Source organism: Rattus norvegicus, chromosome X, assembly GCF_021556685.1.
Source record: "Rattus norvegicus strain SHRSP/BbbUtx chromosome X, alternate assembly SHRSP_T2T, whole genome shotgun sequence".
NCBI lineage: Eukaryota > Metazoa > Chordata > Mammalia > Rodentia > Muridae > Rattus > Rattus norvegicus.
Genome location: NC_141554.1, coordinates 106,779,423 through 107,902,985, shown reverse-complemented (window position 1 = coordinate 107,902,985; position 1,123,563 = coordinate 106,779,423). Strand labels below are relative to the sequence as shown.

At 49.1% G+C, this 1,123,563-nt stretch overlaps 18 protein-coding genes, 2 long non-coding RNA genes, 1 other non-coding gene and 5 pseudogenes across 58 annotated transcripts in view; 11 read left to right on the top strand and 15 right to left on the bottom strand.

Annotated features, from left to right (window-relative positions):
- The window catches only part of LOC134484140 (uncharacterized), a 69,053-nt gene extending 10,168 nt beyond the window's left edge, over positions 1-58,885 (bottom strand). Inside the window, exons 1-2 of one of the 2 annotated variants that reach the window (XR_015646663.1) lie at positions 58,760-58,885; positions 51,305-51,862 (exon numbers count right to left, since the gene is read on the bottom strand). This is a non-coding gene — a long non-coding RNA (uncharacterized LOC134484140). Of the gene's footprint in view, positions 1-11,873; positions 12,311-51,304; positions 51,863-58,759 lie in introns of those variants that run through there. The other variant, XR_015646662.1, reaches the window with a different exon arrangement.
- On the bottom strand, positions 1,174-3,265 carry Tceal7 (transcription elongation factor A like 7). Of its 4 annotated transcripts, none has more exons than NM_001109401.1 (3): positions 3,216-3,265; positions 2,324-2,392; positions 1,174-2,033 (listed from the first exon to the last, which is right to left on the bottom strand). In NM_001109401.1, exon 3 carries the CDS (start codon positions 2,017-2,019, stop codon positions 1,723-1,725), a length of 297 nt encoding a protein of 98 aa, NP_001102871.1. In that variant the 5' UTR covers positions 2,020-2,033; positions 2,324-2,392; positions 3,216-3,265; the 3' UTR covers positions 1,174-1,722. The 4 variants fall into 4 exon arrangements, with proteins under 4 accessions (NP_001102871.1, XP_087456821.1, XP_087456822.1 ...); XM_087600695.1 differs by having other exon boundaries at positions 1,176-2,041; positions 3,216-3,262; XM_087600696.1 differs by having other exon boundaries at positions 1,176-2,041; positions 2,324-2,376; positions 3,216-3,262.
- On the top strand, positions 11,226-12,710 carry Bex1 (brain expressed X-linked 1). Its single transcript, NM_001037365.3, has 3 exons — positions 11,226-11,347; positions 11,717-11,793; positions 12,113-12,710. Exon 3 carries the CDS (start codon positions 12,118-12,120, stop codon positions 12,502-12,504), a length of 387 nt encoding a protein of 128 aa, NP_001032442.1. The 5' UTR covers positions 11,226-11,347; positions 11,717-11,793; positions 12,113-12,117; the 3' UTR covers positions 12,505-12,710.
- On the top strand, positions 24,412-27,302 carry Tceal5 (transcription elongation factor A like 5). 2 transcript variants are annotated; one of them, NM_001329156.1, is made up of 4 exons: positions 24,412-24,518; positions 25,773-25,840; positions 26,221-26,308; positions 26,429-27,302. In NM_001329156.1, the coding sequence occupies exon 4, from the start codon at positions 26,455-26,457 to the stop codon at positions 27,055-27,057; it is 603 nt and encodes a 200-aa protein (NP_001316085.1). In that variant the 5' UTR covers positions 24,412-24,518; positions 25,773-25,840; positions 26,221-26,308; positions 26,429-26,454; the 3' UTR covers positions 27,058-27,302. The 2 variants fall into 2 exon arrangements, with proteins under 2 accessions (NP_001316085.1, XP_087456819.1); XM_087600693.1 differs by lacking the exons at positions 24,412-24,518; positions 26,221-26,308 and adding an exon at positions 24,534-24,833 and having other exon boundaries at positions 26,429-27,295.
- On the top strand, positions 58,334-60,404 carry Tceal8 (transcription elongation factor A like 8). Its single transcript, NM_001014275.1, has 3 exons — positions 58,334-58,357; positions 58,783-58,850; positions 59,445-60,404. The coding sequence occupies exon 3, from the start codon at positions 59,474-59,476 to the stop codon at positions 59,825-59,827; it is 354 nt and encodes a 117-aa protein (NP_001014297.1). The 5' UTR covers positions 58,334-58,357; positions 58,783-58,850; positions 59,445-59,473; the 3' UTR covers positions 59,828-60,404.
- Positions 60,405-98,299: 37,895 nt separating this feature from the next.
- On the bottom strand, positions 98,300-99,732 carry Bex4 (brain expressed, X-linked 4). Its single transcript, NM_001037554.2, has 3 exons — positions 99,607-99,732; positions 99,158-99,234; positions 98,300-98,890 (listed from the first exon to the last, which is right to left on the bottom strand). The coding sequence occupies exon 3, from the start codon at positions 98,883-98,885 to the stop codon at positions 98,529-98,531; it is 357 nt and encodes a 118-aa protein (NP_001032643.1). The 5' UTR covers positions 98,886-98,890; positions 99,158-99,234; positions 99,607-99,732; the 3' UTR covers positions 98,300-98,528.
- Positions 99,733-115,181: 15,449 nt separating this feature from the next.
- On the top strand, positions 115,182-119,858 carry LOC134484060 (uncharacterized). Of its 8 annotated transcripts, XR_015646655.1 has the most exons (5): positions 115,182-115,275; positions 115,952-116,065; positions 116,170-116,527; positions 117,385-117,587; positions 118,334-119,858. It is a non-coding gene; the product is annotated as an uncharacterized LOC134484060 (long non-coding RNA). The 8 variants fall into 8 exon arrangements; XR_015646658.1 differs by lacking the exon at positions 116,170-116,527; XR_015646657.1 differs by lacking the exon at positions 116,170-116,527 and having other exon boundaries at positions 115,182-115,465.
- A 37,246-nt stretch (positions 119,859-157,104) lies between these two features.
- On the top strand, positions 157,105-157,464 carry Tmem258l4 (transmembrane protein 258 like 4; annotated as a pseudogene).
- An 18,567-nt stretch (positions 157,465-176,031) lies between these two features.
- Positions 176,032-200,637, top strand: Nxf3 (nuclear RNA export factor 3). Of its 4 annotated transcripts, none has more exons than XM_087599574.1 (22): positions 176,032-176,259; positions 187,343-187,425; positions 190,565-190,634; positions 190,878-191,052; positions 191,239-191,392; positions 192,600-192,683; positions 192,791-192,895; positions 193,008-193,085; positions 193,196-193,265; positions 193,406-193,494; positions 193,964-194,073; positions 195,602-195,638; positions 196,096-196,164; positions 196,235-196,290; positions 196,438-196,545; positions 196,669-196,727; positions 196,962-197,077; positions 197,176-197,218; positions 197,774-197,843; positions 198,515-198,688; positions 199,265-199,325; positions 199,434-200,637. In XM_087599574.1, exons 4-22 carry the CDS (start codon positions 190,913-190,915, stop codon positions 199,485-199,487), a joined length of 1,677 nt encoding a protein of 558 aa, XP_087455700.1. In that variant the 5' UTR covers positions 176,032-176,259; positions 187,343-187,425; positions 190,565-190,634; positions 190,878-190,912; the 3' UTR covers positions 199,488-200,637.
- A 4,481-nt stretch (positions 200,638-205,118) lies between these two features.
- Positions 205,119-206,689, top strand: Bex2 (brain expressed X-linked 2). The gene is made up of 3 exons (NM_001077435.2): positions 205,119-205,222; positions 205,578-205,653; positions 206,053-206,689. The coding sequence occupies exon 3, from the start codon at positions 206,058-206,060 to the stop codon at positions 206,445-206,447; it is 390 nt and encodes a 129-aa protein (NP_001070903.1). The 5' UTR covers positions 205,119-205,222; positions 205,578-205,653; positions 206,053-206,057; the 3' UTR covers positions 206,448-206,689.
- A 32,379-nt stretch (positions 206,690-239,068) lies between these two features.
- On the bottom strand, positions 239,069-240,648 carry Arxes2 (adipocyte-related X-chromosome expressed sequence 2). The gene is given in 1 exon segment (NM_001408908.2): positions 239,069-240,648. A coding segment is annotated over 1 exon segment (543 nt). The 5' UTR covers positions 240,534-240,648; the 3' UTR covers positions 239,069-239,990.
- A 3,955-nt stretch (positions 240,649-244,603) lies between these two features.
- Tpgs2-ps2 (tubulin polyglutamylase complex subunit 2, pseudogene 2) lies at positions 244,604-245,493 on the bottom strand (annotated as a pseudogene).
- A 28,906-nt stretch (positions 245,494-274,399) lies between these two features.
- On the bottom strand, positions 274,400-275,908 carry Arxes1 (adipocyte-related X-chromosome expressed sequence 1). The gene is given in 1 exon segment (NM_001024267.2): positions 274,400-275,908. A coding segment is annotated over 1 exon segment (543 nt). The 5' UTR covers positions 275,827-275,908; the 3' UTR covers positions 274,400-275,283.
- A 16,204-nt stretch (positions 275,909-292,112) lies between these two features.
- Positions 292,113-292,253, bottom strand: LOC134478793 (small nucleolar RNA SNORA57). Its single transcript, XR_015647177.1, has one exon. It is a non-coding gene; the product is annotated as a small nucleolar RNA SNORA57 (small nucleolar RNA).
- An 81,285-nt stretch (positions 292,254-373,538) lies between these two features.
- Gprasp3 (G protein-coupled receptor associated sorting protein family member 3) lies at positions 373,539-378,734 on the bottom strand. Of its 4 annotated transcripts, none has more exon segments than NM_207611.3 (5): positions 373,539-375,856; positions 376,111-376,205; positions 377,246-377,317; positions 377,634-377,714; positions 378,457-378,734. In NM_207611.3, a coding segment is annotated over 1 exon segment (1,620 nt). In that variant the 5' UTR covers positions 375,572-375,856; positions 376,111-376,205; positions 377,246-377,317; positions 377,634-377,714; positions 378,457-378,734; the 3' UTR covers positions 373,539-373,951.
- Positions 378,735-402,475: 23,741 nt separating this feature from the next.
- On the bottom strand, positions 402,476-408,626 carry Gprasp2 (G protein-coupled receptor associated sorting protein 2). Of its 13 annotated transcripts, none has more exons than XM_087600087.1 (9): positions 408,296-408,625; positions 407,824-407,954; positions 407,245-407,307; positions 407,009-407,084; positions 406,792-406,862; positions 406,554-406,630; positions 406,326-406,396; positions 405,928-406,009; positions 402,476-405,658 (listed from the first exon to the last, which is right to left on the bottom strand). In XM_087600087.1, the coding sequence occupies exon 9, from the start codon at positions 405,341-405,343 to the stop codon at positions 402,833-402,835; it is 2,511 nt and encodes an 836-aa protein (XP_087456213.1). In that variant the 5' UTR covers positions 405,344-405,658; positions 405,928-406,009; positions 406,326-406,396; positions 406,554-406,630; positions 406,792-406,862; positions 407,009-407,084; positions 407,245-407,307; positions 407,824-407,954; positions 408,296-408,625; the 3' UTR covers positions 402,476-402,832.
- Positions 408,627-425,305: 16,679 nt separating this feature from the next.
- Rps9-ps8 (ribosomal protein S9, pseudogene 8) lies at positions 425,306-426,072 on the bottom strand (annotated as a pseudogene).
- Positions 426,073-455,936: 29,864 nt separating this feature from the next.
- On the bottom strand, positions 455,937-463,722 carry Gprasp1 (G protein-coupled receptor associated sorting protein 1). The gene is given in 8 exon segments (NM_134386.2): positions 455,937-460,641; positions 460,911-460,992; positions 461,309-461,379; positions 461,540-461,616; positions 461,778-461,848; positions 461,995-462,070; positions 462,231-462,293; positions 463,508-463,722. A coding segment is annotated over 1 exon segment (4,041 nt). The 5' UTR covers positions 460,333-460,641; positions 460,911-460,992; positions 461,309-461,379; positions 461,540-461,616; positions 461,778-461,848; positions 461,995-462,070; positions 462,231-462,293; positions 463,508-463,722; the 3' UTR covers positions 455,937-456,291.
- Positions 460,911-512,690, bottom strand: Gprasp1 (G protein-coupled receptor associated sorting protein 1). Of its 2 annotated transcripts, XM_087601002.1 has the most exons (8): positions 512,564-512,690; positions 508,514-508,586; positions 498,851-498,926; positions 493,822-493,952; positions 487,705-487,745; positions 462,231-462,293; positions 461,995-462,070; positions 461,820-461,848 (listed from the first exon to the last, which is right to left on the bottom strand). In XM_087601002.1, exons 3-8 carry the CDS (start codon positions 498,889-498,891, stop codon positions 461,838-461,840), a joined length of 363 nt encoding a protein of 120 aa, XP_087457128.1. In that variant the 5' UTR covers positions 498,892-498,926; positions 508,514-508,586; positions 512,564-512,690; the 3' UTR covers positions 461,820-461,837. The 2 variants fall into 2 exon arrangements, 1 of the variants encoding a protein (XP_087457128.1); XR_015646661.1 differs by lacking the exons at positions 487,705-487,745; positions 498,851-498,926; positions 508,514-508,586; positions 512,564-512,690 and adding exons at positions 460,911-460,992; positions 461,309-461,379; positions 461,540-461,616 and having other exon boundaries at positions 461,778-461,848; positions 462,187-462,293; positions 493,822-493,911.
- On the bottom strand, positions 474,649-477,199 carry LOC147998319 (ras-related protein Rab-18 pseudogene; annotated as a pseudogene).
- A 1,328-nt stretch (positions 512,691-514,018) lies between the features above and the next one.
- Armcx5 (armadillo repeat containing, X-linked 5) lies at positions 514,019-518,444 on the bottom strand. Of its 2 annotated transcripts, NM_001401249.2 has the most exon segments (4): positions 514,019-516,299; positions 516,649-516,725; positions 517,650-517,730; positions 518,202-518,444. In NM_001401249.2, a coding segment is annotated over 1 exon segment (1,704 nt). In that variant the 5' UTR covers positions 516,048-516,299; positions 516,649-516,725; positions 517,650-517,730; positions 518,202-518,444; the 3' UTR covers positions 514,019-514,343.
- Positions 518,445-529,671: 11,227 nt separating this feature from the next.
- On the bottom strand, positions 529,672-589,097 carry Nxf5 (nuclear RNA export factor 5). The gene is made up of 22 exons (XM_087601001.1): positions 589,014-589,097; positions 539,662-539,845; positions 539,532-539,570; positions 539,305-539,434; positions 538,668-538,751; positions 538,451-538,555; positions 538,254-538,334; positions 538,057-538,126; positions 537,829-537,917; positions 537,603-537,710; positions 537,333-537,442; positions 535,801-535,837; positions 535,362-535,424; positions 535,223-535,278; positions 534,973-535,080; positions 534,797-534,855; positions 534,592-534,707; positions 534,445-534,487; positions 533,724-533,796; positions 533,185-533,313; positions 530,065-530,122; positions 529,672-529,935 (listed from the first exon to the last, which is right to left on the bottom strand). The coding sequence occupies exons 1-22, from the start codon at positions 589,054-589,056 to the stop codon at positions 529,891-529,893; spliced, it is 1,830 nt and encodes a 609-aa protein (XP_087457127.1). The 5' UTR covers positions 589,057-589,097; the 3' UTR covers positions 529,672-529,890.
- Tmsb15a (thymosin beta 15a) lies at positions 554,372-556,349 on the top strand. Its single transcript, NM_001401215.1, has 3 exons — positions 554,372-554,440; positions 555,180-555,284; positions 556,270-556,349. The coding sequence occupies exons 2-3, from the start codon at positions 555,185-555,187 to the stop codon at positions 556,305-556,307; spliced, it is 138 nt and encodes a 45-aa protein (NP_001388144.1). The 5' UTR covers positions 554,372-554,440; positions 555,180-555,184; the 3' UTR covers positions 556,308-556,349.
- Positions 566,000-566,752, top strand: Cbx1-ps1 (chromobox 1, pseudogene 1; annotated as a pseudogene).
- Positions 587,169-1,108,683, top strand: Tcp11x2 (t-complex 11 family, X-linked 2). 6 transcript variants are annotated; one of them, XM_087600691.1, is made up of 10 exons: positions 587,169-587,266; positions 587,739-587,873; positions 1,092,665-1,092,794; positions 1,096,306-1,096,426; positions 1,097,265-1,097,569; positions 1,100,966-1,101,102; positions 1,103,602-1,103,819; positions 1,103,919-1,104,100; positions 1,105,169-1,105,332; positions 1,108,253-1,108,683. In XM_087600691.1, the coding sequence occupies exons 6-10, from the start codon at positions 1,100,991-1,100,993 to the stop codon at positions 1,108,483-1,108,485; spliced, it is 909 nt and encodes a 302-aa protein (XP_087456817.1). In that variant the 5' UTR covers positions 587,169-587,266; positions 587,739-587,873; positions 1,092,665-1,092,794; positions 1,096,306-1,096,426; positions 1,097,265-1,097,569; positions 1,100,966-1,100,990; the 3' UTR covers positions 1,108,486-1,108,683. The 6 variants fall into 6 exon arrangements, with proteins under 6 accessions (XP_087456817.1, NP_001420367.1, NP_001420368.1 ...); NM_001433438.1 differs by having other exon boundaries at positions 587,211-587,266; positions 1,097,265-1,097,485; NM_001433439.1 differs by lacking the exon at positions 1,092,665-1,092,794 and having other exon boundaries at positions 587,211-587,266; positions 1,097,265-1,097,485.
- Positions 1,108,684-1,121,217: 12,534 nt separating this feature from the next.
- Pramex1 (PRAME like, X-linked 1) overlaps positions 1,121,218-1,123,563 on the top strand; it is a 9,297-nt gene continuing 6,951 nt past the window's right edge. The window contains 3 exon segments of the mRNA NM_001433157.1: positions 1,121,218-1,121,375; positions 1,121,548-1,121,637; positions 1,122,259-1,122,374. The gene's annotated coding sequence lies outside the window, so the exon portion shown is untranslated.

Sequence of the window (1,123,563 nt, the reverse complement as noted above, 5' to 3'; positions counted from 1 at the left end):
TCCCAGGACAGTGCGGAACTGGCAGTGTTCCAGCAGTGCCACCTGTTTTAAATATCACTAGAAAGCAGAGGTTTAAGAAGTCCCTGAGAGAATAGAGAGGCAAAGATTAAAACAGAGACTGAAGGAACACCCATTCAGAGCCTGCCCCACATGTGGCCCATACATATACAGCCACCCAATTAGACAAGATGGATGAAGCAAAGAAGTGCAGGCCGACAGGAGCCGGATGTAGATCTCTCCTGAGAGACACAGTCAGAATACAGCAAATACAGAGGCGAATGCCAGCAGCAAACCACTGAACTGAGAATAGGACCCCCGTTGAAGGAATCAGAGAAAGAACTGGAAGAGCTTGAAGGGGCTCGAGACCCCATATGTACAACAATGCCAAGCAACCAGAGCTTCCAGGGACTAAGCCACTACCTAAATACTATACATGGACTGACCCTGGACTCTGACCCCATAGGTAGCAATGAATATCCTAGTAAGAGCACCAGTGGAAGGAGAAGCCCTGGTTCCTGCTAAGACTGAACCCCCAGTGAACTAGACTGTTGGGGGGAGGGCGGCAATGGGGGGAGGGTTGGGAGGGGAACACCCATAAGGAAGGGGAGGGGGGAGGGGGATGTTTGCCCAGAAACCGGGAAAGGGAATAACACTCGAAATGTATATAAGAAATACTCAAGTTAATAAAAAAAAAAAGTCCCTGAGAGCTCAACTCATTGCAAACTCAGTGAAGTTTTGAAACAAGGCCCCTGGTGCATCAGTAGCTCGGGAGCTATCAGAGAGCAAAAGCCAAGGCAGGATGTGCTGTAAACAAAGGTGGAATTCAAAAACTAAGGGCTGACATGGAACACCCCACCTCTGCCTTCTGGCAGTGTTCTTGGGCATATATTGAAACACTCCATGTTTTCCCTTAAATGGATGGCTCTGGGGCTGGGGATTTAGCTCAGTGGTAGAGCGCTTACCTAGGAAGCGCAAGGCCCTGGGTTCGGTCCCCAGCTCCGAAAAAAAGAACCAAAAAAAAAAAAATGGATGGCTCTATACAAGCTGGGTTTCTGTATGCACATGCGCAAATGAGGTCTCACCCACATAGCCACAGAGCTACTGTCCCACAGCAGTTCTGTACAAAATCTCTGTGAAGTGAATATTTTCCCCATGAAATGATCAAGTCTTAAACATTTGTATTTTATAATGGTCAGTTTATTCCTCTGCCTAAGAAATCCAAAGGCAATTTGCAATTGGCTTTTCCTATACTTCTGTTATTAAAAGTTTGCTGCTTCACTGCTTTCCAAGAGCAACTGATAAACCTCTTTCATTTATGTCTAACTGTTTTCCCTTTTGTGGTACAAAATTAATAACACAAATACAGATATTCATTGTGTGGAAAGTAAGATAGAGAATCCAGATCACATAGATTAACCTCTTTGGCATGGTGTCATGCATAAGGAAACACATAAGACGTACACATAATGCTTTTTAGCGTGCAGTTTTTGGTTTAAAATAAACTACGAGATGATTGTCCTTTCAAATAAACAAAAAATAAATCGTATTAAATCGGTGGGATGGAACTGAAAGGTGAGAGATATGGACAGCATGAGGTTTATACATGGCTGAAAGCAAAACTGAAGTATCAACATGAAATGATAGCAAATATTTATGAAAATGAGTGAAAGCAGAAAGCAGTGGGAATATTAATAACAGAGAATAATTTCTGAGGCTACAGCATTAAAAGGGACGGTCCCGAGAGTGGGTACGGTTAGAATGCAGAGCCCTAAATTTTTTTCTCAGACTTCTTATTTCTTCCAGACACCTTTCCATCTCTTCTTCCTCTCCTGTCATTTCTTCACCTTTAAAATGCCTATAGTCTATGTCTTCTTTAAATTCTTCCAGAGACTGGAGCAGCCTCTGTCTGAAATTCCCTTCCAGTCGCTGACCTTCAAAGGCTCCATAGGGATGTTCCTCCTCCCTCTTTGGCTCACTGCACTTGGGCTTCCCTTCTTTTTCGTTGCAGGACCTTTGCATGATTTCGTTGTTTCCTGATTAACTTCAGGGAGAAAATGCAGAGAAAGATTATCTTCCTACTTTTGAGTCCCTTTCTCTTGGAATCCATTTCCCCATACCTGACAGACCCACAGTTCCAGCCTTCAGAAACTAAAATATCTCAGCTTCCTCAGCTTACTGTCAAATCTCCTTGTCTTCTTCCCCACTCCTCAATCCCAACCCACATTTTTGCCAGGAAATAAGTGAAGCTGCAAATTTTACCCAGCATTATCCCTTCCCAACTGCCACCCTCAGAACCCAGTCTAAGAAACTCTCACACACCAACCTGTGTAAATAAACGCAGGGTAGTTTCTCACTTGTTTTCCTGTCAGGGGTTATCTGTGAACACAGATTCCTGGACTTACAAACAGAAACAAGGGATCAGGGAAGAGAATATTGAGACCAAACATATGTTATCATTATCCAGAATCCGGGATTCTCCCCACTATCATAGTTGTAAGTACTCTACTGCCTGGTTCTTTTCCTATAGCTATCCATTAGTTTAGAATTGTGTGCCTGTTCACCCGTCCTCACTCTTAGCCTTGGCCCTCGTAAGACTCAGCATCTTCCATCCCCCATTTTGACCCCACTATTGCAGGTTGGCATTGAATGAGGTGAACCATTTTTAAATTATCTCAATTTTTCTTGTCTCTGTCCCACGATTTCAGCCTTTCTCCATGCATTAATTCACATTTCAGAGCTACCATGTTCTCCAGTGCATTGGGGAAAGACAAAGAAAGCAAAATTTTCCAGGACAAGAGAAGCCTTATCACTAAATTGCTAGATGTTTCTCAACCTTTTCCCCATGTTTCCTGCTTTTTTTTTTTTTTTTTTTGCCCAATATGCAATCATTGGACCAGCAAGCTGGTTGAGCGCATAAAGGTACTGCTACTTAGTCTGAAAACCTTAGTTCAGTCTCTGGGATCCACATGGTAGGAGAGAACCAACTCCTACATATTTGCTCTGACCTCCATAGATATGTAGTGAAATGTGCACTCACAAACATGCATGCAAATAGATAAATGTAATTCAAAATTAAAACATATGCAATTATCTATCTCCCAATTAGCGATATGGGGAAACAAGTCTAGATGGATTCTCTTCTCGTTCAGCCACTATCAATCCAAGGGCTCCTGGTGGTTGCTGTATACCAATCTGCTGGGATTTAAGGAATTTACCTTCTCTTCTTCTTGGCCACGAGTATTCAGGGCAGTAAAGAGCTCGTACCCAGAGGAGAAAGAAACCTGGATATATAACAACTTGGGCTCACGTCAGCTTCTAATCACGTGAGGATTATGTCATCTTCCAACTCTGGTCCCTACTTTCCCCTCCCATCAGCACTACTGCAGAAGTAGACCTGTCTACTAACCTCCCACCCCCACCACACCAGGCCCTGTCACTCATTTTTGCCTTTGCTAATTTCAGAGGTCAAAAGTGGCCCCTTCTCCTTATGGATGGAATGTGCCTTTCTCTGATTACCAGGGAGGGGCTGCATCTTCCCATGGTTATATTAACTATCATTCCTTTTTTAGGGGTTGTGTTGAAAGAAAGAATTACTCGTCCTCATCTTGGTTGCAAGAGCAGGAAAGAAGCAATCTTGCCTCTACTCACCCTTCCCTCCAGCATAAATATCATTTTCCTTACAGCCTAATTTCTGAAACCAAATTGGAAGATATAAAATAAACTAGGTAATGAGGTCATAATTGGGTTTACGTATTTTTACTTTTTCTGGGTAGCTTCCTATTTTTCAATTTTCCGTAAAAACAAGTCTCATAATTCAAAATATGGTAAAGATATGCATATTTGGAAAAAAGATTAAAAATAGGAAGATAAGAAGACCCAAGCACCTGTTCCAGCTAATGAAGTCAGAATATAAATATAGACCTTTCAGGCGGACACATTTTTAGAAGCTCAAAATGTACAGAGCAGTTGGGGCATGCCCTCTCACGGAGACTGCAAAGCAGGTGAAGTCCTTCTGTCCCATGGATAACTAGGACTATAATCCTACAGTACTTCGTGCTTAGATATACAGATCTCAGAACGCAGTTGCAATAACTACTAGTTTGATTTCACATTTTCACAGCCTGTGCCAGGCCGTAGTCTTTTATTCCCTTGAAGGTTGGGCTCTGAATGTATTACTTTTAAAAATCTTAACCCTTGGTGGGAATATTTTTGGTTTGTTTCTCTCAAACATTTCTGGCCCACTTATGTTTTCCTAGACTTCATTCAGCCAGTCACAAAAACCACCACTCATCATACCAAACATTTCTTGCTAAGGATTTTATTCCTTACATAAATGGATTTGTTTACATGAAAATAAGCAAGGGGTGACTACCCGAAAAGTTCTTCAGTCTTGTTTAAGAACTCCATAGTTCATTATAAATGTAATCACTACTAGTAAGCTTAGGGGAAATGATTCCAGAAAAAAAAAAGTTAAGTAGGCAGACGAGATCTTTTAAAAAGTAGAGCTTTGCTGCACACATTTTTGCGGAATGACTAGCTTTAAAAGAGAAACCAGCTAGTGACCAGCCAGAGAAGAATTGAGGCTCTTAGTCCAACAACTAATTAGAAACTACTAGCACATTTGTAATTTAGTTAGTGGATTTTCTTGTAATTGAATGCTTATATGACACTGACATTATCAACATTTTCATTCCAGTCTTGTAAGAGACGTTAAGGTGAAACCATTCAACCTAAGCTGTCTAGCTCAAAGGCCCTCAGAAACTGACATAAGAAAAGGGTGTTGCTTTTCATCACTATGTATAAATGTAACATATAATTTGTAATCCAGAAATAGATAACATATTATTTACTTGGCTTATTACTCTGACAAAATATGGGACAAAGCAACTTAATGGGAAGGGTTTTTATCTTTTTTTCTTTTTTTTAGACAGGGTCTCTCTATATTTCTATGTAGTTCTCACTACATAAACCATGCTGGCCTTGAACACACAGAGAGCCTCCTGCCTTTGCCTCCCAAGTGCTAGGATGAAAGGAATGTGCCATCATGCCCAGCCAAGAGGGAGTTCTTTCAGCTGGTAGTTCAAGGGTACACTCTGTCATACAAACAGAAGCTTTGGGCAGCTGAATGCCTTGCATTTACAATGACCAGACAAGGCGAGACAAATACTATCAATCAGTTAGCTGTCTCCTTATACAGTGCAGATCCCAACCACATGGACTTGTCTTTCCACCTTAATCAACCTAATCGAGATAAGCTCTCAAAAGTTTGTTGTCTGGGTGACTCTAGACCACGTCAAACTGAAAATGTTGACGTTCACATATAGCTAAACATGCATAGTGAATCAATAAACAAGTACAAACTGCTGATAGACGGCCATTCGGATAAAGTTAGACACAAAAGAGTAGATGCAATATAATCCCGTGTCCATGGTGTTCTTCATCCGAAAACTCTGCCTACAGGGACAGGCGTTGGAATGCTGGCCTCCCGGAATGAAGGGCATTTGGATTGCTGATTGCAAAGAAGTGTGATCTTCTGGGGTAATACTGAAACCCAGTACAATAGATGAGTTTTATGAGGGCGTATGTTTGTTTTTATCACTTCTTTACTTTTAGAACTGTTATTTACAGAGAAGAAAGTATACACATATGAAAATGACATTTCAAATGAGTAATAACAACCACATGCCTTCACGATATCATTCTCATTATGTGAAAAATTATATTATCCCAAGAAAGTCATGCTCCTTTGCAGTCACAATCACATATGAGTAGATTTATGGCTGTAAAAAGCTCTGGAAGTACTTTAGACAGTGATAGGCTAGATAGAATCTTCTTGATCACCTTAGATCTGTTGTGTTTTTATCTTTGATGGGTATTATCTATGGAATGAGGGAAAATAGGAATGAAAATATTAAATGAACATATACATATATATATACCTGTGTGCCTATATTTGTATATATATAATTTTAATACATGTCAACAAGTATATACATATGTGCACACACATATAGATATACTTTTGAAATCAAGACACACATAGACATTTAGCTAGAAGGCATTAAACTGTGCCTATAACAATATATTTTGCCCTTGCCTAGATGATGCTATTTGGTGTTTATAAGTCTACAGGGACCACATTCAACTTTTAATTCTCTGTCAATACTGACATTCATCTTTAAATGAGATCTTGTGCTATTAGCATTAATTAACCCAGTCTGTCTGGTTCCTTCTTATAGTCACCCTGCCTGGGCCTTGTCTAATTCCCATGCCTTCCATAATCACTATGCCTTGTACTCACTCACTTTCACAGCTGCATCTGGCACTTTCCCAGTTTGTGTCCTTATCTTACATGTGAACTGTTAGGGCTGATCATTCTCTAGTGTGCTTTCTTCTATTTTCTCTCTTTCACCTCCAGAGATATCTATGTAAGATGTGCGAGGTCACTTATCTGGTCAGTGCTATGCATAAGAGTCCACTCAGGATTTAAAGTGAGGTCTGTCCCAATCCGCCACAACATTTTTTTCTAAGTTCTTCATACAACTGGCATCCTTTTATGCATAAGTTAACAGTTACTCTTTGACTTCTCCTGATGCCCAGTCCTACATTCTTAGAGGCAAGTTCTACATAACTGAGAATGTATTCTTTCTGGGTGGTGGTTTAGAGAAAGGTTAAAAGGAGGAGTGGGCTGTTTGGATCAGTAGGTAATAGGAGAAGGCAATGGTTAGGCTGGCTCCAGATAGAAAATGCTTTAGGAAATATGTGAACCAGCATCAAAAAGGGTAGGTAGGACCTAAATTTAGGAAGAGATGTATGGAAGAGACCTGTCAAAGGAACCTAAGCCATAGGACCTTATAACACAGGCAGAGGTCCCTTCGCTCCATCTTTAGGGTTGTTTATTGGTTTTTGACTGAAAGTGCTTTTGTGTAAGTACTTTATAACACAAACCCAAGGACCCTCCTCTGCATTCCCCCAAGGACTTTGATTTGCTGGAGACAGAATCATATGTAGTCAAGTCTGGCCTCAAACTTCCTGTGTAGCTAAGACTGACTTTAAAATCCTGACTCTCCTGCCTGTGTGCAGGCATACACTTCCAAACTGAGCAGTCATCTTGAAGTTTTCCCCCCATTTATTTCCAGGTCACTGTGTCAAAGTACATCAACATTCCTGTATAGAAGTATATTGACATAGTCATCCACCACTGAAGTCATACACTCTGTATTGGTTTGTATATGCTTGGCCCAGGGAGTGACACTATTAGGTGTGGCCCTGTTGGAGCAGGTGTGGCCTTGTTAGAATAGGCATGTCACTGTGTGAATAGAACCCTCACCTTAGGTACCTGGGAGCCAGTATTCTGCTACTAGCCTTCAGATGAAGATGTAGAACTCTCAGCTCTGTCTGTACCATGCCTGCCTGGATGCTGCCATGCTCCAGCCTGGATGATATAGACAATCTCTGAACCTGTAAACCAGCCCCAACTAAATGTTGTTTTTATAAGAATTGCCTTCATCACAGTGTCTGTTCGCAGCAGTAAAACCCTAAGACGCACACATTATGAGACATTCACACTAAAGAAATAATCAAAATTATAATGGGGACGTAGTTCAATAAGTCAAATGCTTACGTAGCATGCACAATGGCCTGGGGTTATTCCTTAGCAGTACATAAAACCTGGCACATACTTGTAATCTCAGTACTCAGGAGTTAGAGGAAGGAGGATCAGAAGATTAAAACGTTCATGATCTGGGCTAGAGAGATGGCCCAGCAGTTAAGAGCACTGACTGCTTTTCCAGAGCTTCTGAGTTCAAACCAATCCCAGACACATGGTGTCTCCCAACCATCTGTAATGAGATCTGATGCCCTCTTCTGGTGTGTCTGAGAGACAGCTACAGTGTACATATATAAAATAAATAAATCTTTTTTAAAAATGAATGATCATTCTTAGCTATGTAGAAAGATCAAAGCCTATCTGAGATGCATAATAACTTGTCTCAAAAAAATCAAAATTATGTAAGTTAAACTATGACATAACTATTCATTAAATATTGGGTGATCAGATTTACTTTATCCACACTGATATTCACCTGGTCAATATTAAACACAGATGGAAAAAACTTTGTATTTTTATATATTATTGGTATACAGATGTATTCTAGATCATGAACTTTGCCAGAGTTCAGGGATCACTCATTTTAACCACAGCAGCTAACTGTCCCTGGTGATAATTTGCCTCTTATTTTTTTTACCCAATAGTAGTAATCCATTTAAATTCTCCTATATGGTATATTTTCTGTTGCTTTATAGAAAATTATATTAAAGGTACTACTTTATATAAACCAATTACTTTGTGTATATTCTAGTCTGATTTTCTTGCATTTGTATTACTAAAATGTGGGGTTTTTATTTTCCTAAAGAAAAGGTCTCATGTACCCATGATAACCTCAAACTCACTATGTAGTCCAAGACATTCTTAAACACTTGCTACTCTTGCTTCTATCTCCTGAGTGCTGGGGTTCTAAATATGTGCAGCTACACTCAGCTTTATATGGTGTTGGAGATTGAGCCCAGGTCTTTGTACACACCAGGCACGCAGTCTACCAACAGAGCTGTGTTTCCAGAAACTCATATTGGAGTCCACAAATCTTTCCAGACATTTAGATATTTTTTTTCTGTAAATAGGATGTAAAACTTGAAGTAAATATATCAAATACTTTGAACTTTTATAAGAATTTAGAAAATTGCTATTATATGATCCTATAAAAAAGAAGGTATAAAATTATCTCTCTCTCACAGCTTGACTTTTTTTTAAAAAAGAAACCAGATTGAGGATGAGTGAGGGGGCTCGATGGGCAAAAAGGAACTTGCTGCTAAGTCTGATGACCTCAATTTGATACCCTGGTCCCACAAGGTGGGTCGAGGTAACTGACTCCCAAAAGTTGTTCTCTGACTTACACACACACACACACACACACACACACACACGCATGTGCACACACACACACACACACACACACGAATAAAGCAAAACAACTGGAATGAGTACACTGCTGTAACGTATACACCTGACCATTTTTGTCTGACTGGAAAGCTGTGGCCTTTCTGACTGTGAAGGTGCATAACATAACTTATTCAGCAGAGGAAAAGCCTCTATCTTAATAGTTATTTATCTCTTGATAAGATATTTAATTTAAATATTAAATTATACAATTTATTACTATCTTGGGTGGAGGATGTCAGTCAATGGTAAGATGCTTGTCTACCATGTAGAAAACCCAGGGTTCATCCCCAAGACTCCAAAAACAAAATGTGTACATTTTATTGTATGTCTTTAGTGACCATCATATAGCTTACTTTGAAACATTTCACCTTTAGGCAGAAGGTGGTGGCATAAATCTTTATTCCTAGCACTCAGGAGACATAGGCAGGCAGATCTGTGTTCAAGGCCAGTCTGGTCTATTGAGTGAGTTCTAGGACAGTCGTAGCTATACAGAGAAACCCTGTCTTAAAAAAAAAAAACTCTGGGCTGGAGAGATGGCTCAGTGGTTAAGAGCGCTGACTGCTCTTCCAGAGGTCCTGAGTTCAAATCCCAGCAACCACATGGTGGCTCACAACCATCTGTAATGAGACCTAATGCCCTCTTCTGGTGTGTCTGAAGACAGCTACAGTGTACACAGTATATATAAATATAAGAAATAAATCTTTAAAAACAATTTTAAAAAAACTCATGTTTAAAGTTCATAAAGTATATAAGATACTTCTGCCTTTCAATTTCCAATTTCTCATGACTAGAATACTAAATAAAAGTGTATTTTGTATATTAATTATGTACCTGACCTTCCTGCATGGACTTCCCAATTCTCTGGGGGATTGCCTTCCCCTGTCCTCTACTCCTGTAGTCCTCTCAGCCACCAAAGCCGATCCTGAAAATAAATGTACTGTACATAACCTAAGATTATTTAAATACACGCTCATTGACTTGCAAATACATATGAACCCATTGAAGCAGACATTTCTGAAAGAGATTTGTTCGTTTCTTTTCATTCTGAAAATCAGACAAGGTTTTATAGTGCAGTAAATTCTGGCTCGCCTCATGAAAATACCTTGCATGTCTAGGGCCCCTCACAAGGGGAGCCATCAGCTGCCCTGTCCTTTTCCAAGGTCCAAAAACAGCAGCTGCTGCCTGTAGAGTCTATATTTATATAATGACTTAGCAGGAGAGACAGATGGTTGGCGGTTTTCCCCCCAAATTTAATCCTGTTTTTCAAATAAGACTACTTTTTTTTTTTAATGAGACAAGATCTCCCCAGCCTAGGCCAGTGTTACACTAGAAATCCTCCTGCCTCAGTTCTCCCACTGCTGGGTTTTTACAAATGAGAAACACCATCTCTTTTCTTTTTAAAAATTTTAACCCAAATATAATTACATCACTTTCCCCTTCCCAAGCCCCTCCTCTCCAACTCCTTCCATGTTCGTCCCAACTCTCGAAGCAAAAGCCTCTTCTTACCCCTTACTATCATTGCATATAAAAGATATATGTTTTTCATGATCACCAAAGAACACTACAGGAGTCCATTAAGAAATATTAGAAATCAGACAGGCCATGTGGCGAATGCCTTTAATCCGAGCACTCAGAGGCAGAGGCGGGCGGATCTCTGAATTCCAGTCCAGCCTGGACTACAGAGTGAGTTCCAGAACAGTCAGGGCTGCACAGAGAAATTCTGTCTCAGAGGGAGGGAGGGAAGGAGGAACTGAGAAGAGAGGAGAGGGAAGGAGGAACAGAGGAAGGCAGCTTTTTTAAATCTGCATAAGCCCATTTTTTGACTAACTTTTCCCACATATTTTAGGGAAGGAAAAATGAAAAGATGAGGGGCTAGCAGAAGGAAAGAGGCACAACATGGGAGCAGAGACAGAGGGGTAAATCAATCCCCCAGAGAACTGAGATGACCAGCAGCCCACAGAGCACACCTTGCCCTTCTTTTTGTCAGGCCATGAAGTGGCCAAGGCTCAGAGAGACAGGGCCCAGGCTGGAGACCTTAAAGGGACCCAGAGGTGAAGAAGGGACCTGAACTTTGCACAGTAAGACTCTGGGGGCGGGAAGAGGGGCTGGGGCTGGGACTGGGGCTGGGGCCCGGTCCGGGGGCGGAGCTTTGGCTTCTGACGCAAATCGCACGTGACTAGCCCACGCAGGCTCACACCCCTCTCTGGGTCTCCGACCTGCCCTCGCTCACTCTCTTCTGCCCGCCATCCCTAACGGAGGCACCTGTTCCTGGTGGCGCAGCTCCTGGTGGCGCAGAGCACGCGGGCCCGGGCAGCGCGGAAAGCAGGAGGAGGAGGAAGAGCAGAGCAGGTGAGGGGGACAGCGGCCGGGACCCGCGGAGCCCGTCGTCGGTGTCCCGCAGCCGCCACCCCGGACGTCGCAGCTCAGGCCGAGGCTGCAGGTGGCCGTCCCCGTGTGCGCAGCGGCGCGGCCGGACGGGGACCCGGACGGGGGCGGCGGTCCGGGGCGGAGACCCTCGGGGACTAGGAGCATGCGCCCCGCGACAGCTTCTCATAGACCCCGGCATCCCTGCATCCGGGGGACCCAGGGGTGGTCGGCAGGGCAGGGCGGGGGCGGCCGAGGCGGCGGCGGGAAGAACCTGGGCGGTGGCGCTCAGGATAGCGCCACAGGTCCTCCCTCCCTCCCTCCCACTCACCCATCCTTCGGGGTTGATCGCAGGTCTGAGGACCAGAAGCTTCGCGGCACACCTGGTGGTGAGCATCGCTAGGAAGAGGAGAAGGCAAGGATAGGCCCAGGTAGGTGCTGGGGCAGGGCTGGGGACTGAGAGGGGGAAAGGGAAGGAGCGCAAAGCTGGATATGTCAGAGCCCTACTTGCCTGCCTTTACCGGATTCTTCTCTCCCATCCTATTCTTCCATTTTGATGACGCAGATGCATCAGATGTATCTGCAGGAAACACGGTGGGTTTTGGGGAGAGGTGGGCCGGATCTGAGCCCTCTAGGGAGCTATAGACCTTTTAGGTGGGGAAATGAATTTTGAAAAGTGCAAAGCAAGGACTCTTGTCCTCGTTGCTGATCAATCCAGGAAGAAATCTTTTCCTTTTTCTTGCTTCTTAGGAGAAATGGAGTCCAAAGATCAAGGAGCAAAAAATCTCAACATGGAAAATGACCATCAGAAAAAGGAGGAAAAGGAAGAAAAGCCGCAAGATACCATCAAAAGGGAGCCGGTTGTGGCCCCCACTTTTGAGGCTGGCAAAAATTGTGCGCCTAGAGGAGGTCGCAGGCGGTTCCGCGTTAGGCAGCCCATTTCCCACTATAGATGGGACCTGATGCACAGGGTTGGAGAGGCCCAGGGCAGGATGAGAGATGAGAATGTGCAAAGGTTTGGGGAGGATATGAGACACCTCATGGGCAAGTTGAGGGAAAGGCAGCTGAGCCATAGTCTGCGGGCGGTGAGCACTGACCCCCCTCACCATGACCACAATGATGAGTTTTGCCTTATGCCCTGAGTCCTGAGGTTGTCTCTGAAGATGCTATGGGGACCCCTGCTTTGTGATGTACAAGTTTTGAGGTTACTCCTTTTATGTAGATCTCTTCCTGTTACCAACTTCTAAGTGAAACTTGTGTTTTTTACTCGGCCTGTAATTCTTTTATCAGATGCATGGGAAGGTCCATATGACATATTGTGAACCTAATAAAGCAGATTGAAAAGGCATTCTCTGTGCTCAATCTTTTCTTTATATAAGAATATCAACAGCCGCATGAGGGGAGCAAGTGTTGCTGATCACGGGAAGAACTGAAAGATGTTTCCTTTGTGTTTGTTTTCGAAATTGAATACATATTATATAATGGCTTAAGGGATGGCTTAGTGCGCTGGAGAGATGGCTCAGCGGTTAAGAGCTCTGACTGCTCTTCCAGAGGTCCTGAGTTCAATTCCCAGCAACCACGTGGTGGCTCGCAATCATCTGCAATGAGATCTGGTGTGTTTGAAGATAGCTACAGTGTACTCATATACGTAAAATAAATAGCTTTTTAAAAAAGAGAGATGGCTTAGGTCTACCAGAAGATGTAGCTGTAATTCCCAGCACCCACAGTGTGGCTCACAACCATCTATAACTCTAGTCGGGGCAGTCTAGTAACTTCTGGGCACCAGGCACACACGTGGTGCGCAGACATACATGCAGCCAAACCACTTGAGCATGAAACCTTTTTTTGTCTTTCTTTAAATGATTTTACTTACATTCCAGTCATTGCCCCCCATCTTAGTTCCCCCACACAGTTCTGCACCCCATTTCCTTGCCTTCGAGAGGGTGTTCCGCCTCTCTGCCCCTTCTTCCCTCCTCCCTGGGGCCCCAAGTCTCCGGATTAGGCACATCTGCTCCCACTGAGGCCGGACCACGCAGTCCTTTGCTATCTATGCATGTGCCTGGGGCTTTGGATCAAGGTGTGTGCTGCCTGGTTGGTGACTCAGTCTCTGGAATTTTCCCCAGGGTCTGAGTTAATTGAGACCGCTGGTCTTCCTGTGGGGTTGCCCTCCCCTTCGGCTCCTTCAATCAGTCCCCTAATTCCTCCTTACTTCAGTCCAATGGTTGGGTGTAAGTATCTGCATCTGTCTCAGTCAGCTATGCATAAAATCTTTAAAACTTAAAAGTATCTTTAATGAAAACCTTATAAAAAATCGACTTGAGAACTTTCCAGACTCAGGACATAATCTCAGATTTAGTTTATCATCTGGCATCTGTTAGTGAGAAATACAATTAGAGATAAGTATATTTAAGATCTACCCTTATGCTTATGAGTAAGATGAAAATAATAGTCACCTCGGGGTTACTATATGAACTAAATAATGAGAGATAATAAGTTTGTGAGCTTTTTCAGAGTTTGTCATCCTCTTGACATGGGGCTAACCTAAACCCTGAAATGTTTTCAGCTAATGGGGGAGGGTGCTTGTAAGAGATCTCTACTCACAGGTCCTGTGGGCAAAGGATGAGTATTTACTTCTTTACTGTGCCTTTTTCTCATCCTGTCCCCTAGAGAATCTATGTACTAAATTACAGGTTCCCACATCAGACCCAGACAGATATCACGTCTCTCCAAAGTGAGAGATTCTAACAGCTCTCCAAAGTGAGAGATTCTCACTATTTCTCTGGAATGCCCATTGTATTGAATTCTACTCTGCACCTGCAGCTAGATCACTTCCTGTTTATCTTTTTGGTAAAGACTGCTTTTCTGAGGCAATTATCTCCCTAGCTGAGCAGATGTGTGAGGCAATAGCACACAGTTGCTCAAAACAGTCCGCATTAACCTGAAACTTAGGAATGTACAGAATTTTGTTCTGTACATTCTAAGTTGGTCACGACAGTGTGTCAGGGTTTTAATTACAAGGGGGAAAAAGTACATTTTATTTATGAAAATTGATTTATTTTATGGTACTGGGTGGTGAACACAGCCTCATGCATGCTAGGCATGCCAATATTTTACAAATATAAACTTAAAATTTAACTCCACCGGAAGACCAACAGATTCAACTAACCTGGACCTTTGGGGCTCTCAGAGACTGAACCACCTACCAAAGAACATACATGGGCTGGATCTAGGCCTCCCTGCACATATGTGGCAGATGTGCAGCTTGGTCTTCAGGTGGGTCCTGAAGAACTGGAATGGGAGCTATCCCAAAAGTTGTTACCTGTCTGTGGGATATGTTCTTCTAGCTTGTTTGCCTTGTCTGGATTCAGTTGGAGAGGATGCGCCTAGCCCAGCAGAGACTTGAAGGGCCAGGATTGGGGGATATGCAGGGGGACTCCACCCGCTCAAAAGAGAAGGGGAGGGGGAAGAGATTATGGGAGGGGCTGACTGGGAAGGGGCAGTGAGCAGGATGTAAATCGAGTAAGTAAAAAGTAAATTTTAAAAAATATTTCTAAAAAAACTAACAAAAACAAAAATAAAAGATTCTAGAACAGGTTAGTAAATAACTCATGAACAAATTCTAGCCCACTGTTTATTTGGGGGGCTGTAAGAATGGTTATAAAATATTTTGTAACAAAAATGGAATTTTAATTTGGTGTTTATAAAATTTTATTGGAACACAAAATGCTAATTCCTTTACAGATTATTTATGTCTGGTTTTATATTACAGTGGTATTATTAAGAACTTGTAAAAATAGGAAGTGTAGCTCATTTGCAAAGACTGTCACCTGGTCAGGATATAGAATCTTTTTCACCCTTTGCCTTAGACTCTAACATGAGAGGTAGTTAACAGGTAAAATACACATCATGAAAAGTAATAAACCCCAGTCTGAACTATATGCTTAATTCCAAAGTGTCCTGGCCTCTCACAGGTACTTGAAATATAAGGCAAATCATGAAGACAGCAGTTAATATAAGGAAGGGATCTAAGGTTTTGGATGTATTTTCCTAAGTATCATTTCCATAGCTAATGTGATGAGCTTCGTTTTCTCCATTCTTTACCAAAAAAGACAGGCAACGAAATCCTGGCAAGGTACATGCAGTAAGATTAGGGTGGTTACAAAAAAAAAGAATGGTCAAAAAGAGGTTTGAGGTGTGGGAACAGGACTCAAGCTCTGAGGGCCAGCAGAAAGAATGGTACAGGCAACCTTGGGAGACAGGAGTTGGGAGGACCCTTCAGAAACCTGGGAGGTGAGAGACTTTAAGGATGCAAAGGAGGGACCCTAGATGATATGCCCTACACTGTAGAGTCCACCTCCTGCAGAAAGACAGAGCATCAAGTGAGGGACGGGGTTGCCATCCCACAGTTAAAAACTCTGACAGAATTATTCCTGTTTGAAAGAACTGCAGGGACAAAAATGGAGAAGAGCCTGAGGTAAAGGAGGTCCAGTAACAGGCCCAAATTGGGATCCAGCTCAAGGAGACACTGAACCACCAACCAAGCAGCATACACCAGCTGATATGAGGCCCCTGACACATACACAGCAGAAGACTGCTGGGTCTAGACTCAGTGAGAGAAGATGCACCTAACCCAGGAGACACTCAAGGACCCAAGGAATCGGGAGGTCTGGTGGGGTGGGGGTGAGGGGTGGGGAAATCCTTTTGGAGACAGGGATGGGGGGTAGAGGGAGGAGGTATGGGATGAGGAACAAGCAGAGGGTGTACCAGGATGGGGATAAAGACTGGACTGTAGGGCTGGAGAGATGGCTCAGCGGTTAAGAGCACCCGACTACTCTTCCAGAGGTCCTGAGTTCAATTTCCAGCAACCACATGGTGGCTCACAACCATCTGTAAAGAGATCTGATGCCCTCTTCTGGTGTATCTGAAGATAGCTACAGTGTACTTATATATAATAAATAAATAAATCTTTAAAAAAAAGAGAGAGAGAGATCCGATGCCCTCTTCTGGTGTATCTGAAGACAGCTACAGTGTACTTATATATAATAAATGAATAAATCTTAAAAAAAAAAGACTGGACTGTAGGGGCTAGAGAGATGGCTCAGTGGTTAAGAGCACCGACTGCTCTTCCAGAGGTCCTGAGTTCAATTCCCAGCAACCACATGGTGGCTCACAACCATCTGTAATGGGATCTGGTGCCCTCTTCTGGTGTGTCTGAAGACGGCTACAAGTGTACTCACATACATAAAATAAATAAAATTTTAAAAAAAGACTGGACTGTAAAAGGAAAAGATTAAAGAATTTTTAAAAAAAAGAGGTTTGATTCTGCTCCAGTAACATAGAGGTCACTATTGTTATGATTTTGTCATATAATCTTCTAACTGAATAAGTCCTTTCTTTCTATAGTGCAGCTGAAAGTATTGAATTATAAAGAGGTTCATATTTGTGGTTTTTAGTTTGATAGAGTTTGAAAGAATATCGTGGATGTTTCAGGTTTTAAAAAGGGGTCTCACTCTGCACCTCAGACTAGCCTAGAAATCACTATGTAGCCTAGACAGGAACTCACAATGATCCTCCTATCTCAGCCCCACAAGTTCTAAGATTACAGTCACGAGCAGCCATACTGGGCTAAAAGCAAAGTTTTTTGAAAGCCAACCAGAGCTATATTTTATTTCAATGAAAAAGAATAATGAAAAGCCCTCTGTAGGAAAAGCAAATTTGACAAGATTGTTTAAATATATAGGCAGGCCTTAATATTTCAAAAGTAATTTTCGGTGTTTTAAATTTTTTTTAATTTTATTTAATTTTTTTTTACACTCCAGATTTTATCCCCCCTCCCGGTCAACCCTCTCACTGTTCCACATCCCATACCTCCTCCCTGCCCCTTGTCTCTGAAAGCATGTCCCCATCCCCCAACTCCCACCCCACCAGACCTCTCCACTCCCTGGAGCCTCCAGTCTCTTGAGGGTTAGGTTCATCTTCTCTGACTGAACCCAGAGCTGGGAGTCCTCTACGGTGTTATGTGTTGGGACCTCATCTCAGCTGGTGTATGCTGCCTGGTTGGTGATCCTGTGTCTGAGAGATCTCAGGGGTCCAGGTTAATTGAGACTGCTGGTCCCCCTACAGGGTTGCCCTCCTCCTCAGCTTCCTCCAGCTTTTCCCTAATTCAACCACAGTAGTCCCAGCTTCTGTCCATTGGTTGGGTGTTAATATCTGCATCTGACTCTTCAGCGGCTTGTTGGGCCTCTCAGAGGGCAGGCATGATAGGCCCCTGTTTATAAGCACACCATAGCCTCAGTAATAGTGTCAGGCCTTGGGGCCTCCTCTTGAGCTGGATCCCACTTTGGGCCAGTTGCTGGACCTCCTTTTCCTCAGGCTCTTCTCCATTTTGTCCCTGCAGTTCTTTTAGACAGGAACAATTATGGGTCTTTTTAATGGAGAAAAAGAGGCTTTATATATGTATGAATGAGTGAATTGAGCCGTTGAGGCTTAGCCTATCATAGGCATCCGGTAAATATTTCTGAAATATTTAAAAAAAACAATAAATATACAAATTTAGTAGTACTCCACAAATAATCAGTGTACATTTTAGATGCTTGCACATGTCTATCTCTTGAACAGAAGCAAAGTAACCAGGACAATCACTCATTTTAATAACATTATTTTTCTTAAAATTTGCAAATCACTGAGGAAAATACTACAATGAATACCAGGTGGCTGTGTAGCCACAGAAAGTATTGCAGAATGAACTTTCTAATTTAGAAGAGAGAATGAACACAGACAACCTAAAAGGACCCTCTGGTTACAAGTTAAATAAAGCTTTTCTCTATAACTGCCATTTAAACATTAGGCTACATTTATGTAAATGAAGTAACATCTATGGAAACAGACTAGCAGAGACTAGATTTACAACTGAAACCTAAAACCTGGACAAAATTCATGAAATGCTAACTTTCAGTCTTAGAGAAGGAAAGCATATGGACTTTATGACTATCTACAATTTATGTCATATAGCAGGATTTATAACACATCAGTAAAATGCATGACAATTAAAGAGGCCAGAGGACATACATGTACATACTTTTAATATTTTATTCTATATTAAAAGTTAATTCTGATACATTCAAGAAATATACTATACCCCTTAAAACAATCATTAAAATTATAGCTAAGCAAATAATGCGATTAACTCTTCAAAAAGTCAATCCAAAAGGTATTAAAAGAAAAAAAAAGGACTGGAGAGATGGCTTAGCCATTAAGAGCACTGATTGCTCTTCCAGAGGTCCCAAGTTCAATTCCCAGCAACCACATTGTGGCTCATGACCACTTGTAATGGGATCTGATGCCCTCTTCTGGTGTGACAAAGACAGCTACCAGTGTGCTCAAATGAATAAAAAAAATTTTTAAAAAAGAAAGTAAGGGGCTGGGGATTTAGCTCAGTGGTAGAGCGCTTACCTAGGAAGCTCAAGGCCCTGGGTTCGGTCCCCAGCTCCGAAAAAAAAAAAAAAAAAGAACCGAAAGTAAGAAAAAGGAGAATGAAAAAACGATGGAACAAATGGAAAAGAGATGGTTGGTTTAAAACCAAACATCTCAGTAATCGCATTAACAAGTGGTTGAAATACATTGATATTGTCAGATTAAGTAGGAAGAGATAATACAATTGTATATTGCCTGTAAGAATCTCATTTTAAGTGTAAAAATAAAAATAGATTGTAAGTAAATAAGGGAAACTAGAAAATTCTGTGCTAGTTAAAACAAAATTCAATTTACTATAATGATGCTAGGCACAATAAATTACAGAACAGAAGACCAAGGATAAATGAAGTCCATTACATAATTTTTAAGTGGTGAATTTTCACATATTACAGTGTTTCAAACTACATGAAGCAAATATTTATAATTCAATAAAAAAAGCATTTGAAAGTCAGGAATTAAACATTGTCTCTGAAATATTAAGGGAACAAGTAAACAGAAAACAGACTTCAAGAACAATATTAATCCATTTAATTACTTGATAGCTATATAACTTTCTACTACCAATCTATGTCTGATTTATATGTGCATGGCACATTTATCAATGTAGTCCCTACTCACTGGCAAACAATAAGTCCTAATATTAACAGGATTCAAATGATATTTGAGACTGGGTTCTTAGAGAACCATGAAATTAAATGAGAAATCACAATAAATCCCTGGAAAACACCAAAAATCTTAAAATAGGAAAAATTAATATATGTCTAAGTAGCTCATGGCCCAAAGTAAAACTTAAAATGGAAATTAGGCCATTTGATCAGTTCATGGGAAGGCATCTATATAGCATGCCTGAGGTTCTGGGATCAAGCCAAAAACAGGAAAATATTTCAAAACAGGAATATCATTTTTAAATTTTATTATTTATTCATAAGTTCATGTATCAGTACTATATTTACATCTTTCTCCATCCCTCTCCTCATTCCAACTCCTCCCATGTTCCCTCACTATGACATGCTCTCAAATACATGGCTTATTATTCTTTATTTTTATACACATACATACATTTATAAATACAAAATGGTACTAATAGGTATATGTGTTTAGATCTGACGTCTTGGGATTAAGTAATCTGTCATGTGACTGTTTCTGGAGAAGACTGATTCTCCCACTCTCAGTAGCTGTCTTTAGTCGGTGTTTTATTGCTGTGCAGAGACACCATGACCAAGGAAATTCTTATAAAAAAGAAAGCATTGGGGCTGGAGAGATGGCTCAGAGGTTAGGAGCACTGTCTGCTCTTCCAGAGGTCCTGAGTTCAATTCCCAGCAACCACATGGTGGCTCACAACCACCTATAATCAGGAAATGATTATAATGAGGAAATGGCCTCTTCTGGCCTGTAGTTGCATACATGCAGGCAGAAAGCTGTATGATGTATACATAATAAATAAATAAATTTTAAAAAAAGAAAGCATTGAATTGGGGGCTTGCTTACAATTTCACAGTTTCAGTCCATTATCCCCATGGCATGCATGATGCTGGAGAAGCAGTTGATAGTTCTACATTGTGTTCCATGGTGACCCACTTCCTTCAACAAGGCCACACCTCCAAATCCTTCTAATCCTTTCAATTAGTTCAACTCTCTGGTGACTAAGCATTCAAATATATGTGCTTATGGGGGTATCTTATTCAAACCACCACAGTAATCAATTATTGACTGTAGCTCTTCATCTAGGGGTGGGAATTTTTAAGATTTCTCCCATCCACATTGGCATACCAACTAGTATTGTCATTTTTCAGGTCTTGTTTAAGTAGCCATAGGGTTGACATTTCGTGAGTCCAGCTTCCTTGTCATATGTAGAGAGAGCACCAGCTCTAAGCAGTTATTTTGATCCTCTCTGGCTCTTACAAGTTTTCCAATCCGTTCTTCAGTGTTTCCTGAAGGGTATGTTGTAGATGCATAAATTGGGGCTGGGTAATTAGGTGGAGATTTCTGTAATGGATTCTGTCTGCTTTCCTGATTTCTAGGTTTACTCCATGTTATTAACTCAGATCTAAAGACTCAGAGCTAGAAAGCACAAGAGACCATGTTGCATTTCTCTTTGTGGTTCCAGGTTACCTCACACGATATAATTGCTTCTTTTTATCTTGAGATTTCAGGGCTTCATTTTGCTTTACTTGCTTTACAAGTACCTGTGACGTAAGATATCTGGTCCCTTGGACATATGTAAGGAGTGGTATAGCTAGGTTTATGGCAGATTTACTTTTAGTTCCTTGAGACCTCGCCACACTTACTTCCATATTGGCTGAATCTTTTTGAAATCCCACTAGCAATGAATGAAGGTTTGCTTTACCCTGAGTCCCCTGAAGCATTTGTAGTTTATTTTGTTGATTTTTGCCATTTTGACTGATGTAATATGAAATCTCGAAGTTATTTTGATTTCCATTTCCTAACTGCTAAGGATGATGAGCATTTTTAAATATATTTCTTAGCTGTTTTTGTTTCTTCCTTTGAGAACTGTCCATTCTGATTTATACATTTATTTGTGTGTGACTTTTTAAAAAAATTCTTTGTGTATTCTGCATATTAATCCTCTATGACTGACAAAGATTCCCATTCTGGGTACCTTCTCATCATTTGATTCATTATTTTATTTGCTGTACAGAAGCTGTTTTATAAGGTTCTGGGGATCATACCTTGGTTGCTCTAACTGATATGAGAAGAACTTCTCACTATAAGTGGGACCGTTTTCTGGCAGGAATCCTGTTCTGTATAAATGGAGAGACGTTGGGGATTTAGCTCAGTGGTAGAGCGCTTGCCTAGGAAGCGCAAGGCCCTGGGTTCGGTCCCCAGCTCCGAAAAAAAGAACAACAACAAAAAAAAAAAAAAAGACATCGCCAGATAAATGGAGAGACAATTGAGCAGCAATAACGTTCATTCCACTCTGCCTCCTTGTGGTGGCTGTGATGTAACCATCTGTTTCAAGTTTTTGCTGCCTTGATTTCCCTGCCATGAATGTATATTTTCCTCACAAAGAACAATAAAAATAACTCATTTTAGAAGTAATATATTTTCTCACTATTCTCTTGACCAGCAGCTTCCATCTTTTATATATGATATACACCTTTGAATTTTAATTTTTAGTTATTCCTTATTTGTTGTGAGACAGACAGAGAAAGAGAGAGAATAGAAGAGAGAAGAATGTGCTTGTGCCATGGCAGAGGTCAAAGGACAACTTTCAGGAGTCGGCTCTCTTCTTTCACTTTGTTGACATAGGTCCCCCCCTTCTTGTTTCTCCCATGCAATGTACTTAAATTTAGTTGTTCCATAAGCTTCTGGGCCCTTCTCCTGTCTCTGACTCTACTCTCACCATCAGAGTTCTGGAATTATACAACATTTAGGGGGTTTTTTGTTTGTTTGTCTGTTTGTTTAATTTTTGTTTTTTTACATTGGTCCTGGAATTGAATTGATGTCCCACTGGGTTATCAAGCTTGGGCAGCAGGCATTTTTACCCACTGAGTCATCTGATCAGCCTAGACCTTTGACCGTTTAATAAAAATAAGTGGTGTCTACTCTCAGCAAATGTATACATTAAATAAAATGTATATAGCTTATGCATATGAATATAATTTCAAGGGGTTTACAGCTTGAAAATGGCTGAACTCTGCATGGGGCATGGACTAGAGACTGAGGAAATGGCCAAACAATAACTTGTCCAACTTGAGACTCATCCCATAAGCAAGCACCAATCAGTAACACTATTGGTGGTACTCTGTTATGCTTTCGGATAGGAGTCTAACATAGTTGTCCTCTGAGAGGCTCCACCCAATAGCTGACTTAAATGCAGACAACAACAGCCAAACAGTGGATGGAGCTTGAGGACTCTTATGGAAGAATAAGAGGAAGGATTGCAGGGTCCCTAAGGGGATAGGAACTCCAAGGGAAGACCAACAGAGTCAACTACCTGAACCCTTGGGGCTCTCAGAGACTGAACTATCAACCAAAGAACATACACAAGCTGGACCCAGGACCCCCTATGCATATGTCACAGATGTGCAGCTTGGTCTTCAGGTGGGTCCTGAACAACTGGGGTGGGGGCTATGATAAAAGCTGTTGCCTCTCTGTGGGATATGTTCTTCTAGCTGGGCTGCCTTCTCTGGACTCAGTGGGAGAGGATGTGCCTAGTCTCACAGAGACTTGAAGTGCCAGGGTGGGGAGATTCAAAGGGGGTGTCTCCCATCAGCTCAGAGGAAAAGAGGATGAGGAGATGGGAGGAAGGATTGTTGGGGGGTGACTGGGAAGGGGACATGAGCAGGATGTAAAGTGAATAAGTAAAAATATAAATTAAATTTAAAAGGGAAAGGAAAGAAAGTGTGGGCTGGAGTGGTGGCTCAGTGGTTAAGAGCACTGACTGCTGTTCCAGAGATTCTGAGTTCAATTCCCAGCAAACCTCATGGTGGCTCACAATGATCTGTAATGAGATCTGATGCCCTCTTCTGGTGGGTCTGCGAGACAGCTTCAGTGTGCTTCTATATAACAAATAAATAAATCTTTTTTAAAAAAGAAAAGAAAATGCATGAAGTCAAGGACTAAGTAAGTGTCTGTTTCTCTTCTCCTGAGTGGCATCCAAGCGTAGTGTCTTCTCTTTTCTCAAGTTCATAGTCCCTGCTTCCTCGTTATGTCAACCTCCTTTCCTCTCAGGATTATTTTTAAATTTCTATGGCACACATCTTTCTACAACGTATGTATAGTCCAACAATTCCTACACTTACACCCCTTGGATTTTATCCTGGGTAGTCAGGTGAGAACACATGGCCTACATCAACCAGTATAATCAGCACGTCAGACACCAAGTCAGAAAGTACCAGAATATGAGTATAGATTATAGTCAGAAACCTTGAAGGGTAGCTAGGCATTTCTTGGATGCCTTGGTAGCAAAGGGTGCAGAGTTGAGAGAGCTTGCAACCACAAGCTGGACAGGTCTTCAGAGAGGAAACGTTGGAGACTGATTTTCCCCTCTTTTATAACACTTTATTTTAAATGAAATAGTTTTTTGTGCTCACAAGAAACACATGCTTAGCAGAGTCAATGAAGTTTAAAAAGAACTATTAGAAAGAAAAGACCATCTCCATTTCAACCACTTGCTTCGCTTCCAAATGATCTGCCCACGCCCTTTAAGTGCAGGTGTAAAGTAGACCATGTGCAGAATGAACATCGGTGGCTACGAGAGGAAGTGGAGAGAAGAAGTACATGATTTGCTATTTTATTAAAGATAAAGTGGTCCCCCAAATCCTCAGATCTTAACAGGAATCGGTATTAGGAAAAGATGCAGCCTCTCCCTAATGAGCACACAGGACTAACCACACATCACAGGACGAACCATATTTGACCTCTGGAATTTGCAAGTAACAAAATGAATGACAAGGCCTCATGCTGTGGGGGAAGGGACAGAAAGTGGTGGGGGTAGTGAGGGGAAAAGTAGGCTGGCTCCTGACGCACTTTTCTGGTGCTTGGGAGGGGAACTAGGGACCTGAGCCCACTGCTGACGTCCCTGTCACGTGATCAGGAGCAGACGTATGCAGAAGTCTCTCTCTTCCAGGTACCAGCTACCAGCTCCTTATCTCCGTGAAGGAAGGCAGACTTGAAACCGAACGACAGAGGGGGGAGCAACTGCCCTATAGCCCGGCAGGTTGGTACAAGCCAGGAATTCCTGAGGGAGGGGTGGTAATGGACAGAGGCTAGCGAGGAGAGGACTCTGTCTGCTTTTCAAATACCGCCCCCTTTCCACCCCCATTCATTTTGGCGCAGAAGATTGTGTGAGTGTTGGGGGTAGCAGCTCAGAGAACTGTGGGCTAATGGCAGAAGGAAATGTGAGAAGGAGTCATTTCACAGGGATAGCTACAAATCCTCCACTGCCTGCAGATCGCTGGGTAGGAATGACAGAAGGCTAAGACCAGAGCTGATTCCAAAGCAGATACTCGACTCCTTTCCAGATGCTCACCAAGTTGGTGCAGGAAATCGATGGGGATGGGAACAGGGGTCATTGGAGGGAGATCAGGGGTAGAGAATGCCAATTGAGATATCACAGGAACAGTGATTGAGCTACAGATGCCTTACAGAGGAGGGGGGGTGGGGAGGGACAGCGGAGGGAGTGGGGTGGTGATGGCCTAATCCCTTTTAGGTAGCAGGAGAGGGCAGGGGCCCTGACTTCAGGCTGAGGAAGATGAACTGACCCAGGCCTCCTTTTCCCTTTTCCATCCCCCAACCATTTTGGATCCCAAAATGGTAGGCTGGGGTGACCAAGGGTGGGGATTGCTGCAGAGAGAAACAGGTTTAGTAGGAGGCTCAGCTCCTAATTACGGAGTGACTCCTCAACTCAGAGGGATTCAAAAGGAGGTATTAAGGACCCAAAAGATTAGAGTTCAGAAATAACTTGTCCCTTTCACTGTAGAAAGCTGGGTGGGTTGTTTTTCCTGTGTATGTGGGGAGGAAGGGGTGAATGCAGTCCTGTAGTTATATCTGCCCTGCCTTCTGCTGCTACTATCTCTATTTTCAGAAAAGTGTCCCACTACTGTCAAGGGACCCTGGGGTGGGAGTGGGGAGTTCAGGTACAGAGATCTGAGGGCAGCCAGACCTGTCTGCTGACTTTCAAAGTTCTGAACTCTACTCATTTTGGTGAAATGATAGCAGATTTGGGCAGGGAAATCAGACCCAGGGAAACAGTTTGGGAGTAATTCTTCTTTTCTGTAGCCTCAGGACTAGAAAAAGGTAAACCATTGAGGGAGATGTGTGGAAGAAAATCAGAGAAGACAGAGGAAGGAATGTGCACTGAAAGGGAGGAACTGGGAAAGTTTGGACAATGATTCTGGGTCCTGCTTGCCAGTCATTCTTCTTGCTTGCCAGTCTTCTAATCCTTCACCATTTGATTCCCATCTCCCCACAGGTCTTCAAGTCTGTGGCTGTGGGCAGCAACCCAGCCAAGGAAAGGGAAGCCCTGCAGCACCAGTGCAGGTTAGTGAGAGGAGGAGTGTGCTCCACCCTGGAAGTAGAGCAGAAGCTGGGGAGGCCACTGCTCACCCCCTCCCTCCAATCCTCCTCATTACAATTTCAGGACACATTGCAAGGTCCTAAGGGAATGCGATCCTTTGCAGCTGGTGATGCCAAAGTGGAGGCTATGAAAGGGAGGGAGGGGAAAGGGTGGCATTTACCAGGCTCTCCGAGGCTATCAGAACACCCCTGAAATCTGCATACACGTTTTATAAGTTTTATAACTGAAAGGATGAGAAAAAATGAAAATGCCCCTCAATTTCTGTAACTCTTTGTAAGTTGAAACTACACAGCAGAGCCAGAACAAAGTTGAGACACCATTACTCTCTGTGTTTCTTTCTTAGCACATTCCTTTAATGGTAGGAAGACACACCCTTGACGTTTCTTGAAAGGTTGGTCCATGTAAGAAGTGTGTAGGGAAAGGAATCTAAGGTAAGAGTGCACCTAGAAGGTGGATTAAGGTGGTTTGGGAAAACCATAAGAAAAGGAAAGCAACCATTAAAATTTTGTGCCACACTGTAGACCCTTAGTGTTCTTTTCTTTGTCTTCTAGGACAGGCAACAAAGAAAAATTGCAACATGGAAAAGTTCTACAAAGAAAATGAAGGAAAGCCAGAAAACAAGGGAAGGGCAGAAGATGAAGGAAGTACAGAAGAGGGAGGAAAAGCAGATGAAGACAAGTCAGATACAGAGGGGAAACCAGCGCGCCAGGGCAAGCTAGAGGAGGAGGGAGGGCCAGGTGAGCAGGCACAACAGAAAGGTGAGGGGAAGCCCGAGAAGCAGGGAAAGTCTGACGGGGAGGGCAAGCGCCCAGGGGAGAGCAAGCCCGATTCCCAGGCAAAGTCAGCCAGCGAGGCGCGAGCTGCAGAAAAGCGCCCCGCTGAAGATTATGTGCCCCGGAAAGCAAAGCGAAAAACAGATAGGGGGACAGATGATTCTCCCAAGAACTCCCAGGAGGACTTACAGGACAGGCATGTGAGCAGTGAGGAGGCGATGAGAGAGTGTGCAGATATGACAAGGGCTCAGGAAGAGCTGAGGAAGAGGCAGAAAATGGGTGGTTTTCACTGGGTACCAAGAGATGCACAGGAGGCTTTAGTCCCCAGGGGCCAACGGGGAGTCAGGGGGGTGAGGGGAGGCGGAGGCAGGGGTCAGAAGGACTTGGAAGATGCTCCATTTGTTTAATGCCTTCAGCCTTTCCGTTCTGGTTTCTTTGATGGGAAATATTGCCAGCCCTGCTTTCCCTGGTAGGCTTTTGCCGGGCTCTGTGCTTTAACCTTGTGCTGAGATTTTCCTTTAGGTGTCACTCCTGTTACCAGCAGACAGCACTATGTCTTTTAGTAAAGGACTTCCACCCATGTGCATGGAAGAAATGTTCATGGTCTACTGTAAAATAATAAAGAGAACAGTTTGCAGAACCACAGATACAGTATCAGTCCATTTTTGAAAACAAAATCATCATGTAGAGTATACACACAAGGAAAACCGTGCAACCACGTAGACCTATAAGAAATAATGTTTTTTTCTGTGTGGTGAGATTTGAGGGTTTTTTTTTATTTTCTCATATAAACCTCCCCACCCCACTAAGAACAGAGCCTACTGTTTTCTAAATACTTATTTATTTATTATATATACAGTGTTCTGCTGCAGGTATGACTTCAGACTAGAAGACAGCATGAGATCTCATTACAGATGGTTGTGAGCCACCATGTTGTTGCTGGGAATTGAACTCAGGACCTCTGAAAGAGCAGCCAGTGCTCTTAACCACTGAGCCATCTCTTCAGCCCAAAGCTAGTTTTGTTATAAAAGAAACAATAAAAGGTAAAATAAAAGGCTGGGTGCAGTGATGCATGCCTTCCCGAAGCAGAGGCAGGCACATATCTGACTTTGCAGCCATAGTAGGCTTTACTGCCAATCAACTGAAGCCAGTCAGAACAAGAGAGTGAGCCCATATCTCATATTAAGCTTATAGTAGCAAAGGAGGCCCCTAAAACTCTTGTCAGAATATAGATTCACAGGTAAAACTGCACTGCCTCTGGACCTGAAAGTTGGAGGAGTTTTTTTCAGTCCCTGCCAATGCTACTGTCCCTTGTCATATGTGAAGGGGAGATAGAGAAAGCTTACACCACAGAACTATGGCACACAGAGAATTTGAAAATGAGTGCTACCAGTGTGCATTCACAACACCAGATCAGACACATGGGGGACAACTGAAGGAAGTCTCATCTATGCCTAGAAAAAGATGCAGAAAACTGAGGTGTGAGTGATCCCTTCCCTAGAGAAAGTGCCACGTCTGCTGGCCATATACCTTCTCCCTCATGGATCCTGCATCCATTCAAGACACCCACTACCATTAGTAAGTGAAGTCACTGAGGTAACAATGCCACTTTTACTTTCCTGAAGACCCTGTTAACTAGAATATCTATTCCGTTCCATTCTGATGTGTTTACAATGAGGTGTTTTTCTCACTGTAATAGCTGCCAGTCATAAAAAAAAAGATGAGGAAAATGCTTTCTAAAATTTTAACTGAATATTAATCCACCAGATTTACCCTTTATTAATCGCTCATTTATTTATTTCCTTTTGACAGGATCTCATGTAAGCCTAGGCTAGCCTTGAACTTAGCTATGTAGACAAGGAATGGCCTTTTGCTTTTTGTTTTTAAATCCTGTTTCTATATCCTTATGCTGAAATTATAGGCATGCACCACCAAACCAGGTTTATAAAGAGCCAATGATGAAACTCAGGGCTATGTGCACTCTTCTACTCAAACACATTAGTAAATGGAGATATATCCCCCAACTTGAAGACTTTCCGTTTATAAAGTTCCCAAGAACTTATCTTACTCAATTTTTACTTCCCACAACACTTAATAGACTTAATAGAAACTTAAAAAAAAGAACACATTAACCATCAAGTCAGAAGGCCTCTCCGTCTTCGCACCGCTTCTGCTCATGGTTGTATGAACACTCTTAACTATGCAAGCTCATTACTTTGCTACTGTTGTTATTGTTGAAGCAAGGTCTCATGCACTATACCTCACTATATAGCTGAAGATGGCCTTAGATTCATGATCCTTCTGCCTCCATCTCCCAAGTGCTGGCATTCGAGGCATGAGCTACCACACTCCTCTCATGTAAGTTCATTCTTATGCAACTGAAATTTGCCATTTCAAAAGAAGCGTGGCAGGGGAGAAATTATTGTCCAGCTCTTTTCCAAATGGGACATGGTAGTAGCTTTCAGACTTTGAGAGCTACTGATAGAATATGTGCATGGAAGTCCCCTCTGTTTTGCGGAAAATATAGAATCCTGGTTGCCAGAGCAGATCCAAATCATCAGGATTTCTTCTGATTTGACATTTCTTCTACTGTTAGTTTGTTTTAAAGAATTTCATTGGATCCATTCATTTTGGGCAGTGTGCGTGCATGCAGGCATGCAGGCATGCTTGCTTGTGTGTGATGGTCTTGTGGAGGTGAAAGGACAATTTCTAGTACTTGGTCCCCTCTTTCCACCATGTGTCCAGTGGGAATTGAATAGGCTCCTTTATTTGCTGACTCATCTCCCCAGCCCTCACTTTCATGTTTCATAAAGTAGATAAAGACACTGAAACAAAAAAACACTAACAGTGCAAAAGAGTTTATTATTAATAAACACTGTAGTCTGTATTGCCAGTGCATATACCAACTGCTTAAATATGTTTGGCTTGTGATACCAACCATCATATTTTTTTTAGTGTGCATGTATGAATACTTTAAGAGATTTGTTGAAACATAATTCACAGATCCCAAGTTTTACTCTCCTAAGTGCACAATTCAGCACTTCTCACTATGTTAGCAGAGTTCTGAACCCATCGCATTATCTAGTTCTAAATTAGATATTTTCATCACCCTCAAAAGAAACCTTAGACTCATTGACACTGTGCCTATTCCCTGTCGCTAGCATCTGGTAAGCAGTGATCCTTTTTCTGTCTCTACGGATTTGTCCAGTCACATAAATAGAATCACACACTACATGGCTTGTTAGATCTGGCTTCTTCAACTTGTCATAATGTTACAGCATCCATCATCACTAAATATCTGTGGGTAAGGTTTTATTTCAAAATGTGTTTTTTGTTTTCTTGGGTATATTCTTGGGAAACCAATTTTTAAAGTCTATAATAACTTGGTAAAAGTTTTGAAGAGCTGCCAAATTGTTTTCTAAAACAACCGTGACACTAGACAATCCTACCAGTAGTGCACTAGGGTTCCAATTTCTCAATATCTTTGTTGACACAATTTTATTATAGCAATCTTAGTTGATTAAAAAGTAGCAGCTCATAAAGATTTCAATCTAAACTTTGCTAATGGCTAACAACCTTCAGCATTGTGTGGCATTTTGTTGATTATTTATATATCTTCTGAGGAGAAATGTGTACCCACCTGCTTCTGACTCCCAAGTACTGAGATTAAAGGCATGCACATTTTAAAATCAGATTGATAGTCATTTTTATTGTTGAGTTGAAAAAACTCTTTATCTAGTGGAGACAAGTCCCTTATCAGATAGATAATTCGCAAGTGTTATTTCTTAACTTACTAAGTATAGCCATTCTCTATGGACTGTCTGATATGATAATGGAACACATTGTGCCTTACTAAAATGTGTTAGTCAGCTTTCCTGTGCCATAATCAATATCTGAAAAAAATCAACTTTAAAGGAGCAAAAGTTATGGTTGGGGAGGTTGAAAACACTGGCTATTTTTCCAAAGGACCTGGGATGGCTTTCCTACAGCCATATGCTGGGGGTCATCTGTAACTCTAATTCCAGAGGGAGACACCCTCTTATTGTCCCTAAGGGAACTGCACACACACAATACACTTGAATACAAGCAGGCAAGACACTCTTACACATAAAATAAGAGAGAGTGGGGGAGGACGCAAAGGATCTGGGGTAGATAACTCCGACATTAAAGTGCTTGATGTATGTACAAGTATCAAGACCTGAGTTCAGATTCCTGGTGCCCACATAAATGTCAGGTGTGGTGGTACACATCTGCATCTCTAGAACTGCACAAGGGTGGGTGATGGCTGGAGTGAGAAGGTAGATTCCTGGAGTTTTCTGGGCATTCAGGCCAGTTAATCCGTGAACTTCAGTCTTAGAGAACCTGTCACAAAAAATATAGAGGAGGAACTGGAGAAATGGCTTGGTGGATGGAAGAGCTTGCTGCTCTTGAAGAGCTGTAGTTCCCAGAGCCCATGCTGGATGGCTCACAACCATTTGTCATTTCAACTCCGGAGGATCTGCCACCCTCTGCTGGCCACTGTGGGTACTGCATTCATGTGGTGTAAGTAAAGAGAACACACCAGGAAGTAGTGGCCCAAATAAAACATAATAATAAATATAAATACAAAAGTAAAATATTAAAAATAAATGAATACAAATAAAATACACACCTGATGTCATCCTCTGGTCTCTCTCTCTCTCTCTCTCTCTCTCTCTCTCTCAAACACACACACACACACACACACACACACACACACAGCTCTACCACAGACATCTTACCACATTTGATAAGTACACCAGTGAGTTACTGGACTCTGAGGATCATTTGCTAGTTTAAGGTAAGTTCATACTAGAGTAGCTAATAATGCCAAATACCTCATGGCTTAATCAAGGCTTATAGAGACAGCTCAGCAGTTCTGAGTACTGTCTGTTCTTCCAGAGAACACAAGATAAACTCCCAGCACCCACATGGAGACTCCCTACCATCTGTAACTCCAGTTTCAGACTATCTGATGCTCTCATCTGGCCTCTTCTAGCATAAGGCAAGCACATGGTGCATAAATGTACAAGCAGGTAAAACACCCAAATGTGGGGGCTGGAGAGATGGCTCAGCGGTTAAGAGCACTGACTGCTCTTCCAGAGGTCCTGAGTTCAATTCCCAGCAACCACATGGTGGCTCACAACCATCTGTAATAGGATCCGATGCCCTCTTCTGGTGTGTCTGAGGACAGTAACAGTGTACTCACATACATTGAACAAATAAATATATCTTTAAAAACTGAATTTAGGCCTGGAGAGATGGCTCAGCTGTTAAGGACACTGACTGCTCTTCCAGAGGTCCTGAGTTCAATTCCCAGCAACCACATGGTGGCTCACAACCATCTGTAATGGGATCTGATGCCCTCTTCTGGTGTGTCTGAAGACAGCTACAGTATATTCACATACATAAAATAAATCTTTAAAAAAACCACCCATATGTATAAAAATTTTAAATGTATATGTGAGATTTATTTCTCAAATGGTAGGAGATCTGGGATGGAAAACTTTATTTCCTGTAGTATCTTATAGGGACATACCTTATGATGCTAGCTAGCATGATATCAGGTAATAAGAGTCCCTACAGGTTGGAGAGATGGCTCAGCAGTTAAGAGCACTGACTGCTCTTCCAGAGGTCCTGAGTTCAATTCCCAGCAACCACATGGTGGCTCACAACCATCTGTTATGGGATCCGATGCCCTCTTCTGGTGTGTCTGAAGACAGCTACAGTGTACTTATATATAATAAATAAATAAATGTTTAAAAATTAAAAATTAAGAGTCCATATGAGGCAGGATAAAAAGAGAGAAAATAGGATATGTGAAGGGAGAAAGTTCTTCATCTTGGGATCTCATTTTCATTCCTTGCTGACTAAAAGTCAAGAGTTTCGATTCAACTGGTGAAATCAAAACTGCTGTGAAGATTGACTGCACAAACAATAATAAAAGAAGATTTACACAAAGTCTCATACAGGTAAGAAAAGGAGCCTAGCTTGGAATCTAAATGTTTTGGTTCTAAATTAATAATTCTTTTTTTTAAGATTTATTCACTTATTATATATAAGTACACTGTAGCTGTCTTCAGAAGAGGGCCAGAAGAGGGCATCGGATCTCATTACAGATGGTTGTGAGCCACCATGTGGTTGCTGGGAATTGAACTCAGGACCACTGGAAGAGCAGTCAGTGCTCTTAACCGCTGAGCCATCTCTCCAGCCCCCTAAATTAATAATTCTTAATCGATGTTCTTAAATTTGATCTTCCATTTATTGTCTAATCTATCCTTTAGGGTTTCAGAAAAGTTGTATGTACTGTTTTCTAAGAGGAAAATCTTAGAAACAAAAACAAAAAGACAAAGAACAAAAAAAAACAAAAAACAAAAACAAAAACAAAAAACAACGACCAAATGTCACTGTTTCTGTTACTGCCAAGCCTTAAAGGGCATTTTTACAGCAATCCACAGCTGGATTAGACAGGATACGATAGACAGTTGAGTGAATGGTTTTTTGACTGCTCAGTGAGGAGGTGATAAGATGTGTAAGACTGAGTGCTCCTGTAAAGCAAGTTTCCTTTGCCTGCAGGCTCTTTGACTTTAGAGCCTAAGAATGACTTGAACATAAGAACTAGTGGAACTAGAAACACCTTAAATGTACTTCAACCCACAAATTTATAGTGAAATGAGTAACATATGCACTGTTGAATATGATTCAGCTGTTAAGAGAAGGGACATCCTGAAATCTGAGGGTAAGTAGAAGGAACTAGTAAATATTACATCGAGTGAGGTAATGTGACCCAGAAACATGAATATTACAAGTTATTTCTCAGCAGAGGCCCCTACCTCAAAATAGTGGGATGTGAGTACATAGGCTGGAGCAACTGCAGAAACCAGGAAAGCAACATGGGTCCATTGCTAGGGCAGAGGGTTTGGGGACCAGAGATGGGGATAGCAGGGTACAAGTACTATGACTGGGGAAATGTGGGTTCTTTAGAGGGGTGTGGTAAACACAGAAGGAAGAGGGGAAAACGTCTTAAGTAATTATACTATTAGCTATTCACTTAAAAAATCTATAACCCACATGAATCTGTGTATAAATGTGTATAGTTTAAGAGAAATTTTCTCATCTGGGCTGACAATGTTCCATCCCAAAAGCCAAGACCATGTAACAGAAAACCCAACGCTAGGCATAAGAAACTCTCTTTTGCGTTGTGAGTCAGAATTGTCCAAGAGACTCCCAACACACAGGCTCTTGCTCTTTGACCTTGTTGCCTGCTCCCTCAGGGGTGGAAACTATGTCTCCATTGCTGAAGACATCGTGTACTTCAAGTACAAGGCCTCAGGGATCCCCTGATGTGGAACCGACCTGAGTGCCTGCTCCTTGACGATTAGGTTCCATGGGACCAGAAGGTGACATGCAAGTTTCCAGAGGAAGGCAACTAACCCTCCTCCCCAGCTATGAGGTCCATGAAGCACAAAACTGACCAGCATGACACAATAGCCCTAAGGGTGAAACCTTGGTGGCAATCAAGAGCTCTCTAATTGGAATTAAGTACATCTCATCAAGACAACAAGCCTGCCTGGTACTAGAAATCTAGCTATCTACTCAGTGCTAGTGAAATAGTGGATCCTGGAGGAGAACCTATAATCACCACTTTAATAAACCAGGATAATCCCAAAGAACAATCCAAACTTTTGTCCTTATAGCCACAGATAGTGCAGTCTTCACTCGTCATCAAGGAAACTCATCTTTGCAACAGAGTGACCACTATAGAAAACCACAACCAATCAAAACGTAGCATTATCAAGATAAGCCCCAATGGATACATCAACAAAACATTCCTTTACTAAGTCTCAGGAACTGTTAGGGAAGGTGGGACAGAAAAATGGTAAGAGCCAGAGGATCTGGGAGTTTGCTGTGACACTGTGTCTCCCAATAATGACAAGAGCTACAGCCATGAAGTCTTACAAACATGACTGTCTGAATGTGAGTCGAACAAAGACAACACAGTAGACAGCTAAAGTGGATGGGAGAAAACTCAAAGGCCTCAACCCTACACAACAGATTATAGGCAACTAAGGAATGTTGAGAGTGAGAGAAATGGTTTTCCCCCGGGAAGAACATGCCTATTGGTTATCTAATATTATATGGCTAGCCATGAAAGCATGTATACAATTAACATTACTAAACAGGTTATATTACAAATGTATATGCACATACAGATACATATATGTGCATGTAACAACAGTCAATGAAAAAAGAGGCTACAATTATGAAAGGGAGCAAGGAAGGGCATATGGGAGGTTTGGAAGGGAGGAAAGGGAAAAAAGAAATTATATAATTTTATTATAATCTCAAAAGTAAGAAAAAAACGGAAAAAGAAATACCTCTTAATATGTAATAGGAGGGCTGGAGAGATGGCTCAGCGGTTAAGAGCACCCGACTGCTCTTCCAGAGGTCATGAGTTCAATTCCCAGCAACCACATGGTGGCTCACAACCATCTGTAAAGAGATCCGATGCCCTCTTCTGGTGTGTCTGAAGACAGCTACAGTGTACTTATATATAATAAATAAATAAATCTTAAAAAAAATATGTAATAGGAACAGGGCTGGGTATGGTGTTGCATGCATTTAATCCCAGCACTCAGGAAGCATGAGGCAGGTGGATCTCTGCAAACTCAAAGCGATCCTGATCTTCAAAGAGAATTCCAAAATAGCCAGTGCTATACACAGAAATCGTCTCAAAAAATAAATAAAACAAAAAATAAATAAATAAACCACCACCACCAACAACAACAAAAAAAAACTTAATTGAAACACTTAGAATCTGTGATGCTGAAATCTGTTCTTCCTTTCTTCTTCCTAGCATCGCATGATCAGATCACCTCAGCAGTGTCCAACTAAGGCTCTGATTTCATCTGCCTCACTTCACTCTTAGAGGATCTTGGTATCTTTGAAACAGAACTTCTTGTCCTATGTTAAACTATATTGCAGAGGCAAAGTTCTGAATGAGTACAACTGAGACATGGGGGCTTTTATGTCCAGCTACTATTTTTCAGAAAGTGGTTTTAACTCCAGCACAGAGTGGCAAAAATACTGGGATTCCCCCAAACTGCTGGGAGAAAGATGAGAAAACCTGAATGAAATCAGTGCCCAACTTCAGTCTAGTGCTCAGGCCCTAAAGTAGGAGCATCTTTCAGAAACAACTACACCATTGTATCTGGCTCCCGCTCCCAAGTCTCAGATCAGACATTTTGCTGGAATAGAAGCAGGTTTTAAAATAGAGACCTCTGGGCTGGAGAGATAACTCAGTGGTTAAGAGCATTAACTGCTCTTCCTAGAGGTCCTGAATTCAATTCCCAGCAACCACATGGTGCTCACAACCATCTGTAATGGGATCAGATGCCCTCTTCTGGTGTGTCTGAGAAAGCTAATACATTAAATAAATAATATTAACCCCTTATTGCAAATATGTAAATATTGGTCATTAGTAACTAAATAAATGATAACCAACCTTGCTGATGGCCAAGGTTAGGCAGAGAGAAAAGGCAGAGGAACACATGGATCTCCCTGGGAAGGGAAAATAGAATTTAAGGGTGGAATGATGGGGAGGGCAAGAGCAGGATTAGTTAGGGGGGAGGGGAGATAGGACTGAGGGAAGGAACGAAGGGAGAGACAACTAGAAATGAAGTGGAGTATGAAAAACTAATTCAATGAAAACTAACAATACAATGCTCCTTAATGACTCCCAGCGCTATACTCATAGTTCAGTGCCTTATTCAGCCATGACCAGAGGCTTTCTCCTGCAGCAGATGGGAACAGATACAGAGACCCTCAGCCAGAGAGCCCCACATTACACAGAGTGACAAGCTCTATCAAATCCCTGCCCTCCGAGCTCAGGGAACAAGGAGGCAAAGGAGCAAGGGAGATAGAGGGGACAAAGGGTACCAGGAGAACAAGGTCCTCTAAAACAATGTAGCAAAGCTCCTATGAACTCACGAGACTGACACAGAAATCACAAGGCCTACATGGGTCTGCACCAGGTCCTCTGCTTACATACTTTAGCTTTCAGTTTCGTGCGTTTATGGGACTCCTGAGTGTGGGAACGAGTGTGCCTCTGATTCTTGTGCCTTCTCTTGGTCTCTTTTTCTTCTATTGGGTTGTCTTGTCCTTTGATGTGACGGTTTTTGTTTTAGCTTTTATTTTGCTATGTCTTGTTATCTCTCAGAAACCTGTTCTTTTTCTAATGAAAAACAGAAAGGGAGTGGATCTGGATGGGAGGGGAGGTGTGGGGGGACTGGGAGTAGTAGAGATAGAAGAAAATGTACTCAGATTACATGTGAAAAAGATCTGTATTTAATAAAAGGGAATAAATAAACAAACAGAGATGTCTGCATGTATGTCTCTGCCACCTGTGCACCCAGTCGCTGTGGAGATCCTAAGAAGTCTTCAGATCCCCAGGAACTAAGAGTTTTAGATGGCTATAAGCCTGAGCCACCATGAGTGCTGGGAACTGAACATGGGTTCTCTGCAAGGACAAGATCAACCAGTGTTCTTAACCACTGAGCCATCTCTCCAGCCCCCTTAGTATGCTAAACTTGATGGCTAAAGATTCTTGGGGGAAAATGGAGTTTGCATTGAAGAAGACTTAAAAGGAAGTGAGCAGATTTGTCAAAGATAGAAGTTAAGTGTTCGGGGATTGGGGATTTAGCTCAGTGGTAGAGCGCTTGCCTAGCAAGCGCAAGGCCTTGGGTTTGGTCCCCAGCTCCGGAAAAAAAAAAGAAGTTAAGTGTTCAGGCTGGAGAGATGGCTCAGCAGTTAAGAGCACTGGCTGCTCTTCCAGAGGTCCTGAGTTCACTTCCCAGCAACCACACGGTGGCTCACAACCATCTGTAATGAGATCTGATGCCCTATTCTGGTGTGTCTGAAGACAGCTACAGTGTACTCACATACATTAAATAAATAAATAAATAAATAAATAAATAAATAAATAAATAAATAAATAAATAAAAGAAGTTAAGTGTTCTCAATGAAGACCAACAAAAGATACTAAGTATAAAAGAAAGATACGAAGTATAACCTTCTGGGGTCAAAAACAGATCTTAAATACTGACCTCAAAATCTATTCTGGAAGAGTTCAAAATTAATTCCATAAATCTGAAAATTGATAGAGCTCTTCATGCCTAAGTGCCCTGCTGAAAACTGTAAATTATCCTGCAATCAGTGGTTCATAGCAGCCAGGTGTTTCACAGAGTGAGCAAATCAAAGACAGGGTTAGAAAAGCACAAACTATCTGTGTCCGAAGCCAATGCTCCTCGTGAGGAGCAACATGAGTGGCTCCACAGGTGTAGGGGAAGAAACATGACTGCCAGAAGCTGGGTGAATAATTAATGATAGTAGACCTCTGAGGGGATAATGCATAGCCTACAGTTTCTTGTTTCAAATCAAATGCAAAGAAACAGACAGTGTGAGAAATCCATTAGGAATCAAGTTGCAAACAACTAGAGAAATTGTGAAAGGAATGAGGCATTGAATTTAGCAAAGTCTTCAAAGTAGACAATATACAGATCTCTCTCTCCCTCTCCCTCTCCCCCTCCCCCTCCCCCTCTCACTCCCTCTAGCTCTGTGTATGCACTCGCTTGTGCATGTGGTGAGTGTGTGTGTGTGTGTGTGTGTGTGTGTGTGTGTGTTTGTACCTGTGCATGTTTATCCTTTCTCCTTCTGAGACAGCATTTCACTATATGTACTCAAGCTGACCTTGAACTCACATAGGTCCTCCTGCCTCTGTCTCTCTGAATGCTGGGATTAAAGGCATAAAAAACTACTTATTTTATGTATGGAGTACACTGTAGCTGTCTTCAGGCACACCAGAAGAGGGCATCAGATCCCATTACAGATGGTTGTGAGCCACCATGTGGTTGCTGGGAATTGAACTCAGGACCTCTGGAAGAGCAGCCAGTTCTCTTAACCACTGAGCCAAGAACACTGAAATTTAAAAAGTCTATAAGAGTTCAACTGGATTTGAGTTAATGCAAGAAAAGAGTAGTGAATGTTTGGATTGAAAGAGCTTGTGTAATCTGAAGAATAAAAATTTAAAAAAGAATTGTGTTGAAATTTTGATGGGTATTGCATTGAATTTGGAAAAACAGCCATCTTCGCTATATTAATCCTACAGATCCATGAGCATAGGAGATCTATCTTCTGATATATTCTTCAATTTCTTTCTTTAAATACTTGGTATTCTTGTCTTTCACTTGCTTGGTTAGAGTTACAACAAGATATTTTATAATATTCCTGGCTACTGTGAAGGGTGTTGTTTCCCTGATTTCTTTCTCAGCCTATTTATTGTTTGTATATAGCAAGATAGAGATGAGCTAGAAACCTAGTACAATGAAAACTTCCCAGAAATCTACAGACCCAAGCTAAGAATTCTAGCAATGGGGGATATGGAGCATGAACTAACTATCTTCTGTAACCAGGCAAAACTTCCAGCGGAGGGTTTAGGGCACCAACCCAGCCATGAAACCTTTCTACTCACAATTTGTCCTGCCTACAGATATGCTTGGGTAAAGGTGGTGCAGAAATTGTGTGAGTGAACAGCAAGTGACTGGTTCAGCTTGAGACCCATGACACAAGAGGGAGCCCACCGCTGACTCCATTTGGAGGGCTAGGAATGAGACAGAGGCTTGATAACCCATGGACTTAGGATATATCCTGACAAGAAAGAAAGAAAGAAAGAAAGAAAGAAAGAAAGAAAGAAAGAAAGAAAGAAAGAAAGAAAGAAAAAACAATTCCTAGTGATATTCTGCTATACTCACAGATTGGTGCCCGCCCAATTGTCATCCAGCTTCTCTGAGGCCCACAGCCAAACATGAGGTAGAGCTAGGGGAATCTTGCTGAAGAGTGGGAAGGAAGGATTGTAGGAGTCAGAGAGGCCAAGGACCACAAGATTCAACTAACCTGGGCCCATAGGGGACCACAGAGACTAACTAAAATGCCAACCAGGGAGCCTGCACGTAACTGACCTAGGCCTCTGCATATTTGTTTTGGTCGTGTAGCTTGGTGTTCTTGTGAAACTCCTGACAGTGGGAGCAGGGGTGTCTCTCACTCTTTTGCCTGTTTTTGGGACCCTTTTCCTAGTACTAGGGTACCTCATCCAGCCTTAACACAAAGGGAGGTGGCTAGTCTTACTACAACTTGATACTCCATATTTGGTTGATATCCATGGGAGGCCTGCTCTTTTCCAAAGAGAAATGGAAGAAGAGTGGATTTGGTGGAGAAGGGAGGTATGTATAGAGGGAGGGATTGGGAGTGGAAACTGCAGTTGGAATGTAATAATAATAATAATAATAAGAAGAAGAAGAAGAAGAAGAAGAAGAAGAAGAAGAAGAAGAAGAAAAGAAGAAGAAGAAGAAAAGAAAGAGAAATGAACAGAATATGTGGGACAGCATGAATTATACCAGTAAGCCCAGTACCAAAGGGAGCAGGAAGAGCAGAAAGAAATCTAAATAGTATCTGAAAACTCCCAAACTTTGCCAAAAATAAACCAGAAAAGTGTTAAAAGCAACAGGAAAGAAGGAACTTATCACTTACAAGAAGAGCTCTGTAAATTTGTGACCAACATGTCTCCCAAACAATAAACACCAGAAATAAGAAGAATAATATGTATGGTCAGATAGAAAAACTCTAGACCAAGAACTGCACTTAACAAAACTGTCGTTCAAAAGAAGACAAAGTAAACACACTTCTAAACAAATAAAAGGCAAAGTGCTGTGTTGTTCCACATTTTCTTCTTAAATGATATTTATTTACTTGTTTATAATGGAGTATTCTGTACACCCACAAGCCGGAAGAGATCCCTTTTATATCCCACCATGTGATTGATGGGAATTGAACTCGGGACCTCTAGAAGAGCAGATAGTGTTCTTAACCACTGAGCCATCTCTCAACCAGTGTTCTTGACCACTGAGCAATCTCACTAGTCCATAAACATAACATTTTAAGTTCACTACATGAAGATAATTTATCTTAGTGATTCAAATTCACGAGAAAATCATATATGAGGATGCCATGAAGAAACCCACTACTTTGTATGACAGTCTAAAAAGTTAAGAAAAGGGCTGGAGAGATGGCTCAGAGGTTAAGAGCACTCACGGGCTGTTCTTCCAGAGGTCCTGAGTTCATTTCCCAGCAACCACATGGTGGTTCACAATAATCTGTCATGGGATCTGATGCCCTCTTCTGCTATGTCTGAAGACAGTTACTGTGTACTTATATATAATAAATAAATAAATCTTTAAAAAAAGTTAAGAGAAGAAGCATGAATAAAAGTCCTTATGAATTGATAAAAGACAGTACAAATACATAGTTCTTCTATTAACTGACTGAAATAGAAATTTGATCATTTAAATTATTATGTTTGAAACAATGTTTCTAATTTTTTTATCAATTTTTAAAACTAGTAAACAACTTAGGGGATTTTGTTATGGCTTCCTTATATAAATTTCTTTTTTATGCCCTACCCCACTGATTTCTACTGCCACCCTGCCCCCAATTGTGGGTTGCCTTCTTCTCACAATAGTCGTCTTTTCTTGTTTTAAATAACAATATTCCTTTACTTTCTTTTAACTCTTCTTCCCCTTCCATGGACAACTTCTAGCTGCATGATCTACGCATGAACGTGTACACGTATACTCACACACTTAAATCTAGGTTCTGCATATGACAGAAAACATGGCATGTGTTTCTGAGTTGGCTTATTTTACTTAGCATAATGACTTCCTCTTCCATCCATTTTTTAAATTTTTTTTCTTTTTCTTTTTTTCGGAGCTGGGGACTGAACCCAGGGCCTTGTGGTTGCTAGGCAAGCGCTCTACCACTGAGCTAAATCCCCAACCCCTTAAATTTTTTTATTAGATATATTTCTTTACTTACATTTCAAATGTTATTCCCCTTCCCGATTTCCTGTCCACAAACCCCCATCCCCTCCCCTCCCTTCCCCTCCCCCATACAGGTATTCCCCCATACATCCCCCTTACTGTCCCCCCATATTCATCTCTCCATTCATTTTTCTTAAAGACGTTATAATTTGATTTTTATGACTAAAAAAAGTCCATTGTGTGTATGTATCAGCCTTTCTTTAGTTATCTCTGATAAGCATCTGAAACACTGCCTCCATCTCTTATCTACTGTGAACACTGAGGCAATGGACAGGAATGTGCAAGGATCTTTTTAGTGAGACAGAATCCTTTGTGTAGACACTCAGGAGGGGTTTAGTGAGATAATATGGAAACTGTAGTTTTCGTATTTTGAGCACCCTCTCTATACTGAGTTCCATAGTTGCCATATCAGTTTACATTTCTCACCAGCAGTTTTATAAGAGATTCCCTTTCCTTACACCCACACTATAATTTATTGTAATTTCCTTTCTTGATGACAATGGTTCTGACTGGAATCTCAAAGCAGTTTTAATTTCCTCATAGCTATGGATGTTGAGCAGTTTTCTAAATGTTAATTGGCCATTTGTCTTTCTGCCTATACTTTGAAGACCTGAGAGAGTGCGCAAGAAAAACACATCAGTATTGTAGGATACTAAAAATATAAAAATAAAAATAAAAAAATAAGTACCTTTTCTGTATACCAATAGCCAACATACCAAGAAAGAAATTGGAAAAAAATACTCTTCACAGTAACTTTAAAAATATTTAAAAAATAAATCTAGGGGTTGGGGATTTAGCTCAGTGGTAGAGCGTTGCCTAGCAAGCACAAGGCCCTGGGTTCAGTCCCCAGCTCTGAAAAAAAAAAAAAGAAAAGAACAAAGAAAAGAAAAAGAAAAAAATAAATCTAGCCAGAAATAAAAAACCCTCTATCTTAAGACACTGAAGAAAGAAATTGAAGACAATGCTAAAATAGTGGGAAGATCTTCCTCCATGATCATGGATTGTCAGGTTTATATGGTGAAAATGGCTAGTTTACCACAAATCTTGAGCAGATTCAGTGCAATAACTATCAAAAGTCCAGTGATAACCTTCATAGAATTAGAAAACAACAGATCTATGATTCATATGGAAACACATAAGATTCTAAACAAAGTGATACTAAGCAGAAAAATTAGTGTTGAAGAATCACGATGTCTTGTCTCAAATTATGTTAAAGAGTCATAATAACAAAATAAGTTTGGTACTGATATAAAAATGAACATGCCAGTTGGGCAGTGCCCAGTTGGGTGGCAGATGCCTTTAATCCTAGCACTCGGGACGCAGAGGCAGGCAGATCTCTGAGAGTTTGAGGCCAGTCTGGTCTATGAAGTGAATGCCAGGACAGACAGGGCTACACAGAGAATCCCTGTCTCAACAAAACAAAACAAACAAAACCAGACATGTATACAGTAAAATATGAGAATTCAAAAATAAACTCACATGATTCTAGCCACCCAATTTTCAACAAAGGTGCAAAAACATATGACATTGGTTAAAAACAAATGACAGCCTCTTCAGCAAATCGCCAGCACCTAAATTTGATATCAAACCCCTATTGCTGAATACTTCTTACCTTGGTTGTAAAGTATAGAGAAATCATGTTGGAACTAAGCTGGAAGCTTCATTATTGATTAGATTTTCTTGTGCCACAAGGTGCCAGTGGGATGTTAGGGAGAAAATCCTTTTAGGATCTTACACAGCTGTGAACTTCATAAGCTTCAATACTATGCCCATTCACGCAGCAATTGCAAGCCTGTTATGGGGCCAACCAACTGCTTTTTAAGCTACATTTGAGGTCTACTCATTCCACAAAAAGGATCCCATACCCAGTACTATAAACCTGGTCAAAAACGCATGGCTTGGGAAGATAGAGTCCTGAAAAAGGAACTTACTTTTGTTGTTTAGTTAAATTGGCACAGCACTAATCTTCCTTCAAAATGTCCATGTTTCTATCCCTTCTTTAACCAGAGAGGCTTCTCTGTTCAGTGATGGCAGAGATTTGTGGCTTATGAACGTGCTGAGAAGAAGTGAGTGACATTTGAGAACCGAATTCGAAACAAGACATTTATTTACACCGCCTAACTAACTCCTAAGGAACAAGGAGGAATTAAAAAAAAGGAAAGGATGTAAGGGCTATAAGGATGCAATAAAGGCGGTAAAATGCCCTCTTCCGGCTAAGAAACAGCAGGTGCAGAGGCAGGTCAGTCTGGCAGCAGAGGTTTTTAATTCCAGTACTTGGAAAGCAGAGTCAGGAGTTCGAGGCCAACCTGGTTGGTCTACTTAGTGAGTTACAGGACAGAGCTACATAAAGAGAACCTGTTTCAATAGAAAGAAAGAGGGGAGGGGAAGAGAGAAAGTGAGCAAGGGACAAGAGCACAATCAGTAGTAGTCAGGAGCTCACAGAAGCTGTTATCTGCACATGATTGGCCCTATCAACCAAGAGGGGCTCATGGCACCCTAACGTCCATGCAGAAGTACTGGCTACTGATAGATTCTGGGAGATGGAAGTCATTATCATTAGCCCCGCATGCAATCATGAGGCCACCAAGCTCCAATGCAGTGTTTAAAAACCATAGCCACAGGTACCCGCGTTTAACTCACTGAGTCACAATATAAAAATTATGGTTTTTAACAGAGTTACATGAATTTGGGAAGGGGATTTATAGATAAGAATGAGGAGGGATGGATAAAAATGAAAAGAAAGTATGAAAGTAATTAGAATTTTCCTTTTGCCCCTAAGAGGAAAAGGGAATTCTCTGAGGGGCCTGAGGCTGCTGCTAGCTGCCCAAAGAGCAGCACAAAGAAAAAAGAAAAAGTCCCAGAAGGCGCAGGAGGAGGATTAGAACGGACCTGCTTGGTGGGAGGGGCATACTTTACGGTGGGAGCTCCTTCTGCCCATGATAAACCCCAATAAAAACACGAAACCAGAAAGAAAAAAGAATTTTCCTTTTGATGTATTTTTTTGAGATGGGGTTTCACTATGTAACCCTAGCATAGATCACTATGTAGACCAGGCTGCCTTCAGATTCACAGAGAGAGATCCGTTAGCCTCTGCCTCTCAAATCTTGAGAATAAAGGTGCATGCCTTTACACCTGGCCTAATTTGTAATGTTAGTAGACGGAATATGGCATTTTAAAACATTCAGACAGGGTGAAGTGGTGCACACCTTTGATCCTAGCACTTGGGAGGCAGAGGCAGGTGGATCTCTGTGAGTTCAAGGCCAGTCTGGTCTACAGAGTGAGTTTCAAGATAGCCAAAGCAACATAGTGAGACCCTGTTTTAAAAACAACAACAACATCATCATTATCATCATCATAATAACAACAACAACAAAGTTCACCTTTAAGAGATTATATTAGGGGTTGGGGATTTAGCTCAGTGGTAGAGTGCTTGCCTAGCAAGCACAAGGCCCTGGGTTCGGTCCCCAGCTCCGGAAAAAAAAAAAGAAATTATACTAGTAATTTATGTATGCAAACTCTACAGAATATTTTTGTATGACTTCAAATGATCTGTCCCCAAATATTCACTAATCACTCTGGCTGTGTTTTAAAAAAAAAAAGTTCACAAACTCTCTAACACTATCCCATAATTGATAAATAGTAATTTTCTTCTGCTTCAATATGGACAAGATGTAGAAACTCACTTCTTGTCAGCCATGCAGCTCAGTGAAAGAAGTTTGTTTCTACAAAATGCATGAAAGGGGCTGGAGAGATGACATAGCGGTTAAGAGCACTGACTGCTCTTCAATTCCCAGCACCCACACAGTGGATCACAACCATCTGTAATAGAATCAAATGGCCTCTTCTGGTGTGTCTGAAGACAGCTCCAGTGTATTCGTGTAAAATAAATATATCTTTTAAGAAGAGAGAGAGTGGGAGGGATTAGGGGGATGTTTGCCCGGAAACCGGGAAAGGGAATAATACTCAAAATATATATAAGAAATACTCAAGTTAATAAAAAAAAGAAAGAAAGAAAAAACGGGAAAAAAAAAAGAAGAGAGAGACTGTATGAAAGAGAAACAAGTAACTTTACAAGGGCATACATCTAAGAGAAGCCAAATGGAATAACGCCGACTAAAAAGCCTGGTGAATTAAATGAATCATTATGTCCTAGGTTGAATATTTGAGTACAAAAATATTAGCGGAATATCTTGCAAAGTCTGACAAGTCTTTACTTAAAGGCAAAGCATAAACATTAATGTCTTAGGTTTAATAAACATGTATCATAACTAGTAAGCAAAGATGGGTGCGGTGTAGGCATATGAGAACTCCTTGTGTGTTTCCTCCAAATGGAAATTGTTAATGAAGTCTAATAAATATGAAAATGAATTTTGGGGGGTCGTTTTCAAGACAGGGTTTCTCTGAGTAGCCCTGGCTGCCCTGGAACATGCTTTGTAGTCCAGGCTGGCCTTGAACTCAGAGATTCGCCTGCCTCTGCCTCCTGAGTGCTGGGATTAAAAGTGTGTGCCACCACACCTGGCTTGAAACTGAATCTTAATGAATGAAAGTGACTGAAGAACCAAACTGAAATGTCACTAAAGAAATCCATGATTCCATAAGAAAGTAAATATTTGACATTAATTACTATAAAAAGGAAAATCACTCTATGTTTATTCCAGAAAGATAGAACTTTTAAATAAAATATTTGAATTCATAGGTAGATAGATGCATATGGAACCATTTTTAATATAATATTCGGTCATTTTTCACTCCCTGTATAACTTCAATATAATCTACTTTGCTATATGCATATTATTTTGTTCCATTTTATGTCTTATGTCTTATACTCTTATTTTTAAAATATGTATTCATTTAAACATTTTGTAGTGATAGAATTTTAAACTATTTTGACTAACTTGACATTTTACCATTGGAATGCTTACAAAGTTGAATTAAATATATTTTATGGCACTTTCAGACTAGTGAGAGACACGAATTGGAAAGTCAGCAAACAGAGTACAGATGTTAGAATGAGTAAACCCGGGGCCAAAACATAGCATAACGTAGCATATTGGCATCTAAGCCGACTGATTACTGGAATTTGAGAAGTCGGTACCCATGACACAGCACTTTCAGTTTACAGTGCTCCACATGCTGCGTAGCTGGAAGCTCCTTGCCAGGACCGTTTTCAATGTGACTTCTTCAGTCAATGGGCAGTAGGCAAAAGAAATGGGTGGAAGAAATAACATACATTATAAAACCTGCTTTAAGTTAGGGTATTGTGGCCAATGGCTCTTTTCCATCGTTTGCAGAAGTTATTAAATTTATCCATGTTAAACCTGTAGAACATATTTTTATGCCAAGAAATATGGTTATAAAAAGCATAATCAATTTAAGTGGAAGCCAGCCCAGGATCTGTTCTTTCTCATTCTAACATCTTTACCCTTCAAATTGAATGATAAAAGAAGAAGGATGAACAAAGGTTCAGCATGGCCTTGCTAGGGACAGAATGACATGGTTCCTGCCCCTGTGACAGGGCCCACAAGTGTGGCCTCCTCAAGTGTTGATGGGGTGAAGATTTGGTAAATAAAAATGTGTCAAGCAAATGTATGTTTAGGTTTTGAAACAAGTTAGTAAGAAAGATATCAAGATGTACACAAGGCTTTTGCAAGATGTGAGTTCCTACAGAAAGTTCGTCTATGGTTCTCTGAAGAAGGAAGGGTCATTGAACCCTGATACATAGCGTGAGGTCGGTAAAGACCTTCGAAAGTGGATATAGACCCAGAGGGTGAAGAAATGCCTGTGCTTGCTCTCTTCTTGTGGAACACAATTAAGCAGACCTTAAAAACAGATCTGCCTCACTGCTCTCATTATTTTGATTTGATTAATTTGGAGAAAACTACGCCTTTACTAAGGCTGCCACCATCACCCTCCCCCACCCCAAAACCTAAGACTTTACAGGCAAATTTTGCTATTTATGAAAGTGAAACTGAACCGAAAGAGCTGCCCAAGCCCGGAGGTGCTTTCGCTTTGGAAGAGGAGGTCCTTAAGAATCATAACGAGAAATGGCCTCCTTTCTTGACAAGCACTACTTGGACACCATGGGACTGGCAGCAGGTAGCAAAGGCTTGTCTCACAGGAGGACAATTTTTGTTGTGGAGAGTGGAGGAGGTCAGAAAAGAGTTATTCTTCAGGAGAAAGGAAAATGGGGAGACCGCACATTGGGTATTGACTGGAATGGGGACATTTTTGGACTCTAGAGCACAATTGAGAATATCAAAGGAAAATTAGGAACGCAGGATTGGACCTCAGTTCTGTAGAACTAGAGTTTCATAAAGGTTGCTCATTGTCAGAGTCCGGATGTGCAGGGCCGGAAGTGCCTGAGGGAGAGCCAGAGATAGGACTTGCCAAACCAGCTATCAGCCCCAAGGACACTGACCATCCATAGCCACCCCCTCCCCTTCCTTCACCCCCCTGAGTGAGATGAGCCACCCTACCTGCCTGCCGAGCTGCTAGATAACACATACTCCTTGCTGATGTCATTTCGCGCCGAAAGTAACCGTGCACCTTTTGAATTGACCAATCATGTGTAACCGCGTGAATGCCCCTTACCTCCCCTATAAAAACCCCCGAGTTTGGAAGCTCGGAGTCGATTCCTCTGTCTCCTATGTGAGATATGTGTCGACCCGGGATCCCACTAAGACCTGGGATCTCGTTAATAAAGCTACCTCTTGCTGTTACATCAAGAATGGCTCCTCGTGATTCCTGGGGGCACCCCACCCTGCGATCGGAGCGAGAGACGCGGCTCCCCGTTTTGGGGTACGCTCTTTCAGTTCCACCACTTCAGTCATATTAACTCCTGATTCCTCCCCAGTGACCATGACCACAAGGGGTACATGGTCCATTGTCCAAGGGCACAGTAGGACTAATTTTCGGCAGAAACTCTACCTTCCTACAAGAGATACATGTAATTCCAGGAGTTATTGATTCTGACTACATAGGAGAAATAAATATCATGTTGCAGCCACCCACAAAAGCAGTACAGATTCATGCAGGGCCGAGAGTTGTTCAACTGTTGTTGCCTTTTATGTGTGGGTGGTCAGTGAGTACAAACAGAGGCCAGAGGAGAGGAAAGTTTTGGTTCAAATCATCTAGTGTTTTAAGTGGAAGAAGTAAAGAAAAACAGGCCTTTTAAGTGGTAACAATAAATGGAAAAGTTAGCAGAGACCTTTTGGAAACGGGAGCAGATGTCTCTTGCATAGCAAAGACTGGCCCACAATTTGGCCCACTACATCCACTCCCTCCACACTTTAAGGTGTGGGATAAGCCTCCAATATTGCTCAAAACACAGCCGTTTTGCATTGGTAGGAACACAAAGTTAGAAAAACTTTCCAACCTTATGTGAAACCCTCCTTACCCTTCACACTATGGGGAAGAGACTTATTCAATCAAACGTGAGTTTTTCTGCTGACTCCTTTAGATCCTGTCAAGCAGCAGACGCTAAAGATGGGCTTTGATCCTCATAGAGGCCTTGGCAAAAGGCAGCAGGGTATGCTTATGCCCATTGACTCATAACAAAGGAAGGTAGGGAGGAACCGAATGCCCCAACCCCCCAACCGGCAGGGCGCTATTAGGCATAGCTGCCCTTTCTCTTCCTGTTCTACTTTTCAGGGTTTGCAGAGAATGGCACCTCTCCTACTGCCACCCGCTGAGATGTGGTGTCTCTCAGCCTAGGGGAAGACCCAGCACAGATATGCAAATGGTTGGGGCAGGCTGCTGGTGGGGGTCGAGCAGGCACCTCCTCCTCTCCTAGGCCAGACAGAAAAGACATTCAACTCTGCAAGGACCAGCCAGGCCAAGAATAGTGTTATTTTGCTGCTGACAGCTTGAAACAACACAGCTCATCCAAAACTTACAATGTTCATGGGGGTTTTTTTTGTCTAAAATTTGTTTAAATGCTTGTTTTTCCCTTATAACAGGAACATCTGAAACAATGTTCGCGCTTTTTAACCCAAGATTGTTTAAATTTTTTTCAATTTGTTTAAAAAGTATTTGAGCTTCAGAAAATCATATTGGGGGGCTGGAGAGATGGCACGAACTGCTCTTCCAGAGGTCCTGAGTTCAAATCCCAGCAACCACATGGTGGCTCACAACCACCTGTAATGGGATCTGATGTTCTCTTCTGGTGTGTCTGAAGATAGCTACAGTGTACTTATATATAATAAATAAAATCTTTTTTTAAAAAATGAATCATATTGGAAGAAAGTGCGTGAGGGTTTGAGGATGTGTGTGAAGGTCTGGGAGAGTGTGTGAGAGTCTGAGAGAATGTGTGAGGGTGTGAGAAAGTGTGTGAGGGTCTGGGAGAGTGTGTGAGAGTCTGAGAGAATGTGTGAGAGTCTGAGAGAATGTGTGAGGGTGTGAGAAAGTGTGTGAGAGTCTGAGAAAGTGTGTGAAGGTCTGGGAGAGTGTATGAGGGTCTGAGAAAGTTTGTGAGGGTGTGAGAAAGTGTGTGAGAGTCTGAGAAAGTGTGTGAAGGTCTGGGAGAGTGTATGAGGGTCTGAGAAAGTGTGTGAGGGTCTGGGAGAGTGTGTGAGGGTCTGAAAAAGTGTGTGAAGGTCTGGGAGAGTGTGTGAGGGTCTGGGAGACTGTGTGAGGGTCTGGGAGAGTGTGTGAGGGTCTGGGAGAGTGTGTGAGGGTCTGAGAGAATGTGTGAGAGTCTGAGAGAATGTGTGAGGGTCTGAAAAAGTGTGTGAAGGTCTGGGAGAGTGTATGAGGGTCTGAGAAAGTTTCTAAGAGTCTGAGAGAGTGTGTGAGAGTCTGAGAGAGTGTGTGAAGGTCTAGGAGAGTGTGTGAGGGTCTGAAAAAGTATGTGAAGGTCAGTTCAGGAAAGTCATTGAGGCTGGTAATTAGAGGATTTGAAAAAAACTTAGATGGTGAGAGGAAAGGGATTTATCTTTTTTAAACTTTAAAAGATTCTTAAAAGCTTCGGGGAATCCACTCAAATCTACCTCCTATAGGTCAAACTAACTACAATAATAACCATTATTTAATCCTTAAGTAATAAAATAATACTATCTACTTAAGCCAGTGTCATTTTCACAAACAAGCTGTTACTGCTTATCTCAGATACATAATTAACATGGTATCCTCTTTCTTGGCTACATAAAGCACATGGAATAAATAATTACCAACTCTTCCTGTTGCTAATGCAACATGGGTGACTTCCCTCTTAAAGAAAGGATTCCTTCCAGGACCAAGATTCCCTTAATGCACTTGCCTCTTTTCTAGGCCTATAACAATGGGCCACCAATATGCTGCCAATCAAACTGTTACAGGTTTAGCATGAACATTATCCCCTCTCTCTGCCCCATAGTGACTTTTCCACAGGTATGCTGTTATATGGAAAGGAAGTCATGATCAGTCATTAAAGGTGACTGTTGATGGAGCAGATGAAGTCCTGAAAACTCTCCGTCATCTGCAGCTGGCTGGTTTGGAGAGACCTACTCTGTGTTCAGTACCTAAAGAGACAGCCAAAGCTTGGTATATCCTGGGCTGGGTCTCATCCATGGTACAGCCACATTTTCTCAGGGGAGATTGCTGTTCTCAGCCAGATTTGTTTATAAAGGCTTTGCATAGATCTAGTTTTACTCTCAAGAGATCTAAAAGATTTGTTGCAGCCTTCATATTGGGGGATCACAGCCTTAGTAGGTGTGATTTCTAGTTTTACCTTATCCACAGCATCACACAGCACAGCATGTAGATCACTTATCCACAAATGTGTCAATAGCACTCAGGATCCAGAAGAATATTGATCTGGAGAACTTCAGAAGATAGACTTGATGCTTTAGAAGAAGCCATTCTATTTATGGAAAATCAAATTCAAAATATAAAGATCAGGCTTTCAGTGCAATGCTATTCACTGTTCCGTTGGGTTTGTGTAACCCCCTTGGAGTACAATACCTCTGAACATGACTGGTCTAAAATTCAGTCTCATTTAAAGGGGCTTTGGAACAATTCTAATTTGGCTTTGGATATAGATTCCCTACATTGTAAGATCAAGGATATTAGTAATTCTAGAGTGGAATCCACTTCTATTGAGGAAGTATCTGAAGCCTTTGCCTCTGCTGTGCGTGAGTTCACGTCTTCATCTTCCTAGATGGCTTTGCTGATAAATGGAAGAATGTCGGTTGGTTTATTCTTATTGGTTTTGTTTCTCCTTCCAGCCTGCAGCAAGCAAATCCAGTGCTCAATAATGTCGCTCACAATTGACAATCCCACTCATGAACTAAAACAAAAGACAGGAAGATGCCGAGTTCAGCATGGCCTTGGTAGAAACGGAATGACATGGTTCCCGCCCCTGGGACAGAACCATCAGGCTGCTGTGGGTGTGGGTGTAAGGCTTGTTTGTATAATGATGTACATATTTTATGTTCCTCCTTCAAGGAATGTCCTCCCTGTTAACATTAGTGACTCCATGAAAATCCTAGACAGCACAAGTTTGGAAGGTGAAGGTGTCTCAGAAAAATAGTAAATGCTGGGACCTTCAGGACAGCCCCTAAAGTTGTGAAAAGAACTCTGAAAAATATATAATTTCTTTAAAAAAATAAGGATCCAATATGAATTATATGGGGGTCTTCATGAATCTAAAGGAACAAAACCAGCTGTGCTGTGAGTCAACAAGATACTAAGAAAGGGGATTTAGGGACTGGTGATTGCCACTAAGGGTTTTTGTTTATGCTTGCAAAGGCAGGCAGATTCCTGAGTTCAGGGTCTGCCTGGACAGATCAGGGTTAGGCCCAGGTGTGGTAGAAATGGTAATTTCAGGATGGAGTCCCATCCAGCTTTCTTATTATCTGTGCTTAACAGAAGCAGGCAGCTATCTGAATTCTTTTGCAATGTTCAAAGAAATGTGTGCTTGCTGTGTCCTAAGGATTAAGGGGTGGGAGTCATGGGATGCTGATTTACAGGATAATCAAAAGGGACCTGGACTAAATGACTGGATTGATATATAAAATAAAAGACTGGACTTATGATCTGCAAGAGATGAGCTACCCAGAGATTTTTTTTTTTTAGAATAGCAAGAGAGAACTGCTTGGAGAGCTGTCTTGAATAGAGAATACCAAGAGAAAGCTCTCTAGAGAGAGCTGTTTGGAGATCTCTAGAGAGAACAGAATTTAGAGAAAGCAATCTGGAAAGTTGTCTTGAGCCTGCCAGCTTGGACCCACAATTTGACTTGGAAGTCCTTTGATTTGCAGTTCCCAGACACCCCTTGTCTCAGAAACCCTCTCCAAGCCGAGACTGGTCCTTGGCAGAGAGGTTGCTCAATGGATACAAAGTTACAGTTAGATAGGAAGTATAAGTTCTAGTGTTCTGTACAGTATAATTAACTATAATTAGTATAATTAACTATAATTTATTGTGTAATTTTGAAGTGCCTAGAATAGAATTTTTGATGTTCTTACCAAAAAGAAATGATACATATTTAAGGTGAGAAATATGCTAATTTCCCTGATTTGGCCACATCACAATGCACAAATATAATAATGAAGTACCATACTTCAGTACCTAAACAGCAACGAAAAAATGTGCAAGGTGTATTTTCATACAGAGAGCTTCAGAATGCAAAACTATAGCAATTACTTTGAAAAAAAACAAAAATCATGGACATCATAGTCATACCTAAAGGCTTCCTGTATATGACAATGATGGTCAACTGCAGCCCCCTACTCTCCCTGCATAGCCTGGGCCACTTTGGGATTTAGAAGCATCTTCAGTGCAGGCTGGGTACACACACAAAGATACTAATTAACTCAGATATCCAGTGTAGCTATTCTCCAGAAATCCTCATTGTTAAAATTAACATAGACATTTTTTCTTCTCCTTTTTACTTAGACATGGATATGTTACAGTTTTATTTGTGTGTGTGTGTGTGTGTGTGTGTGTGTGTGTGTGTGTGTGCATATGTGTACAAGTGCCAACAGAGGCCAGAAAAGGATGTTGTATCCCATGTAGCTGGGATTGTAGGCAGTTTTGAAGCCCTATGGGGTTACTAGGAATCAAACTCTGGTCCTCTGAACGAGCAGAAAGTATTCTTAATGACTGAGACATCTCCCCAACCCCAACAGATGTACATTTACATTAATACAGTGGTAGCATCTTAAACTTCCTTTGTATTTAAAACCTGTCATGTCTAGCTTACACTGCTGTTCTGAAATGGCTCAGAAAAGTATTGAAGGGCTGGTTCTTTGTCAGGTGTGCACTAGTAAACTAAATGAATTTCCTCTTGAAAGACTTTAGAAAACTAGGATTAATAATCTCCACCAAGGGCATCATTAGGGTTGTGACCACCAGTGAGCAGACAGGCAGAGAGGACAAAACTTTCACTTGAATTTTTGTGGGAGCAAATATGTTTATCTTAAGTAAAACAACTGGACCCCCATGTGTGTGCATCTGTGTGTGTTCACACTAGAAATCAAGCTCATACCATGGTAGGTAAAAATTCTACCATTGATATATATTCCCAGGCCACTCAAATTCTTTCTGAAAATGATGGAATTTATGGGAGACATGTTAGTTACGATTACAAGAATAACTGCAGAAACAGGAGAATTTGAGCACAATCATTGATCTCCACTCCCAATGCACATATCACTGCTGTCTACTTAGAACCGCCCCCCATACATGCAGATGCACTCATGCACAAAAACAGGAAAAAGAAAGATTTCAAGAAAATTTTAGTTAAAGGCCATAGGGTGGGTCTAAACCTTATCACATTAATGACAAAGGAGGAACAGATCACTTCTGTTCTGAGGTAGCTTTGGAGACTCTAAGGATGTAGAACCATAATATAAGAGGAATAAAAAGAGGGTAGTAGCCCAGTGGTGGTAGTAGAGGTGGTGGTGGTGGTGGTGGTGGTGGTGGTGGTGGTGGTGGTGGCAGTGGTGCACTCCTTTAATGCTAGCACTCAGGAAGAAGAGGCAGTTGGATCTCTGAGTTCGAGGTCAGCCTTGTCTACAGAGTTCTAGGACAGCCAGGGCTATACAGAGAAATCCTGTTTCTAAACCATCCAAAAGAGGGCAGTATATAGGAAAGGAAGAAAAGGGCAGTAAGAACAATGAGAGATGAAATAGACAGACATATATAAGACACAGAGAGGCAGAGAAGCGCATTACTAGGTTGGTAACGAGTGTCCTGGGGTTCATCAGAAGATGCATGCTTACAGTGAAGAATGGAGGATTTACTTGTGGCTTGCCACTGGGGACTTCGGAGAAGTAAACTGAAAGCAAACTGATAGATGGAAGCAGGGATTTGATAGTAATGTGTGAGGTAGGTTGGAGGGGCAGATGGATGTGCTACTAAATTAGATGGATGGACTAAATTACATACATGAATGCCTATAACAGTGTTCTTCATAGATGTTCAGCATTAGAAAAACTCAAATTCTCTTCAGTAGATTTTTCACAAAATTCAGTAGTGGATTCACAGTGGGAGAGCCACATGACTGAATTGTAACTAGAAAGAGAAGACTAGGGTACCTATACCTAAAAAAACTAAAACAGAGATTCAAGGAATTGTGGGCAAGTCTTTCCTCAAAGGGGCAACATCTGAGCTTTAAAATGATCTAAATCTCATTGATTACAATGCAGTGACCTTGTGGAGAGATAAAAATGTTACATGTCTTCAAAGACGAAGCTGTGTAGTGATAAATAGACTAATTTGTCCCCTTTAACAGCTGCCATCACCTTGTACAACTAGTTTAGCCACTTTGTGTGTCTGCTGGTTGGAATCTTGACATGTATGTTAAATCCTTGGGCTCCCTGTTGTTTCTTTCTTGTTTTATACAATGGCAGCATTGTGCTGAATGAGAAAGACAAGACAAGATTATATTAAAGTGGAAATCAAGGATTGCAAAATGATGATATGGTCAAAAACACATAGAATGAAATGGTTAAAAACATACATAGTGGCAGCACATGTCTTTGATCCCAGCACTTGGGAGGCATTAGTAGGTGCGTTCAAGGCTAGCCTAGTCTACAGAGTGAATTCCAGGCCAGCCAGGGCTGTTACACAGAGAAACCCTGTGTCAGAGAGAGAGAGGGAAGGAGGGAGGGAGGGAGACATGTGGAGAGCAGATGGATTTTGGAGGTGTTGGGGAATAATGAACTAAGTTCTGCCTGTAGTGATACTTTTAAAAAGTCCAAACATTAAAATTCATAGAAATATACATATAGAAGTTCAATTTTGCTATTAATATTTGTAATGGTAGCATCACAAAGAGTAGAAACATTTTGTTGTATGTGGTAAAGAAACATCATTATTTATAACGTATGTTACATACACTTCTCAAATAATAGAAAACATAACTCCCATTTGCACTTAATTGTAAACTATTAAACATAAGTCAACAAAAACATTTATTTTTGAGAGCCTTTCTTTCTCAGTGGTGAACTTTTTGTGCAAATACATCTTGCTGTGATCACTTGCCAAGAGACAGTCCCAGCCACATTCCATTGTCTTTCTCTTGACTCTCCAAGTAGATAACTACTCCAAATACCACCACACCTGCAGATACTAGTGAACTCTGCCTTTCAGAAGCTCAGTTTCTTCTTTAAAATTGCATTATTTTTTTTACAGCCTAGCAACATCCTCTATGCTTTTTGATAACAACAATCATGCATGTTGATAGTTTATTTTTATAAATTCTATTGTAAAAATCTTGCAAATAAAAAAAAAATGCCAGGCAGACTCATGGCTCCAGCTTTATATGTAGCAGAGGATGGCCTTGTTGGTCATCAATGGGAGGAGAAGCCCTTGGTCCTTCGAGGCTGGACCCCCCCCCCAGTGTAGGGGAATACCAGGGTGGGAGTAGGGAAGGGCTGGGTGCTTGGGTGGGGGAACACCCTCATAGAAGAAGGGGGAGAAGGGATGAGATAGAGGGTTTATGGACAGGAAACTGGGAAAGGGGATAACATTTGAAATGTAAATTTAAAAAAATTCAATAAAAAATGCCAGGCAATGAAACTAATGAGAACTAAAGTGTATGCCTCTCAGTGTACTTCTGTACAGTTAAAATACCTGTTCTGAAGCTGTTGAGCTTCCCATTGCACTTTCACTACCGAATATATTTTATGCACTTATCTATCTCTAAAAAAAAAGAAAGAAAAAGAAAACATCTGTGACAAAGTTAGACTAGGAAAATAATAATTAGCTTTCTGTTCTCTTTCATATCTCACATGCATTCCTTGTATTCAATCCTTCCCCACCTCCTAATATCAGCCCTTTCTTGCTTTCATTTTTGAATGTTATACTGTACCCACATGTAACTTTGTTTATAGCCATATATATTATTGGCTAGGTTCTGCTTATGGGGGAGAATATGTGATGTTTTTCTTTCTGAATATTAAATGTTCTAAGTGCATTCATTTTCCTGAAAATCTTGTAACTACATTTTTACATTTTTATTTTAGCTGAATAGTATTCCTTGCTATGATGAATAAAGCAGCAATAAACATGTGGGTAAATAGCTCTATGGTAGTATATGGAGTTCTCTGAGATGGTTCTCATTTTAATGGAGGACTTTGAATACTATCAGAGTATCTAGCGTTCCATGAATGAATGAATGAAAAACCCTACAGGCTTAATAAGCCCCACAATCAATAGTGACATACAAAGAGCTCTCTCCTGTCTGCTTCATTATGAGCACTATTTCCTTACAAACATTCTGTTCTTAATAACAAAAGTTTACCAACAAACATATTTCTTTGGGTTCCACGAAAGTTCACTGAGTGAAAAGCAGCCTTTTTTCTGTTTAACAAAGACACTGGCTCCCACAAAGGACAAGGAAAAGAGGTCTGTCTGAAGCCTTTATTTGCAAGTGGAAGCTGCCAGCAGTCATCAATTAAAAGTTCAGACATCTAATAATAGCCTAAGCTCAGCAGAAGAGAGTAGCTGATTGTGGATACAAAACTAACAAGACAAATCGGCTGTTTTTAGAGTCAGTTTCCAAACCGTGCCATTTTAATAAGATTTTTAAAAACCCCAACACATCAGTATGTTGTAAATACTGTCATTTCACTTGCTGTCGTTAGAATACTTTTTGAAGCCTTAAAATTGATTTAATGAGGTTATTTTCTCATCTGTGTGAAATAATGAGCACGAAGTATTCCTTTTTAGATACCATTTTAAAACCTGATTCTTAAGACAGAACACAACAAAATACGACTCAAGGGGGCCAGTGAAGCTAAACATTCCTTCCCTAGATTTTTATTCTTCCGCTACCCCCCACCCCACCCCCATCCCCACCCCCACCCCCACCCCCACCCCCTCCCCAAGCGTGCATCTACAACCTTCCCCCATTTTAAAGGCGGAGAAGCTTCCCAGAGAAATGGTGGACTGTAGGATTTGGGGGGAGGGGAAGGGAAGTATAGGGAGCAAGGGAGAGAAAGCGACGATTTCCCAAATTAGGAGAATTGGTCGATGTACCCTAAAGGACTGATCTTTTCCTGGTAATGTGAGTAAGGTGAATAGATACTACTTGGTGACGAGACCAGTTTTATTGTCTCCTATTGGCAAATAGGAAAAAAGATTGACAGTATCAAGTGAAGGGAATGTAGGGGGCGGGCTGCATGTTAATGGGAGGGGTAACCAAAGGCTGGAGCTCATTGATGACGCGGTCCTCACGTGACCAGCAGTCGACGTGTGCAGAAGTCCTCACAGTCTAGGCCCAGTTCCTCAGTAGCAGCTCAGTCCTGCTATAGAAGAGTGGCCCTGCTACTTCCAGGTACTTTAATAGTGGGCGCTGGCTCAAGAGACCATAGGGTGGAGGGAACAGAGAACAGATAGCATGCTCGTCCCGCACTATTTCCCTTATCCTAGGGTTCTGCTAAACTATTTTGTGCGAGAGATTTAGGGTTGCTTGGTGAGGAATGGGGTAGACTGCGAGGGGGTAGCTAACCGAGTCGGGCAGAGAGAAAGAAAAGAGGGGGAAAGACAAAATGCAAGAGACGGAGAGAAGAAACAATAACACTGTGGGGAAAACTTGTCTAATTCTTTGCCCTCTTGCTGGGAAACAGGGTAGAGATGAAGGCGGGGTTGCCACAAAAGGAGGGAGAAGAGGGGGACGTGGAAAAACTTTGTGCTGTTCGTTAGCAAGAGCTTTTGATTTAGGCACTGGTATGCTCACCAAGCACTCCTGTCTTTCTTCAGGACTCTTGATTATTGGGCGCGACATAATTGAGGTGCAAGAAGAGAGGAAAATCTCCAGATACCTACAGGTCAGTGCAAGGGTGCGATTGCTCGAGGTCCTTTTGGGTGGGGGTAGGAGTGTGGAAGACACCAAAGCACATATCCCAGGGGCGCCACAGCTGCCCCCTATCCGGATTAAGCACAGAAGGCCCCTGCGGATCCTGCTGCGGAAATGGGGTGAAGGAAGGAAAGGGAGAGGCTAAAGACATTTAAAAGAAAGAGAAAGAGGAGAACGCTGACCGGACTGTTGCTGGTGAGAGGCTGAGGATGGGAGGACTTGGAAAAGCTCGAAAGGGCGGGAGTGTTAAAGCCATGTGGTGAGGGAAGGGTTAATTCCTTCCCCGCCGCTCCCATTTCAGTGCTAGGAGAGGTTTGTTGCAGGGCCTGCTGGGAAAATGGTGGGCTGGAGCCGGGACAGGAGAAGATGGAGTTAGAGAGCAGTGGGAGGGGGGGAGGTGGAGGAAGGGGTGGAGTCAGGAGCTCAGAGCCTGACTTGTCTAGTTAGAAAACTTTTTGGCAATTAAGAGACCTGAATCAGAAAAGTCAATCGCTATGGGAACACAAAAGCTCGTCCATCTGCCTGACACCTTAGTCGGTTTTGTTTTCTTGTTTTTACCTCCTAGGATTACTTCATTAAGAAAAAATAACCAACATGCAAAAGTCTTGTGACGAAAACGAAGGAACACCCCAGAACACTCCAAAAGCAGATGAAGGCCATCCTTCAGAAGATCCACCACAGCAGGCAGGAGAAAATCTTCAGGCTTCTGGAGAAAATGTGAGAGAGGAAACTGATGGAAGCCTTCGAGGAGAGCCTGCTGAACCCAGCCCAGAGCCTAAAGAGGACACTCCTGCAAGGCATCTGAACCCTGAAGAAGTGATAAGAGGAGTAGATGAGTTGGAAAGGCTTAGGGAAGAGATAAGAAGAGTAAGAAATAAGTTTGTGTTGATGCATTGGAAGCAAAGACATTCCCGAAGCCGTCCTTACCCTGTGTGCTTCAGGCCTTGAAATCGTTTTTTTCTCTATTGAAATGTGGCTGCTGCTTTCTTTCTCTTAGCATTTTTCTGATGTATCTTTGAACTTCATTTTACTTTTAATAATAATTACCTGGCGGTATTTTCTTTTAGGTAGTTTCGTTGTTACCAGCATCTCATTGGATTTTGGATTTTTGACCCATTTTCCACGTTTATCTTTCAGTTGGAAAGTTTCACACTTATGCATGGAAATATACAATTAAACAGCAGATTGAAAAGCAGCATATTTAGGATCAGCTCACATATATAGGAAAATTCCTAATTATGTGTGTACATGTATAATTATACGTATCAAAAAACTTAACTGCTTATTTTTGGTGTGGTGTGTTTTAATTTTGCCTTTTGCTTATGTTGATTTTTTTAATGAATACATGTCTCAAAGAACTGCAGATTTTTTTAATAAGTGGGAGTTAATTAAAATTAATTTGTAACCAGCTTGTAGAGGCAATAAAGGCACTAAACTCCTGATGAACTATTAAAAAGAAATGTAAACCTGGAATTACCTCTGGATTTCTTAGCCAGAGGAATAAAACTGGCAATCATTATAGACACACTTGGTTAAGACTTGGTCTTTTCGTGGGGAAAATACTTGCCTCGCAGGAATCTGTGGAACATAGTATGCACTCATATTTGAGAGAGGACATGGCCTCACTCAACCTGTGCTCAGATGCAAGACTGGTAGGCTGAGGTGGGGGGCTGGGCTTCCATGCCATTCTTAAGCTGTTGAGTCACAGCCCTTTCTTCTCTGGGACCTGCCATGCTTACCAACTAGGGTCACTTCTGCTGCATCCTGCCACTGGGGTCTTAAGTATAAAGACCCCACTGGGTTTCCTTGAAACCCAGTTGAACCCCTACCCCTAGTGTTCAATTGCAGGTGGTGCCACTATATATGGCATTTTGTTTTCTTTGAAGCAGTGTCTTACTCTGTAGCCCAGGCTATATTCATGGCAATCCTTCAGCTTCTGAAATGCTGAGATCTTAATTCCCTTTAAATCCTGTTGCAAGGCATCTGATGCCCTTTTCTGGTCTCTATACAAGATACACATGTATTCATGCAGGGTCATACAGACTTTTCAAAAATTGTTTTAACAACTACTCTAAGTTGAGGATTCTTGTAGAATCCTTAGCAAAAACAAAACCTTTTATTTTTAAACATTGGGCGTTTTCTCCATAGGAGATCCAACCAGATAATAAGCCTATTTGAAAGTAGACCAGGGTATCCATTTGAATGAAAACTCTGGGAGAATTACTGGGTATTTTGGGTGGTGTCTTTTGACTTTATTTTGCTTTTTGAGACAGTATCTCAGGTATCCCAGGCTTTAGAGCAATTTCCTTAAGTGGGGTAAGATTACCTTAAGCTTCTGATCCCGAGTGTAAGGGTTGCAGGTGCGTGCCACCGCTTTCAGTGTATATGATGCCGGGGATCAAATTCAAGGCTTTAGACATAGGTAAGCACTGCCAACAGAGCTGCATGCTCAGGTACCAGAACTGCTTCAAACAAAAAGACCATGCCCCTGCCTGCCTTGTAAGAAAAATCTAACTAAATGCTATTGGTAGGTCCCATTGGTTGAGGAGACCCTCGGGGAACATGTATAAATTGCACAAGGTTGGTTCACATTTCATTTCCTAAAAGATAATAATATAAAGTGAAGATGTGAGTGTACCTAAGAATCCATAACCGTCCCTTTCTACCTTCCCCTTAGTATCAAAAGATTGAAAACCTTTGACAGGTACTACGAACATGATGAAGGCACTTGCAGAAGATGGCTAGTGTATAAATGATAGATCATTGATCCTGTCAAATAAAGGGTATTTTCTTTTTTTTTTTTTTCTCGGAGCTGGGGACCAAACCCAGGGCCTTGCGCATGCTAGGCAAGCGCTCTACCACTGAGCTAAATCCCCAACCCCTTGTTCTGATTTTTGACTGACATATCACGTTTTTACAAATACTATTAAACAATTTTATTTTTGCCATAAAATTAATTTTATTTTAGAACAAAAAAAAATAGAAAATCGAAACTAAAAGAGGTGGAACTAGAGAGAAGAGCAGAATTGTCAGTCCCTTTAGGCTCTTTCAGTAATGATATTTGGATTCCTTTAAAAGTATTCCTGACATGCTCAGTTCCTTAATCTATTGTTCTTAGCCCTCTGTACCCTGTGTCCAATATCTAATATTTTTCCTTTGAAATTTTAAATTACATTTTTTATTGTGTGTGTGTGTGCTGCATGTGCTGCAGAGAATTTGTGGAGGACAACTTGCACGAGTTAGTACTCAGCCATGTGCATCCCGGGACAGCACTCAGTTTTTGCAGCAAGCACTTTTATTTCTCCAGAGTTATAAAAAATCATTGCAGAGAAAAGAGAGGGGAGGGAGGGAGGGATGGGGGGGGAGGGAGAGAGAGAGAGAGAGTGAAGATTGTGGTGCAAATGCTTTATTAAAATGTCTTATTTTCTACATTAGCATCATTTGGGAAGTATCTTGAAAATGCTGACTTCTGGGGCCCACATATAATCCGCTTGACTCATATTCTGCAGATGGATGGGCTGTAAATACAACATAGCTAACCAAGTGCCTCAGGTGAGTACTGTATACACTGAAGCATGAGGACGATGGGTGTGTACAGTGTGTTTTCCAATATAGATGGAGAGCATTAGGTAAATGGAATAAGGGTGTTGGAGAGAACATGGTGCAGTGCTTATTAAGACAACTTGACTGCTCTTCCAGAGATCCTGAGTTCAATTCCCAACAACTGTGTGGTGGCTCACAACCGTCTGTAAGGGAATCTGCTTCCTTCTGGTGTGTCTGAAGACAGAGCACTGATATACAAAAAATGCACGAATACATAATTTTTATAAAGAAAGATAAATAGAATAAAACATTGGTGAGTGCTGAAGTTCGACGGCATTGAAGTTGGATAACATGCTCAGCAGTTAAAGGCATTGGCTGCTTTTCCAGAGGAAATTCAATTCCCTGCACCCACATGGTGGCTCACAACAAACTGTAACTTCAGTCCCAGGGAATCCAAAGTTCTCTTTTGGCCTCTACAGGCACAAGGTATACATGTGGTACACAAATATACATTCAGGCAGAACTCAATCCACAAAAGTCTTACACACACACACACACACACACACACACACACACACACACACGTTTACTGAAACTTAAAAGTTAGAATGCTTGCATAAACATGAATGTAAAAGGGAACTATTAACAGTTCTGTATATAAAACTTAACAGCTTCCTGTTTACAAGGAAATACAGGATTAAAAATTAAAAAGCCGAGGGGCAGCCCCCAGTCTGCTCCATCTTCGTTTGTGAAAAGCACCAACATGTATCTCTTCTATTGTTTGCTTCCAGTGATTAAATCTAAATCATTTGAAAAAAAATAACAAGCCTAAGGCCAGAAATATGAGATAAAGTTTTTTGAACATTGTGCTGAGGTATGCATTTTCTTCTGTGTAACATGAGCAAAGCATATTAGAAAAAATTCAAATCCAGATGAGTTTTCAAGATTGCAAGAGCTCTAAGGATGCTGCCTGGGTTGGAGTTCCCGCTAGAGTAAGGTTCCAGGGGCCTAGACTCACTGTGACTGATGACTAGAAAAGCTGCATTCATCACCTTGGTACTTAGAGAGTCACTCAGGCACAGGGCTGCCATTTGGTTTCTCTGCTCAGGAACCACCACTTTCAGAGCAGAGAGCTGAGAGGAGAGCGATCCTGGACAGACTTACCTGGAGGGCTGTTCCCACCCCAAGCCTGAGCATGTTATCTCTTCTTCTGTTAATCTTTCTCTTTTGGAAATTGTTCTGTTTTTTCTTCAGGAGAAGAGAGTAAAGCCTCAAAGCTTCCTCCCTGGAAACACTGGTTAGGACAGATTTTGAGCTGGTAGGTGTCTCACTGGTTCTGACTTGGGGTTGAACTATAAGGAGGTGATCCTTGCTTCGGAGTCCTATGAACTAGTCTCCCAACTGACTGGCAAAAATGAGGTTAGCCAGCAAATAAGATCTCCCCCATTTTTGTCCCACCCACCCTGTTCAGACTTCCAGAATGGCCTGAAATGTGCCCTGGCCTGGTTCTATGATGAGTTAGCTCTGTGTCTCTCTAGTGCAGGACATCTCAAGGCTCTGTCAGCTCAGACCCAAAAGCATATATGATCGAAAGTAAAGGAAGGGGAAAAAATGCTCTCACCTCTTGTCTGAGCAACCCTACACTGCAGACTCAGTCTTTGAGTTGGAGATTCAGGGCAATCCAACTGAACTGGGGTTTAGATGCTTTGTAAGGGGCTGTTGCCAGTGTCCACATTCATAGGCACAGCGGTGATCCCAGCGGTGATCCCAGCTGGAGGAAATCTGATGCAGCTGGCCTCCATGGGCACCTTCATTCTCCTGCATGCTCACATGCATACACATACATTTAAAATAAAATCATTGAGAAAACACAATTAAAGCTGTTTTGTAAGGCATCGACAGAGGAAACAGTGCAATTAAGTTCAGTCATGTTTTTCATATTTGTCTTCTGAAGAAATGTTTCTGACATTTTAAAAAATTTATCTATCGAATTAGATATTAACACTAACAAAACCTGCATCTTATGTTATGGTTCTAAAACATAAATATTGTTAATTAGCAATAAATGCTTATTTAGAGAGGTAGATGTCTCCTCCTTTGGAAAACTTCAAGATTGGTATCCACCTCTAGTTAAATAAACAGACATTAGTAATATAATGTACCATATTTCATGGATTCAAAGAAGTATGAAGTATTATTTCTATCTATTTATTTTGGTTTTTCAGTACAGGCATTCACTGTAGCCCTGGCTGTCTTCAAATTCACTATTGTAGTCCCGGCTGGCCCCCACACCCTCTGCTGAGTGCTGGGATTAAATGCTGGCGCCACAATGCCTGGATGCTTTTGTTACCTTTTAATTATATGTGTGTGTCGGTGTGTGGCTATGAGCATTCCTGTGTGAGATTGATCATGGAGACCAGAAGCATCAGATTCCCCCGTGGGAGCGGTCTTTACTAGCAGCTGTGAGCCCCTGGATGTAGGTGTTGGGAATAGAATTCTGCAGGATTCATAAGAAGGCTTTAACCTTTTGAGTCGTCTTTTCTGGAGCTCAGCCCCAGCTTCTGGCGGCTTAAAGGATTCTTTGAGTAATGAGGTGAGAATTCAAATTCTTTGGTTTAGAAATGTAAAGTGGGGGCCCCAGGGACGTCTCAGCAGGTGAAGGTGTTTGCGGCCAAACGGGAGAATCTGAGTTTGGATCTCTGGCACCCAAACGAGGAGGGAGGGAACCAACTCCTCCGGCAAGTTTTCTTTTAAGTCCCACACGTGTGTGTATACAAAGAGAGGCAACTAGACAAAGAAAGAAGGGGGAAAACAAAGTAATAAGAAAAGAAAGACAATGAGGTTAAGTGTATTGATATTCTTACAGACAAATAAATGGATCTCGTATCACTGTGGGGTACCAGTTCTCTTCTTTCTTGAAGGGCAGCTACTTTTTTTTTACATCTACTTTCTTAAAAACCAAGACATTTATAGTGTGCTAGACATGACTCTTTGACGAAACAAAATGTTTCTTCTACCACTATTTTTGCTGTGATCAGCCCTGTAACCATCATCAGCTGTGGGTGGTGAGCAAGCACTGAGGACTCTGCTTGAGCACAGGTCACAAAATGTGAGATTTGGAAATAATCATTAACCAAGCCCTGGAAACCCACCACCTAAAGTGATGGACTGAGTTTATTGGGAAAGGGCATGGTAGAGTAAGATTTTCTGATTAGAAGTATGAGATCAGATTGGTTAATTAACCTAAAATGAATTATATTCATCTATAAAATGAGACTGGATTGTGGAAAGCAAATTCAGAAAACTGTATGTTTATCAGTTGTGATTGCTATTGTCAGAACCATTACCTAGCCTTCTTACTCCCTTGCAGAAGAGAAGCAACTTTCAGACATGCTAAATAAAGGAACCAATTCATTTGTAATATAAAAAGCAATAGCACAACACTGAATATTTACAATATGTATTCATGTTAATGCTGTTTCTGCACTGTAAGTTGGTAACAAAGGTAATCCCCACACTTTCCTATACTTTAGCTATATTTTGAAACTATGTTGTAAAAATACATCATTGATACAGAAATGTGTTTCTGCCACTTGGTTACAAGACAAAGCCAACTACAGTATTCCCATTTCCCCCACAGATTAAGGACAAATTGCAAAATATTTAAAGTGACTATTTCTAGTATATTATTGTTAAAAAGCTATTGCTTCATCTTTATTATTTTCTGTATTTTCACTTTTAACGTCTTCCAGTGAGTATGTGGATATCTAAACCCCATGCCAGCTGAGACAATACAGTCCCATTTCTAACTTTTTCACTATCTTATATAGTAAGTAATCAGTCATTCAATTTCTCCCTTGTTTCCAGCTCCATTTGCTTCAGAGAAGAACCTGTTTTTAGTATTGGACTTCTGTGGGTCCTGACTAGGAGGCTTCCCTTATCTATTACCTTCTTGCCACACCCCCTATTGTTAACTAAATTGATGCTACCATTAGATCTTTTGTCACCTGGTGGCATTTCCTTGCTGCTTTTGAAAAATTGTCCAATAAAGTAACATAATTCTCAAAAAAAATATATAGAAGCCTGGTGGTGTTGCCCCATGTCTTTAGTGCCAGCCTGGTCTACAGATCAAATTCCAGGCCTCAATGAAAAACCTGATCTTGAAAAAAAAAACAGTGACAAAAGAGCAAGTGAGAAAAAAAATCAGTAAGGAAAGAACTTGGCTGAGGTGCTTTGAGGTATGCTCAGTGACAGACCACTTGCCTAGCATACATGTACCCCTGGATTGGGTCATGAACATCACATGAAAGTATGTAATTCATTTTAAATCTGCTATAGATGTATGGAGAGAGAGAGAGAGAGAGAGAGAGAGAGAGAGAGAGAGAGAGAGAGAGAGATTCTAGAAGGGCATATGTTTACTTATGTTTACCACAGAGTCACAGGATCACATTTCATCTGTTTATTCATCCAGTCCAATAGATAATTCCTGGAAGACTCCTATATGTCTGACCATTCTAGTCAAAATCTATTTATCCATTTCAGAGTTTGAAGACTATATATTCAGCTGCCTTCTGGACCTGATCATTCAAAGTGAAATAAATAAACATGACTAAAATAGCCATGTGGGTGTGACTCTGCCAAGTTTTAATCCAGTTTACGATCTGTTCCTCAATCTTACCAGTTGACAATGTAACACAGAGGAAGGAATGCAGGACCTTTTTTTTTTCTTTTTTTTCGGAGCTGGGGACCAAACCCAAGGCCTTGCGCTTGTTAGGCAAGCGCTCTACCACTGAGCTAAATCCCTAACCCCATGCACGAGATTTTGAGACAGTGAAAACTGCTTGAAATAATGCATTTGCATTTGTCAGAACTCTATAAGTGATCAACAGAATTCTTAGTAAGCCAGGAAATGGACTAATCAAGTTTCATACAAAAAGCACACTTCACCCAAATCTTCGTTATCTATTTGGCCACCATGGGTACTAATAATGTTCAAGACCTAATAATTTTTGTATTTATTTACTGTGCTCCTTTGGATAGGACCTAAACCCCAGCAACATGCAAAGCAATGTTCTTGCCTTCACGATGCATGGACGCTCATCTATGTGATTTTGGAAAGTTCAGATAAAAATTTACATAGAGGGAAAAGTACAGTTATCAAGTGTGCAACTCAATATGACTAAAATTGTAAAATGTAACATTTCCATCTTTCTCAAAAGTCTTTCCCTTCTTACTCATTTTCCTGCTAGAAACCAGTCTAATTAGTCCTAAGAATTGATATTCATTTATCTGTTGAGGAGCTTTAGATAAAAGTGTACAGTATGCTCTTGTTTGTAACTGCAATCTTATCTGTCATCCAGATAATGCTTTAAAACTTCACCTCGGTGGAACTGGAGCTCACTGTGTTACATAGAACAAGACACACTCAGATGAAGATATGCAGAACCTAGAAATGTGTGTGTGTGTGTGTGTGTGTGTGTGTGTGTGTGTGTGTGTGTGTGTGTGTAATTTGTTTCTCAAGACAAAATTTCTGTATGTTGCTCTGGCTATCCTGGAACTTGCTCTGTAGATCAGGCTGACTTCAAACTCACAGAGCTCCATTTGTCTCTGCCTCCTAGATATTGGATTAAAGGTTTGAACTACCACCACAGGACTCAAATTTATATTATTATCTTATATGTATGCATATTTTTGCCTTCGTGTATTTCTGGGCCCGTTTGTGTCCTTGGTGTCTGCAAACATTGCCAGATGGCATTGACTTCCCTGGAATTGCAGTTATGGACAGATGAATGTGAGCCACCTTACAGGTAACAGGAATTGAACCCCATTCTCTAAGAAAGGAGCCAGTGCTCTTAACTAGTAAACCCTTTGTCTAGCCACTGTAGAATTAAAAAATAAAATAAGTGGCATGTAGAAGAGAAAGTCTCTGGGGAAAAGAATGAAGAGCAGTGGTCTAAAAGAGAGGGAATAGGACCAAAGTACATTTATAAGCATTGTGAAAATATTAAAATGAAGGCTATTCTTTTGTGCAATTAATGTATATTAATAAAACTAGGTTTTGCCTTGGGTGAAGAGATAGATACCTGTAATCCGAACACCTGGGACATGGAGGCAAGAGAATTAAAATTCAAGGTCAGTCGAAGCTACACAGGAGAGTTATCTAAAGAAGCAAATGCAAGAATAAACCAACTAAACAAAACAGCTTTATTATCTGAGAACTAAAAGCTACATATAATCCTAGGACTTGGAAGGCTTATCATTGCAGATCTCTGGAGGCAGAATCATGGTTGAATGTTCAAAGTCAGTGAGAGGTACAGATGAAGTTTGACACAAGACTGATTCACACAACACCTTTATCTATCTATCTATCTATCTATCTATCTATCTATCTATCTATCTATCTATCTACCTATCTATCTATCTATCTCTATCTATCTGTCATTTATCTATCACCCATCTTTCTGCCTATCTATCTATATCTATATCTATATATATATATATATACATAGGTTATAAAATAAGTTTTTTGTTTCTTTTTAAAGATTCATTTATTTATTATATATAAGTACCCTGTCACTGTCTTCAGACACACCAGAAGAGGCAGAAGAGGGCATCGGATCCCATTACAGATGGTTGTGAGCTACCATGTGGTTGCTGGGATTTGAACTCAGGACCTCTGGAAGAGCAGTTGGTACTCTTAACCACTGAACCATCTCTCCAGCCCATAAAATAAGTTTTAATAGTTGTGTGCATTAGTAGTTTCTTCTTTTACTATTATTTCTGCATAGTACTCCACAAAGCAAATACAGAATGTTTTTTTTTCCACTCAGAGACTGTGGGATATGTATACATTTTCTGTCTGTTACAAATATTGTCCTTATATATATGTCTATAGCTCTTTTTGTCCTCACAAATTCTCATTTCTCTTAGGAAATAGCAAGAAGAACAATTGCTGTGTTGTTAGACAAGATGAACATTTAATTTTATATGAAGTTGCTGGATAGTTTTCCCAAGAGATTATACTAATGATTATACTAATTGTTTAGAAGGGTGTCTTGCTAAGAAAATAAAATGTAATCAGAAAATATGAAAAAAATCTATTTGTAATAAAATAAAAATTTCTAAATGAAGTTTAATTTTTTTGTTTTAAAGATTTTTATTGGACATTTTTTATTTACATTTCAAATGTTATCGCTTTTCCAGGTTTCCCATCCCCCAAACCCCTCTCCATCCCCCCTCCCCCTTCTTCTATGAGTGTTTCCCACCCACCCACCACTTTCCCTTTCCCACTCCCCACACTGACATTTCCCTACACTGGGGAGGGAGTCCAGCCTTGGCAGGACCAAGTGATTCTCCACCCATTGGTGCCCAACAAGGCCATCCTCTGCTACATATGCAGCTGGAGCTATGGGTCTGTCCATGTGTACTCTTTGGATGGTGGTTTAGTCCCTGGGAAATCTGGTTGGTTTGCATTTGGGCTAATAGCCACTTATCAGTGAGTGCATACCATGTGTGTTTTTCTGTGATTGGATCACTCAGGATGATATTTTCCAGTTCCATCCTTTTGCCTATAAACTTCATGAAATCATTGTTTTTGATAGCTGACTAGTACTCCATTGGGTAAATGTACCACATTTTCTGTATCCATTCCTCTGTTGAAGGGCATCTGGGTTCTTTCCAGCTTCTGGCTATTATAAATAAGGCTGCTATGAACACAGTGGAGGATGTGGCTTTGTTATATGTTGGGGCATCTTTTGGGTATATGCCCAGGAGAGGTATAGCTGGGTCCTCCGGTAGTACAATTTTCTGAGGAGCTTCCAGACTGATTTCCAGAGTGGTTGTACCAGCTTGGAATCCCACCAACGATGGAGGAATGCTCCTCTTTCTCCACATTCTTGCCAAGATCTGTTGTCACCTGAGTTTTTGAACTTAGCCATTCTGACTGGTGTGAGGTGGAATCTCAGGGTTGTTTTGATTTGCATTCCCCTGATGACTAAGGGTGTTGAACATTACTTTAGGTGCTTCTCAGCCATTCGACATTCCTCAGGTGAGGATTCTTTGTTTAGCTCTGTACACAATTTTTAATAGGGTTATTTGATTCTCTGGAGTCTATCTTCTTGATTTCTTTGTATATGTTGGATATGAGCCCTCTATTGGATATACGATTAGTAAAGACCTCTTCCCAATCTCTTGGTTGCCATTTTGTCCTAATGACAGTGTCCTTTGCCTTACAGAAGCTTTGCAGTTTTATGAGATCCCATTTGTTGATTCTTGATCTTAGAGCATAAGCCATTGGTGTTTTGTTCAGGAAATTTTCTCAGTACCCATGTGTTCAAGGCTCTTCCCTATTTTTTCTTCTATTAGTTTGAGTGTATCTGGTTTTATGTGGTGGTCTTTGATCCTCTTGGACTTGAACTTTGTACAGGGCAATAAGAATGGATCAATTTGCATTCTTGTACATGCTGACCTCCAGTTGAACCAGCACTATTTGTTGAAAATGCTATCTTTCTTCCATTGGATGGTTTTGGCTCCTTTGTCAAAAATCAAGTAACATAGATGTGTGGGTTCATTTCTGGGTCTTCAATTCTGTTCCATTGGTCTATCTGTCTGTCTCTGTACCAATACCATGCAGTTTTTTTTATCACTAATGCTCTGTAATACTGCTTGAGGTCAGGGATGGTGATTCCCCAAGAAATTCTTTTATTGTTGAGGATGATTTTCGATATTCTGGGTTTTTTGTTGTTCCAAATGAATTTGCAAATTGTTTTTCTAACTCTATGGAGAACTGAGTTGGAATTTTGATGGGGATTGCATTGAATCTAGATTGCTTTTGGCAAGATGGACATTTTACAATATTAATCCTGCCAATCCATAAGAATGGGAGATCTTTCCATCTTCTGAGATCTTCTTAAATTTCCTTTTTCAGAGACGTGAAGTACTAGTCATATAAATCTTTCACTTGTTTTGTTATAGTCCCACTAAGATATTTTATATTATTTGTGACTATTGTGAAGGGTGTCATTTCCCTGATTACTTTCTTAGCCTGTTTATCCTTTGAGTAGAGGAAAGCTACTGATTTGTTTGAGTTAATTTTATATCCAGTCACTTTGCTGAAATCGTTTATCTGGCTGAGGAGTTCTCTGGTTGAACTTTTGGGGTCACTTAATTATACTATAATATCATCTGCAAATAGTGACATTTTGACTTCTTCCTTTCCAGTTTGTATCCCTTTGACCTCCTTTTGTTGTCTGATTGCTCTGGCTAGAACTTCAAGAACTATATTGAATAAGTAGGGAGAGGGTGGGCAGCCTTTTCTAATCCCTGATTTTTAGTGGGATTGTTTAAATTTCTCTCCATCTAGTTTGATGTTGGCTACTGGTTTGCTGTATATTGCTTTTATTATGTTTAGGTATATGCATTGCATTCCCGATCTTTCCAGGGATTTTGCCATGAAAGGGTGTTGAATTTTTTTCAATGCTTTCTTAACATCTAATGAGATGATCATGTGGTTTTATTTTCTTTGAGTTTGTTTATATAGTGGATTATGTTGATGGATTTCTGTATATTGAACCATTCCTGCATCCCTGGGATGGTTTTGATGTGTTCTTGGATTCAGTTTGGGAGAATCTTATTGTGTATTTTTGAATCAATATGAATAAGGGAAATTGGTCTGAAGTTCTCTTTCTTTGTTGGGTCTTTGTGTGGTTTAGGTATAAGAGTAATTGTGGCTTCATAGAAGGAATTCGGTAGGGCTCCATCTGTTTCAATTTTGTGGAATAGTTTAGACAGTATTGGTATGAGGTCTTCTATGATGGTCTGATAGAATTCTGCACTGAACCCATCTGGTCCTGGCCTTTTTTGGGTGGAAGACTTTTAATAACTGCTTCTATGTCTTTAGGAGTTATGACACTGTTAAATGGTTTATCTGTTCCTGATTTAAGTTTATTACCTGTTATCTGTCAAGAAAATTGTCCATTTCATCCAGATTTTCCAGTTTTTTTGAATATACACTTTTGTAGTAGGATCCGATGATTTTTTTAATTTCTTCAGATTCTGTTGTTATGTCTCCCTTTTCACTTCTGATTTTGTTAATTTGGATACCGTCTCTGTGCCCTGTGGTTAGTCTGGCTAAGGATTTATCTATCTTGTTGGTTTTCTCAAAGAACCAGCTCCTGGTTTTGTTGCTTCTTTGTATAGTTCTTTTTGTTTCTACTTGGTTGATTTCAGCTCTGAATTTGATTATTTCCTGCCTTCTACTCCTCTTGGGTGTATTTGCTTCTTTTTGTTCTAGAGCTTTTAGGTGTGCTGTCAAGCAGCTAATGTATGCTCTCTCCTGTTTCTTTCTGCAGGGACTCAGAGCTATGAGTTTTTCTCTTAGCACAGCTTTCATTGTGTCCCATAAGTTTGGGTATGTTGTACCTTCATTTTCATTAAATTCTAAAAAGTCTTTAATTTCTTTCTTTATTTCTTCCTTGACCAAATTATCATTGAGTAGAGCATTGTTTGACTTCCATGTGTATGTAGGCTTTCTGTTGTTTTTGTTGTTATTGAAGACCAGCCTTGGTCCATGTTGATCTGCTCGGATTCGATTTTATTCGATATAAGAATGGCTACTCCAGCTTGTTTCTTGGGAACATTTGCTTGGAAAATTGTTTCCAGCCTTTTACTCTGAGGTAGTGTCTGTCCTTGTCACTAAGGTATGTTTCCTCTATGCAGCAAAATGCCGGGTCCTCTTTACATATCTAGTCTATTATTCTATGTCTTTTTATTGGGGAATTGATTCAATTGATGTTTGGGTTTTTTTTTTTGTTGTTGTTGTTGTTGTTTTTTCGGAGCTGGGGACCGAACCCAGGGCCTTGCGCTTGCTAGACAAGCGCTCTACCACTGAGCTAAACCCCCAACCCCGAGTCAATTGATGTTAAGAAATATTGAGGAATAGTGATTGTTGTTTCCTGTTGTTTTTTTCTCTTTCTAAGTTAATTGAGAGTTTTGCTGGATACAGTAACCTGGGCTGGCATTTGTGTTCTCTTAAGGTCTGTATGACATCTGTCCAGGATCTTCTGGCTTTCATAGTCTCTGGTGAGAAGTCTGGTGTAATTCTGATAGGTCTGCCTTTATATGTTACTTGACCTTTTTCCCTAACGGCTGTTAATATTCTTTCTTTGTTTTTGTTTGGTGTTTTGACAATTATGTGACGGGAGGTGTTTCTTTTCTGGTCCAATCTATTTGGAGTTCTGTAGGCTTCTTGTATGTCTATGGGTATCTCTTTCTTTAGGTTAGGGAAGTTTTCTTCTATGATTTTGTTGAAGATATTTACTGGTCCTTTGAGCTGGGAGTCTTCACTCTCTTCTATACCTATTATCCTTACGTTTGATCTTCTCATTGAGACCTGTATTTCCTGGATATTTTGTGTTAGGAGTATTTTGCATTTTACATTTTCTTTGATGGTTGTGTCATTGTTTTCTATGGTATCTTCTGTTGCTAAGATTTGCTCTTCTATCTCTTGTATTCTGTTGGTGATGCTTGATCTGTGACTCCTGATATCTTTCCTAGGATTTCTATCACCAGGGTTGTCTTTCTTTGTGATTTCTTTATTGTTTCTATTTCCATTTTTAGATCCCGGATAGTTTTATTCAATTATTTCACCTGTTTGGTTCTCTTTTCCTGTAATTCTTTAAGGGATTTTTGTGATTCTTCTTTAAGAGCTTCTACTTGATGAAGTGTAATTTTATATGATTGGTTTTTAAGTTGTTCAGCAATAAGGAATAATATGCATGTGGGGGGAAGTAATTTTAAAATATTTATTGGTAAATGCAATGTAGATGTGGAAATTTACTTTATTATCCTTGAAAAATATTAAATTATCCACTTCATTATACTTGGAACATTTTGCAAGTGCACTGAACCTATATTGCCTGTACTTAATGAAGGGCAATCTTGTCGGGAGGAAAACAAAGCCAGCAAAATCCCAAGGCATGAGAAGCATCCATTTTAAATGCTTTTCTTTCTGCTTTTTTTTTATTGCTCTAAAAAACAGTTTGATATGGTCTTGATGAACAATCTTATGGACCAAAAAAATGTGGAACAATATTTCTGTTTTTATCTTTGCTGATTTAGCATGAAACTATGAATTACAATGTTTTTTTAAAGATTTATTTATTTAATCTATGTGAGTGAGTGCTCTGGGGCTGTCTTCAGACACACCAGAACGGAGCATCAGATCTCATCACAGATGGGTTGTGAACCATCTGGGATTTGAACGCAGGACCTCTGGAAGAACAGTCAGTCCTCTTAACTGTTAAGCCATCTCTCCAGTCCAAGTCTTCTCTAGCATTTTCAGGCAGCATTATCCCGAAGTTATTACAAGATCACAATATTAACGGGGAATTATCACTTCGTAGGAACCCGAACTTGAGTAAATTGCCAGGGACTGAAGAGATAGATGGTTTACTTGGTAAAACTTTTGCCATGCAAGTGTAAGGGCCTGAGTTTGGATGCCTAGAGCCCACAGAAAGCCTGTAATGGTCGCACATATCTGTAATCCCAGCAGCACTGTAATTAGATAGCTGTCAGCAGCAACAGAAAGATTCTTGGAAGTTCACAGTCAAAGAAAAAAAGGGCAAGACATTGTGTTGTTCACATTTTCTTCTTTCTTTCTTTTGTTTTTTTATTCTTTAAAAAATGTATTTATTTTTTATATGTAAGTACACTGTAGCTGTCTTCAGACACACCAGAAGAGGGCATCAGATCTCATTACAGATGTTTGTGAGCCACCATGTGGTTGCTAAGATTTGAACTCAGGACGTACTCGAAAAGCAGTCAGTTCTTTTAACCACTGAGCCATTTCTCTGGCCCTGTTTTGTTATCTTGTTTGCCTGTTTGTTTGTTTGTTTGTTTGTTTGTTTGTTTTGAGACAGGATTTCTCTGTGTAGCTCCGGCTGTTCTGTAACTTGAACTGTAGATTATGCTTAAATATTACATTTTAAATACTATAGAGCAATAGATTATTAAAATAGCTATTAATTTTTAAAAATCAGTAAAAAGAGGATTTTGTTATGGCTTTCTTTTTTTCTTTTGGACCCCATCCTGCTGCTCTTTGCTGCCAACCTGCCCCATATGCCTTTTTCTTACACTTGTCCCCTTTCTATTATCATGTCACAATTTTCCACTTCTCTCTTTTTTAAAGATTTATTTTACTTTATTTACATGAGTACACTGTAGCTGTCTTCAGACACACCAGAAGAGGGCATGAGATCCCATTACAGATGATTGTGAGTCACCATGTGGTTGCTGGGAATTGAACTCAGCACCTCTGGAAAAGCAGTCAGTGCTCTTAACCACTGAGCCATCTCTCCAGCCTCCATTTCTGTCTTTTAGCATTACTTCTTCCCTTCTCATGAGCCAATTCTAGCACACACAAATACACACACACACACACACACACACACACACACACACACACACACACACGACTTTAAAAACATAAGAGAATAAGTAGTCAGCTTAATGCTTCCTCTTTTCTATAGGTGACTGTATTGTCAAATATCACGTATACTTTCAACTGTTTCTGTTACTCCTAGTATTTGTTAAATTATACAGAAATAGGAAGAGTGCTTGGGTATCCTTTATCTGACCACAGGAGCCCTTTAAAAGGACAAAATTTGACCTATCTGGTGGGAGAAGGGTAAAATAGATAGGTCTGAAACATGATAAGGCTGAATGTGGAGCAATTGTCAGCCAGTCTTGAAGGTGGAGGGAACCTGTATTAGTTGCTTTTTATTGCAGAGCTAAGATACCCCATCCAAGGCGACTTATAGAAAAAACAGTTTGTTAAGAGCATACAGTTTCAGAGTGAGTCCATGACCATTGTGCCAGGAAGCATGGCAATAGGCAGGTAGGCATGGCCCTGAAACAGCAGCTGAGAAACTACAACCTTATCTACAAAGTCAAAGAGAACAAGAAAGGGCCTGAGGTAGGCTCTTGAAACCTCAAAGCCCACCCCCAGTTAGTTACACACCTCCTCTTACAAGACCACACCACCTAATCTTTCTCAACCACTCCATTGTGACTACGAATTCAAATATATAAGCCATATGTGTAGGCCATTGTCATTTAAACTACCACATTTCATTCTCTGACCCTCACAGACTTCTGACCATATCATAATACAAAATGCATTTCGTCCAATTTCAAAAGTCCCTATAGTTTTTCACAGTCTCAACATGATTTGAACCACCAAGAGCCATATGAAAGGTCAGAGAAAAAACTTGAGGGAGCTGAAAGTAAGCTTCTGCTACAAATTATGAAATAAATAAGGAGCTTATTCCTATAACTTTAAGGATTTAGATTTTGCCAACATTCTGAATCAATTTAGAAGGTGCTTATTCTCCTAGCTCTACAGATAAGAGTCTAAGGAAGTTAATACCTTGATTTCAGTTATATGAGGCCTTAAACAGTCAACCTCATTCAAATATTGATCTATACCACTATAAACTAAAAACAAGTTGTTTTAAACTTATAACTGTAATAATTTGCTAAATAGTGGGTTACACACACACACACACACACACACAAATACACCTTTAGTGACTAAAAGTCTCCAAAATGTATTCTCCTATGTAACCATAACACAACAATTTAGATGATAAAATTAACATTGAATTAATAGCTGCACATGTTAACAAACACCTATACTCTCATCACTTTAGCATCAGAGGCTGAAAGATCAGTAGTTCATGGCCTTGATGAGACACAGTCTGAAACAAATAATTTGAAGAAAGAAATGTAACATTGATACATTACTACCATCTAAAATTAGATTCAGACCTCAATAATGTCTTATCAGTTATTCTAATGAGGTCCTTTTATAAAACAAGGGATTGGTTCAGAATGAACTGTTGAAGTTACTGGCCATGTCTTCTTGTTATTCTATAAAACTTGCTGGTATTTTGCTTTCATGAACTTACAGCCATTTATTTTCTATAGTGTCTTTTTTTGCAATATTTTACTACTTTTGAGAAATTCATGGAATGTATTTGGAATGTATTCACTCCTCTCCCCTACCTCCCCCGCCACCCACTATCAACCCTCCTATCCCTTCCCACACGACTTTGAGATGCCTTCCATTTTCAGCAGTGTCATTTTATTTGTTACTTTAGTTTGCCTGATATTTCATTTTAGATGGATTCAGATTGTGCGTCTTTAGTATGACTCTGGTGGGTAGTGATATCGCAGTGCTCTTTTTCTATCCTTTTGGGTGGCTCACAATCTATGTTATAGCTTTTTTCCCTGTCACTTATTTAAAGTGGTGACTTCTAGACAATTCTAGAACTTCTTGAAATTAATATTCTTGAAACCAATTATTTTATGGGAAGTTGTTTTGAGGTAATCAAATTATATGCATGTATTTAGTTTTTTCAATAAAATCTCATATTTTCCTGTCCTAGTTCAACAGGTTATGCTACAGTTCATTATTTATTTTGGTGTTTACACTGTCTTCTATTTTTTTTTTTTTTTTGATCCTGGTTAAGCTTCTTTCCACGGTGTTGCTTTAGTGCTTTGGTTTCTAGAACAATGAGTTGGTTCAGGCTTATTCTGTTCTCTTCTTATCCAACCCAGACAATAAACATTTACCCAAAGAGTCCCTATTCCTTTTATTGAATAATGATGTTTAGAAGAGATGGTAGGTATAATGGCTATTCTTGGTTCTCAACTTGACAATATCTGGAATGAACTACAATCCAGAATTGGAGGATTCACATGTGGTCCAGATCTTGAGGTTGGAAGATATAAGTTTCTAACCTGGATCCTGGCATGGAGATCTTGAGGCACAGTAGCCATGAAAAACTTAGGCCCAGGCAAGGTAGTGCATGCCTTTAATCATAGGAGACTAAGGCAAGGAGATCTCTGAGTTCAAGGCCACCTTTAGACAGAGCAAGTCCTAGGTGATGAAAAGCTTAAACCTAGACATGGTGGTACACAAATTTAATCCCAGGAGACTGAGCCAGGCAGGTCTCTGAGTTCAAGGTCAATCTACAGATCAGGTTCCACGATTTGGAAGAATATGAATTTGAGGACTTTGGATTTGGAAAGCCATGGGATGTAGGAATATGGAAGACTGTTGCTGTGAGTGATTTGAACTGTCAGGACCTGGCCCAACAAGTTTCTGTGAAGAAGAACTTCAGAATGTGAACTAGAGACTGTTTTGTAGCATTTTGGTGAAGAAACATGGCTGCTCTTAGCCTTTGTCTGAAGAGTTTGCTTGAGGCTAAGGTGAAGAGACTCACATTAATTGCATTGACAAAGGAAGTCTTGGAAACGCCCATCATAGACTTTGTTCTCTGGTTAAGTCTTATGAAGAGCATTTTGAATAAGCATAGCAAGCTGAGAAAGGAAAAAATATAAAATATATGGATTGAGTATTAAAGGGACACCAGGAAGTGAAATGGAGCTGAATCCTTCATTCAAGGATATTAAATTGAATTAAGGAAATAGTGACCTTGCGGCAAGATCCCACCCAGCTAAATTTAGGTCCAGGCATGGTAGTACAAGCCTTTAATCCCAGGAGGCAAAGACAAGCAGATCTCTAAATTCAAGGCCAGCCTTGAATTAGAGCTCAAGTTCTATTTGAAGATAAAGCTAAATCCAGGCTTGGTGGACCACACCTATAATCCCAGTGACAGGCATACAGATCTCTGAGTTCAAAGATGACAGTCTACAGGTGAGTTCCAGGACAGCCAAGCTTAGGTAGTGAAAGAGTTGAAAAGCAGAAGGCTGGTGATAATGTAATAGAAAAAGAGGACCATGTTCCAGCCCCAGAAAACAGCAGAACTCAGCATCTTTGTCCACTTGGCTCTGGCTTTAGGGACCAGAATGGAAGGGACTACTGGGACAATTGATGCTGGTTAGCTGGAGCTAAGAAATTAGTGAATTAATTAAGAAGAGACCAGCATCACTGAGGTGAAATCTGGGAAGTATTTTCTGAGAATACAAAGAATCTGTGTTTCACAGATAGCTTTCTGCAGCGGTACTTGGTAATGTGTGAGAGTCACCTAGGTGTTACTGGTTTTGAAGGCATGAAGGCGTCATGAAGAACAGCTGAGGCTTGGCATTGTGAGAGGCCAAAGGAGACCATTGGTGAAGGTTCAGCCTCAGTTGTAGTTGACATCCCAGGATTGAAGGGGTTGTGCAAAGGTGTTGAGGCTTGGCACTATGAAGGGAGTCTTTGAGAGGCTATTGGTGAAGCCCAGTTGCAGTGAAAGACTCCAGTGTATTGGAGATACCAGTACCATGGGATGATCATGGAGAACAGCAGCATCAATGGAGTGGATCAGCCTGAGCTTAGAGTACTACAGAGGGCAGAGCTGGAGAAGTGATGCGAGCCTTTTGCAGGGGCTCAGAAGATCCTGGGTGGATCCCAGACATTGAAAGAAGAAACTATAACACTGAAGCTGCCTTGAAGATCCCAAGATGTGTAAGATGCCAGAGCCATGGTCTATCTGCTGAGGAAAGCTGCTAACAGGGAGTGGAACAAGCCTAGCAGAAGGAAGTTTGTTACAGTCACAAAGATGAAAAAGGAGGTGGAACTCTGAAGACCTCTTTGACGTCAGACATGGAGATGCAGAGTTTGGAGTTTTCCCAGCTGGTTTCCTCTTTTTTTTTTTTTTTAATGTAAGTACACTGTTGCCGTCTTTAGGCACCCCAGAAGAGGACATCAGATCCCATTGTAGATGGTTGTAAGTCATCATGTGTTGCGGGGAATTGAACTCAGGACCTCTGGAAGAGCAGTCTGTGCTCTTAACCACTGAGCCATCTCTCCAGCCCTGGTTTCCTGTCTTGCTTTGGAGATTACAGTTTAGTGACTGGAGGAATCTCAGAAAAGACTTTGAACTTTGGACTTTTAACATTGTTGAGACTGTTATAGACTACGGAAACTTTGGAAGTTGGACTAAACATATTTTGTATTATTCTATGTTTAGGTGTGGCCCCCATAGACTCATATGTTTGAACAAGCATTTGGGGGCCAGGGAATGGAATACGATGGTTTGTATTGCTTGGCCTAGGGAGTGGCACTATTATAAGGTGTGGCCCTGATGGAGTAGGTGTGGCTTTGTTGGAGTAGGTGTGTCACTGTAGGTGTGGGCTTTAATACCCTCATCCTAGCTGCCTAGAAGCCAGTATTCTGCTAGCAGCCTTCAGATGACGATGTAGAACTCTCAGCTCCTCCTGCCTGGATGCTGCCATGTTCCCACCTTGATGATACAGGAGTGAACCTCTGAACCTGTAAGCCAGCCCCAATTAAATGTTCTTATACAAGTTTCCTTGGTCGTGGTGTCTGTTCACAGCAGTAAAACCCTAAGATAGTAGGGTTTTTTTTATTTTTATGTTTTTACTGATCTTGGGATATTGTAGTTCTCTCAGTGGAAAGAATTAGGTAACATTTATATTTCTATACAAGTTGAACACTTAAATATGTCAATATATGCTGCAGAATGCTTTGGAATCTAAACTCTTCCTAGCACCAATACATCACAGATCTGATGATTCAATGTACAAAAGTTTTTTTTCATGGAGAAAGGTGCTGGAAGTTAGTATAATGAATAACCTTCAAGCTATTCATAGGAACTATATGTGGAACAATTGAGATTTTGAGTTTAGGGTTGGGGATTACTACCTACACAATATCTTTCCATATACACGATTTTTAACCAAACCCCAAGAAATACAAAATGCACAACATTTTTTAGTTTTAAATGTTTAGAATAAATGATACTTAACCTTTCATACAGAAAAAGATATAGTTATTTACACGTATTTACACATATATGCCTATATTTTCTCTTTATATACATTGAAATTTATGACTTCATATTGATAAATCACTGTAATCTAATGAAAGACCCCAGCTTAGCAGCAGTAACGCCATTTTACAAGGCTGTACTTAAGATGACTGGTTCAGAGAAAGGTTAAAACACTGAGTACAAAACAGCTGCCAAGCAGGATGTGTTTGGTTGAAGGCCTGGCAACAGGACGACTGCAGTTGAGCACCTGACAATGAGAAAAGCCCCGGGAGAGGTCCCACACCCTGGTGGGGGGCCGAGTCAGCCTTATGTTCCAGAAAGGTAGCTAGGAAACTTGCCCCCAGGCTGAACCCTTGGGGGGGCCGAGTCAGTCGTTATGTTTCAGGAAGGTAGCTAGGAAACTTGCCCCCGGGCTAAACCCTTGCCATATTAGAATCCACCAATTATATCCCTGTAACCATGCATCTGCTTCTGTATGCTTGCTTCTGCTCCCCAAAATCCTATAAAAGCCCATCCTTGGTTCTGTGGGGCGCGCCAGTCCCCCGAGTGACTGAAGCGCCCGCAGGTGCCTGTGCCTGTGTATCCCGACAATAAACCAAATCCTCTTGCTGATTGCATCCTGTGGTGTCTCGGTCTGGTCTTTGGAGTTGGAGGGTCTCCATCCCGAGGGAAAGTTCTCCCTGAGAGCTTTTCATTTGGTGCATTGGCCGGGAAAGGAGATCCTCCACCCAGGGACCACCGACCACCCACTGGGAGGTAAGCCGGCCGGCGTCTGTCTGTCTGTCTGATTTTGTCTCGTTCTGCCTTATTCTGTCTGTTCTGTGAGCGCTCAGCCAGGTCTGTTCTGTGAGCGCTCAGCCAGGTCTGTTCTGTGAGCGCTCAGCCAGGTTGTTTGGAATTTGGGCGGGACGAAGAAGGAGCTGACGAGCTCGGACTTCTCGCCCCGCAGCCCTGGAAGACGTTCCAAGGGTATTGGGGCCCGACTTTTCGGGGCCCAATCTGGGAGAGGAGAAAGATCCGGACTAACGGCACCTCTGTCTGTATTTTTGGCTTTCAGAGGGCCCCGGACCTTTGCCACCTCCATCTGACTTTTTGCTTTCAGTTTGGTACCAAAGCCGTACAGCACGCCTGTCTGTTGTTTGTTTGACTGTTGGTGTTGTTTGTTTTCTCTGTGTTCTAATCTTCCTTAGAACTAACATGGGACAGTCCCTAACAACGCCCCTAAGTCTCACTCTTGATCATTAGAAAGACGTCCACGACCGGGCACACAACCAGTCCGTCGAGGTTAAAAAAAAAAAAAAAGAAAATGACAGACTCTCTGCACATCCGAGTGGCCCACTTTCGGAGCGGGATGGCCAGTGAATGACACATTTAATAAGATCATTATTTTACAGGTTAAAGATCGGGTCGTCCACGGACATCCTGACCAGGTTTCTTATATTATCACTTGAGAGAGTCTCGCCTTAACCACCCCCCCCCGGGCGGAACCCTTCGTGGACCCGAATTGGCCTCCCCTCAACCCCCAGCCTGTCCCCTCGGCCCCGCCCGGTCCGCCGGCCACGTCTTCCTCTCTCTACCTTTGTGAAATCAGAGCCTTCTAAGAAACCTGTCCTCCCGGCAGACCCAAACTCCCCTCTCATAGATCTTCTCTCTGACAGGCCCGGCTAAAACGGAGGAGGCAGAGCCACCGGCCAGATCAGTTGCCGGGCCACAGTCTGATAAGGGTTTCTCCCCTGTCGCAGGGAGATTGCACAATAAGCGCGAGGTGATGCCAGATTCAACCTCCCAGGCTTTCCCACTTAGACAGGGAACTGGTGGCCAGACCCAATACTGGCCGTTTTCAGCAGCTGACATTTACAATTGGAAACAACACAACCCTTCTTTCTCCAAAGATCCGGTGGCACTCACCGACCTAATAGAATCTGTTTTACTTACCCACCAGCCTACTTGGGATGACTGCCAACAGCTCTTACAGGCCCTCTTAACCTCAGAAAAAAAAAAACAAAGAGTGTTCCTAGAGGCCAGAAAGCATGTTCTGGGAGATGATGGGCGTCCCACCCAGCTGCCTGAGGACCAAACTGGGATTTTAATACAGCTGAAGGTAAGGGACACCTACGCCTTTATCGCCAGTTGCTTCTAGCGGGTCTCCGAGGGGCTATACGACGCCCTACTAATTTGGCTCAGGTAAAACAGGTATTACAGGAAGCAGGGGAAAACTCCCTCCACCTTTCTAGAGAGACTTAAGGAGGCCTACCGTATGTACACTCCCTATGACCCAGATGACCCAGGACAAATGACGAGTGTCTCTATGTCCTTCATCTGGCAGGCTGCTCCAGATATCAGGACTAAGTTACAGAGGTTAGAAAATTTGCAGGGCTATACATTACAGGATTTACTTAAAGAAGCTAAAAAGATTTTTAATAAGAGAGAGATAAAAAAAGAAACAAAGAATTGAGTCGAATCTTGGCCGCCGTAGTTCAGGGCCAAGAAAGGAAGGGAGATAGGGGGGAGCTCGAAAGGGGCTGAAGCTGGATAAAGATCAATGTGCCTATTACAAAGAGAAAGGGCACTGGGCCAGAGAGTGCCCCAAGAAGCCTGGCGGACCCCGAAAGCCTCGACCACGAACCTCCCTCTTGGCTCTAGATAAAGATTAGGGAGGTCAGGGCCAGGAGCCCCCCCCTGAGCCCAGGGTAACGCTTAAAGTTGGGGGGCAGCCGGTTACTTTCCTGGTAGACACAGGAGCCCAGCATTCAGTCCTCACCCAAGCTTCAGGACAACTCAGCGACCGGACGGCCTGGGTACAAAGAGCTACTGGTGAGAAACAATACCGATGGACTACGGACCGCCGGGTTCAGCTGGCTACTGGTAAGGTGACCCATTCCTTCTTACATGTTCCAGACTGCCCGTACCCTCTGCTGGGCCGTGATCTGCTCACCAAACTAAAAGCACAAATTCATTTTGAGGAAGGAGGGGCCCAAATAACTGGCCCCCACGGAACTCCCCTTCAAGTTCTAACCCTACAACTAGAGGATGAATATAGACTATATGAACCGGGACAGGACAAGCCACAATCCCTAGAAATAGACACTTGGGTCACGAATTTTCCACTGGCTTGGGCAGAGACTGGTGGGATGGGGTTGGCGCTCCAACAGCCCCCCTTAATTATACAGTTAAAGGCCACTACAACTCCAGTCTCCATAAAACAATACCCCCTGTCACATGAAGCTTATCAAGGTATAAGGCCTCACATTAAGAGGCTTCTAGATCAAGGCATCCTAATCCCCTGCCGGTCGCCTTAGAATACGCCTCTTCTGCCTGTAAGAAACCTGGCACTGGAGATTATAGGCCAGTACAAGACTTGAGAAAGGTCAACAAGAGGATAGAAGATATTCATCTGACTGTTCCAAACCCTTACAATTTGCTCCTGACTTTAGGGTTCAACATCCCACCCTCATACTCCTGCAAACCTTTTGAACTGTTCATCGATGAGAAACAGGGGTATGCTAAAGGGGTCCTAACACAAAGGTTGGGACCCTGGAAACGCCCTGTGGCCTACCTGTCTAAGAAATTGGACCCTGTGGCCTCCGGCTGGCCACCGTGCCTAAGGATGGTGGCTGCTATTGCTGTCCTGATCAAGGACACTGGAAAATTGACTTTGGGACAGCCACTCACCATCCTAACACCCCACGCAGTGGAGGCCTTGGTAAAGCAGCCCCCAGACCGCTGGCTCTCTAATTCTCGCACCAAGCCTTGTTACTGGATGCAGAACGGGTTCAGTTTGGGCCCGTAGTCGCCCTCAATCCTGCCACCTTGCTTCCTCTACCAGAGGAGGCAAAACAGCATGACTGCCTACAAATCCTCGCAGAAGTACATGGAACCAGGCCGGACCTATCGGACCAGCCTCTTCAGAATGCTGACCACACATGGTACACGGATGACAACAGCTTCTTGGCAGAGGGAGAGCGAAAGGCTGGAGCTGCGGTCACTACGGAGGACAAAGTGATTTGGGCGAAAGCCCTGCCTGCTGGTACCTCCGCACAACGGGCTGAACTCATCGCCTTGACTCAGGCGTTCAAGATGACAAAAGGTAAGAGGCTAAATATATATACAGACAGCCGTTATGCCTTTGCCACGGCACACATCCACGGGGAGATCTACCGGAGGCGGGAGCTGCTCACATCTAAGGGTAAAGATATTAAAGATATGGCTAAAATTCTGGCCCTCTTAGAAGCCCTATTCTTGCCCAAAAGACTGAGTATTATACATTGTCCAGGACACCAAAAAGGGCACAACCCAGAGGCATGAAGAAACCGGCTGGCCGATGCCACGGCACGAGAAGCGGCCATGAACAAACAAATCTTGCCCTTAAATAGCCCAGACCAACCCACGCCCCCACCAGTGGGACAAACCAGTTGGGTTTATGCCCATGAGGACATAGAGCTCCTAAAAAAAATGGGGGCCATCTACCACCCTCAACTAAAACAGTGGGTCTACAAAGAAAAGACAGTTATGCCAATAAAAATGATTTTTGAATTGATCTCCTTTTTACATAAATTAACCCATTTGGGGTTTAAGAAGATAAAAACCTTACTAGATCGGGAAGAGATAAATCTGTGTTTTTTTTTTGAATCGGGACAAAGCGATACAAAAGGTGACTGAGAGTTACAAAGCGTGCGCTCAGGTTAACCCGGAAAGGACCATGATTAGACAAGGAGTTCGTCCTAGGGGACACCGTCCCGACATCCATTGGGAAATTGATTTTACTGAAATTAAACCAGGTATATATGGATACAAGTATCTCCTAGTGTTTATAGACACCTTCTCAGGATGGGTCGAAGCCTTCCCCACAAAGCACGAGACTACAAAAATGGTCACCAAAAAGCTCCTCGAGAAAATCTTTCCCAGGTATGACATGCCTCAAGCGTTGGGGTTGGACAACGGGCCCGCTTTCGTCTCCCAAGTAAGTCAGTTGGTGGCCAAATTGCTGGGGATTGATTAAAAATTACATTGTGCCTATGGACCCCAGAGTTCAGGTCAGGTAGAAAGCATAAATAGAACAATTAAGGAGACTTTATCCAAACTTACGCTTGCAACTGGCTCAAAGGATTGGGTGGCCCTCCTTCCCCTAGTTCTATATCGGGCCCGGAATACCCCGGGCCCCCATGGTCTAACTTCTTTTGAAATAATATATAGAGCACCACCCCCATTTGTCCATTTCTTTGATTCAAACATTGCTGATTTTGCTGACAGCCCTTCTCTGAGGGCCCATTTACAGGCCCTACAGATTGTACAGAGAGACGTCTGGAGACCTTTGGCCGCTGCTTACCAGGACAAGCTTGAACATCCGGTGGTGCCACACCCGTTCCAGATTAGAGACACCGTGTGGGTGCACAGACACCAGACCAAGAATCTCGAGCCACGGTGGAAAGGACCCTACACCGTCCTCCTGACTACCCCGACCGCCCTAAAGGTAGACGGAGTCTCGGCTTAGATCCACACACCACACGTCAAGGCAGTCCGGTCTGAGGAATTGACTAATCACAACACTACACCCCAGACATGGAGAGTTCAGCGCACTCCAAACCCCTTAAAGTTAAAACTCCTACGTGGCTCCTCCTAGTCCTTTTGTGGCCTAGAGTCAGTGGGGGAATAAGCCCCCACTAGACAGAAATTTCTTGACCAAGTCGAGTGAAAGATTTCACTCAAAGTTAGCAAAAAAAAAAAAATGGGGGAATGAAAGACCCCAGCTTAGCAGCAGTAACGCCATTTTACAAGGCTGTACTTAAGATGACTGGTTCAGAGAAAGGTTAAAACACTGAGTACAAAACAGCTGCCAAGCAGGATGTGTTTGGTTGAAGGCCTGGCAACAGGACGACTGCAGTTGAGCACCTGACAATGAGAAAAGCCCCGGGAGAGGTCCCACACCCTGGTGGGGGGCCGAGTCAGCCTTATGTTCCAGAAAGGTAGCTAGGAAACTTGCCCCCAGGCTGAACCCTTGGGGGGGCCGAGTCAGTCGTTATGTTTCAGGAAGGTAGCTAGGAAACTTGCCCCCGGGCTAAACCCTTGCCATATTAGAATCCACCAATTATATCCCTGTAACCATGCATCTGCTTCTGTATGCTTGCTTCTGCTCCCCAAAATCCTATAAAAGCCCATCCTTGGTTCTGTGGGGCGCGCCAGTCCCCCGAGTGACTGAAGCGCCCGCAGGTGCCTGTGCCTGTGTATCCCGACAATAAACCAAATCCTCTTGCTGATTGCATCCTGTGGTGTCTCGGTCTGGTCTTTGGAGTTGGAGGGTCTCCATCCCGAGGGAAAGTTCTCCCTGAGAGCTTTTCACTAACACATTAGGGAGTTTAAATTTTTCCCCTTCCATATTTGTAACTCCTTTGTATGATGATGAGAACATTGGTTCCTATTAGCCTTAAAATAGTTCTTTACTTGCCCAATCTCCCTCTGTGTAAGCATCCTCTCATTTTCTGTGGTTCCTCATTTGTTTAGATGCTACATTCACCATCTCATAGTCCCTACTCCACACCTCACGTTGCTAACATGTGATAACTGAGAACTCCAGACTCACCTCTTCCTCACAGTTGCTAAACATGTGCCCTCTTCACACTTCCAATGGCCTTTTCCATGTACAAGCTTCTATTTGCCTTTCTCTGTTTATTGGTTCATTTGTTTATTTGTTTATATTGAGACAGACCCTCACTCTGTAGCCCAGGTGGGCTCAGAACCCTCAATTCTCCTACACAAGGCTTTGGAGCACTCTGATTGCATACGTTCAGTGCCTTATCCACTTACCACGTGCCAGATTCTTAAACTGCTCAGATCCTTAAATCTTGCTTTAGCTTACCACACACCATCTCCATGTGGATCTCCTAGTAGATTTCGAACCTAGTAGAGTTCATTTTTATCACGTGGCTGTTTCCTGCTTAGGAGGCTTTCCTGACAAATTGTAAACTGTTGCCCTTCAGTGAACCTAACATTGATGTCACCTTTGTCAGGCACGCCTAACTCTCTCCCCAATTCCCATAAAGACTTGATCTTCCCCATCTGATAGCAATGTATCTGGTTTGTTCAGGAAGAAAAAAAGGAAAGGCGGGAATGGAAGAAAGACAATGTAAACAAAGCAAAGGAATAGGCAATTGTGCATTACAAGTGACCTATGTGGAAGTATCAATTAAAAGCATGTTAGGCTTAAAGACAAAGGCAGATTTAGCTTATGTGCTGTCTAATTGCTCAGAAAATTGCCGGTAATGACAAAGCAATCACACCACCTTCATAGACAATTGAGGATATTCTCTGGGAAATAACTCCATTAAATGATGCCAAGGCACTCTTAATACATGGAAGCAAAGCAAGCAGCAAAAACATCAGTAAAAACCATGCAGCTAACTGTGCAGGAAAACAAAAGGTCTATTCGTGAGACAGTCAGAAAATAGCTCCTGCCAAGCTTCTAAGATTTCTGTAGACACGATAATTAAACTCTACAAAAGCCACTGAATCACAGTAAGAATGGCCACCTACCTTAGCAATTATCTAAAGAGAGATAGCCATGCCCAGACTTTGATACAGGGAAAGGAAGCTCCTCTGCTAGAAGACACAGGAAGGATTGATCACTATGTGTTCTATGCATCGGTGACAGGAAGGAAAGAGGGTTATTAGCTTTTACTGGCACGCTCTCATATGCCTGGAACCAGGAGAAAGAAAGCCGAGAGGGAATAGGGCAGATGGAACTCTGGCTCATAATACTCTCTACTTTGAATCTTTACTACACCTCCCACCCCCCACCCCATCCACATTATCTCTTCTCTTCATTGATAGGTAATGGAGTCTCTGATGTTTTTGAAGGTTGTGGTGGTTTGATATGCTTGGTCCAGGGAGTGGCAGCATTGGAGGTACATCTTTGGAAGAGTGGGTGTGAGCTTGTTGGAGGAAGCGTGTCACTGTAGAGGATGGGCTTAGAGACCCTCCTCCTAGCTGCCTGGAAAATAGCAGTCTGCTCCTGACTTCCTTTGCATGAAGAGGTAATCAGTTCCTCCAGCACCATGCCTGCCTGGATGCTGCCATGCTCCTGCCTAGATGATAATGGACTGAACCTCTGAACCTGTAAGCCAGCCCCAATTAAAATATTGTCCTTTATAAGATTGCCTTGGTCATGGTGTCTGTTCACAGCAATGAAACCCTAAGACAGATATCAATAAAAATGAGCCTAAAGACACTGTGTAAGGAAGATTGTGCTTATCCCCTCATCATTTCTCCCTAAATTTATAAGAAGGATATAATTTGAAAACCATGGTGCCTTATATAAGAGATTACTTGCCAGCCTTTTAATATTTATATTGTTATGATAGAGGACAAAACTTTACCTACTTTAGTATTATTTTTGATCCAGATCCCACGACAGTTGCTGTCATTTGCAAAGTAGATAACAAGGTGGGTAAAGCAAATCTTGCAAATAATTCAAATTAATGCTGATTCTGTCATCTCATAGGCAACCACCCACTTCAAACCTATAAAAAAACATTTTCAAGACAAAGGTTTTTGAAATCTGGAAGATTTCTAATGAGATGTATTGGTATTCCATGTGTATCCTTACTTCAAGTAGGAGCAGGAGGTCTTCCTCCCTCAAACTGTGGACAGAAAGTTTCAAGATCATTCAGGGTTCCTGAAAGCTGATATCATTATCTAAATAATTACAGTGAAAGCATCAGACTGACTGGCCAGCTACTTTGCCATCTGAGTGAAAAATGGTTGGAAGGAGCGGGGACTCTGCATTTGGGAGTCTTTTTTTCCCCAAAGGATGTGCTTTCCAACACACAACAAAGGCTAGAGAGGCGGGTTACAGGTATTTCAGTGCTAGCATAGATCTAGGTTGTGGTGGTCTTATGTAAGAGCAAGGAAAACTTTTATAGAAACAACCTGGAGATATATTTCTAGAAGCTGAAAGGCTATGTGTCCAAAGTGGTAAAACCCTGGGATATATATGCTCCCAGACACACATTTTTTGAAAGTGTTTTGTTGCTGTTGTTTAAAGATTTATTTACTTATGTAAGTATATGAGTAAGTTGCTGTCTTCAGACACACTAGAAGAGGGGATCAGATCCCATTACAGATGGTTGTGAGCCACCATGTAGTTGCTGGGAATTGAACTCCGGACCTCTGGAAGAGCAGTCAGTGCTCTTAACCACTGAGCCATCTCTCCAGCCCTCGTTGTTTTGAAGTAAGTTTTCATTCAGATGTCCAAGCAGGCCTCAGACTTTCTATGTGGGCAGGCCGGCCTCAAATTCTCAGTGAGTCTATTTCAGCCTCTCAAGTAGGGATATTTCAAGTGTCGTACCAGTACAGCTGTCAGTACAGCTGTGTCGTATTCTCTGTATGCTTTGAGATATGGTCTTCCTAAGTAGTTCTGGCTTTCTGAAACTTTGTAGACGAGGCTAATCTCAAACTCAGAAAGATAGATACTCCTGCTTCTCCCTCTGCCTCTGCCTCCAAAGTACTGTGATTATTCACGTGCATCACCCATCTGACTTGTAATTACCCATTTCAAGGGAATAACATGTTGTATCTAAGGATATCTTTCAAAAGCTACATAAGAGCATCCCAAATATAAATCAATCTCCAGAGTAGAAAATGTCAACATTAGATAAACATAATTACATTTATCATGGAAGATTTTAATTTCTTCTCATTTACTATCTACCTTCACTGAATGGAAGCTTCATGATAGAATTGGCATCGTTTTCACTTTCTAAGAGAGAGCAAAAAACATCACAAGAAATAGATTTTGGCCGGTAGACAGGAAAAAAAACGGCTTCCAAAAAGTGCGTTTGCATAGGCAGTAGAACTAAAAGTAAGATTGTTATCTCAGCCTACAAATTCTATTCACCTAATGCATTTGCTACACTGGCAAATGTCATCCAACCTGTGAGAGTAGGTTTCTGGACCTCAGATAAAAGCAGGAAGGGATGTAACCTTAGGTAACTTTGTGAAGCATTTTTTTTTCAGTTCAAGGACTTTGTCTTTGTTATTCCTTCTGCAAAGAAAGCTCTGGCCTCAGCTATCTCACTTGTTTGTCCATTACCTGCTGTTTCAGGAAGTTCTTTAAATTCCTCTGATTTCCCCAGCAAGGCTGGAACTTGACAGGGCCCCTTGCATTCAGTAGTGATGCCAGAATCTCGGGTAGGGTAAAATAAGAAGTTTGGACGAAAGATCTAATTACTTTAATCTACTTCAGAAATGTCATAGTAGGCAGAATGGTCCTAGATTGGAGAAATCTGTTAGTTGCTAACTGCTGCTATGATTCTCTGGCAGAAACAGGACACATGTTAACTAAATTCTGTTCAGTTTTCCTCCTGAATTTGTCCTCATGGGCTGCTTTTCTCACTGCATTACAGTTAGGTGAGTGATTTCTGGCTTTTGGACTCTGAGCAAAATTGGGTGCCAGTTTCCTATCTTCCACATGAAAGTCCATCCTAATTTCTCAGAAGCCCCCTTTTCCCTCTAGATTCCAATTACATATAAAGAACAAACAAAAATCTTCGTAGTTGGAGTTTTAAAAATGATGGGGCTTCTTGCCCCTTTGGCCATCAAAGGATTGTAGGAGCAGATCCCGCTTCTTCCTATCTGCATTGAAAAAAATAATATCTGAGTCATAGTGATAATTCCATTACACTTCTAAGATTGCAAAAAAGATTTAGACATGTACATATTACTAGTAGAGAAATGGATAGGTTGACCACTGATTTCTGATTTGAGTATTGAAAATTCCTAATTATGAAAAACAAAGACCAGAGAGGAACTACTAGCAGTTAGTGTAGATTCTCTCTTTATTTTAAAACCTCAATACATTTCAATATTATGTTTCAGAGTCCTTTGATAAAGGACCTTACTATAACACAGAAATCAAGTACTGTGGATGGCTTCCCCACTCTGATAATCACAGTTAAATGTTGTGAGCCCCAAATGATAAACACAAAACCTGAGTCTCAGAAAATTACTGAAGAGCATAGACCCAGAAACATCTTATATGTTTTATTCTCTCAAAGGCATTTGTATTTGTGTATGTGTGGGGGAATCTGTGTTTAGATGTGTGTACATGGTCTGTGCATTAATATGTGCTGATGTGCTCACTCAGATGAGTGCATATGGAGGCCAGAGGAGGACGAGAGGAAACTGAATGTCTTCACCACTCTCTGCCTTCTTCCTTGGACAAGATCTTTCCTTGAAGTGGAAGCTTGCAATTTAGGCTGATCTGAGTGGCCAACGGTCTCTCAAGATCTGTCTGTCTCTGCCTCCCAGTGTAGGGTTTTAGTCAGATGCAGGCCTGCCTGGTTCTTTATGTGGGTGCTAGGGATTCGAATCCAGGTATGCCTACACAGTAAGCCCTTTATCCATTGGGCCATCATTTGTTTATATATAAAGGCCTTACAAACTTTTAATGTAATTAATTTATTTTGCAAGCTGGAGAGGTGGGCATGCTTGCCTTGGTATTGTGTGGAGGTCCAAGGACAATTTATTCCCTCTTTCCAGTATGTGGATAACAGGGATAGGTCTTCAAGCTTGGTGGTAAGCACCTTTACCCACTGAACCCTCTTATAGGCCCTAAAAGATTCTTTACACATAAATGGGCCTGTGCTATACATTCTCCTTCTTATCTATTTTTTCACTATTGTGAGAGAAACAGTCTGGGTGTTTGTTTTTTTTAAAGACAGGGTTTCTCTGTGTAGCTCTGGCTGCCTGGAACTCATTCTGTAGACCAGGCTGTCCTTGAACTCTGAGATCCACCCGCCACTGAGTGCTGAGGTTAAAGGTGTGTGCCACCACCCAGGCTAGCAAGCTGTTGTGTTTATAGCAAATGGTACTTCTGGCTAATAATATGCCACCCACTCAAACTTTTCTGCAGCAGCTGCAATGATTCCACATTCTCATCAGCAAAGCATGAGGTTTACCCCTTGTCCCCACATTCTCACCCACAGTTATTTGTGTTTATACTTTTGTCTTATTTTTGAGACCTAGGCTCACCATGTAGCTCAGGTGGGCCTCGGTCTCACAATTTTCCTGCCCCTGCCTCCTGTGGACTTCAATTACAGACTTGCATGTTGCATCACACTCGAGTGCCAGGTTTAGTATGCTTTCTTCCTAACTACACTAGCTGGGTGAAGTGCTTAAGACACACTTGCCTAATAAATCTTTTCTTGCTTGACTTTTCCAAAGCAATTGCCCCTCTAGTCTTGATTGTACTCGACTCTCATTCACTTGGAAATGTATGGGTCAATGCTCCTGAGTGACTCCAATTTTATCTTGTTATTCAAATGGAAAGAGATACGGTTAAATTTGTAATTGTGTTCTGAGGCATTACAAATGCAGTCCTAGTTCCTGAAGTCGTCTCATACTTCCCTCCGGAAAGGAGCTGAAGCAAGCTATTCTCTTGAAGTTCTAGTTATCTAATCATGCCTACTATAGGAACTTGTTTAAGGTGAGAAAATATGAAGGCGTGAAGGACTCGGCAACTTCAGCTCCTTTAGTTTAGGAGATTCCAGGGAGCAAATCTTTGACCCTGAGTGCTGTATAAACAAGATGTTTTTATACTTCCAAGAATCTCTTTGTAGAGCATATGAATGATATGTCAAAGTTGCATGCAGCTACTAGAACTACCTCATGAATTTAACAATATTAGGATACAAAGCTAACGTGGAAACATATAAAAACAGCCCCTCCATTGCTCCTGCCAGGCAACAAGACATACACTCATACAACTGCTTTGGAACATAGGCTTGACTCTCCTCTGGTGGGAGATTGCCTCACACTTTCTCTCATTAGTTATTGAGCTTTTACCTCGAGCCTTGCTCCACAATATAAAAGCATGCACATTTCCTTAAGAAACCCAAATCTACAAACATGAACACATAAAAGACCGATAGGGATCAGTTTGGTCATCTTTTGCTGCATCTTTTATTGGTTTTATACCAATATTTGTGTTCTTCTTTTCAAGGACTTTCTACAGATATTCACTGATATCCATTTGTCATTTTAAAAAGACAGACGCTATCACCAACGAAGATCAAAAATTTTTAAAGATTTATTTTATGTATATGAGTACACACCAGATGAAGGCATTGGATCCTATTACAGATGGTTGTGAGCCACCATGTGGTTGCTGGGAATTGAACTCAGGACCTCTGGAAGAGCAGTCAGTGCTCTTAACCACTGAGCCATCTCTCCAGCCCCAAGATCAAAAATTATGACCCTCAGATAAGATGCATAAATTAATGCAACTATTCACTGGGAAGGTGAAACTCAAGTTTTCCTACAGTAGCATTCTGATCTGACCTTTCTTAACATCCCCTCCCAGAAAACCCTGTCCTCCACCTTTGCAGAAACTTCTAGAAAGAAGCTTCCTTTAAAGCTTAAACAGTGATATCATGGCCCTTGAAACTTTGCTTTTAGGCATTTCTTGTTTCTAACACCAAACAAAGTGCCAGAGATTGTTTATTATTTTTTTATTTATTATTTTTTTTATTATTTTTGTGTCTGTGGTATTGTGGGATGAATACCCACTCATAAATATTTGACTAGCACTCTACTACTGGAGATACACCTCCAGCCCAAGAGGGGGTTTTTCACCTAGCTCAAAATCAAAAGCATAGTGGGCCTATTTCCTGAACTTTACCGCCTCTGGAACATATATCTTTATTCCGCTGAAGGGACAAGGTCTTTTAAGTACTTAAACAAACCATATTTTGAATCAAAACATTGATTCTTATTTCTTCCCAAATCTTTGCACTTATCCCTTGCCTGATGAAGAGGGCTTCTGTTTCCCTTGGATGGAATCACATTCTGATTCCTCCCACATTCTTAGCTTTAAAGAACAGGTTAAGTGGGGGTGAGACAGGATCGCTAGTGAGCAGGACAGGATCAAGGACTATTTGTTAAAAGTACTAAAAGAACATTCATGAACTTCACTCAGTTCATTTGTTAATCGCCCATGAATTTATCACTGTGCATTTTCTGGCCAGACTATCATCTTCTTTCTCTAGTCAAAGGGCAGATGATTACAGTTCCAAAATGATATAGGCATGACGCTGGTCTGAAACATGTTTTGATTCAAAAAGTAGTAACTTGGATGACTAGATAACACGAACAATGAACATTGACTGTGTGCAAGTGTGCATGAGCATTCATCCAAGCAACTGGTGATCAGCATACGCTGTAAAAATTCCCAAACACTGTTCTGTGTAGCCACCGGAATGACAAGCCCCTTGACCTGGGAACTGATAAGATAAAAGCTGCAAACAGGCTCTGACACAAACTGGCTGTTTGGCCGAGGGTAAATCATTTTCCTGTCCAGTTACCTTATCTGGGAAATCAAAGTTTGAACTGATAAAACACTCCTAAAAGACCGAAAACTGAAACTTTTAAGGAAAAGCACAGAGAAACCACTTGAAGATCCCAGCCAGGCAAAGGCTTTCTTAATAGGACACCAAGAGTCCAGAAGTAATACAAATGGGAATGCATCGAATTAGCCTCTGAGCTGTAAAAGAAACAAGAGAGTCAAGCAAAAATCAAGGAGAATGTATTTGCCAGCTATTCATCTAACAGGATATTAATATCCAGAACATACAAAGAGCCAAAAAAAAAGAGTCCCCAGGTTTGGGAGCAGAGCCCTGTAACACTTCTGAGGCTGAAGTAGGAGGAGCATAAATCTAAGCCTTATTTGGACTACAGAGTGAATTCAATGCCACCCGGAGCAGGATACTGATAACCTGTCTCAGAAATAGCAATGGGTCTGGAGATCCAGCTCAGCAGAAAAGCACTTGCATAGCATGGGCAAGATGCTAGCCACTATTCATTCTCATTCTCATTCTCTGTCTTTCTGTCTGTCTGTCTGCCTGTCTGTCTGTCTGTCTGTCTCTCTCCCTCCCTCTTTCTCTGTAAAATAAAAAAGAGAGTATAAGGATTATACTCTAGCTGGATTTTTTTTTGAAGTGCTGGGAAGTGAAGCCCAAGGATTTGTGCATGCTAAAATATGATATACCACTGAGCTATATTCCTAGTCCTTAAAACATGCATTTTAAGATTTTAAGTAGCTAGGGAAATGGATCAGTAGTTAAGAGCATTGGCAGCTTTTGCAGAAGACCTGGTTTCAATTTCCAGCACCCACATGTGGCTCACAACTATGTGAAACCGAAACCTCAGTTCCAGAAGAACCAATACCTTCTTTTAACTTTTATAAGCACCAGGCATAATTCCCAGTGCACTTACATACATGCAAGCAACACACACACACACACACACACACACACACACACACACACACACACACACTATTAAAAACCTATCTTAAAAAAAGAATCACACTTTAAGAGTGCTTTTTCTGCAGATAAAACTGCCCAATTTTTAACACTAGTGCAACTATGGTGGTTTTAAATAATGCTTGGCCCTGGGAGTGGCACTATTAGGAAGTGTGGTCTTGTTGAGGAAGTGTGCCACTGTGTCTGTCGGTGGGCTTTGAGACCCTCCTCCTAGCCATGTGAGAGCCAGCCTTTTTCTAGGGGTCTTCAGATGAAGATGTAGAACTCTCAGCTCCTCCTACACTATTTCTACCTGGATGCTGCCATGCTCCTGCCTTGATGATACTGGACTGAACCTCTGAGCCTGTAAGCCAGTCCCAATTAGATGTTGTCCTTATAATAGTTGCCTTGGTCATGGTGTCTGTTCACAGCAGTAGAACCCTAAGACAGGGAGATAGACTTTGCTGGAGATTAAACCCAGGGCCTTGCACACACTAGACAGGAGAGTCCTACATTAAGATAAACTGGTCTCTGATTTAAGGACTTTTTATGATGCATCAACTTCTTTCATGAGCCCAAATCGATGTTAATTCTTACTCTGAAGAATACGGAAGGGACTTTTTTAAGACTTTATTAAAAACTTTTAAATTTAAACTATTTCCCACCTTGTCTTCTCTCCAGCCCTTCTTCCCAAATCGAAACTCCCTTTTTGATTATGATTGTAACACATTTTATGCTCCAGTGTTCTCTCAAGTGTCTGTTGCAGATAATGGAGAAAAGGCTTCATTTCGGTTGTTTGTAGCCAGACTTTTGATTATTTTGTGTTTTTTTCCTCTCCTTACAACCCTCTAACACTAGATAAGAAAGAAAAAGGAGGGAGGGGGCATTCATATCATCAGACTACTTCCTGCTGATTAGGGGCACCGAGTTCCTTGGATCTTGTATCTAATTTCTTGCTGCTTCTTTGCACACTACTTGACGTACTGCAACCAACAGCAGTGCAGGAGACAAGTTAGTCAACTGCTGTTGACAATCTGGACAGCCTCATATCCCACGCCTGGGATTAGAAACATTCCTGCATTTTTATATTTTGAAAGATACCAAAATGGTCTCACACTTGTTGATTCTTCCAACTCCCTCAGTTTGTGTCTTGTGTCAATTACAAATTAAATATTCTGCATCTCAAAGAGGTTGCCACACACAATGCCAACAGGTAAATCTGTAAGATATACAGCATGAAAGTAGCCCTGAGAGTTTTAGTCCCTCTCAACTCCAGGACTCTTAATGTACACAGAGGAAAACTGTTGTGGTAGGGATAAAAAATGAGATCTTAGATATTAAATGTGCTGTTAAAAGTGAAGTTCAGTCAAGACGGATGCTTTCCTCAGTCCTTACTTGCTTGGCCTGGCAGTGACTACCCTCCATTTGTCATAACCCCTACTATTAAAGGCAGCCTTAAGAGTTTTTAACGTTGTGGCTACTAAAATTAGTCATCCTGCTTTTGTCTGTGCTTAATCTGATACTCTAGAATTACGTAGAGACCTTGTTAAAATTAAGGTTTTGGAAGTCTACATTATGATTATGGGTGTACAGGGGTGGCACCATTATTTTCCTAAAGACACTAACGTCACTCTCTGAAAAACACTAAACATACATTGTTAGAACATAAGGAATGAATCAAAGGTCTGGTTGTTCCTTACTGATTAACTGGGGACATGAAAAAAAAAGGATTGCCAGTGTCTGAGGAAATCTAAGACCCGGGGTAGAAGATGACTGAGCATATATTGCTTTTTAAATTTGCTTTATTAATTTCAAATTACGAAAAAGATTTTTTTCTAAAATGGGTTAAATTGCCATGCTGATAGGAATGTTTAGAATTCAATGCAACAATTAAACAATGTTTACGTAGAAATCGTTAAGTGGAAACACCAAAAGTTTACAGAAAAGATACCCCACAAAATACAAGCTTGTAAAACAGTGGCCATTTTATGAGCCCAGAGAAAACCTTAGATTTCAAGGTATGAGGCAAAAGTCGTAATGATTGTCAGGTTCAGGGGTTCGGAAACGCGTGTAAGGCCTCATCTGTTGCTCCTTAGACTTTCTCTTGGCTTCCATCACCTGCCCTACGAATCTCCCAACCTCCTCTCCCCCTTCACTGTGATCAACATGCCTATTAGGTATGGCCCATAGAAAGTTAGGCACAAGTCGCCTGACTTTCCTCCTGACATTGCCCCCAGGCTTCTTGTTTTCAACCTCTTCCAGATGGTGGGATTCTTCTTCACTTTGTTTGGAGGCCTTCCCACCTTTTTTGTTTTTCTTGTCTTTCTCCACAGTGAGATCCAGTATGACTTGTTTGACTTTGGACGCCATTACTCCTAGGAAAGGAGAGATAAGATTGCTTCCTTCGTGGACTAATCAACACAGAGAACGCACGTACAGGCCTTGGCCAGGACCCCTCCCACCCCAGAGGCTACCATCTTCCCCGTGCACCCATTTCCAAGGCCCCTCCGGGTACAAAAGACGGAAGCATGGGCTGGGAGAAAAGATAAAAGTAGGGGAAAGTTGAACTCTGGGAGATCAGACTCAGCTTTGCGCACGTTCCTTTTCCCCCTCTCAGTCCCCAGCCCTGCCCCAGCACCTACCTGGGCCTATCCTTGCCTTCTCCTCTTCCTAGCGATGCTCACCACCAGGTGTGCCGCGAAGCTTCTGGTCCTCAGACCTGCGATCAACCCCGAAGGATGGGTGAGTGGGAGGGAGGGAGGGAGGACCTGTGGCGCTATCCCGAGCGCCACCGCCCAGGTTCTTCCCGCCGCCGTCCCGGCCGCCCCCGCCCTGCCCTGCCGACCACCCCTGGGTCCCCCGGATGCAGGGATGCCGGGGTCTATGGGAAGCTGTCGCGGGGCGCATGCTCCTAGTCCCCGAGGGTCTCCGCCCCGGACCGCCGCCCCCGTCCGGGTCCCCGTCTGGCCGCGCCGCCGCTGCGCACACGGGGACGGCCACCTGCAGCCTCGGCCTGAGCTGCGACGCCCCGGGTGGCGGCTGCGGGACACCGACGACGGGCTCCGCGGGTCCCGGTCGCTGTCCCCCTCACCTGTTCTGCTCTTCCTCCTCCTCCTGCTTTCCGCGCTGCCCGGGCCCGCGTGCTCTGCGCCACCAGGAGCTGCGCCACCAGGAACAGGTGCCTCCGTTAGGGATGGCGGGCAGAAGAGAGTGAGCGAGGGCAGGTCCGAGACCCAGAGAGGGGTGTGAGCCTGCGTGGGCTAGTCACGTGCGATTTGCGTCAGAAGCCAAAGCTCCGCCCCCGGACCGGGCCCCAGCCCCAGTCCCAGCCCCAGTCCCAGCCCCAGCCCCTCTTCCCGCCCCCAGAGTCTTGCTGTGCAAAGTTCAGGTTCCTTCTTCACCTCTGGGTCCCTTTAAGGTCTCCAGCCTGGGCCCTGTCTCTCTGAGCCTTGGCCACTTCATGGCCTGACAAAAAGAAGGGCAAGTGTGCTCTGTGGGCTGCTGGTCATCTCCGTTCTCTGGGGGATTGATTTACCCCTCTTCTGTTTTCAGGATGCCCCTTCTAGGTGCCCTCTCTGCTCCAAAGTCTGGATTCTTGTCCCAGAATTCAAATGGAGGTAAGGGCTGGCCAGATAGCTCAGTGGTTAAAGTGCATATTGTGCAAGTGTGAAGATATTAGAGAGGAACCCCAGAAGTCCTGTGAATGCAGAACACTTGTAAATGTCTTTTGGGAAGACTGTAATTCCAATTTCAGAAGTCAGGGATTAGCTAGCTGAACTTCCTGAATATGGTTTAAATATCCTATGGACAACTAAGGGTATTTTACAGGTATTTTAAGAAAAACTTAAGAATTTCAACATGAGGGGTTGGGGATTTAGCTCAGTGGTAGAGCGCTTGCCTAGGAAGCGCAAGGCCCTGGGTTCGGTACCCAGCTCCGAAAAAAAGAACCAAAAAAAAAAAAAAAGAATTTCAACATGAGCACGGTGGTGGAGGAACATGGCTTTAATCCCAGCACTGAGGAGGGAGAGGCAGGCAGAGCTGAGTTTGAGGACAGCCTGTGCTATACAGAGAAAGCCTGTCTCAAAAATTGTAAAGTCAAAAAAACAAAAAGCAGAGGAGTTTTGTGATTATGCTATGTTATATATACCATATGCGGTGGTTTGTATATTCTTGGCCCAGGCAGTGACACTATTAGAAGGTGTGGCCCTTTTAAAGTAGGTGTGTCACTATGGGTATGGGCTTTAAGATCTTCACCCTAGCTGCCTGGAAGTCAGTCTTGAGCTAGCAGCCTTCACATGAAGATGTAGAACTCTCAGCACTGCCTGCCCCGTGTCTGCCTGGATGCTGCCATGTTCCTGTCTTGATGATAATGGACTGAACCTCTGAACCTTTAAGCCAGCCCTGATTAGATGCTGTCCTTATAAAACTTGCCTTGGTCATGGTGTCTGTTTATAGCACTAAAAGCCTAACTTAGACACCATACGTATTATGTTATTTATACCATAGGCCATACCCATGAAGCCTGTCCTAACCATGAGTATTGGCTGTGAAAAATGTTGCCCCCATCTCTGACTATTGTTCCCAGCCAAATGGGAGCCACCTACTCCAGAGGTTATGCTCTGTTTCACCTGTATGATATGTGATGTGAGGCAGACTGGTTCTAGGGTACAAAATCAGTGCCTTCCTATCAAAGTGTGAGCACTGATCTTCAGAGTCTTCAGGTGGTATTAACTAATCACCAGCTAAGTCTCATTCTCCTTTCTCCATCCCTTTGCCTTTCTCCACTTTAACATGTAAAAGTCATGTCCATAAACAAGGCTCTCTTTCTAGGGAGCCAAACCTAAAAAGGGAGTCCTATGTTAATAGTCCAACTAAAATCCCAAAAAGAAGAAAACAGAAAGCAAGTAGTAATTGATATTTATTTTATCAAGCAACAAAATGAGGAGTCCTTAGCTGTCCATAGGATATTTAAACTGTATTCAGGAAGTTCAGTTAGCCGACAGGGTCCACCAATTTATTCCTATCCCTCTTCTGATGGTATTTTTGTGTGAACTCGGTACTGGCCCTGCTGTGGTAGTCTTATCTTCTGCAGACTGGGTATGGTAAGTTTCTAAGCTCCTCTTATTTATCTGGAGTAGCATTGGGCCAGAGTCTGATTCTGCTTCTAAGAAAGTGAGGGTAAATTCTTACCTATCATGTTATACTTAAGCGTATAAGATGATTGTTGCTGCAGTACTTCTTTGGCCCTGATACCAAACAGAAAATTTAAGAGAGAGAGAGGAGGAGGCTTCAGTTTTTGCAGTTATCATAATTTTCACTTCCTACAACAGGTGCTAAGTTTGTAAATAAATAAATAAACAAATAAATGCAAGCCATTTTATAATTCACTACTTCACATCTTTCCAACTGTGGCAGTGGAGGAGAGGGGGCTTTGAACAGAATCTAGAACTACGCCTCTTTGTCTTCAAGTAGTCCAAATGGCACTAGCTTTTCTTAGTGTCAGTTCAACAGTGCCTACCCTAGGGTAAATAGGTGCATGCCCTTATACAACCAATTTTGCTTGCTCAAATGCACTTTCATGGCAGTATGAGAGATACTGGTGAAGCTCTGGTTAAAAACATTCTATTCCTCTTTTTTTAGGTTCACACAGAGAAATGGTTCTACACAGGACACAAAAGCACTGAAAGGGAAGAAGGAAGCAGAGGGAAATGTGCTCCTCACCCCCCTCACCCCCAACATGTTCTCACACACAGATATACCTATACCAGACAGCTCTTTTAGAATATTAGAATTCTCTAAGTCGGTTTGCTGGGCTCAAACAGGGCACACTCATCTCTTGTTGTAAATGGTCACATGAGCTTGCTCCTAAACTATGCCCTTTAGCAGTGTATGTACCCTGAAAATGCCTCTCACTGCAGGGCCTATGACAGGGAATATCAGGATATACCAAACAACATGGTTTTGTTAAAATTTACTGTGTCACTTCCATAGGTAGGGATTTTGGAAACAGCAAAAGAAGTTATGATGAAAATCAGGATGTAAGCATATTTCTTCACTAATGGCTTATCAATTATGATGCAACAAATGCTGTTAAAATGGGTTAGGGTGTTTTGCATTAACAGAGATGCATATATATTTGAATATATGTGTTAGTCAGCAGCAGACTATTACATATACTGTTTTGTCATTCAAAGCTACTTAAAGAACTACATTTTCATCACTAGTATACTGTGGAACATCCATACAGTGAAACACTCAGCCAACAAAAATGAACAGGAGGTTTCCTTGAAAATTCGTTTAAAATGTTATAGAAATATATTGCTCTAGACAGTCACAGTTCTGTATACATGTAAATTTCATTATTCAGGGAGCACTGAGACACAGTGATTCAAGGTAGCCTATGCTTCATAATGAATTCCAGACCTATGTAGGCCGTACAGGAAGACTCTGTCAGGAGACGGGAAGGGAGGGGAGAAAGGAGGACAGGAGGAGGAAAAGGGAAGAGACAGAGGAGGGGGGAGGGTAAGGGAGAGGGGAAGGCAATGTGGAATTGGGGAGAAAAGAGAAATCAAAAGAGGCAAGAAAAGCAGGCAGTATTTACCCAGAAATTTCAAAGAGTAAAATATTTGCTTTCATGTAAAAGTTTCTGTCCACAATGATAGGCCAGACTTTCTGTCTGTTGGCCCATAGTATTCCTGTACACTAGGGCTGTCTCTTATTCTACCTAGACTTCCTCAAAACTCTGAAGATGGGTTGGCAACAGCCACTGTTTTCTACCTTCCTACTCAGTGGTGTTCAAGCTGCAGGACAGACTTCTACCATAAGGTGGCGCCACTTCACCCCGTGACCAAATGTGTCTTGGAAAGCATTTTACATGATGCGTAGGAGATTAAGTGTCTATGTTTAAAACTAGCTTATACAAAAATGATTCTAATTCTGTCTAAAAGAAAATTACAGGAGTGGATGAATATTGTAAAATCACACTATGAAACACGAGGTTGCTCTTATGGAATTTGGCAGCCATTCACAAGCAGACATAGAGCAGCCCAATGGCCCCGAGTGACAGAGGAACAGAGTTCCAGAGTGGGGTCCAGATAGCTGTCCCATAGCATCCTGAAGAGGAGGTGGCATAGGACAGGTTGAAGAAAGGTCTAAAAGTCCCGTGCCAAGGGTATGGTGACGGAAAATAAAATCCTGATCTTCGTGGAATGTGTGTATCTTCATTTACACAGAATACAGAAAATATAGGTCAGAGAATGCTTCGTAGATTTGAGGTCGATAGTAAATGTAAGAGATTTAGTATACGTATGACATTTCCAAATAAGAGTATTAGTACCATAAACCCTTCACGGCATCTGTTTCTCTGCAAAATGTTCACCCTAGCAATGAAAATGTACAGCTGGCACCGCTTGGACGCCATCTCCTGGTCAAAGTGAGGACTGCAGCTGTATCTGAGCACTCAGCCGCAACAGGGAAAAGGAGGAACTTAAGCTATCCACTGCTTTGAATGGGACCAAACCTCCAGGGCTTTGGAGTTTTTGCTTCTGTCGCCATCGTTTTCCTCCTGGGCTATAAACAAGCACATTTCTAATAAGATTGGAAGTTAGTCCTGGTCTAAACCGAAGATAGAGTTGCACCTGTGGGCTATTTTTGAGGTTCTGGAGGCTGGGTATGGTGGCAAAAAGGCTGTAATAGCAGTACTCATGAGGCTGAGTCCTGATTGGTGTGAGTTTAAGGAAGGTATGGGCTACTTACAGAGGTCCAAGCCAGTGTGGACTACAGAGTAAGCCCATGCCTCAAAAACAGACTTAACAAGAACAACAACAAAAATCCCACCAAGTTCACCGAATTAGAAACATACAGGTCCACATACACACAGAGTCCATTTTATGTTTTTCCATTTCCGTCATTTTTCATTTTCCCCATGAAACTGAATAAATTCTTTTACAAAATCAGCAGGTACTTAATCTTTTGTCAATTGGACAAACATTTTCTCCTTTACATTTGACAAATATATTTTATACTGATTCCAGTTTCTAACGCTATAAAAGCACATTTATTATTTGAAATAAATCCACACTTCTTGACCTAAAGTTGTCTGTCCCTGTAGGTGAGCTGAAGATGACCATACACACCTACATACAAGCTTTTCCAAGAGCAGAGTCGCAGGAAGCAGTCACATGTACTTTGGATTTCCCACTCCTCAGGAAGGAAACAGGTAAATTGGCAATAATTAATTCCTATTATGGCAAATTTCGACATCTTAGCCAACTTCTATGTGGTTAGAATGGCCATTCTGAGGCCTTGCAGCTTCAATTAGCATTTTATACCTTCACTATCAATTACAATATTATGATTTTAATTTTAGTATGGCAGTTAAACCAGGAAACATTAGTTTCATATCATTTCATGACTTGTGTCATTTTGTCTGCATTATGTCATTCTGTGTCACTTAATGTTACCCTTTTTTGGTCTCTTTTGTAAAATTAGGCAATAATCTCTCACACATACACACATATATAATGCCTATTTTATAGGCTAGTCTACATATGAGGAAGAACATGATTTCTTTTTCTTTTTAGTTTGAGTCATATTGCTTAATATTATACTTTCCAACTCCACTTACTTTCTGGAAATTTTCATGATTTCATTTTCCTTTACGGTTGAATAATATTCCAATTTGTATGTGTACCGTTTTTATTATTTGACCATTTGTTGATGACATATAGGTTGTTTCCATTGCTTTGCTATCATAAACAGGTCAATGATGGACATGGAGGTGCAAATAGCTCTGGGTTAGAATATGAAGTCTTTTGGGTATATGTCCAGGAGTACGATAGATGGATCATATGATATTTAATATTTTGATTTTCATACTAGCTGCATTGATTTGTAACTCTATTAGCAATGAATAAAGATTCCTTTCTCCCTTCATATCCTCTCCAACATTTGTGGTTAGTTTTCCTATTTCTTTTCTTTTTTTCATTCCTTTTTCTTTTTTCTTTTTTCTTTTCTTTTCTATTTTTTTTGAGACAGGGTTTCTTTCTGTAGCCTAGGCTGTATTGGAACTTGCTTTTAGACCAGGTTGCTCTCAAATTCAGAACTCTGCCTGCCTCTGCTTCCCAAGTGCTCCTCCACCACCCAGGCAGTTGTTTTTTTAAAGATTTATTTTTTATTATTTATTTATGTATATGAGTATTGTATTTGCATGCATGCCTGCATGACAGAGGAGACCATCAGATGCCATTATTCAAGGTTGTGAGCCACCAAATGGTTGCTAAGAATTGATCTCAGGTTCTCTGGGAGAGAAGCCACTGCTCCTACCTTCTAATCCATCTCTCTAGCCCCAGATTTCTTGATAATAGCCATTCTGACTGGGGTGGGATCTCAAGGTTTGTTTGTTTATTCTTGGAGACAGGAACTGACTGTGTAGCAGTTTGAATAAAGGTTCCTTTCTCCCTTCATATCCTCTCCAACACTTGTGGTTAGATTTCCTTTTTCTCTTTCTTTCTTTCTTTCTCTCTTTCTTTCTTTCTTTCTTTTTCAGACAGGGTTCTTTCTGTAGCCTAGGCTGTACTGGAACTTGCTCTTTAGACCAGGTTGCTCAAAACCTTAAAGGTGTTTTGATGATAAAGGACCTGGAGATGATGGAAGATGTATCACATCTCGAACTAATAAGTGTGGTATACAACAAACTTATAGACAATATTATACTAAATGGAGACAAGCTTAGATAATTTCTTGTAAAAATCAGGAAGGAGAAAAGGATCTGTATCCCCTGTTATTCAGTATACTACTCAGTCTTAATGGCAGCAATTAGACAAAAGAAAAGGTATAATAGGGCAAAATTAAAAAAAGAAAGAAAAACTATCTTATTTGTGAACAACATGATTCTATAGCTAAAAAATGCTATAAAATCTATTAGAAAATGCTTAGATTTAACAGTCTTACAGTAAAGTTCCAGGATGTAAAATCAATATACAAACAGTACTCAGAATTTGTTAAAAAAAATTAGCAACACAGTTTCTTTGTATAGCCCTGGCTGTCCTGGAACTTGTTCTGTAGACCAGGCTGGTCTCAAACTCATAGAGATTCACCTGTCACTGCCTCCCCAGCGCTGGTGTTAAAGGCATGTGAGACCACTACTGGGTGAGTTTTTAAAATTTACAATTTGTTTTTCTAAAGACTTATTTACTTTGTATATGAGTACACTGTAGCTGTCTTTCAGATACACCAGAAGAGGGCATCAAATCCCATTACAAATGACTGTGAGCTACCATGTGCTTGCTGGGATTTGAACTCAGGACCTCTGGAAGAGCAGTGAGTGCTCTTAACCACTGAGCCATCTCTCCAGCCCCTGTTTTTCAATTTCAATGCATCTTAAAATCTTCACAAGTCAGGCTTTTAAAATGAGTACTCTAGGAGCTTGGAAGGATAGTACAACTGACATCATTCAGGGCAGACTTCTGGTTAAGAAATGAGAACACATCTCCCTGATTTCCGTACACTGTGATAACACAGCATTCTATTTTTTTTTTAATTTTTATTTTTTTCACCTTTATTAATTTGGGTATTTCTTATTTATATTTCAATTGTTATTCCCTTTCCCGGTTTCTGGGCCAACATCCCCCTAACCCCTCCCCCTCCCCTTCTATATGGGTGTTCCTCTCCCCATCCTCCCCCCATTACCACCCTCCCCCCAACAATCGCGTTCACTGGGGGTTCAGTCTTGGCAGGACCAAGGGCTAACCCTTCCACTGGTGCTCTTACTAGGCTATTCATTGCTACCTATGAGGTTGGAACCCAGGGTCAGCCCATGTAGTCTTTGGGTAGTGGCTTAGTCACTGGAAGCTCTGGTTGGTTGGCATTGTTGTTCATATGGGGTCTCAAGCCCCTTCAAACTCTTTCAGTCCTTTCTAAGATTCCTTCAACGGGGGGTTGGGGATTTAGCTCAGCGGTAGAGCACTTGCTTAGCAAGCGCAAGGCCCTGGATTCGGTCCCCAGCTCCGAAAAAAAGAAAAAAAAAAGATTCCTTCAACGGGGGTCCCGTTCTCAGTTCAGTGGTTTGCTGCTGGCATTCGCCTATGTATTTGCTGTATTCTGGCTGTGTCTCTCAGGAGAGATCTACATCCGGTTCCTGTCGGCCTGCACTTCTTTGCTTCATCCATCTAATCTAGTTTGGTGGGTGTATATGTATGGGCCACATGTGGGGCAGGCTCTGAAAGGGTGTTCCTTCTGCCTCTGTTCTAAACTTTGCCTCCCTAGTCCCTCCCAAGGGTATTCTTGTTCCCTTTTTAAAGAAAAAGTGAAGCATTCGCATTTTGGTCATCCTTCTTGAGTTTCATGTGTTCTGTGCACTTAGAGTAATTCAAGCATTTGGGCTAATAGCCACTTATCAATGAGTGCATACCATGTGTGTTTCTCTGTGATTGGGTTACCTCACTCAGGATGATATTTTCCAGTTCCATCCATTTGCCTATAAATTTCATAAAGTCATTGTTTTTGATAGCTGAGTAATATTCCATTGTGTAGATGTACCACATTTTCTGTATCCATTCCTCTGTTGAAGAGCATCTGGGTTCTTTCCAGCTTCTGGCTATTATAAATAAGGCTGCTATGAACATAGTGGAGCATGTGTCTTTGTTATATGTTGGGGCATCTTTTGGGTATATGCCCAAGAGAGGTATAGCTGGGTCCTCAGGTAGTTCAATGTCCAATTTTCTGAGGAACCTTCAGACTGATTTTCAGAATGGTTGTACCAGTCTGCAATCCCACCAACAATGGAGGAGTGTTCCTCTTTCTCCACATCCTCTCCAGCATTTGCTGTTACCTAAGTTTTTGATCTTAGCCATTCTCACTGGTGTGAGGTGAAATCTCAGGGTTGTTTTGATTTGCATTTCCCTTATGACTAAAGATGTTGAACATTTCTTTAGGTGTTTCTCAGCCATTCGGCATTCCTCAGCTGTGAATTATTTGTTTAGTTCTGAACCCCATTTTTAATAGGGTTATTTGTCTCCCTGCAGTCTAACTTCGTGAGTTCTTTGTATATTTTGGATATAAGCCCTCTATCAGTTGTAGGATTGGTAAAGATCTTTTCCCAATCTGTTGGTTGCCGTTTTGTCCTAACAACAATGTCCTTTGCCTTACAGAAGCTTTGCAGTTTTATGAGATCCCATTTGTCGATTCTTGATCTCGAGCATAAGCCATTGGTGTTTTGTTCAGGAACTTTTCTCCAGTGCCCATGTGTTCGAGATGCTTCTCCACTTTTTCTTCTATTAGTTTGAGTGTATCTAGTTTGATGTGGAGGTCCTTGATCCACTTGAACTTAAGCTTTGTACAGAGTGATAAGCATGGATCGATCTGCATTCTTCTACATGTTGCCCTCCAGTTGAACCAGCACCATTTGCTGAAAATGCTATCTTTTTTCCATTGGATGGTTTTGGCTCCTTTGTCAAAAATCAAGTGACCATAGGTGTGTGGGTCCATTTCTGGGTCTTCAATTCTATTCCACTGGTCTATCTGTCTGTCTCTGTACCAATACCATGCAGTTTTTATCACTATTGCTCTGTAATACTGCTTGAGTTCAGGGATAGTGAGTCCCCTTGAAGTCCTTTTATTGTTGAGGATAGTTTTAGCTATCCTGGGTTTTTTGTTATTCCAGATGAATTTGCAAATTGCTCTGTGTAACTCTTTGAAGAATTGGATTGGTATTTTGATGGGGATTGATTGAATCTGTAGGTCGCTTTTGGTAAAATGTCCATTTTTACTATATTAATCCTGCCAATCCATGAGCATGGGAGATCTTTCCATCTTCTGAGGTCTTCTTCAATTTCTTTCTTCAGTGTCTTGAAGTTCTTATTGTACAGATCTTTTACTTGCTTGGTTAAAGTCACACCGAGGTACTTTATATTATTTGGGTCTATTATGAAGGGTGTCATTTCCCTAATTTCTTTCTCGGCTTGTTTCTCTTTTGTATAGAGGAAGGCTACTGATTTATTTGAGTTAGTTTTATACCCAGCCACTTTGCTGAAGTTGTTTATCAGCTTTAGTAGTTCTCTGGTGGAACTTTTGGGATCACCTAAATATACTATCATATCATCTGCAAATAGTGATATTTTGGCTTCTAGCATTCTAATTTAAATACTAATTATAGGTAGTTACTTGGCCAGCTGCTAGGATGAAAAGAGAAGAAATACAAGTCCTGGCTTAACAGAGTTCAGTGCATATACTTTCAATAAATCCTTCTCACACCATCTTACCAATTGGGATCAGCCACCTCATGTAGCTTTATGAACATCTTTGTGCACATCTTTATGGCATCAGAGGGAAACATTTCTGTCCTTTTCAATCATGGAGAGAGTCTGTTGCTAAGGACTATTGGGCAGCAATAGCAGGAAACTGGAAAGTGCCTTTAGTCCTAGAAGCCCATATTCTAAAGGAGACAATGCTGAGTGTTCCTTATGTGGATTAAAGGATGAGACATCAGAACCTGGAGAGACTATATCCAGGGGATAGGCACAGCCCCCAGTTGAGGGATGGCCCACTCACCCACCTCAAAAATATTAATCCAGAATTCCTCCTGTGAAAAGGAATTACAGAGGCAAAGTGTGGAGCAGAGACTGTAGGAAACCTCATCCAGAGACTGCCCCACCTGGGGATCCATCCCACATGCAGTCACCAAACCCTAACATTATTGTGGATGCCAAGAAGTGCATGCTGACAGGAGCCTGATATTGCTGTGCCCTGAGAGGCTCTGCAGAGACTGACAAATCCAGATGCAGATGCTTGCAGCCAACCATTGGACAGAGCACCTGAGTACAGGGACCCCAATGGAGGAGTTATGGGAAGGACTGAAGGAGTAGAAGGAGATTGCAGCCCCATAGGAAGAACAATATCAACTAACCGGAACCCCCCTTCCCCGAGCTCCCAGGGACTAAAGAGTACACATGGAGGGACCACGGTTCCAGTTGCATATGTAGCAGAGGATGGCCTCACCTGGGAGGCCTCATCAATGGGAAGGGAAGCCCTTGGCCCGGTATAGGTTTGATGCCCCAGCATAGGGGAATGCCAGGGTGGGGAGGTGGGAGGGAGTGGGTGGGTGGGGCATCCTCATAGAGGCAGAGGGAGGGAGAGGGGATAGGGGGTTTATGGAGGGGATACTGGGAAGGGAGATAACATTTGAAATGTAAATAAATAACCAGTAAAAAAGAAAAAAAACTTGTCTCTATTCCTTATTCTAAAGTCACTAGTTGAACACTGGCCACTATTTGAGTGTTTGCTGAATGATGGAACACCTCCATCGAGAAGAATTTGCAGAAAGCGGCTGACACATGATAATCACTTGACCACAGAAAAGCACACAGATGTGTAAGTTATTCTTTAACTATATATTTAAATTCTCCCTCTTTCTCTGAATTCACACTGGTTATGAGATGTACCTTGTAGAAGAAATAAATCACAATTGTCTTTTCACTGGGGGAAATTTTATGGCTTTGATTAGCCATAACTTTAAGTTACAAAAGAAAAAAGAAACCAAGATTAATTTATATCTACATTGACAAAAAGGTGCTACATACATTTACTATTTTTCAATATGTACAAATAATGTTTCTCACTGGGGAAATAAGTCGAATAAATGTTTAAGACTATAAGTCAGTGTCAAAGCACTTGCTTTTATCATCAAAACCACAGAAGAATGCCAACTGTTTAGACACAGAAGATATATATGTCTATATGTGTGTATGTATCACTATGATACTGTACGTGTCATGGTTTCTTTATCTCAAATGTTATCACTCCATATACAAATACATCAAGGTTCAGTTCTCTGTATCTTAGAGATGAATTGGGAATACTTTGGATTTAAGAGATTCTAAAAGTGATGGATATAGAGGGATTGTGGCTAGAAAATTCCAGAAACGCCTATTGAAAACATTAAGCCACATTGTTATCTTCTTTTCACCATACATGTGTGATTATAATTTTGGTTCTCATTTCTTAACAATTAAGCTTCTAATTTGTTAAAAGAGAAAGCAGGTGGGCTGGAGAGATGGCTCAGCATTAAGAGCACTGACTGCTCTTCCAGAGGTCGTGAGTTCAAATTCCAGCAACCACATGGTGGCTCACAACCATCTGTAATGAGATCTGATGCCTTCTTCTGGTGTGTCTGAAGACGGCTACAGTATGTATTATACATATAATAAATAAATGAAATCTTTTTAAAACAGCATGTAATAATTTACAAAATAGTATAAACGATAGAGCTAATCTTTTAAAAATTTCTTTGAACATTAAAAAGGTAAACCTAAAATTCATTTGGTATTGACATCACATCGCTTCTCAGCCTTTTGGCTAAGATCAAGTGTGGTATTGACATCACATATTTTGTTCATTGACTATCTGCCTTACCTACTCTGTTCCACAATGATGCCAAGATCTCCCACCCTGCCTGCCAAGGCTGTTCATACTTCTCTGCTCCTGCACTCCACCAATCACTCCCAGTGCATCTGCAGGGCATAGTTACACAGGCCCTTTTCCCCAAATCATGCTTTGAACTCAAGGGCAAGCTGGTGCATAGCAACAGAGGCTGAGAACCGAAAACTGTCCCTGGAAGGAAAAGTGGTTCCAGGTAATACCAATGTTTTTGGAAAAGTGGATGAAATCTTATCTCCAAAACACCGCCACAAACATCCCATCTCCTTTTCTACTAATGGCCTCCTTCCCATCTAACTAACCCTGTGTGCCCAGCACTATCTGTTCTGAAAAAGAAACTTCACCACTCACTCATTCCTCCATTTTGTGAGCAACCTAAGACCTCATTCAGTAAGGGGATTGCTTTTGCAAAGGGTTTGTGTTCCACACACAGAGTTCCATTCTTTAGAATTACCTTGTAAAAAGAATGGAATCAATTTCTCTTTCTTCATTGAACAAGAAACTTCCCAAGATGGTGAGAAGGAAGTCTGCCTCTCTACCAGGTGCAGCTTGCTGTCATTCATGAGGAGGGCACATGAGTGAGATTCCACAAGCCTAGGTTCTACTTTTAGCTTCTGAAAACCTGGGAACAAAAGTCTTTCCAGGCCAGCATCTCAGCCAATGAGTTGATGGTCCAGGTATTTATTTACCACTGTGTGGCTCCTGCTTTAAAAGCCATGTGCTGCCTACCTTGCTGTATCTCCTGTCCTCCTCTCAGCTGTAGGAGAGTGTCCTGTCCTGTCCTGTCAGTGGACTCTTAAATTAAAATAAACCATATGAAGCATTCAAAGGAGTCAACTTTTTTTCCATCACCACTCTCAACCTGTCTTTGTGAGGAAAGTTATATTTCTGTCTGTGTTCACAATGTCAGGAGCCAGTATCCTAAGCACATAGACATGATTGTATCATTTTGATAGAGATCCCAGATAGCTCTGATGAGGGAAAATATGCCATCTTCATTGCTGGTCACCACTGTTATAATTGGCTCATTTGGTTTTGGACTACAGGGTCCACCTATTTCTTACATCAAAGACCCGCTCATCTCAGAGCTTCCCACTAAGCTGAAAGTCTCCTAGCATTTCATTTTATAGCTAATCCTCAGAAAGCACACACATTCACAGCCACACAAGAGCAAATGTGTTTTAAACTATTCTTTGTATATAAAAGAGTAAGCATATGTTAATTTGTTATTAACATCATACATTTTCCTCACTGATTATCTTCTTTGCCTTGGAGTATTTGAGGATACGATCACACTGCAGACCTGATTTCCTCCAGAAAGTATTCCACAAAGACACCCAGATCCATACCTTCTTCCTTCCTCCATAGCCACCCCTTCGTAGGTAGGAAAAAGCCTTGAGGGGAGGGGGATAGTCATGTAAGAAATAAATGAACACTGTGACCCTAAGTCAGATAAGTCAGTTATAATGAATTGTAAGCAGGAACAGCATTATAGCTATTGATCCTCCCATAGGAAGGTTGAGGGGTAATAATGGGAAAGGACTGAGTCCTTTCAAAAGCACAGGAGGTCTATTTTTAAGAATCTACTGACAGGGCTGGAGAGATGGCTCAGCGGTTAAGAGCACTGGCTGCTTTTCCAGAGGTTCTGAGTTCAAATCCCAGCAACCATATGGTGGCTTACAACCATCTGTAATGGGATCTGATGACCTCTTCTGGTGTGTATGAAGACAGCAACAATGAACTCATATATAATAAATAAATAAATCTTAAAGAGAGAGAGAGAGAGAGAGAGAGAGAGAGAGAGAGAGAGAATCCATGACAGAGAACAGCACAGTCTCCTACAGCTGAGAAGAGCCAAGAGTATGTAGCTAAGTGATAGGCACTTTGAAAACAAGAACCATATACTGGCAAGTAAAGACCCAGATCAACTCGCTGGCCTGGGACATTTAGAGCACTTCTATATATTATTTCAGAGCTCACCTTAGTCTACAGAAAAATACAGGAACTGTACAGACATCTCTGGGAATCCTAACTGGATCCAGTGGATAGTGTCCTGCTAAGAGCTAGGCATACAACTCAGGAGCCATGGGTAGCAGGATCAGCTTGCAGCAAAAATCAATTGAAACAAAATCATAAAAGAAAGTTTAAAAAGGCAGGACATCATTAGACATGATGATATACACCTGTGGTGCTACTAACTTGAGAGAATAAGGTAATATGACCACAAGTTTGAAATGAAATGAAATTCTGTCTCAATGTATACATGAAAAGGGGTTGAGGGAGTCTAGGTACCCCAGATGCAGCAGGTCCACTACTATTATTAACATACAACAGGGGATCTGCAAGGTTAATAATGACCATCAGAGAGTGCACTTTCAATGAGACAGTTAGGAAAAAAATTATTGGATGAAATAAACAAGGTGTGTTTGGCCTTATTGTCTGGATTAGTAACTTTTATAACCTGCTATTTATTGGCCAAAGTAGCTTAGGTGAGAAGACAATACTGTCAACTTCAAGAAATGTGATTTTTTTTTATTTTAACTTTGTGCTATAAAATGTTTCTCTTCTCGTGAATACACTAATGGTAGGTACGGCAAATACGTTCAATCTTTGGAAGAGGAAGGCAGGGAATTTCAGTCTCATCAATTCATTCATGTAAAAGATGCCATAGTCTGAACATAGTCTGAACGATAGCTCAGTGAGGAAAGTACTCGCTGCTGAAGAGTGAGGACCTAAGTTCAAATCCCTCATAAAATTCAGAACCTGTAACACACAAGCAGAATAAAGGTGAATGGAGATTTCAACTTTCTATAAGGGCCCTATATGCCAGGCTTGCTGTGAGAGTTTGGCACTAAACGCCAAAAGCAGAAAAGAAAGAGTTACAGATTTAAGGTAAATACATCAGAACTGGCACACTGAGTGTCGGGATTGGTCCAGCAGCTTAAATGAGCCAGGTTAAACTAGTCACACAATAAAATGAGTTCCCACTTCAGAATGATCGATAACCTTGTGAGTCAACCTCGAACAGATGACAAACGGGAAGGTCGGGCATTTTATGTGATTTAGCATAAAAAGATGCCCAGCTTCAAGAAATGAGTTGGCTTGGTTTGCTCCGGTTGGAGGTTGGAGCCGGCTGGGGAATCTGTAGTATGTTACTGTGTCCGGAGTGGCCCCGGAAGGATGCTGCGAGATTCTCGGTGGGCGACCTTCGCAGAGGCCTCTGGGAAGGGAGCTAATGCGATACGGCCGCCGGCGCTGTTGCCGGAGTCCAGGGGCTACAGGGCAGCGCCAGTCCGCCTAAGGGGAGACGGTCAGCAGGGAAATTACAGTGCGTTTTCCCGCCTCAAAGCCAGAAAAAAAGCAGGGAGGGAAGCTACCAGTGGCGAGGAGATAGGGTATCCGAAAAGAGTAGGGACCACTGGTTGGGAATGGGGTAGGAGGGCTTAAGAGCAGGACTAAACTGCAGACGACCATTAATGACGTCCCGGGAAGTGGTGTGGTTCTTGTCGCTGCTTCCGGTGTGTTGATGTCTCGATTGGTGGTCTTCTGGTCTTCAGGGGCAGGTGTGGGGCGGGCGCTAGGAGAGAAGGCCTGCAATTGGTGAACGAGATGCCAGAAAAAATGGGTTGCCACGGCACTCATACATAAATGGCGCTGCATTATTTTTTGGTGGGTTTACTTGGGTCCCTAGTTTCAAATTCAAGTCCTGGGGGGATGACTGAATGGCATTGAAGATAGCTGCCACTCCTGCCGTGTTCCGAGGATTGCATTAGAGGATCGGGTGTAGAAAAGGAATTAGACCTTATAAATGTATCCTTTACTTCCTGCCTGTTGCCATTAATCCTGTAAACAGAGATGTTGAGAGCTCTAGCTAGAGATACTACACTGAAAAAGTCAGCGACCAGCCCTCCCTGATGTGAGCCTTTAACATCTTTTTAGGAGGAAACAGGCAAAACTTTCTTCTCTGTGCACGCCCCCCACCCCACCTTTCCTTCTTGTTTTAGCTCCAAGTGCAGCAGCTATTTGGAAAGCCGATAGCACAGAAGATCCAAACTAGTGGCTTCTATAGAAAATCCAGGACCTATTCGGATAGTCTTGCTCCTTGCCTGTGAAACCCTGTATGTAACCTGTATTTTGAACAGCAGTGCAGCATGCATGGGTTTCGCTGGTTTGTGTATTTAATAGGTACCTGTAACGGTTCTTTGTGGTTTTTTTTTTCTAGCCAGTATAATCCACCGCAGAAAATCTGACACCCATCAGAAAACCTAAGTGAACATTTAAAAATCCAAAACTTTTTCTTCATAAGAAAATTTAAAGTGTGCCTGTGTTTTGCCTGCAACTACATCTATCTGTACAATAAATGCAGACAGTGCACATAGTAGCCAAAAGAGGGTGCTGGATCCTCTGGGAATGAAGTTGCAGATGGTTGTGAGGTGCAGATGGTTGTGAGATGCCATGTGGGTGTTAGGAATTAAATCTGAGTGTTCTGGAGACATCTCTCCAGCCCCACTAAGCAAATTTAATACTTTGGAATCATCCGACCTGTTGCTCTGAAAATCCCAGAAACAGTAGTATAGCAGGTAATCCAAGGCAGTAGTTTTCAGATTTCTTTGGGCATCCCACTCATCTGGAGGGATAGTTAAAGTAGAAATCTGGGTTGAATCTCTATAGTTTGATTTTTTTTAGTTATTGTGGGTTGAGCTTCAAATTTAGTGTCCTAACAATTGCCCGGGACATGTGAACAACCACTGGCCCTAGGAACAGTGTCAGAGAAGTGGGGTGTTCTACAAGGAACAGACACAAGTAAACTGGATTTCTGTTCCCAATTACCAAGTGTGGCTTCTTCTGGGCTGACTCTACAAACTTTCCTCCTCCCTCTCCCAGGATGCATTAACAAGAAACAAAACCTTTATACATGATTGTGAAACCTAACTCTGTTTTAACCAAAAATGGGAAGAGAGACGCTCTTAAATCTATCTACACCTTGCTGGTCACAATGTTACAGTTTACAGAAAATATTAAGATTTGGGAACACATCCCTGTAGATAGAGCTATGGAGTCGTGTTAGAACAGTTGGGAAGTAGGTCTCTCCAATGTCAGGTATCAGGGCTGTTGAGATGGTCCATTTTCATTCCTGACCTGACATTTCCTGTAGGAATCCTACTTCCTAAGACTCCTTAATAAATTAGGAAAGTGGCAAGAAAGTCTAGGCACACCCCCAAATGGATTGTTTACATATGCCACAGATAATATTTAATTCAGTTTTATCAATAGTTTTTCTTGTGTATTGACAAATTTTCTGGTTATAGGCTATAGCAATGTTATATGTATGAATGCAATACAGAATAATTAAAAATTAGCATATGTATCACCCAAAATGAGAGATTTACATTTGTCATAGTCACAGCATTGACCTACTTTGTTTGTTTTGAGGCAGGGTTTCTCTATTAAGTCCTGGCTGTCATTTTCCTCTAAGCCAAGTCCTTTGCACATGGAGCAACTTGATTCTTGAACTGGAAGCTGTTGGGCACCTTGCTACCATGGCTGAGCTAAAAGACAATCAGTTGGTCCAACTGCCACCTTGCTTATCCTCAGGCCAGCAGCTAGCAGTTTTGAAGCCAATAAGGGAAACTTGAGAAGGTAAGACTCAACCTTTCCACCCTGGCTCCTGAGGCACAGACTCAGAACAATTGCAGGTAATATGAACTGGAGGTTTTTCCTTTCATCAGCTTTGATGAGCTCTAAATGACCCTAAATCATTTCCACTCAGGCCAGAGTTAGAAATCCCTTAGTGATCTAGTAGAGGCAGAGAAAATGCGTATTAAAAGGACAAAGCTAGTGGGGTGGTGATGAAACACCTTTGATACAAGCACTCAGAAAGAGGGAAGGGGACCTGAGTTTGAACCCACCTTGGTCTACTGAATGAGTTCCAGGACACCCAGGGATTACACAGCTCTGATGGTAGGAAATACTCCAATGGAAGGGCATTGGTCAGACACTAGAGCCCAAGAATTGCACAAGTGTGAGGTGGGACAGTGACCCTATGGAAGGACATTCCTACATCTGCGAGCCCATGAGCCACATACCTCCAAGGAAGCTTCCTCAGTGGCTTTACGACTCCAGGGGGGCTATCCCTAACTGAGCTCAGGGACCATCAGCCCAGCTGCAGTGTTATAGGTCTGCTCCTCAGTTGAGTTAAGGATTTCGGCAGCCTCAGCCATCTTAGGTGTTGCAGCTCCAAGTGAAGGAGAAAGGAGTGTCCCCCAGTTAAGCTGAGCTCAGCAGCCTCATCTCAGTTCCTTCTTCAGTGTTACAGCTTCTGGGGTGGCCATATCCCCACAGATGGGGAGCTCAGCAGCCTCATCCTAGTGTCTTCTCTCTTTCAGTCTTGCAGCTTCCACAGGGGATTATCCCCAGCTGAACCAGCTCCGTCAGTATTACAGCTTACAGGGATGGGCAGTATCGCCAACTCAACTGAAGAGCTCAGCAGCCTGAGTCCAACTCCTTCTCTTTGCTGCTTCTGGACCAAGGATCACAAATCAGCTGCCTCTGCTCCCAGAAAAGGAGCCAACAGCCAGGAGCTAAGCAGTTACAGTCATTATATAGGGTTTCTTAGGGGGCAGGGCTTTCTAGGGCAGAGATTTCCAGGTTGAAGGTTGGTAGGATTTCATGTCTCGAGTTGTGGGAGTTCAGGTATTGGTGGGTTTTCCTGTTTAGGGATTGGTGACTTTTGTTCAGACTTTCACATAAAATTAGAATATGGGGTGGGTTCTACTGAGGAGGTGGAGATAAACTTTGTGAATGTTACAGACCTGGAAACAACTATTATGAGAGTTGAGATGGTCTCGGGGAGGGACCTGACTGCTAGAGCTCCTCAAGTGCATGGACACAGCCACTTTGCTGTCTTGAAGGTTTACAAAGTTTACAAAGTATATAAAATTTACAAAGGGTGTCCTGGCAGGGAACGTTTTTCCTGCAACTTGAGTGCTGTGAATAGCCAAAAAATCCCTCCTGAGATATCTTGGCCTTGAAGCAGGAACCAGCTGATTTGGCTCTGGGATCTCCAACTATCTTTACTTCCAGAGAGGTTTAATTCCCAGTGCCGGGCATCCTTGTCTTCAAATGAGTGCAAACACTTGCAGTCAGGACTTTGTCCATCCCACCAGCTTACAACATCTTCCTTCCAAAATTAGTCGTGATAACCGTTATGAAATCAGTTTCTAGGAGAATCAGGATGCACATAGACTGTTCTCCAAACCTGAACTGCCTCCATACAACCATTTCTTCATTTCCCTTGTCTTTCACTGAAAGCAAACGATTTCAGCCTTCAAGCACCCCAAGAAAACATACCTACTAGAAAAACCAGTCTGGGATGCAGGCAATTGGTAGACTTGGTCTCAGCCAGTAGGTACAAAGCACATTTGTGTTGTTAGCAATTTTGCTGTCTATAAATGTGACTTTAGGGGAATATTGTTTACTGATACAAAATGATATTTCCCAGGACTCTTTGAACTGAACTAGTGCCTTTGAGGGGGAAAATACTATCTATGTATAAGAGATGGCTCAGTGGTTAACAGCACTCACTGACTGCTCTTCCAGAGGTTCTGAGTTCAATTCCCAGCAACCACATGGTGGCTCACAACCATTTGTAATGGGATCTGATGCCGTCTTCTGGTGTATCTGAAGACAGCTACATGTACTTATGATAAATAAATAAAATCTTTACGAGGCTGGAGAGATGGCTCAGTAGTTAAGAGCACTGACTGCTCTTCCAGAGGTCCTGAGTTCAATTCCCAGCAACCACATGGTGACTCATAACCATCTGTAATGAGATCTGATCCCTTTTTCTGGTGTATTTGAAGAAAGTGGCAGTGTACTTATATAAATAAATCTTTATAAAAAACTTTCAAAGGTACCCATTCTTGTTTCTAATTGAAATTGTATATTAATTGAAACTGTGACTAAAGACTAAAATCATTATGTTGACTTTATCCCTTATAGAGAGAACTGAAGACTGTAGTAGATTAAATTTTCTGTTAAGTGGGATTCTTGTAAATAGTACCCAGAACAGGAGGACAGCAGTAGATCAATGGGATGGTCACAAGACCTTACACTTCACTGTATAGCTATCTGGTGTCTACTGTCTGTATGTGCCCATGGAAAAGTGACTTCTAAAAAAATTTTTTTTTAAACCTGGACCAGGAAGCAGAATTTCAAGGTGAGTTCTCTGGGAAACGTTTGTCAAGGTGAATAAATATTACCCAGTTCTGATTGTACAATCACCAAACAACTTAGCAAGGACCTTTCATCAGTTGGGAAAGCAGGTTTTAAAGCCAAGTGACTGCAGTAAACATGCTTAGCGGAGGTTGGAAATGTTTAAAATTTCGTGAGTTTGTGAAGACTTCTGAAGAAGCTGTGTTTGCAGAGACTGATTGACTAGGATTTCAGTCCTGTGCAGACGTTGGAATGTGGCAGGTTCAGAGGCTAATTGCCTTATCTTGGACTAGTTCTAGCCCTCGGGAACACACATTCCTCCATTCCTCGTCTACCTCTGTGTCGGAATTAATATCCTGCGACTAATAGAAATTGTTTGGAATCTATTAAGGAGATCACTACCTCTCACCAACCCCAAAGCCAAGAATGTCATCAGATAGTATCTTGGGCCTGTAGGAAAGCTTTTCCCCTTTTTGCTCTGCCTCCCTAATGTACCCACAAACGTATTTTTAAATATACCGTGACTTATGACTTTCTGTGTTCTGTAAAACTAACATTTCATGAAACTGTTTCCACATTGGAACATGGAATTTGGGGTAACCTAAATCTGTATTTTCTGGTCATGGTCACCCAAAATGGCTCCAGAATTAATCATTTATTCTCTTTAAGATGAGAATAGGTTTTTATGTCAACAGTTGAAAAGCACGTATGAAATTTTCCTTAGGAAATCTCCTAAGAAATTAAGTAGAGTTCAGAAACACATCCATGTATAAGCCAAAAATAAGCTACAGTTAACATTATGTGTAATCCTTGGTGAGGCTTAGATAAAGGTTCGTCAAGGTCTTTGTGACCTGAACCCTGTTTAAGGGGCTGTAATTAATGGGGCATAATGTTTAAGAGAAGACCAGCTCCAGATTCATCAGTGTCTGTGTTTGATCTTATCACAACCCTTCTAGAGGGGTACTGACATCCTCTCTTCATAGATGTGTATGGTTGTATGGATGCTACCTTCTAAGCACAGAGCTGGGTGGGAAGTATGATCCTTACTTGGCTTCGGTCAGGGTTTTTGAGATTACCTGAGAGCTTGAGCAGCTGGGAATGGCTGGTGGCAGTGTTGTAGCAAATGTGTGTAAGTACTTTCTGCTGTCAGCGTTGATTTCTGGTTACCTTGTTTTCATCTCCTTAAATTTCCAGCAGGGATCCAGGCTTGTGGTCACTTTCACTTGTCCCAGAGAGGGTGTATGTCAGGTCTGGCTGGAGGCAAAAATTCTCTGGAATCAGCGTTCTTCTATATTTTATGAAAAATTAAATTCGTGGAGGACATTAGGCTCCTTGTACTTAGAAAAGAGGGTTCATGTTTGAGGACAAAGAAGGGAAGTATCTGGAGCTGGAGAGATGGCTCAGCAGTTAAGAGCACTGACTGCTCTTCCAGAGGTCCTGAGTTCAAATCCCAGCAAGCACATGGTGGCTCACAGCCATCTGGAATGGGATCCAATGCCTTCATCTGGTGTGTCTGAAGACAGCAACAGTGTACTCATATACAAAAAATACATTAATAAATCTTTTTAAAAAACCCTAGAAACAAAGTAACTAAGAAGGGAAATATCTAGATGGATGTATGCATGTGACTTTAGGAAGTGCTCTAATTCAGTGCCATAGAGAGAGCCTCATCAACCAAGCCTGGGCATCTAACCAAGGCAGACTTTCTGTGAATGAAAAGATGAAGCCCAGTTTGGGGTCTTAAAGGCATAGGGTCTGCTATGGACAGCACCAATCCAACCTTAAGCAATGAATCCATATGATGGATGGTGGAAGGGTTGCCCCCAGAATATAGCATAAAATTCTACAGGGGACTACTTTAGCAAAGAATACCTTGGAACACATGTAATATTTTCTATCCAGTTACAATCTCTTTAGTAGAATGTATCCTAATCAACTACAAGGCCAGGTCACCTGGTTTTTCAGATATGTACCTTAATGTATTTTCTCAATGTTATTAAAAAACAGTAAAGGATAACTTTTTGCCTATCAGCTTAGTAATAGTAAATTAATCAAATTAAATAATAATTTCTATTATTTCTAGTGTGAATAACATCAGATACTTTTATACAATAATGTAAAAAATATAAATTATTTTCAATGTTATATTGACATAAAATATAATATTTCTGTGTTTGAGAAATACAGAATTAGTAAAGAAATATAAACATATTTGCTCATATATAAGTAGGACTTACATAAACTACTCTTTGTAATGTAACTATGGTAAGGGAATTAAATGCTTATCATTATAGTACTATTCATACAGTAAAACACTTTGACCATATACGAGTTAAAATTCGTTACAAATTTGATACATTTGTTACATGAAAATATATTTACATGTATACTAGGCCACAAAGGTGAAGGTTCCATATTTGTTAATGTAAGTCTCCAGCCACTTATTCAGAACTCAAAAAATGAAAAAAAAAAAGGTGTTGAAATGATTGTTCCTCTCACGTAGAGATTTTCAAGCAAGGAAACAGGATGAAAGTTAATTAATAATACCTAGTATATAACGTGATATCCTACAGGTGCCCTGTTAACTATTCAGGATTCTAGCAAACTAAGGTGGGACTGAACCACAGACTCTACCTTTCCTGTCATCTGTGTTCGAGCTGCAGTTCAGGGTTCTTCCATGCGGTGGCACAAATGTATCTCACTCACCCACATAAGCTCTGCGTCTCCATAACCGAGCTGCACAAGTCTGCGAGAAGACCAGACAGGTTAATGGTGTCGAAAACATGGACATCTGAAAAGGATGACTGTAAAATGTTACTACTCTGGGGCCTGTGTATGATGACTGACAGGGCGGTGGCAGGGCAGTAGCGGGGATATCTGTGGATAGAAACTCTGCAGCAGAACATCACCAAACTGAAATGAAGTGTGTACAGCATCTGTAGAATGGAACTAATCCAGCCAGAAGACAGAAAGGAAGGTAGTTTTACACGATCATAAAACACTGTTCAGGTATTCATCTACAACATGGTAATCAGCCTCAGTATCTCCTTTGTAAAGGTGTTGTGAGTAGAAATCAATGAATAGAAAAATCACCTGATACATAAGGAATTGTGATGAACTTTTGAGCGAGGCATGTAGAATGGTTCATGTCCAGAGCCTCAGCTGCCTAAGGAAGTTAAATCAGGAGGATCACAACTTTGAGGTCAGCCTGGGAGGCAGACAAATCCTTAATTCAGATTTTTTTTAAGAACCCATATATGCAGGCTCTTGCTTACAATCCTAGCACTCAGAAGGCTAGAACTTGATGATTGATGTGAATTTAAATGCAGCCTGGGTAATACAGTGAATGAAAGCCCAGCCTGAGCTATGTTAGGAGACCTCTTATTAGTGACCCAGGATCCAAGGATATAGATCAGTGGTACAATACCTTCACTGTCGGGCAAGGTCTAGGTTTCCTCTCAAGACCTACAGGAAAAGGTCTGGGGGTGTAGTTCAATGGTAGAGAGAAAGAAAAGAGTTAAGGATTTGGGACAGGAGTACAGGAGGGGAGGAGTAGGAAGAAAGAAACAGAGAGGGAAGCTCAAATATAAATAAATGGTGTACAATTGAGAGTAGTCTAATTTAAGGTATATTTAGTGACTGTTAATTACATACATTTCACCATTTCATCTGCTACAAAACTATTCTGGCTTGGGTAGTGAAAAGAGTAGGAATTAAAAAAGAAAGAAAGCTCTTCTAGTTACTATTCCCATTTAAAAATGGCTCAGTGACAGAAGAGTATTTTGAGAGCAATGGAACTTCATAAAAATATGGGTGTGTGTGAGTGTCAAATAGGACCAGAGGAAAAGATCCCCACGGCATATCATAGTCAAAATATGAAGTAGATATAACAACAACAACAGCAACAATGAAACTGTACTATTGAAAAGCTTCGAGAGAAAAACTGCAAGTCACATATAACGGAAAAATACCCAACAGAATAACAGCTGATTTCTCAATGGTAACTTTCATAGCCAGGAGATGATCCCTTCCAGGTCTAAGGCCAGGCTAACAAATATACCCAGAAAGCCTATCTGCCATAACTAAAGGAGAAAGAAAAAATATCATTATATAAGCAGACTAAAAAAATGTATTCAATAAACAAACAAACAAGCAAACAAAGAAGGGGTGGTTCTGATGCTGCTTTACTAATGTAGCCACAGGCCAGGCCTGCCTGGGTGCTCAGCTTAGGCAAATCAGTTACCTAGCAGAAGGTCAGAAGCATCTCTAGGATGAACCATGCTTTTAGTAGTCAGAGCGTGTCTCCACTTTCTGAATTTCAGCGAAGGCCACTCTTCTGATATTTCCTGCATGCTTCTCCCTACACTCCTAAATAAAGTCCATCGAATGAACAACAGACTTCTCTGACTACTTATAGAGTTAACCGAGAAATTGATTCACCTGAGAAAAAATGAGGAAAGACTGTGTAAAAAACAAAAGCCAGTGCCCAGTGCCATAGCTTCCAGATGGGAGACATGCTTACACAGCAGGATTCAGGGTAAAAGCTGAGTTATGGCCTCATTCACAACAGCATTCCAAGAGTCATCAAAACAGGAATTAAAGAAGGTCTGCACTTCTTTGCTTCATCCATCTTGTCTAATTGGATGGCTGTATATGCATGGGCCATGACCTCATAGGTAGCAATGAATATCTTAGTAAGAGCACCAGTGGAAGGGGAAGCCCTGGGTCCTGCTAAGACTGAACTCCCAGTGAACTAGATTGTTGGGGGGAGGGCGGCAATGGGGGGAGGATGGGGAGGGGAACACCCATAAGGAATGGAAGGGGGGAGGGGGATGTTTGCCCGGAAACCGGGAAAGGGAATAACACTCGAAATGTATATAAGAAATACTCAAGTTAATAATAAAAAATTAAAAAAAAAGAAGGTCTGCGGGACCTTTCCTTCTGCATCTCAAACTAATAGGAGAAAAGAAAATGCACACATGTCAACACAGTAATGCAAAACCAGACTGCATTCTACACGAGCTTTCTATCTCAAACAAGCAATAGGCTTGCATGGCAGCTAGGACACAGTTGACAAGTAACTTCTGTCAGCCCCTCTTCTGTTTACCAGGAAGGTCAAGGTTCTAGACCCAGAGAGCAGGCTTAGTTGAGTATGATGAAAATAAAAGAGACTTAGGCCTAGAGAAATGGAAAATGTTTCGTGTTCAATACACCAAGGGGTTATTTAACTATTTGAATTTGAACATATCACAGTGGAGGGGGGTGGGGACGATGATCTTTCCAGTGTACAAATATCAAACAAAAGGCAGCAGTAAACAGGAAGGATATATGTAAGTTATCAGTAAAATAAAAGAAAAATTTAAAGAGAAATGACAAGTGTCTTGGAAAGTGGATTCTATATATTCTACTAGTGGTTTTCATTGGGAAAAATCTGAAAGCTATTAAAAGGCAGGCAAGTATGGGAGGAGATAAAACCAATTTGATGCTATTTTTTTTTTTTGGTTCTTTTTTTTTCGGAGCTGGGGACCGAACCCAGGGCCTTGCGCTTCCTAGGTAAGCGCTCTACCACTGAGCTAAATCCCCAGCCCCTTGATGCTATTATATACTGGCATATATATTACAACAAAAAGAAGGATCCAGATTGCAGGTAAAGGGTAGTGACATAACATGTACCTAACAAGCTGAAGGCTCTGTGTTAACTTTTTTTAAAAAAGATTTATTTATTGTATATGAGTACACTGTAGCTGTCTTCAGACACACCAGAAGAGGGCATTGGATGCCCATTACAGATGGTTGTGAGCCACCATGTGGTTGCTGGGATTTGAACTCAGGACCTCTGGAAGAGCAGTTGGTGCTCTTAACCACTGAGCCATCTCTCCAGCCCCCCTGTGTTAACTTTTTATTACTGCAAAATTAAATCAAATTAATAAATAAGGAACTATCATTGTTATATGCAGTAGATGGGTAAATACAAAAACACTGCAAATAAAGAGAAGAGTTAAAAAATGCCAAAATCTAACTAAAAGAATTTTCATGAATCTAGTCAAATACACTTCTAGTATGTGAATGTTATAGCAACAGAAGTGCTGTACAGGGCATTAGAAGGTCAGAGAGGCTAAGTACTACGGAACAGGAAACCTCATTTACTGGGGATTAATGATGATAGTGTGGTGATCTATGTAGTTTTAGAGAACATAGTTGACTATTATTATAACAGACCAATATGTATGATTTTACTATTTTTGAAACTGCGTAACTGGGGTACCTGACATTTTGACAACTTTAATGATTACTTGATAAATCCATACTTTCTTGAAAATCATTACAAATTTTTTTTTTGGTTCTTTTTTTTTTCGGAGCTGGGGACTGAACCCAGGGCCTTGCGCTTCCTAGGCAAGCGCTTTACCACTGAGCTAAATCCCCAACCCCAAATTTTTTTTTTCACAATGGGAGGCTGGTGAGGTGGCTCATCCAGCAAAGGCACTGGATGTCCAGCCTGAATGCCTGACAAGTCCAGGTCCCGGCCCCACACAAATAAATGTAATAAAAATATTAAAAAGATGGTAGCATAGAATAATACATGTTAAAATCTCAAAGATGCAAACAGTAGCACAGCTCAGTAAGTATTGGAGATATACAAGAGACTCATGGGCTACTGTTCAAGTAGGTGTCCTGTACCTGTAAGTGAGAGGCTGTCACCCAGTTCAGGGCATGGAAGTTGAGCTGACAACGGAACTATTTCCTGCTTCATCTTCCAATGGACTCTACCTGGAAATGGAAACTGGGCCTAGGACAGCCTGGAATAGGGCAACACATTATCTGGGGCCAAGAGGTTACTTACTACCTCTCTCAGGAGACAATACACAGCTAAATCCTAAAGTCAAAACCAGTTGACTTGGTTCTGAAATCCTTGAACCTTTCAACTATGAAGGGATGTTCAGCCACCAGCATGGGGCATCCATAGCTTCAGCTGAATCCAAACGCCTGCTTTTCACACCACGTTACATAGGTCTCCACCAAAATACCACATTCGTTGCTATAATGACATCAGGTCTCTGACAACTGGGACTCACGGGATGTTCCAGAAATTGTAAATGTCTTCTTGTAGCCCTTCCTTTTGTGCCCCTGTATTTCTCAAAACAAAACAAAACATCTAAACTAAACTAAACTAAACTAAAGCACTGGATCCATTCAGTCCACACAAAAATGCAGAGACATTAGGATGGGAAGCCGACAATTAGCCAAAGAAGCCCAACAGGTTAACAAAACATTTTTCTGTAGCTGGGACTCTGCTCTTCTTGCCAGGTCACCTTGGTCTTCATAAAATGTTCTGGTTGTCATGGTTTCCTTGATTCAGTCGTTGCCATGGTAACCGTGATGCACAGGCTTATTCTCACACAACCCTTCTCTTCTCCCTTTCATGCTCCCTTTCATGCCGACTGCCCCCCCCCATCCCCTTTTCAAAGCAAAATAAAATGTTGGCAACCACATGAGAAGCATAATCGGAAGGTTTATCTAGGAGGAGAAGCAGGCAACTGAGAGAATACTCTGTGAAACAGAGTGCTCCTTTTATGAGAAATTTTGTTTGCTATAAAAGTGACCTTAGCAAGTATCATCTGTTCACATCCTTTCCTGAGCCTCTTGGAAGTCAGGTAGCCCTCGAGTGGGTGGAGCTGTACATATAAGACATACAGTGCACACTGTATGGTTTGATATGTGTGGCTGAACACTAAGGGACTGCTTCTAATCTTTGGATTACATGAACTAGAAATATTTTTTAAAGTCATTTATGAAATAGGATTATTTTAAGAAGGGTTTGAAAATTATACTTATTTCATATGCAGAAACTTAATTATCCAACTGAATGATCCTGGGAGATTTCTCTATTGCTCTCATCTTCCCTATAGCAATATTCTGTTAAATTGCCATCCGATGAGTCTATTGCAGGTAATTTCAGAACACTCCACATAATCTGGAATTATAAAAAACCAAATGTTACATCCTTTCAAGTAACATTTTAAACAACATACTCCAGTATTAATACTTTGGATGTATTATGCTAATAATATATATGTTTTATGGTTTTGAAGATTTTTGAAGAATGACTGTAAAGAAATAATAGATTATATCTGTATTTGTACATATCTGGGGAATTTTACTAAATCAGTTCATATTTTCAGAGTGGACAACAATTATTTTAAAATTTATTTTTATGTATATCTGTGTTTTGGTTACATGTATGCACTACATGCACTACATGTGTACCTGGTATTCTTGGAGGCTAGAAGAGCATGTTGGATCTCCTGGAATTGGAATACTGGACAGTTGGGAGCTGCTATGTGGGTGCTAAGAACCAGGCCTGGTACACTGCAAGAACAGTGGGTGCTTTTAACCAGTGAGCCATGACTTCATCCTCAGGAACTAAATGTTAATTGTTACAATGAAGGTAAAATGCACTTGAAAGCAACCATATGACGAAAGAACTACTTAATGTAAAAATTTAAATTGTAGAAAAATTAAAATGTATTTACATATAAGCGTGGCCACAATAAAAGGAAAAAAAAACATGCTATAAAGAACACATATGGCTGGGATGCACAAATTTTTAAAAAGGCAATTTTATTCCTGTCAAACAGTTAAGAATTTGCTCCAGTGTCATATGGCAGTTTCTGTCTGTACCCCTCAGTGTTTTGTATACTGAAAATACTTGGATTATGCTTGCAGGCTTCCTGAAAGTTATTTAGGTTGGTCACAACATCTTCCTTTTCCTTCCATTTCAGAAGTGTCCAAGCTTTGTTTCTGTGTTTTGTCCTGAGGTAATGCCAGTGCATCACCAATATTTACAAAAAAAATTATACAAAAATTTGAATAATTTTGAAATTTGAAAATTTGAAAAATATGAATGCAGATCCCCAAAATATACTTATATGGAATGCTTCTGATTCTTTCAGAGAACCTGATAAGCATTAAAGAATATGAAAAGACAAACACAATGCAAAACAAGGTAGTTCCTGCATGCCGGTGCAGTTACCAGCAGGTATAGGGTAGCACAGGGAAGTAAGCGAGTAACTCACCGAGGATGGGGTGCAATGGGTCTGGGAAGTTGTAGCACAGTATCCTGGACAGAGAAGGCATGGGAGAAGGCCTGCAAAGCTGATTCAGGATGGGGATAATGGAGGCTGAATATTCTGTTCTCTGTGAGGGATCTCTTTGTAGTGTGGCCACCTCATTCTCTAATGAGGGAAGAAGAGGTTGTTCAGTGAATTCTAGGTAGAAATGGGATCAACTTTAATATTTAATATTTAATGGAACTACTTAAATATTTAAGAGGTATATTTAAACAACTGCAATAATATTAAATAAATTGCTCCATCATACTTATTACTCATTGCAAAATGCATTCCTTTGCATTAAAAAAGAGAAGACAGATAAGGTGGGGGAAAGAAGGAGGAGGAGGAGGAGGAGGAAGGAGGGGCCTGGGAAGATGGTTCATCAGTAAAGTGTTTGTTGGGCAAGCTTAGGACCTGAATGCAGAGCCACAAAACTTGTGAAAAAAAATTGACCCTGTCAACAGTGTGCACCTATATTTTTGGTGCAGGTGAGAAGACATGTTGATCCCTGAGGGCCTGAGCTCCAAGTTCAGTGAGAAACCTTGTCTCAAAATACATAGTGGAGAGTAATAGGATAAAATAAATATGAACCTTCGGTGTACACGCGCGCGCGCGCACACACACAAACACACACACACACACACACACACACACACACACACAATCTAAGAGAGAAACAAGTTAGGAATTCTAGTAGCTCCTGCAATTCCAGCTTCTGGAGTTCTAGGCAGGAGAATATCAACTTCAAAGCTAACCCAGGCTATAGTGAGACCTTGTTTTAAACCCCAAACAAAACAAAATGAAAAGGAACTAAGGAACTATAAAGAACAATGGAGATGCATATCATCTGGGGCGGTCTAGAAAAAGGTTTGCAACTTGGAGCGTCTCAGGCCAGAGCACCAAGGAAAAGAAGGTAACATAAGCTTAGAGCTTACCTCCAAATTCCAGTTTTCTAGAATGAGAGAAATCCTATTGAAATTATTATGGGAACATCTGAAACAGAGATTGCTTCCTTCTTCCCACCTGAAAGGAGATGAAAGAGTCCCTGTGAGTGCTAAGAGTACCCCACAGGGCTCAAGGGAGGGACTCAGTCCAACCCTGGTGGGCGTCTGGAGATGAGCCTGAGTTTGCTCATCTGTGTGAAAAGGACAGGACAGGCTTTTCTTACCAAGATGCCCCGGGAGCAACGGAGGAAACATGCCCAGGGTGCAGGTCACAGAGAGGGACATTAGGACATTAGTTAATAACTTTTAAATGTTGGAACATAGCAGCAAGACCTCAGCAAGGTCTGGCTGAGTTTTAGATCTAAGGCGGAAAGTGTGAAAACCATTCTTCTGTCCCTTGCCTAAGGAGAACACAGACATCCACAGTAATGAAGCAATGTCTCTCTGGCACCGTTTCTGTTCACGACCTTAGAGTCAGGAAGCGCTTTCTGTTCTTGGGTCTTTCATAGCGTGTTAAGACATGTTTCAGGTCATGCCTCCACGCAAACCCAAATCAGGTCCCCACTTGAGAAGGAAGACCCATCTATGCCTTGACGTGGGGAGCTCACCGATGCTGGGTGTGCATAGTGGCTGCCCTGAACAGTTCGGTTCGGCCTGTCAGTGTCTGCGTAGGAAAACGCTAGGCCTGTGCTACATCAACAGTCCTTGGATCTATCCAGAGACGTGACACCACAGGAGAATTTCACCTTTGTCCTGCCTGCACGGGGACAAAAATCCACACAATAATCTGCTGGGATTTTTCTCATTAGTCAGCAATCCAATATTAATTGAACACAAGACCTACGCTGTTCTATTAGAGGTGACCTGTTATTGCCCTAGCAAACCCAGAGGAAGAGGGATAAGTATGTGGCCTTTCAGTCTGAGAGGAGCCCCCCCACCCGACCCTTTAAAACTTCAGAAGTGTCCCGTATTCCTGTCCCATTCTTCTCACGCACTCCCTATCCCAAGCCTTTGGCTCGGACCTCTTGGCCGCAGCAGACACTCTCTCTCCAAGGTCATGGATTTTCTTTTTATCACAAAGCACAGTTAGTTGTTTATATAAATGTTAGCATTCTGAATATTACTTTAATGCTATCCTATCATATGCTCAATTGTACAGATTGTTTCTCTCCCTCAACAATAAGCCTTTGACATTTCCTCAGGGGCTGGAGCACAATGTCCTGGGTGTAAACACAAGCTGTCCTCCTCCCTAACTCTTCAGCCTTGAGCATGCCTTATCCTCACTGCCCTCAGTGTTTCATCTATGGTGCACATTGAGGGATGTCAACACTGTCCATCTTCCAAGTGTGCTCCGAGCACCGTATGACTCCACACTTTAAAAGGGTAAGGACTTGAGGGTATAGCTAATGCAGAACATGTGCTTAGTGTGTGTAAAGCCCCAGGTCCAATCTCTAGTGCTAATGACAGAAATGATGTGGTGCAAAAATATGTATTTATTTTAATTTTTCACATTGTGTGTGTGTGTGTGTGTTTGTGAATACATGTGCCTGTTTCAGGGTATACATGTGGAGATCAAAGGACAGCATTCCAGGTTCTGTTCTCTCCTTCCATTGTGTGGGTTCTAGGGGTTAAACTTAGGTTGTAAGTGCCCTTAACCCTTGAGCCATCCCAGCAGCCATTTGCTAATTTTTAAATTTGTTTTTTAATGTGCTTGATGTTACTTTCCTTTGTGTCAAAATAAAACTGGCTGTAGACTGATTTTTTTCACAGTCAATGACATTTGTGACAGGTTGTTATTTGGCCCATTTATTTCCTTTTACCCTAGCTTTTAGGATTCGTAGCACTATACTCTAATTTGCCTCCTTACACAACCTTCTTCCATTCAATTTGTTACAAGAAAAAGAATTGTTGGTTACCCTAAATCCATCATCTCATGTCAAGTCTTAAATCACACACATTCCGTTTTCTAAAAGCTTTCATTTATGGGCACTGGGGATCCAATTCCAGAACTTGTATCCTAGGCTCTGCCACTGCACTATGCTCTCAGTCTGAGCTTTAACATTTTGTCATTATCACCACATGTGAATTGACCCTTACCATTTTTGTGACATGTTCATTATTATATGGACTTTATGGTTGGCATGGATAAACATTCAAAATATGGTTTTGTCACAGAAAGAAGTTTGCAGGGCTGTAAGTGGGCTATTAGCTCATCTGTACTCTTTTTCCTAAGTTCTCATTTTTTTTCAACAGGGTTTCATATAGCACAGGCTAGCCTCAAACTCAGTATATAGCCAGCGATGATCTTGAAGTCCTGATAGTCCTGTATTCGAGAATTATAAGAACAAAGTACCACACCCGACCAATTTCTATCCTTAGATAATTACATTAACAAAGTAAAAAGATTCTGTCCAAATACCGGCAGGAAGGACCCTTCGCTACTCATCAGGCCGAGGACGTTCTCATCAAGGTCATAATAATTATGCCAGGTCGTAACTGTGATTTCAGGCTGTTCTACAAACTGGAAATACATCTGCACGACCTTCCTTTCTATACCCTCGCTTGTCCCCAAGTGGACACTTCACCCTTGAGATCACTTTGGAAAGCATACTCATTAGAGAAGCTGTGCAGTCAGGTAGGTGATTGGCAGAACTCTGCCCCCTTTTGATATCACAATAAACTCTCAACACCAAGAATTTTGTTGGGCTTTAAAATCAAGGAGAATGAGTATTGTCAATATTCACAAACGTTGGGAAAGATCTCGTGCTTTTGGGAAATGCTAGCCTATTAATAATAGTTAACTTGTGCTACTTGTGGTTCCCCTAGGAGTCCAGTGTACTTGGCTAGCCCATCGACTGTGACTCTAAGACTCATAGTTGGTTGTAGTTCTTGTCTAAAAGCTTTCCCCAGCTATTATAAAATATCCCATGGGTATTTCACATCCCTGAAGCCCCCCTGGTTTTTGTACTCCCTGAAGATTTTAGAATTGTATTTCGCTAAAATTCACAAAATTCAACAATTCTGTGTTTGTTGATTAGGTGGAATTTCTGTGTAAAAGAAACATTCTTACATCAGCTATTTACATGGACAATTATGTGCACAGCTAAGCACATGGAGTTATTGTAACTATTTTCAATATTGCCACTTTTCAGAACAAAGAGCCCTCTTACTAAATGACCTCTGGAAACTGAGCACTGACTTTCCTTTGGCTTCCTTTTGTATTTTTTTAAGAGTTCATAGGTACTTATATAGACTGTGTGTTTTAGTTAACCACCAGAAGTATGTTATTTGGTGCTCACATTATTCTGTTTGGCCACAGGAAACTGCTTTGCATTGTACATGTTTTTAATGATTTCATTATTTTTATTTTTAAAATTTATTGGATGCCGATCCATAAATATGTGGTTTATACTAATGGAGTTTCATTATTTTTCACGCTTCTTACTGTGATGGTTTAATTTAGATACATGCCTGATAACAAACCTAGCCATAGAATCATTCATTTGTTCAAGAAAGGTTTTTTTTTTCTTTTAGTATATTTGCTGCCGAAGCGAGCACGGTTTTTTTTTTTTTTTCTTTTAATGGGAAAGAATTTTTGAGGAATCGATGTGTGGAATTTGGATTTCTCATTGCTTTTGATTTGATAATTTTTTCTTGCCTCTAGCCTAGAATGTACAGAATACTAACAAAAATATCTTACTTTTAATATAATATTTTATTATTTTTTTGAGAATTTCATATAACATATTTTGATCATATTTTCCCCTAACTCCTCCTAGATCTACCAAAACTCCCCATCCCCCAACTTCATATACTTCTCATTGTTTTCATACATCATGGAGTTCTCTATGTTCTTTTGGGTTTGGGGTCATCCACTGGAATGTATTTGAATTACTTGTAGCCTCATCTTCAAAGAAAACTGACCCTTCATGCTCCAAACACCATTGACTGTCCTTTTCTTTCTCAGTTGGGGGTGGTGTAGAGTTCTTGGTTCCTTACCTCTTCTATGCTGGAATATTGACCGACTTGATCTTGTGCAGGTCTTGTTCAGGCAACCCTAGCTGTGATGAGTTCATGGGTATAGCAATTCTGCTATACATGAACCATGTCCACACGACCTGGTTCTTACAAATCTTTCCTCCATGATAGACTCTGGTGGGGAGCAGTGATCTGGGAACTCCTGTACTTAAGATGTGGATGGATATAGAGGTTACCTATAAATGTACCATACCTGGTAGCTCAGGTATATTTATAGAAAACCTCCTGACCCGAGTTCAGTTTTACAGATGGCCACATCCAGGTTCCCCAGAATGTAAATTACCCATCTAGGTAAGTGGCAGTGGTAGAGTGGTAAGAGGATTTGGTGCCTCACTATCACTAAGGAATATTGAACAGTCTGACTCTATGTTAACAGATGGGTTTCTGGGGCTGAGGCACAGTCTACTTACGTGGCTGCAGAAATCCTAACCTATAGACTCTTGTAATAATGGGCATAGTACAGGATAGGATATCCACCCTTTGTGTCAGGATGTTGGAATATAAGGCCCCATGAGGTAGCTGACCCTCAGGACAAGTGAGTGAGAGGAAAGTTGTGAATATTTCAACATACCCTCTCCGCACCACAAGAGAAAGAAAAAGAAAAATCGTATTGAGGAAGCTGTAGTGTGTCACAGTGTGTTTCACAATATACTCTTTTGTCCACAGATCTTTGCTTGTAAATGTTTATTGCAATGAACTGGTCAGTCTGCCAGTTCTTTCTTATCAGCACCTCCAGGTCAAGCTCTCCAATATTGCTCCAGCTAGGTCACCCAAAGCAGCCATCAACAGGAGGCAGGGTCAGCTTTCCTGGTCTCATGTCCTTGGGGCCAGTTAACCCACATCCATGCCTCCAGAGCTAGATCCACTGTGATGACCAGTAGAGATACAGGAAGCCACACTCCCAAGGACTGCAGCCATCTTGGGGCTGGGCCAGTTCTCCTGCTTTCACACTCTTGGTGCTAGCTTCACCATCAGGGCCAGCTCCACTCTATTGCCCTGACAAAGTGAAGGGCCAGCTCTCCCAAGTGCTAAAGCTGTGACGGGCAGGACCAGCTCACTTGCTCTCATGATCCTGGGGTCATCTTTCCTGACTGCCACAAGTGACAAGGGGCAAGTTGGGGTAAGGCATCACCCACGTGCCTACACCATCTCACAGCAAAGGATGGCTCTTCCTTGCTCACATCCTCAAGCTGGCTCACCTGCACCCTAGCCACTAGGGCCAGCTCTGCTGTACTGCCAAGGAGAGGTCACTTGCTTCATTCTTTTTTTTTTCTTTTTTTGGAGTTGGGGACCGATGCTTCATTCTTAATATCCATTCAGGTTACTGATTGTGATGAAAATTGATTTCTGAAGGAACAGACTGGATAAACAGTTCTCTGCACCCAAATCCCGTGGGAGGGAGAGCTAAACCTTCAGAGAGGCAGACACGCCTGGGAAACCAGAAGAGACTGCACCCTGCACACATCTCGGACGCCAGAGGAAAACACCAAACGCCATCTGGAACCCTGGTGCACGGAAGCTCCCGGAAACGGCGGCGCAGATCTTCCTGGTTGCTGCCACTGCAGAGAGCTCGTGGGCAGCACCCCGCGAGCAAACTTGAGCCTTGGGACCACAGGTAAGACCAACTTTTCTGCTGCAAGTGACCTGCCTGGTGAACTCAAGACACAGGCCCACAGGAAGAGCTGAAGACCTGTAGAGAGGAAAACCTACACGCCCGAAAGCAGAACACTCTGTCCCCATAACTGGCTGAAAGAAAACAGGAAAACAGGTCTACAGCACTCCTGACACACAGGCTTATAGGACAGTCTAGCCACTGTCAGAAATAGCAGAACAAAGTAACACTAGAGATAATCTGATGGCGAGAGGCAAGCGCAGGAACCCAAGCAACAGAAACCAAGACTACATGGCACCATCGGAGGCCAATTCTCCCATCAAAACAAACATGGAATATCCAAACACACCAGAAAAGCAAGATCTAGTTTCAAAATCATATTTGATCATGATGCTGGAGGACTTCAAGAAAGACGTGAAGAACTCCCTTAGAGAACAAGTAGAAGCCTACAGAGAGGAATCGCAAAAATCCCTGAAAGAATTCCAGGAAATCATAAATAAACAAGTAGAAGCCCATAGAGAGGAGTCACAAAAATCCCTGAAAGAATTCCAGGAAAACACAATCAAACAGTTGAAGGAATTAAAAATGGAAATAGAAGCAATCAAGAAAGAACACATGGAAACAACCCTGGATATAGAAAACCAAAAGAAGAGACAAGGAGCTGTAGATACAAGCTTAACCAACAGAATACAAGAGATGGAAGAGAGAATCTCGGGAGCAGAAGATTCCATAGAAATCATTGACTCAACTGTCAAAGATAATGTAAAGCAGAAAAAGCTACTGGTCCAAAACATGCAGGAAATCCAGGACTCAATGAGAAGATCAAACCTAAGGATAATAGGTATAGAAGAGAGTGAAGACTCCCAGCTCAAAGGACCAGTAAATATCTTCAACAAAATCATAGAAGAAAACTTCCCTAACCTAAAAAAAGAGATACCCATAGGCATACACGAAGCCTACAGAACTCCAAATAGATTGGACCAGAAAAGAAACACCTCCCGTCACATAATTGTCAAAACACCAAACACACAAAATAAAGAAAGAATATTAAAAGCAGGAAGGGAAAAAGGTCAAGTAACATATAAAGGCAGACCTATCAGAATCACACCAGACTTTTCGCCAGAAACTATGAAGGCCAGAAGATCCTGGACTGATGTCATACAGACCCTGAGAGAACACAAATGCCAGCCCAGGTTACTGTATCCTGCAAAACTCTCAATTAACATAGATGGAGAAACCAAGATATTCCATGACAAAACCAAATTTACACAATATCTTTCTACAAATCCAGCACTACAAAGGATAATAAATGGTAAAGCCCAACATAAGGAGGCAAGCTATACCCTAGAAGAAGCAAGAAACTAATCGTCTTGGCAACAAAACAAAGAGAACAAAAGCACAGAAACATAACCTCACATCCAAATATGAATATAACAGGAAGCAATAATCACTATTCCTTAATATCTCTCAACATCAATGACCTCAACTCCCCAAGAAAAAGACATAGATTAACAAACTGGATACGCAACGAGGACCCTGCATTCTGCTGCCTACAGGAAACACACCTCAGAGACAAAGACAGCCACTACCTCAGAGTGAAAGGCTGGAAAACAACTTTCCAAGCAAATGGTCAGAAGAAGCAAGCTGGAGTAGCCATTCTAGTATCAAATAAAATCAATTTTCAACTAAAAGTCATCAAAAAAGATAAGGAAGGACACCACATATTCATCAAAGGAAAAATCCACCAAGATGAACTCTCAATCCTAAATATCTATGCCCCAAATACAAGGGCACCTACATACGTAAAAGAAACCTTACTAAACCTCAAAACACACATTGCACGTCACACAATAATAGTAGGAGATTTCAACACCCCACTCTCATCAATGGACAGATCACGGAAACAGAAATTAAACAGAGACGTAGACAGACTAAGAGAAGTCATGAGCCAAATGGACTTAACAGATATTTATAGAACATTCTATCCTAAAGCAAAAGGATATACCTTCTTCTCAGCTCCTCATGGTACTTTCTCCAAAATTGACCATATCATTGGTCAAAAAACTGGCCTCAACAGGTACGGAAAGATAGAAATAATCCCATGCGTGCTATCGAACCACCACGGCCTAAAACTGGTCTTCAATAACAATAAGGGAAGAATGCCCACATATACGTGGAAATTGAACAATGCTCTACTCAATGATAACCTGGTCAAGGAAGAAATAAAGAAAGAAATTAAAGACTTTTTAGAATTTAATGAAAATGAAGGTACAACACACCCAAACTTATGGGACACAATGAAAGCTGTGCTAAGAGGAAAACTCATAGCGCTGAGTGCCTGCAGAAAGAAACAGGAAAGAGCATATGTCAGCAGCTTGACAGCACACCTAAAAGCTCTAGAACAAAAAGAAGCAAATACACCCAGGAGGAGTAGAAGGCAGGAAATAATCAAACTCAGAGCTGAAATCAACCAAGTAGAAACAAAAAGGACCATAGAAAGAATCAACAGAACCAAAAGTTGGTTCTTTGAGAAAATCAACAAGATAGATAAACCCTTAGCCAGACTAACGAGAGGACACAGAGAGTGCGTCCAAATTAACAAAATCAGAAATGAAAAGGGAGACATAACTACAGATTCAGAGGAAATTCAAAAAATCATCAGATCTTACTATAAAAACCTATATTCAACAAAACGTGAAAATCTGCAGGAAATGGACAATTTCCTAGACAGATACCAGGTACCGAAGTTAAATCAGGAACAGATAAACCAGTTAAACAACCCCATAACTCCTAAGGAAATAGAAGCAGTCATTAAAGGTCTCCCAACCAAAAAGAGCCCAGGTCCAGACGGGTTTAGTGCAGAATTCTATCAGACCTTCATAGAAGACCTCATACCAATATTATCCAAACTATTCCACAAAATTGAAACAGATGGATCACTACCGAACTGCTTCTACGAAGCCACAATTACTCTTATACCTAAACCACACAAAGACCCAACAAAGAAAGAGAACTTCAGACCAATTTCCCTTATGAATATCGACGCAAAAATGCTCAATAAAATTCTGGCAAACCGAATCCAAGAGCACATCAAAACAATCATCCACCATGATCAAGTAGGCTTCATCCCAGGCATGCAGGGATGGTTTAATATACGGAAAACCATCAACGTGGTCCATTATATAAACAAACTGAAAGAACAGAACCACATGATCATTTCATTAGATGCTGAGAAAGCATTTGACAAAATTCAACACCCCTTCATGATAAAAGTCCTGGAAAGAATAGGAATTCAAGGCCCATACCTAAACATAGTAAAAGCCATATACAGCAAACCAGTTGCTAACATTAAACTAAATGGTGAGAAACTTGAAGCAATCCCAGTAAAATCAGGGACTAGTCAAGGCTGCCCACTCTCTCCCGACTTATTCAATATAGTTCTTGAAGTTCTAGCCAGAGCAATCAGACAACAAAGGGAGGTCAAGGGGATACAGATTGGAAAAGAAGAAGTCAAAATATCACTATTTGCAGATGATATGATAGTATATTTAAGTGATCCCAAAAGTTCCACCAGAGAACTACTAAAGCTGATAAACAACTTCAGCAAAGTGGCTGGGTATAAAATTAACTCAAATAAATCAGTAGCCTTCCTCTACACAAAAGAGAAACAAGCCGAGAAAGAAATTAGGGAAATGACACCCTTCATAATAGTCCCAAATAATATAAAGTACCTCGGTGTGACTTTAACCAAGCAAGTAAAAGATCTGTACAATAAGAACTTCAAGACACTGAAGAAAGAAATTGAAGAAGACCTCAGAAGATGGAAAGATCTCCCATGCTCATGGATTGGCAGGATTAATATAGTAAAAATGGACATTTTACCAAAAGCGACCTACAGATTCAATGCAATCCCCATCAAAATACCAATCCAATTCTTCAAAGAGTTAGACAGAACAATTTGCAAATTCATCTGGAATAACAAAAAACCCAGGATAGCTAAAACTATCCTCAACAATAAAAGGACTTCAAGGGGACTCACTCTCCCTGAACTCAAGCAGTATTACAGAGCAATAGTGATAAAAACTACATGGTATTGGTACAGAGACAGACAGATAGACCAGTGGAATAGAATTGAAGACCCAGAAATGGACCCACACACCTATGGTCACTTGATTTTTGACAAAGGAGCCAAAACCATCCAATGGAAAAAAGATAGCATTTTCAGCAAATGGTGCTGGTTCAACTGGACGTCAACATGTAGAAGAATGCAGATCGATCCATGCTTATCATTCTGTACAAAGCTTAAGTTCAAGTGGATCAAGGACCTCCACATCAAACTAGATACACTCAAACTAATAGAAGAAAAAGTGGAGAAGCATCTCGAACACATGGGCACTGGAAAAAATTTCCTGAACAAAACACCAATGGCTTATGCTCGAGATCAAGAATCGACAAATGGGATCTCATAAAACTGCAAAGCTTCTGTAAGGCAAAGGACATTGTTGTTAGGACAAAACGGCAACCAACAGATTGGGAAAAGATCTTTACCAATCCTACAACTGATAGAGGGCTTATATCCAAAATATACAAAGAACTCACGAAGTTAGACTGCAGGGAGACAAATAACCCTATTAAAAATGGGGTTCAGAGCTAAACAAATAATTCACAGCTGAGGAATGCCGAATGGCTGAGAAACACCTAAAGAAATGTCCATCATCTTTAGTCATAAGGGAAATGCAAATCAAAACAACCCTGAGATTTCACCTCACACCCGTGAGAATGGCTAAGATCAAAAACTTAGGTAACAGCAAATGCTGGAGAGGATGTGGAGAAAGAGGAACACTCCTCCATTGTTGGTGGGATTGCAGACTGGTACAACCATTCTGAAAATCAGTCTGGAGGATCCTCAGAAAATTGGACATTGAACTGCCTGAGGATCCAGCTATACCTCTCTTGGGCATATACCCAAAAGATGCCCCAACATATAAAAAAGACACATGCTCCACTATGTTCATAGCAGCCTTATTTATAATAGCCAGAAGCTGGAAAGAACCCAGATGCCCTTCAACAGAGGAATGGATACAGAAAATGTGGTACATCTACACAATGGAATATTACTCAGCTATCAAAAACAATGATTTTATGAAATTCGTAGGCAAATGGTTGGAACTGGAAAATATCATCCTGAGTGAGCTAACCCAATCACAGAAAGACACACATGGTATGCACTCATTGATAAGTGGCTATTAGCCCAAATGCTTGAATTACCCTAGATGCCTAGAACAAATGAAACTCAAGACGGATGATCAAAATGTGAATGCTTCACTCCTTCTTTAAAAGGGGAACAACATTACCCTTGGCAGGGAATAGAGAGGCAAAGATTAAAACAGAGACTGAAGGAATACCCATTCACTGCCTGCCCCACATGTGGCCCATACATATACAGCCACCCAATTAGACAAGATGGATGAAGCAAAGAAGTCCAAGCCGACAGGAGCCGGAAGTAGATCGCTCCTGAGAGACACAGCCAGAATACAGCAAATACAGAGGCGAATGCCAGCAGCAAACCACTGAACTGAGAATAGGACCCCCGTTGAAGGAATCAGAGAAAGGACTGGAAGATCTTGAAGGGGCTCGAGACCCCATATGTACAACAATACCAAGCAACCAGAGCTTCCAGGGACTAAGCCACTACCTAAAGACTATACATGGACTGACCCTGGGCTCCGACCTCATAGGTAGCAATGAATATCCCAGTAAGAGCACCAGTGGAAGGGGAAGCCATGGGTCCTGCTAAGACTGAACCCCCAGTGAACTAGACTGTTGGGGGAGGGCGGCAATGGGGGAAGGGTGGGGAGGGGAACACCCATAAGGAAGGGGAGGGGGCAGGGGAATGTTTGCCTGGAAACCGGGAAAGGGAATAACACTCGAAATGTATATAAGAAATACTCAAGTTAATTAAAAAAAAAAAGAAAATTGATATCTGATTACTGACTTTAGGTGGGTTTATTTAAGTTAGGTGAAAACTTTGATGTCTCCCTTTTAACAACCTTTCAACTTAGTCTCTGCTTCTGTTGTTTAGCATCATTATTTATATTATGACATGTACAAGTTAGGAGCCACGATTTTAATGAAATATATATTGGGATTAAAGGTTAAAGTACTGGGGGCTGGAGAGATTGCTTAGTGATCAAGAGCATTGGGTGCTCTTGCAGAGGACCTGGGTTCAATTCCTAGCATGTACACAATGACTGAAAAACTGCCTATAATCCCTCTTCCAGAGTATCTGATTCCCTCTTCTCATTTTCCCAGGGACCAGGCACATATGTGGCGAACATGAAGGTAAAGCATTCATACAATAAATATAAATAAAGATATTTAATTTAAAAAAGAAACTAAGAGTACTGAAATTGAGAATTGTGTGATAACTAGAGGAAGCAATTTTAAGCTGCACCTTATATACTGAATTATTACTGATAGTTTGTTAAGCACACATATAGAGATCAACAAGTAGTTTTTATAGAGAATTAAAATGAAAATATAAAAGAAGGATGCTGTATTTGACTATGCTCAAGTCAGATGCTTGAATGAGCTACAAATACACAACCCTGGATGCACATATTACAAAAAGAAAATGTGCACTATAATTTCACTTTTGAAAAAGACTAAACGTATAGTTATCAACATGTATGCATACTTCACATAATGAAGTATGTGTAGAGGATATTTACAATCTTTTCCTCCATCTTTATTAACTTGGGTATTTCTTATTTACATTTCAATTGTTATTCCCTTTCCTGGTTTCCAGGCCAACATCCCCCTAACGCCCCCTCCCCTTCTATATGGGTGTTCCCCTCCCCATCCTCCCCCCATTACCACCCTCCCCCCAACAATCACGTTCACTGGGAGTTCAGTCTTGGCAGGACGAAGGGCTTCCCCTTCCACTGGTGCTCTTACTGGGCTATTCATTGCTACCTATGAGGTCAGAGTCCAGGGTCAGTCCATGTATAGTCTTTAGGTAGTGGCTTAGTCCCTGGAAGCTCTGGTTGGTTGGCATTGTTGTTCATATGGGGTCTCGAGCCCCTTCAAGCTCTTCCAGTCCTTTCTCTGATTCCTTCAACGGGGGTCCTATTCTCAGTTCAGTGGTTTGCTGCTGGTATTCGCCTCTGTATTTGCCATATTCTGGCTTTGTCTCTCAGGAGAGAGCTACATCCGGTTCCTGTCGGTCTGCACTTCTTTGCTTCATCCATCTTGTCTAATTGGATGGCTGTATATGCATGGGCCACATGTGGGGCAGACTCTGAGTGGGTGTTCCTTCAGTCTCTGTTTTAATCTTTGCCTCTCTATTCCCTGCCAAGGGTATTCTTGTTCCCCTTTTAAAGAAAGAGTGAAGCATTCACATTTTGATCATCTGTCTTGAGTTTCATTTGTTCTAGGCATTTAGGGTAATTCAAGCATTTGGGCTAATAGCCACTTATCAGTGAGTGCATACCATGTATGTCTTTCTGTGTTTGGGTTAGCTCACTCAGGATGATATTTTCCAGTTCCAACCATTTGCCTACGAATTTCATAAAGTCGTTGTTTTTGATAGCTGAGTAATATTCCATTGTGTAGATGTACCACATTTTCTGTATCCATTCCTCTGTTGAAGGGCATCTGGGTTCTTTCCAGCTTCTGGCTATTATAAATAAGGCTGCAATGAACATAGTGGAGCATGTGTCTTTTTTATATGTTGGGGCATCTTTTGGGTATATGCCCAAGAGAGGTATAGCTGGATCCTCAGGCAGTTCAATGTCCAATTTTCTGAGGATCCTCCAGACTGATTTCCAGAATGGTTGTACCAGTTTGCAATCCCACCAACAATGGAGGAGTGTTCCTCTTTCTCCACATCCTCGCCAGCATCTGTTGTCCCCTGAGTTTTTGATCTTAGCCATTCTCACTGGTGTGAGGTGAAATCTCAGGGTTATTTTGATTTGCATTTCCCTTATGACTAAAGATGTTGGACATTTCTTTAGGTGTTTCTCCGCCATTCGGCATTCCTCAGCTGTGAATTCTTTGTTTAGCTCTGAGCCCCATTTTTTTTTAAGATTTTAAGGACAATATTTATTTATTTTTTTTATTAACTTGAGTATTTCTTATATACATTTCGAGTGTTATTCCCTTTCCCGGTTTCCGGGCAAACATCCCCCTCCCTCCTCCCCTTCCTTATGGGTGTTCCCCTCCCAACCCTCCCCCCATTGCCGCCCTCCCCCCATAGACTAGTTCACTGGGGGATCAGTCTTAGCAGGACCCAGGGCTTCCCCTTCCACTGGTGCTCTTACTAGGATATTCATTGCTACCTATGGGGTCAGAGTCCAGGGTCAGTCCATGTATAGTCTTTAGGTAGTGGCTTAGTCCCTGGAAGCTCTGGTTGCTTGGCATTGTTGTACTTTTGGGGTCTCGAGCCCCTTCAAGCTCTTTCAGTTCTATCTCTGATTCCTTCAATAGGGGACCTATTCTCAGTTCAGTGGTTTGCTGCTGGCATTCGCCTCTGTATTTGCTGTATTCTGGCTGTGTCTCTCAGGAGCGATCTACATCCGGCTCCTGTCGGTCTGCACTTCTTTGCTTCATCCATCTTGTCTAATTGGGTGGCTGTATATGTATGGGCCACATGTGGGGCAGGCTCTGAATGGGTGTTCCTTCAGTCTCTGTTTTAATCTTTGCCTCTCCCTTCCCTGCCAAGGGTATTCTTTTTCCTCATTTAAAGAAGGAGTGAAGCATTCACATTTTGATCATCCGTCTTGAGTTTCGTTTGTTCTAGGGATCTAGGGTAATTCAAGCATTTGGGCTAATAGCCACTTATCAATGAGTGCATACCATGTATGTCTTTCTGTGATTGGGTTAGCTCACTCAGGATGATATTTTCCAGTTCCAACCATTTGCCTACGAATTTCATAAAATCATTGTTTTTGATAGCTGAGTAATATTCCATTGTGTAGATGTACCACATTTTCTGTATCCATTCCTCTGTTGAAGGGCATCTGGGTTCTTTCCAGCTTCTGGCTATTATAAATAAGGCTTCTGAGCCCCATTTTTAATAGGGTTATTTGTTTCCCTGTGGTCTAACTTCTTGAGTTCTTTGTATATTTTGGATATAAGGCCTCTATCTGTTGTAGGATTGGTAAAGATCTTTTCCCAATCTGTTGGTTGCCGTTTTGTCCTAACCACAGTGTCCTTTGCCTTACAGAAGCTTTGCAGTTTTATGAGATCCCATTTGTCAATTCTTGATCTTAGAGCGTAAGCCATTGGTGTTTTGTTCAGGAAATTTTTTCCAGTGCCCATGTGTTCCAGATGCTTCCCTAGTTTTTCTTCTATTAGTTTGAGTGTGTCTGGTTTGATGTGGAGGTCCTTGATCCACTTGGACTTAAGCATTGTACAGGGTGATAAGCATGGATCGATCTGCATTCTTCTACATGTTGCCCTCCAGTTGAACCAGCACCATTTGCTGAAAATGCTATCTTTTTTCCATTGGATGGTTTTGGCTCCTTTGTCAAAAATCAAGTGACCATATGTGTGTGGGTTCATTTCTGGGTCTTCAATTCTATTCCATTGGTCTATCTGTCTGTCTCTGTACCAATACCATGCAGTTTTTATCACTACTGTTCTGTAATACTGCTTGAGTTCAGGGATAGTGATTCCCCCTGAAGTCCTTTCATTGTTGAGGATAGCTTTAGCTATCCTGGGTTTTTTGTTATTCCAGATGAATTTGCAAATTGTTCTGTCTAACTCTTTGAAGAATTGGATTGGTATTTTGATGGGGATTGCATTGAATCTGTAGATTGCTTTTGGTAAAATGGCCATTTTTACTATATTAATCCTGCCAATCCATGAGCATGGGAGATCTTTCCATCTTCTGAGGTCTTCTTCAATTTCCTTCTTCAGTGTCTTGAAGTTCTTATTGTACAGATCTTTTACTTGCTTTGTTAAAGTCACTCCGAGGTACTTTATATTATTTGGGTCTATTATGAATGGTGTCGTTTCCCTAATTTCTTTCTCGGCTTGTTTCTCTTTTGTATAGAGGAAGGCAACTGATTTATTTGAGTTAATTTTATACCCAGCCACTTGGCTGAAGTTGTTTATCAGCTTTAGTAGTTCTCTGGTGGAACTTTTGGGATCACTTAAATATACTATCATATCATCTGCAAATAGTGATATTTTGACTTCTTCTTTTCCAATCTGTATCCCCTTGACATCCTTTTGTTGTCTGATTGCTCTGGCTAGAACATCAAGAACTATATTGAATAAGTAGGGAGAGAGTGGGCAGCCTTGTCTAGTCCCTGATTTTAGTGGGATTGCTTCAAGTTTCTCTCCATTTAGTTTAATGTTAGCAACTGGTTTGCTGTATATGGCTTTTACCATGTTCAGGTATGGGCCTTGAATTCCTATTCTTTCCAGGACTTTTATCATGAAGGGGTGTTGAATTTTGTCAAATGCTTTCTCAGCCTCTAATGAAATGATCATGTGGTTTTGTTCTTTCAGTTTGTTTATATAATGGATCACGTTGATGGTTTTCCGAATATTAAACCACCCCTGCATGCCTGGGATGAAGCCTACTTGATCATGGTGGATGATTGTTTTGATGTGCTCTTGGATTCGGTTTGCCAGAATTTTGTTGAGTATTTTTGCATCGATATTCATAAGGGAAATTGGTCTGAAGTTCTCTTTCTTTGTTGTGTCTTTGTGTGGTTTAGGTATAAGAGTAATTGTGGCTTCGTAGAAGGTATTCGGTAGTGATCCATGTGTTTCAATTTTGTGGAATAGTTTGGATAATATTGGTATGAGGTCTTCTATGAAGGTTTGATAGAATTCTGCACTAAACCCGTCTGGACCTGGGCTCTTTTTGGTTGGGAGACCTTTAATGACTGCTTCTATTTCCTTAGGAGTTATGGGGTTGTTTAACTGGTTTATCTGTTCCTGATTTAACTTCGGTACCTGGTAACTGTCTAGGAAATTGTCCATTTCCTGAAGATTTTCAAGTTTTGTTGAATATAGGTTTTTGTAGTAAGATCTGATGATTTTTTGAATTTCCTCTGAATCTGTTGTTATGTCTCCCTTTTCATTTCTGATTTTGTTAATTTGGACGCACTCTCTGTGTCCTCTCGTTAGTCTGGCTAAGGGTTTATCTATCTTGTTGATTTTCTCAAAGAACCAACTTTTGGTTCTGTTGATTCTTTCTATGGTCCTTTTTGTTTCTACTTGGTTGATTTCAGCTCTGAGTTTGATTATTTCCTGCCTTCTACTCCTCCTGGGTGTATTTGCTTCTTTTTGTTCTAGAGCTTTTAGGTGTGCTGTCAAGCTGCTGACATATGCTCTTTCCTGTTTCTTTCTGCAGGCACTCAGCGCTATGAGTTTTCCTCTTAGCACAGCTTTCATTGTGTCCCATAAGTTTGGGTGTGTTGTACCTTCATTTTCATTAAATTCTAAAAAGTCTTTAATTTCTTTCTTTATTTCTTCCTTGACCAGGTTATCATTGAGTAGAGCATTGTTCAATTTCCACGTATATGTGGGCATTCTTCCCTTATTGTTATTGAAGACCAGTTTTAGGCCGTGGTGGTTCGATAGCACGCATGGGATTATTTCTATCTTTCCGTACCTGTTGAGGCCAGTTTTTTGACCAATGATATGGTCAATTTTGGAGAAAGTACCATGAGGAGCTGAGAAGAAGGTATATCCTTTTGCTTTAGGATAGAATGTTCTATAAATATCCGTTAGGTCCATTTGGCTCATGACTTCTCTTAGTCTGTCGACATCTCTGTTTAATTTCTGTTTCCATGACCTGTCCATTGATGAGAGTGGGGTGTTGAAATCTCCCACTATTATTGTGTGAGGTCCAATGTGTGTTTTGAGCTTTAGTAAGGTTTCTTTTACATATGTAGGTGCCCTTGTATTTGGGGCATAGATATTTAGGATTGAGAGTACATCTTGGTGGATTTTTCCTTTGATGAATATGTAGTGTCCTTCCTTATCTTTTTTGATGACTTTTAGTTGAAAATTGATTTTATTTGATATTAGAATGGCTACTCCAGCTTGCTTCTTCTGACTATTTGCTTGGAAAGTTGTTTTCCAGCCTTTCACTCTGAGGTAGTGTCTGTCTTTGTCTCTGAGGTGTGTTTCCTGTAGGCAGCAGAATGCAGGGTCCTCGTTGCGTATCCAGTTTGTTAATCTATGTCTTTTTATTGGGGAGTTGAGGCCATTGATGTTGAGAGATATTAAGGAATAGTGGTTATTGCTTCCCGTTATATTCATATTTGGTTTGAGGTTATGTTTGTGTGCTTTCATTCTCTTTGTTTTGTTGCCAAGACGATTAGTTTCTTGCTTCTTCTAGGGTATAGCTTGCCTCCTTATGTTGGGCTTTACCATTTATTATCCTTTGTAGTGCTGGATTTGTAGAAAGATATTGTGTAAATTTGGTTTTGTCATGGAATATCTTGGTTTCTCCATCTATGTTAATTGAGAGTTTTGCAGGATACAGTAACCTGGGCTGGCATTTGTGTTCTCTCAGGGTCTGTATGACATCAGTCCAGGATCTTCTGGCCTTCATAGTTTCTGGCGAGAAGTCTGGTGTGATTCTGATAGGTCTGCCTTTATATGTTACTTGACCTTTTTCCCTTACTGCTTTTAATATTCTTTCTTTATTTTGTGCATTTGGTGTTTTGACAATTATGTGACGGGAGGTGTTTCTTTTCTGGTCCAGTCTATTTGGAGTTCTGTAGGCATCTTGTATGCCTATGGGTATCTCTTTTTTTAGGTTAGGGAAGTTTTCTTCTATGATTTTGTTGAAGATATTTACTGGTCCTTTGAGCTGGGAGTCTTCACTCTCTTCTATACCTATTATCCTTAGGTTTGATCTTCTCATTGAGTCCTGGATTTCCTGTATGTTTTGGACCAGTAGCTTTTTCTGCTTTACATTATCTTTGACAGTTGAGTCAATGATTTCTATGGAATCTTCTGCTCCTGAGATTCTCTCTTCCATCTCTTGAATTCTGTTGGTGAGGCTTGTATCTACAGCTCCTTGTCTCTTCTTTTGGTTTTCTATATCCAGGGTTGTTTCCATGTGTTCTTTCTTGATTGCTTCTATTTCCATTTTTAATTCCTTCAACTGTTTGATTGTGTTTTCCTGGAATTCTTTCAGGGATTTTTGCGATTCCTCTCTGTAGGCTTCTACTTGTTTATTTTTGTTTTGTTTTTTTTTTATTATTATTAACTTGAGTATTTCTTATATACATTTCAATTGTTATTCCCTTTCCCGGTCTCCGGGCAAACATCCCCCTCCCCCCTCCCCTTCCTTATGGGTGTTCCCCTCCCAACCCTCCCCCCATTGCCGCCCTCCCCCCATAGACTAGTTCACTGGGGGTTCAGTCTTAGCAGGACCCAGGGCTTACCCTTCCACTGGTGCTCTTACTAGGATATTCATTGCTACCTATGGGGTCAGAGTCCAGGGTCAGTCCATGTATAGTCTTTAGGTAGTGGCTTAGTCCCGGGAAGCTCTGGTTGCTTGATATTGTTGTACTTTTGGGGTCTCGAGCCCCTTCAAGCTTTTCCAGTTCTTTCTCTGATTCCTTCAATAGGGGACCTATTCTCAGTTCAGTGGTTTGCTGCTGGCATTCGCCTCTGTATTTGCTGTATTCTGGCTGTGTCTCTCAGGAGCGATCTACATCCGGCTCCTGTCTGCCTGCACTTCTTTGCTTCATCCATCTTGTCTAATTGGGTGGCTGTGTATGTATGAGCCACATGTGGGGCAGGCTCTGAATGGGTGTTCCTTCAGTCTCTGTTTTAATCTTTGCCTCTCCCTTCCCTGCCAAGGGTATTCTTTTTCCTCATTTAAAGAAGGAGTGAAGCATTCACATTTTGATCATCTGTCTTGAGTTTCGTTTGTTCTAGGGATCTAGCGCAATTCAAGCATTTGGGCTAATAGCCACTTATCAATGAGTGCATACCATGTGTGTCTTTCTGTGATTGGGTTAGCTCACTCAGGATGATATTTTCCAGTTCTGACCATTTGCCTACGAATTTCATAAACTCGTTGTTTTTGATAGCTGAGTAATATTCCATTGTGTAGATGTACCACATTTTCTGTATCCATTCCTCTGTTGAAGGGCATCTGGGTTCTTTCCAGCTTCTGGCTATTATAAATAAGGCTGCGATGAACATAGTGGAGCACGTGTCCCTTTTATATGTTGAGGCATCTTTTGGGTATATGCCCAAGAGAGGTATAGCTGGATCCTCAGGCAGTTCAATGTCCAATTTTCTGAGGAACCTCCAGACTGATTTCCAGAATGGTTTTACCAGTCTGCAATCCCACCAACAATGGAGGAGTGTTCCTCTTTCTCCACATCCTCGCCAGCATCTGCTGTCACCTGAGTTTTTGATCTTAGCCAATCGCACTGGTGTGAGGTGAAATCTCAGGGTTGTTTTGATTTGCATTTCCCTTATGACTAAAGATGTTGAACATTTCTTTAGGTGTTTCTCAGCCATTCGGCATTCCTCAGGTGTGAATTCTTTGTTTAGCTCTGAACCCCATTTTTTAATAGGATTATTTGTTTCCCTGCGGTCTAACTTCTTGAGTTCTTTGTATATTTTGGATATAAGCCCTCTATCAGTTGTAGGATTGGTAAAGATCTTTTCCCAATCTGTTGGTTGCCGTTTTGTCCTAACAACAATGTCCTTTGCCTTACAGAAGCTTTGCAGTTTTATGAGATCCCATTTGTCGATTCTTGATCTCGAGCATAAGCCATTGGTGTTTTGTTCAGTAACTTTTCTCCAGTGCCCATGTGTTCGAGATGCTTCTCCACTTTTTCTTCTATTAGTTTGAGTGTGTCTGGTTTGATGTGGAGGTCCTTGATCCACTTGGACTTAAGCTTTGTACAGGGTGATAAGCATGGATCGATCTGCATTCTTCTACATGTTGTCCTCCAGTTGAACCAGCACCATTTGCTGAAAATGCTTTTTTTTTTCCATTGGATGATTTTGGCTCCTTTGTCAAAAATCAAGTGACCATAGGTGTGTGGGTTCATTTCTGGGTCTTCAATTCTATTCCATTGGTCTATCTGTCTGTCTCTGTACCAATACCATGCAGTTTTTATCACTATTGCTCTGTAATACTGCTTGAGTTCAGGGATAGTGATTCCCCCTGAAGTCCTTTTATTGTTGAGGATAGCTTTAGCTATCCTGGGTTTTTTGTTATTCCAGATGAATTTGCAAATTGTTCTGTCTAACTCTTTGAAGAATTGGATTGGTAGTTTGATGGGGATTGCATTGAATCTGTAGATTGCTTTTGGTAAAATGGCCATTTTTACTATATTAATCCTGCCAATCCATGAGCATGGGAGATCTTTCCATCTTCTGAGGTCTTCTTCAATTTCTTTCCTCAGTGTCTTGAAGTTCTTATTGTACAGATCTTTTACTTGCTTTGTTAAAGTCACACCGAGGTACTTTATATTATTTGGGTCTATTATGAAGGGTGTCGTTTCCCTAATTTCTTTCTCGGCTTGTTTCTCTTTTGTATAGAGGAAGGCAACTGATTTATTTGAGTTAATTTTATACCCAGCCACTTTGCTGAAGTTGTTTATCAGCTTTAGTAGTTCTCTGGTGGAACTTTTGGGATCACTTAAATATACTATCATGTCATCTGCAAATAGTGATATTTTGACCTCTTCTTTTCCGATCTGTATCCCTTTGATCTCCTTTTGTTGTCTGATTGCTCTGGCTAGAACTTCAAGAACTATATTGAATCAGTAGGGAGAGAGTGGGCAGCCTTGTCTAGTCCCTGATTTTAGTGGGATTGCTTCAAGTTTCTCTCCATTTAGTTTAATGTTAGCAACTGGTTTGCTGTATATGGCTTGTACTATGTTTAGGTATGGGCCTTGAATTCCTATTCTTTCCAGGACTTTTATCATGAAGGGGTGTTGAATTTTGTCAAATGCTTTCTCAGCATCTAATGAAATGATCATGTGGTTCTGTTCTTTCAGTTTGTTTATATAATGGACCACGTTGATGGTTTTCCGTATATTAAACCATCCCTGCATGCCTGGGATGAAGCCTACTTGATCATGGTGGATGATTGTTTTGATGTGCTCTTGGATTCGGTTTGCCAGAATTTTATTGAGTATTTTTGCGTCGATATTCAGAAGGGAAATTGGTCTGAAGTTCTCTTTCTTTGTTGTGTCTTTGTGTGGTTTAGGTATAAGAGTAATTGTGGCTTTGTAGAAGGAGTTCGGTAGGGCTCCATCTGTTTCAATTTTGTGGAATAGTTTGGATAATATTGGTATGAGGTCTTCTATGAAGGTCTGATAGAATTCTGCACTAAACCCGTCTGGACCTGGGCTCTTTTTGGTTGGGAGACCTTTAATGACTGCTTCTATTTCCTTAGGAGTTATGGGGTTGTTTAACTGGTTTATCTGTTCCTGATTTAACTTCGATACCTGGTATCTGTCTAGGAAATTGTCCATTTCCTGAAGATTTTCACGTTTTGTTGAATATAGGTTTTTATAGTAAGATCTGATGATTTTTTGAATTTCCTCTGAATCTGTAGTTATGTCTCCCTTTTCATTTCTGATTTTGTTAATTTGGACGCACTCTCTGTGTCCTCTCGTTAGTCTGGCTAAGGGTTTATCTATCTTGTTGATTTTCTCAAAGAACCAACTTTTGGTTCTGTTGATTCTTTCTATGGTCCTTTTTGTTTCTACTTGGTTGATTTCAGCTCTGAGTTTGATTATTTCCTGCCTTCTATTCCTCCTGGGTGTATTTGCTTCTTTTTGTTCTAGAGCTTTTAGGTGTGCTGTCAAGCTGCTGACATATGCTCTTTCCTGTTTCTTTCTGCAGGCACTCAGCGCTAAGAGTTTTCCTCTTAGCACAGCTTTCATTGTGTCCCATAAGTTTGAGTATGTTGTATCTTCATTTTCATTAAATTCTAAAAAGTTTTTAATTTCTTTCTTTATTTCTTCCTTGACCAGGTTATCATTGAGTAGAGCATTGTTCAATTTCCACGTATATGTGGGCATTCTTCCCTTATTGTTATTGAAGACCAGTTTTAGGCCGTGGTGGTCCGATAGCACGCATGGGATTATTTCTATCTTTCTGTACCTGTTGAGGCCCGTTTTTTGACCAATTATATGGTCAATTTTGGAGAAAGTACCATGAGGAGCTGAGAAGAAGGTATATCCTTTTGCTTTAGGATAGAATGTTCTATAAATATCCGTTAAGTCCATTTGGCTCATGACTTCTCTCAGTCTGTCGACATCACTGTTTAATTTCTGTTTCCATGATCTGTCCATTGATGAGAGTGGGGTGTTGAAATCTCCCACTATTATTGTGTGAGGTGCAATGTGTGTTTTGAGCTTTAGTAAGGTTTCTTTTACGTATGTAGGTGCCCTTGTATTTGGGGCATAGATATTTAGGATTGAGAGTTCATCTTGGTGGATTTTTCCTTTGATGAATATGAAGTGTCCTTCCTTATCTTTTTTGATGACTTTTAGTTGGAAATTGATTTTATTTGATATTAGAATGGCTACTCCAGCTTGCTTCTTCTGACCATTTGCTTGGAAAGTTGTTTTCCAGCCTTTCACTCTGAGGTAGTGTCTGTCTTTGTCTCTGAGGTGTGTTTCCTGTAGGCAGCAGAATGCAGGGTCCTCGTTGCGCATCCAGTTTGTTAATCTATGTCTTTTTATTGGGGAGTTGAGGCCATTGATATTGAGAGATATTAAGGAATAGTGATTATTGCTTCCCTTTATATTCATATTTGGATGTGAGGTTATGTTTGTGTGCTTTCATTCTCTTTGTTTTGTTGCCAAGACGATTAGTTTCTTGCTTCTTCTAGGGTATAGCTTGCCTCCTTATGTTGGGCTTTACCATTTATTATCCTTTGTAGTGCTGGATTTGTAGAAAGATATTGTGTAAATTTGGTTTTGTCATGGAATATCTTGGTTTCTCCATCAATGTTAATTGAGAGTTTTGCTGGATACAGTAACCTGGGCTGGCATTTGTGTTCTCTTAGGGTCTGTATGACATCAGTCCAGGATCTTCTGGCCTTCATAGTTTCTGGCGAGAAGTCTGGTGTGATTCTGATAGGTCTCCCTTTATATGTTACTTGACCTTTTTCCCTTACTGCTTTTAATATTCTTTCTTTATTTTGTGCGTTTGGTGTTTTGACAATTATGTGACGGGAGGTGTTTCTTTTCTGGTCCAATCTATTTGGAGTTCTGTAGGCTTCTTGTATGTCTATGGGTATCTCTCTTTTTAGGTTAGGGAAGTTTTCTTCTATGATTTTGTTGAAGATATTTACTGGTCCTTTGAGCTGGGAGTCTTCACTCTCTTCTATACCTATTATCCTTAGGTTTGATCTTCTCATTGAGTCCTGGATTTCCTGTATGTTTTGGACCAGTAGCTTTTTCCGCTTTACATTATCTTTGACAGTTGAGTCAATGATTTCTATGGAATCTTCTGCTCCTGAGATTCTCTCTTCCATCTCTTGTATTCTGTTGGTGAAGCTTGTATCTACAGCTCCTTGTCTCTTCTTTTGGTTTTCTATATCCAGGGTTGTTTCCATGTGTTCTTTCTTGATTGCTTCTATTTCCATTTTTAATTCCTTCAACTGTTTGATTGTGTTTTCCTGGAATTCTTTCAGGGATTTTTGCGATTCCTCTCTGTAGGGTTCTACTTGTTTATTAATGTTTTCCTGTGTTTCCCTAAGTGTGTTCATGTCTTTCTTGAAGTCCTCCAGCATCATGATCAAATATGATTTTGAAACTAGATCTTGCTTTTCTGGTGTGTTTGGATATTCCATGTTTGTTTTGGTGGGAGAATTGGGCTCCGATGATGGCATGTAGTCTTGGTTTCTGTTGCTTGGGTTCCTGCGCTTGCCTCTCGCCATCAGATTATCTCTAGTGTTACTTTGTTCTGCTATTTCTGACAGTGGCTAGACTGTCCTATAAGCCTGTGTGTCAGGAGTGCCGTAGACCTGTTTTCCTCTCTTTCAGTCAGTTATGGGGACAGAGTGTTCTGCTTTCGGGCGTGTAGTTTTTCCTCTCTACAGGTCTTCAGCTGTTCCTGTGGGCCTGTGTCTTGAGTTCACCAGGCAGCTTTCTTGCAGCAGAAAAGTTGGTCTTACCTGTGGTCCCGAGGCTCAAGTTTGCTCGGGGGGTGCTGCCCACGGGCTCTCTGCAGCGGCAGCAACCAGGAAGACCTGTGCCGCCCCTTCCGGGAGCTTCAGTGCACCAGGGTTCCAGATGGTCTTTGGCTTTTTCCTCTGGCGTCCGAGATGTGTGTGCAGGGAGCAGTCTCTTCTGGTTTCCCAGGCTTGTCTGCCTCTCTGAAGGTTTAGCTCTCCCTCCCACAGGATTTGGGTGCAGAGAACTGTTTATCCGGTCTGTTTCTTTCAGGTTCCGGCGGTGTCTCAGGCAGGTGTCCTGCCGCTCCTAGGCCCTCCCCCACGGGAGCCCAGAGGCCTTATACAGTTTCCTCTTGGGCCAGGGATGTGGGCAGGGGTGAGCAGTGTTGGTGGTCTCTTCCGCTCTGCAGCCTCAGGAGTGCCCACCTGACCAGGCGGTTGGGTCTCTCTCTCACCGGGTCTGGGAGCAGAGAGCTGCTGCGGGTCGGGATCCGCGGGTGTGGGACTTCTACTTGTTTATTAATGTTTTCCTGTGTTTCCCTAAGTGTGTTCATGTCTTTCTTGAAGTCCTCCAGCATCATGATCAAATATGATTTTGAAACTAGATCTTGCTTTTCTGGTGTGTTTGGATATTCCATGTTTGTTTTGGTGGGAGAATTGGGCTCCGATGATGGCATGTAGTCTTGGTTTCTGTTGCTTGGGTTCCTGCGCTTGCCTCTCGCCATCAGATTATCTCTAGTGTTACTTTGTTCTGCTATTTCTGACAGTGGCTAGACTGTCCTATAAGCCTGTGTGTCAGGAGTGCCGTAGACCTGTTTTCCTCTCTTTCAGTCAGTTATGGGGACAGAGTGTTCTGCTTTCGGGCGTGTAGTTTTTCCTCTCTACAGGTCTTCAGCTGTTCCTGTGGGCCTGTGTCTTGAGTTCACCAGGCAGCTTTCTTGCAGCAGAAAATTTGGTCTTACCTGTGGTCCTGAGGCTCAAGTTCACTCGTGGGGCGCTGCCCAGGGGCTCTCTGCAGCGGCAGTAACCAGGAAGACCTGTGCCGCCCCTTCCGGGAGCTTCAGTGCACCAGGGTTCCAGATGGTCTTTGGCTTTTTCCTCTGGCGTCCGAGATGTGTGTGCAGGGAGCAGTCTCTTCTGGTTTCCCAGGCTTCTCTGCCTCTCTGAAGGTTTAGCTCTCCCTCCCACGGGATTTGGGTGCAGAGAACTGTTTATCCGGTCTGTTTCTTTCAGGTTCCGGCGGTGTCTCAGGCAGGTGTCCTGCCGCTCCTGGGCCCTCCCCCACGGGAGCCCAGAGGCCTTATACAGTTTCCTCTTGGGCCAGGGATGTGGGCAGGGGTGAGCAGTGTTGGTGGTCTCTTCTGCTCTGCAGCCTCAGGAGTGCCCACCTGACCAGGCGGTTGGGTCTCTCTCTCACCGGGTCTGGGAGCAGAGAGCTGCTGCGGGCCGGGATCTGCGGGTGTGGGACTTCCGTTAAACACAGAACGTGCCCGGTCCTAGAGAAATTCTGCTTCCGTATGTCCCAAGCTCACCAGGCAGCTTTCTTGCAGCAGAAAATTTGGTCTTACCTGTGGTCCCGAGGCTCAGGTTCGCTCGTGGGGTGCTGCCCAGGGGCTCTCTGCAGCAGCAGCAACCAGGAACTCAGCTCCTCTTTGAAAAAGCTATGAGAACACCAATGATGCCTTTCTCCTATTCTTTATTAAGGTATCTCTGCAAAGATTATCACAATTTCCCCCAAGAACCAAGTGAAATGACTACTGTCAACTCTTCATCCCATTGGCTACTGGGGATGCAAAGACGGAAAGATGCTAAGTGAACACTTATGTGTCAAGGGAGTTTAAGGCAGTAGTTCAGACTCCGAGACTCAGGAAAAACACCTTCCTGTAGCTCTAATATCCAAAGACTTAGCTATCTCTTCATAGAGCTCCAATAAGACCCAGATCATATACACTCCTGATATGATCACAAAAGGCCCTGACAGGGCACAAGAATGGAAGAATGGAAATGGCAATGACTCCCCCACTACCACACCAAATGATTACACTGTATATCACAGAGATGGCACAATTCTATTTGTAGAGATGAGTGTGTTTATTAATTAACTCTTACATTTCCACTCACCCAAAATATAGGGGCACTACTGATGTTAAGAAGTAACATCCTGCCGACGTGTTCTTCTGGTGGCGGATCGGTGGTTTATCTTGTGCAAGGCAAAATGGAGCTCGAGGCCATGAGTGGGTATACCAGCCCAGTGGACCCAGCTGTCTTCCCTCACCTGACTGTGGTACTTCTGTCCATCGGCATGTTCTTCACTGCCTGGTTCTTCGTTTACGAGGTCACCTCTACCAAGTACACGTGCGATATTTACAAAGAGCTCCTCATCTCCTTGGTGGCCTCACTCTTCATGGACTTCGGAGTCCTCTTCCTCCTGCTCTGGTTTGGCATCTACGTATGAGTCTCCAAGGCAGCTCACCAGGCGGCTCACCAAGTCTCTGCTTTTGCAAATTAATTTTTTACCATTGCTACATGTCCCACCTGCTGTTTACAATAAAGGCAGATGTGTGACAAAAAATAAATAAATAACATCCTACCAGGTGATGGCACATGCCTTTAATACCAGCATTCAAGAAGCAGAGACAGGCAGATCTCTGTGAATAGGAGGCCAGCCAGGTCTGCAAAATAAGTTCCAGGACAGCTAAGAATATGGACTCGTAAGTTGAGAAGAAAGCAAATCATATTTTAATGATGCACTAAATATTGTGCTTGTATCTGTAGGATTATCTTCCCATAAACCCTTAGGAAGCTTCCTTGAAGTACACTTGGGATTTTGCTGTACCCCATCAGAAGAATTATCAGGTTTCTGCTACTCCATCATCTACACTTGGATCCAAGAGAAAAACATCCCCTTCCAATGCCTGACTGGGGCAAGGAGAAATGGCACGTGCCACTGGCGAGTGTGAAACTACCACCATGAAACACCTAGCAAAAATCTGGTAAAGTTATAAGTGACCCTATATAATAACCCTATAATTACAACATTGATATACAACCTGGAAAATAGCTACAAAGTAATCATTGAACGACATAGAAATAACATTCATTACTTCACTATTTTTACTAAATCTGCAGGAAAATGATGGCTGAAAATTCACCTTAAAACACATTATAATGTATTATTTAAAAGAACCACATGCAGCCGTGGAGTAGAATTCCAATCACTCAATGAATGGAGTGGTTCTCCAATTACTCAGTAAGTGGAATAGTGTACCATTACTAGCACATATAGGACTCTGAACAAAATATAAGGTATGAAAAGAGAAAGGCAAAGACATCTAAAGCACTCCAACATAGAGATTTAAAGCTATGCAAAAGAATGTTTTATACAAAAAATGAATTATAAAGCTGTGGTTATAATACATTAGGTAAAGTACATAATGGGCAAGCATGAGGATCTGGATTACATTTCCAAAACCCATATAATAAAAAGCCAAGCATGGTAGTACAAGCTTATAATCACGGCATAGTAGAGGCTAGCCTAATCTAGCCTACCCTAACTGCTGAGTTCCAGGCCAATGAGAGAATGTTATTTAAACTAAGAAAATTTTCCAAAGGTGTATAGCAGTTCGTGTCCAACACCTGAGGTTGGCCTTTTATCTCCATACCTCCACACATACACACAGTCACACACACACACACACACACACACACACACACACACGCAAGCATATACATACACACACAGTATAAATCATAACTACAAATTCGAAGGAATGGTTACTTCTAGGAGGAGGAAAAGGGCAATGAAAAGAGAGTAAACTGAAAGATTTTGTGATAGTTGAAATAATTTATCTTAATTCATGCTCATGGTTACTGCATTAAATGTTATAGCTTTGAATTTTTGCAACATTTCAAAATTAACAAGTGATACTTATAGGGTCTTTATAATTTTTAAAGCAATCCTATAAATTTTAGAAACCACACACACACACACACACACACACACACACGCATAATATATATATTTATATATATATACTTATAAATATATACATATTTAAAATTTCACCAGGTACCATGATAAAACCCTACCTTTTGGGGAGGAAAGGCCAGAACATAGGTACTACATGCATATATTGATTTCTGAAGCCATGAAAATGCAGTTATTGCTTTCATAAATGTAAACTCATAAATAATTTTATAAAGTTACTACAAATAAAATCTAGATTATATTTTATCTCTTCAACCCAGTAGCTATACCTTACAAATGAATGCCCTCAAAACCTTTTCCAAGTAATTAAATCTGGAAGTATTCTAAAGCTTGTTCCACAGAGCCCTGAAGCTTCCACATTCCTATTGCTCTAATCTCCTGGGTACTTCCCTGGAGTATTGCCCAATTCCCATTATTATGATGAACTATATATTTAAATAAAACTATTATAACAGTTTAAAAACACATTCTCAGTTGGGTGTTCTGCCACTGTCTGAAGTTCCCATACATAGGAGGAGGCTAAGGGAAGAAGACTGCAGGTCTAGCCCAGCATGGAGTATGTGATGAAGATCCTATTTATGAAAACACACAAGGAAAAAACCTCCAATTCATAACAAATGCAAAGTCAACAGCAATGTGAAAACTCTGCTTTGTTTTTTTGGAAGTTACAGTTAATGTATAAAGATGACATGCTTCACATCTGAAACACTTGGGTTAACAAAGAGATAAAAGAGAATCAACTGAAAGCGACACACACAGACACACACCAAAAGAAATCTTAGTATATTAAGCTCATAAAAATAATGAAGTATAAAATACTTTAGGCAACTTAAAGAGAAGTATACATAATGTGATTATAATTTTGAATATGTATCTGATATAAATTTTAAATATTCAAATAGGAGTTAATTTTCTATCCAAAGACTAATCAATTTGAATAATATACATCAATCTACTCACAGAGGCCTCATTTCAGACAAGGATCAACAAGGGAAGTGATACAAAATAATTTCACCTTATAGATATGTATTTGCATAAGAAGAACTTCTTATGACATGGGAAAAATCTGCAAATTAAATTCTTAATTTGGGTTTTGTTCAGAGAGCCAGCAATCTGAGAAGCAGCTAAAGATTGGTTTTTCATCTAATCTTCAGTCAACATATATAGAGAAGGGAAATAGAGATAATTGATTATTCCAAAGCTTAGACTTGGCCCTTTGGTCAGGAGGTCAGTCTTATCTCTGAGACTTATGGTGCTGATGTGTTTCTCATTCTCTCCACTCCGTGACAGAGGAAGGAGAGAGGGAGCTGGGGTGAGGGTTTCACAAACACCAAAGTCACTGAGCATTCCTTGTGTTTGGATGATATCCAGATTGAAGGATAACTCAAAGCAAACAAACCATTTTCAGTGTGTTCATGTGAGTTCCTTCCTATAGAACAAGTAGAAATGTGTCCTTATATATAGAATATGCAGTGTCCTAGCATTGTGCTCCTGTCATTTGTTATAGTATAACCTTTTCTTTCTTCTGTGCATAATAGAGTCACCCCATCACCATCTTGAGGTTGCCATGTGTTAATGGTAACTGGTACTTGTAGAAGGAGGAGGGGAGGGCCATGGGACTCTCACCTGGTATTTCAGCTATTTCCTGACTTGTACTGTTCTCCTGTTGCAAGTGATCTGAAGATATGCTAGAGTATATAGGAAGTTGAAGATTAACTAAAGGACAGATAGCATGATGCAGCTTCCATGAGGCTGTCATCCACATTTGGATAGGACTTTGTAGTGATGAAATTGTTCTGGAGTCACCCACACTCCTGCAAGGAATGTTTATTTCTACTCTGTAGATGTGCACAATGTTTTGCCAAGAAGGGTGAAATCATACGTTGGTCTGTTTTCAGCTCCCTATATGGAGTGACTAAACAGTCATAGGCTTTTCCTCAGGAAACGTTAACACAACAGTACCCTCTTATTCTCTACACTGTAGATTATCTGAGAAAATATCAAGATAATAGCTGAACAGAACAAATTTACTATTGGATTGACACAAGTAAATGTTCATGTGTAGTTAGACATTAGTTTAAGGCTGTTAAGACATTTTACTTTTTACTTGTTGCCATGGGAGAAAGAAACTCTAATATATAACCAGGCTCAATTTAAAATATGAAGACTCACCAAAACTAGATAAGATTGATGAAACTAGAAAATGCATGCTGACCAGATATAGATCTGTCCTGAGAGACACATTCAGAGCATGTCCAATACAGAGGTCAATGCTAGCAGCAAACCACCGAACTGAGAACAGGACCCCCTTGGGGGGAATTATAGGAAGGATTGAAAGAGCTGAAGAAGCTTGCAATCCTATAAAAACAACAATGCCAACCAACTAGAGCTTCCAGGGACCAATGCACTACTGAAAGACTATACATGGACTGACCCAGGGCTCCAACTGCTTAGGTAACAGAGAATAGCCTTGTTGGGTCACCAGTGGAAGGGTAAGCCCTTGGTCCTGCCAAGGTTGGACCCCTAGTGCAGGGGGATATGGGGGGGGCAATAAGGGGGATGTATAGGGAGAATACTCATATGGGGGAGGGGGAGGGGAGGGAATGGGGGCTTATGGACAGGAAACAGGGAAGGCGAATAACGTTTGAAATGTAAGTAAAGAAATATATCTAATAAAAATTTTAAAAAAATAAAATATGAAGACAAGTATGCATTTTTTAAAAAGCAGAGTTAGAACATAGAAGTATTTTTGCTAAACTGACTTAACAGTGTTCCTGATAAAAGTAAGACAATATAATCAGGAATCAAGGGCAAGGATAGGGGAACTAAATCACACATCAGAAGCTGGACTGGGGGAACTTCTGTGCTATGATTTACTCTGGGAGGCCAAAAATGGGACACAAAAATAAAATGTATATTTTTTAAAGGGGGGATTCCGAAGAACTGGTGTAAATTTGGTCATGGAGAAAATTTTTGCCAAAAATGTATACCTGTTTTTGTTTTGTTTTTTTTTTAGCATAGAATAGAGTTTATTCAGGGCATGGGGAGGGGAATCAAGGGGGTAGTAGAGGCAGAGAGAGGGGGGAAGAGAAGTAGAGGGTGGCCATGAGCACGTGGAGAGGGGGAGGGAATGGGAAGAGAGGGGGAACAGGAAGGGAAGAGTAAGAGCAAGAGAGAGCGTTGTTGTTTTTTTAATGGATACAAAATGCAGAGTTTGAAGAGGAAGCTAAAACAATTGCCTTTGATATGGTAGGTGCATGTGTGTACTTGTATGTACATACATGCATGCGCTTCTATGGCTGAAATATAACAAAACTGTATTCTGTGTTCCTGGATCTCTCAAGTCTATCTGCGTAGACACATTCACAGGGGTAGTTTCCTTGGTCAGAATTCAGGCTTGGGGCTTAGAGATGTTTTAAAGAAGGATGGAAATTGGATTGCTTCTCCTGGGTGGAAAATTCCATAGAACCATCACTGATGCCAGAGTGTTTCTTTCCTGTCACTCCTACAGTGTCCAAGTGAGACACTCTGGAAGTGACCAATAAAAAGGTCATTTATATTTTTTCCTTTGCTTCTTCCTTATTAAAGATTAAAATTCCTAGTTTTTGAAATTAGAACTCACAGTAACCCTTAGACTAAATCACAAAAATGATTGACGTACATAAACCAATCCTGCTTCAAATGTTCCTGTTTATTAAAAGCATTAACATTAGCTTCTGTTGTTATTGAAATCATACATTTTATTCATTGACCATCTGCTTTCCTGCTCTGTACGTCATAATGGTGGTTAATATTGACCACACTGAAAAGATGGTCTCTTCTAACAAGAACTTCATTAATACAACAAGCTCACATCCTTAACAATGCTACCCACTTATTCTCTCCACCCACTCTCTGGTATCCGCTCGCCAGGATGCTCTAGACAAAGCTACCCAGACCAGTTTCCCTGCATCATTCTCTGAGCTCAGAGGCAGGCTGTTGCATAGCAACAGAGACTCAGAGTCAAATATAGACCCTGGAAGGAAAAAAGTAGCCCCAGGTAATGTCAATGCTATTAGAAAAGTGAACAAAGCATACCTCCCAAACAGCCTCAAAAGCAACCCACATCCTCTTCCTACCAAATCCCCCCACATCATGCCCCCAGCCTAGTATGTTCAGCAATTTCTGTTCTTGATGAAGTACACCATTTTTTGATTCCTCCATTTTCCCCATTCACTTCAAAGTCTTATTCACAGAAGGGCTACATTTTAATAGAACTTGTATTCAACATATGCACAGCGGTATTCCATCTTCAGTGCCATCCTATAAGGGAGTGGTAGTTTTAATCCCAATCTTTTTTATGGATCACGAAGCTGTGTCTCCAAGTTGGTGAGAACCAGGAATGGCTTTTTCAAAGAATAATTAGTAAAGCTAGCACGATGCTTTGACCCTGCAGCCCTAGCTTCTGCTTCTGCTTTATAGAAGCATATAGAAGCATAGACCATAATCCAGGATTGTACCTAGACGATTGGTGGTCCAAGTCCTTATTTACTAGAGAGAAAGATTTTGATTCAAGAGCCACCTGCTGCCCACCTAGCTGGATCTCCTATCCTCTTCTAAGTTGGAGTTGGAGGTTCTGTCCCCTCTCAATGGAGTCTTGAAAGGATCCAAGAATTCCTGTGTATTTCAAAGGATCCAATTCTTTTCACGACCACCCTCAACATCCCCATCTGAGGAAAACAATACTGCCCCTCCTCACAATGTAGTGGACAGCTGTCTGAGTGTGATGGTGCATGCCTGTAACCCTATCACTTGAGGCAGCAGGATCATGAGTTCAGTAAGATCATGGGGCTTCCTGAGGAGTTCTACATACACTGTACTTTTGAATGAACACAAAATTTATTTATTTATTATAAATACACAAAGTGTATTTATCACACTTTGGCTTAATTGAAGGTAATTTTGAAAGCAAGTTCCAAGCACTGAAATAGAAAATTTTAGTGACAATTCACTAACCTCTCTGATCTATGTATATTGTTTCTTTCCCTCAAATGATTTCCAGGTATAGAATAAAATCATTTGAAATTATGGCATTCAAAACTTTAAATTGCCACATGACTCAGCATTTCCATATTTGTACATTAAAATTCCTGTCCATAAATGCTAGGGTGTCATGCTAGACCACTTGTCTAGCATGCATGGGGACCTTAGTGGACTCCCCAGAACTTAAAAAAATGTACATAAAATGTTTTTAGTGGAATTGCTTGTACTTGTCACAACATAAAACAGCTCAACCTCCCATTTATATGCTGAGAACAAGCAAGTCAAGGTCAAAGGAAAATCAGTAGCCTGATATGAGTATAGGACTATTTTCAAGAACCATAGAAATTAGAGAATAGTGCAATTGTCTAAAACTTCATTAAGGTAATAGTTGTACAACTCTACTTAGTTATTAGAAGTTATCAAATGTGATCTTTACAAGTGTGAATTTTATTCTTTATAAAATATTCCCCAAAGACCTGTTTGAAAAAAGATACAGTTCTCTTTTTCTTGTTATATCAAATTTTTTTATTTAAAAATATATCTTGTAGCTTCCAGGGACTAAGCCACTACCTAAAGACTATACATGGACTGACCCTGGACTCTGACCCCATAGGTAGCAATGAATATCCTAGTAAGAGCACCAGTGGAAGGGGAAGCCCTGGGTCCTGCTAAGACTGAACCCCCAGTGAACTAGACTATGGGGGGAGGGCGGCAATGGGGGGAGGGTTGGGAGGGGGACACCCATAAGGAAGGGGAGGGGGGAGGGGGATGTTTGCCCGGAAACCGGGAAAGGGAATAACACTTGAAATGTATATAAGAAATACTCAAGTTGGGTCTTCCTGGTTGCTGCTGCTGCAGAGAGCCCGTGAGCAGCACCCCGCGAGCAAACTTGAGCCTCGGGACCACAGGTAAGACCAACTTGTCTGCTGCAAGAGAGCTGCCTGGTGAGATCGGGACACACAGAGGCAGAGTTCATCTAGGACCAGGCAGGTCCTGTGTTTGCCGGAGGTCCCACGCCCGCGGATCCCGGGCCCGCAGCAGCTCTCTGCTCCCAGACCCTGTGGGAAAGACACCTCACCGCCTGATCAGGTGGGCACTCCTGAGGCTGCAGAGCAGAAGAGACCACCAACACTGCTCACCCCTGCCCACATCCCTGGCCCAAGAGGAAACTGTATAAGGCCTCTGGGCTCCCGTGGGGGAGGGCCCAGGAGCGGCAGGACCCCTGCCTGAGACACCGCCGGAACCTGAGGGAAACAGACCAGATAAACAGTTCTCTGCACCCAAATCCCGTGGGAGGGAGAGCTGAACCTTCAGAGAGGCAGACAAGCCTGGGAAACCAGAAGAGACTGCTCTCTGTACATACATCTCGGACGCCAGAGGAAAACACCAAAGGCCATCTGGAACCCTGGTGCACTGAAGCTCCCGGAAGGGGCGGCACAGGTCTTCCTGGTTGCTGCCACCGCAGAGAGCCCGTGGGCAGCACCCCCCGAGCGAACTTGAGCCTCGGGACCACAGGTAAGACCAACTTTTCTGCTGCAAGAAAGCTGCCTGGTGAACTCAAGACACAGGCCCACAGGAACAGCTAAAGACCTGTAGAGAGGAAAAACTACACGCCCGAAAGCAGAACACTCTGTCCCCATAACTGACTGAAAGAGAGGAAAACAGGTCTACGGCACTCCTGACACACAGGCTTATAGGACAGTCTAGCCACTGTCAGAAATAGCAGAACAAAGTAACACTAGAGATAATCTGATGGCGAGAGGCAAGCGCAGGAACCCAAGCAACAGAAACCAAGACTACATGCCATCATCGGAGCCCAATTCTCCCACCAAAACAAACATGGAATATCCAAACACACCAGAAAAGCAAGATCTAGTTTCAAAATCATATCTGATCATGATGCTGGAGGACTTCAAGAAAGACATGAACACACTTAGGGAAACACAGGAAAACATTAATAAACAAGTAGAAGTCCCACACCCGCGGATCCCGGCCCGCAGCAGCTCTCTGCTCCCAGACCCGGTGAGAGAGAGACCCAACCGCCTGGTCAGGTGGGCACTCCTGAGGCTGCAGAGCGGAAGAGACCACCAACACTGCTCACCCCTGCCCACATCCCTGGCCCAAGAGGAAACTGTATAAGGCCTCTGGGCTCCCGTGGGGGAGGGCCCAGGAGCGGCAGGACACCTGCCTGAGACACCGCCGGAACCTGAAAGAAACAGACCGGATAAACAGTTCTCTGCACCCAAATCCTGTGGGAGGGAGAGCTAAACCTTCAGAGAGGCAGACAAGCCTGGGAAACCAGAGGAGTCTGCACTCTGCGCACATCCAGACGCCAGAGGAAAACACCAAACGCCATCTGGAACCCTGGTGCACGGAGGCTCCCGGAAAGAGCGGCGCAGATCTCCTCGGTTGCTGCCGCCGCGGAGAGGACTTAGGCAGTACCCCACGAGCACACTTGAGCCTCGGAACCTCAGGTAGGACCAACTTTTCCCCTGCAAGTGACCTGCCTGGTGAACTCAAGACACAGGCCCACAGGAACAGCTAAAGACCTGTAGAGAGGAAAAACTACAGGCCCGAAAGCAGAACACTCTGTCCCCATAACTGACTGAAAGAGAGGAAACAGGTCTACGGCACTCCTGACACACAGGCTTATAGGACAGTCTAGCCACTGTCAGAAATAGCAGAACAAAGTAACACTAGAGATAATCTGATGGCAAGAGGCAAGCGCAGGAACCCAAGCAACAGAAACCAAGACTACATGCCATCATCGGAGCCCAATTCTCCCACCAAAACAAACATGGAATATCCAAACACACCAGAAAAGCAAGATCTAGTTTCAAAATCATATTTGATCATGATGCTGGAGGACTTCAAGAAAGACATGAACACACTTAGGGAAACACAGGAAAACATTAATAAACAAGTAGAACCCTACAGAGAGGAATCGCAAAAATCCCTGAAAGAATTCCAGGAAAACACAATCAAACAGTTGAAGGAATTAAAAATGGAAATAGAAGCAATCAAGAAAGAACACATGGAAACAACCCTGGATATAGAAAACCAAAAGAAGAGACAAGGAGCTGTAGATACAAGCTTCACCAACAGAATACAAGAGATGGAAGAGAGAATCTCAGGAGCAGAAGATTCCATAGAAATCATTGACTCAACTGTCAAAGATAATGTAAAGCGGAAAAAGCTACTGGTCCAAAACATACAGGAAATCCAGGACTCAATGAGAAGATCAAACCTAAGGATAATAGGTATAGAAGAGAGTGAAGACTCCCAGCTCAAAGGACCAGTAAATATCTTCAACAAAATCATAGAAGAAAACTTCCCTAACCTAAAAAGAGAGATACCCATAGACATACAAGAAGCCTACAGAACTCCAAATAGATTGGACCAGAAAAGAAACACCTCCCGTCACATAATTGTCAAAACACCAAACGCACAAAATAAAGAAAGAATATTAAAAGCAGTAAGGGAAAAAGGTCAAGTAACATATAAAGGGAGACCTATCAGAATCACACCAGACTTCTCGCCAGAAACTATGAAGGCCAGAAGATCCTGGACTGATGTCATACAGACCCTAAGAGAACACAAATGCCAGCCCAGGTTACTGTATCCAGCAAAACTCTCAATTAACATTGATGGAGAAACCAAGATATTCCATGACAAAACCAAATTTACACAATATCTTTCTACAAATCCAGCACTACAAAGGATAATAAATGGTAAAGCCCAACATAAGGAGGCAAGCTATACCCTAGAAGAAGCAAGAAACTAATCGTCTTGGCAACAAAACAAAGAGAATGAAAGCACACAAACATAACCTCACATCCAAATATGAATATAAAGGGAAGCAATAATCACTATTCCTTAATATCTCTCAATATCAATGGCCTCAACTCCCCAATAAAAAGACATAGATTAACAAACTGGATGCGCAACGAGGACCCTGCATTCTGCTGCCTACAGGAAACACACCTCAGAGACAAAGACAGACACTACCTCAGAGTGAAAGGCTGGAAAACAACTTTCCAAGCAAATGGTCAGAAGAAGCAAGCTGGAGTAGCCATTCTAATATCAAATAAAATCAATTTCCAACTAAAAGTCATCAAAAAAGATAAGGAAGGACACTTCATATTCATCAAAGGAAAAATCCACCAAGATGAACTCTCAATCCTAAATATCTATGCCCCAAATACAAGGGCACCTACATACGTAAAAGAAACCTTACTAAAGCTCAAAACACACATTGCACCTCACACAATAATAGTGGGAGATTTCAACACCCCACTCTCATCAATGGACAGATCATGGAAACAGAAATTAAACAGTGATGTCGACAGACTGAGAGAAGTCATGAGCCAAATGGACTTAACGGATATTTATAGAACATTCTATCCTAAAGCAAAAGGATATACCTTCTTCTCAGCTCCTCATGGTACTTTCTCCAAAATTGACCATATAATTGGTCAAAAAACGGGCCTCAACAGGTACAGAAAGATAGAAATAATCCCATGCGTGCTATCGGACCACCACGGCCTAAAACTGGTCTTCAATAACAATAAGGGAAGAATGCCCACATATACGTGGAAATTGAACAATGCTCTACTCAATGATAACCTGCTCAAGGAAGAAATAAAGAAAGAAATTAAAAACTTTTTAGAATTTAATGAAAATGAAGATACAACATACTCAAACTTATGGGACACAATGAAAGCTGTGCTAAGAGGAAAACTCATAGCGCTGAGTGCCTGCAGAAAGAAACAGGAAAGAGCATATGTCAGCAGCTTGACAGCACACCTAAAAGCTCTAGAACAAAAAGAAGCAAATACACCCAGGAGGAGTAGAAGGCAGGAAATAATCAAACTCAGAGCTGAAATCAACCATGTAGAAACAAAAAGGACCATAGAAAGAATCAACAGAACCAAAAGTTGGTTCTTTGAGAAAATCAACAAGATAGATAAACCCTTAGCCAAACTAACGAGAGGACACAGAGAGTGCGTCCAAATTAACAAAATCAGAAATGAAAAGGGAGACATAACTACAGATTCAGAGGAAATTCAAAAAATCATCAGATCTTACTATAAAAACCTATATTCAACAAAATTTGAAAATCTTCAGGAAATGGACAATTTCCTAGACAGATACCAGGTATCGAAGTTAAATCAGGAACAGATAAACCAGTTAAGCAACCCCATAACTCCTAAGGAAATAGAAGCAGTCATTAAAGGTCTCCCAACCAACAAGGGCCCAGGTCCAGACGGGTTTAGTGCAGAATTCTATCAAACCTTCATAGAAGACCTCATACCAATATTATCCAAACTATTCCACAAAATTGAAACAGATGGATCACTACCGAATTCCTTCTACGAAGCCACAATTACTCTTATACCTAAACCACACAAAGACCCAACAAAGAAAGAGAACTTCAGACCAATTTCTCTTATGAATATCGACGCAAAAATACTCAATAAAATTCTGGCAAACCGAATTCAAGAGCACATCAAAACAATCATCCACCATGATCAAGTAGGCTTCATCCCAGGCATGCAGGGATGGTTTAATATACGGAAAACCATCAACGTGATCCATTATATAAACAAACTGAAAGAACAGAACCACATGATCATTTCATTAGATGCTGAGAAAGCATTTGACAAAATTCAACACCCCTTCATGATAAAAGTCCTGGAAAGAATAGGAATTCAAGGCCCATACCTGAACATGGTAAAAGCCATATACAGCAAACCAGTTGCTAACATTAAACTAAATGGAGAGAAACTTGAAGCAATCCCACTAAAATCAGGGACTAGACAAGGCTGCCCACTCTCTCCCTACTTATTCAATATAGTTCTTGAAGTTCTAGCCAGAGCAATCAGACAACAAAAGGAGATCAAAGGGATACAGATCGGAAAAGAAGAGGTCAAAATATCACTATTTGCAGATGACATGATAGTATATTTAAGTGATCCCAAAAGTTCCACCAGAGAACTACTAAAGCTGATAAACAACTTCAGCAAAGTGGCTGGGTATAAAATTAACTCAAATAAATCAGTTGCCTTCCTCTATACAAAAGAGAAACAAGCCGAGAAAGAAATTAGGGAAACGACACCCTTCATAATAGACCCAAATAATATAAAGTACCTCAGTGTGACTTTAACCAAGCAAGTAAAAGATCTGTACAATAAGAACTTCAAGACACTGAGGAAAGAAATTGAAGAAGACCTCAGAAGATGGAAAGATCTCCCATGCTCATGGATTGGCAGGATTAATATAGTAAAAATGGACATTTTACCAAAAGCAATCTACAGATTCAATGCAATCCCCATCAAAATACCAATCCAATTCTTCAAAGAGTTAGACAGAACAATTTGCAAATTCATCTGGAATAACAAAAAACCCAGGATAGCTAAAGCTATCCTCAACAATAAAAGGACTTCAGGGGGAATCACTATCCCTGAACTCAAGCAGTATTACAGAACAATAGTGATAAAAACTGCATGGTATTGGTACAGAGACAGACAGATAGACCAATGGAATAGAATTGAAGACCCAGAAATGAACCCACACACCTATGGTCACTTGATTTTTGACAAAGGAGCCAAAACCATCCAATGGAAAAAAGATAGCATTTTCAGCAAATGGTGCTGGTTCAACTGGAGGGCAACATGTAGAAGAATGCAGATCGATCCATGCTTATCACCCTGTACAAAGCTTAAGTCCAAGTGGATCAAGGACCTCCACATCAAACCATACACACTCAAACTAATAGAAGAAAAACTACGGAAACATCTGGAACACATGGGCACTGGAAAAAATTTCCTGAACAAAACACCAATGGCTTATGCTCTAAGATCAAGAATCGACAAATGGGATCTCATAAAACTGCAAAGCTTCTGTAAGGCAAAGGACACTGTGGTTAGGACAAAACGGCAACCAACAGATTGGGAAAAGATCTTTACCAATCCTACAACAGATAGAGGCCTTATATCCAAAATATACAAAGAACTCAAGAAGTTAGACCGCAGGGAAACAAATAACCCTATTAAAAAATGGGGTTCAGAGCTAAACAAAGAATTCACAGCTGAGGAATGCCGAATGGCTGAGAAACACCTAAAGAAATGTTCAACATCTTTAGTCATAAGGGAAATGCAAATCAAAACAACCCTGAGATTTCACCTCACACCAGTGCGATTGGCTAAGATCAAAAACTCAGGTGACAGCAGATGCTGGCGAGGATGTGGAGAAAGAGGAACACTCCTCCATTGTTGGTGGGATTGCAGACTGGTACAACCATTCTGGAAATCAGTCTGGAGGTTCCTCAGAAAATTGGACATTGAACTGCCTGAGGATCCAGCTATACCTCTCTTGGGCATATACCCAAAAGATGCCTCAACATATAAAAGAGACACGTGCTCCACTATGTTCATCGCAGCCTTATTTATAATAGCCAGAAGCTGGAAAGAACCCAGATGCCCTTCAACAGAGGAATGGATACAGAAAATGTGGTACATCTACACAATGGAATATTACTCAGCTATCAAAAACAACGAGTTTATGAAATTCGTAGGCAAATGGTTGGAACTGGAAAATATCATCCTGAGTGAGCTAACCCAATCACAGAAAGACATACATGGTATGCACTCATTGATAAGTGGCTATTAGCCCAAATGCTTGAATTACCCTAGATGCCTACAACAAATGAAACTCAAGACGGATGATCAAAATGTGAATGCTTCACTCCTTCTTTAAATGAGGAAAAAGAATACCCTTGGCAGGGAAGGGAGAGGCAAAGATTAAAACAGAGACTGAAGGAACACCCATTCAGAGCCTGCCCCACATGTGGCCCATACATATACAGCCACCCAATTAGACAAGATGGATGAAGCAAAGAAGTGCAGACCGACAGGAGCCGGATGTAGATCGCTCCTGAGAGACACAGCCAGAATACAGCAAATACAGAGGCGAATGCCAGCAGCAAACCACTGAACTGAGAATAGGTCCCCTATTGAAGGAATCAGAGAAAGAACTGGAAGAGCTTGAAGGGGCTCGAAACCCCAAAAGTACAACAATGCCAAGCAACCAGAGCTTCCAGGGACTAAGCCACTACCTAAAGACTATACATGGACTGACCCTGGACTCTGACCCCATAGGTAGCAATGAATATCCTAGTAAGAGCACCAGTGGAAGGGGAAGCCCTGGGTCCTGCTAAGACTGAACCCCCAGTGAACTAGTCTATGGGGGGAGGGCGGCAATGGGGGGAGGGTTGGGAGGGGAACACCCATAAGGAAGGGGAGGGGGGAGGGGGATGTTTGCCCGGAAACCGGGAAAGGGAATAACACTCGAAATATATATAAGAAATACTCAAGTTAATAAAAAAAAAAAGAGTTTACAACAACAACAAAAAAAGAAATCAATTGTTTGGGGTTGGGGATTTAGCTCAGTGGTAGAGCGCTTGCCTAGTAAGCGCAAGGCCCTGGGTTCGGTCCTCAACTCCGAAAAAAAGAAAAGAAAAAAAAAAAAAGAAATCAATTGTTTTTGAAGACTGACTATGTTCCAACTAACACATATTGAATCTGATTGACATTAGCACCCAAGATCATCAATATTTCCCCCATTGAAACCAGCATAATGTTTATTTTACTGATGAGTTGACTAAGCCATGGTATAGCCACATCGATAATGACAAGCCAAGACTCTCAGCCCCCTGACACCAGAGCTAGAGATGATGACCACTACACAGAACATTAACCCTCAACAGCACTTTGCAAAATGCTTAAAATAAGGAGGAATGTCTTCTGCACATAAAAAACAAAACAAAAAAAAAACCCAAAAAACAAAAGCAGAGGTGAATGAGCACTGGTTACGGTAGAGCAACAGGGAGAAGAAAATGGCAGATTCCTTTTGCTGGGTCTCACAGAAAGAAAATATCACTAATACGATTCACTCCATAGTAAAATTTTATTCAAAATAAACCCATATTTAGTCTAATCCAAGGAAGGATTGTCCGGATGCCTCTAAGCACAAGCACCTATCAGCAGTCCTGCAAAGACAATGGCTTTCTGGTGTAGACATCACAGCCCGTAGGATAAAAACAACAAGAGAGCACGCCAGGACCCCTCTTGCTTTTACAGGTGTGTAATTAGAGCTGCACATGGAAGATGGCTGTCCTGGAGTCATACGACTGCTAGTGGCAGGTGCCAGACTGGATTTTCCATCACACTGCAGTCCATGCCACAGTGGCAGGAGCATGGACTGTGAACAAAGGCAGACCAGGTGGTGTAACACCTGTGAGGTTGGCCTGGTGTCTGGAAGTCATAGTTCTTCCCTTCCCGAGGCACTTCGGAATCTCCAGAAAAAAAGCTCACCCTTTCTCTAGACAACATGGCTCAGAGCAGTTCATTCTATTTCACTAAAGATAATTTGGAGCTGTGTATCCTATTAAATGCCTGCACAAAAAAGACCATTGTTCCAAGGAGAGTCTTGGTAAAGAGACCTAAAGGAATGGGATTTGTGACCAAAATGCCAACTCCCTCCTTTCCTGCTGGGCCAAATATCCAATAAAGAATAAAAACAGCAAAAAAAAAAAAAAAAAAAAGAGGAGCTGAACCTGATAACAGGGCCAGGACTAAGGGGAGCAGTTGGGAAGTGGGGGTGGTGTTGTGGACAGGGACTCCAGCCTGACTGGGCTGAAAGTTTGGGGCCTTGCAAAGGATAGTCCTGAGATAACCAAATGGCTTTTATTAATTTGGGCCAAAACTTTAAATAAATTCATTTTTACATTTTTTTCTTTTTTTCGGAGCTAGGGACCGAACCCAGGGCCTTGCGCTTGCTAGGCAAGAGCTCTACCACTGAGCTAAATCTCCAACCCCTCATTTTTACATATTAATGTCTTTTTGCCTTTTATTATTTTCTCTTAATGTAGGTGACACGGGATTCATAACAAAGCTTTATATGTTAGGAGTTGTAATATCAGAAGGATGGATCCTTCCTTCATGGCAACTCTTTACTGTCTTTTATCCTAATTATTCCTCTTGCCCCATACCATATCATACAATAGATAATCTACCTGTAATTCCATGTGACTTTCTGTAACAGAATCTGTTGTCCATAGATTTGTGAGAAATACATGAGAATCCTGGTCCTGTGGGAACAAGAAGTGACATGACTTGAGAAACCCTGTCTAGCCACTCCAGGGTGGACAACCAATCCAGAATGATGTAGACACATGATCATCAAGAACAGATCTGCAACCAATAAAGTTGAGACTTGCTGCAAGAGGAAAAATGCACTCCACAAAGAACAGCAAAATAGCTCAATAAGATGATATTTGTGGTGACTCAGAGGACTTGTATTTGTATCAAGTAATTTTAGGTGAGCTTGAAAATAAGTAGAAAGATTTCTTCTGATGGTGGCCGTCAGTAAGTACCATTCATCTTCCTATTTGCTATCTTATTAAATTTGTGTAGAGAGGGGCTGGAGAGGTGGCACAGCAGTTAAGAGCATTGGCTGCTCTTCCAGGGGTCCTGAGTTCAATTCCCAGCAACCACACGGTGGCTCACAACCATCTGTAATGGGATGAGGCCCTCTTTCTGGTGTATTGGAAGATAGTTACAGTGTACTCATATACATAAAATAAATAATTCTGGAAAAGAAGAGGAAATAGTTTTAAAAAAATTGTGTAGAGAGAACAGCAAATACAAAGCTGTCACTGATAAAAATCATGTGTCACTTTCTTGTATCTTAAATTTGAGTGTGTAACTTAAAGTAACCACAGAAACCTGAAAAGTGGAGGAGAATCATGGGGAGGTGGGAGGTAGGTGAAGGAGCCCTAGAAAGGGGGATAGTAGGATGTAGATGCTATGAAGGAGTAAATAGGAAAATGGGGGTACCTTAACTGGGGAGAGGAGGGAAAGGTAATACAGAGGCAGAGGAAGGAAGGAGAAATAAATTATAATAAAATAAATAAAACACAGGAAAAATATAAAACACATTATATATGTACATATATTATATATGTATACACACATATACGTGACAGCTTTGGAAGTGTCACAAGGTTTGTAGATGAAAAGCTACAGGCAATTCAATGGCTGCTGAAGAGAGAGAGTAAGTTTTCAAAAGGAGTAAGCCCTTTATAGATTATATAATCCCAAGAAGTCAACCCTAAGCATATGTACATATGAGCAACAATAAATGGATTCTATAAGTTGTGTATATATGTGTATATGCGTGTATGTGTGTGGTATACAACAATAAATTTAATAAGAGGTTGTGAATTTGAGAAGAAGTGGTTAGAGGGGAAAGGGGAAGGGGTAGAAATGACGCAAATGCAGTAGTTATATATGAAATTCTTAAAAATATTAAAGAAAAATAAAAATGAAAAAAGAGTCACTCAGATTAGCCAGGATAGAAATGGTCAGTTCTGATTTTCATTGTTTTGGTTTTCATTTTCTTCATTTAATCATGGTTACAGGATGGCTGAAGTTGATGGTGTTTGGAAATGCTTATTTCTGCAGAACACTACTAGCCAATTCTCAATGCTAGTATTATCAATGAATATTATCAGCAGGTTAGTGAGAGAATTTGATGAAGCCAGGTAAAAGTAGTCATTACAGGTGACTAGATCAATAATATTGATAAAAGTCTTGAAACATTTTTGCTTACCTGAGTGCAAGATGGGACAGATTTTTAGTTTCTGCTGTCATGGAGAGAGAACCAAATCTTAATCTACTTTACCCAGAACAATCCTGAACACTAGGATTTGGTGACATTCTCCTGTACAGGTGTCCAGAACAGTATTTTTTTCCAAAGTGAACATTCTTGTTACTTTTAATTTAAACTTGCTTGGATAAGTACTGAGTTAAAATACAAACCTCATAGGAAATCTGCCCTCATTTTTTATGGAGGAGAAGGAGGAGTCGGAGTTACTATATCTCAACAAATGAAACTTGTTAATCAGTTTAATAAAGCCGATGTGTTCCCACAGTGGATTAGACTTTGTAACAAAGTGATGTAGTTCTCTGACCACTCATGCAGCACTTAGCATTTCATTTCTTCATGGGAATGCTCAAGTTTACAAACACTGAAGTACAGTGGCTGCAGGTGTCGCCCAATCTCGAATATGCATGCAAACTAAAACTGATGTTACGTGTCAAGTGTCACAGAGTGTGTGTACCGAGACCAATCGGAGTGGCAGCTTAACGTGGATGTGGAAAAGCTTGAAGCAGTGTGGTAAGTAGCAGCTGTCCTTCCAGTCTGCGTGTTAATTCTGAAGTCTCTGATGTGATATCAACTCTTCAATTCCTCAAAAGGGAAATAAATGCTGTTGATCGCATTTTGATTTTATGGTTAATCTCGTAACGTGTGTTTCTCTGTGTATCAATGGGGTTAACATTTTTTTATTGACTAAGCCGCTAAGGTTTTAGATGTTTATAGTCACCTTCCTCAGAATCTCATAAGTCAAGATGGTTTCTCAAAAGAAAATGGTTAGAACAGTCTAAATGGAATCAAATATGTACTAGGTAAATTTTGTAGACTTTTCCACATATCTAAAGATTAGATATTAAAGGATTATTTATTGACAGTCACCATGAATCTAATAATATCAATTTATTGCATCTGAAGTCAAAATGCTGTAGCTGAACAAAATACATGATTGGTCTCATTTATTGTTTCCTTGCAGAAATTCCCACAAATTACCTTAAAAATTAAATTTGGAGAGTGTTAAATAAGATCTTTTTTAAACTGTTTTTTCAAATTTGTTAAATGTAACTTTTGAAAGTCAAACACATTTTAGCTGGCTAATGTATCCCAGTGAATTAATACCTTGTATACTTAGTATGTCAGATAGCCCCATGGATGTGATTCTATTAAGAAGAATGTGACAGAGCAGTCACTCGCTGATTGTGTAAAAAAGCTTCAGTGGTTTTATCCAAGAGTCCCAGAATCTTTTGGAAAGTCGAAGCTGCTGTCTTGACAGTTGACCTGTTGTTGGCTGAGGTCATGGAGGACTTGTGCTGTCTGTGTGGGAATGGATGCTGTGGAACAGAAAGACATTTTCCCAGCTTTTGCAAAGACTCTCTAGATTGAGTGACTTAGAAAACTTACTTAAGTGAATAAAACCCTTTGGTAAGGGTTCAGCTCACACTAGACATGGAGTACTACTTACTGCTGGCATTTCTGCATTCTCTTCAAATATTTGGCATGATACATCTCACCGCACCTTCCCTGAATAGGTACCGTCTTACTTTTGACCCATTTTCATTAACATAGTACTAGTTTGTATAGCAGAGTAAGAAAAATCTGTGGTTTGACCTTTACATCCTGCTACCTCAGTGAGGAGATTTCTTTTTTTTTTTTTTAAATTTTGTCACAGTACCATTTTTAATGTTTTAGGCAATAAGTTATAATATAAGAGGTTTGATCAAATGTTGAAATCAAGCCGTGTGTGTGTGTGTGTGTGTGTGTGTGTGTGTGTGTGTGTGTGTGTATCTTATTGATACTAGAGGACTACTCACGATGAGGATAAAAGGTAATTTTTTTCTAGATAGAAATGAAGATCAAGAGAAATCTATATGTAAAATTGAACATTTGCCACCACCTACTTAAAAAAAATTCCTTGCATCATAAAACTAGGCTAATTGGTGTGGCAAACAAAGCAGTATATTTTCTAAAGTAAATTCTGCATTGTATCTTGTTTAAAAAGCCTTAGCATATTCACCGTTACCGCAGTCCTGTGGCATTTGTGGAGTAGCCCTGTTTTGGTGCTGTTGGAGGAGATAATTATAGAAAGCCTGTACCTTGCCTCATATCAAGTTGCTGTGGGTCTGACAGCATCAAAATAGCCAGCTTTGTTGGAACTCAGGATGAAGATCAGAGTTAAGTGTTAGCAGAAGGCAGGAGAAGAGATTAGAGCACTCACAGTGACTAAGAAAACGAAACCAGAAATTGAGGCAAACAACAATAAAATCAAGCCCACAGCCAAATTTAGTAAAGAAGTCCCAAATTACTCAGAAGTGAATCGAGGGGACATGTCTAAACGTCGCATGCTAAATGGCAGGAGTTGTATGACGATGCTATGAGAAGCCACGTGCCAGATTGAACAACCTACACAAAATGGCCAAATCCCCGTAAGCAAACTGCAAGAGCAGGCACAAGAAGAACTAGAAAATCTGAGCAGGCTAGGCCAAGTGTGAACCAGTTAGAAACTCAGAGTCTAGGACTAACTTTATTGCTGAAGTCTACCAAACAACTCAGAATTTGCACGAATGCTCCAGTCACCAAAAACTTGCAGAGGTGGAAACACTTTCCAACAAGCTATGGAAGCAGAACTAAACCAAAATAGGATAAAGTCCTAGACAAGAGCTACAGAGTAACATCTCTTTTTTTTTAAAGATTTATTTATTTATTATAGATGAGTACACTGTAGCTATCTTCAGACACACCGGAAGAGGGCATCAGATTCCATTACAAATGGTTGTGAGCCACCATGTGGTTGCTGGGATTTGAACTCAGGACCTCTGGAAGAGCAGTCAGTGCTCTTAACCGCTGAGCCATCTCTCCAGCCCCCCAGAGTAACATCTCTTAAGAGAATATATTACCCTAGCAAATCAGGGGCTGCAGAGATCAATCAGCAGGTAAGAACACTTTCAGAGGATCCATGTTTGTTCCCAGCACCCACATGGCAACTTACAGCAGTAACTAAAGTTACAAGGAATCCAACACCTTCTCTAATATTACTTCCCTTTCTCTCCAGAGCAGTTTTTAATGTAAGAAAAGAACAGGAGGATTTTATACTGTGGCAGTCAGTTAAAGCTGAGAACTTCAAAGGTGGAGTTAGTGAAGTGTGGCTGCTCATAAACTACTAAAGTACTACTGCGCATGCCTGGGATTTTACCAGCAAAAGTTGTCATGAAAGAAGTGTTCAACCTTTGACTTCTCACCTTGCTTTAATACGCAGCATTCTAAAGTCTGAACTTATATTTTTTCTAGTAAAAAGCTAATTTCTCTGCCATTATGACATTTATCTCTATACCTTTAACTATGACCTTTTGACAAATTGTTTATTTCCCCAACTCCCGAAATGGATTTTCTCAGCAAGAGGACAAGAATTACTTTGCCTTTAGGTATATTTATTTAAAGAAAATAGTTAATAGTACTCAAATTGGATTTCTGTCCATCGCCAACAGAAGCTGCTGACCTCTCTGGTTGAATTAGGGAAAAGCTGGAGGAAGCTGAGGAGGAGGGCAACCCTGTAGGAGGACCAGCAGTCTCAATTAGCCTGTACCCTGAGATCTCTTAGACATTGGACCACCAACCAGGCAGCATACACCAGCTGAGATCAGGCCTCCAACACATATACAGCAGAGGGTTCCTGGGTCTGGGCTCAGTGAGAGAAGATGCACCTAACCCTCAAGAGACTGGAGGCCTCAGGAAGGTTAGAGGCCTGGTGGGGTAAGTGGGGTGGGGACATCCTTGTGGAGACCGGGGAGTGCGAGGAGGAGGTCTGGGATGTGGAAGAGTCGGGAGGTGCATCCTGAGGGGAATAAAATCTGGAGTGTAAATATAAATAAATATATAATTTAATAAAAAACCAAATTATTTAGATTTAAGGATTTTTCTAAATTTACCATGATGGTGAACGGAAATATCCCAATTTGATATTAATTTCTGTATTTATCTATGAAAATATTTTATGTAAAATTTAATTGTACATTAAGGTAAGTTTTTACATTTTATGAAGATACATATTTAACAAACAATTATTTTTGCTAGGTGCTGCCAAAGATATTTTGCAATAGTGATTAAACGTTACTTTGCATCGGTAAAAATAGTAATTATGTGACTTGTCTAAAAGTACAGAACTGAAAACTAAGACTGTCCCAATTGTCACCATACAGTGAAGCTAGGCTGTATTTTTTAATGGTAGAAGGAAAACTTAAAAGGTTAACTATATTTAGGACTAAAGAGATGGCTCAGTGTTTTAAAGCAAGTGTTGCTCTCGCAAAGGACCAAAGTTTAATTCCCAGCACTCACATGGTGGTTCACAACCATCTGTAATGTTAGATATGTTGCCCTCTTCTGACCTCCTCTGGGACCAGGCATGTACCTACACATACATGTGGGCAAAACATTCATAAACACAAAAAAACACTATACATCTAAAAGTTTTTAAAAGGTTAGCTATGTTTGTTAGTGGTTTGTGGTGTAGCTGGTTATTTGAATATTCTTCCCTCCTTCCATATACTTTCCACATTGTCTAGACTGTATGGGTGGGTATTCCCATTATGGCAATAAACAAAGTTTATAAAAGGTTACTCTAATAAAAACAAGGGCAGTTGAAGTAGTAACAAAATGAAATGAAATGAAATAAAATATAATAAAAGGCTTTGATCTCCAAGTTTCAGGTTTTAGTCTTGGTTCTCTAAAATGCGTTTGAGACGTGCTTAAGATGTATAAACCCCTGGATCTCTACCCACACAGAATGATTCCTCCTCTTATTTGGATTTGCCACATGATGTTGAAATAAAAAAAAATCAATGAAGATCACATAAGAGATATGATCTCATCCTGCCTAAGATGTCAGGATGTTTCCTCATCCATAATGAAACATTTTATGCAAATTACATCAAAAGTTACATGTTATGGGGCTGGAGAGATGCTTCAGCAGTTGGGAATGCATACTGCGCTTCCAGAGGACCTGAGTTCAGTTCCCAACACTCAAATAATTCAGTTCACAATCATTTGTTAATCCAGCTCAGTACTGATCCAATACCTCTGGCTGCACACACACACACACACACACACACACACACACACACACACACACACACACACGCGCACACACACACACACACACACACACAAAAGTAAAACAAACTTTAGAAAAACAAATATTTTGGAAATATATTTTAGAAGATATTCCTTTCCATAAGGTAAGCTGTTAGAAACTTTCAAGTCTTTATTCTACCTGTAGAGACTTTGTATGGACTTTGTTATACCAAACTGTGTCCTCTGTAAATAATTTTTTTTCATTTCATTCTCCAAGTATCTTTTAGAGAAGAAAACATCAAAGAGTTGTGTTAGTGTCACAAAACCCTTGTAAAATAAACATGAAGATTAAATGGTAGTTTTAGCTCAGAAGTTTGAAGGTCAACACTACGACAGGACAGATTATTGCTTTGGAACTCCGGCACAAGTGCTGGGTGATGTGGAGGGAAACCTGTACTGGATAAATGTGTTCATACCATCAGCCAGCAAATTGAGAAGGTCCTGGTATCCTAAAAGCCCTTAAGGGGATTATTCCTAATCATGTAAGATCCTCCCATTAAGCCTTATTTCTTAAAGGTTGTACCACTTGCCAATAGTGTTTTCCTGATGCCTAAGGCTTTACCACACAAACCTTTGGGGAACACGCATTTAGACTATACTGTAGTATACATACTACTGCAAAATGGTACTGATAGACACGATTTTCTAGGTTGTAAGGATTTTGTAGATTGTAGGTCTGGAATAATTTCACTCTCTAAGTGCACATTTTTAGTTGCTTGGTATTTTGCAATTAGGCAAAATTTGAAAGAAATACTTGAATATAACAATTTGACAAAAATGTTACCTTTTCCTGTAAAGAGAAGCTTTTTAAAAATGAGTGGTGGTAACTACACTTATCTGTGGGAATAAGGATAAGATTCAGAATGTACTTAGGAATTATACTTTTCTAGCAAAATGGTGGTAATCGAATCTCTTGTAAGATCCATGACCTCACGAGCTGTGGGAAGTTGGCAGGTGTCTAGCACCAGGCATGGTTTCCCTCTAATCGAGTGGGCCTTAAGTCCAATTAAACACCTGCTAGGTACTCCCAACATGTGACTACCATTTATTGGGCCTTTATGCATATTTTATCATTCTGGTCATTGTTGTGGTTCATAGGTCCCATGGCTGGTAGGACTATTAACTGCTTCTGTCCTTTGGCACCTTGCATAGTATTTTCTGGTACCATTGGAGCTAGACCACAGGAAGGGAGCTTTCATATTAAATACAGGTCAAATGACCTGAGTCCTGTTTCCTAAGTGTGTGGTATGTTGAGCAGTAGGGGCCCACCCTCAGTCTCTCAGAAAAAACGAAGGAAAGTTGACACAATCTATATTATTTTGGGGATTACTCGAATTTCCCTGTTGAACCATTTGAAGGATTTCTTATGCATGGTACTGGAGTTTTTGTTAGTCTATGGTTATTGTGGGAAGTTGTGTCAGCCCTTCAGAATAACTTACCTCAGTGTGTGTGTGTGTGTGTGTGTGTGTGTGTGTGTGTGTGTGTGTGTGTGTGTGTGTGCGTGTGCGTGTGTGTGCGCGTGCGCGTGCGGGCGCGCGCGCACGTGTACACATTTACAATTTTAGGTGAACATAAAACAATAAGTTTCCGTGAGTCTTTATCAGACCCCCTTGGTGTTATTTGTCCCTACTCCCTTCTTCTCCTGTACTGACCTCCCATTCCTTCCTCATCTGGAGCTCCCTCCATTTCTTGTTTCATATAACCTGTATCCTGATATTACCCTCTCATTTCCATGGTCCGTTTATCCTTTTTCATTTCTGTGGCTACTCCATGTTATATTCACATTCAATGATACAGAGCTGGAAATCATAGTTGAGAGTGGATATGAGACATTTGTCTTTCTGGGGCTCAGTTACATCACTCAGCATAATCTTCCCTAGGTCAATCCAGTTACCTGGAAATTTTTGTGATTTCATTTTCTTTGCAGATGAACCATATTTCTTGCATATATGTATCATATATTGTGGTGCTGTAAATAGGTTTGGCCCCCATAGATTTATGTGTCTCAGTGCTTGGCCACAGGGACTGGCACTATTAGGAGGTGTGGCCTATTGGAGGAGGCGTGGCCTTGTTGGAGGAAGTGTGCCACTGTGTAGGCAGGCTTTGAGCTCTCTCTCCTATGCTCAAGCTCTGTGTAGTGTGGCAGAACCTCCTCTGGCTGGCTGTGGAAGACAGTCCACTTCTGCTGCCTTCGGATCAATATTTAAAACTCTAGTCTTCTCCAGCACCATGTCTGCCTGCATGCTGCCAAGTTCCTACCATGATGATAATGGACTGAATCTCTGAAACTGTAAGCTAGCTTCAATTAAGTGTTTATTTTCTTTTATAAGAGTTGTCTGGGTCATATCGCTTCCTTACAGCCGTGAAACCCTAACTGAGGTGTGTGTGTGTGTGTGTGTGTGTGTGTGTGTCTGTGTGTCTGTGTGTCTGTGTGTCTGTGTGTCTGTGTGTGTCTGTGTGTGTGTTCTTTATTTAGCAAGTCTGAGTCCTTTATTTAAGCTAGTGACCAAGAGCAGGCTCTTGCTACAAAACAACTCTCTGCTCAAAGGTAGGGCAAGGCTTTTTAAATGTACTTGTACATTTTCACTGTCCACTCATCTGCTACAGTGCATTTAGGCTAATTGTGTCTCTTAGCTATTGTGAATAGGGCATCAATGAACATGGCTAAAAAATATCTATGGGGTGGGATGTTGAGTACTTTGCACATATACCAAGGACTTAGCTGGTTCATGTGGTAGAATTATTTTTAGTTTTTTGGGGGGGGTTCTTCATATTGATATGTAGAGTGGCTACACAAATTTACATTCCGATGAACAGTAAATGAAGGTTTCCCTTCCCCACAAACTCATTTGTTGTCATTTTTTTTGCTGCTCTTAACTATTCTTAGCTATTTCTGTTAAAATGAAATCTCAATTTTTTAAAAAAATTTTTTCTATTTCCCTTATTGCTAAGGATGATGAAGGCTTTTTGGCGTATTAACAAGCCGTTTTACTTCTTCTAGTGAACTCTTTGTTTATATCGCCCATCCGTTATTCAATTTTGTCATTTGTCTTCTAGACTCTTTGCTTTTTTGAGTTCTTTATATATTCTGAATATTAATACTCTGTCCAGTATATAGCCGGCAAGATTCTTTCCCATTCTCGGGGTTTCTTCTTCACATGACCAATTGTTGTTGTTGTTGTTTTTTTTTTTTTTTTTTTTTTTTTTTTTAGCCCTGCAGAAGCTTTTTGATTTTATAAGGTTCCGTTTATCAGTTGTTGGCCTTAATTCCATGGCTAATGGAGTCCTGTTTAGAAAGGCTGTTTCTACACATATATCTTGTATGGTACTGCCTATGTGTTCTTCTAGCAGTTTTAGTATTTCAGATTTCAAAATGAGGTATTTGATCCACTTCTATCTACTTCTCTGTAAAGGGTGACAGACATAGGTCTAATTTCATTTTTTTGCATGTAGAAATCCTGTTTTCCCTGCACCATTTGTTGATGATGTCTTTTCTCCAAGTATATATTTTATTGCCTCTGTTAAACATCAGACAGCTGTAGTTACAACTACTCATGTATGGGTCTTATAGTTTGTTCCATTGTTCTACTTGTCTTTTTTTGCACCAGTGCCATATTAATTTTTATCACTATAGCTATGTAATATCTCTTAAATTCTGGAATCGCATTTCTTCCCATAGTCTTTTTGTTCAGGATAGCTTTGGCTATTCAGTTTTCTTTTCTGGTTCCATATATATTTTAGGATGAGACAGTCATAGAACAACTGGATACAATGTAGAGACCATCAAATCATGGTGAGCCCAGCCCCAGTAGATGCATTTACATCACAGCTCCTGCACTTATGGCTCAGGGAACATCAGTAAAAAGGTGGATGTGAGTTTGTGTTACAGGCCATGAAGGAAAGCTACAGACTGCCATCAGTATAAGACCATGTTTGAGTCCTTTATTGAAGCCAGTGACCGAGAAGTCACAAAGAACTCTCTGCCCAAAGAAAGGCAGGGTAGGGTTTTTAAAACCTCAAACCACATTTATATCATACTAAAGGCAATCAAGGCATCAAAAGCCTCAAAGGTTCAACTAAGTTGGTTGAAAACAATTATTTTGATGTTGAAAAACAATGGAGTCCAGAAAGCTATATGTGTTCAGCAAGATGTGCTCAGCAGGGGCTTAGGAGCAGTTAGGTGAAGTTAGCTAAAACTAGAACAAAACAAAGTTATTTTGGGCAGTTCAGTTGTAAGAGTCAAAGTAGCTGGAAGTCTGTTATGAGCCTACATTTCCTAGAAATGGCTGTGTAAACAAGACCTGAAGAATGGAATTATCAATAAACATGCTAGGGAAATCTCATGGAATCACATACCTGGACAAGGATCTATAGGCAACTGATACCTTCTAAGAGAAGGAGTTAGCTTCTCTACAGTTGAGCCTACTAATTGCTTATCCAATATGAAGTGATCAGCCTTTATACCATATACACAATAAAAATGGCTTTTGCAGGCCATAGTTATATATTTGTAGACACATATATATGTCTGTGTGTGTACCAATAGTAATCAGTGATGAAAAAGTTAAAAGTTATTAATATGAGAGTATTATGAATGAGGAGGAGCATGGAAAGAGTTGTAGGGAGTAGACTTAGGGGTCAGAAGAAAGAAAGGGAAGGGGAAAGTGATGTAATTATATTTTAACTAGAGATGTATGAAATAAAGTGTAAAAAAGTTCACATATATTTACTATTCTAGTGTAATTGGGCTTCTATAATGGAATATCTTAAAAGCTGATAATTCATAAACACAAATACTGCTTATGGTTGTGGAGGACAGTGAGTTCAAACCTATGATAGCAGCATGATAATAGTATGTGGAAGTGGTCCTCTCTCTGCTTTAAAGAAAAACCTATCACATCATCATAAGACTGAAGTGGTGACAATATAGACATGCTCCTTAAAAGCTTTTCATGGAGGTGATAATCCAACCCCTAAGTCCAGAGGTTCTGTGGCTTAGTCACCTTTCGATGGCCTCACATCTTAATATTATTGCACATCTGAAGCCATAGAATTTTCCAGTTTATAAAAAGATTTACACGAAGCTTGCTGAGATAGCTAACTAGATTGAGCTGCCTGATGCCAAGACTGAAGACCAGAATTTGATCCCCTGAGCCAACACAGCAGAGGGAGAGAACGGCCTCCTTTAAGTTGTCCTATGACCTTCACATGCACATGTCCTTGCTCTCACTCCAACTCTCATTCTCTCCCACATACATATACACACAAATAGAAAACTGGCCATATACTGTTGTATAAAAAAATAAATTCTTGATTTGGCAATTTATTTTTGTAGCTATGTGTTTTTCCTATATTATATTGTCTTCACCTAGATGTGTACACACACACACACACACACACACACACACACACACACACACACAGAGAGAGAAACAGAGAAGAGAGACAGAGAAGAGAGACAGAGACAGAGAGAGTGAGACATAAACACAGAAAGAAACAGAGAGAGGTAGAGAGCATCTGTTCAGTTCATTCAGTGGCCAGACTTCATCTCACAGACCATGCAGACAAAAACTGAATTGCCAAAAAGTTTGAGAAGAATTTCGAGAAAGTCTGTGATTATACTAGAATCTAGATCCCTTTTCTTCCCCCCACCTTCTTGGAAAGAGGCCTGACAGGTTTGAAACTTCATTCCTGTCTATAATCGAGACATTTCTCCACAGTGACAACTTTCTCTCTAGTCTCACTAAAACATCAGAACGATTCAATAAACTTTGCCAGTTCCTTTATTTCCGGCTTTTCCTCTTTTCATCTCTCTCTCCTTTCCGGTCTCTGTCTCTGGAATAAACTGAATGTAAGTTCCAACCATATGACACTTTTCAGAACATTTGGGTACTTTGTTCTAACTTAAGAAAACAAAGGGTGTTACTTGACTCTACTCAAACCGGACATGAGGGGCTCACCCTTTGCCACGGTTCTGTTCTACTCTCTTTCCCAAGGTAACAGGTGAATATCTCCAGACATAACTTGTACCCCATTAAGCCTCCACAACTTCAATCAGCTGGTGATTCTAAGATCAGATAATTTCTTGAGGAGTTGGGGAGGGGAGAGTAAGTAGATCTGATGTAGAACAGAAGTACAGTGCCTGGTTCATAGTGGGCACTCAGAGCTCTCAAAGAATAAAGAACACAGTGTAATGTAGCCAAAACAGATCACGGAATGCAAAGTTCCGTGCATTTGTAGCAACAAGTACCAGAGTTTCAAGGCTTTAGACTCTAGTTGGCTTCTGGTATAGCAGTGGTTCATTGTGAAAGAGCTCCCTGGGTGCTTCGCTGGTAGAAACTTTAGGAGGCAGTAAAAACAGGAAGTTGGTCTACTCTGCCCACCTTCCGAGGTCCTCCTCCCTATGCTCAATGGGATGAAACTTCCGGAAAGGGTTTCCATCTTGTAACGGTTGTTTGAAGCCTGCTGTCTTCTTTCTCAGCAGCTCTCTTCAGTTTTTCAGCTCTAGACCACACAGAAGAACACAATAAGAACATTTGTGACAAGGTACTTCAGGACCTACCATGGGTGAGTTGCTGAGCATGATGTGTTTGCCCAGAAGTTGGGGCGGAAGTGATGCTGACCTTTCTCTTATATGTCACTTAGGTGACCTCTTTAGGCAGGAACAGTGTGGAGTCGGGGTGGCAGGACTCCCTAAGCTGTGTAATTTCCCCTCTCCAGAAGACAAAGATCAAATGAGTATTGAGGAGATTGTCGTGTTTCCCTCCTCCCCCATGGAAAGCCTCCGTTATTGTGGCTCTAACTGAAATGAGGTGCCACCCCCCCTCTTATCCCTCTCCCCCACCTCCAGTTGAAAAGAAAGATTTGATTAAGCTTTGGATCATTTCAGGCCTAGGATCTGAGAAATAGAAAATATGACCTAAAGTTTGGTTTGGTGGAAATTAATATTCTTTGGATTCATACTAGTATTAGAAGAGGGACAGGGAAGCAAACATTAACATTGAATCCAGTTGAATCATTCGGAACACTGCATTATCCTTATAGAAGTACTTGCTTTATGGCCTGTCATGTGAACTGTTCTGAAATGTTTTACTTGTGTGTAGGTTTTCACCTCAGTTAAGCCCATTTGTTATATATTTATGTACAAATATAAAATCATATTATATATATGCATATGTATGTAAATGACATCTCAGGATGTTCTTGAATTCCTGGACTAAAGTGATCCTTTTGCTTTACACGCCTCCCCCCCCCCCCAAGTATTTAGGACTACAGGCATGTGATACTGTGCCTGCTTTGTTTTTCATATTGTTTAAATATTCCTCCTGCAAATGAACTATTGTCTGATAGATTTATCTGTTATTTATTTGTCCACTTATTTTTTCCTCCAGTCAGTCTTCTTTCTTTATATTAAGACATGCATGCAAATACAGATTTGAAAACTCTCTTCTTGCTAATTGAAATTTTTATCACTGAAACATCCTTTCCTCTACTGTTTCATCCCTCTCCCCTTCTGCTCCTGTTTGAGACAGTGTTTCTTGTAGCCTCATCTGATCTTGAACTTGGGTAGGCAAGGATGACCTTGAACTTGTGACTTTCTGCCTTTACCTCCTGAATGCTGGAGTTACAAAAAAATACCATCACCCCTAGTCTGTGCAGTGCTGGCCATGGAACCTAGAGCCTTATGCATGTGAGGGAGAAAATACACTCCTAGCCCATAGAATTTCTTTCTTTAAAATGTGCTTTTTCTTTTTCCAGTACAAACCTGTAGTTGCATAGTACAAAAATGATATCTATTTTGTTATTTTATAAATATTTTCAATGCATATATATAATTATTGTTGAATATTACTACTTTATTGTGTAGCAGAGTGCTAGAAATGGAGAGATGGCTCAGTCACGAAAAACACTTGCAGAATAATATGGGAAATGGCGTTTCAGTCTTAACAGTCATGTAGCAAGAAAGGCTTCCTGCAGGCAATTGTAACTCTGACTCTGAGAGACCTGATGCTCCTTTCAGTCCTCTGTACATGCATGGAAATGCCTCCACACACATGTGTGCATAGACTCACATAGACAGACAGATATACACAAATTCATTATGTGTGCGTGTAAACACACAAATCTTAAGAAAATAATGTTAGAACTTATCCCTGCTATCTTAATGGATAGCCTATCTTATACACATAGATTATTCTTCATTCATCTCCCCCTCTCCAGCTTCCAATCTGTGGTCACCACATCATACTCTCTATTTCCATGAGTTCAATTTTTAAGTGTCCATATGTAATTGAGAATATTTTGCCTTTTTTAAAAAAGTATTTATAATTAAATTTATGTATTTAAAAGATCATTTGACAGAATCCTTCCTTTGCTCTCAGATGGAATCTCACTATGTAAGCCAGGCTGGCCTTGAACTTCCTCAGTAGCTAAAGCTGGGCTTGCATCCTCATTCTCCTGCCTCAGTCTCCCACATGGTGAATTTCAGAGATGTTCTACCATATGTAGCTGATGGAATTTTTTTTTATGTAATCAGACCTTTTCTGCCTTCAATTTTGAATCATTAGCCTACTTTTGATTAAATCATAGGTATAGTTTGGTCCAAATACATTATTTTTTTGCATGCCCTCAGACAATATATAAATATTACAACATTATCGTTATATTTACCCTCACCTGATTTGACATGGCATTTTCATTATATGTGAGATATGCTTACCACATCCCCTTTACTATTTTCCCATCTCTTTTTCTTGTCTTCATTATAATATAGATCCAAGATACACATATATGTCCCAGAAAAGTTATTGTATTATATAATAAGTACTTAGATTTGCCTACAAATTCATCAGTGCTATTGACTTTCCTTTACCGCACAGATGATAGTATGTAGAGCAGTTGACCTTGAACATGTGCCAACCTTTTTTCTGTCTTCTAGGGCCTGGTATTATGTGTGTGCTTTCAGACCCCAAAGGGATGTTTTATTTTAAATATTCATTCATTCACTGACTGTATGTATGTGGGTGCATGTTTGGAAGTCACAGGACAATTTAAGGAACACAGTTCCCTTCCCCCACAGTGTGGGTCTAGAGAATTGAACTCCAGCTGTCAGGATAGGTGGCAAGCCCTTTACTATCTCTGAGCTATCTCCCCAGCCTGTTTTCTGTTTTAGTTTAAAAATTTGAAGATTTATTTTATGTTCCAAGTGTTTTGCTTTCATGTATGATTGTGTGCCATGTGTGTGCTTGGTGGCTGAGGCAGTCAGGAGAAGACATTGGATCCTCTGAAACTGGAATTACAGATGGTGGCAAACCACCATGTGTGTGCTGGGAACCGAACTCCTGTTCAACACAATAGTAGCAAGTCCTCTAAAGTGCTGAGCCATCTCTCTCTCTCTCTTTTTTTTTTAATCAATGCACACTTCTCTTCTGTTAATAGTTTTATTTGAACTTGATGTTTTTTTTTTAATTTGCAAACTTCTCAACTAAGATCTGTTAAATATACTTAGCATATTTCCTTTAATTTTTTCTCTTCTCTTTTTCTAGTCTTCAGGATAATATATGAGCAAGATACAACCTGTATGTTTTTGTTCTGCTTCATGTTATCTCTTGTCTAGTTCTTCTTTCAGGCAGGGAGTTTGCCTTTGATCTTTGAACCATAAAAACAACTTCCAACATATTTTTTTTTTTTACTATTCTTCAAACAGAAGAGAGAGTGAAGATTGAGGAATGAAACATAATTTGTCTCAGATCACTCAGCGTGAGAAGGGCAAGATGGTTAGTAACATCACAGACCAATTATTCAACCCAAACTTTTACCACTGTGTTTTCTCCTTCGCTGTGAGTGTTCCCTCTCTCTCTCTCATCTTCCAAGGAGTGGAAGCACTGTGAAATATTTTGATGTTTTTTACACTGCTCACAGATTTTTTTGGGGGGTGGGTTATAACCTTCATTAGCCATTATATTTTTCTGCAATCATTTTTTTTAAATTGTTCCTTGATGTATTGATTTTAATTTAAGAGTCCAGGTCTGAAACTAACCCCTTCCGAAGAAGAATGAGATGCCGACGTATTTTCCGACGGAGATTTCTCAACTCGACTGAGTACATCAGTGACACGATGCGTACTTCATTTTATCACCAGCAAGATGAAGAGCTAGCAATGAGTAATGCTCCCATGTATACTCGAAGAAGATAGTAAGTGACCAGTCAGAATGGCTGAAATATACCAGTCAGTGAAATCCATAACACTGTGGTTAAATATGTTGTTTACATCTCCCAGTGGTTGAGCATCCTTTTGGTAACACTGGTACAAGTGGGGCAAATGGTTTATTGGAGGATCTCTAAGTGTATTTGGATTATTTTTCCCTTAATTTTTCACAGCACTCCATATGGCATTCTGTCCCATCATCAAAGAATCAATTTACATAAATGGGACCAAATGAATGTTAATATGGAGGAGGGCGCAAAACCTCCAGAGAGAAAAATGGAGAGAGACAAACAAGATGACACTTCAGAGAACTGGTTCAAGGTCACAGTAAGTGCCCCAGTAAAATGTATCTAATATTTAAAAGAAGGATCAAGAGGAGTTGTGTTTAACGTGTGTAGAGTCATTAGGTGCTCTTCTGGGTGCATAGGAGTTGACAAAGGAGCCTACATGCTACATCAAACAAGGGAGGAATCAGAAGGAATATAAAGAGATTAGGGTAACTATAGAGAGAAGGCAGGAGGTTGTGTATAAGCAAAGAAAGAAATAAATGCTAAGGAGATATAATAACTCTATATTAGAAGGCTGTTTTGCTAAAATTGTATGTATTGGGAGAAGCTGTTGTTACTGTGTCTTTGGGGTTCTTGTTAAAGAAAAAAGCTAGGTCTGCTGCAGGTAAGGTCTTTTATTATGGCCTTTTAAATGAAATTATGTTTATAATTTCAAAAATCAGGGAAATAATGCAAAGTAAATGAATTCATTCAGATTTTAAAAGAAAGTGGATTTAAATATCTGAATTATCAAAGGAAACCACCCAAATGAAAGGAAAGGCAATTTGGGAATCAAGAAGTAATGTAAAAGAAATAATGAAATTTGTCCAATCTTTAGATATTGCTTTAAAGCTTGAAAAAATATGCTTGGGTCTTCTTATTTTTATGTCTTTCTAAAAGGAAAATTTACAGATAGTAAACCACATGCATTTAAAGTATATAATTTGTGGGCTGGAGAGATGGCTCAGCGGTTAAGAGCACTGACTGCTCTTCCAGAGGTCCTGAGTTCAATCCCCAGCAGCCACATGGTGGCTCACAACCATCCTTAATGGAATCCGATGTCCTCTTCTGGTGTGCCTGAAGAGAGTGACAGTGCACTAATGTGCACAAAATAAAAGAAATACATTTAAAAAGAGAGTCCAAAAAAGTATATAACTTAATACTTGGCAGGCCGTCTATGAAACCATTATCCCAGTCAACATGCCTATCAAACACATCGAGCATTCATGTCTCCTTTTATAATTGTTCACTTTTTCCCGTTTTTTCTTTATTAACTTGAGTATTTTATTCTTTCCTCTCTGCCCCATGTCATTTAAGCAACTCCTTATAGTTTTCTACCACAATAGATTTGTTTACATTGTTTTTAGATTTCTTTGTAAACAGACTCATAGAGTATTTTGGGATGAGCACTATTGTTTGATTAAGTCAAATTTTCAATTGGAATTTGCTGATGTCTTCTTCCATTCTTTTTTCATGTTTGATCCTAGATTCCCTTTGGCATAAAATATGATAAGAAGTGGATGCTGAATTTGATTCAGAGCCAGTGCAGCATCCCTTTCACTCCAGTTCAGGTAAGAGAGGACCTAACAGAGGACAAGAGGAAACAGGACAGATGAGGGACTCTGTTAACCATAACAGTTGTCTGAACATTCTATTTATCTCACCCTTATCCTTGCAGTTTCACTATGAAAAAATGCAGGCCACTTTTTTTGTTGATGATCCCAACATTGCCTTTATGCTGAAGGCTATCAGTGACAAGATTCGAGATGAGACTGATAATAAGGTATGTGTTAAGGCTATCACTGAAAAGTTGTGAGCCAGGGGACAATACATTATATGATCCTGGGGCTTCTTGGTTCTCAGTGCTAACACGGACTCTCATGGGTTCACTGCAGATATCAATCTTCATCAGCCCCTGTGATGAACCCCACTTGGTGACAGAGCTGAAATCAGAAAAGATGGATCAAAAAAAGGTAATGTAAACTGAAGGCCACTTGTATACCCACAGCCAGGCCTATCTCTTTCTCCGTCTTTTTTATCACTTCAGCCTCAGAGTCACATAACTCCATCTGTAATTCTGCAGCTGACTATGAACCAACAGTGTGATACTTCTCAGCGCATTCTTAATAGGCACAGACTCTCCTTTGACCAAGGTATGAATGGTAGAAGTGAGTCTAGAGGAAATGAGAGAAGAAGAATCTCATTGAGATGGAAATGTAGGAATTGTAAATCCAGGAGGGGTTGGTGCTGGCACTGTCTCAGTCTTCTGATTACCTGTTCTTGCCTCCTGAAGATTTGACGACCTATCCTACTGACTTGGTACTGAGTCCTAGAAGGTATATGACTCCTTCCTTGAATATCTCTGAAGAGGACGTGACCCAGGTAATAGTTTATCCTTGTTGCTGTTTTTAAGAGTAAGACTGGAGGGATTAGCTAGTAGTTAGATTGGTCTCAGATATTCCCTGCAGTAGCTTTAACTTTATTTTCCCCGTCATAGCTTTTGCCCTTGAATCAGAGTTACAGCAAATCCTATCAGCTGTTTGGCTTGCTTGATACTATATGGCAATGGCCCCTACTATTGACAAACTGAATTTCTATCAAAAATGAGATAAGGCATAATACTGAGATCTTTCTTTTTTATTTTAAATTATTTTATTTGTATTCCAGTTGTTGCCTTCCACTCAGTCCCCCCTCCCACAGTTCCTCTGAGAGAGAACAGAAGTGATCACCAGAGTGTTGACAATAGGCAGGGAAGTGGATTTACTGGTGATGGAGCAAGGGAAAGAGCTGAGGGCTTAGACATCTTTTGCTTCACTTCTCTTAATCCATGCATTTGTTCTCATGATTACAGGCAAACTCTGAAGGAAAGATGGCCAAGGAACAAGCCTCAGACATAGAAGAGATATGTGCAGTCAAAAGCTCTCTGAGTACTACCATGCCGGATAAGTCCAGTAACATAAAGTCAGTTTATCTGCAAGAGGATTAGTTCTGATTCTCTTGGGGGATCAGATTCACTCTCCCCTCTCTCTATATCTTCAGCTGTCCCTACAGCCCTCCATTCCATCTGACCCTCCATCGTTTCATTTAATCAGGGGTGTGATTCCTACGTCTGAACACATAGGTGATTCCAGAAAGATGGCATTCCTCCTCTAGCCTAACTGGAGCTCCCCTTTTCTTACTCCTATGGAGTCCCTTTGTCTGTCCCAGGTTGTCCCAAAAGCTCTGTTATGCTAGATGAGGCCAGGAGTTCTGAATGATGCTAACATTACTTACTCAGGGCTACTGTTGGGGGCTCATTTCTCCTTGGAGGGAAACATGGGTTCTCTGAATCGGTGATCTAGAAGTGGGCCAATGGCAGGGAGCAGAGGGCTTCCTGGAGCAAGAGGCCTCCATTCTTCCTTTCTTTTTTATCTACCTACCTTGCTCACAATCCTACCAAATGTAAAAGAGGTTCTCTGCATAGCCTGAGAGAAGTGAATTGATTCCTTGGATTAAACTGAAACTCAGACATGCACAAATAGAAAGGGACCTCCAGGAGAGAACATAGTGACCATAAGAGACACCTGCATCTGGGGAATGTTTTTGTCTCTCAAACTCCTTCATTGTTTCTAGAGTAAGTCCAGCATACAATGGTACCCAATACTGTAAAGTCTTGCCTTTTCTCTTGCTTTGGGTCCCTGGAGCATCCTAGGGCAAATGAAGGAGCAGACTGCTGCAAAGGAGCCCTTTTAACTGCAGTCTATGTCTGAATGGGGAACTGCCTGTTGGTCATTTCCCAGAATCAGATGTTAGATTCAGATTTGCAGGAGTGGCCCCAAAGATGCACTACCTGATAGAAAGCTTATGCCTGAGCCTCATCATGTAGGTCATATCCCGCTGCTGGCACTGAGAAAGGTAGAGAGTACTGTCATCTCTCATTCTTGTTGTGTGGCTTCATTTTTGTCCTTCGCCTCCACTCTCTTGGGTTTTCCTGACATATCCGTCATCTACTTTCATTCCCTTTCCAGCACCATCTCCCTCACTTCAATTACTGAGTCCTGAGCCATGCTATATCCCTGCCTGGCCCAGATCTCTACAATGGTGGTCACCAAGGGGTCCTGGGCTCCCATCCCACATCTTGCTCACTGCAAATCTTCCTCTTGTGGGGACTCTAAGGAGGGGGCAAGAGTCCTTTGACTCCGGCTCCTCCAATGTGGCTTCTTGTGATGTGATCCTGGATAAAGGAACCAGAGCAGTTAGGAGCCACCCAACAACATAAGGAGAGGGGAGTGCAGAGGGAAAGACAAGCCTCTTTCTTGTAGGTCATTCCACAAAGAGGGGATTTTTACTTTCAATTATATTTGTATGATTTTCACAGTGTTCCTATATTTATGTCAATAGATGAGTGAACCAAACATGCCATCTAACTCCTATATTAATGGGATACTATGTAATGCTTGTATACACATATTACTGCATAATTCTTAATAAGGCTACTTTTTTTTGGTAGTTCAATTCTGGAATTGTTTCCCAAGTTACTAAGCCTGGTAAGTGTGTTCTTTGATTATTGATTTCTGTAACTGGGACTGACACTGTAGCCAATCTTTTACAGCTAATAGGTCTTGCTCAAGTTAATCTTTCTGAAGCTGTGCATTAAGCCTCAAAGAGATAGGGTGAGGAGATTCAGATTCATAGAGGAACTTGCCAAAGGCAAGCCATGCCAACTGCACTACTTCCAGTGACATTCCTTATTTTTCCCCACGTGGAGAGGTTTAATGAAAAAAGAAGAGGTGAGGAGAGGAAAGGCTGGCCATGAGCACTTGAAGGGAAGGGGGAGATGGGGAGAGAAGGCACAGGGACAGAGGGGAAGAGAGCAGAGAAGTGAAGAACAAAGAGAGGAGTAAGAGCTCCAATGATGTTCCTAAGGATCTTGTAAACCCGTCCCTTTCTTTCATCATCCAACATCACCTTCCAGCTGTTCATTGATTCTCTTGCCTCCCACAGGATGGACAGGAGTCATGTAAACCAGCTCTCTGTGGCCCTGAAGATCAAAAGACCATATCAACGTACAAGGTGAGGAGATAGGTTTAAATTTGTGTGTAAGAATGGGTGAACACCTACATCTCATTCACTTTTATTTCAGAGAAGTTTTTTTGAATCTGAGTCCATAAAGACACTGGTCCTACAGTTCCTGCAGCAGTAAGTACCTCTGGGACTCTGACAAAAGGGAACAATGGGGGTGGGGGAGGGGTGGGTATAAGATTATAGCTTCAGTTGATAAAACTATGAAATCTTATTCTGGACCCAAACCAATGAGATTATCCCACTCTGTCATTTTCCCAAAAGATATTACTTCATCTATGACAATGGAGATCGGGAGGGACTCCTCAATGCTTACCACGCTGATGCTTGCTTCTCATTGACCGTCCCTTTCAGTACCATGGACTTATCCGCGTGAGTCGCACTTTCAGCTCAAACTGTGACCCAAATCACAGCACTCTGTTCTCCAGCAGATACAGGAAATCCCTTGGAACCATCACACTGGACCACCACAACTGTTTCCTCCTTTTCTTCTAGGAGCAGCGTGTGTGAGTACGTCAAGTATAGCAGAAGTATGAAGGTTCTCAAGGATCCTTGTAAGTGTGTGGTGGGCAAGATTGGGCAGGATAAAGGGGGGATAGAAGGCACAATCACAGATGCTGGAGGTTAAGGTTCCTGTTTTTGCCCTCCCTATTCCGGCCACATTTTCTTGACTTCAATCTATCTGTCTGTTCCTGGACCCTTTAGTGTATGTCTCTAACTTGGGAATGCTGTATGTGCAAAGCATTGCAACTCCAAGGACACAAATCTTTCTGTTTCCTTCTTTACAGATATGCGGAAGCAGCTGCTAAAGCACAAGAAATGTGACATTATTCACTTCCTTCGTGCATTGCCCAAAACTCAACATGACTTGACCTCCTTCTCGGTGGACATATGTTTCCAAACAGTAAGCACCTACTGCTTCCATAGGGCACACCGCTTACTCAGAAAGCTGGCAGTGAGTTAGGCAGGACCCTGAGTCCCTCTGTGCTTCTTCCCTTTCAGGAAAAAACTCTCTGCTTCTCTGTTAGTGGGTTGTTCAAGGAAGGTGAGTGCTGGTAGAATCCCGTCTCCAGATCCCTAGTTGCTTCCTGACCTGGACTTGTATCTCTGAGAATTTCCCCAGCTCCTCTCACTGTGTGCCCTCCCTTCTGTTCTGCTGCCTGCAGACCATCCTGGTCTGACTGTGCCTGTCTGCTGCACAGCTCCTGGGTGAGGGAGAGCACATGGGTTGCAGGATTGGTTGGCTCTCATTCCAGATCCTCACTCTGTGACTTTGGGCCAGTTGCTTAGGCTCTGCATTTCCCCCTTTGCAAATGGTGCTATTTACTCCCCACCCCAGACAGATGTGAATCAGAGCCCAAGTGAACATTGGACGTTATTTTTCACAGGGTCCAGAATGTGGCAGGGGATCCATCGATATGAGTGGATGATGCCACTTGTTGCCCCCACCCCCATTTCCACCACAGACCCCTGACTCCAAGCCAATAGTTGAGTGGTCCTGGGCCCTTGCAGCATAGGGCCCTGAGTGAGGGATGTTTTGCCAGGGTGCAAAGCAGGTGTAACTATAATAAGGATGCTTTGTCTTTCCTTGTTCTCAAAGTGGAGGGCAGCTCTCAAGGGTGTTTTCATGCCTTCACTCGGATCTTCGTTGCTACCTGGGACAATTCAGAGTAAGTGCTGGTTGTGAATGGGCACTCTCACCCCAGCATGGGGCCATCAATATGAGAATGTGGTGGTGCAGTTCTTGGGGGTATTACTTATATTGTGGAAGGTCAACAGGTAGATTCAAGGAGTAAGGCCAATGTAGTGTTAACTTTGGGGTCAGACCAGCAGGCTCTTTCTTGCTATAGTACTCACTTTTTTTCTAATTTGTTTAAGTCACATTGCCCATTTATAGCTGTTTCCTAAAGATGTTGTTTATACTGTCCACTCTTTTTAGTTGATAAAAGGCAAGATGAGAACATAAAACCATTTTCACTTTCTCCTCTGCCCCACCTCTGGTTTTCTGAGACAGGGTTTCTCTGTGCAACCCTGGCTGTCCTGGAACTCCTATGTAAACCAGGCTGGCCTTGAACTCAGAGATCTGCCTGCCTTGACCTCCTGAATGCTGGGATTAAAGGTGTGGGCCACCACCACCAGGATAAACCATTCTTTAATTAAAGCTGAACCTGTCATTCTAGTAATATAGACAGTCTGCAACAGTGCACTTACTCTCTGGGGTTATTATAGATAACCAGGGATATTGGAAACATTGGTTGTTGAAGAATGACAGCATGACAGTTGTTGGGAAGAACAGTTTTGTCTGTTCTTCCATCAATCTCAGGGAATGTTTTTCCTCTAGCCTTTGTATCATCAATGACAAGCTGTCTGTGAGGAATGTCTATGGGTTTCCCAGTGCCTCCAACGCTGTGGACACATGCTCCTCCAGCCGTTTGCCTTCCCTCTCTCAAGATCAACAGCAGATGATGCCAACATTCTGTTCCCAGTCTGGCGTGAATGTTGAGAGGTCTCAAAAGTGAGTATTGTGTGTACATGGTAAAGTGATGTGAGGTTGAGGTAGGAGAGTGAGTTATGGGAACATACAGGCTTCACTTCTGTATTTTTTTTTTAAGATTTATTTATTTTATGTACAGCATTCTGCCTGCATATGTGACTGCAGGCCAGAAGAGGGCACCGGATCTCATTACAGATGGTTGTGAGCCACCATGTGGTTGCTGGGAATTGAACTCATGACCTCTGGAAGAGCAGTCAGTACACTTAATCACTGAGCCATCTCTCCAGCCCTTCACTTCTGTATTTTATTTCATTTACTTTCTTACTGAACAGTTACTTCTCAGTAGACAGTAAGCTAAGTAACCATTTAAAATAGTTATTTCATCATTCCCTAAAAATCTACAGACCCTGTTCATTTAATAGGTGACATTTGTATTTTCAGGAATTTGCTCATATTATAGCAGAAGGTTCATTTTTCGCAATTCCTTGGAATAGGTGTAGAGCTGTGTTTCTGTCACATAGATCAGGAAATGCCTTTGTGTTTGTTGTCAGTGTTATCTTTTCTTGTTGGATGATCCCTGTTCATCTTCTATCGCAGATGCCTTCATGATGACCAGTGGAATTACAACAAAGCCATACAAAGCTTTGCTTTGCTCAAGGTGACATTTGCAAATTCCAGTCAAGTGAGAAAAGGCCAGGTGGCCAGGAAATGGTGCTAGTGTTCTGATATCTGCTCATCTCACAATTGTTTTCTTTACCTTCTCCAGGTAAAGGACACGGTCCCAGAGGACAAGACCACCCATACAAGTCCAAGATCCTAAGAACAACACACCAAGAAGAAATTCCTGAGAGTCACCATCTTATTTCTATTTATTTATATCAAAAATCCCTGCTAGACTATGGAGGAGTAGTGTAAATTTCCATGTAAACAAACTGGGGTATCTAGTTTCACCCTAGAAGCCAAAGCCTATCTTTTAGAGCAAGCACTCATTGAGGATTCATGCTTCTTATATTTTCTTTTATTATAAGTTTTATTAATTTTGTTGAGCATTTAGTATTTGTATAATATAATCTGGTTCCTCTCACCCCTCACCCTGTCACATCTTCTTCCTACTTCTGCTCATGTTCCAACTTCCCTATAAGCCCTTGTCTCGTATTAATGTATTTTGATTTGTATTGGGACCACCCAGCAAAACAGGGCCGACTATGTAACTATGTGTTTGGAACTATCCATCGAGGTACCTGTGGGCACATAGTTAAAGACAGTGACTGTCTTTCCCCTAGAATTCTTCTGTAGCCAATAGTTTAGCAGACAGAGCTAGAACCCTCACTTTGTGGTTGACTAATGAGAGGCCTGGTCTTGTGCAGGCCCAGTGGAGGCAATCTCAGTTGCTGTAAGATTGCAATAATTGTAACATGCTACGAAGATACTATTGATGTTTCTGGTTATGTTAAATCCATTCAAAGTCCACTGGAGAAAGAGCATATTATGGGAATGAGGACCTCCAAGGTAGTACTGCTACACATACTGAAGTTCTAGACTCAACCAGAGGGTACAGTTCTGCTCCTGAAGCCTGTATAGTTTCATAGGTTGATCATCCTCTCTACACTTGTTCGAACTGAGTTCTGAGTGCCTAAAGTATTAATCGACTATTTCATATAGATAATATTCTTTTTTTAGCCATACACATTTATTCAAAATTAAAAACAGCATAATCGGTAGGAAATATCATTAAAGAGCACATAAAAGCCTATGAAGAAAAACCATCCCCTTATATGTGATTGTCTTACTATAACAATCTTTGGTATGAGAAAATGAGAGTAAGGAAACTGTTACTGACTTTGTACTTATATTGAATGCAATAATATGCAGGAAACGTAGGAAAATCTGTTCAACCACTAAAATAAACAAAAGTCATAAATATTGAGATAATTTAGAAAAGGAAAATAAAGGTTATTATTTTAAGGGAACACATGTGTTTCTATGTATGTACACATAACTGTATATATTTATTTGGATGCCTTTAGTTGTCTAAAACTTTTTTTCCCTCCATCTTTATTAACTTGGGTATTTCTTTTTTTTTCTTCTTTTTTATTAACTTGAGTATTTCTTATTTACATTTCGAATGTTATTCCCTTTCCCGGTTTCCGGGCCAACATCCCCCTAAGCCCTCCCCTACCCCTTCTTTATGGTGTTACCCTCCCCATCCTCCCCCCATTACCACCCTCCCCCCAATAATCTAGTTCACTGGGGGTTCAGTCTTAGCAGGACCCAGGGCTTCCCCTTCCACTGGTGCTCTTACTAGGATATTCATTGCTACCTATGAGGTCAGAGTCCAGGGTCAGTCCATGTATAGTCTTTAGGTAGTGGCTTAGTCCCTGGAAGCTCTGGTTGGTTGGCATTGTTGTTCATATGGGGTCTCAAGCCCCTTCAAGCTCTTCCAGTCCTTTCTCTGATTCCTTCAATGGGGGTCCTATTCTCAGTTCAGTGCTTTGCTGCTGGCATTCGCCTCTGTATTTGCTGTATTCTTGCTGTGTCTCTCAGGAGCGATCTACATCCGGCTCCTGTCGGCCTGTACTTCTTTGCTTCATCCATCTTGTCTAATTGGATGGCTGTATATGTATGGACCACATGTGGGGCAGGCTCTGAATGGGTGTTCCTTCTGTCTCTGTCTTAATCTTTGCCTCTCTATTCCCTGCCAAGGGTATTCTTGTTCCCCTTTTAAAGAAAAAGTGAAGCATTCGCATTTTGGTCATCCTTCTTGAGTTTCATGTGTTCTGTGCATTTAGAATAATTTGCATTTGGGCTAATAGCCACTTATCAGTGAGTGCATACCATGTGTGTTTTTCTGTGATTGGGTTACCTCACTCAGGATGATATTTTCCAGTTCCCTCCATTTGCCTATGAATTTCATAAAGTCATTGTTTTTGATAGCTGAGTAATATTCCATTGTGTAGATGTACCACATTTTCTGTATCCATTCCTCTGTTGAAGGGCATCTGGGTTCTTTCCAGCTTCTGGCTATTATAAATAAGGCTGCTATGAACATAGTGGAGCATGTGTCTTTTCTATATGTTGGGGCATCTTTTGGGTATATGCCCAAGAGAGGTATAGCTGGGTCCTCAGGTAGTTCAATGTCCAATTTTCTGAGGATCCTCCAGACTGATTTCCAGAATGATTGTACCAGTCTACAATCCCACCAACAATGGAGGAGTGTTCCTCTTTCTCCACATCCTCACCAGTATTTGCTGTCACCTGAGTTTTTGATCTTAGCCATTCTCACTGGTGTGAGGTGAAATCTCAGGGTTGTTTTGATTTGCATTTCCCTTATGACTACAGATGTTGAAAATTTCTTTAGGTGTTTTTCAGCCATTTGGCATTCCTCAGCTGTGAATTCTTTGTTTAGCTCTGAACCCCATTTTTAATAGGGTTATTTGTCTCCCTGTGGTCTAACTTCTTGAGTTCTTTGTATATTTTGGATATAAGGCCTCTATCTGTTGTAGGATTGGTAAAGATCTTTCCCCAATCTGTTAGTTGCCGTTTTGTTAACTTGGGTATTTCTTATGTACATTTCAATTGTTATCCCCTTTCCCGGTTTCCAGGCCAACATCCCCCTAACCCCCCCTCTCCCCTTCTATATGGGTGTTCCTCTCTCCATCCTCCCCCCATTACCGCCATCCCCCCAACAATAACATTCACTGGGGGTTCAGTCTTGGCAGGACCAAGGGCTTCCCCTTCCACTGGTGCTCTAACTAGGCTATTCATTGCTACCTACGCAGTTGGAGCCCAGGGTCAGTCCATGTACAGTCTTTGGGTAGTGGCTTAGTCCCTGGAAGCTCTGGTTGCTTGGCATTGTTGTTCATATGGGGTCTCAAGCCCCTTCAAGCTCTTTCAGTCCTTTCTAAGATTCCTTCAATGGGGGTCCCATTCTCAGTTCAGTGGTTTGCTGCTGGCATTCGCATATGTATTTGCTGTATTCTGGCTGTGTCTCTCAGGAGAGATCTACATCTGGTTCCTGTCGGCCTGCACTTCTTTGCTTCATCCATCTTGTCTAGTTTGGTGGCTGTATATGTATGGGCCACATGTGGGGCAGGCTCTGAATGGGTGTTCCTTCTGTCTCTGTCTAAATCTTTGCCTCTCTATTCCCTGCCAAGGGTCACATACTTCTCATTCTGGAGGCATCCACTGTAGTTGGTCGGCCTACCAGAAGCAACGCCCTTTAAAAAACTGATCCTCCCTCCCCAAGAAGCCAGCAACCGCCCATAGCCCTTACATCTGAATGCACCCAATCCTGTTGAATGAGAAACTTTGCTTGTATTTTCACCAGGGAGATTGGCTTCTAGCTTTCTTTTTCTGTTATATCTTTATCCAGATTAGTTGTCAGAATAATAATTGGCGTCATAGACATAGCTTCGTAGTAGTGCTTCTTCTGCTTTTATTCTGTGGAACAGTTTCAGAGGTGTTGCAATGTCTTCCTTTAATGCTCGATAGAATTCAAAAGTCAAGGCTTTGCCTTGTGGAGAGACTTTTAATGTGATGTCAATCACATTGCTATTTGTGTGTCTTTTTAGTTTGTTAGTATCATCTTCTGGATTTAATTTCAGTAGAACATAGGTGTTGAGAATTTATTTACTGTTTTAGGGCTTTCCATATTTTTAGGATAAAACTTTTCAATGTGTCCCCTAATTGAATTCTGTTTAACAACTCTACTCTCATCTTTGATTTTATTGACTTGAGTTTTCTCTCTTTTGTTATTTTGGCTAAGATGTTGTAAATATCATTAATCTTCTTGAGGAACCAAATCTTTGATTGTTCTTTTAATTTCTATTTCATAGTTTCTCCCTTAATCTTGATTATTTCTTGCCATGTGTTAAGTTTGGCCTTGTTTTTTGTTTTTTTGTTTTTATTTTTTCTAGAGCTCCATCATTACGTCATTCTCTTGAGATCTCCCTGTGTTTGTTTGTTGTTTTTTGATTTTGTATTTATGACAGGATCTCACTGTGTAGACCCAGCTGGCCTGGCGCTTGCCATGTTTACCAGTCTGGCCTCAAATTCACAGAGATCTTTCTGTCTCAGTGGTTTGGAGGCGAAGCAGTTATGATAAGGAGCCCAGCAGTCCATACCTCAAATACTACAAAGAGTTAGCAACCAGAACACAGACAGGGTTCTACTGGAGCTGGAGGGAAGAAAAGCATGCCATCTTGAGAGCCCCTTTTCCCTCACCCAAGAGACATTTGTATAATTTACATGGAATCTACAAATGTTTAGGATACTTTCCTGGTTTCCAATATGGGAGCAGATCTCTAATCAATGCTAGAAGGACTAGGGGAGGGCTTCTGGAAGAATTGGAGAAAAGAAACCAAAGTTGATTTTTCTGTGTGGTTTTTGAAATATACAACAGGAACCTGTATGCAGGAAATAAGGGTCTCTGGAATTTGGTTGTAGGGAAACTAACGCCTTCCTAGTCTCTTTTCAGAGCAGTGATGATGTATCTTTGGTCCCTCAACCTTAACAGCTTTTATCCTTTGCTTAGGTCCTTAAAACCATCCATAGTAATAGCCAGTCATTTACAGTTGCTAGCAAAAGTCTATAGTTAAAGAATGATGGTAATTATAGGATAAAACAACAGAATTATTTATTAATACTTGGTATTGGTTCCAGAAGGGAAAAAGATTGCTTACAACAAATTACTGTGCTCTAAAAACTGGACTTGTTTCTTAAGATACATTTAACTGAGTTTAAGTACACAAATTGTTCAAGGAGATTCCCTGTTTGTAATTTTTCTCAGGAGAAAAAATTTAAACAAACTATAATGTTCTAAAACTAGTTTGTGACTATCAGAGTAATGTATTGAGCGGAGCACAGGAGAACATTTGATTTTCATGTTTGATTGTTTTTTACTTTGCCAGTTTCAAACATTTTGTTCAAATATAAAATCTCCTTTTCAAATTTTGAGGCAAGAAAAATTGTTTTGAAAGAGGTTCTCATTCTGTGTCCAAAACTGACTTGAAATTCACTCTGTAATGTACACTGGTCCGGTCCCAATCTCTGGTGAATTTCCTACTTCAGCCTCTACAGTGCCAGGATTTCAAAAGTGAGCCACTAGTTGTGGATGAGATTCATTAAAATTTAAAAAGAAAAATTAATAGAAAGGATTTATACAGATGGAAAGAAGAGAAAACAGACCGCCAGGGTGTGGTGGTGTTGAACCAAGGAGGATGGTGCAGACTCTCCCTGGTAACAGGGAAGGGAGATGTCCAGCCTCCTGACGGTGATGCCACTTGTGGTTCCTCAGATTGGTGCGGATCCGGATGAGTGACGGGTGGAGCCCGAGGTGAGCGCTGGCGGCGGGCGGCGGGCGGCGGGGGCGGGGCCTCCTGTCGCACTGGCCTCCTGAGCTGGGGGAGCGAGCTTGGCAGTGACGCGAGGCCCTCACGTGACCCGGGGCTGCAGAGCGACGCAGCCTTGGGTGCAGTCGTCACTCGGGTCTGGCCACCAGCTCAGAGCTTGTCTGCGCGCGGCGGGCTGGCATCGGGCCCAAGGCGAGCGGGGCAGGTAAGGGGCCTGCACGCAGCGGCCCTGAAGGCGACAGCCAGGCGTCGGGCGGGCGCGCACCCCGGGACGGTGCAGCGGCTCGGCGGCTTTGTGCATCGCGGAGGGAACCCCGGCTGCGTCCGGGAAGGGGCGCCCCGGCTCAGGGGCGGGGACGGCGCGGGGGTCCCGGGAAAGGGGCGGCTGGGCCGGCCAGCCTGCCGGCAGCGGAGAGCGCTAGCCAGGGAGAGCCGGGATGGGGCAGGGCTGCTGGAGATCGTGGGCGACCGCTGCGGGTAGGGAGATGGGCGGCGGGTCTGGGGAAGGGGGTGCGGTGCGGAGCCCGCGCCGAGCTCTTTCCATCCCACCCCGTCTGCAGGTCTGCTAGCCGGGAGTCGCGGCGGCGCGTCTCGCAGAGAGGATTGAGAGGACTACGCGGCAAGGGATAGGCCCAGGTCGGTTCAGAAGCAGTGGGGGAGGGGGGCTGGAGGAGCATGGGAGTAAACCCCATCTAGGCCGTCAGTCTTCTCGCATCCCCCCCATACATCCCTTCCCACCTACCATCCCATGCCCCTCATTCTACCTCCCCGTTCCCCTTCCAACACCCACCATCCCCACAGTTCCATCCTCCATTTTGATGCGTGCAAAAACCTTGGAGATAGATCTGCAGGGAAAATGGTGGGTTGTGGGGAGGGAGGGTCTGGGACTGGGGGCCCCCTAGAGGGCGTGTTGAGTCTTTCAGGTAGAAAAAATAAAAATTGAAAGACAAGCATATGGACAGCCAAGATAGTGAATGGTGGAAAATGGGTCTCTGTCCTCGGTGCTGAACTTTTGAACATTTCTCTTGTCTCCAGGAGAAATGGAGTCCAAAGTGGAACAAGGAGTGAAAAATCTCAACATGGAAAATGACCATCAGGAAAAGGAGGAAAAGGAAGAAAAGCCGCAGGATGCTAACAAAAGGGAGCCGGTTGTAGCCCTGCCTTTTGAAGCTGGAGAATACTACGTGCCTAGAGGAAGTCGCAGGCGGTTCCGCGTTAGGCAGCCCATTGCCCACTATAGATGGGACCTGATGCACAGGGTTGGAGAGCCCCAGGGCAGGATGAGAGAGGAGAATGTGCAAAGGTTTGGGGAGGATATGAGACAGCTCATGGAGAAGTTGAGGGAGAGGCAGCTGAGCCATAGTCTGCGGGCGGTGAGCACTGACCCCCCTCACCATGACCACCATGATGAGTTTTGCCTTATGCCCTGAGTCCTGAGGTTATCTCTGAAGATGCTATGGGGACCCGTGCTTTCAAAACTTACATGTTTGTGATGTACTGTTGTAATATTTTTGGTGTTACTCGTTCCCCATGGGTCTCCAGTTCTGCCAGCTTCTAATTGAAAGTTGTGTCTTTGACTCAGTCTTATTTTTTTTGTTAGCAGAATTTATCTATTGCATGGGAAGATGCTCATTATATATTGTGAATCTAATAAAGCAAATTTAAAAGGCTATCTTAGTGGTTCTTTAGGCTACTTATATACATGCATATACTTATATATGTCCTGCACAAAGGGAAAAGTGGTGGAATTAAATGGCAAAGTGGATTAATGCTGGGCCTCATTTTGTGGAAGTAAGGCAGATAAACATAGGGAACATTTTAGTAGCCTGGGGCACCTGTTTGGTTTTGGTTAAGCTCACTTCCCCGTTGTATAATAATACACTTTCCCACCTATTCATTTCACTTGTGTGTAGGATACACACACCACTCTGGACAATGTAGCTAGTGATCACAGAACCCACTCAGTCCCTCATCTGAGGGTTTGCTAATGCGTCATGGTACACATCCTCATCTCTGAACAAAAAACAATGTGTTTTCCCATCCTCACCCTGGTAACACTCATATTTAGATTGTTTCTATTCAATGAATTCCCAAGTTATCTGAGTGTGGAGAATATAAAGGCTGATCCATCTGACTTTATTCGTCTAGGGTACATGCACAGTAAGGCAAGCATTTATCCTGTAGTAAAGTTGTAATGATAACCCCTTATTTACCATTGTACATCTTTCATAAGTGGGCATATGTATTATTAAAATTGGATGCATTATGGGAAAGGACATGTGCACTAGGGAAAAAGAATAAACAACCTGATCTGTCAAAGAAAGAATCACCCAAACTATGTCCCATAGTAACCTTTTAAGTCCTATAAAAGTAAGCCCAGCACTATAATGGGGCCCTTGAGTATTCTAACTCGCGTGGTTTGCTGTTGTTCTTGATACTGCATCCCTCTGTAACCTACACAATTGCTTTGCTTTGAACACAATTCATCTTGTTTCTTTAGCAAATCTGTGGGCCCTTCTTTTCAATTCTATGGTTAGGATACCTGGGGCCTGGAAACACCAGAAACCCAATCACCAGTAACAAAAGGTATGATTTTCTACTGCCTGTGCATGTTATAAAACACCTGCCACGAACAACTCTAAGGGAGAAAGAATTTATTTTGGTTCCTAGTTGTAAACATTTCAGTGTATCATTATAGGGAGGGTTTTGTGCATCAGAGGAGCTCACACCGTGGTGGTGAGGGGTGGGTAAAAAGAGAGAGAAAAGGAACACTGCTTATTTTGCCTTCATTCCATCCCTGACCCCAGCCAATGGGAATCATGCTGGTCATGCTGGTCTCTTAAGGGTGAGTTTTTCTCACCTTCACAGTAATCCTCTAGGCCTCTCAATCCAATTTGTTGTGAAAAATATAAACTGACAGATTTGTGTTTTTGTACATTATGGAAAGAAATACGTTTAATTGCTTTTATAAAGAAGCAAGGCCACATAAGATGTCATTAACTGAAATGGAATCTTGGAGCCACACAGATGAGCCACACAGAATTTTTAAAATTGAGAATGACATTGTTTTCACACAAGTGAAGCAAGGTTTCTCTGGTTTCACTCATCCTCACCCACAAGGCAAGAGCCCTATCTGCATCTTTTTTCTCTTTAGGTACTGTGCAGTGTCCAAGACCAGTGTGCAGTAATCCAGCACACTTCCTGTGTCCTGATAAAAATGCTACATCTGCTCACCATGTAATGATTTCTGCCTGACTCCAGGCATACATGTTCAAAAGGAGTAAAATAATGATTGAATCTGGAGTTCTTATTTCTTTTTTTTTAAATCTGAGTACAATTCCTACCCAGACTAATAACTTTGAATGTATAACTTCCTCCTCTAAAATGTGTAGCTTGCATTTTTAAAAAGAATATTGGACTTCTTTAGACATGCCCCAATGTTCTGGACAGTATGCTAACCTGTTACGAGTGCAGGAATCACGTGGAATCTATTAAATTATGGGTTTACACATGGATGTAAGGTTCCACCCTAGTTCACTAAATAGAAACCTAGAACTTTCATTGTTAATAAGCATCTTTGATGGTTCTACTGCATATCTAAAAGATTACTGATATGTATATACTTATTATCTCGATTTTTAAAGAAATATAATTAATGTCTAGTGCTTTCTCAGTGGATCATTCAGCGATTAGAAATGATATGCTTATTGCAATCACCGGTATTTTTTCCTACAAGCCCATATTTCCTGCCCAGCTTGGCAAAAGATTTTGAGGCAGAGGACTCAGATAAATCATGCTAGACTTCAGACTCAGAATTGCTAGAATCATAAAGTCATAATGGTTTATATATTATACTCGGAATTAATGATACATAGTAGTAAATAAAGCATGTATTTCTTTTTAATGTATTGCAGATGTGGGTGTTTTACATGTCTGTGTGTGAGCAGGTATGTGCTCATGCATGCTTGTGGAGATCAGCGGACAATCTTATATGTTGTCGTTCTTCAGGTACAGTCCACTTGTTTTTTAATGATTTACCTTTATCTTGCGATTTTGTCTATGTGTATTTGGGGGTATCAAACCCCTCAGAGCTAAATTATAGAGTTATGAGCTACCATGTGGGTACTGGAAAATGAACCCAGGTCTTTTGGAAGAGCAGCCAGTGTTCTTAACCCCTGAGCCATCTCTTCTGCCCCTCCACCATCATTTTCTTTTAAATTAATTAATTTTTGTGTATGGGTTTTTTGCTTTCATGTATGTCTGTTCACCAGGCCTATGAGTGGTGCCTCAGGACGCGGGAAGAGGACATTGAATCCCCTAGAACTGGAATCATAGACAACTGTGAATTGATAGTAAGTACTAGGAATTGAACTCAGGTTCTCCAGAAGAGCAGCCAGTATTCTCAACTGCTGAGCTCTCTCTCCTGTTCCCATCATTTTAGTACTTAGGATGGGGTCTTTGACTTAACCTCCTCAAATAATATAGACTGGCTATCCTATTTAATCCCACTAAGCCCCAGAGATTGACCTATCCCTACTGTCCCAGTATTGTGTTTACAAGCAGTTGACATCAAGTCAAACTTCCATATTTTGTAAAACATTGGTTCTGAGGATAAGATTCAGGCCTCAGCTATTGTAAGGCAATATCTTCATCCAAAACAGAATGTTGGTTATTTTTTTTAAAAAATCTAGAAAAAAACCTTGCACATTAAAATGAACAATGTCTAGTCAGTATTAAAATTCTTAATAGCCTCATAAGTTTTAACCTCAAACCACAAATAAATTATGTGTCTAAGGAATACTTTTTGCCTTATTGGTTGTAAAATATCAGGAGCAACCCATGTAAATATTTCTACTAATTCATAACTTGTTCTACAAAATAACATGTGTTTGAAAAAAACTGTCTGGATTTAATAATAGCCTGGAGCTACAGATGCTGAAAGTCTAGCAAATGCTAGAAGTAGAGCCAATCTGTTATATGCAATAAAAAGCAAGGATAATCTGAGAGTCAGCAAGGGGTTTCACATGAATAACAGAATAAAAAAATTTCTTCGATAATATGATATCTGCATTTTGTAGATGTTTGGAAAAGTAATAATATTAAACCTGCTTTTTCAAATAACTTATTTATCCCTAGAACAAGAAAAGAATTGCTAGACGACACAGAAGACTGGAAAAACTTAGAAACATGCAGACATCTACCATGAGATTACCAGTCACACTGTGGTAAACATCAATAGTGAAACGTTATACTTTGGTACTCTTTATAGAAAATGTTAGAGGAAGACCATAGGATGAAAAAAGGAGAACTGGTGGTGAGAACTGGTGTTGGAGGTTCTTTAACCATTTGATTTGATAAGAGTATTTATGATGCAGCTTAGCAAAGAGACATTTGAGTTTTTCTCAAGAAGCTCAAATTTTGGATATTAATATGAATAGGTGGAGGCTCTAATCTGTGGGTCCAGGGGAAACCTCTATTCTTACAAGTGAGAATACCCTCTGAGGATTATAAATTGGTAAATCTGACAATGTGCATGATTTTCCATTTCTGTGAATAAAAAAGTTGTCAGTGAAATATCTGTTAGCATAATACTGAAACATTTGGGGACGTTAAATATTTAGTCCATATAATCGATTGCCATGTAGGCATTGTTATAGAATTGTTTTAGAGAAAAAAATTGATGATGATGGTTATAATATAGCCGGACCATGTAGATATATTTAATGTCTCGAGGTTAAAACAGGTAGAAGCTGAATGGCAAATTTTAGATAGTAGTGAAGGAAATTGTAAAACTAATGTCTGGGGTTGGGGATTTAGCTCAGTGGTAGAGCGCAAGGCCCTGGGTTCAGTCCCCAGCTCAAAAAAAAAAAAGATTCGTAAAACTAATGTCTGAATGTAGTGTAAGAGATAGCAGATGGAAGAAAAGATGCTAACACAGATCAGGAAAAACAAAACAAAAGGAACCAAACAGATAAAAATAATGGACCATAATATCCAGCTGGTCTGGGAAAGAAGAGGTATTAGAAGCAAGAATTAATGAGTGAATATTCATGGTACTAAAGCACATATTTAACTAGAAATAAAAAATTTCAGACAGTAGGAAATGTATAGTAAGATATTCCAATAGAACTAGAAAATAAAACTGACTTGAGTATCAGAAGAATAAAATGTACCACACACTTAGAAGTGTATTCAAATAAAATCCATGTAAACATTTTGGATACAAAATACAATATAATATTTAAACCTCCATAAAAACAAGTAGAAAGAAAAAAATAAAGGTATGGTTTTAATATGTTACCAACATATTAAAAGTTTTCATCACATCAACAATATCAAACAATAAAAACACATGTTTTTTTATATGACTGCCACTTTCAGTCAGCAAAAAACAGGGAGTGTAGAAGCAGCAATTAAAGATAAGAGCATAGTGTTAGCCTACGTCCACTGTGTAAATACTGTCACAGCTGACTTTATACTAGCAATATTTCATTTAATGTGAAATTGAGAAAAAATATATCCAAGAATCTATCAGGAGTGCACTATCAGCTTAACAGACTCCCTCATAAAAGTGATGGAGACAGGCACAGTACCATGTAAGGAAAATGAAAGACAAAGCTGAGAAGATGAAGCACCCTTTGTGAAGATCTCGGATAGGGGTAAGCTCAGAGGAAACGTGATCAAAGCAGACAGGCAGACAGCAGATGTTTGCTGTAATCTTGTGAGAATTGACTACACTGACAAAGTGGAGGAGGCAGGAAGAGATTGTGCAGACACAGCAATCATTTGAGGGACTGTTTGAACAAGCATAGACTTTGGAGTGAGGAGGCTAACCGTAGTTCAAATATTGACACCTCTACTTAAAAGTCCAATGACTTGGAACAAAGTTGCACGACATTCCCACTTAGCTGCATTTCTCTTACCTGCTAAACATCAAAATGTTCATTGAGATGCATGTCATATACACTGTCACTGTTTTCAGACATACCAGAAGAAGGTATCAGATTTCATTTCAGATGGCTGTGAGCCCCCATGTGGTTGCTATGAATTAAACTCAGAACGTCTGGGAGAGCAGTCAGTGATCTTATACTACCGAGCCATCTCCCCAGCCCCAAATGTCAGCTCTTAGTATTATAAAACATGCAAAACGAAAGAAAAAATATTTCATTCACTAAAACAAGTACCCTAATATTTAAAATTTAAGAGAATTTGCAGGATTTAAAAAGTATTTATTGATCCCAGGTGCAATAATCTGTCTTAGAGTAGTGTACAATATTTGAATCCTTAATGAACTTAGGAAATTTGAGATTTTAGGTGTCGTTCATATCAACTATAATTCCAATGTAAAGTAGTAGTGATCAAATGATTGAGATTCAGACTGATTAGGGATTCAAGATATTTTTCCCAAATCTACAGTGACCATAAACTGCATGTGGCTATTTAGAATTCAAAGCATGTATAATGTAAGTGGAGATGTGCTAAAAATATAAAATGCATACAAAATTTCAAAGTCATTAGGTTCTTGTTGATGACTTCATTATTTATTAAATATCATGCCATTTTTGAATGTTCTGTTAAAATATAATTTTTCTTTACTTTTCTCTCATACAAGATGACAAACACAGGCTCCCCTCCCTCCCATTCTCCCAGTTCCTCCCCTTTCCCCCATATCCACTGCTCCTGTTCCCTTCAGAAAAGCACAGGCCTCCCAGGAATACAAACTGAACACAGCAATAACAAGTTAGAATGATACAAGCCCTAATATCAAGTTTGGACAAGGCAATGCAGTAGGAGAGAAAAGCCAGGTGAAAGAGTCAGAGACAGCCCTACTTCCAGTGTTAGGAGTTTCCCCAAATCCCAAGCTAAACAAACACAGTGTGTGTGCAGAAAGCCTAGTACAGACCCATGCAGGCTCTGTGCTTGCTACTTCAGTCTCTATGAGCCCCTGTGGGTCCAGATCAATTGATTCTGTATGTTTTCTTGTGGTATCCTTTACCTCTCTGGCTCCTATAACCCCACCCCCCCAAGATTCTCTAAGCTCTGCTTAAGTTTGGCTGTGGGTATCTGCATCTGTTTCCATCTGTTACTGGAGGAAGACTCTCTGGTGACAATTGGGCATGCCAACTAGTGAGGTCATTATGCAGGTCTTATTTAGGTGAACATATTGTTCAAATCTCAACATTGATAGCTTTTCTCCTTTGGCAGATTGCATAGTCCATTTAGATACTATGAGAGCTAGTTTTCAGGGAGGATGTTTACAAGTCATTCCTAGTTAGATTCCTTCAAATTCCTGAAGTATGTGGTGTCTTCAGCAATAGGGTCTTAAGTCCAAGTTCCAGTAACTAACAAACACCAATGGAAATAACCTATACTGTTATGGGAGTCTCTTGCAAGTCCTAGCCAGAAACTAAAGAGGAGGTTTTCCATGCTTGGCACTGTTTTCCTGTTGTTGTTTGTTTGTCTGTTTTATTAGATAATCTATGACTCTAAAAAACCATTTTAAAGTAAATTTAAATCAAATGTAGGGAGTGAAAGATTTCTTCTATAATATAAACTTTAAACCTTTGAAGAAAGAGACTGAAGAAGACACAAGATCTCCCATGTTCAGTCAGGGTTGGTAGAAATAATATTGTGAAAATGACCATCCTACCAACCAAAAACAATGTACAGATCTTATACAGTCCTAACAAAATCGCCAATACAGAAGGAGAAAAGAAATCCTAAAATTCACTTGGAACCACAGAAGACCCCTGATACCCAAAGGAAGCCCGAACAATGCTGGAAGGAGTAGCATACCAGATTTCAAACTATATTACAAAGCCATAGTCATAAAACAGCACAGCACTGACAAATAGAATAGAAGAAAAGTCCCAATCATGAATGTGCATAACTACAGTTATCTGATATTTGATAACAATGTTAGAAATGAATGCTATACAAAGAAAGCATCTGCCACACACTGTGCTAGGGAAATTGGATGTCCACATAGAAGACTTAAATTAGATTAATATCTACCACCTTGCACAAAAACTAACTCCAAATGTACCAAAGTCCTAAATGTGAAAACTGAATTTCAGAAGCTGCTAGAAGAGAGCACAGGTAGAAACCTACAAGACACATTATGTCGAGGAATGGACTTTCTGAATAAAACTGCATTCTCTCAGAATTAAGACCAACAACTGACAAATAGGACGTTAAAAATCTCTAAAATGGCACAGCAGTAAACAATAAAGAGAGAGAAGAGAAATCCCATACAGTCGGAGAGAACCTTCTCTAGCTGTACATCTGACAGAGGATTAATATCTAAGATAAAAAAGAACTCATAACCCAGAGTCAGAAATCCAAGCATATGGGCCCTTCATAGGAACAGAAAGTTTTTACATACAAAGAAAGAAAGACAATGAAAATGTAGAGACTAGACTTGGGGGTCTTTCTGTGCTTTCCAGAATCTTGTACAGCTAATCCTGACTTGTCTTTTTACCCCCAAAATATCATCTTCAGTAGCGACTGAATATGCCACTGTCAAAATACAGTACATGCATTTATTTCAAATAATCTCATTTACTCTTAACTGTTTATGCAAATTGTATAAGGTTCTTTATGCTCAAGCTTGAAAAATGATTTCCCAGTAGACGAGAGGCCCCACCCCATCTGCCAATTGTGCTTATTTACATAAGAAGATCATACAAAAGCCCCCCCTCCCCCAGTCCTAGCACTGCATCCATGAGCTGAGGGGATGGCTTGTGCAGGTACAAAGACCTCAAGGACTGTGACCTGCAACTGGAGACTGCTAAGCCCTGACATCTGGTGTCAAGGTGATCTGCAGGGTTTTGCCTTGGTTTACTGAGGGGAGCTGGGTTGCAGCTGCTCCCTTGTTCTGACATGCAATGCAAAAGGGACATCATATACGTGCAGCGTTTATTTGGAGTTTTTCCTTTGGCTTTTCCCCCTCTCTTTCAGTTATGAAACTTGTATGCATGGATTTCACATCTCCATAGCTAGACCCGCCATGGGCGTTATGACCCTGTCTCCTAAAGGGTCAGTTTTGTTATGCAACACGAAGAATGCTGTCTCAGCCTTGTTTTTCTAGAGTTGTGCTTTTCAGTCATTTCTTCAAGGAAAAATAAATTATTTAGTTGGAGCAAGAACGAGAGAGAGAGAGAGAGAGAGAGAGAGAGAGAGAGAGAGAGAGAGAGAGAGGAATTATCTTTAAAAGTTTTCAACATCCTTAGCAATTTAGGAAATGCATATTTAAACTACTTTGAAATTTCATCTTATCCCAGTCATAATGGCTAACATCAAGGAAATAGACGGGAATAAATGCTAGCCAAGATATAAGAAAAGGGAAACCTCATTCACTTGTAGTCAAAGTGTAAACTGGTGCATTATTAAGGAAATTCATATGGAGAATTCTCCGAAGGCTAAAAGTAGATCTGTCAGCTGGCTCCGCTACGTTATTTCTTGGCAGATGCCCAAAGGACTCTATCCTACTCCACAGAAACGTGCTCAGCCTCGTTTACCGCTGCTCTATGCACGATATCTAGGAAATAGAGACAATAGGAATGTCCTTCAACAGATAAACAGATAACGAAAATGTGATACAGGTGAAAAGTAAAATTTCTTTAAACAAACAGCCTTATTTCATAAACATTGGCTTATACTACATATACTATTTGTGTACTTCTTTTTCACCCAATAATTCAAGATTTTTTTTTACAATATCCTTAAAATTTTGTGTGCTGCAATTCTTTACCAGGGTCTATGTAGGTGATTTAGCCCCAGGTCCCACATTCAGTGCCCTGGCATAGTTTGGCCACTGCTGCCTTCACCATCCCTAACTTCTAGGCTTCTGCCTGGACCTTCCCTCTCTGTCACCAACCTATGTGCTCCTACCACATCACATCAAACCTTTCCACTCAGCCAGATCCTGCACAAACTTTGGCAGGGTGTAACCAGGTGAATCTATCTGATTCTGCCCTCCATATACCTTCCCCAATCCCAGAACTACCCCTCCAGATTTAAACCAGGACGAACATCCTGCATGCCAGATCAGCCTCCTATGTCCACCTGACTTCATTCCAACTAGGTTATATCCACCTTGCAGGCTTAACCCAGGGCAAACATCATGTACTTTGTCCCAACCTGCTCTGTCAACGTAGACAGGGAACTAACAAAAGAACTTCACATGCCCCAACTGCATAGAAAAATACAGTGGGAAAGATCAAGGCAGTATTTCCCTTCCCTAAACCATCAGTCATATGGAAATGTTTACCAAGGAGAATTTCCTAGATAAAGTCCAAGATACAGAATTTAAAAGGACAATCATAAACTTCATAAAAGAATTCAAAGACTCTAAAGAAGATATAACGACTAAATGAAAGAAAGGAGAAAGGGCTTAAGAAGAACAAACATCTGAGTGTTGCCCAAGAAAACACAACATAAGGATGGTGGAAATGGTGATGATAAGCCAGCATTGGAAAATCAAATTCAACAAAAGAAATAAGAGCATTGGAGATGACTCAAGCTGGAAAGAGGATGGCACTGAAAAACCCAAAGATATAATTAGAGCGCTCAAGGTAAAGGGTTACAAGTAGAATGAATCAACTAGAAGATAGAATATTAGGACTGAGAGAAAAAATAGAAAATCTATACAAAATATGCAGAATATGAACAATTATTTTTAAAAACATAGGAAAAATATACAGGAAATGTGAGACACCATATAAAAAACAAGCTTTAGATATATGAGAATAAATTACGAAGAAAAGTCTAGGTTAATGACACAGATCAGATTTTCACCAAGATCAACAAGAAAAGAAAATTTACTCAAACTAAGGAAAAATGCACCTATACAGAAATAGAAAACCTCTTTTGCATACTATAGTTAAAATATTAAGTATGCATAACAAAGAATATACTGAAAGCAACAAGAAAAAAAGCACAGATCATATATAAAGAAAAGTCTATCATAATACCAGCTGATTTCTGGAAACTTAAAAAAAGAAGAAAAGCCAGAAATAATACAAATCCTAAATGAACAGGCCAGCCAAACTAGACTAATGTTCCCAAGAACTCTGTTTGCCATAGTTGGAGGAGAACAAAAATCTTTCCTTGATATAAACAACGTAAGACAATTATATCCAAAGCAGATACAGGAAGCAATATTTCAGATTAAAGAGATGAATGATCATAGCTAAGAGTCTGTGGAAAGAAAATCAAAGCTGTAATAACAGTAATACCACTGAGAACACAAAGATCACCACATTTCAACAACAAAATGACTCTGATCAATCTATACCTCTCAACAATAACCTTAAATATCCATGAAGTATCTTCTTCAATGAAAAGACACAGATTAAGTGAATCAAGAAGGTGGTGAAAGACATCTACAATGAATACTTTAAATCTCTTTTTAAAATTTTTAAATTTATTTTTGGTTAAAGAAAGTTGTTTTTAATATTTGGGCAACTGTTTTCTCTGCTGTTCTATCCAGTAGGAAGAAAATTCCTGTTCGATTATGCTTTTATAGAAGACATAAAGAAATCAAATTAGGTACGGTTAATTGACATTTGGACACCTGCATTGTTTTCCTTTGGAACTGTGTTTGTCAATACTCTTCATTGGTCCATCCCATTCAAGGATGGACAAAGCACTCACGTTTTGACAAAAATTTAAAGCTTCCATAAAGTTAAATAAGGGGTGAGGTAAATGAATGTAAGACAACCACAAAATGAAATATGAAAGGTATGATATTTTTGTTTCAAGAGTGAGTCCTTGAAAATATATGTGGTCACTATAGAAATGATTTTAATCACGGGACTTCATATGAACATGTAAGTAACTCCCCAGGATCTGTGTCCAGACATTTGTGATGTTTTATGGTATTCCTTTTCCTTCGTTTGAAAAAAAACAGCAGCACTTGGTTTCATCCATCATTTCTGCTTCTGTAGGGGCTGTAAGGGTACATTTGACCATCCTGCCATGCGGTCATCCATGCTTAGCTCTCCGTTTGTAGAACTTACAAGCTGGGTCTTAGACTGCTGTATCATATCTCTGTGTTCTTGTGATTCTCTGTTTCATGGCAGAGCGGGGTCTTGCTGAACTGCATCTACTGGAGTAGGCAACTGTTTACCAATCCAGTCATATTCATAATCAAACATATACCCTTTGCGATCAAACAAGTCAGTAAAAATCTTTCTTAGTCTGGCTTAAAAAAAAAATCTAGCCTTCGCATGTAATGGAGATATGTTGCCATTTCTTCTGGAAAGTTTTCACACAACACTTCTATCCATTTGGAATCTGCTCACATTCAGGGAGAGAAGAGTCAGAAGTGGAGAGAAAGAACATGTGAACTAAGTCAGGATAAGATCTTCATATGAGGGGCTGGGGATTTAGCTCAGTGGTAGAGCGCTTACCTAGGAAGCGCAAGGCCCTGGGTTCAGTCCCCAGCTCCGGAAAAAAGAACCAAAAAAAAAAAAGATCTTCATATGATAGGCTGAGGGGCTGAGGGGTCCTTGGGATCTTGGAAGTAAAAAAAAACAAAAGGGGGGATGGTCCTGTTCATTCAACTTACAAGGTACAATAAGGCTTCTCAATACTTAGAAAAACATTGAGCTGGATCAAATATAGGGAACTCCAAGGAGAAAGTATTTACACTTGTCACTCTTCACATACACAAAACATCCTTTCTTAGAATGTTGTCCTACTTGAAGTGCCGGTATCGGATGTGCGTGTTAGGCTGCTCTTTTTCTCCAACAGTAAGTTGGCACAGAGTACCATTGCACAAGATCCCTGGAAAGTGAGCACTTTGATTGTCTTAGCTTCACTTCTTGCCAATGTTTGCAAAGGCTTTCAACGGGCATTGTCTATTCATTCAGTAGGCTCACAGCATACATGCCAGAGCAGAAGCCATCCTTCTCCCTTCAGCCCACCTCTCTAGATCTCCTCCCTATGGAAGATAGTGTTACTCACCTATCAGTGTTCAACTCATATCCTCTCTTACGACAGCTTTGCTGAGTCTATAGATCCTCTCCTCTTTTGACTCCTACTTACGGAATTTTTTTTCTACAAGTTGTTATGCCTACCCAGGAGTCATATGTTTCTTACTTTGACTCTCACCCCATGAGCTCATATTTTGTAACTGTTTTGTATCTCTCATAGCCTTTAGGCCATTGGTGTGATCTGTGAATTGGTTTCTTTGTTTCTTGGCTTGTCCTTTCTTAAATCCAGTCTCCACAAGGAAAGAGAGTATGCCCTTCCCCAGTTAGAGCCTCTAAATGTCTCCATTGCACTCAAATACTTATGACAGACCAAATATTTATCATAGCCTTCAGGTCCTGCAAGACCTGGACCATGGCCACCTAACCAACATAGCCACCCCACCCTTCCACTAAGCTCCAGGTACACTAGTTTTCATTGGTTCTTAAACGACCAAGTACTTTACTCTTTTTTTTTTTTTTTTTTTGGAGCTGGGGACCGAACCCAGGGCCTTGCGCTTCCTAGGCAAGCACTCTACCACTGAGCTAAATCCCCAACCCCGCAAGTACTTTACTCTTGTGGAGCCTGTGAATGTTGTTTATTCTTCCGTTAGGCTAGCTACCCACCTGCATCTTCTACTTACAATTTAGAATAGTGGCCACCTCTATCCATGCTCTCACTTTCTGATCTAAATTGCTATGCTGTCATCACTTCAGAATCCCAGAGCTGAGGTAAGGATTCAGTTCAGTGAGGGAGAATGCTTGCCTAGCATACAGGAAGGAAGCCCGGAGTTCAATCTGCATCCCTACACAATGTAGTGGTGCACACAAATAGTCTTAACACTTGGGAGGTGAGATCTGGAAGATCAAAGATTCAAGGCAATCTTTAAACGTACAGAAACTTTGGGTCAGTCTAGAATAATGCATGTCTGGAGAGCGGTCAGAGGGGGAAACCTCAGAACTGGGTGTGATAGTAAGTAATCTCAGCACTTCAGAGATGGAATCAGGAAGATAATTGCCAATTTATGAGTCTAGATTCAGTGATAAGCTATTTAACAACAAGCCTGACCTTCTTATTTATCACTTTGTTTACTATGTCTGTCTTCCACTGGATTGAACATCTCATACTTATAAGGGCCATGCCTATTTTATTTACTGTCTAAAAGCTAGCATCCAGTCCATTGCTTGACAGTCGACATACCCCAAGCAACTGTAGGTTAAAAGGTAAGAAGTTGTCATTCTTACATTAAAACTGGGCTCATCTCAGCAGACAGAGAGAGAGAGAGAGAGAGAGAGAGAGAGAGAGAGAGAGAGAGAGAAATAGGCAAACTGCTGAAGCAAGAGAATTAAAATTAGAATAAAGAAAGGTTTACTCTTCCATTTTATTATCCAACTTGTTTTGGAATCTTAATAAACTGAATTTTTGAGCTGAAATTTTCCCAGTAGAAGGCACCAGTCTGATCCTAGTCAAGAAGAGAGAAATTGTGTAATTATATCACAGTTATAAAATAAAGAAATAATTTTTTACATATAATACACATTTTATTTATCCATTTATCTATTGTTGCATACAAAACAGGATTCCATGATTAGGCATTTGTGAGTAGTGTAGCAATAAATATGGATACTAGTTTATTTCTATGGTATATTGACTCAGCGTTATAACCAGATGTGGTATAAATAACTGGGTCATAAGCAGTCCTTATTTGTGTGTGTGCGTGTGTGCATGTGCATATGTATATCTGTGTGTGTGCATGTGTGATTTAACTGTCATTGCTTCTATTTGGATGTCAAAGGACAACTTTCCCAGTTTGGTTCTCTTTTTCTACCATGAGTTCCAGGAATTGAATTCAGTCCATCAAGCTTGTGAGGAAAGTACCTTTACTCACTAAGTCATCTCACCAGCCAGCCTCCACATGGTAACCCCAACTGCAGGTTATGAATACTGCCATGATGATTTTTATAATGGCTGGAAAAAGTCTATCTTCTTCCCAGCTGTGTCTAAGGGCTCTTTTTCTACACTTCCACCATCATTTACTGTTACCTGGTGTCTAAATGATAGCAGCTCCAAAGGATGTGACACTGAATATCAATGTAGTTTAATGTGCCTTTCCCTAGTGGTTAAACCCTTTTTCACATTTTTATTGAAATTTGTGCAGGAATGCCTTTAGTAGATATAAAGAAGTGAAATACGAAACAGTCTGAAATATATGATTCCTTTTTAAATGAAAACTTAAAAAAAAACCACCCCAGACAAATTAATCTGAGGTTTTTAACAGAACGGTGATGAACAACGTACAGAGGTAGTTTGCAATAGTAAACTACAATATTGGCAGCATTGTGCATCTGTAAGGAGGGTCTGGTTATATCACAGCATTCGTGAAAATTATTGTCGATAGACTCATACACTTACAACATGCAGGGTTCATTTTTTCAGAGATTAAGAATTTTGCTAAAGATTTTTTATTTATAGGTCAGGCGGAAGCTTCCTGGTGCTAATAATACACTTTATTTTGTCCACTTAGGTCTGTGAAGAGTTTAGATAAAATTCATAAATTCTCTTACATTTGAGTCTGAAGTGTAAAAGCAATAGTTGCTCATTTCGGACCAGAAACTACAGGCATGACTGTCCATGCCTAATGGCAGCTTTCAGACAATCCCAGTTCAGCTCCTGCGTTTGTTCTCTTCCCCATGCTCAGCAGTATAAACAAAGAGACATCAAAATCATGGGATTCCTGAGTTTGACAACAACCAAATTATATGATGTCATCTGATTCAGAAGCATAGTGTCTGAGACTGTCAAGGGCTCAGCTGCAGCCCACACTTCAACACCAGATTATCAGAAGCACAAAGAGCACTGACCTGCATTTTGCTTTTCCTGGTTCATGGGACAGGTCAGGTATCCCCATGGAAAATAGTTCTTCCCTATTTGATCTGTATCTACCTTTTCTCAACTAAAAATGTCATAGCCTTCTTGATGATTAGCTGGCAGTCGCCAGTGCCAGCATTTTCAGTCATTCCTATGTTCTATTCCTGTCCAGAATGTCTTTCCAGTTTATTGTTTTAAAGCAAAAAATGTAAAGACTTCAGGGATAGAATGTTAAATATCAGCAGGTAGGAAATCAGTCTTCTGGGGACTTTAGTGGGTGTAAGAGTCTTCTCTGTAGTTTTGGTTTTGCACGTTTGTATGTTATATAGTACGTTAACTGTTGAAGAGTGTTGAAAAACAGGCACTGTAGCATAGTGTAGCAATGGCTCATGGGAGTCTTCAATTCTTCATAAAAACAATTCTAGTTTCTATGTTATGCTCCAAATATATTAGTAAATCTAGAGTAAAACCTAGTTTCCAGCCCATTGTTTAGATCAGATTACTAGTGCCCCATTATTACTAATACCTCAGAGAGTCCCATTGAAACTCTCTTGAGTACAAACTCATATGTTTATCACTTTCAAGGCTGGTGGTAATACCAGTTACCCACTGTTCAGGCCTGTGATCATGACAGCCAATGGAGTACTTTAAATATAGACAAGCAATCAGATACACCAAATGCCACAGTTATGAAAAACAGAGAATCTTTTTTTTTTATTAACTTGAGTATTTCTTATATACATTTCAAGTGTTATTCCCTTTCCCGGTTTCCGGGCAAACATCCCCCTCCCCCCTCCCCCCTCCCCTTCTTTATGGGCGTTCCTCTCCCCATCCTCCCCCCCTTGCTGCCCACCCCCAACAATCTAGTTCACTGGGGGTTCAGTCTTAGCAGGACCTAGGGCTTCCCCTTCCACTGGTGCTCTTACTAGGATATTCATTGCTACCTATGAGGTCAGAGTCCAGGGTCAGTCCATGTTTAGTCTTTAGGTAGTGGCTTAGTCCCTGGAAGCTCTGGTTGCTTGGCATTGTTGTACCTATGGGGTCTCGAGCCCCTTCAAGCTCTTCCAGTTCTTTCTCTGATTCCTTCAACGGGGGTCCTATTCTCAATTCAGTGGTTTGCTGCTGGCATACGCCTTTGTGTTTGCTGTATTCTGGCTGTGTCTTTCGGGAGAGATCTACATCCGGCGCCTGTCGGCCTGCACTTCTTTGCTTCATCCATCTTGTCTAATTGGATGACCGTATATGCATGGGCCACATGTGGGGCAGGCTCTGAATGGGTGTTCCTTCTGTGTCTGTTTTAATCTTTGCCTCTCTATTCCCTGCCAAGGGAACTCTTGTTCCCCTTTTAAAGAAGGAGTAAAGCATTCACATTTTGATCATCCGTCTTGAGTTTCATTTGTTCTAGGCATCTAGGGTAATTCAAGCATTTGGACTAATAGCCACTTATCAATGAGTGCATACCATGTGTGTTTTTCTGTGATTGGGTTACCTCACTCAGGATGGTATTTTCCAGTTCCGACCATTTGCCTACGAATTTCATAAAGCCATTGTTTTTGATAGCTGAGTAATATTCCATTGTGTAGATGTACCACATTTTCTGTATCCATTCCTCTGTTGAAGGGCATCTGGGTTCTTTCCAGCTTCTGGCTATTATAAATAAGGCTGCGATGAACATAGTGGAGCATGTGTCTTTGTTATATGTTGGGGCATCTTTTGGGTATATGCCCAAGAAAGGTATAGCTGGATCCTCAGGCAGTTCGATGTCCAATATTCTGAGGAACCTCCAGACTGATTTCCAGAATGGTTGTACCAGTCTGCAATCCCACCAACAATGGAGGAGTGTTCCTCTTTCTCCACATCCTCGCCAGCATCTGCTGTCACCTGAGTTTTTGATCTTAGCCATTCTCACTGGTGTGAGGTGAAATCTCAGGGTTGTTTTGATTTGCATTTCCCTTATGACTACAGATGTTGAACATTTCTTTAGGTGTTTCTCAGCCATTCGGCATTCCTCAGCTGTGAATTCTTTGTTTAGCTCTGAACCCCATTTTTAATAGGGTTATTTGTTTCCCTGCGGTCTAACTTCTTGAGTTCTTTGTATATTTTGGATATAAGGCCTCTATCTGTTGTAGGATTGGTAAAGATCTTTTCCCAATCTGTTGGTTGCCGTTTTGTCCTAACCACAGTGTCCTTTGCCTTACAGAAGCTTTGCAGTTTTATGAGATCCCATTTGTCGATTCTTGATCTTAGAGCATAAGCCATTGGTGTTTTGTTCAGGAAATTTTTTCCAGTGCCCATGTGTTCCAGATGCTTCCCTAGTATTTCTTCTATTAGTTTGAGTGTGTCTGCTTTGATGTGGAGGTCCTTGATCCACTTGGACTTAAGCTTTGTACAGGGTGATAAGCATGGATCGATCTGCATTCTTCTACACGTTGCCCTCCAGTTGAACCAGCACCATTTCCTGAAAATGCTATCCTTTTTTCCATTTGATGGTTTTGGCTCCTTTGTCAAAAATCAAGTGACCATAGGTGTGTGGGTTCATTTCTGGGTCTTCAATTCTGTTCCATTGGTCTATCTGTCTGTCTCTGTACCAATACCATGCAGTTTTTATCACTATTGCTCTGTAATACTGCTTGAGTTCAGGGATAGTGATTCCCCCTGAAGTCCTTTTATTGTTGAGGATAGTTTTAGCTATCCTGGGTTTTTTGTTATTCCAGATGAATTTGCAAATTGTTCTAAAAACAGAGAATCTTAATAGATGAATTTCTCCAGGACTTATATAGGACCCTGGGGATTGGAAAGGAGCGCCACCTAGTGGCAACAGAACAAAGCCAGTTACACATGTATACCCATGGATCTTCACAGCTCCAGAGTAAGGTCTTGAAGAAAATTGTTTGGATTGGTACTTGGTTAGTTGTTTGGCTGGAGAGTGTGTGCGTGTGATCCCTTACCAACATGATATATAAAAGTTTATAAGTATTTTTGATGAAGAATTCTGCTACCATTAATCAATTAATGTGATAGAATGTGTTACTTTTTCATTGCAGTAGCATATAGTACAATATCAATTTAAAGGAGGGTTATTTCTGGCTCACAGTTTAAAAGTTTCAGTCTGTGTTGGTAGTTATTATATAGTGGAGTAATACAGGTCATAGGAAGGTGTCCAGGAAAGGGTGGAGAAAGAATGTATGCCCATGCTGGCATCCTTTTCTCTTTTCTTTCAGTTGATTCCAACCATAGAAGAATCTAGACGATGCCTATATTCAGTACAGGCCTTTCCCTTTTACATAATGCTCTTGGGGAACATTCTCATAGACACACTTAAAAATTGTGTTAACTAAAATATAGGATGGCCTAAGGGAGGATGCTTGAATTCCCCTCAGAAGTGGAAATAAAATAAACATTAGAGGTGGATGAGGGAGGAAACTGGGTGGGAGAGGGGATTGGAGGGGAGCAGGGAAGAGAGAATGGAAATCATGAGCAAGCACTGGAGGCATTTCTGCCATGTGCCAGAGACCTGGGATGGGGGTAGTGGTGGCAGGGAGTACATGGGGTGATTCTATACCCCTTCTAGCAGTAGGGGATATGGATCCTGATGTGACCACCTAATGTAACCAGACAGGACTCTCTGTGGAGAAACCCACCCACAAAACCTTCAACTCAAAAAGTGTCTTGCCTACAAAGCATGCAGAGACAAAGAGAGTAGAGACAGAAGGAATGGTCAGCTAATGACTGGCCTAAATTGAGACCCGTCCCATAGGCAAAAACCAGTCCCAGACACTATTAATGATACTCTGTTATGTTTGCTCCACTCAGCAACCAATGGAAACAGATGCAGAGACGCAGTCAAACATTAGATGGAGCTCAGGGAGTCTTGTGGAAGAGTTGTGGGAAGGATTGAGGGAATCCACAAGGGGTAGGGACTCCACAAGAAGAACAAGAGTCAACTAACCTGGACCACTGGGGCTCCCAGAGGCTGAACGAACCACTAACCAAAGAGCATACTAAGGCTAGACCTAGCACCACACCCCACATATGTAGCAGATGTGCAGCTTAGTTTTCATGTGGGTCCCCCCCAAAAAAATGGAACAGGGGCTGTACCTGAATCTGTTGCCTGTGGACTGTGGATTCTGTTCCGTAAACTGTGCCACCTTGTCTGGCCTAGGAGAGGATGTGCCTAGTCCTGCAGTGACTTGATGTGCCAGAATCAGGTGATACCCAGGACTTCAGTTTCTCAGAGGAAAAGGGGAGGGGATGGTGGAGGGGCTGTGTGAGGGGACAGTGGGAGGAGAGGGAGAACCTGCAAGTGGAATACAAAGTGAATAAATTAACAAAAAATAAATGTGCCTCCCAATCCATTCAAGTTGATAATCAAGATAACTAATTAATAAAAGGAATTATTTGAGACCACATAGGTAGCCTTGATTGTATAATACTTTTTAGGCATCACTCAGATATCACTTTCAGGTTGAGTAGTATAGTGGTTTGAATGAGAATGACTCCCATTGGCTCATAAATAATTGGTCATCAGGGAGTGACACAATTTGAAAGGATTACAAAGTGTGGCCTTGTTAGATGAAGCAATAGGGATGGGCTTTGAGGTTTCAAGGGCCCAAGCCAAGCCCAGAGTTTCTCTCTCTTCCTGATGCCTGAGGATCTGGATGTAGAACTCTCAACTACTTTTCCAGCAACATGTTTGCCTATGTGTGACACACTTCTTGCCATGATGAGACTGGCCTAAACTTCTATAACTGTAAGAAGGTTCAAATTAAATAATTAAATAATTTCTCTTCTTTCCTTTCTTTTCCTTACTTTCCTTTCTTTCTTTTGTTCTTTCTTTCTTTCTTTTTCTTTCTTTCTGTCTTTCTCTTTCTTTCTTTCTTCCTGTCTTTCTTTCTTTCTTCCTTTCTTTCTTTCTTCCTGTCTTTCTCTTTCTTTCCTTCTTTCTTCCTTCCTTTCTTTCTGTCTTTCTCTTTCTTTCTTCCTGTCTTTCTCTTTCTTTCTTTCTTCCTTTCTTTCTGTCCTTCTCTTTCTTTCTTCCTGTCTTTCTCCTTCTTTCTTTCTTTCTTTCCTTCTTTCTTTCTTTCTTTCTTCCTTTCTTTCTTCCTGTCTTTCTTTCTTTCTTTCTTTCTTTCTTTCTTTCTTTCTTTCTTTCTTTCTTTCTTTCTTTCATGTAAAGACATGCAACACCACTAAACGCTTTCTTTTTATGAGTTGTGGTGGTCATGGTGTCTCTTCACAGCCATACAACAACGACTAAGAAAAGTAGTGATTGGATTATTAACTGAAAGTTTAATTGTTCCTATAAAATGTAGGAGAGCAAGTAGCAGTAAAGTCTAACATCAAGGATAACTTTCATCTCTTCCTTTGGAATTTTAAGAGGCACTCATACAAACATGAAATGACAGGATAGTTGTGAAATTGTGTCTTGTTTTTGGTTTGTTTGTGTTGATTCTGTTTGAGATTAGTATTAACCTAAAAACGCAACGATTGTTCTGAGATTTTTCTAGACCATAAGGTCTCACTAAAGCCAACTGTTGATTGAGGTCCTGCAGATTTCATATAGGAAAAAAGGGAAAGAGATAAGAATAAAAGAAAAATGAATACAGCTCTAAAGCTGGCAGAGGAGTCTTGATCTGTAACCTTGAGAAAACTGTTCATGTCTAAGAAGCCATCCGTTTTCTGGTACATCTTTTAGCATAAATTCTACAACAGGTATATACTCAAAGTCTGGGCGGCCCATAATCAGTCATGAGATATACATTTAAGATAAGCGACACTGAAGCCCGAGTGGTGAGAAGAGCTTGGTATCATCACCTCCAAACATGTTTAAGACTTACCTTCCTCTGATGTTACATTCAGAAGACACAACAACCTCTGGGTTTTGTATATGAATGTTTGTTTTCATATGAATATTTCATAAGTTTTTTTATAAAGGAATTCTGGAGAGATGCTTCAGCAATTAAGAGCAGTAGATGGTCATTCAGAGGACCCAAGGACCCATGTTTGGTTCCCAGCACCCGCATGACAACTCAAAACCTTTTGGCTTTTGTTAGACAAAACAAACACTCAAGATGCACATATAAATATTCAGGCACTCACACACATATATAAAAAATCTTTTTAAACCAAAAACAATACATTTGACCAAGACATCAAGGCAGATTGAATTAACTAAGCCAGTTTCAGGTTTAAAATATCATTTGTGTTTGAATATCAATAAGGAGCAAGGAGACTAGGAATAGTGGTAATGACATTTTCTAGTAACATTTATTCAGCTGCATTACAACTGGTCTTTACAGTTATCACTGCAGATTTCTCCACAAAAGATACATGTTTTCAGGGCTAGAGAGATGTTTAGCAGTTAAGAGTTCAGACTGTTATTCCAGAGGACCCAAGTTCGGTTCTTAGTGCCCAAATCAGGAGTTTATAGCTGTCTATAAATCCAGCTCTGGGAAATCTGATGTCTATTGTGACCTGCTGCTGACCATTGCTGATTAATTGAAGTTGAATTTGAACTCAAGGCTAGTGCTGCTTCAGAGTCCCTTTATTGGCAGTATGTGAATCTTTTATTCCAGATAGCTCAAAGCTCAAAACAAAGCAGGGACAGAGAAACATTGAAAAATATACAGGGAATATTTCAGCATTATCAGCAGATGTTCTCAGGATACAAAAGGCCTTATGGCTGAATGAGGAATGTTTGCAGAATGCCCTTTAGCATGCTAAGCTGCATTGCTGTAGGGGGCCATTTTGCCCATAGCATCCCATGGGAAGGCGAAGTCATTCCCCCCACTGGAATAAACAAAGTTCTATGGGAACAGAGTTCACACAGCAGGATAGTGTAGGAGAGTCTATCATATCTAGGCTACAAGTGGCCTTTTCTGGCCTCTGTGGATACTGCAATCAAAAGGATCACCCAATTAAAATATTTTTGCAAAAATGGCTTTCTAATTATCTGTTGGAATAATCTTTCCTACATGAGAACATATCTACACAGATATAAAACTCACAGACTGACCCTTCCAGTCTCCATCTGCACCCAGAGCTGGGGCTGACCCACCTCGGACCAAAACCTGCCAAGAGAAAGCTGGTCTGTCAGGAGTGCTCTCACTTCTAAGCCCACAGGTGGGAAACCCACTTTCTCTCTACTGACTGTCCAAGGAGAGACCCACTGGGAGCACACAGGATGTGGGAGCCTCAGGGTGGCCTAGGACAGGAACCTTCCAGTCTCCATCTGCAAGCAGATCTGGGGCTGTCCCACAGCTCTCTGACCCAAAACCTGCCCTGAGACAGCTGATCTCCCAGGAATGCTCTGACTCCTAAGATCACAGGCTCACAGGCCCACAGAAGGAAGAAGCTCCAGTCAGAGACAGCAAAACCAACTAACATCAGAGAAAACAAGATGGCGAGAGACAAGCACAAGAACCTAAGCAACAGAAACCAAGAATACTTGGCATCATCAGAGCCCAGCTCTCCCACCACAGCATGTACTGGATATTCCAACAAACAGGAAAAGCAAGATTTGGATTTAAAATCACATCTCATGATGATGGTAGAGGATTTTAAGGACATAAATTATTTGGGACTATTATGAAGGGTGTTCTTTCCCTAATTTCTTTCTCAGCCTGTTTATTCTTTTTTTTTTCACTGTGGTCAAGTCTTTTTTTTATCTGTATATATATATTTATATTTATATAAAAAGACCAATAATAGCAGTGTGTTATGCATCAACAGCAGCAACAGCTTTTCCAGGTTCTGCAGTCATCTGAACAAAACTGTAGAGACATCCAGCACACTCCATTAAAAAAAAAAAGTAAAAAAACAAAACCCGAGAAAACAGCACAGTTCTGTTACTCTTGTGGTACCTGGCACCATTTTTTTTAAATTAGCTTCTCAAGCATCATCTGGAAAGAAAACATTCTGAGCAACATCATTAAAAACAGCTCTGATAAAGCACGGTCACTACTACGTATCATAAAGCAGGTACAAGCTATTTTACATCCACAGAGGTATGATACAGTACTGTCCTACATCTATAATACTAGAGGATACAATTTAAAAGGCATTATTTGAGACTTGATTCTACTTTTCCAGCAGAGGGCCCAAAGGATGGTGTGACACAGCTTTGTAAAGAAACATACTCTAGACAGGATTTCCTTTCACTAGTGGCACAGTTCTAAGGATTCATTCTCTCCATGAATGTCAGCTAAAACCGTTATTAAAAGAATGAAATATCCCTAGAACAAAACCGTATAACCACCGGATTCACATGAAGATGACCTAGTGGAGACAAGCTGGACCTCACCTTACCAACAAGCTATCAAATCTGTTATGTTTAAACAGTGAGACCTCCAAGGAAGGAGATGCCAAGTAGTGCTTCAAAGCTTCGGACCACAATCAAACACAGCATCCTTTTCAACAGAAGCAGAAGCTCATCTGAATATGCTCAAGGATGCTGACATCAACATTTAATCATCTCCTCACTCATCCAGGAAGAAGGGGAGATCAGTTACTACTGTACTTTATTGTGTTCAACCAAATCACCATGTTACAAAAATAGCAAGCTGCCATAATAAAAAATAAGGCTCCTCTATCCAGCACCAGATAGCATCATTTTGCTTTCAAGCCTAGAAATTGGACACTTGTATATAAACCAACCGAAGATGAGGATTGAGAGTTCATCTTGGTGGATTTTTCCTTTGATGAATATGAAGTGTCCTTCCTTATCTTTTTTGATTACTTTTAATTGAAAATTGATTTTATTTGATATTAGAATGGCTACTCCAGCTTGCTTCTTCTGACCATTTGCTTGGAAAGTTGTTTTCCAGCCTTTCACTCTGAGGTAGTGTCTGTCTTTGTCTCTGAGGTGTGTTTCCTGTAGGCAGCAGAATGCAGGGTCCTCATTGCATATCCAGTTTGTTAATCTATGTCTTTTTATTGGGGAGTTGAGGCCATTGATGTTGAGAGATATTAAGGAATAGTGATTATTGCTTCCCTTTATATTCATATTTGGATGTGAGGTTATGTTTGTGTGCTTTTCTTCTCTTTGTTTTGTTGCCAAGATGATTAGTTTCTTGCTTCTTCTAGGGTATAGCTTGCCTCCTTATGTTGGGCTTTACCATTTATTATCCTTTGTAGTGCTGGATTTGTAGAAAGATATTGTGTAAATTTGGTTTTGTCATGGAATATCTTGGTTTCTCCATCTATGTTGATTGAGAGTTTTGCAGGATACAGTAACCTGGGCTGGCATTTGTGTTCTCTTAGGGTCTGTATGACATCTGTCCAGGATCTTCTGGCCTTCATAGTTTCTGGCGAAAAGTCTGGTGTGATTCTGATACGTCTGCCTTTATATGTTACTTGACCTTTTTCCCTTCCTGCTTTTAATATTCTTTCTTTATTTTGTGTGTTTGGTGTTTTGACAATTATGTGACGGGAGGTGTTTCTTTTCTGGTCCAATCTATTTGGAGTTCTGTAGGCTTCTTGTATGCCTATGGGTATCTCTTTTTTTAGGTTAGGGAAGTTTTCTTCTATGATTTTATTGAAGATATTTACTGGTCCTTTGAGCTGGGAGTCTTCACTCTCTTCTATACCTATTATCCTTAGGTTTGATCTTCTCATTGAGTCCTGGATTTCCTGTATGTTTTGGACCAGTAGCTTTTTCTGCTTTACATTATCTTTGACAGTTGAGACAATGATTTCTATGGAATCTTCTGCTCCCGAGATTCTCTCTTCCATCTCTTGTATTCTGTTGGTGAAGCTTGTATCTACAGCTCCTTGTCTTTTCTTTTGATTTTCTATGTCCAGGGTTGTTTCCATGTGTTCTTTCTTAATTGCTTCTATTTCCATTTTTAATTCCTTCAACTGTTTGATTGTGTTTTCCTGGAATTCTTTCAGGGATTTTTGCGATTCCTCTCTGTAGGCTTCTACTTGTTCTCTAAGGGAGTTCTTCACGTCTTTCTTGAATTCCTCCAGCATCATGATCAAATATGATTTTGAAACTAGATCTTGCTTTTCTGGTGTGTTTGGATATTCCGTGTTTGTTTTGATGGGAGAATTGGGCTCCGATGGTGCCATGTAGTCTTGGTTTCTGTTGCTTGGGTTCCTGCGCTTGCCTCTCGCCATCAGATTATCTCTAGTGTTACTTTGTTCTGCTATTTCTGACAGTGGCTAGACTGTCCTATAAGCCTGTGTGTCAGGAGTGCTGTAGACCTGTTTTCCTCTCTTTCAGTCAGTTATGGGGACAGAGTGTTCTGCTTTCCGGCGTGTAGTTTTTCCTCTCTACAGGTCTTCAGCTGTTCCTGTGGGCCTGTGTCTTGAATTCACCAGGCAGCTTTCTTGCAGCAGAAAAGTTGGTCTTACCTGTGGTCCCGAGGCTCAAGTTTGCTCGTGGGGTGCTGCTCACGGGCTCTCTGCAGCGGCAGCAACCAGGAAGACTTGTGCCGCCGTTTCCGGGAGCTTCAGTGCACCAGGGTTCCAGATGGTCTTTGGCTTTTTCCTCTGGCGTCCAAGATGTGTGTGCAGAGAGCAGTCTCTTCTGGTTTCCCAGGCTTGTCTGCCTCTCTGAAGGTTCAGCTCTCCCTCCCACGGGATTTGGGTGCAGAGAACTGTTTATCCAGTCTGTTTTCTTCAGGTTCTGGTGGTGTCTCAGGCACAGGGGTCCTGCCGCTCCTGGGCCCTCCCCTACGGGAACCCAGAGGCCTTATACAGTTTCCTCTTGGGCCAGGGATGTGGGCAGGGGTGAGCAGTGTTGGTGGTCTCTTCCGCTCTGCAGCCTCAGGAGTGCCCACCTGACCAGGCGGTTGGGTCTCTCTCTCACAGGGTCTGGGGGCAGAGAGCTGCTGCGGGCCGGGATCCGAGGGTGTGGGACTTCCGGTAAACACAGAACGTGCCCGGTCCTAGAGGAATTCTGCTTCCCTGTGTCCCAAGTTCACCAGGCAGCTTTCTTGCAGCAGAAAAGTTGGTCTTACCTGTGGTCCCGAGGCTCAAGTTCGCTCGTGGGGTGCTGCCCACGGGCTCTCTGCAGCGGCAGCAACCAGGAAGACCTGTGCCGCCCCTTCCGGGAGCTTCAGTGCACCAGGGTTCCAGATGGTCTTTGGCTTTTTCCTCTGGCGTCCAAGATGTGTGTGCAGAGAGCAGTCTCTTCTGGTTTCCCAGGCTTGTCTGCCTCTCTGAAGGTTCAGCTCTCCCTCCCACGGGATTTGGGTGCAGAGAACTGTTTATCCGGTCTGTTTCCTTCAGGTTCTGGTGGAGTCTCCCTTAGTCAGGACTCTTAAATTACTTTGGGATTTTAGTGGATATTAGAGTAAGTTTAGGGAAAGGCTTAAAATTTTAAACTATTTTTGAGTTCAATAAATATACTTTATTGTGAACTTAGTAGCTCAATTAAAAGCAGACTAGAATTAAAGGATGCATTTGTAAAGGCTATAACGATAGCCTCGCAATTATGAATACTTACTGCTGTTGTAAAGGACTTGGTTTCAGTTCCCAGCACCAACATGCCAGCTTACAACTGATTTTAACTCCATTTCCAGGTGATCCAACTTCTTTTCTGACCTCTGTGGGTTCCTGTATGCATGTGGCACATTTACATATTCTTAGGTACTGTGCTGTCTAGTTTTATGTCAACTCAACATAAGCTAAAGTCATTTAGAAAGAGGAAACCTCAATTGAGAACATTCTGAAACCAGATTAACTCATGAGCAAGCCAGTAAGCAGCACTCCTCCATGATCTTTGCATAAGCTCCTGCCTCAAGGTTCCTGCCCAGTTTGAGTTTCTTCCCTGAGTTTCTTCAGTGATAGACTGTGATGTGTAATTAAAAGCTGAAACAAACCATTTCCTGCCCAAGTTGTTTTTGGTCATGGTATAGTTTCATCATAGACTAGAAACCCTAATTAAACACACACACACACACACACACACACACACACACACACACACACACACCACGTGCACATAAAATAAAATAAAAATTAAAATTAAAAGTGTCTTTTCTGGCTATGGTATGGATACCAATAATCCAAGCACTTTGGAACCAGAAGCAGTCAGATTTCTGTGAGTCCAAGGCCAGTCTGGTCTGCATAGCAAGTTTCAGGACAACTACATAGGGAGACTATGTCTTTAAAAAAACCAAGTGACTATTTGTCTTTTTAAAAGATACATATATAAATATTAGTCTACGTAAATATGTGTGAATATATACCTTGTCATCTTTCCTTATCAATATATTATCTAAATTTTGTGACTTTGATATTTTAGGAGGGACTTAAAGGAAGAAAAACATAAAACATAAAGCTTACAAGATTATGTTCTTTCAATTAAAGCAATTACGAAAAAGGACAAGGAGACACAAAGAAACAAATGTTAAGAGAGTCAGGTTATCTTGTGTAATTATTGTGGCCATCAGAGCCACCATAGGCCATAAATTCCACTTTAACTAGCTAACTAATCCCTCCACATAGAACACTAATTTCCATGGTGGGTTTTATAAAGCTGTTCAAAAGACTCTCCTATCAGAACGAACTCAGTTGATGCTATGGCCACTTTTAGAGGAGATCAGATGTATTCAGAGTAATATAACCTTAGATGGTCCATGTTTAGAAAAACTTACGTTTTTTTCCCTATGTGATTTTTTTTTCTGTAAACATGGTAGAAGTACTTTTCAGTGTGTTTAAGATTATCTTAAGAAGGAGCTGGGAGAGATGGCTCGGTGGTTAAAACTATTTATAGCAGAGGACCTGAGTTTGGTTCCCTGCAACCATGCTAAGTGGCTCACAACTCCAGCTCCAGGAGATTTGATGTCTCTAAACAATGAGAGCTGCTCCCACCCCTCCCCTCTCACACACGTACATATATAACTAAAAATATTTTTAACTCTTAAAAAATATTCTCTTCAGAAAAAGAAATAACATGAATTTTCAACTTCCCTGAACCACAAGTGCATAAATTTATGTGCATAAATTGGTAAGGTAAAAATTCACCCCTGAGACACTCTTACACTACGCAAAAGTACCGGAATATTTATGAGCATCTTCTCTAATTAATATAGAAAGTGGTAAAATTGTAGAAACTATAAAACAGCAAATGAATAACATTTCTAGCATACCTTGCACGTAAATAAGTTTATCTGTATAAAAACTCCCTCTTTGTGGTCATTCATAAATCTAGTTCTCTCTAACAAGTGTAACCCATTTCCCTGAAAATACATAGGTATTCTGAGCCTGTATATTTTATGAATAAAAGTAACTGAAGTTAATACACTTTTGGTTTTTCTATCGTGTCCCACTATTTAGTGTGTGTGTGTGTGTGTGTGTGTGTGTGTGTGTGTGTGTGTGTGTGTGTCACTTGCATTCTGCTTTAGATTCCACTGGTTTGTAGTATGTCTTTGAAATCAGGTTACTCCAGTTTTGTTCTTTTGCAGGTTACTGTGGTGGTTCGTCTTGGTTGCCACCTTGACTACACATGGGGTCAACTAAAACATAAGCATCTGGGCACATCTATGAGGGATTTTCTTAACTGGATCATTTGAACCACAGAAATCTGGGCCACACCTGATGGCTACCCATATAAAAGGACTTGGAAGTATCAGTTGGCTCTGGGCTCCATAAGGATGTATTTTGATTGGTTCTTGTTTTCTGTGGTGCTCTCCTTCTGCTGCATAGACAAGTTTCTTTGAAGAAGGCTGAGGATTACACTTATCTGTATGAGGACAAATTTTTATAACTTGTTTTTATGGATTATGCTTGCTTAGCATAGTGATGGTTACAGATTCTTTACCCAATAACAAAAATTTCATGAGCACTGAATAATTAACTATGTTCTCAGTACCAGGCATGTTGAGAGTTTCTTAAGTCCAATTAGAGAGCTCTTGGTTGGTACCAGTCTGAGTGTCACGACTTCGACTGTAGGGTTATTGCACCCTACTTGTTATTCATGTAGTTCATAGGCATCACAGCTCAGTAACACTATAGGATGCTCCCCCCACTTTGGAAGCTCTCATGCAGCCATCTGTTACCAGGAAATCTAGTCCTCAGGAAGGGAGCATTTATGTCAGTTTCAGCGTAGGGGTCTCTGGGCCATGTTTTAGAAGTGCATGGTGTCTTCAGCAATAGGAACTTGCTTCCCACCTCTGGGGGTTAACCAAGGGCAACAGCGCAAGAGGGCTTCTCATGTCTGATATTAAGGCCTTTGTTAGGTAGTGTTTAGCTTCGGAGGGAGCAGTGTCATCTCAGTTAAGAAAAACTCATTAAGACAACATATGTATATTTATATGATGAATTATGTACATTATAGGCATTATTCATTTACTTTCTATCTTTTTGGTAAATGGTTAGGAATATGACTCCTTCTGGCTTTTCCAGAAGGAATATATATTTGATTTTTTCCTTAACCCACCGCTATCCTTCTCCAATGGCTGTATCTAGAGAAGAGTCCTACACCTAAGGCTCAGGAAACATTTCAGGAGAGGCTGAGGAAAGAGTGTAAGAGACAGAGAATGGCAGAATTTACTGTGAGGTTGTGTCTCTTCGTAATGTCAGAAGATACGTCCATAAGGTCTCAGCAACATCCTGCCCCAATGTGACCTGAACAAGGAGGAGACCGATGGACATGCCAAAGTGGGTGGGCGAAAACCCATGAGGTCTCATACACACCACCCTTATCTCAATCAATTATTTTTTATTCTTATAAAAAATGATGGGTATTTATTATAATTATGGAAATCCTCAAATGTTTATCCACTATATTAATATGAATATATATTTATGAAAAACCCATATCTAATTTTTTGTCGAAACTTGCAACAACTATTTTAACCTTTGTGTGTAGCTTATGCATGCACATATGTTCACATGTGTGCACATGTATGGGGCCGGAGCACCATGTGGAGGCCAGAGATTGGTATTCTGTGTCTTCCTCTATTGTTTTTCCACCAAGCATCTCTCAGTGACCCTGTAGCTCACAGATAGGGTCAGACTAACTGACCAGGAAGCCCCAGGGACTCTCCTGTTGCCTTTGTCTACACTGTAATAGTACTTCTTTTCCTCACAAATCCCTAAAAAAACTTGGACCAGCCAAATAAAATATAACTAATGTAAATTTCAACATTCATTTCTACCAAACTAATGGATCTACTCATTGCAGCTCTATAGTGAACCACGAAACTGATATCATTGACTGGTTAAGATTATAGGTTCCTTATACATGTTTCTCTCAAGGGAAAAACACAAAGTGTAAGATTAAGCAACTGCAGATTTTAACATTTGCATGTCTAGTACCCATAGAGAGGTAATGGAGTTAAACATTCTTATTGGTATACACAGTATAAAAAAATTCAAGTTTACACGAATTATGTGTTGTTCTTCCTGGTCTTCCTATTTGCATATTACTAAGGGGCTTTTCTCTTCCAACTTTTATAAATATGCTAAAGAAAAGGCACATATATGTGGCGTGAAAGGACCACCATTTATGTTAACTTGTCTAAAATAATTTAAATTATTTAGTATATTTAATTGTGGATTTAATGAAAATACACAATTTAAATATATTGTCTATGTTTGTACACATATAAACAAGTGAAGGCCCTGAAATGTTTACTGAATAAACCAGAAGCCAGAGCCAGCTTAGTATGTATGATGCTACACATTTGACTTTTATGCCAGTTGGAAAATCCAATCCCATATGCATTTCCATGAACTATACAGCTATATCCATATTTGTTACAACACATGTAATTAGTGAGATTCATATGAGATAATGTAAAATTATTGCTTTATTTTTAATTATCTTTCAAAAATGTTGTGTTTTATAAAAAAGAAAAAGCCAGGATATGTTTCGTAGAAGCACAGTGAAATAAAAGGGGGTACATACGTGGGACCATACTGTGGCAACCCTTCCCCCTGAGGTACCAACCATACAAGGGGTATAGTATGGAATAGAGTTTATTTAAGGCATGGGAAGGGGAATTGAGGGTGGAGGGGAGAGAGAGAGAGAGACAGAGACAGAGAGAGACAGAGACAGAAGAAGAGGAGAGGAGAAGAGAGGAGAGGAGAGGAGAGGGACAGGGACAGGGACAGGGACAGGGACAGGGACAGGGACAGGGACAGGGACAAGGACAGGACAGGAGAGGAAAAGGAAAGGCCAGCCAGGAACATGTGGAGAGAGTGGGGAGGAGAATGGGGAGAGAAGGGACAGAGAGGGTAAGAGAGTAAGAGAGTGAGGAGGGGGCAAGCAGCCTCTTTTATAGTGAGTCAGGGATATGTGGCTATTGCCTGGTAACTGTGAGGCAGAGCCTACAAGGAATGCTAACAAAAACCAGTTTTCCTTATGCCATTTTCATACATAGTTTAGGTTGACTATCTTCCAACCTTTTCTTTCATCGCCCCAATTTCCATGTCCCCCTACCTCTGTCTAACCCTCATTCATTATTCTTCATTCTACTTTCACATCACATATGTTTTATTACCACATCCATCGCTCTTCTTTAAAGCCTCTGTTTAATCCTCTCAGGGGTCCCTTTCCATTCACTTGGTATCCACATCCACATCGTACACTCATCCCTCCCCCACCTCTCAAGTACACACATGTGAAACTTAGAAGCCAAGACCCCCTTTGGGCACATACCCATATATGCAATCTAACTTATTCAGCCATAAAAATAAAAAATACATGTAGTATTTGTTTTGTTTTTGCCTATGATGGCTCCATCCATTTCCTGGCAAATCTCACCTTTTTATTTTCCTTTATAGCTGAATAAATTAGATTGTGTCTATATACCACATTTTCACATCTGCTGATGGAAATCTAGGTTGATCCCATTTCCTGCTATTGTGAAAGGAGCAGCAACAAACACAGATGTGCAGGTGTTCCTGTGGTTGGATATAAAGTCCTTTGGGGGTATGCTTGGGAATAGTATAGCTGGGTCACAGAGCAGTTACATTTCCGTGTTTTGAGAAGCCTCCACACTCATGTCCATTGTGGTTTCATCAGTGTGCACTATTCTTGAAATAATAACGATGTGCCGTCACTGATGGTGAAACTTCAGTGTTTCTCCTTGCTTACACCATGGTACTCCCCCTTGGAGGTTATGAATTTTCCCCACAGCTGAATGAAAAATCCCATCTAGTCATAGTTAATCATGTATTATAATATCTAACATATTTTGGACACATGTGGATTTTCTTATACTTCCATTATAAAGGAAACAAACACAGAGAGACTGAAAGGAGATATATTTCTACAGAAGTTTTTCCTTTTTTTTTTTCAACTTGAACACAAGCTACTTTTACATAAAATCAGAAACATCAAGACAAAGGGTTTCAGGGTTACAAAAATACAATGCAAGTTACAAATGAAATTGTACCATGATGTCATCTCAGGGATAAGGGATGGACTAAACTTACAGAATGAAGTTATCCAAGATTAAAGTTTGACTCCATGTTTTGCTAGCTATTTAAGCTTGAAATGATTCCTCGGTCTTCATTTGTAAAGAGCCCATGTTGCTATTACATACATCCCGAGGTTATTGGTAATAGAAAACAATAACATAGAAGAGAGTTTGTAAATGAAAAATTAAACTATGAGAGCTAATATCACTCCAATAGTCATTAAAAGAGAGACTTGCAAAGAATTGTACATAATTAGCACCTAGTGGTAGTAAGCATACAGACTGAAACAAGCTTCACTCAATGGAGAAATCATGCAAATATTTTCAACTTTCACTGACAATGTTAAAACATTACTTTTTTCAAAAAAATGTAAAACACATAAAACATTTGTAGGGAAAACCTGGAAAGACTCGTTATTTCTCAGACATTCAGCCATTAACTGTGTTACAGTGATTTCCAAACTAAACAAATATTCACTCTTCAGGAAAACTTGTTAGCCACCTTATTTCCACCACTTCCGGTATCTAACAAATGATCACATGAACTGCCCCCCCCCCCCCGGCCAGGAATCAAGCATGCTTTACAAGAGATGAACAAACGTCTGCTTCTAAACCACATTCACTGTAAACATGCACGAATGCAACACATAAATTGTTACAGCACGAGTTTCTTCAAATTCTTGACAGTTTTAAACCACGATTCCTTAGGTACACACATGTCCCATTTCCGAGGCAAAGAGAGAGAGTTCTTCAAAAAGTCGTGGCTATTTCATAGGAATCTGGAAAAGGGACAGACACGCGTCCAGATCCAGTCACAAGAGGCAGGATCCCAGCAATCGGTATAACTTGCCAGGAGAGAGTCAGAGTGACATTCCTGTTTCCCTTGAGACCGTGTCCATCGTCAAAGAAAAAATACTTGCTTTTGACGTCTTTCAGGTTCAGCTTGGGGTTCTCGCCTCGCAGAAGGATCTTGTCCCAGAGGACCACCTGGTTCACAGCGTTGCTTTTGGTGGAATATTCTGCCGACAGATAAAGGAAGAGCTGCTTGACGTTCCAGTCGAAAGTCTTCTCCAGATCCGCAGAGATGTGGAATGTGATGAAGCCCAGGTCGCTCTTCTTTCTGGGTCCAGTGAAGTCTTCCACTTTTTTGAGCAGGATCCTGGAGACGTGCAGGCGCACGGGCGCGCTCCTGTCTTTGAAGGCGGTGGTGAGGATGCAGCCCAAGGTGAGCGCCGCCATGACGCTCAGCGTGAAGGCGAACAGCGAGTTGGCCCGGGACAGCAGGGTGTTCATCTTGCAGGATCAATCGGCGGCTCCCTCCACGCGGGCTCCGCTGGCGCCTGCTGGCTCGGCACTGGCGTGCTGTTGGCTCCGCGGTCCCTCTGCCTCCCTATGGCTCGCGCGGAATGCTGGGCGCGCGCACGCGTCCCTGGAGCGCGCACCGCCCACGATGCCTCCCCCTCCCCCGCCCCAAGTCACTAGTTAACCCTACAACCACTGTCTGCTGATAGTCTGGAGCATCTGATGGAAAGCGGCAGCGTGGCTGAATAAGGGGTTCAGTTGGGGGATGCCTTGAACTGTCTCACCCTCAGGCCCAGACACAGTCACTGAAGGTCCCGGCACACAAAGCCCTGTCCGGGGAACCCTCTCTCTCTGCACACTGCTGCATCATGGCTTCCATACATCCTAGCCCCTCCCCTGGCCTTCTGCAACAGGCTGCTGATGGCTGTACTACCCCCACCCCACCCCCACCCCCCTACACTAGCTAGTCCTGCCTCTCTGCAGTCCATTCTCTACACAGAGACCAGCCATCCCCTACAGGTCATGTCACTCCCTTGCTGGGATCCTTCTTCACCCTCAGCCTACAACAATCTTGGTGTCAGAGGTGGCCCAGGCTGTGTGCTGCATCTGCCCTTTCCCCTCACCCCCTACCAGCCTGCTTGTTGTCTGCCAGGCTCCAACTTCTGGGCTTGTCCCCTGCTCCTGGGGTAACTGGAGCACACACAGTACAAGCACACCAGGAAAGACATGGCCTGTCTGTGCGTTGCTTCAGTGACAACTCTGTGTATAATCCCCTGTCCAAGCTTTTTATTTTCTTCACACAGAAATCCTCACATAACTTGCCAGTTTTTTCGTTTTCTTATCCAGTTTTGCTAATCTACAGTGGCAGAGCTAAGCCCCCTTCCTGTCTTATTCTTCCCGTTAACTTTCCCAGTGCCTAGGCCAATGGTCTGTATACTCATTACTACATGATGATTAATCAATTGAAATAATTAATGACATTCTAGAGAAGATACAAAAGTTCCAACTGAGAACTGTGACAAAATATGCTCAATGATTTAAGATATTAAAGGATCTTGTTGCAAATAGACACTAGTGCTTTTCCTCAGCGAATATCAGCTAGAATCTACCCAATTCCATGGTTTTTTAATTCAAACGATGTGGACTGAACCCAAATATCTTCAAGTTTAATAAGCACCAGCAGAAGATTTTGGGGGAAAGGTTCGACACTTGGAAAAAACCCTGACTTCTTTTGTTAATGTTTTAACAACAAATTTAATGGCACCATGCAGAGTTCTGGGACAACTGGAAGGTCTTTAATTGATGTAATTGGTCCAAGTGCCCTGAGACCACAGGGGTTCTTCCCTACCTGGGGTCACTAAATTCTGGAAAGTAGTCCTTTTCATTAGAAGGACTGACTTCCTTCCTTCCTTCCTCCCTCCCTCCCTCTTTCTTTCTTTCTTTCTTTCTTTCTTTCTTTCTTTCTTTCTTTCTTTCTTTCTTTCTTTCTTTCTTTCCTTCCTTCCTTCCTTCCTTCTTTCTTTCTTTCTTTCTTTCTTTCTTTCTTTCTTTCTTTCTTTCTTTCTTTCTTTCTTTCTTTCTTTCTTTCGTATGTGAGTACACTGTCTTCAGACACACCAGAAGAGGGCATCAGATCTCATTGCAGATGTTTGTGAGCCACCATGAGGTTACTGGGAATTGATCTGAGGACCCCTGGAGGAACACTCAGTGCTCTTAACCCCTGAGCCATCTCTTCAGCCTAAGGCTCAGCATTCTTTTTCCCCCCATCTTTATTAAGTTGGGTATTTCTTATTTACATTTCAAATGTTATTCCCTTTCCCGGTTTCTGGGCCAACATCCCCCTAACCCCTCCCCCTCCCCTTCTCTATGGGTGTTCCCCTCCCCATCCTCCCCCCATTACCGCCCTCCCCCCAACAATCTAGTTCACTGGGGGTTCAGTCTTAGCAGGACCCAGGGCTTCCCCTTCCACTGGTGCTCTTACTAGGATATTCATTGCTACCTATGAGGTCAGAGTCCAGGGTCAGTCCATGTATAGTCTTTAGGTAGTGGCTTAGTCCCTGGAAGCTCTAGTTGCTTGGCATTCTTATCCTTTTGTTTAGATTAGACTGTTTCCAGGTAGTGCCCTAAAGATGAAACTCTGATGTCTTCACTCTTACTCCTTTAACATGTCTCATAGAGTTCACTGGCTTCTGTAAAAGCCCCTGATTCTAGTTAGCAGAAGCTTCCCCCTTGCCTGTGGCAAACAGCACAGGTTTAAGAACCATTAACTTAATGCAGAGTTCTAGGAATTCTGAAGCACCCAATTATAGTTACTTTATTTTTTATTTATTTATTTTTTCTTTTTTTCTATTTTTCGGAGCTGGGGACTGAACCCAGGGCCTTGCGTTTGCTAGGCAAGCGCTCTACCACTGAGCTAAATCCCCAACTTTAAAGAGCTCCTTCCCTCCACCAAGGACAACAGGGTGTTTTTCTCTGTAGGGTCTCAACTTCACAGTGTTTCTTGTGGTTCAGATATGGTCAGAACTGTTACTTGCTAGTGGGGAGGAGACTAGTGGAAGGGTAGTGTTTTCCTAAAAGCATCCCCATAATGGGGACCGAATCTCTCCAAGAACCTATCCTACTAACTCTACATCAGACTTGCCTCTTCCCTCTGAGCCTCAGATTCTACAATGCAGATTGAACATCTCTGTGGCACTATAGTAAAAGACAGGGAAGGGAGAAAGCGTGTGGAATAGAGATCTTAGCAAGCAGATGGGAATGCAGGCTCGATTCCTGGGAAGCTGTGCAATTGATGCTTTTTCTCTTCCCAGCTTTATTCTACAACTCCTCCTACACACCGAACAATGAAACTGAGACTCCCCTAACAGATATGTGGGCTTATCCCTGTTTACTATGTAGCCAGTCCATGATGTTGTTAAAGATATTGCTTTGTCTAAATAAAGGAGGCAAAGTGCAGGGAAGTCCCCTATGCTGAGGGACAACTACATATCATACACTATTTGTTGCTACTTTTAGACATTTTTAAAAAGGTATCTTCTGAGGAAGGTAGCGTTACTTCCTTTGTACAGATAAGGAGATAATTTTAGAAAGCACAGTATATGCTCAAGGAATTCTGGGAAGATATCAACACTGAGGCTATCTTGAAGGGGCATTTATTGGCTAAATTGTGGTTAAAAATAACATATATATGTATATACACATATATGCATCAATAACAAAAGGTGGTAACTTCTGAGAAAAACGTGAATCTGAGTCTGATTGATTCAAACATATAAGTAAATGGGCAGGAATACTCTCTAACACATCTCAAATGCCAAGCATTAATTTTAGAAGGAAAATCAGAATTAGAAAAATAACACATGACAACACCATAGTGATAAGTGATTCAGGCAAAAATCATAAGTGGAAGCATAGTCGGCATCAGTTTCTACAGCAGGCACTGAGTTGTCATGGTAACTACATTGGCCAAGGAAAGCTGGGAAAACAACAGTGATGGTAATCTGACTTCTAATATGTGCTAGGATTTGAGTAAGAATGGCATGACTTGGTGAATTAATTTCAAGTACTCCTCATGATAAAAATTCCTAGCAGCTCCAGTAACATAAATATGCATACATTAATATGATCACAAATTCATATATACATATGTGTATCTATGTACACGTGTATATGTAGCATATGTGTGTGTATATATACAAATACGTATACATATACATATTTATATATCCTTCTTCCCTTCTTTCTTTCTTTTTCATGAGTCAAACCATGGGTTTATTTGGGAGGGTGACCTCTCTAATTACTGCTAAGAAGTTAAGGATTGGGTACAGACATATGAAAGCTCTAGGTACATCTGAAAATCTTTGTTGGTTTTGGAGATGAGGTTGGCACAACCTACAGAGGAATGGACTCCTGGGGAGAATTCAGTGTGATTGTCCCAACTCCTGGCTAACGACAGTGGGAGCAAAGGTCTAAGGCTTTGGCCACTCAGGAGAATGCTTGAGGGTGGGGCCTGCACAGGGCCATCTGTGCCCGGCTATTACTGATGTGAGGTGACAGACCGCTTATTTTCGGACAGGGTTTCCAGAGCCTGCAGAAGGTTTAGAGGTAGGAGGAGCTATGGGCCCAGGCCCTTTTTGGCCACTGGCAGGCTGCACAGGCCCTTTCTTTTTTGGGATTAAAACCTTGTACTTGCTCTTGAACACTTTGCTGGGGTCCAGCTTGTTCACAAAGGTGCTCTTCTGTGAGCAAGCTTGTGTTGTAGGTGATGGGTTTCTGCATAGTGAACCATTGCTTGGCCTGTGGGCTAATGCCATAGCTGGTAAAGGCATATTGCCACTGGGGCAGGCCCAGGTGGGTGATGAGCAGGCAGTAATAGGTGGTAAAGGTGTCTGTGAGAAAATACCAGTATAATGCTCTGTCCAGGAACCATATGTCAGTGTCATGAGCTAATCCAGGTTTCCCATTTTTGTAGACGAGGCAAACTTTACCATTCCCATTGCACGAATCCAGCTCAAATATCGCACTGCGACTGTCAAAGTGAGGCTTCTCTAGCTGGTGGTCTTCATTGCCTTCTTGAGTATCATCCTCTAGGTCTGCCAGAGTTGGTGCATTGGGAAGTGAGTACACGGAGGACTGGATGAGCTGAGTCAGTTTGGAAATGCCATTAATCACCATGCTCCCCAGTGGAATAATGTGATCATCTAGTTTCACACTCCAGGTATTGCGAAAACCATTGGTCATCAAGTAGAAGTTTCTCACATCCTCAGGCATCACACAATTGTTTTTCTGTTCCCATGAAGAAATCATATGACGCTCAGCAGGCAGCTTTTCTATTATGCTCACTTCTGTCACACCTGGGGAAGATTCCAGGATGCGAGTTACACCCAGGGTCAACTTCTCAAGGTGTGGCTTGCTGCCGGCTTGCATTGGGGGCAGTGTCTCCTCCATGGCACTCGTCTTCACCCTGCGCGTGGCAGCGGCAGCCCCCTTCTTCCCTTCTTTCTTACCACCCAAGATTTCAGGAATGCATTATGGTAAATTTACTGAGAGCTGAAGTAAAATCACACATTTCACCAGATTCGTTTTGAACCACATATATAAATGAAAGCAAACTTTTCTATGTTCTCTTTTCTATAGATTATCAGCAGTAAAAATTGGCATTTTGATCCCTAGTTCCAGTATATTTTTGATGACTTCTTTAAACATATGTGGATATACAGAAAAATTCATGCTAAGCAAGAAAGTACTTTTTATAAGCTAGAATTGTGCTTCTAACCAATTTTTGTCTTTATGATTACTATTACATATTTGCTCACTGACATTTTGGGGAATATATGATAGTTTGTAGTTGTATTTTTGAAATATCGTCATTTAAAGATCATCACAAAATATGAAGCACTTGTGTGGATTATCTACGTACAAGAAGTTATGTCTGTATATTAAATAGTACAAGGTGTTGCTAAAATAATTAAAGACTCAGTCAATTGGGAGACACATCTTGTTCCTGAGTTAGAAGACTTGGGTTATTTATATGTAATTTTCCACAATCTAATCTAAAGACTCATTGCAATCCCAATAAAAATTGCTATCCTCCATTCTTGATGTGCTCCTCCATGTAAAGATGCTTCACTCAGGAATCAATTTCGGCCTTTCTGTATATCATGCCTTCCCTGGCATGGCAACCACTTACTTGATAAATGTATTTGCAAGGATAGCAAGGAGTTGCTCAGCTCAAGTCCTCTCCCTTCAAAGCCCTTGGAAATGGTCTGTTCTGAGCAAGCATGTTTTCTTCTCTTCATCTCAAGGATGGGTCTTGCAGTAGACTCCCAGCTTTCTCTCCTCTGTTCACTCCTTCTCCCTACAGTGTTGTTCTATATTGCTTATATCACTGCCTGATGTCAAAATATAATTTGACATTTGAGCTCTGAGCCAGTTAAGACATGCAGCAAATATCTATGGAAAAGAACACATCCACCCACTCTGAGATGGTGGTATTAGAAGAGGGCTAAGAGATGATACAGCAGTTAACAGCATTTGCTTCTCTTACAGAGAATTTGGTTTGGTTTCCAGCACCCACACAAAAGCTCACAACCACGCATAAACTCACTTCCAAGGGACCCGATGCTCTTTTGTGGATTCTGCAGGCACATATGGTGCACATATATGCAGGGAGGCATTCACATATTCACATAAGGTAGAATAAGTAAATCACTGACAAAAGGTGATATTGGAGAGAGCAGGTGGGTGGGCTACAAGAAAAGATGCTTTTTTATTAGTTAAAACCTGAAACTGGAAAATGTATTGAGCCTATGATGTTACACTTCAACAGTCAAAGTGAATCGCCTGTCTGACAGAATCCTGTCTGCATGTGCCAAAACAAAGCAGCTTTCTTGCCAGGCTGTCCTTAAAGAAGACGATATACAATATTTCAGAACTTGCGTCTTTCAAAAACACTTTTAAATACAAACTTAAAAATATGTATTCAGATTGAATATTAACCATGCTACCTCCTCAGGTTATAGCTTTCAAGGAATCTTATGGAGCCCCCAAGGATAGAAAACTGACCGCTGTTCCATATCAGATGAAGGGATATCTGGGGATATGCCACACAACCTTGGAATCCATCAATGAGATGGAATGTTCCACTCGAATAGATGAGTATGTGGAGAGAGATCAAGAGCTTAAACGAACCAAGGCAGCTAGGGAAGTTGTTAGCGAACCCTAGATGAGTGGAGATGGATGAGTGATGATGAAAGGAATCTATAATGGCTAAATGTAGTGGCGGGGGCAGAGGAAATTTCATAAGGTCTTCCTTGTCATAGATCATGAATATTCAATTTAATCTATTTGAACCCAATAATAATGATTCAACTTCATGATTCATATCACAGGGGATAATTCTAGAATTTGAAGAGGAAACCCAGTCAATCTGTGTGCATATGATTTATTTTCCTCAAATAAAAAATGTGAACCATAAATGCACATAGTCCTGAAAGATAGCACACTAATACAATCTCTGTAAAAGCATCTGATAACACCCATAAGTGAAACAAGCAAGCTATCTGACACTTTATTCATCTTAAATGCAGACCCCAGAGAATCACCCTGAATTCACTCTATGTCACTATCAGTTTTTAAAACTAAAAATGTGCAGATAGAGTGGCACAGTTTCCTAACAGTGAAACCCTAGCTTTTTGATACTCTCATGCCCATTGCTTAAACAGAGAAGAAATTTGGTAAAGTAGTCTTACTTTGGAAACGCAATTCACTTCATCTTGCAGAAAACCCCCAGGTGTTACCACCAGGAACTTTCTATGCAGTTTTGCACAAATATTCCACCGTACTGGCTCAGTAGGTAGCTGCTCATAGACCAGACTTGGTTCAGTGGAGTGCTTTTCACATAGCTGTTCAACTCCCAGAGAGCAGTGCACCATTGGGGGCAGGGGTTGTTGTGGTTGTGATTGTGTGTGTGTAAGCTGCTGCAATCAAGAACTGAGGAGTGTGTACAAAGCTTAAGTCCAAGTGGATCAAGGACCTCCACATCAAACCAGACACACTCAAACTAATAGAAGAAAAACTAGGGAAGCATCTGGGACACATGGGCACTGGAAAAAATTTCCTGAACAAAACACCAATGGCTTATGCTCTAAGATCAAGAATCGACAAATGGGATCTCATAAAACTGCAAAGCTTCTGTAAGGCAAAGGACACTGTGGTTAGGACAAAACGGCAACCAACAGATTGGGAAAAGATCTTTACCAATCCTACAACAGATAGAGGCCTTATATCCAAAATATACAAAGAACTCAAGAAGTTAGACCGCAGGGAGACAAATAACCCTATTAAAAAATGGGGTTCAGAGCTAAACAAAGAATTCACAGCTGAGGAATGCCGAATGGCTGAGAAACACCTAAAGAAATGTTCAACATCTTTAGTCATAAGGGAAATGCAAATCAAAACAACCCTGAGATTTCACCTCACACCAGTGAGAATGGCTAAGATCAAAAACTCAGGTGACAGCAGATGCTGGCGAGGATGTGGAGAAAGAGGAACACTCCTCCATTGTTGGTGGGATTGCAGACTGGTACAACCATTCTGGAAATCAGTCTGGAGGTTCCTCAGAAAATTGGACATTGAACTGCCTGAGGATCCAGCTATACCTCTCTTGGGCATATACCCAAAAGATGCCCCAACATATAAAAAAGACACGTGCTCCACTATGTTCATCGCAGCCTTATTTATAATAGCCAGAAAATGGAAAGAACCCAGATGCCCTTCAACAGAGGAATGGATACAGAAAATGTGGTACATCTACACAATGAAATATTACTCAGGTATCAAAAACAACGACTTTATGAAATTTGTAGGCAAATGGTTGGAACTGGAAAATATCATCCTGAGTGAGCTAACCCAATCACAGAAAGACATACATGGTATGCAGTCATTGATAAGTGGCTATTAGCCCAAATGCTTGAATTACCCTAGATGCACAGAACAAATGAAACTCAAGACGGATGATCAAAATGTGAATGCTTCACTCCTTCTTTAAATGAGGAAAAAGAATACCCTTGGCAGGGAAGAGAGAGGCAAAGATTAAAACAGAGACTGAAGGAACACCCATTCAGAGCCTGCCCCACATGTGGCCCATACATATACAGCCACCCAATTAGACAAGATGGATGAAGCAAAGAAGTGCAGACCGACAGGAGCCGGATGTAGATCTCTCCTGAGAGACACAGCCAGAATACAGCAAATACAGAGGTGAATGCCAGCAGCAAACCACTGAACTGAGAATAGGACCCCCATTGAAGGAATCAGAGAAAGAACTGGAAGAGCTTGAAGGGGCTCGAGACCCCAAAAGTACAACTCTATCAACTAACCAGAGCTTCCAGGGACTAAGCCACTACCTAAAGACTATACATGGACTGACCCTGGACTCTGACCCCATAGGTAGCAATGAATATCCTAGTAAGAGCACCAGTGGAAGGAGAAGCCCTGGGTCCTGCTAAGACTGATCCCCCAGTGAACTAGTCTATGGGGGGAGGGCGGCAATGGTGGGAGGGTTGGGAGGGGAACACCCATAAGGAAGGGGAGGGAGGAGGGGGATGTTTGCCCGGAAACCGGGAAAGGGAATAACACTTGAAATGTATATAAGAAATACTCAAGTTAATAAAAAAAAAATAAAAAAAAATACTCAAGTTAATAAAAAAAAAAAAAAGAACTGAGGAGTGGAGACACTGACCTCTGGTATGATGGAAGCAGCCAGGCATTCGTAGTTTCATTAAGGTGTCAGGACTTAAGGCTCTTGTCAGTGTGGTTTCAACTATCCCAGTCATAGTGCTGTTCATGAGAACCTGTTGATAACAAAGCAGAGAAAGAAACGTGGTTTCACTATTATTGTGTCCACAGAGACATTTTGGGGTAGTTTCAACCAACGTTTTTAGTATTCTATATATATCACGTCTGTGCTGACCAGTTTTATGTCAGCTTGACACAAGCTAGAGTTATCTGAAAGGAGGGGACCTCAATAGAGAAAATGCCTCCATCAAATCTGGATGTAAGGCATTTTCTTAATTAGTGATCAATGGGGGGGAGGGTCCAGCCCATTGTGGGTGGTGCCTTCCTTGGGGTGGTGGTTCTGGGTTCTATAAGAAAGCAGGATGAGCACAACAGTAAGCAGCACTCCTCCATGGCCTCTGCATCAGTTTCTGCTTCCAGGGTCCAGCCCGGTTTGAGTTCCTGTCTTGAATTTCTTTGATGATGAACACCTATGTGGAAACTTAAGCCAAATACCCTCTTTCCTCCCTAACTTGCTTTTGGTCGTGGTGTTTCATCACAGCAATAGTAACCCTAACAAGGACATTTTTGCTGCTGTTGTATTTTGTTTATATATTGCTATGATAAAACATTCTGGTTTGAATAATAATGTCCTCTATGTGCTTATATGTTTGAATACTTGGTTAGAAGTTGGTAGGACTGTTTGGGAAGTATTAGGAGGTATTTGAGGAGATGTGTCACTGGGGAAGAACTTTGATGTTTCAAAAGCCCATCCTCACCCTCTGTCCACCCCCTCTCCTCTCTCCTCTTTCTCTCTGTCCTCTCTCTCTCTCTCTCTCTCTCTCTCTCTCTCTCTCTCTGTCTCTCTCTGTCTCTGTCTCTCTCTGTCTCTCTCTCTCTCTCTGTCTCTGTCTCTGTCTCTCTCTCTCTCTCTCTCTCTCTCTCTCTCTCATTACTGCACGTCTGATATAAGTGCTTGCTTGGCTACTGCTGCAGTGCTATGCCTGCCTGTCTGTTAGCCTCCTCAGCATGCCGGTCCTAGATTCTACTACCCTCTGGAACTGTGAGCCCCAACTGTTAAAGGCTGCCTTCTATAAGTTACCTGGTCATGGTGCTTTGTCACAGCAGTAGAAAGGTAACTAAACATAGGAGGAAAGGGTTTATTTGGTTTATATTTCCAGATCATGGTCCATCATTGAGGGAATTCAGGGTAAGAACTCAAGAAGAACCATGGAAGGACAGTGCTTACTGGCTCACCCTCTAGTCCATGTTTAGCTTGCCATCTTACATAGTTCAGTACCACCGGCCTGGAGATGGTATTGCTCACAGGTGTCTAGTGTTCTTATTAGAAGTGAACAATGATAAACAAATGAGTTTTTTGATACATGTCTTAGCCCTGACACTCAGACACGTGTTACATTTGAAATGTTATTGTAGTTTCACTCCATGCCTTGTATACTCGGTAGTTCTCTCAAATACTGTTAAGCAGCTGTGTAAGAACAAGGTCCATCCCATTTCTTGTATTAACAAATTCAGGCCCACTCTTACATGTTACTATTTTGTTGAATATTGTTGTTGTGCTATGTTCATAGTAATGTTAGTCGGCCATCTTTTCACTGTTATCATGTCCTATTAAGGTTTCGGTGATCCTGGCCTCACAGAATGAGTTTGAAGGGGGGTATTCACTCCTCTGTGAATTCTGTGGAATATTTTAAGAAGCACTGGCATTAGCCTTTAAAACTTTGGTTCAATTCACCAGTGAAGTCATCCATTCCTGTAGTTCTCTTTTCTGTCATTAGTGCTTTTGTGAAACTTAGAAAGACCAGATGTCTCTTGATTGCCCAAGAGTGAGGACAACACTGCAATTTACACAGATGTGGCAGAAGACAGTGTATGGACCAGACCCTGTAGTAATCCCTTGAGAATGGTGGCATGATGTGGGTTTCCTCCAGTTCTCTTGATAACCAACTCTGCTACTGGTAACGGTGACTGTTACTGGATGCTTCAGTAATGGGAAGGGATCTGAAGCACTTGTTCTCTGAGTATATTCTAGTTCATGTTCTGGTGTTTCATAGGGGGAAGTGACAGTGAGTGACAGGAAACTGTATAGCAATGACATAACACACATAGGGGAGCTTTAGGAGTGAAGATTTAGAGAAAGTTATGGATTATGTGGTCATCTCCACTCCCAAGTGTGATATCAGATCTCTGACTCCACACACACATTACCTACAGATATAAATGCCCATAGAGAGAACAGTAGCCAGGGTATTACATGGAGTCTTTGTGATGTAGTGCTCAATTAGGAATTAGAATAAGCAGTAATAAGTTGCATTTGGAACCAGGTATAATTCTTCTCAGCTAAGGTGATCACAGAAAAGAGAGAAACTAGACCAGAACCAGGAAGTGTTTCCCTTGGCCTTCTTAGGCTGTATGCCTTATAAGTGCAATTGTCTTGACTAGTTTTTTTTTTTCATTTTTATCGTGTTGCTTTTTGAATTTTTAAATTATTATCTTATTGATTGATTTTGAATTGTAAATTATTTATGTGCATGGACGTTTTGACCACATGTGTGTCTATGCACCACATGCATGCCACCAGACCAGAAGAGGGCATAATATCACACAATAATGTAAGCCATTATGTGGTGCTGAGGATTGAACTTGGGTTCTTCAGAAATATAGTCAGTGCTCTTAACTTCTGCTCCATGTTTATAGTTTTTTATTGTCAACTTGACACAACTTTGAGTGCCTTGGGTTCATAACTTCAAAGGTGAAAGATCAGATCCATTCTTTGGCTTCTCAAAAATCTATCCTATGGCATGGCTCAAAAAAAAAATTGTGTTTCCCTGGGAACCCACTGGCTACATGGGCCAGGGAAACAGGTAGGCTATCTTCAGAACTACATTTTCCCTTCTCTGAGCAGAATCCAACCTTCAGTCTCATTTCCAGCTCTGTAGCAGGCCACCTGCTGTGGCCTCCCCTTCTTCTCTGCCCCCCATCTCCAGGGAATCACATAGATCTTCTCCTAGAGCCTTCCTCATCACTTCAGTTCTTTCTTTCAGCAGCCAACTCTGCACAGGCATTTCCTTGGAGTTCACCAGCAACACCAGCCAGGGAAGCAGATAGTCCAGGGAAGCAGGTAGGGTAACTTCACTCTCCCTCCTCTCCTCCATGTCGAATCCCCCAGTCTTATTGCCAGGTCTGCAGCAAACTTTCTGCTGAGGCCTTTTCTCACTCTCTGCTCCTATTCCTAGGAGACTAAACAGGTTCTGGTCACATACCCTGCTCTCCTCCCTCCTGGTGACCCTCCTCATCTCCCCCAGCCCCACTTCTAGCCCATCTCTAGCTCTATTAGCTCCCAAATACTAAGAAACACAGTCTGTCCAGAAACTAGTGGATTCCTGGAGGGATCTCAGAAGCATTCCCTACCAGGCAACAGACGACCACCACACTCCCAAGAACCAGAGAGGGCAACAGAAGCCAAACTCCCACCCAACAAGAAAAGACCAGGTATAGGCACCTAGAATTACAATAATCCCAAACCCGTGTGCTGAGACACCAGCATAAAAACACAATTAGTAACAGCCAAAACAATATGACTCCACTAGAGACCAGCAATGCTATTATACAGTAAAGCCTTGAGAAATCCAACTTAGCTGAAACACTATAGAAAGACTTCAAAATAACTCTTATGAGTAAGTTAGGGGTCCTTAAGGAGAAAATGAATAAATCCAATAAAGAAATCAATGAAAACAGAAAGAATGGAAGGAAATAAAAACATACTTTAAGACATGGAAGTGGACATAGGATCAATAAAGAAAATACAAACTGAGGGGAAACTGGATATGAAAGTTTAGGAACTCACCCAGGAACCTCAAAGGCAAGCTTCACCACAGAATTCTAGATAGAGATAATAGAGAGAATCTCAGTCACTGAAGACATAATAGAAGAAATAGATTCCCTAGTCAAAGAAAATGTTAAATCTTTAAAAAAGAAAAATTTCGCTGTTACCTGTTGTTCTGGTTAGCTGATTCGTTTTTCTTTTTCTTTTTCTTCTTTGTCAACTTGGCTGTTTAGTTATCTGGGAAGAAGACACTCAGTTGAGAAACATGCCTCCATCAAATTGTTGTAGGCAACTCTGTGTGGCATTTTCTTGATTAGATTAACTTGGTAGGGCCTCGTCCACTGAAGGTGATACTAACCCTGGGCAGTTGGTCCTGGATTATATGAGAAGATTGCATGAGTCTGCACCAGATGGGTTATTAGAACTGAAAGAAGTAGACCCACGTCCCCATTCTTAATGCAGAATTAATCTCCAATTGATAGCCACTTGCAAAATGAAAATGGAGTTTCTACCACATTAGAACGAATATAAGCCTCCTGCAGACCAAAATATACCATCTATCCTTTAAGCTCTCTACCTGGAGCCTCAGACCTCCACTTACTAGCAAGTTCTATAATATACATCTGTTATGCACTCTGCCTGGTGCTGCAGACTTTTTTTTTTAATCTTAATTCCAAATTATGGGCCAGAGTCCCCAGGTGCTTCAGACAAACTCTGTATATAAATCTATTCTAAAAGCAAATAAGCCAGTCTTTGAATTAAGCCACTCTCAGTTCTTTGACCTAGAGTGGCCTGTTTCTTTTCCCAGCACGGGGTCTAGAGTCTGTGGCAAGCTTCTTTGTATCAAGGTTCCCCAGCTTGAGTCCCTGTGACTCCTCTTCAGGCCACCCTCTCTCACTTAGAAAATAAAACTTTATCAGGCTGATAATCTTAAATTTTTAGTGGATTCTTGCCTAACACGTTGGTTCACCACCTGTAGTGGTAAATATTAGAATCTACCAATCCACGCTATTGCTGACACCAGTGGGCCACATGGCATCTGCTGGGTATTTTCATCTTAAAGAGCAAAGTGTCACAATCCGATTTGCCAAGCTCCCAGTCTTCATCCCATATTGCTATTGGCTACTCTCTGAGCCTGGCAGCAATCTTGCTATCTATCTAGTTCCCAAGGCAGGTCACCACACCAGTTCCATACAGAGATTGTCTATCTGGTCTCTTTTGCTCTGTTCACATTCCCAGCATCCGTCCTCTGTGGTTATAGTCACAACTCCCAGTAACCCATTAAAATCAAAACTCAATAAGCTTGTAATTTAGCAATGAAATTTATATCAGTAAATTCAAACTCCACAAAACGTCCACACAATAAACTCAGAGCCAATTCATAACGATATAAACTGCCCACTTAGATAAGATAAATTGTCCTACCAATTTATCTTATGAAATATTCATAACTACCTGTGGCCCTTTAAGCCCACACAGATCTGGATCGTCCTTCTCTGCCTCCATCTTGGTTCTTCTTTTTCTTTTCCTTCCTCACTCCTGTCTCCAAAACTCTGTGCCCGCCTTACTTTTTCATTGTCCAATCACAAGCCTTGCCTTATCATGTCTCCGCCTTCACCTGCATATAGACAACAATCTACACCTACCACAACTCTTTTGGATTCTAGTGGACCCTCCTTCACTTGGTTTGTAATGATGTTAGGCCAAGATTTCCTTTTCTCTTCACACAGCCTTCATATTTTACCAAATCTCTGTCCCTTTCCTAATAGCCCCAGTTGTTGGATATAGAGACTACTCCATTGGGAATACACAATTCTACCCAACCTGATGAATCAAGTAAAAGAGCAGACCGAATGTGAGTTCTCGTATAAATGCAGGTGCACACACACACACACACACACACACACACACACACACACACACACACAAAACCACCAAAAGATATTTTCTTTGGGTGTTAATTACAATTTGAAATATTACTCTTTCTTTTTTTGTGTCAGCTGTTTTTCCTAAAACATGCACCTGCTCTTGCAAGTATACTTATTATTAAAATGGCTGGTAAGTGTTTCTAAAAAGAAAGACATTGACCACAGAACTGGAAGAGAGACAACTTTAAGTGGTGTTCAGGGGAGGGGTACTTTTCATAGTATTCTTAGAAATGCTTCTGCTGAGTTACAAACATTACTACTAATTTTTTCTTGGGGGAGGACAGAGAGTCAATGGAAAGCAATACTAGACTATCGGGTTTCCTTTTCTCCTGTATGTTCCAATGGGTTCCTCGTCCTCCCAAGACTCCAACAATGAGAGGCTAGGTATCCTCTGGTCCTGAGAATCTGTGAAGGGTAGGGATTTTCTTATCTTTCCACTAGGCACTACCTTGGTCTATGTTGAGATGAGAAGGAACCTGTTTTGAGGTCCCATTAAACTTTTCTCACCTCCACTTAACCACCCTCATTTGAAATGTTCTTTAAACAGATAACACTGTGTGTCACCCAAGTAGTATCATTGTGAATTTCTCAGTAAAGCATGTTAGTGTAGGAGTCTTGTGAGAGCATTTGGTGCAGATTCTATTAAGCTGGAGTGGTGATACATCTTTCTCAACTGTGACACTTCTTAGTGTGATTTTAAAGCTTACTATTTTTGAAGCACTGGGCTGATCCCTACAGCATCATGCGTGCCAAGCAGGATTCCATTGAATAACTACATGACCTCAGCTTTTGGGGTTTCTGAGGACTGGGCCATTTTTACCCCTGCACCCAGCTATAAATTACAATAGGAATGTCCCCCACTTCCCTCCTACTTCTGCTTTTTCAGTACTGAGATTAAGGGTGTGGACTTCCGGGTTGGAGAAATGGCTCAGTGGTTAAGAGCACTGACTTCTCTTCCAGAAGTCGTGAGTTCAATTCCCAGCAACCACATGGTGATTCACAACCATCTGTAATGGGATCTGATGCCTGCCCTCTTCTGGTGTGTTTGACAGTGACAAGTGTACTCACATACATGAAATAAATAAATAAGTCTTTAAAAAACGGGTGTGTACTTCCAATTTAGGCACATGGGAAAAGAGAGAGAGAGAGAGAGAGAGAGAGAGAGAGAGAGAGAGAGAGAGAGAGAGAGAAATATACCTAGGTCTCAGCATAGGAAAGGGCTTAGTGTCTGTTATGTGAATGTTTCAGGAGAGCTGGGCAAATTTGACTTACTGAAGATAGGACATGAAAGGAAGAGTAATTCCAATAAAGTGTAGCCTGGAGAACCAGTGAGTTCTATTACAGGAGCTTGGGTTACAAACTACTTACAGGAACTTTGGCAGCTTTTGAGTGACCATTTCTTTCTCTGGAGGAAATCTTTGTCTTCCAGTAACTTGTACGTTCTCTTTTCACATAACAGTTAATAGGTTCAATCTTGTGCAGGTCTCCTTTGGATAGTTACAACCACTAACAGTTCAAGAGGGCAACACAGCACAGTGTGTTGCTCCACAGTGCCAGAGTGGGGAACATCCTTAGGCCAAGGAAATTAAGCAATAGTATCCCAGACTTAATGTATGAATTTATTCACTGGAGTTTAGTTAGCAATTGGGAGATTTCAGCTGTGGATTGAAATTCCAGCTATCCAGAGAATGGGCAGACATTTCAATAAGCAGTCAAAGCATGTCTCTACTTCCCCAGATTTCAGCAAAGGCTATAAAATAAAGTGTTGGTTCTCAGCTTGCTTCTCTTGGCACTCTCCCATTGTCAGACAGCCCAGTAATAAATGACTCCATAGTGAGGGCAAAGGTCAGAGTCTGCTTAAAATCTACTTAATACTCAGTTCCACAGCGTCTAGGAGTTTCTGGGTAAAACTGAATCAGCCCAGGGTATCAGGAGTGATTGCACATGAAATTAATACACTTTTGCAAGCAATTCTTTGTGCTACTGAAAGTCAGTGAAGGAAATATACACTCTTCAGGACTACTCGTGCAGAAGGAGTTCAAGTTCTGCATGTTGTTGCATTGTTAAATCACTCAAGGGGTCTGACCACAGGCGAACTGACTCCTACAAAGCTTTGTTTTTAAGTAACACGGAGCAGATTGGGTTCTGGAGGTATAGAAAAGATAGGATGAGAGGAGCAACAGTTTAAATTGAAGGTGAAAATTTAGGCAGGAACAAATGGAAAGATGGTTCCCAGTCAAAATGCACTGAGGCATTGCCACACGAAACTGCGAGACTCTAAACACATCTGCAGAATAGTGTAAAAGAGCTGCACCTAAAGGTTCTGTTGATGCTTCTTGCAGCATAAAGACTGAAAACTTTTGCAATGAGTCTGAGCATAAAGTGACACATAGACGTGTGGCTGTTATTAGTATGGAGATGTAAAGATATATGTGTGTATATATATATACATGTATATATATATATATTTCATTCCTCCTGCTTGGAAAGTAAGCAAACGTTATTGATTAAAAACAAACATGCTACCAAGCAAACTATGCATATATGCATACTACTGAGATAGCAATAATATACATTGATTGTATGTTGATAAAATTATAAAGAAACATGCATATACATATGCATATATACATGCATATGTTATTACATGTAGATTTCAACCATCTGGGGATTCAATATTCCCTAAAGATCAAAATGTTTAAATTTCCAAGTATTCTACCCTATTTCTATGACTCCAAAGTTCATATCATTAAGTATTTGTAAAACACAGTTTTTCCTGTTTAAGGACTGGGGCCGCTCAGGCAACATAAATTTACAAAAGTTTCCAAAATTTCCAAAGTGTAGGCAAGCATGGGTGAGTACTAAGGGCTCAAGTCTTCTGATTTCAGTCTATTAGCCAGAAGAACAAACCACCTTTATACTTGGTCTTTCTGTTTTACCTCCTTCTAGGGACTAAAAGCAAGGCTGCTGTTGAAGATAAAAATAAGTTGGTAAGAAACAAAATCAATGAAAAAGCCATGCAGGTTTATATTTTCTATGATCAGATATTTTATCCTACAAATAAGATAGAGATTTTCATCATACACATAGGTAAATATTCTAATTTCTCCTAGTTTAAAATATAATTGATATATAGGACATGCTCAAAGTCATGCCTTTTGAAAAAAGTGACCACAAAGGAGGCCAGTCCATACATTTTGTAGTTTTCTGTGTTAGTTACCGTCCCAAGTTTTGCTCATCCATAACTTGCTTTTCCTTCCAGATTTGTGAGGTATTGTGTGTATTTGTGGTGGTAAATCTTGTCAACCTGGTTGAACTAAAAACCACCTAAGAACCTTACTTCTGGGTATATCTGTAAGGTTGGTTCCCAGAAACAATTAACTAATATGAGAGGATTCAGCCTGAATTCAGGCAGCACCATCCAATAGGCTGAGATACATAGAAAAAGAGAGCAGGAGAAAGGAGAAACCCTCAGCCCACTTATGCTTGTTTTTGTTTGTTTGTTGTTTTGTTTTGTTTTATTGTTTTTGTATTTTGCTTCCTGCCTGCTGTTATCTGAGCAGCTACTGTTACGGGGATCCAGTGATAAACACTTTTTTTCTTACTGTGCCTATAAAGCAACTAATTCACTTGAATTTGAACTGAAATCCCTGAACTCATGAATGGAAATTAATCTCTCCTTCAAAATTGTTTCTCACAGTTACTTGCCATAGCTATAAAAAATTGACAAGCACATAATTTTACAAATGCCCGAGGCCAAGCTCCCAAAAGGTCAATATTAAAGGGTTATATCCATATAATTAAAAGCATAAATGCAGATTTGCTATATGTATATGTGTATATATCTTGTCTTTACATGCATATGTACACATATTATGTATGCATATTTGACAGTAAACACACACATATATATGTGAAATACATAAAACATGCTCACCTAATGCATGATATTTTTATTTATTTACCTTTTCTGTATTTCTGCACAGGCCTTAGTCAGGGTTTCTACTCCTGCACAAACATCATGACCAAGAAGCAAGTTGGGGAGGAAAGGATTTATTCAGCTTACACTGCCACATTGCTGTTCATCACCACAGGAAGTCAGGACTGGAACTCAAGCAGGACAGGAAGCAGGAGCTGATGCAGAGGCCATGGGGAGATGTTACTTACTGGCTTGCTTCCCCATGGCTTGCTCAGCTTGCTCTGTTATAGAACCCAAGACTACCAGCCCAGGGATGGCACAACCCACAAGGGGGCTCGGTCCTCCCACTTTGATCACTAATTGAGAAAATGCCTTACAGCTGGATCTCATAGAGGCATTTCCTCAAGGGAGGCTCCTTTCTCTCTGATTACTCCAGCTTGTGTCAAGTTGACACACAAAACCAGCCAGTACTGTATGCCTGCATGAGTTTATGTGCACCACATGCATGCAGGTACCTATGGAGACCATAGAATCATTATATCCTCTAGCACTGAGGTTAGACAGTTGTGTGGCACCTAATCTTCAGTTCGTTCTGAGAACTAAACCCAGGTCTTCTGCAAAAATAATAAATGATTTTAGCCTATGAGGCATCTTTGTAGCCCCATATACTCTTTTTTAAAAAAAATGAGAGAGCATTTTTTTAAAACTTTTTATTGATTCTTTGTGAATTTCACATCATGGATCCCAATCTCACTCATATCCCCATCCTTTTGCATCTGTCCTCTCTCCTTGCAACTTCCCTAGAAAATACAAAACAAAACAAAACATAAAATAAATTTTCTTTGTGGAAGCTGTAGTGTGTCATACACATCTTTACTTGCAAATGTTCATGGCAATGAGTCACTTGGCTTCCGCTACACTATCAATACTAGAGCCTCACCTAGCCTCCCCTCAGATGTCCTGTTGTTGCCCCGTGTCATGGAGATCCTGCAGCTTTGGATCTGCAGGACCAGGGCTTTCACATGCTCCAGCAGTTCATAGATGGGGTAAATGTTGGGGTGGGCCAACTCAAAGCACCTACACCACCTGGACAAGCTATGCAGCACAGCCTGATTAGCTCACAGAAAGCTGCAGCCAGCAAGGGCCAGGGCCAACTCTCCTGTTCTCATGCTTTTTGGGCTGGCTCACCACCAGAGCCAGCTCTACTGTCATGTCCAGGCAAAGTGCAGGGCCAACTCTCCTGAATGCTGTAGCCAGTGAAGGGTAGGGCCAACACTGCACAACCCTTGGGTATCAGCATGGTCCTAGGTGGCAACCCAGACCAGGGAATCCGAATGGCTTTTAGTGGTAAGGTGAGCCATGAACATGGACACAGACCCCTGCTGCTGCATGGTCACAGAGTCAGACATAGCCCTCAGCAGCAGCACAGGCTGTGACATCACCATGACCTCAGGTGGCAGGGCAGGCTACTCACATCAGGCTGTTCCTCTCTACCCACGAATCTCTAATTCTACCTCCCTTCATAATGCTCAAACTGTTCTGCTTCTCTTTCTCTCCCATCTCTCCACCATATGCTCACACATCATCGTGGCTCCCACTGCTGGTAGACCAAATGGTAGGATGTTCTCTGGGTGTCTTCTGCCGACCCTCTCAGCACAGCTTGGAGGCTGAGATAGCATTTTTAATGACATCATGATGGCCTAAGACACAAATTCATGCTCTTAGCTGCTATAATGGGACTGCATTTGAAAACTTAATGCACATGTATTTTTTTCTTCTTTTCATATGTGTGGTATGCCTGTGTGCACACATTTATATGTGGTTTTGTAAACCAGAGATTGATATCAAGAATTTTACTTGTTTGCTTTTCTGCTTTATTCTTTATAGGCAAGATCTCTCAGTTAAACCCACAGATTATCAGTAACTTGTCTAGTCTCACTAGTCAGGCACTCTGAGGATTCTTTATTTCTGCCTTCCAAGGCTGAATTACAGGCAAGCCACTAGGTCCACTGAGCATTTATATAGGTTCTGGGTACCTGACCTCTGATCATTTTATTTGGGTAGCAAGCATTTTAACTCCTCAGGTGCTATTTTTGCTTGCTTGCTTGCTTGTTTTGTTTAGAATTTATTCTTAATTGTATTTTTAAAAATTAAGTGTATGTGCCTGTCTGCATGTGGGTATGAGCATATGAATGCAGATGCCCAAAGGATTCTAGGAAAGAGTATCAGATTCTTAGAAGATGGAGTTACAGGTTGTCTTAGATACTGGGAACTGAAGCCAGGTTCTCTGTAAAAGCAATATGTGCTCCTAACCATGACCAATCTCACCAGCCAGTGTCTGTGTGGCACAGGTTGGTCTGGACTTCATATGTTGCTCAGACAGGCCTTGAACTCATGAACATCCTTCTGCTTCAGCTTCCCAAATGTTGGGATTACAGAGGTATATCACTGTGTCCATCTTGAATGCAGCTTTTTACATGATTTATCTATCTATATATTTGCTTATCATTCATACTTGGAATTATCTTTACATTAAGAAGATTAGAGTTATCATTTGGAGGTCAGTACAGAAGTAGCTCTACAGTTAGCCGAGGGGGTCCCATGGAAATCTCTAAACAGCTGAGGAAAACATACAACTCATTGAACATGGATATCAGACTGGAGTCTATATATAAAGCCTTCACTCTACATTCTAGTATCTCTAGTGTGGGAAGGTACTCTGCAGGACACCAAAAGAGAAACACAAACAGCAACTCAGCTTCAAAACCTTTGACCTACAATTTGTCCTGCCTACATAATATGCTAGGGCAATGATAGCACAAAATGTGAGTAGCCAACCAATGTCTGATTTGACTTAAGGCCCACTCCATGAGATGGAACTCATATCCAAAACTGTTTGGGTGACGAAGAACTAGACAGTAGATAGACCAGAGACCTGTGGTAAAACCAGTGCTACTGTTCTAAAAAAGCAAACAAACAAAAACCAATAAAATGATTCTTAATGATATGCCACTGTACTCATAGATCAGTGTCTCATTCTGTGATAATCAGAGAGGCTTCCTCCTGCAGCAGATGGTAACAGAGACCCACAGCCAGAATTACTCACAGAGGGAGAGAGGGACAGGGAATGAGGAGAGACATTGGAACACCCAGTTATAAATGGATGTCTACGACAAATCTCCCCCCACAGAGCTCAGGGAAACTCCACAGAAGAGGAGGCAGAAAGAATATAAGAGCCAGAGGTGATAGAGGGCAGGAGGAGCAAAGATTTCCCAATGGACCAAGGCTCATATAAACTTGCAGAGACTGAAGAAGTAAGAACAGAGCCTACATGCGTTTGCAACAGGTCTCCCACTTATGAATTATAACTTTCAGCTTAGTATGTTTTAGGGAATTCCTCCTGAATGTAGGATCAAGTGAGATTCTGATCTTTGTGCTTACTCTTGGGGCCACTTTTCTTCTGTTGTGTTGCCTTGTCCAGACTTGATTTAATGGTTTTGTTTTATCTTATTATACTTTATTTTGTTAGGTTTGATTATTGCCCTTTAGGAATCTCTTCTTTTCTAATGAGAGATAGAAAGGAAGTGTTTTTGGAGTGTAAGTGTTTCTGCTGGGATGAAAAGGTATCCTGAGATACAGGCACCCAGCTCTGAGGGGAAGGCTCCTAAGCAGGGGCACTGCAGCTCCCAGGGAAGTGTATCTGCAGCAGAAACGGGGAGCTCAGGAGCCTCAGCCCCTCTGCTTCTACTCTTCCCTTCATTGTTTCTTGTCTTCTTCCTATGAGAGAGTCATGCCAGGCAGTAAATCTCATAAAAGAGATTTACTGAAGGATCCAGGAGGAGGAGGGATGAATCCAAGAATGCCGTGTGCTCCCTGTTTGTGCAACAGAGAACTGGACAAAGGGTGGGGCTTATATTGGCTTTTATTTCGGAGGGGGGTTGGGGTGCAGAGCTTTTCAGGGCAAAGATTTCCAGATTGAGGATTGGTGGTATTTAAAATCTTGAGCTTGGGGAGTTCAGGGATTGGTAGTTTATTTTCCTGTTCAGGGATTGGTGGCCTCCCCTCCCCCCTCTACCACACACTCTTTTCACTGCATCAGGCCCATGAGTTAGGGTCATAAGTTCTTTCCAAACAGCAGGAGGCTTTGGTTGAGGCAACATCTCCCTGGAGCTGCTTCAGGGCAGCAGGAGAGGAGGTGCTGTCACTGTGGGATGGCTTCTGTGGGACAGCTCCTGCAGTAGTATTTCACCAAGGTTTCAGGCTGCAGGAAAGGAGTCTGGATAGCTCCTCACAATGGCAGCAAGCTAAGGCATTGCTGTTTTGACAGATGCCACCATTTTTTTTATTAACTTGAGTATTTCTTATTTACATTTCAAATGTTGTTCCCTTTCCCGGTTTCCAGGAAAACATCCCCCTAATCCCCCCCTTCTTTATGGGTGTTTCCCTCCCCACCCTCCCCCCATTGCCGCCCTCCCCCCAACCATCACGTTCACTGGGGGTTCAGTCTTAGCAGGACCAAGGGCTTCCCCTTCCACTATGCCACCATTTTGAAAGACACTGTTATTTTGGCATCTTCAGTGGCTATAGACTGGAGCAGGAAGGAAGGAAGGAAGGACAGAAGGAAGGAAAGAAGGAAAGATGGAAAGAAGGAAGGATGGAAGGAAGGAAAGAAAGAAGGAAGGAAGAATGAAGGACGGAAGGCAGGCAGGAAGGAAGGAAGGCAGGCAGGCAGGCAGAAAGGCAGGAAGGCAGGAAGGCAGGCAGGCAGGCAGGAAGGCAGGAAGGCAGGAAGGCAGGAAGGCAGGAAGGCAGGCAGGCAGGCAGGAAGGCAGGAAGGCAGGAAGGCAGGAAGGCAGGAAGGCAGGCAGGAAGGCAGGCAGGAAGGCAGGAAGGCAGGAAGGCAGGAAGGCAGGCAGGAAGGCAGGAAGGCAGGCAGGAAGGCAGGCAGGAAGGCAGGAAGGCAGGAAGGCAGGAAGGAAGGAAGGAAGGAAGGAAGGAAGGAAGGAAGGAAGGAAGGAAGAACTGGAAGGAGGGACTGCTGTCACTTTGAGGATCTTGCAGCATGTGGCTTAGGGACTACATGGAGGGAGAGGGAGTTGGGGAGGGGCTTGGAGGAATAGATGAAAGGAGAACTATAATAAGGACATGTTGAATGAAAAGAGAACTTATTTTCAATTAATGAAAAAATTTAAAAAGACAAAAAGAGAGTAGTTCCAATGATAACGCAATAAACACTAGAAATGCCAAATAAAAAGAAAAACCAGTTAGATTACTTAATCTCTGTTGTGTGTGTATGTGTGCTTTGCCTATGCAATGAAATGCAACTGGCCTAAATGAAATTGTTTAGATATGTATATACAAAATTGCAAGTAAGTGTAACTCTATCTATTAAAATAATAGCTGAGGTGATCAACAAGTGACAGCTATTGGGGAAGGACAGTCAGTTTTCTTCAATAATGAGGCCTATGAGATGCTATTCATACTCCAGTATATATGGTTCTTTGTCCACACATGTACTGATGATTCTAAGTGGAATCAGTGGTGTTTTATCTGGTTGTGAGGCCTCAAACTAGTAGTTTTCCTGCTTCAGCCTCCCAAGTGTTGGAATTATAGGTGTGAGCTACCATGCACAGCTATGAAATACTCTTAAAAATATTAGCAACACAAATTCACAGTCCATCAAAAGGATATGGCTTTATGGAGCTCATTCCAATTATGCAAAGCTATTTCACTCTCAGGAAAGCCATTAATATAGTTTATGTATTAATGTGTCTCAGGAAATAATTTTAAGGCCTATTCTACACACAGAAAGGTATTTACCAGGCTTGTCATTTCACAGGCTAGAAGTCCTAGTTTCTTAAGAAAATGAATTAGAAGTGTTTTTTTTTTTAAGTTTAAAAAGTGTTTGAGATCGTCTTTACATTAAAAGAGGTTTAATGATTTGCAGAGCTAAAGTCAGAGAAATTGTAATTACAATAAGGCACTTATGTGTGCCTACCAGAAAGATGAAAGCAGAAAGAGTTTTTTTTCAATCTTTTAGTACTTGAACAAAAAGATATGATTGAGAGACTTTGCCTCAAAAGAATAAAGTAGAAAAGCAATCAAGGAAGATTCTTGATATCAACTTCTGGCTTATGAACACATATGAATGTTTGCGCACGCGCGCTCACACACACATACACACACACACATACAAAAAGAAGAAAAACAAAACAAAAATGTATGTGCACTAAATTCTCTAACTGGCACTGGATGTGATGGTGCACACCTTTAATCTCAGTGCTCAGAGGCAGAGGTTAGACAAATCTCTGTGAGTTCGAGACCAGTCAGTCTACAAAGTGAGTTCCAGGACAATCAGTGCTGTTACACAGTGAAATCCTGTCTCAAAAACCAAAGCAAACAAAATGAAGCAACACCCTCAAAAGTGTATCTAATTATAGCACCTAAGAAAATAAATGTGTGTCTTAGACCATCATGATGTCATTAAAAAGAAATTGAGTAAATTGATACATCACCTTCATAAGATAGATACACTACTATTGTTAAATATTTATTCTCAAAATGTCTATACACTAAGTAAAATCCCAGAAAAAATATAAAAGATGTTATTGATTAACAGGCTTCTTTTTAAATTTATATCAAAATGTAAAGATACTAGACTATTAATGCATATTGGAAAACATAAAAGTTGGAGAAACACTACCTTATTCAGAAAATTTTATTAACTTGTAGCACTGAAAAATGGTCTATCATCATGAAGGTAGAAAAGTATATCTATATCTATATCTATATACAAATATAATTCATTATAAAAAGAACACTATTCTAATAAGTTGTGTAAGAAGAACTAGTGGATATCCACATTGAGAAATGTAAACTATGACTCATATATGGCTCATATAAAAAGTAAAAATGGGTCATAGTGGTTTTTGTTTCCTTCATCCTTATTTTATGAGAAAGGTTTGTCCTATGTAGGCTAGGATGGCCTTGAAACCCATCATAATTATGCCTCAGGCTCCAATTGCTGAAATTATAAACATGTCTGCCACTTCTGATGTTGATCATAGATTTAATCATAAAACTTAAATATATAATAATCCTAGAGGCTGGAGAGATGGCTCAGCGGTTAAGAGCACTGACTGCCCTTCCAGAGGTCCTGAGTTCAATTCCCAGCAACCACATGGTGGCTCACAACCATCTGTAATGGAATCCGATGCTCTCTTCTGGTGTGTCTGAAGACAGCTACAGTGTACTTGTATATAATAAATGAATAAATCCTTTAAAAAGTGAGAATTCTAGCAGAAACTATGGGAGTCATTATCAAGAAATAGACATGGCTAGGCATAGTGGTTCATGCCTATAATCCCAGCATTTGAAAGGGAATCCTAAGAAATACTTTGTTTCAAATAAAGACAATAGAAAGTGGACAAATAGTTCTTGCACAAAGCTATAAGCCTTGATTGTTTCAGTTGCATGTTTGAGAAAATGTAGACCTGCTCCTGATCAGAAAACAGCATTCTCGAAACATGCAGCTCATATAATATGCAGAACATAGAAAGTCACATCAAAGTCAACAGGAAAAGAGATAATCCAGTAAAGAAATGAGCAACAACACGAATAGTTAGAGGATGGAGAAATGGCTCCACATTCAAGAGCATGCAGTGCTTTAGCAGAGGACGCACGTTCAGTTCCCAATGCCCAATTCCTGGTGACTCATAACCATCTGTAACTTTAGTTCCAGGACACCCAACACATCTGGCTTCCATGAGCACCTGCACTCCTGTACATATACCCACCCCAACATAATTAAAGTTAAGATATTATTAATTAAACCTTTAAAAATAAAAAGAAATATTCAAATAGCTATGCCTCTATAGAAAAATAGAAAACTATCAAGCAATCACAGAAAAGGGTGTTTAACATCATCAACCATTAGAAAAGAGTAATAAAACTATGATCAATAAGGTTCTATTAGAACAGTGACACACATTAAAAGAAAGAATATAGCAAATACTGGCAATATGGTGAAACAATGAAACAATGGGAAAAGGGGGCTTGGAGTGCTTGATAGTGTCTCACAATACTAATCTTCCATTTATATTACTCAATCATATTGTCATAAAAGGTATATTTGCAGATAGTCTTTATATCTTCTATGTGCATGAATGACCCCAATTAAAAACAACCAGAGAATATAATATAGATACTAAATTTTTCCACACGCTTAATAGGAAGATATATACAAATGTATCATACATAAAATATCTAAAATATAGAAATTTAAAGGTGAGTTTTAAAAGCTAGATCTGGGCCTAGAGGTGTAGCCTAGTGCTACTATGCATGCCTACCACAAAGGAGAGCCTGCCCACCCCATCCCCATCCCCATCCCCATCCCCATCCCCAGAAGCAGAGACTAAAAAGCAGGAAAAGACTCCATTAAAAAGAAGCCTGTATGGTTCTGTTTAAATGACCATGAAACCTAATCTAGAGTGACGGAAATACCATTCATTACTGGGATAAGGCAGTGAGAGGAGCAACATGTCTAACACTACAGAATTGAACACATTACATCCTGGAAAAGTAATTATGAATTTAAACCTATCTGCTAGTATTTAAGGACTATATCTTATTGTAATTGTAATATAGTGTGTGATGTTGTTTCTGAAATGACAGAACTCTGTATCTAGGAATGCGAACCAATAAACAGCATTCTTTCAAAGTCTCTGCTTCAGTTCCTTTCTCAGCTACCCTTGGTGGCAAGTCACTCAAAAGTGATGAGTAAAATAAACTCTTTCTTCCCTCTGTTTGTTTCCTATTGCTGTGATACAGGCCATGACCAAAAGTAACTTGGGAAGGGAACAGTTAATCACCAAGGGAAATCAGGGCATGAACTCAAGCCCTAGAACTCAAGGAACCTGGAATAAAAGCAGAAGGCATGAAGGAATGCTGCTCAGTTAACTTTGCTATACACCTTAGGAACAACCGTCCCGGCCCACAATAGACTAGACAAGACACTTCCACATTGATTATTCATCAACACAATGGCTCACAATCTTCTCTAAGGCCAACGTGCTGGGTTCATTTTCTAAATTGAAATTTCCTTTTCCCAGATGACACTTGTTCATGGTAAGTTGGCAGAAAGAGAAGGGGGAGGGAGGGAGGGAAAGAGAAAAAAGAAAAGGAGAGAGAGAGAGAGAGAGAGAGAGAGAGAGAGAGAGAGAGAGAGAGAGAGCGAGCTGACTGGCATAACCCCTCAGGTTGCTTTTGTTCATTGTTTTATCACTGAAACAAGAAGCAAACTAGTACAGAGTACCTTTGAATCCACTGCATATTTTAACATCCACTGGGATATATAATGTAATTAGTTACTAATTACTGTTTAAACTGTCATTTCGCAGAGGAGAAAATTGGTCTCAGAGAGACCTATCCCTATCATTTCCTGCCATGAATGCCTGGCTTCTACATGGAAAGTTGTTGAAAGGCACACTGGGGCACAACACCAAAGTCCTAGGGGAAAGGAAAATCTCAAGAGTCTCATAAACAAGACATTCCTCCAAAGAGCTCTCTAGCAAGAAGGAGCTGGCTAGGGTCTGGGATTCCCTGAGTATGTCTCCTCACTCTGCAGAGAAGTCCAGCACTCCCACTACTACACATCCACACTGAGTGCAGACACCTGGAGGGGATTTTTCTGTTGTCACAACACAGTGCCAGTTTCCGTTTTAAATTGTCAGGGCCATCATAATTACATGGCATCTATAGCATCAGGGTTGCTCTCCATACTGAAATTGTTTCTTCACATCCATAGGTCCTTAGGGTGAATTTTGACTGAGAAACAGTGATCACATATCTTGGACCCTTATCTTTCAAACCTCTGGGACAGTTCTGCTTTCAGTGGTAGATCTTTTAGTAGGCTCACTGCTGTTCTTCACCCCCCCAGGATCTGAGGACCAAACCCAGGGCCTTGCACTTGCTAGGCAAGCGCTCTACCACTGAGCTAAATCCCCAACCCCTCGCTACTGTCCTTTATCTGTGTCTTACTGTCTCGGGAAGTGTTCCTATCTCTTCCTTAAAAATTTTGGTAGATGCCCCCCTTCACCCCACTCATGCCGTAACATCCTAAGACTGAAATATAATGCAATTAAAAGACGACCCCTTATGAACAACAATGCCAAGCAACCAGAGCTTCCAGGGACTAAGCCACTACCTAAAGACTATACATGGACTGACCCTGGACTCTGACCTCATAGGAAGCAATGAATATCCTAGTAAGAGCACCAGTGGAAGGGGAAGCCCTGGGTCCTGCTAAGACTGAACCTCCAGTGAACTAGATTGTTGGGGGGAGGGCGGCAATGGGGGGAGGATGGGGAGGGGAACACCCATAAAGAAGGGGAGGGGGAGGGGCTAGGGGGATGTTGGCCTGGAAACCGGGAAAGGGAATAACACTCGAAATGTAAATAAGAAATACTCAAGTTAATAATAATAAAAAAAGACGAGGTTTCATTTCAAATGCCAATTCTAATTGTAGAAGATCATTGAGTTGTCTAGACTTCAGGTCTGGCTAGTTTTGGTGTGTGATGTTCTTATTTACAATTTTTATAATGAAAAAGTATTTTAAAATATGAGAAAAAAAGGATATATTGAGTGATTCCTAATAAGGCAATACTGCTGACTGTGACTTAGACTTTCTAAGGAAATAGATTCTTAATAATAAACTCTGAAATCTGACTTACCATTTCAGCAGTGCTTGGACAGCTATGAGAGACAGGATTGTGACATGTGTCTATTAAGAGAAAGTTACTTTCTTGCCTTGGGTGATCTTGGTAATACAGGGGAATGCTTCAGGACCCGTTCTTTGGCACACATCTCAAAGTGCTAAAAAGACTCCTTTGTTAGATGTATATTCACCAAGTAAATTACTGCTGCTAGGAGTTTCTGTGTGGTTAAGACAGCAGTTTGCAGTGACAGCTTCTCGTTTGCTGAGTAGGAATGGCTGCAGTCGTATCTCATTTTATGTATGGATAGCAGAGTGGGTTAGAAGGGGAGGGGAACAGCCATCTAGAAGGGGAGAGGGAGGGGTTAGGGGGATGTTGGCTTGGAAACTGGGAAAGGGAATAACATTTGAAATGTAAATAAGAAATACCCAATTTAATAAAAATGGAAAAAAGAAAGAAAGCGTGTATAGTGAATATTCCACTTAGAAATCTCCTCATAATTGAGGAATTTTTTCAGAAATTAATGCAAAATTGTCATTCACAGATTATAGCTAAAATCATAACATAGTCCTACCAAGTCTCCTTGTATAGTAGTCTGTCTTCTGCTTAGAAGTGCTAGAGGGAAAAAGTCATGAGAGCGCTGTATTTTTAAACGAATTCATTTAAAATGTGAACCAGTATAATAAACAGCTATGTATCAATTACTTTTTGAGAATAAGTTCTGGGTTCAGACATCTCCAAATCCTTGTGTCTTTTTGAAACTTTTGATGATAGAATTGACTCAATATACAGCATGTACATGTAGGAATACACTTTTTAAACTGAAAACAAGGGGGAAGTAGGACAGAAGAGATGGCTAAGAAATTAAGAGCACTGGTTCCTCTTCCAGATGACCTGGATTCCAGTCCCAGTCCCCATAAGGAAGGAAGCTCATAACTATCTATATCTCTAGTTCCAGGTATCTGACACCCTCACACAGATATAAAATAAATCATTAAAGAGTTAACCCCAAAATAGGATATATCAATCAAAGCAAACCCAAGTTCCAGATAGATAGATAGATAGATAGATAGATAGATAGATAGATAGATAGATAGATGGGGTGGGGTGGAGAGGGTGGCTGGGTGGCTGGGTGGCTGGGTGGCTGGGTGAGTGGATGGATGGATGGATAGATGATAAATAGATAGATAGATAGATAGATAGATAGATAGATAGATAGATAGATAGATAGGATACCTAGGGCCTTGTATATGGCTAGTAAATTCTCTACCATTTAACTACATGCTCAGACCTCAAGCTTTTTCTTCTGTTCTGGGGTTTGAAACTACAACCTCTATCCATAGTATACTTGGATCTATATACTTCTATTCCATAGCAAATTTCCAAAAAGTATACTTATCAGATAATTGCAACTCAAGAAAATTACAGCATTCGCCTCTATCAAACAAACAGATCCACTCACCACTATGCACAGTGAGCTGGAATTGTGGTATCTAGGCCTTGGCAAGGCTTTGCTGTGAATGTCTTCCTTAATGACAATGTGGCCAGTTGTTTCAGGCTTTAACATTTGCAGATTTTATGCTCAGCATCTTTAGAAATTATGTGAAGTTAAAGATTCTGGCTTTAAAACAAAGTCAGATCAATATGAAGTATGTTCTTGGGCATTCTCCCTATCTGTCTGCCTTCACACAACTATTGTATATTTCTGTTCCAATACGCTGAAAATATAAAAATATTATATATGTGTGATGGAAAAATTATCACCATGCAAGTAGTTATTTCAGCTCTTGCTATTTCGCAGACAGAGAAATGGAGATCCCACACAAACGAAGTGGAAATTCTGGAGCTAACACTAGAATGCATGACATTCCACCTTTGAAGCTTTTCTGGTGGGAAATACTGGCTCTCAAATGCATATCCATGGACCGAGTAACTACACGCACAGCTGTTTAAATGAATGGAGTGTTATGTTTACATACATGACGAGACTACAAGAAATGTTACACATTAGTTTAAACTGTTCTTAGGGGGGAAAAATTGCCCTTTCTGCTATCACTGTAGTATAACTGGATCGTTTGCTCTTAAGAGCAATTGAATAGCAGTTACTGTTTTGACACTGTTTATTTTCTCACCTTGGAAAAGGCCATTTAAACGTTTTTTTTTTTTTTTGGTGTGTGTGTGTAGTTTTATGTATATTTATTCAGTAAGGTATTTTACAAACATTCCAATTTCTTTAGACTATGAATCAATTAGGTGGAGATTTTATGCAGAGGAAGAAGTGCACTCCTTTTGTTAGCATAATCAAATCAGTCTTATCACACGAGGTAGGAAACTTCTTTCCATAAATGTTAAAAAGTATTTCCAGAGAAGGGGAACAAGAAATCTTTTAAGTGTTAGGGATTTAGCTCAGTGGTAGAGCGCTTGCCTAGCAAGCGCAAGGCCCTGGGTTCGGTCTCCAGCTCCGAAAAAAAGAAAAGAAAAGAAAAAAAAAAGAAATCTTTTAAGTAAAAATCGACTACTGTACTATCTGAGATACAAAAGAAGCAGAAGTTGAATTTGGCCATGGAATTTTATCAGAGCAATATAAATCCTATCTAAGGGAAGGGGTGAGGATTACACTTATATGTAGGTATAAGAACAAATATTTAGGATGCTCGTTTAGTAAAGCGGTTGTTGGTTCTCCTCCAAGACTTGTGCAATAATGAGTACTAGGCGGATGTTTAAGTTTCCAGTATGAGAAATGATTTCTCTCATACTGAGTATGTCTTTGTACAATCTGGGAGTGGTTGTGTACTGCCCAGGTATGTGTGACGTCATTGCTCCCTTGATTATTGTACCACACTGGCCACTGTGATCATAGGTGTTAGATCTCAGTAGGACTATTGCTTGCTTCCCACCTTTGGAAGTTTTCACAGTGCCTTCTGGTACCATGAAGCTCTTCCCCAAGGAGGAAGCTTTCAGGTTTGATCCAAACTGTGCCCTCTGGGGTCCTGGGTCTGAAGTGCACACCGATTCCAGCCATAGAGACTCACCTTCCACCACTTGGGGGGGGGCAACCAGAGGCAACAGCAATAACCTATAATGGTTTTTTTAGGGGGGTACTTTTGGACAATTCTGATCAATAACTCAAAAGAATTTTCATGCCTGATTTGAGATTTTTTGTTAGGTAGTCTATGGCTCTTGGACCAGGATGGTGAGGTCTATTGCCAGCCCATATGTGAAATTTTTATTTTAATTATGTGTATATTCCTACACAGACTTGGTTGTATTGTGTGTATTTTAGGTAGATAGTTCACAATATGATTCCTTATAACTTTTCAAACATCCTGTTATTTTACCCTTTTCTCTCCTATTTATCCTCCTCCTCTTCCCTAATTAGATCCATTTTCCACTTCCTCTTCAGATCACTTGCATTCTGGTAATCCCCCATCTATTGCTCCCCCATCCCCCACTCTGGTGATGGTCTCCTTTTACTTTCCTGGTTTCTGCAGTTATATCAGGTTATATGCTCACATCCAAAGATTTGGAGGTCGGAACATCAGATAAGAGAAACACTAAATATACTCTTTTCTAGTTTCATCCATTTACCTGCAAATTTTTTATTTCAGGTTTCTCTTTTACACCTTAATAGCAGCTGATGAAAAAGCAGACTTGTGGGGCCCAGTCCTAACCGATAACATCCATTTGTGGATGCTGGTGGTGGTAGTGGTGGGAGTTCATAAGGCCTCGACCCTAGACGAATAGCTGCAGACAACCAAGGACCACTGAGACTGAGAGAAATATATATATATTCACATACACATATAATATATACATACACAGAAACACACACAGAGACACAGACACACCATGAATTTGAAAGAACAACAAGATTATATGAGAGGGTTTGGAGGAAGGTAAAGGAAGAGGAAAAATGAAATTATATTATAATCTCATATAATAAAAAATATTTACAAAAAAGAATCAAATTGTATTTCAAGTTAAAATTCTCTTGTTTGCTTAATGTAACAAAACTCCTGAATTTCTGCCTTTTTATTTGAACAGAGCTAATGCATGCGGTGTTTACTTTTTAGGTTATAGAGAAAAACATCTACAAATGATTATAAGTGAAAAATCATACCACAAATGTTATTCATCAATATCCCAGTAATGATTAAATAATGCCCCTACAAGAATTTTAAGCAGTTAGCATTTATTTAACGGCATTAAACATATTAGAACATACGCATCTCAGGGTAAGCATGCAAACATTTTTTCCAACTCCAGTAACATTTAACAAAGATACACTGCACAGCAATCTTTGTAGAGAAACTACTATAAAGCACACATTTGATTTACTTAAGAGACTTGAAGTGACTTGTCATCATTTGCAGTCTCAAGAGGCATTCACTATTTAAATGGTCATATTTACTGGCAAGAAAGGCAAGCAGTAAGATTTCTGAAATGGGGGTAAATTCTCATTCTGACTCATGTTTAACTATTTTGCATGTCAGACTTTTAAGAAACGAATCACAATTTTTCTAGTAATCAAACACACCCTAGAACATATAAGAAAATGGCATTAAGTGTGAACCGACAAGGAATGTCTGGAATAAAATACAGCTATTATAACAATACCAATACATCTGTTTTTTAATTTCTCCCCGAACAAATTTTATAGATCACATGGAACCACATAATGAATATGATAAAACTGTATTATTCTCAGGCCTCATTATCCAACTGTCTAACAATATCCTACTCCGGAGAACTTCTTTTGTTGTTTTGTTTGTAGAATGATGTTCCAGAACTCTATTAGCCTTTCCCTCCAATTATACAATTTGATGCTAATTCTTACACAAAGGAAGAGTAATAACCAATGTCACACTAAGATCAATGAATGAAGTCTCCATGTTAGGTACATGGAAGCATGAGTATGAGTTCAGCCAGTCCCAGAACAAAACCAGCAGGTTTTAAAATAAAAAAAGAGAAGCCAGCAAGACTTGAGGGAAAAGAAGAAAGAAAAACAATTCCTTAGGTACACACATGTCCCATTTCCGAGGCAAAGAGAGAGAGTTCTTCAAAAAGTCGTGGCTATTTCATAGGAATCTGGAAAAGGGACAGACACGCGTCCAGATCCAGTCACAAGAGGCAGGATCCCAGCAATCGGTATAACTTGCCAGGAGAGAGTCAGAGTGACATTCCTGTTTCCCTTGAGACCGTGTCCATCGTCAAAGAAAAAATACTTGCTTTTGACGTCTTTCAGGTTCAGCTTGGGGTTCTCGCCTCGCAGAAGGATCTTGTCCCAGAGGACCACCTGGTTCACAGCGTTGCTTTTGGTGGAATATTCTGCCGACAGATAAAGGAAGAGCTGCTTGACGTTCCAGTCGAAAGTCTTCTCCAGATCCGCAGAGATGTGGAATGTGATGAAGCCCAGGTCGCTCTTCTTTCTGGGTCCAGTGAAGTCTTCCACTTTTTTGAGCAGGATCCTGGAGACGTGCAGGCGCACGGGCGCGCTCCTGTCTTTGAAGGCGGTGGTGAGGATGCAGCCCAAGGTGAGCGCCGCCATGACGCTCAGCGTGAAGGCGAACAGCGAGTTGGCCCGGGACAGCAGGGTGTTCATCTTGCAGGATCAATCGGCGGCTCCCTCCACGCGGGCTCCGCTGGCGCCTGCAGGCTCGGCACTGCCGTGCTGTTGGCTCCGCGGTCCTTCTGCCTCCCTGTGGCTCGCGCGGAATGCTGGGCGCGCGCACGCGTCCCTGGAGCGCGCACCGCCCACGATGCCTCCCCCTCCCCCGCCCCAAGTCACTAGTTAACCCTACAACCACTGTCTGCTGATAGTCTGGAGCATCTGATGGAAAGCGGCAGCGTGGCTGAATAAGGGGTTCAGTTGGGGGATGCCTTGAACTGTCTCACCCTCAGGCCCAGACACAGTCACTGAAGGTCCCGGCACACAAAGCCCTGTCCGGGGAACCCTCTCCCTCTGCACACTGCTGCATCATGGCTTCCATACATCCTAGCCCCTCCCCTGGCCTTCTGCAACAGGCTGCTGATGGCTGTACTACCCCCACCCCACCCCCACCCCCCTACACTAGCTAGTCCTGCCTCTCTGCAGTCCATTCTCTACACAGAGACCAGCCATCCCCTACAGGTCATGTCACTCCCTTGCTGGGATCCTTCTTCACCCTCAGCCTACAACAATCTTGGTGTCAGAGGTGGCCCAGGCTGTGTGCTGCATCTGCCCTTTCCCCTCACCCCCTACCAGCCTGCTTGGTGTCTGCCAGGCTCCAACTTCTGGGCTTGTCCCCTGCTCCTGGGGTAACTGGAGCACACACAGTACAAGCACACCAGGAAAGACATGGCCTGTCTGTGCGTGGTTTCTTATCATTTAGGACTCAAGTCGAAAGCCACGTCCAGAAAAGGCTTTCAGTGAAAAGTCTGTGTAATGATCCCTGACCCTTGATTCTGATTCTACCTACCCTAAATATTCTCTTAATTGGAAATGACTACCAAATGGCTTTTTCAATTCATTTGTCTTCTTGGTCCCAGTTTCCCAATCTTTAATGACAGGTTAGTGACTCTGTCTTTCCTGTTCTTTATGCTTTTCCCCAGTGCTTAAATCAGAATAAATATACAAATCTGAACAAATATGACATAATTAAGGAAGTAGTATTTGAATAGACAAAAGAAGCTGATACTTACAAGCAAGTAACCATAACAATCACTTGTGCAAGCATTCAGAATAGTCAACTGACTGAGCAGTATTTCTTGGGAACCTTTCGAACTTAAAAAGAAATCATTAATGTAGATATGGATATATTTCTTATTTAGTTAATTTGATTTAGCTTCTCAGCTTGATGTCCACAGAACACTTTCTTGATTATTATAGGTTTATCAGACATTTTGAAATCAGTTGTTGCTTATTTCTGCCATGTTTTCAAAAATCTATGCCCTTTGAGTTTTCACTACATGTGAGAATCTGTGTGCCATTTTCTTTGTATAATTTTTTATGCAAAGTTTTATAGTTTTATACAGAGTTTTATAGGAATTGCAGGGATTCTTTTGTTGTTGTTGTTAAAATATCCAAAGATACTTTAGGAGGAAAAGACAGTCTTCTCGAGATATAGTGCTCAGTCACATGTGTACTAATATAAACCGAGATGTATCTATTGGACCCCATTCAAAGGGTAACTCTGAATCGGCTATACATCTAAGTGGAGACTTTGAGATATAAAAATTTTTAACAGAAAATAGGCAAGACTACCATTTTGCTCTTTTGTTTTGACACTAAAACCACAATTTCCAAGTGAGAAATCACTAAATGATACTTTTTTATAAACTAAGACTAAATGAGCTATTTCAAAACTTTACTGAGATGATATAAAGACAGGTGTCTGTGAGAAACTATTTCAAAGCTATAGTATCTAAGAGGACTAATAATTAGAATATAAATAGTCACAAAACTAAATATGAAAAAACAAGACATTTCACTAAATAGTTAAGAATTAATTACCTAGCCAGGAAGGGGTGGCATATGCCTTTAATCTCAGCACTAGAGAGGCAGAGGCAGGAGGACCTCTGTGAGTTCAAGGCCAGCCTTGCCTACAGAATGAATCCCAGGACAGCAAGGGTTACACAGAGAAACCCTGTCCTAAAAACAACAGCAACAACGACAATGGCAATAATAAATAAAAAAAACTGCTCAAGGTCAAGCTAGTCAATGTTACAACATGGAAGAGAGGGTGTCCCCAAAGCCTCACTCCTACTTGGCAAGCTATAGGCAGCTAGCTGACAACCACAGAGGGAGAGAAAGTCTGTTTTCTTCATGGGTGGTGCCCCTGGCAGTTTCCCCATGCTACAGTGGACAGCCCTATAGCCACATGTGTGTAACACTAATTAGATCCCATATATGTGTGTGTGTGTGTGTGTGTGTGTGTGTGTGTGTGTGTGTGTGTGTGTGTGTGTGTGAAATTTGGAGAAGGATCTGATAAGAGAGACCTGGGAAGAGATAGAAGAGGAGGAAACGAAAGATGGATTTGACCAAAGTGAAATGTATTTATGTATGAAGGGAAAATAGAATGGAAATAATTAAATATATAAGTAATGATGGTAGATTGAAGTCAAGTTGATGAAAAGATCCTCAACATTAGTGTTAGAAAAACGTCTCAAGAAAATGGCCACACATTCCAAAGTATTTGGTATGGCAGTAGTTTTACTTCTGCAGAAGCAGATTAGATGCATCAAATCCAGCTTGTAAGCACACTCAGCAGGGTCCTCCTGGGCCTTTATTTCTAATGCAAAGATGGGCCTTACACTCCTACACAGTTGGCTAACTCAAAACAGTACATCTGATAAACAAAGTGCAGCTTTTGAGAACAACATGCAACCTTGAGCACATATTTTGATTTCAAGAACTGCTGGCCCTGTGGGAATTTAAATTTCTGCCAAGTGGCTTTGAAAAAACATTTTAAAAAATGAAGTTTTTGTCTTACTTAACCCTAGAGTAGAAAAGAGAGCATATGGTCTTCAATAACAACAAAAACAACTAAAAGTCCACATACACTTGGAAGTTGAACAATGCTCTACTCAATGATAACTTAGTCAAGGAAGAAATAAAGAAATTAAAGACTTCTTAGAATTTAATGAAAATGAAAGCACAACATACCCAAACTTATGGGACACAATGAAAGCAGTGCTAAGAGGAAAACTCATAGCTCTGACTCCCTCCAAAAAGAATCTGGAGAGAGCATATATCAGCAGCTTGACAGCACACCTAAAAGCTCTAGAACAAAAAGAAGCAAATACACCCAGGAGGAGTAGAAGACAGGAAATAATCAAACTCAGAGCTGAAATCAACCAAGTAGAAACAAAAAGGACCATAGAAAGAATCAACAGAACCAAAAGCTGAATCTTTGAGAAAATCAACAAGATAGATAAACCCTTAGCCAGACTAATCAGAGGGCAAAGAGAAAGGATCAAAATTAACAAAAACAAAACGAAACAACAACAAAAAACAACAACAAAAAAAACAGAAATGAAAAGGGAGACATGACAACAGAAACGGAGGAAATTAAAAAAAAATCATCAGATCCTCCTACAAAAGTCTATATTCAACAAAACTGGAAAATCTAGGTGAAATGATTGATTTTCTATACAGATACCAGGCACCAAAATTAAGTCAGGACCAGATAAACCATCTAAGCAGTCCCATAACTCCTAAAGAAATAGAAGCAATCATTAAAATTCCCCCCACAGAAAAAAAGAGCACAGGACCAGATGGGTTTAGTGAAAAATTCTATCAGACCTTCATAGAAGACCTCATTACCAATACTGTACAAACTATTCCACAAAATAGAAACAGAAGGAACACTACCGAATTCCTTCTCTGTAGCCACAATTACGCTTATAACTAAACCACACAAAGACCCAACAGAGAAAGAGAACTTCAGACCAATTTCCCTTATGACTATCAACACAAACATACCCAATAAAATTTTCACAAACTTAATCCAAGAACACATCAAAATGATCATCCATCATGATCAAGTAGGCTTCATCCCAGGCATGCAGGGATGGTTTAATATACGGAAAACCATCAACGTGATCCATTATATAAACAAACTCAAAGAAAAAACCACATGATTATCTCATTAGATGCTGAGAAAGCATTTGAAAAATTCAATACCCCTTCATGATAAAAGTCATGGAAAAAAACAGGAATTCAAGGCCCATACCTATACATAGTAAAAACAGAAAATACAGCAAACTAGTAGTTAACATTAAATTAAATGGGGAGAAACTTGAAGCAATCCCACTAAAATCAGGGACTAGACAAGGTTGCCCACTCTCTCTCTGCTTATTCAATATAGTACTCAAAGTCCTAGAGTCCAGAGCAATCAGACAACAAAAGGAGATCAAAGGGATACAGATTGGAAAGGAAGAATTCAAAATGTCACTATTTGCAGATGATAAGATAGTATACTTAAGTGATCCCAAAAATTCCACCAGAGAACTAAACTTGATAAACAACTTTAGCAAAGTGTCTGGGTATAAAATTAACTCAACAAATCAGTAGCCTTCCTGGGGTTGGGGATTTAGCTCAGTGGTAGAGAGCTTGCCTAGGAAGCGCAAGGCCCTGGGTTCGGTCCCCAGCTCCGGAAAAAAAAAAAAAGATAGTACACTTAAGTGATCCCAAAAATTCCACCAGAGAACTCCTAAACTTGATAAACAACTTTAGCAAAGTGTCTGGGTATAAAATTAACTCAACAAATCAGTAGCCTTCCTCTACTCAAATGATAAACAGGCTGGGAAAGAAATTAGGGAAATGACACCTTTCACAATAATCACAAATAATATAAAATATCTTGGTGTGACTCTAAGGTAGCAATTGAAAGATCTGTATGACAAGAACTTCAAGTCTCTGAAGAAAGAAATTGAGGAAGATCTCAGAAGATGGAAAGATCTCCCATGCTCATGGGAGGATTAATTAATCATTGGCAGGATTAATATAGTAAAGATGGCCATTTTGCCAAAAGCAATCTACAGATTCAATGCAATCCCCATCAAAATTCCTACTCAATTCTTTATAGAGATGGAAAGACCAATTTGCAAATTCATTTGAAATAACAAAAAAAAAAAAAAAAAACAAACCAGGATACCGAAAACTATTCTCAATAATAAAAGAACTTCTGGGGGAATCACGATCTCCAACTTCAAGCAGTATTACAGAGCAATAGTGATTAAAACTGTATGGTATTGGTACAGAGACAGGCAGGTAGATCAATGGAATAGAATTAAGACCCAGAAATGAACCCACATACCTATGGTCACTTGATTTTTGACAAAGGAGCTAAAACCATCCAATGGAAGAAAGATAGCATTTTCAGCAAATGATGCTGGTTCAACTGGAGGTCAGTATGTAGAAGAATGCAGATCGATCCATTCTTATCACCCTGTACAAAGCTTAAGTCCAAGTGGATCAAGGATCTCCACATCAAAGCAGATACACTCAAACTAATAGAAGAAAAAGTGGGGAAGAGCCTCAAACACATGGGCACTGGGGAAAAGTTCCTGAACAGAACACTAATGGCTTTTGCTCTAAGATCAAGAATCAACAAATGGAACCTCATAAAATTGCAAAGCTTCTGTAATGCAAAGGACACTGTCATTAGGACAAACAACCAACAAATTGGGAAAAGATCTTTACCAATCTTACATCCAAAAGAGGGCTAATATCCAATATGCAGAAAGAACGCTAGAAGTTAGGCTCCAGAGAATCAAATAACCCTATTAAAAACGGGCTACAGAGCTAAACAACGAATTCTGAGGAATATGAGATTGCCTTGAAGCACGTAAAGAAATGTTCAACATCCTTAGTCATCAGGGAAATGAAAATCAAAACAACCCGGAGATTCTACCTCACACCAGTCAGAACAGCCAAGATAAAAAACTCCGGTGACAGCAGATGCTGGTGAGGATGTGGAGAAAGAGGAACACTCCTCCATTTTTGGTGGGATTGCAGACTGGTACAACCATTCTGGAAATCAGTTTGGAGGTTCCTCAGAAAATTGGACATTGCACTACCTGAAGTCCCAGTTATACCTCTCCTGTGCATACACCCAAAAGATGCTCCAACATATTACAAGGACATATGCTCCACTATGCTCATAGCAGCCTTATTTATAGTAGCCAGAAGCTGGAAAGAACCCAGATGTCCTTCAACAGAGGAATGGATACAGAAAATACGGCACATTTGCACAGTGGAGTACTACTCAGCTATCAAAAACAATGACTTCATGAAATTCTTAGGCAAATGGATGGAACTAGAAAATATTGTCCTAAGTGAGGTAATCTAATCACAAAAGAACACTTATGGTATGAAGTCACTCATAAGTGGATATTAGCCCAAGAGCTTGGATTACCCAACATACAATCCTTAGGCCACAGGAAGCTCAAGAAGAAGGATGACCAAAATGTAGATGCTTCAGTCCTTCTTAGAAGGAGGAATAAAAATACTTACAGGAGGAAATTTGAAGACAAAGTTTAGAGCAGAGACCAAAGGAATGGCCATCCAGAGACTGCCCCACCTAGGGATCCATCCCATACATAGCCACCAAACCCAGACAATATTGCTGATGCCAAGAAGTGCAAACTGACAGAAGCCTGATATAGCTGTCTCCTGAGAGGCTCAGCCAGAGCATGACAAATGCAGAGGTGAATGCTAGCAGCCAACCATTGAACTGAGAACCAGATACCCACTGGAGGAGTTAGAGAAAGGATTGAAGAAGCTGAAGGGGCTTGCAAGTCCATTAGAACAACAATACCAACCAATCAGAGCTCCCAGGGACTAAACCACCAACCAAAGAGTACACATGGACAGACCCATGGCTCCAACTGCATATGTAGCAGAGGATGGCCTTGTTGGGCATCAATGGAAGAAGCCCTTGGTCCTGCCAAGGTTGGACCCCCTAGTGTAGGGGAATGTCAAGGAGGGGAGGCGGGAAGGGATGGATGGTTGTGGGGGAACACCCTTATAGAAGTAGGGGGAGGGGGAATGGGATAGTGTTTCTGGAGGGGAAACTGGGAAAAGGGATAACATTTGAAATGTAAATAAAAAATGTAAATAAAAAAATGTAAAAGAAAATAATAATAAAAAAAGAAAGTCACAGAAAAAAAGAGCAAGTGCTGATTCTAAATTTAAAACAAAAGACAGTATACTTTACATCTCATACAAAGTTAATCATTAAGGAAAAAACCTTAAGACATGATATCAATTAAATATTAGATTCTGAGAGAATAGCCAGTAGTTTGAAACACTGGCACAGTCATGAATCCTGAAACTTTTATATGCTGCTAATTGGGGGTGAAAACAGTTGGATAAGCACTTCCAAACACTTCTCTAGTGTTTTTACAATGATAATTTCATGTCTACTGAATGATCTGGCCATTGAACTCTTAAATACTGTCAGGCATCATGGTAGTTACTGGCCAATGGTGAACAGCACTGAAACTGTTAGTGACTAAGCATTGTGGGTAGGTAGGCTCCTGTCTTAATGTACCTTCAAAGTACATTTTCATTTATTTCTCATTAAAATTCTGTGGTGCAAGTTGAGCACACCCAGAAGTATTTCTATCCATCACTTTAATATTTTATATATGTGCTGTTTTGAGCTCGGTATGTAACAAAATGCATCTACTATCATTTCTTTTAAAATTGTTGGCTTGTTTGCCTAGGCTAAAGCATGCAATCCTTAACTGAGCACGTATGGGAATGGACTATTCATTCACATGCATATATGTAGATGTAGATGTAGGTGTAGATGCAGATGCAGATGCAGTTGTGTACACACACACACACACACACACACACACACACACACACACACACACACATCTCTGAATAAAACTGCCATACTTCCTTTACCCTGGGCAAATGCTGCTTGGAAATATTTTTGGTGTTCTCCTGGCTTTGTTTGACACAATACATATTTTAAGTGTTTTATGTCTTAGTCTTGATTATTTTCACACTTACCAAAACATGAAAATCTTCCATTTGGTTACAAAACAGCCAAGTCCTGATGAAAAGTATGTTAGTTAAAAACATTAGGGGCTGGGGATTTAGCTCAGTGGTAGAGCGCTTACCTAGGAAGCGCAAGGCCCTGGGTTCGGTCCCCAGCTCCAAAAAAAAGAACCAAAAAAAAAAAAAAAAACATTAAAGATAGCCTCAGAGGCACCAAAATGTACTAGTGTCTCATCCAGAAAGAGCATTCGGCACTCCCCCGGGTACGATTTGGGAGTCAATTTGAATTCCACAGTCTGTTTCCGTGTCTTCCTTTTGTCTGTCATTTGTGGTATCTGGTTTGTCTATGGCCTGGCTATGGTGTGTGTCATATGCATCCGTATTTCTTATCTCTCACAGGTTGTGTTCTAACAAAGGACTTTGCTCTGTAATTCCTGAACAGCACCGAAAACATCACATGAGGAAGGAATGACAGATAGTTTACAGAAATCTTTAACAGAGTTTTACAAGGGGGGGGGGATTAAATTATTTACTCTAACTGACCCCAAAGCACTCAGCAAGACAAACACACTGTTTTCGTAGAATAGCCACGTCGCTTCCAACTTTTATGGTTGCATGTTTGTTATATAAGGATACTTTCGACCTGCTTTCTGTTTTCAACAAATGATAAACATATCACACACACACACACACACACACACACACACACACACACACACACACTGTGCTCTGGATCAGGGGCATATAGTTTAAGATTACAACTTTGCATGCAGTTAGGTCGTAAACGCTGATTACACGGAAAATCCAAGGGAAGCAGGGTTGGTTGTTGCATTGTTGTCTTAAAGGCAGGTTAAACAAACAGGCAGAGTACAGCGGGATATCACACTAAGGGACCTCAAGCTGGATTATTAACTTGGCTGTGAGTTCCAGCAAAAGCTGCAGTCTCTTAGAATATAAGAGATATTTTCATAAAATTGTATCACAATATAACAGGTACAGGGAGCATCTCCCCTAGGTCTTTCCTATCTACTTCAGCTTTCAAGGTCTAACAAGTAATCTGAGAAGGAGTAAGGAATAGTCTGGATTCATAAGAACAGGGCTATGTGTTTGTTTCTTATTAACTGATGGTCTAGACCATTCTGTGAGCATTCAAAATGAGCCTTTCCTTGTCTTATTCTCCCATAGCCACCCTACTTGTACATGGAAAATAGTTTCAGGACACCTTGGAACAGGGTAACATGTTCTCCTTGGCTGTGAAGTTTCCGTACTTCTCTCCCTTAGGAAATATTCCAGCATCAAGGCAGGAAACAGAAATTATGGAACTTGGGTCTGGGGTCTCTCTATTTCTCTATTCCTCAGGGATACTCAGCTCCCACTGCAGGGCTCTCATACCCTCATCTGAGTCTAAAATACCTGGGTGTGGGCGGGTATTTGCTCTTTGAACTAAGCCTTGGAAATTTCTGTTACAATATTGTAACTGAAGGAGCCAGCAGGGCAGCAGGTTTCTATGGCAACTGTGCTTCACAGGCTCCCCTTCACATTAGAAATCCTTGCACACAGCTGTCTGCCTCTTGCATTTCACTGAGAGAAAAACACTTCACTCTTCAGGCTAGCACTTGAGAAATCACATTAGTTAGTGGAACTTGAGTAGAATTAGGCAGCATTCTCTAAGTCTGCTCATTGTGATGAAGGAAAGGAAGTCCACACTGTCAACCATTTTGTTTGCATAAAATTCTCAAGCATAAAAATATAATAAAAAATGGCCTTGGGAAGGTATTCCAAGTCTACTGAAATTCAAGGATGCCAATGGAGGGAATCTGTGTGTGTGCAGCTGGTGGTAGTGCCAATCTGTGAGCACACAATATCAGCACTGAAGACAGAACTAACGGAACACACTTTGGAGGCCAGCCTGGGTTAGTGTCTTAAAATGACAGAAAGAGTCTGTCTACAGTCTTGTGACTAAATGATCTAGGAATACAGAACAATGTCATTTATATAAAGCCAGTTGTATTTGAAAGAATTAGGCCTAGAACAGCTGGCCATTTATTAGGGCCATGCCTAGTCATTTTAAACATATATCAGTTTACACTGAGGAATATTTACCCTACACTCCTAATGTTTTCCTTCACATAGAAGGGTCCCTATGGATAATGTACACATTGCCTATCCACTTATTCCATCATGGAAGGGAAGACTTACTTGATTGGAGAGTTCCACAAGAGATATGCATTATTCAGCAGAAGCCCTCTTCTTTCCCAAAAATTGCTAACAGAATTCTTCCATTCTACTCTCAGGAAAGGATCTCCCCTCTATTCTTCTGTGTCTTTCGGGCATTCAATTCTTACAGTCTTACTTAAAAACAGCCAGCAACCAAATGAACAACAAAAGGGATAGACACAGGAGCAAGGGGCTCTGGGTACTTCCTACAGTATAGATACCTGTTAGGAGTACATAATTCAAGGAGAACTGAGTAATGTGATCTAGGTCTGCCTGCACAGGATTCCTGTTGCTTAGGAAAAATACACTGGGACAATGGAAGTGCAAGGACTGCAATGTATATTTATGTTGATGTCTGGTAGAGGAGTTCTGTCTGTGTGTGCCTCAGGAATGTGACTTTCTTGCCAAGAGCCATCCTTGTTATAAGAAGAAATATTTCAGGATACTTTTGAGAAAACACTTTCACAGCGACTACTCTTTGTTTGGGATGAATGCGTAATAAGCCAACTTTTGCGCTTTTCTCTGAGGGCGGTTTGTGACAATGCTCCCTCAGTGTCTTAATTCATGAGACTACAGTGGCGCACTCAGCTTACTGAATTAGGTTCCAAATGTTTGAAGAGTAGCTAGAAATCGGTATATTGTAAAAATTAATGTTATATAAACCCCTTCAAAGAAGAATTGGCCAAGTGTTCAGGAATCTTTATACTCCCATAAACATAAAACATAGATTTTAGTTAAAATTATAAGAAAGCTTTATTGAGCCTCACAGGATAAAATAATTCAATTCTCATAATGACAACAAATCACACGGGGGAGGAACATTCACCAAAACATAGTAGTTTTGCTATTTATGTCTGCCAGTACCCCAAATCATTAGCCATCGTTCTTTCAGTATTCTATCTGTGAACTTCACTCAGGAGACTCTTTTTCTGTTCTCTGTGGTGTCTGTTATTTGAAGACATGGGTACCTAGGGTCCAAATACCTCGGGCATGGGATGTTTTATAAGGTAGAGCAGGTTGAGACCTGGAGACTCAGTGGGTACACATCTGTGACTTAGGTGACTCCCTGCTCCCTGTCAGACTCCTGGAGTGGAACAAGTGCCACACTCTTCACATAAAGAAATGTGTCCTAGGGTCATGCAACAGAGGTCTCCATGTACCTAGAGATCTGGAGGGCTTAGCCAGTAAACTTCTTTTCCCATACATTCCTCCCTTCATGGGGTCTACCCTGAGAAGTGGGTAGGATGCATTATGCATCCCTTTCCCACCAAGAACAACCACTAAACTATTTAGAACCATGGACTGTCTCTCTCATCAAGATTCGCTGTGAGGAGTCACGGAGAAGGCCTTTGACTACAGAGCCGCAGCTTAATTCTCCCATAGAAAGTCCCTCTGTGCTCCCAGCCACAACCACCACCAAGTCTGCCTCCACCACGCTAAGGACAATCACCCATGGAACAAGCTAGATCTCCCCTTCCTCTGCCCCTGGGCTAGATGCTGTCCCCAGTTCAAAGGCCCCCAACTCTGTTCTCTGCTCTTCTGCAACTCCCAGCAGTGCCTGGATGTCCAAAAATCTGAGAATCCCATGGTCCTAGTCCCATCGCAGGCCTGGGGATCCCCAAATCATCTCTGGCATTCCCACATCTCAGACTGTGTGTTCCCACCCCCAGAGCCTTCGTGCTTCTCTACAGCCCAGCACCCACCCAGGTAGCACAGTCAGACTCCTCACATTCGGCTCCCTAAGAGGCAGTGCCCAGGGTTGGAGCAGATACAGACCGACTCTGGGGCATTCAGAAAACCTCCTCACATGAATAATGTATTGTCACTTTCCTACTGCTGTGATTAAAACGCTATGACTAAAGCACCTTGTAAATGGAGGGACTTATTTAGAGCTTACAGGCCCAGAGAATCAGGGTCCATGATGGTGGATCAAAGACATGGTGCCTGGAGCAGAGCTGACAGCTCACACCTTGAACTGTAAATAGGAAGCAGAGAGAAAACACTAGAAATGGAACATGGGTTTTGAGACCCTAAAGCCTGCACCCAGTGACACACTCCCTCCAGCAAGGCCACACCTCCTAAGCCTCCCCTGAAGTGTGAACAACTGGTGACCAAGTACTCAAAGGTCAGAGACTAACTGGGAACATGTAAATACCACAGGTGATAACTGCTGTGGACATTTGCTGGAAGCTCAACTGTGACTTTTGCCTAGAATTCATTGGTTATGCATAGAGTCCTCCACATTTTGGGTTGCCAGATTAAAACAGATAACCAATCAATGATATTCTGATGGCTCAATTTTTCTGTATGTTCCTTTTGTATAAGAGGTTCTTTTAGTACAAGGTTGAGATATAATTGCATGGAGACACACACCTTTAGCCCCAGCTCTTTGGAAGCAGAGGCAAGCAGACTGCTGTGAGTTTGAGCCCAGCCTGGTCTACAAAGTAAATATGTATATATTTTTCCCAAGAAGATTGTTCTGTATAATGAGATTGAACCTCATCCAATTAGAGGCTTGAAATAAGAAGATGTTTAATCTTCCCAAATAAGAAGGAATTTTTCAATCATGAACTAGAACCTTACATTTTCTCTTCTTTATTTCTTCTCTCCAACCTCTCCCATTGTTGATTCTCAAATTGATAGCTTCTTCTTGTTTATTATTTCATATATATGCATAATTATGTAAATGCAACCTGCTCAGTCTGTTTAATCTTACACACACACACACACACACACACACACACACACACACACACACAGACACGTATTTTGGTTGATCATTGGATATCAGATAACTTATTAGTGTGCTCTTCCATGGAGAAGTCTTTCTCCCGCTCCTCGCATTCCTTAGTTGCTTGTAGTTCTTTGTCTCCTGGTGGGGTCTTTTGAGGGTCCTTCTATGTCAGCATGTCTATTCAGCTATTGTTTTACTAGAATTTTAGGTTGTCTCTGGTCCCTTCTGTGCAGATTTTGGAATTTTAGTAACTTTCATTCTGTAAAAATATTTCTGAAAGTAAACTAACCTCTTATTAAATACAGACATGTACATATGAATGTGTACAAAAGAATATATTATTGATTCTGTTTTTTATCAAATACAGCATGCAGTATTACTTTATTTGAATTAAATTATGCTGTCTATTTTTTGATTTGCTGCATTGGGTACCTAAGATGAGGAGTCTCCGAATATGTGAATCTAAGGATTATCTGAGATGAGACTTAATAGTGAGGCACATCTGGGTAAAATGAAATCAGATTTTCAAAAAGATAAAACCTAGTAATGCCTAGTTTGGATTTCATAAAGGAGAAAGACTTCTAATCCACAGTTGATGCCAAATGTGTGTATAAATATACTGAGGCCCATAATATTACAATTTAACATTTTAATGACCTTTGGTATAAAGGCCCTGCTTCTATCATCAAGAGTTTCTGGTGTGGGTTTGAAGAGAAGTTCTTCAAGGTGATTCTGATGGGAATCTCAGATACTGGGGAGGATCAAGGTTCCACTTGAGCCTCACCTCCAGGACCAGTGACCACTGGATTCAAATGTGAATCCAGTTTCAGATACATTGTATTAGAAGTTGGAGTTCCCTGTTTAGCCCAGTGGCACAGATATGGCATTAACTTCTCTGTTGTAGCTACGGGGAGAAGTTGCCAACTTTGATATCTTGATTGATGGGAAGCATATTAATGGGAAATATATAAGGATATGAACCCGTGTGAGATTTGATATGCATCTTTGCTGTGTTTACTTGTCCTGCACCTCCAGCATATAATATGATTTGATTCCCTTCTCTTTACCTTTGGGGAAGTTTGTGACAAGTGCTGAAGCAGAAGCTGTCTGAAGCCAGTATTTCTTCTTTTTTGGGAAAATATTGAAGTAATAGAAAGACTGACCCAGTAAATGCCATAATTTTAGAGCACAGAACAATTTCTTAAGCACAATGTGTGTCTACGGGTTTGTTTTCTGTTGTCTGGAAGGAAGCTCTACAGGACTCCTTGAGGTCATGTAATTTAAAGTCATATCAGAAGGAGAAGCTAGAAAGTTATGGCATGGGAGCTGGGTAGAGAAATGCCCTCCATTTGCATAAAATTGGTCTGCATCATTGAATTCTTTGATGCTCTTCGGGAGTAGTAATTTCACGAGTGGCCTTTAACTTGGTATCTTGATCTTTATGGTTCCCAAAGGACTAATTTCCACAGAAATTCAAAGCTGAATCTGGAAAGAGATCTCGTGTAAAAGAAAAACAAATGTTATCTGTACACGTGCCTGACAAACTAATCCCTCAGCAAAATGCATACCATCTCTCGTGTACTGATTCAGGATGTGGGGGGCATGGGAGTTTGGATTATCTTTTAGCACAACAAATTTGAGTATACATTTATCTCCCATCTTCCCTGAAAATTGTGCCATCACTTACATTCTCAGAGTTAACTGAAGTATTAGTGAAATCTGAGACACTGTTGAGTGAATGGACAAAGTGTAGCAGTCGAAACCCTCAACAGCTCTTATCTCTTGTGCTTGGGAGAGACAAATTCTGTTTCACTTCATAACTTATAACATCTAGTCAGGAGCCAACATCTGATGTCTGAGGAGTGCAGCCAATTTGCCTAAGAGGGAATACTGCAACCAGCCTATCACGTGAACCATTTGTGGTGTTTTGAAAGGTAAGCGTCCTCCGTAGGCTCAGCCTAATTCCAGGTTTGACCCAAGCTATGTAGAAAATGAAATGGCAGGAAAGTGAGTTTCCGAGAGATGTCCCACCGTTTTGCATGGCTGGGATGGGTGAGCTCTCTGAGGGGCACGGAGCCCAGAGACTTCATCCCAGGATTGCTCCTTGCTACTGATATGCTTTCCCTGCCACTATTACATAGCCTAATGTTTCCTGAGCATCTCCTATTGGGCAGATTTTCTGCAGATCAATATGAAGGTGCACTTTCATGTAATAATGCTGTCTAGACAAACTGATGATTTCATAATTCCTGATAATGATTCTATAGAACTTCTGAACCGATTCTAGTAATTTTAAGCCTCCCGTAGAATAAAACACTGCAAATAGTGTTCTGTGTCATAAGCATGTAAATTTCACTAGGAAGAAAAATAGGCTAGAAACAAATTAATGATCAAGGAAAAACATTAATTCTAGGTCAGGTCTCAGGACAAGGCCACAGATGTATCCCATGATAAAGCAAATTGCTTTGAACTTATAAGGAGCTTATACATTGAAACACTGGTTTGAACTTATCAACTTCCTGCTATAACTCCCTTTTTAAAAATAATATTTTATCAGTGAAGTAATTTTATAAAGAACTTTTGTCTAAGAAGCTATGAAAAGGCTGAGAGAAAAAATAAAGTGTGGCTGTTGAGGCTCTGCTCTATCCACCAAATGTATATATATATGTGTATAAGCACATATGTATATGTGTTTATATGTGCATATGTGTATATGCATATTATGTATATATGTATACACATATATACATAATTAAAATTGTAGCACTGTGAAAGCATGTGTATATATGTATATATACATATATGTATGTACAAATGTACTTATGTACATATGTATGTATGTATTACATATGTCTCCTGATTCCACAGAGGGACACAGTGGGTCCAAGTTAAAGAGCATTAACATAGAGTTTGTGAGAAAGAGGTAGCAGGTGTTGAAATTCATAATATATTATTATCTGATTATATATCATATATAATATATGATAGATAATAATTCTATGAATTATTTGTAAATTATATATTTTATCATGTCATATGTTATATGAAATATATTTATTATAATTTTTATTGTGAAATCTTTCATATCAATTCACATGAATTATATAGTAATTCATAATGATAATATTTAAATTTATATTAATAGTTCATACCATAAAATTAAAAAATATAAGCATTGAGGCAGAGTTAAACTCTGGGACAGGTTACCTGTAGAAGCTGGAGAAGGGGAAAGAGCCATGGTCCCTTTTCCTAACTGCTCTTTCTTTTTTCTTTTTTTTTTCTTTTTTTCTTTTCCTTACGGTTCACAGACTTTATTGGTTCAGCAATGAGCAGCAAAGAAAACGTTAACTATCACTCCGGGGGCGTCATGTAGACCTGAAAATAAAAAGCGTTGAGTGATTTAGAGGGGACTGCCGGACTTAGCTGCATTTCTGCACGGAGGTGTTCCGGTGTCTGAGGATAGAACCTGCGCACGGGAGGCCGCAAGCCCCGAAGACAAAACACCGAGAGGGCCGGAGCCCTTTCTTCTACCTCCGTACATTACGGGGAGCGGGCCTGCATACCCGGTCCCCGCCAACTGCTCTACTTTCTTGTTGCCTTAGTTTTACTATTGACCCTGGAGGTTCAGGTTCCCACTGATTCGATAGCATAAGGCGAAATGCAGAGCCGTGACATGTGGAGACTGAAACAAAATGACAGTGAGGAGACCACACAATGCTTGACTTCAGAAGCCATGCTTGCACAAGTGTCCCAGGCTCTTTCAGGCCTGACAGTGCAGGTGCTGACGGAGCTTCATCTGTTTCTCTTATAGGTGTCGCCACAAGTCTCTGCAAAGAAGTTGTACAAATTGTCCTTTCTTTCTTTTTTTTTTAATTTATTTAATACGTAATAATAATTCTTTGGTTTCCGGGTAAACATCCCCCTCCCCCCTCCCCTTCCTTAAGGGTGTTCCCCTCCCAACCATCCCCCCATTGCCGCCCTCCCCCCAACAGTCTAGTTCACTGGGGTTTCAGTCTTAGCAGGACCCAGGGCTTCCCCTTCCACTGGTGCTCTTACTAGGATATTCATTGCTACCTATGAGGTCAGAGTCCAGGATCAGTCCATGCATAGTCTTTAGGTAGTGGCTTAGTCCCTGGAAGCTCTGGTTGCTTGGCATTGTTGTACATATGGGGTCTCGAGACCCTTCAAGCTCTCCCAGTTCTTTCTCTGATTCCTTCAACGGGGGTCCTATTCTCAGTTTAGTGGTTTGCTGCTGGCATTCGCCTCTGTATTTGCTGTATTCTGGCTGTGTCTCTCAGGAGAGATCTACATCCGGCTCCTGTCAGTCTGCACTTCTTTGCTTCATCCATCTTGTCTAATTGGGTGGCTGTATATGTATGGGCCACATGTGGGGCAGGCTCTGAATGGGAGTTCCTTCAGTCTCTGTTTTAATCTTTGCCTCTCTCTTCCCTGCCAAGGGTACTCTTGTTCCCCTTTTAGAGAAGGAGTGAAGCATTCACATTTTGATCATCCGTCTCGAGTTTCATTTGTTCTAGGCATCTAGGGTAATTCAAGCATTTGGGCTATTAGCCACTTATCAGTGAGTGCATACCATGTATGTCTTTCTGTGTTTGGGTTAGCTCACTCAGGATGATATTTTCCAGTTCCAACCATTTGCCGACGAATTTCATAAAGCCGTTGTTTTTGATAGCTGAGTAATATTCCATTGTGTAGATGTACCATATTTTCTGTATCCATTCCTCTGTTGAAGGGCATCTGGGTTCTTTCCAGCTTCTGGCTATTATAAATAAGGCTGCGATGAACATAGTGGAGCACGTGTCTTTTTTATATGTTGGGGCATCTTTTGGGTATATGCCCAAGAGAGGTATAGCTGGATCCTCAGGCAGTTCAATGTCCAATTTTCTGAGGAACCTCCAGACTGATTTCCAGAACGGTTGTACCAGTCTGCAATCCCACCAACAATGGAGGAGTGTTCCTCTTTCTCCGCATCCTCGACAGCATCTGCTGTCACCTGAGTTTTTGATCTTAGCCATTCTCACTGGTGTGAGGTGAAATCTCAGGGTTGTTTTGATTTGCATTTCCCTTATGACTAAAGATGTTGAACATTTCTTTAGGTGTTTCTCAGCCATTCGGCATTCCTCAGCTGTGAATTCTTTGTTTAGCTCTGAACCCCATTTTTTAATAGGGTTATTTGTCTCCCTGCGGTCTAACTTCTTGAGTTCTTTGTATATTTTGGATATAAGGCCTCTATCTGTTGTAGGATTGGTAAAGATCTTTTCCCAATCTGTTGGTTGCCGATTTGTCCTAACCACGGTGTCCTTTGCCTTACAGAAGCTTTGCAGTTTTATGAGATCCCATTTGTCGATTCTTGATCTTAGAGCATAAGCCATTGGTGTTTTGTTCAGGAAATTTTTTCCAGTGCCCATGTGTTCCAGAAGCTTCCCTAGTTTTTCTTCTATAAGTTTGAGTGTATCAGGTTTGATGTGGAGGTCCTTGATCCACTTGGACTTAAGCTTTGTACAGGGTGATAAGCATGGATCAATCTGCATTCTTCTACTTTTTGACCTCCAGTTGAACCAGCACCATTTGCTGAAAATGCTATCTTTTTTCCATTGGATGGTTTTGGCTCCTTTGTCAAAAATCAAGTGACCATAGGTGTGTGGGTTCATTTCTGGGTCTTCAATTCTATTCCATTGGTCTATCTGTCTGTCTCTGTACCAATACCATGCAGTTTTTTATCACTATTGCTCTGTAATACTGCTTGAGTTCAGGGATAGTGATTCCCCCTGAAGTCCTTTTATTGTTGAGGATAGTTTTAGCTATCCTGGGTTTTTTGTTATTCCAGATGAATTTGCAAATTGTTCTGTCTAACTCTTTGAAGAATTGGATTGGTATTTTGATGGGGATTGCATTGAATCTGTAGATTGCTTTTGGTAAAATGGCCATTTTTACTATATTAATCCTGCCAATCCATGAGCATGGGAGATCTTTCCATCTTCTGAGATCTTCTTCAATTTCTTTCTTCAGTGTCTTGAAGTTCTTATTGTACAGATCTTTTACTTGCTTGGTTAAAGTCACACCGAGGTACTTTATATTATTTGGGTCTATTATGAAGGGTGTCGTTTCCCTAATTTCTTTCTCGGCTTGTTTCTCTTTTGTGTAGAGGAAGACTACTGATTTATTTGAGTTAATTTTATACCCAGCCACTTTGCTGAAGTTGTTTATCAGCTTTAGTAGTTCTCTGGTGGAACTTTTGGGATCACTTAAATAAACTATCATATCATCTGCAAATAGTGATATTTTGACTTCTTCTTTTCCGATCTGTATCCCCTTGACCTCCTTTTGTAGTCTGATTGCTCTGGCTAGAACTTCAAGAACTATATTGAATAAGTAGGGAGAGAGTGGGCAGCCTTGTCTAGTCCCTGATTTTAGTGGGATTGCTTCAAGTTTCTCTCCATTTAGTTTAATGTTAGCAACTGGTTTGCTGTATATGGCTTTTACTATGTTTAGGTATGGGCCTTGAATTCCTATTCTTTCCAGGACTTTTATCATGAAGGGGTGTTGAATTTTGTCAAATGGTTTCTCAGCATCTAATGAAATGATCATGTGGTTTTGTTCTTTCAGTTTGTTTATATAATGGATCACGTTGATGGTTTTCCATATATTAAACCATCCCTGCATGCCTGGGATGAAGCCTACTTGATCATGGTGGATGATTGTTTTGCTCTTGGATTCGGTTTGCCAGAATTTTATTGAGTATTTTTGCGTCGATATTCATAAGGGAAATTGGTCTGAAGTTCTCTTTCTTTGTTGGGTCTTTGTGTGGTTTAGGTATAAGAGTAATTGTGGCTTCATAGAAGGAATTCGGGAGTGATCCATCTGTTTCAATTTTGTGGAATAGTTTGGATAATATTGGTATGAGGTCTTCTATGAAGGTTTGTTAGAATTCTGCACTAAACCCGTCTGGACCTGGGCTCTTTTTGGTTGGGAGAACTTTAATGACTGCTTCTATTTCCTTAGGAGTTATGGGGTTGTTTAACTGGTTTATCTGTTCCTGATTTAACTTCGGTACCTGATATTTGTCTAGGAAATTGTCCATTTCCTGTAGATTTTCAAGTTTTGTTGAATATAGGCTTTTATAGTAAGATCTGATAATTTTTTGAATTTCCTCTGAATCTGTAGTTATGTCTCCCTTTTCATTTCTGATTTTGTTAATTTGGACACACTCTCTGTGTCCTCTCGTTAGTCTGGCTAAGGGTTTATCTATCTTGTTGATTTTCTCAAAGAACCAACTTTTGGTTCTGTTGATTCTTTCTATGGTCCTTTTTGTTTCTATTTGGTTGATTTCAGCTCTGAGTTTGATTATTTCCTGCCTTCTACTCCTCCTGGGTGTATTTGCTTCTTTTTGTTCTAGAGCTTTTAGGTGTGCTGTCAAGCTGCTGACATATGCTCTTTCCTGTTTCTTTCTGCAGGCACTCAGCGCTATGAGTTTTCCTCTTAGCACAGCTTTCATTGTGTCCCATAAGTTTGGGTATGTTGTACCTTCATTTTCATTAAATTCTAAAAAGTTTTTAATTTCTTTCTTTATTTCTTCCTTGACCAGGTTATCATTGAGTAGGGCATTGTTCAATTTCCACGTATATGTGGGCATTCTTCCCTTATTGTTATTGAAGACCAGTTTTAGGCCGTGGTGGTCTGATAGCACGCATGGGATTATTTCTATCTTTCTGTACCTGTTGAGGCCCGTTTTTTGACCAAGTATATGGTCAATTTTGGAGAAAGTACCATGAGGAGCTGAGAAGAAGGTATATCCTTTTGCTTTAGGATAGAATGTTCTATAAATATCTGTTAAGTCCATTTGGCTCATGACTTCTCTTAGTCTGTCTACGTCTCTGTGTAATTTCTGTTTCCATGATCTGTCCATTGATGAGAGTGGTGTGTTGAAATCTCCCACTATTATTGTGTGAGGTGCAATGTGTGTTTTGAGCTTTAGTAAGGTTTCTTTTACGTATGTAGGTGCCCTTGTATTTGGGGCATAGATATTTAGGATTGAGAGTTCATCTTGGTTGATTTTTCCTTTGATGAATATGAAGTGTCCTTCCTTATCTTTTTTGATGACTTTTAGTTGAAAATTGATTTTATTTGATATTAGAATGGCTACTCCAGCTTGCTTCTTCTGACCATTTGCTTGGAAAGTTGTTTTCCAGCATTTCACCCTGAGGTAGTGTCTGTCTTTGTCTCTGAGGTGTGTTTCCTGTAGGCAGCAGAATGCAGGGTCCTCGTTGCGTATCCAGTTTGTTAATCTATGTCTTTTTATTGGGGAGTTGAGGCCATTGATGTTGAGAGATATTAAGGAGTAGTGATTATTGCTTCCTGTTATATTCATATTTGGATGTGAGGTTATGTTTGTGTGCTTTTCTTCTCTTTGTTTTGTTGCCAAGATGATTAGTTTCTTGCTTCTTCTAGGGTATAGCTTGCCTCCTTATGTTGGGCTTTACCCTTTATTATCCTTTGTAGTGCTGGATTTGTAGAAAGATATTGTGTAAATTTGGTTTTGTCATGGAATATCTTGGTTTCTCCATCTATGTTAATTCAGAGTTTTGCAGGATACAGTAACCTGGGCTGGCACTTGTGTTCTCTTAGGGTCTGTATGACATCTGTCCAGGATCTTCTGGCCTTCATAGTTTCTGGCGAGAAGTCTGGTGTGATTCTGATAGGTCTGCCTTTATATGTTACTTGACCTTTTTCCCTTACTGCTTTTAATATTCTTTCTTTATTTTGTGCGTTTGGTGTTTTGACAATTATGTGACGGGAGGTGTTTCTTTTCTGGTCCAATCTATTTGGAGTTCTGTAGGCTTCTTGTATGCCTATGGGTATCTCTTTTTTTAGGTTAGGGAAGTTTTCTTCTATGATTTTGTTGAAGATATTTACTGGTCCTTTGAGCTGGGAGTCTTCACTCTCTTCTATACCTATTATCCTTAGGTTTGATCTTCTCATTGAGTCCTGGATTTCCTGTATGTTTTGGACCAGTAGCTTTTTCTGCTTTACATTATCTTTGACAGTTGAGTCAATGATTTCTATGGAATCTTCTGCTCCCGAGATTCTCTCTTCCATCTCTTGTATTCTGTTGGTGAAGCTTCTATCTACAGCTCCTTGTCTCTTCTTTTGATTTTCTATATCCAGGGTTGTTTCCATGTGTTCTTTCTTGATTGCTTCTATTTCCATTTTTAATTCCTTCAACTGTTTGGTTGTGTTTTCCTGGAATTCTTTCAGGCATTTTTGTGATTCTTCTCTGTAGGCTTCTACTTGTTCTCTAAGGGAGTTCTTCACGTCTTTTTTGAAGGCCTCTAGCATCATGATCAAATATGATTTTGAAACTAGATCTTGCTTTTCTGGTGTGTTTGGATATTCCATGTTTATTTTGGTGGGAGAATTGGGCTCCGATGATGCCATGGTTTCTGTTGCTTGGGTTCCTGCGCTTGCCTCCTGCCATCAGATTATCTCTAGTGTTACTTTGTTCTGCTATTTCTGACAGTAGCTAGACTGTCCTATAAGCCTGTGTGTCAGGAGTGCTGTAGACCTGTTTTCCTGTTTTCTTTCAGCCAGTTATGGGGACAGAGTGTTCTGCTTTCGGGCTTGTAGTTTTTCCTCTCTACAGGTCTTTAGCTGTTCCTGTGGGCCTGTGTCTTGAGTTCACCAGGCAGGTCACTTGCAGGGGAAAAGTTGGTCCTACCTGAGGTTCCGAGGCTTAAGTGTGCTCGTGGGGTACTGCCTAAGTCCTCTCCGCGGCGGCAGCAACCGAGGAGATCTGCGCTGCTCTTTCCGGGAGCCTCTGTGCACCAGGGTTCCAGATGGCGTTTGGTGTTTTCCTCTGACGTCTGGATGTGCGCAGAGTGCAGTCTCTTCTGGTTTCCCAGGCGTGTCTGCCTCTCTGTAGGTTTAGCTCTCCCTCCCACAGGATTTGGGTGCAGAGAACTGTTTATCCGGTCTGTTTCCTTCAGGTTCCGGCGGTGTCTCAGGAGCAGGAGTCCTGCCGCTCCTGGGCCCTCCCTTACGGGAACCCAGAGGCCTTATACAGTTTCCTCTTGGGCCAGGGATGTGGGCAGGGGTGGGCAGTGTTGGTGGTCTCCTCTGCTCTGCAGCTTCAGGAGTGCCCACCTGACCAGGCGGTGAGGTCTCTCTCCCACGGGGTTTGGGAGCAGAGAGCTGCTGCGGGCCGGGATCCGAGGGTCCAAATTGTCCTTTCTTATCAGTGCATGGAGTTTTCATAGCATTGCAATTTCAATCTCAATATGAGAAAACATAATACAACCCCAGAGACAAGGGTTTTATATCAATGTCTCAGATTATTCTAGGGTATAATCTGAGGCATAAAGGTGTACCACTGTCTTTGACTTGTGAACTACATATATGAAATATATGACATTTATATGAAAGTAAGATGAAGAAAATGAAATATTTGTGTACCATTCCAACAATAGAAAATTTAAAAAATAATATTGCTCTGCAAAAATGTATGCTGTTAACTGGTGGCTGCTTTGAGTAGATTAGTAAAGAGATTCATATTTCAACTAGAAAGAAAATATTTAAAGTGCTAGATGCTTATTTCAATAACATGGTCTTGGTTTTTGGGACACGGAACCCACATGCAGCCTAGGTAGGCCTCCGCCATCATGTGTTTATACACTCAAGGCTAGGTCGTGGCCTAGTTTTCTTAGTCCTTTCAGATAGTAAACTACAGGTTGTAGTTAAAAAACACTAAGACAGCTAGAATTTTCAAAAGAAACATAAATTTTGTATTTTTCTTTCCCTTAAACCAATGATCTAGTTTAATATGAACTTAGAATTGGTGCAATGGGTTTTAGTATATTTTAAATAGTATCTTTATTTATTCTAATATTCTTTAATGCCTGCCTGGATAAAAGGCAGTTGGATTTTTATATCATCTTATGCTTAACGGTGCTTTCAAAAACAGATTAATTTTTCTTACAAAAGTACAGGTAAACTTATTAGCATTCATATGATAAAATAATATGTAAAATCTTATTGAACATTTTATAATGATATTTTATAAATGTAATCACATGCAAATATGGTCATATAAAGGTAATGGAGGAGTGAAAATATTCCACGTGACCAGGATTCGGTTTTATTTTTTGTTTATAATACATATCCACCAATTTACTTAGCAGACTTTTAGCATAAAAATAAACTACAATATCGTCCATTTCATGTAGAGTTCTCACTTCTGTCTGATGACTCACAGTACGTCTAACGGAAATGGTTCCTTTTCCAAGCAATCTTCTAGAACGTTCTGAAAGGTGGTTGGGCCACAGGAGCTCCCCTAGCATCTCCTGCTCAGTGGTGTTCAAGCTGTAGTTCAGGATTCTGTCACGAGGTGGCACCAAAGCACCCCATTTTCAAATCTTTGCAAAGAAGCTTCTACAATGTGCAGAAAAAGATGACGTCGCTCTTAAAACCAGTTTAAAAAGAGAATGATTCTAATTCTTTCAGAGGACACAAAAATTATGTTATGTGCATGAGAAGGTGTAACATAGAGCCTTGGAAGAGTGGTGAGAGGAATTCTAGGAAACCTGCAGAGAGTAAGCCATTAGAGGATGGAGGTCTGTTCCAGGGGAGAGCCCCTGCACAGTGTGGACATTTACGTTTATGCTGAGAGAGTAAGAGATAAGTCAGTGAGTACCCGCGAGGCTGCGGTCATCAACAAAATGAAATGACTTTCGGAAAACAAATGAAGTTTTCCCAAAGATATAGAAACACAATTGCCTCATTTGTTATTCTGTGCAAAAAGATACTCCTCCTTAAAAGAAAAAGAAGCTCCTTTACCGTCTCACAGTCTTCATTTTGGTCACATGACCTATACAGCAAACTACACAGATCCGAGACTTGTGTCTCTGATTCTGAATTGCTTTGTTTAATATAACAATTTGCAGGTCCATCCATCTTCTGAAAATCTCACCGGGAGGGGGAAATAGCGAGGGTAAGAGAATGCAGTCAGATGAAAGCAAGGGAGGCACTATCTTGTGGGGAGGACACGAGTGCAGCATGAGAAGATAAGCAAAGGAGCCTTTTCTTTGTCTTTTAAGGAGGAGTATCTTTTTTCTGCACAGAGTAACAAATGAGACAGAACAATTCATTCACTGTGTTTCTATGCTGGGACCAGCATGGCCTTGGTAGGGATAGGATGACATGGTTTCTGCCCCAGGGACAGCAGCACCAAGTGTGAGCCCCCACGAGTATGGATGGCTGCTGTGGGCATATGGCTTATTCGTATAACAATGTACATATTTTATGTTCTGCCTTCAAGTTATGTCCTCCCTGTTAGTGACTCCATGATAAGCAGAGACAGCATGAGTCAGGGAGGTGGAAGTGTGGCTAACGTCTCAGCAAAATGGTAAACTCTGGGACCTTCAGGACAGCCCTTAAGGCTGTAGAAAAGAACTTTAAAAACATGGGTTCAAAAATCCATAATTTAGTCCTGCTAAGACTGAACCCCCAGTGAACTAGATTGTTGGGGGGAGGGCGGCAATGGGGGGAGGATGGGGAGGGGAGCATAAAGAAGGGGAGGGGGGAGGGAGATGTTTGCCCGGAAACCGGGAAAGGGAATAACACTCGAAATGTATACAAGAAATACTCAAGTTAATACAAAAAATCCATAATTTATCAATTTTGCAAAATATAAGGATGCAATATGAATTGTATAAGGGACTTCACAGGTCTAAGGGAACAGAGGCAGCTTTACAATGAGTCATCTTGTCAGAAAGATACAAAGAGGCAGATACAAATGCAGGCAGAATCCTGAGTTCAAAGCAATCTGGGACACAGCAAGGTTAGGCCTAGGTGTGGTAGAAATGGCAATTTCAGGACCAGGTCCCACCCAGATACATTTTCTTTTTTTTTTTCTTTTTAAGATTTTTTTTATTTTATATACACCATCACTGTCCTCAGACACACCAGAAGAGGGCATCAGATCTCATTACAGATGGCTGTGAGCCACCATGAGGTTGCTGGGAATTGAACTCAGGACCTCTGGAAGAGCAGTCAATGCTCTTAACCCCTGAGCCATCTCTCCAAGCCCCCTCCCCCACCCAGCTCTCTTATTGTCTGTGTTTAACTGTGCAGGCAGACCTCTGAATTCTTTTGCAATGTTAAAAAGAAAATGTATGCTTGTTGCCGTGAGTTTATAGGAGCTTTGCTTAGGGCCTTGTTCTCCTGGTGTCCTCCATCTCCTCTGCTTCCCACATTCCTTCTGCCTCTTCCTCTGTAGGATTCCCTAAGCTCTGAAGGGAGGGATTTGATGGATAGCTTGAATATTCCAAGGTCTCTCTCTTTCTGCATCATTTTTGGCCGACTCTCTACTTGTTCTCATTCCAAAAGCAGTTTGTTTGTTTTTTCCCCCTAAGTTTTAGATCTAAGGCAGATATCATGAAAATAATTTAATTTCTCTTTCTTTTGTAAGGAAATCAGTCATCTTCACTAATGAAGCAAAAAACTCAGTGTTTTATATCTGAACACCTTGAAAGATCTATTCAGCCATAGTCATCTGAACCATCAAACTCCACACAATTTTCATTTTGCTAGGAAGGTAGGTGTATCTTTGAACTCTCTTGGTGAGCTGCAGGGGCCGTTATTCTTAGGGAACAATGGTTTGGTGTTTGCACAGCATCTGCTCATTACATCTTGTTATGTTTCTATATTTATAGGGGTAATGTGGACCCATAACACAAGTACAAGTGCAGAAATGCCCAGATCCTGAGTTGCCCAGCTACATCATACCATACCATAATTCCAGCTCTCTGCTGCTTCCCTAGAAGACAAAACATTCCTTTCACACTAATTGAATTGTTCATTCCTTTATCAGCTAACTTTTTTTTTGCTATTTTCTCCTCTTCCTTCCTCTTCTTTCTTTTCTTTCCATTCTTATCTCTCTTCCTCCTTCAAAGATTCCAAAGAGATGCTTCTACACTCCCTGTTTTCATTTCTTATTTAGCCCCGAGTCTCTAACTCGTCATCGTACTGCATTTCATCTCAGTCCATAGGATTGTAATGAATGAACATCTCCAAGGAAGCCAGCTCCTATTTAAATCATTTAGTTCACCTAATTTATTTAAATATATTAGCATACTAACTTTATCCCTAATGACTTTCCAAAATAGGCACGTCGTGCAGCCTATTTACTTTTTTGTTTTTATTTACTCTTCTCTCATACATTACAGGCCTACTGCAGCCTCCCCTCTCTCTGCTCCTCCCCAACGCTTCCCCCATATCTCTCCTCTTCCCCAAATCTACTCCTCCATCCATTTCCCTTTAGAAAAGAGCAGGCCTTCCAGGGATATCAACCAAACGATGCATAATAAGTTATAATAAGCCTTGGCACAAACCCTCTTATCAAGGCTGGAAAAGGCAACCCAGTAGGAGGAAAAGGGTCCCAGCCTGCTTCTTCAATGGCAGATCTTTGACGCAGAAGCATAATATCCTGTGTACTAACCCAAGCTGTTTCACTCCCTGACTGTGCAGTCTTGAACAAAGACGTCACTTTCTCTGTCTCTATTTTTCATTCGTAACTGAGGATTTGCCACATTTTCTGCTGTGTGAACACACAGTAAGCACTAAATGGTGGTGCACCTTTTATTTATGACGTACTTTTCAATGTGCTGGAAAGATGGTTTAGTGGTTGAGGACACCTGTTCTTCCAGAGTACCTGGGTTCAATTCTCAGCTTCCAGGGGTTGCCTCAAAATCCTCGGTCACAGCAGTTCCAGATGGCCTGGCTCATCTTCTGTCTCTGTAGGCACTGCATGCACACGGAACACATGAATACACGTAGGTAAAACACCAGTGCATATAAATTAAACTGAAAAGATATCTTTAAAAAGCACTTTCCCCATAGCAAATTCTAGCCGCCATAAAGTGATTTTTCTCCTGATTGGTCATTTGTAACCTTACTAGTCCTATGGCACGAACTGGTACTTGGAGTCAACGGACTTTATGCTAATAAAGACATTGTAGGTTGCAAACCCGAATGTTAAGTTTTTGCATATACATGCTTGTATTTCTATAGAAATACAAAGACTAAAGAGAAAACGTATGCAGAACATTGTACACATACACTCATCAGAAGAGTCTCTGATAGGTCTGCTATAGTGTGATATTACTTATTTAATGTTCCATGTTTATACATATAATAAATATATGCTGGCAACTGTACAAAACAGTCAAATGGGGGAGACAAATACTATCAGATCCACCATCATAAAAGGCATTGTCATTTAGAATGGGAAATATTCTTTATAAAATATTCATTTCCTTTTACGTATATGAGTGTTTGCCCACAGGCATGTAAGTGCACCACACCTATGCACGGCACCCATAAAGGTCAGAGGAGGGTGTTGCCTTCCCTGGAACTGGAGCTACAAATAGCTGTGAGTTCCTGTGTAAGTGCTGGGAACCAAAATATGGTCCTCTGCACGAGCAGCAAGGGTTCTCAACCACTGAACTCTATCTGTATTTCCTGAGAACAGGGAATATTCTTGAAGCTTACAAAGGCTGTCAGGATAAGGAAAGATCTTCCGGAAGCAACAGAATTTTCCTTCAATGTCAGCCCATATCAAGAGCCATTACTTTGCACTGGTTTCCTGTTAAGTGGAATAAATGAAGCTACTGGCTTTAGCTGTGTATTTTTCAAAGACATGTTGCAGTCCTACTTGTAAGTGCCCATCAATGTAGTCCTGTTATCAGTTCCAATGTTAGTAGATGTGTTCATACTCGGATGACGTCAATATGGGGGGGACTTAAGTTCAGTATGTCCCTGTAAGATGAAATACTATTGACACAGAAACATAGACCTAGAACAATGGATGGTAGGGGTATAGATTAGAATGATGTCCTGGCAAAGAAGAAAGACCAGCAATTCATGGCCATTAACAGTGCCCAGGGAGAAACAAAGAAGGATTCTTCTCAGAGACTCAAAATGAACAGGACAGTTAGCACCTGTATTTGAGACATTCGATTATTACATCAGTGAAGGATTACCTTTCAGTCATTTTAAGACACATATTCATGGTGGTCTCCTTTGGTTTTCTTTTCTATGAGCTGTAAGACTGTAAGCACTATGTAAAAATCAGAAGTACCATATTGAAGAGTTATATTTACTTAGGAACCTCAGAACCCGTGTTCAAATCTAAGTGTTATCTGTTCACCAGATTTACCCCCACTGTGCTTCACTTCTCTTTTATTTAAAATCAGATACCAGTAGCCACTCCATGTATGCTGTTGTTATGATTAAAAGACAATGTATGGATATAACAGTTACAAGAGCATCAAGAACTAAGGAAATCATAAGCCTTAACTTTCATTTTCATTCCCAAATGAAGTGTCATTTTACATCATGTGGATTAATCTATATTGGCACGCATTAACTTTTATAACATGATGTCCATAGTAGTGGTATGAGAATAGTTTATAAAAACATCATTATCTTATTGAATCATTCTGTTTCTTAAAGATATGATCCATTTTGTCTACTAGTATGTCTAGGCTAATAATGTTACTGTTTCTTCATGAGTAATTGAGTTTAAGTATATTTTACAATTTTACTTCTTTCATGTATTCCTCATGTTTTTTCCTACAACAAGAGAATCCCTGATTTGGAGATTAAAAAAATAAGACCAAGTAAGTGTCCCCGGACCTTCATATAGACAAGCAAGGCAGAGATAGCAGGAGAACATCTTAGAGCTAAGGGAACTAGGAACCAGTTTAGAACTACTTTTTCTACCTATATGACAGTCCAAGAGGTGTACCATCAACCAGGGGCATTAAAGATTCTCAAGGGATGAGCAGTTACATCTCTTGGATAACCCACATTGTTAGCATCAGAGTATAAACCCACTTTCCTGGGTTTTCTTGAAATATATTAAGTGAAATGAATTTCCCACTGAATTCTCCCCAAACAAAGGCTATTTAATTGGCATTGGCCCCTCTGTTTATTCACCCAATGAATTAGCAATGACTCTAGAGGGGAGGGAAGGTGAGAGACAGTGCAAAACTTGCCCAGCCCTCAAGCTCCATATTCTCTCCCGGGATTCAGTATAAAAGCCGAGTCACATTTGGTCCAGGGCCCTGGAAACATCCCCAGAATATGATCTTGCTCATTAAAGCATAGAGAATCAGAAAATGAATATGTGCATTGTAATAGCTCTAATAGAATATATGCATGCAAAAGGGCTCATTTTAGTCCTCTAATAGAAAATACACATGGAGAAAGGTGTGTTTCAGTTTCTCTAATAGAAAATATATATGAGAGAAAGCACATTTCATTAGTTCTAATGGAAAATATGTAAAGAGGCACATGTCCAAGTCACATGGCAAAATGTTAATGTCTATTTGTTCTTCTCTATCTGTCCAAAGAGATTAACCAGTCAGAAAACAACCTGTATTTCATATGATGGTTTGTACTTTTGAAATAAAGCTGCAATGATATTAAAAACAAAAATACACAATTCTTGTTAATGATCATTACCAGACAGAAAGGAGGTTACTATAATTATGAAAAAAAACCCTTGGAATAAGTTTCGAGCATATTTTTGATCTTTGTATCTTAATGTAAGAATTTAAAGGTAATTCAATTTTTACAAGGCTGTAATACTTCATACAGAGCAATGTCTACATGAGTTTTCATTTTGGTTACATAATTTACAAATGGCACCTATTACTTTAGAAAGAATTGAAAACGTAGTTAATTTCAGGCATGCAATTTCAGTGTCCATAGTAATCATTAATTTAAGAGTATCACACTTTCTACTGTTGCTATTATGGTCTCTATGTGTGTAGTCACAATGGACATTCATTGTATGTGCCTCCTACTTGTCTCCACACTAGCTTTACCAGATGCCCTGAAATAAATTTTGAGTCATTTCAAGTTTACACTGAACTCTATCTTCCTTTTTGTCCTTCATTATTGAGATATGGGAGAGGGGACTTTTGTTAGTAGTCATCTCACCCTGGATAAATATTTCACCAGAGAGAATGAAGAAGATGCAATCAGATAATGATGTTTTCTTTAAAATTTTTAATTTTGTAGCTCTCTATGCATTTATCTGAAATACTAACACATAAATAATTCAGTTTAAATAATGAGATAAAAATACTAATTTGGATTTTTAAGTTTTCTTCTTTTATTTTAACTTTGATTTTTTTCAGGTAATGAAACATTTATTTGTGACTGATTAGCCAGAAATTAATGGAAGATAAAAATTTGAATTTTCCTCTTCTATATTTTTACATAATTTTATTTTATGTGTATGAGAGCTTTGCCTGTGTGTATATAAGTATACCATGTGTCTGCCTGGTGTCTACAAAGGTCAAAGAAAGGATCCTTTGGAACCGAAGTTACTGGTGGCTGTGAGACACCATGTAGGTGTTGAAAACCTGTGGAGAGCTCTTGGGACGGCTTCTAGGAAATTGGCAAGAAGATTTGACACTGGGCTAGGACGTAAGCTCAAGAAAATACAGCCGAGGAATGCGCTCCTTGTATGTTGATCATATCTCCCACTTACCTTCTTTTGTCCTTCCCTTCCTACTGAGCTGGTTCTTCTTCCAAACTAGTACCCCTCCTACTTTTATATCTTTTGTTTACATGTTCAGGTCTTATGCTTGTGCTAAGCTCTTCAAGTCTTTTCATCCCTTCTTTGGCAATATTTCCTGGGTCTTTGAGTAGATGATACAGATGTCCCATTTAGGGCTTGCCACTCCTGTCATCTTAGCACTCTGGCAAGTTATGAAATATCTGCTTTCACTGTCATTCGCTGATGAATATGCTTCTCGGATAAAGGCTGAGAGCTTCACCGTTCTACGGATACAAACACAAGTATGTAGAAGGCAGTTTAAATACACATTCATTTACCAAACATCAATACTAGATTTCCTTCTAGGGCCCATGACCTGCAGCCATAGTCTTTTAACCAGGTTTACATTGAGTATGTATTCTGTCCTATGGGGTAGGCTTCAGGTCTAATCAGAAAGTGGTTAGTTACTCCTAGAACAGTCATGCCAGTGTTGCACCAGTGGTCACATCTTGCCCAGAAAGTTAATATTGAAGCACACCAGCTTCACATGCATTAGATGATTGATACCTTTTCTTGGTCAACCTAATGTTTATTGTTAATTAACTCTTTCCTTGTAGACACAATTCCAAATCTGGAATGGTACACTTAACTGGCAAAGTATCATATAAAGTAATGCTATGTGCCTACGTGTCCTCGAGCGCCTTTTATAGTCATCTCTTAATCAGTATATTCAGCCTTCAATTATCACGGTAAAAATTCATGGCACATCATTTTTACATGGCAGCATAATCCTACCATCAACAATTTGCTCTGGCGAGGTGGCAGAATAATGATAGAGAAGGATAAAGTCATGAGCAGGTATGAAACATGGGGCAGATGTGCTCCTTGTTCTAGGACTTGTAACCAGCTGGTAAAAGTTTTCAGGGTAAGATCCAAATCTTTCACATCCCCATTCCCATATTCCTAATCACTCTTCCAGTACTGAGTATTGTTCTCTGTAAGGAGAGAAGAACAATGAATAGTAATGGTTCAGCTAGATTGAAAGATAGTTGTGAACAAAATTGTATTTTAGTTGCCACATACATCAACCTCCACAGGTTCTGGGTTGAGCTCTTCTATTCGTTGGCTTCAGCACTATTTTCTGTACATTGAGCCCAGTTACAAACTCCTTCACTTTGTCTCACTAAGAAGAAATCCAGAGTCGAAAAAGCTGCTGGAATAAAAGGTATATGACATAAGCAAACTTTCTTGCTGGCCCAGTTCCAAATGCCATCTCTTTCAAAATGAAGGTCATTTGAGAGATAGAAATTGTGTCTTTGAAAAAAATTTATTTTTATAAGAGTCTATCTTAAAGAAACAATGCAAAAAAAAACAGGGGAGGGTTGACATAAGAACATTGTCTTTTCTGGCAGAACAATTTCAAATAGTGAAAGACTAATAGAATGATATATGTTCAGTAAATTGCTATTGATTGAATATAGTACATCAATATCCTGACATATTATGCAAGTATAAAAATCAACAAGAACATTCTCTCTCTACTTCAATGTAGTAATCTGCAGGACAAATTGAGATACAGAAAAGGGAGGTGTGGAAAAATGTGTTGAGCTACTGTTAGCCCACAGAAGTGATAAACACCGAGTGTCATGGAGTAGATTTAGATGCAATTAAGTCTTTTCTCCAATTGTACTCACCATATTTTAGATATTCAGCGTTAGCAGGTAGCTAGTAATGACTTTCTGGACAAGATAGATGCAGAAGAATTTCATACCTATAGAAATGTTATCAATATTAACTTATATGTATGACAATTTTCACGCATTAAAAGAGAAAAGTGGTATTATATTTAAAGTTGGAAGGTTAATGCAATAACCAATCAATGTTACGAGTAATAAGATGGAGGACCCTCTATATATGGAAATTAATAATGTGCAACTCTGTCTTAATTTATCTTCCCACTGTTGTAATAAAAATATCCTGATCAAAGGAATTTATGAAACAAAGTATTTATTTGGCTCACAATTCCAAGTTATAATGCATCACTGTGGGGAAGTCAAGGCAGCTGGAACTTGAAGCAGCTAACCACATTACATCCATAGCCAAGAGCAGAGAGCAATGAATTCATACATGTATGCAAGGATTCATTTCCATTTCTCCACTCTTACATAATCCAGGACTCCTAGCTCAGAGAATTTTGCTATCAACAATGGTTGGAGGTTCCAAATGATCAAGATAACTCCCAACAGATATGTCTACAGGCAAACCAGATCTATTCAACCCCTCACTGATAGTCCGGGGTGATTTCAGATTGTGTCCAGTTGACAACTAAAACTAATCATCACACTCTGAAAAACAATTCACATCGGTGAGCTACCAATGCAGTAGTTGTAAGCAGCTCTAATTTCTAGTTTGAGCAAAATATTTTCTACTAAAAGGGAATCAGCTTTTAAGAAGTGGTTGATCAGACTCTTTGGATAAAGAATGTGTCCATTAAACCTAAATTAAACTAAACTACAATAAATCCTCAAAAAGAACAGACACTAAGATAAAGGAATCCCAAGATTGCAAAAAAAAAAAAAATAGAACAATTTGAACATCAAATGACTTAAATAGATTAAAGCATCCAATATAGAAATAGCAACAACTAATAAAGATTTAAAAAGTAATAGACCAATTAATTCAGCTTCCTTTGCAGGACTTGGGAAAAGAAATACACTGTTTTAAAAATTGAAAATGTTGCAAAAAGAATTTAACACTCTATGCTATCCTTTCTATGCTAACACACTTGTTTATTACTAACGAATAGAGTAATTTATAGCAGAAGCTCAGCTAATGACTATAAAATAAATGACGGAATTAGAACATCAACTACAATAAGTCACAAAGATAGATTTTTTTGTTTGTGTACTTTGTAGCAATCCAGAGACTTAAATAAAAATTATCTTTTGGCTGCTTCCACATAGAGCTTTCATTTATGCATAACATCATGATGCACTTCATGTTTAGAGTCTTGGCAGTAGCTCTTTATACTGGAACTCGTCCCTTTTCTATCCAGAATTTTAGAAATCTCTGTAGGATGAGCTTGTATCAACCCCCCCCCGCCCCCCCCCCGCCCCCCCCCCCCCGCTTCCACTCAATGATGCCCATAATGTAGTTCAGAAGTCCGCCACAAGATGGCACCAAATGAACCCCATTTTCGGCAAAAACATTGCCTTGTTTTAACTACTGACTTTAAAGCAAGAGGACTATTTGTCAGGGAAGAAAAGAACCAGTAAGAGGCAGGGAGAAGAGGGGGAAAGTAGTAAGTAAACAGGCGAATATATAAGCAAGGTACAATGATGCATCAGTATATCCATGCAATTCATTATTTTGTGGTTAAAAATTTAATTGAAATACAGAAATAAAGCGCATACATTGTGCCTGTATAACATATAAGGAGAAAAATGCGTCGATTATGACCTAGCTTATAGCTCTACAAACAGAATAATTTTAGCACTGTTCAAAAATACATTTAATGAATGTAAATTCTTTTCAGCACATCCATGGGATGAAATATCAGGTAGTTCCAGCCTTCCTTGGCAGTAGCACGTAGGGAGGTATTCTGCAGTGTGGTGCAGATGGTAGGCAATGAAGAAAGAATGGGGGTGTCAAAAGTGTCTGTCGTGTCCCAGAGACGGGTTGACTGGGAGGGGCTAGAAAGCAGCCCGACCAGGCAGTACAGATAGAAGTGAGTGTTGCATGGTGATTTTTTTCTCTCTGGTCATAAAAGGTGCCATCTTCCACTTTGTCTCTGTAGCCATGGCAACCAGAGAAGAACAATACATTGCTAGCCAGGCCCTTAGTAATGGTAATGTAGCTATTGTCATTCCCTAGGGAGAATCTGGAGACCCTGGTCCAGGATTCTAAGTATAATCCCTCTTCTATTTGCAAATTATCTTACTAGATACTAGGTTATTTAAGATAAATAAAAGGCTGATTAAAAGTAGGATTCCATACTGCAGTTTCCATGAGGTCACCATTCCCGATTGGATTGGATTTTGCTGTGAAAGTAACCCCTTACTGGTGTTTTGTAAGAAAGTCTAACACATTTATTGTTCTCATCAAATTTTACTTTGATGAAATTGTTCTTCAAATCTTCACATCTAGGCTCTCAAATAGACATTGTTACTTCGGGTAAGGGTCCTGCTCAGACAGCAAAGTGCAATCTCAATTATTTCTAAGGAAATGTCAAGACACTAAGGTCGTCTGGAAGGGGTTTCTACCTGGAGATTATGAAACAATTTGTGCATCAAAATATATAATAACCAAATAATTCTAACAAATGGGGGAGCTTGAGTCATATTGATAAATGTACTAATAAATATGTTTTAAATAAGAGAAAAGTGAAATTTTTGCATTAATCATTCTAGAAAGGTTAGCAGTGTAGGAAATGACATGTTTTAGTAATCAGTGATTCAGGTAAGAATCACTTAAAATGGAAGCTCTAGTGCATCTGCACCAAATCGCACAGCAGTCACTGTGTTACCATGGAAACCATGCTAGCAGGAAGAGATGGAGAAAAACAACAAGTCACCACCCTAATTTGTTTTCAGTGTGAGATAGGAACCCATGATGCACAGTAATTAACCTTATGTGTCCCTGTATCCCCTTACACAGTAAACACTGCTGGAAGCCTCAGTAATACATATATTAATGCATACATAAAACCCACATGGTATTTCCCCCTCCTTTGCCTTCTATCTCTTCCCTCCCTCCTCTCTCTCTCTCTCTCTCTCTGTCCCCCCTCTCTCCCGCTCTACAATTCCCCAAAATTCAGAGACAAATTGCTGAAGGGTTAAAAAAAAGAAGAAAAAAGAAAGGTCACACAATCAATACATTCAATTCTGAAAGCATATATATGTTTTAAAAATCTTTTAGAAAATATCTTTTACAGGGCTCTACAGATGGCTCCTCAATTAAAACCAAATATTGCTCCAGCAGAGGGCTTAAATTTGGTTCCCAGAATGCAAATCAGGTGGCTAATAACTGCCTCTCCCTCCAGCTCCTGGGGAAATCAATGCTTCTGGCCTCTGAGAGTGCCAGCACTCATGTTCACAGACAGGATTAAACGTTAATCACTTAAAAAACATTTAAAAAAACAAATTAAGTTTTTGCAGAGATGATCTATTGGATTGACACTAGGACACTTTTTTTTTCAGTTACCATACATTGCCAAGAATCTAAAAGGCAAAAGAAGCACAAGAAACTACATTACCTTTCCATTACCTGAGATTTTTAACTATGCATCACCTCAATAACTACTATCAAGCATTTGGCTGCTGAAAATTCAATGAAAGGGAAATATATCACAAGTGTAATTTAAAATTTACTAGGATGCAGATGTAGCCTAAAGGTAAAGTACCGGGGATTTGATCCACAGTACTGAAAAGAAATATTGTTATTTACAGTTTTACCAGAAGGTATAAAACAGTTAGCAACAGTCTGCCCTCTGATATCTACATATTTTGTTATTACAAAATAAACCTCGAAATAGAAGACAGCATATCTATGAGTTTCAAGAAATCATTAATAGACCGTTTTCCTCCAGCTATTCTATACATATAATGTGAGTGCCACAGAATTACTAACACACATTTTCTTTAGAAAAATAAATCAACAATTTGGGCTAATTCCTAATCTCTTATGGAATGCAACTGCCTATTATATGAAATGACATTGTAAAAATTCAAGTCAAATAAAAGACAATCTGATTTCAGGAATTCTTATAAAGTACTCCAAAATTAATACTGGCATCAAAGTAAAGAAGAAGAAGATCAAAGGCAAAGAATAAAGGATTCAAAACCAGACAGACTTTACACATTTGAACACCAATTTTTGAAAATTATACAAAGGGAATTCAGTGGAGGACAGGCAAGACAGTCTTTCCAGGAAATGATGTTGTAGCATCAGGATACTCAGATGCAGAAATGTAAACTAAAATTGATATATTATTTAACGAACAGAACTCAACACAATATATCTCATAGATCTTAGCATAAAACTCAAAAGGTGACCTAAGAGACTGGCTTATTGGATTACACATCCCAACATTCATGTAAAAGAAAGTCAGCTTAGCTACACACAGACCAGCAAGTAATTCCAGTGCTATGGACGAAGACAGAAGGATCACTGATTTTTGCTGGCTGCTGGTAGCCTAGTTATAGGCTTAGTGAGAGACTAAGGCAGAGAGTGACAGAACAAGGCTCTGCTGGTCTCCATTCACAGGCATCAGTATACACAGTTGCACACACACACACACACACACATGCAAATGTACTATACATCTCTCTCTCTCACACACACACACACATACACACACACACACAGAGACACATGCAAATGTACTACAGAACACAACCATCTCTGTCTCTGTCTCTGTCTCTCTCTCTCACTCACACACACACATTTTAAGACAGTTTTTTTTAAACCTCAATGCTATAAAAAATATAGCAGAAAGTCAAGGAGAAAATTGGATTCATCTTGGGCAATGTGAAGCTTTCACAAATAAGACACCAAAACAGCAGTCTATGTGTAAGCAAACTAAGAATTTCCTCATAAGCAAACACTAACTCTTCAAAATAGTTGAATGAGTGGAAAGGCATATTTGCAACTAGAGAAAATGTTTGAACATCATCCAGTTGTTAGAGGATTTGTAGTGCATAGAATATTGGTACTAACTCAATAAAAATAAATGCAATTTCCCTAAGGAAATTCTGAAAAATATTTAAATACAAACTCTGCGAGAGATATAGATATATGAAGTAACCACATGAAAAAAATTGTACACCATTAATCACTAAAGAAATGTTAAAAAGACAACCTGCGATGATATATTATTACATTCTAGGACTATATCCAAAAGCTAAAAGGCTGAATGTAAATGAGCATTGGAAGTTTATTGAGGATGAAATTCTCCTACACAGTTGACGGCAATAAAAAAATGTGCAATCACTTTGTAAGCAGTTTGACATTTTCTTTTTCCAGTGCCAATCTTATAAGTATCCTATGATAATCCAGCCCTTGAACTCTCTTGAAATATACATCCAGGGGCTAGGGTGGGGAAATATATGTCTGTGGCAGGAGACTAGAGACCCGGAAAACTGCAGGAATATTAACAAATGAAAGAAGCCCATCAGAAGACAAAGCCTGGAAGCCCTTCCTCACCTGGGCTTCTTGTAATGAACAGAACACACATGCAAAGTGCTTGCCACATACAGATGTGGGAGTGAGAGGTATGCAGTGTGTAAGTAAGCAGTCCTGTATCTTGTGGCCCAGCACCTTTCATGCTTGTCCCTCTTCATTCCCTCTCTCTGGAGTGCTTTCCCTTTCTGAAAAAACTGCCTCAGAGGCTGAGGAAAATGATGCAGAAGTTAACAGAACTTGCTTATCATGCAAAGACCAGAATTCAGTTCTGAGCACTCACACCAGATGGGTGACAACTGCCTTAAACTCCAGTCCCAGGGTATTAGATGCTGTCTTTTGTCCTCCAAGGGCAACATTATACACATTATATACAGGCAAGCATGCAAGTGTTCATGTACACATTTATGCATAAAATAAAAATAAATATGTCTCCATTTCATTTTCTAAATTATGTGTCTCTGGTCCAGTTCCTTCCCATGGAACACAAGAACCTCAACCATGAGATATAAGAACCTGTATACTTTAACAGGTATCCTGTAGGTTCCCTGGGAATCAGATTGGCACCTATAACATTTGCATAAAAGGACATATTCATTCATGTCCATCAAGTATTATTTACAAAATCTTAAAAGTGGGAATAGCCTAAATGTCTACTCTAGTCAATAACACCATTTGTGATATATAGACTATGATATATACGGACTAGATCGCTGCTTTCAATATTCATGCATTGGAATACTAGTTTAAAAGAATGAAGGTCAGTGAGACGGTTCAGTGGGTAAAAACACTTTCTGTCAAGTCTGATGACCTAATTTCAATCCCTGAGACCCACAAAATGGGAGAAGAGTCAAGTCCCACAAGCTGTCCACTGACTTCCACATGCATGTGGGTATGCACACACACAAAGACACAAAGACACAACCATACACACACTCACACTCACACATAAACAACCACTCTCTCTCACACACACGTTCAAACACACACTCAAACACACACTCACTCACACGCAAATAATAAAAAAGGTTGTCTGGGAGCATGGCAGAGGGAGTGGTAGGAAGACAAGGTACCATGAAATGGAGAATGTTAAGTTCTGGAAGACCATAACAAAATGTAAGCCTATCTGGTTATTTTGATGGGACCTAGTTGGGTATGCTTAATACTGAAAAACTAAAGGCCATTCATTATTTTGAAAATGTTGTTATGTGTCTAGCTGTGTTTGCTTGACATGTGACTATCCCTAAAGAGGGTTTCACTCTGTATTTATTCAACAGCAGAGAATGCATTACACGGGGAAGTATAGAGGAATGCTTTACAGAAACGTTTCACAGAGTTTTACGAGAATTCATGTCATTCACTCCAACTGACTCAGGAGACAAATGCTTTTAATAAGTATCTCTGGGTTGCTTTTAATATTTATTCATAGCTAATATCTATTTTGTAAGCTCACTTTTGACGTTTGCTATTTTCAGCAAATGATTGCCATTACATATACACACACATGTATTGCTCACTGGGTCAGAGTCATGGAGGACTATATGTCTTAAGATTAAAGTTGTAAAAGGTTAAGTTGTAAAAACTGATCACAAGGTAAATCAAGCCAAATACAGTTGGCCGTTGCACTGTTCACTTAAAGACAGGTTAAGAAAATGGGACGTATTTTACCAAAAGCAATCTACAGATTCAATGCAATCCCCATCAAAATACCAATCCAATTCTTCAAAGAGTTAGACAGAACAATTTGCAAATTCATCTGGAATAACAAAAAACCCAGGATAGCTAAAGCTATCCTCAACAATAAGAGGACTTCAGGGGGAATCACTATCCCTGAACTCAAGCAGTATTACAGAGCAATAGTGATAAAAACTGCATGGTATTGGTACAGAGACCGACAGATAGACCAATGGAATAGAATTGAAGACCCAGAAATGAACCCACACACCTATGGTCACTTGATTTTTGACAAAGGAGCCAAAACCATCCAATGGAAAAAAGATAGCATTTTCAGCAAATGGTGCTGGTTCAACTGGAGGGCAACATGTAGAAGAATGCAGATCGATCCATGCTTATCACCCTGTACAAAGCTTAAGTCCAAGTGGATCAAGGACCTCCACATCAAACCAGACACACTCAAACTAATAGAAGAAAAACTAGGGAAGCATCTGGAACACATGGGCACTGGAAAAAATTTCCTGAACAAAACACCAATGGCTTATGCTCTAAGATCAAGAATCGACAAATGGGATCTCATAAAACTGCAAAGCTTCTGTAAGGCAAAGGACACTGTGGTTAGGACAAAACGACAACCAACAGATTGGGAAAAGATCTTTACCAATCCTATAACAGATAGAGGCCTTATATCCAAAATATACAAAGAACTCAAGAAGTTAGACCGCAGGGAAACAAATAACCCTATTAAAAAATGGGGTTCAGAGCTGAACAAAGAATTCACAGCTGAGGAATGCCGAATGGCTGAGAAACACCTAAAGAAATGTTCAACATCTTTAGTCATAAGGGAAATGCAAATCAAAACAACCCTGAGATTTCACCTCACACCAGTGAGAATGGCTAAGATCAAAAACTCAGGTGACAGCAGATGCTGGCGAGGATGTGGAGAAAGAGGAACACTCCTCCATTGTTGGTGGGATTGCAGACTGGTAAAACCATTCTGGAAATCAGTCTGGAGGTTCCTCAGAAAATTGGACATTGAACTGCCTGAGGATCCAGCCATACCTCTCTTGGGCATATACCCAAAAGATGCCTCAACATATAAAAGAGACACGTGCTCCACTATGTTCATCGCAGCCTTATTTATAATAGCCAGAAACTGGAAAGAACCCAGATGCCCTTCAACAGAGGAATGGATACAGAAAATGTGGTACATCTACACAATGGAATATTACTCAGCTATCAAAAACAACGAGTTTATGAAATTCGTAGGCAAATGGTTGGAACTGGAAAATATCATCCTGAGTGAGCTAACCCACTCACAGAAAGACATACATGGTATGCACTCATTGATAAGTGGCTATTAGCCCAAATGCTTGAATTACCCTAGATCCCTAGAACAAAGGAAACTCAAGACGGATGATCAAAATGTGAATGCTTCACTCCTTCTTTAAATGAGGAAAAAGAATACCCTTGGCAGGGAAGGGAGAGGCAAAGATTAAAACAGAGACTGAAGGAACACCCATTCAGAGCCTGCCCCACAGGTGGCCCATACATATACAGCCACCCAATTAGACAAGATGGATGAAGCAAAGAAGTGCAGACCGACAGGAGCCGGATGTAGATCGCTCCTGAGAGACACAGCCAGAATACAGCAAATACAGAGGCGAATGCCAGCAGCAAATCACTGAACTGAGAATAGGTCCCCCGTTGAAGGAATCAGAGAAAGAACTGGAAGAGCTTGAAGGTGCTCGAGACCCCAAAAGTACAACAATGTCAAGCAACCAGAGCTTCCAGGGACTAAGCCACTACCTAAAGACTATACATGGACTGACCCTGGACTCTGTCCCCATAGGTAGCAATGAATATCCTAGTAAGAGCACCAGTGGAAGGGGAAGCCCTGGGTCCTGCTAAGACTGAACCCCCAGTGAACTAGACTATGCGGGGAGGGTGGCAATGGGGGGAGGTTTGGGAGGGGAACACCCACAAGGAAGGGGAGGGGGGAGGGTGATGTCTTTCCGGAAACCGGGAAAGGGAATAACACTTGAAATGTATATAAGAAATACTCAAGATAATAAAAAAAAAAGAATAAAAAAAAAAAAAGAAAAAAAGAAAATGGGACGTGTCTACAGTAGGACTTCAATGTGTATCATTAACTTGGTTGTGAGGTCCAGTCCCAGCTTCTTAGAATAAAAGAGAAAATTTTATAAAAGTGTAGACTTTGTCCATATTCACCTTCACCCTCCACAACCTCCCTTTATACTCCATTCCCTCTTCATTTAATTTCATGTAATCCCTTGTCAATTCTTGGTCCTAGAAATGTTGAATTTTTTTCTGTTAAAACATGTATTGATTACCGTTATGACTAGGGCTCAGCATGCTATTTTACTACATCTCCACAATGTACACTGTTTATCATCAGTCCCCCTTTATGAGTCCTGCATTAACAGTCACTACTCCATATTCAGATTTGTGGTGGGTCTCTGCAAATGCCCTGACTAGCAGAATAAATGACCCACACTAGATATGAAGAAAATCTGGTTCAACACAACTCAGTAGCCACTGGTGATTTGAACTTCTAAAGTCTAACCCAGAGCAATTTATTTTAGGCATATTTAATCACAGTGCAATTTGGAAAAATGTTTTCTCATGTAACACAATACCAAAACATATTTGTGCAACACAATACCCTGTGCACAAAGAGGAACAATTGCATCAAAACTCTTCTCAAAGTACATGTCACTTTTTCCATAGAGATAGGTTCTATAGATGGACTACACGTGTTATCTTAAGGGCCTAGGGGAGGATCTGATGTGGTTGTAGTCATAAAGTCATAAGTAAAGAGGTCGTCTAGACTATTAGCTAGCCCTAGTCCTGCTTGTGGGAGCCTGGGGTAGCTTTTGGCCAGAGAGTGCAAAGGTCATAGAGATTATTAGCCACTGCCAGTCCTACAACTGGTAGCTTGAGAGAGCTAGGTATGGCCTGGCCCTATAGATAGTGGTGGAGTCACCTAGGCTACTAGCCACTTCCATTTCCAGCCTTCTGGGTAGAAAGCAGGCCATATAGGGCTTCTGTTGAAGACTGGCATTCCTATCTTATCTGTCAGTACAAGGACCTTTGTGCTCCCAACACAGTTTGACTTTGAAAAGAATTCCATAAAGAAAGAAAAGACAAGACATTTTGACATTTTTACTAACACTACACAATCATGACTTTTGAATACATTTATAAAATGTTGTATAAAAAGTGACCACTGAATGTATACAAAAACTTCAAGTGGCCTGGAAGACCTTCTTGTCAATCATGTATTTCAGAACCCGTCTGGGACACACATCGGAATCAATGTCACAAATCAGTCCTTTCATTTTACCCAGATAGAATTAATGATCATGAAGCTCTTGAAGTGCTGGTCTTTGTTAACTTTTTATTATTTATCCCTACCTGATATGAGTAGATGATAGTGACAGGCAGGCTGGAGTGACAGGAGCAGGTGACACCATCTAGTGTTACCAGTTCTCATAAAGGCTTCACACTTCTTATCTCTTAGCTTTATTAGGATAATCAAATTTACGTAAGCCTCGGGTATCAGGACTCAACTCTGTAACTGATATCACTCTTCTATGAGCCTAGGAAATTGGGATTTCTCAGACCTGAACAGCAGCTGGCTTCACAGACTCGTGTGTATTGCCTACATGAATGACTTTCTTAGCCCTTTACAGGAAGCAGTGTTACGACTCACCAGTCTCAGATGTCTGAGAGCACTGGCCCTAAAGGCTTGGCATTTCTATCAAATCAGTCTAATAATCTGGCTCTGCAAGTTGATGTTCATGGCCTTTACATCCTTCAGCTTCTGTCCTTTCTTGAAACTTCTGCCAACTCCCATATTCCTGCCGTGGCTGCTCTCTTGATCTGTCGTTCAGTTGCCCTTTTCTCAGCTGTCAAGCAGACAGCTGTCTTTTCATTTCAGCAGCTTGATGTGCCTACCACTCAGCTGCTGCTGAAGCTAACACTGCTGCTCAACTGCCACCTCCCTTCTTCGCTCTCTACGGCTTCTCTTTATTTCTCCTTAAGGGAATACATCAGACACAGTTGATTCTGGAGCCATTCCGTGTGACCATGAACTAGGAACACAGTTTTATGTTACGCTGAATTGCATATTCCAACGTGAAAGCAGTTTCCCTTATTCTCCAGTGATACTAGTGACGCTAGAGAAGACTACTTGACAGAAGTCCTTTATTAGATACCGTATGTCAACAGACAGAATGGCATGCCACAACAGATCTATCTCCCACCCAACTCACCAAGCCTGAACATGTCTCCCAACCAGCTCTTTATATGATCCAGAAAAGGATGTTACAGAAAGGTATTTAAGACAGTCACAGCACATCCTAGATACACATGAAGATACAGGCCTGCATCAATCATATTATACCTTGCATACAAATAGGACTTTACATTAGTACCAATCACAAGCTTGTCTCTTTATCATCAGACATGCCAGTCCTTCTGCTAGGTCTCCAGGGAAAGTGCTCTTCCTTTGGCCTGGATAGAAATGGTTGAAGGGTCATCTAGAATTTATCAAGGTTTGTGACAGCAAAATGTCTTGTACTAAGTATTTCAAGCAGCCTTTGTAAGTGTTTCTGCTCTGGTGGAAGGGCATCCTGAGACACAGGGGCCCAGGACCACACAACTCTGAGGTGGAACAGTATCCCAATGGAATTTTGGCAGAAGCCACCATTTTGAAGGCGTTTAACTGCAGCCATAGGCTAGGGCACGGAGAAGAGGCCAGCTACTGCCTTGATGGCTTTTGCTGCAGGCCACTTAGGGAATACAGCCCTGGCTATGTCTGTGCCTTCAGGAACTCAGGCAACCTGATGTGCCATTGTGTAATTTTCTCAAGTCATCAGTGGAGCATTCAAAATGTTCATTAGCAAGGCTAAGGGTATGACAACTAGCTATTTGAATGATTGTCCTTTCTTTAAGGCAAACAGAAAAGCATGAGAGACTGTAACATCTGTCAATTAGGGAGGCAAGTTATTTCATCTCCTATGTCTTAGCTTATTTACAGAAAAATGAACATCAGAAGGAGTACTTACATGTAATAAGAAAGCAAACATCATTGACATTTATCATTACCAATGATAGTAATTTTAACAGGTTTTAACAACAGTTAACATCTGTCCGGTGCCCTAGGAAAAAGTGCTTGTCACACCAGATCATTCTTCTCCATTAAGGAGATATCACAGTTGCCATGGTACCAGGTTTCTATAGCAACCACGATGTGGAGGTGCATACATTAAACACATTAGAGATTCCTCACATGAGACACCAAAATGCATCAGTTAAATGTATTAGTGACAAGCTCAGAGTCACCAGTATGTGTCAGTATCACATTAAAGAGAAGAAATCAAAGGCTTCCCCCTTGGAATAGTTTAATCAAAAGCCTGACCAATTTTGATCATTTAATTCTTTTCCTATATCCCCTATCACTCTGTAGCTTATGGGTTTGGGCTGTCTGTAGTCAGTTTGTTGTATGTGTCTGAATCTGTGACTGCATAAATTCTGCCTTGTCTGTGTCTGTATCTGTTTCTCTGTTTTATTGAGCAGCACAGAAAGCACTACATGGGAAGGGGAATAAGGGATACTTTCAAGAAATTTTTAATAGAGCTTTACAGGAATTAAGTCATTGATTCCACTGACCCCACTTGACCCAGATAGGAAACAGAAAATGCTATTAAACAATATCTGTATGTTGCTTTTAGTGTTTATAGAAAACATTTACTTTAAAAGGTCACTTTAGACCTATTAGCTGTTTTCAGCAAATGGTTACCTTAACAGACACACAGATACACATATATGCTCTTTGGGTCAGAGCCATGGATGAGTATATATCTTAAGACTAAAACTATATATTACCTTAGTTTGTAAAAAGTTGATTGCTTGGGAGATCCATGACAAGTAAGGTTGACTGTTAAATTTTCATGCAGACTAAACAGGCTGAATACATGGTAAGATATCATTCTTATTTATTTATTACATTCCAAACACTGTTGCTTCCTCCCCCACATCCCTTCCCTTTTCCCCTGAGAGGGTAGGCCCCTCTGGTTATCCCCTCACCCTGGCATATCAAGTCTCTCCCACCACAGCCACACAAGATAGCCCTATGTGTCTCAGGCCTTAGTCCAGCCCACGTATGCTCTTTGGTTGGTAGCTCAGTCTCTCAGGGAAGGATTGAACATATCATTCTTAAGTCTTAAATTATTTCAATGTGCATCACTAACTTTGGCTGTGAGGTCCAGCCAAAATTCTAATCTTTTAGAATATAAGAGATGTTTTCATTATAATGCATCACCACTTAGAATTTTAACCAAGACACTAGTTATACTGCTACTGGGCATATACACAAAAGATTTATATCCTACTATAAAATAGTTGTGCAACCGTGTTTATTGCTGATATATATTTTATATACAAAATATGTGTTATATATATTGTATATATACAAATGTATATATGTATACATACATGTGTATTATGTTAATATACACATATACACATTGACATATATATGGATATGAATGTGGGTACAGGACATGAAGCTATAAAGTGGATCATTAGGAGTGGGCAAGAGGTTTAAGGAAAGGAGTAGAGAATTTAACAGAATCCATATTACATGAAAGTACTAAGGGAACAAGTAGGGGTAGAAGGATTTGAGCATGGCAGAGAGTAGACGGCAGAGAGTAATGGAGAACAAAGATCACTCAAAGTAATATACAAAATACCACAATGAAACCTATTAATATGCAAGCTAATTCAAAAACAAGGAAGTGCATATTAAAATTTACATGTTAGTATACATTTAACTTCTTTCCAAGATTTATTAAATATTTGTATTAAAGAGAACAACTTCAGTGAATGCTTATATGTGTGGAAAAATGCAGAGAAAAATTGACTTGGAATGTCCAGCTCTAGTTGACAATTCTACAACATAAGAAAACATTGCAGAAAAGAGGGCAGAACAATTGTAGAGTCAGAGGACCAGGAAGTCTATTGCAAGATTATGTCTTCTTGATATGATAGGGATGTTATTCTCATGAAATCTCAACAATAGGGCTACCAAAGAAGACGTGAACAATCAATACCAATTGAAATGCTGAGATAGATGGGGGAAACAGTCTTAGCTAGAGCAGGAAAATAACAGAGGGAGATCAAAGGTCTACACATAGGAAAGAAGGAAGTGAAATCAAAGCATCCTTATTTGCTGATTGTATGATTCTATACATAAAAGGCCTCTAAAGACTCCACTAGAAATCAACTATAGTTGATAGACCCCTTCATCTAAGTAACAGTATACAAAATTAACACACAAAAAATCAGTAGCCATCCTATAAACAAATGACAAATATACTGAGAAAAATATGAGGGAAACAACTTGGAATAAGTCTAACAAATGTGATAGTTAATCTGTTTTCAACTTTGATGCACATAGGAAAAAGCAACCTCACTTGAGAACTGCTTCTGTTAATTGGCCTGTGGGTGTGTGTATGGGCAATTTTCTTGAATATTAATGTAGGATGGCCCAGCTTACTGTGATCAGTATTCAGGCATCCCTGGGCTGTATAAGAAAGCTAAGAATGATCCTCAAGCAAGCCAGAAAACAACCTGATCTCCTCCATCAGTCCCTGCCATCCAGTTTCCTACCTTGATTTCCCTCAATAATGGACTATAACCTGTAAGTCAAATAGCACCTCTATGCTGCAAAAGGTGCACTTAGTCAGTGTTTTATCACAATAATATGAAGCAAATGAGGAAACCAAGGAAGGGACAACTTGTGTAATGAAGACTTTTACGACACTGAAGGAAGAACTTGAATAAAAAGTAACAGGAGTTACAAAAATTAATATTGTGAAAATGACCACACCACTAAAAGCAATCTAAGCGTTAATAGAATATCATTAAAATTCCAAAGCAATTATTTATTGAAATTGAAAATAATAGTCTTAAATTTCATATGGAAACACAGAAGACCCAAAAATAGTCAAAATGATATAGAACAACTTAAAAGCTGTGGGAGGCATCATCTTATGTGATTCCACATTATACCACAGAGCTAGAGTAATAAAGGGTACCATGATACTGACATAAAAACAGACAAATTGGTCAATAAAATAGAACTGAGGACCCAGACATGTACAGGTCAAAGGTTTACTACATTCTGATGCCAATGGAAGAATTATCACCTGCTGAACTTATTCTCTAATGAGATGATAAAGGAAGCCTCTCTAACTTCAGGTTATTTTGTGAAGCTCACAACTATAATGCTAGTTTTGGCCACATGGTAAGTGTATTAATTACACCATGACCACAGGCAACTTAAAGAAGATAAATTAGTTCAGCTTACTGTTCCTCAGGGATAAGAGTCCATGATGGCAGAACATCAGGAAACTGAGACCTAACATCTTCAATTACAGTCACATTACAAAGAGAGCAAACTACTAATAGGTAAGGGTTTTTTAAAACACAAGGCTGACTCCAGTGACATGCTTTCTCTAGCAAGGCTATACATCTTAACCCCACACCCCGACAAAGAGTATCAACGACCGGGGATCAAATGTTCAAATGCCTGAAACTATGATGTATAATCGACATTTCCCATCGAAACCACCACAATAAGATCTAAATCATCCACACGACAAGGTACACACACACACACACACACACACACACACACACACACACGGTGGGGGAGGAGAGAGGGGAGGGGAGGGGAGGGGAGGAGAGGAGAGGAGAGGGGAGAGAGTGTATGTGTACCAGCAATCAGTATATTTTAAGAAGTACATATTTCCCAGGCATCATGCTAGGCATTGGTTAGTGACCAATATCACCAAACCAATGATATCCTGACCCTAACAATCAAAGGATAAACTGAGTAAGCTTTTCACTAGGGCCTTTTTCTTTTCTATTCTACATCTGGCAACACTTAACATAACATGAAAGGAATCAGAAGTCATACAAGCATTTTTAATTCAATTAACCAGAAGGAAAGCTACAGGCTTATACTTGTGATCACTAAAGATGCCAGCAAGCCTCTGGGCAAACACTCCGATGACTATTTTACAGAGGGAGAAGCTGGACTGAGGAAAGCTATTTCCTGTCTTATGCACCAGTAATGCACTGTCTGTACCTAGAAGCTGCCTACAGGACATCAGGAAACAGTACAGTCCACTCCTGGGGCTAAGATGGTCCTTTGCCTCTCTTCCTCATGAAACATGGTGATACCAGGGCCCAGGTCAAGAATAAATAAATACCAGTCTAAGCACTCTGTTCCTGTCTCTCCACCCTCCATGAAGACTCACCTCCCATCACACAATTTCAACTGAGGATAAACAAATTCAGGCAAGATCCTGCTCTACAAATCACCAGGATTTGATACTGGTGTCCCTTTGTTTTCTTAGTCTTTGTGATTTCTGAGCAAACATCTCAGAGGAGCTGTAACACAGTATAGAAGTTAGACAGAGTTTATTATAGGGTAAGTAAATCTGACTCAAGGGATAAGAGTGGGCAATGGTCAAAGGGACTGTTGCAAACCAGAATTGATAAAAGTTTATAATAGTCAGAGAGACCACTGTGCTAATCTGCATTTATAGATAGACTTCATAGTATTTATAAAGTCTCCAGGACAGCTTTCCTGAGAACATTTTCCTGCCTAGATGTTCAACATTTTCATTTGGTTTGACTCTTTTTTTTTCCTTAATTATTTTATTTATTTACATTCCAGATATTGCCCTCCCTCCTGGTCCCCCCTCCCACAGCTCTTCATTCCATTCCCCCTCCCCTTTGCTTCTGAGGGGGTTCTCCCCCTCCCTAGACTTCCTTCTTTCCTGGGGCCTCATGTTTCTACAGGATTAGGTGCATCCTCTCCCACTGAGGCCAGACAAGACAGTTCATTGCTACATATGTGCCTTGGGGAAGTGGGGGTCAGACCAGCCTGTGTATGCTCTTTGGTTGGTGGCATAGTCTCTGGGAGCTTCTGGTGGTCCAGTTTAGGTTGACACTTGGTCTTCCTATAGGGTTACCCTCTTTCTCAGCTTCTTCCAGCCTTTCCCTAATTCAACCACAGGGGTTCCTGACTTGTTCCCAATGGTTGGATGTAAGTATCTGGATCTCTCTCAGTCAGCTGCTGGTAGGGCTTCTCAGAGGACAGACATTGGAGGCGCTCCTGACTGTAAGCACATCAGTAATAGTGTCAGCCCTTGGTGCCCCATCCCTACCCCATGAGATGGATCCCAACTTGGGCCAGTCATTGGACCACCTTTCCTTTAGTCTCTTCTCCATTTTTGTCCCTGAATTTATTGAAGACAGGAAAAATTCGGGGTCAGAAATTTTGATGGTGGGTTGGTAACCCCCTCTCTCTACTTGAGGCTCTGTCTGTCTACTGTAGATGTCCCCTTCAGGTTCCCTTTCACCACTTGGTTTGACTCATATAGTATAGAGCAATAGTATATAAAGCCTCCTGCTAGACAGTAGTCTTATGAAGTTGCTAGAATCACATTATCCAGCTATCAATTAATAACTATCCAGACAATTCCTTTAGGGTCACAAATATGACTCAGGTCCCATTCCTCTGGCTAACAGTTAGGGTCCTGCAATTCCAGTCCTTGCTTTTACAAGATGTTGAGTATGAAGGAGAAGCCTAGCTATAACATCCTTCAAGTCTGATAATACCTAACAAGTCATTTAACAATTTCAGTAGATCAGGACATTCTCCATTAAATACTCATTCTGTTCAAGTTTGGGATGGCAGCTTATGTCTATAATCCCAGCACGTAAGGGGCATGAGTCAGTATGATTACTGAGTTCAAGGCTGACTTGTGCTACATAGAGAATACTAAGCCAGCCATGGCTACACAGCTAGGCATCATTTAGAAACAAATGTCATTCTGGTCATTAGTTGCCTAGACAGCAATTAGGTTTCTATGGTAACCATGAAGAACAGACTGTTCTACAAACTGAAAATGTCTCCAAACGGTCCTTGCTTTTGGTGCACCCACCCACTTAAATCAAAGTACCTTCACTCTTCAGGTCATCTGATAAAGCAAACTCAGTGAAGGGTGCAGGCAATTTGAGAAAGACTGCTTAGAGCATAAACTAAGTCTGTTCCTGGATGTAGACCTTGTTTTTCTCTCCAGACCACCTCAGATTTCCATTACAAAGGCGATAGTGTCACCATAAAGATGACAGGTTTCTATGGCAACCGAAAAGCAGAGGATGTTCTACAAACTGAGATGCTTCCACAAAGCTTTCTGTTCTCTTGCTTGTCCCTGAAAACAAAACACCTCACTCTTCAGGCCACTTGAAACAGCATATTCATTAGAGAAACCAGACCAACACAGGCAATCAGGAGAACTCTGCTTAGATGATGGGAATAAAGCATGCCCTTGTAAGGAATTTTGTTTGCTATAAAAGTAAGAACTTACCAGTAAACAGAGTCTATTGGATTCACCCAAGGGCATTTGGCATTGTCCTAACCCTCTGAAAAAGAACATATTATAAGGGTTCATGATGCACCTAAAAATGAAACCCCAGACTCAAATAGTATGTAAATGCAAAGAGTATTTTATTCTGCAAAAGTCCAGTGTGCTGGGGTCTCCCATTACCAGAATAGTGAGACACCCAAGTGAGCCTGCAGGCCTAATTTAAGCACATTAGGGAATTCCAGGATAGGTGACCTCTATGTTAATCTGCTGGGTCCACCTCTATGAACATTCCATTTTGGGGCGATCTGGAGACTGTTACTGAGGAAGTCTGGAAACTGCTGATAACCCATTGTTCTTGCCTCAGGCCAGGTGGCAGGGCAGCTTCTGAGGACTGGGCTTGCCTGTAATTGTCAAGTTCTTTGAAACAGAGATTTAGGCCTAGTCTCCTTAACTGCCAATTTGAAGCCTGTTGTGGAATCAGTCTAGCCTTCTCAATATAAGATGCCAACTACACTATGAAATTAGCTGCCTATGGCAAAAAATTTAAAAGACTTTCCAGACTGATTCAGGAACAACAAAGTTTGTCACTTAAGGAATTTCATAGTTAATTTAGGGGTGGGAGATAGCCCTACAACAAGAATATAATCAATTGCTAGGTAGAAACCTAACCTTTAAGTATACATTGGCTTATGCTGAGGAACATTTATCTTCCATTATCAGTTCATAAGCAGTCTTTCTGCTTGTGAACATCTCTCAGTGACATACATATGGCCTCTGTAAACATTCCCTCCTTCTCAGTAGCTGGAATGGCTTACCCAATGGGAGAGTTTGGAATGAGAAGAGGAAAGCATATTCCACTTCTCTCCCTGCAAAATCCTTGGTAGCAACCTATGATGCCACACTTGTTCTCTCTGCCTGAAAACTTGGGCCACTCTAAATTTTTTCTTTTATTTAACTGGTGGGGGGGGCTGTAGATAAGGCTTGGCTGTTATGACTACTTGGTGCTCTTGAGGAGCATTAGGGTTCGAGTCCTAGTCCCCACTTGACTCCTCCAGGTTCAGGGGATCATATGACCTCTTTTGACTTCTGCAGGCACTGGGCACACATACATAAATGTGGACAAAAATATTTATACACAAAAAGCAAAATAAATCTAAAAATTAATTGTGTATGTGTGCATGTGTATGAGTGTGTGCATGCCTGCGTGCGTGCGTGCGTGCGTGTGTGTGTGTGTGTGTGTGTGTGTGTGTGTGTGTGTGTGTACAATTTGCAGGAGTCAGTTCTCTCCTTCCATCATTCCTAGGATTGAACTCTGTAGGTCAGGCTTAGCAGCAAGTGACTTTACCGGCAGTCATCTCACCAGCCATGAGTTGAGCCCTAAAACATGTCAAAGTTCTACTCTTTCTGTGTCTCATTGATTCCCTATTTCTATGGTATTACTTTGCAATCCCGAGCCTTTGGAAAACCTTAAGATACTCTTCTGTACTGTTGATGAGCGCTAAGTCAGTACAAAAATACGACAAAATGGCAACACATCAGGATGTTGGTGAAACTGGCTTAGAAATTCTGGGACATGAGATTTCTACTAATGAATTACAAAATTATCCAGACATTAACACTGTATTGGAAAAGTCACACATGTCAAGGACTACAATGCGCATCTATTTCTGTTGTATGTTGAAAATAACTTTGTGTATGCATGCCCAAATTTGTCAGTGTTGCAGAAGACAGTGTTCTTGAACACTGTCTTTGAGAAACACTTCTTACAGAGACGAAAGTCCCTTTCCCTCTATTGCATACTCACTGAACAATCATGGCAGGGCTTAGCATGTGTGGGCAGCTGAAATCCCTCTTCATTTCTTGAAACCAATGACTTCCAGACTCTTAGTCATATAGAGTATGACTAAACTTGAGATCTAAAATCAGAGAATGAATTGAAAATCATATAGAATTGATTTTTTTCATGGAAATTCCTCCAAGAAAGAACTGATGAAATGTTAAAGCTATAGTACACACACTGTAACTAAAAATATAAGAAAACTTTACCAAGGCTTAAGGGGAAGCAAATCTATATTTTGTTGCTAACAAATCACAGAAAAAGGGAAAGTCCATCATATCCACATAGTTTGGGTACCCATTTGTACTCAACAAAATGTCCCTAAACAATAGCCACTTATTATGTCTTAGGATTCTGTGTGACTGAGCCTTTGCTTTCTTTGCTATGAACTGTCTTAGGATAGACACAGCCTGAGACATCATTCTGAGCTGTCACTGAAGCAAAACATGCTTGCTGCTAAGCACACAGGTTGATACAGGGAAGTTTCTCAGTAGGGTCCCTGAAACATCCAGGGCTAAAGAAGTTGCTGGAGAATTTTAAAGCATTAGATACCCATATCAATAATAATGACAATAACAGAACACATATTCCCAAGGAAAGTCAGATAAGTAACCAGCACATAAAGTAAGAGAATACAAACACCAAAGATAAAGGTAAATACGAATATAAATAAATTCTGCAAACAAGACTGCAGTAGAGTTTTATGTACAAAGGAAGAGATAAACCATGGGTGGAACATTATTCAAGCAGCCATCAACCATCAAATCCAGCAAAATAGCTAAACCTTGATCCTCATAAATCAGAGTCAGCCAGAAAAACAATGAATCCTCAAAACTCTGGGAAAAGAAAGATAATCTTCAAATTTGGGGGCTCTAAACATACAGAAAGGAATCTTGAAATCACGGAAAGAAGAAACATCAAGTGTACCAAACTACTAACACCACCAAACTCTTGTCAGGATCGCTACCAGGGTGTAAATGTTCTTATTTCCACGATTGGGGGAATCTCAAGAATTATGAAAAAAAGGATAAGGACTTTCTTCAGCAAAAAAATGTGTAAGGAAGTTTCCCACCCAACATTTATGACACTAAATGGCCCAAAGGTGGCACTAAGATTCCTATGGAATATAGTAGAATATCTGTGCATTTCTTCTTGTTTCCTGTAACTCGATAAAATACACTGATGCCTCCAGGGGAAGAGACATGTTTTTCTCCATCAAAATCAGAGCATTTATGATTGAAAGGAAGCAACCATTGGCCTCGTGAAAAGATACATGAAATACCGTGCTGGGGTCTTGACCAAGGTTTCCATTTGAACCCCAGGAAGCTCTCTAAGGTAAAGTCAATACTTCCTTTTCCACCTCAGAAAGATGTGGAGAGATTGCTAGTGTTAGATCTTTGTTTTCTGGATTTAAAGGCCTATGTTTTTAACCAGTAATGTTTTTCCTTTAGATCAGTGGTTCTTAACTTTCCTAATGCTGTGACCCTTTAATACATTTCCTCATGTTGTTATGACCCCAACTATAAACTTGTTTTTGTTGTTTCCTTGTTACTTTACAGCTATAATTTTGATACTGTTTTGAATTGTAATGGAAATATTTTTAGAGATTTTTGACAGAATTTACAGCTCACAGGTCAAGAACCGTTGCTTTAGACAGATGATGATTTGAGCAAGAGGAACGGATAAATGCCATTCACTGACGAGTGTTGTCATTCAAAAGTGCAACATGACAACATCTAGGAAAACTGAAGATGAATTTGAACTACAAAGTATACACTAGCAGAGAGAATAATAGCAACAGAGTATTCTGTTAAAATATATATTACTAAGCTATAATGATTACAGCAGTATAATGATCACATAAAAACAAATGAACTGATTAATTAAATCGACAGAGAGCCCAGAAAGAGACCCAGGAATGCAATAAACTGTTACTTTGATATAGGACCTTGCTATGTACCTCAGGGTGGCCTCAAACTTGCCATTCTTTTGGTCTCTGCCTTTCTGAGACAAAGCTTAAGCTCATATGTGACTAGACCTGACTTCCTGACTTATACATTAAATCTTGACAGGGTAGCCAAAAATATACAATTGAGTATGGATTGCCACTTTAACAAATAGTTCTGGAGAATTTGAATAGAACCATGCAAGAGAATGAAATGTCACTCACTAAAGGCAATGAATAAGAGACTGACACATAATTTCTGAAAGAATAAAAGCTGTAGAAGAAAACATAGAGGAAAAGCCACTAAATGTTGGCATTGAACCCAAACTTCAGTTTCTGCTGCCTGACGCATAAACAGAAGCCAGGAATTGGATCTTTAAATGGCGCTTCATTCAGAGAGCTGGCATCCTGGGAAGTCAGAGGAAACTCAGCCTTCCTAGTGCCTTCCTTCCTTAACATGTTTTAAGATAACAGGAACAATGGCAATTAATAAATCAATAAATCATGCCAAAGCTTAGTCTTGTACCTCCGCCCAGGCAGTTGGCCTTTTCTCAGACATTTCTTTTTTTTTCTTTGCATTATTGACTCTCCTGTGTAGAAGGGACTCTACTTTCTCCCTTTAGCAGCTGTCTGTGTAGTGGATTAGAATCTGTATACACCAAGGCCACTGAGTTTTGCATTGTTTCTGAGTCACTTTGGATGGCATCTAAATTTAAGGTTAACAAGTCTTTATCAGTGCACATTATTCTGCTGCTTTCAGAGTACACATACCAATTCCCTCCCTACAGATTGAAATTCAAATGTGTTCTTATAGGAAAATAAGAAGTGTTCCTATTTCTCTGCACAAAGTGAAGTACAAATGTGCTCTTAAAATATAGACTACAAATCGCACCAGGGTTGCTTGATAAATCCTCAAGAAATTATATTGATATTCCTCAAGGAATTGCATATGCATATATATGTGTATATGTATAATCTTAAAGTAAATTAAGCCATTTGGCCTGATATTGTGTCCCAGAAGAACCATAGACTAAGACCAATCCAGTACCAGGCACAAGGAACCGTCTTCCAAATGGTCAGGGTAGTCCAGGTGACAATAGAGATTACTGATGTAGCCCTTACATGTGTCCCAGGGTTGAGGCTAGGCCTCTATTGCTGAAGACATTACACATTTAAGACACAGTACTTGGAAGGTTCAAGCTGGATCTGACCTGAAAGCATCTTTCCTGTGGTCTCCTTCTATGCTAAATCTTATCTTTCTATCACAGGTAAGTGTAGCTACCACACCTTATCAAAGAAGTCACTGTAGCAATTGGAGGCTACTGTGGAAACGTGGGGATCAATAGATTGGGCAGAGCCTAGCCTCAAAACATAAATCTATATCACAGTTCCTGCATCGAAGGCTCAGGGAAGACTGCAGAAGAGAGTGTCCTTGGTGACACTGATCTCTGCAACAGGAAGTGCAATAGTTCTTTTGGTTTAGTTTTTTCTTAGATAAAGGCCATTCTAACGGATACCCCCGGCCTTTCCTACAATAATGCTTCTCCCTTTATAAATTCTTCAGCAAGTTCCTCTTGCAATACAGCTAATGAAGGAGAGTCTGGAATTCCGAGCATGTTCACTCACGTGCATTTGGTGACCCAATCCTGCTACTGTGAGACTGAACTTGAACTTGAACTCCATTGGTGATCTACTCTGTAGGCCTCCTCTCAACAATGAGAGTTTAAAATTACTAACCAGTGGCCCCTTAAAGCCCTACATATTTCATTTCCTTAAATTACCCCTGTGAAAGTCCTTGAGTCTTTATTAATGACATAAAAATTGACTGTTACCCAGGGTCCCTCCTTGAGGAAATGTGTAAATGAGCTCACTATGGGAATTGACTGAGGAACCATGATGTTTTTGTATTTAGAATATTTTTTTGTAAATTTTCATAACACCTTTACACACACACACACACACACACACACACACACACTCACATTCACACACCACTACCACCACGAATAACAACAACAACAGCAACGACAACTATTGTGTTTTTTCTTATCTGTGAAGAGTATGTTACAAGACCGCCTCATCAGAGTAGATGGGATCCCTGAAAGTACAGACAGTACTGAATCAATACAGTGTGACTTCCCCTTTTATTTTCTATAATATTGCCACATAATATTACGGTTTGTGTGCTTTTCTGTGTTTTAGGGCTAGAGACTCCCTTCATCTTACCACTTTCATGCTTTGGTGTCATTATTAAGTGCTGCAGTATTTCTGCAGTCAATCTAATGAATTGGATAGTTGCTAACCAATTAATGAGCAGAATAGGAGTGATTCACATTGTGTAGAACAAAGGAAGGTGGTGTAACATTCCATCTTGTTCCTCAGGATAACAAGTGATTTGAAACTCATGATGTTTCTGTTTCTGTTATTTTTCTTCTAGATTACAGTTGGTCATGGGTAACTAGAACTCTAGATAACAGAACTATGGGTAGAAGAGAACTTCTCTATCACCCCTTTCAATCAACAGCCTCCATTTAACAGAAGAGTCCCACAGGGCTCAGAATTTCAGCCATGTTGGAATTTGGCCAGTGGCAGGATGAGATCTTCTATTTGCATTTCAGAAATCACAACAATGGAGGCCAATAGAGGGGTTGCAGGTCAAACACTCCACAGGTCACAGCCCAGAAATTACTAATATTTTAGCTCTAGTTAAAAAGGATAATGCAAAACAAAACAATCCCCCCCTTACATCTTCAAAGCACTCAAGTAGGGGTAAGAAACTTCCGGTCAGCGTGTGTAGACCCATGTGCCCCCTTAGCCTTACTACCTTTATGTTTCCATGCCATTATTAAGTGCTGCAGTATTATTCAGTGGAAGCAGTTTCCTTCCAACCAGGTCTACAGCTGATTGGATGTGGAGAAAAATCATCTTTACTCAGGCTAAAGATTCAAACGTTAACTTAACCAAGAAGCGAGTTCACAAACAAAATGAGGCAATGCTTCACCTAAAAGCTTGAGACCCCGTGAACAATCCAGTTGATACACAATTACCTTGACAGTGGGTATGTATTTAGGTCAGTGTGATTAAGTAAACGTTTAGATACTGCATGTAGAGGAGTAAAGAAATCTAGAAAAGTGGCAACAATTAGTTAACATAATTGTTTACATTATGGAGGGGAAACAGTGAGGCAGAAGAAAGCAATAGAATAGTTTGAGCTTCCAAATGTACATTTCTGTACTGGTGTTTGTTAAATGAGAAAACAGTATTAATAGGTACTGGCAAGTACAGAATTTAACGGCATAACAGATATTTGAATTGAACTGTCCTAAAATGATGGAGCAGAAAAATATTTATTGATTTGCAATTACGTTGCTTACAGTGGAATTAAAATGAAATATTAAAGTAATTATTTGCGAGCCAGGCATGGTGGGTCATATCTATAATCCCAGCACGTGGGAGACTGAGGAAGGAATACAGTTATGAGTTTGAGGCCCCTTTGGCCCGGTCACACACTGATTTCCAGAACAAACTGTCTCAAACTAAAACAAAAAAACCTATTTGATAATAACCTAAAATTTACATGTGAAAAAGCAGGACATTTTTATTTTACAAACCTTTCATATCTGTGTTTTGGTTGTTGAAATGTATTACATAGAAGTTGAAAACAAAACACCACATGTCTCTACCCTTAACACTCAGGACGGCAAGGTAGGAGTATCAGGTCAACGATGCAGTACTTTGAAGGGAAAAAACCCAAAAAGTTTAAAAAAAAATAACCTGAACTGATTTAAAAAAATAAGTTCAGGCAATCATCACTTCAGAAATGTTTTTAAAATATGCCATGTATTGAGTAATTAAACTATTGCAATGGCATTTGCAAAACCAAATCCAAGCATGGAGAGGGAAACTGGGCACACCCACCCCCCTTACCTGTGGAAGGAAAGTAATGTTTTTGTTTTGTTTTGTGTGTGTACTGACTGTCCAATTCCATATTGGAATCCCACACCTTTACTCTTTTGATCTTTAAATATACAAAAAGAAAGAGAGAAAGAGAGGGTAGAGGAGGAGACAGAGGGAGAGAAAGAGAAAAAAGAAAAAAGAAAAGGTGTAAACAAGTGCACTTAAGACCCATACATAATATTTGATTCAAGACAACCCATATTGACTTGGGGCTTCCTCCTGAGTCCTGGTGATAAACACACCCCCCCGAAGTAGATAAATGTTGCTGTTATACTTCGTGGAACTGGCATTCCTCGCGCTAAGCGCCTTCATCTTCTTACACAAGCCACTACTTCTTCTGGTGCTATCTCGTTCCCAAAAGGAACTACAAGGTAATCCTTGTGTGGTTTCAGCTTTTGCTTCTCTTCATTTTCAAAAAGTAGAGATTTGTTTTATTTGATGTTTTATGGATCAGAATGGTAATTTTAGAAAAATTTATTCTGTCTTAGCCTGAGGAAGGAGGTTGTAATCACTTGTTTTCTGGGGTGACATGGAGTTTCTGCTTAATGAGGAAATAGAAGTGTCCGATTTGTAAAAGACGGCACGGACCTAGCAGCATTGCTTAATGACCTGTTTTTCATATCCTTAACCTTTCCTGTGCATCCTTCTGAGAAACTACGGGGCAATAGTCACTGAGTTCAACATATACCTATCCCGTGACTCAAGAATTTATATTTTTGGTACATTCCTATATTAGTGTGCTTTGTTACTATAATGAAATAAATACCTCAGGCAGGCTAACTTTACAAACTGGAAAAGGTTATTTTGCTCAAAGTTCTGGATGTTCAAGTTCAAGGTTAGGGAAAACGGCAAGTTAAACACTGGTCTGGTCCCTAGTGAGGGTTTACAAGTTGATGTCACAATGACAACATTGCGAGTAGGAGGAAGAGGTCACACCATTTATGAGTGCTACTTGCTTTTAGAACAATGCACTCTCTCAAGAACTCAGGAGTCCTGTAACAGCAACTTTAATCCTGTCCCGTTGACTAAAATATTTCCAACCAGGCCCCACATCTTAAAAGTCCCACTGATTTTGAATACTGACACAGTAATCGACATGCAAGAATCCTTGGACAAACAGTATGTGCACCATAGTAATCACTAAGAGGATGAAAAAAATGGTCACCTAAAATATATGTACAAGAATGTTTATAGTATTGTTATTCATAAGCCAAAATTTGACAAAATATGTACATTTTTGTAATGCATAGGCATACTTTAAAATATACACACAATGTGATAATATATATCAATGAGTATGACACTGTACAACTGTAGAAACATAAATAGAACTTACATATACATGATGCCAATTGGTAAGGACCAGATATAAAAGAACATTTTTGTATGAGTTCAGCCATTTTAGTTCCATGATTTTTGTGGAAAGGAATGTAAGTCATCATTCATATTTCCTTTTATTTGAAGGTATTTTCTGTCTCTTTATATCATTTAAAACCTCACAAAAGCATACATTCTTTAAATACTGAAGAAATGATTTATAACACATAGAAGACTGTTAATTCATCTCCAACTGAATAATAAAGAAGAGATATGGCCTTGGGCCAGAGTGTCAGTCTTTTTTTTTAAAGATTTATTTATTTATTATATATAAGTACACTGTCACTGTCTTCAGACACACCAGAAGAGGGCATCGGATCCTATTACAGATGGTTGTGAGCCACCATGTGGTTGCTGGGAATTGAACTCAGGACCTCTGGAAGAGCAGTCAGTGCTCTTAACCTCTGAGCCATCTCTCCAGCCCCCAGAGTGTCAGTCTTAAACCACTTTCTCTAGTTGATCTTGGATAAATTTCCAGACTTCATTGCCTCACAACATCAGTGGGAGATCAAACCATATTTGCATTCCCAGCAGCCAAGCCTAGAGCATTGAGAAGTGTGATATCCATCAGAAAAAGCATCATCAGTCATAAAAGAGAACGAAATTAACCACAGGACATCAACAGTATTTGAACATCTAAGTTGTCTAATGCACAGAAACATGACTAGCAACTGTTAAGTAATTATTACTCCTTGTAGTGATAGGAATGAGTCTGTACATTTGAATATTTAGTTCCCAGTTGGTAGAACTATTTGGGAAGGATTAGGGGATGTGGTCTTGTAGACGGGGTTGTTTCATGTGGGGGTGAGCCTTTAGGTTTCAAAAGGCTACCACTCTAAGTGTGTTCTCTCTCTTCTGCTTAGGTGTGAGATGTGAACTCTCAAACGTTTCTGCTGACATGCCTTTGCTTAAGACTGATGCTCTGGTCCAATGCCATATCCTCTCTTTATGCCACCATGGACTTCTACTCTAAAACAGTAAGCCCAATTAAATGTTTTATTTCATAATTGCCTTTGTCATAGTGTTTTAACACAGCAATAAAAACCCAATGACTGCCCTTTAAAAATAATAATTTCCCCTTTATTTTTCTTAAGTAAATATAATTTAGTTCACGACAAAAAGACTGATTATATATAATTATCAGTTAAATAAAATATATAGGGTTTTACTTATTAATCACTACCATCTGACAGGGTTCAATAAATGTCTTTTTCTTCATCTTAACAAAAAATACAGCAAACTAAACTGGTAGAAGTTAATATTGTGAAAATGACCATTTGAACAAAAGCAATTATAAAATCAATGAAATTATAATTATAATCATTTCAAGAAATGGAAAAAAATTCTAAAATGTATATGGAACCATAAAAGACTCTTAATTGCTGAGGCAATGCAGAAAAACAAAAACATTGGTGTAGGAACTATTACAGAATTCAAGACATATTACAGAGCTGTAGGAATAACAATAGATTTGTACCGGCACAAAAACAGACATGGAGACCCAAATATGAGTATACAGTACTTCAACCATTTAATATTTGACAAGGTGCTAAAAGCTTATGCTGGATGAAAGCAAGCATATTCACCGAATGGGAAAACTGAATCACCACATCCAGAAAAATGAAATTAGGTATCTATCACCTCGCACAAAACTAAATGGATCAAAGATCTAAATGAGAAACCTGAAAGTCCTAGAAGAAAACACAAAGCATCACCCTACAGAACACACACACACACACACACACACACACACACACACACACACACACAGAGAGAGAGAGAGAGAGATATTAAATGAAGTTATGATACTTTTTATGATACTGCTCGCCTCCAAGAGGCATAGACTCTCTGAAAACAAAACAAAACAAAAAGCCAACAAAACCACCACCACCACCACCACCACCACCACCACCACCACCACCACCACCACCACAACAACAACAACAACAACAACCTGAACACAAAAGTGTCAGGCATAATAAATGTTCTTTCAAGTTGTTGGTGAACTGAGTCAAAAACTCCTCAAACTATATAAGCCCTTAGTTGCTTAGCAGAATCTGAAGGGAAATCACTATTGTTGGAGACAACACATACTTCAGAAAAAGACAGAGAGGATCTAAGCTGGATTTGATTTAAAAACCTCCTCCTGGAGGATCATCTTTTTGCAGCACCAGAAGGTTCTTGGGAAGCTGACGAGCAAGGAAAGTAATCAATAATCTTACCCAACCATGATGCCTATGAACACCAAAGAGAGGAGAACCTACTACCACAACTTTACTAAAGATAGAGATTTTTATCAAAGAAGTTCTTTTCAACAGTTGGAAAACATTATAAAAAGTCATAACTAGTCTAAGTGAAGAAAACACCTGACCATGGAGTGCCCAGCTGTAACTGATAACATCTGCAGTAGAACTCTGAACCTACCCCAGGCTCAAGGAGAAGAAATATTGTAAAAGCTAGAGGACCAGGATGTCTGCTGGGAGGCTGTATACTATATAAGACAGAGACATCTCACACATGAACTCTAAACACTATCTCTCTAAACAAGACCTGCACGATGATTACACCAACTGACAGCCCAACATGGATGGGGGATATGTCATAGGCCTCTTATTCCTATATTAAGAACTACAAACAACTACTGAGAGTGAGAGTAGTCTTCCCCAAGAATGAGTTCCCTAATTGATTCTCTAATACCAATGGGTGAACCCTAAAAACATATACATAAAATAACACTGAACAGACCCAGCAGGTTGGATTTCTATGTTTAGTCATTTATGTGATGGTTTGAACTTTGTACAATATAATCAATAATAAATATAATCTAATAATTTTTAAAGTTATTAAGTCTTTAATATGAAATCCTATCATATATTATAATATGATGGAACTTGGAAATATAATACGAAATAAGCATGTCACAAAAGACAAATGTTGCACTATTCTACATACATGATGTACATAGGGTGTTCAAATATGTAGAAACAAAATATGCAATAGTAGCTATCTTGAAGTTAGGAGAGGAGGGCAAAAAGAAAATTGTTTTACGTGTAAAAAGTGCAATTTTGCAAGAAGATAAATTTCACAAAATCTCTTTGCCCTTGTTTTGCCTAGAGTAAGCACTATTACATCCTATGTCAACAAATTGTTTATTATTATGTATTATTATATATTTTTATTTATTTATTTATTTATTTATTTATTTATTTATTTATTTATTTTTACACTCCAGATTTTATTCCCCTCCCCATTCACCCTCCAACTGTTCCACGTCCCATACCTCCGTGCCCCCAGTCTTTACAAGGATGTCCCCACCCCACCAGACCTCTGAACTTCCTGGAGCCTCCAGTCTCTTGAGGGTTAGGTGCATCTTCTCTGTGTGTCAACAAATTGTACAGCTGATAAATCTTAAGTGTCTTACCACGATCAATGAGACGCAACACTTCACTAAGTAACTGGGTAAAAGTTTTGAAAATATGCTGCTTAAAAGAAGATATACGAATACCAGACAAAAACATGAACACATGCTGTATATGATTTATCACCAGGGAAATGTAAATAAAAAATAGAAAAATTCCCTCTGCTCTCCCTTGAGAATGGTCACAGGTGAAAGGTGTGACCATAGTAAAGATGGGCCAGGTTATAGACGACAAAACTGTTGTACACTGCCAGCAGAAAATGAAAATTTATAGTCACTCTGGAAAACATTTTAGCAATTTTTTACAATGTCTATATTTTAATGTACATATGACCATGCTTTTGTACTCCTAAGTATTTACCACACAGGAAGAAATCATGTGTCCACAGAAAGATATAAAGCCAAATGTTCCTAGCAGCTTTATTTACAAGAACCATAAATTGAAAATAAGGCAAAATTTCCTCAACAGATGGATGGGTAGAATAAATTGTAGTAGAGTTGACACTCCATATGTCCAGGTTCCACATCTGTGAATTCAACAAACTGTGAATGTGAATCCAAACTATTTTTATAAACATACCATCTGTTCTGAGCATGTCTTGGATTTTCTTGTCTCTATTCACAAAACAATATAATATAACAATTATTACCATAGACTTGACATTATAAGTAATCTGGAGATGATTTAAAATATAGAGGAGGATTTTAACATGTATGCATATGAGGCATATGAGCAGCCACAGATTTTACCATCTTCATCTGCTCTAGATTAAATTTCCCTCAGACACTGAGACAACAATTTGTGCATGTTCTGGAAAACAAGTTGCCATAAAAAGAGTAAACAACTACATATATATATATATATGTATACACACACACACACACACACACACACACGTGTGTGTGCCTAAAATTCCATAGGTTGAATAAAAGAAGCCAAATCATTTAAAAAGTCACACTGATAGTAAGTGAGTGTTAAGCACTTACCCCTAAATGGGACATCTATGTCATATATACCCAAGACTCCAAGGAACATCAGAAGAGGCAGAAGAAATGTGAGGTCCAGAAGATGGGGAAAGGTGCTAGGAAATACTGTTATCCAGTTATGGCACAGCATTGTAATCATGAATACAAAGGAGCCATTGATAGATACCAGCACAAGGCTGAACCCTCCAACATTTTGTCATTAGTAGAGAAAGTCCCCACAAAGCCCTACCACTTCCTGAGGAGCTCATTACTGTTAGTGGTTGCTGTGGGATGGAGTGTCTTCTCACAAACCATGAAGGATGAGTTGGGAAGTAGTTCAGAAGGAAAGAAAAAAGAATGATACAGGATAATTGGAAATTAAAATCATCATAATAAATTATACATATGTATAAAACCCAAAGTATTATAGTGGTATAAACTTTTATAAAACATGTTTCTCACTGAAAATACTCAGTCTCGGTGTTTCTGTTTACATAGAATTCTAAGAAAAAGTCAAAAATAATTTGCAATCACAGATCAGTGGCTTCATGGGGCCAAGCTGAGAAGGAAAGCAATGTGAACCTATGAATACAGAACTTAAAATGTCATATTCTTGGAGCATGAACTTGATGTTATTTATGAAAATCTGGTAGTTGGTATCCCCCACTGTTCACTGAAAAGAGAATCTCTGATGAAATCTGGAGGTAGCATTTATGTAGGGGTAAAAAACATAGCTGTTCAGAAGGCAGTTTGATAGCATGGCAATTTAAAAAAGAACAGTAATAAGTTCTTCACTAGGGACCATGACATCCCAAACCATGGGGTTTTGATCAGATTTACAGTTCCAGGTTTGAACTGAGCTTGCCTCAAACCTAATCATTCCAGTTGTGCTGTTACACCAGTGGGCGCATTTCACCTAGCAGATTAGTATGGTAGCTCTGCAGGTTCACAGGTTTGTTAGCTGCCGATCCCTTTTCTCCCCTAGCAGTCTGTATAGCACCTGACATCATAATGAAGGCTAGCTAACAGGAAGGATGCTTTCAGTTCAGTTCTAGCTTGTTTTCTCTGTGTCTTATAATCAACATATGTCAGCAATGGGATTTTATCATCATATATTCTGTGGGCAACCGAGAGGAATGGCAAGAAACCTCTGAGGCTTCCCTTGCCAACAGCTCATAAGGAAATATTCCACACTTGGCAATTGGATTTTATTTCATAACTCATGGCTTTTTAGAATTGCATTATCTAGTCCCAAAGGATCTCTATCTCTTCTTATTTTTAGCTTTGTTTTTTAGTTACCTTATAAAGCAGTAGGTTTGCATATGACTTTCATATACTGATCTTGTTGGTTAACCCTCCCAATTTCCCTTTTCCTTCACCCATACCCCTGATTAAACCCCATTATCTTTCCCTAATCTCATAAAACTTACATTCTGGCATCCTTCCCTTGCCCCTTAAATCATACTCACCACAATATGGCCCTTTTCTTCTTTCCTTGCTTCTAAAGGATTTCCAAATTAACCATACAAATATAAATATTTAAAATTAGAGTGTACATATGAGAAAAATATGCAGTATTCTCTTTAGTGGCCCATGTTTTCTCTTTCCACATAATTTTTTTCCTGAACTCTATTTACCTGCAATTTACTTTTTAAATACATTTTTATTGATTTTTAATTTATTTACTTTGCAAATGTTATCCCTTTTCCCAGTTTCCCCGTCCATAAACCCCCTACTCCTTCCCCCTACCCCTTCTTCTATGAGGGTGTTCCCCCACCCCTCCACCCACCCTTTCCCACCTACCGACCCTGACATTCCCCTACACTGGGGAGGGGGTTCCAGCCTTGGCAGGACCAAAGGCTTCTCCACCCATTGGTACCTAACAAGTCCATTCTCTGCTACATATGTAGCTGGAGCCATGGGTCTGTCCATTTGTACTCTCTGGATGGTGGTTTAGTCCCTGAAAGTTCTGGTTGGTTGGCATTATTGTTCTCTTTGTTGTTGTTGTTGTTTTTTTGTTTTGTTTTTTGGGGTTTTTTTGGATTATTGTTCTTAAGGGGTTGCAAGCCCCTTTGGATCCTTCAATCCTTTCTCTAACTCCTCCAATGGGAACCCTGTTCACAGTTACTGGTTGTCTGGGAGCATTCACCTCTGTAATCGTCATGCTCTGGCAGAGCCTCTCAGGAGACAGCTGTATCAGGCTCTTGTCAGCATATACTTCTTGGCATCAGCAATATTGTCTGGGTTTGGTGGCTGTATGTATATGGAATGGATCCCCATGTGGGACAGGCTCTGAATGACCATTGCTTCAGTCTCTGCTCCAGACTGTCTCCATATCTCCTCCTATGAATATTTTTGTTCCCCCTTCTAAGGACTGAACAATGCACACTTTGGTCTTCCTTCTTCTTGAGCAATTCACCTTTTAACCACTGAATAAAATTTCACTGTGTATATGCACTACATTTTCTTTGTCCATTCATTATTTGACAGGCATCAAGGCAGACTCCATTTCCTAGCTATATAAACGGCCAGGAAGGTGGTTGAACAAGTATCTCTGTTGTAGGATGTCAGGCTCTTTGAATATATGCCAAGGAGTGGTATAACTGAATCATACAGTAGTTCTATGTCTAACTTTTTGAGCAGCCCCAACGCTGATTTTTATAATGGCTATATTAGTAACTTTTCTGTTGTTGTGATAAAATATCATGACCAAATCAATTTATAGAAGGAAGCTTTTATTGGGTATTACAGTTCCAGAGGGATCGGAGTTGACCACCATCATGGCATGGGAGCATGGCAGCAGGCACACATGCAAGCAGAGCAGTATGGTGCTGGAGCTGCAGCTCAGAGCTCACATTTAGATCTTCAGACAGGAAGTGGAGAGCATAAGGACAATGACAATTGAGTCTTTTAGAAGTCCAAGCCCACCCTTGGTGGCACACTTCTCCAACAAGGGCTCAGCTAATCTTTCCCAACCAGTTCCAACACCTGGGAAACAACTATTCAAAGGTAAGAGCCTATGGGGGCCATGTTTATTCAAAGCACGGCAGGGGCTCTTCCTGCTTATATACCCACCAACAGTGAATAAGAGATCCTTTCCCCCACATCCTCCCACCATTTCTGTTATTTGATTCCACAATGAATTCAAGTCAGTCTAGTGTGACACAGAACCTTAAAGTAGTTTTGCTCTGCCTTGTTCTGATGGCTAGCAATATTAAACAAGGCTGCCAAGAACTCAATTGAGAAAACATTGTCTCCTCACTAAATGTTGCTGAGAAAATTGGATAGCTACATACCAAATATTTAAATTCTCTTGGAGAATTTGGATTCTTAAATTGAAGTATGCCCCTTCCCAATATTTTAAAATAGATTAAAGATTGAAGTGTAGGTGATACATTTCACGGATAGATTGCTTGCTTAGCATGTATCACATGCCATTAATCCCAGCATGTAGGAGACATAAGCAGGCACATCTCTGTGAGTTCATGGCTAAACTGATCTGCATAGAGTGTTTCAGGATGGCTAGAGGTACATAGTGAGACCCTTAAAAATTGTAGTATAATTTGGAAATTTTGTCAGACTGTATTTCAACTGTTCTCACTACCAAAACATGGTATATATGCATGGAAAGATAAATGCTACCTTCTTTATTATTATACTGCATTATTAATTACAGTGTGCAACATATCTAGGCTAATTTGGATAGCTACAGTTTTGCACTCTTTTAATCAGTTTCCCCATCTACTAGCCCCAGTAATATCCTTTCTACAGATCACTTCTGCCTTACCTTATATGTATATAAAATATTGTATAATCATATGCACCTCTTTTTTATAAACATCCATTACCTTATCTTTAAATATTGTAATCAGGAAAATATATAAAGTAACAATTTACAGAAAAAATGTGTTGACTCATGATAATGGCACACAGACACAGTTGCTATTTTTGCAATGGGCACAAACCATATTTTTCATGGGAAAAAGAAGTAAATTAGCTTCCTCAGGCCGAGGCATTACCACAGTGGTAGAGCACTTGCCTAGACCCAAACCACAGAAAACTAATAATGCAAACATAGTTTGTGTGCATATTTGTCTTCTGTGTATGTGTATTTGTGTATTTGACTATAACTGAAACATGATATCATATGTACTATATTTTCTGGGGCTTAAATTCTATAACTACATATACACACATAGGTTCAGTTTTTTCTTCCTATTAGAGAGATGCTGAACCTCTTATCTTTGGGTTTAGAGAGTTTAACTGTGATGGACATAGAAGGATTTCTGCCAGTGAATGAATGTTTAAGGAATTCTGGTTGATATCTTTAAGCTACTTCTCTAGTTCCTTCCCAGGACTATTTGAGTGCTCGCGTGAGCCTTCTTGAGAGAAAATTATTTTGGCTCTTCTTAAATATTTTGCCTTTAATTTTGGAAAAAGAAAGCAGATCATATATTCCTTAAAATAATACATAAAACAGTATAGAGAGTGAGTGTATGGCATGTCCTGCTTCTAAAATATTACATATGCATTAAACATATTCCTTTTCATATTGGTATCATCTATTTTTATTGACTATCAACTTTCCCACTTTGTTCCACTATAGTGTCACCTACAGACATGATTTCTTCTAAGAAGCCCTCCACCAATACAACATAGAATTATTTTTTAAGGCTTCCCACACATCCTCCCTACCCACGCTCTGATATTTGCTGTCCAGGATGCCAAGAATGTAGTGCTTGTACCAATTTCCCTGACTCATGCTCTGAGCTCAGAGGCAGGCTGTTGCATAGCAACAATGGTTCTGAGTGAAATAGAGCCCCAGAAGGAAGAGTGACCGGATGTGATGCAAGTGCTATTAGAAAAGTGGATAAAATCACCATATCCTGGCCCACATCTCTGGCGTAGGCTCCTTACCCCACTAGAGGCCAGGTCATCATCCTGAACTCCAGGGAGCCTGGAGACACTATGTAGAGGTCCCAGTACTTTGACAGAATTCACATGGAGGGATTTAGTGGAGATGTACTGTAAGAACACAGAAAAGCCAAGGAATCATTCTAAGACAAAACAATATTCTATAGCATATTAAATGCACATGAAACCATGTAAATCCAGTCAGATGTTGTACTAAGTAAAACATACAAAAATTTCCCTATGTATCCCAGTCTGGCCTCAAACTCAATATCCCCTTGTCTTGGCCTCCTAAATGCAGGAATGGCAATCATGTGCACACATAGGCCAGTAGAGGGTGTTGGAACTCCAGTTACAGATAGTTGTGAGCTGCTATGGTTCCTAGGTGTTAAAGCTAGAAGAAAGCACTAGAGATAGAAGTCAGAGATGTGTGAGGCCAAGGAATTCGTGGACATACTCATCACCCCACCACTTTACTCACAGTTCTGCACTGTTTTAATTTGGTTTATCTAAATTGTTTTAGATAAATGGTTTATCCAAACAGAATATTGAAATACAAAAGACCAGAATGGTCACAATGGAAACAAATACAATTAATAAGTGGGAGAGGGGGGTGTGGGGAGAGAGAGAGACACATACAGAGACACAGAGAGACAAAGACAGAGATAGAGACAGAGAGAGACAGGAGAGAGAGAAAGAGAGAGAGAGAGAGAGAGAGAGAGAGAGAATATATCTAGAGCAAGCACTGTAGAAGCATGCACTGACAAACAGGGGGCATGAGGATGAGGTGTGGCAAGATGTAGATAATTTTGTGAGGTATGAAGAAAGGCGGAGGTAGAAACAGTGCCAAGGAACAGCCTGCTGTGAGAGGCCTCCAAGTCTGTGTCCATGGCCATTCTGCAACAGGGATTTATGATGATGCTATGACTCATGTTACATATGGATGTCCATGGTCTATACTGGACCCTGAGACCATGTCAATGTCTGAGGGAAGAGCTGATCTGGCTTTACCCTTCATTGCCTGGTGCATGATGGCACCAGCAGTGATATGGGTATGGGGAAAGCTGGTCCCACCCCTAGCTAGGGTGATGTGAGAGAGCTGGCTCTGGATGGATATCTGAGTGGAGTCTCAGACAGGGTCCAGCATTGATGGTATAGCAGAAACCAGAGGCCTTGAACTAGGCTAACGACTCACACCAGTGAACATTCCCAAGTAAAACTGAGCAAAACACTATGTGGCACATGACAACTTCCAATGCCACTATGACGAACGAATATGTGATGGAGAGGCAGGAAAGACAGGAGCAGAATGGTACAGTGCACAGAAGGCTGCTGCTGCTAGAGGAGCAGATCATTGCCCAGAGGGGTCAGCAAGATGGTTTTTGTTTGTTTGTTTTCCCTTTCGTTTTCTAATTATTTTTTTTATTTTGTGTGTGTGTGTGTGTGTGTGTGTGTGTGTGTGTGTGTGTGTGTGTGTGTGTAAGGGGAGACTACAAGGGTGAAAGGAGGACATGAAAGGACTAGGGAATGAGTAGGATTAGAATACATGATATGAAAATCACAAAGATTCAATAAAATTTATGTTAAAAAATAAACTAGAAAGAACAAAAAAGAAAGAAAAAAGAAAAGTGGAAAAAAAATCATACTTCCAAGCCAGCCCCACTTCCTTTTCTCACCAAGATGCTCTATGACTCTGTGCTCTGGGAAAGAACCCCATTTGCTGATCCTACACACACCTCCCCATCTCCCCAGGTCTCCTTTACAGGACAGGATAGCATTGGAACAAACCTTGTATTCCACATGCTGGGTGCAATGCCATCTTCACTACCACCCGATAAGGGAATGGCAGCACTCCCAACTGTTTACAGATTAGAAAACTGCATCTTCAAGGATATGTGAACTATGCATGCCTTCTCTATAGAGTAAGTCGTGAAGAAAGCACAACAGTAAGATTCTGGGGGCCAGGGTTTTATTTTCAAACTGTAAAAGTGTGTCAAGTGTTCTCTAGCATCAAGGACAGCATTTCACTTAACCAGTCGACAGTCTGGGTCTTCATTTCCTAATGACAGGTTCTTGCTTGAAGGGGCAGGTGGCGAGCGCCCTCATAGAGGCAGGGGGAGGGAGAGGGGATAGAGGGTTTGTGGAGGGAAATTGAGAAGGGTGATGACATTTCAAATATAAATAAATAAAATAACCAATAAAAAATAAAAAAAAAGAAAATGCAAAATAAAAAAAAAACAAACACGAAATGAAACAAAACACCTGCAGGGACTGGCAAGGAGAGCTCAGCTGGCAAAAGGTTTGCTGAACAACTCTGACTACTTAAGTTTGAACCCCAGAACTCTTGTAAACTTAGAAATCAACATCCTTTAGGTCATAGCTGTAATGTCAGCATGCCTGCAATAAACTGGGAGACAGAGATAGAAGAATTGGCCAGAATCTTCATATGCAGCAGTACAGTGAAAAAAAATCAAAAGAGAGACTCTACTTCAAAACAATGAAAATGACTCCCCAAAATTGTCCTCTGACTTCTACATGCCACTGTAGTTTACGTATGGACACACACACACACACACACACACACACACACACACACACACACACACACCAACCTAGCTCTCTCCCATCTTCTCCTCTAAGCCTTATGAGACTATCCAGTGTACTGCCACTGTGGTATTGAAAGTAGTCCATTTATCTTTCATAAAATGTAATATTCATAGCTGAATCTTCTTTAGTAACTGGCACTATTTATCATTAATTTTCACCATGAATATTATAGATCGCCAAACATCCAGATTCTATCAAAAACATCTGAAAAAAAACAAAGTCAGAAATCACTGTCACAATGTTTCTGTCCCTCACATGTCATGTATAGCAATGGCAGATCCCACCTGACCCAGGTCCAGACATCTCTGTCAAGCCTCCTCTCCCTGTGTTGGATCACCCTCATATATATTCCTGTGTCCTCAGTGGCTTTACAAAAATTCATTTGATTGTCCCTGTAAGATCTCTTTTCCCTTTCCTCTCCAATCCTCTGTATCACTGTCGGTCACCTTCTTACGACAAGAATCAGATTATTTCTTTGTCATCCATTAGCCCTCTATACTCGATACTATATAAATCCCTCACATGGCCCAAACCTGTGATTCTCATGCCATTAGCACCTCACTCCAACTGATCCGCATATTGTCTGTCATCAGGCTTCAGCCTCTGAGCTTGACCTCTGGTTCACAGCCCACACACTGGGGGATACTGACCAGATGATCTGCTCCTTCTTTGCTTTAGCTTGCTACTCAGCAATCAGCTCAAATGCCACTTCAAGAAAGAACTGCATTGATGACCCCAAGGAAGCCGCTTGCTTGTTGCTGCTATTTTTTTCCTCTGAAAGCATAGGGGAAATTAACCACTTGGAATAAAGATAGAGTTAGGGCGAGAAAGCATATTAAACAATAGGAAGGGAGTGGTAAAGTCTTGCCTGTATAAACATGTATAAGAACTGAGGACAACATGCGTCAGATTGTCCATAACTCACTATACCTAGACAAGACATTGACTGCAAACACATAATAAACATATGAGCATTTTCTTGCTGTTATCTGTTCATATATTCTTTCTGTAGGTAGGATATCATGTCAATGTCAGGGGCACATACTTATAAAGGAGGCAGAGTCAGAATGAGAAATTCTTACTTTCTAGGCGCCTACTATAAGTCACACACTAAATTTTTATTTGTACAATATTTTATTGTTATTCAAGGCCTCAAAAAGATATTAGGCAATATAGCCATATTTGCTACCTTTCTATAGGCTCAGAGTAACAGAAAACTCTAAGCAGGTATCAAATGGAACTCAGGGCCCCCTTGAATGAAGTGTTCCCTGGTCAATTGGGGAAAAATATTTGTGATTATTCATCACACACATGCGTGCACATACACCCTCTTATTTACACTTGTTATGTATTTTTGTTTATTTTTGAGATTGTATTTTAATTCCAACATTTCTAGCTTTCCATTTTATCAATTATTATTGTGTACATATATATGTATATTTTTATATACTAATATATCCAAATATAACCTGTTGAGCACATATAATATTATTTGTATGTCTGTTTCAGGGCTGTTTGCCACTGAACAATACACATATTTTTATAGAAGTTAAGCTTTTCCATAAAATCATTTTCTGAGTCATAATGATATAAATACAAAAACAATTTACATATAAATAAATTAGGCACAAATGGAATTTCTACCCCATATTCAAATAGCAAAGAAAGGAAAAGCTTAAAAGAATTCAAAATGACAATTATCATATGTAATAAGGAATGCAGGCAAGAAACAGAAATGGATGCTCATTCTGCACCAAATACCATAGCAGAGTAACCATGGCAACCATGTTAGTCAAAATAGGCTAGGAGAAAGGAACGACAATTGCTGTTGATTTCTTTTATAATGTGTGCTAGGGACTGCACCAGATTGAATCGACCTCAGTAAGTAATCTCAAGTAATTAAAGTGCTGCAGAAATATGCATTTCTGAAAGCTTCATTAATCCACATATAATTACTGTACACACACACACACACACACACACACACACACACACACAGCGCGCATTTGCCACAAGCAAGGTATGACAGTTTACAACCTTCAAAACGCTTGGTGTAATCAGTCTTTAACTTAACCATTTTTATGAAGACACTGATATTTTGTGATTTCCCCATAGCTCTTACCCAAGATCCTAGGAATTCATTAAAATCAAGTATTGAAAGTGTGTTAATAAAGAAAATTCCCGTAATTCAACAGATACACAGATGAGGGAAGAGAGGCTTACATTTTTTTTCCTTTTCCCATATTTTTTCTCATACAATATACTCCAATGTCAGCCTCTCTTCCCTCCCCTCCTCCAAGTTCCCCCATAACTGTTCCTCCTTCTTCCTTCAGAAAAGAGCAGTCCTCCCAGTGATATCAGCAGAATGCAGCATAACAAGATGCAATAAGACTAGGCACAAACCCTCATATAAAGGCTGGAAGAAACAACCCAGGAGAAGGAAAAGAGTCCCACCACTAGGCAAGAGCCAGAGACAATCCCCATTCCTCCTGTTAGGAATTCAACAAAATCCCCAAGTTAAACAACCACAGCAAGTACGCAAAAGGCCCAGCAGCAGAACCATGCTGGCTCCATGATTTTCACTTCGGACTCTGTGAGCCCCTATGAACCCTGCTTAGTTGATTCTGTAGGCTGTGTTCCTGTAGAGTCCTCAACCTCTGTGGCTCCTACAATCCTTCTCCCACCCTCTTCTTCAGGGTTCTTTAGCTCTGCCTAATATTTTGCTGTGGATCTCTGTGTCTGCTTCCATCGGCAGTTGGAGGAAGTCTGTCTGATGACAACTGGGCTAGACACTAATCTATAAAAATAGTAGAATATCATTAGGAATCATTTCATTGACTGGTGGTGCTGGTGATGGTGGGGCCAGTTGTGTTCGATTCTACACTAGGTGTCTGAGCTATCCAGCTTCCAGATATTGCTAACCAGGCAGTGTCTGGCATGGGCTCCCTCTCATGATGTGGGTGATAAGTTGAACTAGTCATTGGGTGGCCATTCCAGCAAGTTCTGTGCCCCTTTTACTCCAGCACATCAGATATAAGACAAATTGTAGGTCACAGGTTTTGTGGCTGGGGTTGTGTTCCAATCACACCATTGGATAACTATCCTGGTTACAGAAGATGGCCAGTTCAGGCTCCATGTCCTCCATTACTAGGTGTCTAGGGTCAAACTCACAGGTTCCAGGAAGTTTGCACTACACCAGATTTCTACATCATTTCCTAAATGTATTCTAGCCAGTCCTCTCCATACTCTCTCCCTCTGTTCCTCCCGTTCGCCCACCTGATCCCTCCTGTTCCCATTCCTGACCACCCCTAATCTACCCCAAAATCTATTTCCTCTTCCCAGGGAGTGTCTTGTGTGCCCTACTAGACGTCTACTTATACCTAACTTTTCTGGGTCTGTAGATTGTAATACAAATATCTTTTACTTACCAATTGCCTTAGGGTTTCCATTGCTGTGAACAGACACCATGACCAAGGTAACTCTTATAAGGACAACATTGAATTGGGCTGGCTTCCAGGTTCAGAGGTTCAGTCCATCATCATCATGGTAGGAAGCATGGCAGCATCCAGGCAGGCATGGTGCTAGAGAAGAAGCTGAGAGTTCTATATCTTGGAAGGCAACCAGGAGAGACTGTTTTCCAAGCAGTGAGGAGGAGAATCTCATTTCCCACTCCCACAGTGACACACCTACTCCAACAAGACCATGCCTCCTAATAGTGCAACTCCCTGGGCTAAGCAAAACACTACAGCAGCTCATATCCACATAAGTGAGTATATATGTTTGTCTTTCTGGGTCTGGGATGCCTTGCTTTGTTCCATCAATTTGCCCACATATTTCATGATGCCACTTTCCCCCTAACAGTTGAGTAATACATTGTGTATCGTGTAGATGTACCATATTTTCTCCATCCATTCTTCTGCTGAGGGACATCTGTAGTTCTTTCCAGATTCTGGCTATTATGAATAAAGCCACTGAACAAATATACTTGTGATATAGTAGAGCATCCTTTGGGTAGATGCCAAGAATGGTGTAGCTGGATTTTGAGATAGATCGAGTCTTAACTTTCTGAGGAACTACCATATTGACTTCCATAGTGGCTGTATAAGCTTACATTCCCACCAGCAATGGAGGAGTGTTTCCCTTGCTCCAATCTTCACCACCACGAGCTTTCACTTGCTATTAATATCACTTGTGTTATTGTGCTTTTGTCACTGGTCATAAAGACAGGTATAAGATGGAATCTCAAAGCTCTTTTGATTTGCATTTCCCTGATGGCTAAGGATGTTGAACATGTTTTAAGTGTTTCTCAGCCATTTGAGTTTCCCCTAATGAGTTGTCTGTTTAAATCTGCAGAAGATGAACACAGTAAAAATGGCTGTCCTACTAAAAGCAATCTACAAATTCAATGTAATCGCCATCAAAATTCCAGCCAATTCTTTACAAACCTTGGGAGAAAAGTACTCAATCTCATATGGCAAAACAAAAAACCCAGGGTAGCTAAAACAATCCTGTACAATAAAAGAATTTCTGGGGCTATCATCATCTCTGATTTCAAGCTGTACCACAGAGCTATAGTAATAAAAACTGCATGGTATTGACATAAAAACAACAGACACATTAATCAATGGAAATATATCAAAGATCCAGAAGTAAACCTATAGACACTAAATTTTTTTGACAAAGAAACCAAAACCATACAATGCAAAAAAAAGAAAGAATCTTCAACAAATGGTGCTGGTCTAACTGGCAGTCTGTATGCAAAAGAATGCAAATACATCCATCTCTATTACCCTGCACAAAATTCAAGTTCCAGTGGATAAACCAAATACACTGAACCTAACACCAATAGTACAGGCACTAAATCAACAATTAATAAATGGGATCTCATGACACTAAAAAGCTTCTGTTAGTCAAAAGACACCATCAATAGGACAAAATGGCAACCTATAAAATGGGAAAAAGATTTTCACCAACCCAATACATCTGATAGAGGACTAATATGCAAAATAAATAAAGAACTCAAGAAACTAGATGTCAAGGAACAAAAAATCCTATTAAAAATGGGTACATGTAAATTAAAAACTCCTTAACTATTTTATTGATACTTTTTTTCTTTTCTGGAGATGACTTGTAGACTTGTCTCTAGTATATTCTCCTCTCGTTTCAGCATGTTTCTCAATTACTTCCAAAAAACTGAAAAGGCAAACAAATAAGATGGCTGATCATGTAAAAATACTTGTTGCACAAGCCTAATGACTTAAGAATGATTTCCAGATCCCATGGGATCCTCAATGTTGTCTTCTGACTAGGCATAAACCAGAATCATATGAATGGGGGGAACCTCAATTGAGAAAATGTCTCCATAAGATCGAGCTGTAGGACACTTTCTTAATTAGTTTAATCAATTAATTGGGAAGGCCCACCTCATTGTGGATGGTGTCATTTCTGGGCTGATGGTCCTGGGTTCTATAAGAAAGTAGGCTGGCTTTTGGTGTTTCATCACTGCAGTAGAAACTCTAAGCCAACATAATAACTTTCTCTTTGTGTCTGTCTGTCTCTCCCCTCCCTCTTTCCCTCCTTCCTTCGCTCCCTCCTCTCTCACACACAAATAGTATACTAAATCCTCTTTTTAAAAACTCACACAGAAAGTCAGCCATCACATAATAAGCCATCACATACCATTTTCATCCTAGAATGAAGTCTTAGCATGAAACCATCAGTCAACAACTATTGCTAAACATTTGTTTGGTAACAGCTCAATAAAAATGCAAAAATGTTATTTCAGAATACTGATATTTATAAATCTCCAAAAAACATGAAATATTGAGAAATAACCCTTTCTCAGATGAGCAACATCTATACCTTAAACACCATAAAACTTTGCTATGGGAATATAAAGGAGATCTGAGTAACTAAATATGTAAAGTATTTTAATGATTTAGAATATTTGGTATCATCCTGAGTGGTCTTTTCAAACAGGTTAATCTATTCAGTTCAATTCCAATAATCATTTATAGTTTTTTACAGAAATTGATATGTTTATGTAGTATGATGTCATACAGGTGAAGGAAGGTACAAGATAGAACAAGGCCTGTCATTGGACAAGAAGGAAGGATGGGCGGGAGAAAGGTTTGAGGGAAGAGGAGGAGACTGAAACAGAAGGAGACTAGACAGAGGAAGCTGCACAGAGAACATGGAGGCTGATGTTAAGATTCCACTCTGCACCTTTACAGGTTGTTATGAATGCTCTTAAGGGATGGATGTGTACAGGGCTTTGTATGTCTAGGTGGGCAATTACATCTTATCAATTGGATCAGAGGTTGTTGTGTTGTGTGTTCTTTCATGTGGCGATTTGAGTTCAAGAGAGTATGTGGTATCTGGTGACACTGGACCACCATGGAATTGGGATGTATATTTTTGGCACGGTGGCATGGGAACTAGATGGGTAGAGAGATTGTTGCCAGGTTCAGAGAGAGGCCATTGGCAGTGTGATATGGGAAGGGGCAAAGTGGGTGAAAGGCTTGGATGACTGAGATTAAGATATCTATCAGATATCTTGGGACACTGTGGTGCTGGACCTACTGCAGGGTAAAAGACAGCATTTTTATAATTTTACCACAACATGTGTACTGTAAAATTCATGTGAAAATACAAAGGGTCTGAAGTATGAAGCTACTTTTGAAAAACAATTAAGTTGAAGGCAAAAGAATATCTGATTTCAAGCCTTCCTACAACTTACAACAATCCAGACAGTATAGTCAGTTATCAGACAATCCATAGAGTGGGCTGAAAACCAGGAAAATAACAGGTTTTTTTTCTTTTTTCTTTTTTTTTATATTTTTTCTCCATCTTTATTAAATTGGGTATTTCTTATTTATATTTCAATTGCTATTCCCTTTCCTGGTTTCCAGGCCAACATCCCCCAAACCCCACCTTCTATATGGGTGTTCCCCTCCCCATCCTCCCATTACCGCCCTCCCCCCAACAATCACGTTCACTGGGGGTCCAGCCGTGGCAGGACCAAGGGCTTCCCCTTCCACTGGTGCTCTTACTAGGCTATTCATCGCTACCTATGAGGTTGGAGCCCAGGGCCAGTCCATGTATAGTCTTTGGGTGGTGGCTTAGTCCCTGGAAGCTCTGGTTGGTTAGCATTGTTGTTCATATGGGGTCTCGAGCCCCTTCAAGCTGTTTCAGTCCTTTCTCTGATTCCTTCAATGGGGGTCCCATTCTCAGTTACGTGGTTTGCTGCTGGCATTCGCCTATGTATTTTCCATATTCTGGCTATGTCTCTCAGGAGACATCTATATCCGGTACAGGATTTTTTTCTAACAAATGCGTAAACTAAGTTCAGTTATAAAGGATAGTCATTTCCAAATGTTACAGGAGAACTTGATATTTGTGCAGACAAACAGGAACTGTATTCCATCTATCATATCATATGCCAGAGCCAACTTAAAATGTATCCCAGAAAACAATCTAAAACCTAAATCTGTAAATGTTCTAACATAAAACATAGGACTAAACATCAGTGTTTTTCAGCTAGGTGACAATTTATAGATGGGATACAAAAATCACAACTTGTAATTGAATCCATTAATAAAGTCATAAGTAACAGAATTAATAAATTAGGGTGCTGGAGGGATAGTTCAGTGGTTAAGAGCACTTGCTATTCTTCCAAAGGACCTTGAATCAGTTCCCAGTATCCACATGACAGATCACAACAGTCTTTAATCCCAGGGATCTAGTAGTCACCACTAGCCTCTTTAGGCAGTACACATAAATGGCATATATATATATATATATATATATATATATATGCGCATGCACACAGGCAAAGCAGCCATAAACATAAAAGTAAATAAAAATTTAAATTAATGTACTGGAATGCTCCAAACTCCAAAATGTCAGATATCCCGAAAGAATTGACTAGGAGACAAATCTGTGAATGGAAACTTGGGGTTGTAGGATCCCTGACACATTGATGTCCTGTTTCATGTGTTACAAAGTAACGACTTCTTTATGTCACATGTTCCTACCAATGCCCAGGGCTAACCCAGGATGTTCTTTCTTGTTTGATTCTTCTTGAGGCACTGAATAAGGAAGAGCTTTGGAGGGGTAATACTTTGTCTTAAGAGATATTTAGAGTGGCTGTATAAAATGTTTACCTGTCTTACTCTAAGTCACTACCTTCAGTACCTGACCTGCCTTCTGTGAGTTTCTCTGAGGTGACAAACTATTTAGCACCTCATCATTAAACGGAAGGGGATAAGTGAAAAGATTTATTGCTGGTGCTCCTTTCTCAGGTGAGTCAGCCAGAAGCTTCTCTGGCTAAGCTGGTAAACCAGAGAGGAATGAAAGGGAAAGAATTAAAATGCTGTATATAGGCAAATATGCAGACATGTATACATCCAAACATTCATGTACCCATACTCTGCCCTGGCCTGACCATCTACCACAACCATCTCCACAAGTATTCATGTATGCATACATACATACACATATACCCACATACATAGGTATAGACAAACAACATACATACACGTATACCTACATACGTACATATATACAAACAAACAGACACATTTAGATGGATGGATGGGTGGATGAGGCAAAGCTTCACAAGGCAAATCATTCAAACAACCACTTTATTTCTTTTCTCTGGTCTTTTATACCTTCTCAGACAATTAGTTCTTCAGAAAATTACCTCAGAAATAAAATGGGGAGCTACAGAAGGATGTTGATATTAAGTTCAAAGAAGTGTTTCATTATAATCATTAAAAGTTCAAAGCAACAGTTTTGACATGCCTTGCCTTATCATGCTGCACACCTGTGACTTTAATGTTTTTCCTTGAACACAAAATTGTGCCAAATCTATTTCTCATTATATGTGATTATGAAAGCCCATTGTATTTCTTATTGTGCAGCCTTACTTACTATTCTGAGGAATGGGCACATTATATTCTTGATTCTAACTTTATTATATGTTTCTAGCAACTAAGACCATCTCTAAAACCTTTCTTCTTAAAATAATTTGAATTAGTAATTCTATAGACTTATTAGCTATTTGTCTATATAACAACACTACAAATAGTACATCTTCATAGGTCTGCAGACATCTGCTCAAAAGGGTGACATAATACCTAGGGATTGTTCTATATGTTTAATAATAACAGGAAAAACATATTCATAGCAGAAATCTTTCCTAAAATGGAGTTCTCCTAGGTCTTGCCTACTGGAGCAAGTCGATCATTGATTTTAATCCAAGGCAGACCCATCTCAGGAAGATCACCTGCTAGTTTTAAGCTTCTCCTAATGATGACTCCTGGCATTCTATCATGATAGTCTTCCCAAGTAAATGAGGCCAAGAAACTATGAGAAGAGCCTTTTGATCTCATGAGTCCAAGTGAGTCCTCCCTTAAGTTGTTTATTCTAGTCTCAGAGATAATGACATAACTGACAGAAGGAAGAGTGAGGACAGTTGAGCACAAAGACTGTGAAGGAGATTTGGGGATTTTAGTGAGACAGTGGCCACACAGCCCAGAACTGGGTGGAAACTTTCTGTTTTAGAGCACCATGTTCTTTTTCTCTTCATGAAAGTCCACCTGGATCTGAAATTTTGGACCAGTATCTGGTTTTTATTCTAGATAAGCAAGTTCATATGAACTTGAAGAGAGGACGAGGTATAAGAGGAAATATTTTTTATTTTCTTTCCTTCTTTTCCCCTCCCTTTCTTTCTCATACGCACATTCCCCTCTTGATTTTGAGACCAATGGCAGAAATGGGTAGGTCAAACAAAACAGAATGGATGATATTATGTCCTGGAAAATAATAATAATGATTTTAATGTGTATGTGAGTATTTTAGTAACCATGACTGTGTATAACTAAAGTAAGGTAAACTATTTACTGAAAAATCAAGGTTATAGAAGATATATTAGACTTTATCCTCCCATAAAGAAATAAATAGACAGTTATCCACAGATCAAAGTAACTCTGAAAGACTCACAAGCTCATCTGACAATTTCATCAACACAGTAAGAAAAAAAAAAGCAGAGGCAAGATGGATGATAAAATTATCATTCATGAGACACTAGGAAATGGTTACAAACAAAGGGAACACACAAGCTATCAATATAGTCCAGGAGGTAAGAGCAACCATATTCCTTAGGAATCTGCTTTGCAGAGTATAAGGAATCTGTTAGTAACAACGAACCATTCCTGTCACTGCTGCAACTCATTCCCTCACAAAAAGCAGACATTATTTTGCTTCAATCGAACCACAGCAGCCACCACCTCCAACATCTCATGTTCTCTTGACCTCTCAGATGAGTTTTTACGAAGGCTTGCTGGGGTCCAGCCTCAACACAGGATCAGGGTTCTCAACTGGAAGCAGGGATATCTGGAAGGCACTTAAGAAAACACCCAGGCAAGTTTTTCTGGGTAAAAGCTAACAGGGAAGTTTTAAGGCTCGAGGTTGCACTTTCTCACACTCCCTTGCTTGCAGCTTGAGCCTGCAAAAGCTTTCACTCCCTCCTCAGACTGGAGGTTGTGCTCTCCCTTTTTCCATACTCACACACACCTCCCCAACACACACCACACACACCTCACACACCTCACATATATCTCACACACACCACACATACACCTCATACACACCTCACACACGTCATATACCTCACACACACACCTCTCACATACCTACCATAAACTTCTGTGCAGTCTCCTTTCACTCACATACACACTCCATCACCTTTAACTTGCCCCAGCCTTTTACTGTTATTCCAAAAAGCAGGTAGAGAGACATTGTAAAATAATTACCAAGTGTGTCAAGTTCAAAAGAATGATCACATCTCACAAAGAATTAAGAATTACACTTGTTCCCCAAGCTTTCAAGCTTCCCCTATTCCCAGGTCTGTGGCCAAAATAATAATTGCAAACTTATCACTATTTAAACTTTTGACTTGTTATACTTCAGAGCTCACAGCTCCAAGGTCAGCTACATGAGATTTCCTGTGAAGCTCTAATGTAAATGACATGGGCAAAGCTGCCAGGCAGTGACCAGAAAGAATCAGGTTAACCCTTAACTCAGTAGTTCTGCTAGCTTTCTGCTTCTGCACATTGCAAACAATGACTCTCCTACAAATTCCAGTATTTTGACTAGTAGTTTTTCTAGTATATAATTTTATGCATTCTGTACTTGCTTATCTAGGAATAACTCCCAAATGTTGTGCAAAACTTATTTCATAACTTCAATCTTTCTCGGAGTTCCAATGGTGGCTCTATTTCATTTTCTAATAATTTCTTCAAACTTTCTTTGCAAGTTAAGCATTTATCTAGAAGTACCATTGTAAAGTTACTACATTGTTTCCAAGATGAGAGCACAGGTCATGCACCTGATCATTAGGACTGGGCTGGTCCCTATGCCTCAATTTTTAATTGTTTAAGAATCTTTACATCAAGGAACATCTAGTTTCACAGAATTCACCAGAGCAGAAGGAGAAAGAAATAGGAAAGTCAGATATAATAGAACAATTATGAACATCAGGGCCAACTGAAAAGCAGTCACGCACAAATGAAATCTATACAGCCATTGTCCAGGGCTAAGGTCAAGAGAAATGGGAACAGCTGTTTTACAAATGAGCTGCACACAGGTTTCTGAGATGTTACCATCCAGGCTTGCTGTGGGAAGTTCCTTATCTCAGATGGCAGGTCCCCTTCTGGAGGGATGTGTCTCCTGCTTCTCAGGGTCTCAGGCACCATCCATATCATGGTATGCTGTCCCCAGCAAAGGCCTAATATTGTGACATCTAATTCTGTGTCTCAACTGTGTTCATTCATGTGCCATACATTACAACCAACACCACTGTGAGTTTGTTCACACCAGGTCTCTGCCTGTGTGCCTTCATTTGACATACCCCAGAGTACTATTGAGAGCTAGTCATTACTTTCCAACATGGCTCCAAAACAATTCTACTTTGGTTCCACACCAAAGACATCACAGCTACTGGCACTGCTCTCCATGTTTCCATACCCAAGGACTCTATGTGTGTGCATGCTCCAAACAGTGTCTCAGTTGCCATGAAGAGCTGGCCCACATTCAAGATTGACTGTATATAAGGCTATAGTGCATGCACCAGATAAAAGCCACAAGCAGCATGAACTAGTAGTTCACATTCTGGATCCTATATCTCTGTTCTCTCTGCATACTTGAGACACAGATCCTGCCACAACCCTAGAGGCATTATAGTGGTATAAATTCTACTGTTCCTATCCTCAACAGCCCTACTGCTTTATAAATACCTGAAGTTCCCATACAGTAGTCAACTCAGTTGTCTGGCTGTGTTCCAGACACCAATACCATAGGTTCTTCATATCTCAGAGCCATATTAGTCCAGATTTCAGTTCCCAGATCTGTAGCAGCTTCATGGATATCACTTATCAGACATTAATTCCCCTTTCTCCCATTAATGACTTCACAAGCAAGGATCACATCAGCTACCACTTCCATGTTAGAATAAAGGTAAACAAAACCAGAGCCCTATGGCTTTGATGACTCTTCTAACTAATACGTGTATCTATAGTGTTTGTTACTGAGGATTTCTACATTCTTTGTTAACCCCAACCTCAGCTATACAACTCTTTGGAGACTTAACTCCTGTATTATAGAGTGTAAGAAACACTGTATACCTCCTAACCAGCACACTTGCACTTGCATGGGGAGAGTCGGGTGTTTTCCATCCAAAGACAAGTTATAAATATATTGGAAGGTATAATTATCCTAAGAAATTTATTAACATTGGCATAAAATAAGAAATATAAAAAGCCAAAGATACATCATCAAACAATTCTCTAATAGATGACCTCAAATAAACAACTATAAATTACTTGACTAAGAATTTAATTAAGACTGAACTTATAAAACACTCAGACACACACACACACACACACACACACACACACACACACAGAGAGAGAGAGAGAGAGAGAGAGAGAGAGAGAGAGAGAGAGAGAGAGAGAACTTGAGTTAAAGAACACAGTTAATAAACCTCAAATTTCTATGGTGAGAATCAGCATTGGAATTCATAAAGCAGAAGAAAGGATACATGAACTTGAAAGCAAGTTATATGAAAATACACAGTGGACAATGAATGAATGAAAAGAAATAAGAAAGCCTTCAAAAATTATACTGCTAATATTAAATTACAGAAGCTAAAATAAGAGAAAAAACTAGAGTCTAGTAAGGGAAATAATAGTTGTGAAGATAATTATTCAGGTACTGGAAAGTCAAAGTTCTCCAGTAGATTCACAAAAGAACAAGAAGCTAGATAACAAAAACTAAGACAAAGTGAGAAACTAGAAAAGAGCAAGAGAAAAGAGATATATCACATGTGAGGAAATAAATACAACTAGTAGGCTTCAAAAAAAATGATGTGCCAGGAACAAGTGTGATAATACACTCAAACTTTAGCCATAAATTCTTTATTGAGCAGGGTCAAATTCAGTCATAAAGAAGAGATAAATTCTTTTAGATATATGAAAGCTTATGAGTTCATCACCACTTGATCTAATTTGTGAGAACTACTGAAGCTTGCTCAATTTGAGAGAAAAAATTTAATTTTGTAAAATCAAAATACTCATTGGTAACGTCAATTACATATACTTAATTAGAACTTTATAATACCACAATAGTAGTATATAAATCACTTAAACCTTTAATAAGAAAATTAAAAGACAAAACTATTAAAAATTAATGATATCTAGAATTATATGTTAGGAGGTATACAATATTAAAAGATAAATTTTTGCATCACAAATGTAAATTAGGTATGGGTTAAAATAAAAGAAGATCTTTGTTTATATTTCATTGTTTCATTTTATGTGTATGAGTGTTTGCTTGCAGGTGTGTCTGCATACCATGGGCTTGTCTGGTGCCCAAGGAGGCCAGAAGAGGGTGTCATATCCCTTGGGACTGAAGTTACAGGGAATTGTGAGCCACTCTGTGGACACTGGAAAGGAAGCCAGGTTTCTTGCAAGACATACATATGGTCTTAGCCACTGAACCATTTCTCAAGATCCAGCTAAAAGATATTTATATAAATGCCATAATAATCACAAGGCAAAAAAAAAACTTCTATTAGGGACACAAAAGGTTAAAAATAAAGAGTCAAAGAATTCCACGACAAAACACATAATTGAAGAAAATCATGAGGATGTGAAGACAGGCTTCGATCTGGCCAGCTATTACATTTGTCCACAAAGCAACTCAATAATGCTGGCTAAAGTAATCCTCCAAGCCTGACCTGAAGTATAGCCGATCTGATTACTACCTGTGGCTGATACAGGATGCTCCCTTTTGTAAGGTAGGTTGTGTGTGTGACGTGTCTAAGTTATAAACATTCATGGGGTCGGATGCACAGATCTCACAAGCATTTATATTGCTTCACCATGAATTTTGAATTTTTACTGGTGGATAAAGGATTCACGATTGGAGCACTTGAAAGCCATTTCTTCCCTGGCTTTTAGAATGTTTGTTACAAATGGGTAGCTGTCAGTTCTTTGCTGAATTCCCACGGGGCTCTTTCTGTGTGTCTCCAGAGTTTCTCTCTGGTATCACTCTCTAACTGCTTTGTCTCATTAAACTCTTATCTGTTCCTCTTCAACCCAGGAAGCCTGCCTGCCGGGCTTTGTGTGAAATCCAATTCCCTGCATGTGTATCATACTTAATAGCAAAGCTATGCAGATAATTAAAAATAGTGCTAGGTTTTGAACATATACAAAACTGACTGAGATGTCACAGACATAGGAAAAATGAAAATAAAAAGTTCGATGTGACACAAATTGGATATTGGATCTTATTGAAAGTCAAGCTTAAGAGGAACTAACTACTGTCTAGTTTGTGGTTCACATCTACCACCCAACACATGCAATCTAACTGCAAAGGACTTGGCCCAGCCTTCAGCTTAACCTATAGGATATATGACCTTATCTATCTATCTATCTATCTATCTATCTATCTATCTATCTATCTATCTATCTACCTACCATTATAAGTATGCTTTCATTTCAATTTATAATTGATAATTCTCTTTTAGCACATATAAAATTTTCATTTTAGCAAATATGATAGTATTCCATTGTGTGAATGTTTTGTGATCCGTTTATGAAGTTTACAGGTATTCTGCATTATTTATAAATTTATGAAATTTATGCCCAATTAACTCTGATTAAGAATAATTTTAAGGATATGTAAAAGTATTTCTATGTGAAAAAGGCAAGTGTAATTATAGTACGTTTTCAAATATATTAACCATTATGTTAACTAGTGCTGCTCATTTGAACTTTCAAATGATTGTATTTGTTTATAAAACTACTGTGGCCATGGAAGCAGATAGTCCAACTACAGATCTTCACCTCTCTCTCCTCTCCTTTCAATCCAATCCCCAGCTTCATTCCCAGTTCTGAAGCAGATCACCTGCTGCAGCCAGCCCTTCCTCTCTGCTCTCATCTGACAGATCATGCAGATCTCCTCCAACCTTCCTCTCCTCTCATCCTGTTATCCCAACCCCCAATTCTGTCAGGAATAACCCAGGAACCTACCAGCCGAGCCTACCAGAGAAGCAAGTAGGGCAATGAAGCAGGTAGGTGAGCTTCAAGCCTTCACTTTCTCTATTCTCCAAATTCAATCCTCAAGATTCCCCTCAGCTCTGTAGTATTCTACCTGTTGTGATCTCTCTGCACAATTTGTCTCAATTCCCAGGGAACTAAGTATATTCTGGTGGCATACCCTGTTTTCTCCCTCAGATGGACCCCTCAGACTCCCCCCGCCTAACAGCCATCCACACTCCTGTCAGGTTCCAACATTTGGAAACACATTTGACAAGAAATCCCAGTAGCCACACCTATTATGATCCCAGAAGAACGCTCTACCAGGCAAAACATGATGGCCACACTCCTAAAAGCCACTGAAGGTAACAGAAAACAAGAAACAAAACAGTCACCACCCAAAAAGACAAGACCAGATATCAGCACCTAGACCTATAATCACGCAAAGCCAGATGCCCAGATGCCAGCATAAAAACACATATAACAGCCAGAACAATATATCTCCAGTAGAACCCAGCAACCCTCCTATGGTAGGCCCTGAGAAATTCAACACAGCTGAAGTACAAGTCAAGGACCTTAATTTAAAATAGCTTTTATGAAGATGGCAGACTTCCTTAAAGAGGAAACTAATAAATCCCTTAAAGAAATCTATGAAGACACAAGTAAACACAGGAAGGAAATGACTAAAACAGTTAGGACAGTGGAAATAGAATAAAGAAAACTAAAACTGGGGGAAATCTGGAAATAAAAAAACAAAACTTAGGATTACAATCAGGAACCTCAGAGGCAAGCCTCGCCAGCAGAATATAAGAGCTGAAAGAAAGAATGTGAGATATTAAAAAGATAGCAGAAGAAATAGATATGCCTTAGTCAAAGAAAAATAAAACCCTGGTACAAAAGATCCAGGAAATCTGGGAAACTATGAAAGGACCAACTCTAACAATAATAGGAGCAGGGGAAGAAAAAACCCAGATCAAAGTCTGAAAAAATATTTTCAACAAAATCATAGAAGGAAATTTCTCTAGCCTAAAGGGGATGCCTATCAAGTTACAAGAAGCACTATACAACAGCAAATACACTGGATTAGAAAAGAAATTCTCCTTGGCAAACAATTATCAAAACACTAAGCAGAATGAAGCAAGAATATTAAAAGCCCCAAGGGAAAATGATCAAGTAACATATAAACGCAGACTTGTATCATATAAAAGCAGACATTGTATCTGAATGCTTAACAGCCTGAACAGATGTTCTGCAAACTCTAAAAGATGATGAATGCCTGGACAGACTCAAATTTAAAACTGTAAATTGCAGTTGAATGCTTACTCTAAGTTGTTGATAGAGAGAAAGGATGAGAGCTCTGTTGATTGTGAGACATATTCGTAACTAATACATAATTTATTTATTTATTTAAATCCATTGATTCGTAAAAACAAAAATAGCAGCACATTTTCTTCCAGGAAACAGACGAAAGTCACAAGTATCCTGGACCTGCCACATTTTTCTCTACATGTCATACCTTAGATGACCTCCTATATTATGAGAAGAAAATTGTGCTCTGACCATTTCTTCCCTTAAAGAAAATTGAGTTGACTAAACTTTTCCTTTACATCAGGTTATTTTCAGTCACTTCCCATCAAGAAGTTAACATATAAAAATTATGTTTATACTTTTTGCCCATTCTAGAAGATTAAATGGTAAGGTGATATATGCTTATTACTTAATTTTTACCGTTCACAAACCTCACTTTTAAATGCACAAGCTGCTTTATCATGAAAAACACATTTCTTTTCAATGCTAGGTTATTAAATCTGCATTCTTGCCATGCCTTCTTGGAAAGTACAGAAAAGGAAAGAAAAAAGTTAAAACTCCTTACTTGTCAGGTGAAGTCTTAGGATCTTGCCTTTTATATTAATGGATTTTGATTACAGTCTGGTGGTCTACAAATATTTATAAAGAGATACCTCTATCCCAGAAGTAAACATTTTTTAAGAAAAAAAGAAGTTGATTTGGGACCAAAAAGATAGCATAGTGGTTGAATGTGTCCAAACCTGAGGACTTAGAATCTACTAGTAGCCAATAGTTCAGAAGTTGACAATCCAACCCTTCTTGGTAACACAGGATTGATTACTGACAACCCCATTCTTATAGCTGAATCATGCCTAGAAAATAGCATTTCACAGCTCATCTCCCTGTCTTCTGGTTATTACATTTTTGTTCCTTCTTCCACACTGTTCTCCGAGCCTTAGAAGAGTCACTATAAACATCCCATTCAGGCTTAAGCACTCAGTTGTCACTTATCACCTTGAGCAGCCATGATACTGCATTTACTGCCATTCTGCAGATCATAGCAGCTCTGATTAAGTATGAGAGTAGCATTTGTCTGTGGGTACAATCATAGATATTTAGAAGGTAATTTGAGGCATACCGATTTAGCATTTATAACAATAGTAAGTTCCCTCCCAAAGCTTAGGACCTCCTCAGGTATAGGAGTGTTTTGGGTTTACAATACCAGAAATTGATTCTCTCCTCTGCCACAGGACTCAAATTCAACTAGAGACTGGCTGCGTTTTTTTGTTTTTGTTTTTGTTTATTTTTTTTTGTTTATTTTTGAGGTTGTATCACTATTGTATCCGTGGGCACATCCATCTTGGCAGTTTGTCACTCAAGTTTATATGGCTCACAGCTGATTAAGAACACTGATACTTTTTCTCCTTAACAGCCTGAATAGAACCTTCTGGCACTGAAATCTAGCCAGCAGAGTGGAAATTCTGAGCTCAATTCCAGCTTGATTTCTCCATACCTTGCCACAAAGGTGGTGATGTCTTCAGCAATAGGGTCTTATCAGCTTATTCTGATTGGCGACCAAGAGAAGTCCAAAAGGCCTACATTTGGAACAACTCAGAAGGAGTATCCAACCCCCACACTGGTAGTTTTGTTCAATAAATGTGGGTTTTAGGAACCATGCAGCCATGCAGGATGTCATCCTTCTGTTTTTTAAAACTGTGGTGGTTTGAATAGGTTTGGTGCCATAGACTCATGTGTTTGAATGCTTCGCCCACAGGAAATGGCACTATTATTAGGATGTGTGGCCTTGTTGGTGTAGGTGTAGAACTGCACGAGTGGGCTTTGAGATCTTTATACTCTATGTGGCATTCCAAACTCCTTCCGCTGCCTTTGGATCGAGATGGAGAACACTCAGGTACTTCCCCTGCATAATGCCATGGTAGAAGCCACCATGCTTCCCACCATGATGATACTCGACTAAACCTCGGAAATGTAAGCCAGCCCAATTAATGAAACCTTAACTAAAACAAAAACCGTATTTTAAATTTTATTCTTTTTCATTTTTGTCAATTAAATTTGTTCTTCTTCGGTAATTTCTTATATGTGTACAATGCACTCATATATCTCAATCCCAACTCTCTTATCTCCTTCTCAGCTCAGGTAACCTCCCCATTCCTCCATCTACTTTCTATGCTCATGATCATTGGTTTGGTTTTGTGACCCCCCTGAGCCCATGGTCATACAGATGTCCCTAGTTAAACTCACTGGTTAAATGACATATTTTTATTTAATTCATAAATTTTATGCTTGGACAATGTATAGTTTTTCTTCCACTACCTACCCTCTTATTTCTCCTCCAATCCCACTAGTCCCTTTCTTCCTTATAAATCTTGTTTCCATATTCACAACTTTTCTATGATGCCACCCAGAGTTTACTGAAATCATGTGTCTAATCATGGACGTGGAATCAGCAGAATCTGGTAGGGTCACGAGTGGGTACACCTTGGATACTGTTCCTCCTCCTCCTCCTCTCCCAGAATCTGTAGTGCCCCGTAAGTACCTATGCCCACCTATATAGGAGGATTTAAGTTGTGAGTCTAGTGCCAATAGACATGGCAGCTGTGAGTTCAAGATTGTCATGGCTATGTCATATGCCAAGATGTCATTTAACAGGCCTCTTTCTATCTTTTATTATCAGCATCTTGTGGAGCCATGGATTTTAGAAACAGTGGTGACTGTTTGCTAAAAGAGTTTTCTTTGATTAAGTATGTGAATGGCCTTTGCCTGTGGGTATGAATGTAAATATTTAGAAGGTAGACTGATGCTTTCACTTTTAGCTAAGCAGCAGTATTAAGTACCCTGCAGAGCCTTACATCTCCTCAGTGACAAATTTTGAACTAGATTTACAGTACTAGGCACAGATTCCTCTTGTGAAATACTTTTCAAATCTAATTGTGGAGCAGTTGGTTACCCCATAATAATCATGACTATGGCATCAATGAGTACCTCTTACATGGAAGGTTCAAAGATTAGAGAGGGCACGACCACTGATTCTTTTACTTTTTCCCAAGACAGCATAGCACTTGTAGTATGAAAGCTAAGCAGCAAGGGGGAAGCACCTACCTACCTCAGTGTCAGCACCAAAGAACAGCCACTCATGATCTTTAGCAAAGCAGCTCTACTTTAATTTGTCATACAAGAATATTTTGAGATGTACAGGAACGAACAAGGATACTCACTGTGTACTCAATTCTCATAGACAAAAATTCTAGAAATGCTCATCACCACCTGCCCAACTAAACGACATGTGAAACAATCTATATGAAACTATTTGTAGCTGCTAAAAAGCATTTTGTTTAAAAATTGCAAAAAAAAAAAAACTGATGAGAGAAATTAAGTCTAAGGAAGCAGAGAGTAATATTCTGCTTACAGGATAGAATATTTACTATTCTTAGATGCCAACTCCTGTCAAATGTACCTATTGATTCAAAGTTATACTAATTGAATCACAGCTGGAACTTCTGCATAAATTGTCAAGATGAGTCTAAAATTCATATGAGAAATCAAGAGTAAGAATAAAACAACCTCAAAAAGCAGTGTTAGAAGAATAACATTGCTTCATTTCATGACATTATCAAGCTACAGAATTGAGGACTGGGGGAATCAATCAGTCAGTGGTTAAAGTACTTGCTGCCCCAAAGTTTGGACCCTCAGAACTTAGTTAAATGCCTACTACTTAAATGCCAGTTAGGCATGGCAGCCTACCTGTAATTCGAGCCTTGGGAAGTGGAAGCAGTTGATGCCCAGAGCATGCTTGCTACCCTACCACGACTCCTTGAATAAAGTGGAAAAGCAACTAAAGATCCCCAACACCAATCTTGGACCTGCGCATGCACACACACACACACACACACACACACACACACACACACACACACCCCTAAACGTATGCCATTACATAAACAAACATGCATATTCAATCTTACATGCATCTACATACAATGGAAAAAGAAAAATCATAAAGAACGAAAGCTATAGTAATTAAAAAACATTGTGGCATTGAGATTAAGATATACAAGTGTATCAATGGCACATGGTAGATTCCAGAAATATTGTTACATTTATACAGTAACAATAATATGACATAAAATATTAGAAAGTTTTACTTTTTAATTTTTGGTGCTTATAGTCAAATAGGAGAATATTAAATTAAATATGGGACAACTGATTTTTGACAAATATATAAATGCAGCCAAGTGGAGAAATAAGAACCTTGTCAACAAACAATGGTGGAACTTCTGGATGTTATCCTGACCAAAATAAATAATTTAACTTTGACCTATAACTTGTACTGTATTATGAAAATCTCAAATTATTTTAGTTAATCTAAAAACATAAATTTAAAATTTTTAGAGATATAAAGTATAAAATACTTGTGATTTGGCTAGACAAAGATTTCTTATATAAGACACAAAATTCCAACTGATAAAATAATTATTGTTAATAAAAATAAATTAAAAAATCATGAAAGTAGAAGGGAAACTTGTTGAGAATTGCTGTAAAAAATTTTATTCTATCTGCATTCCCCTGTGTCATTCTTCTAACTGTCCCAACTTTTTATATAAATGCATGAAAATATCAAATAAACAAAATAAATTGCTGCTTTTCAAAACATTTGTAAGAGAATAAATTGAGCACCAACTATGAAAATATGCTGGGCTCCATTATATTATAAAACAGAAGAAAATACTCCAACACCTCTTACAGAATTTGGTGTAATGGTCCATGCTTGTATTTCCAACACTTGGGAAGCTGAAGCATAAGGACTGCTGTGTTGGAAGCTAGCCTAGACCTCAAGGGAGACCCTGAATCAAAGCAGTACCTTTTAACAGCAACGATATATTTTTAAAAGCAATGCTTTTAAATGTTGACTGCTTTTCCAAAGGACAAAAGATTTACCAATACTTCACTGAAGATATATGGGTGGCAAATATACATATGAAAAAAAATACTCAGCATCATTAATCATTAGGCAAATGCAAATTAGAACCACCATGAGGTATGGGGAAAATGAAATTAAATTAAGAAATAGTAGCAAGGATGAAGAGGAACAACTTTTCCTCACTGTTTTTGCAATGTAAACTGTTACCATTCTGGAGAAAGTAAAATCAGAACACATTATATAATCTCCCAACACCCCATTCCCATTTTTTAAATTCGGAAGCAATAAAAGCATATATCCAAAAACAACTTGCACATAAATTCTCATGGTAGCTTTATTTTCTACAACTCAAATCAGAACCCAATGCCAAATAACAGTTGAATGTGTAAACTAACTATGGTAAAGACATAGTTGACTATTACTTGACATTAAAATGTGGTGAACTATTAAGACACATGACATGGATAAAACTCAAATAATAATTTTGTTAGGTGAAATAAGTCAATATCCCTCCATGTTCCACGATCTTTTATATAGAATTATAGAATTTTATTGTCTTGCCAGAAAGCAAATCAGTAGTTCCCTCAAGATGGGAAGAAAGCATTACAATGTGGCATCTTGGGCAAAGGGTCTGTTTTGTATTTTGATACAGCTTTGTTTCCATATATGTCAAAACCAAGTACATGATATACTTTATGACATATGAAGTCTTCATATACTGTAAGGTTATATTATACAGTAAGGTTCTATCTGTTATAAGCACAGGGAATGAGTAATGTAAAAGTTTCTGTGCTCTTGAGCAAAAATCTGGATGGATGGTTTGAGAGTCAGGGTGAGTTTATATATGGCTTGTATTTCTAAGTCTGATGGAACTTTTATGGGAGCTTGTAGGAAATATATTCAAGGCTGGGTCATAAAAATTGTACACTTTAAATATTCAGTTTAATGTATATGAGGTACGTGTATATAAGATTATCCAAAAAAGCATGTGGTAGATTATATACCAATTTGTAGGGATGAGTGATCAGAGGAAAAGGCAAGTTGTTGAATACTGTATTCTAATTTTTTTCTTTTTTCTCTTTTTTTTCTTTTTTCTTTTTTTTGGAGCTGGGGACCGAACTCAGGGCCTTGCGCTTGCTAGGCAAGCGCTCTACCACTGAGCTAAATCCCCAACCCCGTATTCTAATTTTTTAAATGAATAAATTTATATACTATGCAAGAATATGAAACAGAAGACCATACTATATATAAAAAGAAAGACAAAAAATAACATGGAAAACATAAAATAACATGCATGCTATAAAATAATATGAAGAATGATTTTGACTCTTTCAAAAAAAAGTTAACACAAAAAGATAGAATCTGGCTTCACTTTCTTTATGACTCCTACGCCTACATCTTTTGTACACAATAAAGTTTTGGATACCAGGGGTGATTAGCTGAGATTCCCACCAGAGGGGGATATAGAGACTAAAGTGGCCACTTCCTATAGCCAGGCAGGACTTCCAGAGGAAGGAGGGAGACATCAATCTACCCACAAAATCGTCAACCCAAAATTTGTCCTACCTAAAAGATGTGCAGGAATAAAGAAAGAGCAGAGACTGAGGGAATGGTTAACCAATGACTGGCCCAACTTAAGTCCCATGTCATAGAAGAGGGCCATTCCCTGACATTAATGATACTCTGCTATGCTTGCAGACAGGAACCTATAGCATAACTGTCTCCTGAGAGGCTTAACCAGCAGCGGAAGGAGGCAGATACAGAGATCCACAGCCAAACTCAGGCTGAGTTTGTGGAGTCTTGTGGGAGGGTAGGGGATAGGGGCTCCACAAGACCAATAGAGTCAACTAACCTGGGTCCATGGGGGCTTACAGAGACTGAGCCACCAACCAAAGAGCATATATGGGCTGGACCTAGGCCCCCTACACATTTGTAGCAGATGTGCAGCTTGGTTTTCATGTGGACCCTCTAACAATTGGAGCAGGGGCTGTCTTTGACTCTGTGGCCTGCCTGTGGATACCCTGTCCCATACCAGGACTGCCTGGTTGGGCCTCAGTGGGAGAGGACATGCCTAGTCCTGCTGGGACTAGATGCCCCAGGGTTGGGGCTCCCCTTCAGTTAGAAGAAGAGGAGCAGTGGGGCTAAGAGTTTAAAGGGGTAGGCCTGGAAAGAGAGGGGCGATTGTGATCTGGATATAAAATAGATAAAGAAATACATTATTGAAACAAAAGAAACTTGAAATACAGAAGATGGGCTTGTCTATCAGAAACATGGAGTTTCATGTAATATGTAAATAAATCATGACTCATTGAAAATACTGGTTATGATTTTGCAAGGAAAAGTAAAAAAGCTGTTAGCTTTCTTAATGCATGCTATAAATATATACAGAATGATTCTTTGAAAAGAACGTATACACAAAAAGATAGGGCCTAGCTTCACATTCTTTATGATTCCTATATCAACACCTTATTTACATGATAAAGTTTTGGATATCGGTTTCTAGACACGGCCTGGTATAGTACACGTACTCATTTCAGACACTCCATCTGGCATCTAGCCAGATAACTGACTAGTCAACCTGAATGTGAAGGAAGCCAAAAGCTGTTAACCTGGTAGGGGACATTATTCATCAGAAAATTAAACTACTACTAAAACCAAAACAGTCTCTGTGCTGTGAAGGCTATCACCTAAAAGAGGGAATGAGTGTAAAAGTGGTATAGTGAGATAAAAAAATGAGTTAACTAGTTCACAGGATCACCATAAAAAATAAAAGTTGTAAAATATGCCAATATAAGTGTGTAATAGCAACTGATAATAAAAATATGTTCTTTTCATGCTTACCTTTTTCTTCTTTGAGGTGACAGATAAAATAGTGTAAAATTGGAATTTTAGTTATAAAAGCAAATTTTAAAATGAATATATTATAGATTTGTATACTTCAGGGCCATTCTGTATTCTTCAGTGAAATGTTTGATGCAGTTGGATAAAGAGGGATATAGAAATCACTCTTCTATTTAATAGCGTATAGTGACCTCCCTCCTTTTTGAGTCAAGAGTACACATTTGGCAATAGGCATATATATGTTTATATCATGTACACACACACAGTGTAAGTACCATCACATATCTTTATTTCCATATGCCTTATTTCTGTAACTAGATCACAAGACCATTAGTTTCTTTTTGCTACCTGGAGCCACAAACAGACCTAAGCAGATACTATTCCTCAAGACACTGTACTTTTGAGAGTTGGATCAGTTTCCTTAAGTAAAATGTTAAAAATCTGCTAATCTAGATAAGATAGAAATCAACAACTTTTTATCTCAAGATGTAATATTCATTTGATACATCAAAAATGTTCCAGCTTTGATCTAGAACCTGCCACAGGTAATAATATGTAAAAGATGTTAAGACAAAAATGTGTGAGCAATAATTACCAAAATATTATGCAAAACTCTTTGGGAATGTACAGCCAATCAGATTTTGGACACTGTTCAGTGTTCTCTTCAATTTCTTGGTCATTTTACATTCTTTCAATAATCCCTTTAACTTCACGGAATATGGCAGTAAGAGTATTGTAACTCAAGTGATCAACTACTACAATTGAGCCCTTTCTAATATGCTCCTTTATGTTAATAAAGATGGCCACAGCACTCACAAGATTGGCTTTTGCCTCTTTTTGGTTAAAGATGAGTTTTAATGCTGCTAATGCCTTCATATTTATCATATCTCTGGCTGCCTTGGGATTTTCAGACATATTCAAAAATACTTTCAAAACAAGATTCCTAGTCTTACGATTTCCCTGGGACAGCAAATGGAAAAGCTCTGAAAAGTAGCTAACTACAATGTAGTGATGGACAGACTCAGTCGTCAGCTGCCCTATTATCTTTAATCCAGATTGCTGGCCAGGTGAGTTCAAGGGGAAAGATACCGTTTCTTTACACATATGCTTAACATGAAATTCAACCATTTGTTGTCTGTCATCCCCGGAAGAGTTCAGAGTAATAACAGCCTTTTTTATACTAACTTCAGGGGAAGAAAAACTGAGCAAGCTTTCAATAAGCGTCACCACACCCACTTCATTAATGAATTCCTGGGCAAACGGATGAACTTTATGGATACCCATTGCAATCTGTGCTATTTTATGAATAAGGGGATCAGTAGTTGACTTAAGTATGTTAACAAGCTTTTCAAATTCCGGAGAATCCAAATAGCACTCCATTTTGCAAGGGCAAGCAAAGGGCTTGATGCCATTCTCTTCTCTGATCTTGATTTGCTGTCTAATTTCATCTAAGGTCTGTATGCAAGGATCAGATCCAAATGGATACTCAGGTATAGGCTGGAGGCTTGAACGAGTATTCTTAGTACAGGTTGTTGAAGTTTCCTCTTCATTTGAGGCCAGAACAATATATGAAGAGGGCCTTCCCTCAGATGAGTCCTGAGATCTATAACCTAACACTGCTGGAGTTACAGCAGGAGCTTTGGGCCAGATAGTTACCTCGGACCAGTCCTTTGGCCTATCCTTTTCATTTATTTCATCTACTGGCTGAGGTTTTACTATTTTGAACACAGGTTTAGGATCAGAATCAAAACCAGTGTCATCTCCTTCCCAAAACCAGTTCCCTATAACATTCTCTTCCTCCTCCTCCTCAGCTCCTGACCTAGACTTGTGGCTGGTTCTAGGCGTGTGCTCCTCCACACGGGCCTGGATACTAGTACTAGGTTTATTTTCACACTTGGCAACAGAATTGTTACTAACCTCTTCTCCCTTCCAGAACCAGGAATTGATACCAGAATCTTCTCCAGCCCAAAACCAGCTATCACTACTGGGCTTATCTTTACGTGCGGATCTAGCGTACTTGTTCTCAGCCTTATGGTTGAAATCTGATGTGCCTTTTGCTACAGCCTTAGATTCTGGTCTTGCTCCTTCTTTTGTCTCAGCAACTACCTTGCTCTTAGAGCCCGCCTTCGCCTCTGCCACTGCATCTGTTTTAGAGCCTGCCTTACCCTTCCCTTTGTCCCGGTTTTTGCCTGCACCTCTGCCTGCATTAGCAGCCTCTCTCTCTGCTGCAGCTTTGGCTTGTGCACTTGCCCTCTTTTCCAGTTTAGCCTGAGCCCGAGCCTTATTCTTTGAGCCAGTCATGGTTGAAGCACAGTTATATACACCTGTCCAGTCTTATCCTTAGTTCTCTGTTCCAGGCTGGTATCTTTATACTTGGTAACTTGGCCAGTGATAAACTGGGCAGAAAGAGTCAAAGGCAACTGTCACTTCAGTTGTTACAAAGTTCCCCTTTTTTGACATACGGTCTCTATCAATGATAGGGACAAATTAAAGACACACTCAGGTTAGGGAGAAGGCGATGATTTCCAAAGGCAGACCCGTTGAAAGCAATCTTCTCCCAATCCAAGTCTACCAGTGGAGAAAGACCTAAGGTAGGAAAAAGAAAGACTTTGAGCGTCCTCCAACTTTGGTCTTTTATACCGATAGCTACACAGAAGGCCATGAAAGGAGATGTGAATTGTGGGGTTGAAGGTGTGGATGAATCGAAGACTCTGCTATGTCATTTTACTTCCAGCCCATTCTTTTCTCTCCACCATCCACAACAGTGATACCAGGGAAGATGGCAGGAGTAGGAGAAGCTCAGGAGCACCCAGCCCCTTTGGTCCCATACTGGTACTTACAGGCTGTCAGAAGGGCTGTACAGATGTGACAGGATTAGTTCCTCCCTCCTCACTTCCACTGTCCAAAAGCCGTTCAAGCAACTTCAAAGGCAGAACTATAGACAAAAATACATGTGGGGTTAGAATTTTGAGTATTTGACAGACTGACCTCAACTTTTCTCTCCATGAATCCTAACACTTTCTCGTACCCTGTTCTCTCTTATAGCTTCTCTTTACATTTTCTGAGCCAGTATCTGCTAATTACCTATTGACACAATCTTTGCTCACTGGCCTCCCACTCTCTGTAAGGAATGTGAGGGCAGCAACGTCAGGAAAGCTGGAAAACATGGGATCCAAGGTAAGATCTGTTTCATCGGTGTGTCTTCATGCTCACATTCATATTTGCCTCAAATCCTAATAAAGTCTTATTCTCTTGCTTACTTTCTAATGTGAACAACTACTTACAAGTCTCTACAGCAGTGGTTCTCAACCTTTCTAATGCTTCAATCCTTTAAAAGAATTCCTCACATTATAGTGAATCTAAATCACAAAGTTATTTTTTTGCTACTTTATAATTTTGCAAAGGTTATGAACTGTTATTGTAAAGAGCTGATATTTAGGATATCTGATATGTAACCACTGTGAAAAGATCATTCGATGCCTCCCCAGAGGGGTCACAACCCACAGGTTGAGAAACATAGCTCCACAGGAACCTAGAAAGAAACAGGTTTATGGATAAAAAGACAGAGGCAAAAGGCAACATCAGAAACAACAACAAAACCTACTAAAAGGACTGAGATGACAGAACACCCCTGAAAAGGTTTATAGCGTGTGTTTCTGTACACTCAAGGTTGTTAAATGTCTTCCACATGTTGTCAGCCCTGCCCCAATTATTCTTCAGCTGTGCTCAAGACCTGTAATCTGTCTGAATATGCATTCTCCTTACTCTAAAGTCATGCATTTTCCCATTCAAGGACTAAATTTCTTTCCCTGAGGAAAAAATTCCAAGGTATAGAAATAGTGGAACACGTGCAACTCTATTTGGGAAGAAGGTGGGGAAGCGAATGAATACAATACTTTTAAGGTCATGTTTCAAATACTTGGCTCCCCTCGTAGAGTTAGATCTTGACTCATGTGCTATCAATGCCAACCTTACCACAAAGCAGGATCCTGTGGAGATGCTATCCTTCCCACTAAAGAAGAGTCCTCTGGCTGGAGAAGAGTCAAACTATAAAAAGCAAAAGATACTGAGGAAAATAAAGACTGTTGACCATGGTATAAAATTATTAAGTTTATGGATAGATTTCCAAAGCCCAAGTTCAAACACCTCCTTTAAAGAATAAGGAACCAAGTAAATGATCTCTTATCAACTCTCATGTGTGACCCAAATAAATGCCCACCTTCAGAAACAGCACTTTTTTTTTCTGGTATTGCTTCTGTATAAAAGTATAAGGGACTAAGAAAAGTGCTTGAAGATGATATATGGCCAAAACCAGACACTTAAATCCAGTAGTGATTTCAAATATTCTAAATTGAATACTCACCTGCACAAAAAGTTCTCCTTTACTTTAACTCCATTTGAACATTAAAACAAATGTTCAACGTGAAATGTTGAGAAATAGATCCTGAATCTAAAAGATAGAATAATGTCATAATATTTATATAGCCAGGAGTTCTGTGTATATGACCAACTCTTTATCATGACCAATTCCTTGAAGTAAATTAGGTACAAGAAAGAGTCTAAATATAAAGGCCATAAAACAATCCTTTATTGAAGGCAAATGAACATTGCATTCTTATGTTCTGGTGTCTTTATAATCATCCCTCTAATTATGTTTCCCCTTCCCCAGAATGCACCACTCCTACTATTCTGACAGGAGACTTTGCCACCAAGCAGGAACCTCTTGGAAGAGACAGAACCCACGATGCAGGGCACAAGGACCCCTTTCTGGAATAAGGGCCCAAGTAGAAAGGCGACTCATCATGCAGAACTGAGCCATCTCCAGAGCTGGCCATCTGCCCCAACCCAACAGCAACCTCCAAGGGGCACTACCACCCCAGCTCCCGCGCCGCCATTTCTCCCATAGGCGCCTCCCCCCACATCCCTAGCAAGGCCCAAACACCAAGAAGGGCCAGGGGGAAAAGCCTGCTATTCCGCAGGCCTCCGGACCCTCAGACTCAAGACTCTCTAGCTGCCACCCTATGCCCAGGGCTCTACTCGGGCTCCTGCTTCCCCCAGCGCCCGGGGTCTCCAGGCACAGCACACACTCCAGGGAGCAACCGCGACCCGCTGGCCTCCACTTGGACTGTCCGGCTGGGCAGTGGTTTGCAGTGCTGGACCGCCCGGAGCCCTCGACACACCCCCACTTGCCTGGCCAGGGCCACGGCCCAGGTCCCCCGGCACCCCCGCGTCCCCCTCCTGCTCCCGGCTGTTCTCTGTCCTCAGCAGATCCTTTCACGGAGCCCCCACCACTTTGCGCGCGAGTGGAATGGCAGGGACGTGTCCCGCCCCTACGTCTTTGCACCAAACGGGTAAGGGCTGCGTAGACTGCGGCAAGCACAGCTCTCCTGGAGGGTGTCGGGAAGGGGGCGGAGGGATTCGGCGCACAGGGCTCGACGCCCCCTCCCTGACCCACGGTAGTTCCGACTCGGAGTGGGCGGGGCCATAGACAGCCCCACTCCTCTTGGAGGGGCGGGTCGTACCAGTGGGCGTCTGCAGACCCCTGTTCAACCTAACCAGAGACCACCACCACTTTTTTTTTATATTTTTGGAGCCACAACAGTGTGTGAGATGGCTTAAACCTAGAGTGTATGAGGGCTTTGGGAAGGGGGGACTACAGGGAGAAGGTGGTCTGGAGATGTGGAGCAGGAGGGAGCAGCGGAGGGATACTGAGTGCCCCTGCACTCCCGGAGGGAGCTGAACTGTGTGAGCTGCCTGCTCCTCCCTGCACTCCATTTCTGCTACCCTTCAGTTCTCCCTCTGTTTCCGATGCCAGTAGAAAGGACTGTTAGTACTGCAGCTTGAGAGGGAACAGGTAGCCTAGCAACACTCTGCAGAGAGGGCTCTTGGTTCTTCCATGTTTTTCTCTCAATGTCTCATGGATTTCCTAAGGGACAGAAATGCGCCTATTACAACCCCCATCACTGCCCCTGGCTAAAGCAGACTTCTGTCCCTGAGAAACCAACCAGAGGGCTGGGGCAAAAGTCACTTTGCTTCCTTTTTCTTCACTTGGACTAAAAACTCATTTGGTCACATACGATGTAAAAGAACTGGGGGTGGGATGGGAGTGGGTTGGGGGGAAGAAGGTGATAGGTCAACCCAGACACAGAATGTATGAAGAAGCCTTAAGGAAAACAACTAGATGCAAGCAAAATGTAAACTATAATTTGAAGACAAAGGAGTTTGAAAAGAGGTACCCTCCCAGAAGACATGTTATTAAATAAAAATCCAAGTGGCAAGCACTGCGTGTTACTGATTAAAGAGGCCTCAGAGCAGTGGTTCTTAACCTATGGGTCCCTACCTCCTTAAGGGTTGAATGACCCTTCACCAGGGTAACATATCAAATATCCTACATATTAGATATTTACATTATGATTCATAACATTAGCCAAATTACAGTTGTGATGTAACAACGAGAATAATCTTCGGGTTGCAGGTCACCACAACATGAGGAACTGTATCAAAGGATCACAGCATTAGGAAGGTTGAGAACCACTGCCCCAGAGGCACTTAAAACAACAGGGGCTATTGCCACATTCTTTGCTGCACACCATAACTAGCTATTAAGATTCCATTGCTGAAGAATCACACTTTTTTTTGCTGTACGTCAGAAAAACAATATTTTAAAAGACTAAGTTCTCTTTTTTCTTAAAACCATCTTTATTTTATATAGCAATACCAATTATATATTAACTGATGTAATACAAATTACACATTAGCTAACATTATAATAGAACATTTGAATATAATAAAAATTATTTGAAAATAATTAGCTTTAATGGAATAAAAGAGAATAAAAGAGAAAAGTTCAGGTTATGTAACTCCTCTCAAATAGGTAAAGTGTGGGTAAAACCCAAAGATTTAATAAATGAGACAAAGAGAAGGTAGTTTTAGGTAATAAGGAAAGACAGAAGAGTCATGGAAAAGGAAGCAAAGCTATTCAACTCCATCACATCCACTCAACCCAAAGTGGATGTGTGAATTCAATATATTTTTTGTATACTGAAGTAGAAAAACTCATTTTTGCATCCCCAAAGAATTCTACATGTGTTACTCCTTTGAGGCAGTGATTGTTAAAGTTGGGCTTTCCTTTTACTCCATTAATAATTATGTAATGGGAATTAGACATGACTAGTCCCAGGATACATGTTATATTGACCCCATTAGATAAATCAATCTTGAACTGCCCAGGAAACTCGCTGCTGGACAGATTTCATAATGTTGGAAAGCACTATGCAGGCTGTTGGAGAAGAAAAGACATCACTGGTCTTATCTCATGCTAAACCCTCATGCTACCTACCAGACAAGATGTGGCCCTTGGTTCAACAGTGGCAGGACAGTTATGGGGCTAAGGAAGTGACTTCTGCTTCCATTTGTGATTTAATCCACCAGAGAGATTTCATGCCTGGTATTGTATGCCTAATTAAAAATTCATCATTGATTCTAGAATAAAATCTGCTATTCTTATTTTGGTAAATGGTTATGAAGTCAAACAGCTTCATAAATATTTATGGTTATACTCAAAGATTTGCGCTGTTCTTTTTGTTTGTTCTTGTTTTCTCGAGGTAGTGTTTCCCTGTGTAGCCCTGGCTGTCCTGGAACTCACTCTGTAGGCCATGCTGGCCTTGAACTCACAGAGATTTTCTCTACTCTGCCTCCCCAGTGCTGGGTGTGCACCACTGCCTAGTTTGACTTGTGTTGTTCTTAATCTTGGATCAGAGAGGCTTCATTAGGAAACAAGCAGTTATTCGGTTATGGTTAATGCAGAAATCCATAACTTGTTAAATGCTGAGAATAAATGTAACTGCTTAACCCTAAAGTGCTCTACCACTGAGCTAAATCCCCAACCCCTGGTGAGCTCTTCAGCACCTCACTGTTGAGTGTCATCCCTATACTCTCCTGCCTAGATGCAGCTCCTGCGCCAGCCCAGTGTGAGATAAGCCAGAAAATGATATCAGACAAGCAACCAATGAAACAAGTCCACACACAAAGTCGCATCTCAAATCACGAACAATATGAAAAGCCCAGAGGTAGAAATATTGCTGAGAACTCAAGCTGAGATGAAGGCAGAATTGAAAAACTCAATTACAAAATGCAGGTAAATGCATCACAAGTAGAATGACTCAAGTAGAAAGAAGTCATAGGGGGAAACCACACAGAAGACCTTGAAAAGACAAAAATCTCTGAATCATGAGCATAAGAGGATAAGAGTCCCAGGTTAAAAGCATAGGTCAGATCTTCAATAGGATTATAGAAGAAAATTCTCCAAATCAAAGACATACTCATACATATATGAGAGAGCACCAACTAGACAGGACCAGATACTAAATTCCCCAAGGCATATCACAGTTAAAACATACATTTATTTTTGTATAAATAATCTAATCTATAAATAGAGGATATGAAAGCTGCAAAATAAAAGCCATAAGTTTCACACACACACACACACACACACACACACACACACACAAACACACACACACAAATTCATCCAAAAAAACAGCTATTTTCTCAATGGGAAAAATTAAAGCCAGAGGAGCCTAGAGTAATGTACTCCAAGTTCTAAAAGGCCAGTGACATCAACTTAGCCAACTTACCCAGAAAAACTCTATCTGTCATAGTTGAACATTAAAGAAAATCTTTCCATGATATATATATGCTTAAAATGTGTCTATCAAACCAGAGAATACTGGAAGCAGCACCTCAGGGCTGAAGAGAGAAATAAGCATAGCCAAGAGACTATAGAAAAAATAAATTTTGTTATAAGTACTGAGGTGAAAAGTATGACTATGAACACAAACAACAAGAAACAAAAATAAAACAACAAAATGACTGTAATCAACACATGTTTCAACAACTCTATAAACATTAATGGCTTCAACTCACCAATCAAAATATACAGGTGACTTAAATGAATTAAGAAACAAAATTCATGGGGTTTTTGTTGTTGTTGTTGTTGTTGTTGTTGTTGTCATTATCTACAAGAAACTCAAGATTTTTGTTGCCTACAAGAAATTGAACCTACTCTCAAGGATAAGTAAAGTGAAAGGGAAAAAAATAATTCCAAAGAAATGGAAACAGGAAGCAAGCTGATGTCACAAATCTTAATGTCTGACAAAATAGAATTCAAAGTAAAATTAATCAAAAAGAGATAAAGTAGAACACATCATTCTAACCAAGAGAACAATCTTCTAAGAAGATAGTACCATCTTAAAGTTATATACACCAAATTCTGGTGTACCCAATTTCATAACAAAAAAAATACATAGTATTATTGGAATTAAATACACAAAGTAAGTCTAGCTCAGTAATAGTGGGTGTTGACAGTTCCTCACTTTCTTCAATAGATGAGTCATCTGGATGAAAAATAAATAGAATTAAACAATGTAATACATCAAATGAATTTAACAGGCATCAACAGAATATTTCACCTAAACATCAAAGAATATAATTCTACTTAATAACCCATGGAAGCTTCTCTAAAATGAGACCACATCCTGGGACACAGAACAACTGACATCAAATCCAGAAATAATGAAATAACCATATATACTATCTAAACAGAATGCAATGAAGCTTAAGATGAACAGTAAATGAATCTAGTAATTATGCAAATTTATGGAGATTAAATGATACATTATGTAATGATGAGTAGGTCAAAAAGAAAACAAGAAATAGATTTAAAATTCCCTGGGATTAGATGAAATGCGCAACTATAAAATGTGGTTCTGATGCTAAGGTCCTGTTCTCCAATTGGTTCTTGACCCATCAATAAAGATGCTATCAGCCAATGAACTGGGCAGAATGGGTAGGTTTAGGTTGCTGGACAAGAAGGAGGTAACTAGCAACTAAAGTTGAGAGAAGATTTAGAGTGCTGAGCTAAGAATACTGGGAAGGGCATGGTAGCTGTGCTAGCTGCAGAAGATTAGGGAGATTAGAAGTGCCCAGCAATTGAACCAAGAAGGCAGGTTGAAAATAAAATGTGTGTGTCTTTCATCCTCAGATCCAAGGGAACCTGGGCAGGGCTGGTAGCGCAGCTCCCCACCTCCTGAAGCTTAAAGTGGGATAGTAGAAAACTGCATGCTACATAAAACACAACACAACTATGGGGCACATTAAAAGTGGTCCTAGGGGCTGGGGATTTAGCTCAGTGGTAGAGCGCTTGCCTAGCAAGCACAAGGCCCTGGGTTCAGTCCCCAGCTCCAAAAAAAAAAATAAAAATAAAAATAAAAATAAAAAAATAAAATAAAAGTGGTCCTAAAAAGGAAACGTATAGTTCCAAGTGCCTGTATTTTTTTTTAATCTAGAAAGTGTACAAATGACTTAATAACAAAATGTCAAGATTTTGGAGAAACCAAACCAGATCAAACCCAAATGCAGTAGATGGCAAGAAATAATGAAACATGGAAGAAATTAATTAATAGCAACAAAAAATTACAAAGAATCAACAAATCTATGAGCTAGATCTGTGAGAAGATAGACAAGACCGACAGACTTAACTAAAACAAAGAACTAACCCAAGTTAACAGAAGCAGAGATGAAAAAGGAAACATTTTAACAGTCATCAAAGAAATTTAGAATAAGGAAATACTTAAAAAAAACTATACTCATTAACTTAGAAAGTCCATAAAGAGATAGAAGAATTCCTAGGTTCATGCAAACCATTGAAGTTAAACCGAAGAAGAAACCAATAATTTAAATAGACACATAACAAATGACAAAACTGAAACAATAATTTAAAAGTCATCCAACTGACCTGGACTCATAGGAGCTCACAGAGACTGAACCACCAACCAAAGAGTATGTATGGGCTGGACGCAGGCCTCCCTACACATTTAGATGTACAGCTTGGTCTTCATGTGGGTCCTCTAACAATTGGAGCAGGGACGGTCTCTGACTCTGTGACCTGCCTTTGGATCCTCTTTCCCATACCTGTCACATCTCAGTAGGAGAGGATGTGCTTAGCCCTGCTGTGGCTTAATGTACCAGGGTGGGGGAATGAAGGAAGGGGGGTATAAGGGTGGGGCTAGGAGAAGAGGAGGGAGGGGGCTTCAATCAGGCTGTAGAGTGAATCAAACTACAAACAAAACAAACAATGAAACAAATCAACAAAAACCTAGGCAAAATGGATTCACGACAGGATTCTACAAGGCTAGTTCTTAAATTATTCAAAAATTAGGAACAGAAGACATATTTCGAAGTTCCTTCTGTGAAGCCAGTATTGGCCTAATGCTAAATTCATGTAAAGACATAAAACAACAGCAACAACAACACTATGAGCCAATATCCCTGACAAACATAGATACAAAAATCCTCAATAAAATACTGGCAAACTGAATGGAGGAATATATTAAACAGATCATCCACTACAATCAAGTTGGCTTTATCTCAGATAGTTGAACATACATAAGTCATTAAATGAAATAAAACATATAAATGGACTTTAAAAAAAACACATGATGCCCAAAAGGCCTTTTGACAAACTGTAACACACCTTCATGATAAAATACTAGGAACAGTTGGTTGCAGGAAACATACCTCAACAAAAGGCTAGATATGACAAACCCAAAGCCAACATTATTCTAAACAAAGAAAAACCTCAAAGCAATCACATTAAAATGAGAAATGAGACAGGGCTGCCCATTATCCCCACTCCTTTTGAATATAGTGCATGAAGCAGTATTAGCTAGAGACATATGACAAGAGAAGGAAATAAAATGCATACAAATAGGAAAAGTAGTTGAATTATCTCTACTTGCAGATGATATGTTATCATACATGATATCTCAAAAATTATACCATAAAACATTTTAGAAATGATCAACACTTTCAGAAAAGTGGCAATTTACAAAAATCAACTTTAAAAAATTTAGTAGTTTTTCTATGCTTTTCTCCATTGCTTACTCACTCTACAGCCTGATTGAAGCCCCCTCCCTCCTCTTCTCTTAGCCCCACCCTTATACCCCCCTTCCTTCATTCCCCCACCCTGGTACATTAAGCCACAGCAGGGCTAAGCACATCCTCTCCTACTGAGGTGTGACGGGTATGGGAAAGAGGATCCAAAGGCAGGTCACAGAGTCAGAGACAGCCCTGGCTCCAATTGTTAGGGGACCCCCATTAGGATCAAACTGTACATCTGCTACAAATGTGCAGGAGGCCTAGGTCCAGCCCATACATGTTCTTTGGTTGGCCGTTTAGTCTATGTGGGCCCCTATGAGTCAGGTCAGTTGACTGTGTAGGTCTTTCTTATGGTGTCCATGACCCTTTTGGTTCCCTCAATTCTCCCCACTACTCTTCTACAAGACTCTCTGAACTCCACCTAATGTTTACCTGTGGGTTTCTGCATCTGTTTCCATCTGCTGTTGGATGAAGCCTCTCAGAAGACAGGATCCTGTCTGCAAAGGATAGCAGAATATCTTTAAGAGCATCAGGGGTTGGCTCTCTCCCGTGGGATGGGTCTCTAGTTGGGCCAGTCATTAGTTGGCCATCCCCTCAGTCTCTGCTCCATCCATGCACATCTTATAGGCAGGGCTCATTTTGGGTTGAAGGTTTTTGGGGTAGATTGATGTCTCTCTCCCTCCACTGAAAGTCCCACCTATCCAGTAACCTCATATACCAATAACAAATATGATCAGAAAGAGAGCAAAGAATCATTCCCACTGAAAATCGACTAAAAAAAAGAGTCCTAGCCAAGTGGGTGGACCACTGTTACATTTAAAGCTTTAACTATTCAAAGAGATTGAAAAAGACGCTAGAGTATGAAAAGACTTCCCATGCTCATGAACTGGTAAAAGTAATGCTGTAAGAATGACTGTCCTACCATATGTAACAATTTACATATTCATGCAACCCCAATCAAAATCCCCACAGTATTCTTCATGGAAACAGAAAAAATCATAAATTGATACAAAACTGCAAAAGACCCTCAGCAGCCAAGTCAATCCTCAGGGGAAAAAAAAGACAGTGCTGGAAGAATTACCATGCTAGATTTCAAAGATAGGTTACAGAGTTGTTCTAATAAAAACAGCCTTCTACTGGCACAAAATATAAATATAGATCAGTGGAATAGAATAAAAGTCTTAAACATAAACATATGTAAATACAACCCATAAAATGCCAATAAAATATACACAATGAAGGAAAGACATCATCTTCAACAAATAGTGCTAGGGACACTGGATATCCCTATGTAGAAGAATTAAAATAGAACAATATTTTTTTAGCCTGCACAAAAAATAAACTCCAAATGGATCAAAGACTCCAATGTGAAGCCAAAAACACTGAAACTTATAGAAATAGAAAATATGGAACACATACACAATGGAATTCTATTCATTGTAAAGAAAAATGAAATCATAAAATTCATAGATAAGTGGATGACACTAGAAAATACTAAGTTGAGTGTGATAATGCAGAAAAAGAAAGACAAACAATGCATGTTGACTGTTATTTATACATCATAGCTCAATTTCTATTGTATGATTATGATTATGATTATTGTTTACACCCTAATCACAATTTGTCTTCCAGCTTCTCCTTTCAGTTCCTCCCCCAGCATCCCCTCTGTCCCCCATCCATTCTTCCATTCTGTTCAGAAAAGGACAGGCCTTCTATGGATATAAACCAAACATGGCAAGTTGTAATAAGACTAGGAACCTCCACTTATAGTAAGGCTGGACTAGGCAACCCAGTAGGAGGAATAGGATCCGAAAAGCTGGCAAAAAGAGTCACAGATAGCTCCTGTCCCACAAGAAGACCAAGCTACACAACTGTAGCCTGTATACTGGCTATTTTCTAGTGCCATCCACTTACCTATGAATTTTATGATTTCATTTTTCTTTACAGATGAATAAAATTCCATTGTGTATGTGTTCCATATTTTCTACTTCTTTAAGTTTCGGTGTTTCTGACTTCACATTAGAGTCTTTGGTCCATTTGGAGCTTATTTTTTGTGCAGGCTAAAAAAATACTAGGCTGAGTGTGATCATACGGAAAAAGAAAGACAAACACTGCATGTTGACTGTTATTTATAGATCATAGCTCAACATCTATTGTATTATTATTATTATTATTATTATTATTATTATTATTATTATTATTTACATCCTAACCACAATTTGTCTTCCATCTCCTCTCAGTCCTTTGCAGGCTTCCTGGTTGTCAGTTTAATCTCTGTGAGACCCCATGAGCCCAGGTTAGTTGATTCTATGGGTTTGTGATGTCCTTGACCCCTCTGGCTCCTACAATCCTTTCTCCCCTAATTCTGCAAGATTCCCCAAGCTCCACCTAATGTTTGGCCTGTGGGTCTCTGCATCTGTCTCCATCAGTTGCTGGCTGAAGCCTCTTGGATGACAACTGGGCTAGGCACTGATCTGTGAGCATCTAGCTCTGCACCTTTAGACGTGAGTATTTTATATGGACAAAGTGCAGAAGCCAGGAAAGTGAAAAGGGACCACGTGGAGGGGTGCTCGAGAGACAGGGTGTGTGCATTTATACACAGTTTGCATGAAGTATGACAGTTGGAGTGATAAGGCTTCTCCCCAAACCATAGACCATCTAATAAAAACCCCACCTCTAGGCATGGAAAATCTCTCTTCAAGTTGTTAGGGGGAGTACATGAGGTTCCCAAACAATTGCCCTTGGGTACCTCCCTGAACCTGAAAGCAATAACCCATTTCTCAAGACACGATCCACTTCAAACACACAACTTGGAGGACTTGGGTTGGAGCTGACTTGGACGCTTCCTTCCTGAGTACTAACTCTCACAGAATGCAAAGGGGCTATGGAAGTGGCCAATGCCAATGAAGGAAAGCAATCAACAGTCTTACAAAGTCAGAAAGCCTAGGAACAAGAACAATGACCAGGGGGAAAGATGTCCCCAAATATGCAATAGGGAAACATATATTTTGAAAGATAACCAACAATTTTTTAATTGGACTAAATGCCTGCTTGAGGAGGTAACTCAGGCCTGCTACTGTAAACCTGTACCTGGTGAGGTCATGGAGCCTAGAGGAAAACCTACTATGACCATTTTTCTAAGCCAGTGTAATTCCCTTTCATAATTCAAATAAAAGAAGTTTAATGTAGCCTTCTATATCACACACCAACTGAATTAGACCCAGTCCAATTCGCTACCTTCAAAATGCTCAAGGTTTCCAGAGAGAAACCAAACCACTTCAGCAAACAGCACTACTCTATAGTGAAGCGCTACACCAAAACTATGCCCACACTCTCTAGGAGCATGAGGAAGAAGGACTAAATCTGCTTCAAAGTAAGGAAAACACCAGAGAACTGTTTAACCAACTGACAAGCACTCCTGTTCTAAGGATAACTGCTAAGACTGTATAATTTAACTGCATTCTAAATACTTATCCTTATGCCCACATGTAAGTGTAGCTTTCATCCCTCATCAAAGAAGCTTTATTTTAACAGCAGATGAAGTTACTAAAGAAATCTATAGCTAGTCAAAATGCAGAAAAAAATAACCTCAGGTACTTTAACCTCAATTGATAATCTTTAATATAACCTCTAATTTGGGCTCAGGCAACATCTCAAAAGAAGGAATGGAAATGTTTTAAATGTCAGAGAACAGATAACAAAACGACAGTTCTTCTTTTGTAATATAATTTGCTAGCCTGTGTCTTTTGATAGGGAGAATTGGGAACCCTAATAGTCAGGTTATTAGGCCTACACCTGCAGCTGAGCCCATCCCACAGCCCTCTGTACCCAGATCCCACTGGAAGAGAGCTGGACTCTCAAAAGTGTGGACAATCCTGCCACTTCTGCTCACATTCCTGTCCCAAGAAGAACCTGCCTAGTGCCTTCTGGATACAGGAACCTAGGAGCAGTCAGCGGAAGGAACCTTCTGGTTTCTTCCTGCGCCCTGAATTGAACTGATCCCACAGCACTCTGTACCCAAATCCCGTGGGGGAGAGAATTGAACTCTCAGAAGTGTGAACAATCCTGAGAGCTCGGGTGAGACCACCACTTCTGCTCACATTCCTAGCCCAAGAGGAACCTGCCTGGAGCCCTCTGGACACGGGCAGACAGGGACAGGACCCTTTCGATCTCTGCCTGCACCTGAGGCTGAAAGCCTGTAAGGAACTATGACAAACCTGAAAGCAGAGGTAAGACCAACACTTCTGTTCTGAGGGATCCGCCTGGAGCCCTCAGGACACAGGAACCCAAGAGGAGTCTAGGACAGGACCATTCCAGTTTCTGCAATGCACATGGAGCTGACCTAGTCCCACAGCTCTCTATACCCAAATCCCATGGGGGTGAGAGCTGGACTCTAAGAAGTTCAGACAATTCTGAGAGCTCAGGGGAGAACAACACTTCTGCTCACATTCCTGGCCCAAGAGGAACACGCCTAGAGCCTTCTACACAGAAACCTAGGGGCAGACTGGGAGAGTATCCTTCCGGTTTCCTCCGGTGCCTGGAGCTAACCCTGTGACACAGTTCTCTGTACCCAGATCCTGCTGGGAGAAGGCCGGTCTCCAGGAGTGCTGACACACAAGCTTACAGGAGGGTCAAGTCACTGTCAGAAGCAGCAAGACAAGCTAACACCAGAGATAACCAGATGGCAAGAGGCATGCTCAGGAGACTAAGCAACAGAAACCAAGACTAATTGGCATTATCAGACTCCAGTTCTCCCACCAAAGCAAATACTGGATATCCCAATACACCAAAAAACCAAGATTTGGATTTAAAATCACATCTCATGATGATAATAGATGAATTTAAGAATGACATAAATAACTCCCTTAGAGAAATATAGGACAACATGGGTAAAACAAGTAGAATCCCTTAAGGAGGAAACACATAAATCCCTTAAAGGATTATAGGAAAACACAGCCAAACAGGTGAGGGAATTGAATAAAACCATACAGGATTTAAAAACGGAAATAGAGACAATAAAGAAAGCACAAAGGGAAACAACCCTGAAGATAGAGAACCTAGGAAAGAGATCAGGAGTCATAGACATCAGCATTACCAACAGAATAGAAGAGATAGAAGAGAGAATCACAGGGGGAGAGGATACCATAGAAAACAGTGACACAAACTTCAAAGAAAATGTAAAATGCAAAAAGCTCCTAACCCAAAACATACAGGAAATCCAGGACTCAATGAGAAGATCAAACCCAAGGATAATAGGTATAGAAGAGAGTGAAGACTCCCAAATGAAAGGGCCAGTAAATATCTTCAAAATATTCTCTAAAATTGACCATAGAATTGGTCACAAAACAGGCCTCAACAGATACAAGAAGATAGAAATAATCCCATGCATCCTATCAGATCACTACAAAATAAGGTTGGTCTTTAATAACAACAGTAATGACAGAAAGGCCACATATACATGGAAATTGAACAACACTCTACTCAGTGATAACTTGGCCAAGGAAGAAATAAGAAAGAAATTAAAGTCTTTTTGGAATTTAATGAAAATGAAGGCACAACATACCCAAACTTATGGAACACAATGAAAGCTGTGCTAAGAGGAAAACTCATAGCTCTGAGTGCCTCCAAAAAGAAACAGAAGACAGCATACATTAGCAGCTTGACAATTTTCTGAGGAACCTCCAGAGAGATTTCTAGAGTGGTTGAACCAGCTTGCAATCCCTAAAAGCTCTAAGATATAATATCAAGAATCCACAAATTGGACTTCATAAAATTGCATATATTCTTTAAGGCAAAGGATACTGTCATTAGGACAAAACAGCAACCAATAGATTGGGAAAAGATCTTTACAAATCCTACATCTGATAGAGGGCTAATATCCAAAATATACAAAGAACTCAAGAAGTTAGACCGCAGGGAGACAAATAACCCTATTAAAAAATGGGGTTCAGAGCTAAACAAAGAATTCTCAGCTGAGGAATGCCGAATGGCTGAGAAACACCTAAAGAAATGTTCAACATCTTTAGTCATAAGGGAAATGCAAATCAAAACAACCCTGAGATTTCACCTCACACCAGTGAGAATGGCTAAGATCAAAAACTCAGATGACAGCAAATGCTGGCAAGAATGTGGAGAAAGAGGAACACTCCTCCATTGTTGGTGGGATTACAGACTGGTACAACCATTCTGGAAATCAGTCTGGAGGTTCCTCAGAAAATTGGACATTGAACTACCTGAGGACCCAGCTATACCTCTCTTGGGCATATACCCAAAAGATGCCCCAACATATAACAAAGACACATGCTCCACTATGCTCATAGCAGCCTTATTTATAATAGGCAGAAGCTGGAAAGAACCCAGATGCCCTTCAACAGAGGAATGGATACAGAAAATGTGGTACATTTCACAATGGAATATTACTCAGCTATCACAAACAATGACTTTATGAAATTCATAGGCAAATGGATGGAACTGGAAAATATCATCCTGAGTGAGGTAACCCTATCACAGAAAAATACACATGGTATGCACTCATTGATAAGTGGCTATTAGCCCAAATGTTCAAATTACCCTAGATGCACAGAACACATGAAACTCAAGAAGGATGACCAAACTGCAGATGTTTCACTCCTTCTTTAAAAGGGGAACAAGAAAACCCTTGGGAGGGGATAGGGAGACTAAGTTTAGAACAGAGGCAGAAGGAACAGACATTCAGAGCCTGCCCCACGTGTAGCCCATACATATACAGTCATCCAATTAGACAAGATGGATGAAGCAAAGAAGTGCAGACTGACAGGAGCCGGATGTAGATCGCTCCTGAGAGACACAGCCAGAATACAGCAAACACAGAGGCGAATGCCAGCAGCAAACCACTGAACTGAGAACGGGACCCCCGTTGAAGGAATCAGAGAAAGAACTGGAAGAGCTTGAAGGGGCTCGAGACCCCATATGTACAACAATGCCAAGCAACCAGAGCTTCCAGGGACTAAGCCACTACCTAAAGACTATGCATGGACTGACCCTGGACTCTGACCTCATAGGTAGCAATGAATAGCCTAGTAAGAGCACCAGTGGAAGGGGAAGCTGGGTCCTGCTAAGACTGAACCCCCAGTGAACTAGACTGGTGGGGGGAGGGCGGCAATGGGGGGAGGGTTGGGAGGGGAATACCCATAGAGAAGGGGGTAAGGGTTAGGGGGATGTTGGCCTGGTAACTGGGAAAGGGAATAACAATTGTAATGTAAATAAGAGATACCCAAGTTAATAAAGATGAAAAAAATCAATTAAAAAAAAGACTGGGGCAAGAAAAAGCCAGGGGAGCAACTGAGAGAGCATGTGTGAGCATGTGAAAAGCAACTGGAGAGTGAGTGGAGAGAGAATGAGGTGTGCATGAGGTGTGTGTGTGTGTGTGTGTGTGTGTGTGTGTGAGAGAGAGAGAGAGAGAGAGAGAGAGAGACAGAGACAGAGACAGAGACAGAGACAGAGCGAGCGCATGTGAAGAGTGAAGAGAGAATGTGAGGTGTGTGTGGAGAAGTGTATGAGTGAAAGTGCATGTGGTGTGTGTGAGATGTGTGTGAGGTGTGTGTGAAGAGTGTGTGTGAGAGTGAAAGGGGAATGAATAGAGGTGTGTGTGAGTGTGTGAGTTTGAGAAAAGAAGAGCACAATGGAGAAAAGCAGAGTGGGCAAGAGAATGCAGTGTGTGCAGCCTCAAGCTTGGAGCGAGTGAGCGAGAGAGGCAGAGAGAAGAGTGAGAGAGAGAGAAACTTTAAGCCTTGAAAAAGTGCCTGTCACTTTGTATCTGAAAAGTAGTCTGTGTATATTTATTATGCACCTTTCAGAGATATCTCTGCTTCCAGTTGAGAACTCTGATCCCGTGTGAAGGCTGAACCCCAACACATAGAGCACAGGGGTAGGTATGAAGTAAGAGACTAGAGGGAACCGATTGATCTCTTTAGGAAAGAGAAACAGAGTAGATACATATGGATGGAAGTGAGGACTGGAATGAGAGTCTCAAGTGGGGATAGGGAGGGTAGAGGGGCTGTGGAAGGGAATACAGGAAGAGAAATAATTAAGAGTGGTAGTAATGAAATATAATGCAGTGAATTCTCTCTCTGTCTCTCTGTCTCTGTCTCTCTCTCTCTCTCTCTCTGTGTGTGTGTGTGTGTGTGTGTGTGTGTGTGTGTGTGTGTGTGTGTGTGTGTGAAGGTGAGCTAAATGAAATTGCCAAATAACGGGGGAGACAGAGACCAATTGGCCATCTCTTGTCACCAAATGAATCATCCAGTACTGGGATTGGGTTACACTGAACTGAATTGTCGGTCAAAAGGGTTCTATGGGATTGCCAAACAACCCAGGCTGTTGCTAAGACTATAGGTTGCTCTCCATAAACTAAAAACAAGACCCCATTGCTGAAGATAACACCCGCATAACTCTTTGAACATGGAGATGCCTAGCTGGTGCCTACATAAAGCCTTCAACACCATCTCCCAGTGTTTTGGTACAGGAAAATACTCTGCAAATTATCAAAAGAAGAAATGTAAACATCAAGTCACCCATAAATTTTTTGATCATAATGTTGTCCTGTCTTTGAGATATGTTAGGGCAATGGTGGCATAAGTTTTGTGGGAAGAACCTACCACCAATATCTGATTTGACTTATAGTCTACTCCACAAAATGGAACCCACAGACGACACTACTTGTATGACCAAGAACCAGAGACTAGATATCCCAGGGACATGGGACAAACTAAATGAAACTAGTCTAAAACAAGAAAAAATATAGTGATTAAATGACTCTTCATTATATTCTGCTATACATGTATATCAGTCATTATCAGAAAAACTTCCTCCTGCAGCAGATAGGAACAAATATAAAGACCCACAGTCAGACATGCAGAGTGAGAAATCTAGGAACACTATCTTATCAATATCGATATCTACTGATGTCTTCATCAAATTCCTCCCCCCAGAGCTCAGAGAACCACACAGAAGAGCAGGCAGGAAGAGTGTAAGACTCAGAAGGGATGGAGGACACTAGGAGAACAAGGTGCTCTAAATCAACTGAGCAAAGTTCATATCAATTCTCTGAGACTGAGGCAGCATGCACAGGGCATGCATGGGTCTGCACAGGTCCTCTGCTTACATATTGTGGCTTCCAGTTCAGTGTTTTATGAGATTCCTGAGTGTGCAAATGAGTGGATCTCTGACTTGTGCCTACTCATGAATTCTTTTCCTTCTGTTGATTTGTTCTATCCAACTTCAATATGATAGTTTTTGTTACCTTATTATATCTTGTTATATATATATTTTTAAAAAGTGAATGAATGAATGAATGAATGAATGAATGAATGAATGAAATTCTAGCCACTGGGGTAAAAGAACGACTGAACCTTATACCTGTTGGGAGAGGGAAAATCAGTTTTCTCTAATGGAATTACACTGGATCTACCACTGCCATGTTCCTGCCTTGATGATAATGGACTGAACCTCTGAAGCTGTAAGCCAGCCCCAACTAAATGTTGTTCTTATAAGACTTGACTTGGTCATGGTGTCTGTTCTCAGCAGTAAAACCTTAAGACAGACTGTAGAAAAGATTAAAGGTAATAATAATTTAAAAATATTTAAGATGATAATAAAAACAAAAAATCTGAATAAATCTTCATGTTAGCAACACTTCCTATTTAAAGCAATGAAATATTTAGGTTTTGCAGTTATGCTGGTTTGGCTCATACCTCCACTAACCAAGCTCCTTCTCTATGCCACTTGTTTCTCCACACTAGCTCTTTACTATTCTTTACAAAAAGATTCCAAATGCTAAAAGAAGGGGCTTGTGCCAACTATAACCAGTGGTTAAGGGACTGCCTATCACACATAAGACCATGAACTTGATTTAGCCACACTGCAAAGAAGAGAACAGAACAGAAAGGACAGAAGAAGGAAAGTGTAGCTGTCTGTATTATTGATGCTACTTATGTCCTCCCACCAAAATTGTAAAGAGTGTCTGCATGTAGCTTCTGCCTTGGTTCTGATTGGTAAATAAAGATGCCAAGAACCAATAGCTGGGTTGGGCAGACAGAGACGGGACTTTAGGATTCCCAGGTTTGAGACTGGAGAGAGGAAGGAAAGGACTGCCATGCTGGGAGAGATTGAAGGAAAGGGGAGACACCATATCTAAGAGTGCCTGGCAGAAATGCATGGCCCTCATGTGAAGGAGCTGGCCCAGTTGGGCGGCCCTCTGGATTCAGAGTAGCTGAGACAGAACATAGTAACTAAGAACTCAGGATTAACCACCTGGCGCTTAGGCAGTGGATCAGCTATTAAGCAGATTAGGGCATACCAAAATATAGAGACTGTGTATGTGTCTTTTATTCATGAACATAAAGCATTGAGGCTCGTAGCAAACCCAATGATGGGATTATTAATTATTCATAAATTATTTAATTCAACAGGAAAGGGAAGGGAAGGAAGAAATTGCTAAAATAAGGTCAAACAAAATATTTTACAGGTATGTAAGATGTTGTAATTACTTCCCACTAAGGTACAAGGGATGAAGATGAACGTACAAAAACCTTCAAAGTGGCCATGCTATTTGATCTAAGCCTAGATGAGGGCCAGGGAACCATAAGAATAGAGAAGACTGTAGCAACAACTTGAGGAAGGCACGGAATACTAAAGTGCATAGTATAGCTGGAGAGCAGCAGATACCTTATAGGTTGAATGCATGAAGAGTGAAGCAGAGAGTGGAGTAAGGTGATGGACTGACAGATGAATACGTCCTTAAGCGTTTTACCTCTTAGTCCTGCCCTTTACTTGGGAGACAGTGTTAAAATTTGGAAATAGAAAGGCTGAGCTCTAAGAATGGCCATCAAACCCTGAAAACCTTGATAGAAAAATCTGCTGATATTTTAGAGATGAGATCTCACAGATTATTCTTTTGACATTGATGCAGGGCCAAGGACTGGTGGATAAGAACATTTCACCTGTGCTACAAGATGACACACTTCTTTCATTCATAAGGGACAAATATCCTTTGGTGATAACATTTTAGGTCAGGTTAATATCGAAGTGGGTCCTGATATTACATAGAATAGCCTAGAATATTATCTAAAAAGGGGAAAAGAAGGCTCTCTGATGACAAAATTTCTTTTCTAATCGTAGCTTAACAACAACCACAAAAATCTTTGAGTGATTATCCTCTGCAAATACCTAAGTAGTGATCAAGTCATGATTATTACTTTTTCTTATTAACACATGCGCATGTGCATACACATATCTGTTATGTGGTTGCAACTGAAATTTCCATAGGAAATGGGTTAAATGTTTGCTCAGTGGTAGCTTTGGAACCTAGACACAACCCGCCAGGCTAAAAATTTAAGTGCCACAAATATTAATACTGACAAGATTTCCACGAATAGGTGCTGATTAAAAAAAAACAGACTGTTAATTTTACAACTTACCTAAATTACAAGTGAATGACACAAAGTCACATCCTGCATTGTTATGCATACTACACAAGTAGGTTTCTCTTCCAGTGTAATTTAATCTAAGATGTATAGGATCAGAGGCTGGCTTTACATATATTAATCTGGAGGTGTCTTCTAAAATGGTAGACTGACACGATTGATCTTAGATCAGTTCCTCAAAACAAATCACTTCAAGTTGGAATCAGACCCCACCCAGACACCACGATGATCACCATCAGTAGATAAGATGCCATTTGCAATTCTCACAGTCCTCTATACTTCTGACTGTCAAGTTATAAATGTAGGGGATCCAAAATTGGGTCTCATAATTTACTTGAATAATTCCCATAGGACAAGATTTGGAAGGATCTTAACCACAGCCTTTATGCCTACTCCATATGGAGTCAGTGTATCTCTCCCTTTCCTACATAACAGTATGACTATAAACCAGGGACCTCCACTTGGCCTTGAAAATAAGAATTTTTAAATTATTTTTAGTGTGCATATGTTAGGGTTGTGATACACATGTATACATTTTCAAGTTTGCTTGGCAAGAGGCCAACATGGGAAGTAATCTTCTATTGCTCTCCAACTTCTTTTTGAAGGCAAGGAATTTCACTAAACCTCCAACTCACCAATAGGATAAACTGTTTGGCTGGAAAGTCTTGGGGTTCCCCATGTCTCATGCTCCTGGTTTTGGCCTCTCAGCCCTGGGTTTGCAAGTGTGTGCCATCAGGTCATGCTTTTTATGTAAGTGCTAGGAATCCCAACTCAGATTCTGATATTTGTGTAGCAAATACAACAAGTAATCTCCCTAATGCTCTTAAGTTCATACATTGGAAGGGAATCATTATATAAGAATTATTGGCCGTCACTGCAATTGAACTCAAGACTGAGTTCCACTTTCTCTCTTGGATATTGAGTTAACACAAAACATCAAACTTCTAATCACAGAATCTTTCCTTCTGGTTGACTGTCCTCATGCTACAGCACCACAGAGACACCTTAATACTCTGTTAAGTCATGCGAATTTAAGGCTTAAGCTTTATATCAAGAACCAGGGGTCGAGATCAGATGTAGTCTTTATTATGCCACCATGCGTGAAGTCTTTTATTAAAAAAAGAACACACTGACATAGACAAGAGAAAGCAAGTCTTAAAAGGAAAGCCTCAATACTAAACCAATACTAATATTACAAGAGTTCTGCTAAACAGAAGGTAGAGAAGAACAAACTTTTGAAGAGATTGAAATATTATTTCTGATTTTGTTATGACACTTTGTGTGTGTATGTATATATATATATTGAATAATCAGTGTGCTCCATAATATGGCCAACTACTATGTGTCAAAAATAAAAAAGAATTACAGAGGAGGATCTTCATTCTCAGTCTTAGAGTTTCCTCAGTAACAGATACAATAAAAGTATGATTTGGCCTTAGTTCCTTGCTCCGTAACACGAGATTCGAAGAGTCAAAGTGTCTTGGAATCTCTCCAGTATTCAAGCCTGCATGCTAATGAGATTATGGTGACTAGGCTTCCTAGGTAGCATTAAGATAGAGTTGGTCACCAGAAACAAACAAACAAAAACAGCAAATAAGGCATGCTTAGAGAGCTGGAACACTGAACCACATCCCCAATTTCCAGGGACTGTGATTAGGAACTGGAGATTTGAGTTGATCACCAGTGGCCCATTATTTAATCAAGTCTACGTAACTGAGCTGCTATAACAATGTTAATTAATAGCAAGTGTAAAGTATCCGAACTGACAACTAGTGAGAGCATCCATGTACTAATGGTAGGCCGCTGCAATTCCTTGGGAAGAGCACCTCCCATATATTGTATCCTTAGATACCTCTTCCACTTTGTCACTCACAGACCTAAAACCCTTTTATTATAAACTCGTAACAGTGAAGGACTTCCGTAGTTTCGTCACAAATTTCTGAACATTGAAAACAGTTGTGGAAACTTGTGATTAGTAGCTAAGTCACAGTGAAGCGTTAGTAACCCAAACATTCACTACTGTGACAGTTATCTGACAATGGAGTCAGTCTTGTGATACTGAGCCCTTAAACTGTTGAGCCTTTACTAGCTTTGGATAGTGTTATATTGAAATTAAACTCTAGGCCAGCTAAATGGTGTTTTCAGAACTGAAAAAAAAAAACCACTTGGTTTTTAAAAAAAGCATGCGCGCGCGCACACACACACACACACACACACGTATTGTCATATGAATTGTTTTCATTTACCTGGTACTCAGAGAATATGGGGGACTACTCAGAAAAGACAAGAATGTACCAATGGCTGTTATCTAGGATGGAAATAAAGTAAATAATCCTGAGAAATAGACAGTAAACAAAATAAAAGGAAGATATAAAATAGTGTGTAGAATAAAACCTATGAGGTTCTTTATGAAATGATTTCTATAGGACAGCAGAGCAGGGGCGTCTCGCAAGGGTCAGCAGCTGCCTGGGAATGAGAGCCAGAATCTCTTTGGAGGTTAAGAAGATTAGAGAATCCCAAGGAGAAATTCTATGTAAAAAGCAAAAAAGCACACAAATTTTCTCCCTTCCAGTCTATGTCTCGTATTGTTGTCCCTACATTTGGCTGGGTGACATTAAATTCTACCCATGGCCAGATGGAACCCTGGAGGAAAAAGGCAGGCATCAAGTTCATTCTTTTCTTCTCCACAATGTTGAGCTGGTCTGGGACATTTCCAGTGGCTGGCTGTCAGGCTGCTGCCATTAAGGAAACCAAACAGAAAGTAGAGAACAAGAGAAGAGGCCATATCGTGGGAAGCAGAGTTGCAGTAACCACTGTTTCCCCTCTGGGTTCCTAAAGCCAATTCTACCTGTAAGATCATTTCTTCACCCCAACACCCCCCACACACATATAGACAAGGGCCAGGGTTGGGGGAGAGAGAGACAGAGACAGACAGAGACAGGCACAGCATGGGGTGGGAGTCTAGAGATAGAATGAGAGGGTATTCAGAAGATAGGAAGGAGTGGGAGAGTCAGAGGCATTTCAAGCACTATCACCTAGTGTCAACCACCACCATCCATCCATCCAAAAGATGCCATTTCTCAGTTCCTACATACTTCAATAGCAACTGCGCTTTATCCACAGGAACCTATCCTATAGGACGACTAGTACCGGTTTCTTGAGCTCGTGACGTGGCAAACACACCTTTACCTGGCTGAGGGATTATTTCTTTCACCAATCAATGCTGTCCTTCTGAAAACACTTTTTAAAAATTCTTCTCAAGCTAACACAGCATTGACACTACTAACTTAGTTCCCTTAAGCTCTTGCCTTCTATTATACCTACCCCACTTGTCAGGTCCTTCCTCTCCTTTTCCATGACACTAAACATACCTCTCTGCCTGTCCAAGCACAAGCCTCATCATACCACTCCCCATCAGACCAGCATGACCACCAGAGCATCTGTAGCAGCTCTGAAGCATTCGGGACAGACTATTCTGCCTCTGGAGCTGACCTCTGTACCAGAAGAACCCGAACCACCTTGCCCTGAAGACAGAGCTGGAAGGCTAGCTGGATTAGTAGTCAAAGCTTCTAGCCTGAAGCCTGGGGCATGTCCTGTAAGAGTGTTTGGCCTATTTCAAAAAAGGAAAGGAACGAAGGAAGCTTCCTTCCTTGCAGGAAGAAAGAAAAGGTTTCCTGAGGAGTTGGGTCTAAATTGACTTTTTAGCACTAGTTTGTATAATGTTTGAACATATGAAAGCACACACAGAAAATCTTGAACTGTATCAACAAAACAAACACTTAAATTCTAGTTCCTACCATGAGAACTTTCCCTATGTCAGGTTTGTGGTTTATAAAGGAAGTGGAAAATTGCCACTTTGCCCTATTTCTATAATTCCTCTACTAAAATAAGGTGGCAAAGTGTGCTGCCCAGTAAATTCTACAATGTTTGGGCAAAATCAACACAGGCTACTAGATCCTACTTTAGTCTACCATGAGATTCCATGCTCTATTTATTGAGCTACTTTTCAAGCTTGCTTAGGCTATTAACTTGTAGATACTTTGCTCACTAGATATTGAAGATTTGTTCAATAGTGTGGATAACATTAAGTGTTTCAAGGTGCTGCACATACAATGGTAACCTATTTTTATATAATTCTGTAATATTATTCTATCATTTAATTCATTCTATGTATGAAGGTTGGTATATCTTATTTATATCTTTATCCTGTATGTATGGGATGCACACATATACCTTTTGACTGCTTCTGGATCTTAGCAAGTGTGTACTGTGTTAGTGAAATTTTTTCACCATGCTCATATTTATTTAATGAGTCACAATTTTATCTGTTTGAAGATATATAACATTCTCAAATCAAGGGAATAAGATTTCTCCTGTCTAAAAATAATAAAGAAGTGTATATTTCCCACAACATATTATCTATCCCCAAACCAACTTCATTCCCAACTTGTGAAACACTCCCATGTGAAGGTCTGCTGCAGTTTGAGGCTTTTGTTGTGGCAAAATACACGGAACATGAAACTTACCATTGTAATCAATTTAAACTGTACAATTCAGTGACATAAGTAAATTCTCAAGGTTGTTGCAGCCATCACCACTGTCTAGCTGCAGAACTTTGTTGTCACCTAAAAAGGAAATGTTACGATTGAGTGTAATAATTACATGAGAATTTCATTTTTGTACCATCAACAGCCTAATACAAAGTTAGCAATCTTGATTTGGAAGCCTCATTTATTTATAACTATTCTAAATCACTTTACCTCTACACTTTTTAACGCTTTAGGTTATTCATTTATACAAACACCCCCCCACACACATGCCCACCTACAACTATAGAGTCCCTGGATGGAAACATATTACCTTTCATATGCTTTGCTAAACATCTGTCTCTAACAATTTAACACTGAATATTTTAATCCAGATAAGGGCTGTATTGAGCTGCGTCAGCCACAATGAGTTGCACACATTTTATTTATACACACATTTTAAAGTTAAGACCTAATTTTTTTAAAAATATGATGCCAGATTCATATATATATACATATATATGTGTGTGTGTATGTATATGTATATACATGTTTATATATATGCATACTATTGTTTCATGTCAATCAATCCATACATAGTTATACATGTTTGTATGATGTTTCTTAACACTTTCCTTAGATTATCATCATACAGGAAATATTTCTTCTGAGCCCATTTAATTAGGCACAGTGGCTCTCACCCTTCCTAATCTTTCATCCCATTAACACAGTTTCTCATGTTGTAGTGACACTCATCCACAAAATTAACTTTTTTTTGCCACTCCATAAATGTTATTTTGCTACTATTATGAATTGCAATGTAAATATTTTTTTGGATATAGAAGTTTGCCAATGAGGCTGTGACACACAGGTTGAGAACTACAGAATTAGTCTTTTCCATTCGCCCTTTAGGTAGTATTGAAGCAAAAGATGTACCTGAATTGCTAACTGGAGTTCAGATTACCCAGTTCCTCAAAACTCACCTTGTCCCAGTTTTGCAGCTCTATCATTTTCTAAGGTTCTCACTTTGCCCATGTCATTCATGCTACTGGAACATATTTTCCTATCACACACCTTTCTTCACATCCCATGGTTCATTTCCAGGGATGCTTACAGTTCCGTGACTACTTTATCTAGGTCCAACTTCTTTGAAATATTTCTTGAGTACCAAAGCCCACAATAATCGCCCTTCCTAGGAAGCATGTGTCCATTCTAATACTAATCGTCTATTTTTGAATGTGCACAGCATACCTGTACCTGAGTTTTAAAGTGAAGAAGGGTCATTTATGCCAATTTTAACATCGAACTTTATTGAAAACACAGACTCAAGCAGAGAACCACATGTTTAAGTGACAAATAGCAGGATAGCTTACTCATGTGACTTGGTTCACTGGGAGCTCAACACTAAAAAATATCACAATCTGGACGGTAAGACAAATATCAACAAATGTGTTTTCAGTTCTGATATTCATTTTTGGCATCCACAAATGATCCAGCTCACAACAAGAGTTTGACAAGTTAACATTAGCATTAAAAATATAAGTTACAACACAGAAACAAGACTGTGAACACCAAAGCACTATTTAGGGCTCTTTGGGAACATAAGGCTGATGAGTGGCAGGTGGTTAATCACACTAACTTTACTGTCCCTCCTCGGGCTCATTTTGATTGTCTATTTGGATCTGCAGCTGCTTTGCTAGCTCTTCAAATTCATGGAATGCAGAAACAAGTGGCTCAAGACTGAAATCATCATCGATTAAAGACATCGCTCCACTTTTTACAATGTTACTGATGTTCTGAAACATTTTGATAACAATCTGAATGTTATCATTTGTCTCCTCTATATTAAAGAGACCCACGAATATTGACAGAGCTTTGGCACTGAATAGCTTTTTGGCCACCATGGGATTGTCAGACAAGTTCAACAGCATTTTCAGAACATGAAACTTGGTTCTTGCATCGCCTGTGGTTAATAAGGCGAGAAACCCGGAGATGTAATTGGCAATCAGTGTGTGATAGTCAGTAGTTATAGTGAGATGTCTGAGCATCCTCATGCCAGTGAGCTGCTCAGGGGAATTCACACTATGAGAAAGTGTTTCCTCACACACCTGACAAATAAATGTCTCGATCATGTTTAGGTCTGGGTAAGGTGGAGCCATTTCAATCATGTTTTCCAAAAAGGCAGTCCTCGCTCGGGAGGAAGGATAATTCATCAGGGCTTCAATAAGTGAGACAACACCCGAGTTTCGAATGAAATCTCGGGTGAACTGAGAAGCACCTCTCATGCCCATTGCAATTTTAGATATCTCATGGATAAATGGATCACGAATTCTGTCCATCAGTAAAAGAAGTTCCTCAAACTCCGCAGACCCAATTCTAAGCTCACACTGGATGCAGTTGCAAGACCAGTTCTCAGGCTGTGCACTCTCCCTGGCCTTAAGATGCTCCCGAATTTCCCGGACTGACCGGTAAGAAGGATCATACTGAAATGGGAAGTCGGGTTCAGGAGGATCACGCTGAACCACAGATTCCTGCTCCTCCCCCTCTGCGCCAAGCTCTGCACTCTTGGCTTTTTCCTCAGTATTTCCAGAAGCCCCTTCAGGAATTATAAAGGGTCTTGGGAAAGGAAAGCCAACGCCATGGCAAGGAGGTGTAAATTCAATGGTGACCTCATCCCAGGATTTGGGCCTGGACGCTAAATTAAGATCCTCTTCTGGATCTCGGTACCTGCTCTTAGCTGTGTACACAGGAGTGGGATTTGGGTCAAAGCAGGCCTCATCCCTATCCCAAAACCATGACCCAAATATGGCCTCTTCTTCAGACTCAGGCCTGACCTCATCTCTGGCTACAGCCCCCAAATCGGGCTTTTCTTCGGTCCAGAACAGGGATCCACCAATGGCTCCCTCCTCAGCCCCTGGTTCGGATTCACAGATTGCTGAAGCTGCAGCCTCCAAACTAGTCTCTTGTTCTGCCCAGAACCAGGACCCAATAATGACTTCCTCCTCAATCTTGGACTCTTGTTTGACCTTTTCATCATTTTTAACATCTTTTTGGTCACTGTTTTTCAAGGTCTTATTAGGCTCTTCCTTGTCTCGGCCCCTAAATCTGTTAGCCTCTTCCCCAGGCAAAAGCCAGGACTCTTTACAGAACTCCTCTTCATCTTCAAAATAGTTCTCTCTCTTTGTCCTGATCTTTGGTCTAACATTTGCCTCATCCCTGCCTCTGGGCCTAAACATGTCATTAGCATTTTCTCCAGCCCAAAAGCAAAACGGGTTACCTGCCTCATCCTCAGACCCAGACAAAGAATCAATATAGGCATCTTGTTTGGACCTGGGCTTGGACCTGGTGTTAGCCTGATGTTTAGCCCTGTGTCTGGACCTAGTGTTCACTTCTTCCCTGGGCCATGATCTGATATTAGTCTCCTGCCCAGTCCACAAAGAAGACATTGTAGAAGTTTCATCTGCTGACCAGAATCCAGACTCATTAGAGGTCTCCTCTCTGGCTCTGGGCCTGGGATAGCACCAAGAACCCATATTAGCCTCTTCTCTTGGTCCAAACCAGGGCTCGATTCCACTCTGACCTTGGGTGCTAGGAAAAGTTTCACTACCCATATTGGCCATTTCTCTATCCATAGACAGACTCTTAGACTTCGTAACAGTTGTAGACTCGGAATTGACCAATGGCCATGTGACGGCATTAGGTAAGGGTGCTCTCTCAGCATGTGACATTGCCTCAGCTCCAAACTCACTCTGGGCCCAAGCCCGGGAATCATTCTTAGGCCTTGCTCCTGGGATTGGCTTGGCCTCAGTCTTAGGGCGGGCACCACCTACTGCCCTCGCATCAGTTTTAGGCCTGGCACCAGACATTACTTGGGCCTCCAATCTCGGCCTTGCTCCAGTCATTGACTGAGCCTCAGTTTTAGGCCTTCTTCCAGACACTGACTGGGATTCAGTTTTAGGCCTTGCCCGAGAGGAAGATTTAGTTTCAGTTTTGGGCCTAGCACCACTTGTTGCTGGAGCCTGAGGCCTGACTTTGGGTCTGACCACCAGAGGGACTTCACTTTCTCTCTCAACCCCATCCACCACAACCTCTTCCTGAGGCTTCTTATCAGACTTGGCCTGAGAACCAGTCTCAACTTCTGCCCCGGTCATGGTACAAGTTGCAAGGTTCAATTAGGAATGCCTACCAAAGCCTCAGTCTCAACAACAGATCTGTCACAGTATTATATCTTCCCACTCTGATCTTTTGATTACTCAAGAGATATAGTGAAGAACAGGGGTAAATGACCAACCAATCCGGCACCAGTGAGACTCCTACCCAAGCAGTCTCAGTCAATAACACAGATACAGTGCAGAAGAGGTGAAATCAAGCTGGAGGACGACGAACAGGTCCTAGGTGGGTGCAGACCTGTTGATTGCACTGGTCAGCGGCAACCTCAGCACCACCAAGCGGCCACTGCAGGTGATCTAGGAGAGAGGAATGAGGAAATCAGTCCTACCCAATTCCATTGTCTGCTGCAGAAACTTACACAGAGACACCTGGGTGTGACGCTGAGTGGAAGAGCCCAGTCATAAGAAATCCCTATGTTCCTTTTGCCTGCTGGGAAACAGGTGCAGAGGGGAGGAGAAAGTGCACACGCTACAAATGGACAGAGAAGGGACCCTAAATCTCACAGTACTCACTCTGGGGTGATTGAGACGACCCCACCTAAAAGTGAACCCTGTCCCATACCCACCTTCACAGATGTGGTACAGTTCTCCCCTCTCTTCTGTGTTCAAGCAGTGTTAAGACAAACAGCTGGCTGACTGCAGGGAGTCCTACAAGTGCATAAAACAAAATGAAGTCTCAGTGCTTGGAAGGTGGGCACACATCCCTGAACCCAAACAAAGAACAAACAACAAAACCATGCCTGTTTGTGTCTAAAGCGTCTATTCCCTGGTCCCAGCAGTGAGCTGTTGTACTGGGTCATAGGCTAACTCACACCTACCTCAACATTCTTAGTATCCCTGAGAGGAAATAGAGCATGCTATACTACTGGGCAAATTAAGGGGACAGTGATCTGAATTTGGTTAGAGCAAAATGAATGTGCCTTCTCAGTGGCTGGCTCTTGTACTACCCCTGAGTGTCACCAACCTCCAAGATCTGAGACAGTCGCCCTGAAGCCTTCTTTCCTTGCTTGCAGAAAAACCAGCCTTAGGGCAGACCTGTGGACAGACATGAAAATGTAATGCAATCAGAAAATGGTGGCAGCAGCTGTGGGCAAAGTAAGGGGACAGTAAAGACATCCTGCACCCTCTTGGGTTAGCGCAATCTGAATTTGTCTCCTCAGTGGCTGGCTCCTGCACTACCCCTGAGTCTCACCAACTTCCAGAGATCTGAGACAGTCGCCTTGAAACCTTCTTTCCTTGATTGAAGAACTGACCAGCCTTAAAGCAGACCTGTGGACAGACATGAAAATGTAAGGCAAGCAGAAAATGGTGGCAGTAGCTGTGGGCAAATTAAGGGGGCAGTAAAGACACCATGCACCCTCTTGGGTTAGCGCAATCTGAATTTGTCTCCTCAGTGGCTGGCTCCTGCACTACCCCTGAGTCTCACCAACCTCCAAGATCTGAGACAGTCACCCTGAAGCCTTTTTTCTTGATTGAAGAACTGACCAGCCTTAAAGCAGACCTGTGGACAGACACGAAAATGTATGACAGTCAGAAAATGGTGGCAGCAGCTGTGGGCAAATTAAGGGGACAGTGATCTGAATTTGGTTAGAGCAAAATGAATGTGCCTTCTCAGTGGCTGGCTCCTGCACTACCCCTGAGTCTCACCAACTTCCAGAGATCTGAGACAGTCGCCTAGAAGCCTTCTTTCCTTGATTGCAGAAAAACCAGCCTTAAAGCAGACCTGTGGACAGACACGAAAATGTATGACAATCAGAAAATGGTGGTTGCAGCTGTGGGCAAATTAAGGGGACAGTAAGGCAACATGCACCCCCTTGGGTTAGAGCAATTTGGATTTGCCTCCTCAGTGGCTGGCTCCTGCACTGCCCCTGAGTCTCACCAACCTCCAGAGATCTGAGACAGTCGCCTAGAAGCCTTCTTTCCTTGCTTGCAGCCTTAAAGCAGGGCTGTGGATAGACATGAAAATGTATGACAATCAGGAGATGATGGCAGAGCTGATCTTGTTGAGAATGCCACCAAGGATCAGAACCAGATCAAGTGTCTTTCAGCATTTAGGGTCCTACTGCTGGAACATTCTGGATTTAGCCTGGCTGCAGGGTTCCTGAGGTAACACCCACTCCTTGATGTCATCCTTATTAGTCCCTTCTGCAATTCTGAAGACTCGCCACTAGGTGGCCATGTTTCCTTGCCTTGCGCAGCAAAAAATGGGGGAAGGGCGCAGTACATTCTAGAAAGCAGGTTCTGAAGGGGTCCTTGGATTTATGACTCCGTCATCATCCCCACCCCATCTTTTCAGACCCCAGATTTGGGAGGGAGGGGAAAGGCAGTGTAGAAGGTACCTGCAAGGCTGTGAGAAATGAGATTAGGAGACACTTATGGATATCCCACCTGTTCTGGCCAGTCACCCCCACCCCTTTTGCATCTCCACTCACTGTCTGGTGCCCACTCCCATTACCACACACCTCCAGAAATCCACGCCGTTTTCCTGTTCCTCTTTTCTCAAGCCTCTGGTGTACAGATGCTCACTCACTGTGGCCTGCCAGAATATGCCAGACCTACCGCGCAGACAGGACACTTTCCATCAAGCAGGATCCTATGGGGAGTGACAGCACCCAGGGCGCAGGGCACCGGGGCCCCTCTCAGGAACCGGATCAGAGCCCTAGTAGCCAAGGGGACTCACCACCCGTCAGCTGAGCTGTCGCCAGTGCTGGACACCTGCCCCACACCCACACCTGTGGGCCGTCTCCCTTCCCCGCCAACCCCCACCGCCATTTTTCCTGTGGCCGCCTACCTCATAACCTGTGCCCAGGACTGACACCAGGAGTGAGGCAGTCTGGCTGTTGGCTCTGCCACCCTCCAAACCCTCACACTTTGCCTCTTCAGCCTCCCCCTGCTTTTGCAGCCCAGCCCGGGTTCCCGCTTCCTCCTCCTCACCGCCTGAGGTCTCCAGGCACAGCACACACTTCAGGAAGCAGCCAGGACCCGCTGGCCTCCACTGGACTGTCTGGCTGGGCAGTGGTTTCCAGTGCTCGACCACCCGGAACCCTCGACACACCCCCACTTGCCTGGCCAGGGGCAAGGCCCAGGTCCCCGGGCTTCCCCACGTCCCTCTCCTGCTCCCGGATGTTCTCTGTCCTCCGTAGATCCTTTCACTGGCCTTTCACTGCTTTGAGCGCGAGTGGAATGGCAGAAACCCGTCCAGTCCTCACGCCTCTGCACCAAACGGGCAGGGGCTGCGCAGGATGCGGCAAGCACAGCTCTCCTGGAGGGTGTCGGGAAGGGGGCGGAGGGATACTGCGCACAGGGCTCGACGCCCCCTCCCGGACCCACTGTAGTTCCGACTCGGAGTGGGCGGGGCCACAAACAGTCCCACTCCTCTTGGAGGGGCCGGTCGTACCAGTGGGCGTCTGCAGACCCCTGTTCACCCTAACCAGAGACCACCACCACTTTTTAAAATATTTTTGGAGCCACTACAGTGTGTGAGATGGCTTAAATGTAGAGTGTATGAGGGCTTTGGGGAGGGGGGACTACAGGGAGGAGGAGGTCTGCAGTTGGTGAGCAAGAGGGTGCAGCGGATGGATACTGAGTGGCCCCTAGATTTATTTGCACTTCAAAAGGAGGCTGGACAGTGCCTACCCATCCCAGCACCCCCTCTCTACTCCCCCTACCCTCCTCCCTTTTCTGACGCCAGTGGAATGGGAGGGGGGCTGTCAGTACTGCAGCCTGAGAGGGGACAGGTGACCTAGCAACAGCCATCCAGTAGGTTCCTGTTGATTCTCCCATGTTTTCTTTTACTGGCTCATGAAATCATGAAGAGGAGAGCATTTTTGCATCTAAGGGATAGGACATGGTGGCTTCCATTACATTCCCCCACCACTGCCCCCTTTCCAAAAGGGAGATAGAGGCAGAGAGGGAGGGAGAGAGGGAAAAACGGAGGGGAGTTGGGAGAGAAAGAAAGAGAGGGATGGAGAGATTGATTTTCATTCTAAGTAGCAATACCCTTTGGGTTACTTATTGTTGGTCCCCACAACTGTCCTTTCCCTGTCAGTATTTACAGGACGCCATAGAGTCCTGCTGTTTTTTCTGTCCTACAGCCAAGTGTTGGGACCCATTTTGGGCCTGTTTAGTTTCCTTACCTGTGGTTCTCTGAAATCAGCTCTTGCCATTCCTGTCCAAGCTCCCGGAGGAGGAGGGATCAAGTAGCTTGGATCTCAGCCATAACTAACTACCTAGGTTCACTGTATCTCTCAGGGAAAGGACCCTCCGTGCATTGTTTCCCTCGCAACCCACTCCTGGCTGATTCGGAGCCTTTCCTTTAACTCCACCCATAATATTCCCTCTGCTCTTCATCCCCTTTTCTTTGCTTGCTTTGTGAGAAAAACAGGAATGCCATTAAACACACAGTAAAGCTGTTGGCCTTGCCCATTTAGAAATTCATTTAAACACCTACCCAGTGTTCAGCAAAATAACAATCCCAAGTCCATACCCAGGATATGGGAACATATAATATTCAGCCAAGAAGAGTTGAGGTTTCAGGGGGAACTCAGGTTGTTAATAGTGGGATCTAACACACTATTATGCTGGATGAGTCTACCCAATATAACTGCAAGGATTATAGGTTTGGCATAAATTCTGTGTTTGAAGGGAGCAGCATGGAGGGGAGGAAGGGAAGCTGGAAAGTCCATTGTTAGCTTTGAAGATGAAAGGACTACAGTAGCCATAGAATGTAATCTGTCTCCAGAAGACAGGAAGAAAACCAATGAAGATTCTCTTATAGTAATTTTAGAAGGAAAGGAACTCTCATAAGACCTTTACATGTCAGTTTTAAAAATCATTTCTAACTTTCATAATTATAAAGTAATGAATATGCATTATCTTATGCTGCTACATTTGTAATACAGCTGCCTCTGTCTAGGTCCTGTCACACCTCTGTATGTTCACAAAACCCTGGATGGGAAACGACTTTTCTAAAATATGTTCCTGTACTGAGCAAACTTTTTCTTACCAACATTCTCCAAGCAATAGAGTTCAATAAACTTCAAAAAATGTGCACTATGTTCAGTATCTTAAACCTTTTGCAAGAACAATTTATTATTTTACGTGCATTTTCGTGGGATGATGTTATCACGCAGGTACAAGATAGAACGAGGCCCATCACTGGATGAGAAGGAAGGGTGGGTGGGAGGAAAGGAAGGAAGAGGAGGAGAAGAAGGTGGAGAAGCTACCGCAAAGAGAGGACATGGAGGCTGACGTTAAGATTCCACGCTGTGGGAAGCCCCAAACCCACGGATCCCGGCCCGCAGCAGCTCTCTGCTCCCAAACCCCGTGGGAGAGAGACCCAACCGCCTGGTCAGGTGGGCACTCCTGAGGCTGCAGAGTGGAGGAGACCACCAACACTGCTCACCCCTGCCCACATCCCTGGCCCAAGAGGAAACTGTATAAGGCCTCTGGGCTCCCGTGGGGGAGGGCCCAGGAGCGGCAGGACCCCTGCCTGAGACACCGCCGGAACCTGAAGGAAACAGACCGGATAAACAGTTCTCTGCACCCAAATCCCGTGGGAGGGAGAGCTAAACCTTCAGAGAGGCAGACACGCCTGGGAAACCAGAAGAGACTGCACTCTGTGCACATCCAGACGCCAGAGGAAAACACCAAACACCATCTGGAACCCTGGTGCACGGAGGCTCCCGGAAAGAGCGGCGCAGATCTTCCCGGTTGCTGCCGCCACGGAGAGGACTTAGGCAGTACCCCACGAGCAAACTTGAGCCTTGGAACCGCAGATAGGACCAACTTTTCCCCTGCAAGAAACCTGCCTAGTGAACTCAAGACACAGGCCCACAGGAACAGCTGAAGACCTGTAGAGAGGAAAAACTACACGCCCGAAAGCAGAACACTCTGTTCCCATAACTGGCTGAAAGAAAACAGGAAAACAGGTCTACAGCACTCCTGACACACAGGCTTATAGGACAGTCTAGCCACGGTCAGAAATAGCAGAACAAAGTAACACTAGAGATAATCTGATGGCGAGAGGCAAGAGCAGGAACCCAAGCAACAGAAACCAAGACTACATGGCATCATCAGAGCCCAATTCTCCCACCAAAGCAAACACGGAATATCCAAACACACCAGAAAAGCAAGATCTAGTTTCAAAATCATATTTGATCATGATGCTGGAGGACTTCAAGAAAGACATAAAGAACTCCCTTAGAGAACAAGTAGAAGCCTACAGAGAGGAATCGCAAAAATCCCTGAAAGAATTCCAGGAAAACACAATCAAACAGTTGAAGGAATTAAAAATGAAAATAGAAGCAATCAAGAAAGAACACATGGAAACAACCCTGGACATAGAAAATCAAAAGAAAAGACAAGGAGCTGTAGATACAAGCTTCACCAACAGAATACAAGAGATGGAAGAGAGAATCTCGGGAGCAGAAGATTCCCTAGAAATCATTGACTCAACTGTCAAAGATAATGTAAAGCAGAAAAAGCTACTGGTCCAAAACATACAGGAAATCCAGGACTCAATGAGAAGATCAAACCTAAGGATAATAGGTATAGAAGAGAGTGAAGACTCCCAGCTCAAAGGACCAGTAAATATCTTCAACAAAATCATAGAAGAAAACTTCCCTAACCTAAAAAAAGAGATACCCATAGGCATACAAGAAGCCTACAGAACTCCAAATAGATTGGACCAGAAAAGAAACACCTCCCGTCACATAATTGTCAAAACACCAAATGCACAAAATAAAGAAAGAATATTAAAAGCAGTAAGGGAAAAAGGTCAAGTAACATATAAAGGCAGACCTATCAGAATCACACCAGACTTCTCGCCAGAAACTATGAAGGCCAGAAGATCCTGGACAGATGTCATACAGACCCTAAGAGAACACAAATGCCAGCCCAGGTTACTGTATCCTGCAAAACTCTCAATTAACATAGATGGAGAAACCAAGATATTCCATGACAAAACCAAATTTACACAATATCTTTCTACAAATCCAGCACTACAAAGGATAATAAAGGGTAAAGCCCAACATAAGGAGGCAAGCTATACCCTAGAAGAAGCAAGAAACTAATCATCTTGGCAACAAAACAAAGAGAAGAAAAGCACACAAACATAACCTCACATCCAAATATGAATATAACGGGAAGCAATAATCACTATTCCTTAATATCTCTCAACATCAATGGCCTCAACTCCCCAATAAAAAGACATAGATTAACAAACTGGATACGCAATGAGGACCCTGCATTCTGCTGCCTACAGGAAACACACCTCAGAGACAAAGACAGACACTACCTCAGAGTGAAAGGCTGGAAAACAACTTTCCAAGCAAATGGTCAGAAGAAGCAAGCTGGAGTAGCCATTCTAATATCAAATAAAATCAATTTTCAATTAAAAGTCATCAAAAAAGATAAGGAAGGACACTTCATATTCATCAAAGGAAAAATCCACCAAGATGAACTCTCAATCCTCATCTTCGGTTGGTTTATATACAAGTGTGCAATTTCTAGGCTTGAAAGTAAAATGATGCTATCTGGTGCTGGATAGAGGAGCCTTATTTTTTATTATGGCAGCTTGCTATTTTTGTAACATGGTGATTTGGTTGAACACAATAAAGTACAGTAGTAACTGATCTCCCCTTCTTCCTGGATGAGTGAGGAGATGATTAAATGTTGATGTCAGCATCCTTGAGCATATTCAGATGAGCTTCTTCTTCTGTTGAAAAGGATGCTGTGTTTGATTGTGGTCCGAAGCTTTGAAGCACTACTTGGCATCTCCTTCCTTGGAGGTCTCACTGTTTAAACATAACAGATTTGATAGCTTGTTGGTAAGGTGAGGTCCAGCTTGTCTCCACTAGGTCATCTTCATGTGAATCCGGTGGTTATACGGTTTTGTTCTAGGGATATTTCATTCTTTTAATAACGGTTTTAGCTGACATTCATGGAGAGAATGAATCCTTAGAACTGTGCCACTAGTGAAAGGAAATCCTGTCTAGAGTATGTTTCTTTACAAAGCTGTGTCACACCATCCTTTGGGCCCTCTGCTGGAAAAGTAGAATCAAGTCTCAAATAATGCCTTTTAAATTGTATCCTCTAGTATTATAGATGTAGGACAGTACTGTATCATACCTCTGTGGATGTAAAATAGCTTGTACCTGCTTTATGATACGTAGTAGTGACCGTGCTTTATCAGAGCTGTTTTTAATGATGTTGCTCAGAATGTTTTCTTTCCAGATGATGATTGAGAAGCTAATTTAAAAAAAATGGTGCAGGTACCACAAGAGTAACAGAACTCTGCTGTTTTCTCGGGTTTTGTTTTTTTACTTTTTTTTTTTTAATGGAGTGTGCTGGATGTCTCTACAGTTTTGTTCAGATGACTGCAGAACCTGGAAAAGCTGTTGCTGCTGTTGATGCATAACACACTGCTATTATTGGTCTTTTTATATAAATATAAATATAAATATAAATATATATATACAGATATATAATTTGAATTTTTTGAAACTTTAGCTGTGCTGTCAACTTTGGAAAAAAGTATCCCCGTTTACTGTGTTGAGTTGGCACTGTACAGAAATTAACAGCCATATTGGTCTAGAAATGTTGAACTTAAGTTTTTTCCATTTGTACAGGGGTAACACACTGTATTAAATATGTAAGGTCTTATCTACGTGGGTTTGATTACAAAAACTAATAAAGTATTCTCTAAATTAAAAAAAAACTAAAAAAAAAAAGATTCCACGCTGTACCTTTACAGGTTGTTATGAATGTTCTTAAGGGATGGATGTGTACTGGGCTTTGTATGTTTAGGTGGGCAATTATATCTCATCAATTGGATCAGAGGCTATTGTGTTGTGTGTTCTTTCTTGTGGTGAATTAAGTTTAAGAGTGTGTGGCGGCTGGGACACTAAGCTGCCACAGAATTGGGATGTGTGCTTCTGGCAAGATATCTACTAGATATCTTGGGGCACTGCGGTGCCAGACCTAGCAGGGTAAAAGACGCCCCCCCCAATTTAATTTTACAACAGCATATTTGTGTTTTGCTTGCAAGTGTGTTTGTATACCACAGGCTTGCTTGGTACCTGCTGAGGTCAGAAGGACATGGGATCCCTTGTAACTGTAGTTACAGATGGTTGTGAGCCAAAATCTGGTTGCTGAGATTGAATGGAGTTCTTCTTCAAGGGTAGTAAATGCTCTTAACAGCTGAGCAAACTCTATAGCCCCTTGCATTCAATATTTTAAGCAATCTGAAGCAAACTACGTTGTATTGGGGAAAGTAATATGTTATATGAAAATTCTGTTTTGTTTCATGAAAGTGACTTGAGTCCCCACAGGCATTGGTCTGGGAACAATTCTAGAACCACTGTGCTGTGGATACTGAGGACATCACTGTAATTTGTTATACCAGTATTAAACGCCTTTCCCATCCTGGTAAGTCCTATATTCAGTCTTTCACTGTGTTTCAGTCTCTAGGAAGATCTCCTTTGCAGTCATTTCTCAGCACTGCTAACCATCACTGCCTCTTTCTTTCTTTCTTTTTGCTAAAGAAGAAATACTTTTTGTGATGGTCCTTGGAGCTCAACTTGGAGACTGTTAGTTTTATGCAGTCACTGATATGAAATTGTGGATTTTTCTGTATCTCCATATTTATAACCAGATATTTTCCCTAACCATATATAGTTTATACATTAAGAAAAAAGTAACCCCCAAACAATCCAGACTGTTGCCAATGCTTGTTGTTGGTCACAAACTGATGGTAAGGCTGTATTTCTGAAGACAACACTTACACAACTCATTGAACACAAGAAGTCGAACTGGTGCATACATAAATCCTTCACCCTTGCTGACTAGTGTTTCATAGTACTGGAAAGCATGCTGCCAAAGGAGAAAGGTATACACCACCCCAACTACAAAACCTTCAGTCTACAATGCTGTCCTGTCTGAAAAATGTACTAGCTAGGGTAAGAGTGCCACAAAGCTCATGGGAGGAACCAGTCAGTATCAGATTGGATTTAAGGCCCATTTCATGAGATGGAATCTATCTGTGACACAACAGTGTCTAAGGGTGGCTAAGAATCTGAGGCTTAGATAGATCAGGGACCTAGTATAAAACTAAATAGTACTGCTAAAGGAATGTGGCAGTAAAGTGACTCCTAATGGCATTCTGTTATACTCATAGATCAGTGTCTTGCTCAGTCATCATTGGAGAACCTTCCTCCTGCAGCAGACGTGGATAAACAGAGACCCATGGCCAAACAATTTGCAGAGTGAAACACTCAGTCCAAAATGGGATGTACCCATCAAATTCTGCCACTTAGGGCTCAGGAAACCCCTCAGTAGACAAGACAAAAAGATCATAAATGCAAGAGAGGATGGAGAACACCGAAGAAAGACTTATAAACATAGCACGACCTTCCAAATACAGCAGGACTGATAAACAGGAAGTCAGAGAAATTGTGGCAGCATGCACAAGGCTGGCAAGGGTCTGAGACTGATGAGGACCCAGTTCTGAGAGAGGAAATGGACACAAGCCAACATCCCTAACACAGAAGTTATCTCCAATTGATCACTTCTCTCAAATGAAAAATTAGTTTTCTACAATGGAGTCTCACTAAGTATACACAAACCAAACTTAGGGGCAGGCCCCTTGCCAAGAAGTAAAGGAATAAAACTACCTCAATGGCATTATTGGAGGTTCCTCATCACATAAACCTTTCTCGGACTTTTTTTCCTTGCAAGTCCTCTGCATATATTTTATGGTTTCTGGCTTTTATTTCACTAATGGTATTTCTATGTGTTCCGAATCTATAAATGTTTCTTGTGCTTTTTCTTTGACTTATTCTGGTTTGTTATTATTTTTCTAATTTTTTATTGTTGTTTTTAGATGCCTGTTTGTATCCTAATGATAGAAAGAAAGGGAGTGGATTTGAGTGAGTGAGGAAATTGGGAGGACCTGGGAGGAGTTGGGAGGGTAAAAATAATAATCAGAATATAGTCTTTTACTGAACCCCCAGTGAACTAGTCTATGGGGGGAGGGCGGCAATGGGGGGAGGGTTGGGAGGGGAACACCCATAAGGAAGGGGAGGGGGGAGGGGGATGTTTGCCCGGAAACCGGGAAAGGGAATAACACTCGAAATGTATATAAGAAATACTCAAGTTAATAAAAAAAAATAAAAAATAAAAAAAAAGAATATAGTCTTTTAAATTTTCAATTAAAAAGAAAGAAAAAAAGAGTGTCTGAGGGTGATTTATAATATATTTGGTGATGTCTGAATACTCTTTATTAGAGAAAGCCCTAATTCTGATGTTTAAACGGTCTTACCTGGAGCTGGAGAGATAGCTCAGTGATTAAAAGCACATTGCTCTTCTAGATGACCCATGGCAAGTTCCCAGCACCCATCTTTGTGACCCAGCTTTAGCTCCTGGGAATCTGGCGACATCTTCAATCCTCCAAGGGCATGTGCACACATAAACAAAAAATAAATCTTTAAAACAATAAGTAAATTGTCTTCCTTGGTGTACTTTTTTCTTTTCCTGCACAGTATAATTTCATCAATGAATAAATAACCCTTGAGAGATGAGGACCAAAGTTCTGATGGAGTGTTTATGTGTGTGTGTGTGTGTGTGTGTGTGTGTGTGTGTGTGTGTGTGTGTGTATTTCCCTAACTGTTCTCCTTAAAAACACTGGTACTTTTTCAAGTTCAAAGGCATTTGAAAAGGATGTCAATGCCAATTCCTCTTCCAATTCTGGAGTTGGGGGCACTGGCATCGTATCATGATATTTATCTACTGAGGAATGCTTTTACCAAAACTGACAATTTTGTTGCCAGACAGAAAAGCCTATTGGATAATGTGTTGTGAATTTATTTAGAGACATGGATTATGTGTGATGCACAATTATTGACCTGACAACAGCTTTATTCTATGCTCTCTTTGTGCATACTAGTGCTTTGTCTCCCTCCCTCTTCCCTTCTGGTTACCCTATTCCTGCATCTGCTTGCCAGAGATAACCCCTTCCTTCCCTCTCAGCCGGTCTCCCTTACTTTAAGACTCACCTGATTCCAGTCTTCAATTCCTTCCTCAGTAATACAAAGGAAGAGGGAGAGAAGACAGATAAATAATACAAAGGATGTTTGAAAAATCCATGGGAAAGTGTATATTTCATGCTTACCTAAATACATAAAACATATATAAATGTACACACACACACACACACACACACACACACACACACACTCGAATGACCTGTAGTCTATCTAACAAAAACTCCATTACTAAGTGTCAAAAGCCTTCTTTAAAGTTGTTGGTCAGGGGAGTCTATGAGATTCCTCTCAAACACCACAGGCTGTTGGCATTGCATTTGGTTGCCTCCCTGAATTTTAAAATAATGCCCTATTACTGAAGACACCAAATATTTTGGACCCAGGACTTGGAAGAATGGACCTGGAAATGACCTAGAAGCTTCATCCTGAGGACTAGCTCTCACAGTGAAAGGAGATATGCAATCTACCAAAGGAAGGACAAATTCAATAATCTTATCCAGCTATGACACTTATAAATACCAATAACCAGCATGGGAAGCTATCCCTAAAGGTGTAATAGTGACATTGTATCTGGGATGAAACCAAAAGCTGTCTGGAATTAAGGCCCATTCAGTAGCAGAGAATTCATGCCTAGCAATATAAATCTAACCAATTACCCTTAGCTCGTGATGTCAATTGACCCTACAGGGTGGCGTACTACTAACACTTTTTAAAAAGTAAATATAATTTCTAAATACATTCTAATAATTACCTTTGTACATACAGAAAAGCATAAGTCACCTATCATTAAAGAACCATTTTTGTGGCAGGCAGGCAGACAGACAGTCAAACAGATGTGAATACAGAAAAGCACCACTGGTCAAAAGGCAAAGAACAACTGGCTGTGGGGTGCCCAGGCCCCAATGATACATCTACAACACAAACACTACATGCGAGGATGTACATTCAGGAAACAGCACAGGAAAGTGTCTGGAAAGACTAAGAGCCGGAAGACCAGGAGGTTTGCTGTGGGATTGTCTTCTATAGTCTGCCTCTGTAAAATCTCAACAATAAATGATAGCCTAAGCAATACCTGATCAACACTGCCACCTGACATGTCAATGTAGATGGATGAAATGAAACAAAGTGCTATCCTAGATGAAAAGCTATAGGCAATTAAGGACTGTTAATAAAGAGAATGATTCCCCCTATTTATTCAATATAGTTCTCAAGGTCCTAGCCAGAGCAATCAGACAGCAAAAGGAGATCAAAGGGATACAGATTGGAAAGGAAAAAGTCAAAATATCACTATTTACAAATGATATGATAGTATATTTAAGTGATCCCAAAAATTCTACCAGAGAAGTACTAAACCTGATGAACACCTTCAGCAGCGTGGCTGGGTATAAAATTAACTCAAATAAATCAGTAGCCTGCCTCTACACAAAAGAGAAACAAGCCGAGAAAGAAATTAGGGAAACGACAACCTTCATAATAGTCCCAAATAATATAAAATACCTCGGTGTGACTTTAAGCAAGCAAGTGAAAGATCTGTAAGATAAGAACTTCAAGTCCCTGAAGAAAGAAATTGAAGATTTCAGAAGATGGAAAGATCTCCCACGCTCATGGATTGGCAGGATTAATATAGTAAAAATGGCCATTTTACCAAAAGCAATCTACAGATTCAACGCAATCCCCATCAAAATTCCAATCCAATTCTTCAGAGAGTTAGACAGAACAATTTGAAAATTCATCTGGAATAACAGAAAACCCAGGATAGCTAAAACTCTCCTCAACAATAAAAGGACTTCAGGGGGAATCACTATCCCTGAACTCAAGCAGTATTACAGAGCAATAGTGATAAAAACTGCATGGTATTGGTACAGAGACACACAGATAGACCAATGGAACAGAATTGAAGACCCAGAAATGAACCCACACACCTATGGTCACTTGATTTTTGACAAAGGAGCCAAAACCATTCAATAGAAAAAAAAGATAGCATTTTCAGCAAATGGTGCTGGTTCAACTGGAGGTCAGCGTGTAGAAGAATGTAGATCAGTCCATGCTATCACCCTGTACAAAGCTTAAGTCCAAGTGGATCAAGGACCTCCACATTAAACCAGATACACTCAAACTAGTAGAAGAAAAAGTGGGGAAGAATCTCGAACACATGGGCACTGGAGAAAATTTCCTGAACAAAACACCAATGGCTTATGCTCTAAGATCAAGAATCGACAAATGGGATCTCATAAAACTGCAAAGCTTCTGTAAGGCAAAGGACACTGTTGTTAGGACAAAACGGCAACCAACAAATTGGGAAAAGATCTTTACCAATTCTAAAACTGATAAAGGGCTTATATCCAAAATATACAAGGAACTCACAAAGTTAGACGGCAGGAAGACAAATAACCCTATTAAAAAATGGGATTCACAGATGTAGATCTCTCCTGAGAGACACAGCCAGAATACAGCAAACACAGAGGTGAATGCCATCATTAAACCAATGAACTGAGAACAGGACCCCAGTTGAAGGAATCTTAGAAAGGACTGAAAGAGCTAGAAGGGACTTGAGACCCCATATGAACAGCAATGCCAACCAACCAGAGCTTCCAGGGACTAAGCCACTACCCAAAGACTATACATGGACTGAGCCTGGACTCCAACCTCATAGGTAGCAATGAATAGCCTAGTAAGAGCACCAGTGGAAGGGGAAGCCCTTGGTCCTGCTAAGACTGAACCCCCAGTGAACGTGATTGTTGGGGGGAGGGTGGCAATGGGGGGAGGGTGGGGAGGGGAACACCCATAAAGAAGGGGAGGGGGATGTTTGCCCGGAAACCGGGAAAGGGAATAACATTCGAAATGTAAATAAGAAATACTCAAGTTAATAAAAAAAATAAAATAAAATTCAAAAAAAGAAATCCCCAAGTTAATAAAGATAAAAAATGGGGTTCGGAGCTAAACAAAGAATTCACAGCGAGAAATGTCGAATGGCTGAGAAGCACCTAAAGAAATGTTCAACATCTTTAGTCATAAGGGAAATGCAAATCAAAACAACCCTGAGATTTCACCTCACACCAGTCAGAATGGCTAAGATGCTGGCAAGGATGTGGAGAAAGAGGAACACTCCTCCATTGCTGGCGGGATTGCAGAGTGGTACAACCATTCTGGAAATCAGTCTGGAGGTTCCTCAGAAAATTGGACATTGAACTACCTGAGGACCCAACTATACCTTTCTTGGGCATATATCCAAAAGATGCCCCAACATATAACAAACACACATGCTCCACTATGTTCATAGCAGACTTATTTATAATAGCCAGAAGCTGTAAAGAACCCAGATGCCCTTCAACAGAGGAATGGATACAGAAAATGTGGTACATCTACACAATGGAATATTACACAGCTCTCAAAAACAATCACTTTATGAAATTCATAGGCAAATGGAGGGAACTGGAAAATATCATCCTGAGTGAGGTAACCCAATCACAGAAAAACACACATGGTGTGCACTCATTGATAAGTTGCTATTAGCCCAAATGCTTAAATTACCCTAGATGCACAGAACACATGAAACTCAAGAAGGATGACCAAAATGCGAAAGAAGGATGACCAAAATGCGAATGTCTCACTGCTTCTTTAAAAGGGGAACAAGAATACCCTTGGCATGGAATAGGGAGACTAAGTTTAGAACAGAGGCAGAAGGAACACACATTCAGAGCCTGCCCCACATGTGGCCCATACATATACGCCACCCAATTAGATAAGATGGATGAAGCAAAGAAGTGCAGACCGACAGGAGCCGGATGTAGATCTCTCCTGAGAGACACAGACAGAATACAGCAAATACAGAGGTGAGTGCCAGCAGCAAACCACTGAACTGAGAATAGGACCTCCGTTGAAGGAATCAGAGAAAGAACTGGAAGAGCTTGAAGGGGCTTGAGACCCCATATGTACAACAATGCCAAGCAACCAGAGCTTCCAGGGACTAAGCCACTACCTAAAGACTATACATGGACTGACCCTGGACTCTGACCCCATAGGTAGCAATGAATATCCTAGTAAGAGCACCAGTGGAAGGGGAAGCCCTTGGTCCTGCCAATGCTGGACCCCCAGTGAACGGGATTGTTGGGGGGAGGGCGGCAATGCGGGGAGGATGGGAAGGGGAACACCCATAGAGAAGGGGAGGGGGAGAGGTTAGGGTGATGTTTTGGCCTGTAAATCTGGAAAGGGAATAACAATTGAAATGTAAATAAGAAATACCCAATTTAATAAAGATGGAAAAAAAAGAGAATGATTCCTCCCCAGAGATGAACCCCTTTATTCATTATTTAATGCTAAGTTGTCATCCTTAAAAACATATACACATGAGCAACACTAAATTAGCTCAGGACACTGTATTTATCCATGTATACCTAATGATGATAATTAAGGAAAACAGAACAAAGGAAAAGAAAAAGAAGAGAACATAGGATTGGAGAGATGATGGTTCAGCAGCACTGGCTCCCCTTCCAGAGGACCCAGTTCAGTTTCCAGCAACACATGGCAAGCAGCAGTCATCTTTAAATCCTGTGCCAGGGGACCAGATGCTCTTTTCTGGCTTCCACAGGCATCAGGCATGTATGTGGTAGACAGATAGCCATATAAGGAAAGCATTCATATATATACATATATATATGTATATTATATTATATATTAGGGTTAAATAAAGTTGACACGAGATAGATTTCTTGAGAGTCCCTGAGGGGAGTTGAAGGGAGAAAATTGGAATCAATAGAGTCACAATACATTATATACATGTATGAAATTTTGAAATAATAAAAACATTTAAATAAAAAGGCTGCAACTTCAAAAGAGTGAGTACATGTACTTGAGGGGAAAAGTGGTGGTGGAATATGGGAGAAATTGAAGGGAAGAGAATCTAGGATGGATTTGACCCAGATGCATTATATATTTGTATTGAATTCTTAAACAATGATTAAAATATATTTAATTTTGAAATATTGTAAAAAGATTTATTTACTTTTATTTTGTGTTTATGAGTGTTGTACCTGTACATATGTAAGTGCAGTGGGTATGTTCCTGATTCCAGAAGATTGCAGAAGAAGGCATATGATCCCCTGAAACTGGAGTTATGAATGGTTATGAGCCATTGTATGGTTTCTGGGAACAGAACCTGAGTCCTCTGAAAAAGCATCAAGTGCTCTTAATTGTTGGCCCATCTCTCCAGACACATGTTTCAAAATTTTAGCTCAAGAAGTTGATTTTTATTCCCTTTTATATTTTCATCTACTTTAATTATGAGTATTTTGATATTTGCATAATATTTTTGTCCCCTGACTTTACCTATTTTCTCCTTCTCTGCTATAGTTTAGCAGTAGTTTTCGTTTTTCTTATCCCAACTTTTAAATTTTTCATTCTTTTTTCTTCACTTTTTATATTTCATTTATTATTTATTGTGTATGTGCATGCATGTATGTTTGTGTATGTGCTCATGTATGCATTCATGGAGGACCTGTGGATGTCATATGAGGAACAAAGACCATCACCTACTTACAAAAGCACTGGAGTCTTATGTTAGTGAAAGTGGGGCAGTTTCTTTTCTGACTACAAAGTTGGACATCAGCTGAGAAGAGCAGCATGCTTGGCCCTCAGTTTGTAGAACTGTTTTGGGAAGGATTGGGAAGCATGGCCTTATTAGAGAAGGTGTATCACTGGGGACAGGCTAGAAAGTGGGACAGATTAGGAGGTATGGCCTTATTGGAATGGGGGTAGGTTTCAGAAGCTCATGCTAGGCCAAGTGGCCCTCTGTTTGCCTGTACCTGTGGATAAGATGGAAGCTGGCAGATACCGTTGCAGCTTCATGCCTATTGCTTGCCGCCATACTGCCCTCCATGATCATCGTAAACACACACTCTAAAACTCGAAGGAAGCCCCATATTAATGCTTTCTTTCATAAGACTTACCTAGGTCATGGTGTCTCTTCACAGCAATAGAACAGTGACTAAGCCACTGAGTAATCAGGAACCAGGAAGGTTAAGTCTTACATGTCATCTGGGTCTTATCTTTCCTTCTGTCTTTACAATTATCATTTTCTCTACCGAAATCATGCATGGCTTCATCTGTTCATTTTACTTGTTGTTTATTTTTATTTGTTTTTTAAATATTTATTTTTATTTGTATATATATATGTATATATATATATATATATATATATATATATATATATATATATATATATATATGCACATCACATTTGTAGGCCTCACAGAGTCCAGGGGATGGAATTATACTCCAGGATGTGGATGCTGGAAACTGAACTAGGGTCCTCTCGGGAAGAGCAGGAAGCACTCTTAACTATTAAGCAACCCTTATAGCCCTACATCTTGTTTATTTTAAAGTTTATTAAGTATTTATTAAGTAAATGCACATTAAGTGACTGTACTTTCAGGCACTATGAATTCTGTTAGTAATTTTTACTATAAACTTATTGTTTTCGGTAGGGGTATAGTTTAGCAGATTTTTGGCTGTGGTGGATAGATAAATTAACAGATTCTAGCAAGGGTCTAGTGCTTTTTGTTTACCTGTGTTTGTTCCTAAGCTGGTTCAAGACACTTTAAAAATCTTCAAAATTTTATTTTTCATAGTATCTCCTTTCAACAACTGGGTCTTGGGATGGATTTGAACTCAGATCATCCGACTTGGCAGCAGATGCTTTTACTCACTGAGTTATCTCTCTGCCCCCTTCTCATTCTTATTCGACTTTGTTCTTGAACTTTGTACTTATTGAAGACTTCTGAGTTTTTTCTTTTTTTGTATCTTGTCTAATGTGTCACTTTTCCCACTTCTCTTCTCCTCCTTCCGCATCCCTTTTCTTACTTTCTTTTGATTGAAACTTCCACCCTTATATTTTTCTTCTTTCCTGGCTTCCTTCCTTTGGGTACTCCTTTCATTATGTCTATATTTATCCTGCATAATATTTAATTTCAGAGCTCACTCCCATTTGTGGGGTTGTGGTCATTGGTGATGTATTAGTGAGTTCGAACCAAATATAATCTACTTGTATACCTTGCAAAGTTTGCAGCTGTTGCAAAGTCTGCTTTCTCCTCACGTAATGGTACTGAGAATTAATTTCTTGATTGTGTGCTATGTTCAGAGACTTTGGGGTAAGATGGCAGATTAGAAGGCACATCTGTGTGACTCCATGAAGGAAAACAGAATAATGCACAATACTCTATATTCCTGAAAGAGACAATAGCCATAAATAAATTTATCAAACCAAGTTCTCCATGACCAGTTTCCATGGAGAAGCAGGGAAGAGGAGCTTCACATCAACTTGTTTTGTCTATGAAAAGCCCCAGGAAAGCATTTTGATCACACACAAACACTGTGGGAGAAGTTAGCTGGATGACCAATGATTGATTACACAACTCTCAGTGAGGCTCGACAACTAAAGACATTGAAGTCAAGCCTCAGTTCCAATTTGCGGTACTCCAGCTGAGATCAGTTGGAACTGCTAGACCATAGCTCACCACCACCCCACCTCACACCACCCTGGATACACACAACAACTCCATGAAACATCCTAAGGGAGTAAGTACAGCAGAGCAAGGGACTGACCCGATCCATGAGCCCTGTGATGCTCACTGTGATCAATTGTGGCCATGAAAGTGGGGATGAAGTGTGGTACTGCATAACTGATGCTACATCCTCACCAAAGCTGCAGCAGGTTACCAGGAACCCTCCAATGAGACCTCTTTCCTTCTACCCTCAATATGCCAATGTCGTGATTGACAGTAACAGAAGACATTAGTGCAGAACCCAAAGGTAGGTAGCACTGAGGTTTTTTTTTTCCCCAAGTATCAATTCTGTTTTATTTGTCAACTGGAAAACTAGACAATCCTTCAGTGCAACAAGGTATTAATTAATCCTCTTCCTCATCATTACCAGTTCCAGCACCACCCTGGCCTTTCTTGGCATTCTTCCTCTTCATTCTGCCTGGACGGCCACCACCACAAGGAGAACGGAGGGAGAAGTCAATGTGCTTCTGAGAGTCCTGACGAACCATGAAAGATGGGACAGTCACCACCTGCTTGTGGACCCTGATATGACACTGGCAGATGAGCACATGGGCATGGTGAATAGATTTCGGTCTGCAGCTGTCTCTCCAAGAAATCCTCAATTTTCAGGATTATATAATCCAGCTTCATCTTGCCCTCATCCAGCATCCTAATGCGAACAAGTCACCTCAGTAGAACGCTGCCTTCAAACAGACATTGAGGATCCTTCTCGTCCAGCGTCAACAGCTCCTGGGCAGCCTTATGGATCTTTGCCAGGGTAAATTTGACACGCCACACCTCACGTCTGTTCCAGAGTTCATACTCTCCAAATAACTTCCTGATCGAGATGTGATTTCTTGAAGGGTCTCCGTGGGGTCGCATAAACTTAACTTCTGGTGACCTGCACGTTGACTATGTTAGTCCTGCTGCAACTATGAACTCAGTCCGTGACAAAAAGACCAGCACTGAGGTTTCTATAAACCTCCGTGGGCATAGAGCTCAGGATGACTATTAACTGTGAAAGCCAGTGTGATGTTGAAAACCTGGAGCAGTCTCCCTAGCAAAGGCTACCACTGCCACTGAGATCAGTGGGAACTGGCAGCAAGGGATCATACCCTATCTTCTCAGACATAGTGCTGCCCAGATAGAGAGAATCAAGGAGAGAACTGAGAACCATAGTTATCAAATCAGCATAGTTGTACAAGGAGCTCAATCCAAAAGAGAATCCATGTAAGCTTCTCTAGGAAAATGAATATCCCAATATGGTTTTATGAATTTGCACTGGAATTGCAAATTGCACATCCTAGATCAGCTTACTTTACTACATGAAACATCACAAGAGTAAAAGAATCCAAAGCCTATTTCACCCAGAAGAAATACTGATATATATATATATATATATATATATATATATATATTTGTAATCTAGTATATTCATCATACACTTTATCTTTTTGTTATATACATTTTTGGAATTTTTAATCTTTACACTTGCATAAATATCTCATAATGCTCTTGCTTTAGTCTGTATATTACTGAGTTATGTTTAATGGTTGTATGTTTCACCACACATTTTAATGTTGTATACTCTCTATAAATCTTTCTACACACAATTCATTCTCTCTCATTCATACCTCTTTTCCTCTTTCTCTCTTTCCAATGTCATCCTTTGTCATTCTTAACTATAATTTTTAATAGATTTAATAATTAGAATTTTGTGGACACTAAGAATAACCCAACATTATTTTTCCCACTCAATTTTCCCCTCAGTTGATCTAATACTACTATCTAACCTCGCCCATATGAATCTCAGTAACTAATAGCCTAACACACATCATTTGATCCATCTTTGTTTATCCCAGTAGTTTATTGAAGTTAAAGTGATGGTACTTTTTTTTTCCGGAGCTGGGGACCGAACCCAGGGCCTTGTGCTTGCTAGGCAAGCGCTCTACCACTGAGCTAAATCCCCAACCCCGTGATGGTACTTTTAAAGTGACTAATATAACATTTGCATAGAGGGCTTTTTAGTAGTTATGATCACTTTTGCAGTTACTTTTCTACTCTTGGAATAATATAGGACTCAGGAATGAGTACATAAAATGAAGATTTAGCTTCAAACTTCAACTCTATCATAACCTAACTCTAATAATAGCAACTTACAGTTGCAAATACTTCAACTGAAAGAATACAGCAGAAAAAATCAAATAAACAAAATAATAATATATACCCAATTCATTAATATGGAAAGAGGTGAAAAATCAAGGAAATATATCACCATCCTTGAAAAATATTAAATTTATAGTAATGGTCCATGATGAGGGTGAATTGGAATATATATATCACATATATATTTATATACTTTATTTTTATAGTTATAGGAGCCATTCAGAATGGAAGAAGTAGAGCTTTACAATGGATTTTTTTTTTTTTTGGTTCTTTTTTTCCGGAGCTGGGGACCGAACCCAGGGTCTTGCGCTTCCTAGGTAAGCGCTCTACCACTGAGCTAAATCCCCAGCCCCTACAATGGATTTTAAACTTTCATTATTGAATACATTTGAGTGCACTTATTCACCACCAAAATCAAAGATTCATAACAGTTAACACTAGAAAAAAGTTTTATATCCTCTTTCATAACTTGTCTCTATTATCTACATTCAGTCTTTCTTCATTTCTTAATACCTAGTCATTCTTGTTCTCTTTGTACATGTTACACTATACCCAGATGTATACATACATACATACATACATACATATATACATATATACATACATACATATATACATACATACACACACTATTGGCTAGAATTCACATTTGTGAGAGATCATGTAGAATTTTCTTTTTTGAGATTGTATGACCTCACTTAATACGCATTCTAAGTCCATCCCTGTTCCTAAAAATTTTGTGATTACATTCTTCTTTAGAGCTGACAACTTGGCAGGGAGGGGTACTTCTGCCAGGGAAACAGACAGGCTGACATTAGATCTTCACTACTCCTTATGCTCCTCCTCCCTCCCCCCAAATCTCATCTCTAAACTGTACAGCAGAAAATCCATTGCAGCTTCCCTTTCCTCTCTGACGCCATCCCTAATGGATGAAAAAGCCCTTCTCCTTCAAGCTTCCTTCCCCCAACTCATCTCAGTAGCCATGCCTCAAACACATTACCTCTGAGTACACCAACTGAGCAGCCAGGAAAATGAGTAAGCTAACTGAAGACCTTCGTCTCTTTCTCCTCCCCTCCATACCACCCCAGTCTCATCCCGACCTCTGCAACAGAACACCTGCTGGAGCCTTCCTTCCCCACCTCTGCGCACATCTCCTGTGGATCCCACAGACCCTCCCCTCCTAACCTCTTTCCCCAGACTTGTTGCTTTATCCCGCCCTCAACTCCAGCAGGCGTCCTGTGCTAATCTGCAAGCCACTCCTGTCAAGGAACCACTTAAGTTGACTATAGATCTTCCCCATACTTCTGTCCTTCCAAATCCAATGACCCAATCTCATCAATAGGGCTATAATAGGCCTTCTGGGGTGACCTCTCTTCACTGTTACTCCGGTTCCGAGGAGACGAATTAAGCCTTTCCTGGTAGAACGCTGCTTTTCTCCCTCCTGTGAACCCAAACTCCAAACACAGGGGCACTCAAGTTTGTAATAGAAACACTACTACAGCTGAAATCACATATTGACTCACACACACACTGAAAGTGGGAGACTTTAATGCCCCGTTCGATAAATGGACTTGTCATCCAGAAAAAATTAAACAGAAATGTGGGAACTAACTGAATTTATAAATCGAATGGACTCAATAGATATTTTCAGAACTGAATTTATAAATCGAATGGACTCAATAGATATTTTCAGAACATTCTGCTCAAACACAAAAGAGTATACCTTCTTCTCAGCACATCAAGAAACTTTCTTCGAAGTTCAGGTTTGACCACATTCTTGGTCACAAAGCAATTCTGGACAGATGCAAGAAAAATGAAAGAACTCCCTGTATCCTATCAGACCACCACAGATAAAATCTAGATATCAACAACAACCAAAAGTTAACAGAAAACTTATGAACTCAACAAAACTGAACAAATCCGTACTAAAAGAAAAATGGGTTCAAGATAGAAACAAAGAAATTAAAGACTTTCTATAATTGAAGAACTTATCGGATATAATGTAGATTATTATAAGAGGCAAGTTCATAGATTTAAACATTAAAAAAGTAACCAGAGAGGAATCATATTAGCAACTAAAGGCTGTAAACAAAAAGAAGTAACGACACCCAAGAGGAATTGGCAGCAAGAAATAAACTGGGGGATGAACTCAATAAAATAGAAACAAAGAGAACAATACAAGGAATCAAAGAAATGAAGAGGTGGTTCTTTGAGAAAATCAGTAAGATAGACAAACCCTTATCCAAAGTAACTAAAAGGCAGAGAGAGAAGATCCGCATTAACAAAATTAAAAACAAAAGGAGGTAAATAACAGAAAACAAGGTGATCCAGAGACCCATAAAGACATACCTTATATACCTGTGATCCACCACACTGAAAAAATCTAAAAGAAATGCATAATGTTCTTGATACCTACACTTACTGATGTTAAATCAAGATCTGATAAGCAATTTAAATAGACATTAAAAACTCGCAAAAAAAAAAAAAGCCAATGGCTGGATATTTTTAGAGCAGAATTCTGCCAGACTTTCAAGGAAGAGGTAACAGGAATACTCAAAATTCCAACTCAATTCTTCACAGAGTTAGAAAGAGCAATTTGCAAATTCATTTGGAATAACAAAAAACCCAGTATAGCAAAAACTATCCTCAACAATAAAAGAACTTCTGGGGGAATCACTATCCCTGAACTCAAGCAGTATTACAGAGCAATAGTGATAAAAACTGCATGGTATTGGTACAGAGACAGACAGATAGATCAATGGAATAGAATTGAAGACCCAGAAATGAACCCACACACCTATGGGCACTTGATTTTTGACAAAGGAGCCAAAACCATCCAATTGAAAAAAGATAGCATTTTCAGCAAATGGTGCTGGTTCAACTGGAGGTCAGCATGTAGAAGAATGCAGATAGATCCACGCTTATCACCCTGTACAAAGCTTAAGTCCAAGTGGATCAAGGACCTCCACATCAAACCAGATACACTCAAACTAGTAGAAGAAAGAGTGGGGAAGAGTCTCAAACACATGGGCACTGGGGAAAATTTCCTGAACAAAACACCAATGGCTTATGCTCTAAGATCAAGAATTGACAAATGGGATCTCATAAAACTGCAAAGCTTCTGTAAGGCAAAGGACACTGTTAGGACAAAACGGCAACCAACAGATTGGGAAAAGATCTTTACCAATCTTACATCCGATAGAGGGCTAATACCTAATATATACAAAGGACTCAAGGAGTTACACTCCAGAGAGCCAAATAACCCTATTAAAAATGGGGTACAGAGCTAAACAAAACATTCTCAGCCGAAGAATATCAAATGGCTAAATAGCATCTAAAGAAATGTTCAGGGTTGGGGGATTTAGCACAGTGGGGGGGTTGGGAATTTAGCTCAGTGGTAGAGCGCTTGCCTAGCAAGCGCAAGGCCCCGGGTTCAGTCCCCAGCTCCGAAAAAAAGAAAAAAGAAAAAAAAAAAGAAATGTTCCACATCAGGGAAATGCAAATCAAAACAACCTTGAGATTCCACTTCACCCCAGTCAGAATGGCTAAGATTAAAAAAAAAAAAACTCAGGTGACAACAGATGCTGGTGAAGATGTGGAGAAAGAGGAAAACTCCTCCATTGTTGGTGAGATTGCAGACTGGTACAACCATTCTGGAAATCAGTCTGGCGGTTCCTCAGAAAATTGGACATTGAACTGCCTGAGGACCCAGCTATACCTCTCTTGGGCATATACCCAAAAGATGCCCCAACATATAAAAAAGTCACGTGCTCCACTATGTTCATAGCAGCCTTATTTATAATAGCCAGAAGCTGGAAAGAACCCAGATGCCCTTCAACAGAGGAATGGATACAGAAAATGTGGTACATCTACACAATGGAATATTACTCAGCTATCAAAAACAACGGCTTTATGAAATTCACAGGCAAATGGATGGAACTGGAAAATATCATCCTGAGTGAGCTAACCCAATCACAGAAAAACACACATGGTATGCACTCATTGATAAGTGGCTATTAGCCCAAATGCTTGAATTACCCTAGATGCACAGAACACATGAAACTCAAGAAGGATGACCAAAATGTGGATGCTTCACTCCTTATTAAAAGGGGGAACAAAAATATTCATAGGAGGGGATATGGAAGCAAAGTTGGAGCAGAGACTGAAAAAAAACAGCCATTCAGAGCCTGCCCCACATGTGGCCCAAATATATACAGCCACCAAAACTAGATAAGATGGATGAAGCTAAGAAGTGCAGGCCGACAGGAACTGGATATAGATCTCTCCTGAGAGACACAGCCAGAATACGGCAAATACAGAGATGAACGCTAGCAGCAAACCACTGAACTGAGAACGGGACCCCCATTGGAAGAGTTAGAGAAAGAATTGAAAGAGCTAAAGGGGCTTGCAACCCCATAAGAACAACAATGCCCACCAACCAGAGCTGCCAGTGAGTAAACAACTACCCAAAGACTATACATGGACTGACCCTGGGCTCCAACAGCATATGTAGCAGAGGATGGCCTTGTTGGGCACCAATGGGAGAAGAAGCCCTTGGTCCTGCCAAGGTTGGACCCCCAGTGCTGGGGAATGTTGGGGTGGGTGGGCGAGAAGTGGGGAGTGGATTGGGAGGGGAACACCTTTATAGAAGGGGGGGGATGAGGTAGCGGGCTTATGTCCAGGAAACCAGGAAAGGGAATAACGTTTGAAATGTAAAAAGAAAACTTCTGGGGGAATCCCTAACCTCAATCTATATTACAGCACAATAGTAATAGAAACTGTATGGTATTGGTATAGAAGCACACAGGTTGACCAATGGGTAATCGCAATTCTTCACTCGGTAGAAAGGCCATATCAACAAAAATAAACATACCTAGCTCAATATAATAAAAATATCCTAGTTCAATGATACCATATATTAAATGGAAGATGAGGGCTGTGGAGAGGCACATGAATCTCCATAGGAAGAGAAAATAGAATAGATTTTGTTGGTGGAGTGGGGTTGAATGGAGATGAAAGGTTGTGGGGTGTGTGAGAAAGAATGGAGAGATAGAGAGTGTGTATGGTGAGAGATAGCTGGAACTGAGGGACAATTGGAGGGTGGTGTGGAAAGCTAGTGCAATGGAAACTTAAGAATAATAACATAAAGAAAATAGACCTTTTTAGAGCATTCCATCCATACATTGCAGAATACACACTTTTCGGCAACCCATGGAACTTTTCCTATGTAGGTCTGATAATAGGACAGAAACTAAGTCTTAGCAATTATAGAAATATTGAAAGAAATTCTTAAACTGTATTTGGTCATAATGAAATTAACTAGAACCCAAATGCAAGTGAAACATATAGCACATACACATTCTCATAACAGTGAAGAATCACAAAAAATATCCAGAAGAAAAAAATGTAAATTCCAAGAATTAAATAAACTACAACATACCAAAACCTATGGGTTACAAGAAAAGCAATGTTTATGGATACAAGTGCCTACATTATAAAATCCAGAGATATCTCTATAAATAACTTGATGATGTACATTAGATTCATGGGGTGGGGGAGAACTAGCGGTAGCCAAACTGAAAATTAGTATACTAAAAGATGTAATCAAGAAGGAGGTTGGGAGGACCCTCTAGAATGTACCGGAGACCTGGGAAGTGAGAGATTCTCAGGACTCAAAGTGTGGGTAGGGGGGGTAGATGTTATTGAACCCACCTCCAGTAGAAAGACAGGGCATCAAGTGAGGGATGGGGCTGCTCAAAGCTCTTACTATAATTGTTCCTGTCTGAAAGAACTGCAGAGATGGAAGGGAAAGGAGGTCCAAGGACAGGCCCAAAGTGTGTTCCAGCTCAAGGGGAGGCCCCAAGGCCTGACACTATTACTGAGGCTATGGGGCACTCACAGAAAGGGACCTATCATGACTGCCCTCCAAAAGACCCAACAAGCAGCTTTAAGAGTCAGATTCAGATATGTGCACCCAACCAATGGACAGAAGCTGCTGACCCCTGTGGTTGAATTAGGGAAAAGCTGGAGGAAGCTGAGGAGGAGGGAAACCCTGTAGGAGGACCAGCAGCTTCAACTGACCTGGACCCCCCTGAGATCTCTCAGACACTGGATCACCAACCAGGCAGCATCACCAGCTGAGATGAGGTCTCCAATACACATACACCAGAGGACTTCTAGGTCTGGGTTCAGTCAGAGAAGATGCACCTAACCCTCAAGAGACTGGAGGCTCCAGGGAGTGAAGAGGTCTGGTCAGGTGGGTGAGGTGGAGACATCCTTGTGAAGACCAGGGAGGCGTGGAGGGTATGGGATGTGGAACTCTCAGGGGGTGGATCAGGAGGGGAATAAAATCTGGAGTGTAAAAATAAATAGATTAGATAGGGAGGGAGTGAGGGAGGGATGGATGGATGGATGGATGGATGGATGGATGGATGGATGAAAGTAGAAATGAATGAAATGAAAAATTTCAAACATAGTCACTTTTGCCAACTGCACCTCTGTCAGAAACAGCACTCCAATTAGGTATTACTTCTAAATGTTGAAATTGAGATGCCATCACATGCTGGTTTGCCATGTCTTTCTCATGAACTCAAACTTCTTACTCTTTGGAGACATGCTATTGCTGCCCAACAGAAGTCACTTCAAGCGATCTGTCACTTGAAAGACAAAAAGTATAGATATTGTGGACAAGGCCATCTATTACTTCAAAGCAACTATGAATTAAAAATGAATCCTAACTCCACAGGAAGATCAACATAATTAACTATCTTGTACCCTTAGGGTTCTCAGAGTCACACACAGCTGGACCTAGGCCTCCCTTCACGTATGTAGCAGATGTGCAGCTTGATCTTCATGTGGGTCCTGAACAACTGGAACAGGGGCTATTCCAAAAATCTGTTTCCTGTATGTGGGATATGTTTTACTAGCTGGACTGCCTTATCTAGCCTCAGTGGGAGCGTAAGTACATAGCTTCACAGAGACTTGAAGTGCCAGGGTGGGAGTATACCCAGGGGACGCCCTACCTGCTCAGAGGAGAAGGGGAGGGGGCAGTGGGGGGAAGAATTGTCGTTGGGGGTGACCATGACGGGGGGGGTAGTGAGCCAGATATAAAGTAAATAAGTTAGAAAAAAGATTCAGCTTAAAGTGCTTTTCATCCCCCTTCGAAACTTAAGGTTCATTGAGATATGATCATGGTTCCATGAATAAGTTCAAAGTCTGGGAAAATATGCATTTTGAAGTATTAAAATAAATCCAATAGAAACTTTATGATTATATTTATTCTACTTCAAATTAGTGGAAGTTTTAACAAGATTAATTTTAAATTCTATATAAGTCCTAAAAAATGAATTGGCATACTAATTATGAATAATACTATTTGGTTTGTGATTCAATCATCAAAGATACTTAAACCTTGATATAAATCAAGACCCATCAAAAGTGTAGGAATACTACTTCCCCTAAAAATACAAGTAAAAGTTTTTCTACATTAATGTGAGTCCAAAGTTGAACATGTACACTATTACTCATGTTTTCACAAATAGAAAGGTTGAGATATTCACAGATATTTTTACAATTATACCTTAACACCCATAATATTCTAACTGCTACATATGACTTTTCAGTTTAAGTAGAAAAGTCTAAAGCTTCATCAAAAAATACATAGGTTTAATTGGCTAGATTTCTGAACAGTTACAGATTTTATTGCAAAGTATTATAATAAAATGAGAATACATTAAATTGATGTCCATTAGTTAAAATCTCACTTGTATGATACAAGGAAAAAAATTGTAAAAGTTCACTTGGATAACTGCCCCTTAATATGGACATAAAATTATTTGAAACCTCAAAAAAATGAATCCTAAAGGACCCAGATCTATATTACTCTCTACATTTATAAATGATTAAATAATCTCCCAACATCCCCTTAAACTTTAAAGCAATTCCAAAAATGCAAGATGGGAAAGCCATGTACATACCAGGATCTGCCAATTTCCCCATTCTAAGAGTGCCTGCTTTTCTACTTAATACAATTTAAAACAACCCTACAAACAGAACGATGAAGTAAACATACATATATACACACAACAACTAAGCCCACAGACTGGACTGAGGACCTATAAACATGTTTTTGACCCTCAGAATAATAAGCAAGTATTGGACTTGCTTTGTGAAGAGACAGTTTGGTCCTTTGCCTTTATCTTATAAAGTTTTATATGGAAGAGATAAGAGAATATATCTTTACCTGAAAAGCTCTTGATCAAGAATTCTGGTAAGAGGGGTTAGGAATTTAGCTCAGTGGTAGAGCGCTTGCCTAGGAAGCGCAAGGCCCTGGGTTCGGTCCCCAGCTCCGGGGGAAAAAAAAAAAGAATTCTGGTAAGGTTTGGGGTTATGACTAAAACAACTCCTAAGATTGATCAAAATCTATAGTTTCAATGGATGCTAATTTGTACTTAGATTAGTCATAAATAAAATGATTGCCAAAGATAGGATTCCTCTTTAGAGTTGAATATACCCACAGAAATAAAATAAAGAAAAATTCAGTAATTAAAGATAGAGTTAAAAGAATGTAGGCCAAAGAGACATAAACGGAAAAAGAAAGACATAAATCCTGAACTCCTGTTTGGTTTCATGTATTCTTCCAGAATAATCATATATTTTTAAATAAGCTCTCTTAAAGAGAAAATTGAATGATGAAGTCATGAGATCATTAAACTATTTAACAATATAAAGCAATTTTATATGTCGGTAAAATATAGCTAGAAATATACTAAGGCAATTTGAAAAATTAAATATGAATTTATATTCCTTAATGTTATAGATAATTTGGAGAAAAATAATAATAGTAGTAAATTTTTAAGAACTGACAACGTGCAAAACATGTTTCCATTTTCTCATTCTCTCTCTCTCTCTCTCTCTCTCTCTCTCTCTCTCTCTCTCTCTCTCTGTATGTGAATTTGTGCAAAAGACATGATGTGTAGAGAGTAGAAGACGGCTTGTACAGCTTGGTTATCTCCTTTTACTGTGAGAGCTCCAGGAATCCAACTCAGGTCCTCAAGTTTGGGGAAAAGTACTTTTATCCTTGGAACCAACTTTCCAGGCCCCATCTGAAATGTGTAAGCAAAATAAAAACTGAGATTCCGGAAACAGGAAGAGTGAGATGTGTCAGTATGAGACCTAACTAAACTGAATATTTGTAGTCATTGCTTCTGAGAGTCCATATGGATCAACCAATTATAAGGTGTGATTCATAGACTTCACATTTATACAGGGGTAGTCATCACACAAATCAGGCAGGCGTCTCTGTATGAAAAGCTCAATGATGCTCTAATTTGTGGGTGTAGAAAAATATGGATGTGACAGAAATGAGTTGAAAACATTAATAATTTTGGCCAAGAAAAGAAACTAAGATATTGCTTCCATGGTTACATCTTTTGATTGGTCAATAGAGTGAAATCAACCAGAGGTACACAGTACAGCAATAGACATGTAATTTTTTACCTATGTAACCTCTAGTGCATTGAATTTATGAGAATTTGCTTATTATAATTTTCATTAAATTGTATACTTCCTTGGTAATTTACACCAAGATAATATTAGAAGTTGTCATAGGTGACAATAAATGGATTGTTTCATGATAGGTTAATATAAATAAAAACTATTCAGTTCCTTTATTTGTTTATGACATTTTAATATTACTTGGATTTGCCTTATTTCTTTCCTTGTAATGTTAGCAAAATTTTTCAAATTCAGAATGTAATCTTTGGGCCTCCCTCACGCAGCAAGATGATATAAAGTATATCACAAAGAGCATTAGCATAACATTATCACAAACAGGGATTTCTGTAGAACCATTTTATGACAAACTATCATACATCTTAAAAATAAAGTATACATTGCACTACCTGAGGACCCAGCTATACCTCTCTTGGGCATATACCCAAAAGATGCTCCAACAAATAACAAAGACACATGCTCCACTATATTCATAGAAGCCTTATTTATAATAGCCAGAAGCTGTAAAGAACCCAGATGCCCTTCAACAGAGGAGTGGATACAGAAAATGTGGTACATCTACACAATGGAATATTACTCTGCTATCAAAAACAATGACTTTATAAAGAAATTCATAGGCAAATGGATAGAACTGGAAAATATCATCCTGAATTAGGTAACCCAATCACAGAAAATCACACATGGTATGCACTCATTGATAAGTGGCTATTAGCCCAAATGCTCGAATTACCCTAGATACACAGAACACATGAAACTCAAGAAGGATGACCAAAATGCGAATGCTTCACTCCTTTAAAAGGGGAACAAGAATACCCTTAGGAGGGGATAGGGAGGCAAAGTTTAGAACAGAGGATGAAGGAATGGCCATTCAGAGCCTGCCCCACATGTGGCCCATACATATACAGCCACCCAATTAGACAAGATGGATGAAGCAAAGAAGTGCAGACCGACAGGAGCCGGATGTAGATCGCTCCTGAGAGACACAGCCAGAATACAGCAAATACAGAGGCGAATGCCAGCAGCAAATCACTGAACTGAGAATAGGTCCCCCGTTGAAGGAATCAGAGAAAGAACTGGAAGAGTTTGAAGGGGCTCGAGACCCCATATGTACAACAATGTCAAGCAACCAGAGCTTCCAGGGACTAAGCCACTACCTAAAGACTATACATGGACTGACCCTGGACTCTGACCTCATAGGTAGCAATGAATATCCTAGTAAGAGCACCAGTGGAAGGGGAAGCCCTGGGTCCTGCTAAGACTGAACACTAGTGAACGTGATTGTTGGGGGGAGGGCGGCAATGGGGGGAGGATGGGGAGGGGAACACCCATAAGGAAGGGGAGGGGGAGGGGCTAGGGAGATGTTTGCCTGGAAACCGGGAAAGGGAATAACAATCAAAATGTATATAAGAAATACCCAAGTTAATAAAGATGGGGAAAAAAAGAAGGGGAAGAGGGATTGGGATAGGGGGCTTATGTCCAGGAAACTGGGAAAGGGAATAACATCTGAAATTGAAATGTAAATAAAAAAATACCCAATTAAAAAAAGAAAGAAAAAAATAGAATTATTCAAAAGTTCTTCAGTGAATACTACACAAATTTTAAATAATATCAATGCATTGTGTTATATAATTTTATATAGATTACCAGGGTCATTGCTGAATTCAACTGTATTCATATAACAAAATGGTGTTTGACTAACGAGGTTTGTTTTAGTTGGGATCTTCGGCACTTCCGTATGGAAAATGAAATTTCAACCAGCCTTACCAATGGTAAATTTGAAAAAATAAATATTACTAAGACTTACCACAATTTAGGGCCAATAAATAGGAAAAGAGACCAGAATGCAGATACGTAGACTGTAAGACTTTGAATTACTGTGGAATGATTCAATAATAGAACTGATCTCAGTATTTACCATCTGATGAGAAGACCTGATACGTCCATAATATGTCTATATATGAACATTATATTATCATCATGCATACCTCAATATGTGCATAAGCATCCATAATATTAATTGCATATAAAATATATCAGTAATTCTTATAGCTTACAAATGTTAAATATAAGACAGATTGAATTTCCAGAGCTTCCATGTTGTGGAAATAAATTACAGGTTTTGAGTTTATTTTTTTCAAGCTTGTTGATTAAATTTATGCCTATGGAAATAAATTTAATAAATTTTCCAAATTTTCCCTGAAAAAAGTATACTTTAATTTTGAAAGAACTAAGTTTAATGTGAGTAAAATTACAAATTTTCTAACACATTTAATTAAGAACAAAAGTGGAAAACTCCAGAAAGTCATATAACAATATATAAAACCTGAAGGTGAATATCCTTCTTACATAAACAGCTCTCCAGCTGGTTCTTCATATCTTGAACGAAAAATTGAATACTGATCTCACTCAATCCTTTGTGCAAAAATCCCCTTTTTGTTACTTCATCTGTTCACAGGACTCATAAATGATAAAATTTTTTCTATAATTGTTGAAAGACATTGGTAGGGCAAGCAAGAAGAATAACCAAGTGAGACATGGAAATATTAGTTCCAAGTATTTTGTTTGGTTTTCCTGGAAGATAATTGTTTGTGTTCTATTGTGCCTGTAGCATTAAGTTACTATTGGTACTCGTGTGCTTGTGTCCATTATTATTCTTGTACAGCATTTCTCATACACAGACTTCTGTGATTTTAAGGGGCATTGATCTATGCCAGGACTATGATAAAACTCTTAAGTCACAGTCATTCATATCATAGCCATTCATTTTGGTGAAGATAAAGAACACAAGATACGTCAGAATGCTAGCTCCAAGCAATTCTTCAAATGCACGGGTGTATTTTGCTCCTACTGTGTCCACCTTTGCTCACATTCACCGAGCGCTAGCAGCCTCCTACTCTGGATAGGGTTGAGACTAGGCAGAGTAGGGACTCGGCTCTAGCTTTAAAGACTGAGGGTCTCCGGATGCTCTAGCTCTTTAACTTTACCGAAAGGCTGATGATAACCTCTAAAATGTCCTAAGAACTTTCTTGCTTTCCCTGAGGGTAAAAAGCTGCTGACTTAGGGGATTGACACCTGTAGCCTAACAACGGGGGATTTAGTAATATGGTCTATGTTCTATCTTAGAAGGAATTGCACTGTTCTAACTTTCAATCTGCTAGTAGAAGTCACAGGGAGAGAAACGGATGCTTTGAAAAGTGATTATAGCGTTTATTACTAAGTTGTAAAAAGTTCCCTATAAAAGTTATCTAAGAAAAAGGGGAAAAGCAGAAAGATCCTAAAGTGTGGCAAGGGAAATTTTTTTCTTGCACTATTCTCTTTGTCCTCAATACATATATGTCTTTCAGAATACATGATCCTATGGTAAAAGTTGATCACAAGTTCACACAAAAATCAAATCATAAATTGGAACAGTTTACCACAGACAATTTTTACATGCATATCCATTAGGAGTTATTATCTGGCTAAACATCCCTCACCTGTCACAGCTCCACAGGTTCATGGAGTTATAAAACATAGCTAAGTTATTAGTGAAACTTTTTATAGATAAGCCCAGTCAATATTTTATCTTTTGTTCTAGCATCTATAATAAATCGTTAATTCCCTTTTTATGACCTTTGGCTAATTGTTTTACAACCTCTTGGAATGTGCTCTGAGGAGGAGAAATCTGGTTACTAAGGCAATTAACTGGTGACACATGGGAGACTGACAGTTCTCATTGAAGTTTTGACTACCAGAAAAGGACCTAACAGCGGTCCCACTATAAAAGATCTTAACAAATACTGATACAATTTTAGGAATTCTTATAGGATCATCATTAAGAATTAAGAAGTCATCTATGGTCTATATGGCATCACTGCAACACAGTTCGTCTTTGTAGTTCTGTAGAGATCAACTGAAAAAGGGTGGACTAATACCTAGTGATTCTTTTATGTACGATAATTCAGGAAAAGCACATTACTAGCAGGAATCTTTTCTAAAACGATTTTCTCCTGGGCCTTGTCTATTGGAGCCTCATCATAGACATTAATCTATGGCGGTCATCTCAGGAAGATCACCGGCTGATTATTAGCTCGTCCTATGACAACAGAGCAGAAAGATACATTGGCTATTTGCACACAAATACACAGAACTGAGTACAGCAAACGACTTCAACAGTTGTGTTGAATTGTTTTCTACAAACGTATGCTTGATACATTTTTGTAATTATAATAGTCACATCATTATTTTTTAAAAAATTGTGTTTACTTCTTCTCTGGTGTATTAACTATATAAGTATTTAAAGCTATAAGCAGAGTACTTTTAAAAAGCCTCCTCTTTTGACAAGACTTCCAAATAAATTAAGTTCATTTTTATTCCCCTTTGCAATAGCGTGTGATGGAGGTCACAATAGGTATAGAACCTTTCCTAAATCATTTAGATGTGTCTGGCATAAAAAAAAACGAACCAGAAATAAACAAAATAAAACCAAAAACATGGAAACAAACTATGGAAAGTAATACTTTGCTTTATATTTTAGATGGGTTTGACATAGCGCTTGTTTTATAATAATATTCATATTTTCGTGTTCCTTACTTTCTGGAACCTTTAGGACCAACCTTAATTCTGTGGAAAAGTAACTCTCATTACTTTCTATTATTTGCTAATCAATGCGTGAATCTTTCAATAGAAATTTTAAAAATGGCTAAATAATTATTTTCATGAACCTTGTTTTGAAATAACAGGCAGTAAAAGGTAGCAGGTAAGAACTGCAATGGGTTTGTACCATAATGAAATTTTCAATCATCCTGAATTTCCTTAAAACAGAAAAGTTCATCTTGCATCATCCTTTCTGTAAGATTCTTTTATATTTATTATTTTTTCATGTATATTGAATTAAGAGTATTGCTTTAGGTACATTTTGAATTCTTTTTTACTTTTAATTGAAAATAGATTCTTTTTTCATCCAACATATCCTGATAATAGCTTCCTTTCCCTCTACTCCTCCCAGCAACTCCCCACGTTCCTCCCCTCTGAATTCACTCCCTTTCTGTCTCTCATTAGAAAAGATCAGGCTTCTAAGAGATAACAGCAAAACATAACAAAATAAAACATAAAACAAAATAAAACATAAAACAAAATAAAATAAACAAAATAAAACTATTGAAGCTGGATAAAACAAACCAGAGTCTAAGAAAAGGCATAAGAATCAGAGATCCACTCATTAACGCATTCATGAGTCTCATGAAAACACTGAACTGGAAGTCATGATATATATACACAGGGACGGGTGCAGATCAGTGCCAGCCTGTGCGCGTTGACTGAGTCTCTGAGCGCATGTGAACTTTGCTCTGTTGATTTAGAGGACCTTATTCTCCATCCTTTCTGGCTCCCACCACCTTCCTCCTCTTCTGGGGTTCCTTGAGCGCTGAGCAGAGGGATTTGAAGGCAACATTGCCAAACAATTTAATTCAGAGATCTGCTTGCCTGTTAAGCACAGACAATAAACTAGCTGGGTCTGACCCTCTCCCGAAACTACCATTTCTACCACACCTGGGCCTAAGCTTGCTCTGTCCCAGGCAGACCCTGAACTCGGGAATCAGTCAGCCTGAACTTAGCTGCATGAGATCTCCTGCAATCGCCACTCCCTAAATCTCTTTATATCCCTTCTTAGGGTCTTTCTCACAACTTGGCTCAACGCACAACTGCTTTCGTTCCTTTAGATGCATGAAGTCCCTCATAATTCATATTGCTAAAATGAAAAATAATATATTTTTGAACTCATGTTTTAGATTGCTTTTCCACAGCACTATGGTTGGTCCTAAAGGTCCCAGAAAATAAGAAACATGAAAATATGAATATGAATATTATAAAACAAGCCCTATGCCAACAGCAGCCATCAACACTCCTGGAGGCCCACACTTGTTGGTCTTGTCCCAGTGTCAGGAATGATGGCAATTTGTCCCCATCAAGGCCATGGTGGACCCAGAAGTTTATCTATTATATATATATATACATATATATGTAAATATAAATATAAATATATATATTTATATATAACTGATGAAACACTCATATGTATGTATTTTATGCATGTTATGTATATAAAACATTAAAAATATATTTTATATATTAGATAATGTATTATATATAAAATATAAATACATATTTATATATAAAATATACACATAAACTGTGCATATTTTATACCCACACATATTTAATTTATACATATAAATATAATACACATTACATTTATATATCATTTATATATTATAAAATATTATAGTTATATATACATATAAAATATGTATGGAATAATATAAAATATTTATGTATATTTATATATACATATATAGGATGTGTAAAATAATACAACAAATATAAAAATGTATTATAAATATATGCATATTATATATTTAGATATAAAATCTATATAGAAATCAACATTATGTATCTAAACATATATGTAAATGTATACTATGATATAGCATTACATACAAATATATAAAAATATATAAATATAAATAATAACTATACAAGTATATAAATAAAATATATTTATATAAATTTAATATTTACATAAATATACATTTATATTTGTATATTATATTTTACAATGTGTATACATTACATGCATATAAATATAAACATATGAGTAAATATATGAATAAACATAAATGCATGTGTAAAGTACATATTTTAATGCATATAAGATATATACAAAATATCAATATTAAAATATGAATTATATATAAAATATGTTTATACATAATACATTTTATATATTCATGTTATATATTAATACATTCAAGTTATATATTAATACATCATGTATAATATACATTATATTTTAATAGAATATATACCATATATAAACTATATGGTATAATATATAATATATTGTATTAGAATATATTTGTATATATTAGTTTTTTTAATTTAAAATTTTTCTATTTAATATATATTTAATGATATATATCCCTGATGACACACATATACATAAATATCACTGACAGATGAATGGATAATATGTATAGAATCCTGTTCATCTTTAAATATAATGGAATGATATTCAGATTTGAAAAATAACAAGGATCATTACATTTTCCTTTTAAAAATATCTTCGATAATTTCTTTACTTTTTTACATGTTTTTAATGTTTTACATGTTTTAAATATTTTTAAATGTAAACATACTTTGATCACCAAGTCCTTCCAGATCTTTTCTCCTCCCTACCCACTTAACTTTAAGTTCTTTCTTAAAAGGCAAAAATGCAATACAAAAACATACTCTCTGGGGTTGGGGATTTAGCTCAGTGGTAGAGCGCTTGCCTAGGAAGCGCAAGGCCCTGGGTTCAGTCCCCAGCTCCGAAAAAAAGAACCAAGAAAAAAAAAAACATACTCTCTGAAACCATGAAAACAAAAATAAATCTACCTTCCCCAAACCATCAATCTGTAATGAAATAAAAGCACACACATACACATATACACACATATAAAACAAAACAACAACAAAACAAAAACCAGAAAAAAAAAAACCTGTGAAGCATGTTATATGTTGGTTAACAGGTCCTTAACATGAGGCCTGTTCTGATTTTCCCTCTTCAAGAAGGTATAAGTGACAGTGCAGGCAGTACACTGTAGGGCCACACCATGTGGCTGGCATGGTGTTTATGTTTCTGCTAAGTTCCTGTACCAGACAGACATGCTGGAAGATTTGGATGAAAGCGCTATGGTAGCTGTCAGCTGGACATCTCCATGTTCAGTGACTTGTGGAAGTATTGTCTTCAGCAATGGGGCCATGCTGTCAGTTGTGGAAAGCAACCTCTTTTCATGGCCTGTAAAAGAGTATTTTCCTTTGATAAGCAATGTTCTTTTGGCTTCTGGCCTCAATCACTAATTCCCTTACAGCCACTTTGGATTGGAAATATAACAATCAAAAACCACGTGTCTACTTGTCTTTTATTTTTTATGATGAGTTTGTCCTATCATATCGTGAAGAAATAGGTTTTGTCTATATATACCATACTATGCTTATGCATTATGTTGGTCATAGCCATTTAAAGTGTATTCAGCTTTCATTTTTACCGAGTAAAATTAAAGTACACATCAACAATAACAACTAGGTTGTTGGAGTGATTTAAAAGATTTGCCATTAGTTGAGGAGTGGTGGCACACACCTTTAATGCCAGCATTGTGAGTTTGAGGCCAGCCTGGTCTACAGAGTGAGTTCCAGGACAGCCAAAGCTACATAGAGAAATTCTGTCTTGCAAAATCAAAAGTATTTTTTTGCAATAGTACTTAACAAGTGATATATTTACAGCATTATCTGTCAGAAAAAAAAGTAACATTTAACTCCCTCCCTCCCCACCAAATGAAATAAAGACCAAAATTTCTGGGAAAAAAAAAGAACAAAATAAACCTTTACCAAAATGAATCAAAAGAAAGACCCAAGTTAACAAAATTAGAAATTTAAAAGGTGATATTATAATAGATGTCAATGAAATTCAGAAGATCATTAGGAAGTATGTTAAAAAAAGTTGTATTACAGCAAATCTGAACGAACTAGCTAGATTTGCATATGCAAATGACCCACTAAAGTAAACCTAAATGAGACAGGCAATTTATATAGCTCTAAGACAACCAACAAGAATAAAACAGTTAAAAAAAATCTCATCAAAAAAAGTGCAAACCTAGATTTCATGGCTGTATTCTACCGAACCTTTAAAGAGGAATTAACTACTCACAATAGTTAAGTCATGGAAACAACCTGGGTCTTCATCAACAGAGAAACTGATAAATAAAATGCGTTACATATATGCAATATAATATTTTTCAGCTCTGAGGATTACTAAAATTATGTCATTTCAGGGAAATTGATGAAATTATACGTAGTCATATTAAGTGAATTCTGTCAGTCTCAGAAAGAGGCATAAACTACATTTTCTCCCATTCATTGGATTTTATTTAGCCACACAAAATTAAATATATGTAATATATAGATAGCATGTATATAAAATACATATATAAATAAATATGAAAAATATATATGAAATTCTGTAGAAGTGAAAATACCTAGGGGGAACAAAGGGCACTAGGGTGGGAGTAACAGATGCAAAATTGAGCTGGGTCCTCTGGTAGAGCAGCCGATGCACTTGGCTGCTGAGCCATCTCTCTAGTCTCTCTCTCTCCTCTCTGTCTCTCTCTCTGTCTCTCTCCCCCTTTTCTCTCCCTCTCCTCCTCTCTCTTAGTTCTTAAAATTTTGCTTCAGGAGTGTTTTGCAACTTTCAACATTTAAAATCACTTATCTCCTCAATTAAATTATTTCTCTGTAGTTGATTATTTTAGATGTTATTAGAGGTAAATGTGATTATTTTTTATTTCACATAATTCATTCCTGATTTAAGGAAATACAACTGATTTTGAGAATTACTGAACCTATCCCACAACTTTACGTAGTTCAGTTATTGTACTAGCATTATTATTGACAATTTATTTTTCTCTATATTGGGTATTTTGACAGCTAATAAAGATCATTTTGCCTGTTCTGCACAATTTGGATACTTTTATTTTTTGTATAAAAGCTTTGGCTAAATCTTCCAGTAGAAAGTATACTAATAGTGAAAGTACTTGTTTTTGTCTTAGTGGTAAAGGTTGGTATGTTTTCCCATGTGATACTGCTTGAAATTTCATAAAGAATAATTTTATTGAGGCAGTTTTCTTGAATAGATATTTTATTGAGATTTTTGTAATGAAAGACTGTTCAGTTTTTTAAAATAAATTTTCTGGGTCAGTTGAGATAATCATGTGTACTTTCTCCTTTTGTAAAATACAGTGTATTACGTTATGTTTAACCGATCTTAACTTTCTGTAATAAATATCAGTGCCATGCTGAATAAGCCTTCAATATGTCACTGCAATAATTTTGATAAATATTTTATTGAATATGTTTATCTCAACCTTCAAAAAGTGTAAGTTTATAGTATTATTCCTACTGAAATCTTTTACAATACACTATCTTAAACTGAGGGTGACATGTAATAAATTATGAAATAGTGTGTGTTTTGATATATTTATGCTGCTATTACTTTGGGTCTTAGCTCTCTCCCAAGACCGAAGTGTTAAATGTGTGTTCCAGAACATGACATTGATGAGAGGAGGTGGAAACTTGAAGGAGTATGGCTTATGTGGTGTTCTTTAGATCATTTGGAGTGTGACCTACAAGGACATATCAGAAACACGGTTTTATTTTTCCTAACAGTTGAATAATATTCCACTCTGTAAATGGACTTCATTTTCACTATCCATTCATCAGTTTGATGGACATCCAGGCTGTTTTCAATATCTGATTGAACTGTGCAGCTAGGAATATATATGATCAAGTATGCTGTAAAATCTTGAGTCTTTTGGGCATATGTTCAAGAGTAACATAGCTGGATCTTCTGGTAAATCTCTTTTCAGCTTTTTGAGGAACTTCCACACTGGTTTCCACATGGCTATCCAAGTTTGTACTCCCACCAGCTCTGAATGAGTATTTGCCTTAGCCTACATCCTTGCCATCACGAGGTTTCATTTGTCTTATTTCTTTTTGCTCTTCTGATACATGTAAGATAAAATTGCAAAGTGTTGTTGTAAAATATAAAAATTAAAAAAGTAAGGTTTTTCTTTTACCTCCTCTAGGTCCAGCACCATGGTGCCCCAAGATATCTGCTAGATATCTTGGCAGAAACACATCCCAAATCCTCAGCGACCCAGTGTCTCCTGCTGCCGCACACTTTCCTACACTCAAACCCTCACATAAAAGAACACACAACACAATAATCTCTGACCCAATTGATAATATATAATTGCCCACTTAAACATACCAAGCCCGGTACCATCCATCCCTTAGGAACATTAATAACAACCTGTAAATACACAGAGCATAACCTTAACATCACTTGCCATGGCTTCTCACCCTCTCCTCTGTCTTGTCTCTTTCTGTTCTAGTCTTCTCCTCTTCCTTCAAACTTCTCTCCCGCCCATCCTTCCTTCTCCTCCAATGACCGGCCTCCTTCTATCCCGTACCCGCCCATCACCTGTACTTTTACAGATTCAATGGGGAGGTGGTTCTGGTGAAGTCACCTGAGTCCTGAGTAGTGACTAGGCAGCCATCCTTGGGACAGTGGAATTAGCATCAAAATACAGATAACTCCAGGGCAAACCACAACAGCAAAGTGGTTTTAATTTGTATTTCTCCAGGCTAAGGAGAGTGACCATTTTTTTTTTTATTATTATTAACTTGAGTATTTCTTATATACATTTCGAGTGTTATTCCCTTTCCCGGTTTCCGGGCAAACATCCCCCTCCCCCCTCCCCTTCCTTATGGGTGTTCCCCTCCCAACCCTCCCCCCATTGCCGCCCTCCCCCCATAGACTAGTTCACTGTGGGTTCAGTCTTAGCAGGACCCAGGGCTTCCCCTTCCACTGGTGCTCTTACTAGGATATTCATTGCTACCTATGGGGTCAGAGTCCAGGGTCAGTCCATGTATAGTCTTTAGGTAGTGGCTTAGTCCCTGGAAGCTCTGGTTGCTTGGCATTGTTGTACTTTTGGGGTCTCGAGCCCCTTCAAGCTCTTCCAGTTCTTTCTCTGAGTGACCATTTTTAAAAGTCTTGATGAGTGTCAGATGCCTGCGCCTAGATGCAACATTTTCCATTTAAACCAGCACATTCCAGTCCCTGATCTGATCAGGCTCATGACCATACTATAACACACAAAAAAGCATTTAGTCAAACTTCAATTAAAGTCCCTGTGGCCTCAACACTGTTGACTCATCCAAAGTCCTTCTGAGAGGAAAAGTAATCTCTTCATTCTCACTAGCTCTAAAACCATTTATACATTTCCAACATACATCGACACAGGATGTACATTTCCATTTCAAAGGGGAGGAATGAGACATGAAGAAGAGATACTGGACCAAAGGAAGGCAGAAACCCAGCAAGGAACAAACCAAATCCCCGCAGCCTCATATGTGATGTCAAAGGTTTTGCTGCCCGCAGCATCCATCTCTTGGACAGCTTGCATCCCCTGTATGCAGCTCTTATTGGCAGATGCCTCGTAGCTCTTCTAGCCCCAGTGTCTTGGAGTTCCAACTTCAACTGAGACTACACTTTTTCAACTTCACGTAACAGCATCTCACTCTCTCATGCCCTCTCAAGGCCTTCTCCTCCCAGTGACTCCAGCACTACCACATGTTGCCTGGCAGTGGGGAAGTCTGTGTAGAAGTTAGCTAGAGTCTTTGCCAATATTTCACATGCATGAGCTCGAGTCTAGTTGCTAATATAGACCTTGTTTCCTTATGAAGCCTCTTGAGCCAGGCCTCCTCAGCCTGTGTACAGCATTTGGGAATATTGGTAGCATTATTTGGTTCTAATAGCCTTGGGTTGCCCCACTGCTGTAGTTATGCTGCCCACACTATCTCCAGTGTATATGCAGCCTTCTTAAGTAGATACACCACCATGCTGAGGTCTCCATTTGCACAGCATGCTTTGCTTAAAATATCCAATTGCTTTTCTAGTCCAAAGTTCCAAAGTCTGTGCAGCCCAAACAAAGCAAATCAAATCAAATCAAGACAAAACAAAACACAATCAAATTATCCACAGCAGTACCCTATTTTCTGGTACCAAATTCCGTATTAGTTACTTTTTGTTGCTGTTATAAAATACGATGACCACAATCAACGTTATGGTTCCAGAGAGTTCATAATATTGGAGGAGGCATGGCAGCAGTTTGCCAGAGCAGGAAGCTGAGAAACCACACCCTCGACTACAAACACTAAACAGAGATGAAACTGGAAGCCAGAAGAGGCTGTAAGCTCTCAGAGGCCAGCCCCATCCCCACCTCCAGCAAAGGTCCTCAACATTCCATGACATCCCCAAACAGGGACAGCTAGGGATCAAGTATACAGATGCCTGAGTGTATGGGGGATATTTGTTATTCAAACCTCTACACACTCTGAAACCCCAGGACCATCTTTCCAGCCCCCATTTCTGTTTTCAGTTTTGGTTATGCGTTTCTACAAATTTATCCATTTCTCAAAGCCTATCTACACTTTTTAGAGCAACTCTTCAGAGTAGTGCTAAAACCCTTTCTGTGTCATCCCTGGTAATGTTTCTTCTTTAATTTTTATTTAATTACTTGGATCTTTGTTCTGTTCCTCAAATTTGTTGTTGTTTTCCAAAAGTCAACTTTCTTTTGGCTTCTATTAGTTTTTTCTATAACATAGTTAAACTGTGATAGAATTTATTCTTTTTGATATTGGCAGTTTAATTTATGCTTTTTCTAGTTTCCTTAGTTATAAAGTTGAGTTGAAGATTGGAGATTGTTCCTTTTTTGGCATATGCATGGACAGGTTAAAAACTACTTCTGCCACATTCCCTAACTTCGGGTATGTTTTGGCTGCTTTCATTCTGTCGCATATTCTTTAATTAACTATGGGATTTCTCTTTGCTTTTGCTGTTGTCTTAAGAGTGCGTTGCTTAATTTCAGTATGGCGGCGACAATTTCCACTTCCATCTACCATTCTCTCATTTCATTATAATATGATCAGAGAAGATACTTCATATAATTTTAATCGTCTTGAATTCCTTTATTCCTAGCATATACTGAAAATGTATGTTGTGATACTGTTGAGGTTGATGTGCCATTGTGTGTGTCATATTCAATTGTTCTATACTGCTCTCCCGAATTCTCTTATTTTTCTAGCTGATTTTTATTCCTTTCTTCACAATTGAAAGCTTGCCGCCCAAGTGCACCACTGTTGTTATGTAACTAGTTCTTCAACTCTGCATAGAAAATCATACCACCTAAGAGTCCTTAAGGACTCACATGGGCACTGGAAAAAATTTCCTGAACAAAACACCAATGGCTTATTCTCTAAGATCAAGAATCGACAAATGGGATCTCATAAAACTGCAAAGCTTCTGTAAGGCAAAGGACACTGTGGTTAGGACAAAACGGCAACCAACAGATTGGGAAAAGATCTTTACCAATCCTACAACAGATAGAGGCCTTATATCCAAAATATACAAAGAACTCAAGAAGTTAGACCGCAGGGAGACAAATAACCCTATTAAAAAATGGGGTTCAGAGCTAAACAAAGAATTCACAGCTGAGGAATGCCGAATGGCTGAGAAACACCTAAAGAAATGTTCAACATCTTTAGTCATAAGGGAAATGCAAATCAAAACAACCCTGAGATTTCACCTCACACCAGTGCGATTGGCTAAGATCAAAAACTCAGGTGACAGCAGATGCTGGCGAGGATGTGGAGAAAGAGGAACACTCCTCCATTGTTGGTGGGATTGCAGACTGGTAAAACCATTCTGGAAATCAGTCTGGAGGTTCCTCAGAAAATTGGACATTGAACTGCCTGAGGATCCAGCTATACCTCTCTTGGGCATATACCCAAAAGATGCCTCAACATATAAAAGAGACACGTGCTCCACTATGTTCATCGCAGCCTTATTTATAATAGCCAGAAGCTGGAAAGAACCCAGATGCCCTTCAACAGAGGAATGGATACAGAAAATGTGGTACATCTACACAATGGAATATTACTCAGCTATCAAAAACAACGAGTTTATGAAATTCGTAGGCAAATGGTTGGAACTGGAAAATATCATCCTGAGTGAGCTAACCCAATCACAGAAAGACATACATGGTATGCACTCATTGATAAGTGGCTATTAGCCCAAATGCTTGAATTACCCTAGATCCCTAGAACAAACGAAACTCAAGACGGATGATCAAAATGTGAATGCTTCACTCCTTCTTTAAATGAGGAAAAAGAATACCCTTGGCAGGGAAGGGAGAGGCAAAGATTAAAACAGAGACTGAAGGAACACCCATTCAGAGCCTGCCCCACATGTGGCCCATACATATACAGCCACCCAATTAGACAAGATGGATGAAGCAAAGAAGTGCAGACCGACAGGAGCCGGATGTAGATCGCTCCTGAGAGACACAGCCAGAATACAGCAAATATAGAGGCGAATGCCAGCAGCAAACCACTGAACTGAGAATAGGTCCCCTATTGAAGGAATCAGAGAAAGAACTGGAAGAGCTTGAAGGGGCTCGAGACCCCAAAAGTACAACAATGCCAAGCAACCAGAGCTTCCAGGGACTAAGCCACTACCTAAAGACTATACATGGACTGACCCTGGACTCTGACCCCATAGGTAGCAATGAATATCCTAGTAAGAGCACCAGTGGAAGGGGAAGCCCTGGGTCCTGCTAAGACTGAACCCACAGTGAACTAGTCTATGGGGGGAGGGCGGCAATGGGGGGAGGGTTGGGAGGGGAACACCCATAAGGAAGGGGAGGGGGGAGGGGGATGTTTGCCCGGAAACCGGGAAAGGGAATAACACTCGAAATGTATATAAGAAATACTCAAGTTAATAAAAAAAAAAAAAAAAAAAAAAGAATAGGACACAGTCAATGTTTATGGTATTGATGAATTAATTTTATTATAATTATATAATATCCTTCTATTTTTCATTGTTCTTGATTTAATGTTTGTCTGACGTTAGTGCAGACATCCAGTTTCTGTGGCCTTATCATCCTTTCACTTTAGTCTGTGTTTTTACTTGATTGAAGAATTTCTCTTATATATGGTCTACTATTAGTCGCCATTTTTAATCCAGCCAGCCAATCTATGTGCTTTGATTCCAAGTTTAATCTATTTAATTAATAATAGGAAAGGGTATGGTTTTCCTTTTGCTGTTTCCTTAATGATCACTGGTTTCGTTTTTCTCTATATTTCCCTAAGAGGCTTTGCTGTTTCTTTTTGTGTTTTAATGTGTCCTTTTTAGCTAGTAATGTAGTTATATAAAACCTCTTAACAGTGCACCATTTAATTTTCCTACAGCTTTCTTCCCATTTTTTTGCATTAGAAGTCATTAAATAGTCACTTACATAGTCGTTAAACAGATATTCATTGACTGTACTTTAGATTCCACTTCCTAAATCACAATACTATAGACTCCTATATTTGTCCATGCACCTTACTGGGGAATATTTTTTAAGTTTGTACTAGAGAATATTTCAATTATGTGGCTTGGTGTTGCTGTATATGCCCCTTTAAGCATTAAGGATTCTCATTTCTTGTGAGAAGATTCAGTGGGAATAAACAATTATAGATTTATCCAGGAAAATCTATTTTCTCCATCATATTTCCAAAGACATCATTGATAGGTACATTTCTTGATTGGCAATATTTTTCCTTCAACACGTGGAATATGTCATTTCCTGACAACCAACAAAGTTCCTGATGAGAAGTCCACGGAAACTCTATTGTATACGACAAGTCATTTCTTCTCTGTGGCTTTTTAGTTTCTGTCTTTGTCTTTGACTTTAGACAAGTCTCCCATTTCTTCCATTTGATTTATGTAGTTGATATTTTGGTTTATTTCATTTACATTTAAATTGCTTTCCTAGGATTTAGGAACTCTGAACTCACTGTTTTATCAAACAAGTGATTTGTCCCTCACTTCCCCTTTCTCCTAAAAGATACTGACAGTGCATAGATCCATTTCTTTGACACAATCCCACTAACTCCCCCTTCACTCTCCTTTCCTTTCTCTCTCCTGCCTTCTTAAACCTCCTGCGGAATTCCTTTTGAGAACCTCAGTTCAAGTATAGTATTTATTGACTTCACAATTTCTGCTTGGTTCTCTTCTATAGTTTGTTTTTGATTCCTTTGCTGGTATTAATCGTTTTTTTTTAGTCATCACTTACATGTGTTCTTCTTTAGCTCACTGAATGTGTTTATGACAGTTATTCAAATTTATTTGCCTAATAAATCATGGATAGTTTATGGTTGCTTTCTGTAGAGAGCCCCCCCCCCCTTTGATTTAAGCTGTTTGCATTTCGTTATATGCCTTGCAGTCTCTAACGGGAATTTGGAGACTCATTTTGAAAAAACAAAAGACAATCAACTCTTTGTCTTTATGCCCGACAATGTGCAAATGAAGATTTTTAACAAATCAGCCTGATTAGATATCCCGAGACCTATTGAACTTTCTCCGATCCCTTGCTCCCTCTTGTGTCCACCTGCAGTACTGCATTGCTAGGATGCAGTGGTACTTTTCAGCTGCTCCCAAGTTTTTTCCCCTGCCTTTCTACTTATAAGGTGAGGGGTCTGTTCTGAAAGTAGAGACTTTTTTTTGATGTTTCTTCTTAATTGCCACTATGGTTAGCTACTCATGATAGGCTGTGTAGTAGTATGCATGGCATGAAAAAACCCTTTGGCGTGCTCAACACCCTTTCCTGGAATCCTTTTCTTGCCTTTCAAATGGCCTGGGTGCTCTTTGTTCTCACTTCTTCTCTAGAGTTTACAGGAGTTTAGTGCAGTCTTTATGAGGGAGACATACTAGTAACCATTATGCTGACACCACTCCACTGTTGAAACTTAGCATCTCTTTAAATTATCACTATTAGTTCACACTGTTGTTGCCATAGTTATCGTTACGTATCATATGCCCATACAATCCTTTTAACATTTTGAAAATCTATACATTTTACAGGTGGTTGTGAGCCACCATGTGGTTGCTGGGAATTGAACTCAGGACCTCTGGAAGAGCAGCCTCACCAACCCTGTAATTTTTTGTTTGTTAAAAAAGTCCTTGGTAGTCCTGAAACTCGCTCTGCAGATCAATCAGGCTGGCCTCAAACTCACAGAGATCCATTTGCTTCTGCCTCTCAAGTGCTGGGATTAAAGGCATGTGCCACCACCACCCAATGATCCTTTTGATACATACGTTTTAGATCATCTAAAAACAAAACAAAAAACAGAACTATAAAATGGCAATGATAGGTTTTGCTACTTACTATTTGCTCATATACTTGATTTTATTAACTTCTATTTGTTCTTTGTGAATTTCAAATCACATATCCCAAATCCACTCATCTCTCCCTCCCCTCATACCTGTCATCTACCTTGCAACCTCCCCCCTCAACAACAACAAAAAATTAAAAATCTCATTGTGGAAGCTGTAGTATGTCAGTGTGCTTCACAGTGTGTCCCGTGGTATACCCTTTTGTCCACACTTTGCTTGCAAATGTTCATTACAATGAATCCTTGGGTTTGAGGCCTCTGGCTTCTGATACTTTACCAATGCTGGATCCTCACTGGGACTCCTGTCAGATATCCTGTTGTTGCCCTGTGTCATGGAGATCCTGTAGTTTTGGATCTGTAAGCCTGACCCCTTCATGCACTCACTCCAGCAGTTCATAGATGGGGTAGATGTCGGGATGGGCCAATGCAAAGTCCTGTATGTAGGTATGAGAGGTATCTGAACTGGTGAGCCAGTCAGCTTTCCCCCTCTCATGACTTCAGGGGCAGCTCGCCCACCACTCCCACATCCAGGGTCGGCTCTACTGTGCTGCCCAGGTGAGCTGCACGGCCTGCTCTTCCTAGTGCTGCAGCAGGTGAGAGGCAGGGAGGGAACTCTCCAGCTCTGATGACCCCTGTGCAGCCTGAAACCGATTATAGTGACCTATAATCCCAGCCTTAGAAGTTCAAAGTGTCCCAGGTACGTACTACGTTTGAGGCAAGCCTGAGATACCCTGTCTCAAGAAACAAAGAAAAAGTGGGGATGAATCATTAGGACTTCAGTAGTTTTACAAATAATTCTGTGAGTGCTTCAAGTTCAGAGAGGCTAGCTTAGCTGGCCAGACAACCTTTGGACCTTCCTATCTTTGCCTTCCAGCACCAGGCATACAGAAGCACCTGTGCATTTGTATGTGTGTCATGGGGTCCTAACTCAGGACAGTATGCTTATACAGCAAGCACTTTACCAACCGAGTCACCTCCCCAGCCCTACTAGTACATGACAGTATCTTATAAAATGATAGGAAACCCATTATGTGACTTAACCACCCACTTGACTGAATTGTTTTTGTTCTTTCTGATGCTGTCCTTTTAACCTCTGCATTGCCCTGTTTATATTTAGAACACAGTACTCTGAGCAGTGAAGCCCGACTTGCTCTTCAGAGCTTACCTCATTCTCCATACATCTCTTTAGAGTTCTCTCTCACCTAACCCAGGAAGATAGATACGGAAGTATAGAAAACCATTCTCCTACCCCATGCCTTGCTCCTTATCAGTGTTAAGTTGCTTTAGAGGACAACTTAAAGCAAGTCTTCTCTGAACTATGCTCTGAGTTGTAGTCCATTGAACCTTTGAGATTTAATGCTAGAAAAAACGTTTGTAACAAGCATGTGACTCAGGCATTATCTCTGTGCGAGTGTTCAGCTGTCATTTTGCATCTTTATTTTATAGTGAAGGGGCAATTTTGGCTCACGTCCACATAGAACTTTATTGAAGCACAAGACTCAAATATACATGAGAACAACATTTAGAAGGGAATCTTATTTACACCGGCTCAGTTCACTTTACACTCAAATACTGAACATCACAGTCAACGAAACGAGGGTCACCAACAAGTGTCATGTGTTTTCACTTGTATCTTCATTTGGCATTAGAATAATGATACAGATTACACAGGGTTGGGTATAATTACCACCAGCATAAAGAGGCACAGTGAAACACAGAGTCAGCTGGGAAAGCAAAGCATTATTTGAGGGTCAATGACTTGGGAACACAAGGACAACCGGAGGCAAATGGTTAAGCACATTACTCTTTTTGTTCTGCTTCAGGGTGATTTCTGATCGTCGGTTTTACGTTTCAGTTCCTTGGCAAATTTTTCAGCCTCACGGAATGCTGAAATAAGCGGTTCAAGATTCACCGCCTCCTCCTCCTCCTCCTCTTCCTCATCATCAGCAAACAGTGCCTCTTTTTGAATATTTTTACTGATATTCTCAAATATTGCAAGAATAATTTGAATGTTTTCATCTGAGTCCTCCCTATTAAAAAGGGCCATAAATTCTGACACTGAATCAGTAATAAGTAGGCGTTTTGTCATGACAAGGCTTTCAGACAAATTTAGTAGCAGTTTCAGAACATGAAACCTTGTTGTGGTATTGCCCGAATTCAGTAGGTAGTAAAAGCCAGCCAAGTAAGCGACAACCACTTTGTGATAGTCAAAAGTAGTAGTGAGGTGTGTAATCATTGTCAGTCCAGACAACTGGTCAGAGGAATCCAAGTCATAATCAAAGGTATCCTCACACACCTGACACACATATGTCTCGATCATGTTTAGGTCTGGATAAGTTGGAGCCATTTGAATCATGTTTTCCAAAAAGGCAGTCCTCGCTCGGGAGGAAGGATAATTCATCAGGGCTTCAATAAGTGAGATAACACCCGAGTTTCGAATGAAATCTCGGGTAAACTGAGAAGCACCTCTCATGCCCATTGCAATTTTAGATATCTCATGGATAAATGGATCACGATTTCTGTCCATCATTAAAAGAAGTTCCTCAAACTCCTCAGAACCAATTCTAAGCTCACACTGGATGCAGTTGCAAGACCAGTTCTCAGCCTGTGCACTCTCCCTGGCCTTAAGATGCTCCCGAATTTCCCGGACTGACCGGTAAGAAGGATCATACTGAAATGGGAACTGGGGTTCAGGCTCTCTTTCAGTACCAACTTCCACAAGCTTAGGCTTTCCCCCAAACATTTCTGCAAACAGAGATGCTGCTTCTTTTGGGAATCGGAAGGGGTTTAAGGATGGGAAGCCAGCCTTTCCCCATGGACCAGGCTTAAACTGAACAGTGACCTCATCCCAGCTCTGAGGCCTGCGGGAAGGATCAGGTTCATGTTCAGTTGAAGACTCAGGTTCACAAGCGGCCTTGCATACAGGAACAGGGTTTGATTCAAAGCTAGCTTCATCTCCTTCCCAGAACCAGGGTCCCACTATGCTTTCAGCTTCTGTACTAAATTTACAATTGTCACCGCTGCCAGTCTTGTTAATCACTTCATCCTTTGCTCTTGACCCAAACTTAACAATGGACTCTTTCCCATTTTCTGGACTAGACTCACTGACCGTCACAGTTTTAGATTCTGTAGTGGCCTTGTCACCAGACCAGAGCCAGGACTCAATCCCTTCACCCTCATCCTTTGGCTTGGACACACGGTTTACTCCTGTTTGCATACTGTCCTTTTTTGCGGCCCAGATCAGGGACTCAAAAATTGCCTCATCTTCAGTTTCTGACCCAGTTTCGACAGTCTGTGGCCCAGCCCCTATTTTGGCCTTATCAGTCCAGAACCACGACCCAGTAGCTTTCTCTTCCTTAATTCCAGACACAGACTCAAAAGTACCCCCTTTCACTGCCTCTACACTGGCCTCTTCCTTGCCCCAGAACCAGGATCCAACTGTATCTTCATCTTCAGGTGCTATCTTGTTCTCTTCCTTAATCTTAGCAGCTGGCTGAAACCTGTCTTCATCCCCAGCCCAAAACCAAGAGCCAATAATATCTTCCTCTTCCGCTTCTGGCTTGGACTCTTCTCTGTTGGGAGCCTCTACAACGGTTTCTTCATTTTCTTTCCAGAACCAAGAATTGAATACATTGTCCTCTAAAGTTGGTAGTTTGATTTCTTCTCCAGTCTCATCATCTATATTTCCCTCTTCTGCAGCCCAGAGCCAGGACCCTGTGATGGTCTCGGTCCTTGGGTAATTATTGGACCAGAGCCATGGATCAACAGTGTCCTCTTTCTCTCCCAGAGTAGATTTCAAGCTTTCTCTATTGGTAGGATACAAACAGGGCTCTTTTGCCCAGACACACGACTTTTTGTTAGCCTCCTCGGCTTCTGCCATAGGCTTGTATCCGACACCAGCTGCATACTTCATATTGGGTTGTTCTCTGGCCCCAAACCAAGGTGATCTAATGGGTTCTTCCTCATCTTCAAGGCTAGACTTACTATTAACTTCAGCCTCCACACTATTATCTACTTTAGCCCAGAACCAGGGCCCAATTATGGGCTCCTCCTCAGCTCCTGCCATGATGTCAGAGCAAGGTTCGGTTCCTAAATCCATATGTGCTTGCTTTTCAGACCAAAACCAAGGCACAAAGATTGTTCCTTTTGTGGATGCTGAACTGGCCTGTTCCTCCATCTCAGCCTCAGTATTGACTTCTCCAGCCCAGAACCAGGAATCAGTAACTTCTTTTTCCCCAGACTTGGGCATCTTCTCACAACTGACTCCAACAGATCTAAGGCTTTTCTCACCAGTGCCCCAGAACCAAGATCCAAAAATAGACTCATCATCAGCCTGTAAGCTGATCTCTTCATCATCAGCCCAGAACCAGGATCCAATAATGACCTCATCATCCTTAGCTACTGGCATAGATTTAGAAGTAGCCTTTGGCCCACTTTCCATACTGGTCTTCTTTCCAGATCCTAAACAGAAACTACTAACTTGTTCCTCCTTAGCCCTTGGTCTGGATTTAAGACCGGTCTCAGAGTCCACACTGGCTTCTTCTTCACTCCAGAACCAATCTCCAACAATAGGCTCCTCCTCTACACAAGTGGTCTTCATGCTTATCCTCTCCCCCATAGTGTTGTCCTGGGTGTTCCAGAACCAAGCCCCAACGAGGACTTCCTCCTCTGGCCTGGCTTCTTGTTTGGTACTTGCTCTGGCCTTAGTTTTGACTTCTTCCCTTGGCATTGCTCTGGTTCTGGGCTCTTTCTTTGTCTTAGACTTTGAAAAGGCATTAGCTTTCTCTTCAGGCAAGAACCAGGAATCTTTCTTATTTGTATCTACAGATCCAGATGTGACATCACTATAAGCTTCTCGCTTGGCCTGGTGCCTGGCCCTCATATTGACCCCTTTCCTGGCTCTGGGTTTAGACCTACATTTAGCCTCTTCTCCAGACCAAAACAAAGATTTTGTATGGTTTTCACATTCAGACCCAGAAGTGGATTCAACACGGACTTCTTTCTTAGACCTAAACCAGGACCTAGTATTGGGCTCTTCTTTGGGCCTAGACCAGACTTTGGGCTTGTCTTTGGCCCAGAACCAGGGAGTCTTAGCAGACTCATCTTCAGAATCAGAACTGGAAATATTATAGAACTCCTGTTTGTTCTTGTGTCTAGACATGGTATTTGCCTCTTGTTTGGCCATGTGCCTGAATCTGGTATTGGATTTCATGCTTTTCCTAGGACGAAATCTTGTACTGGTTTCATCTCTATTCCAGAAGGAGGAACTTCCTGAGGATTTATCTGCCCATTTGAAATCAGAATTCTCATATGCCTCTCCTTTAGGGATAGGCCTGGGACGGTACCAGGATCCCATACTGGTTCCCTCCTCTGGGCCAAATGAAGGCTGGAATCTTGCTGGAGAACTGGCCTTTTTGGGAATACTCTCAGTGTCCATACTAGCAAGTTCTCTATCTACAGACAGGCACTTAGCTTGAGCAACCGCCCCAGAATCATTACTGACCAGTGGGGAGTCTGCAGCACTGATCTGACATTGCTTCCCCATCTTTGACATGGACTCACCACGAAACTTACTCGGGGCCCAGACTTGTGCATCATGCTTAGATCGTGAAATAGGGATTGACCTGGGCTTACATTTAGCATATGCCCCACCTGGTGAACTGGTTTCACCTTTAGGCCTTGCTCCAGGGGTACCCTTAGGCTTCACTTTGGGTCTTGCTCCAGTCATCATTTGTGTCCTAACCTTGGGTCTGACCACTAACGGAACTTCAGGCTCTACTTCAGCAGCATTAGCATTCTCATCCCCAGGCTTATTTTCAGCCTTTGCCTGGGCACCAGGCTCAACCTCTGCCCCAGTCATAGTATACGGTAGATGAAGCCCCAATGTATAGCACTTAACAGTGAACCTTCACTAGATATCTGTTACAAGATAGCTCTTCACTACCACCTTTGGTAACTTGGTATGAGATTGAAAAGAATTAGACTGAAATGAACAGTTCAGCACTCAAGGAGGCTCCTACCCAAGCAGTCTCAGTCAATAACACAGATACAGTGCAGAAGAGGTGAAATCAAGCTGGAGGACGACGAACAGGTCCTAGGTGGGTGCAGACCTGTTGATTGCACTGGTCAGCGGCAACCTCAGCACCACCAAGCGGCCACTGCAGGTGATCTAGGAGAGAGGAATGAGGAAATCAGTCCTACCCAATTCCATTGTCTGCTGCAGAAACTTACACAGAGACACCTGGGTGTGACGCTGAGTGGAAGAGCCCAGTCATAAGAAATCCCTATGTTCCTTTTGCCTGCTGGGAAACAGGTGCAGAGGGGAGGAGAAAGTGCACACGCTACAAATGGACAGAGAGGGGACCCTAAATCTCACAGTACTCACTCTGGGGTGATTGAGACGACCCCACCTAAAAGTGAACCCTGTCCCATACCCACCTTCACAGATGTGGTGCAGTTCTCCCCTCTCTTCTGTGTTCAAGCAGTGTTAAGACAAACAGCTGGCTGACTGCAGGGAGTCCTACAAGTGCATAAAACAAAATGAAGTCTCAGTGCTCGGAAGGTGGGCACACATCCCTGAACCCAAACAAAGAACAAACAACAAAACCATGCCTGTTTGTGTCTAAAGCGTCTATTCCCTGGTCCCAGCAGTGAGCTGTTGTACTGGGTCATAGGCTAACTCACACCTACCTCAACATTCTTAGTATCCCTGAGAGGAAATAGAGCATGCTATACTACTGGGCAAATTAAGGGGACAGTGATCTGAATTTGGTTAGAGCAAAATGAATGTGCCTTCTCAGTGGCTGGCTCTTGTACTACCCCTGAGTGTCACCAACCTCCAAGATCTGAGACAGTCGCCCTGAAGCCTTCTTTCCTTGCTTGCAGAAAAACCAGCCTTAGGGCAGACCTGTGGACAGACATGAAAATGTAATGCAATCAGAAAATGGTGGCAGCAGCTGTGGGCAAAGTAAGGGGACAGTAAAGACATCCTGCACCCTCTTCTTGGGTTAGCGCAATCTGAATTTGTCTCCTCAGTGGCTGGCTCCTGCACTACCCCTGAGTCTCACCAACTTCCAGAGATCTGAGACAGTCGCCTTGAAACCTTCTTTCCTTGATTGAAGAACTGACCAGCCTTAAAGCAGACCTGTGGACAGACATGAAAATGTAAGGCAAGCAGAAAATGGTGGCAGTAGCTGTGGGCAAATTAAGGGGGCAGTAAAGACACCATGCACCCTCTTGGGTTAGCGCAATCTGAATTTGTCTCCTCAGTGGCTGGCTCCTGCACTACCCCTGAGTCTCACCAACCTCCAAGATCTGAGACAGTCACCCTGAAGCCTTTTTTCTTGATTGAAGAACTGACCAGCCTTAAAGCAGACCTGTGGACAGACACGAAAATGTATGACAGTCAGAAAATGGTGGCAGCAGCTGTGGGCAAATTAAGGGGACAGTGATCTGAATTTGGTTAGAGCAAAACGAATGTGCCTTCTCAGTGGCTGGCTCCTGCACTACCCCTGAGTCTCACCAACTTCCAGAGATCTGAGACAGTCGCCTTGAAACCTTCTTTCCTTGATTGCAGAAAAACCAGCCTTAAAGCAGACCTGTGGACAGACATGAAAATGTATGACAATCAGAAAATGGTGGTAGCAGCTGTGGGCAAATTAAGGGGACAGTAAGGCAACATGCACCCCCTTGGGTTAGAGCAATTTGGATTTGCCTCCTCAGTGGCTGGCTCCTGCACTGCCCCTGAGTCTCACCAACCTCCAGAGATCTGAGACAGTCGCCTAGAAGCCTTCTTTCCTTGCTTGCAGCCTTAAAGCAGGGCTGTGGATAGACATGAAAATGTATGACAATCAGGAGATGATGGCAGCAGCTGATCTTGTTGAAAATGCCACCAAGGATCAGAACCAGATCAAGTGTCTTTTAGCATTTAGGGTCCTACTGCTGGAACATTCTGGATTTAGCCTGGCTGCAGGGTTCCTGAGGTAACACCCACTCCTTGATGTCATCCTTATTAGTCCCTTCTGCAATTCTGAAGACTCGCCACTAGGTGGCCATGTTTCCTTGCCTTGCGCAGCAAAAAATGGGGGAAGGGCGCAGTACATTCTAGAAAGCAGGTTCTGAAGTGGTCCTTGGATTTATGACTCCGTCATCATCCCCACCCCATCTTTTCAGACCCCAGATTTGGGAGGGAGGGGAAAGGCAGTGTAGAAGGTACCTGCAAGGCTGTGAGAAACGAGATTAGGAGACACTTATTCCCACCTGTTCTGGCCAGTCACCCCCACCCTTTTTGCATCTCCACTCACTGTCTGGTGCCCACTCCCATTACCACACACCTCCAGAAATCCACGCCATTTTCCTGTTCCTCTTTTCTCAAGCCTCTGGTGTACAGATGCTCACTCACTGTGGCCTGTCAGAATATGCCAGACCTACCGCGCAGACAGGACACTTTCCATCAAGCAGGATCCTGTGGGGAGTGACAGCACCCAGGGCGCAGGGCACCGGGGCCCCTCTCAGCAACTAGATCAGAGCCCTAGTAGCCAAGGCGACTCACAACCCAGCGCTGTCGCCAGTGCTGGACACCTGCCCCACACCCACACCTGTGGGCTTCATCCCCCCCCCCCCCCCCACTCCAGCATGGCCGGCCATTTCTTTTGCAGCTGCCTTCCTGGGACCTGTGGGCTCCCTGATCTCCCTCCCCCCCACTCTCTCATCGTCATTTCAACAGCAGCTGCCTACCGTATAACCCTCACAGGGCCCAGACATTGTCGAGGGCGGGGTATTGGTGCCAGGAAAGTCAACTGCCAGGCGGTCGGCTATGCCAACCTCCAGACCATCACACCCAGCAGCTCCATCCTTCCCTTGTGCCCGGGTCTCTGCAGGGGTTCCCGCCTCCTTCTGCCCACCGCCTTGGGTCTACAGGCACAGCACACACTCCAGGGAGCAGCTGTGACCTGTTTGCCTCCACTGGACTGTCAGGGCCAGGCAGCTGTCCGCAATGCGCGACAGCCTGGAGCCCATGACACACCCCCACTTGCCTGGCCAGGGGCACAGCCCAGGTCCCCGGGCTCCCCCGCGTCCCTCTCCTGCTCCCGGCTGTTCTCTGTCCTCCGCAGATCCTTTCACTGGGCTTTCACTGCTTTGAGCGCGAGTGGAATGGCAGAGCTGTGTCCTGCCCCCACGCCTCTGCACCAAACGGGCAGGGGCTGCGCAGACTGCGGCAAGCACAGCTCTCCTGGAGGGTGTCGGGAAGGGGGCGGAGGGATACTGCGCACAGGGCTCGACGCCCCCTCCCGGACCCACTGTAGTTCCGACTCGGAGTGGGCGGGGCCACAGACAGTCCCACTCCTCTTGGAGGGGAGGGTTGTACCAGTGGGCGTCTGCAGACCCCTGTTCACCCTAACCAGAGACCACCACCACTTTTAAAAATATTTTTGGAGCCACACTCACAGTGTGTGAGATGGCTTAAATGTAGAGTGTATGAGGGCTTTGGAGAGGGGGGACTACAAGGAGGAGGAGGTCTGCAGTTGGGGAGCAGGAGGGAGCAGCGGATGGATACTGAGTGGGAACCTTCGTACATCTGTATTTCAGAACGAGGCTGGACAGTGCCTGCCCCTCCCTGTACTCCCTCTTTGCTTTCCCCCTCCTCTGCCTCCTCCTCTGACGCCAATGGAAGGGGAGGGGGGCTGCCAGTACTGCAGCCTGAGAGGGGACAGGTGACCTAGCAACAGCCATCCAGTAGGTTCCTGTTGATTCTCCCATGTTTTCTTTCACTGATTCATGCAACCATGAAGGGAGGGCACTTCTGTCTCCATGGAATCCAAAGTGGGGCCTCCATTACATCCCTCACCACTGCCCCTCTTCCATGAGGGAGACCAAACTACACCTTGTGGCCTAGTAAATCAACCACAGGTTTGGGCCAACAATCAATTCTTTGTGCCACAGAATGTGTGTGTGTGTGTGGGGGGGTGTGGTGTGTGTATGGTAATGGTGGTGGTTGGGGTGTGTGTGCCTGCCCCCCCACCCCCCACCCCGTGTGTGTGTGTGTGTGTGTGTGTGTGTGTGTGAGAGAGAGAGAGAGAGAGAGAGAGAGAGAGAGAGAGAGAGAGAGAGAGAGAGAGATTGATTCTAAGTAGCAATACCTTTCTGGGGGAAAAAAAAGAGTGGCATTAAGCACAAACTAAAAGCTGCTGGCATTGCCCATTTAGAGATTTATTTAAGCACCTACCCAGTGTTTCACAGAATAACAACCCATGATATGTAAAGATGTTATCTGGCCAAGGAATATTGAGATTTGAGGCGGAAGTGCAGGTTGTTAATAGTGGCATTCTGCATACAGTCATCCTGGATCCATCCAGTCATTGTGACTGCAAAGGTACTTAGGTATGACAGGCTGAGGCAGAAGAATGTGCATGTCAGGAAAGCAGCATTGGTAAAACAAAACCAAACCAGATTGGACACTGCTGGCCTCCAAGATGAAAAGAATCTAGGGCTCATGGAATGCAGGCAGTGTGAAGAAACTATACAAGATATTCTTCCTTAATAATCTCCAAAGGAAAGATCTGTTTGATTTCAGATAGGAAGACCTTTTTTTGCATCCAGTGGTGTGATATGAAGTTTGTCTCATTTTAAGTCACTAAACTTATAGCAATTGTGATAGCAGGAACAAAATACATATACCAACCTTATTCACAATATCCATTCCCCCTAAGTGTCTTTACTGTACATCAATACCCAGGGCAGGGCACTCTGGGTCTCAGGTTTCACCAGCACTAACACCAATATTCTGTTTCACAGTATAACTGAAATAACAGCACTATAAAGTTTGCTCACATTTGTGGAGACTCAATGTCCCTCTTCATTGCTGTGGTGCTCCTAGGCATTCAATTGAGGCCCTTGAGTAAGCTCAGACAAGCACTCTACCAGTCAGCTATACCCACAATCTTCGTAAAGACTGTAGTGGGAAATTGGTCTCATCAAATTCCCCAGCTGACCTTAGGTTTATCATGCAACCCAACGTGTCCTCAACCTTATAATTCTGTTTTACATCGCAAAGGGGCTGGCAATAATATGTAAGCAATAGTGCCCCAACTACCAGTATCTTTTTACCAATTTACTTAGGATAGGAGTGGTTTTAGCAATAGTTGAAATATCTGTTGGATAATCTCTTGTCAATTCATTTACAAAATAAAGCCAGAAAGTGGCTAACAATTATTGACCAAAAAGGCCCTATGGGAAGTTTTTTTAATGTGTTTTATTAACATGTATTGATCTATTGGCTAAATATCATCTCGAAATTAGATCAAATACTATGTAGAAGATGCTGACCTATGACAGCCAGATGTGATTTACTTCCTCCAAAATTGCATTCTAGTCCAGCATAAGACAACAAGTATTGTTCTGCTATCCAGTATCTCTTCTTGTGTCTATGTAACACCGACTTGTTACTGAAATACATATATCAACCCTGGGATAAAGAGGCAGCCATGTAGACTTGGAGTGTCTCCCACCCTTTCCCCCTCCTCATCCCCTATCACCTCTCACATGTACTCCTGAATTTGCACAGTAGCATGCCCATTGCTATTATGGCTCGCAGCATCTCCTCCTGTACCTCTCATGAATCTGCTTCTGTAGATTTAGGCTAATGTGCCTCTCTACTGATCTCCATGCGCCTCGGTAACAGCAAACTCTCATGTAGAATAGGTTGATCCAAATTCTGTATGTTCTTACAATGCATTGCTTATTCTTTCCCTGGGCTTCAAGAACTTCATGTTAGAGTTTGCATTATAGCTATCCCCCAAGTGTCTCTGTATTCCCTCTTTTTATTTTGATAGGTAGCCATTGAGGTGAGAAGCTTTGTTCTGCTATGTGTGTGCTGTGATGTGTGTGGGCTACAGTTGCTTGGTTGAAAACTAAAACCTCCAAAACTGTGAGCCAAAAGAAACCTTCTCTCTTTATAAGTTGATTACCTTGGCTACTTTCTTAGGGTGATGAAAAGCTAATATGTGGTACATAAGAAATTGAATCTCCCTAGTCAGGACCAAGTTCTTTTGAAATAACTGGTGAAATAGGCCCAAAGAATATCTACTTCTAGTGTAGGAAAAGAGATGCTATGTTTCTACTACTTGAGACAGGGTACATTTATGGAATTTGAGGAAGCCACATCTAATAATTTCAGGTTATGTCAAGGTATCTGCTTCAGCAACCAGGTGTAGTGGTGCATACCTAGAACCCTGGCACTTGAGGCAGAGGCAGTACGATCACCACATTTGCTGTTTAAGTTTAGCTTGCCCTACATACTAAATGCTAGGCCAGCCATTTGATCTTCTGTCTCAAAATAACAGAAAGAGAAGGGGAATAAGAAGGAAAGTGGTGAGGAGAATTCCTTCGCACCAAGGGAAAACAGAGCCAGGAACGATGTCCTCAGCCAATGAACAATGCTTTATCCTCAGGAAGTACAGCTGTTCTAATAGCAGCACTGGGATTAGGAATCTTCTTTGTCCTATTTCCAACGAAAGTTCTCAGCTATACATCTGTTATAAGAAGGCATATTTCTAAGTAATCTCAGAAACAACTATTTCCAAATAAACACTCAGGCACTTTGCTGTGTTATTGACATAAGGATAAAGTGTACCCTAAACAAAGGAAAACATCCTCTTCTCCAACATGGCTTAACGTTGTGACTACTATTTAGTTCTGACATCATCTAGACTCTGCATAGGGATGTTGTTTGGAAAATACAGGGGAACAGATGGAGCCACTTAAGTGCCTGGCAGTAAAGCTAAGAATGGCAGCAGCAGCTGCAAGAGTCATGGCAGAAATCATTGCAATTCCAAACGTGGGAAATAATCCTTGGAAAGTTTACACTCACTGGAACTGAGGAGGTGAGCTAACTAGCTTTGTATGGATACAAAATTATAAATGTACACGATTAAAGGAAATGATATAAATGAATGGAATACCAAATTACTTCTCAAAATACAAAGTATGAGAAGTCTACAGTAGTTTCAGTGTTTCTTCTTAGCTAACCATGACCTTCTGCTTCTTCATGAGAAGACCTCCTAAGGGCTGTATTCAGCAAGTGAAATGGGAAAGGAAAGGAGAATAGAAGTAATTCTCTTAAAGCCCAGGCTCAGAAAATGCGCATATCCTTTCTACGCACAGTCCACAGACGAGCTCCTCAACTTCTCTTTCCATTTTCATGGCACACGTACCATTTTACCCTGCTTTTAATTCTCCTTAAACCTTTCCTTTTCCTCATGTCCCTCTTCTAGTTTCTTGTCCTACACTCGTACCTTCTTCAAACATAGACACATACAAAGAAAGAAATTTAAATCTGGAAGCCACACAGTAGGAAAAAGAAAACACTAACTCTCTTGAAATAATCCAATTTTTAAAAACAACCCGTAGACCAGCAAAATATTAGCAAATAAAGACACTTGATCTTGAGGTTAAGGGCTTGGGTTTCATACTTGAAACCAACAAGGCAGAGGAAGAAAACTAACTGCAAGTTGCACTTTAACCTTCACTGAATAAGAATAGCCCCACAGGCTCACATACTTCAGTGTTTAGGGAGCGGCACTGTTTGAAAGAATTAGGAGGTGTGGCCTTGTTGGTGTAGCTTTGTTGGAGGAAGTATGCAAGTATGCCACTGGGGGTTGGCAATGAGGTGTCAGAAGCCCAAGCCAGGCACAGTGGTTCTCTTTCTTCCTACTGCCTGAAGATTAGGATATAAAACTCTCAGCTACTCTCCAGTACCATTTCTGACTGGGTGCTACCATGCTCTGCATTATAAACATGATTATAATGAAGTAAACTTCTGAAACTATAAGCAAACCCTAATTACATGCTTTCTTTTATAAAATTTGCTATGGTCATGAGTGTCTCTTTAGAGCAATAGAACACTAAGACATTAACATACCTGTCACAGGAGTGGCCACCCACCCCAACGCCTCTCAAAGACAATATGCTATTTCCATCCAATTACAAGACATTTGGAAATGGTAAAACTACAGAAACAGAAAGGAGTTAGTGTTTAGGGCTGGGAGTATACCTAAATCACGAGAATGCTTTCCTACCATAAATCCGCAGTTCTATTTCCAGAACTTTGAGAAAAGTAACAATTTTTCCAGGCATGCTGATGCATTTCTGTAATATCAGCAGAAGGAGGATGGTTGCTCCAAATTCTAGGCCAGCCTGCCACAAAGCAAGTTCCATGCTAGCTAAGCCTATATAGTTAGGCCTTGTCTCAAAATAAACAAACAAGCAAACAAACAAACAAATACAAAAACAAAACAAAAAGTCTAGTGGTTCCAGGGGTTGAGTTAGAAAAAAGTGAATGGAAGTATTTTATATAGAGTAGTGAAGTATTCTGTATGATACTATGATGACAGATACATGTTACTATATTACCTATCTTTCTAAACCCACAAAGTGTAGTGAGTCCTAATGTAACGTTTGTGTGATGATGCTGTGTCAACACAGATTCATCCGTTGTAACAAAGGTACCATCGTTGTTGGCAGCTGTGGAAGAACATGCACACAGGTACAAGATATATGGATGTTTCCATTCTTTCCACTAACTTCTGCTGTGAATGTAAAACTGGTCTTAAAATAATTTTAAAATAGACTCCTCTCTAATAAAATAGTCTCATCAGCATTTAAACATGCTGAACAGTCTCCTGTTTTGAAAATAAAACTTCCCTATAACCATATCATTCCATACCTACTGTTCCATTCCTCTTATTTCTTTTGCTGCAAACATTCTAGCAGGAAGTCTCAGAGGCTAAAACCATTCTAGGCCTAGGTAAGATTATACATAGGCTAGAAGCTTGCAGGACTAGGCTTAAATTAGCACACTGGTTCAGTAAGTCTCAGAGAGGACAATTGAATCAGGAGAATAAAAATATGTTTACATTTGGCACTTAACATATTTGGAAGAAAAACTCAAATGTGAATGGAGAATAAGAGAGCCTGCTAACATTGCAGAAAGCCAAGGACATCTGACAGAAAAGTTGCAGAGGAAGGGAGACATCTGACAAAAAGCCAGAGTAGAAATTTGCCTGGGATCATCTCCAGAAGAAGCATCTGTTATTTAAGTTCAACTGGATTCCCAGAGACTGGGAAGACTCTGGATGAAAGGAGCAAGAACCTGAAGCCCAGAGCAAGAACAATGCAGAAGCCACCGAGACAGCAAATCACAGTAAACAACCCCAAAAGACAGTTTTAAGTATATAGACAGACTCTTCCACATTAAAAAACGGGAAACTCTATTTCAGATCCCTTGAGAGCTGAGGAGATAGAAACATTACTTGAAAAAGCCATCACATTACTCATTGCAGTTTTAACTATTAAACTCCTCCCTACTTCCAACTGCAATCTTTATATTTTTCCTCTGAAAAAAGGTTGAGAAAATAACTGTATAACAGGAAGAATTAGCTACAGTAATACAAAGGCTTGAAAGGCAAGAGACAGAGGAATAAAGACAATGGGAAATGCTTAATTGTGAACCTATAGGCCTTAATGAAATTGAGGATCAAGACTGACAGTTCATTGACAGTGGGTAAGAAGCCTGGCTTGCTGGCATGAAGCCTGGCTCCCTGGTGTGGAGCAGGTCATGGAATGTGAGCATCTAAGTGTTTAGTTTGTGTGTGGATTCATAAAGATCTAATTGTACCTTGAGAAACAGAAAGGGGGAATAAGATTAGCTGAAAGACACTGGATTGTAGAAAAAAAACTGCTGAATTAGACCAACCTGTATTCTTTAAAGATGTTTCAACATCAGAATGGAAGCCAGGGAGTGTGCTATGTTAAGGAAGAGATTTTGTCTATACTGCCACAGGTGATGAAAGACGATGGGCTCCATCACAATTGATAATGATCTGATTCAAGTAAGAGAAGCTTCCAAATGAAAGGTGTGACTCAAGGAAGGAAGAGACGAAGAAAGCTGATCCCCACCCCCACTCTACCCCTCAACATGGAGACAAGTCAATAAACCAGCTGAAGAAGTACAAATCATTCATCAGACTGGCTGACTAAGAACTTTGATGCTGCAATGGAATGTTGATGAAGACAGATGTTCAGGACTGCAGTTATGAAGGATCATAGTCAATGGATCGTCATAAGGACATTTGGACTGTTAAGTTTGTGGGACTGATAACTGTTTCAGTTACACTGTGTATAACTTTGAGTGTAGTTAAAAGGGGGGAAATGTTGCAGGATGTTTGGTTTCATTTCATTGGGGTTGGCTTATAATTTCAGAGGTTCAATCCATTACCATCATGGCTGGAAGTGTGGTAGCATGCAGGCAGACATGGTGCTGAAGAGGGAGCTGAGACTTCTACATGCAGATCAGCAGGCAGTAGGAAGCGCAAGACACATTGGGTGTGGCTTGAGCATCCAAACCCTCAAAGCCAGTTCCTCCAGCTGCAAGTCCAGCTTCTTTTCAAGGCTGCACCTACTCCAAGAAGACACCTCCTAATAATTCCATTCCCTCTGGACCTATGGGGGTCATTCTCATTTTAACCACCACATATGTTTTTCTCACACAAGTAGCAAGGATCATCCTTGAAGAAAAGTATGTCGCATTACAACAATTCATTTGTCAGAACCTTCTAATGGTTTTCAACAAGACCCAATATAAAATACAAACTCCTTTAGCAGTGAATCTCTCTATCTCACATGGTTTGGCTCTTGTTTCACACAGTACAATCATCTCCGTTCACTGTTTCTTTGCCTCTTTCATTTTTTCTATAGTACTGGGGATTTCTGTACATGCTAAGCAATCAGCTCTACCATTCGCTAGTCACTGATGTCTCTATTTTTGCCACACCGACTATGATACTGTTTTTAAAAATGCCCAAGAAGTTCATTTCTTCTTTCTCAGCCTTAGAATACTCTGCATCATTGCTCACTTCATTTCATTTCATTTTACTTTTTAACCTTCTTAAAGAGAACTTCTCTATGCCATTGAAAATATTATTCCCACATTCTAACACACACTATCCTCATACACTATTATTTTTCTCTGTATCAGTTATTACCATTCAATATTATCTATTTATATTTTTGTTATTTCCTCCATCCTTAAAAGTTCCATGAAGAGAGTATTTCTTTTTACTCTATAATAGATTTCCAAGAAGTAGGAACAATGTCTCATACATAATATACTCAATTTGTTGACTATTCAAAGCTTCTGAAATCCTGGGCTATTTTTATTGTTTACGTAAATCCTATTACTTTTACCATAAAGTTTGAAAAGAGATGTTAACCTTTTACAAGTTTCTATATATGATCTACCTACCAGAAACACCCTTTAAATGTTTTCAGCAAAATTATTTTGTTGGACCTATTTCCAGATGGTAACTGGATTGTATAGGTTGGCTTGTCTATTATGTGGTGGTTTGAATCGGAACGGCCCCAATGGGCTCATCTATTTGAAGGTGTGGCTATTAGGGAGTCATGGTACTGGACAGGGAATAAGAGGTGTGGCTTTGTTGTAAGAAGTGTGCTAGTGGGTGTGAGCTTTGAGGTTTCAGAAGCCCAAACCAGGCCCAGTGGTACTCACTCATTCTGCTGCCTGCAAATCTGGACATAGCACTCACAGCTTCTTCTCCAGTATCATGTTTCTTGCCATGACAATAATAGACTAAACCTCTGAACCTGTAAGCCAGCCCTGAAGGAATGAATGCTTTCTTTATGAGTTGCTGTGGTCATGTTGTCTCTTCACAGCAATTGAGCACTCAATTAAGACCAGGGACTAGGGTACTGCTGTGACAGGCCTGGCCATGCTGCTTGTTGGTGGAATACGGACTTTGGGACTTTGCACTAGAAAAGCAGGTGAACACTTTAAGTGGGGCTTGATGGGCCATCCTAGTAAAAGCATGGAACACAGTGGAAGAGGATGATATGAAATGTGAGGGCCTGACTCATGAGCTTTCGGAAGAAAAGAAGTAGGAAGTGGACTAAAGATCATTCTTCTGATATATTGGCAAAGAATATGGCTGCTTTCTTTCCCCTGTCTGAAAATATGCCTGAGGCTAAATTAAAGAGTTTAATGGCATTGGCAGATGTTTTGCAATTGTTAATGGGCACTCTTATCCAGATCTATAATGAAAAAAAAAAAGGCAAAATACAAAAAACTGCAACTGACGAGAAGCAGGTACCAGTGCTCAAGAAAATAAAATAGTTTAAAGGAAATTCTGATGTTAAAATGACTTAAATGAGTGATGACATCAGAACAAGACCCCACCCAGCTAAGTTTCAACTTGCGAAAAAGAATTAAAGAAAACCTTAAGCAGTAAAGGAAACCATCAACAATAGAAATCTGATGCAGATGTAATTGAATGAGAAGCCAAGTCCCAATCCCAGCAAACAGTAGGCTGTGACAGCTTCAGCCATGTGGTTCTGGCTTTAGAGATAAGGGGTTATGGAATCTCCCTGCACAGTTAGCGAAAGCTGCTGACTTCAGTCATTTGTCAGGGATGTCCCTACATGGTGGACCAGAAAGGTCATTGAGTGAAGCTGTGAAAGTGAAGCCTGGATTGTACTGGAGATGCCAAGATGTTGGAGCTTGCTTGCCACGGTCATGGGATACCTGCCAAGGAGAGCTTCCAACAGGGTGTAGTCCGGCCCAAGAGAAAGAAATGTGTTGCATTCAACAAAGCAGAAAGGAGTTAGAGATCTGAAGAGTGATTTGACATTAGACATGGAGATGCAGCTCAGTCTTGCTTTGGTGATATTTCCTCCCTATGTTCCCTTTCCTTCCTTTTAGAATGATATTGTATACCCTGTGTATGTTGAAAGTATGTGATCTGCTTTTTGATTTTGATTTTATGGGGGATTACAGTTAAGAGATGCTATGAAGTTTCCGAAGAGACTTTGGATTTTGGATTTTTAAACAGCGTTGAGACTGTTATAAATTGTGAGGACTTTTGAAGTTGGACTGAAAGCATGTTTGCATTATGATATGGCTACAAGCCTATGAGGGCCAGGGAGTGTAATGTGGTGGTTTAAATAGAAATAGTGCCCACAGGCTTATACATTTGAATGCTTGGCCATTAGGGAGTGATACTACTTGATAAAGATTAGGAGGTATGGCCTTATTGGAGTGGGTGTGGCCTTGTTGTTGGAAGTATGTCATTGGCAGGTGGGCTTGGAGTTTTCAGAAGCCCAGGCCAGGCCTAGTGGCAGTCACTCTTCCTGTTGCCTGCAGATCCTCCTGCACATGTGCCTGGATGCTGCCATGCTCCCTGCCAAGACGAAAATGAAGTAAACTTCTGAAAACGTAAGCAAGCCCTAATTAATTATTTTCTCTCATAAGCATTTCCGTGGTCGTGCTGTCTCTTCACAGCAATAGAGCACTGAGTAAGACATAGTAGGTACTTGTTAGAGTAAATGATCATTGGAATAGCATTTTCCCCTCACGTCAGAATCCAGAAGCAATATCCCTTTCTCAAATGATCATTTAGTATTATTCTCCTTCATCTTCCATACATAGAAAGTTTTTTTTTAAAATAATGAGCAGCTGTTACAGAAGGCATAAGATACAGTAATGTTTATACATTACACAAGCTATAGCTGAGGCACCTAGACAGACACTCTCAATATGTGTGAAAGGAGATGGTGGTTTTAGAAGTACAAATATTGGGAGTTACAACACATTATTCGTGCTCTTCTAAAACCCACATAATGGGAAGTCTTATTGCCATTCTGTTGTATGCCAAGTAACTAAACCTTTGCGTCATGGGTCATGAATCCAAGGTGTCCATCACAGGAGTAAAGCTAGCTTAACTGAGCCAATAACTGGAGGAAAATAAAACACAAAACTGCTTTACCACATCCATACTTTGGAAGTATCAGACTACTTTGGAAGCATCATTAGAACAGACAGTAGTTAATTATGAATTGTCCTAGACTGATTCTTCATACTACAAAGAATCTCTAGCATCTTAGAAAAGCTGTGAATTGTGCTCCTTGCTATTCCTTACGGGAAACTAGAGAGGCGTGTTGACATGTATACCTCCCCCTGGTTCTAGTTCTACTAGCAAGTAACATAGTAATTGATCCAGGCTTTTAAATAAAAAGAAAACCACAGCAGACCTTTAGCAAAACATACTAGACAGATGGACATTTTCAAAACGACATGATCAATGTAAACCATAAACCACATACACTCAGGAAAGTATACCTAGTTTATGTTACATAAAAGCAAAACTACAGATGGCATGCTTACCATAACATTTCATCTGGGAAAGTTATTGAGTGGGTTTTCCTGAAAATATTCATTGCCACGATGAAAACAATTATGTGCAAACTGCAATGTCTCTAAATAGCACTTAAGAGTGTGTATATATATATGGCACCGATTAAATATGCAAGGATGGACTTCCCAGGGTTTATCACACAGAAGAGCAATCACCAGGGGCTCCTCGTCCATGTGTGGCAGCTTGATTTCTTTGTTCTGATTGTCACTTTGTCACAGCCCAGGTGTCTAACAGATCTTTTCAACAATTTTCTTGAAGGCATACTGAAGAGTCACAAGTTTTCAGCCTTGTCTCTATGGATGACATGGAATGCTTTTGTGCAGATTTCAGGCCTTCATTTCTATCAACTTCAAGATTTTCTTTATTAATTTTATTTCCAATCAGCATGCTAACTATATCCTTTCTAGTATGGTATGCTTCTACTTCATTTAACCAACTATCCAGCTTAACAGAGGTGTCTCTTCTTATGATGTCATAAACTAATATAACACATTGTGTAGTACTATAATAGGTGAGAGTTAATTCTAAGCCTCTCATGGCCAGCAGTTTCCCATATGGTAAGTTTGGCCTTATTTCCATCTAGTTAAATTCTTTTTCACTTTAAAGTCAATAGCTATTGTTGGTACAGGTTCTGAAGAAAAGTACCATGTGTGAATTTCATAGCGGGCTGGACTTGCCCAGGCCGCTCTTGCCAATGATGCAGATCTTCAGGGTCGTCAGTGTCTATCCTGCACGCTCTTCTGTCTGACCCCAGCTAGCCTCCTGTCCTCAGCCCTTCATGGGGAAGATGGCCCATGCCTGTGCTGTTTTCATTTTAAATTTAAATTGGTTCGAGCAATATGCCTACTTTTCTCTATTTTAAAACTTTGTATGTATGTCAACTAAAACGGAAGGGACGAAAAAAGAATGTGAAGCTTTCATTCACTCTAAGTTCAGTTCACTGTCAATGCACATTTGATGCACATGTTGGGATTTCGTTTGGGGCTTATTTGTTTTGTTGTTGTATCTCTTTCTTTCTCTTTCTCCCTTTCTTCCTTTCTTTCTCCCTCCCTTCCTCCCTTCCTTTCTTTCTCCCTCCCTCCCTCCCTTCCTTTTTTCTTTCTGACTGTGTCTACCTATGTAACTCAGGCTGTCTTCAAACTTAGTCCTCTTGCCTCAGTTTCACCGAGTGCTGGGAATGCAGTGCATATGAACACACATGGCTTTTTTGTTTTATTTCACTGATAAAAGTGCTTCCGGCACTTACCATATAGAATATTTTACTCTGAGGTATATATAACTGTAGAATGGTTAAATTGAGATAATTTCAAAAACTTTTCTTTTTTGTGATTCAAACGAGGCTCACAATTCATTCTTTTCGCATTTTCAAGTGTACAATATATTGTTATTTGCTATAGTTACCATGAGGAGCAACTGACTCTTTCAACTTCTTTCTCCTATCTAACCAAATATTTATAACCCCAGACCAAGGACCTGTAGCCATGATTCCACACCATCTGTAAGTTGAGCTTTATTAAATTCTATATGTAAGTGTGAACATACATTATCCATCTTTCTTCCAGGTTCATCAATAACATCTTCCAGTTTCATCTATGCTGTCTCAAACGAAAGGATTATCTTCTCCCAAAATGGTGAATAGCATATTCTTTGTTCACTCATGAGTTGTTACACTGCATTTGTTTCTAAATCCACCGGCCATTGCATAGTGTTTCAATAAGTATCAAACTGCTGATAAGCAGACTGACTTCATTTCCCTGGGATATTGTTTGTAGCAATTCCTCTAAGATTAAACTGTCTATCTCTGCGCCTTAAGATACAGGATGTTAAAGGAGATGAAACAATTGAATTTTCTGAGGTGGGTGTGTGAATCTTTCCATCCTGCTGAGAAGCACAGGCAGAAAACAGTTCAGAGGATTTGGGAAGTCCCTGATACTGACCAGATCCATTAGCTCTGGCCCCCATTCCCAAGCACACACAAGCTGTAAGAAGTGCTGAGAGTCAGTAAAAAGAGACAAAAGACAAGCTGTTTGGAAGAGGCACACCAGCCCAACTGCCTGCAAGAATGAAAGACCACCAAGGATAGTTGGAAGAGGCTCGGTTTACCTGAGCTGCCTGGAAAGGGCCCTCTCTAGACTGTTGTACCGCCCACAGGCTGTGGGTTGTGCTCCAAGTTTCCATGTTTTGTAAGCCATTACCTATGTTGGGGTGGGCTTTGGTGATTCAGCTGTCTTTGGGTCATTTCTGCTCCTGTAAGTAACCCCTCACCCACATTCCTGAAAACAACACCAATAAAACAAATTGGCTCATTAAAATGGGCTTTGTTGGCATCCGTACTTTGATCTGTTCTCAGTTACCATTTGTTCACACTCCCCAGGAATCTGCCACACAAGAGGTATTTACCCATATGTGGGCTGTTGATCGTACTCTCCTTTTTAGATGCTCTCTGTACCCTTTTCCACAATTCATGGTCACTTACTCTCTCAACAATCATGTATACGGGTTCCCTTTTCTCTATATCCTCATCAAGTCTAGTTATCTCCCCTTCTTCTCCTCTCCTCCCCTCTGTCTATCTGTCTGCCTGCCTGCCTGTCTCCTCTCTGTCTCTTTCTATATCTCTCTCTTTCTATTTCTCTGTCTCTGTCTGTCTGTCTGTCTGTCTGTCTCTCTCTCTCTCTCTCTCTCTCTCTCTCTCTCTGTGTGTGTGTGTGTGTGTGTGTGTGTGTGTACACAGGCAAGGCTTGGGCATACAGGTGGAGGTCAGAGAACAGCCTCCAATGTTCACTCTTAACTTCCACCTTATTCACAACAGAAGCTTTTCTTGTTAACTAGTGCATATACTAGGCTACTTAGTTCACAACATTTTAGGGATCCTCGTGGCTCTGCCTCCCATCTTGCTGTAGGAGTTCTGGGACTTCAGGCACATACTACCATGTCTAGAATTACCAGGATTCTGGAGATGCGGACTCAGGTCCTCTTGCTTGCACAGCAAGCATTTTATCCAATGAGTCCACCAACACCTCACAAGGGAGAAAAGGTGAGGATACATAGTTCGGGGGAATTTTATGCTAGTGAGGAATTTGTTAATAAACAAATACTTATAGGAACAAAAATCAGAATTACCTGGGTTTTGGTTTGGAAACTACAATCTTTAAGCAACTACACTAGAATATATAAAACATTAAGGAAGAGAACACAGTAATTCCAACCTGAAATATTGTGTTCAACAAATGATTATTTCTTATGTAAATGAAAAATACATTTTTCAGGAAAAAAAACTGAAAGAATTTGATGCTGGTAAGACTGTGGCAAAAAATATTAAAGTAAATTCTTCAAACAATGGAAAATTGTATAAGTAGATCTATATATGAGAAAATGAAGATTGTTGAAGAATGGGTATATTAAATTTTAATATTTTTAAATAGTTGACTGATAGATAAGCTTATTCTAAATATCGATTCAAAGTGTATACCACAATTATTGCTCATGAATATTCTTTATGAATTAAAACAATGTTATAGTGGATAGGAGGGACAACTTGAACATTATCAGAAAGCACGTGAAGTACTTATGAAACAGTACAGTATAGATTCACTTGAAATGAGATGTAAAATATTTAGTAACATATGACAGACAGGCTTTAGAATAACCATAAAATTGCATTAAAGTATAATCAAGATGCTAAAATACTACATAGACTAATGTAAATGCTAAACTAAAAACAGAAATGATACATAGAAAGAGAAAAACCATGAAACTGAAATCATGGAAGCATCCATAAAGTAATAACAAATGAAACATATACATCCAAACATCTCAATATTAAGTCTATATATTTAAATTTTTTAATTGTATGTATTTGTGTGTATGTGTGTGTGGGGTATCTGCACATGAGTGCAAGTGCCCAGGAGGCTAGAAGATTTTGATCCCCTAGAGCAGGAGTTATAAGGGGCTGGGGTCCACCTGATGTGGGTGCTGCAAACCAAACTCAAGTCCTCTACAAGAAGCAGGACATGATCTTAACTACTGAGTCATTTCTCCAGATCCCATTTTAAACATGAATTTTCTGGATACTCTAATTAAAAATTAGATTCATTCAGCATACATGAAATCAAATGAAGATGGAACTATGTTGTTTATAAGAACCTACTTCAGGAACTGGACAGTTAACAGAGCTTGTCCTAAAATCACCAGGACCAGATCTTAGATCCCAGCATACACATAATAAGCCACATGATCCCAAAAAACATGGAATCCTAGCTCCCAGGGTTGGAGGGACAGGAGGATTGTTGGGGCTTGCTGTCTTCTAGCCTAGGTGAGAAAAGGAAAAAAATCAGAGACTGATAAGAGGAGACCTAGTGCTCTCTTCTGGCTGCAGCATTGAAAATCTGAGTTCATCAGGGATAGTGGTCATTGCTTGCTTGCTTGCTTTCTTTCTTTCTTTCTTTCTTTCTTTCTTCCTTCCTTCCTTCCTTTCTTTCTTTCTTCCTTTCTTTCTTTTTTAAAATGTATTTTGAAAAGAATGATAAAATAAAGCATCAAAATCCTTATAATATAAATAATATAAATAAGGCATTGTTTAACAGTAAAATTAGAGATTTCTGTGCATATTTCACATTAGAAAACTTGAAAAGAACATATTAAGAAGGAGTGAACAGAGCTACAAATTAACCTGATAAAAATGAGACATGAAAGCAGGGAGGGGATTTGACAGAAAGAAGGAAAGCTTTAGTGAGGAGGGAGGTAGAAGAACCGAGGAGAATGGGGTGGTAACAATAACTAAAACTTATGATATACATGTGTAAAATTTTCAAGTAATAAATAAACATTCCAGTAACAGTGAGGAATATACATGCATTAGTTTTAAAAGATGTCAAGTCAATAATAATCTATACCTAAGTTTCAGAATTAGAAAAGGCATAATGTTAGCCACAACTAGCAGAAATAGAGGGATAGATGATAAACATCACAGAGGAGATGGGTAGATTCAAAATAGAAAACAAATCAATTAAAAACGGTCTTTGGAAAAATTGCACATCTTTAGATAGAGTGAATAAAGCGAGAAAAATGACCAAATTTAATAGTCATAAATCAAATTAGAAACATTGTTGTATAAAGTGACAACACTGTTGCTTCAAGGTATGGTTGGGTGGAAGGTTTTTATTGTAAATATGAAGGAGAGTAAAGCCAAAGGCATCTGGAAGAGTCCAGAGCAGGCAGAGAAAGTATGAGACTAAACATAGCCAGCAGATTAGACCAGGCCATGAGAAGAGAAAGAGAGGAGGACCAAGAGAGAAAGACAAAAGAGAGAACCAAGAGAGCATATGGCCAAAAGGGCAGGGTTGTATAGGAATGAGACACTGGGGGAAGGAAAGCTGCAGAAATTTAGGGTAAGGGGTGGGACAAGCAGAACTGAGAAAAAACACAGGCACTGAGTGGGCCTCAAGGACAGCATGCACTTTGCTATGCTAGCAGGCACTACAGAACTACAGAGAACAATGTTTCCTTAATTACTTTTGGACTTGACGATTACCACTTTCAGAGAAATAAAAATGAGTGCTGTGTGCGATTAAATGCAATCAAACTAGACAACCAGATAAAATATGTATGTCTAGAAATACAACTTATGAAGACAGAATAATGAAGTACTAGAGAATCTACATAGACCTATACCTAGTAAGGATATTAAATCAGAAACCGCAAACTCATAAAAGAAAATTAATGAAGACTGGGCACGGTGGTGCATGCCTTTATCTCCAGCACTTGGCAGAGGTGGGTGGATCTCTATGAGTTCAAGGGCAGACTGATTTATATAGTGAGGAGTTCCAGGTCAGTCGGGGTTCTGTAGAAACTTTCTGTCTCCTCAAAAGAAAGAAAGAAAGAAAGAAAGAAAGAAAGAAAGAAAGAAAGAAAGAAAGAAAGAAAGAAAGAAAGAAAGGAGGGAGGGAGGGAGGGAGGGAGGGAGGGAGGGAGGGAAACAGGGACCAAATTGTCTTATTGGTTAGAGATACTAAATATTTGAAGGATAAACTGCTAATAATTATACTAATTATGCTAATACTAATATTAATACTAGTCTTCCACAAGACTGAAAAGAAGCAGCAGGTGAAGAATGCTAACTCATTTCATAAGGCTACATTGTCAGCCTAGGAAAAATTACCTTCTATGAATACTAATGCAGAATTTGCTAACAGAACACTAACAGATAAAATTGATCAGCCAAAGAATGATGTTCCATGGCCAGATGAATTCTATCCCTAAGGGTGATTAAAAACACAGAAATCAATGTAATATATCATATTAAAAATCAAGAAACAGGAAAACTTATCAATTTATGTAGAAATAACGATCAATACAAATACAATAGACTTGGCGGTGGTGAATGTCTTTTTATTACATGGCAGAGTCAGGATAGGGATGTATGCAATCATTTTAAATTGTTTTATCATTTTCCCCTGTGGTGCAAAGTGTAGTAAAATTCTCACTAAACTCATCAGCTGAAAGAAAATCACACTCCAGTTAAAAATTGTAATACAGTTTATTTTATGTAGGGAAAAATAGAAGCATAAGGCAGAAAGACTATTGACAACACCCTGCTCTGCTGTGTGGATAAACTTGTAAAAAGTAATTTTCTCAAAACACAAATAGCTGTCTTTAGATAATGGGCAATCCAGAAATGATGTCACTTTTTTATTTTTGAGATTATAATATACTTACATTTCTCTCTTCCCTTTCCTTCCTCTAATCCCCCCACATACCACTCCTTGCTCTCCTTCAAACTCATAGCCTCTTTTTCACTATTATTGCCTGCATACACACACACACACACACACACACACACACACACACACACACACACACACATATTCCTAAATATAACCTACTCAGTCTTTATGATGTGGCTTTGTGTGTATGTTTTCAGGGCTGTTTGGTACTGGACAACTCTTCCCTGGAGAAGACCACCTCTCCTGCTTCCAGCTTTCCTCAATTGCTTACAGTTCTTTGTCAACGAACTTTTTTAAAGAAAAAAAAAAAGACTAACTAGAAATAAAAGGAAACCTTTTCAACACAATAAAGGCCACATGTGAAAAGTCTACAGCAAACTCATATAACAAAATCAAAGTCTGAAAGGTTTTCCTTTAAATCAAAAACAAGTCAAGGATGTCCACTTTTCCCACTTCTACTCAACACAGTAGCTCGAGTCAGAGTTACAGCAATTAAACAAGAAAAACAAATAAAAGGCATATAAGTTAGAATTAAATAAATAAAATAGTCTTTATACAGATGACCTGTAAAAAAATAACCCCAAGATTTTACAGAGAGCCAGTCGAAGTTAATAAACAATATCAACACATTTTCAACATACAAAATGTTTCATGGGGTTGGAGAGATGACTCGGTGGGTAAAAGCACTTGCTACTCAAGCCTGGTGATGGGAGTTCAAGCCCCAATCAATACTCATGCAAAAGAGTGTAAAAGGTCAGAAGTGGTGGCATGCATCTGTGATCCTAAAGCCAGATAGGAAGTGAGAGAGGAAAAGTGCCCGGAAGCTTACAGGCTGGCCAAGCTGGAGTGTGCAGCACAAATGCACACACAACAGAGCCCGCTGCAACGTGCAAGGTGAGAGCCATCCATTGAACACTGCCCCCGGACCTCCATATGCACGCATATTCACACACATCAAATGTGCACACAAAAACAAAAGAAAGAATGGAAAACTTCAAAACTGGGTCATGTCCATATATAAGCCATGTGCCATCTGCTAAAAATTTAAATCACAACAGCATTGAAAGATTAGAATCTTCACACATACTTAAAGAGGCCAAAGTCATATACACCGAAAACTAGAAAACACTACTGAAGAAAATTAAAGACATAAATAAATGGAAAGTCATTCTGTGCGCAGTGATTAGAAAACTATATTAAGATGTCACTGAATATTTTGCACACATTAAAATATAAGCAAAGCAATGCAAAAATCAGTTTATTTGAATCAGAATTCTAATGATTTTTTTATATTGAAAAAAAATCTCAAAATTCATGTGTAATTTCAAGAGACCCTCAAACAGATAAAGCAATCTTGGGAAAGAACAAAAGGAAGGTTAGTATTTTTCTAATTTCAAAGCTAACTTCATAACTACAGTAAGAAAAACAATATGGAATCATGAAGAGAAAGAGAAGTATCAACCAATCATATATACCACGGAGTCCAAAATAATCCCTCGAATACATGTTCAAATGTGACAAAGGTATTGTGATGGCTAATCTTCATTTTCATCTTGAGTAGATTTAGAATCACAAGAAACTAGGTGAAGGAGAAGTCTGAATGGCTCTATGAGACACGCCAGAGACAGTTAGCTGAAGGGGAAGAGCCATCCTGGACGTACCATCCCAGTGACTAGGAGCTCAGACTATACAAGGGGAGAACAAAAAGCATGGCGGCATTTTAATAAACTTAGATCTTTGAGTCTGCTGACAAAGTCATTTCCCAAGAACGTTCTTTCAAAAATAGTAATTCTTTAGACAAAGCATAGACTTGCATGCCTATAATCCAAGCATGTAGGAGGATGAGGCAGGAGGATGGCTGCATGTTTGAAGCCAGCCAGAGACCAGCTGTAGGATGAAAACCTGTCTCAAATTCAACATTCATATTCATTCATATTCTCTCTCTCTCTCTCTCTCTCTCTCTCTCTCTCTCTCTCTCTCTCTCTCTCTCTCTCCCCCTCTCCCTCCCTCTCCCTCTCCCTCTCCCTCTCCCTCTCTCTCTCTCTCTCTCTCTCTCTCTCTCTCTCTCTCTCACACACACACACACACACACACACACACAGTGTATTGATTGGTGTGATGATTTGTATATGCTTGGCCCAGGGAGTGGCACTATTTGGAGGTGTGGCCCTATTGGAATAGGTGTGTCACTGTGAGTGAGGGGTATAAAACCCTTATCCTAGCTGCCTGAAAGTCAGTTTTCTGTTAGCAGCCTTCAGATGAAGATGTAGAACTTTCAGCACTACCTGCACCATGCCTGCCTGGATGCTGCCATGTTCGTGCCTTGATGATAATGAATTGAACCTCTGAACCTGTAAGCCAGCCCCAATTAAATGTTGTCCTTTATAAGACTTGCATTGGTCATGGTGTCTCTTCTTAGCAGTAAAACACAACTAAGACAATTGGAGAAGAAATTTCAACCTTATGCCAAAATGTGCACAAGTAAAACAAACACATAAGAACTAAAATTTAGTAAACGAAAACACAGAAGAAAAGTAGTCAGAAATATTGGGAGGGATTCCTGGAATCCGATACCAAAACACAGAAATAATAACAAAAAATACAAGTTAGATTACATCAAAACTTTGGTATCTCCAAATACACTGTCACAAAAGAGAAGAGGCAGCTCATAAGATAGGGAAAAAATGCAAATCGTAAATATGTTAAGTGACTAATAACATTTAGGATATAGAATAAAAAATTTCCAATAAAATCTTCGTTGTAAAAAAAGATAAAGTACTTCTATATTTCCCCAAAGAAAATGACTTGATGATCACAGGAAAAGTTACTCAGCATCACTAAATATCAGGGAAATACAAATTAAAACCGCATTAACGAATGATTATCTTATATCAGCACAGAAAATAACAAATGTTGAGAAGAACATGGAGAAGTTAGGATATTTGTGTATCACTTATGGGAATGTATAACAGTGCAGAGTCTATGAAAAGCAAAGTCTTTTCTAAATTAAACAGAATTTCCATATAACGTAGAGGTTGAACTTCTAAATTCATCTAAAATGACGGATGCAAATGTGTATTTGTATAACCAATGTCCTTGGCAGCATTTTTCATGATAGGCACCAAAATGTTCATTTACGGAGGACTAGATAAAATGTGGGATATACATACAATGTATATCCTTTCAGCCTTGAAAAAGAAAAGAAATTATAATATATGTGACAAGAATGAATGTGAAAATATTATGGTATGTGAACACAATACACAAAAGGGCAGATACTGCAATAGTTTATGTATGTGAAGTAACTAGGAATGTCAAATGACAGAAACAGAAACTAGAATGGTGTTTCTACAAACACCACAAAGACTAATGTTTTGGGGTTTTTTTGTTTGTTTGTTTTATAATGGGTAAATGATTCAGTTTATGATGATCAATTGTTCTTAAAATAACAGTGACCTTTGCATTGCCAGGTGTACTTGATGCTACTGGAAGGTGTAGTTAAAAGTGAGTAAAGTGGCAAATTTAAAGTCATGAGTATTACCACAATTTTTAAAAATCAAGGTACACAACACAAAGGGAATACTCCAAAGTATAGCAGAGAGCAGAGTTAATGATAATGTACAGTATTTGTCAAGCAGTGGTACAGATGTACTAGAACATCACGGCGTTTGAGTAGTATGAGAACCTATGTGCACAGTCTGGGAAACCACGAGAGAAGTACAGCCATATATTGCTTAACAACACGGAAGTTAACAACCAGGAAACATTCTAAGAAATTCTACAGTAAGAAATTTTATCACTCTATAATGATCATAAAGTATATTCACACAAAATAAGTTGCTAATTGTGCAGCTTAATTTTATAAAAAATAGACACAACTTAAGAGTCATTTAGGGAGAGAAAATGACAATTGAGAAAATGTCCCTACAAGATTGGTGTTGATGCAGGGGAGCCCAGGTTACTGTGGGTGGAGGCACTACTGGGCAGGAGGTCCTGGAAAGCAGGCTGAGCAAGCCATGAGGAGCAAACATTATACCTCACTACTAAGGGGGTAGTCTAGCATGTCCTGATATCTTTCCTGAGCTCTGTGCAATATGGAGGTCTCTCTATTCTTAGTGGGGCTTCCTATTCTTTGCCTGCTCTGCAGTGCCTGCCTCTCCCAATCTTCTACCTGAGGAACGTCACATAGTCCTTGGTGAAATCCCAGTTTCAGCTTCCTCTCTCCAGAACCTGCTCAGTAAGCACCTGAGATTCCTGCTGGGATCTTCTCCATTCAAATGAAGTATTCCCACAATACTTCAGGCAATGAAACTTCACCCTAAGAACCCTTCCCACTCTCCAAGGATAATCTACATCTACATTTATATCTATATCTCTATACCTATATATCTATATCTATATATCCCTTGATTCACCCCAAATAAAGTGTATGTGCACAATATTGAATACCATCCAAGAGAGCTGTTTTATTGAATATTGTCTAAGAGGTGTAACACTAAAATCCCCCGAGAAGGTCTTCTTTCCCCAGCACTCCAAGCCTGACCGGGATCCTACAGACCCCACCCTTTGGGTGTTCTGCTTCATCCTTCCAGCCTAGTGTGTAACACTGTCTGAACACCCCAAGGGAAGGAGCAGAATGTGGAACCACAATTAAGAACTCTTCCGTGGCCTCTGCATGAGTTCTGCCTTGTGCTCCTGCCCTGACCTCCTTCAATGATGGACCACAAGCTATAAGGTGAGACAAACCCTTTCTTTCCCAAGTTGCTGTCGTTTAGGGTATTTTGCCACAGCAACAGAAACCCCTACTGAGATAGTAATGTAATCGCTCCTGACCATGATTGTGTATGCCATCCGTCTTAGAGACATTGTGATATGTTCTTAATTAGACTGTGGTTTTTACTATGCACTGTCAACTCACTTTTTTTCTGTAAATATAAATTGCTTTGTTACAGTCATTTTTTGTTTGTTTAGTTTTTTCAATCCACCAGTTACAATATCTTTGCTTTGTTATTTCTACTTTCTTTCTCTGAACGTTTTAACCACCAAATTCATAAATGTATGTGACTGGATTCACAGTATGTATAAATGGAACTCGGGACAATTACAGCATCAGTGGGGGTGGGAGGAGACTACTCAGAAAAGGATGAGGAGTCCTGTAACTACTGAAACTAAGCTGCTGTTAATTCCATCTTACTGCTACATAGTTAAGATATTAAGATTCATCTCTCGTCAACTTCTAGGAAGAAAACTAAAAGCCTGAAAAAAAGAATGAGAAAAGGAGGCTGGGTGTGGGGGCGGGTGCCAATTGTTCCAGCATCTGGGGAGGGACAGGTAGGAAGATCAGGAGTTCAGAGATAGTTTAGTGAGTTCAAAATCAGACAAGACTATATGAGACCCTGTCTCAAAAGCCAAAAGAAATACTATTTTGCATATTTGCTGTACCCTTTTATATTCCCACTAGTGATGGATAATTTCTCAGTTCTCCACATTCTTGCCAATATGTTTCCCATTTATTAAAAATGTACATATAAATTGGTATAAAGTGGTTTGTGGTGTGGTGACTGGTTGAAGTCTTTAGTCAGTGTGCACTGTTGACATGCCATGGACCCCAGTGCCTCAAGGCCACAGCAACAGCAAGGCCTTCCTAGAGTCAGGTTCAGGGGAGTAACAAGTACTGATGTTGACTGTGTACAGAAAGTATTACCCAACATTCTTCCTCCCAGGTGACTGCAACCTGAGACTGCTCCCCTATAGACACCCCCTCATGGAGATTAGTTAATGTACTTCTTGTTCAGCTGTATATAATAAATGCACTGCCTCTGTCAGCTACATATGATTAGCATTTGCTGATCTGTCTCCAGAATGCAGGCCCACCTTGTCCCGTTTTCTGTATGTGTGTCTGTCTTCACTCCCAGTTGCTCAGGTCAATCCCAAAGCCACAGAGGTTGTGCACTGTTGTTTAGATTTTATGTGCCTAAAGAAGGATAATGTTAAGCACCCCTCCCCGGTTTGTTGGTTGTACACCTTCTTTAGAGGGCTATCTATTAAAATCATTTACCCAGTTTTTGATTGTGCCATACATTTATCAACTGATAAGAATTACTTAACAATTCTGTGTTGAGGATATCGGTGCATGCTTATAAAGCAAAACCAGCCAGGGCTGCATAATGAAACCCTATCTTTTAGAGAGAGGTGGGGGGTGGGGATAAGAAAGTAGGACCAGCCAGATGTGTGTGTAAAGGTACCTACCAACAAGTCAGTTGACACTGAGTTCAATCCCTGGGACTCACCTGACAAAAGGAGAGAATAACTGTTGGGTTACAGGTAATTCCACTAGGCTCCTGTCAGGGACCTAGCAATACCTTACTTCATCATGAGCGACATTACCTGCAGCCAGGTGTGAGCAGGATATAAAAGAATTGCTTGCCACCCCAGTTTGGCCCTCTCCCTCCCTTTCTTTACCAACATGTTCCCAACCATGTTACCCATATGTTCCCTTTTCTGTTCCTCTCTGCGCCCTCCCCCAACTCTGCCTTCATGGCTCTGATCTCCTTCATCTGCCTCTACCACTTCTCCAGGACCTCACTCCCCTCCCTTCCCCCTATATACCAGGTCTGTTGAATGGTGTGGTTTCTCAAGGGGACACATTAGCATGGGCTGCCAGGTACTACCCTCACCTTATTACATCTCAAAACAATAACTCCCGCAAATTATTCTTTTTTTAAAAAAGATTCATTTATTTATTATATATAAGCACACTGTCTCTGTGTTCAGACACACTAGAATAGGGCATCAGATTCCATTACAGATGGCTGTAAGCCACCATGTGGTTGCTGGGATTTGAACTCAGGACCTCTGGAAGAGCAGTCAGTGCTCTTAGCCGCTGAGCCATTTCTCCAGCCCACAAATTATTCTCTAACCTCTAAATATACACAGAACCATGAGCATAGCCATACACACAAACATGTGCACAAAATAAATAAGTAAAGATATAATAAAAAAGTGAAAAAAATTCTGACTACCAACCCATGTCTCATATATGAGTATATATATCAAAATATATAACAGTATATTTCCTCTTAGTTTTACATCAAGCAATACTTGTTATTCTCAGAAGTGCTAAAGAAAAATGATTATACTAATTTATACTAGCCATCAACCCAATTATACTAGTCATCTAGCCAAGTTACTCTTGGAAGAAAGACTGCACTTGCTCAGTATATCCATACAATTGGTTTATTGAACCCTTGTAAATTTAGGCTATTCTGCTACGTTCAGCTTTTTAGATCAATATCTAATGTAGCCATCAACAGAACTTAGTATGTTGCTTTAGTCGCAATAAACTCTCTCTGTACACACTATACTTGCAGCTGACAAATGGGGCAGATATTCTGCAATATTATAACAAAGAGGATGGCCTTATCTTTTGATATCTACCTTGTTTCTATCAGGAACTGGCTTTTGTCTCTGAACCAAGCGGTGACATCACCCATAGGCGACAGAGACCTGCATGTCTGTTGCCATGGCAATGATCATACATTCCCAGCATTCATTTGGTTTACTTCCCATCTTTACCTGCGAGTGGTTACATCACCATCTAAACAAAAGGCAGACCCTTTCTGCCCCCTTCCCCTTTTCTCTTTTCCCCCCTTTTGTTTCTGTCCTGCAAATAAACCTCTCCCGTGTGGAACTGCATTGGCCTGGTGTAGCCTGTCTGGACACGAGTCTCAATTCTATCACAACATTGTGCTAAAACCCAGGAACTCTAGCAGCTGTGCCTGCCGGAAGCTGCTGTTGAGGTCACTGTGACTGGTGCTGGCAGGTACAGTGACCATCACTGTGCCGGCCACAAGGACTGTTGCCTGGCACAGCTGCTCTCCCCACATACATACCCGCTGCGCCCAGGGCTACCACCCCGCCGAGTCTTCCAGGCCCCGTCCAGGTGACCGCTGTCGCCGCCACTGCCACCTGCTGGCCACTGCGGGACTCACAGACTTCCTCCACATGAGCTGCTGCTGCCAGACATACAGAGGTCTACTAGGTGAGCTGCTGCCCACCACGGTCTACTACGAGGTGCTAGCTCCTCCCACATGGGTTACTCAGTCAGACAGGCCCACACCAACCATACAATTTCATGTTTCCTGCTACTAGACTGCTAAAATTCTTGTACAAATATCAGCATATTGGTAAGGTTTTTCTTCCAGTCAGCAGGGAGGATCCGGATTTCCTAAATAGGGCCTGATCAGCCTTTATAGGCTAACGGGTTGGTGTTTCATGACCACAGTCCTTATGACTAGCATCCTAGCTGACATATAAGATAAGATTTTGTCCCTTGGGTGACTACCCCCTCGAAAGTGCCTCTAGCACGTCCCTCTGGGCTCTTGCAGCCGTTCAGGAATTCCTAGGCCTATGTAGGGACACTTTCTGGTGAGTCTGGGAGTCGCCATATATAGCCTCTAGAGGGTCCACTAATGGCCCTTAAGGGCACACTAGATTCAATTATTTTACAGGATCTTCATATATACTGCCAGGGGTCTGGGAAATGGAAAGAGGTTCCCTATGCCCAAGTGTTTACCTACCTTTGCTCCAACCCTTCTGTGTTCCTCTTGTTCCCCAATCCAACTTCTCTTAGCCATAAAACCTCTACCAGATGACCTTACAACACTCGATCCAGCTAACGAACGCTTCCTTTCCACTGCAGACCTGGTTTCACGTCTCCAAAAACCCAAACCACCGCCTCAGTAAACCCAAGTCAGCACCTCAGTTTCTACTTCTCACCAGGCTACCTCAGAGCCTCCTTGCTCAACCCTCCCAGACCCTTCCCCTCCTCCTGTGCCAGCCACAGGTCACCCCGATGCCCTGCATTGGCACCTACCTTTACCCCTCCCATCACCTGCTCTAAGGCCACAGTCAAACCCCCAAGTCCTTCTCACCCAGGGACACCTGACCCAGCACCAGTCCTTCCTTTAAGGGAAGTCGCTGGGGTAAATGGCCTGGTAAGAATACATGTTCTAGTCTCGCTGAATAAACTTTCTCAAATTGAAAGCAGATAGGGTTCCTAAACCTCTAACTCCTCTGCCTTTATTAAAGAGGTTCAGTACATTACTCAATCTTAAAGTCTGACTTTCCATGATATACATATATCCTCATTAAGAATTTACTTCCTGACAAATGCAGGCGAGTTTGGGAACATGCGAGGACACATGGAGACAAAATTGAAACAGATAGAACATATCCAATCGGATCTGAGGCAGTACCTGACCAAGATCCCTGATGGAATTATAATTCCACAGGAGGTATTTCAGCCAGAGAAAGATTCATAACCTGCCACCTGGCCAGTCTCCATAGGGCAGCCTTAAAACCAGTAAATTTTGAAAAACTCCAAGAGGTTACCAGGACAAACAGGAAAAACCCATCTCAATTTTTGGAACACCTCACAGAGGCTTTATTACAGTACACTAATCTGGACCCTGAAAACCCAGAAGGTAAGCAACTTCTGATGACCTACTTCTTTACCCAGAGCTATCCCGACATAAAAGCCAAACTAAGAAAGCTAGAGAGGAGGCCTCTAACGCCACAGCCAGAAGTTTTGGCGCTGGCCTTCAATGTGTACCATGAGAGATGAGAAAGCCCACAGACAAAAATACCATATGTTGGCAAAGGCTGTGCGACCAGCCTCAGCCACTGCCCTGAATTCCTGGTCTTCTAAGTCTAAGAGACCACCAGGCTCCTGCTACAGATGTAGTCAATAAGGTCACTGGGCTAGGGTTTGTCCTAGCTTCTGCAACCAAGGGGCTATATTCTAGGTGCCATCAAGAGGGACATCGTTGTCGATCTCTGTCGATCATTGAGCAGGAGAGAGGGGCATCGCTCCCACATAACCCTCCAGCTGATCTCCTAGGCTTGGCTATGGACAACAGAAGGGGTCTAACCACTGCCATCACTAACAGACAACCCTGGGTAGCCATCATGGTATGTGGGTGGCCCATCTCCTACCTCTTAGACACTGGTACACTTACTCAGTTTTGACAGATTTTTGGGGACCCACTTCCCCTTCTGTTTTCCTATTGTAGGGGTAGGAGGACAACCTTCCTCACCAGACCCCACAACTTAGTTGCATTTTTAGGGGTGTACCTCTCACCCATTCCTTTCTGGTAGTGCCAGCATGCCCTGTCCCCTTATTGGGAAGGGATCTTCTAGCTACGTTGGGAGCCTCTATTTCCTTTTCTCCACCCATTCGCCTAAACCCAAGCTTGCCTGTAGCCCCTCTGCTCCTTCTAGCCAGCCAACCCACTAACACTGACATGTTGTTTCCTTTACCAGCTTCTCAGGTAGACCCCAAGTCTAGGACATCCAGAACCCCTCTATTGCTAAACATCATTCTCCTGTTGTCATCCAGAACAGTTCAATACCCCCTTCTCTCTCCGGAGTCTCAGGGGACTTAAGCCTATCATATTTGAGCTCTTAAGGAAAAACCTCCTACCTCTGGCTCTTTTCAGACTACAAGTTCTCCCCAAGAGAACTCTCCTCATCTCACCCTTTAAACTCATGTGTGGATATCCAGTCTTAACTCCTGGCTTTTCACCTAATGTTCTCCCCTCCCAAACCATCTACTCACCCCATTACTTTGCCACCTCCGCTCTCTCCTAAGGAACTTTGCTGACCACCATCTACCTCGGCCACACACTGTCCCCTGTCAATATTGGAGACCAAGTTCTTCTATTCCCTCCAAACCATCAGCCCTCACCCCTCTCTCCTAAATGAGAAGGCCCTTTAAAGGTAATTCTTGTGACACCTACAGCTGCTAAACTAGAGGGACTCCTTCACTGGGTCCACCTGTCTCACCTCAAACTTTTCATCCCTCCACCTAAACATTCATACATATCGACCCTAACAGGACTGTGCTCTGTTAAGCTCCAGAAGACATCGAGACCACTCACCTTGTCCCCAATCCCAGAAAATGAGACTGCACTCCATCAGCTGCGCTCAACCCCACTGGATTAGACATGGTCTTTTCATCCTCTGCTTGCTGTTTGTTTCCATCCAGGGTAGCCCTGACATCTGGAGATTTGAGGTTCAAGAAACCCCCACAGATAACAATCTTTCCAAATAGGGTCAGGAAACTGTTCCATGGCTGGGTGCCAGGAACTGATCCAAACTGCTGCCATTCCTGTATCTGTTATCCCATCTAAATATTATGATCTCTTTACCTGCTTTCTCTTTAATCAGACAAAAGATGATTATAAAAGATGTCTAGATAAATATGGGTGCTGCCCATATTAGTCTTTTTTATTTTTTCTTTTTTTTTGTTTTTTCTTTTTCTTTTTTTTCCGGAGCTGGGGACCGAACCCAGGGCCTTGCCTTGCTAGGCAAGCGCTCTACCACTGAGCTAAACCCCCAACCTGCCCATATTAGTCTTGTCAAATACATATGCTAGGATCACGGACCAATCACTTCTTCTATTAACAACATAAGACACTCTTTTTGTACATACAAGACCCATGGAATCCCAGGTGGGAAACAGGAGTTGTTGGTAAGCTCTACCATAAACATCAAGCCAGGATCCCAGTAAGTACTATTTACATCCAAAGAAAATATGTCTCAATTGCCCAACCTTTAGATATTGGAAAAGTAGGGGAGGTAATCAAATACTCCTCAGAAGTCCTTGCCTCTTTGACATCCCCCCAATAAATGGCACTAACTTGTCATTTCGTCCTTTGCTTCAGACCTTGACCTTGGTGTACCAACTCCTTAATGTCACCTGACCTGGTCGCTTTAAAGATTGCTGGCTATGTGTACCCCCTGGAACTAGCTCATGATTACCACTTACAACCTCTCTGGTGATCCTGTCAAGTAACCTCATCTCACCGTTTGTCAGCCTCCCTGGTTCTGATGTTGCCATGACTCCATACCTTTTCTCTATCCCTCTTTTTGGCATGGCAAACTGTTTTAAGATATCCGGGACATGTTCTATAGGAACTGTAAGCTCCCTAGACTGCAAAAGAACCACACTCTTGATACCCCATCTCTGCTACAATGCCCTGCAGTCCAAAACACGTCAATCCTCTGTAACACCCAGGTATATCATCGTTTGCCTGCCAGCTAGTCAGGGATTTGCACATTGGTACTCCTTTTCCCTGAGCTGGGGGTAATCCAGGGAAACAAACCCCTGCCAATCCCAGCTGTAGATATGATAGCTGTCCAACACAAGAGGGCAGTTCAGGTCGTGCTACTCTTGGTCGCTGCAGGGATACCCATACAGGCTGGCATTGGGACTACAGGGATAACTACTTCCATGACCCAATATAATAAGTTCACTTATAAGCTTGACAACGGTTTTCAAAAACTGTCTGAAACCATGCTTACCATCCAGAAACAGACCGATTCTTTGGCAGCTGTGATGCTTCAGAACCGAAGGGGGCTGGATGTCCTGACAGCTAAAGAAGGTGGTCTTTGCCTGTTCTTCCGAGAAGAATGATGTTTCTACACCAACTAATCTGGGATATTGAAAAGGAAAATCCAGGAGCTTCAATCAGACATGCGGAATTTCAAGGAATGTGGGGCCTCCAGTTCCTGGACTTTTGAAAACTCTATATGGAAGTGGATACTCCCTTTCATAACACCCTTTCTAGTCATCTTTCTGGTGTTACTAATCACTCCCTGCCTCATTAATCTTGTCTCTACATTCCTTCAATGAGAGATACAGAAAATTTCTAACCAAACTATTAATCAGTTCCCGTTATAAGATTCCCAGTCATTGTCTAGAGGAGCCTGATGTGAATGTTTAACAAGTGGTTCCTCATGGTCAAAGTCAGTTATACTCTGAAATTGACGACACCTCAAGACAGCAGGAAACAGTCTAAGAGTCACAATGCCCCTATTCCCCTTTCACCATCAACTTCCCTCTCCCCACTTTTTTCCTCTCCTTAGGGATAAGAAAAAGGGAGGTATGTTGTTATTAGGAACTGGCTTTCTCCTCTGAACCCAGTGGTGATGTCACCCATAAGTGACAGGAACCTGTGCATCTGTTTACATGGCAATGGCCATAAATTCCCAGCATCCATTTGGTTTACCTCCCACATTTACATAACAGTCTAAATAAAAGGCAGACTCTTCCTGCTCCCCTTCACTTCCTCTCCCCCCCCCCCCCGCTTTTGTCTCTGCCAAATCCAATAAACCTCTCCCATACCCAATAAACCTCTCCCATACCCAATAAACCTCTCCCATACCCAATAAACCTCTCCCATACCCAATAAACCTCTCCCATGTGGAACTTCATTGGCCTGGTGTAGTCTGTCCTGAAGTGAGCTACGATTCTATCACAACATAGCTACTGAGAACATTTAAGGTTCATCTGCTCTTTTAAAATAAACGTTTTAACTCTTTTTCAACATGTCTTACATGTATTTTGATCTTAATCACTCTCCTGTGCGCTCTGTCTCACAAATGGACACAATGATAACTTTTGCATATGGACACACTGAGAAGAAAATCAGGGTGCTCTCTCATTCGGCCTCTATGAAAAGTTCAAACCAAAAGCAAGGAAAGAAAAGAAACAAAGAAACAAAAAGAGCCCCAACAATAACCAAAACTAATCTTGGACCAATCCCCTAGCCACCAAAAATTCTTAGGAAGCCACTTTGCATTTTTCTTTCAAGCCACTTTTAACTTGTTTGAAAGTTTCCTTGCTTTGTTTAGAAAACTCTTGTCACTTCAGAAAAACAAGTTTCCATACACTCTCGGAATGTGCCTGATTCAATCCACCTTGACACCTGAAGGAAAATTTGGATGAAGGTCTGTTGTAACTGACCACAACTCCTAAAAGAAAAATTACTTTTTACACAATAGAGCTAGGCTGTGTAAAATAAAACTGTAATTCAATGCTAAATCTATGTCAATGGAGGCACAGAGAAGAGAAAGGGAAATAGTTGTAAGGTTTTTGCAAATCAAAATCATCACTTTGGACATATCAGAGAATTACCATTAGTTTACCAGGAATCGAAAGTGAAAGGGGCACAATCTTGGGAGACTTTCCATCTTGCTCCTTTATCTCCCTAGGATTTATACGCCAATGCATGACAGGGGCACTCATTTTGTTTTTCATGGTACAGTAGTTTTAATTCAGAAGAAATATCTGTTTGGAACATTGAAGAATAAAGAGCCTTTATCTAGCAACATGATTTTTTTTATTTTGTCACAGGCTCATTAATCTTTAGGAAGCTCTCATCTAAGATGCTTTGGAGAACACAAAGTTCCTTCAACTATGTTATCTCGGTGAAATAAAATCCTGCTAACAAAAAGGCTACTGGTATCAAGTTCCTAATTTATCATACAACGATTGCAGAATTTTCTACGGCACTGAAAAATGTTCTAACATGAATTTCAAGTAGAACAGAAGCCCAATTTAAAACCCTGGCAAGACTAAAAGATAAGAAAGAAATAACAAGGACAACTTTACTGCTAGGAAATTACAGAGATAGGGAGTAGCCAAAAAAGTATGTCAGGGTGGAGTTGGGAAAATACTTTTTTGTCCTTCCGTTGGAAAAAAATATGTATATTTTCCAAAGAGCAAGAGAAAACACTATAGAAAGAATGGGGTTACAGTGTAAGAGAGGGAGGGACAGTGAAATGGCTCAGCTTAGGCTCCTAGCCTGAGTTCAAGTCTCTGGATCCCATCTGGCTGAAAAAGAGAACCAGCTCCCACAAGCTATTCTCTGCAAATACCACACCCCAGAGTGAATAGCATATCTATAAATGAACTCAGTAAAGAGTAAACTAAATATAAATATATAATTATATATATAAAATAAGTAAAAGCCATTCACAAGAAAATCAGGAGCAAGACAAATATGCTTTTTCACCATTGTTCTTCAGCACTGTACCTGACATCCTAGCCAGGGAAAGTAGATAAGAAAAAGAAACTAAATGTAACCAAGTTATAACGGAAAGAGGAAGGACTGGAGAGAGGCTCAGCTGGGATTGGACTGATATCAGCCGGCTGACAACCACTTTTAACTCTAGCTCCAAGGGATATGACGCCCTCTTCTGGCCTCCAAAGACACTGAGCTGTATGAATAAAAACTATGCATGCGGGGTTGGGGATTTAGCTCAGCGGTAGAGCGCTTGCCTAGCGACCGCAAGGCCCTGGGTTCGGTCCCCAGCTCCGAAAAAAAAAAGAAAAAAGAAAAAAAAACTATGCATGCTTCATTCAGGCGTGCATGCACCCCCCCCCACACACACACACCAATAAAAAGCAACGGAAGGCAGAATGGGCTGGAATATGGCTTGGTTGCTGCCGTACTTGCTTAGCATTCAGGAAGGCCTGGCTTCCTCCCATCATCCCAGCCCTCAGAAGGTGGAGCAGGAGGATCACAAGTTGTAGGAAAGTCTAGGCCACATCATGAGACTTTGCTTCTAAAAAGGAGGGGAGAAGAAAGGAGCAAAAGCACTTCTATTTACAGATGACATAAATGGTCCTACACAATACAAATTCTTAGAGAATTCACAAGAAAACTATCAAAGTAAGTAAATTAATTCAACAAAGCTGTAGCTTATGCATTCAACTCATAATTATCAGTTATATTTCTATATATTGGCAAGAAATGATCTGAAATGTAACTTTTAATTGCAAAAAGATGTGACTAGAAGTACATGCCTACAGTTCTATCATTTGGGGCACTGAGAAAGGAAAACTACAAGATCAGATCAGCCTGGGCTATGTAGAGCTCCAGACCAGTTTAAGTTATTTAGTGAGAGCCTGTCTAATAAAAGTGACTCCATTATAAAAAACCTAAATGGAAAAATATTCTGCATTCATAGACTGGAACCTTAGTATTATACAGAGAGTAGCATCTTCAAAGCAATCTATACTTTCAAGGTAGTTTGTATCAAAGTCCTAATGATGCCCTTTCCTTTCCTTTATCATCTCCGTGCAGTTGTGATGTATGTGTGTATGGTATGCAGGTGAGCGCAGGAATGCCTGACATATGCCTGGAGGGCAGAGGACAACTTTTTAGGAGTTGGTTGATTCTCTCTTTCCACTGTGGGTTCAAATGACCAAACTCGGGGGCTTAGGGTTTCAAGGTAAGTGCTTTTAGCTGTTGAACAATCTCACAAGTTCCCAGTGACTGTCTTCTGTAAGCAAAAAAGCTGATTATGTCCTTCGGGGAGCACTAAATAGTACAACAGCAGTCTGTCAGGCAAGCTCTGGACATAATGTAATAATGGCAAGGAGACTATGGGGATAACCAATTGCTTTTGATTGCATCTGAAATCTGCTTTACAAGAAGTGATTTTATGTCTGCCTTGACTGTGATTCTGGGAGAAACCTGCAATTGTTATTTAGCTAAATGATAATGTTGTGATAGTTTGCATGCACTCGGCCCAGGGAATGGCACTATTAGAAGGTGTGGCCCTGTTGAAGGAAGTGTGTCATTGTGAGTGTGGGCTTTAAGATCCTCATCCTAGTGGCCTGGAGTCCAGTATTTTGCTAGCAGCCTTCAGATGAAGATGTAGAACTCTCAGCTCCTCCTGCACAATGCCTGCCTGGATGCTGCCGTGCTCCCACCTTGATGATAATGGACTGAACCTCTGAACCTGTAAGCCAGCCCCAAATAAACTTTGTCCTTATGAGAGTTGCCTTGCTCGTGGTATCTGTTCACAGCACTAAAACCCTAACTAAGATAGTTGTCAAATTGCCTCTAAACATTTCTTTCAATCTATAACCACTGATTACAACTGCTCTTTTTTTATACTGAATATTTTTTATCTACATTTCAAATGTTATTCCCTTTCCTGGGGTTTCCTGTCCATAAACTCCCTATCCCATCCTCCTCCCCCTTCTTCTATAAGGGTGTTCTCCCTCCCCAACCACCCCCCTTCCTGCCTTCCTGCCACCGCTGTGACATTCTCCTACAACTGCTCTTAACATTGTCCAGAGAAGCTCCTTTCCAAAGTGGGCAATGAGATATGCAGAGTCATAACTAATTACAATGCTGGCTTTCACCTTGTCTTATTGTATCTTATTTTGTACTCTTTGGCTGTTGTCTCATGAAGGCCTGCTCTTTTCTAAAGAAAAATGAAAGAGGAGTGGACCTTGGGGAGACGAAAGGTAGGAGAGGCTGAGAGGAGTGGAGGGAGGGGAAACTAGCTGGCATGTATTGTGTGAGAGAAGAATCCATTTTCAATAAAAAAAAAAAAACATATAGTTTAAAAAAAGAAATCGACAAAAAATAAATTTCTGCTGCCTATGTAGTCTGGGATGTGAGGACATCCACCAGAGGGCAGTCATGTATCAGGGACCGACCATACCTAACTAAAGAAAACTCTTCCTCTCCCAGCAGCTACCAATTACCAACGACTCTTCAGCTAGTGAGGGAACTTCAAGCCCACATACCCTTTCCATGCTGGGATTTTGTCTGGCTTGATCTTGCACATATGAACCCACAGCAATCATGTAGCTTGCATAAGACCTGTGCAAGATAAATGTTTTTAAAAGGCAGATCATTAGATTTTCACAAAACTGATTCAAAACAATAGACATTCTTGAAGTAACAACAAAATTGGAGCAAGTTTCTTTACTGATTTCAAAATGTACTAAAAAAGCTGCATGCCTGTAATTATAACATTCAGGAGGTAATGCAGGTAGGTCAGTAATTCTAAGGGACCTCAGATACACAGCAAATTTGAGGCTCTCCTGGGCACCATGAGACCCTGTCTCAAAAAGACAAAGAAAACAAAGAAACAAACAACACAAAAAGCTTACTATAAATCTATGGTAACTAAACACTCAATACTGACATTAAGATTAGACAGAGACAAATGGGGAAAAAAAAATCAGGATCCAGAAACAAACAAATATATCCATGGTCAGTTGGTTTGGTCAGGATTCAAGTTTACTTTAGGAAGAAAAAGAAATATCTGTTCAATATTGTGGTAGGATAAGTAGATTTCCAAATACAAAAGAACGAAGTCATATACCTCCCTCAACTCAACATATAAAAACTAATTCCATATGGATCAACAACTAAAATATAAGTTGTCAAACTATGAAGCTCTTAAAAGAAAACACAGTTGTAAACCCTTGTGACTTAGATTTGGTAATAAATTCTTAGATATGATGCCCAATCATCCAGTGATTGTTTTTGAAAAATAGAGGAGTTTGATTCATTAGCATTGAAACCTTCAGAGGCCTATGAAATGGCTCAGTGGATAAAGGTGTCTGCTGCAAAGACTGAATAACCTGACTTTGATCCCTAGGATATATACTATGAAAGGAGAGAACTAACCAATGCATCCTCTGACCTCCATCTGTGAGTGTACTTTGGTGTCCAGGGCTTATACATGGGATATAAACCGAACTTCTACAATACACCAACAACAAAGACAAAACTCCACTTTGAAAATGGACAGAGAAGCTAAATCAGGGATAGGAGTTCTTATCTGTGACCTTGACAGTTAGGAAGTGATGACAGGAGAACCAGAAATTCAAGGTTACCTCCAGATTCACAGTGAATTCAAAGCCATCCCCAGCTATGAGATCCCTCTTTCTAAAAAGAAAAAAAAAAAAAAAAACCCCGAAATGGCCTTTATTACAAAGAACATATGAAAACAGTCAATATGCACATAAAGGTGTCTGTACCATTAAGTGTAGAGAAATAGCATGAAGTAAGAGCTCCTAGTTTGTTAGCTTCCAGAAGACTGAAGGACATCTGAGAAGCTCAGTGTACTGGGACAAAGAGTGAGCAGACTTTCTCAGCACAGGATCCTGGTGCTCTGCCAAGTAAGCTGCAGACCTGAGGAAGAGACCTTCAGATCCTTTCCTCATAAGAAAGGAACGTCGTTTAGAGTTTAATTAAGTAACACATCTAAGAGTTGGACTGCAGACAGATTTCTCAGTCTGCAAGGAGGTTTGTGTCACTTTGAACCGAGATAAGCTACTGCTAGGAAAACAGCACCTGGTGGAAAGGAGAAACTGTGAGAAATCTTTCTTTTGCTTTCTGTATATAAAATGCTGAAACTGTGAATAAAGTGTGCATTGGCGTGCTATCCCTGTGCATCCCCCATGTCCTGGTTAACACAACTTTCACTTGGGACCACTCAATGCACTAGATGTTGATAATTACGATTTAGAGAAGTTCACATTAGAACCACAATAAGATTCTACTACATATTAAAGGGATGGTTATCAAAAATTAATGGATGGAAGCTAAGCAAAATGGCTGTTAAGATCTTCAAATGATCTAATTATGACCTGCCCCAGCTGGCCAGAAGGGACAGTTATTCACAAACAAACCTCTCTCATAAGAGCTAAGGAAGCCAAATGGGAGACCACAATGGTATTCTAGTATAATAATTCAAGATGCAGTGAAGAATATAGGAACAAAACAGAAAGAGACCCCTCATATTTGTGATAAGAGAGGGAATTACATCTAGACCTTAGACTTAAATCCCAGTACCAGACTCATCAAAATAAAATCAAGAGGGCAACAGAGACCAACAGCCTTGTGATCAAGCCAGTACTTGTAGACAGTCTCTGGACCCTCTTTTAGCCATGTATATAAGAGATAGCCTGGCTCCCAATATGCATCTTCCAACATTGGACAACTAAATAAGAAGCAAGACTGTATTCTATAAAATATGTTAGAAAAATGAGTACAGATATTTGCCTTGGAGTCCAAGGCTGAGCTGACAACAGTGAGACCATGCACTAGGCAGATGCCAGAGGCCACCTTCTCCAGATATGCACTCATACACACAGAGCTTCTAGGCACACTCAGCCATCAGATCGTCTTTTCTGCTCAAGTAGAACAGACTTGGACTTCATCCTGCATTAAAGACAACCAAAGTAGGGGCCTTGAGTGCATGCCTGAGACTGTGCAAGTCTTGCAGCTGTGAGACTTGAGTGCATCTCAGCTTAGCATCAGTCTAGGCAACCAAGTGACCACTTCCACCACCCTTCCTCTAACCTTAGGTGACAGCAATGGGAACTATTCCCCTCTGTAGTGGGTAGAGCAGGAAAGTGAGTGTATTAGTTAGGGTTTTAATGCTGGAACAGATACCAGGACCAACGCAACTCTTACAAAAATATTTAGTTGGGGCTGGCTTATGAGTTCAGAGGTTCAGTCCAGTATCATCAAGGCAGGAGCATGGCAGCATCCAGGCAGGCATGGTGCAGGAGGAGCTGAGAGTCCTACATGTTCATCTGAAGGCTGCTAGCAGAATACTGGCTTCCAGGCAACTAGGAATAGGGTATTAGCCCATGCCCACAGTGACACACCTATTTCAACAAGGCCACACCTCCTAATAGTGTCACTCCCTGGTGCAAGCATATACAGACCATCACGGTAAGCTAAATAGTTTGCAGTGTAATTCAGTGCTAGGTTAGGGAAACCTAATGGGACAAATCCTCACAATCTGTAAGCCAGAGTCTCTATGTCTATCCTAGTGTGAGATAGAGACTTGAGACCCACCAACTGTATTTCCCCTTTGACAAACATAACCTGTGGCTTATTACAGTACTCAAGGACTAGTTTACATCAGCAGTATGCAGCCCATATAGTAGTATAGATCTGAGTTCTACTCCTATGCTGTGCATATTTCAGTAGCCTGCAGGCTGTGAGTGAGACCAAGTAATGTGACACTGACAACTACGTGGTCGACAACTGCATTCCTTCCCTGGCCTCAGACAGCACAACAGAGACAGAGTAATTTTCCCATGGGGAGCCAGGTGCCAAGTCAGTGTAGTTACTGCACAGGAGAAAGGGACAGTCCTTGCATAGTAATTATGCTCTAATCAGGGCAGAACCCCGTGGTGCTCGTACACAGGGCGATGATGTGAACACACCATCTGGGCCTAGCCTGGCTCTTGAAAGAACATTGTGGGAACAGACAGCTAATTCTGTCCATTCATTCATCCCCCAGTTCATTCTAAACAATCCAACAACTAGATTTGGAACAAACTTGTGCTTAGATTACACTTTTCTGCTAAAAATCCCCAAAACACACTGGTGCTTAGCACTATAATATGTTAAAATGATGGAAGTAACTATAAGCTCAGAGAAAATAAACAGCCTGCTTAGGATATCTAAAAAGACAAGTCAGATTATGATGATAGGAATACATACCCAGTCTTTTAATGTGCGGATATCATCATATGCTAACAAGGACATGTTCAACCAAACTGATTATGATTGTTTATAATTTTGTTTTGTCTTTTGTATACTTTTTCCTATAATACACATGTTAACTTATAGTGTGTATGTGTGTGTGTGTGTGTGTGTGTGTGTGTGTGTGCATTCAGATGCACTTTTTAGAACTTAAAAAAAAGGACTTTCAGAGAACTGTGACCTCATCTAATGGTTAAGCATAAGATACCAGAAACCAACTACAGAGCAACCAATATCTGCAAAGTCTCGGAAGAAGAATTCCAAAGAGCTGTTTTAAGGAAACAGTAAGAGGAAGAAAACACACAGAAACACATCAAGACTCCAACGTGACCATAAGAGATGCAAGCAATTCAGAATTGGCAAAAAGAAATTCTTGAGTTGCAAAATACAGCTAATAAAGTTAAAAATTCAGAAAGAAGACATCTATAGCAGGATAGCTTAAACAGGAAGAATTCGTGAGCTTGAAGATGGGCTACTTGAAATCCACAGTGGGAATAAAAATGTAGATTGGGAACCTAATAAAGAGGAATGAGAACGGTGCTGGACTGACAGAACACTGAGACATTTTAAAGCCATTATTTGGAATAATGACATTCAAGTAGGTCGTGAGAATGACAAATGTGTATAAAACTTTTTCAAACATTTAATAACAGAAATTCCCAAAACCTACATAGGATACAATATCCAAATACAGGAAGGTCAAATGTTACTATCCACAGTTAACTCTTGTTAATTACGCCAAAACATCTTAAAATCAAGCTCCTACAAGTGAAAGATAAATAAAAGATTCTCAATGATGCAGACAAAACACACAACATATGCACATACACACAGGTGTGCCATTTTGTCTAGCAATACATTTTAGAAGAATCCATACATGTAAGCAGATGATCTGGCAACAAATTTTTATACTATTGAAAAACTGTCAATTGTCAAGCAGGACTACTAGCCTGGCTAAGCTCTCCTTTGAAATGAAGGAGAGATTAAAGTTATATCCAAACATAAGTTGAGAAAATAATTTCCATCAGACTCACTGCACAAGAATGTGACAGAATTTCTTCAATCTGGACAGAAAAAGAAGCATTTATGAGCAAAATGAAATTTGGGAAGGTATAAAACATTATGGTTCCTTATTATTGGATCTGAGGCCCACCCTATAGGAAGACATGCTCTTCTGTATGCTAAATCCAATTAGGAACCCATACCTGCTGAAGTTGTATGTCCAAGGTAGGAACTTATTACTGTTATTCAACTAAATTGATATAAAATCACATTGCCTTCTAAACAGGTAAGTTTATACCTGTAGTCAAAAATATTGTCAGCCTTAATCACGAAAGCTTTTCTTTGCAGAGTAAGTGACATTTGAGAGACCAGCCCTAAATAATTACATCATACCTTCTAAAACTCAGAGAACATTTTAGAAGATGGGTTGGGTAGTAGTAAGAAATAGCAGATAAGGTAAAGGACTGTAAAATGTCATTCTCTAGGCTCAACACAACCACTGCAGTTATGAATGGGAAAAACTGTGGTTACCTGAGCTGAAACCTACACAAGACTAATTCTGAGAATCAGTCATGGATGAGTGAGGGGTTCATTGATAGACCCTGGGAGAAGGGGTGTCACTGTCTTCAGTTGCATGGTAACTAATGAGACAACTAGAATCCAGCAGATAGCTCGACACCCATGGTCACACAGATGGTGCTGGTTAAACTTAGTGAGTCGCAAAGTAAAACTTGTAGACATAAATGTGAGAAAGATTTCTAAGGAAGTGGAGTGGTAGGCAGCGTTAGTAGAAAGAGAAGGTGAGGGGAGGATAGTTAGTATGCAGTAAGTACATGTGTGAAAATTTAATTCTAAAAACTGGAAACAAAAATCCTAGTATAAAATTATAGAATGGTAAATAAATCATATCCTTAGTAAAAGACTAAAAACAAAATTAAGAGATAACATTACATGCTAGGGATAGACAATATAGAAAGGTAATAAATGACATATGAAAATCTGAAAATGGAAAAATGGAGCTAAACTAAAATAAGTTTAGTTTTCACATTAATTACTTTCTCCTGTGCTCTTGAGTTTCTATTGTCATCGTTATGGTCATGCTACATTGATACTATTTAAAAATACCTTGTTATAATCAAAAATACTCTTTTTTAAGTCTCAAGATACCCACAAATAAAAAATGCATACAGAACAAAAAATAAACAAGGAATTAAAAACTGAATAAATCCTAACTATAGAGCAACATCATGGCCAAGAAAAAGAGGACCCATAACGAAAATAGAAAACAAGTCAAAAAATGGCTGCACATAAGACTTAACTCATCAGCACTGCCTTGGACATACAAAAACTAAATTATCCAATTAAAAAACAAGAGCTACTATACAGGTTTAAAAATATCAAGAGCCAACCAGTTGTTCCTTACCAAAAACCCACTTCACTTCTCAGTGTATACATGGGATGAAAGTAAAGGTATGAAATAGAATGTTCTACACAAGTTAAATCTATAAAAATCAAGAACAGCATTTTATTAGCTAAAAGACTTTAAATCCAAGTACCAAAAGAGACCAGGAAGGTCCACGCTAAAAAGATCAATTCCACAAGAGAAATAATATTAAGTGCCCAAATATATAAAGTAAGTATCAAGGGCCCTGACATGAGAAAAATACATACCACGGCATGGAACTTTAACTCCCTACTTTTAGAAACAGATAGCCAAATCAGAAAGAATGATTGCTTTCCTCTCACCTTCCCAATCCTTTTCCTAAGCTTTAATGACCCATCCTGTTCACAAGGTATTCTATACTCAATAGACAAGTCACTGTAAAACTTCTTTCTTTCTTCAGTTCAAAATTAAACTGAAGAAAAGTAGTGTGCTTGAAAAAAAAATGTAGGTGCTGAGTCCAAGAGACTAAGAGCTGAGATTTGGATGGCCTTTTTAAAAATGTTTTCAAGTAACATGCAATGCCAGTCAAGGCCAGAAAGTGGCAACAGAGGGCTGGAAGGAGCCATGTGGGAGTTGAGAACTGAACCCAGGGGGCCTGCAGGAGGATCAAGTGTTCTTACCACACCACAAACTACTTTATAGCAATTAATATTTAGTTTTTAGTAAGTGGGAAACATATTGGCCACTCTACCACGTTTGCATAGGACAGAGATCTTGCCTAGCTCTGGGACTTCTCCTGCCTAATATCACATGGTAATTCATTTTATGTTCCATAAAAGAAGTTACCATGGTAAAACTCCTGAAGATTGAGATTTGAAACAGGAAAATCCCCTGTATTTTCCACAGGACTGGCCTTGCATAAATCGCTAATCTCTGTCCTATGCAAACTTGGTTGAGTGGCAAACAGTGAAACCTTAGATTCTGGTAAAAGAAAACAAAATACACAGTTAAACTGCACACTAGAGCAAATCGACTTAAGCAACATTACTAGAGGACTCCACTTTACAGCTTCTGAATATATTGTTCTCAACAACACATAGAAAATTATCCAGACTATATTGACAAATAGGACACAAAACCAAGCCTCAGGAATGGAGATGCAGCTGAGTGGACAGAATGCCTGCCTTTTTGATCCTCAGCACTGTGTAAACCAGGCATGGTGGTGCAAGCCTGTAAATGTAAGCATTCAGGGAATGAACTGAAGGTAAGGGATCTGTAAAAGTTCAAGATCATCTGCAGCAGCTACATAGTAAATTTCAGGCCAGACTAGGCTACACAAAATCCTGCCCCCAAACAGAACAACAACAGCAGCAACAATAACAACACATGCACGCGCGCACACACACACACACACACACACACAGAGACAGACAGACAGAGAGAGAGAGAGAGAGAGAGAGAGAGAGAGAGAGAGAGAGAGAGAGATGAGTAAGACCCTGAGCTCAATACCAAGCATTACAAAAAGAAGTCTTGAGGAACTAAATAACTAAAATTTAGAAAAATTAGAAATCAATGACAGGAAAAACTTTAGAAATTATACAAAAAAAAAAAAAACAGAAATTTCAGAACACAACCCAACCACTAGGTCCAAGAAGATTTTAAAAAGGAAATTAAAATACTTCTTAAAATAATGTCTAGATAATTATATCTATGATAAAGAAAAAGCAGTATTAAGGAGGGTTGTAGTAACCAGCCAATAAAATAGAGAGAAATCTAGAAAAAAAAATCAGAAAGAGTGCAAATGATGGCTAATCACTAACCTTAAACCAAACCCCAAATTAGCATAAGGAAGCAAGAGTATCAGAGCATAAATAGATATGGAATAAAGTGAAAAACATCACTGAAAGAGAGTTGGCTCTTTAAAAATAAAGTGAAATGGATCAACTCACATAAACTAAGGAAGAGACTTTCAAATACTATCTAAAGCAAAAACGAAAGCATTACAACTCACATCACAGAAGTAAAATGAATCATGAAAAGTATTAGGAACAAATGTATGCCAAGATATGAAATGGGCCAATTTGAAGGCATGTATACCTTTGCAAAGTGGAATCATGGAAAACAGAAGAAATTAGCAGAGATTGAATTACTAACAAATATCCTCCCATCAAAGAAAAATCCAGGATCACATCTATGGTACTTCACCCGAGTAACCTGTTCATTTCAAAGTACAAAAGGAAGGCATTATTGCAAAGATATTACTGTAACAGACCCCCAGACCATAGCATAACTGACTCCATGATGGAAGTACCATTCAGGCCACAAAACTCAGCATGGAGACAGCACCACCCGCCATAACGAAAACAAAAGCCAAATCTACCAAAGTCTAGACTTGTAGGGAAGTCTAACTGTCCTAACTTGGTGTTTGGATTCTGTAGTTAGCTTTTGGATACCTATTCTTGTGAACTAAGGTATGTCAACCTAGGACATAGGCTTTGTGCTTAAAGCTAACCCTGGGATCCTAACCACCCAGTGTAGTTGCTCGCAAGCTAATAAAGACATTCTATTGGCTTAAAACCCAGTCTTTTCTATTGGATACCCTACACCATTTCTGGAAGTTCCGCTGAGATCCCCAGAGACCAGACCTCAAGACACCAGGGATCAAACTCAGAGGCATCCAGATTAAACAATATCCAGGGAGCTTGGAAACAAAATAGGGAAACTGCAGTCCATATTGCCTGGGTAGAAAGACAGACATCTTGGTGCCCTGCCAGTTACCCTGGAATACACCTTGCCTGCCTGTGAAGAAACCTGGAACCTCTCATTCTCCTGAGTTGGATTTCTCCAGAGAAACAGATACATACAGTCTTGACCTGAAAGATGCATTTTTCAGTTTCTCCTTGGCAGAGGTGAGTCAACATTTGCTTTTAAACGGACCCAGAGGGAGGGTAAAGCAGGCAATATACCTGGACCAGATGTCCCCGAAGATTTAAACTTTTGCCAACCCTGTTTGATGAGATACAAAGAGCTGAATTCTTGCCCTTCTATCAGAGGTTTCCTGGGAAAAGAGATTATAAAACTGCTGCTGAAGGACTGCTGGCAGGAGTTACAAACCTTGGGTTACAGAATATCAGCTGAGAAAGCCCAATTTTGTACAGAGTCTACCTATTTTGGGTACCAGCTGAGAGGAGGAAAAAGGAGAAGGATTGCTGCCATCCTTTGGGTCCCAACTCCAAAGACAATGAGACTGGTTCAAGAGTACCTAGGTGCAGCCTAGCTATTGCTGCTTCTGGATACCAGAGGCAAGGCTTCTATATATCAGCACACATAAGGGCACTGAGCCCTAATCTGCACTGAGACTAAACAAAAGACATCTGAGGTTTTACAAATAATTCTGACTTTGGGTCCAGCTCTAGCACTCCCAGATATCTCAAAACCTTTTCATCATGAAACAAAAGACAAAAGAGTTTTAACTCAAACTTTGGGTTCATGGCCTGTGACATACCTGTCCAAATGGTTGAACACTGCAGCCACAGGATGGTCCACCTGTCTTAAGAGCAGTGGCGGTTGCTGTCAGTCTAATGGAAAAAACAAACAAGCAAACAAGTTAACTCTGGATCAGGATCTTATACTCAGTGTACCCCATCATGTGGCTGAGACCCTCCTCTGAGGAATACCAGAATGCTTGGCTATCCAGTGCCTGTGTGAACCCCTATCAGGCCCCATTCCTGTCTCACCCTAGAATACAGTTTTAAGAAAACCACTGCCATCAGTACCTTCTTGCCCGATGACAACCTGAAGGTGCTCATCCATGACTGTCACAAGAGGAAAGATGAAAGCAGGTATGTGAGAGCTGCAGTGTTTACTTTATCCACAAAGATTTGGTCCCAAGACAGGTTCCTCAGCCCAGAAAGCAGAACTCATCGATCTGACCCAGGCTCTCTAATGGGGAAAAGAAAGTCCAACACCATATACACAGAACTTGACCCTATGAGTAGCTATTTGGCTTCCTCTATGGATTGCTGTCTTCTACAGCTGGGCCGTTGACCTGGTTGTCCTACAAACAGCCCTAAGATCAGTGGAGTCTATTGATATTCTGATGACATACCCCAACCCAGTGCTGCCTGAGACTCCATGTGGAGAAGAAATGGACAGCTCAAACCCACAGGTAGATGAAGAACATCAGAGGGAAAGATCATTCTCCAGGAAATAACAGGCAGGACTGATAAGTGACCTCCACCAGGTTACTCATCTGGGTCCACCAACTTTCTGAGTTGCTCAGACCAAGTATTCTATTCTGAGACTGGACATACAAAGGGGGACTATGTATGGCTTTTGGAAAAACCTGTCATTTCTACACTACTTGATATACAGTAATTAGAAATAAACTTGCCATGGTTGGGAAATTTCACAAAGAGAAAGAGACAATTACATAAGTCAAATAATTGGTACCAGCTTCTGTCCTCTTGAGTCCCCAGCTAACTATTGTGTTATGAGCACTGGCTGAAACTTTAATTCTCATTCTGATTGGATTAATGGCAGGCCCCTGCATCTTAAAATACATGGACAATTACGTATCGGTTCAGTAAAATTAATGGTCCTTAGGACCAACTACACTTCTTTAGAGCAGGATGAGTCCATGATTTGACACATTTACTAAGACCCATGGAGAATATAATAGGACCCCAAACCTTAGTAGGACCTTAGCACAACTGACTTCATGTTGGAAATACCACCCAGCCCACAAAACTTAGCATGGGGACAGCACCACCAGCCAAAATTAAAACAAAAACCTAATGCAGCAAAGTCCACAGTTTTGGGAAAGTCTCTACATGTACTAACCTTGCTTTCTGACTGACTGCTCTTGTTCATTGAAGTAGCCAGGGCATGGTTTTTGTATTTAAAAGCTTACCTTGAAAAGGGCTCAGGGCTATAGTGGGATCTCAAAAACCCATTGTAGTTGCCAGCTAGGTAATAAAGACTTTCTAATGGCTTAAACCCATGTCTTTGAGGTCAGCATTATCCAGACAATAATAAACACACAAAACCACAGGCTGATATATGCTTGATCAATGTAGATGACGAAACAAATGAAACTGAACAGCATATTTAGTATGACAAAGTGGGACTCAGTCCACAAATGCAAGATGGTTCAAGGCACTCAAATTAATAAACTGATAAACCACACCAACAAAAATGAAGGATTGTAGACCAAATGAACCATCAAGGTGGAAAAATACATGTGATAAAATGTAATATCCCTTCTTTTTTTTTTTTTTGGTTCTTTTTTTCGGAGCTGGGGACCGAACCCAGGGCCTTGCGCTTCCTAGGTAAGCGCTCTACCACTGAGCTAAATCCCCAGCCCCATAATATCCCTTCTTAATAGTGCTGAAAAATTAGGAATAGAAGGAATATACTACAACATAATAAGACCTTTATAATAAACTGATAGTTTTCATTAAAGTCAAAGGAAGTGAGCTGAAAGACTGCTTTCTAAGACCTAGAACAAACAAGCATTCACTTGGGTTGAAAAAGAAGTCATACTGTTACTATTTGGAGATAGCATGATCTTATATATAGAAAACCACCCAAAAAGCCTACTAGAATGAGCAAGTACACTCTAGAAAGTTGAAGGATGTAAAGCTAGCATGCAAAAAGTTATCTAAAATAAAAACCAAGAAAACAATCCCATTCGCAACACCTACAAAAGTAAAATATTAAAAATAAATAATCAAATTATGTGAAGATCTCTATATGAGAAGATACCCTGTGCTCATAGATTGGAAGAATAAACACTATTAAAATGTACTAGCAAAAGTGATTTACAAATCTGATTCAATCCCTGTAATACTACTAAGGTTGTTCTATACAGATGTAGAAAACTGCAGTAATAAATTCACATGAAAATCCCCAGGAGACCAAATATATGCTGAATAAAACAACAAAGTAGGAGGCAGGCACTCTATTTCCTGACTTCAAAACTGACTGTACGGCTAAAGTGATTTAAAATAATCGCATGGTGTGACATAAAGTGGACACCCAGACCAACTGTAACTAATAGTCTAGAAGTAAACCAACCTACTGTCGACATCTACAGTCCGCTGTTTTCCAACAGAGGTGCCAAGAAGACATAATGGAGAAAGGACAGTTTTTGTAATAAATGATGCTGGGAAATTTTCATAGCCAGAGGCAGAAAAATATCTTGAAAATTATAAAAATCAATTATCTCCTACCAGTTATTAAAAAGCAACTCAAAATGTATTAAAGAATTAAAATTAAGACCTAAAACTACAAAGCCTACTCAACGTAAACTTTAAAAACTGTTTTAGGGCATTGGAACTGACAGGAAATTTTGGACAGACTTATAAAAGCACAAGAAATAAAATCAAAAATAAAATGAGGTTGCATCAAACTAAAGTTTCTGTACAGGAAACTACAGAGTGCAGAAACAGTCAAGACCGTCTAATGAATGGTAGAATGCTTGCAATTCATACATCTGACAGGGGTTTGATATCTAGACTATATCAGGAGCTGCAAAAAATCATTAGAAAATTCTCCAAATAACTACATTTAAAAATTCACAATATAATTGAATAGGTATTTACCAAAATATGATAGGCATACAAATGGACAACAGAGATATGAAAAAAACCACTCCACCCCATTTACCTTTAGCAATAATTATAAACACAATGAGATACCACCTTAGACCCACACGCACAGCTATTACAAAAAGACTAAGAAGTGCTTGTGAGGCTGTGGAGAAAAAAAGCTTTAGTCTGAGCATGGGAATGCAAATTAATATTCCTACTGTGGAAAACAGTATGGAGAATCCTAAAATTATACAAATAGAACTATAGAACTACCATATAATCTAGGAATCCCAGTATTACATATGCTTCCAAAGTATTAAATCAGCAAAAGAGCAATACACCTAAAATACAGGTAAAGAGCAATCTTTCTTCACATACTCAGTGCAGTACTGTAATTCACAATAGTTAAGAAATAGGGGGGAGGGGGAAAGTAAGTATCCAAAATTTGATGAGTGAATAAAGTTGTATTTCATATACAGAAGAAAATATTAGTCAGTCACAAAAGCATGCTGTTCTGCCATTTCTAACAACAGGACTGGAACTGGAGATCAATGTCGTATGAAATAAACCGGCTATAGAAAGGCAAATGCCTTATCATCTCCAGATACATACAGTCAGAAAGGATTGTGCTCAAAGAAGTTGAGAGTAGAATTATTGTTATAAAAGGCTAGGGAGATTATGGGAGTAAAGTTAATAAATGGTTACTAAGTTTCGCTAGGAAGAAACTGAGGACCCGACAGGCACTCTTACTAGTGTCCACCACGGCACTAGTCACAATAGCCCAACTGTGGGAATGATTGGAGTGTACAAATGATGGCGTGTCAGAAACTATGGGACATGATTTTGATCCTTAAAATTCCCATTCAGGCAGGAAGACTTGACTTCTTGCTTTGGCACCAATGTATACAAATCCCAAACTCATCCTCGTCCTTAGTGGATACTGGAAAATTCCAAGCCATTACCTGATTAAGTGTGTACTCCACAGGGCATTTGAGATATAGAATGTTTCCAAAGGATTTGGTCCAATTGCACTGTGAAGATCTCCACTGAGGGAAGGACTCACAGCTGGTATTATAGGCTAGGGGAGATCTGTGAATTAAAAACAGTTACACAGAACTTCAAAAACCTTCTAAATTAAAGTGGTACATTGCACAAAAAAACCCCAACCCATTGCTTCCCTCCTAAATTACAAATATGGATGAATTATCCTTCATTTTTATTACTTGAAATATGAGAAATTAAATGAGGATTAGCTGTTAAAACTTAAGATATATTCCAGCATGTTCATATTTTTCAGATCTTCCCCCAATTCAGGAAAAATCTGGAAAAGGTAGGTGAAAAGAAAGATCACAGCTATTTGTCTGGACACACACACACACACACTCACTCACACACTCACACAACTTCTTCCAGAGATTATAATCTCTGTTATTCCTAATTCTGGGCAACTAATTGAGGATAACAATAGCAAAGGATCTGGGGAGTAATTGAGACAAAGGTGGTATCAGTTCCCAATCTATACCCGTTATTCTATACCATTAACCTCTGCTCTGAACCTAGCTTGTTATATAAACAGCAGGCTGAGGTAGAGCAAACATGGCTTCAAAGAGGAAAGTGAAAATCAGCTGGACAGCGGTAGTAGGGAGATTAATGTCTTTCTAAATAAGCAGTCCTAAAGGATTCTGATATTCTGTGGGTGTCACTTATATAGCCATGCTCTGACACTGAAGACTCAGAACAGACGAGAGGCTGCAATCAAGAATACATGCAAATCATCAAGTCAAAAGTATAGGCCAGAAAACAAAAGCAAGGATGAGAACCAACAACCACCAAAGAAGAAGAGGGCATATCAGTATCTGTTTCTGTAGGTGATCCTGAGCCCTCCTCTGAGGCCCAAGATTGCAGGGTTAGAAAACCTCATTGGAAGTAGTAAACTTGACATCCCTTGATAGGGAGAGGGCTACTAAGGATACAGTGTGGCTCTGTCCCTCTAGAACTGCACTTCCCACAATTGTCCACAATTGAACTGAATAGGGTGAGAACTAGAAAATCTCTTTGGGATTAAAAACTTCAGGGTATCCTGGTGAGAGAGCGGATGTGCAAGCTAAGTACAAGTTCTTGGACTCAAGAGTGACGTGAAGACATCTGTATTCTCCTCCTCCTAAGTCTGTCCAGATTCAGTATCATTCCTCCATTGAAACCCTGTCATCTACAACCTCCAGCCAGCCAGAAGCAGAGCTCTGTCCTCTTGGTCACAGAATAGTTGAGTGGATTCCCTGACTATGTTGGAACTGAAAGATCTGCCAAATGGTAAACCTGTTTGTATCACCCCCACCAGTAAATGGACAGACAGCAATTTTGGCTATCTTTACATTGTTCATCTCTGACTACATTTCAACTAAAGAACTGGAACAATGTTTTCATTGTGTTTATCATGCAACTTTATTATAAACACGTAAATAGAATACGAAAATACACTTATATCAATATAATGCACAGAAATATAGCTTTTTTAGACGAATAGGTTCAGTACTGGGTTACAATACAGAAATACCAAAAATACCTTAATTTATATAGCACAGAAAAAAAACCAGCAAGTATTCAATCTCTCAAGATGACTAGCATCCATAAAATTGCCTCCCAACACAGAGAGCATAAGTATCAAATTTATAATTATAATAAGCATTCTATTTATACTGGAAAGACAAAAATGCTCAAGGCATCATGAGAATATACAGCTATTTAGAGTTTGAGTATTAATCGGATAACTTTATCTCTTACATCAGGGTCACTGTGGTCTGTTAAGTCTTGGAGTTTCTGGTCAAACTCTTTTGCCTCCCGGAATATGGAAATAAGTTCAGATTTAGTGAACATTTCCTTAGTAAATAGCTTTGCCCTTTTTTTGAATTGGAAATTTATATTCTCAAATATTTCAATGATATGAAGAATATTAGCCTTTGACTCATTCTTGTGAAAGTGAGCAACCAGTGAGGACATTACCTCAGCACTGATCAGTTCTCTTGTATTGGCTTGGTTTTTTGACAAACACAGAATAACTCTTAAAATTTGAAACTTGATTTTGACACTTCCTTTGTTTAACAATGAGATGAAATATCGAACATAATAGATAACCACGTGGTGATAATCAAATTTCACACTCAAGCTCACTAACAGCTTTAGTTCTTCCACTTGCACAGAGCAGTTCAGAGGACAAGAGAGTATGTCCCTACAAACCTTATTTACATGTGCTTCAGTCTCTCTCACTTCTTCAGGGGCATCGGGGTTGGCATTTAAATTTAAATTTCTAGGGTATTTTTTAGCATTTGGATTATTGACAAAATTTTCAATCAAAACAGTAATACCAACATCATGAACAATATCTTGAGTAAATGGGTAAGCAGGACTGATGCCCATTATCATCGTAGCTATCTCATGAATAAACGGGTCCCTTGTTAACTTAAGTAGGGCAACAAGTTTATCAAACTCAACAGGCTCTAAACTAAAGGTGCGTGATTTACAGCGGCAGGTCTTTGGATTGGGTCCATACTTTTCTTTTTCCCGGATTTGGTTTTTTAAATCAGCTAAAGTCTGGAAGTAAGGTCCACCATAAGGTGGAATCTTGGTCAAAGGTCGAATACCCAGAGGAGTTTCAATTAAGGTCGCAACCAGAGTCCAGTTCCCTTCTGGAGGTAAAGACGGCTGGGGTTCTTCAATTGGGACTAGGACAATAAACCTGCCCCTTAACCACGCTGCCGCTTTCTTTTTTAAAGCAAAGTCGAATGTATCTGGGGGTTCAGGTTCTTCCTCAACCTTTGGTGGGGGCTGATAAGCTTGAAGAGAATTTTCTTCTTTAGGCCAGAACCAGGACCCTACACTAGGCTCTTCTCCAGTCCAAAACCAGGAGCACACATAGTCTTCATCATCCTCATCAGTGGTGTTGACATTACTAGCTTTGTCCCCAGCCCTGGATCTGACACAGACCTCTTTCTTTATCTCAGACTTATGCTTAATACTGTGCTTATCATTAGCCTTGGCAGAGCCCTTGACAGATGCCTCACCTCCAGTGTCAACCTTGACTTCAGACTTGGTTACAGTAATGAGCACAGATGGAGGCAAAGCATCTGACTTGGTATGAGGCACTAAAGCAGGTTCTGCCAGGAGTTCTGTCTTAGCTTGTGCAGTGACTCTAGTATTCGTCTTGTCTTTCTTTTTTTTTACTTTCCATGTCACAGTCTTGGGCTCAGTGGGAACCACTGGTTGTGTCCTGGCCACTGCTCCATCCCTAGCCTCAGCCTGGTTCCCCCATTCTACTTTTGGTTCTGCCTTACCCCCTTTATTGGTCTGACCCTTGCCTTTTCCTTTAGCATTGGCAGGGCTATTGGTTCCAGGCTTTGGGGAAGGCCCCGACTCTTCTCTAGCTTTCTTTTTAGTTTTAGAGCCAATCATGGTTCAAGAGAAAAGCAAAGCTAAATACACCCCTATCTCAGCCTTGTCCGAAAGTCAGCCCCAAGTAGGTGTTTTCATATAAAGTCCAGTAGTCACTCAGCCCCCTTTTCAACTACAGTTTCTGCCAATCATATAGACAGCATGCTGAGGAAGCCACTCAAGATAAAGGATAGCTGGGCTTGGGCGCAGGCCTGTGGAGGGTGGTGGTCTTCAGCCACTCCAAGGCCATCAGATCTGTCACTGAAGTTGGACCTAGGGGTGGAGGAAGGAAATGGGGCTTTAAGTCTCTTCCAATTTTCTTTCTCCTCATGCTGATTACCACAGAGACATAGTTAAGTATGGAAATTAAGTGCTCTATGGGAAAGAATTAGACAAGTAGCCAACTCCTTCTTTCAGTTTACCCACTGTCTACACCTCCATGCGTCTACACCTAACAATTGTCTTTGCAGACACTAATAAGGGCAGAGAGAATGAGAATGCTGGATGGACGTGAGAGGCTGCAGAATTCTGAGGCTGTTTGCTGACCTGGGCTGGAGCCAACCGAATCTTTACTATTCCATCCTACAGGTCTTATTCAAGGAGGCCCCACATTCATACTAACCTGTGCTCGTGGGAAGGAATTTTCTCCTCCTTTCTTTGCTTCGGCTGTTGACAAGCCCTGCAGCAGACGTGGCAGACCTATACAGATAAAGAGGACAGAAACTAAGCTCTGGGGACACAGACTTTGGTTCCTGGCCCTTATTCTTGCCTTCTCAGAATTTCTAAAAGTTTGTCTAGCTTTTCCCTTCCTGGTCTTCCTCTTCCTCCCTTTGGGCCCACCATTGTCCTCTTCAGTGATTGTTTTAGTGATACCCTAGCTGAAAAATAGATTAATAATGAAGTGTTAGAGCAGGACAAGAAAGAGGGCATGAAAGGAAGATGTTCTCATCCTGTATCTGTCTCTAAAGTAGACCAAGGCTCCTGAGTCCATAGACCAGCTAGAGGTCATCGAGAAACTGACCAAACAGAAGGATGTGATTTTCTAGTCTAAGTGACCCTTGTCTGTCTTTACACTAACCCTAGAAACTGGACAATCTCTTCCTCATTATCTCCAAGCTTCACAGTCAGTTATTTTACAAATGTTCACAGCAGTCAACAGTTACAAAACCCTCTGGATATGTCCACCAATGGAAATCCACAAATAGAAGAACATCCCTACTGAGTATAATTTAGAAAACAGTACTTAAGGAATAAATGATTTCTGGATACAGATACTTGTTTGGTAAAGAATTCTCTGATTCCCTTTCTTGTGCCATCCCCAAATGACACCCTGATATTTCCATGTTTCTCTGCTATATTTGTAAAGCCTGATAATTTCCATGAAGAGACAACTAAATCATCTCTGTACAGTCGGTCGTAGCAGTAGGGATGAAACGCCTGACAATAACAGGAAGCTGGGAAAATAATGAAAAGTATCATTTTCAATTTTCTTACACATTCTTATGATTATCCTCCCACCCCGCCCACACAAACCTATCACGTTCTGCAACATAGTTGGGATAATGGAGGACATTTCTGGAAGGCTGGAAAAGAGGAGATATAGAAATTGTTCTAGAACCCTACCTATTCTTGAAGCTTTTTCCCACGGTACAGAAATCAGGTCAGTTTTGTTTTATCTTCTCCCCTCCCCTTTTGATTGAAGCCCTGAAACGTAGAGAAATAAAAACTTGGCAGAACATCTATCTAAAACACATATTTGGTAGTCCCAAATCAAATGAAATCACAATGAGTAAGATGTGGTTAATTAATGCTCAGATAAGCAACCAGAATGTGAAAACAATCTTCAAATACACCCGATACAAGACTCAATGTTCCCACCTTTACAACCCCTTTGTATATCTCCTCCCTGATTCTCAAGACTCCTCAGACAATTGCCCTCATCGGCAGGGGCAGTCCTCCTCCTTTCTCTGACAAGTACGCCATCTCCCCAGTGGATGATGCCATTGCATCCATCTCCCTTCCAAACGTGATGAAGCGAATTTATAGAAACGTAGATGGCGTTTTATCATCCTCCCTAGTCTGTCAACACTCGCCTCCTAAAACCAGGTCACGAATCCCGCACCAATCATGAAACCCGCACCTACAACCCCAAGCAAGGTCCTCCTTTTTACTAACCTGTTCTGTTTGAGTCCTAGGCTGTTTTCTTATTTGCGTTATCTCTGGTGATACCTTGCCATACAGAAAGGAGGCAGGGAAACGCAACCCGCAGTCAGGCGCAGCGAGCTGATACAATGGCGGCGACTGTATTTAGGGGCTTGCCGGGCGCTTGGGACGTAGGACAAGATGAAGGGCCATGACTAGCAAATTACTATCACCTTTCGGTACCCACTCCTCTCTCCGCTCCCTCACGAAGCGACTGAACACCATCTACCTACATCCGCCGGGACGCACTAGGCGCGGCTACGTCATTACGGAGGCCCGCAGTGGGAGGAGCTAGAGTTATTTAAGGAGTTCCGGCTTAGGGAAATGGAGTGATACTACTGCCACTGCAAAGCGCTGTGTGTGGCGCACACTGCTACACTTAGATTCTGTGGCCGAACTAGGGAAAACAGCGCCAAATACCGGGAAGCAGACGATTACCAAATGTTGGTTTTAGCTTCCTTCTTAGGCATGTCTTTCCATTTCGAAATACATACGGTTTTCACGTTGTGGCGTCAGGAGAAAAAGCTGTCGCCTTGCTGGGCGGAAGGATAGCAAAGAATTCTAGTGTTTACAAGTTCGTCACTAAATGCCACTGGTTTAGCAGACTGGTTACGTAAGGGAGGGGCTCAAGGTTGAAAAGCTGTTGGGGGGTTGGGGGGAGGTTGGTTCTTAATGCTGAATTAGGAATAAAAATTCTCATTTATTCAAACAATTCAAATGGTTCCTTCTACAAGAAAAATCCTCCAGTGACGCACTTGTAAGGGCTTGTTTGCATAAAATGTATGATGCACCTGCAGAGCCTACAAGAAACTGCCCTGCTGCCAGATCGTTTTCCATCTCCCTTTTTAGTTTTTCTTGTTGCTCTCCCTTGACATCTTTTGCTCTTAGTCTCTAGCATGTCTCTTGTTTTGAAATAGTCTTAGATAACATGAAGTAAGGATAGAGGAAAAACAGTGATGGAGAAAAATAACTGCAGATGACTTCCATTTTCAGGATGACCTCACTAGAAGCACAGGGAAAACAAGTATCTTCTTACTGCCTAGACTTGATACCAAAATATCTCTGCACCCGTGAACCAGTCCCTGCTCTGGATTTCTTCCAGGCTTGCTCATGTTTCTCCCCACCTAAATCTCTGATTATATAAGCTCTTGTATTTTTAATGTTGGACCTCGTGTTTGTATTATCTATTTGAACATAAATTTAATTAAAATGAGTCTTAGAATCAGAAAATGTTTCTAGCATGTATATCACTTAGCAATGTCCCAACCTATATACCTTAACTCTAAGCTGAGTACCATATTAGTAGACTATGGTGAGAGGCATGGTTTCTGTATTAGGGATGTTTGTAATTTCGAAATTGCATTAATAAAAGTACATGGTTTCCCCTCAGTCCACAATCTACATTACCAGAAAACCGGATAATGTTATGAGGCAGGAGGTTAACTTTTGGAAGGAGTAAACAGCCTATAAGGAAAAATACTAGGTGGTGATGGTCAGGCCAGACAGATCATCTTTATGACTTGGGAAACAAGATGGGAGGCTCAATAAAACATAAATGTAAAAGTAGGTGGTAATGGTCCCTCCAGATGGGCCAACTCAGGGCCCTAAAAATAGTCAAAAGATAAAAAGAGAAAGAAAGAAAGAAAGAGAGAGAGAGAGAGAGAGAGAGAGAGAGAGAGAGAGAGAGAGAGAGAAAGGAAGAAAAGAAAGGAAAGAAAAGAGAAAATAGTGGCCAATTCTGGATGAATCCATTCAGACCAGTTTCCAGTTTCGGGGACTGGCTACTGGAGCATACATATAGTGCCATTATCCTTTCCCCTAGTAGGCCTTTTAATTTTAATGTGTTCTTAAACTCTTAAACATGCTACATCTTCAATAGTTTTTGGTGCCAGTTGTGTTCTTGACAAATCCTAGTGGGGATATAGGGAAAAGAACGCTTACCCACTGTTGGAAAGAATGGGAACCAAAGCCACTGTGGAAATCAGCATGGAGGTTTCTTTCTTTCTTTCTTTCTTTCTTTCTTTCTTTCTTTCTTTCTTTCTTTCTTTCTTTCTTTCTTTCTTTTTTGGTTCTTTTTTTCGGAGCTGGGGACCGAACCCAGGGTCTTGCGCTTCCTAGGCAAGCGCTCTACCACTGAGCTAAATCCCCAACCCCAGCATGGAGGTTTCTTAAATGAAAACTAGAAGCACCGTGTGACTCACTTATACCATTCCTGGGAACAGATGAAAAGATCTCTACTACAGAGATACTCACACATCCATGTTCATTGTGGCTGTATTCAGAATAGCTAAGAAATGGAATAAGATTAGATTATATGTAAATGGATAATGAATACACACAAAATTTAAAAAATTCTTAAAAAATGAAACAAGTAGCTACACACACACACACACACACACACACACACACACACCTACCTTAGCACCAGACATCAAGTGCCTCACTATGAGTTGTTTGATCAAAGAAGCCCCAGTGGTTTCCCAAGTAATACAGCACATTTTCCAACTACTATTTTGCTTGGTTATTCACCAGAACAAAAAAAATTAGGACTCTTATGGCTAAAGTCATTCCAAACATTGATATTTTGGTCACAGAACCCAAAGAAATCAAGCTGACAGCTACCTGAAAGTGAAGGATCCTAGAGGCTTTCATCAGCTTACACCCACTGCCTCAGATCAAGACTAGGCCAAGTATCAGATTCCCGCCTCAGATCAAGGCTAGGCCAAGTTCCATTCTCCACACACTGTTACCCGGAGGAGCACCCTCAAAATGTACTGACTATCACCTGACCCTCTGGTCCCAGATAGAGTGTCATATGCTTACTGGCCAATAGATTCAAAGGTCAATATGCTTAGCCAATAAGTTTAAACTGTAACCTTGCTGATGTAACCTGTACCCCTAAAAAGTATAAAAACTCCTTGTTATAGCCATTCAGGGAGACCTTCTAGTCACTTGCCATGATGGGCTGATTGAAGTTCAACCCTGATGTGCTGGAAAAATAGACCTCTTGCTTTTTCATTGAACTCTGTTCTCATGTCTCATTTGGTGGTAGTGGTGGTAGGGATCTCTTGGTAGTTAAGAGTCACTTTGAGCCTTACATTTGGTGCATTGGCCAAGAAGCCAGATGCCCTATGAGGTCTTGAGGAATGGTGGTCAGAGAAACAGCTCAAGCTTGATGTCAGGTATGGTGGTTGTCTGTATCTGTGTTGTCAGTCTTGGTTTTGGTTTGCTCATGAGTGTCTGTAAGACTTAGCCTCTGGTCTGGTGTGGTCAAATGCAGCTGGCAGATGTGCCTTAAGGTCATGACCTCGGGGAGTCTGGAGGATGCTTCAGGCCCCCCTCCTCCGGTGGAGGGAGTCAGGAGGACTCTGCTCCTTTTGGAGCCCGTTAGACTCTATACGAGCAGGAACTAGCCAAGTCACCTGAATATCTGGTTTCTGTGCCTGTGGCAGGGGCAAACTGTGTACTGATTGCCTTTCTCTTTGTTTTTGGACTTGGACTTCAACTGATGCTACTTTTGGACATGGGACAGACTGAATCTACCCCATTATACATCCTAGTTAACCACTGGAGGGGAGTTGGGGAAAGAGGAGAAAATTTGTCAGTACTAATAAAGAAGGGCAGGTTAGTTACTCTCTGCTCCTCCGAATGGCTCACCTTCAGAGTAGGGTGGCCACCCATAGGGACCTTTGATTTGCAAGTGATTAAAGCAGTAAAGGAAAGAATCTTTAGACCAGGATCCCTCTGGCACCCAAGCCAAGTGCCCTATATAGTTACTTGGAAACATCTAGTGGAGGACCCCTCCCCTCTTTGATAAAAGCTTTTTGTCTCCAAGACTCTTGCAGGTCCTGGCCATGAAGGAGAAGAACCTTGTAGAGACCAAGGAGTCTGTAAAGAACATTCTCCAGGACCCTTCCACAGCGGATCTGATACTAATAGATCCTCCACCCCCTTACCCTCCTACCATGGCCCCAGTTCCCACAGACCCTCAAGGATCTCTCTTGAGCCCCCATCCAGCGTCCCTTTACCCCTCCTTCCTCTGGCCCCAGCAAGGGGGACTGGCCATGGAGACCCAGAGCAAAAGGGCCACTTCACCTGATACAACAGTGGCCCTCCTCCTCTGAGCCTACAGGCCCGTAGATGAGGATGGCAATCAGGCAGTGCAATATTGGCCTTTCTTTTCGGCTGACTTGTACAACTGGAAGGCCCAATACCCCCCTTTTCAGATAACCCCAAGGGGATGATTAATCTCTTTGAGACTGTTTTATTTACTCATCAGCCCACCTGGGATGATATCCAACTCATCAGAGTGTTTTTCATGACCAAAGAGCAAGAGAGAATAATGCCGGAAGCCAGAAAGAATGTCCCCTCAAACACGAGGGCACCATCAATTGACCAAGCTGTCATCGACAGCGGATTTTCCCTGACTAGACCTGACTGGGACTTTAATACAACAGGAGGTAAGGAGCACCTGAAGGCCTACCACTAGACTTCATAGGTCAGTCTCAAGGGGGGGTCACAGGATGACCCACCAATTTGACCAAGGTACGTGAGGTTAAGCAGGGACCAGACAAGTCACCCTCAGCATTTGTAGAGTGGTTCATGGAAGCATTCTGCCAATATACACACTATGACCCCAGCAGCGAGGAGCATAAAGCTACTTGACTAAGCTATTACTACTTTTAATAGACCAGGCTAGTAGAGATATCAGAGAAAACTTCAGAAGTTAGAGGGACTACAGGATAAGTCGTTGAGACACTTAGTACAGGTTGCTGAAAAAGTCTACCATAACAGGAAGACAGAAAAGGAGCAGAGAAAGAGAAAGGAAGAAGATGAAAGGGAGATGAAAAAAGAAAAGGGACAGAAAAGAAATTTACAAAGGATCTTGGCTACAGTAGTTAGGGAAAGCAGAGAAGAGAGACTCTAACCAAACAGAGACAGAAAACCCGTTGAAAAGGACCAGTGGCACATTGGGAAGACAGGGGCCGCTGGGCCCGAGAGTTTCCCAACAAATGGAAGCCAGGAGCAGGAAATCCCAGGCCTTGGGAAAAGCACCCCCAAATGGTGAAGGTGTTAGCCCTGGGGGAAGACATCGACCAAGGAGGACAGGGTTCAGACCCCCTCCCCGAGCCCAGAGTAACTTTGAAAGTGGAAGGGAAACCCACCCAATTCTTAGTGAATACTGGGGCCCAACACTCGGTCCTCCTCCAAGCTGATGGTCCAGTCTCCAGCAAAAACATCTGTGGGTCCAAGAGGCCACTGGGACTAAACAGTATTCACGGGCTACCCGAAGAATTGTGGACCTGGGCGTGTGCTGGGTATCCCACTCATTCACAGTCATCCCTGACTGCCCCATCCCTTGCTCAGGAGAGATTTGCTCTCTAAGATGGGGCTCAGATCTACTTCCTTCCCAAGGGCCCTCAGTTGAGGGGGCCTGCTGAAGATCCTGTCCAGGTCCTTACTATTTGGCTGGAGGACAAATACAAATTGTTTGAGACCAATACCCAAAAGACAGAGGATATTGCTTGGTGGCTGGAAAAGTTTCCACTTGCTTGGGCTGAAATGTCTGGGCTAGTTCATGGCTGTGTATGTGGAGCTTAAAGACCCAGGCTGATCCTGCACCAGTCCGATTTCAGGAGAGACATGAGAAGGAATTAAGCCACACATTTTCTGGCTCCTCCAGCTTGTGGTGTTGCTTAGTGCAATTCAGCCTGGAACACACCACTCCTGCCAGTTAAGAAGCCGGGCACAAACGATTATCACCCAGTCTAGGACTTGAGAAATAAACTGTGGTAGAGTGGCTGACATCCACCCTACTGTACCTAACCCCTGCACTCTGAGTACTTCACCACCTTCCAGAATTTGGTACACAGTTTTAGATTTGAAAGATGCTTTCTTCTGCCTGACCTTGGCATCCCAAAGTTAAGAATACTTTGCCTTTGAATGGAAAGACCCAGAGGTTGGGACCACCGGTCAGTTGACGAAGACTAGATTCTCCACCAGTTGGGCTCAATCCAGCCACCTTGCTGTCTTATCCTGACCTGGAACCATCACAGCATGAGTGTCAAATATTGGCAGAAGCCCATGGGTGGAGGAAAGACCTCTCCGACCAACCCCTGCCAGGAGCTAAGGCTACCTAGTTTGCAGACTGGAGCAGTTTTCTTCATGAAGGTCAGAGATGAGTGGGTGCTGCTGTAGTGGATGAAACAAATGTCATCTGGGCTGGTTGAACCTCTACCTCCCGGCATGTTAGAACAGAAAGTGGATCTAATTTCTTTTGGAACTTGGGGCTGCCAAGGAAATTAACATCTACACGAATAGCAGGTATGCCTTTGCCACAGCTCACATCCATGGGGCTATATACCAAGAGATAGGATGCTCACATCAGAGGGAAAAGAAATAAAAAAAAAACCACCATGAAATCTTGGATCTCTTGGATGCCCTGATGAAGCCAGCAACTGTGAATATTATTCATTGCCAAGGACATCAGAAGGAAGGAGACTCAGTGGTGTGGAGCAATAACCAGGCAGATCAAGTGGCTCGAGAAGTGGCTATGCAGGAGCCTATCCCGGTTATGTGCATGCAAGAGACAGCCACTGGGAACAGGGTTTGGACTAAGGGATAGCCTCAGAATATACAACAGAAGGGAAGGACCAAATTGCTAGCCACCCCACCACCTATTACTTAGAGGAGGAAGGACAATGGCACACTCAAGATTGGAAAACTATTCTCCCCAGAGAACAAACAAAAGACTCACTTGGCCAAATGCACAAAGGGACTCATTTAGGGGATAAGAAGCTTATCTGAGTAAGAGGTTAAGGTATATGTAATAGACCTTAGGTCTTTAGCCAGAGAGACAGTAGAACAGCTAGCCAAATGGTAGAGAGAGAGGAGAGGAGAGGAGAGGAGAGGAGAGGAGAGGAGAGGAGAGGAAGAGGGGGGGGGAGATCAGAGTCAGGGCTAGTTCAAATCTTGGTTTAACTCGTCCCCTTGGCTAATCACCCTCATAATCACCTTGTTAAGACCCCAAATTGTTCTATTGTTGACCTTTGGACTCTGCATATTGAACAAGCTTATGGCCTTCATAAAAGAGAGAATAGGTACAGTACAGCTGATGGTCCTGCACCAACAGTATAAGACCCTGAGGACAGGACCTGAAGAATATGAGTTAGTCACCAGAGACCCCCGAGTGTAGCTCCAAGATTGGAACTTGTACAAGAAAAAAGGGGAAGATGAAGGACCCTAGAGGCTTTCCCCAGCCTTACACCCACTGCCTCAGGTCAAGATTAGGCCAAATTCCATTCTCCACCCACAGTTTTCAGGAGGAGCTCCTGCAAAATGTACTGTCACCTGACCCTCTGGTCCCAGGTAGAGTTTGAATGCATGTCATATGCTTGCTAGCCAACAGATTCAAAGGTCAATATGCTTAACCACTAAGTTTAAACTGTAACCTTGCTGATGTAACTTGTACCCCTAAAGAGTATAAAAACTGCTTGTTATAGCCATTCAGGGTCACCTTCTAGTCACTTGCCATGAGGGGCTGATTGAGGTTCAACCCTGATGTGCTGGAAAAATAAATCTCTTGCTTTTGCATTGAACACCATTCTCATGTCTCACTTGGGAGGGGTCTCCCGGTAGTTAAGACTCACATCGAGCCTTACAAAAAGCTCCCTATCACTTGTCTACCTTTCATAGTACCCAAGGGTGTTTTAGGCTACTGGAGAAAGAAAAGCTATGAATGATCTTAGAAAGCTGTGAACTCTGTGAACTACATTATTGGCATGTCAGAAAATATTTACCTAATGTTGCAATATCAGAATGACAACTACTTGGGGAATGAACTACTTTAATTGTTTTTAAAACCCATTTCACAGGAGATAATTCATGCCTGGTACTGTAATACAGGTCAATATTCCAGAGTTAACAAAGTCATGGGTGCAAAGGAGGAAGTTTCTACACATACTGAGGAAGTTGTCTTGCTGAATAGGATCACGGTGATTTATGGGTATGTGTGGATTTTGTTTTGATTTTGGTTTTAGATAAGCATCTCATTCTGTAGACCTGGCTAGTCTGGAACTTGATATATAGACCAGGCCTGGCCACAGACTCAGAACTGTGCCTGCCTCCATAGTGCTTTGATTAAAGGGATAAACATTTACATTTATACCCATATGTTGTGCTTCTCTCATCCTTGTTTAGCCTGGCAATGGTAGCAAACATCTTTAATCCCTGCATGTTCGGAGGCAGGGGCAGGAGAATTCTCTGTGAGTTCGAGGCCAGGCTGGTATACAGAGCAAGTCCAGGACAGCCAGAGCTGTGACACAGAGAAATACTGTCTCGCAAAATAAAACAATGAATGAATGGAAGGAAGGAAGAAAAGAAAACAAAAAATGAAGAAGCAGCTCTGTTTGCAATGGGTGACAACGTGGAAACTTGTAAGTGGTCAAAAAGCTGAAAATAACTGACTGCTGACCACTCATCTCTAAATGGAACATCTGTATTTCCCTTCCAAGGTTCCAAAGGAGCATTGCAAAAATGCTAGTGGAAAGAAAATAAATGCTGGTTTGTAGGGTAAACTCTGTCTTCCGCATGTGGTGTGGCTATTTCACCTATGAAGTCAAAGCGGCTGTGGTTTCAGACTGAAGAAGAGCACGAAATAAGATCAATATGTATTCCACTGTAAATAGTCAGAAGCATTTGCAGTATCATAGCTCTCCGAGGAACTAACGGTGGTAATTACATGCTGGGGGAGAAGGAGTCATTACATCTGGTGTTGTAGCCATTACTAACATGCTGATGGGATGGTTAATAGCCTCCCCACTGAACCAATGCAAGCAACACTAATTATATTTAGTGAGTCACAAAAGAAAACCAAACAGACCCCCAAATAACAATAGCAAAGTATTTGAAAGTAGGATTGAGAAGTTGTTGGAAAGAACAGGTGTAGCACAAAAGTTGGAGGGGTATGAGAGGGTAATAGGGGGTAAAAATCCAAATACATTATAGAATACAGGCATAAACCTTCACAGACAGAAACACCTAGTTTTTTTTTTGACTGACTACAAAGACTTTATCAAATTATTGAAAATGTTGGCATTTAAAGTATTCATGCGCATACATAAGTTACATGGAATCTTCGGGTTGCTGGAGTACAAATAAGATGGTACACACAGTGAGCCTGGCAGTGAAGCAAATGAAACCAGACTTGAAACAAAAACAATCAGATGTCCTTGTCAGGCATGGCTGAGGCAGAGGGTCAGGAGTTCAAGGCCATCTTCAGCTACATAGTAAGGTCAAGGCCCATGCCATCTACCTGAAACACCATCTCAAAAAAATTTTGTGTGTGTGTGTGTGTGTATCTTCTTTTACCTGTAGGACAAGGGCAGAGGGGGCACCATGGGGGTGGCTTCATTCCACTGCTCAGATTTCCCCTAACACCTAGTTTTTGATAAAGAAAAAGCAGCCTCTTTAACAAATAATGGTGGGAAAGCTTCATTTCCATATGTGTAAGAACAAAACTAGATCATAGTGCCCTTCACCAAAAACCCTCCAAATGCACGAAAGACTTTCATGTAAGATCTGAACTTTAACACTGTTAGAGGCATACATACAGGAAGTCCTTAATGTTTAAGTAAAGGGAAACATAGGCAAAGGGTTCCCAATACAGATTTTATTATCATAGAAAACATCAAAATTGGCAAATAGGGTTCTGTGAAATTAAACATATCTTTTAAAGCAGAGTAAAGTACCATCAGATTGAGGAGACAGCTTTCGGAATTAAAAAAATAATCTTTCAACAACCATGAACTGCCAACAGTCTCTCAGGGAGTGATCGTGCTTCATGGAACCCCTCCACTCATAACAGCATGTCGATGGGGCTAACCTAGACTGGGACTTATAATTACAGCTGCAATAAGTTCATTATTGTAATGGTTTGTTATGTCAAGAAGATGTCTTTCTGTTGTATATCTTCCCATCATCTGACTCTCCTGGCCTTACATTTTCTTAGCATTCTGGCCGGTTATGGGCTTCTGTATTAGCTTCTACCATGACCATAAGAAGTTTCTCAGATGAAGTTGGGCACAGAAATAAATATGAGTACTCAGGTTTAATAATATGACCACTGAACATAAACCATAGTAGTGGAGAATTTAAAATTATTATATTAAGCAATGTAATTTAGATTCAGAAAGTAAAATATAGAATTTTATCTTATAGGTGGGCCTGAGTCCTTAATTTTTACATATGCGTATGTATACATGTACAGTTGTAAGCATATGTCTGCAAACTAGAAAGGAGACCAAGGGAGAATAAAAACTGGTCTTAGTGGAGGGAAGGGAAGGGGGCAGTAAAGGTAATACTTTAATGTTTACATGTAGCATGAAAACAGAAGGGGGCTATTTTGGAGAAGAGCAGACCAACACAGTGGGTTAAGGGAAAAGGATCAAACAAAGTGTGTGTGTGTGTGTGTGTGTGTGTGTGTGTGTAAATTCCATACTGAAACATTTCTTCATTTTAAATAAGTCACACATTTTAAAACTCTTAAAAGTGAAAAGAAGAACTTCAAATGGCAATTGATAGGAAATTACGTTAAGCACAACCAACTGAAGATGTAGCTTGCCAACTGATGGTACAGCATCTGTCTCATCGTTTACGCATCTATAATTTGAAAACTCTGTGCCACTATTAGTTAAATTTCAAAAAAAACAAAAACAAAAACAAAAAACAAAAAAAAAAAAACCGGACGGTTTGTTGTCTAAAGTACATGGATTACACAATTAGAGAAAATCCATGTTTTGGGAAACAGATTTTTCAGAGTTCCCATTTACCACCTGCCTGGAATTCAGAACTACTAATTGCTGCTCTTTGTGAAAGGTCCACAGACCTGGCCCCAGAGCAAGAATGTGTGCCTCTGCTGTGAAAACAGGAGTTTGATGGCACTATCTCAAGAACATGGGCATGGAGCACACTATATCTGCTCTGTGAGCAATGTAAGAGTCAGACAGGCTGACCCTCCTGCTCCCCAGCTGGGGCTAGCAGTTGTAACACTTTCTGCATAGCAACTTCCAGAAAGGGAGGAGGCAGGAAGAGAAATGGAAGCACAGGGAGCTACGAAAAGGCCTCCTTGCCACCAACTTTTGTGCAAGTCATAAAACGCATCAAGGCATACATTCAGATGGTCAGAATGAAGTAAAGTGTGTGCCCTCTTACCATCTTTCCCTTCTTCACAGACTCACTAATCTCATCACATGTATGTTTCTGACAAGCCTGTCCAGATAGAGGGTCTTCAGAGATTTCCTGGTCTCCAAAGGCTAATCACTTGTAAGTATCATGTGTTATTTACAAGTTTCTATGGAAGCAAGCCTGGTAGTTGAATATGATGAAAGTTTGGATACACAGGGCCCTTAGGCCTTGATTCCCATGTAGCAGGAAAAGTGCGATTCAGGACACAAGATTCAGCATGCTTTTTATTATGGGAGCACAAATCCTCTTCATGGGTGGTATATATAAAGCAATTGGCCCTGTGAGTGGTTATTACATGGCCTATGTATATTTAATTTCTTGGTTACCTGACCTCTAATTCTGGCCAGGTGAATGACTTAGAAAGAAACAAACAAACAATAATGTGGATGAAGAGGAAGATAATTTCCAAGGGCTCCTTTCAGAACTTGTATCTGAAGAATTCACTTGAGGATCTTTCCTCACTCTAAAGGAAAAGAGTTAGGATATTAGAAAAGCCTCATACCCTGAGTTCCATCCCCAGAGACTAGGGTCCCATCTTGCTGAAGGCCCAAGAACACTTTCATCTTTTACTCCTTTGATTCCTAGGCCTCACCTGGAATGTAAAGAGGGCTTCATCCTCTCTGATGCATTTCCACTTGTTCTTACAATACCTGGGGTGGGAGAAGAACATGTAACCTCCATTACTACAACAAGAAAGATACACTGACCACAAAGCACCACTAATTAACCTATGGTAATCATTGCTGGGCCGTGTGTGCCAGAATTATAGCACTATTGTAATAGTAAAGGAAGATCTGGTAGAACTCACACTGTCTGTCACCACTTATGCCCAGGATTCGAAGCAAAAACCATAGGGTCATGCCTAAGAACAATGGGCCTTAATCCTTAGCCATTAAAAGAGAAGATCAAGAAATAACAAATAGAAATTAAAAAAATAAAAAATCTCCCATTGCTTTTAAAATAGGATATTAGCCACATCCTAGAATTTACTATTTTATAGTGTACAATTCAGTAGTTTTCTATATATTGAAAATATTATACAACTGTCACAATCATCTAATTTCAGAACATTTTTCTCATCTTAACCAGAACAGCATGCTATGTTGTTTAACCTATGCTACTCATTTTCTGGGATGTGTTCGTAAATAGAATAAACAAATCCTTACTGTCAGAAGCCATTTAGGAAAGGCTATGGCAAGCAAGTGATTTTTCTGGAGATAGCCCACCATTTTGCATGGCTGTGATAGGTACACTCTGAGATGCACGGTCCTCAGAGACTTTATCACAGATTGCTTCTTGCTGCTGATATACATTTCATGTCATTATTACATAGCCTAATGACTCCTGGGCATCTACCCACCCTACTGGGCAATTTTCCTGCAGAATCAACATGAAGATGTACTTTCTATAATAATACTGAATAAATGAATTGATTTCATAATTACTGATAATGATTTTATAGAATTCCTAAATCGATACAAGTAATCTCAAACTTTCTATAAAATAAAAGTTACAAAAAGAGCTCTGTAAATCTTCATATGTCATGGGCTAATTGCACAAGGAAAAGAAGCAGGTATGGAACAAATTTACAATCAAGGAAAACATTCCTTCTAGGTTAGGAGTGAAGCCACTGTCTGGTAACTAAATGTCATAAACTGGGAATGGCAATTTATTGTAGGTGCATGGACAGAAAATAAATGATGGACTAGTCTATCTATACAAGAATTCAAAATAATAAGATACATGGCAGGTGATTTTTCTCTTGACAAAACTGTGCTAACTTACTATATAAAAATTATTGCTTTAAACTTATAGTGAACTTATGGAGCCAGAAAAAGAAAATGAATGTTTTGTCGGGTACTAGTCTTAATGGAAAGACATGTACACAAATCTGCTGTAACTCCTTAAACTGTATCAATCTATGACAAGAACAATTGCCCTAAACTTACTATGAACTTATGGACCATAAAAATGCTTAGAAATTCATGTGATCAATTATCCTGAGAAAGTATAAAAACTAAGAATAACAATAAAGTAGTGGTGCAGCCTTCTTCAGCTTCATCCAGTCTGTGCCTTTTCTTCTTCCTTCCTTCATTCCTTCCTGTCTTTCTTTTTTCCTTTCCTTTTCTCTCTTCTCTTCCCCTCCCCTCACCTCCCCTCTCTCCTCTCCACTCCTCTCCTCTTCTCTTTGACTTGGGGGGGGGGGGGAGTCAAGGAATTCCAAGCCTCTCTCCTGTCCAATGAGAGGCCTGAGTCAGAGAAAAGAAAGTAATTAAATTTCTTTCTCCCCGCTCCTGTTGCTCCTTTCTCTATTTACTAAGTGCTACAACTATATACATGCATTACAAAGCTTAGATTTATCTTGATTTTGTTGTTTCTTCGAAGTCTCACATTGTAGTCCTGGCTGGCTTGCAACTCCCTATGTAGACCAGGTGGCTTTGAACTCAGCATCAACTGTCTCTGCCACTCAAGTGCTAGAACTAAAAGCTTGCAATACTACACATGACCTGCATTTTCTTGATGTGATGATTGATGTGTAGGGCCCAGCTCAAAGTGGTTGGTACCACCTCTGGGCTGGTGGTCCTGAGTGATCTGAGAAAACTGGTTAAATAAGTCATGAGGTGAAAGCTAGTTGGCAGCACCCCTCCATTGCCTTTGCTTCAGATGCTGCCTCCAGGTTTCTGCCTTGAGTTACAAACAACCCTGAGTTCCCTCACTTTTGGAGCGTAACCACATTGCAAGCTGAAATAAACCTGTCCCTATTCAAGTTTCTTTTGGTTATGGTGTCTTATCACAGCAATGGAAAATTTAACAAAGATAGCAGGCAAAAGGTGCTGCCACCAAGTCTGACAACCAGAATTTCATCCACTAGATCCTGGTGGAAAGAGAGTATTGACTTCAGCAAGTTGTCCTACAACCTTCACGCATTCCACATAACCTGCATATACAAAATATAAATAAATGTAGTTAATTATTTTAAATGGTATAGGTCCTTTTGTTATCAAATTCTAAGAATTTGTCTTCTATCTTAGATACAAGCCCTTTATCCAACATATGAAAATATTTCTGCTTCAGTGGATTCACTTTTCATTTCCTTTTTGGTATCTTTAGTACTTGGCTTGAAAACCGATTATTTATCAATGTGAAATACATATTTTTATATTTTTGGACTTGTACTTTATCAATTTTTCTATGTATCTGTAGCATTTGGGTTATTTTTCCTTATACTTTAATGTAAGTTTCTAGTAATAGTGCACTGAGTTTTCTATCTTCCTCATTTTCAAGATTATGTTTTTATTATGGGTTCACTTTACTTTCATTTGAGTTTTAAAATTCAGTGGTTTAAGATTATGATATGGTTTATATGGGCATACAGTATGGACAAAAATTAAGGTGTTTTGCTCTCATAATATTTTTAAGTGTTGTAGTTCAGGAACAAAAGATACCCATCCATTTAAAAAATTGTTTAAGTTTTATTTATTTCTGCAATGCTTTCTCACTTCTTTGCTAAGTATATCCCTGGGTATATTTCTTATTCATGATACTGCAAATGGAAATTTGTTTAAAAATTCATTATCATGTCACTATAAAATTAATGCAATTAAAAAAACGGTCCACAGTTTGGCTTTACTCACATCTGAATAGTTGTAAATTTCTATTAAAGCTCTACTTCTTTCAAATAATATTATTGCCAGCAATTCCCAGAACTCACTTTAGATCAGTGTGGGTGTTCCAGCAACTCTGGGTGTAGGATACTGTGGGCCTAGTGGTAGAGAAGGCCTTCCTTGCCTCTGCAGGGTTGGCATTCCTCAAAATCATCTCATCGTTCACAATGCACAGTCTGGAAGAAAGGTGGCTTTTTGAACAAACCCTTACTTTATTTTCATGTCTCATTAGCTGATTAATGTGCATTTCCCCTGCCAGGGGATTGACTACCTTTGGAGAGATCTCCTACCACCTTCATTAAATTCTAAATTTAACTCTACTTTGTTTACCCTTTCCAAAAGAAGTGGCCACTTGCACAATTTCAGAGACCACTGACTCACAGAGGACTTATAACTTGGCCAAGGTCACACAGCTGATTACTGTAAAAAAAAAAAGCCAATAAGGCCATGCTCCTAATCACTTACCAAGACTAGTTATTAGAGCTACCTGTCTGTACTTTATAGTAGTAAGAATCTCTCAAGAGTGTATGAATGCAGCCCAAGGCTGAAATGGTATTTCTAGATCCACTCACAACATAGTCCTCACCTGAAATGCCTGTCAGGAGTTAAGATGAATGTCCGGGTGAAGGCCCGAACACTTCCCCAAGACTTTCCTTCCACTTCAATGGCAACAAGCAAACAAAATGAAATGCGAGGAAACAAAACAAAACAAAATATTGGAGTTGCATATGATTTAAAACCTCACGCAGCGTTCCACAATGAGAGTCAGACCGGACACTGTATCACCCAGAAGGAAGCCAGAATGGGACAATTTACAGAGAGTCAGGAGGAAGATCCAGGCATATAGCAGCTAATAATAGAAATACTCAGTTTTCCATGATAGGGCTTCTTAGTATAGCCCAGTTTCCTTGATAGATTAGTCCACTTTATTCCTATTTCCTAGGTGCACAAGGAATGGCTATTATCAACTGCATTTGGGAGATGTGGAAACTGAAGGGTTTGCAGGTCATAGTTCAGTAATATGTACTTGGAATGAGAGAAACCAAGCTTTATAGTGCTAATGCCGGAACTGTGCAGGGTGTAAAACATGTGGGAAACAATGAATCCGTAGTAAAGAGAAGAAAATGAAGAGGGAACAGAGGGAGAGAGGGGAGTGGGAGAAGGGGAGAAAAGGAGAAGGGGAAGAAGGGAAGAGTAGACAGAAGGAAAGAAAGAATATGAGAATGAGGCTGGGAATGCTCTGGTAGGGACTTTTTCCATGAGAAAAGAACCCCAAAAGCTCCCTAAAAAGAGATTTTTACACTTACCTTCCTTGAATACTCCATTGACAGAGAAGCAGATCATTTTTTCCTGAAAGGAAGAAAATGGTAAACTAAGGTTTTGATTATTCTTCTAACAGTTGTTACTTACTTGTACCTTTCTGGTCATGCCTACAGGAATAAGCAGGTACTCACTGTCTGGACACAAATGTCTACTACATAGGAATTTAAATCATGCTGTGTTTTTGGCAGTTCATGGAGGCAGGTCACGATGTTATATTTTTTGTGCTTCAGCAGCTGCATCCGCAAAACTGTATAGAGAAGCAAAGATAGCAGGTATCATACCCATTGGTCCTTGTACTATTTTATTGCCTCCTTAATCATTTCATTACATCCTTACAGGAGTTCGTCAGCATCTTCATATTCCTATTATCTTTGAGGTAGTCTTCTAAGCTGCTCCTAGAAAAACAAAAGAGGAACTGGGGGGTATTTGTGTCATTCTGGGTGGTTTCACCACTGTGCATGTTAGGGGTAGAGCTTTCTGTTCCAAAATAAAGCTTCAGGTGGCATACTCACATGTCTGCCTTATCGGAGTTGAAAGTGATGGCCAGGGAGAAGCAGGCATTTGCATGGTAAGCGTTTAGGAGACTGTGTCGATCACCATAGTCATAGATCAAGTAATACCTGTGGGAAGTGCACCAAAGGAGACAGGCTATGTCTGACACAAATCCCAAATGATACCTGAGAATTCTTACATGCAAACTTATGCAGTGAGAGCCCCACCCAGCCCAGTCTTCTACGTTCTCTTGTTCTTGGGGCAACTCACTGAAGCATAAATTGCACGAGCAGATTCTTCAGACACTCAGATCCTTTGTAGCTTTCCTGAAATGGAAGATTCTTTTAAACGAGTTGGTTGACGAGAAACCTCCCTTGCAACTTCTTGAATCTTGATGGTCACTCCTCACCTTGCGTGGTTTTATTATTTCCAAGGTGTTAATGTCAATTGTTGGGAATAATTTCCTGCCATCCTGCAGGAAGTAAGATATTAGGGGCACAGATGGGGGACATGACATATGATGCCCAAGGAGGTAAAGAAGGCTTTGGAACAAGAATAAGAGACAGGTGTGAAATGGCGCAGGAAATCCCGTGGGCTGTGAGATTACAGTGGACATCTGCAAGATATCTCCCTTCCCTCTCTCCTCTTTCCTCCTTTCTGTGCTTATAGGATATTTTTCCCTAAGGAAAATATTCATGTTTTTTTTCTTTCTTTCAAGAATAAATGACATTTTAAGCGGATAATAGCCTGGAGCACACATGTTTTCTAGCAAGACACACAGGGCTTGGGAGCAGGGATGGAGGTCTTGTGTTTGAAGGAGAAGAGAAATGATGAAGGCGGGAACTTACTAAGTGTGACAACTCCGGAAAATAGTTCAGAATCGCACTGTGGAAAAAAAAGTCACAGACAATTCAAGCCCTAGTAGTAGTCCCTTGCCCCTGCCTGCTTGTGGTTCTCCTTCTTATTCTCCTCCCTCTCTTTATCTGCTTCCAATGCCTGGGTAGCTCCCACCCACACTGCACTCGCCCCAAGAAGCCAGACATACTGGCAGCCCAGTATCCAGGGTGTCTTCCTCTCCCTGACTCCCTCCTCTTCCTCAAGACGCTCTCCTTCCAGAGACGGTTGTTACAAGAGCACTGTGACCTTGTCAGGTGTCCAGGATTCTTTGGCATAATGAAAAATGGAGTTGAGAAAGGTACAGCTTAGGAAGCAAGAAGGAAATGACAGAGGAATTGTAGATGGTGACAGAAATGGATGGTAAGGGAGGGATGGTGGAACAAATATGAGAGATACATAAGAGTGTAAAGGCAAAAGAGACAGAGGACACAAAGCAAAGGGAATAGGAGATATTCTGTCTAGCTTTCGACAACATGATAGTGTAACACAGGGGAAAGGGCTCCCCCACTGCTGCCTTTTTCTTCATTCCTGCCTGTCTAGCCCAGGGACCCAAAGTAGGAATGAAAGCATGCACCATACTGAGGCTGGGAGAACATGCAGGCCTATAATGTTACTGAGTGATCTGGGGATGAAGAGCATCCCTGAAGGCAAGAGCCATTGTCCAGAAGCAGAAGTGATGAGTGAGTTCCTAGCTCAGCATGGATGGAGGTCTATGAACTCCATTATGATCACTTTGTTCTCTTCTGAAGACTATGTGGGCCTGTGCCTATATGAGTGTGAGTCTTCTCCAAGGAATCAAGTTGCTTGTTTTAGGATGCTCAAGGCTCCTCTTATATGCTAGGCAGGACGATGAGCAAGAGATATTGGTCCATAGGTAAGAAGGGAAGGAGGGAGGGACAGAGGCTTCTAGGAAGCCAGGGGCTTCTTTCTCCTCAACCTCTTCTGCTTCTCCCCTTCCCTCCTGCTCCAGGAAGCCTTCAGCTCCCCAGTCACGGCCCACTCTGGGATTCCTGATCTAGAGAGCAGAGGTCCTCCAATCGAAAGGAAGACAGAGATCCCAGTAGTAGTCTAGAGGAAGTGATGTCCAGGTCAACATCACGCCCAGGACCTCAGCCCTCAGTTGGAGCAGGACAACCTCTTGGGCATCCTGAGACGGATGAGGGGAGCGTTCAGGAACAAGATTGGAAGGAAGGCTCCTCTCAGGACTGGGAAGGAGGCCTGGTGCTGATGAGATGCTCAGGAGGGCCTTCTGGAGGAGGCTGAAAACTCACGCATGTGAAACACAACCCATGCTAGGTGAGGTGGGGCAGACAGGTTAGTTGCAAAGGAAGCCTGTGAGCAAAGTCCAGAGTACAGAGACGGGGGAGAGAGCAGGCTCTGTGGTCCTCCCAGAAGACCAGGGCTGCCTCCTCCCAGAGAGTCTCTCAGACCACTCTGGGGGTATGGCATCCATGAGGGGAAGGAAGTGTTAGCAGGGATGTACCTTACGTAAGAAGAATGGTCTGGGAAGGTGCTGCACAAGGGATTCCCTTCTAGCCACAGCTGTTCCAGATTCAGCCCTCTTATCTTCTCCAGTTCCCATGCTGTTCTTAGCTGAGGAAAATGACAGAACTGGTAAAGGTGTTCCAGGCAAAGACAGATGTAGAACCTAGCATCTATAACTCCCATCCTCACACAGGCAATTTTCTTTTCTCTAGCAGCCACACGCCAGAGTGTGCACTGCCTTCCACATGCAACTCAAATCTCAGCTTACCAAATTTCTTGAAAGGTTGAGAGTCTTGACGTGAGGGGCTTTCTCTATTAATTCCGACAGGCCATCTAGCCAGTATATTTTGTTGTTGCTCACGTTCAAGGACAACAGCTTATGGAAGTAAGATTTAGCATGGTCATTACTATGTACTTCGTAAGAGACAAAGCTCCCTGTACTGCATCCCTTCTGGACCTCCACCCAAATATCATCACTGGATATACTGCCTCACCTCGGGGAAATTCTCTTGGATGATTTGAAGGGCAGCAGTCATGCAGCTTCTTCTGTTCAGAAACATGTCAATTCCATGATCCATCAAGTCTTCAAGAAGTGGACAGAAAGCAATTAGCAGTCATAGGGAGGTCTATCTGTACCAGTAGCAGTGCAGACCCCTTCAAAGGTTGCCATTGTCTTCCTCCCAGGAAAACTGGTGACCTACATTTATGGCTGTCCGTCATACCTTGGTCAAAGCGAAGCTTTCCGAGGTACAGAGCTTTCTTAGAGACATCATATCGTTTCTTCATGCTCAGCTGCAGAAATAGAAGTGGAGAGAGTAGCTCTGAGGCTCTGGGGGTATTAGTGACAGGGACTTCATTGAGTTGGAGGCAAAAGGGAGATATTGGGAAACAGAAACAATGTGTCATAAGTCTGCCTTACCTTTAGGCTGTGCATTTGTGCTGCTGTTAACTTATAGTGTACAGATGCAGGCTCACTAGATGAATTCACATAGATAGAAATCTGTGTGAAGGAAGGGTAAGATAAATATCAGGACTTCCTGCCCCAGAAACAGACTCATCTCTGGCCAGGCCCCACGTATGCAAAAAAGGTAGTTAAAAAATTCTCCCAACACCAACCTTTTTGTTCTCCTCGTCACTTATCTGGTAGTTTATATTCATCAGTTCAACAGCAGTTTTGGTACTTTGAACAAAGAATTGGATACCGTTTCTGATGTACTGGAACTATAAAGAATAAAGGCAACAGAGATGGTGCTGGAGGCCAGCATCCTGCAGGGACCCTGGCCTCCCCCTATCCCCTGCGCGGACACATTGGGGTTCAGTGTTTATCTCTTACATCAACTGGTGTGAAGCCCATACTGCAATAACTCTGGAGTAAATTTATTAACCACATCTTGTTGTACTTTTTCCCATTTGGAATCTGGGGGCAAAAATAAGGAATAAGAGGGAAAACGAACATGACATTAAGACAACAAATCAAATAGACTGTTTTATCCTGACCTCCCCTTTGGAAAGACGTGTTATGCGGAGACAATTGACACATTTTCTTTCCTTCCTTCCCTTCTCTTTCTCTCCTTCCCAAGTTTCTTTCTTTCTGGGTGGGGTGGGTGGGGTGGATTTCCTAATTATCCTTTTCCTGTATTTCAATGTTTATATTTTAAATAGTAAAACCCAGTCCATCAAAACTTCTGTCACTTTTAGAAGCTTCCAGGTGATTCTAAACTATTTACCTAGCTCTATGGAAAGATTTCACAGCTGTCAGCTGTCAAAAACTTGTAAGTTTGAATGGCGATGAGATAACTGCTGGGGAGCTTTCTACGTTCTCTATAGTAATATCCACCTTTGCCCTTCTCCTGTGACCTTGCCTTCTTATATCCAGACTGTTGTCTTTTTCTTCGTTTTTCTGAATCTATCCTGAGATGTGATCAAAGTAACAGCACCCTTGTACATTACTCACCAATGAGTACACTCACCGTGATCTTGAACCACCTCTCAAAGACTTCACCCAGTATGCTTCTGTTCATTTCTTCATCAGAAAGAGTTTTCTCTTGGCATGCTGAATATGTTGTACCACAATCTTCTTTGACACTGAAGGTATAAGAGCTGTTGTGGAAAAATTGATAGAAAGAGTAATTTATAAATTTTGGAATTGCCACACAGTCTACTAAAAAAAGACTAGTCTTAATTTACTGATAATCACCTCTCTAGGCTCTCCAAGGAGGACTTCAATTGCTGCTCACTTTTTATTGAAATAAGAGAAAAATTGCAGAGTGAGAAAGTTGTACAATCCCAAGGGATACTACATGCAAGCCAGCTGCCCTTTTACTTACTATAACATTTGAGGGTCCCCATTGGCGTCCATTATCTGCATGTTTCCATCATTGTCCTGGAGTTGTGGTGGTAAAACTGTGTCCAGATGAAATTCATCATAAAGGTTCTTGTTTCCAGAAACTTCTTGGAAAGAACTCATATCTCTCTCCTTTACTTGGAGAGAAAATTTCTCATGGTTTTGTTCTGGAATTGAGAAGAAAGATGCAAGTTTAAGGACACACTGGCGAGCTATACGCAACACAGTTTCAAAAAATAATAATTAAAAACAAAGCAACCGGGGTTGGGGATTTAGCTCAGTGGTAGAGCGCTTGCCTAGGAAGCACAAGGCCCTGGGTTCGGTCCCCAGCTCTGAAAAAAAGAACCAAAAAAAAAAAAAAAACAAAAAAAACAAAAAACAAAAAACAACAAAGCAACCACAAACCAAATGTAAAGCCAGTAGAAGAAACTATTAAAGATAAGGGCACAAATAAAAGTAAAAAAAAAAAAATAATGGCTACTTTTTCTGAGTACATCAAGAACTAGGCCCTGGCCAGACCCCAGACCTCACCGCCTGGTCAGGTGGGCACTCCTAAGGCTGCAGAGCGGAAGAGACCACCAACACTGCCCACCCCTGCCCACATCCCTGGCCCAAGAGGAAACGGTATAAGGCCTCTGGGCTCCCGTGGGGGAGGGCCCAGGAGCGGCAGGACCCCTGCCTGAGACACCGCTGGAACCTGAAGGAAACAGACCGGATAAACAGTTCTCTGCACCCAAATCCCGTGGGAGGGAGAGCTAAACCCACAGAGAGGCAGACACGCCTGGGAAACCAGAAGAGACTGCACTCTGCATACACATCTCGGACGCCAGAGGAAAACACCAAAGGGCATCTGGAACCCTGGTGCACTGAAGCTCCCGGAAGGGGCGGCACATATCTTCCTGGTTGCTGCCGCTGCAGAGAGCCCGTGGGCAGCACCCCACGAGCGAACTTGAGCCTCGGGACCACAGGTAAGACCAACCTTTCTGCTGCAAGAAAGCTGCCTGGTGAACTCAAGACACAGGCCCACAGGAACAGCTGAAGACCTGTAGAGAGGAAAAACTACACGCCCGAAAGCAGAACACTCTGTCCCCATAACTGACTGAAAGAGAGGAAAACAGGTCTACAGCACTCCTGACACACAGGGTTATAGGACAGTCTAGCCACTGTCAGAAATAGCAGAACAAAGTAACACTAGAGATAATCTGATGGCGAGAGGCAAGCACAGGAACCCAAGCAACAGAAACCAAGACTACATGGCATCATCGGAGCCCAATTCTCCCACCAAAACAAACATGGAATATCCAAACACACCAGAAAAGCAAGATCTAGTTTCAAAATCATATTTGATCATGATGCTGGAGGACTTCAAGAAAGACGTGAAGAACTCCCTTAGGGAAACACAGGAAAACATTAATAAACAAGTAGAAGCCTACAGAGAGGAATCGCAAAAATCCCTGAAAGAATTCCAGGAAAACACAATCAGACAGTTGAAGGAATTAAAAATGGAAATAGAAGCAATCAAGAAAGAACACATGGAAACAACCCTGGATATAGAAAACCAAAAGAAGAGACAAGGAGCTGTAGATACAAGCCTCACAACAGAATAAAAGAGATGGAAGAGAGAATCTCAGGAGCAGAAGATTCCATAGAAATCATTGACTCAACTGTCAAAGATAACGTAAAGCAGAAAAAGCTACTGGTCCAAAACATACAGGAAATCCAGGACTCAATGAGAAGATCAAACCTAAGGATAATAGGTATAGAAGAGAGTGAAGACTCCCAGTTCAAAGGACCAGTAAATATCTTCAGCAAAATCATAGAAGAAAACTTTCCTAACCTAAAAAAAGAGATACCCATAGGAATACAAGAAGCCTACAGAACTCCAAATAGATTGGACCAGAAAAGAAACACCTCCCGTCACATAATAGTCAAAACACCAAACGCACAAAATAAAGAAAGAATATTAAAAGCAGTAAGGGAAAAAGGTCAAGTAACATATAAAGGCAGACCTATCAGAATCACACCAGACTTCTCGCCAGAAACTATGAAGGCCAGAAGATCCTGGACTGATGTCATAGAGACCCTAAGAGAACACAAATGCCAGCCCAGGTTACTGTATCCTGCAAAACTCTCAATTAACATAGATGGAGAAACCAAGATATTCCGTGACAAAACCAAATTTACACAATATCTTTCTACAAATCCAGCACTACAAAGGATAATAAATGGTAAAGCCCAACATAAGGAGGCAAGCTATACCCTAGAAGAAGCAAGAAACTAATCGTCTTGGCAACAAAACAAAGAGAGTGAAAGCACACAAACATAACCTCACATCCAAATATGAATATAACGGGAAGCAATAATCACTATTCCTTAATATCTATCAACATCAATGGCCTCAACTCCCCAATAAAGAGACATAGATTAACAAACTGGATACGCAACAAGGACCCTGCATTCTGCTGCCTACAGGAAACACACCTCAGAGACAAAGACAGACACTACCTCAGAGTGAAAGGCTGGAAAACAACTTTCCAAGCAAATGGTCAGAAGAAGCAAGCTGGAGTAGCCATTCTAATATCAAATAAAATCAATTTTCAACTAAAAGTCATCAAAAAAGATAAGGAAGGACACTTCATATTCATCAAAGGAAAAATCCACCAAGATGAACTCTCAATCCTAAATATCTATGCCCCAAATACAAGGGCACCTACATATGTAAAAGAAACCTTACTAAAGCTCAAAACACACATTGCACCTCACACAATAATAGTGGGAGATTTCAACACCCCACTCTCATCAATGGACAGATCATGGAAACAGAAATTAAACAGAGATGTAGACAGACTAAGAGAAGTCATGAGCCAAATGGACTTAACGGATATTTATAGAACATTCTATCCTAAAGCAAAAGGATATACCTTCTTCTCAGCTCCTCATGGTACTTTCTCCAAAATTGACCATATAATTAGTCAAAAAACGGGCCTCAACAGGTACAGAAAGATAGAAATAATCCCATGCGTGCTATCCGACCACCACGGCCTAAAACTGGTCTTCAATAACAATCAAGGAAGAATGTCCACATATACTTGGAAATTGAACAATGCTCTACTCAATGATAACCTGGTCAAGGAAGAAATAAAGAAAGAAATTAAAAACTTTTTAGAATTTAATGAAAATGAAGGTACAACATACCCAAACTTATGGGACACAATGAAAGCTGTGCTAAGAGGAAAACTCATAGCGCTGAGTGCCTGCAGAAAGAAACAGGAAAGAGCATATGTCAGCAGCTTGACAGCACACCTAAAAGCTCTAGAACAAAAAGAAGCAAATACACCCAGGAGGAGTAGAAGGCAGGAAATAATCAAACTCAGAGCGGAAATCAAGCAAGTAGAAACAAAAAGGACCATAGAAAGAATCAACAGAACCAAAAGTTGGTTCTTTGAGAAAATCAACAAGATAGATAAACCCTTAGCCAGACTAACGAGAGGACACAGAGAGTGCGTCCAAATTAACAAAATCAGAAATGAAAAGGGAGACATAACAACAGATTCAGAGGAAATTTAAAAAATCATCAGATCTTACTATAAAAACCTATATTCAACAAAACTTGAAAATCTTCAGGAAATGGACAATTTCCTAGACAGATACCAGGTACCGAAGTTAAATCAGGAACAGATAAACCAGTTAAACAACCCCATAACTCCTAAGGAAATAGAAGCAGTCATTAAAGGTCTCCCAACCAAAAAGAGCCCAGGTCCAGACAGGTTTAGTGCAGAATTCTATCAAACCTTCATAGAAAACCTCATACCAATATTATCCAAACTATTCCACAAAATTGAAACAGATGGATCACTACCGAATACCTTCTACGAAGCCACAATTACTCTTATACCTAAACCACACAAAGACACAACAAAGAAAGAGAACTTCAGACCAATTTCCCTTATGAATATCGACGCAAAAATACTCAACAAAATTCTGGCAAACCGAATCCAAGAGCACATCAAAACAATCATCCACCATGACCAAGTAGGCTTCATCCCAGGCATGCAGGGATGGTTTAATATACGGAAAACCATCAACGTGATCCATTATATAAACAAACTGAAAGAACAAAACCACATGATCATTTCATTAGACGCTGAGAAAGAATTTGACAAAATTCAACACCCCTTCATGATAAAAGTCCTGGAAAGAATAGGAATTCAAGGCCCATACCTAAACATAGTAAAAGCCATATACAGCAAACCAGTTGCTAACATTAAAGTAAATGGAGAGAAACTTGAAGCAATCCCACTAAAATCAGGGACTAGACAAGGCTGCCCACTCTCTCCCTACTTATTCAATATAGTTCTTGAAGTTCTAGCCAGAGCAATCATACAACAAAAGGAGGTCAAGGGGATACAGATCGGAAAAGAAGAAGTCAAAATATCACTATTTGCAGATGATATGATAGTATATTTAAGTGATCCCAAAAGTTCCACCAGAGAACTACTAAAGCTGATAAACAACTTCAGCAAAGTGGCTGGGTATAAAATTAACTCAAATAAATCAGTTGCCTTCCTCTATACAAAAGAGAAACAAGCCGAGAAAGAAATTAGGGAAACGACACCCTTCATAATAGACCCAAATAATATAAAGTACCTCGGTGTGACTTTAACAAAGCAAGTAAAAGATCTGTACAATAAGAACTTCAAGACACTGAAGAAGGAAATTGAAGAAGACCTCAGAAGATGGAAAGATCTCCCATGCTCATGGATTGGCAGGATTAATATAGTAAAAATGGCCATTTTACCAAAAGCGATCTACAGATTCAATGCAATCCCCATCAAAATACCAATCCAATTCGTCAAAGAGTTAGACAGAACAATTTGCAAATTCATCTGGAATAATAAAAAAACCCAGGATAGCTAAAGCTATCCTCAACAATAAAAGGACTTCAGGGGGAATCACTATCCCTGAACTCAAGCAGTATTACAGAGCAATAGTGATAAAAACTGCATGGTATTGGTACAGAGACACACAGATAGACCAATGGAATAGAATTGAAGACCCAGAAATGAACCCACACACCTATGGTCACTTGATTTTTGACAAAGGAGCCAAAACCATCCAATGGAAAAAAGATAGCATTTTCAGCAAATGGTGCTGGTTCAACTGGAGGGCAACATGTAGAAGAATGCAGATCGATCCATGCTTATCACCCTGTACAAAGCTTAAGTCCAAGTGGATCAAGGACCTCCACATCAAACCAGACACACTCAAACTAATAGAAGAAAAACTAGGGAAGCATCTGGAACACATGGGCACTGGAAAAAATTTCCTGAACAAAACACCAATGGCTTACGCTCTAAGATCAAGAATCAACAAATGGGATCTCATAAAACTGCAAAGCTTCTGTAAGGCAAAGGACACTGTGGTTAGGACAAAACGGCAACCAACAGATTGGGAAAAGATCTTTACCAATCCTACAACAGATAGAGGCCTTATATCCAAAATATACAAAGAACTCAAGAAGTTAGACCGCAGGGAGACAAATAACCCTATTAAAAAATGGGGTTCAGAGCTAAACAAAGAATTCACAGCTGAGGAATGCCGAATGGCTGAGAAACACCTAAAGAAATGTTCAACATCTTTAGTCATAAGGGAAATGCAAATCAAAACAACCCTGAGATTTCACCTCACACCAGTGAGAATGGCTAAGATCAAAAACTCAGGGGACAACAGATGCTGGCGAGGATGTGGAGAAAGAGGAACACTCCTCCATTGTTGGTGGGATTGCAAACTGGTACAACCATTCTGGAAATCAGTCTGGAGGATCCTCAGAAAATTGGACATTGAACTGCCTGAGGATCCAGCTATACCTCTCTTGGGCATATACCCAAAAGATGCCCCAACATACAAAAAAGACACGTGCTGCACTATGTTCATTGCAGCCTTATTTATAATAGCCAGAAGCTGGAAAGAACCCAGATGCCCTTCAACAGAGGAATGGATACAGAAAATGTGGTACATCTACACAATGGAATATTACTCAGCTATCAAAAACAACGACTTTATGAAATTCGTAGGCAAATGGTTGGAACTGGAAAACATCATCCTGAGTGAGCTAACCCAATCACAGAAAGACATACATGGTATGCACTCATTGATAAGTGGCTATTAGCCCAAATGCTTGAATTATCCTAGATGCCTAGAACAAATGAAACTCAAGACAGATGATCAAAATGTGAATGCTTCACTCCTTCTTTAAAAGGGGAACAAGAATACCCTTGGCAGGGAAGGGAGAGGCAAAGATTAAAACAGAGACTGAAGTAAAACCCATTTAGAGCCTGCCCCACATGTGGCCCATATATATACAGCCACCCAATTAGACAAGATGAATGCAGCAAAGAAGTGCAGGCCGACAGGAGCCGGATGTATATCGCTCCTGAGAGACACAGCCAGAATACAGCAAATACAGAGGCGAATGCCAGCAGCAAACCACTGAACTGAGAACGGGACCCCTGTTGAAGGAATCAGAGAAAGAACTCGAAGAGCTTGAAGGAGCTCGATACCCCTTATGAACAACAATGCCAATCAACCAGAGCTTCCAGGGACTAAGCCACTACCTAAAGACTATACATGGACTGACCCTGGACTCTGACCTCATAGGTAGCAATGAATATTCTAGTAAGATCACCAGTGGAAGGGGAAGCCCTTGGTCCTGCTAAGACCCCAGTGAACGTGATTGTTGCGGGGAGGGTGGTAATGGGGGGAGGGTGGGGAGGGGAACACCCATAAAGAAGGGGAGGGGGAGGGATTAGGGGGATGTTTGCCTGGAAACCGGGAAAGGGAATAACACTCGAAATGTAAATAAGAAACACTCAAGTTAATAAAAAAAAGAATGTTAAAAAATAATGTAGAAGATGAATTTAAAGAGTTAGGTGTTGAAAGGATACACCTGATAAACACTTAGCTAGACTAACAAAGCAAAAAGTCTATGAACTGACAAATAATTAAAGAAATAAAAAGAAAAATGAAAAGGAGACATTAGAAACAAAATACAGAAGAGCTAAGAAAATACTATAGATGATTACATACCCTGAACTGGAAAACCTAGATGAAACAGATAAATTTCTGAACACATACAATCTATAAAATTTGAATCAAGAAAAACTAAAAAGTATAGTTAGCAGTAATCAAAAAATTATATAAAAAATGTTCTGAATCTGATGCTCACAGCCAAATTTTACAAACCATTTAAAGAGTAACTATCTCCATTTTTTCTGGAACCATTCTAAAAAAACTGTAATAAAATGAACTTTGCCAAACCTCTTTTACAAAGCCAGAATTATCTTATCTTTATAACAAAACCAAGGAGTTAAAATATATATGCATTTTGCCTGCACATATGCATGTTGACCCCGAACATGCCCGTACCCTTGGTGGCCAGATACCCTGGAATTGGAATTTACAGATGGTTGTGAGCCACCATGTCAGTGCCAAGAATTGAACTCAGGTCCTCTGCAAGTACAACAGGTTCTCGAAACCACTAATTGAAGCAACTCCATACGGAGGTACTGATGCTCAATACCTTCTTTGGAGTGGAAATGGGGAACTGTCAGAGTACTATCTCATAATCAAAAGACCTTTTAAAAATGAAATTATTTTAAATGCCATATCTTGTGGATCTCTGATGGCTTTTGAAGGCCATCTGTCCATATGTAACAAAACTAAATTGTTAAAAAATGATTACTTTTAACTATTTATTATTTGAATAACATTGTAAACATTTATGGTAATTAAATTAGAATCTAATATGACCAGGAGTTTTACTATTTATTAACTTGTGTTACTTCACCATCCTAAACAATTTTTAATAGCAGCTATTAAAAGGCCCCCATTCTCTCCCCATTCCCTACCCCCTCTCTCCACATGCTCATGGCTGGCCCCGATTCTTCTACTACTCCTCTTCTCTAGTCTTCCCTCTCTCTCTGCCTTTCTCTGCCCCTACCACCCTCTTAACTCCCCTCCCCATGCCCCAAATAAACTCTATTCTATACTAAAAAAAGGACTGAGTCTGAACCCTGTATTCTTTTTTTTTTAATTTACTGAAGCTTTTATTGCCTCCGTGGGTAATATGACAGGGGTTGGAAAGACATACTTGAACTTACAGAGATATGCAGATGAAGAGAACCTTGACCAAGTATTTTTATATGTGGGTACTTCTCATTTTATACATTTTACTATTTAAAAAGCATTACATTTAAAAATGTGTACCTGTTATGACATTTGGCAAAAAGTAAACTCTCCTTGTGGCTCGGTCTGGAAAAAGAAAGGAATTGGCTTGGAAACCTCACCCAAAGACCCCATGAACTGAAGCGGTAGAGCTTGCTGTGTACGCACATGGCCTCTCTCTCAGACTCACCAATGCCCGTCCCCCAACAGGGTAAGCATTTTTAGTACAAAGCCTTCCCTATAACCAGACATTCACCCTCAGAATAAACATATTAAATCAACTTTCTCCTTTGAGCCCTAGCAATGGTTTTGTTTAATTCTAAGATGCCATCTTGGTGAACAGCCTTAACATTTTTTGCTACATAATCAAAAACTTTATATATTTTTGTTTATAATTATACAGTAATTTTAAATGTTTAGTGCCAAACTGATGACAATAACTATTTTGTTCCAAAGTCTTGCATTTAAAAATAAAATCTGTAAAACCCAAAGCATTAGGCCACACGCAAATACCAAAATTTTTATGAAACAAAAATTTATGAGGCAGGGAAAGAAGCTAAAGGAGTCTCATTTGAAAACAAATCGTATCTGAATCAATCAGTCTGAACACAATACCAAGAACTCAAAATGTTCCACGTAGGGAATAAATAATATAGGTCTGCAAAACTTTTAAAGATATATATATATATATATATATATATATATATGTGTGTGTGTGTGTGTGTGTGTGTGTGTATACATATATATCTTTAATTTTTTTCATAATTGAAGTTCTTTATATTTACAAAAATAAAATCAAGAAATACTGAAAACAGCAAGATTCTATTTTCTTTTAATAACCAATCCCTGTAATATGAATAGAAATTTACTCTAAGCTTCTTTTGGTAGAAATGCATTCCTCAATTAAAGTTATGATTGGATTAATGATATATCTGTAAGGTAAGTTTTCTATGCATTCTCCAAATCATGTGACTAGAAAGCAGTTTTAATCATTTCCATATCTGCATAAACTTGAACCCTGTATTCTTAAATGAGTTGTATAGGCACAATGCCTATCGGAGGGTAACAAAATCAATTTTAAATTCTGTATCAATATACGAAGATTTATACCAATGAAAACCTTAAACCTGTATCAATATCCAAATTTTTTTATTAATGTAAGAAAATATAACTTCAAATTTGCATCAAATTATAAAGATTTTAAAGAAAAATATAAAGATTTTTACCAATCTAAGATTATGGCTATAAAATGCTTTCTTGTTTGTTATATGCCAAAGACTGGGAGAAAATAAGAATGCAAAGGTGACCTTAATCCTTGGGTCTTTAAAAAAAATTAGCAACAGCCTATGGGTTGTAGTTAAAAAACTGTGTTCTTACAGAAGATCCCAGTTCAATTTCCACCACCAATATGCTGCCCATAGCTGCTTGTAACTTCATTTCCAGGGTATCAAATGCTTTCTACTGGCCTTCTTTGTGATCACCACCTATATATGTTGCTCACAGACAGACAACACATACAAATGTACACACACACACACACACACACACACACACACACACACACACACGCACATTTTTTAAAAAGTAGTAGCCAATTCCACAAGGAAGCATGGAAGACATCGAGAAGCTCTGAATGTTTGTTAAATTAAATGTCTACAGAGACATAGTGCTAAAAACAATTACAAAGTGAATTTGGGCATGCCAAGAAAACCAACAGAACAAACTTTGCAGATTTATCTCTTAATCATTGAAAGGCCTGGGAAAAATTCTCCCTTAGAACATTTGGGAGGCTGTAAGTGGTACCAAAATCAATTAAGTTAGGTGGGTACGTTTTAACTGGAATACAGCAAAACAATAGTTTCAACTTAATAACCAAACACCCATGGGATTTAGGAGATTTGAGGGCTTTGGTTTGTGGTGGTGGAGTGCCACTTCCACCTGCACCATATAAGTGCCTACATCAGATGCCTAGGCCACATCACTGCACTGGCCACACTGGTGGTGGAGGAGTTGTGTGCTTGTGGTTTTAAGTTCTGGGCTTTTAGAGACCTGGCAACTCAGGGTCCCTGAAGTCATTATCCCAGTAATTACACCTAGTTCTGCATCCTGCGGCAGCCCCAGTGGGCAGCAATGGCAGACAGTACTGAGGTTTTCCTTTGCTTGTTTGCTCGCTAGCAAGTAAAGAACAAAAATTTCTCCCCTGGAAGGAGATAACTTCACTCTAATATCAAAATAAAACCTACAGCATATTATACATGCTTCCCTGAAAAAGAAATGAATTAGCAATTAAAAAATAAGCAGGGAATCCATCGAAATGGCATTATTGTTATTAAAACAGACTGAAATTGTCAGCCAACGATTGCAAAATGCATAAAATGGGAAGAATTTTCTGAGAAGTCAAAAATGGCTTATCAGAAATAAAAAAAAAACAACCACATTAGCATAGTAACAAGAGATATAGCTGAGAGAGGAAATGAAAGGGGATTTGGAAAGAATTTCCAGAAAAGAGTCAGAATAACGTACATGAAGAGATAAATTAAATGACAGATTCAGGACGAAAATTCAGGATAAAATGGTTCAAAATTATAGGGTAATCAAATGAAATATGTTTAAGTCTTATAAAAAAGGTAGGAGAGCGGCATCAAAAAAGTTTTTTCCAAGCGCAAGGCCCTGGGTTCGGTCCCCAGCTCCAAAAAAATAAAAAAGAAAGGGAAAAAAAGTTTTTTCAAGATTAAATGTTTGAGAAATTTAAAAGGGAACAAAGGATACCAGATAACATACCATAGCCGGGGGTGGGGTGCGGGGAAGAGGCAGTGTACATTGCTCTGCACAGTGGGGCAGAACCCCAAGCATGTTGCAGTAAAACTTTGAAATTCAAACAGTAGTACTATTTGAAACAGATATCGTCAAGCGAGCAAGACAATATGTGTGACATTACATGGTCATCTGGGCCACAAACTGATCCCGAATGGCAGCTGTGAAGATTCAAAAGGCAACTCTTGGTTTCTGTGCCCCTCTACCACTGAAATATGAGCGTTAATTTTCAGTTTATCTCTCGCCAGACCCACACACACCGCCCCATCCCCCCGCCATCTCCCGGCCACCTCCCCGCCACCTCCCTGCCATGACTGACAAATAGCTTTTGGCTTCAAATGGCAGACCTGAGAAACTAAGATGTCTCAGGACTTTCCTTTAAGCCCAAGGAATAGTTCAGCCATGACTGGCCGTGACTGTGACCCTAAGACGCGGGAGGTAAGTTTTCCCAGCATAAATCTTTCTAGTTTCACTAGGTTCAGATGAGTAGAAAACAACAGGTCTGGGCCCTCAGCGCATGGGCTTCTATATCGTGAGGGTGCAAGGTAAGGAAGCAGAATCATCTCTGCCTCAATCTCTTGATCTACTCACCCACAACTGTCTATCTTCTGAAGGCAGCGACTCTTCAGCACTGTCTTCACACTGTGTAGTGAGGATCTGGTGCCTTAGAGATCTGGGAAGTTGGCAAGGGGCATTGACGAGAGGCAATGGCGGACGGATGCCTTCTCCAACAAGGCTTGAGGTGAGGGGTGAGGGCGGGGAAAGGAAAAGTAACAGTAACTTTCTGTACTTGCTTTCACTCTGTGTTCACTAGCACTGGAATGTTCAGGGCGCCTACTACAATGGCTGCTGATGGAGTTCGCAGCAGACGGAGGCCTGCAAGGGCTATTTGTCAAATTTAGCAACCCTGCAAAAGTCGTTCTTTACATTAGAGAGGCCTACAAAAGGTAACGGTTTCTTACATTCTGTATGCTTTTGAAGGTGACTCCTTGGGATCTGGAGGCCTGTGGCCAGTGACTAGATACTGCTTTTTGTGCAACTCAAGCCTAACTACAACATCACTCGCTACCTTTGCTCCCACAAATTGTGATGGTTTAGTGAGGTGCAGGAGTCTATCTGGAGGTGATTCGGAAGTGCCTGGTGCTCTCAGAAGTCAAAGGAGGATGAAGGATCCCACGTCATTGAACCCAAGTTCTCTATCAGTGCTCTTAACTGATGAGCCATCTCTTCACTGTCTTTGTTGTTGTTCTGTTTATTTTTCCAAGACCGGGGTTTCTCTGTGTATACTTAGCTGCCCTGGAACTCACTTTGAAGATCAGACTGGACTCGAAATCAGAGATCCACCTGCCTCTGGCTCCTGAGTGCTGGGATTTAAGGCAAGCAATTACCACTGCCCAGTTTGTCTCTGCTGTCTTTTAACTAGTACTATCATGCTTTTTGAGCCAGTCTCTCACTCACCCTGAGACTTGCCTCACACCCTCCCTCTCTCATCCCTCCTACATCCTCCCTCCCTCCTCCCTCCCCGTCCCTCCAACCTCCCCTACACTTCTTCCCTCCCCTGACCTCACTCCTTCCTCCCTCCCTTCTTCCTCCCTCCTCCCTCCCTTCTTCCTCCCTCCTCCCTCCCTTCTTCCTCCCTCCTCCCTCCCTTCTTCCTCCCTCCTCCCTCCCTTCTTCCTTCCTCCTCCCTCCTCCACCATTCCTCCCTCCCCCTCCTTCCTCTCTCCTCCCTCCCCCACCCTTCCTTCTCTCCCCTCCTTCTTCTTCCCTCCCCCACTCCCACTGCCTGTTCCCCTCTCCTCTCTCCTCCCTCCATCCTCCCTCCCCCTCCTTCCTCTCTCCTCCCTCCCCCACCCTTCCTTCTCTCTCCCCCTTACTCTTCCCTGCCCCACTCCCACTCCCTCTTCCCCTCTCCTCTCTCCTCCCTCCATCCTCCCTCCCCCACCCGTACTCCCTCCTCTCTCCCCCAACCCTCATTCCCTCCTTTCTTCTTCCCCCACCCTCCCTCCTCCCTCCCTCCCTCCTCCCTCCTCTTTCCCCCTTCTCCTCTCTCTTCCCTCCATCCTCCCTCCCCCACCCTTACTCCCTCCTTTCTTCTTCCCCCACCCTCCCTCCTCCCTCCCTCCTCTTTCCCCCCTTCTCCTCTCTCTTCCCTCCATCCTCCCTCCCCCACCCTTACTCCCTCCTCTCTCCCCCAACCCTCACTCCCTCCTTTCTTCTTCCCCCCTCCCTCCTCCCTCCCTCCTCTTTCCCCGTTCTCCTCTCTTTTCCCTCCATCCTCCCTCCCCCACCCTTACTCCCTCCTCTCTCCCCCAACCCTCACTCCCTCCTTTCTACTTCCCCCACCCTCCCTCCTCCCTCCCTCCTCTTTCCCCCTTCTCCTCTCTCCTCCCTCCATCCTCCCTCCCCCACCCTTACTCCCTCCTCCCTCCCCAATCCTCACTCCCTCCTTTCTTCTTCCCCCACCCTTCCTTCTCCCTCCCTCCTCCCTCCCTCCTCTTTCCCCCCTTCTCTCTCCTCCCTCCATCCTCCCTCCCCCACCCTTACTCCCTCCTCTCTCCCCAACCCTCACTCCCTCCTTTCTTCTTCCCCCACCCTCCCTCCTCCCTCCCTCCTCTTTCCCCCTTCTCCTCTCTCCTCCCTCCATCCTCCCTCCCCCACCCTTACTCCCTCCTCCCTCCTCCAACCCTCACTCTCTCCTTTCTTCTTCCCCCAACCTCCCTCCTCCCTCCCTCCTCCCTCCCTCCTCTTTCCCCCTTCTCCTCTCTCCTCCCTCCATCCTCCCTCCCCCACCCTTACTCCCTTCTCTCTCCCCAACCCTCACTCCCTCCTTTCTTCTTCCTCCACCCTCCCTCCTCCCTCCCTCCTCTTTCCCCCTTCTCCTCTCTCCTCCCTCCATCCTCCCTCCCCCACCCTTACTCCCTCCTCCCTCCCCCAACCCTCACTCTCTCCTTTCTTCTTCCCCCAACCTCCCTCCTCCCTCCCTCCTCCCTCCCTCCTCTTTCCCCCTTCTCCTCTCTCCTCCCTCCATCCTCCCTCCCCCACCCTTACTCCCTCCTCCCTCCCCTAACCCTCACTCCCTCCTTTCTTCTTCCCCCACCCTTCCTCCTCCCTCCCTCCTCTTTCCTCCTCCCTCTTCCTCCCTTTCTGTCCCCGTCCCCATCTATGTTCTCTCTCTCTCTCTCTCTCTCTCTCTCTCTCTCTCTCTCTCTCCTTTTCACAACAGAGTCTGGCTATGCGCCCTGGGTGTCCTGGAACTCTATGTAGACCAGGCTAGACTAACTTTCAGAGATAACCCAGCCTGTCTCTGTGTCCCAAGTGGGATCAAAGGCATGTACCACTATGCCTAGCTAAAACATTTCTTTCTTAGGTACTAATGATTTCCAGTTGTACAAGGAAGCAAAGACTATTTATAAAGATTTTTCTTATTATCAAATACAGTCTAAATAAGCAGAGGTTCTGAAGTTGAACAGATGCACACACAAAGCTAAAAGCATGGGCTGTGTAGCAAGTAAGGACTGCCATGTGCATGAGTCATAGGTATGACGTCACAGTCATATGTCCAATCACAGAGGGATGGGCGTGGCCCAGAGCATGGCCAGGGCGTGGTCTTCTGTGGCGCCTATAAATTTGGGGGACTGCACTGAGCAGCACTAGTCTGTCCTTGAAGCTAGTCAGAGGAAGACCGAACTGTTGATCTGATAGGTGTGCCTTGCTTTAGACAGGTGAGAATTTGTGAGCCCCACGGGGTCAGGCAGGGTGGGTTGGTCTAATGGAGTCTGGTCTCCAGTCCAGTTCACAGAGGCTTTGTTTCCTCTTTTGGTCTTCTAGGGGCACAGAGCAAGAAGTCACAGGGGTCCCACCTTGGGTTGTTTAAGGGGCTAGGCAGCTACAAGGAAGTGGCAAAGGCCAGGAGAAGAGTTGAGGCCATGGGAAACGGCCTTTTAGATTTGGCACCATGACCCTCTGCCCCTTAGACTGGATGCTGGGCAGTGACAAGTTATTTGTAAATGGCACAATACAGAAAAAAATGCCTTGGCCCCTGCTCTGCAGTTACAAATGTGTGGATTCCAGTTTCCTCTCTTGTTAAAGAGGGCAGCCAATGCTGCCCCTGTCCCCAGGTGGGGCCACTGTCTGCCTTGGCAGGCACCAAGGCCTTGTGTGCGCTAGGTCCCTCCCTGCTCCACTGCCTCCCCGGTCCTCAGGCTGGCTCCTGAGGGCCTCTGGCTTCGGTAAGCCCCAGGGCTCAGCTCTGCACAGCTGCTGGGGCACATGGGGGCACCTGCAGCATGCAGAGTCCCCTGACTTGTCCTGAAAACACAACTTTCTAAGTTGTGGGTTTTTTTGTTGTTGTTGAAAAACAGCATGCCAACTCTTCATTCATAACATATGAAGTTTTAAACTGTTATTCTTAACCTTCTTTATAGTTCTAGTAGGCAACTTACTAACTTTTGTGTCTTCAAGTCAAAATGAGTGATAAGCCAGACTTGTCGGAAGTGGAAAGATTTGATAGATCCAAACTGAAGAAGACCATCACTGAAGAGAAGAATACTCTTCCGTCAAAGGAAAGTAAGTAGTGGGATTTCTAGTTGAGGTGAACAGTGGTGAAAGTTGTTACAGTCAGTTAAAAAAAACTAATGCTCAATTAAAATTGTCTCAATGGAAGCAGTAGTTATATAATCATTATAATTAATGTAGCAATTAAAATATCAAGTAGTTGTCTTTTTCCCTGAATAAAATAGAAGTGGTTTACATGATGGGTCCCAGTAGTGATACTATCATAGATTTGTTTCTTATAAAATTGTTAAAACAAATCTTGGAATGTTGGGTGTGGCACTGTATAAATCTCGATTTTGCCCAGTTTTAATTTTCATTATAAATGTTAATTAGACATTTTTCAGGATGCAACAATTTGAATCTATAGCTTTACCCATTAAAAAACTATGCAAACTGTGGTTTCTTCTATATATAACTACACATAAGATGAAAGAGTAAATTTAGTGCTTGGGTATGTTCAAGCTTCCCGTACTCAAGGGATAGGTTTGCTCTTCAGAATGACAGCCTCCTGGAGAAGCTGAAAGTGTACTTGTAAAGCTGAGGGGCAGATTTTGTCTTGACAGCTTTAATTGAGAACTCAAAAATTCAATGAAGTCATCTGAAGAGATCTAACTTTCCAGTTGTATAAGGATAAAGCTGAAAGAAATGTTTCGTTTACTCATTCCTAGAACTCTGTGGAAAGTAACAATATTTAAATCTATCACTCAAATATGTAGTGTAGAGAGGGAATACATAGATCCTAGTAAGTCTCACAGTGTTCTAAGGTGTGAGCAAGCACGCGTGCGCACGCGCGCACACACACACAGTATGAGGATATGTGGTTAGTGCCTTTGCAATGTAAATGAAAAGGCATGCTAATCAGCCTTCTATGACTTAGTAAGCAGATCTTTTAGAAGAAACTGAACTTAATATTAAGGAAAGAAAAAAAGTATATAAGTAGAAAGGAAAGAACGTTCCTTCTAATGATTTTTTTTTGTGTGTATTTTTCTTTCCCTAGACATCCAGCAAGAGAAGGAGATGGTGAAACGATCATAAAATGGCAATCTCTTTCAAAGAATAAACATCAACACTGGCAAATAATCTTGGTTTTAGGCTTGCTTTTGTAAACCTGTGTATTTGTAGAAATATGTGACAGGTACTGATAGCTTCTTACTTATACCTGACAGCTAAGTGTTTATAAGTACACAGTTAAGCTTGCTTACAATTTCAGAGGGTTAGTCCATTATCATCATGTCTGGAAGCAATGCAGCATGTAGTCAGATATGGTATTAGAGGAGGAGCTTAGAATTCTGTATCCAGATCTGCACAGAGAGGGGGAAGAGGGGGAAGAGAGAGGGGGGAAAGGAGAGAGAGAGAGACAGAGACAGAGACAAGAGAGACAGAGAGAGAGAGGAGCTGGGCCTGGGCTTGGACCTGGCTTGAGCATTTGAAAACTCAAAGCCCATCCCCAGTGACACTTTTCCTTCAACAAAGCCACATCTACTCCAGCAAGATCATACCTCCTAATCCCTGTTAAGTAGCACTGCTCCCTAATGGCAAAGCATTCAGATATATGAGCCATGAAGGTGATTCCTATTCAAAGCAGCACAGCCATTATCCATAGCCAGCAATGTCCATCCACCCTCACAGTTGTCTTTTCCAAGTCGGAGTAAAAATCCACCGGATGGCGGAAATATCTATGGTTATGGAAAACCATCCACTTACCTTCCTCTAGGTGGTAGCCCATGCATGTGACCTGAGGGACAAACACCTTGAAGCTTTTTGGCTAAGATTCTTTGTCTTAGGGCTTAGAGGGTTTCTAAAAGACCATTTGTTGCCTGTCTGCTTCCCTCCTCAGTGGTTGAAGCTACAAGGACATCATCTACATATTGGAGCAAGATGTTTTGTGAATCTATACTCAGGGCTTCATCAAACAATCTCTGAGATTTTAAACTCCTGTGGCAACTAAGTGCATGTTAGTTGGCCCAGTATATCTACCCTCTGGGACAGTAAATTCAAAGATAAATATGGGTTGGCTGACTGGGTCCAGTGGAAGGCAGAAGTAGTATGAATCCCTGGTCCTGTTAATTTTTGGCTAGCGGGAGGATAGGAAGGTTTTCTTTCTCTTTTCTGCTTGCATATTCGTCCAGTGGCCCCTCTACTTAAATAAGCACATTAGTCATTTGCCAGATGTTTTCTACTAGTCTATGTCTGCCCTTTCCTCTTTTGTCCATGTTCCTAAAGATAATGATCACTGCAGAGGTAGGTTTCTTTCCCTGTCTGTCTGAATTGCAGCTATTGTAAAATTTTAGAACAACTTCTAAAAGTAGAGATCTATTTTTTATCTCTTCAAATCTCTCTAATTTCTGAAACTTTCTCCTGATGTTTGGGTCTGACTGCATGAAAAAGGCACTATTAGTGGTTTGCTGTTTTCAGAGTCAACAGGTTCTATGGGAGTAAATACCAGGTATACCTCACAGACCTTATCAGAAACACATTGGACAGGTTATCAGGCCTTTGAATAACTTGAATAACCTAGAACAAGATAATAGTTTTTTGGCTATGCTTAGTCCCCACAACAATGTTTGATGAAAAGCATCTAACAACTCTTGCCTTCATTGGTATTAGGATCCAATTGGATCAGGTAGACAGGAAGATTAACTCTGCCTAGGCTTTTGTAACAGGTATTGTTCCACTATTTGGCCCCAGAGCCAACTTCCTGCTCTCTAACTTCATTTAGTCTTGTTCTTTGGCTATAAACAAGGTGGCTAGAAGCTACTGGTAATCATTCTAGGTTGGCTGGTATATATACAAAACAAATTCCAACAGACTGGTAATACCATGTGGCTTCTCTGACAAAGAAGGGTTTAGAGTCTTCTAGTTATATAAAAATCACTGGTGAGGAAGGAAACATATTATAAAATAGGGGAAGGGGATCTCTTCCCTTACTTTCTTCTTCTCCTTGTCTGTAATGAGTTGCTGACACTTCCCTCAAAGGGAGAACAAATGATGGTCTCAGCCTCAAACAAAGCCTATCTGTCTTTCCTATAGGCAGAGCTGCTCCAAGTGGATATGGTGAAGTAGTGGTGGCATACTGGCCTTTTTCGTGGAGAGGACCATTTACTTTGGGCCCTCCCAGATTTCCTGATGGTTTAGTCAGAACATAAGGAGGCAGAATGCCCGTGTCTTAAAACAGAACAGAGAGAATCTTCAGCAGTTTTGGTTCCTCTGGGAACCATTACCCAGAATAAAGATTACCAGCATGCGTGCAACCACACCAATTTTTTTATATGGCTATTTGGATCTAAACTTGTCCTCGTTGTTGTGCAGCAGGCATTTTACTACTAATCTATCCCCTCCCTGTGGCACATTTTTTTTTATTTGATGGCACATTATATGTGGGACAGTGGTTCCTGGTTGAAGAAGTTTGAAACCCCAATGACCCTGAGGGGTTGTAGGTGGCTCACCTGACTCCTAGAAAACCAGTCCTGTCACTAGCCTGCAGCCCTCCATAGATTTGTGACCATCAAAGCCACTTCACAGGTAGAGGACCCGACCACAGGTCACATAGGTTCAAGACAGATCTCCACTATAATGAGGTACCTAAAGGCCTGGAGGCTTAGCCAATGAACTTTCCTTCCCAGACACTCTTCCCCACAAAAGGTATTTAATCTCAGGTCCACCCTGAGAATGGGGGAACGGCTTTACTCATCTACTTTCTGACATGAAAATAAATGCCTTGAAACTATATACTGCCTCTTTTCATGGGATCTGCCGTGGGGAGCCATAGAAGCCCTTTGCCTACAGAGCTACCTTCTAATCTCCCCAAGAAAGATTCCCTGCTCTCCCAGTGGCACCTGACACTAAGCTCATGCCCACCATCCAGCCAAGGACACTTCCTGTGGGACCAGCTGGATCACCCACCCCTCCTTTTTCCCCTGGGCCCTGGGCTAGATAAATCCATGCTGGACCCTACTCCATTCTCAGTTCTTCTGCAGCATCCTAACTGCACCTGGATGCCCAAGAGCCCCCTGAGCCAGCTCAGTCCATCTCTTGGGCTCAGACTGTGCTTCCCCACCCCTGGAGCAGAGGGGTGTACCACTACTTCTCTCAGACTGACACTATCCTGGCAGCAGCGTGGGGTAAGCCTGGTCAAACTTCCCGCATCCTGCCTCCGCAAGCAGACCAAGCACCATGGTGGAGTGGACATGCCCCCCCCCACCTTAACCTACAATTTTTATTGCTAGTGGTTTTCTAAAAAATGAAATGTACATTATGGATAATCAAACATGATATTTGGGATCATCATATTTGTAGATTTTTATTTCTGATTTATTTTTACATGTATTAGAGCTGAATTTGAAGGGGACTAGCAAGTAGTGTGCATAGAGTTAGTGGAGGCAGGAATACCTATGTGAGAGACTAGGAAGGGGCTGCATCATTACTACATATGAAGAGTAATAGTTTACTTGGTCTCTGTTTTACATCGAAGGGGGCAAGAAATGATTTAGTTTATCTTTTAAATCAAGCCTTGTGGTTACCCCCTGTTTTTCAGAGCATACTTCCAACCAGAAGTCCATTGTACAAAGACTTTTTCTTAACAGTTTACTGTTTCAGGGACTTGGAAATAATTCACTCTTATCCATAAGTAAACATCTTGCACATATATGTGTTTAGGTCTAGTTTTCTATGATTCTCTTTTTTTCTTTTTAGAAATCTACAATTTTATTAAGACAAAAACTCACAGTATGGTATGAAGTTTACACTTAAACAAAAATTTTCACATACGAAAAAGATTTTACAATGCAATTCTATTTGCAGGTCTAGACAATACTAAAAATTGATGGATCTCATGATTCAAGACAGTATTTTGAAAATTGACCATATAATTGGTCAAAACATGGGCCTCAACAGGTACAGAAAGATAGAAATAATCCCATGCCTGCTATTAGACCACCACGGCCTAAAACTGGTCTTCAATAACAATAAGGGAAGAATGCCCACATATACGTGGAAATTGAACAATGCTCTACTCAATGATAACCTGGTCAAGGAAGAAATAAAGAAAGCAAGACTTTTTAGAATTTAATGAAAATGAAGGTACAACATACCCAAACTTATGGGACACAATGAAAGCTGTGCTAAGAGGAAAACTCATAGCGCTGAGTGCCTGCAGAAAGAAACAGGAAAGAGCATATATCAGCAGCTTGACAGCACACCTAAAAGCTCTAGAACAAAAAGAAGCAAATACACCCAGGAGGAGTAGAAGGCAGGAAATAATCAAACTCAGAGCGGAAATCAAGCAAGTAGAAACAAAAAGGACCATAGAAAGAATCAACAGAACCAAAAGTTGGTTCTTTGAGAAAATCAACAAGATAGATAAACCCTTAGCCAGACTAACGAGAGGACACAGAGAGTGCGTCCAAATTAACAAAATCAGAAATGAAAAGGGAGACATAACTACAGATTCAGAGGAAATTCAAAAAATCATCAGATCTTACTATAAAAGCCTATATTCAACAAAACTTGAAAATCTGCAGGAAATGGACAATTTCCTAGACAGATTCCAGGTACCGAAGTTAAATCAGGAACAGATAAACCAGTTAAACAACCCCATAACTCCTAAGGAAATAGAAGCAGTCATTAAAGGTCTCCCAACCAAAAAGAGCCCAGGTCCAGACAGGTTTAGTGCAGAATTCTATCAGACCTTCATAGATGACCTCGTACCAATATTATCCAAACTATTCCACAAAATTGAAACAGATGGATCACTACCGAATACCTTCTACGAAGCCACAATTACTCTTATACCTAAACCACACAAAGACACAACAAAGAAAGAGAACTTCAGACCAATTTCCCTTATGAATATCGACGCAAAAATACTCAATAAAATTCTGGCAAACCGAATCCAAGAGCACATCAAAACAATCATCCACCATGATCAAGCAGGCTTCATCCCAGGCATGCAGGGACGGTTTAATATATGGAAAACCATCAACGTGATCCATTATATAAACAAAATGAAAGAAGAAAACCACATGATCATTTCAGTAGATGCTGAGAAAGCATTTGACAAAATTCAACACCCCTTCATGATAAAAGTCCTGGAAAGAATAGGAATTCAAGGCCCATACCTAAACATAGTACAAGCCATATACAGCAAACCAGTTGCTAACATTAAAGTAAATGGAGAGAAACTTGAAGCAATCCCACTAAAATCAGGGACTAGACAAGGCTGCCCACTCTCTCCCTACTTATTCAATATAGTTCTTGAAGTTCTAGCCAGAGCAATCAGACAACAAAAGGAGGTCAAGGGGATACAGATCGGAAAAGAAGAAGTCAAAATATCACTATTTGCAGATGATATGATAGTATATTTAAGTGATCCCAAAAGTTCCACCAGAGAACTACTAAAGCTGATAAACAACTTCAGCAAAGTGGCTGGGTATAAAATTAACTCAAATAAATCAGTAGCCTTCCTCTACACAAAAGACAAACAAGCCGAGAAAGAAATTAGGGAAACGACACCCTTCATAATAGACCCAAATAATATAAAGTACCTCGGTGTGACTTTAACCAAGCAAGTAAAAGATTTCTACAATAAGAACTTCAAGACTCTGAAGAAAGAAATTGAAGAAGTCCTCAGAAGATGGAAAGATCTCCCATGCTCATGGATTGGCAGGATTAATATAGTAAAAATGGCCATTTTACCAAAAGCGATCTACAGATTCAATGCAATCCCCATCAAAATACCAATCCAATTCTTCAAAGAGTTAGACAGAACAATTTGCAAATTCATCTGGAATAACAAAAAACCCAGGATAGCTAAAACTATCCTCAACAATAAAAGGACGTCAGGGGGAATCACTATCCCTGAACTCAAGCAGTATTACAGAGCAATAGTGATAAAAACTGCATGGTATTGGTACAGAGCCAGACAGATAGACCAATGGAACAGAATTGAAGACCCAGAAATGAACCCACACACCTATGGTCACTTGATTTTTGACAAAGGAGCCAAAACCATCCAATGGAAAAAAGGCAGCATTTTCAGCAAATGGTGCTGGTTCAACTGGAGGTCAACATGTAGAAGAATGCAGATCGATCCATGCTTATCACCCTGTACAAAGCTTAAGTCCAAGTGGATCAAGGACCTCCACATCAAACCAGACACACTCAAACTAATAGAAGAAAAACTAGGGAAGCATCTGGAACACATAGGCACTGGAAAAAATTTCCTAAACAAAACACCAATGGCTTATGCTCTAAGATCAAGAATTGACAAATGGAATCTCATAAAACTGCAAAGCTTCTGTAAGGCAAAGGACACTGTGGTTAGGACAAAACGGCAACCAACAGATTGGGAAAAGATCTTTACCAATCCTACAACAGATAGAGGCCTTATATCCAAAATATACAAAGAACTCAAGAAGTTAGACCGCAGGGAGACAAATAACCCTATTAAAAAATGGGGTTCAGAGCTAAACAAAGAATTCACAGCTGAGGAATGCTGAATGGCTGAGAAACACCTAAAGAAATGTTCAACATCTTTAGTCATAAGGGAAATGCAAATTAAAACAACCCTGAGATTTCACCTCACACCAGTGAGAATGGCTAAGATCAAAAACTCAGGTGACAGCAGATGCTGGCGAGGATGCGGAGAAAGAGGAACACTCCTCCATTGTTGGTGGGAGTGATACACCCCAATGGATGTAACAATGGATGGATATGGTACAACCATTCTGGAAATCAGTCTGGAGGTTCCTCAGAAAATTGGACATTGAACTGCCTGAGGATCCAGCTATACCTCTCTTGGGCATATACCCAAAAGATGCCCCAACATATAAAAAAGTCACGTGCTCCACTATGTTCATAGCAGCCTTATTTATAATAGCCAGAAGCTGGAAAGAACCCAGATGCCCTTCAACAGAGGAATGGATACAGAAAATGTGGTACATCTACACAATGGAATATTACTCAGCTATCAAAAACAATGACTTTATGAAATTCATAGGCAAATGGTCGGAACTGGAAAATATCATCCTGAGTGAGGTAACCCAATCACAGAAAAACACACATGGTATGCACTCATTGATAAGTGGCTATTAGCCCAAATGCTTGAATTACCCTAGATGCCTAGAACAAATGAAACTCAAGACGGATGATCAAAATGTGAATGCTTCACTCCTTCTTTAAAAGGAGAACAACAATACCCTTGGCAGGGAATAGAGAGGCAAAGATTAAAACAGACACAGAAGGAACACCCATTCAGAGCCTGCCCCACATGTGGCCCATACATATACAGCCACCAAACTAGATAAAATGGATGAAGCAAAGAAGTGCAGACCGACAGGAGCCGGATGTAGATCACTCCTGAGAGACACAGCCAGAATACAGCAAATACAGAGGCGAATACCAGCAGCAAACCACTGAACTGAGAACAGGACCCCCGTTGAAGGAATCAGAGAAAGAACTGGAAGAGCTTGAAGGGGCTCAAGACCCCATGTGTACAACAACGCCAAGCAACCAGAGCTTCCAGGGACTAAGCCACTACCTAAAGACTATACATGGACTGACCCTGGACTCTGACCTCATAGGTAGCAATGAATATCCTAGTAAGAGCACCAGTGGAAGGGGAAACCCTGGGTCCTGCTAAGACTGAACCCCCAGTGAACTAGACTGTTGGGGGGAGGGCGGCAATGGGGGGAGGGTTGGGAGGGGAACACCCATAAAAAGGGCAGGGGGGAGGGGGATGTTTGCCTGGAAACCGGGAAAGGGAATAACACTCGAAATGTATATAAGAAATACTCAAGTTAATAAAATAAATAAATAAATAAATAAATAAATAAATAAATAAATAAATAAATAAGAAAAAAAAGAAAGTAATATGAGATGGCTCAGTAGTTAAGAGCACAGGTTGTCCTTTTTGAGGATCAAAGTTCAATTCCAAGCACCCACATAGTATTTCACAACTGCCTGTAGTTGTAGTTCCAGAGGATCCTGTCTTCTCTGGCCACTGCATCAGGCCATGTATGTGGTACACAAGCATTGTTATGACATTTATATGTTGTTCCTACATATAGAATACTTCACTGGGTATCAGATATAATGACCCCACAAGTATTATGTCAGAACACTCTCCTAGCTATGTACTCATTATTTATCATTAGAGTTGTGTACAAGGTGGTTCTGATGCTTCGATTGGGAATCTATTTACTGAGGTGAAAGTCCTTGCCCTCAATTAGTTTTTGATCTATCAATAAAGTTGCCAATAGCCAATAACTGAGCATGGGGCAAGACACTGAGAGTTATGCAAGTAGAACACAGGAGAATCTAGAAAGATATGGAGAGAGAGAGGAGAAAGGAATGAGTAACTGAGGAGATAAAGCCAACTAGTCATGTGAGTCACCACTTCCCTGACTGGGCCTGGGGTAGCAGGGGAAGATTTAGGAGTGCCCAGTCATTGGGTTAGCCAAGGTATTTTAAGAATAACTGGTGTGTCCAGTGAACGTGATTCTTGGGGGGAAGGTGGTAATGGGGGGAGGATGGGGAGGGGAACACCCATAAAGAAGGGGAGGTGGAGGAGTTAGGGGGATGTTGGCCCAGAAACCGGGAAAGGGAATAACAATCGAAATGTAAATAAGAAATACTCAAGTTAATAAAGATGGGGAAAAAAAAGAATAACTGGTGTGTTTGTGTGTGTGTGTGTGTGTGTGTGTGTGTGTGTGTGTGTGTGTGTGTGTGTATTTTCTATTTTGCAGATCCAAAATAGTTCCTGGGTGGAAGCACACATGTGACCAACCAGGAAAACAGAGCAGTATAAACAAAACCACATGCTACAGAGAAGAACTATTTAGTGAAAAATGGAATGCCTAATTACTACTATTATAAATAATTCGCTGAAAGTTAGTAATATACATAGCAGGCATAGTCAATCAACCAGAATTTGCAGGACTTCTGACTTTGTCATCTATATGGCATTGCATTTCCTTATCCTTACAGCCAGAACTGTTGTGTTGCTCAGTGCTCTTTAAATGAGGTGTGACTACAGTGCTAAGTGTAACCACGAACTGAATGGCAACTGCTCCTGACACTGTGCTAAGCTCTTTATGGGTAATACCTTCTTTGAAGGGCAAAGATAAAAATCAGAAAAGATCTTCTCTTGCCCAGAAGAAATATGCAAGTAGAGAATTTCTGGTTTAATATTTAAACATCCTTAAAGGGACCAGAGCAAATTATTTCACTATATGCAAATCTTGATCCATTAAATTCCAGATTAATTTTGAAACTAACATGCCTGTGGCATTTTGTAATCATTTTAAATCGCAGTGAGGTTTTTGATCTAAGGAATGAACTAGGCATAGAATTTTATGTAAATAACTTTCTTCTTTGAATTACCTTCTAGCATAGTATGCATCTATGACCATTTTTTCTCTGTTCTTCGTAACTAACGTAATGTCTGCCTATGTACATTGATGGTATAATTTAAATCTGATGCCCAGATAACTCTACTACTTTGAAAGATGCTGATGAGACCACTGGTGACAGGCAACATAAGCAGAGGCACCAAGCTGTAGCCTAGCAACTGTAATTTGCACATACATATCTTTACTTGAGGCTGAGAGAATGAACCAGTGGATGGCAACTGCTGTTTCAATGTGATTTTAAGGATCAGAGAGGTGGCAGCGCAGGGAAGGGCAAAACAATGTTTTAAATCATTTTAAACATGATTAAAATGTTTAATCATGGCCTGCGTTACACTGCTTCAGTTGGATGACCAACTTGAAGCCACACAGCTTTTTAACTCCTCTGGGTGCTACTCCCTCGGACTACCCAAAACAATGGGTAAGTAGTGCGGCACGGATTCTTCTCAGACTGTTGGGCACTGCTACAAGCAGTGTCATCCTTCACATCAGAAAGCTGGAGGAAAAAACAAAACAAGAAGAAGGTGAAGGAAGTACTAGAAGAAGGAAAAGAAATTTGTTGTGGAAAAAGTTCTTAATTGGTGAGTTGTCAAGGACAAGGTGGGATATCTTCTAAAGTGGAAGGGTTTCTCAGATGAGGACAACACATGGGAGCCAGAAGATAATGTGGATTGCCCTGACCTTGTTGCTGAGTTTCTACAGTCACAGAAGACAGTTCATGAGACAGATAAATCAGAGGGAGGCAAGCACAAAGCTGATTCTGATTCTGAAGATAAAGGAGAGGAAAGTGAACCAAACAAGAAAGAAGAGTGAGAAAAGGCACGAGGCTTTGCCTGGGGTTTGGAGCCAGAACAGATTTTTGGGGCTGTCTCTAGTGGAGAGTTCATGTTCCTGATGAAATGGAAAACCTCTGATGAGGCTGACCTGGTCACTACCAAGGAAGCCAATGTCAAGTGCCCACAGGTTGTCATATCCTTCTGTGAGGAAAGGCTAAGGGGGCATTCCTATCTCTCAGAGGAGGATGACAAAAAAAGACAAGAAGAACTGTTGAGTACCAGTCCCTGTCATTCCTGACTGAGGGTTTCCAGGGGGAGGGAAGGAGCTGGACTTGTCTTGACACCATAGAGGTGGCTTGAGAAGATGTCCTTTGAAGAGACAGCATAGTTTCTGTGTCCTGTAGCAGCCCAAGTGCTTTAAATTGTTCACGCTGTATAGTTTGCACACCCATCCCAGGGGAGGGGAAAGGGTAAGTGTTTCAAGGCAACCTGTTCTGCGCTTTACTAAGGAAGGAACGGGCCTTCCATGAAGGACAGAGCCTGAAGAACTGGGATGTGGGAAAGCAAAGATACTGTCGACCTTCAAAGAGCATCTCCACAACCCACAGCCTTCTTCCCAATAGTGTTAACTGCATTTTTACAGCCTAACATTAATATAGATTTTTGGCTATTACTGATATATTAATTGTGGGTGGGAGGGTTGTGGCAGGGAGGAAGGGAGATGGGTATAATCATTTTGGTTAAAATTTGGGGCCTGATTGGTGAAATGGTGAAACAGTAGAACAGATAACTAATTAATTGGTTCTATGTCCAGTACAGTTTGCCTTTTCAAAAGGTTGTCATTGTCATCATAAATAAGGTCTATGAGAGCCTGTTTTTGTTTTTTTTTAAAATCTGTTAAGCACCTACAGCCAAGGTGCTCCCATCCTGAGCTCAAAGTGGCCCACAGAGGACAAAGTCAGTTCTGAGTTACCAAAGCTGCCATTTGATGATGGAAACTGACTGGAGAGGGAAAGCTTATTGGAGCATATACAAAGGCAGACCACTCTGCCTCAGAGGTGCTAATTCTTGAAATTGGAGAAAACCTTTTCCAACTACAAAGTTATAAATATCAGTTTGTCCATCTAAGCCATTGGCTCAAGTATTGCAGGAGGGCCTATGGGAGATGGAAGAGGTGGAGCCTCTGCTCTGGGGGCAAACTCTTGGAGCCCCTCTCCTTTTTTCTTATTTTTTTAATCTTTGTTTCATTTCATTTCGTTTTCTTTTGTTTTGTTTCTCAGCTTTGAATCCTGACGCTGCTTGTGGCAGGTTCAGTTCCTGACAGCACAAATTCCATTGAGACTATTCAAGGATTGAATGACTTCACAAGCCCTGGTCTCAGGAGATTAACTTCCATATTGGGGTAGTGGTTCACTTGAGAAAACAAAATATTCAGATGAACTGTTGTCCAAAATACTGTCTTTTTTTATTATTATTAACTTGAGTATTTCTTATATACATTTCGAGTGTTATTCCCTTTCCCAGTTTCCGGGCAAACATCACCCTCCCCCCTCCCCTTCCTTATGGGTGTTCCCCTCCCAACCCTCCCCCCATTGCCGCCCTCCCCCCACAGTCTAGTTCACTGGGGGTTCAGTCTTAGCAGGACCCAGGGCTTCCCCTTCCACTGGTGCTCTTACTAGGATATTCATTGCTACCTATGAGGTCAGAGTCCGGGGTCAGTCCATGTATAGTCTTTAGGTAGTGGCTTAGTCCCTGGAAGCTCTGGTTGCTTGGCATTGTTGTTCATAAGGGGTCTCGAGCCCCTTCAAGCTCTTCCAGTTCTTTCTCTGATTCCTTCAACGGGGGTCCTATTCTCAGTTCAGTGGTTTGCTGCTGGCATTCGCCTCTGTATTTGCTGTATTCTGGCTGTGTCTCTCAGGAGCGATATACATCCGGCTCCTGTCGGTCTGCACTTCTTTGCTTCATCCATTTTATCTAGTTTGGTGGCTGTATATGTATGGGCCACATGTGGGGCAGGCTCTGAATGGGTGTTCCTTCTGTGTCTGTTTTAATCTTTGCCTCTCTATTCCCTGCCAAGGGTATTGTTGTTCTCCTTTTAAAGAAGGAGTGAAGCATTCACATTTTGATCATCCGTCTTGAGTTTCATTTGTTCTAGGCATCTAGGGTAATTCAAGCATTTGGGCTAATAGCCACTTATCAATGAGTGCATACCATGTGTGTTTTTCTGTGATTGGGTTACCTCACTCAGGATGATATTTTCCAGTTCCGACCATTTGCCTATGAATTTCATAAAGTCATTGTTTTTGATAGCTGAGTAATATTCCATTGTGTAGATGTACCACATTTTCTGTATCCATTCCTCTGGGCATCGGGGTTCTTTCCAGCTTCTGGCTATTATAAATAAGGCGGCTATGAACATAGTGGAGCACGTGACTTTTTTATATGTTGGGGCATCTTTTGGGTATATGCCCAAGAGAGGTATAGCTGGATCCTCAGGCAGTTCAATGTCCAATTTTCTGAGGAACCACCAGACTGATTTCCAGAATGGTTGTACCATATCCATCCATTGTTACATCCATTGGGGTGTATCACTCCCACCAACAATGGAGGAGTGTTCCTCTTTCTCCGCATCCTCGCCAGCGTCTGCTGTCACCTGAGTTTTTGATCTTAGCCATTCTCACTGGTGTGAGGTGAAATCTCAGGGTTGTTTTAATTTGCATTTCCCTTATGACTAAAGATGTTGAACATTTCTTTAGGTGTTTCTCAGCCATTCGGCATTCCTCAGCTGTGAATTCTTTGTTTAGCTCTGAACCCCATTTTTTAATAGGGTTATTTGTTTCCCTGTGGTCTAACTTCTTGAGTTCTTTGTATATTTTGGATATAAGGCCTCTATCTGTTGTAGGATTGGTAAAGATCTTTTCTCAATCTGTTGGTTGCCGTTTTGTCCTAACCACAGTGTCCTTTGCCTTACAGAAGCTTTGCAGTTTTATGAGATCCCATTTGTCGATTCTTGATCTTAGAGCGTAAGCCATCGGTGTTTTTTTCAGGAAATTTTTTCCAGTGCCCATGTGTTCCAGATGCTTCCCTAGTTTTTCTTCTATTAGTTTGAGTGTGTCTGCTTTGATGTGGAGGTCCTTGATCCACTTGGACTTAAGCTTTGTACAGGGTGATAAGCATGGATCGATCTGCATTCTTCTACATGTTGACCTCCAGTTGAACCAGCACCATTTGCTGAAAATGCTGCCTTTTTTCCATTGGATGGTTTTGGCTCCTTTGTCAAAAACCAAGTGCCCATAGGTGTGTGGGTTCATTTCTGGGTCTTCAATTCTGTTCCATTGGTCTATCTGTCTGTCTCTGTACCAATACCATGCAGTTTTTATCAATATTGCTCTGTAATACTGCTTGAGTTCAGGGATAGTGATTCCCCCTGACGTCCTTTTATTGTTGAGGATAGTTTTAGCTATCCTGGGTTTTTTGTTATTCCAGATGAATTTGCAAATTGTTCTGTCTAACTCTTTGAAGAATTGGATTGGTATTTTGATGGGGATTGCATTGAATCTGTAGATCGCTTTTGGTAAAATGGCCATTTTTACTATATTAATCCTGCCAATCCATGAGCATGGGAGATCTTTCCATCTTCTGAGGACTTCTTCAATTTCTTTCTTCAGAGTCTTGAAGTTCTTATTGTAGAAATCTTTTACTTGCTTGGTTAAAGTCACACCGAGGTACTTTATATTATTTGGGTCTATTATGAAGGGTGTCGTTTCCCTAATTTCTTTCTCGGCTTGTTTCTCTTTTGTGTAGAGGAAGGCAACTGATTTATTTGAGTTAATTTTATACCCAGCCACTTTGCTGAAGTTGTTTATCAGCTTTAGTAGTTCTCTGGTGGAACTTTTGGGATCACTTAAATATACTATCATATCATCTGCAAATAGTGATATTTTGACTTCTTCTTTTCCGATCTGTATCCCCTTGACATCCTTTTGTTGTCTGATTGCTCTGGCTAGAACTTCAAGAACTATATTGAATAAGTAGGGAGAGAGTGGGCAGCCTTGTCTAGTCCCTGATTTTAGTGGGATTGCTTCAAGTTTCTCTCCATTTACTTTAATGTTAGCAACTGGTTTGCTGTATATGGCTTTTACTGTGTTTAGGTATGGGCCTTGAATTCCTATTCTTTCCAGGACTTTTATCATGAAGGGGTGTTGAATTTTGTCAAATGCTTTCTCAGCATCTACTGAAATGATCATGTGGTTTTCTTCTTTCATTTTGTTTATATAATGGATCACGTTGATGGTTTTCCATATATTAAACCGTCCCTGCATGCCTGGGATGAAGCCTGCTTGATCATGGTGGATGATTGTTTTGATGTGCTCTTGGATTCGGTTTGCCAGAATTTTATTGAGTATTTTTGCGTCGATATTCATAAGGGAAATTGGTCTGAAGTTCTCTTTCTTTGTTGTGTCTTTGTGTGGTTTAGGTATAAGAGTAATTGTGGCTTCGTAGATGGTATTCGGTAGTGATCCATCTGTTTCAATTTTGTGGAATAGTTTGGATAATATTGGTATGAGGTCTTCTATGAAGGTTTGATAGAATTCTGCACTAAACCCGTCTGGACCTGGGCTCTTTTTGGTTGGGAGACCTTTAATGACTGCTTCTATTTCCTCAGGAGTTATGGGGTTGTTTAACTGGTTTATCTGTTCCTGATTTAACTTCGGTACCTGGTATCTGTCTAGGAAATTGTCCATTTCCTGCAGATTTTCAAGTTTTGTTGAATATAGGTTTTTATAGTAAGATCTGATGATTTTTTGAATTTCCTCCGAATCTGTAGTTATGTCTCCCTTTTCATTTCTGATTTTGTTAATTTGGACACACTCTCTGTGTCCTCTCGTTAGTCTGGCTAAGGGTTTATCTATCTTGTTGATTTTCTCAAAGAACCAACTTTTGGTTGTGTTGATTCTTTCTATGGTCCTTTTTGTTTCTACTTGGTTGATTTCAGCTCTGAGTTTGATTATTTCCTGCCTTCTACTCCTCCTGGGTGTATTTGCTTCTTTTTGTTCTAGAGCTTTTAGGTGTGCTGTCAAGCTGCTGACATATGCTCTTTCCTGTTTCTTTCTGCAGGCACTCAGCGCTATGAGTTTTCCTCTTAGCACAGCTTTCATTGTGTCCCATAAGTTTGGGTATGTTTTACCTTCATTTTCATTAAATTCTAAAAAGTTTTTAATTTCTTTCTTTATTTCTTCCTTGACCAGGTTATCATTGAGTAGAGCATTGTTCAATTTCCACGTATATGTGGGCATTCTTCCCTTATTGTTATTGAAGATCAGTTTTAGGCCGTCGTGGTTCGATAGCACGCATGGGATTATTCCTATCTTTCTGTACCTGTTGAGGCCTGTTTTTTGACCAATTATGTGGTCAATTTTGGAGAAAGTACCATGAGGAGCTGAGAAGAAGGTATATCCTTTTGCTTTAGGATAGAATGTTCTATAAATATCTGTTAAGTCCATTTGGCTCATGACTTCTCTTAGTCTGTCTACGTCTCTGTTTAATTTCTGTTTCCATGATCTGTCCATTGATGAGAGTGGGGTGTTGAAATCTCCCACTATTATTGTGTGAGGTGCAATGTGTGTTTTGAGCTTTAGTAAGGTTTCTTTTACATATGTAGGTGCCCTTGTATTTGGGGCATAGATATTTAGGATTGAGAGTTCATCTTGGTGGATTTTTCCTTTGATGAATATGAAGTGTCCTTCCTTATCTTTTTTGATGACTTTTAGTTGAAAATTGATTTTATTTGATATTAGAATGGCTACTCCAGCTTGCTTCTTCTGACCATTTGCTTGGAAAGTTGTTTTCCAGCCTTTCACTCTGAGGTAGTGTCTGTCTTTGTCTCTGAGGTGTGTTTCCTGTACGCAGCAGAATGCAGGGTCCTTGTTGCGTATCCAGTTTGTTAATCTATGTCTTTTTATTGGGGAGTTGAGGCCATTGATGTTGAAAGATATTAAGGAATAGTGATTATTGCTTCCCGTTATATTCATATTTGGATGTGAGGTTATGTTTGTGTGCTTTCACTCTCTTTGTTTTGTTGCCAAGACGATTAGTTTCTTGCTTCTTCTAGGGTATAGCTTGCCTCCTTATGTTGGGCTTTACCATTTATTATCCTTTGTAGTGCTAGATTTGTAGAAAGATATTGTGTAAATTTGGTTTTGTCATGGAATATCTTGGTTTCTCCATCTATGTTAATTGAGAGTTTTGCAGGATACAGTAACCTGGGCTGGCATTTGTGTTCTCTTAGGGTCTGTATGACATCAGTCCAGGATCTTCTGGCCTTCATAGTTTCTGGCGAGAAGTCTGGTGTGATTCTGATAGGTCTGCCTTTATATGTTACTTGATCTTTTTCCCTTACTGCTTTTAATATTCTTTCTTTATTTTGTGCGTTTGGTGTTTTGACAATTATGTGACGGGAGGTGTTTCTTTTCTGGTCCAATCTATTTGGAATTCTGTAGGCTTCTTGTATGTCTATGGGTATCTCTTTTTTTAGGTTAGGGAAGTTTTCTTCTATGATTTTGTTGAAGATATTTACTGGTCCTTTGAGCTGGGAGTCTTCACTCTCTTCTATACCTATTATCCTTAGGTTTGATCTTCTCATTGAGTCCTGGATTTCCTGTATGTTTTGGACCAGTAGCTTTTTCTGCTTTACATTATCTTTGACAGTTGAGTCAATGATTTCTATGGAATCTTCTGCTCCTGAGGTTCTCTCTTCCATCTCTTGTATTCTGTTGGTGAAGCTTGTATCTACAGCTCCTTGTCTCTTCTTTTGGTTTTCTATATCCAGGGTTGTTTCCATGTGTTCTTTCTTGATTGCTTCTATTTCCATTTTTAATTCCTTCAACTGTTTGATTGTGTTTTCCTGGAATTCTTTCAGGGATTTTTGCGATTCTTTCAGGGATTTTTGCGATTCTTCTCTGTAGGCTTCTACTTGTTTATTAATGTTTTCCTGTGTTTCCCTAAGGGAGTTCTTCACGTCTTTCTTGAAGTCCTCCAGCATCATGATCAAATATGATTTTGAAACTAGATCTTGCTTTTCTGGTGTGTTTGGATATTCCATGTTTGTTTTGGTGGGAGAATTGGGCTCCGATGATGCCATGTAGTCTTGGTTTCTATTGCTTGGGTTCCTGAGCTTGCCTCTCACCATCAGATTGTCTTTAGTGTTACTTTGTTCTGCTATTTCTGACAGTGGCTAGACTGTCCTATAAGCCTGTGTGTCAGGAGTGCTGTAGACCTGTTTTTCTCTTTTTCATTCAGTTATGGGGACAGAGTGTTCTGCTTTCGGGCGTGTAGTTTTTCCTCTCTACAGGTCTTCAGCTGTTCCTGTGGGCCTGTGTCTTGAGTTCACCAGGCAGCTTTCTTGCAGCAGAAAAGTTGGTCTTACCTGTGGTCCCGAGGCTCAAGTTCGCTCGTGGGGTGCTGCCCACGGGCTCTCTGCAGCGGCAGCAACCAGGAAGATATGCACCGCCCCTTCCTGGAGCTTCAGTGCACCAGGGTTCCAGATGGCCTTTGGTGTTTTCCTCTGGCGTCAGAGATGTGTGTGCAGAGAGCAGTCTCTTCTGGTTTCCCAGGTTTGTCTGCCTCTCTGAAGGTTTAGCTCTCCCTCCCACGGGATTTGGGTGCAGAGAACTGTTTATCCGGTCTGTTTCCTTCAGGTTCCGGTGGTGTCTCAGGCAGGGGTCCTGCCGCTCCTGGGCCCTCCCCCACGGGAGCCCAGAGGCCTTATACAGTTTCCTCTTGGGCCAGGGATGTGGGCAGGGGTGGGCAGTGTTGGTGGTCTCTTCCGCTCTGCAGCCTCAGGAGTGCCCACCTGACCAAGCGGTTGGGTCTCTCTCTCACGGGGTCTGGGAGCAGAGAGCTGCTGCAGGCCGGGATCCGAGGGTGTGGGACTTCCGGTAAACACAGGACGTGCCCGGTCCTAGAGGAATCTACCTCCTTATGTCCCGAGCTCACCAGGCAGCTTTCTTGCAGCAGAAAAGTTGGTCTTACCTGTGGTCCCGAGGCTCAAGTTTGCTCATGGGGTGCTGCCCATGGGCTCTCTCTCATATTACTTTCTAATTGCTGTGATTGCCTTATTAAGTGAAAAGAGCCAAAGGGAGTATGAGGACTATAATAAATACTCACCATAAGGACAATTGGCAAAAATCACAATGTATGACCACCTTATAGAACTTATTCACCTTACCAAGCTTCCTTTCCCCACATCATACCCATCACTTGACTACAGAAGGAGGCTACAATATTAAAGAATCAGGTAATTTCAATTTATTACCTGGCCATTGTGCTGGGGAGGCATTTCATTGAAAATTAATCTGGTAACTTTTTGCCAGATACATTTACATGAATATGAAGACAAACACAGATATCTCAAATAATTTAATTAGGCACCTCAAGTTCCTAGAAAGTTAAAAAAACAAAGTTCAAACTCACTCTCTACTGACTCAGCCAAGGAGGCACAGAGCTGGTCATCATCTACCTTGGAGACTGTGAAGGAAGTTTTATGATAGCTTTTATCTGTTTGTTTTATGGTTTCTATGTATGTATGTATGTATGTATGTATGTATGTATGTATGTATATATGTATGTTTGTATGTATTATATTCTTCTATGTATGTATACATTTATGTATGGATGAATTCTTCTCTCATATATTATATCCTGAGCACAGTTTCTCCTCCCTTCTCTCTTTCAAGTCCCTCCCCCTAACCTCCACTCTCCTCAGATCTACTCTGCATCCTCTCTTTCTCTCCAGAAAAGGCCAGGTTTCCCAGGGATATCAACTAAACATGGAATAACAAGTGACAATAAGACTAACCACCTCCCCTCATATTAAAGCTGGATGAAGGGGTTGGGGATTTAGCTCAGTGGTAGAGCGCTTGCCTAGCAAGCGCAAGGCCCTGGGTTCGGTCCCCAGCTCCGAAAAAAAGAAAAGAAAAAAAAAGCTGGATGAAGTAACCCAATAAGAAAAAAATGGGTTCCAAAAACAGGTAAAAGAGTCATAGACAATCTTCACTCCCACTGTTAAGAATTCCACAGGAAGACCAAGCTACACAATCATAACATATATGCAGAGGACCTAGATAAGACCCATACAGGCTTCCTCATCTCTGCAAGTCCTCCTGAGTCCTGGTCAGTTGAGTTGTGTTCTTGTGGTGTCCTTGACTCCTCTGATTCATCTGATACTTCCTCCCCTTCATCCACAGGACTCCCCAAGTTCTGCCTACTGTTTAGCTGTGGGACTCTGTATCTGCTCCAATCAACATCTGTTGCTGGAATTAAGTCTCTTTAAAGACAACTGGACTAGGTACATGTCTACAAGTATAGCAGAATGTCATTAGGAATCATTCCACTGATTTATTTTTCTAGTTGTGTTTAGTTCTATCCTAGGTCTCCAGGATATCCAGTCTCTGGTTCCTGGTCATCCAGGAAGTGTCAGGAGTGATGTCCCTCTTATGTCACAGGTCTCAAGTTGGACCAGTCCGAGTTGGCCTCTCCCACAGTTTGTGCACCACCTTTACCCCAATACATCTTGAAGGCGCTGTGGCTAGGTTGATGTCCTAATCCTTCCACGGGAAGACTTTCTGGGTTACAGGAGATGGCTAGTTCAGGCTCCGTGTCCCCCATTACTAGGAATCTTCACTAGTGAATGTGAAGACCATAGTAGATTCCTGGGAATTTCCACTGAACTAGATTTTTACTTCAAATTCCCACTAATTCGTGTTGTCTTTCCTAGTACTCTCTCCCTCCATCTTCCTCTGACCTGATCCCTCCTGTTTTCATCTCCACCTGTCCACCCATCTACCCACAAAATTTGTTCCAATTTCCCCTCCCGGGGAGATCCATGTATAGTCTGAATGTCTTTTACTTAACAGTTAATACCCACTTACAAGTTAGTACATACCATGTTTGTCTTTCGGGCCCTGGGTTGCCTTGCTCAGGATGCTTTTCTTTCTAGTTCCATTCTTTTGCCTGCAAATTTCATGATGTTATTTATTTTTTTTTTTACAGTTAAGTAATATTCCATTGTGTAAATGTACCACATTTTCTTTATCCATTCTTCAGCTGAGGAACATCTGGGTTGTTTCCAGTTTCAGACTATTATAAATAAAGCTGCTATGGACATAACTGAGTTAGTGTCCTTGTGACAGAATAGATCATTCTCTGTGTGTATACCCAGGAATAGAATAGCCGGGTCTTGAGATAGATCGAGTCCCAATTTTCTGAGAAACTACTTTACTTCCAAAGTGGCTGTACAAGTTTGTACTTGAGAAGCTACTAGAAGGAAAACTACATTCCAAGGAAGCTAACCACACACACAAAAATGGAGGAAATAAATTATCTCACACCAGCAAACACACACGCACACACACACACACACACACACACACACACACACACACACACACCAAAATAACAGGAATTAAAAATCACTGGTCATTAATATCTTTGAATATCCGTGAACTCAATTCCCCAATAAAAAGACACAGATTATTGGAATGAATGAGAGAAAAGGATCCATCATTCTGCTGTATACAAGAAACACTCTTGAGCAAACATGATAAGCATCAACTTAGAGTAAAGGGCTGGAAAAAGACTTTCCAAGCAAATGTACCCAAGAAACAAGGTGGACTAGCCATTCTAATATCCAATGAAATAGACTTTCAACCAAAATGAATAAAAGAGATAGGGAAGAACACTTCATACTCATCAAAGGACAATGCACTAAGACAATATATAAATTCTAACATGTAAGCCCAAAATGCAAGGGTATCCACATTCAAAAAAACACTAAAGCTTAAATCACACATCAAACTTCACACATTAATAGTTTGAGAATTCAATACCCTACTCTCACCAATAGACAGGTCACCCAGATAAAAATGGAGAATTAATGGAACTAACAGATGTTATGAACCAAAAGGACCTAACATATATCTACAGCACATTTCACCCAAAATGTAAAATATATAATATATATAATATATATATATTATATATTTTTTTCCTGGAACCTTCTCCAAAACTGACCATGTACTCATTTTACAAAGTCAGCATCAACAGATACAAGAAAATTTAAACAACCTCCTGTATCTTATCAGACCACTGTGGATTAAAGTGGATTTCACCAACAGACACAACAGAAAGTCTACTACTTATGGAAACTGAACAACTCTTTACAGTTTCTTCATCACAGTCATGTAAGTACGAGAGTTTTGAGTGTTCTTGCCTCCTACCTCTTGCTTTAAGAGGAAAATGTGACTGATTAAGGCAGTAATGGTGACCAATTAAGAAAGAGTGCTAGACTTCCATTCACTTTTTTCTCAAATTGTTTGATTATTGCTATTACTTCTTAGAAATTCTCTTAGAAATTGCTTGGTTACCAAGACCAACCATAGTCAAAATTCCAATGGGATAGTTTACAGAAATAGAGAAAAAGAACATAAATTGCATATGGAAGCACAAATGATCCTAAATAGCAAAAAGAATAACAATAGAGATATCGGTATATGTGATCTCAACATATTCTACAGAGCAATGGTAGCAGATAGAACACTGGAACCAAAATAAACTCATGACAAAGATACTGAGAACACACACAGAAAAAAAGCATCTTCTTTTCTTTCTTCTTTTTCAAGACAGGGTTTCTCTGTTTATCCTTGCCTATCCTGGAACTCACTCTGTAAACCAGGCTGGTCTTGAACTCAGATATCATCCTGCCTCTGCTTCATAAGTGCTGGGAATAAAGGTGGGCACCACCATGCCAGGATGTGAAAAGAGTATTTTCAACTTAATAGTAATATTAAAACTAAATAAACACCTGTAGAAGAGTGAAACAAGGCCATTTCTTATCCTGTACAAGGCTCAAACGGGATAAAAGATTATAACACTTATAATCTAAAACTTCTTCAGGAAAATAGGGATAAGATTTCAAAATATAGGCATAGGTAAGGACCTTCTGAAACACACTTTTAAAACATGGGAAATAATCCTAAACATAAACAAATGTCATTGTTTGAAATTCAAAACAAGGTGTATAGCTAGAAAATATTTACCCTCATTCTGTCTTACAGGACATTAGAACATTGCTAACTGCCTGTGGGAGTTCTATCTGTTGTGGGGTATCTATTAAAGACGATTGCTTGGATATGGGTTTAAGTCAATAGGAAGTCTTTATTAGCCATCAAGCAACTACACTGGGTGTTTGGGATCCCAGTGTAGCATACATGTTCACCCATGCCTTAAAAAAAGTTTTTGTATGCTCAATAAAGATAATTAAAGAAACACAGGTAGAATTAGATACCTAATGCCACTCTCATTTTATAGATAAGGAAGCAGTATCAAATTAGGTTTCTTAATATTCTCAGAGTTACTCATTGAATTCAATGTCAAGGTATTGATTTTTTAAAATTACTTTTATTTTATGTTTTTTTTTATATGGATGACTGTGCACCATAAGCATTTGTATTTCATTTGGAGCCAGAAGAGGGTATTGGATCCTGGAATCCTTTGGGTTTGGAGCTATAGATCACGGTGAGCCACTGTGTGGGTTCTGGGAATCAAACCTGGGTCCTCTGAAAGACCAGCCAGTGCTATTACCTACTGAGCCGTCTCTCCAACTCTTTAAGACATTGATATCTGTGACATTGAGGGGGGGGATGACAAGTATCAGAATAATTATTCTTGAGCATTTCCATCTATAGTGCCTTTTTAAAACAACCTGATGACTCAGGACATGGCCAACACTTTCTTGTTTGGTGTTCCATCAAGCACTTACAAACAACAACAACAACAACAACAACAACAACAACAACAACAACAACAACAACAACAGCAGCAGTAAATCAAACAAAAATAAAGCCTTTTACTGAGGAATCAGAACCAGAGAAATGTTCAGAAAAATATTTTCTCACATTCTCCAGGAGAGGGCATGCATTTACCATATTCTCAGTCAATTTATGTTCTTGCCACCAGTTTTTTCTGCAAACAGGCATTTCAAAGTTAAGACTTGGACTGCATCATGGTTCAAATGATTTGACTTTATGAGGTTTAGTTGAGTTTGAACCAGTATGTGGTTCCTCTAAAACCCTCAAACTCACTGTAGGATGCTCTACTATTCCCAAAACAACAGAAACTCCATTGACAGAATCATCCTGAGACTTTCAGGCTTTTTGTTCTTCCTTAAGTGCACTTTATCAGCTATTCTGTACCTCTCTGTTAGCCAGTGTGCATAAGGTTTATATTTAAAACCCCCTTTCACAGATCTCCAATACTGCTAAGACAAAATTCTCAAAGCACAGGAAACAAAAGAGAAAACGTTTAAATATTATCAGACCAAACAAAACCTTCTGCATGGCAGAGGAAACTAGAGAGTGATTACACAACACACATAAAGGAATAAAACATTTTGTAAGCTAATAGATAATAGAAACAGGGCAGGTACTTGGAGTTATAAACTGAAGCAGAAACCAAGAAGGAGTGCTGCTTGCTCAGATACATACATACACATACACACACATATATATATCACATCCACACATATATATCACAAACACACACACACACACACACACACACACACACACACACACACACACACACACATATATATATATATATATATATATATATATATATATATATATATATAAAATCTCACTTGCCTAGAGGAGTTGGCACCCACCTGCAGTGGGCTGTGCCTTCCAAAATAAATCATTGATCAAGACCATAGCCTAATCTGATACAATTTCTCAATTGAGATTTCCACTTCCAAGTATCTAGATTTATGTGAAGTTGATAAAACTAACCAGCACATTCTATAAATATTCATTTAAAAAGTGCACAAAAGACATAAGTAGGGACTTCCTGCCCCAAAAACCCACATGTAAATAATCCATAGGCATGTGCAAAATTTGTTGGCATTGCTAATCAAGATATATGAATTAAAACCACAGTGAGACAGCATCTCATTGCTATTAGAGCATTTATTATCAAAGACTCATTATAATAAGGGGAAACAAAGATTACAGAAAAAGATTTTTCATGTACTCTTGGTTAATGTAGATTATTGAAGGCATTGTAGAAAACAGTATGGTGATACCTCAGAAAATTAAAAATAATACTATCATATGATCTACCAATATTGCTACTACCTGAAAGAACTAAACATGTCAGAGATATCTGCACTTCTGTATAACCCCAAATTGAAGTCTGATGAATAGACAATGAAAAAAAAAATATATATATATCTCAGAACATTACTCTGCCACAAAATGTTGCAATCCCACAATCTGAAGCAAAATCAATGGAACTGGAAGACATTATGCAAAGTTAAAACAACCAAGCACAATTAAAAAAAAAACTACATGACTTCAGTCACGTATGGTCTTACAGGATTGTGTTTACCAGAAGCTGAAGAGAGTACTGGGGAAGATACAAAAAACTTGGTGTAGGAGGACTAATTCTCTCAAGCTATTTAACTTTTCTAAGTGGCAGACCACAACAGTTGGATGTTGTTTCCTGAGGTCAGCAAAGTCCCTGATAAGAGCAAAGATATAATATACCACAACATTAAACTTTTCTAGAGTCTGATTTTTGTCTGTGCTTTATGTTAATTGAACCTGTTAGTCACCTCTGCCACTTTAATAGTATGTTGTACTCTATTAATTCAGATGAGGCATCAGCGATGTTACAATAATTGTCCATAGCCTTCCACCTCCAATTAAATAAAAACACTAATAAACTAATTGTACGTATCAAGAGGAACTTGTATAGGCCAGTTTTGGGGTTGTAGGTATAATTCCCATTTGGGAGTATATTTTAATTTTATATCTTTCCAGGACAGATACACAATATTTGGTGCCCAAGTAGTTACCCAGTTGGGGGAGGGGGCCACCCACTCATCTACAATTTTTTAACCCAGAATTGCTCCTGTCTAAATGAAATACAAAAGTGGGGAGCAGAGACTGAAGGAATGTCCATTCAGAGACTGCCCCACCTGGGGATACATCCCATATGCAGACGCCAAACCTAGACACTATTGCTGATGCCAAGAAGTGCATGCTGACAGGAGCCTGATAAGAGTGTCTCCTGTGAGGCTACGCCAGAGCCTTACTGATACAGATGAGGATAAAATAAAGAAAATATCCAATTTACAAAAAAGAATTCTTGAAAAATTTTAAAAATATTTTAAAAGTCCAACCAACATTCAAATCTGTCAAGGATAGGTAAGTATGGGCAGGTGGTCTTTTTCTCATTCAAATTCAGTTTTTCTTTTCATAAAACGTTTTTGTTTTGCTGCTTTGTCTCGTGAATAATTTTATTAATGTAAAATATTTTATTATATTAAGGGAGGAGAAAAAGGGTACGAGTGTATCACGGAAGAAATGTATTAAGATCAAGAAATCTACAGAGCACAAAGGGCAGTTTGCTGAGGTGGAAAAAGATGAATGTGTTCACACTGTACCTAGAGCACCTCGTGTACTGGAACAAGAGGATCTCATTCTGTGAGAGTTCCCGCCCCTAACCTCCTTACAGATGAAACTACTTGAAAGAAACAAGGACCAGGCTTATCCAGAGGGACGGGCATTATCCTGTCTAGGAGTGTACCATCTGTATCTCTTCCCTGTGTTAAAGGATATTGTGCTTCTGGGGCGCACTATTCATGCCTGTGCTGGCGAATTCTGCCTTAGGATGTAAAAAGGAATTGGCATGTGGCTGCACAAAGAATAGCTGGTGAAACTGCATGCCCCACACAGACCAGTTAATGCCAAGGAATGGAGACTTCAGGGGGGAATATGAAGAGATTATAGGGAATTTTCACTTCCTCCTTGTTATGGTTCTCAGATCCTATAGAAAGGTGAATATTGTTTTTTTTTTTCTTTTCTTTTAAAACACATTCTACTGGTTTGTTTCTTTTTAGTGGTGGCCTGGGGCCTTTGCACTGACTTATTGAACATGGTTGGTTAATTTCTATGCCCTATATACACCATGGAGAGGTGAAGTGGAAGGTTTCTGGATGTGTCATGTGATGCTGTCTCCTGTAGTGTTTTGAAGAGACAGATCCATGCAGTGTTTTGCCGGGGCAAGACCTGTGGGAGGACACATGATGTTTGGAGAGAGCATAAGTAGAACTGAACTGAGAGTGAAGGGCATGTTTGCATAGCTAGCTTTGAAACAATTAATTGGCCTCACATGTTTGCTGATCTTTGCTTCGTTGAGAAAGACATGGCAGAGAACTTCTTTTGGCATCCCCTCAGGTCCTGGTTGTTCCTGCTAACTCTTGCCAATTTAGTGGAATCTTGGCTGGCGGTTTCTGCTGGATCATGCCACTGCTGCTGATTTGTGTTTGGTGTCCTAACACTACTGAACTGGACTGCTGGTATCCTGACAAACAGAGATTGGAATCACCTCAAAGAACTACTTCTAAACAGGTCCACATCCCCGTGTCCTACTTATCATCTTTTCTCCCCTACCTTTGCATGGTAGGCTAGAGGGGGAGGGGTCAAAGAATTTGAAACACCTTATACAAATTTTAATTAAAGGATTTAAAAAACCTGAGCCTATAAAAAAAGTCCTTCTCAGCAAAGTGTATTTGTGGTACCAAATGTTTCTTTTGTTTGTATATCTATGTCTATCTCTTAAATCCAAAACTTTTTTGATACAATTTTATTGAACACATTTTCTGTTTTGTTTTTAATCTCAGCTCCTTTTTGTACTTCACTGATTCCTAAGTTTGTTCTTTTGAATATCTTTTAAAGTTCTTGGAATTTGGCCATGTTTATTTATATTTTTCTTTATACATATCACACACACATGCACACGCACACACACACACACACACACACACACACACACACACACACACACACACATCTAGATGTGTTATTGTATTGACCTTGTCCTCCATCTTTGGTATTCTTTTCCCTGCTTAGTGTTATCTAGTGAGGGTCGACTTGTCTATTTTGTAACATTTCTGCCTAGTTCTCCTTAAGGGTCTCAATTTCCTTGAAAAATTTGTTTCTCCATGATTTTAGATTTCTTCTCCAAATTATCAGCTATGGCAACTTTCCTGTCTCCCCCCTGAACTGCTTTCTTCACCTCGTCTTCTTTGAGTCCTTGGTGTGCTCACTGAACCTTCTCAAAAGTAGGGCACTGATTTTTTTGTCTTAGCCATCTCAGTGACTTTGGTTTCTGGTATTATGGATTGCTGAGCTTGTAGACGTGACACTATGGCTTATTTTTTACCATGTTTGTTTTTGTGGGTTTTTTTTTTGTCTCTTACACATCTGTTGTGATGGGCATGCTCCCAGCTTGTATTACTTCCATTTCCCCCCTCCGTGTCTTTATAATGAGTCCCTCTGGTGTGTAGTCTTCACCTAGTTTTATGTTACTGTCCTGGGTTAAGCTGACCAGAGTAATGGATACAGTGATCTGATAGTAGTTCCACTATTAATTTGTGATAGAAGACATGTGCAAGTCACTATTGTCCTTAAAGAGTTTCAAAGACAGTGGTATCTAGGTAATGATTGAAAAAAAGGGGGGATAATTTTTAGGCTTTTAAAGATAAAGGTAATAATAATTACAAAGTGTCCATTAGTTAGGGTTTCTATTGTTGTGACAAAACATAACCATAAACAACTTGGGAAGGAAATGATTTGTTTCTATTATACTTCCACATCACAGTTCATTATCGAGGTAAGTCCACACAGGACCTCAAGGCAGCAACCTGGAGGCATGAACTGAAGCAGAAGCCATGGAGGAGTGATGCTTAGTGGTTTGTTCCTTATGGCTTGCTCAATCTGCTTGCTTCTAGCACTCCAGCTTAGGCGGAGCAGCCCCACAGGCTTGCCCACAAACCAATCTACTTGGGACATTTTCTCAGTTGAGGTTCCTTCTTCTCAAATGATTAAACTGGCATCAAGTTGATATTAAAAACTAGTCACAGTGGGTGTTAATTCCAGTGAAAAGGATATTTTTTTCTGGGCCAAGGCAGATTAATTTGACTTCTATATATTTCCCCATCATCCCTGCCAAGGGAATTTGATGTTGAAATGCATTCAAGGAGACTGCTTAACTGATTAGAATTAAATCTTAAATGCAATTTCAGATATCCCTGGCTGGTGCTTAAACAATGCGATTTTGTTAGAAAATGACTTTGGGCTTTTTTTGAAAATACTTAGAGTGAAGCCAAATAGGAAAAAAGTGAGAAATCATTTGAATCTTTCAATAAAATATAATTGATCATTCCCCTCCTCCAACTCTTTCCACCCCATCTCTCTACTCAGGTGAGGAGGAATGAAGATTTACTGGTTACTCTTACATTATAGTCTCCACTTAAAGTGATACTTTATCAACCAAGTTACTTCATATATTATTATGCCAAGAACATAGAGTGAATTCTGTGCAGACTAAGATGTTCTTGAATATCTTAGAACTTTCTTCTTCAAGATTAACTTGTCAAAGATACCTACATTCTGTTACTATTGATAACAAGGGATGATTATGATAAAAATTTGAAAAATGTATAATTTTATTTTATGAAAACATAAGTTAATGTGTTAAGAAACTAAGTGAAGGTCTGGGTGTACATACATCATGCTAGAAAAACACCCATAAAACATAAAACAACAATAAACAGTATTTTTTAAAGAAATTAAGTGAAGGTAAATTAGTACTATTGTATGGAGCAAACATCTTCTAAATTATTTTTTCCTTTAAAAAAATGAAGCCGGCAAATTTTGCATTTGTAATCAACTAATGGACTAAGTAGAATAGGAGCTACCCCAGCATCCTTATTTTCTATATATCTTTAAAATATTATTTATTTATTTATTCTTTTATTTATCATATCTCCCTTACCTTTCATTCTTCCAAACTCTGGCTCTCTTTCAAATTCATGACTTCTGTTTTTTATTAATTGTTCATATATATATGTGATATATATATGATATATATTATATATATATATTCCTAAACACATAAATATACCATGCTCAGGCTATATAATACATGTATGAATATATAATATTTGTATGAATGTGTATTCTAGGCTGACCATTTTTTGTTGGATCACCCATTGGCATGCCCTTTCCTAGTGAAGACTATTTGCCCTTCCTTCTCTTAGAATCCTTTAATTGTCTGGAGTTCTTCCTGTATGGTTGAGGTCTCCTGAGCTTCCCCCATAATTCACTTCATCATGTCTTGTTGCCCCTATTCAGCTTATGTTTAAGTAGCCATGTTGGTGAGCTAGTATTAAATTTGAATTGCAATGAAAAATGGGCTGATAACTCAGCTGGAAGAACACAAACAAAAATCTATGTCCTTTCTCTGCCCCCTGGTCTGGTGGTTTTACCACATACGTTTTATGACTAGAAAATTTAAATGACCATTAGTTTCTATGTTTATGAAATGTGAATTTAACTATCCCCCTGTGGTGGGGTATCCAACAGAGAAGACCAAAAGAAAGGCTTTATTAGCCTTCCAGAGACTACACTGGTTATTCAGGATCATGGTGTAGCTGCAAGCCTTTCTCAGGGTAAGCTTTTAAGCACAAAAAAAATATACTCGGGGTTGATATACTTCAGTTAACAAGAACAGTTTCCCAGAAGCGGAACTATAGAAGCAGAAAAGCAAGGTTAGTACATTTAGAGACTTTCCTGGATCTACATTAACTTTGATTAGGCCTTTGCTTTAATTTTGCAATTAGTGCTGTCTGTGTGCTGAATATTATGGTCTGAATGGTAGTTACATCATAGAATCAGCTCTGGTAAGGTCTGAGGTCCTACTAAGGTCTGGAGTACCTTCTTCTATTACCTTTTGTGGACACATTTACTCAAAAGAAAAAACAAACAATCAAATACTATTTTAGAATTTTATAACTTTCTTGGTATTTCATTGTTAACATCAATAGAAAATATAGAGAAAGAAGTTTGCTTTCTTTCTTTCTTCCTTTCTTCCTTCCTTCCTTCCTTCCTTCCTTCCTTCCTTTCTTTCTTTCGTTCTTTCTTTCTTTCTTTCTTTCTTTCTTTCTTTTGGCTTTTTTTTGATATAGGCTTTCTCTGTATATGTAGTCCTGGCTGTCTTAGAACTCATTCTGTAGACCAGGCTGGCTTGAACTCACAGAGATCCACCTGCCTCTGCCTCCTAAATGCTGAGATTAAAGGCATGAGCCACCACTGCCAGGTGAAAAAGAGACTTTTGAACAGCAGAAATTTAAACAAGAATATGTTCCTTTTATTTCTTAAATAGTTATCTGCAAGCATTAAGCTTTTGTCTGGAGGAGTGGGACTAGATGCTTTGAACAGTTTCTTGATTTCAGATGAAAGCAAAACCTAGAGATTAATTCTAATCCCAAAGAAGCTAAAACCTAAAGATTAATTCTAATCTCAAAAGGATAGCAGCCTGAAAGCTTCACAAAGGAAATTTTAGCCTTTTAACCTCTATTGTGTAGTAATGTAAACTCGTTTGCCTGTTGGCCATATTTTCTGGGGTACTCAGGATGTAAAAATAACTCCCATTTACTTCCCCAGGAAGTCCACCATCCTTTGTGACTTATTTTGGGCTCTCTTAACATAGTATGATGTGTAGGGGGGTGTGCTCCTGAGGGCCTCATAACTTCAATGGTTCGTCCAAAGCCTTCCCTGATGAAATCCCCTCTCCCTGGTTGCTATGGTATATTCCATGGACTCCTCAACCGGGGAGCCACAGGGATTTTCAGTTGTAAGAGCAGCCACCACGGGGAAAGGCAGTCAAACACCCAGGACCAGAAGAGGTAAGGAACCAAGGTACCTAGGGCCTTGTGTGTATGAATATAAATTAATCAGCTGTCCAAGTTTAGAATGCCAGATATCTAGGTAGATCTGAAACAAAAATTCAAGAGGAAGAACCTCTTCATAGTTTGACTGATAAAGTAACTGTGTCTTCCTTCTGGTGAGTCCATTTTTGGATCATAGTTTCTCTTTTGCTTGCTTAATACTTAAATCTTTTATTTTAGTAAAGGAAATTCCACTAGGCCCAAGTTTTTCTTAATGTATGTTTAAGTACCCAGGTTCTGTCTCTTGGAGTCCCTGGAAGCACTTTTACCCTCAACAAGGAATAGCAAGTGTAATCACAAAGGAATCAACAAGGAATAGCAAGTGTAATCACAAAGGCCCAGCCCAGCTCTTGAAGAGCTCCTCCCACCCTGTCCTTGAGGCAGGTTCATATTACAAACACATATCCCTCTTTTTTCTTTTTCATTCCAGATACCACCAATATGCCCAAAACTAAGAAAAATATATCCCAAAAGGACTCCAGTCCGACTGAAATTAGAGTCCCAAAACCAGAAACATCAACCAAGAACCAGGAAGATAAGACCAGTTCAGAGGTTCCATTTCCAGGTGGGTCAGTAATGACAATTATTCTGACTAGTTAAATGATTGGGAAACTGTCAGAGTTGCTTTTAAGGGCTATTGAGAAAGCCTTTTGTCAGGAAGTCATTTCTTCATCATGTTTTGCCCATCCTCTTTTGTGTTCATTTTTTTGTCTTTCTTTCACTTTTATCTTTACATATAGGGACTAGGTCTTTGGTAAGTGAAATTAAGATTAAGTTTTAGAGACAAGGTATAACCATCTGTGTTTGAAGCCTTATTACTGTTTGAATTTGTTAAAGACACGAGGAAGGTGAAGTAGCTATAACAGGGTAGTTATGTGAGTTCCCATATGAACTCACAGTGATGGTGACAGCGTGCACAAGATCTGCACAAGCCCAAACCAGACAGACTCCCAGCATGAGTGGTGGAGGTAACCACAGAGTTTCATCCTTAGTTGTGTGGGTGGCTACACTTCAGTTATCAAGAACTCCTCAGTTCTGTTGTAGACATCTGTTGATCCATGAACATAAGAAGACTTGTTCCAGTTTTTAGTGTCTCTGATTTGTATTTTTAGGATTTGGTAATACTCATTTTAAAGATCTTACATATACTTAGGCAATTTTATTCTAAGGAATATTTTTCTGACTATTTTGATAGAATTAGTTCAATGAATTCTTTCTTTCCAAATTTAGTACTGATATGTAGAAAAGCTTCATTTTTTAAAAATTAGGACACTTTTATACATGACTATAACATACCTTGACAAAATTTCCTCCCTGTTATTTTCTCTTGTTCTGCTGAACTATTTCTTACATCCAACTGGTCTCCCTTCTACTCCCATGCTTGCTTTTGTGACTGAGTAAATTTAAATGGAGTTGCATGGATGAGGATGGGTAGGGGTTATTTACTGGCATTTGGGTGGATCTTAAAGGCTGTGTGTGTGTGTGTGTGTGTGTGTGTGTGTGTGTGTGTGTATGTGTGTGTGTGTGTGTGTGTGTTGGGGGAAAACAATCTCATCCCTGGCATTGGTTAACTACCCAAAGCCCCTCAGAGTGAAATGGAACCTTATGAGTCCCTCCTCCCTCCACCATGGAGAGTTGATGGACTTGATCATGTTTGGGTATTGTGCAGGTAAGTACTATGGGTTCGTAGTTGCAATAACCGTACCATATTCAGAAGACAGTAGCTTTTCACAGAACACGTCCACCATCTCTGGCTCTTAAGTTTTTCCTCATCCTTTTCTGTAGACCTTGGAGGAGGTAATAAAGAGATTTCATTTAATGCTGGCCACTAAACAGTCTCTCTCAGTCTTTTGTGCTGCTGAGTCTGAATTAACTGCCATTCAATGCAGGAATGAACTTCTCTGACAAGGGTTAGAGTATCACTTATGTTTTAGTATAAGCACAAATATTTAGAAGTCAACAGGACAGCATCCATCTAGCAAAATAATCATAGTGCATTTTCCACTGGGTCTGTGTCTTCCCTAGCCATGGGCTTTGGACCTGGTTTATAATCCCAGGCGTGGATTTTGTCCTATGGAACAGACCCGACCCCAATCACAAAGCAGTTGCTTTGTTTCCTAATAGTAATGCCACTGATGTATAGCTGCAAGCATCTTGCCTGTCAGGTAAGTGTTTATTGCAACTTAGGTGCATAATATCTGCTATAGGTTCTCATATTTGAATACTTGATCCCCAGCTATTGGAATATTTGGAAAGGTTGTGTCATCTTTAGTATGTGGCTTCTTCACTAGGGAGAAGGTTTTGAGGTATAGGATGGCCTCATTTTCTCTTTACTCTCTGACTCCTGAGTATATTGGTTCTCTAGCTCTGGCTCTGGTTCTGTCTTTGGCATTGCTCTAGCTTTGACTCCAGGTCTCTGTCTCTGTCTGTCTCTGGCTCTATATCTCTGGTTCTGTCTTTTGGATCTGTCCTTTGCACTGATCTTTCTCTGTCTCTGTCACCTTCTCTGTCTCTGGTTAAGGCTCTCTGTCTGTGGCTGTGGTTCAGGCTTTTTGGCTCTGGCTGGCTGGCTCTAAGTATGGTTCTAACTTTGTCTCTATATATTTAACGCTGGCACTGGCTCAGGCTCCGTGGCTCCATGGCTTCCTGGCTCTCTGGCTCCCTGGCTCCCTGGCTCCCTGACTCCCTGGTTCCCTGGCTCCCTGACTCCCTGACTCCCTGACTCCCTGGCTCTTTGGGTGTTGCTTTTACTCTGACTGTTCCTGTTCTGGCTCTGGCTGTGTGCTAACTATTTGTCAAACCCTAATTCTGGCTCTAGCTCTGGCATCAGCTATAACTCTCTGACTCTGCCTATGGCTCTGGGTCTCTGGATCCAGCTCTCTCCTTTTGGCTATAACTCTCAATCTCTGGTTCTTTGGCACTGGCTCTGATGCTGCCTCTGATGCTGGCTTTCTGGCTCTGGCTTTGGCTTTGTCTCTCTCTCTCTCTGGATCTCTGCCCTTTTTTTGTCTCTCTGGGTGTGGCTATGGTTTGGCTTTGGCTCTGGATATCTGGCTTTCTGCTTCTGGCTCTCAGGCTCTTGACTGATCTGTGCTTCTTTCTCTCACTCTGAGTGTCTGGCTCTGTGGCTCTGGCTCAGTCTCTAGCACTAGCTACCCGTCTTTGGCTCTGGCTCTGGCTCTAACTCTAGTTCTTAGCCTCTGTCTCTGTCTTTCTGGTTCTGGCTCTGCCTATGGCTTTAGCTCTCAGGTCTGCCTCTGGTTATGGCTATTGGTCCCTGGATTTCTGGCAGTGGATTTGGCTATGGCTTTGGCTCTCTGGCCCTGTGCCTCTGGTTATTACTCTGGCTCTATTGTTCTGGCTTGGGCTTTGGCTCTCTTTCTGGTTCTGGATCTGGATGTTTGGCTGTGGATATGGCAATGATTCTGGTTCAGCCTCTATCAGTCTCTCTGTCTTTGTGGTTCTGTCAGTCTGGTCCTGGCTCTCTGTCTCACTGACTCTATTTCTACATCTGGCTCTCTTCTTTGGCTCTGGCTGTGGCTCTCCTGTACCTCGCTGGCACTTGCTCTGACTTGGCTCTTTAGCACTGCCTCTGGCTCTCTGGCTCTGGCTCTGCCTCTGGCTCTGGCTCTGCCTCTGGCTCTGGCTCTGCCTCTGCCTCTGCCTCTCTGCCTCTGCCTCTGCCTCTGCCTCTGCCTCTCTGCCTCTGCCTCTGCCTCTGCCTCTGCCTCTGCCTCTGCCTCTGCCTCTGCCTCTGCCTCTGCCTCTGCCTCTGCCTCTGCCTCTGCCTCTGCCTCTTACTTTCTTGTTCAAGCTCTCTGGATTTGAATTTCGTCATCTGGCTTTCTGCATCTGGCTCTGGCTTTCCTCTTGCTTCCTCGCTCTGGCCCTTGTTTTCACTCTGCCTGTGGCTCTGGCTCTGGCTGTGGCTCTGCCTCTCTGTGTCTGACTCTCTGCCTCTAAATGTGTTTCTGGCTCTCTAGTCCTGACTCTTTGACTCTATGACTCTGGTTCTACCTCAGGCTCTGTTCTCTGGCTCTGGCTCTGGCTCTGGATATTTGGTACTGGCTTTGGCTCTGTCTCAATGCCTGTCTCTGTCTTTCTTGCTCAGGCTCTCTGTCTCTGTCTTTCTGCCTCTGTCTCTGTCTCTGTCTTTCTGCCTCTGGCTCTGGCTCTGGCTCTGGCTCTGGCTCTGGCTATTACTCTGGCACTGGCACTTTGTTTCTGATTCTGTCTAAGCGTCTATGGTTCTCTGTCTCTGGATTGAGCTCTGACTGTAGTTCTGTCTCTCTGTTTCTGTCTGTCTCTCTTTCTCCCTCTAGCTGTGGCTCTGTCTTTCTGGCCCTATCTCTCTGTCTTTCTGGAGCTCTGGCTCTCAGGCTTTCATTCTACCTGTGGCTCTCTGGCTCTGCCTCTCTGGCTCTGGGCTCTCTGGTAGCTCTTGCTCAGATTCTGGTTTTGGCTTTGGCTCTGGAGTTGCATTGGGTCTTTATCTCTGATTCTGGCTCTGACCCTGGCTCTCTCTGGCTGTGGTTCCATCTATAGCTCTGCCTCTAGTTCTAGCTCTCAATCTGGTTCATAGATCTGGGTCAGTCTCTCTCTGTCTCTCTGTGTGTCTCTGTCTCTCTGTGTGTCTCTGTCTCTGTCTCTGTCTCTGTCTCTCTCTCTCTCTCTCTCTCTCTCTCTCTCTCTCTCTCTCTCTCTGGTCTGGCTCAGTCTGTCTCACTGTCACTGTCTCTCTGCTTTTGGTAATCTCTCTGGCTCCAGGGCTCTTAATCTGGCTCTCTGGTCCTTTAAATCTGACTCTGAGTTGGCTCGTGTTCTGGCCCTCTGGGTCTATCTCTAGCTCTCTGAAACTAACTCTGGCTCTGCCCATGGTTCTTGCTCAGGTCTTGACTCTGGTCTGACTTTCGCTCTGGCTCTGGCTCTGGCCCTCTGTCTGTGACTGTGTCTTTTTCTCTGTCACACCTGTCTCTGGATCTGCCACTCATTCTGAGTCTGGATCTGTGATTCTCTGGTTCTGGCTCTGGCTCTGGCTCAGTCTCTTTGGAACTGGCTCTTGCTCTCTGCCTCTGCCTGTACCTTGTCTGTACCTTTGTCTCTGCTTCTGCTTTTGCCTTCTGGCTCATGTCTGTGATGCTGGATTTCTGCCTCTGGATCTGGCTCTCCTTTGGCTCTCTGTCTTTGCCTCTGTCTCAGCCTTTGGTTCTAGCTCTTGTTCTGACTTCAGCTTTGACTCTGTCTCTGGATCTCTCCTTTTTGTCTCTCTGTATCTGGCTATGTTTCTGGGTTAAGATCTTCCTATTTGGATCTCGGTCTCTAGATCTTCGGCTGTGTATCTTTCTGGCTCTGGTTTCTGTTCCATAGCTCTCTGACTCTCTGACTCTGGTTTCTGGTTTTCTGTCTCTCTCTCTCTGACACTCTGCCTCTCTGTCCCTCTGTCTCCCTGTCTCCCTGTCTCCCTGTCGCCCTGTCACCGTGTCTCCCTGTCTCTCTGGCTCCCTGGCTCCCTGACTCCCTTCTCTCTGTTTCTGTCTCTCTGTCTCTCTCTGTCTGTGTCTCTGTCTGTGTCTCTCTGTGTCTCTGTCTCCCTCTCTGTGTATCTGTGTCTCTGTGTCTCTGTCTGTCTGTCTGTCTGTCTGTCTGTCTGTCTCTCTCTCTCTAACTCTCTTTCTCTCTCTGTCTCTCTGACTCCCTGGCTACCAGTCTCCCTGGCTCCCTGGCACACTGGCTCTCTGAATCTTGGGCACCTAGATACCCTGGTTCCCTGGCTCTCTGTCTATCTGGCTCACTGGCTCTCCACCTCTCTGGCTCTCTGGCTCCCTGGCTTCCTGTCTCCCTGTCTCCCTGTTTCTCTAGCTCTCAGGCTCTCTGTCTCTCCAGCTCCCTGGCTCCCTGGTTCCCTGGCTGTCTGCTTCCCTGTCTCCCTGGCTCCCTATCTCTCTGCCTCCCTGTCTCCCTGTGTCTCTGGTCCCCTGGGTATTTGATTTTATGGCTCTCTGGCTGTCTGGTTCTCTGGCTCTCTGGCTCTCTATCTCTCTGCCTCACTGTCTCCTTGTCTCCCTCTGTCTCTGGTCCCTGGATAATGGTTTTCTGGTTTTCTGACTGTCTGAATCACTGGTTCCACAGCTCCCTAGGTCTGAGGCACTCTGGCCTTCTGTATCCTTGGATCACTGGGGCTCTCTGCCTCTCTGGCTCCCTGTCTCCCATGCTCCCTGATTCTCTGGCTTCCTGACTCCCTTCTCTCTGTTTCTGTATCTCTTTCTCTCTGTGTCTCTATCTCTCTCTCTGTCTCTCTGTCTCTCTTTTTCTGTCTCTGTCTCTCTGTCTCTGTCTCTCTATCTCTCTTAATCTCTCTCTCTGTCTCTCTCTTTCTGTCTCTCTCCCTCTCTCTCTCTCTCTTTCTCTCTCTCTCTCTGACTCCCTGGCGCCCAGTCTCTCTGGCTCCCTGGCTTCTGTTCTGCCTGGCTCTCTGGCTCTCTGATTTTTGACTCTCTGTCTGTCTGGCTCACTGGCTCTCCACCTCTCTGGCTCCATGGCTTCCTATCTCCCTGTGTCCCTGTGTGCCTGTCTCCCTGTATCCCTGTCTCTCCGGCTCCCTGGCTCCCTGACTCCCTAGTTCCTTGGTTCCCTGGCTCTCTGCTTTCCTCTCTCCCTGGCTCTCTATCTCTCTGCCTCCCTCCCTCCTTGTCTCCCGCTGTCTCTGACCCCTGGATAATGGTTTTCTGGTTCTCTGACTGTCTGGCTCTCTGTCTCCCCAGCTCCCTGGGTGTGTGGCACTGTGGCCTTCTGGATCCTTGGATCACTAGATCACTATCTCTGTGGCTCTCTGGCTCCCTGTCTCCCTGTCTCCCTGTCTCCCTGTCTCCCTGTCTCCCTGTCTCCCAGTCTCCCTGTCTCCCTGTCTCCCAGTCTCCCTGTCTCCCTGTCTCCCTGTCTCCCTGTCTCCCTGTCTCCCAGTCTCCCTGTCTCCCTGTCTCCCTGTCTCCCTGTCTACCTGTCTCCCTGTCTACCTGTGTCCCTGTGTCCCTGTGTCCCTGTGTCCCTGTCTCCCTGTCTCCCTGTGTCCCTGGCTCTCTGGCTCTCTGGTTACCTGGCACCCTGGCTCCCTGGCTCCCTGGATTCCTGGCTCCCTGTCTACCTGTGTTCCTGTCACACTGTCTCCCTGTCTCCCTGTCTCCCTGTCTCCCTGTCTCCCTGTCTTCCTGTCTACCTGTGTCCCTGTGTCCCTGTCTCCCTGTCTCCCTGTCTCTCCGGCTCCCTGGCTCCCTGGTTCCCTGGCTCTCTGCTTTCCTCTCTACCTAGCTCTCTATCTCTCTGCCTCCCTCCCTCCTTGTCTCCCCCTGTCTCTGACCCCTGGATAATAGTTTTCTGGTTCTCTGACTGTCTGGATCACTGTCTCCCCAGATCCCTGGGTGTGTGGCACTGTGGCCTTCTGGATCCTTGGATCACTGGATCACTGTCTCTGTGGCTCTCTGGCTCCCTGTCTCCCTGTCTCCCTGTCTCCCTATCTACCTGTGTCCCTGTGTACCTGTGTCCCTGTCTCCCTGTCTCCCTGCCTTCCTGTCTCCCTGTGACCCTGGCTCTCTGGCTCTCAGGCTCCCTGACTCCCTGTCTTCCTGTCTCCCTGTCTCCCTGCCTACCTGTGTCCCTGTGTCCCTGGCTCCCTGTGTCCCTGTCTCCCTGTCTCCCTGTGTCTCTGTCTCCCTGTCTCCCTGTCTCCCTGTGTCCCTGTCTCCATGTCTCCCTGTGTCCCTGTCTCACTGTCTCCCTGTCTCCCTGTCTTCCTGTCTCCATATCTCCCTGTCTCCCTATCACCCTGTCTCCCTGTGTCCCTGTTTTCCTGTCTCCCTGTGTCCCTGGCTCTCTGGCTCCCTGTCTCCCTGTGTCCCTGTGTCCCTGTCTCCCTGTCTCCCTGTCTACCTGTGTCCCAGGCTCTCTGGCTCACTGTGTCTCTGTGTCCCTGTGTCCCTGTGTCCCTGTGTCCCTGTGTCCCTGTGTCCCTGTCTCCCTGTCTCCCTGTCTCCTTGTCTCCCTGTGTCACAGTCTCCCTGTGTCCCTGTGTCCATGTGTCCCTGGCTCTCTGGCTCTCTGGCTCCTTGGCTTCCTGTCTCCCTGTGTCCCTGTTTCCATGTCTCCCTGTCTCCCTGTCTCTCTGTCTCCCTGTCTCCCTGTCTCCCTGTCTCATTGTCTCCCTGTCACCCTGTCTCCCTGTCTCCCTCGCTCTCTGGCTTTCTGGTTCCCTGGCTCCCTGGCTCCCTGTCTCCCTGTCTCCCTGTCTCCCTGTCTCCCTGTCTCCCTGTCTCCCTGTCTCCCTGTCTCCCTGTCTCCCTGTCTCCCTGTCTCCCTGTCTCCCTGTCTCCCTGTCTACCTGTCTACCTGAGTCCCTGTCTCCTTATCTCCCTGTGTCCCTCTCTCTCCGGCTCCCTGGCTCCCTGGTTCCCTGGTTCCCTGGCTCTCTGCTTTCCTCACTCCCTGGCTCTCTATCTCTCTGCCTCCCTCCCACCTTGTCTCCCCCTGTCTCTGACACTTGGATAATGGTTTTCTGGTTCTCTGACTGTCTGGCTCACTGTCTCCCGAGCTCACGGGGTGTGTGGCACTGTGGCCTTCTGAATCCTTGGATCAATAGATCACAGTCTCTGTGGCTCTCTGGCTCCCTGTATCCGTGTCTCCCTGTCTACCTGTGTCCCTGTGTCACTGTGTCCCTGTGTCCCTGTCTCCCTGTCTCCCGGTCTACCTGTCTCCGTGTCTCCCCGTATCCCTGTGTCCCTGTCTCCCTCTGTCCCTGTCTACCTGTGTCCCTGTCTCCTTGTCTCCCTGTCTCCATGTCTCCCTGTCTCCCTGTCTCCCTATCTACCTGTCTACCTGTGTCCCTGTCTCCCTGTGTCCCTGTCTCCCTGTATCCCTGTCTCCCTGTCTCCCTGTGTCCCTGTCTCCCTGTCTCACTGTGTCCCTGTGTCCCTGTCTCCCTGTGTCCCTGGCTCTCTGGCTCTCTGTCTCCCTGTCTCCCTGTCTCCCTGTCTCCCTGTCTCCCTGTCTCCCTGTGTCCCTGTGTCCCTGTGTCCCTGTCTCCCTGTGTCCCTGGCTCCCTGGCTCCCTGGTTCCCTGGTTACATGGCTTTCTGTTTCCCTGTCTCCCTGTCTCCCTTCCTCCCTGTCTACCTGTCTATCTGTCTACTTGAGTCCCTGTCTCACTGTCTACCTGTGGCCCTGGGTCCCTGTCTACCTGTGTCCCTGTCTCCTTGTGTCCCTGTCTCCCTGTGTCCCTGTCTCCCTGTGTCCCTGGCTCTCTGGCTCTCTGGCTCCCAGGTTCCCTGGTTACATGGCTTTCTTTTTCCTGGTCTCCCTGGCTCCCTGCGTCCCTGTGTCCCTGTGTCCCTGTGTCCCTGTCTCCTGTATCCCTGTCTACCTGTGTCCCTGGCTCTCTGGCTCCCTGTGTCTCTGTGTCCCTGTATCCCTGTCTCCCTGTTTCCCTGTGTCCCTGTGTCCCTGTCTCCCTGTGTCCCTGTGTCCCTGTCTCCCTGTCTCCCTGTCTCCTTGTCTCCTTGTGTCCCAGTCTCCCTGTGTCCCTGTGTCCCTGGCTCTCTGGCTCTCTGGCTCCTTGGCTTCCTGTCTCCCTGTCTCCCTGTGTCCCTGTGTCCCTGGCTCTCTGGCTCTCTGGCTCCTTGGCTTCCTGTCTCCCTGTCTCCCTGTCTCCCTGTCTCCCTGTCTCCCTGTCTCCCTGTCTTGTGTGTCCCTGTGTCCCTGTGTCCCTCGCTCTCTGGCTTTCTGGTTCCCTGGCTCCCTGGCTCCCTGGCTCCTTGTCTCCCTGTATACCTGTATACCTGTGTCCCTGTCTCCTTATCTCGCTGTGTCCCTGTCTCTCCGGCTCCCTGGCTCCCTGGTTCCCTGGTTCCCTGGCTCTCTGCTTTCCTCTCTCCCTGGCTATCTATCTCTCCCTCCCTCCCTCCTTGTCTCCACCTGTCTCTGACCCCTGGATAATGGTTTTCTTGTTCTCTGACTGTCGTGCTCACTGTCTCCCCAGCTCCCAGGGTGTGTGGCACTGTGGCCTTCTGGATCCTTGGATCACTAGATCACTGTCTCTGTGGCTCTCTGGCTCCCTGTCTCCCTGTCTCCCTGTCTCCCTGTCTCCCTGTCTCCATGTCTCCCTGTCTCCCTGGCTCCCAGTCTCCCTGTCTCCCTGTCTCCCTGTCTACCTGTGTCCCTGTGTCCCTGTGTCCCTGTGTCCCTGTCTCCCTGTCTCCCTGTCTCCCTGTCTCCCTGTGTCCCTGGCTAACTGGCTCTCTGTTTACCTGGCTCCCTGGCTCCCTGGCTCCCTGGCTCCCTGGCTCCCTGGCTCCCTGGCTCCCTGGCTCCCTGTCTGCCTGTCTCCCTATCTCCCTGTCTACCTGTGTCCCTGTGTCCCTGTCTCCCTGTCTCCCTGTCTCCCTGTCTCACTGTCTCTCCGGCTCCCTGGCTCCCTGGTTCCCTGGTTCCCTGGCTCTCTGCTTTCCTCTCTCCCTGGCTCTCTATCTCTCTGCCTCTCTCCCTCCTTGTCTCCCCCTGTCTCTGACACCTGGATAATAGTTTTCTGGTTCTCTGACTGTCTGGATCACTGTCTCCCCAGCTCCCTGGGTGTGTGGCACTGTGGACTTCTGGATCCTAGGATCACTGGATCACTGTCTCTGTTGCTCTCTGTCTCCCTGTCTCCCAGTCTCCCTGTCTCCCTATCTCCCTGTGACCCTGGCTCTCTGGCTCTCTGGCTCCCTGACTCCCTGTCTCCCTGTCTCCCGGTCTACCTGTCTACCTGTGTCCCTGTGTCCCTGTCTCCCTGTCTCCCTGTCTCCCTTTCTCCCTGTTTACCTGTGTCCCTGTGTCCCTGTGTCCCTGTCTCACAGTCTCCCTGTCTCCCTGTCTACCTGTGTCACTGTATCCCTGTATCCCTGTCTCTCTGTGTCCCTGTCTCCATGTCTCCCTGTGTCCCTGTCTCACTGTCTCCCTGTGTCCCTGTCTCCCTATCTTCCTGTCTGCCTGTTTCCCTGTCTCCCTGTCTCCCTGTCTACCTGTGTCCCTGTCTATCTGTGTCCCTGTGTCCGTGTCTCCCTGTGTCCCTGGCTCCCTGGCTCCCTGCTTCCCTGGTTACATGGCTTTCTGTTTCCCTGTCTCCCAGTCTCCCTCTCTCACTGTCTACCTGTCTATCTGTCTACTTGAGTCCCTGTCTCACTGTCTACCTGTGTCCCTGTCTCCCTGTGTCCCTGGCTCCCTGTGTCCCTGGCTCCCTGTGTCCCTGGCTCTCTGGCTCTCTGGCTCCCTGGTTCCCTGGTTACATGGCTTTCTTTTTCCTGTTCTCCCTGGCTCCCTGCGTCCCTGAGTCCCTGTGTCCCTGTGTCCCTGTCTCCTGTCTCCCTGTCTACCTGTGTCCCTGGCTCTCTGGCTCCCTGTGTCTCTGTGTCCCTGTGTCCCTGTCTCCCTGTTTCCCTGTGTCCCTGTGTCCCAGTCTCCCTGTGTCCCTGTGTCCCTGTGACCCTGGCTCTCTGGCTCTCTGGCTCCTTGGCTTCCTGTCTCCCTGTGTCCCTGTGTCCCTGTGTCCCTGTCTCCCTGTGTCCCTGGCTCCCTGGCTCCCTGGTTCCCTGGTTACATGGCTTTCTGTTTCCCAGTCTCCCTGTCTCCCTTTCTCCCTGTCTACCTGTCTATCTGTCTACTTGAGTCCCTGTCTCACTGTCTACCTGTGGCCCTGGGTCCCTGTCTACCTGTGTCCCTGTCTCCTTGTGTCCCTGTCTCCCTGTGTCCCTGTCTCCCTGTGTCCCTGGCTCTCTGGCTCTCTGGCTCCCAGGTTCCCTGGTTACATGGCTTTCTTTTTCCTGGTCTCCCTGGCTCCCTGCGTCCCTGTGTCCCTGTGTCCCTGTGTCCCTGTCTCCTGTATCCCTGTCTACCTGTGTCCCTGGCTCTCTGGCTCCCTGTGTCTCTGTGTCCCTGTATCCCTGTCTCCCTGTTTCCCTGTGTCCCTGTGTCCCTGTCTCCCTGTGTCCCTGTGTCCCTGTCTCCCTGTCTCCCTGTTTCCTTGTCTCCTTGTGTCCCAGTCTCCCTGTGTCCCTGTGTCCCTGGCTCTCTGGCTCTCTGGCTCCTTGGCTTCCTGTCTCCCTGTCTCCCTGTCTCCCTGTCTCCCTGTCTCCCTGTCTCCCTGTCTCCCTGTCTCCCTGTCTTGTGTGTCCCTGTGTCCCTGTGTCCCTCGCTCTCTGGCTTTCTGGTTCCCTGGCTCCCTGGCTCCCTGGCTCCCTGGCTCCTTGTCTCCCTGTATACCTGTATACCTGTGTCCCTGTCTCCTTATCTCGCTGTGTCCCTGTCTCTCCGGCTCCCTGGCTCCCTGGTTCCCTGGTTCCCTGGCTCTCTGCTTTCCTCTCTCCCTGGCTATCTATCTCTCCCTCGCTCCCTCCTTGTCTCCCCCTGTCTCTGACCCCTGGATAATGGTTTTCTTGTTCTCTGACTGTCGGGCTCACTGTCTCCCCAGCTCCCAGGGTGTGTGGCACTGTGGCCTTCTGGATCCTTGGATCACTAGATCACTGTCTCTGTGGCTCTCTGGCTCCCTGTCTCCCTGTCTCCCTGTCTCCCTGTCTCCCTGTCTCCCTGTCTCCCTGTCTCCATGTCTCCCTGTCTCCCTGGCTCCCAGTCTCCCTGTCTCCCTGTCTCCCTGTCTACCTGTGTCCCTGTGTCCCTGTGTCCCTGTGTCCCTGTGTCCCTGTCTCCCTGTCTCCCTGTCTCCCTGTCTCCCTGTGTCCCTGGCTAACTGGCTCTCTGTTTACCTGGCTCCCTGGCTCCTTGGCTCCCTGGCTCCCTGGCTCCCTGAATCCCTGGCTCCCTGGCTCCTTGTCTACCTGTGTCCCTGTCACCCTGTCTGCCTGTCTCCCTATCTCCCTGTCTACCTGTGTCCCTGTGTCCCTGTCTCCCTGTCTCCCTGTCTCCCTGTCTCACTGTCTCTCCGGCTCCCTGGCTCCCTGGTTCCCTGGTTCCCTGGCTCTCTGCTTTCCTCTCTCCCTGGCTCTCTATCTCTCTGCCTCCCTCCCTCCTTGTCTCCCCCTGTCTCTGATACCTGGATAATAGTTTTCTGGTTCTCTGACTGTCTGGATCACTGTCTCCCCAGCTCCCTGGGTGTGTGGCACTGTGGACTTCTGGATCCTAGGATCACTGGATCACTGTCTCTGTTGCTCTCTGTCTCCCTGTCTCCCAGTCTCCCTGTCTCCCTATCTCCCTGTGACCCTGGCTCTCTGGCTCTCTGGCTCCCTGACTCCCTGTCTCCCTGTCTCCCGGTCTACCTGTCTACCTGTGTCCCTGGGTCCCTGTCTCCCTGTCTCCCTGTCTCCCTTTCTCCCTGTTTACCTGTGTCCCTGTGTCCCTGTGTCCCTGTCTCACAGTCTCCCTGTCTCCCTGTCTACCTGTGTCACTGTATCCCTGTATCCCTGTCTCTCTGTGTCCCTGTCTCCATGTCTCCCTGTGTCCCTGTCTCACTGTCTCCCTGTGTCCCTGTCTCCCTATCTTCCTGTCTGCCTGTTTCCCTGTCTCCCTGTCTCCCTGTCTACCTGTGTCCCTGTGTCCCTGTCTATCTGTGTCCCTGTGTCCGTGTCTCCCTGTGTCCCTGGCTCCCTGGCTCCCTGCTTCCCTGGTTACATGGCTTTCTGTTTCCCTGTCTCCCAGTCTCCCTCTCTCACTGTCTACCTGTCTATCTGTCTACTTGAGTCCCTGTCTCACTGTCTACCTGTGTCCCTGTCTCCCTGTGTCCCTGGCTCCCTGTGTCCCTGGCTCCCTGTGTCCCTGGCTCTCTGGCTCTCTGGCTCCCTGGTTCCCTGGTTACATGGCTTTCTTTTTCCTGTTCTCCCTGGCTCCCTGCGTCCCTGCGTCCCTGTGTCCCTGTGTCCCTGTGTCCCTGTCTCCTGTCTCCCTGTCTACCTGTGTCCCTGGCTATCTGGCTCCCTGTGTCTCTGTGTCCCTGTGTCCCTGTCTCTCTGTTTCCCTGTGTCCCTGTGTCCCAGTCTCCCTGTGTCCCTGTGTCCCTGTGACCCTGGCTCTCTGGCTCTCTGGCTCCTTGGCTTCCTGTCTCCCTGTGTCCCTGTTTCCATGTCTCCCTGTCTCCCTGTCTCTCTGTCTCCCTGTCTCCCTGTCTCCCCGTCTCATTGTCTCCCTGTCACCCTGTCTCCCTGTCTCCCTCGCTCTCTGGCTTTCTGGTTCCCTGGCTCCCTGGCTCCCTGGCTCCCTGGCTCCCTGTCTCCCTGTCTCCCTGTCTCCCTGTCTACCTGAGTCCCTGTCTCCTTATCTCCCTGTGTCCCTCTCTCTCCGGCTCCCTGGCTCCCTGGTTCCCTGGTTCCCTGGCTCTCTGCTTTCCTCACTGCCTGGCTCTCTATCTCTCTGCCTCCCTCCCACCTTGTCTCCCCCTGTCTCTGACACTTGGATAATGGTTTTCTGGTTCTCTGACTGTCTGGCTCACTGTCTCCCCAGCTCAGGGGGTGTGTGGCACTGTGGCCTTCTGAATCCTTGGAGCACTAGATCACTGTCTCTGTGGCTCTCTGGCTCCCTGTATCCGTGTCTACCTGTCTACCTGTGTCCCTGTGTCACTGTGTCCCTGTGTCACTGTCTCCCTGTCTCCCGGTCTACCTGTCTCCGTGTCTCCCCGTATCCCTGTGTCCCTGTCTACCTGTGTCCCTGTCTCCTTGTCTCCCTGTCTCCCTGACTCCATGTCTCCCTGTCTACCTGTCTACCTGTGTCCCTGTCTCCCTGTGTCACTGTCTCCCTGTGTCCCTGTCTCCCTGTATCCCTGTCTCCCTGTGTCCCTGTCTTCCTGTCTCCCTGTCTCACTGTGTCCCTGTGTCCCTGTCTCCCTGTGTCCCTGGCTCTCTGGCTCTCTGTCTCCCTGTCTCCCTGTCTCCCTGTCTCCCTGTCTCCCTGTCTCCCTGTCTCTCTGTCTACGAGTCTACTTGTATCCCTGTCTCCCTGTGTCCCTGTGTCCCTGTGTCCATGTGTCCCTGTCTCCCTGTGTCCCTGTGTCCCTGTGTCCCTGTGTCCCTGTGTCCCTGTGTCCCTGTGTCCCTGTGTCCCTGTGTCCCTGTGTCCCTGTGTCCCTGTGTCCCTGGCTCCCTGGCTCCCTGGTTCCCTGGTTACATGGCTTTCTGTTTCCCTGTCTCCCTGTCTCCCTCTCTCCCTGTCTACCTGTCTATCTGTCTGCTTGAGTCCCTGTCTCACTGTCTACCTGTGGCTCTGTGTCCCTGTCTACCTGTGTCCCTGTCTCCCTGTGTACCTGTCTCCCTGTGTCCCTGTCTCCCTGTTTCCTTGGCTCTCTGGCTCTCTGGCTCCCTGGTTCCCTGGTTACATGGCTTTCTTTTTCCTGGTCTCCCTGGCTCCCTGCGTCCCTGTGTCCCTGTGTCCCTGTGTCCCTGTCTCCTGTCTCCCTGTCTAGATGTGTCCCTGGCTCTCTGGCTCCCTGTGTCTCTGTGTCCCTGTGTCCCTGTCTCCCTGTTTCCCTGTGTCCCTGTGTCCCTGTCTCCCTGTGTCCCTGTGTCCCTGTCTCCTGTCTCCCTGTCTACCTGTGTCCCTGGCTCTCTGGCTCCCTGTGTCTCTGTGTCCCTGTGTCCCTGTCTCCCTGTTTCCCTGTGTCCCTGTGTCCCAGTCTCCCTGTGTACCTGTGTCCCTGTGTCCCTGGCTCTCTGGCTCTCTGGCTCCTTGGCTTCCTGTTTCCCTGTCTCCCTGTCTCCCTGTCTCCCTGTCTCCCTGTCTCCCTGTCTCCCTGTCTCCCTGTCTCCCTGTCTCGTGTGTCCCTGTGTCCCTGTGTCCCTCGCTCTGTGGCTTTCTGGTTCCCTGGCTCCCTGGCTCCCTGTCTCCCTGTCTCCCTGTCTCCCTGTTTCCCTGTCTACCTGAGTCCCTGTCTCCTTATCTCCCTGTGTCCCTCTCTCTCCGCCTCCCTGGCTCCCTGGTTCCCTGGTTCCCTGGCTCTCTGCTTTCCTCACTCCCTGGCTCTCTATCTCTCTGCCTCCCTCCCACCTTGTCTCCCCCTGTCTCTGACACTTGGATAATGGTTTTCTGGTTCTCTGACTGTCTGGCTCACTGTCTCCCCAGCTCAGGGGGTGTGTGGCACTGTGGCCTTCTGAATCCTTGGATCACTAGATCACTGTCTCTGTGGCTCTCTGGCTCCCTTTATCCGTGTCTCCCTGTCTACCTGTGTCCCTGTGTCACTGTGTCCCTGTGTCACTGTCTCCCTGTCTCCCGGTCTACCTGTCTCCGTGTCTCCCCGTATCCCTGTGTCCCTGTCTACCTGTGTCCCTGTCTCCTTGTCTCCCTGTCTCCCTGACTCCCTGTCTCCCTGTCTACCTGTCTACCTGTGTCCCTGTCTCCCTGTGTCACTGTCTCCCTGTGTCCCTGTCTCCCTGTTTCCCTGTCTCCCTGTGTCACTGTCTCCCTGTCTCCCTGTCTCACTGTGTCCCTGTGTCCCTGTCTCCCTGTGTCCCTGGCTCTCTGGCTCTCTGTCTCCCTGTCTCCCTGTCTCCCTGTCTCCCTGTCTCCCTGTCTCTCTGTATACGAGTCTACTTGTATCCCTGTCTCCCTGTGTCCCTCTGTCCCTGTGTCCATGTGTCCCTGTGTCCCTGTGTCCCTGTGTCCCTGTGTCCCTGTGTCCCTGTGTCCCTGTGTCCCTGTGTCCCTGTGTCCCTGTGTCCCTGTGTCCCTGTCTACCTGTGTCCCTGGCTCCCTGGCTCCCTGGTTCCCTGGTTACATGGCTTTCTGTTTCCCTGTCTCCCTGTCTCCCTCTCTCCCTGTCTACCTGTCTATCTGTCTACTTGAGTCCCTGTCTCACTGTCTACCTGTGGCCCTGTGTCCCTGTCTACCTGTGTCCCTGTCTCCCTGTGTCCCTGTCTCCCTGTGTACCTGTCTCCCTGTTTCCCTGGCTCTATGGCTCTCTGGCTCCCTGGTTCCCTGGTTACATGGCTTTCTTTTTCCTGGTCTCCCTGGCTCCCTGCGTCCCTGTGTCCCTGTGTCCCTGTGTCCCTGTCTCCTGTCTCCCTGTCTAGCTGTGTCCCTGGCTCTCTGGCTCCCTGTGTCTCTGTGTCCCTGTGTCCCTGTCTCCCTGTTTCCCTGTGTCCCTGTGTCCCTGTCTCCCTGTGTCCCTGTCTCCCTGTCTCCCTGTCTCCCTGTCTCCTTGTCTCCTTGTGTCCCAGTCTCCCTGTGTCCCTGTGTCCCTGTGTCCCTGGCTCTCTGGCTCTCTGGCTCCTTGGCTTCCTGTTTCCCTGTCTCCCTGTCTCCCTGTCTCCCTGTCTCCATGTCTCCCTGTCTCCCTGTCTCCCTGTCTCCCTGTCTCGTGTGTCCCTGTGTCCCTGTGTCCCTCGCTCTGTGGCTTTCTGGTTCCCTGGCTCCCTGGCTCCCTGGCTCCCTGGCTCCCTGTCTCCCTGTATACCTGTATACCTGTGTCCCTGTCTCCTTATCTCCCTGTGTCCCTGTCTCTCCGGCTCCCTGGCTCCCTGGTTCCCTGGTTCCCTGGCTCTCTGCTTTCCTCTCTCCCTGGCTAACTATCTCTCCCTCACTCCCTCCTTGTCTCCCCCTGCCTCTGACCCCTGGATGATGGTTTTCTTGTTCTCTGACTGTCGGGCTCACTGTCTCCCCAGCTCCCAGGGTGTGTGGCACTGTGGCCTTCTGGATCCTTGGATCACTAGATCACTGTCTCTGTGGCTCTCTGGCTCCCTCTCCCTGTCTCCCTGTCTCCCTGTCTCCCTGTCTCCATGTCTACCTGTCTCCCTGTCTCCCTGTCTCCCTGTCTACCGGTGTCCCTGTGTCCCTGTGTCCCTGTGTCCGTGTGTCCCTGTCTCCCTGTCTCCCTGTCTCCCTGTTTCCCTGGCTAACTGGCTCTCTGTTTACCTGGCTCCCTGGCTCCCTGGCTCCCTGGCTCCCTGGCTCCCTGGCTCCCTGGCTCCTTGTCTACCTGTGTCCCTGTCACCCTGTCTGCCTGTCTCCCTATCTCCCTGTCTACCTGTGTCCCTGTGTCCCTGTGTCCCTGTCTCCCTGTCTCCCTGTCTCACTGTCTCTCCGGCTCCCTGGCTCCCTGGTTCCCTGGTTCCCTGGCTCTCTGCTTTCCTCTCTCCCTGGCTCTCTATCTCTCTGCCTCCCTCCCTCCTTGTCTCCCCCTGTCTCTTATACCTGGATAATAGTTTTCTGGTTCTCTGACTGTCTGGATCACTGTCTCCCCAGCTCCCTGGGTGTGTGGCACTGTGGACTTCTGGATCCTTGGATCACTGGATCACTGTCTCTGTTGCTCTCTGTCTCCCTGTCTCCCTGTCTCCCTGTCTCCCTATCTACCTGTGTCCCTGTGTCCCTGTCTCCCAGTCTCCCTGTCTCCCTATCTCCCTGTGACCCTGGCTCTCTGGCTCTCTGGCTCCCTGACTCCCTGTCTCCCTGTCTCCCTGTCTCCCTGTCTCCCTGTCTCCCTGTGTCCCTCTGTCCCTGTGTCCCTGTGTCCCTCTGTCCCTGGCTCCCTGGCTCCATGGCTCCCTGGTTACATGGCTTTCTGTTTCCCTGTCTCCCTGTCTACCTCTCTCTCTGTCTACCTGTCTATCTATCTACTTGAGTCCCTGTCTCACTGTCTACCTGTGGCCCTGTGTCCCTGTCTACCTGTGTCCCTGTCTCCCTGTGTCCCCGTCTCCCTGTGTCCCTGTCTCCCTGTGTCCCTGGCTCTCTGGCTCTCTGGCTCCCTGGTTCCCTGGTTACATTGCTTTCTTTTTCCTGGTCTCCCTGGTTCCCTGCGTCCCTGTGTCCCTGTTTCCCTGTGTCCCTGTCTCCTGTCTCCCTGTCTACCTGTGTCCCCGGCTCTCTGGCTCCCTGTGTCTCTGTGTCCCTGTGTCCCTGTCTCCCTGTTTCCCTGTGTCCCTGTGTCCCTGTCTCCCTGTGTCCCTGTGTCCCTGTCTCCCTGTCTCCCTGTCTCCTTGTCTCCTTGTGTCCCAGTCTCCCTGTGTCCCTGTGTCCCTGTGTCCCTGGCTCTCTGGCTCTCTGGCTCCTTGGCTTCCTGTCTCCCTGTGTCCCTGTCTCCGTGTCTCCCTGTGTCCCTGTCTCACTGTCTCCCTGTGTCCCTGTCTCCCTATCTTCCTGTCTGCCTGTTTCCCTGTCTCCCTGTCTCCCTGTCTACCTGTGTCCCTGTGTCCCTGTCTATCTGTGTCCCTGTGTCCCTGTCTCCCTGTGTCCCTGTCTCCCTCTGTCCCTGGCTCTCTGGCTCTCTGGCTCCCTGGCTCCCTGGTTACATGGCTCTCTGTTTCCCTGTCTCCCTGTCTCCCTGTCTCCCTGTGTACCTGTGTCCCTGTCTCCCTGTCTCCCTGTCTCCCTGTCTCCCTGTGTCCCTGTCTCCCTGTCTCCCTGTCTCCCTGTCTCCCTGTCTATCTGTCTACGAGTCTACATGTATCCCTGTCTCCCTGTGTCCCTGTGTCCGTGTGTCCCTGTCTCCCTGTCTCCCTGTCTTCCTGTCTCCGTGTCCCTGTCTCCCTGTCTCCCTGTCTATCTGTCTACGAGTCTACATGTATCCCTGTCTCCCTGTGTCCCTGTGTCCGTGTGTCCCTGTCTCCCTGTCTCCCTGTCTTCCTGTCTCCGTGTCCCTGTCTCCCTGTGTCCCTCTGTCCCTGTTTCCCTGTGACCCTGGCTCCCTGGCTGCCTGCTTCCCTGGTTACATGGCTTTCTGTTTCCCTGTCTCCCTGTCTCCCTGTCTCCCTCTCTCCCTGTCTACCTGTCTATCTGTCTACTTGAGTCCCTGTCTCCCTGTCTACCTGTGGCCCTGTGTCCCTGTCTACCTGTGTCCCTGTCTCCCTGTGTCCCTGTCTCACTGTGTCCCTGTCTCCCTGTGTCCCTGTCTCTCTGGCTATCAGGCTCCCTGGTTCCCTGGTTAAATGGCTTTCTTTTTCCTGGTCTCCTTGTCTCCCTGCGTCCCTGTGTCCCTGTGACTCTGTCTCCCTGTCTCCCTGTCTGTGTGTCTCCCTGTCTCCCGGTCTCCCTGTCAACCTGTGTCCTTGTGTCCCTGTCTATCTGTGTCCCTGTGTCCCTGTCTCCCTGTGTCACTGTCTCCCTGTGTCCCTTGCTCTCTGGCTCTCTGGCTCCCTGGCTCCCTGGTTACATGGCTCTCTGTTTCCCTGTTTCCCTGTCTCCCTGTCTCCCTGTCTCACTGTCTCACTGTCTCCCTGTCTCCCTGTCTCCGTGTCTCTCTGTCTACGTGTCTACTTGTATCCCTGTCTCCCTGTGTCCCTGTGTCCCTCTGTCCATGTGTCCCTGTCTCCCTGGCTCTCTGGCTCCCTGGCTCCCTGGCTCCCTGGCGCCCTGGCTCCCTGGCTCCCTGGCTCCCTGGCTCCCTGGCTCCCTGGCTCCCTGTATCTCTGTCTACGTGTCTACTTGTATCCCTGTCTCCCTGTGTCCCTGTGTCCGTGTCCCTGTCTCCCTGTCTCCCTGTCTCCCTGTCTCCCTGTCTCCCTGTCTCCCTGTCTCCCTGTCTCCCTGTCTCCCTGTCACCCTGTCTCCCTGTCTCTCTGTCTCGTGTGTCCCTGTGTCCCTGTGTCCTTCGCTCTCTGGCTTTCTGGATCCCTGGCTCCCTGGCTCCCTGGCTCCCTGGCTCCCTGGCTCCCTGTATACCTGTATACCTGTGTCCCTGTCTCCTTATCTCCCTGTGTCCCTGTCTCTCCGGCTCCCTGGCTCCCTGGTTCCCTGGTTCCCTGGCTCTCTGCTTTCCTCTCTCCCTGGCTATCTATCTCTCCCTCCCTCCCTCCTTGTCTCCCCCTGTCTCTGACCTCTGGATAATGGTTTTCTTGTTCTCTGACTGTCGGGCTCACTGTCTCCCCAGCTCCCAGGGTGTGTGGCACTGTGGCCTTCTGGATCCTTGGATCACTAGATCACTGTCTCTGTGGCTCTCTGGCTCCCTGTCTCCCTGTCTCCCTGTCTCCCTGTCTCCCTGTCTCCCTGTCTCCATGTCTCCCTGTCTCCCTGTCTCCCAGTCTCCCTGTCTCCCTGTCTCCTTGTCTCTCTGTCTACCTGTGTCCCTGTGTCCCTGTGTCCGTGTGTCCCTGTCTCCCTGTCTCCCTGTCGTTCTGTGTCCCTGGCTAACTGGCTCTCTATTTACCTGGCTCCCTGGCTCCCTGGCTCCCTGGCTCCCTGGTTCCCTGGCTCCCTGGCTCCTTGTCTACCTGTGTCCCTGTCACCCTGTCTGCCTGTCTCCCTATCTCCCTGTCTACCTGTGTCCCTGTGTCCCTGTGTCCCTGTGTCCCTGTCTCCCTGTCTCCCTGTCTCCCTGTCTCACTGTCTCACTGTCTCTCCGGCTCCCTGGCTCCCTGGTTCCCTGGTTCCCTGGCTCTCTGCTTTCCTCTCTCCCTGGCTCTCTATCTCTCTGCCTCTCTCCCTCCTTGTCTCCCCCTGTCTCTGACACCTGGATAATAGTTTTCTGGTTCTCTGACTGTCTGGATCACTGTCTCCCCAGCTCCCTGGGTGTGTGGCACTGTGGCCTTCTGGATCCTTGGATCACTGGATCACTGTCTCTGTTGCTCTCTGTCTCCCTGTCTCCCTGTCTCCCTGTCTCCCTATCTACCTGTGTCCCTGTGTCCCTGTCTCCCAGTCTCCCTGTTTCCCTATCTCCCTGTGACCCTGGCTCTCTGGCTCTCTGGCTCCCTGACTCCCTGTCACCCTGTCTCCCGGTCTACCTGTCTACCTGTGTCCCTGGGTTCCTGTCCCCCTGTCTCCCTGTCTCCCTTTCTCCCTGTTTACCTGTGTCCCTGTGTCCCTGTGTCCCTGTCTCCCAGTCTCCCTGTCTCCCTGTCTACCTGTGTCCCTGTCTCCCTGTCTCCCTGTCTCCCTGTGTCCCTGTCTCCATGTCTCCCTGTGTCCCTGTCTCAGTGTCTCCCTGTGTCCCTGTCTCCCTATCTTCCTGTCTGCCTTTTTCCCTGTCTCCCTGTCTCCCTGTCTACCTGTGTCCCTGTGTCCCTGTCTATCTGTGTCCCTGTGGCCCTGTGTCCCTGTGTCCCTGGCTCCCTGGCTCCCTGGTTCCCTGGTTACATGGCTTTCTGTTTCCCTGTCTCCCTGTCTCCCTCTCTCCCTGTCTACCTGTCTATCTGTCTACTTGACTCCCTGTCTCACTCTCTACCTGTGGCCCTGTGTCCCTGTCTACCTGTGTCCCTGTATCCCTGTGTCCCTGTCTCCCTGTGTCCCTGTCTCCCTGTGTCCCTGGCTCTCTGGCTCTCTGGCTCCCTGGTTCCCTGGTTACATGGTTTTCTATTTCCTGGTCTCCATGTCTCCCTGTGTCCCTGTCTCCCTGTGTCCCTGTCTCCCTGTGTCCCTGGCTCTCTGGCTACCTGGTTACCTGGTTACATGGCTTTCTTTTTCCTGGTCTCCCTGGCTCCCTGCGTCCCTGTGTTCCTGTGTCCCTGTGTCCCTGTCTCCTGTCTCCCTGTCTACCTGTGTCCCTGGCTCTCTGGCTCCCTGTGTCTCTGTGTCCCTGTGTCCCTGTCTCCCTGTTTCCCTGTGTCCCTGTGACCAAGTCTCCCTGTGTCCCTGTGTCCCTGTGTCCCTGGCTCTCTGGCTCTCTGGCTCCTTGGCTTTCTGTCTCCCTGTGTCCCTGTTTCCATATCTCCCTGTCTCCCTGTCTCTCTGTCTCCCTGTCTCCCTGTCTCCCCGTCTCATTGTCTCCCTGTCACCCTGTCTCCCTGTCTCCCTCGCTCTCTGGCTTTCTGGTTCCCTGGCTCCCTGGCTCCCTGGCTCCCTGTTTCCCTGTCTCCCTGTCTCCCTGTCTACCTGTCTACCTGAGTCCCTGTCTCCTTATCTCCTTGTGTCCCTCTCTCTCCGGCTCCCTGGCTCCCTGGTTCCCTGGTTCCCTGGCTCTCTGCTTTCCTCACTCCCTGGCTCTCTATCTCTCTGCCTCCCTCCCACCTTGTCTCCCCCTGTCTCTGACACTTGGATAATGGTTTTCTGGTTCTCTGACTGTCTGGCTCACTGTCTCCCCAGCTCACGGGGTGTGTGGCACTGTGGCTTTCTGAATCCTTGGATCACTAGATCACTGTCTCTGTGGCTCTCTGGCTCCCTGTATCCGTGTCTCGCTGTCTACCTGTGTCCCTGTGTCACTGTGTCCCTGTGTCCCTGTCTCCCTGTCTCTCGGTCTACCTGTCTCCGTGTCTCCCCTTATCCCTGTGTCCCTGTCTACCTGTGTCCCTGTCTCCTTGTCTCTCTGTCTCCCAGTCTCCCTGTCTACCTGTCTACCTGTGTCCCTGTCTCCCTGTGTCACTGTCCCCCTGTGTCCCTGTCTCCCTGTATCCCTGTCTCCCTGTCTCCCTGTGTCCCTGTCTCCCTGTCTCACTGTGTCCCTGTGTCCCTGTGTCCCTGTGTCCCTGTGTCCCTGTGTCCCTGTGTCCATGTGTCCCTGTCTCCCTGTCTCCCTGTCTCCCTGTCTCCCTGTCTCCCTGTCTCCCTGTCTCCCTGTGTCCCTGTGTCGCTGTGTCCCTGGCTGCCTGGCTCCCTGGTTCCCTGGTTACATGGCTTTCTGTTTCCCTGTCTCCCTGTCTCCCTCTCTCCCTGTCTACCTGTCTATCTGTCTACTTGAGTCCCTGTCTCACTGTCTACCTGTGGCCCTCTGTCCCTGTCTACCTGTGTCCCTGTTTCCCTGTGTCCCTGTCTCCCTGTGTCCCTGTCTCCCTGTCTCCCTGGTTCCCTGGTTACATGGCTTTCTTTTTCCTGGTCTCCCTGGCTCCCTGCGTCCCTGTGTCCCTGTGTCCCTGTGTCCCTGTCTCCTGTCTCCCTGTCTACTTGTGTCCCTGGCTCTCTGGCTCCCTGTGTCTCTGTGTCCCTGTGTCCCTGTCTCCCTGTTTCCCTGTGTCCCTGTGTTCCTGTGTCTCTGTGTCCCTGTCTCCTTGTCTCCCTGTCTCCTTGTCTTCTTGTGTCCCAGTCTCCCTGTGTCCCTGTGTCCCTGTGTCCCTGGCTCTCTGGCTCCTTGGCTTCCTGTCTCCCTGTCTCCCTGTCTCCCTGTCTCCCTGTCTCCCTGTCTCCCTGTCTCCCTGTCTCGTGTGTCCCTGCGTCCCTGTGTCCCTCGCTCTCTGGCTTTCTGGTTCCCTGGCTCCCTGGCTCCCTGGCTCCCTGGCTCCCTGTCTCCCTGTATACCTGTATACCTGTGTACCTGTCTCCTTATCTCCCTGTGTCCCTGTCTCTTCGGCTCCCTGGCTCCCTGGTTCCCTGGTTCCCTGGCTCTCTGCTTTCCTCTCTCCCTGGCTATCTATCTCTCCCTCCCTCCCTCCTTGTCTCCCCCTGTCTCTGACCCCTGGATGATGGTTTTCTTGTTCTCTGACTGTTGGGCTCACTGTCTCCCCAGCTCCCAGGGTGTGAGGCACTGTGGCATTCTGGATCCTTGGATCACTAGATCACTGTCTCTGTGGCTCTCTGGCTCCCTGTCTCCCTGTCTCCCTGTCTCCCTGTCTCCATGTCTCCCTGGCTCCCAGTCTCCCTGTCTCCCTGTCTCCCTGTCTTCCTGTGTCCCTGTGTCCCTGTGTCCCTGTGTCCCTGTGTCCCTGTCTCCCTGTCTCCCTGTGTCCCTGGCTAACTGGCTCTCTTTTTACCTGGCTCCCTGGCTCCCTGGCTCCCTTGCTCCCTGGATCCCTGGCTCCTTGTCTACCTGTGTCCCTGTCACCCTGTCTGCCTGTCTACCTATCTCCCTGTCTACCTGTGTCCCTGTGTCCCTGTGTCCCTGTCTCCCTGTCTCCCTGTCTCCCTGTCTCACTGTCTCTCCGGCTCCCTGGCTCCCTGGTTCCCTGGTTCCCTGGCTCTCTGCTTTCCTCTCTCCCTGGCTCTCTATCTCTCTGCCTCCCTCCCTCCTTGTCTCCCCCTGTCTCTGACACCTGGATAATAGTTTTCTGGTTCTCTGACTGTCTGGATCAGTGTCTCCCCAGCTCCCTGGGTGTGTGGCACTGTGGCCTTCTGGATCCTTGGATCACTGGATCACTGTCTCTGTTGCTCTCTGACTCCCTGTCTCCCTGTCTCCCTGTCTCCCTATCTACCTGTGTCCCTGTGTCCCTGTCTCCCAGTCTCCCTGTCTCCCTATCTCCTTGTGACCCTGGCTCTCTGGCTCTCTGGCTCCCTGACTCCCTGTCTCACTGTCTCCCGGTCTACCTGTCTACCTGTGTCCCTGGGTCCCTGTCTCTGTGTCTCCCTGTCTCCCTTTCTCCCTGTTTACCTGTGTCCCTGTGTCCCTGTCTCCCAGTCTCCCTGTCTCCCTGTCTACCTGTGTCCCTGTCTCCCTGTCTCCCTGTCTCCCTGTGTCCCTGTCTCCGTGTCTCCCTGTGTCCCTGTCTCACTGTCTCCCTGTGTCCCTGTCTCCCTATCTTCCTGTCTGCCTGTTTCCCTGTCTCCCTGTCTCCCTGTCTACCTGTGTCCCTGTGTCCCTGTCTATCTGTGTCCCCGTGTCCCTGTCTCCATGTGTCCCTGTCTCCCTCTGTCCCTGGCTCTCTGGCTCTCTGGCTCCCTGGCTCCCTGGTTACATGGCTCTCTGTTTCCCTGTTTCCCTGTCTCCCTGTCTCCCTGTGTACCTGTGTCCCTGTCTCCCTGTCTCCCTGTCTCCCTGTCTACCTGTGTCCCTGTCTCCCTGTCTCCCTGTCTCCCTGTCTCCATGTCTCTCTGTCTACGTGTCTACTTGTATCCCTGTCTCCCTGTGTCCCTGTGTCCCGGTGTCCGTGTGTCCCTGTCTCCCTGTCTCCCTGTCTTCCTGTCTCCGTGTCCCTGTCTCCCTGTGTCTGTCTGTCCCTGTTTCCCTGTGTCCCTGGCTCCCTGGCTGCCTGGTTCCCTGGTTACATGGCTTTCTGTTTCCCTGTCTCCCTGTCTCCCTGTCTCCCTGTCTCCCTGTCTCCCTGTCTACCTGTCTATCTGTCTACTTGAGTCCCTGTCTCCCTGTCTACCTGTGGCCCTGTGTCCCTGTCTACCTGTGTCCCTGTCTCCCTGTGTCCCTGTCTCCCTGTGTCCCTGTCTCCCTGTGTCCCTGTCTCTCTGGCTATCAGGCTCCCTGGTTCCCTGGTTACATGGCTTTCTTTTTTCCTGGTCTCCTTGTCTCCCTGCGTCCCTGTGTCCCTGTGTCTCTGTCTCCCTGTCTCCCTGTCTGTGTGTCTCCCTGTCTCCCGGTCTCCCTGTCAACCTGTGTCCCTGTGTCCCTGTCTATCTGTGTCCCTGTGTCCCTGTCTCCCTGTGTCACTGTCTCCCTGTGTCCCTTGCTCTCTGGCTCTCTGGCTCCCTGGCTCCCTGGTTACATGGCTCTCTGTTTCCCTGTTTCCCTGTATCCCTGGCTCCTTGGCTCCCTGTCTCCCTGTCTCCCTGTCTCCCTGTCTCCCTGTCTCCCTGTCTCTCTGTCTACGTGTCTACTTGTATCCCTGTCTCCCTGTGTCTCTGTGTCCCTCTGTCCATGTGTCCCTGTCTCCCTGGCTCTCTGGCTCCCTGGCTCCCTGGCTCCCTGGCTCCCTGGCTCCCTGTCTCTCTGTCTACGTGTCTCCTTGTATCCCTGTCTCCCTGTGTCCCTGTGTCTGTGTCCCTGTCTCCCTGTCTCCCTGTCTCCCTGTCTCCCTGTCTCCCTGTCTCCCTGTCTCCCTGTCTCCCTGTCTCCCTGTCTCCCTGTCTCCCTGTCTCCCTGTCTCCCTGTCTCCCTGTCTCCCTGTCTCCCTGTGTCCCTGGCTCCCTGGCTCCCTGGTTCCCTGGTTACATGGCTTTCTGTTTCCCTGTCTCCCTGTCTACCTGTCTATCTGTCTACTTGAGTCCCTGTCTCCCTGTCTACCTGTGTCCCTGTGTCCCTGTCTACCTGTGTCCCTTTCTCCCTGTGTCCCTGTCTCCCTGTGTCCCTGTCTCCCTGTGTCCCTGGCTCTCTGGCTCTCTGGCTCCCTGGTTCCCTGGTTACATGGTTTTCTATTTCCTGGTCTCCATGTCTCCCTGCGTCCCTGTTTCCCTGTGACCCTGTCTCCCTGTCTCCCTGTCTGCCTGTCTCCCTGTCTCCCTGTCTCCCTGTCTACCTGTGTCCTTGTGTTACTGTCTACCCCTGTCCCTGTGTCCCTGTCTCCCTGTGTCCCTGTCTCCCTGTGTCCCTGGCTCTCTGGTTTCTGGCTCCCTGGCTCCCTGGTTACATGGCTCTCTGTTTCCCTGTCCCCCTGTCTCCGTGTCTCCCTGTCTCTTGTCTCTCTGTCTCCCTGTGTCCCTGTGTCCCTGTTTCCCTGTCTCCCTGTCTCCCTGTCTCCCTGTCTCCCTGTCTCCCTGTCTCCCTGTCTCGTGTGTCCCTGCGTCCCTGTGTCCCTCGCTCTCTGGCTTTCTGGTTCCCTGGCTCCCTGGCTCCCTGGCTCCCTGGCTCCCTGTCTCCCTGTATACCTGTATACCTGTGTCCCTGTCTCCTTATCTCCCTGTGTCCCTGTCTCTTCGGCTCCCTGGCTCCCTGGTTCCCTGGTTCCCTGGCTCTCTGCTTTCCTCTCTCCCTGGCTATCTATCTCTCCCTCCCTCCCTCCTTGTCTCCCCCTGTCTCTGACCCCTGGATGATGGTTTTCTTGTTCTCTGACTGTTGGGCTCACTGTCTCCCCAGCTCCCAGGGTGTGAGGCACTGTGGCCTTCTGGATCCTTGGATCACTAGATCACTGTCTCTGTGGCTCTCTGGCTCCCTGTCTCCCTGTCTCCCTGTCTCCCTGTCTCCCTGTCTCCATGTCTCCCTGGCTCCCAGTCTCCCTGTCTCCCTGTCTCCCTGTCTTCCTGTGTCCCTGTGTCCCTGTGTCCCTGTGTCCCTGTGTCCCTGTGTCCCTGTCTCCCTGTCTCCCTGTGTCCCTGGCTAACTGGCTCTCTTTTTACCTGGCTCCCTGGCTCCCTGGCTCCCTTGCTCCCTGGATCCCTGGCTCCTTGTCTACCTGTGTCCCTGTCACCCTGTCTGCCTGTCTACCTATCTCCCTGTCTACCTGTGTCCCTGTGTCCCTGTGTCCCTGTCTCCCTGTCTCCCTGTCTCACTGTCTCTCCGGCTCCCTGCCTCCCTGGTTCCCTGGTTCCCTGGCTCTCTGCTTTCCTCTCTCCCTGGCTCTCTATCTCTCTGCCTCCCTCCCTCCTTGTCTCCCCCTGTCTCTGACACCTGGATAATAGTTTTCTGGTTCTCTGACTGTCTGGATCACTGTCTCCCCAGCTCCCTGGGTGTGTGGCACTGTGGCCTTCTGGATCCTTGGATCACTGGATCACTGTCTCTGTTGCTCTCTGTCTCCCTGTCTCCCTGTCTCCCTGTCTCCCTGTCTCCCTATCTACCTGTGTCCCTGTGTCCCTGTCTCCCAGTCTCCCTGTCTCCCTATCTCCCTGTGACCCTGGCTCTCTGGCTCTCTGGCTCTCTGACTCCCTGTCTCCCTGTCTCCCGGTCTACCTGTCTACCTGTGTCCCTGGGACCCTGTCTCTGTGTCTCCCTGTCTCCCTTTCTCCCTGTTTACCTGTGTCCCTGTGTCCCTGTCTCCCAGTCTCCCTGTCTACCTGTGTCCTTGTCTCCCTGTCTCCCTGTCTCCCTGTGTCCCTGTCTCCGTGTCTCCCTGTGTCCCTGTCTCACTGTCTCCCTGTGTCCCTGTCTCCCTATCTTCCTGTCTGCCTGTTTCCCTGTCTCCCTGTCTCCCTGTCTACCTGTGTCCCTGTGTCCCTGTCTATCTGTGTCCCCGTGTCCCTGTCTCCATGTGTCCCTGTCTCCCTCTGTCCCTGGCTCTCTGGCTCTCTGGCTCCCTGGCTCCCTGGTTACATGGCTCTCTGTTTCCCTGTTTCCCTGTCTCCCTGTCTCCCTGTGTACTTGTGTCCCTGTCTCCCTGTCTCCCTGTCTCCCTGTCTCCCTGTCTCCCTGTCTACCTGTCTATCTGTCTACTTGAGTCCCTGTCTCCCTGTCTACCTGTGGCCCTGTGTCCCTGTCTACCTGTGTCCCTGTCTCCCTGTGTCCCTGTCTCCCTGTGTCCCTGTCTCCCTGTGTCCCTGTCTCTCTGGCTATCAGGCTCCCTGGTTCCCTGGTTACATGGCTTTCTTTTTTCCTGGTCTCCTTGTCTCCCTGCGTCCCTGTGTCCCTGTGTCTCTGTCTCCGTGTCTCCCTGTCTGTGTGTCTCCCTGTCTCCCGGTCTCCCTGTCAACCTGTGTCCCTGTGTCCCTGTCTATCTGTGTCCCTGTGTCCCTGTCTCCCTGTGTCACTGTCTCCCTGTGTCCCTTGCTCTCTGGCTCTCTGGCTCCCTGGCTCCCTGGTTACATGGCTCTCTGTTTCCCTGTTTCCCTGTCTCCCTGGCTCCTTGGCTCCCTGTCTCCCTGTCTCCCTGTCTCCCTGTCTCCCTGTCTCCCTGTCTCACTGTCTCCCTGTCTCTCTGTCTACGTGTCTACTTGTATCCCTGTCTCCCTGTGTCTCTGTGTCCCTCTGTCCATGTGTCCCTGTCTCCCTGGCTCCCTGGGTCCCTGGCTCCCTGGCTCCCTGGCTCCCTGGCTCCCTGTCTCTCTGTCTACGTGTCTCCTTGTATCCCTGTCTCCCTGTGTCCCTGTGTCTGTGTCCCTGTCTCCCTGTCTCCCTGTCTCCCTGTCTCCCTGTCTCCCTGTCTCCCTGTCTCCCTGTCTCCCTGTCTCCCTGTCTCCCTGTCTCCCTGTCTCCCTGTCTCCCTGTCTCCCTGTCTCCCTGTGTCACTGGCTCCCTGGCTCCCTGGTTCCCTGGTTACATGGCTTTCTGTTTCCCTGTCTCCCTGTCTACCTGTCTATCTGTCTACTTGAGTCCCTGTCTCCCTGTCTACCTGTGTCCCTGTGTCCCTGTCTACCTGTGTCCCTTTCTCCCTGTGTCCCTGTCTCCCTGTGTCCCTGTCTCCCTGTGTCCCTGGCTCTCTGGCTCTCTGGCTCCCTGGTTCCCTGGTTACATGGTTTTCTATTTCCTGGTCTCCATGTCTCCCTGCGTCCCTGTGTCCCTGTGACCCTGTCTCCCTGTCTCCCTGTCTGCCTGTCTCCCTGTCTCCCTGTCTCCCTGTCTACATGTGTCCTTGTGTTACTGTCTACCCCTGTCCCTGTGTCCCTGTCTCCCTGTGTCCCTGTCTCCCTGTGTCCCTGGCTCTCTGGTTTCTGGCTCCCTGGCTCCCTGGTTACATGGCTCTCTGTTTCCCTGTCCCCCTGTCTCCGTGTCTCCCTGTCTCTTGTCTCCCTGTCTCCCTGTGTCCCTGTGTCCCTGTTTCCCTGTCTCCCTGTCTCCCTGTCTCCCTGTCTCGCTGTCTCCCTGTGTCCTTGTGTCCCTATGTCCCTGTCTCCCTGTCTCCCTGTGTCCCTGGCTCTCTGACTCTCTGGCTTCCCGGCTCCCTGGCTCCCTGGTTACATGGCTCTCTTTTTCCATGTCTCCCTGTCTCCCTTTCTACCTGTGTCCATGTGTCCCTGTGTCACTGTGTCCCTGTGTCCCTGGCTCTCTGGCTCTCTGGCTCCCTGTCACCCTGTCTCCCTGTCTCTCTGTCTCCCTTTCTCCCTGTCTCCCTCTCTCCCTGTCTCCCTGTCTCCCTGTCTCCCTGTCTCCCTGTTTCCCTGTGTCCCTGTCTCCCTGTCTCCCTGTACACCTGTCTACCTGTGTCCCTGCCTTTCTGGCTCCCTGGCTCCCTGGCTCCCTGGCTCCCTGGCTCCCTGGCTCCCTGGCTCCCTGGCTCCCTGGCTCCCTGGCTCCCTGGCTCCCTGGCTCCCTGGCTCCCTGGCTCCCTGGCTCCCTGGCTCCCTGGCTCCCTGGCTCCCTGGCTTACTGGCTCCCTGGCTCCCTGGCTCCCTGGCTCCCTGGCTCCCTGGCTCCCTGGCTCCCTGACTGCCTGGCTCCCTGTCTACCTGTGTCCCTGGCTCTCTGTCTCCCTGGCTCCCTGGCTCCCTGGCTCCCTGGCTCCATGTCTCCCTGGCTCCCTGGCTCCCAGTCTCCCTGTCTCCCTGTCTCCCTGTCTACCTGTGTCCCTGTGTCCCTGTGTCCCTGTCTCCCAGTCTCCATGTGTCCCTGGCTAACTGGCTCTCTGTTTACCTGGCTCCCTGGCTCCCTGGCTCCCTGGATCCCTGGATCCCTTGATCCCTGGCTCCTTCTCTACCTGTGTCCCTGTGTCCCTGTATCCTTGTCTCCCTGTCTCCCTGTCTCCCTGTCTCCCTGTCTCCCTGTCTCCCTGTCTCCCTGTCTCCCTGTCTCACTGTCTCTCCGGCTCCCTGGCTCCCTGGTTCCCTGGTTCCCTGGCTCTCTATCTCTCTGCCTCCCTCCCTCCTTGTCTCCCCGTCTCTGACACCTGGATAATAGTTTTCTGGTTCTCTGACTGTCTGGATCACTGTCTCCCCAGTTCCCTGGGTGTGTGGCACTGTGGCCTTCTGGATCCTTGGATCACTGGATCACTGTCTCTGTTGCTCTCTGTCTCCCTGTCTCCCTGTCTCCCTGTCTCCTTGTCTCCCTATCTACCTGTGTCCCTGTGTCCCTGTCTCCCAGTCTCCCTGTCTCCCTATCTCCCTGTGACCCTGGCTCTCTGGCTCTATGGCTCCCTGACTCCCTGTCTCCCTCTCTCCCGGTCTACCTGTCTACCTGTGTCCCTGGGTCCCTGTCTCCCTGTCTCCATATCTCCCTGTCTCCCTATCACCCTGTCTCCCTGTGTCCCTGTTTTCCTGTCTCCCTGTGTTCCTGGCTCTCTGGCTCCCTGTCTCCCTGTGTCCCTGTGTCCCTGTGTCCCTGTGTCCCTGTCTCCCTGACTCCCTGTCTCCCTGTCTACCTGTGTCCCTGGCTCTCTGGCTCCCTGTGTCTCTGTGTCCCTGTGTCCTTGTTTCCCTGTGTCCCTGTGTCCCTGTCTCCCTGTCTCCCTGTCTCCCTGTTCCATGTCTCCTTGTCTCCCTGTGTCCCAGTCTCCCTGTGTCCCTGTGTCCCTGTGTCCCTGGCTCTCTGGCTCTCTGGCTCCTTGCCTTCCTGTTTCCCTGTGTCCCTGTTTCCATGTCTCCCTGTGTCCCTGTGTCCCAGTGTCCCTGTCTCCCTGTCTCCCTGTCTCCCTGTCTCACTGTCTCCCTGTCTCCCTGTCTCCCTCGCTCTCTGGCTTTCTGGTTCCCTGTCTCCCTGTCTCCCTGGCTCCCTGTCTCCCTGTCTCCCTGTCTCCCTGTCTCCCTGTCTCCCTGTCTCCCTGTCTCCCTGTCTCCCTGTCTCCCTGTCTCCCTGTTTCCCTGTCTCACTGTCTCCCTGTCTCTCTGTCTCCCTGTCTCCCTGTTTCCCTGGTTCTCTGACTCTCTGGCTCCCCGGCTCCCTGGCTCCCTGGTTACATGGCTCTCTGTTTCCATGTCTCCCTGTCTCCCTTTCTACCTGTGTCCATGTGTCCCTGTGTCACTGTGTCCCTGTGTCCCTGGCTCTCTGGCTCTCTGGCTACCTGTCACCCTGTCTCCCTGTCTCCCTGTCTCCCTTTCTCCCTGTCTCCCTGTCTCCCTCTCCTCCTGTCTCCCTGTCTCCCTGTCTCCCAGTCCCCCTGTGTCCCTGTCTCCCTGTCTCCCTGTCCAGCTGTCTACATGTGTCCCTGGCTTTCTGGCTCCTTGGCTCCCTGGCTCCCTGGCTCCCTGGCTCCCTGGCTCCCTGGCTCCCTGGCTCCCTGGCTCCCTGGCTCCCTGGCTCCCTGGCTCCCTGGCTCCCTGGCTCCCTGGCTCCCTGGCTCCCTGGCTCCCTGGCTCCCTGGCTCCCTGGCTCCCTGGCTCCCTGGCTCCCTGGCTCCCTGGCTCCCTGGCTCCCTGGCTCCCTGGCTCCCTGGCTCCCTGGCTCCCTGTCCACCTGTCTACCTGTGTCCCTGGCTTTCTGGCTCCCTGGCTCCCTGGCTCCCTGGCTCCCTGGCTCCCTGGCTCCCTGGCTCCCTGGCTCCCTGGCTCCCTGGCTCCCTGGCTCCCTGGCTCCCTGGCTCCCTGGCTCCCTGGCTCCCTGGCTCCCTGGCTCCCTGTCTACCTGGCTCCCAGTCTCCCAGTCTCCCGGTCTCCCTGTCTCCCTGTCTCCCTGTCTCCCTGTCTCCCGGTCTCCCTGTCTCCCTGTCTCCCTGTTTCCCTGGCTCTCTGACTCTCTGGCTCCCCGGCTCCCTGGCTCCCTGGTTACATGGCTGTTTCCATGTCTCCCTGTCTCCCTTTCTACCTGTGTCCATGTGTCCCTGTGTCACTGTGTCCCTCTGTCCCTGGCTCCCTGGCTCCCTGGCTCCCTGGCTCCCTGGCTCCCTGGCTCCCTGGCTCCCTGGCTCCCTGGCTCCCTGGCTCCCTGGCTCCCTGGCTCCCTGGCTCCCTGGCTCCCTGGCTCCCTGGCTCCCTGGCTCCCTGGCTCCCTGGCTCCCTGGCTCCCTGGCTCCCTGGCTCCCTGGCTCCCTGGCTCCCTGGCTCCCTGGCTCCCTGGCTCCCTGGCTCCCTGGCTCCCTGGCTCCCTGGCTCCCTGGCTCCCTGGCTCCCTGGCTCCCTGGCTCCCTGGCTCCCTGGCTCCCTGGCTCCCTGGCTCCCTGGCTCCCTGGCTCCCTGGCTCCCTGGCTCCCTGGCTCCCTGGCTCCCTGGCTCCCTGTCCACCCGTCTACCTGTGTCCCTGGCTCCCTGGCTCCCTGGCTCCCTGGCTCCCTGGCTCCCTGGCTCCCTGGCTCCCTGGCTCACTGGCTCCCTGGCTCCCTGGCTCCCTGGCTCCCTGGCTCCCTGGCTCCCTGGCTCCCTGTCTACCTGTGTTCCTGGCTCTCTGGCTCCCTGGCTCCCTGGCTCCCTGGCTCCCTGGCTCCATGTCTCTCTGTCTCCCTGGCTCCCAGTCTCCCAGTCTCCCTGTCTCCCTGTCTCCCTGTCTCCCTGTCTCCCTGTCTCCCTGTCTCCCGGTCTCCCTGTCTCCCTGTCTCCATGTCTCCCTGTCTCCCTGGCTCCCAGTCTCCCTGTCTCCCTGTCTCCCTGTCTCCCTGTCTACCTGTGTCCCTGTGTCCCTGTCTCCCTGTCTCCCTGTCTCCCTGTCTCCCTGTGACCCTGGCTAACTGGCTCTCTGTTTACCTGGCTCCCTGGCTCCCTGGCTCCCTGGCTCCTTGGATCCCTGGCTCCTTCTCTACCTCTGTCCCTGTCACCCTGTCTCCCTGTCTCCCTCTCTCCATGTCTACCTGTGTCCCTGTGTCCCTGTGTCCCTGTGTCCCTGTGTCCCTGTCTCCCTGTCTCCCTGTCTCCCTGTCTCCCTGTCTCACTGTCTCTCCGGCTCCCTGGCTCCCTGGTTCCCTGGTTCCCTGGCTCTCTGCTTTCCTCTCTCCCTGGCTCTCTATCTCTCTGCCTCCCTCCCTCCTTGTCTCCCCCTGTCTCTGATACCTGGATAATAGTTTTCTGGTTCTCTGACTGTCTGGATCACTGTTTCCCCAGCTCCCTGGGTGTGTGGCACTGTGGACTTCTGGATCCTTGGATCACTGGATCACTGTCTCTGTTGCTCTCTGTCTCCCTGTCTCCCTGTCTCCCTGTCTCCCTGTCTCCCTATCTACCTGTGTCCCTGTGTCCCTGTCTCCCAGTCTCCCTGTCTCCCTATCTCCCTGTGACCCTGGCTCTCTGGCTCTCTGGCTCCCTGACTCCCTGTCTCCCTGTCTCCCTGTCTCCCTGTCTCCCTGTCTCCCTGTCTCCCTGTGTCCCTGTGTCCCTCTGTCCCTGGCTCCCTGGCTCCCTGGCTCCCTGGTTACATGGCTTTCTGTTTCCCTCTCTCCCTGTCTCCCTCTCTTCCTGTCTACCTGTCTATCTGTCTACTTGAGTCCCTGTCTCACTGTCCACCTGTGGCCCTGTGTCCCTGTCTACCTATGTCCCTGTCTCCCTGTGTCCCTGTCTCCCTGTGTCCCTGGCTCTCTGGCTCTCTGGCTCCCTGGTTCCCTGGTTACATTGCTTTCTTTTTCCTGGTCTCCCTGGCTCCCTGCGTCCCTGTGTCCCTGTGTCCCTGTGTCCCTGTGTCCCTGTCTCCTGTCTCCCTGTCTACCTGTGTCCCCGGCTCTCTGGCTCCCTGTGTCTCTGTGTCCCTGTGTCCCTGTCTCCCTGTTTCCCTGTGTCCCTGTGTCCCTGTGTCCCTGTCTCCCTGTGTCCCTGTGTCCCTGTCTCCCTGTCTCCCTGTCTCCTTCTCTCCTTGTGTCCCAGTCTCCCTGTGTCCCTGTGTCCCTGTGTCCCTGGCTCTCTGGCTCTCTGGCTCCTTGGCTTCCTGTCTCCCTGTGTCCCTGTCTCCGTGTCTCCGTGTCTCCCTGTGTCCCTGTCTCACTGTCTCCCTGTGTCCCTGTCTCCCTATCTTCCTGTCTGCCTGTTTCCCTGTCTCCCTGTCTCCCTGTCTACCTGTGTCCCTGTGTCCCTGTCTATCTGTGTCCCTGTGTCCCTGTCTCCCTGTGTCCCTGTCTCCCTCTGTCCCTGGCTCTCTGGCTCTCTGGCTCCCTGGTTACATGGCTCTCTGTTTCCCTGTCTCCCTGTCTCCCTGTCTATCTGTCTACGAGTCTACATGTATCCCTGTCTCCCTGTGTCCCTGTGTCCGTGTGTCCCTGTCTCCCTGTCTCCCTGTCTTCCTGTCTCCGTGTCCCTGTCTCCCTGTGTCCCTCTGTCCCTGTTTCCCTGTGTCCCTGGCTCCCTGGCTGCCTGCTTCCCTGGTTACATGGCTTTCTGTTTCCCTGTCTCCCTGTCTCCCTGTCTCCCTCTCTCCCTGTCTACCTGTCTATCTGTCTACTTGAGTCCCTGTCTCCCTGTCTACCTGTGGCCCTGTGTCCCTGTCTACCTGTGTCCCTGTCTCCCTGTGTCCGTGTCTCCCTGTGTCCCTGTCTCCCTGTGTCCCTGTCTCTCTGGCTATCAGGCTCCCTGGTTCCCTGGTTAAATGGCTTTCTTTTTCCTGGTCTCCTTGTCTCCCTGCGTCCCTGTGTCCCTGTGTCTCTGTCTCCCTGTCTCCCTGTCTGTGTGTCTCCCTGTCTCCCGGTCTCCCTGTCAACCTGTGTCCCTGTGTCCCTGTCTATCTGTGTCCCTGTGTCCCTGTCTCCCTGTGTCACTGTCTCCCTGTGTCCCTGGCTCTCTGGCTCTCTGGCTCCCTGGCTCCCTGGGTACATGGCTCTCTGTTTCCCTGTTTCCCTGTCTCCCTGTCTCCCTGTCTCACTGTCTCACTGTCTCCCTGTCTCCCTGTCTCCGTGTCTCTCTGTCTACGTGTCTACTTGTATCCCTGTCTCCCTGTGTCCCTGTGTCCCTCTGTCCATGTGTCCCTGTCTCCCTGGCTCTCTGGCTCCCTTGCTCCCTGGCTCCCTGGCTCCCTGGCTCCCTGGCTCCCTGGCTCCCTGGCTCCCTATATCTCTGTCTACGTGTCTACTTGTATCCCTGTCTCCCTGTGTCCCTGAGTCCGTGTCCCTGTCTCCCTGTCTCCCTGTCTCCCTGTCTCCCTGTCTCCCTGTCTCCCTGTCTCCCTGTCTCCCTGTCACCCTGTCTCCCTGTCTCTCTGTCTCGTGTGTCCCTGTGTCCATGTGTCCCTCGCTCTCTGGCTTTCTGGTTCCCTGGCTCCCTGGCTCCCTGGCTCCCTGGCTCCCTGGCTCCCTGGCTCCCTGGCTCCCTGTATACCTGTATACCTGTGTCCCTGTCTCCTTATCTCCCTGTGACCCTGTCTCTCCGGCTCCCTGGCTCCCTGGTTACCATGTTCCCTGACTCTCTGCTTTCCTCTCTCCCTGGCTATCTATCTCTCCCTCCCTCCGTCCCTCCTTGTCTCCCCCTGTCTCTGACCCCTGGAAATGGTTTTCTTGTTCTCTGACTGTCGGGCTCACTGTCTCCCCAGCTCCCAGGGTGTGTGGCACTGTGGCCTTCTGGATCCTTGGATCACTAGATCACTGTCTCTGTGGCTCTCTGGCTCCCTGTCTCCCTGTCTCCCTGTCTCCCTGTCTCCCTGTCTCCCGGTCTCCCTGTCTCCCTGTCTCCATGTCTCCCTGGCTCCCTGGCTCCCAGTCTCCCTGTCTCCCTGTCTCTCTGTCTACCTGTGTCCCTGTGTCCCTGTGTCCCTGTGTCCCTGTCTCTCTGTCTCCCTGTCTTTCTGTGTCCCTGGCCAACTGGCTCTCTGTTTACCTGGCTCCCTGGCTCCCTGGCTCCCTGGCTCCCTGGATCCCTGGCTCCTTCTCTACCTCTGTCCCTGTCACCCTCTCTGCCTGTCTCCCTATGTCCCTGTCTACCTGTGTCCCTGTGTCCCTGTGTCCCTGTGTCCCTGTCTACCTGTCTCCCTGTCTCCCTGTCTCACCGTCTCACTGTCTCTCCGGCTCCCTGGCTCCCTGGTTCCCTGGTTCCCTGGCTCTCTGCTTTCCTCTACCCTGGCTCTCTATCTCTCTGCCTCCCTCCCTCCTTGTCTCCCCCTGTCTCTGACACCTGGATAATAGTTTTCTGGTTCTCTGACTGTCTGGATCACTGTCTCCCCAGCTCCCTGGGTGTGTGGCACTGTGGCCTTCTGGATCCTTGGATCACTGGATCACTGTCTCTGTTGCTCTCTGACTCCCTGTGTCCCTGTCTCCCTGTCTCCCTATCTACCTGTGTCCCTGTGTCCCTGTCTCCCAGTCTCCCTGTTTCCCTATCTCCCTGTGACCCTGGCTCTCTGGCTCTCTGGCTCCCTGACTCCCTGTCACCCTGTCTCCCGGTCTACCTGTCTACCTGTGTCCCTGGGTCCCTGTCCCCCTGTCTCCCTGTCTCCCTTTCTCCCTGTTTACCTGTGTCCCTGTGTCCCTGTGTCCCTGTCTCCCAGTCTCCCTGTCTCCCTGTCTACCTGTGTCCCTGTCTCCCTGTCTCCCTGTCTCCCTGTGTCCCTGTCTCCATGTCTCCCTGTGTCCCTGTCTCACTGTCTCCCTGTGTCCCTGTCTCCCTATCTTCCTGTCTGCCTTTTTCCCTGTCTCCCTGTCTCCCTGTCTACCTGTGTCCCTGTGTCCCTGTCTATCTGTGTCCCGATGGCCCTGTCTCCCTGTGTCCCTGGCTCCCAGGCTCCCTGGTTCCCTGGTTACATGGCTTTCTGTTTCCCTGTCTCCCTGTCTCCCTCTCTCCCTGTCTACCTGTCTATCTGTCTACTTGACTCCCTGTCTCACTGTCTACCTGTGTCCCTGTGTCCCTGTCTACCTGTGTCCCTGTATCCCTGTGTCCCTGTCTCCCTGTGTCCCTGTCTCCCTGTGTCCCTGGCTCTCTGGCTCTCTGGCTCCCTGGTTCCCTGGTTACATGGCTTTCTTTTTCCTGGTCTCCCTGGCTCCCTGCGTCCCTGTGTTCCTGTGTCCCTGTGTCCCTGTCTCCTGTCTCCCTGTCTACCTGTGTCCCTGGCTCTCTGGCTCCCTGTGTCTCTGTGTCCCTGTGTCCCTGTCTCCCTGTTTCCCTGTGTCCCTGTGTCCCAGTCTCCCTGTGTCCCTGTGTCCCTGTGTCCCTGGCTCTCTGGCTCTCTGGCTCCTTGGCTTCCTGTCTCCCTGTGTCCCTGTTTCCATATCTCCCTGTCTCCCTGTCTCTCTGTCTCCCTGTCTCCCTGTCTCCCCGTCTCATTGTCTCCCTGTCACCCTGTCTCCCTGTCTCCCTCGCTCTCTGGCTTTCTGGTTCCCTGGCTCCCTGGCTCCCTGGCTCCCTGTCTCCCTGTCTCCCTGTCTCCCTGTCTACCTGTCTACCTGAGTCCCTGTCTCCTTATCTCCCTGTGTCCTTCTCTCTCCGGCTCCCTGGCTCCCTGGTTCCCTGGTTCCCTGGCTCTCTGCTTTCCTCACTCCCTGGCTCTCTATCTCTCTGCCTCCCTCCCACCTTGTCTCCCCCTGTCTCTGACACTTGGATAATGGTTTTCTGGTTCTCTGACTGTCTAGCTCACTGTCTCCCCAGCTCACGGGGTGTGTGGCACTGTGGCCTTCTGAATCCTTGGATCACTAGATCACTGTCTCTGTGGCTCTCTGGCTCCCTGTATCCGTGTCTCGCTGTCTACCTGTGTCCCTGTGTCACTGTGTCCCTGTGTCCCTGTCTCCCTGTCTCTCGGTCTACCTGTCTCCGTGTCTCCCCGTATCCCTGTGTCCCTGTCTACCTGTGTCCCTGTCTCCTTGTCTCTCTGTCTCCCTGTCTCCCTGTCTACCTGTGTCCCTGTCTCCCTGTGTCACTGTCTCCCTGTGTCCCTGTCTCCCTGTATCCCTGTCTCCCTGTCTCCCTGTGTCCCTGTCTCCCTGTCTCACTGTGTCCCTGTGTCCCTGTGTCCCTGTGTCCCTGTGTCCCTGTGTCCCTGTGTCCATGTGTCCCTGTCTCCCTGTCTCCCTGTCTCCCTGTCTCCCTGTCTCCCTGTGTCCCTGTGTCCCTGTGTCCCTGGCTGCCTGGCTCCCTGGTTCCCTGGTTACATGGCTTTCTGTTTCCCTGTCTCCCTGTCTCCCTCTCTCCCTGTCTACCTGTCTATCTTTCTACTTGAGTCCCTGTCTCAATGTCTACCTGTGGCCCTGTGTCCCTGTCTACCTGTGTCCCTGTCTCCCTGTGTCCCTGTCTCCCTGTGTCCCTGTCTCCCTGTCTCCCTGGTTCCCTGGTTAAATGGCTTTCTTTTTCCTGGTCTCCCTGGCTCCCTGCGTCCCTGTGTCCCTGTGTCCCTGTGTCCCTGTCTCCTGTCTCCCTGTCTACCTGTGTCCATGGCTCTCTGGCTCCCTGTGTCTCTGTGTCCCTGTGTCCCTGTCTCCCTGTCTCCCTGTGTCCCTGTGTCCCTGTGTCCCTGTGTCCCTGTGTCCCTGTCTCCTTGTCTCCTTGTGTCCCAGTCTCCCTGTGTCCCTGTGTCCCTGTGTCCCTGGCTCTCTGGCTCTCTGGCTCCTTGGCTTCCTGTCTCCCTGTCTCCCTGTCTCCCTGTCTCCCTGTCTCCCTGTCTCGTGTGTCCCTGCGTCCCTGTGTCCCTCGCTCTCTGGCTTTCTGGTTCCCTGGCTCCCTGGCTCCCTGGCTCCCTGGCTCCCTGGCTCCCTGGCTCCCTGGCTCCCTGTCTCCCTGTATACCTGTATACCTGTGTCCCTGTCTCCTTATCTCCCTGTGTCCCTGTCTCTTCGGCTCCCTGGCTCCCTGGTTCCCTGGTTCCCTGGCTCTCTGCTTTCCTCTCTCCCTGGCTATCTATCTCTCCCTCCCTCCCTCCTTGTCTCCCCCTGTCTCTGACACCTGGATGATGGTTTTTTTGTTCTCTGACTGTCGGGCTCACTGTCTCCCCAGCTCCCAGGGTGTGAGGCACTGTCGCCTTCTGGATCCTTGGATCACTAGATCACTGTCTCTGTGGCTCTCTGGCTCCCTGTCTCCCTGTCTCCCTGTCTCCCTGTCTCCCTGTCTCCCTGTCTCCCTGTCTCCCTGTCTCCATGTCTCCCTGTCTCCCTGGCTCCAAGTCTCGTGTCCCTGTGTCCCTGTGTCCCTGTGTCCCTGTCTCCCTGTCTCCCTGTGTCCCTGGCTAACTGGCTCTCTTTTTCCCTGTCTCCCTGTCTCCCGGTCTACCTGTGTCCCTGTGTCCCTGTCTATCTGTGTCCCTGTGGCCCTGTCTCCCTGTGTCCCTGGCTCCCTGGCTCCCTGGTTCCCTGGTTACATGGCTTTCTTTTTCCCTGTCTCCCTGTCTCCCTCTCTCCCTGTCTACTTGTCTATCTGTCTACTTGACTCCCTGTCTCACTGTCTACCTGTGGCCCTGTGGCCCTGTCTACCTGTGTCCCTGTATCCCTGTGTCCCTGTCTCCCTGTGTCCCTGTCTCCCTGTGTCCCTGGCTCTCTGGCTCTCTGGCTCCCTGGTTACCTGGTTACATGGCTTTCTTTTTCCTGGTCTCCCTGGCTCCCTGCGTCCCTGTGTTCCTGTGTCCCTGTGTCCGTGTCTCCTGTCTCCCTGTCTACCTGTGTCCCTGGCTCTCTGGCTCCCTGTGTCTCTGTGTCCCTGTGTCCCTGTCTCCCTGTTTCCCTGTGTCCCTGTGTCCCAGTCTCCCTGTGTCCCTGTGTCCCTATGTCCCTGGCTCTCTGGCTCTCTGGCTCCTTGGCTTCCTGTCTCCCTGTGTCCCTGTTTCCATATCTCCCTGTATCCCTGTCTCTCTGTCTCCCTGTCTCCCTGTCTCCCCGTCTCATTGTCTCCCTGTCACCCTGTCTCCCTGTCTCCCTCGCTCTCTGGCTTTCTGGTTCCCTGGCTCCCTGGCTGCCTGGCTCCCTGTCTCCTTGTCTCTCTGTCTCCCTGTCTCCCTGTCTACCTGTCTCCGTGTCTCCCCGTATCCCTGTGTCCCTGTCTACCTGTGTCCCTGTCTCCTTGTCTCTCTGTCTCCCTGTCTCTCTGTCTCCCTGTCTCCCTGACTACCTGTCTACCTGTGTCCCTGTCTCCCTGTGTCACTGTCTCCCTGTGTCCCTGTCTCCCTGTATCCCTCTGTCCCTGTCTCCCTGTGTCCCTGTGTCCCTGTCTCACTGTGTCCCTGTGTCCCTGTCTCCCTGTGTCCCTGTGTCCCTGTGTCCCTGTGTCCATGTGTCCCTGTCTCCCTGTCTCCCTGTCTCCCTGTCTCCCTGTGTCCCTGTGTCCCTGTGTCCCTGTGTCCCTGGCTGCCTGGCTCCCTGGTTCCCTGGTTAAATGGTTTTCTGTTTCCCTGTCTCCCTGTCTCCCTCTCTCCCTGTCTACCTGTCTATCTGTCTACTGGAGTCCCTGTCTCACTGTTTACCTGTGGCCCTGTGTCCCTGTCTACCTGTGTCCCTGTCTCCCTGTGTCCCTGTCTCCCTGTCTTCCTGGTTCCCTGGTTACATGGCTTTCTTTTTCCTGGTCTCCCTGGCTCCCTGCGTCCCTGTGTCCCTGTCTCCTGTCTCCCTGTCTACCTGTGTCCCTGGCTCTCTGGCTCCCTGCGTCTCTGTGTCCCTGTGTCCCTGTCTCCCTGTTTCCCTGTGTCCCTGTGTCCCTGTGTCCCTGTGTCCCTGTGTCCCTGTCTCCCTGTCTCCCTGTCTCCTTGTCTCCTTGTGTCCCAGTCTCCCTGTGTCCCTGTGTCCCTGTGTCCCTGGCTCTCTGGCTCTCTGGCTCCTTGGCTTCCTGTCTCCCTGTCTCCCTGTCTCCCTGTCTCCCTGTCTCTCTGTCTCCCTGTCTCGTGTGTCCCTGCGTCCCTGTGTCCCTCGCTCTCTGGCTTTCTGTTTCCCTGGCTCCCTGGCTCCCTGGCTCCCTGGCTCCCTGTCTCCCTGTATACCTGTATACCTGTGTCCCTGTCTCCTTATCTCCCTGTGTCCCTGTCTCTTCGGCTCCCTGGCTCCCTGGTTCTCTGGTTCCCTGGCTCTCTGCTTTCCTCTCTCCCTGGCTATCTATCTCTCCCTCCCTCCCTCCTTGTCTCCCCCTGTCTCTGACCCCTGGATGATGGTTTTCTTGTTCCCTGACTGTCGGGCTCACTGTCTCCCCAGCTCCCAGGGTGTGAGGCACTGTGGCCTTCTGGATCCTTGGATCACTAGATCACTGTCTCTGTGGCTCTCTGTCTCCCTGTATCCCTGTCTCCTGTCTCCCTGTCTCCCTGTCTTCCTACCTACCTTTCTCCGTGGCTCCCTGGCTCCGTGTCTCCCTGTCTCCCTGTCTACCTGTGTTTCTGTGTCCCTGTGTCCCTGTGTCCCTGTGTCCTGTGTCCCTGGCTCCCTGGCTCCCTGGCTCCCTGGCTCCCTGGATCCCTGGCTCCCTGGCTCCCTGGCTCCCTGTGTCCCTGTGTCCCTGCGTCCCTGTGTCCCTGTCTCCCTGACTCCCTATCTCCCTGTGTCCCTGGCTCCCTGTCTCCCTGTCTCCTTGTCTCCCTGTCTCCCTGTCTCCATGTCCCCTGTCTCCCTGGCTCCCAGTCTCCCTGTCTCCCTGTCTCCCTGTCTTCCTGTGTCCCTGTGTCCCTGTGTCCCTGTGTCCCTGTGTCCCTGTCTCCCTGTCTCCCTGTCTCCCTGTGTCCCTGGCTAACTGGCTCTCTTTTTACCTGGCTCCCTGGCTCCCTGGCTCCCTGGCTCCCTGGATCCCTGGCTCCTTATCTACCTGTGTCCCTGTCACCCTGTCTGCCTGTCTACCTATCTCCCTGTCTACCTGTGTCCCTGTGTCCCTGTGTCCCTGTGTCCCTGTCTCCCTGTCTCCCTGTCTCCCTGTCTCACTGTCTCTCCGGCTCCCTGGCTCCCTGTTTCCCTGGTTCCCTGGCTCTCTGCTTTCCTCTCTCCCTGGCTCTCTATCTCTCTGCCTCCCTCCCTCCTTGTCTCCCCCTGTCTCTGACACCTGGATAATAGTTTTCTGGTTCTCTGACTGTCTGGATCACTGTCTCCCCAGATCCCTGGGTGTGTGGCACTGTGGCCTTCTGGATCCTTGGATCACTGGATCACTGTCTCTGTTGCTCTCTATCTCCGTCTCCCTGTCTCCCTGTCTCCCTATCTACCTGTGTCCCTGTGTCCCTGTCTCCCAGTCTCCCTGTCTCCCTATCTCCCTGTGACCCTGGCTCTCTGGCTCTCTGGCTCCCTGACTCCCTGTCTCCCGGTCTACCTGTCTACCTGTGTCCCTGGGTCCCTGTCTCTGTGTCTCCCTGTCTCCCTTTCTCCCTGTTTACCTGTGTCCCTGTGTCCCTGTGTCCCTGTCTCCCAGTCTCCCTGTCTCCCTGTCTACCTGTGTCCCTGTCTCCCTGTCTCCCTGTCTCCCTGTGTCCCTGTCTCCGTGTCTCCCTGTGTCCCTGTCTCACTGTCTCCCTGTGTCCCTGTCTCCCTATCTTCCTGTCTGCCTGTTTCCCTGTCTCCCTGTCTCCCTGTGTCCCTGTGTCCCTGTGTCCCTGTATATCTGTGTCCCTGTGTCCCTGTCTCCATGTGTCCCTGTCTCCCTCTGTCCCTGGCTCTCTGGCTCTCTGGCTCCCTGGCTCCCTGGTTACATGGCTCTCTGTTTCCCTGTTTCCCTGTCTCCCTGTCTCCCTGTGTCCCTGTCTCCCTGTCTCCCTGTCTCCCTGTGTCCCTGTCTCCCTGTCTCCCAGTCTCCCTGTCTCCATGTCTCTCTGTCTACGTGTCTACTTGTATCCCTGTCTCCCTGTGTCCCTGTGTCCCGGTGTCCGTGTGTCCCTGTCTCCCTGTCTCCCTGTCTTCCTGTCTCCGTGTCCCTGTCTCACTGTGTCTGTCTGTCCCTGTTTCCCTGTGTCCCTGGCTCCCTGGCTGCCTGGTTCCCTGGTTACATGGCTTTCTGTTTCCCTGTCTCCCTGTCTCCCTGTCTCCCTGTCTCCCTGTCTACCTGTCTATCTGTCTACTTGAGTCCCTGTCTCCCTGTCTACCTGTGGCCCTGTGTCCCTGTCTACCTGTGTCCCTGTCTCCCTGTGTCCCTGTCTCCCTGTGTCCCTGTCTCCCTGTGTCCCTGTCTCTCTGGCTATCAGGCTCCCTGGTTCCCTGGTTACATGGCTTTCTTTTTCCCTGGTCTCCTTGTCTCCCTGCGTCCCTGTGTCCCTGTGTCTCTGTCTCCCTGTCTCCCTGTCTGTGTGTCTCCCTGTCTCCCGGTCTCCCTGTCAACCTGTGTCCCTGTGTCCCTGTCTATCTGTGTCCCTGTGTCCATGTCTCCCTGTGTCACTGTCTCCCTGTGTCCCTTGCTCTCTGGCTCTCTGGCCCCTTGGCTCCCTGGTTACATGGCTCTCTGTTTCCCTGTTTCCCTGTCTCCCTGTCTCCCTGGCTCCCTGGCTCACTGTCTCCCTGTCTCCCTGTCTCCCTGTCTCTCTGTCTACGTGTCTACTTGTATCCCTGTCTCCCTGTGTCTCTGTGTCCCTCTGTCCATGTGTCCCTGTCTCCCTGGCTCTCTGGCTCACTGGCTCCCTAGCTGCCTGGCTCCCTGGCTCCCTGTCTCTCTGTCTACGTGTCTACTTGTATCCCTGTCTCCCTGTGTCCCTGTGTCCGTGTCCCTGTCTCCCTGTCTCCCTGTCTCCCTGTCTCCCTGTCTCCCTGTCTCCCTGTCTCCCTGTCTCCCTGTCTCCCTGTCTCCCTGTCTCCCTGTCTCCCTGTCTCCCTGTCTCCCTGTCTCCCTGTCTCCCTGTCTCCCTGTCTCCCTGTCTCCCTGTCTCGTGTGTCCCTGCGTCCCTGCGTCCCTGTGTCCCTCGCTCTCTGGCTTTCTGTTTCCCTGGCTCCCTGGCTCCCAGGCTCCCTGGCTCCCTGTCTCCCTGTATACCTGTATACCTGTGTCCCTGTCTCCTTATCTCCCTGTGTCCCTGTCTCTTCGGCTCCCTGGCTCCCTGGTTCTCTGGTTCCCTGGCTCTCTGCTTTCCTCTCTCCCTGGCTATCTATCTCTCCCTCCCTCCCTCCTTCTCTCCCCCTGTCTCTGACCCCTGGATAATGGTTTTCTTGTTCTCTGACTGTCGGGCTCACTGTCTCCCCAGCTCCCAGGGTGTGAGGCACTGTGGCCTTCTGGATCCTTGGATCACTAAATCAGTGTCTCTGTGGCTCTCTGGCTCCCTGTCTCCCTGTCTCCCTGTCTCCTTGTCTCCCTGTCTCCCTGTCTCCATGTCTCCCTGTCTCCCTGGCTCCCAGTCTCCCTGTCTCCCTGTCTTCCTGTCTTCCTGTGTCCCTGTGTCCCTGTGTCCCTGTGTCCCTGTCTCCCTGTCTCCCTGTCTCCCTGTGTCCCTGGCTAACTGGCTCTCTTTTTACCTGGCTCCCTGGCTCCCTGGCTCCCTGGATCCCTGGATCCCTGGCTCCTTATCTACCTGTGTCCCTGTCACCCTGTCTGCCTGTCTACCTATCTCCCTGTCTACCTGTGTCCCTGTGTCCCTGTGTCCCTGTGTCCCTGTCTCCCTGTCTCCCTGTCTCCCTGTCTCACTGTCTCTCCGGCTCCCTGGCTCCCTGTTTCCCTGGTTCCCTGGCTCTCTGCTTTCCTCTCTCCCTGGCTCTCTATCTCTCTGCCTCCCTCCCTCCTTGTCTCCCCCTGTCTCTGACACCTGGATAATAGTTTTCTGGTTCTCTGACTGTCTGGATCACTGTCTCCCCAGATCCCTGGGTGTGTGGCACTGTGGCCTTCTGGATCCTTGGATCCCTGGATCACTGTCTCTGTTGCTCTCTGTCTCCCTGTCTCCCTGTCTCCCTGTCTCCCTATCTACCTGTGTCCCTGTGTCCCTGTCTCCCAGTCTCCCTGTCTCCCTATCTCCCTGTGACCCTGGCTCTCTGGCTCTCTGGCTCCCTGACTCCCTGTCTCCCTGTCTCCCGGTCTACCTGTCTACCTGTGTCCCTGGGTCCCTGACTCTGTGTCTCCCTGTCTCCCTTTCTCCCTGTTTACCTGTGTCCCTGTCTCCCAGTCTCCCTGTCTCCCTGTCTACCTGTGTCCCTGTCTCCCTGTCTCCCTGTCTCCCTGTGTCCCTGTCTCCGTGTCTCCCTGTGTCCCTGTCTCACTGTCTCCCTGTGTCCCTGTCTCCCTATCTTCCTGTCTGCCTGTTTCCCTGTCTCCCTGTCTCCCTGTCTCCCTGTCTACCTGTCTATCTGTCTACTTGAGTCCCTGTCTCCCTGTGTCCCTGTGGCCCTGTGTCCCTGTCTACCTGTGTCCCTGTCTACCTGTGTCCCTGTCTCTCTGGCTATCAGGCTCCCTGGTTCCCTGGTTACATGGCTTTCTTTTTTCCTGGTCTCCTTGTCTCCCTGCGTCCCTGTTTCCCTGTGTCTCTGTCTCCCTGTCTCCCTGTCTCCCTGTCTGTGTGTCTCCCTGTCTCCCGGTCTCCCTGTCAACCTGTGTCCCTGTGTCCCTGTCTATCTGTGTCCCTGTGTCCATGTCTCCCTGTGTCACTGTCTCCCTGTGTCCCTTGCTCTCTGGCTCTCTGGCTCCCTGGCTCCCTGGTTACATGGCTCTCTGTTTCCCTGTTTCCCTGTCTCCCTGTCTCCCTGGCTCCCTGGCTCACTGTCTCCCTGTCTCCCTGTCTCCCTGTCTCCCTGTCTCCCTGTCTCTCTGTCTACGTGTCTACTTGTATCCCTGTCTCCCTGTGTCTCTGTGTCCCTCTGTCCATGTGTCCCTGTCTCCCTGGCTCTCTGGCTCACTGGCTCCCTAGCTGCCTGGCTCCCTGGCTCCCTGTCTCTCTGTCTACGTGTCTACTTGTATCCCTGTCTCCCTGTTTCCCTGTGTCCGTGTCCCTGTCTCCCTGTCTCCCTGTCTCCCTGTCTCCCTGTCTCCCTGTCTCCCTGTCTCCCTGTCTCCCTGGCTCCCTGTCTCCCTGTCTCCCTGTCTCCCTGTCTCCCTGTCTCCCTGTCTCCCTGTCTCCCTGTCTCCATGTCTCGTGTGTCCCTGCGTCCCTGCGTCCCTGTGTCCCTCGCTCTCTGGCTTTCTGTTTCCCTGGCTCCCTGGCTCCCTGGCTCCCTGGCTCCCTGGCTCCCTGGCTCCCTGGCTCCCTGGCTCCCTGGCTCCCTGGCTCCCTGTCTCCCTGTCTCCCTGTATACCTGTATACCTGTGTCCCTGTCTCCTTATCTCCCTGTGTCCCTGTCTCTTCGGCTCCCTGGCTCCCTGGTTCTCTGGTTCCCTGGCTCTCTGCTTTCCTCTCTCCCTGGCTATCTATCTCTCCCTCCCTCCATCCTTGTCTCCCCCTGTCTCTGACCCCTGGATAATGGTTTTCTTGTTCTCTGACTGTCGGGCTCACTGTCTCCCCAGCTCCCAGGGTGTGAGGCACTGTGGCCTTCTGGATCCTTGGATCACTAGAGCACTGTCTCTGTGGCTCTCTGGCTCCGTGTCTCCCTGTCTCCCTGTCTCCTTGTCTCCCTGTCTCCATGTCTCCATGTCTCCCTGTCTCCCTGGCTCCATGTCTCCCTGGCTCCCTGTCTCCCTGTCTTCCTGTGTCCCTGTGTCCCTGTGTCCCTGTGTCCCTGTGTCCCTGTGTCCCTGTGTCCCTGTGTCCCTGTCTCCCTGTCTCCCTGTGTCCCTGGCTAACTGGCTCTCTTTTTACCTGGCTCCCTGGCTCCCTGGCTCCCTGGCTCCCTGGATCCCTGGCTCCTTATCTACCTGTGTCCCTGTCACCCTGTCTGCCTGTCTACCTATCTCCCTGTCTACCTGTGTCCCTGTGTCCCTGTGTCCCTGTCTCCCTGTCTCCCTGTCTCACTGTCTCTCCGGCTCCCTGGCTCCCTGGTTCCCTGGTTCCCTGGCTCTCTGCTTTCCTCTCTCCCTGGCTCTCTATCTCTCTGCCTCCCTCCCTCCTTGTCTCCCCCTGTCTCTGACACCTGGATAATAGTTTTCTGGTTCTCTGACTGTCTGGATCACTGTCTCCCCAGCTCCCTGGGTGTGTGGCACTGTGGCCTTCTGGATACTTGGATCACTGGATCACTGTCTCTGTTGCGCTCTGTCTCCCTGTCTCCCTGTCTCCCTGTCTCCCTATCTACCTGTGTCCCTGTGTCCTTGTCTCCCAGTCTCCCTGTCTCCCTATCTCCCTGTGACCCTGGCTCTCTGGCTCTCTGGCTCCCTGACTCCCTGTCTCCCTGTCTCCCGGTCTACCTGTCTACCTGTGTCCCTGGGTCCCTGTCTCTGTGTCTCCCTGTCTCCCTTTCTCCCTGTTTACCTGTGTCCCTGTGTCCCTGTGTCCCTGTCTCCCAGTCTCCCTGTCTCCCTGTCTACCTGTGTCCCTGTGTCCCTGACTCCCTGTCTCCCTGTGTCCCTGTCTCCGTGTCTCCCTGTGTCCCTGTCTCACTGTCTCCCTGTGTCCCTGTCTCCCTATCTTCCTGTCTGCCTGTTTCCCTGTCTCCCTGTCTCCCTGTCTACCTGTGTCCCTGTTTCCCTGTTTATCTGTGTCCCTGTGTCCCTGTCTCCATGTGTCCCTGTCTCCCTCTGTCCCTGGCTCTCTGGCTCTCTGGCTCCCTGGCTCCCTGGTTACATGGCTCTCTGTTTCCCTGTTTCCCTGTCTCCCTGTCTCCCTGTGTACCTGTGTCCCTGTGTCCCTGTCTCCCTGTCTCCCTGTCTCCCTGTCTCCCTGTCTCCCTGTCTCCCTGTCTCCCTGTCTCCATGTCTCTCTGTCTACGTGTCTACTTGTATCCCTGTCTCCCTGTGTCCCTGTGTCCCGGTGTCCGTGTGTCCCTGTCTCCCTGTCTCCCTGTCTTCCTGTCTCCGTGTCCCTGTCTCCCTGTGTCTGTCTGTCCCTGTTTCCCTGTGTCCCTGGCTCCCTGGCTGCCTGGTTCCCTGGTTACATGGCTTTCTGTTTCCCTGTCTCCCTGTCTCCCTGTCTCCCTGTCTCCCTGTCTACCTGTCTATCTGTCTACTTGAGTCCCTGTCTCCCTGTCTACCTGTGGCCCTGTGTCCCTGTCTACCTGTGTCCCTGTCTCCCTGTGTCCCTGTCTCCCTGTGTCCCTGTCTCCCTGTGTCCCTGTCTCTCTGGCTATCAGGCTCCCTGGTTCCCTGGTTACATGGCTTTCTTTTTTCCTGGTCTCCTTGTCTCCCTGCGTCCCTGTGTCCCTGTGTCTCTGTCTCCCTGTCTCCCTGTCTGTGTGTCTCCCTGTCTCCCGGTCTCCCTGTCAACCTGTGTCCCTGTGTCCCTGTCTATCTGTGTCCTTGTGTCCATGTCTCCCTGTGTCACTGTCTCCCTGTGTCCCTTGCTCTCTGGCTCTCTGGCTCCCTGGCTCCCTGGTTACATGGCTCTCTGTTTCCCTGTTTCCCTGTCTCCCTGTCTCCCTGTCTCCCTGGCTCACTGACTCCCTGTCTCCCTGTCTCCCTGTCTCCCTGTCTCCCTGTCTCCCTGTCTCCCTGTCTCCCTGTCTCCCTGTCTCCCTGTCTCCCTGTGTCCCTGGCTCCCTGGTTCCCTGGTTACATGGCTTTCTGTTTCCCTGTCTCCCTGTCTCCCTGTCTACCTGTCTATCTGTCTACTTGAGTCCCTGTCTCCCTGTCTACCTGTGTCCCTGTGTCCCTGTCTACCTGTGTCCCTTTCTCCCTGTGTCCCTGATTCCTGTGTCCCTGTCTCCCTGTGTCCCTGGCTCTCTGGCTCTCTGGCTCCCTGGTTCCCTTGTTACATGGTTTTCTATTTCCTGGTCTCCATGTCTCCCTGCGTCCCTGTGTCCCTGTGACCCTGTCTCCCTGTCTCCCTGTCTGCCTGTCTCCCTGTCTCCCTGTCTCCCTGTCTCCCTGTCTCCCTGTCTACCTGTGTCCTTGTGTTACTGTCTACCCCTGTCCAAGTGTCCCTGTCTCCCTGTGTCCCTGTCTCCCTGTGTCCCTGGCTCTCTGGTTTCTGGCTCCCTGGCTCCCTGGTTACATGGCTCTCTGTTTCCCTGTCCCCCTGTCTCCGTGTCTCCCTGTCTCTTGTCTCCCTGTCTCCCTGTGTCCCTGTGTCCCTGTCTCCCTGTCTCCCTGTCTCCCTGTCTCCCTGTGTCCTTGTGTCCCTATGTCCCTGTCTCCCTGTCTCCCTGTGTCCCTGGCTCTCTGACTCCCTGGCTCCCCGGCTCCCTGGCTCCCTGGTTACATGGCTCTCTGTTTCCATTTCTCCCTGTCTCCCTTTCTACCTGTGTCCATGTGTCCCTGTGTCACTGTGTCCCTGTGTCCCTGGCTCTCTGGCTCTGGCTCCCTGTCACCCTGTCTCCCTGTCTCCCTGTCTCCCTTTCTTCCTGTCTCCCTGTCTCCCTGTCTCCCTGTCTCCCTGTCTCCCTGTCTCCCTGTTTCCCTGTGTCCCTGTCTCCCTGTCTCCCTGTCCACCTGTCTACCTGTGTTCCTGGCTTTCTGGCTCCCTGGCTCCCTGGCTCCCTGGCTCCCTGGCTCCCTGGCTCCCTGGCTCCCTGGCTCCCTGGCTCCCTGGCTCCCTGGCTCCCTGGCTCCCTGGCTCCCTGGCTCCCTGGCTCCCTGGCTCCCTGGCTCCCTGGCTCCCTGGCTCCCTGGCTCCCTGGCTCCCTGACTGCCTGACTGCCTGGCTCCCTGTCTACCTGTGTCCCTGGCTCTCTGTCTCCCTGTCTCCCTGGCTCCCTGGCTCCCTGGCTCCATGTCTCCCTGGCTCCCTGGCTCCAAGTCTCCCTGTCTACCTGTGTCCCTGTGTCCCTGTGTCCCTGTCTCCCAGTCTCCCTGTGTCCCTGGCTAACTGGCTCTCTGTTTACCTGGCTCACTGGCTCCCTGGCTCCCTGGATCCCTGGATCCCTGGCTCCTTCTCTACCTGTGTCCCTGTCACCCTGTCTCCCGGTCTACCTGTCTCCGTGTCTCCCCGTATCCCTGTGACCCTGTCTCCCTCTGTCCCTGTCTACATGTGTCCCTTTCTCCTTGTCTCCCTGTCTCCCTGTATCCCTGTCTCCCTGTCTCCCTGTGTCCCTGTCTCCCTGTCACACTGTGTCCCTGTCTCCCTGTCTCCCTGTGTCCCTGGCTCTCTGGCTCTCTGTCTCCCTGTCTCCCTGTCTCCCTGTCTCCCTGTCTCCCTGTCTCCCTGTCTCCCTGTCTCCCTGTCTCCCTGTCTCTCTGTCTACGAGTCTACTTGTATCCCTGTGTCCCTGTGTCCCTGTGTCCCTGTGTCCCTGTGTCCATGTCTCCCTGTCTCCCTGTCTCCCTGTCTCCCTGTCTCCCTGTCTCCCTGTCTCCCTGTGTCCCTGTGTCCCTGTGTCCCTGTGTCCCTGGCTCCCTGGCTCCCTGGTTCCCTGGTTACATGGCTTTCTGTTTCCCTGTCTCCCATTCTCCCTCTCTCCCTGTCTACCTGTCTATCTGTCTACTTGAGTCCCTGTCTCACTGTCTACCTGAGGCCCTGTGTCCCTGTCTACCTGTGTCCATGTCTCCCTGTGTCCCTGTCTCCCTGTGTCCCTGGCTCTCTGGCTCTCTGGCTCCCTGGTTCCCTGGTTACATGGCTTTCTTTTTCCTGGTCTCCCTGGCTCCCTGCGTCCCTGCGTCCCTGTGTCCCTCTGTCCCTGTGTCCCTTTGTCCCTGTCTCCTGTCTCCCTGTCTACCTGTGTCCCTGGCTCTCTGGCTCCCTGTGTCTCTGTGACCCTGTGTCCCTGTCTCCCTCTTCCCCTGTGTCCCTGTGTCCCTGTCTCCCTGTGTCCCTGTGTCCCTGTCTCCCTGTCTCCCTGTTTCCTTGTCTCCTTGTGTCCCAGTCTCCTGTGTCCCTGTGTCCCTGTGTCCCTGGCTCTCTAGCTCTCTGGTTTTTGGCTTCCTGTCTCCCTGTGTCCCTGTCTCCCTGTCTCCCTATCTCTCCCTGTCTCCCTGTCTCCCTGTCTCCCTGTCTCCCTTACTCACTGTCTCCCTGTTTCCCTGTCTCCCTGTCTCCCTCTCTCGTGTGTCCCTGTGTCCCTGTGTCCTCGCTCTCTGGCTTTCTGGTTCCCTGGCTCCCTGGCTCCCTGGCTCCCTGGCTCCCTGTATACCTGTATACCTGTGTCCCTGTCTCCTTATATCCCTGTGTCCCTGTCTCTCCGGCTCCCTGGCTCCCTGGTTCCCTGGTTCCCTGGCTCTCTGCTTTCCTCTCTCCCTGGCTATCTCTCTCTCCCTCCCTCCCTCCTTGTCTCCCCCTGTCTCAGACTCCTGGATAATGGTTTTCTTGTTCTCTGACTGTCGGGCTCACTGTCTCCCCAGCTCCCAGGGTGTGTGGCACTGTGGCCTTCTGGATCCTTGGATCACTAGATCACTGTCTCTGTGGCTCTCTGTCTCCCTGTCTCCCTGTCTCCCTATCTCCCTGTCTCCCTGTCTCCCTGTCTCCCTGTCTCCATGTCTCCCTGTCTCCCTGGCACCCAGTCTCCCTGTCTCCCTGTCTCCCTGTCTACCTGTGTCCCTGTGTCCTTGTGTCCCTGTGTCCCTGTGTCCCTGTCTCCCTGTGTCCCTGGCTAACTGGTTCTCTGTTTACCTGGCTCCCTGGCTCCCTGGCTCCCTGGCTCCCTGCATCCCTGGCTCCTTGTCTACCTGTGTACCTGTCACCCTGTCTGCCGGTCTCCCTATCTCCCTGTCTACATGTGTCCCTGTGTCCCTGTGTCCCTGTCTCCATGTCTCCCTGTCTCCCTGTCTCACTGTCTCTCCGGCTCCCTGGCTCCCTGGTTCCCTGGTTCCTTGGCTCTCTGCTTTCCTCTCTCCCTGGCTCTCTATCTCTCTGCCTCCCTCCCTCCTTGTCTCCCCCTGTCTCTGACACCTGGATAATAGTTTTCTGGTTCTCTGACTGTCTGGATCACTGTCTCCCCAGCTCCCTGGGTGTGTGGCACTGTGGCCTTCTGGATCCTTGGATCACTGGATCACTGTCTCTGTTGCTCTCTGTCTCCCTGTCTCCCTGTCTCCCTATCTACCTGTGTCCCTGTGTCCCTGTCTCCCAGTCTCCCTGTCTCCCTATCTCCCTGTGACCCTGGCTCTCTGGCTCTCTGGCTCCCTGACTCCCTGTCTCCCTGTCTCCCTGTCTCCCTGTCTCCCTGTCTCCCTGTGTCCCTCTGTCCCTGTGTCCCTGTGTCCCTCTGTCCCTGGCTCCCTGGCTCCATGGCTCCCTGGTTACATGGCTTTCTGTTTCCCTGTCTCCCTGTCTACCTCTCTCTCTGTCTACCTGTCTATCTATCTACTTGAGTCCCTGTCTCACTGTCTACCTGTGGTCCTCGCTCTCTGGCTTTCTGGTTCCCTGGCTCCCTGACTCCCTGTCTCCCTGTCTCCCGGTCTACCTGTCTACCTGTGTCCCTGGGTCCCTGTCTCCCTGTCTCCCTGTCTCCCTTTCTCCCTCTTTACCTGTGTCCCTGTGTCCCTGTGTCCCTGTCTCCCTGTCTGTGTGTCTCCCTGTCTACCTGAGTCCCTGTCTCCCTGTCTCCCTGTCTCCCTGTGTCCCTGTCTCCGTGTCTCCCTGTGTCCCTGTCTCCCTGTCTCCCTTTCTCCCTGTTTACCTGTGTCCCTGTGTACCTGTGTCCCTGTCTCCCAGTCTCCCTGTCTCCCTGTCTACCTGATTCCCTGTCTCCCTGTTTCCCTGTGTCCCTGTGTCCCTGTCTCCTAGTGTCCCTGTGTCCCTGTGTCCCTTTCTCCCTGTCTCCTTGTCTCCTTGTGTCCCAGTCTCCCTTGTCCCTGTGTCCCTGTATCCCTGGCTCTCTAGCTCTCTGGATCCTTGGCTTCCTGTCTCCCTGTGTCCCTGTGTCCCTGTCTCCCTGTCTCCCTGTCTCTCCCTGTCTCCCTGTCTCCCTGTCTCCCTGTCTCCCTGTATACCTGTATACCTGTATACCTGTATACCTGTATGCCTGTCTCGTGCGTCCCTGTGTCCCTGTGTCCCTCGCTCTCTGGCTTTCTGGTTCCCTGGCTCCCTGGCTCCCTGTCTCCCTGTATACCTGTATACCTGTCTCCCTGTCTCATTATCTCCCTGTGTCCCTGTCTCTCCGGCTCCCTGGCTCCCTGGTTCCCTGGTTCCCTGGCTCTCTGCTTTCCTCTCTCCCTGGCTATCTATCTCTCCCTCCCTCCCTCCTTGTCTCCCCCTGTCTCTGACTCCTGGATAATGGTTTTCTTGTTCTCTGACTGTCGGGCTCACTGTCTCCCCAGCTCCCAGGGTGTGTGGCACTGTGGCCTTCTGGATCCTTGGATCACTAGATCACTGTCTCTGTGGATCTCTGGCTCCCTGGCTCCCTGGCTCCCTGTCTCCCTGTCTCCCTGTCTCCCTGTCTCCCTGTGTCCCTGTGTCCCTGTCTCCCTGTTTACCTGTCTCCCTTTGTCCCTGGCTCTCTGCCTCTCTGTCTCCCTGTCACCCTGTCTCCATGTCTCCCTGTCTTCCTGTCTACCTGTGTCCCTATGTCCATGTCTCCCTGTCTCCCTGTCTACCTGTCTCCCTGTCTCCCTGGCTCTCTGGCTCCCTGTCACCCTGTCACCTTGTCTCACTGTATCCCTGTCTCCCTGTCTCCCTGTCTCCCTGTGTCCCTGGGTCCCTGTCTCCTTGTATCCCTGGCTCTCTGGCTCTCTGGCTCGCTGTCTCCCTGTCTACCTGTGTCCCTGTGTCCATGTCTCCCTGTCTCCCTGTGTCCCTGACTCCCTGTGTCCCTGTCTCCCTGTGTCCCTGTCTCCCTGTGTCCCTGTCTCCCTGTCTCCCTGTCTACCTGTATCCCTGTGTCCCTGTGCCCCTGTCTCCCTGTCTACCTGTATCCCTGTGTCCCTGTGTCCCTGTGTCTCTGTGTCCCCGTCTTCCTGTCTCCCTGTGTCACTGTGTCCCTGTCTCCCTGTCACCCTTTGTCCCTGGCTCTCTGGCTCCCTTGCTACCTGGCTCTCTGGTTACATGGCTCTACGTTTCCCTGTCTCCCTTTCTCCCTGTCTCCCTGTCTCCCTGTCCCCTTGTCTCCCTGTCTCCCTGTCTACCTGTATCCCTGTGTCCCTGTCTCCCTGTGTCCCTGTCTCCCTGTCTCCCTGTGTCCCTGGCTTTCTGGCTCCCCCTTTCCCTGTCCCCCTGGCTCCCTGTATCCCTGTCTCTCTGTGTCCCTGTATCCCTGTGTCCCTGTCTCCCTTTCTCCCTGTCTCCCTGTGTCCCTGACTCTCTGGCTCTCTCGTTCCCTGGTACCCTTGCTCCTGTCTCCCTGTGTCCGTGTGTCTCTGTGTCCCTGTGTCCCTGTGTCCCTGTCTCCCTTTCTCCCTGTCTCACTGTGTCCCTGACTCTCTGGCTCTCTCATTCCCTGGCTCCCTGGCTCCCTGTCTCCCTGTGTCTCTGTGTCTCTGTGTCCCTGTGTCCCTGTGTCCCTGTGTCCCTGTGTCCTGTCTCCCTGTCTCCCTGTGTCCCTGGCTCACTGGCTCCCTGATTACATGGCTCTCTGTTTCCCTGTCTCCCTGTCTCCCTGTCTCCCTGTCTCAATGGCTCCCTGTCTTCCTGTGTCCCTGTGTCACTGTGTCGCTGTGTCCCTGGCTCTCTGGCTGTCCTCCTCCCTGTCAACCTGTCTCCCTGTCTCCTGTCTCCTTCTCTCCCGGTCTCCCTGTGTCCCTGTCTCCCTGTCTCCCTGTTTACCTGTCTCCCACTGTCCCTAGCTCTCTGGCTCTCTTTTCCCTGTCTCCCTGTCTCCCTGTCTCCCTGTCTCCCTGTCTCCCTGTCTCCCTGTCTCCCTGTCTCCCTGTCTCCCTGTCTCCCTGTCTCCCTGTCTCCCTGTCTCCCTGTCTCCCTGTCTCCCTGTCTCCCTTTCTCCCTGTCTCTCTGTCTCCCTGTTTCACTGTTTCTCCGGCACTCTGACTCCCTGATTTTCTGGTTCCCTGGCTCTCTGCTTACCTCTCTCCCTGGCTTTCTGGATCCTTGGATCACTAGATCACTGTCTCTGTGGCTCTCTGGATCCCTGTCTCCCTGTCTCCCTGGTTCCCTGGCTCCTGGCTCCCTCTCTCACTGTCTCCCTGTCTACTTGTGTTCCTGTGTCCCTGTGTCCCTGTGTCACTCTATCCCTGGCTCACTGGCTCCCTGGCTACCTGGTTACATGGCTCTCTGTTTCCCTGTCTCCCTGTCTCCCTGTCTCCCTGTTTTCCTGTGTCCCTTTGTCACTGTGTCCCTGTGTCCCTGTGTCCCTGGCTCTCTGGCTGTCTTGCTCCCTGTCACCCTGTCTCCCTTTCTCCCTGTCTCACTGTCTCCCTGTCTCCCTGTCTCCCTGTCTCCCTGTCTCCCTCTCTCCCTGTCTCCCTGTCTCCCTGTTTCCCTGTCTCCCTGTCTCCCTCTCTCGTGTGTCCCTGTGTCCCTGTGTCCTCGCTCTCTGGCTTTCTGGTTCCCTGGCTCCCTGGCTCCCTGGCTCCCTGGATCCCTGTATACCTGTATACCTGTGTCCCTGTCTCCTTATATCCCTGTGTCCCTGTCTCTCCGGCTCCCTGGCTCCCTGGTTCCCTGGTTCCCTGGCTCTCGGCTTTCCTCTCTCCCTGGCTATCTCTCTCTCCCTCCCTCCCTCCTTGTCTCCCCCTGTCTCAGACTCCTGGATAATGGTTTTCTTGTTCTCTGACTGTCGGGCTCACTGTCTCCCCAGCTCCCAGGGTGTGTGGCACTGTGGCCTTCTGGATCCTTGGATCACTAGATCACTGTCTCTGTGGCTCTCTGTCTCCCTGTCTCCCTATCTCCCTGTCTCCCTGTCTCCCTGTCTCCATGTCTCCCAGTCTCCCTGTCTCCCTGTCTCCCTTTCTACCTGTCTCCCTGTCTACCTGTGTCCCTGTGTCCTTGTGTCCCTGTGTCCCTGTGTCCCTGTCTCCCTGTGTCCCTGGCTAACTGGTTCTCTGTTTACCTGGCTCCCTGGCTCCCTGGCTCCCTGGCTCCTTGCATCCCTGGCTCCTTGTCTACCTGTGTCCCTGTCACCCTGTCTGTCTGTCTCCCTATCTCCCTGTCTACGTGTGTCCCTGTGTCCCTGTGTCCCTGTCTCCATGTCTCCCTGTCTCCCTGTCTCACTGTCTCTCCGGCTCCCTTGCTCCCTGGTTCCCTGGTTCCTTGGATCTCTGCTTTCCTCTCTCCCTGGCTCTCTATCTCTCTGCCTCCCTCCCTCCTTGTCTCCCCCTGTCTCTGACACCTGGATAATAGTTTTCTGGTTCGTTGACTGTCTGGATCACTGTCTCCCGAGCTCCCTGGGTGTGTGGCACTGTGGCCTCTGGATCCTTGGATCACTGGATTACTGTCTCTGTTGCTCTCTGTCTCCCTGTCTCCCTGTCTCCCTATCTACCTGTGTCCCTGTGTCCCTGTCTCCCAGTCTCCCTGTTTCCCTATCTCCCTGTGACCCTGGCTCTCTGGCTCTCTGGCTCCCTGACTCCCTGTCTCCCTGTCTCCCGGTCTACCTGTCTACCTGTGTCCCTGGGTCCCTGTCTCCCTGTCTCCCTGTCTCCCTTTCTCCCTCTTTACCTGTGTCCCTGTATCCCTGTGTCCCTGTCTCCCTGTCTGTGTGTCTCCCTGTCTACCTGAGTCCCTGTCTCCCTGTCTCCCTGTCTCCCTGTGTCCCTGTCTCCGTGTCTCCCTGTGTCCCTGTCTCCCTGTCTCCCTTTCTCCCTGTTTACCTGTGTCCCTGTGTCCCTGTGTCCCTGTCTCCCAGTCTCCCTGTCTCCCTGTCTACCTGTGTCCCTGTCTCCCTGTTTCCCTGTGTCCCTGTGTCCCTGTCTCCTAGTGTCCCTGTGTCCCTGTGTCCCTTTCTCACTGTCTCCTTGTCTCCTTGTGTCCCAGTCTCCCTGTGTCCCTGGGTCCCTGTGTCCCTGGCTCTCTAGCTCTCTGGATCCTTGGCTTCCTGTCTCCCTGTGTCCCTGTGTCCCTGTCTCCCTGTCTCCCTGTCTCCCTGTCTCCCCCTGTCTCCCTGTCTCACTGTCTCCCTGTCTCCCTGTATACCTGTATACCTGTATACCTGTATACCTGTATACCTGTATACCTGTCTCGTGCGTCCCTGTGTCCCTGTGTCCCTAGCTCTCTGGCTCTCTTTTCCCTGTCTCCCTGTCTCCCTGTCTCCCTGTCTCCCTGTCTCCCTGTCTCCCTGTCTCCCTGTCTCCCTTTCTCCCTGTCTCTCTGTCTCCCTGTTTCCCTGTTTCTCCGGAACTCTGACTCCCTGATTCCCTGGTTCCCTGGCTCTCTGCTTACCTCTCTCCCTGGCTTTCTGGATCCTTGGATCACTAGATCACTGTCTCTGTGGCTCTCTGGATCCCTGTCTCCCTGTCTCCCTGTCTCCCTGGTTCCCTGGCTCCTGGCTCCCTCTCTCACTGTCTCCCTGTCTACTTGTGTTCCTGTGTCCCTGTGTCCCTGTGTCACTCTATCCCTGGCTCACTGGCTCCCTGGCTACCTGGTTACATGGCTCTCTGTTTCCCTGTCTCCCTGTCTCCCTGTCTCCCTGTTTTCCTGTGTCCCTTTGTCACTGTGTCCCTGTGTCCCTGGCTCTCTGGCTGTCTTGCTCCCTGTCACCCTGTCTCCCTTTCTCCCTGTCTCACTGTCTCCCTGTCTCCCTGTCTCCCTGTCTCCCTGTCTCCCTGTTTCCCTGTCTCCCTGTCTCCCTCTCTCGTGTGTCCCTGTGTCCCTGTGTCCTCGCTCTCTGGCATTCTGGTTCCCTGGCTCCCTGGCTCCCTGGCTCCCTGGCTCCCTGTATACCTGTATACCTGTATACCTGTGTCCCTGTCTCCTTATATCCCTGTGTCCCTGTCTCTCCGGCTCCCTGGCTCCCTGGTTCCCTGGTTCCCTGGCTCTCTGCTTTCCTCTCTCCCTGGCTATCTCTCTCTCCCTCCCTCCCTCCTTGTCTCCCCCTGTCTCAGACTCCTGTATAATGGTTTTCTTGTTCTCTGACTGTCGGGCTCACTGTCTCCCCAGCTCCCAGGGTGTGTGGCACTGTGGCCTTCTGGATCCTTGGATCACTAGATCACTGTCTCTGTGGCTCTCTGTCTCCCTGTCTCCCTGTCTCCCTGTCTCCCTATCTCCCTGTCTCCCTGTCTCCCTGTCTCCCTGTCTCCATGTCTCCCTGTCTCCCTGGCTCCCAGTCTCCCTGTCTCCCTGTCTCCCTGTCTACCTGTGTCCCTGTGTCTTGTGTCCCTGTCTCCCTGTGTCCCTGGCTAACTGGTTCTCTGTTTACCTGGCTCTCTGTTTCCCTGTCTCCCTGTCTCCCTGTCTCCCTGTCTCCATGTCTCCCTGTCTTCCTGTGTCCCTGTGTCACTGTGTCGCTGTGTCCCTGTGTCCCTGGCTCTCTGGCTGTCCTCCTCCCTGTCAACCTGTCTCCCTGTCTCCTGTCTCCTTCTCTGCCTGTCTCCCTGTGTCCCTGTCTCCCTGTCTCCCTGTTTACCTGTCTCCCTCTGTCCCTAGCTCTCTGGCTATCTTTTCCCTGTCTCCCTGTCTCCCTGTCTCCCTGTCTCCCTGTCTCCCTTTCTCCCTGTCTCTCTGTCTTCCTGTTTCCCTGTTTCTCCGGCACTCTGACTCCCTGATTCCCTGGTTCCCTGGCTCTCTGCTTACCTCTCTCCCTGGCTTTCTGGATCCTTGGATCACTAGATCACTGTCTCTGTGGCTCTCTGGATCCCTGTCTCCCTGTCTCCCTGTCTCCCTGGTTCCCTGGCTCCTGGCTCCCTCTCTCACTGTCTCCCTGTCTACTTGTGTTCCTGTGTCCCTGTGTCCCTGTGTCACTGTATCCCTGGCTCACTGGCTCCCTGGCTACCTGGTTACATGGCTCTCTGTTTCCCTGTCTCCCTGTCTCCCTGTCTCCCTGTCTCCCTGTTTTCCTGTGTCCCTTTGTCACTGTGTCCCTGTGTCCCTGTGTCCCTGGCTCTCTGGCTGTCTTGCTCCCTGTCACCCTGTCTCCCTTTCTCCCTGTCTCACTGTCTCCCTGTCTCCCTGTCTCCCTGTCTCCATGTCTCCCTGTCTCCCTGTCTCCCTGTGTCCCTGTGTCCCTGTCTCCCTGTCTACCTGTCTCCCTGTGTCCTTAGCTCTCTTGCAATCTGGCTCCCTGGCTCCCTGGCTCCCTGGCTCCCTGTGTCCCTGTGTCCCTATGTCACTGTGTCCCTGTGTCCTTGTCTACCTGTGTCCCTGTGTTTCTGTCTCCCTGTCTCCCTGTCTCCATATCTCCTTGTGTCCCTGTCTCGCCGGCTCCCTGGCTCCCTGGCTCCCTGGCTCCCTGGCTCCCTGGCTCCCTGTCTACCTGTGTCACTCTGTCCCTGTCTCTCCGGCTCCCTGGTCCCTGGTTCCCTGGTTCCCTAGCTCTCTGCTTTCCTCACTCCCTGGCTCTCTATCTCTCTGCCTCCCTCCCTCCTTGTCTCCCCCTGTCTCTGACACTTGGATAATGGTTTTCTGGTTCTCTGACTGTGTGGCTCACTGTCTCCCCAGCTCCCTGGGTGTGTGGCACTGTGGCCTTCTGGATCCTAGGATCACTAGATCACGGTCTCCCTGTCTCTCTGTCTCCCTGTCTCCCTGTTTCCCTGTCTCACTGTCTCACTGTCTAACTGTGACCCTGTGTCTCTATCTACCTGTGTCCCTGTGTCCCTGTGTCCCTATGTCCCTGTCTCCCTGTGTCCCTGTCTCCCTGTGTCCCTGGCTCTCTGGCACTATGGCTCCCTGGTTCCCTGGTTACATGGTTTGTGTTTCCCTTTCTCCCTGTCTCCCTGTGTCCCTATGTCTCTGTCTCCCTGTCTCCTTGTCTCCCTGTCTCCCTGTCTAACTGTGTCCCTGTCTCCCTGTCTACCTGTATCCCTGTCTCCCTGTCTGCCTGTCTCCCTGTCTCCCTGTCTACCTCTATCCCTGTGTCCCTGTCTCCCTGTGTCCCTGGCTTTCTGGCTCCATCGTTCCCTGTCTCCCTGGCTCCCTGTATCCCTGTTTCCCTTTCTCCCTGTCTCCGTGTGTCCCTGGCTCTCTGGATCTCTCATTCCCTGGCTCCCTGTCTCCCTGTCTCCCTTTGTCCCTGTGTCTCTGTGTCCCTGTGTCCCTGTGTCCCTGTGTCCCTGTGTCACTGTATCCCTGGCTCCCTGGCTCCCTGGCTCACTGATCACATGGCTCTCCGTTTCCCTGTCTCCCTGTCTCCCTGTCTCCCTGTCTCCATGTCTCCCTGTCTTCCTGTGTCCCTGTGTCACTGTGTTGCTGTGTCCCTGTGTCCCTGTCTCCCTGTCTCACTGTCTCCCTGTGTCCCTGTCTACCTGTGTCCCTGGATCTCTGTCTCCCTGTCTCCCTGTCTTCCTGGCTCCCTGGATACATGGCTCTCTGTCTCCCTTTCTCCCTGTCTCCATATCTCCCTGTGTTCCTGTCTCCCTGGCTCTCTGGTTCCCTGTCACCCTGTCTCCTTGTCTCACTGTATTCCTGTCTCCCTGTCTCCCTGTCTCCCTGTCTCCTTGTCTCCCTGTGTCCCTATCTCCCTGTCTCCTTGTATCCCTGGCTCTCTGGCCCTCTGGCTCCCTGTCTCCCTGTCTACCTGTGTCCCTGTGTCCATGTCGCCCTGTCTCCCTATCTACCTGTCTCCCTGTGTCACTGTGTCCCTGTGTCCCTGTGTCCCTGTCTACCTGTATCCCTGTGTCCCTGTGTCCCTGTGTCCCTGTCTCCCTGTCTCCCTGTCTCCCTGTCTACCTGTATCCCTGAGTCCCTGTGTCCCTGTCTCCCTGTGTCCCTGTGACTCTGTTTCCCTGTCTCCCTGTGTCACTGTGACTCTGTGTCCCTGTCTCCCTGTCTTCCTGTGTCCCTGTCTCCCTGTCTCCCCGTGTCCCTGGCTCTCTGGCTCCCTTGCTACCTGGCTCCCTGGTTACATGGCTCTACGTTTCCCTGTCTCCCTGTCTCCCTTTCTCCCTGTCTCCCTGTCTGCCTGTCTCCCTGTCTCCCTGTCTCCCTGTCCCTGTCTACCTGTGTCCCTGTGTCCCAGTCTCCCTGTCTCCCTGTCTCCCTGGCTCCTTGGCTCCCAGGCTCCCTGTCTACCTGTGTCCCTGTGTCACTGTGTCACTGTGTCCCTGTTTCCCTGTGTACCTCTGTCCCTGGCTCTCTGCCTCTCTGTCTCCCTGTCACCCTGTCTCTCTGTCTCCCTGTCTCCCTATCTACCTGTGTCCCTGTGTCCATGTCTCCCTGTCTCCCTGCCTAACTGTCTCGCTGTCTCCCTGGCTCTCTGGCTCCCTGTCACCCTGTCACCTTGTCTCACTGTATCCCTGTCTCCCTGTCTCCCTGTCTCCCTGTCTCCCCGAGTCCCTGTCTCCCTGTGTCCCTGGCTCTCTGGCTCCCTTGCTACCTGGCTCCCTGGTTACATGGCTCTACGTTTCCCTGTCTCCCTGTCTCCCTTTCTCGGTGTCTCCCTGTCTGCCTGTCTCCCTGTCTCCCTGTCTCCCTGTCCCTGTCTACCTGTGTCCCTGTGTCCCAGTCTCCCTGTCTCCCTGTCTCCCTGGCTCCTTGGCTCGCAGGCTCCCTGTCTACCTGTGTCCCTGTGTCACTGTGTCACTGTGTCCCTGTTTCCCTGTGTACCTCTGTCCCTGGCTCTCTGCCTCTCTGTCTCCCTGTCACCCTGTCTTTCTGTCTCCCTGTCTCCCTGTCTACCTGTGTCCCTGTGTCCATGTCTCCCTGTCTCCCTGTCTACCTGTCTCCCTGTCTCCCTGGCTCTCTGGCTCCCTGTCACCCTGTCTCCTTGTCTCACTGTATTCCTGTCTCCCTGTCTCCCTGTCTCCCTGTCTCCTTGTCTCCCTGTGTCCCTGTCTCCCTGTCTCCTTGTATCCCTGGCTCTCTGGCCCTCTGGCTCCCTGTCTCCCTGTCTACCTGTGTCCCTGTGTCCATGTCGCCCTGTCTCCCTGTCTACCTGTCTCCCTGTGTCTCTGTGTCCCTGTGTCCCTGTGTCCCTGTCTACCTGTATCCCTGTGTCCCTGTGTCCCTGTGTCCCTGTCTCCCTGTCTCCCTGTCTCCCTGTCTACCTGTATCCCTGAGTCCCTGTGTCCCTGTCTCCCTGTGTCCCTGTGACTCTGTTTCCCTGTCTCCCTGTGTCACTGTGACTCTGTGTCCCTGTCTCCCTGTCTTCCTGTGTCCCGGTCTCCCTGTCTCCCTGTGTCCCTGGCTCTCTGGCTCCCTTGCTACCTGGCTCCCTGGTTACATGGCTCTACGTTTCCCTGTCTCCCTGTCTCCCTTTCTCCCTGTCTCCCTGTCTGCCTGTCTCCCTGTCTCCCTGTCTCCCTGTCCCTGTCTACCTGTGTCCCTGTGTCCCAGTCTCCCTGTCTCCCTGGCTCCCTGGCTCCTTGGCTCCCAGGCTCCCTGTCTACCTGTGTCCCTGTGTCACTGTGTCACTGTGTCCCTGTTTCCCTGTGTACCTCTGTCCCTGGCTCTCTGCCTATCTGTCTCCCTGTCACCCTGTCTCTCTGTCTCCCTGTCTCCCTATCTACCTGTGTCCCTGTGTCCATGTCTCCCTGTCTCCCTGCCTAACTGTCTCCCAGTCTCCCTGGCTCTCTTGCTCCCTGTCACCCTGTCACCTTGTCTCACTGTATCCCTGTCTCCCTGTCTCCCCGTCTCCCTGTCTCCCCGAGTCCCTGTCTCCCTGTGTCCCTGGGTCCCTGTCTCCTTGAACCCTGGCTCGCTGGCTCTCTGGCTCCCTGTCTCCCTGTCTACCTGTGTCCCTGTCTCCATGTCTCCCTGTCTCCCTGTCTACCTATCTCCCTGTGTCCCTGTCTCTCTGTGTCCCTGTCTCCCTGTCTCCCTGTCTACCTGTCTCCCTGTCTCCCTGTGTCCCTGTCTCCCTGTGTCTCTGTGTCTCTGTGTCCCTGTGTTCCTGTGTCCCTGTGTCCCTGTCTACCTGTATACCTGTGTCCCTGTCTCCCTGTCTCCCTGTGTCCCTGTCTCCTTGTCTACCTGTATCCCTGTGTCCCTGTGTCCCTGTGTCTCTGTGTCCCTGTCTTCCTGTCTTCCTGTGTCCCTGTGTCCCTGTCTCCCTGTCTCCCTGTATCCCTGGCTCTCTGGCTCCCTTGCTACCTGGCTCCCTGGTTACATGGCTCTACGTTTCCCTGTCTCCCTATCTCCCTGTCTCCCTGTCTTCCTGTCCCCCTGTCTCCCTGTCTCCCTGTCTACCTGTATCCCTGTGTCCCTGTCTCCCTGTGTCCCTGTCTCCCTGTCTCCCTGTCTCCCTGGCTTTCTGGCTCCCTCGTTCCCTGTCCCCCTGGCTCCCTGTATCCCTGTCTCCCTGTGTCCCTGTGTCCCTGTGTCCCTGTGTCCCTTTCTCTCTGTCTCCCTGTGTCCCTGACTCTCTGGCTCTCTCGTTCCCTGGCTCCCTGGCTCCCTGGCTCCCTGTCTCCCTGTGTCCCTGTGTCCCTGTGTCCCTGTGTCCCTGTGTCCCTGTGTCCCTGTGTCCCTGTCTCCCTTTCTCCCTGTCTCCCTTTGTCCCTGACTCTCTGGCTCTCTCTTTCCCTGGCTCCCTGGCTCCCTGGCTCCCTGTGTCCCTGTGTCTCTGTGTCCCTGTGTCCCTGTGTCCCTGTGTCCCTGTGTCCTGTCTCCCTGTCTCCCTGTGTCCCTGGCTCCCTGGCTCCCTTATTACATGGCTCTCTGTTTCCCTGTCTCCCTGTCTCCCTGTGTCCCTGTCTACCTGTATCCCTGTGTCCCTGTGTCCCTGTGTCTCTGTGTCACTGTCTCCCTGTCTCCCTGTCTCCCTGTCTCCCTGTCTCCCTGTCTCCCTGTCTCCCTGTCTCCCTGTCTCCCTGTCTCCCTGTCTCCCTGTCTCCCTGTCTCCCTGTCTCCCTGGTTCCCTGGCTCCTGGCTCCCTCTCTCACTGTATCCCTGTCTACTTGTGTCCCTGTGTCCCTGTGTCACTGTATCCCTGGCTCCCTGGCTCCCTGGCTCCCTGGTTACATGGCTCTCTGTTTCCCTGTCTCTCTGTCTCCCTGTCTCCCTGTCTCCCTGTTTTCCTGTGTCCCTGTGTCCCTGTGTCCCTGTGTCCCTGTCTCCCTGTCTCACTGTCTCCCTGTGTCCCTGTCTACCTGTGTCCCTGGATCTCTGGCTCCCTGTCTCCCTGTCTTCCTGGCTCCCTGGTTACATGGCTCTCTGTCTCCCTTTCTCCCTGTCTCCATATCTCCCTGTGTGCCTGTCTCCCTGTCTCCTTGTGTACCTGTGTCCCTGTGTACCTGTGTCCCTGTGTCCCTGTCTCCCTGGCTCCTTGGCTTCCAATGTCCCTGTCTACCTGTGTCCCTGTGTCACTGTGTCACTGTGTCCCTATTTCCCTGTGTCACTCTGTTCCTGGCTCTCTGCCTCTCTGTCTCCCTGTCACCCTGTCTCCCTGTCTCCCTGTCTCCCTGTTTAGCTGTGTCCCTGTGTCCATGTATCCCTGTCTCCCTGTCTACCTGTCTCCCTGTCTCCCTGGCTCTCTGGCTCCCTGTCACCCTGTCTCATTGTCTCACTGTATCCCTGTCTCCCTGTCTCCCTGTCTCCCTGTCTCCCTGTCTCCCTGTGTCACTGTCTCCCTGTGTCCCTGGGTCCCTGTCTCCTTGTATCCCTGGCTCTCTGGCCCTCTGGCTCCCTGTCTCCCTGTCTCCCTGTCTACCTGTGTCCCTGTGTCCATGTCTCCCTGTCTCCCTATCTCCCTGTCTCCCTGTCTCCCTGTGTCCCTGTCTCCCTGTGTCCCTGGGTCCCTGTCTCCTTGTATCCCTGGCTCTCTGGCCTTCTGGCCCTCTGGCTCCCTGTCTCCCTGTCTCCCTGTCTACCTGTGTCCCTGTGTCCATGTCTCCCTGTCTCCCTATCTACCTGTCTCCCTGTGTCTCTGTGTCTCTGTGTCCCTGTGTCCCTGTGTCCCTGTGTCCCTGTTTCCCTGTCTACCTGTATCCCTGTGTCCCTGTCTCCCTGTGTCCCTGTCTCCCTGTCTCCCTGTGTCCCTGTCTCCCTGTCTACCTGTATCCCTGAGTCCCTTTGTCCCTGTCTCCCTGTGTCCCTGTGACTCTGTGTCCCTGTCTCCCTGTGTCCCTGTGACTCTGTTTCCCTGTCTCCCTGTCTTCCTGTGTCCCTGTCTCCCTGTCTCCCTGTCTCCCTGTGTCCCTGGCTCTCTGGCTCCCTTACTACCTGGAACCCTGGTTACATGGCTCTACGTTTCCCTGTCTCCCTATCTCCCTGTCTCCCTGTCTCCCTGTCTGCCTGTCTGCCTGTCTCCCTGTCTCCCTGTCCCTATCTACCTGTGTCCCTGTGTCCCATTCTCCCTGTCTCCCTGTCTCCCTGGCTCCTTGGCTCCCAGGCTCCCTGTCTACCTGTGTCCCTGTGTCACTGTGTCACTGTGTCCCTGTTTCCCTGTGTCCCTCTGTCCCTGGCTCTCTGCCTCTCTGTCTCCCTGGCACCCTGTCTCTCTGTCTCCCAGTCTCCCTGTCTACCTGTATCCCTGTGTCCATGTCTCCCTGTCTCCGTGTCTACCTGTCTCCATGTCTCCCTGGCTCTCTGCCTCCCTGTCACCCTGTCACCTTGTCTCATGTATCCATGTCTCCCTGTCTCTCTGTCTCCCTGTCTCCCTGTGTCCCTGTCTCCCTGTGTCCCTGGGTCCCTGTCTCCTTGTATCCCTGGCTCGCTGGCTCTCTGGCTCTCTGTCTCCCTGTCTCCCTGTGTCCCTGTCTGCATGTATCCCTGTCTCCCTGTCTACCTGTCTCCCTGTGTCCCTGTCTCCCTGTGTCCCTGGCTCCCTGTCTCCCTGTCTACCTGTCTCCCTGTCTCCTGGGTCCCTGTCTCCCTGAGTCCCTGTGTCTCTGTGTCCCTGTGTCCCTGTGTCTCTGTCTACTTGTATCCCTGTGTCCCTGTCTCCCTGTGTCCCTGTCTCCCTGTCTCCCTGTGTCCCTGTCTCCCTGTCTACCTGTATCTCTGTGTCCCTGTGTCCCTGTGTCTCTGTGTCCCTGTCTTCCTGTCTTCCTGTGTCCCTGTGTCCCTACTCCCTGTCTCCCTGTATTCCTGGCTCTCTGGCTCCCTTGCTACCTGGCTCCCTGGTTACATGGCTCTACGTTTCCCTGTCTCCCTATCTCCCTGTCTCCCTGTCTCCCTGTCCCCCTGTCTCCATGTCTCCCTGTCTACCTGTATCCCTGTGTCCCTGTCTCCATGTGTCCCTGTCTCCCTGTCTCCCTGTGTCCCTGGCTTTCTGGCTCCCTCGTTCCCTGTCCCCCTGGCTCCCTCTATCCCTGTCTCCCTGTGTCCCTGTGTCCCTGTGTCCCTGTGTCCCTGTCTCCCTTTCTCCCTGTCTCCCTGTGTCCCTGACTCTCTGGCTCTCTCGTTCCCTGGCTCCCTGTCTCCCTGTCTCCCTGTCTCCCTGTCTCCCTGTCTCCCTGTCTCCCTGTGTCCCTGTGTCTCTGTGTCCCAGTGTCCCTGTCTCCCTTTCTCCCTGTCTCCCTGTGTCCCTCACTCTCTGGCTCTCTCTTTCCCTGGCTCCCTGGCTCAGTGGCTCCCTGTGTCCTTGTTTCTCTGTGTCCCTGTGTCCCTGTGTCCCTGTGTCCCTGTGTCCTGTCTCCCTGTCTCCCTGTGTCCCTGGCTCCCTGGCTCCTTTATTACATGACTCTCTGTTTCCCTGTCTCCCTGTCTCCCTGTCTCCATGTCTCCCTGTCTTCCTGTGTCCCTGTGTCACTGTGTCGCTGTGTCCCTGTGTCCCTATTTCCCTGTATCACTCTGTGCCTGGCTCTCTGCCTCTCTTTCTCCCTGTCACCCTGTCTCCCTGTCTCCCTGTCTCCCTGTCTACCTGTGTCCCTGTGTCCATGTCTTCCTGTCTCCCTGTCTACCTGTCTCCCTGTCTCCATGGCTTCTGGCTCCCTCTCACCCTGTCTCCTTGTCTCACTGTATCCCTGTCTCCCTGTCTCCCTGTCTCCCTGTGTCCCTGTCTCCCTGTGTCCCTGGGTCCCTGTCTCCTTCTATCCCTGGCTCTCTGGCTCTCTGATTCCCTGTCTACCTGTGTCCCTGTGTCCATGTCTCCCTGTCTCCCTGTCTACATGTCTCCCTGTGTCTCTGTGTCCCTGTGTCCTTGTGTCCCTGTGTCCCTGTCTCCCTGTCTCCCTGTGTCCCTGGTTTTCTGGCTCCCATGTTCCCTGTCTCCCTGGCTCCCTGTATCCCTGTCCCCCTCTGTCCCTGTGTTTCTGTATCCCTGTGTCCCTGTCTCCCTTTCTCCTTGTTTCCCTGTGTCCCTGTCTACCTGTGTCCCTGGATCTCTGGCTCCCTGTCTCCCTGTCTCCCTGGCTCCCTGGTTACATGGCTCTCTGTCTCCCTTTCTCCCTGTTTCCATATCTCCCTGTCTGCCTGTCTCCCTGTCTCCCAGTCTCCCTGTCTCCCTGTCTCCCTGTCTACCTGTGTCCCTGTGTCCCTGTGTCCCTGTCTCCCTGGCTCCCTGGCTCCTTGGCTCCCAGGTTCCCTGTCTACCTGTGTCCCTGTGTCACTGTGTCACTGTGTCCCTATTTCCCTGTGTCACTCTGTACCTGGCTCTCTGCCTCTCTGTCTCCCTGTCACCCTGTCTCCCTGTCTCCATGTCTCCCTGTCTACCTGTGTCCCTGTCTCCCTGTCTCCCTGTCTCCCTGTCTCCCTGTCTCCCTGGTTCCCTGGTTCCCTGGCTCCTGGCTCCCTCTCTCTCTGTCTCCCTGTCTCCCTGTCTCCCTGTCTCCCTGTCTCCCTGTCTCCCTGTCTCCCTGTCTCCCTGTCTACCTGTATCCCTGTGTCCCTGTCTCCCTGTGTCCCTGTGTCCCTGTCTTTCTGAGTCCCTGGCTTTCTGTCTCCCTCGTTCCCTGTCTCCCTGGCTCCCTGTATCCCTGTCTCCCTGTGTCCCTGTGTCCCTGTGTCCCTGTGTCCCTGTGTCCCTGTCTCCCTTTCTCCCTGTCTCCCTGTGTCCCTGATTCTCTGGCTCTCTCGTTCCCTGGCTCCCTGGCTCCCTGTCTCCCTGTGTCCCTGTGTCTCTGTGTCCCTGTGTCCCTGTGTCCCTGTGTCCCTGTGTCCTGTCTCCCTGTCTCCCTGTGTCCCTGGCTCCCTGGCTCCCTGATTACATGGCTCTCTGTTTCCCTGTCTCCCTGTCTCCCTGTCTCCCTGTCTCCATGTCTCCCTGTCTTCCTGTGTCCCTGTGTCACTGTGTCGCTGTGTCCCTGTGTCCCTGACTCTCTTGCTGTCCTCCTCCCTGTCAACCTGTCTCCCTGTCTCCTGTCTACTTGTCTCCCTGTCTCCCTGTCTCCTTCTCTCCCTTTCTCCCTGTGTCGCTGTCTCCCTGTCTCCCTGTGTACCTGTCTGCCTCTGTCCCTAGCTCTCTGGCTCTCTTTTCCCTGTCTCCCTGTCTCTCTGTCTCCCTGTCTCCCTGTCTCCCTGTCTCCCTGTCTCAGTGTCTCCCAGTCTTCCTGTCTCTCTGTCTCCCTGTGTCCCTGTCTCTCCGGCACCCTGACTCCCTGATTCCCTGGTTCCCTGGCTCTCTGCTTACCTCTCTCCCTGGCTTTCTGGATCCTTGGATCACTAGATCACTGTCTCTGTGGCTCTCTGGCTCGCTGTCTCCCTGTCTCCCTGTCTCCCTGTCTCCCTGGTTCCCTGGCTCCTGGCTCCCTCTCTCACTGTCTCCCTGTCTACTTGTGTCCCTGTGTCCCTGTGTCACTGTATCCCTGGCTCCCTGGCTCCCTGGCTCCCTGGCTCCCTGGTTATATGGCTCTCTGTGTCCCGGTCTACCTGTGTTCCTGTGTACCTGTGTCCCTGTGTCCCTGTGTCCTGTGTCCCTGGCTCCCTGGCTCCCTGGCTCCCTGCATGCCTGGATCCCAGGCTCCCTGGCTCCCTGGCACCCTGTGTCCCTGTGTCCCTGTGTCCCTTTGTCCCTGTCTCCCTGACTCCCTATCTCCCTGTGTCCCTGGCTCCCTGGCTCCCTGGTTACCTGGCTATCTGTCTTCCTGTCTTCCTGTCTCCCTGTCTCCCTGTCTACCTTTGTCCCTGTGTCATTTGGTCCCTGTGTCCCTGTGTCCCTGTGTCCTTGGATCTCTGGCTCTATGTCTCCCTGTCAGCCTGTCTCCCTGTCTCCCTGTCTCCCTGTCTGCCTGGCCTCCTGTCTCCCTGTCTCCATGTCTCCTTGTCTCCCTGTCTCCCTGTCTCGCTGTCTCCCTGTGTTCCTGGCTCTCTTGATCTCTGGATCTCTGGATCCCTATCTCCCCGTCTCCCTGTCTCCCTGTCTCCCTGTCTAGCTGTGTCCCTGTCTCCCTTTCTCCCTGTCTCCCTGTCACCCTGTGTACCTGTGTCCCTGTCTCTCCGTCTCCCTGGCTCCCTGGTTCCCTGGTTCCCAGGCTCTCTGCTTTCCTCTCTCCCTGGCTCTCTATCCCTCTGCCTCCCTCCCTTTTTGTCTCCCCCTGTCTCTGAGCCCTCGATAATGGTTTTCTGGTTCTCTGACTGTCTGGCTCACTGTCTCCCCAGCTCCCTGGGTGTGTGGCACTGTGGCCTTCTGGATCCTTGGATCACTAGTTCACTGTCTCTGTGTCTCCCTGTCTCCCTGTCTCCCTGTCTCCATGTCTCTCTGTCTCCATGTCTCCCTGTGTCCCTGTCTCCCAGTCTCCCTGTTTCCCAGTTTTCCTGTCTCCCTGTCTCCTTGTCTCCCAGTCTCCCTGTCTCCCTGTCTACCTGTCTCCCTGACTCCCTGTGTCCCAGTCTCCCTGTCTCCCTGGCTCCCTGGCTCCCTGTATCCCTGGCTCTCTGGCTCCCTGACTCCCTGGCTCCCAGGTTACATGGCTCTGTTTCCCGGTTGCCCTGTCTCCCTGTCTTCCTGTCTCCCAGTCTCCCTGTCTCCATGTCTGCCTGTCTCCCTGACTCCCTGTTTCCCTGTGTCCCTGTCTCCCTGTCTACCTGTCTCCCTGTCTCCCTGTCTCCCTGTCTCCTGTCTCCCTGTCTTCGTTTGTCCCTGTCTCCCTGTCTCCCTGTCTCCCTGTGTCCCTGGCTCTCTGGCTCTCTGGCTCCCTGGCTCCCTGGTTATATGGCTCTGTTTCGCTGTCTCCCTGTCTCCCAGTCTCCCAGTCTCCCAGTCTCCCTGTCTCCCTGTATCCCTGGCTCTCTGGCTCTCTGGCTCCCTGTCTTCCTGTCTACCTGTGTCCCTGTGTCCATGTCTCCCTGTCTCCCTGTCTACATGTCTCCCTGTCTCCCTGGCTCTCTGGCTCCCTGTCTCCCTGTCTTCCTGTTTCCCTGTGTCCCTGTCTCCCTGTCTCCCTGTGTCCCTGGCTCTCTGGCTCCCTTGCTACCTGGCTCCCTGGTTACATGGCTCTACGTTTCCCTGTCTCCCTGTCTCCCTGTCTCCCTGTCGCCCTGTCTCCGTGTCTCCCTGTCTACCTGTATCCCTGTGTCCTTTTCTCCCTGTGTCCCTGTGTCCCTGTCTCCCTGTGTCCCTGTGTCCCTGTATCCCTGTGTCCCTGTCAACCTTTCTCCCTGTCTCCCTGTGTCCCTGGCTCTCTGGCTCTCTCTTTCCCTGGCTCCCTGTCTCCCTGTCTCCCTGTGTCCCAGTGTCTCTGTGTCCCTGTGTCCCTGTGTCCCTGTGTCCCTGTCTCCCTGACTCCCTATCTCCCTGTGTCCCAGGCTCCCTGGCTCCCTGGTTACCTGGCTCTCTGTCTTCCTGTCTTCCTGTCTCCCTGTCTCCCTGTCCACCTGTGTCCCTGTGTCATTGAGTCCCTGTGTCCCTGTGTCCTTGGATCTCTGGCCTTATGTCTCCCTGTCAGCCTGTCTCCCTGTCTCCCTGTCTCCCTGTCTCCCTGTCTCCCTGGCCTCCTGTCTCCCTGTCTCCCTGTCCACTTGTCTCCCAGTCTCCCTGTCTCCCTGTCTCGCTGTCTCCCTGTGTTCCTGGCTCTCTTGATCTCTGGATCTCTGGATCCCTATCTCCCCGTCTCCCTGTCTCCGTGTCTCCCTGTCTACCTGTGTCCCTGTCTCCCTTTCTCCCTGTCTCCCTGTCAAACTGTGTATCTGTGTCCCTGTCTCTCCGTCTCCCTGGCTCCCTGGTTCCGTGGTTCCCAGGCTCTCTGCTTTCCTCTCTCCCTGGCTCTCTATCCCTCTGCCTCCCTCCCTCCTTGTCCCCCCTTTCTCTGAGCCCTCGATAATGGTTTTCTGGTTCTCTGACTGTCTGGCTCACTGTCTCCCCAGCTCCCTGGGTGTGTGGCACTGTGGCCCTCTGGATCCTTGGATCACTAGTTCACTGTCTCTGTGTCTCCCTGTCTCCCTGTCTCCCTGTCTCCATGTCTCCCTGTCTCCCGGTCTCCCTGTCTCCATGTCTCCCTGTCTCCATGTCTCCCTGAGTCCCTGTCTCCCAGTCTCCCTGTTTCCCAGTTTCCCTGTCTCCCTGTCTCCTTGTCTCCCAGTTTCCTTGTCTCCCTGTCTACCTGTCTCCCTGTCTCCCTGTGTCCCTGTCTCCCTGCCTCCCTGGCTCCCTGGCTACCTGTATCCCTGTCTCTCTGGCTCCCTGACTCCCTGGCTCCCAGGTTACATGGCTCTGTTTCCCGGTTGCCCTGTCTCCCTGTCTTCCTGTCTCCCTGTCTCTCTGTCTCCCTGTGTCCCTGTCTCTCCGGCACCCTGACTCCCTGATTCCCTGGTTCCCTGGCTCTCTGCTTACCTCTCTCCCTTGCTTTCTGGATCCTTGGATCACTAGATCACTGTCTCTGTGGCTCTCTGGCTCTCTGGCTCCCTGTCTCTCTGTCTCCCTGTCTCCCTCTCTCCCTGTCTCGTCTCCCTGGTTCCTTGGCTCCTGGATCCCTCTCTCACTGTCTCCCTGTCTACTTGTGTCCCTGTGTCCCTGTGTCACTGTATCCCTGGCTCCCTGGCTCCCTGGCTCCCTGGTTACATGGCTCTCTGTCTCCCTGTCTCCCTGTCTCCCTGTCTCCTTGTCTCCCTGTTTTCCTGTGTCCCTGTGTCCCTGTGTCCCTGTGTCCCTGTATCCCTGGCTCTCTGGCTGTCTTGCTCCCTGTCACCCTGTCTCCCTTTCTCCCTGTCACCCTGTCTCCCTTTCTCCCTGTCTCACTGTCTCCCTGTCTCCCTGTCTCCCTGTCTTCCTGTCTCCCTGTCTCCCTAACTCCCTGTCTCCCTGCCTCCCTGTCTCCCTGTCTCCCTGTCTCCCTGTCTCCCTGTGTCCCTGTGTCGCTGTGTCGCTGTGTCCCTGTGTCCCTGGCTCTCTGGCTGTCCTCCTCCCTGTCAACCTGTCTCCCTGTCTCCTGTCTCCCTGTCTCCCTGTCTCCCTGTCTCCTTCTCTCCCTGTCTCCCTGTGTCGCTGTCTCCCTGTCTACCTGTCTACCTGTCTGCCTCTGTCCCTAGCTCTCGGCTCTCTTTTCCCTGACTCCCTGTCTCCCTGTCTCCATGTCTCCCTGTCTCCCTGTCTCCCTGTCTCCCTGTCTCCCTGTCTCCCTGTCTCCCTGTCTCCCTGTCTCTCTGTCTCCCTGTGTCCCTGTCTCTCCGGCACCCTGACTCCCTGATTCCCTGGTTCCCTGGCTCTCTGCTTACCTCTCTTTTCCGCTTTCTGGATCCTTGGATCACTAGATCACTGTCTCTGTGGCTCTCTGGCTCCCTGTCTCCCTGTCTCCCTGTCTCCCTGTCTCCCTGGTTCCCTGACTCCTGGCTCCCTCTCTCACTGTTTCCCTGTCTACTTGTGTCCCTGTGTCCCTGTGTCACTGTATCCATGGCTCCCTGGCTCCCTGGCTCCCTGGTTACATGGCTCTCTGTTTCCCTGTCTCCCTGTCTCCCTGTCTCCCTGTTTTCCTGTGTGCCTGTGTCACTGTGTCCCTGTGTCCCTGTGTCCCTGGCTCTCTGGCTGTCTTGCTCCCTGTCACCCTGTCTCCCTTTCTCCCTGTCTCCCTGTCTCCCTTTCTCACTGTCTCTCTGTCTCCCTGTCTCCCTGTCTCCCTGTGTCCCTGTCTCCCTGTCTCCCTGTCTACCTGTCTCCCTGTGTCCCTAGCTCTCTTGCTCTCTGGCTCCCTGGCTCCCTGGGTCCCTGTGTCCCTGTGTCCCTATGTCCCTGTGTCCCTGTGTCCTTGTCTACCTGTGTCCCTGTGTTTCTGTCTCCCTGTCTCCATATCTCCTTGTGTCCCTGTCTCTCCGGCTCCCTGGCTCCCTGGTTCCCTGGTTTCCCTGATTCCCTGGCTCTCTGCTTTTCTCTCTCCCTGTCTCTCTATCGCTCTGCCTCCCTCCCTCCTTGTCTCCCCCTGTCGCTAACCCTTGGATAATGGTTTTCTGGTTCTCTCACTGTCTGGCTCACTGTCTCCCCAGCTCCCTGGGTGTGTGGCACTGTGGCCTTCTGGATCCTTGGATCACTAGATCACTGTCTCTGTGGCTCTCTGTCTCCCTGTATCCCTGTCTCCTGTCTCCCTGTCTCCCTGTCTTCCTACCTACCTTTCTCCGTGGCTCCCTGGCTCCGTGTCTCCCTGTCTCCCTGTCAACCTGTGTTTCTGTGTCCCTGTGTCCCTGTGTCCCTGTGTCCTGTGTCCCTGGCTCCCTGGCTCCCTGGCTCCCTGGCTCCCTGGATCCCTGGATCCCTGGCTCCCTGGCTCCCTGGCTCCCTGTGTCCCTGTGTCCCTGCGTCCCTGTGTCCCTGTCTCCCTGACTCCCTATCTCCCTGTGTCCCTGGCTCCCTGTCTCCCTGGTTACCTGGCTCTCTGTCTTCCTATCTCCCTGTCCCCCTGTCTCCCTGTCTCCCTGTCTCCCTGTCTCCCTGTCTCCCTGTCTCCCTGTCTCCCTGTCTCCCTGTCTCCCTGTCTCCCTGTCTTCCTGTCTCCCTGTCTCCCTGTTTCCCTGTCTACCTGTGTCCCTGTGTCATTGGGTCCCTGTGTCCCTGTGTCCCTGTGTCCCTGTGTCCTTGGATCCCTGGCTCTATGTCTCCCTGTCACCCTGTCTCCCTGTCCTCCTGTCTCCCTGTCTCCCTGTCCTCCTGTCTCCCTGTCTCCGTGTCTCCTTGTCTCCCTGTCTCCCTGTCTCGCTGTCTCCCTGTGTTCCTGGCTCTCTTGATCTCTGGATCTCTGGATCCCTATCTCCCCGTCTCCCTGTCTCCATGTCTCCCTGTCTACCTGTGTCCCTGTCTCCCTTTCTCCCTGTCTCCCTGTCACCCTGTGTACCAGTGTCCCTGTCTCTCCGTCTCCCTGGCTCCCTGGTTCCCTGGTTCCCAGACTCTCTGCTTTCCTCTCTCCCTGGCTCTCTATCCCTCTGCCTCCCTCCCTCCTTGTCTCCCCCTGTCTCTGAGCCCTCGATAATGGTTTTCTGGTTCTCTGACTGTCTGGCTCACTGTTTCCCCAACTCCCTGGGTGTGTGGCACTGTGGCCTTCTGGATCCTTGGATCACTAGTTCACTGTCTCTGTGTCTCCCTGTCTCCCTGTCTCCCTGTCTCCATGTCTCCCTGTCTCCATGTCTCCCTGTGTCCCTGTCTCCCAGTCTCCCTGTTTCCCAGTTTTCCTGTCTCCCTGTCTCCTTGTCTCCCAGTCTCCCTGTCTCCCTGTCTACCTGTCTCCCTGTCTCCCTGTGTCCCAGTCTCCCTGTCTCCCTGGCTCCCTGGCTCCCTGTATCCCTGGCTCTCTGGCTCCCTGACTCCCTGGCTCCCAGGTTACATGGCTCTGTTTCCCGGTTGCCCTGTCTCCCTGTCTTCCTGTCTCCCAGTCTCCCTGTCTCCATGTCTGCCTGTCTCCCTGACTCCCTGTGTCCCTGTGTGCCTGTCTCCCTGTCTACCTGTCTCCCTGTCTCCCTGTCTCCCTGTCTCCTGTCTCCCTGTCTTCGTTTGTCCCTGTCTCCCTGTCTCCCTGTCTCCCTGTGTCCCTGGCTCTCTGGCTCTCTGGCTCCCTGGCTCCCTGGTTATATGGCTCTGTTTCGCTGTCTCCCTGTCTCCCAGTCTCCCAGTCTCCCTGTCTTCCTATATCCCTGGCTCTCTGGCTCTCTGGCTCCCTGTCTTCCTGTCTACCTGTGTCCCTGTGTCCATGTCTCCCTGTCTCCCTGTCTACATGTCTCCCTGTCTCCCTGGCTCTCTGGCTCCCTGTCTCCCTGTCTTCCTGTTTCCCTGTGTCCCTGTCTCCCTGTCTCCCTGTGTCCCTGGCTCTCTGGCTCCCTTGTTACCTGGCTCCCTGGTTACATGGCTCTACGTTTCCCTGTCTCCCTGTCTCCCTGTCGCCCTGTCTCCGTGTCTCCCTGTCTACCTGTATCCCTGTGTCCCTTTCTCCCTGTGTCCCTGTCTCCCTGTCTCCCTGTGTACCTGTGTCCCTGTATCCCTGTGTCCCTGTCAACCTTTCTCCCTGTCTCCCTGTGTCCCTGGCTCTCTGGCTCTCTCTTTCCCTGGCTCCCTGTCTCCCTGTCTCCCTGTGTCCCCGTGTCTCTGTGTCCCTGTGTCCCTGTGTCCCTGTCTCCCTGTGTCCCTGGCTCCCTGGCTCCCTGATTACATGGCTCTCTGTTTCCCTGCCTCCCTGTCTCCATGTTTCCCTGTCTTCCTGTGTCCCTGTGTCACTGTGTCGCTGTGTCCCTGTGTCCCTGGCTCTCTGGCTGTCCTCCTCCCTGTCAACCTGTCTCCATGTCTCCCTGTCTCCCTGTCTCCTTCTCTCCCTGTCTCCCTGTCTCCCTGTCTCCATGTCTCCCTGTCTCCCGGTCTCCCTGTCTCCATGTCTCCCTGTCTCCATGTCTCCCTGTGTCCCTGTCTCCCAGTTTCCCTGTCTCCCTGTCTCCTTGTCTCCCTGTCTCCCTGGCTCCCTGGCTCCCTGTATCCCTGGCTCTCTGGCTCCCTGGCTCCCTGACTCCCAGGTTACATGGCTCTCTGTTTCCCGGTTGCCCTGTCTCCCTGTCTTCCTGTCTCCCAGTCTCCCTGTCTCCATGTCTGCCTGTCTCCCTGACTCCCTGTGTCCCTGTCTCCCTTTCTCCCTGTCTCCCTGTCTACCTGTCTCCCTGTCTCCCTGTGTCACTGTGTCCCTGTCTCCTTGTATCCCTGGCTCTCTGGCTCTCTGGCTCCCTGTCTCCCTGTCTACCTGTGTCCCTGTGTCCATGTCTCCCTGTCTCCCTGTGTACAGGTCTCCCTGTCTCCCTGGCTCTCTGGCTCACTGTCTCCCTGTCTTCCTGTGTCCCTGTGTCCCTGTGTCCCTGTCTCCCTGTGTCCCTGGCTCTCTGGCTCCCTTGCTACCTCGCTCCCTGGTTACATGGCTCTACCTTTCCCTGTCTCCCTGTCTCCCTGCCTCCCTGTCGCGCTGTCTCCCTGTCTCTCTGTCGATCTGTATCCCTGTGTCCCTTTCTCCCTGTGTCCCTGTCTCCCTGTCTCCCTGTGTCCCTGTGTCCCTGTATCCCTGTGTCCCTGTCTCCCTTTCTCCCTGTCTCCCTGTGTCCTTGGCTCTCTGGCTCTCTCTTTCCCTGGCTCCCTGGCTCCCTGTCTCCCTGTGTCCCAGTGTCTCTGTGTCCCTGTGTCCCTGTGTCACTGTCTCCCTGTCTCCCTGTGTCCCTGGCTCCCTGATTACATGGCTCTCTGTTTCCCTGTCTCCCTGTCTCCTTGTTTCCCTGTCTTCCTGTGTCCCTGTGTCACTGTGTCGCTGTGTCCCTGTGTCCCTGGCTCTCTGGCTGTACTCCTCCCTGTCAACCTGTCTCCCTGTCTCCCTGTCTCCCTGTCTCCTTCTCTCCCTGTCTCCCTGTGTCCCTGTCTCCCTGTCTCCCTGTCTACCTGTCTCCCTCTGTCCCTAGCTCTCTGGCTCACTTTTCCCTGTCTACCTGTCTCCCTGTCTCCCTGTGTCCCTGTCTCCCTGTGTGCCTGTCTCTCTGTCTCCCTGTGTCCCTGTCTCTCCGGCACCCTGACTCCCTGATTCCCTGGTTCCCTGGCTCTCTGCTTACCTCTCTCCCTTGCTTTCTGGATCCTTGGATCACTACATCACTGTCTCTGTGGCTCTCTGGCTCTCTGTCTCCCTGTCTCCCTGTCTCCCTGTCTCCCTGTCTCCCTGTCTCCCTGTCTCCCTGTCTCCCTGTCTCGTCTCCCTGGTTCCCTGGCTCCTGGCTCCCTCTCTCACTGTCTTCCTGTCTATTTGTGTCCCTGTGTCCCTGTGTCACTGTATCCATGGCTCCCTGGCTCCCTGGCTCCTTGGTTACATGGCTCTCTGTCTCCCTGTCTCCCTGTCTCCCTGTCTCCCTGTTCTCCTGTGTCCCTGTGTCCCTGTGTCCCTGTGTCCCTGTTTCCCTGGCTCTCTGGCTGTCTTCCTCCCTGTCACCCTGTCTCCCTTTCTCCCTTTCTCCCTGTCTCACTCTCTCCCTGTCTCCCTGTCTCCCTGTCTCCCTGTCTCCCTGTCTGTCCCCCTGTCTCCCTGTCTCCCTGTCTCCCTGTCTCCCTGTCTCCCTGTGTCCATGTCTCCCTGTCTCCCTGTCTCCCTGTGTCCCTAGCTCTCTTGCTCTCTGGCTCCCTGGCTCCCTGGCTCCCTGTGTCCCTGTGTCCCTATGTCCCTGTGTCCCTGTGTCCTTGTCTACTTGTGTCCCTGTGTTTCTGTCTCCCTGTCTCCATATCTCCTTGTGTCCCTGTCTCTCCGGGTCCCTGGCTCCCTGGTTCCCTGGTTCCCTGATTCCCTGGCTCTTTGCTTTTCTCTCTCCCTTTCTCTCTATTGCGCTGCCTCCCTCCCTCCTTTCTCCCCCTGTCGCAAACCCTTGGATAATGGTTTTCTGGTTCTCTGACTGTCTGGCTCACTGTCTCCCCAGCTCCCTGGGTGTGTGGCACTGTGGCCTTCTGGATCCTTGGATCACTAGATCACTGTCTCTGTGGCTCTCTGTCTCCCTGTATCCCTGTCTCCTGTCTCCCTGTGTCCCTGTCTCCTTTTCTCCCTGTATCCCTGTCTCGCTGTCTCCCTGTGTTCCTGGCTCTCCTGATCTCTGGATCTCTGGATCCCTGTCTCCCCGTCTCCCTGTCTCCCTGTCTCCCTGTCTACCTGTGTCCCTGTCTCCCTTTCTCCCTGTCTCCCTGTCTCCCTGTCTACCTGTGTCCCTGTCTCCCTTTCTCCCTGTCTCCCTGTCACCCTGTGTACCTGTGTCCCTGTCTCTCCGTCTCCCTGGCTCCCTGGTTCCCTGGTTCCCAGGCTCTCTGCTTTCCTCTCTTCCTGGCTCTCTATCCCTCTGCCTCCCTCCCTCCTTGTCTCCCCCTGTCTCTGAGCCCTCGATAATGGTTTTCTGGTTCTCTGACAATCTGGCTCACTGTCTCCCCAGCTCCCTGGGTGTGTGGCACTGTGGCCTTCTGGATCCTTGGATCACTAGTTCACTGTCTCTGTGTCTCCCTGTCTCCCTGTCTCCCTGTCTCCATGTCTCCCTGTCTCCATGTCTCCCTGTGTCCCTGTCTCCCAGTCTCCCTGTTTCCCAGTTTTCCTGTCTCCCTGTCTCCTTGTCTCCCAGTCTCCCTGTCTCCCTGTCTCCCTGTCTACCTGTCTCCCTGTCTCCCTGTGTCCCAGTCTCCCTGTCTCCCTGGCTCCCTGGCTCCCTGTATCCCTGGCTCTCTGGCTCCTTGACTCCCTGGCTCCCAGGTTACATGGCTCTGTTTCCCGGTTGCCCTGTCTCCCTGTCTTCCTGTCTCCCAGTCTCCCTGTCTCCATATCTGCCTGTCTCCCTGACTCCCTGTGTCCCTGTGTCCCTGTCTCCCTGTATACCTGTCTCCCTGTCTCCCTGTCTCATGTCTCCCTGTCTTCGTTTGTCCCTGTCTCCCTGTCTCCCTGTCTCCCTGTGTCCCTGGCTCTCTGGCTCTCTGGCTCCCTGGCTCCCTGGTTATATGGCTCTGTTTCGCTGTTTCCCTGTCTCCCAGTCTCCCTGTCTCCCTGTATCCCTGGCTCTCTGGCTCTCTGGCTCCCTGTCTTCCTGTCTACCTGTGTCCCTGTGTCCATGTCTCCCTGTCTCCCTGTCTACATGTCTCCCTGTCTCCCTGGCTCTCTGGCTCCCTGTCTCCCTGTCTTCCTGTTTCCCTGTGTCCCTGTCTCCCTGTCTCCCTGTGTCCCTGGCTCTCTGGCTCCCTTGCTACCTGGCTCCCTGGTTACATGGCTCTACGTTTCCCTGTCTCCCTGTCTCCCTGTCTCCCTGTCGCCCTGTCTCCGTGTCTCCCTGTCTACCTGTATCCCTGTGTCCCTTTCTCCCTGTGTCCCTGTGTCCCTGTCTCCCTGTGTCCTTGTGTCCCTGTATCCCTGTGTCCCTGTCTCCCTTTCTCCCTGTCTCCCTGTGTCCCAGGCTCTCTGGCTCTCTATTTCCCTGGCTCCCTGTCTCCCTGGCTCCCTGTGTCCCAGTGTCTCTGTGTCCCTGTGTCCCTGTGTCCCTGTCTCCCTGTGTCCCTGGCTCCCTGGCTCCCTGATTACATGGCTGTCTGTTTCCCTGTCTCCCTGTCTCCATGTTTCCCTGTCTCCTGTGTCCCTGTGTCACTGTGTCGCTGTGTCCCTGTGTCCCTGGCTCTCTGGCTGACCTCCTCCCGGTCTCCCTGTCTCCATGTCTCCCTGTCTCCATGTCTCCCTGTGTCCCTGTCTCCCAGTCTCCCTGTTTCCCAGTTTCCCTGTCTCCCTGTCTCCTTGTCTCCCAGTCTCCCTGTCTCCCTGTCTACCTGTCTCCCTGTCTCCCTGTTTCCCCTCTCCCTGTCTCCCTGGCTCCCTGTATCCCTGGCTCTCTGGCTCCCTGGCTCCCTGACTCCCAGGTTACATGGCTCTCTGTTTCCCGGTTGCCCTGTCTCCCTGTCTTCCTGTCTCCCAGTCTCCCTGTCTCCATGTCTGCCTGTCTCCCTGACTCCCTGTGTCACTGTCTCCCTGTCTCTCTGTCTCCCTGTCTACCTGTCTCCCTGTCTCCCTGTGTCCCTGTTTCCCTGTCTCCCTGTGTCCCTGGCTCTCTGGCTCACTTGCTACCTGGCTCCCTGGTTACATGGCTCTACGTTTCACTGTCTCCCTGTCTCCCTGTCGCCCTGTCTCCCTGTCTCCCTGTCTACGTGTATCCCTGTGTCCCATTCTCCCTGTGTCCCTGTCTCCCTGTCTCCCTGTGTTCCTGTGTCCCTGTATCCCTGTGTCCCTGTCTCCCTTTCTCCCTGACTCCCTGTGTCCCTGGCTCTCTGACTCTCTCTTTACTTGGCTCCCTGTCTCCCTGTTTCCCTGTGTCCCAGTGTCTCTGTGTCCCTGTGTCCCTGTGTCACTGTCTCCCTGTCTCCCTGTCTCCCTCTGTCCCTGGCTCCCTGATTACATGGCTCTCTGTTTCCCTGTCTCCCTGTCTCCATGTTTCCCTGTCTTCCGGTGTCCCTGTGTCACTGTGTCGCTGTGTCCCTGTGTCCCTGGCTCTCTGGCTGTCCTCCTGCCTATCAACCTGTCTCCCTTTCTCCCTGTCTCCCTGTCTACCTGTCTCCCTCTGTCCCTAGCTCTCTGGCTCACTTTTCCCTGTCTCCCTGTCTCCCTGTCTCCCTGTCTCCCTGTCTCCCTGTCTCCCTGTCTCCCTGTCTCCCTGTCTCTCTGTCTCCCTGTGTCCATGTCTCTCCGGCACCCTGACTCCCTGATTCCCTGGTTCTCTGGCTCTCTGCTTACCTCTCTCCCTTGCTTTCTGGATCCTTGGATCACTAGATCACTGTCTCTGTGGCTCTCTGGCTCTCTGGCTCCCTGTCTCCCTGTCTCCCTGTCTCCCTGTCTCCCTGTCTCCCTGTCTCCCTGTCTCCCTGTCTCGTCTCCCTGGTTCCCTGGCTCCTGGCTCCCTCTCTCACTGTCTCCCTGTCTACTTGTGTCCCTGTGTCCCTGTGTCACTGTATCCCTGGCTCCCTGGCTCCCTGGTTACATGGATCTCTGTCTCCCTGTCTCCCTGTCTCCCTGTCTCCCTGTTTTCCTATGTCCATGTGTCCCTGTGTCCCTGTGTCCCTGTGTCCCTGGCTCTCTGGCTGTCTTGCTCCCTGTCACCCTGTCTCCCTTTCTCCCTGTCTCCCTTTCTCCCTGTCTCCCTGTCTCCCTGTCTCCCTGTCTCCCTGTCTCCCTGTCTCCCTGTCTCCCTGTCTCCCTGTATCCCTGTGTCGCTGTGTCGCTGTGTCCCTGTGTCCCTGTGTCCCTGGCTCTCTGGCTGTCCTCCTCCCTGTCAACCTGTCTCCCTGTCTCCTGTCTCCCTGTCTCCCTGTCTCCCTGTCTCCCTGTCTCCTTCTCTCCCTGTCTCCCTGTGTCGCTGTCTCCCTGTGTCCCTGTCTCTCCGGCACCCTGACTCCCTGATTCCCTGGTTTCCTGGCTCTCTGCTTACCTCTCTCTTCTGCTTTCTGGATCCTTGGATCACTAGATCACTGTCTCTGTGGCTCACTTGCTCCCTGTCTCCCTGTCTCCCTTTCTCCCTGTCTCCCTGTCTCCCTGTCTCCCTGTCTCCCTGTCTCCCTGGTTCCCTGGCTCCTGGCTCCCTCTCTCACTGTCTCCCTGTCTACTTGTGTCCCTGTGTGCCTGTGTCACTGTATCCATGGCTCCCTGGCTCCCTGGCTCCCTGGTTACATGGCTCTCTGTTTCCCTGTCTCCCTGTCTCCCTGTCTCCCTGTTTTCCTGTGTGCCTGTGTCACTGTGTCCCTTTGTCCCTGTATCCCTGGCTCTCTGGCTGTCTTGCTCCCTGTCACCCTGTCTCCCTTTCTCCCTGTCTCCCTGTCTCCCTTTCTCACTGTCTCTCTGTCTCCCTGTCTCCCTGTCTCCCTGTCTCCCTGTGTCCCTGTCTCCCTGTCTCCCTGTCTACCTGTCTCCCTGTGTCCCTAGCTCTCTTGCTCTCTGGCTCCCTGGCTCCCTGGATCCCTGTGTTCCTGTGTCCCTATGTCCCTGTGTCCCTGTGTCCTTGTCTACCTGTGTCCCTGTGTTTCTGTCTCCCTGTCTCCATATCTCCTTGTGTCCCTGTCTCTCTGGCTCCCTGGCTCCCTGGTTCCCTGGTTCCCTGATTCCCTGGCTCTCTGCATTTCTCTCTCCCTGTCTCTCTATCGCTCTGCCTCCCTCCCTCCTTGTCTCCCCCTGTCGCTGACCCTTGGATAATGGTTTTCTGGTTCTCTGACTATCTGGCTCACTGTCTCCCCAGCTCCCTGGGTGTGTGGCACTGTGGCCTTCTGGATCCTTGGATCACTAGATCACTGTCTCTGTGGCTCTCTGTCTACCTGTATCCCTGTCTCCTGTCTCCCTGTCTCCCTGTCTCCCTACCTACGTGTCTCCGTGGCTCCCTGGCTCCGTGTCTCCCTGTCTCCCTGTCTACCTGTGTTTCTGTGTCCCTGTGTCCCTGTGTCCCTGTGTCCTGTGTCCTGTCTCCCTGGCTCCCTGGCTCCCTGGCTCCCTGGCTCCCTGGCTCCCTGTGTCCCTGTGTCCCTGCGTCCCTGTGTCCCTGTCTCCCTGACTCCCTATCTCCCTGTGTCCCTGGCTCCCTGGCTCCCTGGTTACCTGGCTCTCTGTCTTCCTGTCTCCCTGTCTCCCTGTCTCCCTGTCTCCCTGTCTCCCTGTCTCCCTGTCTCCCTGTCTCCCTGTCTCCCTGTCTCCCTGTCTCCCTGTCTCCCTGCCTCCCTGTCTCCCTGTCTCCCTGTGTCCCTGTGTCGCTGTGTCGCTGTGTCGCTGTGTCCCTGGCTCTCTGGCTGTCCTCCTCCCTGTCAACCTGTCTCCCTGTCTCCTGTGTCCCTGTCTCCCTGTCTCCCTGTCTCCTTCTCTCCCTGTCTCCCTGTGTCGCTGTCTCCCTGTCTCCATGTCTACCTGTCTGCCTCTGTCCCTAGCTCTCGGCTCTCTTTTCCCTGACTCCCTGTCTTCCTGTCTCCATGTCTCCCTGTCTCCATGTCTCCCTGTCTCCCTGTCTCCCTGTCTCCCTGTCTCCCTGTCTCCCTGTCTCTCTGTGTCCCTGTCTCTCTGGCACCCTGACCTCCTGATTCCCTGGTTCCCTGGCTCTCTACTCCCTCTCTCTTCCGCTTTCTGGATCCTTGGATCACTAGATCACTGTCTCTGTGGCTCTCTGGCTCCCTGTCTCCCTGTCTCCCTGTCTCCCTGTTTTCCTATGTCCATGTGTCCCTGTGTCCCTGTGTCCCTGTGTCCCTGGCTCTCTGGCTGTCTTGCTCCCTGTCACCCTGTCTCCCTTTCTCACTGTCTCTCTGTCTCCCTGTCTCCCTGTCTCTCTGTCTCCCTGTGTCCCTGTCTCCCTGTCTCCCTGTCTACCTGTCTCCCTGTGTCCCTAGCTCTCTTGCTCTCTGGCTCCCTGGCTCCCCTGATCCCTGTGTCCCTGTGTCCCTATGTACCTTGTCCCTGTGTCCTTGTCTACCTGTGTCCCTGTGTTTCTGTCTCCCTGTCTCCATATCTCCTTGTGTCCCTGTCTCTCCGGGTCCCTGGCTCCCTGGTTCCCTGGTTCCCTGATTCCCTGGCTCTCTGCTTTTCTCTCTCCCTGTCTCTCTATCGCTCCGCCTCCCTCCCTCCTTGTCTCACCCTGTCGCTGACCCTTGGATAATGGTTTTCTGGTTCTCTGAGTGTCTGGCTCACTGTCTCCCCAGCTCCCTGGGTGTGTGGCACTGTGGCCTTCTGGATCCTTGGATCACTAGTTCACTGTCTCTGTGTCTCCCTGTCTCCCTGTCTCCATGTCTCCCTGTCTCCATGTCTCCCTGTGTCCCTGTCTCCCAGTCTCCCTGTTTCCCAGTTTTCCTGTCTCCCTGTCTCCTTGTCTCCTTGTCTCCCAGTCTCCCTGTCTCCCTGTCTACCTGTTTCCCTGTCTCCCTATGTCCCAGTCTCCCTGTCTCCCTGGCTCCCTGGCTCCCTGGCTCCCTGTATCCCTGGCTCTTTGGCTCCCTGACTCCCTGGCTCCCAGGTTACATGGCTCTGTTTCCCGGTTGCCCTGTCTCCCTGTCTTCCTGTCTCCCAGTCTCCCTGTCTCCATATCTGCCTGTCTCCTTGACTCCCTGTGTCCCTGTGTCCCTGTATCCCTGTCTACCTGTCTCCCTGTCTCCCTGTCTCCATGTCTCCCTGTCTCCCTGTCTCCCTGTCTCCCTGTCTCCCTGTCTCTCTGTGTCCCTGTCTCTCCGGCACCCTGACCTCCTGATTCCCTGGTTCCCTGGCTCTCTACTCCCTCTCTCTTCCGCTTTCTGGATACTTGGATCACTAGATCACTGTCTCTGTGGCTCTCTGGCTCCCTGTCTCCCTGTCTCCCTGTTTTCCTATGTCCATGTGTCCCTGTGTCCCTGTGTCCCTGTGTCCCTGGCTCTCTGGCTGTCTTGCTCCCTGTCACCCTGTCTCCCTTTCTCCCTGTCTCCCTGTCTCCCTTTCTCACTGTCTCTCTGTCTCCCTGTCTCCCTGTCTCTCTGTCTCCCTGTGTCCCTGTCTCCCTGTCTCCCTGTCTACCTGTCTCCCTGTGTCCCTAGCTCTCTTGCTCTCTGGCTCCCTGGCTCCCCTGATCCCTGTGTCCCTGTGTCCCTATGTACCTTGTCCCTGTGTCCTTGTCTACCTGTGTCCCTGTGTTTCTGTCTCCCTGTCTCCATATCTCCTTGTGTCCCTGTCTCTCCGGGTCCCTGGCTCCCTGGTTCCCTGGTTCCCTGATTCCCTGGCTCTCTGCTTTTCTCTCTCCCTGTCTCTCTATCGCTCTGCCTCCCTCCCTCCTTGTCTCACCCTGTCGCTGACCCTTGGATAATGGTTTTCTGGTTCTCTGAGTGTCTGGCTCACTGTCTCCCCAGCTCCCTGGATGTGTGGCACTGTGGCCTTCTGGATCCTTGGATCACTAGTTCACTGTCTCTGTGTCTCCCTGTCTCCCTGTCTCCATGTCTCCCTGTCTCCATGTCTCCCTGTGTCCCTGTCTCCCAGTCTCCCTGTTTCCCAGTTTTCCTGTCTCCCTGTCTCCTTGTCTCCTTGTCTCCCAGTCTCCCTGTCTCCCTGTCTACCTGTTTCCCTGTCTCCCTATGTCCCAGTCTCCCTGTCTCCCTGTCTCCCTGTCTCCCTGTCTCCCTGGCTCCCTGGCTCCCTGGCTCCCTGTATCCCTGGCTCTTTGGCTCCCTGACTCCCTGGCTCCCAGGTTACATGGCTCTGTTTCCCGGTTGCCCTGTCTCCCTGTCTTCCTGTCTCCCAGTCTCCCTGTCTCCATATCTGCCTGTCTCCCTGACTCCCTGTGTCCCTGTGTCCCTGTCTCCCTGTCTACCTGTCTCCCTGTCTCCCTGTCTCCTGTCTCCCTGTCTTCGTTTGTCCCTGTCTCCCTGTCTCCCTGTCTCCCTGTGTCCCTGGCTCTCTGGCTCTCTGGCTCCCTGGCTCCCTGGTTATATGGCTCTGTTTCGCTGTCTCCCTGTCTCCCAGTCTCCCAGTCTCCCTGTCTCCCTGTATCCCTGGCTCTCTGGCTCTCTGGCTCCCTGTCTCCCTGTCTACCTGTGTCCCTGTGTCCATGTCTCCCTGTCTCCCTATCTACATATCTCCCTGTCTCCCTGGCTCTCTGGCTCCCTGTCTCCCTGTCTTCCTGTTTCCCTGTGTCCCTGTCTCCCTGTCTCCCTGTGTCCCTGGCTCTCTGGCTCCCTTGCTACCTGGCTCCCTGGTTACATGGCTCTACGTTTCCCTGTCTCCCTGTCTCCCTGTCTCCCTGTCTCCCTGTCGCACTGTCTCCGTGTCTCCCTGTCTACCTGTATCCCTGTGTCCCTTTCTCCCTGTGTCCCTGTCTCCCTGTCTCCCTGTGTCCCTGTGTCCCTGTATCCCTGTGTATCTGTCTCCCTTTCTCCCTGTCTCCCTGTGTCCCTGGCACTCAGGCTCTCTCTTTCCCTGGCTCCCTGTCTCCCTGTCTCCCTGTGTCCCAGTGTCTCTGTGTCCCTGTGTCACTGTGTCCCTGTCTCCCTGTGTCCCTGGCTCCCAGGCTCCCTGATTACATGGCTCTCTGTTTCCCTGTCTCCCTGTCTCCATGTTTCCCTGTCTTCCTGTGTCCTAGTGTCACTGTGTCGCTGTGTCCCTGTGTCCCTGGCTCTCTGGCTGTCCTCCTCCCTGTCAACCTTTCTCCATGTCTCCCTGTCTCCCTGTCTCCTTCTCTCCCTGTCTCCCTGTCTCCCTGTCTCCATGTCTCCCTGTCTCCCGGTCTCCCTGTCTCCATGTCTCCCTGTCTCCATGTCTCCCTGTGTCCCTGTCTCCCAGTCTCCCTGTTTCCCAGTTTCCCTGTCTCCCTGTCTCCTTGTCTCCCAGTCTCCCTGTCTCCCTGTCTACCTGTCTCCCTGTCTCCCTGTGTCCCTGTCTCCCTGTCTCCCTGGCTCCCTGTATCCCTGGCTCTCTGGCTCCCTGGCTCCCTGACTCCCAGGTTACATGGCTCTCTGTTTCCCGGTTGCCCTGTCTCCCTGTCTTCCTGTCTCCCATTCTCCCTGTCTCCATGTCTGCCTGTCTCCCTGACTCACTGTGTCCCTGTCTCCCTGTCTCCCTTTCTCCCTGTCTACCTGTCTCCCTGTCTCCCTGTGTCCCTGTTTCCCTGTCTCCCTGTGTCCCTGGCTCTCTGGCTCCCTTGCTACCTGGCTCCCTGGTTACATGGCTCCTCGTTTCCCTGTCTCCCTCTCTCCCTGTCTCCCTGTCTCCCTGTCTCCCTGTCTACCTGTATCCCTGTGTCCCATTCTCCCTGTGTCCCTGTGTCCCTGTCTCCCTGTGTCCCTGTGTCCCTGTATCCCTGTGTCCCTGTCTCCTTTTCTCCCTGACTCCCGGTGTCCCTGGCTCTCTGGCTCTCTCTTTACTTGGCTCCCTGTCTCCCTGTTTCCCTGTGTCCCAGTGTCTCTGTGTCGCTGTGTCCCTGTGTCCCTGTGTCACTGTCTCCCTGTCTCCCTGTCTCGCTGTGTCCCTGGCTCCCTGATTACATGGCTCTCTGTTTCCCTGTCTCCCTGTCTTTATGTTTCCCTGTCTTCCTGTTTCCCTGTGTCACTGTGTCGCTGTGTCCCTGTGTCCCTGGCTCTCTGGCTGTCCTCCTCCCTGTCAACCTGTCTCCCTGTCTCCCTGTCTCCCTGTCTCCTTCTCTCCCTGTCTCCCTGTGTCCCTGTCTCCCTGTCTCCCTGTCTACCTGTCTCCCTCTGTCCCTAGCTCTCTGGCTCACTTTTCCCTGTCTCCCTGTCTCCCTGTCTCCCTGTCTCCCTGTCTCCCTGTCTCCCTGTTTCCCTGTCTCCCTGTCTCCCTTTCTCCCTGTCTCCCTGTCTCCCTGTCTCTCTGTCTCCCTGTGTCCCTGTCTCTCCGGCACCCTGACTCCCTGATACCCTGGTTCCCTGGCTCTCTGCTTACATCTCTCCCTTGCTTTCTGGATCCTTGGATCACTAGATCACTGTCTCTGTGGCTCTCTGGCTCTCTGGCTCCCTGTCTCCCTGTCTCCCTGTCTCCCTGTCTCCCTGTCTCGTCTCCCTGGTTCCCTTGCTCCTGGCTCCCTCTCTCACTGTCTCCCTGTCTACTTGTGTCCCTGTTTCCCTGTGTCACTGTATCCCTGGCTCCCTGGCTCCCTGGTTACATGGCTCTCTGTCTCCCTGTCTCCCTGTCTCCCTGTCTCCCTGTCTCCCTGTTTTCCTATGTCCCTGTGTCCCTGTGTCCCTGTGTCCCTGTGTCCCTGGCTCTCTGGCTGTCTTGCTCCCTGTCACCCTGTCTCCCTTTCTCCCTGTCTCCCTGTCTCCCTGTCTCCCTGTCTCCCTGTCTCCCTGCCTCCCTGTCTCCCTGTCTCCCTGTGTCCCTGTGTCGGTGTGTCGCTGTGTCGCTGTGTCCCTGTGTCCCTGGCTCTCTGGCTGTCCTCCTCCCTGTCAATCTGTCTCCCTGGCTCCTGTCTCCCTGTCTCCCTGTCTCCCTGTCTCCCTGTCTCCTTCTCTCCCTGTCTCCCTGTGTCGCTGTCTCCCTGTCTCCATGTCTACCCCTCTGCCTCTGTCCCTAGCTCTCGGCTCTCTTTTCCCTGACTCCCTGTCTTCCTGTCTCCATGTCTCCCTGTCTCCCTGTCTCCTTTTCTCCCTGTCTCCCTTTCTCCCTGTCTCTCTGTCTCCCTGTGTCCCTGTCTCTCCGGCACCCTGATTCCCTGCTTCCCTTGTTCCCTGGCTCTCTGCTTACCTCTCTCTTCCGCTTTCTGGATCCTTGGATCACTAGATCACTGTCTCTGTGGCTCACTGGCTCCCTGTCTCCCTGTCTCCCTGTCTCCCTGTCTCCCTGTCTCCCTTGTTCCCTGGCTCCTGGCTCCCTCTCTCACTGTCTCCCTGTCTACTTGTGTCCCTGTGTCCCTGTGTCACTGTATCCCTGGCTCCCTGGCTCCCTGTTTCCCTGGCTCCCTGTTTCCCTGTCTCCCTGTCTCCCTGTTTTCCTGTGTGCCTGTGTAACTGTGTCCCTTTGTCCCTGTGTCCCTGGCTCTCTGGCTGTCGTGCTCCCTGTCACCCTGTCTCCCTTTCTCCCTGTCTCCCTGTCTCCCTTTATCACTGTCTCTCTGTCTCCCTGTCTCCCTGTCTCCCTGTGTCCCTGTGTCCCTGTCTCCCTGTCTCCCTGTCTACCTGTCTCCCTGTGTCCCTAGCTCTCTTGCTCTCTGGCACCCTGGCTCCCTGGATCCCTGTGTCCCTGTGTCCCTATGTCCCTGTGTCCCTGTGTCCTTGTCTACCTGTGTCCCTGTGTTTCTGTCTCCCTGTCTCCATATCTCCTTGTGTCCCTGTCTCTCCGGCTCCCTGGCTCCCTGGTTCCCTGGTTCCCTGATTCCCTGGCTCTCTGCTTTTCTCTCTCCCTGTCTCTCTATCGCTCTGCATTCCTCCCTCCTTGTCTCCCCCTGTCGCTGACCCTTGGATAATGGTTTTCTGGTTCTCTGACTGTCTGGCTCACTGTCTCCCCAGCTCCCTGGGTGTGTGGCACTGTGGCCTTCTGGATCCTTGGATCACTAGATCACTGTCTCTGTGGCTCTCTGTCTCCCTGTATCCCTGTCTCCTGTCTCCCTGTCTCTCTGTCTCCCTACCTACCTCTCTCCGTGGCTCCCTGGCTCCGTGTCTCCCTGTCTCCCTGTCTACCTGTGTTTCTGTGTCCCTGTGTCCCTGTGTCCTGTGTCCCTGGCTCCCTGGCTCCCTGGCTCCCTGGCTCCCTGGCTCCCTGGATACCTGGCTCCCTGTCTCCCTAGCTCCCTGTGTCCCTGTGTCCCTGCGTCCCTGTGTCCCTGTCTCCCTGACTCCCTGGTTACCTGACTCTCTGTCTCCCTGTCTTCCTGTCTCCCTGTCTACCTGTGTCCTTGTGTCATTGGGTCCCTGTGTCCCTGTGTCCCTGTGTCCTTGGATCTCTGGCTCTATGTCTCCCTGTCACCCTCTCTCCCTGTCTCCCTGTCTCCCTGTCTCCCTGTCCTCCTGTCTCCCTGTCTCCGTGTCTCCTTGTCTCCCTGTCTCCCTGTCTCGCTGTCTCCCTGTGTTCCTGGCTCTCTTGATCTCTGGATCTCTGGATCCCTATCTCCCCGTCTCCCTGTCTCCATGTCTCCCTGTCTACCTGTGTCCCTGTCTCCCTTTCTCCCTGTCTCCCTGTCACCCTGTGTACCAGTGTCCCTGTCTCTCCGTCTCCCTGGCTCCCTGGTTCCCTGGTTCCCAGGCTCTCTGCTTTCCTCTCTCCCTGGCTCTCTATCCCTCTGCCTCCCTCCCTCCTTGTCTCCCCCTGTCTCTGAGCCCTCGAAAATGGTTTTCTGGTTCTCTGACTGTCTGGCTCACTGTCTCCCCAGCTCCCTGGGTGTCTGGCACTGTGGCCTTCTGGATCCTTGGATCACTAGTTCACTGTCTCTGTGTCTCCCTGTCTCCCTGTCTCCCTGTCTCCTTGTCTCCCTGTCTCCATGTCTCCCTGTGTCCCTGTCTCCCAGTCTCCCTGTTTCCCAGTTTTCCTGTCTCCCTGTCTCCTTGTCTCCCAGTCTCCCTGTCTCCCTGTCTCCCTGTCTACCTGTCTCCCTGTCTCCCTGTGTCCCAGTCTCCCTGTCTCCCTGTCTCCCTGGCTCCCTGTATCCCTGGCTCTCTGGCTCCCTGACTCCCTGGCTCCCAGGTTACATGGCTCTGTTTCCCGGTTGCCCTGTCTCCCTGTCTTCCTGTCTCCCAGTCTCCCTGTCTCCATATCTGCCTGTCTCCCTGACTCCCTGTGTCCCTTGCTCCCTGGCTCCCTGGTTACCTGGCTCTCTGTCTTCCTGTCTTCCTGTCTCCCTGTCTTCCTGTCTCCCTGTCTACCTGTGTCCTTGTGTCATTGGGTCCCTGTGTCCCTGTGTCCCTGTGTCCTTGGATCTCTGGCTCTATGTCTCCCTGTCACACTCTCTCCCTCTCTCCCTGTCTCCCTGTCTCCCTGTCCTCCTGTCTCCCTGTCTCCGTGTCTCCTTGTCTCCCTGTCTCCCTGTCTCGCTGTCTCCCTGTGTTCCTGGCTCTCTTGATCTCTGGATCTCTGGATCCCTATCTCCCCGTCTCCCTGTCTCCATGTCTCCCTGTCTACCTGTGTCCCTGTCTCCCTTTCTCCAGGTCTCCCTGTCACCCTGTGTACCAGTGTCCCTGTCTCTCCGTCTCCCTGGCTCCCTGGTTCCCTGGTTCCCAGGCTCTCTGCTTTCCTCTCTCCCTGGCTCTCTATCCCTCTGCCTCCCTCCCTCCTTGTCTCCCCCTGTCTCTGAGCCCTCGAAAATGGTTTTCTGGTTCTCTGACTGTCTGGCTCACTGTCTCCCCAGCTCCCTGGGTGTGTGGCACTGTGGCCTTCTGGATCCTTGGATCACTAGTTCACTGTCTCTGTGTCTCCCTGTCTCCCTGTCTCCCTGTCTCCTTGTCTCCCTGTCTCCATGTCTCCCTGTGTCCCTGTCTCCCAGTCTCCCTGTTTCCCAGTTTTCCTGTCTCCCTGTCTCCTTGTCTCCCAGTCTCCCTGTCTCCCTGTCTCCCTGTCTACCTGTCTCCCTGTCTCCCTGTGTCCCAGTCTCCCTGTCTCCCTGTCTCCCTGGCTCCCTGTATCCCTGGCTCTCTGGCTCCCTGACTCCCTGGCTCCCAGGTTACATGGCTCTGTTTCCCGGTTGCCCTGTCTCCCTGTCTTCCTGTCTCCCAGTCTCCCTGTCTCCATATCTGCCTGTCTCCCTGACTCCCTGTGTCCCTGTGTCCCTGTCTCCCTGTCTACCTGTCTCCCTGTCTCCCTGTCTCCCTGTCTCCTGTCTCCCTGTCTTCGTTTGTCCCTGTCTCCCTGTCTCCCTGTCTCCCTGTCTCCCTGTGTCCCTGTTTCACTGTCTCCCTGCGTCCCTGGCTCTCTGGCTCCCTTGCTACCTGGCTCCCTGGTTACATGGCTCTACGTTTCCCTGTCTCCCTGTCTCCCTGTCGCCCTGTCTCCCTGTCTCCCTGTCTACCTGTATCCCTGTGTCCCATTCTCCCTGTGTCCCTGATTCCCTGTCTCCCTGTGTCCCTGTGTCCCTGTATCCCTGTGTCCCTGTCTCCCTTTCTCCCTGACTCCCTGTGTCCCTGGCTCTCTGGCTCTCTCTTTACTTGGCTCCCTGTCTCCCTGTTTCCCTGTGTCCCAGTGTCTCTGTGTCCCTGTGTCCCTGTGTCCCTGTGTCACTGTCTCCCTGTCTCCCTGTCTCCCTGGGTCCCTGGCTCCCTGATTACATGGCTCTCTGTTTCCCTGTCTCCCTGTCTTTATGTTTCCATGTCTTCCTGTTTCCCTGTGTCACTGTGTCGCTGTGTCCCTGTGTCCCTGGCTCTCTGGCTGTCCTCCTCCCTGTCAACCTGTCTCCCTGTCTCCCTGTCTCCCTGTCTCCTTCTCTCCCTGTCTCCCTGTGTCCCTGTCTCCCTGTCTCCCTGTCTACCTGTCTCCCTCTGTTCCTAGCTCTCTGGCTCACTTTTCCCTGTCTCCCTGTCTCCCTGTCTCCCTGTCTCCCTGTCTCCCTGTCTCCCTGTCTCCCTGTCTCCCTGTCTCCCTGTCTCCCTGTCTCCCTGTCTCCCTGTCTCCCTGTCTCTCTGTCTCCCTGTGTCCCTGTCTCTCCGGCACCCTGACTCCCTGATTCCCTGGTTCCCTGGCTCTCTGCTTACATCTTTCCCTTGCTTTCTGGATCCTTGGATCACTAGATCACTGTCTCTGTGGCTCTCTGGCTCTCTGGCTCCCTGTCTCCCTGTCTCCCTGTCTCCCTGTCTCCCTGTCTCGTCTCCCTGGTTCCCTGGCTCCTGGCTCCCTCTCTCACTGTCTCCCTGTCTACTTGTGTCCCTGTGTCCCTGTGTCACTGTATCCCTGGCTCCCTGGCTCCCTGGCTCCCTGGTTACATGGCTCTCTGTCTCCCTGTCTCCCTGTCTCCCTGTCTCCCTGTTTTCCTATGTCCCTGTGTCCCTGTGTCCCTGTGTCCCTGTGTCCCTGGCTCTCTGGCTGTCTTGCTCCCTGTCACCCTGTCTCCCTTTCTCCCTGTCTCCCTGTCTCCCTGTCTCCCTGTCTCCCTGTCTCCCTGTCTCCCTGTCTCCCTGTCTCCCTGTCTCCCTGTCTCCCTGTCTCCCTGTCTCCCTGTCTCCCTGTCTCCCTGTCTCCCTGCCTCCCTGTCTCCCTGTCTAGCTCTGTCCCTGTGTCGCTGTGTCGCTGTGTCGCTGTGTCCCTGTGTCCCTGGCTCTCTGGCTGTCCTCCTCCCTGTCAACCTGTCTCCCTGGCTCCTGTCTCCCTGTCTCCCTGTCTCCCTGTCTCCCTGTCTCCTTCTCTCCCTGTCTCCCTGTGTCGCTGTCTCCCTATCTCCATGTCTACCTGTCTGCCTCTGTCCCTAGCTCTCGGCTCTCTTTTCCCTGACTCCCTGTCTCCCTGTCTCCATGTCTCCCTGTCTCCCTGTCTCCCTGTCTCCCTGTCTCCCTGTCTCCCTGTCTCTTTGTCCCCCTGTGTCCCTGTTTCTCCGGCACCCTGACTCCCTGATTCCCTGGTTCCCTGGCTCCCTGCTTACCTCTCTCTTCCGCTTTCTGGATCCTTGGATCACTAGATCACTGTCTCTGTGGCTCACTGGCTCCCTGTCTCCCTGTCTCCCAGTCTCCCTGTCTCCCTGTCTCCCTGTCTCCCTGTCTCCCTGTTTTCCTGTGTGCCTGTGTCACTGTGTCCCTTTGTCCCTGTGTCCCTGGCTCTCTGGCTGTCTTGCTCCCTGTCACCCTGTCTCCCTTTCTCCCTGTCTCCCTGTCTCCCTTTCTCACTGTCTCTCTGTCTCCCTGTCTCCCTGTATCCCTGTCTCCCTGTGTCCCTGTGTCCCTGTCTCCCTGTCTCCCTGTCTCCCTGTCTCCTTCTCTCCTTGTCTCCCTGTGTCGCTGTCTCCCTGTCTCCATGTCTACCTGTCGGCCTCTGTCCCTAGCTCTCGGCTCTCTTTTCCCTGACTCTCTGTCTCCCTGTCTCCATGTCTCCCTGTCTCCCTGTCTCCCTGTCTCCCTGTCTCCCTGTCTCCCTTTCTCCCTGTCTCTCTGTCTCCCTGTGTCCCTGTCTCTCCGGCACCCTGACTCCCTGATTCCCTGGTTCCCTGGCTCTCTGCTTACCTCTCTCTTCCGCTTTCTGGATCCTTGGATCACTAGATCACTGTCTCTGTGGCTCACTGGCTCCCTCTCTCCCTGTCTCCCTGTCTCCCTGTCTCCCTGTCTCCCTTTCTCCCTGTTTTCCTGTGTGCCTGTGTCACTGTGTCCCTTTGTCCCTGTGTCCCTGGCTCTCTGGCTGTCTTGCTCCCTGTCACCCTGTCTCCCTTTCTCCCTGTCTCCCTGTCTCCCTTTCTCACTGTCTCTCTGTCTCCCTGTCTCCCTGTCTCCCTGTCTCCCTGTGTCCCTGTGTCCCTGTCTCCCTGTCTCCCTGTCTACCTGTCTCCCTGTGTCCCTAGCTCTCTTGCTCTCTGGCTCCCTGGCTCCCTGGATCCCTGTGTCCCTGTGTCCCTATGTCCCTGTGTCCCTGTGTCCTTGTCTACCTGTGTCCCTGTGTTTCTGTCTCCCTGTCTCCATATCTCCTTGTGTCCCTGTCTCTCCGGCTCCCTGGCTCCCTGGTTCCCTGGTTCCCTGATTCCCTGGCTCTCTGCTTTTCTCTCTCCCTGTCTCTCTATCGCTCTGCCTCCCTCCCTCCTTGTCTCCCCCTGTCGCTGACCCTTGGATAATGGTTTTCTGGTTCTCTGACTGTCTGGCTTACTGTCTCCCCAGCTCCCTGGGTGTGTGGCACTGTGGCCTTCTGGATCCTTGGATCACTAGATCACTGTCTCTGTGGCTCTCTGTCTCCCTGTATCCCTGTCTACTGTCTCCCTGTCTCTCTGTCTCCCTACCTACCTCTCTCCGTGGCTCCCTGGCTCCGTGTCTCCCTGTCTCCCTGTCTACCTGTGTTTCTGTGTCCCTGTGTCCCTGTGTCCCTGTGTCCTGTGTCCCTGGCTCCCTGGCTCCCTGTCTCGCTGTCTCCCTGTCTCCCTGTTTTCCTATGTCCCTGTGTCCCTGTGTCCCTGTGTCCCTGTGTCCCTGGCTCTCTGGCTGTCTTGCTCCCTGTCACCCTGTCTCCCTTTCTCCCTGTCTCCCTGTCTCCCTGTCTCCCTGTCTCCCTGTCTCCCAGTCTCCCTGTCTCCCTGTCTCCCTGTCTCCCTGTCTCCCTGTCTCCCTGTCTCCCTGTCTCCCTGTCTCCCTGTCTCCCTGTCTCCCTGCCTCCCTGCCTCCCTGTCTCCCTGTCTCCCTGTCTCCCTTGTCCCTGTGTCGCTGTGTCGCTGTGTCGCTGTGTCCCTGTGTCCCTGGCTCTCTGGCTGTCCTCCTCCCTGTCAACCTGTCTCCCTGGCTCCTGTCTCCCTGTCTCCCTGTCTCCCTGTCTCCCTGTCTCCCTGTCTCCTTCTCTCCCTGTCTCCCTGTGTCGCTGTCTCCCTGTCTCCATGTCTACCTATCTGCCTCTGTCCCTAGCTCTCGGCTCTCTTTTCCCTGACTCCCTGTCTCCCTGTCTCCATGTCTCCCTGTCTCCCTGTCTCCCTGTCCCCCTGTCTCCCTGTCTCTCTGTCTCCCTGTGTCCCTGTTTCTCCGGCACCCTGACTCCCTGATTCCCTGGTTCCCTGGCTCTCTGCTTACCTCTCTCCCTGGCTTTCTGTATCCTTGGATCACTAGATCACTGTCTCTGTGGCTCACTGGCTCCCTGTCTCCCTGTCTCCCTGTCTCCCTGTCTCCCTTGTTCCCTGGCTCCTGGCTCCCTCTCTCACTGTCTCCCTGTCTACTTGTGTCCCTGTGTCCCTGTGTCACTGTATCCATGGCTCCCTGGCTCCCTGGTTACATGGCTCTCTGTTTCCCTGTCTTTCTGTCTCCCTCTCTCCCTGTTTTCCTGTGTGCCTGTGTCACTGTGTCCCTTTGTCCCTGTGTCCCTGGCTCTCTGGCTGTCTTGCTCCCTGTCACCCTGTCTCCCTTTCTCCCTGTCTCCCTGTCTCCCTTTCTCACTGTCTCTCTGTCTCCCTGTCTCCCTGTCTCCCTGTCTCCCTGTGTCCCTGTGTCCCTATCTCCCTGTCTCCCTGTCTACCTGTCTCCCTGTGTCCCTAGCTCTCTTGCTCTCTGGCTCCCTGGCTCCCTGGATCCCTGTGTCCCTGTGTCCCTATGACCCTGTGTCCCTGTGTCCTTGTCTACCTGTGTCCCTGTGTTTCTGTCTCCCTGTCTCCATATCTCCTTGTGTCCCTGTCTCTCCGGCTCCCTGGCTCCCTGGTTCCCTGGTTCCCTGATTCCCTGGCTCTCTGCTTTTCTCTCTCCCTGTCTCTCTATCGCTCTGCCTCCCTCCCTCCTTGTCTCCCCCTGTCGCTGACCCTTGGATAATGGTTTTCTGGTTCTCTGACTGTCTGGCTCACTGTCTCCCCAGCTCCCTGGGTGTGTGGCACTGTGGCCTTCTGGATCCTTGGATCACTAGATCACTGTCTCTGTGGCTCTCTGTCTCCCTGTATCCCTGTCTCCTGTCTCCCTGTCTCTCTGTCTCCCTACCTACCTCTCTCCGTGGCTCCCTGGCTCCGTGTCTCCCTGTCTCCCTGTCTACCTGTGTTTCTGTGTCCCTGTGTCCCTGTGTCCCTGTGTCCTAAGTCCCTGGCTCCCTGGCTCCCTGGCTCCCTGGCTCCCTGGCTCCCTGGCTCCTTGGCTCCCTGTGTCCCTGTGTCCCTGCGTCCCTGTGTCCCTGTCTCCCTGACTCCCTATCTCCCTGTGTCCCTTGCTCCCTGGCTCCCTGGTTACCTGGCTCTCTGTCTTCCTGTCTTCCTGTCTCCCTGTCTCCCTGTCTCCCTGTCTCCCTGTCTCCCTGTCTACCTGTGTCCTTGTGTCATTGGGTCCCTGTGTCCCTGTGTCCCTATGTCCTTGGATCTCTGGCTCTATGTCTCCCTGTCACCCTCTCTCCCTGTCTCCCTGTCTCCCTGTCTCCCTGTCCTCCTGTCTCCCTGTCTCCGTGTCTCCTTGTCTCCCTGTCTCCCTGTCTCGCTGTCTCCCTGTGTTCCTGGCTCTCTTGATCTCTGGATCTCTGGATCCCTATCTCCCCGTCTCCCTGTCTCCATGTCTCCCTGTCTACCTGTGTCCCTGTCTCCCTTTCTCCCTGTCTCCCTGTCACCCTGTGTACCAGTGTCCCTGTCTCTCCGTCTCCCTGGCTCCCTGGTTCCCTGGTTCCCAGGCTCTCTGCTTTCCTCTCTCCCTGGCTCTCTATCCCTCTGCCTCCCTCCCTCCTTGTCTCCCCCTGTCTCTGAGCCCTCGAAAATGGTTTTCTGGTTCTCTGACAGTCTGGCTCACTGTCTCCCCAGCTCCCTGGGTGTGTGGCACTGTGGCCTTCTGGATCCTTGGATCACTAGTTCACTGTCTCTGTGTCTCCCTGTCTCCCTGTCTCCTTGTCTCCCTGTCTCCATGTCTCCCTGTGTCCCTGTCTCCCAGTCTCCCTGTTTCCCAGTTTTCCTGTCTCCCTGTCTCCTTGTCTCCCAGTCTCCCTGTCTCCCTGTCTCCCTGTCTACCTGTCTCCCTGTCTCCCTGTGTCCCAGTCTCCCTGTCTCCTTGGCTCCCTGGCTCCCTGTATCCCTGGCTCTCTGGCTCCCTGACTCCCTGGCTCCCAGGTTACATGGCTCTGTTTCCCGGTTGCCCTATCTCCCTGTCTTCCTGTCTCCCAGTCTCCCTGTCTCCATATCTGCCTGTCTCCCTGACTCCCTGTGTCCCTGTGTCCCTGTCTCCCTGTCTACCTGTCTCCCTGTCTCCCTGTCTCCTGTCTCCCTGTCTTCGTTTGTCCCTGTCTCCCTGTCTCCCTGTCTCCCTGTGTCCCTGGCTCTCTGGCTCTCTGGCTCCCTGGCTCCCTGGTTATATGGCTCTGTTTCGCTGTCTCCCTGTCTCCCAGTCCCCAGTCTCCCTGTCTCCCTGTATCCCTGGCTCTCTGGCTCTCTGGCTCCCTGTCTTCCTGTCTACCTGTGTCCCTGTGTCCATGTCTCCCTGTCTCCCTGTCTACATGTCTCCCTGTCTCCCTGGCTCTCTGGCTCCCTGTCTCCCTGTCTTCCTGTTTCCCTGTGTCCCTGTCTCCCTGTCTCCCTGTGTCCCTGGCTCTCTGGCTCCCTTGCTACCTGGCTCCCTGGTTACATGGCTCTACGTTTCCCTGTCTCCCTGTCTCCCTGTCTCCCTGTCGACCTGTCTCCCTGTCTCCCTGTCTACCTGTATCCCTGTGTCCCTTTCTCCCTGTGTCCCTGTCTCCCTGTCTCCCTGTGTCCCTGTGTCCCTGTATCCCTGTGTCCCTGTCTCCCTTTCTCCCTGTCTCCCTGTGTCCCTGGCTCTCTGGCTCTTTTTTTCCCTGGCTCCCTGTCTCCCTGTCTCCCTGTGTCCCAGTGTCTCTGTGTCCCTGTGTCCCTGTGTCCCTGTCTCCCTGTCTCCCTGTGTCCCTGGCTCCCTGGCTCCCTGATTACATGGCTCTCTGTTTCCCTGTCTCCCTGTCTCCATGTTACCTGTCTTCCTGTGTCCCTGTGTCACTGTGTCGCTGTGTCCCTGTGTCCCTGGCTCTCTGGCTGTCCTCCTCCCTGTCAACCTGTCTCCATGTCTCCCTGTCTCCCTGTCTCCTTCTCTCCCTGTCTCCCTGTTTCCCTGTCTCCATGTCTCCCTGTCTCCCGGTCTCCCTGTCTCCATGTCTCCCTGTCTCCATGTCTCCCTGTGTCCCTGTCTCCCAGTCTCCCTGTTTCCCAGTTTCCCTGTCTCCCTGTCTCCTTGTCTCCCAGTCTCCCTGTCTCCCTGTCTACCTGACTCCCTGTCTCCCTGTGTCCCTGTCTCCCTTTCTCCCTGGCTCCCTGTATCCCTGGATCTGGCTCCCTGGCTCCCTGACTCCCAGGTTACATGGCTCTCTGTTTCCCGGTTGCCCTGTCTCCCTGTCTTCCTGTCTCCCTGTCTCCCTGTCTCCATGTCTGCCTATCTCCCTGACTCCCTGTGTCCCTGTGTCCCTGTCTCCCTGTCTCCCTGTCTACCTGTCTCCCTGTCTCCCTGTGTCCCTGTGTCCCTGTCTCCTTGTATCCCTGGCTCTCTGGCTCTCTGGCTCACTGTCTCCCTGTCTACCTGTGTCCCTGTGTCCATGTCTCCCTGTCTCCCTCTCTACATGTCTCCCTGTCTCCCTGGCTCACTGGCTCACTGTCTCCCTGTCTTCCTGTGTCCCTGTGTCCCTGTGTCCCTGTCTCCCTGTGTCCCTGGCTCTCTGGCTCCCTTGCTACCTCACTCCCTTGTTACATGGCTCATCGTTTCCCTGTCTCCCTGTCTCCCTGTCTCCCTGTCGCGCTGTCTCCCTGTCTCCCTGTCTACCTGTATCCCTGTGTCCCTTTCTCCCTGTGTCCCTGTCTCCCTGTCTCCCTGTGTCCCTGTGTCCCTGTATCCCTGTGTCCCTGTCTCCCTTTCTCCCTGTCTCCCTGTGTCCTTGGCTCTCTGGCTCTCTCTTTCCCTGGCTCCCTGTCTCCCTGTCTCCCTGTGTCCCAGTGTCTCTGTGTCCCTGTGTCCCTGTGTCACTGTCTCCCTGTCTCCCTGTGTCCCTGGCTCCCTGATTACATGGCTCTCTGTTTCCCTATCTCCCTGTCTCCATGTTTCCCTGTCTTCCTGTGTCCCTGTGTCACTGTGTCGCTGTGTCCCTGTGTCCCTGGCTCTCTGGCTGTACTCCTCCCTGTCAACCTGTCTCCCTGTCTCCCTGTGTCCCTGTCTCCCTGTCTCCCTGTCTACCTGTCTCCCTCTGTCCCTAGCTCTCTGTCTCACTTTTCCCTGTCTACCTGTCTCCCTGTCTCCCTGTCTCCCTGTCTCCCTGTCTCCCTGTCTCCCTGTGTCACTGTCTCTCTGTCTCCCTGTGTCCCTGTCTCTCCGGCACCCTGACTCCCTGATTCCCTCGTTCCCTAGCTCTCTGCTTACCTCTCTCCCTTGCATTCTGGATCCTTGGATCACTAGATCACTGTCTCTGTGGCTCTCTGGCTCTCTGTCTCCCTGTCTCCCTGTCTCCCTGTCTCCCTGTCTCCCTGTCTCCCTGTCTCCCTGTCTCCCTGTCTCCCTGTCTCCCTGTCTCCCTGTCTCCCTGTCTCCCTGTCTCGTCTCCCTGGTTCCCTGGCTCCTGGCTCCCTCTCTCACTGTCTTCCTGTCTATTCGTGTCCCTGTGTCCCTGTGTCACTGTATCCATGGCTCCCTGGCTCCCTGGCTCCTTGGTTACATGGCTCTCTGTCTCCCTGTCTCCCTGTCTCCCTGTCTCCCTGTCTCCCTGTTCTCCTGTGTCCCTGTGTCCCTGTGTCCCTGTGTCCCTGTTTCCCTGGCTCTCTGGCTGTCTTCCTCCCTGTCACCCTGTATCCCTTTCTCCCTTTCTCCCTGTCTCACTGTCTCCCTGTCTCCCTGTCTCTCTCCCTGTCTCCCTGTCTCCCTGTCTCCCTGTGTCCCTGTGTCCCTGTGTCCTTGTCTCCCTGTCTCCCTGTGTCCCTGTCTCCCTGGCTCCCTGATTACATGGCTCTCCGTTTCCCTGTCTCCCTGTCTCCCTGTCTCCCTGTCTCCCTGTCTCCATGTCTCCCTGTCTTCCTGTGTCCCTGTGTCACTGTGTCGCTGTGTCCCTGTGTCCCTGGCTCTCTTGCTGTACTCCTCCCTGTCAACCTGTCTCCCTGTCTCCTGTCTCCCTGTCTCCCTGTTTCCCTGTCTACTTCTCTCCCTATCTCCCTGTGTCACTGTCTCCCTGTCTCCCAGTTTACCTGTCTCCCTCTGTCCCTAGCTCTCAGGGCTCTCTTTTCCCTGTCTCCCTGTCTCCCTGTCTCCCAGTCTCCCTGTCTCCCTGTCTCCCTGTCTCCCTGTCTCCCTGTCTCCCTGTCTCCCTGTCTCCCTGTCTCCCTGTCTCCCTGTCTCCCTGTCTCCCTGTCTCTTTGTCCCCCTGTGTCCCTGTTTCTCCGGCACCCTGACCCCCTGATTCCCTGGTTCCCTGGCTCTCTGCTTACCTCTCTCCCTGGCTTTCTGGATCCTTGGATCACTAGATCACTGTCTCTGTGGCTCTCTGGCTCCCTGTCTCCCTGTCTCCCTGGTTCCCTGGCTCCTGGCTCCCTCTCTCACTGTCTCCCTGTCTACTTGTGTCCCTGTGTCCCTGTATCACTGTATCCCTGGCTCCCTGGCTCCCTGGCTCCCTGGTTACATGGCTCTCTGTTTCCATGTCTCCCTGTCTCCCTGTCTCCCTGTTTTCCTGTGTCCCTGTGTCACTGTGTCCCTGTGTCCCTGTGTCCCTGGCTCTCTGCCTTTCTTGCTCCCTGTCACCCTGTCTCCCTTTCTCCCTGTCTCACTGTCTCCCTGTCTCCCTGTCTCCCTGTGTCCCTGTGTCCCTATGTCCCTCTGTCCCTGTGTCCTTGTCTACCTGTGTCCCTGTGTTTCTGTCTCCCTGTCTCCATATCTCCTTGTGTCCCTGTCTCTCCGGCTCCCTGGCTCCCTGGTTCCCTGGTTCCCTGATTCCCTGGCTCTCTGCTTTTCTCTCTCCCTGTCTTTCTATCGCTCTGCCTCCCTCCCTCCTTGTCTCCCCTTGTCGCTGACCCTTGGATAATGGTTTTCTGGTTCTCTGACTGTCTGGCTCACTGTCTCCCCAGCTCCCTGGGTGTGTGGCACTGTGGCATTCTGGATCCTTGGATCACTAGATCACTGTCTCTGTGGCTCTCTGTCTCCCTGTATCCCTGTCTCCTGTCTCCCTGTCTCCCTGTCTCCCTGCCTCCCTGTCTCCGTGGCTCCCTGGCTCCGTGTCTCCCTGTCTCCCTGTGTCCCTGTGTGCCTGTGTCCCTGTGTCCCTTGTCCCTGAGTCCCTGTGTCCTGTGTCCCTGGATCCCTGGCTCCCTGGCTCCCTGGCTCCCTGGCTCCCTGGCTCCCTGGCTCCCTGGCTCCCTGGCTCCCTGGCTCCCTGTCTCCCTGTGTCCTTGTCTCCCTGTCTCCCTGTGTCCCTGTCTCCCTGTCTCCCTGTCTCCCTGTGTCCCTAGCTCTCTTGCTCTCTGGCTCCCTGGCTCTCTGGCTCCCTGTGTCCCTGTGTCCCTATGTCCCTGTGTTCCTGTGTCCTTGTAACTTGTGTCCCTGTGTTTCTGTCTCCCTGTCTCCATATCTCCTTGTGTCCCTGTCTCTCCGGGTCCCTGGCTCCCTGGTTCCCTGGTTCCCTGATTCCCTGGCTCTTTGCTTTTCTCTCTCCCTGTCTCTCTATCGCGCTGCCTCCCTCCCTCCTTTCTCCCCCTGTCGCTGACCCTTGGATAATGGTTTTCTGGTTTTCTGACTGTCTGCCTCACTGTCTCCCAAGCTCCCTGGGTGTGTGGCACTGTGGCATTCTGGATCCTTGGATCACTAGATCACTGTCTCTGTGGCTCTCTGTCTCCCTGTATCCCTGTCTCCTGTCTCCCTGTCTCCCTGTCTCCCTGCCTCCCTGTCTCCGTGGCTCCCTGGCTCCGTGTCTCCCTGTCTCCCTGTCTACCTGTGTCCCTGTGTCCCTGTGTCCATGTATCCCTGGGTCTCTGTGTCCTGTGTCCCTGGCTCCCTGGCTTCCTGGCTCCCTGGATCCCTGGCTCCCTGGATCCCTCGCTCCCTGGCTCCCTGGCTCCCTGGCTCCCTGTGTCCCTGTGTCCCTGTGTACCTGTGTCCCTGTCTCCCTGTCTCCCTGATTCCCTATCTTTCTTTCACCAGGCTCTCTGGCTCCCTGGATCCCTGGCTCCCTGGTTACCTGGCTCTCTGTCTTCCTGTCTTCCTGACTCCCTGTCTCCCTGTCTACATGTGTCCCTGTGTCATTGGGTCCCTGTGTCCCTGTGTCCTTGTGTCCCTGTGTCCCTCGATCTCTGGGTCTCTGTCTCCCTGTCACCCTGTCTCCCGGTCTCCCTGTCTCCCATTCTCCCTGTCTCCTGTCTCGCTGTCTCCCTGTGTTCCTGGCTCTCTTGATCTCTGGATGTCTGAATCCCTATCTCCCTATCTCCCTGTCTCCCTGTCTCCCTGTCTACCTGTGTCCCTGTCTCCCTGTCTCCCTGTCTCACTGTCACCCTGTGTACCTGTGTCCCTGTCTCTCCGTCTCCCTGGCTCCCTGGTTCCCTGGTTCCCTGGCTCTCTGATTTCCTCTCTCCCTGGCTCTCTATCCCTCTGCCTCCCTCCCTCCTTGTCTCCCCCTGTCTCTGACCCCTCGATAATGGTTTTCTGGTTCTCTGACTGTCTGGCTCACTGTCTCCCCAGCTCCCTGGGTGTGTGGCACTGTGGCCTTCTGGATCCTTGGATCACTAGATCACTGTCTCTGTGTCTCCCTGTCTCCCTTCTCCCTGTCTCCATGTCTCCCTGTCTCCCGGTCTCCCTGTCTCCATGTCTCCCTGTCTCCCTGTCTACCTGTGTCCCTGTCTCCCAGTCTCAGTTTCCCAGTTTCCCTGTCTCCCTGTCTCCTTGTCTCCCAGTCTCCCTGTCGCCCTCTCTACCTGTCTCCCTGTCTCCCTGTGTCCCTGTCTGTCTCCCTATCTCCCTGGCTCTCTGTATCCCTGGCTCTCTGGCTCCCTGGCTCCCTGGCTCCCAGGTTACATGGCTCTCTGTTTCCCGGTTTCCCTGTCTCCCTGTCTTCCTGTCTCCCAGTCTCCCTGTCTCCATGTCTGCCTGTCTCCCTGACTCCCTGTGTCCCTGTCTCCCTGTCTCCCTGTCTAACTGTCTCCCTGTCTCCTTGTCTCCCGTCTCCCTGTCTTCGTTTGTACCTGTCTCCCTGTCTCCCTGTCTCCCTGTCCTCCGTCTCCCTGTCTTCGTTTGTCCAGGTCTTCCTGTCTCCCTGTCTCCCTGTCTACGTGTGTGCCTGTGTCACTGTGTCCCTGTCTCCCTGTGTCCCTGTGTCCCTGGCTCTCTGGCTCTCTGGCTCCCTGGCTCCCTGGTTATATGGCTCTCTGTTTCCCTGTCTCCCTGTCTCCCAGTCTTCCTGTCTCCCTGTCTCCCTGTCTCCCTGTCTCCCTGTCTCCCTGTCTCCCTGTCTCCCTGTCTCCCTGTCTACCTTTATCCCGGTGTCCCTGGCTCTATGGCTCTCTGTCTCCCTGGCTCCCTAGCTGCCTGTCTCCCTGTCTCCCTGTCTCCCTGTCTACTGGTGTCCCTGTGTCCCTATGTCCCTGTGTCCCTGTGTCCCTGTCTCTCTTGCTCCCTGGCTCCGTGGTTCCCTGGTTCCCTGGCTCTCTGCTTTCCTCTCTCCCTGGCTCTCTATCTCTCTGCCTCCCTCCCTCCTTGTATCCCCCCGTCTCTGACCCCTGGATAATGGTTTTCTGGTTTTCTGACTGTCTGGCTCACTGTCTCCCCAGCTCCCTGGGTGTGTGGCACTGTGGCCTTCTGGATCCTTGGATCACAAGATCACTCTCTCTGTGGCTCTCTGTCTCCCTGTCTCCCTGTCTCCCTTGTCCCTGTGTTCCTGTCTCCCTGTGTCCCTGTGTCTCTGTGTCCCTCTGTCCCTGTGTCCCTGTGTCCCTGTCTACCTCTATCCCTGTGTACCTGTCTCCCTGTGTCCCTGTCTCCCTGTCTCCCTGTGTCCCTGTCTCCCTGTCTACCTGTATCCCTGTGTCCCTGTGTCCCTGTGTCCCTGTGTCCTGTCTCCTTGTCTCCCTGTGTCCCTGTCTCCCTGGCTCCCTGATTACATGGCTCTCTGTTTCCCTGTCTCCCTGTCTCCCTGTCTCCCTGTCTCCCTGTCTCCATGTCTCACTGTCTCCCTGTCTCCCTGTCTCCCTGGTTCCCTGGCTCATGGCTCCCTCTCTCACTGTATCCCTGTCTACTTGTGTCCCTGTGTCCCTGTGTCACTGTATACCTGGCTCCCTGGCACCCTGGTTCCCTGGTTACATGGCTCTCTGTTTCCCTGTCTCTCTGTCTCCTTGTCTCCCTGTCTCCCTGTTTTCCTGTGTCCCTGTGTCACTGTGTCCCTGTCTCCCTGTGTCCCTGTGTCCCTCTCTCCTTGTATCCCAGGCTCTCTGGCACTCTGGCTCCCTGTCTCCCTGTCTACCTGTGTCCCTGTGTCCATGTCTCCCTGTTTCCCTATCTACCTGTCTCCCTTTCTCCCTGGCTCTCAGGCTCTCTGGCTCCCTGTCTCCCTGTCTTCCTGTGTCCCTGGTTCCCTGTCTCCATGTCTCCCTGTGTCCCTGGCTCTCTGGCTCCCTTGCTACCTGGCTCCCTGGTTACATGGCTCTACGTTTCCCTGTCTCCCTGTCTCCCTGTCTCCCTGTATCCCTGTCTGCCTGTCTCCCTGTCTCCCTGTCTCTCTGTCTCCCTGTCTCCCTGTCTCCCTGTGTCCCTGTCTCCCTGTGTCCCTGTGTCCCTGTCTCCCTGTGTACCTGTCTACCTGTCTACCTGTCTACCTGTCTACCTGTCTACCTGTGTACTTGTCTACCTGTGTCCCTGGCTCTCTGGCTCCCTGGCTCCCTGGCTCCATGGCTCCCTGGCTCCCTGGCTCCCTGTCTCCCTGTCTCCCTGGCTCCCTGTCTCCCTGGCTGCCTGGCTCCCTGGCTCCCTGGCTCCCTGGCTCCCTGGCTCCCTGGCTCCCTGGCTCCCTGGCTCCCTGTCTACCTGTGTCACTGTGTCCCTGTCTCTCCGGCTCCCTGGTCCCTGGTTCCCTGGTTCCCTGGCTCTCTGCTTTCCTCACTCCCTGGCTCTCTATCTCTCTGCCTCCCTCCCTCCTTGTCTCCCCCTTTCTCTGACACTTGGATAATGGTTTTCTGGTTCTCTGTCTGTCTGCCTCACTGTCTCCCCAGCTCCCTGGGTGTGTGGCACTGTGGCCTTCTGGATCCTTGGATCACTAGATCACTGTCTCCCTGTCTCTCTGTCTCCCTGTCTCCCTGTCTCCCTGTCTACCTGTGACCTTGTGTCTCTATCTACCTGTGTCCCTGTGTGCCTATGTCCCTGTCTCCCTGTGTCCCTGTCTCCCTGTGTCCCTGGCTCTCTAGCACAATGGCTCCCTGGTTCCCTGGTTACATGGTTTGTGTTTCCCTTTCTCCCTGTCTCACTGTGTCCCTGTGTCCCTGTCTCCCTGTCTCCTTGTCTCCCTGTCTCCCTGTCTAACTGTGTCCCTGTCTCCCTGTCTACCTGTATCCCTGTCTCCCTGTCTGCCTGTCTCCCAGTCTCCCTGTCTACCTGTATCCCTGTCTCCCTGTCTCCCTGTGTCCCTGGCTTTCTGGCTCCCTCGTTCCCTGTCTCCCTGGCTCCCTGTATCCCTGTCTCCCTGTGTCCCTGTATCCCTGTGTCCCTGTCTCCCTTTCTCCCTGTCTCCCTGTGTCCCTGGCTCTCTGGATCTCTCGTTCCCTGGCTCCTTGGCTCCCTGTCTCCCTGTGTCCCTGTGTCTCTGTGTCCCTGTGTCCCTGTGTCCCTGTGTCCCTGTCTCCCTGTCTCCCTGTCTCCCTGTCTCCCTGTGTCCCTGGCTCCCTGGCTCACTGATTACATGGCTCTCTGTTTCCCTGTCTCCCTGTCTCCCTGTCTCCATGTCTCCCTGTCTTCCTCTGTCCCTGTGTCACTGTGTTGCTGTGTCCCTGTGTCCTTGGCTCTCTGGCTGTCCTCCTCCCTGTCAACCTGTCTCCCTGTCTCCTGTCTCCCTGTCTCCCTGTCTCCTTCTCTCCCTGTCTCCCTGTGTCCCTGTCTCCCTGTCTCCCTGTCTACCTGTCTGCCTCTATCCCTAGCTCTCTAGCTCTCTTTTCCCTGTCTCCCTGTGTCCCTGTCTCCCTGTCTCCCTGTCTTCCTGTCGCCCTGTCTCCCTGTCTCTCTGTCTCCCTGTGTCCCCGTCTCTCCGACACCCTGACTCCCTGATTCCCTGGTTCCCTGGCTCTCTGCTTACATCTCTCCCTGGCTTTCTGGATCCTTGGATCACTAGATCACTGTCTCTGTGGCTCTCTGTCTCCCTGTCTCCCTGTCTCCCTGTCTCCCTGTCTCCCTGTCTCACTGTCTCCCTGTCTCCCTGTCTCCCTGGTTCCCTGGCTCCTGGCTCCCTCTCTCACTGTATCCCTGTCTACTTGTCTCCCTGTGTCCCTGTGTCACTGTATCCCTGGCTCCCTGGCTCCCTGGTTACATGGCTCTCTGTTTCCCTGTCTCTCTGTCTCCCTGTCTCCCTGTTTTCCTGTGTCCCTGTGTCACTGTGTCCCTGTCTCCCTGTGTCCCTGTGTCCCTGTCTCCTTGTATCCCGGGCTCTCTGGCTCTCTGGCTCCCTTCTCCCTGTCTACCTGTGTCCCTGTGTCCATGTCTCCCTGTCTCCCTGTCTACCTGTCTCCCTTTCTCCATGGCTCTCAGGCTCTCTGACTCCCTGTCTCCCTGTCTTCTTGTGTCCCTTGTTCCCTGTCTCCATGTCTCCCTGTGTCCCTGGCTCTCTGGCTCCCTTGCTACCTGGCTCCCTGGTTACATGGCTCTACGTTTCCCTGTCTCCCTGTCTCCCTGTCTCCCTGTCTCCCTGTCTCCCTGTCTCCCTGTCTCCCTGTCTCCCTGTCTCCCTGTCTACCTGTATCCCTGTGTCCCTGTCTCCCTGTGTCCCTGTCCCCCTGTGTCCCTGTCTCCCTATGTCCCTGTCTCCCTGTATCCCTGGCTCTTTGGCTCTCTGGCTCCCTTCTCCCTGTGTCCCTGTGTCCCTGTGTCCATGTCTCCCTGTCTCCCTGTCTACCTGTCTCCCTGTCTCCCTGTCTCCCTGTCTCCCTGTCTCCCTGTCTACCTGTATCCCTGTGTCCCTGTCTCCCTGTGTCCCTGTGTCCCTGTGTCCCTGTGTCCCTGTCTCCCTGTCTCCCTGTGTCCCTGGCTTTCTGGCTCCCATGTTCCCTGGCTCCCTGGCTCCCTGTATCCCTGTCTCCCTGTGTCCCTGTGTTCCTGTATCCCTGTGTCCCTGTCTCCCATTTTCCCTGTCTCCCTGTGTCCCTGTCTACCTGTGTCCCTGGACTTCTGGCTCCCTGTCTCCCTGTCTTCCTTCCTCCCTGGTTACATGGCTCTCTGTCTCCCTTTCTCCCTGTCTCCATATCTCCCTGTCTGCCTGCCTCCCTGTCTCCCTGTCTCCCTGTCTACCGGTGTCCCTGTGTCCCTGTGTCCCTGTCTCCCTGTCTCCCTGGCGCCTTGGCTCCCAGGCTCCCTGTCTACCTGTGTCCCTGTGTCACTGTGTCACTGTGTCCCTATTTCCCTGTGTCACTCTGTCCCTGGCTCCTGCCTCTCTGTCTCCCTGTCACCCTGTCTTTCTGTCTCCCTGTCTCCCTGTCTCCCTGTCTACCTGTGTCCCTGTGTCCATGTCTCCCTGTCTCCCTGTCTACCTGTCTCCCTGTCTCCCTGGTTCTCTGGCTCCCTGTCACCCTGTCTCTTTGTCTCACTGTATCCCTGTCTCCCTGTCTCCCTGTCTCCCTGTGTCCCTGTCTCCCTGTGTCCCTGGGTCCCTGTCTCCTTGTATCCCTGGCTCTCTGGCCCTCTGGCTCCCTGTCTCCCTGTCTACCTGTGTCCCTGTGTCCATGTCACCCTGTCTCCCTGTCTACCTGTCTCCCTGTGTCTCTGTGTCCCTGTGTCCCTGTGTCCCTGTGTCCCTGTGTCCCTGTCTACCTGTATCCCTGTGTCCCTTTATCCCTGTGTCCCTGTCTCCCTGTCTCCCTGTGTCCCTGTCTCCCTGTCTACCTGTATCCCTGAGTCCCTGTGTCCCTGTCTCCCTGTGTCCCTGTGACTCTGTGTCCTTGTCTCCCTGTGTCCCTGTGACTCTGTGTCCCTGTCTCCCTGTCTTCCTGTTTCCCTGTGTCCCTGTGTCCCTGTCTCCCTGTGTCCCTGGCTCTCTGGCTACCTTGCTACCTGGCTCCCTGGTTACATGGCTCTACGTTTCCCTGTCTCCCTGTCTCCCTGTCTCCCTGTCTGCCTGTCTCCCTGTCTCCCTGTCTCCCTGTCTCCCTGTCTCCCTGTCTACCTGTGTCCCTGTCTACCTGTCTCCCTGTCTTCCTGTCTCCCTGGCTCCTTGGCTCCCAGGCTCCCTATCTACCTGTGTCCCTGTGTCACTGTGTCACTGTGTCCCTATTTCCCTGTGTCACTCTGTCCCTGGCACTCTGCCTCTCTGTCTCCCTGTCACCCTGTCTCTCTGTCTCCCTGTCTCCCTGTCTACCTGTGTCCCTGTCCATGTCTCCCTGTCTCCCTGTCTACATGTCTCCCTGTCTCCCTGGCTCTCTGGCTCCCTGTCACCCTGTCACCTTGTCTCACTGTATCCCTGTCTCCCTGTCTCCCTGTCTCCCTGTCTCCCTGTCTCCCTGTCTCACTGTCCCCCTGGGTCCCTGTCTCCTTGTATCCCTGGCTCTCTGGCTCTCTGGCTCCATGTCTCCCTGTGTTCCTGTCTCCCTGTGTCCCTGTCTCCTTGTCTACCTGTATCCCTGTGTCCCTGTATCCCTGTCTCCCTGTGTCCCTGTGTCTCTGTGTCCCTGTCTTCCTGTCTCCCTGTCTACCTGTCTCCCTGTGTCCCTGTCTCCCTGTGTCCCTGTCTCCCTGTCTTCCTGTCTACCTTTATCCCTGTGTCCCTGTGTCCCTGTCTACCTGTATCCCTGTGTCCCTGTCTCCCTGTGTCCCTGTCTCCCTGACTCCCTGTGTCCCTGTCTCCCTGTCTACCTGTATCCCTGTGTCCCTGTGTCTCTGTGTCTCTGTGTCCCTGTCTTCCTGTCTTCCTGTGTCCCTGTGTCCCTGTCTCCCTGTCTCCCTCTGTCCCTGGCTCTCTGGCTTTCTTGCTACCTGGCTCCCTGGTTACATGGCTCTACGTTTCCCTGTCTCCCTGTCTCCCTGTCTCCCTGTCCCCCTGTCTCCCTGTCCCCCTGTCTCCCTGTCTCCCTGTCTACCTCTATCCCTGTGTCCCTGTCTCCCTGTGTCCCTGTCTCCCTGTCTCCCTGTGTCCCTGTCTTTCTGAGTCCCTCGTACCCTGTTGCCCTGGCTCCCTGTATCCTTGTCTCCCTGTGTCCCTGACTCTCTGGCTCTCTCGTTCCCTGTCTCCCTGGCTCCCTGTCTCCCTGTGTCCCTGTGTCTCTGTGTCCCTGTGTCCCTGTGTCCCTGTGTCCATGTCTCCCTTTCTCCCTGTCTCCCTGTGTCCCTGACTCTCTGGCTCTCTCGTTCCCTGGCTCCCTGGCTCCCTGTCTCCCTGTGTCCTTGTGTCTCTGTGTCCCTGTGTCCCTGTGTCCCTGTGTCCCTGTGTCCTGTCTCCCTGTCTCCCTGTGTCCCTGGCTCCCTGGCTCCCTGATTACATGGCTCTCTGTTTCCCTGTCTCCCTGTCTCCCTGTCTCCATGTCTCCCTGTCTTCCTGTGTCCCTGTGTCACTGTGTCGCTGTGTCCCTGTGTCCCTGGCTCTCTGGCTGTCCTCCTCCCTGTAAACCTGTCTCCCTGTCTCCCTGTCTCCTTCTCTCCCTGTCTCCCTGTGTCCCTGTCTCCCTGTCTCCCTGTCTACCTGTCTCCCTCTGTCCCTAGCTCTCTGGCTCACTTTTCCCTGTCTTCCTGTCTCCCTGTCTCCCTGTCTCCCTGTCTCCCTGTCTCCCTGTCTCCCTGTCTCCCTGTCTACCTGTCTCCCTGTCTCCCTGTCTCCCTGTCTCCCTGTCTCTCTGTCTCCCTGTGTCCCTGTCTCTCCGGCACCCTGACTCCCTGATTCCCTGGTTCCCTGGCTCTCTGCTTACCTCTCTCCCTGGCTGTCTGGATCCTTGGATCACTAGATCACTGTCTCTGTGGCTCTCTGGCTCCCTGCCTCCCTGTCTCCCAGTGTCCCTGGTTCCCTGGCTCCTGGCTCCCTCTCTCACTGTCTCCCTGTCTACTTGTGTCCCTGTGTCCCTGTGTCACTGTATTCCTGGCTCCCTGGTTCCCTGGCTCCCTGGTTACATGGCTCTCTGTTTCCCTGTTCCCTGGTTCCCTGTCTCCCTGTTTTCCTGTGTCCCTGTGTCAGTGTGTCCCTGTGTCCCTGGCTCTCTGGCTCTCTTGCTCCCTGTCACCCTATCCCCCTTTCTCCCTGTCTCACTGTCTCCCTGTCTCCCTGTCTCCCTGTGTCCCTGTGTCCCTGTGTCCCTGTCTCCCTGTCTCCCTCTCTCCCTGTCTACCTGTCTCCCTGTGTCCCTAGCTCTCTTGCAAACTGGCTCCCTGGCTCCCTGGCTCCCTGTGTCCCTGTGTCCCTATGTCCCTGTGTCCCTGTGTCCTTGTCTACCTGTGTCCCTGTGTTTCTGTCTCCCTGTCCCCATATCTCCTTGTGTCCCTGTTTCTCCGGCTCCCTGGCTCCCTGTTTCCCTGGTTCCCTGATTCCCTGGCTCTCTGCTTTTCTCTCTCCTTGTCTCTCTATCGCTCTGCCTCCCTCCCTCCTTGTCTCCCCCTGTCGCTGACCCTTGGATAATGGTTTTCTAGTTCTCTGACTGTCTGGCTCACTGTCTCCCCAGCTCCCTGGGTGTGTGGCACTGTGGCATTCTGGATCCTTGGATCAGTAGATCACTGTCTCTGTGGCTCTCTGTCTACTTGTATCCCTGTCTCCTGTCTCCCTGTCTCCCTGTCTCCCTGCCTCCCTGTCTCCGTGGCTCCCTGGCTCCATGTCTCTCTGTCTCCCTGTCTACCTGTGTCCCTGTGTCCCTGTGTCCCTTGTCCCTGTGTCCCTGTGCCTTGTGTCCCTGGATCCCTGGCTTCCTGGCTCCCTGTGTCCCTGTGTCCCTGTGTCCCTGTCTCCTTGACTCCCTATCTCCCTGTGTCCCTGGCTCTCTGGCTCCCTGGCTCCCTGTCTCCCTGGTTACCTGGCTCTCTGTCTTCCTGTCTTCCTGTCTCCCTGTCTCCCTGTCTCCCTGTCTCCCTGTCTCCCTGTCTCCCTGTCTTCCTCTCTACCTGTGTCCCTGTCTCCCTCTCTCCCTGTCTACCAGTGTCCCTGGCTCTCTGGCTCCCTGTGTCCCTGTGTCCCTGTCTCCTTGACTCCCTATCTCCCTGTGTCCCTGGCTCTCTGGCTCCCTGGCTCCCTGTCTCCCTGGTTACCTGGCTCTCTGTCTTCCTGTCTACCTGTCTCCCTGTCTCCCTGTCTCCCTGTCTCCCTGTCTACCTGTGTCCCTGTGTCATTGGGTCCCTGTGTCCCTGTGTCCTGGTGTCCCTGGATCTCTGGCTCTCTGTCTCCCTGTCACCCTGTCTTCCTGTCTCCCTGTCTCCCTGTCGCCCTGTCTCACTGTCTCGCTGTTTCCCTGTGTTCCTGGCTCTCTTGATCTCTGGATCTCTGGATCCCTATCTCCCTGTCTCCCTGTCTCCCTGTCTCCCTGTCTCCATATCTCCCTGTCTCCCTATCACCCTGTCTCCCTGTGTCCCTGTTTTCCTGTCTCCCTGTGTCCCTGGCTCTCTGGCTCCCTGTCTCCCTGTGTCCCTGGGTCCCTGTCTCCCTGTTTCCCTGTCTCCCTGTCTACCGGTGTCCCTGGCTCTCTGGCTCCCTGTGTCTCTGTGTCCCTCTGTCCCTGTGTCCCTGTGTCCCTGTGTCCCTGTGTCCATGTGTCCCTGTCTCCCTCTGTCACTGTGTCCCTGTCTCCCTGTCTCCTTGTCTCCCTGTGTCCCAGTCTCCCTGTGTCCCTTGTCCCTGTGTCCCTGGCTCTCTGGCTCTCTGGCTCCTTGGCTTCCTGTCTCCCTGAGTCCCTGTGTCCCTGTCTCACTGTCTACCTGTGGCCCTGTGGCACTGTCTACCTGTGTCCCTGTCTCCCTGTGTCCCTGTCTCCCTGTTTCCCTGACTCCCTGTGTTCCTGGCTCTCTGGCTCTCTGGCTCCCTTGTTCCCTGGTTACATGGCTTTCTTTATCCTGGTCTCCCTGGCTCCCTGCGTCTCTGTGTCCCTGTGTCCCTGACTCCCTGTCTTCCTGTCTGCCTGTTTCCCTGTCTCCCTACTCCCTGTCTACCTGTGTCCCGGTTTCCCTGTCTATTTGTGTCCCTGTCTCCCTGTCTCCCTGTCTCACTGTCTCCCTGTGTCCAAGTCTCCCTGTCTCCTGTCACCCAGTCTCCCTGTCACTCTGTCTCCCTGTCTCCCTGTGTCCATGTGTCCCTGTGTCCCTGTATCACTGTCTCCCTGGCTCTCTGGCTCCCTGGCTCCCTGGCTCCCTGGCTCCCTGGCTCCCTGGCTCCCTGGCTCCCTGGCTCCCTGGCTCCCTGGCTCCCTGGCTCCCTGGCTCCCTGGCTCCCTGTCTCCCTGGCTCCCTAGCTCCCTGTCTCCCTGTCTCCCTGTCTCCCTGTCTCCCTGTCTCTCTGTCTATGTGTTACTTGTATCCCTGTCTCCCTGTATCCTTGTGTCCGTGTCCCTGTCTCCCTGTCTCCCTGTCTCCCTGTCTCCCTGTCTCCCTGTCTCCCTGTCTCCCTGTCTCCCTGTCTCCCTGTCTACCTGTCTAACTGTGTCCCTGGCTCTCTGGCTCCCTGGCTCCCTGGCTCCCTGGCTCCCTGGCTCCCTGGCTCCCTGGCTCCCTGGCTCCCTGGCTCCCTGGCTCCCTGGCTCCCTGGCTCCCTGGCTCCCTGGCTCCCTGGCTCCCTGGATCCCTGGCTCCCTGGCTCCCTGGCTCCTGTCTACCTGTGTCACTGTGTCCCTGTCTCTCCGGCTCCCTGGTCCCTGGTTCCCTGGTTCCCTGGCTCTCTGCTTTCCTCACTCCCTGGCTCTCTATCTCTCTGCCTCACTCCCTCCTTGTCTCCCCCTGTCTCTGACACTTGGATAATGGTTTTCTGGTTCTCTGACTGTCTGGCTCACTGTCTCCCCAGCTCCCTGGGTGTGTGGCACTGTGGCCTTCTGGATCCTTGGATCACTAGATGACTGTCTCCCTGTCTCTCTGTCTCCCTGTCTCCCTGTTTCCCTGTCTCACTGTCTCCCTGTCTACTGTGACCCTGTGTCTCTATCTACCTGTGTCCCTGTGTCCCTGTGTCCCTATGTCCCTGTCTCCCTGTGTCCCTGTCTCCCTGTGTCCCTGGCTCTCTGGCACTATGGCTCCCTGGTTCCCTGGTTACATGGTTTGTGTTTCCCTTTCTCCCTTCTCCCTATGTCCCTGTGTCCCTGTCTCCCTGTCTCCCTGTCTAACTGTGTCCCTGTCTCCCTGTGTACCTGTCTCCCTGTCTCCCGGTCTGCCTGTCTCCCTGTCTCCCTGTCTACCTCTCTCCCTGTGTCCATGTCTCCCTGTGTCCCTGGCTTTCTGGCTCCCTCGTTCCCTGTCTCCCTGGCTCCCTGTATCCCTGTCTCCCTGTGTCCCTGTATCCCTGTGTCCCTTTCTCCCTTTCTCCCTGTCTTCCTGTGTCCCTGGCTCTATGGATCTCTCGTTCCCTGGCTCCCTGGCTCCCTGTCTCCCTGTGTCCCTGTATCTATGTGTCCCTGTGTCCCTGTGTCCCTGTCTCCCTGTCTCCCTGTCTCCCTGTCTCCCTGTGTCCCTGGCTCCCTCGCTCACTGATTACATGGCTCTCTGTTTCCCTGTCTCCCTGTCTCCCTGTCTCCATGTCTCCATGTCTCCCTGTCTTCCTGTGTCCCTGTGTCACTGTATTGCTGTGTCCGTGTCTCCCTGGTTCTCTGGCTGTCCTCCTCCCTGTCAACCTGTCTCCCTGTCTCCTGTCTCCTGTCTCCCTGTCTCCCTGTCTCCCTGTCTCCCTGTCTCCTTCTCTCCCTATCTCCCTGTGTCCCTGTCTCCCTGTCTACCTGTCTCCCTCTGTCCCTAGCTCTCTGGCTTTCTTTTCCCTGTCTCCCTGTCTCCCTGTCTCCCTGTCTCCCTGTCTCCCTGTATCCCTGTCTCCCTGTCTCTCTGTCTCCCTGTATCCCCGTCTCTCCGGCACCCTGACTCCGTGATTCCCTGGTTCCCTGGCTCTCTGCTTACCACTCTCCTTGGCTTTCTGGATCCTTGGATCACTAGATCACTGTCTCTGAGGCTCTCTGTACCCCTGTCTCCCTGTCTCCCTGTCTCCCTGTCACTCTGTCTCCCTGGCTCCCTGTCTCCCTGGTTCCCTGGCTCCTGGCTCCCTCTCTCACTCTATCAATGTCTACTTGTGTCCCTGTGTCCCTGTGTCACTGTATCCCTGGCTCCCTGGCTCCCTGGTTACATGGCTCTCTGTTTCCCTGTCTCTCTGTCTCCTTGTCTCCCTGTCTCCCTGTTTTCCTGTGTCCCTGTGTCACTGTGTCCCGGTCTCCCTGTGTCCCTGTGTCCCTGTCTCCTTGTATCCCGTGCTCTCTGCCTCTCTGGCTCCCTGTCTCCCTGTCTCCCTGTCTACCTGTGTCCCTGTGTCCATGTCTCCCTGTCTCCCTGTCTACCTGTCTACCTTTCTCCCTGGCTCTCAGGCTCTCTGGCTCCCTGTCTCCCTGTCTTCCTGTGTCCCTGTGTCACTGTCTCCATGTCTCCCTGTGTCCCTGGCTCTCTGGCTCCCTTGCTACCTGGCTCCCTGGTTACATGGCTCTACATTTCCCTGTCTCCCTGTCTCCCTGTCTCCATGTCTCCCTGTCTCCCTGTCTCCCTGTCTACCTGTATGCCTGTGTCCCTGTCTCCCTGTGTCCCTGTCTCCCTGTCTCCCTGTGTCCCTGGCTTTCTGGCTCCCATGTTCCCTGTCTCCCTGGCTCCCTGTATCCCTGTCTCCCTGTGTCCCTGTGTTCCTGTATCCCTGTGTCCCTGTCTCCCTTTCTCCCTGTCTCCCTGTGTCCCTGTCTACCTGTGTCCCTGGATCTCTGTCTCCCTGTCTCCCTGGCTCCCTGGTTACATGGGTCTCTGTCTCCCTTTCTCCCTGTCTCCATATCTCCCTGTCTGCCTGTCTCCCTGTCTCCCTGTCTCCCTGTCTCCTTGTCTACCTGTGTCCCTGTGTCCCTGTGTCCCTGTCTACCTGGATCCCTGGCTCCTTGGCTCCCAGGCTCCCTGTCTACCTGTGTCCCTGTGTCACTGTGTCACTGTGTCCCTATTTCCCTGTGTCACTCTGTCCCTGGATCTCTGCCTCTCTGTCTCCCTGTCCCCCTGTCTCCCTGTCTCTCTGTCTCCCTGTGTCCCTGTCTCTCCGGCACCCTGACTCCCTGATTCCCTGGTTCCCTTGCTCTCTGCTTACCTCTCTCCCTGGCTTTCTGGATCCTTGGATCACTAGATCACTGTCTCTGTGCCTCTCTGGCTCCCTGTCTCCCTGTCTCCCTGTCTCCCTGTCTCCCTGTCTTCCTGTCTCCTTGGTTCCCTGTCTCCTGGCTCCCTCTCTCACTGTCTCCCTGTCTACTTGTGTCCCTGTGTCCCCGTGTCACTCTATCCCTGGCTCCCTGGCTCCCTGGCTCCCTGGTTACATGGCTCTCTGTTTCCCTGTCTCCCTGTCTCCCTGTCTCCCTGTTTTCCTGTGTCCCTATGTCCCTGTGTCCCTGTGTCCCTGTGACCCTGGTTCTCTGGCTGTCTTTCTCCCTGTCACCCTGTCTCCCTTTCTCCCTCTCTCCTTGTCTCCCTTTCTCACTGTCTCCCTGTCACCCTGTCTCCCTGTCTCACTGTCTCCCTGTGTCCCTGTCTCCCTGTCTCCTTGTCTACCTGTCTCCCTGTGTCCCTAGCTCTCTTGCTCTCTGGCTCCCTGGCTCCCTGTGTCCCTGTGTCCCTATGTCCCTGTGTCCCTGTGTCCTTGTCTACCTGTGTCCCTGTGTTTCTGTCTCCCTGTCTTCATATCTCCTTTTGTCCCTATCTCTCCGGCTCCCTGGCTCCCTGGTTCCCTGGTTCCCTGATTCCCTGGCTCTCTGCTTTTCTCTCTCCCTGTCCTCTATCGCTATGCCTCCCTCCCTCCTTGTCTCCCCCAGTCGCTGACCCTTGGATAATGGTTTTCTGGTTCTCTGACTGTCTGGCTCACTGTCTCCCCAGCTCCCTGGGTGTGTGGCACTGTGGCCTTCTGGATGCTTGGATCACTAGATCACTGTCTCTGTGGCTCTCTGTCTCCCTGTATCCCTGTCTCCTGTCTCCCTGTCTCCCTGTCTCCCTGCCTCCCTGTCTCCGTGGCTCCCTGGCTCCGTGTCTCCCTGTCTCCCTGTCTACTTGTGTTCCTGTGTCTCTGTGTCCCTGTGTCCTGTGTCCCTGGCTCCCTGGCTACCTGGTTCCCTGGCTCCCTGGCTCCCTGGATCCCTGGATCCCTGGCTCCCTGGCTCCCTGACTCCCTCTGTCCCTGTGTCCCTGTGTCCCTGCCTCCCTGACTCCCTATTTCCCTGTGTCCCTGGCTCCCTGGCTCCCTGGTTACCTGGCTCTCTGTCTTCCTGTCTTCCTGGCTCCGTGTCTCCCTGTCTCCCTGTCTACCTGTGTCCCTGTGTCATTGGGTCCCTGTGTCCCTGTGTCCCTGTGTCCTTGGATCTCTGGCTCTCTGTCTCCCTGTCATCCTGTCTCCCTGTCTCCCTGTCTCCCTGTCTCCCTGTCTACCTGTGTCCCTGTGTCCATGTCTCCCTGTCTCCCTGTCTACCTGTCTCCCTGTCTCCCTGGTTCTCTGGCTCCCTGTCACCCTGTCTCTTTGTCTCACTGTATCCCTGTCTCCCTGTGTCCCTGTCTCCCTGTGTCCCTGGGTCCCTGTCTCCTTGTATCCCTGGCTCTCTGGCCCTCTGGCTCCCTGTCTCCCTGTCTACCTGTGTCCCTGTGTCCATGTCACCCTGTCTCCCTGTCTACCTGTCTCCCTGTGTCTCTGTGTCCCTGTGTCCCTGTGTCCCTGTGTCCCTGTGTCCCTGTCTACCTGTATCCCTGTGTCCCTTTATCCCTGTGTCCCTGTCTCCCTGTCTCCCTGTGTCCCTGTCTCCCTGTCTACCTGTATCCCTGAGTCCCTGTGTCCCTGTCTCCCTGTGTCCCTGTGACTCTGTGTCCTTGTCTCCCTGTGTCCCTGTGACTCTGTGTCCCTGTCTCCCTGTCTTCCTGTTTCCCTGTGTCCCTGTGTCCCTGTCTCCCTGTGTCCCTGGCTCTCTGGCTACCTTGCTACCTGGCTCCCTGGTTACATGGCTCTACGTTTCCCTGTCTCCCTGTCTCCCTGTCTCCCTGTCTGCCTGTCTCCCTGTCTCCCTGTCTCCCTGTCTCCCTGTCTCCCTGTCTACCTGTGTCCCTGTCTACCTGTCTCCCTGTCTTCCTGTCTCCCTGTCTCCTTGGCTCCCAGGCTCCCTATCTACCTGTGTCCCTGTGTCACTGTGTCACTGTGTCCCTATTTCCCTGTGTCACTCTGTCCCTGGCACTCTGCCTCTCTGTCTCCCTGTCACCCTGTCTCTCTGTCTCCCTGTCTCCCTGTCTACCTGTGTCCCTGTCCATGTCTCCCTGTCTCCCTGTCTACATGTCTCCCTGTCTCCCTGGCTCTCTGGCTCCCTGTCACCCTGTCACCTTGTCTCACTGTATCCCTGTCTCCCTGTCTCCCTGTCTCCCTGTCTCCCTGTCTCCCTGTCTCCCTGTCTCACTGTCCCCCTGGGTCCCTGTCTCCTTGTATCCCTGGCTCTCTGGCTCTCTGGCTCCATGTCTCCCTGTGTTCCTGTCTCCCTGTGTCCCTGTCTCCTTGTCTACCTGTATCCCTGTGTCCCTGTATCCCTGTCTCCCTGTGTCCCTGTGTCTCTGTGTCCCTGTCTTCCTGTCTCCCTGTCTACCTGTCTCCCTGTGTCCCTGTCTCCCTGTGTCCCTGTCTCCCTGTCTTCCTGTCTACCTTTATCCCTGTGTCCCTGTGTCCCTGTCTACCTGTATCCCTGTGTCCCTGTCTCCCTGTGTCCCTGTCTCCCTGACTCCCTGTGTCCCTGTCTCCCTGTCTACCTGTATCCCTGTGTCCCTGTGTCTCTGTGTCTCTGTGTCCCTGTCTTCCTGTCTTCCTGTGTCCCTGTGTCCCTGTCTCCCTGTCTCCCTCTGTCCCTGGCTCTCTGGCTTTCTTGCTACCTGGCTCCCTGGTTACATGGCTCTACGTTTCCCTGTCTCCCTGTCTCCCTGTCTCCCTGTCCCCCTGTCACTCTGTCTCCCTGGCTCCCTGTCTCCCTGGTTCCCTGGCTCCTGGCTCCCTCTCTCACTCTATCAATGTCTACTTGTGTCCCTGTGTCCCTGTGTCACTGTATCCCTGGCTCCCTGGCTCCCTGGTTACATGGCTCTCTGTTTCCCTGTCTCTCTGTCTCCTTGTCTCCCTGTCTCCCTGTTTTCCTGTGTCCCTGTGTCACTGTGTCCCGGTCTCCCTGTGTCCCTGTGTCCCTGTCTCCTTGTATCCCGTGCTCTCTGCCTCTCTGGCTCCCTGTCTCCCTGTCTCCCTGTCTACCTGTGTCCCTGTGTCCATGTCTCCCTGTCTCCCTGTCTACCTGTCTACCTTTCTCCCTGGCTCTCAGGCTCTCTGGCTCCCTGTCTCCCTGTCTTCCTGTGTCCCTGTGTCACTGTCTCCATGTCTCCCTGTGTCCCTGGCTCTCTGGCTCCCTTGCTACCTGGCTCCCTGGTTACATGGCTCTACATTTCCCTGTCTCCCTGTCTCCCTGTCTCCATGTCTCCCTGTCTCCCTGTCTCCCTGTCTACCTGTATGCCTGTGTCCCTGTCTCCCTGTGTCCCTGTCTCCCTGTCTCCCTGTGTCCCTGGCTTTCTGGCTCCCATGTTCCCTGTCTCCCTGGCTCCCTGTATCCCTGTCTCCCTGTGTCCCTGTGTTCCTGTATCCCTGTGTCCCTGTCTCCCTTTCTCCCTGTCTCCCTGTGTCCCTGTCTACCTGTGTCCCTGGATCTCTGTCTCCCTGTCTCCCTGGCTCCCTGGTTACATGGGTCTCTGTCTCCCTTTCTCCCTGTCTCCATATCTCCCTGTCTGCCTGTCTCCCTGTCTCCCTGTCTCCCTGTCTCCTTGTCTACCTGTGTCCCTGTGTCCCTGTGTCCCTGTGTCCCTGTCTACCTGGATCCCTGGCTCCTTGGCTCCCAGGCTCCCTGTCTACCTGTGTCCCTGTGTCACTGTGTCACTGTGTCCCTATTTCCCTGTGTCACTCTGTCCCTGGATCTCTGCCTCTCTGTCTCCCTGTCCCCCTGTCTCCCTGTCTCTCTGTCTCCCTGTGTCCCTGTCTCTCCGGCACCCTGACTCCCTGATTCCCTGGTTCCCTTGCTCTCTGCTTACCTCTCTCCCTGGCTTTCTGGATCCTTGGATCACTAGATCACTGTCTCTGTGCCTCTCTGGCTCCCTGTCTCCCTGTCTCCCTGTCTCCCTGTCTCCCTGTCTTCCTGTCTCCTTGGTTCCCTGTCTCCTGGCTCCCTCTCTCACTGTCTCCCTGTCTACTTGTGTCCCTGTGTCCCCGTGTCACTCTATCCCTGGCTCCCTGGCTCCCTGGCTCCCTGGTTACATGGCTCTCTGTTTCCCTGTCTCCCTGTCTCCCTGTCTCCCTGTTTTCCTGTGTCCCTATGTCCCTGTGTCCCTGTGTCCCTGTGACCCTGGTTCTCTGGCTGTCTTTCTCCCTGTCACCCTGTCTCCCTTTCTCCCTCTCTCCTTGTCTCCCTTTCTCACTGTCTCCCTGTCACCCTGTCTCCCTGTCTCACTGTCTCCCTGTGTCCCTGTCTCCCTGTCTCCTTGTCTACCTGTCTCCCTGTGTCCCTAGCTCTCTTGCTCTCTGGCTCCCTGGCTCCCTGTGTCCCTGTGTCCCTATGTCCCTGTGTCCCTGTGTCCTTGTCTACCTGTGTCCCTGTGTTTCTGTCTCCCTGTCTTCATATCTCCTTTTGTCCCTATCTCTCCGGCTCCCTGGCTCCCTGGTTCCCTGGTTCCCTGATTCCCTGGCTCTCTGCTTTTCTCTCTCCCTGTCCTCTATCGCTATGCCTCCCTCCCTCCTTGTCTCCCCCAGTCGCTGACCCTTGGATAATGGTTTTCTGGTTCTCTGACTGTCTGGCTCACTGTCTCCCCAGCTCCCTGGGTGTGTGGCACTGTGGCCTTCTGGATGCTTGGATCACTAGATCACTGTCTCTGTGGCTCTCTGTCTCCCTGTATCCCTGTCTCCTGTCTCCCTGTCTCCCTGTCTCCCTGCCTCCCTGTCTCCGTGGCTCCCTGGCTCCGTGTCTCCCTGTCTCCCTGTCTACTTGTGTTCCTGTGTCTCTGTGTCCCTGTGTCCTGTGTCCCTGGCTCCCTGGCTACCTGGTTCCCTGGCTCCCTGGCTCCCTGGATCCCTGGATCCCTGGCTCCCTGGCTCCCTGACTCCCTCTGTCCCTGTGTCCCTGTGTCCCTGCCTCCCTGACTCCCTATTTCCCTGTGTCCCTGGCTCCCTGGCTCCCTGGTTACCTGGCTCTCTGTCTTCCTGTCTTCCTGGCTCCGTGTCTCCCTGTCTCCCTGTCTACCTGTGTCCCTGTGTCATTGGGTCCCTGTGTCCCTGTGTCCCTGTGTCCTTGGATCTCTGGCTCTCTGTCTCCCTGTCATCCTGTCTCCCTGTCTCCCTGTCTCCCTGTCTCCCTGTCTACCTGTGTCCCTGTGTCCATGTCTCCCTGTCTCCCTGTCTACCTGTCTCCCTGTCTCCCTGGTTCTCTGGCTCCCTGTCACCCTGTCTCTTTGTCTCACTGTATCCCTGTCTCCCTGTGTCCCTGTCTCCCTGTGTCCCTGGGTCCCTGTCTCCTTGTATCCCTGGCTCTCTGGCCCTCTGGCTCCCTGTCTCCCTGTCTACCTGTGTCCCTGTGTCCATGTCACCCTGTCTCCCTGTCTACCTGTCTCCCTGTGTCTCTGTGTCCCTGTGTCCCTGTGTCCCTGTGTCCCTGTGTCCCTGTCTACCTGTATCCCTGTGTCCCTTTATCCCTGTGTCCCTGTCTCCCTGTCTCCCTGTGTCCCTGTCTCCCTGTCTACCTGTATCCCTGAGTCCCTGTGTCCCTGTCTCCCTGTGTCCCTGTGACTCTGTGTCCTTGTCTCCCTGTGTCCCTGTGACTCTGTGTCCCTGTCTCCCTGTCTTCCTGTTTCCCTGTGTCCCTGTGTCCCTGTCTCCCTGTGTCCCTGGCTCTCTGGCTACCTTGCTACCTGGCTCCCTGGTTACATGGCTCTACGTTTCCCTGTCTCCCTGTCTCCCTGTCTCCCTGTCTGCCTGTCTCCCTGTCTCCCTGTCTCCCTGTCTCCCTGTCTCCCTGTCTACCTGTGTCCCTGTCTACCTGTCTCCCTGTCTTCCTGTCTCCCTGTCTCCTTGGCTCCCAGGCTCCCTATCTACCTGTGTCCCTGTGTCACTGTGTCACTGTGTCCCTATTTCCCTGTGTCACTCTGTCCCTGGCACTCTGCCTCTCTGTCTCCCTGTCACCCTGTCTCTCTGTCTCCCTGTCTCCCTGTCTACCTGTGTCCCTGTCCATGTCTCCCTGTCTCCCTGTCTACATGTCTCCCTGTCTCCCTGGCTCTCTGGCTCCCTGTCACCCTGTCACCTTGTCTCACTGTCTCCCTGTCTCCCTGTCTCCCTGTCTCCCTGTCTCCCTGTCTCCCTGTCTCACTGTCCCCCTGGGTCCCTGTCTCCTTGTATCCCTGGCTCTCTGGCTCTCTGGCTCCATGTCTCCCTGTGTTCCTGTCTCCCTGTGTCCCTGTCTCCTTGTCTACCTGTATCCCTGTGTCCCTGTATCCCTGTCTCCCTGTGTCCCTGTGTCTCTGTGTCCCTGTCTTCCTGTCTCCCTGTCTACCTGTCTCCCTGTGTCCCTGTCTCCCTGTGTCCCTGTCTCCCTGTCTTCCTGTCTACCTTTATCCCTGTGTCCCTGTGTCCCTGTCTACCTGTATCCCTGTGTCCCTGTCTCCCTGTGTCCCTGTCTCCCTGACTCCCTGTGTCCCTGTCTCCCTGTCTACCTGTATCCCTGTGTCCCTGTGTCTCTGTGTCTCTGTGTCCCTGTCTTCCTGTCTTCCTGTGTCCCTGTGTCCCTGTCTCCCTGTCTCCCTCTGTCCCTGGCTCTCTGGCTTTCTTGCTACCTGGCTCCCTGGTTACATGGCTCTACGTTTCCCTGTCTCCCTGTCTCCCTGTCTCCCTGTCCCCCTGTCTCCCTGTCCCCCTGTCTCCCTGTCTCCCTGTCTACCTCTATCCCTGTGTCCCTGTCTCCCTGTGTCCCTGTCTCCCTGTCTCCCTGTGTCCCTGTCTTTCTGAGTCCCTCGTACCCTGTTGCCCTGGCTCCCTGTATCCTTGTCTCCCTGTGTCCCTGACTCTCTGGCTCTCTCGTTCCCTGTCTCCCTGGCTCCCTGTCTCCCTGTGTCCCTGTGTCTCTGTGTCCCTGTGTCCCTGTGTCCCTGTGTCCATGTCTCCCTTTCTCCCTGTCTCCCTGTGTCCCTGACTCTCTGGCTCTCTCGTTCCCTGGCTCCCTGGCTCCCTGTCTCCCTGTGTCCTTGTGTCTCTGTGTCCCTGTGTCCCTGTGTCCCTGTGTCCCTGTGTCCTGTCTCCCTGTCTCCCTGTGTCCCTGGCTCCCTGGCTCCCTGATTACATGGCTCTCTGTTTCCCTGTCTCCCTGTCTCCCTGTCTCCATGTCTCCCTGTCTTCCTGTGTCCCTGTGTCACTGTGTCGCTGTGTCCCTGTGTCCCTGGCTCTCTGGCTGTCCTCCTCCCTGTAAACCTGTCTCCCTGTCTCCCTGTCTCCTTCTCTCCCTGTCTCCCTGTGTCCCTGTCTCCCTGTCTCCCTGTCTACCTGTCTCCCTCTGTCCCTAGCTCTCTGGCTCACTTTTCCCTGTCTTCCTGTCTCCCTGTCTCCCTGTCTCCCTGTCTCCCTGTCTCCCTGTCTCCCTGTCTCCCTGTCTACCTGTCTCCCTGTCTCCCTGTCTCCCTGTCTCCCTGTCTCTCTGTCTCCCTGTGTCCCTGTCTCTCCGGCACCCTGACTCCCTGATTCCCTGGTTCCCTGGCTCTCTGCTTACCTCTCTCCCTGGCTGTCTGGATCCTTGGATCACTAGATCACTGTCTCTGTGGCTCTCTGGCTCCCTGCCTCCCTGTCTCCCAGTGTCCCTGGTTCCCTGGCTCCTGGCTCCCTCTCTCACTGTCTCCCTGTCTACTTGTGTCCCTGTGTCCCTGTGTCACTGTATTCCTGGCTCCCTGGTTCCCTGGCTCCCTGGTTACATGGCTCTCTGTTTCCCTGTTCCCTGGTTCCCTGTCTCCCTGTTTTCCTGTGTCCCTGTGTCAGTGTGTCCCTGTGTCCCTGGCTCTCTGGCTCTCTTGCTCCCTGTCACCCTATCCCCCTTTCTCCCTGTCTCACTGTCTCCCTGTCTCCCTGTCTCCCTGTGTCCCTGTGTCCCTGTGTCCCTGTCTCCCTGTCTCCCTCTCTCCCTGTCTACCTGTCTCCCTGTGTCCCTAGCTCTCTTGCAAACTGGCTCCCTGGCTCCCTGGCTCCCTGTGTCCCTGTGTCCCTATGTCCCTGTGTCCCTGTGTCCTTGTCTACCTGTGTCCCTGTGTTTCTGTCTCCCTGTCCCCATATCTCCTTGTGTCCCTGTTTCTCCGGCTCCCTGGCTCCCTGTTTCCCTGGTTCCCTGATTCCCTGGCTCTCTGCTTTTCTCTCTCCTTGTCTCTCTATCGCTCTGCCTCCCTCCCTCCTTGTCTCCCCCTGTCGCTGACCCTTGGATAATGGTTTTCTAGTTCTCTGACTGTCTGGCTCACTGTCTCCCCAGCTCCCTGGGTGTGTGGCACTGTGGCATTCTGGATCCTTGGATCAGTAGATCACTGTCTCTGTGGCTCTCTGTCTACTTGTATCCCTGTCTCCTGTCTCCCTGTCTCCCTGTCTCCCTGCCTCCCTGTCTCCGTGGCTCCCTGGCTCCATGTCTCTCTGTCTCCCTGTCTACCTGTGTCCCTGTGTCCCTGTGTCCCTTGTCCCTGTGTCCCTGTGCCTTGTGTCCCTGGATCCCTGGCTTCCTGGCTCCCTGTGTCCCTGTGTCCCTGTGTCCCTGTCTCCTTGACTCCCTATCTCCCTGTGTCCCTGGCTCTCTGGCTCCCTGGCTCCCTGTCTCCCTGGTTACCTGGCTCTCTGTCTTCCTGTCTTCCTGTCTCCCTGTCTCCCTGTCTCCCTGTCTCCCTGTCTCCCTGTCTTCCTCTCTACCTGTGTCCCTGTCTCCCTCTCTCCCTGTCTACCAGTGTCCCTGGCTCTCTGGCTCCCTGTGTCCCTGTGTCCCTGTCTCCTTGACTCCCTATCTCCCTGTGTCCCTGGCTCTCTGGCTCCCTGGCTCCCTGTCTCCCTGGTTACCTGGCTCTCTGTCTTCCTGTCTACCTGTCTCCCTGTCTCCCTGTCTCCCTGTCTCCCTGTCTACCTGTGTCCCTGTGTCATTGGGTCCCTGTGTCCCTGTGTCCTGGTGTCCCTGGATCTCTGGCTCTCTGTCTCCCTGTCACCCTGTCTTCCTGTCTCCCTGTCTCCCTGTCGCCCTGTCTCACTGTCTCGCTGTTTCCCTGTGTTCCTGGCTCTCTTGATCTCTGGATCTCTGGATCCCTATCTCCCTGTCTCCCTGTCTCCCTGTCTCCCTGTCTCCATATCTCCCTGTCTCCCTATCACCCTGTCTCCCTGTGTCCCTGTTTTCCTGTCTCCCTGTGTCCCTGGCTCTCTGGCTCCCTGTCTCCCTGTGTCCCTGGGTCCCTGTCTCCCTGTTTCCCTGTCTCCCTGTCTACCGGTGTCCCTGGCTCTCTGGCTCCCTGTGTCTCTGTGTCCCTCTGTCCCTGTGTCCCTGTGTCCCTGTGTCCCTGTGTCCATGTGTCCCTGTCTCCCTCTGTCACTGTGTCCCTGTCTCCCTGTCTCCTTGTCTCCCTGTGTCCCAGTCTCCCTGTGTCCCTTGTCCCTGTGTCCCTGGCTCTCTGGCTCTCTGGCTCCTTGGCTTCCTGTCTCCCTGAGTCCCTGTGTCCCTGTCTCACTGTCTACCTGTGGCCCTGTGGCACTGTCTACCTGTGTCCCTGTCTCCCTGTGTCCCTGTCTCCCTGTTTCCCTGACTCCCTGTGTTCCTGGCTCTCTGGCTCTCTGGCTCCCTTGTTCCCTGGTTACATGGCTTTCTTTATCCTGGTCTCCCTGGCTCCCTGCGTCTCTGTGTCCCTGTGTCCCTGACTCCCTGTCTTCCTGTCTGCCTGTTTCCCTGTCTCCCTACTCCCTGTCTACCTGTGTCCCGGTTTCCCTGTCTATTTGTGTCCCTGTCTCCCTGTCTCCCTGTCTCACTGTCTCCCTGTGTCCAAGTCTCCCTGTCTCCTGTCACCCAGTCTCCCTGTCACTCTGTCTCCCTGTCTCCCTGTGTCCATGTGTCCCTGTGTCCCTGTATCACTGTCTCCCTGGCTCTCTGGCTCCCTGGCTCCCTGGCTCCCTGGCTCCCTGGCTCCCTGGCTCCCTGGCTCCCTGGCTCCCTGGCTCCCTGGCTCCCTGGCTCCCTGGCTCCCTGGCTCCCTGTCTCCCTGGCTCCCTAGCTCCCTGTCTCCCTGTCTCCCTGTCTCCCTGTCTCCCTGTCTCTCTGTCTATGTGTTACTTGTATCCCTGTCTCCCTGTATCCTTGTGTCCGTGTCCCTGTCTCCCTGTCTCCCTGTCTCCCTGTCTCCCTGTCTCCCTGTCTCCCTGTCTCCCTGTCTCCCTGTCTACCTGTCTAACTGTGTCCCTGGCTCTCTGGCTCCCTGGCTCCCTGGCTCCCTGGCTCCCTGGCTCCATGGCTCCCTGGCTCCCTGGCTCCCTGGCTCCCTGGCTCCCTGGCTCCCTGGCTCCCTGGCTCCCTGGCTCCCTGGCTCCCTGGATCCCTGGCTCCCTGGCTCCCTGGCTCCTGTCTACCTGTGTCACTGTGTCCCTGTCTCTCCGGCTCCCTGGTCCCTGGTTCCCTGGTTCCCTGGTTCCCTGGCTCTCTGCTTTCCTCACTCCCTGGCTCTCTATCTCTCTGCCTCACTCCCTCCTTGTCTCCCCCTGTCTCTGACACTTGGATAATGGTTTTCTGGTTCTCTGACTGTCTGGCTCACTGTCTCCCCAGCTCCCTGGGTGTGTGGCACTGTGGCCTTCTGGATCCTTGGATCACTAGATGACTGTCTCCCTGTCTCTCTGTCTCCCTGTCTCCCTGTTTCCCTGTCTCACTGTCTCCCTGTCTACTGTGACCCTGTGTCTCTATCTACCTGTGTCCCTGTGTCCCTGTGTCCCTATGTCCCTGTCTCCCTGTGTCCCTGTCTCCCTGTGTCCCTGGCTCTCTGGCACTATGGCTCCCTGGTTCCCTGGTTACATGGTTTGTGTTTCCCTTTCTCCCTTCTCCCTATGTCCCTGTGTCCCTGTCTCCCTGTCTCCCTGTCTAACTGTGTCCCTGTCTCCCTGTGTACCTGTCTCCCTGTCTCCCGGTCTGCCTGTCTCCCTGTCTCCCTGTCTACCTCTCTCCCTGTGTCCATGTCTCCCTGTGTCCCTGGCTTTCTGGCTCCCTCGTTCCCTGTCTCCCTGGCTCCCTGTATCCCTGTCTCCCTGTGTCCCTGTATCCCTGTGTCCCTTTCTCCCTTTCTCCCTGTCTTCCTGTGTCCCTGGCTCTATGGATCTCTCGTTCCCTGGCTCCCTGGCTCCCTGTCTCCCTGTGTCCCTGTATCTATGTGTCCCTGTGTCCCTGTGTCCCTGTGTCCCTGTCTCCCTGTCTCCCTGTCTCCCTGTGTCCCTGGCTCCCTCGCTCACTGATTACATGGCTCTCTGTTTCCCTGTCTCCCTGTCTCCCTGTCTCCATGTCTCCATGTCTCCCTGTCTTCCTGTGTCCCTGTGTCACTGTATTGCTGTGTCCGTGTCTCCCTGGTTCTCTGGCTGTCCTCCTCCCTGTCAACCTGTCTCCCTGTCTCCTGTCTCCTGTCTCCTGTCTCCCTGTCTCCCTGTCTCCCTGTCTCCTTCTCTCCCTATCTCCCTGTGTCCCTGTCTCCCTGTCTACCTGTCTCCCTCTGTCCCTAGCTCTCTGGCTTTCTTTTCCCTGTCTCCCTGTCTCCCTGTCTCCCTGTCTCCCTGTCTCCCTGTATCCCTGTCTCCCTGTCTCTCTGTCTCCCTGTATCCCCGTCTCTCCGGCACCCTGACTCCGTGATTCCCTGGTTCCCTGGCTCTCTGCTTACCTCTCTCCTTGGCTTTCTGGATCCTTGGATCACTAGATCACTGTCTCTGAGGCTCTCTGTACCCCTGTCTCCCTGTCTCCCTGTCTCCCTGTCACTCTGTCTCCCTGGCTCCCTGTCTCCCTGGTTCCCTGGCTCCTGGCTCCCTCTCTCACTCTATCAATGTCTACTTGTGTCCCTGTGTCCCTGTGTCACTGTATCCCTGGCTCCCTGGCTCCCTGGTTACATGGCTCTCTGTTTCCCTGTCTCTCTGTCTCCTTGTCTCCCTGTCTCCCTGTTTTCCTGTGTCCCTGTGTCACTGTGTCCCGGTCTCCCTGTGTCCCTGTGTCCCTGTCTCCTTGTATCCCGTGCTCTCTGCCTCTCTGGCTCCCTGTCTCCCTGTCTCCCTGTCTACCTGTGTCCCTGTGTCCATGTCTCCCTGTCTCCCTGTCTACCTGTCTACCTTTCTCCCTGGCTCTCAGGCTCTCTGGCTCCCTGTCTCCCTGTCTTCCTGTGTCCCTGTGTCACTGTCTCCATGTCTCCCTGTGTCCCTGGCTCTCTGGCTCCCTTGCTACCTGGCTCCCTGGTTACATGGCTCTACATTTCCCTGTCTCCCTGTCTCCCTGTCTCCATGTCTCCCTGTCTCCCTGTCTCCCTGTCTACCTGTATGCCTGTGTCCCTGTCTCCCTGTGTCCCTGTCTCCCTGTCTCCCTGTGTCCCTGGCTTTCTGGCTCCCATGTTCCCTGTCTCCCTGGCTCCCTGTATCCCTGTCTCCCTGTGTCCCTGTGTTCCTGTATCCCTGTGTCCCTGTCTCCCTTTCTCCCTGTCTCCCTGTGTCCCTGTCTACCTGTGTCCCTGGATCTCTGTCTCCCTGTCTCCCTGGCTCCCTGGTTACATGGGTCTCTGTCTCCCTTTCTCCCTGTCTCCATATCTCCCTGTCTGCCTGTCTCCCTGTCTCCCTGTCTCCCTGTCTCCTTGTCTACCTGTGTCCCTGTGTCCCTGTGTCCCTGTCTACCTGGATCCCTGGCTCCTTGGCTCCCAGGCTCCCTGTCTACCTGTGTCCCTGTGTCACTGTGTCACTGTGTCCCTATTTCCCTGTGTCACTCTGTCCCTGGATCTCTGCCTCTCTGTCTCCCTGTCCCCCTGTCTCCCTGTCTCTCTGTCTCCCTGTGTCCCTGTCTCTCCGGCACCCTGACTCCCTGATTCCCTGGTTCCCTTGCTCTCTGCTTACCTCTCTCCCTGGCTTTCTGGATCCTTGGATCACTAGATCACTGTCTCTGTGCCTCTCTGGCTCCCTGTCTCCCTGTCTCCCTGTCTCCCTGTCTCCCTGTCTTCCTGTCTCCTTGGTTCCCTGTCTCCTGGCTCCCTCTCTCACTGTCTCCCTGTCTACTTGTGTCCCTGTGTCCCCGTGTCACTCTATCCCTGGCTCCCTGGCTCCCTGGCTCCCTGGCTCCCTGGTTACATGGCTCTCTGTTTCCCTGTCTCCCTGTCTCCCTGTCTCCCTGTTTTCCTGTGTCCCTATGTCCCTGTGTCCCTGTGTCCCTGTGACCCTGGTTCTCTGGCTGTCTTCTCCCTGTCACCCTGTCTCCCTTTCTCCCTCTCTCCTTGTCTCCCTTTCTCACTGTCTCCCTGTCACCCTGTCTCCCTGTCTCACTGTCTCCCTGTGTCCCTGTCTCCCTGTCTCCTTGTCTACCTGTCTCCCTGTGTCCCTAGCTCTCTTGCTCTCTGGCTCCCTGGCTCCCTGTGTCCCTGTGTCCCTATGTCCCTGTGTCCCTGTGTCCTTGTCTACCTGTGTCCCTGTGTTTCTGTCTCCCTGTCTTCATATCTCCTTTTGTCCCTATCTCTCCGGCTCCCTGGCTCCCTGGTTCCCTGGTTCCCTGATTCCCTGGCTCTCTGCTTTTCTCTCTCCCTGTCCTCTATCGCTATGCCTCCCTCCCTCCTTGTCTCCCCCAGTCGCTGACCCTTGGATAATGGTTTTCTGGTTCTCTGACTGTCTGGCTCACTGTCTCCCCAGCTCCCTGGGTGTGTGGCACTGTGGCCTTCTGGATGCTTGGATCACTAGATCACTGTCTCTGTGGCTCTCTGTCTCCCTGTATCCCTGTCTCCTGTCTCCCTGTCTCCCTGTCTCCCTGCCTCCCTGTCTCCGTGGCTCCCTGGCTCCGTGTCTCCCTGTCTCCCTGTCTACTTGTGTTCCTGTGTCTCTGTGTCCCTGTGTCCTGTGTCCCTGGCTCCCTGGCTACCTGGTTCCCTGGCTCCCTGGCTCCCTGGATCCCTGGATCCCTGGCTCCCTGGCTCCCTGACTCCCTCTGTCCCTGTGTCCCTGTGTCCCTGCCTCCCTGACTCCCTATTTCCCTGTGTCCCTGGCTCCCTGGCTCCCTGGTTACCTGGCTCTCTGTCTTCCTGTCTTCCTGGCTCCGTGTCTCCCTGTCTCCCTGTCTACCTGTGTCCCTGTGTCATTGGGTCCCTGTGTCCCTGTGTCCCTGTGTCCTTGGATCTCTGGCTCTCTGTCTCCCTGTCATCCTGTCTCCCTGTCTCCCTGTCTCCCTGTCCTCCTATCTCCCTGTCTCCCTGTCTCCTTGTCTCCCTGTCTCCCTGTCTCCCTGTCTCGCTGTCTCCCTGTGTTCCTGGCTCTCTTGATCTCTGGATATCTGGATCCCTATCTCCCTGTCTCCCTGTCTCCCTGTCTCCCTGTCTACCTGTGTCCCTGTCTCCCTTTCTCCCTATCTCCCTGTCACCCTGTGTACCTGTGTCCCTGTCTCTCTGTCTCCCTGGCTCCCTGGTTCCCTGGTTCCCAGGCTCTCTGCTTTCCTCTCTCCCTGGCTCTCTATCCCTCTGCCTCCCTCCCTCCTTGTCTCCCCCTGTCTCTGAGCCCTCGATAATGGTTTTCTGGTTGTCTGACTGTCTGGCTCACTGTCTCCCCAGCTCCCTGGGTGTGTGGCACTGTGGCCTTCTGGATCCTTGGATCACTAGATCACTGTCTCCATGTCTCCCTGTCTCCCGGTCTCCCTATCTCCATGTCTCCCTGTCTCCATGTCTCCCTGTGTCCCTGTCTCCCAGTCTCCCTGTTCCCCAGTTTCCCTGTCTCCCTGTCTCATTGTCTCCCAGTCTCCCTGTCTCCCTGTCTACCTGTCTCCCTGTCTCCCTGTGTCCCTGTCTCCCTGTCTCCCTGTCTCCCTGTCTCCCTGGCTCCCTGTATCCCTGGCTCTCTGGTTCCCTGACTCCCTGGCTCCCAGGTTACATGGCTCTCTCTTTCCCGGTTGCCCTGTCTCCCTGTCTTTCTGTCTCCCAGTCTCCCTGTCTCCATGTCTGCCTGTCTCCCTGACTCCCTGTGTCCCTGTCACCCTGTCTACCTGTCTTCCTGTCTTCCTGTCTCCCTGTCTCCCGTCTCCCTGTCTTCGTTTGTCCCTGTCTCACTGTTTCCCTGTCTCCCTGTCTCCCTGTCTCCCTGTCTACCTGTGTCCCTGTGTCCCTGTCTCCCTGTCTCCCTGTCTCCCTGTCTCCCTGTGTCCCTGGCTCTCTGGCTCTCTGGCTCCCTGGCTCCCTGGTTATATGGCTCTCTGTTTCCCTGTCTCCCTGTCTCGCAGTCTCCCAGTCTCCCTGTCTCCCTGTCTCCCTGTGTCCCTGTCTCCCTGTCTCCCTGTCTACCTTTATCCCTGTGTCCCTGGCTCTATAGCTCTCTGTCTCCATGTCTCCCTGTGTCCCTGTCTTCCTGTCTCCCTGTCTACTGGTGTCCCTGTGTCCCTGTGTCCCTGTGTCCCTGTGTCCCTGTCTCTCTTGCTCCCTGGCTCCGTGGTTCCCTAGTTCTCTGGCTCTCTGCTTTCCTCTCTCCCTGGCTCTCTATCTCTCTGCCTCCCTCCCTCCTTGTCTCCCCCCGTCTCTGACCCCTGGATAATGGTTTTCTGGTTTTCTGAGTGTCTGGCTCACTGTCTCCCCAGCTCCCTGGGTGTGTGGCACTGTGGCCTTCTGGATCCTTGGATCACAAGATCACTGTCTTTGTGGCTCTCTGTCTCCCTGTCTCCCTGTCTCCCTGTGTCCCTGTCTCCCTGTGTCCCTGTGTCCCTGTCTCCTTGTATCCCTGGCTCTCTGGCTCTCTGGCTCCCTGTCTCCCTGTCTACCTGTGTCCCTGTGTCCATGTCTCCCTGTCTCCCTGTCTACATGTCTCCCTGTCTCCCTGGCTCACTGGCTCCCTGTCTCCCTGTCTTCCTGTGTCCCTGTGTCCCTGTCTTCCTGTCTCCCTCTGTCCCTGGCTCTCTGGCTCCCTTGCTACCTGGCTCCCTGGTTACATGGCTCTACGTTTCCCTGTCTCCCTGTCTCCCTGTCTCCCTGTCGCCCTGTCTCCCTGTCTACCTGTATCCCTGTGTCCCTTTCTCCCTGTGTCCCTGTCTCCCTGTCTCCCTGTGTCCCTGTGTCCCTGTATCCCTGTGTCCCTGTCTCCCTTTCTCCCTGTCTCCCTGTGTCCCTGGCTCTCTGGCTCTCTCTTTCCCTGGCTCCCTGTCTCCCTGTCTCCCTGTGTCCCAGTGTCTCTGTGTCCCTGTGTCCATGTGTCCCTGTGTCACTGTCTCCCTGTCTCCCTGTTTCCCTGGCTCCCTCGCTCACTGATTACATGGCTCTCTGTTTCCCTGTCTCCCTGTCTCCATGTTTCCCTGTCTTCCTGTGTCCCTGTGTAACTGTGTCGCTCTGTCCCTGTGTCCCTGGCTCTCTGGCTGTCCTCCTCCCTGTCAACCTGTCTCCCTGTGTCCCTGTCTCCCTGTCTCCTTTTCTCCCTGTCTCCCTGTGTCCCTGTCTCCCTTTCTCCCTGTCTACCTGTCTCCCTCTGTCCCTAGCTCTCTGGCTCTCTTTTCCCTGTCTCCCTGTCTCCTTGTCTCCCTGTCTCCCTGTCGCCCTGTCTCCCTGTCTCTCTGTCTCCCTGTGTCCCTGTCTCTCCGGCACCCTGACTCCCTGACTCCCTGGTTCACTGGCTCTCTACTTACCTCTCTCCCTTGCTTTCTGGAACCTTGGATCACAAGATCACTGTCTCTGTGGCTCTCTGGCTCTCTGGCTCCCTGTCTCCCTGTCTCCCTGTCTCCCTGTCTCCATGTCTCCCTGTCTCCATGTCTCCCTGTGTCCCTGTCTCCCTGTCTCCATGTCTCCCTGTGTCCCTGTCTCCCAGTCTACCTGTTTCCCAGTCTCCCTGTCTCCCTGTCTACCTGTCTCCCTGTCTCCCTGTGTCCCTGTCTCCCTGTCTCCATGGCTCCCTGTATCCCTGGCTCTCTGGCTCCCTGGCTCCCTGACTCCCAGGTTACATGGCTCTCTGTTTCCCGGTTGACCTGTCTCACTGTCTCCCTGTCTCCCGGTCTCCCTGTCTGCATGTCTCCCTGTCTCCATGTCTCCCTGTGTCCCTGTCTCCCAGTCTCCCTGTTTCCCAGTTTCCCTGTCTCCCTGTCTCCCTGTCTCCCTGTCTCCTTGTCTCCCAGTCTCCCTGTCTCCCTGTCTACCTGTCTCCCTGTCTCCCTGTGTCCCTGGCTCCCTGTCTCCCTGTCTCCATGGCTCCCTGTATCCCTGGCTCTCTGGCTCCGTGGCTCCCTGACTCCCAGGTTACATGGCTCTCTGTTTCCCGGTTGCCCTGTCTCCCTGTCTTCCTGTCTCCCAGTCTCCCTGTCTCCATGTCTGTCTGTCTCCCTGACTCCCTGTGACCATGTCTCCCTGTCTCCCTGTCTACCTGTATCCCTGTGTCCCTGTCTCCCTGTGTGCCTGTCTCCCTGTGTCCCTGTCTCCCTGTCTCCCTGTGTCCCTGGCTTTCTGGCTCCCATGTTCCCTGTCTCCCTGGCTCCCTGTATCCCTGTCTCCCTGTGTCCCTGTGTTCCTGTATCCCGGTGTCTCTGTCTCCCTTTTTCCCTGTCTCCCTGTGTCCCTGTCTACCTGTGTCCCTGTACTTCTGGCTCCCTGTCTCCCTTTCTTCCTTGCTCCCTGGTTACATGGCTCTCTGTCTCCGTTTCTCCCTGTCTCCATATCTCCCTGTCTGCCTGTCTCCCTGTCTCCCTGTCTCCCTGTCTACCTGTGTCCCTGTGTCCCTGTGTCCCTGTCTCCCTGTCTCCCTGGCGCCTTGGCTCCCAGGCTCCCTGTCTACCTGTGTCCCTGTGTCACTGTGTCACTATGTCCCTATTTCCCTGTGTCACTCTGTCCCTGGATCCTGCCTCTCTGTCTCCCTGTCACCCTGTCTCCCTGTCTCCCTGTCTCCCTGTCTCCCTGTCTACCTGTGTCCCTGTGTCCATGTCTCCCTGTCTCCCTGTCTACCTGTCTCCCTGTCTCCCTGGCTCTCTGGCTCCCTGTCACCCTGTCTCCTTGTCTCACTGTATCCCTGTCTCCCTGTCTCCCTGTCTCCCTGTGTCCCTGTCTCCCTGTGTCCCTGGGTCCCTGTCTCCTTGTATCCCTGGCTCTCTGGCCCTCTGGCTCCCTGTCTCCCTGTCTACCTGTGTCCCTATGTCCATGTCACCCTGTCTCCCTTTCTACCTGTCTCCCTGTGTCTCTGTGTCCCTGTGTCCCTGTGTCCCTGTGTCCCTGTGTCCCTGTCTACCTGTATCCCTGTGTCCCTGTATCCCTGTGTCCCTGTCTCCCTGTCTCCCTGTGTCCCTGTCTCCCTGTCTACCTGTATCCCTGAGTCCCTGTGTCCCTGTGACTCTGTGTCCTTGTCTCCCTGTGTCCCTGTGACTCTGTGTCCCTGTCTCCCTGTCTTCCTGTGTCCCTGTGTCCCTGTCTCCCTGTCTCCCTGTGTCCCTGGCTCTCTGGCTACCTTGCTACCTGGCTCCCTGGTTACATGGCTCTACGTTTCCCTGTCTCCCTGTCTCCCTGTCTCCCTGTCTGCCTGTCTCCCTGTCTCCCTGTCTCCCTGTCTCCCTGTCTACCTGTGTCCCTGTCTACCTGTCTCCCTGTCTTCCTGTCTCCCTGGCTCCTTGGCTCCCAGGCTCCCTGTCTACCTGTGTCCCTGTGTCACTGTGTCACAGTGTCCCTATTTCCCTGTGTCACTCTGTCCCTGGCTCTCTGCCTCTCTGTCTCCCTGTCACCCTGTCTCTCTGTCTCCCTGTCTCCCTGTCTACCTGTGTCCCTGTGTCCATGTCTCCCTGTCTCCCTGTCTACATGTCTCCCTGTCTCCCTGGCTATCTGGCTCCCTGTCACCCTGTCACCTTGTCTCACTGTATCCCTGTCTCCCTGTCTCCCTGTCTCCCTGGGTCCCTGTCTCCCTGTCCCCCTGGGTCCCTGTCTCCTTGTATCCCTGGCTCTCTGGCTCTCTGGCTCCATGTCTCCCTGTCTACCTGTGTCTCTGTGTCCATGTCTCCCTGTCTCCCTGTCTACCTGTCTCCCTGTGTTCCTGTCTCCCTGTGTTCCTGTCTCCCTGTCTACCTGTATCCCTGTGTCCCTGTATCCCTGTCTCCCTGTGTCCCTATGTCTCTGTGTCCCTGTCTCCCTGTCTACCTGTCTCCCTGTGTCCCTGTGTCCCTGTCTTCCTGTCTACCTGTATCCCTGTGTCCCTGTGTCCCTGTGTCCCTGTATCCCTGTGTCCCTGTCTCCCTTGTCCCTGTCTCCCTGTCTCCCTGTGTCCCTGTCTCCCTGTCTACCTGTATCCCTGTGTCCCTGTGTCTCTGTGTCTCTGTGTCCCTGTCTTCCTGTCTTCCTGTGTCCCTGTGTCCCTGTCTCCCTGTCTCCCTGTGTGCCTGGCTCTCTGGCTCCCTTGCTACCTTGCTCCCTGGTTACATGGCTCTACGTTTCCCTGTCTCCCTGTCTCCCTGTCTCCCTGTCTCCCTGTCTCCCTGTCTCCCTGTCCCCCTGTCTCCCTGTCCCCCTGTCTCCCTGTCTCCCTGTCTACCTCTATCCCTGTGTCCCTGTCTCCCTGTCTCCCTGTGTCCCTGTCTTTCGGGACTCCCTCGTACCCTGTCGCCCTGGCTCCCTGTATCCTTGTCTCCCTGTGTCCCTGACTCTCTGGCTCTCTCGTTCCCTGTCTCCCTGTCTCCCTGTGTCCCTGTATCTCTGTGTCCCTGTGTCCCTGTGTCCCTGTATCCCTGTCTCCCTCTCTCCCTGTCTCCCTGTGTCCCTGACTCTCTGGCTCTCTCGTTCCCTGGCTCCCTGTCTCCCTGTCTCCCTGTGTCCTTGTGTCTCTGTGTCCCTGTGTCCCTGTGTCCCTGTGTCCCTATGTCCTGTCTCCCTGTCTCCCTGTGTCCCTGGCTCCCTGGCTCCCTGATTACATGGCTCTCTGTTTCCCTGTCTCCCTGTCTCCCTGTCTCCATGTCTCCCTGTCTTCCTGTGTCCCTGTGTCACTGTGTCGCTGTGTCCCTGTGTCCCTGGCTCTCTGGCTGTCCTCCTCCCTGTCAACCTGTCTCTCTGTCTCCTGTCTCCCTGTCTCCCTGTCTCCCTGTCTCCTTCTCTCCCTGTCTCCCTGTGTCCCTGTCTCCCTGTCTCCCTGTCTACCTGTCTCCCTCTGTCCCTAGCTCTCTGGCTCTCTTTTCCCTGTCTGCCTGTCTCCCTGTCTCCCTGTGTCCCTGTGTCCCTGTCTCCCTGTCTCCCTGTCTCCCTGTCTCCCTGTCTCCCTGTCTCCCTGTCTCCCTGTCTCCCTGTCTCCCTGTCTCCCTGTCTCCCTGTCTCCCTGTCTCCCTGTATCCCTGTCTCTCTGTCTCCCTGTGTCCCTGTCTATCCGGCACCCTGACTCCTTGATTCCCTGGTTCCCTGGCTCTCTGCTTACCTCTCTCCCTGGCTGTCTGGATCCTTGGATCACTAGATCACTGTCTCTGTGGCTCTCTGGCTCCCTGTCTCCCTGTCTCCCAGTGTCCCTGGTTCCCTGGCTCCTGGCTCCCTCTCTCACTGTCTCCCTGTCTACTTGTGTCCCTGTGTCCCTGTGTCACTGTATTCCTGGCTCCCTGGTTCCCTGGATCCCTGGTTACATGGCTCTCTGTTTCCCTGTCTCCCTGTCTCCCTGTCTCCCTGTTTTCCTGTGTCCCTGTGTCACTGTGTCCCTGTGTCCCTGGCTCTCTGGCTCTCTTGCTCCCTGTCACCCTGTCCCCCTTTCTCCCTGTCTCCCTGTCTCCCTGTCTCCCTGTGTCCCTGTCTCCCTGTGTCCCTGTCTCCCTGTCTCCCTGTCTCCCTGTCTACCTGTCTCCCTGTGTCCCTAGCTCTCTTGCAATCCTTCTCCCTGGCTCCCTGGCTCCCTGTGTCCCGTGTCCCTATGTCCCTGTGTCCTTGTGCCCTGGTCTACCTGTGTCCCTGTGTTTCTGTCTCTCTGTCCCCATATCTCCTTGTGTCCCTGTTTCTCCGGCTCCCTGGCTCCCTGGTTCCCTGGTTCCCTGATTCCCTGGCTCTCTGCTTTTCTCTCTCCCCGTCTCTCTATCGCTCTGCCTCCCTCCCTCCTTGTCTCCCCCTGTCGCTGACCCTTGAATAATGGTTTTCTAGTTCTCTGACTGTCTGACTCACTGTCTCCCCAGCTCCCTGGGTGTGTGGCACTGTGGCATTCTGGATCCTTGGATCAGTAGATCACTGTCTCTGTGGCTCTCTGTCTCCCTGTATCCCTGTCTCCTGTCTCCCTGTCTCCCTGTCTCCCTGCCTCCCTGTCTCCGTGGCTCCCTGGCTCCGTGTCTCCCTGTCTCCCTGTCTACCTGTGTCCCTGTGTCCCTGTGTCCCTTGTCCCTGTGTCCCTGTGCCTTGTGTCCCTGGATCCCTGGCTTCCTGGCTCCCTGTGTCCCTGTGTCCCTGTGTCCCTGTGTCCCTGTGTCCCTTTCTCCTTGACTCTCTATCTCCCTGTGTCCCTGTGTCCCTGTGTCCCTGTGTCCCTGTGTCCCTGTCTCCCTGTCTCCCTGTCTACCTGTCTACCTGTCTACCTGTGTCCCTGGCTCTCTGGCTCCCTGGCTCCCTGGCTCTATGGCTCCCTGGCTCCCTGGCTCCCTGGCTCCCTGGCTCCCTGGCTCCCTGGCTCCCTGGCTCCCTGGCTCCCTGGCTCCCTGGCTCCCTGGCTCCCTGGCTCCCTGGCTCCCTGGCTCCCTGGCTCCCTGGCTCCCTGGCTCCCTGGCTCCCTGGCTCCCTGGCTCCCTGGCTCCCTGGCTCCCTGGCTCCCTGGCTCCCTGGCTCCCTGGCTCCCTGGCTCCCTGGCTCCCTGGCTCCCTGGCTCCCTGGCTCCCTGGCTCCCTGGCTCCCTGGCTCCCTGGCTCCCTGGCTCCCTGTCTACCTGTGTCACTGTGTCCCTGTCTCTCCGGCTCCCTGGTCCCTGGTTCCCTGGTTCCCTGGCTCTCTGCTTTCCTTACTCCCTGGCTCTCTATATCTCTGCCTCCCTCCCTCCTTGTCTCCCCCTGTCTCTGACACTTGGATAATGGTTTTCTGGTTCTCTGACTGTCTGGCTCACTGTCTCCCCAGCTCCCTGGGTGTGTGGCACTGTGGCATTCTGGATCCTTGGATCACTAGATCACTGTCTTCCTGTCTCTCTGTCTCCCTGTCTCCCTGTTTCCCTGTCTCACTGTCTCCCTGTCTACTGTGACCCCGTGTCTCTATCTACCTGTGTTCCTGTGTCCCTGTGTCCCTATATCCCTGTCTCCCTGTGTCCCTGGCTCTCTGGCACTATGGCTCCCTGGTTCCCTGGTTACATGGTTTGTGTTTCCCTTTCTCCCTTCTCCCTATGTCCCTGTGTCCCTGTCTCCCTGTCTCCTTGTCTCCCTGTCTCCCTGTCTAACTGTGTCCCTGTCTCCCGGTCTACCTGTATCCCTGTCTCCCGGTCTGCCTGTCTCCCTGTCTCCCTGTCTACCTCTATCCCTGTGTCCATGTCTCCCTGTGTCCCTGGCTTTCTGGCTCCCTCGTTCCCTGTCTCCCTGGCTCACTGTATCCCTGTCTCCCTGTGTCCCTGTATCCCTGTGTCCCTGTCTCCCTTTCTCCCTGTCTCCCTGTATCCCTGGCTCTCTGGATCTCTCGTTCCCTGGCTCCTTGGCTCCCTGTCTCCCTGTGTCCGTGTGTCTCTGTGTCCCTGTGTCCCTGTGTCCCTGGCTCCCTGTATCCCTGTCTCCCTGTGTCCCTGTATCCCTGTGTCCCTGTCTCTCTTTCTCCCTGTCTTCCTGTGTCCCTGGCTCTATGGATCTCTCGTTCCCTGGCTCCCTGGCTCCCTGTCTCCCTGTGTCCCTGTATCTCTGTGTCCCTGTGTCCCTGTGTCCCTGTGTCCCTGTCTTCCTGTCTCCCTGTCTCCCTGTGTCCCTGGCTCCCTCGCTCACTGATTACATGGCTCTCTGTTTCCCTGTCTCCCTGTCTCCATGTCTCCATGTCTCCCTGTTTTCCTGTGTCCCTGTGTCACTGTATTGCTGTGTCCCTGTGTCCCTGGCTCTCTGGCTGTCCTCCTCCCTGTCAACCTGTCTCCCTGTCTCCTGTCTCCTGTCTCCCTGTCTCTCTGTCTCACTGTCTCCTTCTCTCCCTATCTCCCTGTGTCCCTGTCTCCCTGTCTCCCTGTCTACCTGTCTCCCTCTGTCCCTAGCTCTCTGGCTCTCTTTTCCCTGTCTCCCTGTCTCCCTGTCTTCCTGTCTCCCTGTCTCCCTGTCTCCCTGTCTCTCTGTCTCCCTGTATCCCCGTCTCTCCGGCACCCTGACTCCCTGATTCCCTGGTTCCCTGGCTCTCTGCTTACCTCTCTACCTGGCTTTCTGGATCCTTGGATCACTAGATCACTGTCTCTGTGGCTCTCTGTCTCCCTGTCTCCCTGTCTCCCTGTCTCCCTGTCACCCTGTCTCCCTGGCTCCCTGTCTCCCTGGTTCCCTGGCTCCTGGCTCCCTCTCTCACTCTATCAATGTCTACTTGTGTCCCTGTGTCCCTGTGTCACTGTATCCCTGGCTCCCTGGCTCCCTGGCTCCCTGGTTACATGGCTCTCTGTTTCCCTGTCTCTCTGTCTCCTTGTCTCCCTGTCTCCCTGTTTTCCTGTGTCCCTGTGTCACTGTGTCCCGGTCTCCCTGTGTCCCTGTGTCCCTGTCTCCTTGTATCCCGTGCTCTCTGGCTCTCTGGCTCCCTGTCTCCCTGTCTACCTGTGTCCCTGTGTCCATGTCTCCCTGTCTCCCTGTCTACCTGTCTTCCTTTCTCCCTAGCTCTCAGGCTCTCTGGCTCCCTGTCTCCCTGTCTTCCTGTGTCCCTGTGTCCCTGTCTCCATGTCTCCCCGTGTCCCTGGCTCTCTGGCTCCCTTGCTACCTGGCTCCCTGGTTACATGGCTCTACATTTCCCTGTCTCCCTGTCTCCCTGTCTCCCTGTCTCCCTGTCTCCCTGTCTACCTGTATGCCTGTGTCCCTGTGTCCCTGTCTCCCTGTCTCCCTGTCTCCCTGTGTCCCTGGCTTTCTGGCTCCCATGTTCCCTGTCTCCCTGGCTCCCGGTATCCCTGTCTCCCTGTGTCCCTGTGTCCCTGTCTCCCTGGCTCCCTGGCTCCCTGGCTCCTTGGCTCCCAGGCTCCCTGTCTACCTGTGTCCCTGTGTCACTGTGTCACTGTGTCCCTATTTCCCTGTGTCACTCTGTCCCTGGCTCTCTGCCTCTCTGTCTCCCTGTCACCCTGTCTCCCTGTCTCCCTGTCTCCCTGTCTCCCTGTCTCCCAGTCTCCCTGTCTCTCTGTCTCCCTGTATCCCTGTCTCTCCGGCACCCTGACTTCCTGATTCCCTGGTTCCCTGGCTCTCTGCTTACCTCTCTCCCTGGCTTTCTGGATCCTTGGATCACTAGATCACTGTCTCTGTGGCTCTCTGTCTCCCTGTCTCCCTGTCTCCCTGTCTCCCTGTCTCCCTGTCACCCTGTCTCCCTGTCTCCCTGTCTCCATGTCTCCCTGTGTCCCTGGCTCCCTGATTACATGGCTCTCTGTTTCCCTGTCTCCCTGTCTCCATGTTTCCCTGTCTTCATGTGTCCCTGTGTCACTGTGTCGCTGTGTCCCTGTGTCCCCGGCTCTCTGGCTGTCCTCCTCCCTGTCTCCCTGTGTCCCTGTCTCCCTGTCTCCTTGTTTACCTGTCTCCCTCTGTCCCTAGCTCTCTGGCTCACTTTTCCCTGTCTCCCTGTCTCCCTGTCTCCCTGTCTCCCTGTGTCCCGGTCTCTCCGGCACCCTGACTCCCTGATTCCCTGGTTCCCTGGCTCTCTGCTTACCTCTCTCCCTTGCTTTCTGGATCCTTGGATCACTAGATCACTATCTCTGTGGCTCCCTGTCTCTCTGTCTCCCTGTCTCCATGTCTCCCTGTCTCCCTGTCTCCCTGTCTCCCTGTCTCCCTGTCTCCCTGTCTCCCTGTCTCCATGTCTCCCTGTCTCCCTGTCTCCCTGTCTCCCTGTCTCCCTGTCTCCCTGTCTCCCTGTCTCCCTGTCTCGTCTCCCTGGTTCCCTGGCTCCTGGCTCCCTCTCTCACTGTCTCCCTGTCTACTTGTGTCCCTGTGTCCCTGTGTCACTATATGCCTGGCTCCCTGGCTCCCTGGCTCCCTGGCTCCCTGGTCACATGGCTCCCTGTCTCCCTGTCTCCCTGTCTCCCTGTCTCCCTGTTCTATTGTGTCCCTGTGTCCCTGTGTCCCTGTGTCCCTGGCTCTCTGGCTGTCTTGCTCCCTGTCACCCTGTCTCCCTTTCTCCCTGTCTCACTGTCTCCCTGTCTCCCTGTCTCCCTGTCTCCCTGTCTGTCTCCATGTCTCCCTGTCTCCCTGTCTCCCTGTGTCCCTGTCTCCCTCTCTCCCTGTCTCCCTGTGTCCCTGTGTCCCTAGCTCTCTTGCTCTCTGGCTCCCTGGCTCCCTGGCTCCCTGTGTCCCTGTGTCCCTATGTCCCTGTGTCCCTGTGTCCTCGTCTACTTGTGTCCCTGTGTTTCTGTCTCCCTGTCTCCATATCTCCTTGTGTCCCTGTCTCTCCGGCTCCCTGGCTCCCTGGTTCCCTGGTTCCCTGATTCCCTGGCTCTCTGCTTTTCTCTCTCCCTGTCTCTCTATCGCTCTGCCTCCCTCCCTCCTTTGTCCCCCTGTCGCTGACCCTTGGATAATGGTTTTCTGGTTCTCTGACTGTCTGGCTCACTGTCTCCCCAGCTCCCTAGGTGTGTGGCACTGTGGCATTCTGGATCCTTGGATTACTAGATCACTGTCTCTGTGGCTCTCTGTCTCCCTGTATCCCTGTCTACTGTGTCCATGTCTCCCTGTCTCCCTGCCTCCCTGTCTCCGTGGCTCCCTGGCTCCGTGTCTCCCTGTCTCCCTGTCTACCTGTTCACCTGTGTCCTTGTGTCCCTGTGTCCCTGTGTCCTGTGTCCCTGGCTCCCTGGCTTCCTGGTGCCCTGGCTCCCTGGCTCCCTGTGTCCCTGTGTCCCTGTGTCCCTGTCTCCCTGTCTCCCTGACTCCCTATCTCCCTTTTACCAGGCTCTCTGGCTCCCTGGCTCCCTGGCTCCCTGGTTACCTGGCTCTCTGTCTTCCTGTCTTCCTGTCTACATGTCTCCCTGTCTCCCTGTCTACATGTGTCCCTGTGTCATTGGGTCCCTGTGTCCCTGTGTCCCTGTGTCCCTCGATCTCTGGGTCTCTGTCTCCCTGTCTCCCTGTCTCACTATCTCCCTGTCTCCCTGTCTCCCTGTCTCCTGTCTCGCTGTCTCCCTGTGTTCCTGGCTCTCTAGATCTCTGGATCTCTGAATCCCTATCTCCCTGTCTCCCTGTCTCCCTGTCTCCCTGTCTCCCTGTCTACCTGTGTCCCTGTCTCCCTGTCTCCCTGTCTCCCTGTCACCCTGTCTCCCTGTGTCCCTGGCTCTCCGGCACCCTGACTCCCTGATTCCCTGGTTCCCTGGCTCTCTGCTTACCTCTCTCCCTGGCTTTCTGGATCCTTGGATCACTAGATCACTGTCTCTGTGGCTCTCTGCCTCCCTGTTTCCCTGTGTCCCTGTATCCCTGTGTCCCTGTCAACCTTTCTCCCTGTCTCCCTGTGTCCCTGGCTCTCTGGCTCTATCTTTCCCTGGCTCCCTGTCTCCCTGTCTCCCTGTGTCCCAGTGTCTCTGTGTCCCTGTGTCCCTGTGTCCCTGTGTCACTGTCTCCCTGTCTCCCTGTGTCCCTGGCTCCCTGGCTCCATGATTACATGGCTCTCTGTTTCCCTGTCTCCCTGTCTCCATGTTTCCCTGTCTTCCTGTATCCCTGTGTCACTGTGTCACTATTCCCTGGCTCCCTGGCTCTCTGGCTGTCCTCCTCCCTGTCAACCTGTCTCCCTGTCTCCCTGTCTCCCTGTCTCCTTCTCTCCCTGTCTCCCTGTGTCCCTGTCTCCCTGTCTCCCTGTCTACCTGTCTCCACTGTCCCTAGCTCTCTGGCTCTCTTTTCCCTGTCTCCCTGTCTCCCTGTCTCCCTGTCTCCCTGTCTCCCTGTCTCCCTGTCTCCCTGTCTCCCTGTCTCTCTGTCTCCCTGTGTCCCTGGCTCTCCGGCACCCTGACTCCCTGATTCCCTGGTTCCCTGGCTCTCTGCTTACCTCTCTCCCTTGCTTTCTGGATCCTTGGATCACTAGATCACTGTCTCTGTGGCTCTTTGGCTCCCTATCTCCCTGTCTCCCTTTCTCCTTGTCTCCCTGTCTCCCTGTCTCCCTGTCTCCCTGTCTCCCTGTCTCCCTGTCTCGTCTCCCTGCTTCCCTGGCTCCTGGCTCCCTCTCTCACTGTCTCCCTGTCTACTTGTGTCCCTGTGTCCCTGTGTCACTGTATCCCTGGCTCCCTGGCTCCCTGGCTCCCTGGTTACATGGCTCTCTGTCTCCCTGTCTCCCTGTCTCCCTGTCTCCCTGTCTCCCTGTCTCCCTGTTTTCTTGTGTCCCTGTGTCCCTGTGTCCCTGTGTACCTTTCTCCCTGTGTCCCTGTCTCCCTGTCTCCCTGTGTCCCTGTGTCCCTGTATCCCTGTGTCCCTGTATCCCTTTCTCCCTGTCTCCCTGTGTCCCTGGCTCTCTGGCTCTCTCTTTCCCTGGCTCCCTGTCTCCATGTCTCCCTGTGTCCCAGTGTCTCTGTGTCCCTGTGTCCCTGTGTCACTGTCTCCCTGTCTCCCTGTGTCCCTGGCTCCCTGATTACATGGCTCTCTGTTTCCCTGTCTCCCTGTCTCCATGTTTCCCTGTCTTCCTGTGTCCCTGTGTCACTGTGTCGCTGTGTCCCTGTGTCCCTGGCTCTCTGGCTGTCCTCCTCCCTGTCAACCTGTCTCCCTGTCTCCCTGTCTCCCTGTCTCCTTCTCTCCCTGTCTCCCTGTGTCCCTATCTCCCTTTCTCCTTGTCTACCTGTCTCCCTCTGTCCCTAGCTCTCTGGCTCACTTTTCCCTGTCTCCCTGTCTCCCTGTCTCCCTGTCTCCCTGTCTCCCTGTCTCCCTGTGTCCCTGTCTCTCCGGCACCCTGACTCCCTGAATCCCTGGTTCCCTGGCTCTCTGCTTACCTCTCTCCCTTGCTTTCTGGATCCTTGGATCACTAGATCACTGTCTCTGTGGCTCTCTGGCTCTCTGGCTCTCTGGCTCCCTGTCCCCCTGTCTCCCTGTCTCCCTGTCTCCCTGTCTCCCTGTCTCCCTGTCTCCCTGTCTCCCTGTCTCCCTGTCTCCCTGTCTCCCTGTCTCCCTGTCTCCCTGTCTCCCTGTCTCCCTGTCTCGTCTCCCTGGTTCCCTGGCTCCTGGCTCCCATCTCACTGTCTCCCTGTCTATTTGTGTCCCTGTGTCCCTGTGTCACTGTATCCCTGGCTCCCTGGATCCCTGGCTCCCTGGTTACATGGCTCTCTGTCTCCCTGTCTCCCTGTCTCCCTGTCTCCCTGTCTCCCTGTCTCCTGTGTCCCGGTCTCCCTGTCTCCCTGTCTCCCTGGCTCTCTGGCTGTCTTGCTCCCTGTCACCCTGTCTCACTGTCTCCCTGTCTCCCTGTCTCCCTGTCTCCCTGTCTACCTGTCTCCCTGTCTCCCTGTCTCCCTGTCTCCCTGTCTCCCTGTCTTCCTGTCTCCCTGTCTCCCTGTGTCCCTGGCTTCCTGGCTCCCTGGCTTCTGGCTCCCTGGATCCCTCGCTCCCTGGCTCCCTGGCTCCCTGTCTCCCTGTGTCCCTGGCTCTCTGGATCTCTCGTTCCCTGGCTCCTTGACTCCCTGTCTCCCTGTGTCCCTGTGTCCCTGTGTCCCTGTGTCTCTGTGTCCCTGTGTCCCTGTGTCCCTGGCTCCCTGTCTCCCTGTCTCCCTGTGTCCCTGTATCCCTGTGTCCCTGTCTCTCTTTCTCCCTGTCTTCCTGTGTCCCTGGCTCTATGGATCTCTCGTTCCCTGGCTCCCTGGCTCCCTGTCTCCCTGTGTCCCTGTATCTCTGTGTCCCTGTGTCCCTGTGTCCCTGTCTTCCTGTCTCCCTGTCTCCCTGTGTCCCTGGCTCCCTCGCTCACTGATTACATGGCTCTCTGTTTCCCTGTCTCCCTGTCTCCATGTCTCCATGTCTCCCTGTTTTCCTGTGTCCCTGTGTCACTGTATTGCTGTGTCCCTGTGTCCCTGGCTCTCTGGCTGTCCTCCTCCCTGTCAACCTGTCTCCCTGTCTCCTGTCTCCTGTCTCCCTGTCTACCTGTCTCACTGTCTCCTTCTCTCCCTATCTCCCTGTGTCCCTGTCTCCCTGTCTCCCTATCTACCTGTCTCCCTCTGTCCGTAGCTCTCTGGCTCTCTTTTCCCTGTCTCCCTGTCTCCCTGTCTTCCTGTCTCCCTGTCTCCCTGTCTCCCTGTCTCTCTGTCTCCCTGTATCCCCGTCTCTCCGGCACCCTGACTCCCTGATTCCCTGGTTCCCTGGCTCTCTGCTTACCTCTCTACCTGGCTTTCTGGATCCTTGGATCACTAGATCACTGTCTCTGTGGCTCTCTGTCTCCCCGTCTCCCTGTCTCCCTGTCTCCCTGTCTCCCTGTCACCCTGTCTCCCTGGCTCCCTGTCTCCCTGGTTCCCTGGCTCCTGGCTCCCTCTCTCACTCTATCAATGTCTACTTGTGTCCCTGTGTCCCTGTGTCACTGTATCCCTGGCTCCCTGGCTCCCTGGCTCCCTGGTTACATGGCTCTCTGTTTCCCTGTCTCTCTGTCTCCTTGTCTCCCTGTCTCCCTGTTTTCCTGTGTCCCTGTGTCACTGTGTCCCGGGCTCCCTGTGTCCCTGTGTCCCTGTCTCCTTGTATCCCGTGCTCTCTGGCTCTCTGGCTCCCTGTCTCCCTGTCTACCTGTGTCCCTGTGTCCATGTCTCCCTGTCTCCCTGTCTACCTGTCTTCCTTTCTCCCTAGCTCTCAGGCTCTCTGGCTCCCTGTCTCCCTGTCTTCCTGTGTCCCTGTGTCCCTGTCTCCATGTCTCCCCGTGTCCCTGGCTCTCTGGCTCCCTTGCTACCTGGCTCCCTGGTTACATGGCTCTACATTTCCCTGTCTCCCTGTCTCCCTGTCTCCCTGTCTACCTGTATGCCTGTGTCCCTGTCTCCCTGTGTCCCTGTCTCCCTGTCTCCCTGTGTCCCTGGCTTTCTGGCTCCCATGTTCCCTGTCTCCCTGGCTCCCTGTATCCCTGTCTCCCTGTGTCCCTGTGTCCCTGTCTCCCTGGCTCCCTGGCTCCTTGGCTCCCAGGCTCCCTGTCTACCTGTGTCCCTGTGTCACTGTGTCACTGTGTCCCTATTTCCCTGTGTCACTCTGTCCCTGGCTCTCTGCCTCTCTGTCTCCCTGTCACCCTGTCTCCCTGTCTCCCTGTCTCCCTGTCTCCCTGTCTCCCTGTCTCTCTGTCTCCCTGTATCCCTGTCTCTCCGGCACCCTGACTTCCTGATTCCCTGGTTCCCTGGCTCTCTGCTTACCTCTCTCCCTGGCTTTCTGGATCCTTGGATCACTAGATCACTGTCTCTGTGGCTCTCTGTCTCCCTGTCTCCCTGTCTCCCTGTCTCCCTGTCTCCCTGTCACCCTGTCTCCCTGTCTCCCTGTCTCCATGTCTCCCTGTGTCCCTGGCTCCCTGATTACATGGCTCTCTGTTTCCCTGTCTCCCTGTCTCCATGTTTCCCTGTCTTCATGTGTCCCTGTGTCACTGTGTCGCTGTGTCCCTGTGTCCCCGGCTCTCTGGCTGTCCTCCTCCCTGTCAACCTGTCTCCCTGTCTCCCTGTCTCCCTGTCTCCCTGTCTCCCTGTCTCCTTCTCTCCCTGTCTCCCTGTGTCCCTGTCTCCCTGTCTCCTTGTTTACCTGTCTCCCTCTGTCCCTAGCTCTCTGGCTCACTTTTCCCTGTCTCCCTGTCTCCCTGTCTCCCTGTCTCCCTGTGTCCCGGTCTCTCCGGCACCCTGCCTCCCTGATTCCCTGGTTCCCTGGCTCTCTGCTTACCACTCTCCCTTGCTTTCTGGATCCTTGGATCACTAGATCACTATCTCTGTGGCTCCCTGTCTCTCTGTCTCCCTGTCTCCATGTCTCCCTGTCTCCCTGTCTCCCTGTCTCCCTGTCTCCCTGTCTCCCTGTCTCCCTGTCTCCATGTCTCCCTGTCTCCCTGTCTCCCTGTCTCCCTGTCTCCCTGTCTCCCTGTCTCCCTGTCTCGTCTCCCTGGTTCCCTGGCTCCTGGCTCCCTCTCTCACTGTCTCCCTGTCTACTTGTGTCCCTGTGTCCCTGTGTCACTATATGCCTGGCTCCCTGGCTCCCTGGCTCCCTGGCTCCCTGGTCACATGGCTCCCTGTCTCCCTGTCTCCCTGTCTCCCTGTCTCCCTGTTCTACTGTGTCCCTGTGTCCCTGTGTCCCTGTGTCCCTGTGTCCCTGGCTCTCTGGCTGTCTTGCTCCCTGTCACCCTGTCTCCCTTTCTCCCTGTCTCACTGTCTCCCTGTCTCCCTGTCTCCCTGTCTCCCTGTCTCCCTGTCTGTCTCCATGTCTCCCTGTCTCCCTGTCTCCCTGTGTCCCTGTCTCCCTGTCTCCCTGTCTCCCTGTGTCCCTAGCTCTCTTGCTCTCTGGCTCCCTGGCTCCCTGGCTCCCTGTGTCCCTGTGTCCCTATGTCCCTGTGTCCCTGTGTCCTCGTCTACTTGTGTCCCTGTGTTTCTGTCTCCCTGTCTCCATATCTCCTTGTGTCCCTGTCTCTCCGGCTCCCTGGCTCCCTGGTTCCCTGGTTCCCTGATTCCCTGGCTCTCTGCTTTTCTCTCTCCCTGTCTCTCTATCGCTCTGCCTCCCTCCCTCCTTTGTCCCCCTGTCGCTGACCCTTGGATAATGGTTTTCTGGTTCTCTGACTGTCTGGCTCACTGTCTCCCCAGCTCCCTAGGTGTGTGGCACTGTGGCATTCTGGATCCTTGGATTACTAGATCACTGTCTCTGTGGCTCTCTGTCTCCCTGTATCCCTGTCTACTGTGTCCATGTCTCCCTGTCTCCCTGCCTCCCTGTCTCCGTGGCTCCCTGGCTCCGTGTCTCCCTGTCTCCCTGTCTACCTGTTCTCCTGTGTCCTTGTGTCCCTGTGTCCCTGTGTCCTGTGTCCCTGGCTCCCTGGCTTCCTGGTGCCCTGGCTCCCTGGCTCCCTGTGTCCCTGTGTCCCTGTGTCCCTGTGTCCCTGTCTCCCTGACTCCCTATCTCCCTTTTACCAGGCTCTCTGGCTCCCTGGCTCCCTGGCTCCCTGGTTACCTGGCTCTCTGTCTTCCTGTCTTCCTGTCTACATGTCTCCCTGTCTCCCTGTCTACATGTGTCCCTGTGTCATTGGGTCCCTGTGTCCCTGTGTCCCTGTGTCCCTCGATCTCTGGGTCTCTGTCTCCCTGTCTCCCTGTCTCCCTATCTCCCTGTCTCCCTGTCTCCCTGTCTCCTGTCTCGCTGTCTCCCTGTGTTCCTGGCTCTCTAGATCTCTGGATCTCTGAATCCCTATCTCCCTGTCTCCCTGTCTCCCTGTCTCCCTGTCTACCTGTGTCCCTGTCTCCCTGTCTCCCTGTCTCCCTGTCACCCTGTCTCCCTGTGTCCCTGGCTCTCCGGCACCCTGACTCCCTGATTCCCTGGTTCCCTGGCTCTCTGCTTACCTCTCTCCCTGGCTTTCTGGATCCTTGGATCACTAGATCACTGTCTCTGTGGCTCTCTGCCTCCCTGTTTCCCTGTGTCCCTGTATCCCTGTGTCCCTGTCAACCTTTCTCCCTGTCTCCCTGTGTCCCTGGCTCTCTGGCTCTATCTTTCCCTGGCTCCCTGTCTCCCTGTCTCCCTGTGTCCCAGTGTCTCTGTGTCCCCGTGTCCCTGTGTCCCTGTGTCACTGTCTCCCTGTCTCCCTGTGTCCCTGGATCCCTGGCTCCATGATTACATGGCTCTCTGTTTCCCTCTCTCCCTGTCTCCATGTTTCCCTGTCTTCCTGTATCCCTGTGTCACTGTGTCACTATATCCGTGGCTCCCTGGCTCTCTGGCTGTCCTCCTCCCTGTCAACCTGTCTCCCTGTCTCCCTGTCTCCCTGTCTCCTTCTCTCCCTGTCTCCCTGTGTCCCTGTCTCCCTGTCTCCCTGTCTACCTGTCTCCACTGTCCCTAGCTCTCTGGCTCTCTTTTCCCTGTCTCCCTGTCTCCCTATCTCCCTGTCTCCCTGTCTCCCTGTCTCCCTGTCTCTCTGTCTCCCTGTGTCCCTGGCTCTCCGGCACCCTGACTCCCTGATTCCCTGGTTCCCTGGCTCTCTGCTTACCTCTCTCCCTTGCTTTCTGGATCCTTGGATCACTAGATCACTGTCTCTGTGGCTCTTTGGCTCCCTATCTCCCTGTCTCCCTTTCTCCTTGTCTCCCTGTCTCCCTGTCTCCCTGTCTCCCTGTCTCCCTGTCTCCCTGTCTCGTCTCCCTGCTTCCCTGGCTCCTGGCTCCCTCTCTCACTGTCTCCCTGTCTACTTGTCTCCCTGTGTCCCTGTGTCACTGTATCCCTGACTCCCTGGCTCCCTGGCTCCCTGGTTACATGGCTCTCTGTCTCCCTGTCTCCCTGTCTCGCTGTCTCCCTGTCTCCCTGTCTCCCTTTTTTCTTGTGTCCCTGTGTCCCTGTGTCCCTGTGTACCTTTCTCCCTGTGTCCCTGTCTCCCTGTCTCCCTGTGTCCCTGTGTCCCTGTATCCCTGTGTCCCTGTATCCCTTTCTCCCTGTCTCCCTGTGTCCCTGGCTCTCTGGCTCTCTCTTTCCCTGGCTCCCTGTCTCCATGTCTCCCTGTGTCCCAGTGTCTCTGTGTCCCTGTGTCCCTGTGTCACTGTCTCCCTGTCTCCCTGTGTCCCTGGCTCCCTGATTACATGGCTCTCTGTTTCCCTTTCTCCCTGTCTCCATGTTTCCCTGTCTTCCTGTGTCCCTGTGTCACTGTGTCGCTGTGTCCCTGTGTCCCTGGCTCTCTGGCTGTCCTCCTCCCTGTCAACCTGTCTCCCTGTCTCCCTGTCTCCCTGTCTCCTTCTCTCCCTGTCTCCCTGTGTCCCTGTCTCCCTGTCTCCTTGTCTACCTGTCTCCCTCTGTCCCTAGCTCTCTGTCTCCCTGTCTCCCTGTCTCCCTGTCTCCCTGTCTCCCTGTCTCCCTGTCTCCCTGTCTCCCTGTGTCCCTGTCTCTCCGGCACTCTGACTCCCTGAATCCCTGGTTCCCTGGCTCTCTGCTTACCTCTCTCCCTTGCTTTCTGGATCCTTGGATCACTAGATCACTGTCTCTGTGGCTCTCTGGCTCTCTGGCTCTCTGGCTCCCTGTCTCCCTGTCTCCCTGTCTCCTTGTCTCCCTGTCTCCCTGTCTCCCTGTCTCCCTGTCTCCCTGTCTCCCTGTCTCCCTGTCTCGTCTCCCTGGTTCCCTGGCTCCTGGCTCCCTCTCTCACTGTCTCCCTGTCTACTTGTGTCCCTGTGTCCCTGTGTCACTGTATCCCTGGCTCCCTGGCTCCCTGGCTCCCTGGTTACATGGCTCTCTGTCTCCCTGTCTCCCTGTCTCCCTGTCTCCCTGTCTCCCTGTCTCCCTGTCTCCTGTGTCCCTGTCTCCCTGTCTCCCTGTCTCCCTGGCTCTCTGGCTGTCTTGCTCCCTGTCACCCTGTCTCACTGTCTCCCTGTCTCCCTGTCTCCCTGTCTCCCTGTCTCCCTGTCTCCCTGTCTACCTGTCTCCCTGTCTCCCTGTCTCCCTGTCTCCCTGTCTTCCTGTCTCCCTGTCTCCCTGTGTCCCTGGCTTCCTGGCTCCCTGTCTTTCTGGCTCCCTGGATCCCTCGCTCCCTGGCTCCCTGGCTCTCTGTCTTCCTGTCTTCCTGTCTCCCTGTCTCCCTGACTCCCTGTCTACCTGTGTCCCTGTGTCATTGGGTCCCTGTGTCCCTGTGTCCCTGTGTCCCTCGATCTCTGGGTCTCTGACTCCCTGTCTCCCTGTCTCCCTGTCTTCCTGTCTCCCTGTGTCCCTGTCTCCCTGTCTTCCTGTCTCCCTGTCTCCCTGTCTCCCTGTCTCCCTGTCTCCCTGTCTACCTGTCTCCGTCTGGCCCTAGCTCTCTTGCTCTTAGGCTCCCTGGCTCCCTGTGTCCCTGTGTCCCTATGTCCCTCTGTCCCTGTGTCCTTGTCTACTTGTGTCCCTGTGTTTCTGTCTCCCTGTCTACATATCTTCTTGTGTCCCTGTGTCTCCGGCTCCATGGCTCCCTGGTTCCCTGGTTCCCTGGTTCCCTGATTCCCTGACTCTCTGCTTTTCTCTCTCCCTGTCTCTCTATTGCTCTGCCTCCCTCCCTCCTTTCTCCCCCTGTCGCTGACCCTTGGATAATGGTTTTCTGGTTCTCTGACTGTCTGGCTCACTGTCTCCCCAGCTCCCTGGGTGTGTGGCAGTGTGGCATTCTGGATCCTTGGATTACTAGATCACTGTCTCTGTGGCTCTCTGTCTCCCTGTATCCCTGTCTACTGTTTCCATGTCTCCCTGTCTCCCTGCCTCCCTGTCTCCGTGGCTCCCTGGCTCCGTGTCTCCCTCCATCCCTGTCTACCTGTTCTCCTGTGTCCTTGTGTCCCTGTGTCCCTGTGTCCTGTGTCCCTGGCTCCCTGGCTTCCTGGCTCCCTGGCTCCCTGGCTCCCTGGATCCCTCGCTCCCTGGCTCCCTGGCTCCCTGGCTCCCTGGCTCCATGGCTCCCTGTGTCCCTGTGTCCCTGTGTCCCTGTGTCCCTGTCTCCCTGTCTCCCTGTCTCCCTGACTCCCTCTCTCCTTTTTACCAGGCTCTCTGGCTCCCTGGCTCCCTGGCTCCCTGGTTACCTGGCTCTCTGTCTTCCTGTCTTCCTGTCTCCCTGTCTCCCTGTCTACCTGTGTCCCTGTGTCATTGGGTCCCTGTGTCCCTGTGTCCCTGTGTCCCTCGATCTCTGTCTCCCTGTCTCCCTGTCTCCCTGTCTCCCTGTCTCCCTGTCTGCCTGTCTCCCTGTCTCCCTGTCTGTCTGTCTCCTGTCTCGCTGTCTCCCTGTGTTCCTGGCTCTCTTGATCTCTGGATCTCTGAATCCCTATCTCCCTGTCTCCCTGTCTCCCTGTCTCCCTGTCTACCTGTGTCCCTGGCTCTCCGGCACCCTGACTCCCTGATTCCCTGGTTCCCTGGCTCTCTGCTTACCTCTCTCCCTGGCTTTCTGGATCCTTGGATCACTAGATCACTGTCTCTGTGGCTCTCTGGCTCCCTGTGTCCCTGTGTCCCTGTATCCCTCTGTCCCTGTCAACCTTTCTCCCTGTCTCCCTGTGTCCCTGGCTCTCTGGCTCTCTCTTTCCCTGGCTCTCTGTCTCCCTGTCTCCCTGTGTCCCAGTGTCTCTGTGTCCCTGTGTCCCTGAGTCCCTGTGTCACTGTCTCCCTGTCTCCCTGTGTCCCTGGCTCCCTGGCTCCCTGAATACATGGCTCTCTGTTTCCCTGTCTCCCTGTCTCCATGTTTCCCTGTCTTCCTGTGTCCCTGTGTCACTGTGTCGCTGTGTCCCTGTGTCCCTGGCTCTCTGGCTGTCCTCCTCCCTGTCAACCTGTCTCCCTGTCTCCCTGTCTCCCTGTCTCCTTCTCTCCCTGTCTCCCTGTGTGCCTGTCTCCCTGTCTCCCTGTCTACCTGTCTCCCTCTGTCCCTAGCTCTCTGGCTCTCCTTTCCCTGTCTCCCTGTCTCCCTGTCTCCCTGTCTCCCTGTCTCCCTGTCTCCCTGTCTCCCTGTCTCCCTGTCTCCCTGTCTCCCTGTCTCTCTGTCTCCCTGTGTCCCTGTCTCTCCGACACCCTGACTCCCTGATTCCCTGGTTCCCTGGCTCTCTGCTTACCTCTCTCCCTTGCTTTCTGGATCCTTGGATCACTAGATCACTGTCTCTGTGGCTCTCTGGCTGCCTGTCTCCCTGTCTCCCTGTCTCCCTGTCTCCCTGTCTCCCTGTCTCCCTGTCTCCCTGTCTCGTCTCCCTGGTTCCCTGGCTCCTGTCTCCCTCTCTCACTGGCTCCCTGTCTACTTGTGTCCCTGTGTCCCTGTGTCACTGTATCCCTGGCTCCTTGGCTCCCTGGCTCCCTGGTTAAATGGCTCTCTGTCTCCCTGTCTCCCTGTCTCCCTGTCTCCCTGTCTTCCTGTTTTCCTGTGTCCCTGTGTCCCTGTGTCCCTGTGTCCCTGTGTACCTGTGTCCCTCTGTCCCTGGCTCTCTGGCTGTCTTTCTCCCTGTCACCCTGTTTCCCTTTCTCCCTGTCTCACTGTCTCCCTGTCTCCCTGTCTCCCTGTCTCCCTGTCTCCCTGTCTCCCTGTCTCCATGTCTCCCTGTCTCCCTGTCTACCTGTGTCCCTGTCTCCCTCTGTCCCTGTGTCCCTGTCTCCCTGTATCCATGTCTCCACGTCTCCCTGTTCCCTGTGTCCCTGTTTCATTGTGTCCCTGTTTCACTGTCTCCCTGTGTCCCTGTCTCCTTTTTCCCTATCAACCTGTCCACCTGTGTTGCTGTGTACCTGTCTCCCTGTGTCCTTGTTTCACTGTCTCCCCGGCTCTCTGGCTCTCTGGTTCCCTGGCTCCCTGGCTCACTGACTCCCTGGCTCCCTGGCTCCCAGGCTCCCTGGCTCACTGGCTCCCTCCCCCCCCCCCTGGCTCCCTGGCTCCCTGGCTCCCTGGCTCCCTGGCTCTTTGGCTCCCTGTCTCCCTATGTCCCTGGCTCTCAGGCTCCATGGCTCCTTGGTTATATGGCTCTCTCTTTCCCTGTCTCCCTGTCTACCTGTGTCCCTGTCTCCCTGTGTCCCTGTGTCCCTGTCTCCCTGTGTCCCTGTCTTCGTGTCTCCCTGTGTCCCTGTGTCTCTGTGTCCCTGTCTCCCTGTGTCCCTGTCTCCCTGTGTCCCTGTCTCCCTTTTTCCCTATCTACCTGTCTCCCTGTGTCCCTGTGTCCCTGTATCCCTGGCTCCCTGGCCCCCTGGCTCCCTGGCTCCCTTGTTACATGTCTCTCTGTTTCCCTGTCTCCCTGTTTTCCTGGCTCCCTGGCTCCCTGGCTCTCAGTCTACATGTGTCCCTGTCTCCCTGTCTTCCTGTGTCCCTGTCTCCCTGTCTCCCTGTCTCCCTGTGTCCCTGTGTCCCTGTGTCCCTGTCTCCCTGTCTCCCTGACTCCCTATCTCCCTTTTACCAGGCTCTCTGGCTCCCTGGCTCACTGGCTCCCTGGTTACCTGGCTCTCTGTCTTCCTGTCTCCCTGTCTCCCTGTCTCCCTGTCTACCTGTGTCCCTTTGTCATTGGGTCCCTGCGTCCCTGTGTCCCTCGATCTCTGTCTCCCTGTCTCCCTGTTTCCCTGTCTCCCTGTCTCCCTGTCTCCCTGTCTCCTGTCTCGCTGTCTCCTTGTGTTCCTGGCTCTCTTGATCTCTGGATCTCTGAATCCCTATCTCCCTGTCTCCCTGTCTCCCTGTCTCCCTGTCTCCCTGTCTCCCTGTCTCCCTGTCTACCTGTGTCCCTGGCTCTCCGGCACCCTGACTCCGATTCCCTGGTTCCCTGCATCTGCTTACCTCTCTCCCTGGCTTTTGGATCCTTGGATCACTAGATCACTGTCTGTGTGGCTCTCTGGCTCCCTGTGTCCCTGTGTCCCTGTGTCCCTGTATCCCTGTGTCCCTGTCTCCCTGCCTCCCTGTCTCGTCTCCCTGGTTCCCTGGTTCCTGGCTCCCTCTCTCACTGGCTCCCTGTCTACTTGTGTCCCTGTGTCCCTGTGTCCCTGTGTCCATGTCTCCCTGTCTCCCTGTCTACATGTCTCCCTGTCTCCCTGGCTCACTGGCTCCCTGTCTCCCTGTCTTCCTGTGTCCCTGTGTCCCTGTCTCCCTGTCTCCCTGTGTCCCTGGCTCTCTGGCTCCCTTGCTACCTGGCTCCCTGGTTACATGGCTCTACGTTTCCCTGTCTCCCTGTCTCCCTGTCGCCCTGTCTCCCTGTCTCCCTGTCTACCTGTATCCCTGTGTCCCTTTCTCCCTGTGTCCCTGTCTCCCTGTCTCCCTGTGTCCCTGTGTCCCTGTATCCCTGTGTCCCTGTCTCCCTTTCTCCCTGTCTCCCTGTGTCCCTGGCTCTCTGGCTCTCTCTTTCCCTGGCTCCCTGTCTCCCTGTCTCCCTGTGTCCCAGTGTCTCTGTGTCCCTGTGTCCCTGTGTCCCTGTGTCCCTGTGTCCCTGTGTCCCTGTGTCACTGTCTCCCTGTCTCCCTGTTTCCCTGGCTCCCTCGCTCACTGATTACATGGCTCTCTGTTTCCCTGTCTCCCTGTCTCCATGTTTCCCTGTCTTCCTGTGTCCCTGTGTCACTGTGTCGCTGTGTCCCTGTGTCCCTGGCTCTCTGGCTGTCCTCCTCCCTGTCAACCTGTCTCCCTGTCTCCCTGTCTCCCTGTCTCCTTTTCTCCCTGTCTCCCTGTGTCCTTGTCTCCCTGTCTACCTGTCTCCCTCTGTCCCTAGCTCTCTGGCTCTCTTTTCCCTGTCTCCCTGTCTCATTGTCTCCCTGTCTCCCTCTCCCCCTGTCTCCCTGTCTCTCTGTCTCCCTGTCTCCCTGTCTCTCCGGCACCCTGACTCCCTGACTCCATGGTTCCCTGGCTCTCTGCTTACCTCTCTCCCTTGCTTTCTGGACCCTTGGATCACAAGATCACTGTCTCTGTGGCTCTCTGGCTCTCTGGCTCCCTGTCTCCCTGTCTCCCTGTCTCCCTGTCTCCCTGTCTCGTCTCCCTGGTTCCCTAGCTCCTGGCTCCCTCTCTCACTGTCTTCCAGTCTACTTGTGTCCCTGTGTTTCTGTGTCACTGTATCCCTGGCTCCCCGGATCCCTGGCTCCCTGGTTACATGGCTCTCTGTCTCCCATTTCCCTGTCTCCCTGTCTTCCTGTCTTTCTGTCTCCCTGTCTCCCCGTCTCCCTGTCTCCCCGTCTCCCTGTCGCCCTGTCTCCATGTCTTCCTGTCTTCCTGTGTCACTGTGTAGCTGTGTCACTGTGTCCCTGGCTCTCTGGCTGTCCTCCTCCCTGTCAACCTGTCTCCCTGTCTCCTGTATCCCTGTCTCCATATCTCCTTGTGTCCCTGTCTCTCCGGCTCCCTGGCTCCCTGGTTCCCTGGTTCCCTGATTCCCTGGCTCTCTGCTTTTCTCTATTCCTGTCCCTCTATCGCTCTGCCTACCTCCCTCCTTGTCTCCCCCTGTCGCTGACCCCTGGATAATGGTTTTCTGGTTCTCTGACTGTCTGGCTCACTGTCTCCCCAGCTCCCTGGGTGTGTGGCCTTGTGGCCTTCTGGATCCTTGGATCACTAGATCACTCTCTCTGTGGCTCTCTGTCTCCCTGTATCCCTTCTCCTGTCTCCTTGTCTCCCTGTCTCCCTGCCTCCCTGTCTCCGTGGCTCCCTGGCTCCGTGGCTCCCTGTCTCCCTGTCTACCTGTGTCCCTGTGTCCCTGTGTCCCTGTGTCCCTGTGTCCCTGTGTCCCTGTGTCCTGTGTCCCTGGATCCCTGGCTTCCTGGCTCCTTGGCTCCCTGGCTCCCTGGCTCCCTGGCTCCCTGGCTCCCTGGCTCCCTGGCTCCCTGGCTCCCTGGCTTCCTGTGTCCCTGTGTCCCTGTATCCCTGTGTCCCTGTCTCCCTGACTCCCTATCTCCCTGTGTCCCTGGCTCCCTGGCTCCGTGGTTACCTGGCTCACTGTCTTCCTGTCTTCCTGTCTCCCTTCTTCCTGTCTCCCTGTCTACCTGTGTCCCTGTGTCATTGGGTCCCTGTGTCCCTGTGTCTCTGTGTCCCTGGATCTCTGGCTCTCTGTCTCCCTGTCACCCTGTCTCCCTGTCTCCCTGTCTCCCTGTCTCCCTGTTTCCCTGTCTCCCTGTCTCACTGTCTCCCTGTGTTCCTGGCTCTCTTGATCTGTGGATCTCTGGATCCCTATCTCCCCGTCTCCCTGTCTCCCATCTCCCTGTCTACCTGTCTTCCTGTCTCCCTGTCTCCCTGTCTCCCCGTCTCCCTGTCTCCCCGTCTCCCTGTCGCCCTGTCTCCATGTCTTCCTGTCTTCCTGTGTCACTGTGTAGCTGTGTCACCGTGTCCCTGGCTCTCTGGCTGTCCTCCTCCCTGTCAACCTGTCTCCCTGTCTCCTGTCTCCCTGTCTCCCTGTCTCCTTCTCTCCCTGTCACCCTGTGTCACTTTCTCCCTGTCTCCCTGTCTCCCTGTCTCCCTGTCTCCCTGTCTCCCTGTCTCCCTGTCTCCCTGTCTCGCTGTCTCCCTGTGTTCCTGGCTCTCTTGATCTCTGGATCTCTGGATCCCTATCTCCCCGTCTCCCTGTCTCCCTGTCTCCCTGTCTAACTGTGTCCCTGTCTCCCTTTCTCCCTGTCTCCCTGTCACCGTTTCCCTGTGTCCCTCTCTCTACGTCTCCCTGGATCCCTGGTTCCCTGGTTCCCTGGCTCTCTGCTTTCCTCTCTCCCTGGCTCTCTATCCCTCTGCCTCCCTCCCTCCTTGTCTCTCCCTGTCTCTGAGCCCTCGATAATGGTTTTCTGGTTCTCTGACAGTCTGGCTCACTGTCTCCCCAGCTCCCTGGGTGTGTGGCACTGTGGCCTTCTGGATCCTTGGATCACTAGTTCACTGTCTCTGTGTCTCCCTGTCTCGCTGTCTCCCTGTCTCCATGTCTCCCTGTCTCCCGGTCTCCCTGTCTCCATGTCTCCCTGTCACCATGTCTCCCTGTGTCCCTGTCTCCCAGTCTCCCTGTTTCCAAGTTTCCCGGTCTCCCTGTCTCCTTGTCTCCCAGTCTCCCTGTCTCCCTGTCTACCTGTCTCCTTGTCTCCCTGTGTCCCTGTCTCCCTGTCTCCCTGTGTCCCTGGCTCCCTGTATCCCTGGCTCTCTGGCTCCCTGGCTCCCTGACGCCAAGGTTACACGGATCTCTGTTTCCCGGTTGCCCTGTCTCCCTGTCTTCCTGTCTCCCAGTCTCCCTGTCTCCATGTCTGCCTGTCTCCCTGACTCCCTTTGTCCCTGTCTCCCTGTCTCCCTGTCTACCTGTCTCCCTGTCTCCGTGTCTCCCGTCTCCCTGTCTTCGTTTGTCCCTGTCTCCCTGTCTCCCTGTGTCCCTGTGTCCCTGTGTCCCTGTGTACCTGTCTCCCTGTCTACTTGTGTCCATTGCTCTCTGGCTATCTGGCTCCCTGGCTCCCTGGTCATATGGCTCTCTGTTTCCCTGTCTCCCTGTCTCCCAGTCTCCCAGTCTCCCTGTCTCCCTGTCTCCCTGTCTACCTGTCTCCCTGTCTCCCTGTCTACCTTTATCCCTGTGTCCCTGGCTCTATGGCTCTCTGTCTCCCTTGCTCCTTAGCTGTGTGTCTCCCTGTCTCCCTGTCTACTGGTGTCCCTGTGTCCCTGTGTCCCAGTGTCCCTGTGTCCCTGTGTCCCTGTCTCTCTTGCTCCCTGGCTCCGTGGTTCCCTGGTACCCTCATCTCTGCTTTCCTCTCTCCCTGGCTCTCTGTCTCTCTGCCTCCCTCCCTCCTTGTCTCTCCCCGTCTCTGACACCTGGATAATGGTTTTCTGGTTTTCTGACTGTCTGGCTCACTGTCTCCCCAGCTCCCTGGGTGTGTGGCACTGTGGCCTTCTGGATCCTTGGATCACAAGATCACTGTCTCTGTGGCTCTCTGTCTCCCTGTGTCCCTGTGTCCCTGTGTCCCTGTCTCCCTGTGTCCCTGTCTCCTTGTATCCCTGGCTCTCTGGCTCTCTGGCTCCCTGTCTCCCTGTCTACCTGTGTCCCTGTGTCCATGTCTCCCTGTCTCCCTGTCTACATGTCTCCTGTCTCCCTGGCTCTCTGGCTCCCTGTCTTCCTGTGTCCCTGTGTCCCTATGTCCCTGTCTCCCTGTCTCCCTGTGTCCCTGGCTCTCTGTCTCCCGTGCTACCTGGATCCCTGGTTACATGGCTCTACGTTTCCCTGTCTCCCTGTCTCCCTGTCTCCCTGTCGCCCTGTCTCCCTGTTTCCCTGTCTACCTGTATCCCTGTGTCCCTTTCTCCCTGTGTCCCTGTCTCCCTGTCTCCCTGTGTCCCTGTGTCCCTGGCTCTCTGGCTCTCTCTTTCCTTGGCTCCCTGTCTCCATGTCTCCCTGTGTCCCAGTGTCTCTGTGTCCCTGTGTCCCTGTGTCACTGTCTCCCTGTCTCCCTGTGTCCCTGGCTCCCTGATTACATGGCTCTCTGTTTCCCTGTCTCCCTGTCTCCATGTTTCCCTGTCTTCCTGTGTCCCTGTGTCACTGTGTCGCTGTGTCCCTGTGTCCCTGGCTCTCTGGCTGTCCTCCTCCCTGTCAACCTGTCTCCCTGTCTCCCTGTCTCCCTGTGTCCCTGTCTCCCTGTCTCCGTGTCTACCTGTCTCCCTCTGTCCCTAGCTCTCTGGCTCACTTTTCCCTGTCTCCCTGTCTCCCTGTCTCCCTGTCTCCCTGTGTCCCTGTCTCTCCGGCACTCTGACTCCCTGATTCCCTGGTTCCCTGGCTCTCTGCTTACCTCTCTCCCTTGCTTTCTGAATCCTTGGATCACTAGATCACTGTCTCTGTGGCTCTCTGTCTCTCTGGCTCCCAGTCTCCCTGTCTCCCTCTCTCCCTGTCTCCCTGTCTCCCTGTCTCCCTGTCTCCCTGTCTCCCTGTCTCCCTGTCTCCCTGTCTCCCTGTCTCCCTGTCTCCCTGTCTCCCTGTCTCCCTGTCTCCCTGTCTCCCTGTCTCGTCTCCCTGGTTCCCTGGCTCCTGGCTCCCTCTCTCACTGTCTCCCTGTCTACTTGTGTCCCTGTGTCCCTGTGTCACTATATCCCTGGCTCCCTGGCTCCCTGGCTCCCTGGTTACATGGCTCTCTGTCTCCCAGTCTCCCTGTCTCCCTGTCTCCCTGTCTCCCTGTTCTCCTGTGTCCCTGTGTCCATGAGTCCCTGTGTCCCTGTGTCCCTGGCTCTCTGGCTGTCTTGCTCCCTGTCACCCTGTCTCCCTTTCTCCCTGTCTCCCTGTCTCCCTGTCTCCCTGTCTCCCTGTCTCCCTGTCTCCCTGTCTCCCTGTCTCCCTGTCTCCCTGTCTCCCTGTCTCCCTGTCTCCCTGTCTCCCTGTCTCCCTGTCTGTCAACCTGTCTCCCTCTCTCCCTGTCTCCCTGTGTCCCTGTCTCCCTGTCTCCCTGTCTCCCTGTGTCCCTAGCTCTCTTGCTCTCTGGCTCCCTGGCTCCCTGGCTCCCTGTGTCCCTGTTTCCCTATGTCCCTGTGTCCCTGTGTCCTTGTCTACTTGTGTCCCTGTGTTTCTGTCTCCCTGTCTCCATATCTCCTTGTGTCCCTGTCTCTCCGGCTCCCTGGCTCCCTGGTTCCCTGGTTCCCTGATTCCCTGGCTCTCTGCTTTTTTCTCTCCCTGTCTCTCAATCGCTCTGCCTCCTTCCCTCCTTTCTCCCCCTGTCGCTGACCCTTGGATAATGGTTTTCTGGTTCTCTGAATGTCTGGCTCACTGTCTCCCCAGCTCCCTAGGTGTGTGGCACTGTGGCCTTCTGGATCCTTGGATCACTTGATCACTGTCTCTGTGGCTCTCTGTCTCCAGGTATCCCTGTCTACTGTCTCCATGTCTCCCTGTCGCCCTGCCTCCCTGTCTCCGTGGCTCCCTGGCTCCGTGTCTCCCTGTCTCCCTGTCTACCTGTTCTCCTGTGTCCTTGTGTCCCTGTGTCCCTGTGTCCTGTGTCCCTGGCTCCCTGGCTTCCTGGCTCCCTGGCTCCCTGGCTCCCTGGATCCCTCGCTCCCTGGCTCCCTGGCTCCCTGGCTCCCTGGCTCCCTGGCTCCCTGGCTCCCTGGCTCCCTGTGTCCCTGTGTCCCTGTTTCCCTGTGTCCCTGTCTCCCTGACTCCCTATCTCCCTTTTACCAGGCTCTCTGGCTCCCTGATTCCCTGGCTCCCTGATTACCTGGCTCTCTGTCTTCCTGTCTTCCTGTCTCCCTGTCTCCCTCTCTCCCTGTCTACATGTGTCCCTGTGTCATTCGGTCCCTGTGTCCCTGTGTCCCTGTGTCCCTCGATCTCTGGGTCTCTGTCTCCCTGTCTCCCTGTCTCCCTGTCTCCCTGTCTCCCTGTCTCCCTGTCTCCTGTCTCGCTGTCTCCCTGTGTTCCTGGCTCTCTTGATCTCTGGATCTCTGAATCCCTATCTCCCTGTCTCCCTGTCTCCCTGTCTCCCTGTCTACCTGTGTCCCTGTCTCCCTGTCTCCCTCTCTCCCTGTCACCCTGTATCTCTGTGTCCCTGGCTCTCCGGCACCCTGACTCCCTGATTCCCTGGTTCCCTGGCTCTCTGCTTACCTCTCTCCCTGGCTTTCTGGATCCTTGGATCACTAGATCACTGTCTCTGTGGCTCTCTGGCTCCCTGTCTCCGTGTCTCCCTGTGTCCCTGTATCCCTGTGTCACTGTCAACCTTTCTCCCTGTCTCCCTGTGTCCCTGGCTCTCTGGCTCTCTCTTTCCCTGGCTCCCTGTCTCCCTGTCTCCCTGTGTCCCAGTGTCTCTGTGTCCCTGTGTCCCTGAGTCCCTGTGTCACTGTCTCCCTGTCTCCCTGTCTCCCTGTGTCCCTGGCTCCCTGGCTCCATGATTACATGGCTCTCTGTTTCCCTGTCTCCCTGTCTCCATGTTTCCCTGTCTTCCTGTGTCCCTGTGTCACTGTGTCGCTGTGTCCCTGTGTCCCCGGCTCTCTGGCTGTCCTCCTCACTGTCAACCTGTCTCCCTGTCTCCCTGTCTCCCTGTCTCCCTGTCTATCTGTGTCCCTGTCTCCCTGTCTCCCTCTCTTCCTGTCACCCTGTCTCCCTGTGTCCCTGGCTCTCCGGCACCCTGACTCCCTGATTCCCTGGTTCCCTGGCTCTCTGCTTACCTCTCTCCCTGGCTTTCTGGATCCTTGGATCACTATATCACTGTCTCTGTGGCTCTCTGGCTGCCTGTCTCCCTCTCTCCCTGTCTCCCTGTCTCCCTGTCTCCTTGGCTCCCTGTCTCCCTGTCTCCCTGTCTCCCAGTTTACCTGTGTCTCTGTGTCCCTGTGTCCCTGTTTCCTGTGTCCCTGGCTCCCTGGCTTCCTTGCTCCCTGGCTCCTTGGCTCCCTGGCTCCCTGGCTTCCTGGCTCCCCGTCTCCCTGTCTCCCTGTCTCCCTGTCTACCTGTGTTTCTGTGTCCCTGTGTACCTGTGTCCCTGTCTCCCTGTGTCCCTGTCTCCGTGTCTCCCTGTGTCCCTGTGTCTCTGTATCCCTGTCTCCCTGTGTCCCTGTCTCCCTGTGTCCCTCTCTCCCTTTTTCCCTATCTACCTCTCTACCTGTGTCCCTGTGTCTCTGTGTCCCTGTGTCCCTGTTTCCTGTGTCCCTGGCTCCCTGGCTTCCTTGCTCCCTGGCTCCTTGGCTCCCTGGCTCCCTGGCTCCTGGCTCCCCGTCTCCCTGTCTCCCTGTCTCCCTGTCTACCTGTGTTTCTGTGTCCCTGTGTACCTGTGTCCCTGTCTCCCTGTGTCCCTGTCTCCGTGTCTCCCTGTGTCCCTGTGTCTCTGTATCCCTGTCTCCCTGTGTCCCTGTCTCCCTGTGTCCCTCTCTCCCTTTTTCCCTATCTACCTCTCTACCTGTGTCCCTGTGTCCCTGTGTCCCTGTCTCCGTGTTTCCCTGTCTCCCTGGCTCTCTGGCTCTCTGGCTCCCTGGCTCCCTGTCTCCCTGTCTCCCTGTCTCCCTGGCTCCCTGGCTCCCTGGCTCCCTGGCTCCCTGGCTCCCTGGCTCCCTGGCTCCCTGGCTCCCTGGCTCCCTGTCTCCCTGTCTCCCTGTCTCGTCTCCCTGGTTCCCTGGCTCCTGGCTCCCTCTCTCACTGTCTCCCTGTCTACTTGTGTCCCTGTGTCCCTGTGTCACTATATCCCTGGCTCCCTGGCTCCCTGGCTCCCTGGCTCCCTGGTTACATGGCTCTCTGTCTCCCTGTCTCCCTGTCTCCCTGTCTCTCTGTCTCCCTGTTCTCCTGTGTCCCTGTGTCCATGAGTCCCTGTGTCCCTGTGTCCCTGGCTCTCTGGCTGTCTTGCTCCCTGTCACCCTGTCTCCCTTTCTCCCTGTCTCCCTGTCTCCCTGTCTCCCTGTCTCCCTGTCTCCCTGTCTCCCTGTCTCCCTGTCTCCCTGTCTGTCAACCTGTCTCCCTGTCTCCCTGTCTCCCTGTCTCCCTGTGTCCCTGTCTCCCTGTCTCCCTGTCTCCCTGTGTCCCTAGCTCTCTTGCTCTCTGGCTCCCTGGCTCCCTGGCTCCCTGTGTCCCTGTGTCCCTATGTCCCTGTGTCCCTGTGTCCTTGTCTACTTGTGTCCCTGTGTTTCTGTCTCCCTGTCTCCATATCTCCTTGTGTCCCTGTCTCTCCGGCTCCCTGGCTCCCTGGTTCCCTGGTTCCCTGATTCCCTGGCTCTCTGCTTTTTTCTCTCCCTGTCTCTCAATCGCTCTGCCTCCTTCCCTCCTTTCTCCCCCTGTCGCTGACCCTTGGATAATGGTTTTCTGGTTCTCTGAATGTCAGGCTCACTGTCTCCCCAGCTCCCTAGGTGTGTGGCACTGTGGCCTTCTGGATCCTTGGATCACTTGATCACTGTCTCTGTGGCTCTCTGTCTCCAGGTATACCTGTCTACTGTCTCCATGTCTCCCTGATTCCCTGCCTCCCTGTCTCCGTGGCTCCCTGGCTCCGTGTCTCCCTGTCTCCCTGTCTACCTGTTCTCCTGTGTCCTTGTGTCCCTGTGTCCCTGTGTCCTGTGTCCCTGGCTCCCTGGCTTCCTGGCTCCCTGGCTCCCTGGCTCCCTGGCTCCCTGGCTCCCTGGATCCCTCGCTCCCTGGCTCCCTGGCTCCCTGGCTCCCTGGCTCCCTGGCTCCCTGTGTCCCTGTGTCCCTGTGTCCCTGTTTCCCTGTGACCCTGTCACCCTGACTCCCTATCTCCCTTTTACCGGGCTCTCTGGCTCCCTGATTCCCTGGCTCCCTGATTACCTGGCTCTCTGTCTTCCTGTCTTCCTGTCTCCCTGTCTCCCTCTCTCCCTGTCTACATGTGTCCCTGTGTCATTCGGTCCCTGTGTCCCTGTGTCCCTGTGTCCCTCGATCTCTGGGTCTCTGTCTCCCTGTCTCCCTGTCTCCCTGTCTCCCTGTCTCCCTGTCTCCCTGTCTCCTGTCTCGCTGTCTCCCTGTGTTCCTGGCTCTCTTGATCTCTGGATCTCTGAATCCCTATCTCCCTGTCTCCCTGTCTCCCTGTCTCCCTGTCTACCTGTGTCCCTGTCTCCCTCTCTCCCTGTCACCCTGTATCTCTGTGTCCCTGGCTCTCCGGCACCCTGACTCCCTGATTCCCTGTTTCCCTGGCTCTCTGCTTACCTCTCTCCCTGGCTTTCTGGATCCTTGGATCACTAGATCACTGTCTCTGTGGCTCTCTGGCTCCCTGTCTCCGTGTCTCCCTGTGTCCCTGTATCCCTGTGTCACTGTCAACCTTTCTCCCTGTCTCCCTGTCCCTGGCTCTCTGGCTCTCTCTTTCCCTGGCTCCCTGTCTCCCTGTCTCCCTGTGTCCCAGTGTCTCTGTGTCCCTGTGTCCCTGAGTCCCTGTGTCACTGTCTCCCTGTCTCCCTGTCTCCCTGTGTCCCTGGCTCCCTGGCTCCATGATTACATGGCTCTCTGTTTCCCTGTCTCCCTGTCTCCATGTTTCCCTGTCTTCCTGTGTCCCTGTGTCACTGTGTCGCTGTGTCCCTGTGTCCCTGGCTCTCTGGCTGTCCTCCTCACTGTCAACCTGTCTCCCTGTCTCCCTGTCTCCCTGTCTCCCTGTCTATCTGTGTCCCTGTCTCCCTGTCTCCCTCTCTCCCTGTCACCCTGTCTCCCTGTGTCCCTGGCTCTCCGGCACCCTGACTCCCTGATTCCCTGGTTCCCTGGCTCTCTGCTTACCTCTCTCCCTGGCTTTCTGGATCCTTGGATCACTATATCACTGTCTCTGTGGCTCTCTGGCTCCCTGTCTCCCTGTCTCCCTGTCTCCTTGGCTCCCTGTCTCCCTGTCTCCCTGTCTCCCAGTTTACCTGTGTCTCTGTGTCCCTGTGTCCCTGTTTCCTGTGTCCCTGGCTCCCTGGCTTCCTTGCTCCCTGGCTCCGTGGCTCCCTGGCTCCCTGGCTTCCTGACTCCCCGTCTCCCTGTCTCCCTGTCTACCTGTCTACCTGTGTTTCTGTGTCCCTGTGTACCTGTGTCCCTGTCTCCCTGTGTCCCTGTCTCCGTGTCTCCCTGTGTCCCTGTGTCTCTGTATCCCTGTCTCCCTGTGTCCCTGTCTCCCTGTGTCCCTCTCTCCCTTTTTCCCTATCTACCTCTCTACCTGTGTCCCTGTGTCCCTGTGTCCCTGTCTCCGTGTTTCCCTGTCTCCCTGGCTTTCTGGCTCTCTGGCTCCCTGGCTCCGTGGCTCCCTGGCTCCCTGCTCCCTGGCTCCCTGGCTCCCTGGCTCCCTGGCTCCCTGGCTCCCTGGCTCCTTGGCTCCCTGTCTCCCTGTCTACCTGTGTCCCTGTCTCCCTGTCTCCCTGTCTCCCTGTCTCCAGTGTCCCTCTCTCCGTGTCTCCCTGTGTCCCTGTGTCCCTGGCTCTCAGGCTCCATGGCTCCCTGGCTCCCTGGTTATATGGCTCTCTGTCTCCCTGTCTCCCTGTCTCCCTGTCTCCCAGTTTACCAGTGTCTCTGTGTCCCTGTGTCCCTGTGTCCTGTGTCCCTGGCTTCCTGGCTTCCTGGCTCCCTGGCTTCCTTGCTCCCTGGCTCCTTGGCCCCCTGTCTCCCTGTCTCCCTGTCTCCCTGTCTCCCTGTCTCCCTGTCTCCCTGTCTCCCTGTCTCCCTGTCTCCCTGTCTGCTGTCTCCCTGTCTACCTGTCTCCCTGTGCCCCTAGCTCTCTTGCTCTCTGTCTCCCTGTCTCCCTGTCTCCCTGTCACCCTGTATCCCTGTCTCCCTGGTTCCCTGACTCCTGGCTCCCTGTCTCACTGTCTCCCTGTCTACTTGTGTCCCTGTGTCCCTGTGTCACTGTATCCCTGGCTCCCTGGCTCCTTGGCTCCCTGGTTACATGGCTCTCTCTTTCCCTGTCTCCCTGTCTCCCTGTCTCCCTGTTTTCCTGTGTCCCTGTGTCACTGTGTCCCTGTGTCCCTGCGTCCCTGGCTCTCTGGCTGTCTTGCTCCCTGTCACCCTGTCTCCTTTTCTCCCTGTCTCCCTGTCTCCCTGTCTCCCTGTCTCCCTGTCTCCCTGTCTCCCTCTCTGCTGTCTCCCTGTCTCCCTGTCTCCCTGTCTCCCTGTCTCCCTGTGTCCCTGTCTCCCTGTCTCCTTGTCTACCTGTCTCCCTGTGTCCCTAGCTCTCTTTCTCTCTGGCTCCCTGGCTCCCTGTGTCCCTGTGTCCCTATGTCCCTCTGTCCCTGTGTCCTTGTCTACCTGTGTCCCTGTGTTTCTGTCTCCCTGTCTCCATATCTCCTTGTGTCCCTGTCTCTATGTCTCCCTGTCTCCCTGTCTGCTGTCTCACTGTCTACCTGTCTCCCTGTGTCCCTAGCTCTCTTGCTCTCTGGCTCCCTGGCTCCCTGTGTCCCTGTGTCCCTGTGTCCCTGTGTCCCTGTCTCCTGACTCCCTATCTCCCTGTGTCCCTGGCTCCCTGGCTCCGTGGTTACCTGGCTCTCTGTCTTCCTGTCTTCCTGTCTTCCTGTCTCCCTGTCTCCCTGTCTACCTGTGTCCCTGTGTCTTTGGGTCCCTGTGTCCCTGTGTCCCTGTGTCCCTGTGTCCCTGGATCTCTGGCTCTCTGTCTCCCAGTCACCCTGTCTCCCTGTCTCCCTGTCTCCCTGTCTCCCTGTCTCCCTGTCTCCCTGTCTCCCTGTCTCGCTGTCTCCCTGTGTTCCTGGCTCTCTTGATCTCTGGATCTCTGGATCCCTATCTCCCCGTCTCCCTGTCTCTCTGTCTCCCTGTCTACCTGTGTCCCTGTCTCCCTTTCTCCCTGTCTCCCTGTTACCCTGTGTCCCTGTGTCCCTGTCTCTACATCTCCCTGGCTCCCTGGTTCTCTGGTTCCCTGGCTCTCTGCTTTCCTCTCTCTCTGGCTCTCTATCCCTCTGCCTCCCTCCCTCCTTGTCTCCCCCTGTCTCTGAGCCCTCGATAATGATTTCTGGTTCTCTGACTGTCTGGCTCACTGTCTCCCCAGCTCCCTGGGTGTGTGGCACTGTGGCCTTCTGGATCCTTGGATCACTAGTTCACTGTCTCTGTGTCTCCCTGTCTCCCTGTCTCCCTGTCTCCATGTCTCCCTGTCTCCGGGTCTCCCTGTCTCCATGTCTCCCTGTCTCCATGTCTCCCTGTGTCCCTGTCTCCCAGTCTCCCTGTTTCCCATTTTCCCTGTCTCCCTGTCTCCTTGTCTCCCAGTATCCCTGTCTCCCTGTCTACCTGTCTCCCTGTCTCCCTGTGTCCCTGTCTCCCTGTCTCCCTGTCTCCCTGGCTCCCTGTATCCCTGGCTCTCTGGCTCCCTGGCTCCCTGACTTCCAGGTTACATGGCTCTCTGTTTCCCGGTTGCCCTGTCTCCGTGTCTTCCTGTCTCCCAGTCTCCCTGTCTCCATGTCTGCCTGTCTCCCTGACTCCCTGTGTCCCTGTCTCCCTGTCTCCCTGTCTACCTGTCTTCCTCTGTCCCTAGCTCTCTGGCTCTCTTTTCCCTGTCTCCCTGTCTCCTTGTCTCCCTGTCTCCCTGTCCCCCTGTCTCCCTGTCTCTCTGTCTCCCTGTGTCCCTGTCTCTCCGGCACACTGACTCCCTGATTCCCTGGTTCCCTGGCTCTCTGCTTACCTCTCTCCCTTGCTTTCTGGACCCTTGGATCACTAGCTGACTGTCTCTGTGGCTCTCTGGCTCTCTGGCTCCCTGTCTCCCAGTCTCCCTGTCTCCCTGTCTCCCTGTCTCGTCTCCCTGGATCCCTGGCTCCTGGCTCCCTCTCTCACTGTCTCCCTGTCTACTTGTGTCCCTGTGTCCCTGTGTCACTGTATCCCTGGCTCCCTGGCTCTCTGGCTCCCTGGTTACATGGCTCTCTGTCTACCTGTCTCCCTGTCTCCCTGTCTCCCTGTCTCCCTATTTTCCTGTGTCCCTGTGTCCCTGTGTCCCTGTGTCCCTGTGTCCCTGGCTCTCTTGCTGTCTTGCTCCCTGTAACCCTGTCTCCCTTTCTCCCTTTCTCACTGTCTCCCTGTCTCCTTGTCTCCCTGTCTCCCTGTCTCCCTGTCTCCCTGTCTTCCTGTCTCCCTGTCTCCCTGTCTCCCTGTCTCCCTGTCGCCCTGTCTCCATGTCTCCCTGTCTTCCTGTGTCACTGTGTCACTGTGTAGCTGTGTCCCTGTGTCCCTGGCTCTCTGGCTGTCCTCCTCCCTGTCAACCTGTCTCCCTGTCTCCTTCTCTCCCTGTCTCCCTGTGTCGCTGTCTCCCTGTCTCCCTGTCTACCTGTCTGCCTCTGTCCCTAGCTCTCTGACTATCTTTTCCCTGTCTCCCTGTCTCCCTATCTCCCTCTCTCCCTGTCTCCCTGTCTCTCTGTCTCCCTGTGTCCCTGTCTCTCCGGCATCCTGACTCCCTGATTCCCTGGGTACCTGGCTCTCTGCTTACCTCTCTCCCGGGCTTTCTGGATCCTTGGATCACTAGATCACTGTCTCTGTGGCTCTCTGGCTCTCTGTCTCCCTGTCTCCCTGTCACCCTGTCTCCCTGTCTCCCTGGTTCCCTGGCTCCTGGCTCCCTCTCTCACTGTCTCCCTGTCTACTTGTGTCCCTGTGTCCCTGTTTCAATGTATCCCTGGCTCCCTGGCTCCCTGGCTCCCTGGTTACATGGCTCTCTCTTTCCCTGTCTCCCTGTCTCCCTGTCTCCCTGTTTTCCTGTGTCCCTGTGTCACTGTGTCCCTATGTCCCTGTGTCCCTGGCTCTCTGGCTGTCTTGCTCCCTGTCACCCTGTCTCCCTTTCTCCCTGTCTCACTGTCTCCCTGTCTCCCTGTCTCCCTGTCTCCCTGTCTCCCTGTCTCCCTGTCTCCCTGTCTCCCTGTCTCCCTGTCTCCCTGTCTCCCTGTCTCCCTGTCTCCCTGTCTCCCTGTCTCCCTGTCTCCCTGTCTCCCTGTCTCCCTGTCTCCCTGACTGCTGCCTCCCTGTCTACCTGTCTCCCTGTGTCCCTAGCTCTCTTGCTCTCTGGCTCCCTGGCTCCCTGGCTCCCTGTGTCCCTGTGTCCCTATGTCCCTCTGTCCCTGTGTCCTTGTCTACCTGTGTCCCTGTGTTTCTGTCTCCCTGTCTCCATATCTCCTTGTGTCCTGTCTCTCCGGCTCCCTGGCTCCCTGGTTCCCTGTTTCCCTGATTCCCTGGCTCTCTGCTTTTCTCTCTCCCTGTCTCTCTATCGCTCTGCCTCCCTCCCTCCTTGTCTCCCCCTGTCGCTGACCCTTGGATAATGGTTTTCTGGTTCTCTGACTGTCTGGCTCACTGTCTCCCCAGCTCCCTGGGTGTGTGGCACTGTGGCCTTCTGGATCCTTGGATCACTAGATCACTGTCTCTGTGGCTCTCTGTCTCCCTGTATCCCTGTCTCCTGTCTCCCTGTCTCCCTGCCTCCCTGTCTCCGTGGCTCCCTGGCTCCGTGTCTCCCTGTCTCCCTGTCTACCTGTGTCCCTGTGTCCATGTGTCCCTGTGTCCCTGTGTCCCTGTGTCCTGTGTCCCTGGATCTCTGGCTTCCTGGCTCCCTGGCTCCCTGGCTCCCAGTCTCCCTGTCTCCATGTCTCCCTGTCTCCATGTCTCCCTGTGTCCCTGTCTCCCAGTCTCCCTGTTTCCCAGTTTCCCTGTCTCTCTGTCTCCTTGTCTCCCAGTCTCCCTGTCTCCCTTTCTACCTGTCTCCCTGTCTCCCTGTGTCCCTGTCTCCCTGTCTCCCTGTCTCCCTGGCTCCCTGTATCCCTGGCTCTCTGGCTCCCTGGCTCCCTGACTCCCTGGCTCCTTGACTCCCAGGTTACACGGCTCTCTGTTTCCCAGTTGCCGTGTCTCCCTGTCTTCCTGTCTCCCAGTCTCCCTGTTTCCATGTCTGCCTGTCTCCCTGACTCCCTGTGTCCCTGTTTCCCTGTCTCCCTGTCTACCTGTCTCCCTGTCTCCGTGTCTGCCGTCTCCCTGTCTTCGTTTGTCCCTGTCTCCCTGTCTCCCTGTCTCCCTGTCTCCCTGTCTCCCTGTCTACCTGTGTCCCTGTGTCCTTGTGTCCCTGTCTCCCTGTCTCCCTGTGTCCCTGGCTCTCTGGCTCTCTGGCTCCCTGGCTCCCTGGTTATATGGCTCTCTGTTTCCCTGTCTCCCTGTCTCCCAGTCTCCCAGTCTCCCTGTCTCCCTGTCTCCCTGTCTACCTGTCTCCCTGTCTCCCTGTCTACCTTTATCCCTGTGTCCCTGGCTCTATGGCTCTCTGTCTCCCTGGTTCCTTAGCTGCGTGTCTCCCTGTCTCCCTGTCTACTCGTTTCCCTGTGTCCCTGTTCCCTGTGTCCCTGAGTCCCTGTCTCTCTTGCTCCCTGGCTCCGTGGTTCCCTGGTACCCTGGCTCTCGGCTTTCCTCTCTTCCTGGCTCTCTATCTCTCTGCCTCCCTCCCTCCTTGTCTCCCCCCGTCTCTGACCCCTGGATAATGGTTTTCTGGTTTTCTGACTGTCTGGCTCACTGTCTCCCCAGCTCCCTGGGTGTGTGGCACTGTGGCCTTCTGGATCCTTGGATCACAAGATCACTGTCTCTGTGGCTCTCTGTCTCCCTGTGTCCCTGTGTCCCTGTGTCCCTGTCTCCCTGTGTCCCTGTGTCCCTGTATCCCTGTATCCCTGGCTCTCTGGCTCTCTGGCTCCCTGTCTCCCTGTCTACCTGTGTCCCTCTGTCCATGTCTCCCTGTCTCCCTGTCTACATGTCTCCCTGGCTCTCTGGCTCCCTGTCTTCCTGTGTCCCTGTGTCCCTGTGTCCCTGTCTCCCTGTCTCCCTGTGTCCCTGGCTCTCTGGCTCCCTTGCTACCTGGCTCCCTGGTTACATGGCTCTACGTTTCCCTGTCTCCCTGTCTCCCTGTCTCCCTGTCGCCCTGTCTCCCTGTCTACCTGTATCCCTGTGTCCCTTTCTCCCTGTGTCCCTGTCTCACTGTCTCCCTGTGTCCCTGTGTCCCTGTATCCCTGTGTCCCTGTATCCCTTTCTCCCCGTCTCCCTGTGTCCCTGGCTCTCTGGCTCTCTCTTTCCTTGGCTCCCTGTCTCCATGTCTCCCTGTGTCCCAGTGTCTCTGTGTCCCTGTGTCCCTGTGTCCCTGTCTCTCTTGCTCCCTGGCTCCGTGGTTCCCTGGTACCCTGGCTCTCTGCTTTCCTCTCTCCCAGGCTCTCTATCTCTCTGCCTCCCTCCCTCCTTGTCTCCCCCCATCTCTGACCCCTGGATAATGGTTTTCTGGTTTTCTGACTGTCTGGCTCACTGTCTCCCCAGCTCCCTGGGTGTGTGGCATTGTGGCCTTCTGGATCCTTGGATCACAAGATCACTGTCTCTGTGGCTCTCTGTCTCCCTGTGTCCCTGTGTCCCTGTGTCCCTGTCTCCCTGTGTCCCTGTGTCCCTGTCTCCTTGTATCCCTGGCTCTCTGGCTCTCTGGCTCCCTGTCTCCCTGTCTACCTTTATCCCTGTGTCCATGTCTCCCTGTCTCCCTGTCTACATGTCTCCCAGTCTCCCAGTCTCCCTGTCTCCCTGTCTCCCTGTCTACCTGTCTCCCTGTCTCCCTGTCTACCTTTATCCCTGTGTCCCTGGCTCTATGGCTCTCTGTCTCCCTGGTTCCTTAGCTGCGTGTCTACCTGTCTCCCTGTCTACTCGTGTCCCTGTGTCCCTGTGTCCCTGTGTCCCTGAGTCCCTGTCTCTCTTGCTCCCTGGCTCCGTGGTTCCCTGGTACCCTGGCTCTCGGCTTTCCTCTCTCCCTGGCTCTCTATCTCTCTGCCTCCCTCCCTCCTTGTCTCCCCCCGTCTCTGACCCCTGGATAATGGTTTTCTGGTTTTCTGACTGTCTGGCTCACTGTCTCCCCAGCTCCCTGGGTGTGTGGCACTGTGGCCTTCTGCATCCTTGGATCACAAGATCACTGTCTCTGTGGCTCTCTGTCTCCCTGTCTCCCTGTCTCCCTATGTCCCTGTCTCCCTGTGTCCCTGTGTCCCTGTATCCCTGTATCCTTGGCTCTCTGGCTCTCTGGCTCCCTGTCTCCCTGTCTACCTGTGTCCCTGTGTCCATGTCTCCCTGTCTCCCTGTCTACATGTCTCCCTGTCTCCCTGGCTCTCTGGCTACCTGTCTTCCTGTGTCCCTGTGTCCCTGTGTCCCTGTCTCCCTGTCTCCCTGTCTCCCTGTGTCCCTGGCTCTCTGGCTCCCTTGCTACCTGGCTCCCTGGTTACATGGCTCTACGTTTCCCTGTCTCCCTGTCTCCCTGTCGCCCTGTCTCCCTGTCTACCTGTATCCCTGTGTCCCTATCTCCCTGTGTCCCTGTCTCACTGTCTCCCTGTGTCCCTGTGTCCCTGTATCCCTGTGTCCCTGTATCACTTTCTCCCTGTCTCCCTGTGTCCCTGGCTCTCTGGCTCTCTCTTTCCTTGGCTCCCTGTCTCCATGTCTCCCTGTGTCCCAGTGTCTCTGTGTCCCTGTGTCCCTGTGTCCCTGTCTCTCTTGCTCCCTGGCTCCATGGTTCCCTGGTACCCTGGCTCTCTGCTTTCCTCTCTCCCAGGCTCTCTATCTCTCTGCCTCCCTCCCTCCTTGTCTCCCCCCATCTCTGACCCCTGGATAATGGTTTTCTGGTTTTCTGACTGTCTGGCTCACTGTCTCCCCAGCTCCCTGGGTGTGTGGCACTGTGGCCTTCTGGATCCTTGGATCACAAGATCACTGTCTCTGTGGCTCTCTGTCTCCCTGTGTCCCTGTGTCCCTGTGTCCCTGTCTCCCTGTGTCCCTGTGTCCCTGTCTCCTTGTATCCCTGGCTCTCTGGCTCTCTGGCTCCCTGTCTCCCTGTCTACCTTTATCCCTGTGTCCATGTCTCCCTGTCTCCCTGTCTACATGTCTCCCAGTCTCCCAGTCTCCCTGTCTCCCTGTCTCCCTGTCTACCTGTCTCCCTGTCTCCCTGTCTACCTTTATCCCTGTGTCCCTGGCTCTATGGCTCTCTGTCTCCCTGGTTCCTTAGCTGCGTGTCTCCCTGTCTCCCTGTCTACTCGTGTCCCTGTGTCCCTGTGTCCCTGTGTCCCTGAGTCCCTGTCTCTCTTGCTCCCTGGCTCCGTGGTTCCCTGGTACCCTGGCTCTCGGCTTTCCTCTCTCCCTGGGTCTCTATCTCTCTGCCTCCCTCCCTCCTTGTCTCCCCCCGTCTCTGACCCCTGGATAATGGTTTTCTGGTTTTCTGACTGTCTGGCTCACTGTCTCCCCAGCTCCCTGGGTGTGTGGCACTGTGGCCTTCTGGATCCTTGGATCACAAGATCACTGTCTCTGTGGCTCTCTGTCTCCCTGTGTCCCTGTGTCCCTGTGTCCCTGTCTCCCTGTGTCCCTGTGTCCCTGTATCCCTGTATCCCTGGCTCTCTGGCTCCCTTGCTACCTGTCTCCCTGTCTACCTGTGTCCCTGTGTCCATGTCTCCCTGTCTCCCTGTCTACATGTCTCCCTGTCTCCCTGGCTCTCTGGCTCCCTGTCTTCCTGTGTCCCTGTGTCCCTGTGTCCCTGTGTCCCTGTCTCCCTGTCTCCCTGTGTCCCTGGCTCTCTGGCTCCCTTGCTACCTGGCTCCCTGGTTACATGGCTCTACGTTTCCCTGTCTCCCTGTCTCCCTGTCTCCCTGTCGCCCTGTCTCCCTGTCTCCCTGTCTACCTGTATCCCTGTGTCCCTTTCTCCCTGTGTCCCTGTCTCCCTGTCTCCCTGTGTCCCTGTGTCCCTGTATCCCCGTGTCCCTGTATCCCTTTCTCCCTGTCTCCCTGTGTCCCTGGCTCTCTGGCTCTCTCTTTCCTTGGCTCCCTGTCTCCATGTCTCCCTGTGTCCCAGTGTCTCTGTGTCCCTGTGTCCCTGTGTCCCTGTCTCTCTTGCTCCCTGGCTCCGTGGTTCCCTGGTACCCTGGCTCTCGGCTTTCCTCTCTCCCTGGCTCTCTATCTCTCTGCCTCCCTCCCTCCTTGTCTCCCCCGGTCTCTGACCCCTGGATAATGGTTTTCTGGTTTTCTGACTGTCTGGCTCACTGTCTCCCCAGCTCCCTGGGTGTGTGGCACTGTGACCTTCTGGATCCTTGGATCACAAGATCACTGTCTCTGTGGCTCTGTGTCCCTGTCTCCCTGTCTCCCTGTGTCCCTGTCTCCCTGTGTCCCTGTGTCCCTGTGTCCCTGTCTCCCTGTCTCCCTGTGTCCCTGGCTCTCTGGCTCCCTTGCTACCTGGCTCCCTGGTTACATGGCTCTACGTTTCCCTGTCTCCCTGTCTCCCTGTCGCCCTGTCTCCCTGTCTCCTTGTCTACCTGTCTCCCTCTGTCCCTAGCTCTCTGGCTCACTTTTCCCTGTCTCCCTGTCTCCCTGTCTCCCTGTCTCCCTGTCTCCCTGTCTCCATGTGTCCCTGTCTCTCCGGCACCCTGACTCCCTGATTCCCTGGTTCCCTGGCTCTCTGCTTACCTCTCTCCTTTGCTTTCTGGATCCTTGTATCACTAGATCACTGTCTCTGTGGCTCTCTGGCTCTCTGGCTCCCTGTCTCCCTGTCTCCCTGTCTCTTTGTCTCCCTGTCTCCCTGTCTCCCTGTCTCCCTGTCTCCCTGTCTCCCTGTCTCCCTGTCTCCCTGTCTCCCTGTCTCCCTGTCTCCCTGTCTCCCTGTCTCCCTGTCTCGTCTCCCTGGTTCCCTGGCTCCTGGCTCCCTCTCTCACTGTCTCACTGTATACTTGTGTCCCTGTGTCCCTGTGTCACTATATCCCTGGCTCCCTGGCTCCCTGTCTCCCTGTCTCCCTGTTCTCCTGTGTCCCTGTGTCCCTGTGTCCCTGTGTCCCTGGCTCTCTGGCTGCCTTGCTCCCTGTCACCCTGTCTCACACTCTCCCTGTCTCCCTGTCTCCCTGTCTCCCTGTCTCCCGGTCTCCCTGTCTCCCTGTCTCCCTGTCTCCCTGTCTCCCTGTTTCCCTGTGTCCCTGTCTCCCTGTCTCCCTGTCTCCCTGTCTCCCTGTGTCCCTGGCTCTCTGGCTGTCCTCCTCCCTGTCAACCTGTCTCCCTGTCTCCCTGTCTCACTGTCTCCTTCTCTCCCTGTCTCCCTGTGTCCCTGTCTCCCTGTCTCCTTGTCTACCTGTCTCCCTCTGTCCCTAGCTCTCTGGCTCACTTTTCCCTGTCTCCCTGTCTCCCTGTCTCCCTGTCTCCCTGTCTCCCTGTCTCCCTGTGTCCCTGTCTCTCCGGCACCCTGACTCCCTGATTCCCTGGTTCCCTGGCTCTCTGCTTACCTCTCTCCTTTGCTTTCTGGATCCTTGTATCACTAGATCACTGTCTCTGTGGCTCTCTGGCTCTCTGGCTCCCTGTCTCCCTGTCTCCCTGTCTCTTTGTCTCCCTGTCTCCCTGTCTCCCTGTCTCCCTGTCTCCCTGTCTCCCTGTCTCCCTGTCTCCCTGTCTCTCTGTCTCGTCTCCCTGGTTCCCTGGCTCCTGGCTCCCTCTCTCACTGTCTCACTGTATACTTGTGTCCCTGTGTCCCTGTGTCACTATATCCCTGGCTCCCTGGCTCCCTGTCTCCCTGTCTCCCTGTTCTCCTGTGTCCCTGTGTCCCTGTGTCCCTGTGTCCCTGGCTCTCTGGCTGCCTTGCTCCCTGTCACCCTGTCTCACACTCTCCCTGTCTCCCTGTCTCCCTGTCTCCCTGTCTCCCGGTCTCCCTGTCTCCCTGTCTCCCTGTCTCCCTGTCTCCCTGTTTCCCTGTGTCCCTGTCTCCCTGTCTCCCAGTCTCCCTGTCTCCCTGTGTCCCTAGCTCTCTTGCTCTCTGGCTCCCTGGCTCCCTGGCTCCCTGTGTCCCTGTGTCCCTATGTCCCTCTGTCCCTGTGTCCTTGTCTACCTGTGTCCCTGTGTTTCTGTCTCCCTGTCTCCATATCTCCTTGTGTCCCTGTCTCTCCGGCTCCCTGGCTCCCTGGTTCCCTGGTTCCCTGATTCCCTGGCTCTCTGCTTTTCTCTCTCCCTGTCTCTCTATCGTTCTGCCTCCCTCCCTCCTTTCTCCCCCTGTCGCTGACCCTTGGATAATGGTTTTCTGGTTTTCTGACTGTCTGGCTCACTGTCTCCCCAGCTCCCTGGGTGTGTGGCACTGTGGCATTCTGGATCCTTGGATCACTAGATCACTGACTCTGTGGCTCTCTGTCTCCCCGTATCCCTGTCTACTGTCTCCATGTCTCCCTGTCTCCCTGCCTCCCTGTCTCCGTGGCTCCCTGGCTCTGTGTCTCCCTGTCTCCCTGTCTACCTGTTCTCCTGTGTCCTTGTGTCCCTGTGTCCTGTGTCCCTGGCTCCCTGGCTTCCTGGCTCCCTGGCTCCCTTGCTCCCTGGATCCCTCGATCCTTGGCTTCTTGGCTCCCTGGCTCCCTGGCTCCCTGTGTCCCTGTGTCCCTGTGTCCCTGTGTCCCTGTGTCCCTGTGTCCCTGTCTCCCTGACTCCCTATCTCCCTTTTACCAGGCTCTCTGGCTCTCTGGCTCCCTGGCTCCCTGGTTACCTGGCTCTCTGTCTTCCTGTCTTCCTGTCTCCCTGTCTCCCTGTCTCCCTGTCTACCTGTGTCCCTGTGTCACTGTGTCCCTCGATATCTGGGTCTCTGTCTCCCTGTCTCCCTGTCTCCCTGTTCCCTGTCTTCCTGTCTCCCTGTCTCCCTGTCTCCCTCTCTTCCTGTCTCCCTGTCTCCCTGTGTCCCTGGCTCCCTGTCTACCTGTCTCCCTGTGGCCCTAGCTCTCTTGCTCTCTGGCTCCCTGGCTCCCTGGCTCCCTGTGTCCCTGTGTCCCTATATCACTGTGTCCCTGTGTCCTTGTCTACTTTTGTCCGTGTGTTTCTGTCTCCCTGTCTCCATATCTCCTTGTGTCCCTGTCTCTCCGGCTCCCTGGCTCCCTGGTTCCCTGGTTCCCTGATTCCCTGGCTCTCTGCTTTTCTCTCTCCCTGTCTCTCTATCGCTCTGCCTCCCTCCCTCTTTTCTCCCCCTGTCGCTGACCCTTGGATAATGGTTTTCTGGTTCTCTGACTGTCTGGCTCACTGTCTCCCCAGCTCCCTGGTTGTGTGGCACAGTGGCATTCTGGATCCTTGGATCACTAGATCACTGTCTCTGTGGCTCTCTGTCTCCCTGTATCCCTGTCTACTGTCTCCATGTCTCCCTGTCTCCCTGCCTCCCTGTCTCCATGGCTCCCTGGCTCCGTGTCTCCCTGTCTCCCTGTCTACCTGTTCTCCTGTGTCCTTGTGTCCCTGTGTCCCTGTGTCCTGTGTCCCTGGCTCCCTGTCTTCCTGGCTCCCTGGCTACCTGGCTCCCGAGATCCCTCGCTCCCTGGCTCGCTGGCTCCCTGGCTCCCTGTGTCCCTGTGTCCCTGTGTCCCTGTGTCCCTGTCTCCCTGACTCCCTATCTCCCTTTTACCAGGCTCCCTGGCTCCCTGGCTCCCTGGCTCCCTGGTTACCTGGCTCTCTGTCTTCCTGTCTTCCTGTCTCCCTGTCTCCCTGTCTCCCTGTCTACCTGTGTCCCTGTGTCATTGGGTCCCTGTGTCCCTGTGTCCCTGCGTCCCTCGATCTCTGTCTCCCTGTCTCCCTGTCTCCCTGCCTCCCTGTCTCCGTGGCTCCCTGGCTCCATGTCTCCCTGTCTCCCTGTCTACTTGTTCTCCTGTGTCCTTGTGTACCTGTGTCCCTGTGTCCTGTGTCCCTGGCTCCCTGGCTTCCTGGCTCCCTGGCTCCCTGGCTCCCTGGATCCCTCGCTCCCTGGCTCCCTGGCTCCCTGGCTCCCTGCCTCCCTGTGTCCCTGTGTCCCTGTGTCCCTGTCTCCCTGTCTCCCTGACTCCTTATCTCCCTTTTACCAGGCTCACTGGCTCCCTGGCTCCCTGGCTCCCTGGTTACCTGGCTCTCTGTCTTCCTGTCTTCCTGTCTCCCTGTCTCCCTGTCTCCCTGTCTACCTGTGTTTCTGTGTCATTGGGTCCCTGTGTCCCTATGTCCCTGTGTCCCTCGATCTCTGTCTCCCTGTCTCCCTGTCTCCCTGTCTCCCTGTCTCCCTGTCTCCCTGTCTCCCTGTCTCCCTGTCTCCCTGTCTCCCTGTCTCCCTGTCTCCTGTCTCCCTGTCTCGCTGTCTCCCTGTGTTCCTGGCTCTCTTGATCTCTGGATCTCTGAATCCCTATCTCCCTGTCTCCCTGTCTCCCTGTCTCCCAGTCTACCTGTGTCCCTGGCTCTCCGACACCCTGACTCCCTGATTCCCTGGTTCCCTGACTCTCGGCTTACCTCTCTCCCTGGCTTTCTGGATACTTGGATCACTAGATCACTGTCTCTGTGGCTCTCTGGCTCCCTGTGTCCCTGTGTCCCTGTGTCCTGTATCTCTGTGTCCCTGTCAACCTTTCTCCCTGTCTCCCTGTGTCCCTGGCTCTCTGGCTCTCTCTTTCCCTGGCTCCCTGTCCCCCTGTTTCCCTGTGTCCCAGTGTCTCTGTGTCCCTGTGTCCCTGAGTCCCTGTGTCACTGTCTCCCTGTCTCCCTGTGTCCCTGGCTCCCTGGCTCCCTGATTACATGGCTCTCTTTTCCCTGTCTCCCTGTCTCCCTGTCTCCCTGTCACCCTGTCTCCCTGTCTCCCTGTCTCCCTGTCTCCCTGTCTCTCTGTCTCCCTGTGTCCCTGTCTCTCTGGCACCCTGACTCCCTGTCTCGTCTCCCTGGTTCCCTGGCTCCTGGCTCCCTCTCTCACTGGCTCCCTGTCTACTTGTGTCCCTGTGTCCCTGTGTCACTGTATCCCTGGCTCCTTGGCTCCCTGGTTCCCTGGCTTTCTGCTTACCTCTCTCCCTTGCTTTCTGGATCCTTGGATCACTAGATCACTGTCTCTGTGGCTCTCTGGCTCCCTGTCTCCCTGTCTCCCTGTCTCCCTGTCTCCCTGTCTCCCTGTCTCCCTGTCTCCCTGTCTCCCTGTCTCCCTGTCTCCCTGTCTCCCTGTCTCGTCTCCCTGGTTCCCTGGCTCCTGGCTCCCTCTCTCACTGGCTCCCTGTCTACTTGTGTCCCTGTGTCCCTGTGTCACTGTATCCCTGGCTCCTTGGCTCCCTGGCTCCCTGGTTACATGGCTCTCTGTCTCCTTGTCTCCCTGTCTCCCTGTCTCCCTGTCTCCCTGTTTTCCTGTGTCCCTGTGTCCCTGTGTCCCTGTGTCCCTGTGTCCCTGGCTCTCTGGCTGTCTTTCTCCCTGTCACCCTGTCTCCCTTTCTCCCTGTCTCACTGTCTCCCTGTCTCCCTTTCTCCCTGTCTCCCTGTCTCCCTGTCTCCCTGTCTCCCTGTCTCCCTGTCTCCCTCTCTCCCTGTCTCCCTGTCTCCCTGTCTACCTGTGTCCCTGTCTCCCTCTGTCCCTGTGTCCCTGTCTCCCTGTATCCATGTCTCCACATCTCCCTGTTCCCTGTGACCCTGTTTCATTGTGTCCCTGTTTCACTGTCTCCCTGTGTCCCTGTCTCATTTTTCCCTATCAACCTGTCTCCCTGTTTCACTGTCTCCCTGTCTCTCTGGCTCTCTGGTTCCCTGGCTCCCTGGCTCACTGACTCCCTGGCTCCCTGGCTCCCTGGCTCCCTTGCTCCCTGGCTCCCTGGCTCCCTGGCTCCCTGGCTCCCTGGCTCCCTCGCTCCCTGCCTCCCTGGCTCCCTGACTCCCTGGCTCCTTGGCTCCCTGTCTCCCTATCTACCTGTTTCCCTGTCTCCCTGTGTCCCTGTGTCCCTGTCTCCCTGTGTCCCTCTCTCTGTGTCTCCCTGTGTCCCTGTTTCCCTATCTCCCTGTCTCCCTGTGTCCCTGGTTCTCAGGCTCCCTGGCTCCCTGCCTCCCTGGCTCCCTGGCTCCCTGGTCCCTGGCTCCCTGGCTCCCTGTCTCCCTGTCTCCCTGGCTCCCTGCCTTCCTGGCTCCCTGGCTCCCTGTCTACCTGTGTCCCTGTCTCCCTGTCTCCCTGTCTCCCTGTCTCCCTGTCTCCCTGTGTCCCTCTCTCCGTGTCTCCCTGTGTCCCTCTGTCCCTGGCTCTCAGGCTCCATGGCTCCTTGGTTGTATGGCTCTCTGTTTCCCTGTCTCCCTGTCTACCTGTGTCCCTGTCTCCCTGTGTCCCTGTGTCCCTATTTCCCTGTGTCCCTGTCTTCGTGTCTCCCTGTGTCCCTGTGTCTCTGTGTCCTGTCTCCCTGTGTCCCTGTATCCCTGTGTCCCTGTCTCCCTTTTTCCCTATCTACCTGTCTCCCTGTGTCCCTGTGTCCCTGTATCCCTGGCTCCCTGGCTCCCTGGCTCCCTGGCTCCCTGGCTCCCTGGTTACATGTCTCTCTGTTTCCCTGTCTCCCTGTTTTCCTGGCTCCCTGGCTCTCAGTCTACATGTGTCCCTGTCTCCCTGTCTTCCTGTGTCCCTGTGTGCCTGTGTCCCTGTTTCCCTGTCTCCCTGTGTCCCTGTGTCCCTGTGTCCCTGTCTCCCTGTCTCCCTGTCTCCCTGACTCCCTATCTCCCTTTTACCAGGCTCTCTGGCTCCCTGGCTCCCTGGCTCCCTGGTTCCCTGGCTCTCTGTCTTCCTGTCTTCCTGTCTCCCTGTCTCCCTCTCTCCCTGTCTACCTGTGTCCCTGTGTCATTGGGTCCCTGTGTCCCTGTGTCCCTGTGTCCCTCGATCTCTGTCTCCCTGTCTCCCTGTCTCCCTGTCTCCCTGTCTCCCTGTCTCCCTGTCGTCTCCTGTCTCGCTGTCTCCCTGTGTTCCTTTCTCCCTTGATCTCTGGATATCTGAATCCCTATCTCCCTGTCTCCCTGTCTCCCTGTCTCCCTGTCTACCTGTGTCCCTGGCTCTCCGGCAGCCTGACTCCCTGATTCCCTGGTTCCCTGGCTCTCTGCTTACCTCTCTCCCTGGCTTTTTGGATCCTTGGACCACTAGATCACTGTCTCTGTGGCTCTCTGGCACCCTGTGTCCCTGTGTCCCTGTGTCCCTGTATCCCTGTGTCCCTGTCAACCTTTCTCCCTGTCTCCCCGTGTCCCTGGCTCTCTGGCTCTCTCTTTCCCTGGCTCCCTGTCTCCCTGTCTCCCTGTGTCCCAGTGTCTCTGTGTCCCTGTGTCCCTGAGTCCCTGTGTCACTATCTCACTGTCTCCCTGTGTCCCTGGCTCCCTGGCTTCCTGATTACATGGCTCTCTGTTTCCCTGTCTCCCTGTCTCCATGTTTCCCTGTCTTCCTGTGTCCCTGTGTCACTGTGTCGCTGTGTCCCTGTGTCCCTGGCTCTCTGGCTGTCCTCCTCCCTGTCAACCTGTCTCCCTGTCTCCCTCTCTCCCTGTCTCCTTCTCTCCCTGTCTCCCTGTGTGCCTGTCTCCCTGTCTCCCTGTCTACCTGTCTCCCTCTGTCCCTAGCTCTCTGGCTCTCTTTCCCTGTCTCCCTGTCTCCCTGTCTCCCTGTCTCCCTGTCTCCGTGTCTCTCTGTCTCCCTGTGTCCCTGTCTCTCCGGCACCCTGACTCCCTGATTCCCTGGTTCTCTGGCTCTCTGCTTACCTCTCTCCCTTGCTTTCTGGATCCTGGGATCACTAGATCACTGTCTCTGTGGTTCTCTGGCCCCCTGTCTCCCTGTCTCCCTGTCTCCCTGTCTCCATGTCTCGTCTCCCTGGTTCCCTGGCTCCTGGCTCCCTCTCTCACTGGCTCCCTGTCTACTTGTGTCCCTGTGTCCCTGTGTCACTGTATCCCTGGCTCCTTGGCTCCCTGGCTCCCTGGTTACATGGCTCTCTGTCTCCATGTCTCCCTGTCTCCCTGTCTCCCTATCTCCCTGTTTTCCTGTGTCCCTGTGTCCCTGTGTCCCTGTGTCCCTGTGTCCCTGGCTCTCTGGCTGTCTTGCTCCCTGTCACCCTGTCTCCCTTTCTCCCTGTCTCACTGTCTCCCTGTCTCCCTGTCTCCCTATCTCCCTGTCTCCCTGTCTCCCTGTCTCCCTGTCTCCCTGTCTCCCTGTCTCCCTGTCTCCCTGTCTACCTGTGTCCCTGTCTCCCTCTGTCCTTGTGTCCCTGTCTCCCTGTATCCATGTCTCCACGTCTCCCTGTTCCCTGTGTCCCTGTTTCATTGTGTCCGTTTCACTGTCTCCCTGTGTCCCTGTCTCCTTTTTCCCTATCAACCTGTCTACATGTGTCGCTGTGTCCCTGTCTCCCTGTCTCCCTGTTTCACTGTCTCCCTGGATCTCTGGCTCTCTGGTTCCCTGGCTCCCTGGCTCTCTGACTCCCTGGCTCCCTGGCTCCCTGGCTCCCTGGCTCCCTGGCTCCCTGGCTCCCTGGCTCCCTCGCTCCCTGGCACCCTGGCTCCCTGGCTCCCTGGTTCCTTGGCTCCCTGTCTCCCTATCTACCTGTGTCCCTGTCTCCCTGTGTCCCTGTGTCCCTGTCTCCCTGTGTCCCTCTCTCCGTGTCTCCCTGTGGCCCTGTTTCCCTTTCTCCCTGTCTCCCTGTGTCCCTGGCTCTCAGGCTCCATGGCTCCCTGGCTCCCTGGTTATATGGCTCTCTGTTTCCCTGTCTCACTGTCTCCCTGTCTCCCTGTCTCCCTATCTAACTGTGTCCCTATGTGTCTGTCTCCCTGTCTCCATATCTCCCTGTGTCCATGTCTCTCCGGCTCCCTGGCTCCCTGGATTCTGGTTCCCTGATTCCCTAGATCTCTATTTCCTTTCTCCCTGTCTCTATATCTGTCTGCCTCCCTCCCTCCTTGTCTCCCCCTGTCGCTGACCCTTGGATAACGGTTTTCTGGTTCTCTGACTGTCTGGCTCACCTTCTCCCCAGCTCCCTGGGTGTGTGGCACTGTGGCCTTCTAGATGCTTGGATAACTAGATCACTGTCTATGTGCCTCTCTGTCTCCCTGTCTCCCTGTCTCCCTGTCTCCCTGTCTCCCTGTCTCCCTGTCTCCCTGTCTCCCTATCTCCTTGGCTCCCTGTCTCCCTGTCTCCCTGTCTCCCTGTCTCCCTGTCTCCCAGTTTACCTGTGTCTCTGTGTCCCTGTGTCCCTGTGTTCTGTGTCCCTGGCTCACTGGCTTCCTTGCTCCCTGGCTCCTTGGGTCCCTGGCTCCCTGGCTTCCTGGCTCCCCGTCTCCCTGTGTCCCTGTGTCCCTGTGTCCCTGGCTCCCTGGATCCCTGGCTCCCTGCCTCCCTGGCTCCCTGGTTACATGGCTCTCTGTTTCCCTGTCTCCCTGTCTCCCTGGCTCCCTGGCTCTCCGTCTACATGTGTCCCTGTCTCCCTGTCTTCCTGTGTCCCTGTCTCCCTGTTTCCTTGTGTCCCTGGCTCCCTGGCTCCATGGCTCCCTGTCTCCCTTGTCTCTGTGTCCCTGTGTCCCTGTGTCCCTGTGTCCCTTTCTCCCTGTGTCCCTTGCTCCCTGGCTCCCTGGTTACATGGCTCTCTGTTCCCCTGTCACCCGTCTCCCTGTCTCCCTGTGTCCCTGTGTCCCTGTTTCCCTGTGTCCCTGTCTCCCTGTGTCCCTGTCTCCCTGTGTCCCTGGCTCTCTTGGTCTCTCGTCCCCTGGCTAACTGGCTCCATGGCTCCCTGTCTCCCTTGTCTCTGTGTCCATGTGTCCCTGTGTCCCTGTTTCCCTGTGTCCCTGTGTCCCTGTGTCCCTGTCTCCCTCTGTCCCTTGCTCCCTGGCTCCCTGGTTACATGGCTCTCTGTTTCCCTGTCTCCCTTTCTCGCTGTCTCCCTGTCTCCCTGTCTACCTGTGTCCCTGTGTCCCTGTCTCCCTGTGTCCCTGTCTCCCTGTGTCCTTGTCTCTCCGGCTCCCTTGCTCGCTGGTTCCCTTGGTCCCTGGCTCTCTGCTTTCCTCTCTCCCTGGCCTTCTGGATCCTTGGATCACTAGATCACTGCCTCTGTGGCTCTCTGTCTCCCTGTCTCCCTGTCTCTCTGTCTCCCTGTCTCCCTGTCTCTCTGTCTCCCTTTCTCCCTGTCTCCCTGTCTCCCTGTCTCCCTGTCTCCCTGTGTCCCTGTGTCCCTGGCTCCCTGGCTCCGTGGCTCCCTGGCTCCCTGGCTCCCTGGTTACATGGCTCTCTGTTTCCCTTTCTCCCTGTTTCCCTGTCTCCCTGGCTCCCTGGCTCTCCGTCTACATGTTTCCCTGTCTCCCTGTCTTCCTGTGTCCCTGTCTCCCTGTCTCCTTGTGTCCCTGTGTCCCTGTCTCCCTATCTCCATGTCTACCAGTGTCCCTGTGTCCCTGTGTCCCTGTCTCCCTGTGTCCCTTGCTCCCTGGCTCCCTGGTTACATGGCTCTCTGTTTCCCTGTCTCCCCGTCTCCCTGTCTCCCCGTCTCCCTGTCTCCCTGTGTCCCTGTGTTCCTGTTTCCCTGTGTCCCTGTGTCCCTGTCTCCCTGTCTCCCTGTTTCTCTGTCTTTCCGGCTCCCTGGCTCCCTTGTTCCCTGGGTCCCTGGCTCTCTGCTTTCCTATCTCCCTGGCTTTCTGGATCCTTGGTTCACTAGATCACTGTTTCTGTGGCTCTCTGGCTCCCTCTCTCCCTGCTCCCTGTCTCTCTGTCTCTCTGTCTCCCTGTCTCCTTGTCTCCCTGTCTCCCTGTCCCTGTCTCCCTGTCTCCCTGTCTCCCTGTCTACTTGTGTCCCTGTGTCCCTGTATCCCTCTCTCCCTGTGTCCCTGGCTCTCTAGGTCTCTCGTCCCCTGGCTCACTGGCTCCATGGTTCCCTGGCTCCCTTGTCTCTGTGTCCCTGTGTCCCTCTGTCCCTGTGTCGCTGTCTCCCTCTGTCCCTGTCTTCCTGTGTCCCTGTCTCTCCGGCTCCCTGGTTCGCTGGTTCCCTGGGTCCCTGGATCTCTGCTTTCCTCTCTCCCTGGTCTTCTGGATCCTTGGATCACTAGATCACTGTCTCTGTGGCTCTCTGTCTCCCTGTCTCCCTGTCTCCTTGTCTCCCTGTCTCCCTGTCTCCCTGTCTCCCTGTGTCCCTGTCTCCCTGTCTCCCTGTCTCCCTGTGTCCGTGTCTCCCTGTCTCCCTGTGTCCCTGTGTCCCTGTATCCCTGTATCCCTGGCTCCCTGGCTCCCTGGCTCCCTGGCTCCCTGGCTCCCTGGCACCCTGGCTCCCTGTTTACATGGCTCTCTGTTTCCATGTCTCCCTCGCTCTGTGTCTACATGTGTCCCTGTCTCCCTGTCTTCCTGTGTCCCTGTCTCCCTGTCTCCTTGTGTCTCTGTGTCCCTGTGTCCCTGTGTCCCTGTCTCCCTGAGTCCCTTGCTCCCTGGCTCCCTGGTTACATGGCTCTCTGTTTCCCTGTCTCCCCGTCTCCCTGTCTCCCTGTCTCCCTGTGTCCCTGTGTCCCTGTGTCCCTCTGTCCCTGTCTCCCTGTATCCATGTCTCCACGTCTCCCTGTTCCCTGTGTCCCTGTTTCACTATCTCCCTGTGTCCCTGTCTCCCTGTGTCCCTGTCTCCCTTTTTCCCTATCTAGCTGTCTACTTGTGTCCCTGTCTCCCTATCTCCCTGTCTCCTTGTTTCACTGTCTCCCTGGCTCTCTGGCTCTTTGGTTCCCTGGCTCCCTGGCTCACTGACTCCCTGGCTCCCTGGCTCCCTGGCTCCCTGGCTGCCTTGCTCCCTGGCTCCATGGCTCCCTGTCTCCCTGTCTACCTGTGTCCCTGTCTCCCTGTGTCCCTGTGTCCCTGTCTCCCTGTGTCCCTCTCTCCGTATCTCCCTGTGTCCCTGTTTCCCTGTCTCCCTGTCTCCCTGTGTCCCTGGCTCTCAGGCTCCATGGCTCCCTGGCTCCCTGGTTATATGGCTCTCTGTTTCTCTGTCTCCATGTCTCCTTATATCCCAGTCTCTCTGTCTCCTGGTCTCCCTGTCTACTTGTGTCCCTGTGTCCCTCTGTCCCTGTCTCCCTGTCTCCCTGTGTCCCTGGATCTCTAGGTCTCTCGTCCCCTGGCTCCCTGGCTCCCTGGCTCCATGTCTCCCTTGTCTCTGTGTCCCTGTGTCCCTGTGTCCCTGTATTCCTGTGTCCCTGTCTCCCTCTGTCCCTTGCTCCCTGGCTCCCTGGTTACATGGCTCTCTGTTTCCCTGTCTCCCTGTCTCCCTGTCTCCCTGTCTCCCTGTCAACCTGTGTCCCTGTATCCCTGTCTCCCTGTCTCTCTGTTTCCCTGTCTCCCTGTCTCCCTGTCTAGCTGTGTCCCTGTCTCCCTGTCTCCCTGTCTCCCTGTGTCCCTGTATCTGCGGCTCCCTAGCTCGCTGGTTCCCTGGGTCCCTGGCTCTCTGCTTTCCTCTCTCCCTGGCCTTCTGGATCCTTGGATCACTAGATCACTGTCTCTGTGGCTCTCCGTCTCCCTGTCTCCCTCTCTCTCTGTCTCCCTTTCTCCCTGTCTCCCTGTCTCCCTGTCTCCCTGTCTCCCTGTCTCCCTGTCTCCCTGTCTCCCTGTCTCCCTGTCTCCCTGTCTCCCTGTCCCTGTCTCCCTGTGTCCCTGTGTCCCTGTGTCCCTGTGTCCCTGTGTCCCTGTGTCCCTGTGTCCCTGTCTCCCTGTCTCCCTGTCTCCCTGTCTCCTTGTCTCCCTAGCTCTCTGGCTCCCTGGCTGTCTCCCTGTCTCCCTGTCTCCCTGTCTACCTGTGTCCCTCTGTCCCTGTCCCTGTGTCCCTGTGTCCCTGTCTCCCTCTGTCCCTTGCTCCCTGGCTCTCTGGTTACATGGCTCTCTGTTTCCCTGTCTCCCTGTCTCCCTGTCTCCCTGTCTCCCTGTCTACCTGTGTCCCTGTCTCCCTGTCTCCCTGTCTCCCTGTCTCTCTGTCTTCCTGTGTCCCTGTCTCCCTGTTTCCTTGTGTCCCTGGCTCCCTGGCTCCATGGCTCCCTGTCTCCCTTGTCTCTGTGTCCCTGTGTCCCTGTGTCCCTGTGTCCCTTTCTCCCTGTGTCCCTTGCTCCCTGGCTCCCTGGTTACATGGCTCTCTGTCTCCCTGTCTCCCTGTCTCCCTGTCTCCCTGTGTCCCTGTCTCTCCGGCTCACTGGCTCCCTGGTTCCCTGGGTCCCTGGCTCTCTGCTTTCCTCTCTCCCTGGCCTTCTTGTTCCTTTGATCACTAGATCACTGTCTCTGTGGCTCTACGTCTCCCTGTCTCCCTGTCTCTCTGTCTCCCTGTCTACCTGTGTTCCTGTGTCCCTGTCTCCCTGTCTCCCTGTGTCCCTGGCTCTCTGGGTCTCTCGTCCCCTGGCTCCCTGGCTCCATGGCTCCCTGTCTCCCTGTGTCTCTGTGACCCGGTGTCCCTGTGTCCCTGTGTCCCTGTGTCCCTGTCTCCCTCTGTCCCTTGCTCCATGGCTCCCTGGTTACATGGCTCTCTGTTTCCCTGTCTCCCTGTCTCCCTGTCTACCTGTGTCCTTGTGTCCCTGTCGCCCTGTCTCCCTGTCTCCCTGTGTCCTTGTCTCTCCGGCTCCCTGGCTCCGTGGTTCCCTGGGTCCCTGGCTCTCTGCTTTCGTCTCTCCCTGGCCTTCTGGATCCTTGGATCACTAGATCACTGTCTCTGTGACTCTCTGTCTCCCTGTCTCCCTGTCTCTCTGTCTCCTTGTCTCCCTGTCTCCCTTTCTCCCTGTATCCGTGTCTCCCTGTCTCCCTGTCTCCCTGTTTCCGTGTGTCCCTTTATCCCTGGCTCCCTGGCTCCCTGCCTCCCTGGCTGCCTGGCTCCCTGGTTACATGTCTCTCCGTTTCCCTGTCTCCCTGTTTCCCTGTCTCCCTGTCTCCCTGGCTCTCAGTCTACACATGTCCCTGTCTCCCTGTCTTCCTGTGTCCCTGTCTCCCTGTCTACTTGTGTCCCTGTGTCCCTGTGTCCCTGTGTCCCTGTGTCCCTGTCTCCCTGTGTCCCTGTGTCCCTGTGTCCCTGTCTCCCTGTGTCCCTTGCTCCCTGGCTCCCTGGTTACATGGCTCTCTGTTTTCCTGTCTCCCTGTCTCCCTGTCTCCCTGTGTCATTTTGTCCCCGTGTCCTGTGTCCCTGGCTGCCTGGCTTCCTGGCTCCCTGGCTTCCTGGCTCCCTGGCTCCCTGGCTTCCTGGCTCCCTGTCTCCCTCTCTCCCTGTCTCCCTGGCTCCCTGTCTCCCTGTCTCCCTGTCTCCCTGTCTCCCTGTGTCCCTGTCTACCTGTGTCCCTGTCTTCCTGTCTCCCTGTGTCCCTGTCTCCCTCTGTCCCTGTCTTCCTCTGTCCCTTGCTCCCTAGCTCCCAGGTTACATGGCTCTCTGTTTCCCTATCTCCCTTTCTCCCTGTCTCCCTGTCTCGTGTCTAGCTGTGTCCCTGTGTCCCTGTCTCCATGTCTCCCTGTCTCCCTGTGTCCCTGTCGCTCCGGCTCCCTCGCTCGCTGGTTCCCTGGGTCCCTGGCTCTCTGCTTTCCTCTCTCCCTGGCCTTCTGGATCTTTGGATCACTAGATCATTGTCTCTGAGGCTCTCTGTCTCTCTGTCTCCCTGTCTCTCTGTCTCCCTTTCTCCCTGTCTCCCTGTCTCCCTGTCTCCCTGTTTCCCTGTCTCCCTGTCTCCCAGTCTCCCTGTCTCCCTGTCTCCCTGTGTCCCTGTTCCCTGTCTCCCTGTGTCCCTTTGTCCCTGGCTCCCTGGCTCCCTGGCTCCCTGGCTCCCTGGCTCTCTGGCTCCCTGGTTACATGGTTCTCTGTTTCCCTGTCTCCCTGTTTCCCTGTCTCCCTGGCTCCCTGGCTCTCCGGCTACATGTGTCCCTGTCTCCTTGTCTTCCTGTGTTCCTGTCTCCCTGTCTCCTTGTGTCCCTGTGTCCCTGTCTCCATATCTCCGTGTCTCCCAGTGTCCCTGTGTCCCTGTGTCCCTGTGTCCCTGTGTCCCTGTCTCCCTGTGTCCCTTGCTCCCTGGCTCCCTGGTTACATGGCTCTCTGTTTCCCTGTCTCCCCGTCTCCCTGTCTCCCCGTCTCCCTGTCTCCCTGTGTCCCTTTTTTCATGTTTTCCTGTGTCCCTGTGTCCCCGTCTCCCTGTTTCCCTGTCTCTCCGGCTCCCTGGCTCGCTTGTTCCCTCGGTCCCTGGCTCTCTGCTTTCCTCTCTCCCTGGCCTTCTGGATCCTTTGGTCACTAGATCACTGTCTCTCTGGCTCTCTGGCTCCCTGTTTCCCTGTCTCCCTGTCTCCCTGTCCCCCTGTGTCCCTGTGTCCCTGTATCCCTGTCTCCCTGTGTCCCTTTCTCCGTGTCTCCCTGTGTCCCTGTGTCTCTGTGTCCCTGTGTCCCTGTGTCCCTCTCTCCCGGTGTCCAAGTCTTCCTTTTTTTCTATCTACCTGTCTACCTGTGTCCCTGTGTCCCTGTGTCCCTGTCTCCCTTTTTCCCTGTCTCCCTGGCTCTCTGTCTACATGTGTCCCTGTCTCCCTGTTTCCCTGTCTCCCTGTTTCCCTGTTCCCGGCTCTCTGGCTCTCTAGCTCACTGGCTCCTTGGCTCGCTGGCTCCTTGGCTCCCTGGCTCCCTGGCTTCCTGGCTCCCCGTCTCCCTGTCTCCCTGTCTCCCTGTCTACCTGTGTCCCTGTGTCCCTGTGTACCTGTGTCCCTGTCTCCCTGTGTCCCTGTCTCCGTGTCTCCCTGTGTCCCTGTGTCTCTATATCCCTGTCTCCCTGTGTCCCTTTCTCCCTGTGTCCCTCTCTCCCTTTTTCCCTATCTACCTCTCTACCTGTGTCCCTGTGTCCCTGTGTCCCTGTGTCCCTGTTTCCCTGGCTCCCTGGCTCCCTGGTTCCCTGGCTCCCTGGTTACATGTCTCTCTGTTGTCCTGTCTCCCTGTTTTCCTGGCTCCCTGGCTCCCTGGCTCTCAGTCTACATGTGTCCCTGTCTCCCTGTCTTCCTGTGTCCCTGTGTCCCTGTGTCCCTGTCTCCCTGTCTCCCTGTGTCCCTTGCTCCCTGGCTCTGGTTACATGGCTCTCTGTTTCCCTGTCTCCCTGTCTCCCAGTCTCCCTGTCTCCCTGTGTCCCTGTGTCCTGTGTCCCTGGCTCCCTGGCTTCCTAGCTCCCTGGCTCCTTTGCTCCCTGGCTCCCTGGCTTCCTGTCTGCCTGTCTCCCTGTCTCCCTGTCTACCTGTGTCCCTGTCTCCCCGTGTCCTTGTGTCCCTGTCTCCCTGTGTCCCTGTCTTCGTGTCTCCCTGTGTCCCTGTGTCTCTGTGTTCCTGTCTCCCTGTGTCCCTGTCTCACTGTGTCCCTGTCTCCCTTTTTCCCTATCTACCTGTCTCCCTATGTCACTGTGTCCCTGTATCCCTGGCTACCTGGCTCCATGGCTCCCTGGCTCCCTGGTTATATGGCTCTCTGTTTCCCTGTCTCCCTGTCTCCCTGTCTCCCTATCTCCCTGTGTCCCTGTCTCCATATCTCCGTGTCTCCCTGTCTCCCTGTGTCTCTGTGTCCCTGTGTCCCTGTTTCCCTGGCTTCTGTCTCCCTGTGTCCCTGCCTCTCTGGGTCTCTCGTCCCCTGGCTCCCTGACTCCATCGCTCCCTGTCTCCCTGTGTCTCTGTGTCCCTGTGTCCCTGTTTCCCTGCCTTTCTGTGTCCCTTGCTCCCTGACTCCTTGGTTAAATGGCTCTCTGTTTCCCTGTCTCCCTGTCTCCCTGTCTCCCTCTGTCCCTGTGTCCCTGTCTCCCTGTCGCCCTGTCTCCCTGTCTCCCTGTGTCCCTGTCTCTCTGGCTCCCTGGCTCCCTGGTTCCCTGTGTCCCTGGCTCTCTGCTTTCCTCTCTCCCAGGCCTTCTGGATACTTGGATCACTAGATCACTGTCTATGTGGCTCTCTGGCTCTCTGGCTCCCTGTCTCCCTGTCCTCCTGTCTCCCTGTCTCCCTGTCTCCCTGTCTCCCTGTCTCCCTGTCTCCCTGTCTCCCTGTCTCCTTTGTCCCTGTGTTTCTGTATTCCTGGCTCCCTAGCTCCCTGGCTCCCTGGTTAGATGGCTCTCTGTTTCCCTGTCTCCCTGTTTCCCTGTCTCCCTGTCTCCCTGTCTACCTGTGTCCCTGTCTCCCTCTGTCCTTGTGTTCCTATCTCCCTATATCCATGTCTCCATGTCTCTCTGTGGCCCTGTGCCCTGTATCCCTGTCTCCCTGTGTCCCTGTCTCCCTTTTCCCCATCTACCTATCTACCTGTGTCCCTGTGTCCCTGTCTCCCTGTCTCCCTGTTTCACTGTCTCCCTGGCTCTCTGGCTCTCTGGTTCCCTGGCTCCCTGGTTCCCTGGCTCCCTGGCTCCCTGGCTCCCTAGCTCCCTGGCTCCCTGGCTCCCTGGCTCCTTGTCTCCCTGTGTCCCTGTGTCCCTGTGTCCCTGTCTCCCTGTGTCCCTTGCTCCCTAGCTCCCTGGTTACATGGCTCTCTGTTTTCCTGTCTCCCTGTCTCCCTGTCTCCCTGTGTCCCTGTGTCACCGTGTCCTGTGTCCCTGGCTCCCTGGATTCCTGGCTCCCTGGCTCCTTGGCTTCCTGGCTCCCTGGCTTCCTAGCTCCCTGGCTCCTTGGCTCCCTGGCTCCCTGTCTACTTGTGTCCCTGTCTCCTTGTCTCCCTGTGTCCCTGTCTCCCTGTGTCCCTCTCTCCGTGTCTCCCTGTGTCCCTGTTTCCCTGTCTCCCTGTCTCAATGTGTCCCTGGCTCCCTGGCTCCATAGCTCCCTGTCTCCCTGTGTCTCTGTGTCCCTGTGTCCCTGTGTCCCTTTGTCCCTGTTTCCCTATCTCCCTGTGTCCCTTGGTCCCTGGCGCCCTGGTTACATGGCTCTCTGTTTCCCTATCTCCATGTCTCCCTGTCTCCCTGTGTCCCTGTCTCTCCGGCTCCCTGGCTCCCTGGTTCCCTGGGTCCCTGCCTCTCTGCTTTCCTCTTTCCCTGGCCTTCTGGATCCTTGGATCACTAGATCACTGTCTCTGTGGCTCTCTGTCTCCCTGTCTCCCTGTCTCTCTGTCTCCCTGTCTACCTGTGTTCCTGTGTCCCTGTCTCCCTATCTCCCTGTGTCCTTGTGTCCCTGTGTTCCTGTCTCCCTGTCTCCCTGTCTCCCTGTCTCCCTGTCTCCCTATCTCACTGTCTCCCTGTCTCCCTGTCTCCCTGTCTCCCAGTCTCCCTGTCTCCCTGTCTCCCCCTCTCCCTGTCTCTTTGTCTCCCTGTGTCCCTGTGTCCCTGTGCCCCTGTGTCCCTGTGTCCCTGTATCCCTGGCGCCCTGGCTCCCTGGCTCCCTGGTTACATGGCTCTCTCTTTCCCTGTCCCCTGTTACCCTGTCTCCCTGTATCCCTGTCTCCCTGTCTACCTGTGTCCCTGTCTCCCTCTGTCCCTGTGTCCTCGTCTCCCTATATCCATGTCTCCACGTCTCCCTGTTCCCTGTGTCCCTGTTTCACTGTCTCCTTGTGTCCCTGTCTCCCTTTTTCCCTATCTACCTGTCTACCTGTGTCCCTGTATCCCTGTCTTCATTTCTCCCTGTTTCACTGTCTCCCTGGCTCTCTGGCTCTCTGGTTCCCTGGCTCCCTGGCTCTCTGACTCCCTGGCTCCCTGACTCCCTGGCTCCCTGGCTCCCTGGCTCCCTGGCTCCTTGGCTCCCTGTCTCCCTGTATACCTGTCTACGTGTGTCCCTGTCTCCCTGTCTCCCTGTCTCCCTGTCTCCTTGGCTCTCTAGTTCTCTCGTCCCCTGGCTCCCTGGCTCCATGGCTCCCTGTCTCCCTTGTCTCTGTGTCCCTGTGTCTCTGTCTCCCTCTGTCCCTGTGTCCCTCTCTCCCTTGCTCCCTGGCTCCCAGGTTACATGGCTCTCTGTTTCCCTATCTCCCTTTCTCGCTGTCTCCTTGTCTCGTGTCTAGCTGTGTCCCTGTGTCCCTGTGTCCCTGTCTCCCTGTCTCCCTGTGTCCCTGTCGCTCCGGCTCCCTGGCTCGCTGGTTCCCTGGGTCCCCGGCTATCTGCTTTCCTTTCTCCCTGGCCTTCTGGATCCTTGGATCACTAGATCATTGTCTCTGTTGCTCTCTGTCTCCCTTTCTCCCTGTCTCTCTGTCTCCCTTTCTCCCTGTCTCTCTGTCTCCCTGTCTCCCTGTCTCCCTGTCTCCCTGTCTCCCTGTCTCCCTGTCTCCCTGTCTCCCTGTCTCCCTGTCTCCCTGTCTCCCTGTCTCGCTGTCTCCCTGTCTCCCTGTCTCCCTGTCTCCCTGTGTCCCTTTGTCCCTGGCTCCCTGGCTCCCTGGCTTTCTGGCTCCCTGGCTATCTGGCTCCCTGGTTACATGGCACTCTGTTTCCCTGTCTCCCTGTTTCCCTGTTTCCCTGGCTCCCTGGCTCTCCGTCTACATGTGTCCCTGTCTCCCTGTCTTCCTGTGTCCCTGTCTCCCTGTCTCCTTGTGTCCCTGTGTCCCTGTCTCCCTATCTCCGTGTCTCCCAGTGTCCCTGTGTCCCTGTGTCCCTGTATCCCTCTGTCCCTGTCTCCCTGTGTCCCTTGCTCCCTGGCTCCCTGGTTACATGGCTCTCTGTTTCCCTGTCTCCCCGTCTCCCTGTCTCCCCGTCTCCCTGTCTCCCTGTGTCCCTTTGTTCCTGTTTCCCTGTGTCCCTGTGTCCCTGTGTCCCTGTGTCCCTGTGTCCCTGTCTCCCTGTTTCCCTGTCTCTCCGGCTCCCTGGCTCGCTTGTTCCCTGGGTCCCTGGCTCTCTGCTTTCCTCTCTCCCTGGCCTTCTGGATCCTTTGGTCACTAGATAACTGTCTCTCTGGCTCTCTGGCTCTCTGTCTCCCTGTCTACCTGTCTCCCTGTCTCACTGTCTACCTGTCTCCCTGTCTCCCTGTCTCCCTGTCCCCCTGTCTCCCTGTGTCCCTGTCTCCCTGTCTCCCTGTGTCCCTTTCTCCGTGTCTCCTTGTGTCCCTGTGTCTCTGTGTCCCTGTGTCCCTGTGTCCCTCTCTCCCGGTGTCCAAGTCTCCATTTTTTCTATCTACCTGTCTAGCTGTGTCCCTGTGTCCCTGTGTCCCTGTCTCCCTTTTTCCCTGTCTCCCTGGCTCTCTGTCTACATGTGTCCCTGTCTCCCTGTTTCCCTGTCTCCCTGTTTCCCTGTTACTGGCTCTCTGGCTCTCTAGCTCACAGGCTCCTTGGCTCCCTGGCTCCTTGGCTCCCTGGCTCCCTGGCTTCCTGGCTCCCCGTCTCCCTGTCTCCCTGTCTCCCTGTCTACCTGTGTCCCTGTCTCCGTGTCTCCCTGTGTCCCTGTGTCTCTGTATCCCTGTCTCCCTGTGTCCCTGTCTCCCTGTGTCCCTCTCTCCCTTTTTCCCTATCTTCCTCTCTACCTGTGTCCCTTTTTCCCTGTGTCCCTGTGTCCCTGTGTCCCTGTGTCCCTGTTTCCCTGTCTCCCTGGCTCCCTGGCTCCCTGGCTCCGTGGCTACCTAGCTCCCTGGCTCCCTGGCTCCCTGGCTTCCTGGCTCCTTTCCTCCCTGTCTCCCTGACTACCTGTGTCCCTGTCTCCCTGTCTCCCTGTCTCCCTATATCCCTGTGTCCTTCTCTTCGTGTCTCCCTGTGTCCCTGTGTCTCTCTGTCCCTGTCTCCCTGTGTCCCTGTCTCCCTGTGTCCCTGTCTCCCTTTTTCCCTATCTACCTGTCTCCCTGTGTCCCTGTTTCCCTGTCTCCCTGTCTCAATGTGTCCCTGGCTCCCTGGCTCCATGGCTCCCTGTCTCCCTGTGTCTCTGTATCCCTGTGTCCCTGTGTCCCTTTGTCCCTTTTTCCCTATCTCCCTGTGTCCCTTGGTCCCTGGCTCCCTGGTTACATAGCTTTCTGTTTCCCTATCTCCCTGTCTCCCTGTCTCCCTGTGTCCCTGTCTCTCCGGCTCCCTGGCTCCCTGTTTCCCTGGGTCCCTGGTTCTCTGCTTTCCTCTCTCCCTGGCCTTCTGGATCCTTGGATCACTAGATCACTGTCTCTGTGGCTCTCTGTCTCCCTGTCTCCCTGTCTCTCTGTCTCCCTGTCTACCTGTGTTCCTGTGTCCCTGTCTCCCTATCTCCCTGTGTCCCTGTGTCCCTGTTTTCCTGTCTCCCTGTCTCCCTGTCTCCCTGTCTCCCTGTCTCCCTGTCTCCCTGTCTCCCTGTCTCCCTGTCTCCCTGTCTCCCTGTCTCCCTGTCTCCCTGTCTCCCTGTCTCCCTGTCTCCCGCTCTCCCTGTCTCTCTTTCTCCCTGTGTCCCTGTGTCCCTGTGCCCCTGTGTCCCTGTGTCCCTTTATCCCTGGCTCCCTGGCTCCCTGGTTACATGGCTCTCTGTTTCCCTGTCCCCTGTTACCCTGTCTCCCTGTATCCCTGTCTTCCTGTCTACCTGTGTCCCTGTCTCCCTCTGTCCCTGTGTCCTTGTCTCCCTGTATCCATGTCTCCACGTCTCCCTGTTCCCTGTGTCCCTGTTTCACTGTCTCCCTGTGTCCCTGTCTCCCTTTCTCCGTATCTACCTGTCTACCTGTGTCCCTGTATCCCTGTCTCCCTTTCTCCCTGTTTCACTGTCTCCCTGGCTCTCTGGCTCTCTGGTTCCCTGGCTCCCTGACTCTCTGACTCCCTGGCTCCCTGACTCCCTGGCTCCCTGGCTCCCTGCCTCCCTGGCTCCCTGGCTCCTTGGCTCCCTGTCTCCCTGTCTACCTGTCTACTTGTGTCCCTGTCTCCCTGTCTCCCTGTCTCCCTGGCTCTCTAGGTCTCTCGTCCCCTGGCTCCCTGGCTCCATGGTTCGCTGTCTCCCTTGTCTCTGTTTCCCTGTGTCCCTGTCTCCCTCTGTCCCTGACTCCCTCTTTCCCTTGCTCCCTAGCTCCCAGGTTACATGGCTCTATGTTTCCCTATCTCCCTTTCTCGCTGTCTCCCTGTCTCGTGTCTAGCTGTGTCCCTGTGTCCCTGTCTCCCTGTTTCCCTGTCTCCCTGTGTCCCTGTCGCTCCGGCTCCCTGGCTCGCTGGTTCCCTGGGTCCCTGGCTCTCTGCTTTCCTCTCTCCCTGGCCTTCTGGATCTTTGGATAACTAGATCATTGTCTCTGTGGCTCTCTGTCTCCCTTTCTCCCTGTCTCTCTGTCTTCCTTTCTCCCTGTCTCCCTGTCTCCCTGTCTCCCTGTCTCACTGTCTCCCTGTCTCCCTGTCTCCCTGTCTCCCTGTCTCCCTGTCTCCCTGTCTCCCTGTCTCCCTGTGTCCCTGTTCCCTGTCTCCCTGTGTCCCTTTGTCCCTGGCTCCCTGACTCCCTGGCTCCCTGGCTCCCTGGCTCTCTGGCTCCCTGGTTACATGGTTCTCTGTTTCCCTGTCTCCCTGTTTCCCTGTCTCCCTGGCTCCCTGGCTCTCCGTCTATATGTGTCCCTGTCTCCCTGTCTTCCTGTGTCCCTGTCTCCCTGTCTCCTTGTGTCCCTGTGTCCCTGTCTCCATATCTCCGTGTCTCCCAGTGTCCCTGTGTCCCTGTGTCCCTGTGTCCCTGTCTCCCTGTGTCCCTTGCTCCCTGGCTCCCTGGTTACATGGCTCTCTGTTTCCCTGTCTCCCCGTCTCCCTGTCTCCCCGTCTCCCTGTCTCCCTGTGTCCCTTTGTTCCTGTTTTCCTGTGTCCCTGTGTCCCTGTGTCCCCGTCTCCCTGTTTCCCTGTCTCTCCGGCTCCCTGGCTCGCTTGTTCCCTGGGTCCCTGGCTCTCTGCTTTCCTCTCTCCCTGGCCTTCTGGATCCTTTGGTCACTAGATCACTGTCTCTCTGGCTCTCTGGCTCCCTGTTTCCCTGTCTACCTGTCTCCCTGTCTCACTGTCTACCTGTCTCCCTGTCTCCCTGTCTCCCTGTCCCCCTGTCTTCCTGTGTCCCTGTATCCCTGTCTCCCTGTGTCCCTTTCTCCGTGTCTCCCTGTGTCCCTGTGTCTCTGTGTCCCTGTGTCCCTCTCTCCCGGTGTCCAAGTCTCCCTTTTTTTCTATCTACCTGTCTACCTGTGTCCCTGTGTCCCTGTGTCCCTGTGTCCCTGTCTCCCTTTTTCCCTGTCTCCCTGGCTCTCTGTCTACATGTGTCCCTGTCTCCCTGTTTCCCTGTCTCCCTGTTTCCCTGTTCCTGGCTCTCTGGCTCTCTAGCTCACTGGCTCCTTGGCTCGCTGGCTCCTTGGCTCCTTGGCTCCCTGGCTTCCTGGCTCCCCGTCTCCCTGTCTCCCTGTCTCCCTGTCTACCTGTGTCCCTGTGTCCCTGTGTACCTGTGTCCCTGTCTCCCTGTGTCCTTGTCTCCGTGTCTCCCTGTGTCCCTGTGTCTCTGTATCCCTGTCTCCCTGTGTCCCTGTCTCCCTGTGTCCCTCTCTCCCTTTTTCCCTATCTACCTCTCTACCTGTGTCCCTGTGTCCCTGTGTCCCTGTGTCCCTGTTTCCCTGTCTCCCTGGATCTCTGGCTCTCTGGCTCCCTGGCTCCCTGGCTCTCTGGCTCCCTGGCTCCCTGGCTCCCTGGCTCCGTGGCTACCTGGCTCCCTGGCTCCCTGGCTCCCTGGCTTCCTGGCTCCTTTCCTCCCTGGCTCCCTGACTACCTGTGTCCCTGTCTCCCTTTTTCCCTATCTACCTGTCTCCCTGTGTCCCTGTGTCCCTGAATCCCTGGCTCCCTGGCTCCCTGGCTCCCTGGCTCCCTGGTTACATGTCTCTCTGTTGCCCTGTCACCCTGTTTTCCTGGCTCCCTGGCTCCCTGGCTCTCAGTCTACATGTGTCCCTGTCTCCCTGTCTTCCTGTGTCCCTGTGTCCCTGTGTCCCTGTGTCCCTGTCTCCCTGTGTCCCTGTCTCCCTGTGTCCCTGTGTCCCTGTCTCCCTGTCTCCCTGTCTCCCTGTGTCCCTGTCTCCCTGGCTCTGGTTACATGGCTCTCTGTTTCACTGTCTCCCTGTCTCCCTGTCTCCCTGTGTCCCTGTGTCCTGTGTCCCTGGCTCCCTGGCTTCCTAGCTCCCTGGCTCCTTGGCTCCCTGGCTCCCTGGCTTCCTGTCTGCCTGTCTCCCTGTCTCCCTGTCTACCTGTGTCCCTGTCTCCCTGTGTCCTTGTGTCCCTGTCTCCCTGTGTCCCTGTCTTCGTGTCTCCCTGTGTCCCTGTGTCTCTGTGTCCCTGTCTCCCTGTGTCCCTGTCTCACTGTGTCCCTGTCTCCCTTTTTCCCTATCTACCTGTCTCCCTATGTCACTGTGTCCCTGTATCCCTGGCTACCTGGCTCCATGGCTCCCTGGCTCCCTGGTTATATGGCTCTCTGTTTCCCTGTCTCCCTGTCTCCCTGTCTCCCTATCTCCCTGTCTCCCTGTCTCCCTGTCTCCCTGTCTCCCTGTCTCTTTGTGTCCCTGTGTCCCTGTTTCCCTGGCTTCTGTCTCCCTGTGTCCCTGCCTCCCTGGGTCTCTCGTCCCCTGGCTCCCTGACTCCATCGCTCCCTGTCTCCCTGTGTCTCTGTGTCCCTGTGTCCCTGTTTCCCTGCCTTTCTGTGTCCCTTGCTCCCTGGCTCCTTGGTTAAATGGCTCTCTGTTTCCCTGTCTCCCTGTCTCCCTGTGTCCCTGTGTCCCTGTGTTTCTGTCTCCCTGTCTCCCTGTCTCCCTGTCTCCCTGTCTCCCTGTGTCCCTGTCTCTCCAGCTCCCTGGCTCCCTGGTTCCCTAGGTCCCTGGCTCTCTGCTTTCCTCTCTCCCTGGCCTTCTGGATCCTTGGATCACTAGATCACTGTCTATGTGGCTCTCTGGCTCTCTGGCTCCCTGTCTCCCTGTCCTCCTGTCTCCCTGTCTCCCTGTCTCCCTGTCTCCCTGTCTCCCTGTCTCCCTGTCTCCTTTGTCCCTGTGTTTCTGTATTCCTGGCTCCCTAGCTCCCTGGCTCCCTGGTTAGATGGCTCTCTGTTTCCCTGTCTCCCTGTTTCCCTGTCTCCCTGTCTCCCTGTCTACCTGTGTCCCTGTCTCCCTCTGTCCTTGTGCTCCTATCTCCCTGTATCCATGTCTCCATGTCTCTCTGTGGCCCTGTGCCCTGTGTCCCTGTCTCCCTGTGTCCCTGTCTCCCTTTTCCCCTATCTACCTATCTACCTGTGTCCTGTGTCCCTGTCTCCCTGTCTCCCTGTTTCACTGTCTCCCTGGCTCTCTGGCTCTCTGGTTCCCTGGCTCCCTGGTTCCCTGGCTCCCTGGCTCCCTGGCTCCCTAGCTCCCTGGCTCCCTGGCTCCCTGGCTCCTTGTCTCCCTGTGTCCCTGTGTCCCTGTCTCCCTGTGTCCCTTGCTCCCTGGCTCCCTGGTTACATGGCTCTCTGTTTTCCTGTCTCCCTCTCTCCCTGTCTCCCTGTGTCCCTGTGTCACCGTGTCCTGTGTCCCTGGCTCCCTGGATTCCTGGCTCCCTGGCTCCTTGGCTTCCTGGCTCCCTGGCTTCCTAGCTCCCTGGCTCCCTGTCTCCCTGTCTCCCTGTCTACCTGTGTCCATGTCTCCCTGTGTCCCTGTGTCCCTGTCTCCCTGTGTCTCTGTCTTCGTGTGTACCTGTGTCTCTGTGTCCCTGTGTCCCTGTCTCCCTGTGTCCCTGTCTCTCCGGATCCCTGGCTCGCTGGTTCCCTGGGTCCCTGGCTCTCTGCTTTCCTCACTCCCTGGCCTTCTGGATCCTTGAATCACTAGATCACTGTCTCTGTGGCTCTCTTTCTCCCTGTCTCCCTGTCTCTCTGTCTCCCTTTCTCCCTGTCTCCCTGTCTCCCTGTCTCCCTGTCTCCCTGTCTACCTGTGTCCCTGGCTCCCTGTGTCCCTGTGTCCTTGTCTCCCTATGTCCCTGTCTTCGTATCTCCCTGTATCCCTGTGTCTCTGTGTCCCTGACTCCCTGTCTCCCTGTCTCCCTGTTTCCCTGTCTCCCTGTCTCTTTGTGTCCCTGTGTCCCTGTTTCCCTGGCTTCTGTCTCCCTGTGTCCCTGCCTCTCTGGGTCTCTCGTCCCCTGACTCCCTGACTCCATCGCTCCCTGTCTCCCTGTGTCTCTGTGTCCCTGTGTCCCTGTTTCCCTGCCTTTCTGTGTTTCTTGCTCCCTGGCTCCTTGGTTAAATGGCTCTCTGTTTCCCTGTCTCCCTATGTCCCTGTGTCCCTGTGTCCCTGTGTCCCTGTGTCCCTGTGTCCCTGTGTCCCTGTGTCCCTGTCTCCCTGTCTCCCTGTCTCCCTGTCTCCCTGTGTCCCTGTCTCTCCGGCTCCCTGGCTCCCTGGTTCCCTAGGTCCCTGGCTCTCTGCTTTCCTCTCTCCCTGGCCTTCTGGATCCTTGGATCACTAGATCACTGTCTATGTGGCTCTCTGGCTCTCTGGCTCCCTGTCTCCCTGTCCTCCTGTCTCCCTGTCTCCCTGTCTCCCTGTCTCCCTGTCTCCCTGTCTCCCTGTCTCCTTTGTCCCTGTGTTTCTGTATTCCTGGCTCCCTAGCTCCCTGGCTCCCTGGTTAGATGGCTCTCTGTTTCCCTGTCTCCCTGTTTCCCTGTCTCCCTGTCTCCCTGTCTACCTGTGTCCCTGTCTCCCTCTGTCCTTGTGTTCCTATCTCCCTGTATCCATGTCTCCATGTCTCTCTGTGGCCCTGTGCCCTGTGTCCCTGTCTCCCTGTGTCCCTGTCTCCCTGTTTCCCTGTCTCCCTGTTTCCCTGTTCCTGGCTTCTGGCTCTCTAGCTCACTGGCTCCTTGGCTCGCTGGCTCCTTGGCTCCTTGGCTCCCTGGCTTCCTGGCTCCCCGTCTCCCTGTCTCCCTGTCTCCCTGTCTACCTGTGTCCCTGTGTCCCTGTGTACCTGTGTCCCTGTCTCCCTGTGTCCTTGTCTCCGTGTCTCCCTGTGTCCCTGTGTCTCTGTATCCCTGTCTCCCTGTGTCCCTGTCTCCCTGTGTCCCTCTCTCCCTTTTTCCCTATCTACCTCTCTACCTGTGTCCCTGTGTCCCTGTGTCCCTGTGTCCCTGTTTCCCTGTCTCCCTGGATCTCTGGCTCTCTGGCTCCCTGGCTCCCTGGCTCTCTGGCTCCCTGGCTCCCTGGCTCCCTGGCTCCGTGGCTACCTGGCTCCCTGGCTCCCTGGCTCCCTGGCTTCCTGGCTCCTTTCCTCCCTGGCTCCCTGACTACCTGTGTCCCTGTCTCCCTTTTTCCCTATCTACCTGTCTCCCTGTGTCCCTGTGTCCCTGAATCCCTGGCTCCCTGGCTCCCTGGCTCCCTGGTTACATGTCTCTCTGTTGCCCTGTCACCCTGTTTTCCTGGCTCCATGGCTCCCTGGCTCTCAGTCTACATGTGTCCCTGTCTCCCTGTCTTCCTGTGTCCCTGTGTCCCTGTGTCCCTGTGTCCCTGTCTCCCTGTCTCCCTGTGTCCCTGTGTCCCTGTCTCCCTGTCTCCCTGTCTCCCTGTGTCCCTTGCTCCCTGGCTCTGGTTACATGGCTCTCTGTTTCACTGTCTCCCTGTCTCCCTGTCTCCCTGTGTCCCTGTGTCCTGTGTCCCTGGCTCCCTGGCTTCCTAGCTCCCTGGCTCCTTGGCTCCCTGGCTCCCTGGCTTCCTGTCTGCCTGTCTCCCTGTCTCCCTGTCTACCTGTGTCCCTGTCTCCCTGTGTCCTTGTGTCCCTGTCTCCCTGTGTCCCTGTCTTCGTGTCTCCCTGTGTCCCTGTGTCTCTGTGTCCCTGTCTCCCTGTGTCCCTGTCTCACTGTGTCCCTGTCTCCCTTTTTCCCTATCTACCTGTCTCCCTATGTCACTGTGTCCCTGTATCCCTGGCTACCTGGCTCCATGGCTCCCTGGCTCCCTGGTTATATGGCTCTCTGTTTCCCTGTCTCCCTGTCTCCCTGTCACCCTATCTCCCTGTCTCCCTGTCTCCCTGTCTCCCTGTCTCCCTGTCTCCCTGTCTCTTTGTGTCCCTGTGTCCCTGTTTCCCTGGCTTCTGTCTCCCTGTGTCCCTGCCTCTCTGGGTCTCTCGTCCCCTGGCTCCCTGACTCCATCGCTCCCTGTCTCCCTGTGTCTCTGTGTCGCTGTGTCCCTGTTTCCCTGCCTTTCTGTGTCCCTTGCTCCCTGGCTCCTTGGTTAAATGGCTCTCTGTTTCCCTGTCTCCCTGTCTCCCTGTGTCCCTGTGTCCCTGTCTCCCTGTCTCCCTGTCTCCCTGTCTCCCTGTGTCCCTGTCTCTCCGGCTCCCTGGCTCCCTGGTTCCCTAGGTCCCTGGCTCTCTGCTTTCCTCTCTCCCTGGCCTTCTGGATCCTTGGATCACTAGATCACTGTCTATGTGGCTCTCTGGCTCTCTGGCTCCCTGTCTCCCTGTCCTCCTCTCTCCCTGTCTCCCTGTCTCCCTGTCTCCCTGTCTCCCTGTCTCCCTGTCTCCTTTGTCCCTGTGTTTCTGTATTCCTGGCTCCCTAGCTCCCTGGCTCCCTGGTTAGATGGCTCTCTGTTTCCCTGTCTCCCTGTTTCCCTGTCTCCCTGTCTCCCTGTCTACCTGTGTCCCTGTCTCCCTCTGTCCTTGTGTTCCTATCTCCCTGTATCCATGTCTCCATGTCTCTCTGTGGCCCTGTGCCCTGTGTCCCTGTCTCCCTGTGTCCCTGTCTCCCTTTTCCCCTATCTACCTATATACCTGTGTCCCTGTGTCCCTGTCTCCCTGTCTCCCTGTTTCACTGTCTCCCTGGCTCTCTGGCTCTCTGGTTCCCTGGCTCCCTGGTTCCCTGGCTCCCTGGCTCCCTGGCTCCCTAGCTCCCTGGCTCCCTGGCTCCCTGGCTCCTTGTCTCCCTGTGTCCCTGTGTCCCTGTCTCCCTGTGTCCCTTGCTCCCTGGCTCCCTGGTTACATGGCTCTCTGTTTTCCTTCTCCCTGTCTCCCTGTCTCCCTGTGTCCCTGTGTCACCGTGTCCTGTGTCCCTGGCTCCCTGGATTCCTGGCTCCCTGGCTCCTTGGCTTCCTGGCTCCCTGGCTTCCTAGCTCCCTGGCTCCCTGTCTCCCTGTCTCCCTGTCTACCTGTGTCCATGTCTCCCTGTGTCCCTGTGTCCCTGTCTCCCTGTGTCTCTGTCTTCGTGTGTACCTGTGTCTCTGTGTCCCTGTGTCCCTGTCTCCCTGTGTCCCTGTCTCTCCGGATCCCTGGCTCGCTGGTTCCCTGGGTCCCTGGCTCTCTGCTTTCCTCACTCCCTGGCCTTCTGGATCCTTGAATCACTAGATCACTGTCTCTGTGGCTCTCTTTCTCCCTGTCTCCCTGTCTCTCTGTCTCCCTTTCTCCCTGTCTCCCTGTCTCCCTGTCTCCCTGTCTCCCTGTCTACCTGTGTCCCTGGCTCCCTGTGTCCCTGTGTCCTTGTCTCCCTATGTCCCTGTCTTCGTATCTCCCTGTATCCCTGTATCTCTGTGTCCCTGTCTCCCTGTCTCCCTGTCTCCCTGTTTCCCTGTCTCCCTGTCTCTTTGTGTCCCTGTGTCCCTGTTTCCCTGGCTTCTGTCTCCCTGTGTCCCTGCCTCTCTGGGTCTCTCGTCCCCTGACTCCCTGACTCCATCGCTCCCTGTCTCCCTGTGTCTCTGTGTCCCTGTGTCCCTGTTTCCCTGCCTTTCTGTGTTTCTTGCTCCCTGGCTCCTTGGTTAAATGGCTCTCTGTTTCCCTGTCTCCCTGTGTCCCTGTGTCCCTGTGTCCCTGTCTCCCTGTCTCCCTGTCTCCCTGTCTCCCTGTCTCCCTGTCTCCCTGTGTCCCTGTCTCTCCGGCTCCCTGGCTCCCTGGTTCCCTAGGTCCCTGGCTCTCTGCTTTCCTCTCTCCCTGGCCTTCTGGATCCTTGGATCACTAGATCACTGTCTATGTGGCTCTCTGGCTCTCTGGCTCCCTGTCTCCCTGTCCTCCTCTCTCCCTGTCTCCCTGTCTCCCTGTCTCCCTGTCTCCCTGTCTCCCTGTCTCCTTTGTCCCTGTGTTTCTGTATTCCTGGCTCCCTAGCTCCCTGGCTCCCTGGTTAGATGGCTCTCTGTTTCCCTGTCTCCCTGTTTCCCTGTCTCCCTGTCTCCCTGTCTACCTGTGTCCCTGTCTCCCTCTGTCCTTGTGTTCCTATCTCCCTGTATCCATGTCTCCATGTCTCTCTGTGGCCCTGTGCCCTGTGTCCCTGTCTCCCTGTGTCCCTGTCTCCCTTTTCCCCTATCTACCTATATACCTGTGTCCCTGTGTCCCTGTCTCCCTGTCTCCCTGTTTCACTGTCTCCCTGGCTCTCTGGCTCTCTGGTTCCCTGGCTCCCTGGTTCCCTGGCTCCCTGACTCCCTGGCTCCCTAGCTCCCTGGCTCCCTGGCTCCCTGGCTCCTTGTCTCCCTGTGTCCCTGTGTCCCTGTCTCCCTGTGTCCCTTGCTCCCTGGCTCCCTGGTTACATGGCTCTCTGTTTTCCTGTCTCCCTGTCTCCCTGTCTCCCTGTGTCCCTGTGTCACCGTGTCCTGTGTCCCTGGCTCCCTGGATTCCTGGCTCCCTGGCTCCTTGGCTTCCTGGCTCCCTGGCTTCCTAGCTCCCTGGCTCCCTGTCTCCCTGTCTACCTGTGTCCCTGTCTCCCGGTGTCCCTGTGTCCCTGTCTCCCTGTGTCTCTGTCTTCGTGTGTACCTGTGTCTCTGTGTCCCTGTGTCCCTGTCTCCCTGTGTCCCTGTCTCTCCGGATCCCTGGCTCGCTGGTTCCCTGGGTCCCTGGCTCTCTGCTTTCCTCACTCCCTGGCCTTCTGGATCCTTGAATCACTAGATCACTGTCTCTGTGGCTCTCTTTCTCCCTGTCTCCCTGTCTCTCTGTCTCCCTTTCTCGCTGTCTCCCTGTCTCCCTGTCTCCCTGTCTCCCTGTCTACCTGTGTCCCTGGCTCCCTGTGTCCCTGTGTCCTTCTCTCCCTATGTCCCTGTCTTCGTATCTCCCTGTATCCCTGTGTCTCTGTGTCCCTGTCTCCCTGTCTCCCTGTCTCCATGTTTCCCTGTCTTCCTGGCTCTCTGGCTCTCTGGCTCTCTGGCTCCCTGGCTCCCAGGCTCCCTGGCTCCTTGGCTCCCTGTCTCCCTGTCTACTTGTGTCCCTGTCTCCTTGTCTCCCTGTGTCCCTCTCTCCCTGTGTCCCTCTCTCCGTTTCTCCCTGTGTCCCTGTTTCCCTGTCTCCCTGTCTCAATGTGTCCCTGGCTCCCTGGCTCCATGGCTCCCTGTCTCCTTGTGTCTCTGTGTCCCTGTGTCCCTGTGTCCCTTTGTCCCTGTTTCCCTATCTCCCTGTGTCCCTTGGTCCCTGGCTCCCTGGTTACATGGCTCTCTGTTTCCCTATCTCCCTGTCTCCCTGTCTCCCTGTGTCCCTGTCTCTCCGGCTCCCTGGCTCCCTGGTTCCCTGGGTCCCTGCCTCTCTGCTTTCCTCTTTCCCTGGCCTTCTGGATCCTTGGATCACTAGATCACTGTCTCTGTGGCTCTCTGTCTCCCTGTCTCCCTGTCTCTCTGTCTCCCTGTCTACCTGTGTTCCTGTGTCCCTGTCTCCCTATCTCCCTGTGTCCCTGTGTCCCTGTGTTCCTGTCTCCCTGTCTCCCTGTCTCCCTATCTCACTGTCTCCCTGTCTCCCTGTCTCCCTGTCTCCCTGTCTCCCTGTCTCCCTGTCTCCCTGTCTCCCAGTCTCCCTGTCTCCCTGTCTCCCCCTCTCCCTGTCTCTCTGTCTCCCTGTGTCCCTGTGTCCCTGTGCCCCTGTGTCCCTGTGTCCCTGTATCCCTGGCTCCCTGGCTCCCTGGCTCCCTGGTTACATGGCTCTCTGTTTCCCTGTCCCCTGTTACCCTGTCTCCCTGTATCCCTGTCTCCCTGTCTACCTGTGTCCCTGTCTCCCTCTGTCCCTGTGTCCTTGTCTCCCTGTATCCATGTCTCCACGTCTCCCTGTTCCCTGTGTCCCTGTTTCAATGTCTCCTTGTGTCCCTGTCTCCCTTTTTCCCTATCTACCTGTCTACCTGTGTCCCTTTATCCCTGTCTCCCTTTCTCCCTGTTTCACTGTCTCCCTGGCTCTCTGGCTCTCTGGTTCCCTGGCTCCCTGGCTCTCTGACTCCCTGGCTCCCTGACTCCCTGGCTCCCTGGCTCCTAGGCTCCCTGTCTCCCTGTATACCTGTCTACTTGTGTCCCTGTCTCCCTGTCTCCCTGTCTCCCTGTCTCCCTGGCTCTCTAGTTCTCTCGTCCCCTGGCTCCCTGGCTCCATGGCTCCCTGTCTCCCTTGTCTCTGTGTCCCTGTGTCCCTGTCTCCCTCTGTCCCTGTCTCCCTCTCTCCCTTGCTCCCTGGCTCCCAGGTTACATGGCTCTCTGTTTCCCTATATCCCTTTCTCGCTGTCTCCTTATCACGTGTCTAGGTGTGTCCCTGTATCCCTGTGTCCCTGTCTCCCTGTCTCCCTGTGTCCCTGTCGCTCCGGCTCCCTGGCTCGCTGGTTCCCAGGGTCCCCGGCTCTCTGCTTTCTTCTCTCCCTGGCCTTCTGGATCCTTGGATCACTAGATCATTGACTCTGTGGCTCTCTGTCTCCCTGTCTCCCTGTCTCCCTGTCTCCCTGTCTCCCTGTCTCCCTGTCTCCCTGTGTCCCTTTGTCCCTGGCTCCTGGCTCCCTGGCTTTCTGGCTCCCTGGCTATCTGGCTCCCTGGTTACATGGCACTCTGTTTCCCTGTCTCCCTGTTTCACTGTTTCCCTGGCTCCCTGGCTCTCCGTCTACATGTGTCCCTGTCTCCCTGTCTCCCTGTCTCCCTGTCTCCCTGTCTCCCAGTCTCCCTGTCTCCCTGTCTCCCTATCTCCGTGTCTCCCAGTGTCCCTGTGTCCCTGTGTCCCTGTATCCCTGTGTCCCTTGCTCCCTGGCTCCCTGGTTACATGGCTCTCTCTTTCCCTGTTCCCCGTCTCCCTGTCTCCCCGTCTCCCTGTCTCCCTGTGTCCCTTTGTTCCTGTTTCCCTGTGTCCCTGTGTCCCTGTGTCCCTGTCTCCCTGTCTCCCTGTTTCCCTGTCTCTCCGGCTCCCTGGCTCGCTTGTTCCCTGGGTCCCTGGCTCTCTGCTTTCCTCTCTCCCTGGCCTTCTGGATCCTTTGGTCACTAGATCACTGTCTCTCTGGCTCTCTGGCTCCCTGTCTCCATGTCTACCTGTCTCCCTGTCTCACTGTCTACCTGTCTCCCTGTCTCCCTGTCCCCCTGTCTCCCTGTGTCCCTGTCTCCCTGTCTCCCTGTGTCCCTTTCTCCGTGTCTCCCTGTGTTCCTGTGTCTCTGTGTCCCTGTGTCCCTGTGTCCCTCTCTCCCGGTGTCCAAGTCTCCATTTTTTCTATCTACCTGTCTACCTGTGTCCCTGTGTCCCTGTGTCCCTGTCTCCCTTTTTCCCTGTCTCCCTGGCTCTCTGTCTACATGTGTCCCTGTCTCCCTGTTTCCCTGTCTCCCTGTTTCCCTGTTCCTGGCTCTCTGGCTCTCTAGCTCACTGGCTCCTTGGCTCCCTGGCTCCTTGGCTCCCTGGCTCCCTGGCTTCCTGGCTCCCCGTCTCCCTGTCTCCCTGTCTCCCTGTCTACCTGTGTCCCTGTGTCCCTGTGTACCTGTGTCCCTGTCTCCCTGTGTCCCTGTCTCCGTGTCTCCCTGTGTCCCTGTGTCTCTGTATCCCTGTCTCCCTGTGTCCCTGTCTCCCTGTGTCCCTCTCTCCCTTTTTCCCTATCTTCCTCTCTACCTGTGTCCCTTTTTCCCTGTGTCCCTGTGTCCCTGTGTCCCTGTGTCCCTGTTTCCCTGTCTCCCTGGCTCCCTGGCTCTCTGGCTCCCTGGCTCCCTGCCTCCCTGGCTCCATGGCTACTTGGCTCCCTGGCTCCCTGGCTCCCTGGCTTCCTGGCTCCTTTCCTCCCTGTCTCCCTGACTACCTGTGTCCCTGTCTCCCTGTCTCCCTGTCTCCCTATATCCCTGTGTCCTTCTCTTCGTGTCCTCCTGTGTCCCTGTGTCCCTGGCTCTCAGGCTCCATGGCTCCGTGGCTCCCTGGTTATATGGCTCTCTGTTTCCCTGTCTCCCTGTCTACCTGTGTCCCTGTCTCCCTGTGTCCCTGTGTCCCTGTCTCCCTGTGTCCCTGTCTTCGTGTCTCCCTGTGTCCCTGTGTCTCTCTCTCCCTGTCTCCCTGTGTCCCTGTCTCCCTGTGTCCCTGTCTCCCTTTTTCCCTATCTACCTGTCTCCCTGTGTCCCTGTGTCCCTGAATCCCTGGCTCCCTGGCTCCCTGGCTCCCTGGCTCCCTGGTTACATGTCTCTCTGTTGCCCTGTCTCCCTGTTTTCCTGGCTCCCTGGCTTCCTGGCTCTCAGTCTACCTGTGTCCCTGTCTCCCTGTCTTCCTGTGTCCCTGTGTCCCTGTCTCCCTGTGTCCCTGTCTCCCTGTGTCCCTGTGTCCCTGTGTCCCTGTCTCCCTGTCTCCCTGTGTCCCTGTCTCCCTGTCTCCCTGTGTCCCTTGCTCCCTGGCTCTGGTTACATGGCTCTCTGTTTCTCTGTCTCCCTGTCTCCCTGTCTCCCTGTCTCCCTGTGTCCATGTGTCCTTTGTCCCTGGCTCCCTGGCTTCCTAGCTCCCTGGCTCCTTGGCTCCCTGGCTCCCTGGCTTCCTGTCTCCCTGTCTCTTTGTGTCCCTGTGTCCCTGTTTCCCTGGCTTCTGTCTCCCTGTGTCCCTGCCTCTCTGGGTCTCTCGTCCCCTGGCTCCCTGACTCCATGGCTCCCTGTCTCCCTGAGTCTCTGTGTCCCTGTGTCCCTGTTTCCCTGCCTTTCTGTGTCCCTTGCTCCCTGGCTCCTTGGTTAAATGGTTTTCTGTTTCCCTGTCTCCCTGTCTCCCTGTGTCCCTGTGTCCCTGTGTCCCTGTCTCCCTGTCTCCCTGTCTCCCTGTCTCCCTGTGTCCCTGTCTCTTCGGATCCCTGGCTCCCTGGTTCCCTGGGTCCCTGGCTCTCTGCTTTCCTCTCTCCCTGGCCTTCTGGATCCTTGGATCACTAGATCACTGTCTATGTGGCTCTCTGGCTCTCTGGCTCCCTGTCTCCCTGTCCTCCTGTCTCCCTGTCCTCCTGTCTCCCTGTCTCCCTGTCTCCCTGTAACCCTGTCTCCCTGTCTCCCTGTCTCCCTGTCTCCCTGTCTACCTGTGTCCCTGTGTCCCTGTGTCCCTGTCTCCCTTTTTCCCTGTCTCCCTGGCTCTCTGTCTACATGTGTCCCTGTCTCCCTGTTTCCCTGTCTCCCTGTTTCCCTGTTCCTGGCTCTCTGGCTCTCTAGCTCACTGGCTCCTTGGCTCGCTGGCTCCTTGGCTCCTTGGCTCCTTGGCTCCCTGGCTTCCTGGCTCCCCATCTCCCTGTCTCCCTGTCTCCCTGTCTACCTGTGTCCCTGTGTCCCTGTGTACCTGTGTCCCTGTCTCCCTGTGTCCCTGTCTCCGTGTCTCCCTGTGTCCCTGTGTCTCTGTATCCCTGTCTCCCTGTGTCCCTGTCTCCCTGTGTCCCTCTCTCCCTTTTTCCCTATCTACCTCTCTACCTGTGTCCCTGTGTCCCTGTGTCCCTCTGTCCCTGTTTCCCTGTCTCCCTGGATCTCTGGCTCTCTGGCTCCCTGGCTCCCTGGCTCCCTGGCTCCCTGGCTCCCTGGCTCCCTGGCTCCCTGGCTCCCTGGCTCCCTGGCTCCGTGGCTACCTGGCTCCCTGGCTCCCTGGCTCCCTGGCTTCCTGGCTCCTTTCCTCCCTGTCTCCCTGACTACCTGTGTCCCTGTCTCTCTTTTTCCCTATCTACCTGTCTCCCTGTGTCCCTGTGTCCCTGAATCCCTGGCTCCCTGGCTCCCTGGCTCCCTGGCTCCCTGGTTACATGTCTCTCTGTTGCCCTGTCTCCCTGTTTTCCTGGCTCCGTGGCTCCCTGGCTCTCAGTCTACATGTGTCCCTGTCTCCCTGTCTTCCTGTGTCCCTGTGTCCCTGTCTCCCTGTGTCCCTGTCTCCCTGTGTCCCTGTGTCCCTGTGTCCCTGTCTCCCTGTCTCCCTGTGTCCCTTGCTCCCTGGCTCTGGTTACATGGCTCTCTGTTTCCCTGTCTCCCTGTCTCCCTGTCTCCCTGTCTCCCTGTCTCCCTGTCTCCCTGTGTCCCTGTGTCCCTGTCTCCCTGTCTCCCTGTGTCCCTTGCTCCCTGGCTCTGGTTACATGGCTCTCTGTTTCCCTGTCTCCCTGTCTCCCTGTCTCCCTGTCCCCCTGTGTCCCTGTGTCCTGTGTCCCTGGCTCCCTGGCTTCCTAGCTCCCTGGCTCCTTGGCTCCCTGGCTCCCTGGCTTCCTGTCTGCCTGTCTCCCTGTCTACCTGTGTCCCTGTCTCCCTGTGTCCTTGTGTCCCTGTCTCCCTGTGTCCCTGTCTTCGTGTCTCCCTGTGTCCCTGTGTCTCTGTGTCCCTGTCTCCCTGTGTCCCTGTCTCCCTGTGTCCCTGTCTCCCTGTGTCCCTGTCTCCCTTTTTCCCTATCTACCTGTCTCCCTATGTCACTGTGTCCCTGTATCCCTGGCTACCTGGCTCCATGGCTCCCTGGCTCCCTGGCTCCCTGGTTATATGGCTCTCTGTTTCCCTGTCTCCCTGTCTCCCTGTCTCCCTATCTCCCTGTCTCCCTGTCTCCCTGTCTCTTTGTGTCCCTGTGTCCCTGTGTCCCTGTTACCCTGGCTTCTGTCTCCCTGTGTCCCTGCCTCTCTGGGTCTCTCGTCCCCTGGCTCCCTGACTCCATCGCTCCCTGTCTCCCTGTGTCTCTGTGTCCCTGTGTCCCTGTTTCCCTGCCTTTCTGTGTCCCTTGCTCCCTGGCTCCTTGGTTAAATGGCTCTCTGTTTCCCTGTCTCCCTGTGTCCCTGTGTCCCTCTGTCCCTGTGTCCCTGTCTCCCTGTCTCCCTGTGTCCCTGTCTCTCCGGCTCCCTGGCTCCCTGGTTCCCTGTGTCCCTCGCTCTCTGCTTTCCTCTCTCCCTGGCCTTCTGGATCCTTGGATCATTAGATCACTGTCTATGTGGCTCTCTGGCTCTCTGGCTCCCTTTTTCCCTGTCCTCCTGTCTCCCTTTCTCCCTGTCTCCCTGTCTCCCTGTCTCGCTGTCTCCTTTGTCCCTGTGTCCCTGTATTCCTGGCTCCCTAGCTCCCTGGCTCCCTGGTTAGATGGCTCTCTGTTTCCCTGTCTCCCTGTTTCCCTGTCTCCCTGTCTCCCTGTCTACCTGTGTCCCTGTCTCCCTCTGTCCCTGTGTTCCTATCTCCCTGTATCCATGTCTCCATGTCTCCCTGTGGCCCTGTGCCCTGTGTCCCTGTCTCCCTGTCTCCATGTTTCCCTGTCTCTCCGGCTCCCTGGCTCGCTTGTTCCCTGGGTCCCTGGCTCTGTGCTTTCCTCTCTCCCTGGCCTTCTGGATCCTTGGGTCACTAGATCACTGTCTCTCTGGCTCTCTGGCTCCCTGTCTCCCTGTCTACCTGTCTCCCTGTGTCCCTGTGTCCCTGTGTCCCTTTCTCCGTGTCTCCCTGTGTCCCTGTGTCTCTGTGTCCCTGTCTCCCTGTGTCCCTCTCTCCCGGTGTCCAAGTCTCCCTTTTTTTCTATCTACCTGTCTCTGACTGTCTTGCTCCCTGTCACCCTTTCTCCCTGTGTCCCTGTGTCCCTGTGTCCCTGTGTCCCTGTTTCCCTGTCTCCCTGGCTCTCTGTCTACATGTGTCCCTGTCTCCCTGTTTCCCTGTCTCCCTGTTTCCCTGTTCCTTTCTCTCTGGCTCTCTAGCTCCCTGGCTCCCTGGCTCGCTGGCTCCCTGGCACACTGGCTCACTGGCTCCATGGCTCACTGGCTCCCTGGCTCCCTGGCTCCCTGGCTCCCTGGCTCCCAGTGTACCTCTCTCCGGGTCTCCCTGTGTCCCTGTTTCCCTGTCCATGTCTCCCTGTGTCCCTGGCTCTCAGGCTCCATGGCTCCCTGGCTCCCTGGTTATATGGCTCTCTGTTTCCCTGTCTCCCTGTCTCCCTGTCTCCCTGTCTCCCTGTCTATTGTGTCCCTGTCTCCCTGTCTCCCTGTCTCCCTGTGTCCCTGGCTCTCTAGGTCTCTTGTCCCCTGGCTCACCGGCTCCATGGTTCCCTGGCTCCCTTGTCTCTGTGTCCCTGTGTGCCTGTGTCCCTGTGTTGCTGTCTCCCTCTGTCCCTTGCTCCCTCGCTCCCTGGTTACATGGCTCTCTGGTTCCCTGTCTCCCTGTCTCCCTATATGCCTGTCTCCCTGTCTCCCTGTCTACTTGTGTCCCTGTCTCCCTGTCTCCCTGTCTCCCTGTCTCCCTGGCTCTCTAGGTCTCTCGTCCCCTGGCTCCCTGGCTCCATGGCTCCCTGTCTCCCTTGTCTCTGTGTCCATGTGTCCCTGTGTCCCTGTGTCCCTGTCTCCCTCTGTCCCTTGCTCCCTGGCTCCCTGGTTACATGGCTCTCTGTTTCCCTGTCTTCCTTTCTCGCTGTCTCCCTGTCTCCCTGTCTACCTGTGTCACTGTCTCCCTGTCTCCCTGTCTCCCTGTCTCCCTGTCTCCCTGTCTCTCCGGCTCCCTGGCTCGCTGGTTCCCTGGGTCCCTGGCTCTCTGCTTTCCTCTCTCCCTGGCCTTCTGGATCCTTGGATCACTAGATCACTGTCTCTGTGGCTCTCTGTCTCCCTGTCTCCCTGTCTCTCTGTCTCCCTTTCTCCCTGTCTCCCTGTCTCCCTGTCTCTCTGTCTCCCTGTCTCCCTGTCTCCCTGTCTCCCTGTCTCCCTGTCTCCCTGGCTCCCTGGCTCCGTGGCTCCCTGGCTCCCTGGCTCCCTGCTTACATGGCTCTCTGTTTCCCTGTCTCCCTGTTTCCCTGTCTCCCTGGCTCCCTGGCTCTCCGTCTACATGTGTCCCTGTCTCCCTGTCTTCCTGTGTCCCTGTCTCCCTGTCTCCTTGTGTCCCTGTGTCCCTGTCTCCCTATCTCCGTGTCTCCCAGTGTCCCTGGGTCCCTGTGTCCCTGTGTCCCTCTGTCCCTGTGTCCCTGTCTCCCTGTGTCCCTTGCTCCCTGGCTCCCTGGTTACATGGCTCTCTGTTTCCCTGTCTCCCCGTCTCCCTGTCTCCCCGTCTCCCTTTCTCCCTGTGTCCCTGTGTTCCTGTTTCCCTGTGTCCCTGTCTCCCTGTCTCCCTGTCTCCCTGTCTCCCTGTTTCCCTGTCATTCCGGCTCCCTGGCTCCCTTGTTCCCTGGGTCCCTGGCTCTCTGCTTTCCTATCTCCCTGGTCTTCTGGATCCTTTGTTCACTAGATCACTGTTTCTGTGGCTCTCTGGCTCCCTCTCTCCCTGCTCCCTGTCTCCCTATCTCTCTGTCTTTCTGTCTCCCTGTCTCCCTGTCTTCCTGTCCCTGTCTCCCTGTCTCCCTGTCTCCCTGTCTCCCTGCCTCCCTGTCTCCCTGTCTCCCTGTCTCCTTGTATCCCTGTCTCCCTGTCTCCCTGTCTCCATGTCTCCCTGTCTCCCTGTGTCCCTGTATCCCTGACTCCCTCTCTCCCTGGCTCCCTGGTTAAGTGGCTCTCTGTTTCCCTCTCTCCCTGTTTCCCTGTCTCCCTGTCTCCCTGGCTCCTTGTCTCCCTGTCTCCATGTCTACCTGTGTCTCTGTTTCCCTGTGTCACTGTGTCCTGTGTCCCTGGCTCCCTGGCTTCCTGGTTCCCTGGATCCTTGGCTCCCTGGCTCCCTGGCTTCCTGGCTCCTTGTCTCCCTTTCTCCCTGTCTCCATGTCTACCTGTGTCCCTGTGTCCCTGTGTCCCTATGTCCCTGTGTCCCTGTCTCCCTGTGTCCCTTTCTCCGTGTCTCCCCGTGTCCCTTTGTCCCTCCCTCCCGGTGTCCAAGTCTCCCTTTTTCCCTATCTACCTGTCTACCTGTGTCCCTGTGTACCTGTGTCCCTGTCTCCCTGGCTCTCTGTCTAGATGTGTCCCTGTCTCCCTGTTTCCCTGTCTCCCTGTTTCCCTGTTCCTGGCTCTCTGGCTCTCTAGCTCCCTGGCTCCCTGGCTCCCTGGCTCCCTGGCTCCCTGGCTCCCTGGCTCCCTGGCTCCCTGGCTCCCTGGCTCCCTGGCTCCCTGGCTCCTTGGCTCCCGGTCTCCCTGTCTACCTGTGTCCCTGTCTCCCTGTGTCCCTGTCTCCCTGTCTCCCTGTGTCCCTCTCTCCGTGTCTCCCTGTGTCCCTGTTTCCCTGTCTCCCTGTCTCCCTGTCTCCCTGGCTCTCAGGCTCCATGGCTCCCTGGCTCCCTGGTTATATGGCTCTCTGTTTCCCTGTCTCCCTGTCTCCCTGTCTCCCTGTCTCCCTGTCTCCCTGTCTCCCTGTCTCCCTGTCTCCCTGTCTCTCCGGCTCCCTGGCTCGCTGGTTCCCTGGGTCCCCGGCTCTCTGCTTTCCTCTCTCCCTGGCCTTCTGGATCCTTGGATCACTAGATCATTGACTCTGTGGCTCTCTGTCTCCCTTTCTCCCTGTCTCTCTGTCTCCCTTTCTCCCTGTCTCCCTGTCTCCCTGTCTCCCTCTCTCCCTGTGTCCCTTTGTCCCTGGCTCCTGGCTCCCTGGCTTTCTGGCTCCCTGGCTATCTGGCTCCCTGGTTACATGGCACTCTGTTTCCCTGTCTCCCTGTTTCACTGTTTCCCTGGCTCCCTGGCTCTCCGTCTACATGTGTCCCTGTCTCCCTGTCTTCCTGTGTCCCTGTCTCCCTGTCTCCTTGTGTCCCTGTGTCCCTGTCTCCCTATCTCCGTGTCTCCCAGTGTCCCTGTGTCCCTGTGTCCCTGTATCCCTGTGTCCCTTGCTCCCTGGCTCCCTGGTTACATGGCTCTCTCTTTCCCTGTTCCCCGTCTCCCTGTCTCCCCGTCTCCCTGTCTCCCTGTGTCCCTTTGTTCCTGTTTCCCGGTGTCCCTGTGTCCCTGTGTCCCTGTCTCCCTGTCTCCCTGTTTCCCTGTCTCTCCGGCTCCCTGGCTCGCTTGTTCCCTGGGTCCCTGGCTCTCTGCTTTCCTCTCTCCCTGGCCTTCTGGATCCTTTGGTCACTAGATCACTGTCTCTCTGGCTCTCTGGCTCCCTGTCTCCATGTCTACCTGTCTCCCTGTCTCACTGTCTACCTGTCTCCCTGTCTCCCTGTCCCCCTGTCTCCCTGTGTCCCTGTCTCCCTGTCTCCCTGTGTCCCTTTCTCCGTGTCTCCCTGTGTTCCTGTGTCTCTGTGTCCCTGTGTCCCTGTGTCCCTCTCTCCCGGTGTCCAAGTCTCCATTTTTTCTATCTACCTGTCTACCTGTGTCCCTGTGTCCCTGTGTCCCTGTCTCCCTTTTTCCCTGTCTCCCTGGCTCTCTGTCTACATGTGTCCCTGTCTCCCTGTTTCCCTGTCTCCCTGTTTCCCTGTTCCTGGCTCTCTGGCTCTCTAGCTCCCTGGCTCCCTGGCTCCCTGGCTCCCTGGCTCCCTGGCTCCCTGGCTCCCTGGCTCCCTGGCTCCTTGGCTCCCGGTCTCCCTGTCTCCCTGTCTACCTGTGTCCCTGTGTCCCTGTGTACCTGTATCCCTGTGTCCCTCTCTCCGTGTCTCCCTGTGTCCCTGTTTCCCTGTCTCCCTGTCTCCCTGTCTCCCTGGCTCTCAGGCTCCATGGCTCCCTGGCTCCCTGGTTATATGGCTCTTTGTTTCTCTGTCTCCCTGTCTCCCTATATCCCTGTCTCTCTGTCTCCCTGTCTCCCTGTCTACTTGTGTCCATGTGTCCCTCTTTCCCTGTCTCCCTGTCTCCCTGTGTCCCTGGATCTCTAGGTCTCTCTTCCCCTGGCTCACTGGCTCCATGGCTCCCTGTTTCCCTTGTCTCTGTGTCCCTGTTTCCTTGTGTCCCTGTGTCCCTCTCTCCCGGTGTCCAAGTCTCCCTTTTTTTCTATCTACCTGTCTACCTGTGTCCCTGTGTCCCTGTCTCCCTTTTTCCCTGTCTCCCTGGCTCTCTGTCTACATGTGTCCCTGTCTCCCTGTTTCCCTGTCTCCCTGTTTCCCTGTTCCTGGCTCTCTGGCTCTCTAGCTCCCTGGCTCCCTGGCTCCCTGGCTCCCTGGCTCCCTGGCTCCCTAGCTCCCTCGTTCCCTGGCTCCCTGTCTCCCTGTCTACCTGTGTCCCTGTCTCCCTGTGTCCCTGTCTCCCTGTCTCCCTGTGTCCCTCTCTCCGTGTCTCCCTGTGTCCCTGTTTCCCTGTCCCTGTCTCCCTGTGTCCCTGGCTCTCAGGCTCCATGGCTCCCTGGCTCCATGGTTATATGGCTCTCTGTTTCACTGTCTCCCTGTCTCCCTGTCTCCCTGTCTCCCTGTCTCCCTGTCTCCCTATCTCCCTGTCTCCCTCTCTCCCTGTCTACTTGTATCCCTGTGTCCCTGTCTCTCTGTCTCCCTGTGTCCCTGGCTCTCTAGTTCTCTCGTCCCCTGGCTCACTGGCTCCATGGTTCCCTGGCTCCCTTGTCTCTGTGTCCCTGTGTCACTGTGTCCCTGTGACGCTGTCTCCCTCTGTCCCTTGCTCCCTCGCTACCTGGTTATATGGCTCTCTGGTTCCCTGTCTCCCCGTCTCCATGTCTCCCTGTCTACCTGTGTCCCTGTCTCCCTCTCTCCCTGTCTTCCTGTGTCCCTGTCTCTCCGGCTCCCTGGCTCGCTGGTTCCCTGGGTCCCTGGCTCTCTGCTTTCCTCTCTCCCTGGTCTTCTGGATCCTTGGATCACTAGATCACTGTCTCTGTGGCTCTCTGTCTCCCTGTCTCCCTGTCTCCCTATCTCCCTGTCTCCCTGTCTCCCTGTCTCCCTGTCTCCCTGTCTCCCTGTCTCCCTGTCTCCCTGTCTCCCTGTCTCCCTGTCTCCCTGTCTCCCTGTCTCCCTGTGTCCCTGTATCCCTGTATCCCTGTATCCCTGGCTCCTTGGCTCCCTGGCTCCCTGGCTCCCTGGCACCCTGGCTCCCTGTTTACATGGCTCTCTCTTTCCCTGTCTCCCTGTTTCCCTGTCTCCCTCGCTCTCTGTCTACATGTGTCCCTGTCTCCCTGTCTTCCTGTGTCCCTGTCTCCCTGTCTCCTTGTGTCCCTGTGTCCCTGTGTCCCTGTCTCCCTGTCTCCGTGTCTCCCAGTGTCCCTGTGTCCCTGTGTCTCTGTGTCCCTGTGTCGCTGTGTCCCTCTCTCCCGGTGTCCAAGTCTCCCTTTTTCCCTATCTACCTGTCTACCTGTGTCCCTGTGTACCTGTGTCCCTGTGTCCCTGTTTCCCTGTCTCCCTGGCTCTCTGTCTACATGTGTCCCTGTCTCCCTGTTTCCTGTCTCCCTGTTTCCCTGTTCCTGGCTCTCTGGCTCTATAGCTCCCTGGCTCCCTGGCTCCCTGGCTCCCTGGCTCCCTGGCTCCCTGGCTCCCTGGCTCCCTGTCTCCCTGGCTCCCTGGCTCCTTGGCTCCCTGTCTCCCTGTCTACCTGTGTCCCTGTCTCCCTGTGTCCCTGTCACCCTGTCGCCTTGTCTCCCTCTCTCCGTGTCTCCCTGTGTCCCTGTTTCCCTGTCCCTGTCTCCCTGTGTCTCTGGCTCTCTAGGTCTCTCGTCCCCTGGATCACTGGCTCCATGGCTCCCTGGCTCCCTTGTCTCTGTGTCCCTGTGTCCCTGTGTCCCTGTGTCGCTGTCTCCCTCTGTCCCTAGCTCCCTCGCTCCCTGGTTACATGGCTCTCTGCTTCCCTGTCTCCCTGTCTCCCTGTCTCCCTGTCTACCTGTGTCCCTGTGTCCCTGTCTCCCTCTCTCCCTGTCTTCCTGTGTCCCTGTCTCTCCGGCTCCCTGGCTCGCTGGTTCCATGGGTCCCTGGCTCTCTGCTTTCCTCTCTCCCTGGTCTTCTGGATCCTTGGATCACTAGATCACTGTCTCTGTGGCTCTCTGTCTCCCTGTCTCCCTGTCTCCTTGACTCCCTGTCTCCCTGTCTCCCTGTCTCACTGTGTCCCTGTCTCCCTGTCTTTCTGTGTCCCTGTGTCCCTGTGTCCCTGTCTCCCTGTCTCCCTGTCTCCCTGTGTCCCTGTGTCCCTGTCTCCCTGTCTTTCTGTGTCCCTGTGTCCCTGTGTCCCTGTCTCCCTGTCTCCCTGTCTCCCTGTCTCCCTGTGTCCCTGTGTCCCTCTCTCCCTGTCTCCCTTTGTCCCTGTGTCCCTGGCTCCCTGGCTCCGTGGCTCCCTGGCTCCCTGGCTCCCTGGTTACATGGCTCTCTGTTTCCCTGTCTCCCTGTTTCCCTGTCTCCCTGGCTCCCTGGCTCTCCGTCTACATGTGTCCCTGTCTCCCTGTCTTCCTGTGTCCCTGTCGCCCTGTCTCCTTGTGTCCCTGTGTCCCTGTCTCCCTATCTCCGTGTCTCCCAGTGTCCCTGTGTCCCTGTGTCCCTGTGTCCCTCTGTCCCTGTGTCCCTGTCTCCCTGTGTCCCTTGCTCCCTGGCTCCCTGGTTACAGGGCTCTCTGTTTCCCTGTCTCCCCGTCTCCCTGTCTCCCCGTCTCCCTGTCTCCCTGTGTCCCTGTGTTCCTGTTTCCCTGTGTCCCTGTCTCCCTGTCTCCCTGTCTCCCTGTTTCCCTGTCTTTCCGGCTCCCTGGCTCCCTTGTTTCCTGGGTCCCTGGCTCTCTGCTTTCCTATCTCCCCGGTCTTCTGGATCCTTGGTTCACTAGATCACTGTTTCTGTGGCTCTCTGGCTCCCTCTCTCCCTGCTCCCTGTCTCCCTGTCTCTCTGTCTCCCTGTCTCCCTGTCTCCCTGTCTTCCTGTCCCTGTCTCCCTGTCTCCCTGTCTCCCTGCCTCCCTGTCTCCCTGTCTCCCTGTCTCATTGTATCCCTGTCTCCCTGTCTCCCTGTCTCCATGTCTCCCTGTCTCCCTGTGTCCCTGTATCCCTGGCTCCCTCTCTCCCTGGCTCCCTGGTTAAATGGCTCTCTGTTTCCCTCTCTCCCTGTTTCCCTGTCTCCCTGTCTCCCTGTCTCCCTGTCTCCCTGTCTCCCCGTCTACCTGTGTCTCTGTTTCCCTGTGTCACTGTGTCCGGTGTCCCTGGCTCCCTGGCTTCATGGTTCCCTGGATCCTTAGTTCCCTGGCTCCCTGGCTTCCTGGCTCCTTGTCTCCCTTTCTCCCTGGCTCCATGTCTACCTGTGTCCCTGTCTCCCTGTGTCCCTATGTCCCTGTGTCCCTGTCTCCCTGTGTCCCTTTCTCCGTGTCTCCCTGTGTCCCTGTGTCTCTGTGTCCCTGTGTCCCTGTGTCCCTCTCTCCCGGTGTCCAAGTCTCCCTTTTTCCCTATCTACCTGTCTACCTGTGTCCCTGTGTCCCTGTGTCCCTGTCTCCCTGGCTCTCTGTCTAGATGTGTCCCTGTCTCCCTGTTTCCCTGTCTCCCTGTTTCCCTGTTCCTGGCTCTCTTGCTCTCTAGCTCCCTGGCTCCCGGGCTCCCTGGCTCCCTGGCTCCCTGGCTCCCTGGCTCCCTGGCTCCCTGGCTCCCTGGCTCCCTGGCTCCCTGGCTCCTTGGCTCCCGGTCTCCCTGTCTACCTGTGTCCCTGTCTCCCTGTGTCCCTGTGTCCCTGTCTCCCTGTGTCCCTCTCTCCGTGTCTCCCTGTGTCCCTGTTTCCCTGTCTCATTGTCTCCCTGTCTCCCTGGCTCTCAGGCTCCATGGCTCCCTGGCTCCCTGGTTATATGGCTCTTTGTTTCTCTGTCTCCCTGTCTCCCTATATCCCTGTCTCTCTGTCTCCCTGTCTCCCTGTCTACTTGTGTCCCTGTGTCCCTCTTTCCCTGTCTCCCTGTCTCCCTGTGTCCCTGGATCTCTAGGTCTCTCGTCCCCTGGCTCACTGGCTCCATGGCTACCTGTCTCCCTTGTCTCTGTGTCCCTGTTTCCTTGTGTCCCTGTGTCCCTCTCTCCCGGTGTCCAAGTCTCCCTTTTTTTCTATCTACCTCTCTACCTGTATCCCTGTGTCCCTGTCTCCCTTTTTCCCTGTCTCCCTGCCTCTCTGTCTACATGTGTCCCTGTCTCCCTGTTTCCCTGTCTCCCTGTTTCCCTGTTCCTGGCTCTCTGGCTCTCTAGCTCCCTGGCTCCCTGGCTCCCTGGCTCCCTGGCTCCCTGGCTCCCTGGCGCCCTAGCTCCCTCGTTCCCTGGCTCCCTGTCTCCCTGTCTACCTGTGTCCCTGTCTCCCTGTGTCCCTGTGTCCCTGTCTCCCTGTGTCCCTCTCTCCGTGTCTCCCTGTGTCCCTGTTTCCCTGTCCCTGTCTCCCTGTGTCCCTGGCTCTCAGGCTCCATGGCTCCCTGGCTCCCTGGTTATATGGCTCTCTGTCTCCCTGTCTCCCTATCTCCCTGTCTCCCTGTCTCCCTGTCTCCCTGTCTCCCTGTCTCCCTGTCTCCCTGTCTCCCTGTCTCCCTGTCTCCCTGTCTCCCTGTGTCCCTGTGTCCCTGTATCCCTGTATCCCTGGCTCCCTGGCTCCGTTGCTCCCTGGCTCCCTGACACCCTGGCTCCCTGTTTACATGGCTCTCTCTTTCCCTGTCTCCCTGTTTCCCTGTCTCCCTCGCTCTCTGTCTACATGTGTCCCTGTCTCCCTGTCTTCCTGTGTCCCTGTCTCCCTGTCTCCTTGTGTCCCTGTGTCCCTGTGTCCCTGTCTCCCTGTCTCCGTGTCTCCCAGTGTCCCTGTGTCCCTGTGTCCCTGAGTCCCTTGCTCCCTGGCTCCCTGGTTACATGGCTCTCTGTTTCCCTCTCTCCCCGTCTCCCTGTCTCCCTGTGTCCCTGTGTCCCTGTGTCCCTGTCTCCCTGTATCCATGTGTCCACGTCTCCATGTTCCCTGTGTCCCTGTTTCACTGTCTCCCTGTGTCCCTGTCTCCCTTTTTCCCTATCTACCTGTCTACTTGTATCCCTGTATCCCAGTCTCCCTGTCTCACTGTTTCACTGTCTCCCTGGCTCTCTGGATCTCTGGTTCCCTGGCTCCCTGGCTCACTGACTCCCTGGCTCCTTGGCTCCCTAGCTCCTTGACTCCCTGTCTCCCTGTCTACCTGTGTCCCTGTCTCCCTGTGTCCCTGTGTCCCTTTCTCCCTGTGTCCCTCTCTCCAGGTGTCTCCCTGTGTCCCTGTTTCCCTGTCTCCCTGTCTCCCTGTGTCCCTGGCTCTCAGGCTCCATGGCTCCCTGGCTACCTGGTTATATGGCTCTCTGTTTCTCTGTCTCCCTGTCTCCCTATATCCCTGTCTCTATGTCTCCCTGACTCCCTTTCTACTTGTGTCCCTGTGTCCCTGTCTCCCTGTCTCCCTGTGTCCCTGGCTCTCTAGGTCTCTCGTCCCCTGGCTCCCTGGCTCCATGGCTCCCTGTGTCCCATGTCTCTGTGTCCCTGTGTCACTCTGTCCCTGTCTCCCTCTGTCCCTTGCTCCCTGGCTCTCTGGTTACATGGCTCTCTGTTTCCCTGTCACCCCGTCTCCCTGTCTCCCTGTCTCCCTGTGTCCCTGTGTCCCTGTCTCCCTGTCTCCCTGTCTCCCTGTGTTCCTGTCTCTCCGGCTCCCTGGCTCGCTGGTTTTCTGGGTCCCTGGCTCTCTGCTTTCCTCTCTCCCTGGCCTTCTGGATCCTTGGATCACTAGATCACTGTCTTGTGGCTCTCTGTCTCCCTGTCTCCCTGTCTCCCTGTCTCCCTGTCTCCCTGTCTCCCTGTCTCCCTGTCTCCCTGTCTCCCTGTCTCCCTGTCTCCCTGTCTCCCTGTCTCCCTGTCTCCCTGTCTCCCTGTCTCCCTGTGTCCCTGTCTCCCTGTGTCCCTGTCTCCCTGTCTCCCTGTCTCCCTGTATCCCTGTGTCCCTGTGTCCCTGTGTCCCTGTCTCCCTGTGTCCCTGTGTCCCTGTGTCCCTGGCTCGCTGGATCCCTGTCTCCCTGGCTCCCTGGCTCCCTGGCTCCCTGGTTACATGGCTCTCTGTTTCCCTGTCTCCCTGTTTCCCTATCTCCCTGTCTCCCTGGCTCTCAGTCTACATGTGTCCCTGTCTCCCTGTCTTCCTGTGTCCCTGTCTCCTTCTGTCCCTGTGTCCCTGTCTCCCTGTCTCCGTGTCTCCCAGTGTCCCTGTGTCCCTGTTTCCCTGTGTACCTGTGTCCCTGTGTCCCTATCTCCCTGTGTCCCTTGCTCCCTGGCTCCCTGGTTACATGGCTCTCTGTTTCCCTGTCTCCCCCTCTCCCTGTCTCCCTGTGTCCCTGTGTCCCTGTTTCCCTGTGTCCCTGTGTCCCTGTCTCCCTGTCTCCCTGTTTCCCTGTCTCTCCGGCTCCCTGGCTCCCTTGTTCCCTGGGTCCCTGGCTCTCTGCTTTCCTCTCTCCCTGGCCTTCTGGATCCTTGGGTCACTAGACCACTGATTCTGTGGCTCTCTGGCTCCCTTTCTCCCTGTCTCCCTGTCTCCCTGTCTCTCTGTCTCCCTGTCTCCCTGACTCCCTGTCTACCTATCTCCCTGTCTCCCTGTCCCCTGTGTCCCTGTGTCCCTGTATCCCTGGCTCCCTGGCTCCCTGGCTCCCTGGCTCCAATGCTCCCTGGTTAAATGGCTCTCTGTTTCCCTGTCTCCCTGTTTCCCTGTCACCCTGTCTGCCTGGCTCCCTGTCTCCCTGTCTCCCCGTTTACATGTGTCTCTGTGTCCCTGTGTCCCTGTGTCCTGTGTCCCTGGCTCCCTGAATTCCTGGTTCCCTGGATCCTTGGCTCCCTGGCTCCCTGGCTTCCTGGCTCCCTGTCTCCCTTTCTCCCTGTCTCCCTGTCTACCTGTGTCCCTGTGTCCCTGTGTCCCTCTCTCCCGGTGTCCAAGTCTCCGTTTTTCCCTATCTACCTGTCTTCCTCTCTCCCTGTGTCCCTGTGTTCCTGTCTCCCTGTTTCCCTGTCTCCCTGGCTCTCTGTCTACATGTGTCCCTATCTCCCTGTTTCCCTGTCTCCCTGTTTCCCTGTCTCCCTGGCTCTCTGGCACTCTAGCTCCCTGGCTCCCTGGCTCGCTGGCTCCCTGGCTCCCTGGCTCCCTGGCTCCCTGGCTCCCTGTCTCCCTGGCTCCCTGGCTCCCTGGCTCCTTGGCTCCCTGTCTCCCTGTCTACCTGTGTCCCTGTCTCCATGTGTCCCTGTGTCCCTGTGTCCCTCTCTCCGTGTCTCCCTGTGTCCCTGTTTACCTGTTCCTGTCTCCCTGTGTCCCTGGCTCTCAGGCTCCATGGCTCCCTGGCTCCCTGGTTATATGGCTCTCTGATTCCCTGTCTCCCTGTCTCCCTGTCTCCCTGTCTCCCTATCTCCCTGTCTCCCTGTCTCCCTGTCTCCCTGTCTACTTTTGTCCCTGTGTCCCTGTCTCCCTGTCTCCCTGTGTCCCTGGCTCTCTAGGTCTCTCGTCACCTGGCTCACTGGCTCCATGGCTCCCTGTCTCCCTTGTCTCTGTGTCCATGTGTCCCTGTGTCCCTGTGTCCCTGTCTCCCTCTTTCCCTTGATCCCTGGCTCCCTGGTTACTTGGCTCTCTGTTTCCCTGTCTCCCTTTCTCGCTGTCTCCCTGTCTCGCTGTCTACCTGTGTCTCTGTGTCCCTGTCTCCCTGTCTCCCTGTCTCCCTGTGTCCCTGTCTCTCCGGCTCCCTGGCTCGCTGGTTCCCTGGGTCCCTGGCTCTCTGCTTTCCTCTCTCCCTGGCCTTCTGGATCCTTGGATCACTAGATCACTGTCTCTGGGGCTCTCTGTCTCCCTGTCTCCCTGTCTCTCTGTCTCCCTTTCTCCCTGTCTCCCTGTCTCCCTGTCTCACTTTCTCCCTGTCTCCCTGTGTCCCTCTCTCCCTGTCTCCCTGTGTCCCTGTGTCCCTGGCTCCCTGGCTCCGTGGCTCCGTGGCTCCCTGGCTCCCTGGCTCCCTGCTTACATGGCTCGCTGTTTCCCTGTCTCCCTGTTTCCCTGTCTCCCTGGCTCTCTGGCTCTCTAGCTCCCTGGCTCCCTGGCTCCCTGGCTCCCTGGCTCCCTGGCTCCCTGGCTCCCTGGCTCCCTGGCTCCCTGGCTCCCTGGCTCCCTGGCTCCTTGGCTCCCTGTCTCCCTGTCTACCTGTGTCCCTGTCTCCCTGTGTCCCTGTGTCCCTGTCTCCCTGTGTCCCTCTCTCCGTGTCTCCCTGTGTCCCTGTTTCCCTGTCCCTGTCTCCCTGTGTCCCTGGCTCTCAGGCTCCATGGCTCCCTGGCTCCCTGGTTATATGGCTCTCTGTCTCCCTGTCTCCCTATCTCCCTGTCTCCCTGTCTCCCTGTCTCCCTGTCTCCCTGTCTCCCTGTCTCCCTGTCTCCCTGTCTCCCTGTCTCCCTATGTCCCTGGCTCTCTAGGTCTCTCGTCCCCTGGCTCACTGGCTCCATGGCTCCCTGTCTCCCTTGTCTCTGTGTCCATGTGTCCCTGTGTCCCTGTGTCCCTGTCTCCCTCTTTCCCTTGATCCCTGGCTCCCTGGTTACTTGGCTCTCTGTTTCCCTGTCTCCCTTTCTCGCTGTCTCCCTGTCTCCCTGTCTACCTGTGTCTCTGTGTCCCTGTCTCCCTGTCTCCCTGTCTCCCTGTGTCCCTGTCTCTCCGGCTCCCTGGCTCGCTGGTTCCCTGGGTCCCTGGCTCTCTGCTTTCCTCTCTCCCTGGCCTTCTGGATCCTTGGATCACTAGATCACTGTCTCTATGGCTCTCTGTCTCCCTGTCTCCCTGTCTCTCTGTCTCCCTTTCTCCCTGTCTCCCTGTCTCCCTGTCTCCCTGTCTCACTGTCTCCCTGTGTCCCTGTGTCCCTCTCTCCATGTCTCCCTGTGTCCCTGTGTCCCTGGCTCCCTGGCTCCGTGGCTCCGTGGCTCCCTGTCTCCCTGGCTCCCTGCTTACATGGCTCTCTGTTTCCCTGTCTCCCTGTTTCCCTGTCTCCTTGGCTCCCTGGCTCGCCGTCTCCATGTGTCCCTGTCTCCCTGTCTTCCTGTGTCCCTGTCTCCCTGTCTCCTTGTGTCCCTGTGTCCCTGTCTCCCTATCTCCGTGTCTCCCAGTGTCCCTGTGTCCCTGTCTCCCTGTGTCCCTTGCTCCCTGGCTCCCTGGTTACATGGCTCTCTGTTTCCCTGTCTCCCCGTCTCCCTGTCTCCCCGTCTCCCTGTCTCCCTGTGTCCCTGTGTTCCTGTTTCCCTGTGTCCCTGTGTCCCTGTGTCCCTGTCTCCCTGTTTCCCTGTCTTTCCGGCTCCCTGTCTCCCTTGTTCCCTGGGTCCCTGGCTCTCTGCTTTCCTATCTCCTGGTCTTCTGGATCCTTGGTTCACTAGATCACTGTTTCTGTGGCTCTCTGGCTCCCTCTCTCCCTGCTCCCTGTCTCCCTGTCTCTCTGTCTCCCTGTCTCCCTTTCTCCCTGTCTTCCTGTCCCTGTCTCCCTGTCTCCCTGTCTCCCTGTCTCCCTGTCTCCCTATCTCCCTGTGTCCCTGTATCCCTGGCTCCCTCGCTCCCTGGCTCTATGGTTAAATGGCTCTCTGTTTCCCTGTCGCCCTGTTTCCCTGTCTCCCTTTCTCCCTGGCTCCCTGTCTCCCGGTCTCCCTGTCTACCTGTGTCTCGGTGTCCCTGTGTCCCTGTGTCCTGTGTCCCTGGCTCCCTGACTTCCTTGTTCCCTGGATCCTTGGCTCCCTGGCTCCCTGGCTTCCTGGCTCCTTGTCTCCCTTTCTCCCTGTCTCCCTGTCTACCTGTGTCCCTGTCTCCCTGTGTCCCTGTGTCCCTGTCTCCCTGTCTCCCTGTGTCCCTTTCTCCGTGTCTCCCTGTGTCCCTGTGTCTCTGTGTCCCTGTGTCCCTGTGACCCTCTCTCCCGGTGTCCAAGTCTCCCTTTTTCCCTATCTACCTGTCTACCTGTGTCCCTCTGTACCTGTGTCCCTGTCTCCCTGTTTCCCTGTCTCCCAGTTTCCCTGTTCCTGGCTCTCTGGCTCTCTAGCTCCCTGGCTCCCTAGCTCCCTGGCTCCCTGGCTCCCTGGCTCCCTAGCTCCCTAGCTCCCTGGCTCCCTGGCTCCCTGGCTCCCTGGTTACATGGCTCTCTGTTTCCCTGTCTCTCTGTCTCCCTGTCTCCCTGTTTCCCTGTGTCCCTGTGTCCCTGTGTCCCTGTCTCCCTGTCTCCCTGTGTCCCTGTCTCTGCGGCTCCCTGGCTCGCTGGTTCCCTGGGTCCCTGGCTGTCTGCTTTCCTCTCTCCCTGGCCTTCTGGATCCTTGGATCACTAGATCACTGTCTCTGTGGCTCTCTGTCTCCCTGTCTCCCTGTCTCTCTGTCTCCCTTTCTCCCTGTCTCCCTGTCTCCCTGTCTCCCTGTCTCTTTGTCTCCCTGTCTCCCTGTCTCCCTGTCTCCCTGTCTCCCTGTCTCCCTGTCTCCATGTGTCCCTGTGTCCCTGGCTCCCTGGATCCCTGGCTCCCTGGCTCCCTGGCTCCCTGGCTCCCTGGCTCCCTGGCTCCCTGGTTACATGGCTCTCTGTTTCCCTGTCTCCCTGTTTCCCTGTCTCCCTGGCTCCCTGGCTCTCCGTCTACATGTGTCCCTGGCTCCCTGTCTTCCTGTGTCCCTGTCTCCCTGTCTCCTTGTGTCCCTGTGTCCCTGTCGCCCTGTCTCCGTGTCTCCCAGTGTCCCTGTCTCCCTGTTTCCCTGTGTCCCTGTGTCCCTGTCTCCCTGTCTCCCTGTCTCCCTGTGTCCCTTGCTCCTTGGCTCCCTGGTTACATGGCTCTCTGTTTCCCTTTCTCCCCGTCTCCCTGTGTCCCTGTGTCCCTGTTTCCCTGTGTCCCTGTGTCCCTGTCTACCTGTCTCCCTGTTTCCCTGTCTCTCCGGCTCCCTGGCTCCCTTGTTCCCTGGGTCCCTGGCTCTCTACTTTCCTCTCTCCCTGGCCTTCTGGATCCTTGGCTCACTAGATCACTGTCTTTGTGGCTCTCTGGCTCCCTGTCTCCCTGTCTACCTGTCTCCCTGTCTCTCTGTCTCCCTGTCTCCCTGACTCCCTGTCTCCCTGTCTCCCTGTGTCCCTGTGTCCCTGACTCCCTGTCTCCCTGTCTCCCTGTCTACCTGTCTCCTTGTGTCCCTGTGTCCCTGTATCCCTGGCTCCCTGGCTCCCTGGCTCCTTGGCTCCCTGGTTAAATGGCTCTCTGTTTCCCTGTCTCCCTGTTTCCCTGTCTCCCTGTCTCCCTGGCTCCATGTCTCCCTGTCTCCCCGTCTACCTCTGTCTCTGTGTCCCTGTGTCCCTGTGTCCTGTGTCCCTGGCTCCCTGACTTCCTTGTTCCCTGGATCCTTGGCTCCCTGGCTCCCTGGCTTCCTGGCTCCTTGTCTCCCTTTCTCCCTGTCTCCCTGTCTACCTGTGTCCCTGTCTCCCTGTGTCCCTGTCTCCCTGTCTCCCTGTCTCCCTGTGTCCCTTTCTCCGTGTCTCCCTGTGTCCCTGTGTCTCTGTGTCCCTGTGTCCCTGTGTCCCTCTCTCCCGGTGTCCAAGTCTCCCTTTTTCCCTATCTACCTGTCTACCTGTGTCCCTCTGTACCTGTGTCCCTGTCTCCCTGTTTCCCTGTCTCCCAGTTTCCCTGTTCCTGGCTCTCTGGCTCTCTAGCTCCCTGGCTCCCTAGCTCCCTGGCTCCCTGGCTCCCTGGCTCCCTAGCTCCCTGGCTCCCTGGCTCCCTGGCTCCCTGGCTCCCTGGTTACATGGCTCTCTGTTTCCCTGTCTCTCTGTCTCCCTGTCTCCCTGTTTCCCTGTGTCCCTGTGTCCCTGTGTCCCTGTCTCCCTGTCTCCCTGTGTCCCTGTCTCTGCGGCTCCCTGGCTCGCAGGTTCCCTGGGTCCCTGGCTGTCTGCTTTCCTCTCTCCCTGGCCTTCTGGATCCTTGGATCACTAGATCACTGTCTCTGTGGCTCTCTGTCTCCCTGTCTCCCTGTCTCTCTGTCTCCCTTTCTCCCTGTCTCCCTGTCTCCCTGTCTCCCTGTCTCCCTGTCTCTTTGTCTCCCTGTCTCCCTGTCTCCCTGTCTCCCTGTCTCCCTGTCTCCCTGTCTCCATGTGTCCCTGTGTCCCTGGCTCCCTGGATCCCTGGCTCCCTGGCTCCCTGGCTCCCTGGCTCCCTGGCTCCCTGGCTCCCTGGTTACATGGCTCTCTGTTTCCCTGTCTCCCTGTTTCCCTGTCTCCCTGGCTACCTGGCTCTCCGTCTACATGTGTCCCTGGCTCCCTGTCTTCCTGTGTCCCTGTCTCCCTGTCTCTTTGTGTCCCTGTGTCCCTGTCGCCCTGTCTCCGTGTCTCCCAGTGTCCCTGTCTCCCTGTTTCCCTGTGTCCCTGTGTCCCTGTCTCCCTGTCTCCCTTTCTCCCTGTGTCCCTTGCTCCTTGGCTCCCTGGTTACATGGCTCTCTGTTTCCCTTTCTCCCCGTCTCCCTGTGTCCCTGTGTCCCTGTTTCCCTGTGTCCCTGTGTCCCTGTCTACCTGTCTCCCTGTTTCCCTGTCTCTCCGGCTCCCTGGCTCCCTTGTTCCCTGGGTCCTTGGCTCTCTACTTTCCTCTCTCCCTGGCCTTCTGGATCCTTGGCTCACTAGATCACTGTCTTTGTGGCTCTCTGGCTCCCTGTCTCCCTGTCTACCTGTCTCCCTGTCTCTCTGTCTCCCTGTCTCCCTGACTCCCTGTCTCCCTGTCTCCCTGTGTCCCTGTGTCCCTGACTCCCTGTCTCCCTGTCTCCCTGTCTACCTGTCTCCCTGTGTCCCTGTGTCCCTGTATCCCTGGCTCCCTGGCTCCCTGGCTCCTTGGCTCCCTGGTTAAATGGCTCTCTGTTTCCCTGTCTTTCTGTTTCCCTGTCTCCCTGTCTCCCTGGCTCCATGTCTCCCTGTCTCCCCGTCTACCTCTGTCTCTGTGTCCCTGTGTCCCTGTGTCCTGTGTCCCTGGCTCCCTGGCTTCCTGGTTCCCTGGATCCTTGGCTCCCTGGCTCCCTGGTTTCCTGGCTCCCTGTCTCCCTTTCTCCCTGTCTCCCTGTCTACCTGTGTCCCTGTCTCCCTGTGTCCCTGTGTCCCTGTCTCTCTGTGTCCCTTACTCCGTGTCTCCCTGTGTCCCTGTGTCTCTGTGTCCCTGTGTCCCTGTGTCCCTCTCTCCCGGTGTCCAAGTCTCCCTTTTTCCCTATCTACCTGTCTACCTGTGTTCCTGTGTCCCTGTGTTCCTGTCCCTCTCTTTCCCTGTCACCCTGGCTCTCTGTCTACATGTGTACCTGTCTCCCTGTTTCCCTGTCTCCCAGGCTCTCTGGCTCTCTAGCTCCCTGGCTCCCTGGCTCCCTGGTTCACTGGCTCCCTGGCTCCCTGGCTCCCTGGCTCCCTGGCTCCCTGGCTCCCTGGCTCCCTGGCTCCCTGGCTCCCTGGCTCCCTGGCTCCCTGGCTCCTTGGCTCCCTGTCTACCTGTGTCCCTGTCTCCCTGTGTCCCTGTGTCCCTGTGTCCTTCTCTCCGTGTCTCTCTGTGTCCCTGTTTACCTGTCCCTGTCTCCCTGTGTCCCTGGCTCTCAGGCTCCATGGCTCCCTCGCTCCCTGGTTATATAGCTCTCTGTTTCCCTGTCTCCCTGTCTCCCTGTCTCCCTGTCTCCCTGTCTCCCTATCTCCCTGTCTCCCTGTCTCCCTGTCTCCCTGTCTACTTGGGTCCCTGTGTCCCTGTGTCCCTGTCTCCCTGTGTCCCTGGCTGTCTAGGTCTCTCGTCCCCTGGCTCACTGGCTCTATGGCTCCCTGGCTCCCTTGTCTCTGTGTCCCTGTGTCCCTGTGTCCCTGTCTCCCTGTGTCCCTGTGTCCCTGTCTCCCTCTGTCCCTTGATCCCTGGCTCCCTGGTTACATGGCTCTCTGTTTCCCTGTCTCCCTTTCTCGCTGTCTCCCTGTCTCCCTGTCTACCTGTGTCCCTGTGTCCCTGTCTCCCTGTCTCCCTGTCTCCCTGTGTCCCTGTATCTCCGGCTCCCTGGCTCGCTGGTTCCCGGGTCCCTGGCTCTCTGCTTTCCTCTCTCCCTGGCCTTCTGGGTCCTTGGATCACTAGATCACTGTCTCTGCGGCTCTCTGTCTCCCTGTCTCCCTGTCTCTCAGTCTCCCTTTCTCCCTTTCTCCCTGTCTCCCTGTCTCCCTGTCTCCCTGTCTCCCTGTCTCCCTGTGTCCCTGTCTCCCTGTGTCCCTGTGTCCCTGTCTCCCTGTCTCCCTGTGTCCCTGTTTCCCTGGCTCCCTGGCTCCCTGGCTCCCTGGCTCCCTGGCTCCCTGGCTCCCTGGCTCCCTGGCTCCCTGGCTCCCTGGCTCCCTGGCTCCCTGGCTCCCTGGCTCCCTGGCTCCCTGGCTCCCTGGCTCCCTGGTTACATGGCTCTCTGTTTCCCTGTCTCCCCGTCTCCCTGTCTCCACGTCTCCCTGTCTCCCTGTGTCCCTGTGTTCCTGTCTCCCTGTCTTCCTGTCTCCCTGACTGCCTGTCTCCCTGTCTTCCTGTCTCCCTGTCTCCCTGTCTCCCTGTCTCCCTGTCTCCCTGTCTCCCTGTCTCCCTGTGTCCCTGTATCCCTGGCTCACTCGGTCCCTGACTCCCTGGTTAAATGGCTCTCTGTTTCCCTGTCTCCCTGTTTCCCTGTCTCCCTGTCTTCCCGTCTACCTGTCTCTGTGTCCCTGTGTCCCTGTGTCCTGTGTCCCTGGTTCCCTGGCTTCCTGGTTCCCTGGATCCTTGGCTCCCTGGCTCCCTGGCTTCCTGGCTCCTTGTCTCCCTTTCTCCCTGTCTCCCTGTCTACCTGTGTCCGTGTGTCCCTGTGTCCCTGTGTCCCATTCTCCCTGTGTCCCTTTCTCCGTGTCTCCCTGTGTCCCTGTGTCTCTGTGTCCCTGTGTCCCTCTCTCCCGGTGTCCAAGTCTCCCTTTTTCCCTATCTCCCTGTCTACCTGTGTCCCTCTGTACCTGTGTCCCTGTCTCCCTGTTTCCCTGTCTCCCTGTTTCCCTGTTCCTGGCTCTCTAGCCCCCTGGCTCCCTGGCTCCCTGGCTCCCTGGCTCCCTGGCTCCCTGGCTCCCTGGCTCCCTGGCTCCCTGGCTCCCTGGCTCCCTGGCTCCCTGGCTCCCTGGCTCCCTGGCTCCCTGGCTCCCTGGCTCCCTGGCTCCCTGTCTCCCTGTCTACCTGTGTCCCTGTCTCCATGTGTCCCTGTCTCCCTGTCTCCCTGTCTCCCTGTGTCCCTGTCTCCCTGTGTCCCTCTCTCCGTGTCTCCCTGTGTCCCTGTTTCCCTGTCCCTGTATCCCTGTGTCCCTGGCTCTCAGGCTCCATGGCTCCCTGGCTCCCTGGTTATATGGCTCTCTGTTTCCCTGTCTCCCTGTGTCCCTGTCTCCCTGTCTCCCTGTCGCCCTGTCTCCCTGTCTACTTGTGTCCCTGTGTCCCTGTCTCCCTGTCTCCCTGTGTCCCTGGCTCTCTAGGTCTCTCGTCCCCTGGCTCACAGGCTCCATGAATCCCTGGCTCCCTTGTCCCTGTGTCCCTGTGTCCCTGTGTCCCAGTGTCGCTGTCTCCCTCTGTCCCTTTCTCCCACGCTCCCTGGTTACAGGACTCTCTGCTTCCCTGTCTCCCTGTCTCCCTGGATCTCTGTCTACATGTGTCCCTGTCTCCCTGTTTCCCTGTCTCCCTGTTCCCTGTTCCTGGCTCTCTGGCTCTCTAGCTCCCTGGCTCCCTGGCTCCCTGGCTCCCTGGCTCCCTGGCTCCCTGGCTCCCTGGCTCCCTGGCTCCCTGGCTCCCTGGCTCCCTGGCTCCTTGGCTCCCTGTCTCCCTGTCTACCTGTGTCCCTTTCTCCCTGTGTCCCTGTCTCCCTGTCTCCCTTTGTCCCTCTCTCCGTGTCTCCCTGTGTCCCTGTTTCCCTGTCCCTGTCTCCCTGTGTCCCTGGCTCTCAGGCTCCATGGCTCCCTGGCTCCCTGGTTATATGGCTCTCTGTTTCCCTGTCTCCCTGTCTCCCTGTCTCCCTGTCTCCCTGTCTACTTGTGTCCCTGTGTCCCTGTATCCCTGTCTCCCTGTGTCCCTGGCTCTCTAGGTCTCTCGTCCCCTGGCTCACTGGCTCCATGGTTCCCTGGCTCCCTTGTCTCTGTGTCCCTGTGTCCCTGTGTCCTTGTGTCCCTGTCTCCCTCTTTCCCTTGATCCCTGGCTCCCTGGTTACTTGGCACTCTGTTTCCCTGTCTCCCTTTCTCGCTGTCTCCCTGTCTCCCTGTCTACCTGTGTCTCTGTGTCCCTGTCTCCCTGTCTCCCTGTCTCCCTGTGTCCCTGTCTCTCCGGCTCCCTGGCTCGCTGGTTCCCTGGGTCCCTGGCTCTCTGCTTTCCTCTCTCCCTGGCCTTCTGGATCCTTGGATCACTAGATCACTGTCTCTGTGGCTCTCTGTCTCACTGTCTCCCTGTCTCTCTGTCTCCCTTTCTCCCTGTCTCCCTGTCTCCCTGTCTCACTGTCTCCCTGTCTCCCTGTGTCCCTGTGTCCCTCTCTCCCTGTCTCCCTGTGTCCCTGTGTCCCTGGCTCCCTGGCTCCGTGGCTCCGTGGCTCCCTGGCTCCCTGGCTCCCTGCTTACATGGCTCTCTGTTTCCCTGTCTCCCTGTTTCCCTGTCTCCTTGGCTCCCTGGCTCGCCGTCTACATGTGTCCCTGTCTCCCTGTCTTCCTGTGTCCCTGTCTCCCTGTCTCCTTGTGTCCCTGTGTCCCTGTCTCCCTATCTCCGTGTCTCCCAGTGTCCCTGTGTCCCTGTGTCCCTGTCTCCCTGTGTCCCTTGCTCCCTGGCTCCCTGGTTACATGGCTCTCTGTTTCCCTGTCTCCCCGTCTCCCTGTCTCCCCGTCTCCCTGTCTCCCTGTGTCCCTGTGTTCCTGTTTCCCTGTGTCCCTGTGTCCCTGTGTCCCTGTCTCCCTGTTTCCCTGTCTTTCCGGCTCCCTGTCTCCCTTGTTCCCTGGGTCCCTGGCTCTCTGCTTTCCTATCTCCCTGGTCTTCTGGATCCTTGGTTCACTAGATCACTGTTTCTGTGGCTCTCTGGCTCCCTCTCTCCCTGCTCCCTGTCTCCCTGTCTCTCTGTCTCCCTGTCTCCTTTTCTCCCTGTCTTCCTGTCCCTGTCTCCCTGTCTCCCTGTCTCCCCGTCTCCCTGTCTCCCTGTGTCCCTGTGTCCCTGTGTCCCTGTCTCCCTGTATCCATGTGTCCACGTCTCCATGTTCCCTGTGTCCCTGTTTCACTGTCTCCCTGTGTCCCTGTCTCCCTTTTTCCCTATCTACCTGTCTACTTGTGTCCCTGTATCCCAGTCTCCCTGTCTCACTGTTTCACTGTCTCCCTGGCTCTCTGGATCTCTGGTTCCCTGGCTCCCTGGCTCACTGACTCCCTGGCTCCTTGGCTCCCTAGCTCCTTGACTCCCTGTCTCCCTGTCTACCTGTGTCCCTGTCTCCCTGTGTCCCTGTGTCCCTTTCTCCCTGTGTCCCTCTCTCCAGGTGTCTCCCTGTGTCCCTGTTTCCCTGTCTCCCTGTCTCCCTGTGTCCCTGGCTCTCAGGCTCCATGGCTCCCTGGCTACCTGGTTATATGGCTCTCTGTTTCTCTGTCTCCCTGTCTCCCTATATCCCTGTCTCTATGTCTCCCTGACTCCCTTTCTACTTGTGTCCCTGTGTCCCTGTCTCCCTGTCTCCCTGTGTCCCTGGCTCTCTAGGTCTCTCGTCCCCTGGCTCCCTGGCTCCATGGCTCCCTGTGTCCCATGTCTCTGTGTCCCTGTGTCACTCTGTCCCTGTCTCCCTCTGTCCCTTGCTCCCTGGCTCTCTGGTTACATGGCTCTCTGTTTCCCTGTCACCCCGTCTCCCTGTCTCCCTGTCTCCCTGTGTCCCTGTGTCCCTGTCTCCCTGTCTCCCTGTCTCCCTGTGTTCCTGTCTCTCCGGCTCCCTGGCTCGCTGGTTCCCTGGGTCCCTGGCTCTCTGCTTTCCTCTCTCCCTGGCCTTCTGGATCCTTGGATCACTAGATCACTGTCTTGTGGCTCTCTGTCTCCCTGTCTCCCTGTCTCCCTGTCTCCCTTTCTCCCTGTCTACCTGTCTCCCTGTCTCCCTGTCTCCCTGTCTCCCTGTCTCCCTGTCTCCCTGTGTCCCTGTCTCCCTGTGTCCCTGTCTCCCTGTGTCCCTGTCTCCCTGTCTCCCTGTCTCCCTGTATCCCTGTGTCCCTGTGTCCCTGTGTCCCTGTCTCCCTGTGTCCCTGTGTCCCTGTGTCCCTGGCTCGCTGGATCCCTGTCTCCCTGGCTCCCTGGCTCCCTGTCTCCCTGGTTACATGGCTCTCTGTTTCCCTGTCTCCCTGTTTCCCTATCTCCCTGTCTCCCTGGCTCTCAGTCTACATGTGTCCCTGTCTCCCTGTCTTCCTGTGTCCCTGTCTCCTTCTGTCCCTGTGTCCCTGTCTCCCTGTCTCCGTGTCTCCCAGTGTCCCTGTGTCCCTGTTTCCCTGTGTACCTGTGTCCCTGTGTCCCTATCTCCCTGTGTCCCTTGCTCCCTGGCTCCCTGGTTACATGGCTCTCTGTTTCCCTGTCTCCCCCTCTCCCTGTCTCCCTGTGTCCCTGTGTCCCTGTTTCCCTGTGTCCCTGTGTCCCTGTCTCCCTGTCTCCCTGTTTCCCTGTCTCTCCGGCTCCCTGGCTCCCTTGTTCCCTGGGTCCCTGGCTCTCTGCTTTCCTCTCTCCCTGGCCTTCTGGATCCTTGGGTCACTAGACCACTGTCTCTGTGGCTCTCTGGCTCCCTTTCTCCCTGTCTCCCTGTCTCCCTGTCTCTCTGTCTCCCTGTCTCCCTGACTCCCTGTCTACCTATCTCCCTGTCTCCCTGTCCCCTGTGTCCCTGTGTCCCTGTATCCCTGGCTCCCTGGCTCCCTGGCTCCAATGCTCCCTGGTTAAATGGCTCTCTGTTTCCCTGTCTCCCTGTTTCCCTGTCACCCTGTCTGCCTGGCTCCCTGTCTCCCTGTCTCCCCGTTTACATGTGTCTCTGTGTCCCTGTGTCCCTGTGTCCTGTGTCCCTGGCTCCCTGAATTCCTGGTTCCCTGGATCCTTGGCTCCCTGGCTCCCTGGCTTCCTGGCTCCCTGTCTCCCTTTCTCCCTGTCTCCCTGTCTACCTGTGTCCCTGTGTCCCTGTGTCCCTCTCTCCCGGTGTCCAAGTCTCCGTTTTTCCCTATCTACCTGTCTTCCTGTCTCCCTGTGTCCCTGTGTTCCTGTCTCCCTGTTTCCCTGTCTCCCTGGCTCTCTGTCTACATGTGTCCCTATCTCCCTGTTTCCCTGTCTCCCTGTTTCCCTGTCTCCCTGGCTCTCTGGCACTCTAGCTCCCTGGCTCCCTGGCTCGCTGGCTCCCTGGCTCCCTGGCTCCCTGGCTCCCTGTCTCCCTGGCTCCCTGGCTCCCTGGCTCCCTGGCTCCTTGGCTCCCTGTCTCCCTGTCTACCTGTGTCCCTGTCTCCCTGTGTCCCTGTGTCCCTGTGTCCCTCTCTCCGTGTCTCCCTGTGTCCCTGTTTACCTGTTCCTGTCTCCCTGTGTCCCTGGCTCTCAGGCTCCATGCCTCCCTGGCTCCCTGGTTATATGGCTCTCTGATTCCCTGTCTCCCTGTCTCCCTGTCTCCCTGTCTCCCTATCTCCCTGTCTCCCTGTCTCCCTGTCTCCCTGTCTACTTTTGTCCCTGTGTCCCTGTCTCCCTGTCTCCCTGTGTCCCTGGCTCTCTAGGTCTCTCGTCACCTGGCTCACTGGCTCCATGGCTCCCTGTCTCCCTTGTCTCTGTGTCCATGTGTCCCTGTGTCCCTGTGTCCCTGTCTCCCTCTTTCCCTTGATCCCTGGCTCCCTGGTTACTTGGCTCTCTGTTTCCCTGTCTCCCTTTCTCGCTGTCTCCCTGTCTCGCTGTCTACCTGTGTCTCTGTGTCCCTGTCTCCCTGTCTCCCTGTCTCCCTGTGTCCCTGTCTCTCCGGCTCCCTGGCTCGCTGGTTCCCTGGGTCCCTGGCTCTCTGCTTTCCTCTCTCCCTGGCCTTCTGGATCCTTGGATCACTAGATCACTGTCTCTGGGGCTCTCTGTCTCCCTGTCTCCCTGTCTCTCTGTCTCCCTTTCTCCCTGTCTCCCTGTCTCCCTGTCTCACTTTCTCCCTGTCTCCCTGTGTCCCTCTCTCCCTGTCTCCCTGTGTCCCTGTGTCCCTGGCTCCCTGGCTCCCTGCTTACATGGCTCGCTGTTTCCCTGTCTCCCTGTTTCCCTGTCTCCCTGGCTCTCTGGCTCTCTAGCTCCCTGGCTCCCTGGCTCCCTGGCTCCCTGGCTCCCTGGCTCCCTGGCTCCCTGGCTCCCTGGCTCCCTGGCTCCCTGGCTCCCTGGCTCCCTGGCTCCCTGGCTCCTTGGCTCCCTGTCTCCCTGTCTACCTGTGTCCCTGTCTCCCTGTGTCCCTGTGTCCCTGTGTCCCTCTCTCCGTGTCTCCCTGTGTCCCTGTTTACCTGTTCCTGTCTCCCTGTGTCCCTGGCTCTCAGGCTCCATGGCTCCCTGGCTCCCTGGTAATATGGCTCTCTGTTTCCCTGTCTCCCTGTCTCCCTGTCTCCCTGTCTCCCTATCTCCCTGTCTCCCTGTCTACTTTTGTCCCTGTGTCCCTGTCTCCCTGTCTCCCTATGTCCCTGGCTCTCTAGGTCTCTCGTCCCCTGGCTCACTGGCTCCATGGCTCCCTGTCTCCCTTGTCTCTGTGTCCATGTGTCCCTGTGTCCCTGTGTCCCTGTCTCCCTCTTTCCCTTGATCCCTGGCTCCCTGGTTACTTGGCTCTCTGTTTCCCTGTCTCCCTTTCTCGCTGTCTCCCTGTCTCCCTGTCTACCTGTGTCTCTGTGTCCCTGTCTCCCTGTCTCCCTGTCTCCCTGTGTCCCTGTCTCTCCGGCTCCCTGGCTCGCTGGTTCCCTGGGTCCCTGGCTCTCTGCTTCCCTCTCTCCCTGGCCTTCTGGATCCTTGGATCACTAGATCACTGTCTCTATGGCTCTCTGTCTCCCTGTCTCCCTGTCTCTCTGTCTCCCTTTCTCCCTGTCTCCCTGTCTCCCTGTCTCCCTGTCTCACTGTCTCCCTGTCTCCCTGTGTCCCTGTGTCCCTCTCTCCATGTCTCCCTGTGTCCCTGTGTCCCTGGCTCCCTGGCTCCGTGGCTCCGTGGCTCCCTGTCTCCCTGGCTCCCTGCTTACATGGCTCTCTGTTTCCCTGTCTCCCTGTTTCCCTGTCTCCTTGGCTCCCTGGCTCGCCGTCTACATGTGTCCCTGTCTCCCTGTCTTCCTGTGTCCCTGTCTCCCTGTCTCCTTGTGTCCCTGTGTCCCTGTCTCCCTATCTCCGTGTCTCCCAGTGTCCCTGTGTCCCTGTCTCCCTGTCTCCCTGTGTCCCTTGCTCCCTGGCTCCCTGGTTACATGGCTCTCTGTTTCCCTGTCTCCCCGTCTCCCTGTCTCCCCGTCTCCCTGTCTCCCTGTGTCCCTGTGTTCCTGTTTCCCTGTGTCCCTGTGTCCCTGTGTCCCTGTCTCCCTGTTTCCCTGTCTTTCCGGCTCCCTGTCTCCCTTGTTCCCTGGGTCCCTGGCTCTCTGCTTTCCTATCTCCTGGTCTTCTGGATCCTTGGTTCACTAGATCACTGTTTCTGTGGCTCTCTGGCTCCCTCTCTCCCTGCTCCCTGTCTCCCTGTCTCTCTGTCTCCCTGTCTCCCTTTCTCCCTGTCTTCCTGTCCCTGTCTCCCTGTCTCCCTGTCTCCCTGTCTCCCTGTCTCCCTATCTCCCTGTGTCCCTGTATCCCTGGCTCCCTCGCTCCCTGGCTCTATGGTTAAATGGCTCTCTGTTTCCCTGTCGCCCTGTTTCCCTGTCTCCCTTTCTCCCTGGCTCCCTGTCTCCCTGTCTCCCTGTCTACCTGTGTCTCGGTGTCCCTGTGTCCCTGTGTCCTGTGTCCCTGGCTCCCTGACTTCCTTGTTCCCTGGATCCTTGGCTCCCTGGCTCCTTGGCTTCCTGGCTCCTTGTCTCCCTTTCTCCCTGTCTCCCTGTCTCCCTGTGTCCCTTTCTCCGTGTCTCCCTGTGTCCCTGTGTCTCTGTGTCCCTGTGTCCCTGTGTCCCTCTCTCCCGGTGTCCAAGTCTCCCTTTTTCCCTATCTACCTGTCTACCTGTGTCCCTCTGTACCTGTGTCCCTGTCTCCCTGTTTCCCTGTCTCCCAGTTTCCCTGTTCCTGGCTCTCTGGCTCTCTAGCTCCCTGGCTCCCTAGCTCCCTGGCTCCCTGGCTCCCTGGCTCCCTAGCTCCCTGGCTCCCTGGCTCCCTGGCTCCCTGGCTCCCTGGTTACATGGCTCTCTGTTTCCCTGTCTCTCTGTCTCCCTGTCTCCCTGTTTCCCTGTGTCCCTGTGTCCCTGTGTCCCTGTCTCCCTGTCTCCCTGTGTCCCTGTCTCTGCGGCTCCCTGGCTCGCTGGTTCCCTGGGTCCCTGGCTGTCTGCTTTCCTCTCTCCCTGGCCTTCTGGATCCTTGGATCACTAGATCACTGTCTCTGTGGCTCTCTGTCTCCCTGTCTCCCTGTCTCTCTGTCTCCCTTTCTCCCTGTCTCCCTGTCTCCCTGTCTCCCTGTCTCTTTGTCTCCCTGTCTCCCTGTCTCCCTGTCTCCCTGTCTCCCTGTCTCCCTGTCTCCATGTGTCCCTGTGTCCCTGGCTCCCTGGATCCCTGGCTCCCTGGCTCCCTGGCTCCCTGGCTCCCTGGCTCCCTGGCTCCCTGGTTACATGGCTCTCTGTTTCCCTGTCTCCCTGTTTCCCTGTCTCCCTGGCTCCCTGGCTCTCCGTCTACATGTGTCCCTGGCTCCCTGTCTTCCTGTGTCCCTGTCTCCCTGTCTCCTTGTGTCCCTGTGTCCCTGTCGCCCTGTCTCCGTGTCTCCCAGTGTCCCTGTCGCCCTGTCTCCGTGTCTCCCAGTGTCCCTGTCTCCCTGTTTCCCTGTGTCCCTGTGTCCCTGTCTCCCTGTCTCCCTGTCTCCCTGTGTCCCTTGCTCCTTGGCTCCCTGGTTACATGGCTCTCTGTTTCCCTTTCTCCCCGTCTCCCTGTGTCCCTGTGTCCCTGTTTCCCTGTGTCCCTGTGTCCCTGTCTACCTGTCTCCCTGTTTCCCTGTCTCTCCGGCTCCCTGGCTCCCTTGTTCCCTGGGTCCCTGGCTCTCTACTTTCCTCTCTCCCTGGCCTTCTGGATCCTTGGCTCACTAGATCACTGTCTTTGTGGCTCTCTGGCTCCCTGTCTCCCTGTCTACCTGTCTCCCTGTCTCTCTGTCTCCCTGTCTCCCTGACTCCCTGTCTCCCTGTCTCCCTGTGTCCCTGTGTCCCTGACTCCCTGTCTCCCTGTCTCCCTGTCTACCTGTCTCCCTGTGTCCCTGTGTCCCTGTATCCCTGGCTCCCTGGCTCCCTGGCTCCTTGGCTCCCTGGTTAAATGGCTCTCTGTTTCCCTGTCTCCCTGTTTCCCTGTCTCCCTGTCTCCCTGGCTCCATGTCTCCCTGTCTCCCCGTCTACCTCTGTCTCTGTGTCCCTGTGTCCCTGTGTCCTGTGTCCCTGGCTCCCTGGCTTCCTGGTTCCCTGGATCCTTGGCTCCCTGGCTCCCTGGTTTCCTGGCTCCCTGTCTCCCTTTCTCCCTGTCTCCCTGTCTACCTGTGTCCCTGTCTCCCTGTGTCCCTGTGTCCCTGTCTCCCTGTGTCCCTTACTCCGTGTCTCCCTGTGTCCCTGTGTCTCTGTGTCCCTGTGTCCCTGTGTCCCTCTCTCCCGGTGTCCAAGTCTCCCTTTTTCCCTATCTACCTGTCTACCTGTGTTCCTGTGTCCCTGTGTTCCTGTCCCTCTCTTTCCCTGTCACCCTGGCTCTCTGTCTACATGTGTACCTGTCTCCCTGTTTCCCTGTCTCCCAGGCTCTCTGGCTCTCTAGCTCCCTGGCTCCCTGGCTCCCTGGTTCACTGGCTCCCTGGCTCCCTGGCTCCCTGGCTCCCTGGCTCCCTGGCTCCCTGGCTCCCTGGCTCCCTGGCTCCCTGGCTCCCTGGCTCCTTGGCTCCCTGTCTACCTGTGTCCCTGTCTCCCTGTGTCCCTGTGTCCCTGTGTCCTTCTCTCCGTGTCTCTCTGTGTCCCTGTTTACCTGTCCCTGTCTCCCTGTGTCCCTGGCTCTCAGGCTCCATGGCTCCCTCGCTCCCTGGTTATATAGCTCTCTGTTTCCCTGTCTCCCTGTCTCCCTGTCTCCCTGTCTCCCTGTCTCCCTATCTCCCTGTCTCCCTGTCTCCCTGTCTCCCTGTCTACTTGGGTCCCTGTGTCCCTGTGTCCCTGTCTCCCTGTGTCCCTGGCTGTCTAGGTCTCTCGTCCCCTGGCTCACTGGCTCTATGGCTCCCTGGCTCCCTTGTCTCTGTGTCCCTGTGTCCCTGTGTCCCTGTCTCCCTGTGTCCCTGTGTCCCTGTCTCCCTCTGTCCCTTGATCCCTGGCTCCCTGGTTACATGGCTCTCTGTTTCCCTGTCTCCCTTTCTCGCTGTCTCCCTGTCTCCCTGTCTACCTGTGTCCCTGTGTCCCTGTCTCCCTGTCTCCCTGTCTCCCTGTGTCCCTGTCTCTCCGGCTCCCTGGCTCGCTGGTTCCCGGGTCCCTGGCTCTCTGCTTTCCTCTCTCCCTGGCCTTCTGGGTCCTTGGATCACTAGATCACTGTCTCTGCGGCTCTCTGTCTCCCTGTCTCCCTGTCTCTCAGTCTCCCTTTCTCCCTTTCTCCCTGTCTCCCTGTCTCCCTGTCTCCCTGTCTCCCTGTCTCCCTGTCTCCCTGTGTCCCTGTCTCCCTGTGTCCCTGTGTCCCTGTGTCCCTGTCTCCCTGTGTCCCTGTTTCCCTGGCTCCCTGGCTCCCTGGCTCCCTGGCTCCCTGGCTCCCTGGCTCCCTGGCTCCCTGGCTCCCTGGCTCCCTGGCTCCCTGGCTCCCTGGCTCCCTGGCTCCCTGGCTCCCTGGTTACATGGCTCTCTGTTTCCCTGTCTCCCTCTTTCCCTGTCTCCCTGGCTCCCTGGCTCTCCGTCTACATGTGTCCCTGTCTCCCTGTCTTCCTGTGTCCCTGTCTCCCTGTCTCCTTGTGTCCCTGTGTCCCTGTCTCCCTGTCTCTGTGTCTCCCAGTGTCCCTGTGTCCATGTGTCCCTGTGTCCCTGTGTCCCTGTCTCCCTGTGTCCCTTGCTCCCTGGCTCCCTGGCTCCCTGGTTACATGGCTCTCTGTTTCCCTGTCTCCCCGTCTCCCTGTCTCCACGTCTCCCTGTCTCCCTGTGTCCCTGTGTTCCTGTCTCCCTGTCTTCCTGTCTCCCTGACTGCCTGTCTCCCTGTCTTCCTTTCTCCCTGTCTCCCTGTCTCCCTGTCTCCCTGTCTCCCTGTCTCCCTGTGTCCCTGTATCCCTGGCTCACTCGGTCCCTGGCTCCCTGGTTAAATGGCTCTCTGTTTCCCTGTCTCCCTGTTTCCCTGTCTCCCTGTCTTCCCGTCTACCTGTCTCTGTGTCCCTGTGTCCCTGTGTCCTGTGTCCCTGGTTCCCTGGCTTCCTGGTTCCCTGGATCCTTGGCTCCCTGGCTCCCTGGCTTCCTGGCTCCTTGTCTCCCTTTCTCCCTGTCTCCCTGTCTACCTGTGTCCGTGTGTCCCTGTGTCCCTGTGTCCCATTCTCCCTGTGTCCCTTTCTCCGTGTCTCCCTGTGTCCCTGTGTCTCTGTGTCCCTGTGTCCCTCTCTGCCGGTGTCCAAGTCTCCCTTTTTCCCTATCTCCCTGTCTACCTGTGTCCCTCAGTACCTGTGTCCCTGTCTCCCTGTTTCCCTGTCTCCCTGTTTCCCTGTTCCTGGCTCTCTAGCCCCCTGGCTCCCTGGCTCCCTGGCTCCCTGGCTCCCTGGCTCCCTGGCTCCCTGGCTCCCTGGCTCCCTGGCTCCCTGGCTCCCTGGCTCCCTGGCTCCCTGGCTCCCTGGCTCCCTGGCTCCCTGGCTCCCTGTCTACCTGTGTCCCTGTCTCCATGTGTCTCTGTCTCCCTGTCTCCCTGTCTCCCTGTGTCCCTGTCTCCCTGTGTCCCTCTCTCCGTGTCTCCCTGTGTCCCTGTTTCCCTGTCCCTGTATCCCTGTGTCCCTGGCTCTCAGGCTCCATGGCTCCCTGGCTCCCTGGTTATATGGCTCTCTGTTTCCCTGTCTCCCTGTGTCCCTGTCTCCCTGTCTCCCTGTCTCCCTGTCTCCCTGTCTACTTGTGTCCCTGTGTCCCTGTCTCCCTGTCTCCCTGTGTCCCTGGCTCTCTAGGTCTCTCGTCCCCTGGCTCACAGGCTCCATGAATCCCTGGCTCCCTTGTCCCTGTGTCCCTGTGTCCCTGTGTCCCAGTGTCGCTGTCTCCCTCTGTCCCTTTCTCCCACGCTCCCTGGTTACAGGACTCTCTGCTTCCCTGTCTCCCTGTCTCCCTGGATCTCTGTCTACATGTGTCCCTGTCTCCCTGTTTCCCTGTCTCCCTGTTCCCTGTTCCTGGCTCTCTGGCTCTCTAGCTCCCTGGCTCCCTGGCTCCCTGGCTCCCTGGCTCCCTGGCTCCCTGGCTCCCTGGCTCCCTGGCTCCCTGGCTCCCTGGCTCACTGGCTCCCAGGCTCCCTGGCTCCCTGGCTCCCTGGCTCCTTGGCTCCCTGTCTCCCTGTCTACCTGTGTCCCTTTCTCCCTGTGTCCCTGTCTCCCTGTCTCCCTTTGTCCCTCTCTCCGTATCTCCCTGTGTCCCTGTTTCCCTGTCCCTGTCTCCCTGTGTCCCTGGCTCTCAGGCTCCATGGCTCCCTGGCTCCCTGGTTATATGGCTCTCTGTTTCCCTGTCTCCCTGTCTCCCTGTCTCCCTGTCTCCCTGTCTCCCTGTCTCCCTGTCTCCCTGTCTACTTGTGTCCCTGTGTCCCTGTATCCCTGTCTCCCTGTGTCCCTGGCTCTCTAGGTCTCTCGTCCCCTGGCTCACTGGCTCCATGGTTCCCTGGCTCCCTTGTCTCTGTGTCCCTGTGTCCCTGTGTCCTTGTGTCCCTGTCTCCCTCTTTCCCTTGATCCCTGGCTCCCTGGTTACTTGGCTCTCTGTTTCCCTGTCTCCCTTTCTCGCTGTCTCCCTGTCTCCCTGTCTACCTGTGTCTCTGTGTCCCTGTCTCCCTGTCTCCTTGTCTCCCTGTGTCCCTGTCTCTCCGGCTCCCTGGCTCGCTGGTTCCCTGGGTCCCTGGCTCTCTGCTTTCCTCTCTCCCTGGCCTTCTGGATCCTTGGATCACTAGATCACTGTCTCTGTGGCTCTCTGTCTCACTGTCTCCCTGTCTCTCTGTCTCCCTTTCTCCCTGTCTCCCTGTCTCCCTGTCTCACTGTCTCCCTGTCTCCCTGTGTCCCTGTGTCCCTCTCTCCCTGTCTCCCTGTGTCCCTGTGTCCCTGGCTCCCTGGCTCCGTGGCTCCGTGGCTCCCTGGCTCCCTGGCTCCCTGCTTACATGGCTCTCTGTTTCCCTGTCTCCCTGTTTCCCTGTCTCCTTGGCTCCCTGGCTCGCCGTCTACATGTGTCCCTGTCTCCCTGTCTTCCTGTGTCCCTGTCTCCCTGTCTCCTTGTGTCCCTGTGTCCCTGTCTCCCTATCTCCGTGTCTCCCAGTGTCCCTGTGTCCCTGTGTCCCTGTCTCCCTGTGTCCCTTGCTCCCTGGCTCCCTGGTTACATGGCTCTCTGTTTCCCTGTCTCCCCGTCTCCCTGTCTCCCCGTCTCCCTGTCTCCCTGTGTCCCTGTGTTCCTGTTTCCCTGTGTCCCTGTGTCCCTGTCTCCCTGTCTCCCTGTTTCCCTGTCTTTCCGGCTCCCTGTCTCCCTTGTTCCCTGGGTCCCTGGCTCTCTGCTTTCCTATCTCCCTGGTCTTCTGGATCCTTGGTTCACTAGATCACTGTTTCTGTGGCTCTCTGGCTCCATCTCTCCCTGCTCCCTGTCTCCCTGTCTCTCTGTCTCCCTGTCTCCTTTTCTCCCTGTCTTCCTGTCCCTGTCTCCCTGTCTCCCTGTCTCCCTGTCTCCCTGTCTCCCTGTCTCCCTGTCTCCCTGTCTCCCTATCTCCCTGTGTCCCTGTATCCCTGGCTCCCTCGCTCCCTGGCTCCATGCTTAAATGGCTCTCTGTTTCCCTTTCGCCCTGTTTCCCTGTCTCCCTTTCTCCCTGGCTCCCTGTCTCCCTGTCTCCCTGTCTACCTGTGTCTCGGTGTCCCTGTGTCCCTGTGTCCTGTGTCCCTGGCTCCCTGACTTCCTGGTTCCCTGGATCCTTGGCTCCCTGGCTCCCTGGCTTCCTGGCTCCTTGTCTCCCTTTCTCCCTGTCTCCCTGTCTACCTGTGTCCCTGTCTCCCTGTGTCCCTGTGTCGCTGTCTCCCTGTGTCCCTTTCTCCGTGTCTCCCTGTGTCCCTGTGTCTCTGTGTCCCTGTGTCCCTGTGTCCCTCTCTCCCGGTGTCCAAGTCTCCCTTTTTCCCTATCTACCTGTCTACCTGTGTCCCTGTGTACCTGTGTCCCTGTCTCCCTGGCTCTCTGTCTAGATGTGTCCCTGTCTCCCTGTTTCCCTGTCTCCCAGTTTCCCTGTTCCTGGTTCTCTGGCTCTCTAGCTTCCTGGCTCCCTAGCTCCCTGGCTCCCTGGCTCCCTGCCTCCCTGGCTCCCTGGCTCCCTGGCTCCCTGGCTCCCTGGCTCCCTGGCTCCCTGGCTCCTTGGCTCCCTGTCTCCCTGTCTACCTGTGTCCCTGTCTCCCTGTGTCCCTGTCTCCCTGTCTCCCTGTCTCCTTCTCTCCGTGTCTCCCTGTGTCCCTGTTTCCCTGTTCCTGTCTCCCTGTGTCCCTGGCTCTCTGGCTCCATGGCGCCCTGGCTCCCTGGTTATATGGCTCTCTGTTTCCCTGTCTCCCTGTCTCCCTGTCTCCCTGTCTCCCTGTCTCCCTGTCTCCCTGTCTACTTGTGTCGCTGTGTCCCTGTCTCCCTGTCTCCCTGTGTCCCTGGCTCTCTAGGTCTCTCGTCCCCTGGCTCACTGACTCCCTGGCTCCCTGGCTCCCTGGCTCCCTGGCTCCCTGTCTCCTTGGCTCCCTGGGTCCTTGGCTCCCTGTCTCCCTGTCTACCTGTGTCCCTGTCTCCCTGTGTCCCTGTGTCCCTGTCTCCCTGTGTCCCTCTCTCTGTGTCTCCCTGTGTCCCTGTTTCCCTGTCTCCCTGTCTCCCAGTGTCCCTGGCTCTCAGGCTCCATGGCTCCCTGGCTCCCTGGTTATATGGCTCTCTGTTTCTCTGTCTCCCTGTCTCCCTATATCCCTGTCTCTCTGTCTCCCTGTCTCCCTGTCTACTTGTGTCCCTGTGTCCCTCTGTCCCTGTCTCCCTGTCTCCCTGTGTCCCTGGATCTCTAGGTCTCTCGTCCCCTGGCTCCCTGGCTCCATGGCTCCCTGTCTCCCTTGTCTCTGTGTCCCTCTGTCCCTGTGTCCCTGTGTTCCTGTGTCCCTGTCTCCCTCTGTCCCTTGCTCCCTGGCTCCCTGGTTACATGGCTCTCTGTCTCCCTGTCTCCCTGTCTCCCTGTTTCCCTGTGTCCCTGTGTCCCTGTGTCCCTGTGTCCCTGTTTCCCTGTGTCCCTGTGTCCCTGTCTACCTGTCTCCCTGTTTCCCTGTCTCTCCGGCTCCCTGGCTCCCTTGTTCCCTGGGTCCCTGGCTCTCTGCTTTCCTCTCTCCCTGGCCTTCTGGATCCTTGGCTCACTAGATCACTGTCTCTGTGGCTCTCTGGCTCCCTGTCTCCCTGTCTCCCTGTCTCCCTGTCTCTCTGTCTCCCTGTCTCCCTGACTCCCTGTCTCCCTGTCTCCCTGTGTCCCTGTGTCCCTGACTCCCTGTCTCCCTGTCTCCCTGTCTCCCTGTCTCCCTGTGTCCCTGTGTCCCTGTATCCCTGGCTCCCTGGCTCGCTGGCTCCTTCGCTCCCTGGTTAAATGGCTCTCTGTTTCCCTGTCTCCCTGTTTCCCTGTTTCCCTGTCTCCCTGTTTCCCTGTCTCCCTGTCTCCCCGTCTACCTCTGTCTCTGTGTCCCTGTGTCCCTGTGTCCTGTGTCCCTGGCTCCCTGGCTTCCTGGTTCCCTGGATCCTTGGCTCCCTGGCTCCCTGGCTTCCTGGCTCCCTGTCTCCCTTTCTCCCTGTCTCCCTGTCTACCTGTGTCCCTGTCTCCCTGTGTCCCTGTGTCCCTGTCTCCCTGTGTCCCTTACTCCGTGTCTCCCTGTGTCCCTGTGTCTCTGTGTCCCTGTGTCCCTGTGTCCCTCTCTCCCGGTGTCCAAGTCTCCCTTTTTCCCTATCTCCCTGTCTACCTGTGTCCCTCTGTACCTGTGTCCCTGTCTCCCTGTTTCCCTGTCTCCCTGTTTCCCTGTTCCTGGCTCTCTAGCCCCCTGGCTCCCTGGCTCCCTGGCTCCCTGGCTCCCTGGCTCCCTGTCTCCCTGGCTCCCTGGCTCCCTGGCTCCCTGGCTCCCTGGCTCCCTGGCTCCCTGGCTCCCTGGCTCCCTGGCTCCCTGGCTCCCTGGCTCCCTGGCTCCCTGGCTCCCTGGCTCCCTGGCTCCCTGTCTCCCTGTCTCCCTGTCTCCCTGGCTCCCTGGCTCCCTGGCTCCTTGGCTCCCTGGCTCCCTGTCTACCTGTGTCCCTGTCTCCATGTGTCCCTGTCTCCCTGTCTCCCTGTGTTTCTCTCTCCGTGTCTCCCTGTGTCCCTGTTTCCCTGTCCCTGTATCCCTGTGTCCCTGGCTCTCAGGCTCCATGGCTCCCTGGCTCCCTGGTTATATGGCTCTCTGTTTCCCTGTCTCCCTGTCTCCCTGTCTCCCTGTCTCCCTGTCTCCCTGTCTACTTGTGTCCCTGTGTCCCTGTCTCCCTGTCTCCCTGTGTCCCTGGCTCTCTAGGTCTCTCGTCCCCTGGCTCACAGGCTCCATGAATCCCTGGCTCCCTTGTCCCTGTGTCCCTGTGTCCCTGTGTCCCAGTGTCGCTGTCTCCCTCTGTCCCTTTCTCCCACGCTCCCTGGTTACAGGACTCTCTGCTTCCCTGTCTCCCTGTCTCCCTGGATCTCTGTCTACATGTGTCCCTGTCTCCCTGTTTCCCTGTCTCCCTGTTCCCTGTTCCTGGCTCTCTGGCTCTCTAGCTCCCTGGCTCCCTGGCTCCCTGGCTCCCTGGCTCCCTGGCTCCCTGGCTCCCTGGCTCCTTGGCTCCCTGTCTCCCTGTCTACCTGTGTCCCTTTCTCCCTGTGTCCCTGTCTCCCTGTCTCCCTGTGTCCCTCTCTCCGTGTCTCCCTGTGTCCCTGTTTCCCTGTCCCTGTCTCCCTGTGTCCCTGGCTCTCAGGCTCCATGGCTCCCTGGCTCCCTGGTTATATGGCTCTCTGTTTCCCTGTCTCCCTGTCTCCCTGTCTCCCTGTCTCCCTGTCTCCCTGTCTACTTGTGTCCCTGTGTCCCTGTATCCCTGTCTCCCTGTGTCCCTGGCTCTCTAGGTCTCTCGTCCCCTGGCTCACTGGCTCCATGGTTCCCTGGCTCCCTTGTCTCTGTGTCCCTGTGTCCCTGTGTCCTTGTGTCCCTGTCTCCCTCTTTCCCTTGATCCCTGGCTCCCTGGTTACTTGGCTCTCTGTTTCCCTGTCTCCCTTTCTCGCTGTCTCCCTGTCTCCCTGTCTACCTGTGTCTCTGTGTCCCTGTCTCCCTGTCTCCCTGTCTCCCTGTGTCCCTGTCTCTCCGGCTCCCTGGCTCGCTGGTTCCCTGGGTCCCTGGCTCTCTGCTTTCCTCTCTCCCTGGCCTTCTTGATCCTTGGATCACTAGATCACTGTCTCTGTGGCTCTCTGTCTCCCTGTCTCCCTGTCTCTCTGTCTCCCTTTCTCCCTGTCTCCCTGTCTCCCTGTCTCCCTGTCTCACTGTCTCCCTGTCACCCTGTGTCCCTGTGTCCCTCTCTCCCTGTCTCCCTGTGTCCCTGTGTCCCTGGCTCCCTGGCTCCGTGGCTCCGTGGCTCCCTGGCTCCCTGGCTCCCTGCTTACATGGCTCTCTGTTTCCTTGTCTCCCTGTTTCCCTGTCTCCCTGGCTCTCTGGCTCTGTAGCTCCCTGGCTCCCTGGCTCCCTGGCTCCCTGGCTCCCTGGCTCCCTGGCTCCCTGGCTCCCTGGCTCCCTGGCTCCCTGGCTCCCTGGCTCCCTGGCTCCCTGGCTCCTTGGCTCCCTGTCTCCCTGTCTACCTGTGTCCCTGTGTCCCTGTGTCCCTGTGTCCCTGTGTCCCTGTGTCCCTCTCTCCGTGTCTCCCTGTGTCCCTGTTTACCTGTTCCTGTCTCCCTGTGTCCCTGGCTCTCAGGCTCCATGGCTCCCTGGCTTCCTGGTTGTATGGCTCTCTGTTTCCCTGTCTCCCTGTCTCCCTGTCTCCCTGTCTCCCTGTCTCCCTGTCTCCCTGTCTACTTTTGTCCCTGTGTCCCTGTCTCCCTGTCTCCCTATGTCCCTGGCTCTCTAGGTCTCTCGTCCCCTGGCTCACTGGCTCCATGGCTCCCTGTCTCCCTTGTCTCTGTGTCCATGTGTCCCTGTGTCCCTGTGTCCCTGTCTCCCTCTTTCCCTTGATCCCTGGCTCCCTGGTTACTTGGCTCTCTGTTTCCCTGTCTCCTTTTCTCGCTGTCTCCCTGTCTCCCTGTCTACCTGTGTCTCTGTGTCCCTGTCTCCCTGTCTCCCTGAATCCCTGTGTCTTTGTCTCTCCGGCTCCCTGGCTCGCTGGTTCCCTGGGTCCCTGGCTCTCTGCTCTCCTCTCTCCCTGGCCTTCTGGATCCTTGGATCACTAGATCACTGTCTCTGTGGCTCTCTGTCTCCCTGTCTCCCTGTCTCTCTGTCTCCCTTTCTCCCTGTCTCCCTGTCTCCCTGTCTCACTGTCTCCCTGTCTCCCTGTGTCCCTGTGTCCCTCTCTCCCTGTCTCCCTGTGTCCCTGTGTCCCTGGCTCCCTGGCTCCGTGGCTCCGTGGCTCCCTGGCTCCCTGGCTCCCTGCTTACATGGCTCTCTGTTTCCCTGTCTCCCTGTTTCCCTGTCTCCTTGGCTCCCTGGCTCGCCGTCTACATGTGTCCCTGTCTCCCTGTCTTCCTGTGTCCCTGTCTCCCTGTCTCCTTGTGTCCCTGTGTCCCTGTCTCCCTATCTCCGTGTCTCCCAGTGTCCCTGTGTCCCTGTCTCCCTGTCTCCCTGTGTCCCTTGCTCCCTGGCTCCCTGGTTACATGGCTCTCTGTTTCCCTGTCTCCCCGTCTCCCTGTCTCCCCGTCTCCCTGTCTCCCTGTGTCCCTGTGTTCCTGTTTCCCTGTGTCCCTGTGTCCCTATGTCCCTGTCTCCCTGTTTCCCTGTCTTTCCGGCTCCCTGTCTCCCTTGTTCCCTGGGTCCCTGACTCTCTGCTTTCCTATCTCCCTGGTCTTCTGGATCCTTGGTTCACTAGATCACTGTTTCTGTGGCTCTCTGGCTCCCTCTCTCCCTGCTCCCTGTCTCCCTGTCTCTCTGTCTCCCTGTCTCCCTTTCTCCCTGTCTTCCTGTCCCTGTCTCCCTGTCTCCCTGTCTCCCTGTCTCCCTATCTCCCTGTGTCCCTGTATCCCTGGCTCCCTCGCTCCCTGGCTCCATGCTTAAATGGCTCTCTGTTTCCCTGTCTCCCTGTCTCCCTGGCTCCCTGTCTCCCTGTCTCCCTGTCTACCTGTGTCTCGGTGTCCCTGTGTCCCTGTGTCCTGTGTCCCTGGCTCCCTGACTTCCTGGTTCCCTGGATCCTTGGCTCCCTGGCTCCCTGGCTTCCTGGCTCCTTGTCTCCCTTTCTCCCTGTCTCCCTGTCTACCTGTGTCCCTGTCTCCCTGTGTCCCTGTGTCCCTGTGTCCCTGTGTCCCTTTCTCCGTGTCTCCCTGTGTCCCTGTGTCTCTGTGTCCCTGTGTCCCTGTGTCCCTCTCTCCCGGTGTCCAAGTCTCCCTTTTTCCCTATCTACCTGTCTACCTGTGTCCCTGTGTACCTGTGTCCCTGTCTCCCTGGCACTCTGTCTAGATGTGTCCCTGTCTCCCTGTTTCCCTATCTCCCAGTTTCCCTGTTCATGGCTCTCTGGCTCTCTAGCTCCCTGGCTCCCTAGCTCCCTGGCTCCCTGGCTCCCTGGCTCCCTAGCTCCCTGGCTCCCTGGCTCCCTGGCTCCCTGGCTCCCTGGCTCCTTGGCTCCCTGTCTCCCTGTCTACCTGTGTCCCTGTCTCCCTGTTTCCCTGTCTCCCTGTCTCCCTGTCTCCTTCTCTCCGTGTCTCCCTGTGTCCCTGTTTCCCTGTTCCTGTCTCCCTGTGTCCCTGGCTCTCTGGCTCCATGGCTCCCTGGCTCCCTGGTTATATGGCTCTCTGTTTCCCTGTCTCCCTGTCTCCCTGTCTCCCTGTCTCCCTGTCTCCCTGTCTCCCTGTCTACTTGTGTCGCCGTGTCCCTGTCTCCCTGTCTCCCTGTGTCCCTGGCTCTCTAGGTCTCTCGTCCCCTTGCTCACTGACTCCCTGGCTCCCTGGCTCCCTGGCTCCCTGTCTCCTTGGCTCCCTGGCTCCTTGGCTCCCTGTCTCCCTGTCTACCTGTGTCCCTGTCTCCCTGTGTCCCTGTGTCCCTGTCTCCCTGTGTCCCTCTCTCTGTGTCTCCCTGTGTCCCTGTTTCCCTGTCTCCCTGTCTCCCAGTGTTCCTGGCTCTCAGGCTCCATGGCTCCCTGGTTAAATGGCTCTCTGTGTCCCTGTCTCCCTGTCTCTGTGTCTCCCAGTGTCCCTGTGTCCCTGTGTCCCTGTGTCCCTGTCTCCCTGTGTCCCTTGCTCCCTGGCTCCCTGGCTCCCTGGTTACATGGCTCTCTGTTTCCCTGTCTCCCCGTCTCCCTGTCTCCCCGTCTCCCTGTCTCCCTGTGTCCCTGTGTTCCTGTCTCCCTGTCTTCCTGTCTCCCTGACTGCCTGTCTCCCTGTCTTCCTGACTCCCTGTCTCCCTGTCTCCCTGTCTCCCTGTGTCCCTGTATCCCTGGCTCACTCGGTCCCTGGCTCCCTGGTTAAATGGCTCTCTGTTTCCCTGTCTCCCTGTTTCCCTGTCTCCCTGTCTTCCCGTCTACCTGTGTCTCTGTGTCCCTGTGTCCCTGTGTCCTGTGTCCCTGGCTCCCTGGCTTCCTGGTTCCCTGGATCCTTGGCTCCCTGGCTCCCTGGCTTCCTGGCTCCTTGTCTCCCTTTCTCCCTGTCTCCCTGTCTACCTGTGTCCGTGTGTCCCTGTGTCCCTGTGTCCCATTCTCCCTGTGTCCCTTTCTCCGTGTCTCCCTGTGTCCCTGTGTCTCTGTGTCCCTGTGTCCCTCTCTGCCGGTGTCCAAGTCTCCCTTTTTCCCTATCTCCCTGTCTACCTGTGTCCCTCTGTACCTGTGTCCCTGTCTCCCTGTTTCCCTGTCTCCCTGTTTCCCTTTTCCTGGCTCTCTAGCCCCCTGGCTCCCTGGCTCCCTGGCTCCCTGGCTCCCTGGCTCCCTGGCTCCCTGGCTCCCTGGCTCCCTGGCTCCCTGGCTCCCTGGCTCCCTGGCTCCCTGGCTCCCTGGCTCCCTGGCTCCCTGGCTCCCTGGCTCCCTGTCTCCCTGTCTCCCTGTCTCCCTGGCTCCCTGGCTCCCTGGCTCCCTGGCTCCTTGGCTCCCTGGCTCCCTGTCTACCTGTGTCCCTGTCTCCATATGTCCCTGTCTCCCTGTCTCCCTGTGTCCCTCTCTCCGTGTCTCCCTGTGTCCCTGTTTCCCTGTCCCTGTATCCCTGTTTCACTGGCTCTCAGGCTCCATGGCTCCCTGGCTCCCTGGTTATATGGCTCTCTGTTTCCCTGTCTCCCTGTCTCCCTGTCTCCCTGTCTCCCTGTCTCCCTGTCTACTTGTGTCCCTGTGTCCCTGTCTCCCTGTCTCCCTGTGTCCCTGGCTCTCTAGGTCTCTCGTCCCCTGGCTCACAGGCTCCATGAATCCCTGGCTCCCTTGTCCCTGTGTCCCTGTGTCCCTGTGTCCCAGTGTCGCTGTCTCCCTCTGTCCCTTTCTCCCACGCTCCCTGGTTACAGGACTCTCTGCTTCCCTGTCTCCCTGTCTCCCTGGATCTCTGTCTACATGTGTCCCTGTCTCCCTGTTTCCCTGTCTCCCTGTTCCCTGTTCCTGGCTTTCTGGCTCTCTAGCTCCCTGGCTCCCTGGCTCCCTGGCTCCCTGGCTCCCTGGCTCCCTGGCTCCCTGGCTCCCTGGCTCCCTGGCTCCCTGGCTCCCTGGCTCCCTGGCTCCTTGGCTCCATGTCTCCCTGTCTACCTGTGTCCCTTTCTCCCTGTGTCCCTGTCTCCCTGTCTCCCTGTGTCCCTCTCTCCGTGTCTCCCTGTGTCCCTGTTTCCCTGTCCCTGTCTCCCTGTGTCCCTGGCTCTCAGGCTCCATGGCTCCCTGGCTCCCTGGTTATATGGCTCTCTGTTTCCCTGTCTCCCTGTCTCCCTGTCTCCCTGTCTCCCTGTCTCCCTGTCTACTTGTGTCCCTGTGTCCCTGTATCCCTGTCTCCCTGTGTCCCTGGCTCTCTAGGTCTCTCGTCCCCTGGCTCACTGGCTCCATGGTTCCCTGGCTCCCTTGTCTCTGTGTCCCTGTGTCCCTGTGTCCCTGTGTCCTTGTGTCCCTGTCTCCCTCTTTCCCTTGATTCCTGGCTCCCTGGTTACTTGGCTCTCTGTTTCCCTGTCTCCCTTTCTCGCTGTCTCCCTGTCTCCCTGTCTACCTGTGTCTCTGTGTCCCTGTCTCCCTGTCTCCCTGTCTCCCTGTCTCCCTGTGTCCCTGTCTCTCCGGCTCCCTGGCTCGCTGGTTCCCTGGGTCCCTGGCTCTCTGCTTTCCTCTCTCCCTGGCCTTCTGGATCCTTGGATCACTAGATCACTGTCTCTGTGGCTCTCTGTCTCCCTGTCTCCCTGTCTCTCTGTCTCCCTTTCTCCCTGTCTCCCTGTCTCCCTGTCTCACTGTCTCCCTGTCACCCTGTGTCCCTGTGTCCCTCTCTCCCTGTTTCCCTCTCTCCCTGTGTCCCTGGCTCCCTGGCTCCATGGCTCCGTGGCTCCCTGGCTCCCTGGCTCCCTGCTTACATGGCTCTCTGTTTCCTTGTCTCCCTGTTTCCCTGTCTCCCTGGCTCTCTGGCTCTGTAGCTCCCTGGCTCCCTGGCTCCCTGGCTCCCTGGCTCCCTGGCTCCCTGGCTCCCTGGCTCCCTGGCTCCCTGGCTCCCTGGCTCCCTGGCTCCCTGGCTCCTTGGCTCCCTGTCTCCCTGTCTACCTGTGTCCCTGTCTCCCTGTGTCCCTGTGTCCCTGTGTCCCTGTGTCCCTCTCTCCGTGTCTCCCTGTGTCCCTGTTTACCTGTTCCTGTCTCCCTGTGTCCCTGGCTCTCAGGCTCCATGGCTCCCTGGCTTCCTGGTTATATGGCTCTCTGTTTCCCTGTCTCCCTGTCTCCCTGTCTCCCTGTCTCCCTGTCTCCCTGTCTCCCTGTCTCCCTGTCTACTTTTGTCCCTGTGTCCCTGTCTCCCTGTCTCCCTATGTCCCTGGCTCTCTAGGTCTCTCGTCCCCTGGCTCACTGGCTCCATGGCTCCCTGTCTCCCTTGTCTCTGTGTCCATGTGTCCCTGTGTCCCTGTGTCCCTGTCTCCCTCTTTCCCTTGATCCCTGGCTCCCTGGTTACTTGGCTCTCTGTTTACCTGTCTCCCTTTCTCGCTGTCTCCCTGTCTCCCTGTCTACCTGTGTCTCTGTGTCCCTGTCTCCCTGTCTCCCTGAATCCCTGTGTCCCTGTCTCTCCGGCTCCCTGGCTCGCTGGTTCCCTGGGTCCCTGGCTCTCTGCTTTCCTCTCTCCCTGGCCTTCTGGATCCTTGGATCACTAGATCACTGTCTCTGTGGCTCTCTGTCTCCCTGTCTCCCTGTCTCTCTGTCTCCCTTTCTCCCTGTCTCCCTGTCTCCCTGTCTCACTGTCTCCCTGTCTCCCTGTGTCCCTGTGTCCCTCTCTCCCTGTCTCCCTGTGTCCCTGTGTCCCTGGCTCCCTGGCTCCGTGGCTCCGTGGCTCCCTGGCTCCCTGGCTCCCTGCTTACATGGCTCTCTGTTTCCCTGTCTCCCTGTTTCCCTGTCTCCTTGGCTCCCTGGCTCGCCGTCTACATGTGTCCCTGTCTCCCTGTCTTCCTGTGTCCCTGTCTCCCTGTCTCCTTGTGTCCCTGTGTCCCTGTCTCCCTATCTCCGTGTCTCCCAGTGTCCCTGTGTCCCTGTGTCCCTGTCTCCCTGTGTCCCTTGCTCCCTGGCTCCCTGGTTACATGGCTCTCTGTTTCCCTGTCTCCCCGTCTCCCTGTCTCCCCGTCTCCCTGTCTCCCTGTGTCCCTGTGTTCCTCTTTCCCTGTGTCCCTGTGTCCCTATGTCCCTGTCTCCCTGTTTCCCTGTCTTTCCGGCTCCCTGTCTCCCTTGTTCCCTGGGTCCCTGACTCTCTGCTTTCCTATCTCCCTGGTCTTCTGGATCCTTGGTTCACTAGATCACTGTTTCTGTGGCTCTCTGGCTCCCTCTCTCCCTGCTCCCTGTCTCCCTGTCTCTGTCTCCCTGTCTCCCTTTCTCCCTGTCTTCCTGTCCCTGTCTCCCTGTCTCCCTGTCTCCCTGTCTCCCTATCTCCCTGTGTCCCTGTATCCCTGGCTCCCTCGCTCCCTGGCTCCATGCTTAAATGGCTCTCTGTTTCCCTGTCTCCCTGTTTCCCTGTCTCCCTGTCTCCCTGGCTCCCTGTCTCCCTGTCTCCCTGTCTACCTGTGTCTCGGTGTCCCTGTGTCCCTGTGTCCTGTGTCCCTGGCTCCCTGACTTCCTGGTTCCCTGGATCCTTGGCTCCCTGGCTCCCTGGCTTCCTGCTCCTTGTCTCCCTTTCTCCCTGTCTCCCTGTCTACCTGTGTCCCTGTCTCCCTGTGTCCCTGTGTCCCTGTCTCCCTGTGTCCCTTTCTCCGTGTCTCCCTGTGTCCCTGTGTCTCTGTGTCCCTGTGTCCCTGTGTCCCTCTCTCCCGGTGTCCAAGTCTCCCTTTTTCCCTATCTACCTGTCTACCTGTGTCCCTGTGTACCTGTGTCCCTGTCTCCCTGGCACTCTGTCTAGATGTGTCCCTGTCTCCCTGTTTCCCTGTCTCCCAGTTTCCCTGTTCCTGGCTCTCTGGCTCTCTAGCTCCCTGGCTCCCTAGCTCCCTGGCTCCCTGGCTCCCTGGCACCCTAGCTCCCTGGCTCCCTGGCTCCCTGGCTCCCTGGCTCCCTGGCTCCTTGGCTCCCTGTCTCCCTGTCTACCTGTGTCCCTGTCTCCCTTTTTCCCTGTCTCCCTGTCTCCCTGTCTCCTTCTCTCCGTGTCTCCCTGTGTCCCTGTTTCCCTGTTCCTGTCTCCCTGTGTCCCTGGCTCTCTGGCTCCATGGCTCCCTGGCTCCCTGGTTATATGGCTCTCTGTTTCCCTGTCTCCCTGTCTCCCTGTCTCCCTGTCTCCCTGTCTCCCTGTCTCCCTGTCTACTTGTGTCGCCGTGTCCCTGTCTCCCTGTCTCCCTGTGTCCCTGGCTCTCTAGGTCTCTCGTCCCCTGGCTCACTGACTCCCTGGCTCCCTGGCTCCCTGGCTCCCTGTCTCCTTGACTCCCTGGCTCCTTGGCTCCCTGTCTCCCTGTCTACCTGTGTCCCTGTCTCCCTGTGTCCCTGTGTCCCTGTCTCCCTGTCTCCCTGTGTCCCTCTCTCTGTGTCTCCCTGTGTCCCTGTTTCCCTGTCTCCCTGTCTCCCAGTGTTCCTGGCTCTCAGGCTCCATGGCTCCCTGGTTAAATGGCTCTCTGTGTCCCTGTCTCCCTGTCTCTGTGTCTCCCAGTGTCCCTGTGTCCCTGTGTCCCTGTGTCCCTGTCTCCCTGTGTCCCTTGCTCCCTGGCTCCCTGGCTCCCTGGTTACATGGCTCTCTGTTTCCCTGTCTCCCCGTCTCCCTGTCTCCCCGTCTCCCTGTCTCCCTGTGTCCCTGTGTTCCTGTCTCCCTGTCTTCCTGTCTCCCTGACTGCCTGTCTCCCTGTCTTCCTGTCTCCCTGTCTCCCTGTCTCCCTGTCTCCCTGTCTCCCTGTATCCCTGGCTCACTCGGTCCCTGTCTCCCTGGTTAAATGGCTCTCTGTTTCCCTGTCTCCCTGTTTCCCTGTCTCCCTGTCTTCCCGTCTACCTGTGTCTCTGTGTCCCTGTGTCCCTGTGTCCTGTGTCCCTGGCTCCCTGGCTTCCTGGTTCCCTGGATCCTTGGCTCCCTGGCTCCCTGGCTTCCTGGCTCCTTGTCTCCCTTTCTCCCTGTCTCCCTGTCTACCTGTGTCCGTGTGTCCCTGTGTCCCTGTGTCCCATTCTCCCTGTGTCCCTTTCTCCGTGTCTCCCTGTGTCCCTGTGTCTCTGTGTCCCTGTGTCCCTCTCTCCCGGTGTCCAAGTCTCCCTTTTTCCCTATCTCCCTGTCTACCTGTGTCCCTCTGTACCTGTATCCCTGTCTCCCTGTTTCCCTGTCTTCCTGTTTCCCTGTTCCTGGCACTCTAGCCCCCTGGCTCCCTGGCTCCCTGGCTCCCTGGCTCCCTGGCTCCCTGGCTCCCTGGCTCCCTGGCTCCCTGGCTCCCTGGCTCCCTGGCTCCCTGGCTCCCTGGCTCCCTGGCTCCCTGTCTCCCTGTCTCCCTGGCTCCCTGGCTCCCTGGCTCCCTGGCTCCTTGGCTCCCTGGCTCCCTGTCTACCTGTGTCCCTGTCTCCATGTGTCCCTGTCTCCCTGTCTCCCTGTGTCCCTCTCTCCGTGTCTCCCTGTGTCCCTGTTTCCCTGTCCCTGTATCCCTGTGTCCCTGGCTCTCAGGCTCCATGGCTCCCTGGCTCCCTGGTTATATGGCTCTCTGTTTCCCTGTCTCCCTGTCTCCCTGTCTCCCTGTCTCCCTGTCTCCCTGTCTACTTGTGTCCCTGTGTCCCTGTCTCCCTGTCTCCCTGTGTCCCTGGCTCTCTAGGTCTCTCGACCCCTGGCTCACAGGCTCCATGAATCCCTGGCTCCCTTGTCCCTGTGTCCCTGTGTCCCTGTGTCCCAGTGTCGCTGTCTCCCTCTGTCCCTTTCTCCCACGCTCCCTGGTTACAGGACTCTCTGCTTCCCTGTCTCCCTGTCTCCCTGGATCTCTGTCTACATGTGTCCCTGTCTCCCTGTTTCCCTGTCTCCCTGTTCCCTGTTCCTGGCTCTCTGGCTCTCTAGCTCCCTGGCTCCCTGGCTCCCTGGCTCCCTGGCTCCCTGGCTCCCTGGCTCCCTGGCTCCCTGGCTCCCTGGCTCCCTGGCTCCCTGGCTCCCTGGCTCCCTGGCTCCTTGGCTCCCTGTCTCCCTGTCTACCTGTGTCCCTTTCTCCCTGTGTCCCTGTCTCCCTGTCTCCCTGTGTCCCTCTCTCCGTGTCTCCCTGTGTCCCTGTTTCCCTGTCCCTGTCTCCCTGTGTCCCTGGCTCTCAGGCTCCATGGCTCCCTGGCTCCCTGGTTATATGGCTCTCTGTTTTCCTGTCTCCCTGTCTCCCTGTCTCCCTGTCTCCCTGTCTACTTGTGTCCCTGTGTCCCTGTATCCCTGTCTCCCTGTGTCCCTGGCTCTCTAGGTCTCTCGTCCCCTGGCTCACTGGCTCCATGGTTCCCTGGCTCCCTTGTCTCTGTGTCCCTGTGTCCCTGTGTCCTTGTGTCCCTGTCTCCCTCTTTCCCTTGATCCCTGGCTCCCTGGTTACTTGGCTCTCTGTTTCCCTGTCTCCCTTTCTCGCTGTCTCCCTGTCTCCCTGTCTACCTGTGTCTCTGTGTCCCTGTCTCCCTGTCTCCCTGTCTCCCTGTCTCCCTGTGTCCCTGTCTCTCCGGCTCCCTGGCTCGCTGGTTCCCTGGGTCCCTGGCTCTCTGCTTTCCTCTCTCCCTGGCCTTCTGGATCCTTGGATCACTAGATCACTGTCTCTGTGGCTCTCTGTCTCCCTGTCTCCCTGTCTCTCTGTCTCCCTTTCTCCCTGTCTCCCTGTCTCCCTGTCTCACTGTCTCCCTGTCACCCTGTGTCCCTGTGTCCCTCTCTCCCTGTTTCCCTCTCTCCCTGTGTCCCTGGCTCCCTGGCTCCGTGGCTCCGTGGCTCCCTGGCTCCCTGGCTCCCTGCTTACATGGCTCTCTGTTTCCTTGTCTCCCTGTTTCCCTGTCTCCCTGGCTCTCTGGCTCTGTAGCTCCCTGGCTCCCTGGCTCCCTGGCTCCCTGGCTCCCTGGCTCCCTGGCTCCCTGGCTCCCTGGCTCCCTGGCTCCCTGGCTCCCTGGCTCCCTGGCTCCCTGGCTCCTTGGCTCCCTGTCTCCCTGTCTACCTGTGTCCCTGTCTCCCTGTGTCCCTGTGTCCCTGTGTCCCTCTCTCCGTGTCTCCCTGTGTCCCTGTTTACCTGTTCCTGTCTCCCTGTGTCCCTGGCTCTCAGGCTCCATGGCTCCCTGGCTTCCTGGTTATATGGCTCTCTGTTTCCCTGTCTCCCTGTCTCCCTGTCTCCCTGTCTCCCTGTCTCCCTGTCTCCCTGTCTCCCTGTCTCCCTGTCTACTTTTGTCCCTGTGTCCCTGTCTCCCTGTCTCCCTATGTCCCTGGCTCTCTAGGTCTCTCGTCCCCTGGCTCACTGGCTCCATGGCTCCCTGTCTCCCTTGTCTCTGTGTCCATGTGTCCCTGTGTCCCTGTGTCCCTGTCTCCCTCTTTCCCTTGATCCCTGGCTCCCTGGTTACTTGGCTCTCTGTTTCCCTGTCTCCCTTTCTCGCTGTCTCCCTGTCTCCCTGTCTACCTGTGTCTCTGTGTCCCTGTCTCCCTGTCTCCCTGAATCCCTGTGTCCCTGTCTCTCCGGCTCCCTGGCTCGCTGGTTCCCTGGGTCCCTGGCTCTCTGCTTTCCTCTCTCCCTGGCCTTCTGGATCCTTGGATCACTAGATCACTGTCTCTGTGGCTCTCTGTCTCCCTGTCTCCCTGTCTCTCTGTCTCCCTTTCTCCCTGTCTCCCTGTCTCCCTGTCTCCCTGTCTCACTGTCTCCCTGTCTCCCTGTGTCCCTGTGTCCCTCTCTCCCTGTCTCCCTGTGTCCCTGTGTCCCTGGCTCCCTGGCTCCGTGGCTCCGTGGCTCCCTGGCTCCCTGGCTCCCTGCTTACATGGCTCTCTGTTTCCCTGTCTCCCTGTTTCCCTGTCTCCTTGGCTCCCTGGCTCGCCGTCTACATGTGTCCCTGTCTCCCTGTCTTCCTGTGTCCCTGTCTCCCTGTCTCCTTGTGTCCCTGTGTCCCTGTCTCCCTATCTCCGTGTCTCCCAGTGTCCCTGTGTCCCTGTGTCCCTGTCTCCCTGTGTCCCTTGCTCCCTGGCTCCCTGGTTACATGGCTCTCTGTTTCCCTGTCTCCCCGTCTCCCTGTCTCCCCGTCTCCCTTTCTCCCTGTGTCCCTGTGTTCCTGTTTCCCTGTGTCCCTGTGTCCCTATGTCCCTGTCTCCCTGTTTCCCTGTCTTTCCAGCTCCCTGTCTCCCTTGTTCCCTGGGTCCCTGACTCTCTGCTTTCCTATCTCCCTGGTCTTCTGGATCCTTGGTTCACTAGATCACTGTTTCTGTGGCTCTCTGGCTCCCTCTCTCCCTGCTCCCTGTCTCCCTGTCTCTCTGTCTCCCTGTCTCCCTTTCTCCCTGTCTTCCTGTCCCTGTCTCCCTGTCTCCCTGTCTCCCTGTCTCCCTGTCTCCCTGTCTCCCTATCTCCCTGTGTCCCTGTATCCCTGGCTCCCTCGCTCCCTGGCTCCATGCTTAAATGGCTCTCTGTTTCCCTGTCTCCCTGTTTCCCTGTCTCCCTGTCTCCCTGGCTCCCTGTCTCCCTGTCTCCCTGTCTACCTGTGTCTCCGTGTCCCTGTGTCCCTGTGTCCTGTGTCCCTGGCTCCCTGACTTCCTGGTTCCCTGGATCCTTGGCTCCCTGGCTCCCTGGCTTCCTGGCTCCTTGTCTCCCTTTATCCCTGTCTCCCTGTCTACCTGTGTCCCTGTCTCCCTGTGTCCCTGTGTCCCTGTCTCCCTGTGTCCCTTTCTCCGTGTCTCCCTGTGTCCCTGTGTCTCTGTGTCCCTGTGTCCCTGTGTCCCTCTCTCCCGGTGTCCAAGTCTCCCTTTTTCCCTATATACCTGTCTACCTGTGTCCCTGTGTACCTGTGTCCCTGTCTCCCTGGCACTCTGTCTAGATGTGTCCCTGTCTCCCTGTTTCCCTGTCTCCCAGTTTCCCTGTTCCTGGCTCTCTGGCTCTCTAGCTCCCTGGCTCCCTAGCTCCCTGGCTCCCTGGCTCCCTGGCTCCCTAGCTCCCTGGCTCCCTGGCTCCCTGGCTCCCTGGCTCCCTGGCTCCTTGGCTCCCTGTCTCCCTGTCTACCTGTGTCCCTGTCTCCCTGTTTCCCTGTCTCCCTGTCTCCCTGTCTCCTTCTCTCCGTGTCTCCCTGTGTCCCTGTTTCCCTGTTCCTGTCTCCCTGTGTCCCTGGCTCTCTGGCTCCATGGCTCCCTGGCTCCCTGGTTATATGGCTCTCTGTTTCCCTGTCTCCCTGTCTCCCTGTCTCCCTGTCTCCCTGTCTCCCTGTCTCCCTGTCTACTTGTGTCGCCGTGTCCCTGTCTCCCTGTCTCCCTGTGTCCCTGGCTCTCTAGGTCTCTCGTCCCCTGGCTCACTGACTCCCTGGCTCCCTGGCTCCCTGGCTCCCTGTCTCCTTGGCTCCCTGGCTCCTTGGCTCCCTGTCTCCCTGTCTACCTGTGTCCCTGTCTCCCTGTGTCCCTGTGTCCCTGTCTCCCTGTGTCCCTCTCTCTGTGTCTCCCTGTGTCCCTGTTTCCCTGTCTCCCTGTCTCCCAGTGTTCCTGGCTCTCAGGCTCCATGGCTCCCTGGCTCCCTGGTTATATGGCTCTCTGTTTCTCTGTCTCCCTGTCTCCCTATATCCCTGTCTCTCTGTCTCCCTGTCTCCCTGTCTACTTGTGTCCCTGTGTCCCTCTGTCCCTGTCTCCCTGTCTCCCTGTGTCCCTGGATCTCTAGGTCTCTCGTCCCCTGGCTCCCTGGCTCCATGGCTCCCTGTCTCCATTGTCTCTGTGTCCCTGTGTCCCTGTGTCCCTGTGTTCCTGTGTCGCTGTCTCCCTCTGTCCCTTGCTCCCTGGCGCCCTGGTTACATGGCTCTCTGTTTCCCTGTCTCTCTGTGTCCCTGTGTCCCTGTGTCCCTGTTTCCCTGTGTCCCTGTGTCCCTGTCTACCTGTCTCCCTGTTTCCCTGTCTTTCCGGCTCCCTGGCTCCCTTGTTCCCTGGGTCCCTGGCTCTCTGCTTTCCTCTCTCCCTGGCCTTCTGGATCCTTGGCTCACTAGATCACTGTCTCTGTGGTTCTCTGGCTCCCTGTCTCCCTGTCTCCCTGTCTCCCTGTCTCTTTGTCTCCCTGTCTCCCTGACTCCCTGTCTCACTGTCTCCCTGTGTCCCTGTGTCCTTGACTCCCTGTCTCCCTGTCTCCCTGTCTCCCTGTCTCCCTGTCTCCCTCTGTCCTTGTGTCCCTGTATCCCTGGCTCCTTGGCTCCCTGGCTCCCTGGCTCCCTGGCTCCCTGGTTAAATGGCTTTCTGTTTCCCTGTCTCCCTGTTTCCCTGTCTCCCTGTCTCCCTGGCTCCATGTCTCCCTGTCTCCCCGTCTACCTCTGTCTCTGTGTCCCTGTGTCCCTGTGTCCTGTGTCCCTGGCTCCCTGGCTTCCTGGTTCCCTGGATCCTTGGCTCCCTGGCTCCCTGGCTTCCTGGCTCCCTGTCTCCCTTTCTCCCTGTCTCCCTGTCTACCTGTGTCCCTGTCTCCCTGTGTCCCTGTGTCCCTGTCTCCCTGTGTCCCTTACTCCGTGTCTCCCTGTGTCCCTGTGTCTCTGTGTCCCTGTGTCCCTGTGTCACTCTCTCCCGGTGTCCAAGTCTCCCTTTTTCCCTATCTACCTGTCTACCTGTGTTCCTGTGTCCCTGTGTTCCTGTCTCTCTCTTTCCCTGTCACCCTGGCTCTCTGTCTACATGTGTACCTGTCTCCCTGTTTCCCTGTCTCCCAGGCTCTCTGGCTCTCTTGCTCCCTGGCTCCCTGGCTCCCTGGTTCACTGGCTCCCTGGCTCCCTGGCTCCCTGGCTCCCTGGCTCCCTGGCTCCCTGGCTCCCTGGCTCCCTGGCTCCTTGGCTCCCTGTCTACCTGTGTCCCTGTCTCCCTGTGTCCCTGTGTCCCTGTGTCCTTCTCTCCGTGTCTCTCTGTGTCCCTGTTTGCCTGTCCCTGTCTCCCTGTGTCCCTGGCTCTCAGGCTCCATGGCTCCCTTGCTCCCTGGTTATATGGCTCTCTGTTTCCCTGTCTCCCTGTCTCCCTGTCTCCCTGTCTCCCTATCTCCCTGTCTCCCTGTCTCCCTGTCTCCCTGTCTACTTGTGTCCCTGTGTCCCTGTGTCCCTGTCTCCCTGTGTCCCTGGCTGTCTAGGTCTCTCGTCCCCTGGCTCAATGGCTCTATGGCTCCCTGGCTCCCTTGTCTCTGTGTCCCTGTGTCCCTGTGTCATGTCTCCCTGTGTCCCTGTCTCCCTGTCTCCCACTGTCCCTTGATCCCTGGCTCCCTGGTTACTTGGCTCTCTGTTTCCCTGTCTCCCTTTCTCGCTGTCTCCCTGTCTCCCTGTCTACCTGTGTCTCTGTGTCCCTGTCTCCCTGTCTCCCTGTCTCCCTGTCTCCCTGTGTCCCTGTCTCTCCGGCTCCCTGGCTCGCTGGTTCCCTGGGTCCCTGGCTCTCTGCTTTCCTCTCTCCCTGGCCTTCTGGATCCTTGGATCACTAGATCACTGTCTCTGTGGCTCTCTGTCTCCCTGTCTCCCTGTCTCTCTGTCTCCCTTTCTCCCTGTCTCCCTGTCTCCCTGTCTCACTGTCTCCCTGTCACCCTGTGTCCCTGTGTCCCTCTCTCCCTGTCTCCCTGTGTCCCTGTGTCCCTGGCTCCCTGGCTCCGTGGCTCCGTGGCTCCCTGGCTCCCTGGCTCCCTGCTTACATGGCTCTCTGTTTCCTTGTCTCCCTGTTTCCCTGTCTCCCTGGCTCTCTGGCTCTGTAGCTCCCTGGCTCCCTGGCTCCCTGGCTCCCTGGCTCCCTGGCTCCCTGGCTCCCTGGCTCCCTGGCTCCCTGGCTCCCTGGCTCCCTGGCTCCTTGGCTCCCTGTCTCCCTGTCTACCTGTGTCCCTGTCTCCCTGTGTCCCTGTGTCCCTGTGTCCCTGTGTCCCTCTCTCCGTGTCTCCCTGTGTCCCTGTTTACCTGTTCCTGTCTCCCTGTGTCCCTGGCTCTCAGGCTCCATGGCTCCCTGGCTTCCTGGTTATATGGCTCTCTGTTTCCCTGTCTCCCTGTCTCCCTGTCTCCCTGTCTCCCTGTCTCCCTGTCTCCCTGTCTCCCTGTCTACTTTTGTCCCTGTGTCCCTGTCTCCCTGTCTCCCTATGTCCCTGGCTCTCTAGGTCTCTCGTCCCCTGGCTCACTGGCTCCATGGCTCCCTGTCTCCCTTGTCTCTGTGTCCATGTGTCCCTGTGTCCCTGTGTCCCTGTCTCCCTCTTTCCCTTGATCCCTGGCTCCCTGGTTACTTGGCTCTCTGTTTACCTGTCTCCCTTTCTCGCTGTCTCCCTGTCTCCCTGTCTACCTGTGTCTCTGTGTCCCTGTCTCCCTGTCTCCCTGAATCCCTGTGTCCCTGTCTCTCCGGCTCCCTGGCTCGCTGGTTCCCTGGGTCCCTGGCTCTCTGCTTTCCTCTCTCCCTGGCCTTCTGGATCCTTGGATCACTAGATCACTGTCTCTGTGGCTCTCTGTCTCCCTGTCTCCCTGTCTCTCTGTCTCCCTTTCTCCCTGTCTCCCTGTCTCCCTGTCTCACTGTCTCCCTGTCTCCCTGTGTCCCTGTGTCCCTCTCTCCCTGTCTCCCTGTGTCCCTGTGTCCCTGGCTCCCTGGCTCCGTGGCTCCGTGGCTCCCTGGCTCCCTGGCTCCCTGCTTACATGGCTCTCTGTTTCCCTGTCTCCCTGTTTCCCTGTCTCCTTGGCTCCCTGGCTCGCCGTCTACATGTGTCCCTGTCTCCCTGTCTTCCTGTGTCCCTGTCTCCCTGTCTCCTTGTGTCCCTGTGTCCCTGTCTCCCTATCTCCGTGTCTCCCAGTGTCCCTGTGTCCCTGTGTCCCTGTCTCCCTGTGTCCCTTGCTCCCTGGCTCCCTGGTTACATGGCTCTCTGTTTCCCTGTCTCCCCGTCTCCCTGTCTCCCCGTCTCCCTGTCTCCCTGTGTCCCTGTGTTCCTGTTTCCCTGTGTCCCTGTGTCCCTATGTCCCTGTCTCCCTGTTTCCCTGTCTTTCCGGCTCCCTGTCTCCCTTGTTCCCTGGGTCCCTGACTCTCTGCTTTCCTATCTCCCTGGTCTTCTGGATCCTTGGTTCACTAGATCACTGTTTCTGTGGCTCTCTGGCTCCCTCTCTCCCTGCTCCCTGTCTCCCTGTCTCTCTGTCTCCCTGTCTCCCTTTCTCCCTGTCTTCCTGTCCCTGTCTCCCTGTCTCCCTGTCTCCCTGTCTCCCTATCTCCCTGTGTCCCTGTATCCCTGGCTCCCTCGCTCCCTGGCTCCATGCTTAAATGGCTCTCTGTTTCCCTGTCTCCCTGTTTCCCTGTCTCCCTGTCTCCCTGGCTCCCTGTCTCCCTGTCTCCCTGTCTACCTGTGTCTCGGTGTCCCTGTGTCCCTGTGTCCTGTGTCCCTGGCTCCCTGACTTCCTGGTTCCCTGGATCCTTGGCTCCCTGGCTCACTGGCTTCCTGCTCCTTGTCTCCCTTTCTCCCTGTCTCCCTGTCTACCTGTGTCCCTGTCTCCCTGTGTCCCTGTGTCCCTGTCTCCCTGTGTCCCTTTCTCCGTGTCTCCCTGTGTCCCTGTGTCTCTGTGTCCCTGTGTCCCTGTGTCCCTCTCTCCCGGTGTCCAAGTCTCCCTTTTTCCCTATCTACCTGTCTACCTGTGTCCCTGTGTACCTGTGTCCCTGTCTCCCTGGCACTCTGTCTAGATGTGTCCCTGTCTCCCTGTTTCCCTGTCTCCCAGTTTCCCTGTTCCTGGCTCTCTGGCTCTCTAGCTCCCTGGCTCCCTAGCTCCCTGGCTCCCTGGCTCCCTGGCTCCCTAGCTCCCTGGCTCCCTGGCTCCCTGGCTCCCTGGCTCCCTGGCTCCTTGGCTCCCTGTCTCCCTGTCTACCTGTGTCCCTGTCTCCATGTGTCCCTGTCTCCCTGTCTCCCTGTCTCCTTCTCTCCGTGTCTCCCTGTGTCCCTGTTTCCCTGTTCCTGTCTCCCTGTGTCCCTGGCTCTCTGGCTCCATGGCTCCCTGGCTCCCTGGTTATATGGCTCTCTGTTTCCCTGTCTCCCTGTCTCCCTGTCTCCCTGTCTCCCTGTCTCCCTGTCTCCCTGTCTACTTGTGTCGCCGTGTCCCTGTCTCCCTGTCTCCCTGTGTCCCTGGCTCTCTAGGTCTCTCGTCCCCTGGCTCACTGACTCCCTGGCTCCCTGGCTCCCTGGCTCCCTGTCTCCTTGGCTCCCTGGCTCCTTGGCTCCCTGTCTCCCTGTCTACCTGTGTCCCTGTCTCCCTGTGTCCCTGTGTCCCTGTCTCCCTGTCTCCCTGTGTCCCTCTCTCTGTGTCTCCCTGTGTCCCTGTTTCCCTGTCTCCCTGTCTCCCAGTGTTCCTGGCTCTCAGGCTCCATGGCTACCTGGTTAAATGGCTCTCTGTGTCCCTGTCTCCCTGTCTCTGTGTCTCCCAGTGTCCCTGTGTCCCTGTGTCCCTGTGTCCCTGTCTCCCTGTGTCCCTTGCTCCCTGGCTCCCTGGCTCCCTGGTTACATGGCTCTCTGTTTCCCTGTCTCCCCGTCTCCCTGTCTCCCCGTCTCCCTGTCTCCCTGTGTCCCTGTGTTCCTGTCTCCCTGTCTTCCTGTCTCCCTGACTGCCTGTCTCCCTGTCTTCCTGTCTCCCTGTCTCCCTGTCTCCCTGTCTCCCTGTCTCCCTGTATCCCTGGCTCACTCGGTCCCTGTCTCCCTGGTTAAATGGCTCTCTGTTTCCCTGTCTCCCTGTTTCCCTGTCTCCCTGTCTTCCCGTCTACCTGTGTCTCTGTGTCCCTGTGTCCCTGTGTCCTGTGTCCCTGGCTCCCTGGCTTCCTGGTTCCCTGGATCCTTGGCTCCCTGGCTCCCTGGCTTCCTGGCTCCTTGTCTCCCTTTCTCCCTGTCTCCCTGTCTACCTGTGTCCGTGTGTCCCTGTGTCCCTGTGTCCCATTCTCCCTGTGTCCATTTCTCCGTGTCTCCCTGTGTCCCTGTGTCTCTGTGTCCCTGTGTCCCTCTCTCCCGGTGTCCAAGTCTCCCTTTTTCCCTATCTCCCTGTCTACCTGTGTCCCTCTGTACCTGTGTCCCTGTCTCCCTGTTTCCCTGTCTCCCTGTTTCCCTGTTCCTGGCTCTCTAGCCCCCTGGCTCCCTGGCTCCCTGGCTCCCTGGCTCCCTGGCTCCCTGGCTCCCTGGCTCCCTGGCTCCCTGGCTCCCTGGCTCCCTGGCTCCCTGGCTCCCTGGCTCCCTGTCTCCCTGTCTCCCTGTCTCCCTGGCTCCCTGGCTCCCTGGCTCCCTGGCTCCTTGGCTCCCTGGCTCCCTGTCTACCTGTGTCCCTGTCTCCATGTGTCCCTGTCTCCCTGTCTCCCTGTGTCCCTCTCTCCGTGTCTCCCTGTGTCCCTGTTTCCCTGTCCCTGTATCCCTGTGTCCCTGGCTCTCAGGCTCCATGGCTCCCTGGCTCCCTGGTTATATGGCTCTCTGTTTCCCTGTCTCCCTGTCTCCCTGTCTCCCTGTCTCCCTGTCTCCCTGTCTACTTGTGTCCCTGTGTCCCTGTCTCCCTGTCTCCCTGTGTCCCTGGCTCTCTAGGTCTCTCGTCCCCTGGCTCACAGGCTCCATGAATCCCTGGCTCCCTTGTCCCTGTGTCCCTGTGTCCCTGTGTCCCAGTGTCGCTGTCTCCCTCTGTCCCTTTCTCCCACGCTCCCTGGTTACAGGACTCTCTGCTTCCCTGTCTCCCTGTCTCCCTGGATCTCTGTCTACATGTGTCCCTGTCTCCCTGTTTCCCTGTCTCCCTGTTCCCTGTTCCTGGCTCTCTGGCTCTCTAGCTCCCTGGCTCCCTGGCTCCCTGGCTCCCTGGCTCCCTGGCTCCCTGGCTCCCTGGCTCCCTGGCTCCCTGGCTCCCTGGCTCCCTGGCTCCCTGGCTCCCTGGCTCCCTGGCTCCTTGGCTCCCTGTCTCCCTGTCTACCTGTGTCCCTTTCTCCCTGTGTCCCTGTCTCCCTGTCTCCCTGTGTCCCTCTCTCCGTGTCTCCCTGTGTCCCTGTTTCCCTGTCCCTGTCTCCCTGTGTCCCTGGCTCTCAGGCTCCATGGCTCCCTGGCTCCCTGGTTATATGGCTCTCTGTTTTCCTGTCTCCCTGTCTCCCTGTCTCCCTGTCTACTTGTGTCCCTGTGTCCCTGTATCCCTGTCTCCCTGTGTCCCTGGCTCTCTAGGTCTCTCGTCCCCTGGCTCACTGGCTCCATGGTTCCCTGGCTCCCTTGTCTCTGTGTCCCTGTGTCCCTGTGTCCTTGTGTCCCTGTCTCCCTCTTTCCCTTGATCCCTGGCTCCCTGGTTACTTGGCTCTCTGTTTCCCTGTCTCCCTTTCTCGCTGTCTCCCTGTCTCCCTGTCTACCTGTGTCTCTGTGTCCCTGTCTCCCTGTCTCCCTGTCTCCCTGTCTCCCTGTGTCCCTGTCTCTCCGGCTCCCTGGCTCGCTGGTTCCCTGGGTCCCTGGCTCTCTGCTTTCCTCTCTCCCTGGCCTTCTGGATCCTTGGATCACTAGATCACTGTCTCTGTGGCTCTCTGTCTCCCTGTCTCCCTGTCTCTCTGTCTCCCTTTCTCCCTGTCTCCCTGTCTCCCTGTCTCACTGTCTCCCTGTCACCCTGTGTCCCTGTGTCCCTCTCTCCCTGTCTCCCTGTCTCCCTGTGTCCCTGGCTCCCTGGCTCCGTGGCTCCGTGGCTCCGTGGCTCCCTGGCTCCCTGGCTCCCTGCTTACATGGCTCTCTGTTTCCTTGTCTCCCTGTTTCCCTGTCTCCCTGGCTCTCTGGCTCTGTAGCTCCCTGGCTCCCTGGCTCCCTGGCTCCCTGGCTCCCTGGCTCCCTGGCTCCCTGGCTCCCTGGCTCCCTGGCTCCCTGGCTCCCTGGCTCCCTGGCTCCCTGGCTCCCTGGCTCCTTGGCTCCCTGTCTCCCTGTCTACCTGTGTCCCTGTCTCCCTGTGTCCCTGTGTCCCTGTGTCCCTGTGTCCCTCTCTCCGTGTCTCCCTGTGTCCCTGTTTACCTGTTCCTGTCTCCCTGTGTCCCTGGCTCTCAGGCTCCATGGCTCCCTGGCTTCCTGGTTATATGGCTCTCTGTTTCCCTGTCTCCCTGTCTCCCTGTCTCCCTGTCTCCCTGTCTCCCTGTCTCCCTGTCTCCCTGTCTCCCTGTCTACTTTTGTCCCTGTGTCCCTGTCTCCCTGTCTCCCTATGTCCCTGGCTCTCTAGGTCTCTCGTCCCCTGGCTCACTGGCTCCATGGCTCCCTGTCTCCCTTGTCTCTGTGTCCATGTGTCCCTGTGTCCCTGTGTCCCTGTCTCCCTCTTTCCCTTGATCCCTGGCTCCCTGGTTACTTGGCTCTCTGTTTCCCTGTCTCCCTTTCTCGCTGTCTCCCTGTCTCCCTGTCTACCTGTGTCTCTGTGTCCCTGTCTCCCTGTCTCCCTGAATCCCTGTGTCCCTGTCTCTCCGGCTCCCTGGCTCGCTGGTTCCCTGGGTCCCTGGCTCTCTGCTTTCCTCTCTCCCTGGCCTTCTGGATCCTTGGATCACTAGATCACTGTCTCTGTGGCTCTCTGTCTCCCTGTCTCCCTGTCTCTCTGTCTCCCTTTCTCCCTGTCTCCCTGTCTCCCTGTCTCCCTGTCTCACTGTCTCCCTGTCTCCCTGTGTCCCTGTGTCCCTCTCTCCCTGTCTCCCTGTGTCCCTGTGTCCCTGGCTCCCTGGCTCCGTGGCTCCGTGGCTCCCTGGCTCCCTGGCTCCCTGCTTACATGGCTCTCTGTTTCCCTGTCTCCCTGTTTCCCTGTCTCCTTGGCTCCCTGGCTCGCCGTCTACATGTGTCCCTGTCTCCCTGTCTTCCTGTGTCCCTGTCTCCCTGTCTCCTTGTGTCCCTGTGTCCCTGTCTCCCTATCTCCGTGTCTCCCAGTGTCCCTGTGTCCCTGTCTCCCTGTCTCCCTGTGTCCCTTGCTCCCTGGCTCCCTGGTTACATGGCTCTCTGTTTCCCTGTCTCCCCGTCTCCCTGTCTCCCCGTCTCCCTTTCTCCCTGTGTCCCTGTGTTCCTGTTTCCCTGTGTCCCTGTGTCCCTATGTCCCTGTCTCCCTGTTTCCCTGTCTTTCCAGCTCCCTGTCTCCCTTGTTCCCTGGGTCCCTGACTCTCTGCTTTCCTATCTCCCTGGTCTTCTGGATCCTTGGTTCACTAGATCACTGTTTCTGTGGCTCTCTGGCTCCCTCTCTCCCTGCTCCCTGTCTCCCTGTCTCTCTGTCTCCCTGTCTCCCTTTCTCCCTGTCTTCCTGTCCCTGTCTCCCTGTCTCCCTGTCTCCCTGTCTCCCTGTCTCCCTATCTCCCTGTGTCCCTGTATCCCTGGCTCCCTCGCTCCCTGGCTCCATGCTTAAATGGCTCTCTGTTTCCCTGTCTCCCTGTTTCCCTGTCTCCCTGTCTCCCTGGCTCCCTGTCTCCCTGGCTCCCTGTCTACCTGTGTCTCCGTGTCCCTGTGTCCCTGTGTCCTGTGTCCCTGGCTCCCTGACTTCCTGGTTCCCTGGATCCTTGGCTCCCTGGCTCCCTGGCTTCCTGGCTCCTTGTCTCCCTTTATCCCTGTCTCCCTGTCTACCTGTGTCCCTGTCTCCCTGTGTCCCTGTGTCCCTGTCTCCCTGTGTCCCTTTCTCCGTGTCTCCCTGTGTCCCTGTGTCTCTGTGTCCCTGTGTCCCTGTGTCCCTCTCTCCCGGTGTCCAAGTCTCCCTTTTTCCCTATCTACCTGTCTACCTGTGTCCCTGTGTACCTGTGTCCCTGTCTCCCTGGCACTCTGTCTAGATGTGTCCCTGTCTCCCTGTTTCCCTGTCTCCCAGTTTCCCTGTTCCTGGCTCTCTGGCTCTCTAGCTCCCTGGCTCCCTAGCTCCCTGGCTCCCTGGCTCCCTGGCTCCCTAGCTCCCTGGCTCCCTGGCTCCCTGGCTCCCTGGCTCCCTGGCTCCTTGGCTCCCTGTCTCCCTGTCTACCTGTGTCCCTGTCTCCCTGTTTCCCTGTCTCCCTGTCTCCCTGTCTCCTTCTCTCCGTGTCTCCCTGTGTCCCTGTTTCCCTGTTCCTGTCTCCCTGTGTCCCTGGCTCTCTGGCTCCATGGCTCCCTGGCTCCCTGGTTATATGGCTCTCTGTTTCCCTGTCTCCCTGTCTCCCTGTCTCCCTGTCTCCCTGTCTCCCTGTCTCCCTGTCTACTTGTGTCGCCGTGTCCCTGTCTCCCTGTCTCCCTGTGTCCCTGGCTCTCTAGGTCTCTCGTCCCCTGGCTCACTGACTCCCTGGCTCCCTGGCTCCCTGGCTCCCTGTCTCCTTGGCTCCCTGGCTCCTTGGCTCCCTGTCTCCCTGTCTACCTGTGTCCCTGTCTCCCTGTGTCCCTGTGTCCCTGTCTCCCTGTGTCCCTCTCTCTGTGTCTCCCTGTGTCCCTGTTTCCCTGTCTCCCTGTCTCCCAGTGTTCCTGGCTCTCAGGCTCCATGGCTCCCTGGCTCCCTGGTTATATGGCTCTCTGTTTCTCTGTCTCCCTGTCTCCCTATATCCCTGTCTCTCTGTCTCCCTGTCTCCCTGTCTACTTGTGTCCCTGTGTCCCTCTGTCCCTGTCTCCCTGTCTCCCTGTGTCCCTGGATCTCTAGGTCTCTCGTCCCCTGGCTCCCTGGCTCCATGGCTCCCTGTCTCCATTGTCTCTGTGTCCCTGTGTCCCTGTGTCCCTGTGTTCCTGTGTCGCTGTCTCCCTCTGTCCCTTGCTCCCTGGCGCCCTGGTTACATGGCTCTCTGTTTCCCTGTCTCTCTGTGTCCCTGTGTCCCTGTGTCCCTGTTTCCCTGTGTCCCTGTGTCCCTGTCTACCTGTCTCCCTGTTTCCCTGTCTCTCCGTCTCCCTGGCTCCCTTGTTCCCTGGGTCCCTGGCTCTCTGCTTTCCTCTCTCCCTGGCCTTCTGGATCCTTGGCTCACTAGATCACTGTCTCTGTGGCTCTCTGGCTCCCTGTCTCTTTGTCTCCCTGTCTCCCTGTCTCTTTGTCTCCCTGTCTCCCTGACTCCCTGTCTCACTGTCTCCCTGTGTCCCTGTGTCCTTGACTCCCTGTCTCCCTGTCTCCCTGTCTCCCTGTCTCCCTGTCTCCCTCTGTCCTTGTGTCCCTGTATCCCTGGCTCCCTGGCTCCCTGGCTCCCTGGCTCCCTGGCTCCCTGGTTAAATGGCTTTCTGTTTCCCTGTCTCCCTGTTTCCCTGTCTCCCTGTCTCCCTGGCTCCATGTCTCCCTGTCTCCCCGTCTACCTCTGTCTCTGTGTCCCTGTGTCCCTGTGTCCTGTGTCCCTGGCTCCCTGGCTTCCTGGTTCCCTGGATCCTTGGCTCCCTGGCTCCCTGGCTTCCTGGCTCCCTGTCTCCCTTTCTCCCTGTCTCCCTGTCTACCTGTGTCCCTGTCTCCCTGTGTCCCTGTGTCCCTGTCTCCCTGTGTCCCTTACTCCGTGTCTCCCTGTGTCCCTGTTTCTCTGTGTCCCTGTGTCCCTGTGTCCCTCTCTCCCGGTGTCCAAGTCTCCCTTTTTCCCTATCTACCTGTCTACCTGTGTTCCTGTGTCCCTGTGTTCCTGTCTCTCTCTTTCCCTGTCACCCTGGCTCTCTGTCTACATGTGTACCTGTCTCCCTGTTTCCCTGTCTCCCAGGCTCTCTGGCTCTCTTGCTCCCTGGCTCCCTGGCTCCCTGGTTCACTGGCTCCCTGGCTCCCTGGCTCCCTGGCTCCCTGGCTCCCTGGCTCCCTGGCTCCCTGGCTCCCTGGCTCCTTGGCTCCCTGTCTACCTGTGTCCCTGTCTCCCTGTGTCCCTGTGTCCCTGTGTCCTTCTCTCCGTGTCTCTCTGTGTCCCTGTTTGCCTGTCCCTGTCTCCCTGTGTCCCTGGCTCTCAGGCTCCATGGCTCCCTTGCTCCCTGGTTATATGGCTCTCTGTTTCCCTGTCTCCCTGTCTCCCTGTCTCCCTGTCTCCCTATCTCCCTGTCTCCCTGTCTCCCTGTCTCCCTGTCTACTTGTGTCCCTGTGTCCCTGTGTCCCTGTCTCCCTGTGTCCCTGGCTGTCTAGGTCTCTCGTCCCCTGGCTCAATGGCTCTATGGCTCCCTGGCTCCCTTGTCTCTGTGTCCCTGTGTCCCTGTGTCATGTCTCCCTGTGTCCCTGTCTCCCTGTCTCCCACTGTCCCTTGATCCCTGGCTCCCTGGTTACATGGCTCTCTGTTTCCCTGTCTCCCTTTCTCGCTGTCTCCCTGTCTCCCTGTCTACCTGTGTCCCTGTGTCCCTGTCTCCCTGTCTCCCTGTCTCCCTGTGTCCCTGTCTCTCCGGCTCCCAGGCTCGCTTGTTCCCTGGGTCCCTGGCTCTCTGCTTTCCTCTCTCCCTGGCCTTCTGGGTCCTTGGATCACTAGATCACTGTCTCTGCGGCTCTCTGTCTCCCTGTCTCCCTGTCTCTCAGTCTCCCTTTCTCCCTGTCTCCCTGTCTCCCTTTCTCCCTGTCTCCCTGTCTCCCTGTCTCCCTGTCTCCCTGTGTCCCTGTCTCCCTGTGTCCCTGTGTCCCTGTCTCCCTGTCTCCCTGTGTCCCTGTTTCCCTGGCTCCCTGGCTCCCTGGCTCCCTGGCTCCCTGGCTCCCTGGCTCCCTGGCTCCCTGGCTCCCTGGCTCCCTGGCTCCCTGGCTCCCTGGCTCCCTGGCTCCCTGGTTACATGGCTCTCTCTTTCCCTGTCTCCCTCTTTCCCTGGCTCCCTGGCTCTCCGTCTACATGTGTCCCTGTTTCCCTGTCTTCCTGTGTCCCTGTCTCCCTGTCTCCTTGTGTCCCTGTGTCCCTGTCTCCCTGTCTCTGTGTCTCCCAGTGTCCCTGTGTCCCTGTCTCCCTGTGTCCCTTGCTCCCTGGCTCCCTGGCTCCCTGGTTACATGGCTCTCTGTTTCCCTGTCTCCCCGTCTCCCTGTCTCCCCGTCTCCCTGTCTCCCTGTGTCCCTGTTTTCCTGTCTCCCTGTCTTCCTGTCTCCCTGACTGCCTGTCTCCCTGTCTTCCTGTCTCCCTGTCTCCCTGTCTCCCTGTCTCCCTGTCTCCCTGTCTCCCTGTATCCCTGGCTCACTCGGTCCCTGGCTCCCTGGTTAAATGGCTCTCTGTTTCCCTGTCTCCCTGTTTCCCTGTCTCCCTGTCTTCCCGTCTACCTGCGTCTCTGTGTCCCTGTGTCCTTGTGTCCTGTGTCCCTGGCTCCCTGGCTTCCTGGTTCCCTGGATACTTGGCTCCCTGGCTCCCTGGCTTCCTGGCTCCTTGTCTCCCTTTCTCCCTGTCTCCCTGTCTACCTGTGTCCGTGTGTCCCTGTGTCCCTGTGTCCCATTCTCCCTGTGTCCCTTTCTCCGTGTCTCCCTGTTTCCCTGTGTCTCTGTGTCCCTGTGTCCCTCTCTCCCGGTGTCCAAGTCTCCCTTTTTCCCTATCTCCCTGTCTACCTGTGTCCCTCTGTACCTGTGTCCCTGTCTCCCTGTTTCCCTGTCTCCCTGTTTCCCTGTTCCTGGCTCTCTAGCCCCCTGGCTCCCTGGCTCCCTGGCTCCCTGGCTCCCTGGCTCCCTGGCTCCCTGGCTCCCTGGCTCCCTGGCTCCCTGGCTCCCTGGCTCCCTGGCTCCCTGGCTCCCTGGCTCCCTGGCTCCCTGGCTCCCTGGCTCCCTGGCTCCCTGGCTCCCTGGCTCCCTGTCTACCTGTGTCCCTGTCTCCATGTGTCCCTGCCTCCCTGTCTCCCTTTGTCCCTCTCTCCGTGTCTCCCTGTGTCCCTGTTTCCCTGTCCCTGTATCCCTGTGTCCCTGGCTCTCAGGCTCCATGGCTCCCTGGCTCCCTGGTTATATGGCTCTCTGTTTCCCTGTCTCCCTGTCTCCCTGTCTCCCTGTCTCCCTGTCTCCCTGTCTCCCTGTCTCCCTGTCTCCCTGTCTACTTGTGTCCCTGTGTCCCTGTCTCCCTGTCTCCCTGTGTCCCTGGCTCTCTAGGTCTCTCGTCCCCTGGCTCACAGGCTCCATGAATCCCTGGCTCCCTTGTCCCTGTGTCCCTGTGTCCCTGTCTCCCAGTGTCGCTGTCTCCCTCTGTCCCTTTCTCCCACGCTCCCTGGTTACAAACTCTCTGCTTCCCTGTCTCCCTGTCTCCCTGGATCTCTGTCTACATGTGTCCCTGTCTCCAAGTTTCCCTGTCTCCCTGTTCCCTGTTCCTGGCTCTCTGGCTCTCTGGCTCCCTGGCTCCCTGGCTCCCTGGCTCCCTGGCTCCCTGGCTCCCTGGCTCCCTGGCTCCCTGGCCCCCTGTCTCCCTGTCTCCCTGTCTCCCTGTCTCCCTGTCTACTTGTGTCCTTGTGTCCCTGTATCCCTGTCTCCCTGTGTCCCTGGCTCTCTAGGTCTCTCGTCCCCTGGCTCACTGGCTCCATGGTTCCCTGGCTCCCTTGTCTCTGTGTCCCTGTGTCCCTGTGTCCTTATGTCGCTGTCTCCCTCTGTCCCTTGCTCCCTGGCTCCCTGGTTACATGGCTCTCTGTTTCCCTGTCTCCCTGTCACCCTGTCTCCCTGTCTCCCTGTCTCCCTGTCTCCCTGTCTACTTGTGTCCTTGTGTCCCTGTATCCCTGTCTCCCTGTGTCCCTGGCTCTCTAGGTCTCTCGTCCCCTGGCTCACTGGCTCCATGGTTCCCTGGCTCCCTTGTCTCTGTGTCCCTGTGTCCCTGTGTCCTTGTGTCGCTGTCTCCCTCTGTCCCTTGCTCCCTGGCTCCCTGGTTACATGGCTCTCTGTTTCCCTGTCTCCATGTCTCCCTTTCTACCTGTGTCCCTGTCTCCCTGTCTCCCTGTCTCCCTGTGTCCCTGTCTCTGCGGCTCCCTGGCTCGCTGATTCCCTGGGTCCCTGGCTCTCTGCTTTCCTCTCTCTCTGGCCTTCTGGATCCTTGGATCACTAGATCACTGTCTCTGTGGCTCTCTGTCTCCTGTCTCCCTGTCTCCCTGTCTCCCTGTCTCCCTTTCTCCCTGTCTCCCTTTCTCCCTGTCTCCCTGTCTCCCTGTCTCCCTGTGTCCCTGTGTCCCTGTCTCCCTGTCTCCGTGTCTCCCTGTTTCCCTGTCTCCCTGTGTCCCGGGATACCTGGCTCCGTGGCTCCCTGTTTCCCTGTCTCCCTGGCTCCCTGGCTCTCTGTCTACATGTGTCCCTGGCTCCCTGTCTTCCTGTGTCCCTGTCTCCCTGTCTCCTTGTGTCCCTGTGTCCCTGTCTCCCTGTCTCCGTGTCTCCCAGTGTCCCTGTGTCCCTGTGTCCCTGTGTCCCTGTCTCCCTGTCTCCCTGTCTCCCTGTGTCCTTTGCTCCCTGGCTCCCTGGTTACATGGCTCTCTGTTTCCCTGTCTCCCCGTCTCCCTGTCTCCCTGTGTCCCTGTGTCCCTGTTTCCCTGTGTCCCTGTCTCCCTGTCTACGTGTCTCCCTGTTTCCCTGTCTCTCCGGCTCCCTGGCTCCCTTGTTCCATGGGTCCCTGGCTCTCTGCTTTCCTCTCTCCCTGGCCTTCTGGATCCTTGGGTCACTAGATCACTGTCTCTGTGGCTCTCTGGCTCCCTGTCTCCCTGTCTCCCTGTCTCCCTGTCTCCCTGTCTCCCTGTCTCCCTGACTCCCTGTCTCCCTCTCTCCCTCTCTCCCTGTCTCCCTGTCTCCCTGTCTCCCTGTGTCCCTGTATCCCTGGCTCCCTGGCTCCCTGGCTCCCTGGCTCCCTGGCTCCCTGGTTAAATGACTCTCTGTCCCTGTCTCCCTGTTTCCCTGTCTCCCTGTCTCCCTGTCTCCCCGTCTACCTCTGTCTCTGTGTCCCTGTGTCCTGTGTCCCTGGCTCCCTGGCTTCCTGGTTCCCTGGATCCTTGGCTCCCTGGCTCCCTGGCTTCCTGGCTCCCTGTCTCCCTTTCTCCCTGTCTCCCTGTCTACCTGTGTCCCTGTCTCCCTGTGTCCCTGTGTCCCTGTCTCCCTGTGTCCCTTACTCCGTGTCTCCCTGTGTCCCTGTGTCTCTGTGTCCCTGTGTTCCTGTGTCCCTCTCTCCCGGTGTCCAAGTCTCCCTTTTTCCCTATCTACCTGTCTACCTGTGTTCCTGTGTCCCTGTGTTCCTGTCTCTCTCTTTCCCTGTCATCCTGGCTCTCTGTCTACATGTGTACCTGTCTCCCTGTTTCCCTGTCTCCCAGGCTCTCTGGCTCTCTAGCTCCCTGGCTCCCTGGCTCCCTGGTTCACTGGCTCCCTGGCTCCCTGGCTCACTGGCTCCCTGGCTCCCTGGCTCCCTGGCTCCCTGGCTCCCTGGCTCCCTGGCTCCCTGGCTCCTTGGCTCCCTGTCTACCTGTGTCCCTGTCTACCTGTGTCCCTGTCTCCCTGTGTCCCTGTCTCCCTGTGTCCTTCTCTCCGTGTCTCTCTGTGTCCCTGTTTGCCTGTCCCTGTCTCCCTGTGTCCCTGGCTCTCAGGCTCCATGGCTCCCTCGCTCCCTGGTTATATGGCTCTCTGTTTCCCTGTCTCCCTGTCTCCCTGTCTCCCTGTCTCCCTATCTCCCTGTCTCCCTGTCTCCCTGTCTCCCTGTCTACTTGTGTCCCTGTGTCCCTGTGTCCCTGTCTCCCTGTGTCCCTGGCTGTCTAGGTCTCTCGTCCCCTGGCTCAATGGCTCTATGGCTCCCTGGCTCCCTTGTCTCTGTGTCCCTGTGTCCCTGTGTCCCTGTCTCCCTGTGTCCCTGTGTCCCTGTCTCCCTCTGTCCCTTGATCCCTGGCTCCCTGGTTACATGGCTCTCTGTTTCCCTGTCTCCCTTTCTCGCTGTCTCCCTGTCTCCCTGTCTACCTGTGTCCCTGTGTCCCTGTCTCCCTGTCTCCCTGTCTCCCTGTGTCCCTGTCTCTCCGGCTCCCAGGCTCGCTTGTTCCATGGGTCCCTGGCTCTCTGCTTTCCTCTCTCCCTGGCCTTCTGGGTCCTTGGAGCACTAGATCACTGTCTCTGCGGCTCTCTGTCTCCCTGTCTCCCTGTCTCTCAGTCTCCCTTTCTCCCTGTCTCCCTGTCTCCCTGTCTCCCTGTCTCCCTGTCTCCCTGTCTCCCTGTCTCCCTGTCTCCCTGTCTCCCTGTCTCCCTGTCTCCCTGTGTCCCTGTGTCCCTGGCTCCCTGGCTCCCTGTCTCCCTGTCTCCCTGTGTCCCTGTCTCCCTGTGTCCCTGTCTCCCTGTCTCCCTGTCTCCCTGTGTCCCTGTTTCCCTGGCTCCCTGGCTCCCTGGCTCCCTGGCTCCCTGGCTCCCTGGCTCCCTGGATCCCTGGATCCCTGGATCCCTGGATCCCTGGCTCCCTGGTTACATGGCTCTCTGTTTCCCTGTCTCCCTCTTTCCCTGGCTCCCTGGCTCTCCGTCTACATGTGTCCCTGTCTCCCTGTCTTCCTGTGTCCCTGTCTCCCTGTCTCTTTGTGTCCCTGTGTCCCTGTCTCCCTGTCTCTGTGTCTCCCAGTGTCCCTGTGTCCCTGTGTCCCTCTGTCCCTGTCTCCCTGTGTCCCTTGCTCCCTGGCTCCCTGGCTCCCTGGTTACATGGCTCTCTGTTTCCCTGTCTCCCCGTCTCCCTGTCTCCCCGTCTCCCAGTCTCCCTGTGTCCCTGTGTTCCTGTCTCCCTGTCTTCCTGTCTCCCTGACTGCCTGTCTCCCTGTCTTCCTGTCTCCCTGTCTCCCTGTCTCCCTGTCTCCCTGTCTCCCTGTGTCCCTGTATCCCTGGCTCACTCGGTCCCTGGCTCCCTGGTTAAATGGCTCTCTGTTTCCCTGTCTCCCTGTTTCCCTGTCTCCCTGTCTTCCCGTCTACCTGTGTCTCTGTGTCCCTGTGTCCCTGTGTCCTGTGTCCCTGGCTCCCTGGCTTCCTGGTTCCCTGGATCCTTGGCTCCCTGGCTCCCTGGCTTCCTGGCTCCTTGTCTCCCTTTCTCCCTGTCTCCCTGTCTACCTGTGTCCGTGTGTCCCTGTGTCCCTGTGTCCCATTCTCCCTGTGTCCCTTTCTCCGTGTCTCCCTGTGTCCCTGTGTCTCTGTGTCCCTGTGTCCCTCTCTCCCGGTGTCCAAGTCTCCCTTTTTCCCTATCTCCCTGTCTACCTGTGTCCCTCTGTACCTGTGTCCCTGTCTCCCTGTTTCCCTGTCTCCCTGTTTCCCTGTTCCTGGCTCTCTAGCCCCCTGGCTCCCTGGCTCCCTGGCTCCCTGGCTCCCTGGCTCCCTGGCTCCCTGGCTCCCTGGCTCCCTGGCTCCCTGGCTCCCTGGCTCCCTGGCTCCCTGGCTCCCTGGCTCCCTGGCTCCCTGGCTCCCTGGCTCCCTGGCTCCTTGGCTCCCTGGCTCCCTGTCTACCTGTGTCCCTGTCTCCATGTGTCCCTGCCTCCCTGTCTCCCTTTGTCCCTCTCTCCGTGTCTCCCTGTGTCCCTGTTTCCCTGTCCCTGTATCCCTGTGTCCCTGGCTCTCAGGCTCCATGGCTCCCTGGCTCCCTGGTTATATGGCTCTCTGTTTCCCTGTCTCCCTGTCTCCCTGTCTCCCTGTCTCCCTGTCTCCCTGTCTCCCTGTCTACTTGTGTCCCTGTGTCCCTGTCTCCCTGTCTCCCTGTGTCCCTGGCTCTCTAGGTCTCTCGTCCCCTGGCTCACAGGCTCCATGAATCCCTGGCTCCCTTGTCCCTGTGTCCCTGTGTCCCTGTGTCCCAGTGTCGCTGTCTCCCTCTGTCCCTTTCTCCCACGCTCCCTGGTTACAGGACTCTCTGCTTCCCTGTCTCCCTGTCTCCCTGGATCTCTGTCTACATGTGTCCCTGTCTCCCTGTTTCCCTGTCTCCCTGTTCCCTGTTCCTGGCTCTCTGGCTCTCTGGCTCCCTGGCTCCCTGGCTCCCTGGCTCCCTGGCTCCCTGGCTCCCTGGCTCCCTGGCTCCCTGGCCCCCTGTCTCCCTGTCTCCCTGTCTCCCTGTCTCCCTGTCTACTTGTGTCCTTGTGTCCCTGTATCCCTGTCTCCCTGTGTCCCTGGCTCTCTAGGTCTCTCGTCCCCTGGCTCACTGGCTCCATGGTTCCCTGGCTCCCTTGTCTCTGTGTCCCTGTGTCCCTGTGTCCTTGTGTCGCTGTCTCCCTCTGTCCCTTGCTCCCTGGCTCCCTGGTTACATGGCTCTCTGTTTCCCTGTCTCCCTGTCACCCTGTCTCCCTGTCTCCCTGTCTCCCTGTCTCCCTGTCTACTTGTGTCCTTGTGTCCCTGTATCCCTGTCTCCCTGTGTCCCTGGCTCTCTAGGTCTCTCGTCCCCTGGCTCACTGGCTCCATGGTTCCCTGGCTCCCTTGTCTCTGTGTCCCTGTGTCCCTGTGTCCTTGTGTCGCTGTCTCCCTCTGTCCCTTGCTCCCTGGCTCCCTGGTTACATGGCTCTCTGTTTCCCTGTCTCCATGTCTCCCTGTCTACCTGTGTCCCTGTCTCCCTGTCTCCCTGTCTCCCTGTGTCCCTGTCTCTGCGGCTCCCTGGCTCGCTGGTTCCCTGGGTCCCTGGCTCTCTGCTTTCCTCTCTCTCTGGCCTTCTGGATCCTTGGATCACTAGATCACTGTCTCTGTGGCTCTCTGTCTCCTGTCTCCCTGTCTCCCTTTCTCCCTGTCTCCCTTTCTCCCTGTCTCCCTGTCTTCCTGTCTCCCTGTGTCCCTGTCTCCCTGTCTCCCTGTCTCCGTGTCTCCCTGTCTCCCTGTCTCCCTGTGTCCCTGGATACCTGGCTCCGTGGCTCCCTGTTTCCCTGTCTCCCTGGCTCCCTGGCTCTCTGTCTACATGTGTCCCTGGCTCCCTGTCTTCCTGTGTCCCTGTCTCCCTGTCTCCTTGTGTCCCTGTGTCCCTGTCTCCCTGTCTCCGTGTCTCCCAGTGTCCCTGTGTCCCTGTGTCCCTGTGTCCCTGTCTCCCTGTCTCCCTGTCTCCCTGTGTCCTTTGCTCCCTGGCTCCCTGGTTACATGGCTCTCTGGTTCCCTGTCTCCCCGTCTCCCTGTCTCCCTGTGTCCCTGTGTCCCTGTTTCCCTGTGTCCCTGTGTCCCTGTCTACGTGTCTCCCTGTTTCCCTGTCTCTCCGGCTCCCTGGCTCCCTTGTTCCATGGGTCCCTGGCTCTCTGCTTTCCTCTCTCCCTGGCCTTCTGGATCCTTGGGTCACTAGATCACTGTCTCTGTGGCTCTCTGGCTCCCTGTCTCCCTGTCTCCCTGTCTCCCTGTCTCCCTGTCTCCCTGTCTCCCTGACTCCCTCTCTCCCTCTCTCCCTCTCTCCCTGTCTCCCTGTCTCCCTGTCTCCCTGTGTCCCTGTATCCCTGGCTCCCTGGCTCCCTGGCTCCCTGGCTCCCTGGCTCCCTGGTTAAATGACTCTCTGTCCCTGTCTCCCTGTTTCCCTGTCTCCCTGTCTCCCTGTCTCCCCGTCTACCTCTGTCTCTGTGTCCCTGTGTCCTGTGTCCCTGGCTCCCTGGCTTCCTGGTTCCCTGGATCCTTGGCTCCCTGGCTCCCTGGCTTCCTGGCTCCTGTCTCCCTTTCTCCCTGTCTCCCTGTCTACCTGTGTCCCTGTCTCCCTGTGTCCCTGTGTCCCTGTCTCCCTGTGTCCCTTACTCCGTGTCTCCCTGTGTCCCTGTGTCTCTGTGTCCCTGTGTTCCTGTGTCCCTCTCTCCCGGTGTCCAAGTCTCCCTTTTTCCCTATCTACCTGTCTACCTGTGTTCCTGTGTCCCTGTGTTCCTGTCTCTCTCTTTCCCTGTCATCCTGGCTCTCTGTCTACATGTGTACCTGTCTCCCTGTTTCCCTGTCTCCCAGGCTCTCTGGCTCTCTAGCTCCCTGGCTCCCTGGCTCCCTGGTTCACTGGCTCCCTGGCTCCCTGGCTCCCTGGCTCCCTGGCTCCCTGGCTCCCTGGCTCCCTGGCTCCCTGGCTCCTTGGCTCCCTGTCTACCTGTGTCCCTGTCTACCTGTGTCCCTGTCTCCCTGTGTCCCTGTGTCCCTGTGTCCTTCTCTCCGTGTCTCTCTGTGTCCCTGTTTGCCTGTCCCTGTCTCCCTGTGTCCCTGGCTCTCAGGCTCCATGGCTCCCTCGCTCCCTGGTTATATGGCTCTCTGTTTCCCTGTCTCCCTGTCTCCCTGTCTCCCTGTCTCCCTATCTCCCTGTCTCCCTGTCTCCCTGTCTCCCTGTCTACTTGTGTCCCTGTGTCCCTGTGTCCCTGTCTCCCTGTGTCCCTGGCTGTCTAGGTCTCTCGTCCCCTGGCTCAATGGCTCTATGGCTCCCTGGCTCCCTTGTCTCTGTGTCCCTGTGTCCCTGTGTCCCTGTCTCCCTGTGTCCCTGTGTCCCTGTCTCCCTCTGTCCCTTGATCCCTGGCTCCCTGGTTACATGGCTCTCTGTTTCCCTGTCTCCCTTTCTCGCTGTCTCCCTGTCTCCCTGTCTACCTGTGTCCCTGTGTCACTGTCTCCCTGTCTCCCTGTCTCCCTGTGTCCCTGTCTCTCCGGCTCCCAGGCTCGCTTGTTCCATGGGTCCCTGGCTCTCTGCTTTCCTCTCTCCCTGGCCTTCTGGGTCCTTGGAGCACTAGATCACTGTCTCTGCGGCTCTCTGTCTCCCTGTCTCCCTGTCTCTCAGTCTCCCTTTCTCCCTGTCTCCCTGTCTCCCTGTCTCCCTGTCTCCCTGTCTACTTGTGTCCCTGTGTCCCTGTGTCCCTGTCTCCCTGTGACCCTGGCTGTCTAGGTCTCTCGTCCCCTGGCTCAATGGCTCTATGGCTCCCTGGCTCCCTTGTCTCTGTGTCCCTGTGTCCCTGTGTCCCTGTCTCCCTGTGTCCCTGTGTCCCTGTCTCCCTCTGTCCCTTGATCCCTGGCTCCCTGGTTACATGGCTCTCTGTTTCCCTGTCTCCCTTTCTCGCTGTCTCCCTGTGTCCCTGTCTACCTGTGTCCCTGTGTCCCTGTCTCCCTGTCTCCCTGTCTCCCTGTGTCCCTGTCTCTCCGGCTCCCAGGCTCGCTTGTTCCATGGGTCCCTGGCTCTCTGCTTTCCTCTCTCCCTGGCCTTCTGGGTCCTTGGAGCACTAGATCACTGTCTCTGCGGCTCTCTGTCTCCCTGTCTCCCTGTCTCTCAGTCTCCCTTTCTCCCTGTCTCCCTGTCTCCCTGTCTCCCTGTCTCCCTGTCTCCCTGTCTCCCTGTCTCCCTGTCTCCCTGTCTCCCTGTCTCCCTGTGTCCCTGTGTCCCTGGCTCCCTGGCTCCCTGTCTCCCTGTCTCCCTGTGTCCCTGTCTCCCTGTGTCCCTGTGTCCCTGTCTCCCTGTCTCCCTGTGTCCCTGTTTCCCTGGCTCCCTGGCTCCCTGGCTCCCTGGCTCCCTGGCTCCCTGGCTCCCTGGATCCCTGGATCCCTGGATCCCTGGATCCCTGGCTCCCTGGTTACATGGCTCTCTGTTTCCCTGTCTCCCTCTTTCCCTGGCTCCCTGGCTCTCCGTCTACATGTGTCCCTGTCTCCCTGTCTTCCTGTGTCCCTGTCTCCCTGTCTCTTTGTGTCCCTGTGTCCCTGTCTCCCTGTCTCTGTGTCTCCCAGTGTCCCTGTGTCCCTGTGTCCCTCTGTCCCTGTCTCCCTGTGTCCCTTGCTCCCTGGCTCCCTGGCTCCCTGGTTACATGGCTCTCTGTTTCCCTGTCTCCCCGTCTCCCTGTCTCCCCGTCTCCCAGTCTCCCTGTGTCCCTAGGTTCCTGTCTCCCTGTCTTCCTGTCTCCCTGACTGCCTGTCTCCCTGTCTTCCTGTCTCCCTGTCTCCCTGTCTCCCTGTCTCCCTATCTCCCTGTCTCCCTGTCTCCCTGTCTCCCTGTCTACTTGTGTCCCTGTGTCCCTGTGTCCCTGTCTCCCTGTGTCCCTGGCTGTCTAGGTCTCTCGTCCCCTGGCTCAATGGCTCTATGGCTCCCTGGCTCCCTTGTCTCTGTGTCCCTGTGTCCCTGTGTCCCTGTCTCCCTGTGTCCCTGTGTCCCTGTCTCCCTCTGTCCCTTGATCCCTGGCTCCCTGGTTACATGGCTCTCTGTTTCCCTGTCTCCCTTTCTCGCTGTCTCCCTGTCTCCCTGTCTACCTGTGTCCCTGTGTCACTGTCTCCCTGTCTCCCTGTCTCCCTGTGTCCCTGTCTCTCCGGCTCCCAGGCTCGCTTGTTCCATGGGTCCCTGGCTCTCTGCTTTCCTCTCTCCCTGGCCTTCTGGGTCCTTGGAGCACTAGATCACTGTCTCTGCGGCTCTCTGTCTCCCTGTCTCCCTGTCTCTCAGTCTCCCTTTCTCCCTGTCTCCCTGTCTCCCTGTCTCCCTGTCTCCCTGTCTACTTGTGTCCCTGTGTCCCTGTGTCCCTGTCTCCCTGTGACCCTGGCTGTCTAGGTCTCTCGTCCCCTGGCTCAATGGCTCTATGGCTCCCTGGCTCCCTTGTCTCTGTGTCCCTGTGTCCCTGTGTCCCTGTCTCCCTGTGTCCCTGTGTCCCTGTCTCCCTCTGTCCCTTGATCCCTGGCTCCCTGGTTACATGGCTCTCTGTTTCCCTGTCTCCCTTTCTCGCTGTCTCCCTGTGTCCCTGTCTACCTGTGTCCCTGTGTCCCTGTCTCCCTGTCTCCCTGTCTCCCTGTGTCCCTGTCTCTCCGGCTCCCAGGCTCGCTTGTTCCATGGGTCCCTGGCTCTCTGCTTTCCTCTCTCCCTGGCCTTCTGGGTCCTTGGAGCACTAGATCACTGTCTCTGCGGCTCTCTGTCTCCCTGTCTCCCTGTCTCTCAGTCTCCCTTTCTCCCTGTCTCCCTGTCTCCCTGTCTCCCTGTCTCCCTGTCTCCCTGTCTCCCTGTCTCCCTGTCTCCCTGTCTCCCTGTCTCCCTGTGTCCCTGTGTCCCTGGCTCCCTGGCTCCCTGTCTCCCTGTCTCCCTGTGTCCCTGTCTCCCTGTCTCCCTGTGTCCCTGTCTCCCTGTCTCCCTGTGTCCCTGTTTCCCTGGCTCCCTGGCTCCCTGGCTCCCTGGCTCCCTGGCTCCCTGGCTCCCTGGATCCCTGGATCCCTGGATCCCTGGATCCCTGGCTCCCTGGTTACATGGCTCTCTGTTTCCCTGTCTCCCTCTTTCCCTGGCTCCCTGGCTCTCCGTCTACATGTGTCCCTGTCTCCCTGTCTTCCTGTGTCCCTGTCTCCCTGTCTCTTTGTGTCCCTGTGTCCCTGTCTCCCTGTCTCTGTGTCTCCCAGTGTCCCTGTGTCCCTGTGTCCCTCTGTCCCTGTCTCCCTGTGTCCCTTGCTCCCTGGCTCCCTGGCTCCCTGGTTACATGGCTCTCTGTTTCCCTGTCTCCCCGTCTCCCTGTCTCCCCGTCTCCCAGTCTCCCTGTGTCCCTAGGTTCCTGTCTCCCTGTCTTCCTGTCTCCCTGACTGCCTGTCTCCCTGTCTTCCTGTCTCCCTGTCTCCCTGTCTCCCTGTCTCCCTGTCTCCCTGTGTCCCTGTATCCCTGGCTCACTCTGTCCCTGGCTCCCTGGTTAAATGGCTCTCTGTTTCCCTGTCTCCCTGTTTCCCTGTCTCCCTGTCTTCCCGTCTACCTGTGTCTCTGTGTCCCTGTGTCCCTGTGTCCTGTGTCCCTGGCTCCCTGGCTTCCTGGTTCCCTGGATCCTTGGCTCCCTGGCTCCCTGGCTTCCTGGCTCCTTGTCTCCCTTTCTCCCTGTCTCCCTGTCTACCTGTGTCCGTGTGTCCCTGTGTCCCTGTGTCCCATTCTCCCTGTGTCCCTTTCTCCGTGTCTCCCTGTGTCCCTGTGTCTCTGTGTCCCTGTGTCCCTCTCTCCCGGTGTCCAAGTCTCCCTTTTTCCCTATCTCCCTGTCTACCTGTGTCCCTCTGTACCTGTGTCCCTGTCTCCCTGTTTCCCTGTCTCCCTGTTTCCCTGTTCCTGGCTCTCTAGCCTCCTGGCTCCCTGGCTCCCTGGCTCCCTGGCTCCCTGGCTCCCTGGCTCCCTGGCTCCCTGGCTCCCTGGCTCCCTGGCTCCCTGGCTCCCTGGCTCCCTGGCTCCCTGGCTCCCTGGCTCCCTGGCTCCCTGGCTCCCTGCCTCCCTGCCTCCCTGGCTCCCTGGCTCCCTGGCTCCCTGGCTCCCTGGCTCCTTGGCTCCCTGGCTCCCTGTCTACCTGTGTCCCTGTCTCCATGTGTCCCTGCCTCCCTGTCTCCCTTTGTCCCTCTCTCCGTGTCTCCCTGTGTCCCTGTTTCCCTGTCCCTGTATCCCTGTGTCCCTGGCTCTCAGGCTCCATGGCTCCCTGGCTCCCTGGTTATATGGCGCTCTGTTTCCCTGTCTCCCTGTCTCCCTGTCTCCCTGTCTCCCTGTCTCCCTGTCTCCCTGTCTCCCTGTCTCCCTGTCTACTTGTGTCCCTGTGTCCCTGTCTCCCTGTCTCCCTGTGTCCCTGGCTCTCTAGGTCTCTCGTCCCCTGGCTCACAGGCTCCATGAATCCCTGGCTCCCTTGTCCCTGTGTCCCTGTGTCCCTGTGTCCCAGTGTCGCTGTCTCCCTCTGTCCCTTTCTCCCACGCTCCCTGGTTACAGGACTCTCTGCTTCCCTGTCTCCCTGTCTCCCTGGATCTCTGTCTACATGTGTCCCTGTCTCCCTGTTTCCCTGTCTCCCTGTTCCCTGTTCCTGGCTCTCTGGCTCTCTGGCTCCCTGGCTCCCTGGCTCCCTGGCTCCCTGGCTCCCTGGCTCCCTGGCTCCCTGGCTCCCTGGCTCCCTGGCCCCCTGTCTCCCTGTCTCCCTGTCTCCCTGTCTCCCTGTCTACTTGTGTCCTTGTGTCCCTGTATCCCTGTCTCCCTGTGTCCCTGGCTCTCTAGGTCTCTCGTCCCCTGGCTCACTGGCTCCATGGTTCCCTGGCTCCCTTGTCTCTGTGTCCCTGTGTCCCTGTGTCCTTGTGTCGCTGTCTCCCTCTGTCCCTTGCTCCCTGGCTCCCTGGTTACATGGCTCTCTGTTTCCCTGTCTCCCTGTCACCCTGTCTCCCTGTCTCCCTGTCTCCCTGTCTCCCTGTCTACTTGTGTCCTTGTGTCCCTGTATCCCTGTCTCCCTGTGTCCCTGGCTCTCTAGGTCTCTCGTCCCCTGGCTCACTGGCTCCATGGTTCCCTGGCTCCCTTGTCTCTGTGTCCCTGTGTCCCTGTGTCCTTGTGTCGCTGTCTCCCTCTGTCCCTTGCTCCCTGGCTCCCTGGTTACATGGCTCTCTGTTTCCCTGTCTCCATGTCTCCCTGTCTACCTGTGTCCCTGTCTCCCTGTCTCCCTGTCTCCCTGTGTCCCTGTCTCTGCGGCTCCCTGGCTCGCTGGTTCCCTGGGTCCCTGGCTCTCTGCTTTCCTCTCTCTCTGGCCTTCTGGATCCTTGGATCACTAGATCACTGTCTCTGTGGCTCTCTGTCTCCTGTCTCCCTGTCTCCCTTTCTCCCTGTCTCCCTTTCTCCCTGTCTCCCTGTCTTCCTGTCTCCCTGTGTCCCTGTCTCCCTGTCTCCCTGTCTCCGTGTCTCCCTGTCTCCCTGTCTCCCTGTGTCCCTGGATACCTGGCTCCGTGGCTCCCTGTTTCCCTGTCTCCCTGGCTCCCTGGCTCTCTGTCTACATGTGTCCCTGGCTCCCTGTCTTCCTGTGTCCCTGTCTCCCTGTCTCCTTGTGTCCCTGTGTCCCTGTCTCCCTGTCTCCGTGTCTCCCAGTGTCCCTGTGTCCCTGTGTCCCTGTGTCCCTGTCTCCCTGTCTCCCTGTCTCCCTGTGTCCTTTGCTCCCTGGCTCCCTGGTTACATGGCTCTCTGGTTCCCTGTCTCCCCGTCTCCCTGTCTCCCTGTGTCCCTGTGTCCCTGTTTCCCTGTGTCCCTGTGTCCCTTTCTACGTGTCTCCCTGTTTCCCTGTCTCTCCGGCTCCCTGGCTCCCTTGTTCCATGGGTCCCTGGCTCTCTGCTTTCCTCTCTCCCTGGCCTTCTGGATCCTTGGGTCACTAGATCACTGTCTCTGTGGCTCTCTGGCTCCCTGTCTCCCTGTCTCCCTGTCTCCCTGTCTCCCTGTCTCCCTGTCTCCCTGACTCCCTCTCTCCCTCTCTCCCTCTCTCCCTCTCTCCCTGTCTCCCTGTCTCCCTGTGTCCCTGTATCCCTGGCTCCCTGGCTCCCTGGCTCCCTGGCTCCCTGGCTCCCTGGCTCCCTGGTTAAATGACTCTCTGTCCCTGTCTCCCTGTTTCCCTGTCTCCCTGTCTCCCTGTCTCCCTGTCTCCCCGTCTACCTCTGTCTCTGTGTCCCTGTGTCCTGTGTCCCTGGCTCCCTGGCTTCCTGGTTCCCTGGATCCTTGGCTCCCTGGCTCCCTGGCTTCCTGGCTCCTGTCTCCCTTTCTCCCTGTCTCCCTGTCTACCTGTGTCCCTGTCTCCCTGTGTCCCTGTGTCCCTGTCTCCCTGTGTCCCTTACTCCGTGTCTCCCTGTGTCCCTGTGTCTCTGTGTCCCTGTGTTCCTGTGTCCCACTCTCCCGGTGTCCAAGTCTCCCTTTTTCCCTATCTACCTGTCTACCTGTGTTCCTGTGTCCCTGTGTTCCTGTCTCTCTCTTTCCCTGTCATCCTGGCTCTCTGTCTACATGTGTACCTGTCTCCCTGTTTCCCTGTCTCCCAGGCTCTCTGGCTCTCTAGCTCCCTGGCTCCCTGGCTCCCTGGTTCACTGGCTCCCTGGCTCCCTGGCTCCCTGGCTCCCTGGCTCCCTGGCTCCCTGGCTCCCTGGCTCCCTGGCTACTTGGCTCCCTGTCTACCTGTGTCCCTGTCTACCTGTGTCCCTGTCTCCCTGTGTCCCTGTGTCCCTGTGTCCTTCTCTCCGTGTCTCTCTGTGTCCCTGTTTGCCTGTCCCTGTCTCCCTGTGTCCCTGGCTCTCAGGCTCCATGGCTCCCTCGCTCCCTGGTTATATGGCTCTCTGTTTCCCTGTCTCCCTGTCTCCCTGTCTCCCTGTCTCCCTATCTCCCTGTCTCCCTGTCTCCCTGTCTCCCTGTCTACTTGTGTCCCTGTGTCCCTGTGTCCCTGTCTCCCTGTGTCCCTGGCTGTCTAGGTCTCTCGTCCCCTGGCTCAATGGCTCTATGGCTCCCTGGCTCCCTTGTCTCTGTGTCCCTGTGTCCCTGTGTCCCTGTCTCCCTGTGTCCCTGTGTCCCTGTCTCCCTCTGTCCCTTGATCCCTGGCTCCCTGGTTACATGGCTCTCTGTTTCCCTGTCTCCCTTTCTCGCTGTCTCCCTGTCTCCCTGTCTACCTGTGTCCCTGTGTCCCTGTCTCCCTGTCTCCCTGTCTCCCTGTGTCCCTGTCTCTCCGGCTCCCAGGCTCGCTTGTTCCATGGGTCCCTGGCTCTCTGCTTTCCTCTCTCCCTGGCCTTCTGGGTCCTTGGAGCACTAGATCACTGTCTCTGCGGCTCTCTGTCTCCCTGTCTCCCTGTCTCTCAGTCTCCCTTTCTCCCTGTCTCCCTGTCTCCCTGTCTCCCTGTCTCCCTGTCTCCCTGTGTCCCTGTCTCCCTGTGTGCCTGTGTCCCTGTCTCCCTGTGTCCCTGTGTCCCTGTCTCCCTGTCTCCCTGTGTCCCTGTTTCCCTGGCTCCCTGTCTCCCTGGCTCCCTGGCTCCCTGGCTCCCTGGCTCCCTGGCTCCCTGGCTCCCTGGCTCCCTGGCTCCCTGGCTCCCTGGTTACATGGCTCTCTGTTTCCCTGTCTCCCTCTTTCCCTGGCTCCCTGGCTCTCCGTCTACATGTGTCCCTGTCTCCCTGTCTTCCTGTGTCCCTGTCTCCCTGTCTCCTTGTGTCCCTGTGTCCCTGTCTCCCTGTCTCTGTGTCTCCCAGTGTCCCTGTGTCCCTGTGTCCCTCTGTCCCTGTCTCCCTGTGTCCCTTGCTCCCTGGCTCCCTGGCTCCCTGGTTACATGGCTCTCTGTTTCCCTGTCTCCCCGTCTCCCTGTCTCCCCGTCTCCCAGTCTCCCTGTGTCCCTGTGTTCCTGTCTCCCTGTCTTCCTGTCTCCCTGACTGCCTGTCTCCCTGTCTTCCTGTCTCCCTGTCTCCCTGTCTCCCTGTCTCCCTGTCTCCCTGTCTCCCTGTGTCCCTGTATCCCTGGCTCACTCGGTCCCTGGCTCCCTGGTTAAATGGCTCTCTGTTTCCCTGTCTCCCTGTTTCCCTGTCTCCCTGTCTTCCCGTCTACCTGTGTCTCTGTGTCCCTGTGTCCCTGTGTCCTGTGTCCCTGGCTCCCTGGCTTCCTGGTTCCCTGGATCCTTGGCTCCCTGGCTCCCTGGCTTCCTGGCTCCTTGTCTCCCTTTCTCCCTGTCTCCCTGTCTACCTGTGTCCGTGTGTCCCTGTGTCCCTGTGTCCCATTCTCCCTGTGTCCCTTTCTCCGTGTCTCCCTGTGTCCCTGTGTCTCTGTGTCCCTGTGTCCCTCTCTCCCGGTGTCCAAGTCTCCCTTTTTCCCTATCTCCCGGTCTACCTGTGTCCCTCTGTACCTGTGTCCCTGTCTCCCTGTTTCCCTGTTCCTGGCTCTCTAGCCCCCTGGCTCCCTGGCTCCCTGGCTCCCTGGCTCCCTGGCTCCCTGGCTCCCTGGCTCCCTGGCTCCCTGGCTCCCTGGCTCCCTGGCTCCCTGGCTCCCTGGCTCCCTGGCTCCCTGGCTCCCTGGCTCCCTGGCTCCCTGGCTCCCTGGCTCCCTGGCTCCCTGGCTCCCTGGCTCCCTGGCTCCCTGGCTCCCTGGCTCCCTGGCTCCCTGGCTCCTTGGCTCCCTGGCTCCCTGTCTACCTGTGTCCCTGTCTCCATGTGTCCCTGCCTCCCTGTCTCCCTTTGTCCCTCTCTCCGTGTCTCCCTGTGTCCCTATTTCCCTGTCCCTGTATCCCTGTGTCCCTGGCTCTCAGGCTCCATGGCTCCCTGGCTCCCTGGTTATATGGCTCTCTGTTTCCCTGTCTCCCTGTCTCCCTGTCTCCCTGTCTCCCTGTCTACTTGTGTCCCTGTGTCCCTGTCTCCCTGTCTCCCTGTGTCCCTGGCTCTCTAGGTCTCTCGTCCCCTGGTTCACAGGCTCCATGTATCCCTGGCTCACTTGTCCCTGTGTCCCTGTGTCCCTGTGTCCCAGTGTCGCTGTCTCACTCTGTCCCTTTCTCCCACGCTCCCTGGTTACAGGACTCTCTGCTTCCCTGTCTCCCTGTCTCCCTGGATCTCTGTCTACATGTGTCCCTGTCTCCCTGTTTCCCTGTCTCCCTGTTTCCCTGTTCCTGGCTCTCTAGCCCCCTGGCTCCCTGGCTCCCTGGCTCCCTGGCTCCCTGGCTCCCTGGCTCCCTGGCTCCCTGGCTCCCTGGCTCCCTGGCTCCCTGGCTCCCTGGCTCCCTGGCTCCCTGGCTCCCTGGCTCCCTGGCTCCCTGGCTCCCTGGCTCCCTGGCTCCCTGGCTCCCTGGCTCCCTGGCTCCCTGGCTCCCTGGCTCCCTGGCTCCCTGGCTCCTTGGCTCCCGGGCTCCCTGTCTACCTGTGTCCCTGTCTCCATGTGTCCCTGCCTCCCTGTCTCCCTTTGTCCCTCTCTCCGTGTCTCCCTGTGTCCCAATTTCCCTGTCCCTGTATCCCTGTGTCCCTGGCTCTCAGGCTCCATGGCTCCCTGGCTCCCTGGTTATATGGCTCTCTGTTTCCCTGTCTCCCTGTCTCCCTGTCTCCCTGTGTCCCTGTCTCCCTGTCTCCCTGTGTCCCTGGCTCTCTAGGTCTCTCGTCCCCTGGTTCACAGGCTCCATGAATCCCTGGCTCCCTTGTCCCTGTGTCCCTGTGTCCCTGTGTCCCAGTGTCGCTGTCTCACTCTGTCCCTTTCTCCCACGCTCCCTGGTTACAGGACTCTCTGCTTCCCTGTCTCCCTGTCTCCCTGGATCTCTGTCTACATGTGTCCCTGTCTCCCTGTTTCCCTGTCTCCCTGTTCCCTGTTCCTGGCTCTCTGGCTCTCTAGCTCCCTGGCTCCCTGGCTCCCTGGCTCCCTGGCTCCCTGGCTCCCTGGCTCCCTGGCTCCCTGGCTCCCTGGCTCCCTGGCCCCCTGGCTCCCTGGCTCCCTGGCTCCTTGGCTCCCTGTCTCCCTGTCTACCTGTGTCCCTTTCTCCCTGTGTCCCTGTCTCCCTGTCTCCCTGTGTCCCTCTCTCCGTGTCTCCCTGTGTCCCTGTTTCCCTGTCCCTGTCTCCCTGTGTCCCTGGCTCTCAGGCTCCATGGCTCCCTGGCTCCCTGGTTATATGGCTCTCTGTTTCCCTGTCTCCCTGTCTCCATGTCTCCCTGTCTCCCTGTCTCCCTGTCTACTTGTGTCCCTGTGTCCCTGTATCCCTGTCTCCCTGTGTCCCTGGCTCTCTAGGTCTCTCGTCCCCTGGCTCACTGGCTCCATGGTTCCCTGGCTCCCTTGTCTCTGTGTCCCTGTGTCCCTGTGTCCTTGTGTCGCTGTCTCCCTCTGTCCCTTGCTCCCTGGCTCCCTGGTTACATGGCTCTCTGTTTCCCTGTCTCCATGTCTCCCTGTCTACCTGTGTCCCTGTCTCCCTGTCTCCCTGTCTCCCTGTGTCCCTGTCTCTGCGGCTCCCTGGCTCGCTGGTTCCCTGGGTCCCTGGCTCTCTGCTTTCCTCTCTCTCTGGCCTTCTGGATCCTTGGATCACTAGATCATTGTCTCTGGGGCTCTCTGTCTCCTGTCTCCCTGTCTCCCTGTCTCCCTGTCTCCCTTTCTCCCTGTCTCCCTTTCTCCCTGTCTCCCTGTCTCCCTGTCTCCCTGTCTCCCTGTCTCCCTGTCTCCCTGTCTCCCTGTCTCCCTGTCTCCGTGTCTCCCTGTCTCCCTGTCTCCCTGTCTCCCTGTGTCCCTGGATCCCTGGCTCCGTGGCTCCCTGGTTACATGGCTCTCTGTTTCCCTGTCTCCCTGTTTCCCTGTCTCCCTGGCTCCCTGGCTCTCTGTCTACATGTGTCCCTGGCACCCTGTCTTCCTGTGTCCCTGTCTCCCTGTCTCCTTGTGTCCCTGTGTCCCTGTCTCCCTGTCTCCGTGTCTCCCAGTGTCCCTGTGTCCCTGTGTCCCTGTCTCCCTGTCTCCCTGTCTCCCTGTGTCCTTTGCTCCCTGGCTCCCTGGTTACATGGCTCTCTGTTTCCCTGTCTCCCCGTCTCCCTGTCTCCCTGTGTCCCCGTGTCCCTGTTTCCCTGTGTCCCTGTGTCCCTGTCTACGTGCCTCCCTGTTTCCCTGTCTCTCCGGCTCCCTGGCTCCCTTGTTCCATGGGTCCCTGGCTCTCTGCTTTCCTCTCTCCCTGGCCTTCTGGATCCTTGGGTCACTAGATCACTGTCTCTGTGGCTCTCTGGCTCCCTGTCTCCCTGTCTCCCTGTCTCCCTGTCTCCCTGACTCCCTGTCTCCCTCTCTCCCTCTCTCCCTGTCTCCCTGTCTCCCTGTCTCCCTGTGTCCCTGTATCCCTGGCTCCCTGGCTCCCTGGCTCCCTGGCTCCCTGGCTCCCTGGTTAAATGACTCTCTGTCCCTGTCTCCCTGTTTCCCTGTCTCCCTGTCTCCCTGTCTCCCCGTCTACCTCTGTCTCTGTGTCCCTGTGACCCTGTGTCCTGTGTCCCTGGCTCCCTGGCTTCCTGGTTCCCTGGATCCTTGGCTCCCTGGCTCCCTGGCTTCCTGGCTCCCTGTCTCCCTTTCTCCCTGTCTCCCTGTCTACCTGTGTCCCTGACTCACAGTGTCCCTGTCTCCCTTTTTCCCTATCTACCTGTCTACCTGTGTCCCTGTGTCCCTGTATTCCTGTCTCCCTGTTTCCCTGTCTCCCTGGCGCTCTGTCTACATGTGTCCCTGTCTCCCTGTCTCCCTGTTTCCCTGTCTCCCTGGCTCTCTGGCACTCTAGCTCCCTGGCTCCCTGGCTCCCTGGCTCCCTGGCTCACTGGCTCCCTGGCTCCCTGGCTCCCTGGTTCCCTGGCTCCCTGGCTCCCTGGCTCCCTGGCTCCTTGGCTCCCTGTCTACCTGTGTCCTTCTCTCCCTGTGTCCCTGTGTCCCTGTGTCCCACTCTTCGTGTCTCCCTGTGTCCCTGTTTACCTGTCACTGTCTCCCTGTGTCCCTGGCTCTCAGGCTCCATGGCTCCCTCGCTCCCTGGTTATATGGCTCTCTGTTTCCCTGTCTCCCTGTCTCCCTGTCTCCCTGTCTCCCTATCTCCCAGTCTCCCTGTCTCCCTGTCTCCCTGTCTACTTGTGTCCCTGTGTCCCTGTGTCCCCGTCTCCCTGTGTCCCTGGCTCTCTAGGTCTCTCGTCCCCTGGCTCACTGGCTCTATGGCTCCCTGGCTCCCTTGTCTCTGTGTCCCTGTGTCCCTGTGTCCCTGTGTCCCTGTGTCGTCTGTCCCTGTCTCCCTCTGTCCCTTGCTCCCTGGCTCCCTGGTTACATGGCTCTCTGTATCCCTGTCTCCCTTTCTCGCTGTCTCCCTCTCTCCCTGTCTACCTGTGTCCCTGTGTCCCTTTGTCCCTGTCTCCCTGTCTCCCTGTGTCCCTGTCTCTCCGGCTCCCGGGCTCGCTGGTTCCCTGGGTCCCTGGCTCTCTGCTTTCCTCTCTCCCTGGCCTTCTGGATCCTTGGATCACTAGATCACTGTCTCGGTGGCTCTCTGTCTCCCTGTCTCCCTGTCTCTCTGTCTCCCTTTCTCCCTGTCTCCATGTCTCACTGTCTCCCTGTCTCCCTGTCTCCCTGTCTCCCTGTCTCCCTGTCTCCCTGTCTACCTTTGTCCCTGTGTCCCTGTCTCCCTGTCTCCCTGTGTCCCTGTGTCCCTGGCTCCCTGGGCCCTTGCTCCCTGGCTCCCTGGCTCCATGGCTCCCTCGCTCCCTGGTTATATGGCTCTCTGTTTCCCTGTCTCCCTGTCTCCCTATCTCCCTGTCTCCCTGTCTCCCTGTCTCCCTGTCTACTTGTGTCCCTGTGTCCCTGTGTCCCTGTCTTCCTGTGTCCCTGGCTGTCTAGGTCTCTCGTCCCCTGGCTCACTGGCTCTATGGCTCCCTGGCTCCCTTGTCTCTGTGTCCCTGTGTCCCTGTGTCCCTGTCTCCCTGTGTCCCTGTGTCCCTGTCTCCCTCTGTCCCTTGATCCCTGGCTCCCTGGTTACATGGCTCTCTGTTTCTCTGTCTCCCTTTCTCGCTGTCTCCCTGTCTCCCTGTCTACCTGTGTCCCTGTGTCCCTGTCTCCCTGTCTCCCTGTCACCCTGTGTCCCTGTCTCTCCGGCTCCCTGGCTCGCTGGTTCCCTGGGTCCCTGGCTCTCTGCTTTCCTCTCTCCCTGGCCTTCTGGGTCCTTGGATCACTAGATCACTGTCTCTGCGGCTCTCTGTCTCCCTGTCTCCCTGTCTCCCTGTCTCTCAGTCTCCCTTTCTCCCTGTCTCCCTGTCTCCCTGTCTCCCTGTCTCCCTGTCTCCCTGTGTCCCTGTCTCCCTGTGTCCCTGTGTCCCTGTCTCCCTGTCTCCCTGTGTCCCTGGCTCCCTGGCTCCCTTGCTCCCTGGCTCCCTGGCTCCCTGGCTCCCTGGCTCCCTGGCTCCCTGGCTCCCTGGCTCCCTGGCTCCCTGGCTCCCTGGTTACATGGCTCTCTGTTTCCCTGTCTCCCTCTTTCCCTGTCTCCCTGGCTCCCTGGCTCTCCGTCTACATGTGTCCCTGTCTCCCTGTCTTCCTGTCTCCCTGTCTCCCTGTCTCCTTGTGTCCCTGTGTCCCTGTCTCCCTGTCTCTGTGTCTCCCAGTGTCCCTGTGTCCCTGTGTCCCTGTGTCCCTGTCTCCCTGTGTCCCTTGCTCCCTGGCTCCCTGGCTCCCTGGTTACATGGCTCTCTGTTTCCCTGTCTCCCCGTCTCCCTGTCTCCCCGTCTCCCTGTGTCCCTGTGTCCCTGTGTTCCTGTCTCCCTGTCTCCCTGTCTCCCTGTCTGCCTGTCTCCCTGTCTTCCTGTCTCCCTGTCTCCCTGTCTCCCTGTCTCCCTGTCTCCCTGTGTCCCTGTATCCCTGGCTCCCTCGGTCCCTGGCTCCCTGGTTAAATGGCTCTCTGTTTCCCTGTCTCCCTGTTTCCCTGTCTCCCTGTCTTCCCGTCTACCTGTGTCTCTGTGTCACTGTGTCCCTGTGTCCTGTGTCCCTGGCTCCCTGGCTTCCTGGTTCCCTGGATCCTTGGCTCCCTGGCTCCCTGGCTTCCTGGCTCCTTGTCTCCCTTTCTCCCTGTCTCCCTGTCTACCTGTGTCCCTGTGTCCCTGTGTCCCTGTGTCCCATTCTCCCTGTGTCCCTTTCTCCGTGTCTCCCTGTGTCCCTGTGTCTCTGTGTCCCTGTGTCCCTCTCTCCCAGTGTCCAAGTCTCCCTTTTTCCCTATCTCCCTGTCTACCTGTGTCCCTCTGTACCTGTGTCCCTGTCTCCCTGTTTCCCTGTCTCCCTGTTTCCCTGTTCCTGGCTCTCTAGCCCCCTGGCTCCCTGGCTCCCTGGCTCCCTGGCTCCCTGGCTCCCTGGCTCCCTGGCTCCCTGGCTCCCTGGCTCCCTGGCTCCCTGGCTCCCTGGCTCCCTGGCTCCCTGGCTCCCTGGCTCCCTGGCTCCCTGGCTCAATGGCTCCCTGGCTCCCTGGCTCCTTGGCTCCCTGGCTCCCTGTCTACCTGTGTCCCTGTCTCCATGTGTCCCTGTCTACCTGTCTCCCTGTGTCCCTCTCTCCGTTTCTCCCTGTGTCCCTGTTTCCCTGTCCCTGTATCCCTGTGTCCCTGGCTCTCAGGCTCCATGGCTCCCTGGCTCCCTGGTTATATGGCTCTCTGTTTCCCTGTCTCCCTGTCTCCCTGTCTCCCTGTCTCCCTGTCTACTTGTGTCCCTGTTTCCCTGTCTCCCTGTCTCTCTGTGTCCCTGGCTCTCTAGGTCTCTTGTCCCCTGGCTCACAGGCTCCATGAATCCCTGGCTACCTTGTCCCTGTGTCCCTGTGTCCCTGTGTCCCAGTGTCGCTGTCTCCCTCTGTCCCTCTCTCCCACGCTCCCTGGTTACAGGACTCTCTGCTTCCCTGTCTCCCTGTCTCCCTGGATCTCTGTCTACATGTGTCCCTGGCTCCCTGTCTTCCTGTGTCCCTGTCTCCCTGTCTCCTTGTGTCCCTGTGTCCCTGTCTCCCTGTCTCCGTGTCTCCCAGTGTCCCTGTGTCCCTGTGTCCCTGTGTCCCTGTCTCCCTGTCTCCCTGTCTCCCTGTGTCCTTTGCTCCCTGGCTCCCTGGTTACATGGCTCTCTGTTTCCCTGTCTCCCCGTCTCCCTGTCTCCCTGTGTCCCTGTGTCCCTGTTTCCCTGTGTCCCTGTGTCCCTGTCTACGTGTCTCCCTGTTTCCCTGTCTCTCCGGCTCCCTGGCTCCCTTGTTCCATGGGTCACTGGCTCTCTGCTTTCCTCTCTCCCTGGCCTTCTGGATCCTTGGGTCACTAGATCACTGTCTCTGTGGCTCTCTGGCTCCCTGTCTCCCTGTCTCCCTGTCTCCCTGTCTCCCTGTCTCCCTGACTCCCTGTCTCCCTCTCTCCCTCTCTCCCTGTCTCCCTGTCTCCCTGTCTCCCTGTGTCCCTGTATCCCTGGCTCCCTGGCTCCCTGGCTCCCTGGCTCCCTGGTTAAATGACTCTCTGTCCCTGTCTCCCTGTTTCCCTGTCTCCCTGTCTCCCTGTCTCCCCGTCTACCTCTGTCTCTGTGTCCCTGTGACCCTGTGTCCTGTGTCCCTGGCTCCCTGGCTTCCTGGTTCCCTGGATCCTTGGCTCCCTGGCTCCCTGGCTTCCTGGCTCCCTGTCTCCCTTTCTCCCTGTCTCCCTGTCTACCTGTGTCCCTGACTCACAGTGTCCCTGTTTCCCTGTTTCCCTTTCTCCGTGTCTCCCTGTGTCCCTGTGTCTCTGTGTCCCTGTGTCCCTGTGTCCCTCTCTCCCAGTGTCCAAGTCTCCCTTTTTCCCTATCTACCTGTCTACCTGTGTCCCTGTGTCCCTGTGTTCCTGTCTCCCTGTTTCCCTGTCTCCCTGGCGCTCTGTCTACATGTGTCCCTGTCTCCCTGTCTCCCTGTTTCCCTGTCTCCCTGGCTCTCTGGCTCTCTAGCTCCCTGGCTCCCTGGCTCCCTGGCTCCCTGGCTCACTGGCTCCCTGGCTCCCTGGCTCCCTGGTTCCCTGGCTCCCTGGCTCCCTGGCTCCTTGGCTCCCTGTCTACCTGTGTCCTTCTCTCCCTGTGTCCCTGTGTCCCTGTGTCCCACTCTTCGTGTCTCCCTGTGTCCCTGTTTACCTGTCACTGTCTCCCTGTGTCCCTGGCTCTCAGGCTCCATGGCTCCCTCGCTCCCTGGTTATATGGCTCTCTGTTTCCCTGTCTCCCTGTCTCCCTGTCTCCCTGTCTCCCTATCTCCCAGTCTCCCTGTCTCCCTGTCTCCATGTCTACTTGTGTCCCTGTGTCCCTGTGTCCCCGTCTCCCTGTGTCCCTGGCTCTCTAGGTCTCTCGTCCCCTGGCTCACTGGCTCTATGGCTCCCTGGCTCCCTTGTCTCTGTGTCCCTGTGTCCCTGTGTCCCTGTGTCCCTGTGTCGTCTGTCCCTGTCTCCCTCTGTCCCTTGCTCCCTGGCTCCCTGGTTACATGGCTCTCTGTATCCCTGTCTCCCTTTCTCGCTGTCTCCCTCTCTCCCTGTCTACCTGTGTCCCTGTGTCCCTTTGTCCCTGTCTCCCTGTCTCCCTGTGTCCCTGTCTCTCCGGCTCCCGGGCTCGCTGGTTCCCTGGGTCCCTGGCTCTCTGCTTTCCTCTCTCCCTGGCCTTCTGGATCCTTGGATCACTAGATCACTGTCTCGGTGGCTCTCTGTCTCCCTGTCTCCCTGTCTCTCTGTCTCCCTTTCTCCCTGTCTCCATGTCTCACTGTCTCCCTGTCTCCCTGTCTCCCTGTCTCCCTGTCTCCCTGTCTCCCTGTCTCCCTTTGTCCCTGTGTCCCTGTCTCCCTGTCTCCCTGTGTCCCTGTGTCCCTGGCTCCCTGGGCCCTTGCTCCCTGGCTCCCTGGCTCCATGGCTCCCTCGCTCCCTGGTTATATGGCTCTCTGTTTCCCTGTCTCCCTGTCTCCCTATCTCCCTGTCTCCCTGTCTCCCTGTCTACTTGTGTCCCTGTGTCCCTGTGTCCCTGTCTCCCTGTGTCCCTGGCTGTCTAGGTCTCTCGTCCCCTGGCTCACTGGCTCTATGGCTCCCTGGCTCCCTTGTCTCTGTGTCCCTGTGTCCCTGTGTCCCTGTCTCCCTGTGTCCCTGTGTCCCTGTCTCCCTCTGTCCCTTGATCCCTGGCTCCCTGGTTACATGGCTCTCTGTTTCTCTGTCTCCCTTTCTCGCTGTCTCCCTGTCTCCCTGTCTACCTGTGTCCCTGTGTCCCTGTCTCCCTGTCTCCCTGTCACCCTGTGTCCCTGTCTCTCCGGCTCCCTGGCTCGCTGGTTCCCTGGGTCCCTGGCTCTCTGCTTTCCTCTCTCCCTGGCCTTCTGGGTCCTTGGATCACTAGATCACTGTCTCTGCGGCTCTCTGTCTCCCTGTCTCCCTGTCTCCCTGTCTCTCAGTCTCCCTTTCTCCCTGTCTCCCTGTCTCCCTGTCTCCCTGTCTCCCTGTCTCCCTGTCTCCCTGTGTCCCTGTCTCCCTGTGTCCCTGTGTCCCTGTCTCCCTGTCTCCCTGTGTCCCTGGCTCCCTGGCTCCCTGGCTCCCTGGCTCCCTGGCTCCCTGGCTCCCTGGCTCCCTGGCTCCCTGGTTACATGGCTCTCTGTTTCCCTGTCTCCCTCTTTCCCTGTCTCCCTGGCTCCCTGGCTCTCCGTCTACATGTGTCCCTGTCTCCCTGTCTTCCTGTGTCCCTGTCTCCCTGTCTCCTTGTGTCCCTGTGTCCCTGTCTCCCAGTCTCTGTGTCTCCCAGTGTCCCTGTGTCCCTGTGTCCCTGTGTCCCTGTCTCCCTGTGTCCCTTGCTCCCTGGCTCCCTGGCTCCCTGGTTACATGGCTCTCTGTTTCCCTGTCTCCCCGTCTCCCTGTCTCCCCGTATCCCTGTCTCCCTGTGTCCCTGTGTTCCTGTCTCCCTGTCTCCCTGTCTCCCTGTCTGCCTGTCTCCCTGTCTTCCTGTCTCCCTGTCTCCCTGTGTCCCTGTATCCCTGGCTCACTCGGTCCCTGGCTCCCTGGTTAAATGGCTCTCTGTTTCCCTGTCTCCCTGTTTCCCTGTCTCCCTGTCTTCCCGTCTACCTGTGTCTCTGTGTCCCTGTGTCCCTGTGTCCTGTGTCCCTGGCTCCCTGGCTTCCTGGTTCCCTGGATCCTTGGCTCCCTGGCTCCCTGGCTTCCTGGCACCTTGTCTCCCTTTCTCCCTGTCTCCCTGTCTACCTGTGTCCCTGTGTCCCTGTGTCCCTGTGTCCCATTCTCCCTGTGTCCCTTTCTCCGTGTCTCCCTGTGTCCCTGTGTCTCTGTGTCCCTGTGTCCCTCTCTCCCGGTGTCCAAGTCTCCCTTTTTCCCTATCTCCCTGTCTACCTGTGTCCCTCTGTACCTGTGTCCCTGTCTCCCTGTTTCCCTGTCTCCCTGTTTCCCTGTTCCTGGCTCTCTAGCCCCCTGGCTCCCTGGCTCCCTGGCTCCCTGGCTCCCTGGCTCCCTGGCTCCCTGGCTCCCTGGCTCCCTGGCTCCCTGGCTCCCTGGCTCCCTGGCTCCCTGGCTCCCTGGCTCCCTGGCTCCTTGGCTCCCTGGCTCCCTGTCTACCTGTGTCCCTGTCTCCATGTGTCCCTGTCTCCCTGTCTCCCTGTGTCCCTCTCTCCGTTTCTCCCTGTGTCCCTGTTTCCCTGTCCCTGTATCCCTGTGTCCCTGGCTCTCAGGCTCCATGGCTCCCTGGCTCCCTGGTTATATGGCTCTCTGTTTCCCTGTCTCCCTGTCTCCCTGTCTCCCTGTCTCCCTGTCTACTTGTGTCCCTGTTTCCCTGTCTCCCTGTCTCCCTGTGTCCCTGGCTCTCTAGGTCTCTTGTCCCCTGGCTCACAGGCTCCATGAATCCCTGGCTCCCTTGTCCCTGTGTCCCTGTGTCCCTGTGTCCCAGTGTCGCTGTCTCCCTCTGTCCCTCTCTCCCACGCTCCCTGGTTACAGGACTCTCTGCTTCCCTGTCTCCCTGTCTCCCTGGATCTCTGTCTACATGTGTCCCTGTCTCCCTGTTTCCCTGTCTCCCTCTTCCCTGTTCCTGGCTCTCTGGCTCTCTAGCTCCCTGGCTCCCTGGCTCCCTGGCTCCCTGGCTCCCTGGCTCCCTGGCTCCCTGGCTCCCTGGCTCCCTGGCTTCCTGGCTCCCTGGCTCCTTGGCTCCCTGTCTCCCTGTCTACCTGTGTCCCTTTCTCCCTGTGTCCCTGGCTCTCAGGCTCCATGGCTCCCTGGCTCCCTGGTTATATGGCTCTCTGTTTCCCTGTCTCCCTGTCACCCTGTCTCCCTGTCTCCCTGTCTCCCTGTCTCCCTGTCTCCCTGTCTACTTGTGTCCTTGTGTCCCTGTATCCCTGTCTCCCTGTGTCCCTGGCTCTCTAGGTCTCTCGTCCCCTGGCTCACTGGCTCCATGGTTCCCTGGCTCCCTTGTCTCTGTGTCCCTGTGTCCCTGTGTCCTTGTGTCGCTGTCTCCCTCTGTCCCTTGCTCCCTGGCTCCCTGGTTACATGGCTCTCTGTTTCCCTGTCTCCATGTCTCCCTGTCTACCTGTGTCTCTGTGTCCCTGTCTCCCTTTCTCCCTGTGTCCCTGTCTCCCTGTCTCCCTGTGTCCCTCTCTCCGTGTCTCCCTGTGTCCCTGTTTCCCTGTCCCTGTCTCCCTGTGTCCCTGGCTCTCAGGCTCCATGGCTCCCTGGCTCCCTGGTTATATGGCTCTCTGTTTCCCTGTCTCCCTGTCACCCTGTCTCCCTGTCTCCCTGTCTCCCTGTCTACTTGTGTCCTTGTGTCCCTGTATCCCTGTCTCCCTGTGTCCCTGGCTCTCTAGGTCTCTCGTCCCCTGGCTCACTGGCTCCATGGTTCCCTGGCTCCCTTGTCTCTGTGTCCCTGTGTCCCTGTGTCCTTGTGTCGCTGTCTCCCTCTGTCCCTTGCTCCCTGGCTCCCTGGTTACATGGCTCTCTGTTTCCCTGTCTCCATGTCTCCCTGTCTACCTGTGTCTCTGTGTCCCTGTCTCCCTGTCTCCCTGTCTCCCTGTGTCCCTGTCTCTGCGGCTCCCTGGCTCGCTGGTTCCCTGGGTCCCTGGCTCTCTGCTTTCCTCTCTCTCTGGCCTTCTGGATCCTTGGATCACTAGATCACTGTCTCTGTGGCTCTCTGTCTCCTGTCTCCCTGTCTCCCTGTCTCCCTGTCTCCCTTTCTCCCTGTCTCCCTTTCTCCCTGTCTCCCTGTCTCCCTGTCTCCCTGTCTCCCTGTCTCCCTGTCTCCCTGTCTCCCTGTCTCCGTGTCTCCCTGTCTCCCTGTCTCCCTGTCTCCCTGTCTCCCTGTCTCCCTGTGTCCCTGGATCCCTGGCTCCGTGGCTCCCTGGCTCCCTGGCTCCCTGGTTACATGGCTCTCTGTTTCCCTGTCTCCCTGTTTCCCTGTCTCCCTGGCTCCCTGGCTCTCCGTCTACATGTGTCCCTGGCTCCCTGTCTTCCTGTGTCCCTGTGTCCCTGTCTCCTTGTGTCCCTGTGTCCCTGTCTCCCTGTCTCCGTGTCTCCCAGTGTCCCTTTGTCCCTGTGTCCCTGTCTCCCTGTCTCCCTGTCTCCCTGTCTCCCTGTGTCCTTTGCTCCCTGGCTCCCTGGTTACATGGCTCTCTGTTTCCCTATCTCCCCGTCTCCCTGTCTCCCTGTGTCCCTGTGTCCCTGTTTCCCTGTGTCCCTGTGTCCCTGTCTACGTGTCTCCCTGTTTCCCTGTCTCTCCGGCTCCCTGGCTCCCTTGTTCCATGGGTCCCTGGCTCTCTGCTTTCCTCTCTCCCTGGCCTTCTGGATCCTTGGGTCACTAGATCACTGTCTCTGTGGCTCTCTGGCTCTCTGGCTCCCTGTCTCCCTGTCTCCCTGTCTCCCTGTCTCCCTCTCTCCGTGTCTCCCTGTCTCCCTGTCTCCCTGTGTCCCTGGATCCCTGGCTCCGTGGCTCCCTGGCTCCCTGGCTCCCTGTTTACATGGCTCTCTGTTTCCCTGTCTCCCTGTTTCCCTGTCTCCCTGGCTCCCTGGCTCTCTGTCTACATGTGTCCCTGGCTCCCTGTCTTCCTGTGTCCCTGTCTCCTTGTGTCCCTGTGTCCCTGTCTCCCTGTCTCCGTGTCTCCCAGTGTCCCTGTGTCCCTGTGTCCCTGTGTCCCTGTCTCCCTGTCTCCCTGTGTCCTTTGCTCCCTGGCTCCCTGGTTACATGGCTCTCTGTTTCCCTGTCTCCCCGTCTCCCTGTCTCCCTGTGTCCCTGTGTCCCTGTTTCCCTGTGTCCCTGTGTCCCTGTCTACGTGTTTCCCTGTTTCCCTGTCTCTCCGGCTCCCTGGCTCCCTTGTTCCATGGGTCCCTGGCTCTCTGCTTTCCTCTCTCCCTGGCCTTCTGGATCCTTGGGTCACTAGATCACTGTCTCTGTGGCTCTCTGGCTCCCTGTCTCCCTGTCTCCCTGTCTCCCTGTCTCCGTGTCTCCCTGTCTCCCTGTCTCCCTGTCTCCCTGTGTCCCTGGATCCCTGGCTCCGTGGCTCCCTGGCTCCCTGGCTCCCTGGTTACATGGCTCTCTGTTTCCCTGTCTCCCTGTTTCCCTGTCTCCCTGGCTCCCTGGCTCTCTGTCTACATGTGTCCCTGGCTCCCTGTCTTCCTGTGTCCCTGTCTCCTTGTGTCCCTGTGTCCCTGTCTCCCTGTCTCCGTGTCTCCCAGTGTCCCTGTGTCCCTGTGTCCCTGTGTCCCTGTCTCCCTGTCTCCCTGTCTCCCTGTGTCCTTTGCTCCCTGGCTCCCTGGTTACATGGCTCTCTGTTTCCCTGTCTCCCCGTCTCCCTGTCTCCCTGTGTCCCTGTGTCCCTGTTTCCCTGTGTCCCTGTGTCCCTGTCTACGTGTCTCCCTGTTTCCCTGTCTCTCCGGCTCCCTGGCTCCCTTGTTCAATGGGTCCCTGGCTCTCTGCTTTCCTCTCTCCCTGGCCTTCTGGATCCTTGGGTCACTAGATCACTGTCTCTGTGGCTCTCTGGCTCCCTGTCTCCCTGTCTCCCTGTCTCCCTGTCTCCCTGACTCCCTGTCTTCCTCTCTCCCTCTCTCCCTGTCTCCCTGTCTCCCTGTCTCCCTGTGTCCCTGTATCCCTGGCTCCCTGGCTCCCTGGCTCCCTGGCTCCCTGGTTAAATGACTCTCTGTCCCTGTCTCCCTGTTTCCCTGTCTCCCTGTCTCCCTGTCTCCCCGTCTACCTCTGTCTCCGTGTCCCTGTGACCCTGTGTCCTGCGTCCCTGGCTCCCTGGCTTCCTAGTTCCCTGGATCCTTGGCTCCCTGGCTCCCTGGCTTCCTGGCTCCCTGTCTCCCTTTCTCCCTGTCTCCCTGTCTACCTGTGTCCCTGACCTACAGTGTCCCTGTCTCCCTGTTTCCCTTTCTCCGTGTCTCCCTGTGTCCCTGTGTCTCTGTGTCCCTGTGTCCCTGTGTCCCTCTCTCCCAGTGTCCAAGTCTCCCTTTTTCCCTATCTACCTGTCTACCTGTGTCCCTGTGTCCCTGTGTTCCTGTCTCCCTGTTTCCCTGTCTCCCTGGCGCTCTGTCTACATGTGTCCCTGTCTCCCTGTCTCCCTGTTTCCCTGTCTCCCTGGCTCTCTGGCTCTCTAGCTCCCTGGCTCCCTGGCTCCCTGGCTCCCTGGCTCACTGGCTCCCTGGCTCCCTGGCTCACTGGTTCCCTGGCTCCCTGGCTCCCTGGCTCCCTGGCTCCTTGGCTCCCTGTCTACCTGTGTCCTTCTCTCCCTGTGTCCCTGTGTCCCTGTGTCCCACTCTTCGTGTCTCCCTGTGTCCCTGTTTACCTGTCACTGTCTCCCTGTGTCCCTGGCTCTCAGGCTCCATGGCTCCCTCGCTCCCTGGTTATATGGCTCTCTGTTTCCCTGTCTCCCTGTCTCCCTGTCTCCCTGTCTCCCTATCTCCCAGTCTCCCTGTCTCCCTGTCTCCCTGTCTACTTGTGTCCCTGTGTCCCTGTGTCCCTGTCTCCCTGTGTCCCTGGCTCTCTAGGTCTCTCGTCCCCTGGCTCACTGGCTCTATGGCTCCCTGGCTCCCTTGTCTCTGTGTCCCTGTGTCCCTGTGTCCCTGTGTCGTCTGTCCCTGTCTCTCTCTGTCCCTTGCTCCCTGGCTCCCTGGTTACATGGCTCTCTGTATCCCTGTCTCCCTTTCTCGCTGTCTCCCTCTCTCCCTGTCTACCTGTGTCCCTGTGTCCCTTTGTCCCTGTCTCTCTGTCTCCCTGTGTCCCTGTCTCTCCGGCTCCCGGGCTCGCTGGTTCCCTGGGTCCCTGGCTCTCTGCTTTCCTCTCTCCCTGGCCTTCTGGATCCTTGGATCACTAGATCACTGTCTCGGTGGCTCTCTGTCTCCCTGTCTCCCTGTCTCTCTGTCTCCCTTTCTCCCTGTCTCCCTGTCTCCCTGTCTCCCTTTGTCCCTGTGTCCCTGTCTCCCTGTCTCCCTGTGTCCCTGTGTCCCTGGCTCCCTGGGCCCTTGCTCCCTGGCTCCCTGGCTCCATGGCTCCCTCGCTCCCTGGTTATATGGCTCTCTGTTTCCCTGTCTCCCTGTCTCCCTATCTCCCTGTCTCCCTGTCTCCCTGTCTCCCTGTCTACTTGTGTCCCTGTGTCCCTGTGTCCCTGTGTCCCATTCTCCCTGTGTTCCTTTCTCCGTGTCTCCTTGTGTCCCTGTGTCTCTGTGTCCCTGTGTCCCTCTCTCCCGGTGTCCAAGTCTCCCTTTTTCCCTATCTCCCTGTCTACCTGTGTCCCTCTGTACCTGTGTCCCTGTCTCCCTGTTTCCCTGTCTCCCTGTTTCCCTGTTCCTGGCTCTCTAGCCCCCTGGCTCCCTGGCTCCCTGGCTCCCTGGCTCCCTGGCTCCCTGGCTCCCTGGCTCCCTGGCTCCCTGGCTCCCTGGCTCCCTGGCTCCCTGGCTCCCTGGCTCCCTGGCTCCCTGGCTCCCTGGCTCCCTGGCTCCCTGGCTCCCTGGCTCCTTGGCTCCCTGTCTCCCTGTCTACCTGTGTCCCTGTCTCCATGTGTCCCTGTCTCCCTGTCTCCCTGTGTCCCTCTCTCCGTGTCTCCCTGTGTCCCTGTTTCCCTGTCCCTGTATCCCTGTGTCCCTGGCTCTCAGGCTCCATGGCTCCCTGGCTCCCTGGTTATATGGCTCTCTGTTTCCCTGTCTCCCTGTCTCCCTGTCTCCCTGTCTCCCTGTCTCCCTGTCTCCCTGTCTACTTGTGTCCCTGTTTCCCTGTCTCCCTGTCTCCCTGTGTCCCTGGCTCTCTAGGTCTCTTGTCCCCTGGCTTACAGGCTCCATGAATCCCTGGCTCCCTTGTCCCTGTGTCCCTGTGTCCCTGTGTCCCAGTGTCGCTGTCTCCCTCTGTCCCTCTCTCCCACGCTCCCTGGTTACAGGACTCTCTGCTTCCCTGTCTCCCTGTCTCCCTGGATCTCTGTCTACATGTGTCCCTGTCTCCCTGTTTCCCTGTCTCCCTCTTCCCTGTTCCTGGCTCTCTGGCTCTCTAGCTCCCTGGCTCCCTGGCTCCCTGGCTCCCTGGCTCCCTGGCTCCCTGGCTCCCTGGCTCCCTGGCTCCCTGGCTCCCTGGCTCCTTGGCTCCCTGTCTCCCTGTCTACCTGTGTCCCTTTCTCCCTGTGTCCCTGGCTCTCAGGCTCCATGGCTCCCTGGCTCCCTGGTTATATGGCTCTCTGTTTCCCTGTCTCCCTGTCACCCTGTCTCCCTGTCTCCCTGTCTCCCTGTCTCCCTGTCTCCCTGTCTACTTGTGTCCTTGTGTCCCTGTATCCCTGTCTCCCTGTGTCCCTGGCTCTCTAGGTCTCTCGTCCCCTGGCTCACTGGCTCCATGGTTCCCTGGCTCCCTTGTCTCTGTGTCCCTGTGTCCCTGTGTCCTTGTGTCGCTGTCTCCCTCTGTCCCTTGCTCCCTGGCTCCCTGGTTACATGGCTCTCTGTTTCCCTGTCTCCATGTCTCCCTGTCTACCTGTGTCTCTGTGTCCCTGTCTCCCTTTCTCCCTGTGTCCCTGTCTCCCTGTCTCCCTGTGTCCCTCTCTCCGTGTCTCCCTGTGTCCCTGTTTCCCTGTCCCTGTCTCCCTGTGTCCCTGGCTCTCAGGCTCCATGGCTCCCTGGCTCCCTGGTTATATGGCTCTCTGTTTCCCTGTCTCCCTGTCACCCTGTCTCCCTGTCTCCCTGTCTCCCTGTGTCCCTGTATCCCTGTCTCCCTGTGTCCCTGGCTCTCTAGGTCTCTCGTCCCCTGGCTCACTGGCTCCATGGTTCCCTGGCTCCCTTGTCTCTGTGTCCCTGTGTCCCTGTGTCCTTGTGTCGCTGTCTCCCTCTGTCCCTTGCTCCCTGGCTCCCTGGTTACATGGCTCTCTGTTTCCCTGTCTCCATGTCTCCCTGTCTACCTGTGTCTCTGTGTCCCTGTCTCCCTGTCTCCCTGTCTCCCTGTGTCCCTCTCTCTGCGGCTCCCTGGCTCGCTGGTTCCCTGGGTCCCTGGCTCTCTGCTTTCCTCTCTCTCTGTCCTTCTGGATCCTTGGATCACTATATCACTGTCTCTGTGGCTCTCTGTCTCCTGTCTCCCTGTCTCCCTGTCTCCCTGTCTCCCTTTCTCCCTGTCTCCCTTTCTCCCTGTCTCCCTGTCTCCCTGTCTCCCTGTCTCCCTGTCTCCCTGTCTCCCTGTCTCCGTGTCTCCCTGTCTCCCTGTCTCCCTGTCTCCGTGTCTCCCTGTCTCCCTGTCTCCCTGTCTCCCTGTCTCCCTGTCTCCGTGTCTCCCTGTCTCCCTGTCTCCCTGTCTCCCTGTCTCCGTGTCTCCCTGTCTCCCTGTCTCCCTGTCTCCGTGTCTCCCTGTCTCCCTGTCTCCCTGTCTCCCTGTGTCCCTGGATCCCTGGCTCCGTGGCTCCCTGTCTCCCTGGCTCCCTGGTTACATGGCTCTCTGTTTCCCTGTCTCCCTGTTTCCCTGTCTCCCTGGCTCCCTGGCTCTCTGTCTACATGTGTCCCTGGCTCCCTGTCTTCCTGTGTCCCTGTCTCCCTGTCTCCTTGTGTCCCTGTGTCCCTGTCTCCCTGTCTCCGTGTCTCCCAGTGTCCCTGTGTCCCTGTGTCCCTGTGTCCATGTCTCCCTGTCTCCCTGTCTCCCTGTGTCCTTTGCTCCCTGGCTCCCTGGTTACATGGCTCTCTGTTTCCCTGTCTCCCCGTCTCCCTGTCTCCCTGTGTCCCTGTGTCCCTGTTTCCCTGTGTCCCTGTGTCCCTGTCTACGTGTCTCCCTGTTTCCCTGTCTCTGCGGCTCCCTGGCTCCCTGGCTCCCTGGCTCCTTGGCTCCCTGTCTCCTGTCTACCTGTGTCCCTTTCTCCCTGTGTCCCTGTCTCCCTGTCTCCTTGTGTCCCTCGCTCCGTGTCTCCCTGTGTTCCTGTTTCCCTGTCCCTGTCTCCCTGTGTCCCTGGCTCTCAGGCTCCATGGCTCCCTGGCTCCCTGGTTATATGGCTCTCTGTTTCCCTGTCTCCCTGTCTCCCTGTCTCCCTGTCTCCCTGTCTACTTGTGTCCCTGTGTCCCTGTATCCCTGTCTCCCTGTGTCCCTGGCTCTCTAGGTCTCTCGTCCCCTGGCTCACTGGCTCCATGGTTCCCTGGCTCCCTTGTCTCTGTGTCCCTGTGTCCCAGTGTCCTTGTGTCGCTGTCTCCCTCTGTCCCTTGCTCCCTGGCTCCCTGGTTACATGGCTCTCTGTTTCCCTGTCTCCATGTCTCCCTGTCTACCTGTGTCCCTGTGTCCCTGTCTCCCTGTCTCCCTGTCTCCCTGTGTCCCTGTCTCTGCGGCTCAGTGGCTCGCTGGTTCCCTGGGTCCCTGGCTCTCTGCTTTCCTCTCTCTCTGGCCTTCTGGATCCTTGGATCACTAGATCACTGTCTCTGTGGCTCTCTGTCTCCTGTCTCCCTGTCTCCCTGTCTCCCTGTCTCCCTTTCTCCCTGTCTCCCTGTCTTCCTGTCTCCCTGTCTCCCTGTCTCCCTGTCTCCCTGTCTCCCTGTCTCCCTGTCTCCGTGTCTCCCTGTCTCCCTGTCTCCCTGTCTCCCTGTCTCCCTGTCTCCCTGTCTCCCTGGATCCCTGGCTCCGTGGCTCCCTGGCTCCCTGGCTCCCTGGTTACATGGCTCTCTGTTTCCCTGTCTCCCTGTTTCCCTGTCTACCTGGCTCCCTGGCTCTCTGTCTACATGTGTCCCTGGCTCCCTGTCTTCCTGTGTCCCTGTCTCCCTGTCTCCTTGTGTCCCTGTGTCCCTGTCTCCCTGTCTCCGTGTCTCCCAGTGTCCCTGTGTCCCTGTGTCCCTGTGTCCCTGTCTCCCTGTCTCCCTGTCTCCCTGTGTCCTTTGCTCCCTGGCTCCCTGGTTACATGGCTCTCTGTTTCCCTGTCTCCCCGTCTCCCTGTCTCCCTGTGTCCCTGTGTCCCTGTTTCCCTGTGTCCCTGTGTCCCTGTCTACGTGTCTCCCTGTTTCCCTGTCTCTCCGGCTCCCTGGCTCCCTTGTTCCATGGGTCCCTGGCTCTCTGCTTTCCTCTCTCCCTGGCCTTCTGGATCCTTGGGTCACTAGATCACTGTCTGTGGCTCTCTGGCTCCCTGTCTCCCTGTCTCCCTGTCTCCCTGTCTCCCTGTCTCCCTGTCTCCCTGTCTCCCTGTCTCCCTGACTCCCTGTCTCCCTCTCTCCCTCTCTCCCTGTCTCCCTGTCTCCCTGTCTCCCTGTGTCCCTGTATCCCTGGCTCCCTGGCTCCCTGGCTCCCTGGCTCCCTGGTTAAATGACTCTCTGTCCCTGTCTCCCTGGTTCCCTGTCTCCCTGTCTCCCTGTCTCCCCGTCTACCTCTGTCTCTGTGTCCCTGTGACCCTGTGTCCTGTGTCCCTGGCTCCCTGGCTTCCTAGTTCCCTGGATCCTTGGCTCCCTGGCTCCCTGGCTTCCTGGCTCCCTGTCTCCCTTTCTCCCTGTCTCCCTGTCTACCTATGTCCCTGACTCACAGTGTCCCTGTCTCCCTGTTTCCCTTTCTCCGTGTCTCCCTGTGTCCCTGTGTCTCTGTGTCCCTGTGTCCCTGTGTCCCTCTCTCCCAGTGTCCAAGTCTCCCTTTTTCCCTATCTACCTGTCTACCTGTGTCCCTGTATCCCTGTGTTCCTGTCTCCCTGTTTCCCTGTCTCCCTGGCGCTCTGTCTACATGTGTCCCTGTCTCCCTGTCTCCCTGTTTCCCTGTCTCCCTGTTTCCCTGTCTCCCTGGCTCTCTGGCTCTCTAGCTCCCTGGCTCCCTGGCTCCCTGGCTCCCTGGCTCACTGGCTCCCTGGCTCCCTGGCTCCCTGGTTCCCTGGCTCCCTGGCTCCCTGGCTCCCTGGCTCCTTGGCTCCCTGTCTACCTGTGTCCTTCTCTCCCTGTGTCCCTGTGACCCTGTGTCCCACTCTTCGTGTCTCCCTGTGTCCCTGTTTACCTGTCACTGTCTCCCTGTGTCCCTGGCTCTCAGGCTCCATGGCTCCCTCGCTCCCTGGTTATATGGCTCTCTGTTTCCCTGTCTCCCTGTCTCCCTGTCTCCCTGTCTCCCTATCTCCCTGTCTCCCTCTCTCCCTATCTCCCTGTCTCCCTGTCTCCCTGTCTCCCTGTCTACTTGTGTCCCTGTGTCCCTGTGTCCCTGTCTCCCTGTGTCCCTGGCTGTCTAGGTCTCTCGTCCCCTGGCTCACTGGCTCTATGGCTCCCTGGCTCCCTTGTCTCTGTGTCCCTGTGTCCCTGTGTCCCTGTCTCCCTGTGTCCCTGTGTCCCTGTCTCCCTCTGTCCCTTGATCCCTGGCTCCCTGGTTACATGGCTCTCTGTTTCTCTGTCTCCCTTTCTCGCTATCTCCCTGTCTCCCTGTCTACCTGTGTCCCTGTCTCCCTGTCTCCCTGTCTCCCTGTCTCCCTGTGTCCCTGTCTCTCCGGCTCCCTGGCTCGCTGGTTCCCTGGGTCCCTGGCTCTATGCTTTCCTCTCTCCCTGGCCTTCTGGGTCCTTGGATCACTAGATCACTGTCTCTGCGGCTCTCTGTCTCCCTGTCTCCCTGTCTCTCAGTCTCCCTTGCTCCCTGTCTCCCTGTCTCCCTGCCTCCCTGTCTCCCTGTCTCCCTGTGTCCCTGTCTCCCTGTGTCCCTGTGTCCCTGTCTCCCTGTCTCCCTGTGTCCCTGTTTCCCTGGCTCCCTGGCTCCCTGGCTCCCTGGCTCCCTGGCTCCCTGGCTCCCTGGCTCCCTGGCTCCCTGGCTCCCTGGCTCCCTGGCTCCCTGGCTCCCTGGCTCCCTGGCTCCCTGGCTCCCTGGCTCCCTGGCTCCCTGGTTACATGGCTCTCTGTTTCCCTGTCTCCCTCTTTCCCTGTCTCCCTGTCTCCCTGGCTCTCCGTCTACATGTGTCCCTGTCTCCCTGTCTTCCTGTGTCCCTGTCTCCCTGTCTCCTTGTGTCCCTGTGTCCCTGTCTCCCTGTCTCTGTGTCTCCCAGTGTCCCTGTGTCCCTGTGTCCCTGTGTCCCTGTGTCCCTGTCTCCCTGTGTCCCTTGCTCCCTGGCTCCCTGGCTCCCTGGTTACATGGCTCTCTGTTTCCCTGTCTCCCCGTCTCCCTGTCTCCCCGTCTCCCTGTCTCCCTGTGTCCCTGTGTTCCTGTCTCCCTGTCTCCCTGTCTCCCTGTCTGCCTGTCTCCCTGTCTTCCTGTCTCCCTGTCTCCTTGTCTCCCTGTCTCCCTGTCTCCCTGTCTCCCTGTATCCGTGGCTCACTCGGTCCCTGGCTCCCTGGTTAAATGGCTCTCTGTTTCCCTGTCTCCCTGTTTCCCTGTCTCCCTGTCTTCCCGTCTACCTGTGTCTCTGTGTCCCTGTGTCCCTGTGTCCTGTCTCCCTGGCTCCCTGGCTTCCTGGTTCCCTGGATCCTTGGCTCCCTGGCTCCCTGGCTTCCTGGCTCCTTGTCTCCCTTTCTCCCTGTCTCCCTGTCTACCTGTGTCCCTGTGTCCCTGTGTCCCTGTGTCCCTTTCTCCGTGTCTCCCTGTGTCCCTGTGTCTCTGTGTCCCTGTGTCCCTCTCTCCCGGTGTCCAAGTCTCCCTTTTTCCCTATCTCCCTGTCTACCTGTGTCCCTCTGTACCTGTGTCCCTGTCTCCCTGTTTCCCTGTCTCCCTGTTTCCCTGTTCCTTCCTCTCTAGCCCCCTGGCTCCCTGGCTCCCTGGCTCCCTGGCTCCCTGGCTCCCTGGCTCCCTGGCTCCCTGGCTCCCTGGCTCCCTGGCTCCCTGGCTCCCTGGCTCCCTGGCTCCCTGGCTCCCTGGCTCCCTGGCTCCCTGGCTCCCTGGCTCCTTGGCTCCCTGGCTCCCTGTCTACCTGTGTCCCTGTCTCCATGTGTCCCTGTCTCCCTGTCTCTCTGTGTCCCTCTCTCCCTGTCTCCCTGTGTCCATGTTTCCCTGTCCCTGTATCCCTGTGTCCCTGGCTCTCAGGCTCCATGGCTCCCTGGCTCCCTGGTTATATGGCTCTCTGTTTCCCTGTCTCCCTGTCTCCCTGTCTCCCTGTCTCCCTGTCTCCCTGCCTCCCTGTCTCCCTGTCTCCCTGTCTCCCTGTCTACTTGTGTCCCTGTGTCCCTGTCTCCCTGTCTCCCTGTGTCCCTGGCTCTCTAGGTCTCTCGTCCCCTGGCTCACAGGCTCCATGAATCCCTGGCTCCCTTGTCCCTGTGTCCCTGTGTCCCTGTGTCCCAGTGTCGCTGTCTCCCTCTGTCCCTTTCTCTCACGCTCCCTGGTTACAGGACTCTCTGCTTCCCTGTCTCCCTGTCTCCCTGGATCTCTGTCTACATGTGTCCCTGTCTCCCTGTTTCCCTGTCTCCCTGTTCCCTCTTCCTGGCTCTCTGGCTCTCTAGCTCCCTGGCTCCCTGGCTCCCTGGCTCCCTGGCTCCCTGGCTCCCTGGCTCCCTGGCTACCTGGCTCCCTGGCTCCCTGGCTCCCTGGCTCCCTGGCTCCTTGGCTCCCTGTCTCCCTGTCTACCTGTGTCCCTTTCTCCCTGTGTCCCTGTCTCCCTGTCTACTTGTGTCCCTGTGTCCCTGTATCCCTGTCTCCCTGTGTCCCTGTCTCCCTGTCTCCCTGTCTCCCTGTCTCCCTGTCTCCCTGTCTCCCTGTCTCCGTGTCTCCCTGTCTCCCTGTCTCCCTGTCTCCCTGTGTCCCTGTGTCCCTGTGTCCCAGTGTCGCTGTCTCCCTCTGTCCCTTGCTCCCTGGCTCCCTGGTTACATGGCTCTATGTTTCCCTGTCTCCATGTCTCCCTGTCTACCTGTGTCCCTGTGTCCCTGTCTCCCTGTCTCCCTGTCTCCCTGTGTCCCTGTCTCTGCGGCTCCCATGCTCGCTGGTTCCCTGGGTCCCTGGCTCTCTGCTTTCCTCTCTCTCTGGCCTTCTGGATCCTTGGATCACTAGATCACTGTCTCTGTGGCTCTCTGTCTCCCTGTCTCCCTGTCTCCCTGTCTCCCTGTCTCCCTTTCTCCCTGTCTCCCTGTCTCCCTGTCTCCCTGTCTCCCTGTCTCCCTGTCTCCCTGTCTCCGTGTCTCCCTGTCTCCCTGTCTCCCTGTCTCCCTGTCTCCCTGTCTCCCTGTGTCCCTGGATCCCTGGCTCCGTGGCTCCCTGGCTCCCTGGTTACATGGCTCTTTGTTTCCCTGTCTCCCTGTTTCCCTGTCTCCCTGGCTCCCTGGCTCTCTGTCTACATGTGTCCCTGGCTCCCTGTCTTCCTGTGTCCCTGTCTCCCTGTCTCCTTGTGTCCCTGTGTCCCTGTCTCCCTGTCTCCGTGTCTCCCAGTGTCCCTGTGTCCCTGTGTCCCTGTGTCCCTGTGTCCCTGTCTCCCTGTGTCCTTTGCTCCCTGGCTCCCTGGTTACATGGCTCTCTGTTTCCCTGTCTCCCCGTCTCCCTGTCTCCCTGTGTCCCTGTGTCCTGCTTCCCTGTGTCCCTGTGTCCCTCTCTACGTGTCTCCCTGTTTCCCTGTCTCTCCGGCTCCCTGGCTCCCTTGTTCCATGGGTCCCTGGCTCTCTGCTTTCCTCTCTCCCTGGCCTTCTGGATCCTTGGCTCACTAGATCACTGTCTCTGTGGCTCTCTGGCTCCCTGTCTCCCTGTCTCCCTGTCTCCCTGTCTCCCTGTCTCCCTGTCTCCCTGTCTCCCTGACTCCCTGTCTCCCTCTCTCCCTGTCTCCCTGTCTCCCTGTCTCCCTGTCTCCCTGTGTCCCTGTATCCCTGGCTCCCTGGCTCCCTGGCTCCCTGGCTCCCTGGTTAAATGACTCTCTGTCCCTGTCTCCCTGTTTCCCTGTCTCCCTGTCTCCCTGTCTCCCCGTCTACCTCCGTCTCTGTGTCCCTGTGACCCTGTGTCCTGTGTCCCTGGCTCCCTGGCTTCCTGGTTCCCTGGATCCTTGGCTCCCTGGCTCCCTGGCTTCCTGGCTCCCTGTCTCCCTTTCTCCCTGTCTCCCTGTCTACCTGTGTCCCTGACTCACAGTGTCCCTGTCTCCCTGTTTCCCTTTCTCCGTGTCTCCCTGTGTCCCTGTGTCTCTGAGTCCCTGTGTCCCTGTGTCCCTCTCTCCCAGTGTCCAAGAATCCCTCTTTCCCTATCTACCTGTCTACCTGGGTCCCTGTGTCCCTGTGTTCCTGTCTCCCTGTTTCCCTGTCTCCCTGGCGCTCTGTCTACATGTGTCCCTGTCTCCCTGTCTCCCTGTTTCCCTGTCTCCCTGTTTCCCTGTCTCCCTGGCTCTCTGTCTCTCTAGCTCCCTGGCTCCCTGGCTCCCTGGCTCCCTGGCTCACTGGCTCCCTGGCTCCCTGGCTCCCTGGGTCCCTGGCTCCCTGGCTCCCTGGCTCCCTGGCTCCTTGGCTCCCTGTCTACCTGTGTCCTTCTCTCCCTGTGTCCCTGTGTCCCTGTGTCCCACTCTTCGTGTCTCCCTGTGTCCCTGTTTACCTGTCACTGTCTCCCTGTGTCCCTGGCTCTCAGGCTCCATGGCTCCCTCGCTCCCTGGTTATATGGCTCTCTGTTTCCCTGTCTCCCTGTCTCCCTGTCTCCCTGTCTCCCTATCTCCCAGTCTCCCTCTCTCCCTGTCTCCCTGTCTACTTGTGTCCCTGTGTCCCTGTCTCCCTGTCTCCCTGTGTCCCTGGCTCTCTAGGTCTCTCGTCCCCTGGCTCACTGGCTCTTGGCTCCCTGGCTCCCTTGTCTCTGTGTCCCTGTGTCCTTGTGTCCCTGTGTCCCTGTGTCGTCTGTCCCTGTCTCCCTCTGTCCCTTGCTCCCTGGCTCCCTGGTTACATGGCTCTCTGTATCCCTGTCTCCCTTTCTCGCTGTCTCCCTCTCTCCCTGTCTACCTGTGTCCCTGTGTCCCTTTGTCCCTGTCTCCCTGTCTCCCTGTGTCCCTGTCTCTCCTGCTCCCGGGCTCGCTGGTTCCCTGGGTCCCTGGCTCTCTGCTTTCCTCTCTCCCTGGCCTTCTGGATCCTTGGATCACTAGATCACTGTCTCGGTGGCTCTCTGTCTCCCTGTCTCCCTGTCTCTCTGTCTCCCTTTCTGCCTGTCTCCCTGTCTCCCTGTCTCCCTGTCTCCCTGTCTCCCTGTCTCCCTGTCTCCCTGTCTCCCTGTGTCCCTGTGTCCCTGTCTCCCTGTCTCCCTGTGTCCCTGTGTCCCTGGCTCCCTGGGCCCTTGCTCCCTGGCTCCCTGGCTCCCTGGCTCCCTGGCTCCCTGGCTCCCTGGCTCCCTGGCTCCCTGGCTCCCTGGCTCCCTGGCTCCCTGGCTCCCTGGCTCCCTGGCTCCCTGGCTACATGGCTCTCTGTTTCCCTGTCTCCCTGTTTCCCTGTCTCCCTGTTTCCCTGTCTCCCTGGCTCCCTGGCTCTCCGTCTACATGTGTCCCTGGCTCCCTGTCTTCCTGTGTCCCTGTCTCCCTGTCTCCTTGTGTCCCTGTGGCCCTGTCTCCGTGTCTCCCAGTGTCCCTGTGTCCCTGTTTCCCTGTGTCCCTGTGTCCCTGTCTCCCTGTCTCCCTGTGTCCCTTGCTCCCTGGCTCCCTGGTTACATGGCTCTCTGTTTCCCTGTCTCCCCGTCTCCCTGTGTCCCTGTGTCCCTGTGTCCCTGTTTCCCTGTGTCCCTGTATCCCTGTGTCCCTGTCTACCTGTCTCCCTGTTTCCCTGTCTCTCCGGCTCCCTGGCTCCCTTGTTCTCTGGGTCCCTGTCTCTCTGCTTTCCTCTCTCCCTGGCCTTCTGGATCCTTGGCTCACTAGATCACTGTCTCTGGGGCTCTCTGGCTCCCTGGCTCCCTGTCTCCCTGTCTCCCTGTCTCTCTGTCTCCCTGTCTCCCTGACTCCCTGTCTCCCTGTCTCCCTGTGTCCCTGTGACCCTGACTCCCTGTCTCCCTGTCTCCCTGTCTCCCTTTCTCCCTGTGTCCCTGTGTCCCTGTATCCCTGGCTCCCTGGCTCCCTGGCTCCCTGGCTCCCTGGTTAAATGGCTCTCTGTTTCCCTGTCTCCCTGTTTCCCTGTCTCCCTGTCTCCCTGGCTCCCTGTCTCCCTGTCTCCCGTCTACCTCTGTCTCTGTGTCCCTGTGTCCCTGTGTCCTGTGTCCCTGGCTCCCTGGCTTCCTGGTTCCCTGGATCCTTGGCTCCCTGGCTCCCTGGCTTCCTGGCTCCCTGTCTCCCTTTCTCCCTGTCTCCCTGTCTACCTGTGTCCCTGTCTCCCTGTGTCCCTGTGTCCCTGTCTCCCTGTGTCCCTTACTCCGTGTCTCCCTGTGTCCCTGTGTCTCTGTGTCCCTGTGTCCCTGTGTCCCTCTCTCCCGGTGTCCAAGTCTCCCTTTTTCCCTATCTACCTGTCTACCTGTCTACCTGTGTCCCTGTGTCCCTGTGTTCCTGTCTCCCTGTTTCCCTGTCTCCCTGGCGCTCTGTCTACATGTGTCCCTGTCTCCCTGTCTCTCTGTTTTCCTGTCTCCCTGCTTCCCTGTCTCCCAGGCTCTCTGGGTCTCTAGCTCCCTGGCTCCCTGGCTCCCTGGTTCACTGGCTCCCTGGCTCCCTGGCTCCCTGGCTCCCTTGCTCCCTGGCTCCCTGGCTCCTTGGCTCCCTGTCTACCTGTGTCCCTGTCTCCCTGTGTCCCTGTGTCCCTGTGTCCTTCTCTCCGTGTCTCTCTGTGTCCCTGTTTACCTGTCCCTGTCTCCCTGTGTCCCTGGCTCTCAGGCTCCATGGCTCCCTCGCTCCCTGGTTATATGGCTCTCTGTTTCCCTGTCTCCCTGTCTCCCTGTCTCCCTGTCTCCCTATCTCCCTGTCTCCCTGTCTCCCTGTCTCCCTGTCTACTTGTGTCCCTGTGTCCCTGTGTCCCTGTCTCCCTGTGTCCCTGGCTGTCTAGGTCTCTCGTCCCCTGGCTCACTGGCTCTATGGCTCCCTGGCTCCCTTGTCTCTGTGTCCCTGTGTCCCTGTGTCCCTGTCTCCCTGTGGCCCTGTGTCCCTGTCTCCCTCTGTCCCTTGATCCCTGGCTTCCTGGTTATATGGCTCTCTGTTTCCCTGTCTCCCTTTCTCGCTGTCTCCCTGTCTCCCTGTCTACCTGTGTCCCTGTGTCCCTGTCTCCCTGTCTCCCTGTCTCCCTGTGTCCCTGTCTCTCCGGCTCCCTGGCTCGCTGGTTCCCTGGGTCCCTGGCTCTCTGCTTTCCTCTCTCCCTGGCCTTCTGGATCCTTGGATCACTAGTACACTGTCTCTGCGGCTCTCTGTCTCCCTGTCTCCCTGTCTCTCAGTCTCCCTTTCTCCCTGTCTCCCTGTCTCCGTGTCTCCCTGTCTCCCTGTCTCCCTGTCTCCCTGTGTCCCTGTCTCCCTGTGTCCCTGTGTCACTGTGTCCCTGTCTCCCTGTGTCCCTGTGTCACTGTCTCCCTGTCTCCCTGTGTCCCTGTTTCCCTGGCTCCCTGGCTCCCTGGCTCCCTGGCTCCCTGGCTCCCTGGCTCCCTGGCTGCCTGGCTCCCTGGCTCCCTGGCTCCCTGGTTACATGGCTCTCTGTTTCCCTGTCTCCCTCTTTCCCTGTCTCCCTGGCTCCCTGGCTCTCCGTCTACATGTGTCCCTGTCTCCCTGTCTTCCTGTGACCCTGTCTCCTTGTGTCCCTTTGTCCCTGTCTCCCTGTATCTGTGTCTCCCAGTGTCCCTGTGTCCCTGTGTCCCTGTGTCCCTGTGTCCCTGTGTCCCTGTCTCCCTGTGTCCCTTGCTCCCTGGCTCCCTGGCTCCCTGGTTACATGGCTCTCTGTTTCCCTGTCTCCCCGTCTCCCTGTCTCCCCGTCTCCCTGTCTCCCTGTGTCCATGTGTTCCTGTCTCCCTGTCTCCCTGTGTCCCTGGCTCTCTAGGTCTCTCGTCCCCTGGCTCACAGGCTCCATGAATCCCTGGCTCCCTTGTCTCTGTGTCCCTGTGTCCCTGTGTCCCAGTGTCGCTGTCTCCCTCTGTCCCTTTCTCCCACGCTCCCTGGTTACAGGGCTCTCTGCTTCCCTGTCTCCCTGTCTCCCTGGCTTCTGTCTACATGTGTCCCTGTCTCCCTGTTTCCCTGTCTCCCTGTTCCCTGTTCCTGGCTCTTTTGCTCTCTAGCTCCCTGGCTCCCTGGCTCCCTGGCTCCCTGGCTCCCTGGCTCCCTGGCTCCCTGGCTCCCTGGCTCCCTGGCTCCCTGGCTCCCTGGCTCCCTGGCTCCCTGGCGCTCTGGCTCCTTGGCTCCCTGTCTCCCTGTCTACCTGTGTCCCTTTCTCCCTGTGTCCCTGTCTCCCTGTCTCCCTGTGTCCCTCTCTCCGTGTCTCCCTGTGTCCCTGTTTCCCTGTCCCTGTCTCCCTGTGTCCCTGGCTCTCAGGCTCCATGGCTCCCTGGCTCCCTGGTTATATGGCTCTCTGTTTCCCTGTCTCCCTGTCTCCCTGTCTCCCTGTCTCCCTGTCTCCCTGTCTCCCTGTCTCCCTGTCTCCCTGTCTACTTGTGTCCCTGTGTCCCTGTATCCCTGTCTCCCTGTCTCCCTGGCTCTCTAGGTCTCTCGTCCCCTGGCTCACTGGCTCCATGGTTCCCTGGCTTCCTTGTCTCTGTGTCCCTGTGTCCCTGTGTCCTTGTGTCGCTGTCTCCCTCTGTCCCTTGCTCCCTGGCTCCCTGGTTACATGGCTCTCTGTTTCCCTGTCTCCATGTCTCCCTGTCTCCCTGTGTCCCTGTGTCCCTGTCTCCCTGTCTCCCTGTCTCCCTGTGTCCCTGTCTCTGCGGCTCCCTGGCTCGCTGGTTCCCTGGGTCCCTGGCTCTCTGCTTTCCTCTCTCTCTGGCCTTCTGGATCCTTGGATCACTAGATCACTGTCTCTGTGGCTCTCTGTCTCCTGTCTCCCTGTCTCCCTGTCTCCCTTTCTCCCTGTCTCCCTGTCTCCCTGTCTCCCTGTCTCCCTGTCTCCCTGTCTCCCTGTCTCCGTGTCTCCCTGTCTCCCTGTCTCCCTGTCTCCCTGTCTCCCTGTGTCCCTGGATCCCTGGCTCCGTGGCTCCCTGGCTCCCTGGCTCCCTGGTTACATGGCTCTCTGTTTCCCTGTCTCCCTGTTTCCCTGTCTCCCTGGCTCCCTGGCTGTCTGTCTACATGTGTCCCTGGCTCCCTGTCTTCCTGTGTCCCTGTCTCCCTGTCTCCTTGTGTCCCTGTGTCCCTGTCTCCCTGTCTCCGTGTCTCCCAGTGTCCCTGTGTCCCTGTGTCCCTGTGTCCCTGTGTCACTGTCTCCCTGTGTCCTTTGCTCCCTGGCTCCCTGGTTACATGGCTCTCTGTTTCCCTGTCTCCCCGTCTCCCTGTCTCCCTGTGTCCCTGTGTCCCTGTCTACGTCTCTCCCTGTTTCCCTGTCTCTCCGGCTCCATGGCTCCCTTGTTCCATGGGTCCCTGGCTCTCTGCTTTCCTCTCTCCCTGGCCTTCTGGATCCTTGGGTCACTAGATCACTGTCTCTGTGGCTCTCTGGCTCCCTGTCTCCCTGTCTCCCTGTCTCCCTGTCTCCCTGTCTCCCTGTCTCCCTGACTCCCTGTCTCCCTCTCTCCCTGTTTCCCTGTCTCCCTGTCTCCCTGTCTCCCTGTGTCCCTGTATCCCTGGCTCCCTGGCTCCCTGTCTCCCTGGCTCCCTGGTTAAATGACTCTCTGTCCCTGTCTCCCTGTTTCCCTGTCTCCCTGTCTCCCTGTCTCCCTGTCTACCTGTGTCCCTGACTCACAGTGTCCCTGTCTCCCTGTGTCCCTTTCTCCGTGTCTCCCTGTGTCCCTGTGTCTCTGTGTCCCTGTGTCCCTGTGTCCCTCTCTCCCAGTGTCCAAGTCTCCCTTTTTCCCTATCTACCTGTGTACCTGTGTCCCTGTGTCCCTGTGTTCCTGTCTCCCTGTTTCCCTGTCTCCCTGGCGCTCTGTCTACATGTGTCCCTGTCTCCCTGTCTCCCTGTTTCCCTGTCTCCCTGTTTCCCTGTCTCCCTGGCTCTCTGGCTCTCTAGCGCCCTGGCTCCCTGGCTCCCTGGCTCCCTGGGTCACTGGCTCCCTGGCTCCCTGGCTCCCTGGTTCCCTGGCTCCCTGGCTCCCTGGCTCCTTGGCTCACTGTCTACCTGTGTCCTTCTCTCCCTGTGTCCCTGTGTCCCTGTGTCCCACTCTTCGTGTCTCCCTGTGTCCCTGTTTACCTTTCACTGTCTCCCTGTGTCCCTGGCTCTCAGGGTCCATGGTTCCCTCGCTCCCTGGTTATATGGCTCTCTGTTTCCCTGTCTCCCTGTCTCCCTGTCTCCCTGTCTCCCTATCTCCCAGTCTTTCTGTCTCCCTGTCTCCCTGTCTACTTGTGTCCCTGTGTCCCTGTCTCCCTGTCTCCCTGTGTCCCTGGCTCTCTAGGTCTCTCGTCCCCTGGCTCACTGGCTCTATGGCTCCCTGGCTCCCTTGTCTCTGTGTCCCTGTGTCCCTGTGTCCCTGTGTCCCTGTCTCCCTCTGTCCCTTGCTCCCTGGCTCCCTGGTTCCATGGCTCTCTGTATCCCTGTATCCCTTTCTCGCTGTCTCCCTCTCTCCCTGTCTACCTGTGTCCCTGTGTCCCTGTGTCCCTGTCTCCCTGTCTCCCTGTGTCCCTGTCTCTCCGGCTCCCGGGCTCGCTGGTTCCCTTGGTCCCTGGCTCTCTGCTTTCCTCTCTCCCTGGCCTTCTGGATCCTTGGATCACTAGATCACTGTCTAGGTGGCTCTCTGTCTCCCTGTCTCCCTGTCTCTCTGTCTCCCTTTCTCCCTGTCTCCCTGTCTCCCTGTCTCCCTGTCTCCCTGTCTCCCTGTCTCCCTGTCTCCCTGTCTCCCTGTGTCCCTGTCTCCCTGTCTCCCTGTGTCCCTGTGTCCCTGGCTCCCTGGGCCCTGGCTCCTTGGCTCCCTGGCTCTCTGGCTCCCTGGCTCCCTGGCTCCCTGGCTCCCGGGCTACATGGCTCTCTGTTTCCCTGTCTCCCTGTTTCCCTGTCTCCCTGTCTCCCTGGCTCTCTGTCTCCCTGTCTCCCTCGCACTCTGTCTACATGTGTCCCTGTCTCCCTGTCTCCTGTGTCCCTGTCTCCCTGTCTCCTTGTGTCCCTGTGTCCCTGTGTCCCTGTCTCCCTGTCTCCGTGTCTCCCAGTGTTCTGTGTCCCTGTGTCCCTGTGTCCCTGTCTCCCTGTTTCCCTTGCTCACTTGCTCCCTGGTTACATGGCTCTCGGTTTCCCTGTCTCCCCGTCTCCCCGTCTCCCTGTCTCCCTGTCTCCCTGTCTCCCTGTGTCCCTGTGTCCCTGTCTCCCTGTCTCCCTGTGTCCCTGTCTCCCTGTGTCCCTGTCTCCCTTTTTCCCTATATACCTGTCTACTTGTGTCCCTGTCTCCCTTTCTCCCTGTCTCCCAGTTTCACTGTCTCCCTGGCTCTCTGGCTCTCTAGTTCCCTGGCTCCCTGGCTCACTGACTCCCTGACTCCCTGTTTCACTGTCTCCCTGGCTCCCTGGCTCCCGGCCTCCTTGGCTCCCTGTCTCCCTGTCTACCTGTGTCCTTGTCTCACTGTGTCTGTGTCCCTGTCTCCCTGTGTCCCTCTCTCCGTGTCTCCCTGTGTCCCTGTTTCCCTGTCTCCCTGTCTCACTGTGTCCCTGGCTCACAGGCTCCATGGCTCCCTGGCTCCCTGGTTATATGGCTATCTGTTTCTCTGTCTCCCTGTCTCCCTATATCCCTGTCTACTGTCTCCCTGTCTCCCTGTCTACTTGTGTCCCTGTGTCCCTGTCTCCCTGTCTCCCTGTGTCCCTGGCTCTCTAGGACTCTCGTCCCCTGGCTCCCTGGCTCCATGGCTCCCTGTCTCCCTTGTCTTTGTGTCCCTGTGTCCCTGTGTCCCTGTGTCCCTGTGTCCCTGTCTCCCTCTGTCCGTTGCTCCCTGTCTCCCTGGTTACATGGCTCTCAGTTTCCCTGTCTCCCTGTCTCCCTATATCCCTGTCTCTCTGTCTACCTGTCTCCCTGTCTACTTGTGTCCCTGTGTCCCTGTGTCCCTGTCTCCCTGTCTCCCTGTCTCCCTGGCTCTCTAGGTCTCTAGTCCCCTGGCTCCCTGGCTCCATGGCTCCCTGTCTCCCTTGTCTCTGTGTCGCTGTGTCCCTGTGTCGCTGTGTCCCTGTGTCCCTGTCTCCCTCTGTCCCTTGCTCCCTGGCTCCCTGGTTATATGGCTCTCTGTTTCCCTGTCTCCCTGTCTCCCTGTCGCCCTGTCTCCCTGTCTCCCTGTCTCCCTGTCTACCTGTGTCCCTGTGTCCCTGTCTTCCTGTCTCCCTGTCTCCCTGTCTCCATGTGTCCCTGTCTCTCCGGCTCCCTGGCTCGCTGGTTCCCTGGGTCCCTGGCTCTCTGCTTTCCTCTCTCCCTGGCCTTCTGGATCCTTGGATCACTAGATCACTGTCAATGTGGCTCTCTGTCTCCCTGTCTCCCTGGCTCCCTGGCTCCCTGGCTCCCTGGCTCCCTGGCTCCATGGCTCCCTGGCTCCCTGGCTCCCAGGCTCCCTGGCTCCCTGTCTCCCTGGCTCCCTGGTTACATGGCTCGCTGTTTCCCTATCTCCCTGTTTCCCTGTCTCCCTGGCTCCCTGGCTCTCCGTCTACATGTGTCCCTGTCTCCCTGTCTTCCTGTTTCCCTGTCTCCCTGTCTCCTTGTGTCCCTGTGTCCCTATCTCCCTGTCTCCGTGTCTCCCAGTGTCCCTGTGTCCCTGTGTCCCTGTGTCCCTGTGTCCCTGTCTCCCTGTGTCCCTTGCTCCCTGGCTCCCTGGCTCCCTGGTTACATGGCTCTCTGTTTCCCTGTCTCCCCGGCTCCCTGTCTCCCTGTGTCCCTGTGTCCCTGTTTCCCTGTGTCCCTGTGTCCCCGTCTCCCTGACTCCTTGTTTCCCTGTCTCTCCGGCTCCCTGGCGCCCTTGTTCCCTGGGTCCCTGGCTCTCTGCTTTCCTCTCTCCCTGGCCTTCTGGATCCTTGGGTCACTAGATCACTGTCTCTGTGGCTCTCTGGCTCCCTGTCTCCCTGTCTCCCTGTCTCCCTGTCTCCCTGTCTCTCTGTCTCCTTGTCTCCCCGACTCCCTGTCTCCCTGTCTCCCTGTATCCCTGTCTCCCTGTGTCCCTGTGTCCATGTATCCCTGGCTCCCTGGCTCCCTGGCTCTCAGGCTCCCTGGCTCCCTGGCTCCCTGGCTCCCTGGTTAAATGGCTCTCTGTTTCCTTGTCTCCCTGTTTCCCTGTCTCCCTGTCTCCCTGGCTCCCTGTCTCCCTGTCTCCACTTCTACCTCTGTCTCTGTGTCCCTGTGTCCCTGTGTCCTGTGTCCCTGGCTCCCTGGCTTCCTGGTTCCCTGGATCCTTGGCTCCCTGGCTCCCTGGCTTCCTGGCTCCCTGTCTCCCTTTCTCCCTGTCTCCCTGTCTACCTGTGTCCCTTTCTCCCTGTGTACCTGTGTCCATGTCTCCCTGTGTCCCTTTCTCCGTGTCTCCCTGTGTCCCTGTGTCTCTGTGTCCCTGTGTCCCTGTGTCCCTCTCTCCCGGTGTCCAAGTCTCCCTCTTTCCCTATCTACCTGTCTACCTGTGTCCCTGTGTCCCTGTGTTCCTGTCTACCTGTTTCCCTGTCTCCCTGGCTCTCCGTCTACATATGTCCCTGTCTCCCTGTTTCCCTGTCTCCCTGTTTCCCTGTCTCCCTGGCTCTCTGGCTCTCTAGCTCCCTGGATCCCTGGCTGCCAGGCTCCCTGGCTCCCTGGCTCACTGGCTCCCTGGCTCCCTGGCTCCCTGGTTCCCTGGCTCCCTGGCTCCCTGGCTCCCTGGCTCCTTGGCTCCCTGTCTCCCTGTCTACCTGTGTCCCTGTCTCCCTGTGTCCCTGTATCCCTCTCTCCGTGTCTCCCTGTGTCCCTGTTTACCTGTCCCTGTCTCCCTGTGCCCCTGGCTCTCAGGCTCCATGGCTCCCTCGCTCCCTGGTTATATGGCTCTCTGTTTCCCTGTCTCACTGTCTCCCTGTCTCCCTGTCTCCCTATCTCCCTTTCTCCCTGTCTCCCTGTCTCCCTGTGTACTTGTGTCCCTGTGTCCCTGTCTCCCTGTCTCCCTGTGTCCCTGGCTCTCTAAGTCTCTCGTCCCCTGGCTCACTGGCTCTATGGCTCCCTGGCTCCCTTGTCTCTGTGTCCCTGTGTCCCTGTGTCCCTGTGTCCCTGTGTCCCTGTGTCCCTGTGTCCCTGTGTCCCTGTGTCCCTGTGTCACTGTCTCCCTCTGTCCCTTGCTCCTTGGCTCTCTGGTTACATGGCTCTCTGTTTCCCTGTCTCCCTTTCTCGCTGTCTCCCTGTCTCCCTGTCTCCTATGTCCCTGTGTCCTTGTCTCCCTGTCTCCCTGTCTCCCTGTCTCCCTGTTTCCCTGCCTCTCCGGCTCCCTGGCTCGCTGGTTCCCTGGGTCCCTGGCTCTCTGCTTTCCTCTCTCCCTGGCCTTCTGGATCCTTGGATCACTAGATCACTGTCTCTGTGGCTCTCTGTCTCCCTGTCTCCCTGTCTCTCTGTCTTTCTTTCTCCCTGTCTCCCTGTCTCGCTGTCTCCCTGTCTCCCTGTCTCCCTGTCTCCCTGTGTCCCTGTGTCCCTGGCTCCCTGTCTCCCTGTGTCCCTGTGTCCCTGGCTCCCTGGCTCTCTGGCTCTCCGTCTACATGTGTCCCTGTCTCCCTGTCTCCCTGTCTTCCTGTCTCCCTGTCTCCTTGTGTCCCTGTGTCCCTGTCTCCCTATCTCCGTGTCTCCAAGTGTCCCTGTGTCCCTGTGTCCCTGTGTCCCTGACTCCGTGTGTCCCTTGCTCCCTCGCTCCCTGGTTACATGGCTCTCTGTTTCCCTGTCTCCCCGTCTCCCTGTCTTCCCGTCTCCCTGTCTTTCTGTGTCCCTGTGTTCCTGTTTCCCTGTGTCCCTGTTTCCCTGTCTCCCTGTCTCCCTGTTTCCCTGTCTCTCCGGCTCCCTGTCTCGCTGGTTCCCTGGGTCCCTGGCTCTCTGCTTTCCTCTCTCCCTGGACTTCTGGATCCTTGGATCACTAGATCACTGTCTCTGTGGCTCACTGTCTCCCTGTCTCCCTGTCTCCCTGTCTCCCTGTCTCCCTGTCTCCCTGTTTCCCTGTCTCCCTGTCTCTCTGTCTCCCTTTCTCCCTGTCTCCCTGTCTCGCTGTCTCCCTGTCTCCCTGTCTCCCTGTCTCCCTTTCTCCCTGTCTCCCTGTGTCCCTGTGTCCCTGTCTCCCTGTCTCCCTGTGTCCCTGTGTCCCTGGCTACCTGGCCCCCTGGCTCTCCTTCTACATGTGTCCCTGTCTCCCTGTCTTCCTGTGTCCCTGTCTCCCTGTCTCCTTGTGTCCCTGTGTCCCTGTCTCTCTATCTCCGTGTCTCCCAGTGTCCCTGGGTCCCTGTGTCCCAGTGTCCCTGTCTCCCTGTGTCCCTTGCTCCCTGGCTCCCCGGTTACATGGCTCTCTGTTTCCCTGTCTCCCCGTCTCCCTGTCTCCCCGTCTCCCTGTCTCCCTGTGTCCCTGTGTTCCTGTTTCCCTTTGTCCCTGTGTCCCTGTGTCCCTGTCTCCCTGTTTCACTGTCTTTCCGGCTCACTGGCTCCCTTGTTTTCTAGGTCCTTGGCTCTCTGCTTTCCTATCTCCCTGGCCTTCTGGATCCTTGGGTAACTAGATGACTGTTTCTGTGGCTCTCTGGCTCCCTCTCTCCCTGCTCCCTGTCTCCCTGTCTCACTGTCTCCCTGTCTCCCTGTCTCGCTGTCTCCCTGTCTCCCTGTCTCCCTGTCTCCTTGTATCCCTGTCTCCCTGTCTCCCTGTCTCCCTGTCTCCCTGTCTCCCTGTCTCCCTGTCTCCCTGTCTCCCTGTCTCCCTGTGTCCCTGTATCCCTGGCTCCCTCTCTCCCTGGCTCCCTGGTTAAATGGCTCTCTGTTTCCTCTCTTTCTGTTTCCCTGTCTCCCTGTCTCCCTGTCTCCCTGGCTCCCTGTCTCCCCGTCTACCTGTGTCTCTGTGTCCCTGTGTCACTGTGTCCTGTGTCCCTGGCTCCCTGGCTTCCTGGTTCCCTGGATCCTTGGCTAACTGGCTCCCTGGCTTCCTGGCTCCTTGTCTCCCTTTCTCCCTGTCTCCCTGTCTACCTGTGTCCCTGTGTCCCTGTGTCCCTGTGTCCCTGTGTCCCTGTGTCCCTGTGTCCCTTTCTCCGTGTCTCCCTGTGTCCCTGTGTCCCTCTCTCCCGGTGTCCAAGTCTCCCTTTTTCCATATCTACCTGTCTACCTGTGTCCCTGTGTACCTGTGTCCCTGTTTCCCTGTTTCCCTGTCTCCCTGGCTCTCTGTCTACATGTGTTCCTGTCTCCCTGTTTCCCTGTCTCCCTGTTTCCCTGTTCCTGGCTCTCTGGCTCTCTAGCTCCCTGGCTCCCTGGCTCCCTGGCTCCCTGGCTCCCTGGCTCCCTGGCTCCCTAGCTCCCTGGCTCCCTGGCTCCCTGGCTCCCTGGCTCCCTGGCTCCCTGGCTCCCTGGCTCCTTGGCTCCCTGGCTCCCTGTCTACTTGTGTCCCTGTCTCCCTGTGTCCCTCTCTCCCTGTCTCCTTGTCTCCCTATCTCCGTGTCTCCCTGTGTCCCTGTTTCCCTGTCCCTGACTCCCTGTGTCCCTGGCTCTCAGGCTCCATGGCTCCCTGGCTCCCTGGTTATATGGCTCTCTGTTTCCCTGTCTCCCTGTCTCCCTCTCTCCCTGTCTCCCTCTCTCCCTGTCTCCATGTCTCCCTGTCTCCCTATCTCCCTGTCTCCATGTCTACTTGTGTCCCTGTCTCCCTGTCTCCCTGTCTCCCTGTGTCCCTTGCTCTCTAGGTCTCTCGTCCCCTGGCTCACTGGCTACCTGGTTCCCTGGCTCCCTTGTCTCTGTGTCCCTGTGTCCCTGTGTCGCTGTCTCCCACTGTCCCTTGCTCCCTCGCTCCCTGGTTACATGGCTCTCTGCTTCCCTGTCTCCCTGTCTCCCTGTCTCGCTGTCTACCTGTGTCCCTGTGTCCCTGTTTCCCTGTCTCCCTGTCTCCCTGTTTCCCTGTCTCTCCGGCTCCCTGTCTCGCTGGTTCCCTGGATCCCTGGCTCTCTGCTTTCCTCTCTCCCTGGCCTTCTGGGTCCTTGGATCACTAGATCACTGTCTCTGTGGCTCTCTGTCTCCCTGTCTCCCTGTCTCCCTTTCTCCCTGTCTCACTTTCTCCCTGTCTCCCTGTCTCCCTGTCTCCCTGTCTCCCTGGTCCCTGTCTCCCTGTGTCCCTGTGTCCCTGTCTCCCTGTCTCCCTGTGTCCCTGTGTCCCTGGCTCCCTGGATCCCTGGCTCCCTGGCTCCCTGGCTCCCTGGCTCCCTGGTTACATGGATCTCTGTTTCCCTGTGTCCCGGTTTCCCTGTCTCCCTGGCTCCCTGGCTCTCCGTCTATATGTGTCCCTGTTTCCCTGTCTTCCTGTGTCCCTGTCTCCCTGTCTCCTTGTGTCCCTGTGTCGCTGTCTCCCTATCTCCGTGTCTCCCAGTGTCCCTGTGTCCCTGTGTCCCTGTGTCCCTGTCACCCTGTGTCCCTTGCTCCCTGGCTCCCTGGTTACATGGCTCTCTGTTTCCCTGTCTCCCCGTCTCCCTGTCTCCCCGTCTCCCTGTCTCCCTGTGTCCCTGTGTTCCTGTTTCCCTGTGTCCCTGTGTCCCTGTATCCCTGTCTCCCTCTTTCCCTGTCTTTCCGGCTCCCTGGCTCCCTTGTTCCCTGGGTCCCTGGCTCTCTGCTTTCCTCTCTCCCTGGCCTTCTGGATCCTTGGGTCACCAGATCACTGTTTCTGTGGCTCTCTGGCTCCCTCTCTCCCTGCTCCCTGTCTCCCTGTCTCACTGTCTCCCTGTCTCCCTGTTTCCCAGTCTCCCTGTCTCCCTGGCTCCCTGTCTCCCTGTCTCCCCGTCTACCTGTGTCTCTGTGTCCCTGTGTCCCTGTGTCCTGTGTCCCTGGCTCCCTGGCTTCCTGGTTCCCTGGATCCTAGGCTCCCTGGCTCCCTGGCTTCCTGGCTCCTTGTCTCCCTTTCTCCCTGTCTCCCTGTCTACCTCTGTCCCTGTCTCCCTGTGTCCCTGTCTCCCTGACTCCCTGTGTCCCCTACTCCGTGTCTCCCTGTGTCCCTGTGTCTCTGTGTCCCTGTGTCGCTGTGTCCCTCTCTCCCGGTGTCCAAGTCTACCTTTTTCCCTATCTACCTGTCTACCTGTGTCCCTGTGTTCCTGTGTCCCTGTCTCCCAGTTTCCCTGTCTCCCTGGTTCTCTGTCTACATGTGTCCCTGTCTCCCTGTTTCCCTGTTCCTGGCTCCCTGGCTCCCTGGCTCCCTGGCTCCCTGGCTCCCTGGCTCCCTGGCTCCTTGGCTCCCTGGCTCCCTGTCTACCTGTGTCCCTGTCTCCCTGTGTGCCTATCTCCCTGTCTCCCTGTGTCCCTCCTCCGTGTCTCCCTGTGTCCCTGTTTCCTTGTCCCTGTCTCCCTGTGTCCCTGGCTCTCAGGCTCCATGGCTCCCTGGCTCCCTGGTTATATGGCTCTCTGTTTCCCTGTCTCCCTGTCTCCCTGTCTCCCTGTCTCCCTGTCTCCCTGTCTCCCTGTCTCCCTGTCTCCCTGTCTAACTGTGTCCCTGTCTCCCTGTCTCCCTGTCTCCCTGTCTACTTGTGTCCCTGTGTCCCTGTGTCCCTGTCTCCCTGTGTCCCTGGCTCTCTAGGTCTCTCGTCCCCTGACTCACTGGCTCCATGGTTCCCTGGCTCCCTTGTCACTGTGTCCCTGTGTCCCTGTGTCGCTGTCTCCCTCTGTCCCTTGCTCCCTCGCTCACTGGTTACATGGCTCTCTGCTTCCCTGTCTCCCTGTCTCCATGTCTCCCTGTCTACCTGTGTCCCTGTGTCCCTGTGTCCCTCTCTCCCTGTCTTCCTGTGTCCCTGTCTCTCCGGCCCCCCCGGCTCGCTGGTTCCCTGGATCCCTGGCTCTCTGCTTTCCTCTCTCCCTGGCCTTCTGGATCCTTGGATCACTAGATCACTGTCTCTGTGGCTCTCTGTCTCCCTGTTTCCCTGTTTCCCTGTCTCCCTCTCTCCCTGTCTCCCTGTCTCCCTGTCTCCCTGTCTCCCTGTCTCCCTGTCTCCCTGTCTCCCTGTCTCCTTGTCTCCCTGTCTCCCTGTCTCCCTGTCTCCCTGTCTCCCTGTCTCCCTGTGTCCCTGTGTACCTGGCTCCCTGGATCCCTGGCTCCCTGGCTCCCTGGTTACATGGCTCTCTGTTTCCCTGTCTCCCTGTTTCCCTGTCTCCCTGGCTCCCTGGCTCTCCCTCTACATGTGTCCCTGGCTCCCTGTCTTCCTGTGACCCTGTCTCCCTGTCTCCTTGTGTCGCTGTGTCCCTGTCTCCCTGTCTCCCTGTCTCCCTGTGTCCCTGTGTCAATGTGTCCCTGTCTCCCTGTGTCCCTTGCTCCCTGGCTCCCTGGTTACATGGCTCTCTGTTTCCCTGTCTCCCCGTCTCCCTGTCTCCCTGTGTCATTGTGTCCCTGTTTCCCTGTGTCCCTGTGTCCCTTTCTCCCTGTCTCCCTGTTTCCCTGTCTCTCTGGCTCCCTGGCTCCCTTGTTACCTGGGTCCCTGGCTCTCTGCTTTCCTCTCTCCCTGGCCTTCTGGATCCTTGGGTCACTAGATCACTGTCTCTGTGGCTCTCTGGCTCCCTGTCTCCCTGTCTCCAAGTCTCCCTGTCTCTCTGTCTCCCAGTCTCCCTGTCTCCTTGTGTCCCTGTGTCCCTGTCTCCCTGTCTCCCTGTCTCCGTGTCTCCCAGTGTCCCTGTGTCCCTGTGTCCCTGTCTCCCTGTGTCCCTTGCTCCCTGACTCCCTGGTTACATGGCTCTCTGTTTCCCTGTCTCCCCGTCTCCCTTTCTCCCCGTGTCCCTGTGTCCCTGTGTCCCTGTGTCCCTGTCTCCCTGTCTCCCTGTATCCCTGTGTCTCCGGCTTCCTGGCACCCTTGTTCCCTGGGTCCATGGCTCTTTGCTTTCCTCTCTCCCTGGCCTTCTGGATCCTTGGGTCACTAGATCACTGTCTCTGTGGCTTTCTGGCTCCCTGTGTCCCTGTGTCCCTGTGTCCCTGTGTCCCTGTGTCCCTGTCTCCCTGTCTCCCTGTCTCCCTGTCTCCCTGTCTCCCTGTCTCCCTGTCTCCCTGTCTCCCTGTCTTTCTGTCTCCCTGACTCCCTGTCTCCCTGTCTCCCTGTCTCCCTGTGTCCCTGTGCCCTGTGTTCCTGGCTCCCTGGCTCCCTGGCTCCCTGGTTAAATGGCTCTCTGTTAACCTTTCTCCCTGTCTCCCTGTCTCCCTGTCTCCCTGTCTCCCTGTCTCCCTGTCTCCCTGTCTCCCTATCTCCCTGTCTCCCTGGCTCCCTGGTTCCCTGGCTCCCTGGCTCCCTGGCTCCCTGGCTCACTGGATCCCTGGCTCCCTGGCTCCCTGGCTCCCTGGCTCCCTGGCTCCCTGGCTCCCTGGCTCCCTGGCTCCCTGTCTCCCTGGTTATATGGCTCTCTGTTTCCCTGTCTCCCTGTTTCCCTGTCTCCTTGGCTCCCTGGCTCTCCGTCTACATGTGTCCCTGTCTCCCTGTCTCCTTGTGTCCCTGTTTCCCTGTCTCCCCGTCTCCCTGTCTCCCCGTCTCCCTGTCTCCCTGTGTCCCTGTGTTCCTGTTTCCCTGTGTCCCTGTCTCCCTGTCTCCCTGTCTCCCTGTCTCCCTGTTTCCCTGTCTTTCCGGCTCCCTGGCTCGCTTGTTCCCTGGGTCCCTGGCTCTTTGCTTTCCTCTCTCCCTGGCCTTCTGGATCCTTGGGTCACTAGGTCACTGTTTCTGTGGCTCTCTGGATCCCTCTCTCCCTGCTCCCTGTCTCCCTGTCTCCCTGTCTCCCTGTCTCCGTGTCTCCCTGTCTCCCTGTCTCCCTGTCTCCCTGTCTCCCTGTCTCCCTGTCTCCCTGTCTCCCTGTCTCCCTGTCTCCCTGTCTCCCTGGCTCCCTGGCTCCCTGGCTCCCTGGCTCCCTGCCTCCCTGCCTCCCCGTCTACCTGTGTCTCTGTGTCCCTGTGTGCCTGTGTCCTGTGTCCCTGGCTCCCTGGCTTCCTGGTTCCCTGGATCCTAGGCTCCCTGGCTCCCTGGATTCCTGGCTCCTTGTCTCCCTTTCTCCCTGTCTCCCTGTCTATCTGTGTCCCTGTCTCCCTGTGTCCCGGTGTTCCTGTCTACCTGTGTCCCTGTCTCCGTGTCTCCCTGTGTCCCTGTGTCTCTGTGTCCCTGTGTCCCTGTGTCCCTCTCTTCCGGTGTCCAAGTCTCGCTTTTTCCCTATCTACCTGTCTACCTGTGTCCCTGTGTACCTGTGTCCCTGTCTCCCTGTTTCCCTGTCTCCCTGGCTCTCTGTCTACATGTGTCCCTGTGTCCCTGTGTCCCTGTGTCCGTGTCTCCCTGAGTCCCTTGCTCCCTGGCTCCCTGGTTACATGGCTCTCTGTCCCTGTCTCCCCGTCTCCCTGTCTCCCTGTGTCCCTGTGTCCCTGTGTCCCTGTCTCCCTGTATCCATGTCTCCACGTCTCCCTGTTCCCTGTGTCCCTGTTTCACTGTCTCCCTGTGTCCCTGTCTCTCTGTGTCCCTGTCTCCCTTTTTCCCTATCTACCTGTCTACTAATTTCCCTGTCTCCTTGTCTCCCTGTCTCCCTGTTTCACTTTCTCCCTGGTTCTCTGTCGCTCTGGTTCCCTGGCTCCCTGGCTCACTGACTCCCTGGCTCCCTGGCTCCCCGGCTCCCTGGCTCCCTGGCTCCCTGGCTCCCTGGCTACTTGGCTCCCTGTCTCCCTGTTTACGTGTGTCCCTGTCGCCCTGTGTCCCTGTCTCCCTGTGTCCGTCTCTCCGTGTCTCCCTGTGTCCCTGTTTCCCTGTCTCCCTGTCTCCCTTTGTCCCTGGCTCGCTGGCTCCATGGCTTCCTGTCTCCCTTCTCTGTGTCCCTGTGTCCCTGTCTCCCTGTCTCCCTGTCTCCCTCTGTCCCTTGCTCCCTGGCTCCGTGGTTACATGGCTCTCTGTTTCCCTTTCTCCCTGTCTCCCTGTCTTCCTGTCTACCTGTTTCCCTGTGTCCCTGTCTCCCTGTCTCCCTGTCTCCCTGTGTCCCTGTCTCTCCGGCTCCCTGGCTCCCTTCTTCCCTGGGTCCCTGGCTCTCTGCTTTCCTCTCTCCCTGGCCTTCTGGATCCTTGGGTCACTAGATCACTGTCTCTGTGGCTCTCTGGCTTTCTATCTCCCTGTCTCCCTGTCTCCCTGTCTCTCTGTCTCCCTCTCTCCCTGACTCCCTGTCTCCCTGTCTCCCTGTCTCCCTGTCTCCCTGTCTCCCTGTGTCCCTGTGTCCCTCTGTCCCTGTATCCCTGGCTCCCTGGCTCCCTGGCTCCCTGGCTCCCTGGTTAAATGGCTCTCTGTTTCCCTGTCTCCCTGTCTCCCTTTGTCCCTGGCTCCCTGGCTCCATGGCTCCCTGTCTCCCTTGTTCTGTGTCCCTTTGTCCCTGTCTCCCTGTCTCCCTGTCTCCCTGTCTCCCTGTCTCCCTCTGTCCCTTGCTCCCTGGCTCCGTGGTTACATGGCTCTCTGTTTCCCTTTCTCCCTGTCTCCCTGTCTTCCTGTCTACCTGTTTCCCTGTGTCCCTGTCTCCCTGTCTCCCTGTCTCCCTGTATCCCTGTCTCTCCGGCTCCCTGGCTCCCTTGTTCCCTGGGTCCCCGGCTCTCTGCTTTCCTCTCTCCCTGGCCTTCTGGATCCTTGGGTCACTAGATCACTGTCTCTGTGGCTCTCTGGCTCCCTGTCTCCCTGTCTCCCTGTCTCCCTGTCTCCCTGTCTCTCTGTCTCCCTGACTCCATGTCTCCCTGTCTCCCTGTCTCCCTGTCTCCCTTTCTCCCTGTCTCCCTGTGTCCCTGTGTCCCTGTGTCCCTGTATCCCTGCCTCCCTGGCTCCCTGGCTCCCTGGCACCCTGGTTAAATGGCTCTCTGTTTCCCTGTCTCCCTGTTTCCCTGTCTCCCTGGCTCCCTGGCTCCCTGGCTCCCTGTCTCCCTGTCTCCCCGTCTACCTCTGTCTCTGTGTCCCTGTGTACCTGTGTCCTGTGTCCCTGGCTCCCTGGCTTCCTGGTTCCCTGGATCCTTGGCTCCCTGGCTCCCTGGCTTCCTGGCTCCCTGTCTCCCTTTCTCCCTCTCTCCCTGTCTACCTGTGTCCCTTTCTCCCTGTGTCCCTGTGTCCCTGTCTACCTGTGTCCCTTTCTACGTGTCTCCCTGTGTCCCTGTGGCTCTGTGTCCCTGTTTCCCTGTGTCCCTCTCTCCGGTTTCCAAGTCTCCCTTTTTCCCTATCTACCTGTCTACCTGTGTCCCAGTGTCCCTGTGTTCCTGATTCCCTGTTTCCCTGTCTGCCTGGCTCTCTGTCTACATGTGTCCCTGTCTCCCTGTTTCACTGTCTCCCTGTTTCCCTGTCTCCCTGGCTCTCTGGCTCTCTAGCTCCCTGGCTCCCTGGCTCCCTGGCTCCCTGCTTCCCTGGCTCACTGGCTCCCTGGCTCCCTGGCTCCCTGGCTCCCTGTCTCCCTGGCTCACTGTCTCCCTGTCTCCCTGTCTCCGTGTCTCCCTGTGTCCCTGTGTCCCTGTATCCCTGTGTCCCTGGTTCCCTCGCTCCCTGGCTCCCTGGCTCCCTGGCTCCCTGGCTCCCTGACTCCCTGGCTCCCTGGCTCCCTGGCTCACTGGCTCCCTGGCTCCCTGGCTCCCTGGCTCCCTGGCTCCCTGGCTCCCTGGCTCCCTGGCTCCCTGGCTCCCTGGCTCCCTGGCTCCCTGGCTCCCTGGCTCCCTGGCTCCCTGTTTACATGGCTCTCTGTTTCCCTGTATCCCTGTTTCCCTGTCTCCCTCGCTCTCTGTCTAAATGTGTCCCTGTCTCCCTGTCTTCCGGGGTCCCTGTCTCCCTGTCTCCTTGTGTCCCTGTGTCCCTGTGTCCCTGTCTCCCTGTCTCCGTGTCTCCCAGTGTCCCTGTGTCCGTGTGTCCCTGTGTCCCTGTCTCCCTGTGTCCCTTGCTCCCTGGCTCCCTGGTTACATGGCTCTCTGTTTCCCTGTCTCCCCGTCTCCCTGTCTCCCTGTCTCCCTGTGTCCCTGTGTCCCTGTGTCCCTGTCTCCCTGTCTCCCTGTCTCCCTGTTACCCTGTGTCTCCGGCTCCCTGGCACCCTTGTTCCCTAGGTCCATGGCTCTTTGCTTTCCTCTCTCCCTGGCCTTCTGGATCCTTGGGTCACTAGATCACTGTCTCTGTGGCTTTCTGGCTCCCTGTGTCCCTGTGTCCCTGTGTCCCTGTCTCCCTGTCTCCCTGTCTCCCTTTCTCCCTGTCTTTCTGTCTCCCTGACTCCCTGTCTCCCTGTCTCCCTGTCTCCCGGTCTCCAGTCTCCCTGTCTCCCTGTGTCCATGGGTCCCTGTATCCCTGGCTCCCTGGTTAAATGGCTCTCTGTTTCCATTTCTCCCTGTCTCCCTGTCTCCCTGTCTCCCTGTCTCCCTGTCTCCCTGTCTCCCTGTGTCCCTGGCTCCCTGGCTCCCTGGCTCCCTGGCTCCCTGGCTCCCTGGTTCCCTGGCTCCCTGGCTCCCTGGCTCCCTGGCTCCCTGGCTCCCTGGCTCCCTGGCTCCCTGGCTCCCTGGCTCCCTGGCTCCCTGGCTCCCTGGCTCCCTGGTTATATGGCTCTCTGTTTCCCTGTCTCCCTGTTTCCCTGTCTCTCTGGCTCCCTGGCTCTCCGTCTACATGTGTCCCTGTCTCCCTGTCTTCCTGTGTCCCTGTCTCCCTGTCTCCTTGTGTCCCTGTGTCCCTGTCTCCCTATCTCCGTGTCTCCCAGTGTCCCTGTGTCCCTGTGTCCCTGTGTTCCTGTTTCCCTGTGTCCCTGTGTCCCTGTCTCCCTGGCTCCCTGTCTCCCTCTCTCCCTGTCTCCCTGTGTCCCTTGCTCCCTGACTCCCTGGTTACATGGCTCTCTGTTTCCCTGTCTCCCCGTCTCCCTGTCTCCCCGTCTCCCTGTCTCCCTGTGTCCCTGTGTTCCTGTTTCCCTGTGTCCCTGTGTCCCTGTGTCCCTGTCTCCCTGTCTCCCTTTTTCCCTGTCTTTCCGGCTCCCTGGCTCGCTTGTTCCCTGGGTCCCTGGCTCTCTGCTTTCCTCTCTCCCTGGCCTTCTGGATCCTTGGGTCACTAGATCACTGTTTCTGTGGCTCTCTGGCTCCCTCTCTCCCTGCTCCCTGTCTCCCTGTCTCCCTGTCTCTCTGTCTCCCTGTCTCCCTGTCTCCCTGTCTTGCTGTCTCCCTGTCGCCCTGTCGCCCTGTCTCCCTGTCTCCCTGTCTCCCTGTCTCCCTGTCTCCCTGTCTCCCTGTCTCCCTGTTTCCCTGTCTCCCTGGCTCCCTGGCTCCCTGTCTCCCTGTCTCCCCGTCTACCTGTGTCTCTGTGTCCCTGTGTCCCTGTGTCCTGTGTCCCTGGCTCCCTGGCTTCCTGGTTCCCTGGATACTTGGCTCCCTGGCTCCCTGGCTTCCTGGCTCCTTGTCTACCTTTCTCCCTGTCTCCCTGTGTCCCTGTGTCCCTGTGTCCCTGTGTCCCTGTCTCCCTGTGTCCCTTTCTCCGTGTCTCCCTGTGTCCCTGTGTCTCTGTGTCCCTGTGTCCCTGTGTCCCTCTCTCCCGGTGTCCATGTCTCCCTTTTTCCCTATCTACCTGTCTACCTGTGTCCCTGTGTACCTGTGTCCCTGTCTCCCTGTTTCCCTGTCTCCCTGGCTCTCTGTCTACATGTGTCCCTGTGTCCCTGTTTCCCTGTGTCCCTGTGTCCCTGAGTCCCTTGCTCCCTGGCTCCCTGGTTACATGGCTCTCTGTCCCTGTCTCCCCGTCTCCCTGTCTCCCTGTGTCCCTGTGTCCCTGTGTCCCTGTCTCCCTGTATCCATGTCTCCCCGTCTCCCTGTTCCCTGTGTCCCTGTTTCACTGTCTCCCTGTGTCCCTGTCTCCCTGTGTCCCTGTCTCCCTTTTTCCCTATCTACCTGTCTACTAGTGTCCCTGTCTCCCTGTCTCCCTGTCTCCCTGTTTCACTTTCTCCCTGGCTCTCTGGCTCTCTGGTTCCCTGGCTCCCTGGCTCACTGACTCCCTGGCTCCCTGGCTCCCTGGCTCCCTGGCTCCCTGGCTCCCTGGCTACTTGGCTCCCTGTCTCCCTGTTTACGTGTGTTCATGTCTCCCTGTGTCCCTGTGTCCCTGTCTCCCTGTGTCCCTCTCTCCGTGTCTCCCTGTGTCCCTGTTTCCCTGTCTCCCTGTCTCCCTTTGTCCCTGGCTCCCTGGCTCCATGGCTCCTTGTCTCCCTTGTCTCTGTGTCCCTGTGTCCCTGTCTCCCTGTGTCCCTGTCTCCCTGTCTCCCTCTGTCCCTTGCTCCCTGGCTCCGTGGTTACATGGCTCTCTGTTTCCCTTTCTCCCTGTCTCCCTGTCTTCCTGTCTACCTGTTTCCCTGTGTCCCTGTCTCCCTGTCTCCCTGTCTCCCTGTCTCCCTGTGTCCCTGTCTCTCCGGCTCCCTGGCTCCCTTGTTCCCTGGGTCCCTGGCTCTCTGCTTTCCTCTCTCCCTGGCCTTCTGGATCCTTGGGTCACTAGATCACTGTCTCTGTGGCTTTCTGGCTCCCTGTGTCCCTGTGTCCCTGTGTCCCTGTCTCCCTGTCTCCCTGTCTCCCTTTCTCCCTGTCTTTCTGTCTCCCTGACTCCCTGTCTCCCTGTCTCCCTGTCTCCCGGTCTCCAGTCTCCCTGTCTCCCTGTGTCCCTGGGTCCCTGTATCCCTGGCTCCCTGGTTAAATGGCTCTCTGTTTCCATTTCTCCCTGTCTCCCTGTCTCCCTGTCTCCCTGTCTCCCTGTCTCCCTGTGTCCCTGGCTCCCTGGCTCCCTGGCTCCCTGGCTCCCTGGCTCCCTGGTTCCCTGGCTCCCTGGCTCCCTGGCTCCCTGGCTCCTTGGCTCCCTGGCTCCCTGGCTCCCTGGCTCCCTGGCTCCCTGGCTCCCTGGCTCCCTGGTTATATGGCTCTCTGTTTCCCTGTCTCCCTGTTTCCCTGTCTCTCTGGCTCCCTGGCTCTCCGTCTACATGTGTCCCTGTCTCCCTGTCTTCCTGTGTCCCTGTCTCCCTGTCTCCTTGTGTCCCTGTGTCCCTGTCTCCCTATCTCCGTGTCTCCCAGTGTCCCTGTGTCCCTGTGTCCCTGTGTTCCTGTTTCCCTGTGTCCCTGTGTCCCTGTCTCCCTGGCTCCCTGTCTCCCTCTCTCCCTGTCTCCCTGTGTCCCTTGCTCCCTGACTCCCTGGTTACATGGCTCTCTGTTTCCCTGTCTCCCCGTCTCCCTGTCTCCCCGTCTCCCTGTCTCCCCGTCTCCCTGTCTCCCTGTGTCCCGGTGTTCCTGTTTCCCTGTGTCCCTGTGTCCCTGTGTCCCTGTCTCCCTGTCTCCCTGTTTCCCTGTCTTTCCGGCTCCCTGGCTCGCTTGTTCCCTGGGTCCCTGGCTCTCTGCTTTCCTCTCTCCCTGGCCTTCTGGATCCTTGGGTCACTAGATCACTGTTTCTGTGGCTCTCTGGCTCCCTCTCTCCCTGCTCCCTGTCTCCCTGTCTCCCTGTCTCCCTGTCTCCCTGTCTCCCTGTCTCCCTGTCTCGCTGTCTCCCTGTCGCCCTGTCTCCCTGTCTCCCTGTCTCCCTGTCTCCCTGTCTCCCTGTTTCCCTGTCTCCCTGGCTCCCTGGCTCCCTGTCTCCCTGTCTCCCCGTCTACCTGTGTCTCCGTGTCCCTGTGTCCCTGTGTCCTGTGTCCCTGGCTCCCTGGCTTCCTGGTTCCCTGGATACTTGGCTCCCTGGCTCCCTGGCTTCCTGGCTCCTTGTCTACCTTTCTCCCTGTCTCCCTGTGTCCCTGTGTCCCTGTGTCCCTGTGTCCCTGTCTCCCTGTGTCCCTTTCTCCTTGTCTCCCTGTGTCCCTGTGTCTCTGTGTCCCTGTGTCCCTGTGTCCCTCTCTCCCGGTGTCCATGTCTCCCTTTTTCCCTATCTACCTGTCTACCTGTGTCCCTGTGTACCTGTGTCCCTGTCTCCCTGTTTCCCTGTCTCCCTGGCTCTCTGTCTACATGTGTCCCTGTGTCCCTGTTTCCCTGTGTCCCTGTGTCCCTGAGTCCCTTGCTCCCTGGCTCCCTGGTTACATGGCTCTCTGTCCCTGTCTCCCCGTCTCCCTGTCTCCCTGTGTCCCTGTGTCCCTGTGTCCCTGTCTCCCTGTATCCATGTCTCCCCGTCTCCCTGTTCCCTGTGTCCCTGTTTCACTGTCTCCCTGTGTCCCTGTCTCCCTGTGTCCCTGTCTCCCTTTTTCCCTATCTACCTGTCTACTAGTGTCCCTGTCTCCCTGTCTCCCTGTCTCCCTGTTTCACTTTCTCCCTGGCTCTCTGGCTCTCTGGTTCCCTGGCTCCCTGGCTCACTGACTCCCTGGCTCCCTGGCTCCCTGGCTCCCTGGCTCCCTGGCTCCCTGGCTACTTGGCTCCCTGTCTCCCTGTTTACGTGTGTTCATGTCTCCCTGTGTCCCTGTGTCCCTGTCTCCCTGTGTCCCTCTCTCCGTGTCTCCCTGTGTCCCTGTTTCCCTGTCTCCCTGTCTCCCTTTGTCCCTGGCTCCCTGGCTCCATGGCTCCTTGTCTCCCTTGTCTCTGTGTCCCTGTGTCCCTGTCTCCCTGTGTCCCTGTCTCCCTGTCTCCCTCTGTCCCTTGCTCCCTGGCTCCGTGGTTACATGGCTCTCTGTTTCCCTATCTCCCTGTCTCCCTGTCTTCCTGTCTACCTGTTTCCCTGTGTCCCTGTCTCCCTGTCTCCCTGTCTCCCTGTCTCCCTGTGTCCCTGTCTCTCCGGCTCCCTGGCTCCCTGGCTCCCTGGCTCCCTGGCTCCCTGGCTCCCTGGCTCCCTGGCTCCCTGGCTCACTGTCTCCCTGGCTCCCTGGCCACCTGTCTCCCTGTCTCCCTGTCTCCCTGTCTCCGTGTCTCCCTGTGTCCCTGTGTCCCTGTATCCCTGTGTCCCTGGTTCCCTCGCTCCCTGGCTCCCTGGCTCCCTGGCTCCCTGGCTCCCTGACTCCCTGGCTCCCTGGCTCCCTGGCTCACTGGCTCCCTGGCTCCCTGGCTCCCTGGCTCCCTGGCTCCCTGGCTCCCTGGCTCCCTGGCTCCCTGTTTACATGGCTCTCTGTTTCCCTGTATCCCTGTTTCCTTGTCTCCCTCGCTCTCTGTCTAAATGTGTCCCTGTCTCCCTGTCTTCCGGGGTCCCTGTCTCCCTGTCTCCTTGTGTCCCTGTGTCCCTGTGTCCCTGTCTCCCTGTCTCCGTGTCTCCCAGTGTCCCTGTGTCCGTGTGTCCCTGTGTCCCTGTCTCCCTGTGTCCCTTGCTCCCTGTCTCCCTGTCTCCCTGTCTCCCTTTCTCCCTGTCTTTCTGTCTCCCTGACTCCCTGTCTCCCTGTCTCCCTGTCTCCCGGTCTCCAGTCTCCCTGTCTCCCTGTGTCCCTGGGTCCCTGTATCCCTGGCTCCCTGGTTAAATGGCTCTCTGTTTCCATTTCTCCCTGTCTCCCTGTCTCCCTGTCTCCCTGTCTCCCTGTCTCCCTGTGTCCCTGTGTCCCTGGCTCCCTGGCTCCCTGGCTCCCTGGCTCCCTGGTTCCCTGGCTCCCTGGCTCCCTGGCTCCCTGGCTCCCTGGCTCCCTGGCTCCCTGGCTCCCTGGCTCCCTGGCTGCCTGGCTCCCTGGCTCCCTGGTTATATGGCTCTCTGTTTCCCTGTCTCCCTGTTTCCCTGTCTCTCTGGCTCCCTGGCTCTCCGTCTACATGTGTCCCTGTCTCCCTGTCTTCCTGTGTCCCTGTCTCCCTGTCTTCCTGTGTCCCTGTCTCCCTGTCTGCTTGTGTCCCTGTGTCCCTGTCTCCCTATCTCCGTGTCTCCCAGTGTCCCTGTGTCCCTGTGTCCCTGTGTTCCTGTTTCCCTGTGTCCCTGTGTCCCTGTCTCCCTGGCTCCCTGTCTCCCTCTCTCCCTGTCTCCCTGTGTCCCTTGCTCCCTGACTCCCTGGTTACATGGCTCTCTGTTTCCCTGTCTCCCCGTCTCCCTGTCTCCCCGTCTCCCTGTCTCCCCGTCTCCCTGTCTCCCTGTGTCCCTGTGTTCCTGTTTCCCTGTGTCCCTGTGTCCCTGTGTCCCTGTCTCCCTGTCTCCCTGTTTCCCTGTCTTTCCGGCTCCCTGGCTCGCTTGTTCCCTGGGTCCCTGGCTCTCTGCTTTCCTCTCTCCCTGGCCTTCTGGATCCTTGGGTCACTAGATCACTGTTTCTGTGGCTCTCTGGCTCCCTCTCTCCCTGCTCCCTGTCTCCCTGTCTCCCTGTCTCCCTGTCTCCCTGTCTCCCTGTCTCGCTGTCTCCCTGTCGCCCTGTCTCCCTGTCTCGCTGTCTCCCTGTCGCCCTGTCTCCCTGTCTCCCTGTCTCCCTGTCTCCCTGTCTCCCTGTTTCCCTGTCTCCCTGGCTCCCTGGCTCCCTGTCTCCCTGTCTCCCCGTCTACCTGTGTCTCTGTGTCCCTGTGTCCCTGTGTCCTGTGTCCCTGGCTCCCTGGCTTCCTGGTTCCCTGGATACTTGGCTCCCTGGCTCCCTGGCTTCCTGGCTCCTTGTCTACCTTTCTCCCTGTCTCCCTGTGTCCCTGTGTCCCTGTGTCCCTGTGTCCCTGTCTCCCTGTGTCCCTTTCTCCTTGTCTCCCTGTGTCCCTGTGTCTCTGTGTCCCTGTGTCCCTGTGTCCCTCTCTCCCGGTGTCCATGTCTCCCTTTTTCCCTATCTACCTGTCTACCTGTGTCCCTGTGTACCTGTGTCCCTGTCTCCCTGTTTCCCTGTCTCCCTGGCTCTCTGTCTACATGTGTCCCTGTGTCCCTGTTTCCCTGTGTCCCTGTGTCCCTGAGTCCCTTGCTCCCTGGCTCCCTGGTTACATGGCTCTCTGTCCCTGTCTCCCCGTCTCCCTGTCTCCCTGTGTCCCTGTGTCCCTGTGTCCCTGTCTCCCTGTATCCATGTCTCCCCGTCTCCCTGTTCCCTGTGTCCCTATTTCACTGTCTCCCTGTGTCCCTGTCTCCCTGTGTCCCTGTCTCCCTTTTTCCCTATCTACCTGTCTACTAGTGTCCCTGTCTCCCTGTCTCCCTGTCTCCCTGTTTCACTTTCTCCCTGGCTCTCTGGCTCTCTGGTTCCCTGGCTCCCTGGCTCACTGACTCCCTGGCTCCCTGGCTCCCTGGCTCCCTGGCTCCCTGGCTCCCTGGCTCCCTGGCTACTTGGCTCCCTGTCTCCCTGTTTACGTTTGTTCATGTCTCCCTGTGTCCCTGTGTCCCTGTCTCCCTGTGTCCCTCTCTCCGTGTCTCCCTGTGTCCCTGTTTCCCTGTCTCCCTCTCTCCCTTTGTCCCTGGCTCCCTGGCTCCATGGCTCCTTGTCTCCCTTGTCTCTGTGTCCCTGTGTCCCTGTCTCCCTGTGTCCCTGTCTCCCTGTCTCCCTCTGTCCCTTGCTCCCTGGCTCCGTGGTTACATGGCTCTCTGTTTCCCTTTCTCCCTGTCTCCCTGTCTTCCTGTCTACCTGTTTCCCTGTGTCCCTGTCTCCCTGTCTCCCTGTCTCCCTGTCTCCCTGTGTCCCTGTCTCTCCGGCTCCCTGGCTCCCTTGTTCCCTGGGTCCCTGGCTCTCTGCTTTCCTCTCTCCCTGGCCTTCTGGATCCTTGCGTCACTAGATCACTGTCTCTGTGGCTCTCTGGCTCCCTGTCTCCCTGTCTCCCTGTCTCCCTGTCTCTCTGTCTCCCTGTCTCCCTGACTCCCTGTCTCCCTGTCTCCCTGTCTCCCTGTCTCCCTGTGTCCCTGTGTCCCTCTGTCCCTGTATCCCTGGCTCCCTGGCTCCCTGACTCCCTGGTTAAATGGCTCTCTGTTTCCCTGTCTCCCTGTTTCCCTGTCTCCCTGTCTCCCTGGCTCCCTGTCTCCCTGTGTCCCTGTGTCCCTCTGTCCCTGTATCCCTGGCTCCCTGGCTCCCTGGCTCCCTGGATAAATGGCTCTCTGTTTCCCTGTCTCCCTGTTTCCCTGTCTCCATGTCTCCCTGGCTCCCTGTCTCCCTGTCTCCCCGTCTACCTCTGTCTCTGTGTCCCTGTGTCCCTGTGTCCTGTGTCCCTGGCTCCCTGGCTTCCTGGTTCCCTGGATCCTTGGCTCCCCGGCTCCCTGGCTTCCTGGCTCCCTGTCTCCCTTTCTCCCTGTCTCCCTGTCTACCTGTGTCCCTGTCTCCCTGTGTCCCTGTGTCCCTGTCTACCTGTGTCCCTTTCTCCGTGTCTCCCTGTGTCCCTGTGTCTCTGTGTCCCTGTGTCCCTGTGTCCCTCTCTCCCCGTGTCCAAGTCTCCCTTTTTCCCTATCTACCTGTCTACCTGTGTCCCTGTGTTCCTGTCTCCCTGTTTCCCTGTCTCCCTGGCTCTCTGTATACATATGTCCCTGTATCCCTGATCACTGTCTCCCTGTTTCCCTGTCTCCCTGGCTCTCTGGCTCCCTGGCTCCCTGGCTCACTGGCTCCCTGGCTCTCTGGCTCCTTGGCTCCCTGGCTCCCTGGCTCCCTGGCTCCCTGGCTCCCTGGCTCCCTGGCTCCCTGGCACTCTGTCTACATGTGTCCCTGTGTCCCTGTCTACCTGTGCCCCTGTCTCCCTGTGTCCCTGTGTCCCTCTCTCCGTGTCTCCCTGTGTCCCTGTTTACCTGTCCCTGTCTCCCTGTGTCCCTGGCTCTCAGGCTCCATGGCTCCCTCGCTCCCTGGTTATATGGGTCTCTGTTTCCCTGTCTCCCTGTCTCCATGTCTCCCTGTCTCCCTATCTCCCTGTCTCCCTGTCTCCCTGTCTCCCTGTCTCCCTGTCTACTTGTGTCCCTGTGTCCGTGGCTCCATGTCTCCCTGTTTCCCTGGCTCTCTAGGTCTCTCGTCCTCTGGCTAACTGGCTCTATGGCTCCCTGGCTGCCTTGTCTCTGTGTCCCTGTGTCCCTGTGTCCCTGTGTCGCTGTCTCCCTCGGTCCCTTGCTCCCTGGCTCCCTGGTTACATGGCTCTCTGCTTCCCTGTCTCACTGTCTCCCTGTCTCCCTGTCTACCTGTGTCCCTGTATCCCTTTCTCCCTGTCTCCCTGTCTTCCTGTGTCCCTGTCTCTCTGGCTCCCTGGCTCGCTGGTTCCCTGGGTCCCTGGCTCTCTGCTTTCCTCTCTCCCTGGTCTTCTGGATCCTTGGATCACTAGATCACTGTCTCTGTGGCTCTCTGTCTCCTTGTCTCCCTGTCTCCCTGTCTCCCTGTCTCCCTGTCTCCCTGTCTCCCTATCTCTCTGTCTCCCTGTCTCCCTGTCTCCCAGTCTCCCTGTCTCCCTGTCTCCCTGTCTCCCTGTGTCCCTGTCTCCCTGCCTCCCTGCGTCCCTGTGTCCCTGTATCCCTGTATCCATGGCTCCCTGGCTCCCTGGCTCCCTGGCTCCCTGGCTCCCTGGCTCCCTGGCTCCCTGGCTCCCTGGCTCCCTGGCTCCCTGGCTCCCTGGCTCGCTGGCTCCCTGGCTCCCTGGCTCCCTGGCTCCCTGGCTCCCTGGCTCCCTGGCTCCCTGGCTCCCTGGCTCCCTGGTTCCCTGTTTACATGGCTCTCTGTTTCCCTGTCTCCCTGTTTCCCTGTCTCCCTCGCTCTCTGTCTACATGTGTCCCTGTCTCCCTGTCTTCCTGTGTCCCTGTCTCCCTGTCTCCTTGTGTCCCTGTGTCCCTGTCTCCCTGTCTCCGTGTCTCCCTGTGTCCCTGTGTCCCTGTCTCCCTGTTCCCTGTCTCCCTGTGTCCCTAGCTCCCTGGCTCCCTGGTTACATGGCTCTCTTTTTCCCTGTCTCCCCGTCTCCCTGTCTCCCTGTGTCCCTGTGTCCTGTGTCCCTGTCTCCCTGTCTCCCTGTTTCCCTGTGTCTCCGGCTCCATGGCTCCCTTGTTCCCTGGGTCCATGGCTCTCTACTTTCCTCTCTCCCTGGCCTTCTGGATCCTTGGGTCACAAGATCACTGTCTCTGTGGCTCTCTCGCTCCCTGTCTCCATGTCTCCCTCTCTTCCTGTCTCCCTGTCTCCCTGTCTCCCTGTCTCCCTGTCTCCCAGTCTCCCTGTCTCCCTGTCTCCCTGACTCCCTGTCTCCCTGTCTCCCTGTCTCCATGTCTCCCTGTGTCCCTGTGTCCCTGTATCCCTGGCTCCCTGGCTCCTTGGCTCCCTGGTTAAATGGCTCTATGTTTCCCTTTCTCACTGTTTCCCTGTTTCCCTGTCTCCCTGTCTCCCTGTCTCCCTGTCTACCTGTGTCTCTGTGTCCCTGTTACCCTGTGTCCTGTGTCCCTGGCTCCCTGGCTTCCTGGCTCCCTGGATCCTTGGCTCCCTGGCTCCCTGTCTCCCTGTCACCTGTATCCCTGTCTCCCTGTCTACCTTTATCCCTGTCTCCCTCTGTCCCTCTGTCCCTGTCTCTCTGTACCCATGTCTCCCTGTGTCCATGTCTCCTTGTGTCCCTGTGTCCCTGTGTCCCTGTCTCCCATTTTCCCTATCTACCTGTCTACCTGTGTCTCTGTGTCCCTGTGTCCCTGTCTCTCTGTCTCCCTGTTTCACTGTCTCCCTGGCTCTCTGGCTCTCTGGTTCCCTGGCTTCCTGGCTCCCTGGCTCCCTGGCTCCCTTGCTCCCTGGCACCCTGGCTCCCTGGCTCCTTGGCTCTCTTTCTCCCTGTCTACCTGTGTCCCTGTCTCCCTGAGTCTCTGTGACCCTGTCTCACTTTGTCCCTCACTCCGTGTTCCCTTGTGTCCCTGTCTCCCTGTCTCCCTGTGTCCCTGTCTCTCAGGCTCCATGGCTCCCTGGCTCCCTGGTTATATGGCTCTCTGTTTCCCTGTCTCCCTGTCTCCCTATCTCCCTGTCCCCCTGTCTTTCTGTCTCCCTGTCTACATGTGTCCCTGTGTCCCTGTGTCCCTGTGTCCCTGTGTCCCTGTCTCCCTGTCTCCCTGTCTCCCCGTGTCCCTTGCTCCCTGGCTCCCTGGTTACAAGGCTCTCTATTTCCCTGTCTCCCTGTCTCCCTGTCTCCCTGTCTCCCTGTGTCCTTGTTTCCCTGTCTCCCTGTCTCCTTGTTCCCTGTCTCCCTGTGTCCCTGTCTCTCCGGCTCTCTGGCATTCTGTGTTCCTGGGTCCCTGGCTCTCTGCTTTCCTCTCTCCCTGGCCTTCTGGATCCTTGGATCACTAGATCACTGTCTCTGTTGCTCTTGGTCTCCCTGTCTCCATGTCTCTCTGTCTCCCTGTCTCCCTGTCTCCCTGTCTCCCTGTCTCCCTGTCTCCCTGTCTCCTTGTCTCCCTGTCTCCCTGTCTCTCCCTGTCTCCCTGTCTCCCTGTCTCCCTTTGTCCCTGTGTCCCTGTATCCCTGGCACCCTGGATCCTTGGCTCCCTGGTTACATGGCTCTCTGTTTCCCTGTCTCCCTGTTTCCCTGTCTCCCTGGCTCTCTGGCTCTCTGTCTACATGTGTCCCTGTCTCCCTGTCTTCCTGTGTCCCTGTCTCCCTGTCTCCTTGTGTCCCTGTGTACCTGTCTCCCTGTCTCCGTGTCTCCCTGTGTCTCTGTGTCCCTGTGTCCCTGTGTCCCTGTGCCCCAGTGTCCCTGTCTTTTTTTTGTCCCTGTCTCCCTGTGTCCCTGTCTACCTGTGTCCCTGTCTCCCTGTGTCCTGTGTCCCTGGCTCCCTGGCTTCCTGGTTCCCTGGATCCTTGGCTCCCTGGCTCCCTGGCTTCCTGGCTCCCTGTCTCCCTTTCTCCCTGTCTCCCTGTCTACCTGTGTCCCTGTCTCCCTGTGTCCCTGTGTCCCTGTCTACCTGTGTCCCTTTCTCTGTGTCTCCCTGTGTACCTGTGGCTCTGTGTCCCTGTGTCCCTGTGTCCCTCTCTCCCGGTGTCCAAGTCTCCCTTTTTCCCTATCTACCTGTCTACCTGTGTCCCTGTGTTCCTGTCTCCCTGTTTCCCTGTCTCCCTGGCTCTCTGTATACATGTGTCCCTGTATCCCTGTTTCACTGTCTCCCTGTTTCCCTGTCTCCCTGGCTCTCTGGCTCCCTGGCTCCCTGGCTCCCTGGCTCACTGGCTCCCTGGCTCCCTGGCTCCCTGGCTCACTGGCTCCCTGGCTCCCTGGCTCCCTGGCTCCCTGGCTCCCTGGCTCCCTGGCTCCCTGGCTCCCTGGCTCCCTGGCTCCCTGGCTCCCTGGCTCCCTGGCTCCCTGGCTCCCTGGCTCCCTGGCTCCCTGGCACTCTGTCTACATGTGTCCCTGTGTCCTGTCTACCTGTGCCCCTGTCTCCCTGTGTTCCTGTGTCCCTCTCTCCGTGTCTCCCTGTGTCCCTGTTTACCTGTCCCTGTCTCACTGTGTCCCTGGCTCTCAGGCTCCATGGCTCCCTCGCTCCCTGGTTATATGGGTCTCTGTTTCCCTGTCTCCCTGTCTCCATGTCTCCCTGTCTCCCTCTCCCCTGTCTCCCTGTCTCCCTGTCTCCCTGTCTACTTGTGTCCCTGTGTCCGTGGCTCCATGTCTCCCTGTGTCCCTGGCTCTCTAGGTCTCTCGTCCCCTGGCTAACTGGCTCTATGGCTCCCTGGCTGCCTTGTCTCTGTGTCCCTGTGTCCCTGTGTCCCTGTGTCGCTGTCTCCCTCTGTCCCTTGCTCCCTGGCTCCCTGGTTACATGGCTCTCTGCTTCCCTGTCTCCCTGTCTCCCTGTCTACCTGTGTCCCTGTATCCCTTTCTCCCTGTCTCCCTGTCTTCCTGTGTCCCTGTCTCTCCGGCTCCCTGGCTCGCTGGTTCCCTAGGTCCCTGGCTCTCTGCTTTCCTCTCTCCCTGGTCTTCTGGATCCTTGGATCACTAGATCACTGTCTCTGTGGCTCTCTGTCTCCTTGTCTCCCTGTCTCCCTGTCTCCCTGTCTCCCTGTCTCCCTGTCTCCCTGTCTCCCTGTCTCCCTGTCTCCCTGTCTCCCTGTCTCCCTGTCTCTCTGTCTCCCTGTCTCCCTGTCTCCCTGTCTCCCTGTCTCCCTGCCTCCCTGCGTCCCTGTGTCCCTGTATCCATGGCTCCCTGGCTCCCTGGCTCCCTGGCTCCCTGGCTCCCTGGCTCCCTGGCTCCCTGGCTCCCTGGCTCCCTGGCTCCCTGGCTCCCTGGCTCCCTGGCTCCCTGGCTCCCTGGCTCCCTGGCTCCCTGGCTCCCTGGCTCCCTGGCTCCCTGGCTCCCTGGCTCCCTGGCTCCCTGGCTCCCTGGCTCCCTGGCTCCCTGGCGCCCTGGCGCCCTGGCTCCCTGGCTCCCTGTTTACATGGCTCTCTGTTTCCCTGTCTCCCTGTTTCCATGTCTCCCTCGCTCTCTGTCTACATGTGTCCCTGTCTCCCTGTCTTCCTGTGTCCCTGTCTCCCTGTCTCCTTGTGTCCCTGTGTCCCTGTGTCCCTGTGTCCCTGTCTCCGTGTCTTCCTGTGTCCCTGTGTCCCTGTGTCCCTGTCTCCCTGTCACCCTGTCTCCCTGACTCCCTGTCTCCCTGTCTCCCTGTCTCCATGTCTCCCTGTGTCCCTGTGTCCCTGTATCCCTGGCTCCCTGGCTCCTTGGCTCCCTGGTTAAATGGCTCTCTGTTTCCCTTTCTCACTGTTTCCCTGTTTCCCTGTCTCGCTGTCTCCCTGTCTCCCTGTCTACCTGTGTCTCTGTGTTCCTGTTACCCTGTGTCCTGTGTCCCTGGCTGCCTGGCTTCCTGGCTCCCTGGATCCTTGGCTCCCTGGCTCCCTGTCTCCCTGTCTACCTGTATCCCTGTCTCCCTGTCTACCTTTATCCCTGTCTCCCTCTGTCCCTGTGTCCCTGTCTCTCTGTATCCATGTCTCCCTGTGTCCATGTCTCCTTGTGTCCCTGTGTCCCTGTGTCCCTGTCTCCCATTTTCCCTATCTACCTGTCTACCTGTGTCTCTGTGTCCCTGTGTCCCTGTCTCTCTGTCTCCCTGTTTCACTGTCTCCCTGGCTCTCTGGCTCTCTGGTTCCCTGGCTTCCTGGCTCCCTGGCTCCCTGGCTCCCTTGCTCCCTGGCACCCAGGCTCCCTGGCTCCTTGGCTCCCTGTCTCCCTGTCTACCTGTGTCCCTGTCTCCCTGAGTCTCTGTGACCCTGTCTCACTTTGTCCCTCACTCCGTGTCCCCCTGTGTCCCTGTCTCCCTGTCTCCCTGTCTCCCTGTGTCCCTGTCTCTCAGGCTCCATGGCTCCCTGGCTCCCTGGTTATATGGCTCTCTGTTTCCCTGTCTCCCTGTCTCCCTGTCTACCTGTGTCTCTGTGTTCCTGTTACCCTGTGTCCTGTGTTCCTGTCTCCCTGGCTCCCTGGCTCCCTGTATCCCTGGCTTTCTGGCTCCCTGGCTCCCTGGCTCCCAGGTTACATGGCTCTCTGTTTCCCGGTTGCCTGTCTCCTTGTCTTCCTGTCTCACAGTCTCCCTGTCTCCATGTCTGCCTGTCTCCCTGACTCCCTGTCTCCCTGTCTCCCTGTCTCCCTGTCTCCCTGTCTCCCGTCTCCCTGTCTTCGTTTGTCCCTGTCTCCCTGTCTCCCTGTCTCGCTGTCTCCCTGTCTCCCTGTCTACCTGTGTCCCTGTGTCCCTGTCTCCCTGTCTCCCTGTCTCCCTGTGTCCCTGTCTCTCAGGCTCCATGGCTCCCTGGCTCCCTGGTTATATGGCTCTCTGTTTCCCTGTCTCCCTGTCTCCCTATCTCCCTGTCCCCCTGTCTTCCTGTCTCCCTGTCTACATGTGTCCCTGTGTCCCTGTGTCCCTGTCTCCCTGTCTCCCTGTCTCCCTGTGTCCCTGGCTCTCTGGGTCTCTCGTCCCCTGGCTCCCTGGCACCATGGCTCCCTGTCTCCCTGTGTCTGTGTCCCTGTGTCCCTGTGTCCCTGTGTCCCTGTCTCCCTGTCTCCCCGTGTCCCTTGCTCCCTGGCTCCCTGGTTACAAAGCTCTCTATTTCCCTGTCTCCCTGTCTCCCTGTCTCCTGTCTCCCTGTGTCCTTGTTTCCCTGTCTCCCTGTCTCCTTGTTCCCTGTCTCCCTGTGTCCCTGTGTCCCTGTCTCCCATTTTCCCTATCTACCTGTCTACCTGTGTCTCTGTGTCCCTGTGTCCCTGTCTCTCTGTCTCCCTGTTTCACTGTCTCCCTGGCTCTCTGGTTCTCTGGTTCCCTGGCTTCCTGGCTCCCTGGCTCCCTGGCTCCCTTGCTCCCTGGCACCCTGGCTCCCTGGCTCCTTGGCTCCCTGTCTCCCTGTCTACCTGTGTCCCTGTCTCCCTGAGTCTCTGTGACCCTGTCTCACTTTGTCCCTCACTCCGTGTCCCCCTGTGTCCCTGTGTCCCTGTCTCCCTGTCTCCCTGTGTCCCTGTCTCTCAGGCTCCATGGCTCCCTGGCTCCCTGGTTATATGGCTCTCTGTTTCCCTGTCTCCCTGTCTCCCTATCTCCCTGTCCCCCTGTCTTCCTGTCTCCCTGTCTACATGTGTCCCTGTGTCCCTGTGTCCCTGTGTCCCTGTCTCCCTGTCTCCCTGTCTCCCTGTGTCCCTGGCTCTCTGGGTCTCTCGTCCCCTGGCTCCCTGGCACCATGGCTCCCTGTCTCCCTGTGTCTGTGTCCCTGTGTCCCTCTCTCCCTGTCTCCCTGTCTCCCTGTCTCCCCGTGTCCCTTGCTCCCTGGCTCCCTGGTTACAAGGCTCTCTATTTCCCTGTCTCCCTGTCTCCCTGTCTCCCTGTCTCCCTGTGTCCTTGTTTCCCTGTCTCCCTGTCTCCTTGTTCCCTGTCTCCCTGTGTCCCTGTCTCTCCGGCTCTCTGGCTTTCTGTTTCCCTGGGTCCCTGGCTCTCTGCTTTCCTCTCTCCCTGGCCTTCTGGATCCTTGGATCACTAGATCACTGTCTCTGTTGCTCTCGGGCTCCCTGTCTCCATGTCTCTCTGTCTCCCTGTCTCCCTGTCTCCCTGTCTCCCTGTCTCCCTGTCTCCCTGTCTCCCTGTCTCCTTGTCTCCCTGTCTCCCTGTCTCTCCCTGTCTCCCTGTCTCCCTGTCTCCCTTTGTCCCTGTGTCCCTGTATCCCTGGCACCCTGGATCCTTGGCTCCCTGGTTACATGGCTCTCTGTTTCCCTGTCTCCCTGTTTCCCTGTCTCCCTGGCTCTCTGGCTCTCTGTCTACATGTGTCCCTGTCTCCCTGTCTTCCTGTGTCCCTGTCTCCCTGTCTCCTTGTGTCCCTGTGTACCTGTCTCCCTGTCTCCGTGTCTCCCTGTGTCTCTGTGTCCCTGTGTCCCTGTGTCCCTGTGCCCCAGTGTCCCTGTCTTTTTTTTGTCCCTGTCTCCCTGTGTCCCTGTCTACCTGTGTCCCTGTCTCCCTGTGTCCCGGTGTCCCTGTGTCCCTGTGTCCCTGTGTCCCCGTGTCCCTGTCACCATGTGTCCCTGTCTCCCTGTGTCTCTGGCTCCCTGGCTCTCTGGCTCCCTGTCTCCCTGTCTCCCTGTATCCCTTTCCTCCTGACTGCCTGTCTCCCTGTCTCCCTGTCTCCCTGTCTCCCTGTCTCCCTGTCTCCCTTTCGCCCTGTCTCTCTGTCTACCTGTCTACTTGTGTCCCTGTCTACCTGTGTCCCTGTCTCCCTGTGTCCCTGTCTCCCTGTGTCCCTGTCTCCCTGTCTACCTCGCTCCCTGGCTACCTGACTCCCAGTATCCCTGTCTCAATGTCTCCCTGTCTACCTGTGTCCCTGTGTCCCTGTGTCCCTGTCTCCCTGTCTCCCTGTGTCCTTGGCTCTCTGGCTCCCTGGCTCCCTGGCTCCCAGGCTCCCTGGTTACATGGCTCTCTGTCTCCCTGTCTCCCTGTCTCCCTGTCTCCCTGTCTCCCTGTCTCCCTGTCTCCCTGTCTCCCTGTCTCCCTGTCTCCCTGTCTCCCTGTCTCCCTGTCTCCTTGTCTCCCTGTCTCCCTGTCTCCCTGTGTCCCTGTGTCCCTGTGTCTCTGTGTCCCTGTCTCCCTGTCTCTCTGTTTCCCTAGCTCTCTGGCTCTCTGGTTCCCTGTCTCCCTGTCTCCCTGGCTCCCTTTCCCTTGTGTCCCTGTTCCCTGTGTCCCTGTGTCCCTGTGTCCCTGTATCCCTGTCTCCCTGTGTCCCGGCTCTCTGGCTCCCTGGCTCCCTGGCTCCCTTTCTCCTTGGTTACATGGCTCTCCTTTTCCCTGTCTCCCTTTCCCCTGTCTACCTATCTCCCTGTCTCCCTGTCTTCCTGTGTCCCTGTGTCAGTGTGTCCCTGTGTCCCTGTGTCCTCGGCTCTCTGGCTGTCTTGCTCCCTGTCTCTCTGTCTCCCTGTCTCCCAGTCTACGTGTGTCCTTGTCTCCCTGTCTCCCTGTCTACTTGTCTCCCTGTGTCCCTGGCTCTATGGCTCTCTGGTTCACTGGCTCCCTGGCTCCCTGGCTCCCTGGCTCCCTGTCTCCCTGGCTCCCTGCTCCCTGGCTCCCTGGCTCCCTGGCTCCCTGGCTCCATGTCTACCTGTGTCTCTGTGTTTCTGTCTCCCTGTCTCCATATCTCTCTGTGTCCCTGTCTCTCCGGCTCCCTGGCTCCCTGGTTCCTTGGTTCCCTGATTCCCTGGCTCTCTGCTTTCCTCTCTCCCTGTCTCTCTATGTCTCTGCTTCCCTACCTCCTTGTCTACTCCTGTCGCTGACCCTTGGATAATGGTTTTCTGGTTCTCTGACTATCTGGATCACTGTCTCCCCAGCTCCCTTGGTGTGTGGCACTGTGATCTTCTGGATACTTGGATCACTAGATCACTGTCTCTGTGGCTCTCTGTCTCCCTGTCTCCCTGTCTCCTGTCTCCCTGTCTCCCTGTCTCCCAGTCTGCTTAGCTTCCTGTCTCCCTGGCTCCCTGTCTCCCTGTATGCCTGTCTACCTGTGTCCCTGTGTCCCTGTCTCCCTGTGTCCCAGTGTCCCTGTCTCCCTCTCTCCCTGTGTCCATGGCTCTCAGGCTCCATGGCACCCTGGCTCCCTGGTTATATGGCTCTCTGTCTCCCTGTCTCCCTGTCTCCCTGTCTCCGTATCTCCCTGTCCCCCTGTGTCCCTGTGTCCCTGTGTCCCTGTCGCCCTGTCTCCCTGTCTCCCTGTCTCACTGTCTCCCTGTCTCCCTGTCTCCCTGTGTTCCTGTGTCCCTGTCTCCCTGTCTCCCTGTCTCCCTGTCTCCCTGTGTCCCTGTCTCTCCGGCTCCCTGGCTCCCTGGTTCCCTGGGTCCCTGGCTCTCTGCTTTCCTCTCTCCCTGGCCTTCTGGATCCTTGGATCACTAGATCACTGTCTCTGTGGGTCTCTGTCTCCCTGTCTCCCTGTCTCTCTGTCTCCCTTTCTCCCTTCTCCCTGTCTCCCCGTCTCCCTGTCTCCCTGTCTCCCTGTCTCCCTGTCTCCCTGTCTCACTGTCTCCCTGCCTCCCTGTCTCCCTGTGTCCCTGTGTCCCTGTGTCCCTGGCTCCCTGACTCCCTGGCTCCCTGGCTCCCTGGTTACATGGCTCTCTGTTTCCCTGTCTCCCTGTCTCCCTGTCTCCCTGTCTCCCTGTCTACCTGTGTCCCTGTCTTCTCTGTCCCTGTGTCCCTGTCTCCCTGTATCCATGTCTCCACGTCTCCCTGTTCCCTGTGTCCCTGTTTCACTGTGTCCCTCTCTCCCTGTCTCCCTGTCTCCCTGTCTCCCTGTCTCTCTGTCTACCTGTCTACTTGTGTCTACTTGTCTCCCTGTCTCCCTGTCTCCCTATCTCCCTGTCTCTCTGTCTCCCTGTCTACCTGTGTCCCTGTGTCCCTGTCTCCCTGTCTCCCTGTCTCCCTGTCTCCCTGTCTCCCTGTCTCCCTTTGTTCTGGCTCTCTGCGTCTCTTGTCCCCTGGCTCCCTGGCTCCATGGCTCCCTGTCTCCCTGTGTCTGTGTCCCTGTTTCCCTGTGTCCTTGTCTCCCTGTCTCCCTGTCTCCCTGTGTCCCTTGCTCCCTGGCTCACTGGCTCCCTGGTTACATGGCTCTCTGTTTCCCTGTCTCCCTGTCTCCCTGTCTCACTGTCTCTTTGTGTCCCTGTGTCCCTGTCTCCCTGTCTCGCTGTCTCCCTGTCTCCCTGTCTCTCCGGTCTCTGGCTCGATGGTTCCCTGGGTCCCTGGCTCTCTGCTTTCCTCTCTCCCTGGCCTTCTGGATCCTTGGATCACTAGATCACTGTCTCTGTGGCTCTCGGTATCCCTGTCTCTCTGTCTCCCTGTCTCCCTGTCTCCCTGTCTCCATGTCTCCCTGTCTCCCTGTCTCCCTGTCTCCCTGTCTCCCTGTCTCCCTGTCTCCTAGTCTCCCTGTCTCCCTGTCTTCCCTGTCTCCCTGTCTCCCTGTGTCCCTGGGTCCCTGTATCCCTGGCTCCCTGGCTCCCTGACTCCCTGGTTAAATGGCTCTCTGTTTCCCTTTCTCCCTGTTTCCCTGTCTCCCTGTCTCCCTGGCTCCCTGTCTCCCTCTCTCCCCGTCCACCTGTGTCTCTGTGTCCCTGTGTCCCTGTGTCCTGTGACCCTGGCTCCCTGGCTTCCTGGCTCCCTGGTTTCTTGGCTCCCTGGCTCCCTGGCTACCTGGCTCACTGTCTCCCTGTCTCCCTGTCTCCCTGTCTCCCTCTCTACCTGTGTCCCTGTCTCCCTGTGTCCCTGTGTCCCTGTCTCCCTGTGTCCCTGTCTCCGTGTTTCCCTGTGTCCCTGTGTCTCTGTGTCCCTGTATCCCTGTGTACCTCTCTCCCTGTGTCCAAGTCTACCTTTTTCCCTATCTACCTGTCTACCTGTGTCCCTGTGTCCCTGTCTCCCTGTCTCCCTGTTTCACTGTCTCCCTGTTTCCCTCTCTCCCTGGTTCTCTGGCTCTCTGGCTCCCTGGCTCCCTTGCTCCCTGGCAACCTGGCTCCCTGGCTCCCTTGCTCCCTGGCTCCCTGGCTCCCTGGCTCCCTGGCTCCCTGGCTGCCTGGCTCCCTGGCTCCCTGGCTCCCTGGCTCCCTGGCTCACTGACTCCTTGGCTCCCTGTCTCCCTGTCTACCTGTGTGCCTGTCTCCCTGTGTCCTTGTCTCCCTGTCTCCCAGTGTCCCTGTCTCCGTGTCTCCCTGTGTCCCTGGGTCCCTGTCTCCCTGTCTCCCTGTGTCCCTGGCTCTCAGGCTCCATGACTCCGTGGCTCCCGGGTTATATTGCTCCCTGTTTCCCTGTCTCCCTGTCTCCCTGTCTCCCTATCTCCCTGTCTCCCTGTCTCCCTGTCTACCTGTGTCCCTGTGTACCTGTTTCCCTGGTTTCTGTCTCCTTGTGTCCCTGGCTCTCTGGGTCTCACGTCCCCTGGCTCCCTGACTCCATGGCTCCCTGGCTCCCTGTGTCTCTGTGTCCCTGTGTCCCTGTGTCCCTATGTCCCTGTGTCACTGTTTCCTTTTCTCCCTGTGTCCCTTGCTCCCTGGCTCCCTGGTTACATGGCTCTCTGTTTCCCTGTCTCCCTGTCTCCCTGTCTCCCTGTCTCCCTGTGTCCCTGTCTATCTGTGTCCCTGTGTCCCTGTCTCCCTGTCTCACTGTGTCCCTGTCTCTCCGGTTCCCTGGCTCCTGGTTGCCTGGGTCCCTGGCTCTCTGCTTTCCTCTCCCCCTGGCCTTCTGGATCCTTGGATCACTAGATCACTGTCTCTGTGGCTCTCTGGCTCCCTGTCTCCCTGTCTCCCTGTCTCCCAGTCTCCCTGTCTCCCAGTCTCCCTGTCTCCCTGTCTCCCTGTCTCCCTGTCTCCCTGTCTCCCTGTGTCCCTGTCTCTCCGGCTCCCTGGCTCGCTGGTTCCCTGGGTCCCTGGCTCTCTGCTTTCCTCTCTCCCTGGCCTTCTGGATCCTTGGATCACTAGATCACTGTCTCTGTGGCTCTCTGTCTCCCTGTCTCCCTGCCTCCCTGTCTCCCTGTCTCCCTGTCTCCCTGTCTCCCTCTCTCCCTGTCTCCCTGCCTCCCTGTCTCCCTGTGTCCCTGTTTCCCTGTGTCCCTGGCTCCCTGGCTCCCTGACTCCCTGGTTCCCTGGCTCCCTGGTTACATGGCTCTCTGTTTCTCTGTCTCCCTGTCTCCCTGTCTCCCCGTCTCCCTGTCTACCTGTGTCTCTGTCTCCCTCTGTCCCTGTGTCCCTGTCTCCCTGTATCCATGTCTCCACGTCTCCCTGTTCCCTGTGTCCCTGTTTCACTGTGTCCCTCTCTCCCTGTCTCCCTGTCTCCCTTTCTCCCTGTCTCCCTGTCTCTCTGTCTACCTGTCTACTTGTGTCCCTGTCTACCTGTGTCCCTGTCTCCCTGTGTCCCTGTCTCCCTGTGTCCCTGTCTCCTTGTCTACCTCGCTCCCTGGGTACATGTCTCCCTGTATCCCTGTTTCAATGTCTCCCTGTCTACCTGTGTCCCTGTGTCCCTGTCCCTGTCTCCCTGTCTCCCTGTGTCCTTGGCTCTCTGGCTCCCTGGCTCCCTGGCTCCCGGGCTCCCTGGCTCTCTGTTTCCCTGTCTCCCTGTCTCCCTGTGTCCCTGTGTCCCTGTGTCTCTGTGTCCCTGTGTCCTGTGTCCCTGGATCCCTGGCTTCCTGACTCCATGGCTCCCTGGCTCCCTGGATCCCAGGCTCCCTGGCTCCCTGGCTCCCTGTGTCCCTGTGTCCCTGTGTCCCTGTGTCCCTGTCTCCCTGACTCCCTATCTCCCTGTGTCCCTGGCTCCCTTGCTCCGTGGTTACCTGGCTCTCTGTCTTCCTGTCTTCCTGTCTCCCTGTCTCCCTGTCTCCCTGTCTCCCTGTCTACCTGTGTCCCTGTGTCATTGGGTCCCTGTATCCCTGTGTCCCTGTGTCCCTGGATCTCTGGCTCTCTGTCTCCCTGTCACCCTGTCTCCCTGTCTAGCTGTCTCCCTGTCTCCCTGTCTCCCTGTCTCCCTGTCTCCCTGTCTCCCTGTCTCCCTGTCTCCCTGACTCGCTGTCTCCCTGTGTTCCTGGCTCTCTTGATCTCTGGATCTCTGGATCCCGATCTCCCCGTCTCCCTTTCTCCCTGTCTCCCTGTCTACCTGTGTCCCTGTCTCCCTTTCTCCCTGTCTCCCTGCCACCCTGTGTACCTGTGTCCCTGTCTCTCCATCTTCCTGGCTCTCTGGTTCCCTGGTTCCCTGGCTCTCTGCTTTCCTCTCTCCCTGGCTCTCTATCCCTCTGCCTCCCTCCCTCCTTGTCTCCCCCTGTCTCTGAGCCCTCGATAATGGTTTTCTGGTTCTCTGACTGTCTGGCTCACTGTCTCCCCAGCTCCCTGGGTGTGTGGCACTGTGGCCTTCTGGATCCTGGATCACTAGTTCACTGTCTCTGTGTCTCCCTGTCTCCATGTCTCCCTGTCTCCCTGTCTCCCGGTCTCCCTGTCTCCATGTCTCCCTGTCTCCATGTCTCCCTGTGTCCCTGTCTCCCAGTCTCCCTGTTTCCCAGTTTCCCTGTCTCCCTGTCTCCTTGTCTCCCAGTCTCCCTGTCTCCCTGTCTACCTGTCTCCCTGTCTCCCAGTCTCCCTGTGTCCCTGTCTCCCTGGCTCCCTGGCTCCCTGTATCCCTGGCTTTCTGGCTCCCTGGCTCCCTGGCTCCCAGGTTACATGGCTCTCTGTTTCCCGGTTGCCTGTCTCCTTGTATTCCTGTCTCACAGTCTCCCTGTCTCCATGTCTGCCTGTCTCCCTGACTCCCTGTCTCCCTGTCTCCCTGTCTCCCTGTCTACCTGTCTCCCTGTCTCCCTGTCTCCCGTCTCCCTGTCTTCGTTTGTCCCTGTGTCCCTGTCTCCCTGTCTCGCTGTCTCCCTGTCTCCCTGTCTACCTGTGTCCCTGTGTCCCTGTGTCCCTGTCTCCCTGTCTCCCTGTGTCCCTGGCTCTCTGGCTCTCTGGCTCCCTGGCTCCCTGGTTATATGGCTCTCTGTTTCCCTGTCTCCCTGTCTCCCAGTCTCCCAGTCTCCCTGTCTCCCTGTTTCCCTGTCTACCTGTCTTCCTGTCTCCCAGTCTACCTTTATCCCTGTGTCCCTGGCTCTATGGCTCTCTGTCTCCCTGGCTCCTTAGCTGCCTGTCTCCCTGTCTACTGGTGTCCCTGTGTCACTGTGTCCCTGTGTCCCTGTCTCTCTAGATCCCTGGCTCCGTGGTTCCCTGGTTCCGTGGCTCTCTGCTTTCCTCTCTCCCTGGCTCTCTATCTCTCTGCCTCCCTCCCTCCTTGTCTTTCCCTGTCTCTGACCCCTGGATAATGGTTTTCTGGTTTTCTGACTGTCTGGCTCACTGTCTACCCAGCTCCCTGGGTGTGTGGCACTGTGGCGTTCTGGATCCTTGGATCACAAGATCACTGTCTCTGTGGCTCTCTGTCTCCCTGTCTCCCTGTCTCCCTGTCTCCCTGTGTCCCTGTCTCCCTGTGTCCCTGTGTCCCTGTGTCCCTGTCTCCTTGTATCCCTGGCTCTCTGGCTTTCTGGCTCCCTGTCTCCCTGTCTACCTGTGTCCCTGTGTCCATGTCTCCCTGTCTCCCTGTCTACATGTCTCCCTGTCTCTCTGGCTCTCTGGCACCCTGTCTCCCTGTCTTCCTGTGTCCCTGTGTCCCTGTGTCCCTGTCTCCCTGTGTCCCTGGCGCTCGGGCTCCCTTGCTACCTGGCTCCCTGGTTACATGGCTCTACGTATCCCTGTCTCCCTGTCTCCCTGTCTCCCTGTCTCCCTGTCGCCCTGTCTCCCTGTCTCCCTGACTTCCTGTATCCCTGTGTCCCTTTCTCCGTGTCCCTGGCACTCAGGATCCATGGCTCCCTGGCTCCCTGGTTATATGGCTCTCTGTCTCCCTGTGTCCCTGTCTCCCTTTCTCCCTGTCTCCCTGTCTCCCTGTCTCCCTATCTCCCTGTCTTTCTGTCTCCCTGTCTACCTGTGTCCCTGTGTCCCTTTCTCCCTGTCTCCCTGTCTCCCTGTCTCCCTGTCTCCCTGTGTTCTGGCTCTCTGGGTCTCTTGTCCCCTGGCTCCCTGGCTCCATGGCTCCCTGTCTCCCTGTGTCTGTGTCCCTGTTTCCCTGTGTCCTTGTCTCCCTGTCTCCCTGTCTCCCTGTCTCCATGTCTCCCTGTCTCCCTGCCTCCCTGTCTCCCTGTCTCCCTGTCTCCCTGTCTCCTAGTCTCCCTGTCTCCCTGTCTCTCCCTCTCTCCCTGTCTCCCTGTGTCCCTGTGTCCCTGTATCCCTGGCTCCCTGGCTCCCTGACTCCCTGGTAAAATGGCTCTCTGTTTCCCTTTCTCCCTGTTTCCCTGTCTCCCTGTCTCCCTGGCCCCCTGTCTCCCTGTCTCCCCGTCCACCTGTGTCTCTGTGTCCCTGTGTCCCTGTGTCCTGTGACCCTGGCTCCCTGGCTTCCTGGCTCCCTGGTTTCTTGGCTCCCTGGCTCCCTGGCTTCCTGGCTCCCTGTCTCCCTGTCTCCCTGTCTCCCTGTCTCCCCCTCTACCTGTGTCCCTGTCTCCCTGTGTCCCTGTGTCCCTGTCTCCCTGTGTCCCTGTCTCCGTGTTTCCCTGTGTCTCTGTGTCTCTGTGTCCCTGTATCCCTGTGTACCTCTCTCCCTGTGTCCAAGTCTACCTTTTTCCCTATCTACCTGTCTACCTGTGTCCCTGTGTCCCTGTCTCCCTGTCTCCCTGTTTCCCTGTCTCCCTGTTTCCCTCTCTCCCTGGTTCTCTGGCTCTCTGGCTCCCTGGCTCCCTTGCTCCCTGGCAACCTGGCTCCCTGGCTCCCTTGCTCCCTGGCTCCCTGGCTCCCTGGCTCCCTGGCTCCCTGTCTCCCTGGCTCCCTGGCTGCCTGGCTCCCTGGCTCCCTGGCTCCGTGGCTCCCTGACTCCTTGGCTCCCTGTCTCCCTGTCTACCTGTGTCCCTGTCTCCCTGTGTCCTTGTCTCCCTGTCTCCCAGTGTCCCTGTCTCCGTGTCTCCCTGTGTCCCTGGGTCCCTGTCTCCCTGTCTCCCTGTGTCCCTGGCTCTCAGGCTCCATGACTCCCTGGCTCCCGGGTTATATGGCTCCCTGTTTCCCTGTCTCCCTGTCTCCCTGTCTCCCTGTCTCCCTATCTCCCTGTCTCCCTGTCTCCCTGTCTACCTGTGTCCCTGTGTACCTGTTTCCCTGGTTTCTGTCTCCTTGTGTCCCTGGCTCTCTGGGTCTCACATCCCCTGGCTCCCTGGCTCCATGGCTCCCTGGCTCCCTGTGTCTCTGTGTCCCTGTGTCCCTGTGTCCCTATGTCCCTGTGTCACTCTTTCCCTTTCTCCCTGTGTTTCTTGCTCCCTGGCTCCCTGGTTACATGGCTCTCTGTTTCCCTGTCTCCCTGTCTCCCTGTCTCCCTGTGTCCCTGTCTATCTGTGTCCCTGTGTCCCTGTCTCCCTATCTCACTGTGTCCCTGTCTCTCCGGTTCCCTGGCTCCTGGTTGCCTGGGTCCCTGGCTCTCTGCTTTCCTCTCTCCCTGGCCTTCTGGATCCTTGGATCACTAGATCACTGTCTCTGTGGCTCTCGGTCTCCCTGTCTCCCTGCCTCCCTGTCTCCCTGTCTCCCTGTCTCCCTGTCTCCTAGTCTCCCTGTCTCCCTGTCTCTCCCTCTCTCCCTGTCTCCCTGTGTCCCTGTGTCCCTGTATCCCTGGCTCCCTGGCTCCCTGACTCCCTGGTAAAATGGCTCTCTGTTTCCCTTTCTCCCTGTTTCCCTGTCTCCCTGTCTCCCTGGCCCCCTGTCTCCCTGTCTCCCCGTCCACCTGTGTCTCTGTGTCCCTGTGTCCCTGTGTCCTGTGACCCTGGCTCCCTGGCTTCCTGGCTCCCTGGTTTCTTGGCTCCCTGGCTCCCTGGCTTCCTGGCTCCCTGTCTCCCTGTCTCCCTGTCTCCCTGTCTCCCCCTCTACCTGTGTCCCTGTCTCCCTGTGTCCCTGTGTCCCTGTCTCCCTGTGTCCCTGTCTCCGTGTTTCCCTGTGTCTCTGTGTCTCTGTGTCCCTGTATCCCTGTGTACCTCTCTCCCTGTGTCCAAGTCTACCTTTTTCCCTATCTACCTGTCTACCTGTGTCCCTGTGTCCCTGTCTCCCTGTTTCCCTGTCTCCCTGTTTCCCTCTCTCCCTGGTTCTCTGGCTCTCTGGCTCCCTGGCTCCCTTGCTCCCTGGCAACCTGGCTCCCTGGCTCCCTTGCTCCCTGGCTCCCTGGCTCCCTGGCTCCCTTGCTCCCTGGCTCCCTGGCTCCCTGGCTGCCTGGCTCCCTGGCTCCCTGGCTCCGTGGCTCCCTGACTCCTTGGCTCCCTGTCTCCCTGTCTACCTGTGTCCCTGTCTCCCTGTGTCCTTGTCTCCCTGTCTCCCAGTGTCCCTGTCTCCGTGTCTCCCTGTGTCCCTGGGTCCCTGTCTCCCTGTCTCCCTGTGTCCCTGGCTCTCAGGCTCCATGACTCCCTGGCTCCCGGGTTATATGGCTCCCTGTTTCCCTGTCTCCCTGTCTCCCTGTCTCCCTGTCTCCCTATCTCCCTGTCTCCCTGTCTCCCTGTCTACCTGTGTCCCTGTGTACCTGTTTCCCTGGTTTCTGTCTCCTTGTGTCCCTGGCTCTCTGGGTCTCACATCCCCTGGCTCCCTGGCTCCATGGCTCCCTGGCTCCCTGTGTCTCTGTGTCCCTGTGTCCCTGTGTCCCTATGTCCCTGTGTCACTCTTTCCCTTTCTCCCTGTGTCCCTTGCTCCCTGGCTCCCTGGTTACATGGCTCTCTGTTTCCCTGTCTCCCTGTCTCCCTGTCTCCCTGTCTCCCTGTGTCCCTGTCTATCTGTGTCCCTGTGTCCCTGTCTCCCTATCTCACTGTGTCCCTGTCTCTCCGGTTCCCTGGCTCCTGGTTGCCTGGGTCCCTGGCTCTCTGCTTTCCTCTCTCCCTGGCCTTCTGGATACTTGGATCACTAGATCACTGTCTCTGTGGCTCTCTGGCTCCCTGTCTCCCTGTCTCCCTGTCTCCCTGTCTCCCTGTCTCCCTCTCTGTCTCCCTGTCTCCCTGTCTCCCTGTCTCCCTGTCTCCCTGTGTCCCTGGCTCCCTGGCTCCCTGGCTCCCTGGCTCCCTGGCTCCCTGGCTCCCTGGCTCCCTGGCTCCCTGGCTCCCTGGCTCCCTGGCTCCCTGGCTCCCTGGCTCCCTGGCTCCCTGGCTCCCTGGCTCCCTGGCTCCCTGGCTCCCTGGCTCCCTGGCTCCCTGGCTCCCTGGCTCCCTGGCTCCCTGGCTCCCTGGCTCCCTGGCTCCCTAGTTACATGCCTCTCTGTTTCCCTGTCTCCCTGTTTCACTGTCTCCCTGGCTCCCTGGCTCTGTCTACATGTGTCCCTGTCTCCCTGTCTTCCTGTGACCCTGTCTCCCTGTCTCCTTGTGTCCCTGTGTCCCTGTCTCCCTTTCTCACTGTCTCCCTGTGTCCCTGTCTCCCTGTCTTCCTGTGACCCTATCTCCCTGTCTCCTTGTGTCCCTGGGTCCCTGTGTCCCTGTCTCCCTGTGTCCCTTGCTCCCTGGCTCCCTGGTCACATGGCTCTCTGTTTCCCTGTCTCCCTGTCTCCCTCTCTCCCTGTGTCCCTGTATCCCTGTCTCCTGTCTCCCTGTCTCCCTGTCTCCCTGTGTTCCTGTCTCTCCGGCTCCCTGGCTCCCTTGTTCCCTGGGTGCCTGGTTCTCTGCTTTCCTCTCTCCCTGGCCTTCTGGATACTTGGGTCACTAGATCACTGTCTCTGTGGCTCTCTGTCTCCCTGTCTCCCTGTCTCCCTGTCCCTGTCTCCCTGTCTCCCTGTCTCCCTGTGTCCCTGTGTCCCTGTATCCCTGGCTCCCTGGCTTCCTGGCTCCCTGGTTACATGGCTCTCTGTTTCCCTGTTTCCCTGTTTCCCTGTCTCCCTGTCTCCCTGTCTCCCTGTCTCCCTGTCTACCTGTATCCCTGTCTCCCTCTGTCCCTGTGTCCCTGTCTCCCTGTATCCATGTCTCCCTGTGTCCATGTCTCCCTGTGTCCCTGTGTCCCTGTATCCCTGTCTCCCTTTTTCCCTATCTACCTCTCTACCTGTGTCTCTGTGTCCCTGTGTCCCTGTGTCCCTTTCTCCCTGTTTCACTGTCTCCCTGGCTCTCTGGCTCTCTGGTTCCCTGGCTTCCTGGCTCCCTGGCTCCCTGTCTCCCTTGCTCCCTGGCTCCCTGGCTCCCTGTCTCCTTGGCTCCCTGTCTCCCTGTCTACCTGTGTCCCTGTCTCCCTGTGTCTCTGTGACCCTGTCTCCCTGTGTCCCTCACTCCGTGTCCCCCTGTGTCCCTGTGTCCCTGTCTCCCTGTCTCCCTGTGTCCCTGGCTCTCAGGCTCCATGGCTTCCTGGCTCCCTGGTTATATGGCTCTCTGTTTCCCTGTCTCCCTGTCTCCCTATCTCCCTGTCCCCCTGTCTTCCTGTCTCCCTGTCTACATGTGTCCCTGTGTCCCTGTGTCCCTGTCTCCCTGTCTCCCTGTATATCTGGCTCTCTGGTTCCCTGTCTCCCTGTCTCCCTGGCTCCCTTTCCCTTGTGTCCCTGTTCCCTGTGTCCCTGTGTCCCTGTGTCCCTGTATCCCTGTCTCCCTGTGTCCCGGCTCTCTGGCTCTCTGGCTCCCTGGCTCCCTGTCTCCTTGGTTACATGGCTCTCCTTTTCCCTGTCTCCCTTTCCCCTGTCTACCTATCTCCCTGTCTCCCTGTCTTCCTGTGTCCCTGTGTCAGTGTGTCCCTGTGTCCCTGTGTCCTTGGCTCTCTGGCTGTCTTGCTCCCTGTCTCCCTGTCTCCCTGTCTCCCAGTCTCCGTGTGTCCCTGTCTCATGTCTCCCTGTCTACTTGTCTCCCTGTGTCCCTGGCTCTATGGCTCTCTGGTTCACTGGCTCCCTGGCTCCCTGGCTCCCTGTCTCCCTGTCTCCCTGGCTCCCTGCTCCCTGGCTCCCTGGCTCCCTGGCTCCATGTCTACCTGTGTCTCTGTGTTTCTGTCTCCCTGTCTCCATATCTCTCTGTGTCCCTGTCTCTCCGGCTCCCTGGCTCCCTGGTTCCCTGGTTCCCTGATTCCCTGGCTCTCTGCTTTCCTCTCTCCCTGTCTCTCTATGTCTCTGCTTCCCTACCTCCTTGTCTACCCCTGTCGCTGACCCTTGGATAATGGTTTTCTGGTTCTCTGACTATCTGGATCACTGTCTCCCCAGCTCCCTTGGTGTGTGGCACTGTGACCTTCTGGATACTTGGATCACTAGATCACTGTCTCTGTGGCTCTCTGTCTCCCTGTCTCCCTGTCTCCTGTCTCCCTGTCTCCCTGTCTCCCTGTCTGCTTGGCTCCCTGTCTCCCTGGCTCCCTGTCTCCCTGTATGCCTGTCTACCTGTGTGCCTGTGTCCCTGTCTCCCTGTCTCCCTGTGTCCATGGCTCTCAGGCTCCATGGCACCCTGGCTCCCTGGTTATATGGCTCTCTGTTTCCCTGTCTCCCTGTCTCCCTGTCTCCGTATCTCCCTGTCCCCCTGTCTCCCTGTGTCCCTGTGTCCCTGTCTCCCTGTCTCCCTGTCTCCTGTCTCCCTGTCTCCCTGTGTTCCTGTGTCCCTGTGTCCCTGTCTCCCTGTCTCCCTGTCTCCCTGTCTCCCTGTGTCCCTGTCTCTCCGGCTCCCTGGCTCCCTTTTCCCTGGGTCCTTGGCTCTCTGCTTTCCTCTCTCCCTGGCCTTCTGGATCCTTGGATTACTAGATCACTGTCTCTGTGGCTCTCTGTCTCCCTGTCTCCCTGTCTCTCTGTCTCCCTTTCTCCCTTCTCCCTGTCTCCCTGTCTCCCTGTCTCCCTGTCTCCCTGTCTCCCTGTCTCCCTGTCTCCCTGTCTCCCTGTCTCCCTGTCTCCCTGTCTCCCTGTCTACCTGTGTCCCTGTGTACCTGTTTCCCTGGTTTCTGTCTCCTTGTGTCCCTGGCTCTCTGGGTCTCACGTCCCCTGGCTCCCTGACTCCATGTCTCCCTGGCTCCCTGTGTCTCTGTGTCCCTGTGTCCCTGTGTCCCTATGTCCCTGTGTCACTGTTTCCTTTTATGCCTGTGTCCCTTGCTCCCTGGCTCCCTGGTTACATGGCTCTCTGTTTCCCTGTCTCCCTGTCTCCCTGTCTCCCTGTCTCCCTGTGTCCCTGTCTATCTGTGTCCCTGTGTCCCTGTCTCCCTGTCTCCCTGTGTCCCTGTCTCTCCGGCTCCCTGGCTCCCTGGTTCCCTGGGTCCCTGGCTCTCTGCTTTCCTCTCTCCCTGGCCTTCTGTATCCTTGGATCACTAGATCACTGTCTCTGTGGCTCTCTGTCTCCCTGTCTCCCTGTCTCTCTGTCTCCCTTTCTCCCTTCTCCCTGTCTCCCTGTCTCCGTGTCTCCCTGTCTCCCTGCCTCCCTGTCTCCCTGTCTCCCTGTCTCCCTGTCTCCCTGTCTCCCTGCCTCCCTGTCTCCCTGTGTCCCTGTTTCCCTGTGTCCCTGGCTCCCTGGCTCCCTGACTCCCTGGCTCCCTGGCTCCCTGGTTACATGGCTCTCTGTTTCCCTGTCTCCCTGTCTCCCCGTCTCCCTGTCTACCTGTGTCTCTGTCTCCCTCTGTCCCTGTGTCCCTGTCTCCCTGTATCCATGTCTCCACGTCTCCCTGTTCCCTGTGTCCCTGTTTCACTGTGTCCCTCTTTCCCTGTCTCCCTGTCTCCCTTTCTCCCTGTCTCCCTGTCTCTCTGTCTACCTGTCTACTTGTGTCCCTGTCTAACTGTGTCCCTGTCTCCCTGTGTCCCTGTCTCCCTGTGTCCCTGTCTCCTTGTCTACCTCGCTCCCTGGCTACATGTCTCCCTGTATCCCTGTTTCAATGTCTCCCTGTCTACCTGTGTCCCTGTGTCCCTGTCCCTGTCTCCCTGTCTCACTGTGTCCTTGGCTCTCTGGCTCCCTGGCTCCCTGGCTCCCTGGCTCCCTGGCTCTCTGTTTCCCTGTCTCCCTGTCTCCCTGTCTCCCTGTGTCCCTGTGTCCCTGTGTCTCTGTGTCCCTGTGTCCTATGTCCCTGGATCCCTGGCTTCCTGACTCCGTGGCTCCCTGGCTCCCTGGATCCCAGTCTCCCTGGCTCCCTGGCTCCCTGGCTCCCTGTGTCCCTGTGTCCCTGTGTCCCTGTGTCCCTGTGTCCCTGTCTCCCTGACTCCCTATCTCCCTGTGTCCCTGGCTCCCTGCCTCCGTGGTTACCTGGCTCTCTGTCTTCCTGTCTTCCTGTCTCCCTGTCTCCCTGTCTCCCTGTCTCCCTGTCTACCTGTGTCCCTCTGTCATTGGGTCCCTGTATCCCTGTGTCCCTGTGTCCCTTGATCTCTGGCTCTCTGTCTCCCTGTCACCCTGTCTCCCTGTCTAGCTGTCTCCCTGTCTCCCTGTCTCCCTGTCTCCCTGTCTCCCTGTCTCCCTGTCTCCCTGTCTCCCTGTCTCCCTGTCTCCCTGTCTCCCTGTCTCCCTGTCTCCCTGTGTTCCTGGCTCTCTTGATCTCTGGATCTCTGGATCCCGATCTCCCCGTCTCCCTTTCTCCCTGTCTCCCTGTCTACCTGTGTCCCTGTCTCCCTTTCTCCCTGTCTCCCTGCCACCCTGTGTACCTGTGTCCCTGTCTCTCCATCTTCCTGGCTCTCTGGTTCCCTGGTTCCCTGGCTCTCTGCTTTCCTCTCTCCCTGGCTCTCTATCCCTCTGCCTCCCTCCCTCCCTGTCTCCCCCTGTCTCTGAGCCCTCGATAATGGTTTTCTCGTTCTCTGACTGTCTGGCTCACTGTCTCCCCAGCTCCCTGGGTGTGTGGCACTGTGGCCTTCTGGATCCTGGATCACTAGTTCACTGTCTCTGTGTCTCCCTGTCTCCATGTCTCCCTGTCTCCCTGTCTCCCGGTCTCCCTTTCTCCATGTCTCCCTGTCTCCATGTCTCCCTGTGTCCCTGTCTCCCAGTCTCCCTGTTTCCCAGTTTCCCTGTCTCCCTGTCTCCTTGTCTCCCAGTCTCCCTGTCTCCCTGTCTACCTGTCTCCCTGTCTCCCTGTCTCCCTGTCTCCCTGTCTCCCTGGCTCCCTGGCTCCCTGTGTCCCTGGCTTTCTAGCTCCCTGGCTCCCTGGCTCCCAGGTTACATGGCTCTCTGTTTCCCGGTTGCCTGTCTCCTTGTCTTCCTGTCTCACAGTCTCCCTGTCTCCATGTCTGCCTGTCTCCCTGACTCCCTGTCTCCCTGTCTCCCTGTCTACCTGTCTCCCTGTCTCCCTGTCTCCCGTCTCCCTGTCTTCGTTTGTCCCTGTCTCCCTGTCTCCCTGTCTCCCTGTCTCCCTGTCTCCCTGTCTACCTGTGTCCCTGTGTCCCTGTGTCCCTGTGTCCCTGTCTCCCTGTCTCCCTGTGTCCCTGGCTCTCTGGCTCTCTGGATCCCTGGCTCCCTGGTTATATGGCTCTCTGTTTCCCTGTCTCCCTGTCTCCCAGTCTCCCAGTCTCCCTGTCTCCCTGTCTACCTGTCTACCTGTCTCCCTGTCTCCCAGTCTACCTTTATCCCTGTGTCCCTGGCTCTATGGCTCTCTGTCTCCCTGGCTCCTTAGCTGCCTGTCTCCCTGTCTCCCTGTCTACTGGTGTCCCTGTGTCCCTGTGTCCCTGTGTCCCTGTGTCCCTGTCTCTCTAGATCCCTGGCTCCGTGGTTCCCTGGTTCCCTGGCTCTCTGCTTTCCTCTCTCCCTGGCTCTCTATATCTCTGCCTCCCTCCCTCCTTGTCTTTCCCTGTCTCTGACCCCTGGATAATGGTTTTCTGGTTTTCTGACTGTCTGGCTCACTGTCTCCCCAGCTCCCTGGGTGTGTGGCACTGTGGCGTTCTGGATCCTTGGATCACAAGATCACTGTCTCTGTGGCTCTCTGTCTCCCTGTCTCCCTGTCTCCCTGTCTCCCTGTCTCCCTGTGTCCCTGTCTCCCTGGCTCCCTGTGTCCCTGTGTCCCTGTGTCCCTGTGTCCCTGTGTCCCTGTCTCCCTGACTCCCTATCTCCCTGTGTCCCTGGCTCCCTGCCTCCGTGGTTACCTGGCTCTCTGTCTTCCTGTCTTCCTGTCTCCCTGTCTCCCTGTCTCCCTGTCTCCCTGTCTACCTGTGTCCCTCTGTCATTGGGTCCCTGTATCCCTGTGTCCCTGTGTCCCTGGATCTCTGGCTCTCTGTCTCCCTGTCACCCTGTCTCCCTGTCTAGCTGTCTCCCTGTCTCCCTGTCTCCCTGTCTCCCTGTCTCCCTGTCTCCCTGTCTCCCTGTCTCCCTGTCTCCCTGTCTCCCTGTGTTCCTGGCTCTCTTGATCTCTGGATCTCTGGATCCCGATCTCCCCGTCTCCCTTTCTCCCTGTCTCCCTGTCTACCTGTGTCCCTGTCTCCCTTTCTCCCTGTCTCCCTGCCACCCTGTGTACCTGTGTCCCTGTCTCTCCATCTTCCTGGCTCTCTGGTTCCCTGGTTCCCTGGCTCTCTGCTTTCCTCTCTCCCTGGCTCTCTATCCCTCTGCCTCCCTCCCTCCCTGTCTCCCCCTGTCTCTGAGCCCTCGATAATGGTTTTCTCGTTCTCTGACTGTCTGGCTCACTGTCTCCCCAGCTCCCTGGGTGTGTGGCACTGTGGCCTTCTGGATCCTGGATCACTAGTTCACTGTCTCTTTGTCTCCCTGTCTCCATGTCTCCCTGTCTCCCTGTCTCCCGGTCTCCCTTTCTCCATGTCTCCCTGTCTCCATGTCTCCCTGTGTCCCTGTCTCCCAGTCTCCCTGTTTCCCAGTTTCCCTGTCTCCCTGTCTCCTTGTCTCCCAGTCTCCCTGTCTCCCTGTCTACCTGTCTCCCTGTCTCCCTGTCTCCCTGTCTCCCTGGCTCCCTGGCTCCCTGGCTCCCTGTGTCCCTGGCTTTCTAGCTCCCTGGCTCCCTGGCTCCCAGGTTACATGGCTCTCTGTTTCCCGGTTGCCTGTCTCCTTGTCTTCCTGTCTCACAGTCTCCCTGTCTCCATGTCTGCCTGTCTCCCTGACTCCCTGTCTCCCTGTCTCCCTGTCTACCTGTCTCCCTGTCTCCCTGTCTCCCGTCTCCCTGTCTTCGTTTGTCCCTGTCTCCCTGTCTCCCTGTCTCCCTGTCTCCCTGTCTCCCTGTCTACCTGTGTCCCTGTGTCCCTGTGTCCCTGTGTCCCTGTCTCCCTGTCTCCCTGTGTCCCTGGCTCTCTGGCTCTCTGGATCCCTGGCTCCCTGGTTATATGGCTCTCTGTTTCCCTGTCTCCCTGTCTCCCAGTCTCCCAGTCTCCCTGTCTCCCTGTCTACCTGTCTACCTGTCTCCCTGTCTCCCAGTCTACCTTTATCCCTGTGTCCCTGGCTCTATGGCTCTCTGTCTCCCTGGCTCCTTAGCTGCCTGTCTCCCTGTCTCCCTGTCTACTGGTGTCCCTGTGTCCCTGTGTCCCTGTGTCCCTGTGTCCCTGTCTCTCTAGATCCCTGGCTCCGTGGTTCCCTGGTTCCCTGGCTCTCTGCTTTCCTCTCTCCCTGGCTCTCTATCTCTCTGCCTCCCTCCCTCCTTGTCTTTCCCTGTCTCTGACCCCTGGATAATGGTTTTCTGGTTTTCTGACTGTCTGGCTCACTGTCTCCCCAGCTCCCTGGGTGTGTGGCACTGTGGCGTTCTGGATCCTTGGATCACAAGATCACTGTCTCTGTGGCTCTCTGTCTCCCTGTCTCCCTGTCTCCCTGTCTCCCTGTCTCCCTGTGTCCCTGTCTCCCTGTGTCCCTGTGTCCCTGTGTCCCTGTCTCCTTGTATCCCTGGCTCTCTGGCTCTCTGGCTCCCTGTCTCCCTGTCTACCTGTGTCCCTGTGTCCATGTCTCCCTGTCTCCCTGTCTACATGTCTCCCTGTCTCTCTGGCTCTCTGGCACCCTGTCTCCCTGTCTTCCTGTGTCCCTGTGTCCCTGTGTCCCTGTCTCCCTGTGTCCCTGGCTCTCTGGCTCCCTTGCTACCTGGCTCCCTGGTTACATGGCTCTACGTATCCCTGTCTCCCTGTCGCCCTGTCTCCCTGTCTCCCTGACTTCCTGTATCCCTGTGTCCCTTTCTCCGTGTCCCTGGCACTCAGGATCCATGGCTCCCTGGCTCCCTGGTTATATGGCTCACTGTCTCCCTGTGTCCCTGTCTCCCTTTCTCCCTGTCTCCCTGTCTCCCTGTCTCCCTATCTCCCTGTCTTTCTGTCTCCCTGTCTACCTGTGTCCCTGTGTCCCTTTCTCCCTGTCTCCCTGTCTCCCTGTCTCCCTGTCTCCCTGTGTTCTGGCTCTCTGGGTCTCTTGTCCCCTGGCTCCCTGGCTCCATGGTTCCCTGTCTCCCTGTGTCTGTGTCCCTGTTTCCCTGTGTCCTTGTCTCCCTGTCTCCCTGTCTCCCTGTGTCCCTTGCTCCCTGGCTCCCTGGCTCCCTGGTTACATGGCTGTCTGTTTCCCTGTCTCCCTGTCTCCCTGTCTCACTCTCTGTGTCCCTGTGTCCCTGTCTCCCTGTCTCGCTGTCTCCCTGTCTCCCTGTCTCTCCGGCTCTCTGGCTCGATGGTTTTCTGGGTCCCTGGCTCTCTGCTTTCCTCTCTCCCTGGCCTTCTGGATCCTTGGATCACTAGATCACTGTCTCTGTGGCTCTCGGTCTCCCTGTCTCTCTGTCTCCCTGTCTCCCTGTCTCCCTGTCTCCATGTCTCCCTGTCTCCCTGCCTCCCTGTCTCCCTGTCTCCCTGTCTCCCTGTCTCCTAGTCTCCCTGTCTCCCTGTCTCTCCCTGTCTCCCTGTCTCCCTGTGTCCCTGTGTCCCTGTATCCCTGGCTCCCTGGCTCCCTGACTCCCTGGTAAAATGGCTCTCTGTTTCCCTTTCTCCCTGTTTCCCTGTCTCCCTGTCTCCCTGGCCCCCTGTCTCCCTGTCTCCCCGTCCACCTGTGTCTCTGTGTCCCTGTGTCCCTGTGTCCTGTGACCCTGGCTCCCTGGCTTCCTGGCTCCCTGGTTTCTTGGCAACCCTGGCTCCCTGTCTCCCTGTCTCCCTGTCTCCCTGTCTCCCTGTCTCCCTGTCTCCCTGTCTCCCTGTCTCCCTGTCTCCCTGTCTCCCTGTCTCCCTGTCTCCCTGTCTCCCTGTGTTCCTGGCTCTCTTGATCTCTGGATCTCTGGATCCCGATCTCCCCGTCTCCCTTTCTCCCTGTCTCCCTGTCTACCTGTGTCCCTGTCTCCCTTTCTCCCTGTCTCCCTGCCACCCTGTGTACCTGTGTCCCTGTCTCTCCATCTTCCTGGCTCTCTGATTCCCTGGTTCCCTGGCTCTCTGCTTTCCTCTCTCCCTGGCTCTCTATCCCTCTGCCTCCCTCCCTCCCTGTCTCCCCCTGTCTCTGAGCCCTCGATAATGGTTTTCTCGTTCTCTGACTGTCTGGCTCACTGTCTCCCCAGCTCCCTGGGTGTGTGGCACTGTGGCCTTCTGGATCCTGGATCACTAGTTCACTGTCTCTGTGTCTCCCTGTCTCCATGTCTCCCTGTCTCCCTGTCTCCCGGTCTCCCTTTCTCCATGTCTCCCTGTCTCCATGTCTCCCTGTGTCCCTGTCTCCCAGTCTCCCTGTTTCCCAGTTTCCCTGTCTCCCTGTCTCCTTGTCTCCCAGTCTCCCTGTCTCCCTGTCTACCTGTCTCCCTGTCTCCCTGTCTCCCTGTCTCCCTGTCTCCCTGGCTCCCTGGCTCCCTGTGTCCCTGGCTTTCTAGCTCCCTGGCTCCCTGGCTCCCAGGTTACATGGCTCTCTGTTTCCCGGTTGCCTGTCTCCTTGTCTTCCTGTCTCACAGTCTCCCTGTCTCCATGTCTGCCTGTCTCCCTGACTCCCTGTCTCCCTGTCTCCCTGTCTACCTGTCTCCCTGTCTCCCTGTCTCCCGTCTCCCTGTCTTCGTTTGTCCCTGTCTCCCTGTCTCCCTGTCTCCCTGTCTCCCTGTCTCCCTGTCTACCTGTGTCCCTGTGTCCCTGTGTCCCTGTGTCCCTGTCTCCCTGTCTCCCTGTGTCCCTGGCTCTCTGGCTCTCTGGATCCCTGGCTCCCTGGTTATATGGCTCTCTGTTTCCCTGTCTCCCTGTCTCCCAGTCTCCCAGTCTCCCTGTCTCCCTGTCTACCTGTCTACCTGTCTCCCTGTCTCCCAGTCTACCTTTATCCCTGTGTCCCTGGCTCTATGGCTCTCTGTCTCCCTGGCTCCTTAGCTGCCTGTCTCCCTGTCTCCCTGTCTACTGGTGTCCCTGTGTCCCTGTGTCCCTGTGTCCCTGTGTCCCTGTCTCTCTAGATCCCTGGCTCCGTGGTTCCCTGGTTCCCTGGCTCTCTGCTTTCCTCTCTCCCTGGCTCTCTATCTCTCTGCCTCCCTCCCTCCTTGTCTTTCCCTGTCTCTGACCCCTGGATAATGGTTTTCTGGTTTTCTGACTGTCTGGCTCACTGTCTCCCCAGCTCCCTGGGTGTGTGGCACTGTGGCGTTCTGGATCCTTGGATCACAAGATCACTGTCTCTGTGGCTCTCTGTCTCCCTGTCTCCCTGTCTCCCTGTCTCCCTGTCTCCCTGTGTCCCTGTCTCCCTGTGTCCCTGTGTCCCTGTGTCCCTGTCTCCTTGTATCCCTGGCTCTCTGGCTCTCTGGCTCCCTGTCTCCCTGTCTACCTGTGTCCCTGTGTCCATGTCTCCCTGTCTCCCTGTCTACATGTCTCCCTGTCTCTCTGGCTCTCTGGCACCCTGTCTCCCTGTCTTCCTGTGTCCCTGTGTCCCTGTGTCCCTGTCTCCCTGTGTCCCTGGCTCTCTGGCTCCCTTGCTACCTGGCTCCCTGGTTACATGGCTCTACGTATCCCTGTCTCCCTGTCGCCCTGTCTCCCTGTCTCCCTGACTTCCTGTATCCCTGTGTCCCTTTCTCCGTGTCCCTGGCACTCAGGATCCATGGCTCCCTGGCTCCCTGGTTATATGGCTCTCTGTCTCCCTGTGTCCCTGTCTCCCTTTCTCCCTGTCTCCCTGTCTCCCTGTCTCCCTATCTCCCTGTCTTTCTGTCTCCCTGTCTACCTGTGTCCCTGTGTCCCTTTCTCCCTGTCTCCCTGTCTCCCTGTCTCCCTGTCTCCCTGTGTTCTGGCTCTCTGGGTCTCTTGTCCCCTGGCTCCCTGGCTCCATGGCTCCCTGTCTCCCTGTGTCTGTGTCCCTGTTTCCCTGTGTCCTTGTCTCCCTGTCTCCCTGTCTCCCTGTGTCCCTTGCTCCCTGGCTCCCTGGCTCCCTGGTTACATGGCTCTCTGTTTCCCTGTCTCCCTGTCTCCCTGTCTCACTCTCTGTGTCCCTGTGTCCCTGTCTCCCTGTCTCGCTGTCTCCCTGTCTCCCTGTCTCTCCGGCTCTCTGGCTCGATGGTTTTCTGGGTCCCTGGCTCTCTGCTTTCCTCTCTCCCTGGCCTTCTGGATCCTTGGATCACTAGATCACTGTCTCTGTGGCTCTCGGTCTCCCTGTCTCTCTGTCTCCCTGTCTCCCTGTCTCCCTGTCTCCATGTCTCCCTGTCTCCCTGCCTCCCTGTCTCCCTGTCTCCCTGTCTCCCTGTCTCCTAGTCTCCCTGTCTCCCTGTCTCTCCCTGTCTCCCTGTCTCCCTGTGTCCCTGTGTCCCTGTATCCCTGGCTCCCTGGCTCCCTGACTCCCTGGTAAAATGGCTCTCTGTTTCCCTTTCTCCCTGTTTCCCTGTCTCCCTGTCTCCCTGGCCCCCTGTCTCCCTGTCTCCCCGTCCACCTGTGTCTCTGTGTCCCTGTGTCCCTGTGTCCTGTGACCCTGGCTCGCTGGCTTCCTGGCTCCCTGGTTTCTTGGCTCCCTGGCTCCCTGGCTTCCTGGCTCCCTGTCTCCCTGTCTCCCTGTCTCCCTGTCTCCCCCTCTACCTGTGTCCCTGTCGCCCTGTGTCCCTGTGTCCCTGTCTCCCTGTGTCCCTGTCTCCGTGTTTCCCTGTGTCTCTGTGTCTCTGTGTCCCTGTATCCCTGTGTACCTCTCTCCCTGTGTCCAAGTCTACCTTTTTCCCTATCTACCTGTCTACCTGTGTCCCTGTGTCCCTGTCTCCCTGTCTCCATGTTTCCCTGTCTCCCTGTTTCCCTCTCTCCATGGTTCTCTGGCTCTCTGGCTCCCTGGCTCCCTTGCTCCCTGGCAACCTGGCTCCCTGGCTCCCTTGCTCCCTGGCTCCATGGCTTCCTGGCTCCCTGGCTTCCTGGCTCCCTGGCTGCCTGGCTCCCTGGCTCCCTGGCTCCCTGGCTCCCTGACTCCTTGGCTCCCTGTCTCCCTGTCTACCTGTGTCCCTGTCTCCCTGTGTCCTTGTCTCCCTGTCTCCCAGTGTCCCTGTCCCCGTGTCTCCCTGTGTCCCTGGGTCCCTGTCTCCCTGTCTCCCTGTGTCCCTGGATCTCAGGCTCCATGACTCCCTGGCTCCCGGGTTATATGGCTCTCTGTTTCCCTGTCTCCCTGTCTCCCTGTCTCCCTATCTCCCTGTCTCCCTGTCTCCCTGTCTACCTGTGTCCCTGTGTACCTGTTTCCCTGGTTTCTGTCTCCTTGTGTCCCTGATTCTCTGGGTCTCACGTCCCCTGGCTCCCTGGCTCCATGGCTCCCTGGCTCCCTGTGTCTCTGTGTCCCTGTGTCCCTGTGTCCCTATGTCCCTGTGTCACTGTTTCCCTTTCTCCCTGTGTCCCTTGCTCCCTGGCTCCCTGGTTACATGGCTCTCTGTTTCCCTGTCTCCCTGTCTCCCTGTCTCCCTGTCTCCCTGTCTCCCTGTCTCCCTGTCTATCTGTGTCCCTGTGTCCCTGTCTCCCTATCTCACTGTGTCCCTGTCTCTCCGGTTCCCTGGCTCCTGGTTGCCTGGGTCCCTGGCTCTCTGCTTTCCTCTCTCCCTGGCCTTCTGGATCCTTGGATCACTAGATCACTGTCTCTGTGGCTCCCTGGCTCCCTGTCTCCCTGTCTCCCTGTCTCCCTGTCTCCCTGTCTGTCTCCCTGTCTCCCTGTCTCCCTGTCTCCCTGTCTCCCTGGCTCCCTGGCTCCCTGGCTCCCTGGCTCCCTGGCTCCCTGGCTCCCTGGCTCCCTGGCTCCCTGGCTCCCTGGCTCCCTGGCTCCCTGGCTCCCTGGCTCCCTGGCTCCCTGGCTCCCTGGCTCCCTAGTTACATGCCTCTCTGTTTCCCTGTCTCCCTGTTTCACTGTCTCCCTGTCTCCCTGGCTCTCTGTCTACATGTGTCCCTGTCTCCCTGTCTTCCTGTGACCCTGTCTCCCTGTCTCCTTGTGTCCCTGTGTCCCTGTCTCCCTTTCTCACTGTCTCCCTGTGTCCCTGTCTCCCTGTCTTCCTGTGACCCTATCTCCCTGTCTCCTTGTGTCCCTGGGTCCCTGTGTCCCTGTCTCCCTGTGTCCCTTGCTCCCTGGCTCCCTGGTTACATGGCTCTCTGTTTCCCTGTCTCCCTGTCTCCCTCTCTCCCTGTGTCCCTGTATCCCTGTCTCCTGTCTCCCTGTCTCCCTGTCTCCCTGTGTTCCTGTCTCTCCGGCTCCCTGGCTCCCTTGTTCCCTGGGTGCCTGGCTCTCTGCTTTCCTCTCTCCCTGGCCTTCTGGATACTTGGGCCACTAGATCACTGTCTCTGTGGCTCTCTGTCTCCCTGTCTCCCTGTCTCCCTGTCTCCCTGTCTCCCTGTCTCCCTGTCTCCCTGTCTCCCTGCCTCCCTGTCTCCCTGTGTCCCTGTGTCCCTGTGTCCCTGGCTCCCTGGCTCCCTGGCTTCCTGGCTCCCTGGTTACATGGCTCTCTGTTTCCCTGTCTCCCTGTTTCCCTGTCTCCCTGTCTCCCTGTCTCCCTGTCTACCTGTATCCCTGTCTCCCTCTGGCCCTGTGTCCCTGTCTCCCTGTATCCATGTCTCCATGTGTCCATGTCTCCCTGTGTCCCTGTGTCCCTGTATCCCTGTCTCCCTTTTTCCCTATCTACCTCTCTACCTGTGTCTCTGTGTCCCTGTGTCCCTGTGTCCCTGTCTCCCTGTTTCACTGTCTCCCTGGCTCTCTGGCTCTCTGGTTCCCTGGCTTCCTGGCTCCCTGGCTCCCTGTCTCCCTTGCTCCTTGGCTCCCTGTCTCCCTGTCTACCTGTGTCCCTGTCTCCCTGTGTCTCTGTGACCCTGTCTCCCTGTGTCCCTCACTCCGTGTCCCCCTGTGTCCCTGTGTCCCTGTCTCCCTGTCTCCCTGTGTCCCTGGCTCTCAGGCTCCATGGCTTCCTGGCTCCCTGGTTATATGGCTCTCTGTTTCCCTGTCTCCCTGTCTCCCTATCTCCCTGTCCCCCTGTCTTCCTGTCTCCCTGTCTACATGTGTCCCTGTGTCCCTGTGTCCCTGTCTCCCTGTCTCCCTGTATCCCTGGCTCTCTGGGTCTCTGGCTTTCTGGTTCCCTGTCTCCCTGTCTCCCTGGCTCACTTTCCCTTGTGTCCCTGTTCCCTGTGTCCCTGTGTCCCTGTGTCCCTGTATCCCTGTCTCCCTGTGTCCCGGCTCTCTGGCTCTCTGGCTCCCTGGCTCCCTGTCTCCTTGGTTACATGGCTCTCCTTTTCCCTGTCTCCCTTTCCCCTGTCTACCTATCTCCCTGTCTCCCTGTCTTCCTGTGTCCCTGTGTCAGTGTGTCCCTGTGTCCCTGTGTCCTTGGCTCTCTGGCTGTCTTGCTCCCTGTCTCCCTGTCTCCATGTCTCCCAGTCTCCGTGTGTCCCTGTCTCCCTGTCTCCCTGTCTCCCTGTCTACTTGTCTCCCTGTGTCCCTGGCTCTATGGCTCTCTGGTTCACTGGCTCCCTGGCTCCCTGCTCCCTGGCTCCCTGGCTCCCTGGCTCCCGGCTCCCTGGCTCCCTGGCTCCCTGGCTCCCTGGCTCCATGTCTACCTGTGTCTCTGTGTTTCTGTCTCCCTGTCTCCATATCTCTCTGTGTCCCTGTCTCTCCGGCTGCTGGCTCCCTGGTTCCCTGGTTCCCTGATTCCCTGGCTCTCTGCTTTCCTCTCTCCCTGTCTCTCTATGTCTCTGCTTCCCTACCTCCTTGTCTACCCCTGTCGCTGACCCTTGGATAATGGTTTTCTGGTTCTCTGACTATCTGGATCACTGTCTCCCCAGCTCCCTTGGTGTGTGGCACTGTGACCTTCTGGATACTTGGATCACTAGATCACTGTCTCTGTGGCTCTCTGTCTCCCTGTCTCCCTGTCTCCCTGTCTCCCTGTCTCCTGTCTCCCTGTCTCCCTGTCTCCCTGTCTGCTTGGCTCCCTGTCTCCCTGGCTCCCTGTCTCCCTGTATGCCTGTCTACCTGTGTCCCTGTGTCCCTGTCTCCCTGTGTCCCTGTGTCCCTGTCTCCCTGTCTCCCTGTGTCCATGGCTCTCAGGCTCAATGGCACCCTGGCTCCCTGGTTATATGGCTCTCTGTTTCCCTGTCTCCCTGTCTCCCTGTCTCCCTGTCTCCCTGCCTCCCTGTCTCCCTGTCTCCCTGTCTCCTAGTCTCCCTGTCTCCCTGTCTCTCCCTGTCTCCCTGTCTCCCTGTGTCCCTGTGTCCCTGTATCCCTGGCTCCCTGGCTCCCTGACTCCCTGGTAAAATGGCTCTCTGTTTCCCTTTCTCCCTGTTTCCCTGTCTCCCTGTCTCCCTGGCCCCCTGTCTCCCTGTCTCCCCGTCCACCTGTGTCTCTGTGTCCCTGTGTCCCTGTGTCCTGTGACCCTGGCTCCCTGGCTTCCTGGCTCCCTGGTTACATGGCTCTCTGTTTCCCTGTCTCCCTGTTTCCCTGTCTCCCTGTCTCCCTGTCTCCCTGTCTACCTGTATCCCTGTCTCCCTCTGGCCCTGTGTCCCTGTCTCCCTGTATCCATGTCTCCATGTGTCCATGTCTCCCTGTGTCCCTGTGTCCCTGTATCCCTGTCTCCCTTTTTCCCTATCTACCTCTCTACCTGTGTCTCTGTGTCCCTGTGTCCCTGTGTCCCTGTCTCCCTGTTTCACTGTCTCCCTGGCTCTCTGGCTCTCTGGTTCCCTGGCTTCCTGGCTCCCTGGCTCCCTGTCTCCCTTGCTCCTTGGCTCCCTGTCTCCCTGTCTACCTGTGTCCCTGTCTCCCTGTGTCTCTGTGACCCTGTCTCCCTGTGTCCCTCACTCCGTGTCCCCCTGTGTCCCTGTGTCCCTGTCTCCCTGTCTCCCTGTGTCCCTGGCTCTCAGGCTCCATGGCTTCCTGGCTCCCTGGTTATATGGCTCTCTGTTTCCCTGTCTCCCTGTCTCCCTATCTCCCTGTCCCCCTGTCTTCCTGTCTCCCTGTCTACATGTGTCCCTGTGTCCCTGTGTCCCTGTCTCCCTGTCTCCCTGTATCCCTGGCTCTCTGGGTCTCTGGCTTTCTGGTTCCCTGTCTCCCTGTCTCCCTGGCTCACTTTCCCTTGTGTCCCTGTTCCCTGTGTCCCTGTGTCCCTGTGTCCCTGTATCCCTGTCTCCCTGTGTCCCGGCTCTCTGGCTCTCTGGCTCCCTGGCTCCCTGTCTCCTTGGTTACATGGCTCTCCTTTTCCCTGTCTCCCTTTCCCCTGTCTACCTATCTCCCTGTCTCCCTGTCTTCCTGTGTCCCTGTGTCAGTGTGTCCCTGTGTCCCTGTGTCCTTGGCTCTCTGGCTGTCTTGCTCCCTGTCTCCCTGTCTCCATGTCTCCCAGTCTCCGTGTGTCCCTGTCTCCCTGTCTCCCTGTCTCCCTGTCTACTTGTCTCCCTGTGTCCCTGGCTCTATGGCTCTCTGGTTCACTGGCTCCCTGGCTCCCTGCTCCCTGGCTCCCTGGCTCCCTGGCTCCCGGCTCCCTGGCTCCCTGGCTCCCTGGCTCCATGTCTACCTGTGTCTCTGTGTTTCTGTCTCCCTGTCTCCATATCTCTCTGTGTCCCTGTCTCTCCGGCTGCTGGCTCCCTGGTTCCCTGGTTCCCTGATTCCCTGGCTCTCTGCTTTCCTCTCTCCCTGTCTCTCTATGTCTCTGCTTCCCTACCTCCTTGTCTACCCCTGTCGCTGACCCTTGGATAATGGTTTTCTGGTTCTCTGACTATCTGGATCACTGTCTCCCCAGCTCCCTTGGTGTGTGGCACTGTGACCTTCTGGATACTTGGATCACTAGATCACTGTCTCTGTGGCTCTCTGTCTCCCTGTCTCCCTGTCTCCCTGTCTCCCTGTCTCCTGTCTCCCTGTCTCCCTGTCTCCCTGTCTGCTTGGCTCCCTGTCTCCCTGGCTCCCTGTCTCCCTGTATGCCTGTCTACCTGTGTCCCTGTGTCCCTGTCTCCCTGTGTCCCTGTGTCCCTGTCTCCCTGTCTCCCTGTGTCCATGGCTCTCAGGCTCCATGGCACCCTGGCTCCCTGGTTATATGGCTCTCTGTTTCCCTGTCTCCCTGTCTCCCTGTCTCCCTGTCTCCCTGCCTCCCTGTCTCCCTGTCTCCCTGTCTCCTAGTCTCCCTGTCTCCCTGTCTCTCCCTGTCTCCCTGTCTCCCTGTGTCCCTGTGTCCCTGTATCCCTGGCTCCCTGGCTCCCTGACTCCCTGGTAAAATGGCTCTCTGTTTCCCTTTCTCCCTGTTTCCCTGTCTCCCTGTCTCCCTGGCCCCCTGTCTCCCTGTCTCCCCGTCCACCTGTGTCTCTGTGTCCCTGTGTCCCTGTGTCCTGTGACCCTGGCTCCCTGGCTTCCTGGCTCCCTGGTTTCTTGGCTCCCTGGCTCCCTGGCTTCCTGGCTCCCTGTCTCCCTGTCTCCCTGTCTCCCTGTCTCCCCCTCTACCTGTGTCCCTGTCTCCCTGTGTCCCTGTGTCCCTGTCTCCCTGTGTCCCTGTCTCCGTGTTTCCCTGTGTCTCTGTGTCTCTGTGTCCCTGTATCCCTGTGTACCTCTCTCCCTGTGTCCAAGTCTACCTTTTTCCCTATCTACCTGTGTCCCTGTGTCCCTGTGTCCCTGTCTCCCTGTCTCCCTGTTTCCCTGTCTCCCTGTTTCCCTCTCTCCCTGGTTCTCTGGCTCTCTGGCTCCCTGGCTCCCTTGCTCCCTGGCAACCTGGCTCCCTGGCTCCCTTGCTCCCTGGCTCCCTGGCTCCCTGGCTCCCTGGCTCCCTGTCTCCCTGGCTCCCTGGCTGCCTGGCTCCCTGGCTCCCTGGCTCCGTGGCTCCCTGACTCCTTGGCTCCCTGTCTCCCTGTCTACCTGTGTCCCTGTCTCCCTGTGTCCTTGTCTCCCTGTCTTCCAGTGTCCCTGTCTCCGTGTCTCCCTGTGTCCCTGGGTCCCTGTCTCCCTGTCTCCCTGTGTCCCTGGCTCTCAGGCTCCATGACTCCCTGGCTCCCGGGTTATATGGCTCCCTGTTTCCCTGTCTCCCTGTCTCCCTGTCTCCCTGTCTCCCTATCTCCCTGTCTCCCTGTCTCCCTGTCTACCTGTGTCCCTGTGTACCTGTTTCCCTGGTTTCTGTCTCCTTGTGTCCCTGGCTCTCTGGGTCTCACATCCCCTGGCTCCCTGGCTCCATGGCTCCCTGGCTCCCTGTGTCTCTGTGTCCCTGTGTCCCTGTGTCCCTATGTCCCTGTGTCACTCTTTCCCTTTCTCCCTGTGTCCCTTGCTCCCTGGCTCCCTGGTTACATGGCTCTCTGTTTCCCTGTCTCCCTGTCTCCCTGTCTCCCTGTCTCCCTGTGTCCCTGTCTATCTGTGTCCCTGTGTCCCTGTCTCCCTATCTCACTGTGTCCCTGTCTCTCCGGTTCCCTGGCTCCTGGTTGCCTGGGTCCCTGGCTCTCTGCTTTCCTCTCTCCCTGGCCTTCTGGATCCTTGGATCACTAGATCACTGTCTCTGTGGCTCTCTGGCTCCCTGTCTCCCTGTCTCCCTGTCTCCCTCTCTGTCTCCCTGTCTCCCTGTCTCCCTGTCTCCCTGTGTCCCTGGCTCCCTGGCTCCCTGGCTCCCTGGCTCCCTGGCTCCCTGGCTCCCTGGCTCCCTGGCTCCCTGGCTCCCTGGCTCCCTGGCTCCCTGGCTCCCTAGTTACATGCCTCTCTGTTTCCCTGTCTCCCTGTTTCACTGTCTCCCTGGCTCCCTGGCTCTCTGTCTACATGTGTCCCTGTCTCCCTGTCTTCCTGTGACCCTGTCTCCCTGTCTCCTTGTGTCCCTGTGTCCCTGTCTCCCTTTCTCACTGTCTCCCTGTGTCCCTGTCTCCCTGTCTTCCTGTGACCCTATCTCCCTGTCTCCTTGTGTCCCTGGGTCCCTGTGTCCCTGTCTCCCTGTGTCCCTTGCTCCCTGGCTCCCTGGTTACATGGCTCTCTGTTTCCCTGTCTCCCTGTCTCCCTCTCTCCCTGTGTCCCTGTATCCCTGTCTCCTGTCTCCCTGTCTCCCTGTCTCCCTGTGTTCCTGTCTCTCCGGCTCCCTGGCTCCCTTGTTCCCTGGGTGCCTGGTTCTCTGCTTTCCTCTCTCCCTGGCCTTCTGGATACTTGGGTCCCTAGATCACTGTCTCTGTGGCTCTCTGTCTCCCTGTCTCCCTGTCTCCCTGTCTCCCTGTCTCCCTGTCTCCCTGTCTCCCTGTGTCCCTGTGTCCCTGTATCCCTGGCTCCCTGGCTTCCTGGTTCCCTGGTTACATGGCTCTCTGTTTCCCTGTTTCCCTGTCTCCCTGTCTCCCTGTCTCCCTGTCTCCCTGTCTACCTGTATCCCTGTCTCCCTCTGGCCCTGTGTCCCTGTCTCCCTGTATCCATGTCTCCCTGTGTCCATGTCTCCCTGTGTCCCTGTGTCCCTGTATCCCTGTCTCCCTTTTTCCCTATCTACCTCTCTACCTGTGTCTCTGTGTCACTGTGTCCCTGTGTCCCTTTCTCCCTGTTTCACTGTCTCCCTGGCTCTCTGGCTCTCTGGTTCCCTGGCTTCCTGGCTCCCTGGCTCCCTGTCTCCCTTGCTCCCTGGCTCCCTGGCTCCCTGTCTCCTTGGCTCCCTGTCTCCCTGTCTACCTGTGTCCCTGTCTCCCTGTGTCTCTGTGACCCTGTCTCCCTGTGTCCCTCACTCCGTGTCCCCCTGTGTCCCTGTGTCCCTGTCTCCCTGTCTCCCTGTGTCCCTGGCTCTCAGGCTCCATGGCTTCCTGGCTCCCTGGTTATATGGCTCTCTGTTTCCCTGTCTCCCTGTCTCCCTATCTCCCTGTCCCCCTGTCTTCCTGTCTCCCTGTCTACATGTGTCCCTGTGTCCCTGTGTCCCTGTCTCCCTGTCTCCCTGTATCCCTGGCTCTCTGGTTCCCTGTCTCCCTGTCTCCCTGGCTCCCTTTCCCTTGTGTCCCTGTTCCCTGTGTCCCTGTGTCCCTGTGTCCCTGTATCCCTGTCTCCCTGTGTCCCGGCTCTCTGGCTCTCTGGCTCCCTGGCTCCCTGTCTCCTTGGTTACATGGCTCTCCTTTTCCCTGTCTCCCTTTCCCCTGTCTACCTATCTCCCTGTCTCCCTGTCTTCCTGTGTCCCTGTGTCAGTGTGTCCCTGTGTCCCTGTGTCCTTGGCTCTCTGGCTGTCTTGCTCCCTGTCTCCCTGTCTCCCTGTCTCCCAGTCTCCGTGTGTCCCTGTCTCCCTGTCTCCCTGTCTCCCTGTGTCCCTGTCTCCCTGTGTCCCTGTGTCCCTGTGTCCCTGTCTCCTTGTATCCCTGGCTCTCTGGCTCTCTGGCTCCGTGTCTCCCTGTCTACCTGTGTCCCTGTGTCCATGTCTCCCTGTCTCCCTGTCTACATGTCTCCCTGTCTCTCTGGCTCTCTGGCACCCTGTCTCCCTGTCTTCCTGTGTCCCTGTGTCCCTGTGTCCCTGTCTCCCTGTGTCCCTGGCTCTCTGGCTCCCTTGCTACCTGGCTCCCTGGTTACATGGCTCTACGTATCCCTGTCTCCCTGTCGCCCTGTCTCCCTGTCTCCCTGACTTCCTGTATCCCTGTGTCCCTTTCTCCGTGTCCCTGGCACTCAGGATCCATGGCTCCCTGGCTCCCTGGTTATATGGCTCTCTGTCTCCCTGTGTCCCTGTCTCCCTTTCTCCCTGTCTCCCTGTCTCCCTGTCTCCCTATCTCCCTGTCTTTCTGTCTCCCTGTCTACCTGTGTCCCTGTGTCCCTTTCTCCCTGTCTCCCTGTCTCCCTGTCTCCCTGTCTCCCTGTGTTCTGGCTCTCTGGGTCTCTTGTCCCCTGGCTCCCTGGCTCCATGGCTCCCTGTCTCCCTGTGTCTGTGTCCCTGTTTCCCTGTGTCCTTGTCTCCCTGTCTCCCTGTCTCCCTGTGTCCCTTGCTCCCTGGCTCCCTGGCTCCCTGGTTACATGGCTCTCTGTTTCCCTGTCTCCCTGTCTCCCTGTCTCACTCTCTGTGTCCCTGTGTCCCTGTCTCCCTGTCTCGCTGTCTCCCTGTCTCCCTGTCTCTCCGGCTCTCTGGCTCGATGGTTTTCTGGGTCCCTGGCTCTCTGCTTTCCTCTCTCCCTGGCCTTCTGGATCCTTGGATCACTAGATCACTGTCTCTGTGGCTCTCGGTCTCCCTGTCTCTCTGTCTCCCTGTCTCCCTGTCTCCCTGTCTCCATGTCTCCCTGTCTCCCTGCCTCCCTGTCTCCCTGTCTCCCTGTCTCCCTGTCTCCTAGTCTCCCTGTCTCCCTGTCTCTCCCTGTCTCCCTGTCTCCCTGTGTCCCTGTGTCCCTGTATCCCTGGCTCCCTGGCTCCCTGACTCCCTGGTAAAATGGCTCTCTGTTTCCCTTTCTCCCTGTTTCCCTGTCTCCCTGTCTCCCTGGCCCCCTGTCTCCCTGTCTCCCCGTCCACCTGTGTCTCTGTGTCCCTGTGTCCCTGTGTCCTGTGACCCTGGCTCCCTGGCTTCCTGGCTCCCTGGTTTCTTGGCTCCCTGGCTCCCTGGCTTCCTGGCTCCCTGTCTCCCTGTCTCCCTGTCTCCCTGTCTCCCCCTCTACCTGTGTCCCTGTCTCCCTGTGTCCCTGTGTCCCTGTCTCCCTGTGTCCCTGTCTCCGTGTTTCCCTGTGTCTCTGTGTCTCTGTGTCCCTGTATCCCTGTGTACCTCTCTCCCTGTGTCCAAGTCTACCTTTTTCCCTATCTACCTGTCTACCTGTGTCCCTGTGTCCCTGTCTCCCTGTCTCCATGTTTCCCTGTCTCCCTGTATCCCTCTCTCCATGGTTCTCTGGCTCTCTGGCTCCCTGGCTCCCTTGCTCCCTGGCAACCTGGCTCCCTGGCGCCCTTGCTCCCTGGCTCCATGGCTTCCTGGCTCCCTGGCTCCCTGGCTCCCTGGCTGCCTGGCTCCCTGGCTCCCTGGCTCCCTGGCTCCCTGACTCCTTGGCTCCCTGTCTCCCTGTCTACCTGTGTCCCTGTCTCCCTGTGTCCTTGTCTCCCTGTCTCCCAGTGTCCCTGTCCCAGTGTCGCCCTGTGTCCCTAGGTCCCTGTCTCCCTGTCTCCCTGTGTCCCTGGATCTCAGGCTCCATGACTCCCTGGCTCCCGGGTTATATGGCTCCCTGTTTCCCTGTCTCCCTGTCTCCCTGTCTCCCTATCTCCCTGTCTCCCTGTCTCCCTGTCTACCTGTGTCCCTGTGTACCTGTTTCCCTGGTTTCTGTCTCCTTGTGTCCCTGACTCTCTGGGTCTCACGTCCCCTGGCTCCCTGGCTCCATGGCTCCCTGGCTCCCTGTGTCTCTGTGTCCCTGTGTCCCTGTGTCCCTATGTCCCTGTGTCACTGTTTCCCTTTCTCCCTGTGTCCCTTGCTCCCTGGCTCCCTGGTTACATGGCTCTCTGTTTCCCTGTCTCCCTGTCTCCCTGTCTCCCTGTCTCCCTGTCTATCTGTGTCCCTGTGTCCCTGTCTCCCTATCTCACTGTGTCCCTGTCTCTCCGGTTCCCTGGCTCCTGGTTGCCTGGGTCCCTGGCTCTCTGCTTTCCTCTCTCCCTGGCCTTCTGGATCCTTGGATCACTAGATCACTGTCTCTGTGGCTCCCTGGCTCCCTGTCTCCCTGTCTCCCTGTCTCCCTGTCTCCCTGTCTCCCTGTCTGTCTCCCTGTCTCCCTGTCTCCCTGTCTCCCTGTCTCCCTGTCTCCCTGTCTCCCTGGCTCCCTGGCTCCCTGGCTCCCTGGCTCCCTGGCTCCCTGGCTCCCTGGCTCCCTGGCTCCCTGGCTCCCTGGCTCCCTGGCTCCCTGGCTCCCTGGCTCCCTGGCTCCCTGGCTCCCTGGCTCCCTGGCTCCCTGGCTCCCTGGCTCCCTAGTTACATGCCTCTCTGTTTCCCTGTCTCCCTGTTTCACTGTCTCCCTGTCTCCCTGGCTCTCTGTCTACATGTGTCCCTGTCTCCCTGTCTTCCTGTGACCCTGTCTCCCTGTCTCCTTGTGTCCCTGTGTCCCTGTCTCCCTTTCTCACTGTCTCCCTGTGTCCCTGTCTCCCTGTCTTCCTGTGACCCTATCTCCCTGTCTCCTTGTGTCCCTGGGTCCCTGTGTCCCTGTCTCCCTGTGTCCCTTGCTCCCTGGCTCCCTGGTTACATGGCTCTCTGTTTCCCTGTCTCCCTGTCTCCCTCTCTCCCTGTGTCCCTGTATCCCTGTCTCCTGTCTCCCTGTCTCCCTGTCTCCCTGTGTTCCTGTCTCTCCGGCTCCCTGGCTCCCTTGTTCCCTGGGTGCCTGGCTCTCTGCTTTCCTCTCTCCCTGGCCTTCTGGATACTTGGGCCACTAGATCACTGTCTCTGTGGCTCTCTGTCTCCCTGTCTCCCTGTCTCCCTGTCTCCCTGTCTCCCTGTCTCCCTGTCTCCCTGCCTCCCTGTCTCCCTGTGTCCCTGTGTCCCTGTGTCCCTGGCTCCCTGGCTCCCTGGCTTCCTGGCTCCCTGGTTACATGGCTCTCTGTTTCCCTGTCTCCCTGTTTCCCTGTCTCCCTGTCTCCCTGTCTCCCTGTCTACCTGTATCCCTGTCTCCCTCTGGCCCTGTGTCCCTGTCTCCCTGTATCCATGTCTCCATGTGTCCATGTCTCCCTGTGTCCCTGTGTCCCTGTATCCCTGTCTCCCTTTTTCCCTATCTACCTCTCTACCTGTGTCTCTGTGTCCCTGTGTCCCTGTGTCCCTGTCTCCCTGTTTCACTGTCTCCCTGGCTCTCTGGCTCTCTGGTTCCCTGGCTTCCTGGCTCCCTGGCTCCCTGTCTCCCTTGCTCCTTGGCTCCCTGTCTCCCTGTCTACCTGTGTCCCTGTCTCCCTGTGTCTCTGTGACCCTGTCTCCCTGTGTCCCTCACTCCGTGTCCCCCTGTGTCCCTGTGTCCCTGTCTCCCTGTCTCCCTGTGTCCCTGGCTCTCAGGCTCCATGGCTTCCTGGCTCCCTGGTTATATGGCTCTCTGTTTCCCTGTCTCCCTGTCTCCCTATCTCCCTGTCCCCCTGTCTTCCTGTCTCCCTGTCTACATGTGTCCCTGTGTCCCTGTGTCCCTGTCTCCCTGTCTCCCTGTATCCCTGGCTCTCTGGGTCTCTGGCTTTCTGGTTCCCTGTCTCCCTGTCTCCCTGGCTCACTTTCCCTTGTGTCCCTGTTCCCTGTGTCCCTGTGTCCCTGTGTCCCTGTATCCCTGTCTCCCTGTGTCCCGGCTCTCTGGCTCTCTGGCTCCCTGGCTCCCTGTCTCCTTGGTTACATGGCTCTCCTTTTCCCTGTCTCCCTTTCCCCTGTCTACCTATCTCCCTGTCTCCCTGTCTTCCTGTGTCCCTGTGTCAGTGTGTCCCTGTGTCCCTGTGTCCTTGGCTCTCTGGCTGTCTTGCTCCCTGTCTCCCTGTCTCCATGTCTCCCAGTCTCCGTGTGTCCCTGTCTCCCTGTCTCCCTGTCTCCCTGTCTACTTGTCTCCCTGTGTCCCTGGCTCTATGGCTCTCTGGTTCACTGGCTCCCTGGCTCCCTGCTCCCTGGCTCCCTGGCTCCCTGGCTCCCGGCTCCCTGGCTCCCTGGCTCCCTGGCTCCCTGGCTCCATGTCTACCTGTGTCTCTGTGTTTCTGTCTCCCTGTCTCCATATCTCTCTGTGTCCCTGTCTCTCCGGCTGCTGGCTCCCTGGTTCCCTGGTTCCCTGATTCCCTGGCTCTCTGCTTTCCTCTCTCCCTGTCTCTCTATGTCTCTGCTTCCCTACCTCCTTGTCTACCCCTGTCGCTGACCCTTGGATAATGGTTTTCTGGTTCTCTGACTATCTGGATCACTGTCTCCCCAGCTCCCTTGGTGTGTGGCACTGTGACCTTCTGGATACTTGGATCACTAGATCACTGTCTCTGTGGCTCTCTGTCTCCCTGTCTCCCTGTCTCCCTGTCTCCCTGTCTCCTGTCTCCCTGTCTCCCTGTCTCCCTGTCTGCTTGGCTCCCTGTCTCCCTGGCTCCCTGTCTCCCTGTATGCCTGTCTACCTGTGTCCCTGTGTCCCTGTCTCCCTGTGTCCCTGTGTCCCTGTCTCCCTGTCTCCCTGTGTCCATGGCTCTCAGGCTCCATGGCACCCTGGCTCCCTGGTTATATGGCTCTCTGTTTCCCTGTCTCCCTGTCTCCCTGTCTCCCTGTCTCCCTGCCTCCCTGTCTCCCTGTCTCCCTGTCTCCTAGTCTCCCTGTCTCCCTGTCTCTCCCTGTCTCCCTGTCTCCCTGTGTCCCTGTGTCCCTGTATCCCTGGCTCCCTGGCTCCCTGACTCCCTGGTAAAATGGCTCTCTGTTTCCCTTTCTCCCTGTTTCCCTGTCTCCCTGTCTCCCTGGCCCCCTGTCTCCCTGTCTCCCCGTCCACCTGTGTCTCTGTGTCCCTGTGTCCCTGTGTCCTGTGACCCTGGCTCCCTGGCTTCCTGGCTCCCTGGTTACATGGCTCTCTGTTTCCCTGTCTCCCTGTTTCCCTGTCTCCCTGTCTCCCTGTCTCCCTGTCTCCCTGTCTACCTGTATCCCTGTCTCCCTCTGGCCCTGTGTCCCTGTCTCCCTGTATCCATGTCTCCATGTGTCCATGTCTCCCTGTGTCCCTGTGTCCCTGTATCCCTGTCTCCCTTTTTCCCTATCTACCTCTCTACCTGTGTCTCTGTGTCCCTGTGTCCCTGTGTCCCTGTCTCCCTGTTTCACTGTCTCCCTGGCTCTCTGGCTCTCTGGTTCCCTGGCTTCCTGGCTCCCTGGCTCCCTGTCTCCCTTGCTCCTTGGCTCCCTGTCTCCCTGTCTACCTGTGTCCCTGTCTCCCTGTGTCTCTGTGACCCTGTCTCCCTGTGTCCCTCACTCCGTGTCCCCCTGTGTCCCTGTGTCCCTGTCTCCCTGTCTCCCTGTGTCCCTGGCTCTCAGGCTCCATGGCTTCCTGGCTCCCTGGTTATATGGCTCTCTGTTTCCCTGTCTCCCTGTCTCCCTATCTCCCTGTCCCCCTGTCTTCCTGTCTCCCTGTCTACATGTGTCCCTGTGTCCCTGTGTCCCTGTCTCCCTGTCTCCCTGTATCCCTGGCTCTCTGGGTCTCTGGCTTTCTGGTTCCCTGTCTCCCTGTCTCCCTGGCTCACTTTCCCTTGTGTCCCTGTTCCCTGTGTCCCTGTGTCCCTGTGTCCCTGTATCCCTGTCTCCCTGTGTCCCGGCTCTCTGGCTCTCTGGCTCCCTGGCTCCCTGTCTCCTTGGTTACATGGCACTCCTTTTCGCTGTCTCCCTTTCCCCTGTCTACCTATCTCCCTGTCTCCCTGTCTTCCTGTGTCCCTGTGTCAGTGTGTCCCTGTGTCCCTGTGTCCTTGGCTCTCTGGCTGTCTTGCTCCCTGTCTCCCTGTCTCCATGTCTCCCAGTCTCCGTGTGTCCCTGTCTCCCTGTCTCCCTGTCTCCCTGTCTACTTGTCTCCCTGTGTCCCTGGCTCTATGGCTCTCTGGTTCACTGGCTCCCTGGCTCCCTGCTCCCTGGCTCCCTGGCTCCCTGGCTCCCGGCTCCCTGGCTCCCTGGCTCCCTGGCTCCCTGGCTCCATGTCTACCTGTGTCTCTGTGTTTCTGTCTCCCTGTCTCCATATCTCTCTGTGTCCCTGTCTCTCCGGCTGCTGGCTCCCTGGTTCCCTGGTTCCCTGATTCCCTGGCTCTCTGCTTTCCTCTCTCCCTGTCTCTCTATGTCTCTGCTTCCCTACCTCCTTGTCTACCCCTGTCGCTGACCCTTGGATAATGGTTTTCTGGTTCTCTGACTATCTGGATCACTGTCTCCCCAGCTCCCTTGGTGTGTGGCACTGTGACCTTCTGGATACTTGGATCACTAGATCACTGTCTCTGTGGCTCTCTGTCTCCCTGTCTCCCTGTCTCCCTGTCTCCCTGTCTCCTGTCTCCCTGTCTCCCTGTCTCCCTGTCTGCTTGGCTCCCTGTCTCCCTGGCTCCCTGTCTCCCTGTATGCCTGTCTACCTGTGTCCCTGTGTCCCTGTCTCCCTGTGTCCCTGTGTCCCTGTCTCCCTGTCTCCCTGTGTCCATGGCTCTCAGGCTCCATGGCACCCTGGCTCCCTGGTTATATGGCTCTCTGTTTCCCTGTCTCCCTGTCTCCCTGTCTCCCTGTCTCCCTGCCTCCCTGTCTCCCTGTCTCCCTGTCTCCTAGTCTCCCTGTCTCCCTGTCTCTCCCTGTCTCCCTGTCTCCCTGTGTCCCTGTGTCCCTGTATCCCTGGCTCCCTGGCTCCCTGACTCCCTGGTAAAATGGCTCTCTGTTTCCCTTTCTCCCTGTTTCCCTGTCTCCCTGTCTCCCTGGCCCCCTGTCTCCCTGTCTCCCCGTCCACCTGTGTCTCTGTGTCCCTGTGTCCCTGTGTCCTGTGACCCTGGCCCCCTGGCTTCCTGGCTCCCTGGTTTCTTGGCTCCCTGGCTCCCTGGCTTCCTGGCTCCCTGTCTCCCTGTCTCCCTGTCTCCCTGTCTCCCCCTCTACCTGTGTCCCTGTCTCCCTGTGTCCCTGTGTCCCTGTCTCCCTGTGTCCCTGTCTCCGTGTTTCCCTGTGTCTCTGTGTCTCTGTGTCCCTGTATCCCTGTGTACCTCTCTCCCTGTGTCCAAGTCTACCTTTTTCCCTATCTACCTGTGTCCCTGTGTCCCTGTGTCCCTGTCTCCCTGTCTCCCTGTTTCCCTGTCTCCCTGTTTCCCTCTCTCCCTGGTTCTCTGGCTCTCTGGCTCCCTGGCTCCCTTGCTCCCTGGCAACCTGGCTCCCTGGCTCCCTTGCTCCCTGGCTCCCTGGCTCCCTGGCTCCCTGGCTCCCTGTCTCCCTGGCTCCCTGGCTGCCTGGCTCCCTGGCTCCCTGGCTCCGTGGCTCCCTGACTCCTTGGCTCCCTGTCTCCCTGTCTACCTGTGTCCCTGTCTCCCTGTGTCCTTGTCTCCCTGTCTTCCAGTGTCCCTGTCTCCGTGTCTCCCTGTGTCCCTGGGTCCCTGTCTCCCTGTCTCCCTGTGTCCCTGGCTCTCAGGCTCCATGACTCCCTGGCTCCCGGGTTATATGGCTCCCTGTTTCCCTGTCTCCCTGTCTCCCTGTCTCCCTGTCTCCCTATCTCCCTGTCTCCCTGTCTCCCTGTCTACCTGTGTCCCTGTGTACCTGTTTCCCTGGTTTCTGTCTCCTTGTGTCCCTGGCTCTCTGGGTCTCACATCCCCTGGCTCCCTGGCTCCATGGCTCCCTGGCTCCCTGTGTCTCTGTGTCCCTGTGTCCCTGTGTCCCTATGTCCCTGTGTCACTCTTTCCCTTTCTCCCTGTGTCCCTTGCTCCCTGGCTCCCTGGTTACATGGCTCTCTGTTTCCCTGTCTCCCTGTCTCCCTGTCTCCCTGTCTCCCTGTGTCCCTGTCTATCTGTGTCCCTGTGTCCCTGTCTCCCTATCTCACTGTGTCCCTGTCTCTCCGGTTCCCTGGCTCCTGGTTGCCTGGGTCCCTGGCTCTCTGCTTTCCTCTCTCCCTGGCCTTCTGGATACTTGGATCACTAGATCACTGTCTCTGTGGCTCTCTGGCTCCCTGTCTCCCTGTCTCCCTGTCTCCCTCTCTGTCTCCCTGTCTCCCTGTCTCCCTGTCTCCCTGTGTCCCTGGCTCCCTGGCTCCCTGTCTCCCTGGCTCCCTGGCTCCCTGGCTCCCTGGCTCCCTGGCTCCCTGGCTCCCTGGCTCCCTAGTTACATGCCTCTCTGTTTCCCTGTCTCCCTGTTTCACTGTCTCCCTGGCTCCCTGGCTCTCTGTCTACATGTGTCCCTGTCTCCCTGTCTTCCTGTGACCCTGTCTCCCTGTCTCCTTGTGTCCCTGTGTCCCTGTCTCCCTTTCTCACTGTCTCCCTGTGTCCCTGTCTCCCTGTCTTCCTGTGACCCTATCTCCCTGTCTCCTTGTGTCCCTGGGTCCCTGTGTCCCTGTATCCCTGTGTCCCTTGCTCCCTGGCTCCCTGGTTACATGGCTCTCTGTTTCCCTGTCTCCCTGTCTCCCTCTCTCCCTGTGTCCCTGTATCCCTGTCTCCTGTCTCCCTGTCTCCCTGTCTCCCTGTGTTCCTGTCTCTCCGGCTCCCTGGCTCCCTTGTTCCCTGGGTGCCTGGTTCTCTGCTTTCCTCTCTCCCTGGCCTTCTGGATACTTGGGTCCCTAGATCACTGTCTCTGTGGCTCTCTGTCTCCCTGTCTCCCTGTCTCCCTGTCTCCCTGTCTCCCTGTCTCCCTGTCTCCCTGTGTCCCTGTGTCCCTGTATCCCTGGCTCCCTGGCTTCCTGGTTCCCTGGTTACATGGCTCTCTGTTTCCCTGTTTCCCTGTCTCCCTGTCTCCCTGTCTCCCTGTCTACCTGTATCCCTGTCTCCCTCTGGCCCTGTGTCCCTGTCTCCCTGTATCCATGTCTCCCTGTGTCCATGTCTCCCTGTGTCCCTGTGTCCCTGTATCCCTGTCTCCCTTTTTCCCTATCTACCTCTCTACCTGTGTCTCTGTGTCCCTGTGTCCCTGTGTCCCTTTCTCCCTGTTTCACTGTCTCCCTGGCTCTCTGGCTCTCTGGTTCCCTGGCTTCCTGGCTCCCTGGCTCCCTGTCTCCCTTGCTCCCTGGCTCCCTGGCTCCCTGTCTCCTTGGCTCCCTGTCTCCCTGTCTACCTGTGTCCCTGTCTCCCTGTGTCTCTGTGACCCTGTTTCCCTGTGTCCCTCACTCCGTGTCCCCCTGTGTCCCTGTGTCCCTGTCTCCCTGTCTCCCTGTGTCCCTGGCTCTCAGGCTCCATGGCTTCCTGGCTCCCTGGTTATATGGCTCTCTGTTTCCCTGTCTCCCTGTCTCCCTATCTCCCTGTCCCCCTGTCTTCCTGTCTCCCTGTCTACATGTGTCCCTGTGTCCCTGTGTCCCTGTCTCCCTGTCTCCCTGTATCCCTGGCTCTCTGGTTCCCTGTCTCCCTGTCTCCCTGGCTCCCTTTCCCTTGTGTCCCTGTTCCCTGTGTCCCTGTGTCCCTGTGTCCCTGTATCCCTGTCTCCCTGTGTCCCGGCTCTCTGGCTCTCTGGCTCCCTGGCTCCCTGTCTCCTTGGTTACATGGCTCTCCTTTTCCCTGTCTCCCTTTCCCCTGTCTACCTATCTCCCTGTCTCCCTGTCTTCCTGTGTCCCTGTGTCAGTGTGTCCCTGTGTCCCTGTGTCCTTGGCTCTCTGGCTGTCTTGCTCCCTGTCTCCCTGTCTCCCTGTCTCCCAGTCTCCGTGTGTCCCTGTCTCCCTGTCTCCCTGTCTCCCTGTGTCCCTGTCTCCCTGTGTCCCTGTGTCCCTGTGTCCCTGTCTCCTTGTATCCCTGGCTCTCTGGCTCTCTGGCTCCGTGTCTCCCTGTCTACCTGTGTCCCTGTGTCCATGTCTCCCTGTCTCCCTGTCTACATGTCTCCCTGTCTCTCTGGCTCTCTGGCACCCTGTCTCCCTGTCTTCCTGTGTCCCTGTGTCCCTGTGTCCCTGTCTCCCTGTGTCCCTGGCTCTCTGGCTCCCTTGCTACCTGGCTCCCTGGTTACATGGCTCTACGTATCCCTGTCTCCCTGTCGCCCTGTCTCCCTGTCTCCCTGACTTCCTGTATCCCTGTGTCCCTTTCTCCGTGTCCCTGGCACTCAGGATCCATGGCTCCCTGGCTCCCTGGTTATATGGCTCTCTGTCTCCCTGTGTCCCTGTCTCCCTTTCTCCCTGTCTCCCTGTCTCCCTGTCTCCCTATCTCCCTGTCTTTCTGTCTCCCTGTCTACCTGTGTCCCTGTGTCCCTTTCTCCCTGTCTCCCTGTCTCCCTGTCTCCCTGTCTCCCTGTGTTCTGGCTCTCTGGGTCTCTTGTCCCCTGGCTCCCTGGCTCCATGGCTCCCTGTCTCCCTGTGTCTGTGTCCCTGTTTCCCTGTGTCCTTGTCTCCCTGTCTCCCTGTCTCCCTGTGTCCCTTGCTCCCTGGCTCCCTGGCTCCCTGGCTCCCTGGTTACATGGCTCTCTGTTTCCCTGTCTCCCTGTCTCCCTGTCTCACTCTCTGTGTCCCTGTGTCCCTGTCTCCCTGTCTCGCTGTCTCCCTGTCTCCCTGTCTCTCCGGCTCTCTGGCTCGATGGTTTTCTGGGTCCCTGGCTCTCTGCTTTCCTCTCTCCCTGGCCTTCTGGATCCTTGGATCACTAGATCACTGTCTCTGTGGCTCTCGGTCTCCCTGTCTCTCTGTCTCCCTGTCTCCCTGTCTCCCTGTCTCCATGTCTCCCTGTCTCCCTGCCTCCCTGTCTCCCTGTCTCCCTGTCTCCCTGTCTCCTAGTCTCCCTGTCTCCCTGTCTCTCCCTGTCTCCCTGTCTCCCTGTGTCCCTGTGTCCCTGTATCCCTGGCTCCCTGGCTCCCTGACTCCCTGGTAAAATGGCTCTCTGTTTCCCTTTCTCCCTGTTTCCCTGTCTCCCTGTCTCCCTGGCCCCCTGTCTCCCTGTCTCCCCGTCCACCTGTGTCTCTGTGTCCCTGTGTCCCTGTGTCCTGTGACCCTGGCTCCCTGGCTTCCTGGCTCCCTGTCTCCCTGTCTCCCTGTCTCCCTGTCTCCCCCTCTACCTGTGTCCCTGTCTCCCTGTGTCCCTGTGTCCCTGTCTCCCTGTGTCCCTGTCTCCGTGTTTCCCTGTGTCTCTGTGTCTCTGTGTCCCTGTATCCCTGTGTACCTCTCTCCCTGTGTCCAAGTCTACCTTTTTCCCTATCTACCTGTCTACCTGTGTCCCTGTGTCCCTGTCTCCCTGTCTCCATGTTTCCCTGTCTCCCTGTATCCCTCTCTCCATGGTTCTCTGGCTCTCTGGCTCCCTGGCTCCCTTGCTCCCTGGCAACCTGGCTCCCTGGCGCCCTTGCTCCCTGGCTCCATGGCTTCCTGGCTCCCTGGCTCCCTGGCTCCCTGGCTGCCTGGCTCCCTGGCTCCCTGGCTCCCTGGCTCCCTGACTCCTTGGCTCCCTGTCTCCCTGTCTACCTGTGTCCCTGTCTCCCTGTGTCCTTGTCTCCCTGTCTCCCAGTGTCCCTGTCCCAGTGTCGCCCTGTGTCCCTGGGTCCCTGTCTCCCTGTCTCCCTGTGTCCCTGGATCTCAGGCTCCATGACTCCCTGGCTCCCGGGTTATATGGCTCCCTGTTTCCCTGTCTCCCTGTCTCCCTGTCTCCCTATCTCCCTGTCTCCCTGTCTCCCTGTCTACCTGTGTCCCTGTGTACCTGTTTCCCTGGTTTCTGTCTCCTTGTGTCCCTGACTCTCTGGGTCTCACGTCCCCTGGCTCCCTGGCTCCATGGCTCCCTGGCTCCCTGTGTCTCTGTGTCCCTGTGTCCCTGTGTCCCTATGTCCCTGTGTCACTGTTTCCCTTTCTCCCTGTGTCCCTTGCTCCCTGGCTCCCTGGTTACATGGCTCTCTGTTTCCCTGTCTCCCTGTCTCCCTGTCTCCCTGTCTCCCTGTCTATCTGTGTCCCTGTGTCCCTGTCTCCCTATCTCACTGTGTCCCTGTCTCTCCGGTTCCCTGGCTCCTGGTTGCCTGGGTCCCTGGCTCTCTGCTTTCCTCTCTCCCTGGCCTTCTGGATCCTTGGATCACTAGATCACTGTCTCTGTGGCTCCCTGGCTCCCTGTCTCCCTGTCTCCCTGTCTCCCTGTCTCCCTGTCTCCCTGTCTGTCTCCCTGTCTCCCTGTCTCCCTGTCTCCCTGTCTCCCTGTCTCCCTGGCTCCCTGGCTCCCTGGCTCCCTGGCTCCCTGGCTCCCTGGCTCCCTGGCTCCCTGGCTCCCTGGCTCCCTGGCTCCCTGGCTCCCTGGCTCCCTGGCTCCCTGGCTCCCTGGCTCCCTGGCTCCCTGGCTCCCTGGCTCCCTGGCTCCCTGGCTCCCTAGTTACATGCCTCTCTGTTTCCCTGTCTCCCTGTTTCACTGTCTCCCTGTCTCCCTGGCTCTCTGTCTACATGTGTCCCTGTCTCCCTGTCTTCCTGTGACCCTGTCTCCCTGTCTCCTTGTGTCCCTGTGTCCCTGTCTCCCTTTCTCACTGTCTCCCTGTGTCCCTGTCTCCCTGTCTTCCTGTGACCCTATCGCCCTGTCTCCTTGTGTCCCTGGGTCCCTGTGTCCCTGTCTCCCTGTGTCCCTTGCTCCCTGGCTCCCTGGTTACATGGCTCTCTGTTTCCCTGTCTCCCTGTCTCCCTCTCTCCCTGTGTCCCTGTATCCCTGTCTCCTGTCTCCCTGTCTCCCTGTCTCCCTGTGTTCCTGTCTCTCCGGCTCCCTGGCTCCCTTGTTCCCTGGGTGCCTGGCTCTCTGCTTTCCTCTCTCCCTGGCCTTCTGGATACTTGGGTCACTAGATCACTGTCTCTGTGGCTCTCTGTCTCCCTGTCTCCCTGTCTCCCTGTCTCCCTGTCTCCCTGTCTCCCTGTCTCCCTGCCTCCCTGTCTCCCTGTGTCCCTGTGTCCCTGTGTCCCTGGCTCCCTGGCTCCCTGGCTTCCTGGCTCCCTGGTTACATGGCTCTCTGTTTCCCTGTCTCCCTGTTTCCCTGTCTCCCTGTCTCCCTGTCTCCCTGTCTCCCTGTCTACCTGTATCCCTGTCTCCCTCTGGCCCTGTGTCCCTGTCTCCCTGTATCCATGTCTCCATGTGTCCATGTCTCCCTGTGTCCCTGTGTCCCTGTATCCCTGTCTCCCTGTGTCCCTGGGTCCCTGTCTCCCTGTCTCCCTGTGTCCCTGTCTCCGTGTCTCCCTGTGTCCCTGGGTCCCTGTCTCCCTGTCTCCCTGTGTCCCTGGCTCTCAGGCTCCATGGCTTCCTGGCTCCCTGGTTATATGGCTCTCTGTTTCCCTGTCTCCCTGTCTCCCTATCTCCCTGTCCCCCTGTCTTCCTGTCTCCCTGTCTACATGTGTCCCTGTGTCCCTGTGTCCCTGTCTCCCTGTCTCCCTGGCTCTCTGGGTCTCTGGCTTTCTGGTTCCCTGTCTCCCTGTCTCCCTGGCTCACTTTCCCTTGTGTCCCTGTTCCCTGTGTCCCTGTGTCCCTGTGTCCCTGTATCCCTGTCTCCCTGTGTCCCGGCTCTCTGGCTCTCTGGCTCCCTGGCTCCCTGTCTCCTTGGTTACATGGCTCTCCTTTTCCCTGTCTCCCTTTCCCCTGTCTACCTATCTCCCTGTCTCCCTGTCTTCCTGTGTCCCTGTGTCAGTGTGTCCCTGTGTCCCTGTGTCCTTGGCTCTCTGGCTGTCTTGCTCCCTGTCTCCCTGTCTCCATGTCTCCCAGTCTCCGTGTGTCCCTGTCTCCCTGTCTCCCTGTCTCCCTGTCTACTTGTCTCCCTGTGTCCCTGGCTCTATGGCTCTCTGGTTCACTGGCTCCCTGGCTCCCTGCTCCCTGGCTCCCTGGCTCCCTGGCTCCCGGCTCCCTGGCTCCCTGGCTCCCTGGCTCCCTGGCTCCATGTCTACCTGTGTCTCTGTGTTTCTGTCTCCCTGTCTTCATATCTCTCTGTGTCCCTGTCTCTCCGGCTGCTGGCTCCCTGGTTCCCTGGTTCCCTGATTCCCTGGCTCTCTGCTTTCCTTTCTCCCTGTCTCTCTATGTCTCTGCTTCCCTACCTCCTTGTCTACCCCTGTCGCTGACCCTTGGATAATGGTTTTCTGGTTCTCTGACTATCTGGATCACTGTCTCCCCAGCTCCCTTGGTGTGTGGCACTGTGACCTTCTGGATACTTGGATCACTAGATCACTGTCTCTGTGGCTCTCTGTCTCCCTGTCTCCCTGTCTCCCTGTCTCCCTGTCTCCTGTCTCCCTGTCTCCCTGACTCCCTGTCTGCTTGGCTCCCTGTCTCCCTGGCTCCCTGTCTCCCTGTATGCCTGTCTACCTGTGTCCCTGTGTCCCTGTCTCCCTGTGTCCCTGTGTCCCTGTCTCCCTGTCTCCCTGTGTCCATGGCTCTCAGGCTCCATGGCACCCTGGCTCCCTGGTTATATGGCTCTCTGTTTCCCTGTCTCCCTGTCTCCCTGTCTCCGTATCTCCCTGTCCCCCTGTCTCCCTGTGTCCCTGTGTCCCTGTCTCCCTGTCTCCCTGTCTCCCTGTCTCCCTGTGTTCCTGTGTCCCTGTCTCCCTGTCTCCCTGTCTCCCTGTGTCCCTGTCTCTCCGGCTCCCTGGCTCCCTGGTTCCCTGGGTCCCTGGCTCTCTGCTTTCCTCTCTCCCTGGCCTTCTGGATCCTTGGATCACTAGATCACTGTCTCTGTGGCTCTCTGTCTCCCTGTCTCCCTGTCTCTCTGTCTCCCTTTCTCCCTTCTCCCTGTCTCCCTGTCTCCCTGTCTCCCTGTCTCCCTGTCTTCCTGTCTCCCTGTCTCCCTGTCTCCCTGTCTCCCTGCCTCCCTGTCTCCCTGTGTCCCTGTGTCCCTGTGTCCCTGGCTCCCTGACTCCCGGGCTCCCTGGCTCCCTGGTTACATGGCTCTCTGTTTCCCTGTCTCCCTGTCTCCCTGTCTCCCTGTCTCCCTGTCTCCCTGTCTCCCTGTCTACCTGTGTCCCTGTCTCCCTCTGTCCCTGTGTCCCTGTCTCCCTGTATCAATGTCTCCACGTCTCCCTGTTCCCTGTGTCCCTGTTTCACTGTGTCCCTCTCTCCCTGTCTCCCTGTCTCCCTGTCTCCCTGTCTCTCTGTCTACCTGTCTACTTGTGTCTACTTGTCTACCTATCTCCCTGTCTCCCTATCTCCCTGTCTTTCTGTCTCCCTGTCTACCTGTGTCCCTGTGTCCCTGTGTCCCTGTCTCCCTGTCTCCCTGTCTCCCTGTCTCCCTGTGTTCTGGCTCTCTGGGTCTCTTGTCCCTTGGCTCCCTGGCTCCATGGCTCCCTGTCTCCCTGTGTCTGTGTCCCTGTTTCCCTGTGTCCTTGTCTCCCTGTCTCCCTGTCTCCCTGTGTCCCTTGCTCCCTGGCTCCCTGGCTCCCTGGTTACATGGCTCTCTGTTTCCCTGTCTCCCTGTCTCCCTGTCTCACTGTCTCCCTGTCTCCCTGTCTCCCTGTCTCCCTGTCTCCCCCTCTACCTGTGTCCCTGTCTCCCTGTGTCCCTGTGTCCCTGTCTCCCTGTGTCCCTGTCTCCGTGTTTCCCTGTGTCCCTGTGTCTCTGTGTCCCTGTATCCCTGTGTACCTCTCTCCCTGTGTCCAAGTCTACCTTTTTCCCTTTCTCCCTGTCTACCTGTGTCCCTGTCTCCCTGTGTCCTTGTCTCCCTGTCTCCCAGTGTCCCTGTCTCCGTGTCTCCCTGTGTCCCTGGGTCCCTGTCTCCCTGTCTCCCTGTGTCCCTGGCTCTCAGGCTCCATGACTCCGTGGCTGCCGGGTTATATTGCTCCCTGTTTCCCTGTCTCCCTGTCTCCCTGTCTCCCTATCTCCCTGTCTCCCTGTCTCCCTGTCTACCTGTGTCCCTGTGTACCTGTTTCCCTGGTTTCTGTCTCCTTGTGTCCCTGGCTCTCTGGGTCTCACGTCCCCTGGCTCCCTGGCTCCATGGCTCCCTGGCTCCCTGTGTCTCTGTGTCCCTGTGTCCCTGTGTCCCTATGTCCCTGTGTCACTGTTTCCCTTTCTCCCTGTGTCCCTTGCTCCCTGGCTCCCTGGTTACATGGCTCTCTGTTTCCCTGTCTCCCTGTCTCCCTGTCTCCCTGTCTCCCTGTGTCCCTGTCTATCTGTGTCCCTGTGTCCCTGTCTCCCTATCTCACTGTGTCCCTGTCTCTCCGGTTCCCTGGCTCCTGGTTGCCTGGGTCCCTGGATATCTGCTTTCCTCTTTCCCTGGCCTTCTGGATACTTGGATCACTAGATCACTGTCTCTGTGGCTCTCTGGCTCCCTGTCTCCCTGTCTCCCTGTCTGTCTCCCTGTCTGTCTCCCTGTCTGTCTCCCTGTCTGTCTCCCTGTCTGTCTCCCTGTCTGTCTCCCTGTCTGTCTCCCTGTCTGTCTCCCTGTCTCCCTGTCTCCCTGTCTCCCTGTCTCCCTGTCTCCCCGTGTCCCCGTGTCCCCGTGTCCCCGTGTCCCCGTGTCCCCGTGTCCCCGTGTCCCCGTGTCCCCGTGTCCCCGGCTCCCCGGCTCCCCGGCTCCCCGGCTCCCCGGCTCCCCGGCTCCCCGGCTCCCCGGCTCCCCGGCTCCCCGGCTCCCCGGCTCCCCGGCTCCCCGGCTCCCCGGCTCCCCGGCTCCCCGGCTCCCTGGCTCCCTAGTTACATGCCTCTCTGTTTCCCTGTCTCCCTGTTTCACTGTCTCCCTGGCTCCCTGGCTCTCTGTCTACATGTGTCCCTGTCTCCCTGTCTTCCTGTGACCCTGTCTCCCTGTCTCCTTGTGTCCCTGTGTCCCTGTCTCCCTTTCTCACTGTCTCCCTGTGTCCCTGTCTCCCTGTCTTCCTGTGACCCTATCTCCCTGTCTCCTTGTGTCCCTGGGTCCCTGTGTCCCTGTGTCCCTGTGCCCCTTGCTCCCTGGCTCCCTGGTTACATGGCTCTCTGTTTCCCTGTCTCCCTGTCTCCCTCTCTCCCTGTGTCCCTGTATCCCTGTCTCCTGTCTCCCTGTCTCCCTGTCTCCCTGTGTTCCTCTCTCTCCGGCTCCCTGTCTCCCTTGTTCCCTGGGTGCCTGGCTTTCTGCTTTCCTCTCTCCCTGGTTTTCTGGATACTTGGGTCACTAGATCACTTTCTCTGTGGCTCTCTGTCTCCCTGTCTCCCTGTCTCCCTGTCTCCCTGTCTCCCTGTCTCCCTGTCTCCCTGTCTCCCTGTCTCCCTGTCTCCCTGTCTCCCTGTCTCCCTGTCTCCCTGTCTCCCTGTCTCCCTGTCTCCCTGTGTCCCTGTGTCCCTGTATCCCTGGCTCCCTGGCTTCCTGGCTCCCTGGTTACATGGCTCTCTGTTTCCCTGTCTCCCTGTTTCCCTGTCTCCCTGTCTCCCTGTCTCCCTGTCTCCCTGTCTACCTGTATCCCTGTCTCCCTCTGGCCCTGTGTCCCTGACTCCCTGTATCCATGTCTCCCTGTGTCCATGTCTCCCTGTGTCCCTGTGTCCCTGTATCCCTGTCTCCCGTTTTCCCTATCTACCTCTCTACCTGTGTCTCTGTGTCCCTGTGTCCCTGTGTCCCTGTCTCCCTGTTTCACTGTCTCCCTGGCTCTCTGGCTCTCTGGTTCCCTGGCTTCCTGGCTCCCTGGCTCCCTGTCTCCCTTGCTCCCTGGCTCCCTGGCTCCCTGGCTCCTTGGCTCCCTGTCTCCCTGTCTACCTGTGTCCCTGTCTCCCTGTGTCTCTGTGACCCTGTCTCCCTGTGTCCCTCACTCCGTGTCCCCCTGTGTCCCTGTGTCCCTGTCTCCCTGTCTCCCTGTGTCCCTGGCTCTCAGGCTCCATGGCTTCCTGGCTCCCTGGTTATATGGCTCTCTGTTTCCCTGTCGCCCTGTCTCCCTATCTCCCTGTCCCCCTGTCTTCCTGTCTCCCTGTCTACATGTGTCCCTGTGTCCCTGTGTCCCTGTCTCCCTGTCTCCCTGTATCCATGGCTCTCTGGGTCTCTAGTCCCCTGGCTCCCTGGCACCATGGCTCCCTGTCTCCCTGTGTCTGTGTCCCTGTGTCCCTGTGTCCCTGTCTCCCTGTGTCACTTGCTCCCTGGCTCCCTGGTTACAAGGCTCTCTGTTTCCCTCTCTCCCTGTCTCCCTGTCTCCCTGTCTCCCTGTCTCCCGGTCTCCCTGTGTCCCTGTGTCCCTGTCTCCCTGTCTCCCTGTTCCCTGTCTCCCTGTGTCCCTGTCTCTCCGGCTCTCTGGCTTTCTGGTTCCCTGGGTCCCTGGCTCTCTGCTTTCCTCTCCCTGGCCTTCTGGATCCTTGGATCACTAGGTCACTGTCTCTGTTGCTCTCCGTCTCCCAGTCTCCATGTCTCTCTGTCTCCCTGTCTCACTGTCTCCCTGTCTCCCTGGCTCTCTGTCTCCCTGTCTCCCTGTCTCCCTGTCTCCTTGTCTCCCTGTCCCCCTGTCTCTCCCTGTCTCCCTGTCTCCCTGTCTCCCTGTGTCCCTGTGTCCCTGTATCCCTGGCTCCCTGGATACTTGGATCCCTGGTTACATGGCTCTCTGTTTCCCTGTCTCCTTGTTTCCCTGTCTCCTGGCACACTGGCTCCCTGTTTACATGTTTCCCTGTCTCACTGTCTTCCTGTGTCCCTGTCTCCCTGTCTCCTTGTGTCCCTGTGTACCTGTCTCCCTGTCTCCGTGTCTCCCTGTGTCTCTGTGTCCGTGTCCCTGTGTCCCTGTGCCCCAGTGTCCCTGTCTTTTTTTGTCCCTGTCTCCCTGTGTCCCTGTCTACCTGTGTCCCTGTCTCCCTGTGTCCCGCTGTCCCTGTGTCCCTGTGTCCCTGTGTCCCCGTGTCCCTGTCACCATGTGTCCCTGTCTCCCTGTGTCCCTGGCTCTCTGGCTCTCTGGCTCTCTGGCTCCCAGTCTCCCTGTCTCCCTGTCTCCCTTTCTCCCTGTCTGCCTGTCTCCCTGTCTCCCTGTCTCCCTGTCTCCCTGTCTCCCTTTCTTCCTGTCTCCCTTTCTCTCTGTCTACCTGTCTACTTGTGTCCCTGTCTACCTGTGTCCCTGTCTCCCTGTGTCCCTGTCTCCCTGTGTCCCTGTCTCCCTGTCTACCTCGCTCCCTGGCTACCTGACTCCCTGTATCCCTTTCTCAATGTCTCCCTGTCTACCTGTGTCCCTGTGTCCCTGTCTCCCTGTCTCCCTGTCTCCCTGTGTCCTTGGCTCTCTGGCTCCCTGGCTCCCTGGCTCCCTGGCCCCCAGGCTCCCTGGTTAAATGGCTCTCTGTTTCCCTGTCTCCCTGTCTCCCTGTCTCCCTGTCTCCCTGTCTCCCTGTCTCCCTGTCTCCCAGTCTCCCTGTCTCCCTGTCTCCCTGTCTCCGTCTCCCTGTCTCCCTATGTCCCTGTGTCTCTCTGTCCCTGTCTCCCTGTTTCTCTCTTTCCCTAGCTCTCTGGCTCTCTGGTTCCCTGTCTCCCTGGCTCCCTGGCTCCCTTTCCCTTGTGTCCCTGTTCCCTGTGTCCCTGTGTCCCTGTTTCCCTGTATCCCTGTCTCCCTGTGTCCCGGCTCTCTGGCTCTCTGGTTCCCTGGCTCCCTGTCTTCCTGGTTACATGGCTCTCCTTTTCCCTGTCTCCCTTTCTCCCTGTCTCCCTATCTCCCTGTCTCCCTGTCTTCCTGTGTCCCTGTGTCAGTGTGTCCCTGTGTCCCTGTGTCCTTGGCTCTCTGGCTGTCTAGCTCCCTGTCTCCCTGTCTCCCTGTCTACCTGTCTCCCTGTCTACCTGTCTCCCTGTCTACCTTTATCCCTGTGTCCCTGGCTCTATGGCTCTCTGTCTCCCTGGCTCCTTAGCTGCCTGTCTCCCTGTCTCCCTGTCTACTGGTGTCCCTGTGTCCCTGTGTCCCTGTGTCCCTGTCTCTCTAGCTCCCTGCCTCGTGGTTCCCTGGTTCCCTGGCTCTCTGCTTTCCTCTCTCCCTGGCTTTCTATCTCTCTGCCTCCCTCCCTCCTTGTCTCCCCCTGTCTCTGACCCCTGGATAATGGTTTTCTGGTTTTCTGACTGTCTGGCTCACTGTCTCCCAGCTCCCTGGGTGTGTGGCACTGTGGCCTTCTGGTTCCTTGGATCACAAGATCACTGTCTCTGTGGCTCTCTGTCTCCCTTTCTCCCTGTCTCCCTGTGTCCCTGTCTCCCTGTGTCCCTGTGTCCCGGTCTCCTTGTATCCCTGGCTCTCTGGCCCTCTGGCTCCCTGTCTCCCTGTTTACCTGTGTCCCTGTGTCCATGTCTCCCTGTCTCCCTGTCTACATGTCTCCCTGTCTCCCTGGCTCTCTGGATACCTGTCTCCCTGTCTTCCTGTGTCCCTGTGTCGCTGTCTCCCTGTCTCCCTGTGTCCCTGGCTCTTTGGCTCTCTTGCTACCTAGCTCCCTGGTTACATGGCTCTACGTTTCCCTGTCTCCCTGTGTCCCTGTCTCACTGTCGCCCTGTCTCCCTGTCTCCCTGTCTTCCTGTATCCCTGTCTCCCTGTCTCCCGTCTCCCTGTCTTTGTTTGTCCCTGTCTCCCTGTCTCCCTGTCTCCCTGTGTTCCTGTCTGCCTGTGTCCCTGTGTCCCTGTCCCCTGTCTCCGTATCTCCATGTCCCCCTGTCTCCCTGGGTCCCTGTGTCCCTGTGTCCCTGTGTCCCTGTGTCCCTGTCTCCCTGTCTCTCTGTGTTCCTGTGTCCCTGTGTCCCTGTCTCCTTGTCTCCCTGTCTCCCTGTGTCCCTGTCTCTCCGGCTCCCTGGCTCCCTGGTTCCCTGGGTCCCTGGCTCTCTGCTTTCCTCTCTCCCTGGCCTTCTGGATCCTTGGATCACTAGATCACTGTCTCTGTGGCTCTCTGTCTCCCTGTCTCCCTGTCTCTCTGTCTCCCTTTCTCCCTTCTCCCTGTCTCCCTGTCTCCCTGTCTCCCTGTCTCCCTGTCTTCCTGTCTCCCTGTCTCCCTGTCTCCCTGTCTCCCTGCCTCCCTGTCTCCCTGTGTCCCTGTGTCCCTGTGTCCCTGGCTCCCTGACTCCCGGGCTCCCTGGCTCCCTGGTTACATGGCTCTCTGTTTCCCTGTCTCCCTGTCTCCCTGTCTCCCTGTCTCCCTGTCTCCCTGTCTCCCTGTCTACCTGTGTCCCTGTCTCCCTCTGTCCCTGTGTCCCTGTCTCCCTGTATCAATGTCTCCACGTCTCCCTGTTCCCTGTGTCCCTGTTTCACTGTGTCCCTCTCTCCCTGTCTCCCTGTCTCCCTGTCTCCCTGTCTCTCTGTCTACCTGTCTACTTGTGTCTACTTGTCTACCTATCTCCCTGTCTCCCTATCTCCCTGTCTTTCTGTCTCCCTGTCTACCTGTGTCCCTGTGTCCCTGTGTCCCTGTGTCCCTGTCTCCCTGTCTCCCTGTCTCCCTGTGTTCTGGCTCTCTGGGTCTCTTGTCCCTTGGCTCCCTGGCTCCATGGCTCCCTGTCTCCCTGTGTCTGTGTCCCTGTTTCCCTGTGTCCTTGTCTCCCTGTCTCCCTGTCTCCCTGTGTCCCTTGCTCCCTGGCTCCCTGGCTCCCTGGTTACATGGCTCTCTGTTTCCCTGTCTCCCTGTCTCCCTGTCTCACTGTCTCCCTGTCTCCCTGTCTCCCTGTCTCCCTGTCTCCCCCTCTACCTGTGTCCCTGTCTCCCTGTGTCCCTGTGTCCCTGTCTCCCTGTGTCCCTGTCTCCGTGTTTCCCTGTGTCCCTGTGTCTCTGTGTCCCTGTATCCCTGTGTACCTCTCTCCCTGTGTCCAAGTCTACCTTTTTCCCTTTCTCCCTGTCTACCTGTGTCCCTGTCTCCCTGTGTCCTTGTCTCCCTGTCTCCCAGTGTCCCTGTCTCCGTGTCTCCCTGTGTCCCTGGGTCCCTGTCTCCCTGTCTCCCTGTGTCCCTGGCTCTCAGGCTCCATGACTCCGTGGCTCCCGGGTTATATTGCTCCCTGTTTCCCTGTCTCCCTGTCTCCCTGTCTCCCTATCTCCCTGTCTCCCTGTCTCCCTGTCTACCTGTGTCCCTGTGTACCTGTTTCCCTGGTTTCTGTCTCCTTGTGTCCCTGGCTCTCTAGGTCTCACGTCCCCTGGCTCCCTGGCTCCATGGCTCCCTGGCTCCCTGTGTCTCTGTGTCCCTGTGTCCCTGTGTCCCTATGTCCCTGTGTCACTGTTTCCCTTTCTCCCTGTGTCCCTTGCTCCCTGGCTCCCTGGTTACATGGCTCTCTGTTTCCCTGTCTCCCTGTCTCCCTGTCTCCCTGTCTCCCTGTGTCCCTGTCTATCTGTGTCCCTGTGTCCCTGTCTCCCTATCTCACTGTGTCCCTGTCTCTCCGGTTCCCTGGCTCCTGGTTGCCTGGGTCCCTGGATATCTGCTTTCCTCTTTCCCTGGCCTTCTGGATACTTGGATCACTAGATCACTGTCTCTGTGGCTCTCTGGCTCCCTGTCTCCCTGTCTCCCTGTCTGTCTCCCTGTCTGTCTCCCTGTCTGTCTCCCTGTCTGTCTCCCTGTCTGTCTCCCTGTCTGTCTCCCTGTCTGTCTCCCTGTCTGTCTCCCTGTCTCCCTGTCTCCCTGTCTCCCTGTCTCCCTGTCTCCCCGTGTCCCCGTGTCCCCGTGTCCCCGTGTCCCCGTGTCCCCGTGTCCCCGTGTCCCCGTGTCCCCGTGTCCCCGTGTCCCCGTGTCCCCGTGTCCCCGTGTCCCCGTGTCCCCGGCTCCCCGGCTCCCCGGCTCCCCGGCTCCCCGGCTCCCCGGCTCCCCGGCTCCCCGGCTCCCTGGCTCCCTAGTTACATGCCTCTCTGTTTCCCTGTCTCCCTGTTTCACTGTCTCCCTGGCTCCCTGGCTCTCTGTCTACATGTGTCCCTGTCTCCCTGTCTTCCTGTGACCCTGTCTCCCTGTCTCCTTGTGTCCCTGTGTCCCTGTCTCCCTTTCTCACTGTCTCCCTGTGTCCCTGTCTCCCTGTCTTCCTGTGACCCTATCTCCCTGTCTCCTTGTGTCCCTGGGTCCCTGTGTCCCTGTGTCCCTGTGCCCCTTGCTCCCTGGCTCCCTGGTTACATGGCTCTCTGTTTCCCTGTCTCCCTGTCTCCCTCTCTCCCTGTGTCCCTGTATCCCTGTCTCCTGTCTCCCTGTCTCCCTGTCTCCCTGTGTTCCTGTCTCTCCGGCTCCCTGTCTCCCTTGTTCCCTGGGTGCCTGGCTTTCTGCTTTCCTCTCTCCCTGGTTTTCTGGATACTTGGGTCACTAGATCACTTTCTCTGTGGCTCTCTGTCTCCCTGTCTCCCTGTCTCCCTGTCTCCCTGTCTCCCTGTCTCCCTGTCTCCCTGTCTCCCTGTCTCCCTGTCTCCCTGTCTCCCTGTCTCCCTGTCTCCCTGTCTCCCTGTCTCCCTGTCTCCCTGTCTCCCTGTGTCCCTGTGTCCCTGTATCCCTGGCTCCCTGGCTTCCTGGCTCCCTGGTTACATGGCTCTCTGTTTCCCTGTCTCCCTGTTTCCCTGTCTCCCTGTCTCCCTGTCTCCCTGTCTCCCTGTCTACCTGTATCCCTGTCTCCCTCTGGCCCTGTGTCCCTGACTCCCTGTATCCATGTCTCCCTGTGTCCATGTCTCCCTGTGTCCCTGTGTCCCTGTATCCCTGTCTCCCGTTTTCCCTATCTACCTCTCTACCTGTGTCTCTGTGTCCCTGTGTCCCTGTGTCCCTGTCTCCCTGTTTCACTGTCTCCCTGGCTCTCTGGCTCTCTGGTTCCCTGGCTTCCTGGCTCCCTGGCTCCCTGTCTCCCTTGCTCCCTGGCTCCCTGGCTCCCTGGCTCCTTGGCTCCCTGTCTCCCTGTCTACCTGTGTCCCTGTCTCCCTGTGTCTCTGTGACCCTGTCTCCCTGTGTCCCTCACTCCGTGTCCCCCTGTGTCCCTGTGTCCCTGTCTCCCTGTCTCCCTGTGTCCCTGGCTCTCAGGCTCCATGGCTTCCTGGCTCCCTGGTTATATGGCTCTCTGTTTCCCTGTCGCCCTGTCTCCCTATCTCCCTGTCCCCCTGTCTTCCTGTCTCCCTGTCTACATGTGTCCCTGTGTCCCTGTGTCCCTGTCTCCCTGTCTCCCTGTATCCATGGCTCTCTGGGTCTCTAGTCCCCTGGCTCCCTGGCACCATGGCTCCCTGTCTCCCTGTGTCTGTGTCCCTGTGTCCCTGTGTCCCTGTCTCCCTGTGTCACTTGCTCCCTGGCTCCCTGGTTACAAGGCTCTCTGTTTCCCTCTCTCCCTGTCTCCCTGTCTCCCTGTCTCCCTGTCTCCCGGTCTCCCTGTGTCCCTGTGTCCCTGTCTCCCTGTCTCCCTGTTCCCTGTCTCCCTGTGTCCCTGTCTCTCCGGCTCTCTGGCTTTCTGGTTCCCTGGGTCCCTGGCTCTCTGCTTTCCTCTCCCTGGCCTTCTGGATCCTTGGATCACTAGGTCACTGTCTCTGTTGCTCTCCGTCTCCCAGTCTCCATGTCTCTCTGTCTCCCTGTCTCACTGTCTCCCTGTCTCCCTGGCTCTCTGTCTCCCTGTCTCCCTGTCTCCCTGTCTCCTTGTCTCCCTGTCCCCCTGTCTCTCCCTGTCTCCCTGTCTCCCTGTCTCCCTGTGTCCCTGTGTCCCTGTATCCCTGGCTCCCTGGATACTTGGATCCCTGGTTACATGGCTCTCTGTTTCCCTGTCTCCTTGTTTCCCTGTCTCCTGGCACACTGGCTCCCTGTTTACATGTTTCCCTGTCTCACTGTCTTCCTGTGTCCCTGTCTCCCTGTCTCCTTGTGTCCCTGTGTACCTGTCTCCCTGTCTCCGTGTCTCCCTGTGTCTCTGTGTCCGTGTCCCTGTGTCCCTGTGCCCCAGTGTCCCTGTCTTTTTTTGTCCCTGTCTCCCTGTGTCCCTGTCTACCTGTGTCCCTGTCTCCCTGTGTCCCGCTGTCCCTGTGTCCCTGTGTCCCTGTGTCCCCGTGTCCCTGTCACCATGTGTCCCTGTCTCCCTGTGTCCCTGGCTCTCTGGCTCTCTGGCTCTCTGGCTCCCAGTCTCCCTGTCTCCCTGTCTCCCTTTCTCCCTGTCTGCCTGTCTCCCTGTCTCCCTGTCTCCCTGTCTCCCTGTCTCCCTTTCTTCCTGTCTCCCTTTCTCTCTGTCTACCTGTCTACTTGTGTCCCTGTCTACCTGTGTCCCTGTCTCCCTGTGTCCCTGTCTCCCTGTGTCCCTGTCTCCCTGTCTACCTCGCTCCCTGGCTACCTGACTCCCTGTATCCCTTTCTCAATGTCTCCCTGTCTACCTGTGTCCCTGTGTCCCTGTCTCCCTGTCTCCCTGTCTCCCTGTGTCCTTGGCTCTCTGGCTCCCTGGCTCCCTGGCTCCCTGGCCCCCAGGCTCCCTGGTTAAATGGCTCTCTGTTTCCCTGTCTCCCTGTCTCCCTGTCTCCCTGTCTCCCTGTCTCCCTGTCTCCCTGTCTCCCAGTCTCCCTGTCTCCCTGTCTCCCTGTCTCCGTCTCCCTGTCTCCCTATGTCCCTGTGTCTCTCTGTCCCTGTCTCCCTGTTTCTCTCTTTCCCTAGCTCTCTGGCTCTCTGGTTCCCTGTCTCCCTGGCTCCCTGGCTCCCTTTCCCTTGTGTCCCTGTTCCCTGTGTCCCTGTGTCCCTGTTTCCCTGTATCCCTGTCTCCCTGTGTCCCGGCTCTCTGGCTCTCTGGTTCCCTGGCTCCCTGTCTTCCTGGTTACATGGCTCTCCTTTTCCCTGTCTCCCTTTCTCCCTGTCTCCCTATCTCCCTGTCTCCCTGTCTTCCTGTGTCCCTGTGTCAGTGTGTCCCTGTGTCCCTGTGTCCTTGGCTCTCTGGCTGTCTAGCTCCCTGTCTCCCTGTCTCCCTGTCTACCTGTCTCCCTGTCTACCTGTCTCCCTGTCTACCTTTATCCCTGTGTCCCTGGCTCTATGGCTCTCTGTCTCCCTGGCTCCTTAGCTGCCTGTCTCCCTGTCTCCCTGTCTACTGGTGTCCCTGTGTCCCTGTGTCCCTGTGTCCCTGTCTCTCTAGCTCCCTGCCTCGTGGTTCCCTGGTTCCCTGGCTCTCTGCTTTCCTCTCTCCCTGGCTTTCTATCTCTCTGCCTCCCTCCCTCCTTGTCTCCCCCTGTCTCTGACCCCTGGATAATGGTTTTCTGGTTTTCTGACTGTCTGGCTCACTGTCTCCCAGCTCCCTGGGTGTGTGGCACTGTGGCCTTCTGGTTCCTTGGATCACAAGATCACTGTCTCTGTGGCTCTCTGTCTCCCTTTCTCCCTGTCTCCCTGTGTCCCTGTCTCCCTGTGTCCCTGTGTCCCGGTCTCCTTGTATCCCTGGCTCTCTGGCCCTCTGGCTCCCTGTCTCCCTGTTTACCTGTGTCCCTGTGTCCATGTCTCCCTGTCTCCCTGTCTACATGTCTCCCTGTCTCCCTGGCTCTCTGGATACCTGTCTCCCTGTCTTCCTGTGTCCCTGTGTCGCTGTCTCCCTGTCTCCCTGTGTCCCTGGCTCTTTGGCTCTCTTGCTACCTAGCTCCCTGGTTACATGGCTCTACGTTTCCCTGTCTCCCTGTGTCCCTGTCTCACTGTCGCCCTGTCTCCCTGTCTCCCTGTCTTCCTGTATCCCTGTCTCCCTGTCTCCCGTCTCCCTGTCTTTGTTTGTCCCTGTCTCCCTGTCTCCCTGTCTCCCTGTGTTCCTGTCTGCCTGTGTCCCTGTGTCCCTGTCCCCTGTCTCCCTGTCTCCCTGTCTTCCTGTATCCCTGTGTCCCTTTCTCCCTGTGTCCCTGTGTCCCTGTCTCCCTGTTTCCCTGTGTCCCTGTATCCCTGTGTCCCTGTCTCCCTTTCTCCCTGTCTCCCTGTTGCCCTGGCTCTCTGGCTCTCTCTTTCCCTGGCTCCCTGTCTCCCTGTCTCCCTGTGTCCCAGTGTCTCTGTGTCCCGGTGTCCCTGTGTCCCTGTGTCCCTGTGTCCCTGTGTCCCTGGCTCCCTGGCTCCCTGTGTCCCTGGCTCCCTGGCTCCCTGATTACATGGCTCTCTGTTTCCCTCTCTCCCTGTCTCCATGTTTCCCTGTCTTCCTGTGTCCCTGTGTCACTGTGTCGCTGTGTCCCTGTGTCCCTGGCTCCCTGGCTCCCTGATTACATGGCTCTCTGTTTCCCTGTCTCCCTGTCTCCATGTTTCCCTCTCTTCCTGTGTCCCTGTGTCACTGTGTCGCTGTGTCCCTGTGTCCCTGGCTCTCTGGCTGTCCTCCTCCCTGTCAACCTGTCTCCCTGTCTCCCTGTCTCCCTGTCTCCCTGTCTCCCTGTCTCCTTCTATCCCTGTCTCCCTGTGTCCCTGTGTCCCTGTGTCCCTGTCTCCCTGTCTCCCTGTCTACCTGTCTCCCTCTGTCCCTAGCTCTCTGGCTCTCTTTTCCCTGTCTCCCTGTCTCCCTGTGTCCCTGTCTCTCCGGCACCCTGACTGCCTGATTCCCTGGTTCCCTGGCTCTCTGCTTTCCTCTCTCCCTGGCTCTCTATCCCTCTGCCTCCCTCCCTCCTTGTTCCCCCTGTCTCTGAGCCCTCGATAATGGTTTTCTGGTTCTCTGACTGTCTGGCTCACTGTCTCCCCAGCTCCCTGGGTGTGTGGCACTGTGGCCTTCTGGATCCTTGGATCACTAGTTCACTGTCTCTGTGTCTCCCAGTCTCCCAGTCTCCCTGTCTCCCTGTCTCCCTGTCTACCTGTCTCCCTGTCTCCCTGTCTACCTTATCCCTGTGTCCCTGGCTCTATGGCTCTCTGTCTCCCTGGCTCCTTAGCTGCCTGTCTCCCTGTCTCCCTGTCTACTGGTGTCCCTGTGTCCCTGTGTCCCTGTGTACCTGTGTCCCTGTCTCTCTAGCTCCCTGGCTCCGTGGTTCCCTGGTTCCCTGGCTCTCTGCTTTCCTCTCTCCCTGGCTCTCTATCTCTCTGCCTCCCTCCCTCCTTGTCTCCCCCTGTCTCTGACCCCTGGATAATGGTTTTCTGGTTTTCTGACTGTCTGGCTCACTGTCTCCCCAGCTCCCTTGGTGTGTGGCAGTGTGGCCTTCTGGATCCTTGGATCACAAGATCACTGTCTCTGTGGCTCTCTGTCTCCCTGTCTCCCTGTCTCTCTGTGTCCCTGTCTCCCTGTGTCCCTGTGTCCAGGTCTCCTTGTATCCCTGGCTCTCTGGCCCTCTGGGTCCCTGTCTCCCTGTCTACCTGTGTCCCTATGTCCATGTCTCCCTGTCTACCTGTCTACATGTCTCCCTGTCTCCCTGGCTCTCTGGCTCCTTGTCTCCTTGTCTTCCTGTGTCCCTGTGTCGCTGTCTCCCTGTCTCCCTGTGTCCCTGGCTCTTTGGCTCCCTTGCTACCTGGCTCCCTGGTTACATGGCTCTACGTTTCCCTGTCTCCCTGTCTCCCTGTCTCCCTGTCGCCCTGTCTCCCTGTCTCCCTGTTTTCCTGTATCCCTGTGTCCCTTTCTCCCTGTGTCCCTGTGTCCCTGTCTCCCTGTTTCCCTGTGTCCCTGTATCCCTGTGTCCCTGTCTCCCTTTCTCCCTGTCTCCCTGTGGCCCTGGCTCTCTGGCTCTCTCTTTCCCTGGCTCCCTGTCTCCCTGTCTCCCTGTGTCCCAGTGTCTCTGTGTCCCGGTGTCCCTGTGTCCCTGTGTCCCTGTTCCCTGTCTCCCTGTGTCCCTGGCTCCCTGGCTCCCTGATTACATGTCTCTCTGTTTCACTGTCTCCCTGTCTCCATGTTTCCATGTCTTCCTGTGTCCCTGTGTCACTGTGTCGCTGTGTCCCTGTGTCCCTGGCTCTCTGGCTGTCCTCCTCCCTGTCAACCTGTCTCCCTGTCTCCCTGTCTCCCTGTCTCCCTGTCTCCTTCTCTCCCTGTCTCCCTGTGTCCCTGTCTCCCTGTCTCCCTGTCTACCTGTCTACCTCTGTCCCTAGCTCTCTAGCTCTCTTTTCCCTGTCTCCCTGTCTCCCTGTGTCCCTGTCTCTCCGGCACCCTGACTCCCTGATTCCCTGGTTCGCTGGCTCTCTGCTTACCTCTCTCCCTTGCTTTCTGGATCCTTGGATCACTAGATCACTGTCTCTGTGGCTCTCTGGCTCTCTGGCTCCCTGTCTCCCTGTCTCCCTGTCTCCCTGTCTCCCTGTCTCCCTGTCTCCCTGTCTCCCTGTCTCACTGTCTCCCTGTCTCCCTGTCTCCCTGTCTCGTCTCCCTGGTTCCCTGGCTCCTGGCTCCCTCTCTCACTGTCTCCCTGTCTACTTGTGTCCCTGTGTCCCTGTGTCACTGTATACCTGGCTCCCTGGCTCCCTGGCTCCCTGATTACATGGCTCTCTGTCTCCCTGTCTCCCTGTCTCCCTGTCTCCCTGTCTCCCTGTCTCCCTGTTTTCCTGTGTCCCTGTGTCCCTGTGTCCCTGTGTCCCTGTGTCCCTGTGTCCCTGTGTCCCTGGCTCTCTGACTGTCTTGCTCCCTGTCACCCTGTCTCCCTTTCTCCCTGTCTCACTGTCTCACTGTCTCCCTGTCTCCCTGTCTCCTTGTCTCCTTGTCTCCCTGTCTCCCTGTCTCCCTGTCTCCCTGTCTCCCTGTCTCCCTGTCTCCATGTCTCCCTGTCTCCCTGTCTCCCTGTGTCCCTGTGTCCCTGTGTCGCTGTGTCGCTGTGTCGCTGTGTCGCTGTGTCCCTGTATCCCTGTGTCCCTGGCTCTCTGGCTGTCCTCCTCCCTGTCAACCTGTCTCCCTGTCTCCCTGTCTCCCTGTCTCCCTGTCTCCTTCTGTCCCTGTCTTTCTGTGTCACTGTCTCCCCGTTTCCCTGTCTACCTGTCTGCCTCTGTCCCTAGCTCTCTGGCTCTCTTTTCCCTGTCTCCCTGTCTCCCTGTCTCCCTGTCTCCCTGTCTCCCTGTGTGTCTGTCTCCTTGTGTCCCTGTCTTTCCGGCACCCTGACTCCCTGATTCCCTGGTTCCCTGGCTCTCTGCTTACCTCTCTCCCTGGCTTTCTGGATCCTTGGATCAGTAGATCACTGTCTCTGTGGCTCTCTGGCTCCCTGTCTCCCTGTCTCCCTGTCTACCTGTCTCCCTGGTTCCTTGGCTCCTGGCTCCCTCTCTCACTGTCTCCCTGTCTACTTGTGTCCCTGTGTCCCTGTGTCACTGTATCCCTAGCTCCCTGTCTCCCTGTCTCCCTGTCTCCATGTCTCCCTGTCTCCCTGTCTCCCTGTGTCCCTGTGTCCCTGTGTCGCTGTGTCGCTGTGTCGCTGTGTCGCTGTGTCCCTGTATCCCTGTGTCCCTGGCTCTCTGGCTGTCCTCCTCCCTGTCAACCTGTCTCCCTGTCTACCTGTCTCCCTGGTTCCTTGGCTCCTGGCTCCCTCTCTCACTGTCTCCCTGTCTACTTGTGTCCCTGTGTCCCTGTGTCACTGTATCCCTAGCTCCCTGGCTCCCTGGCTACCTGGCTCCCTGGTTACATGGCTCTATATTTCCCTGTCTCCCTGTCTCCCTGTCTCCCTGTTATCCTGTGCCCCTGTGTCACTGTGTCCCTGTGTCCCTGTGTCCCTGGCTCTCTGGCTGTCTTGCTCCCTATCACCCTGTCTCCCTTTCTACCTGTCTCACTGTCTCCCTGTCTCCCTGTCTCCCTGTCTCCCTGTCTCCCAGTCTCCCTGTCTCCCAGTCTCCCTGTCTCCCTGTCTCCCTTTCTCCCTGGGTCCCTATCTCCCTGTCTCCCTGTCTACCTGTCTACCTGTGGCCCTAGCTCTCTGGCTCACTGGCTCCCTGTGTCCCTGTGTCCCTGTGTCCCTATGTCCCTGTGTCCCTGTGTCCTTGTCTACCTGTGTTCCTGTGTTTCTGTCTCCCTGTCTCCATATCTCCTTGTGTCCCTGTCTCTCCGGCTCCCTGGCTCCCTGGTTCCCTGGTTCCCTGATTCCCTGGCTCTCTGCTTTTCTCTCTCCCTGTCTCTCTATCGCTCTGCCTCCCTCCCTCCTTGTCTCCCCCTGTCGCTGACCCTTGGATAATGGTTTTCTGGTTCTCTGACTGTCTGGATCACTGTCTCCCAGCTCCCTTGGTGTGTGGCACTGTGGCCTTCTGGATCCTTGGATCACAAGATCACTGTCTCTGTGGCTCTCTGTCTCCCTGTCTCCTGTCTCACTGTCTCCTCGGCTCCCTGTCTCCCTGTATCCCTGTCTCCGAGTCTCCCAGTGTCCCTGTGTCCCTGTCTCCCTGTGTCCCTGAGTCCCTAGCTCCCTGGCTCCCTGGTTACATGGCTCCCTGTTTCCCTGTCTCCCTGTCTCCCTGTGTCCCTGTGTCCCTGTGTCTCTGTGTCCCTGTCTCCCTGTCTCCCTGTCTCCCTGTTTCCCTAGCTCTCTGGCTCCCTGGTTTCCTGTCTCCCTGTCTCCTTGTCCCCTGTGTCCCTTTTCCCTGTCTCCCTGTGTCCCTGTCTTCCTGTATCCCTGTTTCCCTGTGTCCCTTGCTCTCTGGCTCACTGGCTCCCTGGCTCCATGGCTCCCTGGTTACATGGCTCTCTGTTTCCCTGTCTCCCTGTCTCGCTGTCTTCCTGTGTCCCTGTGTCAGTGTGTCCCTGTGTCCCTGTGTCCCTGTGTACCTGGCTCTCTGGCTGTTTTGCTCCCTGTCTCCCTGTCTCCCTGTCTCCCAGTCTCTGTGTGTCCCTGTCTCCCTGTCTCCCTGTCTACTTGTCTCCCTGTGTCACTGGCTCTATGGCTCTCTAGCTCACTGGCTCCCTGGCTCCCTGTCTCCCTGTCTTCCTGTCTCCCTGTCTACCTGTGTCTCTGTGTTTCTGTCTCCCTGTCTCCATATCTCTCTGTGTCCCTGTCTCTCCGGCTCCCTGGCTCCCTGGTTCCCTGGTTCCCTTATTCCCTGGCTCTCTTCTATCCTCTCTCCCTGTCTCTCTATGTCTCTGCTTCCCTCGCTCCTTGTCTCCCCCTGTCGCTGACCCTTGGATAATGGTTTTCTGGTTCTCTGACTGTCTGGATCACTGTCTCCCAGCTCCCTTGGTGTGTGGCACTGTGGCCTTCTGGATCCTTGGATCACAAGATCACTGTCTCTGTGGCTCTCTGTCTCCCTGTCTCCTGTCTCACTGTCTCCTCGGCTCCCTGTCTCCCTGTCTCCCTGTATCCCTGTCTACCTGTGTCCCTGTTTCCCTGTGTCCTGTGTCCCTGTCTCCCTGTCTCCCTGTCTCCCTGTGTCCCAGGCTCTCAGGCTCCATAGCACCCTGGCTCCCTGGTTATATGGCTCTCTGTTTCCCTGTCTCCCTGTCTCCTTGTCTCCCTGTCTCCATATCTTCCTGTCCCCCTGTCTCCGTGTCTCCCTGTCTACGTGTGTCCCTGTCTCCCTGTCTCCCTGTCTCCCTGTGTCCCTGGCCCTTTGGGTCTCTCGTCCCCTCGCTGCCTGACTCCATGGCTCCCTGTCTCCCTGCGTCTCTGTGTCCCTGTGTCCCTGTCTCCCTGTCTCCCTGTCTCCCTTTGTCCCTTGCTCCCTGGCTCCCTGGTTACATGGCTCTTTGTTTCCCTGTCTCCCTGTCTCCCTGTCTCCCTGTCTTCCTGTGTTCCTGTGTCCCTGTGTCCCTGTGTCCCTGTTTCCTTGTGTCCCTGTCTCCCTTTTTCCCTATTTACCTGTCTCCCTGTGTCCCTGTCTACCTGTGTCCCTGTCTCCCTGTGTCCCGGTGTCCCTGTATCCCTGTGTCCCTGTGTCCCCGTGTCCCTATCACCCTGTGTCCCTGTCTCCCTGTGTCCCTGGCTCTCTGGTGCTCTGGCTCCCTGTCTCCCTGTCTCCCTGTCTGCCTTTCTCCCTGTCTCCCTGTCTCCCTTTCTCCCTGTCTCCCTGTCTCCCATTCTCCCTGTCTCGCTGTCTCTCTGTCTACCTGTCTACTTGTGTCCCTGTCTACCTGTGTCCCTGTCTCCCTGTGTCCTTGTCTCCCTGTCTACCTAGCTCCCTCGCTACCTGTCTCCCTGTATCCCTGTCTCAATGTCTCCCTGTCTACCTGTGTCCCTGTGTCCCTGTCTCCCTGTCTCCCTGTCTCCCTGTGTCATTGGCTCTCTGGCTCCCTGGCTCCCTGGCTCCCTGGCTCCCTGGTTACATGGCTCTCTGTTTCCATGTCTCCCTGTCTCCCTTTCTCCCTGTGTCCCTGTGTCCCTGTGTCTCTGTGTCCCTGTCTCCATGTCTCCCTGTTTCCCTAGCTCTCTGGCTCCCTGGTTCCCTGTCTCCCTGGCTCCCTGGCTCCCTGTCCCCTGTGTCCCTTTTCCCTGTGTCCCTGTATCCCTGTCACCCTGTATCCCTGTCTCCCTGTGTCCCTGGCTCTCTGGCTCTCTGGCTCCCTGGATCCCTGGCTCCCTGGCTCCCTGGTTACATGGCTCTCTGTTTCCCTGTCTCTCTGTCTCCCTGTCTCCCTGTCTCCCTGTCTTCCTGTGTCCCTGTGTCAGTGTGTCCCTGTGTCCCTGTGTCCCTGGCTCTCTGGCTGTCTTGCTTCCTGTCACCCTGTCTCCCTGTCTCCCTGTCTCCCTTTCTACCTGTGTCTCTGTGTTTCTGTCTCCCTGTCTCCATATCTCCCTGTGTCCCTGTCTCTCCGGCTCCCTGGCTCCCTGGTTCCCTGGTTCCCTGATTCCCTGGCTCTCTGCTTTCCGCTCTCCCTCTCTCTCTATGTCTCTGCTACCCTCCCTCCTTGTCTCCCCCTGTCGCTGACCCTTGGATAAAGGTTTTCTGGTTATCTGACTGTCTGGATCACTGTCTCCAGCTCCCTTGGCGTGTGGCACTGTGGCCTGCTGGATCCTTGGATCACTAGATCACTGTGTCTGTGGCTCTCTGTCTCCCTCTCTCCCTGTCTCCTGTCTCCCTGTCTCCCTGTCTCCTTGGCTCCCTGTCTCCCTGGCTCCCTGTCTCCCTGTCTCCCTGTCTTCCTGTGTCCCTGTGTCAGTGTGTCCCTGTGTCCCTGTGTCCCTGGCTCTCTGGCTGTCTTGCTCCCTGTCTCCCCTCTCCCTGTCTCCAAGTCTCCGTGTGTCCCTGTCTCCCTGTCTCCCTGTCTACTTGTCTCCCTGTGTCACTGGCTCTATGGCTCCCTGGCTCACTGGCTCCCTGTCTCCCTGTCTCCCTGTCTCCCTGTCTCCCTGTCTACCTGTATCTCTGTGTTTCTGTCTCCCAGTCTCCATATCTCACTCTGTCCCTGTCTCTCCGGCTCCCTTGCTCCCTGGTTCCCTGGTTCCCTGATTACCTGGCTCTCTGCTTTCCTCTCTCCCTGTCTCTCTATGTCTCTGCTTCCCTCCCTCCTTGTCTCCCCCTGTCGCTGACCCTTCGATAATGGTTTTCTGGTTCTCTGACTGTCTGGATCACTGTCTCCCCAGCTCCCTTGGTGTGTGGCACTGTGGCCTTCTGGATCCTTGGATCACTAGATCACTGTCTCTGTGGCTCTCTGTCTCCCTGTCTCCTGTCTCCTTGGCTCCCTGTCGCCCTGTCTCCTTGGCTCCCTGTCTCCCTGTCTCCCTGTCTCCCTGTATCCCTGTCTACCTGTGTCCCTGTTTCCCTGTGTCCTGTGTCCCTGTCTCCCTGTCTCTCTGTCTCCCTGTCTCCCTGTGTCCCTGGCTCTCAGGCTCCATGGCACCCTGGCTCCCTGTTTATATGACTCACTGTTTACCTTTCTCCCTGTCTCCCTGTCTCCCTGTCTCCATATCTCCCTGTCCCCCTGTCTCCGTGTCTCCCTGTCTACCTGTGTCCCTGTCTCCCTGTCTCCCTGTCTCCCTGTCTCCCTGTGTCCCTGGCCCTTTGGGTCTCTCGTCCCCTCGCTGCCTGGCTCCATGGCTCCCTGTCTCCCTGCGTCTCTGTATCCCTGTGTCCCTGTGTCCCTGTGTCCCTGTGTCCCTGTCTCCCTGTCTCCCTGTGTCTTTTGCTCCCTGGCTCCCTGGTTACATGGCTCTCTGTTTCCCTGTCTCCCTGTCTCCCTGTCTCCCTGTGTTCCTGTGTCCGTGTGTCCCTGTGTCCCTGTCTCCCTGTCTCCCTGTCTCCCTGTCTCCCTGTCTCCCTTTCTCCCTGTCTCCCTGTCTCTCTGTCTACCTGTCTACTTGTGTCCCTGTCTACCTGTGTCCCTGTCTCCCTGTGTCCCTGTCTCCTTTTGTCCCTGTTTCCCTGTGTCCCTGTCTCCCTGTCTACCTCGCTCCCTGGCTACCTGTCTCCCTGTATCCCTGTCTCAATGTCTCCCTGTCTCTCTGTGTCCTTGGCGCTCTGGCTCCCTGGCTCCCTGTCTCCCTGGCTCCCTGGTTACATGGCTCTCTGTTTCCATGTCTACCTGTCTCCCTTTCTCCCTTGTCCCTGTGTCCCTGTGTCTCTGTGTCCCTGTCTCCCTGTCTCCCTGTTTCTCTATCTCTCTGGCTCTCTGGCTCCCTGGTTCCCTGTCTCCCTGTCTCCCTGTTCCCTGTGTCCCTTTTCCCTGTGTCCCTGTGTCCCTGTCACCCTGTATTCCTGTCTCCCTGTGTCCCTGGCTCTCTGGCTCTCTGACTCCCTGGCTTCCTGGCTCCCTGGTTACATGGCTCTCTGTTTCCCTGTCTCCCTGTCTCCCTGTCTCCCTGTCTCCCTGTCTTCCTGTGTCCCTGTGTCAGTGTGTCCCTGTGTCCCTGTGTCCCTGGCTCTCTGGCTGTCTTGCTCCCTGTCACCCTGTCTCCCTGTCTCCCTGTTCCCTTTCTACCTGTGTCTCTGTGTTTCTGTCTCCCTGTCTCCATATCTCCCTGTGTCCCTGTCTCTCCGGCTCCCTGGCTCCCTGGTTCCCTGGTTCCCTTATTCCCTGGCTCTCTGCATTCCGCTCTCCTTCTCTCTCTATGTCTCTGCTTCCCTCCCTCCTTGTCTCCCCCTGTCGCTGACCCTTGGATAAAAGTTTTCTGGTTGTTTGACTGTCTGGATCACTGTCTCCCCAGCTCCGTTGGTCTGTGGCACTGTGGCCTGCTGGATCCTTGGATCACTAGATCACTGTCTCTGTGGCTCTCTGTCTCCCTGTCTCCCTGTCTCATGTCTCCCTGTCTCCCTGTCTCTTTGGCTCCCTGTCTCCCTGGCTCCCTGTCTCCCTCTATGGCTGTCTACCTGTGTCCCTGTGTCCCTGTCTCCCTGTCTCCCTGTGTCCCTGTCTCCTTGTCTCCCTGTGCCCCTGGCTCTCAGGCTCCATGGCACCCTGGCTCCCTGGTTATATGGCTCTCTGTTTCCCTGTCTCTCTGTCTCCCTGTCTCCCTGTCTCCCTGTCTCCCTGTCTCCGTATCTCCCTATCCCCCTGTCTCCCTGTCTCCCTGTCTACATCTGTCCCTGTGTCCCTGTATCCCTGTCTCCCTGTCTCCCTGTGTCCCTGGCTCTTTGGGTCTCTTGTCCCCTGGCTCCCTGGCTCCATGGCTCCCTGTCTCCCTGTGTCTCTGTGTCCCTGTCTCCCTGTCTCCCTGTGTCCCTTGCTTCCTGGCTCCCTGGTTACATGGCTCTCTATTTCCCTGTCTCCCTGTCTCCCTGTCTCCCTGTCTCCCTGTCTCCCTGATTCCCTGTCTCCCTGTGTTCCTGTGTCCCTGTGTTCCTGTCTCCCTGTCCCCTGTCTCCCTGTGTCCCTGTCTCTCCGGCTCCCTGGCTCCCAGGTTCCCTGGGTCCCTGGCTCTCTGCTTTCTTCTCTCCCTGGCCTTCTGGATCCTGGGATCACTAGATCACTGTCTCTGTGGCTCTCTGTCTCCCTGTCACCCTGTCTCTCTGTCTCCCTGTCTCCCTGTCTCCCTGTCTCCCTGTCTCCCTGTCTCCCTGTCTCCCTGTCTCGCTGTCTCCCTGTGTCCCTGTGTCCCTGAGTCCCTGTATCCCTGGCTCCCTGTTTCCCTGGCTCCCTGGCTCTCTGTCTACATGTGTCCCTGTCTCCCTGTCTCCCTGTCTCCCTGTCTCCGTGTCTCCCTGTGTATCTGTGTCCCTGTCTCCCTGTGTCCCTGTGCCCCTGTGTCCCTGTCTCCTTTTGTCCCCGTTTCCCTGTGTCCCTGTCTACCTCTGTCCCTGTCTCCCTGTGTCCAGGTGTCCCTGTGTCCCTGTCTCCCTGTGTCCCTGTGTCCCTGTGTCCCTGGCTCTCTGGCCTTCTGACTCCCTGTCTCCCTGTCTCCCCGTCTCCCTGTCTCCCTGTCTCCCTGTCCCCCTTTCTCCCTGTCTCCCTATCTCTCTGTCTACCTGTCTACTTGTGTCCCTGTCTACTTGTGTCCGTGTCTACTTGTGTCCCTGTCTACCTGTGTCCCTGTCTCCCTGTCTACCTCGCTCCCTGGCTACCTGTCTCCCTGTATCCCTGTCTCAATGTCTCCCTGTCTACCTGTGTCCCTGTGTCCCTGTCCCTGTCTCCCTGTCTCCCTGTGTCCTTGGCTCTCTGGCTCTCTGGCTCCCTGGCTCCCTGGCTCTCTGTTTCCCTGTCTTCCTGTCTCCCTGTCCCCCTGTGACCCTGTGTCCCTGTGTCCCTGTGTCCCTGTGTCCCTGTGTCCCTGTGTCCCTGTCTCCCTGTTTCCCTAGCTCTCTGGCTCCCTGGTTCCCTGTCTCCCTGTCTGCCTGGCTCCCTGTCCCCTGTGTCCCTTTTCTCTGTCTCCCTGTGTCCCTGTCTCCATGTATCCCTGTCTCCCTGTATCCCTGGCTCTATGGCTCTCTGGCTCCCTGGCTCCCTGGCTCCCTGGTTACATGGCTCTCTGTTTCCCTGCCTCCCTGTCTCCCTGTCTCCCTGTCTCCTTGTCTCCCTGTGTCCCTGTGTCCCTGTGTCCCTGTGTCCCTGTCTCCCTGTCTCCCTGTCTCCCTGTGTCCCTGTCTCTCCGGCTCCTTGGCTCCCTGGTTCCCTGGGTCCCTGGCTCTCTGATTTCCTCTCTCCCTGGCCTTCTGGATCCGTGGATCACTAGATCACTGTCTCTGTGGCTCTCTGTCTCCCTGTCTCCCTGTCTCCCTGTCTTCCTGTCTCCCTGTCTCCCTGTCTCCCTGTCTCCCTGTCTCCCTGTCTCCCTGTCTCCCTGTGTCCCTGTGTCCCTGTGTCCCTGTGTCCCTGTATCCCTGGCTCCCTGTTTCCCTGGCTCCCTGGCTCCCTGACTCTCCGTCTACTTGTGTCCCTGTCTCCCTGTCTTCCTGTGTCCCTGTCTCTCGGTCTCCTTGTGTCCCTGTGTCCCCGTGTCCCTGTCTCCCTGTCTCCATGTCTCCCTGTGTCTCTGTGTCCCTGTGTCCTGTGTCCCTGTGCCCCTGTGTCCCTGTCTCCTTTTGTCCCTGTCTCCCTGTGTCCCTGTGTCCCTGTGTCCCGGTGTCCCTGTGTCCCTGTGTCCCTGTCTCCCTATGTCCCTGTCTCCCTGTGTCCCTGGCTCTCTGGCTCTCTGGCTCCCTATCCCTGTCTCCCTGTCTCCCTGTCTCCCTGTCTCCTTGTCTCCCAGTCTCCCTGTCTCCCTGTCTCCCTTTCTCCCTGTCTCCCTGTCTCTCTGTCTACCTGTCTACTTGTGTCCCTGTCTACCTGTGTCCCTGTGTCCCTGTGTCCCTGTCTCCCTGTGTCCCTGTCTCCCTGTCTACCTCGCTCCCTGGCTTCCTGTCTCCCTGTATCCCTTTATCAATGTCTCCCTGTCTACCTGTGTCCCTGTGTCCCTGTCCCTGTCTTCCTGTCTCCCTGTGTCCTTGGCTCTCTGGCTCCCTGGCTCCCTGGCTCCCTGGTTACATTGCTCTCTGTTTCCCGGTTTCCCTGTCTCCCTGTCTTTCTGTTTCCCTGTGTCCCTGTGTCTCTGTGACCCGGTCTCCCTGTCTCCCTGTTTCCCTAGCTCTCTGGCTCCCTGGTTCCCTCTCTCCCTGGCTTCCTGGCTCCCTGTCCCCTGTGTCCCTTTTCCCTTTGTCCCTGTATCCCTGTCTCCCTGTGTTACTGGCTCTCTGGCTCTCTGGCTCCCTGGCTCCCTGGCTCCCTGGTTACATGGCTCTCTGTTTCCCTGTCTCCCTGTCTCCCTGTCTCCCTGTCTGCCTGTGTCCCTGTGTCAGTGTGTCCCTGTGTCCCTGTGTCCCTGGCTCTCTGGCTGTCTTGCTCCCTGTCTCCCTGTCTACTTGTCTCCCTGTGTCCCTGGCTCTATGGCTCTCTGGCTCACTGGCTCCCTGGATCCCGGTCTCCCAGTCTCCCTGTCTCCCAGTCTCCCTGTCTCCCTGTCTCCCTATCTCCCTGTCTACCTGTGTCTCTGTGTTTCTGTTTCCCTGTCTCCATATCTCACTGTGTCCCTGTCTCTCCGGCTCCCTGGCTCCCTGGTTCCCTGGATTCCTGATTCCCTGGCTCTTTGCTTTCCTCTCTCCCTTTCTCTCTATGTGTCTGCTTCCCTCCCTCCTTGTCTCCCCCTGTGGCTGACCCTTGGATAATGGTTTTCTGGTTCTCTGACTGCGTGGATCACTATCTCCGCAGCTCCCTTGCTGTGTGGCACTGTGGCCTTCTGGATCTTTGGATCACTAGATCACTCTCTCTGTGGCTCTCTGTCTCCCTGTCTCCCTGTCTCCTGTCTCCCTGTCTCCCTGTCTCCTTGGCTCCCTGTCTCCCTGTCTCGCTGTCTCCCTGTATCCCTGTCTACCTGTGTACCTGTGTCCCTGACTCCCTGTGTCCCTGTCTCCCTGTCTCCCTGTCTCCCTGTGTCCCTGCCTCTCAGGCTCCATGGCACTCTGGCTCCCTGGTTATATGGCTCTCTGTTTCCCTGTCTCCCTGTCTCCCTGTCACCCTGTCTCCGTATCTCCCTGTCCCACTGTCTCCCTGTTTCCCTGTCTACCTGTGTCCCTGTGTCTGTGTCTGCCTGTCCTCCTGTGTCCCTGGCCCTTTGGGTCTCTCGTCCCCTGGCTCCCTTGTTCCTTGGTTCTCTGTCTCCCTGCGTCTCTGTGTCCCTGTGTCCCTGTGTCCCTGTCTCACTGTCTCTCGGTGTCCCTGTCTCCCTGTGTCCCTTGCTTACTGGCTCCCTGGTTATATGGCTCTCTGTTTCCCTGTCTCCCTGTCTCCCTGTCTCCCTGTCTCCATGTGTTCCTGTGTCCCTGTGTCCCTGTCTCCCTGTCTCCCTGTCTCCCTGTGTCCCTGTCTCTCCGGCTCCCTGGCTCTCTGCTTTCCTCTCTCCCTGGCCTTTTTTATCCTTGGATCACTAGAACACTGTCTCTATGGCTATCTGTCTCCCTGTCTCCCTGTCTCTCTGTCTCCCTGTCTCCCTGTCTCCCTGTCTCCCTGTCTCCCTGTGTCCCTGTCTCCTTGTGTCCCTTGTCCCTGTGTCCCTGTTTCCCTGGCTCCCTGGCTCTCTGTCTACATGTGTCCCTGTCTCCCTGTCTTCCTGTGTCCCTGTCTCCCTGTCTCCTTGTGTCCCTGTCTCCCTGTCTCCCTGTCTCTCTGTCTCCGTGTCTCCCTGTGTCTTTGTGTCCCTGTCTCCCTGTGTCCCGGTGTCCCTGTGTCCCTGTGTCCCGGTTTCCCTGTCTCCCTGTGTCCCCGTCTCCCTCTGTCCCTGGCTCTCTGGTTCTCTGGCTCTCTGTCTCACTGTCTCCCTGTCTCCCTGTCTCCCTGTCTCCCTGTCTCCCTGTCTCCCTGTCTCCCTTTCTCCCTGTCCCCCTGTCTCTCTCTACCTGTATACTTGTGTCCCTGTCTCCCTGTGTCCCTCTCTCCCTGTCTCCCTGTCTCCCTGTGTCCCTGTCTCCCTGTGTCCCTGTCTCCCTGTGTCCCTGTCTCCCTGTCTTCCTGTCTCCCTGTCTACCTGTGTCCCTCTGTCCCTGTCTCCCTGTCTCCCTGTCTCCCTATGTCATTGGCTCTCTGGCTCCCTGGCTCCCTGGCTCGCTGACTCCTTGGTTACATGGCTCTCTGTTTCCCTGTCTCCCTGTTTCCCTGTCTCCCGGTCTCCCTGTCTCCCTGTCTCCCTGTCTCCTTGTCTCCCTGTGTCCCTTTGTACCTGTGTCCCTGTGTCTCTGTGTCCCTGTCTCCCTGTATCCCTGGCTCTCTGCCTCCATGGCTCCCTGGCTCCCTGTTTACATGGCTCTCTCTCTCCCTGTCCCCCTGTCTCTCTCTACCTGTCTCCCTGTCTCCCTGTCTCCCTGTCTCCCTGTCTCCCTGTCTCCCTGTCTCCATGTCTCCCTGTCTACCTGTGTCCCTGTGTCCCTGTATCCCTCTCTCCCTGTGTCCCTGGCTCTCCGGCTCCATGGCTCCCTGGCTCCCTGGTTACATGGCTCTTTGTCTCCCTGTCTCCCTGTCCTTGTCTCCCTGTCTCCCTGTCTCCCTGTCTCCCTGTCTACCTGTGTCCCTGTGTCCCTGTCTCCTTGTCTCCCTGTCTCCCTGTGTCCCTGGCTCTCTGGCTCTCTCGTTCCCTGTCTCCCTGTCTCCCTGTGTCCCTGTGTCCCTGTGTCCCTGTGTCCCTGTCTCCCTGTCTCCCTGTCTCCCTGTCTCCCTCTCTCCCTGTCTCCCTGTCTCCCTGTCTCCCTGTCTCCTTTTCTCCCTTTCTCCCTGTGTCCCTGTGTCCCTGTGTCTCTGTGTCCCTGTCTCCGTGTATCCCTGGCTCTCTGGCTCTCTGGCTCCCTGTCTCCCTGTCTCCTTTTCTCCCTTTCTCCCTGTGTCCCTGTGTCCCTGTGTCTCTGTGTCCCTGTCTCCGTGTATCCCTGGCTCCCTGGCTCCCTGGCTCCGTGTCTCCCTGTCTTCCTGTGTCCCTGTGTCCCTGTATTTCTGTCTCCCTGTGTCCCTGGCTCTCTGGCTCCATGAATCCCTGGCTCCCTGGTTACATGGCTCTCTCTCTCCCTGTCTCCCTGTCTTCCTGTCTCCCTGTCTCCATGTCTCCCGGTCTACCTGTGTCCCTGTGTCCCTGTGTCCCTGGCTCTCCGGCTCCATGGCTCCCTGGCTCCCTGGTTACATGGCTCTTTGTCTCCCTGTCCTCCTGTCCTTGTCTCCCTGTCTCCCTGTCTCCCTGTCTCCCTGTCTACCTGTGTCCCTGTCTCCTTGTCTCCCTGTCTCCCTGTGTCCCTGGCTCTCTGGCTCTCTCGTTCCCTGTCTCCCTGTCTCCCTGTGTCCCTGTGTCCCTGTGTCCCTGTCTCCCTGTCTTCCTGTCTCCCTGTCTCCCTGTCTCCCTCTCTCCCTGTCTCCCTGTCTCCCTGTCTCCCTGTCTCCCTGTCTCCTTTTCTCCCTTTCTCCCTGTGTCCCTGTGTCCCTGTGTATCTGTGTCCCTGTCTGTGTGTATCCCTGGCTCCCTGGCTCCCTGGCTCCGTGGCTCCCTGTCTTCCTGTGTCCCTGTGTCACGGTGTCCCTCTGTCCCTGTGTCCCTGGCTCTCTGGCTGTCTTGCTCCCTGTCTCCCTGTCTCCCTGTCTCCCTGTCTCTCTGTGTTCCTCTGTCTCTGTGTCCCTGTCTCCATGTATCCCTGGCTCCCTGGCTCCCTGGCTCCGTGTCTCCCTGTCTTCCTGTGTCACTGTGTCCCTGTATTTCTGTCTCCCTGTGTCCCTGGCTCTCTGGCTCCATGAATCCCTGGCTCCCTGGTTACATGGCTCTCTCTCCCCCTGTCTCCCTGTCTCCCTGTCTCCCTGTTTCCCTTTCTCCCTGTCTCCCTGTCTCCCTGTCTTCCTGTCTCCCTGTCTCCATGTCTCCCTGTCTACCTGTGTCCCTGTGTCCCTGTATCCCTCTCTCCCTGTGTCCCTCGCTCTCCGGCTCCATGGCTCCCTGGCTCCCTGGTTACATGGCTCTTTGTCTCCCTGTCTCCCTGTCCTTGTCTCCCTGTCTCCCTGTCTCCCTGTCTCCCTGTCTCCCTGTCTACCTGTGTCCCTGTGTCCCTCTCTCCGTGTCTCCCTGTGTCCCTGTGTCCCTTTCTCCCTTTTTCCCTGTCTACCTGTCTACCTGTGTCCCTGTGTCCCTGTGTCCCTGTCTCGCAGTGTCCCTGTCTCCCTGGCTCTCTGGCTCTCTGGCTCCCTGGCTCCTGGTTACATGGTTCCCTGTTTCCCTGTCTCCCTGTCTCTCTGTGTCCCTGTGTCCCTGTCTCCCTGTCTCGCTGTTTCCCGGTCTCCCTGTGTCCCTGTGTCCCCGTGTCCCTGTGTCCCTGTGCCATGTATCTCTGAATCTCTGGCTTTCTGGCTCCCTGTCTCCCTGTCTACATGTGTCCCTGTGTCCCTATGTCCCTGTCTACCTGTCTACCTGTCTCTCTGTGTCCCTGGCTCTCTGGCTCTCTGGCTCCCTGTCTCCCTGTCTCCCTGGTTACATGGCTCTCTGTTTCCCTGTTTCCCTGTCTCCCTGTCTCCCTGTCTCCCTGTCTCCCTGTCTCCCTGTCTCCCTGTCTACCTGTGTCCCTGTCTCCCTGTCTCCCTGTCTCCCTGTGTCCTTGGCTCTCTGGCTCCCTGGCTCCCTGGCTCCCTGGCTCCCTGGATCCCTGGCTCCCTGGTTACATGGCTCTCTGTTTCCCTGTCTCCCTGTCTCCCTGTCTCCCTGTCTCCCTGTCTCCTTGTCTACCTGTGTCTCTGTGTCCCTGTCTCCCTGTCTCTCTGTTTCCCTAGCTCTCTGGCTCTCTGGTTCCCTGTCTCCCTGGCTCCCTGGCTCCCTTTCCCTTGTGTCCCTGTTCCCTGTGTCCCTGTGTCCCTGTGTCCCTGTGTCCCTGTGTCCCTGTGTCCCTGTATCCCTGTCTCCCTGTGTCCCGGCTCTCTGGCTCTCTGGCTCCCTGGCTCCCTGTCTCCCTGGTTACATGGCTCTCTGATTCCCTGTCTCCCTTTCTCCCTGTCTCCCTATCTCCCTGTCTCCCTGTCTCCCTGTCTCCCTGTCTACCTGTGTCTCTGTGTCCCTGTCTCCCTGTCTCTCTGTTTCCCTAGCTCTCTGGCTCTCTGGTTCCCTGTCTCCCTGGCTCCCTGGCTCCCTTTCCCTTGTGTCCCTGTTCCCTGTGGCCCTGTGTCCCTGTGTCCCTGTATCCCTGTCTCCCTGTGTCCCGGCTCTCTGGCTCTCTGGCTCCCTGTCTCCCTGTCTCCCTGGTTACATGGCTCTCCTTTTCCCTGTCTCCTTTTCTCCCTGTCTCCCTATCTCCCTGTCTCCCTGTCTTCCTGTGTCCCTGTGTCACTGTGTCCCTGTGTCCCTGTGTCCTTGGCTCTCTGGCTGTCTTCCTCCCTGTCTCGCTGTCTCCCTGTCTCCCAGTCTCCGTGTGTCCCTGTCTCCCTGTCTCCCTGTCTACTTGTCTCCCTGTGTCCCTGGCTCTATGGCTCTCTGGTTCAATGGCTCCCTGGGTCCCTGGCTCCCTGGCTCCCTGTCTCCCTGTCTCCCTGGCTCCCTGGTTCCCTGGCTCCCTGTCTACCTGTGTCTCTGTGTTTCTCTCTCCCTGTCTCCATATCTCTCTGTGTCCCTGTCTCTCCGGCTCCCTGGCTCCCTGGTTCCCTGGTTCCCTGATTCCCTGGCTCTCTGCTTTCCTCTCTCCCTGTCTCTCTATGTCTCTGCTTCCCTACCTCCTTGTCTACCCCTGTCGCTGACTTGGATAATGGTTTTCTGGTTCTCTGACTATCTGGATCACTGTCTCCCCAGCTCTCTTGGTGTGTGGCACTGTGGCCTTCTGAATACTTGGATCACTAGATCACTGTCTCTGTGGCTCTATGTCTCCCTGTCTCCCTGTCTCCAGTCTCCCTGTCTCCCTGTCTCCCTGTGTCCTTGGCTCCCAGTCTCCCTGTCTCCCTGTCTCCCTGTATGCCTGTCTACCTGTGTCCCTGTGTCCCTGTCTCCCTGTGTCCCTGTGTCCCTGTCTCCCTGTCTCCCTGTCTCCCTGTGTCCCTGGCTCTCAGGCTCCATGGCACCCTGGCTCCCTGGTTACATGGCTCTCTGTTTCCCTGTCTCCCTGTCTCCCTGTCTCCCTGTCTCCGTATCTCCATGTCCCCCTGTCTCCCTGTGTCCCTGTGTCCCTGTGTCCCTGTGTCCCTGTGTCCCTGTCTCCCTGTCTCTCTGTGTTCCTGTGTCCCTGTGTCCCTGTCTCCTTGTCTCCCTGTCTCCCTGTGTCCCTGTCTCTCCGGCTCCCTGGCTCCCTGGTTCCCTGGGTCCCTGGCTCTCTGCTTTCCTCTCTCCCTGGCCTTTGGATCCTTGGATCACTAGATCACTGTCTCTGTGGCTCTCTTTCTCCCTGTCTCCCTGTCTCCCTGTCTCTCTGTCTCCCTGTCTCCCTGTCTCCCTGTCTCCCTGTCTCCCTGTCTCCCTGTCTCCCTGTCTCCCTGTCTCCCTGTCTCCCTGCCTCCCTGTCTCCCTGTGTACCTGTGTCCCTGTGTCCCTGGCTCCCTGGCTCCCTGGCTCCCTGGCTCCCTGGCTCCCTGGCTCCCTGGCTCCCTGGCTCCCTGGTTACATGACTCTCTGTTTCCCTGTCTCCCTGTTTCCCTGTCTCCCTGTCTCCCTGTCTCCCTGTCTCCCTGTCTCCCTGTCTCCCTGTCTACCTGTGTCCCTGTCTCCCTCTGTCCCTGTGTCCCTGTCTCCCTGTATCCATGTCCCCACGTCTCCCTGTTCCCTGTGTCCCTGTTTCACTGTGCCCCTCTCTCCCTGTCTCCCTGTCTCCCTTTCTCCCTGTCTCCCTGTCTCTCTGTCTACCTGTCTACGTGTGTCCCTGTCTACCTGTGTCCCTGTCTCCCTGTATCCCTGTCTCCCTGTGTCCCTGTCTCCTTGTCTACCTCGCTCCCTGGCTACCTGTCTCCCTGTATCCCTGTTTCAATGTCTCCCTGTCTATCTGTGTCCCTGTGTCCCTGTCGCTGTCTCCATGTCTCCCTGTGTCCTTGGCTCTCTGGCTCCCTGGCTCCCTGGCTCCTTGGCTCCCTGGCTCTCTGTTTCCCTGTCTCCCTGTCTCCCTGTCTCCCTGTGTCCCTGTGTCCCTGTGTCTCTGTGTCCCTGTGTGCTGTGTCCCTGGATCCCTGGCTTCCTGGCTCCCTGGCTCCCTGGCTCCCTGGCTTCCTGGCTCCCTGGCTCCCTGGCTCCCTGGCTCCCTGGCTCCCTGGCTCCCTGGCTCCCTGGCTCCCTGGCTCCCTGTGTCCCTGTGTCTCTGTGTCCCTGTGTGCTGTGTCCCTGGATCCCTGGCTTCCTGGCTCCCTGGCTTCCTGGCTCCCTGGCTCCCTGGCTCCCTGTCTCCCTGACTCCCTATCTCCCTGTGTCCCTGGCTGCCTGGCTCCGTGGTTACCTGGCTCTCTGTCTTTCTGTCTTCCTGTCTCCCTGTCTCCCTGTCTCCCTGTCTACCTGTGTCCCTGTGTCATTGGGTCCCTCTGTCCCTGTGTCCCTGAGTCCCTGGATCTCTGGCTCTCTGTCTCCCTGTCACCCTGTCTCCCTGTCTCCCTGTCTCCCTGTCTCGCTGTCTCCCTGTGTTCCTGGCTCTCTTGTTCTCTGGATCTCTGGATCCCGATCTCCCCGTCTCCCTTTCTCCCTGTCTCCCTGTCTACCTGTGTCCCTGTCTCCCTTTCTCCCTGTCTCCCTGTCACCCTGTGTACCTGTGTCCCTGTCTCTCCATCTACCTGGCTCCCTGGTTCCCTGGTTCCCTGGCTCTCTGCTTTCGTCTCTCCCTGGCTCTCTATCCCTCTGCCTCCCTCCCTCCTTGTTCCCCCTGTCTCTGAGCCCTCGATAATGGTTTTCTGGTTCTCTGACTGTCTGGCTCACTGTCTCCCCAGCTCCCTGGGTGTGTGGCACTGTGGCCTTCTGGATCCTTGGATCACTAGTTCACTGTCTCTGTGTCTACCTGTCTCCATGTCTCCCTGTCTCCCGGTCTCCCTGTCTCCCGGTCTCCCTGTCTCCATGTCTTCCTGTCTCCATGTCTTCCTGTGTCCCTGTCTCCCAGTCTCCCTGTTTCCCAGTTTCCCTGTCTCCCTTTCTCCCTGTCTCCCAGTCTCCCTGTCTCCCTGTCTACCTGTCTCCCTGTCTCCCTGTGTCCCTGTCTCCCTGTCTCCCTGTCTCCCTGTCTCCCTGGCTCCCTGTATCCCTGGCTCTCTGGCTCCCTGGCTCCCTGGCTCCCTGGTTCCCAGGTTACATGGCTCTCTGTTTCCCGGTTGCCTGTCTCCCTGTCTTCCTGTCTCCCAGTCTCCCTGTCTCCATGTCTGCCTGTCTCCCTGACTTCCTGTCTCCCTGTCTCCCTGTCTCCCTGTCTACCTGTCTCCCTGTCTCCCGTCTCCCTGTCTTCGTTTATTCCTGTCTCCCTGTCTCACTGTCTACCTGTGTCCCTGTGTCCCTGTCTCCCTGACTCCCTGTCTCCCTGTCTCCCTGTGTCCCTGGCTCTCTGGCTCTCTGGCTCCCTGGCTCCCTGGTTATATGGCTCTCTGTTTCACTGTCTCCCTGTCTCCCAGTCTCCCAGTCTCCCTGTCTCCCTGTCTCCCTGTCTCCCTGTCTCCATGTCTACCTGTCTCCCTGTCTCCCTGTCTACCTTTATCTCTGTGTCCCTGGCTCTATGGCTCTCTGTCTCCCTGGCTCCTTAGCTGCCTGTCTCCCTGTCTCCCTGTCTACTGGTGTCCCTGTGTCCCTGTGTCCCTGTGTCCCTGTGTCCCTGTCTCTCTAGCTCCCTGGCTCCGTGGTTCCCTGGTTCCCTGGCTCTCTGCTTTCATCTCTCCCCGGCTCTCTATGTCTCTGCCTCGCTCCCTCCTTGTCTCCCCCTGTCTCTGACCCCTGGATAATGGTTTTCTGGTTTTCTGACTGTCTTGCTCACTGTCTCCCCAGCTCCCTGGGTGTGTGGCACTGTGGCCTTCTGGATCCTTGGATCACAAGATCACTGTCTTTGTGGCTCTCTGTCTCCCTGTCTCCCTGTCTCCCTGTGTCCCTGTCTCCCTGTCTCCCTGTGTCCCTATCTCCCTGTGTCCCTGTGTCCCTGTCTCCTTGTATCCCTGGCTCTCTGGCTCTCTGGCTCCCTGTCTCCCTGTCTACATGTGTCCCTGTGTCCATGTCTCCCTGTCTCCCTGTCTACATGTTTCCCTGTCTCCCTGGCTCTCTGGCTCCCTGTCTCCCTGTCTTCCTGTGTCCCTTTGTCTCTGTCTTCCTGTCTCCCTGTGTCCCTGGCTCTCTGGCTCCCTTGCTACCTGGCTCCCTGGTTATATGGCTCTACGTTTCCCTGTCTCCCTGTCTCCCTGTCTCCCTGTCGCCCTGTCTCCCTGTCACCCTGTCTTCCTGTATCCCTGTGTCCCTTTCTCCCTGTGTCCCTGTCTCCCTCTCTCCCTGTTTCCCTGTGTCCCTGTATCCCTGTGTCCCTGTCTCCCTTTCTCCCTGTCTCCCTGTGTCCCTGGCTCTCTGGCTCCCTCTCTCACTGTCTCCCTGTCTACTTGTGTCCCAGTGTCCCTGTGTCACTGTATACCTGGCTCCCTGGCTCCCTGGCTCCCTGGTTACATGGCTCTCTGTCTCCCTGTCTCCCTGTCTCCCTGTCTCCCTGTTTTCCTGTGTCCCTGTGTCCCTGTGTCCCTGTGTCCCTGTGTCCCTGGCTCTCTGACTGTCTTGCTCCCCGTCACCCTTTCTCCCTTTCTCCCTGTCTCACTGTCTCCCTGTCTCCCTGTCTCCCTGTCTCCCTGTCTCCCTGTCTCCCTGTCTCCCTGTCTACCTGTCTCCCTGTCTCCCTGTCTCCCTGTCTCCCTGTCTCCATGTCTCCCTTTCTCCCTGTCTCCCTGTGTCCCTGTGTCCCTGTGTCGCTGTGTCGCTGTGTCCCTGTGTCCCTGTGTCCCTGGCTCTCTGGCTGTCCTCCTCCCTGTCAACCTGTCTCCCTGTCTCCTCTCTCCCTGTCTCCCTGTCTCCCTGTCTCTTTCTGTCCCTGTCTCCCCGTTTCACTGTCTCCCTGTCTCCCTGTCTACCTGTCTGCCTCTGTCCCTAGCTCTCTGGCTCTCTTTTCCCTGTCTCCCTGTCTCCCTGTCTCCCTGTCTCCCTGTCTCCCTGTCTCCATGTCTCTCCGTCTCCTTGTGTCCCTGTCTCTCCGGCACCCTGACTCCCTGATTCCCTGGTTCCCTGGCTCTCTGCTTAACTCTCTCCCTGGCTTTCTGGATCCTTGGATCACTAGATCCCTGTCTCTGTGGCTCTCTGGCTCCCTGTCTCCCTGTCTCCCTGTCTCCCTGTCTCCCTATCTCCCTGTCTCCCTGTCTCGCTGTCTCCCTGGTTCCTTGGCTCCTGGCTCCCTCTCTCACTCTCTCCCTGTCTACTTGTGTCCATGTGTCCCTGTGTCACTGTATCCCTAGCTCCCTGGCTCCCTGGCTCCCTGGCTCCCTGGTTACATGGCTCTCTATTTCCCTGTCTCCCTGTCTCCCTGTCTCCCTGTTTTCCTGTGTCCCTGTGTCACTGTGTCCCTGGGTCCCTGTGTCCCTGGCTCTCTGGCTGTCTTGCTCCCTGTCACACTGTCTCCCTTTCTCCCTGTCTCAATGTCTCCCTGTCTCCATGTCTCCCTGTCTCCCTGTCTCCCTGTCTCCCTGTCTCCCTGTCTCCCTGTCTCCCTGTCTTCCTGTCTCCCTGTCTCCCTGTCTCCCTTCCTCCCTGTCTCCCTGCGTCCCTGTGTCCCTGTGTCCCTGGCTCCCTGGCTCCCTGGCTCCCTGGCTCCCTGGCTCCCTGGCTCCCTGGCTCCCTGGCTCCCTGGCTCCCTGGTTACCTGGCTCTCTGTTTCCCTGTCTCCCTGTCTCCCTTTGTCCCTGGCTCCCTGGCTCCATGGCTCCCTGTCGCCCTTGTCTCTGTGTCCCTGTGTCCCTGTCTCCCTGTCTCCCTGTCTACCTGTCTACCTGTGGCCCTAGCTCTCTGGCTCCCTGGCTCCCTGGCTCCCTGTGTCCCTGTGTCCCTGTGTCCCTATGTCCCTGTGTCCCTGTGTCCTTGTCTACCTGTGTCCCTGTATTTCTGTCTCCCTAGTGTCCCTGGCTCTCTGGCTCCATGAATCCCTGGCTCCCTGGTTACATGTCTCTCTCTCTCCCTGTCTCCCTGTCTCCCTGTCTCCCTGTCTCCCTGTCTCCCTGTCTACCTGTCTACCTGTGGCCCTAGCTCTCTGGCTCCCTGGCTCCCTGCTCCCTGTGTCCCTGTGTCCCTGTGTCCCTATGTCCCTGTGTCCCTGTGTCCTTGTCTACCTGTGTCCCTGTGTTTCTGTCTCCCTGTCTCCATATCTCCTTGAGTCCCTGTCTCTCCGGCTCCCTGGCTCCCTGGTTCCCTGGTTCCCTGATTCCCTGGCTCTCTGCTTTTCTCTCTCCCTGTCTCTCTATCGCTCTGCCTCCCTCCCTCCTTGTCTCCACCTGTCGCTGACCCTTGGATAATGGTTTTCTGATTCTCTGACTGTCTGGCTCACTGTCTCCCCAGCTCCCTGGGTGTATTGCACTGTGGCATTCTGGATCCTTGGATCACTAGATCACTGTCTCTGTGGCTCTCTGTCTCCCTGTATCCCTGTCTCCGTGTCTCCCAGTGTCCCTGTGTCCCTGTGTCCCTGTGTCCCTGTCTCCCTGAGTCCCTTGCTCCCTGGCTCCCTGGTTACACGGCTCCCTGTCTCCCTGTCTCCCTGTCTCCCTGTCTCCCTGTCTCCCTGTGTCCCTGTGTCCCTGTGTCTCTGTGTCCCTGTTTCCCTGTCTCCCTGTTTCCCTAGCTCTCTGGCTCCCTGGTTTCCTGTCTCCCTGTCTCCCTGGCTCCCTGTCCCCTGTGTCCCTTTTCCCTGTCTCCCTGTGTCCCTGTCTTCCTGTATCCCTGTCTCCCTGTGTCCCTTGCTCTCTGGCTCGCTGGCTCCCTGGCTCCATGGCTCCCTGGTTACATGGCTCTCTGTTTCCCTGACTCCCTGTCTCCCTGTCTTCCTGTGTCCCTGTGTCCCTGTATCCCTGTCTCCCTGTGTCCCTGGCTCTCTGGCTCTCTGGCTCTCTGGCTCCCTGGCTCCCTGTCTCCCTGGTTACATGGCTCTCTGTTTCCCTGTATCCCTTTCTCCCTGTCTCCCTATCTCCCTGTCTCCATGTCTTCCTGTGTCCCTGTGTCAGTGTGTCCCTGTGTCTGTGTCCCTGGCTCTCTGGCTTTCTTGCTCCCTGTCTCCCTGTCCCCTGTCTCCCAGACTCCGTGTGTCCCTGTCTCCCTGTCTCCCTGTCTCCTTGTCTCCCTGTGTCACTGGCTTGATGGCTCTCTGGCTCATTGGCTCCCTGGCTCCCTGTCTCACTGTCTCCTTGGCTCCCTGTCTCCCTGGCTCCTGTCTCCCTGTCTCCCTGTCTCCCTGTCTCCCTGTCTCCTTGGCTCCCTGTCTCCCTGTCTCCCTGTCTCCCTGTATCCCTGTCTACCTGTGTCCCTGTGTCCCTGTGTCCTGTGTCCCTGTCTCCCTGTCTCCCTGTCTCCCTGTGTCCCTGGCTCTCAGGCTCCATGGCACCCTGGCTCCCTGGTTATATGGCTCTCTGTTTCCCTGTCTCCCTGTCTCCCTGTCTCCCTGTCTCCATATCTCCCTGTCCCCCTGTCTCCGTGTCTCCCTGTCTACGTGTGTCCCTGTCTCCCTGTCTCTCTGTCTCCCTGTCTCCCTGTGTCCCTGGCCCTTTGGGTCTCTCGTCCTCTCGCTGCCTGGCTCCATGGCTCCCTGTTCCCTGCGTCTCTGTGTCCCTGTGTCCCTGTGTCCCTGTGTCCCTGTCTCCCTGTCTCCCTGTGTTCCTGTGTCCCTGTGTCCCTGTGTCCCTGTGTCCTTGTGTCCCTGTATCCCTTTTTCCCTTTCTACCTGTGTCCCTGTGTCCCTGTCTACCTGTGTCCCTGTCTCCCTGTGTCCCGGTGTCCCTGTGTCCCTGTGTCCTTGTGTCCCCGTGTCCCTATCACCCTGTGTCCCTGTCTCCCTCTGTCCCTGGCTCTCTGGCTCTCTAGCTCCCTGTATCCCTGTCTCCCTGTCTCCCTTTCTCCCTGTCTCCCTGTCTCCCTTGTTCCCTGTCTCCCTGTCTCCCATTCTCTCTGTCTCCCTGTCTCTCTGTCTACCTGTCTACTTGTGTCCCTGTCTCCCTGTGTCCCTGTGACCCTGTCTCCCTGTCTCCGTGTCGCCCTGTGTCTCTGTGTCCCTGTTTCCCTGTGTCCCTGTGCCCCTCTGTCCCTGTCTCCTTTTGTCCCTGTCTCCCTGTGTCCCTGTCTACCTGTGTCCCTGTCTCCCTGTGTCCCGGTGTCCCTGTGTCCATGTGTCCCTGTGTCCCTGTCTCCCTGTGTCCCTGTCTCCCTGTGTCCCTGGCTCTCTGTCTCTCTGGCTCCCTGTCTCCCTGTCTACCTGTCTCCCTGTCTCGCTGTCTTCCTGTCTCCCTGTCTCCCTTTCTCCCTGTCTCCCTGTCTCACTGTCTACCTGTCTACTTGTGTCCCTGTCTACCTGTGTCCCTGTCTCCCTGTGTCCCTGTCTCCCTGTGTCCCTGTCTCCCTGTCTACCTCGCTCCCTGGCTACCTGTCTCCCTGTCTCCCTGTATCCCTGTCTCAATGTCTCCCTGTCTACCTGTGTCCCTGTGTCCCTGTCCCTGTCTCCCTGTCTCCTTGTGCCCTTGGCTCTCTGGCTCCATGGCTCTCTGGCTCTCTGGCTCCCTGTATCCCTGTCTCCCTTTCTCCCTGTCTCCCTGTCTCCCTTGTTCCCTGTCTCCCTGTCTCCCATTCTCTCTGTCTCCCTGTCTCTCTGTCTACCTGTCTACTTGTGTCCCTGTCTCCCTGTGTCCCTGTGACCCTGTCTCCCTGTCTCCGTGTCGCCCTGTGTCTCTGTGTCCCTGTTTCCCTGTGTCCCTGTGCCCCTCTGTCCCTGTCTCCTTTTGTCCCTGTCTCCCTGTGTCCCTGTCTACCTGTGTCCCTGTCTCCCTGTGTCCCGGTGTCCCTGTGTCCCTGTGTCCCTGTGTCCCTGTCTCCCTGTGTCCCTGTCTCCCTGTGTCCCTGGCTCTCTGTCTCTCTGGCTCCCTGTCTCCCTGATTCCCTGTCTCCCTGTCTCGCTGTCTTCCTGTCTCCCTGTCTCCCTTTCTCCCTGTCTCCCTGTCTCACTGTCTACCTGTCTACTTGTGTCCCTGTCTACCTGTGTCCCTGTCTCCCTGTGTCCCTGTCTCCCTGTGTCCCTGTCTCCCTGTCTACCTCGCTCCCTGGCTACCTGTCTCCCTGTATCCCTGTCTCAATGTCTCCCTGTCTACCTGTGTCCCTGTGTCCCTGTCCCTGTCTCCCTGTCTCCCTGTGCCCTTGGCTCTCTGGCTCCCTGGCTCTCTGGCTCCCTGGCTCCCTGGCTCCCTGGCTCCCTGGTTACATGGCTCTCTGTTTCCCTGTCTCCCTGTCTCCCTGTTTCCCTGCGTCCCTGTGTCCCTGTGTCTCTGTGTCCCTGTCTCCCTGTCTCCCTGTTTCCCTAGCTCTCTGGCTCCCTGGTTCCCTGTCTCCCTGTCTCCCTGTCCCCTGGGTCCCTTTTCCCTGTCTCCCTGTGTCACTGTCTTCCTGTATCCCTGTCTCCCTGTGTCCCTCGCTCTCTGGCTCTCTGGCTCCCTGGCTCCATGGCTCCCTGGTTACATGGCTCTCTGTTTCCCTGTCTCCCTGTCTCCCTTTCTCCCTGTCTCCCTGTCTTCCTGTGTCCCTGTGTCAGTGTGTCCCTGTGTCCCTGTGTCCCTGGCTCTCTGGCTGTCTTGCTCCCTGTCACCCTGTCTCCCTGTCTCCCTGTTCCCTTTCTACCTGTGTCTTTGTGTTTCTGTCTCCCTGTCTCCATATCTCCCTGTGTCCCTGTCTCTCCGGCTCCCTGGCTCCCTGGTTCCCTGGTTCCCTTATTCCCTGGCTCTCTGCATTCCGCTCTCCTTCTCTCTCTATGTCTCTGCTTCCCTCCCTCCTTGTCTCCCCCTGTTGCTGACCCTTGGATAAAAGTTTTCTGGTTGTCTGACTGTCTGGATCACTGTCTCCCCAGCTCCCTTGGTGTGTGGCACTGTGGCCTGCTGGATCCTTGGATCACTAGATCACTGTCTCTGTGTCTCCCTGTCTCCCTGTCTCCCTGTCTCCATGTCTCCCTGTCTCCATGTCTCCCTGTGTCCCTGTCTCCCAGTCTCCCTGTTTCCCATTTTCCTGTCTCCCTGTCTCCTTGTCTCCCAGTCTCCCTGTCTCCCTGTCTCCCTGTCTTTCTGTCTCCCTTTCTCCCTGTCTCCCTGGCTCCCTGTGTCCCTGTGTCCCTGTTTCCCTGTCACCCTGTCTCCCTGTCTCCCTGTCTCCCTTTCTCCCTGTCTCCCTGGCTCCCTGTGTCCCTGTGTCCCTGTGTCCCTATGTCCCTGTGTCCCTGTGTCCTTGTCTACCTGTGTCCCTGTATTTCTGTCTCCCTAGTGTCCCTGGCTCTCTGGCTCCATGAATCCCTGGCTCCCTGGTTACATGTCTCTCTCTCTCCCTGTCTCCCTGTCTCCCTCTCTCCCTGTCTCCCTGTCTCCCTGTCTCCCTGTCTACCTGTCTACCTGTGGCCCTAGCTCTCTGGCTCCCTGGCTCCCTGGCTCCCTGTGTCCCTGTGTCCCTGTGTCCCTATGTCCCTGTGTCCCTGTGTCCTTGTCTACCTGTGTCCCTGTGTTTCTGTCTCCCTGTCTCCATATCTCCTTGTGTCCCTGTCTCTCCGGCTCCCTGGCTCCCTGGTTCCCTGGTTCCCTGATTCCCTGGCTCTCTGCTTTTCTCTCTCCCTGTCTCTCTATCGCTCTGCCTCCCTCCCTCCTTGTCTCCACCTGTCGCTGACCCTTGGATAATGGTTTTCTGATTCTCTGACTGTCTGGCTCACTGTCTCCCCAGCTCCCTGGGTGTATTGCACTGTGGCATTCTGGATACTTGGATCACTAGATCACTGTCTCTGTGGCTCTCTGTCTCCCTGTATCCCTGTCTCCGTGTCTCCCAGTGTCCCTGTGTCCCTGTGTCCCTGTGTCCCTGTCTCCCTGAGTCCCTTGCTCCCTGGCTCCCTGGTTACACGGCTCTCTGTTTCCCTGTCTCCCTGTCTCCCTGTCTCCCTGTGTCCCTGTGTCCCTGTGTCCCTGTGTCTCTGTGTCCCTGTCTCCCTGTCTCCCTGTTTCCCTAGCTCTCTGGCTCCCTGGTTTCCTGTCTCCCTGTCTCCCTGGCTCCCTGTCCCCTGTGTCCCTTTTCCCTGTCTCCCTGTGTCCCTGTCTTCCTGTATCCCTGTCTCCCTGTGTCCTTTGCTCTCTGGCTCGCTGGCTCCCTGGCTCCATGGCTCCCTGGTTACATAGCTCTCTGTTTCCCTGACTCCCTGTCTCCCTGTCTTCCTGTGTCCCTGTGTCCCTGTATCCCTGTCTCCCTGTGTCCCTGGCTCTCTGGCTCTCTGGCTCCCTGGCTCCCTGTCTCCCTGGTTACATGGCTCTCTGTTTCCCTGTATCCCTTTCTCCCTGTCTCCCTCTCTCCCTGTCTCCATGTCTTCCTGTGTCCCTGTGTCAGTGTGTCCCTGTGTCCCTGTGTCCCTGGCTCTCTGGCTTTCTTGCTCCCTGTCTCCCTGTCCCCTGTCTCCCAGACTCCGTGTGTCCCTGTCTCCCTGTCTCCCTGTCTACTTGTCTCCCTGTGTCACTGGCTCGATGGCTCTCTGGCTCACTGGCTCCCTGGCTCCCTGTCTCACTGTCTCCCTGTCTCCCTGTCTACCTGTGTCTCTGTGTTTCTGTCTCCCTGTCTCCATATCTCTCTGTGTCCCTGTCTCTCCGCTCCCTGGCTCCCTGGTTCCCTGGTTCCCTGATTACCTGGCTCTCTGCTATCCTCTCTGCCTGTCTCTCTATGTCTCTGCTTTCCTCCCTCCTTGTCTCCCCCTGTCGCTGACCCTTGGATAATGGTTTTCTGGTTCTCTGACTGTCTGGATCACTGTCTCCCCAGCTCCCTTGGTGTGTGGCACTGTGGCCTTCTGGATCCTTGGATCACTAGATCACTGTCTCTGTGGCTCTCTGTCTCCCTGTCTCCTGTCTCCCTGTCTCCCTGTCTCCTTGGCTCCCTGTCTCCCTGGCTCCCTGGCTCCCTGTATCCCTGTCTACCTGTGTCCCTGTGTCCCTGTGTCCTGTGTCCCTGTCTCCCTGTCTCCCTGTCTCCCTGTGTCCCTGGCTCTCAGGCTCCATGGCACCCTGGCTCCCTGGTTATATGGCTCTCTGTTTCCCTGTCTCCCAGTCTCCCTGTCTCCCTGTCTCCATATCTCCCTGTCCCCCTGTCTCCGTGTCTCCCTGTCTACCTGTGTCCCTGTCTCCCTGTCTCCCTGTCTCTCTGTCTCCCTGTCTCCCTGTGTCCCTGGCCCTTTGGGTCTCTCGTCCTCTCGCTGCCTGGCTCCATGGCTCCCTGTTCCCTGCGTCTCTGTGTCCCTGTGTCCCTGTGTCCCTGTGTCCCTGTCTCCCTGTCTCCCTGTCTCCCTTTGTCCCTTGCTCCCTGGCTCCCTGGTTACATGGCTCTTTGTTTCCCTGTCTCCCTGTCTCCCTGTCTCCCTGTCTCCCTGTGTTCCTGTGTCCTTGTGTCCCTGTGTCCCTGTGTCCCTGTGTCCTTGTGTCCCTGTATCCCTTTTTCCCTTTCTACCTGTGTCCCTGTGTCCCTGTCTACCTGTGTCCCTGTCTCCCTGTGTCCCAGTGTCCCTGTGTCCCTGTGTCCTTGTGTCCCCGTGTCCCTATCACCCTGTGTCCCTGTCTCCCTGTGTCCCTGGCTCTCTGGCTCTCTGGCTCCCTGTATCCCTGTCTCCCTGTCTCCCTTTCTCCCTGTCTCCCTGTCTCCCTTGTTCCCTGTCTCCCTGTCTCCCATTCTCTCTGTCTCCCTGTCTCTCTGTCTACCTGTCTACTTGTGTCCCTGTCTCCCTGTGTCCCTGTGACCCTGTCTCCCTGTCTCCGTGTCGCCCTGTGTCTCTGTGTCCCTGTCTCCCTGTGTCCCTGTGCCCCTCTGTCCCTGTCTCCTTTTGTCCCTGTCTCCCTGTGTCCCTGTCTACCTGTGTCCCTGTCTCCCTGTGTCCCGGTGTCCCTGTGTCCCTGTGTCCCTGTGTCCCTGTGTCCCTGTCTCCCTGTGTCCCTGTCTCCCTGTGTCCCTGGCTCTCTGTCTCTCTGGCTCCCTGTCTCCCTGTCTCCCTGTCTCCCTGTCTCGCTGTCTCCCTGTCTCCCTGTCTCCCTTTCTCCCTGTCTCCCTGTCTCACTGTCTACCTGTCTACTTGTGTCCCTGTCTACCTGTGTCCCTGTCTCCCTGTGTCCCTGTCTCCCTGTGTCCCTGTCTCCCTGTCTACCTCGCTCCCTGGCTACCTGTCTCCCTGTATCCCTGTCTCAATGTCTCCCTGTCTACCTGTGTCCCTGTGTCCCTGTCCCTGTCTCCCTGTCTCCCTGTGCCCTTGGCTCTCTGGCTCCCTGGCTCTCTGGCTCCCTGGCTCCCTGGCTCCCTGGCTCCCTGGTTACATGGCTCTCTGTTTCCCTGTCTCCCTGTCTCCCTGTTTCCCTGCGTCCCTGTGTCCCTGTGTCTCTGTGTCCCTGTCTCCCTGTCTCCCTGTTTCCCTAGCTCTCTGGCTCCCTGGTTCCCTGTCTCCCTGTCTCCCTGTCCCCTGGGTCCCTTTTCCCTGTCTCCCTGTGTCCCTGTCTTCCTGTATCCCTGTCTCCCTGTGTCCCTCGCTCTCTGGCTCTCTGGCTCCCTGGCTCCATGGCTCCCTGGTTACATGGCTCTCTGTTTCCCTGTCTCCCTGTCTCCCTGTCTTCCTGTGTCCCTGTGTCAGTGTGTCCCTGTGTCCCTGTGTCACTGGCTCTCTGGCTGTCTTGCTCCCTGTCTCCCTTCTCCCTGTCTCCCAGTCTCCGTGTGTCCCTGTCTCCCTGTCTCCCTGCCTACTTGTCTCCCTGTGTCACTGGCTCTAAGGCTCTCTGGCTCACTGGCTCCCTGGCTCTCTGTCTCCCTGTCTCCCTGTCTCCCTGTCTACCTGTGTCTCTGTGTTTCTGTCTCCCTGTCTCCATATCTCCCTGTGTCCCTGTCTCTCCGGATCCCTTGCTCCCTGGTTCCCTGGTTCCCTGATTCCCTGGCTCTCTGCTTTCCTCTCTCCCTGTCTCTCTATGTCTCGGCTTCCCTCCCTCCTTGTCTCCCCCTGTCGCTGACCCTTGGATAATGGTTTTCTGGTTCTCTTACTGACTGGATCACTGTCTCCCCAGCTCCCTTGGTGTGTGGCACTGTGGCCTTCTGGATCCTTGGATCACTAGATCACTGTCTCTGTGGCTCTCTGTCTCCCTGTCTCCTGTCTCCCTGTCTCCCTGTCGCCCTGTCTCCCTGTCTCCATGTCTCTCTGTCTCCTTGTGTCCCTGTCTCTCCGGCACCCTGACTCCCTGATTCCCTGGTTCCCTGGCTCTCTGCTTAACTCTCTCCCTGGCTTTCTGGATCCTTGGATCACTAGATCCCTGTCTCTGTGGCTCTCTGGCTCCCTGTCTCCCTGTCTCCCTGTCTCCCTGTCTCCCTGTCTCCCTGTCTCCCTGTCTCCCTGTCTCCCTGTCTCCCTGTCTCCCTGTCTCCCTGTCTCCCTGGTTCCTTGGCTCCTGGCTCCCTCTCTCACTCTCTCCCTGTCTACTTGTGTCTATGTGTCCCTGTGTCACTGTATCCCTGGCTCCCTGGCTCCCTGGCTCCCTGGCTCCCTGGTTACATGGCTCTCTATTTCCCTGTCTCCCTGTCTCCCTGTCTCCCTGTTTTCCTGTGTCCCTGTGTCACTGTGTCCCTGGGTCCGTGTGTCCCTGGCTCTCTGGCTGTCTTGCTCCCTGTCACACTGTCTCCCTTTCTCCCTGTCTCACTGTCTCCCTGTCTCCCTGTCTCCCTGTCTCCCTGTCTCCCTCTCTCCCTGTGTCCCTGTCTCCCTGTCTCCTTGTCTCCCTGTGTCCCTGTCTCCCTGTCTCGCTGTCTACCTGTCTCCCTGTGGCCCTAGCTATCTGGCTCCCTGGCTCCCTGGCTCCCTGTGTCCCTGTGTCCCTGTGTCCCTATGTCCCTGTGTCCCTGTGTCCTTGTCTACCTGTGTCCCTGTGTTTCTGTCTCCCTGTCTCCATATCTCCTTGTGTCCCTGTCTCTCCGGCTCCCTGGCTCCCTGGTTCCCTGGTTCCCTGATTCCCTGGCTCTCTGCTTTTCTCTCTCCCTGTCTCTCTATCGCTCTGCCTCCCTCCTTCCTTGTCTCCCCCTGTCGCTGACCCTTGGATAATGGTTTTCTGGTTCTCTTACTGTCTGGATCACTGTCTCCCCAGCTCCCTTGGTGTGTGGCACTGTGGCCTTCTGGATCCTTGGATCACTAGATCACTGTCTCTGTGGCTCTCTGTCTCTCTGTCTCCTGTCTCCCTGTCTCCCTGTCGCCCTGTCTCCTTGGCTCCTTGTCTCCCTGTCTTCCTGTCTCCCTGTCTCCCTGTATCCCAGTCTATCTGTGTCCCTGTGTCCCTGTGTCCTGTGTCCCTGTCTCCCTGTCTCCCTGTCTCCCTGTCTCCCTGGCTCTCTGGCTCTCTGGCTCCCTGGCTCCCTGTCTCCCTGGTTACATGGCTCTCTGTTTCCCTGTATCCCTTTCTCCCTGTCTCCCTATCTCCCTGTCTCCATGTCTTCCTGTGTCCCTGTGTCAGTGTGTCCCTGTGTCCCTGTGTCCCTGGCTCTCTGGCTTTCTTGCTCCCTGTCTCCCTGTCCCCTGTCTCCCAGACTCCGTGTGTCCCTGTCTCCCTGTCTCCCTGTCTACTTGTCTCCCTGTGTCACTGGCCCCTGGCTCTCTGGCTCACTGGCTCCCTGGCTCCCTGTCTCACTGTCTCCCTGTCTCCCTGTCTACCTGTGTCTCTGTGTTTCTGTCTCCCTGTCTCCATATCTCTCTGTGTCCCTGTCTCTCCGCTCCCTGGCTCCCTGGTTCCCTGGTTCCCTGATTACCTGGCTCTCTGCTATCCTCTCTCCCTGTCTCTCTATGTCTCTGCTTTCCTCCCTCCTTGTCTCCCCCTGTCGCTAACCCTTGGATAATGGTTTTCTGGTTCTCTGACTGTCTGGATCACTGTCTCCCCAGCTCCCTTGGTGTGTGGCACTGTGGCCTTCTGGATCCTTGGATCACTAGATCACTGTCTCTGTGGCTCTCTGTCTCCCTGTCTCCTGTCTCCCTGTCTCCCTGTCTCCTTGGCTCCCTGTCTCCCTGGCTCCCTGGCTCCCTGTATCCCTGTCTACCTGTGTCCCTGTGTCCCTGTGTCCTGTGTCCCTGTCTCCCTGTCTCCCTGTCTCCCTGTGTCCCTGGCTCTCAGGCTCCATGGCACCCTGGCTCCCTGGTTATATGGCTCTCTGTTTCCCTGTCTCCCAGTCTCCCTGTCTCCCTGTCTCCATATCTCCCTGTCCCCCTGTCTCCGTGTCTCCCTGTCTACCTGTGTCCCTGTCTCCCTGTCTCCCTGTCTCTCTGTCTCCCTGTCTCCCTGTGTCCCTGGCCCTTTGGGTCTCTCGTCCTCTCGCTGCCTGGCTCCATGGCTCCCTGTTCCCTGCGTCTCTGTGTCCCTGTGTCCCTGTGTCCCTGTCTCCCTGTCTCCCTGTCTCCCTTTGTCCCTTGCTCCCTGGCTCCCTGGTTACATGGCTCTTTGTTTCCCTGTCTCCCTGTCTCCCTGTCTCCCTGTCTCCCTGTGTTCCTGTGTCCTTGTGTCCCTGTGTCCCTGTGTCCCTGTGTCCTTGTGTCCATGTATCCCTTTTTCCCTTTCTACCTGTGTCCCTGTGTCCCTGTCTACCTGTGTCCCTGTCTCCCTGTGTCCCAGTGTCCCTGTGTCCCTGTGTCCTTGTGTCCCCGTGTCCCTATCACCCTGTGTCCCTGTCTCCCTGTGTCCCTGGCTCTCTGGCTCTCTGGCTCCCTGTATCCCTGTCTCCCTGTCTCCCTTTCTCCCTGTCTCCCTGTCTCCCTTGTTCCCTGTCTCCCTGTCTCCCATTCTCTCTGTCTCCCTGTCTCTCTGTCTACCTGTCTACTTGTGTCCCTGTCTCCCTGTGTCCCTGTGACCCTGTCTCCCTGTCTCCGTGTCGCCCTGTGTCTCTGTGTCCCTGTCTCCCTGTGTCCCTGTGCCCCTCTGTCCCTGTCTCCTTTTGTCCCTGTCTCCCTGTGTCCCTGTCTACCTGTGTCCCTGTCTCCCTGTGTCCCGGTGTCCCTGTGTCCCTGTGTCCCTGTGTCCCTGTCTCCCTGTGTCCCTGTCTCCCTGTGTCCCTGGCTCTCTGTCTCTCTGGCTCCCTGTCTCCCTGTCTCCCTGTCTCCCTGTCTCGCTGTCTCCCTGTCTCCCTGTCTCCCTTTCTCCCTGTCTCCCTGTCTCACTGTCTACCTGTCTACTTGTGTCCCTGTCTACCTGTGTCCCTGTCTCCCTGTGTCCCTGTCTCCCTGTGTCCCTGTCTCCCTGTCTACCTCGCTCCCTGGCTACCTGTCTCCCTGTATCCCTGTCTCAATGTCTCCCTGTCTACCTGTGTCCCTGTGTCCCTGTCCCTGTCTCCCTGTCTCCCTGTGCCCTTGGCTCTCTGGCTCCCTGGCTCTCTGGCTCCCTGGCTCCCTGGCTCCCTGGCTCCCTGGTTACATGGCTCTCTGTTTCCCTGTCTCCCTGTCTCCCTGTTTCCCTGCGTCCCTGTGTCCCTGTGTCTCTGTGTCCCTGTCTCCCTGTCTCCCTGTTTCCCTAGCTCTCTGGCTCCCTGGTTCCCTGTCTCCCTGTCTCCCTGTCCCCTGGGTCCCTTTTCCCTGTCTCCCTGTGTCCCTGTCTTCCTGTATCCCTGTCTCCCTGTGTCCCTCGCTCTCTGGCTCTCTGGCTCCCTGGCTCCATGGCTCCCTGGTTACATGGCTCTCTGTTTCCCTGTCTCCCTGTCTCCCTGTCTTCCTGTGTCCCTGTGTCAGTGTGTCCCTGTGTCCCTGTGTCACTGGCTCTCTGGCTGTCTTGCTCCCTGTCTCCCTTCTCCCTGTCTCCCAGTCTCCGTGTGTCCCTGTCTCCCTGTCTCCCTGCCTACTTGTCTCCCTGTGTCACTGGCTCTAAGGCTCTCTGGCTCACTGGCTCCCTGGCTCTCTGTCTCCCTGTCTCCCTGTCTCCCTGTCTACCTGTGTCTCTGTGTTTCTGTCTCCCTGTCTCCATATCTCCCTGTGTCCCTGTCTCTCCGGATCCCTTGCTCCCTGGTTCCCTGGTTCCCTGATTCCCTGGCTCTCTGCTTTCCTCTCTCCCTGTCTCTCTATGTCTCCGCTTCCCTCCCTCCTTGTCTCCCCCTGTCGCTGACCCTTGGATAATGGTTTTCTGGTTCTCTTACTGACTGGATCACTGTCTCCCCAGCTCCCTTGGTGTGTGGCACTGTGGCCTTCTGGATCCTTGGATCACTAGATCACTGTCTCTGTGGCTCTCTGTCTCCCTGTCTCCTGTCTCCCTGTCTCCCTGTCGCCCTGTCTCCCTGTCTCCATGTCTCTCTGTCTCCTTGTGTCCCTGTCTCTCCGGCACCCTGACTCCCTGATTCCCTGGTTCCCTGGCTCTCTGCTTAACTCTCTCCCTGGCTTTCTGGATCCTTGGATCACTAGATCCCTGTCTCTGTGGCTCTCTGGCTCCCTGTCTCCCTGTCTCCCTGTCTCCCTGTCTCCCTGTCTCCCTGTCTCCCTGTCTCCCTGTCTCCCTGTCTCCCTGTCTCCCTGTCTCCCTGTCTCCCTGTCTCCCTGGTTCCTTGGCTCCTGGCTCCCTCTCTCACTCTCTCCCTGTCTACTTGTGTCTATGTGTCCCTGTGTCACTGTATCCCTGGCTCCCTGGCTCCCTGGCTCCCTGGCTCCCTGGTTACATGGCTCTCTATTTCCCTGTCTCCCTGTCTCCCTGTCTCCCTGTTTTCCTGTGTCCCTGTGTCACTGTGTCCCTGGGTCCGTGTGTCCCTGGCTCTCCGGCTGTCTTGCTCCCTGTCACACTGTCTCCCTTTCTCCCTGTCTCACTGTCTCCCTGTCTCCCTGTCTCCCTGTCTCCCTGTCTCCCTGTCTCCCTCTCTCCCTGTGTCCCTGTCTCCCTGTCTCCTTGTCTCCCTGTGTCCCTGTCTCCCTGTCTCGCTGTCTACCTGTCTCCCTGTGGCCCTAGCTATCTGGCTCCCTGGCTCCCTGGCTCCCTGTGTCCCTGTGTCCCTGTGTCCCTATGTCCCTGTGTCCCTGTGTCCTTGTCTACCTGTGTCCCTGTGTTTCTGTCTCCCTGTCTCCATATCTCCTTGTGTCCCTGTCTCTCCGGCTCCCTGGCTCCCTGGTTCCCTGGTTCCCTGATTCCCTGGCTCTCTGCTTTTCTCTCTCCCTGTCTCTCTATCGCTCTGCCTCCCTCCTTCCTTGTCTCCCCCTGTCGCTGACCCTTGGATAATGGTTTTCTGGTTCTCTTACTGTCTGGATCACTGTCTCCCCAGCTCCCTTGGTGTGTGGCACTGTGGCCTTCTGGATCCTTGGATCACTAGATCACTGTCTCTGTGGCTCTCTGTCTCTCTGTCTCCTGTCTCCCTGTCTCCCTGTCGCCCTGTCTCCTTGGCTCCTTGTCTCCCTGTCTTCCTGTCTCCCTGTCTCCCTGTATCCCAGTCTACCTGTGTCCCTGTGTCCCTGTGTCCTGTGTCCCTGTCTCCCTGTCTCCCTGTCTCCCTGTTTCCCTGGCTCTCAGGCTCCATGGCACCCTGGCTCCCTGGTTATATGGCTCACTGTTTACCTGTCTCCCTGTCTCCCTGTCTCCATATCTCCCTGTCCCCCTGTCTCCGTGTCTCCCTGTCTACCTGTGTCCCTGTCTCCCTGTCTCCCTGTCTCCCTGTGTCCCTGGCCCTTTGGGTCTCTCGTCCCCTCGCTGCCTGGATCCATGGCTCCCTGTCTCCTTGCGTCTCTGTGTCCCTGTGTCCCTGTGTCCCTGTGTCCCTGTGTCCCTGTCTCCCTGTCTCCCTGTCTCCCTGTGTCCCTTGCTCCCTGGCTCCCTGGTTACATGGCTCTCTGTTTCCCTGTCTCCCTGTCTCCCTGTCTCCCTGTCTCCCTGTGTTCCTGTGTCCCTGTGTCCCTGTGTCCCTGTGTCCCTGTGTCCCTGTCTCACTGTCTCCCTGTCTCCCTTTCTCCCTGTCTCCCTGTCTCTCTGTCTACCTGTCTACTTGTGTCCCTGTATACCTGTGTCCCTGTCTCCCTGTGTCCCTGTCTCCCTATGTCCCTGTCTCCCTGTGTCCCTGTCTCCCTGTCTACCTCGCTCACTGGCTACCTGTCTCCCTGTATCCCTGTCTCAATGTCTCCCTATCTCTCTGTGTCCTTGGCTCTCTGGCTCCCTGGCTCCCTGGCTCCCTGGCTCCCTGGCTCCCTGGATCCCTGGTTACTTGGCTCTCTGTTTCCATGTCTCCTTGTCTCCCTTTTTCCCTGTGTCCCTGTGTCCCTGTGTCTCTGTGTCCGGGTCTCCCTGTCTCCCTGTTTCCCTAGCTCTCTCGCTCCCTGGTTCCCTGTCTCCCTGTCCCCTGTGTCCCTTTTCCCTGTGTCCCTGTGTCCCTGTCACCCTGTATCTCTGTCTCCCTGTGTCCCTGGCTCTCTGGCTCTCTGGCTCCCTGGCTCCCTGGCTCATGGTTACATGGCTCTCTGTGTCCCTGTCTCCCTGTCTCCAGGTCTCTCTGTCTCCCTGTGTCCCGTCTCCCTGTCTCCCTGTCTCCCTGTCTTTATGTCTCCCTGTGTCCCTGTCTCCCTGTGTCCCTGTGTCTCTGTGTCCCTGTCTCCCTTTCTCCCTGTTTCCCTAGCTCTCTCGCTCCCTGGTTCCCTGTCTCGCTGTCTCCCTGTCTCCCTGTCCCCTGTGTCCTTTTTCCCTGTGTCCCTGTGTCCCTGTCACCCTGTATCTCTGTCTCCCTGTGTCCCTGGCTCTCTGGCTCTCTGGCTCCCTGGCTCCCTGGCTCATGGTTACATGGCTCTCTGTGTCCCTGTCTCCCTGTCTCCAGGTCTCTCTGTCTCCCTGTGTCCCGTCTCCCTGTCTCCCTGTCTCCCTGTCTTTATGTCTCCCTGTGTCCCTGTCTCCCTGTGTCCCTGTGTCTCTGTGTCCCTGTCTCCCTTTCTCCCTGTTTCCCTAGCTCTCTGGCTCCCTGGCTCCCTGTCTCCCTGGTTACATGGCTCTCTGTTTCCCTGTGTCCCTTTCTCCCTGTCTCCCTATCTCCCTGTCTCCCTGTCTTCCTGTGTCCCTGTGTCAGGGTGTCCCTCTGTCCCTGTGTCCCTGGCTCTCTGGCTGTCTTGCTCCCTGTCTCCCTGTCCCCCTATCTCCCAGTATCTGTGTGTCCCTCTCTCCCTGTCTCGCTGTCTATTTGTCTCCCTGTGTCCCTGGCTCTATGGCTCTCTGGTTCACTGGCTCCCTGTCTCCCTGTCTCCCTGTCTCCCTGTCTCCCTGTCTCCCTGTCTCCCTGTCTCCCTGTCTCCCTGTCTCCCTGTCTCCCTGTCTCCCTGTGTCCCTGTATCCCTGTATCCCTGGCTCCCTGTTTCCCTGTCTCCCTGGCTCTCTGTCTACATGTGTCCCTGTCTCCCTGTCTTCCTGTGTCCCTGTCTCCCTGTCTCATTGTGTCCCTGTGTCCCTGTCTCCCTGTCTCCCTGTCTCCGTGTCGCCCTGTGTCTCTGTGTCCCTGTCTCCCTGTGTCCCTGTCTACCTGTGTCCCTGTCTCCCTGTGTCCCGGTGTCCCTGTGTCCCTGTGTGTGTCCCTGTGTCCCTGTCTCCCTGTGTCCCTGTCTCCCTGTGTCCCTGGCTCTCTGTCTATCTGGCTCCCTGTCTCCCTGTCTCCCTGTCTCCCTGTCTCGCTGTCTCCCTGTCTCCCTGTCTCCCTGTCTCCCTTTCTCCCTGTCTCCCTGTCTCTCTGTCTACCTGTCTACTTGTGTCCCTGTCTACCTGTGTCCCTGTCTCCCTGTGTCCCTGTCTCCCTGTGTCCCTGTCTCCCTGTCTACCTCGCTCCCTGGCTACCTGTCTCCCTGTATCCCTGTCTCAATGTCTCCCTGTCTACCTGTGTCCCTGTGTCCCTGTCCCTGTCTCCCTGTCTCCCTGTGTCCTTGGCTCTCTGGCTCCCTGGCTCCCTGGCTCCCTGGCTCCCTGGCTCCCTGGCTCCCTGGCTCCCTGGCTCCCTGGTTACATGGCTCTCTGTTTCCCTGTCTCCCTGTCTCCCTTTTTCCCTGTGTCCCTGTGTCCCTGTGTCTCTGTGTCCCTGTCTCCCTGTCTCCCTGTTTCCCTAGCTCTCTGGCTCCCTGGTTCCCTGTCTCCCTGTCTCCCTGTCCCCTGTGTCCCTTTTCCCTGTCTCCCTGTGTCCCTGTCTTCCTGTATCCCTGTCTCCCTGTGTCCCTCGCTCTCTGGCTCTCTGGCTCCCTGGCTCCATGGCTCCCTGGTTACATGGCTCTCTGTTTCCCTGTCTCCCTGTCTCCCTGTCTTCCTGTGTCCCTGTGTCAGTGTGTCCCTGTGTCCCTGTGTCCCTGGCTCTCTGGCTGTCTTGCTCCCTGTCTCCCTTCTCCCTGTCTCCCAGTCTCCGTGTGTCCCTGTCTCCCTGTCTCCCTGCCTACTTGTCTCCCTGTGTCACTGGCTCTATGGCTCTCTGGCTCACTGGCTCCCTGGCTCTCTGTCTCCCTGTCTCCCTGTCTCCCTGTCTACCTGTGTCTCTGTGTTTCTGTCTCCCTGTATCCATATCTCCCTGTGTCCCTGTCTCTCCGGCTCCCTTGCTCCCTGGTTCCCTGGTTCCCTGATTCCCTGGCTCTCTGCTTTCCTCTCTCCCTGTCTCTCTATGTCTCGGCTTCCCTCCCTCCTTGTCTCCCCCTGTCGCTGACCCTTGGATAATGGTTTTCTGGTTCTCTTACTGTCTGGATCACTGTCTCCCCAGCTCCCTTGGTGTGTGGCACTGTGGCCTTCTGGATCCTTGGATCACTAGATCACTGTCTCTGTGGCTCTCTGTCTCCCTGTCTCCTGTCTCCTGTCTCCCTGTCTCCCTGTCGCCCTGTCTCCTTGGCTCCCTGTCTCCCTGTCTCCCTGTCTCCCTGTCTCCCTGTATCCCTGTCTACCTGTGTCCCTGTGTCCCTGTGTCCTGTGTCCCTGTCTCCCTGTCTCCCTGTCTCCCTGTGTCCCTGGCTCTCAGGCTCCATGGCACCCTGGCTCCCTGGTTATATGGCTCACTGTTTACCTGTCTCCCTGTCTCCTTGTCTCCCTGTCTCCATATCTCCCTGTCCCCCTGTCTCCGTATCTCCCTGTCTACCTGTGTCCCTGTCTCCCTGTCTCCCTGTTTCCCTGTCTCCCTGTGTCCCTGGCCCTTTGGGTCTCTCGTCCCCTCGCTGCCTGGATCCATGGCTCCCTGTCTCCCTGCGTCTCTGTGTCCCTGTGTCCCTGTGTCCCTGTGTCCCTGTGTCCCTGTGTCCCTGTCTCCCTGTGTCCCTTGCTCCCTGGCTCGCTGGTTACATGGCTCTCTGTTTCCCTGTCTCCCTGTCTCCCTGTCTCCCTGTCTCCCTGTGTTCCTGTGTCCCTGTGTCCCTGTGTCCCTGTGTCCCTGTGTCCCTGTCTCACTGTCTCCCTGTCTCGCTTTCTCCCTGTCTCCCTGTCTCTCTGTCTACCTGTCTACTTGTGTCCCTGTATACCTGTGTCCCTGTCTCCCTGTGTCCCTGTCTCCCTATGTCCCTGTCACCCTGTGTCCCTGTCTCCCTGTCTACCTCGCTCACTGGCTACCTGTCTCCCTGTATCCCTGTCTCGATATCTCCCTGTCTCTCTGTGTCCTTGGCTCTCTGGCTCCCTGGCTCCCTGGCTCCCTGGCTCCCTGGTTACTTGGCTCTCTGTTTCCATGTCTCCTTGTCTCCCTTTTTCCCTGTGTCCCTGTGTCCCTGTGTCCCTGTGTCTCTGTGTCCGGGTCTCCCTGTCTCCCTGTTTCCCTAGCTCTCTCGCTCCCTGGTTCCCTGTCTCCCTGTCTCCCTGTCTCCCTGTCCCCTGTGTCCCTTTTCCCTGTGTCCCTGTGTCCCTGTCACCCTGTATCCCTGTCTACCTGTGTCCCTGGCTCTCTGGCTCTCTGGCTCCCTGGCTCCCTGGCTCATGGTTACATGGCTCTCTGTGTCCCTGTCTCCCTGTCTCCAGGTCTCTCTGTCTCCCTGTGTCCCGTCTCCCTGTCTCCCTGTCTCCCTGTCTTTATGTCTCCCTGTGTCCCTGTCTCCCTGTGTCCCTGTGTCTCTGTGTCCCTGTCTCCCTTTCTCCCTGTTTCTCTAGCTCTCTGGCTCTCTGGTACCCTTTCTCCCTGGCTCCCTAGCTCCCTGTCCCCTGTGTCCCTGTTCCCTGTGTCCCTGTGTCCCTGTGTCCCTGTATCCCTGTCTCCCTGTGTCCCTGGCTCTCTGGCTCTCTGGCTCTCTGGCTCCCTGGCTCCCTGTATCCCTGGTTACATGGCTCTCTGTTTCCCTGTGTCCCTTTCTCCCTGTCTCCCTATCTCCCTGTCTCCCTGTCTTTCTGTGTCCCTCTGTCAGGGTGTCCCTCTGTCCCTGTGTCCCTGGCTGTCTGGCTGTCTGGCTCCCTGTCTCCCTGTCTCCCTGTCTCCCAGTATCCGTGTGTCCCTCTCTCCCTGTCTCGCTGTCTATTTGTCTCCCTGTGTCCCTGGCTCTATGGCTCTCTGGTTCACTGGCTCCCTGTCTCCCTGTATCCCTGTCTCCCTGTCTCCCTGTCTCGCTGTCTCCCTGTGTCCCTGTATCCCTGTATCTCTGGCTCCCTGTTTCCCTGTCTCCCTGGCTCTCTGTCTACATGTGTCCCTGTCTCCCTGTCTTCCTGTGTCCCTGTCTCCCTGTCTCATTGTGTCCCTGTGTCCCTGTCTCCCTGTCTCCCTGTCTCCGTGTCGCCCTGTGTCTCTGTGTCCCTGTCTCCCTGTGTCCCTGTGCCCCTCTGTCCCTGTCTCCTTTTGTCCCTGTCTCCCTGTGTCCCTCTCTACCTGTGTCCCTGTCTCCCTGTGTCCCGGTGTCCCTGTGTCCCTGTGTGTGTCCCTGTGTCCCTGTCTCCCTGTGTCCCTGTCTCCCTGTGTCCCTGGCTCTCTGTCTCTCTGGCTCCCTGTCTCCCTGTCTCCCTGTCTCGCTGTATCCCTGTCTTCCTGTCTCCCTTTCTCCCTGTCTCCCTGTCTCTCTGTCTACCTGTCTACTTGTGTCCCTGTCTACCTGTGTACCTGTCTCCCTGTGTCCCTGTCTCCCTGTATCCCTGTCTCCCTGTCTACCTCGCTCCCTGGCTACCTTTCTCCCTGTATCCCTGTCTCAATGTCTCCCTGTCTACCTGTGTCCCTGTGTCCCTGTCCCTGTCTCCCTGTCTCCCTGTGTCCTTGGCTCTCTGGCTCCCTGGCTCCCTGGCTCCCTGGCTCCCTGGCTCCCTGGCTCCCTGGCTCCCTGGCTCCCTGGTTACATGGCTCTCTGTTTCCCTGTCTCCCTGTCTCCCTGTTTCCCTGTGTCCCTGTGTCCCTGTGTCTCTGTGTCCCTATCTCCCTGTCTCCCTGTTTCCCTAGCTCTAGGGCTCCCTGGTTCCCTGTCTCCCTGTCTCCCTGTCCCCTGTGTCCCTTTTCCCTGTCTCCCTGTGTCCCTGTCTTCCTGTATCCCTGTCTCCCTGTGTCCCTCGCTCTCTGGCTCTCTGGCTCCCTGGCTCCATGGCTCCCTGGTTACATGGCTCTCTGTTTCCCTGTCTCCCTGTCTCCCTGTCTTCCTGTGTCCCTGTGTCAGTGTGTCCCTGTGTCCCTGTGTCCCTGGCTCTCTGGCTGTCTTGCTCCCTGTCTCCCTTCTCCCTGTCTCGCAGTCTCCGTGTGTCCCTGTCTCCCTGTCTCCCTGCCTACTTGTCTCCCTGTGTCACTGGCTCTATGGCTCTCTGGCTCACTGGCTCCCTGGCTCTCTGTCTCCCTGTCTCCCTGTCTCCCTGTCTACCTGTGTCTCTGTGTTTCTGTCTCCCTGTATCCATATCTCCCTGTGTCCCTGTCTCTCCGGCTCCCTTGCTCCCTGGTTCCCTGGTTCCCTGATTCCCTGGCTCTCTGCTTTCCTCTCTCCCTGTCTCTCTATGTCTCGGCTTCCCTCCCTCCTTGTCTCCCCCTGTCGCTGACCCTTGGATAATGGTTTTCTGGTTCTCTTACTGACTGGATCACTGTCTCCCCAGCTCCCTTGGTGTGTGGCACTGTGGCCTTCTGGATCCTTGGATCACTAGATCACTGTCTCTGTGGCTCTCTGTCTCCCTCTCTCCTGTCTCCATGTCTCCCTGTCGCCCTGTCTCCTTGGCTCCCTGTCTCCCTGTCTCCCTGTCTCCCTGTCTCCCTGTCTCCCTGTCTCCCTGTTTACCTGTGTCCCTGTGTCCCTGTGTCCTGTGTCCCTGTCTCCCTGTCTCCCTGTCTCCCTGTGTCCCTGGCTCTCAGGCTCCATGGCACCCTGGCTCCCTGGTTATATGGCTCACTGTTTACCTGTCTCCCTGTCTCCCTGTCTCCGTGTCGCCCTGTGTCTCTGTGTCCCTGTCTCCCTGTGTCCCTGTCTACCTGTGTCCCTGTCTCCCTGTGTCCCGGTGTCCCTGTGTCCCTGTGTGTGTCCCTGTGTCCCTGTCTCCCTGTGTCCCTGTCTCCCTGTGTCCCTGGCTCTCTGTCTATCTGGCTACCTGTCTCCCTGTCTCCCTGTCTCCCTGTCTCGCTGTCTCCCTGTCTCCCTTTCTCCCTGTCTCCCTGTCTACCTGTGTCCCTGTGTCCCTGTCTCCCTGTCTCTCTGTCTACCTGTCTACTTGTGTCCCTGTCTACCTGTGTCCCTGTGTCCCTGTGTCCCTGTCTCCCTGTGTCCCTGTCTCCCTGTCTACCTCGCTCCCTGGCTACCTGTCTCCCTGTATCCCTGTCTCAATGTCTCCCTGTCTCTCTGTGTCCTTGGCTCTCTGGCTCCCTGTCTCCTTGTCTCCCTGGCTCCCTGGTTACTTGGCTCTCTGTTTCCATGTCTCCCTGTCTCCCTTTCTCCCTGTGTCCCTGTGTCCCTGTGTCTCTGTGTCCCTGTCTCCCTGTCTCCCTGTTTCCCTAGCTCTCTTGCTCCCTGGTTCCCTGTCTCCCTGTCTCCCTGTCTCCCTGTCCCCTGTGTCCCTTTTCCCTGTGTCCCTGTGTCCGTGTCACCCTGTATCCCTGTCTCCCTGTGTCCCTGGCTCTCTGGCTCTCTGGCTCTCTTGCTCCCTGGCTCCCTGGCTCCCTGGTTACATGGCTCTCTCCTTCCCTGTCTCCCTGTCTCCCTGTCTCCCTGTCTCCCTGTCTCCCTGTCTTCCTGTGTCCCTGTGTCAGTGTGTCCCTGTGTCCCTGTGTCCCTGGCTCTCTGGCTGTCTTGCTCCCTGTCACCTATCTCCCTGTCTCCGTGTCTCCCTTTCTACCTGTGTCTCTGTGTTTCTGTCTCCCTGTCTCCATATCTCCCTGTGTCCCTGTCTCTCCGGCTCCCTGGCTCCCTGGTTCCCTGGTTCCCTGATTCCCTGGCTCTCTGCTTTCTGCTCTCCCTCTCTCTCTATGTCTCTGCTTCCCTCCATCCTTGTCTCCCCGTGTCGCTGACCCTTGGATAAAGGTTTTCTGGTTGTCTGACTGTCTGGATCACTGTCTCCCCAGCTCCCTTGGTGTGTGGCACTGTGGCCTGCTGGATCCTTGGATCACTAGATCACTGTCTCTGTGGCTCTCTGTCTCCCTGTCTCCCTGTCTCCTGTCTCCCTGTCTCCCTGTCTGCCTGTCTCCTTGGCTCCCTGTCTCCCTGTGTCCCTGGCTCTCAGGCTCCTGGCACCCTGGCTCCCTGGTTATATGGCTCTCTGTTTCCCTGTCTCCCTGTCTCCCTGTCTCCCTGTCTCCGTATCTCCCTATCCCCCTGTCTCCCTGTCTCCCTGTCTACCTCTGTCCCTGTGTCCCTGTATCCCTGTCTCCCTGTCTCCCTGTGTCCCTGGCTCTTTGGGTCTCTCGTCCCCTGGCTCCCTGGCTCCATGGCTCCCTGTCTCCCTGTGTCTCTGTGTCCCTGTCTCCCTGTCTCCTTGTGTCCCTGTGTCCCTGTCTCCCTGTCTCCATGTCTCCCTGTGTCTATGTGTCCCTGTGTCCTGTGTCCCTGTGCCCCTGTGTCCCTGTCTCCTTTTGTCCCTGCCTCCCTGTGTCCCTGTGTCCCTGTGTCCCGGTGTCCCTGTGTCCCTGTGTCCCTGTGTCCCTGTCTCCCTATGTCCCTGTCTCCCTGTGTCCCTGGCTCTCTGGCTCTCTGTCTCCCTATCCCTGTCTCCCTGTCTCCCTTTCTCCCTGTCTCCTTGTCTCCCTGTCTCCCTGTCTCCCTGTCTCCCTTTCTCCCTGTCTCCCTGTCTCTCTGTCTACTTGTCTACTTGTGTCCCTGTCTACCTGTGTCCCTGTGTCCCTGTGTCCCTGTCTCCCTGTGTCCCTGTCTCCCTGTCTACCTCGCTCCCTGGCTTCCTGTCTCCCTGTATCCCTTTATCAATGTCTCCCTGTCTACCTGTGTCCCTGTGTCCCTGTCCCTGTCTTCCTGTCTCCCTGTGTCCTTGGCTCTCTGGCTCCCTGGCTCCCTGGCTCCCTGGTTACATTGCTCTCTGTTTCCCTGTCTCCCTGTCTCCCTGTCTCCCTGTTTCCCTGTGTCCCTTTGTCTCTGTTTCCCGGTCTCCCTGTCTCCCTGTTTCCCTAGCTCTCTGGCTCCCTGGTTCCCTCTCTCCCTGGCTTCCTGGCTCCCTGTCCCCTGTGTCCCTTTTCCCTGTGTCCCTGTGTCCCTGTCTCCCTGTATCCCTGTCTCCCTGTGTCACTGGCTCTCTGGCTCTCTGGCTCCCTGGTTACCTGGCTCCCTGGTGAAATGGCTCTTTGTTTCCCTGTCTCCCTGTCTCCCTCTCTCCCTGTCTCCCTGTCTCCCTGTCTCCCTGTCTCCCTGTCTGCCTGTGTCCCTGTGTCAGTGTGTCCCTGTGTCCCTGTGTCCCTGGCTCTCTGGCTGTCTTGCTCCCTGTCTCCCTGTCTCCCACTCTCCGTATGTCCCTGTCTCCCTGTCTACTTGTCTCCCTGTGTCCCTGGCTCTATGGCTCTCTGGCTCACTGGCTCCCTGGCTCCCTGGCTCCCTGTCTCCCTGTATCCCTGTCTCCCTGTCTCCCTGTCTCCCTGTCTCCCTGTCTACCTGTGTCTCTGTGTTTCTGTTTCCCTGTCTCCATATCTCACTGGGTCCCTATCTCTCCGGCTCCCTGGCTCCCTGGTTCCCTGGTTTCCTGATTCCCTGGCTCTTTGCTTTCCTCTCTCCCTTTCTCTCTATGTCTCTGCTTCCCTCCCTCCTTGTCTCCCCCTGTGGCTGACCCTTGGATAATGGTTTTCTGGTTCTCTGACTGTCTGGATCACTGTCTCCCCAGCTCCCTTGGTGTGTGGCACTGTGGCCTTCTGGATCTTTGGATCACTAGATCACTGTCTCTGTGGCTCTCTGTCTCCCTGTCTCCCTGTCTCCTGTCTCCCTGTCTCCCTGTCTCCCTGTCTCCTTGGCTCCCTGTCTCCCTGGCTCCCTGTCTCCCTGTATCCCTGTCTACCTGTGTACCTGTGTACCTGACTCCCTGTGTCCCTGTGTCCCTGTCTCCCTGTCTCCCTGTGTCCCTGGCTGTCAGGCTCCATGGCACCCTGGCTCCCTGGTTATATGGCTCTCTGTTTCCCTGTCTCCCTGTCTCCCTGTCTCCCTGTCTCCCTGTCTCCATATCTCCCTGTCCCACTGTCCTCCTGTCTCCCTGTCTACCTGTGTCCCTGTGTCTCTGTCTGCCTGTCTCCCTGTGTCCCTGGCCCTTTGGGTCTCTCTTCCCCTGGCTCCCTGGCTCCTTGGTTCCCTGTCTCCCTGCTTCTCTGTGTCCGTGTGTCCCTGTGGCCCTGTCTCCCTGTCGTCTCTCGGTGTCCCTGTCTCCCTGTGTCCCTTGCTTACTGGCTCCCTGGTTATATGGCTCTCTGTTTCCCTGTCTCCCTGTCTCCCTGTCTCCCTGTCTCCCTGTGTTCCTGTGTCCCTGTGTCCCTGTCTCCCTGTCTCCCTGTCTCCCTGTCTCCCTGTGTCCCTGTCTCTCCGGCTCCCTGGCTCCCTGGTTCCCTGGGTCCCAGGCTCTCTGCTTTCCTCTCTCCCTGGCCTTCTGGGTCCTTGGATCACTAGATCACTGTCTCTATGGCTATCTGTCTCCCTGTCTCCCTGTTTCTCTCTCTCCCTGTCTCCCTGTCTCCCTTTCTCCCTGTGTCCCTGTCTCCCTGTGTCCCTTGTCCCTGTGTCCCTGTTTTCCTGGCTCCCTGGCTCCCTGGCTCTCTGTCTACATGTGTCCCTGTCTCCCTGTCTTCCTGTGTCCCTGTCTCCCTGTCTCCTTGTGTCCCTGTCTCCCTGTCTCTCTGTCTCCGTGTCTCCCTGTGTCTTTGTGTCCCTGTCTCCCTGTGTCCCGGTGTCCCTGTGTCCCTGTGTCCCGGTTTCCCTGTCTCCCTCTGTCCCCGTCTCCCTGTGTCCCTGGCTCTCTGGCTCTCTGACTCTCTGGCTCCCTGTCTCCCTGTCTCCCTGTCTCCCTGTCTCCCTGTCTCCCTGTCTCCCTGTCTCCCTGTCTCCCTGTCTCCCTGTCTCCCTTTCTCCATGTCTCCCTGTCTCTCTGTCTACCTGTATACTTGTGTCCCTGTCTCCCTGCCTCCCTGTGTCCCTGTCTCCCTGTGTCCCTATCTCCCTGTCTACCTGGCTCCCTGTCTCCCTGTCTCCCTGTCTCCCTGTCTCCCTGTTTCCCTGTCTCCCTGTCTCCCTGTCTCCCTGTCTCCCTGTCTACCTGTGTCCCTCTGTCCCTGTCTCCCTCTCTCCCTGTCTCCCTATGTTATTGGTTCTCTGGCTCCCTGGTTCCCTTGCTCCCTGACTCCCTGGTTACATGGCTCTCTGTTTCCCTGTCTCCCTGTTTCCCTGTCTCCCGGTCTCCCTGTCTCCCTGTCTCCTTGTCTCCCTGTGTCCCTGTGTACCTGTGTCCCTGTGTCTCTGTGTCCCTGTCTCCCTGTATCCCTGGCTCTCTGGCTCCATGGCTCCCTGGCTCCCTGTTTACATGGCTCTCTCTCTCCCTGTCTTCTGTCTCCCTGTCTCCCTGTCTCCCTGTCTCCCTGTCTCCCTGTCTCCCTGTCTCCCTGTCCCCTGTGTCCCTTTTCCCTGTGTCCCTGTGTCCGTGTCACCCTGTATCCCTGTCTCCCTGTGTCCCTGGCTCTCTGGCTCTCTGGCTCTCTTGCTCCCTGGCTCCCTGGCTCCCTGGTTACATGGCTCTCTCCTTCCCTGTCTCCCTGTCTCCCTGTCTCCCTGTCTCCCTGTCTCCCTGTCTTCCTGTGTCCCTGTGTCAGTGTGTCCCTGTGTCCCTGTGTCCATGGCTCTCTGGCTGTCTTGCTCCCTGTCACCTATCTCCCTGTCTCCGTGTCTCCCTTTCTACCTGTGTCTCTGTGTTTCTGTCTCCCTGTCTCCATATCTCCCTGTGTCCCTGTCTCTCCGGCTCCCTGGCTCCCTGGTTCCCTGGTTCCCTGATTCCCTGGCTCTCTGCTTTCCGCTCTCCCTCTCTCTCTATGTCTCTGCTTCCCTCCATCCTTGTCTCCCCGTGTCGCTGACCCTTGGATAAAGGTTTTCTGGTTGTCTGACTGTCTGGATCACTGTCTCCCCAGCTCCCTTGGTGTGTGGCACTGTGGCCTGCTGGATCCTTGGATCACTAGATCACTGTCTCTGTGGCTCTCTGTCTCCCTGTCTCCCTGTCTCCTGTCTCCCTGTCTCCCTGTCTGCCTGTCTCCTTGGCTCCCTGTCTCCCTGTGTCCCTGGCTCTCAGGCTCCTGGCACCCTGGCTCCCTGGTTATATGGCTCTCTGTTTCCCTGTCTCCCTGTCTCCCTGTCTCCCTGTCTCCGTATCTCCCTATCCCCCTGTCTCCCTGTCTCCCTGTCTACCTCTGTCCCTGTGTCCCTGTATCCCTGTCTCCCTGTCTCCCTGTGTCCCTGGCTCTTTGGGTCTCTCGTCCCCTGGCTCCCTGGCTCCATGGCTCCCTGTCTCCCTGTGTCTCTGTGTCCCTGTCTCCCTGTCTCCTTGTGTCCCTGTGTCCCTGTCTCCCTGTCTCCATGTCTCCCTGTGTCTATGTGTCCCTGTGTCCTGTGTCCCTGTGCCCCTGTGTCCCTGTCTCCTTTTGTCCCTGCCTCCCTGTGTCCCTGTGTCCCTGTGTCCCGGTGTCCCTGTGTCCCTGTGTCCCTGTGTCCCTGTCTCCCTATGTCCCTGTCTCCCTGTGTCCCTGGCTCTCTGGCTCTCTGTCTCCCTATCCCTGTCTCCCTGTCTCCCTTTCTCCCTGTCTCCTTGTCTCCCTGTCTCCCTGTCTCCCTGTCTCCCTTTCTCCCTGTCTCCCTGTCTCTCTGTCTACTTGTCTACTTGTGTCCCTGTCTACCTGTGTCCCTGTGTCCCTGTGTCCCTGTCTCCCTGTGTCCCTGTCTCCCTGTCTACCTCGCTCCCTGGCTTCCTGTCTCCCTGTATCCCTTTATCAATGTCTCCCTGTCTACCTGTGTCCCTGTGTCCCTGTCCCTGTCTTCCTGTCTCCCTGTGTCCTTGGCTCTCTGGCTCCCTGGCTCCCTGGCTCCCTGGTTACATTGCTCTCTGTTTCCCTGTCTCCCTGTCTCCCTGTCTCCCTGTTTCCCTGTGTCCCTTTGTCTCTGTTTCCCGGTCTCCCTGTCTCCCTGTTTCCCTAGCTCTCTGGCTCCCTGGTTCCCTCTCTCCCTGGCTTCCTGGCTCCCTGTCCCCTGTGTCCCTTTTCCCTGTGTCCCTGTGTCCCTGTCTCCCTGTATCCCTGTCTCCCTGTGTCACTGGCTCTCTGGCTCTCTGGCTCCCTGGTTACCTGGCTCCCTGGTGAAATGGCTCTTTGTTTCCCTGTCTCCCTGTCTCCCTCTCTCCCTGTCTCCCTGTCTCCCTGTCTCCCTGTCTCCCTGTCTGCCTGTGTCCCTGTGTCAGTGTGTCCCTGTGTCCCTGTGTCCCTGGCTCTCTGGCTGTCTTGCTCCCTGTCTCCCTGTCTCCCACTCTCCGTATGTCCCTGTCTCCCTGTCTACTTGTCTCCCTGTGTCCCTGGCTCTATGGCTCTCTGGCTCACTGGCTCCCTGGCTCCCTGGCTCCCTGTCTCCCTGTATCCCTGTCTCCCTGTCTCCCTGTCTCCCTGTCTCCCTGTCTACCTGTGTCTCTGTGTTTCTGTTTCCCTGTCTCCATATCTCACTGGGTCCCTATCTCTCCGGCTCCCTGGCTCCCTGGTTCCCTGGTTTCCTGATTCCCTGGCTCTTTGCTTTCCTCTCTCCCTTTCTCTCTATGTCTCTGCTTCCCTCCCTCCTTGTCTCCCCCTGTGGCTGACCCTTGGATAATGGTTTTCTGGTTCTCTGACTGTCTGGATCACTGTCTCCCCAGCTCCCTTGGTGTGTGGCACTGTGGCCTTCTGGATCTTTGGATCACTAGATCACTGTCTCTGTGGCTCTCTGTCTCCCTGTCTCCCTGTCTCCTGTCTCCCTGTCTCCCTGTCTCCCTGTCTCCTTGGCTCCCTGTCTCCCTGGCTCCCTGTCTCCCTGTATCCCTGTCTACCTGTGTACCTGTGTACCTGACTCCCTGTGTCCCTGTGTCCCTGTCTCCCTGTCTCCCTGTGTCCCTGGCTGTCAGGCTCCATGGCACCCTGGCTCCCTGGTTATATGGCTCTCTGTTTCCCTGTCTCCCTGTCTCCCTGTCTCCCTGTCTCCCTGTCTCCCTGTCTCCATATCTCCCTGTCCCACTGTCCTCCTGTCTCCCTGTCTACCTGTGTCCCTGTGTCTCTGTCTGCCTGTCTCCCTGTGTCCCTGGCCCTTTGGGTCTCTCTTCCCCTGGCTCCCTGGCTCCTTGGTTCCCTGTCTCCCTGCTTCTCTGTGTCCGTGTGTCCCTGTGTCCCTGTCTCCCTGTCGTCTCTCGGTGTCCCTGTCTCCCTGTGTCCCTTGCTTACTGGCTCCCTGGTTATATGGCTCTCTGTTTCCCTGTCTCCCTGTCTCCCTGTCTCCCTGTCTCCCTGTGTTCCTGTGTCCCTGTGTCCCTGTCTCCCTGTCTCCCTGTCTCCCTGTCTCCCTGTGTCCCTGTCTCTCCGGCTCCCTGGCTCCCTGGTTCCCTGGGTCCCAGGCTCTCTGCTTTCCTCTCTCCCTGGCCTTCTGGGTCCTTGGATCACTAGATCACTGTCTCTATGGCTATCTGTCTCCCTGTCTCCCTGTTTCTCTCTCTCCCTGTCTCCCTGTCTCCCTTTCTCCCTGTGTCCCTGTCTCCCTGTGTCCCTTGTCCCTGTGTCCCTGTTTTCCTGGCTCCCTGGCTCCCTGGCTCTCTGTCTACATGTGTCCCTGTCTCCCTGTCTTCCTGTGTCCCTGTCTCCCTGTCTCCTTGTGTCCCTGTCTCCCTGTCTCTCTGTCTCCGTGTCTCCCTGTGTCTTTGTGTCCCTGTCTCCCTGTGTCCCGGTGTCCCTGTGTCCCTGTGTCCCGGTTTCCCTGTCTCCCTCTGTCCCCGTCTCCCTGTGTCCCTGGCTCTCTGGCTCTCTGACTCTCTGGCTCCCTGTCTCCCTGTCTCCCTGTCTCCCTGTCTCCCTGTCTCCCTGTCTCCCTGTCTCCCTGTCTCCCTGTCTCCCTGTCTCCCTTTCTCCATGTCTCCCTGTCTCTCTGTCTACCTGTATACTTGTGTCCCTGTCTCCCTGCCTCCCTGTGTCCCTGTCTCCCTGTGTCCCTATCTCCCTGTCTACCTGGCTCCCTGTCTCCCTGTCTCCCTGTCTCCCTGTCTCCCTGTTTCCCTGTCTCCCTGTCTCCCTGTCTCCCTGTCTCCCTGTCTACCTGTGTCCCTCTGTCCCTGTCTCCCTCTCTCCCTGTCTCCCTATGTTATTGGTTCTCTGGCTCCCTGGTTCCCTTGCTCCCTGACTCCCTGGTTACATGGCTCTCTGTTTCCCTGTCTCCCTGTTTCCCTGTCTCCCGGTCTCCCTGTCTCCCTGTCTCCTTGTCTCCCTGTGTCCCTGTGTACCTGTGTCCCTGTGTCTCTGTGTCCCTGTCTCCCTGTATCCCTGGCTCTCTGGCTCCATGGCTCCCTGGCTCCCTGTTTACATGGCTCTCTCTCTCCCTGTCTTCTGTCTCCCTGTCTCCCTGTCTCCCTGTCTCCCTGTCTCCCTGTCTCCCTGTCTCCCTGTCCCCTGTGTCCCTTTTCCCTGTGTCCCTGTGTCCGTGTCACCCTGTATCCCTGTCTCCCTGTGTCCCTGGCTCTCTGGCTCTCTGGCTCTCTTGCTCCCTGGCTCCCTGGCTCCCTGGTTACATGGCTCTCTCCTTCCCTGTCTCCCTGTCTCCCTGTCTCCCTGTCTCCCTGTCTCCCTGTCTTCCTGTGTCCCTGTGTCAGTGTGTCCCTGTGTCCCTGTGTCCATGGCTCTCTGGCTGTCTTGCTCCCTGTCACCTATCTCCCTGTCTCCGTGTCTCCCTTTCTACCTGTGTCTCTGTGTTTCTGTCTCCCTGTCTCCATATCTCCCTGTGTCCCTGTCTCTCCGGCTCCCTGGCTCCCTGGTTCCCTGGTTCCCTGATTCCCTGGCTCTCTGCTTTCCGCTCTCCCTCTCTCTCTATGTCTCTGCTTCCCTCCATCCTTGTCTCCCCGTGTCGCTGACCCTTGGATAAAGGTTTTCTGGTTGTCTGACTGTCTGGATCACTGTCTCCCCAGCTCCCTTGGTGTGTGGCACTGTGGCCTGCTGGATCCTTGGATCACTAGATCACTGTCTCTGTGGCTCTCTGTCTCCCTGTCTCCCTGTCTCCTGTCTCCCTGTCTCCCTGTCTGCCTGTCTCCTTGGCTCCCTGTCTCCCTGTGTCCCTGGCTCTCAGGCTCCTGGCACCCTGGCTCCCTGGTTATATGGCTCTCTGTTTCCCTGTCTCCCTGTCTCCCTGTCTCCCTGTCTCCGTATCTCCCTATCCCCCTGTCTCCCTGTCTCCCTGTCTACCTCTGTCCCTGTGTCCCTGTATCCCTGTCTCCCTGTCTCCCTGTGTCCCTGGCTCTTTGGGTCTCTCGTCCCCTGGCTCCCTGGCTCCATGGCTCCCTGTCTCCCTGTGTCTCTGTGTCCCTGTCTCCCTGTCTCCTTGTGTCCCTGTGTCCCTGTCTCCCTGTCTCCATGTCTCCCTGTGTCTATGTGTCCCTGTGTCCTGTGTCCCTGTGCCCCTGTGTCCCTGTCTCCTTTTGTCCCTGCCTCCCTGTGTCCCTGTGTCCCTGTGTCCCGGTGTCCCTGTGTCCCTGTGTCCCTGTGTCCCTGTCTCCCTATGTCCCTGTCTCCCTGTGTCCCTGGCTCTCTGGCTCTCTGTCTCCCTATCCCTGTCTCCCTGTCTCCCTTTCTCCCTGTCTCCTTGTCTCCCTGTCTCCCTGTCTCCCTGTCTCCCTTTCTCCCTGTCTCCCTGTCTCTCTGTCTACTTGTCTACTTGTGTCCCTGTCTACCTGTGTCCCTGTGTCCCTGTGTCCCTGTCTCCCTGTGTCCCTGTCTCCCTGTCTACCTCGCTCCCTGGCTTCCTGTCTCCCTGTATCCCTTTATCAATGTCTCCCTGTCTACCTGTGTCCCTGTGTCCCTGTCCCTGTCTTCCTGTCTCCCTGTGTCCTTGGCTCTCTGGCTCCCTGGCTCCCTGGCTCCCTGGTTACATTGCTCTCTGTTTCCCTGTCTCCCTGTCTCCCTGTCTCCCTGTTTCCCTGTGTCCCTTTGTCTCTGTTTCCCGGTCTCCCTGTCTCCCTGTTTCCCTAGCTCTCTGGCTCCCTGGTTCCCTCTCTCCCTGGCTTCCTGGCTCCCTGTCCCCTGTGTCCCTTTTCCCTGTGTCCCTGTGTCCCTGTCTCCCTGTATCCCTGTCTCCCTGTGTCACTGGCTCTCTGGCTCTCTGGCTCCCTGGTTACCTGGCTCCCTGGTGAAATGGCTCTTTGTTTCCCTGTCTCCCTGTCTCCCTCTCTCCCTGTCTCCCTGTCTCCCTGTCTCCCTGTCTCCCTGTCTGCCTGTGTCCCTGTGTCAGTGTGTCCCTGTGTCCCTGTGTCCCTGGCTCTCTGGCTGTCTTGCTCCCTGTCTCCCTGTCTCCCACTCTCCGTATGTCCCTGTCTCCCTGTCTACTTGTCTCCCTGTGTCCCTGGCTCTATGGCTCTCTGGCTCACTGGCTCCCTGGCTCCCTGGCTCCCTGTCTCCCTGTATCCCTGTCTCCCTGTCTCCCTGTCTCCCTGTCTCCCTGTCTACCTGTGTCTCTGTGTTTCTGTTTCCCTGTCTCCATATCTCACTGGGTCCCTATCTCTCCGGCTCCCTGGCTCCCTGGTTCCCTGGTTTCCTGATTCCCTGGCTCTTTGCTTTCCTCTCTCCCTTTCTCTCTATGTCTCTGCTTCCCTCCCTCCTTGTCTCCCCCTGTGGCTGACCCTTGGATAATGGTTTTCTGGTTCTCTGACTGTCTGGATCACTGTCTCCCCAGCTCCCTTGGTGTGTGGCACTGTGGCCTTCTGGATCTTTGGATCACTAGATCACTGTCTCTGTGGCTCTCTGTCTCCCTGTCTCCCTGTCTCCTGTCTCCCTGTCTCCCTGTCTCCCTGTCTCCTTGGCTCCCTGTCTCCCTGGCTCCCTGTCTCCCTGTATCCCTGTCTACCTGTGTACCTGTGTACCTGACTCCCTGTGTCCCTGTGTCCCTGTCTCCCTGTCTCCCTGTGTCCCTGGCTGTCAGGCTCCATGGCACCCTGGCTCCCTGGTTATATGGCTCTCTGTTTCCCTGTCTCCCTGTCTCCCTGTCTCCCTGTCTCCCTGTCTCCCTGTCTCCATATCTCCCTGTCCCACTGTCCTCCTGTCTCCCTGTCTACCTGTGTCCCTGTGTCTCTGTCTGCCTGTCTCCCTGTGTCCCTGGCCCTTTGGGTCTCTCTTCCCCTGGCTCCCTGGCTCCTTGGTTCCCTGTCTCCCTGCTTCTCTGTGTCCGTGTGTCCCTGTGTCCCTGTCTCCCTGTCGTCTCTCGGTGTCCCTGTCTCCCTGTGTCCCTTGCTTACTGGCTCCCTGGTTATATGGCTCTCTGTTTCCCTGTCTCCCTGTCTCCCTGTCTCCCTGTCTCCCTGTGTTCCTGTGTCCCTGTGTCCCTGTCTCCCTGTCTCCCTGTCTCCCTGTCTCCCTGTGTCCCTGTCTCTCCGGCTCCCTGGCTCCCTGGTTCCCTGGGTCCCAGGCTCTCTGCTTTCCTCTCTCCCTGGCCTTCTGGGTCCTTGGATCACTAGATCACTGTCTCTATGGCTATCTGTCTCCCTGTCTCCCTGTTTCTCTCTCTCCCTGTCTCCCTGTCTCCCTTTCTCCCTGTGTCCCTGTCTCCCTGTGTCCCTTGTCCCTGTGTCCCTGTTTTCCTGGCTCCCTGGCTCCCTGGCTCTCTGTCTACATGTGTCCCTGTCTCCCTGTCTTCCTGTGTCCCTGTCTCCCTGTCTCCTTGTGTCCCTGTCTCCCTGTCTCTCTGTCTCCGTGTCTCCCTGTGTCTTTGTGTCCCTGTCTCCCTGTGTCCCGGTGTCCCTGTGTCCCTGTGTCCCGGTTTCCCTGTCTCCCTCTGTCCCCGTCTCCCTGTGTCCCTGGCTCTCTGGCTCTCTGACTCTCTGGCTCCCTGTCTCCCTGTCTCCCTGTCTCCCTGTCTCCCTGTCTCCCTGTCTCCCTGTCTCCCTGTCTCCCTTTCTCCATGTCTCCCTGTCTCTCTGTCTACCTGTATACTTGTGTCCCTGTCTCCCTGCCTCCCTGTGTCCCTGTCTCCCTGTGTCCCTATCTCCCTGTCTACCTGGCTCCCTGTCTCCCTGTCTCCCTGTTTCCCTGTCTCCCTGTCTCCCTGTCTCCCTGTCTCCCTGTCTACCTGTGTCCCTCTGTCCCTGTCTCCCTCTCTCCCTGTCTCCCTATGTTATTGGTTCTCTGGCTCCCTGGTTCCCTTGCTCCCTGACTCCCTGGTTACATGGCTCTCTGTTTCCCTGTCTCCCTGTTTCCCTGTCTCCCGGTCTCCCTGTCTCCCTGTCTCCTTGTCTCCCTGTGTCCCTGTGTACCTGTGTCCCTGTGTCTCTGTGTCCCTGTCTCCCTGTATCCCTGGCTCTCTGGCTCCATGGCTCCCTGGCTCCCTGTTTACATGGCTCTCTCTCTCCCTGTCTTCTGTCTCCCTGTCTCCCTGTCTCCCTGTCTCCCTGTCTCCCTGTCTCCCTGTCTCCCTGTCTCCCTGTCTCCCTGTCTCCCTGTCTCCCTGTCTCCCTGTCTCCATGTCTCCCTGTCTACCTGTGTCCCTGTGTCCCTGTATCCCTCTCTCCCTGTGTCCCTGGCTCTCCGGCTCCATGGCTCCCTGGCTCCCTGGTTACATGGCTCTTTGTCTCCCTGTCTCCCTGTCCTTGTCTCCCTGTCTCCCTGTCTCCCTGTCTCCCTGTCTACCTGTGTTCCTGTGTCCCTCTCTCCTTGTCTCCCTGTCTCCCTGTGTCCCTGGCTCTCTGGCTCTCTCGTTCCCTGTCTCCCTGTCTCCCTGTGTCCCTGTCTCCCTGTGTCCCTGTGTCCCTCTGTCCATGTGTCCCTGTGTCCATGTGTCCCTGTGTCCCTGTGTCCCTGTCTCCCTGTCTCCTTTTCTCACTTTCTTCCTGTGTCCATGTGTCCCTGTGTCTCTGTGTCCCTGTCTCCGTGTATCCCTGGCTCTCTGGCTCTCTGGCTCCCTGTCTCCCTGTGTACCTGTGTCCCTGTGTCCCTCGCTCCCTGTCTCTTTGTGTACCTGTCTCCCTGTGTGCCTGGCTCTCTGGCTCCCTGACTCCCTGGCTCCGTCTCTCCCTGTCTTCCTGTTTCCCTGTGTCCCTGTATTTCTGTCTCCCTAGTGTCCCTGGCTCTCTGGCTCCATGAATCCCTGGCTCCCTGGTTACATGTCTCTCTCTCTCCCTGTCTCCCTGTCTCCCTGTCTCCCTGTCTCCCTGTCTCCCTGTCTCCCTGTCTCCCTGTCTACCTGTGTCCCTGTGTCCCTGTCTCCTTGTCTCCCAGTCTCCCTGTGTCCCTGGCTCTCTGGCTCTCTCGTTCCCTGGCTCCCTGGCTCCCTGACTCCCTGTGTCCCTGTGTCCCTGTGTCGCTGTTTCCCTGTCTCCGTGTGTCCCTTGCTGCTGGCTCCCTTGTTACATGGCTATCTGTTTCCCTGTCTCCCTGTCTCCCTGTCTCCCTGTGTCCCTGTGTCCCTGTGTCCATGTGTCCCTGTTTCCCTGTCTCCCTGTCTCCCTGTCTCCCTGTGTCCCTGTGTCCCTGTGTCCATGTGTCCCTGTGTCCCTGTCTCCCTGTGTCCCTGTCTACCAGTGTCCCTGTCTCGCTGTGTCCCTGTGTCCCTGTGTCCCTGTCTCCCTGTGTCCCTGTGTCCCTGTCTCCCTTTGTCCTGGTCTCCCTGTGTCCCTGGCTCTCTGGCTCTCTGGCTCCCTGTCTCCCTGTCTCCCTGTGTTTTTGTCTCCCTGTCTACCTCGCTCCCTGTCTCCCTGTCTCCCTGTCTCCCTGTCTACCTGTGTCCCTCTGTTCCTCTCTCCCTGTCACCCTGTCTCCTTGTCTCCCTTTGTCCTTGGCTCTCTGGCTCCATTGCTCCCTGGCTCCCTGGCTCCCTGGCTCCCTGGTTACATGGCTCTCTGTTTCCCTGTGTCCCTGTTTCCCTGTCACCCTGTCTCCCAGTCTCCCTGTCTCCCTGTCACCCTGTATCCCTGTCTCCCTGTCTCTCTTTCTCCCTGTGTCCCTGTGTCCCTGTGTCCCTGTGTCCCTGTGTCTCTGTCTCCCTGTATCCCTGGCTCTCTGGCTCTCTGGCTCCCTGTGTCCCTGTCTACCTGTCTCCCTGTGTCCCTGGCTTTCTGGCTCCCTAGCTCCCTGTCTCCCTGTCTTCCTGTGTCCCTGTGTCCCTGTATCCATGTCTCACTCTGTACCTGGCTCTCTGGATCCATGGCTCCCTGGCTCTCTGTTTCCCTGTCTCCCTGTCTCCCTGTCTCCCTGTCTCCCTGTCTCCCTGTCTCCCTGTCTCCCTGTCTCCCTGTCTCCCTGTCTCCCTGTCTCCTTGTCTCCCTGTCTCCCTGTCTCCCTGTCTACCTGTGTCCCTGTGTCCCTGTCTCCTGGTCTCCATGTCTCCCTGTGTTCCTGGCTCTCTGGCTCTCTCGTTCCCTGGCTACCTGGCTCCATGTCTCCCTGTGTCCCTGTGTCCCTGTGTCCCTGTGTCCCTCTCTCCATGTCTCCCTGTCTCCCTGTGTCCCTGACTCTCTGGCTCTCTCGTTTCCTGGCTCCCTGGCTCCCTGACTCCCTGTGTCGCTGTGTTCCTGTGTCGCTGTGTCCCTGTCTCCCTGTGTCCCTTGTTCCCTGGCTACCTGATTAAATGGCTATCTGTGTCCCTGTCTTCCTGTCTCCCTGTCTCCCTGTCTCCCTGTCTCCCTGTCTACCTGTGTCCCTGTGTCCCTGTGTCCCTGTCTCCCTATGACCCTGTCTCCCTGTGTCCCTGTTTGCCTGTGTCCCTGTCTCACTGTCTCCCTGTCTCCCTTTCTCCCTGTCTCCCTGTGTCCCTGTGTCCCTGTTTCCCTATGTCCCTGGCTCCCTGGCTCCCTCTCTCCCTGTGTCTTTGTCTCCCTGGCTCCCTGGCTCCCTGTCTCCCTGTCTCCCTGTCTCCCTGTCTCCCTGTCTCCTTGTCTCCCTGTCTCCCTGTCTCCCTGTCTCCCTGTCTCCCTGTCTCCCTGTCTCCCTGTCTCCCTGTGTCCCTGTCTCCCTGTCTACCTGTGTCCCCGTGTCCCTGTCTCCTTGTCTCAATGTCTACCTGTGTCCGTGGCTATCTGGCTCTCTCGTTCCCTGGCCCCCTGGCTCCCTGTCTCCCACTGTCCCTGTGTCCCTGTGTCCCTGTGTCCCTGTCTCCCTGTCTCCCTGTGTCCCTGACTCTCTGGCTCTCTCGTTCCCTGGCTCCCTGGCTCCCTGACTACCTGTGTCCCTGTGTCCCTGTGTCCCTGTGTCCCTGTTTCCCTGTCTCCCTGTCTCCCTGTCTCCCTGTCTACCTGTGTCCCTGTGTCCCTGTGTCCTTGTCTCCCTGGTTCCCTGTCTCCCTTGTCCCTGTCTACCTGTGTCCCGGTCTCCCTGTGTCCCTGTGTCCCCGTCTCCCTGTGTCCCTGTGTCCCTGTCTCCCTGTGTCACTCTCTCCGTGTGTCCCTTCCTCCCTGGCTCCCTGGTTAAATGGCTCTCTGTTTCCCTGTCTCCCTGTCTCCCTGTCTCCCTGTCTCCCTGTCACCCTGTCTCCCTGTCTCCCTGTGTCCCTGTGTCCCTGTGTCCCTGTGTCTCTGTGTCCCTGTCTCCCTGTCTCCGTTTCCCTAGCTCTCTGGCTCTCTGGCTCCCTGGCTCCCTGGCTCCCTGGCTCCCTGTCAGCTGTGTCCCTGTTCCGTGTGTCCCTGTGTCCCTGTCTCCCTGTTTCCCTGTCTCCCTGTGTCCCTGTCTCTCTGGCTCTCTAGCTCCCTGTCTCCCTGTCTCCCTGGTTACATGGCTCTCTGTTTCCCTGTCTCCCTTTCTCCCTGTCTCCCTGTCTCCTGTCTCCCTGTCTTCCTGTGTCCCTGTGTCACTGTGTCCCTGTGTCCCTGTGTCCCTGGCTCTCTGGCTGTTTTGCTCCCTGTCACCCTGTCTCCTGTCTCCCTGTCTCACTGTCTCACTGTCTCCCTGTCTCCCTGTGTCCCTGTCTCCCTGTCTTTCTCTCTACTTGTCTCCCTGTCTCCTGTCTCCCTGTCTCCCTGTCTCCCTGTCTCCTTGGCTCCCTGTCTCCCTGTCTCCCTAGCTCCCTGTCTCCCTGTCTACCTGTGTCTCTGTGTCCCTGTGTCCCTGTGTCCTGTGTCCCTGGCTCCCTGGCTTCCTGGCTCCCTGGCTCCCTTGCTTCCCGGCTCCCTTGCTTCCTGGCTCCCTGTATCCCTGTATCCCTGTCTTTCTGTCTACCTGTCTTCCTGTCTCCCTGTGTCCATGTGTCCCTGTCTCCCTGTGACCCTGTCTCCCTGTGTCCCTGTCTGTGTGTCTCCCTGTGTCCCTGTCTCCCTGTGTCCCTGTCTCCCTGTGTCCCTGTCTCCCTGTGTCCCTGTCTTCTTTTTCCCTATCCACCTGTCTACCTGTGTCCCTGTGTCCCTTTCTCCCTCTCTCCCTGTTTCCCGGTCTCCCTGGCTCTCTGGCTCTCTGGCTCCCTGGTTCCCTGGCTCCCTGGCTCCCTGGATCCTTGGCTCCCTGGCCCCCCCGACTCCTTGGCTCCCTGTCTCCCTGTCTCCCTGTCTCCCTCTCTCCCTGTGTACCTGTGTCCCTGTCTCCCTGTGTCCCTCTCTCCGTGTCTCCCTGTGTCCCTGTGTCCCTGTCTCCCTTTTTCCCTATCTACCTGTCTACCTGTTTCCCTGTGTCCCTGTGTCCCTGTCTCGCAGTGTCCCTGTCTCCCTGGCTCTCTGGCTCTCTGGCTCCCTGGCTCCCTGGTTACATGGTTCCCTGTTTCCCTGTCTCCCTGTCTCTCTGTGTCCCTGTGTCCCTGTGTCCCTGTCTCGCTGTTTCCCGGTCTCCCTGTGTCCCTGTGTCCCCGTGTCCCTGTGTCCCTGTCCCCCTGTATCTCTGAATCTCTGGCTCTCTGGCTCCCTGTCTCCCTGTCTACATGTGTCCCTGTGTCCCTGTGTCCCTGTCTACCTGTCTACCTGTCTCCCTGTGTCCCTGGCTCTCTGGCTCTCTGGCTCCCTGTCTCCCTATCTTCCTGTGTCCCTGTGTCCCTGTCTCCCTTCTCCCTGTGTCCCTGGCTCTCTGGCTACCTGGCTTCCTGGCTCCCTGGTTACATGGCTCTCTGTTTCCTTGTCTCCCTGTCTCCCTGTCTCCCTGTCTCGCTGTCCCCCTGTATCCCTGTCCCCCTGTCTCCATGTGTCCCTGGCTCTCTGGCTCTCTCGTTCCCTGGCTCCCTGGCTCCCTGGCTCCCTGGTTACATTGCTCTCTGTTTCCCTGTCTCCCTGTCTCCCTGTCTCCCTGTTTCCCTGTGTCCCTGTGTCTCTGTGTCCCGGTCTCCCTGTCTCCCTGTTTCCCTAGCTCTCTGGCTCCCTGGTTCCTCTCTCTCCCTGGCTTCCTGGCTCCCTGTCCCCTGTGTCCCTTTTCCCTGTGTCCCTGTGTCCCTGTCTCCCTGTATCCCTGTCTCCCTGTGTCACTGGCTCTCTGGCTCTCTGGCTCCCTGGCTCCCTGGCTCCCTGGTTACATGGCTCTCTGTTTCCCTGTCTCTCTGTCTCCCTGTCTCCCTGTCTCCCTGTCTCCCTATCTATCTGTGTCTCTGTGTCCCTGTCTACCAGTGTCCCTGTGTCCCTGTGTCCCTATGTCTCTTTCTCCCTTTGTCCGTCTCTCCCTGTGTCCCTGGCTCTCTGGCTCTATGGCTCCCTGGTTCCCTGGTTACATGGCTTTGTGTTTCCCTGTCTCCCTGTCTCCCTCTCTCCCTGTGTCCCTGTGTCCCTGTCTCCCTGTGTTCCTGACTGTGTCCCTGTGTCCCTGTGTCCCTGTGTCCATGAATCCCTGTCTCCCTGTATCCCGGTCTCCCTGTGTATCTGTCTCCCTGTGTTCCTGGCTCTTTGGCTCTCTGGCTTCCTGGCTCCCTCGCTCCCTGATTACATGGCTCTCTGTTGCCCTGTCTCCCTGTCTCCCTGTCTCCCTTCTCCCTGTCTACCTGTCTACCTGTGTCCCTGTGTCCCTGGCTCTATGGCTCTCTGGTTCCCTGTGTCCCTGGCTCCCAGGCTCCCTGTCTCCTTGTCTCCCTGTCTCCCTGTGTCCCTGGCTCTCTGGCGCTCTGGCTCCCTGGCTCCCTGGCTCTCTGGCTCCCTGGCTCCCTGGTTACATGACTGTCTGTTTCTCTGTCTCCCTGTCTCCCTGTCTCCCTGTCTCCCTGTCTACCTGTCTACCTGTGTCCCTGTATCCTGTGTTTCTGTGTCACTGTGTCCCTGTGTCCCAGTGTCCCCGGCTCTCTGGCACTCTGGCTCCCTGTCACCCTGTCTCCCTGTCTCCCTGTCTCCCTGTCTCCCTGTCTCCCTGTCTCCCTGTCTACCTGTCTACCTGTCTACCTGTCTACCTGTCTCCCTGTGTCCCTGGCTCTCTGGCTCCCTGTCTACATGTGTCCCTGTGTCCCTTTTTCCCTCTCTTCCTTTCTCCCTGTGTCCCTGGCTGTCTGGCTCTCTAGCTGCCTGTCTCCCTGTCTCCCTGTCTCCCTGTCTACTGGTGTCCCTGTGTCCCTGTGTTCCAGTGTCCCTGTGTCCCTGTCTCTCTTGCTCCCTGGCTCCGTGGTTCCCTGGTTCCATGGCTCTCTGCTTTCCTCTCTCCATAGCTCTCTATCTCTCTGCCTCCCTCCCTCCTTGTTTCCCCCCGTCTCTGATCCCTGGATAATGGTTTTCTGGTTCTCTGACTTTCTGGCTCACTGTCTCACAGCTCCCTGTGTGTGTGGCACTGTGGCCTTCTGGATCCTTGGAACACTAGATCACTGTCTCTGTGGCTCTCTGTCTCCCTGTCTCCCTGTCTCCCTGGCTCCTGGCTCCCTGTCTACCTGTGTCTCTGTGTCCCTTTGTCCCTGTGTCCATGTTTCGATGGCTCCCTGGCTCCTTGGCTCCCTGTCTCCCTGTGTCCATGTCTCCCTGCCTCCCTGTGTCCCTGTATCCTTCTCTCCCTGTGTCCCTGTGTTCCTGTGTCCCTGTGTCCCTGTCTCCCTGTGTCCCTGGCTCTCTGGCTCTCTGGCTCCCTGGCTCCCTGGTTACATGGCTCTCTGTTTCCCTGTCTCCCTGTCTCCCAGTCTCCCTGTCTCCCTGTCTCCCAGTCTCCCTGTCTCCCAGTCTACCTGTGTCCCTGTGTCACTGTGTCCCTGTGTCCCTGTGTCCCTGGCTCTCTGGCTCTCTGGCTCCCTGTCAACCTGTCTCCCTGTCTCCCTGTCTCCCTATCTCCCTGTCTCCCTGTCTCCCTTTCTTTCTGTCTCCCTGTGTCCCTGTGCCCCTGTCATCATGTTTCCCTGTCTACCTGTCTCACTGTGTCCTTGGTTCTATGGATCTCTGGCTCCCTGTCTCCTTGTCTCCCTGTATCACTGTCTCCCTGTCTCCCTGTCTACCTGTGTCCCTGTCTCCCTGTCTCCCTGTCTACTGGTGTCCCTGTGTCCCTGTGTCCCTGTGACCCTGTGTCCCTGTCTCTCTTGCTCCCTGGCTCCGTGGTTCCCTGTTTCCATGGCTCTCTGCTTTCCTCTCTCCATGGCTCTCTATCTCTCTGCCTCCCTCCCTCCTTGTTTCCCCCTGTCTCTGACCCCTGTATAATGGTTTTCTGGTTCTCTGACTGTCTGGCTCACTGTCTCCCCAGCTCCCTGTGTGTGTGGCACTGTGGCCTTCTGGATCCTTGGATCTCTAGATCATTGTCTCTGTGGCTCTCTGTCTCCCTGTCTCCCTGTCTCCCTGTCTCCCTGGCTCCCTGTCTACCTGTGTCCCTGTGTCCCTTTGTCCCTGTGTCCCTGTTTCGATGGCTTCCTGGCCTCTTGGCTCCCTGTATCCCAGTGTCCATATCTCCCTGCCTCCCTGTGTCCCTGTATCCTTGTCTCCCTGTCTCCCTGTCTCCCAGTGTCCCTGTGTTCCTGTGTCCCTGTCTCCCTGTCTCCCTGTGTCCCTGGCTCTCTGGCTCTCTGGCTCCCTGGCTCCCTGGTTACATGGCTCTCTGTTTCCCTGTCTCCCTGTCTCCCTGTCTCCCTGTCTCCCTGTCTCCCTGTCTCCCTGTCTACCTTTATCCCTGTGTCCCTAGCTCTATGGCTCTCTGTCTCCCTCTCTCCCTAGCTGCCTGTCTCGCTGTCTCCCTGTCTCCCTGTCTACTGGTGTCCCTGTGTCCCTGTGTCCCTGTGTCCCTGTGTCCCTGTCTCTCTTGCTCCCTGGCTCCGTGGTTCCCTGGTTCCCTGGCTCTCTCCTTTCCTCTCTCCCTGGCTCTCTATCTCTCTTCCTCCCTCCCTCCTTGTCTCCCCCCGTCTCTGACCCCTGATTAATGGTTTTCTGATTTTCTGACTGTCTGGCTCACCTTCTCCCCAGCTCCCTGGGTTGTGGCACTGTGGCCTTCTGTATCCTTGGATCACTATATCACTGTCTCTGTGGCTCTCTGTCTCCCTCTCTCCCTGGCTCCCTGGCTCCTGTCTACCTGTGTCCCTGTGTCCCTGTGTCCCTGTGTCCCTGTTTCGATGGCTCCCTGGCTCCTTGGCTCCCTGTCTCTTTGTGTCCCTGTCTCCCTGTATCCCTGGCTCTCTGGCTCTCTGTCTCTCTGGCTCCCTGGCTCCCTGTCTCCCTGTCTTACTGTGTCCCAGTGTCCCTGTCTCCCTGTCTCCCTGTCTCCCTGTCTCTCTGTCTCCCTGTCTACCTTTCTCCCTGTATCCCTGGCTCTCTGTCTCCCTGTCTCCCTGTCTCCCTGTCTCCTTGTGTCCCTGTGTCCCTGTCTCCCTGTGTCCCTGTCTCCCTGTGTCCCTGGCTCTCTGGCTTTCTGGCTTTCTGGCTCCCTGTCTCCCTGTCTCCCTGTCTCCCTGTCCTCCTCTCTCCCTGTCTCCCTGTACCCATGTCTCCCTGTCTCCCTGTCTCCATGTGTCCCTGTCTCCCTGTCTCCCTGTCTCCCTGTCTACCTGTGTCCCTGTGTCCCTGTCTCCCTGTCTCCCCGTCTCTCTGTCTCCCTGTTTCCCTGGCTCTCCTGCTCTCTGGCTCCCTGTCTCCCTGTGTCCCTGTGTCCTAGTGTCCCTATGTCCCTGCGTCCCTGTGTCCCTGTGCCTCTGTCTCCCTGTTTCCCTGTCTACATGTGTCCCTGGCTCCCTGTCTCCCTGACTCCCTGTCCCTGTCTCCCTGTCTCCCTGTCTCCCTGTCTCCCTGTCTCCCTGTCTCCCTGTCTCCCTGTCTCCCTGTCTCCCTGTCTCCCTGTCTCCCTGTCTCCCTGTCTCCCTGTCTCTCCGGCTCCCTGGCTCTCTGGTTTCCTGCTTCCCTGGCTCTCTGCTTTCCTCTCTCCCTGGCTCTCTATCTCTCTGCCTCCCGCCCTCCTTGTCTCCCCCTCTCTCTGACCCCTGGATAATGGTTTTCTGGTGCTCTGACTGTCTGGCTCACTGTCTCCCCAGCTCCCTGGGTGTGTGGCACTTTGGCCTTCTGGTTCCTTGGATCACTGGATCACTGTCTCTGTGGCTCTCTGGCTGCCTGTCTCCCTGTCTCCCTGTCTCCCAATCTCCCTGTCTCCCTGTCTCCCTGTCTCCCTTTCTCCCTGTGTACCTTGCTCTCTGGCTCCATGGCTCCCTTGTTCCCTAGTTACATGGCTATCTGTTTCCCTGTCTCCCTGTGACCGTGTCTCCCTGTGTCCCTGTCTCTGTGTCTCCCTGTGTCCCTGTCTCCCTGTGTCCCTGTCTCCCTGTGTCCCTGTCTTCTTTTTCCCTATCCACCTGTCTACCTGTGTCCCTGTGTCCCTTTCTCCCTCTCTCCCTGTTTCCCTGTCTCCCTGGCTCTCTGGCTCTCTGGCTCCCTGGTTCCCTGGCTCCCTGGCTCCCTGGATCCCTGGCTCCCTGGCCCCCCCGGCTCTTTGTCTCCCTGTCTCCCTGTCTCCCTGTCTCCTTCTCTCCCTGTGTCCCTGTGTCCCTGTCTCCCTGTGTCCCTCTCTCCGTGTCTCCCTGTGTCCCTGTGTCCCTGTCTCCCTTTTTCCCTGTCTACCTGTCTACCTGTGTCCCTGTGTCCCTGTGTCCCTGTCTCGCAGTGTCCCTGTCTCCCTGGCTCTCTGGCTCTCTGGATCCCTGGCTCCCTGGTTACATGGTTCCTTGTTTCCCTGTCTCCCTGTCTCTCTGTGTCCCTGTGTCCCTGTGTCCCTGTCTCGCTGTTTCCCGGTCTCCCTGTGTCCCTGTGTCCCTGTGTCCCTGTCCCCCTGTATCTCTGAATCTCTGGCTCTCTGGCTCCCTGTCTCCCTGTCTACATGTGTCCCTGTGTCCCTGTGTCCCTGTCTACCTGTCTACCTGTCTCCCTGTGTCCCTGGCTCTCTGGCTCTCTGGCTCCCTGTCTCCCTATCTTCCTGTGTCCCTGTGTCCCTGTCTCCCTTCTCCCTGTGTCCCTGGCTCTCTGGCTACCTGGCTTCCTGGCTCCCTGGTTACATAGCTCTCTGTTTCCCTGTCTCCCTGTCTCCCTGTCTCCCTGTCTCGCTGTCCCCTGTATCCCTGTCCCCCTGTCTCCATGTGTCCCTGGCTCTCTGGCTCTCTCGTTCCCTGGCTCCCTGGCTCCCTGGCTCCCTGGTTACATTGCTCTCTGTTTCCCTGTCTCCCTGTCTCCCTGTCTCCCTGTTTCCCTGTGTCCCTGTGTCTCTGTGTCCCGGTCTCCCTGTCTCCCTGTTTCCCTAGCTCTCTGGCTCCCTGGTTCCTCTCTCTCCCTGGCTTCCTGGCTCCCTGTCCCCTGTGTCCCTTTTCCCTGTCTCCCTGTGTCCCTGTCTCCCTGTCTCCCTGTCTCCCTGTGTCACTGGCTCTCTGGCTCTCTGGCTCCCTGGCTCCCTGGTTACATGGCTCTCTGTTTCCTTGTCTCTCTGTCTCCCTGTCTCCCTGTCTCCCTATCTATCTGTGTCTCTGTGTCCCTGTCTACCAGTGTCCCTGTGTCCCTGTGTCCCTATGTCTCTTTCTCCCTTTGTCCGTCTCTCCCTGTGTCCCTGGCTCTCTGGCTCTATGGCTCCCTGTTTCCCTGGTTACATGGCTTTGTGTTTCCCTGTCTCCCTGTCTCCCTGTCTCCCTGTGTCCCTGTGTCCCTGTGTCCCTGTCTCCCTGTGTTCCTGACTCCCTTTCTCCCTGTGTCCCTGTCTTCCTGTGTCCCTGTGTCCCTGTGTCCCTGTGTCGATGAATCCCTGTCTCCCTGTATCACGGTCTCCCTGTGTACCTGTCTCCCTGTGTTCCTGGCTCTTTGGCTCTCTGGCTTCCTGGCTCCCTCGCTCCCTGATTACATGGCTCTCTGTTGCCCTGTCTCCCTGTCTCCCTTCTCCCTGTCTACCTGTCTACCTGTGTCCCTGTGTCCCTGGCTCTATGGCTCTCTGGTTCCCTGTGTCCCTGGCTCCCAGGCTCCCTGTCCTCTTGTCTCCCTGTCTCCCTGTGTCCCTGGCTCTCTGGCGCTCTGGCTCCCTGGCTCCCTGGCTCCCTGGCTCCCTGGCTCTCTGGCTCCCTGGCTCCCTGGTTACATGACTGTCTGTTTCTCTGTCTCCCTGTCTCCCTGTCTCCCTGTCTACCTGTCTACCTGTGTCCCTGTATCCTGTGTTTCTGTGTCACTGTGTCCCTGTGTACCAGTGTCCCCGGCTCTCTGGCACTCTGGCTCCCTGTCACCCTGTCTCCCTGTCTCCCTGTCTCCCTGTCTCCCTGGCTCCCTGGCTCCCTGTCTGTCTCCCTGTCTCCCTGTCTCCCTGTCTCCCTGTCACCCTGTCTCCCTGTCTCCCTGTCTACCTGTCTACCTGTCTCTCTGTGTCCCTGGCTCTCTGGCTCCCTGTCTACATGTGTCCCTGTGTCCCTTTTTCCCTCTCTTCCTTTCTCCCTGTGTCCCTGGCTGTCTGGCTCTCTAGCTGCCTGTCTCCCTGTCTCCCTGTCTCCCTGTCTACTGATGTCCCTGTGTCCCTGTGTTCCAGTGTCCCTGTGTCCCTGTCTCTCTTGCTCCCTGGCTCCGTGGTTCCCTGGTTCCATGGCTCTCTGCTTTCCTCTCTCCATAGCTCTCTATCTCTCTGCCTCCCTCCCTCCTTGTTTCCCCCCGTCTCTGATCCCTGGATAATGGTTTTCTGGTTCTCTGACTTTCTGGCTCACTGTCTCACAGCTCCCTGTGTGTGTGGCACTGTGGCCTTCTGGATCCTTGGAACACTAGATCACTGTCTCTGTGGCTCTCTGTCTCCCTGTCTCCCTGGCTCCCTGTCTCCCTGTCTCCCTGGCTCCCTGTCTACCTGTGTTTCTGTGTCCCTTTGTCCCTGTGTCCATGTTTCGATGGCTCCCTGGCTCCTTGGCTCCCTGTCTCCCTGTGTCCATGTCTCCCTGCCTCCCTGTGTCCCTGTATCCTTCTCTCCCTGTGTCCCTGTGTTCCTGTGTCCCTGTGTCCCTGTCTCCCTGTGTCCCTGGCTCTCTGGCTCTCTGGCTCCCTGGCTCCCTGGTTACATGGCTCTCTGTTTCCCTGTCTCCCTGTCTCCCAGTCTCCCTGTCTCCCTGTCTCCCTGTCTCCCAGTCTCCCTGTCTCCCTGTCTCCCTGTCTCCCAGTCTCCCTGTCTCCCAGTCTACCTGTGTCCCTGTGTCACTGTGTCCCTGTGTCCCTGTGTCCCTGGCTCTCTGGCTCTCTGGCTCCCTGTCAACCTGTCTCCCTGTCTCCCTGTCTCCCTATCTCCCTGTCTCCCTGTCTCCCTTTCTTTCTGTCTCCCTGTGTCCCTGTGCCCCTGTCGTCATGTTTCCCTGTCTACCTGTCTCACTGTGTCCTTGGTTCTATGGATCTCTGGCTCCCTGTCTCCTTGTCTCCCTGTATCACTGTCTCCCTGTCTCCCTGTCTACCTGTGTCCCTGTCTCCCTGTCTCCCTGTCTACTGGTGTCCCTGTGTCCCTGTGTCCCTATGTCCCTGTGTCCCTGTCTCCCTGTCTCTCTTGCTCCTTGGCTCGGTGGTTCCCTGGTTCCATGGCTCTCTGCTTTCCTCTCTCCATGGCTCTCTATCTCTCTGCCTCCCTCCCTCCTTGTTTCCCCCCGTCTCTGACCCCTGTATAATGGTTTTCTGGTTCTCTGACTGTCTGGCTCACTGTCTCCCCAGCTCCCTGTGTGTGTGGCACTGTGGACTTCTGGATCCTTGGATCTCTAGATCATTGTCTCTGTGGCTCTCTGTCTCCCTGTCTCCCTGTCTCCCTGTCTCCCTGTCTCCCTGTCTCCCTGTCTCCCTGTGTCCCTGTCTCCCTGTGTCCCTGTGTCCCTGTGTCCCTGTCTCCTTGTATCCCTGGCTCTCTGGCTCTCTGGCTCCCTGGCTCCCTGGTTACATGGCTCTCTGTTTCCCTGTCTCCCTGTCTCCCTGTTTCCCTGTCTCCCTGTCTCCCTGTCTCCCTGTCTCCCTGTCTACCTTTATCCCTGTGTCCCTGGCTCTATAGCTCTCTGTCTCCCTGGCTCCCTAGCTGCCTGTCTCGCTGTCTCCCTGTCTCCCTGTCTACTGGTGTCCCTGTGTCCCTGTGTCCCTGTGTCCCTGTGTCCCTGTCTCTCTTGCTCCCTGGCTCCGTGGTTCCCTGGTTCCCTGGCTCTCTCCTTTCCTCTCTCCCTGGCTCTCTATCTCTCTTCCTCCCTCCCTCCTTGTCTCCCCCCGTCTCTGACCCCTGATTAATGGTTTTCTGATTTTCTGACTGTCTGGCTCACCTTCTCCCCAGCTCCCTGGGTTGTGGCACTGTGGCCTTCTGTATCCTTGGATCACTAGATCACTGTCTCTGTGGCTCTCTGTCTCCCTCTCTCCCTGGCTCCCTGGCTCCTGTCTACCTGTGTCCCTGTGTCCCTGTGTCCCTGTGTCCCTGTGTCCCTGTTTCGATGGGTCCCTGGCTCCTTGGCTCCCTGTCTCTTTGTGTCCCTGTCTCCCTGTATCCCTGGCTCTCTGGCTCTCTGTCTCTCTGGCTCCCTGGCTCCCTGGCTCCCTGTCTTACTGTGTCCCAGTGTCCCTGTCTCCCTGTCTCCCTGTCTCCCTGTCTCTCTGTCTCCCTGTCTCCCTTTTCCCTGTATCCCTGGCTCTCTGTCTCTCTGTCTCCCTGTCTCCCTGTCTCCCTGTGTCCCTGTGTCCCTGTCTCCCTGTGTCCCTCTCTCCCTGTGTCCCTGGCTCTCTGGCTTTCTGGCTTTCTGGCTCCCTGTCTCCCTGTCTCCCTGTCCTCCTCTCTCCCTGTCTCCCTGTACCCATGTCTCCCTGTCTACCTGTGTCCCTGTCTCCCTGTCTTCCCGTCTCTCTGTCTCCCTGTTTCCCTGGCTCTCCTGCTCTCTGGCTCCCTGTCTCCCTGTGTCCCTGTGTCCTAGTGTCCCTGTGTCCCTGCGTCCCTGTGTCCCTGTGTCCCTGTCTCCCTGTCTCCCTGTCTCCCTGTCTCCTTGTCCCCCTGTCTCCCTGTCTCCTTGTGTCCCTGTCTCCCTGTCTCCTTGTGTCCCTGTGCCTCTGTCTCCCTGTTTCCCTGTCTACCTGTCTACCTGTGTCCCTGGCTCTCTGGATCTCTGGCTCCCTGTCTCCCTGTCTCCTTGTCCCTGTCTCCCTGTCTCCCTGTCTCCCTGTCTCCCTGTCTCCCTGTCTCCCTGTCTCCCTGTCTCAGTGTCTCCCTGTCTCCCTGTCTCCCTGTCTCCCTGTCTCCCTGTCTCCCTGTCTCTCCGGCTCCCTGGCTCTCTGGTTTCCTGCTTCCCTGGCTCTCTGCTTTCCTCTCTCCCTGGCTCTCTTTCTCTCTGCCTCCCGCCCTCCTTGTCTCCCCCTCTCTCAGACCCCTGGATAATGGTTTTCTGGTGCGCTGACTTTATGGCTCACTGTCTCCCCAGCTCCCTGGGTGTGTGGCACTTTGGCCTTCTGGATCCTTGGATCACTGGATCACTGTCTCTGTGGCTCTCTGGCTGCCTGTCTCCCTGTCTCCCTGTCTCCCTTTCTCCCTGTGTACCTTGCTCTCTGGCTCCCTGGCTCCCTTGCTCCCTAGTTACATGGCTATCTGTTTCCCTGTCTCCCTGTTTCCCTGTCTCCCTGTGTCCCTGTGTCCCTGTGTCCCTGTGTCCCTGTGTCCCTGTGTCCCTGTGTCCCTTTGTCCCTGTGTCCCTGTGTCCCTGTGTCCCTGTCTCCCTGTCTCCCTGGCTCTCTGGCTCTCTGGCTCTCTGGCTCCCTGTCTCCCTGTCTCCCTGTCTTACTGTGTCCCAAGGTCCCTGTCTCCCTGTCTACCTGTCTACCTGTCTGCCTGTGTCCCTGGCTCTCTGGCTCCCTCTCTACCTGTGTCCCTGTGTCCCTGTCTCCCTGTCTCCCTTTCTCCATGTGTCCCTGGCTGTCTGGCTCTCTGGCTCCCTGGCTCCCTGGCTCCCTGGTTACATGGCTCTCTGTCTCCCTGTCTCCCTGTCTCCCTGTCTCCCTGTGTACCTCGCTCTCTGGCTCCCTGGCTCCCTTGCTCCCTGGTTACATGGCTCTCTGTTTCCCTGTCTCCCTGTCTCCCTGTCTCCCTGTGTCCCTGTGTCCCTGTGTCACTGTGTCCCTGTGTCCCTGCGTCCCTGGCTCTCTGCCTCTCTGGCTCCCTGTCACCATGTCTCCCTGTCTCCCTATCTCCCTGTGTCCCTGTGTCCCTGTGTCCCTGTGTCCCTGTGTCCCTGTGTCCCTGTGTCCCTGTGTCCCTGTGTCCCTGTGTACCTGTGTCCCTGTGTCCCTGTGTCCCTGTCTCCCTGTCTCCCTGTCTCCTTTTCTCCCTGTATCCCTGGCTCTCTGGCTCTCTGGCTCTCTGACTCCCTGGCTCCCTGTCTCCCTGTCTTACTGTGTCCCAATGTCCCTGTCTCCCTGTCTACCTGTCTACCTGTCTCCCTGTGTCCCTGGCTCTCTTGCTCCCTCTCTACCTGTGTCCCTGTGTCCCTTTCTCCCTGTCTTCCTTTCTCCCTGTGTCCCTAGCTGTCTGGCTCTCTGGCTCCCTGGCTCCCTGGCTCCCTGGTTACATGGCTCTCTGTCTCCCTGTCTCCCTGTCTCTCTGTCTACCTGTGTCCCTGTCTCCCTGTGTCCCTCTCTCCCTGTCTCCCTGTCTCCCTGTCTCCCTGTCTCCCTCTCTCCCTGTCTCGCTGTCTCCCTGTCTCCCTGTGTACCTCGCTCTCTGGCTACCTGGCTCCCTTGCTCCCTGGTTACATGGCTCTCTGTCTCCCTGTCTCCCTGTCTCTCTGTCTACCTGTGTCCCTGTCTCCCTGTGTCCCTCTCTCCCTGTCACCATGTCTCCCTGTCTCCCTGTCTCCCTGTCTCCTTGTGTCCCTTTGTCCCTGAGTCCCTGAGTCCCTGTGTTACTGTGTCTCTGTGTCCGTGTGTCCCTGTCTCTCTGCCTCTATGGCTCCCTGTCACCCTGTCTCTCTGTCTCCCTATCTTGCTGTCTCCCTGTGTCCCTTTCCCTGTGTCCCTGTGTCCCTCTGTCCCTGTGTCCCTGTCTCCCTGTCTCTCTGTCTCCCTGTCTACCTGTCTCCCTATATCCCTGGCTCTCTGGCTCCCTGTCTACCTGTGTCCCTGTGTCCCTGTCTCCCTGTCTCCCTTTCTCCCTGTGTCCCTGGCTGTCTGGCTCTCTGGCTCTCTGGCTCCCTGGCTCCCTGGTTACATGGCTCTCTGTTTCCCTGTGTCCCTGTCTCCCTGTGTCCCTGTCTCCCTGTGTCCCTGTGTCCCTGTGTCCCTGTCTACCTGTGTCCCTGTCTCCCTGTCTCCCTGTGTCCCTATCTACCTGTGTCCCTGTCTCCCTGTCTCCCTGTCTTCCTGTCTCTCTGTGTCCCTGGCTCTCTGGCTCCCTGGCTCCCTGTCTCCCTGTGTCCCTGGCTCTCTGGCTCCCTGGCTCCCTGTCTCCCTGGCTCCCTGTCTCCCTGTGTCCCTGTCTCCCTGTGTCCCTGTGTCCCTGTCTACCAGTGTCCCTGTCTCCCTGTGTCCCTGTGTCCCTGTGTCCCTGTGTCCCTGTGTCCTTGTCTCCCTGTGTCCCTGTGTCCCTGTCTCCCTGTGTCCCGGTCTCCCTGTGTCCCTGGCTCTCTGGCTCTCTGGCTCCCTGTCTCCCTGTCTCCCTTTTTTTTTGTCTCCCTGTCTACCTCGCTCCCTGTCTCCCTGTCTCCCTGTCTCCCTGTCTCCCTATCTCCCTCTCTACCTGTGTCCCTCTGTTCCTGTCTCCCAGTCACCCTGTCTCCTTGTCTCCCTTTGTCCTTGGCTCTCTGGCTCCCTTGCTCCCTGGCTCCCTGGCTCCCTGGTTACATGGCTCTCTGTTTCCCTGTGTCCCTGTGTCCCTGTCACCCTGTCTCCCTGTCTCCCTGTCTCCCTGTCTCCCTGTCTCCCTGTCTCCCTGTCTCTCTTTCTCCCTGTCTCCCTGTGTCCCTGTGTCCCTGTGTTTCTGTGTCTCTGTCTCCCTGTATCCCTGGCTCTCTGGCTCTCTGGCTCCCTGTGTCCCTGTCTACCTGTGTCCCTGTGTCCCTGTCTCCCTGTCTCCCTCTCTACCTGTCTCCCTGTGTCCCTGGCTTTCTGGCTCCCTAGCTCCCTGTCTCCCTGTCTTCCTGTGTCCCTGTGTCCCTGTGTCCCTGTATCCATGTCTCCCTGTGTCCCTGGCTCTCTGGATCCATGGCTCCCTGGCTCCCTGGTTACATGGCTCTCTGTTTCCCTGTCTCCCTGTCTCCCTGTGTCCCTGTCTCCCTGTCTCCCTGTCTCCCTGTCTCCCTGTCTCCCTGTCTCCCTGTCTCCCTGTCTCCCTGTCTCCCTGTCTCCCTGTCTACCTGTGTCCCTGTGTCCCTGTCTCCTAGTCTCCCTGTCTCCCTGTGTCCCTGGCTCTCTGGCTCTCTCATTCCCTGGCTCCCTGGCTCCATGTCTCCCTGTGTCCCTGTGTCCCTGTGTCCCTATGTCCCTCTCTCCATGTCTCCCTGTCTCCCTGTGTCCCTGACTCTCTGGCTCTCTCGTTTCCTGGCTCCCTGGCTCCCTGACTCCCTGTGTTGCTGTGTTCCTGTGTCGCTGTGTCCCTGTCTCCCTGTGTCCCTTGTTCCCTGGCTACCTGGTTACATGGCTATCTGTGTCCCTGTCTTCCTGTCTCCCTGTCTCCCTGTCTCCCTGTCTCCCTGTCTACCTGTATCCCTGTGTCCCTGTCTCCCTATGTCCTTGTCTCCCTGTGTCCCTGTTTGCCTGTGTCCCTGTTTGCCTGTGTCCCTGTCTCCCTGTGTCCCTGTCTCCCTGTCCCCCTGTGTCCCTGTGTCCCTGTCTCCCTGTGTCCCTGTTTCCCTGTGTCCCTGGCTCCCTGTCTCCCTGTCTCCCTGTCTCCCTGTCTCCCTGTCTCCCTGTCTCCCTGTCTCCCTGTCTCCCTGTCTTCCTGTCTCCCTTTCTCCCTGTCTCCCTGGCCCCCTGGCTCCCCATCTCCCACTGTCCCTGTGTCCCTGTGTCCCTGTGTCCCTGTCTCCCTGTCTCCCTGTGTCCCTGACTCTCTGGCTCTCTCGTTCCCTGGCTCCCTGGCTCCCTGACTCCCTGTGTCCCTGTGTCCCTGTGTCCCTGTTTCCCTGTCTCCCTGTCTCCCTGTCTCCCTGTCTACCTGTGTCCCTGTGTCCCTGTGTCCTTGTCTCCCTGTGTCCCTGTCTCCCTGTGTCCCTGTCTACCTGTGTCCCGGTCTCCCTGTGTCCCTGTGTCCCTGTCTCCCTGTGTCCCTGTGTCCCTGTCTCCCTGTGTCACTCTCTCCGTGTGTCCCTTCCTCCCTGGCTCCCTGGTTAAATGGCTCTCTGTTTCCCTGTCTCCCTGTCTCCCTGTCTCCCTGTCTCCCTGTGTCCCTGTGTCCCTCTGTCCCTGTGTCTCTGTGTCCCTGTCTCCCTGTCTCCGTTTTCCTAGCTCTCTGGCTCTCTGGCTCCCTGGCTCCCTGGTTCCCTGGCTCCCTGGCTCCCTGTCAGCTGTGTCCCTGTTCCGTGTGTCCCTGTGTCCCTGTCTCCCTGTGTCCCTGTCTCCCTGTGTCCCTCTCTCTGGCTCTCTGGCTCCCTGTCTCCCTGTCTCCCTGGTTACATGGCTCTCTGTTTCCCTGACTCCCTTTCTCCCTGTCTCCCTGTCTCCTGTCTCCCTGTCTTCCTGTGTCCCTGTGTCACTGTGTCCCTGTGTCCCTGTGTCCCTGGCTCTCTGGCTGTTTTGCTCCCTGTCACCCTGTCTCCTGTCTCCTGTCTCCCTGTCTCACTGTCTCACTGTCTCCCTTTCTCCCTGTCTCCTTGTCTCCCTGTCTTTCTCTCTACTTGTCTCCCTGTCTCCTGTCACCCTGTCTCCCTGTCTCCTTGGCTCCCTGTCTCCCTGTCTCCCTGTCTCCCTGTCTCCCTGTCTACCTGTGTCTCTGTGTCCCTGTGTCCCTGTGTCCTGTGTCCCTGGCTCCCTGGCTTCCTGGCTCCCTGGCTCCCTTGCTTCCTGGCTCCCTGGCTTCCTGGCTCCCTGTATCCCTGTATCCCTGTCTTTCTATCTACCTGTCTTTCTGTCTCCCTGTGTCCCTGTGTCCCTGTCTTCCTGTGACCCTGTCTCCCTGTGTCCCTGTCTCTGTGTCTCCCTGTGTCCCTGTCTCCCTGTGTCCCTGTCTCCCTGTGTCCCTGTCTCCCTGTGTCCCTGTCTTCTTTTTCCCTATCCACCTCTCTACCTGTGTCCCTGTGTCCCTTTCTCCCTCTCTCCCTGTTTCCCTGTCTCCCTGGCTCTCTGGCTCTCTGGCTCCCTGGTTCCCTGGCTCCCTGGATCCCTGGATCCCTGGCTCCCTGGCCCCCCCGGCTCCTTGGCTCCCTGTCTCCCTGTCTCCCTGTCTCCCTCTCTCCCTCTCTCCCTGTGTCCCTGTATCCCTGTCTCCCGGTCTCCCTGTGTCCCTCTCTCCGTGTCTCCCTGTGTCCCTGTGTCCCTGTGTCCCTGTCTCCCTGTGTCCCTGTGTCCCTGTGTCCCCGTGTCCCTGTGTCCCTTTCCCCCTGTATCTCTGAATCTCTGGCTCTCTGGCTCCCTGTCTCCCTGTCTACATGTGTCCCTGTGTCCCTGTGTCCCTGTCTACCTGTCTACCTGTCTCCCTGTGTCCCTGGCTCTCTGGCTCTCTGGCTCCCTGTCTCCCTATCTTCCTGTGTCCCTGTGTCCCTGTCTCCCTTCTCCCTGTGTCCCTGGCTCTCTGGCTACCTGGCTTCCTGGCTCCCTGGTTACATGGCTCTCTGTTTCCCTGTCTCCCTGTCTCCCTGTCTCCCTGTCTCCCTGTCTCCCTGTCTCGCTGTCCCCCTGTATCCCTGTCCCCCTGTCTCCATGTGTCCCTGGCTCTCTGGCTCTCTCGTTCCCTGGCTCCCTGGCTCCCTGGATCCCTGGTTACATTGCTCTCTGTTTCCCTGTCTCCCTGTCTCCCTGTCTCCCTGTCTCCCTGTTTCACTGTGTCCCTGTGTCTCTGTGTCCCGGTCTCCCTGTCTCCCTGTTTCCCTAGCTCTCTGGCTCCCTGGTTCCTCTCTCTCCCTGGCTTCCTGGCTCCCTGTCCCCTGTGTCCCTTTTCCCTGTGTCCCTGTGTCCCTGTCTCCCTGTATCCCTGTCTCCCTGTGTCACTGGCTCTCTGGCTCTCTGGCTCTCTGGCTCCCTGGCTCCCTGGCTCCCTGGTTACATGGCTCTCTGTTTCCCTGTCTCTCTGTCTCCCTGTCTCCCTGTCGCCCTGTCTCCCTATCTATCTGTGTCTCTGTGTCCCTGTCTATCAGTGTCCCTGTGTCCCTGTGTCCCTATGTCTCTGTCTCCCTTTGTCCCTCTCTCCCTGTGTCCCTGGCTCTCTGGCTCTATGGCTCCCTGGTTCCCTGGTTACATGGCTTTGTGTTTCCCTGTCTCCCTGTCTCCCTCTCTCCCTGTGTCCCTGTGTCCCTGTGTCCCTGTCTCCCTGTGTTCCTGACTCGCTTTCTCCCTGTGTCCCTGTCTTCCTGTGTCCCTGTGTCCCTGTGTCCCTGTGTCCCTGTGTCCATGAATCCCTGTCTCCCTGTATCCCGGTCTCACTCTGTACCTGTCTCCCTGTGTTCCTGGCTCTTTGGCTCTCTGGCTTCCTGGCTCCCTTGCTCCCTGATTACATGGCTCTCTGTTGCCCTGTCTCCCTGTCTCCCTGTCTCCCTTCTCCCTGTCTACCTGTCTACCTGTGTCCCTGTGTCCCTGGCTCTATGGCTCTCTGGTTCCCTGTGTCCCTGGCTCCCAGGCTCCCTGTCTCCTTGTCTCCCTGTCTCCCTGTGTCCCTGGCTCTCTGGCGCTCTGGCTCCCTGGCTCCCTGGCTCTCTGGCTCCCTGGCTCCCTGGTTACATGACTGTCTGTTTCTCTGTCTCCCTGTCTCCCTGTCTCCCTGTCTCCCTGTCTACCTGTCTACCTGTGTCCCTGTATCCTGTGTTTCTGTGTCACTGTGTCCCTGTGTCCCAGTGTCCCCGGCTCTCTGGCACTCTGGCTCCCTGTCACCCTGTCTCCCTGTCTCCCTGTCTCCCTGTCTCCCTGTCTCCCTGTCTCCCTGTCTCCCTGTCTTCCTGTCTCCCTGTCTCCCTGTCTCCCTGTCTCCCTTTTTCCCTGTCTACCTGTCTACCAGTCTCCCTGTGTCCCTGGCTCTCTGGCTCCCTGTCTACATGTGTCCCTGTGTCCCTTTTTCCCTCTCTTCCTTTCTCCCTGTGTCCCTGGCTGTTTGGCTCTCTAGCTGCCTGTCTCCCTGTCTCCCTGTCTCCCTGTCTACTGGTGTCCCTGTGTCCCTGTGTTCCAGTGTCCCTGTGTCCCTTTCTCTCTTGCTCCCTGGCTCCATGGTTCCCTGGTTCCATGGCTCTCTGCTTTCCTCTCTCCATAGCTCTCTATCTCTCTGCCTCCCTCCCTCCTTGTTTCCCCCCGTCTCTTATCCCTGGATAATGGTTTTCTGGTTCTCTGACTTTCTGGCTCACTGTCTCACAGCTCCCTGTGTGTGTGGCACTGTGGCCTTCTGGATCCTTGGAACACTAGATCACTGTCTCTGTGGCTCTCTGTCTCCCTGTCTCCCTGTCTTCCTGGCTCCCTGGCTCCCTGTATCCTTGTCTCCCTGTCTCCCTGTCTCCCAGTGTCCCTGTGTCCCTGTGTCCCTTTGTCCCTGTGTCCCTGTTTCGATGGCTCCCTGGCTCCTTGGCTCCCTGTCTCCCTGTGTCCATGTCTCCCTGCCTCCCTGTGTCCCTGTATCCTTGTCTCCCTGTCTCCCTGTCTCCCAGTGTCCCTGTGTTCCTGTGTCCCTGTCTCCCTGTCTCCCTGTGTCCCTGGCTCTCTGGCTCTCTGGCTCCCTGGCTCCCTGGTTACATGGCTCTCTGTTTCCCTGTCTCCCTGTCTCCCTCTTTCCCTGTCTCCCTGTCTCCCTGTCTCCCTGTCTCCCTGTCTCCCTGTCTAACTTTATCCCTGTGTCCCTGGCTCTATGGCTCTCTGTCTCCCTGGCTACCTAGCTGCCTGTCTCCCTGTCTCCCTGTCTCCCTGTCTACTGGTGTCCTTGTGTCCCTGTGTTCCTGTGTCCCTGTGTCCCTGTCTCTCTTGCTCCCTGGCTCCGTGGTTCCCTGGTTCCCTGGCTTTCTCCTTTCCTCTCTCCCTGGCTCTCTATCTCTCTTCCTCCTTCCCTCCTTGTCTCCCCACGTCTCTGACCACTGATTAATGGTTTTCTGATTTTCTGACTGTCTGGCTCACCTTCTCCCCAGCTCCCTGGGTGTGTGGCACTGTGGCCTTCTGTATCCTTGGATCACTAGATCACTGTCTCTGTGGCTCTCTGTCTCCCTCTCTCCCTGGCTCCCTGGCTCCTGTCTACCTGTGTCCCTGTGTCCCTGTGTCCCTGTGTCCCTGTTTCGATGGCTCCCTGGCTCCTTGGCTCCCTGTCTCTTTGTGTCCCTGTCTCCCTGTATCCCTGGCTTTCTGGCTCTCTGTCTCTCTGGCTCCCTGGCTCCCTGTCTCCCTGTCTTACTGTGTCCCAGTGTCCCTGTCTCCCTGTCTCCCTGCCTCCCTGTCTCTCTGTCTCCCTGTCTCCCTTTCTCCCTGTATCCCTGGCTCTCTGTCTCTCTGTCTCCCTGTCTCCCTGTCTCCCTGTGTCCCTGTGTCCCTGTGTCCCTGTGTCCCTGTTTCGATGGCTCCCTGGCTCCTTGGCTCCCTGTCTCTTTGTCTCCCTGTCTCCCTGTATCCCTGGCTCTCTGTCTCTCTGTCTTCTGGCTCCCTGACTCCCTGTCTCCCTGTCTTACTGTGTCCCAGTGTCCCTGTCTCCCTGTCTCCCTGTCTCCCTGTCTCTCTGTCTCCCTGTCTCCCTTTCTCCCTGTATCCCTGGCTCTCTGTCTCTCTGTCTCCCTGTCTCCCTGTCTACCTGTGTCCCTGTGTCCCTGTGTCCCTGTCTCCCTGTCTACCTGTCTCCCTGTTTCCCTGGCTCTCTGTCTCTCTGGCTCCCTGTGTCCCTGTGTCCCTCTGTCCCTGTTTCCCTGTGTCCCTGTGACCCTGTGTCCCTGTGTCCCTGTGTCCCTGTGTCCCTGTCTTTCTGTCTCCCTGTCTCCCTGGGTCTCTGTCTCTCTGGCTCCCTCTCTCCCTGTGTCCCTCTGTCCCTGTGTCCCTGTGTCCGTGTCCCTGTTTCCCTGTGTCCCTGTGTCCCTGTCTTTCTGTCTCCCTGTCTCCCTGGGTCTCTGTCTCTCTGGCTCCCTCTCTCCCTGTGTCCCTCTGTCCCTGTGTCCCTGTGTCCCTGTGTCCATGTGTCCCTGTCTCCCTGTGTCCCTGTCTCCCTGTCTTCCTGTCTCCCTGTCTCCCTGTCTCCCTGGCTCTATGTCTCTCTGGCTCCCTGTGTCCCTGTGTCCCTTTGTCCCTGTGTCCCTGTCTACCTGTCTCCCTGTCTCCCTGTCTACCTGTGTCCCTGTGTCCCTGTCTCCCTGCCTCCCCGTCTCCCTGTCTCCCTGTTTCCCTGGCTCTCCTGCTCTATGGCTCCCTGTCTCCCTGCGTCCCTGTGTCCTAGTGTCCCTGTGTCCCTGCGTCCCTGTGTTCCTGTGTCCCTGTCTCCCTGTCTCCCTGTCTCCCTGTGTCTTTGTCCCCCTATCTCCCTGTCTCCTTGTGTCCCTGTGCTTCTGTCTCCCTGTTTCCCTGTCTACCTGTCTACCTGTGTCCCTGGCTCTCTGGATCTCTGGCTCCCTGTCTCCCTGGCTCCCTGTCCCTGTCTCCCTGTCTCCCTGTCTCCCTGTCTCCCTGTCTCCCTGTCTCCCTGTCTTTCTGTCTCCCTGTCTCCCTGTCTCTCCGGCTCCCTGGCTCTCTGGTTTCCTGCTTCCCTGGCTCTCTGCTTTCCTCTCTCCCTGGCTCTCTATCTCTCTGCCTCCCGCCCTCCTTGTCTCCCCCTCTCTCTGACCCCTGGACAATGTTTTTCTGGTGCTCTGACTGTCTGGCTCACTGTCTCACCAGCTCCCTGAGTGTGTGGCACTTTGGCCTTCTGGATCCTTGGATCACTGGATCACTGTCTCTGTGGCTCTCTGGCTGCCTGTCTCCCTGTCTCCCTGTCTCGCAGTCTCCCTGTCTCCCTGTCTCCCTGTCTCCTTGTCTCCCTGTCTCCCTGTCTCCCTTTCTCCCTGTGTCCCTTGCTCTCTGGCTCCCTGGCTCCCTTGCTCCCTAGTTACATGGCTATCTGTTTCCCTGTCTCCCTGTTTCCCTGTCTCCCTGTGTCCCTGTGTCCCTGTGTCACTGTGTCCCTGTGTCCCTGCGTCCCTGGCTCTCTGCCTCTTTGGCTCCCTGTCACCATGTCTCCCTGTCTCCCTGTCACCATGTCTCCCTGTGTCCCTGTCTCCCTGTGTCCCTGTGTCCCTGTGTCCCTATGTCCCTGTGTCCCTTTGTCCCTTTGTCCCTGTGTCCCTGTGTCCCTGTCTCCCTGTCTCCCTGGCTCTCTGGCTCTCTGGCTCTCTGGCTCCCTGTCTCCCTGTCTCCCTGTCTTACTGTGTCCCAATGTCCCTGTCTCCCTGTCTACCTGTCTACCTGTCTGCCTGTGTCCCTGGCTCTCTGGCTCCCTCTCTACCTGTGTCCCTGTGTCCCTGTGTCCCTGTCTCCCTTTCTCCCTGTGTCCCTGGCTGTCTGGCTCTCTGGCTCCCTGGCTCCCTGGCTCCCTGGTTACATGGCTCTCTGTCTCCCTGTCTCCCTGTGTACCTCGCTCTCTGGCTCCCTGGCTCCCTTGCTCCCTGGTTACATGGCTCTCTGTTTCCCTGTCTCCCTGTCTCCCTGTCTCCCTGTGTCCCTGTGTCCCTGTGTCACTGTGTCCCTGTGTCCCTGCGTCCCTGGCTCTCTGCCTCTCTGGCTCCCTGTCACCATGTCTCCCTGTCTCCCTATCTCCCTGTCTCCCTGTCTCCCTGTGTCCCTGTCTCCCTGTGTCCCTGTATCCCTGTGTCCCTGTGTCCCTATCTCCCTGTCTCCCTGTCTCCCTGTGTCCCTGGTTCTCTGGCTCTCTGGCTCCCTGTCTCCCTGTCTCCCTGCGCCCTGTCTCCCTGTCTCCCTGTGTCGCTGTGTCCCTGTGTCCCTGTCTCCCTGTGTCCCTGTCTCCCTGTGTCCCTGGCTCTCTGGCTTTCTGGCTTTCTGGCTCCCTGTCTCCCTGTCTCTCTGTCTCCCTGTCCTCCTCTCTCCCTGTCACCCTGTACCCATGTCTCCCTGTCTCCCTGTCTCCATGTGTCCCTGTCTCCCTGTCTCCCTGTCTCCCTGTCTACCTGTGTCCCTGTGTCCCTGTCTCCCTGTCTCCCCGTCTCCCTGTCTCCCTGTTTCCCTGGCTCTCCTGCTCTCTGGCTCCCTGTCTCCCTGTGTCCCTGTGTCCTAGTGTCCCTGTGTCCCTGCGTCCCTGTGTCCCTGTGTCCCTGTCTCCCTGTCTCCCTGTGTCCTTGTCCCCCAGTCTCCCTGTCTCCTTGTGTCCCTGTGCCTCTGTCTCCCTGTTTCCCTGTCTACCTGTCTACCTGTGTCCCTGGCTCTCTGGATCTCTGGCTCCCTGTCTCCCTGGCTCCCTGTCCCTGTCTCCCTGTCTCCCTGTCTCCCTGTCTCCCTGTCTCCCTGTCTCCCTGTCTCCCTATCTCCCTGTCTCCCTGTCTCCCTGTCTCCCTGTCTCCCTGTCTCCCTGTCTCTCCGGCTCCCTGGCTCTCTGGTTTCCTGCTTCCCTGGCTCTCTGCTTTCCTCTCTCCCTGGCTCTCTATCTCTCTGCCTCCCGCCCTCCTTGTCTCCCCCTCTCTCTGACCCCTGGATAATGTTTTCCTGGTGCTCTGACTGTCTGGCTCACTGTCTCCCCAGCTCCCTGGGTGTGTGGCACTTTGGCCTTCTGGATCCTTGGATCACTGGATCACTGTCTCTGTGGCTCTCTGGCTGCCTGTCTCCCTGTCTCCCTGTCTCGCAGTCTCCCTGTCTCCCTGTCTCCCTGTCTCCCTGTCTCCCTGTCTCCCTTTCTCCCTGTGTCCCTTGCTCTCTGGCTCCCTGGCTCACTGGCTCCCTAGTTACATGGCTATCTGTTTCCCTGTCTCCCTGTTTCCCTGTCTCCCTGTGTCCCTGTGTCCCTGTGTCACTGTGTCCCTGTGTCCCTGCGTCCCTGGCTCTCTGCCTCTCTGGCTCCCTGTCACCATGTCTCCCTGTCTCCCTGTCACCAAGTCTCCCTATGTCCCTGGCTCCCTATGTCCCTGTGTCCCTGTGTCCCTGTGTCCCTGTGTCCCTTTGTCCCTTTGTCCCTGTGTCCCTGTCTCCCTGTCTCCCTGGCTCTCTGGCTCTCTGGCTCTCTGGCTCCCTGTCTCCCTGTCTCCCTGTCTTACTGTGTCCCAATGTCCCTGTCTTCCTGTCTACCTGTCTACCTGTCTGCCTGTGTCCCTGGCTCTCTGGCTCCCTCTCTACCTGTGTCCCTGTGTCCCTGTCTCCCTGTCTCCCTTTCTCCCTGTGTCCCTGGCTGTCTGGCTCTCTGGCTCCCTGGCTCCCTGGCTCCCTGGTTACATGGCTCTCTGTCTCCCTGTCTCCCTGTCTCCCTGTGTACCTCGCTGTCTGGCTCCCTGGCTCCCTTGCTCCCTGGTTACATGGCTCTCTGTTTCCCTGTCTCCCTGTCTCCCTGTCTCCCTCTGTCCCTGTGTCCCTGTGTCACTGTGTCACTGTGTCCCTGCGTCCCTGGCTCTCTGCATCTCTGGCTCCCTGTCACCATGTCTCCCTGTCTCCCTATCTCCCTGTCTCCCTGTCTCCCTGTGTGCCTGTGTCCCTGTCTCCCTGTGTCCCTGTGTCCCTGTGTCCCTGTGTCCCTGTGTCCCTGTCTCCCTGTCTCCCTGTCTCCCTGTCTCCCTGTGTCCCTGGCTCTCTGGCTCTCTGGCTCCCTGTCTCCCTGTCTCCCTGCGCCCTGTCTCCCTGTCTCCCTGTGTCCCTGTGTCCCTGTGTCCATGTCTCCCTGTGTCCCTGTCTCCCTGTGTCCCTGGCTCTCTGGCTTTCTGGCTTTCTGGCTCCCTGTCTCCCTGTCTCCCTGTCTCACTGTCCTCCTCTCTCCCTGTGACCCTGTACCCATGTCTCCCTGTCTCCCTGTCTCCATGTGTCCCTGTCTCCCTGTCTCCCTTTCTCCCTGTCTACCTGTGTCCCTGTGTCCCTGTCTCCCTGTCTCCCCGTCTCCCTGTCTCCCTGTTTCTCTGGATCTCCTGCTCTCTGGCTCCCTGTCTCCCTGTGTCCCTGTGTCCTAGTGTCCCTGTGTCCCTGCGTCCCTGTGTCCCTGTGTCCCTGTCTCCCTGTCTCCCTGTCTCCCTGTGTCCTTGTCCCCCTGTCTCCCTGTCTCCTTGTGTCCCTGTGCCTCTGTCTCCCTGTTTCCCTGTCTACCTGTCTACCTGTGTCCCTGGCTCTCTGGATCTCTCGCTCCCTGTCTCCCTGGCTCCCTGTCCCTGTCTCCCTGTCTCCCTGTCTCCCTGTCTCCCTGTCTCCCTGTCTCCCTGTCTCCCTGTCTCCCTGTCTCCCTGTCTCCCTGTCTCCCTGTCTCCCTGTCTCTCCGGCTCCCTGGCTCTCTGGTTTCCTGCTTCCCTGGCTCTCTGCTTTCCTCTCTCCCTGGCTCTCTATCTCTCTGCGTCCCGCCCTCCTTGTCTCCCCCTCTCTCTGACCCCTGGATAATGTTTTTCTGGTGCTCTGACTGTCTGGCTCACTGTCTCCCCAGCTCCCTGGGTGTGTGGCACTTTGGCCTTCTGGATCCTTGGATCACTGGATCACTGTCTCTGTGGCTCTCTGGCTGCCTGTCTCCCTGTCTCCCTGTCTCGCAGTCTCCCTGTCTCCCTGTCTCCCTGTCTCCCTGTCTCCCTTTCTCCCTGTGTCCCTTGCTCTCTGGCTCCCTGGCTCCCTTGCTCCCTAGTTACATGCCTATCTGTTTCCCTGTGTCCCTGTTTCCCTGTCTCCCTGTGTCCCTGTGTCCCTGTGCCACGTGTCCCTGTGTCCCTGCGTCCCTGGCTCTCTGCCTCTCTAGCTCCCTGTCATCATGTCTCCCTGTCTCCCTGTCACCATGTCTCCCTGTGTCCCTGTCTCCCTGTGTCCCTGTCTCCCTGTGTCCCTGTGTCCCTGTGTCCCTGTGTCCCTTTGTCCCTTTGTCCCTGTGTCCCTGTGTCCCTGTCTCCCTGTCTCCCTGGCTCTCTGGCTCTCTGGCTCTCTGGCTCTCTGGCTCCCTGTCTCCCTGTCTCCCTGTCTTACTGTGTCCCAATGTCCCTGTCTCCCTGTCTACCTGTCTACCTGTCTGCCTGTGTCCCTGGCTCTCTGGCTCCCTCTCTACCTGTGTCCCTGTGTCCCTGTCTCCCTGTCTCCCTTTCTCCCTGTGTCCCTGGCTGTCTGGCTCTCTGGCTCCCTGGCTCCCTGGCTCCCTGGTTACATGGCTCTCTGTCTCCCTGTCTCCCTGTCTCCCTGTGTACCTCGCTCTCTGGCTCCCTGGCTCCCTTGCTCCCTGGTTACATGGCTCTCTGTTTCCCTGTCTCCCTGTCTCCCTGTCTCCCTGTGTCCCTGTGTCCCTGTGTCACTGTGTCCCTGTGTCCCTGCGTCCCTGGCTCTCTGCCTCTCTGGCTCCCTGTCACCATGTCTCCCTGTCTCCCTATCTCCCTGTCTCCCTGTCTCCCTGTGTCCCTGTGTCCTTGTCGCCCTGTGTCCCTGTGTCCCTGTGTCCCTGTGTCCCTGTGTCCCTATCTCCCTGTCTCCCTCTCTCCCTGTGTCCCTGGCTCTCTGGCTCTCTGGCTCCCTGTCTCCCTGTTTCCCTGCGCCCTGTCTCCCTGTCTCCCTGTCTCCTTGTGTCCCTGTGTCCCTGTCTCCCTGTGTCCCTGGCTCGCTGGCTTTCTGGCTTTCTGGCTCCCTGTCTCCCTGTCTCCCTGTCTCCCTGTCCTCCTCTCTCCCTGTCACCCTGTACCCATGTCTCCCTGTCTCCCTGTCTCCATGTGTCCCTGTCTCCCTGTCTCCCTGTCTCCCTGTCTACCTGTGTCCCTGTGTCCCTGTCTCCCTGTCTCCCCGTCTCCCTGTCTCCCTGTTTCCCTGGCTCTCCTGCTCTCTGGCTCCCTGTCTCCCTGTGTCCCTGTGTCCTAGTGTCCCTGTGTCCCTGCGTCCCTGTGTCCGTGTCTCCCTGTCTCCCTGTCTCCCTGTGTCCTTGTCCCCCTGTCTCCCTGTCTCCTTGTGTCCCTGTGCCTCTGTCTCCCTGTTTCCCTGTCTACCTGTCTACCTGTGTCCCTGGCTCTCTGGATCTATGGCTCCCTGTCTCCCTGGCTCCCTGTCCCTGTCTCCCTGGCTCCCTGTCTCCCTGTCTCCCTGTCTCCCTGTCTCCCTGTCTCCCTGTCTCCCTGTCTCCCTGTCTCCCTGTCTCCCTGTCTCCCTGTCTCTCCGGCTCCCTGGCTCTCTGGTTTCCTGCTTCCCTGGCTCTCTGCTTTCCTCTCTCCCTGGCTCTCTATCTCTCTGCCTCCCGCCCTCCTTGTCTCCCCCTCTCTCTGACCCCTGGATAATGTTTTTCTGGTGCTCTGACTGTCTGGCTCACTGTCTCCCCAGCTCCCTGGGTGTGTGGCACTTTGGCCTTCTGGATCCTTGGATCACTGGATCACTGTCTCTGTGGCTCTCTGGCTGCCTGTCTCCCTGTCTCCCTGTCTCGCAGTCTCCCTGTCTCCCTGTCTCCCTGTCTCCCTGTCTCCCTTTCTCCCTGTGTCCCTTGCTCTCTGGCTCCCTGGCTCCCTGGCTCCCTAGTTACATGGCTATCTGTTTCCCTGTCTCCCTGTTTCCCTGTCTCCCTGTGTCCCTGTGTCCCTGTGTCACTGTGTCCCTGTGTCCCTGCGTCCCTGGCTCTCTGCCTCTCTGGCTCCCTGTCACCATGTCTCCCTGTCTCCCTGTCACCATGTCTCCCTGTGTCCCTGTCTCCCTATGTCCCTGTGTCCCTGTGTCCCTGTGTCCCTTTGTCCCTTTGTCCCTGTGTCCCTGTCTCCTTGTCTCCCTGGCTCTCTGGCTCTCTGGCTCTCTGGCTCCCTGTCTCCCTGTCTCCCTGTCTTACTGTGTCCCAATGTCCCTGTCTCCCTCTCTACCTCTCTACCTGTCTGCCTGTGTCCCTGGCTCTCTGGCTCCCTCTCCCTGTGTCCCTGTGTCCCTGTCTCCCTGTCTCCCTTTCTCCCTGTGTCCCTGGCTGTCTGGCTCTCTGGCTCCCTGGCTCCCTGGCTCCCTGGTTACATGGCTCTCTGTCTCCCTGTCTCCCTGTCTCCCTGTGTTCCTCGCTCTCTGGCTCCCTGGCTCCCTTGCTCCCTGGTTACATGGCTCTCTGTTTCCCTGTCTCCCTGTCTCCCTGTGTCCCTGTGTCCCTGTGTCACTGTGTCCCTGTGTCACTGTGTCCCTGTGTCCCTGCGTCCCTGGCTCTCTGCCTCTCTGGCTCCCTGTCACCATGTCTCCCTGTCTCCCTATCTCCCTGTCTCCCTGTATCCCTGTGTCCCTGTGTCCTTGTCTCCCTGTGTCCCTGTGTCCCTGTGTCCCTGTGTCCCTGTCTCCCTGTCTCCCTGTGTCCCTGGCTCTCTGGCTCTCTGGCTCCCTGTCTCCCTGTTTCCCTGCGCCCTGTCTCCCTGTCTCCCTGTCTCCCTATGTCCCTGTGTCCCTGTCTCCCTGTGTCCCTGGCTCGCTGGCTTTCTGGCTTTCTGGCTCCCTGTCTCCCTGTCTCCCTGTCTCCCTGTCCTCCTCTCTCCCTGTCACCCTGTACCCATGTCTCCCTGTCTCCCTGTCTCCATGTGTCCCTGTCTCCCTGTCTCCCTGTCTACCTGTGTCCCTGTGTCCCTGTCTCCCTGTCTCCCCGTCTCCCTGTCTCCATGTTTCCCTGGCTCTCCTGCTCTCTGGCTCCCTGTCTCCCTGTGTCCCTGTGTCCTAGTGTCCCTGTGTCCCTGCGTCCCTGTGTCCCTGTGTCCCTGTCTCCCTGTCTCCCTGTGTCCTTGTCCCCCTGTCTCCCTGTCTCCTTGTGTCCCTGTGCCTCTGTCTCCCTGTTTCCCTGTCTACCTGTCTACCTGTGTCCCTGGCTCTCTGGATCTCTGGCTCCCTGTCTCCCTGGCTCCCTGTCCCTGTCTCCCTGTCTCCCTGTCTCCCTGTCTCCCTGTCTCCCTGTCTCCCTGTCTCCCTGTCTCCCTGTCTCCTTGTCTCCCTGTCTCCCTGTCTCCCTGTCTCCCTGTCTTTCTGTCTCCCTGTCTCCCTGTCTCTCCGGCTCCCTGGCTCTCTGGTTTCCTGCTTCCCTGGCTCTCTGCTTTCCTCTCTCCCTGGCTCTCTATCTCTCTGCCTCCCGCCCTCCTTGTCTCCCCCTCTCTCTGACCCCTGGATAATGTTTTTCTGGTGCTCTGACTGTCTGGCTCACTGTCTCCCCAGCTCCCTGGGTGTGTGGCACTTTGGCCTTCTGGATCCTTGGATCACTGGATCACTGTCTCTGTGGCTCTCTGGCTGCCTGTCTCCCTGTCTCCCTGTCTCGCAGTCTCCCTGTCTCCCTGTCTCCCTGTCTCCCTGTTCCCTGTCTCCCTTTCTCCCTGTGTCCCTTGCTCTCTGGCTCCCTGGCTCCCTGGCTCCCTAGTTACATGGCTATCTGTTTCCCTGTCTCCCTGTTTCCCTGTCTTTCTGTGTCCCTGTGTCCCTGTGTCACTGTGTCCCTGTGTCCCTGCGTCCCTGGCTCTCTGCCTCTCTGGCTCCCTGTCACCATGTCTCCCTGTCTCCCTGTCACCATGTCTCCCTGTGTCCCTGTCTCCCTATGTCCCTGTGTCCCTGTGTCCCTTTGTCCCTTTGTCCCTGTGTCCCTGTCTCCCTGTCTCCCTGGCTCTCTGGCTCTCTGGCTCTCTGGCTCCCTGTCTCCCTGTCTCCATGTCTTACTGTGTCCCAATGTCCCTGTCTCCCTCTCTACCTCTCTACCTGTCTGCCTGTGTCCCTGGCTCTCTGGCTCCCTCTCTACCTGTGTCCCTGTGTCCCTGTCTCCCTGTCTCCCTTTCTCCCTGTGTCCCTGGCTGTCTGGCTCTCTGGCTCCCTGGCTCCCTGGCTCCCTGGTTACATGGCTCTCTGTCTCCCTGTCTCCCTGTCTCCCTGTGTACCTCGCTCTCTGGCTCCCTGGCTCCCTTGCTCCCTGGTTACATGGCTCTCTGTTTCCCTGTCTCCCTGTCTACCTGTCTCCCTGTCTCCCTGTCTCCCTGTGTCCCTGTGTCCCTGTGTCCCTGCGTCCCTGGCTCTCTGCCTCTCTGGCTCCCTGTCACCATGTCTCCCTGTCTCCCTATCTCCCTGTCTCCCAATCTCCCTGTCTCCCTGTGTCCCTGTGTCCCTGTCTCCCTGTGTCCCTGTGTCCCTGTGTCCCTGTGTCCCTGTGTCCCTGTGTCCCTGTCTCCCTGTCTCCCTGTGTTCCTGTGTCCCTGTCTCCCTGTGTCCCTGTCTCCCTGTGTCCCTGGCTCTCTGGCTTTCTGGCTTTCTGGCTCCCTGTCTCCCTGTCTCCTTGTCTCCCTGTCCTCCTCTCTCCCTGTCACCCTGTACCCATGTCTCCCTGTCTCCCTGTCTCCATGTGTCCCTGTCTCCCTGTCTCCCTTTCTCCCTATCTACCTGTGTCCCTGTGTCCCTGTGTCCCTGTCTCCCCGTCTCCCTGTCTCCCTGTTTCCTTGGCTCTCCTGCTCTCTGGCTCCCTGTCTCCCTGTGTCCCTGTGTCCTAGTGTCCCTGTGTCCCTGCGTCCCTGTGTCCCTGTCTCCCTGTCTCCCTGTCTCCCTGTGTCCTTGTCCCCCTGTCTCCCTGTCTCCTTGTGTCCCTGTGCCTCTGTCTCCCTGTTTCCCTGTCTACCTGTCTACCTGTGTCCTTGGCTCTCTGGATCTCTGGCTCCCTGTCTCCCTGGCTCCCTGTCCCTGTCTCCCTGTCTCCCTGTCTCCCTGTCTCCCTGTCTCCCTGTCTCCCTGTCTCCCTGTCTCCCTGTCTCTCCGGCTCCCTGGCTCTCTGGTTTCCTGCTTCCCTGGCTCTCTGGTTTCCTGCTTCCCTGGCTCTCTGCTTTCCTCTCTCCCTGGCTCTCTATCTCTCTGCCTCCCGCCCTCCTTGTCCCCCCCTCTCTCTGACCCCTGGATAATGTTTTTCTGGTGCTCTGACTGTCTGGCTCACTGTCTCCCCAGCTCCCTGGGTGTGTGGCACTTTGGCCTTCTGGATCCTTGGATCACTGGATCACTGCCTCTGTGGCTCTCTGGCTGCCTGTCTCCCTGTCTCCCTGTCTCGCAGTCTCCCTGTCTCCCTGTCTCCCTGTCTCCCTGTCTCCCTGTCTCCCTGTCTCCCTTTCTCCCTGTGTCCCTTGCTCTCTGGCTCCCTGGCTCCCTTGCTCCCTAGTTACATGGCTATCTGTTTCCCTGTCTCCCTGTTTCCCTGTCTCCCTGTGTCCCTGTGTCCCTGTGTCACTGTGTCCCTGTGTCCCTGCGTCCCTGGCTCTCTGCCTCTCTGGCTCCCTGTCACCATGTCTCCCTGTCTCCCTGTCACCATGTCTCCCTGTGTCCCTGTCTCCCTGTGTCCCTGTGTCCCTGTGTCCCTGTGTCCCTGTGTCCCTGTGTCCCTTTGTCCTTTTGTCCCTGTGTCCCTGTGTCCCTGTCTCCCTGTCTCCCTGGCTCTCTGGCTCTCTGGCTCTCTGGCTCCCTGTCTCCCCGTCTTACTGTGTCCCAATGTCCCTGTCTCCCTGTCTACCTGTCTACCTGTCTGCCTGTGTCCCTGGCTCTCTGGCTCCCTCTCTACCTGTGTCCCTGTGTCCCTGTCTCCCTGTCTCCCTTTCTCCCTGTGTCCCTGGCTGTTTGGCTCTCTGGCTCCCTGGCTCCCTGGCTCCCTGGTTACATGGCTTTCTGTCTCCCTGTCTCCCTGTCTCCCTGTGTACCTTGCTGTCTGGCTCCCTGGCTCCCTTGCTCCCTGGTTACATGGCTCTCTGTTTCCCTGTCTCCCTGTCTCCCTGTCTCCCTGTGTCCCTGTGTCCCTGTGTCACTGTGTCCCTGTGTCCCTGCGTCCCTGGCTCTCTGCCTCTCTGGCTCCCTGTCACCATGTCTCCCTGTCTCCCTATCTCCCTGTGTCCCTGTCTCCCTGTGTCCCTGTGTCTCTGTCTCCCTGTGTCCCTGTGTCCCTGTGTCCCTGTGTCCCTGTCTCCCTGTCTCCCTGTCTCCCTGTGTCCCTGGCTCTCTGGCTCTCTGGCTCCCTGTCTCCCTGTCTCCCTGCGCCCTGTCTCCCTGTCTCCCTGTCTCCCTGTGTTCCTGTGTCCCTGTCTCCCTGTGTCCCTGTCTCCCTGTGTCCCTGGCTCTCTGGCTTTCTGGCTTTCTGGCTCCCTGTCTCCCTGTCTCCCTGTCTCACTGTCCTCCTCTCTCCCTGTCACCCTGTACCCATGTCTCCCTGTCTCCCTGTCTCCATGTGTCCCTGTCTCCCTGTCTCCCTGTCTCCCTGTCTACCTGTGTCCCTGTGTCCCTGTCTCCCTGTCTCCCCGTCTCCCTGTCTCCCTGTTTCCCTGGCTCTCCTGCTCTCTGGCTCCCTGTCTCCCTGTGTCCCTGTGTCCTAGTGTTCCTGTGTCCCTGCGTCCCTGTGTCCCTGTGTCCCTGTCTCCCTGTCTCCCTGTCTCCCTGTCTCCCTGTCTCTCCGGCTCCCTGGCTCTCTGGTTTCCTGCTTCCCTGGCTCTCTGGTTTCCTCTCTCCCTGGCTCTCTATCTCTCTTCCTCCCGCCCTCCTTGTCTCCCCCTCTCTCTGACCCCTGGATAATGTTTTTCTGGTGCTCTGACTGTCTGGCTCACTGTCTCCCCAGCTCCCTGGGTGTGTGGCACTTTGGCCTTCTGGATCCTTGGATCACTGGATCACTGTCTCTGTGGCTCTCTGGCTGCCTGTCTCCCTGTCTCCCTGTCTCGCAGTCTCCCTGTCTCCCTGTCTCCCTGTCTCCCTGTCTCCCTGTCTCTTTTTCTCCCTGTGTCCCTTGCTCTCTGGCTTCCTGGCTCCCTTGCTCCCTAGTTACATGGCTATCTGTTTCCCTGTCTCCCTGTGTCCCTGTGTCCCTGTGTCACTGTGTCCCTGTGTCCCTGCGTCCCTGGCTCTCTGCCTCTCTGGCTCCCTGTCACCATGTCTCCCTGTCTCCCTGTCACCATGTCTCCGTGTCCCTGTCTCCCTGTGTCCCTGTGTCCCTGTGTCCCTGTGTCCCTGTGTCCCTGTGTCCCTTTTTCCCTTTGTCCCTGTGTCCCTGTCTCCCTGTCTCCCTGTCTCCCTGGCTCTCTGGCTCTCTGGCTCTCTGGCTCCCTGTCTCCCTGTCTCCCTGTCTTACTGTGTCCCAATGTCCCTGTCTCCCTGTCTACCTGTCTACCTGTCTGCCTGTGTCCCTGGCTCTCTGGCTCCCTCTCTACCTGTGTCCCTGTGTCCCTGTGTCCCTGTCTCCCTTTCTCCCTGTGTCCCTGGCTGTCTGGCTCTCTGGCTCCCTGGCTCCCTGGCTCCCTGGTTACATGGCTCTCTGTCTCCCTATCTCCCTGTCTCCCTGTGTACCTCGCTCTCTGGCTCCCTGGCTCCCTTTCTCCCTGGTTACATGGCTCTCTGTTTCCCTGTCTCCCTGTCTCCCTGTCTCCCTGTCTCCCTGTCTCCCTGTCTCCCTTTCTCCCTGTGTCCCTGGCTGTCTGGCTCTCTGGCTCCCTGGCTCCCTGGCTCCCTGGTTACATGGCTCTCTGTCTCCCTATCTCCCTGTCTCCCTGTGTACCTCGCTCTCTGGCTCCCTGGCTCCCTTTCTCCCTGGTTACATGGCTCTCTGTTTCCCTGTCTCCCTGTCTCCCTGTCTCCCTGTGTCCCTGTGTCCCTGTGTCACTGTGTCCCTGTGTCCCTGCGTCCCTGGCTCTCTGCCTCTCTGGCTCCCCGTCACCATGTCTCCCTGTCTCCCTATCTCCCTGTCTTCCTGTGTCCCTGTGTCCCTGTGTCCCTGTGTCCCTGTGTCCCTGTGTCCCTGTGTCCCTGTGTCCCTGTCTCCCTGTCTCTCTGTCTCCCTGTCTCCTCCTTCCCTGTACCCCTGGCTCTCTGGCTCTCTGGCTCTCTGGCTCCCTGGCTCCCTGTCTCCCTGTCTTACTGTGTCCCAATGTCCCTGTCTCCCTGTCTACCTGTCTACCTGTCTCCCTGTGTCCCTGGCTCTCTGGCTCCCTCTCTACCTGTGTCCCTGTGTCCCTGTCTCCCTGTCTTCCTTTCTCCCTGTGTCCCTGGCTGTCTGGCTCTCTGGCTCCCTGGCTCCCTGGCTCCCTGGTTACATGGCTCTCTGTCTCCCTGTCTCCCTGTCTCTCTGTCTACCTGTGTCCCTTTCTCCCTGTGTCCCTCTCTCCCTGTCTCCCTGTCTCCCTGTCTCCCTGTCTCCCTCTCTCCCTGTCTCCCTGTGTACCTAGCTCTCTGGCTCCCTGGCTCCCTTTCTCCCTGGTTACATGGCTCTCTGTTTCCCTGTCTCCCTGTCTCCCTGTCTCCTTGTGTCCCTGTGTCCCTGTGTCCCTGTGTTACTGTGTCTCTGTGTCCCTGTGTCCCTGGCTCTCTGCCTCTATGGCTCCCTGTCACCCTGTCTCCCTGTCTCCCTATCTTGCTGTCTCCCTGTGTCCCTTTCCCTGTGTCCCTGTGTCCCTCTGTCCCTGTCTCCCTGTCTCCCTGTCTCTCTGTCTCCCTGTCTACCTGTCTCCCTATATCCCTGGCTCTTTGGCTCCCTGTCTACCTGTGTCCCTGTGTCCCTGTCTCCCTGTCTTCCTTTCTCCCTGTGTCCCTGGCTGTCTGGCTCTCTGGCTCCCTGGCTCCCTGGCTCCCTGGTTACATGGCTCTCTGTCTCCCTGTCTCCCTGTCTCTCTGTCTACCTGTGTCCCTTTCTCCCTGTGTCCCTCTCTCCCTGTCTCCCTGTCTCCCTGTCTCCCTGTCTCCCTCTCTCCCTGTCTCCCTCTCTCCCTGTCTCCCTGTGTACCTCGCTCTCTGGCTCCCTGGCTCCCTTTCTCCCTGGTTACATGGCTCTCTGTTTCCCTGTCTCCCTGTCTCCCTGTCTCCTTGTGTCCCTGTGTCCCTGTGTCCCTGTGTTACTGTGTCTCTGTGTCCCTGTGTCCCTGGCTCTCTGCCTCTATGGCTCCCTGTCACCCTGTCTCCCTGTCTCCCTATCTTGCTGTCTCCCTGTGTCCCTTTCCCTGTGTCCCTGTGTCCCTCTGTCCCTGTCTCCCTGTCTCCCTGTCTCTCTGTCTCCCTGTCTACCTGTCTCCCTATATCCCTGGCTCTCTGGCTCCCTGTCTACCTGTGTCCCTGTGTCCCTGTCTCCCTGTCTCCCTTTCTCCCTGTGTCCCTGGCTGTCTGGCTCTCTGGCTCTCTGGCTCCCTGGCTTTCTGGTTACATGGCTCTCTGTTTCCCTGTGTCCCTGTCTCCCTGTGTCCCTGTCTCCCTGTGTCCCTGTGTCCCTGTCTCCCTGTGTCCCTGTGTCCCTGTGTCCCTGTCTACCTGTGTCCCTGTCTCCCTGTCTCCCTGTGTCCCTGTGTCCCTGTCTCCCTGTCTACCTGTCTCCCTGTTTCCCTGGCTCTCTGGCTCTCTTGCTCCCTGTCTCCCTGTGTCCCTTTGTCCCTGTCTCCCTGTCTCCCTGTCTCCCTGTGTCCCTGGCTCTCTGGCTCCCTGTCTCCCTGTCTCCCTGGCTCCCCGTCTCCCTGTCTCCCTGTCTCCCTGTCTCCCTGTCTCCCTGTCTCCCTTTCTCCCTGTCTCCCTGTCTCCCTGTCTCCCTGTCTCCCTGTTCCTGTCTCACTGTCTCCCTGTCTCTCTGTGTCCCTGTCTCACTGTCTCCCTGTCTCTCTGTGTCCCTGTCTTTCTGTGTCCCTGGCTCTCTGGCCCTCTGGCTTTCTGGCTCCCTGTCTCCCTGTCTCCCTTTCTTCCTGTGTCCCTGTCTCCCTGTCCTCCTGTCTCCCTGTCTCCCTGTCCTCCTGTCTCCCTGTCTCCATGTGTCCCTGTCTCCCTGTCTTCCTGTCTACCTGTCTCCTTGTCTACCTGTGTCCCTGTGTCATTGTGTCCCTGTCTCCCTGTCTCCCTGTCTCCCTGGCTTATGGCTTTCACTCCCTGTCTCCCTGTCTCCCTGTCTCCCTGTCTCCCTGTCTCCCTGTCTCCCTGTGTCCCTGTCTACCTGTCTCCCTTTCTCCCTAGCTCTCTTGCTCTATGTCTCCCTGGCTCTCTTTTTCCTGTTTCCCTGGCTCTCTATCTCTCTGTTTCCCTTTCTCCCTTTGTCTCTGGCCCCCAGGATATTTCATTTTATGGCTCTCTGGCTTTCTGGCTCAGTGGTTTTTGGCTCTCTGGCTTCTTTTCTCCCTGTATCCCTAGCTCTCTGGCTTTCTGTCTCCCTCACTCCTTTGTTCCCAGTCTCCCTGGCTCTCTATCTCTCTGCCTCCCTGACTCCCTGTGTATCTGGCACCCTGGATATTTGATTTTATATCTCTCTGGCTCTCTGGCTCACTGGTTTTCTGGCTCACTGGTTTTCTGTCTCTCTGGCTATCTATCTATCTATCTATCTATCTATCTATCTATCTATCTATCTATCTATCTATCTATCTATCTCTCTGTCTCCCTGTCTCCATGTCTCACTGTATCCCTCTGTGTTTGGCCCCTCGACAATTGGTTTTCTGGTTCTCTGACTGTCCGGCTCACTGGCTCTCAGCTCCTATCTCTGTGGCACTCTGACCTTCTGGATACTGTGATCAATGGATCACTGTCTCTTTGCCCCTCTGGTTCACTGGCTCCCTGGCTCTCTTATTCTTGGACTTCTAGGCACCCTGGTTCCCTGGCTCTCTTTCTTTCTGGCTCACTGGCTCTCCACCTCTCTGGCTCCCTGGCTCCCTGGCTCTCAGGCTCTAATATTCCTGGGCTCCAATCACCCTGTTTCGCTGGCTCTCTGTCTCTCTGGCTCACTGGCTCTCCACCTCTCTGGCTCCCTGGCTCCCTGGCTCCCTGGCTCTCAGGCTCTCATATTCCTGGGCTCCATTCACCCTGTTTCGCTGGCTCTCTGTCTCTCTGGCTCACTGGCTCTCCACCTCTCTGGATCACTGGCTCTCACTCCCTGGCTTCCTGTCTCCCTGTCTCCCTAGCTCTCTGGCTCTCTGTCTCCCTGGATCCCTGGTTCCCTGGTTCCCTGGCTCTCTGTTTCCCTGTCTCCCTGGCTCTCTATCTCTCTGCCTCCCTTTCTCCCTGTGTCTCTGGCCCCCTGGATATTTTATTTTATGGCTCTCTGGCCGTCTGGCTCACTGGTTCTCTGGCTCTCTGGCTCTCTGCCTCATTGTCTCCCAGTCTCCCTCTGTCTCTGGCCTCCTGGGAAATTAGTTTTCTGGTCCTCTGACTGTCTGCCTCACTGTCTCCCCAGCTCCCTGGGTGTGTGGCACTCTGACCTTATGGATCCTTGGATCACTGGATCACGGGCTCTGTGGCTCTCTGGCGCCTTGCATCCCTTTTTCCTTGGCTTTAAGGCTCTCGGCTCCCTGGTTTCCACGTTCTTTGGCTTTCTGGTACTCTGGTTCTCTGGCTCCCTGGGTCTCTGGCATTCTGAGCCTGGATCACTGGCTTTCTGACTCTCTATCTCACTGCCTCCTTGTCTCCGTATCTCCCTGTGTCTCTGGATCCCTGCATCTCTGGTTTTCTGGCTCTCTCGCTTATGCCTGCTTGGCTCTTTGACTCTCTGTCTCTCTGGATCCCTGTGTCACTGACTCCTTGGCCCTCTGGATCATTTCCTCTCTGGCTACCTGTGTGTCTTGCTCTCTGTGTCTCTGTCTCCTGTGCTTCTGTGGTTCCCTAGCTCCCTGTCTCTCTGGCTCTCTGGCTTCCTGGCTTTCTGGCTCTTTGGCTCTATGTCTTTCTGGCTCCATGGTTACCTGGCTCCACGGCTCACTGGTGCTCTGTCTGTCTGACTCTGCCTCCCTGTCTCCCTTTATTCCTGTCTCTCTGACTCTCTGGCTCCCGGACTTCCTTACTCTCTGATTCTCTAGTTCACTGTTTCCCTTTCTTTCTGTCTCCCTTCCTCCCTGTCTCCCTGGCTCCACGGGTCTTTGTCCGTCTGGTTCCCTGGCTCCCTGGTTTATTTGCTCTCTTGCTCTCTGTCTCTCTGCCTCCTTGTCTCCCTGTGTCTCTGGCTCCCTGTATCTCTGGTTTTCTGGCTCTCTGGCTCTCTGGCTCCCTGGTCTCTGACTTCTGGCTCTCTGGCTCCCTGGTCTCTGACTTCTGGCTCTCTGGCTGTCTGGCTCCCTGGTCTCTGACTTCTGGCTCTCTGGCTGTCTGGTCCCTGCTATTTGGCTTGCTCTGGTTCGGGTTCTGCCTCTGGCTCTGCGAATCTGGCTGTGTCTTTCTGACTGGCTCCCTGCTTTTTACATTGGCTCTGGCTCTAGGTTGTTTGTTCTGCCTCACTGGCCCTTTGGCTGTGCCTTTGGCTCTCTTATGTGACCCTGACTCTGGCTCTGGCTTTCTGGCTCTTTGGCTCTCTGGGTCTCTCTTTGTGGTTATGGTTCTGGCTCTTGGGTTCTGAATTGGGATGGCTCTTTGGCACTGGCTATTTGCCTCTACCTCTGAAATTGGTTTTTGGCATTGCCTCTGGCTCTAGCTGTCTGTCCCTGCCCCTGCTCCTGTCCCTGCCCCTGCCCCTGCCCCTGCCCCTCACTCTGCCTCACACTCTGCTTCACACTCTACTCCTGCCTCTGGCTCAAGTTCTCTGGCTCTGGCTTTCTGGCTCTGGCTTTTGCTTTGACTCTCCTGTCTCTCTCTTTCTGGTTCTGGCTCTGGCTTTCTGGAAATGGTTCTCTGTCTCTACCTCTGGCTTTCTGGTTCAGGCTCTCTGGCTTTGGCTCTCCTCTGGCTCTCTGGCTTCTGGTTCTGACCCTATCTATGGCTCTGGCTCTGGCTTTACCTTTTTCGTTGTCTGCCTCTGTGTCTCTGCCTTTCCTGCTTTCTGGCTCTGTCTATGGTCTGTCTTTGGCACTGGATCTCTGGGTCTCTGCCTCTAGCTCTCTGGCTTGCTGTCTCTCTGGTTCTGAATCTGTCTATAGCTTCACCTATGGCTATCTGCATTTGGGTATGGCTGTATGATTCTGGCTATGACTCCGACCCTCTGGCTCTCTGGTTTTCTGGCTCTGGTTCTATGCCACTGGCTCTAAATATGGGTCTGGTGTCTAAATATGGCACTTGGTTTCTGTCTGGTCCTGGCTCTGGGCCTGCTCTGCATATGGCTCTGGCTCTCATGTTCTTTCTCTAGCTTTCTGAATCTGTATCCCCATCCCTCTGGCTCTGGCTCTGGCTCTGGCTCTGGCTCTGGCTCTCTGGCTCTGGCTCTGGCTCTCTGGCTCTCTGGCTCTCTGGCTCTCTGGCTCTCTGGTTCTCTGGCTCTCTGGCTCTCTGGTTCTCTGGTTCTCTGGCTCTCTGGCTCTCTGGCTCTCTGGCTCTCTGGCTCTCTGGCTCTCTGGCTTTGGCTATTACCCTAGCTCTCTGGCTCTGGCTCTGGCTCTCTCTAGTTCTTGCTCTGGCTCTGGCTCTGGCTCTGGCTCTGGCTCTGGCTCTGGCTCTGGCTCTGGCTCTGGCTCTGGCTCTGGCTCTGGCTCTGGCTCTGGCTCAGGCTCTCTGGCTTTGGCTATTACCCTAGCTCTCTGGCTCTGGCTCTCTCTAGTTCTTGCTCTGGCTCTGGCTCTGGCTCTCTCTAGTTCTTGCTCTGGCTCTGGCTCTGGCTCTGGCTCTGGCTCTGGCTCTGGCTCTGGCTCTGGCTCTGGCTCTGGCTCTGGCTCTGGCTCTGGCTCTGGCTCTGGCTCTGGCTCTGGCTCTGGCTCTGGCTCTGGCTCTGGCTCTGGCTCTGGCTCTGGCTCTCTGGCTTTGGCTATTACCCTAGCTCTCTGGCTCTGGCTCTCTCTAGTTCTTGCTCTGGCTCTGGCTCTCTGGCTTTGGCTATTACCCTAGCTCTCTGGCTCTGGCTCTCTCTAGTTCTTGCTCTGGCTCTGGCTCTGGCTCTGGCTCTGGCTCTGGCTCTGGCTCTGGCTCTGGCTCTGGCTCTGGCTCTGGCTCTGGCTCTGGCTCTGGCTCTGGCTCAGGCTCAGGCTCTCTGGCTTTGGCTATTACCCTAGCTCTCTGGCTCTGGCTCTGGCTCTGGCTCTGGCTCTGGCTCTGGCTCTGGCTCTGGCTCTGGCTCTGGCTCTCTGGCTTTGGCTATTACCCTAGCTCTCTGGCTCTGGCTCTCTCTAGTTCTTGCTCTTGCTCTGGCTCTGGCTCTGGCTCTGGCTCTCAGGCTCTGGCTCTCTCTAGTTTTTGCTCTGGCTCTGGCTCTCTGGCTTTGGCTATTACCCTAGCTCTCTGGCTCTGGCTCTCTCTAGTTCTTGCTCTGCCTCTGGCTCTGGCTCTGGCTCTCAGGCTCTGGCTCTTTAGCTCTGTCTGTGACTGTGTTCCTGGTTCTGGTGTTGGCTCTTGACTCTCTGGCCATAGCTCTCTGGTTCTGGCTATGACTCTCAATCATTGGCTCTGGTTCTCTGGTTCTGGCTCTGGTATATCGCTACTTCTGGCTATCTCTCAGGATCTGTGGCTCTACGGCTCTATTTATGTGTATGTCTCTGGCACTCTGGCTCTGTCTTTAGCTCTGTGATCTCTTTTGATAAATATTATGCTTGTTTTTATTTTTTTTTTAGAGAACCAGCCTGCAGCAATTTCTAAAGAAGATTTAGGAAAAGTTAATGAAGTTTCAAAATTGAGTATTGCTCATGAAATTGTTGTAAACCAAGATTTCATTGTAGAAAAGAATGATTTACCTGAAAACAGGTATATATTTTATTGATCGATTGGGTGAATGAATGCTCTTCTTGACATAATTACATAGCATATATGATTTTTGATCAGGTTTGATTTGTTTTATTAAAACATACAGAGATTGAGTCTGTCATAAATAGTATTAAGTATGACAGCAGAGGAAGCAGTATAATTATTTAGTATAACAGTGTTCAAGTGACTAGAGAGAAGGCTCAGCAGTTAAGAGCACTGGCTGCTCTTCCAGAGGAATTGGATTCAATTCCCAGAGCCCAAATGACTGCTCATAAGTATAACTCTACTTCCAGTGTATCTGATACTCTCATACAGATCTCTGTGGAGGCCAAACACCACCAAACACCAATGCGTGTAAAATAAAAATAAGTACAATTGGCCAAGTGAGGATGAAGGATAATCTAGTGGCTAAGCCCAGTTACTGTACAAACAAGAGGATCTAAATTCAAATCCCCAGAACCCATGTAAAATATGGTATGGTGTTGTGCATCCATTCAAAGCTATGTGTGCATTAGAGACAAAGGATTACTGGACCTTACCTCCAGGTTCAGTCAGAGGTCCTGTCTCAAGGGAATAAGGTGGAGAGTGACACAGGATGTCTAACACCCTCTAGCCTCTATATGTGAAATCCCAGAGGAGCACAGAGACTACATACACAGAGGCAACAGTCACACAAATACAGGCACACAAAGTGTGAAAATAGCAAATTATATCTAAATACCAAATAGGCCTATGTCAAAATGTTAATTCTTGGATTTTAGTGAAGAATTTCAGATCTTTGCAGATAAACTTGAAGGGTAGAGCTGCTAGATGGTAGTCCAAATTTTCTGTAAAATAAGTTGGTGCAGATAAACAACTTTTCTTTTTCCAATTTTGATTTCATCTTCTGGGTGTGGGTGTATTGTCTCCATATATGTCTGTGCACCACATGCATGCGGTGCTCAACAGGACCAGAAAAGGACATTGCGTACCCTAGGGCTAGAGTCATAGATAGTCGTGAGCTGCCATGTGGTTGTGGGATTCAAGTCCTGGCTCTGGAGATGAGCTGCCTGTGCTCGTAACCACCATCTCTCTAACCCCACAAATAAATTTTCTAATAATGATATTGCCATTTGTCATGAGTAAGAAGTTTCTGATTTATATATTCTGATTTAATAGGAAAAATGAGCCTTATTGAAGTTCTTCATAATTATATTGATTCAATTCAATTGTATTATTTTGATATTGAAGTACATAAAGGAGTCTTTCAGTATGAATTGAATGTTTCTAATGGATCATTAGCATTTAAATGTGGGTTAGAAAATGGCTTAGAAGGTAAAGGTGCTTGCTGTTGACCGATTTGATCCCACATGGTGGAAGGAACCAATTTATATAATTTATCCTCTTGCCACCAAACAGATTCTGTGACAGATTCTGTGACAGATTCTGTGACACTTTGTATGTGTGTACATGTACACACACATTGTAAGTAAGTATGAAGTAAAAATGTTATTTCATAGCTTTAAAAATTTCCCACCTTGAATGCCTCCTTTATTTTGCCACTTTAGGGATTCTGTTACTAAAGCACCATCTTGGTTCTTGTGATTCTCTTGTGTGTTGCATATATTTTGCTTGTTGCTAATAATGACACATGGGAAGCACATCTTTCATGACTGGAGTTTTCACCAAAACACATGTATCCTAGGATCTTAGTTCAGTTCATAGCCCCTAGAATCTGAGTTATATTTATTTTTTTCTAATTTTACTTTGGGGATTAGGAATGATACTAATTAGAGTTAACAGTACTTAATGGAAACACCATTGCCGTTCGTTAACAAACATTTATTGAGTACTTATTAGATGGGATGTAGAATGTTGAATGCTGAGGGCATTACAGGTAAGATGCTCTCTTTGCCATTGAGAGGTTCCTGTAGGATAAATAGTCCATATGCTGTTGTGCAGAGGGGTAAATAATTACACAGCTGGCGAGTGGAGTTCTTCATGAGTATGGACTTGCATGGAATACTATCAGAGAAGATTGTCTTGAAGTCATACCATTTGAGTTGAATCTCAAGAGAATGACTTGGTACATTTTAGGTGATATTTTTTGAAAAGTACTATCTTAAGGAGAAACGTCTCTTCAAGGGCATAGAAAGGTAGAAAATAATTACTACTCACTCGGAAGGGATTATTACTGCTTCAGAGCAAGGTGTTACAAGAAAGGAGCATTCAAAGTTAGGGAGTGTTGACAGAAAAGTGTCATACTGCATCTGGCTTCTGTTATCAAGTTCTTGAAAGATATTAGATGAACTGGACATGATGAACAAACAGATTCGGATCTTGGGAAAAGCATTGACTTAGCAAGGACAAATCACATTTTGGGGCAAGATGGTTGCTTTACAGACTATTGTAAATGTACAGGTGTGATATGATGTTTGGCTAAGAAGGGTTCCAGAGACACTTAGGAAACAGACTCTCTGGAATTTGTTGACCAGATAGATAAAAGGGGTAGTGATAGTGGAGTTCCAAACTCTGGAACATGTCAGATGAGTGATAGATGATCGTTGTGCACAAGTTATGCAAGTTATTGATGTGCGGGGGGTGGGGAGAAACTTGAAATTTTTTTATCATTTGTATTTAAAAACAAATTGTGCATTGTTATTGTAAAAAGTTCAGGGAAAAAAGTAGACTTCCTGGTTTTTAGAAATAGCGTAAGTAAAGAACAGGTTAGAAAGGGGGAAAATAGTAAATTTTATTTAGTCCTTCTATAAAGTATATGAAAACCTTCAGCATTATAAACGTGGTAAAAAATCCTTCCCTACCCTTCATACTGAGGTGAAAAATATCACATACTATGCATATAGAAATATAAATGAAGTCACACATCTAGGCTAGATGCAGAATTATGGTCAAAAGTCAGAGTCCCGGTTTTAGTTTATGGTTCTTCCAAAGGGGGGAGGGAAAGAGAGGGAAAGGAGAGAATAAGAACAGGGAGGAGGAGGGGTGAAGGAAGAGAGGGAGGAGAGAGAGAGGGGGAGGAGAGAATAAGAACAGGGAGGAGGAGGGGTGAAGGAAGAGAGGGAGGAGAGAGAGAGGGGGAGGAGAGAGAGGGAGGGAGGGAGGAAACACACAGAGAGAGAGACGAGGCAGACAGACACAACCTCAGAAAAACATTGAGAGGTAGAGAGAGGGACAGAAACAGATGTATATCGAGAGGGGAAAATAGAAATAGACAGAGAGACACAGGGAGATACTGGGAGGAAGGAAGGGACAGAAGGAGAAAGCAGGGCATTGGGTTGGGTGGCAGGGAGACAGAGACTCACAGACATTCTGGTATCGCTCTGAGAGGATTCAAGCATGTTTGTTGCTCTTCATCTGAGACTAATGACAGTTATTCTTTTCAGTACTTCTCAAATCATAACTCCTCTCTGGCCTACGAGTTTGTTTGTCTTTCCATGGTTTTAAATATTGTTTGAGGGATTGTGATTCTGTATTAAATTGCTAAGATCAATTTGCACAACTTTCTTAATAGTCTGGAAAGCAAGTTTGTGGAGACAATGTACAATGCATTTTGGGACCACTTGAAAGATCAACTGTCTCGTACTCCTCCTGATTTTTCTTGTGCTCTTGAACTTATAAAAAACATAAAACAGGTGAGTAGTCGGCTTTCTCTCTGTTGATGTAAAGTCCCCTGACCACCTTATACCTTGGACTATTAATGTTCATATCATTAATGTTCTAAGTAGCTTACTTTATAAACAGATATGGGGTGTATTGACTCCTATTTCTTCATATGAAATATAGTTTGAGGGTTAGAGTACTATTTTAAAAACATAATGCGTCGTTCAATAAAGCATATTTTTACTCAATTTTTACTGTGTTTTAAGCGTTCCAGAAACACCAAAAAAGAACTATTGGCCACAAGGGATTTACATTTTAAGTCAAAAAGCTATTTCAAGTGACCATTTAAGAGTAACTTGCTTACCAGGTAGTGGTAGTGCCGCATGCCTTTAATTTCAGCAAACACAAGGCAGGCACAGGCAGATCGCTGAGTTCTAGGCCAACCTGTCTTACAGATTGAGTTACAGGGCAGCCAGGCTTACAGAGAGAGTTTGCATCAGAAAAACAAAAATGACCAAAAAAAGAGAGAATATCTTGCTTATGCTCTTTAGAGTAAAATAATTTAAAACTGCCCTTTTGTTAAGGGCATCATATTTTGTGGAGGTTGAATATGTTGTTGTAGACTATACATAATTGTTGCCCCAGTGTTACTTTTATTCATGATTTCCATGTCATTTCCCTTGAAAATAATGACTATTGCTATAATTTCCATGAAGCCTAAAATGATAATGATCTTAATGGAGAGAAATAACTGTAAGAAATTTAGAGACCTACTTTCTTGAACCCCCTAGAAAACAAGTACTGTTCAGTGGGTGCGTGTTTAGGATTCTGACTATAATGTGGCTCCTTTGGTTTTTCTTTTGTGGGCAGATTTTAATGTCACTACTATTACCACGTCAGAATCGTCTAAGAAATGAGATTGAAGAGGCACTGGATTTGGATCTCCTCAAACAAGAAACAGAGCATGGGGCTCTAGATGTTCCTCATCTCTCCAACTATATCCTCAATTTGATGGCCCTCATGTGTGCACCAGTTAGAGATGAAGCTGTACAGGAACTCGAGAGCATAAAAGATCCAGTACAGTTACTGAGGCAAGACTAGAATCGTGCTCTCTTAATGGATCTTTTGTTGTTAATAATGTGATATCTCAGTATGAGTAAATTATAAAGAGAAAAGTAAGTATTTTGGCTCTCATCCTCAAAGTCCAAGGTTGAGACTAAGGGGCTGCGTCCAATGAAAGCATTGTTTCTGGTAGAATCTCAAGGTGATAAAGAATATCACAGGATGAAAGGAGAGGGAGAGGGGAGGGAAGGAAGGGGGAGAGAAGAGAGGGAGAGGAGAGATAGACAGAGCACAGACACACACACAGAGAAAGACAGACAGAGAGACAGAGACAGACAGTCAGAGACAGACACAGAGAGACAAAGAGACAGAGATAGAGAGAGACAGAGACACTAAGTTTTTCTGTTTTTGTGAAATCACTTCTATTCAATAATGGTAGTTTCTAGCCCGCCATACTTGTGTAGTCTGGGTGATGGTCTAAAGGTTTCATTTATAAACTCCATAATTGTATTAAGCTTTCTACCCTCTCAGTATCTCACAGTTGGGCTTGAAGTTTGCTAGTTTTTGGATAGCAACCTATTTTCAAACTATACCATACTCTTCTCAAATCTATGTTATTATGTACTATGAAAAAAATTGAGACAAATATTGTAATACACCTCTGTATTATGCTGAAGGCTAACAGTTTTTCACTTCTATTTTCTACCTTTACTTTTTAAATTTTAACAATTTATTTAAAATTATATTATTTTACGTTTATGAACATCTTGCCTGCCAAAATGTATGTATGTGCACAATGTATATGCCTAGTACTTGCTGTGTCCAATAGACAGTGTTGGATCTTCTGGAACTGGAATTCTTGATGTTTCTGACCCACCATGTGTGACTATTGGGAATGACTCTAGTTCTCTGTAAGAGCAGCAAGTACCATTAACAACTGAGCAGTCTCTCCAGCCACTCTTGTGTAATATTTTTGAGTTTCTTACTATATACAGTGAATACTATTATCCCTATTTCAATCCTGCTGATCCACTTTTTCTTCCCAATTACTCCTCTTCTGAAGTTTGGTTCTGATTTTATTCAGTATATGTCCAGGGGTCTGCAAGTGCTACATGTTCTGGGTGGCAGGGACCTTGCCAGATTTAGAGGATTGCATTCTCAAACACTCCTCTTCATCCTTTGGCTCTAACAATCTTTCCATCTTCTCTTCTATAATGCCTGCTGGGCAATGGCAGCTGTGTCATATATGTCTTCTTTATATGTGGGCACTCAACAATCACTTATTTTAACATTTTGACCAGCTGTGAGTCTCCATATTAGCATAATATGTAAAACATATTCTATGTCCCAGGCTGAGAAGCACTACTAACTAACACTTTTTTACTCCCTTTCTTTTTAGTTGGGAAGGGCAGTGTCTCCAGTTTCTTTTGATGCCATGTAAATGGTCATTTGGAGGCCATACATTTTATGAAATGCTCTTAAAGCATTTAAGTGTAGCACTAATTCTACAGATTTCTGTCCATCCCAACTCAAGTGTTCTTCTATTTCTCCCAGTCTAAACTCTGCTGAAACAGAAATGAAGACTCTCAATGTTTTGCAGCTAAAACAAATAGAAAAGAAAAAATGATATTGTTTATGAATTGGAAATTAATCACTCATACTTCAACCTCTTATAGATAATTGTTAGTGCTGGTTTTTCCTTCTAGTGACTACCCTTTTCCAAATGTAGCCACTAGCCACAGTGCAAAGAGCTCTAGAATGGTTGTTGAAATGTCAGACTATGTGTCTCTGCTTCCAACTCGCCCTTTAGCCTTTGGTCCCTGAATGGTGCATTGATTTATGTCTTAGTCTGTTTCATAAAGAGTTTTTTTTTTTATAGAAGTGATGTTTGAATAGTTTTTGTCAGGGCAATGTCAGCCCAATAGTTTTATTGGGCTCATTCTTCTAAGAAATAGTTATGAATTTGAGTCTCTGACTTGTATCATTCTGCCCAGGGAAATTCTATAGTACTGAAGTCTTGGAGGCTGCCCAGCAACTCCACTGGGCATTGCCATGTGCCTAGATATAATACCTCCATGGCAGATTTCTGACTAGGCTGCCAGAGACTGTTAATTGCTTCGTAGCTCATGTATTCTGAATACTTGCACAATTAGTACCACCAGGGCATTACTAAGGCTTACCATTGTGTTTTCCAGATTTTTCAGTAGAATAATTGTCCAGCCTAAGATACACTTCAGCTTGTTTGCCCTATAGTGGTTATGTTGACTGAAGGACAACTATACTGAAACTCAGAGAGCAGAGCCTGTTGTATTCTTGGCAAGCAAATGGTGACATCCAGTTAGTACATCTCTGTAATCTTACAATAAAGATTCTTACTTGCCTTGAAGGTCTTTGAAATTCACTGGAGGGTATATTTCCCACTGCTGTATGACCAGCATAGAGTTTCCTTCTATCCATACTCATCTCGTTAGAAAAGGAATTACTTGGGTATATTTGGTTGGATCTTACTGGCTTTTTACTATATACATTGTCAGGCTTTACTTTTTCAAGTTAGTCTACCCTTCTTATGTTTCAATTATGAACCTCATCTTTAAGTTATTTTTTTTTTCTTTTCATGTATTTCTGCATGTGACTAAAAGTAGCCAGGTAACTCCTTCAGTATCATGCTGAGAAATTTCACTTCTCTAATGTCTTAGGGCATTGCTCTCAAAACTTACCTTCTGTAAAGCACTTTGAACATGTACACAATTCAAAGCTTTTGCTAGTTCCTTTCTGTTTTCCTGTAAGACTTCTTATTTTCTTTTGAAACTTCTTTGTAATGTCCCTTAGTACCTATTTCTGCCAACATTTTGATAATGAATATTTTAGTAAATGCCTAGGAACATCAAACATATTGCAGATATTCTTTCCTTCTTAACCATCACCCAAGCCATCCTTAATACCCCAGTCTCATTAACAAATCTTTTTTCTAGCCTGTTTCTCCAAACCTTTAGATTTTGCCCATTTCCCACATTTTCAGTTATTTAGTGGATCAGCAGTCCTAATTTTCAATATTACTCTTCTCCCTTAGTTTATTATGTTGTGCTCAGGCAAAATACTCAATTTTCTGTAATTTCTAAAAAAGCATAGATTTATTTCTTACAGTTCTGGAGGATGGAGCATTGAATACTGAGTGACTGCATTTGGTGAGAGTATTCGGGAGACGTTTAACATGGTAAAGAACATTACATGGTCAAATAGAGCAACATTAAATTCTTAGCCTCACATCATTTTCTATTAGAATCCACTTATTTGTAAAACTGAAGCCCTCACAAAACCTTGCCTATCAGGCCCCTACTCAAGGCAAATGAATTTTTTTGGATCACATACTATCTATTATTGACTGAAATCAGTACTTTCCAGCCCTTTTCCTATTCTCAATACTGGGATTTTATTATTCTTTCCTTGAGCTACACTCTTGAACACTAGATTTCCTTTCAAACTAACTGTTCTGTATTTGTCTGTGACAGGGGTATCTTCCAAGTTCTAGGCCTGATGAAAATGGACATGGTGAACTATACTATCAAGAACATTCGACCATATTTACAGGAACATTCTATACAATATGAACGAGCTAAATTCCAAGAACTCCTTGACAAGCAGCCTGGTGTGTTTGAAATTTAACTAGAGGTGGAAATTGGCTTCAAATATTTTTACAGTGTTTTTCTATTTTGAATAGAAAGTTTACTTCTTGGATCAAGGGTTAAGAGAAGCAAAATTTTCCAATCACTATTCAAATCACTTTTTTAAAAAATTAAATTTATTCTTTGATAATTCCATACATACACATGGTGCAATCTGATTAGTCTCAAGCCCAACCTTTCTTGTGCCCTCCCACTACCACAATTTCCATTTTAAAGAATCCCCTCTTACTTTTCTGTCTTTTTGTTTTATGACCACCTGAGTCCATCCACTGGAGTAGGAACATCTCACTTGGTAGATCATTGAATGACTCTCCCCCTCCAGTAGCCATCGAAGTAGTTCCTGAAGGACAGTGCAGCCCCATGAGCCCTCCCCCTCCCCATGATTGGGTTTTGACAGATCCAATTTTATGCAGACTCAGTGCAGCCTAACTATCTCACCTGCTTTGAGAACACAATTGCAATAACCATGCCATGTCCAGAATATAACAGACCATTGCCTTTCTCTCTGTCATCCCACTTTTGCACTCTTTCTGCCACCTTTTCTATGACATTTCTTGAGCTTTGAAGGGGGTGTGATAGATGCTCTGTTTAGAGCAGAGTGGGCAACAGTTACTTACCCTTACAACTTTGAGAAACCACAATCTTTGAACTAATTGCTGTTTGTGACAAAAAGAACTTTCTCTGATCAAGGCTACAAAGAACACATATTTGTGCTTATAAACATAAATACTTAGAGGTAAGTTGACAGCATTTCTATTTAGAAAAATGAAGGAAAAGTTCATCCTTAGGAACTATGAGTTCCTTACCCATAAGTCTTTGCCAGGTCTACAAAGCCACATGTGAACTCCCTCCTCTGGAGTAGGCCTCACACCCTATTAGAAAGTTGTTGAGGACTCCTCCATTGTTGGTGGGATTGCAGACTGGTACAACCATTCTGGAAATCAGCCTGGAGGTTCCTCAGAAAATTGGACATTGAACTACCTGAGGACCCAGCTATACCTCTCTTGGGCATATACCCAAAAGATGCCCCAACATATAACAAAGACACGTGCTCCACTATGTTCATAGCAGCCTTATTTATAATAGCCAGAAGCTGGAAAGAAGCCAGATGCCCTTCAACAGAGGAATGGATACAGAAAATGTGGTATATCTACACAATGGAATATTACTCAGCTATCAAAAACAATGACTTTATGAAATTCATAGGCAAATGGTCGGAACTGGAAAATACCATCCTGAGTGAGGTAACCCAATCACAGAAAAACACACATGGTATGCACTCATTGATAAGTGGCTATTAGCCCAAATGCTCAAATTACCCTAGATGCACAGAACACATGAAACTCAAGGATGACCAAAATGTGGATGTTTCACTCCTTCTTTAAAGGGGGAACAAGAATGCCCTTGGCAGGGAATAGGGAGGCAAAGTTTAGAACAGAGGCAGAAGGAACACCCATTCAGAGCCTGCCCCTCATGGCTAGATAAGTTGGATGAAGCAAAGAAGTGTAGGCTGACAGGAACTGGATGTAGATCTCTCCCAAGAAACACAGCCGGAATATGGCAAATACATAGGCAAATGCCATCATTAAACCACTGAACTGAGAACGGGACCCCCGTTGAAGGAATCTTAGAAAGGACTGAAAGAGCTTAAAGGGGCTTAAGACCCCATATGAACAACAATGCCAACAACCAGAGCTTCCAGGGACTAAGCCACTACCCAAAGACTATACATGGACTGACCCTGGGCTCCAACTACGTAGGTAGCAATGAATAGCCTAGTAAGGGCACCAGTGGAAGGGGAAGCCCTTGGTCCTGCCAAGACTGAACCCCCAGTGAATGTGATTGTTGTGGGGAGGGAGATAATGGGGGGAGGATGGGGAGGGGAACAGCCATATAGAAGGGGAGGGGGAGGGGTTAGGGGGATGTTGGCCTGGAAACCGGGAAGGGGAATAACAATTGAAATGTAAATAAGAAATACCCAAGTTAATAAAGATGGGAAAAAAAGTTGTTGAGGGCTGGAGAGATGGCTTAGAGGTTAAGAGCACTGACTGCTCTTCTGGAGGTCCTGAGTTCAAATCCCAGCAACCACATGGTGCCTCACAACCATCTGTAATGAGATCTGATGCCCTCTTCTGGTGTGCCTGAAGACAGCTACAGTGTACTCACATACATAAAATAAATAAATCTTTAAAAAAAAAAGTTGTTGCTTTACCTACATGCTGATCATGCTGGTATAGCACTAGTTGGCAGATCTGGCTTGGAATATTGATTTGTATTGGGGTAAACAGGGTCCACAGGTTGGCTTGGAGTTTGCCCCCAGCTGCGTCCATAGTGCCTTCTTTTACTATGAAAGCTATTCTGGAAGGAAATCATCAGTTCAATTCTAGCTTTGAAAATGAATGTTAAAGTCTCCAACTTTATGCCTGGGAGTTTAAACATATGTGTTCCCTTCTCTTTCATAGATCTCCTTGATTGCACCACAAAATGGATGACTAGAGCCGCCACAGAGCTTATTACATCACTACCAAGTATATCTGTCTCTCCGAGCACCTCTTCTGGCACAATAAGTGCATTTCCATCTCCAAAGCCTGACCCGGATCCGCCTAGTCTTACAACAGTGTTATACCAAGGGTACCTAAATCTTGTTCTCAGGGACCATGGGAGCGAAGAATTCCCTGAGGTATGGATGTGTGTTCAGGCATTTATTTTGTTATTGTTTTCATAGAAGCCCCCTTATAGCTCTCCTTTCCTAACAGCCTGTTCTTTCTTGCCTAAACAGACTCTGCTGATGGATAAAGCACGACTGCAGAATATGAAATCCAAATTGCGCCACTTGACCATTCTAGCCTCAGTTTTACTTGTGGCAAGAAGTTTCTCTTGTGGTGTTTTATTCAGCTCGCCAGAATTTGTGGATAAATTGAAATGCATAACAAAGGCTCTAACAGAAGAATTTAGCTCCAAGTATGTTTCATTGGTGTCTCTCTCTCTCTCTCTCTCTCTCTGTCTGTCTGTCTCTCTTTCTCTCTGTGTGTGTGTGTGTGTGTGTGCGCGCGCGCGTGTGTGCACATGTCTATACAAAGTCATTTGTCTATGCAAGTGTGTGTACATGTCACATGTCAAGGCCAGGGGTCAACTGCAAAGGTCTTTCTTTTGTTGCCTACTTTATTTTTTTTTGAAACATAGTCTCTAATGGAACTTGAAGCTGACTAATTAGGCTAGGCTGCCTGAATTATAAGTTCTAGTAAACCACCTGAGTGCCGTGATTACTGTCACAAACCTTCACTTCTGACTGTGGAACTATGCTCAGGCCCTCATGCTTGTGCAGCAAGTACTTTACCAAGTGAGCAGTCTCAACAGATGTCTTATAGATTTCTTTTAGAATGAAATATAATATGACATTTAGGCCATAAACAGGCAGTATGATATTCCATTATTCTTCACACAAAGGATTTTTGTAACCAGATGCAAAAATATTGTTGATATTTTAGGTTTGCCATAGATAAGTATAAAATCTTTTCTACCCAGAAGGAGAATAAGATGGTCACTCTGCTACAAATATTCATTACTATGTTTTATAGCAGAACATATATATTTCATCAAAGGACAGTGGATTTTTGTTATTTATACCCATGGCATACAGAGATTCCATATCAAAGTATAAAGGAGAAATAGAAATTTAGTGTTATTAATTTATTTGCAGTGTTTTTGGTAAAGTAAGAATATCTAAGAATACATTTTCAACAACATTTAAATGTTCACTACTGAAAAGAATATTGAATGCCTCTTGGAATGTAACCAAACTCTTGTCCAATATATATTGTTCCATATAGTTGGCATATAGTACTATTTATATGAATAATTTTGTATCTTAAAGCTAATAACAGGACTATTTTACATGCTCATTGATTCACGTTGTCTATTGATGGTGAGAGAATCACAATTTCCTTGGGACTGCCTAACTTTTAGTATAGGTCTTTCTGGGTTTGGCCCCTATGTCAAAGAAACTATATTTTTGTCTTCACTATCTAGGCCAGAAGAATCTATGTTAAGTGTGAGTGAACAAGTATCTCAGGAAATCCATCAAGGTCTTAAAGAAACGGGTCTAACTGCTCTGAGCAGTGAAAATAGGGCATCACTTGTAGGACAACTCCGAAACATTGCCAAAAAAGAGAATTGCATTCGTACCATCATCGGTAAGAGTCCTGAAAGTGTTAAGAAATAGCAATAACCCATTCAGAGCCTGCCCCACATGTGGCCCATACATATACAGCCACCCAATTAGACAAGATGGATGAAGCAAAGAAGTGCAGACCGACAGGAGCCGGATGTAGATCGCTCCTGAGAGGCACAGCCAGAATACAGCAAATACAGAGGCGAATGCCAGCAGCAAACCACTGAACTGAGAATAGGACCCCCGTTGAAGGAATCAGAGAAAGAACTGGAAGAGCTTGAAGGGGCTCGAGACCCCAAAAGTACAACAATGCCAAGCAACCAGAGCTTCCAGGGACTAAGCCACTACCCAAAGACTATACATGGACTGACCCTGGACTCTGACCCCATAGGTAGCAATGAATATCCTAGTAAGAGCACCAGTGGAAGGGGAAGCCCTGGGTCCTGCTAAGACTGAACCCCCAGTGAACTAGTCTATGGGGGGAGGGCAGCAATGGGGGGAGGGTTGGGAGGGGGACACCCATAAGGAAGGGGAGGGGTTAGGGGGATGTTGGCCCAGAAACCGGGAAAGGGAATAACATTCGAAATGTAAATAAATATTCAAGTTAATAAAGAAAAAAAGAAAAAAAAATAAATAGCAATAACATACAAGGTGGGAGTTAGACTCTGCTCTGAGACTTACTGAATACTTTAAAAATGGAGCCAGGAAGTTGTGGTATGTAGAGGAATTTTAATCCAGGAATATGGCTGCTCCGCCAAGAGACCACGTCATAGAACTGTCTAGGTCTGTGTGATGCAGGCACACTCTTAGCACACACCTTTAACCAAAACCAAAGAAGGTAAAGTTAGTTTGTAGAAGGAAGCAGCCATGTTTGAAAGTGACCTCTAATTGAAGGGCAGACAGAGTGATGAACCAGAGAAAGAGTTGACAGAATGGTCAGAGGTGGAATAGATCCAACTCACATGTGAATATGAACAGACAGGAAAAAGATGCTACTTACGAGAACAGCAGAGGGGGGGAGGGGAGGGGAGAGAGAGAGATAGAGACAGACAGACAGACAGACAGACAAAGGGAGAAGAAGAGGAGTTTTTACCAGGAGAGTTTTACAGATACAGGTTGCAGTTGAAGACAGAATGAACCAGAGAATGAGAAGGAGCCAGAAAATTAGAACAAATTGCCCAAGTTAGTTTGAGTCCAAGGAGAGCAATTCAGTCAGAGGCTGAGAGAGAAACTGGATTCAATCAGTTAGCTTGGAGAGGAGTTTGGACCAGAGCAGCTGAGTTGAACCAGCCAGCTAGAGTTCAGAAAAAGTTAGAAAGGTGAGCTTATTCAGCAGTGACCCTCAGAGATGACAATTATATCTGGCAAATAAAAGTTATTTTTACAATGGTACATGCCTTTAGTTCCAGCACTTGAGAGGCATAGGCAGGCAGATCTCAGTGAGTTCAATACCAGCTTGGTCTACAGAGATACCTCCAAGAAAGTCAGGGCTACACAGAGAATCCCTGACGTAAAAAACAAAAACAAAGCAAAACAAAAACAAAAGGTAAGTTGATATTTGGAAAGCACTTTAGTTTTACTTTTCTTAAGTGTAATATGCAATATTGAAACAGAACTCTTAGTTTGAAGAATCAAAATACAGTTATATACATATGTATTATATATATATTATAATATATAAATTAACAGCTCACATGTGTGCGTGAGCACACACACAAACAGAGAGAGAGACACAGAGAGAGACACAGAGAGAGGATAGAATCACTACAAAACCCTATGTTAGAAAACCATCCCTACCCAGGATTTAAGGTACTTTACAGGTTCCTATTCCCTTTGTTGGGTATAACACTGAATTATAATGTAGGATAGAACATACTATATTGTGGAATAGACATGGTAAACGTGGCCAGTTTTTATATTTTATTTTATGCAAGAGTATTCTATCTGCATGTACACCTGCATGCCAGAAAAGGGTTTTGGATCCCACTACAGATGGTTGTGAGCCACCATTTGGTTGCTGGGAATTAAACTCAGGTCCTCTGGAAGAGCAGCAACCAGTGCTTTTAACCCCTGAGCCATCTCTCCAGGCCCTGGCTAGTTTTCTTTTAACTTCTTACGTATATGGGTCTGAACTTAGTATACCAGCCTTAATGTATGTTCTTGGCATTGCAGGTGTGATGTTTATGACAATCTTATTAGGCAAAATTCATACTAGTATCTTAATTATAGATATGTAAAATAGCTTAAAGACATAATCCAATGACCACAAGCCATTATTATCTTTCTGATTTTTACCAATGTGTCTGTGTGTTTGTTGAGGGTATGTGCTGTGGATCAATCTCCATACCTTGCATATGCTATACAAGCATTTGGCTATTAAGTTATACCTCAGGTCCTATATTATCTTTTTTGACAACTCATTATCTTTTGGTGTTTGATGGTATGTCTTCACTGCAAACAGAACTGAAATAATATATACAAATGAGCAAAGGAATGTCTTGATCACTGTTCTATTGCTGCGATGAGACACCACAACTAAGGCAATTCTCATAAAAGAAAGCATTTTTCAGTCTCACAGGCAGAGTCTATTAGCATTATGGTGGGGAACATGGTAGCTGGCAGGAGTGGTACTGAAGAAGGAGCTAAAAGCTACATACTGATATGCAAGCAAAGACAAAGAGTCGGGGTCTGGCGTGGACTTTAAAAATATCAATGTCCCTCTCCAGTGACAGACTTCCTTGAAAAAGGCCCAATCCCCTAATCCTTCTAATCTTATTAAAAGGTTCCACTCCTTGGTGACTAAGCATTTAAACATAGAAGCCTACTGGGGCCATCTTGTTGAGACAACCGCAGTGAAAAAAAATAGAAAACTTTGGTGATCAAGACAGTGAGCTGTCAATTTCTTCTGAAACCTAGTTCTACTTTCTTTTCCCCCATGACAGAACAACGGATACATTTATTTCTGAAGTGCTGTTTGATTCGAGGCATGCAAGAATCTCTTCTGGACTTCCCCGGAGGCCTTCTTTTCATTGAGCCAGAGCTGGCAGAACTGGGTTGGAAGTTTGTTAATCTGATGCATCACAACCAGCATGTGTTTAGCCCTTACTATGCTGAAATCCTAAAAAATATCATCTCTCCGCCCAGTACAGAAGAAAACGAGGAAAAACCTTTCTGACAATGCTGGTCCCAAGTCCTGGCACCAGGAATCCAAAGAGAGGTCTCCTTATATTCCTGAAATAACATCACCTGTGGCCAACAACTGAGGTGACCCTCTTCATCGTCGTTAACAGCCAGGATGCAACTGTAATGGCCAACCATACAAACTCCAAATGGCCCAATGCCCTCCGTTAATAAATTCTTGGGCTGCAAGAAAGCATCAGTGTCTCCTGTCCCTTTCCCCTCAAGTATCTGAAAAACAACCAGGCTCTCACTTGTCGCTTCAATGGCAGATCAGTTTTCAGTATGGTAGACTGGACAGGCATCAAGGCAATGGCATATTCTTAACTGAAAAAATTCCTTGAGGGGTATAAAAATTCTACGTGATTTTCTAGAATTAAGGTACTTCTGAAGTAAAAAACGTACTGAATTACAAAAGAGGATACAGAATCACAATTCTGCTACCAAAGTTCCCTATCATTTTCAAGGCTATCACCACATCCTATTTTGGTACGTAGTTTGAAGCATCATGAAAATGAGAGTAGCTGTTTAAGTTCAAGTGAGACCAAGATTTACCAACCGTAGCATTTCTCTTTCTCTTTCTTTTTTCTTTAACTTGGAATCTTTTTTAATTCTTTGGTAGAGCTATTATGAATATTTTACATTTTATATGGTTTTTTTAACAGAGGAGATAAATACCACAGAAACAAAAAGTAGCATGTAGCTAATACTAAACTCTTCCAAAACAGAAAATATGTACACCCTTCCTTTGTGTATAGACATTATTGTTGTTATAACAAATACATTTGCTTTCATTATTCTTTTAGCTATTAATCCCTTTCACATTGCTTCCCCTATAAGCATTTCTCTTTCTAAACTGATCCTACAGATTGGCATTGAAGTCCCTGGTAGTGGCCCACACCTAGGAAGTTAGATCAGTTATTTACTTGCGTCAAGTCCGTTCTTGCTCCTGTTCTGTAATGTAATGATGCCTCTGTTTCCATATCTCTAGGTTTAGAATACTTCATTCTTGAATGACTACTGTATTCACAAAGATAGGGCAGTCAGCATGCTGTTATCACTTCTGTTCTTGGGCTCTTAAGTGCTACTTATGATCATTGGCTAAGTTAGCACCACAAATGTTATAGGTTAACAGAGACTTTAGTTCATTTTCTGAAAAGAGATTCACCCTGTGATTCTCAGGCAAAGTGAAATAGACCAATTCCATAGGAAATTAGACCAAGGTGAGATTTTTGCTTGGACTTGATTAGAATGTAGAAAGGAAAACAAAATTTGGTATCTTTTGTTCACCTATTGTGTTGAATTATTATATATGAATGATTGGCGTTATAAAGACAAGTGAAAATTAGTAAAGTGAAAACTGTAAGTTTCCCACCCCAACATCAACAGGTTTTGAAATATAAGATCAAGAATACACTATCAATGGATATATAAGCAGACCCATTAAGAACCTATAAGAAGAAGTTTATAAAAGCACATAACCCAAAGGAAATACACTGCAAATATTAGTGTCAGGGAATTGTGGAAACATGATAAAATGGCCAAGGTTTTGCTTAATTTCTGGAAGAAGAATGGAATGTATGAATACAATTTAGGGCAGCAGGAAGATCTGGGAGGAGTTGGGGGAGAGGAAAAACACAAACAAAACATACTGTATGAAAAAAATTTTTAATTTGAAAGCAAAATCTAAATTTAAAGAATAACAGTTTAATACTACCCAAATAAAAACACAGAAAGTGGGGTTGGGGATTTAGCTCAGTGGTAGAGCGCTTGCCTAGCAAGCGCAAGGCCCTGGGTTCGGTCCTCAGCTCCGAAAAACAAAAACAAAACAAAACAAACAAACAAACAAAAAACCACAGAAAGTGGAACGGAAAATACAGCCTTTAGGGGATATTACTTAAAATAGATATAAAATTTATGGCTGATAACTTTACACACACTTATTCTCAGCACTTTGACAGATTTTGAGTTTCTGCATTGACTACTGACCACTGCTAAAACAAGCTTCTCTTATGAGGTCTGAGAGCCGCCCTAATGTACAGGAAAAATACAGGTCTTCACAGGGCACTTGGGTCCTGGGTTTGTTCTGTTAGCAATGTGATAGTAGCAGGTTCACCACCCCCCACTTTTGGTGGGGGGAGGCTATGAGGTCCTGGGCTATGGGTTCTTAGCAGTATTTACATTATTGGGCTCTCTTTCCTCCTGTGAAGTGGGACTAAAATCCAACCAGAATGTATTTGGTCATCAAAATGGCATTTGTGTCAATATTCCACCCATGGGCAATAATAGCTGATAGGGTTCACAGCTGGGTAAAACTGTTGGTCACCTTTCTCTCCCTGAAGACTTATGTAGCAACTTTCTGATACTGTAAATGCCTATCAAATGGGAAGAAACTTGATTTCTACATGTCCTGTGACACAAAAGTCCATGATGTTTTTTCAGCAGGAGAACCTTACTATCAAATGCTGTTGGGCAACCAAGAACAACGATGCTCTTCTGTATTGCCCGGGAGTTTCTGACAACTGTTGGGGTAGATATCCTACACCTGGCACTGAGCTTTTTATTACCCAACTTCCGGGACCATTGTTCACTCTGTAGCAGTTATGGAATGCTATTAAAAAGGTAGAGAAAAGAATATCAAAGATTCAAAGGAATAGGGTGACATACTGTCGCCTAGAAATGACAGGACAGATGTACTCATGATTTCCTAGCAGGTATGGGTGCTTGTACAACATCAAGCTGGTCCTCCTCCTGGTTCTTTGCTTTGGACTTTTAATAAATCTCTTCTTCATTTCTCCCTCACATCTTCATCCAAGCACCAGTAAAGAAGGATTTCCTCTTCTCCATCTCTCTCTCTCTCTCTCTCTCTCTCTCTCTCTCTCTCTCTCTCTCTCTCTCTGTGTGTCTGTGTGTCTGTGTGTGTGTGTGTGTGTGTGTGTGTGTGTGTGTGTGTGTGTGTGTGTACGTGTACATGTTTGCTTTCAGACCTGGGAAAAGGAAGATGGATGCATACTTTACATTCTAAAGCAGACCTGGCCTCCAGGTTCACCCAGCATCCTTCAGTACCTACCTTGCACACCCTGCCCCCAACCCTTAACTTTCCAGCCTAGGGGCTGGGCTGCAGTTCTCCCCCAAGGGTTTTCCTATATAATCCAGACATTTTGGTCTCCCAAGGTCTCTTCTGTTTCTCCTTTGTACCCCACTCTCTCTTTCTTCTCTTTTCTCTCAGCATAATGTTCTTTTTCTTCCACATCCTCTCTTTTCGTTCCCATGGTGACTCCCTGGCCCCTTCTTTGAGGCCAGTAAACTTCCCACCCCACCCCAGAGCAAAGTCTGCACGTGTGCATGGTACACACACACACACACACACACACACACACACACACACACACACACACCTGGCTTAAATTGGTTCGTTTTACCAGCAGAAACTAATATATTAAAACACTGATGTACTATCACGGTCTTTTAGATGGGCCCAGTGAGAAGGGAAGACAGAAACTATTAGGCAATTAAAGGTAAAAGGACCCTAAAGAGAAGTAATCCTAGTCTAAAAGCCAGAGATATTTCTGGCCCACTTGACAGCCTTGTCTTTGGCAGACGTGCCAGAAATATTTAGGGCCTCTGATCTCACATCTGACTCCTAAAGGATTCTAGTATATCTTAATCAAAGTTCTATTACTGTGAAGAGACTGTGAGCAAGGCAACTCTTTTAAAAGAAAGCATTTGGATCTTCCTCACAATTACAGAGGATTAAGTCCATTATCATGGCGGGGAGTCTGGCCTGTGGTGAGCTGGCATGGAACTGGAGTTGTAGCTTATCCACAGGGAGAGAGAGAGGTGGTGGGGAGGGGAGGGAGACACAGGGACAGAGAGAGAGAGACATAGAGGGAGACAGAAAGAGTAGGTAACTTGGCCTTTGAAACCTCAAAGCCCACCCCCAGAGACAAGCTTCCTCCAACAGAGCACATATCCTCCTTCCTGGAGGCTCATCTACTGGTAACTATGTATGCAGATATCTGAGCCTAAAGGGATAATTTTAACTCAAACTACCATATACAGTTAGTTGCCTTTTCAGAGGGGTGAATGGAGACTGAGGAGGAGTGAGTCTGGAGGAGAGAGGATGTGATAGGGGCAGACTGGGAGGGGGAACTAAGGTTAGGATGCCATCCATGAGAGAAGAATACATAAACCATAAAAAGAAAAAAAAACAAACCCAAACCAATAAGGGAGATTAAGGGAAGATATATAGTCAAGAAAATGCAATCTCTTGCCTGGGTAGAGTCCTAACATTGCAGTTTTAATCACTTTGGCTAAGGGATTACCCATAGGTTTACTTTGAGCCCTGTTAGAGAGATAGGAGGAATAATTAGTCCTTTAATGAGATAGTACAATCTTCCATTATTGAGTCTAGCATAGTAGCTTGCCAGGCGACAGCCAGACAACTTTGTGTATCTGACACTTTTGTTTCCTAAGCGTGATTTTCCTAACTCTTTGGACATCCCCAACATTTTGGGCTTACTTCATCTTTCTCTAAAAATTTCCCTTCACCGCTGCCCTGTGTGGCTCCTTGTTCCCATGTGTCTGGCCACCACGCTATCATAAATAGCATGACCTTTTCCTCACTTCTTTCTTCCTCTGGGCGCTTGCTAAGATACAGGTTTCACTCGTCTTCTTTGCTTTGATTTGTAGATAACTGAAAATTTTTCCTTTCTGTTTTAAAACTGTTTTAATTGAAATAGACATACATCGCTTCTTCCACCTATGGCCTCCAGCTACTGTCTCAACTCCTCCTCCATGTCCTTTCCCCACTCCCAAGCTGATAGCTTTATATACACATAGAGAAAACTGGACTCAGTAGCTTGTCTTTATATCCATATTTGTATAAATACAACTAAAGACTTTTTTCTTTAAAAAAGCAATAAAATTGTTCTCCAGCTTCAAAAAAGATATTCAAGCCACTCAGTGTTCTAGCAAGGAGGTTGGGAGAGCTTAGGAGCTCCCATTCCTAACTGAAAACCCATTGATGACTGATGGTTGGAAGAGGAGGAGAACTATGTATCTTAGGAGTGCACATGCTGCTAGGTTGACCATGCTCTTGAGAATGTTCCCCATCTATGCACACACGGACAAGACATACTGGAGCTTTGTATTTCATAAAGGGACATGAGAGGAGATGGTGTGGATATAAGAGTTTTAGGCAAGAACTGGGGATATGAATATGATCAAACTATATTGATTGCATTCATGAAATTCTCCCCACAAATGAATACAACTTTCCATATCTTAAAATGGTACCCTTGTTTACATAAACTGTTTCACATCTATTTACATAAAACTATTGGAATAAAAAGTGAACACACAGAAATGAGTTTCATTTGTATAAATGGAAATTATAATTGAAAGTAACATTGCTTCAAAATAAATAATATGTTCATGCATGACTATGAGTCTGAGAAAATGTCCTCTGTCTTGTCTGTGATCTGGACATTTCTAAACACAAAATGGAAACAAACTCAAATCAGAGACACATCACGATGTGACCAAAGGTTGGAGGATTCAATGTGAGAAAGATGTCAATTGTATCAAAATCTACAATTTTAATGCAACATCTACCAACTATTTTGTAGACACAGACAATATTATTCCACCATTTATGTGGTAGTGTCCAAACTCTGCATAGCCAAGATATATTTGGTAAAGAATAAAGTGTAAGAAGTCACTCTATATGACATAACATACACCTATTACAGCGATCGAGACAACAACACGTACATAAACATACACATCAATAAAATGGTGTGTAGAACTTCATCTATATACACTGGTCTAACTGAATTTTGCTAAAGAATAGAAATTTGAACAAATAATGGTAAAACGCTTAAAAACACACACACACACACACACACACACACACACACAGAGTCTACCTGGTAGGAAAACTCTGAAATCTACTCTTAGAAAAATTATTTGACTTGACTTCAAAAACCATGTTATAAAGAACTAGTACATCACCTGGAATACTCTGAAATTACAATCCTTTTTCTTTGTGAAATACTTGATAAAATAAGTGAAAATACAAGTTACAGACTGGGAGGGGCATGACATACAACCCATGCAACAAAAATGTTGCTATATAGAAAATTAACTCTCGGGGCTGGGGATTTAGCTCAGTGGTAGAGCGCTTACCTAGGAAGCACAAGGCCCTGGGTTCAGTCCCCAGCTCCGAAAAAAAGAACCAAAAAAAAAAAAAAAAAGAAAATTAACTCTCAAACCTGAACAATAAACAATACATTCCAGACTAAAATGAACAAAAGGTAGTACTAAAGCTTTTCCAAAGAGGTCATACAGTTAACAAACACCAAAAATTGATGTGACATTATTGGCCAATTGAGTAATGCAAGAGTAATGCCATGGGAAAAGAGAGATCATTATGCCCATATTAGAGTAGAAAACATTAGTAGAAAAGAATAGCATCCTAGCTTGGTAAACATAAAAAACTAAATCATTTTTGCATTACTAATTGGTAATGTAAACTGTTTTAACTCCTTTGGAAATGTAGTTTGGCAATATCTTAGTATTTTAAATAGGAATCTATGAGGTCTGCTGGTGCATGTCTGTAATTTAATCACCCAGCAAGCTGAGTTTGAAACCAGCCTGGGCTACATGGAAGTCCCTGGACTCCAAACCCCAAAACAAGTACAAAAATAAACATTAGTGTATAGACCAAAATCCTCAATATTAAACATGTAGATCATAGACCCGAAAGAATAAATTCAAGTAGTTACTTGTAAACTATTTTTCACAGTAGCTATTTATTGGGTGAATAGTTAAATAACCCATAGTAAAATCAAAAATGCAACAGTCTCTCTATGACATTAAGTAAATGAAAAACGAATTTCAGTATATACAATATATGATCCAATTGGTGTGGTTTGAAATGAGGAGGGCTTTAGCAATAAAGCTAGTTTAGTAGTTTCCTGTAGTTAGGAATGGGGAGTTGTTATAAAAGGATGATAGGTGTACTTCTAAAAGGGTGACCTGTGAGTGTAATTTTGGTAATGGATTTTAGCCTACCATCCTTTATGGTTGATACATGTAACTGCAAATATGCTAAAACAGCATAGAACTAACGGTGCAGATACACCTACAAAAAATTGGAAATGTCTAAACTAAGATCAATATCCATTATTGGTATAGATGTCTTGATTATTATATAATAATTTTGCAAGATGCTATCATTTCTTAAAATTGGGTGAAGGGCACATTGGATTTCTTTTTTTTCTTCAGTATATTTTATTGTTGCAATAATTTATTGGTCAAGTTCTACAGGATGGGAACTTTTGTATATCAGCATAATCAAGTGATTATTAAATAATTTGATATTAAATTCAAGATTTTGAGGTACAAAGTTGGTAATGTATATAACAAATATTAAAATAAAAAGATAGAAGCAGTCCATCTGTATTAGCTGAGGAGATAGAACTTCTGAAAAATAAGAAGAGAAGGTGGCTTATTTCTATTTTGTGAAGAAAGAAGTGGATATATTTGGCCTGTTTTGAAGACGTATGTGTTTCATCTTTAAATAAAAAGTAAAAGCACTAATAAATTCCATAAACAGAAAGATAAACTGTCTATTTTCATGAATGACAGTAGCCCATTCCCTTATATCTGTTTAGATTTCATGTACACTGCTAGGAATCACCACTGTGGAATAGATTGCCTCATCCAAGAAGGAAAGGCAGCACACATCCTAGTAGAAAACATGAAAGTTTAAAGATCAAAGACTTTTATGACTCAAAAATGGCTGTATCCAAGGAACATGGTATATCAAAATAATACTTGCTGACAGAAACTCATAAAAGGACCTAGTTAGTAAAACTTGTGTTAGAAGCATTAGTTCCTCAGACATAATACCCTAATATAAAAGTTCAAAATGTGAAGTTATTTTGTATATATCATTTACTTAATAAATAGGAGGCCATGCCAAACAGATTCTTCCAGCACCCTGCAGTCCGTACCCATTACCACATATACATGGCATACCCTGCTCTCTGTCCTAAACTTCTCAGTTCCTGGGTCTAGATTGTGTTCCCCAACTGCCTTCCCTATATAATCCAGCCATTTGGTTGCCAGGCCCTTTCATCCACCATTTACTCTAATATATAATACATTACTATAGCCCAGACACGCATGCACATGTAAGCATTCATACATGTGGATTTACAATTATTTCAAAGTTTGAAGAAATTTAATTTCATTTTTAAAGGCAAGAAAAATACAAATCCCATTCATGCTGACTCTTTGGTGAATTCATCCTGGGGAAAAAACTTCTAATTTATTGTTACAGTCCATGTAAGAAAGTTGTGAACCATCACGAGGCAAAATAATGGTTTTTATTAAAGCTGGTAACTGAGAGTAGACTTCTGCCACAAGGAACTCTTGGTCCTAAGCAAGGCAGGGAAGGGTGTATAAAACTCCAAGCCGTGGTTGCATCATACTAGAGGCAAGCAGAGAGTCAAAATTTTCAATGGTTTCAGCCTAATCAATTAAAACAATTTTGTTTTCTATTGTAAAGCAATGGAGAAGGTACTGTGAGGTGTTGAGAAGAAGTTATATTCTTTTGTTTTATGATGAAATGCTCTATAGCTGTCTGTTAAATCCATTTGGTTCATAACTCCCGTTAGTTTCTCTGTGTGTCTGTTTACTTTCTGTCTCCATGATCTGTCCATTGATGAGAGTGGGATGTTGAAGTCTCCCACTATTATTGTCTGAGGTGCAATGGGTGCTTCTAGCTTTAGTAAGGTTTCTTAAAACAATGGACTTTTTGAAACGTCAGATGCAGATTTTGGCAGCTCGTTATCACTTACTGAAATTGCATAGAATCTAAGACACAATTTTGAAGTAGAAAAGTAAGCTTCTGTTTAGTTGGCTGTGTATATTGCTACTTGCTGACTGTTTTTTTTTTTTCAGGTCTGGAGATTGAACTTTGGGTCTCACACATGCTAGGCAGGCTGTCTCCCAGTGTGGTACAGCCCCAAGTATTTTTAATTCATTTTTTTAAGACAGAGTTTGGATTTATTTTTCCATGCTGGCTTGGAAGTCACTTTGCATTCTAGACAGGTATTACATTTATAATCCTCTTGCTTCAGTTTCCCAAGTACTTGGCATATTGTGGGCCCGTTTCACTAAGTCAAAACACACCAAATTATTTGATATTTAGGGTTCAGAAGGAAAAGATCTCTGGTACGTATCTATCTATCTATCTATCTATCTATCTATCTATCTATCTATCTATCTATATCTGCTTTTTGAGACAGTCTCTCTGCGTAGCCCTGGTTTACCTGGAATTCACTATGAAGACCAAGCTAGTCTCAGAATCATACAGATTCACCTGTCTCTGCCTCCTAGTTAAAGGGATTAAAGTCAAGTACTACCATGCCTGACTACACATTTATTCAAACTGAAAAAGGAAAATCAGATTTTATACTGGCACAAAAGTGATTCGGGGGCTGAAGACATTGCCTCACAAACTTGACAATCGGAGTTCAGATCCTCATCCTCCATGTAAGTGCTGACTGGGTGTGGCAACCTGCCTGTAGTTCCAGCCTTTGAAGGCAAAGTTGGGAATCCCTGGGTGCAACAAGCTTTGGCTTTGACTGAGAAACTCAGCTTCAACGAATAAGGTGGATAGTGGTTTCCCACCTCAACCTCAGGCCTCTATTGCACATGCAAGTACACATGCATGCATACATATGTGGACCCATACACATAAAAAGACACAGATACACACACGGACACACACACACACACACACACACACACACACACACACACACGCGCGCACACACACACACACACACACACACATAAAAATGGGAAAACAAAAAATATGGGTAGTCTGACCATATTCATTATTGTTTGACAACACTAATTTTCTAAAAAAAAACCAAAAAAAAAAAGTAATCTGTTGACAGTTTTTTCATTGGACTATATTTATTGCACCAAGATATAAAGAAAAGTATAATTAAGTCAAAATAAAATATTCATGATATTATCCTTGGTGAAAGAGAGAGGGAAAGGAGAGAGAGAGAGAGAGAGAGAGAGAGAGAGAGAGAGAGAGAGAGAGAGAGGAGAGGGAGGGAAAGGAGGAGTCAGATGACTATTAAAAGTATTTTGAGGGGCTAGAGAGAGGGATCAGCACGTAAGAGCACTGGTTGCTCTTCAGAGGACCAGATTTGGATTCTCAACATCCACCTGGTCACTTTCTTTGTATCTCCAACCCAGAGGCTCTACTCTGCCTTCTGCTCTAGCTCCCTCTTCTGGTCTCGTTCGGTACTGCATGCATGCTACATAGGCATATGCAGGCAGAACACTCATACACATAAGAAGCTTAAAAAGATTAAACAAAACTCTTTTTTCGAGACAGGGTTTCTCTGGAACTCACTCTGTAGATCAGGATGGTATTGAACTTGGACATCCCCCTGCCACTCCCTCCTAAGCAGTGGTTGGCTAAAGGCCTGTATCACCACCGCCCAGCCAACAAAATTTATTTTGAGAGCCATGAAAACAGGGAAATGTTATTAAACTGCACTGTGTTTTATTTTTAAGAGGTAGCTTTGTAGCTCTTTCTAAATGTAATTTTTACTGGAATGCGGTAATTATACTTGGTGAGGCATGGTCATATGAACAAATCATGTGACTTAATCACAAACTTTCCTGCAAATTTCCCCCTTTTCTCTTGCCACCTCCAACTTTGGCTCCCTAAGACAGTCTCACTTGTATTTGCAAAAATAAAATTGCATGTATCGCTATAAAATCCATAAATCTATAGGATTCATAAATAACACAAACACAAGATATTTCTCTGCCTTATTTAAGATGATTATATCTAGACTTTATACATTCTCCTACACATGGTCTGATTTAATTCTTTTTTATAACTGAATCAAGGTCCATTCCTAGGTATGAATCTGAGGTACATTAAATTAATATCCTTCAGAAGTACTTGTACATGTAAGTTTCTTGTGAAATCATTCACAATAGCTCATTTATGCAATTAGGCTAGATGTTCTCTACAGGTGAATAGAAGAAATCCAAATTTTTCCAGAATTTCCTGTGTTAGTCAATTGCAATAAGCAATGTTCCACTTAAAAATAACATTGAACTTATTACCATCTCCCTGGTTCTCATTGATCACAGCACAAGTGAGCCTCGACCCAACCGTCCTGTTTTCTTTTTCTATTTGGAATTCATCACAGAAATTAGTGACGTTAGGTTTGTCCAATGTCTGTTCTTTGGAAGTAGGAAGAGCAGGCTAATTATGACTTCTTTACAAACAAACATTCATCTGTGTGTGTATGAGTGGGTGGGTGGGGTCAGAGGACAGCATGTGAGAGCAGATCTATCCTTCCACTCCTGAGACTCCAGGCTTGGAATCAAATATCTTTACACATTAAGCCACCTTACCAGCTCACCTCCCAGTTTTAAAAATATTTTAAAGAGATTTGTTTTCTGGACAATGTCAGCAGTTCAACTCACTAAATAAAAGAGAGATACTATTTCATGACAGTTTATATATTTTCTTCATAATTCTTCTGACAGTTGATATTGACAGGCTCGTAGTTTGGTGTTTAGGTTCAGGTGAGTATGTGGAAATAAAAAGTAAATTCTTCAAGAAGTGAAAAATGAGAATGAGACAGACTTTCTCACTCAGCATTTTGGTACCATGTACCCAATTATATATATTATAATTATCAACATTTCAGCACTGTCAAGTGGTTGTGCTGAATCTTAGATAGATTTTCATTAGCTCAATGTATCCTATTCATAGCCTTATGTGGTTTCAATGTATTTGTATGTCCACTTTATATTTTTCCATAATTTACTTTTTACTCACATTACATCCCAGTTGCAGGCCCCTCCCTCCTCTGTTCCCAATATGGCCCTTGAAAATCTCTCTCCATTAACCCCTCCCCTTCTCCTCAGACAGGGGAACCCCTTCTTGAGTACCACCCCACCCCGAGACACCTAGTTCCAGCCAGATTGGACACATCCTCTCCCACTGAGGCCCAAACAGGCTGTCCAGGTAGGAGGAAGGAGATCCAAAGGCAGGCAACAGAGTCAGGGACAACCTCCCCCACTCCAATTCTCAGGGGACCCACAGGAAGACTAAACCGTGCACATCTGATACAAATTTGGAATACGAGGTAGGTGCAGATTTTTACTCTGCTGGAATTTGAGCTTAGTTTTTGTTGTTGGTGGTGGTGATGATGAGAGTTATATTTGATTGGATGGTAGGTGTAGAGAAGAATTAAAAAGTATAGAATCAGTGTAGTGGGATTAAAGGTGAACAACAAATGATTAGGGCTTTGTCTGCTAAATGTCACAATAAGGTATGGCCTGGCCTGCTAAATCTGTACCCAGACAATCGCTATGTCTCACTTATAGGTGTTCATTTTTTCATTAATTGGTAACTAACCCTAACCTTAAACTTAACCCCTAACCACCAGTCACCAACTCATAACCCAAAGGCAGGCAGGCGGTCAGGCACATAATGTAAACCTACTTATACTATGGCAGCAGGTCATTGGTCTCGAGGTACAATGGAAGCTAGGGGTCTCGAGGTAGAGCAGGGCGTGGAGGGGTCCGAGACAAGTCAGCTGACTCCGCCAATCAGAATTACCAGCGGCCGCTTTAAGTTGGAAGACGGACCGTTGAGGGGCAGCCGCCACCAAAGACTATGGCGTGCCCACCACCGCGAACTCTTCTCCAGAAATGAGCGGCTAACACTGCTGAGGGAGTGGAAAAGTAAAAAATAAAAACAAAAAACAAAAAACAAAAAACAAAAAACCCAAACCAAAACAACCTCCGGATCTGCCCACTTAGGTAACCCATAATAACATCTTTGAATCTACTAAACTTGTTTGGAACTAAATGAACACGGTAGAGGGATTAATCTGTGATCATCGCTCAATCCTTGCATCTTGTGCATTCATTTCTTCCGAGGTGGAGGTAGCTTCAATTACGTGACTAACCATTTCCTACTTTCTCTTTAAAGTCCACCATACGTCCTTTCACCCCCTCTTCCAAGATTTATATTCCTCAACCAGACGTGGTGGCATTTCCTGGGCAGTGAGAAGATTTTGAGGTCTGTGTCAACTGGGATAACGAAAGTGGTGAGACCTCAACTCCAAAGAATCATATTCTTATTTATATGTTAGTTTCATATGCCATTAAGTTTTATGTGCTAGTCTTTTAAACACAGCAAGGACTGAATTGTCCAGATACTTTCCCCATTTCTGTTGTATTTAATATTCTTAAAAAAAAGTTTTTCACACCGGAAGAGCAAATACGTGCCCACGTACCTGCTGTGAATAAGGGTGATTTCATTTCCTGTAACGGGTTCTTTAGGGAAGATGGTTGTTTTCAGTGTCACTGTGCAACTGCTCACTGACTTGAAATTCACTGATCTTTCTCTTTCTGCCTTCTTGATACTGAAGTTTCAGATGTATGCTTCCATACCTAACATTTTATTCCTGATATTTTTTGCAATAATTTGGACTTGTAAGAAGGTGTTCACAAAGATTTTCTTAATGTGTAAACATTTTATAAAAAGTGAGATTACCAAAACTAGAAGTATAAGATTACTGGAACTAGAAGTATAAGATTACCAAACTAGTAGTTTAACATTGCAGATATGCGGATAACTTAACTATAAATTTCATTTGCATTTGGTGAGTAATTTCAGTATTTTTTCCTTGTATTCCAGGACATTATTCCAGATATTTCATTGAATTTGATCACCATTTTTACACAGTCTCATTCAGAGAGATAGGCCTTCAATCTTCACTGGATTCACAACTCAGACACATTTGAGGACTCTTGGTCAGTCACTGATTTTCAAAATTCTGACAATTTTATTTTGTCTCATTAATGTTTTTACATAATGTACACCATGCTGGTTTTCATATAACACTCACACATATATATTTTGGGTGATTATGAACTGGAAAGTTTCTTATGTTGCTGTGCATACCGCTTCTCTGGTGAAAGTGTTAAGCTTGTGTTCGAGTGTCTGCACTCTTTTTTTGTTGTTGTTGTTCTTTTTTTTTTGGAGCTGGGGACCGAACCCAGGGCCTTGCGCTTCCTAGGCAAGCGCTCTACTACTGAGCTAAATCCCCAACCCCGAGTGTCTGCACTCTTAATTGTATGACTGATCATTTGCCCAAAAGAGATTTTGAACCTTCTCTTATTTATCAGTCAGTTTCGGGACTATTCTCTTCTGTACTTATTTTTCAAAAAGGAAGTTGCACACTTTGTTATAGTGCCCTTTTACGTTCAAGGTAACACACATTTCATCCTTCTTACTTTCAAGTTTTTGATTAACATTTATAGGAATGACACCCTACCATTTCATATAGATTTTCATTTTTCTTTTTCATATTTGAATTAGAAACATTTGTATGACAATGCTGTATTTTATTTAAATATTCACCTATGTTTTGAAATTATAAATATTGCTTCTATGAGTATCTTTAGGCATATCTATTTTTGTATGGTAAAGGTCTCCATAGGATATGTCCAGCGACAGAATTGTTGGGTCAAATTTATGACCATATGTAGTTTTGTTAGACAGTTAAAATTTTTCCTGGAAACATTTTACTAGTTTTCATTTACAGTAGAAATGTATAAGAATTACTGTTTTCTCATAGCCCCATTCACAGAGTATGCTGCCTATAAGTGACATGAATTAAATGATATGCATATGATTGTTTTTATATATATGTACCTAGTTGTCATTAAAATTTGGCATTTAACTAGGAACAGATATTTCATACTGCTGCCAGAATGTTTAGCATGAATTAAATTAAGGAACAACTGAGAAAATGAGAGAAAAAGAATCAACATTCCCAGTAAATCTTAGCTCTATTCCAAATAAAGGAGACTACAGTGCTATAATGATCAATGAAAATATCTGAACACTAAATGACAACTCTAACATAAACGAGGGGATTTTAATGTATACATGGTCTTATTGAATAATGAATATTGTATAATGGTGATACTGTGTGGT

Coding starts and splice junctions, on each gene's coding strand:
- Nxf3 (XM_087599574.1), top strand. CDS start 190,913: ATGAGATGCCGACGTATTTTCCGACGGAGATTTCTCAACTCGACTGAG. Junction 193,086..193,195: donor AAAAGATGGATCAAAAAAAG/GTAATGTAAACT, acceptor GTAATTCTGCAG/CTGACTATGAACCAACAGTG. Junction 199,326..199,433: donor AAAGCTTTGCTTTGCTCAAG/GTGACATTTGCA, acceptor TACCTTCTCCAG/GTAAAGGACACGGTCCCAGA.
- Gprasp3 (XM_087600097.1), bottom strand. CDS start 375,571: ATGACTGGCTCAAAGAATAAGGCTCGGGCTCAGGCTAAACTGGAAAAG.
- Bex1 (NM_001037365.3), top strand. CDS start 12,118: ATGGAGTCCAAAGATCAAGGAGCAAAAAATCTCAACATGGAAAATGAC.
- Gprasp1 (XM_087601002.1), bottom strand. CDS start 498,891: ATGTGCAAGATCAAGCCAGACAAAATCCCAGCATGGAAAGG. Junction 493,953..498,850: donor AAAATCCCAGCATGGAAAGG/GTATGTGGGCTT, acceptor TCAATATCCCAG/ATTAGTTGGTGTAGAAACAT. Junction 462,294..487,704: donor CAGTGTCAACTGACTTGTTG/GTAGGTACCTTT, acceptor GTCTATCCACAG/CCCTGCTTTAAGGCTGCAAG.
- Armcx5 (XM_087598898.1), bottom strand. CDS start 516,047: ATGATTGGCTCTAAAACTAAAAAGAAAGCTAGAGAAGAGTCGGGGCCT.
- Bex2 (NM_001077435.2), top strand. CDS start 206,058: ATGGAGTCCAAAGTGGAACAAGGAGTGAAAAATCTCAACATGGAAAAT.
- Tmsb15a (NM_001401215.1), top strand. CDS start 555,185: ATGAGTGATAAGCCAGACTTGTCGGAAGTGGAAAGATTTGATAGATCC. Junction 555,285..556,269: donor TACTCTTCCGTCAAAGGAAA/GTAAGTAGTGGG, acceptor TTCTTTCCCTAG/ACATCCAGCAAGAGAAGGAG.
- Tcp11x2 (NM_001433438.1), top strand. CDS start 587,750: ATGCCCAAAACTAAGAAAAATATATCCCAAAAGGACTCCAGTCCGACT. Junction 1,103,820..1,103,918: donor GGAGCGAAGAATTCCCTGAG/GTATGGATGTGT, acceptor TTGCCTAAACAG/ACTCTGCTGATGGATAAAGC. Junction 1,105,333..1,108,252: donor TTGCATTCGTACCATCATCG/GTAAGAGTCCTG, acceptor CCCCCATGACAG/AACAACGGATACATTTATTT.
- Nxf5 (XM_087601001.1), bottom strand. CDS start 589,056: ATGGTGGACGTGTTCTGTGAAAAGCTACTGTCTTCTGAATATG. Junction 538,752..539,304: donor AGAGGTGGTTCAAGATCACG/GTGAGTGTACTC, acceptor TTTTGCCCCCAG/ATTCCAAATGGGAAAAAGTA. Junction 538,556..538,667: donor TGGGCTTCACACCAGTTGAT/GTAAGAGATAAA, acceptor TATTCTTTATAG/TTCCAGTACATCAGAAACGG.
- Bex4 (NM_001037554.2), bottom strand. CDS start 98,885: ATGGCGTCCAAAGTCAAACAAGTCATACTGGATCTCACTGTGGAGAAA.
- Tceal8 (NM_001014275.1), top strand. CDS start 59,474: ATGCAAAAGTCTTGTGACGAAAACGAAGGAACACCCCAGAACACTCCA.
- Tceal5 (XM_087600693.1), top strand. Junction 25,841..26,428: donor GCCCTGCAGCACCAGTGCAG/GTTAGTGAGAGG, acceptor TTTGTCTTCTAG/GACAGGCAACAAAGAAAAAT.
- Gprasp2 (XM_087600087.1), bottom strand. CDS start 405,343: ATGACCGGGGCAGAAGTTGAGACTGGTTCTCAGGCCAAGTCTGATAAG.
- Tceal7 (NM_001109401.1), bottom strand. CDS start 2,019: ATGCAAAGGTCCTGCAACGAAAAAGAAGGGAAGCCCAAGTGCAGTGAG.